This window comes from Chelonia mydas, chromosome 2 (genome assembly GCF_015237465.2).
Source record: "Chelonia mydas isolate rCheMyd1 chromosome 2, rCheMyd1.pri.v2, whole genome shotgun sequence".
Lineage (NCBI taxonomy): Eukaryota > Metazoa > Chordata > Testudines > Cheloniidae > Chelonia > Chelonia mydas.
The window spans coordinates 7207082-8360514 of NC_057850.1; the positions used below are offsets into that span (position 1 = coordinate 7207082).

At 44.5% G+C, this 1153433-nt stretch overlaps 1 protein-coding gene and 1 long non-coding RNA gene across 15 annotated transcripts; one reads left to right on the plus strand and one right to left on the minus strand.

Moving 5' to 3' along the window:
• The first annotated feature begins 15065 nt into the window (after positions 1 to 15065).
• Positions 15066 to 699538, plus strand: TSNARE1 (t-SNARE domain containing 1). 14 transcript variants are annotated; one of them, XM_043539013.1, is made up of 15 exons: positions 15155 to 15185; positions 47575 to 47738; positions 86535 to 86607; positions 151627 to 151712; positions 192640 to 192761; positions 288952 to 289029; positions 301933 to 302002; positions 364190 to 364280; positions 372227 to 372301; positions 375198 to 375254; positions 424772 to 424939; positions 482398 to 482470; positions 494595 to 494677; positions 508812 to 509271; positions 509921 to 512671. In XM_043539013.1, exons 5-15 carry the CDS (start codon positions 192677 to 192679, stop codon positions 510478 to 510480), a joined length of 1800 nt encoding a protein of 599 aa, XP_043394948.1. In that variant the 5' UTR covers positions 15155 to 15185; positions 47575 to 47738; positions 86535 to 86607; positions 151627 to 151712; positions 192640 to 192676; the 3' UTR covers positions 510481 to 512671. The 14 variants fall into 14 exon arrangements, with proteins under 14 accessions (XP_037747836.1, XP_037747842.1, XP_037747844.1 ...); XM_043539008.1 differs by lacking the exon at positions 151627 to 151712 and having other exon boundaries at positions 15146 to 15185; XM_037891909.2 differs by lacking the exons at positions 15155 to 15185; positions 151627 to 151712 and adding an exon at positions 68753 to 68813.
• A 314304-nt stretch (positions 699539 to 1013842) lies between these two features.
• Positions 1013843 to 1016442, minus strand: LOC122464200. The gene is made up of 3 exons (XR_006288141.1): positions 1016257 to 1016442; positions 1015320 to 1015659; positions 1013843 to 1014390 (listed from the first exon to the last, which is right to left on the minus strand). It is a non-coding gene; the product is annotated as an uncharacterized LOC122464200 (long non-coding RNA).
• Between the last annotated feature and the right edge of the window lie 136991 nt (positions 1016443 to 1153433).

The window sequence follows — 1153433 nt, forward strand, 5'->3', positions numbered from 1 at the left end:
AAATATCTACAGTAGTCACTTATTGAAACTAAACTTTATTTACTTCTTTAAGAATGAAAAATGCATTATGTATATGTATTATGTAGTTAGCATGAAGAATGTACTGCTCGGTATATTTATGAAATAAATAAGTATAAATACTTTACTTTTGAATAATGACAAACATACCTAGTATTAGAGATGGATCTGCACACTAAGTACTTAAGTGTATTTTTTTTTGCCTGCTGACATCTTTCTCAAACAGGGGAAAAAATTAAAATTTCGCTTGTGACTTCTCTAATCAGAATCTGTGTCTGAAAGATCCACAACTTCCGATTCTGAACTTTCACTGTGCTTTTCACGTACTTCATTAAACTGAAGATTTGCATGAATGGAAACAAGCACCTCAACTCTTTCACATGTGAGCCTGTTTCTTGATTTTGTGTGTATATTTATTTCCAAACATCGACCAGTTTCTTTCACATGCTGCAGAAGACGGAGGAATCAGAAGCAGAAGAGAAGCAAGAGGAGTCAGAGGCTGTATTATATAAAAGCCTTGCCACTATGGCTTAGGAGCAATATGCTTGGCAGATTCTCAGATTGTGCTCCTGGACCAAATACCCAAAGAGCGTCTGTATTCAGCAACATTTGAAAGTATTTTTCCAACATCGAGTCCTAAGTGTGTTGTTTGATTAGTAACCCAGTCATATAAACACTGCTATCATCACTAACATTATTCCCTTAGAACCTTGGATCTAAGAGATTTGCAACATCGTGTATTGATTTGCAGCAAAATTTTTCCTGTCTACCGATAAAGACCTTTACTTTTACTTCTTCCTGGCTTGTGAGTGGAGATGCACTTAGATTGTCAAAACCAGTTGACTTTCTCTTGGCTGTAAGTTGCGGAATGTCTGACGAAAGGGCTTTGTCTGATTCAGATACAGTGATTGCAGAAGCAGTTGGCTGAAGAATCTTCAGTGTTCAGCAGGTGAATCCAAAAGATATCATCAGCAAGTACAGTGATTCAGACACGTTTCACTACTTTAAGATCTTCAGTTAGCATCGTTTCTGGAAGATTTTCTATGTTTTTTAACAAACCTTTAAATACCATCACCACAGTTCCCCATTTTGGTTTGCCGGAAAGTTTGCGTTACCATTTTATTCTTAGCAACACGTTTCTTCCTGCTTCTTCTTAAAGGCTGCAGCTACAATATGAGTAGTTTTCACACATTTTATAACTTTTCTTTGCTCTTTTATAGATCGCTTCCAGCGTGCTCAACTTCATGAAATCATTAAGAAGCAGGTTTAGGCCACGGGAAGCACTTCCTAGTGCAGTAATACATGGATATTTGTCCACGGTGACATCTCATGCTGCTTTCATTTTATTGGCATTGTCAGTCAGCAGAGCAAATATTTTCCTACTTCCAATCTCCTCTAGTACTTCACATATTTCACTACTATTATACACTGCAGTATCTCAGGGCTCTCCTGTTTCCATGCATTTGTTAAAAAAACTGGTGGAGGTGTTACCACAAAGTTTATAATTCCTGCCCCCTCCCTACATTTGTCCACCCTTCCGTAAGTACTGCCTGAGGGCTTTATTGATTTTTTTCCCTTGTACAATTCACATTACGTGTTTATATTCTGACTGTAAAAGAGAATGTGTGCTGGGTAACTGGTAGGATGATGTGAACTGTTTAAATGCTGCCTTCCAATAAGTGTTTTCAGTGACTGATAATGGAGTACCAGAGGCCTACATTGCTCTTGCGAGAGCTTGGTGTCACGGGATGGTCCCCTTAGAGTCCTTTCCAACCGGCTACAGCCACTCCAGGGCTTTTTGACCACACCCATGCTTTATTGTCACTGCCTTGCCCACTGGGGAAGAGCAGCCTGTCACAGGCTTCTCTCTTCAACCACCATCCTCCACCTTGGAAGGGGAGGAAAGGACCGCACAGCAGCCGCCCCCAGGCCTAGGAAAGAGGGGTGAAGATCCCCCGGAGCTGCTGGAGAAGTAGATGTGGAGTTGACGGGGGGCGGGGAGGTGAGCAGAGGTAGGGATGAGAGCCTCTGCAGTGGAGGCCAAAATGACCTTAATAAATTTGGGAGCGCTAGCGACGCTAATTCTCTCTCTCTCACACACACACACACCTCCCCACTGCAGGGCAGGGGGAATCAAACATCAAAAGAACAAAAAACAATATTATCTTAAAAAAAAAATCTCATGACTTTTTGCAGGGGGTCTGACTTGATTTTGGAACCTTTGGGATTGGCGATACTGTTTGCTGCGTTGCATGGCTAGAGCAGCACTCAGTAGTCATGAAGTGCTTGTGCATTCGGCCCATTATGTCTTATGTTTACCTTTTGAAGGAGTGTTCTGTGACTTTCAGTGGGTGCTGAACTGATTCTGCTGAGTATGACTGTTTGCCATGACACTGCATACTGCCATTGGCCTCTTCTTTTACTTTACTGACTTTCTAGTATACTGTTCTTAATGAACTAGAGGGTACCAGGTCCCATTAGAACTAGGCCCTTCTGGCCAAAATTCAATGAATCCTTCAGTTAATCCCTTCTGGTTTCTACTGGAGAACAAGTAGTAACCAAATAGATTCACTGTTCCATACCAGGTTTCAGAGTAACAGCCGTGTTAGTCTGTATTCGCAAAAAGAAAAGGAGGACTTGTGGCACCTTAGAGACTAACCAATTTATTTGAGCATGAGCTTTCGTGAGCTACAGCTCACTTCATCGAATGCATACTGTGGAAACTGCAGAAGACATTATATACACAGACACCATGAAACAATACCTCATTGCCAAAACCATACCAAAACCTCATTGCCAACTGAAACAAGTAGGAACTAGCTGAAAATTGGTGGTGGGTGAAATTCTCCTCTTTTGCCTCAGTTCCTTTTCTGTTTGCATTGGACTTGCTTTGGTGAAACTGAGGCGATTTTCCTTGGGGTATTTTATTAGAAGAACTAGAAAACTGTTTTTCTTATAAAGGATATTGGTCCTGATTCTCCACCAGCGAATTTAAGCTCCTTGTCTTCAAGCCTGGGAGCTTGAACTAGACATAACTGTGCTAGACACTAAAAACCATGGACTTGATACTGGATTTATGGTTTATTACAACAATCTGTAACCCACTAACCCCCTCTTTTTGTCCTGTGACTGCAGAGGTGTTAACGGGCCACTCTACCTTGACTGGTCCCTTACAATACGTGCTAACTACTTATGCTAAACAGTCTATTCCATCTTGCAATTAGCTGTGATGCTTGGAGTAACTTTCCCAGACCTGAAGAAGAGCCCTGTGTGGCTCAAAAGCTTGTCTCTCTCTCTCTCTCTCTCACCAATAGAAGTTGGTACAATAAAAGATATTCCTTCACCCACCTTGTCCCTCTAATATCCTGGGACCGACATGGCTACAACTACACTACATACTGATGCTCCATTGTCTTGGATCTTTGGCAGTGGTGCAAAGTGAGTGCCTAACACTAGCATTCTGATTTAGCCCTATTTGCACCTGCTTTTGCCAGGTGTAAATGACTACACAGAAGTCCAGTTTAAAATCTAAATTCAGTATTAATTATTATTTTTATCACTTCTATTGTGGCAGCACCTAGAGGCCAACTAAGCCAGGACCCCACTGTTCTAGGCCCACACAAACATGTAGAAAATTGCAATCCCTGCCACAAAGATTTTATCATCTAAAAGACAGGACAGAACAGGTGACTGAGACAAAAGAGCAGGGCTGGATGGGGTGAGGGCTGTGGAAGGCAGAATAGCAAAAATAATAGGATCTGGACAATTCTTAGCTAGTCAATGACAGTAATCAGAGTTCAAAAACCAGTAGCAGAATATGGATTTGATCCTGTTCCTATTACGGTCACTGGGAGCTTTGACTTCAGTGGCAGCAGAATTAAACTCTTTATGTGTAGATTTAAACATTTCAAATAAATATGCTTTAAAGTGCGCTCTCTCGCTCTATTTTTTATCTCTCAGGCATGTCATGAGTTCAGGGTTCTGTGTTTTGCCTAGCAAGGTTGATTGCAGCCCAAGCAGCTGGAGCATCATAAAGAATGAAGGTTCCACTTGTCCTTCAGATGTTAGTACTGTCAGGAAGAACCCTGACCTTAGGTTTAGCAGATAAAATCCCTCTCAGTTTACCCTTAGCAGTGCTCTTGTTGCCGGTTTGGAAGGGCATCCTCCTTATTTTAGCTTCATTGAAGGGGCCAAATTCTTTTCTTGCTTACACCATGCAATGCCAGCAGCATTGGAGTAGCATTTACCCTTCGATGTTTATTCTTGTCTTTGATCCAGGCATGTGTGTGGCCTTTTTCTACTTTCTTCCCCAAACTGGACCAAATCCTTTTCTCACTGAAGTCGATGGAACATGGAATTTGCCCCAGTGTCCATTATTGACTTCAAAGTCTCCCTCCCCACCACCTGAGTTCAGTTCTGTTCGCTCCCCATTGCGTTATGACTATTGCGCCCAGCATGCATTCCTTTAGCTCTGTTGACATTAATTTCATTTGCCACTTGTCATCCCGAGCCACAGTAGTGAGGAGGTTCAATTTAAACTCTCCAGCGTTCATCAATGCAACTGATCACTTGGGTCACTTAAAGCATTGGACACGCTTTATTGACGAGATGATTGACTTATCACTACCCAGGGTGCAAAGTTTATTTTTTCTAATTCACAAAGTACAATACTTCTAAAACCGCAGGGTCAGCTCTTAGCGACACTGATGGAAATCTGGAGATGCCTGTATTGACTTCGCTGGAGTTAATTCAGAGTTTCCCCAGCGTAACTGAGATCTGAACGTGGCCCACAGCCAGAATACAAACTCTCTATAGCCAGTGAATCTTACCCATGACGTATCATACCTGCCAGTTAATCACTACCATGGGACATATTTATTGATACCATTGCAACATTTGATGAAAACATCTGTTTTGTGTCAAGATTTGATGGGCCCTGGTCCAAACCTCTTTTGGACTTTAAATGAACTGAAATAAGGTTGTTCGGGGAATGCTCAGTGCTCTCTGGCCTGGCTTTACTGTTGCTGTAATAATGTTTTATAAAACTGCTTGCACATAACAACAAGGTACAGATATGCTGCAATGAGCTAACGGAGTTGCACTCTTTGAGGAAATCTCTGATCACTATCATGTAGCCCTAAAATTTGGAGGTAAAAGCCAAACTTGTGTTTCTTTAGAGGAGCATTCAGACTGGCTTCCTCTGCTGATATTTGCAAAGAAATGGAGAGGTAGTCCTCCAATATTCCTTGCAGTTGAGCAAGGAGGAGGTAGCTTTGGCAGCTTTGCTTATGGTTTCTTGTTGCAATTGTATGAGGAGTCTGATGGATTTGGTGCAGAAGATGTGACGTGTCCTCGGTACACCACTCGCCAGAAGCATGTATTTAAGACCCAAAGCTGCTGTCTCTTTCAGGTCAATCTATTTACGACATGTTGCTCTTCACCTTTTTCCCCAGCTGCATTTCATGGAATCATTGAACTGCCAGGCTGAAAGGGACCTTTAAAAGATTATCAAGTCCAGGCCTCTGCACTGAGGCAGGACCAAGTATACCTAGACCCTGTTCTTAAAAACCTCCAGTGATAGGGATTTGACAACCTCCCCTAGAAGCCTATTCCAGACCTTAACTATCCCTCAAGTTAGAAAGCTTCTCCTCATATCTATCCTAAATCTCCCTTGCGCAGATAAAGCCCATTACTTCTTGTCCTACCTTCAGTGGACATGGAAAATAATTAATCACCGTCACCTTTATAATAGCACTTAACATATTTGAAGACTGTTATCAGGTGCCCCCTCAGTTGTCTTTGCTCAAGACTAAATATGACCAGTATTTTAACCTTTCCTCATAGGTCAGGTTTTCTAAACCTTTTCATTATTTTTGTTGCTCTCCTCTGGACGCTCTCCAGTTTGTCCACATCTTTCTTAAAGTGAGACACCCAGAAATGAACACACTACTCTGGCTGAGACTTCACCAGTTTTGCATTACAGCAGGACAATTATACTCCTGTTAATACACCCCAGAATATTAGCCTTTTCATAACTGCATCACACTGTTGACTCATATTCAATTTGTGATCCAGTATAAACCCCAGATTCTTTTTAGCAGCATTACTGCCTAAAATGCATCCAATGAAGTGAGCTGTAGCTCACGAAAGCTTATGCTCAAATAAATGTGTTAGTCTCTAAGGTGCCACAAGTACTCCTGTTCTTTTTGCGAATGCAGACTAACACGGCCGCTACTCTGAAACTTGCCTAGCCAGTTATTCCCCATTTTGTAGTTGTGCATTGGATTTCTCCTTCCTAAGTGTAGTACTTTGCCTTTACTGAATTTCACTTTGCTGATTTCAGACCAATTCTCCAATTTGTCAAGGTCCTTTTGAATTTTCATCCTGTCCTCCAAAATACTAGGAACCCCTCCCAGCCTCTGCTTACACCAGCATTATTTGTGGGCTCTTATTATCGGTATTCAGATGGCTGCCGGCTATGTGAGAAAATGCGCATGCATCTCAACAGTTTTAGCAAGAGTGATGATTTATGTTAAAATTCACAATGGAAAGGGAACAAAGTTATCTTCTATTTTATTTTTATTCTCTTTAAGATTTGTCATCTATTCAAGGAACAGAAACAATACTGCGTGACTTATAAATAAGAGTGAATTGTTGAAGTGGCCACTTTTGCTAATTCATTATTGCTCAACCTATTGAATGAGAACTTATGCATAACTAGGTCTTAAGGAAGGATTCTGCCAATGCACTAGTTATGTCTAGATGGCTCTAGATGGCCCTAGATCACTACTGTCATGCTTTGGTTAGGCAAGTGGTGAGCTGAATCTTCTGCTATTCTTAGCCCTTAGCCTTTCCATCTGTAACCTTTGATTTAGATAGTCCCATTAATATGATTAGATGCAAACTTTAAAAATAATGTCAGCCCAAGGTTTGGTCCTTGATTTGGCTACAGGTGATTTATTTAATTCAGTCTAAGAACCGTGAGTGACACGAGGGATGAAATTCAAACTGTTATTATATGATCAAACTAAAGCAAACATGCACAAAAACACTACAGTTTAACAACTTAACTCTACGTTTATACTCACATTCCAAAGATGTAATAACACCAAGGGGTGTTGGATCCTTCCTTTAAGCTGTGTTTGATGGTGTATGGAGCACCCCCTACATTTGGAGCTACCCTATTGATAGTACATTATAATAAGCCAATCAATGTTAAATCTACCTTTTTAGCATAACTATTTTTCTGCTACCATATTTAATCTTCCATACCCCCAAAGCCAAATATCTTCTTTTTACTATTAATATCAAACATCCTTCTAATTATCATTTGCATCAACGCAAATTCTGCCGTTACTAATATTCCACAACATCCAAAAATCCCTGTACAACACTTGTTAAAACCAGTTAAAACCAAAATATATTTACTACATGATCCAAGATTATGCCTTGAGTCACTTCTATTAATACGTCTATTCACTCATGCTAACAAACCTAACTTTAGCTAATATGAAGCCTAACTTTTAGGCCTAAAGGCGTGCTCTCTATTTGCATTTCAACACATTTTAAATAAGCAAACAACACCCTCATGGTCTACACATCCACAGCCATGGGTGTGTCTGTTTGACCCAGCTGTTTCATCATGTCTGCCCGTAAACTGTAAGATCTCTGGAGCAGGGTTTGTTGTCTTCGTACTTGTCTATACAGCACCTTGATCCATGACTGGAATTCCTAGCTATCCCCATAATAGAAATAACAACATCAAGACTAGTTTGCAAACAACTTGCAAAGAGAAAAACAGGCTAAATTTACAACCTGTTATCTACAGTGAACAGCACAGCTTTTGGTTCTGAGAGAGCTGGAGACCATCTAAACTCCCATAAACTTGGGATATAGTCCTAAATTTCAATTTCCTTTATTTTTTTTATTGTCCAGTTGTTTACCAATGCAGCCTGTATGCAAATTCCTCTAACAACTGCTGGCATGGCTTATCACAAATGATGAGTCCTAATGATCTTTACAATTATACATATACTTCACTGAACGCAAAGTGCCTGATAGAGCTTTCATGGACTTAACAGACCCTTCTCTCTTGCAGGAGCACAGGTCTCGTCTCACGACTTCCTTGCAATTTTAAGACAGGCAGCAACCATTAATTCAAAGCTTACAATGTGGGAGAGAATGATTTGTTCGGTGAGTTTCTTGGCACTTACATTAGCAAAGTGTTACTTAATTTGTGTCCAGTTTAGTTTTTCCTCTTATGGTTGCATGTAGATTATTGGGTTGTTTTTGTTGTTGCTGCTGCTGCTGTTATTGCAACACCCAGTGCAGCTACACGCAGAATGTAGACAAAGATGTTTAAACCTATTCCCCTCATAGACTTTTGGAATCTGGCGCAATTGGCAGGAAGGCTGCCAAAGCCCAATCTCCAGGTTGTAGCTGTAGCCCATGGAGTTCTGTACTGGGGCCCATAGCTGCCTTCCTCTTCACAACAGAGATTTCACCTGCAGAGAGACTCAAACATGAATGTAATACTCAAACTTGAGCCAAGCAGAAGGCCACCTGGAACAAGCTGGAGAACTGTACGCTCGGATCTGTAGTCTTTGTAGCCCACGCTTCTGTATTAATGACGAGCAATCGGCAAAGGCAGGCTGCTTCCAGTATTTACAAATGGGGCATGGTCTTTGTGGCTCCCGGAACGTTACTAAAACAGCCCTCACCTCAGCAAAATGAGAGCACTCGGAATTAATAAAAGAATGACACCTGGGAGGAAGTCCAGAAAGTGTGTGGAAAAACACGTAGCTTTTCAAAATCTCTGATCCTTAGGCAGGCAATATCTTGATGTGGTGATCGCTCATCTTCACAAATTAGCACTTAGTGTTACCCGGGGTTTTCAGAACCCCCAAGAGTGGTAACTTAAATTATTTCACTCTGGACAGTGTCAGGAATAAATTAATGGAAACACAGTAACTCCATCTGATCAAGGATTAATGCAAGTAAGTGTGCTCTTGTCTAACACTGCAGTTTATTAGATTTAAGCACGCACAGACATAAGCAATAGGTTTAGAACATCCCAGATATTTACCTAAACTCTGGCACGGTATTGAGTAGTTAACAGCAGGTACGCAGTGGCCAGTTGCTCACCCACTGGGGAGAAAAGCTGTCAGGAAAAATGTCTCTCAAGATGGCTTCAGAGGACTGCTCCAAAGTACATTGTATTAGCTAGGTTTTTTTATAACTATCTTCTACAAAACACATAGGTCATAATGACTGCTACTGGATCATCACTTTTCCTAACTTTCAATAAACTTCTAATATCAGAGGCACTTAGACTCAAGGTCTTCCATCCACTTATCTTCTTCGGTCTCACTTATTTACTTTCCTTCCCCTTCTCCATTCTGATTAGCAGAAACTGCCTGCTAGATTTTGACCTTGCCTCTAAAATCCTGCTTCTCAATTAACCCTTAACTAGGTGGTGTTCTATTTTATTAATTCATGGAGGCTGAATGCACGTAATATGGTTGCAGTTGGCTTAGTCATATTCTGAGGTACACACACCCTTCAAATCCAGGGTAACACTGGAGTCCCCAGGCAAGACTGGGGCTCCACTGTGCTAGGAGCTGTAGGAACACATGAGTCTCTACCCCAAAGGACATACAGTCTCAACGGACAAAACAGACTAAGGAAGTAGCCTTGCCGCCATTTTGCAGATCAGAAACTGAGACACAGAGATTTCAGCAACCTGCCCAAACCCTCACCAAAAGTCTGTGGCAGAGCTAGGGTTGGGTTTGAATGTGTAAGGGGGTGTCAATATCAGGAGAAAGGGGGAGGGCTGAAGAGAAATCAGGATCCTGAGACTGACAGTCCCCACAGCCAATGGGGAGAGGGCAATGCTCCAAGTCAGCTGGATTGACCAGGCAGGCAGGCCAATGCGGGAAACAAGAGCCTGCCACCCAGCCTGCGTGTGAACTGGAGCTGCCTGAGCCAGAGTAGAGCCAAGCTAAGGAGAGAGCAGCAGCCTGAGCTGAGCTGGGGAGAGAGCTGTGGGCCAGAGACAGAGGGGCCAGAGAAGCAGCCCAGAAGGCAGAGGTGAGCGGGAGGCAGAGCAGCAATGAGCCAGAGGAAGCAGAGCTGGGGAGCTGGAGCAGCACAGACCAGCTGCGCTGATGGTGCGCCAGGGCTGAGCTACAGCGGGGAGCAGTGGGGCCAGAGCTGGGGTAGTGGATGCCCACTAACGCTACAGCCGAGCGTGTGGAGCAGCTGGGGAGAGCGAGGTGGGATCCTGATCAGAGGGCCCAGCTTAGGGAGATGTTGCCAGACAAGACGCCTTGAAGTCCGGACTTGGAGGTGGGGACGCAAACCCAATGGGAAGGTCAATGCTGTGGAGAAGGGTCCTCCCACCTAGAGCCTGAGGGCGTGTGGCCACCACCAGAGCAGGTGTCTGACCCACAGTATCTCTGCAGCACAGCCAGGCCTGGGAGGGAGGCTAGGGACATGTGAGGAATAGGCTGGGAACTTTTCTGAAATTGCAAAGACTGCTGGTTATGGTGTTCCCCAGGCCTATGGAAGGCTCTCATTCCTTTAACCTTTTCCATTTTCCCCATATTTTTCTTACAGTTGCTGTTTATTAAATTGTATTTGGTTTAAACTTAATGTAGTGATCACTGGGGTCAGGGAAGTGGCTGGTGAGCGGACAGTATCCTGGAGTGGGGACACCCTAGCCCCTGCACTAAGTGACCATGACAAGACGGGGGTTAAGCCTCCCAGGAATCCTGCACCCAGCTTTATCGGGGTAACGAGGATTGCAGCATGGTAGAGTGGAAGAGGAGTTCTCAAGGTCAGGTAGGTATCCAGGTAAAGGGAATTGGAGCGAGGACTCAGATCCTTTTGCTATCTGATTCCACCAGGGTAGTGCAGAAGCCAGGAAAGTTCCCCACAATAGCGGGACCATTTTGCTGCTTACAAATGTCCTGCGTCCCAGCCTAATGCCTTAACCACAGGAGCATCCTTCCTGCACAGCTATGATATGCAAACTCTAAACAGGGTCACATAACTGGCCAACACAACTTCTGAGGCAGTTCACTTGTTGGGAAGAAAGTTGATGCAATCAAAGTCTGAAGAAGCTCTTTGTAAATCAGAAACAGAACAACCATCCCCAAGATGGGGTATTTTTCTGTATATTTCAAGACCCTGTGGTGCTTGCTTGTGGCACCATATAGGGCTACATAAACTGGGAACGCGGTTTGTGAGTATTCCATGCTGGAAATAAATCTGAATTTCTAACTCTGCTTTCTCTTCTAATATTTAAACCCCTGGGTTTGGCAAATTTGTCTTTTGCTGACTGCAGAGAAATCCGTCAGGATTGCTGTGTCACCGCTCCGAATCCATCCTCTGCCTACTTTTTGGAGAGTTGATGCAGTTTTGCAGCGCTCTCCAGTTGGCAAACACAGACTATTTTATCTTCGTATCCACTCTCTTGTCACTGCTACTTAATCTTGCATTAAAGAAATGCAGTTCTCTGCCCCCTCAAATAAGCTATCACATCATGGGCCTCAGTCTCTGTAGTCCAGACAGAACGATTCTCAAACATGTGAATGAAATAATCAGCTGTTCATTCTGTTTTTTATCCCCCTTCAATAAATGTACCAGTTTGGACACTTTGTGGTCTCTTGCTGCTCCCCATAAAGGGCCTGCACTTACAATACGCCAAAGGTCCTTGACCCCGCTTGAAAAACAGTAACAGATAAATAAGTATTGGTAATAACAAGGACCAGCCATAATGCACGTAAGGCACTTTTAGATCCTTGGAAAAGCGCCGTAGAAATATACAGAGTATTATTACTGTATTATTAATTAACCCAATTATTGATATAACAGCATTGTTTCATACACAGAACCAGCAAGATGCACACACTGCAATCCAAAGCCATTATGTTATTATCATCCTACCTCCTCTCCTCTGGAACACACTGTCTGTTGTATCTTATGTAGGGACTGTGTCATTTATTGGTACATGCACACTTATAATAGCACTTTTTAAAAAAAAATTATTCTCACAGGGCTCAACAGGAAGTAAACACGACCAGTTTTGAAAATCACTAGACTGTCTTGAATTTTGCACATTGCTATTTTGATCTTAGGCTAGGTCTACATTACAGACCTATAACAGTTTGACTGCGTCGCTCAGGGGTAAAATCCACCCTCCTGAGCGATGTAGTTATTCCGACCTAATCCCTGTGTAGACAGCGCTACAGCCTCTCGGGGAGGTGGACTGACTACGCCGACAGGAAAAGCTCCCCCGTTGACATCATAGCAGTGTCTTCACGAAAGTGCTACAGTGGCGCAGCTGCACCTGTATGTGAAGACAAGCCCTTAATCTGTACTTTTTGTGGGACAAAAAAAAGAACAGCAAAAAACAGAGTGTGTCACCAGATCAGAGGCATTTGCACACTGCAAGCAGGACAGCAGCCTTTTGTTATCAGTGCATTTTTATGGCCTTTTTCCCTAAGGGATTTTCTGCAAAGGCCGCACCAATAAATGATTTATCAATGCAGCAAAAGATCAAGGAAACAGCTCTGCTTGTGGTTTGGCGCTGTAATATCTTGAAGTTTATGGAGGCTTAGGTGGCCCCTCAGCCCTTTTAAAACTTTTCTGGCAGGGCTATCAGTGCAGCATTACATTTCTGAAAAAGCAGCAGGCTTGACAACTCCTTGTTAAAATGAAATGTCGTTTAAAGGCCCTATCAAGAAAATCCATCCTTATAACTCACTTCTTCCGTGAAGCCGTCCAGTGCTAGTCCACTTCAGTAAAACTGCTGTCACATACCTAATAAAAAAACAAACAAACAAAAAATCTAGTTATGCGCTAAGACAGAGCTATTCCGTGGGTCACCAAGTGCATCGTGTACCTGAATTGGATTGTCAAGCCATTTAGATTGTAAATGCCCCCGGAGCCGGGGCTGTGTTTTACTATGCTTTGTACAGAACTGAGCACACCGTCAGCACTTTAATAATAATGTAGTTAATTTTATTTTTATGATGTTTCTGGTGGCACTCACCATGTGCTAAGCACAGGCAAACACAAAGGAAGGCACGTTCCCTTCCCCAAAGAATTTACACTGTTTTTATGAGTAACTCATAACACGTGCAATGATCAAAACTGAACTGACTCTTCTTCTTTCATGCAAACTGTTTGCTTTTTTGCACCTCTTTCAGACTGGAATGGTTGGTTTTGCTTTAGGGCCATCCTATATCTGCAGTGGTGTCATGGGCCAGTAAAACCACTTTTCAAGGGAGGAAATTAACTCTCCACCTAGGGTGACCAGGTGTCCGGTTGGCAGTGCTGCTCCCTGCTAGCCTCCGCGACGTGTGGCTCCCAGGCAGAAGCCGGCATGTCCCCCGCCCGGCTCGACACGTAGGGGCAGCCAGCAGGCTCTGCACGCTGTCCCGCCTGTGCAGCTCCCATTGGCTGGGAACCGCGGCCAATGGGAGCTGTGGGGATGGGGCCTGCGGACAGGGGAGGGTGCAGAGCTGCCTGGCTGTGCCTCCATGTAGGAGCCGGAGAGGGGACATGCCACTGTTTCCAGGAGCTGCTTGAGATAAGCGCCGCTCAGAGCCTGCACCCCTGACCCCCTCCTGGGCCCCAACCCCAATACCCTTCTCACCCTCCAAACCCCTCAATCCCAGCCCCACCCCAGAGCCCGCACCCCCAGCCAGAGCCCTCACTCCCCTCCCATGCCCCAACCCTCTGCCCCAGCCCTGATTCTCCTCTCGCCCTCTGAACCCCTCGGTCCCAGCCTGGAGCACCCTCGTACACCCCAAACCCCTCAACCCTGGGCCCACCCCAGAGCCCGCACCTCCCACCCCCTCTTGCATTCCAACCCACTGCCTCAGCCTGGAGCCTCCTCCCGCACTCTGAACTCATTTCTGGCCCCACCCCGGAGTCCGCACCCCCAGCCAGAGCCCTCAGCCCCTCCCGCACCCCAGGTCCCTGAGCCAGACCAGTGAAAATGAGTGAGTGAGGGTGGGGGGAGAGCGAGAGACAGAGGGAGGGGAGATGGAGTGAGCGAGGGGTGGGGCTTCAGAGAAGGGGCGGGGCAGAGGGTTGGGTAAGAGTCTTCAGTTTTATGTGAGTAGGAAGCTGGCTACCCTACCTCCACTTGATGACATGAAAACCTTTTGAAATTGTTTCTCATCACTTGTTGAAGAGTTTCACAGAATCTAATACAGGTCTGGGGTTTGCTGTTCAGGTTTGCAAGCAGGCACGTGCAGGCTGGCGTGCCAACCTCACTAACTAGGGAGAGAGCTATTGGTTCTCAAGCTATTGTACCGGTGACCCCTTTCACACAGCAAGCCTCTGGGTGTGACCCCCCTTATACATTAAAAACACTTGTTTCTATATTGAACACCATTATAAATGCTGGAGGCGAAGCGGGGTTTGGGGTGGAGGCTGACAGCTCGCGACCCCCCCCCCCATGTAATAACCTTCTGACCCCCTGAGGGGTCCCGACCCCCAGTTTGAGAACCCCTGGTCTAGAGGGTGTCCTAGCCATGATCTGGGAGGGCTGTGGGGCAACAACAGCACAAGGACTGGTGGGGAGAAGACTGGAGCCAGGGGAGGAGCTCGCAGGTATGGCATTAAACCTGTGTGGGTGTTTGGTGAGTGGGTGAGGGGTAACTGGAGCCCAGCAGGCCAGGAGCTTGGGGAGAGGGGACCAGGGGATAGCCAGGGCCCAGGGATGAAGTGGGCAGGATGCCGGCAGAGGATGAGGAGCCAGGATCGGGACTGGGACCAGGGCCAAGGGGGGGGGTGAGATGAGGAACCGAGCCAGGATCGGGGCCAGGGCACGAGGAGCCAGGAGCGGGGGCCGGGAGCCAGGATCGGGGCCAGGGCACGAGGAGCCAGGATCTGGGCCAGGGCCGGGGGCCAGGATCGGGGCCGGGACTCGAGGGAGGCGGGGGCGCAGGGGCGCGCCGGGCTCGGCCGGGGCGGGGCCTTACCCGGGGAGGGGCGCGGGGCGGCCCCCTGCGGAAGCCCCGCCCCTTCCTGCCCGGCGCGCGGCTCGCTGGGAGATGTAGTTGGCGAGGCGGCCTCCGCGGGGCGGGGCGGGGCGGTCGCGCGGTCACGTGATGTTTGGGTTGTCCCCGGCGCTGCCCGCATAATTGCAGGTGAGCTGCGTGCGGCGGGGGGCGCCCGGCCGGGGGCGGGGTTCCGCCTGCAGACGGATGGCGGGGGATCTGTGGGGGCCCCCCTGCGGAGAGAGCAGGGTGTGTGGGGGTCGGGATCCTGGGGGCCCCCCTGGGGAGAGAAAGGGGGGGCGTGGGTGGGTCAGGGCCTGCGGGGCCCCCCTGGGGAGAGAAGAGGGGGCGAGGGTGGGTCAGGGCCTGCGGGCCCCCCCTGGGGAGAGAAGAGGGGGCGAGGGTGGGTCAGGGCCTGCGGGGGCCCCCCTGGGGAGAGAAGAGGGGGCGAGGGTGGGTCAGGGCCTGCGGGCCCCCCCTGGGGAGAGAAGAGGGGGCGTGGGTGGGTCAGGGCCTGCGGGGCCCCCCTGGGGAGAGAAGAGGGGGCGAGGGTGGGTCAGGGCCTGCGGGGGCCCCCCTGGGGAGAGAAGAGGGGGGGTGTGGGTCAGGGCCTGCGGGGGTCCCCTGGGGAGAGAAGAGGGGGCGTGGGTGGGTCATGGCCTGCGGGGGGCCCCCTGGGGAGAGAAGAGGGGGCGTGGGTGGGTCATGGCCTGCGGGGGCCCCCCTGGGGAGAGAAGAGGGGGCGTGGGTGGGTCATGGCCTGCGGGGGCCCCCCTGGGGAGAGAAGAGGGGGCGTGGGTGGGTCAGGGCCTGCGGGGCCCCGCTGGGGAGAGAAGAGGGGGCGAGGGTGGGTCAGGGCCTGCGGGGGCCCCCCTGGGGAGAGAAGAGGGGGCGTGGGTGGGTCAGGGCCTGCGGGGTCCCCCTGGGGAGAGAAGAGGGGGCGTGGGTGGGTCAGGGCCTGCGGGGGGCCCCCCTGGGGAGAGAAGAGGGGGCGTGGGTGGGTCAGGGCCTGCGGGGGCCCCCCTGGGGAGAGAAGAGGGGGCGTGGGTGGGTCAGGGCCTGCGGGGGCCCCCCTGGGGAGAGAAGAGGGGGGGTGTGGGTCAAGGCCTGCGGGGCCCCCCTGGGGAGAGAAGGAGGGTGTGTAGGTGGAGGACCTGGGGGGGGGGTCCCCATGCAGAGAGAAGGGGTGTGTGGCTGGAGGACTAGGGGTGGGGGCAAGGTGTCCCCATGCGGAGAGAAGGCGGGTATGGGTATGGGTCTGGGTCAGGGGCATGGGTTGTCATTTTCTCCCTTTGCAGCAGAACGCCTCATTGTTTTTAAGGGTATCTGTGTATTTTTCCAGTACCCGAGCCTGGTCTCTCTCGGGAGCCTTCTGCAAACGAGGAGGGTGCAGGTATTAGGGACCTGAGCTCCCTCTGGGACACCTGTCCAGTAGGAGAGTCTGAGGTCCCGGTGGCTTCCCTTCATCTCCCCCTGTTGGTCCCCACGTAGTGAGGGGGAGAAACATGCAGAGGGGAGCTGGCTCACTAGCTTGACCTTTGCAGACCCATTCATGTGCCTCCCCCTGAGGCATTTCACTGAGGGTGTGTGAATAAATACCAGCAGTTTGAGCTCACCCATCTCTCCTGGGGGTGCCCCACAGAGAGTGGGAGGTGCGTAGGTGTCAGTTTTACCCATGTCTCCTCTTGGAGTGCTCCCTCCAGAGAACTGCCTGCAGATGTCACAGCTGAGCTCTCCTCTCAACTTCTCCTGGGGTGCATCTGCAGAGAGTGTGTGTCTTGTACGGTGGCAGTTAGCTGAACTCCCCTTCCCCTGTGTCCTTCCAGATCAGAGTGTTTCATGCATAGCAACCACAGGATTTTGTTTTCAAATGGCTTGGGGGAAACACATTCATGGTACACATAAGTAGATGGATACATTTTCCCCCTCTAGCTGAAAATGTCACTGTGAAGCTGTTTCCTAAGGCTTTTTTTAATGAAAACAGTGAAAGTTGGATAATACATAACCTCTCTCTAATATAGCAACCTCTGATGATAGTCAGTTCTGACCATTGTTAAATAAAAGGTTTTGCTTGCTTATGTCACTCGTGGATATGATATGGTGATTGTTGTCTTGGTGACTACTACCTGGTATTACATGGCATGTTTTTAAAATGGCATTTATCATCTCTAGGAAGGTGTTACTAGCAACACCTCTATCAGAATCCAATAATGCAAGCAAAACTTCTTACAACTTTTTTCAGGTTTAGAAAGCATCACTTTCTACACAGCGCTTGAGTGATATAGAGCAGGTTTTTTCTGTATATTTTTAAATTTCCAAAGAGCTAAGTGTCTTTATAAATGCACATAAAACTAGATTCATAGTATAAATATCAATCAAAATCAAATGTTTAAAGGGATGCTGTCAGGAAATATAGGTCCCATCTGTGTCTTGGTTATAAAATATATCAAAAATATTTTCTGAAACAGCAAAAATGTTTTCACAATTACAAAAAAGAACATCAACTGAAAACCACTTGTTTGAATTTCAAATAGTCTCCTACAGCATTTACAACCCAGTATTTGCACGTGCTTAACTTTAAGCATGTGAATATGTCACTACCTGCATGTGTAAAGTTAAGCAGGGATGTAAATGTTTGTGTGATCAAGACAAAATGTTGAAAAGCAAGCTAGATTTTAAATGTCCCCCCGCCCCTGTTTCAACTAGTAGTGGTGACAAAGGTAAGACTCATCCTTTAAAACTATATTTACCCTGGTAGCGACCCTTTTAATTAAGCTGGTATTTTTCTTAGTCATGAGGGCAGTAAGGTATTGAGTGGCATATTATCCCTCTTGAGCTTTTTATTAGGTTGATTAATGATGACTCAGCCTCAGCCTACGTCTCTGACTTTTAATCTTATAGCATTTCTCCTCTGCTCAGTCACTGACTCCAGCCTTGATGTCCTCTTTGTTTTCATTTCCCGCTCTTGGCTCTGGCTTCTTCAGTGATGACACCTACATGCAGAACGCCTTCCCTGTGCCTGCTAACCAAGCAATAAATGTCTCATCATTCCCTCCTAAAAACTCAGTTCTTCCACGCCACCTACAAGCAGTGAGTTAATGTAAAGAGAACCCCAAATGTGGCTTTAATGGAAGCACATAGACTTGTGCCCAGCGTAACTGCAACCAGGTTATCTTAGCACTGCTGTAACCCTGCAACCCTTGATGTTATACTCTTCAGTGTCATGTTGTGAAATGAGATTGTAGGGCATATGTCTTCTTATTGGCTCTGCAAAGCGTGTAGCAAATTTTTGGGTGCTGTATAAATATGATGTACAATTTTGAGCTCTGAGTCTGCAAGCTATTCTGCCTGTGTTTAGGCAGACGCTACTGACTTAAGTAAAGCTATGTGTTAGTGTAAAAGTGTGTCCACACATAGCAGCTTGCAGGATTGGGGCCCTATTTTACAGGAGGGTGTCTGCTCTGGAATCAGCATTCTTAACAGTGGTCGGTATCACTGTTACAGAACCCATTGATAAATACTAGTAAAAAACTTGAATCCAGGTTATGGGCTGTAAAGTTAGAGGCTGAATGGAGGATGATAGATCCGTACTAGCATCTATATAGCATCCATTATTGCAGTCCCTATGTAGGCAAACTCCCACTAAAGTCATCACTGGGATTTTTTGTGTGGGTAGCAGTTGTAGAAATAGAGCCTGAAAAATGATTCCCTTTAGAACACATACTTGCAGCGTTCCTAGAGAGAGAGTTTTTTGTATGTATCTATGTTACTATAATGTGAAGTTTGCAAAATCAAGCTTTCAGAAGTTAAAAGATGCCAGACTTTATGCCCAGGCTGCCTCATTTCTGCCCCTTTGTGTGTACGCATTATGATGATTACTTACACAAGGTTTATTTTAAAGAAAAAGGCAAAACCAAATTCTGACAGCAGCAGTAGGCTGTTAACCCGTGTCAACAAGCTACTAGAGGAGGCTACCTAACACAATGAGAGAGTGTTAAGAATGCATGAACAGCCCCTTTTTACGGACAGCATTGCTAAGAACGTAGATTTGGCAGGTTCTTTCTGAGAGGCAGCGTGGCTAAATGCATCAGACTTGGAACTTCTGTATCAGAGATCTGTGTTCTGTTGCCAGTTTGTGTAATCTTTCAGAGGGGTACTAGGCCCTGCTCAGTTCTAAATGTTGTGCAGGGCACTAATTAACAGAGGTGAGGTGTAGAACTCATGGCTGCCTGATTCCCAGGCCAATGTACCCCAGCGGCCAATGGGTATTGGGAGAAAGATCTATTTTGTGGTCCATCCAGTGGAGTACATTGCGTTTGTCCTTACTGAATTTCATCCTGTTTACTTCAGACCATTTCTCCAGTTTTCCAGCTCATTTTGAATGATAATCCTATCCTCTCTAAAGCACTTGCAACCCCTCCCAGCTTGGTATCATCCGCAAACTTTATAAGTGTACTCTCTATGCCATTATCTAAATCATTAATGAAGATATTGAATAGATTAAAATAGAACTATAAATCTTTTTTTTTTTTTTTTTTAAATCCTTTCTGCTCTCTGACTTTCTACGCTTCACTTAGCTTGGGGAGTGAACCTAGCTGAATCACTTTCACTTGGTTTCCCATGCATAGGGGATTGTCAGCAGGGACGTATGTAAATCTACAAACTTTTAACTGATTTAAAAAAGTCATAAAACATTTCTTCTTATTTTGAGTGAAATTACCCCAGTGCAGTGTGTCCGCATGAGGCCCTTGGCACCACTTAAGTTGCAAATCTCTTAATTTAAAACTTTAATTTGCCTGGAGCTCTGATTTTAGAATGAGTTCAGCTCCGAGTGGCGTCTGTGGCAGTGGGAGCTCCAGGCAGGCACAGGAGACTATCTTCATCCAGTTTATATAGGATTGGGGTTTTAGTTGGTAAGGAGAGCATTGTGCAGCCATTCTTCATCAGGGTGAGTTTGGCTCATTAAGTTCCTGATCCAGCGTTGGGATTCACAGTTGCAGACCCATATGACTGCAGGACCCTACACAGGCTCTGGGAACTTCAATTATGTGTGGATTGTTTCGTCCAACTCGTGATTCAAGCACATGGGTAAAGTTTAGCATGTACTTAACTGCTTTTCAGAACCGAAGCCTTAATATTTGTGTCTAACCTATAGTACTTGACAGTATCTGTTGAGGTGACATTACATGTTATCAATGTTCTCTCTAATTTTTTACATCCATGTATGGAATGAATTTTGTTATATGCACCAATATGGAAGTGACGTGTGGTGGGGGTTGGTCAAGGCATTCGGAATGTGGGAGGGGGCTGAGGGCTGGGGCAGAGGGTTGGGGTGCGGGGGAGTGAGGGCTCTGGCTGGGGGTGCAGGCTCTGGCTGGGGGTGCAGGCTCTGGGGTGGGGCCGGGGACGAGGGGTTTGGGATGCAGGCTGTGGCGGGGAGAGAGGACTCCCCCAAGCCCTCTCTTGCCACAGCAGTTTGGGGCTGGGTGAGAGTCGCCTCTCCCCGGTCACGGCAGTTCGGGCTGGGCTGGGCTGGTCCGGGCCAGGGGAGAGGCTCCTCTCCATGGCCGTGGCAGTTCCGGTGGGGCTGGGCCGGGCCATGGGAGGGGCGCCTCTCCCTGCCTGCGCGGCCATGTGGCTGCACAACTTACAGGGAACTTAGTATGTTATGCTACCTGTTTTCTCTTGTTGGATGTTTTCTTTTTAATATACGAAAATAGAAAATAAATGTTTAAAATGCTTAAGCTATTTATCTTGACATTGCAAAACAGAATATTCAGTATTGCTGGGATGGATATGAAGATTAGAAATTGATGATTTTGCAGTGGCTACTTAATGATGATAACCAGCTCTTAGATGTCAGAGTATTGCAAAGGATGTCAATATCATTATCCCCATTTTACATGTGGGGAAATGGAGGCACGGGGCAATGAAGTACCTTGATGAAGGTCATCCAGCAGATCAGTGGCAGAGCTGGGAGTTGCAGGTGTCCTGAATCCCAGTCTGATGCTCTGTCCATGATGTCACACTGCTTCCCCACGTATTATCCCCTAATCATTATATAATAAGACACTCAAACACAATAGCTCTAACGAACATACGGCTATTTCCACCAAATGATCAGTAATTCTGGCATTTTAAAAACATTGCTGTGCATTTTTAATTGGCATTCTACTTCTGCTAAAGGGATCAATATAAGAATTGCATTTAACAGTTTTCTTTACCTGTATTGCTAATAATACCCAAGATTATAAAACTATAAAGAATTAAATACATCTGATTTACTTGTACTGTTTGCAGAGTGGGAGAGTGGGTGTCCCTTGTTTGTATGTCTCTTGTCCCTTTCTTGTATAGTAAAACTGATGGTAAATTTCATCCTCTGGTTCTTGTAATCTGGCAGGATGCTGTTGGGAGTGTTCAATGAAAGAGAGAGAGCTGTTTTTTAAAAAAAATAAAAAAATCCTCCTCTCTACATTCACTCTGATTTCCAGCCCGCCAGCTCATAACAAATATTTTACTGACAATAAAATTGCATCGTCAAAGACAGGCTGAGGAAGTTGGAATGTTTATTTACACATATTTGTAACTTTTTTGTTTTGCAGGATTGGGGTCTGAATTGATAAGGAGCACATTTTTAAATCTACTGTACTTTGGTTGTGGTGGGGCTTATCCTCAGTAGCTATTAGTGTTTGCTGCTCACTTGCTGTGCTATTTAATCAAAAGATTGCTGGGAAGGATATAAACTTTTATCCTTCAGGGCATGAGCATAGAATGATGGGGGTTAGGAAGAAACTTTTCCTATTCACAGGTTACTCCATAACTTGTTCCTCCAGGGATTCTTGCACCTTCCACTGAAGCATCTAGAACTGGCAGTGGTCAGAGATAGGATATTAATATGAATCACTACTCTGATCCAATATGACAGCTCCAGTTCAGTTAGGAAATGAATTGTATAGTTAAGTCTGGGAGGGATGCGTGCAAAATAAAACTACAAAGTTTATTCCAACTTCCTCTTGGATGGAGTATCAAACTAAGGGCTTGTCTGCACTACCCGGGTAAGTCAATGTAAGTTAAGCTACTCCAGCTACGTGAATAATGTAGCTGGAGTCGATGTAGCTTAGGTCGACCTAGTATCTTCAGTGTGCTCTGTCGACGGAAGGCGCTCTCCGGTCGACTTACCTTACTATTCTCAGAGAGCTGGGATCGACTGGAGAGTGCTCTGCCTTTGATTTAGCAGGTTTTCACTAGACCCACTAAATCGACCCTGCTAAATTGATTGCAGCAGCGTTGATCTCCCCGTAGCGAAGATCAGCCCTAAGGTTTGGTCTACACTGCAGATGTATATCAGTATAACTACATTGCTAGAGTGTGACAAATCCACACCCCTGAGCAGCGGTGCTGGAACAATTTTTGTAGTGGGGGCCCTGAGAGCTATTGCCCTGTATATCATGGAAACCACTTCAAGCAAGGGGTTGCTGCAGCACCTCTCCCTCCCCAGTTCCAGCACCTATGCCCCTGAGCAAAGTAGTTATATAGACCTAACCTCGTGTAGACAGCATTGTGTCAGCAAGAGAGTTTCTCCTGCCAACATAGCTACTGCCTCTCGGGGAGGTGGATTAAATAAGCCGATGGGAGAGCTCTCTCCTGTTGGCTTGGAGCATCTTCGTTAAAGTGCTAGAGTGGTGCCATTGCACCAGTGCGGTGTTTTATGTGTAGATGTGCCCTAACATGCAACATTTGTCGTATTGCAGAGCTGTATAGTCTTAAAAAATATGTGGATATGAAATGTCATGTTGCTTTAGTACTTGTTGAGCAAATGCTTATGATGGCTTATGTGGGTATTTTTTGTCATGCTATCTTTATAAATTCTCAAAAGTGCAAATTAATTAGCTGTAAAGTGTTTTGTGCTCTTTACTGTGTAACATTTTCATTTTCTTTTACACTCATTCCCCACACTAATTAGGCCTGTATATGGCACAAGGCATGGCTCCACTACAAAGATTTTAAAAATCAGTTAGGCAACCCTAGAACATTAAGTTAGGGAAAACATAAATATAAGTCCTGCTCTGGAGTTCTGGTACTTCAGAATTCAGACTCAGGGTTAGTTTACATACAGAAGTTGCATGCATGTAATTCAACTTGTGATGTTGCTGCATTGATTTAATTGAACTGGTTCAGCAGCATTACACCTTTAGCTAAAATCAGTGCAATTTCTGTATTTACACCCGTTCTTGCTTGGGACAAAAGGAAAGATTAGAGAGCACAGGAGTGAAAATCCGTGGTTGAAAGCAAGGTAAAATAGGTGGATGTTGAAGAGGTGTGTGAAGACACTTGACATTGATGAAGAGGGGTGTTTTGAACACAGGGAGGTGTGTGTGTGTGTGTGTGTAATTACATGATCACATTTTGTTCCTACGGGACACCGGCCTCATTCAGTGCGCAGGATGGATTGTGTGCACTGAATGAATAGTAATTTTGTTTTATTTTCATCGTTCAACGTGTGGCCCTGGGCTTCTTTTACTGCACACTCTTCAAACTCTGCTGTGAATATGGAATCATTAATTTCCTCATAAACTTTCCTATGCCACTCATCCCTGTAGCATCTGAGTGGTTCACAAACGTTACACAAATTTATCTTTGCAGTACCTTTGTGAGGTAAAGCAGTGACGTTATTCCCAATTTACAGATGGGGAACTGAAATACAGAGACATCAATGTCAACTGTCAACTAATTTTGGGTGCCCAGTTTGTGGCATCTAGGACCTGACTTTTCAGAGTCCTTTGCCTTATGTAGTGCTTTGTGTTTATGACACTCCCATTGACCACAGTTGGGAGTACTCTGCGCTTCAGCAAACCAGACCCGAGTGGAGTAAATTGGCCACCCAGAAAATGAAGACCTATGAACATTCTGATTTGACTTTCCCAGCATCACACAGGAGCTCTGTGGCAGAAGCAGGGATAGAATCCAGTTCTCCAGGGCTGCCATGAGATTATCCTTTCTCTTGCAGCAATCCCCTGCATCATTCAGTACACACCTTTCAACTTCTGCAATGAATGAGGCAGGGGTCCTACAAACAGTTTCCTTCATTACACAGCCCTGATTCATCCCTAGAGCAGGTCTGTCCTTGGTTTGTCTCTTATGTGCTCTCAATCTCCCAGCTCTGTTCCTATGCCCTGGGCCACATTGACTCTGGCTTCTGGGAGGAGCAACTGCAAGGAGAGTCATGCTCAGCTGGGATCTGGAGCAAGTTCTATGCAGACAGAATCATTTGAGAATTTAGCTGCTAAGCTCTAGCAAGTTTCTATTCAGTATGTGCAAACTGAGATTTTCAGAGGCTCATAACTTTGACAAATTTGGGTTGATTTTCATGCAGATGGCAAAAGGCACAATCGTGACACCAGGGCAAATCCTTGCTCCAAAGCATGGAGGTGCTAAAATTTCTTAGCAAAACAGCTGTAAGAATAATTTAAAATGGGCAAACCATACAGAATCATAGGGTTAGAAGGGACTGCAACGATCGTATATTTTTCCCCTAACCTCATTCTGAGAAACAGCGGAATCATTTTCGTTGAAACTGTCCAGAACAATTCAGCCCGAGACAGACATCTAAGTTCCAGCATGGAAGATTTCAGCATGAATGGTTAAGGTTTGGCCAAGTTATAAGCAACTGAAAAGAGAGTCTTTACTAGGAAGTGTTGGGCAATCTGCATTCTAGGTGTTGCTACCTGTATCTCTTATAATATGGTAACTAAATTGCTGTGGATTTGTTTCTGTATAGTTTAAGATGAATAGGCATATCCTATTAAAAATTTGAAAGAGCTCATAGGCCAGGGATTGGCAACCTTTGGCATGCGGCCCTCCAGGGTAAGCCCCCTGGTGGGCCTGGCCAGTTTGTTTACCTGCTGCGTCTGCAGGTTCGGCCGATTGCAGCTCCCACTGGCCGCGGTTCACCGCTGCAGGCCAGTGGGGGCCGCAGGAAGCAGCACGGGCCGAGGGATGTGCTGGCTGCCGCTTCCCGCAGCCCCCATTGGCCTAGAGCAGCGAACCAAGGCCAGTGGGAGCTGCGATCAGCTGAATCTGTGGACGCGGCAGGTAAACAAACCAGCCCACCAGGGGATTTACCCTGGCGGGCTGCTTGCCAAAGGTTGCCGATCCCTGTCCTAGATCATCCATAACGTCTGTCTACAAGCTCAGAGCTCCTGATGGAGAAAACTTCAGATACTGCACTTGGTTCTAGCCAAAAGGCTTTTGTTGTGCCATTTGTTTTATATTTAAATCTTGCGCTAAAGACATTTAAAAAAAAAAAAAAAGGCACTGCCGTTTATCTGTTTAGTAATCTGTTTAGTAATGGGAAAGTTAGATGAGACTCTGCAAGAACCTAATAGAACTGTGCTGACTCACTGGCTAGCATCTTATTTAATAAAATGCTGTGCATGACTGATTTTCTTAGCTTGCTATTTATTTCTCTTTCATCTGCCTTGAAATGGGAACTGCAGACGCTGATCAATTGAGTTTGTATAATTTTATTGTGGCTTTTGTAAGTACAGTACCTCTCTGCTAAAATGTGCATTTGTCACTTTCTGTAGTGGTACCATTTAGTGAATACCTCTCTTCTTCCCTTATTTCAGTTGCATCAGTCACTTATGGGGGCTATTTTATCTCTCTGCAGTGGTCAAAGTATACCACTTTGTGGATTATCCACCACCACATGTGTGGATAATCTGGTAATATTAGGAGATCCTCCATTTAAGGTGCTAACCTAAAAAGCATTGTGTGAAGGTTTTTTGCTGCAGATCTTTGTTAATGGTAATCAAAGTGAACTTTTTATGGTAGTTACAGTAACAGGCCTATGTGAAATCTGGATCTGGAGAGTTAAGTAGATGATATCACTAATTAGCAAAAAATTATATTGTCTGATATGCAACCTTACAGGTGCTGTGCAGCATTATGGCTTAGAGCAATTTCTTCCTTCACTGTGTTTCTTAGCATCTTAAATGTAGCTTGCAAACTGTATTCTTTGAGCAGGCATTTTGTGTCTGTGGCTGTTCATACAGTGACACAACCTAAAGAAGTAGCTGTTGTTTACTAGTAGACCTGGGTGAACGTTGATAATTTTTTCACAAAAAATGTTATTTTTTGACCAGTTTTATTTATTTTATTTTATTTGTGACAACCTCAATCTTCTAGTGCCTATTGGTGTTTTTGCCTGAGCTGTGCGTATAAACGTATTACTAAATGAGTGGCAGTGGCTTTTGCATGATTCCTAAGCATTGTGGGGATTTCCTTAATGCCACCAGCATTTGGGGTCAGATCCTCAGCGGGTGTCAGTTGTCATTGACACCTGCTGAAGATTTGCCTCTTTAAGAAATCCCTTCTCCGTTTAGATTGTGCCTTTCTACTTGCTTTTGTTAAAAGCATGCTGCCCCATCTAACCCATGCACATTTTGTAGTTGTAGGAATGGAACATTGTCCTGAGAGCCAGTAAGTTCATAAATACACCCTGCCAAGTCTGGGCATGTCCAGTTTCTTGGCTTGTGTGTCAGTATCGCTTCAGATGGATGAGTTTCGGAAGGTCTGGGGCTCGGTGTTCATTCTGTTGAAGTAAGTGGGGATGGAGTAATGGGTGGTTGACTAGCGATAGTGAAGTTCGCAGGTAGAATTATCAATTCATTGACCCCAGTGCTGGAATATCGGTGGGTGTTGTCGCTCAGTTCTGAAGTGAATCAGCAGAACTGTTAGTGGGGAAGCATGCACAGATCTGCCAGTGCTATATGGCCTTTATTGAAGTTCTCTTACGAGCAATAAAATCATTCACAATTTTAGTGGTGGTGCAAAATCAAGTCATTTTAGTGGGAGCTTTTTTTCCCCCTAATGATAACCAAGGTCAAAATATTAAAACTTTGATACTGCAAATGATATTTAGGCAGCCAGATATATGTGATGCTGATTTTCAGTGTGCAGAGAACCTGCAACTTCCATTACATATAAGTGCCTGACTGAAATTAAGTGCCAAACTTTTGGTATCCAAATTTGAAAATGCTGGCCTCAGGCTTTACACTACTCTGCTTTGAAAAAACTACCGTTTCTTCAAAATAAAGTACTGATCATGCAACATAGTGAAGTTTCATGGCTTCTCATTTACTATAACTCATTCTCATCCTAGCCAAATGTCAAAACTGGGATCCATTGAAATGAATCTTATTGAGTGGTATAGAAAGTATTGTGATATTATAATAAGACAGGATGCTCGACTCTGAATTTCCCTTCTATGGTACAGGGATGTATGACAAATCTGTCCAGATGCTATCTTTTCCCCTGGTTTCTAGCATGATTGAAAAACCAGGGTGAAAGTGAAGAATTCCCTCCACTGACAGTATATAATACTCAGCTGAACTATCACTCGAGCGTCAGGTAGATGGAATCTTCCCTGCAGTAGAAGTGCAGAAAAGATTCCATTTTCTCTTGTTAGCTTCCCATGTACATCCATGCATTTCAATCACAGATGTTCTCATTTCCACCCAGAGATACATTTTCTCCTTTCCTCTTTTGTTGCTCTGGCCTGGATCTGCTCTCCTTCCCCGTGATGGCTTCCTTTAATATCTAAGTGTGGGAGAAATCTCCATAGCATCTTCCACAACCTGCCCCATTTCTCACGTATTTCCCCAGCCAGGGTATTATCTCCTTCCATTCTTATTCATTTCCCTTTCTCACAGTCCATTTTCTATACTCTTTTTGTATTATTATTAATAACTTGTATTGTGATAGTGCTTAGGAACCCCAGTAGCGGACCAGGATACAGCCCTGTTGTGCTAGGTACTGTACAAACACAGAACAAAGAGACGGCCCCTGCCCGGAAGAGCTTACACTATGAGGCATGGTCTACACTGGGGGGAGGATCGATCTAAGTTGCTCAGCTTCAGCTAGGTGAACAGCATAGCTAAAGTCGACGTACTTAGATCTGCTTACCACTGTGTCTTCACTGCAGTAAGTCGACTGCTGACGCTCCCCTGTCGACTCTGCCTGCACCTCTCGCTCCGGTGGAGTACCGAAGTTGACGGGAGAGCGCTTCGTGGTCGATTTATCGCATCTTCACTAGACGCGATAAATCGACCCCTTCTGGATCAATGGCTCCGGAGGTAAGTGTAGACATGCCCTAAGTATCTCCTTGGTTACCCACCTGTCGTCACCATCAGTGTCATAAAGGGCAGCATGCGGAAAACACAAGCTAAAGCTTTTCTTATCTAAATGGAGCTTCTCTTCTCCCTAATGCTCAAAGCTTTAACGTCCTTCCTCCTTTGGCCCATCTGACAACCGCTGCGGCTTCTTCTTACTGGTCCTTCAGTGACTGAAAATCTGTATGACACCTGATAGCCCCTGCTCAGTGGGACCTTTTTCTGCCAAATGCATTTGACCTACCGTGCCTTCAGCTATAGGGGAGGAGGGGAAGAGGAAAAAGCATCCTTACCAGAGGTAAATCGCATGCTTACTCAGCAAGATCAAGGTCTGACAACTTATTGTGGAGCTTGTGCTAGCTTGACTCGGAACAATACATCTAATTGTTGGAGTGTATACTGCAGCTATGGAGGCAGGGCGAGTAATGCATTTGTCCATTCATTTGTGCGTTTTAAATGCTTGTCTGACTCCACATACACCACCCTCCATTCCTTTCCTGCCTCGACCTGTACACAAATACATAGAGAGCAAACCTCAGAGAGCAGCCCAAGCATTGCAAAAAGACTATTGGGCATGTGTTCTGACTTCACTGAAAGCTGTTCTTTTCCTCAGCTTTTCCTTCCTTTTGTAACTAGCAGCACCGCCTTAGAGAGACAGCCCCTTTCTCTGCACTGCATCTCAGCACGCGAGAGGTTAAAATTGGAAGCTACAGTTATTTTAGGCCCTCTCTGTCCCGTATTTACAGGGCCTTTCAGAGCCAGGCCCCATTTCCTCTGCTTTACAGTGTCAGATCTCGTCATCCCACATTGTGGCCACTGTGCTTCTGGTCAATGAAAGTCTGCATGGGAATGTCCTTGAAGCCTGTTCCGAAAGGGGCTTATTGTTGAGTGAGGATCATCATCAAAGCTTATTGCTCCAAACCCGCAGCCAAGATCTGGTGTGATCACTTATCTCAAATAGCTCCTTGGGAGTGCAGGAGATTGATGGAGGGTGCTGCATCAGGCAGCATTCAAGGGCTTCCTTGCCTAGGCTCTCCGCATTCACATTTGGGGTCATTCCTGAGCTTCCACTTGGTCATATTGTCACTAGTCTTTGCCACCCTAGCTCGATTTAGAGCATTCTGGTGTTTTCATTTGAGGTCAGCGTGTGGAGGGAGTTGTTCTGTAGCAACCAGGTTGTCTGAGGCCGCAATAGAAGGCATAGACTTTGAGTGAGGAGACTCTCCCTAGCGGCTCAGCATGCTACCACTCCATCACTTGCCTGCTTGGGCAGGTTGGACCTGGTTGGATATTGTATCTGTTCTCCTGCATGGCAGTGTGCACAGTGCTATGTGAACTAGGCAGGAGTGACCACTGACTCCCTGGTTGGGTAACTGGGCTGTGACCCTTGGCTCTCCACACAGTGTTTGATAAATAACTCTGCATTCTGGGTGTCATTCCCTGGGCCCATTTACATCTTGCCAAAAATAATTACTCTCTTGGAGAACAGAGTTTACTGATGAGAGAAGGCAGAGAAAAGTGCAAGTCATCTGCAGTTCAGACTCTTCGGAGTCCCTCGTTAGGGCAGCAAGGGGTGAGTCTACACTGCAGTGTAAGCCCAGGGTTTGTAGAACTCAAGTTAGCAGACCCTGGGTTTGTTAACTTAGGGCTTCAGCATTTACACTCATTTGTAACCTCAGGTTAGGAATTGTTGAATCTGCACTGCATTGTGTGGGCCCAAGTCCAACCACCATTATCCCAGACTTTCCTAGCACCCCTAGGAAAAGGAGAAGGTGTGTTTAAGTTCGGGAGTATCTGAAGGTTTGCCTCTGCACCCACAGGGCCTAGGCAGCTGGACAATGAGTTTGAGCTCTCACGATTTGGGGTACTAGGCAGCAGTTCTGTGCCCTGAGAGTAGGCCTAGACACATACTTGAGACTGGGAGAGTGGTTGGACTCCGTTCAGGCTCTGTTAACTTAAACCACTCTGGAATTCCCCTCATAGCAGTCTGGTGCGTGGCTCAGAAGGGAGTGCCCTGACAGATCTGAGACACCATAGTCTGGCCATCCAAGCACCACTGAGCCATCTGGTACTGACAGTCCCATCCCTAGTCCGGCTGTCAGAGCACCTTGGATCCTTCTGGTTCTGATGATTCCATCCATAGTCCAACCATCCGAGCACCACGGAACGGTCTGGTTCCATCCATAGTCCGGCCACCCACCTGCCATTCTCAGCTTCTGAAGAATCTTGTAATACCTTCCTCTCCCCAGTGAAAGGTTCCTCACCAAAACATTCTCCTTGAGTCTATAATAGCAGGCAAGAGAAGAAAATAATGTTATCCCTTATGTTGTGTATAACACTGCTCATTTTCAAAGCACTTTACAGTTGATACCGCCTCCATGAGAAATAGCAGGGATTACTCCCATTTTTACAGATGGGGGGAAACTGAGGCTGGTTTGTATATGGTCAGTGAAGAACTGGGATTACATCACCATTTCCTGGTCCCCAGTCCAGTGCACAGATCAGCCTACACCTATGGTGTAGCATTTAAACACTAGGTTTTCTCTTCAATGAAACTTTAGTATGCAAATTATTTTCAGAAGAAACCTTAAGGTGGTTTTGGCACTGCATGTAGGACATCAGAGCAGTGTGTTTGAATAAATATTTAAGCCAGGGATTTCATCCAGAGGGCGAATGGGGCATGTTTATTCTAAAACTTTCCTTTCTACATTGAATTGCTGTTGTCCTAACAGACTGAAATGTATGCACCTTTGGAAAATACTCGATTAGCACTGGCAAAACGGAGATTAAATTACATTTTGTAACTCTGGGTTTTGAGGGCTGCAGAAGCACTAAACTCTAGTTGCCTTTCATTTGTAAATGATTACTGAGCCTTGGCCAGGGAAGAGTTTTCTAGTGGCTACCGGAAGTAGGATGAGGAGTCCAGAGATCTGGGTTGTATTTTCTGCTCTGCCACTGCCTTGTTAGGTGAGCCTTTGCAAGTCACTTCAACTCTGCTTCAAATTCTCAAGTTGCTAATGGATTCACTAAACGTGTGTGAGGTAGGGAAGCCTAAGTGTTTGTGCAGTGTGTTGAAACCTTTGAATGGAAAGTGCTACACAAATACAAATTGTGTTATTTGATTTTATTCATTGCCAATTTCATGATGGTACCACTGGAGAGGGAGGCAAATAAGTTAAAAAGTTTGGGGGGGAGGGGGAGAAAGGTAGCACTTTTGTGGTAACTGTTTCTTCTGGGCATCAACATTTAGAAAGTAAAGAAGTTCTAGGCTAGTGAAATGCCTGAAGTTTATTTCTAGTGTCAGCAGGTTCCACTTCTTTGAAAAGGCCACTCAAAACCTAGCTGTATTCCTCCTCCTCCTCCTCCTCCAGCCAGTGAGCTATGTGAGTGTAAAATAAAGGTAGTCAAATATCATGTTTCATGGTTTAAATTGATGACTGCTGGAGTCAGGAAGGAATCTTTCTTCCTCCTGCTAATGCGCACCATTGGACATTTGGCCAGATATTGTCTTCTAAAGCATTTGTGTTCGGGCCACTGCTAATCTTGATGAACCAACAATTGGATATGTTATGGCAAGTGCTACATTCACCTATTTGCCAGACCTGCTGTATTAGCATTCCTTTCTATTTTGCCTGACCTCTTGTTTAGTACCCAAGGCCCTACTTAACTTGCAATATTGCAGAAATTGCAGGTTCTGCAATATTAATTTTCCACCGCAGTTTTGACAGCGGGGGCTCTGGCATGCACGGGGGCTGGCAGCGGGAGCCCTGGCTGCCCCAAGGCTGAAAGCGAGAACCCCCGTGATCAGCCCCGGGGCACTGCTCTCAGCCCCAGGTGGCCGACAGTGGAAAATCACGGAAAAGTAATAATGAATTTTATTACTGCAAATAGTAAGGTCCATTATCACTTTTCTGCAATTTTCCATGGCTCGTCCGCACCTCAGCCGTGAGTTTTTGACAATCTTCCCGTGATTCAAGTAGGGCTTATCAGTGTCCCCACTTGCTCTTATTTTGGCCTTTTTTAAAACCTTTTTCTTTGCTTTAGCCGCTCTGCAGATTTATGAATGGTCCAATTAAAAATTAAATCCATACACAGTATTGATGGGTGGGTTGAGGAAACCCCAAATTTCCACACTAAAGTGTAAATGTTTCACGGGACAGAATAAAAAATGTAACCGTGTGTATTGAACTGTGTGTGTCTGGTGGTGACGGATTCTACTTCAGCAGACATTGGCTGGAAGAAATTGATTGAGGTTTGTTTGTGGAGCAACACAGTTACCCTTTCCAGGGGATAAGCATGCTGCTCTGCACTGCTTATAACTCAATCAGACTGTCCAGAATGGTCTTGAACTTGAAGCAGGGGAATGCACTACACTTGTTTGTTTAACTAAGATTCACCATGAGCCAGATTTGTCTGCTATTGGTTATCAGCCATAGTAATATGCCAGGTGGAGGGATGGGAGGGCCTACAGCTGTGATGTTACATTTTATATTCCTCATCCTACAATGTGCTTTAATTAACTTTGAGTCTTTGCATATTTAGCCTCCATTGTCAGGGGGAAATCTTTTCAGCTCTGTCAAGTTACATGTCAATGGCTTTTTAACTGTATACTCTCAAGTGCTACTTCATTTCTTTCTCCAATTGTCCATTTGCAGCATCTTCCTAGAAGTTTTAAAAATTGTAATTGAAGGGCTGATGTTGCAGTGTGTACTCAGACTCCTGAACTCCCGCTCAGTTCAGTTCTAATGTTGTTCCTTTGTGCTTTGCCTGCAGGGTTGGACCCGTGTAGCATCTTTCATCAAAGAATCTCATAGCCGTTAATTAACCCTCATAACCCCTGTTTTAAAAGTGAGAAAACTGAGAGATTGAGAGGTTAACTGACTTGCTTAAGGTCACCCAACCAGTCAATGGTTGAAGTGGGAATAGGACCAGGAGCCTTGAATTTCACTTTGCTTGCTTTGACTTTCCAGTAGAGGATAACACATTGTAGATCTTTAAAGAAAATCTTTTTTTTAACAGAATTGTCCTTACCTGTGTAATTAATAAGACTTTTATATTATGATACTTGAATATTTTGAAAATCTAACTTTTCCCCAGAAGTGCTGTTCACTGTTTGCTTATCTTATCTTGGGTAATGATGAGTCAGCTTCATATCTTTCTAGTCAGTTTCAGTTTCTGGACTTCATGAGAGACAGTTCAAAGGTTGGTGGAGATTTTGTTTATTAAAGGCTTGAATTTAAACAGAGAAACTCTTTTAATACAGTCTCTAGGGGGGAAAACCCCTCACTGGAACAGTTCTGTCTGTCATGAGTTTTTTAAAACTTTGTTTTTACCAAACTAAACTGTGATTCTGCTTTGATCTGACAGTGTCCTTTTATTTTACATATTTAGCATCCTTTATTATTTAGGTTTTGAATGTATGTAGAATCCTGTTATTCCCAACCAGAACTGAACACCTTCAAAGCAGGCCTTGATTGCATGCCTTAAGCAACTTAGTAGTCGTTACAGCTCACCTTGTAAAAGTGATAACTTCTTAAAAATCAAAACAGCCTTCTGAAACGTTAACAGAATATCTGTGAGAACTTTAGTTGTAGCTCATGTCTGTACAGTGCCTTGGTGGAGTACAGCACTATATAAAGACTGTTAAATATTTAAACCACTCGTATTTTGGGAAAAGTAGCTTATCTGAAATTCACTCATTGTTCATTTCCCTGCCAAGACCAGAAATTAAGATCCTTTCCCCTCCTGTATTTGAAGACCTCATTAATGTCAAAAACTGGGCTTTTTCATTCCGCCCCCAGGGTGTTGTGGTATCTTCAACTCTTTTGTGTAGGAAACTGGAATCTGGCTCTCTGCTCTTCGTGCATAAGAAGCATTCAGATAAAAATATCTATTTGGACTCAGTAAGTCTGCACATATACTATGCTAAAGACTTGTGATCTAAAACAGGCTTTTGATAGATCTTAACAGGTATGATATCACTTGTCAATCAAATTAAACGCCTACCTGACATCCTCCTACTATTTCTCTGAGTCAGTTTTCTTTGGTTTGGTCATAAAAACACCTTATGATAACCATAGCAACAAGAAAGACCCACCTCTCACATTTAGAATCATTACCATGATACTTCTCTATCGACATAATGTGAATGTTGCATGTATATCTGTGGTGGATTAAAAACCATGCTGGTGCTGTGTGCATAGGTGTTGACTTTCTAATGTGCTGGAGGGGTGCTTCCCCCGGCTCTGCCCCAGGCCCTGTCCCCATTCCACCTCTTCCCCAAGGCCCCACCCCCACCTTGCCTCTCCCCCCCCCCACCTCTTCCCACCCCATTCCGCCCCCTCCCCTGAGTGCGCCTGCCCTCACTCTCCCCCCCCGGCCCCAGCGCCTCCTGCACGCTGCGGAGCAGCTTATCCGTGGCAGGTGGGAAGTACTGGGGGGAGGGGGTGGTGCTGATAAGGGGGCTGCAAGTGGGTGCTCAGCACCCACTTTTTTTTTTCCTGTAGGTGCTCACCCATGGAGTTGGCACCTATGGCTGTGTGTACATATAAATGAACCCCTTTAGTGAAATTTTTTTCACAAACAGACCATACTTTGCTATTAGTAAAGCTGCACTAAAATCACTGCAGGAGCATTATTAATTATTTGTGTTATGGTAGTGTGTTGTGTAACTTCAGTCAGAGATAAGGACGTCATTGTGCTAGGCACTGTATAGAAACAGAATCATAGAAATGTAGGATTGGAAGGAACCTTGATAATTCATCTAGTCCAGTCTCAGCAACGAGGCAGGACTAAGTACTCTCTAGACCATCCCTGGTAGATGTTTGTCTAACCTGTTCTTAAAAACCACCTTTAATCTAAATCTTTCTTGCTGCAATTTAAGCCCATTGCTTCTTGTTCTTGGATAAGGAGAACAATTTATCACCCTGGTCTCTACAACAACCATTTACGTACTCCTGTTATCAATTCCCCCTCTGTCTTCTCTACTCCAGACTAAACAAACCCAATTTTTTAATCTTTCCTTGTGGATCGTGTTTTTTTAGACCTTCAGTCATTTTTGTTGCTCTTCTCTGGACTTTTTCCAGTTTGTCTTCATGTTTCCCAAACGGTGGTGCCCGGAACTGGACACAATACTCTATCTGAGGCCTTACCAGTGCTGAAAAGAGTGGAAGAATTACTTCTTGTGTCTTGCTTACAACGCTCCTGTTAATAAATCCCAGAATATTTGCTTTTTTGAACAATGTTATTGTTGATTCATATTTAGTTTGTGATCCATTATAATATGTAACAAAGAGAGAGTCTGTCCCAGAGAGCTTAGAAAGGACCTGATTGACGAGACTCGTGTGGTGGGGATGGATGGGAGGACGGGCAGAGCTGCTGCTAGGCATAAGTAGACTTAGGCTATGTTGCTCTAGGGTGTGAATATTCCACCCCCCGGGCGATGTAAGTTACACCAACATAAGCGTTGGTGTGCACAGTGTGATCTTGGTGGGAGAGACATAGCTCAAGCCACTTGTGGAAGTGGGTTTTTTTTATGCCGATGGGAGAGCTCTCTCCCATCAGTATAGACCGTTTTCACCAGACACGTTGCAGTGGCAGCAGTGTACAGATAGACATACCCTAAGCAATTGCTTAGGGCCCCGAGTGGCTCAAAGGGGCCCCCTGTTCATTATTAGTATGTGTTGTGTGGAGGGGGGCAAAAATATTCCTGTTTAGGGCCTCCAGTGGGCTAGCACTGACACTGGAGGATGAGGTAAGAGAATGAACAGAGTTGAGCAGAAAAGCAAAAGAGATTTGTCGAGTGTGGTGTACTGAAATAATTTAACGTGGTCTCTTGTACTTCTAGAGGTACATGTTCAAAGCATTGCACAATTATTAAGTGCCTTGAGAGGTGGGCATAATGTTTACCCACCTATGAAATAGGGGCACTGAGACACAGAGAAACATTTGAAGTGTAGGTGCCTAGATTTAGGGCCCTGATCTCATATTTGGGAGGCGCTCTTGCACTCATTGACTTCACTGGGAGTGGCAGATACTCTGCTCCCCAGAAATCTAAGTCGTTTTTATTTAGGCACTGAAATAGAAATTAGATGCCTAGGCATGGTAGGCATCTGAATTTGAAAATGTCCTAAAGCCACATTGGAATTTATTGGCAGAAATCAGAGTAGAAGTAAGTGTTCCTGGCTTTTGGCTCCAAACTCCATCCTCTAGACAAAGTAGCCTTGTCTTTAAGACTTCACTATGAAGAGTCTTGCTACATCTGAGCTCACTGTAGGCAAATTTTCCTTTTTTTTTTTGAGTTGAGTTAAATCATCAAAATGTGTAATGTTTGTATAAATGTAACATGTAATTGATCGGATGAAGATAGATAACTGCAGTTGTCAGGCATGGCCTCGATAACTCACTCAGAGCTTCACCATCTTTGTGAGTTATTGGAACTTTGAAAAGAGAGCTTCTGAAACAGTAGCATACAGCAAGCAATTAGGAAAGGACTGTGCTTCCCAGAGAGATGGTGGTGGCATTAGAGAGATGTCTTCTCACATGCAGTGTTACCGAGAACACCGAACGTTTTCTGATACAGCATGCAGGTCAGAAAGAGACACAGGCCCTCCAAGAGCCGGTGTCAAAGGTAGCGGGGGCCTGACATGTTTGATTTTTCAGTTACAGAGCCGTAACTGGTATGGGACTGGGTTACCTGACCTCCTCTTCTGCCTGCAATGGTGCTCCAGCTGGATTCCCCCTTCATTATAATTTGGAGAGTGCTGTTGGCAGAATGTTCTCCGCCTTGGTTCCCAGTCTGGGGAATTCAAATCCTTACGCCACTAGCCTGTGGTGGATTAGTTGTCTTTTTGGGTGTGCTGGGTAGGGCTTGATGGGTTTTTTTTATTGTGTATGTTATTGGTCTGTATCGCTCGTGTATTTGCTGGTAGGTGTTTATGTAAATCTTAAACCTGGATGAGTGAGTAGCTTTCTGTTCTGCTGTGTAATATGTATATGGTGTGTGTGTATAAAGTTATGCAATGGGTGTCAGAGTTTTATAAATATGGTGTAGAGAAGGATTGCAAGACATGGCATAAGCAACATCAAATTATTTCCACAACGGCTGGACACAAAATGTCATCAGTGGTATTATGTATTGGAGCCTTGTCTTTAGAAACCATAAAACCTGACCCCCGTACAGTACAGTAACAGGGAAGAAATGTAGAGCAGTTTGACAAGATGTTGCTGACTAAAATAGCATAGACCTAATTTAGGGAGAGACCAAGAAAACCCATGAAGAAAAGTATAGCATCTCCGAGGGCAGGTTTTTGAAGAGGTAGAAATGTACTGCCCATCTCTTACTGGTCAGGGAAGAGATGGTGATAGGGTTGTAAAGCCCTTCATTGGGGAGAAGGATTTGAATGAATAGATGGAGCACCTCAAGGAGGGCTTTCACTCTGAGTGCATTTTCGAATTGGAGAACTTCCTTGCATGGTGCTTTCAGGATACAGGTGGCGACTGTCGCTCTCCCACATGAGGAGATGGGGTAGTCTTGAGAAGAGTATGGAATGCAGTCTAATGGCTTTTGCTGGACGGCATACTCCAGGATTCTGATGCTAGCTCCGCCACAGACTTGTGGATGTTGGGCAAGTCACTGAACGTATCTCTGCCTCTTTAGTTGAGAGATGATGATATTTACCTGTATAAGGGGGATAATCAGTTGTGTCTAATTTTAGAAATTCTAAAGTGGTCTGTGCCTGAGTTTGCTGTGTGTGTGTCATCTGAAGTGCGGGGACTTTGGCGGTTTAGCTGGAGGGAGTGAGACATTTGAGAAAAATGGCAACATTTCCAAAAGGGAGCATTTTAAAAATGTTTCCTCTGCAAATGTTAGTAAAGACTTGTCCTTAAAAGTAATGGATAGAAAACTCAATTGCCTTCTGAAGAATTAGTCTCCAAATTTAGTGCAATAAATTCCATTATTAAAGTATGAAACAGTCCTGCTTTAAGTGCGAACCTCAGTACAACCCTAACTATGGAGTGTCTACAGACATCGCTCTAATATATATGTAGAGAGAGAGAAAATGATTCCTTCTGGGAAGTAGTAATTTTTGAGTTCAAAGCTAATTGAATAATCTTTATGGCGTCATTATAATCTCAGGCTAATTTCAATTTATGAGATGGTTACTTGGTTTTGCTTTTGTGTGACCCACAATCTCCTCTTTCTTTTGTTTCTAGTTACTATTTCTGTGCTTGCTCGCTGTTGCTACGCTGCCTGTGTGGTTGGTGGATGATGCTCCCTGCTTTGTTGCTTTTCATGAATGATGTCATGAAGTGGGTTTTAGCCCATGAAAGCTTATGCCCAAATAAATCTGTTAGTCTCTAAGGTGCCACAAGGAGTCTTTGTTGTTTTTGCTGATACAGACTAACATGGCTACCCCTCTGAATTCTGTTGAACAGTGGAATCAGTACAGGAGAGAAGCAAAATAACTTTCTTCCCGGTGATTTTGAGTTCTGCCAGTACTGCTCTTCAGGGACCCTTTCTGTCCTCATCAATCATGATGGTTAATCCCAAAGGGACATAGCCTCCTTGCAGATCAAGGGCCACCTGTATCGATCTCTAGCTAGGCCCTTGAGATAGTCTGGTTGGATATTCAGTTTGTGACCCTCTCTATGCCTATCTACCATTGAATATATGCACAACATAGGATTTGTTCTTCTGTTCAGGACAAGACGGAATGTCAAATATGGCTCAGATTCCATGGTAATAAACACACAGACACTACCACCCTACCTCTGTTGTCCCAGGTAATAAAGGTTCCAGTTCTGTGTCTGCTGCGGTTTGGCCGTATTTATGTGGGGATGATGTGGATAGTTCAGCAAACATGTTAGCAGGAGAAGCTTTCAGTTTAAAATTAAAAAGGGGTGGGGAAGAAATTGGGGAATTTATCTTACGATCCATAATTCTGTCATGTGAACAGAAGAGCAGATCCATGCTGGGAGAGAATAAAACTGTAGGTAAGAGAACTAATTTTGCTGTTCCTCTTGTGTGACCCCTAATGTTCTTGGTCCCTAGTTTGTGCATCTCTGGGCTGGTCTGAGCTTCTTGAGGGCAAAGTGCCGGCCCCTTCAGCCACCCAGAGAGGTGACTCTGTTATGTAGAAGAGTGTCCGGGATGGGTTAAAAAATGAAAGTGGAATGCTTACAAATGCTCGTCTTCCTCATTCCTGTCAGGTGGATGAAGCAATTTCAGGAGCAGATTTTTCATATCCGCTCATTTCTTCCTAGTTGGTGGTCCTCCGATTTCCTTGTCCGGTCTCTTCAGTTCAGTAAGGAAGCATGCTCGCAATTCAGTAGCATTATTTCAGGCTTCTAAGCTAAAAGACATGTTGATGAGGCAGAGAATCTCCAGTGTCCATCATGGCTCTTCAGTCACTGGTGACTATTTCTTTGATCCTTCAGCTGCACGAGGCTTCACTTATCAAGGTGCAATGGATTGGCCTTTTAAAATGTCACGTGTACTGGTGATTCTAGCACCAGGTGTTGTTTAAAGGAAACTCTCAATTCTTACCAGGAATGCTGTTATGGTCCCTAGCACTGTGGCTGGAATAGCTCTGCTTTGCTTACTGCCTTTTCATACCTGAGCTGCAGGAAACTTTTTTTCATTCTGTGGTTTTTGATCTACCCTTCTTAGGATATACTGGAACTTGAAGAAATAGAGGGATTGAAAGAGATTCTTGGAACCCATCAAATAGCACTTACATTTTATTCTCCTTAAACACACCACTACTTCAGCGTCTGATGTCAGTATGTCTGTAAAGGATTTCCTCTTACCCTACCTCTGTCATCCCATGATCTGGGGAGAGTTAGTAAGCAATAGGTGTGTATTTTATAGAGTATCCCATGACATGGGGAGTTGGCATGTAGCACCAAGTATACCTTCAATATTTAGTAAATAATATGCAATACAGCCCTTTTTACATATTACACATACTGACTGACCACCAGCACTTGTTAATAAGATTAACAGGAAACAAAAAAATCAGTGTTTTAACCTCCTCTCACTGGCCCCAATCTGATCCCTATTTTGTAGCCCAGCCTGGCTAGGAATATAATAGTGATCTCACCACTGTTCCCAGTACAACACTTAATGAGTTCCTAGCGCTGAGGCGGTCTTACAGGTACAGGACCATTAAATCTCACTCCCTGCCAGATGATCCTTATGCTGCTTTTCCATTAATATTCTGATGCAGTGGTTCAGCGTTAGCTTGCCTGCTTAGTCGCCTTCTGTCCATTTCTTCTCTGCAGTTTGCCATCAGTATGGTTTCCTCTTGGTCCAGGAGCACCGGTGCTCCTTGCTATCCTTCCGGTGCTTCCCCTGTGAAAAACACTGCCCACAGGATTTCAGGTTCCCAAAGTGGATCGGGACTCTTGCACTGGTTTATTTTCCCAAGCTCCAGGTTGTTTCCTTTTTTATTTCTCTTCCAAGCAGATTTTTTTCCATCAAACGCTGCAGGGAGATGGAGGTAATTTACCTAGAGGGGAAAAAATAAGCTTTGTTTTCTTCATCGAGCTCAGTACTTGATTCCATTCCTGTTTACTGTGGTTTGGATTATAGGATTATCTGAGCTCTGCAGCCTCTGTCCACCTGGTTCTAGGTTTCTCTGACAACAGCCTAAAATATTCTGAGTGTGCTACTTCTTAAGAGTTAGTAATTTGCATTTTCTCCACCCAAACTTCATATGTATGATTGACTCAAAGCTCTAGGCACCAACTCCCCCTACTGGTCAATTGACAGATTGCAATGTATTTCCATATTTAAAGAGGATTGATTAGGGTCCCTCACAGAGAAACCCAGGTTGTTTACATCTGACTAAGTTTTGTTCTTGCGGCCCTAGTCTAGCTCTAGTTAGTGGTTTCAATTAGACTATGGGTATGTCTTCACTACCCGCCGGATCGGCGGGCAGCGATCGATCCAGCAGGGATCGATTTATCGCGTCTAGTTTAGATGTGATAGATGGACCTTCCAGTGCTCTCCTGTTGACTCCTGTACTCCAGCGCCATGAAAGGCGCAGGCAGAGTCGACAGGGGAGCGGCAGCAGTCAACTCACCGTGGCGGAGACACCACGGTAAGTTGATCTAAGGACATCAACTTCAGCTACGTTATTCATGTAGCTGAAGTTGCGCAACTTAGAACGACACCCGCCCCCGCCCCCAAGTGTAGATCAGGGCTAAGACTCTCAGACCTTAACTATCCACATAGGATACAAATGTCAATGGCGCACAACCCTATTGTGCCACCACTTTTTAAAATTTCACTGGCTAACTATTGCCCTGGCTTAACTGGATCAGAAACTGGGTTCTCTCTCGGTCTTGCAAACCTTCTGTCTTTAGGGTAGGGTGATTATCCAGCCCTTCTTAACTATGTAGATCAGTAGGCTCTTGCCCAGCTTTTTCCCCCTCTTGGCCTCCTTTAAATAACTATAATTAAGCTCCACTAATGTCCTGTGCATAGTAATTGAGAATTTCACTTTTCCCTTTTTCTGTCAAATTAGACAGTCTTGCAAAGGGCCTCATGGCTCATACTTACTATGCAGGTGCAGAGCCATTTACTGAGACATAAAATCATCACTCATAAAGTTTGCAGATGACACACGAATTGGGAGAGTAGTAAATGATGAAGGGGCCAGGTAACTGATACAGAACAATCTGGTTCACTTGGTAAACTGGGCTCAAGCAACCAATATGCATTTTAATACGGCCAAATACAAAGTTATACATCTAGGAACAAAGAATGTACACCATACTTACAGTATAGGGAACTCTATCCTGTAAAGCATTGTCTCTGAAAAAGATATTGGAGTCATGGTGGATAATCAGTTGAATATGAGCTCCTAGAGCAAAGCTGTGGTCAAAAGGACTAATGCAATCCGTGGATGTATAAACAGGGGATTCTCATGTAGGAATGAGGAGGTTACATTACCTTTGTATTTGGCACTGGGCTGACCACTGTTGGATTGCTGTATCCAGTTCTGATGTCCACAATTCAAGAAGGATTAGAGTAGGTGTGACCGTTTGTGCCTGGAGGGGCCACACTGAGATTGATCAGTCAAGGCAAACTGCAAAGAATGGGGCAGACGATCCCCCAAACTGGTGGTTATTCTAATAATTAGATTCACCAAGCCAGCAACAAAACAGCTTCTACATTACCTTACTGGTTACCCAGAGCCCAAAAACACAGCTCCCTGAAAGCAATCCACTCCTGGGCTCCCACCCAGACAGATTTTGTTCATCATATATAAAGTTCTACCAATCCAAAGGGATTGGACACATTACCTGCCAGGTCAATGAATATTTCAGATCTTACCCAAATACATGCTTACAGCCAATTCTTATTAACTAAACTAAGATTTATTAAAAAAGAAAAGAGAGAGTACTGGTTAAAAGAACATTATACATACAGATATGAGTGAAGTTCTTAGGTCAGTTTCATAGTAGAGATGGTGAGCTGCTGAGTTTAAAAAGTTCCCTCAGAATCAATTTCATAGGTTGTAGTCCAAGTAGGCAGTCCATATATAGAGTTTGTTCAAATTCTTCCATGAGAATTAGCAGGGTCATCCAGACTGGAGCTGGAGACCTTAGTCTTCCGACTGTAGCTTCCCGTGATCAAGCTTAAGCAGACCTGAGATGACAGGATCAGGTCCTAGAGTTCTTCTGTAGATCTCTGACAGGCTACAATAGCCTCTTGACAGCATGGCAACACAACAGACTTTCCTTGAATGCAGAGTAAGTAATGCACATTGTTGCTTTGAAGTAAAAATCCCTATTTCCTATGTATACACAAGTAAACTAGTAGTATTAATTAACATGGCAATTATCCATTCAAACAATCAAAGGATTTAGTTCTGGCACAGACAATTTAAGATTAAGACCATGTAAGTAATATTATTTCCTGCAATATCTTAAATCTTTGATCTTAAGGTTAACTGAACGATGTGTAAGCATAATATAATGTAATTAAGACATGAAAGGGAATTAGCATCCACAAGCTAATCTGGTTACATGGTTAACATCTAACAAGATATAGGTAAACACATACAATTAGTATTCACCTCTAATTCTCTAACAACACAGGTTTGCATTTCAAAGCTCTAGCCTATTTAACATGGCTTTGTTAGCTATTTATAAGGAATGGCACTAATTACCATTTATATACGTTTCTAATATGTCTTTAAAGGTTGAATCTGAGTCACTTAGCTTGCTAGTTGCTTTAACCCTTTCTGGTTCAGTGTCACTCTGGGTTTAGAGAGTTTCATTGGTCTTCATGGCTGAGGATGTGAGGGAGATTCCCAAACCTGAGCCATTCTTTTTAGGTGACAAATCTGAGGAACTGTCCCAGATTGAGGTGGTGTTAGAGGAGGTTTTGGAGCAAATTAAACAGTAATAAGTCACCGAGACCAGATGGTATTCACCCAAGAGTTGAAATTGCAGAGTTACTAATTGTGGTATGCAACCTATCATTTAAATCAGCTTCTGTACCAGATGATTGAAGGATAGCTAATGTGACACCAATTTTTAAAAAAGGATCCAGAGGTGATCCTGGCAGTTACAGGCTGGTAAGACTAACTTCAGTACCAGGCAAACTGGTTGAAACTATAGTAAAGAATTATCACACAGATGAAAACGATTTGTTGTGGAAGAGTCAACATGGTTTTTGTAAAGGGAAATCATGCCTCACCAGTCTACTAGAATTCTTTGAGAGGGTCAACAAGCATGTGTACAAGGCGGATCCAGTCGATATAGTGTACTTAGATTTTCAGAAACCCCTCACCAAAGGCTCTTAAGCAAAGTAAGCTGTCATGGGATAAGAGGGATGGTCTTCTCATGGGTCGGTAACTGGTTAAAAGATAGGAACAAAGGGTAGGAATAAATGGTCAGTTTTCAGAATGGAGAGAGATAAATAGCGCGGTCTCCCAAGTGTCTGTACTGGAATCAGTGCTGTTCAACATATTCATAAATGATCTGGAAAAAGGGGTAAACAGTGAGGTTTGAAAATTTGCAGATGATACAAAACTACTCAAGAGAGTTAAGTCCAAAGCAGACTGGGAAGAGTTACAAAGGGATCTCACAAAACTGGGTGACTGGGCAACAAAATGACAGATGAAATTCAATGTTGATAAATGCAAAGTAATGCACATTGGAATACATAATTCAAACTATACATATCAAATGATGGGGACTAAATTGGCTATTACCAGTCAAGAAAGAGATCTTGGAGTCACGGAGGATAGGTCTCTGAAAGCATCCACTCAGTGTGCAGTGGCAGTCAAAAACGTGAACAGAATGTTAGGAACTACGAGGAAAGGGATAGATAATACGACAGAAAATATCATGTTGCCTCTCTATAAATCCATGGTGCGCCCACATCTTGAATACTGTGCGCAGATGTAGTCACCCCCTCTCAAAAAAGATATATTAGAATTGGAAAAGGTTTAGAAAATGGCAACAAAAATGGGGTATGGAACAGCTTCTGTATGAGGAGAGAGTAATAAGATTGGGACTTTTTAGCTTGGAAAAGAGATGACTAAGGGGGGATATGACAGAGGTCTATAAAATCATGACCGTTGTGGCAAAAATGAATAAGGAAGTGTTATTTACTCCTTCTGTAAAACAAGAAGTAGGAGTCACCAAATGAAATTAATAGGCAGTAGGTTTAAAACAAACAAAAGGAAGTATTTCTTCACACAACACACAGTTAACCTGTGGAACTCTTTGCCAGAGGATGTTGTGAAGGCCAAGACTATAATGGGGTTCAAAAAAGAACAGATACATTCATGATGTATAGATCCATCGATGGCTGTTAGCCAGGATGGGCATGGATAGTGTCCCTAGCCTATGATTGCCAGAAGCTGGGAATGGGCGACAGGGGATAGGTCACTTGATTACCTATTCTCTTCATTCCCTCTGAAGCACCTGGCATTGCCCACTCATGGAAGACACAATACTGGGCTATATGGACCTTTGATCTGACCCAGTATGGCATTTCTTATGCTTTTAATAGTCATGAGAATGATGAAAGCATTGGTAAACATGCCCTATAATGAGATGCTCAGGTAACTCAAGCTATTTAGCATAACAAAGAGCAGGTTAAGAGATGATTTGATCACAGTCCATAAGTACCTGTGTGGGAAAGAAATATTTGGTATTAAGCTTGTTACTCTAGCAGACAAAGGAAAACGTGATCCAGTGGCTGGAAATTGAAGCTAGACACATTGAAATTGGAAATAAGGTGCAAATTTTTAGCAGTGAGGGTAATTAACATTGAAACAATTTACCAAGGATTGTGGTGGATTGTCTACCCTGGGCAATTTTAAAATTAAGATAGGATATTTTTCTAAAAGATGTGCCCTAGTTCAAACAGGAATTAATTCAGGGAAGCCCTGTGGCCTCTGTTACACAGGAGGACAGATTAGATCACAGTCGTTCCCTTCCTGCTTTATAATCTGTGAATTGCTGAGTTTACAAGAGCTGAGAAGATGAATTGTTAATGGGTACAATTCTATTTTTGCCTTATTTCTTGAAATGTTTTCATTTGATGCTTCCTGAGAGAGAAGAAAGGAAGCTGAGAGGAAAGCAGAGCTTTCATCTGACTGGACCACAAGCATGAATATTGACAAGAAGATAGGCAAGGAAAGTTCCTCCTCCTGGATAGCTTGGCCTGAAATGCTGTCACCTAATTTATAGGCAGCAAAACATCCTCTGTGGTGGTCCCATCTCTGGGGGTAGGGCAGGGGCAGTTGCAACCATCTAAAGACCATGAGGTCAAGCAGAACTACTCTTGTTACCGATTGGACGATCATCTAGCTTCAGTATTCATCTGTTCTTACTTTGCCTCTGCAAAGGTTGGTCATGGATGGTGGATCTCAGGGGATTTGGGAATGAGATATGGAAACTTTGAACCTCTAGTTGATCCTTTCACGTTTGCCTCAGGTGGATAGTAACCGGATGTTGTCATCTAATTTCTGTATGAAATGAGTTGATAGGTCTCAGTCCTGTTCCTGTGGACAGATGCTCACCTCAGAAAATTACCATCACAGATTGGTTCCCAGGAGGCCAAAAAGGAAGCTGAACTGATCTCACACCTCTGGTGTATCTCTATCCAGATCAGAGTGAGGCATGTGGCTTGGGCATTGAGAGGGAAGCTTGCATTGGGGCTGCCCAGAATGCTGACTAGGGGGATAAAGAGAGAACACCAGAATCCATGTCTGTCACTCTATTGTATCTTGCATGAGTGAGAAATATATTAAAATATAGGTGGGATTGTTTGGAAAGTCATCAAAAGAATGAATAAGTAGATAAATGAAGGAAGCAGTTTGTTTATGTAGAACTGTGTGTATTTGTGTGTGTACTGGGTGAACTTATACTTTTTAATCTGGTATGACGCTGGGAGAAGTTTTCCTACTTTCTTTACCACATTAACAAAATTTGTATAAGAGTGTTTAAAAGTTTGCCAAGATTTAAGACTAAAGAAATCCCTTTTGCACCTTCTAAATGGATGATTGAGCTTTCAGCAGTTACTTTCTCACTATGGAAATCTTTAAACCATTATACTTGTTTTCTTTAGCAATTGTATTAAAAACAAAGTGAGTTGTTTCATCTTTCCGAAAGTGCTTTTTTCTGCCTGCTGTGTGCAAAAGCATTTAATTGATCTTTCAGACAGTCTAGAAAAGAGGAGGGTGGGAGGAAAAGAGATTTCACGCAGCACACAATTTTTGAGTTTTGTCTCAAAATAAGAAATGACTTTATCACCGTTTATGTATTTAGCCACACATTTTATGCATGTAGTGTAATTATGTTTTGTCAGCATACACAAGTATTTGAAAAACCCACACCTTGATCAATATTATCCAGCATATCGCAGGGTACTGTCATATCTGTCACAGTATAAAGCTCAGGGTGGCTCGAGAGGTGGTTTTGTCATAAACTCAGTGTTGGTTATTACAGCCCTGATTGGTGCTATCACCATTATTTCTGTGGTAGTTTTTGGTGTGGTGTAGTTCTGGTTTTAACTGAGGGAGAGGTTAGTAGTGTTTGCAGAAGGACATTACAATAAAGATAATTAAAAATAGGATAAAAAATCCCCTCATTTGCCAGACTTAAGCAGACTAGTACCCCACCTAGACCTGTATTCTTCAGAGTCCAATGCCAGGAGGCATCAGAGGTAGATGTAAAACACCCTCCACTCCCCCAGAAATGTGCAATACGATATTCCAGAGGGGAGATTTCTTTAGGAAAGAAGTCTGGGCAAAGTAGGAAATGATTGTTGAGGTCTTCCTTGGCTGATGAGTTTGCCACCATGCTTATATGAGGCTTTGGCACTTCTTTTTAAGCTGAAATCTTCTGAACCACTGTCAGATGATGTCAAATAAAAGGCCTGAACCCCTTCAAGGAGTATCCCGTTTAGTATTTTGGATGTATCGAGACATACCTGTCTGAAACTTGACATGCCCTGGAAGATTCTTCTTGAGAAGATTTCTGTCCACAAAACCTATAGGTAACTTTCTTGTGTAGCGTTATGATTGGTAACTGTGAGAAAGATGGGGTGTTGAAGCCTGATCTTTAGATTATGTAATTATTTATATTATTATATTGATTACTTAAGAATGTGCAGTTATTACTTTACATGTTCTTGTCACAAGATCAGGCTCAGTATTATTTAAATGATTATATACTTGGCAACCCTGATGTGTACAGTTGCAACACTTGCACTATAGGAACTTCCCTATATTTACAAATAGTTTATTAATAGATTTAGCACAGTCACAATCACCCCAGCTCAGTAAAATTGATGGAGATATGACAGAATGTACATCTGCACATCCATATACTCACATCATCCCTGGTAGAGCAATCTGAAATGTTAGCCATCATCGTCCTCGTCACCATCATCACTCATGGCCATCATTCTGGCCCCTCCTAAGGATCACATCTTCTTATTCCTATCACCCCTAGGCTGGGATGCAACTTTCATAATATGATACGCTGACAACACTATGTTTGATGCATATTCAGTAGGGGTATTTCCCTTTTTCCTTATTTGCATATCCTTACCTTATTAACTTTGGAATGTCCTTCCCCTATAGGTTAGTACAGCAGTGATCTTAACTTATTATCATATACGTCAATTCTTTACCATGGCACTCTTGTTGTTAGGTGTCCGTGGATGTAGCTCATGTACCTGTTATGTATATCACTTCGTTACCAGGACACTCTTGTGCTTGGACTCATGTTCCTGTGGTCAGAAATTCCCCTTAAACACTATTTTCAGCTCCCCATTACTTGGGGTTTCCATTGGAAAGTTTCTGTGCAATGTTTATCTGTTCAGAGTTCGTAAGCCTCAAGCCTTATGCTAACTTGCTGAAGCTAATGTCTTATAGGAATCAGGCTTATAGGTTTCTTGCATCAGTGCTGAAAAATAAAGCAGAATATAATAAAGGCAAGCTAGCCACTGGGCTACAGTATAAAACAAACCTTGGTTAAGCAACTGCTCAAGTGATTACCTGTATCACTCTTTTAGGGTTCTTTTAATTTTGATTGCCACTTGGGTATCTCACATGTGCTAATTGGTTAGCAACTCTGGTGTTGCTAATACAACAGAGGAAGAACAATCCAAAGCTAGATCACAACAGTTTAGTCAATTACTTATGTACCTGCCAGTTCACCAAAGTCATCTTCCCAATGGATTTCGAGCAGTCAGCTCTTTCTAATCTACTTTCCCACAAATTATATTAACCACAGGATCTGACTAACACTCCTACCTAACATAAACTCCTACATTTATGACAAACTGTATAGACTGAGTGCAGTGCAAGAAGCTTTCACACTTGGTCTCATTTTATGTCTCTATACACCTGGAACTTGAAAGACTATGAAATCATTACCAATAGCAGACACATGTACAGTGTTCTACAAACGTAGCTAACAACAATTTGTTTTTTTTAAAGCCACTTTATAACAACCTCTATTGGAAGCTGTTACAAAACAAGGAAACCGACTAACTCTGTGACAATCTTTAAACTAACTCTGTGACAATCTGTGCATGAGCATGCACGCTTCCTTACTAATTACACTCACTTTCAGGAAGTGGTCAACTGATTGATTAGAGTTGTGATAAATGAAGTGCGGGGAAGCTCTGTTTTATGGACACCCAGCCAGCCAGTTAGCTATAAAATTCCTCTTATTAGTTCTCTACTTGTTTTACCTGTAAAGGGTTAAAAAAGTCCAGGTACAAGGAAGGGAGTGGGCACCTGTCCAAAAGAGCCAATGGAAAGGCTAGAACTTTTTAAAATTGGGGGAAAAATCTTTCCCTTTTTGTGCCGCTGTTGTTCTCTGGGGAATAGGGGAACATGGTAGCAGTTATGCTGTGAGAAGCTGAAGGCCAGGTCTAAAAATCATCAGACTCATACCTAGAATTGCTTATTTGGAAACCCAGATATGTAAGTAGATCAGAAATGTCTAGAAAGACGTGATTAGGTTTATTTCTCTTATTTTGTAAGGCTTGTGGACTCCTCTGTGCTAACCCCAGATGCTTTTGTTTTGCATGTAACCTTTAAGCTGAACCTCAAGAGAGCGATCTTGATGCTTAATTTTTGTAATTGTTTTTTTTAAATCTAGCAATAGTCTGAGCTTTCAGATGTATTTTCTTTCTTTTTGTTTTTTTAATAAAATTTACCTTTTTTTTAAGAACAGGATTGGATTTTTGTGTCCCTAAGAGGTTTGTGCGTATGTTGTTTAATTAGCTGATGGCAACAGCTGATTTCCTTTATTTTCTTTCTCAGCTCTTCTCTGGAGGTAGGGTGAAAGGGCCGAAGGTACCCCACAGGGAAGAATTCCTGGGTCCCAAGGGGTGTTTTAGCACTTGGGTGGTGGCAGCATCTTCCCATCCAAGGTCAGAGAAAAACACGTGACCTTGGGAGTTTAATACCAGCCTGGAGTGGCCAGTATTAATGTTTAGAATCCTTGCGGGCCCCCACCTTCTGCGCTCGAAGTGCCAGAGTGGGGAAAGGACTATCATGATTATCTAGTCTGACCTCCTCTGCATTGTAAACCACAGAACCTCACCCCCCCACTCCCGTAATAGACCCATAACCTCTGGCTGAGTTACTGACATCCTGAAATCATGGTTTGAAACTCCAAGTTACAGAGAATCCACCATTTACACTAGTTTAAAACTGCAGGTGACCCATGCCCCACTCTGCAACAGAAGGCAAAAACCTCCTAGGATCTCTGCCAATCTGACCGGCGGAAAAATTCCTTCCCAACCCCAAATATGGTGATCAGTTGGACCCGGAGCATGTGGGCAAGATCCACCAGCCAGACACCTTGGAAAGAATTCTCTGTATCAACTCAGAGCTCTCCCCATCTAGTGTCCCATCACTGGCCATTGGAGATATTTGCTGCTAGCAATTGCAGATCAGCTACGTGCCATTGTAGGCAGTCTCATTGTATCATCCCCTCCAAAAACTTATCAAGCTCAGTCTTGAAGCCAGTGAGGTTTTTCCCCCACTGCTGCCCTTGGAAGTTGAGTTGTCTGCTCTCACCATCCAATCAGGGAATGAGATGTCACCATTTGAGTTCTTGCAACTGGGGCTGATATTGTCCCATCTTTGTGCAATGCATCTCGTCATACCAGCTTGCATAAGACAAATTAGGCCACACCTGTTGGTACAACCATCTTGGGACATGGCAAACCAGCCACTGTGCAAGTTCTGGTCAGCAACTTACCTCGGCAAGCTGCTTTCTGTGGGCCTCCACTAGAGTGCATCCCTTGGCCAATTCTGCAGTTATGCTTGCTCAAGTTGCAGTTTCTCCTTCCAAACTCTAACTGCTGAAATGTCTAGTTTAAAATTCATATAATTTATACAAAGTCCCTCCCTATTCTTTGATGCTCTTTAAACTTGTTTTAACAATCCTTCATACAACGCAAAATCACTTCAAGAACTGTTGTTGTTCTCCAGCAGGCTGAAACATTCTAGGAATCTTCCATTCCTGGTCTCCTTGTTTTAACAACAATGGTGGGACCTTGGCATGTATGGCTGAGCTGAATCTGGGTATTATTGATCAAACAGTTACATTTCTGATTATTCCACTCTGTGATCAGGTGTCCTTGTAAACACAGTATTTGGTTTAAGTTCCTTTTATTTACTGCTTATTTTGGCATAGGTGTATTTCACTAAATGATGACATTAGCCTGCTTGAAAGCAAATATTAGTCCTACTCCTTCACTTGACTAAACTAAAAGAAATCAATATGAACACAATCCCTTCCCCTCCCCCCCCCAACAGGTTTGCCCAAGAGGTAAATCCCATCATTAAAGTTTACAGTATTTTGCCCAAATTTATATCACTTATAATCAACTTCCCTTTTATACATATAACTTCATTTAATCATTATATTTCATCAAGTTCCCCATTTTCCTGCTGTGTCTGACACATCATATAATACCTTAGTGTTTGATAAAATTTAATTTTTGACTCATTCACAGCCAGGGGAAAAAAGGGGCATCTCTTTAGCTGCACAAGAAGTACACTCTTTCAGAAGGCTGCAGCAACTCTGAATTTCCTGACTATTGAAGAAATCTAGCTGTTAGACCTTAAATTTTTTTTCACTCAGTCCTCTGTCCTGTCTTTTTTAAACAGCCTCGTCACCTTGGAAATTCTTAAATAGTAATCCTTCTAAAATTTTGGGGCCTTAGTTTCTACGTTGGCTCCTCCCTCTCTATTCTAAGGAATAACACAATAATTAAAACCATGGAACTATCAAGAGGCCAGTTAGACCGCTTGACATGCTTATTAATGCTTCTCATCCTCATTTTCCATTCTGTTTAGGCTGGAGTCAGGGACCTTGCATTTTACTCAGCCGTAAACCAACGTGGCAAACTTTTGGTTCTATAGACTGAATAAATAATATTTACAGATATCCTTGTATTGTTGTTTTTAAAACAACAACACTTGCAAGGGAAAAAAAAAAGTCCATTGAGATGGAAACATTAGTTTCTAAGGGTATGTCCTGGGATAGAAAGAGATCTGGTTTATTGCAAGAGAGGGATGTAGTCTTAGAGGACTAGGTAGTAGAAACTCCCATGTCCTAAACCTGATTCTGACATAGTGTGTCTTTGTGGCCTAGTGTTAAATCACTGAACACTTTCTTGCAGTTAAAATGGAGATGACAATAGTCAGCTGCCTCACAGGGATTAAAGAGGATTAATTAAATGTTTGTAAAGTGCTTTGAAGATTGAAAGCATTCTAAGAAAATTACAACAGAATTCTATCCTAATATTAGAAACTGCCTTCCATTCCATGCACAGCAACAGCTTCAGTCATATGGAACTTTAACACCTTTATCTCTGAATGTGTGCGACTCTCCACTTCACCAGATCCAAAAGCTACCATTTATTGATTCAGTGAACTGACTGCCAGATGCCACTAGAACTTCTTCTGGTGCACCAGTGTATTTTGGTTAATGCAATACAACTGTATTTTGCATAGTCCCTTGCACGCACACTCACACTCGCGCGCGCGCATACACACACACACACTAGTTTGATGGAAGAAGAGGCAATGAGAAGATTCAGGCAGGTAGGGCCAACGGCCATCTGATATGGTAAGAGATGTCTGTTTATTTGGTGCCATAATGCCCTGTGCCCAGGCAGGAGCTACTTGGAAGCACTGGATCAGATAACAGTTTCCATTCAGTTGTTAAACGAAAGCTCACACCCTGCGATACGAACTCTGATATTACTTTAGAAAAGCATGCTCTTGTTTTTTTCATATCATTGTCCTTTATTTCTTTGAATTGCATGCGAATCCTCCTAATGGCAGAACAGGGTGATGTTTGAAAGGGGAATAATGTTCCAGGAAGGTTCTTGTACCAGCTAGGGAGGGAAAGTCCATGAACTAGATCGCGGTAACTTAATGGAGGTTTTTGAAAGCAAATTTGTTAGCCTCTAAGGTGCCACAAGTACTCCTTTTCTTTTTATGGATACAGACTAACATGGCTGCTACTCCGAAACCTTTTAAACCGTATTATAGTCCTAGCCTTCCCAACCTCCTCAGGCAAGGAGTTCCACAGGTTGACTGTGCGCTTTGTGAAGAACTACTTCCTTTTATTTGTTTTAAACCTGCTGCCCATTAATTTCATTTGGTGGCCCCTAGTTCTTATATTATGGGACAAGTAAATAACTTTTCCTTATTCACTTTCTCCCCACCACTCATGATTTCATATACCTCTATCATGTCCCCCACCTTTGTCTCTTCTTTTCCAAGCTGAAAAGTCCCAGCCTCTTTAATCTCTCCTCATATGAGACCCATTCCAAACGCCTAATCATTTTAGTTGCCCTTTTCTGAACCTTTTCTAATCCCAGTATATCTTTTAAGAGATGAGGGGACCACATCTGTACGCAGTATTCAAGATGTGGGCGTACCATGGATTTATATAAGGGCAATAAGATATTCTCCATCTTATTCTCTGTCCCTTTTTTAATGATTCCTAACATCCTGTTTGCTTTTTTGACTGCTGCTGCACACTGCGTGGATGTCTTCAGAGAACTGTCCACGATGACGCCAAGATCTTTCTCCTGATTAGTTGTAGCTAAATTAGCCCTGTGACAGGGTCAGGCCAGATGGCTACAAGAGAGTGATAGAAGGCTGATGTATTAGCCCCAGATTAAGTAGGTCCCTTTTCCCTGGGTAAGGTATCAGGGAAGGTTCCAGAACAATCAGGAACTTTCTGGAAACAATTAAGGCAGACAGGCTGATTAGAACACCTGCAGCCAATCAAGAAGCTGCTAAAATCAATTAAGACAGGCAGGCTAATCAGGGCACCTGGGTTTAAAAAGGAGCTCACTTCAGTTTGTGGTGTACGTGCGAGGAGCTGGGAGCAAGAGGCGCAAGAAGCTGAGAGTGAGAAGGAGTACTACTGGACGACTGAGAATTACTAGAATTATCAGACATCAGGAGTAAGGTCCTATGGTGAGAATAAAGAAGGTGTTGGGAGGAGGCCATGGGGAAGTAGCCCAGGGAGTTATAGCTGTCGCATAGCTGTTAGAGGAGCCACTGTAGACAGCTGCAATCCACAGGGCCGGAACCCGGAGTAGAGGCCGGGCCCGGGTTCCCCTCCATCCCCACAACTCCCTACTTGATACTGGAGGAGTTGAACTGGACTGTGGGTTCCACCAGAGGGGAAGGTCTCTGGCCTGTTCCCTGATCCACTAGGTGGATCAGCAGAGACTGCGGGGATTGTTCTTCTTCCTTTTCCCCATGCTGGCCAGTGATGAGGCTATCTGAGTGAATGGCAGATTTGAGCCACGAAAGTGCAGGACCCACTAAGGCAGAGGAGGAACTTTGTCACAGCCCCCATCATATTGTATGTATAGTTGGGGTTATTTTTTCCAACATGCATTACTTTACATTTATCCACATTACATTTCATTTGCCATTTTGTTGCCCAATCACTTAGTTTTGTGAGATCTTTTTGAAGTTCTTCACAATCTGCTTTTGTCTTAACTATCTTGAGCAGTTTAGTATCATCTACAAACTTTGCAACCTCACTGTTTACCCCTTTCTCCAGATCATTTATGAATAAATTGAATCGGATTGGTCCTAGGACTGACCTGTGGGGAACACCACTAGTTACCCCTCTCCATTCTGCAAATTTACCATTTATTCCTACCCTTTGTTCCCTGTCTTTTAACCAGTTCTCAGTCCATGAAAGGATCTTCTCTCTTATCCCATGACAACTTAATTTACGTAAGAGCCTTTGGTGAGGGACCTTGTCAAAGGTTTTCTGGAAATCTAAGTACACTATGTCCACTGGATCCCCCTTGTCCATATGTTTGTTGACCCCTTCAAAGAACTCTAATAGATTAGTAAGACGTGATTTCCCATTACAGAAACCAGGTTGACTTTTGCCCAACAATTTATGTTCTTCTATGTGTCTGACAATTTTATTCTTTACTATTGTTTCAACTGATTTGCCCGGTACTGACGTTAGACTTACTGGTCTGTAATTGCCAGGATCACCTCTAGGGCCCTTCTTAAATATTGGCGTTACATTAGCTATCTTCCAGTCATTGGGTACAGAAGCTGATTTAAAGGACAGGATACAAGCCATAGTTAATAGTTCTCCAATTTCACATTTGAGTTCTTTCGGAACTCTTGGGTGAGTGCCATCTGGTCCCAGTGACTTGTTACTGTTAAGTTTCTCAATTAATTCCAAAACCTCCTCTAGTGACACTTCAATCTGTGACAATTCCTCAGATTTGTCCCCTACAAAAGACTGCTCAGCTTTGGGAATCTCGCTAACATCCTCAGCCGTGAAGACTGAAACAAATAATTCATTTAGTTTCTCTGCGATGACTTTATCGTCTTTAAGTGCTCCTTTTGTATCTCGATTGTCCAGGGGCCCCGCTTATTGTTTAGCAGGCTTCCTTCTTCTGATGTACTTAAAAAAAACGTTTTGTAATTACCTTTTGAGTTTTTGGCTAGCTGTTCTTCAGTCTCCTTTTTGGCTTTTCTTACTACATTTTTACATTTAATTTGGCAGTGTTTATGCTCCTTTCTATTTACCTCACTAGGATTTGACTTCCACTTTTTGAAAGATGCCTTTTTATCTCTCACTGCTTCTTTTACATGGTTGTTAAGCCGCGGTGGCTCTTTTTTAGTTCTTTTACTGTGTTTTTTAATTTGGGGTGTACATTTAAATTGAGTCTCTATTATGGTGTCTTTGAAAAGTGTCCATGCAGCTTGCAGGGATTTCAATCTAGTCGCTGTACTGTACCTTTTAAATTCTGTTTAACTAACCTCCTCATTTTTGCATTGTTCCCCTTTCTGAAATTAAATGCCACAGTGTTGGGCTGTTGAGGTGTTCTTCCCACCACAGGAATGTTAAATGTTGTTATATTACGATCACTATTTCCAAGAGGTCTTGTTATAGTTACCTCTTGGACCAGATCCTGCGCTCCACTCAGGACTAGATCGAGAGTTGCCTCTCCACTTGTGGGTTCCTGTACCAGCTGCTCCAAGAAGCAGTCATTTAAAGTATTGAGAAATTTTGTCTCTGCATTTTGTCCTGAGGAGACATGTACCCAGTCAATAAGAGGATAATTGAAATCCCCCACTATTATTGAGTTCTTTATTATGATAGCCTCTCTAATCTCCCTCAGCATTTCATCGTCACTATCACTGTCCTGGTCAGGTGGTCGTGTGAATTTTGCTTTTGGCTTCGTTTAGAAATAAATGTAAGATCCGGGCGATTATTCTCTCCTTGTTTGGATTGAACTTGTTGAGAGCTGTTTGCTCTCGTCTTGGACTGCAGTGTGAAATATCCCAGTCCTGATCGCAGTCGGGACAGCGAAGACACTGCACTGTCTAGGCCACTAACAGAGTTATATGTCATATGTCTGCTAATGGCAGCCAAACACAGATAGTCTCAGGTTCTACCTGCAGCCCCTCATCCACTTTGCCTCCCTGCTTGACAAAATAGATCCCTATGGATTTCTTGGCCCTGGATCCCTCAAGGCTTATGAGTACTTGACCAATGCTACCCTCTAGCTTCAGGAGGAAAGAATAAACTAAGTGTGCTCTCTTCAAATTCAAGATTTGCAGGGAAGTTAACAAAACTTCATAGCCAACAGTATCAAAGGCAGCTGATGGGTCTAAAAGAATCCACGTAGAGATTCAGAGATTATAAAGCCAGAAGGGGCCAGTGTGATCATCTAGTCTGACCTCCTGTATAGCACAGACGATAGGACTTCTCTAACTTATTCTCTAGTTCAAATAGAAATGATCTTTTATTGTTCCAATGGCTAATTACCCTCACTGTTAAAAAAAATTCATGCCATATATCCAGTCTGAATTTGTCTAGCTTCAACTTCCAGCCACTGGATTGTGTTATGCCTTTCTCTGCTAGGCTGAAGAGCCCGCTGTCAAATATTTGTTCCCCATGGAGGTATTTACAGACTGTAGTCAAGTCACCCTTTAGCCTTATATTAGTTAAATAAATTGAGCTCCTGGAGTTTTAACTATAGGGCATGTTTTCTAATCCTCTAATCATTCTTGTGGCTCTTTTCTGAACTCTCTCCAATATATTAACTCCTTTGAATTGTGGACACCAGAACTGTTTCCAGGACTGGTTCCACCAGTAGTAAATGCAGAGGTAATCAATATGCCTTCCCTGTTCCTACTCAATATTCACCTGTTTATAGATCCCAGGTTCACATTAACTCTTTTGGCCACAGTGGTGCAATGGAAGCTCATGTTCAGCTGATTATCTCGCAGGACTCCAGAATCTGACCTTTGCACATTGCTGGAAGGAGGTCTTAAACTATTGAGACCAGCATGTTCTCTGTTCTAGACTGAAAGCTGGTCTGAAGGGAACCTAAATAACATGTGATTAGCTCCCTTTTAAGCAAGTGACGTAAAAAATATTTTTGCTGCCTTTCTATTGTCTTCAGTTTATCAATATCCTTATTACAACCTGATAGTCTAAATGGAATACAGTGCGCTAGCAATGTTCTCAGTGGTTGTCTTAGCAGTACATACTATAGTAAATTATGGGTCTTTTCATGCAAGTGAATTTAGTGCTGAAAAAAAGTCCCAGATGGTCATTCTTCAAGGCTGAAATCTAGAGCTAGCACTACTCAAAGAATGGGAACAGGGGAATTCTGAATCTTTTGTTGTTGGAAAATTCAATGTTTTGACCAGCTATATTTACAGAATAGGAACATCATAGAAAATTACCTCAACATCTGCAAGATGCCTCGCACTGCTCAGCCAATGTGCTCCAACCCCAGCCTGGAAAGGACATCTCTAGAGTGAGAGTTTTCATGCCCATTTTTTCCCTTGGCCTTTGATGAGAATTTCAGCAAAGGTGCCAGTTAGTGATGATTGCAATGATGGCATGTATGGTCTGGACACTTGTCTGCTAGACTGATGCTAACTGTACGCTTGTCATCACATCTGCTGCTTGCCAGGAGCTAGGATTCACGATGTGATGGAGAGACTGCCGAGACTCATCAAGCTCTCGGATCGCTACCCCTTCCTACTTCTCCATGTGGGCACCAATGATACTGCTAAACATGACCTTGAGTGGATCACTGCAGACTACGTGGCTCTGGGAAGAAGGATAAAGTAGTTTGAGGTGCAAGTGGTGTTCTCGTCCATCCTCCCTGTGGAAAGAAAAGGCCCGGGTAGAGACCATCAAATCGTGGAAGTCAATGAATGTCTACGCAGGTGGTGTCGGAGAGAAGGCTTTGGATTCTTTGACCATGGGATGGTGTTCCAAGAAGGAGGAGTGCTAGGCAGAGACGGGCTCCACCTAACGAAGAGAGGGAAGAGCATCTTCGCAAGCAGGCTGGCTAACCAACTAAGGAGGGCTTTAAACTAGGTTCACTGGGGGAAGGAGACCAAAGCCCTGGGGTAAGTGGGGAAGTGGGATACCAGGAGGAAGCATGAGCAGGAGAACGCAAGAGGGGAGGGCTCCTGCCTTATACTGAGAAAGCGGGACGATCAGCGAGTTATCTTAATTGCTTATACACAAAGACAAGAAGCCTGGGAAACAAGTAGGGAGAACTGGAAGCCCTGGCACAGTCAAGGAATTATGATGTGATTGGAATAACAGAGACTTGGTGGGATAACTCACGTGACTGGAGCACTGTCATGGATGGTTATAAACTGTTCAGGAAGGAAAGGCAGGGCAGAAAAGGTGGGGGAGTTGCATTGTATGTAAGAGAGCAGTATGACTGCTCAGAGCTCTGGCACAAAACTGCAGAAAAACCTGAGAGTCTCTGGATTAAGTTTAGAAGTGTGAGCAACAAGGGTGATGTCGTGGTGTGAGTCTGCTACAGACCACCAGACCAGGGGGATGAGATGGATGAGGCTTTCTTCCAGCAACTAACGGAAGTTACTAGATTGCAGGCCCTGGTTCTCATGGGAGACTTCAATCACCCTGATATCTGCTGGGAGAGCAATACAGCAGTGCACAGACAATCCAAGAAGTTTTTGGAAAGTGTAGGGGACAATTTTCTGGTACAAGTACTGGAGGAACCAACTAGAGGCAGAGCTCTTCTTGACCTGCTGATCACAGACGGGGAAGAATTAGTAGGGGAAGCAAAAGTGGATGGGAACCTGGGAGGCAGTGACCATGAGATGGTCGAGTTCAGGATCCTGGCACAGGGAAGAAAGGAGAGCAGCAGAATACGTACCCTGGACTTCAGAAAAGCAGACTTTGACACCCTCAGGGAACTGATGGGCAGGATCCCTTGGGAGAACAACATGAGGGGGAAAGGAGTCCAGGAGAGCTGGCTGTATTTTAAAGAATCCTTACTGAGGTTGCAGGGACAAACCATCCCAATGTGTAGAAAGAATAGTAAATATGGTAGGTGACCAGCTTGGCTTCACAGTGAAATCCTTGCTGATCTTAAACACAAAAAAGAAGCTTACAAGAAGTGGAAGACTGGACAAATGACCAGGGAGGAGTATCAAAATATTGCTCAGGCATGCAGGATTGAAATCAGGAAGGCCAAATCACACTTGGAGTTGCAGCTAGCAAGAGATGTTAAGAGTAACAAGAAGGGTTTCTTCAGGTATGTTGGCAACAAGAGGAAAGTCAAGGAAAGTGTGGGCCCCTTACTTAATGAGGGAGGCAAGCTAGTGACAGAGCTACTCTTGTAAGATTCCTTCATAAACATTTAAAAGAACAATAAATCAAATGTAGTGCTATGCGCTAAAGGTCTGCTGCGGAGCCTGGTCTGTGTAACAGAATGCCCCAAATTATCTGTTGGATGGAGGATGTGATCCAATTTCCTCTCTGCATTTGGGAGGTTGGGACGGGGTGAAAAAGAAACAAAACAAAACAAAAACCTGCTTCAAATCAGTCTGGAGGCAGCCGTACTATAAGAGACTGAAAATTATATTTTTGAATAACAGCCCCAAAATAAATCCTAAACTGCGTCCATAATGGTGGAATGAGCATGCAACTGGCAGGCATGCAGAAGGACACCTCTGAGTCCAATCACTTTCAACATCTACCACCATATTCTGGAACATGGGGTGAGCAGGCTGTGTCCTTCTGCCTGCTTGCTAGTTGCAGAAGAAGGTGGTGAGTCTTCAATACATGGTAAGCTGTTTGCTGGTGGTAAAGATCTCTCCCTGCCTTTTTCAGCACCTCTTTAGAGTGGGAACTTCAAGAAATTTTGGCTCTTTCATTGTTTTGGTTTTTTTGTAGGCTATTTGGATGACTTATCAGAGAATATGGTCAGAGATTTACTACTTCCACACCTTTCCAAATACATGGGCATCCTCTGGTCTGAGCATTTACTCCTGCTCATTCCACCACAATGGAGGCAGCTTAGGATTTATTTTCGGGCTTCCTGTTGTTCAAAAAAATAATTGTCGGTCTCTTATAGCATGGCTGCCTCTGGACGTATTTGAAGCTAGTTTCCTTTTTTTTTTCTTTTTCACCCCTTCCCACCCCCCCCCCCCCCCGAAATGCAGAGGGGAAATTGGATCACAACCTCCATCCAACAGATAATTTGGGGCATTCTGTTACACAGACCAGGCTCAGCCGCAGACCTTTAGCACATGACACTGCATTTGATTAATTGTCCTTTTAAATGTTTATGAAAGAACTTTTCAAGAACAGCTGAATTGTGCTCGTGACATTTACCAATCCACAGGAATTTACAGTCGCTTCGCTGTTTCACCAAAATGGTAAAAGATAAGTTTGCAGAAAGGCAACTTGAAATGTTATGAAAATTAGTGAATTGTCAGGAGGTATGGCGAGGTAGAATTTCCTATTTGATGTAAACTACGTTTTTACTCCCGTCTCAAGTACATCAGCAGCTACACAAACTTTTACCTCTAATAACCACTTATTCCATCCCACCTAAGTTTGCTGTCAGAGAACGACAGCTTTTTTTTATTTAAGCGTTGAAGTGATAATGCTGGCAAGAGTAACTCCAATGTGCAGCCTAACTTTGTATTCCTCAGTCTCAATACTATATGTAGTCTAGGAAGGATTGGATTTTTATTGGTAAGTATCAGCAAATGTCCATTTCACTTTATATATACATACACACACACACACACACACACACAAAATATTTATAATAATTGAAATTTATAGATAAGGAAAGTAAGAAATATGCTTCTTGAGAATTTAATAACATTTGATTTAAGGATATTTACTTTTTATATTTTGACGTGATGTTGACAATTTGTGTTTTAACAGTTAAGCTTTAACATTTTGAATCTCAGTGTCTACTGTCATTAAATAATTTTTGTCTCACCTCCCGCCATAATTTCCTGGAACTGTGAAAATTTAAATTGATAAAAAGAAAAAAAAATGCTTAAAAGTAAACATCAATATTATCTATCAAAATTATAAAAAATAGTCGAATTCTGCCAAGCCTAAATATATGTACTTAACAAATCTTAGGGGCAAATGTGTTAAGCACAAAACGTTGTCATTATAATAAAATATAGAATTGTAGTTACATAGGGTGATTAGGAGCGGATTGGCATCGTACTTTCTCTGTGTGGTACAGTGAAGTTTGTAATTATAAGGACATAGGAATTGTCAGACTGGATCAGACCCAAGGTCCGTCTAGTCCAGTATCCTGTCTTCCGACAGTGGCCAATGCCAGGTGCCCCAGAGGGAATGAACAGAACAGGTGATCATCAAGATGGAAGAAGCGATAGGCCAGTGGTCCCCAAACTTTTCAGGGTCATGCGCCCCCTTTCCCCTCTCCGCTGCCTCTGTGCTGCCAGGAGTGGGGGCGCGGCTCCTGGGGGTTGGGGGGATGTGAATAGGAGTAAGGGGCGGGGGGCTGAGGCTGGGGCCGCAGCTGGTGGGATGGGTCTGGGGCCGGGAGCATGGCTGGGGCCAGGAATGGAGCCACAGTCAGGGGCTGATTCTGGAGGTAGGGCCGGGGTTGGAGCCGCTGCCAGGCCACTGTTGGGGGATGCGTCTGCAAGTAGGCCTGGGAGCTGGGGCCGTGGGTATGGGCGGGGCCAGAGCAGAGCTAGAAGTGGAGCAGGGCTGGATGGTGCTGCCTCCCTACCCACTGTGGGGGCTGGCCTGGACCCAGCTGTGCCCCCACAAACTTTCCTCCATGCCCCCATGAGGGGGCACGCTCCACAGTTTGGTGACTTCTTCCAGAGGCTGACCAGTTGTTGTTACCCTCAAACTATATTAACTATGTGCCTGCTTCATGATGTTCTGCCTTTTTCCAACCTTGCACTTGTATAGACCTAAAGGGTGACATTTTTTCCAAAGCCACGTAGGGGATGTAGATACACAAATTCCACTGAAATTTGTGTCATAATAGGGAATGTATTCAAAGGTACAAATAAGGGTTCTGCACCTAACCTCCATCTGTGCCTTAGAAAACCTCTCCATGTGTCTGAATCCCCAAGGCAGCTTTGAAAATCACTGCTAGCAGGTATTGATAATAGGTGGTTTGCTGTATGTGACAGTCTGTTATCCTGCGTATGTTAGTGCATCATGATTTCACTTGTATATGTTTATTTCCTCTTCAAAGTGTAGCTGTGGTCAGAGAATGGTGTAAGTCCTTACTCAGTGTCACTTGACTCACATCTGCTCGCTTCACAACACAAAAACATGTTTTCCTACTGGTTAGCTCTGCAGAGCCACTACCATGGTGGGCGAGTGACCTGAAGTCTGTTTTTCTCATGTGTCACTCACTGAATTGTCAGCTGAGTTCCAGCCTTCATGTCTTGGCTACTGGTAATGATTTAAGGGAAAAGGGAGTGCTTGCGAAAAGTTTTTCGCTGTTGCTAGCTGTGGTTTGCATCTGCTAGTGTTTTTTTCAGAGCACATCTCATTAGCATGGTGCTTAAAATGCCTGGGACAGCTTGTCTACAGGAAGGCATCATTGCTAAAAGCAGTGGAGCTGACCCAGTGTTCATGGTGGGCAGTGTCTGCAAAATTTCCTTTGTGCAGGTGAGAATTAAAAGGCCGGGCTGCATGGTCAGATCTTAGATGGAGTTTGCAGATCTAGCAGTTCTCTTTTGAGCTGTAACCAGAGCTTGGTATTTGAACAATCCTTTACACTTCTCTCATGCCTTTTATTCAGGAATCTCAACGCACTTCATTTGGCCCTCCCAGATAGGGAAATACTGAGAGAGAATAATTTATAGAACCTCATGGTGTGATGTCATTTTGTTAGCATTTAACCACATTTTAAGTATTCAATAAAATATAGTTCCTGAATTAACAGAGAAGATTGTCATTGCATTGGGTCCCTTGTGGTTTTGTGTGAAGTCCTGCTGCTGTGTGAGATAAATAAATCATTATAGCTGCATTCTTAATACCTGAGTATTATGAGTAGTGTTGCACAGAGCTTTATTTGGAAAGTTTGCTGAATTTTCAGCTTAGTGTACACACTGCAGAAGTCTTGATTTTTTTGTAATGGTCTTAAAATCTGTAGATACACTTTTTCTTTGCTTCCCATAAACTGCAGAATGAAATCTGTGTTTCTAGGGGCTGTCTTTTGCTTATTTGTGTGTTTAGGGCTAACACAGTTTGGCTGATAGATGTGCCTTGTTGAATAGGAGAGGCCTAGAGGTCAGCCAGGGTCTGCATGAGAGAGGGTCTCCAACTCCCTAACAATCCACACTCACCCCCAAACCCTTCCCCAACTGTTTCATACTTCTCCCACCCAAACCCGACAATCCTCCAGGTTCACTCCCAGGATCCAGACTAGCAATTACTTCCCTCTCCCTCAGCTCCTCTGTTACGCATGGCTCCCCCAAGAAGCAGTGCGGGAATTATGTTTCTGTATTGTGTGTGTATTGAATCATTACTCAGAGTTCTGTATTAATATACCTTAGTAAAGAATCTATTTGTCCAGAAAACATCTTTTGAATCTTTTTTGTCCTCTGTTTTGTTACAGACATACTTGCTGACATTTTGAAATAAATTACCAAAATAATTGAAATGGGCGTGATTATATTGTGTTATTTTGGCAAATAAAATATGCAGAATTTTGTGGAATTTTAAAATGTGCACAGAATTTTTAATTTTTTGGTGCAGAATTCCCCCAGGAGTAAAGTTCTTCCATAATTGTTCATTATGGGATTTCTTGTACTGCTGTCTAAATCAGATAGTACTGTCCACTGTCTGGCGAGATACTGGCATAGATGATCCGCTCTGATACTCTATGGCAATTCCTATGATCCAAAGTTAACTAGAAACAACTTGATTCATCCACTGCTTGTTTATCTTAATGTGATGGCTGATAACGTAAACTGAGATTTACAGGTTGACCTAGTTCATTAGCAGGGTAAGTTTAAAGTGATAAACACAAGTGATTGTTACTAATCCTAGCAGGTTTCTGGTGTTGATAGACTTGAATGACAGCTGGGAAGGTACTGAGTAGATTGGGAAGGACATCACTGAATTTATTAATGTAGAATGCAGTGGATAGAAGGATGTTGCAAAAATGTCTAGATCAGAGGTTTTCAATCTGTGCGGTGCACCCCTCCCCCCCCCTTGGGGGGCACAGGGGAAATGTTTTGGGTGGCATGGCTGGAGCCCAGACCAGCCCCTACAGAGGGCGGGCAGGCAGGGAGCGCCGCCCAGTTTCTCTCCTGGCCCCGGCCTTGGCTGTCTGCCCTGCACCAGGGGTCCTGGCTGCCTGGAGATCCGTTCCCGGCTGTGGCTGCCAGCTCCATGTCTGGGGCAATGTTCCCTCTAATTTTTTTCCATCCATGTGCAGAATAAATTTTGTTATGTGCAGCGAGGTACGTGCGGATGTGCGCCACCAGTAGAAACAAAAAACCTAGATATGATATATATTTTTAAAAAGTTATCATAGGGATAGTTACTCCGGCCAGGACAGGTTAGGCATTTTTAGAACTCACTACCCAAAGAAGTAAATTTAAGTGTAAGAGAGAAATAAAAATTATGACATAGACCAGTCAAAACACTAAAATAACACACTGAAAGAATAAAATTACAGAGAATATATGTGCATTGCAGAAGGTACCAAGAAGTAACAACAACAATAATACAAATATGTGTTGGGAGGTGAGTGTGACAGAGATAGTATATGTGTGTGCGTAACAGAGGGGGTGTGTGTGAGACACAGAGCGGGTGTGTGTGTGTGAGAGACACAGAGATGGTGTATGATGCAGTGTGTGTATGTTTGTGACACAGAGACTGTGTGTGTGTGTGAGTGCGCGTACTGGCTGCTGGGGAAAGCTGTGTGCTGTCTCTTTAAGACACTCACTGAAAGCTCTCCTGCTCTGTCCTGAGGCCTATTGTTTCCCTACCCCCATGCTGAGGAGATGGGGTACATGGGCGGGGGGAAGAGAGAGAGACTGTATGAGCTGGCTGCTGGGGAAATCTCAGAAACAGTGCACTGTCTCTTTAAGAAAGGCATTCAGACAGTCCTCCTGAGCCAGGCTGTCCCCTCTGCCCTGTTCTGCAGAGATGGGGTACATGGGCGCCCTGACATCAGCACCCTCCACCCCCCCCCCCCCCCATTGTGCACAGCCAGCAGGAGAGTCCCGGGAGCAGCTGCAGGACGGAGCAATGTGGGCGGAGGGGCATTTGAATCTCTCCTGCATGCCGCCCAAGCACGCAGCTCACAGGGAACACAGGTCTGGGGTCCTGCCTGTCTGCCCGGCGTAATGCATAAGCTCGAGGGGATGAGGTACTTAAATAAAATGGGTGAGGTGGTTTTTTTTTTTTTTTTCAGACTCTCTGAGCAATCACAGTCAAAATCAGGCCAAAGTGCTGTGTAAATATGGGTTTCACTGCTTTAACTTTAGGCACTCAGGTTTTTTTGGCCATATTGTTATTAGCAGAGGTTGGGTGAATGGGAAAGGTGCCTGTTAGAGCTGGAGGGGGCCTGTTTGTTTATCTAGTCCATCTCTGGCCAGTGCAAGATTGTTCCTGACCACATATTTGTTAGTGCTTGCAGTGTATTCGTTGGCTATCGTTTGTTGGTTTCCAAAAATTCCTCTCCTTCCCAGTCTGATCAGCCACACTCGTAGTAGCCACAGGTTCTGGGTCTATAAGAAGATGCCGTGATAAAGTTCCCTTTTTTCTCTGGTCTGACTAGTAGAACAGCAGTGCTGAATACGTGTATTTTTCCCCCTTTTTCCCTTGTTGAAGGAAAATAGCAACAGGGGAGTTCCCTGAAAGAGATCAGCACTAAAGAGAATTGATTTTGCAGTTTCCAAGTCATGATAAACCTAATTTAACCCCCTCTGTTCTCACTACTGCTCTGAACCCCACTGAGTAGAACAGAACCCCAGGCAAACTTTATTTGTTAACTATTTGCAGTTCATCATTTATGAATCACTGGAGACGAGCATGGCACTATATAAACAAAGACAGACAGGTACCCTGAAGAGCTGAAAAACAAAAGTCCCCTGGCGGATTTGACTGTCCAGTGTATTGGTTCCGCTGTAATTGTTTTGTGTACAAGATTTCCAGAAAGCAGCACCTCCTGCTGTCAGCTTGGAGTTGAAAGACTGTCCTGTTTTGGAACGGATACCATGAGTGAGTGCTGTATCTGGGACACCTGGAGTAATCAGAAAGGGAATGAGTGAGTGGCAGCATATTTTACGGTCTGTTTGTCTCCTACAATGGCCCTTTTTAAAACATGATGTGACTAAAAGTCTTGCAACATATTTGCAATTGTTTTTTTTCTGGTTGGTATGGGGGAAATTCCCGGAATTCTTCCTCATCTCAGCGTTCCCACTTCCACTCCGCTGTCCCTCTGGCTTAAGAAAGCTGCAGAGGGAAAGTGTTGCTTGTGGCTGGTAGTGGATGTGGAGCCTTCCACCTTTAGGGCACCAGTGCAAATCTTGATCGGGATCGAAAATTCTCATCTGATGGCTATTTGTTCCATTATTTTATTTTTGTCATTATTAACATACATAAATGGAGAAAATATAATCATCTGGATTATACTGATGTTTGTCCTCCTTAATATTAACCTAATAAATTCACATTTATAGCACACAGTGTCCGAATGAAAATAGCTACTCCATCCTCCCCACCTTGATGCTATTTCATTGTTAGACCCATGTCTTAGAGCTTCTGGAAGTTTTTTCTCTTCGTATAGCTTTCCCTGTATAAATCGTGTAAATCATCACCAGCTATCGGTCCCTTTTTATGGGACTACCTGCTGTGTTTGCTTCTGCTTATTCCCTAGTATTTTTAAAGGATCCATTTGGGTCTTTTTGGCCGCTTGTCTTCACTTTCAAGGCCTTTCCCAGTCAATCCCCACCTTTCCTAGCATCTCTCATCCACTGTTGAGCTGTCGATCCTCACCTCTGAGCAGCCTGTCATGTGAGCCTTTATTTCCTACATGTTAAATTTTCAAGCAAGGACCTTTATATTTTTTCCCTTGCTGCCCCATGCGCTTCAAAGAAGCGCCCTGTAAACACCCACAAAACCAACTCATTATCTTCCTTCCCCTCTTAAAACTCTCCTTTGCCAGGATGCCTACAAAAAAACTTGACAGTGGTTAGGCTGCTGGCATGCTCTGACCAATATTCTGATCAACATTGTCTCCATTGTTTCCTTGCACTCCGCCGTTGGTCTTTCTGTATCCATCTTTTGTCTTATACTTCCCTTTTAAGCTCTTCGGGACAGGGACTGTCTCCTGATAGAAGGCTTTTGATTATTTCATTGGAGATGCAGGTTAGACTTGAGGGATGATAATGACCAGGCTCTAATCATCTTTGCGTTTGTTTTTCTCCTGCCTTCTTGTACGGCTACCGCTTTACAAGCTCTTCACGTGACTTTTCAAATACAGTCAAAGGCAAACTGCTTGCTTCTTTCAGAAATCATGGCTGTGTTTGTGTGGTGCTGAGGAGGCTATTTAAAAACAATATATAGCACTGCTGCTGGCATGTGACCTCAAATCAGATCACCCATGTTGCACCTGTGTTATTGGATTGGCGGGCTGGCGCTCTGGTTACATCCATGGTGTAAGTGAATTAGGCCCCCAGGAGCCTGTTTTTATTACTGTTTTATGTGGCATGATCTTGTTTTTCTCACTTTTGCACACAAACTTGCTTGCACTGTTGTTCCCTATAGAATAAATGACTACGTTTTAGAAAAGTGAAGTGCGCTCTTCTAAGTGAGAGAGAAAATTACTGACACGTGAAGCATGAAAATTATTGAACATGCAGCAGTTTGCAAACAACCCCCGCCTCGCAGCCCTGCTGCACCATCTCAAAACTGAACACAAGCAGAGGGCCAAATTCTTCCCTGGTGTAACGCCATTGGTGGGAGCCAAATTCTTTCCTGGTGTAACTCCATTGGGAACACTGAGAAACACTGGAGTTACACCAAGGATGGATGTAGCTTGTTCTTTGTATTCCAGTAGCACCTAGGGGGCCCAGCTGAGACCAGGGCCCCATTGTGCTAAGCACTGAACATACTGGGGGTGACACAAAAAGCTTACAGTTTACCTGGACAAAGCAAAGTGGGGAGAAGGGAAGTATTGTTATCCCTGTTTTACAGATGGGGGAGCTGAGACATAGAGCGGTCAAATCCAAGGTCACGCAGGGAATCTGTGGCAGAGGTGAGAAATGAACCAGATCTTCAGAGTTCCAGTCAGAACCTTAACCATAAGACTGTCCTGATGGCAGGAGAAAAGAGAGTTCATCCTCCATGCCTATATGCTGAGACTGCCAACAAAGACACTTCTCTAATAGATGCTGTGACGTTGCTCTCCATATGCTTTATGGAAGTATGCTTATGAATATGACATAACTGGAATATGCTTTATGCTAAATACCCCTTGTATGGTGTTATTAGAAAGCTTGTAATGTACTAAGTGTGTTCATCCTATTTATTTGCATGTTTTATTTCTATATCTGGAGTTAGGAGAATAAGATATAAACATATTAAGTGAAGGCCATTAAGGGTGCTCCAGAAACAATCAGTTGTAAATGGCCTAAGTTACTTGAAAGCCTTCCTGTGTATGTGTGGACCAGCCCATGGGGAATGGAGACTAGGGGTCTTACAGTGACATGTGACCATGTCACCTGATGATTAAATCCATCTTAAATCTGGTACTTTTCCATTTAGAAAGAGGGGTGGGGACCCAGAGAGACAAAAGATTCCTGCCCTATGCCAAAGCTATAAAAGGGGGTGGAGCTGGATAAAGGAGGCTGCCAGTCATGAGAGAACCCCTGGTTACCACCTGGATCTAACAAAGACTGTACCAGGGAAAGGATTGGGCCCAGACCAGGAAGGAGTCTAGTCTGTGAAAGAAGCTTATTGGAACATCTTTGAGGGTGAGATATTACCTGTAATCAATTTCTTAATGTATTAGGCTTAGACGTGAGTGTTTTGTTTTATTTTGCTTGGTGACTTACTTTGTTCTGTCTGTTATTACCTGAAACCACTTAAATCCTACTTTTTATACTTAATAAAATTACTTTTGTTTATTAATAAACTCAGAGTAAATGATTAATACCTGGGGGAGCAAACATGTGCATATCTGTATCAGTGATATAAATTTTGTGAACAATTTATGAGTTTACCCTGTATAAGTTTTATACAGGATAAAAAGGATTTATTTGGGGTTTGGATCATATTGGGAGCTGGGTGTCTGGGTGCTGGAGACAGGTAACCTGCTGAGCTGTTTTCACTTAAAGCCTGCAGCTTTGGGGGCGTGGCCCAGACCTGGGTGTGTGTTGCAGAAGGTTAGCATGTCTGGCTCAACAAGGCAGGGTTTTGGAGTCCCAAGCTGGCAGGGGAAACGGGCTCAGAGGTAATTTCAGCACATCAGGTGACAGTCCCAAGGGGATCTCTGTGACTGAACCCATCAAAGATGCTACCAGACTTGGGTCATCAACTGGTTTCCTCTAGGTCATCACAGAGACACCAGATGACAGCAAATTTCAGCCCCTACAATGTAAGTTGGAATCACATGGGCAACCTACAGGTGAAAAGGCTGCTGTCTCTTCCCATTAGGGATGCTGTTGGGGAAGGCAACTGCATGCTCTAGTATAGTGGTTCTCACTGTGGGGTGCACAGAAGAACGTTCACAGGGGAACGTGGCAGGGCTGGGGCCAGCCCCTATCTGGGGGCGGGAAGGGAGTGCTCTGTATTCAGCCCCCAGTATTGCTCCGCCTCCAGGCCCAGCTTCTCCCTCACTCCCTTTCTGCCCCCCAGACCAGCTCTGTCCGCAGCCTTAGTGCCATTCTGGCCCCAGCGTGGCTCTGCCCTCATTCCCTCTATCCCCAGACCATCTCTGATCCCAGCCGCAGCTCCACTCCATCCCCTGCTCTGCTGTAGTAGCTAGGGCAGGGCACAGGTGAGGTTTAATGTGAACTCCTTTTGACCTTGGGCAAGTTGCTTTTAACCTCTTTGCCTCGATTTTCCCGTCTGTTAGTTGGGAATGATATTCCTTTCCTGCCTTGGAGGGGTGCTGGGGATGAAGAAATGTGTGTGCGGTGCTTTGCAGAGAAATCCCTCTGTAAGAGTCAAGTGCTGTCCCGTTGTTACTTCCTGAGCTGCCTGGTTCTTCCAAGTTTATAAAACAAGCAAAGAGGACCTTGAACTACTGCCTCTGGGGAGGTGTTGGAAAGCTGAGGACAACAGCATGTCGTCTGTCTTGTTCGTTTATCTCCCAGAAGGAAATATTTCCTCTCGTCTCCACAGAATCAACCTGCAAGGTTGTCTTACCCCCACTGCCCCAGTGAATTGGCCGCAAAGGGGCTAACTGTGACAAACTGGCCAAGTGGGAACCTGCCTGCCAGCCTGGCTCTGTGACCTTTTCTGACCTGAAACCTTTGAAGAGCCAGTTATGAAATAAGAGCGAGCTCGCCCCCGCCCCCAAGGTCACATGCTTCTCACATAGAGCCGTGCCCCATGCTCCAAGTTAGAGGCTGCTCTGACTCCGCTAGCCGTGTGTGGGGAAGAGAGATGACATGACTCGCGCTGTTGATGATAATGGCTTATGTGATCTCACTTCATTATATTTGATTGGAGCACAGAAAGTCCCATCTGTATTCATGAGCCAGTGAGTCTGCAGGGGGTGGGGTGGGGTGGGGAGAGAAGCAACATTCATCCTTGTTATCAAACCCCATATTCCTTCAGCAGAGGAAAGCAGCTTGGCAGAGTTATGCTGAGGGCTGGGTGCACAGCTGTGCATGTGAGGATGGAGCAAGGCTCTGAGGTCATGGGAGAACTCTTCACCTCTGTAGTAAGGGAAAGAAGGGTTAGGGAGCCCCTATTCTGGCCTGGAAATTTGGGGCTGCTTCACGTTATCTGGGACCCCCTGGGATACAAGCCTTTTGCTTTGGAACAGCCTGGGTGAAACAGGTGTTTGTAAAGCTGTGTAATCTTTCCCTCCCACCTTTTCTTTCATAGAGAAGCAGGGAAAGGTGACTCATTCCACCAGCCTACGAGGAAACTTTAATGAAGAAATGCATTTTAAAAACTCCTCCCATTTGGGGAGGATGGTGCTTCTATAGTCTTCGGTTATGAGATAATAGCAGTCAGGCTGTTACTTTTTATTACTTTAGTTTTAATTGTCAATTAGTGAAAATATTTTACTGTCCTCTTCTTGATTAATCTGCTGCCCATGTTGGGATCAGAGCTGAGTATTAAAATCATGATTTGGGTGTGTTTAATTTGCCTTATGTTAATTGTCACATTGTGCTCTGAAAAGCCCTGAGGTGCCTCCTGGCCCAGCTCTGGGAATCTGGATGGGACCCCACAAGAGTTGCAGGGTAGTTGTGAGTAGGTGAGCTGTTGCGTCACCTTACAACCATATACGCTTCCCAAAAGTAATCAGAGCAAATGTAATGATTCCTCACTGGAATGGAGATGGTGGAAGATTGGCTTTCTTAGGGTGCTTGGTTTGGGTGTCAAAGCTTTTCATCTCTAGATGGCACATTCCCTTCTAACCAAAGTTAGTAGTGACCAAAAAGTTACCATGTAATGGGTGTTGGCTTGTGTGAAATGAATTTTGGAATCCACATCACAAAAATAGCTTATCTGGGACTTGAAAATTGTATCGCACCCCTGCTAGTGCAAGGATTGAAGCCTACTATCCAGGGTGAAACATTTTTTGTGTCACCACTTTTATTTCCTTTCTTCCTCCCATTCTCCACCAACCCCCCCCCCCCAAAACAAAAAAAAACCCAACCTCCCCGCCCCCCCCCCCAAAAAAAAAAAAAAAAAACCCAGGCTCTCTAATTCAAAGGGATAAACTTTGTTCTGTATAAATCTGGAGCCCCAGTTCCTCCTTACTGAAAGAGAGGAGGAGCATCCCCTTCATCTCCTGACTGCTCCAATGCGGGTGTATGTCTCCTCTACTCTACCCTTCATTCATCTTTCTGGCTGCTGCAAAGGGTGTGTCCCCTGTGTCCTATTCCTTTCCCAGCCTCTGTTTTGTAGATCCTAGTGTCTTGCTCCACAGACTGCTTCTAATGCTACGCACACTGCTGCCAATCAGCAGCACAGTTAAACGGACCCAATTCTGGTCCATTTCACTGCTATCCGCAAGGTCCTGAATAGCCACATTCACTCTGTTGTAGCTTGGGACAGCTCTGAGCAGCGGCAGAAGCACTGGATCTATCTGCCTGCAGGTTCATGAAGATAACACTGGCTCTCATAGGTGCAGCTCACTTGAAAAGTTGTCATTGTAACTATAAGAGTTAGAAGATCTCTAACTGCTACTTCTCCCCTCCTACCTGCCTGTTTCGCTTGTTTAAATGGAAGATTGTATCCTGCAGAATTGGATGGCTTAGACCCTTACGCTCACTACAGAAAGTCTGTCAGTCCCCACTGGTGAGTAAACTGCAGTCAGACAGTGCTGTCTTACAGCAGTATACTTCCTTGAAAGGACGACAGTAAGAGAAAACACATTTATTTCACATAACAAAACCTTTGTCCACAAATGCTTTCCATTCATCATTTTTGGAATTCATATTTAAGGCAGAGAATGTGAGACAGTACCTAAGTTAAGGGAAACAATATTACACATACCTGAAGAATGTTTATTTTTTATCAGTTTTCAGGAGGAGTTCGGTTTGTGCTATAAAAAGGCTATACTTTGCTTCTGTGCTTTTATACTGGATTCCTTGAAGTTGTAGTATTGTACCTATAAAACCAGTAAAATCATTAGCTTTCAAGACATTCTATACAGATCAGGAGCAAACGTTGCAGCCTTTGAGACACTGTATATTAGTGTTCAGAACAGTGAGTGGGAAACTGGATGTGAATGTTCAGACAATGGGTAAATTCTGTCATGCTCTGGGACAACTGGGTCAGTGATTGAAGGGTGTTCTGGCAATATTCAGAATTTCATTTGGCTTTACTCGTTTTTCCCAACTTTAATTTACAAAGGTTTAATGGACCTTGATTGTAATGTCATAATATAATTTGAGGATGTGAACTGCCGTATTTCTTTACCATAACCTCTGCATTTTGTTCACCTTTATTTAAATACAGAAAGGAAAATGTTTTCAGAGGGGGGTGAGGAGGCAAGAGAAACGGGGGGAGGGGGGATTTGCTCTGAGGTTGACCCCATCCATTTTTATCTCGTGTTATATCATTTTTACCTAATGCTTTTATATTATTTGAACTGTGCTTGGGTTTTAGATTTGATGCAGAGATGAAGTTGCTATAACAACATGATGATTCACATAATTCCAGTGACAATCTGCTGGGGTTTATTTTTCGATCATGAAGACTTATTTGGTTCTGATGGGGATTTCTACCTGTTTTCAGTTAGTATGCTGCATTGTTTTGCCTATACAATTTTTTGGGGGTTACCACTGCTTATAATAATACCTGCCTGTTATACAGTGCTTTTCATCCCTAGTACTTCACAAAGGAGGTCAGTGTAATTACATTTTACAGATGGAGAAACCAAGGCACACAGAGAAGTGCCTTGCTCAAGGTCATTTATCAGAGCAGTGGCAGGGCAGGGAATAGAACCTAGGCATCCCGAGTTCCAGTCTAGTAATCTATCTACTAGGCTGGGCTGCTTCTCCAGTTCCTTCTTGGAGCTGAAACTAAGTTGCTACAGGTTTTGACTTGCTAGTCACTGCCATTTAAAAAAAAACCCAACCTTTGATTCTCCATTTGGGTCATGGAATCATGAAGATGTAGAGCTGGAAGGGATTCATAGAATCATAGAATATCAGGGTTGGAAGGGACCTCAGGAGGTCATCTAGTCCAACCCCCTGCTCAAAGCAGGACCAATCCCCAATTAAATCATCCCAGTCAGGGCTTTGTCAAGCCTGACCTTAAAAACTTCTAAGGAAGGAGATTCTACCACCTCCCTAGGTAACACATTCCAGTGTTTCACCACCCTCCTAGTGAAAAAGTTTTTCCTAATATCCAAACTTGCAAGAGGTCATCTAGCGCAGCCCCCTGTGTTGAGGCAGGATTAACTATTCCGGGTGGAGGGTGTGCAGCTCATTCTTAAAATCCTCGTGATGGGGATTCCACAGCCTCCGTAAGTAACCTGTTCTAGTGCTTAACTATCCTTGTAGCTGGAAGGCTTTTCCCTGATCTCTAACGTGCATTTCCCTTGGTGCAAGTTAAACCAGCTGCTTCTTGCCCTACCTTCAGTGGACATGGAGAACTGTTGAGCACAGTCCACTTTATAGCAGCCATTAACATATTTGAAGACTGTTACCAGGTCCTCCTCCCCAGCTTTACAAGCACCCAGTTCTTGCACCCTTTTTGTTCTCTGTCTGGAGAATCTTCCTCCCAAAGGGATGGTGTTACAGGGCCCATCCCCCCTGTTCAGAGAGATGTTCCTCCTTATATTCTACTGTCTTAATCTCTGAAGCATCCAGTGGGAAATTGACGGAATCAGTAATGTACCGTTGACCAGCCTGAGCATTAAATTAGAGCCTCTTTATCATGTCCAACAAATGAAATCCAGTTGACAATGTAAAAAGGTCCTGGCTTTCTGTCCTGCCTAATTGTGTTGAATTACAATTGCATTCTGAAGGGAGAGCCTAAGAGGGGTCAGTGTAGCTTTAGATGGAATTGAAATTTGTAAATGACAAAAGAGGCGAGGGAAGCAGCAGACACGTAGCAATTAAGGCACTAACAGAAATACACCACGCTTTTGTATTATTCAGAGCCGAGTGCTCCGTGTATTAAATTTCTGCACACTGCTCTTGGTTGTATTAGTGTTTGGGGGTAGTCTGAGTTGAGGAAGCAGCCCCTGGAGCAGGAAGTACGCCAGTGGGTGTCACATGGCACTATTAGCCCATCATACAGCAAATGCTTCTGGCAGGGGGTGATAGTTAACATGATGATGTAGCTGTTCTTTCTTGCCTCTGATTTCTGTGGTCCTGTGGTGGTCAGAGCTGTCTGTTGCTGTCTCAGTAAAACCTGTGGCAGAGAACACAATCACTCATGTATCTATTTGTTTTCATGTCTTAGATAAGTGGCTCCTCCCCCCCTCTTCTTTCTGTCATCCAGAGTTGTTGCACTTGCTCTGCCTTTCTAGGACTAGTGTACCTTGGTTGTATGTAGAAGAGATACAACTGATTATGCACCGATTCTCAGAGTCTGCAGAAGGGATAGGCTGACAATCAATCTGAAAAAGAGAAAGATCATGTATTAACCTGTGCCAGAGAAACCCTACACAAAACTGAAAATCGCCATTAGCAACACACAGCTGAGTGCAGTTATAGGCTTCTGCTGTCTTGTCAGTGTATTGTCAAATGATGATACTACAGACAAGGCGCTGACAAGTAGTATCAACAAAGCCAGTTTATTGCTTGGCAGACTATCAGGCTGAGTTGGCAGCAACATGGTATTAAGCTTCAAACCAATCTAAAAGTCTATACGTTGTGCTGCCCAACTTATATGGGTGTGAGACCTGGACCTGGGACAGGCATCACATTAAGCTTCTAGATAAATTCAATTTACTACATCTGCGTGCCATGTTCTGCATCAAATAGCAGGATAAAGTTACCACTAATGAGGTTCTGGAGCTTAGTTACGTCCCAGGGATCAAAGCCGTGCTCATCGCACTCCCGTGACTTTGGGCTGGCCATGTGTCGAGGATGGCCAACACCAGAATGCCAAAGCAGTTGCTGCATGGGGAACTGAAAGTGGGCAACCGCATGTGCGGCGGCTAGAAGAAACACTTTAAGGACACACTGAAGCATCCCTTGAAACGGTGCAACATTGGCGTTGGCAGCTGGGAGTTGTCAGCAACAGCTTGACCATGCTGGCGAGCAGTAGTCAGTGGTGGGGTTCCCCAGTTGGAGATTAATCACTGTATGGCTCTTGAGGCACAGAGGCTGAATCGTAAACAGTGGCGGACTCAGCAGGCACAGATTATAATCTCTTCTTCGGCATCGAGCTACCTATGCACTTCCTGCAGAAACGACTGCCACTCACCCGTTGGTTTCTTTAGCTTCATCCATACTCACAAGACCTAATACAATCATCAGGGTCATCTTTGGGCATGCAGGACAACAACATGTGTGCCTTATTGTTGTATTTACGCACCCCAAGTAAAAATACTGCAAAAGTATCAGTACTGAAAAATAGATTCCAGTAAGATATTGATGATATGAGACTGTACCACAGTACCAGACTCAAGGTTGGCAATACAGCTTTTATATTATCATTGTAGGTAGGGCTGGAACATTTAGATGTCCATCTGCCGTTGTTTCCCCCTAGGTGGAGTTTTGATCCCCTGACCAAGCTGACATTCCAACCTGATTCCAAGTGATCTTATCCCTGGCATGGACTAGAATCCTCCTCATGTGATATGCTTGACTCTGTGCTGAAGCCGAGGCTGGTAGGAATGACCTGGTTGGAATGCTGCTTCTGATCATGTCTATGCAGATGCTGTGGTGGAAGTGAAGATGCCCTTCTTTCTTCTCTTCCCTTAGAGCTGTGGCATTGCACAGTCTGCTAGCCTTGGCCTGTAACTCCTATTATGGGCACTCCTGCTATCTCCCTGCCCACTGCATCTGTCTCAGTCATCGATAACGTGCTGACCTGAGAGTGGCTAGGCACTGCCATATTGATGGTTGAGGACAAAAGGTGGTTATGTCTTACCAAGCCATTGATGGGGCTCTTTTGGCAGTAGGGTAAATTCTCCTCTGAGTTATGTGAACCCTTTAACATCCCAAGGTAGACTGATGAAATGGGTGTCTGGCTACGATGGTTATGGGGGTGCCTTGATCTCAAACTGGAAGAGGTAATTGTTTGTGGAAATAGCGTAACCACTACTCACACCTCCAGTCCCACCCCAGAAATATAGGTCCCGAGTGTGGGAAGCTGAGTGCACTGAGCCAGAAAGTGTCTGGAATAGTCCCATGCTTGTTGTAGAGGGCATGATACCATGAGCTAACCTTGAGGAATTCTCAATCCTGTGGACAGTGAATTTACCTGGAACAATCTGTTTTAGAGACTCCAACAGCAGTGTGAAAGAAAATTTGGTCAGCGTAGCAAGGTCATGGAGGGGCCAGAGAGGGCCTGTATACCAGCCAGCTGCTGGGGCGTGAAAGTGAAATGAGGGGAGAAATGTAAGGGTAGGAGGCAGGGATTTCCCTACACCCCCCATGGGGGTGTTTACCCCCCACCCTGAATTTCCCCAACACTCCTCCCCCCCAGTTTTGTGAACTAGTTACATGCAGTGTTGCCAATTTAGTGATTGTTTGGAAATTTTGAATTGAAACTGAAACATTAATACACACTTTAAAAGCATATAATGTGTATCATAAAATATGTGTATCTGAAAAAGTATAATAGATTTGAAAAGTATGAACATAGACTAGCTTCTTTATACAGCTGTTGTTTTTTATGACAATGTCAGTGCATTCATTTTGGTGATGTTGGCCAACCTAATACTTTCAAATTATGATTTGTTAACAAAGTCTAAATGAGCTCCCCCTGACAGCTAGTGATGAGCTGGGGGTTGGGGGGAAAGGCTTCAGGACCAGATTGTATTTACACTCACGCCTAATCTACCTAGGTATCCATCAAATAGAGCTGTGTTGCCCAAGTGATAGATTTTGGCTGGGGTTGGGTTACAAATCATTTGAATGTGGGGGGGTAAAGAAATGTTGTTATTCTTATTGTATGAGTAAAGGGCAGTAGAATTGTACTTAGCCTGTGCTGATTGAGGGCATCAAGAGAGAGGGTGTTTTGCTTGATGGTCTGCCTGATCACAAGTATGATTTGACCTGCCCCTCTCCACTGTTTGAAGACAGAGCTGATTAGGCTCCATAGATAGTCTTTTGTTGTGTTAACTGACCACTACAGCTGAAATCACTGATAATCAGGGCTAAGTGCTTAGACCTGCTGTGGGACAGTGTTTCTGTGGAAGAGACGGCCCAGCCTGCACTAGCAGCGAGGTTCCCCCGCTGAGAGCTCAGCTGAAATCACTGAGAGCTGGGTGGAACCTCAAGAGACCAGGTCGCAGAGGTCACAGTTGCAGGTGGCAGCAGAAGGTGACTGTGCAGGCCGTTGGCAACAGAGCAATGGAGTGAACGGTGGCACAACGAAAAACAGTGGCCAGAGTGAACAGTGAGCAGCTGGAGGAACGAGCAAGGTGCCTTCTTGCCCCCCACCTGGGAGGTGAACTCATATGAAAGCACCTCTGAACTCTGAGTTTCCACTGACCAAGGACAACACCGGTGAGTGTTAATGAGGCTGTTAAGAATGCTGGAGACACAGCATAGTTCATACAAACAAACGTGGCCGTGGCATCATACTTTCTGTTGTGACAAAGTTCCTGCTCTACCTTGGTGGGTTTTGTGCTTGTTGGCGTATTTGCTCGCCTTGGAGCTTCACGGTAGCCCTCAGCTTGGCCGTTTTTCTGAACCCACAGTCCAGGTCGACTCCTCCTGGGTCTGACCAGGAGTTGGGAGGATTTGGGGGGAACCCGGGCCCCCCTCTACTCCGGGTTCCAGCCCAGAGCCCTGTGGAATGCAGCTGTCTAGAGTGCCTCCTGGAACAGCTGTGCGACAGCTACAACTCCCTGGGCTACTTCCCCCTGGCCTTCTCCCAACACCTTCTTTATCCTCACCATAGGACCTTCCTCCTGGTGTCTGATAATGCTTGTACACCTCAGTCCTCCAACAGTCCGTGTTCTCACTCTCAACTCCTAGTGCCTCTTGCTTCCAGCTCCTCACACACACACCACAAACTGAAGTGAGCTCCTATTTAAAACCCAGGTGCCCTGATTAGCCAGCCTTAATTGATTCTAGCAGCTTCTTGATTGGCTGCAGGTGTTCTAATCAGCCTGTCTTAATTGTCTCCAGAAGGTTCCTGATTGTTCTGGAACCTTCCCTGTTACCTTACCCAGGGAAAAGGGACCTACTTAGCCTGGGGCTAATATATCTGCCTTCTATTACTCTCTTGTAGCCATCTGGCCCGACCCTGTCACACTATTTAGGCAAGAGATACCACACACTACAAACTGGAGGCCAATGTTAAGTGCATTGTCACTTGTTCATCCTGAAGTTGAACACTGGTTCCAAACAAGACCAGCAAATGCTCACTATCTTTCTTCAAGAAACTCAACTGACTGGCTAGATGTATGTGGTGCAACAGTGAAAGACTCAACAGTTGAAAAAGTGAAGAACTCTCTCACCACATTCAAAAAATTTGCATACATGGCTGATGAATGCACCAATGCAAATGGTCATCAAGTATTAAGTCATTATGTACATTATCTTGATGTCAGTGGTAGGCCAGTACATGCATTTCTAGATGTTCAAGTTATAGAAGACTGATTGGCTGCATCTGTGACAACCCACATCTTAGAAGAGTTAAATGCTTGTCAGTTGGACCCCTGACAGATGGCTGCTTGTGCATTTGATGGAGCTGCAAACTTCTCTGGAAGACATGGTGGAGCACAAGCTTTGCTAAGAGAAAAATGTAAGTCTAGTCTCTCCTATACACACTGCAGAGGCCATCTACTCCAACTAGCGTTAGTACGAGCTGCAGACTCTTCAAAAGACATTAAAAAAGCTATAAATTTAATGTATTCATTATATTCTTTTTTCAGCAAGATTCCAGAAGACTGAATATCTTGGAAAATATAGAAGATACACTGGGACTGCAGTTCAAATTAGTCCAACCTGGGAAAATCATCTGGCTTTCTCATGAGTGATCCTTGGCTGTTGCCTTAAAATTACTCCAGCCATTATTACTGGCTTTGGAAAGTATCTACCAAGATGGGATGGATCTAAGTAGTGAGGCTGGTGGATTACTTTTGCTACTATGTTCAGAGAAGACTATTGCCATTCTCTCTCTTGTAAGTCTACTGTTAAAACCACTTGGGTCATGAAACAATGCCATCCAGGCATCTGCTACAACAGTAGTAGGTCTTTGTCCAGCAATAGAAGCTACATTTGGATCAATCAGAGAGCTATCTATTGAAAAAGTACTGGAAGAAGGAAAGACTTTAGTCCAGAAGTTGACTAATGAAGGCATTTATATTGAATCCTTAAGTGAAGAGGACAAGAAGTGTTTGTTAAGACAACTGAAAAAGTACACAGACTTGATTCTTAAAAATCTACAACAGCGACTTCTAGATTCTACTCAACTTCTACATAGCTTTTACAGATCCCTGTCTTTTGTGGGGAGGGATAGCTCAGTGGTTTGAGCATTGGCCTGCTAAACCCAGGGTTGTGAGCTCAATCCTTGAGGGGGCCATTTGGGATCTGGGGCAAAAATTGGGGATTGGTCCTGCTTTGAGCAGGGGTTTTGGACTAGATGACCTCCTGAGGTCCCTTCCAACCCTGATATTCTATGATTCTGTAAAACACAGACAGTTCAGTGGAGTGAGGCACTACCAGCAATGGGGCTGCCATGTGCTCAGGACAGAATAGAGAATTTGAACACAGAGTGGAATATCATACGACGAATGAATGAAGATTTGACTTCAACTTCTTTTTTATCATCACTAGTGGCTCGACCCGATCTTTATGCTCTGTTTCCTGGGCTGAAAGAAGTAGGAATTCATCTCTTGCTACTCCCAGTCACAACAGCTACAGTTGAGTGTTCTTTTTCATCACTGAGTAGAATTTGTGTTTTGAAAGAAGTCTCCTTCTGCCTGATCATGTGAATGAACTAATGAGCATATCAATTCAAGGAATGGAAGTACCGGACACACGAGAAGCCACCAAAGATGAATGCATGGCATTCAAGAAGTTCATTAACAGAGTTGTGCAAAATTATAACAAGAAACCAAGAAGGATGTAGATGTTGTGCTCCATAGAAGGCTTGAGTAGCCAACTTTAATTTGCGTGATGATTTTAAAATCTAATAAAATGGTCATGAAACATTTTTCAGTTTTTTACTATGGTGCCATACAGCCCACCTTCACCCTCATGGTCTCACCCCTCTTCCCCCCCCCCCCCCATAAATTTGAACACCACCACCTAATTTCAATTCCTGAAAACACTGATAGGAGGTGTAAATAGTTTCTGAACAAGTGATTCACAGCTGGAGATTGAGTGTCTTGAAGTTAAGTGCCGTGAGCCAGCATGTGCCCTGACTCTTGCTCCCACAGTGCTAATGATGTCTGCTGGAGTTGCAGAGGGTGAAAGGGTAGGCATAGTCTGGCCAATTGCATGCAGTGGTGGTGGTCTGTTCTTGGAGATAAGTGTTACAACCTGGCCCTGCGCCCCAGTGTATGGTCACTACGCCATTGGATCCCACATGCTTCCAAGCCACCTGGGCAATCTGGGCAGTCTAGTCACTTCATCTAACTCTGGGACCCTAGGCTCAAACTGTGTTTGTGGCTGGTAGAGCCAGGGAGCTAACACTCATCAGGCACAGGCAAGCCTTCCTCACAGTCAGGGCAGGTGGTAGCGAGGTGCCTTATAACCCTGGGTAGCCCTTGGAAACGTCATATCTGGGTTCAAGTCCCTGCTTTGCCACAGACTTCCTGGGAGACCTTGGGCAAGACGCTTAGCCTCTTTGTGCCCCAGTTCTTCAACTGTAACATGGGGATAATAGCACTGCCCTGCCTCAAAGGGGTCTTGTGAGGATAAATACATTAAAGACTGTGAGGTGCTCAGATGATCCTGTTGTGGGGGCCAGATAAGTACCTGTGGTAGGCAGTGGAAATTCAAATAGATTTTTAAAATTCCTCTCTTTAGTAATCGAAGGTGTTGTTATTGACACAGGTAAAAGTCGCTATATTTTACATCTGGTTTACCTTGGCAGTGTGTCTTTGTGTGCCCCAGAGGCAACTTACGTGTGAGGAGGGTTGCTACATTTCTGCCAGGCATGGCTCGTGTGGCAAGTCAGGAGAATTCCAGTAGAACACACCAGGTAATATTCTAGACGGCAGCCTTGTTGAACGTGGTCTGACTAATCAAGGAGGAAGCTGTGTCCCCCTTGTGTGACTTCTCTATTAGTATTGTGATTCTGTGAGTCTGAATGGCATTTTCATTTATAAGGGAGGGGATAAAGGAAAGCTGCCCACTTCCTGTGGGTCAAGCACATAACTCAGCAGGAGAACTGCTCATAAAACTGCATCATAATTACCAAGCCCTTGAGGATTTTTGCACCAGTGACTTCAGTGTGGCCTGATCTCTGAAATGCATCAGCTACTTTTGTTTTTCTGAAAGCAGTCACAATTCCTCTACCAACAGAGATTGATATCCTGTCTCCTCCAGTGACTGGAGGCTTCAGGTGAGGCCCAGACCCATAATACTCCTCTGCTAACTGGGTGAATATACCTTGGGTTCCGAACATGGATGATTTCTTTCTGGCCCTCAGCTGGTGAGCCACGTAGACCCTGAAGCATGAGGATTGACTCTCTTTCTCGTTGCCGTCCCAGCATGTGTCACTGCGGATAGGCGCAGATTCTCCGCCGGTGTAAGTTCATCATAGCTCTGTTGTCGTCAGTAGAGCTGTTCTGCTGTAATCCAGCAGAGGATTCCGTCTGCTGTTCTTAAAGTGTTTTGTCCTTTTTGTGACTCTCAGTAAGATGCTTCCATCGCATCCTGCCCTAATAAGTTCTCTGAGCCTGACTTTTCAGAGCTGATGGGCATCCACGGCCCTTACTATTGTCAGCTGGGATTGTGGGTGCTCAGCACTTTTGAAAATCAGACCTGTCCCTTTTAAAAAATGTATTTACTTCTATCCTATTAGGGTCCCAGGGTGATCTCTCCTTTCAAGGACTCTGTATAACTCACTCTGCTTGGGAATTACCAACATCCTGTATTTCATTAATTAAACTGCACTTGCGATTTCTACCCTCTCGGCCGCCGCCCCCCCTTCCCTTTCGTGTCTGACCCTCTTACTAGGCTGAGCTCTTAAGGCTTCTGTCGTATAATATACTAGCTCTTATCCTATTCTCATCACTGTCTATGTGGGCATCTTCCAGTTGCACATTAAGCAATGTGACTAACATCTGTTGTGGGTGGCTCGTTCTCTCTCTCATCTTTTCATGAAGGGGAGAGTTGTGTGTGCAGGGGAGTGTTTTGTTTGGGTTAGTTGGGTTTTCATTTTAAATGTATCTGCTCTCATGTGTGTTAGAGAAGGCAGGTTGGTGAAGCGTGCCTTGGAGAAGAAGGTGGGGACATTTGTCTGGGCCTGTTTTCTCGTGAGTTTGTTCCATAGACTTGAACCAGTCCCTGAGAAAGTTCTGTCTCCTGCACAGATGAGCTTTACCCGTATGTTGGAAAGTTCCATTGTCTGAGGAGCAAAGTTTTTGCCTGTGATTTTTACCCTGGAGCTTCAGGTAATCTTTTAGGTATGCTGGGCCCACTCCATTGGTCCATTTTGAAGCTAAAGGACTGAGACCATGACTCACTGTTCTATGGGAAGCCAGTTTAGTGAGCGCAGGACAGGTATGGTGTACTCATGGCATCCAGTGTTGCTGAGCAGACAAGCTGCAGTGTTCTGTACTAGTTGGAGTTTCCTGAGGGCTGATAACCACATGCCTAGGTTTGTAGCATTGCTGGAATCCAGATGGGAGGTGACAAAAGTGTGTATAAGTGAGGCCAGGTCATCCTTTCCCAGGAGGAGGTGAAGTTTCCTAGCCAACGGGAGATGATAGAAAGCATGATTAGCAGATGCTGCTTTGAGAATGTCTAGTATCGGCGAAGGATTACAGGAGAACTCAGAAGTTATGGCCTGAATGGACCATTTGTGGATGTGTATCTTCAACCGAAGGAGACTACACAGTGGCAGCAAACTGTTCAAAATACTTTCCTTTGCCCACCAGTAGCCGTTCTGTCTTGGTTGGATTCATCCTCAACAAGCTGTTTTTCATCATCCATGAGCTTATCTCATCCAACTGGGCCATGCTGGGGGTACTGGGGTTGTGTGTAGTGAGAAATAAACTGTGCGTCCCCTGCACATTCCTGGCAGCTGAGTCCATCTTGTCTGACTAGTTCTCCGACTGGCTGCATGTAGATGTGGAATAGGACCGGAGAAAGGATTGTGGTGTGGGTGCCGTTTCCCATCTTTACTCCTTAGGTACGTCCCGCCAGGAAGGACTCAAACCATGTTAGCACATTCCCATGTTACCCCTGCTACCACTGTAAGGCAAAACAGCAGTGTCTGGTGGACAACAGTGTTGACTGCAGCACATAGCTCCAGGGAGATGAGAATAGATGTCTGCCAGGATGAGGCCTCGGCTGTGCCAATCACGAGTAGCATCAGTTACTCATGACTAGGGCCCTACCAAATTTGTGGCCATGAAAAATGTGTCAGGAACCATGAAATCTGGTCTTTCGTGTGCTTTTACCCTATACTATCCAGATTTCATGGGGAAGACCAGCGTTTCTCAAACTGGGGGTCCCGACCCCAAAGGGAGTTGTGTGTGGGGGGTCCACACAATGTTATTTTAGGGGGGTCATGGTATTGCCACCTTTACTTCTGTGCTGACTTCAGAGCTGGGCAGCCGGAGAGTGGGGGCTGTTGGCTGGGCGCCCAACTCTGAAGACAGCTCCCCGCTACCACCAGCGCAGAAGTAAGGGTGGCAATACCATACCATACCATGCCACCCTTACTTCTACACTGCTGCCTTCAGAGTTGGGCAGCCAGAGAGTGGCGGCTGCTGACTGAGGGCCCCGCTTTGCAGTCAGCAGTGCAGAAGTAAGGGTGACAATACCATACCATGCCATCCTAACTTCTTCGCTGGTGCTAGCGGGGAGCTGCCTTCAGAGTGAGTGTGTGTGTATGTGAGTTTACATAAATATAAGCTAGTGTGGTATTGATTACTGTAAAATTTAAAATGGAAGGAGCATTGGACTTGAGGAGGTTGTTCAGTATATGGACCGGAATCACCAAAGATGTTGCAAAACACTAAGCTTTGGATTATGCTTTGGATTTGAATACTATTCATTATTAACCAAACATGGGAATTGGGATAGTTATCACGTAAAGACTTTTCATTTCTGATAACAGATTGATGGCTAACGGGCAAAGGCATTTATTAGTATTTTCCAATTAAATCCATGAAAAATAGTTCTTACAGCTATTGCAAGGTTCCGTGGCATGTTAAGGACTCTCTGTTTACTGATGCAAAAGGCCATCTACTGTAGTCCATTTGCTTGAGGATAAAAGTGTTGGTAGCATGTAGCCGCAGCACGCTATTGGATCTCTCAGAAACTGATCAGTACCTGGCTGATACGAGACCACAGGAGAATCTGGTGGGAGACCTTCCGAGTGGTTGATTAGATAGTGCCTTTCCTTCTCTGTCAGCACCCCACCAGCATTAGTGGTTTTGTGCTGCTGAAGGTTCCATTGTTTGGATGAGAGAGAACTGAAGTCCTGGTAGGGTGCCAAAAAACCTTGGCCAGTGCTTATAGTGGGAATCATCTGGGGCATGATCCAATGGGACTATTCACGTGCTTAAAGCTACACATGTTCTGAAGTGCTGCACCAGGGCCACCATGCTCGGTTCCTGGCAGGATTGAGGCCCTAAAGAAACCAGGCCCTTCCTTAAAAGCGATTGGTGGCAGTCGAGAAATCACTTGAGTTTTGTCCCTCACCCCTCAGTACATAAATACACCTGGTACTCTGGAAGATTTCTAAATCCCTTAACTCCTTCGTTTGTTTCCTTATCTTTAAAATGAGGATAACCCTCCATTATCTCAGAGAAGTTCTGATTAATGTGTGTAACGTGTGATGTAAGCGATAAGTGTTGCTTGGTTTTGTGCTCAGTCGTGATCTGCAGCCCAAAGTACATGAGATGTTCCTGGAATCCAGAAGTCAAAGACATAGAGCAGCTGTGAAAGTATCTGTGTCTGAAAGCAGGGAACGTGGCATATTTCCCTCCGCCCCAACACCACTCAGCAATCTCTGTCTTTCGTTCCAGATTGCACAGGATTCTTGTCTGACGGGGAGAACAGAATAAAAGCAACTCTACAGGACCTTGTTTCCAATATAAGGTAAGGGGGAAAGGTCTTGTCTATGGTTGGCGAGGTTGGTGTGAGTTGGGAGGTGGTGGAAATCTTGGACGCTGGTTGCACGGTCACAAACATCTTGCACATTTGGCCATAAAGGATGGGTTGGTTTTGGTTCTTCATCATGCATATTTAGAGGCACAGCAGTCTCTCTTTGGCTCAGGGTTTGCACAGTGGGGCTGTGGTCTGTTGAAATATTAGGCTCCGAAACAAGGTCTGTCCAGGCAGACGTTCTGTTCCCTGCAAGGCTCCCCACAGGCTCCAGGTAATGTTATTTTAAAGATGTTAAGCTGTGTCTAAACTAAGTGGCATTTCAAATCATGTTAGTTAACGTTATGAAAAAAACACCAGTTTACTCAGTCTGACCAGACTCTCAGCCATACTTGTCACCCTCCTACTCCTGCATTCTTGTTGTCCCTACCACCTGACATAGCCCACCCCACAGGTCACTAGCTAGCAGAAGTGGGTCAAATGCCGCACCCCTGCCTGCTGATCCTTGTGTGGGCTCTGCCTGTAGGACATGCATCTCATAGATCCTGTCTTAGTCTGCCCCAGAGTGGAGATGAGTCTTGTTCAGAGTGCATTTTAGTCTTGTCCCAGAGGGTGTATTCTACAGGATGTGTTTCCATATGCATTTCCAAATGTTTTTTACACTAGCTGGCTGATTCCTTCTGCTGCATTTCATTGGTAATGTATGTCCATCGGCCAATGTTTTGAAATTTGGTTGCTTGAAGCTGAGCGCCTAAAGTCAGCTGGAGCTATAGGTGCTCAGGAACTCTGAAAGTCAGGTCACTCAAATATAGACTTTGTGGGTGAACAATTAGGTTACCCCTGTGTGAAGAGTTTTGCCATTGGGCTTAAGTGTGTTGTGAAATGGAAACTTACGTGTAAAGTGCTCTAAGAGATGCCCTGATTTATGGTTTGTGGCTCTGCAGGTGTGTCGACTTGCACTTGCTAGGTCCATGCCACTCCAGTGTGTTCAAACCACTATCCTAACACTGGAAGACCGCGTGCTTGCTAAAGTTACCTCACTGGGCACTTGCCATCTGCTTCACCAGCACATTTCACAATGAATAACTCCATTCTTGGCTGACGGAGCACAAGCAAAGATCCATTCAGTGTGTACATAACTTTTCCTATAATCGCTGCTTTGTTCTCCCTTGCTTCCAGAATTCCTACACTTCAAGCTGTAGGAGGCAGCCCTTGATTGACATAGCTGCCTTTTTCGTTAAGTAGCTTGGGCTAGTAACTAGCTAGTAACTGTGTGTTTCAGAGTTAGATCCCATAACTCCAGCATTGATAGGAGGGAGAGTAGGTTTTGAATGGTTGTTTTTGCAGCCTGAATCCAGGCTTAACTTCAATGTAAATGATTTGTTCATTGTCTGACCTGAGAGTTTGTCACCCTTTAGCAATCACACTGCTCTGCAGCTCTTGGTTTGCCTTTCTTTGTTCCTTGGGAAGTGTGTGCAGGTTTGGGTTATTTTAGGGTTTGTTTTAGGACTCTGAGTCAGTTTGTCGGTGCCACTCTATTTTCTGCAACTTTACAGCAGGGACGTGGGAGCTGTAGACGGACTCCTGCTTTGATATCAGGAAAGTGGCTCTGTTCTGTATGAACGCGAATGGGCATGGAGACTTCAGCTCCCTGGTCTATCCAGGTTGGCGGGTCAGGGTAAGGGAAGCTTGCAATGTTGTTGCCCCTCCTCTGTGGATAGAGAATTTCACTCTCCATGGCTGTCCTCCTAGCACCAATTTTGCCTAAAAAACAAATGTAAAGATCTGGCGTTCTAAAGCCTCAGATCGCAGCGTGTCCCGGCAAGAGAGACTGTCAGTGTACAAATCACTTTCCCTTTTGTTGTGTAACTAGCCACCCCTGAAAAACAAATTTCCCTGTGTGGGCTCTCCCACTGGATTGGTAATTCTCCAGTTCTGACTTGTTTTGGTACAAAATTTCCTTTGCAGGCTGAGGATTGAAAACTAGGTCATGCTGGAATGTGACCTTGAGGAGTTGTAACTAACCCCTTTGCACTCGCTGTAGACAAGCACATTGTGTTTAACATTGCAGACTTTTAGCAGTCAAGGGAATTAACCATTGGAGCAGTTTATCTAGGGATGTGCTGGAGCCTCCATCGCTTGGAGTCATTAAATCAGTATGCTGCAACTTGACCAGACGTTACGGGCTTGATGCAAGAATCACTGGGTGAAATTCCCCGGTCTGCGTTATACAGGAGGTTGGACTAGGTGATCGTAATGGTCCCTTCTACCTTTAAATTCTGTGCATCATGTCAACTGGGATTGGGCCGTGGTTTACCTACGCTCAGCTGATGTGATGTTAAATGTGACAGCCTGTCTGCACAGACTGCAGTTGTGTGTAATATCGTGTGCCCTGAGAGGGCTTGTTTACCCATCCTGTTTTGTGCCCGTTTCTATGGTATCTGAGCACATTCTGATACGTGCTGCTCACACTGGGCCTGTCTGCTCTGGGCATTGCAGTGGAAGCCATGTTCAAGGTTCAACCACCCACTCAGTGGGTCAAGGACATGAGGAATGCATACAGGAACTTGTGGGAGGTTGTTCGGAGGTGGGAGGGGAGTTGCTCAAAGGCTGAGGGTGTTCTCATCCATGGCTTTGCCTCTGCCCAGGGCTCTGCGGGGGGCAGCAGCCTGGATTCAGCATGCCCCTCAGGAGCAACATGCCCCTATAGTTTGAGACTGTGTCTCGACAACCCCTGCTTGGATGTTTACCTGCTGAAAACACCCTTCAGAGGAAAACTGAAGATTCAAAATAGAAAGATGTCTCATGGTGCAGGGATTCTGAATATATCTAAATCTGAGTTGATGGTGTCCCTTTGAATCCTACCTAATTCAGCAGGGTTTAGGTCGCCATACTGGTAACCTTGCCCAACCTGGGACTGACACAGAGTGACCTCTGATCAAGCCGGATGAGTGTCAGACTGCTTTGCAGTGGGATTTGTAGCTTTCTTCCACACAGCTGCATTGTGTGATGCTTACCCTGCTGATAGACTTCAGACTTGTTTACTTTTTAACTTTGATACATTACCAAAGGAACGGTACAAGAACTAGGGATCACCCAAGGAAATTAATAGGCAGCAGGTTTAAAACAAAAGGAAGTATTTCTTCACACAATGCACAGTCAACCTGTGGAACTCATTGCCCGAGGATGTTGTGAAGGCCAAGACTATAACATGGTTCAAAAAAGAACTAGATAAATTCATGGAGGATAGGTCCATTAGCTATTAGCTGGGATGGGCAGGGATGGTGTCCCTAGCCTCTGTTTGCTAGAAGTTGGGAATGGGCAATGGGGATGGATCACTCAATGATTACCTGTTCTGTTCATTCCCCCTAGGGCACCTGGCATTGGCCACTGTTGGAAGACAGGATACGGGGCTAGATGGACCTTTGGTCTGACCCAGTGTGGCTGTTCTTATGTTCTTTTGTAGGTTGTGTACTGGCTGCTCTTACCTCTTTTAGACTGAAGCATGCTGGCTCGGAGTTCATGTTTTACTGCAGCATGCTCAAAATATTGCCCTCTTCCAGAGCATGCTAAAGTAAATGAAAAATTTGAGACAACAGCCATGCTCTGCATCTGACCTCATTGCCATGTGTTTCATGTTAGTGCTTGTCATGGGGAGACATGTCATCTTTTTATCAAGATCCTCTGATCTTTTTTTCAGAGTAGCAGCCGTGTTAGTTTGTATCTGCAAAAAGAAAAGGAGTACTTGTGGCACCTTAGAGACTAACAAATGATCTTTGTGTGTGTTTGTGTATTAAGCCACTCACATTCACTGCTAGTGAGGTAGTATCAGAATCTCTCTTTTATAGATAGGACAACTAAGGAATGGAAAGGTTTCTTGCGCCAAATCATACAGCAGCTCTGTCGCAGAACTCAAACTTCCTGACTCGCAGTTTTAACCACCAGATCATTCCTCTGTCACCACTGCTACATCCTCAGAGCTGGCCAGTATATTCCCACTCTTCGTGGGACTAGTTCCCTAGACAGTATTTCAAAAGCACTGTAGGATCTTTGGGTGCATGTTGGCGCTTGCCGATATTGCGTTCTTTACCATATTCCTTGGAATATTTTTAATTAAAAATGTGATGCCACCAAATGGCCGAATTGTGTGTTGCTGGGTTCCCTCTGCTGCGCCTAGTTCCTGCGATGTGCTTCCCTGTGTTTTAAACATGCATAATTGCAGTTAAATAAAATAATCACCATCCCCCTGGGAATAAGTGTGGGACCATTCCTAACAAAAATGTCTGAAGAGCGAACAAAATGGACTTGAATGTCCAGTTTGGTAGGACTTCTCTTCACTGTTCTAATTCTCTCTGGCCTTTAAGGAGATGCTGCCATAAGCTGTCTAAATTGTATCTCTTTTTAAAATATTTTCTCTCTTAATTCTTTGAAATAACGATCTGGAAGCTGGAAAATGCCACGTCGTTCTGCACCAGCTTGGATGTCTCGCTTTCTCGTTTGGATAACTTTATTTTAGACTTCCCGCTGTTTCTGGCAGAGCTCAAAATTATTGTGGCTTAAAAACGTCCTTGTTTGAGTATAAGCTTTGATGCCTCCGCTCTGGGAAGTAGTGTAACTGCTGTTGCAGCAGCAGCAGCAGAGGGTGCAGGAGAGCACAGAGGTGCCTGCCTCAGTGTGCTGAATGAGATTATCTCTCCAACATTGGAGGTAAAATGTAAAGGAGCTGGTCATCCTGTTCTCTGGTGTGATTCGTTGGTCTGTGGCTAACACCAACTAGTATCCCATCTTGTGCTTTGTCCGCTAGGAGATCGATCCATGAAGCATTCAAGATAATTTTCTGCTGTGTTATTAGTGACTCGGAAACAGGTAATGCCATATTTGACATAGAGTGCCACTCCCCCTCCCCTTTTGCCCACTCAGTCCTTCCTAAATAGGTTATAACCATTGTTTGTAACATTCCATTCATGCACATCATCCCACCACATTCCAGTAATACCAACTCGATTGAATTTATGCTCATAAATGATTAATTCCAATTCCTCTTGTTTATTACCCAGGCTCCTAGCAGTGATGTATAGGCAATTAAAGAATTACTTCTCTTCCTGACTTTTGGTTTGTTGGTTAGTTTTTTTTCTCAACATCTTGATTTTGGTGTGTAATAAATAAGTTCTCATATGTTCCCTCTTTTTACCCTCCGCTTTTGTTATTAGTTTAACGCCCTCCTGATTGCTCTAGGCCGCCTGCCCTCAAGGAGATTGCCTCCCCCTCAGTAGAAGGGGAACCACTCCAAACTGTACAGCCCTGATAGAAGGTAGACCAATGTTTCACAGAACCCACACCCTCTGCCCTACACCACTTACCTAGCCAGCGGTTCGCTTCCAGAAGCTTCTCTCTCCCTTCGCTCGTTGGACAGGAAGGATCTCAGAGAAGATTGCTTGGACATTATTCTTCTTCAGTACGCTTCTGAGTTCCCTGAAGTCATCTATTAGCTTTGAGAGACACTTCTCATGTTATATATCCCTGTCTGTGGGAAAAGAGGGGTACTGAGGGAAGGGCGAATTTGTTTTGATGAATGGCAAGGGGCATACAGGACAATGGAAAGCTGTGATTGCTAAGGGCAAACCTTGGATATCGTTGTCTAAAAGATCTAGTCAAACTCACCCAAACATTGTGGGCTCAATGCTGGAGTCACTGAATGAAGTGCTATGGCCCGTGCTATGCAGGTGGTTGGACCAGATTGTAGTGATATCTTGTGGCCTTGAAAACATCTGAGGCTGTGAAAACATGTCTCCTCCCCAGCCTTCTCCTGCTGTGCCGTGGGTCTGCTACTCCAGTGCGGACTTGCTGTGGCATCTGTGCTTGGTAGGCACAGGACCCTTTCCTCCATTTCCCCACCCCTCCCCTGCCTTCTCCAAGTCTGGATTGGGATTAAGGGGGAGGAATTAGCCCCATGTAAATTGCTTTTTAATGTGTCTGTATTTTTGGGTGTTGGAACTGGACTAAATATTCAGGGTTTAAAAATAAAATAAAATAAAATAAATCCAGGTTTTTCTATTGCCTGGTGTGGAATCCTCTCTTCTGGGTCTTAAAGCCACGGTCGATGTATGGTGACCTAAGTCATAATTTCCTCCATGGTGGGAATTACCATGTGAAATTCTCTGGCCTGTGGTTCGCGGGAGGACGGCAGACTGGATAATCTTAATGCTGCCTTAAAATCTATTTGAATCTTCTTGTGAGTTGCACATGAGCCTGGCATGTGGCAGGAGAGATGTTATTAGCAGTGCTGTCTGGAGCAGACAGTTCTCAGCATAGATGAGCATATTTTGTTCTGTCTGCATGGCCAAGCTTAGTTTTTCCTCCTCCATAATCTTTGGCTATCATGTGTTTTGGAGGCTTCCCTTGGACAAGGGCAGGTCTCTGAGCAAGCTTCGGAGGGCAGCCAGCATATTCCTATCAGCTGGTGCATCAAACTCTTGTGAGGATTTTTGTAAGAGAGACTGATCCTTCAGACACTCCCGTTAATGCAGTGTGGAAAGGAGAGGCTTTGGGTTGCTTTTACTTTTAAGGATGTGAACGGCTGAATTGATTAGTAGCTGAATGGGTAGCAGCCCTTGAACCTGATTGCCTGCAAAGCTGGGATCACTACAGAAACGAAATGAGAATCCCCCTTCTCTTTTTGAGTTTTCTGTCCTAAAGGAGAGAAATTGGGGTGAGATAGTGATGTAGTCAGGGTGTTGAGTTGTGGATCACATGGTTGCATATCTCAGTGCAGTTCTAGAATAGAATTTAATGGTGGTTGCAGATCACAGCAGAGGAGCCAGAGGATCGTAAGATATATTTGAGGGTTCCACACCAATGGTAACCAGAACCCAAAGGATATTTCCCATCTAACAAGACAGGAAAGCTGTGGTGTAATACGAGAGATTCTAATCACATCTTAAAAGAAGGTAAATCCAACCTTTCCTTTAGCAATCGGTCATTTTTTTTAAATTTCAAAATTTCAATGCAAATTGAGAAGTTTTGATGGAATTTTCCTCATTTCCCCTTCCACCTTTCAACCGGCTCCATTCTGTCGTGAGAAAATAGCTTTAAAAAAGTGAGGTGACTTATACAAGAAAAAGGCTGGGTGATTAAGCAGTAGCTGTTAGCGAGAGGCACAAGCACCATTTGCAGCGAGTAGTAGTGAATCAGTGAGTGATGGTTATTTCTCAGAGGGGTGTTGCAAATTCACCTTCGTGACAGCTGCTATTTGTATTTGCTCATAACTGCCCCAGCTCCTGCTTTGGGATTAAAACTATCCAGGGTGGAAGTGAGTTCTTTAGGAAATTGGGCAACATTCATGAACTGTTCGAATTAGGAAGAAATTTACTTTGCCCATTTGTTATTTGTGTACAAACCCTTTGATAGTCCACTTCCGACCCCTACCCCAAATGGGCTGAGGTTTAAAATTATTATTTTTTCTGTTGTGGTTGCAACCAGATGTCGCAAATGGGATCTGGGCACCTTTGTATTAGGCATTTTATGAACACAGGATAAACTTCACATGTGACTAGTTCTCAGTGAGGAGGAGTTGCTTGATAAGTTATAACGTGGGGCAGGGGGAGGGTGAAAATAATTGTAAAAGCCTGATAGGCAACAACTTAACTAAAAAGCCTATGACATTAAAGAATCTTGTTCTTTCCACCATTTAGAACAAACCTGTTGTCAAGCTCTAGGCATTTTTACCATAAAAACAGCATTGTGCATCAGCCACAGCTAAGTTAACAAAGGTGAACAAAAAACCTCCCTTGCCAAACAAGAACCTGCAGCTGCAGGCTTTGTTTATGGAGAGGACTGAATTTAAAAATCTTCTGGGATGTGCCAAACAACCCCAGAGTGCCAGCTAGGGAAGGGGGGATTGTTTTTATTCTATTTCTGCCTCTTAAACTAAAACAGGGAGTGTGCGAATGTGTATGTATGTATAATAAAAATGGTAATGCAGCATTGAGGCTGAACATTTGCATATCACACAAAATAGTCAGGAAAAACTTAATTTGAGGTTCCAGTCGCCAGTCTTACCTGGCTATGTGAACATAAGTAATAATGTAGACTCCTGGTGAGACCATTCATAGAATCATAGAATATCAGGGTTGGAAGGGACCTCAGGAGGTCATCTAGTCCAACCCCCTGCTCAAAGCAGGACCAATCCCCAATTTTTGCCCCAGATCCCAAACGGCCCCCTCAAGGATTGAACTCACAACCCTGGGTTTAGCAGGCCAATGCTCAAACCACTGAGCTATCCCTCCCCCATTAAATGCCTGATCCTGCAAGGCGCTAACTGTCCTTGGCTCCCACTGAAACCAGCCCTGCTTGAGGACGTGCAGCGCCTCACAGGATCAGCCACTCGGTTTTGGGGAGTCTAACTTGAGATAACAGATCTGATTTTCCAGAGCTCCCTTTGACTGCAGGAGGAGCTCTGAGTACTCAGCACCTCTGCAAAGCAGACACCAGCTATCTCAAGTTGGGCACCGAAAAATAATAGCCCTAATTATCTAACTTAATATGAGCTCTGTGCAGAGCAACCTTGTGTAGGAACCTTTTCATTTCCTGGATCGGTGCTCAAGTTTGCTTCCCTATTAATGCACTTGTTGCATTTAATATATATGCTGCTGTTGAAGGCTCCAGGCCTGCAGTCTGCTGCATGGTGGGACCCCATTGCCTTGACTGGGACTTCACCCAGTGGTGTGTGGAGTGGCTTGCGGAGCTGGGGCCACATGTATTGTGACTGTTCACTGTAGGTTCTGTTAAGGAAGGAGACATTTTTGAGCCTGAACTATATGGCAGTCCTTGTACTTCTTAAAAAACTATTCTGCTGGTAAAGGTCATCATAAGGTGACAGACAAATCTCTCTCCCCCTCTGAACTTCCCCCAGTAAAGGCACTGTGTGCAAGGGAAGGAGCCATGGAACAGGACTTTCCCCCGTTGACCCTGAGAATCTCCATCCACTCATCCAGTAGTGACCATCTTTCTGTCCCATCACAGTGTCCCACAACGGTTGGTCCAGGAGCTTCTCCTCTGCAGTGCATGTTTCCTGGAACAGCGTTTCTGTATCTTCCTGCCTCACTGGCTCCGCATCTTTTTTCAAATATCATCTGAAAGTGTCTCTCTTCTCCTCTGCCCTTGCCTCCATAAATAATAGCAGAGGGAAGAGGGAAATTAACTTGGAGAAGCTTTTTGATAGTTTGTATGTCAGACGCTATATAAACTGGTTATATTGGATTGCATTGCTCTCCACTTCAGTGCAGCCATTGATTGCTCACTGGCTCTCGGCCCATTAGTGCCGTTAGGTATTTCGCTTTCCTTCAGCCAGCGCTTTTTCTTTTCTTCCTAGTTAATGAAACCTGAGGAGCGCTGCACTCAAACCCCGTCTTCAGCCAGTTCTCTTCTCCCTGATCCTCCCTCTGTCTCTGGAGAAGCTTTCGTCTCTTATTTTTGCCACCTCCTGGTCGACATGTCAGATAATTCGCAGAGTAGTTCGATTGTCCTGCCGGTTGGCAAAGGTCATTGCTCGTTGAAAGCTTTGGTTATAGGACCATTGTTTGTTATGTGTGTTACAGTAGATGGAACAAAACATGTAGGGACTGGCCAAAGGATGACAAAGAGGGGAGGTCATGGTGGGGGAGCAAATAATTCAAAGGATGCAAAGGCCCAGGTTTGAGAGGAATCCATTCGGGTGGGATAGGAGAGAGGGTTATAGCAAGGAGAAATGGGATAAAACTGAGCAAAAGAATACTTAAGGAAAGCCTACTTAAGAGAAATGGCTGTTAGACTGGAGAAGTTTCCTAAAGAACATGATGGAAGCACCATTGCTTTGATGGTATACGACTAGCTTGGACAAAATATTAGAAAACACAAGCAGAACAGTGTGGTACTGACAGGGGTAGGTGGATGAACTGATCTGATTGTTCTCCTCCTCCCCCATCTCTTAATTTCTTTGATTAGAGGTGCCAGTGTAGCTCGGTGCCATATACGCCCACTGTCATTGTGTATATAATGCCGAAGGAAAATAATGCTTGGCTTGCTACAGAGCTGATTGCTCTAGATGTGCCCATCAGTAACACAGGCAAAATGCCAGCCTTGAAAAGTTTATAAACTAAATTAGGCAGATCATGACCTGGGATGAAAGAGGAGGGGAAACAACCAAAAACAAGGGGAAGGGGAGAGCAGTTTGTAGGGTAGACAGTTATGTATAAGGAAATCAGGTCATTTAGTTTGTTGTCTAATTATAACGGAAGGATAGGAGAGAAAGTTAGATTGTGATCAGAGGAGTTGGCTCATGAAATTGAGGGGATAAACAATTCTCTCTAAAAAATTGAGCACATTTTGGAATTGTTTTGCAGCGTGGAACTGCTCCTTAACAGTTATAGGACCAGAGATGGGTAAAGCTTCTATTTTTTCATAATTAATCTTGAAGTCTGAATGGCTTTCCAAATCTGTCACACAGTTAAATCAAATTTGGAAATGCTATTATCGGGTTTGTTAAGTGTCAAATGGTTTCACCTGAGTATTGTTCTGTGTTCTTTGCCACAAACATTGATCTCTGTTTAGCTCTTTACTTTTATTATAAACTGAACAGGAATTCTTTCTTGTACCTGCTCCTGCTTTTGTCGAAAGAATTAAAAATACACACAACACAGCTCTGTTTTATTTTTATCTGGAGCCTGGAATAACAAGTGGTCTTGCTGGCCAGAAGAGAGTTGCATGGGCAGAAACTTACGTTGGAGTGGAAGCATGCATATTATTTTGCCTGGTTCTAGCCAGTAGAGTTCCTCATTTCCCTGAGCACAACAAATTTGTTGAAATTACAACACCTGTGAAAACCTGACCACACCCGAGATAGTGTAGCTTTGTATCTGTTTTTCTTGTGTGATCATTAATGTGACTTGTAACGTTGTTCCCGTTTCTAGCTGTAGAAATATTTTGCTTTGGATTTAAAAAGTAAACACGAGAACACTAAATTGATGGGTTTCTTCTGCTTGATGTAAGGCTGACAAAAACAGATCCATTTGTTTTTGAAACCTCTAGAGACAAAACAAGTCTTAAAGCTATGAGGAGGAGGGGAGAATACGGTTTTTAGATACTTCGTAGCTTTGCTGGTTGGTGCTATTGGCTCATTCCTGACTAAAGCCAGGCCTGTTCGTTTCTCGTCCCCTGTTGTCTCATTTCGTCTCATCCACTACAACTGCAGTATGCAAATAGTTGAGTAAGGGAAGGATGATTTGCACTCCCACCACACAATAATGAGTTATTCATAGTTAGCAATGGATGAAATGCCGGGTAAAGGAGGAGGAATGGAGATGATGAGAGAGAGGTGATAAAGAGACATTTGACTTCCGAGACAACACACGAAGCAATACGATTTCACAGATCCAACATAGGTCAGGACTATTCTAGACTCTGCTGCAGTTAGTGGGTTTTGTTACAGTTTCCAAAGTAATATCTCTCTCCAAACATATGAGACATTGGCCAGCATCCCAGATGCCTCACAATTAGGGTTCAGACCAGGGTTCTGAACAGAGATGGCTCTAGTGGCACTAAAACAATGACGTCTTTGTGGTCATGAACACAGATAACTCCAAGCTTATACTGCTGGGCTTCTCTGCAGCCTCTGACACAGTGGACCACAGTGTATCACGAACATGCTTACATGACACAGCAGGAGTAGAAGGCCCAGCAGTACAGTGGCACTCATTCCTTTTTGGCAGAACTCTTGAGTGGTGATGGGTAACTGCCCTTCCTCTCCAGTGGTGCTCCCCTGCTGGGATCCTTCCTACCCCCACTTCTCTTTAATATCAACATAAGACCACTATCAGAGGGGTAGCTGAGTTAGTCTGTATCCACAAAAACAACGAGGAGTCCGGTGGCACCTTAAAGACTAACAGATTTATTCGGGCATAAGCTTTCGTGGGTAAAAAACCCACATCTTCAGGTGCATGGAGTGAAAATTACAGATGCAGACATAAATATATTGACACACAGAGAAGGGAGTTACCTTACAAGTGGGGAACCAGTGGTGACCGAGCCAATTCAATCAGGGTGGATATGGTCCACCCCCAATAATTGAGGGGGAGGTGTCAATACCAAGGGAGGGAAAGACCCCTGGGAGAGATAGTGAGATCCTCTGGGCTCAGCTGCCAGCAGGATGCTGATGACATTCACTGTCTACCTCAACTGATGCAACCACCACCACGACTAGAACATCAGAATGCTTACAGGATGACGAGCCGCTGGTGCAAGAGGAACCCAGGCATGACTGGTTGGAAAGGGGAAATACATTGATGAGTTGGCCATCTCCACCTCCCATCGAAGGCTCACATCCCGCATTCGTCAAAGTGGTCAAAGCCTTGGGGTCCTGCCAGATCATAAGAACATAAGAACGGCCATACTGGGTCAGACCAAAGGTCCATCTAGCTCAGTATCCTGTCTTCTGACAGTGGCCAGTGCCAGGTGCCCCACAGGGAATGAACAGGTAATCATCAAGTGATCCATCCCCTGTTGCTCATTCCCAGCTTCTGGCAAACAGAGGCTAGGGACCCTCACTAAGCTTGGATGACAAGGTAGCATCTGTTTCCCAAAATGCCCTTTTACCTCCAGTGTGCTAGGAAACTCCCAGATGAAGACCTGCCCACAGTGATCCCGGCATTCGTCACCTCCAGGCTGAATTACTGTAAGTAACTTGTCTCTGAGGCTGAATGTGTTCACAGGCTCCAGATGGTACAGAATGTGGCTTCCCGCCTTCTCCTTGGCTCAGGCTGCCATGAGCATACCTGGCTCATGCTCAGATCCCTCCACTGCCTCCCAATCAGCTTCCGATGCTGGTTTAAGGCTGGTTTAGGGTCCTAATCTTCGGAGCAATTAATGGATCAAGCCCCAACTAAATCAGAGATTGAATTTTGATCTATGAACTACAGTGACAGCTGTGCTCCTTTGGGGCGGTGCAGATCGCTAAGCCCAGCATGAAGCACGTGAAAGCTGAGCAGAGTATTCTCGGTCATGGGAATCCAGCTATGGAACAGTCTTCTAGAGGAGATCAGGAGAACCCAGAGTCTGGCCAGCCATAGGGAACATTGCAAGCCCTTCCTCTTTAAGAAACCCTTTCCACCATAAATGATGCACAAACCGTGAACACCCCCTACCATTCCCCCCAGCTCCCTACCCTGAACAGAGTTTTGACACCAAAAAAGGAGACGTGCCAGAGACGCAGAAGCGGCTAGGGACCTTGCTATTGGTTTTATGTGGTAGGTGCTCAAATGCCATGGTGATAGATGGCAATATAGAACCCTACACAGATAAATAAGATAGTTATTGGACTATGCCAGGTCCAGCAGGTAGGAATGAGCCACCCCACCCTCCTGCCCCTGCATTTGTCCTGCAAAACTCATCTTGGGATCCAAGAGTTAAATAGGGGTCTTCAAAGGGCGTGTCTTCACCACAGAGTTAGCTGTTGCCCCTAACGCAAGTTCCATCCACACACAAAACCCTTTAACTTGAGTGTGTGGCGGTGCTTGAACTCAAGCTGGCCGATCCGCCGGGGTATAGGCTCTAGTTCGAATTAGCACAACTCCTCAGCTGGTAACACAACCACTCTGTGTAACTTCAGTGGGATTGCGCAGTGCAACTGCTCTCACTTGAGCTTGGCCTAACTCGAGTTAATTTGACTGTCGATGATTTGTGAACTCTGCGATGAAGATGTAGCCCAAGGATTTTGGTAAGACAGATTTTCCTGTCAGATACACCCATACAATCCTATTGTCTTCAAATTCTGTCACCAGTTACATGTTTGCAAACCATATTTTTTTCGGGTGTAACAGTGGGCAAATATGCCACTTGAATTTATTTAAGAATTCAGCTGCTGATACTGGAGGCAGAATAGTATCCAATTCACTCTCCCATTGCTGTCTTGAAGTCTACAAATGAGCCCCCTCTCATAGAGCATTATAACTGCTGGTCCATCGTGCTGCAGTTGGAAGTGTTGTCCTTACCTCTGAGCAGAAAGCCTTCTGAGTCGAGCCTTCTGCTTTCTGTTATGGGAGATGTGTTCCCGTTCACCCAGCTTTTTGGTTTGCCTCATGGCCACAAAGCTATTGCTTGTCGACTCAGGGTTCCTTTCTAAATGTTTTCCTGCAAAATAGCTCCCTGCCCTATATGTAAATGTAACGATTCTATTAGCATAGTCTGAAGATGCATATTAAACCAAACAGCCCTAATCCGTTTTTAAACATCACAGTTCATTACCAAGTCTATCCTTGCTGTGAGAGAATGCAGCCCTTAGCTGGTAGTGGATTAGGGTAGCTGCTCTGCATAAATACACTGGGTGAAATTTGAAATTTAATTAACCCCTTAGCTGCTGGACATCAATGGCACCTCCCCTGCCATTGTGTTCCATTCACTCGATCGCACATTCAGTGATTAAGACATACCTGCAACTTGTAGCAGCTGTGGTGCGGCCTGGTCATATCTGGCACCCGTTCTTCCTTTTCCAGCTGTAGAGGAACCTCAGTCAGAGTGGGGGTTGGGGGACTGTGATGTAGCAGGCTGCTGATCCTTCAAGTGGCAGTTCTGCAGCTTAGAGTGCAGAGGACAGAAGAGAGGAAAACATTCTGTGTGCCGAGGGAGATGTTGTGCGCTAGTTAAATAGTTGAAGATGCGTGCCTCAATTCTCCACCTGGTTTAAACTGATTGCTTGCTTGAGTCAGGAATGTCTGCCTCCTACACTTCTCGCCAGATACTGACTAGGTGCGTGATGTTGTTTCTTTTCCCTTCCCTTCCCTTCCACTCACATATCACGACTTGGCCACTGTCAGACTGTAAACAAATATTATAGCAAGTTACATAAAGAAAAACTCTTCTTAAAGAATGTTATTAAGCATTCAAAATCCAGCACTCAGAAGTTAGGAAATACCACTGCGTTGGTAAGTTTCCTGATGGTGGGGTATCTTAAAATGCTGCTGCAGTTAGGATGTAATCTAAATTACGTCAAGGGAGCCTAGAACATATGTTTGTATACAACTATATGAACACGTGAACCGGAGCTAGCATTGAAATACAGAGTTTGGGGGTGGTTTTGTGTTTCAGATCCACAAGCGAGTTCCCAAGGACAGCCCTCTGGTAAGAAGCTCTGCTCTCTGTGTCAGACAACATTGATGTGATGGGATTTTTTGCCTGTTGTTAGACCCTGCTTAGAGGCTCCAGGCTTCTTTTCAGCCTCTGGCTAGTAGGTGTCATTTCATAGAACCATAGAAATGGAGGCCCTCTTAAGGACCTCAAGAGACCTGCACTGAGACAGGACCAAGTAAACTTAGACCATCCATGACGGGTGTTTGTCTAAAACCTGTTCTTAAAACCCCGCAATGTTAGAGATTTCACTACCTCCTTAGCAACCTGTTCCAGTAAGTAACTATCCTTATAGTTACAAAGTTTTCCCTAATATCAAATCTAAATCTCCCTTGCTGCAGATTAAGTTGATTACTCCTTGTCCTGCCTTCAGCGAACAATGGAGAACAATTGATTGCCATCCACTTTATAACAGCCCTTAACGTATTTGAAGACTGTTCAGAGATTCCGAGATTCCAAGGCAAGATGGAAGCATTGTGATAATCTAGGCCGGACGTCTGTATAACTCAGGCAACAGAACTTAGGCAAAACGATTCCTAGAGCATATCAAACATCGAAGCTTGATTTAAAAATTGCCCGTGATGTAGAATTTACCGTGACCCTGGCTAAATTATTCTAGTGGTTAATTACCCTCACCGTTAAAAATGTACAGCTTATTTCCAATCTGAATGTCTCCATCTTCAACTTCTAGCCAGTGGATCATGTTACACCTTTCTCTACTAGACTGAAGAGTCCATTCTTAAATATTTGCTCCCCATGTGGGTACTTATGGATTCTAAGTACTTCTTCACACAACACACAGTCAACCTGTGGAACTCATTGCCAGGGGATGTTATGAAGGCCAAAACTATATGTGAGTTCAAAAATAATTAGATAACGTCATGGAGGATAGGTCCATCAATGGTTGTTAGCGAAGATGGTCAGGGATGCAATCCCATGCTTTGGGTGTCCCTAAGCCTCTGACTGACAAATGCTGGAACTGAACAATAAGGGGATGGATCTTTTGAAAAATGCCCTTTTCTGTTCCTTTCCTTTGAAGCATCTGGCATTGGCCACTGTTAGAAGACATTTCAGTAGTGGTTGCACTAGTGCCAATGAAAGAGGTAATATAACCTCTCTACCATAGTCACCGAGTCTGGGTGCTCTGGGGCTGGAAAAAAATAGTGGATGGTCAACACCCACTGGCAGCCCTGTGGCTCAGCACCACCCCCCACCCCCGGTGCTTCCTGCCCACCGGCAGCCCTGCTGATTGGCTCCTTCCCAGCGCCTCCCACCTGCCATGATCATCTGTTCCGTGGTTTGCAGGAGGCGCTCAGGGGGAGGGGAAGGAGCGGGAGCAGGAAGAGGTGTGGTTGGAGCGGGAAGAGATGGGGTGGGTTGGGGAGTTGGAGGAAGGGGTGGGGCCTGGGGTGGAGTGAGGGTCGAGTACCCCCCGGGATCTGAGTAAGTCGATGCCTATGCGTTCTACTCCTACTTGAGATTCTCCTGTTTATGCAACCAAGAATTGCATTAGCCTTTTTGGCCATGGCATCTCACTAGGAGCTCATGTTCAGCTGATTATCCCCTATGACCACCAAATCTTTTTCAGAGTCGCTGCTTCCCAGAATAGAGTCCCTTATCCGGCATACATGGCATATATTCTTGGTTCCTAGATGTATATGTTTACATTTAGTCATATTAAAAGACATATTGTTTGTTTCACCCAGCTTACCAAGCAATGTAGGTCACTCTGTCAGTGACCTGTCCCTCCCCCAATTTTTGTGGTGTTTGCATTTTTTATCAGTCATGATTTTATGTTTTCTTCCAGGTCATTGATAAAAATGTTAAATTGCGTAGGGCCAAGAACCGATCCCTGTGAACCCCACTGGAAACACTGATTCAGAATTGCATTTTGAGACCTATTATCAGGTCCCCACTCAATCATTATATCTCAGTACTAAATATGCCCAGATTTTTTAACCTTACCTCACAGGTCAGGTTTTCTAAACCTTTTGTCATTCTTGTTGTTCTCTTTTGGACTCTCTCCAATTTGTCCATATCTTTCTTAAAGTGTGACACCCACTGTGGAACCCAGTACTTTAGCTTTCAGCACTGCCGAGCAGAGCGGAATAGTTACCTTCCATGTCTTATCTACCACACTTCTTTTAATACACCACAGAAACATATTAACCCTTTTCTCAACTGCATCAGATTGTTGGCTCATATTCAATTTTTGATCAACTATAACCCCCAGATCCTTTTCAGCAGTACTGCCGCCTTGCCAGTTATTCCCCATTTTTTTAATTGTACATTTGATTTTTCCTTCCTAAGTGTCGTACTTTCCACTTGTCTTTATTGAATTTCATGTTGTTTGTTTCAGACTAGTTCTCTAATTCGTCAAGGTTGTTTTAAATTCTGTTCCTGTCCTCCAAAGTACTTGCAACCCGTCCTAGCTTGGTGTCACCTGGAAATTTTATAAGCATTCTCTACACTCCATCAAAATCATTAGTGAAAATATTGTATAGTACTGGACCCAGGACAGACCGCTGGAGGATCTCACTAGGTACATCCTCCCAGTTTGGCAGCGGACCATTGATAACTACTCCTTGAATATGGCTTATTAACCAGTTGCACATCCACTTTATAGTAATTTAATCTAGACCTCATTTGCCTAGTTTGCTTATGAGAATGTTAGACTATGCCAGAAGCCTTACTAAAATAAAGATATATCACATCTACTGCTTTCCCCCCATCCACTAGGTTAGTAGCCCGGTCAGATAATTTTTTTTCTCTAATTGTTTTGTGGGAATTTTCTTGACGAGAAAATGTAGGAAGCCCTAAATAGTAACCATTAGCATATAGGGTAGTGTCCCTCTCCAGAGGAGGTGGAGAGCGTGATGGCTTTTTCTGGGTATTTTTGTTTGTTTATTGTCTGGCCAATGGGAATTGTTGACTCTTTTTGATTTTAATGCTGCCAGCTGGCAGGCTTACTTTATCAGTGTTTTGGTTCTTGGGGCTGCTGGCTTAAGTTTTAATTAGGGCACTCCAAGCTTCTGTAGGGGTGTCTCTTCTTTAAAATTTGTTTAAAATGTTTTCTTTTGAAATTGACGTGCAATGCCTAGCCAGTGGGGTGAATTAAGGACAAAGAAACCCTGATGGGAACAGCAGTCAGACTTTTCCCCCATGGTTTTTAATTTATTTGTTTTTAAGTCTTGATCTTCACAGTTCTTACGTCAGCCCTACCGGAAGCTTGGAATTAATTTTTCCTTATCCCATCAGTCTCATTCATGTTTTGGTTTGTCACCACAATTGACTGATCCCTGGGAACCTCCCCTTTCCTTACCTCTGCTCCTCTCTCGTGCATGTCCATCATTGGGGCCAAGTTTGGAGCTTGGCCCCACAGAAGAATGGGGTTTCAAAACACTTGACAAATGGTTAGGCACCTGGTGTGCTGTGAACTCTGGTTGTACACATACTGTAATTGACTCCCAGTTACATCGTGCTGCCTGTCTGTTGTATCTATCTGTTGTCTCATTTTATGCTTGGACCAGAAGCTGTTTGTGGCATGCATGCTGTCTGTGTGTGTGTGTGTGTGTGTGTGTACAAACGCATGTGCTGTGCAATGGAGACCTAATCCCTGGCTGGGGCCTCTAGGTGCTACCATAATACAAATAAGAAACAATTTTCTGTGCCCAGTGTATATGTAGGGTATGGCTCCTAAATCAAAGCTCTGATCTAAAGAGTGCACCTTGGTGCGGTTCACATCTGCTCGCTGTGTGCCTGTCTGCTAAGCCGAGGAAAGCCAGTGTTTATTGCACGCTGTGTACCGTAACTCCAAGGGTGTGAACGGGATTCTCTTCTGCCTAGTGCACAGCATCATCAGCTCAGTTCCAGCTGTGGCTTCGTTTGCTGTTGGCTGTGATGTATGGGTACAGGAAGAAAAGCTTGATTTTCGGCTCTTGGGCCAAGCGGCAATGAAACAGATACATCTTGTTTTGATTTGCGAAAGGAGAGAATTTTAACATAGAAGTGAGGGAGGGACAAACTACTATGAAACAAGGGTATGTCCTTTTTGGATTCTTTTTCCTGACCACGACTGCACTGAACCTGGGAAAGCCAGAACTATGGCCCCCATTCAACAATCGGTGTGTGTGTGTGTGTGTGTGTGTGTGTAAGTGTAAAAGTCCCATGGGACTTCAGCATGCGCTTACAGTTAAGCGTGTGCTTTAGGTTCTTTAATGAATCAGGATCTGTATGTCTTTGAAATTTCATCTCTTCCCTGCTTCTACTCCCCCTTGGACACCTTTACCCCCTATTGGAGTGGGCACCTCAAAGTTTCTCCTATTGGCCTTTTTGAGTACTGGACTCTGTATTTTGTTCATCTTCTTCAGTCAGGTTCCATCCTGGTTCTGGGGTGGGTACGGCTGGGCTGGAGATAAGGTTGCCGCCGCCTTTTCCAGTTCAGGACACACTCATTGACACACAGGGTCGTTTTGCTGGTTCCACATTATTTTCAGGACAATGCAGTGGTCCTGGGCATGGGATTTCCCATATAGACTTGGCAGAGTCTTGCTAAATTTGCGTTGGGTTGTGGCCCTACCTGGCTTATGCCAATAGTTTAATCCTTGCTGGATCCCATAGTAATTCCCAGTCCTGGGGATAAAGTCGCAGAACAAGGACTCTGTGGTGGTGTAGATTCCTGCTTGAACAATGTGTGCAATGTGTGCATTAATCCATGAAGATATGAAATACACAGTTTCCTTGGGTTACCTCTGACATAGGTAGCCCTGTTGTTGTTCCCACAGAGTCCGGAGGAGACCAAGCCTGTGTTTCTGGTGCGGTTTACCTGAGAATTTTGGATAGACCTGTCCTTGGGGACAAATGGCTGTTGCAATTCCTTTTGTGTAGGGAGGTGTCTGAAGGAGAGCTCGGGGCAACTTTCCATCACTGTGAGCAAATTTCAGGCCACATGCTCCTGGAGAAGAGGTTTGAAAGGAGCACCGCGGGTACTGTATGTTCCTGGGCTGGGAGAGAATTCAAATAACACGGGAAGCTGGTAACGCTTACCCTTGGCCGTGTGTGAGTATTCTGAAAATAATATCTAATAGAACACCTTACAGTGTCATTCCAGCGGGATCATGCTCTACTGTCCTAGCGAGATGGGAGTCTTTGCTTTTGGTTATAGGTTTTATGGTGGAGGAGACCTGTGAAAATGTTTGGTTTGCTCTGTAGAGAGGCTGAATATTGATGAGAAATGCTTTTTGCCATGCTGTGTGGGAAAGAAGGCAGGCTTAAGTTTGCTGAATTTCAGAAGTGTGCACACACTTGTCAATATCTGGCTCCCAATAACATGCTCTTGAATATTTTTCAGAGTTTATTTTTTGGTAATATGTGTGTGTGAACTTCAAAAATACATTATTTGGCTTATAAACCTTAGCTCTGGAGTGGAGCATTTATGTATGTAAAAACCCACATGACCATACCACACCTGCTGATATATGAAATGGATATACAGGGATATGTGGAAGGAAAACTAGACATACACTTTTAAGTACCACTGAAATTCAGGGGACTAGGAGAAATTTTGGGGTAACAGGCTCCAGATTGATGGCTCTGGAATCTGAAATCCTCTTTCTATCTACAGAACAGGTTCAACATCGTCAATACTTTGTAGGGAAAAATAGGGACAATTGGCATTTGCCATGGGAAAAATACTATTGTCGTAAAACGTTAGTACATCACTAAAGGAAATCCTGCCATTGAGTTTTTGCAGAAGCTATTGTATTTACTACCATGTTAATATACTGGAATGAAGCTGTATTAAAATAGTATAGTGAAGTCATAGTGACCGACCATGGTATTTGTGTAGAAACTCTATTATTATTTACCAACAGTCAAACGCACAATATTGTGTGAAGATGTTGTGTAATATTTGCTATAGTCCACAGTACTGTCCCATTTACCATAGTGTGCTGAGGCATGTGCTATAAGCACACTGTAATTAGTAAAAAGAAAAGGAGGACTTGTGGCACCTTAGAGACTAACCAATTTATTTGAGCATAAGCTTTTGTGAGCTACAGCTCACTTCATCGGATGCATGTGGAAATTGCTTATGTTCAAATAAATTGGTTAGTCTCTAAGGTGCCACAAGTCCTCCTTTTCTTTTTGTGGATACAGACTAACACGGCTGCTACTCTGAAAACTGTAATTAGTGTAACTTACACTGTAATGGTCTGTCCTGAAACCGACAGTTAGAAACATAGGCTGTGATAGAAACTCCACGGAAGTCGAGGGAAAGACTTACACTGATGTCCATTGGGCTTTTCTTTGGACATGTAAAGCAGTGCCACTGTCATGCAGCCCTTACTCCTGTGAGTAGTACCTTTTAAATGGGAAGATATGGTTGTTAAAGACTGTTTTATTTGCTGTGCTTTTACTTTAGTTTCTATAATAAAATGTCTCATCATAATCATACTGTGTGGTGTAGTATTTGGGTTATAAGACATTGCACTGTATAAAATTTATCTTAATTGACTAGTAAAAATGGCAGCTTTTCCCAATGGGTATTTTTCTGTTGTAGGATGCTGGTCTCTATGGGGCTGATCTGACCTTCCTTACTTTAGGAAAATTTCCACAGCCTATAATAGGATAAGGAGTAGCCTGTTAATTCATCCTCCTTTTTAGACCAGTGATCAAGCTGCTATAAGGGACGGTTCTGAATGTCACCTTGTCATTTGTTCTTATTTAAGTAGGATCATGAAGAAACCCCATATTCTTTAGTGTCTCCAAAATATGCTTTACAAATAAAAGGCAAGGTCCCTGCCCCACAGGTCCTCCATTTTGATTTTAGATGGGACACAAGCGAGGGTGATGTGCTAGTGCAAGGGCGGTGGGGTGAGGAAGCAGACCCCAATTTATCAAAGCACTTAAGCGTGTGCTGAAGCCTCATTGTGCCCTTAAGAACTCCCGTGCTGGGATGTCCAATCTTGGTATTACAAAGGCACATCTTTACAATTTGCCACGAGTTTCAAGGCAGCACCTACTTTACATTTGCATAATTTTTAAATGAAAAATGTAGCAGTGTTATTTGCTTGTATGTGTGTCTTCCTTGGTTCTGGGAGGGGCATTATTTATTGTTGAATGTCAGCAGCCCCAAAGCAACCTCAGAAACCTTGATCAGTTTTGCTTCCACTCTGCAGTTAAAGGGAAGGAACAGTTACAAGCCACAGTTTAGGGCTTTTGTGGGCTGCATCCAGTTTTTATATTGGTCAAAATTCACTGCCATTTGTTTCTAGCTCAGTGAGAAATTCCCTGTGATTGAGGGATGTGGCTGTTACTTAGCATTTTCAGGACAGTGCTGTATGTTTGTACAACACTTCTAGACTGCAAAGAGCTATGTAAGTGCCATGTATTAATGTTCCCATTTTACAGGTGGGGATACTAAGGCACAAACCCATGTTCCCAAAGAGAGAGCAGAGCCAGGTCTAGATAAATTCTTGGCTCCCAGCCCTGTGCTCAGAGCTCTGGAGTTTGCTGTTTATCTGAATGCTCTGCCCAGAGGTTTCTTTGCTGGTGGTATGGATGCTATTTAAGCACCAGCATCCATTAATATTTTTCTCCTCTGTCTGTGGTTAGTGCTTCCTTTTCACAAGCTTTCTCAATTTTTGAAGCCTTCCAAGGCCAAAATATGACAGAACGATGATTCTTGGTTGAGCATTGTGTTTTTACCCTTCTATTATGTTCTTTTGTTGTCTTCATTCAGTGGATCACAGGCACCTGATGGGAAATAGTAGGGGAAAAGACCAAATCAAAACTTCCATCAAATTCCGTTCTTTTTAATGTTCTTCCCCACATAAAAAGGTGACACATAATCTTCCAGTGACCCCAGCTTTTGTGCTCAGCGGCCTTTTGCTTGGATGTCGTCATTTTCTAAGTGCAGGTATCACTCTTGGGCTTTAAGTGTGCTTTTGAATGTGGTTGTTTAACAATACCTCTGCAGGATAACACTTTTCATCAGAGGTTCTTGGTGCATTTGACAAACATGAATTAACTAAGTCTCCTTATCCCCTTTTGCAAAGGTATGACCCCCCCCCCCCCCTTTTACAGGTAGGTGAACGGAGGGATAGGAGCTAAGTGGCTTCACCAAGGCCACATTAGTGAGTGAATGGCAGGGTTAGGAAGACCCAGAAGTCCTGACTTTTGCAAGATAGCGTTCCCTTGTTTGTTGCTGAATTTGAAATTGCTGCAAATTTTTGCATGTTCCCAAGTATCCTTTGCTTTTGACTCTGGCTCTTTCCTCCCCTCCTTTCTTTCACTTCTTTTCTGCCTTTTCATATTTTCTGTTGTCTTCATGATGGGCTGAGAAATGGAATTACTCCTGGGGGAATTCTGCACCCTTGTGGGGAGGCAGAATTCATACCCTCTTCAGATTTCGTGGCTCCCCCGCAGAAAAATGGGGGAGCAAAGAAATCTGTGGGGAGCAGATGCTCCTTCCCCTGGCAGCCCGGGCACATCTGCTGGGAGCAGCCAGCAGCAGAGAGCAGATCACCGTGGTGGGGGGAGGAGGGAGGGTCTGTGTGTGTGAGCATCCATGGAGAGACGTTAAGGGGGTGGGGCTGGGCGCCTGCCTGCGTGCGAACCAGTCGGAGAGAGGGCATGGCTACACTTGCAGATGTAGAGCTCTTTGAGTTAAACCCCCTTCGGAGAGCGCAGAAGGGAAAGCGCTGCAGTCTGTCCACACTGACCGCTGCAAGCGCACTGGCGTGGCCACATTTGCGGCACTTGCAGCGGCATTGGGAGCGGTGCATTATGGGCCGCTGTCCCACAGAGCACCTCTTCCCATGCTGGTGCTGTGGCTTGTAGGAAGGGGGTGGGGGGTATTCGGGTCCCGTCCCAACGCCACGTGATGCATCGGTTCGTATCCCAGCAATCCCTGTGCTTCCGTCCACATTTGGCACCATCTTTCAGTGTTTTTTGTACTGCGCGCTCTGTCTTCCCTTTCGGTCTGCGGGAATGGAGCCCGAACTGCTTCAGAGTATGCTGACGAGTCTCGCCAACATGTCACGTCTGACAGTTGAGTTATTCCTTATGATCCAAAGTGACAGTGAGGGCTCTGACGATATCGACTGTAGTAACGCATATGACACGAGTTTGCTTGTGGCATTCACGGACATGCTCACCACCGCAGAACGCCACTTTGGGGCTCGGGAAACAAGTGCTGAGTGGTGGGATCACAGGGCTGGGTGGTGAAGCTACAGGTGTTGGAGGCAGCTGGTGGTGGTAAGAACGTGGATGTTGGGGAAAGTGGGTTGGAGGTGACATGGGAGCACAAGGGAAAGAGTTTTGGGACAAGGGCTGCAGTGGGGGTCGGGCACGATAGTGTTCTGCCTGCATGGCGACGAGCGCCTGGATCGAGTCCGCTTGGTGCTCCATTATGCTTATCAGCTGATCCGTGCTTTGCTGCTGGAGCACCATGTTTTTGCGCCTCATTCTGCTGACGGATCCTCCTTTCACTGTCCCGCCACTTCTGCCCTTTTCGATTTTCATTACTTGAATGCTGCATTACTTCATGCAACATATCTTCCTTGTTTCTACGTGTTTCAGAGAAGCAGCTGTGTTAGTCTGTGCTCGCAAAAAGAAAAGCAGGACTTGTGGCACCTTAGAGACTAACAAATGTGTTTGAGCATCAGCTTTCGTGAGCTACAGCTCACTTCATCAGATGCATGCAGTGGAAAATACAGTGGGGAGATTTTATATACACAGAGAACATGTAACAATGGGTGTTACCATACAGACTGTAACAAGAGTGATCAGGAAAGGTGAGCTATTACCAGCAGGAGAGCCGGGGGCGGGGGCGGAAGGGGGAAGGAACCTTTTGTAGTGATAATCAAGGTGGGCCATTTCCAGCAGTTGACAAGAACGTGTGAGGAACGGGGGGAGGGAATAAACAAGGGGAAATAGTTTTACTTTGTGTAATGACACATCCACTCCAAGTCTTTATTCAAGCCTAAGTTAATTGTATCCAGTTTGCAAATTAATTCCAATTCAGCAGTCTCTCGTTAGAGTCTGTTTTTGAAGTTTTTTTTGTTGAAGAATTGCCACTTATAGGTCTGTAATCGAGTGACCAAAGAGATTGAAGTGTTCTCTGACTGGTTTTTGAATGTTATAATTCCTGACGTCTGATTTGTGTCCATTTATTCCTTTACGTAGAGACTGTCCATTTTGGCCAATGTACATGGCAGAGGGGCATTGCTGGCACATGGAGGCTTCTACGTGGTCTATTTCTGATTCTTTGGAGTCTTTTGGCCAGTGATAACACAGACGGCTGAGATCTCAAGGTTGTATCTGTAAAGGCAAAATGCAACACTTAACAGAGGCAGCATTGTTCACACCAGACAGAGCAATGATTCCCCTGTATTTAAGGGCAAGCACAGTCTACACAATGGCATAATTTGCATGTCCCAAAGTGAGCACACATAACCCACAGGAGCCCCAAAATGGTGAGTAAGCACAGGGTCAAGCATGACAGATTGTTTCACGGCTGTATTGTCCTCTGGGTTTCTGTGCCTTGGGGAGAGCCAACAGCGGCAGGGGACCCCTATACCGAACACTGTCCCCACATTTTCCACAGGAGTTTGTCCTGGAAGATATCTCGCTGCTGAGGGTGACCTGGGAAGCAAGGGAGGGTCTTCTACTGCAATGCGGATTCCGCCCTGGCCCGAATGCAGCTTGTCTGTGTGCATCAATGGTCCCCCCGCCCCTCACGGCACAGTGGTGCGGACAAGTTAGCCTTACTGGGACGAGAAACACAGTGGCTCTCTCGAGAAACCTGCGCAAGCACATTGCCCAAGTTCTGGATGAGACCTTTGAAGAGATCACTGAGGCCGATTACCATGATGTGAGAGAGCACATCAACGCCCTATTCCACATCTCGGCATCATGCAGCCCGAAGTCTCCTCACCCCAAGAGCCCGCACTGAATAACTTCCTTCCCAAAATAAAAGCTGCTGACCTGGAACCTCCTCTGGTGTTTGTCCTTCCCCAAGCACCGGCCGCCACGACTGGCTACCTTCTTCCTAGCTTGAGAACAGCTCCTGGCTGCATGCATCTAGGGATTCTGGAGTGTCTTCCTCTGCCTCAGCACCCTCACTCCCACTTTGCTGCTCCTCCTCCTGCCTTGTTGGACTGGGCTCTGAGGTGTCCATGGTGGTACTCGGAGTGGAGGCGGGGTCGCCCCCAAGTATCACCTCCAGCTCTTTGTAGAAATGGCAGGTCGCGGGGGCAGCACCGGAGCGGCTGTTTGCCTCACGGGCTTTGCAGTAGGCATTCCGCAGCTCATAGAATCATAGAATAACAGAGTTGGAAGGGACCTCTGGAGGCCATCTAGTCCAACCCCCTGCCCAGAGCAGGACCAGTCCCAACTAAATCATCCCAGCCAGGGCTTTGTCAAGCCTGACCTTAAAAACTTCTAAGGAAGGGGGATTCCACCACCTCCCTAGATAACGCATTCCAGTGTTTCACCACCCTCCTAGTGAAAAAGTTTTTCCTAATATCCAACCTAAACCTCCCCCACTGCAACTTGAGACCATTACTCCTTGTCCTGTCCTCTTCTACCACTGAGAATAGTCTAGATCCATCCTCTCTGGAACCACCTCTCAGGTAGTTGAAAGCAGCTATCAAATCCCCCCTCACTCTTCTCTTCCGTAGACTAAACAATCCCAGTTTCCTCAGCCTCTCCTCATAAGTCATGTGTTCCAGTCCCCTAATCATTTTTGTTGCCCTTCGCTGGACTCTCTCCAATTTCTTCACATCCTTCTTGTAGTGTGAGGCCCAAAACTGGACATAGTACTCCAGATGAGGCCTCACCAATGTCGAATAGAGGGGAAGATCACGTCCCTCGATCTGCTGGCAAAGCCCCTACTTATACACCCCAAAATGCCATTGGCCTTCTTGGCAACAAGGGAGCACTGTTGACTCATATCCAGCTTCTCGTCCACTGTCACCCTAGGTCCTTCTCTGCAGAACTGCTGCCTAGCCATTCGGTCCCTAGTCTGTAGCGGTGCACTGGATTCTTCCGTCCTAAGTGCAGGACTCTGGACTTGTCCTTGTTGAACTTCATCAGATTTCTTTTGGCCCAATCCTCCAATTTGTCTAGGTCCCTCTGTATCCTATCCCTACCCTCCAGTGTATCTACCTCTCCTCCCAGTTTAGTGTCATCCGCAAACTTGCTGAGGGTGCAATCCACACCATCCTCTAGATCATTTATGAAGATATTGAACAAAACCGGCCCCAGGACCGACCCTTGGGGCACTCTGCTAGATACCGGCTGCCAACTAGACATGGAGCCATTGATCACTACCCGTTGAGCCCGACAATCTAGCCAACTTTCTACCCACCTTGAAGTGCATCCATCGAGCCCATACTTCTTTAACTTGCTGACAAGAATACTGTGGGAGACCGTGTCAAAAGCTTTGCTAAAGTCGAGGAATAACACGTCCACTGCTTTCCCTTCAACCACAGAACCTGTTATCTCATCATAGAAGGCAATTAGATTAGTCAGGCATGACTTTCCCTTGGTAAATCCATGCTGACTGTTCGTGATCACTTTCCTCTCCTCTAAGTGCTTCAGAATTGATTCCTTGAGGACAGGCTCCATGATTTTTCAGGGGACTGAGGTGAGGCTGACTGGCCTGTAGTTCCCAGGATCATCCTTCTTCCCTTTTTTAAAGATGGTCACTACATTAGCCTTTTTCCAATCTTCCGGGACTTCCCCCGATAGCCATGAGTTTTCAAAGATAATGGCCAATGGCTCTGCAATCATATCCGCCAATTCCTTTAGCACTCTCGGATGCAACGCATCCGGCCCCATGGACTTGTGCACGTCCAGTTTTTCTAAATAGTCCCGAACCACTTCTTTCTCCACAGAGGGCTGGCCGCCTCATCACCATGCTGTGCTGCCCAGTGCAGTAGTCTGGGAGCTGACCTTGTTTGTGAAGACAGAGGCAAAAAAAGCATTGAGTACGTTAGCTTTTTCCACATCCTCTGTCACTAGGTTGCCTCCCTCATTCAGTAACGGGCCCACACTTTCCTTGGCTTTCTTCTTATTGCCAACATACTTGAAGAAACCCTTCTTGTTACTCTTAACATCCCTCGCTAGCTGCAACTCCAGGTGTGATTTAGCCTTCCTGATTCCATTCCTACATGCCCAAGCAATATTTATATACTCATCCCTAAAAAGAAAAGGAGTACTTGTGGCACCTTTAGAGACTAACCAATTTATTTGAGCATAAGCTTTCGTGAGCTACAGCTCACTTCATCGGATGCATCCTATGAAGTGAGCTGTAGCTCACGAAAGCTTATGCTCAAATAAATTGGTTAGTCTCTAAGGTGCCACAAGTACTTCTTTTCTTTTTGCGAATACAGACTAACACGGCTGTTACTCTGATACTCATCCGTGGTCATTTGTCCAATCTTCCACTTCTTGTAAGCCTCTTTTTTGTGTTTAAGATCAGCAAGGATTTCACTGTTAAGCCAAGCTGGTCGCCTGCCATATTTACTATTCTTTCTACACATCGGGATGGTTTGTCCCTGTAACCTCAATAAGGATTCTTTAAAATACAGCCAGCTCTCCTGGACTCCTTTCCCCCTCATGTTATTCTCCCAGGGGATCTTGCCCATCAATTCCCTGAGGGAGTCAAAGTCTGCTTTTCTGAAGTCCAGGATCCGTATTCTGCTGCTTTCCTTTCTTCCTTGTGTCAGGATCCTGAACTCGACCATCTCATGGTCACTGCCTCCCAGGTTCCCATCCACTTTTGCTTCCCCTACTAATTCTTCCCGGTTTGTGAGCAGCAGGTCAAGAAGAGCTCCGCCCCTAGTTGGTTCCTCCAGCACTTGCACCAGGAAATTGTCCCCTACAGTTTCCAAAAACTTCCTGGATTGTCTGTGCACCGCTGTATTGCTCTCCCAGCAGATATCAGGATGATTGAAGTTGCCCATGAGAACCAGGGTGTGCGATCTAGTAGCTTCTGCGAGTTGCCGGAAGAAAGCCTCATCCACCTCATCCCCCTGGTCCGGTGGTCTATAGCAGACTCCCACCACGACATCACCCTTGTTGCTCAAGCTTCTAAACTTAATCCAGAGATTCTCAGGTTTTTCTGCAGTTTCATACTTGAGCTCTGAGCAGTCATAGTGCTCCCTTACATACAGTGCAACTCCCCCACCTTTTCTGGCCTCCCTGTCCTTCCTGAACAGTTTATGCCCATCCATGAAAGTACTCCAGTCATGTGAGTTATCCCACCAAGCCTCCGTTATTCCAATCACATCATAATTCCCTGACTTTGCCAGGACCTCCAGTTCTCCCTGCTTGTTTTCCAGGCTTTGTGCATTTGTATATAGGCACTTGAGATAACCCGCTGATCGCCCCTCGTTCTCAGTATGAGGCAGGAGCCCTCCCCTCTCACACGCTCCTGCTCGTGCTTCCTCCCGGTATCCCGCTTCCCCACTTACCTCAGGGCTTTGGTCTCCTTCCCCCAGTGAATCTAGTTTAAAGCCTTCACTTTAATCCTGCACTGCAGTGCATCCTGGTCATGGCCCCTTTCCATCATGACCCGTTTCCATCATGACCCTTGATAAGTGCCCGAAGGTATCATAATTCCTACAGCTGGAGTGCAGCTGGGACTCCCCCCAAAGACTGATGGGGTCCAGCACCTCGCCATTGCTCCATACTGGAGCTCGCCTGGCGCATGGAGGCATGGTCACCTGGAAAGATACGCTGAGAGCACTCCACGCCTGGCTGAGTAAACAGGAAGGGGATTTTCAAAATTCCTAGGGAATTTAAAGGGCGGGTTTGACGGTTGGTCACCTGAGGGCAGGGCAGTAGAGTTCAAAGTGATGACCAGAGTGGCTAGAACAGGGATTGTGGGACACTTCTGGAGGCCGATCAGAGCACACTACAGGACCAGGGCGTCCACACTGGTGCCGCGGCGCTCCAGCAGGGGCGCAGCAAATGTTATTCCACTCACTGAGGTGGAGTACCAGGAGTGGACCAGCCGTGGAGTCGGAGTGCTCTACGTGCCTTGCCCGTGTGGACGGGGAGTGAGCTAGGGGCCCGGGGCTCCTTTATTGCGCTGTAACTCGCAGGTGTAGCCAAGCCCAGAGACACACTGTTGCTGCATCCCAGGCTTGGAGGTGTAGGGCTCTGTGAAGTAGGCTCTGTCCCTGAGGCAGAACAGAAGTGTAACAACTAAGCAGGCAGGCTGCTAATGTTCCCATTGTTAGTTAATTGTTCCCATTCTTAGTCCATTAAGGCTCCTTTACCTTGCCAGAGTGGTGTAAAGGAGCCTTATTGTAAATGACAGTAATGGAATCAGAGTAGCAGCACTGTTAGTCTGTATCCGCAAAAAGAACAGGAGTACTTGTGGCACCTTAGAGATTAACAAATTTATCTGAGCATCTACTAACCTAGTGGATGGGGGGAAAGACCATCATAGGGCCTAATCACATCAGCCACACTGTCAGAGGCTCGTTCACCGGCACATCTACCAATGTGATATATGCCATCATGTGCCAGCAATGCCTCTCTGCCACGTACATTGGCCAAACCGGACAGTCTCTATGTAAAAGAATAAATGGACAAAAATCAGACGTCAAGAATTATAACATTCAAAAACCAGTCGGAGAACACTTCAGTCTCTCTGGTCACTCGATTACAGACCTAAAAGTGGCAATTCTTCAACAAAAAAACCTTCAAAAACAGACTCCAGCGAGAGACTGCTGAATTGGAATTAATTTGCAAACTGGACACCATTACATTAGGCTTGAATAAAGACTTGGAGTGGATGTGTCATTCCACAAAGTAAAACTATTTCCCCATGTTTATTCCCCCCCTCCCCACCCCCCACGGTTCCTCACACATTCTTGTCAACTGCTGGAAATGACCCACCTTGATTATCACTACAAAAGGTTTTTTTTTTCTCTCCTGCTGGTAATAGCTCACCTTACCTGATCACTCTGGTTACAGTCTGTATGGTAACACCCATTGTTTCATGTTCTCTGTGTATATGAAATCTCCCCACTGTATTTTCCACTGAATGCATCCGATGAAGTGAGCTGTAGCTCACGAAAGCTTATGCTCAGATACATTTGTTAGTCTCTAAGGTACCGCAAGTACTCCTTTTCTTTTTGTAATTTAAGTGAAAATCCAAGATTATAACGGGAATGCAGGATATTGGTTACCAAGTATTTGTAACTTAACTTTCATGTGTTTAGGAAATGCTGAACAGTTATTGTGAGATTTTTCTCTATGGTAGTTTAAATAAATTACCAAAGTAAGTGAAACTGGTGTCATTATATAGTATTATTTTGACAAATAAAATATGCAGAATTTTGGATTTTTTGGTGCAGAATTCCCCCAGGAGCATTGAGTGCCTGGCTGTAAATGGGGTGAACCAGAACATGAATTCTTCCCACTAATATTTCTCTGTTTTCTGTAACTCCATTGCATGTTCTTTCGTAATTTCTCTTTTAATTTTAAAGAATTCTTTCATTTGAAGACTTTCTGATTCAGACAATATTGATGTGAGTGTCTAATCTCTGCTGAATGAACTTAATTCTTTTTATAGGCAAGACCTTGCAAAGACCTTCCTATTTTCCTCACTGAATATGTATAAAACTTTAATTTTAGCTCCATGAGTCTTGCAATGTAGTTTTATTTAAAGATGGGAGTCTTTTCTTTCTGTTTTCGGGAAGGAGGTAAGGGAGAACTGTAGGGTGAGGGGATGGGGGCCAGGAATTAAGAGATCAAAAGAAATGTAGATGGTATAAATTGTTCAGAACACCCAACAGAAAATGTGACTCTTTTCTCTATCTACTTATATGGCCTTTGTAAATGTTAATGATTCATCAGCATAAGTCCCCTAGGAGATGTGATCTTTATTATCCCCGTTTTACAGATGGGGAACTGAGACAGTGCGATTAAGGCTCCGATTGATTCATCCGTAAACACATGCTTATGCCTCACTGAAATGCGTGGTGTGCAGCACAAGCTCATCGACACTGCGGATCAGGGCCTGAGTGATTTGGCCCAGGTCACGCAGGACATGTCTGGCAAAGCCAGGAACTGAATCCTGGTTTGCTGAGCTCCTCTGCTTTAACCACAAAACCTTTCTTACTTCTTGTTTTCCCTTAACCTGTGTAGAGACTTGTATTTAGAGCGCACTCTGCTAATTACATAGCCCTGAGAAAAAAGAATGAGGAGTACTTGTGGCACCTTAGAGACTAACAAACTCAGTGCTCTACCAAACACTGAGGATGAAAACACCAGTGGATCCCGCAATTGATGGTAGGCGTGAGCCAAAGCCCGCTTGTCTAATCTGGATCTCTTTGAATTTGGGAGTGTGTGGTGGTCAGTGTTGAATTCCCGGATTCAAACTCACTGCTTCCGTTTTGGTTCTGAGTTTCCTCCCAAACCAAAAGGGGTCTGTGTTGCAAGTTCCCCCTCTTCCCAAAATGTTGTGTCATGATCTGTTTGCCAGTTGACCATCTGACTGCTACCTTTACCCCAAGGGTGGCTGCATTTCAGTGGCAACCTTATTCCAGCCCATGTATCGCAATAATGATTTTTGCTTCTGTGGTTCCTCTCATCATAGAATCTCAAGCTGCTTTGCTATAAGGTAGGTCAGTATTATTCCCATGTGTTTTATAGATGGGGAAACTGAGGTACAGAATGTAAGAGATTTTCCAAGGCCTCATGTGTTAGTTATTCGGCCATCCTATCCCTATATACTGTATAAACCACTTTGAGATCAGTTGGGCTCAAAGACCCTCTGTAATGTAAAGCGGCATAACTTTCAGTGAACTTATTTGTTCTTTGGAATTATGGTTGGCATAACTCAAGTTTTTAATAATTTCAGCAGATAATATTAATGTTTATCTTACAGCATTTTAAATCGATTACATTTTTGCAGTTGCAGGACATTTTTGGGGAGGGTCAGGCAATGAGGGAATCTGACAATAATTATGTAATGGTCGTATACCAAAAGATTCAAAAATTGTCATCACATGTCAAAATATACATAATAAATATCCTTAGCTCATACTCCACTATGTTCTCAAGCAGCATTTTTCCTTCCTTGCCTGGCTGTGCATTCCGGTTATTATCAATGGAAATATTTTATTAATCCGCTTGTGTATGCGTGTGGTGAAATCGACATTTACTAACATTTACCAATAAAATCCAATCCTTCGAGCGGGTGAAGTGATAAGCACAAGATGAAAAATTACCCCAAATGCAATAATTAAAGTTAACTCTCCTCTCGGCATTTGGATTTTATTTTATTATTTTGAAAAATGCTCATTTATAGTTGCCCAGAAGAGTTCCATATGTCTCTGTTTGTTAGGACCAGTGGAGCTATGCTGAAAGAACAGCTGCATCAGTCCCATTATAGCTCACAAGCACTGCTGTCTAATTCATTGCCATTACAAAAAGGCTTCTAAAATTATTTTGAACAGTTAACCCCAGAGCTGTCTGCTTCTATTATGTTCATGTCGAAAGTGCCCTCATATTTTGTGAATAGGCTGCCATTAAATTCAGCATCTCCCGCCACTCCCTCCCTCCCGACACCTCATATCCTCTCCTGTCTCACTTGCATATTGCTGGCTTCTTAAGAGAAGTAAGGCAGCAGTTTTCTTTCCCTGGAGATCACAAGTGAAATATCAGAAAATAACCCCATTTATGGTGTTTATCATCCCTGGAGGAGAAGCTTTATTGGATAATTTCTTGTAGAAACTGAGTAAACCTTAACCTCCATGATGTTTAGGAGAGGACTTTTCGCTTTTCATGTCTGAAGGCAGTGGTTGTGTACAGCGGTTTAGGGTTGATTAAAATGTTGGATCTATGTCTTGCAGCGCAGTGATCTCCTTGGGGGAACTGGTGGAATACCCCATTGCTGGGGACACTTCCATGTCTGCTGGATGAAGCACTGTAGGAAACACCATAGGGAACAATCCTGAACTGTCCGTGCGGAAAGGGATGCATGTCTTGAAACAGATGTGACAGGGTCAGGCCAGATGGCTACAGGAGAGTGATAGAAGGCAGATATATTAGCCCCAGGTTAAGTAGGTCCCTTTTCCCTGGGTAAGGTAACAGGGAAGGTTCCGGAACAATCAGGAACCTTCTGGAAACAATTAAGACAGACAGGCAGATTAGAACACCTGCCGCCAATCAAGAAGTTGTTAGAATCAATTAAGGCAGGCTAATCAGGGCACTTGGGTTTAAAAAGGAGCTCACTTCAGTTTGTGGCATACGTGTGAGGAGCTGGGAGCAAGAGGCACTAGGAGCTGAGAGTGAGAACGCGTACTGTTGGAGGACTGAGGAGTACAAGCATTATCAGACACCAGGAGGAAGGTCCTATGATGAGGACTTCAGTCCCTGGAAAAATTATGGAGCAGGTCCTCAAGGAATCAATTCTGAAGCACTTGGAGGAGAGGAAAGTGATCAGGAACAGTCAGCATGGATTCACCAAGGGAAAGTCATGCCTGACTAATCTAATTGCCTTCTATGACGAGATAACTGGTTCTGTGGATGAAGGGAAGGCGGTGGACGTGTTGTTCCTTGACTTTAGCAAAGCTTTTGACACTGTCTCCCACAGTATTCTTGCCAGCAAGTTGAAGTATGGGCTGGATGAATGGACTATAAGGTGGATAGAAAGCTGGCTAGATTGTCGGGCTCAACGGGTAGTGATCAATGGCTCCATGTCTAGTTGGCAGCAGGTATCAAGTGGAGTGCCCCAAGGGTCGGTCCTGGGGCCGGTTTTGTTCAATATCTTCATAAATGATCTGGAGGATGGTGTGGATTGCACCCTCAGCAAGTTTGCATATGACGCTAAACTGGGAGGAGTGGTAGATATGCTGGAGGGTAGGGATAGGATACAGAGGGCCCTAGACAAATTGGAGGATTGGTACAAAAGAAATCTGATGAGGTTCAACAAGGACAAGTCCAGAGTCCTGCACTTAGGCCGGAAGAATCCCATGCCCTGCTACAGACTAGGGACCGAATGGCTAGGCAGCAGTTCTGCAGAAAAGGACCTAGGGGTAACAGTGGACAAGAAGCTGGATATAAGTCAACAGTGTGCCCTTGTTGCCAAGAAGGCCAATGGCATTTTGGGATGTATAAGTAGGGGCATAGCGAGCAAATCGAGGGACGTGATCGTTCCCCTCTATTCGACACTGGTGAGGCCTCATCTGGAGTACTGTGTCCAGTTTTGGGCCCCACACTACAAGAAGGATGTGGAAAAATTGGAAAGAGTCCAGCGGAGAGCAACAAAAATGATTAGGGGACTGGAACTTATGAGTTATGAGGAGAGGCTGAGGGAACTGGGGATGTTTAGTCTACGGAAGAGAAGAATGAGGGGGGATTTGATAGCTGCTTTTAACTACCTGAAAGGGGGTTCCAAAGAGGATGGCTCTAGACTATTCTCAGTGGTAGCAGATGACAGAACAAGGAGTAATGGTCTCAAGTTGCAGTGGGGGAGGTTTAGGTTGGATATTAGGAAAAACTTTTTCACTATGAGGGTGGTGAAACACTGGAATGCGTTACCTAGGGAGGTGGTGGAATCTCCTTCCTCAGAAGTTTTTAAGGTCAGGCTTGACAAAGCCCTGGCTGGGATGATTTAATTGGGGATCAGTCCTGCTTTGAGCAGCGGGTTGGACTAGATGACCTCCTGAGGTCCCTTCCAACCCTGATATTCTATGATAAAGAAGGTGTTAGGAGGAGGCAATGGGGAAGTAGTCCAGGGAGTTGTAGCTGTCGCACAGCTGTTCCAGGAGGCACTCTAGACAGCTGCATTCCACAGAGCCCTGGGCTGGAACCCGGAGTAGAGGGCTGGCCCAGGTTCCCCTCAAACCTCCCAATTCCTGGTCAGACACAGTAGAAGTTGACCTGGACTGTGGGTTCACGAAAACGGCCAAACTGAGGGCTGCCGTGAATCTCCGAGGTGAGCAAATCCACCAATAAGCACAAGACCCACCAAGGTAGAGGAGGAACTTTGTCACACAGACTAGAGTCAAACCATTAGTTCCTCTCTGATTTGGATGATTTTTTCCCTCCCCCCATTCTTGTAATGACAGATCAAACCTGATTAATGCTCTTTTGGTCTCGTGTCATGGTCCAGAGGGGGAGGTTTGGATTATCCTGCTGTAGAGTTGACAGATCAGCTGTTGAAGAGCTGGGCATGGGGGAAGTATTATTATTATTTGTATTACTGTAATGCAGTTACAGATGCCCCATGCTGCCTAAAATAATTTCCGTTTATTATCCATTAATCTCCTTTGGCTCCCAGGTTTGCTGTAATATTAGACGTCTGTGTAAAAATCCTGACTCCTTAGCTTTAAGAGTGCATTTTCCTAGGCGGTGTTTGTGCCTCTTCCCCGTTGGTTTGCTGGGAGGAAATAAACACGGCAAGATCTGATTTTTCAAAGCAGTGGCTCACTAGGAGGTGTTAGTGCGCCCACCGGTTTACGGACAAGGAAAGAAGACAGCCATCATTGCAATACAAACGATTACTCAGCAGACATAGTGTATAATGGTCAGAACAGAGGAAATGGAGGCAGGACTCCTGGGTTCCAGGCTGGACCCCTGACTATCCTGGGCAAGTCACTTAGCTGCTTTGTGCCTCAGTTTCCCCCCTCTCATATGGGGATAATACCTGCCACACAGGGATATTATGAGGATTAGTTAATGTTTAGAGCTTCCTGAAACTGTGAAGCCCCATGTAAAAGCAGTGTCTGTTACTTTTCTCACCCATTGTCTGGGGTGGGGCTCGGGGGACAGCAGCAGCAGTGCCAGGGCAGAAGGCATCACTCCTTACAAGAGACGTCATGGGGCTGTTCCTGCTCTCTGTGCGTTTTTTTTCTGCTCCTTCCCTCCCTCTGTCTGCCTTCAGCTTTGTATCCACTGTCAGAGCATGAATAGGTCCCAGCGAGGAAAGAAAATGGTACTGTTTTGGGATCAGTGTCTCCTGGGAGAGAACTAAAGAGACGGCAGTGGGAACAGCAATAGGAGTCCATTATAACAGTAATAAAAGGGAAATGGGGTTCTACATGTCTCTTGAGGAAATGAGGATCTGACCCTAGCAGAATCCACCTGGATTGTTCCCTGCCTGTACTGAAATTCCCTTCCTCAGTGAGCTCATCATGATCCTAGTTTTGTTTGACAGCATAGAGTTTTTGCTGGGCAATCTTTGTCTTTTGTATTTAATGGACTTATGCTTATCAGCCCATCCTTCCATTTTCCTGCCTGCATTATAGGGTGACTTTTGCTGTGGCTGAAGTGTCATGTCAGTCAGGGCTGGAGCTGAGAATGGGGAAAAGGATTAAAAGCAAGGATCTGTTCTAAGTCGGACGCTCAAGTTCGAAGATGAGCAAGTGGGAGCTGTCAAGCTCATGGTCTGACTACTGCAATGTTGTGTGTCAGATAGGTGCCAAGATTGGATGCTGCACATGTAGCCATACCCTTCTGTAGCACACCCACTAGTGCAATGCCATACCAAGGGGCGGGGAGGGATATTGTGATCATCTTATGTCCTTGGCCCCTGTGTCTTCTGTTCCCCCCAAATATAATAAAGCAAACCTTTGAAGTGCACCTCAAGATATGGTTCTCTCCTCAACTCTTTTCCCTTTCTTTCTGTATTTTTTGTAGTTCTTACAGTCCTTCATTTGCATTCAGTTGAGAGTCGTGGTAGGAGACCCACAGTGAATGAGACAATACTCAATATACATGGAAACAGGTAGAAGGGTAAGTATCTCTTACCTGACAGGAAACCAGCTTTTCAACTTTTCTGGTGACCAGTCCCCCCCAGACGCAGACTTTAAGAACATATTTTCAGCATATACAGAATTCTTACACAGTGTCTGTGCACATGTTTCACAATGATATTGATGACTAGTGTGATACCAGCTTTTATTTGAAACCTCACATGGCACTCTGGTGAACTGGAATATAAACACCAGACTCAGGAGATCCCTGTAACCTCCCTGCACCCCCTTGCCAGGTGGCATTAAGGGGTTCTTTGAGTCACAGGAGGTAAGACACCTATTTTCCTGTCCGGTCATTTCTTTATTGTATGCCTCACAATGTATGCTTATTTTCGTAGTGAGCCACAAATGAAATAAGAGAACGTGAAATTTACAAGAAAGGAAATCTACAAGATGAAAGAAACAGTAGGGCGGGGGAAGGCTGAGGGGGTGCTGTTTATGAATAAAGACAAAGGATTGTACTGGTATATCTTAAGGGGCAAAGAAACAAACTGAGTCCTTCACCTAGGACACAAGCTGACAGCACATCTGTCTCATGAAAGGAGGGTCACAGCTGTAAAGCACTGCAACAATTTTGGGTGAGCATTACTACAAGAGATGAGCGTATCTAGTTAATTAAGTCTAGGCTCTAGGATGCGTGTTCTGATTTTGTTTCCTATGTGACCGTTTGTTCCAGTACTTCTACTTGCTGTTACTTGAATCTCTGTGCTTTGTTAGATAAACTTGTGTGTGATTTCGGTGTAAAAGTATTGAGGTGCTGTGTGTTCAGTGGAGCAGTGGTCTGAGGTGGAACTGGTAAGCCCTGTTTCTTGAGAAGCCGAGAAACTGTGAATATGGCAAGGGTCCAGTGGAACAGGGCTGGACAGTTCAGGGAGACACTTGGGAGGGTTGGATTGTGCCTGTGCTAACCTGTAGACAGTGGGACCTCCGGGCCCAGAGGGGAGTGCTTGTGTTGCCTGTGGGTGGTGGAGTAGGGGAGCTGATCTCCGCCAGGGACTGACTAGCCTCCCAGGTGGTAGCAAAGTGCTTCACATCCCTAGGTACTTCTGGCAAGTATCAGAGATCGTGGTCCATGATGAGAGCTACTATCATCATCATCATGTTCCCATTACGTCTCTGTTGTTTAGGGCAGTGACAAAGCTCCTCCACTCCTGTCTGTTTCTGGCAAGTCTTGCAATGGTTCCCCAGCTGTGCCTCAGGATTTCATCTCAGCTTCCACAGCTCTTTGCCATGCTGCTTTTGGGCAGCCTCATTTTCGCTTGCCTTCAGGTGTCCATCTTATTGCTACTGTGGTTACGGAATCTGTTTCCATGCGAAGCACATGGCCAATCCATCTCCAGTGCTTCCTGGCAATGATGGTGCTCATATCCTCTTGGCTGCACTGTGTCAATAGATCTTGTTTTGAGATTGTTCTGGGCCAAAAGATACGGAGGATTTTTCTGAGGGAGGTTGTATGGAATGAACACAGTTGGGACATGTCAGACTTTCTCATTCCCCAGCATTCTGCACTACAAAGTAATATTGAAAGTACGCAGCTCTGATAACCTTGAGTTTGGTTGAGGGCTACTAGATGCTATGGAAGTACAAACAATAGATAATAACAATAACCCATTGACTTCAGTAGGCTTTGGATCAGGCCTTGAGTGCATACAAATGGGTGCATGCCATTGCATGTGGCTAAATGTGAACATTTGGTTCCAAATATATTCCTGAGAAACAATCTGCTTAATTTTCCAGCCAAAAGGTAGTGCTGATCGCTGCGTTCCTTTTATGGTCAATTTCTGCTGTTCCTAGAGGGAGCGATGATTCGATAGTGCCTAGAACATACACTCATTGAGGAAAGCATGGGCGAGACACCCAGATATGGAGGGATTGAAAAGTCATTGATAATAAGCAAATGGATGCTTTATTTGGATGTGAGCAATATGTGAGCAATGTGAGTATAGTGCCTTTTTTCAAGATTCAAAATGCTTTAAAGAATTACAAATTTGTATACAGGTTTAGCTCTAGTCTTCCATTAAAATAGACAAATACCAAAATCTAAATATATTTACTTTTCCTCATCCCAGAGTTGCAGTCACCTTTGGGATGGGACACAATGTCTGTATAAATTAAAAACTCCAGTAATTAGATTTAATTCCTTTGAGAGGTGAGTGCTCAATGAATGGTGACATAAAAGAAAGAAAAAGGACTTTTTCAAGGCATTTCTTAGAGATGCTGTACATAGCTCTGTCCATGAAGCTGCTGTTTGATCAGTAATTGTTATTTTAGCAACGCTTTTGAGCAGTAAGTCCAGTATGGCATAAGAGAATCAGATGTGCTGTACTCAAAGCCTTGGAGGTCAGACAGTTTACCTTACATTGTAAGGTAAGTTTGTTCAGGTTTGTTTCTTTTGTTGTTTCTTTTAAAAGGAGAAAAAATACTTCCAAGTGAAAGGCACTTACCTCCCTGCTGGACTCTATCCATGGTAAACTTGCAGTTTTAAAATTAGGCCTTTAAAAAAAAAAAAAAAAAACGTTCACAGCACCAAAAAAACTCTTCATCTGCCAAAAGTTTAAAGGTTTAGTTTTCCCCTTTAAAATCAATTAGCAAATTTAAAATGTCATCGATATATATATCATATCACCTATATATATATAGGCTGTAGATACACAATGTGAGCGTTCTGCTGGATGTTCTCATTTGGTGGTTGTGCGTGGAATCGGCCGCGGGAATCACATGCTGAGCTTTTCTCGTGAGTCATGCTGCCGCCCGTTAGAAACACTCCAGTCCAGCCTTGTAGTTGTGCCATACATCATCATCACTTCCCCCCATTCTGTTGGTCTAGTGTCAGTTTCAAACTCCCACTAAGACTGTGTCTACACTGCAAGTGGAAGGTGTGATTGTACCACGGACAGGGACACCCATTCGAACTGTAATCTAACTTTAACAGTGGTAGTGTGGACCATGCTGATATGGCTTCAGCATAGGCTAGCAACCGGAGTACAAGACCACGGGTCGACCTTGGATATGTACTCCGGTTGCTTGCCCATGTTGAAACCCGTATCACCACATCTATACTGCTGCTGCTGCCTGAGCTAGCTAGATTAAAGCTAGCAAAAGGATGCCTAACTGTATGGCAGTCAGACCTTCGCTTGCAGCATAGACATACCCGAGATGTAAAATAGGCATCCAAGTTTTAGGGTCCCGAGTCTAGGCACCCCACTTGGAAAGTTTTCGGTCCTTTCCAAAAGTGAACACTTCAGCTCTGTTATCTGATTGTCAAGACGGAAGATTCCTGCTGGCTAGCTAAGTTCATACGTGGCCCTTGTCACTGTAGTATATTTCTGCTTTTTAATTAGTGACTGTTACCTATAATGTTCTTTCTGGCATTCAGTGTAGTGATTAGAACACTTTTTGTAAGGCACTGGAGTTTTCACGTGGCTGTGAATAGTTAAGTTGAGGAACAGGAAGTGAAGGCACTTATAAGCATGTGGTGTTATACCCTGCTCACTGTGAATAATGCACATTTTTACTCCCTACCTGGTAACTCAAATAAAAGAACATAAACCTCAGTCTTAGCTTTTTCCCTTTGTTCCTAGGCTTGCCCTGTAGGAACACTTCAGTCCCAACTTTAACCTCCTTGTCCTGTTGAGTCGAAGTGGATCCACCTGCTGGTATGTCCCAATGGTAACTGCACTGCACCTTCATGCCGCATTCAGACACCTGCTAACAGGGTGCATCAACAGCTGTCTAGTGTGTTGATTTTTGTATTGGTTTCCCTAAATGGGGCTGTCACTTGAGTTTGCCCTGCCCAGACCTGATGTCTGCTGGCTTGGGAAGCAAGCCTGCACTGGTAACGTACTCGCTCAGACCTCGTTGCTCGCAACAGTAGACCCCTGTAGGCCACTGGGATATGAAGAGAATAAAGGAGGAAATGATATCGAGGGACTAGACTGACTGTAGCTGGAGATCTGAAGTGGGGGAATGTTACTCGAAAGAATAGAAATAGAAGAGTCGAAAGAATAGTAAATATGGCAGGCGACCAGCTTGGCTTAACGGTGAAATCCTAGCGGATCTTAAACATAAAAAAGAAGCTTACAAGAAGTGGAAGGTTGGACATATGACCAGGGAAGAGTATAAAAATATTGCTCGGGCATGTAGGAATGAAATCAGGAGAGCCAAATCGCACCTGGAGCTGCAGCTAGCAAGAGATGTCAAGAGTAACAAGAAGGGTTTCTTCAAGTATGTTGGCAACAAGAAGAAAGCCAAGGAAAGTGTGGGCCCCTTACTGAATGAGGGAGGCAACCTAGTAACAGAGGATGTGGAAATAGCTAACGTGCTCAATGCTTTTTTTGCCTCTGTCTTCACTAACAAGGACAGCTCCCAGACTGCTGCGCTGGGCATCACAACATGGGGAGTAGATGGCCAGCCCTCTGTGGAGAAAGAGGTGGTTAGGGACTATTTAGAAAAGCTGGACGTGCACAAGTCCATGGGGCCGGATGAGTTGCATCCGAGAGTGCTAAAGGAATTGGCGAATGTGATTGCAGAGCCATTGGCCATTGTCTTTGAAAACTCGTGGCGAATGGGGGAAGTCCCAGATGACTGGAAAAAGGCTAATGTAGTGCCAATCTTTAAAAAAGGGAAGGAGGAGGATCCTGGGAATTACAGGCCAGTCAGCCTCACCTCAGTCCCCGGAAAAATCATGGAGCAGGTCCTCAAGGAATCAATCCTGAAGCACTTACATGAGAGGAAAGTGATCAGGAACAGTCAGCATGGATTCACCAAGGGTAGGTCATGCCTGACTAATCTAATCGCCTTCTATGATGAGATTACTGATTCTGTGGATGAAGGGAAAGCAGTGGATGTATTGTTTCTTGACTTTAGCAAAGCTTTTGACACGGTCTCCCACAGTATTCTTGTCAGCAAGTTAAAGAAGTATGGGCTGGATGAATGCACTATAAGGTGGGTAGAAAGTTGGCTAGGTTGTCGGGCTCAATGGGTAGTGATCAATGGCTCCATGTCTAGTTGGCAGCCGGTGTCAAGTGGAGTGCCGCAGGGGTCGGTCCTGGGGCCGGTTTTGTTCAATATCTTCATAAATGATCTGGAGGAAGGTGTGGATTGCACTCTCAGCAAATTTGCGGATGATACTAAACTGGGAGGAGTGGTAGATACGCTGGAGGGCAGGGATAGGATACAGAGGGACCTAGACAAATTGGAGGATTGGGCCAAAAGAAACCTGATGAGGTTCAGTAAGGATAAGTGCAGGGTCCTGCACTTAGGACGGAAGAACCCAATGCACAGCTACAGACTAGGGACCGAATGGCTAGGCAGCAGTTCTGCGGAAAAGGACCTAGGGGTTACAATGGACGAGAAGCTGGATATGAGTCAGCAGTGTGCCCTTGTTGCCAAGAAGGCCAATGGCATTTTGGGATGTATAAGTAGGGGCATAGCGAGCAGATCGAGGGACGTGATCGTTCCCCTCTATTCGACATTGGTGAGGCCTCATCTGGAGTACTATGTCCAGTTTTGGGCCCCACAGCTACAAGAAGGACGTGGATAAATTGGAGAGAGTCCAGCGAAGGGCAACAAAAATGATTAGGGGTCTGTAACACATGACCTATGAGGAGAGGCTGAGGGAACTGGGATTGTTTAGTCTGCAGAAGAGAAGAATGAGGGGGGTTTGATAGCTGCTTTCAACTACCTGAGAGGTGGTTCCAGAGAGGATGGTTCTAGACTATTCTCAGTGGTAGAAGAGGACAGGACAAGGAGTAATGGTCTCAAGTTGCAGTGGGGGAGGTTTAGGTTGGATATTAGAAAAAACTTTTTCACTAGGAGGGTGGTGAAACACTGGAATGCATTACCTAGGGAGGTGGTAGAATCTCCTTCTTCGGAAGTTTTTAAGGTCAGGCTTGACAAAGCTCTGGCTGGGATGATTTGATTGGGGATTGGTCCTGCTTTGAGCATGGGGTTGGACTAGATGACCTCCTGAGGTCCCTTCCAACCCTGATATTCTATGATTCTATGATACTCTTAGCTAAGATGGAGTTCCCCATAGGGGAAAATTGTGCTAATCTCGTTCCGTCCTTGGGAAGCAAACGAAGACAGGAAATTAGATTGTTGGGTCCCGGTTAGATAAGACATTAGAGCAGAGGTATCCAAATCTTGCAGTTCCAAGGGTGGTGTGGGTGACTTGCCAGGAGTGCCAAGGCAGAAGTTAATTTTCCTGTTCATTTAAATAATTTTTGAGATGGTTCTTGTATAACAAGTGCAATATTTGCCTAGCCTTATTCCAAATGCTGAAACTGGCTGCTATGCTTTCATATTTGTAGATCGCTGTATATATGTATTCACATATTTTAATTTCATTCTCACGGAAAACTTGAATGTAGCTGTATGAGTATATGAATACATGTGTGTGGATATGTATTATGGAGGAGATTTTATGCACTGCTTCCAACAGGGATGGATTTATCAAGATCAGCTGCTAATGGATGATGTCTTCTCTGTCAGTAGATGCACTTTTGAGAGACAGCCTTGGGACAGTACGCACACATTCACCTCCTCGTCAAATCGCTCCCCCATGCGTATACATTTAAAAAAACCCCAAATCCGGAAAACGAAGACACAGAAAGCTCCATTCTGAAGCAGTCAGGGTTACAACACACACAACATGCCTGACACAAACCCACAAAAGAAAGGAAAGGAAAGGAATTCTGCCACACAAGGGATGCATGCCTTCCAACATCGCCAATATCAGCCTGCCCCCCTCCTATCACAACATACTGCAGCACCAAGCATCCATAACAGTATTGGGAGGGGGAAGATTAGTGAAGAGGTGTGTGCAGAGTGGAGGGTTGAGGCTGTGGTGTATTGGTTGTGGTTGCAGCAAAGTGTGCGCCTGGGGAGGGGAGAGTAGAGGATACGTACTTGTTATTCTTATTTATTTGCTTTTGTTGCACGTGTAGCAACTGTAACTATTTCACACTTAAGTTCCTGTGTTTAAAAAAAGTGTGTTTATTGTAGGCATAGTGGGTAAAACTGACAGTATAATATGTCTCTTTGTATACGTGTGTACGTGTACACGCACATACACAGTACACACACACAAACCTATCTTAAAACAACTTTGAAGTTGCAAAGTCAAGGACTGAAAAGTTAGGGAATGCCTGACTTAAAGGTTGTGTGTGTGTGTGTGTACTATAATCTTTCGTACAATGTTTACAACAATGATTTTAATTCAAGGGATTCCATGCCTCCTGGGTAATACTAAGGCTATGGCTACGCTACAAGGCTTTTAGCAACACGTCCGTGCCGCTAGAGCCGTCCCGCTAGAAGGCACGCTGCGTAGCTGCTGTTTGTTGGCAGGAGAGCTCTCTCCTGCTGACAAAAATCTTCCACCCTCCACGAGTGGCTGAGGCTTGGTCGGAAGGAGAGCGCTCTTCAGACCGGCGCTTTTCGTCGGTAAAACTGTTGTCTTTCGGGGTGTGTGTGTTTTATTAACACCCCCGAAAGACAAAAGTTTTGCTGATGAAGTGCCAGTGCAGTCAAACCCTTCATGTCTTTGTTCCCAACTTAAGTGTGACATGCTCGTTGGACTCAGCGAGGGAATGCTGTTCCTCTCTCATCCCTTTGCCTCCTCATCCTTGTATGTTCGCCTCCCTCCCTGAAGGACAAGGGGCCAATTGCCCTAGGCTTTGGCATCTCGATTCCATGTTAGCATAGGTGGGGTGCTGAGAACTCTATGGGCTTTCTGTGGCTAAACTGAATCACTGGCTTTCTGAGGCATGGTGACGCAAATCTGCGATCTAGGCTGAGCTGGGAAGAAGATGGCGAGCTCCACCAAAGAGAACGCACCTTTCTGAATGACCCCTTTCCCACCCTCCTCAGTTCTGGCAGCAGTTAGAGTTTTGTCACCTCCTGTCCTCTTCTTGCCCTGCCTTTCTCAGACAAAGATCATGCCCGCCTCAGCCACAGCCATCCTGAGCTGCTGCATACGTCCCCAAGAACAGTGTGTTTAATGCTGGGGAATCTGTGGGTGAGGGAGGTGCTATGTTGTGGGCTGCTGGTGCTCCGGTTATGTTCAGAGTGGTGGTGGTGGGGGGCTCTCTTTGAAATCTAAACATCGAAAGTGGATTTGGTCAGCTCATTAGGGCTAACAAATTTGTTATTGGTCTTCGCAGTGTCATGGACAGGGAAGCTTTGAGGCTTGCGGTGCATCAAGATCACCAGCTCCCATGAGACAAGAGCAAAGAGGGAGCTCTGAATTGAAATGGCAACACATTTCTAGAAGATAAATGAAAATAATTTTTAAAATATGCATAGTTAACCTGTGGAACTCATTTCCACAGGATGTTGTTGAAACTACGACGCATACTTTCTGCTTCTGTGTGCTTTTCACTTAAGGGTCTTAACATGTTAGAAACATTTACCCTCACAACACTCCTGAGAGATAGGAAAGCAATATTTTGCTATTCAATTGATGGTAAAGTAGAGTACAGAATGGTTAAATGGCTAAAGTAACACTGCAGCTGAGTACCAGCATCAGGAATAGTGCACACGGTCCTGACTGCCCTAATTAAGGGATTGGACACTTAGACGAATAAATATGACATCTGCATTTTACCTTAAACTTGCTGCTGAAGGGCAAAAGGTCAGATAGGCTGTTAGATGGGCAAAAAACGGGTACACACTGCAATCTTGAGGTGTGGCCCTATTTGGCAATGCATGCTATCAGTATTTGAAAAGAGAGCCATTTTGCTTGGAAATGCAGGTCATATGATATGCTTCCATTCCCTGAGTTGATGAGGTCTTGCTGTCTAAATCAAGGTTCTGGTAAAAATGCTCTCAGTCATGAGTTAGAATATTCTGCAATAATCACTGAAAATTCACTGCTTCAAATATTCCTGCTAGTCAACTGATTTGCTAGAATATTCCTGGAAAGCAAATGCAGTAAGGGTGCAGGCCCAGCCAATGGCCAGCCCTTTAAAGATTCAAGTTTATTTGTGGAAAACTTTTTTCAGTATTCACCCAGAAGTTTTGTCCTCAACTTGCGGCTTCTCAGTTGGTTGGTTGTGTTTTGTTTTTCTTCAAAGTTCATTTAAGATGATATGGCTAAAGGGGGACTTTGGTAACCTTTAAAACTGCCCTTTAAAGTACAGTTGTAATCAGAAAAGTGACTCTGCAAGTGACATTGTGGCACAGGGTCCAGTTATTTCTTCTCTCAATGTCGTCCCAATGTGCTCAGTTTACTATATACAAAAAACGGATTTTTGGTTTTTTCCCTAACTAGCAGTGCTGCAAACTCAATCTGGAGAACTGGCTGCTCTTTCTGTTTCACGTTGTCACCGGTGACAAAGATTCAGCAGTCCGAACTGAGCTTGACAGTTCTTTTGATGAAGTGTGAGGCAGAACAGACTCCCATCTCACTGTTCCTGATGCTTTTGCGGTGCTAATGGGAGCTGGACCTTGTTTTGGTCAGGAAAGGTAGTGGCGCTGACTCTGAGACACACAGGGAGCAGATGCATTTGGTAAGATGGTGTTATTTTTACATAGTCCCTCTTGTGTTACCTGATGCACCTCCAGAGTTATCTGTAACCAGCGAGGTTGGGTGACTTGTTAGTGCTCAAATAGCTGTATGTTCTGAGACACTCACCTGGACAAAGGAATTCCATATGTTCTCAGGTTGTTTCTTTTCAAATCAGAGCACTTCCACCCTCTGTATATATAGCGTATTGGCCAAACACCTGGAATCATCTTATGTCATTGTGGTGGGGTAGGCCAGAGCGGCTGCACAGAAGGGCAGCGAATCAGGAAAAGGCCTACTGGGAGCCAATCAGGGCCAGTATTACAGCCAGCCAATCAGGGCTAGGCTAGGCCCTATATAAGGCTGCCCAGGAAGGGAGCAGGCAGTCTGTCCCAGACCTTCATGGGGGATGGTCGGTCTCCTGAGCAGGAGACAGGCAGCTCGGACAGAGCAGTGCTGGGCAGGCTCAGGGAGCATAGAAGGGCCCCAGCCCAATACCTGCCAGATTGCGGGCCCTGATAGAAAGGGCCTAGAGAGTGCGAAGGGCCAGAGGGGAAGTGGCCCAGGGATAGTTAAACAAGGGGAGAGAAGGAAGGCAGGGAGGCTGCCACTAGAGGGTCCCTGGGTCGGGACCCAGAGTAGTGGGTGAGCCTGGGTCCCCCCCTTCCTCCTTGTACAGCACCTGGCCGTGGAAGGGTGGCTGTGACAGGCCCTTGAACAGAGGGGCTAGACTCGAGGGATTGTGGTTGGCCACTGCAGCAGGAGCGAACTGGAAAGACTGCTGTTAACCCCTCTCGCCCCCTTCCTGGGGTGGGGTGGGGGGGGGAGTGTGGTGGACTTGGGGGCACTGCTGGAGGGCAGTGTCCGGAAGAGGATGCCACGAGCTGGGAGCAACACGGGTCGAGACGCCAGTCAAGGGCGAGAGACGGACGGGACACCACCGGCAGAGGGTGCGCCACATGAACTGAGCTAATTCCCAGAGGTACCAACAGGAGGTGCTGCGGTGGTGAGTCCCAGCCCCGTCACAGTCATTTGTCTAGTTTTCCAGCCAACATAACTTGTGCCCAGCCAGGTAAGCATTGTTTACACCAAACTTAATGGTGGCTATTCAGAGTGGAACTGCACAAGGCAGACACTGAAGAATAATCAGACTTTTTAAAATCTGCATGTGCTGCTGAGCATCTGTGCTTTTTGTCCCTGTCCCCTACAGCTCGGTAATAAGTTGGCTTACATATTACAATTGTATTACAAAAACCTTTTTTTCTTTTCTTTTCTTTCTTTTTTTTTTTTAAATGTGTAATATATTAGACTTGTTCTGTCTCAAAAAGCCCCAGAAAAAAACCATCCAGTTGCTCCTGTCCAATTGTGGGAGGATGCTGGAGAATCTCATTATAGCCGACTGGCTCTTTTAATGTGATTCCATAAATACAACCAATTAATGAAATAGGAAGAGCAGAGCTAGAATGTGCTTCTCCTCCCCGTTCCCGTTCCCTTTGGCTTGAAGCCTCCCTTATGACCGAAGATGAGAGTGAGCGAGGGAGAGAGAGTCTGATTGCTTGTATAGTTCAGATGGGGGGCACTTAAAGAAGCTAAATTGTTCTGTGATCTTGGATGGAACCCAACTGGCAGCATCTGGAAGTGCCTTCTTGACAATCCGCAGTACATAGTTAACCTGCTAGTACTCAAGCCATTAAGCTAAAACTGCTCAAGATTAAGTTGTCCGTAGCGGCTGTGAAATATTCAAAGTTATTTGTTTTTTTTTGATTAATCCACTTTTATGTTGGTGCTGCTTCATTCTTCTGTGATGCCGCCTTATGAGAGACTCTGCATGAGGTGATACAGACTCGGCTCGGAGGCACGGTTAGGGGACTAATTGTTGGTGATTAAATAAATTACACATAATTACTACACACAGCCCTATTGGCTGGAAACCTGGGCATGCCAGTAAATTATTTTTTCGGACACGCTGGCTTTCATTTGCTCTGCTATGTCTTTTTATCCTGAGACATAGAGTGGAAGGAGGACATTGGGTAAGTTTAAAGGAAAAGTGTCTCCACTCCCATTGATGTCTGTAAGGTCTGGGAGAGTGCTCTGCATTTTCCTGGGTCTGCTCCAAAGCAGGCAAGCTACATAAGCACTAACACATCTTGCTTTCTTACTTCTCTCTTTTGTCCTCAGATTTTTAAATGATGTGTAACAGTTCTCATATAAATCTGTTTTCCTGCCTAGAATGTAACTAGTGGAAGCTCCAGCCTTGATACACTGAAAACTGGTCTTGACAATGCGATGGAGAATAGACCAATGGTACAATGCTCCACTGGCCCCTGATGGATGGATTTGATGCTCTAATTAGATCTTTTCTATCTTTGGCTTCTAGGCCATTGTATAGACTGTACCATTAAGGGATCTTGCCATTCTGCTGCAGCCATGTTCACTTGAACTGAATAAAAGCCTCACTAATAATCATAATTTTATATTTATATGGCCCTCTTCACTTGGCTGGATCTGTAATTCTTCCATTACATACACAAACAGCAGTTTTGTCCTTGGCAGAAACAAAATATCATAAATTGGAGTTACTTTTAATTGATATTTCTAACCTTGATTATGGCAGGTTGTTGGTTCTTCAGACTTTTCCTCTGGAATGAAATACACAGGTAGCGTTTTCACATTGTTGAAAGGCACAAAAATGAAACCCAATACATTCTGTTCTTGTTTGTCAATGGGAAGAAATAGCAATTTAAAATATGAATAATGTAGATGAGATGCAGGAGTTTATGGGAAATGTTGAACCAGTTCTGCTCATTGAAACGAACTGAAAGTTCACTCAGTAAGGAGCCACTCTTTGCTATGAATAAACTGTGAAAAGTGCATTTGGAAATGATTTTTAATGATAAAACTGACATTTTGGACTCCTGGATGGCCATGTGGGAGCCCAGTATGTACACTACGAGACTGTGAAATGGGACTAGTTGCTAATAAAAAAAGAGAAAAAAAAATAGAGGACATTTCTAGAGCATCTTCTATTCTGAAGTTGGTTGGGGTTATATGAGTGTAAGTGAGAGCAGAATTTAGCTTGTTACATATACAGTAAATACTTTGCCCAGTGCTGAAATGCCACCCCTTCTGGGGTGGGAGGATAGTACCTATTTAACAGCATACAGAAACGCTATCTAACAGTTTCACATAGGAAGCTTTCCAGAGTGGGAATTTTAGGGAGGTTGAATGGTACTATCCAAGTGGGAATTTGGCCAGGACACTTGAGTTCGTGTCCTCTTTTAGGGAGGAGGAAAAATGTGCCAAGGGATCCTTTTAATGCTCCCCAACTGAAAGTCCCAAGGGACAAGTAGCGGATTGTATGAGTCTCTCCATTGAATTTCTATCTGCTGTGTTGTCGGTTTTCTCCTGGACAGCAATTTCTGGTCAGTCTGTTGGTGCGTTTTGTAGGATGGCATGTTACTGATGCCTTTCTGCATCTTCAGTGAGAGTAGACTGAGTACCCAGCTGTAGATTAGCGTGGGTTGATTATGGTGGCAGATTGAGCACCTAATTATTTGATCCTGGAGCACCTTTTAGCCAACGTGTTCTGGATTTGGGGCACGCTTGTTGCTAATGCCCAAGATCTTGTTAAGAGTCTGCCCGTTAAAACACACAACCTAGAGGAGCGTTTCTTTTTTCTTCTCTTTCCAGGCATGTCATAGGGTAGAAACTTACTAATTCACCTTCGTGAATTTAAATTAAAATGAATTGAGATTTTTTTTGAAATTTAAATATCCCTCTGTCACATTGTGCTAGTGCAGAAGAACTGAGTGGAACAAGCAAGTGGAATGGGAAAGGCTCATTCATGAGCCGAAATTTGATCTAATTAGTGTTACTGAAGCCTGGTGGGATGATTTGCATAATTGGAATGTCAGAATCACGGGTTATTACCTGTGTAGGAAGGAGAGAGTTGATAAAAATGGATGTGTGTGTGAGGCAGTGACACTCTCCATTAAAGACACCGTTACTTGTTTTAAAGTCACTGATAACTCAGGAGAACAGGATCTTGAAATCATTCATATAGGCAGAGGGTGAACCATGGGCTTGGGGAGGCTAGCCACTGGCCCAGCCCTCCTCTTCTGCCTGAGGCTCTGCCCCTCTCACCTCCCTTCCCCCACCAGAGCCCAAAGCCCCTCCCCCACACGACCACCAGTCCCGCCCCCATACGCCCAAGCATCCCGGGCGGCCTGACCCTCCGAAGCCCCAGAGTGCCAAGCGGGCAGTGCCCCCCCCCCCCCCCCCCCGAACACTGGGCGGGCGGCACAAGCACTGGCTCCAGCCACCCAGAGTCCCTGGCTGCAGGCCGGCCCCAGCCCCAGCCACGGGGGAAGAACTGCAGAGTGCCGGTGAGAAGCAGGAGGGAACCTGCGGGCGGAGCATGGGCGGGACCACATAGAGCTGTTCGGGGAGGCACAGCCTCCCCTAGCCTTTCATACGCGCCACCCATGATCATACGGATCAGTGTGCTAACTAAACCCAAGAAAGAGGTACTGGCAAGGCTGTGTTATAGACCACTGAGTCAACCGGAAGAACAGGATGAGTTACTCCGCAAGCACCTCTCTGTAATGTGTGGAAAGAAAAACCGTGTTATGTAGGACTTCAGTTTGGGAGACATATGCTGGAGGTCTCATGCAGGCAGTAGTAAAACATTATTTAGAGTTTCTAAAAAATATCGATTTTCTGACACACAAGATTTTTCACCCAACATGAGGTAACTCTATCTTGAATCTCATTATGACAGATAAAGATGAATTGATCTCTGGGCTGGAAATTGCAGAGGGACCAACGATCATGACCTGATCACATTTGATATGAGCAAAGAGAAGACAGTCCCAGTGAGTTATGTGTATACATGGTGTTTGGCCAATGTACATGGCAGAGGGGCATTGCTGGCACATGATGGCATATATCACATTGGTGGATGTGCAGGTGAACGAGTCTCTGATAGTGTGGCTGATGAGATTAGGCCCTACGATGGTGTCCCCTGAATAGATATGTGGACACAGTTGGCAACGGGCTTTGTTGCAAGGATAGGTTCCTGGGTTAGTGTTTTTGTTGTGTGGTTGCTGGTGAGTATTTGCTTCAGGCTGGGGAGCTGTCTGTAAGCAAGGACTGGCCTGTCTCCCAAAATCTGTGAGAGTGTTGGGTCGTCCTTCAGGATAGGTTGTAGATCCTTGGTGATGCGTTGGAGAGGTTTTAGTTGGGGGCTGAAGGTGATGGCTAGTGGCGTTCTGTTATTTTCTTTGTTGGGCCTGTCCTGTAGTAGGTGACTTCTGGGTACTCTTCTGGCTCTGTCAGTCTGTTTCTTCAATTCAGCAGGTGGGTATTGTAGTTGTAAGAATGCTTGACAGAGATCTTGTAGGTGTTGGTCTCTGTCTGAGGGGTTGGAGCTCTACGATACAACCGCATTTGTTCCACCACTTCCCTTCACATCAGCCACACTGTCGGAGGCTCGTTCACCTGCACATCTACCAATGTGATATATGCCATCATGTGCCAGCAATGCCCCTCTGCCACGTACATTGGCCAAACCGGACAGTCTCTACATAAAAGAATAAATGGACACAAATCAGACGTCAAGAATTATAACATTCAAAAACCAGTCGGAGAACACTTCAATCTCTCTGGTCTCTCGATTACAGACCTAAAAGTTGCAATTCTTCAACAAAAAACCTTCAAAAACAGACTCCAACGAGAGACTTCTGAATTGGAATTAATTTGCAAACTGGACACCATTACATTAGGGTTGAATAAAGACTGGGAGTGGATGTGTCATTACACAAAGTAAAACTATTTCCCCATGTTTATTTTCCCCCCTCCCCCCACGGTTCCTCACACATTCTTGTCAACTGCTGGAAATGGCCCACCTTGATTATCACTACAAAAGGTTTTTTTCTCTCCTGCTGGTAATAGCTCACCTTACCTGATCACTCTGGTTACAGTCTGTATGGTAACACCCATTGTTTCATGTTCTCTGTGTATATAAAATCTCCCCACTGTATTTTCCACTGAATGCATCCGATGAAGTGAGCTGTAGCTCACGAAAGTTTACGCTCAAATAAATTTGTTAGTCTCTAAGGTGCAACAAGTCGTTCTTTTCTTTTTGGGGACACAGATTAACACGGCTGCTACTCTGAAACCTGACATTTTTAACAGTAACAACAAGGAGTCTGGTGGCACCTTAAAGACTAACAGATTTATTTGAGCATAAGCTTTCAGGGGTAAAAAACCCACTTCTTTTACCCACCAAAGCTTATGCTCAAATAAATATGTTCGTGTCAAGGTTCCTCCCCCATTCTGAGCTCTAGGGTACAGATGTGGGGACCTGCATGAAAACCTCCTAAGCTTACTTTTACCAGCTTAGGTTAAAACTTCCCCAAGGTACAAATTAATTTTATCCTTTGTCCTTGGAATATCCACTGCCACCACCAAACTCTAACTGGGTTTACTGGGAAACGTAGTTTGGACACGTCTTCCCCCCAAAATCCTCCTAACTCTTGCACCCCACTTCCTGGGAAAGGTTTGGTAAAAAAATCCTCACCAATTTGCATAGGTGACCACAGACCCAAATCCTTGGATCTGAGAACAATGAAAAAGCATTCAGTTTTCTTATAAGAAGACTTTTAATAGAAATAGAAGTAAATAGAAGTAAAGAAATTACCCCTGTAAAATCAGGATGGTAGATACCTTACAGGGTAATTAGATTCAAAATATAGAGAATCCCTCTAGGCAAAACCTTAAGTTACAAAAAAGACACACGGACAGAAATAGTCATTCTATTCAGCACAATTCTTTTCTAAGCCATTTAAAGAAATCATAATCTAACACGTACCTAGCTAGATTACTTATTAAAAGTTCTAAGACTCCATTCCTGGTCTATCCCCGGCAAAAGCAGCATATAGACAGACAGAGACCCTTTGTTTCTCTCCCTCCTCCCAGTTTTTGAAAGTATCTTGTCTCCTCATTGGTCATTTTGGTCAGGTGCCAGCGAGGTTACCTTTAGCTTCTTAACCGTTTACAGGTGAGAGGATTTTTCCTCTGGCCAGGAGGGATTTTAAAGGCGTTTACCCTTCCCTTTATATTTATGACAGTTCGTCTTTAAGGTACCATCGGACTCCTTGTTGTTTTTGTGGATACAGACTAATATGGCTACCCCTAGATTTTTAACAGTGAGGATGATTAACTATTGGAGCAAACTACGAAGGGAAGTGGTAGATTCTCCACTCTAATTCCACTCTCCAAGGTAAATGAGGTGCAAACGCAAACCATCAGCATATCAGAAGAATAAAAAGTCAATTAAATTTTAAAAATCTTGTCAGTTTTAATAATCCGAAGCAGTGTTTGTGAAATAGGGAAAGACTTTTAAAAATAATGCAATGGACTTGTGTGTGTGTTTGTGCTCATGTGTGCATAACACTGCTCTCCACTGGACAGACCCAGAACAAGTCTGCTATGTTTCCAAGACTCTATACTGCTTAGAGGTAAACAGTGACTCTCTTAGTTGCTCCGCTTTTGAAGCAGGTGAATCAGAATTCTGTTTATCCTGATTGCAACTGTGAAGTGCTGAGTAACTGTGCCCATGGTGAAATCCTAGATGATCATAGATTTATTACAATCTCAAAAAATAAATCTCATCTGAGATCACTATTTCAGCTTTTTTTCCACCATTAAATTGTGTTGTGAATTTTTCATGGTTGTGATGCATCTCTCTGTATCCCCCTGTTGCCTAATATGCACACTGCAAGTTCTGTCTTTGTTTAGTTTGTGCTCGGTGCCTCGAACCATTGGGCTTTGATGGGTGCCCATGGGAACTGTGGTACAAAAAATAAACTGGCCGAGGTTGGCTCCAAATTGAGACTCAGTTCGTAGGAAAGGTTTGTGAACCTGTGATGGGGTCCCTCGGGTGCAACCTGGACTGTGGGACTGTTGAGTCTTCCAAACCCACCGCCTGGGCTGTCCTTCACACTCTGATGCTCATGTCAAGCTACAAGCCTCTGACAGGCACTGCACTTACACAGCCACTCACAAAAACAACGAGGAATCCTTGTGGCACCTCAGAGACTAACACATCTATTTGGGCATAAGCTTTCGTGGGCTAAAATCCACTTCATCAGATGCATGGAGTGAAAAATACAGTAGGCAGGACAGGAAAAGATGGGAGTTGCCTTACCAAGTTGGGGGGTGAGAGCTAAAAAGGCCAATTCAATCATGGTGGATGTGGCCCATTCTCAACAGTTGACAAGAAGGAGTGAGTATCAACTGAGGGAAAATTACTTTTTGTTGTGACCCCGCCACTCCCAGTCTTTATTCAGGCCTAATTTGATGATGTCAAGTTTGCAAATTAAAGCTTATGCCCAAATAAATTTCTTAGTCTCTAGGGTGTCACCAGGACTCCTTGTTGTTTTTGCTGATACAGACTAACACGGCTACCCCTCTGAAACCTACAGCCACCCACAGGCAGGTACACACTCAGCTTGGTTACATGAATGCTCTCCCAGCCACTCATGAGCCATCAATAGGGAGGCTCCAGCCAGTTCCCCCGAGCTCTAAGCTTTGCACCCCAGAACTGTACCGTCTTACAGTGAAAGTTCGTTAAGTAGTTCGCCACTCCCTCAGTGTGAAATGGACACACGCTTGCCTTTGTAGTCTGAGCTGAGATCCCCCAAGCAGTTCTTCCAAAAACACAGAGTTTTAGGTAAAATATAAAACAAATTTATTAACTATGGAAAGAGATTTTAAGTGATTATAAGTAGCAGGCAGAGAGATTAGAGTTGGTTACTTCAGAAACAAAAATAAATGTAAAAAGAAAAGGAGTACTTGTGGCACTTTAGAGACTAACAAAGGTGCCACAAGTACTCCTTTTCTTTTTGCGAATACAGACTAACACGGCTGCTACTCTAAAAAAATAAATGTGCAGCCTAAATTCTAATTTAAACAGACTAAGCAAGATTTGAATCAAGCCGTGTCTCATCCTAACAGATGGTACAAGCAGCTTACAGTGCCTCAATACAGAGACTGAACCCTATTCCAGCCTGGGACCAAACTCCCTCGTTCAAAGTCTTTTTCTTCCAGACGATTTTCCAGGTGTTGAGTTGGGGGGGTGGGGCAGGGGAAGGGAAGAGGCAAAGTGATGAAGTCACTCTCCCTCTTTTATACTTTTTTCCAGCTGGCTAGAAAGATCCTTGCTGTGACCTGTGTTAGTCTATAGCATAGGTGCTTTCTCCGAGAAGTCTCTGGGATAGTGGATTGGGTGTGGATGAGCCATTAACCCCTGTCTGGCCGGTGATTGCTACCCCTTTGTTGTATGCCTTGGGTGTTCCTGAATTCACAACATATTTCAATCACATATAACAATACTTCATAACTTCACATACAATCCAACAGGATATTAGTGTTGAACAGATCAAGACTTTTAAAATAATTCCTCACTAGGTATGCTTTGTACAAAACACATCATAATTATATGACAGAGGTGAATATGGGGATTCCAGGCTGCTGCTTTGAGGTACAGAGTGTCCCAGAACCTCAGTGAAAACTTTAACAAATCTAGGATGAATTACAGGATTTTCGTTAGACCACATGTTTTCAGGCTTGGTTGCAAATATTTCACCCAAAAATATTTCAGGCTTGGTTGCAAATAGTGAAAACCCATGTGCCCTACTTAATCAGATTCATGTGGGTAAGGAAGAGAATGTTCTTGGGGGTTTGGAGAATCCCTGTAGTCTGATCACTCTCGTGTCGGGGGTTGGGGGGGAAGAAAACCTGGATTTGTGCTGGAAATGGCCCACCTTGATTATCATACACATTGTAAGGAGAGTGATCACTTTACATAAGCTATTACCAGAAGGAGAGTGGGGTGGGGGGAGAGAAAACCTTTTGTAGTGATAAACACCCGTTTTTTCATGATTTGTGTGTATAAAAACAAACATCTTCTGTATTTTCCACAGTATGCATCCGATGAAGTGAGCTGTAGCTCACGAAAGCTTATGCTCAAATAAATTGGTTAGTCTCTAAGGTGCTACAAGTACTCCTTTTCTTTTTGCGGATACAGACTAACACGGCTGTTACTCTAAAACTCTCGTTACAGTGTGTATGGTAACACCCATTGTTTAATGTTCTCTATGTATATAAATCTCCCCACTGTATTTTCCACTGCATGCATCCGATGAAGTGAGCTGTAGCTCACGAAAGCGTATGCTCAAATAAATTTTTTTAGTCTCTAAGGTGCCACAAGTACTCCTTTTCTTTTTGCGGATACAGACTAACATGGCTGCTACTCTGAGAAATGTAGTCTGTGTGTATCTTTTTCTCTCACTTTACTTATCACATGGGCAGTTGTTCGTAGATCGCTAAGATCAGAAGGAGCAATGGCATTCCTTTACTCTGATTTCTTGCAGAACAAAGACCTTGAAATGTCAACAAGTGGTTCATTCATCAAGCCCCTAATTTTTGGGTGAGCTACAGCAGATCATTTAGGAAGACATCCAGTCTTGGTTCAAAGACCTCAAGTGATGGTCTACCACATCCCTTGGTGAATGTTTGCAGTTGTTAGTTTTCTTCAGTGTTCAAAATGTGCATCCAATTTCCCTTTTGATCTTTGCTGACTTCTGCTTCCGGCCACTGGATATTGTTATCCCTGGTGACATAAGGAGTAAAAAATATTTCAGTGCAATGTAATTTTTGAATTGAGCTGAAGTAGGGAGAAAGGAAAAAGCTATAAAGCTAGAATTAGGAGCTTTTAAATAGCTAATACATAGCACTTATATTCTGCATCAGGGCTTAAATATCTTGGTTAAATGGCTCAATCAATAGAGTTCCCTCCCCCGATCATATTGATTGTTATGTTTAAGACTGAGATTTCATATTATTCTTGTCTCTGTGTTAGGCGAGCAAGAAGTTGTTTTAAAAAGTTCAGTTCTAAAATGTCATTCCTGATTGAAAATTTTTTATGAAATGTTAATTTTTTGGGGGTGGAGGGTTGTTTCTATGGGAGATGGCAGCTGTGTGGAACACGTATTATCGATCCTTGGAAAGTGTGGAAGAAAAATCCAGGCTTTGTACAAACCTTAGAAGCCTTTTTCTGTCTCTTATTTACCATATGTCATGTCAAGTAATTGTAAGCTTTATGTATTATCTCCTTTGTTTGTAAATATTTTTCTTCTGCTGTCCTTCCCTTTTTAGTGCACAGAACACTCCTGTAAACAAGATGGTACATTTTTAAAGCTCTTGAGTGGCAGAGGAAGGATAATAAGACTAAGAAAAATGAACTCTTTCCAGACCCTGCGAATGGCCTGAACTAAACAGAGTACATGGTGACTCACATACGTTTGCTTTGTAGTGGCAATTATCAGAACCAGGGCAGTAGGAACATGCCAATGCGGAGGTTAAAGGGCTACTCTTTGAAAAAACACTCCTGAATACCAAATCCAGAGTAAGGGCCCAGTCATGTGAGGTGTTGAGCACCTTCAGCTTCCTTTGGCTTTCTTGTGGTATAAGGCCTCCATCTTGTATGGGGTCTTTTATTTAAAAATGGAACCCGGAATTAAATAACAATAGAGGGAGCTGGAAATGAAGAGGCAAGGGAGGAGCGAGATGCTTTCAGCTGAGATTTGCAATTAGATGGAGCGTTTGGGTGTTTGGCTCTGAGGAGAGATGCAGAGGAGAAGGCACTTGCCCTGAGAGTGACAAGAACGTGTGGATGGTCAAAAAGACTAGTATGAGCAGAGGGAGTTGGGATGGGAATAGACGCACAAGATTCACTTGGATTTGTTAAAGCCTGACTGATTTTTTTAACAATACAAATGGAGTGGAACCCACTGTAAGGGCCATGTCTGACCTTTCCCACAAGTGACTCTTTTAAAACATATTGTAAAATTTTGTCTGAACTTGAGCTTGAAGTGCTCTCTAATCTGAGGCTACTTTTAGCTGATATATTTGATGAAGTCATTTAGGACAGGGGTTAGTACAAAGCATTATTATCCCTGTGTTTTGCTCTACTCTTCAAAGCAGTGGCCTGTTTTAATTAACCCTTGCCGGGCAGGTAAGTATTATCCTTATTTGACAGATAAACTGAGTACAGTGAGGGAAAATGACTTGCCCATGGCCACAGAGGGAGTCAGTGGCAGAGCCGATATTGTAACACAGGCGTCCCTGTCACCCATTTGCGTGGGCAGACCTCCCCGCCATGCTGCCATTATCTATAGGAAACTGTGGTGACAGGTGAGGTACAAAGACATAGACAGCCTGTGTTTGTAGTTTAGCGTGCACCCTCACTTGTTCTAAGTAGAGTTGGCTTCCCAGGTTTTTGAAACATCTTTGTGCCCATCGAGCACCCATGATAGCTGTGAGCCATGAGGGTGTGTGGATGGAAGAGGAAATGTCTCATTTTTCCTCCTTCCTCTCTGACTTCCCCCACATGGGAAGCATGTGTCCTTGCTGGAGAATCCAGTGCTTGAGGTGGAAAGGAACCTTCACTAATTTAAAGCTGCCTATTTACTCATTTAGAGGGAAGAAAGAGGGCAGCATTTCTGGCTTCTCCCAGATCTTGCCGGTGTAATTTCCATGGTGCCGTTACCGCAGTGTCAGGTGTGGGACAGGTGGCTTCAGGGAAGGGCGTAAAATGCGTGGGGCAGTTTTGTTTATGACATAGGAAGAAGTCAGGTTAGAGTAAGGGTTCGTGGGGCTGAGAGTCAGGGCGTGGATCAGCTAGCAAAGCTCAGCCTTCTCCCACCCCGCTCTGACCTGCCACTCACCTCTTCCCATACCCTCTGAGGGGCTCTTCCACCTGCTTTCCCCTGGAGCTGACAAGCTCCCTGCCAGGGCTGGTTCAGACAATGCTGCCAAACCTGCAGGCACAGAGTGGCCTGGGTCATGTGAGCTCCGCTCACACTGGCAAGCTGGTGCCACATGGCATTGCTCCGAGCTGCTTGGGCTGGCAGCTGGTAGCCCTTTCCAAAACTGCACCATTTGTGGGTATGTTCCCTGCTGACTCCCCCTCCACACCCGCCTGTTAGGGCCCAGCACTGGGGCCTTAGTGTCGGGGAGCAGGCTGCACACTGAATCGCGGGCCTTGGCATACAAGGGGCTGCTCAAATGGCTTTGTAGGGGGAGTGGCATTGCTTGAACTGACTACACCCCGGCATTCGGCATTTCTGCCTTGCTCTGTCAGCTGCTTTGTGCTCAGGGCCCTGAGCTGAAGTGGGCTGATGGCTCTTGAAATTCAAAGCCCTGACTTGTTTTCACTCGTGCCCCTCTGGATCTGGGAGCTCGGGCTGTTCTTCCCTCCCCTCTGCAGTTGGCTCTGCAGTAGAGCCCCTCTGGGGAATCAGGACTCAAGGCCCCCCTCTGTGTGTCCCCTTTAATGTTGCACCCTGCTTCTGGGGAGCAAGGCCAGCAACGAATATGGTGTTGCCAACCCCAGACATTCAAAATTCATGAGTCAGGCTCACCAAAGATCATGAGATTGGCTTTAAAATCATGACATGATGCAAACATACCAGATTTGGGTTCTCTTTATTTGCCTTCCGCTTTTGGAGCCTTTAGGGTGCACTGGGGTCACATTTTAAAGCTTTCTCCACAGCCACGAGGGCTAGAAACATACTTTTTCTTTAAGAATTGAAGGCTGAAATCATCCCATACCCACTTGACTCCAGGCGCTGGGGCTTTAAGGAAAACAATAATGATCATGAGACTCATGACAAAATCATGAGCGTTGGTAGCACTGTGAATGGGATTAGACTGCGGTTTTCTATTGCACTTTTCAGGTCCAAAGCACTTTGCGAAGCAGCGGGTTAGATGCTGGTTGAGGCAGCAGGACTGCAGGCAAACTTGGCTGCTCAGCAGTAGCTTGCACTCGGCTGTGAATATCTGGATGTTTTATATTCACAAACTCAGGTATTAGATGGAAAAGATGTGAGGACAGGACAGTTCCTAGTGGGACACTGTTCGGCGAGCGTCTTCAGGTTCCCTGTCTTTTGTCTGGTTTTCTTAGCTCTTTCTCATGCTCGCTCTCTCCTTCATTTCTTGTGGGAAAGGGGGAAGGACAACTGACGTAGGCCTCGTGGTAGAAGGGATTTGTAAGCGTGATTTAGTGGCTAGGACGCTGGACTTCGGCCACATGGATTCTCTTCCTGCTTCTGCTGCTGACCAACTCTGGGTCTTGACTGGGGTCTCTAGGCAGTACTGGAAAACAAATAAATAGTAATTGAAGGAGGAGAGGACGTGGTAGGCTGGGTCAGGGTGGGAGCTCCTGAGACATCCGTGAGACTGGGAGGAGTGCATGCAGTTGGGCTGGAGACCAAGCAGTGGTTGAGATGGTGAAGAGAGGTGGGAGCTAGGTTATGAAGAGCATTGTAGTCAGGATGGGAAGCTGAAAGGACGCCAGGGAAGAAGGGACGAGTACATGGGTGGGGTGGCAGGAGCAGTGGACATTGCATTGGAAAATCCTGCTGACAGAAGGCACATCTTGGACAGGGTTCTGCTGAGCTCAGGATAGCTCACTGGGTCCCAAGCTGTGGTCTGCTGATGAGATGGCTTTTTTAGCTGATGCCCTTGAACAGAATCAGGCGTTTATTGAGGTCAGGCCACAGAAAGAGGAGTTTAAAACTGGTGGGGAGGGAGGATCCCATTTTGCCCCTGGGAAGAGAGAAGTGGGTTGGGAGCCTAAACCTTCTCTTCCCCAAAAACATTCCTCTTAACTCTCATCCCAAATCGCCTGTAAAAGCAGAAGAGCCCAAAAGGTGCGATCAGTGTAATTCCACTGACCATCTGAGGAATAGATGCCCTGTGCTAGGAGGAAGCAGGCAACCAATAGCTCTTGTTAGTTCTGCTGTCCTCAACACAGAAACCCCCCAAGCAACTGGAACCGATCATATTGGTTTTGTGAGGTTAGCTTCTGCAGAACCAGATATGGAGCACATTAAGGCTGTCCAAATTGATGGCAGGGAATACTTGGGGCAGAGGGATACAGGGTGCCAGATCTCTCTGGTTAAGCAGAGTGTGGTCCCAAAGACCAGTATGCTACCTGGCCAAATGGCAGAGATTGTGGCGGTGGGCGAATTATGGCAGATGCCTCATACCACTAGCTAAAATCCATGTGTTTTGGGAAGGTTTGGAAAGTGTTTTGACTGTGGGGGTAATAGAACACCTCCTATTTGGCCTGCTCCTGGGTAATGATTTTTTCCGTGTAGCTCAGGTTAAAGTATTTGCCTGCAGCAGGAGGGAGTTTTATGCTGGGACCCCCGAGGGAAAGGGTAAGGTCTCAGGAGCTGCTGAGAGAATGGGAGAGAGTCTCCTTGATTCTTCTGCAGCAGTGAGAAACCACGTGCTTCCAGTGGGAGGGTGGTTGAGACCAACTCCTGCACTGCGGCTGGAGGCAGCACCATATCAGGAAGGGATGAGGGTGTAATGCCTGCCAGGGAGAGAACTGTCCAGGTTGTTAGCTGCCAGCAGCTTGCAGCTGAATCAGAGGCAAAACCAGGTCTAGGGAGCATAGAGCAATGTGTCCCAGAGGAGAGCCCAGAGAAGGGGCAGGGGATCTCAGAAACCACTGAGGTGGGTGAGGATTCCGGTGACTCTGTAACCCAGGGAAGCAGTGTGCTTCCAAGTATGGGAAGGGCTGAGACTAGCTCTTTTCCAGCAGAAGGCAACATGCCCTCCAGCGCAGGGGCAGGAGAGGTGTCCTCAGTGATTAAGGAAACCATCCCAGTTTTTAGCTGGCAGAGTTTTGCAGCTGAACAAGAGACAGAACCCTTCCTCGGGAGCACAGAGGAATGTGTCTTAGGACGGGGCCCAGAGGAAGAAACTGGGGAAGGACTAGTGGGGGTACAGGAATGTCTCCTCCCTAGTCATTTGGGGCAGGATGCCCAGGACACTCGGAGTATGGCTGGGTCAGCATCTGTGCACCCAGGCAGTCAGCCTGTGACCCAGGTTTTGAGAAGGAATGGTGTGACTGACTTCGTGGAAGGGAGCCGTCACACAGCTGACTTCTCAGGGACAGAGAAAGGGGTGGCGGAGGGCACCCCAATCCAGGTCCCAGTTTGTCAGGATGCTGTTTCTGAAAAGTTTTTGGAAGGTAACTGTCTCTTTACATCAAGCTGCAGCTCCAAAGCGTGGGACAGCAGAGGAGTTGGGACCAGGAAATTGCCAGGGGATTGTTTGTGAGAACAGAAGTGACCCATCTGACAGAGAAGGGCGTGTTTTCCCCCAGGCTGGTGAGACACAGAGAGCAGTTATGGGAAAGCTGCTGGGGAAAGGTGACTCTGATCAAAGGGTAAACACACCTAGCCCACAGAGCACAGGTCATAGTCCCCTGGGAAAAGGGGGCAAGGAAGGACTCAGTTCTAGGAGGGGGAAACACCGGGTAACCCCAAAAGGGGAGCTGGATTTTCTACATATGTACAGTCCTGGGGTTGGGAGACTGCTCCCCAAAGGGCCAGCCAATGTGCAGGATCCCCCTGGACCCTTATCTTGCCAGACCCTGATATAGCAAAATGCCAGAAACATGATTAAATTAAGAGCCCACACAGAAGGGAACATCGGAGGGAAAGAAAAGCCAGTAACTGATTACATGGGAGAGAGTCAAAGGACACCATGGGTAATGAACAAACTAACCTCAAACTACATTATCTGAACAGAGGACATGGTATCATAAAGATACTAGTAAACACCCATCCGTGATGAATTTTTTTGGTATTAATGTTAAGTTTTGGGATAAGAATTTTGGCACGGATGTTAAACCTTCTGGTAACGCTAGTTCTCAGTTAATACCTGTGAACAGATTTACAACTGATCACAGTAGAGAAACCATAACAAACCTGGTTTGCTGTGTGTGTGTGAATGGGGAAACTGAGGCACGCTGCCTTGTGGCCTTAATGGCTGGATGCCAAGAGAACTATAACACAAATTGCCTTCAAGCTAGTCAGTGACTAATCCTCTTGCAGTAAACTAAGAGGGGAGGTGTGATGCTCTGTACCTCGGGGGAACACCCTGCACCCCCATGTTCATCTTTATAAAATGACTGTGTGGTATCCAGTGCAAAGTCTGTTATTTTGGGTGTCTTCGGAAGGCTCATGATGCACTGAGCATGGTTGTTGCAGTGATGTTAAAGTCATGTAAATAAGGTTATAAGTTATAATTTCATGTATCTAGTTATGAGGCTGAAAGTGTATCCTCATGGCTTAAAATAAGCCCAGGCCAAACTCTCCAAGAACAGAGAGGCAGTTCACACCTCATCAGGGCATGGATGGGACAAACCCAGCCCAGCCTCACAGGAACAATGGATGCTGGCCTAGGCAGCAACAAAAGAATCTGTTAGACACTTGAGGGAGTCACCCCCTTCTTTTGGTCAGTATGGGACTGCGTGAATGGGGAAACTGAGGCACGCTGCCTTTGGCCTTAATGGCTGGACTGCTTGAGATAATGCTCACGCGACTCTGAAGGGGGGGGGCAAAGCCAAGAGGGAAGAAAGGACATGATAAAAGGGAGAGACATTTGCCATGCTCCTCCTCTCTTTTCTACCTCCATATACAGACATCACCACCACGTGACTGAAGTGCTGATCAAAGGGGAGAGCCTGGCTGAAGAGCAACCACCAGCCTGTGGTGAGAAGCATCTAGGTTTGTAAGGACATTGAAAGTGTTAAGATCAGCTGAGAATGCGTTTTGCTTTTATTTCATTTGACCAAATCTGACTTGTTATGCTTTGACTTATAATCATTTAAAGTCTATCTTTATAGTTAATAAACCTGTTTGTTTGTTCTACCTGAAGCAGTGCGTTTGGTTTGAAGCATGTCAGAGACTCCCCTTGGGATAACAAGTCTGATACATACCAATTTCTTTGTTAAATTGACGAACTCATATAAGCTTGCAGCGTCCAGCGGGCATAACTGGACACTGCAAGACGGAGGTTCCTAGGGTTGTGTCTGGGTCCGGAGATAATGGCTAATGTCATTCAGTTGTAAGTAGCTGGGAACAGCTTAGATGCCAGAGGCTGTGCGTGAACAGCCGAAGAGTGGGGGTTCTTACACCAGAGCAGGGTAAGGCTGGCTCCCAGAGTCAAGGGTTGGAGTGACCTAGCAGATCACCAGTCCAGATAACTCCAGAAGGGAAAGTCACACACATACCCACAGTTTTTTCTGTTTTCTGGTCACCTTAAATCCACACTCACTTAGGGTCCCAAAGCTGTTCCAGTAAACAAAAACAGCAGGCATCTCAAGCTGTGACCTAGAATTTAAGCTGTCATCCAAGATTTACTAACTTTCCATGCAGTTAAATTCTCCTTTTACTGCATGTGTTTAGTTCATCTAGTGCTATATTTATTACAATAGATAATATGAAAGGTCTTGTACGTGCTGACATAAAAGGAGATTTTTGTTCAGAGTTGTGTTTGCATAAAAGAAGCGCTGTGGTAGGAGAGATACAGTGACTGTTGTAAACTTCCATTATCAAACAAAGGTTTAATGTTGTACTGAGATCAGAGGGAAAGATAGATGTGTGTAATATAATAATTCATAGAGAACAACACTAATGGAAAGTAGAACACACTCTGTTTGCAGCAGGCATTCCTTTGTAAAAAGGATATTAGAAGACCAAACAACAAAAAACATCTGTTTTAATATTTAATGCAGAAGGGCAAGGGTGCAATTTGTCTGTATAATTTAAATACTTCCACCTAAATAGAAGTAAGAATAGAGTGTAAACAGCTACCAGGGAGGAAAGTTGTGTTTGCTCTTTCAGTTACATACTGAGAGTAAAATAACATATTTGTTGTTGGGGACTGAAATTGACTTGGATCAATGGTTTTTAAGGCCTGTGCTTTGAAGGGGGTTACTGATCCTGAAAGCAGGGCAATGGAAAATCTCACACGCCTGATAAGAAATGGGCAGAGTTCTCTAGAGAATGACATGGCTTAAGCCATCATTTTCTGCAGGGTGCATGAGATCATTAAAATAAATGGTTCCCAGTTCTAATGGTTGTGGAGATAACCTTCCAAGTGTAAATCAAATGAAAAAACATTGCAGTACTGTCTGCAGACTCAGGAAGATTGTTTCCATGCCTCTGTTGCTGCTCAGAGCTTTGCTGGGCAGCAGTGAAGATCTCCTCTATGTCAGTTTTATGCTGCTGCAGAAGGCTGTATGCACTGCAAGAAATAGGCAGTGGTGGTGGTCATGAAGTGTTGTGTGTGTAGCATATCAGACCTTTTCTCCTCATCCTTGCAGCAGTCAGGAGACCCCAAAGGCATGTAGCACTGGTCCTTCTCCCTTCCAGCAGCATGTGTGTTTATGTGTGAGATGGTGGAGCTTCACATTTATCACACCTACTAGCTGGAGACTGATATCTAAAATGGCTACCTAAGGAGGGTCCAGGTACCTGGTGCCCTGATAAAAATCCCAGTAACTTCCCCCTTCCTAACAGATGGGGGTTCTCACCAGGTTGTTGTCCCCTTGGCCTCACTATTCGAGTCTTTTGCCTTCTTCCTTTTCCACATTTGGCTCTGGCTACTAGGTGTCTGGTACCTTTTTCAAGCCCTGTCTGAAAACATTTTTACTAGTCTGGCCAGAATGCTTCTAGCCTTCAAGGTTAAAATAAGTATCAGACTTTTTTAAAGTCATGGCATTCTGATTGTCCTCTTGCTTCCTGCAAACACCCCCTCCCTCCTTCTTCCCCCTCCACCCCCACTTCACATTTCAGTTGCAACATGATTTTACTAGCCACTGTTTCTCAGATCCAGTGGAGTTGATTCGTACATTGTTATTCAAATACTGGGGTTACAACATTCCGGTTACTGGGAGGTGTTGTTATTGTTGTTATTATTTATTATTATTAATAATAATGAATGATATTTATTATAGTGGCCCCATCCAAGGTTAGGGCCCCATTGCACAGGTCACTGTACAAATGCAGAGTAACGATACAGTCCCTACCCTGAAGAGGATGTGATCTAAATAGACAAGACAGATGAAAGGAGGGAAGACAAGTGACTTGCCCAAGGTCAGCTAGCAGGCCAGTGGCAGAGCTGGGAGAAGAACCCAGATTTCCTGAGTCCCAATCCAGTCTAGTGTCTTACCCATTAGGCCACCAACCCTCTCATAGGTATTATTGTATAGATGTGCAGCAAACATTTCTAGCCCTGATGGTTCGTAAGATATAAGACTTTTAAAGTTGCCACTGGTCTCTCTCTGTCTAGCAGTGATTTTATGGCACTGGTCCAAAGTCCTGGATGGTAGAGCAGTATAATTTTCAGTTTCTCTGCTGTGGTCCTACTTCACATTGTCAGGGAGTAAGTGAAAGAAGTTAGGTATGAAATGGCTCTGTTCTGGTGGCACCTAGGGCTGGAGATGATTTTGGTCGATCATCTAGCCTGGCCTCCTATATCACACAGGCCATAGGACTTCCCCAGAATAATTCCTAGAGCAGACCTTGTAGCAAAATATCCAATCCTGATTTAAAAATGGCCAGTGATGGACAATCCACCACAACACTTGATAAATTGTTCCAGTGGTTCATTGCCCTCCCTATTAAAAGTGTTCGTGTTATTTTCAGACTGAATTTGTCTAACTGCAATTTCCAGACAGGAAAAAATAAATGAGAGAGGTACTGACAACCTCCAGCTTCCAGGTAAATGACTTGCTTAAGTGGTTGTGTAGCTTAAAGGAAGAACCTGAATGAGGAGCTCATATGACAGCAGAGTGTGGAGGGAAGGGAAGAACAGAAGGAGAAAGTCTAGGGGGGAGTGGGAGGAGGTGAGAAGGGGAGCAGAGAAGTGAAAGCTGTTTGTTGCACTGCAGTAGAAGAGTTCTGAGGTACAGTACTAACCTTAAGTCAGTGGTGTTAATGTGAAGTTACATCAATCTTAAAATTATTAGTAGCAGCTAATGATGATTTATAATATTGAAACACTCATTAATCTGGAGTAGAATTTCTCCTTGCATTGGCCTTCCCCACCCAAACCCTTCTGCATAAAGCCTTGCAAACATCTCAGTCTCACCTCTCTGGGGAGTGAATGGTTTGAAGTGGCAGCTGTTTCCTCTGCTAGGGCTTCCTGGTGGACAGCTGCTATGTGCTCATCATTACAGCTTGCCGCACTTTGGTGTATTGTTAAGGGTATCTGCAGGTGTGTTGCCTTCTTCTGGCCGGCCCTGCTGTTCCCACCTGCTTTCTGCCTCATTGTTGTGGTATTGAGCTCTTTGCACGTGTGGGCTTTGAGGCTTACATTTGTTTCTTTCTGTTACGCAGGGCAGTAAAGTCAGATGCTTGTTAGCCAGCTCATAGCACAGCAGACGCAGCGGTAATCTAGTAACGTATAGTGACTGGAGACAGTGTCCGTATTGCTCGCACAGTTTGAGACAGAGTAACTAGAAGCAAGGTTCGGCACAATACCCGCAGCTCAATGAATTGCATCCCCATAGGAGCTAAAACTGCAGTTTCTGCCTTATTAATTGAAAAAAGCTGGTCTGCTAGAGAAAGCGACTGATTTTTTACAATAGGCCCTGAAATGAGCACTCATGCATCCTCCATGCAATTGTAATAATGATCTTGTATTGATAGAGCAACGTACACCCAAGGGATCCCAAAACGCTATTCAAATATCTGAATTGCAAACAAATTTGCTTCACTGGGGTTGCACAGGTGTGAAGAGGGTGGTGTGTTTGTCTCTGTTTGTGTATGTATACAGAGGCAAAAAGCTGCATACAGTATTAACCTGAATGTTCCACGTTTCCAAGAGGCAAGTGACACGTTCGGTATTAGAGTGAATAGAGAAATGCCAATTATTTTCCCTGGGAAAATTTGAAAAATGTCATGTTTGAATTTTTTTCCATGAAGTTGATTCCCCTGCCCCCATGCCCAGATTTAAAAAACCGACGTCTGAAAAAAATTGCTTTTTGAAAACGGAAAACCAAAACTTTTTACCTTAAACAATAATTTTTACGGAAAAAGATGTGACTTTGGGTTTTTCAAGTAAAAACTGGAAAATGTTGCCCAAAATGAAAATTTTCCATGTATGAATTTGTTTTGGTCTCCAAGCCATTTTTATTAACAGTGTTTTAACAAAAGCAAGCAAACAAGCAACGCCAGACAAGTGAACCAACTCTAATTGAATTCCCATCTCTTTGTTAGGGAAGAAAAAAGTTAATTGTTGTTATTACAGTAGCATACAGAGACCCTCATTAGGATGAGCGCTTGTGCAAAGCGCTATACAGACATATATGAAAGAGCATTGACTTTATTTGAACACGTCACTTCCCTTCTGTTTGCCTCAGTTTCCCCTGTTCCCAACAAGTCATTGGTGTGGTCCATGATGCTGCAAAGACTTACACACATGATTAACGGTACTGCTGCAAGCAGTGACATTGATTTCAGTGGGAATAATGGTAAAAACCTCCATGTAAGGGATGAAGATGTTGAAAGAGTTCTTCATAGTGCAGCTGTGCTGAGTGGGTCTGAAATTGATTGGGACAGTATGTGGAGTTTTGTAACACCTTGAATAGCCTCTTTCAAATCCAGAAGAACACAACCCGCATATCTTAGGGGCATGGGAGTGGGATACTGAACCATGCCTATTTGGGGCACCCGACTTGAATGCGGAGTTTTAGGCAGTGAATGAAAGTTGTTACCCTCTGATTGCTGAGCTTGAGGCCTGGTGGATCTGCAATTGGAAGGGGTGATTACAGCACATGTGACATACCAGAGCTAGATCAAAGCTAGCTTGAGTAACAATAATAGTGAAATTGCAGCTGTGTGGGTGTCTGCATGGGCTACCCTGTGTACATACTCGAGTGGCTGCTGCCTGTGCTAACTTGGCTTCACTCCTGTTGTTACTTGAGCTAGCAAAATCAAAGCTAGCTTGGGCATGTCTCTGCTGGGGTTGCCACCTTTCTAATTGCTGGTAACTGGACCCTGAGGCCCTGCCACTTCCCCGAGGCCCTTCCCCTTGCCCGGCCTCCTTCCTCGAGGCCCTTTCCCCATCTCCGCCTCATCCCCCCAGGCCCTGCTCCCTTTTCTGCCTCTTGCCCCCCAGGCTCTGCTCCCTTCTCTGCCTCTTGCCCCCCAGGCCCTGCTCCCTTCCTTCCCTCCCCATATGACTCACTGGATTGTCTCAAGGAGCCTGTCTGCAGGTAGGAGGCGGCTCCAGCTGAGCAGGGGCTGGCGCGGGTTAATGACCTGGTGCCTCCCCTTGCCCTGTGGTAACCGGACTTTTGGTTCCAGTGCCATTTAGCCCTGAAAACCGGACTCTCCAGGTGAAAACCAATCAGGTGGCAACCCTAGTCTATGCATGGTGCAGTCACCTCCCCATTGCAGAGCAGACGTACCGCTAGGATTAAATTCACCCCTGTGCAGAGGGTAGGGTTGCCAGGCATCTGGTTTTTGACCAGAACGGCTGGTCAAAAAGGGACCCTGGCGGCTCCGGTCAGCACTGCTGACCAGGCTGTTAAAAGTGTGGTTGGCGGCATAGCAGGGGACCGGGGCTAAGGCAGGCTCCCTTCCTGCCCTAGTTCTGTGTGGCTGCTGGAAGCAGCCACCAGGTCCTTGCGGCTCCTAGGCGCATGGAGGGCCAGGGAGGCTCCGTGCATTGTCCCTACCCTGAGGGCCCACACCACAGCTCCCATTGGTCGTTAACCACGACCAATGGGAGCTGTGGAGGCTGTGCCTGCAGGCACGAGCACAGTGCACAGAGCCTCCCTGGCTGCCCGTGCAGGGCTGCAAGAACCTGGCGGTCGCTTCCTGGGAGTCACGGTACGTGCCGGCGGGATCCCACATCCCGAACCCCCTCCCGCACCGCAACCCCTTCCCCAGCCCGGAGCCCCCTCCTGCACCCAAACTCCCGGAGACTGCACCCTGGGGCCTCAGGGAAGGGGTGGGGCAGGGGTGCTCGTTTTTGTGTGATTAAAAAGTTGGCATCCCTAGCAGGGGGCCAGAGCAAATCCTATGCACCACTTAAAACTTCCTTTTAAAATTCACCCAGCCTGCAGATGTGTACACCAAACAAAGCACCCTCATGACTGAAACCCTTATTGCCAGCTTTGGCTGAAAAGGTCTGGACTGAATCACTTACAGAGGCTGAATTCCCTTCTCAGCCCTGGAAAGGGGTTCCTGCCTCCGGGTTGAGTCACAATGGCAAGACACACAGACTGGGGGTAGCCGAAATTCCTCCTGGCCTTTGCTGTCCCTTGGATAAACAGTCTTCCAGCATTTTGGTTTGCAGGCCTGTTGGTGGAGCATCTCTCACCAGAGCTTCAGTTTGCTTAAAAAAACTTTTAATTTAAAAAAAAAATACAGATTGCATCCTGCATAGCTTTTGTTTGCACCCTCTTTCCTGCTCACCCCGGACTTCTCTTATTGCATCAGGTTTGTCTCCAACCTTGCTTCGTAAAAGCCTGCCCTCTTGAGAGAGTAAACAGCAGGTTTGTTGTCAGATGAATGTTCAGTTCAGTCTCTAATGGATGGACAGATGCTCACAGCCAGAAGTCCAGAATTAGATCTTTGTAGGCAAACGGTAAATACAAATTCCCTTTGGGACGGAAGGGGAATGGAATCTGTCATCTAAGGAACTAAGCACAGTAAGAGTGCAAGTCCTGCGTTGTGAGTAAGCTTAGAAGGTGGAAGGATTCGATTTTTATCGGTCAGCGTCGGTAAATGATGAAAAAAAATTTCCACTGATGAAAATTGAAATGTACAGAGAGGAAAAGTTAAAAAAATATGCTTCCTGAAAACTTATTAGACACTGTCATGAAATAATTATCTGACACTGCCATATAATTTCTTTCAACTGTGAAAATTTAAATGGATAAAAATGGAAAAAAATGCTTAAAAATAAACATTGATATTATCCACCAAAATTATTTTAAAAAATTCAAATTCTGCCAAGCCTAATTACGAGGGATCGTAGACTAAAGAAGGCTCTGTTTTGTAAACTCGATCTTAACCTATGAAGCGATTTGATGCGACAGGGATACCTCTTGCCTAGTTTCTGCCCGATTGTAGCACCTTGCATCAGAAAATCTCATAGTGCTTTACAAATATTAAAGAATTATTAAATCAGTTGAAGAAATCTGACAAGCCCCTTTGAGAGAGAGAGAGAGAGGGAAGTATTACTATCTCTGTTTTATAGATAGAGAAATGGAGGCCTAAGGAGGTTGGAACTTACCCATAGTCCCACAGGAAGTCTATGGTGGAGCTTCTCTGAACTGTGCTGTAATCCACAGGGCAATCTTTCCTCTTCATAGTTTCTTAAGCCTTGATCTTGCAATGCATGGTGTGCAGGTGAGACTCCTGTATGTATGTTCAGTTCATTACAGGATTGGGGCCTTCGAAATGACAGCCTTTTCTTCTGCAGTGTAAGGCAATAACATACCCTTCCTTATGTTGATATCCAAATAAAAAATCTGAATGTGTGTGAAAGGATGCTGTCAGCTTAGAGAAGGCTTAATTTCTTTTAAAGTTAGAAAATCTGAATATGTATAAATAAAACAATAACAGAAAAACACAACCCCCTCCCCCTCACTTTTTTCCTTGGGCGCTTGTGGACGAGGGAAAACCCACCAACACAATAGTATTGTGCTAGTGCGGCAGAACTAGGGAATGAAACCGACGATAGCAAAGCTGGAAAAGGTTCGGCTAGTTTCAGTGTCCATGCTAAGTGAAATGCAAAATGTAAATTTCTGAAAAGCTGCAACATCAATTAAATGCTTAAAATTCTTTTAGTTTTCGTCCTCGGGAGTGGGGGGGGACACGCAGGAAAAGAGATGCACAAATATGGAGTTGAAATAAAGAATGCATAAGGCATTTTTAGTGGGGAGTAAAAGGAAAAATTAAGAGCATCTTTATGAGGTCTCCTATCACCCCCTGCCCCCAAAATGGGCACATAGCCAGGGAAGGATAATCGGATAAGGAAAACTCTGGCCCCATAAATTGCAGAAGGATAGATTTTGTTTAAGATCCATTGGTCTTTTTTCTGTGTGTAACAAACTTTAACACAAGTTGTGATCAAAATTTGAATCCTTAGCACCAAAGCACAGACTTTGAACTATCACTGAGCTTAAAGGAGCTAAATTAGCTGGCAGGAGTAGTGTAGGCTATTATATTTTATATGGACTAGCCATTAGCAGATGGCTTCCAGTGCCGAGGAGGCGAGTGGGAAGCGAGTAGGTCGAAGTGTTGGGAAATACAGCCCTCAGGGATTGTGAGATAACATTGGAGGACTGTGCTCCAAACCTGTGCTCCATAACCTGTCAGCTGTATCCAGACTGCGAAGTAGGTGGGTTAGAGCCCACTTTATAGCAAAACCCAAGTTCTAACCTATACCTCTAGCTGGGCAAGCAGACCTGGGTTCAAAACCCCTATACATCCAGGTTTTTAAGGGTTTTGTGTGTGGACAGAAGCAAGTTTGGGCTAAAAACTGGGGAAGAGCCTGGGTAAACTCTTCCGTGAAGACATACTGGGACCCAGGAACCTATTGGTGCCAACTAGCAAGGGGCACAGAGACAGTGCATAAGGGGTCACAGGATTCTTCTGAGTCTGATATTCACCAAAAGAGCATCATGGGAGATCTCAGATAAAAGCTGGTGCCACACAGGTCATCAGTATTGTGGCAAAACATATGTATGGAGGTTGTGTAAGGAGTTATGTATATACACTGCAAATGTGTTCTTAAAGTCTGTGGCCAGGGACTTGTCACCAGCTAAGGTGAAAAACAGGTTTTCTGTCAGACAAGACACGTTTATCTAGCTGGCTGTTTACATGTAAATTAAGTATTGTATAGTTCACAGTGGGTCTCCTCTCACCAGTCTGGACTTAATGCTAATAAAGATTTGTAAAAATTTCATAGAGAGAGAAGTAACAGGAAAAGCAAGCAGCAAAGTGGGGGGGGGAGGGGAGGGGTGGGCTGGTGATGTTGAGGTTCACCTCAAAGATTTGTTCTAGTATATTTAGGGAACAGAAGAGACACCCTGTCATCCTTTACTGAGGAAGTGAACAGGCAGGGAGTTTACGTCATGAAAGAAGGGTCTCAACCAGGTTTTAATGAAAACACTGGCGAGAACTTTGGGTGAAACAAGCTTCTTTAGACAAGAGGTTAACCTGTGAGTTAAGTTTAGTCTCTAGCAAGTGTGTTACGATTTTCTTTTATATGTAACCATTTGTCTCCAGTATCCTTCCTCACTATTATTTGAATCGCTGCGCTTTGATAACACGATTATTTTTGCTTTCACTATAAATATATCTAAGAGCTGTGGTGTTAAGCAAGGTGATGGTCCTGAGTGAATCTTACAAGCTGGCGTGTACTGTTGCTTTGAGCACAGCAGGCCTGGTAATTCTGACAGTGTCCAATGGATAAGGGGCTGCACAAAGCAGGGAACGCTGAGAGGACTCGAGGCTTGGTTTGTGCCTTTCACTAGACTGAACAGAGAGAGCAAAGCCTGTGGAGGCCTGGAAGACAGAGCTTTTGCTGCTGGAGGCTGGTGGTTTCAGGGAGCTGATCCACAGCAGGCATGGATAAGACTGCTTCACGCTAAGGCAGAGTTGTGAGGCACCTTGCCACTTCTGGGTACCTCTGGGGAGCATCATACATACCTTAACAGAGGACGTAACACATGCTTTATAAGTGTATTACAGATGGAAGTCTGAAAACTCTTATTTTCTTCAGGCCTCGCATTGCCTTGTCCAACACAGAGACATGGTGGAGTGTTTGTTGTTCTCTCTTAAAAGCTTAACTCAGTTTTAAACAAGATATAGGCACAAAAATCAAATTAAAAAGAAAGATACCAAGATAGGAAAGATACCAAACTAAGAAGTCACTGATAATGAATGGAACGTGAGAAATGATATTAAAGGAGCTATTAAGTTATAGGATTCCTAATGCTTAAAAGGTGTTCCATCTTGTCGCGCTTGAGAACCACTCTTAAATTGTTCAATCAAGAAGTGAATGGATTCAGTGGTCTGTAATATGAAGTTGTGCAGTCACCCTTCTGATCTTGAAAGCTTATTTTAATGTTGAAGGTTAATACATACCGGCGATTGCCATTATATATTGCATATAAGATGTACTTTGCCACAGTAAAATAACGTAGGCAATAACTAGCAAGTTTTTTAATGGTGGTGTCAAGGTTCCTTCCCCACTCTGAACTCTAGGGTACAGATGTGGGGACCTGCATGAAAAGCTCCTAAGCTTACTTTTACCAGCTTAGGTTAAAACTTCCCCAAGGTACAAACTATTTTATCCTTTGCCCTTGGACTTCCACTGCCACCACCAAACTTTATCTGGGTTCCTGAAAAAACGTAGTTTGGAAACGTCTTTCCCCCAAAAATCCTCCCAACCCTTGCACCCCACTTCCTGGGGAAGGTTTGGTAAAAATCCTCACCAATTTGCATAGGTGACCACAAACCCAAACCCTTGGATCTTAGAACAATGAAAAAGCATTCAGTTTCCTTACAAGAAGACTTTTAATAGAAGGAAAAAAAAGAATCACCTCTGTAAAATCAGGATGGTAAATACCTTACAGGGTAATTAGATTCAAAACATAGAGAATCCCTCTAGGCAAAACCTTAAGTTACAAAAAAGACACATAGACAGGAATATTCATTCTATTCAGCACAGCTATTTTCTCAGCCATTTAAAGAAATCATAATCTAACACATACCTAGCTAGATTACTTAATAAGTTCTAAGACTCCATTCCTGGTCTATCCCCGGCAAAAGCAGCATATAGACAGACACAGACTCTTTGTTTCTCTCCCTCCTCCCAGCTTTTGAAAGTATCTTGTCTCCCCATTGGTCATTTTGGTCAGGTACCAGTGAGGTTACCTTTAGCTTCTTAACCGTTTACAGGTGAGAGGATTTTTCCTCTGGCCAGGAGGGATTTTAAAGGGGTTTACCCTTCCCTTTATATTTATGACAGGTGGTCACTTCATTTGAGAGTTTTCTGTTGATAAATGTTTGCATACTCAGCTGTATTTTCTGATTATAGCATGTCATCTAATAATTTTACAAACTGGTTTTAGTTTGGTTCTTAGTTAGTTGGTACCAGAATAATTGGTTCATGGAGACCTTGAAAGAAGGTGTGACTGAAATGTGTTGCCTGTTAGCCAACCAGCAAGAGTCATTAATGGATAGGCCAGCTTTGTGCATCTTGAGCTCACCATGATGTATTGCGATAAAGTGAGGCTTGGAGGTAGGCACAGGTCAAAACGCAACATGAACATTCCTATAAGTGACATTCCATTCTGCCAATGATCACACGCTTATACGACCTGCTACCATAGCCTCTTCCTTTCTGACATGAGCCCATATCCACACGCCAGCTTCTTCAGAGGAAATCCTCAACCTTTACTGTTTTGTCCAGATGTTGCGTGCATATAGAATCATAGACTTTAAGGTCAGAAGGGACCATACATAGGTGAGAGGTTTATTGCAGGAGTGGGTGGGTGAGATTCTGTGGCCTGCATTGTACAGGAGGTCAGACTAGAGGATCATAATGGTCCCTTCTGACCTTAAGAGTCTAGTCTGACCTCCTGCACAACGCAGGCAACAGAATCTCACCCACCCACTCCTGTAACAAACCCCTAACCTATGTCTGAGCTATTGAAGTCCTCAAATCGTGGTTTAAAGACTTCAAGGTGCAGAGAATCGTCCAGCAAGTGACCCATGCCCCACGCTGTAGGGGAAGGCGAAAAACCCCCAGGGCCTCTTCCAATCTGCCCTGGAGGAAAATTCCTTCCCGACCCCAAATATGGCGATCAGCTAAAACCTGAGCATGTGGGCAAGACTCACCAGCCAGACACCCAGGAAAGAATTCTCTGCAGTAACTCAGGTCCCACCCCATCTAGCATCCCATCACAGGCCATTGGACATATTTACTGCTAATAGTCAAAGATCAAATTAATTGCCATATATTGGTGTTTAACATATAAATTAGATTTTTTCTTTACAGTGGCCATTTTAAGCTTGTCCTTCCACTATTCCAGGAGCTCCATCCACAGTGGCTGGGGGAATGGGTGGGACACAGCTACCTTGAAAGGCAGAGGGTATTGAAGCTGGCGGAGTCACTGAGAGCTGCCGCAGTGCTTTCGGGACTGTGCCGTTAGGGAAGGTTCCCCGCGCATGAGGCACTGCTGAATGTAGCTTATGAACCCTGGGTGGCTACTACCCCTCTGGTCCTCCTCAGAGAGTGGTTTAGGCTTGTGCTCTTGCTTCCTTCAGGAGCTGCACAACGCACTGGATGATTTTGTGCCCTGTTAGCATTAGCACAACTCTCCGTGGAATTCAGTTTCCTGATTTAGGTCCATGGTTTAGGTCTAACTTGCTTCATAGAAAGCGAGGCCTTGACTCTAAGGAAGATCATAAAGGATGAGATCCTTGATGGTTGAGTAGACTGCTCCTCCATCTAAAATCCTTTACAGTTGCATGGGGAATAGGATGCAATTCTAAAGCGGAGGGAAGGGAGACAGTGTATGGTATAATGGGAGAATGAGTAGCTCTATGTCTTTCCATGTTTAGCCAGTGGAGACATCTATGTCATTCTTCAATCACTGTACTACCTGTGTCACAATAAATTCCTTGAGAACTGAAATATGAGATAAATCCACCCTGCCCATATACTCGCGGAGGAGTGTTTTTCCGATACCTTTAAATACGACTGATGGTCATAGAAACTTGCTGAGACACGTTTCTGAAAGGGTGAAGGGAAAGGAAGGGGCAATGTACTAATTGTAAATTAACTGTGGTCTCTAATAGCTCTGACCAGAGAACATCCAATGGAGACCAATTAGTTACTGCATCTTTTATTTTGCTTTTAAGATGCATAATGCTAAATTGATCAGTTGGGTCAAGGTCAGATAAAAATTGAATACTTAATGTGTTACAAACTCCCTTCTCACAGGGTGATGGGCTGGGAAGCAGAATCAAATAGGATGGAAAGCTTCAGTTTTTGTCCTGTTAACCCAGTAACCTGAGATATTACAGCAGGCCTGTTTGGGAGAGTTAAATTATTATTATTGGAATTACTGTAATGCCTGGAGACCCCAACAGAGAAACACATAGCAAGAGACAATCTTTGCCTTGAACAGCTTACGGTGTAACGATGCAGGCCCAACAAAATGTGGGAGGGGGGCACAGAGAGATGAATGGACTTGCCGACATTCACAAACAGGAAGTCTGTGGAGGATCCACAAATTGAACTTGCCTTTCCTGAGTTCCACTGTCTTTACTGCAGGACTGTCTGGATAAATCCATAGATATCAGTCACTAAATTGCGGTAGATTCAGGTTCTAAAAGTAAGGGGCTGGGTTCTGACAGCGTTACTGATGTTAAGTAGCATCTTTCTACATGAGTCCCACTGGAACCGTTTGGATTACTTGCAGAGTAAGGTACTACTCAGGGTGAGTTGGAATGGCAGAATCAGGACCAAAACTAACAAATGAAATGAAAAACACTACCTCTGCCTGGTCTATCTGTGAACAGAGGCTGAATGAGATCAGACTCCACCGATCAAGAGTCTAGCAAAGGTAACTTCATATAAGAAAGTAATTGACAAATCTTTGGCTAACCCCAAACCAATGAAAAACATGGGTGTTATAATCCTATTACATATTGTCACATACGTTTTGTCCCCTAAAGACAGCACGGCTACATAAATGGTCTGTTCATTCACTGCATGAGTGACATTAGACATCTTGAGCTTATCTGAGCAAAATCTATTTTAGTGGAAAACTCTTGATCCTGGAAGCTAGGTGAGGAATAATTTGGGGACTAAATAAAGTGGGGGAGTAGCAACTGAACTATGTTTCAAAAATATTTTGGAATCAATGTTGATCAGTGAGTGTGTCCTATAATAATTTCAAATACAAGGTTATCTGTAAGATTTTTCCAGCAAATTGCATTGCTGCTTTGGGGCAGGGAACAGGTAGAGTCTTTGGCTTCCATCTCGTCAAAAAGAAGCATAAGTTTTGGCGACAGAAGATCTGTAAATATTTTATAGAATTCAGTAGGGAATCCATCTGGACCAGCATTCTTTTTTTAGCCTTCACTTCTCTTATGGCTTAATTTTATCCACAGAGAACAGCAATCTTAAAACTTCTTGAATTGACTTTGAAAATGTGTTTTGAAACAACCCCTCACAATAATGGAATAGAAGCAAGTATTTATTGTAGATCTATTTAAAATGGGCCTATCCATCCCCTTTGCCGCTTGTACATGCTTTGTTTTACAATGAAAGCATTTACTTACAACACCTGCGATATAGGCAGTACCCTGCAGAATCTAATTGGTGTAACTGTTTATAATACTCAGATGAAGTAGCGGGAATATCCTTTTTTTCCTCATGAGTGTTTAATAATTATGAGCCAAATTGTGCTGCCTTTGTTTACGCAGAGCACACAGTCTTCCTTGAGCGGTCTCATGGAAGTAAAGGAAACTGTACAAGGAATAAAGTAGAACTTAACATGATGAGTATGTATATCCCAATCTAGCCCCAGGCTCTTTAAAATTCATGGAATATTTTGGTTTAATTGCTTAATTTTATGTTTGGAGTTACACTAATTAAACTGTGCTTCAATTCCAATGTTTTGTTTCATTTCATTTCATGGCCTATGACTTGGGCATCATATATATTGTTTTGAAGGATCCCCTGCCTGATAAGTCTCTCTCATTGTTGCTTTTGTGGCTTCTTTTATAGTCTGGAAAAGGAGATTTGGGTTCAGATTTGAAAGAAAACAAACAAAAAATTTTATATTTAATTTAAAGGTAGTGTTTTCCATCTTCCCATAGTAGATTTCTCTTTAAGGTTTTTCCAAGTAAAACTAGACATGATCTGATGAGGCAATATTCTCTACTGTGAGGGTTTAGAAAAAGAGTCCTTCTCTTTGGGATTAACTAGCCATCCTAGATCATCCAGACTTGACTTTCTAATCAGTGATTTTAAAGCGTTATGAGCCTTGGGAGGTACATAATGTGCCATGGATCTGTACTCCTAGACACTCTCAGTGACTGCAGTCATTTCCACAATGTGAGTAAAAGAGCAACAGATAGTAATACTTCTACTGAAAAGGTTGCTGCCCGGATGAATATTTTGTTTCTCTTCTTGGATGGAGAGAATAATTCATCTGAAGCTGAGATCTTGCCACTGTTTTAGTTCCAGAATCAGAATAGGATACGTCTCTTGAATCATAGAATATCAGGGTTGGAAGGGACCCCAGAAGGTCATCTAGTCCAAATCAGTTCAATCAATCAGATTCAGGAGTGGTTTGCATCATTTATGAGCATGTTTGCTTGGCATTCTAGTCTCTCTACAGTACCCGTCCCCATCTTGGAACTCCCTAGTGGTTCGGGTAATTTTCCCTCCTCTGAATATATTTTACCTCCTCAGAAAATGGAATATTTCCTTATTTTTCCATTGGCTGTATTAGCCTTTGAGCATCACCCGAGAGTATTTATTATCCCAGGCAGTTTTAGGCTGAGAGTAAATTCATAGACTCTAAGGCCAGAAGGGACTGCCATGATCGTGTGCTCTGACCACCAGGACATGCAGATTGAAGCTGGATTGAAAGTACGTCTTTTAGAAAGATGTCTAATCTCATTTTAAATGTCCGCAAGTCCACTACCCCTCTTGGTAAACTGTTTAATTGCCCTCACAGCTAGGAAATTGCATCTTACTGCAAGGCTGAATTTGTCTAACGTCAGTTTCCAGCCGTTAGATCTCGGTATGCCTTTGTCAGCGCGGTTGAACGGCTCTCAGCCGTCACATCTCTTTTTCATGTGTAAGTACCTGTACGCAGCGATCAAGTCACCTCTCAGTCTTCTCTATTTCCAGCTATTAAATCAGCAATCCAGATGCATTTAACTAGGAACCAGCCTGTTTCCAAAGATATTTTTAATAGCATTCTTCAGGAGGAGGCTGGTAGAGAGATTCTGTGATGGTGGATCATATTAAAGAAATTCTGATTTAAAATCACAAATGAGTTTGATTCCCCATCGTTTAAATTCCAGGGTATCACTAATTAAGAGGTCTCTTGGTTTTTGGTCTCTTATTTTTACTGTTTCTCTCCCTCTCTGTGTGAAACTTGCAAGCTGCTGGTTGTGTTAGTACATCCTAAGACAGAGTCTGTTCTCAAAGCAATACTTTGTAACAACAACTACTCAGGCAGAGAGAAACTCAAAGCGATACTTTGTAACAACAGAAAACAGCACACAGAGACGCCCCGCCCTTTTGTTGTATTTATCTCGCTTTGTTAACAATTGTGATTAAAATAGAGATAGAGGATGTATGTGGATGGAAGCTTGGTGTGGATAATAAATGAATGATCAGGGAGGTGCCAGCCTAAGAATCCAGTGTCCATCGGCCGAAGAAGGCATCAAGTGGAAACAACCAGAGGACCCCTGGAGGGCAGACTGGAATCCACCCAACAGCCTCAAGGATGGGAGAACCGAAGAACAAGATAACATCTGGCAGCATGGACCTGTCAGGAATGTGCCATCTGCTGATTGATTCAGCAACAGCATGATGAAGCAATTCCCATAGACTGCATAGGAATAAATTCCTATAAAAATGGACTCTAGAAAGGGAGAACTTTGGGGTCTGATTCTGCAAACCAACTTCCAGGAGCATCCCATGAGCATCTGACAAGGCCCTGCTCCCTCTTCGTGTCCAGGCTACCTGGCCAGTGCCTTGGCACAAGCAACTCTAAGGCTGGTAACTATGATAACAACCTTGCAGAACCTCTCTCTCTCTCTCTCTGTGTGTGTGTGTATGAATGAATGTGTGAATAAATGAGATTGAATGGAATGTTATAGCCATAACTAACTGCTTACTATGATTCTTTCTGTATTCACAATGAATGTTGTATTTTGCCTTATTCCCTTTAATAAGATCCTTCTGGTTTTTATTTTATTGGTATAAAATAGGCCTTTCATAGGCCTTTCACATGGTTGTAGTAGTGCAAGAACCATGACTGCACCTAAGGAGGATGCAGAACTCTGGCTATACAGGGAGACAATTTCATATGAATAACACTCTCTACATCTATCATCTAAGGATCTCAAAGCACTTCCTACTGAATTCTTACAACACCCCTTAAGGTGGTTGTTTGTATCCTCATGTAAATGGCGAGTAAACCGAGGCATGGCGAGGTAATGACTTTCAGCTCGGAATTCTCAGCACTTGTGAAAATGAGGCCCTAGGGGTCCTAAAGTTAGGCTCCTCAATTGGAATCTATATAATAAGTGGCAGGTTTCATTGTCTTTTAATGGGAGCTGCTGGAGGCTCATTGCTTCTGAAAGCCAAGCTACGTATATAGGAGCCTAAATGTGAGTTGAGGAGATAAACGGTAGGCTCCCGTTTTTGAGAATTTCGGTCTGTGTGTTTAAAGCTAAAACGAGAGGTCACATTTGAAAATCCCATTGTGCGAGGCACTGTTGAGTAAGAGACTGTCCCTGGCTTGAAGAGCTTGCAGTCTAAATAGACAAGACAGAGAAAAGGTAGGAGGGGGGAAGAGGTACAGAGAGTGGAAGTGACTAATGTCACATGGCAGGGGAGTGGCAGAACAATGATTATAACTCCTACTCTGATGCCCTGTCCACTAGTCCAAGCTGCCTATGTGCATATTTGGTGGCTACTATCTTGGCAGAGTTTCTACAGCTTAAGCTAAAGAGTCAGGCTCAGTAGCTGGGACTGGGACAGACTCACTTCCTCTGTGGATCAGGCAAAGAGAGGGACACACAATACACATTAACCACTGCTTATGCTCAAATAAATTGGTTAGTCTCTAAGGTGCCACAAGTACTCCTTTTCTGTTAACCACTGGGTTGCTCTCTACATGAGCTATCATCTGTGCCAGGAATTCTCTTTCTCATTTGTGGTCCTACAGAGGAGGGAAAATTACCAGAACCACGAGGGAGCTCCAATATATGGGGATGGGTACTGTAGAGAGACTAGAATGCAAAGCAAACATACTCATAAATGATGCAAACCACTCTTGAATCTGATCGATTGTCAGATTTATTTTTATGTGTCTCCTCTTCCCTTCCCTTCAGCCCATCACCAATGCCTATTTATTTTTCTTTGTCAAATCTCCTTTATTCACCATTACGTTTTCTGCTGTTTCGCTTACTGTACGTGCTATTTCACGCTTTTCATTTCATTCTTGAGTTTTCAGTTTCATTTTCCAATAAAAACACTTTTCATCAGTACAGCTTGTAGCTGTAATTTTCCTGAATGTTTTTTTTCTGCTTCTATAGATCTGGACGTCTTCATATATATATATTTGGTAATATAACAAAAGAGAAAGCTGCAATAAGATATTTGAATTACAAGTGTTTTGGAGCATATCCTAACTCCATTACAGAGTTTTCTTCATTGCTATTTATTCATTCATTGTAAAATGACATTTTCGTAAAGGTTTGAAAAAAAACTGTCAAACAAACAAATCATGTTTAAAAGTGCAGAATGGGAGGAAAAATATCCTATCAGATCTGAACTCCTGCCCTATATGTGGTATTAATTCACTGGAACAAACAAGATCAAACCAAACAATAATAATAAATCGGGGCCTATTAGGTTAAATGAGCTGGATATAGAATAACATTTAGCATTTATATTTCTTTAATGTATGTATTTTTGTTAGAATTATACCAAAAAAAAAAAAAAAAAAAAAGAGCGAGAGAGAAAGAAAACCCTAAAAATCCCATCTATTGAAGGGACTAGGCACCCTGGCCATAAATAACAAAAACGAATCAAATAAAACAGCCAGCAGAACACAACACACCCCTTTCCACCTCCATCTGTTTCTTCTCAGAGCCCATAGCACTGTATGCTTTCATAGCTGGGGACAATCTGGGTCCAGACACCCCAGGGGGAGCTTGGACTGGGGGTGCAAACCTCCAAAGAATAAGCAATTGAACCAGCTGGTTGTATACAGTGTTACTGTGGTATAAAAATATGTTGGGTAAGATCTATTGTGAAAGCTTGCAGTGTCTGAACTTGATAGTCATTGTGAGATATGTGCATAGACTGTGGTTCTGAATTGATGTATTTGTGTAGATATAAAGCTGAGCTCATAATTTTGTGCTGCAATATTCAGCTCCACCTTACAACAGGGAGGTAGTCAGCCAAGCAGGGAGGGGCTGCCTCCCCAGCCAGATGAGGCTAGCTCCAAGCACCTAGCATTGTACATAGAGTGGCCAAGCGCTCAGGTTTGGACTGGAAAGTCCGGTCGAAAAGGGGACCTGACAGTGCCCAGTCAGATCTACTGACTGGACACCCAAAGTTCAATAACTGTGGGTAGGGGATGCGGGGAGGTGCTGGGTCATCACCCGCACCAGCACCTACTCAACTGGGACACCTCCTACCTGCATTGGGTGGCTGCAGCTCCCTCCTGACATGGGCGGTGTGCGGGGGGGAGAGGCAGAAGGGGGAAAGCAGCGAGCGAGCGATGAGGGGGAGGGGAGAAGAAGAATGGATGGGGGCAGGGTCGTGGGGTGGGACCTCCAGGGAAGAGGCAGCCAGGGGAGATTCCGGCACTCCTGCTGGAGTGTCAGTTTTTTAAATATTACCAAGTTGGCAACCCTAATTGTACAACCTAGGAAAAGACAAATGATGGACATTCGAGTTAATGGAAAGACATTGAAACTGAAAAGAAAACCCCAATCTTGGAAAATGAAGAAAAGAGGGAGTTTCCTCCACTGTGAACAACCACGAGTCCTCATGCCAGGAGGAAGGGTGGGGGGGAAGGGTGGGGGGAAGCTTTTTAAAAGTAGGCTTGTGGCTGAGGATTTTTTATCCAGAAATCAAGGACAAGTACTAGGCGGGATGTCCCTGAAACCCTGGATCTCCTCTATGCTGGAGGTACACTGAGAAACTGTTCAGAGACAATAGGTAACTTGTATTAGAAAAGAGCATTTGGCTAATAGAAATGTGGAAACCTTGAAGCTGGGCCTTTGCTTATTTTCTGTGTAACTTGTATGTCTCTGCTTTTCCTTACTGTTCATCTTTGAGTCTGTGATTTTCCTGTTAAATAAACTTGTTGTTTATTTTTACCCCAAGTAAGTCTCTGTTGCGGAATCTCTGAGAAGTGTGTGCGTGCCAAAAGGAACTGATAACTGGGGACGGGTTTCATTCATGTGGGAGTGATGAACCAGAGGGGAAAAGTCTGTGTGTCTGGTAGTTCGGAACTTGAGGTGGCCAGATTTGGGGAGACTGGGGTTCAGAAGGGCTTTTGCAAAGAGTCACTAGGCTTCTGGAAGCCAGGGTTGCTCTTATATTTGTGTGTGATGGTGATAGCCATCCATCCATCAATAACCAGCAATCAGGAAAATGGAGTGTGATGATGATCACTATAGTGCAACGGGCAGGCTGCTGGTGAAAAGCAAAGCAGAGTGATTGGAGGAACGTTGTGGTGAAGTGCAGGTTTGAGGCGTGGTGCAGCTGTTTGCATCACATCAGTTCAGGATGGCAAGCTGAGCAATGTTAAGGCCCCTGACCATGGAGTTTTGGAGGAAAACTCTTGCCAGAGAGACTGTTTCCTCCCTGTGATAATGGGAAGTGTTAAGCTGACTCTTGTCGGAGGGCAGAGTGAGCCTGTTGCCATTTAAAAGGGAATGTCCTGGTGCTGCTTGTGTCCTCCCCCCTCCAACTGTGCATGGGCTATGGTTATAATGTGATGTTTGCGTGAGTTGCACACAGAGAGGAGCCCTTCCACTCCCTTTGTCAGCAGCAGGAGTTTGCTGGCTTCAAATTTGCTTTTCCGGTGCTTCCGCATAAACAGGATCCTACTGTACCAAGCCAGAGAGAAAAACAACCGCCCCTCGCCGCCGCCTTCCACACACACACACAGCCAAGCCATGGAGGTCTCAGGGGAAGCATTAGACCGTGCCAAGGGAGAGAAGCCAAACAGGTTTGCCCTAAAGTTACCTGAGGGTATACTGGCAATGCTGCTCCCATGCCTGTGTGCAGACTGGCAGGCTGCCTTGGGGAGCTGCTAATGCCAGTTAGTCTTAGCAAATGCACTATTTGAGATTACTTGTTTTGGCCCCTGTGCCTTCCCTTGAAGATCAGACCATTGTCTTCCCCCTCTGCCCTCTCTTGTGCTACCCAAAGCCACTCTCCTTCCAGCTGAGAGGAACTGGATGGTATTTCCTCTGCATCTCAGCATCCCCACTGCCCCAGAGCCCTCAAGGGTTATGATGAAGTCCGTTTGAGTGTATTACCATTGAATTCAGTGGTAACAGGACTGGGCAATGAAACACCAAGGGTTCTAATTACTTCTTTCTGGCTAGATCTCAGGGCCTGTACCCCTCCTTGAGCTCTCTGCTGCTTTTGAGACTAGATCACTAGATCTTTTCCAGGGTGGATTTGATTTAAATCATGGTTTAAATCACTAGTCAGGAAGACTCGATTTAATCATGGATTTCTACATAAAAGTGCATTCTTTTTGGTTGTTATAACCTTAATACATATTCTTCACGACTCAGAGACAGATGTAGGTTTCATTTTTAGAAGGTACACACTATACATTTTTAAAGTGATTTATTTTGAAAACTTTTCAGATTAGTTTTACAAGTATATCAGAAAATGAATGATTGTTTGGTTATTTCATTTACCAAAGGTAATTGAAGCAGATATTTATGAAGTCACTGGAAGGTGAACTATCTTCGATTCAACAGGTTAATCATTAATATTTGGAGGATTTTCTTGCCATGCTGTATTAAAAGGAGAACATCACCAGACAGACATTTAAATTGTTTTATTTAACTAAAACAACAACATTATGTATTCTGGATTTTTTTCTTCAACAGCAAACATATACTCTTTTAACAAAACAAGCATATGCATTTTTGAATTTAGTTAAACATTCAAGTTTTTTAAAATCAGGTTTGTTTTTGTTAAGTGTTTTTAACTAAAATAGTTAATGAAATATTAAAAACCAAAAAAATCAAAAATTAAATTGACTGGGTGAGCCAGGTCAACGTGAGAAACTTAAAATATTGGCTTCTGCAGCTAACTCAGTCTTCTGCCCCTTCATTTTCCTGTTTGTTCATAGTCTGGAAAAGAAAATCAAGCTTTCCTGCTTTTTCAGATCCCAAACGATTTCTCAATTTGGAATGAATTTGTCCAAAGGAAGAAAATATTCTTTCTACACTGGCAGAAGAAGCTACTGCTGTTAAAAGTGAGATTATCACTTCAACAGTCTTTGAATCCAAGTGGTTGCTTAAGTGACTTCTACCAGTTCGCTGATGTGACTTTCTTTAAAACATCATCAGCAAACGTGTATTTCTTGAATGGTTCTTATTCCCAAACTGGGTCTCTTTTACAGCCTGCTGCCACTATAGGTTTTCCCTTCTAGTGAGAGCATGGTATGGTAGATCTCAAATCAGTGAAGGCTACACTCAGAAAGACCTCAAGACTTCTGGAATATGCTGCTCAAACGAGTCACCTACTACAGGACAGGCCTAACAAAGAAAATAACAGAACGCCACTAGCCGTCACCTTCAGCCCCCAACTAAAATCCCTCCAACACATTATCAAGGATCTACAACCTATCCTGAAGGACGACCCAACACTCTCACAAATCTTGGGAGACAGGCCAGTCCTTGCCTACAGACAGCCCCCCAGCCTGAAGCAAATACTCACCAGCAACCACATACCACACAACAGAACCACTAACCCAGGAACCTATCCTTGCAACAAAGCCCGTTGCCAACTGTGCCCACATATCTATTCAGGGGACACCATCACAGGGCCTAATAACATCAGCCACACTATCAGAGACTCGTTCACCTGCACATCTCCCAATGTGATATATGCCATCATGTGCCAGCAGTGCCCCTCTGCCATGTACATTGGTCAAACTGGACAGTCTCTACATAAAAGAATAAATGGACACAAATCAGATGTCAAGAATTATAACATTCATAAACCAGTCAGAGAATACTTCAATCTCTCTGGTCACTCGATTTCTGATCTCAAAGTGACTATCCTTCAACAAAAAAACTTCGAAAACAGACTCCAACGAGAGACTGCTGAATTGGAATTAATTTGCAAATTGGATACAATTAACTTAGGCTTGAATAGAGACTGGGAATGGTTGATTCATTATAAAAAGTAACCTATTTCCCCTTGTTTATTCCTTCCCCCCCCTCCGCTGTTCCTCAGACGTTCTTGTTAAACCCTGGATTTATGCTGGAAATGGCCCACCTTGATTATCATACACATTGTAAGGAGAGTGATCACTTTAGATAAGTTATTACCAGCAGGAGAGTGGGGTGGGGGGAGAGAAAACCTTTTGTAGTGATAAACACCCATTTTTTCATGGTCTGTGTGTATAAAAACATCTTCTGTATTTTCCACAGTATGCATCCGATGAAGTGAGCTGTAGCTCACGAAAGCTTATGCTCAAATAAATTGGTTAGTCTCTAAGGTGCCACAAGTACTCCTTTTCTTTTTGCGAATACAGACTAACACGGCTGTTACTCTGAAAGCTGCTCAAACAGTTTCACTTTTGTTTCTACTGCCTGTCCCTCCCTTCTCACATTTATCTCCAGACTTCTTCTCCTTGTCCAGAGCTATTCCGCCCCCCAAAATCTTCTATTCATTGAACTTGTGAAACTTTGCACTTTTAGAGAGAGGTAAGGGATTGACTCTGTGTACCCAAATTTGCAGAGGGACAATAGGATTGAGGTCTGTTATTTCTCACCCCTATTTATCTATTTAAAAACATTTTTGCTGTTAACAAGCATGTTATCTCTGGAGACACAAATCCACAGTTTGAGAACTGCAAAACTAAGCACCTCTGAGTCCCATTGGGTAGATAGAAAGATTAACCTAAATCTGTACAGAAGCCCCTGGAACATCATAAGATTGGGTCCCTAATCCATGAACTATTGGAACTCATTTACAAAACTTTTCTGAAACATTTACATGAATATATTGTCTCCTCCTATAGAATTAGAATTTATAATCCCTATTCCACGATGAGATATCTTTGAGCTATAATGTATCTTAATTAAAACTCTTTAGATAGGTTTTTTTCCTCAAAAAGCATTTTATAAAAAAAATCTGATTTCAATAAAAAAACAGATTTTTTTTAAAAACATCATTTATTTTTATCCACCCTGATCTTTTCCCCTTAGACCAGGGGTTCTCAACCTCTTTCTTTCTGAGCCCCCTCCCCCCAATGCTATAAATCTCCACGGCCCACCTATGTTACAACAGCTGTTTTTCTGCATATAAAAGCCAGGGCTGGCGTTAGGGGGTAACAAGCAGGGCAGTGGCCCTTGGTCCCATGCCACAGGGGGCTCCACAAAGCTAAGTTGCTTAGGCTTTGGCTTTAGCCTCAGGTTGCGGGGTTCGGGGCTCCAGGCTTCAGCCCCATGCGGTGGGGCTTCGACTTTCTGCCCTGGGCCCCAGCAAGTTTAATGCCAGCCCTGCTTGGCAGACCCCCTGAAACCTGCTAGTGACCCCCCACCCCCGCCCCGGGGGCCCCCGGACCCCTGGTTGAGAACCACTGCCTTAGACCATGTATCTTCTCTTTAATTCCCCCACCTTATCCTCTCCGGTTATCCTGCTTTCCTGACCGCTCCCTTTAAACTGGTGATCTTTCTCTTTCCCATTGCCTGCGAGAGTACCCCCCCAGGACTCGCTGCTAGACTCTTTCCCCAGTCACGTGTATTGTAGCAGCACCTACAAACCCCAGCCAAGATTAGGGCACCGCAGTGCTGGGCGCCAGATATACACATAGGAAGAGACAGTCCTTGTCCTGAAGAGCCCTAAATAGACAAGACAGGCAAAAGTGTGGGAGGAAAAACGGAGGCACAGAGAGTGGAAGTGCCAAGGTCTCCCAGCAGTTCAATGGCAGGGCCATGCCGAGGACTCAGAATTTGCTACCCAGCCATGCTGCCTTTTGTTGCGGCTGACTCAGAAAGCTGGCAATCCAGGAATGTCGGAGTGAAACTCGCCATGTCTCATTCCCATGGCCTAATTCTCAGAGATGCTGAGCACCTCCAATTCCAGCTGAAGTCAGGGAGAGCCGTTAACACTCAGCTCTTCTGGAATTCAGGTCTTCAGTCTCCGGAGCCATCCAATCCCTGCTTCCTTTCTTCTTTTTCCCCACACCCACCTCCCCATCCAAACCCTTTAAACAAACAAGGAAAAGAGGTGTGGGGTCGGGGAGGGGGGCAGGAGTGATTGCAAGAGGTATTCGTAACCAGGTATTGTGATCTGAATTTTAAAATCAGCTTAGCGGGAGTGTGAAGAAAAGTTGCAAGTTTTGTTGTTGGTTTTTTTGGGGGGGGATCATTTCCCACTTATATCCCTTTTAATACCTTTCCATTTTACTTTCCTTCCCTTCCCCCCCTTGCTTTAGTTATTTTCCCAATTTACCAATAATGAGGAACTGGCTATTTGACAATGGGTATTTGGACTGAGGCCTTGCCTTCACTGGGGGGCGGGGGGGGGGGGGAAGCGTGTGTGTTACTTGGAGGTAGCATTTTGAGGTGAAGTCCTACTTGAGACAAGGCATGGGTAGTTGTAACTTCAATGTAGCTAGGCAAGGTGGTCAACCCTATACCCATTCTATCCCCCACTTAGGGTTGACCTCAACCAGCTACATCAAGATAAATTTAAAACTGCCAGGCATTGTCTCCACTAGGATTTTACATCAAGGTAGCTAACTTTTTTTTTTTGCAGTGAAGACAAACTGAATTGGTGTTTGGGAGCTGATTGGTAGAGTCTCTTTTGTCCTACATTTCTTCCATTTCCTTTGTGGAGTCTGAGATTTTAGTGACTTTTTTTGTAAAGCACTTATTGTTCAAGTCTTGGTGTTTTATCTCTTTTGTGACTCAGACCCATTAGTGCGGTGTTAGTTTTTCCCTCCATATTCATGCATTGCTTCCCTTGACGCTATCAGGTGCTGTCTGGGCATATCAGTGGGAGAATAAATCCCTAAGCATGCAGCTAACAAACCTGAAGTAGAACCTCGGGTAGCCAGCTGAGATGAGGCTTTTCATCTTCTCCAGTTTATAATTGACAACCTGTTCCTTTTCTGTAACTCTTGGCATGACTGGCAGGTACGGTTTGCTCAGTATAGTGTTAGCGTGTATGTTTGTTTTGAAGAATGGAATCTGTCTCTTTGAAGTGAGCTGTAGCTCACGAAAGCTTATGCTCAAATAAATTTGTTAGTCTCTAAGGTGCCACAAGTACTCCTTTTCTTTTTGCAAATACAGACTAACACAGCTGCTACTCTGAAACCTGTCTCTTTGAGTCTGTCTGTGTGATTTTGGGCTTCTTTTGGACACACACAACCAAATAAATAAATTAATTAAATAAATTGCACTCATCATAAGTTGTTTTAAACAAGTGGCTGACTGATAAGGAGTTTGCCTCTTTACGCTACCTTGTTTTGTCAGCAATCTTTCCTGTGTCCCTCATAAACTTTTTGATGAAAGAGACTTTGAGATAGAAACTCCTTTGACAGCAAAGCACTTATAAGGAGAAGATCAATCCAGTCATCTAGACCCTCTCTTCCTCCTTCCCTGATTGATGTGGGATTGTTCTCTACAATGTATTAGAATATTATCCGGTGCTTAGTTGAATTTATTATTGAGTAACTCAGGTGCTGGGTTCTTTCACCAATTCCCTTGGGCAAATATTTCACATTCTAAAAGATTCTACTATCTCACTCAAATGCACATTCACTTTCTATGCATTACATTTTCTTGGATCATCCTTGCAATTCCTCTCCCTCCTGCATCTTCATACCTTTTCAAATAACTGCCGAGAGTTATCATATCCAAATTATTTGAATTTTGGCCAGACTATACTGCACATATTTCTTTCAATCCTTCCTGATAAATGGATGGGTGTCTTAAAAAAAATTAGGTTTAGATCATTTTTTTCCTTCTAGTTTGCAAAACTGTTTGGTTTCTTGCCTGTGGACATTTTGTGTTACCATAATTTCAAATAGCTGCTTGTATGATTGACAGGGAGCATCAGTGCTTGCTTTTGCCACTTGGTGGTCACAAAAATATTTTTAAAAATGTGCCACTTTTATGAAAAAATGTTTTTGTATTAATCAGTAGCATTTGAAACAAAGGCAGTCCAAGCCCTGCATCATCTCATGATGGCAGGAGAAGAACTTCCAGTTCTAATACAGCTGCTGTGAAATGAGGTGGGGATCTTACTAGGGTTCGTAGGGTAACTTTGAAAAAGGTTTGGGGCTCCTGGTGAATAATCAGCTGTCATGAGCCCCCAGTGTGATGCTGCGGCCAAAAGGGCTAATGTGATCCTGGGATGCATAAAGAGGGGAATCTCAAGTAGGAATAGAGAGGTTATTTTACCTCTGTAAGCTCTCTGGGGCAGGGACTGCTATTTCTTGTGTTTGTACAGGGCCTAGCCTAGCACAGTGGGTTGATCTGGTTGAAGCATCCAGGCATTGACACTCTTAATGTTCAATAAAGGTCAGAACTTGCACTGGGGGATGGAGGATGTCATGTACTGTACAGTCCTGTGTGCCTTTGAGAACCGAGAGCATTGGAAAATCCTATTACTCTGCTTTGTTACATTATTTCAGCAATGGTATATTTTTCTTTATTCGAAGTACAAGCACTTTACTTCACACCAGTCTCTACTGTGATTGGGGGCGCGAGGAAATGAGGGAAAGGATTTGAAAAATCACTTCTTATCACTCATTCATTTAAAAACTGGCCAGGCCACTGCCCACTAGGGAATGCACTACGTAAAGAACACTCCTTTGGCTGAGGGAGGGGAAAAAACGTTGCTCGGTGTTTTTATTCCCCTTCTTCCACTCTCTCTGATCAGCACTTGTCTACACTGGCAATGCGTCGACCTAAGTATGTCAGCCCTAACCACTATGCCTCTTGCAGTGGAGGCGTTATTAAGCTGGCGTAGTGGGTGACTTACAGCCGTATGAGTGACATTTTAGTGTAGACATTTACAGAGTTAGCTCGACATAAACTGCCTTGCGTCGACCTAACTCTGTAGTATAGACCAGGCCTTAGAGAAATCCAAATTAGGGTTGCCAGGTGTCCGGTTTTCAACCGGAATGCCCGGTCAAAAAGGGACCCTGGTGGCTCTGGTCAGCACCGCTGACTGGGCCGTTAAAAGTCCAGTTGGCGGGGCTGGCAGGCTCCCTACCTTGCTCTGCACGGCTCCCCGAAAGTGGTGACATGTCCCTCAGCTCCTAGGCGGAGGCATGGCCAAGGAACCGTGGCCAAAGGGAGCTGCAGGGGCAGCACCTGCAGGCGGAGGCAGCCTGCAGAGATGCCTGGTCATGCCTGGGACACGTCACAGCTTCTGGGGAGCCCTCCGAGGTAAGCGCCGCCTGGAGCCCTCACCCGCTCCCACATCCCAATCCCCTACCCCAGCCCTGAGCCCCCTCCCGCACCCCAACTCCCTCCCAGAGCCCTCACCCCCTCTCACACCCCAACTCCCTGCCCCAGCCCTGAGTCCCTTCCTCACCCTGAACCCCTCATTTCTGGTGCCACCCAGGAGCCTGCACCCCTAGCCCAGAGTCTGTACCCCCTCCCATACCCCAATTCCCTGCCTCAGCCCAGAGCTGCCTCTCACACTTCAAACCTCTTGGCTCCACCCCCCAGCCTGGAGCCCCCTCCTGCACCCCAAACCTTTCATCCCTGGTCGCACCCCAACCCCCTGCCCGGTGAAAATGAGCAAGTGGGTGAAGGTGGAGGAGAGTGAGCGACAGAGGGAAGGGGGATAGAGTGAGTGGGGGCGGAGCCTTGGAGAAGAAGCAGGGCAGGGGCGGGGCAAGGGTGTTTGGTTTTGTGTGATTAGAAAGTTGGCCACCCTAATCCAGATTGAAAAGATATACGTGGGGAGAGAAGTGATCAGAGCAGTTATTCACTGGTTGAAGAGGTCCCTTCTTTTCCTCCCTTTATTGTCCATCATAATGAATTTGCTTTTCCCTACTAGTTAAGATCTTCTCTGAGATATGGTAGTGTTAGATTGACTCCTTTTAATGATCTCCAATTAATTAATTAACTCCTTTTACTTATTATATTCTATTTAGAGGGACCTTTCAGATCCTTTGCATTTCATAAAGGATGTTGTTGTTTTTGAATCCTGACTGAACTGCATGCTTTTAAAAATTTGTTTCTGTCTCTGACATCCTTTGCGCTAATTTACAGTCCAGTCAGTCTGGGGCACGTGGTGGTGGGAGGAATAGTTCAGGGAACATTAAAGCATGTTAAAAACCATGAAAACGTAAGAAAGAAAATTGTGGCACGGGGTGTGTGTGTGTGTTAAAAAAAACAGTTTTGTGAGTGGCATAATGCACAGACCTCTAGGGGCCTGAATTAATCAGAAGGTTTAAATCAGGAATGGATTGGGCTTTAGGAGCCAGGTTGTCATCTTGTTTTCTGATCTCTGCTCCGCTGCTGACTCACTACGTAGCCTTGGTCAAGCCACTTCACCTTGTCTGTAAAATGGGGCTAATATTTTATTCTTTACTTCACAGGTGGGTTCCGTTTCAATGCCCAAACCAGGGACTTGGGTGCGGCTGGGCTACTAGGCTCGATCCATGGCTTTAAAACGTCAATGCGTTATGTACCATGGTGGGATGCGTTCTCAGTGACCGGCTCTTTGTCCGTTAATTTAGAGACGTAAATAAGAAAATCTGTACTTGTGATCTGAGGTTCCAATAAAAGGTCTCTGCTGGGTGAATTAAAGAGCGGCTTAGGAGCACATCTGGCAGAGAGAAGGGAGAAATGCTGGAATAGACCTGATTCTGTCCAGAAGAGGGTGGTATCGAGCACAAGCTCACCCTCGTCTTCTCTTTCCTCTTTCCAAGGAAGGGTTTGTACATAAGATCAGTGGCTGTAAGCATTAGCTGGATGCCGTCTTTCTGACATGTTGTGTGGAGATCTGTCAGTAAATGTTGCTACTTTATCATTCTGACAGGTCTTTGAATGTGTGTGCGTTTTTGGCATCCAGGCAAGGGAATAAGAAGTCAGACTCACAAAAATTAGGGATAAAAATGGTCTCTGTCACTTGTTTGTTTGCAGAAAGTTCTTTGGTGCCTTTGTCTTGACCAGCATTAAACGACTCCAGTGATGACACTTGCATCTGGGAGGGGGAAGACTATGTCACAGTCTAAATGATGTCACCCTTAGGGAATGTTACCTGTTCATCTCTATCTTTTCTTTGCTCAGTTTCACCCTCCTTGAACCATATTTAGCCACTCTCCTCCCTCCTCCTTCCATTAGTTGTTAGATAATAATAACCATTCTGTTATCCTTCACGGCCTCCAAAACGTTTTACAAGCACAAACTAATTCACAGCTAGGGTCAGTGAGTGGCATTATCGCCTTATTCTCAGTAGGGAATCTGAAGGGAAAAGGTTAAGGGAGTTGTTCCTGGCTTCCCTGTAAATCGTTGCTGGAGCACTTCAGAATTCTCGTGTCCACGTTGCCATGTTTTTCTGTTGGACCAGGCTACTACTGCTTTAGCCATCTCCAAGAAGCGTTTCTAGAGAGGCTGCCCATGAGTATCCCTGTTGGTACAGACCAGTGCTTGAAGAGCTTCTCAGAAACCTTGCACTTGCAATTACAGGGTCTTCCTGTGAGCAGTAGGAATGGGGGGTTTAGAGAACAGTATGTTTAGTGGTGGGAGCAGAACATCTAGATGTAGTAATCCACGATTCTGTCATTTTAAACAGACTGTCTGCCAGGTGCCTCCTTCCCACAAAGTGGGATTCCCAAATTTAACTGTGGTCCTAGCATCTGTGTGCCTGTCTCTGCAATATCTTCCTTACTGGCTCCTTTATCCTGTTGATATCTGATGCCAATGCGCACACACTGATTGTATCTATTAATTTGAACAAGTGTAACACCCCTGTCTCTGTTTATGTCTGCATATGGATCATCCAAAGTTAATAGCTTTGCTCCGGCTACACAGGAGAAAATTACAGAGCCTGATTCCCAACCCCTTCTTCCCTCCTTCCTGTTCGTTTACAGCAGCTTTGCATTAATATTCATAATCCATAACCAGCGAAAAGGAAGATGAAGCCTGGATTCCTGAACTGACTTGAAATTTAATTTTGCTGTTCACTGAAATATGTAATACTTCTGTTTTTGCTTAGTGCATTGATAGATTAAGACTGTTCTACATGCAGGGTTCACAAAAAACAGACAGCATGGCATGAAATGGCAAAGAGAAGATGGCACTACAAAAAAACCAACTGATTCACCCAGGCGACGGCTCAGTGCAGCAATGGTGGGAACATTTTGGTAATAAAGTATCTCTCTTCCTCTGCCATTTTCTCCTTAGAGTAAGAGAAGGGGTGTTTGCCCATTAGCTAGGCTTCAGTTAAAACAGAATGTCACACCATGGCCAACTGAACTGATAATGCCTTTCATGAGCAGATATCAAAATTGTTTTATTACCATTAACTAAGCCTCACGGCCCTTGCAGCCTTGTTGGTTGGTATGGCCTAGAAGATAAGCAATGGAAACCAGTGTTTAGATGCTGGTGGTTTCAGACTCCAGAAGCATTTTCAGTATGTTGCATAAAAGATGATGGATTACTCCTTTATTCCCCGAGATCTACTCCCCCTCCCTTCCTGTTGGGCCATACTATTGAGCTGGCCACCAAAGTATCTGCAAAACCTAACTGCTCCTATGAGAAAAAAATCTTGTTCCCAGGAATAGACCTTATAACCTCTGTATCCCACCTGCTTATTGTGTCATGATGCTATCCCTGGGAACCCAGCTTCTCCATTGCACCTAGTCTGTGAAACTTTTGTGATGTCACTGATGGAGGACGTCTTCTGGTCACCACAGATGGCTACTCTTGCTTCTCTGGAGTTGAATTAGTCAGCAGTGGGGTCCGCAAGCCAGTGATAGCCAAGCTCAGCAAAATACATTCAGTGCACGGAGTCCTTGCAGTCATCAAAGGCGTGGTCTACCCTGGATATCTCAGTACTCCACCGTGACTTCAGTACCTGCCCCATTAGTCTCTCCACCTGAGCCGAACTACCCTGCTCCTGAGAAGCATGTGCAATGATAGCCACAATGAACAGATCAAAGGCTGCCAATTACTTTGGAGGACTTAATTCCTGGAAGAGATGTTTCCATGTTTGGAAAAAACGAAGGATGTAATGTCCTGAAAGGAGCCTCGCCATGTTTCTGACGAGGTCTTTGGAACAACAAAAGAAGCCGCTTCCCTCAGAGAATCTATGCTGGGTTTTACTTTGAGCCCAGTGCATGCTGATTTAGGATTTCGGGTATCTACACAGTGCTGACTAAACCCCCAGGCAAAGCAGCCATGATCAAGTGTCTGTGCTTTGAATCAAGGAGTTCCCAGTCACCTGGGACAGCCCATGGATATTACCCATCCCTCTAGAATCTCCTGAAGATCAAACTGTTTTGTATAGAGTTCTAGCTATAAAGAGCACACCCCAGTCTCTCTTCGGGTGTATTGTTCTAAGTTCTGGGGCAACTTGTGCTAGAGACTGTAGGCTCATTAGGGGTTGGCCTCTGTTACTTGTTCAGCACATCTGGCTGCTTGGATAGCCATGCACAACTGTGCCAGAGGAAGAATTACAGATGTTGACAGCTGGTGGCCTTGGCAAGAGATTAGCCAAGGCACTTGATCAGCCAGTGGAGACTTCGAGAGAGAATTCCAGTCTATAACAAGGTTGAGGCACCTTGGTGGAACAATGTTGATGGGGAGTCTTGCAGCATTTCTGTCTTTTTGCCATGGAGACATAGCACTACTTCCGTCTCCAAGCACCTTTCACCAGCATTGAAATTAACTTGGAAACCAAAGTGGGGATGGGGGAGGAAATACACAGTCTTATCTGGCTACCTCCTCACCCCAATACGCTTGGGACACCAGCTCTGGATAACTGCACTGAGCAGTCATTTGCTGCAGGTAATTTTGAAGCTTTTAAACATATTGCTTCCTAAACTTGCCTTGTACTAAGCCGCCAGAGAACAGAATGTTAATATTGCAAACACCACAGAAGAACTAAATGCATAAATTAGCTCAAAGACACACTTTTTTTTTTTTAAAAGTAATCTCCTTACAGCTATTCTGATTGACCTCTGACACATTCGGTATGAAGCTGATCGAGAGTGTAGGGATTCGTGCAATGATACCAACTCAGTGTTAAACCCAGTGATTTTTAGAAATACTCTGACGATAGAGCTTGTTCAGAAGTTCAGGATCTCGGAGGAAAAAGAGTGGCATTTCTCCAGGTGATGTTCCTGAACGATATAGTTTTTTAAATAATTGAATAAATCCCTGAAAACAAAAGCCTGGAAAGTGACATGACTCCAGCATAATTGACAGATTGGAGCCTGGAGAGCAAACCATTTGGAAAGGACTTGGCATTAATATTAATATTATGCAAATATATGTGTTATATCTCACCAGTGATCTAAAAGCATTTCAGGGTTAGTAAGTTTAGCTTCACAGCATCCTTGCAAGGCAGGTCAGTGTAATTCTATCCATGTTACAGGTGAGAAAACAGATTTAGGTGTTAAGGTCAAGATTTTGAGAAAATGCTCAACTATCCCCTTTTGAAAATGGTTTGTGGTCTGGAAAACAGGCCTTATAATGAGAACCTAAAGAGAATCAGTCTATTTAGTTTATCCAAGAGGAAGTTAAGAGACAATGTGATCAGTCTGTCACCTACACAGGGGACATGTATCTTGGCTCTTCAATCTAGGAGGCAAAAGTATAGTAAAACCCAAAGGCTGGAAATGGAAGTTTGCACAGTTCAAACTGGTAGTAAGATGCAATGTTTTAACTGTATGGAACAGCTCACCAAAGGATGTGGTTTATTCTTCTTCACTTGGAATCAAAATGGATGCCTTTCCAAAAGATGTGCTCTAGTTCAACTAAAGGCTGTAGAGTCTGATGCAGGGATTAGAGCGTGAAATTCTCTGGCCTGTGTTATATAGGTACACTAGATGGTCCCACTGGTTCCTTTTGGTTTAAAATCCTATGAAGAAGAGTGTCAAGTTGGTCAACCAAAAATGGAGGCAACCATTGTCACAAGTCACTTCTGAAAACCTTGGTGTAAGGGACTTGCCTGCAGGTTTTACAGCAAGCCTTTAGCAGAGCTGGGAACAGAACATGGAAATTCCAACTCCTAGGCTGTTGTTCTAACCACTGCACATATTCAAGGATTAAAATAATCCTAATCCTGAGGTGTGTCTGAGAAATAAAGAGGGACCTAGTTCTGGTACTTTTTGTTGTGGCCCTGCCGTTCCCCAGGGAGGAGAGATGCTAATGGAGGAACTCACGGCAATAAAGTGAATCCATAAATAGAGCTCGAGGTTCTTCATGGGTGGGAAATTGGTAATTTACCCCAGAGGAACAGCCTGTATAGATGGGTGAAGGTAACAGTATTGCTCATCCTAAGTTTCCAAAAATCATGAATCAGGGTCCCCCAAATCCCAAAATTTTAAATAAGAAATTGTGATTATTTTCATTTGTCTTCTGGTTTTGAGCCGGTAGGATTCACATTTTCAAACTTTTCTCCACAACCGTGAGGGCTAAAAACGTATATTTAAAAAAAAAAAAAAAAAAAAAAAACTGAGATCCTGTCAGGATCACATGACTCTGGAGGCAGGAGCTTTAAGAAAAAGAGCAAATGTCACAAAACTCACTGAGGGTTCCCAAGACTGAGAGAACACCATAGTCTGGGATTAACATCACTCGATGGAGACACTTATGTGGAAGAGGGCACTTATGTGGGACTAGATTGAATGAAGCTGCTCTGGGAGCTGTAAATTCCACTTTCCTGTGCCTGCTAAGGCCCCTCTAGTAGACCTCTCTTGTGGGTCTCAGGCAGGGACTCTTGCTGCGCTGGGTAAGAGCTCTGGCAATTGGAGTGGCTGATGGTAAGTAAGATGCTCCATCAACATGCTCTAAGGCCACACCCCCTTTCTTGTTAGTGCCACCCACCATTTGGGCGGCGGTAGCCTCCTTTGATCACCCTCAAAGGGGACGTTGTGGCCCCTTTACACCAATTCAGCCCGCCTTGGTGGACTTTCCATCGCTGGAAATCGACCTCGTGTCTTTTGGTGGCCTCGCTTTGAAGTGAAGCTAGCTTTTGAGCGATATGCAGCGCAGAACAAGCTAAGGCCCCGATCCTGGAATGGGATCTGTGCAGGCAGAGACTGGTTGTGTGCAGGCCCAGGAATCTGCCCACACAGATCTGATGGCAGGATCAGGCCCTAATAATTCAAGAACAAGCCAGAGTCCTCAGCTTTTGATTTCCCATGATGCGAGCAGGGAAGCTGTAGCTTTCCTGGACTCCTCCCGTGCCCCTTTGTCTGCATCTCACCTGTCTAGACGATGACTCTGCCTGTCCCATCAGAGACTGCTGGGCTGACCTAACCTAATGGGAAGATAATTTAGTATTTAGTCCGTGGTTTACAGCTCCCTTTTCATTAGCTGTATGTGAGTGAGTGGTTTGTCTGCCACACGTAGCCTGTGCACCAGGGGTGGCTGCAGTCCCTCTCCTCTTTGACCCATTAGGCCCATATACAATCTCCGCTAACTCAAGATTTCCAGAGCTGTATCCGCTCCCAAGCAGATGGTGTCTGTTGCTTCCCAGCCCCCAACACATCATCAGGGAAAGCTTGGGTCTGGTCCATTAGGCAACACAGTCTCTCAGTTTGCATTAATAACGCAATTCAGAATAAAGTTGTGCTGTGTCTTGGAAGGATAAACAGCAGAGGAATTAGGAGGTGTAATTGGGTGTCTCATTCTCCACATCACCCATTTCTTTACCCAGGGCCACCCAATCAGGGGTAGGGGGGTGGGGGTGGGATGGCAGAGCAAAGCATTTAACACAAGTTCTCACTCCTAGACTGTGTCTCTGAAGATCAGAGCCCTCAGGCTTGGTCTCCTCTTGCTCCTCTCATGACTCCTTTTCCTCTAGAATTCCTGCCTCCCTTTCCTAATCACATTCCCAGCTGGAGAGCAGGGCGATCCTAGGACTTTGCTTCTGTTCAAAAGGGAGGAAGTGATGATCCAGTAGTTAGGCTATAGAGTTCAGGGCCAGAAGTCTGACCGCCTGTATATCACAGGCCGCCAACACCACTCAGTACCTGCTCCCTAAACCCAACAACTATTATAGCTCACAGGAGACTAGACTGCTATATGCCACAGGGAGAGAACAGGAGAGAACCCCTCCCCCAATCACTGCTAATCTGACCTGGTGGGAAATTCCTTTCTGAGCCCCTCACCCCGGCGATCTGTTAGACCCTGAGCATGTGGACAAGAACCAGTCAGCCAAGCCCCTGAGAGAGAGAGAGAAAGCTCAGTGCCACCTGAAAGCACTGGCCCACTCCATCCAATGTCCTATCTCCAGCCATGGCCATCCCTGATTCTTCAGAGGAAAAAGACAAAAATACAAAACCAAACCGAAAACCCTCCCAGAAAACGTGAATGGGGAAGGAATAATCCCTTCCTGACCCCTGCCAGTGGCCAGCTGGAACCCTGGAGCACGAACTTTCGGAACATAAGACAGAAACCAGAGGGCTGCTGAGCCCTGCCCCCACCATCACAAGGAACCCTATCATACAGTCACACTCATCAACTTCTCCATCTCGCTCTCAAAACTAATTAAGTTGTTTGCTCCCACAGCTCCTGTTGGGAGGCTGTTCCAGAACCTCACCCCTCTGAGGGTTAGAAACCTTCTTCTAATTTCCAGCCTGAATTTGTTTGTGGCCAGTTTATCCCCATTTGTGCTTGTGCCAGCATTGTCCTTCAGTTTAAATAGCTCTGCACTCTCCCTGGTGTTTACCCCCCGATGTATTTATAGAGGGCAGTCATATCTGCTCTTGGCCTTCTTTCTGCCTGGCTAAGCAAGTCGAGCTCTTCCAGTCTCCTCTCATAGGACAGGTCCTTCGTTCCCCTGACCATCCTCAGAGCTCATCACGCCCCCTGTTCCAGTTTGAGTTGATCTTTCTTGAACGTGGGTGACCAGAATTGCACACAGTATTCCAGGTGAGGTCTCACCAGAGCCTTGTGCAAAGGCATTAATACGTCTCTGTCTCTGCTGGAAATGCCTCTCCTGATACATCCTAGAATCACATTTGCTTTTTCACAATCGTATCACATTGCTGGCTCATAGTCATCCTCTGATTGAGCCTCACATCCAAGTCTCCATCCTTCTCTGTCGCTTTTAAGTGATGAACCCCCAGCTTGTAGCAGAAATTCTTAATATTAGACCCTAAGTGCATGACCTTACTTTGTACTATTTCTGTCACTAACCTGGGACTCAGAAGACCTGGGTTCAGTTACCTGCTCTGCCACAGAGTTCCTGTGTGATTTTGGGCCAATCACTTAGTCTTTCTGTGCCTCAGTTCCCCCCATCTGTACAATGGGGATAAGAGTCCTGCCCTGGCTCATAGAGGAGTTGGGAGGATAAGTAGATTAAAGATCATGAGGAGCTCAGATACTGCAGTAATGGGGGTTGTAAGTAAAGCTACATTTTAGCAGAGGTATTTTTATTGAAAGTCACAGACAGGACGCAGGAAATAAACAGATCATGGAAATGTACACAGGACTGGCGTTAGGGGGTAGCAATCAGGGCAATTGCCTGGGGACCCCCGCCACAGGGGGCCCTGTGAAGCTAAGTTGCAGGTGGCGGGGCTGAATTAGTGGAATTTTGAGGAAGTCACAGAAGTCTCGTAAAACCACAGAATCTGTGACTGATTTTAACCTTAGTTATAAGTAAGGCTACGAGTCTGTCACAGATTCTGTGGCTTTACTGGACCTCTGTGACTTCAGCTTCAGCGCACCGTAGCAGCGGGGCTGGAGCAGCTGTCTGCCCCCCCCGCCCAGGAACAGTGGCCTGGGGCTGGCAGTCAGCCCCATCTGCCGGAGCAGTGACCCAGGGCCAGCAGTCAGCCCCTGGGGCTGGAGCATCGACCACCACCACTGGAGTAGTGGCCTGGAGCCAGGTCAGCCCCCAGAGCCAGTGGTTAGCTCCTGCTGCCGGAGCATTGGCTCAGCGCTGGTGGTCCCAGCGGTCAGCCCCCATCGCCAGAGCAGGGCCAGTGGTCAGCCCCCAGGGCTGGTCAGCAGCTGCCCAGAGCCAGCAGTCAGCCCCTGCTGCAGGAGCAGCGGTCCTAGGCTGCCGGAGCAGAGGCTGCCACTGCTGGGTTGCCCCCAGGGGCCGCCAGAGCAACGAAGCAGCATCCAGGGCTGGAACAGTGGCTGGTGGGGGTCCCACTTTTAGTCTCCCCCGCCCCCCGTGTATTTAGTAAAAGTCGTGGACAGATCATGAGGTTCCGTGATTTTTTTTTTTTTTTTTTTTATTGCCCATGACTTGTCTGTGACTTTTACTAAAAATACCCATGACAAAATCTTGGTTGTAAGTATCTAGATAGAAGTGTTGTCTTGTGAGTCCTAGCTCCTGTTCCCAGCTCTGTCACTGTGTGCTGCAGTTTTACTCAGCCGAAAACGTACCTACTTCATGGGGAGGTTGAGGCCTAATTAATGTTTGTACCGTGTATTGAGCTCCTCAACTGAACGACACTAGAGCAGTGTGAGGAACTGTATTTATTGTTCTCTATTAGTTATGCTTTTTGTATTGGTTCGTGCCTTTTGATTCCTGTACTCAGTTTCTTTTTCACTGTAGCTTCTCTTGTCTGGCTTCTCGGAGCTGAATCTCCCTCTAGGGCTATTCCAGCTTCGCTCCTGGGGGCCAAGTGTACGGGAGGCTGGTTCTGCCGCAGGGCCTAGGAATCTCATGGCACATCCCTTCTGTGCACAAATGCCGCTCAGCTGGTGGATGAGATCTGCAGCTTGACAGGGAACTGGAGTGCAAATGGGAGTCGATTAGCTCTTGGCTTTTTTTTTTTTTTCTTGAGGCAGAGATAAATTGCCCTGCTCTCCGTTTGTGTGGCATTTGCTCCAGTCGGAAAAGGGCAGTAAGTGGCTCCCCTGGGATGTCACAGATTCCATTGCCCATATGAACGGCAGCAGTAATTTTGCCTGGTGTCATGTAGCTTCAAAGAAAAAACGTGCAGCAGCTGCCTGCGGCCAAAGTCCAAGTGGAGGTGTGGGGTCCGGAGACTCTGTCCTTCCTGCAGGATGATTGAAACGAAGTGCTGCAGTGCAGACCGCTGAGCCGATTCACTGCAACAGAGACTTCGCCTGCCGCTGCAGGCTTTGGTAGCTGGTACCATGAATAAATTGCAATGAATAAATCCCTAATTCGTACAGAAACTGCTCTTTCGTACCTTTGATACACCTAGGCTAGATCATTCATAGGTAACTCCAGATTTGTATTTTAAAGCTCTTTCCAAAATGGAGCACATGCGTTATCCCCATTGTATGCACAGGCAAGCTGAGGCACCAAGCAAGTGTCTTTCTTTCCTGAGGTCACACATCGAGGCTCTGGGAATAGAACCCCGGGTCTGCTGACTCCCCACCTCCTGCCCTAGCTGCTGGGACCACGCTGCTTGTGTATGTACTTGGGGGGTGTCTGGGTTTTTATTATACCCTTCACCCCAACATGCAGACACAGCTGATCAGCTCCCAGTTCCTGCCGTCTCCCATGCTGCAGGCACCATTTCCAGTGAAGGGATCTCCACTGAGCAAGGACAGAAAAATCATTGTTGTATGGTCCTCGTCACGCTCTCAGCAGGGAATCTACTGTCACATCCATCAGCCCCATCTGCAGCCAGAGAGCTTCTCCATCCACTGCCTTTCTTCCTGGCCTCACCACCACAAGCAAAGAGAAGGGGCTGCCGTTTCCATTTCTGCTCCCTGGGAGTCGGGGAGCCAGCACCACTTCTCATGCTGCTTCTTCCCCTGTTTGCCACTTCTGCCACTTCCTGGCTACCTACCAACCCTGCCTCAGTACGTTGGTCCTTATTTCTTTGGGCCATGAGGTCCCCAGGGCCTCCAGGGTGAGTCATGTTTGGCCCTTCAAGTCCTGGGAGCCCTCTGAAATAATCTAAGGCTTCTGGGGCAGTGGTGGCTGCATTTTGCAGAGGCAAGGAGGAGATTGAGGAGGAGATTTAGGCTTGCAGCTGCCAGAAGTGTATTGAATTCAGTCCATTGCTACTTGATACAGCATCTTTTTACAGGCAAGGAGGAATAACTCTGGCTGCAGTTTTTGTACTGGAGGCCCAGGAGATTATGATATGGCCATAAACTGTCTGTCTAGAGCTCGTGAAGCCTGCAGTATGACAGCTAGACTCCTGTCCAGCTCTGTAGCGAAAATGCTGCAGAAGGCAATGGCTGCCTTCCTTTGCTAACACTACCCTGCACTGAGGATCTCAAAGCACAGTGCACACAGTAATGAATGAAGTCTCCCAACCCCCGAGGTGTTACGCTCATTTAAGGCACAGAAAGGGGAGCTGATTTACCTGAAGTCACACAGCAGGTCGTTGGAAAGGCTAGGGACGTAACTAAGGAGACATGAGACCCCTCCGCTCTCACTACTGGTGGACAAGGTTACTAGGAAAGCTCTGGGCTTTGTTTCCTTTGCAGGGCCTTTTAGGCAATGCTTGTGGACTTTAGCCAACTGTTCTTTCTTTGTGTCCTTTTTCAGCCTTAAGAGAAAATCTCCATTCACCGCTGTGTAGAAAATGTCTTATGGTTCCATTGATGGGAGCGGATTCGGAAGCCGGAACCCCTTTGGAGGCCCATCGAGACAAGGATATCAACCCCTAGGTAAAGTATTGATTGCATGCTGTACTTTACCCTACCTGACTACGCTGGGGAAGGCAGTTTTAATGGCTAATGTATAACAAGGCTGATGTACCTCAGTAGACAAATGCTACACTATATGATAGATCATTTTGCGTGGTGATTAGGTACAAGGAAGTCAAGTTAAAGATCTCCTCCAGCCCCTCTTCTCTGACTTCAGTACTGAGGGCTAGACAGAAGATGTGAGTTGCTTTCCAAGTGCTCTCACAACACATCATAAAATATCAAGACACGTCATGCAATAAGTCATAGGAATGTAGCATTGCCTAGGCAAATTATATTGTTGGTCCCTCTAGACTAGTGGTTCTCAAACTTTTGCACTGGTGATGCCTTTCACACAGCAAGCCTCTGAGTGCAACCCCCCCTTATAAATTAAAAACACTTTTTAAAATGTATTTAACACCATTATAAATGCTGGAGGCAAAGCAGGGTTTGGGGTGGAGGCTGACAGTTCATGACCCCGCATGTAATAACCTTGAGAACCCCTGAGGGATCCCGACTCCCAGTTTGAGAACCCCTGCTGTAGACCCTGCAGTAGCCAGTACCTGATGCTTCAGAAGAAAACATACATCACCGCTGCGCACCTAGTTACTGTGCAGTGCTATGTAGTGTGTGATTGTTCCCTGAGCAGCATGCTGCCCTTTCAAAGCACATGATTTAATCACCATTGTTCAGTCTTTTAGGGCTATCTTGTGCAATCCTTATGTTGAGGATCCGTTGTGCAAATAGTCCTGCTGACTTCAGTGAGGCTGTTTGCATGAGTAAGTAGTGACCAACAAGAGTAAGGGCTGTCTGCATTGCTGGGCAACACGTGCTACTGGGGTGTGATTTCCAAAGCGCACGAATGTGTTGCACATTAATTGACCCGTTCAGACCTTGCTGGCGCACTAAAGGTTCCTTGGTGCACTGAAAATGATAGATTAATAGAGCTGAAGGCCAGAAGGACCAGCAGATCATCTAGTCTGACCTCCTGTTTCTCCCAGGCCACCAGCACCCGCACACTAAACCTAATAATTGAAATTAGACCAAAGTATTACAGCCCACAGGAGACAAGGCTATTATGTGCCATAGGCAGAGCTAGGAAGGAGGGAGGTGCACCAGTGCTTGAGGCCCCTGCAGTGGCAGCATAATGATTAAGTGAGATATATCCAGATAATCTTGGCAAGAGACCCGCACCCACATGCTGCAGGGGACCCACAAGGTCACTGTCAGTCTGACCCAGGGGGGCATTTATTTCTCTGTTCCACATATGGTAGACCCCGAGCATATGAGGAAGAACCAGTCAGCCAAGCACCTGCGAGAGAGAGAATGCTCGATGTCACCTCACAGCCCTGGCCCACGCTGTCCCGGGTCCCATCTTTCGCCATCTGCATCCCTGATGCTTCAACGAAAGGGGACCAAAAACTCGCCCAGAATGCACTGCGGGAGAGGAGGGGAGAAATCTCTTTCTGACCCTTGCAGGTTGACCATCTGAATCCTTGAAGCACGAGCTTTTAGTAATATAAGACAGAAAGAGGAAGTGATCCCCACCCAGGGCAGTGTGCTGAGCTCTGTCTCCGATCATCACAAGTAGTCGTGAATTTGGCCAGCTCTCTCTGATTAAGTTGTTTGGACTCATGGCTCCTATTGGGAAGCGGTTCCAGAACCTCACCTCTCTGATAAAAACCTTCTTCTAATTTCCAGCCTGAATTTATTTATGGCAGTTTATACCCATTTACGCTTGTGTAAGCATTGTCCTTCAGTTTAAATAGTTCTTCACTCTCCCTGGTGTTTACCCCCTTGATGTATTTATGGAGAACAAACATATCACCTCTCAGCCTTCTTTCTGCTAGGCTAAACAAACCTAGCATTTCCAGTCTCCTCTTGTAGAATAGGCCCTCCAGTCCCCTGATCATCCTAGTAGCATTTCTCATTACCTGTTCCAGTTTGAATTCATCCATCTTGAACATTAATATAATGCTGTTCCAAGTACAGTGCAGCACCTTAGTGTGCTTTAGAAATCACACCACGGTCGCGCATGTTCCTGTACGGTGTAAACAAGCCCTTAAGGATTGCACCGTTGGGCTCTTAATTTGCACCGCTACTGATGTTGACAATGCTCTCAATCTTATTTAGCTCCAGCGACAATATTTAATTCAGTAATATCTTGCAACAGTGAGTTCCCCAGGTTGGCGTGTGGTCTAGGTGAAGAAATATTTTTGTGATTCTGTAGTTCCAGCTTTGCAATATCATTGGATGTCTGCCTTGTTCTAATATAATAGGATGTGTGAGGAATGCTGGGGGCTGCTCAGTTTTCACCGTATCCTCAGTCTTGGGGCGTGATCGAATTACTGTGTTGCATATTATGATGCTTGCTTTTGCATGTTGCATGGTGGCTCATTCTGCTGGGTTTGATTCATGTATCAGTCATTGAACTAGTGCATATAACATGAGTAGCACGGGTGAGAATTTAGTGTACGACGTTGTTTACCATATATGTTCAGCTGGGGTCTTTTGCTTGCAGTGTTTTTAGAGGCATTTGTGGGGACTGGAGATAGAGCATTTCATGGGCAGACATAGGATTCTGTTCCTGTCTTCTAGGTATATTTACAATGGGAGTGATTGGAATGATGTGCAGAGGGAAGCTGGGCATGATGTGTCCACCGTGGGTAGTTTACCTCACAGGGATGCTGCATCTAATCTGTGCAGCGTGCTATTACATTACAGCAGTGGGCACAGAGAGTCACTCGGTAAATACATGCAAACCCAGAAATAACATTTAGCAAATGGCTGCACTTTTCCTTTTTAACCAAAGCTCAGAAATAATCTCCCTGGCCTCCCACCCCCTCCTTTCCCGAAGGGCTTTGGAAATGGTAAAGTAAAAAGAGGCAAAGCATCCAGATGTCAACCTGTATGTTTTAAATGGTCTCTAATGCACAGTGTGAGGCTGCACTTTATAAACGCAAACTCATAATACAACTGTCATGACACAAAGGGGAGCTAATGACTGCGACCTCATGCTTTAGCTTTCTGAAAGAATTTGCTCTTGTGCCTGCCCTCCTCTGAGGCAGACAGTTATAGGAAATGTGTATCCCTATCGGGTATTATGGGGGAAAGGGGGGGGGCAGACTTTTCTGCTCAGATACCACGGTAATGAGTGAGCTATGGAAACCTGGAGAGAGCCGTGGGCAGGAGCATGGGGGTGTATAGCATTACTGATGGCAAGGCTGCTTTCTCTCCATTCACAATGATGGGGAGCTGATTCCTTGGTGCATTCCCATGTGTGCGGAGGGGGGTATCCTAGTGTATAGTCCGCCTGGTGGTCCTAGAGCAACATGGAGAGGCTGTGATGCAAGGGAAGAGTCACACCTCAAGAGGAGCTGCGATAGGCTAGGCAAAGAGGAGGGAGGAGGGCCCTGCCTATCCCAAGCCTATCCTAATCTCAATGCACACGCCCCCTAGGTAATTTTGCTGTCATTGTGCATCTTCAGCGCCATTGAAGGGCTGAAGTTTGCCATCTTAGCAGGAGACCAGACTACTTTGTGTACATTGCTATACAGTGGGTGGGAACACTCAGATGTTCCAGGAAGGGGGCTCAAAAACGGACCTAGACAGGTGCTTTTTGGAGTTTTAAAGTCTACATATTTTATTCTAGGGATTACATCCTTTTAAAAATCATCCATTTTAAACCAGCAAATTATCTTCCCTCTGTCACTAATTATATATAGGTGATCAAAGCAGAAGGAGTTTTATAAACCCCATTTGCTTGTCGCAGTTTGTGCTGGTTGATTTAGTGTGAAATCCACCCCTGTGGAGAGAGCCTGGATGAAGCCTATGCACCATGGTAGAGGCTTTGTGCTAGCACTTTGCAAATGGGCTGAAAATGTTCCACGAGGAACGTTTCCTTGTGTCCAGTCAGGTGTTCCCACGAGAAGGGAAATAAAAAGTGGAAATGTTTTCTGGGTTTTGGTTTTCTTATGAGTTTTGGCTTTTTTTTTTTTTAAACAGAATTTTAAGTACTGAGCCAAATTCAAGTTTTTAGTTTTAAGCAAATGCTCCTGGAAGGATTAACTCTCTGGAAGTGAAGCAGAATGGTATTCTGGGAAGCCAAAGAACAGTGACCGCAGAAGCCCAGGACGCAGGGCTAGGTTAGTGTTGAGTCTTTGTAAGATGTTATCTGGTCCACAAAGCTTTGACATGGAGTCCATCCTTCCCCACTGTGAACTCTAGGGTACAGATATGGGGACCCGCATGAAAGACCCCCTAAGCTTATTCTTACCAGCTTAGGTTAAAAACTTGCTCAAGGTACCAACTTTGCCTTGTCCTTGGACCCTATGCTGCCACCACCAAGCGTGTTAAACAAAGACCAGGGAAAGAGACCTCTTGGAGACGTCTTTCCCCAACATATCCCCGCAAGCCCTACACACCCCCTCTCCTGGGGAGGCTTGATAATAATCCTCACCAATTTGTACAGGTGAACACAGCCCCAAACCCTTGGATCTTAAGAATAAAGAAAAATCAGTCAGGTTCTTAAAAGAAGAATTTTAATTAAAGAAAAGGTAAAAGAATCACCTCTGTAAAATCAGGATGGAAAATACTTTATAGGGAATTCAGATTCAAAACACAGAGGATCCCCCTCTGGGCAAAACCTTAAAGTTACGGAAAACAGGAATAAACCTCCCTCTTAACACAGGGAAAATTCACATAAAACAAAAGATAAACTAATCCGCCTTGCCTGGCTTACCTATACTGGTTGCAATATTGGAGACTTGGATTAGGATGGATTGGAGAAGATGGATTTCTGTCTGGCATCACTCAGTCCCAAGAGAGAACAAACAAGTAAACAAAGAGCACAAACAAAAGCCTTCCCCCTCCTCAGCCCCCCCCCCCGTCCCCCAAGATTTGAAAGTATCTTGTTCCCTTATTGGTCCTTTGGGTCAGGTGCCAGCTAGGTTTCCTGAGCTTCTTAACCCTTTACAGGTAACAGGATGTTGTCTCTGGCCAGGAGGGATTTTATAGCACTATATACAGAAAGGTGGTTACCCTTCCCTTAATATTTATAACAATCCCTCCTGCTCTTCTCAGGCTGTGTTCAAGTACAGATCAAAGAAGACAGGTAGGTTTATTTTTCAGGCAAGTGGAAGTGAATCTTTGAGTTGCTCAGTAGTGTGCGTACTTGCTTGGCTTTTGAAAATCAAGGGATTGCCTGTCTCTCTGGCTTGCGGATTCGTCCTTCTCTCCCGGGCCCTGTAGCGTGTTCAGTGCGATAGGTGCTGTGTAAAATTTTAGAATGGAAGCAGGAAAAGCCTTGGTCTCATTTGCTAAGCAAAAACCTCTGAGCCAGGAGCCCTGGGTTCTGTTGCTGCCTTTGTTTCCTCATCTGTGTAAGAGGATATCATCAGCCTATCTGACAGGGATGTTGACTTGGTTTGGTCATGTCTGTTGAGCAGTTTGCCCTCTTACTGTGCCTTCTATGTGAGAGTTCCAAACGATTATTCTTTGTACTACAATAAGTATTAATAATTACTTTGCGACTCTCCTTGTTTTTGGCTGTCCAAGGGAGTGTGTGTTTGGGGAGCGGGGCAGAAAGCGGTATAAATAGAAATTAATAAGATGAAACTGGGGGCCCTGTTGCTCAGGGACATCTGGACGAGGGCTGGCCGGAGCACTCGAACGTACAGCAGGGAGCAGTTCTGTACTAGCTGTGGAGTGGGTGGGTTGGCCTGGAGAACCTTTTTGTCTTTTTTGCATCTCATCTCTGTGCTTCAGTGTCATTTGAGCCTCTCCTGTGTTCTTTGCCCTTTAATCCTGACAGAGCGAGTGACACCTGCAGGCTGTCTTTCGTTGTAGGAGTCCTAAATATTATTGTTAATTAAATGTCAAGGGAGGCTGATTTGGAAACCCGTATTCTGCCTCCACTCTCCCCTGAGACGGATTAATGAGTTAATGAGAAAACTTTCTCAGCGTAGAAACCCCATGGTGAGGTCAGAATAAAGGGGTATGCCTCCTTTCGTCTCCAACATATATCTGTTTGCCGAGTGCATATAATCCTTGATGGATATATGTGTGTTCTTGAAAACAATGTTCTTTACTTTATGTTTACCAAATCAGTGCCAGCACCCCCTTTTTCAGTAACAACCCTACAAAAACAAACCAAGGTGTGTAGCCTGGTAGTTGTTAGGGGGCTTTTCCATTACCCCCTCCTCTGATTTTTGTCACGGAGACAGAAAGCAGAAGACTGGAAATCCGAAGTGGAGGCAATGCAATATTTATTGGGGTTAGTTTTAAGCAAGCATATCCATAGCTCTGATGCCACAGAGCCTTGTTTCCCAGTGTCCTGTCCGCCCCCCTCCTTAGCAGGCATAAATATACCTGCAATGCACGCCCTCGTTCCCACCTCTTACAATTTATGGTCATGTTTTGTTTTGGAGGGTCCTGAGTCTGGGTTCTTCATCTCACCTCTTTTGTATTCCATGGGGGGGGGGCGGTAAGGAGTGAGGTTGTATTTTGGTCAGGGACAGGCATTTCTTTGGCCTTAGTGTTTCTTACACCTCCCCCCAACCCCCTTGCCCTTCCTGACTGTTGCTTGACCTTGCCTTGAGATAGGAGTCGAGGCAGTCTTCAAGTGTACGCTTGTATATGATACTCCCACCATAACCAGCAACACTTTAGCTGTTCTTACGTGTTCCCATTGCACTAACAAACCCATCTGGCTAGACAGAAGCAACATACACAGTGTCTTTGTTCTTTGTTCACACCTATTAGTAAGAATATAAAAGTATCAAAACTCAAGTGAGCAAACAAGACCCAGAAGTCTATCTCAGGCAAATATACAGGCCTGAATTCTACATTATCACTAACACTTCTAACGTGCAAACAACAAAACAGAACCATGAATTGCGAGACCCTGTTTTTATGAGCCCGACTATGCAATAACAAACCAGAGTGGTGCAGCGCTCTTGGGTAGCCCTACCATAACAAACTGATGTGCCTGGCATGTTAATCATATGCCAACAAGCTATTGTGTCCAGCCCAGAGCTGTGGATGATGAGACCCCATAACAAGATCGTATGTATGCACCATGAAGGAAGAAGAGCATTCGGGAAGAAATGCTCATCTTCCAAGAGTTTATTTTGGAGATCAAAGAAAGGAGCAACCCCCCCCCCCCAAAAAAAAAAAAGCTTTTAAAAAAAAGTGTTGAAGATACTTTGAAAAAGTTCCTTGCCCAGTTGTATTTCCAGTGCATCTTGGCTCCTTTTCCTCTGAGCTAGTTATTCATGTACTCACCTAGCAAGAGAAGATAAATGATTTGGAAGGGAGGAAAAAGCCTTCCTGAGCTGACATGATGACAAATGGAATTGTAACTATTAGAATGTTCGCAAAAAGAACACAAAAAAAAATGTTTGAGGAGCTGCCCTGTCCGTCTGTATTTGGAAAAGGAGGACTTGTGGCACCTTAGAGACTAACAGCAAGAATGTTGTTGCTCATGGAAGAAATCTGGTAACAGGGTCTTGGATTGCACAGGCTTTGCCCTTTTCTAGCCAATCTATTTAGAAAGATGTATGGATTCCTTTTGCTATAATTTTGGAATGGATCTTGGACCCAAATTTATGGAGGTTTTGGGGCCCAAAAATACCTTTGTTGGACGGAAAAAAGGCAAAATAAAAATGTTCAGATTATTCAGAGCATTTTTCATTTATGACGTATAGCACCTATTATCTGGAAGGATCCCAGCATGCTTTACAAAGTACACACACACACACACAATATTACTGAAATGCAGCCACTTCTGGGGTGGAGGATGGCACCAAACTGAGGCAGAGCATGCTGAGCAATAATGACATATCTTTGGCTAACACGCTGGGACATATTCCTGCTCTCTTATAAACTGCCACCTGGTGCCCACACAGAACAGACAGGGTCCTTATTTCTAAGGTCTGATCCCAAAGACTCGGATGAAACTGAATTTCCAAAAGTGCACTTTTCTGTATGTCCAACTTTCAATTGTGCGTCAGAGCTTGCACACAAAAGTCAAAGATGGTGTGGATGTGCAAGACAGGATCATGGAAGAATTCACCAGTGAAGATTCACTGTTAAAATGTGCAGAACTCAGCTTCTCTGCCTGGAAAGAGTGAAAGACTGAAATGATCCTGGCGGGATAGGAATTTTTTTCATATAGGAGGTGTCTCATCTGTCTGCAGTACACTTAAAAGAAATGAAACACTGTTATAGTGAAGTTGAAATAAAGCCCTGAATCGTTAAAGTGTGACAGTATGCAAATTACAGCCCTGCTATAGTGAACCCATTCTTCCAGGGTTGCTGTTCTATGGGGGGAAATGAACAGAGATCCACTGCCTATAAAAATACATAGAGATCAAAATAATGCAAATGGCATAAGTTAAAATGCCACAGGCCAGGTAATTCTTAAAGGTGCTTCTCTGTTTTTCACTTACCTTACTGTGCTGTGGTAATTTTAAGGTGGGTTAGGGTGAGTGAGAGTCATTTTACATTGTAATAGTGAGGTGTAGTGGAGAGGGCAAAGGAAGCTTTTGGATTAGTGGTTAATTCTCAGGAATTGAATACTGTGTCACAAAGCAGATAGGTAATGGCCTCTCACCTGTATAGTTCTAGTGCAGTCATGCCTGGAGTTTATGTTCGCTTCTGGGCACCCATGTTACTGCAAAGTTCAGAGAAAAGTAGTAAATAAACTTTAGTGAGATGGAAAATGAGCTTCTCTTTGCTTTCAAGTGCTCACCTACGTATAATGTAAAATCCTAACTACATAGGTGGCTTTACTCACGTACTATTATTTATTATTATCCAACTACCTAGGAGTTCTAGTCATGGACTAGGATCCTGTTGGCCTAGGTGCTGTACAAGCACTGAACAGAGGTCCCTGCCCCAAAGAGTTTACAATCCAAGTATAAGACGACACAACAGGTGCATATAGGCAGACAGGAGCGCGAGGGAACGAGACTACATTTATCAGCTTGATAGGCACACCAGCAGCCTAATTGTTGTCACGTTTTTTGTAGGTATCATGGCAAGCAAGGGTTTAAGGCAGATTTTGAAGGAGGAAAATGAGTTAGTTTTATAGGTGTTTACAGGGAACTTCTCCTAAGCAAGTTAAAATGTGCGTCTTCTAATGCAGACTCTTTACTGCATAGTAACATATGTCATGCTCTGTGTACATTGGGTACCTTCCAATAGTTCCAATGGTTTGGCGAGTTCTTGGCTCCAGAAGAGTTCACTAACAACAGGGGAAGCGGATAGCATCTTTCAAACTAGTCGGCCTTCCAGTGGATGCTCGCTGAGCCCTGCACACCTGGGCAGACAGCATGTGCAAGGCTTTTAAAAGTGTCTGCTGTCAGCATTTCAAACCGGATAGTCACATGCATGCATGTGCTTGCAAATCAAGGTGCAGCAGAGTGTGGGTGCCCTCATGTTTTTGCAGATACACTTTTGGAAATTCTGTCCCTATAATGTTAAAATGTTTTTATTGATAAAAAAGTTGTTGTGTTTTAATGACAAATTGGATATAATTTAGGAAGAAAAAGTATATCAAATCTTTCAGACTGCAGAGAAGCAGTTGATTAGGATCGGGCTCTGGGGTTCTGTTTCATAAGGACATAAGAATGGCCATACTGGGTAAGACCAAAGGTCCATCCAGCCCCGTATCCTCTCTACCGACAGTGGCCAATGCCAGGTGCCCCAGAGGGAGTGAACCTAACGGGTAATGATCAAGTGATCTCTCTCCTGACATCCGTCTCCACCCTCTGACAAACAGAGGCTAGGGACACCATTTCTTACCCACCCTGGCTAATAGCCATTAATGATGTCAGCAGTTATTTGCTCTCCTTCCCTGCTATATATGCTCTGTTTTAAACAGCTTCTCTTATGGGTGTTTGTTAAGCATATCTATTATCCTTTGCCTTAAATAGCCCTGCCTGAAATTATCCTCAGCTCCTGACTCTTAGATTCATCCCCCCTGGTTTTCCATTCCATCACCAGACTTTAAAATCAACCAACAACTAATCCATGAGGATTCGATTAACCCTATTTGCAATCTGAAAAATTCCCACTGCCGTTCTCCAGTGAGAATGAGCCTTCCTGTTTTAGCCTTTCCTCACCCTTTAGATTCTTTAGGCCGTCATTACTTTTATTGCTGGCTACCCCGGCATTGTCCCATTCTCCAGTGCAAATGTGGGACTGCACTCGGTTCTCCAGGCTGGATTTAGCAAATGCTTTATGCAGCAACAGTATCACTCTCTCCAAAGCCACAGGGATATACTGACCATGCACAACAACCAGCGCAGCATATTCCCCTTAGGGTTAACGACAGGCCATTGTACTGGTCCCTAGGGCGTCACTGTTACCCACTTCCCATTGAACCATGCATGTGAAGCTGGGATTGTTTGGAATGGGAGGTAGCTAATGAGCCAAAGTCTTGTAAAAGAGACACTGCCACAGACTACTGGCAAGAACCTTGGCTGGTTATTTAATTTCCTCTGTCAAATGAGAATAGTACTTACTTGACATTGTAAAGCACCATGAGATCCTTGGACAGACGGTCTTGTGCAAGGCTGGTAAGACTTGTACTCATAAAATGATAGGTTTCATAAGCCTGAGAAAAGGAAGGAGTGACAGAAACAGAATAAGAATAATGGACTTTAAAAAGCAGACTTTAACAAAATCTGAGAACTGGTAGATAAGGTCCCAGAGGAAGAAAATCTAAGGGGTAAAGAGGTTCAGGAGAGCTGGCAGTTTCTCAAGGAGACAGTATTAAAGTACAACTGCAAAATATTCTGATGCAAAGGAAACACAGGAAGAATAGTGAAAGGCCAATATGGCTCCAACTCTTTAATGACCTGAAAATCAAAAAGGAATTCTACAAAAAGTGGTAGCATGGACTAATTGCTAATGAGGGGTACAACAGAAAAGAAAAGGGGTACAGGCATGGAGGGACAAAATCAGAAAGGCCAAGGTACACGTGAGTTACACTTAGCAAGGCACATAAAAGGCAATAAGAAGAGGTTCTTCAAATGCATTTGGAGCAAGATGAAGGAAAATGTAGCTCTTCTACTTAGCCGGGAAGGAGAGTGAATAACTGATGACATCAAGAAAGCTGTGGAGGAAGCCAAACTAGGGAAAGAACGGGTTAAAGAATATTTAGATAAGTTGAATGCATTCAAGTCGGCAGGGCCTGATAAAATTTATCCTAGGGTACTTAAGGAACTAGTTGAAGCAATCTTGAAACAGTTAGCAGTTATCTTGGAGAACTCATGGAGGACAGGTGGGCTCCCATATGACTGGAGAAGGACAAACATAATACCAATTTTAAAAAGGGGAAGGAAGGGGAAATTAAAGAACAGTCAGCTTAACTTCGATACCTGGAAAGATACTGAAACAAATTAGTAAACAATTATTAAGTGCCTAGAGAATAATAGGTAATAAGTAATAGCCAGCATGGATTTGCTAAGAACAAATTACGCCAAACCAGCCTAATTTCCTCCTTTGACAGGGTTACTGACCTAGTGGACAGGGATAGGGTGACCAGATAGCAACTGTGAAAAAACAGGAGAGGGGGTGGGGGGTAATAGGCGCCTATACAAGAAAAAGTCCCCCAAAATGGGCATGTCCCTGTAAAAACGGGACATCTGGTCACCCTAGATAGGGAGGAAGCAGTAGACATGATGTATCTTGATTTTTAGTAAGGCTTTTGATCCAGTCCCACATGACATTCTCATAAGCAAACTAAGGAAATGTGGTGAAATTATTATAAGATGGTGCACAACTGGTTGAAAGTCTGTACTCAAAGAGTAGTTATCAGTCGTTCTCTTTCAACTGAGATATCTAGTGAGTCCAACAGGGCTCAGTTCTGGGTCTGGTACTATTCAGTACTTCATTAATGACTTGGATAATGGAGTGGAGAGTGTGGTTACAAAATTTGTCAATGTCACCAAGCTGGGAGGTGTTGCGAGCACTTTGGAGGACAGGATTAGAATTCAGAATGACCTTGACAAATTGGAGAATGAGTCTGAAATGAACCAGATAAAATTCAATAACGACAAGTGCCGAGTACTTCAATTAGAAAGGAAAAGTCAAATGCAGAATTACAAAATGGGGAATAAGAGGCTAGGGGGTAGTATTACTGAAACAGGATCTGAGGGTTATAGTGGATCACAAACTGAATATGAGTCAACAGTGTGATGCAGTTGTGAAAAAGGCTAATATCATTCTGGGGTATATTAACAGGAGTGTCATATAGGAGACACAGGAAGTAGTTGTCCCACTCTACTTGGCACTGGTGAGGCCTCAGCTGGAGTACTGTGTCCAATTCTAGGTGTTGCACTTTAGCGTAGATGTGGATAGACTGGAGAGAGTCCACTGGAGATCAACAAAAAGATAAAAAAAGGTTTATAAAACCTCACCTCTGAGGAAAGGTTAAAAAAAACTGAGCCTGGTTAATTTTGAGACAAGAAGACTGAAGGGGGACATAACAGTTTTCAAATACATTAAGGGCTGTTAGAACAATTGGTTACCATCTTCTTCTCCATGTCTGCTGACGGTAGGACAAGAAATAATGGGCCTAATCTGCAGCAAGGGAGATTGAGGTTAGATTTTAGGAAAAACTTTCTAATTTAAGGTGGTTAAACTCTGGAAGAGGATTCCAAGGGAGGTTGTGGAGTCCCCGTCATTGGAGGGTTTTAAGAACAGGTTGGACAGACCCCTGTCAGGGATGGTCAAAGTTTATTTGGTCCTGCCTCAGAGCAGGGGCTGGATTCGATGACCTCTCAAGGTCTCTTCCAGCCTGACATTTCTCGATTCTGTATTTCTATTATTATTACCATAGCGTATTATTTCATTGAGAGCTTAAGAAGCTACTGCTTTGACAGCTTATACCTTCCATGGGCCAGATATCTCTTCCCAGTTACACTGATTGCAGTGTGAACTGCGTAACTGGTGGCAGAATTTGGTCCTGATGTAATAGTGAGAGTATACAAGGCACTTGCTGCCTGACACACCTCATTGGGGCTGCAGGTGCTTTGGACTTTTCACGATAGTAGTAGGGAAATTAAACACGGTGAAAAGTGGCTGCTTTAGCGACCCAGTGCATTAGCTGTTTTCAGTTAATTGAATAATTTGCTTAGTTTTTTTCCCACTTGAGTACCATTAAATGCACCCCCCCCTTGCTGCAGAATAATTACTGGTAAAATTCCCATTGACAAACTCAAGCTGTTTATGAAGTTAGTGCCCGCACAGGTGCCAGGTTCCCCGTGCCCCAAGAATGAGATTTTCTATTTATTCTGACACTTGGTTTGTAACTGCCAAATTTAACACATCAGAAATCCATCAAACCTACGCACAAGATTGCCTTGCAAGATTGCCTGCAGCATCAACCCAGTGGACAGAGTTACCCAGCCTTGGCATGCTATGCTGAGGAATGGGAGATAGGTAAACTACTCCTGCCTCTTCTCACTGCCACTGGCTCCTCTTCCTCTCCTTTTCACATCCCTCCATTCCCACATAGCTCCTTTTACTGTGATTTTGGGCACTGGCCACTCACTCCTGATGGTAAAAAAAGCCTTGGGATTTACCAATATCCTAGGGATTGTGAAGTATTTAGAGCCATGCATTTCCCATCCATGTAAAATCACACAACAGGGGAAGATTTGCAGCAGTCTGCTGTGTTGGAGTGAGATATGTTACACTGCATTGTCCCTTTGACAGCGAGGGAATTGGGGGAGCTGTGCAAGGGGCAAAGGGCAGGCCTGTAAATTCCAAGTAGGGTGGAGTTCTGTGTGAGACTCCTGATAAAAGCCAGGGGACCACGGGCCATGTGAACAGAATAGCAGTCCCTTAGTGTTCTGGTTTCATGGCCATGTGGTCGTTAAGTCCCTTCGGCTAGTTCTGTGGCAACTCTGATGGTGTTTGCAAGGCACGAAGAAGATAATGCTGACTTGGGCCCCAAATCTAGCAAACGCTTAAGCGCTTGCTTAACTTAAATACATGAGTAGTCCTGCTGAAGTCAACTAAAATTAAGCATGTGGTTAGCTGCTTTGTAGAATCGGGGCTGCATGCTTCTTCCAGAGTGGCTTTCCCTTGCCACAATGCTTTGTTAGAGGAACAGCTTTCTAAATGCTTGTGCTGCACTGACCCCTGTATTATCTGAATGCCTTGAACAGCCGCTCACCCCTGACGACTGCTACTCATTCTTCATTTGTATAAATGTAGCACCTATAAGCCCTTGTCGTGGGTCAGGACCCCTGTGTGCGAGGCGCTGTACAAACACAGAATAAAAAAGTTGCTCAGATACTGTGATAATGGTAAATGGATTACCTAGATAGACAGACTGGCAGAATTGAGAACAGAACCCAGTGGTGTTGATTGTTGAATCTCTGTTCTATACACACGGCTTTCCCCGTGTGTCAGAGAAATTTTTCTAGGCCCAAGAGCATACAGCCGTACTCAATCTGAACCACAAAATAAGATCACCCACTCTACGGATTCAAAAAATCCTTTAAAAAATATATGTATATAGTCAGCAAAACAGGTGTTGTGTGGTAGGTTTCTCCATGGTGTTTAATCCTGTTAATAACGTTGCAGAACATAGGTGCTGAGCTTTGTTTTTTCCCTGGGGGTGTTCCACCTCTGTGCCGCCCCAAGGTCCAGCCTCCACTCCACCCCCTCCCCGAGGCCCTGCTCTCTTTCTGCCTCTTCCTGCCCTGCTCCAACCCCTCTCCTGAGGTCCCGCCACTCCCTGCTCTCCGCCCTCCCCCAAGCTTCTCCCGCAGCCGCTGAACAACTGTGGCTGGTGGGTGCAGAGCACCCGCTATTTTTTTATAGCCATTAAAAACCCATGGCGTTGGCACCTATGTTGCAGAATATTCTTTGTTTCCCTAATCTAGTTGCCGTCGTTTTGGAAGAGATTTCTGCTGTTATGTGTCTGTGATCTTACCAGTGATTTAATGAATAAATAAAACTTAAATATAGAAGATACGTTGCAAAAGCATAATGAACAACTTGTTTGTAACAAAAAAAAAAAAACATTGCTAATAGATCTAACTTTGAAACTAATTCCCACGCTGAAAACTTCTGCCCTTCCTTCTAGCCATTATAACTTTATAAGTGTTCCTCCTAATCTATGTTTCAGTGATGCTAACTGGTGAATATATTTACATAAGTAACTAGTGAATCATTTTTACAGAAAAACCCAGTGGAGTAAACAGATGTGTTAATGAGCCATATCAGTGCTGTAGAAATAGCCTCTCTCATTAAATCGCCTCTGGGGTAAAGATAAACTCTGTTAGTAACATTTCTTCCCTCACCTCCCAACCCTGGTGTTCAGCACTGCTCTTCTGATCTCCCTCACCAAAATAAGTGTGTTAAAAATCATACCTAGGGCTTCCCTTCTTTAAAAACAAAATCAGTGTTACCGGCGACTTCCTGGACAGTATACAACTGGAAGTACCAGCTGCAGCTATAGGGAGATTTTGAACTATTTAAACATCTCCTCAAAATAGCATCTCTTGCGTTGCCCACTCCGTCATAGTTCAAACCCAACCCTTAAGAAGAGGATCCTGTCCCCACTCTATGGTCTTTACATTTGTGGGAATCTGTGCCTTCCCATGGACAAAACTAAGTGTGGTAAACACATTTCCCCGGTTGTCCCAGCAATCGTTTTGTCATAGCATCAGCCCCACGTCTGGGTTCAGAGTTATTCACATTCTCATGCTATGGACCTAGAAAGTGTTCCAGGGTGGGTTTACTTCTCTGTAGGGGCAGGCAATCTCCTTGATTTTGGACTTGTGGAGTTCTTCCTGAAATCCATCCATCCAGAGTGGAGTTTGTTTGGGGATGTTATAGGGCCTGTGTTATACAGGAGGTCAGTCTAGATGGTCACCGTCGACTCTCTTCGGCCCGTGGACTTTATGAATCCTCACAATTACTTCTTCTGAGTGGCCCAAACATCCATGTGCATTTGAAGGATGTAAACACTAAAGGGTCAGCGGTGTATTTTGCGTGACATGAGGGGTAAGTTGGAATAAGAAAACTGAGCAAAGGGAAACAAGTTTAGGATGAATATTGGGAAATATTTTCTACTGGTGACATATATTAGACTGAGGAAAGGAAATGGTAGAAATCCCTTCACTGGAGCCATTTAACGGTCTGTTACATGAAGCACCAGGGAATATGTTGCGGGAAGCCACTCACATTGCCCCACTGGGGATAATCTAAATGACCTAAATAAGTCTCTTTCATCTCTAATTTCTCTGTGTCTGTGAATCAACTTCCCTTAACGTACAGTATCTTTAATGTGTTGACTCATCGGCTCTCTCCTGGGTAGTCGCAGTCTGTATGTAGTTAAGTGTTGCGTTTGTTCCTTGAGTTGAAATGTCTGGATTTCAGCCATTGTGTCTGGGAAGTCTCTGTGGCCAGTTTTAGACCTTGGTTCTGATAGAATGGAGTGGACATTGCTGTTTTATTTGTTACATCGGTTATGGTCAAGATTTCTGCCTGCAGCTTTTTGGCGGGGGAGGGTGAACACAGAGTTTGGGTCCTGGGCACAAAGTTTAGCAGGTACAAACTGCACCATAATATCTGCATTGAGTCATAATATTGACTTTCTCAGTGCTGCAGTGGCTAGTCCCACGGAGCTGAGTTTTGCGTCTGCTTTAGTCAGGTTGTGTTCATACCTGAATTACAGGGAAATGAAGGGATCTGTGTGTGTAAGTCTCAGTTGCAATACCATTAGCCCACAGAAATGTCACACTTAGCAGTTCAGCCTGATGCTGATGGATGGATGACTCACCAGAATGGTACTGTCACACGGTGCATCTACCTGTGATATTCCCACTGGAAAGGTTCCTTTTAATCATGCTTTTAACGGTTCTCCTGGCTTTACTCAGAGATCAAGACTATACATTCGCAGCATCTTGTCAGATCTTGCATCGGGTTAGAACAGACACACGGCAGCTGCTAATGTGTGAAGCACATTGTATGAAACAAACCACAAACATCTCCTGCCAGTCAGCAAAACCTCCTCAAGCTAATACTATACAACTCATATTTGAGTGCCTCTAATTAACCCATCCGAGAATGCATACACAATCACGCCCTCCATTCCCGTTAATACCTGGTATACACACTCCCTCATGCACCTCTGACCGTCCATATGGCTGGATTTTTCCTCCTTTATTTTTTACATAGCATGTACAAATGGAAGCGCATTCAGGCAATATCCGGCTGTGTTAGCTACTCCACCTGCAACAAAGTACAGATTCATAGATTCCAAGGCCAGAAGGGACCATGGTGGTTATCTTGTCTAGTGGTTTTCAACCTCTTTAGGCTCAGGACCCATTTGTAAATATTTATGGCCTGTTGTGACTCAATAAATAGTCTGGGGATGGAGGCCATGGGGTGGTTTTTGGTAGGGTTGGGTTCTGCACAGCACTCAGCCCACAGTGGCAAGCTCCAGCAGCTCCTGTGCTGTGGGGCCGGCTGGGCTTGGCTCTCTGTTCGAGGTGGTACAACCTCTCAGGTTTGGCCCCGCCCCCCTGACTGGACCAAATTTTTGCGACTGGAGTTGTGACCTGGCTTATGGAGTTGCAGGGCCACTCACTCAAATTTGGCCTAACTGGACTCCTGTCGTCATGACAGCTGGTCCAAACCTGAGTGGTGCTGGGACCCCGTTGCAGTGCCTGGAGCGGGTAGGCGAGCCCAGCCAGTCCTGTGGGACAGGAGCTGCCACGCGACCATTTGAAACATTTTGGAGACTCAATTACAGACCGGTAAGTCGAAAGTCAGTACTGGGCAAATTAGTTGAAACAATAGTAAAGAATAAAATTGTCAGACACATAGAAGAACATAAATTGTTGGGCAAAATTCAACATGGTTTCTGTAAAGGGAAATCATGTCTTACTAATCTATTAGAGTTCTTTGAAGGGGTCAACAAACATGTGGACAAGGGGGATCCAGTGGACATAGTGTACTTAGATTTCCAGAAAGCCTTTGACAAGGTCCCTCACTAAAGGCTCTTACGTAAATTAAGTTGTCATGGGATAAGAGGGAAGATCCTTTCATGGACTGAGAACTAGTTAAAAGACAGGGAACAAAGGGTAGGAATAAACAGTAAATTTTCAGAATGGAGAGGGGTAACTAGTGGTGGTCCGCAAGGGTCAGTCCTAGGACGAATCCTATTCAACTTATTCAAAAATGATCTGAAGAAAGGGGTAAACAGTGAGGTGGTAAAGTTTACAGATGATACTAAACTGCTCAAGATAGTCGAGACCAAAGCAGATTGTGAAGAACTTCAAAAAGATCTCACAAAACTAAGTGATGGGGCAACAAAACAGCAAATGAAATTTAATGTGGATAAATGTAAAGTAATGCGCCTTGGAAAAAATAACCCCAACTATACATACAATATGATGGGGGCTAATTTAGCTACAGCTAGTCAGGAGAAAGATCTTGGAGTCATTGTGGATAGTTCTCTGAAGACGTCCACATTGTGTGCAGCGTCAGTCAAAAAAGCAAACAGGATGTTAGGAATCATTAAAAAGGGGATAGAAAATAAGATGGAGAATATCTTATTGCCCTTATATAAATCCATGGTAGGCCCACATCTTGAATACTGCGTACAGATGTGGTCCCCTCATCTCAAAAAAGATATACTGGCATTGGAAAAGGTCCAGAGAAGGGCAGCTAAAATGATTAGGGGTTTGGAATGGGTCCCAGATGAGGAGAGAATAAGAGGCTTGGACTTTTCAGCTTGGAAAAGAGGAGACTAAGGGGGGACATGATAGAGGTCTATAAAATCATGAGTGGTGTGGAGAAAGTGAATAAGGAAAAGTTATTTACTTGTTCCCATAATATAAGAACGAGGAGCCACCAAGTGATATTAATGGGCAGCAAGTTTAAAACAAATAAAAGGAAGTTCTTCTTCACTCAGCGCACAGTCAACCTGTGGAACTCTTTGCCTGAGGAGGATGTGAAGGGTAGGACTATAACAGGGTTTAAAAGAGAACTGGATAAATTCATGGAGGTTGTCCATTCATGGTTATTAGCCCGGATGGGTAAGGAATGGTGTCCCTGTTTGTCAGAGGGTGGAGATGGATGTCAGGAGAGAGATCACTTGATCATTACCTGTTAGGTTCACTCCCTCTGGGGCACCTGGCATTGGCCACTGTCGGTAGTGAGGATAGTGGGCTGGATGGACCTTTGGTCTGACCCATTGTGGCTGTTCTTATGTTACCACTCCCTCAATTTTTGTGTCAACTGCAGACTTGATCGATGATGATTTTGTTTTCTTCAAAGTCATTGATAAAAATGTTAAATAGCATAGGGCTAAGAACCGATCCCTGTGGGACCCCACTGGAAACAAACCTGCTTGATGATGAGACCCCATTTACAATTCTATTTTGAGAACCATCAGTTAGCCATTTTTAATCGGTTGAATCCATTAATGTACATGCAGTTTAGATATGTATTAGATACGTAGCTTAGGTGGTTTATGTTTCATATATCAGATTTATAATATCAAAGTGGCCCCTTTTACATATGACATGCTTAAGTGGTCTTTTATTTTAGACATGGATCATTCCGTGTAGCCCAGTGTACAATAAAATGTGTAATACTGTCATTCGAAATTGCAATAACATATGTAAAAACACATGGAAAATGTTGAACTTGTGATAAAACACTTCGGTCTACTTTTCAGAGTTAAAGGCAAAACATGTCCCTGGTCTTTGCTCTTAAATTTTAAAGGCCAAATGTTCTTGCAGATAGGTAGGAACTGCAGATGGGCTGGAACTCAGGGGATCTGGAGTCTATTCCCAGCTCTGCCACTGATGTGCTATATGACCTTGGACAAGTCACTTCACCTTTCTGTGCCCCTTCCTGCAGACCTTAATCACTCCTCTCTGTTTAGAGTGTAAGCTCTTTGGGGAAAGGACTGCCACTTTCTATGGGTATTTATAGTTTGACTCTCTACGGCCTCTCATAATACAAATAATTACTATATCAGCATTCTCACACTATATCTGTATTTACAAATATTTCCCAACAATACCTTTTAAACTTGTTCCTTGCAACAGGGTTGGAAGAAAGATTTATATGCAGTCTTTTGTGGGAGGTGATGAATAAAAACTTAGATATATAGATAGATACATCCATTTACACAAAGTTTGTATCTGCATATTTGCATGTTAAATGCACACACATAGACTGTCTCGGTATATGAAATGACCAGTCTACACGAGATGATGAATGTAAAATGATGTTGTTCAGCCACCTTTTAGCTTTAATATAATTTAATTTTTACTTTCCGTTCCTTGCAGTTACAGTGTCCAAAAATGTTGGAAATAACCTCTTTTTTCCTCTACTAGTTTTGACTTTTGGTCGGGGAAAGAAATGGCAGCTAGAAGTGAGGGGGGATTAAAGATCAAACATCATGGGAAAGGAACTGACAGATGTAAACAGGTAGAGACTGGGCTTTGGGCTTAGCTGGGATTGGAAGGACATGTGGGAGGAGGAAGGAGTTTGGGATTGAACATTAGGTTTTGTCCGGTGAGGGAAGATTCAGTTAGGATTGGGTATTAGAATGTGACTGGGCACTTGGATAATAAGGGTACCCTATAAGTACTAGGTACGTAGATGGTTGTTGCTGCGTGGAAGAAGCAACGGTGTAGGATCTAAGACATACATTAGGTCGGTTTAGGCAGGCTTATGAACCCATGTTGGGTAGCAGAGACGGCTATTTTAAAGAATGGCAGCAAAGGTCAAAGGCACTACCTATTTATAAACTAACTAGTAAGTAAATGTGAGCTTAGCTGGTAAATGGGAGACTGGGGGGAAACCTTGGCAGTGATTATTAACTTGGCTGCTTTGCTTTAGTGACTTTCTCATTTCTGTGCCAATGTGATCATTTATTGTCCATAAAGCTTGGGGAATGAATGAAGTTTGTTAGCTTGTTCTCCCTCTGCTGGCTTGCTCTGAACTGCAGAACATGTGATACTGTACAACTTACATAAACTGTGGCTATTTATTTTACCCAGTGATAATCAGAGACATTTTTGTATGTTTGGATATCTAGAATTTAGAAGACAATCTCCACCTCTTATAACACTGTTGAAGTTCTGGACTAGAAGGGGCATGGAATAAGATTAAGTGCTGCAGTTTTATTAAACTGTAATAACTCATCCATAATACTCAGCTTGGATATCATATCTCTGAGGATTTTGAAGCACTTTAGAAAGTGAGTGTTAGCCCCATTTTATAGATGGAGAACCCAAAGCACAGAGAGATTGAGCAACTTGTCAGAAGTCATGAAGATACAGTAACTCAGCTGAAAATACAGCCCAGAAGTCCTGACTTGGAATTCCCCAATATAACCACTTGCCACGCACACTGCTTCCCCAGGTGTTTCTCAAGTGCTGACGTGCTAAGTTTCTAAGTGATGCTGATTTCCGAGGAAGCATGTTTTCTCCTGCATTCTTCGGGCAAGATGCCTTCAAATTTGGTTCCTTGGTTTCTCTGTGTCAGAGATCATTTGACTTTAATGTTGTCTTGAGGGATGATTTCAAAATAAAATGAGAGTGCGTGGCTTCAGCAGTACCCGTCTGTAAGGAGGACCAGGCGGGCTGGAGCTCTGCACAGAATTTCCAGGAGGTGGTCCTTTAAGAAGTCCCCAGCATCTACCCGGAAGGAGAGACTCAGCAGAAGCAATTGTAGCCTTCTGCCCCAGGGGCCAGGGCCTATTGTAGTCTTCCCCCCCCCCCCCCGCCCCTAACCCTTTTGCAAAACCAGATTTTTGGAGGCACCCCTCAGTAGCTCCCTTCCCATCTCAGCAAAAACAGAGGTACTCCTGTGATGTCAGCAGTTCTAGTCAGTGCTTAGTAGGTCTGGGAGTCTGACTGTGAGTGGGGGAATTTGGGGAAAGGGGAGTGACAGAAAAGATTAGGTATCAGAGAGGCTGTAAGAACCACCTTCTCAACCATGTCTTCAGGGATCTTAAACATGAATGAACGGACAGTCTGTTCAGCGAAAAGTCTTAGGGGGTAAGGTTCTCACTGCCACTCTGACACCTTTACTCTGCACGGAGATGCCCGTAATGGCCCAGGGTAGGGATTTTCTCATTCTCCTTTCACCACTATCAGAGGGGTAGCCGTGTTAATCTGTATCCACAAAAACAATGAGGAGTCCGGTGGCACCTTAAAGACTAACAGATTCATTTGGGCATAAGCTTCCGTGAGTAAAAAACCCACGTCTTCAGATGCATGGAGATTACGAACATTGTCTGAATCATAGAATCATAGAATATCAGGGTTGGAAGGGACCTCAGGAGGTCATTTAGTCCAACCCCCTGCTCAAAGCAGGACCAATCCCCAACTAAATCATCCCAGCCAGGGCTTTGTCAAGCCTGACCTTAAAAATATCTAAGGAAAGAGATTCCACCACCTCCCTAGGTAACGCATTCCAGTGTTTCACCACCCTCCTAGTGAAAAAGTTTTTCCTAATATCCAACCTAAACCTCCCCCACTGCAACTTGAGACCATTACTCCTTGTTCTGTCATCAGCTACCACTGAGAATAGTCTAGATCCATCCTCTTTGGAACCCCCTTTCAAGTAGTTGAAAGCAGCTATCAAATCCCCCCTCATTCTTCTCTTCCGCAGACTAAACAATCCCAGTTCTCTCAGCCTCTCCTCATAAGTCATGTGTTCCAGTCCCCTAATCATTTTTGTTGCCCTCCGCTGGACTCTTTCCAATTTTTCCACATCCTTCTTGTAGTGTGGGGCCCAAAACTGGACACAGTACTCCAGATGAGGCCTCATCAATGTCGAATAGAGGGGAAGATCACGTCCCTCGATCTGCTGGCAATGCCCCTACATATACATCCCAAAATGCCATTGGCCTTGTTGACAACAAGGGGACACTGTTGACTGTGTCTGTGTGGCACGAGCCTTTCCCAGAGAACTTGTTCCGTTCTTTGGTTGGTTTGCAATGCCAGTGTCTGACATATCCTGGCTGCAAGACCTGTTGACTTCGTAGCAGCCCAAAGCACATCTTCTTTTTTTCCCACCGGTGGCGATCGGATTGATTTGGTTTTATTTAGTACTATATTAAATGTGGGGCGTGTCATATTTAAGGGGAGATAGCCCCTAGCTTGCCTATGACAGCTCTCTAAAAACCCACCTGGGAGTAATTGGTTCTTCCAAGTGGCTGATTATAAAGATCAGTTAAAAGCGTACATCTAGGGGCAAAGAATGTCGGCCTTACTTACAGGACAGGGGACTCTATCCTGGGAAGCTGTGACTCTGAAAAACATTTGGGGGTCATGGTGGATAATCAGTTACACATGAGCTCCCACTGCCGTGCTGTGGCCAAAACGGCTAGTGTAATCCTTGGATGCATGAAGAGGGGAATCTTGAGTAGGAGTAGAGAGGTTATTTTGCTTCCATATCTGGCACGGGTGCGACCGCTGCTGGAATCCTGTGTCCAGGTCAGGTGCCCACAATTCAAGAAGGATGTTGATAAATTGGAGAGGATGCAAAGACGAGCTGTGAGAATGACGTAATGATTGGAAAACATGCCTTCTAGTGGTAGATTCAAGGAGCCGAATCTATTTAGTTTAACGGAGAGAAGGTGAAGGGGTGACTTGATTACAGTATGGAGGTGCCTACATGGGGAGCAACTCTTTAATAATGAGCTCTTCAGTCTAGCAGAGAAAAGTGTAACACGGTCCAGTGGCTGGAAGTTGAAGCTAGAGAAAGTCAGACTGGAAGTAAGGCATGCATTTTTAACACTCAGTGTAATTAACCTTTGGAACAGCTCACCACGGGTCGTGGCGAATTCCCCGTCACTGACAATTTTTATATCAAAATTGGATGTTTTTCTAAAAGATCTGCTCTAGGAATTGTTCTGGGGAAGTTCACCGTCCTGGATTACACAGGAGGTCAGACTAGATGATCACAGTGGTCCCTTCTGGTCTTGGAATCTATGAATTAGTAAAGGAGCATTTGCATACGCTAAATAGGGTCAGTCAGGGGAGTGGAGTCAGGAGGAGGGTGCTTCTGAGGAGAAGAGGCTTGTAAGGGGAAGACAGAGGGAAAGTTGTCCCAGGGAAGGAACAGGAGTAGCCCAGTAGAAGGAACCAGGGGAAAGCTCCAAAGAGACTGTTCCCCAGGGGAAAGGAGCCAGGAGTACCTTGAAGAGAAGGAATCAGTGACTGTTTCCAGGGGACAGGAACAAGAGCCCTGAAGGAATGAACCAGAGTTTCTCCAAAGTTAGTTGGCCTTGACCCTGGAATGGCAGATGCCCTGCGGGTACCGGAATAAAGTCTTGCTGATGTTCGTTAATTTCTGTTGCCAGTAATGAGACCTTCTGAAGGGGTTGTTCTTTAACACACAAAGTCTGTTTGGACTTGTCTGTATCCAGCTGACAGTAAACTAAGGCAGGGCTCGACCGCAGCGCCTTGCCTGAATGCTAGGGCGTGCACAGTGGGAGGTGGAGTATCTGCAGGGGGTCATGGGATGCTAGCCGTTCTGCAAATCTACAGAGAAAAGGGGCTTCCAGTGGCAGAAATGCTACTTAGCCAAGCCTAGCCCATGTTTACTTGGCACCTATGCCACTGGCAAGTATCCATGCAACTAGTGAGCAGGCACAGTGCCATCCTAACAGATGGGCATGAGGGTAGGCAGCCAACGCATCACACAGCATCTTGTCTGTTTGGCAGTGCAGTACATGATTCCCAACTGGAAATATTGAAACAGGCTGTGCACTCCGAGCTTACACACACATCGAGGGTCTGGCTATCGTCAGTCCAGCCCTGAGCTGCATTGATTTCGGAAAATTAAATATAGAAAAATACTGCCCGATGCTGCCTGCTGTCGTTTACGGCAGGGCAGCTGGCTCTTGTTGGCATTGGAGAATCTGTTGCCAAGAAGCGAGAGGAATCCTCGTCAGTTCTTCGCCTCGTCCCACTCTTTGCGAGTACTTCAGCTAAGTAGGCGCTCACCTCTGGGTCTTCCCCTCTCCACTGGAGCCAAGGACAGTCTCATCTGGCAGCTTTACAGGAATCAGATTATAAGCGTGCCAGATAGAAGCGCGTTAATGGAAGGTCAGTGTGTTTTATCCCTTTCAAATCTACACTTTGCTGTTGCTTACTGCGGTACGATGACGGTGCTTTGTTTATCCCAAGCTCTTCAAAGGCATTAAGGGTGATTTAAGGAATTAAGTCACCAGCATCCTGGTAAAGTAAGTAGGTAGCTTCCAGTTTCACAGATGGGGAATCTGAGCCACAGATTGGAAAACATTCAAAAGCATCTGTGAAAATAAATCCACCTGAGGATCTTCACCCAGATGGTGGGAGAACCTGGCTGCACCCTGTTGTTGGCACTAGGTGTCTTCAGCATAGGCCCCAGGTCCTTACAACTTGCGAGGAGCCCTGCCCTTCCTTCCTCTCTGGCTCCCCCTGGGAGTTCGCTGCACTCTCCGTAGGGTCAGGGTGAAGATCTCCCGGCTTGGAGTTTACTGTGTGGCTCCAGGAGTCCCTCCAGCAGTCTCCTGCTTAGGGCAGTCCTGCTCCTGCCCCCACGGCTGACTGCCGTTTCCTCCCTTCTAAAGGCCTCCTTCCAACCACACATGACTGATGGGTCCAGATGGGTGGGACTAGCCCTGTCTCCCAGGGCATCTCTGGCACCTTCCTTGTCAGGATGGAGTCTATACACGCCGTCACAGCATTTCAGTATCAGGAGCCCCTGTCCCACATTCTAAAAGTTAAAGCCAAAATTTTAAGAGACTTTAGGTGTCTAAAGATGCAGATGAGTGTCTAGTGGGAGTTTTTAAATTCAATGGGAGTTAGGTGCCGAGTGGGATTTTCAGAAGTGCGTATCAGCATCTTGAGACACCTGAAGACGTTTACACTTGGGCCATTAGGCTAAGTCTGATTGAAAGTCAGTGGGACTTGGCCTCCTAAGACACGTTGGGTACAAGTACAATGCCGCTGGGAGCGAGCCGCCCAGCCTGGGCACGCAGACGCATACCAGCTGTGCTCCAGCTAGTGTGCTAGAAATAGCAGCGTGGATGATGAGGCACAGACTAGCTGTCCCCTCCTTACCCCCTGGTCGATGCTCAAGCAGCTAGCCCATACTGCTGCCCATGCTGCAACATCCAGACTGCTCCTTCTAATTCGCTAGCTTTAGCAGAGCTAGCGGGCGTCTGTCTACCCAGGCTGGGAGGCACGCTTCTGGTTGCAGTGTAGACAGACGGACAGCTGCTTTTGAAAATTTTACCCAAAGAGGCGAAGGGGTGGTGTAATGGTCCCTCGCCCTCTCGTGGGGCAGGAGGCCGCTCAGTCTGGTCCCGTCTAGCCAGGACCAGAGTCCGTAGGACAGTCGAGCCCACAATAGGGCTGGGTGACCAACTGTCACAGTCAGGCTTTACCCTGAACTTGGGTGGCTCAAGCTGCCAGCGCTTAAACAGAGTCTATATCTGAGCTGGGGGCTGGGCTTGAGGAGGCTCAGGCAGCCAGCGACCAAACAGTCTCAGGGCTGGCTTTAGCCTGGGTGGAGCTCAGGCAGCCCGCAAAGAAACAGTCTTCAAGGGTGACTGGTAAGGGAGGCTCCTTCTCCAGAGCAGGAGCTTCTCAGGGAAGTGCAGGGAGTTGGCCCCCCGGGGTGGGGGTGGCAGGGGGACGCGGGCCCACCCTACTCCACCGTGTCCCAGCCCAGGGCTCTGGCAGGCGGGGATTCAGCCGCAACACGCCGACTGAACCACAGCCGGCTGCACTGGGGCTGCCCCGGGCTACTTCCTGCCTCCCCGGTGGTTGGTACCTGTGGCCTCCAGGCCTCTTCCGGCTCCTCGGGGGGCACGGCGGCAGGCACTCCGGGCCAGTCCGCGTTGGCGTCTGGGGATCGGGAACAGCCAGGCATAGGTTCCTCTGGGACGCTGCAGAATAGGCAGAGCGTCGTCCTCCTCCACAAGCTCTGCCCCAACTGTGCTGCAGGGCCAGTCTTTTATACTTCTGGCCACGCCCCGCTACTTCCAGTGGGTGGGGGGGTGATCTAGGCTCCGCCCTCCAAGGGGAGTGTAATGGTCCCTCGCCCTCCCTTGGGGAGGGAGGCTACTCCGCCTCACTAGAGGTGGGTTTTGAAAATGAGTGTGTGCATGTAGACCTGTATGCAGGTAGCCACTATGGAAACACACAGAATCATAGGTCATCAGATCCAGGCCTCTGCGCTGAGACAGGACCAAGTAAACCTAGCTCATCCCTGGCAGGTGTTTGTCCAGCCTGTTCTTAAACACCTCCAATAATGGGGATTCTGCAGCCTCCCTTGGAAGCCTCTTCCAGAGCCTGACTACCCTCCTCATATCTAACCTAAATCTCCCTTTGTATTTGTTTGTATAAGGCATGTGCAGATGTGTGCAGGTGGTTCTCAGATGAACAATTAGTTCGTGGCAAGCTGGGGTGTCAATCTCTCCTGCACTGTTTCCAAGTGGTGCCTTCTGCCATGCACTAAAAGTTCCCTAGTGGATTTTAGGCTGCCCCCCCCCCCTTTTAAATGGGAGTAGTTTAAAGTGCACTGGGGAACTTTTAGCACCCAGCGGTAAGGTCCACATGGACACTTAGTGGTGTAGATTTATATGTCTTCTTGCTGCGAATTAAATGGTCGTATAGACCAGTTCTGAGTGCTTAACTTAGACGCTGCTGTTTGGGGTGAAGCTTGGGCTCTGAAGCTGAGCCGTGCTAGCCTGAGTCTGTCAACCCTGGCGGGGAGGCTTGTTCTGTGTAGACGTACTCGACATGTGACTTGCCCAGTGTCCTAGAGGGAAACAGTAATGGATTGAGGAATAGAATCCATGAGTCCTGATGCTACTCAGCTCTAAACGCTAGATAACATTCCCATACCTACTAGCGCTCACTGTTCCTAAAGGTTGCACCTAGATGGCAAGGGGATTGCTGTGCTAGAAATATGTACACAGACGTAAAAGTAGATAAAGGAGAGAGAAAACAAAGCTGTGTTAAGAGGATTAAAAAATAATACAAACATATTTTTGTACGGAGGTCAGCAAATGTGGCTCTGGATTCACACAGGGAGCAATTCTATTGTGTAAGAACCACACCGAATGAGACCATTAACAGAGTCACTTCATTAAGAGGAGGGTATGTTTCAAGTTTCAGAAAATTTCCAAATTTTTGGGAAGCAATTGAAGGTGACATTCTGAATAAAATAAGACTGAATGAACGCTTTACTCTCTCCCTCCCCTCCTTCTTTCCCCATCTTATATTTGCTACTGTCAAAAGGGCACAAATCACAGATTCGTAAAGATACATGCATTCCAAAACACAGTAGAAAAAGATTTTGTCTTTATGACAAAACACAGCAGGAAGATTTTATCTTTAAAATCAGATACAACTGTCAGTGCTTCAGGTTTATTTAATGTAATGGAACATTGAAATGGATAGGGAGGGATAAAATACGTTTGGCTACTTTAATGGACTTCTGAACACTGGCTGGCTGGTAGGGCTAGTGCAGTGCTTCTCAGACTATTTATATGTAGCCTACAAAGTGTTAGCTGGGACACAGTGCCCCCACCTAACCCCCCCACAAACCCGTATGCTCAGCACCCTCTGCCCAGAGACCAGGAGTGGAAAGCTGGGCGTGGGGCAGGGGGGCGTCCAGGACCCTGTTGTGCGGGGCTGGGCAGCAGCCGGATGGCCGGAACCTGTGCGGGCAGAGCAGCTGGGAGCCCGCCCCGCAGCCGGGCAGCCAGGAGCTGGCAGCCCAGAGCCCACCATGGCAGGGCAGCTGGGAGCCTGGAGCCCACGGCTGGTAGCACACAGCTGATTGGGCTGCATGCGGGCCCTGGGTTGAGAACCTCTGGGCTAGGGGTATGAAGCCAGCATCTAACAGCAGCAGAGTAGCTAAAAATCTAATTTTCATTTAATAAAAGAATGAGTTTTTCAAATACTAACTTGAATTTTTTGTTTACTTGTTGCTCTTTCTTTACTTTCCTCCCTTCTATAGTCTTCAATTGCTGGCTCTTTTGTACTTGTTCCTTTTATTTCCTAATTAGTGGAATTTCAGAATTTTCATAAATATTTATTACTCTTTAAAAAAATTTTTACACTCGAAATTCTCATCTATGCTGCAAAAAGACAAGCCGAGAAAACTTGAGTGTTTTCTCTGAGAAAAACACAGAATCAGACACGCAGTTAATAAGCCAATCGTCTGTACTATATTTGCAATATACACCGCATTCTGATAGGTTGAACTTCCACAAGTCAAGACAGCTGAAATGCTTTGGTCTAGCTGTACTCCATCCTCCAGATTTGCAGTTTGACTTATGGGACAATGGGACTTATGCTCTGAAGTCACCAAGAGGCTTGGAAAATTCCACCATTAAGTGCCTAAAGATGGATATAGGAGCCTAATTTTTCTTTTTTTTTTTTTTTTTAATACACAGGGCGAAATATAAAGTCTGAATAACTTTGTTAATGTATTGGAACTTCCTTCGTTGTTAACACTGAAGCAGTTTTTGTTCTGAAGCGACAAAGACTCTTTATGCCTCCGAGAGAAACATTATTTAATAAAAATATAGTTTCAACCCCTGATGCTGCAAATACTTAGACATGTGCTTGATTTTAAGCACGAGTCGTCTCACTGGGGTCAATGGAACTGTCAAGGGGAATAAAACTATGAATATACCTCAGTGTTTGCAGCACAAGGGCCTTAATTTTCAAAAGTTTGTGTTTTTGCCTCTGGTTATTTTGTAAAGCTCACACAAGATACCTCATCATTGACGATATTTAAAACAAGCAAGTAAACATTGATAATGTAGTTCAGTATACATTCCAGTCTGAAGTTTCTGTAACACAGTTTTTCAAATTTAGTTCTACAGAGCCTCAAACGAATTTTAATAACAAGGATTTTTTTTTAAAAGTCAAGTGTTTTAAATCAAATTATTTAAATCTTTGTGATTTTAAATTGCCGCGCCCTGAATGACAGTATGCCAAAATGATAGGTATTTCTTTGCAGGATACATAAATGAAGTTAAGATGAGTTTTTTTAATTATCCACAGCAGTGGTTCACAAACTTGGTTTGCGGCTTGTTCAGGGTAAGCCCCTCCCAGGCTGCGAGGCGCTTTGTTTAGAATCATAGAATATCAGGGTTGGAAGGGACCTCAGGAGGTCATCTAGTCCAACCCCCTGCTCAAAGCAGGACCAATCTCCAATTTTTGGCCCAGATCCCTAAATGGCCCCCTCAAGGATTGAACTCACAACCCTGGGTTTAGCAGGCCAATGCTCAAACCATTGAAACCAAGGATTGAACTCACAACTCTGGGTTTAGCAGGCCAATGCTCAAACCATTCAAACCATTGAACGGCAAACCGTGGCCACTGGGAGCTGCGAGTGGCTCTACCTGTGGACGCTCCAGGTAAAGAAAGTGTCTCGCAGCCCGCCAGGGGCTAACCCTGAACAAGCCGCAAACCAAGTTTGGGAACCTCTGATCCACAGTGACAGATTATTTTTTTTATTTTAAAAGTAAAGCAACAGCTGCCCAAGGTGTCACCATGTATTGCTTAGAGTGCAATTGAAAATGAAATATGTGCCCGTGATATATTTATTGTTCATATTTCAGTAGCACCAAGAGCCCTAATCATGGAGCAGGTCCCCATTGTACAAACACAAGGTGATAGACAGTCCCTGCCCCAAGGAGCTGACCATCTAAATATATATGTGATTTTGACTGCCATTGTTCTTTGAAGACGGTGATGAGTTTACACATTTTTCTGAAAATAAAGGAAGGACTAGACTGCTTATTCTCTGGGATTTAAAGTAAGAGGGGATGGGGCAGATGCTAGCTCCCTTTGCTGTGCTTAAAGCAGAAGGAGAGCTCTGCTTCTTCCCTGGCTTGGCAAAAGCAGTGCTCCTCCACAACTCTCCCCTCTTTGGCTGGTGTGAGGAGTGCTACTTCTCCTGTTTTGATCTGCATTAATGGCTGTGTCTGTCCACATGTGACCGGGGCTTAGTTGAGCTTATATGGACCTGAAGAATTCAGATAAAGGGCATAGAGATATGCCCCATGGTCTACGTGTGCAAATCTTGGTGTGGTTTGTACATGCTTGGTTGGAAACACTTCAATATCCAGCCTTTCAAGGAGCCAGCCTTAACATGGTGAAGTTCCATGCCCAAGCCTACGACTACTGCAGACGTGCCTTCCTCCACCCATGGGGATGCCTTTGTATCTTCCGCTGCTGGAATTGCGCCTCATATCGATGGAGAGCTCAAGGATTATACTCCGGGGTATCCCATGCTAAGAAGAGAAGGCCCAATTTTTGACCTCAAGAGACCGAGACTTCTGCGCCGTCAGCTGCTCTTTCGGGCCAGGATCTTGAAAGCAGGTCCAATGACGCAATTCAGGTCCCAGAACTGGGAAGTCGCAGCAATGTGAGGTAGCCCCAGGAGGAATTACCCAGGGTTCCAGGTGGGCTCACGCAGCCCACAGTGAAGGTTGTGTTGCTACCGTTTCACTGTTCTGGGACCCAAGCTCGCTAGATTAAAGCTAGCTCAGGTATTCCTACAGGAGGTACCGTCCTAATACCCTAAGTGGCATTAGGTAGTTGTGGTTGGGCCACTTGGGCCACTCATCATCTGTTGGAAACGTTTCTGTTTGTCAGGGTTGTTTGCCCTTCTCTTCTGTTTTCCCGTGCTTGCTCTTTTCAGTTTCTGTCCTTCTCTCCCTTGCTTTTCTTGGCCGGGTTTCCTCAAGTGCAGGAAGTGACATTGGTTTATGGACCTGCATAAATGCTTTCATAGTTTGGCACCAGCATATTTACATTCGCTTTTTCCTTGGTGCACACTGCAACTATTCCCTACGCTCAAACAGACTGCTCATCTCAAAGTGCCTAGAGCAAAGGCTGACTATTGGAAGACTGCATCCCGCAGGGGAGGGGTCTGCAGCCCCAGACAACTGGAAGAAACTACTTCCTTCATTGAAACAGGCACGCGCATTGTTTGGGTTTAGGAAAACTTCTTAATGCGTTCTGATCTGAAACGGGGAACATTACCCGTAGGCTCAGATGGATTGTCCTGCGTTATACCGCATGTAAGAATATACGATTGTCCTCCCTTGAAAGCCTGGCCAAAATGCATTTTGCACGGATATCCACGTGAGCAACTTTTTCAGTGCAGTAACTCGATTTCCCCTCATCTGCTCACAGAAGGATGTACGTGGACACATTTCCCTTGAAGGTGGTTGGATTAATTATTGTTTATAAAGTGCTATAGAATTGCTAATGGTCATTATGTGAGGCAAACCTGCGGCCTGACCAGGCCTGCAGCAACTCAGTTGCGGTGACTCATTCCTGCAGCAGAGCCTGCAGAGACCCAGCCCCCAGGCTGCAGCAGCCTCTCCCTGATCATGGCCCTGGTCAGAGGACCCCCCCCAGGCACAGATATTTCACTGACGCCACCTGGGCTTCAGGTTACTGTGTGCAACAGCACTACCAGGAACCCTCCTGCTGCCTCGCAGTGTAAGAGATTCCCCAGGCTTCCAGTCTGCCCTTGGTCTGGCTCCTGTTCCTGTCCCAGCCTTACCCGAGCCTTGTTCCAGCCCAATCCAGGCTTGTCCGTGCCCTGCCCTGACCTTGCTCCAGCCTTGTAACTGACCCACTCCAGCCCTGCATCCCTCCATGACTCCCAGACAGTCAGACTGATTCCAACCCAGTTTTGACCTTTGGCATGCATCAAGACTCCAACTCTGATACTGATTTGGTTTGTCTGTACACCGTGACCTTGGTTCTGACCCATGGCCTGTCCCCGGACCTGGTTTCAGCACGGCCCTTGGCCCGGTCTTGGCCCTACCTCTGGCTTCGACCACTGCTCCAACCCACCAGGCTTGACTTCCTTGGTCCAGAGCCTGACACATCGGACGGCCTCCTCTCATGTGATGTTGGCTTGTGCTGCGGGCATGATCTACTGGTGATTAAAGCATGCGAGTGGGAGTCAGTTGACCTGGGTCCTGTTCTGGGCTGTGCAACTGACTCGCTCTGTGCCCTTGGGTAAATCACATATCCTCTCTGCACCTTGATTTTATCTGTCTGAAAGATGGAGATATCACCTTGCAACGAGTTAGTGTGTTACTGGCCTGTGAAATGGTGTGCCTGGAGTTAAGACAAAAAGGTGACTAGAAGGCTAACATAAGGGCTAGGAGATTGTATCACAACTTGTCTCAAATTTATTTCCTGTTCTGGAAATGAATATTAATTTGCTAGAGATGGTTTTGTACTAGTTAATCTGCAGTCAAATAGCCATTGTGGAAGATCTCATAAAACTAAGCAGTGATTGGATGGCTAACCTCAAAGGAAACCCATGTATTGCAAGAAAGGAAAACCTGGGATTGAGTAGGTGGCACTCTTTTCTCTGAATTAATTCTGGATTAGTGTCCCAGCCTGGTGTTATGGATTGTAGTCATACTAGTCCCCAGGGGGTTTGAAACAGAGAAACTGACCCCAATTTGTTACATGGTGGCGGTGTATTCCAACATGGGTAAACTTCTAAAGGAAGGTCTTCACTACCTGCCGGATCGCTCTCCCTGCCACAGCCCCGGGGCCGGAGGAGCTCCGTGACCCTGATGATTTTTGTGGGGGTGTGTGCGCTCCTGCTTGCCCCCCTTGTGCATGCCCCTGCATGGTTTCCATGGTTTCCATCATCAGCAACCCCACTATAAAAAATGTTCCAGCACCCCTGGAATAGGCCCATACTTCAATGCTATACATGGCATTTTGGAACTAATTCTGCAGCTTGGATCTTGTTATGAGCCAAGTGCTTTCCTTCCTTTCCATCCAGTAACATTAAATAGACCTGAGGGCACATGCAGGCACCACCAGTGACTCTTGCTCTGTCTTCTCACTTCGCCACCTGCTATGGGAACACAGCCATCCTCACCTGAAAACGGGGAGAGTGCTATCTCATGGCTAAAAACAGGAATGGGAGCCGGGTCACTTGGGTTCGGCTCCCAGCTCTCCAGCCTTCTCACTTTGAAACCTCGCACACCTCATTCAGAGGCTCTGTTGTGTCTGCCGTAAGACTGAGCATCACGTCCTGAGGATGTGGAAGTGGCAGCCTGTTTGAGTTCTGTGAGGAGGTGTTGTGGACCTCCTTGGCTCTGCTGGGGACAGAGGCGGTCTTTAAACAAGGTGAAGCAAGTGCTCCCACCTCTGGGGTGGATCAGTGCTTCAAGCATGACTGTTTCCCTATCAATCTCTAGCACAGCCTGAGATGGGCCCTACCTGAACCATTTACTATGTAGAACGGCTCTCTGCTGCACCTGTTGCAGGGAGGCATAACGTAGCTGTCTGTCTGTCTGTCATTTCTCCCCCATAATATAGATATAATACTTAGCATATAGTTATACTTTTTTACTCGGGCTGTCGATTAATCGCAGTTAACTCATGTAATTAACTCAAAAAAATGAATCACGATTGTGACTGGGTCCCAGTGGCGCCAGTTGTGGTCACTCAGTTAGGGTGAACTGCAGAGAATGGGGCAAACAGTCCCCAAAAAGCTGGTGAATATTCCAATATTTAGATTTACCAAGCCAGAATAAAATGGCTTTTTTATTACTGTACTGATTACTCAGAAATCCAAACAACACAGTTCCCTTAAAGTGATCCAGCCTCAGGCCTCCATCCAGGTACCTAAGTCAAATATGGCGATTTCTGAAAATCTTATTTCATCTATAAAAGAAAAGTTTCTACCAATCCCAAAGGATCGGACACGTCACCTCCCCGGTTATTGAATATTCCAGACCTTACCCAAATACGTGCTACGGCCAATTCTTATTCACTAAACTAAAATTTATTAAAAAACAAAAGAGAGAGAGTATGGTTAAAAGATTAATATACAGACAGACATGAGTTGAATCCTTTGAGGTTCAAATTCATAGCAGAGATGGTGAGCTTTGTAGTTGCAAAGAGTTCTTTCAGAAATAGTTCACAGGTTATAGTCCAATGTCCAAATACCATATTCAGGGCATACCAGCATAACTGGGACCTCAGTCTTTCTACTCAAACTTCCCCTGGTGAAGCTTAAGCAGATCCTTGATAACAGAATCAGGACCCAAGGATCTTTTATACAATTTCATGTCCTCTTTGACAAGTTGGAGTTCAAAAGGTAATTAACGTGACATTGAAGGAGGTCCATCCCCCTACTTAGCTATAGAATTAACATCAGGCAATTTGCTTGTTCCTCCACCAGTCACAGTACATTTCAAAGACAGACGAATACCGAGATAGCCCGTGTTTACAATTCATTTAAATGATAGAATGTTCTTTTGACCTCTGAATTATCAGAATACAGCACAGACAGGGATTGTTGATTACATTGTCGACCCTACTCATACATATGTAAATACACAAAACCACAACCATTATCTCCCCACATGTCTTTTGAGGGTTATTTATTTTGCAGGATGTTTAACCCTTTCTAGCCATGCGTCACAGGGGTTTAAAAAAATTATCGCTATTAATCACAGTTTTAATTGCACTGTTAAACAATAGAATGCCAATTGAAATTTATGGAATATTTTGGATGTTTTTATACATTTTCATATATATTGATTTCAATTACAACACAGAATACAAAGTGTATATTATTTTTATTACAAATATTTGCACTGTAAAAATGATAAACAAAAGAAATATTATTTTTCAGTTCACCTCATGAAAGTACTGTAGTGCAATCTCTTTGTTGTGAAAGTGGAATTTACAAATGTAGATTTTTTTTTTTTGTTACATAACTGCACTCAGAACCAAAACAATGTCAAACTTCAGAGCCTCCAAGTCCACTCAGTCCTACTTCTCGTTCAGCCAATTGCTAAGACAAACAAGTTTGTTTACATTTACGGGAGATAATGTGGACCACTTCTTATTTACAATGTCACCAGAAAGTGAGAACAGGTGTTCTCACGGCACTGTTGTAGCTGGCATCACAAGTTATTTACATACCAGATATGCTAAACATTCATATGCCCCTTCATGCTTTGGCCACCATTCCAGAGGACATGCTTCCATGCTGATGGCGCTCATTAAAAAAAATGTGTTCATTAAATTTGTGACTGAACTCCTTGGTGGAGAATTGTATGTCTCCAGCTCTATTGTACCCGCATTCTGCCATATATTTCATGTTATAGCAGTCTCGGATGATGACTCAGCACGTGTTCATTTTAAGAACACTTTCACTGCAGATTTGACAAAACACGAAGAAAGTACCAATGTGAAATTTGTAAAGATAGCTACAGCACTCAACGCAAGGTTTAAGAATCTGAAGTGCCTTCCAAAATCTGAGAGGCATGAGGTGTGGACCATGAATTCTTAAAAGACCAACACTCTGATGTGGAAACTAGAGAACCTGAACCGTCAAAAATAAAAACAACCTTCTGCTAGTGGCATCTGATTCAGATAATGAAAATGAATATGCGTAGATCTGCACTGCTTTGGATTGTTATCGAGTGGAACCCATCATCAGCATGGACGCATGTCCTCTGGAATGGTGGTTGAAGCATGAAGGGACATATGGGCATCTGGCACGTAAATATCTTGCGACGCCAGCTACAACAGTGCCATGAGAATGCCTGTTCTCACTTTCAGGTGACATTTTAAACAAGAAGCGGGCAGCATTATCTCCTAAAATGTAAACAAACTTGTTTGTCTGAGCGGTTGGCTGAACAAGAAGTAGGACTCAGTGGAATTGCAGGCTCTAAAATTTTACATTGTTTTATTTTTGAATGCAGTTTTTTTGTACATAATTCTACATTTGCAAGTTCAACTTTCATGATAAAGAGATTGCACCACAGTTCTTGTATTAGGTGAATTGAAAAATACTATTTCTTTTGTTATTTTACAGTGCAAATACTTGTAATCAAAATAAATAAATAGTGAGCACTGTACACTTTGTATTCCGTATTCTGTGTTGAAATTGAAATCGGTATCCACAGTTACATTTGATAGACTATAAATTATGTGTAGGTATGTATAAAAGACTTTCATGCTTTAAGGCATAACTGATACGGGTTAGGAATAAATATCCCTGTTAGGTAGGGTATTCTGTAACTGACAGTGGGAGTCTTTGCAGTGTCCAATGAGCCTGTGGAACTCATTGTCACAAGATATAAGTGAGGCCAAGATTTTAGCAGGATTGAAACAGATTAGACATGAATATGAATAACAAAAATATCCAGAATATACATCCTTCTGCTTCAGGATATAAAACACCTTCTAACTATTGCAGTTATAAGGGATTGTTCCCTGGGGGAAGATTGTCCCAGGGCTGCACACTTACAGAGTTTCTTGCACCTTCCTTCAGTCATGTGGTGGTGGCCACTGTCAGGATACTGGACGAGATGGTTCACTTGTCTGATTCCTATACACCTATCTGCTTTGCCTCATGCAGGTGTTGTGTGGTGAAATAATGTTTTGTAAAGCTACTTTGCGGTGCTCTGATGAAATGTGCTTTAGAAGGGCAGAGTACTGTTATGATGAGAGAGTAAATATCCATAAAGCTGCATTTGTATAAATACAAACAGGGTAGGGATGGGGCAAATAAAATAAAAGAACACATCTGTTTTTATGAAAGTAGTTGCAATCTCATTGCAGGGCTTGTCAATGAATAATGAAGCAGGCTGCTGGGTTTCTTTTCCTTTGTGCCTTTAGCTGAGATTTATTTCCTGGAAGTTTACGAGGCCCACTGGCGCACTTACTGGGAGGTTTGTAGAGGGTTCTGCATTATTGCTGTGTGTGTAAAAAAAAAAAAGAAATAAGGGGTTGCGGGGTGAGTGGCTAACCAAACCCCTTAGTACAAAGCACTGTTATGTTATCTGCAGAGGTCCCCTGGAGGTGGAATTGATGTGGTTCCACCTCCTGAGGGCATTGTGCATTAGGGAGCTGCATGTGGGGTGCTCACCCCTCACGTATTGAGGAGCATGAGGACTCTGCGATGGCAGGGAGCAGGCCAGGGTGTTTCTCCAGTCTTCCTTATTGGCCACCATTGGACAGAAATAGCCTCTGTGGAGCAGCTATTCCGGCACTTCACAGCTTGAGGCAGAATGTTTCTTTCGCCTACCCCACCCCAACCCTTGATTTGCATTGTGTCCAGCCTGCTACATAAGCTGTGTTCCCGGGTTTGACCCTTACTGAGGGGATGAGGAGATGGACACTCTTGGGATTAAGGCACAGGGCTGGTACAGAGGAGACCTGGGTTCATTCCTCAGATTCCCTGTGTGATGTTAGGCAAGTAACTTCCTCTTTTGTCACCTCAGTTCTCCATCTGTGAAATGGAGACGACACTTCCCTACATATGTGGCAATAAATCAATTACTGGTTGTGAGACTCGTGCAAATAAGGTGAATGGTGAGCAGAGCTATGGATGTGTCTTGATACATAGGTAGAAAGCAGACAAGTTCTCCATCCGCTTTTTTGTGACTCTGGTGAGAATCTGCTGTGTGTGGTTTCTGTTATTATCATACTTTCTTTTATGCCGTCTGCTAAACTTAAACCCAATAACTGCGGCTTCCGCCCCCACCCTCCATTTTGTGGTCTTAGCAAAGTCTGCTTGCCATGGCAGTTTATTATGCATATCACTCTCGTGGTGCATGTCAGGATCAGCTGTGTATCTTTGGGGCTGTTCGTGCAGTTTGATGTAAGTTTTGCCCAACTGGCTGTCATTCTCGCATTCTAACTGTAATGTAGACAAAGGAAAAGTGGTTGGAGGAGGGTGTAAAGCTGGGGATGAGAGGCAGGCAAAGACATGGCCAAAATAACCTAATGGTGATGATACTTTGTAGAACATCAGATCCTTTGCTCTTTCTGTGGCTTGTACTAAGTTTTGCCCAGGCAAACTCCTATGGCAGCTGGAGTATCTTCTTGGAAAGACTAAACTCAATGAGAGTTTGTCTGAGTAAAGCCTTCAGCGTACATCATTGCTTGCATGTACATTGATATAGCTTGATTTGCGATTTTGAAGTAAAGAACCGAGAGGTTGGTTGCGAATTACTTTAAATGTCCTGTCTTTAAAAAAAAAATCCCAAGAGCATGCTTCCCTTCCCCTGCACTCTCCTGTTTGCTTGTGTACTTGGAACAGGGGGAACAAGTAGATGTCTCCTTTCTTGGCCTTGTGGAGACAGTGCTCTGTGTCTTGGGTTTGGGATACTTCATGAATGTTAAAGCCCCCTGTCACTTCAGCTGGGTGCAGTCATCTGAGTAGGTATTTTGTCTCTGCATGTTAAACAGCTGCCACATTCCATGCCAGAGGTGGTTGTATTTCAATAGTGGGTGAAACCATTCCTGTGCAGAGCATATAGGTCCATATCCTACTCTTTTACACTGGTGTAAACCTGAAGTAATCCTATTTGTAATTTGAGGTGCATGTGCGAAGGGGGTGGTCTCAGATTTACACAATGTAACTGAGGGCAGGATCTGGCCCATAGGTTGGAGAGCCCTCTTGAGTGCTTTGGGATCTTTGGAGAAAGTTGCTGTTTGGATGCCAGTTGTAATCCTCTAAGAAGCGGCATTCGCAAGCCACAGCTGCACAGAGGGCTGGTTTTAGTAAACTGACTTTAGGATAGTTTGTTTGCTGCACGACACAGGCACCTGGGGACAAAGGAGAGAATGAGACGTTAAACCCAAGTCTTTGTCTAGACACACAGAATGAGTGAAACTTGGAGTGAAGACTATGGACCATCTTCAATAGGTAACTCATAGACTTTGAGTGGTATTCACTTTGAGCGGTATTCCAAGGTATTCAGTTCAGTTCTGTTTGGTCTTTAAAGAACCACATCCATGAGAGGCAGCGTGGTTTTTTTCTCTTGTCCTTGAATGGTCCCTTAGGCTAGATTTCACTCTGTACCCGGTGGATACAGGAATTCATGTGCTGCGGAAGGGTTGGTGCTTGTTGCGGCTTAGCAAGGGTGTATGATGCACTCCTACTTGTGATTGTCATGCCCAGGGATCAGCCATTGTGGGTGAAGGCCCAGGTGCCCTTTGAACAGATAGCAGGGGTTGTCCTCACTCTATCTCCAAAAGTATTTTTATTTGGGATACTACTTTGGATCCTTTTCGTGACCTGCTGTAGTGACCTGTAAATCCATCTCACCGGGGGGCAAGAAGCCTTTGAATGGGAAACGCCCATCTTCCCCTCCATAGATGGAGAGGGGGACGGAAACATGCACGCACCCGCTCTGTCTGATGGTTAGAGCACAGAGGTGTCATCCCAGCTCTGATGCGGACTCCTGCTCTGGCCCGCTTTAAAAACTGTGCCTCTGTTTCCCCCGCTGTATTTAAGAGGCTTTACTCGCAGTACATGGTGCTGTTCAATTTGAGATCTGTGTTGAGGTGGTTGTCCTCGCTCTGTGACAGTAACAAAATAAACTTTCATACTCTGGTGCCAGTTGATAGGAGAAAGCGTACCTGGTTCTGACTGGAGGAGTCTGGGAATTTTTCGGTGTCAGAGACAAAAGTGATGGGCAGGAATTGGGATGTAGCTGCCTGCTGCAGAGTTTTGGATCACTTTAATTCCACTGGCCCCAGACGTGATGCGTTGTCATAAACACCCTGCCTTAGATTATCCTTTGTGTGCTTAGCACTGCTCTCTTTGTCATCCTCTTGTGATTTGAAAGCGTCCGATATGGATACCTCTCTGTGGACAGAATCTATTACATGTCTCTGCCAAGCAGAACCATGTTGCCTGCTTTATTTCCCCTCCTGTCTCAAACATGCAATCTGTTCTTTGTCAGGGCTCAGCTAGACACATTGTTGAGCACCAGTGGGACTCCCTCTGCAAAGAGTGGGTCCTGTAGCTGCTTCTCTTCTTAGTTTCATTATCCATCTCAAATGGGTTTTTAATGTCTTAGCTGAATTTATGGTGCTGAGGACTTCATGCACCTTCAGTTTCTCTGGCAGCTTGGCAGGGAGAGTTTGACTGATGGGCTCCCAGGTTCTTCACGACCTAGAGGAGAACTAGCCTCCAGGGTTGCAAATGACACGGGATCTGTGTTTGCCATTAGCAGGTTCCTCTGGAGTGTGAGTGACAGAGCTTTCAGCTATACTTACTGAGTTGTAGTCCTAAGTTATAGTAATTACAGGTTCTTGCTACATGAATCGGTCAGTAGAATAGGAACAGCAATTATACATACAGTTCTGCCACTCTATGTCCTATATTTTTCTTTCTGTCCACTTGTGAGCAGGTGCCTTTCCCGAGCTGCTGTGCAAACACCATCTATGCACAATGTAAAATCCAAATCTTTACCCTTCCTGGGGTTTGACTTCATTAACAAAGGCATGAGCAGTAACACAACAAGATGTAACTCAAACCGCCTCCACAGGCATGGCTGCTCCCAGGGATCCTTTCTCAGAAATGTTCAGCCCACACCCTAGGTCCTGTCCCTCAGAGAGCCACTCTCATTTCCCTGGGATTCAGGTGGGATAAAAAGCCACCTGCCTCAGTGAGTCTAATCCATTTAACCTTTCTCCACAGGATTTACCACATGCTCTCTGAGTGGAGTGTCTCAGGGAAACACTGCCAACTTGTTACAGCTAATCTGTCTTCTGCTGCCAGTCTCTAGGGTATTGCTCTCCTGTCTCCATTTCCCCAAAGAGTGGCTCCTGGAAATAGCACACGGATCGTAGGGGTAGGTGGCTTGTACAGGAGCCTGGGGGCTGTTTGTGAGGGGCACACTCACTCATGTCAGTTTTAATAGTCAGATGAACATATGCTGTTTTTATTAGTCAGTAAATCTGTCAGGAGAAGAGTTGAGACATTCCAAAGTTTAAAGGTAATTAAAGTCTGAGTAGTTCATAAAGCAGGATGCAGCCTTAGGGGCCCTGGCGAGGCTCTGAATGTTGCAGGTACTTGACAAAAAGAATCCAGACGTTCAGGAAAACAGCGTGGGCCTTCTCTAATGTGAGTATATCCTAGAGACACAAAGAACAAATAAGGCACTTGCAGCTTATTCCTCTGGATGAATGCAAGATAGTTCCCTACTGCATGTTCTCTGCTGTGTTGTCCAGAGCGGTTTTAAAAGTCCTCTCATCATGGGGCTTCAACTATTTCTCTAGGTGATTAATTCAGAGTCTAATAGTTCTTGCCGTTTGGAAATGCTTCCTGATGTCTAACCCAGTTTTTCCTTTCAGCTTAATTGCCTCCTGTCTAGTTTCCTGCTTCACCTTCCTGGATTCTGTAGAATAACAAACCATGATTGCAGACAGTAGTCACTGGTGCTGAGCAGCCACAGGCTCGAAAAACGTCACAGGCTCAAACCCGGGAGCTAAAGAAAGACCCATGCAGTTTGGGAGGTAGCAAACAGGTATCACGTGACACGTGGAGTAAGGCACCATTGTTATGCTTAAGGAAACAATGATAGCGGTTATACAGGAGAATGCACTTTTTAAAGCAAGAAAAAAAAAGGGGGGGGGGGTATGAGCATCGTCTATAAAGAACAAAGGCCAGCAGACTCTGGGGTGAGTGAATACAGTATTCTCCAGTGGGCATCATTCAAATTTGGCATTTCTAGATGTGAGGTCCTGTAAAACTTTGGAAGGGATGCTGTGTATTGCATGAGAAGAAAACATCTTTAACTGGGAGCTCTTCAGGAGTTCATCACTTGAGAGTTTTACAATGGAACTGGCCAAGACGTTGGAGAATATTCTGTTGGAGGGCAGTATTAAAAGGAAGAAATAGCTGCCTCAAAGGGTGAGACACCGTAACGCAGGAAATATGAAAATGAAAGTCACTAAGGAAATGTGAACAACAGTTGTTGTAAACTAATGGACTGACTAGTGCACGCAGCCTGGAAAATGGGGATTGTGGAAGCATCCATCATGGCTTTTTCACTGAGCATTTTAATGCATTTATTCTTTTCTTTTTCCAATGAATCTTACTCTTGTAACTTGCATTTCCTCCACTTGCAAAGGGTTATGTAGCATGGATAGGACAAAATGGTGCTGCTTTGATTTGGAAGGGAAGAAGAGGAGGGAGGGAGGGAGGGAGGAAGGAAGGAAAAATGGGCAGGACCTCTGTGCTATTTCACTAGGAGGGTGGTGAAGCACTGGAATGGGTTCCCTAGGGAGGTGGTGGTATCTCCATCCTTAGAGGTTTTTAAGGCCCGGCTTGACAAAGCCCTGGTTGGGATGATTTAGTTGGGGTTGGTCCTGCTTTGAGCAGGTGGTAGGACTAGATGACCTCCTGAGGTCCTTTCCAACCCTAATCTTCTGTGATTCTATGTACTGCTCATAGGTTAGGGCTTATTAAAAGTACACTTCTGCAGTGTAAAATGCCATCTATTGTGCTGGGCAGTTCCCGTCCTGTAGGGTGGAATCAGCTGAATTCCTGGGGAGGGAAAAAAAGAGAGAGTGAGGAGTCATAAGCACCAAGCTGAAAGTCCATCTTAAAAAAGAAAGAAAAAGAAAAGAACCCAGCCAAACCAAACACGGCCCTGTGCACATAATTCCCCCTGAGGAGAGGAGAAGAGAGTGAGTGGACCACACAGCGCGCATGGGAGTCACATTGCTTACTGCACTTCTGGAAGGCGCTCAGATACTGTGGTGATGAAGTCAGTGTAAGATCCTATATTACAGAATAGAATTGTAAGTACTAAGACTGTAAATAGCCACGTTCTTTGCTTCGTCCAGAGTTCTCCAGAACAGTGCATAGCAGACCCTGACAATATTGAAATGATAACAGGCAATGGGGTGAGCGCTGCTATCTGACATCCTTTTGGAAGGAAAGAAACCAGACGTGGTAAGAAAAATGAAGCTACTCGACCTGGGTGCTTCCTTTGAGTCTTTGACTCAGCTTAACTAACTACAAGGACAAACCCAAGTTCTTGCCCTTGTTGGCTGTGCAGAAGCCAAGCCAGCACCAGGAGACCCAGTCTATTCTGCCGTGTGTCCTAGCATCAGAATTGACAGTTATGCAGAATGTTTATTACTGGTCCGGGCGTGAGAGGTAGAAAGAACAATTGGATAGCTGGATTTTAGGTGTGTACTGCCATGGCAGATGGAAAAACATCATTTGACTTGTAATCTGAGCACATTTGTGGTTCATTTGTCGAGTAGGAATAAACATGATATCGTACAGCATCAGGCTGGTGTTGTCTTTTTCTGTCTGCATTGCATTACGGTACCAATCCTGTAGCCCTATTGACTTCAGGGGTATTACTCACATAAGTAAGGTTTCAGGATTAGGCCCCTTTGAGAGGACAAGTAGAAGTGTATGGATGTAAACTCATGTGTTTGCTTTAGCCAAGAAGCATTCAGCTGTAATCTCTTCAGGGCAGGGACTACATAATCATGTGTGTTTGTACAGCACCCAGCACGATGACACCCTGATTCTGGTTGGGGCTTCTGAATGCTGTGATATAATAAGTATTCAACAGTGAGCACTCAGCTAGCTGGCTCACCCTGCCAAGCCATGTTGGCCTGTGTATGACCATCATCACTGATGTCAGCACATTTATGCAAGCAATGATTAATGATACAGAACCAAAAGAGAACAGAAACACATGTTTTTTTTGTAGGGCTTGCATATATTGCTGTTATATTTTAATAAGCTCCTGGTAAGAGAGCTGTAGAATATTTAAAAAACAAAACAAAACACACATTAATAACAAACAAACAAAACTAAAGCTGTATCAATTCCAGAGGGAATTCCTGTCTACTTACCCTTCATAACTGCAGTAGCTGAGTGCTTCCATTTGGAGACTTAACAATTTGAGGTACAGTAAGTCATATTTTGGGACTGAAGCATCTAGAATACGTCTCCAGTATTAGTGCTGTAAAGAGTGGATACTTGGTGAGCTATCTTTGGTCTGGCAGCTAGGCAACATCTCTAAAATGGGTTCATAGTAGCATGAATAGTAGCATGTAGGACAGATACCATATATTAGACAAGTAGGGAAGGAAGTGTGGCTGAGATGCTAGGCTTCTAGGTTCCATGGATTAGTCCACGTGTTACTCATGGCTGGAGCTGATTCATTAGTGGCTCAGTTCTCCTTTACATTTCATAGAATTCATAGATGCATAGAATATCAGGGTTGGAAGGGACCTCAGGAGGTCATCTAGACATATTTCAGGTCTATATATTCTGTGGAGCTCAGTCAGAGTGTGGTCAGCTTAACATGCCTGTGTCAGAAGCTGACAATGACGGCTTCAGTCCTGCGGGGCTGAATTTGAAATAAGAATCGAATGGTCCACGGCACTTTATGAAGCATTAAGCACAGTACGTCGTGCCATCGGGGTGGATGCTGACCACAAATGCATTGGTCACTATTCACTCAACATCTTCTCCCACCAAGCTGTAAACATCCCTGAGAAAGGGATAATCATATAACGATGATATTGAAGAGGTTTGTTTCCCCATTGTACAAACTAATGTACAGTTATGGGCACCTCTTATCTCCATAGAAGCCTAGAGAAATTAGCTTGGGATTTGGGGCTGGGGACTCCTGAGTTCTAATAATCACTCTGTCTCTCTGACTCACTCTTTGTCCTCAGGCTAGTTCCCTAATTTCAATGGGAGCTATGGCAGCTCAGCACTTCTGAAATCAGGCTCCCCGTCTGCTTCTCCATCTGTAAAATTGGGGTAACAGTAGTGCTTACCTACCTCCTAGTTAATGGGTCTGATTCTCTGTTGATGTAACTCTGCTGACTTCCATGCAGTTATTCCAGCAGGAATTTAGGGCCCCATATTTTCAGATCACTTTGAAAATATAAATCTCTCTGTAGGTGCTAACTTCTGTCTCCCAAGAAATGTGCTGTTCCCCTAAATAGATTCAGGTGGGAGAAATGGTAAGTGGAGCTGCTGGCTGTTCTGGTACCGTGATCCTGACCTTATGAAATGGGTGCTTAGATACCATGCACACCACTATGGTATAAATCCTTAGTTAAGAGGTGATCTTTTCAATAGGGCTAGGTTAATGGAATGATAGTATAGAAACCAGAGGATTTTGAGCCAGCTGGAATGAAACCAGGGCATTATAAGTTTGAATTTGGCTTGCCTGGGGGCTGCAGCAGAGCATTGCAATGCTGCCGAATTTCCACCAGTGTAGAAAAGCCTGTCTTCTAGGATCCTGCAGGTGAAAGGAGAAATCCCATTGTGTTGACTCACATTTCCTCAAAACGGCGGCGCACATGAACACACACCAACAGCTGCACTAACGGAGGCTAGAGTTCTCCGTATCAAGAAGCTGCATTGATGCCTTTGAGGAAATGGAGATGTGGTTCCAAAATCCACTGTACATCATCTTGCTGCTTATGTGCATACGAACCTCTGGGTTGTCATATCTTACTCAAATGCTGTGTGCAAGGCTGTCCCCAGGCTGTGTGAGCTGGGGCATGCTTGCATTCTCCTGTAGGCACACTACCCCGCCTTTTCCCATTGCCCTCTTTCTTTCCAGCTAAAGTGCTCTCACTTTCGCAACACCTGCAGTCAGAATACTAATCATTTTTATATAGTGTAGCACGTTCGGTTCATGTATTTATTTTAGCCGCTGGGCTAGCTCCCGTTGCCACAGCATCTGAGGGCTCTCGTGTCTGATTTACCTTTTAATACTCACTACACCCCGTGCTGTAGGTAGGTAAATAGTATTATCCTCTTTTTGCAAATAGGGAAACTGAGGCAGAAAGGTTGCATAGGATCAGAGGACTTACCACACTCACTGGATCAGACTTGTGGTCCATCTAGTTCAATATCCTGTCCCTGACAGTGGTCAGCACCAGATGTTTCAGAGAAAGGTGCAAAAAGTCCAGAGTAGGTAGGTGGAGGATAAAACCTGAATCGTGAGATTTTTATGTCTTTCAAAACACTCTCTCTCTTCTTTTCTTTTTTTTTTCATTAACTGTTATGACTTTAGATATTCTTGTTATCCATTTAAACATACAGCCCCTCCTTTGAATTTTATTTAGTTATTTCTTGACACCCACCCACCCCGTGGCAATGAGTTCCACAGCTTAATGGTTCATTGACTGGAAAAAATACTTCCTTGTCTCAGTTTTGTATTTGATTCCTTTCAGTTTCATTGAATGTCCCCTTGGTCAATGAAGTTGAAAGGTAGCAAATTAAAAACAAATATTTAATGGTTACGTGTCTTGCCTAACCTCACAGAGCAAATGAGTGGCGGAGCTGAATCTGGAACCCAGGAGCTACTGCCTGTTCCTTTTCTCTCTGCCACGCTCCTTTTCTTTGTGGAGGGCAGGTTCACTAGAACTGGGGACAACATGCTTTGCAAGCTGGATATAATGCTGGTTCAGGTTCTGCTGAAGTCAGAGAGTCTACGCAGGCCCTTGAAGTTAAGCACATGCTTAAATACTCCAAAATCTAACTGGATTTTGGCTAGCGTGCTCAGCACCTTGCAGGATTGAGCCTGTAGTTGGTTATACTTATTATTGTTATGTACTTAATGCAAGTGGATTTCTCAAGCCAGAATGCACGCCATAAGGAATCAATAGTAATACTCTTCTTAGTAATGCTTCTTTAACACCTTTCAACTAAACAACTCAGACGCTTCACAAACATTAATGAATTAACCTTCATAGCATCAAAGCGTGGCAGGCCAATTATCATCCTTATTTTATAAATAGGGTTACTGAGCTGCATAACAATGAATGGTTTTCCCCAAGTCACGCTGTCAGCTAGCAGAGCCAGGAATAAAATCCAGGAATCCTTGCTCCCATTCCTTTGTTTGCACTACAGTTAAAAACCCACAAATTTTAAGTGGGGGAAATAAAAAGGAAATGTTTAATCCACCACACAAAAATCCTCTGGAACTCATTGCCACAATATATTCTTTAGGTAAAGAACTTAGCAAGTTTGAGAAAAAAGTATTAAATATTTAAGGATATCATTTGCAGTGACACTATCTAAACCAATACTTCTAAAGGGGAGACAAACTCTCATTCTTCAGGGACTAAACCAACCAGTATCTGTTTTGGGCCGGGGGGCGGGACTCCACTCCCATGCCCCCGGGAAGCATTTTCTTGCATAATTGTCCCATACGGGGAGTTTACAACCACCTCTGGAGGTTTTGGCACTAGCCTCTTTCTGATACAGAATACCAGATTGGAGATGTCATTGGTCCAGTCCAGCACGGCAATTCTTATGTTCCTCCACGGGAAACCATGCGCTCCTCTCGGAACAAGAAAAGGAGGACTTGTGGCACCTTAGAGACTAACAAATTTATTTGAGCATCAGCTTTCGTGAGCTACAGCTCACTTCATCCGATGCATGCAGTGGAAAATACAGTGGGGAGATTTATATACACAGAGAACATGAAACAATGGGTGTTACCATTCACACTGTAATGAGAGTGATCCGGTAAGGTGAGCTATTACCAGCAGGAGAGAAGAAAAACCCTTTTGTAGTGATAATCAAGGTGGGCCATTTTTAGCAGTTGACAAGACCGTCTGAGGAACAGTGGGGGGTGGAGGAGGGGGAAATAAACATGGGGAAATAGTTTTACTTTGTGTAATGACCCATCCACGCCCAGTCTCTATCCAAGCCTCAGCTAATTGTATCCAGAACTTGGAACAGTTTATTTCGAGTTGTGGATTTTAAATACCATGGGTCACACTGAGAAGTCAGCATTTGGCCACAGTTACTATTTCACCTACCATAGCTTGTCTGTACACTTGGAATGGAATGTGGGTACTCATCCTGGGGCTTGACGACCCACATTGGGGTCATGAACAGGTTTCAGGGGGTTGCTGCCATCTTCCCTTTCCTTATGGTTGGATAGATCGGGGGGGGGGGGTCCTGAACCTATTGTTTTTTCTTTTGTAACATGGGGTCCTATTGTAGAAATAGTTGAGAACCACTGGGGTAGGAGAAAGCTGTGGTAGTGTCTCTTGGCCATCGTTGACTTTTTAATGGCATCCACTGCACATGCAGTTCCACTTCAGAATGGGGTCCCTCTGTCATCCTTCACCGTGCTCTCCAGAAACTCCATCTCACCTACCTCCTCACACCCCGAACTCAAGTTCTCCTGGAACCTCATCTGCTGAAATAAAGAGCTAATGGAAAAAAGAGCTTTGCATAACAGAACATAATTGCCAAATATGCATGAAAAGGTCTTAATTTATGTTTCTGTTCTCAGCAGATAACAACATGGTGTTAGACAATACTGTGCTATGAAACATAGAGGTCTTGTGGAATGAAAGAGCTTTTTATTTGGTCATTTTCTTAAAAAAAAACCCCACCTTATTTTGCCTCACAATGGGGCTGGTGGGAGGAGACAAAGTGGCCGAGGCAGCTGAGAAAAAGCAAAGATAAGCAAAATGTGTTTGTTTGTATGTATGTATGTATTTATTTATTTATTCAGCATGCAAGCAAAGTCATTCAGGGTGGGGGGGGATGTAATCAGTGAAATGGATTGCTTTATTGGTTCTTTGAACAATTATAGCACCAGTCTTTTTCTTCCATTTGCTTCCCCTCAGTGTGATACAGAAATGTCTCTTGAAAAAAATCGATTTCATGTTTTCTAAAGGAAAAGTTTGTAGTTTAATTAGATTAGACCGGGGTGGGCAAACTTTTTAGCCCAAGGGCCACATCTGGGTATGGAAATTGTATGGCTGGCCAGGAATGCTCACAAAATTGGGAGTTGAGGTGCGGGAGGGGGTGAGGGCTCCAGCTGGGGGTGCGGGCTCTAGTGTGGGGCCAGAAATGAGGCGTTCAAGGTGCGGGAGGGTGCTCCGGGCTGGGACCGAGGGGTTTGGAGAGCAGGAGGGGGATTAGGGTTGGGGCAGGGGGTTGGGGCACGGGAGAGGGTCAGGGGTGCAGGCACCAGGCGGTGCTTACCTCAAGCAGCGGAGGTGCGGCCAGGCAGCTCTGCGTGCTGTCCTGTCTGCAGGCATCGCCCCTGCAACTCCCATTGGCCACGGTTCCTGGCAAATGGGAGCTGCGGGGGCAGCATTTGGGGTGGGGGCAGCGTGCGGAGCCCCCTGGCTGCCCCAATGCATAGGAGCCAGAGGGGGGACATGCCGCTTGGAGTGGGGCAAGCCCTGGACCCCACTCCCCAGCTGGAGCTCGAGGGCTGGATTAAAACATCTGGAGGGCTGGATGCGGCCCCTGGGCCATTGTTAGACCATGCAGTATTGTTTGTCAAGTCGATGATTGTTTTAATTAAATTATTACTGTAATCAGAAGGCACGAACTAGTGATCTGAAAACAGGGGGTGGGAGTCAGGAAGTCCTGAGTGGTAACCCAATCTCTGACATGGACCGTCTCTAACTTTGGGCATTTCCCTGCCTCAGTTTCCCTATTTGTAAAATGGGGGGAGGGTACTAATATTTGTTTGTCTCACGGAGAGGTCAGGAGGATGGATTGATGTCTGTGAAGTGCATGGACCACAAGATAATAATGTAAGTGATATACAGACAATAAAATTAAAAGTACATTCAAACTTGAACAATTTATTGGACAGCCACTTTTTATTCGCACAAGAAAATTGGAGACCTCTCTGTGCTGCCTTTAATCACAGATGTTGTAGTGAGGATCCATTCTGACACAGTCTTTTGTAAAAGTAATATACAGAAATGTATAGCTTTGAAATTACAACTAAATTGCAGCTGACAAATGAACTGAGAACTTCTGGTGATACATTGTTGGGGTTTTATTAAACCCTTAAACCCACTGCCCTGCTAATTCACACAATTCAGGAATGGGCAGTGCGTTTTGTAGTCAATTGTTTGTAATAGTGAGGCATCAGTAGATCCATTTTCTCTTATGACCCACATCATTGCTGTGTTTGAGGTACTGTGGGTTTGAGCCAGTGCCTACTGAAGTCAATGGAAAAACTCCCAGTTACTTCAATGGGTTTGGATCAAGCCCTGTATTTGTATTCTCTCTTTCTCTCTCTTCACATACATTACACCGTATATATATTAATATACACTGCAACATTCATTTAGGAAGTATCAGCTTAGTCATGTTGATACACTTAGAAAATATTACTGTAAAACATGAAATCTACATGCCATGTTTGTTTGGTATGTTCTAACCTTCGTCCCATTAGAATAATTACGTTTCTGCCTGAGCCACAGATGCAAAGTGTGTCTATGTGATTTTGTCTGAGTGAAAATTGTATTTGCACAAAGGTGTATTTGTGCAATGCCCAAGTATAGCTCATGCATCTCTACCTAATTTTGACATAGTTTGTGTGGTATCATTTACAATTTAATGATAGTGTTGTGGAAGTAACTATTTGATGGATCAATCATTGGGTTTTGTCTGTGGAGACACTATATGGAACAATTGGTTGGAGGTTGGTATAACCTTGGTGTCATGGCCATATCCTGGTTTGGGTACCTATATTCTGCTGGCTTATAATTTTTCTGCAGGCACAGCTGGATACACGCTATTCTTCATCTCCTGTTGTAAACTGTTGTGCCGTGCTCCTGGGCACTGTTAACGAGATGGTGTGTCTCACCCCAGAGGAGGGTGCACTCCACTGGTGGGTGAAGTGGTTAGTGTGATGTATTGTTGCGGCATCACCAGCCCCTGTGCGCCTCATTGCAAAGCACAGTGCTGCAGCAGTGCTGCCTCAGTTTCCCCCAACGGAATTTCCAGCCCACTCAGCTGACTGACATGGCCCAGCCCTCCAGTCAGATCACTGCATGAGTTCCAGGGTTGCTGAGTCCAAAGTAACAGTCCCAAACAAACACAACATAAAGGAATCTTTGTCCCAGCTGGGTTAGTTTTCTGCCTCTCTGGGGTTATTTGTTCATCTGCCCGGTAGCCTGAACTCTGTCCTTCCTTCTGGTGAGATGCCCCCTGTCACAGCCTTATTCAGTCACCATCGGGAGGTCCACACAGTCCCGTGTCAGGGACTACTTTCCTTCTTGGGAGACTCTGACAGGCAGCAATCTCACTCAGCTCCTGGCTCCCCAAGTGAGAGCTATAGGTCTGCTCTCCTTCCCAGCCAGCCGCCAGCTGCGGGCTCGCCTCTTTGTAGCCCTTTCCTTCATGACTGACATCCGTGGTGGGTGGGGCTGATTGAGTTTACAGCACTTTGATAACCCTTTCCAGGTCCATGTGGGGTTGTAACCCCCACGTGTTATGTATGGAGTGGAAATCTATCAACTTCATGAAAATTTGTTAGTCTCTAAGGTGCCACAAGTCCTCCTTTTCTTTTTGTGTGTATATAGTAATTTGTCAAGCCCTTTTCAAAGAAAGGTAAGCATGCATGTACATATGAGTATTTTATTATTAATAATATGTCTGACTACAAGCATCCAGAACAATTGTCCTTCCCCTGACCTCAGCTGTCTCTGCTGCAGTTGTGGAATGTGGAACACTGTCTTCTAATGGTATTAATTTTAAGCTCCTCCTGGCGACATATAATGCCCTTCCAGTTGCAGGTTTGAGCGACCAGCAGTGAGACAGTGGGGTGTTGTGTAATTTCTCATCAGGAAGGCTACTCTCTGATCTGTCTAGACCCGATTGCCTAACCAAAAATATTTCCCAAACTCCATTGCAGGGGCACCTGGGCAAACATGCCTGGTGCGGAGTCACAGATTACTGTGAAAGAATCAGTATCTTTGTATGCGAGCTGTAGGACATAATGCATTGCAACCACTGTGGGATTTCCCTGTATCCCTACGAGGGGAAAGCCTATTGGCTGTGTTTGCCAGGAAACAAGTTTGCCCATCCTAGCTAGACCATGGATGGCATCTTGCCTTAGCAGTCTCAGTAGCACTGAAAAGGTAATAGCCAGAATGTTAATCTTTTCTTTTCCTCGTCGCATGGTGCTGTTGGACCCTGAGGCAGCTTCTCAGACAGATTGATGTGTCTGTCACATCAAATTAAACTCTGTTCAAAGTTGCTTTATTGACTTGACTGTAATGCAAGGATTGCCAAATCTATTACGTAGGAATTAAATTACTATTATATGTGTATCTGTGCCTGTCTCTCTGTGTTCAGTTGTCTTTCATCCTATAGTCTTGGAGTTCTGCTTGCCCAATTTAATGTCATTTAGTCCAGCAACGCCAACTGTGTATCGTTTACGGTATCGGCTGAGCTGCCAAAGCAATCTCCTTTCAGAGCAAGGAGAAGCTACAGCAGAAATGTGGCTAAACATAGGGCTTGAAATCTCAGTGAGCAGATCGCTCGGCTCAGCTGCGGCACACTTTCTTTTGCGCTGTGCTTCTTGTGGCGGTTTGTTTCCCTCACACGCATTCCTGAAAATTACGCAATGTGGTGAAATAAGCCAAACTTTTAGGCCAAAATGGGCTAACCCTGGCAATATATTGGGGTTAGGCTGGTTTTTATTTTACTCTGAGGTTTGTCCATCACCAAACTTCTATGCCAGGGCAGCGGCACTTGCAAACAGGATTGTGTTCTCTGTGTGCGTGCGTGTGTGTGTGTGCGTGCGTGTGGGTGCGGTGAGTCGTGGGGAGTGCTGCTGGATTAGGACTCCTGGACGTTGAAGATTTCCGGGTGCCACCCTGCCCTGCTCCACCCATACCTAGATGGGACTCTCTTTGTGGGAAGGGGGAAGGTTGTGTCCATGCCCACTCTCTTGTCAGTCATAAAAGGGCCCCAATAAGTGGCCTTGGTGGTGTGGATTCCTGTCTACCAGGGGTTCTGGAACAATTTATATAGTGGCGGTGCTGAGAGCCATTGAACCAAACTGTAAACCCTGTATCTGATAGAAACCACTTTAAGCCAGAGGGTACAGCAGCCCCCACATCATCCGTAGCTCCAGCACCTATGTTGTCAACTGGGAACTGGGATCAGACCACTATACTCACTTTGCATACAGTAGATCACAATGAAACCATCAAATGGTGACAACTTCAGATAACTTCTGACCTGGGTTGGATTTCAACTGGGAACCAAGAGCTGAAACATTCTGTGTCTCATTAACAGCCTTAGAGCCAGTGAGTCCCTAAGGGTTATTTTCTGATGTTATCAACAAGGACTTTATAACTTATGCATGCGAGGCAGATAAGACTGTGATTTCTTAATGTACACTAGCATATTTTTTCTCTGGCATTCCCTCTATTAATAAATTGAGTTTTCTTGTCTCACTAGTGTATAATAATTTCAACAATAGCTGTTCTTTGTTTAGCCTCTATTTAGATTTCTCAGAATTTATTTAGCATAACTTTTACTGGCCATTTGGAGAATAGTCTGCCCGTCCCCACAGATGGACAGACAGACCCACACACGGACAAATGCTCCTATTCGTGTCTTGAACTTGCATATCAATGGGAGATCTGTTATTAGCAACTGCTGGTTATAGATACACCTAGTGTAGTGTATAATTGTACATAAATTAAGCATGTCCCTTAGGTTCTTGGCATATTGATCAGTGCAGTTCTTGGTTTTGGACTGAGCATCCTTATCCTGGAGCTTTGGAGCTGTCACTACACCTGTGCCCACTGAAACATTATTACAAAAGTCACCTCTTTAACGGCATGATCCAAAGGGCATCTGAGTATTAAGACTCCCTGGTTCCATTCCCATCAATTTTCCAGACTTGCTGTGTAGACTTGGTTAGGTTATATAAACTCTCTGTACCTCAGTTTCCCCATCTGCAGAAGAGGGATAATAGCACTTCCTTATGTAACAGGATGGTTTAGGTTCATAGATTCCAAAGCCAGAAGGGACCACTGTGATCTGACCTTCTGCATAACACAGGCCAGAAATGATTCCTGTTTGAAGTGGAGTATATCGAAGTTATGAGGCTTCAATAATGTTAGGCGAAACACTTTGATATCTCAGATGAATTGCACCATCCCAGTGCAAAGTGGTGGTAATAATCCTACGTGCACAACATGTAGAGAAAAAGAAATGCCTTTCTGTCTTCTGATGGATCCAAAATATTCCTTACTCCTGTCTCTTAATGTAACATTAACATCCACACTTCAGTTACTGAGTGCAGGATAATACCTGTAACAATCAGTTGAGATTTACTTATGGATATTTATCTTGAGGATTATACTGCACTGTAAATGCCTGCTTCAGGACAGCCTGCGCTTATTAGCGTTTTGGTTAAATTAACCAAGAGATCTTAAAAAAAGGCACCAAGATGAAATTCAGATCTCCTTGCATGGATAGTCTTTGATTTAAAAGCAGGTTAAGTGCTGTCAATTTCCAATTACTCTATAGCCTCCAGGGCATGGGAGCTCTGCCTTTCATCCTTCCTATACTTTTGATCTTTTTTTAAGACAACAAAGTAGAAATCCCTGGCTCACTTAGGCAGAACAGGATTTTAATGATACTCATAGGTTGGGTATAGAGAGATGCAATTTTTAAAATTTTGTTTTCCGCCCGTGCAATGTTTGTAGACGCAAAAAATTATTGGAACATTTGAAGTTCCCTTGTTCATCTCTTCGGTCACCTTTTGCTAACTGTGTGCCTGTATGTAGAGCTGTGTAGTGCTAGATGTAGAAAGAATGTGTAGGAAATTATTTTTTGCCTGACTGATCATAATAGTAAGTGGCTATATTAAATTTCAGAGGGTGTCTTTCCTCCCTTAGGTTCATAGATTTTTAAGGCCAGAAGGAACCATTATTCTCATGCAGTCTGACCCTCCTGTGCAACCCAGAATTTCACCTTGATTTCCCACACACTTCTCATTAAGTGCAACAGTATTTGGCAGTTATATTTAGTGCTTTCCCTCCTAGGATTTGAAGTGCTTTCCTAAGGTAGGGAAAACAGTTATTCCCACTGACCAGGTGGGGAAACTGAGATCTAGAGAGAGATTCAGTGACTTGCTTGAGGTCACACACAGAGTTTGTGTGGCGTCTGGACAAGAACCCAACAGTCCTGGCTCTCAGTCCTCTTCAAAAATCACTTCTCTGTGGTAGTCTGGCTAAATGACTGTAGCTGAGGCTTTAGAATCCAGACTGCTTTCCTTCTGACTACTGAAATGCGGCCACCTCTGGTGTGGAATGTAGCTGCTGTTTATCAGTATTTCCATTACCAACCTCCTTTCTTCTTTCCCCCATGCCCTTCAGCTGCTTTAGCCACTGGAATATCCAAACCTGTTACAAAACCCCATTGAGTGAGTTGTGTACTGTTCATTGGGTGCTCGTTTTATATCGGTCTGATTTCCATAAGTACTGAATGACATCCGTAGGGCTGCGGGTGCTCAGCACCATGGACAATCCGGCTGTTCATCTCCAGGCCGTGAAGACGGACTTGGGTGTGGGCCTGCTTTCGGAAGACATACAGACCCAGGATTTGGACATCAAGATGCCCCCGTATGCCCGGTTTGAAGTCTAATTAATCTGCTTCGTTCCCTTTGATTAACCACATTGATGTTCAGCTTCACGCATCTGAACTCTCGTGGATGACCCTGAATTAGGTCAAGTTTCGTGGTCAGCCTCCTTGCCTGATTCATGGGGGGTGGGGTGGGAGGTGGAGGAAGGGGCTTGGCTCCTTGGTCAGCACACACACAAAAACAAAACTCACTGTTTCCAGGAAACTCTCATTCCATCCTGTTGACTCTTCAGAGAGAATTACAGCCCATCTCAGGCTGCCTTGGGCAGCTTGTTTCTTCTGCACCTCATAGAATCATAGACTCATAGAATATCAGAGTTGGAAGGGACCTCTGGAGGTCATCTAGTCCAATCCCCTGCCCAGAGCAGGACCAATCCCCAACTAAATCATTCCCGCCAGGGCTTTGTCAAGCCTGACCTAAAAAACTTCTAAGGAAGGGGATTCCACCACCTCCCCAGGTAACGCATTCCAGTGTTTCACCACCCTCCTAGTGAAAAAGTTTTTCCTAATATCCAACCTAAACCTCCCCCACTGCAACTTGAGACCATTACTCCTTGTCCTGTCATCTGCTATCACTGAGAATAGTCTAGATCCATCCTCTTTGGATCCACCTTTCAGGTAGTTAAAAGCAGCTATCAAATCCCCCCTCATTCTTCTCTTCCGTAGACTAAACAATCCCAGTTCCCTCAGCCTCTCCTCATAAGTCATGTGTTCCAGACCCCTAATCATTTTTGTTGCCCTTCGCTGGACTCTCTCCAATTTTTCCACATCCTTCTTGTAGTGTGGGGCCCAAAACTGGATACAATACTCCAGACGAGGCCTTACCAATGTCGAATAGAGGGGAACGATCACGTCCCTCGATCTGCTGGCAATGCTCCTACTTATACACCCCAAAATGCCATTAGCCTTCTTGGCAACAAGGGCACACTGTTGACTCATGTCCAGCTTCTCGTCCACTGTCACCCCTAGGTCCTTCTCTGCAGAACCGCTGCCTAGCCATTCGGTCCCTAGTCTGTAGCGGTGCATTGGATTCTTCCGTCCTAAGTGCAGGACTCTGCACTTGTCCTTTTTGAACCTCATCAGATTTCTTTTGGCCCAATCCTCCAATTTGTCTAGGTCCCTCTGTATCCTATCCCTACCCTCCAGCCTCTGTCCTTGGAAACCTCAGGCACTGCATGCTCTTTGCACTCATACTAAATGGCTGGGAAAAGAGATTTGATTTATTGCAAAAGACTCCTCTCCACCTGGAAGAAGGAAGGGGAGTGATCTGTGGCAGTGTTTTTTGAATCGTGAATTGCAGCAGTTGGCAGAGATCTGCGTATCTTCCCATATCAAGTCCAGCCATTTCAGGAAATCCGCAGATTCCCAGCTCAGGATTGAAGTGGTCAGAAAGACAAGAAGGTCACTACTAGGTTGAGATTGCTGGCATTTATCACTGGCACCTGGGATCTGGGTTGAACTCCTTTTCTGGGGCAGGAGCCAAAATGAATGTGACAGTCCCACTTGAATCCCTGTCTGCAAACATCACAAATCTGTTACATAGCTGGCAAAGACGGCAAATCATGCACAGAAGAAGCTAGGCACTGGACTAGTGTAGGGCCTCCTGTACGTCAGGATGGGAGCTGCAAAGCCATGATAGGTTTAAGCCATGATAGGCATCCAGAACTGGAATAACAGGGATTTCATTTTTTGAGTCTGAGGTACTGTGCAGAGCTGTGTGAGATCCCTATGCTACAATAACAAGGAGGAGATGGATGTGAGGGCTTAGGTTTATCAGCAGAACTGCTTGCAAGAGAGATCTTTGTGGGGCTGAGCTACCACAGATAAGACTAAGGTGCATCAGTAGACCTGTCATTTTGTGGCATTAAGTAGTGGCATACCAGCCATCACTCAACTTTGCAGAAAGGGGTTGGAATCATGAGTGGGACCCAGTGGGATCAGTGTGCTGGTATGTATATTTTCGATCAGACCTACCAGCCTTGATGCTGACCTTTTCACAATCCTTCATAGAAAGCTGCTGTTACGGGGGGAACACTAATCTAGGGAAAGTGGGAGGCTGACTGTCTCTGTAGCTGTTTTGGCAGGGTCGAGTGAAGATTTCTCCCTTAACTCTCCGTGGAACCATTTAACCAAAGAGATGTGATTCACAAAGGTTTTACTAGGCAGCTTCAAGTGTCGCATGCTGGTTCTGCATTGAGCTGTCAGCTCCTGAGTCGCTGCTGGGAATGCTGACTCCGTATTGCAGTGAAGCAGATGCGAACATTTCAACCTAAGAGGAGAAATAGTGTCTGGGTGGGAATGGCCCTTCTCTAACCACACTGGTTACACAAAGTGAGAACCTGACCCTGAGTGGTTTTGATCACCCAACACCTCTTAACAACTACAGTGAATTCAGGCCCAGTGCATGTAGAGGGCATTTCACCTACCTCTGAAGTGCAATCCCCTCTGAAGCCACCTGGTGTGGAGCTATACCACCTTGAGTTGTGATCTTGCAATTGCTCAGCTCGTCTTTTTGCAAGGACTGTGATTTTTTAGTCCTTGGTGTCGCAGTCCTCTGGCAAGTTTCCCCTTGGCTACGCTGAAGTTGGAAGATTTGTTTGCGGGAGAAAGGAGAAGGGGCATGAGAGAGGTGGAAGTGGGGATGTGCTAAAAGGAAGTGAATCTGCAGCTGTGAGTCAAGATAAAAACTCCTCGTCTTTCTGATCCCCCTTGAAGAAGAAGAAGATATTTGCCGTGTCATACTCAGGATTTGTCTCCTCTGTGTGTATCTGTCTGTCTTTCTGAATCCTGTTTCCAGTTCTCTGTCAGCAAATGGAAAACACCAGTAATGAGAAATAACTGTTCGGGCTCAAATCCAAAACCATGTTTCTCCCCTACCCCACGCTCCTTACTGCACTGACAGTGCATTTGCTGACACTTTGTCTTGGGTAACCTCTGCCTTCCAAGGGTACTGTTAATCTCAGGGACTGTGCATGTGTGTGTCCCCCAGCAAATGTAAGACTCTTCAGGGGGATGGTAAGAGAACACGACTTCACAGCCCTCCCAGCTCCGTGCTGCCAGCTCCGTCTTTGCAGCAGCAGTGACCTTGCAGCTACAGCCCCTTCTCCTGGGTGATTCCCTGCCGTGGGGGGAATGGATTGTCCTGAACTTTGGGGTACCGCTCACCCCTTCCGCCCACAGCCGGGGATCGCCAAATAATTTATCTTCTTTGTCTCAGTGGCTCCTCCGTGGGTCTCTCATGCTTGGACGCTGCCCAGCAGAAGTTGGCGATATGAAAAGCAACAGCTCAGCTGCAGTGTTTGTGGCGTTCTGCCTACGCAGAAGGAGAAAGTATTGCAGATCTCATCGCGTGAGTCAGGCCAGGGCGGAGCGCTGGCTCCCAGGTGTCACTGCCAGCCCTTACAAACAATGCGTATGGACCCCCTGGGACATGTCAGGTGGGCTTAACGGTAGGGGCTGCGAGCAGTGATACTTTGCAGCGTTTTCTCCCACACTGCGCACCTTAAAATGGCACGGCTGTGCCGCTGTGGCAAGGTGCACTATGTAGCCGCTCTTTATCCCTGGGTGAGAGCTGTCCCGGTGACAAACTAAAACCAGCTCCAACCAGGGGCGGTAGCTTCCCGCCGCCAAAGCGCTGTCCACACCGGCGCTTTTGTCGGTAAAACGTTTGTCCTTCAGGGGGGTGTTTTTTCACTCCCCTGAACGACAAAAGTGTTAATGTCGAAAGTGCCAGTGTAGACAAAGCCTTAGGCTACAAGAGAGGAAAGCAGTTAAGCACGTGTTTTACCTGTAGGCGTATGCACTGTTCCATTGCAGTCTTGTGCTTAAAGTCATAGAATCATAGAATATCAGGGTTGGAAGGGACCTCAGGAGGTCATCTCGTCCAACCCCCTGCTCAAAGCAGGACCAATCCCCAATTTTTGCCCCAGATCCCTCAATGGCCCCCTCAAGGATTGAACTCACAACCCTGGGATTAGCAGGCCAATGCTCAAACCACTGAGCTATCCCTCCCCCCCAGTCCAGCTTTGCTAGATCAAAGCCTTAGTATGGATAGCAGCACGGTGTGCTGTTTAGATGTTAGGAGCTGCGGACTAGGATTCAGGACTCCTGGGTTCTCACGTGTCTTAGAGAAACTAGATACTGAGCAACGATGTTAAAGTAGAGGCTTTCCCAAGGGGATGCAGGGACCATTTGTAGAGAGATCACATGCAAAGATGAGTCATTTTTTACTTACAAAGTGTCTCAGTCGTTTTGTGTCTCAGTCGTTCTAATTACCAAAGATACTGAGTGTGTGGGGGCGGCGGGGATGGCTGACCTTTAAGACCTAAAATCGACAGCTGAAACTCACTAATGGTGATAGTTAATTGGGCTGCTCTGGAAGGGAACTAAAAATAAATGCGGATGACCCCCAGCTCTGTGTCTGTATCTCATGACCCAGCCAGTGGTGTGGAATGCTTAGCCCAGCATTGCGTATGGAGTGGGATGTGAATGAACATGAGCTGGCTGAAGTCTGGATAAGACTAAAAGGAAGTTGGCAGATTGAGGGAAGTGGCCAGAAGATGTGATTTGACCCTTTTGATCGAGGATGTGAGCTCCTCATTTGTTAGATTTCACAAGTGGGAGGATATTATTGGATCCTCAGGAGCTGACCATAAAGTAGCAGCTTCTAGACAGATTTCTTTCCCCCCTCCCCCCATCTTAAGCAGGAGACGGTTGTCTGACTTTCTGGCACAGATTTGCTCCCAGCACCCGTACCTCCATTGCCTTACGTTTAGTGTTCTGCATTGTGCTCTACTTTAGTGACACATGATATTGACTCAGAAACAGAAGCTGCTCCAGAATGTGATAGCCCACTTCAGTAAACAGCGAATCTCCTGGGCATCACCTAACACCCGTGCTCTGGGATCTTCACTGGCTGCTTAGAAGGTTCAATGTGGAGTTTAAGGGGGCGCGGTTTTGCCCCATGTCTGCTTATTGGAGAGAATTCTTATTCTCATTTGCTTGACACTCGAGCTGGGTGTCCATTGGCATGGAAGAGGTGGAATTGCCTGCTGGGTGTTACCATGAGGGGTCTTCAGATTTGTATCATGCTCCCACCGTGGTCCAAAATAGCCTGGATTTGTTGATCTCTAGGGGACGTTGCATCTGTTTAGCCTGATGTAGATTTTCACCAAAATGACGGTGATGAGCATGATGATAATACCGCCTCACTCTTATTTCACACTTTTCATCAGTAGCTCTCCAAGCGCTTTGCAGAGGAGATCATAGAAGATTAGGGTTGGAAGAGACCTCAGAAGGTCATCTTGTCCAACCCCCTGCTCAAAGCAGGACCAGTATCATTAAAGGGAGTCCGGAACCCAACCCCCACTGACTATCATAGGGCTCCGAACTGCCCTCCCCACAAACATCTGGGGGGGGGTCGGGGGGCAGAGAGGCATGATAAGGGCTAGCAATTGCGGTGGTGAGCTTGACCCTCTGCTCAGTTGTTTTCTGGTTTCGGTGTCGGGGGTAACAGGTGGTTTAACTGTTTAATGTTGATTGTATTTTTAATTTTATGGCAAAGCTATCTGGAGCCTCCAAGAGGCTTTTCCTAAATGTATTAGGAATGGAAACCTGCCCTGCTCAAACACTGGGACCTGGCCTGCTCTTGGAAAGAGGCAGCCCCTCCTGGCAAAAATGAAGATACCTTTTGTACCCTCTCCCTTCCCTGGCCTGAGAAATACTGCAGACAGATACTGTGCGGGAAGGCTGCCCTGTCTGCTTGGCTGCAGCTGCTCTTCTAAGCCCAGCTGCCTGGGGTAGCTTGAGGGGTGTGCCTGCTTTGTGAAAGAGCAATCCTGGGGTTTGGCAGGAAAGTGGATGGGAGTGAGTGGAGGCAGCTGGACCTGATATCGTAGTGAGTGGATCAAATGCATTGCACCCACATCTGATCTGCATAGAACTGTCTTTTCTCGGTGTGAGCTGCTGGGATTTTCTTTTCTGTTGTTGGCAGCTGGGGAAGAATCAGTGCTGGTTTTGTAGACCAGAGAACAAACTGATCCTGTCACGCTAGTTGTATGTCCTATTCTCCCTTAGGGACAGTGCCATTGTTTCAGAAGAAAATGTGAGTGAGAGGGTCAAAATTGTGTCAGCATATAGAACCTTCCCTGTCCCAAACAGCATCATGAATGAGGGGGAAAAAAAAAAAGGCAGTTATTGTTTTCCTAATGACCAGACCCAAAGGTGGGGTTGAGGGTGGGTGGTGGAAGACATAATGTTGCGTATTGACCGATGAAAAGTCAGGGGCTCAAACCAAGATAAGGGGGGTGGGGGTGGGAGGGGAACTGCCCTCCTGCTCCCCATGGCAAACACTCTGCCTAGGGAGTAGGGTGATGGGTCAGTGGAAAGGGGGAAGTCTGAGCTTTATGCAGCCGCGTGAACTGGCAGAGGTGGAGTTCTGGGGGATTGCTCCAGGTGACACGCAGTCGCACTGAAATGCACATACATGGTTAGCGTGGGCACACGGTTTTCAGGGCAACTGTGTCCGTAACCTGCCCTGGCAGAGGAAAGGGGAATTTCTTGGGAAGGGTGGGGGAGCTGGTGCATCTCACACGCTTCCTAGGATGCTTCGTGAGGAGATTTCTGAGGCAGATGTTGCTGACTTTACAGAGGGTGGGTGGGAAGAGCGTTTAGTAGGAGGATGCGGGAGGGAAAGAAAGGAAGGTGAAGTGGGGAGGCTGCGGGGAGAGGAAAGGCATGAAATTACAGTCCTGCATTCTCATAAGGGCACTAAGTGACCAATCCCACTCGAATGATCATCTCTGACTCCCATTTACCCCCCACAGCCCCGAACACAAGGCTTCTCCCTAGCCCTTTAAAAGCCAGTTGATGAAATATCAGTAAGCGGGAGTGTGGGAGAGCAGAAATTTGGCAGCCGTCCTGCTTCTTCTGCTAGAACATTGTATTTTATTATTGTAGTCCTGACGTAGACTGGATTTCAGAGACGGTTCTTGCTGTCACCCTGCTGCTAACCTATTCATTTGTCTTGCTAAAAGTTGCATAGAGAAGAGGTGCGAGGGTGTGCTTGTGCAAAAACAAGCGTGTAGTACTATCCTGCCTTCTAAACTGGGTCAGAGAGGTTTATCCCATTCCAGACTCAGCAGCACCATTACAAAGAGAATGTCAGAAAATAACCAAAGCGTTTTCCAATGGCATTTGAACTGAGGCTGCCAGGTAAAAAGCAAGGATCCTGATTCGGCTCTCAGTTCCACCAGTGTAAATCAGGAGTAACTCCACTGAAGTCAAGTTACACTGGTGTAGGACAGATGCAAGTTCAGACTCACATCTGGTATATTTTAAACTGGAAACAATCCCCCCTCTCCTCCCAATAATGCAAATTTCCTTTTATTTGTTTCCCGAAAGCCTTAAATTCACTTGATTTTCAAAGGTACTGAGTACACAGAGCTCCAATTGACTTCAGTAGGAATTGGGGGTGCTGAGCACCTCTACAAATCAGGCCATGGGATCCGTGGAACAGAGAGAATTTTTAATACATAATTTGCCTTTCACCATCTGCACTGTTTGTTGTTTGCAAGTCACTCAGCTTGGACGAAGACGCCAGTTTTCAGTGTCTTGTCAGTTTCACTTCCTAGTTCTCATCAGTATCACAATGTTGCAGTGTTTGGATTGCAGATACTGCAGGGGGTATTTAAAAATCTGTAGTACCCTGTTCTTATTTTGTGGGAGGGAGAGGTAGTGTGCGTTCGTGTGCAAAATATGTTCTGTTAAGGTGAGATATTGCGGATCAGATTCTGATCTTAGTTACTGTACGGTGGTGTAAATTGTAAATTCAGAGTAACTCGATTTAAATGGTGATACTCTGAATTTGCATCTCTGTAGCTGAGCTCACAGGTTGACCCATAGATGGATTGGGTCTCTCTTGGATTAGAGTTGATAGGTGCAATATGTACCTTTGTGAAACATTGCCCCATTATGGTCTTAATTGACAAAGTGCCCTCGTTCAGAGGAAATACAGAATCAATTTGATATGGTCTTTAAAAATCACATAGCTTTGTGTGTGTCTGAGAGAGAGAGAGAGAGAGAGAGAGGTGGAAGGTTCACTGTCCTAACCAAATACCAGTTGGAGAAACTACATGCCCACTGTAGCTTCAGCTGAATGTAGGAAACATTTTGATTTTTTGTTCTAAACTGTGGTGCAGACTTGTTTTGCATTGTTTAAGCGCTGCCTTATAGATTGCTAGCTCTTTGGTCATGTCTTCTCTTCTGCTTTTGCAACACCAAATACATTCTTGGTGCTTAACAAGAAAAAATAATAAATAATGAAACAAGTTTAGTTGGGGGTTGGTCCTGCTTTGAGCAGAGGGTTGGACTAGATGACCTCCTGAGGTCCCTTCCAACCCTGATCTTCTATGATTCTAAGTTCCACTCCACCTGTAGATGAGGGGAGACTGTCTTTTTGATATCCATTTGCATTCATGGAAGCGGGGGGGACGGACGACGAATGGAGTACTCAGTAAATACTGGACTGCTTCTTTGGTCTTTTTGTGAAGTATTATTATAGCTGTGTTGGTCCCAGGATATTAGAGAGACAAGGTGGGTGAGATATAGAAGTTGGTCCAATAGAAGTAGTACCTCACTCCCCTTGGCTCCTGGGGGTTTACTCAAACTGGGTTACTCTGAAAACCAGGAGTCTCCAGGGAGAAAACAAAAATGAGAAGGTTTGGCAGGTCTGTGAGGCAGAAACTAAACTCAAGTTAGGGAATCCTAAAACCACTGGCCGGATCTATACTAAGTGGGAATGACATGTTTATTACGCCTAGGTGATAAAAGAGGTTAGAGCCAGTTTACTCACTGCTGATAGTCAGTGCTATTGGAGACAAAGAGAATTCAACATCTGAACTTTACCGATCCCAGTAAGAGGCACAGTTTAGTTAGTGGCTTTTAAATTTCTCTCCCACTTCAGATACATGTTTATTCCTAACTCACATGGTCACACGTGAGAGGGCTGTGCTGTTAGGGGTGCTTTTGTAGCTAAAAAGCAAATCCAAGCTCCTGACCATTTATGGTCATGAAAAGTCCTAGGACGTTTTGCACGAGAGTTAGTCCCAGTGTTCAGGCCAATTTCTACTTTGGTTAATTCTTGCAGTCAAATTAAATCGCTCATCCTACCTCTTCTCACCATGAAGTTCAGTTGAATACAACATTCATTTTTGCTTTTTGTTCTAAACTGCTGTTAGGTGGAGCATGATACAGCAACACTAAAGAGGTGGCTGCATTATGGTAATGGCAAAAGTGATCCATCTGTGTATGTGTAGAGGGCAGGAGCTGCGAAGCACCATTTGAAATGTGTGTGGGCTATAGATTCCCCCCCCCCCAAAACTCCTCTTCCCCCTCACACATTCCCCTCCCAACATCAGCCTGCCCCCCAGGCCCATGACCACCTACACCCACCCGCTCCAACTCTGAGCAAGTGGCATTGTAACCTGGCATGCGGGATTGTAGTGCCACTCATATTTGGCCCAACTGCCCCCCTGACATGATGAAGGTGTGGCCAGGCCAAATATGAGTGAATGGCAGGGTTGTGACCTGGCACAGGGGATTGCAGTGCCACTTAGGTTTGGCCCAGCCCAAAAGTGGTCAGGCCATGGTCTGGGTGCTCCCCCACCCTGGCTCCACAGTCTATGGTAGACAGACAGTATTGGTAACCTTGTATTAAAATTTTTAGTATGTTCCTGTGTCACGCTGTCTGGAGTGGCTCACCACGCTGAGTGCTTATCTCAGGGCAGACTGTCAGAAAACAAGGGCATACACCCCAGACCGATGGTTTGTTCTATAATTTGATTTCATCAAGCTAGTAACAAATGCAAACTCCTAGATCACTATACCAGTCTTACCAGGGAGTCACAGAAACTCCCCTTAGACTCCCCAGTTTATCTTGCCACCCAGACAAAGTGAACTTTGCCATTAAAGGTTACTTAAACCTAAAATCACGCTGCACCAGGTTTGTCCGAGTCCCAAGAGACAAATCACTTACCTCAAATCAACTGGTACTCCAGGTCTTACACCAAAGACAATGCAGGCAGCCAGTTCTATAGTAAACTAACTATAGGTTTATTAGTTAACAAAAAGAATGAGAGTTATTGATCAGTTTAAGCAGGTAAAATATAACAACAGGTAAATCACAGTTTGTAAGTCTAAATGGTGGCAGTGATGTAATGCACTGCCAGTTTCCCAAAAGTCTTTCCGGGCTACCCAGAATAATTCTGGGGATCTCCATCTTCTCGTTCAGTTATTCTGCCCTGTTAGAATCCAAACAGTCCAGAGATGATGGATCATTTTTTGTACCCATATTTATAGCTCCTTTACACAGACAGCAAGCTGGCAGTGTCTTTACTCACCTGGGCTTTTCTTTTCACGTCAGAGAAAGGAGAATGCATTTTGAATTTTTTGACCTTCGATCATTACACACCATGACCACTTGCTTTGAAGCTAGCACTCTTCTTCAAGGTTTGATTGTGTGATGGGGTTCGACTCACCACCACGGCGCCTTCTGCTGGCCATCCTGGGAATTAGCTCGGGGTTGCCAGTGCGCCCTCCTCAGGTGGTGTCTTGCCTGTCGTCACTTCTGTCTCTGTGTCCAGGACCCGTGTCACTTCCCGAACTGCGTTGTCCTTTTCTGGACACAGTCCTCTGGCTGTGCCCCACTCGGTTCTTTCCCCCCTTCCGGGGGACCAACAGTCCTCAGTCCAACCCCTTGCCTCAGTGGCAATCTGCAGTCCAAGTTCTAGCCACTCGTCTCACAGGTAAACTGCAGTCCACATACTGGCCACTTCCCCCAGTGGCCAGTGGGGGAAAGGGGCAGGAGGGGGAGCCTGGACCCGCTGTTACTCCAGGACTCTAAAGCCAGCAGCCATGTACTGCTCCTCCTCCAACTCTGCCGTCTCCTTCCCTGGGCCACTTTCCTGCAGCTCCAGCACCTCCTCTGCCCTTGTATTATGGCCTCAGTCTGGCAGCCGTCAGCCTGGAGCTTTCTCCTACTCTGCTGACCCTGGCCTGCACTGCTCTGTCCAAGGTGCTCCAGCCCTCTAAGCGGCCAGTCCTCCTCCCTCAAACTCCAGGGAGTGACTGCCTCTGCTTTGCTCAGCAGCCCCTTCTTATATGGGCCAGCCTGGCCCTGATTGGCTCCTCCAATAAACCTCGCCCTAATTGGCTGGCACAACAAGCCTTTTCCTTATTGGCTGCCTCCTGCGCAGCCTCCCCAGGGTGGCTTTAACCCCTTATATACCAGTGAGGAGCAGCCGCCCTATCACAGATGGGTTATTTATTTACAGGACTATACACAATGTAAATGTTTGCTGTTGCATGAGACAGGAACAGGTAAGTGAGAACAATATAAGTAACAACCCATTCATTTTCATGAAGTTTGAACACCCGATACACTCTTCTACATTTAACAATTACTTCAATCTGTCCTAAAAGCAAGTGAACTGGCCTGTGGCGCTTGGTTGACCTAGTCTGCCAGCGTCACACCCTGCACCTTATAAATATTGGAAAAGACTTCTGGGAAGAGGAGCTTACTGAAGGAAAACTCCATTTCTGTGTCCATTCATTTTTATTGGCCCGTTGGCTGAGCATTTCTCGCCAGGTGGCCTCTGTCACCCTAGCAGCTACCATCCTAAAGATGTTTTTCTTTGACTCTGTTGCAAGGACTTGCAGTGCTGTACACTTGTAAAATACCTTTGTTTATGTTTTTGACTGACAGCATAGTCTGCTAAAATGCCGGTTGTGAGCTTGCTTTGCTGTGGCATCGCCTTCTCTGCTCTGTGTGCGTGTGTGTGTGTTTGTAGCTTTTGCTGATTTATATGCACAGAATTTCAATCCATTTCTCCTGCACCATCCTTCTGTGACACCCGGAGAAGGAAACACCCTATATGCAACTTTCAAAGAAACCACCGGAGCTATGAGGGAGGCCAGATTGAATTACCCAAGTTATCTGGCCAAGATACGTAGTTTAAATCCTTCTGTTACTGAAAGTGTTGTGAGATCTGGGATGATCACAAGTGGTTGGAAACTTGGTTTGATACCCTGTCAAAAAACCCCACACCTTCAGCAGTGCAGCACTCTATAACTTCAAGTTGGAGCGGTAGTCTAGAATTGTCATAGGGACAAGAGTGTCCCCTACTGGAGTCAAACCATCACTTTCCTGTATGCAACACAGATTTTTCTTGGAGAGATCCCATCCACGTACGGTCCTGTCTTACTCCTACTTACCATGTGGGTGCTGACATAATCACAGTGCGTGGTGGGTACAACTGCAGACTCTTGCCTCCTCTGCAGTCTTGCATTTGCTAGAAAAACCAGTGAAGTGTATTTTATGGGCTGCCAGCTTTCGGAGTTCTGAGGAGAGCTCTCCCATCTCCCACACTGTTCATCTCAATCTGACTGTCACCGCTGTCGAGGCATACTGCCTGTCACACAGTCATTATCTTTCCCCTCAGCTTGTGACTCATCATAACACTGGAAGCCCTCCAACGCAGAGCTGGTGAGGGTAATCTCATGAATGATGTATTTTATCGGCTGGGGGTCACACACTTTCACTCATTTTTATTACTAACCTTTTATCCAATACACTTTTTGGTTATCAAGATTATAGTTTAAGATTTTGATTAAGACATTCATAATTTAGAGGCAGAAAAAAACCCCAACCCAGCAACATTTGTGATTCTCATTGGAATCCATCTTGCATTGTAACAAAAGGTTTAAGGATTTCTGTCTTTCTGTATGCATCCGATGAAGTGAGCTGTAGCTCATGAAAGCTTATGCTCAAATAAATTGGTTAGTCTCTAAGGTGCCACAAGTCCTCCTTTTCTTTTTGTCTTTCTGTTGTTCGGCGGGCTGATTTCTCTATGATATCACTTCCTGTTTATCACATGGGCAATGCCAAAATAAGAAAAAAAATCCTTTTTTCGTGTTGCCGTTAGTCATGTAAGATCATGGTAGAAGAGGACAGGACATGGAGTAATGGTCTCAAGTTGCAGTGGGGGAGGTTTAGGTTGGATATTAGGAAAACCTTTTCATTAAAAGGGTGGTGAAACACTGGAATGCGTTACCTAGGGAGGTGGTAGAATCTCCTTCCTTGGAAGTTTTTAAGGTCAGGCTTGACAAAGCCTTGGCTGGGATGATTTGATTGGGGATTGGTTCTGCTTTGAGCAGGGGGTTGGACTAGATGACCTCCTGAGGTCCCTTCCAACCCTGATATTCTATGATTCTATGATTATTAAAAGGACATTTTAAAGGCATTCCAATGATGAGTGCATCAATAAAACCTAGCTATTAATTAATAATGCTTTTTAAAATAAAAACCAGTCTTAATTTATCTTACCAATAAATGTTTAGATTATTAAAGCTTAAACACACACTCCTAGATCACCCTTTGTGTTGCCCTGTTTACATTTTGCATTTCCTTTAGTTTGGACTATGAGGGCAGGTTGCTCAGTTTCGTGTACTATTCTTCTGCGTTGCTGCAGTGCTATAATATTTGGGTTGCAGACACTTCTGGGACTATTTCAATGCAAACTATAAAAACTGTTTTTAGTGAAGTTAAATATATACGATCATCAAAATTTTGGGGGAAACATTTTAAATCTCCTTTTTTCCATTGCCTAAGCTACTTGAATGTCCCTATAAAAGGCAGGTTGAAACCACCCTAATGCATCTTTCTGTTAGTTCTGTACAGCACAAAGAATGAAATGTGGATTAGGCATTCCAGGTTGCGAGGGTGGGCGATGGGAGTTGATATGGAAGTTTTGTAAGTGAAATGTGCATTTTCCATTTGGCTGATTTATTTCAGTCAAAAAATGAATGGTCTTGAAACTCTCCTAATCCACTCCGAGTAAAAATGATTCAAATCGTTTGTGTTTTAAAACCTCTTAAACTGTGTCTTGGTAATAAATCAGAATTATGCAAAACCTTTAATATTTTCCTCCTCATTGATTTAAAAAGTAGGAACATTCTTAATTATAAAACTACCCAGCTGAAACCAAAATTCCACGTTACCAAAATTAGAAGTTGCTTAATTCCTACCACAATACCTCTAGGTTTACTTATTTTTCAGAACATTCATAATCTTTTAAAAAAAAATGTTAAATTTAAAGTGTACTTTGTAGTGGAGAAAGGAGTCCAGCTGAAAGCCCTGGAAGCTAATTTCCAGGCAACAGATGCAGAATGGGCATATCAAGTTTCCCCATATTGTCCCTTCCAATATGCTTAATTCATGACTGGGAAAGGACCACTCCAGTGGGAAGGAGGAGGATAGAACACTCTCTGTGATGGGACGGTCAGCAGCTCTGCTAATTGTGACAGTTGGCATTTAATTGTGATCACTCGGAACTGGACTGAGATCTTACTAACTCATTTCATGAAGCCAACAAACTGACATCATATGCAAATATCCCCCAAATCACTATTCACCTAAAATGGATTCATATCAGTGACCCTGGAGTGAAAGACTCCTTATACCTATGTCTTGAAGCTTCCAGATCTCCCTCTGCTAAATAAATTAGAAAAACTGTTTTCTTGTTGTAGGAATCAAAGGTTAGTGGGACAGGGTCTCAAAATGGCAAGAGATGCACAAATGCGCAAAATTACCTTATGATAAACCCTATCAGGAATTCTATGTGTCAGTGGCCTGCAGACTCAGTCTGGGATCTCTGTTTGTAGTTGCCACTCTTCCTCTTATCCTATCATTCTGTTTTCTGGTAAAAAGAAAAGGAGTACTTGTGGCACCTTAGAGACTAACCAGTTTATTTGAGCATGAGCTTTCGTGAGCTACAGCTCACTTCATCGGATGCATAGCATATCGTGGAAACTGCAGAAGACATTATATACACACAGAGACCATGAAACAAAACTTCCTCCCACCTCACTCCCAACACTGGCAACAGCGGGGGAGTGAGGTGGGAGGAAGTTTTGTTTCATGGTCTCTGTGTGTATATAATGTCTTCTGCAGTTTCCACGATATGCTATGCATCCGATGAAGTGAGCTGTAGCTCACGAAAGCTCATGCTCAAATAAACTGGTTAGTCTCTAAGGTGCCACAAGTACTCCTTTTCTTTTTACGAATACAGACTAACACGGCTGTTACTCTGAAACCTGTTTTCTGGTAGTGCTTCATGCTAAGGTTTTTGTCTAGGTTGTGCAGGAAACCTGTGGCTTTCTTTGCGGAGGCCCCGGATATGGTCTTTCAAGGTTCTTTGTCATAGTTCCGCTTTTCAGTCTCAACATAAACCTTCTTCAAGTCAAAGCAAACTTGATCAGGTCCAGGTTGCTCTTGCTTTGGGTGGACAGACTTACTTATTGTTATATTTTATTTTCTGAGAAAAGTACAAGTGCCAAAGTCCATCTGAATCCTTCCTGAGGCATCAAACTTTGCCTAGTGTACAAATGAGGCTCTGCCTTCCCTGTCTATCCTGGGCCGCTCTTTGCATGTCCTTTGTGTTATTAAATTCCATATGTTTTCCCTCTCTGTGAGTTGTGTTTGTCTGAGGGATGCTTTTGGTCTTTTGCATGTTCCTCTGGCTGATGAATACCACTCCTGCCATGGCATGTGCTCTGGCTTCATTCTTAACACACAGCCCAGATATTTCCATCTTCTTTCTGGGTAACTTCGGAGATGAGGAGCTGGTGGACTCTGATGAATCTCAGTATTTGTTATAAATTCATTCAATTTAATACCTCAGAATTTGCTGAGGCATTTTGCTTTTGAAGGCATTTAGACGTCTACTTGCATCTTTGGTGGATTTCCAGCTTTCACATCCATATCTTAAGATGGAAATAACATTCAAGCTGAAGATTTGTAGTTTGGTCTTTAAACTATAGATATTTGGTGACCAAATCTTGTTTAAGAATGCAGCTGCTGCCTTGTCAATTTAGGGCATTATTTTCTTCTGGATATCCCCATTGGTTTGCATGTCATGGCCAAGGTATATAATTGACTCACGTCTTGAATTTCTTGGAATTCTAACATAATGCTTGAGTTGGGAGTTGCTGTGGTTCTTATTGACTTTGTGTTCTCATAACTGATTATTAACCCAGTCTTTCTGTGATGCAGGAGAGTCTTTTGGTCTTTGCTTACATGTTGGTTAAGCTGTCACTTAGAAGAGCTATGACATCAGCAAAATCTAGATCTTCTACCATTCTGTTAACAAACCGTGCAATGCCTGTGTTCTGGGCGATGCTGGATGAGGGCTCGCCTGCTGCCAGAGCAGCTCTCCAGGTGGCATCGGGCACTCTGGACACTGCCGCTCGTATCATGGCATCAGCCATCTCGCTGCGCAGGGCTTCGTGGTGGCTCCTCTCTGGTCTTTCCTCGGAGGCTCAGCCATCAATTCAAGACCTGCCTTTCGACAGGCGCGCCCTGCTCGCAGAGCAGATGGACATTAAGCTCCTGGAAGGTTCCCGTATGACCCTAAAAACATTGGGCCTGTACGTCCCCGGCCCTGCAAGCAGTTTAAGCCACAGCAGCCTCAGAGCCAGGGGTGCCACCCTCACCACAGAAGATCCAGGAGCTACAAGAGGCGCCCTGGCCACCAACCCCTATCTACATCCCAGATGGGCTTGACCCACAGTAAACAGATGGGCAAGCACCCGTTTTGAGGGTGCCCCCGAGGGCAACCTACTGGACCGGATCCGTTCTCCGGATCCTTCCTTCCCTCTCTTTGCCAACCGCCTTTCTTCCTTCCTCCCTGCGTGGGCGTGTATAACATCAGGCCGATGGGTCCTCAGTACAGTGGCACAGAGTTACACCCTTCAGTTACTTTCTACCCCCACTTCCCACCCCACCTCCCCATCCCCCTTCAGGGACCCCCTCACCAGAATCTTCTCGTACAGGAAGTAGAGGGTCTACTACAGCTGGGTGTGGTGGAGGTAGTTCCTGTGGAGTACAGGAACAGGGGGTTCTATTTCCAATACTTTTTAATTCCCAAAGCCAAGGGTGGTCTGAGGCCCATACTAGACCTGCGGGGCTTGAACGGCTACGTAGCAAAACTGAAGTTCCGCATGGTCTCCCTGGCTTCCATCATCCCCTCCCTGGATCTGGGAGACTGGTATGCTGCCCTCGATCTGAAAGACGTGTACTTCCACATCGCCATCTTTGAGCGACACAGATGCTTCTTCCAGTTTATGGTAGGTCCCGACCACTATCAGTTCGCGGTCCTTATGTTTGGCCTAGCGACAGCACCGCGGATATTTACCAAGTGCATGTTGGTGGTGGCAGCTTACCTCAGACGTCAGGGTATCCAGATCTACCCACACCTCAACGATTGGCTCATCAAGGGCAACTCCAGGTCCAAGATCCAAAGGGACGTTGCGATGCTGCTGCCATGTTGCGTCGCCTCGGCCTGTTGGTGAACGATAACAAATCCATGTTAGTTCCAGTACAGAGGATAGAGTTCATCGGAGTGGTGCTTGACTTGACCTGCGCCAGGGTGTTCCTGCCACTGGAGAGATTCAGGGCACTGATGGACTTCATCGCAGACGTCTCCATGTTTCCCCTGACCACAGCTAGGGATTGCCTGCGCCTACTAGGTCACATGGCAGCATTCACATATGTGGTGCGCCACGATAGGCTCCAGATGTGACCCCTGCAGCAATGGCTGGTGACGGACTACTCCCAGTCCAGGGACCACCTGGAAAAGGTCATTTCCATCCCTGTGTCGATACTCACCTTGCTGCGACGGTGGACCAACCAGGAAATTCCTGGAAGGAGTCCCTTTCAACAGCAGTCCTCGCTCAGTCAAGTTGGTTTCAGAAGCCTTGGACTCAGCTGTGGGGCGCACCTTGGCACCCGCCAGACCTGGGGTATGTGGTCCCCAGAGGAGTTGACGCTACACATAAATATCAAAGAGCTCAGGGCGGTGCACAGAGCAAGCACAGTCTTCCTACCTCACCTGTCAGGGAGAGTGGTCAGAGTCCTCACGGACAACACAGCCTCGATGTTCTATATCAACAGACAAGGTGGAGCGCGATCCTCGCCCCTTTGCCAAGAGGCACTCCATCACTGGGACTTCTGCATTGACCCTGGAATCCAGCTGGACACATGTTACGTCCCAGATGCCAAGACATGCTAGTGGATCACCTAAGCAGGGACTTCTCCTATCACCACAAGTGGATGCTCCACCAGGAGGTAGCCGGCACGATCTTCCAAAGGTGGGGAACTCCAAGTGTATTTGTTCGCCACCAGGCAGAAAAGGAGGTCTCACAGGTTTTGCTCCAGACAGGGTCTGGGCAAGGGCTCCCTCTCCAACGCCTTTCTCCTGAGGAAAGCCGAAGTATGTGTTCCCTCCGATTCTGCTCATCAGCAAGGTCCTAGTGAAAATCAAGAGGGACAAGGCTCAGGTTGTCATGATTGCCTCAGCATGGCCCTGCCAGCACTGGTTTGGGACTCTGTTGAGCCTGTCGGTGATCCCTTCGTGGCCCCTGCCGAACCGACCGGACCAGCTGTCACAGGATCACGGACGACTCGTGCACCCCAACCTGGCTTCCCTCCACCTCACGGTGTGGATGTTGCGTGGCTGAACCCTGAGGAACGGGCCTTCTCGGAAGGGGTCCAGAAGGTTCTCCTCGAGAGTAGAAAGCCCTCGAGTAGACTTACCTGGCACAGTGGACAAGGTTTTACCCCTGGGCGGCCGAAAGAGGCATCTCCCCTTCGCATTCTTCGGTGCAGTCGATCTTGGACTACCTGCTTTATTTAAGGAACCAGGGCCTGGTGCACTCCTGTATCAGGGTGCATCCGGTGGCCATTTCCGCCTTTCATCCGTCCATCCAGGGCAGATGGTGTTCTCCTATGACATGACGGTCAGGTTCCTTTGAGTCGTCAAGGGGCTCTTCCCTCAAGTCCACTCCCTGGCCCCTCAGTGGGATCTCAACTTGGTTCTGTCCAGGCTCACAGATCCGCCCTTTGAGCCTTTGGCCTCATGCTCCCTGTCTCACCTATCGTGGAACGTAGCTTTCCTGGTGGTGGTGATGCCGGCGAGGCAAGTCTCCGAGCTACAAGCCCTGACCTCAGAACCGCCATACATGGTCTTCTATAAGGACAGGGTCCAGCTCTGGCCCCACCCAGCTTTCCTTCCCAAGGTGGTGCCCGCTTTCCACATGAGCCAGGACATCTTTCTTCCCGTCTTCTGCCCCAAGCCCCATTAAACTGGTGAAGAGAGGTGCCTTCATGCTTTGGACTTAAGAAAGACTCTGGCTCTCTACCCAGATCAGACAAAGCCTTTCCGTAAGTTGACTGTAAGCATGCAGACTCACCCTTGTGGTGCCTCCTGCTGGTAGTCGTCGGAAATTAGCTTGTCCAGCCACCGGAGCGCCCTCTGCAGGCCGGTGATCTGCCTTACTGCAGGCCCACGTGTCCCTCCCAGGACCCGGTGCCCCTTTCTCTGGGGTGCTGCCCCCTTGGCAGTACACCCCCACTCTCAGGTTCTGGGTCTCCCCACCCAGGGGAACCCCCATCCTCTAACCCCACCTCGCCTCAGTCTGGGCTACTGCCAGTCCCCATCTAGCCCCACTCTCTGCGGCAGACTGCAGTATAAGCCACTCATCACAGGCAAGGGGGTTCGGACCTGCTGCCTCTGCCTACCTATGGGCTGCCCCTCTGCAGCCTTGCACCTATTCGGCCTGTAGTCAGGCCGGCAGCCTGGGGCTTTCCAGGCCAGAGCTCCCAGCCACTCTGGCCCTTCCCCAGCCCTGCTCCAATCTAGGTGTCCTGCCCTGCAGCCAGGCCCTTCTCCCTCTACAGGCAGAGGGAGGCTGCCTGAGGTTCTGGCTCACAGCCTCTTATAGGAGCCAGTTGGGCCTGATTGAGGCATGGCCACATCTGAGCCTACCTTCCCGAATCAGCCCAGGCTTCTTGCCCCAGCCACAGCCCTCTCCGGGGCTGTTCTAAGCCCCTCAGGACAGGAGCGGGTAACCACCCTGCTACTTTGACTCAGTTTTTCATCTCTACAGCTGATAGGATGAAGGGCCTCCCAGTATCCATGCAGAGGATTTCTAACTGGATCATCTCTTGCATTTGCACCTGCTACAAGTTAGCGGGAGTCCCTCCACCGCCGATGGTTAGAGACCACTCGACTAGAGCGCAGGCATCCTCGGCGGCCTTCCTGGCACGTGTTCCGATTCAGGACCTCTGTAAAGCAGCGACGTAGTCCTCAGTGCACATGTTCACGGGCCACTGTGCCATCACGCAGCAGGCCCGGGACGATGCTGGGTTCAGCAAAGCTGTGTTGCAATCTACATGTCCATGAACTCCTACGCACCTCTAGGGGTCCTCCTGGGAGTCACCTAAGTTCAATGGACATGAGATGTCAAGAGTAACAAGAAGGGTTTCTTCAGGTATGTTGGCAACAAGAAGAAAGCCAAGGAAAGTGTGGGCCCCTTACTGAATGAGGGAGGCAACCTAGTGACAGAGGATGTGGAAAAAGCTAATGTACTCAATGCTTTTTTTGCCTCTGTTTTCACTAACAAGGTCAGCTCCCAGACTGCTGCGCTGGGCATCACAAAATGGGGAAGAGATGGCCAGCCCTCTGTGGAGATAGAGGTGGTTAGGGACTATTTAGAAAAGCTGGACGTGCACAAGTCCATGGGGCCGGATGAGTTGCATCCGAGAGTGCTGAAGGAATTGGCGGCTGTGATTGCAGAGCCCTTGGCCATTATCTTTGAAAACTCGTGGCGAACGGGGGAAGTCCCAGATGACTGGAAAAAGGCTAATGTAGTGCCAACCTTTAAAAAAGGGAAGAAGGAGGATCCTGGGAACTACAGGCCAGTCAGCCTCACCTCAGTCCCTGGAAAAATCATGGAGCAGGTCCTCAAAGAATCAATCCTGTAGCACTTACATGAGAGGAAAGTGATCAGGAACAGTCAGCATGGATTCACCAAGGGAAGATCATGCCTGACTAATCTAATCGTCTTTTATGATGAGATTACTGGTTCTGTGGATGAAGGGAAAGCAGTGGATGTATTGTTTCTTGACTTTAGCAAAGCTTTTGACACGGTCTCCCACAGTATTCTTGTCAGCAAGTTAAGGAAGTATGGGCTGGATGAATGCACTATAAGGTGGGTAGAAAGCTGGCTAGATTGTCGGGCTCAACGGGTAGTGATCAATGGCTCCATGTCTAGTTGGCAGCCGGTGTCAAGTGGAGTGCCCCAGGGGTCGGTCCTGGGGCCGGTTTTGTTCAATATCTTCATAAATGATCTGGAGGATGGTGTGGATTGCACTCTCAGCAAATTTGCGGATGATACTAAACTGGGAGGAGTGGTAGATACGCTGGAGGGGAGGGATAGGATACAGAAGGACCTAGACAAATTGGAGGATTGGGCCAAAAGAAATCTGATGAGGTTCAATAAGGATAAGTGCAGGGTCCTGCACTTAGGATGGAAGAATCCAATGCACCGCTACAGACTAGGCACCGAATGGCTCGGCAGCAGTTCTGCGGAAAAGGACCTAGGGGTGACAGTGGACGAGAAGCTGGATATGAGTCAGCAGTGTGCCCTTGTTGCCAAGAAGGCCAATGGCATTTTGGGATGTATAAGTAGGGGCATAGCGAGCAGATCGAGGGACGTGATCGTTCCCCTCTATTCGACACTGGTGAGGCCTCATCTGGAGTACTGTGTCCAGTTTTGGGCCCCACACTACAAGAAGGATGTGGATAAATTGGAGAGAGTCCAGCGAAGGGCAACAAAAATGATTAGGGGTCTAGAGCACATGACTTATGAGGAGAGGCTGAGGGAGCTGGGATTGTTTCGTCTGCAGAAGAGAAGAATGAGGGGGGATTTGATAGCTGCTTTCAACTACCTGAAAGGGGGTTCCACAGAGGATGGCTCTAGACTGTTCTCAGTGGTAGCAGATGACAGAACGAGGAGTAATGGTCTCAAGTTGCAATGGGGGAGGTTTAGATTGGATATTAGGAAAAACTTTTTCACTAAGAGGGTGGTGAAACACTGGAATGCGTTACCTAGGGAGGTGGTAGAATCTCCTTCCTTAGAGGTTTTTAAGGTCAGGCTTGACAAAGCCCTGGTTGGGATGATTTAACTGGGAATTGGTCCTGCTACGAGCAGGGGGTTGGACTAGATGACCTTCTGGGGTCCCTTCCAACCCTGATATTCTATGATTCTATGAGCAAGCACTCGAAGAAGAAAAGACGGTTACCTTTTTTACAAAAACCAGTCGGAGAACACGCTAACCTCCCTGGACACTCAATTACAGACCTAAAAGTTGCAATTATTGAACAAAAAAACCTTCAAAAATAGACTCCAACGAGAAACTGCAGAACTGGAATTAATTTGCAAACTGAACACCATTGAATTAGGCTTGAATAAAGACTGGGAGTGGATGAGACATTACACAAACTAAAAACAATTTCCCCATGCTAATTTTCCCCCTACTGTTACTCACACCTTCTTGTCAATTGTTTGAAATGGGCTATCCTGATTATCACTACAAAAGTTTTTTTTTTTCCCGCCTGATGATAATAGCCCACCGTAATCAATTACTCTTGTTAGAGTTGGTATGGCAACCCCATTTTTTCATGTTCTCTGCATATATATATCTTCCTACTGTATTTTCCACTGCATGCATCTGATGAAGTGGGCTTTAGCCCACAAAAGCTTATGTTCAAATAAATCTGTTAGTCTCTAAGGTGCCACAAGTACTCCTCATTCTTTTTGCTGATACAGACTAACACGGCTACCACTCTGAAACCTGTTACCTTTTTCTGTAACTGGTGTTCTTCGAGATGTGTTGCTCATGTCCATTCCACAACCCGCCCTCCTTTGCCACCGTCGGAGTTTCCGGCAAGAAGGAACTGAGGGTGAGGGGGAACCAGCGGCACCCTATATACCACGGCATGTGCGTGCCACTCCAGCCGGTCCCCTATGGATACTGCTGAGGGAAAAACTTCCCGCACTGGTGAATGTGGCGAGCACACACACCTAAGTTGAAGGACATGAGCAACACATCTCGAAGAACACCAGTTATGGAAAAAGATGACTGTCTTTTCCTGAGGGTTACCCCTAGAAAAAGTTTATTCCCGCTGTGAGGTTGGAGTCATGGAGTCTCATGGTGAAAGATTTCCCATGCTGGTGTTCACTCAAATGTTGATCAATCTGTTTCTACCCATTTTCTTTGCCAAAGAATGGCTACTTGACAGGTGATTGCTCATCAACTTTGAATACATCTGGCTAGAGGCGTCAGCTTGTCCTTTGTCTTTGAGAAACAGTCAAAATTTCCGCTTGTGTTTGTAACTTTACATGTAAAGTTGCTACATACTTGTCCTCATGATATTATTGATCAGGGAGTTATTAGTTTTCAAATAATACTTCATAAGGAATATTTTGTACAAAGATTATTACAATTGTGTGTAGGGTGTGACTGCAGGGGTGCATTCGGTCACAATCAGTTAATGCCAGTCAGCCTGGATTTATGGAGAGTAGATCCTGTCAAACTAACTCAATATCTCTTTTTGATGAAAATACAAGTTCGGTAAATAAAGATAATAGCGCTGACGTAATACACTTAGATTTTTGTAAGGTGTTTGACTTGGTACCACGCAGTATGTTGATTAAAAAGTAGAATGATATAACATTAACACGGCGTACATTAAATGAATTAAGAACTGGCTAATTGAGAGGGGAATTGTCATTGTGTGGGTGTGGGTGATTGGTTCTTGGCCCCATGCTATTTAACACTTTTATAAATGACATGGAAGAAAACCTAAAATTATCAGTGATAAAGTCTGAAGATGACATGAAAACTGGGGGGCTGCGGGGGGTGTGGTAAATAATAAAGAGGACAATAAAATGTGTGTTTTAGTATGACTAATGTATATGTCTAGGAACAAAGAGTGCCAGCCATATTTACAGGATGGACGACTCTATCCGGGGAAGCAGTGACTCTGAACAACTTTGGGGGGTCATGGGTAGATAATCAGCTGCACATGAGCTCCCACTGCTGTGCTGTGGCCAAAAAGGCTAGTGCGATGCATGAAGAGGGGAATCTCCCGTAGGAGTAGAGAGGTTATTTTACCTCTGTATTTGGCACTGGTACAACCACTGCTGCAATGCTGTGTCCAGTTCAGGTGTCCGCAATTCAAGAAGGATGTTGATAAATTGGAGAGGGGTCCAAGAAAAGACATGGGAATTATTAAAGGATTAGAAAGCATGCCTTATAGTGATAAACTCCAGAATCTCAATTTATTTAGCTTAACAAAGAGAATAGTAAGGAGCGACTTGATTACAGTCTGGAAGTAGCTACATGGGGAACAAATATTTAATAATGGGCTCCTCAGTCTAGCAGAGAAAGGTATAAAACAATCCAATGGCTGAAAGTTGAAGCTAGAGAAATTGAGACTGGAAATAAGACACATTTTTAACAGTGTGAGTAATTAACCATTGGAACAGTGTGGTGGATTCTTCATTATGGAGAATTTTTAAATCATGATTGGATGTTTTTTCCTAAATAATATGCACTAGGAATTATTTTGGGGAAGTTTCATGGCTTGTGTTGTATAGAAGGTCAGACTAGATCATCACAATGTTTCTTTCTGGCCTTGGAATCTATGTATCTGTATCTTCTTTCCTTTAGAGATCAGAGCAAGACTCCTTTTTGGTAATATTCCTCTAAGAGCCTAGTTGCGGGCAAGATGCTCCTTGAAATGAGCAGTATAGTCTAACTACTCTACCCATATATACATATGAAGAGAACTCAGAGCATGGTCCATCTCCTGAATAATATTAGATTAGATGCAATGATAAAGGTTCCCTAAAACACACATAAAATTATCCATTTTATTGTGTGGTACATTAAAGCGCCAAGAGGTAAAGTGATTAGTGGAATGGGTCATTGGCAGAGCTGGGAAGAGAACGTAGGTGTCTTCATTCCTAGCCTTCTGCTCCAACCATTAGTCCCCACTGATAAGATGATATGGGGATGGCATAACTTGCACTACGTCCCTGGCAGTATCCATACCCTTCTAAAAGTTAAGGACAAGCAGGAGAAATACAGAAATGGCATGATTATAGAGTTAGTCATGCACCTAGTACAGGTTACTGTACTCTTCTTGTGCAGCAGCTTATTAGCACATATGCTAAAGAAGGAAACAAAAGAGAATAAAAACAAGTTAATTAAAAATAACACAAGGCAGGTCTGATTGAACCTTGATTATAATCTGAAAATGTATTTATATTAATGTTTCCTTTTTTTATTCATAAGCCATTTCTTCTTGGTATGCAGAACTGTGTTCCTAAAGCTCAGTTCTGATTTGTTTACATGTGCTGAATTTCAAGGCAAGATATTTTGATGGGGGGAACACTGAGTCATTTTGAAATTGAACTGGACAAAGTACCCAAGGACATACTTTACTTTGACCATAGCATGGTCTTGATACCCTAAAAAGTCTTCTCCATCTCTAAGCTGTGATTTGAGTTCAGTACAAGCGGATGACATCCTAAAATCCACTGCCTGACACGCTACAGTCATAGGAAATGTTGCTCCCTTCCTGGGTTGTATATACCACAAGGGCATGTTATCTATACAGTAAGGTGCCGGGAATGTCATTGTGCGTTACTGTGAAGCCTATTATGTCTGTGGTGTCAGTGGAAAGCAATGGAAGAAGATACAGACATGGTTGTGGGCATGGACGGCGGGTATAAGAGGCTTAGGGAGGCAAAGCCTCCCCAAACGGGGCAAGAAATGCGGGATGCGGTGCACCTGCCTTTGGAGGCGCACTGGCCTGCCACCTTTGGAGCACCACCGCTAGAATCTCCCGAGAATTGGGGGAGCCACCGGCGTCCGGAGCATGGCCCCGCCTGCACTCCTGCTCAGTCTCTTCCCCCATGGCCCTGTCCCCTTCCGCCCCTTCCCCCTGAGGCCCCTCATTCCACCTCTCCTGCCCCCTCTGCCTCTTCCCCTCCGAGGCTCTCCCTGCCCGTGGTTCTCTGGGGGAGGGAGCAGAGAGGTGCAAGCAGTGGGCGCCGGTCCTCGGGGAAGGGGGCAGAGAGCAGCAAGCCGCTAGCAGGGGAGCTTTGGGGGGAAGAGGTGTAGTGGGGGGTGGGGCCTCAGGGCAGAGCAGGGAAGAGACCGAGCGGTGGTGGAGCCTCGGAGTGGAGCAGGAGGTGGGGCCATGGCCCGTGCACTGTAGCCCCCCCATGCTAGGGAGCTTCTAGTGCTTGCACCCAGCCTTCCCGAATGCAAGAGTAACGCACCATCTATGATTGAGGGCTCTTTTTTGTTCGGAGTATCACCAGGCTGAATCATCACTGGGGTTTGCAGTCTGTTACCATCCAGTTTTTTAGTTCTCAGCCATTTTGGCTTTACGGATTATGCCCATGTGGTGTACAGCGACAGTAAGGCATGTAACTATACCATGCCAAGAGTCCTAGACCATTGTGGGAGCAGAAGAAACTCAACCAATCAGTACTTTTACTCTGCAACTAATTTGCATGCAGCAGTTTCATTGGTTGTATAAGGGAGACCACACAGATTGTAGATGACTTGGTCCCAGTGCCGTACCTTTGTGTCCACCTGCCACGCACACAGATCTCCCAAGACAACCCGCCTCGACACAAATCAACACAACCACCTACACCACAACACAATCAGCAATAACCCCAAATACACACAGCCCCTCACCGCAGCACACACCCCTCTTTTGCCAGCTGCACAACTCCCCACAACTCTCCCAGCACAACATAAATCACACACACAAATCAATCAGCCACGCACGTAGCAACACAACTAGCACACACAATAACCCCAAACATCACTCTGAAGTCTAGAATGTCTGTTGTGTTAGTGTAAAGTACAAACATGGCTGAGAGCTCTTTTTGTTTAGAATATCTCCCAGTTCTTCTTCGAGTGCTTGCCCATGTCGATTCCATTCTAGGTGTGTGAGCGCCCACGTGTGTGGTCAGTGGAGAGTTTTGCCTTAGCAGTATCCATAGGGCCAACTGTGGCGCCCCCTTCAGTGCTGCGCTCATGCATTAGTATATCAGACGTTGCCAGCACTAGGCCCTCTCAGTTCCTTCTTGCCACCCATGGTGGTTAGTTGGAGCGCCCTTCCTTGCATAGCAAGGGCTAGCAGTTTCATCTCTTCTGACTTCGAGCCTTATGGCCTTGTAAATAGTTTGTTTATAGTAGTTAGTGTTAAGTAGTTGTTATGGCAGGCGACCAGCTTGGCTTAACGGTGAAATCCTAGCGGATCTTAAACATAAAAAAGAAGCTTACAAGAAGTGGAAGGTTGGACATATGACCAGGGATGAGTATAAAAATATTGCTCGGGCATGTAGGAATGAAATCAGGAGGGCCTAATCGCACCTGGAGCTGCAGCTAGCAAGAGATGTCAAGAGTAACAAGAAGGGTTTCTTCAGGTATGTTGGCAACAAGAAGAAAGCCAAGGAAAGTGTGGGCCCCTTACTGAATGAGGGAGGCAACCTAGTGACAGAGGATGTGGAAAAAGCTAATGTACTCAATGCTTTTTTTGCCTCTGTTTTCACTAACAAGGTCAGCTCCCAGACTGCTGCGCTGGGCATCAAAACATGGGGAGTAGATGGCCAGCCCTCAGTGGAGAAAGAGGTGGTTAGGGACTATTTAGAAAAGCTGGACGTGCACAAGTCCATGGGGCTGGACGAGTTGCATCCGAGAGTGCTAAAGGAATTGGCGGATGTGATTGCAGAGCCATTGGCCATTATCTTTGAAAACTCGTGGCGAACGGGGGAAGTCCCAGGTGACTGGAAAAAAGCTAATGTAGTGCCAATCTTTAAAAAAGGGAAGAAGGAGGATCCTGGGAACTACAGGCCAGTCAGCCTCACCTCAGTCCCCAGAAAAATCATGGAGTAGGTCCTCAAGGAATCAATCCTGAAGCACTTACACGAGAGGAAAGTGATCAGGAACAGTCAGCATGGATTCACCAAGGGTAGGTCATGCCTGACTAATCTAATCGCCTTCTATGATGAGATTACTGATTCTGTGGATGAAGGGAAAGCAGTGGATGTATTGTTTCTTGACTTTAGCAAAGCTTTTGACACGGTCTCCCACAGTATTCTTGTCAGCAAGTTAAAGAAGTATGGGCTGAATGAATGCACTATAAGGTGTGTAGAAAGTTGGCTAGATTGTCGGGCTCAATGGGTAGTGATCAATGGCTCCATGTCTAGTTGGCAGCCGGTGTCAAGTGGAGTGCCCCAGGGGTCGGTCCTGGGGCCGGTTTTGTTCAATATCTTCATAAATGATCTGGAGGATGGTGTGGATTGCACTCTCAGCAAATTTGCGGATGATACTAAACTGGGAGGAGTGGTAGATACGCTGGAGGGGAGGGATAGGATACAGAAGGACCTAGACAAATTGGAGGATTGGGCCAAAAGAAACCTGATGAGGTTCAATAAGAATAAGTGCAGGGTCCTGCACTTAGGACGGAAGAACCCAATGCACAGCTACAGACTAGGGACCGAATGGCTAGGCAGCAGTTCTGCGGAAAAGGACCTAGGGGTTACAGTGGACGAGAAGCTGGATATGAGTCAGCAGTGTGCCCTTGTTGCCAAGAAGGCCAATGGCATTTTGGGATGTATAAGTAGGGGCATAGCGAGCAGATCGAGGGACGTGATCGTTCCCCTCTATTCGACATTGGTGAGGCCTCATCTGGAGTACTGTGTCCAGTTTTGGGCCCCACACTACAAGAAGGACGTGGATAAATTGGAGAGAGTCCAGCGAAGGGCAACAAAAATGATTAGGGGACTGGAACACATGTCTTATGAGGAGAGGCTGAGGGAACTGGGAATGTTTAGTCTACGGAAGAGAAGAATGAGGGGGGATTTGATAGCTGCTTTCAACTACCTGAGAGGTGGTTCCAGAGAGGATGGTTCTAGACTATTCTCAGTGGTAGAAGAGTACAGGACAAGGAGTAATGGTCTCAAGTTGCAGTGGGGGAGGTTTAGATTGGATATTAGGAAAAACTTTTTCACTAGGAGGGTGGTGAAACACTGGAATGCGTTACCTAGGGAGGTGGTAGAATCTCCTTCCTTGGAAGTTTTTAAGGTCAGGCTTGACAAAGCCCTGGCTGGGATGAGTTGATTGGGGATTGGTCCTGCTACGAGCAGGGGGTTGGACTAGATGACCTCCTGAGGTCCCTTCCAACCCTGATATTCTATGATTCTATGAAGTGTAGTTAGGAGTTAGAAGTCAGAATCCCAGAGGGGACTTAGCCCCAGGCGGGGCATACCCCAGTCTCCAGGGTTTAAACCCTGCATGGACTGTAACAGGCCTGTCAGTGACCCCCACAGCAGCTCCCTCAAGTGCCTGGGGGAATCACATGTGAAGGACAAGTGTCGTATTTATAAAAAAAATTTCAACCCAGGACTCAGAAAGAGCAGGATATTCATTTGCATGCTCTCCTCATGGAGGCTGCCTTTCGTCTGGCTTCTGAGACGTCCCACCAAGACTCGCCTAGTACCTCGGCCTTGATGCGCAGCGCACCCCCGGCACTGGTCTCTGCCCAGCACCGCTCCTCATCGCCGGCGCCCAGAAAGAAAACGAAGAAGCACTGCTCCCCAGCACTCAACAAGAAAGGCCGTGGGGCATCAGGCAAAGGACCCAGTTTGGGCCACCCTGCCACTCCGGAGCCATGCGGACGTGCCTCCTGAGCTGGGGCCCTTAGCCCCTTAAAGGATCCGTCACCAACTTCCGGGAGCAGTAGGGGACCCAAACTTCTGGCGGCATTGATGCTTTTCGAAGCTCCCCCGGTGCTGAGAGAGCAGAGGCCTCTGCCTGTGCCACAGGATGCGGTAGAGGCTCCCTTTGAGGGCAGGCCATCCGCTAAGACCCCTCAGGGGGCAGTGGAGCGCCGCACATCCCCCTATCGGCAGCGCTCTCCATCTCTGCGTCACAGATCCCCGGTGTCACAGCCCAGATCCTCTAGAGCTCGCCCTCGGTCACCGGCATTGTGATCCTGGTCCACGCCATCTCCGAGAGGATCACCCAGGGGGAGGCGTTGGTCTCCATTCTACTGGCACTGTTCACCCTCCCGCTGATCCTGCTCTAGACGCAGATCCCGGCACCTGCCCCATGGGAGCACTCCCTGTCGCGGTTCTGGTCCCCCTAGCCCTGGTTGTCTTGATACTGGCGCCGATCCTCCCACTCAAAACACTGGTCTCCGGCGGCAATGGTCAGCAGGCAGACAAAGGCGTTGAAGGCCCCACCATAGTCACCGGAAGGGGATTCCTCCAGCAATTCAGCCCCTCGCCATGACCCCACTGGCGCAATTGGGCACCTGAGGCCATGTCGACTTCTACAGCATCGCCTTGGCAGCATGTCCAGTGGCCTTATTGGAGGGCGTGGGGCATGCAGGTGATGATGCCCCCTTTGCACCGCTCATCTGCTGTCACTTTGAAGCAACTGCTGGCGGCACCAGGCTTGGTGCATGAGAACCACTTGGAGGTTGGGTTAGAGGAGAGGGCACCCACCCCAAAATCCCGCTCCCCCCCGCAGGGGATGATGCCCTGGATTCCCGGAGTAGCCAGTCATGGGACCCTTGAGGGCCAGCTTTCTGAACGATTTTAAACACCAGGCCCTGCTTCGACGAGTGGCTCAGAACTTGGGCTTAGAGGTGGAGGAGATGGCTGAGCAGGCGGACACCTTGTTGAATGTCCTCTCAGCTTCCACCCCTGCCCATGTTGCACTAACAGTGCATGACGTGGTCCTGAAAATTGCCAAGGCCCTCTGTCAAACCCCGTCATCCATCCCTCCCACCTCCCAAAGGGTTGAAAAGAAGTACTTCGTCCCAGCTAAAGGATTCGAGTACCTATTTCCCCACCCACCTCTGTACTCGCTGGTCGTCTCAACGAAACACTAGTTCAACACACAAAAATAAAGAGGCCAAAAGACGGGACCTTTTTAGGAGAGAGATTTATTCGACAGCTAGCATGCAATTCTGGGTGGCGAACCATCAGGCCCTCTTGGCAGGTGCAATTTTAATGTATGGGACTCCCTCCATAAGTTCGAGGAGTCCCTCCCTCAGGGTCTGGCCCAGGAATTTGGCACCCTTGTGGAGGAGGGCACCGCGGCGGCTAGGTGCTCTGTCCAGATGGCGTGGGATGCGGTGGACTCGGTGGTGAGGGGGGTCGCTTCGGCGGTGGTCTTGAGGCACAGTTCCTGGCTTCAGACCGCCGGCCTGTCCCAAGAGATGCAGACCTTTATCCAGGACTTCCCGTTCGATGGGAATGGTCTCTTTTCGGAGCAGACAGAAGCAAGGCTGCATGGGTTGAAGGACACTCAGCCCATCCTTCGCTCACTGGGCATGCGTACGCCTCAGTCTGCATGGAAGCAGTTCCAGCCGCCCCTGCCACCAAGGCTTTGTCAGCCTCATCAGTGGTCTGCAAGGAGAAGGGAGAGAGACGTGAGCATTAGTCATCACTGCCCTTCCTCCTCCCGCTCACTGGCACAGCCCAGCCTGGTGAAGCATCCCGGGGGCCAGAAGCACTCATTTTGAAGGTGCGCTCAAGAGTGACGGCCCTCAATTCCCCAGATCCACCTTGTTCTTTCCTCGACCGTCTTTGTCCCTGCCATTCAGCCTAGTCGCGGGTCACCTCGGACCACTGGGTGCTGGACATAGTATCTCGGGGCTACACCCTGCAATTTTCAGTCACCCATCACTCCCACCCCCTCTCCTCACTGTCCCTCTTCAGGGACCCTTCTCACGAGCAACTTCTTGTCCAAGAGGTTGAGAACCTCCTGCACCTGGGGCGGTGGAGGAGGTCCCTCGGGACATGAAGGGAAAAGGGTTCTTTTCCTGCTACTTCCTAATCCCGAGAGCAAAAGGGGGCCTCAGCTTCATTCAGGGCACGCACTCACCTAGAATGGAACGGACACAAGCGACACATCTCAAAGAATAACAGTTACGCAAGGTCAGTAACCGTTTGTTTTTAATCATTACTGGGATTCGTGGTCTGTAACTGGCCAATTTTTAAGTTCTCAGCCACTTTCAGCTCTTCTACACACATGACTTTAAAATTACACGCATGTGACAGCACTGCCTTTCAGCCACGAGTGGGTGTTTAAGTTTTTAATCAAAATCTGCTCTGATAGGTTGTTGTCTTCAAAGGCTGGCTAAAAGAGTAATATTCTGGGGAAAAACCCTTGCATTGATGCATCTTGTTTATTAAATCTATAATCTGTGTATTCCTTTCTTCTTCTTTTCTTCTTTTTTCTATTATGGTAGCATCTAGGAGCCCCAGTCAAGTATTAGGTCCAAGTTGTGCTATGCACTAAGCAAATACAGAACAAAGAGATGCTCCTGTCTGCAACAGCTTACAATCTAAGTAACACTTTGTGTGCTGTAATTATAATGAGAGTGATGCAGGGCAAGCACAATTTTTGTTTACTTTTTTCAAGGCAGGGCAAAGTAATAACTAGACCATTCCCGACAGGCCTTCGTCTCCGTCATTGGAGGTTTTTAAGAATGGGTTAGACCGGGGTGGGCAAACTACGGCCCGCGGGCAGAATCCGGCCCATGAGCTGTTTAGCCAGCCCGTGAGCTCCCGCTGGGGAGCAGAGTCTGGGGCTTTTCCCACTCTGGCGCTCCAGCCGGGGCGCTGGATCAGGGGCCGCACCACACGGCTCGGCCCCGCTCTGGCACTCTAGCCGGGGTGCAGGGTTGGGGGCTGCTCCACGCGGCTCCCGGAAGCCGCACCATGGTCCTGCTCCGGCTCCTATGTGTTCTAATGGCCCCTTCCAGTGCTGCAATGGGAGCTGCAGGGGCAGTGCCTGCGGACAGGGCAGCGTGCAGAGCCGCTTGGCCGCGCCTCCGCATAGGAGTCAGAGAAGGGACATGCCACTGCTTCCAGGAGCCGCTTGAGGTAAGCGCCGCTTGGAGCCTGCACCCCTGAGCCTCTCGCCATGCCCAAACCCCCTGCCCCACCCCTGATCCCCATCTCCCTCTCCAAACCCCTCGATCCCAGCCTGGAGCAACCTCCTGCACCCCAAACCTCTCATCCCCAGCCCCACCCCAGAGCCTGCACCCCCAGCCAGAACCTGCACCACTTCCCGCACCCCTGCCCCAGCCCTGATCCCCCTCCTGCCTTCCGAACCCTTTGGTCCCAGCCCAGAGCACCATCTTACACCCGAAACTCCTCAGCCCCACCCCAGAGCTCGCACTGCCAGCTGGAGCCCTCACCCCCCCTCACCCTACTCCCCTGCCCCAGCCCGAAGCCCCCTCCCACACTCTGAACTCCTCATTTCTGGCCCCACCCCCGAGCCCACCCCCCCAACCAGAGCCCTCACTCCCTCCCGCATCCGAACCCCAATTTCGTGAGCATTCATGACCCACCATACAATTGCTATTCCCCGATGTGGCCCTCAGGCCAAAAAGTTTGCCCACCCCTGCGTTAGACAAATGCCTGTCAGAAATGGCCTAGTTATTACTTCGTCCTGCCTTGAGTTCCGGGGACTGAACTAGATAACCTGTTGAGATCCCTTCTAATCCTACACTTCTACGATTCTTTGATGCTTATTTCAATCAAATCTTCTTAATAATAAAGTGGATCTCCACCACCTTGTAACAGTAGACTCTGAAAAGATTAGGTATCATTTTACCCTACCTTTCTGCCTTCTTCACTGTACTGTTTGAACACCTTAATACAGATTGCATCAACTAACCTCATGGTCTAGTCTGGTTTCCTCCCTGCTTCCCAGAGACCACCATTCTTGTTCTCCCTACCATATGTACTGCTTTTCCCTCTCCTTTTTTTTTTTTTTTTTGGTCTTGTCCTTCTTTACCTCCCCCCTGTCATCTTCTATCTTTTTGGGTTTAGTTTAATACAGCTGAGGTGAAGAAGTTAGTTTCTTTTTTGCTCTGAAGACCTTGAGGCTAAAGGAAAGTTGCAGAGCCGTAGGCCAACTTCCAGGGGCCTCATGAGTTTGATCCTATACAGGGACAGTTTCATTGGCCCAGCAGACTGTGGCTTTCTTTGGAGATTGTGGTCTTTGGGAGCATGTTGTTGTCTTAGACAGTGTTGGCCAATGCCATGGAGAGCCTTAAAGATGAAAATTGAAACCTTGTGTTCTGTGGGAAGCCAGGGTAGTGTGGGAAGCCAGGGTAGTGAGCAGAATGTTGGGGGCAGTGGGGGAGCAAGAGCCATTCCAGATAACCTCTGGTCTCCAGTGCTCCAGAAAACTGAAGCCTTTTTAATATCGGTGTGTTCAGTCGTGTTAGTAATGTGAGTTGCACTAATTCAGCCAGTTTGTCCTGATGATGTGAATCACAATGGCCAGTTCGTTGTCCAGCAGTTTAGGGCACTGATTCCTTACAGGCTGAAGATGGAAGAAGTTGTTTCTGGACGCTGTGGCTATTTGAGTGTTCAGGCAGTTCATATAGATCCTGTGGCTATGAACTAAGATAACCGCAGGCATCCCCCTTCAACACAGGATGCTGCAACGATGGTAGCTAAATCTTGCAGATGTTTTTTCCCCGCTTTCTGGCATCATTCGTCTTGCCCACGTTCATTTTGAGCCAGCTGCCTTTCACATACATGCTGATCTCATACCGACACGGATAACTTCAAAACATCAATATGATTTTAGATGCCTAAACTTTAGTCACCCACATGCGCAAAAGTGGACATGTCTCTGTGGGTCCCGTCTGTAAAATGGGGATAATAGCCATGCTTCAGAGAGGTATTGTGAGGATAAAGACATTGTGAGTGGCTCAGATACTATAGCAATGAGGGCCACATAAGTATCCTGGGTAGAGAGATTTAACAATTGTCCCTCTCCCTTTCTTCGTACCAGTGACTATAATTATCAGTCTCTTTCTCTCCAACCTTCTAGATCTTTCAGGTTTGGTACAAAAATTAGTTCATGAAGGCAGCTGATTACACCAGACTGCAGAAAAGCCACTAGCAACTGTAAATTAGTGTGAAATAATTGATAGGCCTGAATGATTAACATTAGCTACCCTGGCAATTTTAATTAGTAATAGGGAAGTTCCTGTAGATGTCTGCACCAATTTTTGTGGTCTTTGACCTGCACTGGATCCGGTTTGATGTTCTTTACAATACAGATCAGAAAAGACAAGACATAAGCCTGCTTTGGCTCCAGATCTGACTTGTTTTCAAGATGAACCGAAAGAAGTTTCCAAGACCCCCAGACTTCTGTTTCCCTCCCACAGTTGATGTCAATAACAGCTGGAGCTAATGACTGATTTACACAGCGCCTGTCAGCCTGAAGGATCCCAGTGTGCATTGCAAGCTGTAGATCTAGGAATCACTTCTACCACGGGTGAAATACATGGGGTGAAACAGACCAAACGTTGGTAAATATGAGAATGAGAGCTGTGAACTCCTGAGTTATTGCTCCTTCCAAGCTCTGACTCTGACTCCCTCTGTGGCAAATCACTCCACCAGTCCTTGTCTACATAATCATAATATTTTTCTCCCTCATATAGGATTAGTTAGTTAATGTATTTGGACGATGAGATCTGCACAGGGCCTGGCATTTGATCTACCTGAAAAGTGCCCTGTTCGTTCCATATATAAAACCTGCTGTGCTGTAGTGTTTGTTTTTTTAATATATTTAAAGGCTCTTGGTTTCTCTTGAAAACCTCACATGGAACATCATCCAGTTCTTAAATGTAAATACATTTCATCTCCTTATTAAGACGGGGAAAATAAGGCAGTGAGATCAAATGGCAGCGACTCTGGAATGGAACTCATGTGACTTTGTTTCTGTTCTCAGCCCTGCCACTGCCCTGTTGTTTGACCTCACTCTAGTCCATTCACCTGTATCTCTTTCCAGTCTCTGTCTTGTCTGTTTTGATTGTAAGCTTTCTGGGGCACGGTCTGTCTCTCACTGCGTGTATGAAGAGTGTTAGCACAATGGGACACTGATCTCATTTGGGTCCCAGAAGTGTGATTTTAATACAAATAAACAATTACAAATACTTTAAAAAGAACCCCTCCTACCATTTTGGTGTGATCAATTGAAACTAGGACTTACATTCCACCATCTGCAGCAAAGTGAACTATTAAGCACTCACTATTTTCAGGGCTTTACAAATGCTTCGGATCACATTTTCAGGGGACTATGTTTCCATAAAATTGCACGCAGACACATTTTGCTCACTCATATTGGGTAGCTGGGTGCTGAAACACCTGGTTCATACGCACACATGTGATGGCATGTGCAGTTTGGTGGGGAAACGTTCTGAGGTTTGTTCGAAACCATGGAACAAAAATCACAAGCACCCATGTTGGCTGCTTCTACTTTAGAAAGTTGAGAAAATAGAAATAATTGAAATGCTGTTCTCCAAATGTGAGACGCAAAAAGTGGTAGCAATGGAAGTTGTTTATTTTTCTTGATGCCTTCCAAGGGGATGATGCAAACAAGTGAATGGAAAAGGAAAAAAAAAATAATTGGAGACTAAAGTGGAGGAGAATTGATTTGCACATGTGTTTCTGCAACACTTGTACCGAAACCTCCATGCTGCCTTTAATATCTCAGCTATAATTACAATTCACCTTTCCTCATTCGTGGCACTGAACTGTATTAGCATCACGGCATGCAAAATATTTACTGCATATTGGCAACCCCATAGTTCATCTCGGCTAATCGTAATATTTTAACACTGTGCTTTATGAAGTCTGAAGCATATAATTTTTATTAGCCACAACTGTCTTTCATGTTCTCCCCCTCCCTTTCTTTTTATGGTGTCAGTAAGTATCTGAGCTGTGGCATCTCCACTTCACTTGGCAATGTGGATGTGTTCTTTTGAAATTGCTTTTTTCAATAGGGAACTTGTACTTGTTACTCTCGCCGTTGCAGCCCTCCTGAACAGTCACAGGGTGAGAATCGCTTCTCCACATGTGTAAACTCTAAACTGCATCTGAGGTTTAAAGCTAAAATAGCACAACCTCAAAAATAAACAATGAAATTGCCGTTGTATTACAGTAGGAAATGTGGGGCTGCAGATGGGGTCAAGAAATATCAACCAGGTTCCAGCCTGTTTAACAGATCAGCACTTCACAATACATTGTACTCCTTATTAAATTTGTGGCAGCTTTCTAGCTGATGTTGAAGATGTTTTGTTTAGAGGTGGTTCCCTTTCTCCATTGTATATCTGAGGGTTCAGCATGTGTGTCTTGTTAGTCCTATTATAACTAATCTAACTATGTTTCTGGCCCCATTATCATAGTGTTTGAGCACCTTACAATCTTTAATATATTTATCCTCATAACTCACCCCTGTGAGTCAGGGCAGTGCTATTATCCTCATTTTACAGGTGGAAAAGTGACTTGCCAAAGGTCACACAGGGAGTATGTAGCAGAGCAGGGAATCAAACCCAGGTCTCCCAAGTCAGCGTCCTAACCGCTGGGCAATCCTTATGCTCTTCCTCTGGTCTTAACTTTCAGAACATTGCATCGATCAGTAAGGTATCTACAAAAGTGTTTCTTCCCTCTTGCATTTCATGATCTCCAATATGCAGGCATATGTTGCTCCCACATCTGATGGAATCATCCTAAATCCCGCTTTCAGGGTGATTCAGCATTTAAATGGATCATTGTAAACTCCTGCTGGTTGATTTTACTCCTGCAGGATGGTCCCTCTACAGAAGCCCATGAACCACTCTGGTCCATGCTGTTTGGGGAATTTAATGGAATACTAACTGTGTTTCAGTGAGGGCTGTTCCAGTTGTGGGTTGTCGGCGTTTTCACTTTGGGGACTAAGCTGTCTTTTACCAGTCACGCCTGTCTGAGTACGTCTCAGTTTGCTTGGGTCCCGATTCAGTAACGAACTTAATCGTGTACCTAACTATAAGTACACGAGTAGCCCTGTGCAGGGACCTTCCTGAATCAGGGACCGTATTGTAATGTCACCCACAGTTCTGATGCCCTCAGCAAAGAACTAAAGGGCTAATAATGCACTATTAAATTTTTTGCCATTGACTTAATGGGAACTGGATCAGGCTGTGAATGAATTAAATTTCTGGGGAGAGAGTTAAGCACGACCTGATTACTTCTGTTCCGTAATTCCTGGCTTTTGCAAGTTAGAATGAAAATATAAGGGAAAAGTTGAAGGAATTGAATTATGAGGAAGGAATTAAAAAATTAACCATGTACCTCTTAGTGAAATGCCAGCTAAAGTAAATCATGGGGATGCCTGTTCAAACTTGCTCCTACCCCTCCTTTTCTGCTATTGAGGCTGTGAGGACATTGATGGGATAGGGATATTCATATAAATTTAAAGGTGGGAAATGGGAAAACTCTGGTTCATACCAGCTGGTGCCACCTTCTGCTCAGGGACAGATATAGGCATGTTCTTTCATAACTGGGTGCTAACAGAAGGGATTCAGGCAGACCAGTAAGCGAGGTGGAGGTCACCAGGGACTACAGCACAGCTGATTGCTGCCAGCTGGCTATCTGGTTGCTGCATATGGAGGCAGGCACAAGGAATCGGGAGCAGAAGGAAGATGAAAATCCCACCTGGGGAGACTGGGATGGAGAGTCTATTGGGGCCAGGAGATGGGGAAGGGTTTGCCCGGGGAGGTCAGTGTTTTTTTTAGGGGGGAGCGTGAATTAGAGGTTCAGCACCACATTTGGCCTTCATACACCCTATCTCTTTTTTAGGGGTGTGGGTGTGAGCCCATGTATGTATACACAAAGAGGCCTGTTAAACTGTAATCCAACTCTGCAAAGAGACGTTGTAAGGAAGGCATTGTGTTCATTTCTCATTGGTTGCCTATCGAATATGCTCACTCTCTCTCTAAAAGAAAAAAGAAAAGGAGTACTTGTGGCACCTTAGAGACTAACCAATTTATTTGAGCATAAGCTTTCGTGAGCTACAGCTCACGAAAGCTTGTGCTCAAATAAATTGGTTAGTCTCTAAGGTGCCACAAGTACTCCTTTTCTTTTTGCGAATACAGACTAACACGGCTGTTACTCTGAAACCTCTCTAAAAGAAGTCCTTGCTAATTGCCGCGCCTTCAAATGCTCCCTTGTTCAGGGTCAAGCTGGATTCTTACTTTCTTACACCTGCCTGACTTCTTGACAGGAACGTTGTGGGTGAGTTATGTTTAAAGACTGCTTTGATGATTGAGGATCTGAGTTTTCAGCCTAGCCTCAACTAGTCTGGTGGGTGCACATGGTTGTGTCGTGTCTCAGATTAAATAATAAATGCATCAGGGTGGGAGGCTAGTTTTAATGTGTATTTGTACAGCACCTAGCACAATGGGGCAATGATTGTAAAAGGGTCTTATACAAATATTTAAATAATCACAGTGTTGCATGTGCAACTCTCTGACATGTGGCTACAATCAGGGAATCGGAGGTGAGATTTTCAGAGCCTCCATTGGAGTTGGATGTCCTATTCCTATTCATTTGTATGGGAATGTGTGCATCCAGATGCCTTAGGCAGCTCGGAAACTATTAGCCTAGGTGCCTAAATAGAATCACTTGCCTCCAAAATAATTGTGGGTGAAAACTGCACTACGGTTGATTGTGCCTGCAAATTGTGGGCACATAAAGAAAGGCAGCCTATAAAAACCTGCCCCTGTAAATGCTCTGTCTCCGCTCCATAGCCTGTTGATGTCAGTGGAGGGATTCCCCTTTACCTCAATGAGGTTGTATTTGGGCCTATAATTGTTAGAACCAGTGTTTCACTTTCAGCCCATTAACTTTCAGAGTTAACTGTGTGTTTGTTAAATATGTACAACCACCACAACAAAGTATAGGGACAAAGCTATGATAAATGTCCCTCTCTTTGGTGCATGCTGGTTCAGAGGCTCTGCTCTGATGTTAGTCTCTTGCTAAGCAAGGCACGGCGATACGCTGGCCAGATGTATTAACATGCTCTCTCCTCCTTGTCTTGTTGCAGCCACCCAGATCGATCCCAACGAACTCCAGGAATTGTTTCAAGAAACTTCAGCCAACATCTTCCGAATTAACTCCAATGGTGCGTATAATGAAAGGCTTCCTAGTCAATTGTATGCAGTCCTGCTGATGACTTGTAAGCATGTATACCGCGTTCAGCAAGCCCTCTTGTCGGGGAGCAGATATTAATGCATTTTTGCTGCTGGGCCTCATGAGCTCCAGCACACGTACAATACACTTTTCTTTATAAGATGTAAAAATATTCTCCCATATGTTGCATTAAATAGGCAGAGAGATATTCCCATCCTTACTGAGATGGCATCCTTTTCTATTTTTAATTATGTCATCTGTTACAATAAGGAATTGGAAGGCAGAAAGGTGGAACAAGCTACACTGCTTCTTTGAAGTGTTGCAATGTTGCAAAGTTCAGAGCCTGTCATATTAGCTTGCAAAACAGCTACTATTTCCTTTATTCTTCCTTCCGTATCAAATGGGAATGCTGTTCCTGGTAATTCCTCATGTGTCTGTTTAGGATACTGCTTCCTAAGGCCCCAGTAGGTCAGGGTGCTGAGTGCCTCTTGAGAGGTGCCCAGGACCTTCAACACTCCTTGAAGGTAATAGGAGGTGAGGTTGCAGCACCTTGTAAGATTCAGCTGTAAGATAGTGAATGACAGAGGGAAGTGCTTTCTAATGATTAGAGAGAGGGCCTGGGAGTCAGAATTCCTGGTTTCTCTCCCCTGTGCCTGCAGTGACTGACACATCATAAGAACTGAGGTAGGTAAGGAATAGGATCAAGTCACTATAACTAGGAGTCAAGACTTCTAGAATTCAATTCTGCCTCTTCTACAGACCTGCTGTGTGACCTCAGGCAAGGCTTTAATCTCTCTGAGTCTCAGCTTCCCCATCTGTAAAACTTGCATGATGCTGAACCTGTCACCGAAAAAATAAAAAAGAGTCAATTTCATTAATAACACAGAGGATCAATGAGTTTATCCTGATTATAGAGTTATGCAAATTAGTGTGTCATAAAGATCAGGGCCAGAAGAGACCAGTAGATCATCTAGTCTGACCTTCTGTGTATCCCAGGGCACCAGCATCCACGCACAAAATCCAACAACAAAGGAAATAAGACCCACAGGAGATCAGTCTATTATGTGCCACAGCAGAGACCAAGGGCTATAGGTGAGTCTGAGGAGCACCAGTGTATGAGGACCCTGCAGTGGAAGGACAATGACTGAGAGAGAGAGACCCAGATAATCCTGGCAATTGACCCACTCGCCGCAGAGGAAGGTGAACCCCCGCTCAATGTCACTGCCAATCTGATCTGGAGGAAAATTCCTTCCTAACCCCACATATGGCGATCAGTTAGACCCTGGGCACAGGAGCAAGAACCAGCCAGCCAAGCACTTGAGAAAGAGAGAATGCTCAGTGCGACCCCGTCCAGTGTCCTATCACCACCTGTGGCCATCCCTAATGCTTCAGAGGAAGGAGATACAACAACCTCCCAGAATACATTGCAGGGGGAGGGACATCCCTTCCTGACCCCTGCCAGTGGCCTGTTGTAACCCTGAAGCCTGAGCGTTAGGAACATAAGATATAAACTGAAAGTGACACCCTGGGCTGTCAAGCCCTGCTCCCCAATCATCACAAGCAACCCTGTCATGCAGTCATTGCGGCTTCTGGTGTCTCAAAGTTAAGGGAGTCCCTGCTATAGAATAGAAATTTCAGCAATTTCCCTTTGGCCAGTTCTACACTACAAAGTTTTGTTGGCATAGCGGTGCCAGTCAGGGGTGTGAAAAAGCCACAGGCCCTGGCCAACATAACTAGGCTGGTAATTTCTCTGGTGTAGATTCAAGTATGCCAACAGAAGAGTGCTTCTGTCGGCACAGCGAATGTTATGTCTACACTCAGGGTCTCTGCCAGTATAGCTATAGCAGGAAAGCATCTGTAGTGTAGACAAAGCATTTGTGATATATGTGGGGGTGAGTTGAATAGCAATAAGAAAGAATGGATTCCCTGCTAACCTTTGAGATGCTTTGTGGTGGCAATGGGACTCTTGCTGCTTCAGAGGACGTACTTCCAGGAAAAAGCCAAGTGCTGCAGAAGGGGGTGAAATTCCTCCAAACGATACCATGACCCAGCATGGTGCTAGGGTTAGTCTTGCAGATTGAATATAGACCTCAGTTTCTGGCTGCTTACGGTCATTTCAGAATCTGTGACACTTCTCAAAAGAGATCAGGATTTATCATAAATATCCTGGTCCGATTTCATTTTGTATCTAACCACTGAATTCTGCCTGAACTTTCAAGTATTTATAGTACTCTTCACTTCTTGTTCTGAACTGTTGTTGTGTGATGTTGTGTTCTCCATCACAAGTGTCTGCATTTCAGTGCTGTCTGAAGTGATTTCTTTATTCCTCTACTGGAATAATGGTGCCAATACTTTATGAAACATGGTGTAAAACTGGAAAGGGTTCAGAGGAGAGCCTCAAGAATTGAGGACTGGAAAGATACAAAAAGCCTCTATTTATTTAGCTTACTGAGAAATTCAAGAGGTGACTTGATCACGGTTTACAAATACCTACGAGGGGAGAAGATATCGGATAGTACACGGCTCATTAATCTAGCAGACAAAAGCAGAACAAGATCTAGTTATTGGAAGTTGAAGCTAGACCAAATCAAACTTTAAAAATGAGGGTGACCAAGCATTAGAACAGCTTGCTGAGAGGCATGATGGATTCGGCATCACTTGGAGTCTTTAAATCAAGATTTGATGTCTCTGTAAAATGTAGCTCTTGTTCAACTGCAAGTGATGGTCAGGAACTGCAAGATGAAATTCTATGGCCTGTGTTACGCAGGAGGATGGGCTGGATCATTGGAATAGTTCATTCTGGCCCTAAAATCTATGAATTTATAATGCTTTTAAAGCACTTGGGTATCCTTTGGAATGAGGAGATAACTATAAAATAGCTTCTTGATGCTGTACTGGTCACTGATGTTGTTGCAGTTATTTTTGCCTTCTGTGATCAGCTGCTCTTACTGAGATTATGCACTGGCACTCACAACCCTGGGGAAGGCAGGCTGTTACAAAGATTGGTGTGACCAGCAAGGGGAAAACGTCCTGGCATGAGGTTGGTGAAACAGCAAAATTAGGTAAAATGATGCAACAAAAAGCTGGAAGGGGATCTGTGGAAAAATTAGTGGCACTCAACCTATTAGAATAACATATAGTGCTTTTCATCCATAGATTTCAAAGTGATTTACAAAGGAGGTCAGTATCACTTTACAGATGGGGAAACTGAGGCACAGAGCAGGGACGTGACTTGCCCAAGGTTACCCAGCAGGCTAGTGACAGAGCCACGAATAGCCAGGTCTTCTTAATGCCAGCCCAGTGTTTTATCCACAAGGCAACACTGTTTCCCTATTGCTTCACTCGCTCCTGTAGAGTTAGAGGATTTTGAATCATAGCTGTAGCCAGTGGCGATGATGCAATTTATGTTCTGCTAGTTTGCTATCTCATTGCTTAGAAATCATGATGCTAGGTGTCTAAGAAATATGTAGTACGAGAGTAAGCGTTTGGCTTGTCTCGGTGGCCTACATTTTTGAAGCCATGTTTTGGGCCCCTTCTTTGTGTTTTTGTGTCTACTTTCCTCATTCCTTTTGATGTTTAGGAACTGTCCCTTTTGTGGGTAGGGAGGTTTGCCTGATAGCTATCGGCTTTTGTGTTTAGGCCAGATTTTTTTTTTTAATTCCAAGGTTGTGGATTACATTTAGCTGATTGGGGACTTTTGAAGTATCTTTTTTAAGAAGGGGTTTGTGTTCTTTTTTTTTTTTTTTTATTGAGCAGCACTTAGCTGCCACCTAGTAAATGCCTTATAAATAAAGAAAATAAACACCACCAATAAAGGGAATTGGTTCAGTAGATCATGTCTGAAGGACTAATCACTAAAGAATGCACTGGAGGGAGCAATCCTGCACTGGCCGGTTGGAGCATCAGAATGCTCTAATAGGGATCTTCTATCTCAGATTCCTGCTACTTGCTTATTAATGATGTCACATGACAGGTTGGTGCAGTGTGCATCCCATTTCTTTGATCCGAGGGGCTGAGCAAAGGCTTCTGTATTGTCCCCGAGGTGCTCTAAAATTTTGGTTGCCATTTTGGGACCAATTGCTTTTAAAGCTTCCAAGAGAATATATGGATATTCTGAGTCAGATCCTCAATTTACACAAATCAGTGCAGTTCCTGTGACGTCAGTTACACTCACTGGGGATCTGCCCCACTGTGTTTAAATATCACATATACTGATCAGTGGTGTAGTGGTAAAAGATTAAACTTCATGTTCCCCAAAATGAGAAGTGGGTAAACTCCATTTACCCACATTTATCCTCAGCTACACTGCTGATGCTAAAGCTAGAAATGACTTCTGGGTCACCCAGCCCAAATGCTCTTGCACTGAGCAAAGAGCCTGTGACATTTTAAAAGCAACACCACTGTATTGGGTCCAAAATTGGCCTTTCCGTGGCTCTGCAACTGGTGTTGACATATTACTTGTCTCAAACAAACTTCTTTGCTCTAAAATACAAAATATCAGATCTATGCTGCTATTACACAGAACCCATAGAAGATCAGATCAGCCTGTCTTCCATAGATCTCCCTCGTTTGGCAGTCCGAAGACATTAAGGGGGTAGCCTTCGCTCTGAATTGCCGTGGTTTTCTCTGCAGAAGTCAAAAACATATCATCATGATGAACTACTTCTTCCCTACTTGAATGATATACATAACCCTAATACATTCTCATCAATTGAGTACATTTGAGAATGCGTAGGCCGCCTTGACTCATTCTGTTATCTGACGAGTTCCTTATGGCAAGTACCATACTGTGTGTTGCTGCTGCATTGAGTTCTTCTCTGAAGGTCTAATTGGCCTTGAAATATTTTTAGAAGCTGTCATGTTTCATCTTGGAAATGGGCGATATATAGATTGCACTTTAGATTGATTTGTTAAGAATGTGGATATAAAAAACCCAGGAGGAAATTATCGTACGTGGGAGACCTCTAGAAAGGTTAAACTCTGCTGTTAGAGAAGCTAACGGACATTAGTGAAAACTCTCAATTTATCCTTTGGACCACTCTGTATATCCTACAAAAAATAATTATTAGCTAAAGTGTAACGACTTCGGGGCTCTCATATTATTGCATCTCCAGGTGCTTTAGAAAGCATTGAGTGAGATGCTGGCACTGAGGTGAATGTATAGCAAAGGTGGCAGCTGTTTGTGTTATCAAATTGTCCATACACCGCTGTGGATACTAGATCCTGTTTTGTAGAGAAGAGGAAGTGTTGGCCAAGATACCCAGGTGATCCTGTTACTATTGAGCACCTTTTAATTTCAACCTAGGGAAGCCCAAAGGAGATAAGTGAAGGTGGGGAGGTGACCCTGGTTTACAGTCAAATCAAAGGATGACTTGGGGGTACACAAACCCCTCACTACACAGGAAGGGGTTAAAGAGCAGATCTGGACTCAGACTGCCGCACCCCACTGTTCCTGTGAAGCACGCCAGACTTGGAGGAGGAGCATTAAAAGAGAGAAACTCAATTCTGAAGGCCCCAGTCCTGGGCGATGGATAGACCTCTCATTCTCAGCTCCCAGAGTGGAGCACAACAGAGAGCCAAGGTGCCTTAGATTTCCTGTGGATCTGGAGTAGTAGTATAGATGACTGATGGACCCTTGTGGAAACTGTGGGACAGAAGGGCTGGTGCCAGTCTTTATCTCTGTTAGAATAGTTCTCTTTCCTTTGGCATAATGGGACCTGGGACCCTGCCAGCAATGCGAGGCCCCTGAGAAGGCAGGTCAGAGTAGGAATTAGCCCAGGGAAGAATCAAAAGATCCAATGAGACAGACCTTAACTGCTTGTTGCAGGTCTCTGGGCTCGAACACAGGATAGAGTGAGGGAATGGGTTTCCCTACAACCTCACTGAAGAAACTAGTGTAAAGATCCCAAACACAAGAGCCAGAAGGACTGCTGGGCCTAGACCAAGGCTGATGACCTGTTTTGGGACTATTGTTGAGTTGAAGTCTGATTAACCAAAAAAGATGTGAGACAAAATGTGACCTGGCTGGAGGGCCAAGTCACAAGACAAAGGAAACCACCACAAAATCTGAATGGTTGGTTGATGGGGTTACAGAGAGAAAATAACCCAAAAGAATAGTGCCTCACCCAGGTACAAGATAGCACACTGGCTGGTGAGTCACTTCATCACAGACTGCATCAGGCATCCAAATCCCCTGGGTTGTTTTGAATATCTCATCCCTAGTGTGCAAGATGGAAAAATACATGGGAGGTAAAAGGCGGGGAGAGAGGGCAAAAAAGGGACAACTGGCTGAGACCCCTACTGAAGTTCACGTCTTCACCTCTCCAATATATGACTCATTTCTGAAATTTGGCTGCATTAATTATTACAGCTGTTCCAGCCTGTGCCTGGCACTTATATGGATGACTCAAGATCACATTGACCGTGGCAACTTTAAAAGGGTCATATTGCAGCATGAATTCATGGGAATTTCTGAACTGTGTTTCAGGGACTTGGGTATGTTGAGCTTTACGAACTGTGATGACAGTGAATGTTTACTGTGCCTTTAGGAACAGTAACGTTCTGGATGCAGAGCTCAGCAGACTTGTCATTAGAAGTAGCTGGTGTCGGTGGGAGATTCAATCAAAGAATGAAGTGGGGTGGATGGATGAAGTTTGTAAACAAGGACCCTCTCACTTCACTGTTTTGTTGATACTCTTTCTCCTCCTGTAATTAAAACCATGCTAATTAAATTAAAAGGCTTTATTGGTTGTTTGGGTTTTGGGAAACATAACAAGGACCAAGCAGGCTTTGTTCTATTCTTGGGTCTTTCCAGCCAGCTGGCAGAGATTTCATGGAGAATGCAACTAATATTCCCCCTCCTTTCATGTGCAAGCTTTCTTCTTTCTCTCCATTTCCAGTTAGAGCTGGTCAGAATTTTTTCATAGAAAATTATGTTGAAATTGAAAATACATATTTTTGTTGATTTTTAGTGAAAAATCTAAACTTGAAAAAATTCAACCAAGACTTTTGACTCAAAACCAAAAAAAAAAAAAAGAAAGAAAGAAAGAAAATTGATTAGGAAATGCCTCCGTGGTGCCTCATGGGAGTTGTAGTTCACGTGCCTTGTGCTCCCATTCTCCTTTATGGGCTGCTGGGCTTTGTCTGGACTACATTTTCCATGATGCAGAACAGTCCCCCTTCTTGCTGAGCAGCCATGGTGCATAGCTAGCTCATTGGGAAGATGGGGTCAGAAAACCTGGGAACTACAACTCCCTTGGGCGGCTTTTTGGAATTGAAACTGTTGGTATTGAACCAAAAACCTTGATTTTTAGGTGTTCCGCTTTTTGATGAAAAGCTGGAATTTCCCATGGAAGAGCGGACACGTCTCATGAAAAACCAAAATCTTTAGTCAAAAGCCCAGTTTTCCATTAAAAACCAGTTGTGATGGAAAAAAAATTGACCATCCCCCGTATCTCAGGGTGGCAATACAGTTCGTCACACCCCCCAGGCTCCTGAAAAGGGTAATTCTTATTGCTTATGTAGCAGTTTTCACTGTCAAGGTATGTTACAAATCAATGAATTAATCCTACGAGAGAGAGAAATATTACTCCTGCCTTACTGATAGCAAAACTAAGCCACAGAATGATGAAGTGGCTTGGATAAGTCACAGATGGAGTCAGTGTCAGAACAAGGATTAGAATTTAGGATTTCCTGGCTTCAATTCCAGAGTCAGGTGATGAGTCCATACCAGTTATCTGTTCTTTTTCATGACTTAAGATACTAGAGCAACCAGTGATGTATATATGTTTGTACCATTGAGAGTGTCTTGAGAAAATCCAAGAGATAAGTAATAATAATAGCCTGTATTTATTGAGTGTCTTTCCTTGTGTTTTTGTCAAGTGCTTACATACTTGATATGTTAAATGCAAGAAGGAAAAATAAACAAATCTACTGTTGATTCAACATTGAGGTTCAGACATCAAACATTCAAAAAAAGAATGTTTTCTTCTGGATTTAACTTAGTCACTTTTCTGTATCTTGTATATTTTGTGGCATAGATTAAATAACATAAGTAATAAAAGCCAACTTATGTTGTTGATTTACAAGAGTCTCACTGTTAGCTTTAAAAATGTGCTGGACTGATTTTCATAAATCTTAAGTCGTTGTGGAGTGCAAAACAAGTCAAGTTTCTAGCTGCAGCCATTCCAATGGGAACATATGGAAAAGGTAGCTTTTTTGTTTGTTTTTCCCAGTTGCAAAATTCGAAAGCACCTCTTTTTGGCTCAAAGTTAAAAAAAAAAAAAAAAAATCACTCCCTTCGGCTGAGACAAAACATGGAATTTGTGTGAGGAAGTCCTGAACAACTGAAACAGGAAGATGAGAATGGAAGCTGGAACTCAGCTTTTAAAATATAATTAAGTCATTCAGTGTCTCCCCTCCCCAGCAAGAGCCTCATGAGTTGCCTTTTGCAACTGTGGTGACTGTACCTGTAAGATCTAGAACATTCTGGGTTGGCAAAGTTCAAAAGACGTGTTCCTGCAGCTTGGGAGACTAAACCGCACAATGAAGTGGGGCAGGGCGTAACTTGTGAAGGAGGACCTTACCACCTCCTGCCACAGTGATAACGTGATGCATTTTTTGTTGTTGACATGGTTGAAGCAAAGAACCAGGAAAATGATCTTTGCTGCAGCATTTTGAATGGATATGTGTGCGGCATGATGGGATTTATCGAGGCCAGAAGGAGGAGGTTGCAGCAGTCAAGATGCAAGAGGATGAGGCCTTGGATGAGAGTTTAAACTATTCTTGCTAACTACCTTAGAGCCCAGGGTGCTCATTGTGGAGGTCAGCCTGCTCTTAACTTGCAGGGTTATGCCTACTGTAATTTGCCACTTCACGGTGTTCTCTGGCCTGATTGAAGGCTTTTTACAGGTCCTGATCCTGCCAGGTGCAGGATCGCCTTGATTCCCATGGGAGATAAGGATGCTCAGATACTTGTAAAATCAGGCCCATTGCTCCAGGCCAGTCCTGCTTTGGTGCCTCCAGCATCCCTCATAAACATAAGAATGGCCATACTGGTTCAGACCAGTGGTCCATCTAGCCCAGTATCCTGTCTTCTGACAGTGGTCAGTGCCAGGTGCTTCAAAGCAAATGAACAGAACAGAATCAAGTGATCCATCCCCTATCAGCCACTTCTGGGAAACAGAGGCTAGGGACACCCCGAGCACGGGCTTTCATCCCTGACCATTTTGGCTAACGGCTATTGATGGATTTATCCTCTATGAAACGATCTAATTCTTTTTTGAAGCCAGTTATAGTTCTGGCCTTCGCAGCATCCCCTGACAGTTAGCTCCACAGGTTGACTGTGTGTTGTGTGAAGAAGAACTTCCTTTTGTTTGTTTTAAACCTGCTGTCTATTATGTGATGGGATAAATAACACTTCCTTATTCACTGTCTCCACACCAATCATGATTTATAGACCTCTATCATATCCTCCCTCAGTTGTCTCTTTTCCAAGCTGAATGGTCTCCGTCTTTTTAATCTCTCCTCATATGGAAGCTGTTCCAGACCCCTAATCTTTTTTTTTTTTTTTGCCGTTCTCTGTACATTTCCAATGGAGAATTGGAAAAGGTACAGAGAAGGGCAACAAAAATGATTAGGGGGAGATGGGGTGACCAGAACAGCACACTGTCTGCAAATCGGCCTTGGCCTGCATTGCATTCTGTACGTGGGCCCTTCGTGCACACCGGAAGGGAGGGAAGCACAGAGTGTTTGTGGAGTGGCAGTTTAACTGCCATGATGGTTTTTTATGGCTTATGCCAGCTCAAGGAGAAACCACTGATGGGACAGGGGAGGGAGCGGAGCCCTGGGACGGATTTGGGCTCAGTCACAATGGTTTCCTATTACACGGGGGGGTGGGGGGGGATTTTTGTCTGAATAAAAACCTCAGCATTTGGATGAATCATTGGCTTGGAGAGTGATGCCTCCTCACATTCACGGCTTGTGACCAGCCTCTTCTTTGGAACAGAATGGGATGGAATGAGACTCGGGGGAGGAGATGAACGAGAGCACGGGTGAGTGGGAAGCAGCAATGTATGTTGTTTCTTAGCCCCTCGGGAGTTGCATACTAAGGCACGCCAACCATAAACAAAATCCTCGGTGAGGTAATTACCGGGGATTTACGCCTTCTTCTGAAGCATTTGGCATTGGCCAGTGTCGGTGACAGGATTTGGGGCTAATTGATTTTTTGATCTGTTCTGGTAGAGCAGTTCCTAACAAGGTGCGGGTTGATAAGAATGAACGCACACCGTCTGGGAGTGGGGAAAAATGAACGTCTGTCCTATAAGGATGGACAAAGCGTGACCCATGGAGATCAACATGCAGTTGCAGCCACCCTAGCCACTAATACAAGGGTGTGAGGTTTGCAGAGACTCGGGATCCCAGCAAGCAGTTATCGCGCTCTCGCTCAATGGAAGGCTGCTCAGATGAAGATGTACAGTTGCATGTGGGAGCTGTGGAATCCAGAGGCTATATCACTGGGTTAAAGAAGAAGGTGGCTGCAGTCTGTTCCATTTTTACACTACCTCAGTGCTGCTCACCAAAGGTCCCTCACCAAAGGCTCTTACATAAATTAAGTTGTATTGGGATAGGAGGGAAGATCCTTTCATGGATTGAGAACTGGTTAAAAGACAGGGAACAAAGGGAAGGAATAAATGGTAAATTTTCATAATGGAGAGGGGAAACTAGTGGTGTTCCCCAAGGGTCAGTCCTAGGACCAATCCTGTTCAACTTATTCATAAATGATCTGGAGAAAGGGGTAAACGGTGAGGTGGCAAAGTTTGCAGATGATACTAAACTGCTCAAGATAGTTAAGACCAAAGGAGACTGTGAAGAACTTCAAAAAGATCTCACAAAACTAAGTGACTGGGCAACAAAATGGCAAATGAAATTTAATGTGGATAAATGTAAAGTAATGCCCCTTGGGAAAAATAACCTCAACTATACATACAATATAATGGGGGCTAGGTTAGCTACAACTAATCAGGAAAGAGATCTTGGAGTCATCGTGGATAGTTCTCTGAAGACGTCCACACAGTGTGCAGCGTCAGTCAAAAAAGCAAACAGGATGTTAGGAATCATTAAAAAAGGGATAGAGAATAAGACAGAGAATATCGTTTTGCCTTTATATAAATCCGTGGTAGGCCCACATCTTGAATACTGCATACAGATGTGGTCCCCTCATCTCAAAAAAGATATACTGGCATTAGAAAAGGTTCAGAAAAGGGCAACTAAAATGATTAGGGGTTTGGAATGGGTCCCATATGAGGAGGGAATAAGAGGCTTGGACTTTTCAGCTTGGAAAAGAGGAGACTAAGGGAGGGACATGATAGAGGTCTATAAAATCATGAGTGGTGTGGAGAAAGTGAATAAGGAAAAGTTATTTACTTGTTCCCATAATATAAGAACTAGGGACCACCAAATGAACTTAATGGGCAGCAAGTTTAAAACAAATAAAAGGAAGTTCTTCACTCAGCGCACAGTCAACCCGTGGAACTCTTTGCCTGAGGAGGTTGTGAAGGCTCGGACTATAACAGGGTTTAAAAGAGAACTGGATAAATTCATGGAGGTTAAGTCCATTCATGGTTATTAGCCTGGATGGGTAAGGAATGGTGTCCCTAGCCTCTGTTTGTCAGAGGGTGGAGATGGATGTCAGGAGAGAGGTCACTTGATCATTGCCTGTTAGGTTCACTCCCTCTGGGGCACCTGGCATTGGCTGCTGTTGGCAGACAGGACTGGGCTGGATGGACCTTTGGTCTGACCCAGTATGGCCATTCTTATGTTCTTATGCTCTGGGATCCACTGGACTAATCTGATAATACCATGAATGTGAGATTTACCTTTTTGTTTTAAATATTAAAAATAATTTAGACTCTTTAATGTGGCAGCCAGTTGACTCTGCAGCCCATGTGTCCTTTGTGGGCTGTCTTACTTTAGGATTTCAAATCTGCATCTAGAATTCAGGATGAAAAGTACATTTACTTGGATACCAACAGTCTTTCAGGCTGTACAGTTGGGGTAGATGTTTAACAGTGGTCAGACATGCTTGGAGTTGAACCGAATGCCGTATTTGGGAGACATGGCCTAATTTTCCCACGGGACATATTGACAGTGAACTTGAGGGGGTCACGGGACATATTGACAGTGACTTTGTTCTTCTGGAGTGTGGAGTAGAGCTCATTTAAGGTTACCTTAAAGGTCATTTTCCTTTCCTGCTACTCTCTCACCATATCTCTTTGCTTGACTGTCTCCACTGGCTCTTCATTATCCACATAAAATTTAGATTAGCCTTGCTTTCCATATGCTCCCGAACTCTGTTCCAGCTTTATCTCTTGCATGGCCTCCTTCTTCCTTTTAATTCATTTATACTAGACTGCTCCGTCTTCTTCTTCCTCTATTACATATTTTTCTCCTTTCATGCCACTCCTTATCCTTAGATCATTAATTTAAACCAAGCATTCTTCTGTACCTCCTCTGAATCTTTTTAGAAAATGTACCACAGAAAATGACCAAAGGGCACTCTTGGGCTTGTGTTGTTCAATTGTAAGGTCTATGGGGCAGAGATTTTCTTTGGTTTATCTGAATTGTTGTAAATCTCTTTGTACAGTTATGGTCTACACAAATAACAAATATGTATAATACACCCTCAAGATGCAAAAAGATTATTCCACATTATTAATTTCCTCTGCTGGAGTTAGTATTGTTGGACCTTCAGCTCTTGCTGTGTTCTGTGTTTTTATTTATCCATATGTTAGTTATTAGCGAAAGGGTTTGAAAGAAACCCCATTTAAAAATATAAATACTTTTGTCTGAAATGTGGTGTCATTTCTTTCTCTTTTCTTTCTTTTTGTGTTGACAGTGACTTCCTTGGAAAGAACCCTTAGATCCCTTGGGACATCGAATGATACACAAGAGCTGCGAGATGGACTGTGAGTCTAGTTTGGATTGCTGTGGATCTCTGTCTCTCTCGTTCCATATTATTCCCATCTATTTTCTCTCTTCTGTTTTCTTATGTTCTTATGATGTTCCCCCCACACACCCCTTATAAAGCTGGACAACTTTTTGCACAACTCCTTTTTGATACTTCACATTTATGATTAATGTTGATAGGAAGTGTATTGATTTTATAAAACTTCCCTTGTGCCGGTTTGAGAAGGATGGTGAGTGGATAAAGGAAAACGACTGGTTAATTATTTTTGTAATGTGAATATGATGGCCAGAATTGGAAGCTGAAGTGGGTTTTTCTTGCCAAGAACAGTCAAGCGAGGAGGAGAGAAGAGGGGATAATGGGAAGACATAAATTTATAGCTAAAAACAGCTTATTATCGTGTCAAAACTGACATGGGTCAGCACACATAAAATGGTACAAAATAGTATGTTACATCTCACTTCTAGCAGATTTGGGTAGTCTCTCTGTGTCTCTCTCTCTAACACTAACACACACATTTTCATTGTATACACACTAAAATAGCTTTTCTAAGTGTGGTGCAATTTCCTATTAAAATGCCTCTTCTATAATGGCCAACAGAACAAAATCTATCCTCCTTTTTATGAATGTAACTCATGGGACGTATATCTCATGGCAGAATCCGGGGCTGGAGCACCCCTCGGAAAAAGAAAAACTCAGCACCTATGCTCTTATTCCCTGTTATATTTTCTCCTTTTAAAGATGGAATCCAAGATTCCCACCTTCTTTCTCCCCACTTTACCCTGCCAAGATCCTATAGTGTAGCCAACACCCTCTGGAACAGGAGGATGGGACAGAAGTAATTTTTCAAGCCTTCAGTGGCCTTGCTGATTGTTCACCACCGGGCTGCTGCTTTTTGTTGATGTTTCATCCACACAGAACGTCTAGGTGTGTCTGAAACATCCAGCACAGAACAGGTGTGTTTACCTGAATGTAACTATTACATTTGTAGCAGATGACAGGACAAGGAGTAATGGTTTCAAGTTGCAGTGGGGGAGATTTAGGTTGGATATTAGGAAAAACTTTTTCACTAGGAGGGTGGTGAAACACTGGAATGCGTTACCTAGGGAGGTGGTGGAATCCCCTTCCTTAGAAGTTTTTAAGGTCAGGCTTGACAAAGCCCTGGCGGGGATAATTTAGTTGGGATTGGTCCTGCTCTGGGCAGGGGGTTGGACTCGATGGCCTCCAGAGTTTCCTTCCAACTCTGTTATTCTATGATTCATTTAGCCACCTGGCAGGTGTGTACTTTCTAGACGGCTAGCTCAGTTGGTAGAGCATCAGACTTTTAATCTGAGGGTCTAGGGTTCAAGTCCCTGGTCAGGCACAGAGAGTCCTTCCTCCTGTGGAATCTCCCAAGAACTTCAAAAGGCACATCCTCCTTCATGTTACTTTCTAGATGTCGCTCATGCACTAGGCTGTATTAGGCATAGCTCCCTTGCCTCCTGGATGCACTGAACAGTTCAGCACTGTAGTTGCCATTCTGACATAGCGCTACCTAGTGCATTATTCATGGCAGGCGGTGTTTTACCTGAGAAATGTGGTATAGTCCGCTGCTCCTCCGGTGCTGCTCCTTGTTAATTGTTCAGAAGAGACCTCTGAGCTGTGCGTGCTACCTCGGCAGCAAACAGTTCCAGTTTAATCTCTTTCTCCCTCCTCAGCACCCAACCCCCCTTGTTCTGAGGCTGTCACACATTTCTCCTTGAGTACCCTCTAACCCAGAAAATGTTCAGGGAGCAATGAGTGAACATTTGGTTAAGTTTATGACTTTTCGTGTTACCGTGAAGACAGCATTTGAGTAGAATTTTATTTAGATAATAAAAGTGCCACACATTCTGATTTCGTATTTTGTGTCTACATCTCTCTGATTAGAGTGAAATTGGTGGGGGGGGGGGGGGAAGAGGGGGGCTTCACAATAAATAGGTTCCATTGTATTTGTGTGTGATGAAAGACCCTGCAAGATAGGTCTCTAGAGCCAGCACAGTCACTGCCAACTCTTGTCGCTTCCTCGGTCCGGTTGGCATCAGCCCACTTGTTTGTCTGCCACAGCTGTTTGCAACACGCTTCACTAGGAATGGAGGCCTTTGTCCCTGTCTGATTGTCTGAGTGTTGGGGTTTAAGTTCCAGGACCTCTTTGCCATCTGGAACCCCTCTTTTGAGGGTTTCCGGGTGAACCTTCTCCACACACAACAGCAGATTGTTTAGTAAGAACAAGATTATTTTAAAACAAAAAAATGGAGTTAAAAATGCCTTGCATAACATACCTAGATTTATAGTTTGCATAAGCTAAACCAGGCCAGACATTCTCACTGAAAGTTACCGAGGGAAAACACAGTCCTTAAGTATTCCAAAGAGCAGTCTGTGTCTGACTGCAGTTCCAACCCCATCCTGTTCTGAGAGAAAGTGAATCTCAGCTGTCTTTCATGCATTCAGAGATCTCACCACACCCTGCCACAACTTTGTGTCCAGCCAGGCTTCCCATCTTACTCAAGACCAACCACCTCCACTCTGCAAACAATTTTTCTGAATTACCTACATGTACAATGAAGTGGGGTAAGGTAAGGGGATTGCTGCTTTCTCTCTGGGTTTGTCTAGTCAAGGCCTAAGAGATGGCCCACTGGGGATACAAAGACCTTTAATAGCTGCCTTTTGAAAGATTAACAACACACCTCTGAGGTTGTATTTCAAAGCCTAGCCTGCCTCAGAAGTAAAATGGTTTATTCACTTGTTCATTGAGTAGGGTAGTTTCAGCTGGTTTGATGGAGTTTTTTCTAAATCTGAATCACACCCCCTCAAGCTCTTTGGCTATTAAATATTATTTTATTTACAGACATATTCATTCTGTCACAAAGGGTCACCGGTGTCCAGGGCTGGAGTGCACATAATTCAGTGGTCCTGGCAATGTGTATTCCTCCATCCCCCTCTAGTGGCAGGTCTACATAAAAGGTGATAGCCTTCTAATGCTATCAGTTGCTTTATGAACTCAAGGGTTAGAGGACTGTGCTGTGGATTTAAAGATCCCAGCCCTGCTGATGATCCATGTGGGGGACAATATGGTTCCACAGAGTTAAATATTTGGTGGTGTCCCCCACCCCCAATTTTGAAGCTTTAAAACTTTTTAAGCTTTAAAAAACTTAGTTTGGGGATGTACTTTCCTATGTTAAAAGAATGTTAAGGTTGCATCATCAAGCACTCAAAAGGCCACAATCAAGGATGCTTTTGTAACCTTAATTTGGTCCCCTTTTGCATATGCATTATGATGATACAGTCTTTAATTGCATGATCACATGTTGTTTCTTCCACAGGACCCCTTGCCTCATTCAATGCACAAGATGGACGAGCTCTGGGTATAAATCAGGGTTGTGTAGTGAAGAAGGCTGTTGTTGGTAGGACCTCTGCCTCATTTGTTGCAATAGTTGGAAGGTGTGTCGTGAATGATCCAGAGGATGCAGGGAGAGAAAGGATAGTCTCATGGTTAAGGGAGTTGAATGCTGCCCTGAAGAACTGAAATCTATTTCTGCCTCTGCCACACAGTTTCTGTGTGAGGTTGGACCAGGCACTTAAAGCAAAATGTTCACAGCTGGCTGTGAATTGGGTGTTCCTCATTTTCTGGTTGCCCTACATTAGATGGGTGATTTTTCTGGGCCTTTGTCTCTGTTCCTCATCTGTAAAATGGGCACAGTAATACCACCTGTTCTCACAGTGGTGTTGTGAAGATATATTGAATAGTGTTTGTAAACTACCATGACAGGATCAGTGAAAAGCTCATGAGGAAAGTAATAATTCTGTATTCAAGCACTGAGTTTGGTTGTGGTTCAATAAATAATGCACAGGGACCACACATTGAATGAGGAGCATCAAATGGAATATTCAGTAGTTATCCATCAAAGGAATACTACCTATTCTATGCATTGAATGAGGCCAGGTGTCTGGTAGAAAAAAAATGGTATGTGATCATGTAATTAGACTGTCATGATGCATGTGCACAAGAGGGCTGAATTAAGGTTGCACAGGCAACTTTAATCCCAGCATTTCCTAACTTTTGGGTGCTTCACTTTGCAATCTTAGAGTTCTTTTAATGTAGGGTTTTTTGAAGGTAGATAAGCACAATGCTTTTGTTAAGATTTGTGCAATGGCCCTGATGTAAGTACTGTGCTGAAAATAAAGTCCAAAATACTTTGAGAATAATTAATTTAATCTGAACAGCTCTGGCATGAGACAAGGGCAATGGTTCTTTTCCCAAGTGAAGGGGAAAGCAGAGCTTTTGGATTGCTTGTGGTACTCTGCTTTCAGCCATGCTGTATCCCTGCTAAGCACCTGTTCTCCCTTGGGGTGCATACTGTGCCAAAAGACATTTATGGCTCACCACGCTGTTATTCAACAGCCGTGATTGAAAGAAAAAGATCATATATCTCATTGGTTATTGAAATCACTAAGTAACCCGCAGAACTTTTCAGGAAGGCTAATTACTTCATCAATTTGGTTTGCCTTCTCACTACCCCCAAAAGGCAGTATCACATGCTGTGAAGAACTGCCAACGTATTCTGTGGAGAAGGTTACCCAAATGTGGGATACTCTCTCCACTGAAAAAGAACCATACAGTGCTCCCAGAAAAAGAAACATCTTACTCCCAGTTTGAGGCCTACCTGCACAATGAGAAACACTTGACGCACTACCAGAAATCTGTGTCACCACATTCAGCTCAAGCCCATGCCCCTCCTGTTTTGTTTATTAAATATTCCGGAGGAAAAAAGGTGTCTAACTGAAAATTCTTGGTGCCCCTCAATCTGGAGTAGAATTAGAGGTTATTTCACCTCTCTACTTGGAACTGGTGCAACTGCTGCTGGAGTACTGAGTCCAGTTCTGGTGTCCACAATGCAAGATGGATGTTGATAAATTGGAGAAGGTTCAGAAAAGAGCCACAGGAATGATTAAAGGATTAGAAAACATGTCTTATAGCCTGACTATTCTTTATATTAACTTTACATTTTATAACTTGGAGGTTTGGGCTTTAATATATCCTCCATTAAAATATTTTTTATTCCTAAGAAATTCAAATTCCTTTTTTTTAGAAAGTGAACAGTAGAAAGGTATTTTAGAGTAATAATTTACTGAAAGAAGATTTTTAAGTAAATCAGACAGAAGCTTTTAAGTGTCAGCATGGTTAATTGCGGGTAGGATTTTAATAATATTTTATAGGGGTTTGTTTTTCTTCTTGTATAAGCTTTAAAAAAAGATTTCCATAAATATTTTGAAGTGTCATTTTGATTCCATTAATATGTTAAACCCTTCAAAGTAATACCTTCTCTGTTCAACTCAAAGCAGCTGGATTAACTTTATCTGTCCTTTATTTATCACTACTGCCATCAATTTCTGACATGAAAAATCTTATTGGTTTGACAGTAAAACAGGGTTACCAGACTGCACCATTTACATTTAACTATAATACCCTGGCCTCATTAATAATTATGTCTTATATTTATGTGACATCTCTTATCCTTTAGAATCCTAAAACACCAGAAATGTGACATCTATATGATAAATTGCAGAAGCATGTGATAAACTTCAGATAAATAAGTTTATCACACACCTTTGACACATCTGTCATCTGGCCATTAATCTGCTTCTCTGAGACATCTCTTAATATTCCAGTCCCCAGGTGGATTCAAACAGCTGCCATTTAAAAAAAAAAATCAGCCTGCCAGGGAGACTGTGATGGGATGTTTACCCCCCACTGGCAGTGAAAGGGTTAATTGAAGCCGGAGAACAATTAGTGCTCCTGTTTGCACCTGGAAGCTGTGCCAGGCCCAATTTAGGATTAATTAGCTGGGGAGGAGCTGTGTGGCTGAATTAAAGATGAGTCCCAGCTGAGAGTCTGTAGTTAGAACACTGGACTGGGGATTGGGAGAACTGGATCTTGTTCCTATTTCAGCCACTGACATGCTGTGTGAACTTGGGCCAGTTTTCTTCCAAGTGTGTTTCCTAAAATTAAAACATACATGTTCCTAGCTTCAGTAGAATTTGCAGGTTCCCAGCATGGCTAAAAGCCAAGCTACTTATTTGAAGTTTAGAAATGATAGCCTTAACTTCTCTGTGTAAAATAGAGATAATACTTGCCCACCTTTGTAAAAGTACTTTGAAATCTTTTAGTGAAATGTACAATGTAGATTGATTGTTATAATTTTATTCTTATTTATTTCTTCAGACTGTTTAATTTATTTAGTGCCCATTCTGATCTCACCTTTTCAATAATATTCATGTCTTCTCTTTTGCTTCCATGAACAAAATGATATTTTTGTTGTTTTGTTTCATTTCTTACATAGTGATAACTTGGTATCATGAAACAATATTTCAGTAGGTTAAAGAGTTCAGCGACACTTTGAAAAATGGCTTGAAAACTTTTAATCACTTCTCCCTCCCGCTCCTGTACAGAAAGAGAGCAAACTGACTTTCACCATCTATTAGCATTGCCAGCAATGAGCAATAGCTTTGTAGTCTGATTTAGAACGTCCACAGGCATAAAGCTTGGAAATGCTACATTATGAGATGCTAACTGGAGTGATTAGCCTTTGGATTCTAAGGCACATTTTTGTAAACATCCCTAGGTCAAAAACTCTTTAAAGAAATGTCTCAGGTCCTTGTAAATGGTAGTCCCCGTGGTTGCACATTGCACAGTGCAGTTCAGCGATAGAATGGAAAGGAGCTTGTGGGTAGATGATTACTTAATATTTCATGTATACACACACACAGTATATGTTGCTGTCAGGGCCAGGCATTCCCTTTGCAGTCAGGTCCTTAAGGAGCTGACATGTTAATCCAAACATGCTAATGTTTAGTGAAATACTTACATTAGCTCTATGTGAGGTCTCATTTATTTCCCGAGATTTACGTCGACCCTAAAGCCAGGAGCTTCTGCCCTTCAACTAGCCTGGCATTTCTTCTGATCCTTTGACGTTGATTGTTGGGCTGTGGCATTTTTGCAGCATGTCTATGGAAGCAATTAACGTTCTCCGGAACATATGCTGATATAATTCGGCTAGCGGTTTTTTTTTTTTTTAAGGTCTACTTTGTAAGATAGTGGGGTGGTGTGCTGTATGGTTCTTTGGTGAAGAAATCAGTCTAGCTTGGTGGTAATACTGTGGTTCCTACAAGTTAGTCCTTTGTGTAATAGAGGAGTCCATACATGTTCCACTTTTAAAACTCTCCATGGTGAGAGCCATTATCTAGCTAAAGGACCGTAACACATTATTTGGAAAGGAAGGTGTAGGTTATACCTGCAGAATAATGGGCTGATTTTAAGCAAAACAAAACTTAGTCAAGGCTGAAGAGAGGTCGTTTAAACCATGGAGGAGTCTCCTAAAAGAACTGGAGGAAACATCATCATGTGAGTAACATAAAACTAAACTAGAAAAATCATTTGAGAATACATCTGAGTAATGCTGGACAAAAAAATAAGAAGACAGAAGGAGAGAACTCCAGGCACCTTTTTAGAATGACTGCATTTACTTGTCTGTTAGCCAGCTGTTTACTGATGTCACGACTTTGGGATTTGGCAAGTTGCTTAATGGATTTATTCTACAGATTTATTCATCCCTTAGGGATTTATTCATCCCTTAGGTCGGTACCTACTCTTGGTTAACCTTGTTACTTGTTAATATATGCAGATAAATGTGCATATATTATTTTGAGGCAAGTCAAACCACAATAGAATTAGGTATGTCCAACAGAGTATTACATTGCTATACCCTTTTTCTGCGCTGGTGTTCACTTTTTTTTTTTTTTTTTTTTGCTAAATTTACTAACCATTGAAACTATTGGATTAAAAAAAAAAACTACTAAGTTTCTAAACTCTTGTGGTTGTGGAGAAAAGCTGGACCACAGTGTAACCTAAAGGCTCAAAAGCCACAAGGCAAATAAATAGAGCCCAATGATTTTTGGGAGGCCTGATGCATGATTTTTGATTACTTGGGGTTGGCAGTGCCTCTAATCTGAAGCACAGTGATATTATATTTTCCTCAATGTAAAATAGCAAGTCACTTTCAAACCATGGAGTAGAACTCAATAGTTCCTGAGCCTCTGACATGTACTCAGGCCACTAGATTGTGCCCCTCTCTCTCAGATCACGTGAATCACAGTGGGGAAGAATGATGTTGAAGTGGATCGAAAACTGTGAAGAATAACAGCTGTGGCTGGAGTCATGAAGATAAGAAAGAGGTTAATGCTGCTGATACTCTGTGAGTGCCTCCTGTTAGAAGATAGTAACTCTGAGTGCAATTGTTCATTTCAGTATAATTGTCAAATAATACAGGGGTTGAGTGTCTGATGCCTGGTGTATTTCATCACATGTGCCGTGCTGTAAATGTTTCTGACCATGGTACAGAATATCAAGGTAATCAATAAAACAGCATCAGAGGGCATAGACAACAATGGCAGTCGCTTTCTTCAATAAGCTAAGGAAAGATTTGGAACGCTTAAGCATCTGAGCGAATAGGTGGCAATTGGAGTTGAACATGGATTAATACTGGTTAATGAGACAACTTGGGAAGGGAGTGGACTTAAACAAGTCAATTCTTTGCCCAATGGATAGTCACAGTAGCAGGCTGACAAGAGATTTAGATTGTAGAGATGATAGTCCCCTAAAACCCTCTTCAATGATGTGCAGCTAGAATGCAGAGAGAAAACCCAGACGTGCTGCATTATTTGAAGACTATAAATCAAAGAAGATAAGATAATTGCAATACAGAGAGTAGTGAGTTCACTTGCTGTCCCCACTAGAATAATATATTTTAGCAACATTTTAGCCATACTGTACAGTATGTAAAGGTCAGTTTGCATTTCAATTTATAAATCTCAGTTAGAGGTTTAAAAAGGACACTGAAATTTTTAATGGGTATTTTTCTCAATTCATTTTTGGTAATGATCTTGTGGAATGTGAATAACATTTTGCCCTTATCCATTGAAGGATCTGAAATTGCTATGCAGGTGAACATTAATTAAATCCCCAGTGAGGAAAGTACAGATGCTAATATTATCTCCATTTTATAGATGAGTAAATTGAGGCACAGGGAGGTTAAATAAATTATCCATGGTTACTTAGTGAATTATTCACAAATCTGGTAATAAACCCAGGAATCCTAGATCCCGGTCCCGTCATCTAGCCGCTTGTGACGTTTCACTCCATTTTTATCTGTTTATAAAGGTATGAATTAATGAATTCAATTTTACAGAAATAAGATTCTTTTTCTTCACAAAACTTAAAACATTAGTGTGAAACCAACTTTTCTTTATCTGTGCATTTGGCTCTTCATTTGGCAATCAGAGGGTGGGGAGGGGTCAGAGCTGGGACACGGGGTTGGGGCGCCAGGAGGGGGTCAGGGGTGCAGGCTTCAGATGGCACGTGGCCAAGCGGCTCTGCGTGCTGTCCCATCTGCCGGCGCTGCACCTGTGGCTCCCATTGGCCACGGTTCCTGGCCAGTGGGAGCTGGGGGGGGGGCCGTGCTTGGGGCAGGGGCAATGTGCAGAGCTCCCTGGCTGTCCCTACATGTAGGAGCTGAAGGGGGAACATGCCACTGCTTCTGGGAGCCATGCAGAAAGCCCTCGACCCCACTCCCTGGCTGGAGCGGAGCAAGCTCCCAACCCCACTCCCCGATGGAAGCTCGAGGACCGGATTAAAAGTTCTGACGGGCCGGATGCGGCCCGTAGGCAGTAGTTTGCACACGCCTGCTATAGAGAATACTCCTGCCCTGGCTAGGAGAAGGTGGACTCTGTAATTTTAATTAGTTCTCCTACATCTCTAATAGCTATCATTTCAGGCTATTTGGATCTTAGAAGTTCACCTATGCCCACTGATTATTCTCTAACAGAATACATAGTTTTCTATGTCACGTCATAATTGGCTGCTGTGAAGATGATTCTGAACAGTGGCTGATGAAGCGCTTGTCTACACTAGACCCTTGGCCAGTATAGTTAAGCCAGCAGAGGCCCCCTAGTGTAGATGCAGCATAAACTGGCAGAAGGATTTCTTCTGCCAGCGTAGCTACACTACCTCCCAAACAGCCTTAACTACGTCGACAGAACCACTTTTCGGTCGGCATAGCTGTGACTATACTGGTGGTTTTGCTGGAATAGCTATGTTGCCTAGGAAGTGTGATTCCGCCCCCTCCCCACACCTTCCTAGCTGACAAGGCCATGCCAGCTATAGAGCTCTCTCAGCCTTTTATTTTACATACAGTAACACAAGGAACAGCCATGTATCATGTAAGACGTTGACTGTAACTTTGTAGCATAGTCCAAGCCTCAGGCTAACCACGGCCTGAAACCACCAGAATTTGTCCCGTTCCAAAGATGTATCTTTCTTTCTGCTGTCTTACAGGTACTTGCCCAGATGGACCTTCAGTCCAAACCCAGCAGCCTCCATCCTAACCAGGTCCCTTCTTCCCCTCTCTCTCTCTTTCCCATCTTTCTGCTTGTGGACCCTGGCCTTTGGTTTGGCTTCTCTGTTGACCTAAGTGCCCACCCAGCCCAGGGACTGGAGTTGTACTCCTTGGATCAGTCTTTAATCCATGCCTGATTATGATGAACTAGACCAAACAAGGAGCAGATGAACTCCTGTGTAACAAAGGTCCTGTTTTCATGCAAATGACCCTAAGTAATAGGACAGGAGAAGGTGGGGAAATACCCAGAAAATAGATCACGTAGTGACAAGATAATTTCCAAATAGAGATGTTTTTTCCAAGTTTTCTAACGTGGCATCAGCAGCTCTTCGAATGTCACATTTTCCTCCTTAGCTATGCCTGAGTGACCAAGCAACTAACAAGCTGCCAAAAACAAAGGAGCAGGATAACAGGGGTAAAGGTTACCTATTTTTAACTAGATTATGGGCCAAAACATATGAATTGGATCATTAGAAAAGTGAATGTAACTGTATCTAGAAAAATAATTAAATTTATTTCCAAATCTAGGTGGGGATTCTTTTCCCACATAAGCTGGGAAAGGTTCCCTTTTCCCTACTCTTATCTGTTTTATATCTGTCTTACCTCAACCAATTATGCCTGGGAGATGGGCAATTAAAAAAGAGCATCTGTTTTGCCAGTATAGTGCTGCCTTTAGCATTACACTTGCCATAAAGGTTTTCTACTTACGGAGAGGAAACAAGAGGAAAAGAGAGAAGAAAATATGAGAGCAGAAAACTTGGAAGTGACTGTACTGAATGATTACTAGGCCTGTGACTTGACTTGCGTGGGGTTTGTGTGAATAACAAAAATGTTCGCCAAATGGAGTTGCAAGGGGATCGGTCCACTCAGTGGGAAACTAGTCTGCATAATTTGTTGCTCTTACCTCAGGATGACTTGTTGGGTCATGACAATAATGATGTTCTGGGCCTCCACGCGAGCCAGACAAAGGGTTGCTGAGCACTTCTCCCAAAGCAGGGGGCATCCTTTGAAATGATTCAGGACATCTCTAGGCACCGTGCTGTTGACTGGGTACAGCGGGACAGATTGTCACAGAGAAACATCCAAGCTCCTATCGAACATACAACTGTGATCTCTGTGCTTGAAAGGGTTTAGTAATGTGTGTGCTGATTTCATATGTTAGCTCTATGCACTGGGGAGACGATGCATTTCAGGACTGCAGGTTCCTTGATTAAATGGATGCTCTTAGTGTCTGCGGCCTAATCAAGACTGTCAGACATGTTCTGAAGGTGAAACTATGGGAGAAGCCAAAAGATGGACTGTATTTGTCATGTATTTTCATGTATCTGTCTCTCACTCTGTGTGTGTGTGTGTGTGTGTGTACACATACTTCTTAATGGTTAGTGGGTAGAAATATAGTGGAAGAACAAAAAAGATGTACTCATTCATCAGCAACAACTGTAGTTCAGTTGTAGCAAAATACATTATATTTGTGAAAATGTTTCTAAATACTGTTACCAGATGTGCCCGTTACTTTGGGGTATGCTCATTTATTAGGAGTACTCTTCTGGGGGGTTCCTTTAATTCTGTCAATGTACTGCTTGTGTCACTTGTGTTCAATGGAGCTATCCTGCCGGACCTACATTCCCCAGGGCTGGGTTCTTCCGCTCCCAGAATCAGACGAACACACACAGCGCGTCTGAGAGGACCAGGTTAATCAGCGCTCCCAAGCTGAACCCTTATATGTCCCTGGACTCAGTAGTCCCACTTGATGAGCAAACCCTACAGTATTTTTGGGTGCTGCAGGGATCTTTAGCTTTGGTATGAGAATTGTTGCTGCAGAGCGAACGGGGAAGCCAAAAAACACCCACATGTGAGAGGGAGAGGGAAAGGCAACCAGCTTAACCATGAAAGTTATTTATGCTAGGTAATAGCCATACAAGGGGAGCCAAACAAACAAAACAGTTACAATATTAAATCTAACTTAAGTTTGATTATAAAAGTCAGGTTTAGAAAACTATAACTGATCACACAAGTCAGGGTCACAAGGCTATACCGAGAGAGAGAGAGGGAGAGAACTGGGTTCTCACCACTCCGTGAAGCTTGAATTGATCAGGGTTCCCAGGTAGTGGTGGTAGCTGAGGGTCTGGAGTGCTGGAGACAGGCAGAGCCCCCAGTACGATCAGTCGGGGAAGATGAAGTCCCAGTGGAACTGATGGAGATTTTGGATCTGGGCATCAGAACACTTACTTGAGCATGGGTAGGGGTTTTTGCAGGGACAGAACAATGGTTCAAGGGAGAACGCTAGATTGATTTGTGTGTAAACTGATGGCTGAAGGAAGTATGCCAAAGTTGTTTAATTCAGGCTAGACAATAGGAACTGATCATTTCTGGCTATGGGCGGTGTTCCTTCCAAGGAGCTCACAATACAATTAGGAGCTTTACTATTTTGAATACCAATAAAGGATTTATTACTAGAATTGGTCTGATAACTACTGAGCTGGGTGTGTGCAGGTGTGGATTCATTAACATCTGGAGCAGAGATACCCCATCATGCAGTGCTTCCCTGCTTTTCTGATCCCAGAGTTCCATGCGGTTCTTGCCTTAGAATCTCTGTTCTCCATTCTATATGCTAATGAAGATGCCTCCCTGTCCCATCTTTAATGCAGATGAGGCTAGGGGAGTTTCCTTAATCCTGTCATCCTTGTCTGGGGGGGATTGAGGTGTGTCTTCCACTGCCTTTCGATAGCTTTTTGTAAGTCTTTCTTCTGATTGGCTTTGTTTCAAGCAGAGATGGTGGGGGCGGCGGGGGGAGGTCTTCAGTGAGTCAGACAGGCGGGGTGTTGCGCCCCGGTTCCCCAAGAACACAGAGCTGATAGGTAACAATACAGATGTCACGGCACAGAGTAATCCTACAGCCCTTGGAAAGCCAGAGCCTATTTCATTACAATATACTCTTCCCTCATTTATCTGAAATTGTACCTTTTCTTTAGATTAATTGAGCAATCTTGCCAATCTCCCCATCCTAAGGACATTGAAGTCAATGGTAAATGGGACAAAATACAACATGGTTTTACAAAAGGTAGATCGTGCCAAACCAACCTGATCTCCTTCTTTGAGAAAGTAACAGATTTTTTAGATAAAGGAAACGCAGTGGATCTAATTTACTTAGATTTTAGTAAGGCGTTTGATACGGTGCCACATGGGGAATTATTAGTTAAATTGGATAAGATGGGCATCAATAGGAATATTGAAAGGTGGATAGGGAATTGGTTAAAGGGGAGACTACAACGGGTCCTACTGAAAGGTGAACTGTCAAGTTGGAGGGAGGTTACCAGTGGAGTTCCTCAGGGATCGGTTTTGGGACCAATCTTATTTAATCTTTTTATTACTGACCTGGGCACAAAAAGTGGGAGTGTGCTAATAAAGTTTGCAGATGATACAAAGCTGGGAGGTATTGCTAATTTAGAGAAGGACAGGGATACCCTACAGGAGGATCTGGATGACCTTGTAAACTGGAGTAATAGGAATAGGATGAAATTTAATAGTGAGAAGTGTAAGGTCATGCATTTAGGGATTAATAACAAGAATTTTAGTTATAAGCTAGGGACGCATCAACTAGAAGTAACGGGGGAGGAAAAGGACCTTGGAGTATTGGTTGATCATAGGATGACTATGAGCTGCCAATGTGATATGGCTGTGAAAAAAGCTAATGTCATCTTGGGATGCATCAGGAGAGGTATTTCCAGTAGGGATAAGGAAGTTTTAGTACCGTTATATAAGGCACTGGTGAGACCTCACCTGGAGTACTGTGTGCAGTTCTGGTCTCCCATGTTTAAGAAGGATGAATTCAAACTGGAACAGGTACAGAGAAGGGCTACTAGGATGATCCGAGGAATGGAAAACTTGTCTTATGAAAGGAGACTCAGGGAGCTTGGCTTGTTTAGCCTAACTAAAAGAAGGCTGAGGGGAGATATGATTGCTCTCTATAAATATATCAGAGGGATAAATACCAGAGAGGGAGAGGAATTATTTAAACTCAGTACCAATGTGGACACAAGAACAAATGGATATAAACTGGCCACTAGGAAATTTAGATTAGAAATTAGACGAAGGTTTCTAACCATCAGAGGAGTGAAGTTTTGGAATAGCCTTCCGAGGGAAGTAGTGGGGGCAAAAGATCTATCTTGCTTTAAGATTAAACTCGATAAGTTTATGGAGGAGATGGTATGATGGGATAACATGGTTTTGGTAATTAAATATTCATGGTAAATAGGCCCAATGGCCTGTGATGGGTTTTAGATGGGGTAAGATCCAAGTTACCTGGGAAAGAATTTTCTGTAGTATCTGGCTGATGAATCTTGCCCATATGCTCAGGGTTTAGCTGATCGCCATATTTGGGGTCGGGAAGGAATTTTCCTCCAGGGCAGATTGGAAGAGGCCCTGGAGGTTTTTCGCCTTCCTCTGTAGCATGGGGCACGGGTCACTTGCTGGAGGATTCTCTGCTCCTTGAGGTCTTTAAACTACAATTTGAGGACTTCAATAGCACAGATATAGGTGTGAGGTTTTTTTGTAGGAGTGGTGGGTGAAATTCTGTGGCCTGCGTTGTGCAGGAGGTCAGACTAGATGATCATAATGGTCCCTTCTGACCTAAATATCTATGAATCTATGAATCTAATAATACAGATATAAAGCAACACTTGGAGCTGCTTCCAGAGCTGCTTCCCTGGCTGCATCCAGTGGGCCTCTGAGGTGGGAAGGGGTGGGATTTGGTTTATGCATGAGCCGCTGGGCCTGATCAGCAAAAGGAAATTATTCCTGTGCAGATGGGTAGAATTAATGTAAAATGCACCTTGGTGGCCCTCATTTTTTCTTCTCCACTGTTTTGCAGTGCTAATGACAATCACCTCTGAGCAATATAGTTTATTGCCTTGTAATAGCACGAAACTGTATGCAGGGCTTTTCATGTATAGATTCAGTGTTCATCTAGTGCATTGTTTTATACTGTCTGTACATTTATGTTTGGTTTTTGTGGGGTTTTTTTTTTTTTTTAGTTTTTTGAAGAGGCATGCTGAGAAAATATATCGCACCTGGATGGGAGTCAATTGTGGTTATACCTTTTTATTAAGCATTGATAGTGTGTTTGGTGCTGTACAAGCTGAAAAAACTACCCAGTCCTGCCCCAAAGAGCTAGTTTCACTTCTACAAACACTTGCTGTCTTGCATAGCAAATAGTACCTTGAGTAATCCCACTGAAGTCAGTGGCACTACGTGCAGGTCAGGTTGTGGTAACTTTGCCCACAGTGAATAGGACCTTTAGTCCATGAATGGCTCTACGGAAATCAGTGGAACTACTTATGGAGTCAGGTGCTACTCAGTATGAGTCAGAATCTGCCCCTGTGTCAGTAAATATTTGCAGGAATTGGCCCTAAATGATGGACACAGAGGAGACAGGATGCCTAAGAAACCTTGGAGGATGGAGCAGTTAGGTCAGGGGTGGGCCAGCGGGCTGCATCTGACCGGTCAGAACTTTTAATCCTGTCCTCGAGCTCCCGCTGGGGAGCGGGGTCGCGGGCTTGCCCCGCTCCAGCCGGGGAGTGGGTTCAGGGGCTTTCCGCATGGCTCCCAGAAGCAGCAGCATGACCCCGTTGGGCTCCTACATGTAGGGACATCCAGGGAGCTCTGCACACTGCCCCCGCCCAAGCGCCGCCCCCCTTCCATTGGCCGGGAACTGCAGCTAATGAGAGCTGCAGGTGTGGCGCCTGCAGACAGGACAGCACACAGAGCCGCCTGGTCATGCCTCCCTGTAGGAGCTGGAGTGGGGACATGCCACCGCTTCCGGGAACTGCTTGAGATAAGTGCCTCTTGGAGCCTGCACCTGTGACATGCCCCACACCCCAACACCCTGTCCCAGCTCTGATCCCCCTCCCACACTCCGAACCCCTCGATCCCAGCCCAGAGCACCCTCCTTCACCCCAAATCCCTCATTCCCATCCCCACCCCAGAGCCTGCACCTCCAGCCGGAGCCCTCAACTCCCCCTGTCCCCGGTGCTCTGCCCCAGCCCTGATTCCCCCTCCCGCCCTCCAAACCCCTCTGTTCTAGCCTGGAGCACCCTTCTACACCCCAAACCCCTCATCCCCAGCCCTGTCCCAGAGCCCGCTCCCCCAGCCGGAGCCCTCATCCCGCTGCCCACACCCCAACCCTCAATTTCATGAGCATTCATGGTCTTCCATACAATTTCTATACCCAGATGTGGCCCGCAGGCTAAAAAGTTTGCCCACTCCTGAGTTAGGTGCTTGTTTTTAAATGTAATAAGTCCTTACATCTCTTGTTGGGAGCATCGTAGAAGAAGGAAGTCTTTAGTGAGGGACTTCAGTGTGGAACATTCTTTTAGGTTTTTAATACTACACCTATCACTTTGATATCTGTCTGCCTGCAAAGTCTTAGGACTGCCATCAGCTGGACATAAGCCACCAGAATTGGCACTGAGACACTGGACCAGCAGAAAATGGTGGTTTAGTAAACTGGAATAGGGAGGATATTCCATACATGAGGATAGTATGGGAGAAGGCACAGAGGGGAGTAGGAAATGGATATTGCATTGTGGCATTATGGGTGGGGGTTGAGGAGATGTTGAAATGTGGGCTAGGTGGAATGGGAGAGAGGGTTTGCCATGAAAGAGGGGAGAGATTTAGGATGAGGGAGATGCAACTCAATATTCCCATATCCCCTCTCATTTTCCTAGAAGCAGGGTTGTTGAACTGAAACCAAAAGATATCCTGGAAAAAAATGGAATAATCAATTTTTTACAAAAAGAAAGAATTTTCCCTTAAAAAAACCCAATAAATCCCTATTGTATTCAAAAATCTACTCTTAGCACATTATGGGATGATTGTAAAAGTGCAGAGACCCCTGGAAGACACAGTATCTGAGCTCCAAATAGTTGCTGGATAAAATGAAGAGTAGGATTGATTTCAGAAGAATATTATTTATAATAGTTAAAAATATAAAAAGGTGCCTGTCTTTTTATAACATGATGTATTCGGAATAGAAGGGTTTCAAGAGAACCTGATTTCTCTAATCCACACTCCTTATAATTTGTACACAATACACAGTACAGTTATTTATTACTGTTTATTTGCTTTATATTACTGTAGTGCCCTAGATGTGCTGGGTTCTGCACACATAGGGTAAGTCTATACTGCCATTAAACACCCATGGCGCTCTCATGCTAGCTTTCGGGGATTGGGCTAAGGGTCTGTTTAATTGTGGTGTAGACTTTCCGGCTTTGGCTGCAGCTCAAACTCTGAGACCCTCCCACCTTGCATAGTCCTAGAGCTCAGGCTCCAGCCTGAGCCCAGACATCTCCACTGCAGGTAAACAGCCCAGCAGCCTGAGCCCCGTGAGCCCAAGTCAGCTGGCAGGGGCCAGTTGCAGGTTTTTAATTTCAGGAGAGTTAGTGCCACAGATACAGTCACCAGTCCAAAGGCAGCCACTCTTCAGCCAGATTTAAGGAAGACAGTGAGAGACTGCATAACTAAGGCTCTTATCTTGGAAACACATATATGAGTAACTTTATTCATGTGAAGACAATGGGATTCCTTATGATCTTAAGTGCTTCACTGGACGAGGCCTGCTAAAGTCAACGGGTGTCTTTCTATTGAGTTCAATGGGCTTTGGATCAGCCTCTTAGTCATTCGTGCGCATTAGTGAGGCTGTGCTGTATGTTAGAGGAACTATCTGGTTACCAGTCTGGTTTTCACTGGGGGTGAGGGGAAACCTTGTGTAGTTTATTAACAATTTAGATTTGGGTGGTTTTAGACAAAATAGTTTTTTTTTAAACCTGATTTACTTTTTATAGCAGATCAGTGTGATATTTCACTCAACAGGGAAAATGGCAGTAGATAGAATAGGGTCAATTCTTGGCTAATCATTTTCCCTTTCTGAGTTTCAGACTTCATTAAGAAAAAATAAATCATGGAAATCTTTCTATTGAACCTACAAAACCTACATTTTGACCTCAAAAGTACCCATCCACATCCCATTTTAAAGGAGAAACCTTGCTGAAAATGTCGCTTTCAGACACCTCTGTCCAGTTGAACTGATAATACCAACAGTTCTTCGAGTGGCTCAGCGTTTTTCCACTTGTGGGTTTTGTGCCTCGTGGAACAACACAACAGTAGAACGTTCTCCAAGCAGTGCCTTTTACAGTGCATGCTCACCGCCCTCTTGCCGCTCCCCTTAGTGTTTCTGTACGTTCTGAGGGTGAGACTATACAAGGGGGCGCTGCACCCTCTCCAGCCTCAGTTCCTTCCACTTCCAAACCAAATGGAAGTGAACTGCTCCTCTCTCTCGGATCTGGGGTTTTCTCCTATTCAGTGCCTCTGGATCATTTTTTTCTAGTGTAGTTTAAAGTAGTTATAGTTAGTTGTCAGAGTTTGTAGGTTCAATTCCGTGTAATGGCAGAACCAAAGAATAAGCTGGGATTTGAAGAAATGTGCTTCATGTTCTGTTGTCTTCCCAGCATCGGATCATAGAATCATAGAATATCAGGGTTGGGAGGGACCTCAGGAGGTCATCTAGTCCAACCCTCTGCTCAAAGCAGGACCAATCCCCAATATTTGCCCCAGATCCCTAAATGGCCCCCTCAAGGATTGAACTCACAACCCTGGGTTTAGCAGGCCAATGCTCAAACCCCTAAGCTATCCCTCCCCCCATGACTACATTAGGTACTTTAAATGGCTCGTGGAAGGCCACTCTCCTTCTAAGTGTTCTGTTTGCCAGGACTTCACCCCCGGAGTGTGTAAGGAATGGCAGAATAGACTGCAGGTGCTCCTGCTGAAATAAGTTGTTGTTGATAAACCGTTAGGTTCTGGGTGATTTTTGGAAGCACAGATTAAGAGTCATGTTTCACCTCTGGTTGCTTCATCTAGCAAGACTAAGGTGCCTCAAAGATCCAGGGGTTTGGGGTCCTCATTTGTTCCAGTTCCTGTTCCTGTTTTGTTGGATCCTCCTGTGAAAGCTGTCAAGGTGTCAAAAACACCATCTGTCCATCTGGCTTCTAAAGGAACCGAGGATCATGCGATTGGTTCCGGGTGTGTTGGTCCAAAGAAAAAGGTGAGGGAGAAGATGGCCACCGTTAGCAGTTGTAGATCCTAGTCACTATACATCAGACTTGTCAGATCCGTCTGGTTCTGGTATGGCCTCTGCAGTTCTGAGTCTGAAACTTAAGATGGTTCCAGGTTCGACTACAAAGCCCAGCAGTGCTGAGGTAAATATCTCTCTGAATTCTGTGCTCTCTAAGTCTGTCGCTTTAGCACTGTTATTCGTTCCCACTCTAGGGCTGTCCTCATATCTGAAAGCACCACCTAGGAGCTGGGAATACAGGGTTGTATGTGTTTGTGGGAAGCAGGATAGGACATAGAGATATCTGTCCCCAAAAGAGTTCACCAACCTCCTGATGTCAGCTCTGTGCCTTCAGCCCAGTAGTCATTGTTTTGGCTCCAGAAATACCACTGTGGGGGTAGTTGGCAAATGACTTTAGCTGCGGACTCTGTAGTCTTGCTCTGCAATGCTCACCATGTGTGCAGATACAACAGCAAAGAGCTCAGTGTATGTTACTAGGTGTTTCAATACAACAGTGATGGCATAGAAAGCTCTTGGATGTGGTAGATAGGTGACGTCTGGTTTCATTCAACTGAGGAAGGGACTAATCTGACTGTAGATGGACAGCCTTAGTTTTTTTTTTAAAAATATATATTTAACCACCTGTCAGTGAATATAGACTTCTGCTGTTCCTGGGACTGAGGTTACAAATAAGACCCACCCATGTTAGTCTTGGTGAGTCTAAATGTGTAGTGGGTTGTGAGAGGGAGTAATGATGCGTGAGGTGTCATTTAAGGTTCCCCATCTCTCCACTGCCCATCCCACTATTATTGTCTCAGGCTTCTCTCCAGACTGGGTGGTTACTCTTTATGGAAAGGCTTTCCTGTGGGGAGCAGTGAGTGCCTCCCACGGTGGGAGAACAAGACCTTGGCAGATGCGAGTGGGGAACAGTAGCTTAATCTGCGTGGCATGCCTGGGTATTTAGCCTTTTAGAGTCATCAGTTTGTCATGGTTTCTCTGCATCAGGAGAGACCGAGCAGCATTTAACAATCCATGATCAATCTGTGCCTGTGTGTCAGTGCTTGTGGGTAGAGGAGCTTTTCCTTCTATTGTTAATCTTCACAGGGCAGGGATTGCTCCAGCATTTAAAATATCGTCTTGGGATGGAAGGTGTGGCGTGACATGGATTTGTCCTGAGGTGACTAGCGATGAATTCCTTACGCCTTCTAAGCAGCAGAAGGAGGCTATAATTCAACCTGCGTGCCCTCTCCTTTTCTTTATGTTCCACTGCAAGGCTTTCCCCATACCACACAGCTACCACATGACTTCTTCCTGTGTGTCTAGGTGGCAGGATGGGAAATGGGGAAGATGAGCTAGAAAACATGTGCTTGTTTCTTTTCTTCCTGTCAACGATCTCTACAGCACCTATGCTCTGACACCAGCTTCCCTAAAGGAAAACCCCTATTCCTCTCTTTGGCTCCCTACTTTGGCTGCATCCCACAACTGGAGGAAAGTAATAAGGCAATTATTTTATCTGCGAAACACTGTTTCCTATCCAGATCAATAGGGAGAGCTGTATTAGCAGCACGAGTCACTGAGTTGATGGCTTTGCCTATGCAATACATCCACCTTACGTCAGGCTGGAGATTGAAATATAGAACACAGTGACGGGTTTGGAATGTGGCTCCCTGTTGGCTGTCATGGCAATGAATGTCACATTAGCTTGTTGATCTGATCTTCTCTGCGTATTTATCTTCTAAGCCCTGGCCCACGTTGGGGAGTGTGGAAGGGCCATGCTTGTGGGACCCACCAGGAGGAATTCTGGCACATGCAGGGACGGTTTCTCCTGGGACTCTTGATCAGCATGGAGCGGGCACAGAACCACCCTCACTTCACCCTTGCTTTGGGCAGCTGACATATGCCTGGGAACTAGCAGAGGGCTGTACCCGAGAGTCCTAATCGTATCACACCCACCCCTTTTGCAGAGGTATAAAATGGGCAAGGCTGATCGTATAGCCACTGCAAGGCAGCCCCATTAGAGCCTCTAGCTTATAGTGTGCATTGATGACATACGATTTATTATTTTATTAACAAATTAGTTTGGTGCATGAATGTATATCTGCAAAGATATGAAGGGAAAATAACTTGCATAATATCAGGCACCACCGTGATGAAGGGGCTATAAAGACAGATAGGACTGGATCCTCATGCCCATTGAAGTCATTGGGTTTTGAATCAGGGCCACTGATATTGTAACATGTTCAGGTGAAAGAATAGTGGCCGAATTCTGTGACTGAAGTAGCTCATTGCAGCCCATGTGCTTGATTTATTGCACATACCCAAATTTATCGCTACCCTCCACTCACTGCCATGATTGTGAAGCACCTCCTGCTTTTCTCGGTGTTATCCAGTAGTCTCCTAAATATCAAAATACAGCGTGCAGAAAGCCTGCAATGTTCACAGCATCAGGGCGGCAATGCTAGTCATGACTGCAAGAGGGAAAGGTTGCTAGAAGGCATCTTAGTCGACGTCAGAACCAGAGTTTTGTATTTCTTTTGCAAAACGCCTTGTGTGTAAATGCAGTGCGACATTGGTAGCAGTGGAAACTGAAAGCTTCTGTTGAGCTGCGGAGTGGGTAGAGCCTCTCAGTATGTATACGAGGCTCCCCGCGCCTCCCATCCAATGTACCTCAACCCTGAAGCGAGAACCACCGTGCTCTATTGAGACAGGTCACCAGACAGCCACTGTGTGGTGACAATTTGGTGGCTACTGATCCGGGCGGAATTTGATCCTATGATTTATCAGCAGAAGGCTGTATAGCAAAGGATAGTTGTTAGGGCTGACCTCCCTCTAGACTCGTGGAAATTGCCCCACTTGGCTGGCCACAGGCTTACCTGAGCTGTCTTCTAGGGGAGGCATTGTGACCTAGTGGATAGAGCACTAGGCTTAGACTCAGGAGACCTGGGTTCTATTTCTGGCTATGTTGTTAGCCTGCTGGGTTACCTTGGGCAAGTCACTTAACTTCTCCGTGCCTCAGTTTCTTCATCTGAAAATTGGAGACGATAATTCTTGGCCACTTCTGTTAAGTGCTTTGAGATCTATAGGTAGGTGCTATATTATTTTTTCTTGCTGATGTAGTATTTACTGACCATTCTGAATTTTAAATGCTTTCTACCCTATATAAGGCAAATCAAAGGCCTTTAACTGGTTCCTGTGTATGTAAAGTGACCACCCAACAAGAGACATTCTACAACTCCTACTGCTTGAAATACTCTCCAAAAAATGTGTGTCAGCCCTGAATGCAGCAACAGTCCCCAGTACACACTGGAGATGCAAAGCAGGAATCAAGTCCGTTTATTAGGGTTAGAAATGGGTTCTCATTTGTTTTAGCTCCTTGGAGAAAATCATCAACAACGGTGTTATAGAACATCCTCCCACCACCTCATAAATATTTTTCATTAAAAAAAAAAAAAACTACCTACAATTGTTCTTGCATTATGTAATCCAGTGTTTAACCCAAATTAACCATGACCTCTGAAAATTAGGTGAGCTATTTGCTACATATGCCACCATGTAAATCAGTGGTTCTAAACTCTGTCCGTACCATGACCCTCTTTTTCCATACCAGGATTCCCTCTTCCCTCCACGTAGCCTGGACGTAGCCAGGAACCCCCTCCGATCCAGCTGGTCATGTGCCTGATGTCTTGTAGTTACAACTCCCAGACTGAGAACCCATGCAGTATGCCATCTGGTTCCGCTGAGTCAGGCTATTTAAACTACACAACCCAGAATGCTGTGTCACTGACATGACTAAATGCTACTTAACAAAGTGGCAGGGGGGTGGGGAGGGAGGAAACCTTTGCCATTGTTCTTGTGTGTGTGAGAGTTAAGTTTTGATGATCATGTCACCTTGGGATGATTGAGTATGGCTTTTAAATACAGGTGTGGCTAACTGTGTAATTATTGCTGTCATCCCCCAGTTGTGAAATATAATATCAAAGGGTGTTATGACAGGCAGAATCTGATTGGCTGATTGAGAGGTTATAACTTCACAAGTGTGACTTGTTAGCCAGTTAAAAACCTATAGAAGCAAAATATTGTAGGAATGTACTAATACATGGCAAACGACAATAATATCTAGCACTTTATGTATAGTGCTTTTCATCTCTAAAGAGCCATACAGATAATTAACTAATTAGTTACACTGCTGGCTACACAAGTAGAATAGAGAACAGTTCGGCGGTTGAAGACCTGCCTTCCTCCAGCGCCCCGATCTGATAATATTGAGAACATCATCTCCATCAGGAAGAAGAGAGACCATTTTTAACTCTGTCTCCAACTCCTTGTCCCCTCTCCTTCAGTCCCACATTTGTGGTTAAAAGAGGAGTGTAAGGTAATCCTCCTGGGGTGCATAATAATCCAACTGTGCTTTCCAATAGCTACCGTTTTCTGTCACTAAATAGTTAAGTGCATTTCTTTCAATGCTAGGGAAAGGGGTGGCATAGGCAGACCTAGGAACTGAAGTCCTCCCTTTCCTCAACTGAAGGGTGCAGCTGACTGGCAGCAGCAGTGCAGGTTAACCCCATGCCTGCTCCTGTGCCTCAGTCCTGATCTCTAGCTCTGACGGGGTGATTCAGGGCTTGGCTACACTTGCAAGTTAGAGCGCATTAAAGGAGCCCCGGGTGCCCTAGCTCACTACCCGTCCACACTGGCAAGGCACGTAGAGTGCTCTGACTCCACGGCTCGAGTGCTCCTCGTACTCCACCTCGGCGAGAAGATTAACGCTTGTTGCACCTTGGCTGAAACGCCCGGGCGTCAGTGTAAACGAGGTGTTGCATTATTGCTCTCTGATCAGCCTTCGGAAAGGTCCTGTAATCCCCTTAAGTCAAGTGGCCACCCTTCTCATTGTTTTGGAATTGCTGCAGAAATGCAGATATGCCCTTTGAAAGCTCCGTTTCTGACAGGCAGCTGCTTATCTGCTCCGAGACAAAGCAACCATTAGTGTGAAATGCTGTGTGTGTGAGAGAGAGGCGGGGTGTGTGTGCGTGGGGGGTCTGCTGCTGTCTGAACTTACAAGACAGCATGCTGACATGCTCTCAGCCTCCCCAAAAACCCACTCTCTCTCCCCCCTATACACACAACACACTCCCTGTCACACTCCATCCCCCTCCCCATTTGAAAAGCACGTTGCAGCCACTTGCATGCTGGGATAGCTACCACAATGCATGGCGCTCTGTGGCCGTTGCAAGAGCTGCTAATGTGGCCACACCAGTGCGCTTGTAGCTGTCAGTGTGGACAGATTGCAGCGCTTTCCCTACTGCGCTCTGTGAAGGCTGGTTTAACTAAAAGCGCTTTACATCTGCAAGTGTAGCCATACCCTCAGACTCCATGTCAGTTCAGTCCTTGGCCTCTTTCATGAGATTGCCAGCTGGAGACTGTATAAAACCAACCAACCAAAGGAGTGTATTGAACGTAGCCACTCTGGGCTTTGCTTTGTGCAGCCAGTGTCGTAGACTCATGGACTGGTAGCTTTCCAGCTACTAGAGCTTCCTAAAAAATCAACCCCAGCTGCTTCAAGTGGCACTATCATCTCTTTGTGATGGACCCCGACTTCCCTCTCTAGTGTAAATCCATTGAATTACTCTAAGGATGAATTTTGTTCCATGTTCTTAATGCATTCCCATGGGGTTGGGGGCGCTGGGAGGCAGGGCAGGAGGCGGTTTGCATTATCCAGTGCTAAATGGAGCAGCTGTAGCCCAGGGGAGAGCGAGTATGTGCACCTCCTGCCCAGGTGGAGAGAGAATCTTTGTCGTCTATTTGGGGAGCCCCTAAGACTCCCCCACCCCATTCCACTGGAGACTTCCCAGAAGATATGCTTAATCAGGGCATCTCCCAGGTGCCCGGGTCACCCCTTCCCTGGTCAGTGGCACCCACTTTTGGTGCTCAGTGGGCCTGCTCAGTAGCCCTGTGGCTGGTGTCGTAGTGCTGCTACCTTCTCCAGGGCGCACTTCCCATGACCAGGAGCCCATGCCCAACTTCTGCCTGGTTGGTCTCAAGCCCCAGTAATTTTACTTGGAGCAGAGAGAGAAAGTGTGCATGTGTGAAAGGTGTTCCAGTATGCCGCCTGCTGGCCAGATGTGGCATTGCAGCACCTTTGCCTCCTTTTCCTCCATTGTCCTTTAGCCAGCTGTGGCCATTAGGGTGCCCTGGCCCTCCAGGCAGACTACTTTGCAGAACGCTGTCCCTTCAAGGGCCACAGAGTCCTTTACCAAAGTCCAGCAGAAATATACACAGAACCAAGCCTTCAGCCTGGCTGGGCTCAGCTGGCAGCCATCTTACTGCAGGTGTGTCGTTGCTGCACTACACTGTCTAACCACAAGCTTGGAGTCCGGTGGCACCTTAAAGACTAACCAATTTATTTGACCATAAGCTTTCGTGGGTAAAAACCCCACTTCTTCAGATGCATGGAGTGAAAGTTACAGATGCAGACATAAATATGCTGACACACGTAGAGAAGGGAGTTACCTCACAAGTGGAGAACCAGTGTTGACAGGGCCAATTCGATCAGGATGGATGTAGTTCACTCCCAACAATAGGTGAGGAGGTGTCAATTCCAGGAGAGGCAAAGCTGCTTCTGTAATAAGCCAGCCACTCCCAGTCCCTATTCAAGCCCAAATTAATGGTGTTAAATTTGCAAATTAATTTTAGTTCTGCTGTTTCTCTTTGTAGTCTGTTTCTGAAGTTTTTTTGTTCAAGTATAGCTACTTTCAAATCTGTTATAGAATGTCCAGGAAGATTGAAGTGTTCTGCCTCTGGCTTTTGTGTGTTACCATTCCTGATGTCCAATTTGTGTCCATTTATTCTTTTACATAGGGACTGTCCACGTTCGCCAATGTATATGACAGAGGGGCATTGCTGGCACATGGTAGCACATATAACATTAGTAGACATGCAGGTGAATGAGCCTTTGATGAATAGTTGAATCCCATTAATTTGGGCTTGAGTAGGGACTGGGAGTGGCTGGCTCATTACAGAAGCAGCTTTTCCTCTCCTGGAATTGACACCTCCTCATCTATTGTTGGGAGTGGACTACATCCACCCTGATCGAATTGGCCCAGTCAACACTGGTTCTCCACTTGTGAGGTAACTCCCTTCTCTTCATGTGTAGTATATTTATGTCTGCGTCTGTAACTTTCACTCCATGCATTTGAAGAAATGGGGTTTTTACCCACGAAAGCTTATGCTCAAATAAATCTGTTAGTCTTTAAGGTGCCACCGGGCTTCTTGTTGTTTTTGTGGATACAGACTAACATGGCTACCCCCTGATACTTAACCACAAGCTTCTGTACTTTGATCAGCCTAGGGGTTGGCACACTCCTCCCCTCACGCAGCTACAGCTCCGGAGGGTCTCTGTTCTCCAGGCAGGCTTCCAGCTGTCCCCTGCAGAAGCCTATCTGCTTTTCTCTCCACAGCCCTTTTCTAGGCTGCTTCCTAGAGAGTGGGAATGCTCCACCTCCCTCCTTCTCGGGTCTTGCCCCTCCAACTGGCTCACGCAGCTCTTTATTGGGACGGGGGAGCTTCCCTCCCCAGATGGGCTATCTCTAATTAGGCCTGGCCCACCCTGTGGATGCAAGCAGGCTGGTTAATTGGCCTCTCCTGCCCATATTAACCCTTTAATGACACGTGTAGGGTAAACACCCCATCACAGTGTGTGAAACACAATGCGCACACAGCCCCCTGCGCATAGGGCCCTCTCTGGCAATGTGGAGACATGTCCCAGCTACACGCTGCTGGGACCAGAACTATTTTCTTTTCTAGGGGCTTATTGCGGGAAGAGTTTTGAGTGAAGCTGATTATGGTTGTTAGAGCCCTGGAGACTGCAGCTTTCTTGTCTCCACAGAAGAGTAAAAGCATGGGGACCACCACTAGGGGCGAGAGGGGAGGTCAGTTTCTGTGACCCAGTTTAGTCCTCTTCACTCTTTCCTATATACATCTTTTATAGCTTGAATTATGATGACTACAGACTAGATTCTTCCACCTGTACATTAAGTACTACCTTACCCCATGGGAATCCCATTGATTTCTGTGCATCGATTCATCCTGCGAAAGGCTGTGACAATCAGGCCCAGAATAACTCGGCGCTGGTTCAGAGCAGCGTTTGTTATACTAGAGTCATGTGACTATCTATTTTTAATATGCGTAACTATGTACGTTTCATGGAATGTGTTTACACATGGCTGCCATTGGCATTAACAGCAGAATGCAGAGTTCACATGTTAAAGCTGCCCCTCTCTCAGTGGGGAAGAAAGAAGTCCATGGAGCATTGTGCAGACATCCAGAGTAAGAGCTCTGCAAACTGAAAGCACTGCAGTGAGGAAGCGTACCTCTGTCTTAACAGCAGTGGCATGCAGCCTCTGTCGTCCCTAGTCCGTCCTTCCCTTACAGTCTTCTGCTTCGTGATCACTTGTGACATGCCAACAGCCTTAGCCTGAGCAACGAAAGTCCATACGTTTTTCAGCTCATCAGAAGTCTCTGTGACCTTGGCTGCCTTTCAGAGGTCTGCTGCCTTGGCTGTTCTTGACATGCTTGAGATGTGTAACTTCTCCACTCTTTGCCTCGCCACCTCTTGCCTAGGTTAAATGGGAAGGAAGGCGGAATTAAGTATCCCTGTGAAGTGAAGGGGATCGGCAGGCTTTGTACATGGCGTTGCCCTGCAGAGTTTCTGATCAGAGTCCGCTTCTGGTTTTCAGTCAGTTTTCCTGCTTTAAAAATATTAATAACTCCTTGCACTTCAGCAACTTCAATCTGTGGATCTCGAAGCAAGTCAGAGCAGGGACACTTTTACTCCTGTGCAAGGGGGGTATAATGACTACACCAGGTGCAAGGCAGGAGAGGATCACTCCTTCAGAGTCCATGAAACCACCAGGAGGGATGACTCAGCTTTTTATCTTTCTGAGCTGGAGAGGTTGAGTGCTGTTCACTGGGGACGGGTCTTTCAAAGGAGATCCCATGGTACTTGGGACTTCCCTGGTACCTTTGGCCAAATCTCCTTCCCCTCCAAGCTGCTGAGATCTGTGCTCTGCTTCGGTTGGTAGCTGCACTCCACATTTGAGGAGAACATGGGCTGCATTTGGCCCAAGAGAGAGTGACTTTGGATGCCTCTGTTCTCCAGAACTGGGCTGCGAAGGGGATGGGAATTGCAAAAATAAGTTACCAGGGGGAAAGAGGTTATCTGAGGGAGGACAGGAGATTGTCTTTTGTAAACAGTGAAAATGCCAACTACTCCTTGCTCTTTGGAGCAGAGACAACTGAGGTTTGTGTACGGGGAGTGGTGACAAGTATAATAATAGGTTACACTGAACTCCCTTGCATGACTCCCTCAGTCGAACTTCACCAGGGTATCAAACTATGAGAGAGGTAATATTAATCATAGCACATTATCGTATGGAGCACATGCTGAACTTCCCACAGCTCCTTTCATCCCTCAGGTTTTGCAATCACTGGGGCTGTGTAGCTGAAAATCAACCGAAAGCCTCTCTGGGCTTGTCTACACTGGCACTGTACAGCGCTGCAAAGTTCTCGCTCAGGGGTGTGAAAGAGCACACCCCTGAGCGCAGCAAGTTCCAGCGCTGTGAAGCGCCAGCGTAGACAGTGCCCCAGCGCTGGGAGCTGCGCCCCTCATGGAGGTGGGTTTTTTAGAGCGCGGCAGAGTGCTCTGCTGCGACTACACAAGCCGTGGCAGCACTTTAACATTGCCAGTGTAGACAAGCGCTAAGCCTATGTTGTGAGATGGTGGAGGACGTTTTGTGCCTGATTTAAAAGTTAACTAGGCCTGATGAATATCTGAAAGCTGGGGCCTCTCTCTCTAAGCACTGGGTGATGGTTGAAGTGAATTAGCACATTAACTTTGTCCTTTGAATTCAAGAACAAATTGGTGTCTTCAGGCTTTCTCCACAAGTTAGAGGGATGGTTGCATTAATACTAATATGCATTTGGCCACAGCAGTAAGTGGTGGGTCACTTTTGTGGGAGATGATTGTCAGCACAGAACACAGAGGCAGATAAAAAAACTTATTTTGAAACCAACAGTAAAGGGTCTGGGGGGGAAATATGTGGAATTTTGATGGCGAGGTTACATTTAAAAACAAAACCAACCAAACTTTGTATACTTGAACATTTGTGTACCCCAAGTGGATCTAACAAACCAGAACAATATTATTACATTTCATTTATACAGCACCTTTATCGGAGATTTTCAATACATTCCAGACATGTCAAGCCTCATAGCACATCTGTTTCCACTGTTTAATGATGGAGGTAAGGAGACCATTCCAGTCATTTTGTAATTTAAATAATAGATAACAATAAGAAAAGACTCACTCCTCCCAGTCCTCATGCCCAGTCCACTGGAGCAGCATATCTGCAAAGGTCTTGTGCAAGACCATACATCAAGTCAGTAGAAACGCTGGGACTAGAAGGCAGGAATTCATGCTGTGACCATTAGACCTAAGTAACTAAGCTACATCTGCCTCCTCAGTTCAGCTCTCAGCACCTACCTTTTCATTTGCTGCATGCTGAAGCCATGTCTACACTACAAAATTAGGTTGACTTAACTTACATCGGCATACAGCCGTGGCAGTAATTACATCGCTTGTGCGTGTCTAGAATTTGATCCTTGTATTGGTGCTACATGTCCTCAGCAGAGCACTTGTATCGATTGTACAGTCGGTGTGGGGCATTGTGGGAGGGCTCCTGAAACAGTAATAGTCAACATAAGCAATGCAGTGTCTACACTTATACTGCATCGACCTGACTCTATGTTGCTTGTGAAGGTGGAGTCATTAAGTCAGCGTAGCGGGGCAGTTACGTCTATGGGAGCAAAATTTAAATGTAGGCACTTACATAGGTCAGTATAAGCTGCCTTGGCGTTGTCCTAACTCTGTAGTGTGGACCAGATCTAAATATTTGTGTATGTCCTTTGTTTGACATTTCAGCTGAGAGATAGGGAAGCATCTTAATTCCTGTGATCCTGTGTGTTCATGGCCAAGGTTTTTAACAACCACAGGGCTGAATCTCTTTCTCAGGCCAGTAGAGAATGAAAGTCCTTACTGTATCATCTGCCACCTGTTCACTAGCTTGTGTGAAGTGAGTCGGTCATCTTCATCCAGTCTTTCCTCTCACAAATAACTGTTGATGCTATCCCTTACCAAAAAAAAAAAATAAAGTACTCTACGATAATGGTCAGATACACCACCTTTTACAGCAGTGTTATTACAGAGTCTGGGGTGATTCATGTAAGTATTAGCAGTATGTGTATAAGGTTTAGTTCGTCATCTGAACAGAGAGGCCATAGATTTGCCAAATGTGGAAGAGTAAAGAACAATCTTATGGTAAAGCATTTGATGGGGATTCAGATCTGGTTTTGGTTGCCTGTTCTGTCACAGACTTCCTGTGTCACTTGGACAAATCACTTAATCGCTCTTTGACTCAGTTTCCCATCTGTAAAATGGGGATAAAAACACTTCCTTTCTCCCACACCTTTTTCTGTTTTCTAGTGAGGCTGCAAACTCTTCAGGGCAGGGACTGTACATACAGCACATAAGACGATGGGGTCCTGATCTTTGTTGGAGTTGCTAGTTGCTCTTGTATTCTTCCTCCTATTACTGATACTTTGTTATCTTTAGAGATGATCCTTTCAGGACAGGGTTTGAGGTACTCGACCTGGGGCACCTTTCAGCTGCAGCCACATCAACTTAGAAGGGACCCCACACCCCAAAATCCTCTACAGGTCTGTTGCAAGGACACAGAAACACAAGGGACCTACAGAATCACCATACTCCCTAAAATTGTTTTTTTCTTTATTAATCTGTGTGGAAATTAGAAACCCAATTAGTGTTGCCAAGCTTATTTTAAGCACAATACATGTCAAAGCGTAATTGTTCACAAAACAATGCAAGCTGTCAAAATAAATAATTAAGGCCTTGCATTAGAAGAAACAGATGTAAAGTCAACGAGAAGCAAATTCACAATGTGCCCCAACATGAACAGTCTTTTTACCTTCCTAGATGAGAAACTAATAAGGACGTAGCACAGACCTCAGGGATGGTAATATTACTGTGCTAGGAGACGATAATGGCTGCCACAAAGCAGGTTTGATCTATAGCTAATCACAGACCTACTTAAAGCCAAGGGGTGTGCTAAGCACCCTTTCAAGATTAAATGGAAGAAGCAATTAAGCTCCTTTATTCAGTGAGATAGCTGGAGACAATGAAAGCTGCCATCCAAGGAAATGAACCCAGTGGCAAAGGATGAGTAGGGCTGAGTGGGTGGTCTGAGGTCTTGCCATGGGACTGGTTGCAAATGCAGGGACTAGGGAATTGATTTATTATGTCTGTAAGAGAGGCAGAAAGCAAGAGAAGCAATCCTGAGAGTGTCCCTGAGAGGGAGCAGAGAAACAGAGCTGCTTAGGGCAGAGGACTTGCTTGGAAATGGAAAGCAAGGACACTGCCTGTAGTGTGTGTTTCATACTGTGTTCAGAGAAACAGGACTTTGTGAAGATTTCCTTGTAAATAAACAAGATTTCATCAAAGAAATATTTGACTTGTGTCTTCAATTTCTTCTCCTAATGGAGAATATTCAGCCAACATTCAGAGCCTTGCTAACTGCTTGGGCCAAAAAGCAACAATATCTTCGGGCAGCTGTAGGTCGTCTATTTCAGCTGGAGAAGGTAAAGACATTTTCTCCTGGAAAGCAAAGTGGCAGTGCCATGTATCAGTGCTCCTGGCTGATAGAAAACTAAGCTGTGAAAGATTTAGCAAGAAACCTAGAATAATTAATTTCCGCTCCTTGTTGTACTTTAATTGGATTTTAATACCTAAGCTTTAAAGATACACATTAATTAGGACACTTAAAATCATCTTTAAGCCATATTTATAGTCTGTCCTGGTGGCCCCTAGTGATAAAGCTCTGTAGTAATGGCAAGTGGAAGTCCCAGTTTTGAGTCCTCTCCACAGATGTCACCTCCTCATTTCCTGTGGCCAAATGCTGATCCCATTACAGTCAACAGCATATGCATCTGTTGCCTTCAAGAGGATCCAGTTGGGGGAGCTTGTGCTGGTCTACACTACCCTGGTCTACACTTGGCGGTGGGGTCGACCTAAGATACACAACTTCAGCTACGTGAATAGCATATCGTAGGTCGACTTACCTGGCCATGATGATGGCGGAGAGTCGACCGCTGGTCCTCCCCCGTCAATTCCATTTCCGCCTCTCACAAGCTGGAGTTCTGGAGTCGATGGGGAGCGTGTTCGGGGATCGATTTATCGCGTCTAGAGGAGACGCGATAAATCAATCCCCAATAGAGCGATCACTACCCGCTGGTCCGGCGGGTAGTGAAGACCCTGGCTAGTGCCACCCTGAATGAAGGAGTGTAGTGTTTGTAATTCAAAGGGAGTTCCTTTTCAGTTCTTTTCAGCTAGAAAGAATGGGCTTTCTGGGGTGTGGTGGACTGGACTGTGTACTTTTGGGGCCACAGAGAGGACTCTTATTGCCCTGAAAGAGCTGTAGAGAGCTTGCTTTCAGTCATGTCATTCTGAGATCTGCTACTGGTTTCCATTTAATCATTTGATTGGCATAAGGAGAATCCTCGCAATCCTCGGGAAAGGGATTAACATTCACAGAGGCTGAGCTTTCAGGGAGCATGTGTAGCCACCTAAAAACACATGAAGATCTGTTTGGCTACACAAAAGGGACGTTAGCCCTGGGGGTACCCGTCCTGCAGTGAAAATCGTGTCAGGAGTCCATCATGCTGGATGTCTTGTTTTGTATCCCGGTATGTATTTTTGTCAATGATGATTATCTCTTAATTGAGTTCTCTGGTGCTTGTTTGTAAATGAATTAATTATTGTTCAGGACTGGGATTTAGGAAAGTTTTGCTGAATCAAGATTAATTGTTTCTTTTTCTGTTAGTGCAAGAGAGAGTAGGTTTTAAATCAGGCAAAACGTGTTGAAATTTTTCAGCAGTAGCAGGTGTATGAGATACTTTTGTTTGCTCTGGGATACAGGGAATCCTTTCTGGGGGGCTTCTTCCCCATTTTCTTCTTCCATTCTAAACCCTGCAAGAAGCTTTCTTCCAGCTGGGAAGCCCAGCTGAATTTCCTTTAAGTGCACAGCAAAATCTCCGCTCTGGTGGCTGCAGTATTTTTAGTAAAAGTCATGGACAGGTCACGGCAGTAACCAAAAATTCACGGCCCGTGACCTGTTCGTGACTTTTACTATATACTCCTAATTAAAACTTGGGCCAGGGGTGCTCGGGGGGGGGGGCAGTCTGGGGGTGTTGAGGGATGGCCCAGGACCCCCACTGGTGCTGGGGTGGGGAGGCGGGCAGCGGTGCGCAGCCCGGAACCCCCGTTGGTGCTGGGAGGAGGACAGGTTGGTGGGGCTTGTGGGTTCCCTACCGGGCTCCATGTGTCCCTGCAACTCCTAGCGGGAGGGCTCAGCAGGCACAGCATCTATTGGCCAGGAACCACAGAACAATGGGAACTGTGGGGGTGGCGCCTGTGGGCACGGGCCGTTCGCACAGCCCCCCTGGCCCCTTTGCCCAGGAGCTGTGGGGACATGCTGGTGGGAGCTGGGGACTCCCCCAGGTGAGCACCCCGCTGCACCCCAACCCCTTGCCCCAGCCCTGAGCCCCCTCCCACACCCACACTGCTGCTGCTGGCGTAGGGGCTGCCTGGCTAGGGCAGCCCTGAGCCAGGACCCTCCGCTGCAGAAGTCACGGATAATCATGGAGTTTGTGACAGACACTCAGCCTTACTGATATTGTAAGGTGCTAATTTTTTCAAGTACGTGCTTCATGGATTAAGAAGTAGCTAATTGACAAATCTAATAGTTTGTCATTTGGGAATCATCATCTATGGGGGTGTTTCTAGTGGGATTCTGCAGGGAATGATACAAGTCCCAATGTTTTCGTCAGGAAAATAAACAGGAAGTAAATGTAAAATCAATGCTGATAGATTTGCAGGTGACACTAAGACAGGTGAAGTAGTAAATAATGAGAACAGGGTTGTCTCACAGAGGTGACTTGATTACAGTATATAAGGACTTTCAAAATGGGAAAACTGAGTAGTAAATGGCCTTGTAATCTAACGGAGAACAGCATCACAAGAACCAGTGGCTGAAAGCTTAAGATAGACAAATTCAATTTAGAAATAAGACACTTTTTTTTTTTTTTTTTAGCAGAGGGGACAATTAACCATTGGCACAAACTATCAAGGGAAGTGGTGGATTCTCTGTCTTTTGATGTCTTCAGATCAAGACGGACTGCCTTTGTGGAAGATATGCTTTAGTCACACACAAGTTATTGGGCACAATATAGGGGTAACTGGGTGAAATGTAATGGCCTGTGTCATACAGGAAGTCAGACTAGATGATCTAATTAATGGCCCTTTCTGGCCTTCAATTCTCTGAATCTGAGTCTGAACAGTACTGGTTGTTCAAAAGCCTTTCATTTCTTTTTGTCCATTGAATTTGATGCCCCAGAAAAGAGTTGCCTCGACATCCCTGAGGACCCAAGTGACAATCACAGAAAGGAAGCAATAGACCCAACTGCACTGTGAGTTCCCCACACTAACCCACCAGTGTCAGTCTTCTGGTGGGGCCACCTCGAGGAGATTTCTCAGTACCCATGTCCATGCCCATTCCATCATTTTTAATTTGCTGAGATTGCCTACAAGGGAGCTAATTAGTACTATTTGCAGAGGTGGTTTTTGTGAGGTACACACCTGCGCACTGTGGACTGTGTTTACCACATATAGACCACTGAATGGCCATCAGATAAGTTCTGGTGACTACCAATCAGGGCTGGACTTGACCTAGATGGGAAAGACTCTGCATAATACCAGGTTTCAGAGTAACAGCCGTGTTAGTCTGTATTCGCAAAAAGAAAAGGAGTACTTGTGGCACCTTAGAGACTAACCAATTTATTTGAGCATAAGCTTTCGTGAGCTACAGCTCACTTCATCGGATGCATACTGTGGAAAGTGTAGAAGATCTTTTTATACACACAAAACATGAAAAAATACCTCCCCCACCCCACTCTCCTGCTGGTAATAGCTTATCTAAAGTGATCACTCTCCTTACAATGTGTATGATAATCAAGCTGGGCCATTTCCAGCACAAATCCAGGTTTTCTCCCCCCCCCCCCCAACCCACTCTCTTGCTGGTAATAGCTTATCTAAACAAAAAAACTTCAAAACCAGACTCCAGCGAGAGACTGTTGAATTGGAATTCGTTTGCAAATTGGATACAATTAACTTAGGCTTGAATAGAGACTGGGAGTGGCTAAGTCATTATACAAGGTAACCTATTTCCCCTTGTTTTTTCCTATCTCCCCCCCCCCCCCCCCCGACATTCTTGTTAAACCCTAGATTTGTGCTGGAAATGGCCCACCTTGATTATCATACACATTGTAAGGAGAGTGATCACTTTAGATAAGCTATTACCAGCAGGAGAGTGGGGTGGGAGGAGGTATTTTTTCATGCTTTGTGTGTATAAAAAGATCTTCTACACTTTCCACAGTATGCATCCGATAAAGTGAGCTGTAGCTCACGAAAGCTTATGCTCAAATAAATTGGTTAGTCTCTAAGGTGCCACAAGTACTCCTTTTCTTTTTGTATAATACCATTAATTCCCTGAGCACGAGCACTGCCTCCTTTTAGCCTTCCTTTAAATAGCACCAAGAATGGTCACAGAAAGTTATAATGAAAACAAAGAGAACGCATTTAAAGAGGATAAAGGAGAGTGCTGTTGGCAGAGAGCACCTGGAAGAGAATAAGAAGGAAATGCAACGGGACTATGAAGGCATGAACCTGAGCACTACCTCCCCTTCTGTTTACAGCTAACTTGGGTTATAAATAGAAGATAATGGAATGTGTGTCCTGCAGGAACCGTGAATAATTAAGAGAGTTTATGTACAAGAGCAAGTGGAGGTCAGGTAGATAAACTGAAATAATACTCGAATTTGTTTGCAGAATGACTAGCACTGCTTGGTTAGAATCTCATTTTAATGACAGGAATAGAAAATAACTCCTGAAAATCAATGGGCGTCATTCTACCCTGTTACTCTGGTGTAAATCTAGAGTAACTCCAGTGAAGCGAATATAATTACAGTAGTGTAAAACTGGAGGCAGATCATGCCTAATACTTCTAGCTGCTGAGATAAGATGTCACTATTTATTACTTTTAATAAAGTTGACGCCCAGCTGAGATCAGCCCCCCTCTTCCCCCTCCCCCCCGTGTGCTAGGTGCTGCCGCAAAGAGCTTACACTCTAAATATACAAGGCAGAAAGGAAGTAGTAATTATTCCTATTTTACACAATGGGGAACTGAGGCATAAATAATTTAAGTGACTTGGCCAAGGTCTCACATGAAGTCCCTGGCAAGCCAGGAATTGAACCTAGATCACCTGAGTCCCATCCCAGTGCTTTAACAGCAAAACCGTCCTATGTGATCTTAAACAAACAAACAAAAAGTGGTTAGTTTGTGCAGCTTCCTTTTCCTTTTTAAATCTTATCACCTTTGAAAAGAAAGGCAAACTCGTGGCATCAAGTTGTGGTTATGCCCCCGCTGCCATGACGTCTGCTCTCTATAATGCAATGTGACAATGTAAGAAATGGACCTTGCGAAAGGTAGCCCTCCAGCTATGTGTATGTGGGGTTTTTTTCCGTAAAAGCTAAACAAGAGCAAACCCTGATTCCTCGCACCCTGCACTCCATTTCTGCATGGGGCACATGAATGAATAGCAGTTTAATGCAAATGTATGGATGGGTTGTTCATAATTGTTATGATTGGACGATTTAGTTGGGGTTGGTCCTGCACTGAGCAGGGGGTTGGGCTAGATGACCTCCTGAGGTCTCTTCCAACCCTGATATTCTATGATTCTACAATTGCTCTGGTGTACTAGACCTCTCAAGGTACTCTCTAGTGTGCTAGGTGTATCGTGACTAAGAGGCAACCACTGAAGGCACGTAAACTCTGAGACCTATATATTCCAACCCTGGTAGATCCCAGTAACCACTCAGATGCATGGCTGAAGTGAAGGGATATTTTACTGAAGTTGGCAGGCAGGCCTGTTGGGAGAAATTTGGGGCCCCAGTACAACGTATTCACTGCAGCCCCACCCCCTGCCATTTCACCCCAGTCACAGATGTTTTGGGGAGCCCTCTGAGCTCAGGGTCCTGGTACAGTTGTCCCCCTATTTAGCCCCTCTCATCAACCCTGCTGACAGGAAAGGGAAAGGTGGCAAATATCCCTAGGTATAGTTACTTAACCAGTTATAATTCAAGATACACCCGGCAATTTTTACAGTGACCCCTAGGAACAGTCCAAGAGAGGGTTTGGGCCCCAAAGGCCTTGTAGCAGGGGTGCCTCGTTTGAGCCTGAGTCCCATGGGGCTTGGGCCTAAACTCCATTGTTTTGCAGTGTAGACGCAGGTCAGGCCTGGGCCCCCCAGACTTGGGTTCTGAGAATCTGCCAACTGAGACATTCTGTACTTCAAAGCAGTACTCTGTAACCACCATATTCACCACTGTCATATAATTATGATATGTTTTGTACAAAGTATGACTTGTAGGATATCATATGAAAGGTCATGATATGCTGAAGCCCGTTGTTCTTTCAAAATATGTATATCATTAGTGTGTATGAAGTTATGAGATTTTGCAATATAGTTCTTAGTGAAATATGTTCAGTTTTACAAGGCCATTTTTTGTCCTTGAGATTCCAGGAGGCACTCTTGCCTGGGGATACTGTGAACATATGAAATGCCTTGTTTGATGTCTGCTTTTAGGCCTTTTGAGCTCTGATGGTTCTTCCATCTCAGCAGCACGGGCCCACTGCAGCAAGTCCCTGGGTTGCAGAACTGTCACAAAACAGTCTGAACAGAAGATTTTCCAGGATGAACTTCTAGTGGACGTTCAGGATAGGGCCAACAAGCTGGTGCAGTACCAAAGGGAGAAGGGTTCACGGCAAATGGAAAGGCACAGCCACGCTGCAGAGTGAGAGAACAGATTCAGTGCATGAGGAGAGGCTTGCCGTGCAGTTTACTTATGGCCACCAGAATACAGGCTCCGGCTGCACTCACACCATGCCCTGAGTCCTTTCCATGCGTCCATGTGCTGCAGACCAGGAACACTTTGGACAATTCCTTGGTTGGGTGGCCCATGCAATTGGGACTTAGCAGCTGGACAGGGTAAATCTACCCTGTGAGGCCTCCAAACCCCTGCTGACTCCTTCCCCGCTGTGGGCCTTCACTTCCATTCAGACCCTCTCCCCCGTGAACACCTCCACCCCCCTGCTGTAGCGCCAAGTGCATGCTAAATGTGGAAGGAAAGGAAAGGAGAATGTGGGTCAGGGGACTCACAACTGTAGATTTGTTTGGAAATGGTCGCACTGTTCAAGACCTTTGCTTTTGTGAAAGGTTTTGGTGTTGGTTTATTACTGGTGTTTTGGTGTGCTAGTGGCAGCTGGCCTGCCTCACAAAGGTTTAATATTGTGCTTTTCTAACATATGTCCTAAAACAAAAGGTTTTTATTTTAATAATTATTTAATACTGCCATCACTGCTTCACATCATATAATGTGTGTTTCAAATAATGAAGATAAACACATGATAAGGGACAACTGGGAAGTTGTATGCAAACACTATTTCTCAGTACATTCTTTACATCAAGCCATCCTGTAAATCCACAGTTCTTGCCACTTGCCCCCCACCCCCATTTCATAAGCGGTCATGTGATTCATCGGTACAATGAATGCCAGTCAATCCCCCCATTTCATAAGTGATCATGTCATTTATAACTAAAGTTCATGGCAATCCACCCCCCTCCCACACATACAAGTTATTGTTTGATGTAGCAGTGCCGCATTTACTGTAAAGATTTTACAAGCACATTCACAAGGTACTGCTCTCTCTCTTCCATTGGCCCGTGCTATCCATAATGTGGAACCACAGAGCATCCATGATTTGTGTTGCCCGGGTGCATCCAGCTCCAGCTGTGATAGGTGCACAGTTCAGCAATCCATCACTGTCATAGTTCCATTCAGGAGCAAATGACTCACCTTTGGCTTCACAAAGATTATGGAGAGCACAACAAGCCACAATAATATGGAAGGCAAGATGACACAGGTCTCCAAATGTGTCTATAAACAGCGCCAGCAGGATTTCAATCTGCCAAACACACACTCAGCCACCATTCTGAACCTGTTGAGAATATGACTGAGCCTTCTTTGGCCAGGCCCTCTGAGATTGGGATATCGTTTCATAAGGGAAGACAAAAGGGGTCCCCCAGGGTGACAGCGGGGACAGTAACTCTATTTATGACAGTGAATTATCCCAATTATCAGGAAACCCTGAAATCATGAACTTTTCCAGTGCAGCCCATGTTGGTGTTGATAAATCAGCCCCTGTGGTCCTCAAGGGCCTGCATAATAATGGTATCTTACCTTTTGCGGTTTATGTACTCGTGCTCCTTGAGGAGGGCAAACTAGGGGCACAGTAGATGTTGTATATCTTCACTTTAGTAAGGTTTTTGATACAGTCTCGCATGACCTTCGCATTTAAAAAAACCCTAGGGAAATACAGCCTTGATGGAGCTACTAAGGTGGGTGATAACTGGTTTGAAAATTGTTTCCAGAGAGTAGTTATCATCAGAGAGTAGTTATCAGTGGTTCACAGTCAAGCTGGAAAGGCATAACGAGTGGGTTCCACAGGGATTGGTCCTGGATCCAGTTCTGATCAATATCTTCATTGATGATTTAGATAATGGCATAGAGATTATACTTATAAAGTTTGTGGATGATACCAAGCTGGGAGGGGTTGCAAGTACTTTGGAAGATAGGATTAAAATTCAAAACAATCTGGACAAACTGAAGAAATGGTCTGAAGTAAATAGGATGAAATTCAATAAAGACAAATGCAAAATACTCTGCTTAGGAAGCAACAATCAATGGAACACATACAAAATGGGCAATGACTGCCTAGGAAGGAGTACTGCGGATAGGGATTTGGGGGTCATAGTGGACCACAAGCTAAATATGAGTCAACAGTGTGGCCAAAAGAGCAAATGCAATCCTTGGATGCATAAACAGGGAATCTCTTGTAGGAGCAGAGAGATTATTTGGCACTAGTGGGACCATGTTGGAATATTGGGTCCACTTCTGGTGCCCACGATTCTAGAATAATGTTGAAAAATGTGTTCAGGGAAGAGCCATGAGAATGATTGAAGGATTAGAAAAACATGCCTTATAGTGATAGAATCAAGGAGCTCAAATTGTGTAGTTTAACAAAGGGAAGATTAAGAGGTGACTTGATTACAGTCTGTAAGTATCTACATGGGGAACAAATACTTGATAATGGGCTCTTTAATCCAGCAAAGAAAGGTCTAACACAATCCAGTGACTGGAAGTTGAAGCTAGACAAATTCAGACTGGAAATAAGGTGTAAATTTTTACGAGTGAGGGTAATTAACCATTGGGACAATCTACTAAGGATGCTGGTAGATTCTTCATCACTGACAATTTTTAAATCAAGATTGGATGTTTTTCTAAAAGAGATGCTCTAGGAATTGTTTTTGGGAAGTTTTATGGCCTGCGTTATGCAGGACGTCAGACTAGATGATTACAACGCTCCCTTCTGGCCTTGGAATCTGTGAATCTAAGCCTCTCCTTATGGTGAGAACTGTTACACCGAGGAGTAGTCTTCCAAGGGAAGTGGTAGAAGTGTTACCTTGAATGATTTAAAATTGAATTAGACTGTGGTAAGGAACAATCCTGCTTTGGCCCATGGGAGATGGCTTAGCAGATCATAGAGGTTTTTCTTTCTCTAGTCACTATGATTCCATTTGCCATCCTGTCAGCTATTTGCATTTGGAGCAGTATTGTTCCAAACACTGTCAGTGTTAAAAAGATGCTACCGATAGATGTTAGGGGGCATTTTTCTAACATTTTTTCCTCATTTTTTTTTCTTTTAAATGACATCATAACCTCTTGAAACCTTGAGGCTGAAAGCTGGTTTCTCACAGAATAGTCATGCCTCCATCCTTCCTAGGCGTCTATACTTTAATTGATCTGGTAACATTGCTCGCAAGCCCTGAGTTGCTGGCACTGATTGTTATTTTTCAGGGGGAAAGAACACTGACTCCTTTTGTTTTAGGGTTGGGAGACAAATATAAATCTACTCACATTGACTGAGGAAACTGATAAGGGGGAATCAAATGCTGAGCCAGTCAACCTTCACAGCATCCCTTTAAGAAAAGTTGCTTCGGCTTGCTTATAGATTATTATTGTTGTTTTGAAGGAGACAGGACAAGAGATCCCTTTAAAAAAAGTATTTTTGAAGGCAAGTGAGTTTAAAATCAATCTGAGACTGAACCAGTGGGAAAGAGGAGAGATTTAGTCAGACACTTTCTGCAGCAATGACCCAAATGTGAGGCAGTTTTGTGAGAGACGTTTCCTCAGACTATCAGAAATAATAAAACTTCTCATCAACAAGAAATGAAGAAAAACTACCCCTGGTCCTGGGAGAAAGAAGAGATACAGCAGGTATGACATCATGCTACATTCAGTCTGCCCCCAGATGATGAATGGATGGCAATGGGAAACTCATGTGACAAACCCCAAACAATATGTAGCCCAACCATGGGCAGATCTTACTTACCCCGACAGGTTTCTCTCTCTTCTGTTTGGTAACGTGTGGAGCTTGACATGCCAATAAAATTATGTTGAAATTGAAATGGAACCATAGATAATCCTTTTGGGCTGTTCCAATCAGATGCAAGCTCTTCTCTTGGTAGCTGCAGGAGGAGAGGACAGAAGCGAAATATAACAAAACACACCTAAGGAATTTCTTGAGCCCATTTTGTTCCTCTTTTGTTTGTCATTGGTTAAAGCTGGATAGTGGAATAGTTTCCAGAGTAAGTGTGGTCTAGGGGTGGAATCGTATCTCATTCAAGTCAATGGGAGTTTTGTCATTTATTTCAGTGGGGCCAGGATTTCACCCTCAGACTTCAGAGGCAGGACATGAAGGCTACTGTGAAGTAATATTTGCCTAGGCAGGAGAATTTTCTGTAGTGCTAGGAGAGTATCCATCCTCAAAAAATATTCTTCAGTGAATTCACTGCGAGTGAAAGGTGCTGCACTGACAGCTCCAGAGATGGAGATCTTTTGTTTATTCAGAATGCTGGTAGGGCAAATGTAGCAACAGTGCACGCTTTCACCAAAGAAGTGATCCCTCACCTGACGTGGCCACTTCTAGTTTCCAGGGCCTGGGGAGATCTGTATTCTCCTTAACTAGACTGCAAACAAGCTGAGAGACAAGGTGGGTGAGGTAATACCTTTTATTGGACCAATTTCTGTTGGTGAGAGAGATCAACAAGCTTTCAAGCTACACAAAACTCTTCCTCAGGTCCAGTCAGTGCCAGTTGTGATTGTACCCTTAGTAATGTGGATCCATAACCCAGGAACTGGCCTGAGGCCACTAATTCCTCTCATGTCAGCCATGGAGCAAATCAGATGGTAATAAATTCAACTTGAGCTGAAATTAAACAAAACCAGTCTTTATATAGGAGCCATCGAGCCCCCCAGCTTTAACAGTCTTATTAAATGTAAAGCTATCCACCGACCGGGAGCACTGGATTAAAGGCAGCTGTACTAGAGAAGAAGAGATGTTTGAACAGGGCTCTCTTTTCATTAGAGAAGAGTCTACTTTCTGATCCGCTAGCATTTTCTCATCTCTTAATTTCAGTGACTGTATTTGAATGGCTTTGCCTTTGGTCTTGAATCTAACCTAGAGGCAGCTCAGGTGTGTCTGGGGTTTGTAAGTGCCTCTAAGCACTAGTGTTATACAAATAATAATCAATAAATGTGAGGTAGCTGACAAGCATGTTAGAGAAGGGCATCTTTTCTTTGGTAGGCCATGCTATCATTATTGTCTGAATTCATTCACTGTTGAGGTTCCCCAGTTTTCCATTCTGTAAAAAAATAAGTCAACTTTGGTCAAGAAAACTATTTTCCTGTGTTCACTTAGAAAGGAAACTCATTATATTTAGGGTCTTTCTTCTTTGATGTCAGCATTTGAGTCAGATGTTTTGATGTGTGACCCCTTAATTTGAAATAAAACCAACAAAACACTGCAGTAGCACCATGGCATGGTGTTTGGGGTCTTTAAGGCATAATTCTGTTGTCTTTTTTTAATAGGTGTTAGCAGCATAGATCCTTTGGCACAAAGTATGGCAGCTGTCAAATATACCTACTAAAATCACTATTTAGTGTTCTTAAGAATTTGTGTTGAAGCCAAGTTTTTGTATTATTCAGTAATCAGGAAATCCCTTTTTGATGGACTGTATATTGGGTCAGAGTTTGTCAGTCCCTCACCTTTTCAACGGGTCTGATTCTCTGCATAGTTGTTTATAACAGTGCAAGGTGATTGCAAAGTGGTTGTTATACACTGCCTTCCTGATTTGGTAGCATTTTCCGGTATTTGTTCTGGTACAAATGACTACGCAAAGCACAGACAAGAGAGAATGAAGTCCTGAGTATTTTTTTCCCCCTATGCATAGACTTCACTTCAGGGAGAGAAGAGAGATTATTGATCTTTCATCAAGTAATTTTCTTCTTTCAGCTACGCACATTGGACTCTTAACAGCTACTCTTAAAATGAATCCATTTGTTTCCCCCCAAAGAACAAATTTGCTATCAGCAGCAGAGTTCCTGATAAGTGGATTTAGAGTTTTTACATTTCAATGGATTGGAGCAATTAGGGACTTCCATTATACCTCACTATATCTAAGTTCATTATAAATGTGGTGCATTGCCTTGTCCCAGCAAAAAGATAGAATTGTCTTTACCAAAACAGAAGTTCAGAGCCTGTCAACTTAAAACTCTTTATTTTAGACATAACTTCCTCGATTTCTTCTGTTTGTGTGTCTTTTTTGTTATATCTCTCTACCAAATTCTTACTGGAGAAATATATTCCATACGTTTACTTTTTTTGACACTGCCAATGCCAGGGGTGGCCAACCTGAGCCTGAGAAGGAGCCAGAGTTTACCAATGTACATTGCCAAAGAGCCACAGTAATACGTCAGCACAACCCCCACCCGCTCCCAGGGCCTCCCACCCACCAGCAGCCCTGCCAGTCAGCGCCTCCCCCTCCCTCTCCGCACCTCTTGATCAGCTGTTTCCTGGTGTGCAGGAGGATCTGGGGCAGGGAGGGGGAGGAGTGAGGGCACAGTGGCTCAGGGGAGGGGGCGGGAAGCGGTGGACTGGGGGGCAGGGCCTGTGGTAGAGCCAGGGGTTGAGCCGCATTTTAACTTCTGAAGAGCCGCATGTGACCAATGCATTTTAGTGGCCACTCTCTCACCTTGGAAATGCACATTCTCTTACCCATGTACTAAAACCCTCTCATCATGCACCATGAATGGTGATTTGAATAACGCTGTAATAGCACTGCCTTTTGGGTGCTCGTGCAAAATTTACTGTCCGTGGTATCCCCAAATGTGGTCCTTATTCACATGGCCACTCTTGCGGATGTTTTATTGGCCAATAACGTGCTCCATGTTTTGGTAATCTAGCCGCTAGGTTGCTTTATGAGCCAATATGAGCCAGAGGATGCTGGGGAAGAGCAGTGTGTGTAATGCACTGGGAATTATGCGTTATTGTCGTCTTACAGCCTGAAGGATCTTTAAATCAATGAAACGTGGGGCTGGGCATGACAGAAACCTCGCCTGCAGTATTTACTTTTACATTTTGTGCCTTTTGGAAACTTCGTCATTAAAAGAACAACAACCACCAACCAGACAGATCTTTCCGCCTTCTGTATTTAAGTTGCTGCAAAGGAAAGACAAATCAGAATGAAACATAATCTGAACAAAAGGACAGCGAAGGAAATCGAAAGAAAAAACTATTCAAAGATCAAGAACTTGATATTTTGAGTGCAGAAAAATATTAACCTCATCTGCACTTCACAGTTTGCCCTTACAAGTTCAGAAAGTTGCAGTGATGTGGGGTTTAAAGGGGTTTATGAAGTATACAACGTAGAGCAAAGTGTGTCAGCTGAGCTGCTGAGATCCATTTCTCATCTCAGTGCAGTTCCTTTTAGTTGTCTTTATATTCTTAAAAAAATCAAAAAGCCTTTTAAAGCAATTTGTCACTACACGTTAATATTTGCTTCCTCTTCGCTAGACTATCTAGAAGCTAAACAAAATAGATATCTGCCTGCATATAAGAAGTGAGAGTACGCCAACACTGCATAAAAAAGGTGTGTTCTTAACTTGAGTTAGCTAACTCCTATCAAACTAACAGTGAAGACACAGAAATTCAGCTTTTAACTCAATGCTGATAAATGCAAAGTAATGCACATTGGAAAACATAATCCCAAATATACATGCAAAATAATGGGATCTAAATTAGCTGTTACCAGTCAAGAAAGAGGTCTTGGAGTCACTGTGGACAGTTCTCCGAAAACATCCATTCAATGTGCAGTGGCAGGTAAAAAAGTTAACAGAATATTAGGAAAGGGATAGATAATAAAACAGAAAATATCATAATGCCACTATATAAACCCGTGCTAGGCCCACACCTTGAACACTGAGTGCAGTTCTGGTTTCCCCATCCCAAGAAGGATATACTAGAATTGGAAAAGCTAAAGAGAAGGAGAACAACAATGACTAAGGGTATGGAACAGCTTCCATATGAGGAGAGATTAAAAAGACTGAGACTTTTCAGCTTGGAAAATAGATGACTGAGAGGGGATGTGACAGAGGTATAAAAACCTATAAACCTAAAATCTAAATCTATAAAACCATGAATGGTGTGGAGAAAGTAAATAAGGAAGTGTTATTTATTCTTTAATGTAACACAAGAACGAATGAAATTAATAGGCAGCGGGTTCAAAACAAACAAAAGGAAGTACTTCTTCACACAGTGCACAATCAAACCGTGGAACTCATTGCCAGGGGATGTTGTGAAAGCCAGAACTATAATGGGGTCAAAAAATTATTAGATAATTTCCTGGAGGATAGATCCATCAATGGCTATTAGCCAAGATGGTCAGGGATACAGCTCCATGCTCTGGGTGTCCCTGGCCTCTGATTTCCAGAAGCTGGGAATGGATGACGAGAGTTGGATCACTCAACGATTGCCTGGTTCTGTTCATTCCCTCCAAAGCACTTTGGAAGACAGGATAGTGGGCTAAATGGATCATTGGTCTAACCCAGTATGGCCGCTCCTATATTCTTGTGTAATTGGGCATAGCAGTGTGAATTCAACTACTGTCTCCCCAATTGGCTTGAATTTGAGCTGCTAACCCAAATTAAAAGTCAGGTTGCCTTGTCTTCACTGCTATTTTAACCCGAGTTAAGAACTCACCTTCTTTTTTGCACTGTAGGCATATCCATAGTATTACTACCTCACTCTTTTAGTTTACCCTTCATTTCCCAGGTTGATGTGCTACTGTTTTTTATCTCAAAACAAATAAACTTTGTGAGTTCAATGCTAATATTTAAAATAAGCTTTACCTGAAATTATGATGTAAGAAGAGTAGGAAGGTCTTTCTCTCTCATGCTCTGCCTCCCACCCCACCCAAAAGCTGAATTGCACAAACTTTACTCATGTTGGTGTGTTCTTATATTAAATCAATGGAACTTCACATGAGTATTCCCCAGTGTGGAGAAGGATTCTATAATCTAGTTCTTAGTGCTTTTATAAAATAAATCTTATTTTTGGTAGATTTTGCAACTCCTTTAAATATCTAAAGTAAATAGATTTCCATTTGCATCCTCCAGAGTCTCAAACATTTAGGTGCAACATCCATTAACACTGATATGAAGATTTTATAAAGTGTTTGCCCAGTGACTGAAGTAATAGATGGACTTCTGTTTAGTAGAACTGAAATCCCACTGGATCTCTGCAATATGCGTTTTTTCAGCCTGTGTTCTTACATAGCCTATTAAAGAGGGAAAAGAGCTGATGGTAACAAATTCAGTGTGTATACAACCTTTGATCCAAGATGGTTCATAAATGTTATGGTCATGTACCTTATGTTTAATCTCCTCCTGGGGTTGATGTAACTTTTAAATCAATCATATTTCCTGTGGCAGTTGTGTTCCTTCTTGTAGTACACAACACTCAGTGTTCATCTGATGAAGTGAGCTGTAGCTCACGAAAGCTTATGCTCAAATAAATGTGTTAGTCTCTAAAGTGTCACAAGTACTCCTGTTCTTTTTGCGGATACAGGCTAACACAGCTGCTGCTCTGAAACACACAGTTGTCATCACTGTTGATAAAGATGCCTTTGTAGTGTAGTAACAATTGTGGGTATTTTTTCCTTTCATTATTAAGGATGAGTTTCTTGGAGGTGGTAAACTGTTATATCCCCTCTTTCCTGTGTATGCTCCATGCTCTGTCGTAGACTATGAAAGAACCACATGCGCCATATCTCTCTTTACAGTTTAAGGGTTCCTGTTGATCAAGAGGTCCTTTCTCGGCAGCAGTAGACATTAGTTCGAATTGACAATCAGGTTTGCCTATTATCCTCCGACTGATGCTGCCACTTTTAATACCTTTCATTCCATACTCTGGTCCTGACTGAGGAAAGCACTTAAGTACATGCTTAAATTTAGGCATATGCGTAAGGTCTTCCTTTAAGTCAAGATATGCAAAATACTAATAACAAAATACAGACTAACTCTGAAGCCAAATTTCTATGCTTTTTGTTACAAACTCAGGGTGTATATTTTTTTTTAGTGAAAGGGGCCCATTTTTCAGTGAAAAATGACCTCTTCTTGAGCAAAATCAAGCCCGTTTCTGAAATGAAATGAGCCCAATGTCAAGCAAAACAGCTCTGCATCAGAAGCTTGTGAAGCTTAACTTTTCTGCATCTTTTTAATGTGAAAGTAGCTGAAAGCAAAAGACCATATGTGGCGGTGCAAAATCACATGAAACAGCAAAACTTTCAGTGCGAAATTTCATGACACAATAATAGTGATATTTGTGCATCTCTGTATCTGTGTTTCCTTAAACCTTTCCTACTCGAGGAGACAAAGTGGCTGCTTTTGTTTATCAATGATAGATTCAAAGTAGGTTTCAGAGTAGCAGCTGTGTTAGTGTGTATCCCCAAAAAGAAAAGGAGGACTTGTGGCACCTTAGAGACTAACACATTTATTTGAGCATAAGCTTTTGTGAGCTACAGCTCACTTCCTCGGATGCATACGATGAAATGAGCTGTAGCTCACGAAAGCTTATGCTCAAATAGATTCAAAGTAGTTTCTCAAGAGGAGCTGAGTCAATCATTCATTTGCTCACATCAGTGAACGATCTGCCATGTTTACTTTTTGCAGCGCTGTACCAAGCATTAAACTTGCGATAACCGCTAAAAGCAAGAGCTAGAAAAATAATGAGCTCCTTTCATCCCTGGAGTAATTCCACTGAATTCTATTTGTTCCCATTTATTTTTTATAGCAGAGGCAGAAGATCAGTGAATGGCAACAGTTGATTTCACATGGGATTCGAGGTATTGGGTAAATTCGGGGTGTCCAAACTCTTATACCAGTGAATAGAGTTGAGGCCAGGAAGGAATTTTCTCCCAGGGCAGATTGGCTGGGACCTTAGGGTTTTCTTGCTTTCCTCTGCCATGCAGGATGCAGGCAACCTGCTGGGATCACCTGGGCATATCTCACCTAATCAATCCTCTGCCATTGCAGGGGCCTCGGGCATTGGTGGTCCTCTTGGTCTCTCCTGTTCTCTGCCTGTGACACCCAGTTTAGTCTCCTGAAGACAGAAATGCTTTCATCTAACTAAAGTTTTGGGCTTAATACAGGGGTGGCTGGGTGAAATATTATCCCCTGAGATAAACAGGAGGTCAGACTTTATGATCTGATAGTCTCTTCTGACCTGAACTCTGTGAATCTATAATTACAGATAAAATCCATTAAAACAACAAGATTTCTCACCGTGCATATACACACACTCTCTCTTCTCTCTCTCCCTCCTATCCCCCCCCCAAAATCTACATTAAAAAGGAAATGTTATGACTGCAGAGTGAAGTGCTCAAAAGTCAGGAAGTGAGAACGTTCAAGTTGCCTGCATGATGTGCAGTGAGTGAGGCACAGGGCCAGGCAATGTCCGATTCATAGAATCATAGAATATCAGGGTTGGAAGGGACCTCAGGATTTATCCCCCGATTATGATAAAAAGGAATATTGAACATCGGCTTTGATCACTGAACACCCTCCTATGAGTGCAGTGAACAAGACAGGGAAAGGCCTGCAGGGAAAATACCATCTGCTCCCTACTTCCCCATCGGACACAGGAGGGACAAGAATACAGTTTCTCAGTCTCCTGCTCCTTATCTGTTTTGGGGCTTCTGGGATGGGGGAGGAGTAGGTCTCTCTGTCTCACCCTCCCAGCTCCTTGTGCTGCATTTCTGCATGCCGCATACCACAGGAGGAGCGGAAGAGCCAGCAGTGTGGAGCTAGAACTGGCAAAGCTATTGAAAAATTGCCATCACACTAGCCCACGGCAGTTAGTGGAGCACATTACCCCAAACCCATAGCCTGAAAGCTGCAGCTGTCAGCTCCAAGACACCCTCTTCTCCGGCGGCCCCTGTAGTCATATGGCAGAACTGCCCTAGCTCTGCACCATCCATCTGAGCTGAGCTGGCAGGTGAGGAATGCACTCAGCACTCTGGAAAAAGCATGTACCAGCAGCTGTGTGTGGACATTTTCTGGCTGATGCATGAAAATGCTGCTGCCAGGATTGTGTGCCTCCATACTGCTGCAGTCTGTTAGGCACAGTGTAGTCATTAATGGGGAACATAAGAACGTAAGAACAACCACACTGGGTCAGACCAAAGGTCCATCTGGCCCAGTATCCTGTCTTCCAACAGGGGCCAGAGCCAGGTGCCCCAGAGGGGATGAACAGAACCGGTAATCATCAAGTGACCTGTCTCCTGTCACCCATTCAGGAAATGCAGACGTCACAAGGCAGAACTGGGAAAGAATAAGCTATGGAGCCCAAATCCTCAGGGTTTGATGAAATTCACCCTGGAATGCTAAAGGGATTAGCAACAGTGACACTGGAACCACTGGCAATTATTTATCAGAGCTCACTGAGGGCAGGGGATGTCCCAACGGATTGGAAATGGACAAGCAGCCATTTTTTTTGAAGGAGTGGGAAAGTAGGACCTAGGAAATTGCATACCAGTAAGTTTAACTTCAGTACCACGTAAACTGCAAGAACAATTAATGAAGTAGTCAATTTGTAAGCACCTGGAGGAAAATAAGGTGATAAACACCAGGCAACCAGGGGTTCGCAAAACCAAATTACAGCCAATTAATTTAATTTCTTTCCTTGATAAACTAACAAGCTTAGTGGTTAAATGGAAAGTGGTGTATGTGACATAGCTTATTTGCTGTGGTTCCAACTGACCGTCTTATTGGGAAATGAGGTGGTACGGGAATTGCCGCACATTTGGCAAAATAGAGAGGAGTGGGAGAGAGAATGACAAAGTAACCAGAAGTGGAATTTATTACTAGTTTGATGTAAAGTTCAGAGGTGTTGGTAAGCCCACAGGATCATGTTCTGGGTTCATTCTGATTTCATATTTCTTGGGGAGGGCTAGTGGTCAGCTGCCTGTAAATATTTAATACGATTGTGGAGTATGATCTCTGATTGGAATGAAAAATGTAACCTTCTCCCTCTTACAGTGTTCCTGGATATGTCTGTGTTTTTTAGTGAGAGATCTAAAATGGAGTTCCTCACAGTTAGACATTATAGAGCCCATGGAAGTTTCTGCAAGGATTAGGGGCTTACCTACAATGTCCTGGCCAAATTCTGGTTTATGTAAACACACTCTGCCTTGGTAACATTCTCTGTATAACTAGAACTGGATACAGTATATCTTAGTCCTAAACTATTGAGTAATATAGCTGTGCTTCATTGAATTCTTGCCATGTCCTGCCCTAGAGATGGCTGCATTTCAGTGGCAGGTGAAGTGCTTCCTTTTCCTTTAAAAAACCCTGGGATAACTTGGGATGAATGGCACCACAGAAATGTATGGTATACTTAACTTCATGGCTGAAACTGGAAACCAGTGGCCCAGTTCTCCCCGACTTGTACTTTGACTAATTTGCTCCTATGTGAAGTAGGCGTAAAAATTGCCAGATTACAGTTGTACTGTTTTGCACTTCCTTTGCCCAGATGTAAATGACTGCACAAAGAGCAAGTCAGTGGAGCAGCAGGTCCTAGACGTGAACATAAAACAGTGTAGAACTCTGCCTTGGAGGTAAAACAAGTGGATTTAGCTCTTACTGTTGAGACTTAATGATACAGCAAAACTACTCTAAAACTTGATTAAATAACTACCTCTTCCAGCTTGCCTTTCTTCTGTTTGCTTTTGCAATAAATGCTCACTTGAAAGATGCATTTTGCTTTAACTTCTCTCTGCATATGCAAGCAACAGCAGAAAATCTAGAGGATAAGGCACGATATTGCATCTTGGCCATAACACATTAATTCACCAGTTATAGTTGGTTATTCTGTGCTCTCCATTTAAAGGCTCTTACTGCATCAGCAGTTGCATTACTATATGCAAGTGTGTCTTAGTAGAACAATTCATTTCATTAAGCAAGATCCTCAGCTGGTGTAAACTGGCATTGTTTTGGACTAGTCTGATGGTGCTGTGACAATGCTTTGCAACATTGCTCCACTGGGAATCTCAGGAGCTGGTCATTGATTCTTGTTGTTGGATCTTGGATCTGTATTTTGATATTGAATCTATATCTTTGTCTACTAGATTAACAACTTTTCATGTCATTGGATCTTCTTACGTTTTTGTGTGCTAGATTAGCAATTGTTTGTTGCCCATGCAGGTACTTATGGACTGTGATCAAGTCACTCTTCTCTCCTGGGGTCTATCAAGGAATCTCAGGAGTACCTCTTGCCACTGTAGCTGTTCCCGTGGTCAGTAGAGTTTGAAGACTAGAAGAATGTCTGAAGCTATGCAAATTATTATGCATGTAAAATTAAATATACAAATATTTATAATTTATGGGCCCAATCCTGTGCGATGCTGAGCATTCTCAACTCCCATTGACTTCAGTGCTTCACAGAAGCAGGCCCTACGACATAAAGGAAAATGGTAACAATCTTAAGGTTTAAATAATGATTTCCTTACACTTCCGTGGTGTGCCTTCTTGTTTTCATGCTCCTGACAACTAAAGAATGTAGGGAACATACGTAAATGCAGATGCTCAGCATATCAACGCTTGAACCAGAGATTTGAGATCATTGTGTCATACCAGGGTACAATCCAGACCAGTATGTCACTATGTCACCACTACCCTCTAACATGGGGTGCCCTTTACAATGCTTTGCTGCTGTAGCCTCCAGCCTGGACTGCTAACAAACAGCTTCCAGTATGCGAGTCACTCCCAGCTACGTCTGTGTGTGTGTGGCAGCCAGATAGCCACACCTTGGCTCTTACCAGCCTGGGTTATTCGGCAGGGTGACCCCAGCACACCTCCAGCCTTAGATGCCACCCCCCAGGTATGTATGTCTTATACCCCCCAGCCCGCTCTTGTTTATATAAAGTCTGTTATTTCTTTAACAGAAATAATATTCAGACAACTTGCCACGTCAAATGTAGTTTCCCAGACACTTCAATTTAAACAGACTGGATTGGATAAAACAATAAAACAAGTTTTTTAACTAGAAAGGGATTTTAAGTGAGTACAAGTAATGAGGCATAAGGATCAGATACAGTTACAAGAAAAATAAAGCTAAAATGCAACTGGTGCCTAACTTAACAAACTATGTTAAATTCAAAACAAATTTTTCTCACCATTTTCTTTCAGCAGTCTTACTGACCAAACTTCTTAAGTCAGGATCCCTTCTCCCAGAATCCAGTGAATGCTTCCTTTGTGGCTTCTGGTTCTGTGAATGAGATGGGCAGGAGGAAAGAGAGGGGGGCCTTGGGGTGTTTGTCCTTCCTTTTCATAGTGTCAGTCTTCCCCTTGAAAAACATTTCAAGCCGGGATTCAGGAGAAAAAGAGTTTATGTGGAAAGATGTTCCCTGCTGTTTTTTCCCACCTGTTGGAGCTTCCTTTGTCTCCCCTTCCTGCTTGATGATTCTGTTTACTGCTTAAATGCAAATTTGGCAGTGTACACATTCCTGTTTGCCAAGTTCTGCTTGGGTAGGGCTGTGTTTTGGAACATGTGTTAATAACATCATAAAGGGAAATCTTATAACGCAACATCGCCACACATATTCTATCAGGGCAATAATGACCAGCAAATTATGAGTTTTCAAATGATACCTCACAAGGCATACTTTGTACAAAGATTATTACAATAGTATGTAGGGTGTGGACACAGGTGTACAATCTGTTACAGTCATATAACCCATCTCCCCACATAGTAAACAGTAGTTTTTCATTTTCTTTTAGAAAAACAAATTACAATTTGTGCTACACTTTCCAGTTGCTGTGCAAAAGACCTTAACTAGAGTATCATCTTATGAGCATATAGTATACGATAGAGTATGCTACCTGTCTTAATTATAGTCAAACCTCCTTGATCACCAACTTCTAAATGCATAAAATTGTTCAGTTGCTTTGCAAATCTTAGACACCAAATGGGATAGAAAATCTAAAGAAGTTTAAGCTGGCACAGTAAATATTCATAGATTCATAGCTTCCAAGGCCAGAAGGGACCATTGTAATAATCTAGTCTGACTAGGGTTGCCAGGTGCCCAAAAAAGTCTGGTCAAAAAGGAGACCTGACAGTGTCCAGTCAGATCTACTGACTGGATACCCAAAGTGTAGTTACTGGAGGCGGGGAGGTGCTGTGTCACCACCCATGCCAGCCCCTATTCAGCTGGGGCCACCTCCTACCTGCATCGGGCGGCTGCAGCTCCCAGCCCTGGCTCTGCAGGCAAGTCCCTCCTGACCAGGGCAGGGGGAGAGGAAAAGTAGCGAGTGATGAGGGGGAGGGGGAAAGAGGAGTAGATGGGGGCAGGGCCTTGGGGGAAGAGGCATGGCAGGCGTGGGTCGTTGGGTGGAAGAGTTGGGGCAAGGGAGATTCCGGCACTCCTACTGGAGTGTCTGGTTTTTAAATATTACCAAGTTGGCAACCCTAAATCTGTCCTTTTGTATAACAGAAACCATAGAACTTCACCAAAATAATTCCTGGAGCAGATCTTGTAGAAAAAAAAAATCCAATCTTGATTTAAAAATTGCCGGTGATGAAGAATCCACCACAACCCTTGGTAAATTGTTCCAATGGTTAATTACTCTCACAGTTCAAAATTTATGCTCCTATTTGCCATCTGAATGTGTATAACTTCAACTTTCAGACATTGGATCGTGTGATACCTTCCTCTGCTAGGTTGAAGAGCCCATTATTAAATATTTGTTCTCCATGTAGGTACTTATAATTATATTCTTGACATGTACCTGAAAACCATGGTATTGCTCTTTTGTTAGGACGCAGATGTGTGTAAGAGAAATCAGCTGTACCCTTTCTGAAGTGTGCTTCTCCCCCTCTATTCCCTCTTCCACCGCCCCTTGAAAACAGAGCTTTGGCTACAGTGTTGGTGACATAACTGTTGCAAACAAGTCCCTGTCTCAATTCTGGTTTTAATCGTGTGCTTTAGTCTTCAGTTCCCGTGCTGAACTGTTGTGTCAAGTTGCTGGACCTAATTCTGTATGGCCCTAGCCCTTGAGTAGTCATTTACAGTTGTGCAAAATGAGCATAAAATGCTGCCATGTTGATTGAAGAGTTGTCACCAGAGGTAACTGTCTTGCTGTAGCGGATGAAAGGATTCCTTATATTGTATGCAATTTATAAAGTGCTCTAAGATCCTTTTTGATATAAGAAGCAGTATAAATTCTAGGTTATTAGGATGATATTTGATAGTTAAGATGTTGTAAAGTCCATAAATTGGTTTAGAGAAATGGTATCTAGAGGGAGGGTGCCATGATATCCCCTTTCTTGGCAATATGTGGTATCTATCCACACAATCTGATCTGTAATCTCCACCATGCCCCAACTGTGAACTTTCAGCTGGGGACCTGACCTGTCAAAAATAGCTGCCAGTGATTATCCTGAAAATGTCCTGAATGCATCAGTCTAGCTCTATCCAGTCTGTTATTACTGTGCTTGTCGCTGGCATCTAAATATTTTGTGTATGGCTGATGCAACCTTTTAGACCCCTGTGTGCATGTCTGCATCTACCCCAACAGCTGTACTTCCACAATAATGTGTGTTTACTCCTTTCAGCCTGCTGAAGAGATAGGATTTTGCACAGAAGATAAGAAGTCATGGCTTACTAATCAGGAATGATGGAGCAACGTCTGGGGTCACAGCTGCATTTGCCCAGACTTAAAATGCTCTCTGTAACTTCTCAATAATCATTTGTATAGCATCATAAATGACCGTGTACATGCAATATGGTATGTCACCTGCCCCAAAGAAGTTACACTCTAAGACTTTTCTACCCAATGAGCAGGGTTAGCTTTGTCGACAGGAGAGCACTCCTGCTGACAGCGCTCTGTTCATACTGGCACTTGTCAAGGCAAAACTTTTGTCTTTCAGGATTTTTTTTTAAAAAAAAAACATCTCTGAAAGACAAAAGTTTTGTCATTCAATTGCCAGTGTAGACATAGCCTCAGGCAGACAAAACAGAGACCTGATATTGAACAATAGTTCAGGTAAAGGAGAGAGTGGTGAGATTACTGATGAGGAGAAGGAGATAGAAAGAATTCCTGGAAGGAGGTGGCTTTTAAGGAGAGATGTAAAGGGGCCACATGATGGAGAAAAGTGGAGGTTTATTCCAAACAAAGAGGTCAGCGTGAATGAAGGCCCCCAGGTTCAATCTCAGTACTCTTGAGTGCTTGACTTCACAGCTGTGACATTTTTAACATAAAAAGAAAAGGAGTACTTGTGGCACCTTAGAGACTAACCAATTTATTTGAGCATAAGCTTTCGTGAGCTACAGCTCACTTCATCCGATGAAGTGAGCTGTAGCTCACGAAAGCTTATGTTCAAATAAATTGGTTAGTCTCTAAGGTGCCACAAGTACTCCTTTTCTTTTTGCGAATACAGACTAACATGGCTGTTACTCTGAAACCATTTTAACATAGTTTTTTTTTAGTGTTGTTTGTGTTCACGTGCACACACACGTTTTTAAAATAATCAGACTTGTGTGGTTAAATCCCCCAGTTGCTTTGAAAATCTTTCATGCAGTGACTGTGTATGCTCCTTTTAAGAAAGCGTGTTTTGAAATGCAGCCTCATATCAGAAGGCTCCTGGCCATCCTAGAAATAGCAATTATGGGTTCTTCTCTCATCCTAAATTCTTTTCCAAAAATAGGCTGAACATTAAATGATTATTAAAGTCACTGCGTTCTTCTGGTATTAATTTCAGACTTTCTGGTACTGTCCGCAGTGTGTCTGTAGATCCCTGATATGAGCTGAAGCTGTTCTGAGACCCTGCCAACTCATATAACATAAGCAAACTAGAGAGACAGGGTGGGTGAGAGAATATCTTTTATTTGGATCACCTTCTGTTGGTGAGAGAGACAAGCTTTCAGTCCACACATAGCTCTTGTTCGGGTCTGGGATAGGTACTCATAGCAAGGTAGAACAGAGTGTTTCGCATAAATAGCACATATTGTAAGGGACCATTTAAGGTAGAGTGGCCCATTAATGTCTCTGCAGTCAGAGGACAAAAAGAAGGGCTTAGTGGGTTACAGATTGTTGTAATAAGCCATAAATGCAGTGTCTCTGTTCAATCCATGATTTTTAGTATCTAACAGAATAATGAATTTAATCTCCCACTAACAACTTCTTTTTGTCCCTTTTGAAGTATCGAGTCACTTTTTCTCTTTGAAGTTGTCTTGTTTTGCTGTTTGTTTAGTGAGCTTGGAGCCAGTGTTAAGTAATTTCCTTTTTGAGTCTTTTACAAATGTAATCCTAAAAAACAATGTAAAGTGAAACTGTATGTTTAATTGGATTAGTATGTGGCCTTTCACCTCTGGAACTGGCATGTAAATCCATCCCTGGGGTTGTTTATGGCAGGGAGCCTCAGATGGAGGGGAAGATAAACATGATGAACCCCTTTGTTTTCTCTAACTCTCTGCTGCTTCATTTGAAGTCAGTCCTAAGGGTCTGATCATATTTTGTACTTTGTTTTTCACCAAGAATCTCAAAACCTTGTACAAACAATACTGAACATGCTTCATTACACCCCGGTGAGGTAGATGGGGGAAATGGAGAGATCACTTTGCTTGACTCTCACTTGAGCTCATTTTAAAACTGGATAAATGAAGCACAGCTTTGGTAAATTGAAGCAAAAATGGCTTGACTAAAATCACACAGCAAGTCAGTGGCAGGGCTGGGAATACAATCTAAGATCACAGTTCCTAGTTCATACCATTACTTAGTGCCTACAAATAAGCAATTCTTAGTCTAGGACCTGTCTGAACTGCATGCTAGGAACTATACATCCAATGGGCCATACTTCCGTATTAAAGAAAATGGCAGCCACGGGTTTGATTGTAGAATTATGTGGGCTAAGCTTTCACCACCGGTGGTTTATAGAGTACAGTATCTTTGCATCCTTTCTTATAAACACACACAAATCAGAAAACTTTACTCCTCCTAAGAGAATTCCATCCCATTTGTAGTGCTGCAGTACATCATGATAGCCATTGTAGTTCTTTTCAGCATATATAAAATATTCACACTATATCTGTATCGATCATATATTTAACTTACTAGTGTGTGGCTGACTTTTCTCAAAATGAAATTGTGTTAATCTGAGACACCCCTTTAATTAACTTGCACAGTTCCATAGGGAGAGGGATATGGAGGAAGCTAATAATAATAATAATAATAATAATAATAATAGCTGCATATCTTATTACCGTTACATATTAAAGTAAAATAAAATGCTGCAGGAGGTGGAATTCAAAGGCCTTTATTTTTAATGAAAATCTTAATAGCATTTAATGTAAATTAAATATAATCACTGTCTGATTTCTGAATGTATCTCTGAGGCTGAAGCATAGTAAGTTAATTATGCTGACAACACACTTGCAACTACCAAAGTTGAGCACGACAGCGTTGTTAAAAATGTGTTTTAAAAGGGGCATGGAAAGCAATTTTTTTAAGGCAGACAAATTGAAGGATCCAAGTTACAAGTTTATGCCAGACTTGAATGTATTATGTACTGCAGGGGTTCTCAAACTTCATGGCACAGTGATCCCCTTCTGACAATAAAGTTACTACTACATGACCCCGGGAGGGAGGGGTCAGAGCCTGAGCCCCACTGCCCCAGGTGGGGGTGGGGAGGTCTGCAACCTGAGCCCCGCCACCCCCATCTGGGAGAAGGGGAGGCAGCCAAGCCCTGCCGCCCAGGTGGGTGTGGAGCTTGGACTTCAACTTCAGCCCTGGGTCCTAGCAAGTCTAATACTGGCCCTGGCAACCCCATTAAAATGTGGTTGTGACCCACTTTGGGGTCCCGACTCACAGTTTGAGAACTGCTGATATATTGTATGTAAGGTCAAAATTTGTATTGGAATCCAAACAAAGCTGGGCTTTTACTCAACTTCAGACATTGAAAATAATTGAATGTATAGAATTAATGAGGCCTTTTACTTTTGGGATGGGGATTGTCCATATGGAAATTTCCAACTTCTGTAGATAGACAGTTTTTTGAGGTTAAGAAGGTGACTGAGGATCAACTCTAGTGTCTTGTTCTATATTAAATTATATTAAAAGGAAATATTTGTTAAAGGCTCAATCATGGAACCCTCACTCGTGGAAGTCATGCACCTTCCTTAGAGGTTTTTAAGGTCAGGCTTGACAAAGCCCTGGCTGGGATAATTTAGTTGGTGTTGGTCCTGCTTTGAGCAGGAGGTTGGACTAGATGACCTTCTGAGGTTCCCTCCAACCCTGATATTCTATTATTCTATGGTAGGGAGGGAGGTTTGGAATCTAACAATAATCTAAAAATTATTATTCCAATAATGAATTATTGGAATCATAAATAGATGATCTCCTGAGGTCCCTTCCAACCCTGATATTCTATGATTCTGTGATTCTAAGGAAATTCCACCACCTCCCTAGGTAATGCATTCCAGTGCTTCACCACTCGCCTAGTGAAAAAGTTTTTTCCTAATATCCAACCTAAACCTCCCCCACTGCAACTTGAGACCATTACTCCTTGTCCTGTCCTCTTCTACCACTGAGAACAGTCTAGCTCCATCCTCTTTGGAACCCCCTTTCAGGTACTTGAAGGCTGCTATCAAATCCCCCCTCATTCTTCTCTTCTGCAGACTAAACAGTCCCAGTTCCCTCAGCATCTCATCATAAGTCATGTGCTCCACCCCCCTAATCATTTTTGTTACCCTCCGCTGGACTCTATTCAATTTTTCCACATCCTTCTTGTAGAGTGGGGCCCAAAACTGGACACAGTACTCCAGATGAGGCCTCACCAATGCCGAATAGAGGGGAACGATCACATCCCTCGATCTGCTGGCAATGCCCCTACTTATACAGCGCAAAATGCTGTTAGCCTTCTTGGCAACCAGGGCACACTGTTGACTCATATCCAGCTTCTCGTCCACTGTAACCCCAGGTCCTTTTCTGCAGTGCTTTCTCCATGTGCTTCTTGGATGGAGTCAAAGAACAGGCAGGGAAGAGAAGAGATGCTAGAAGGATAAGGCAGCTGGAGCTCATCAGGCAGCCAGGCCCAGCTGCTTTATATCCCAGACAGGAAGAGGAAGCCAAAGAGGGGGATGAGGCTGCCCTGACCACCAAAAGAGGAGGCTGGGGATGAAAATATATTTGTGCCCTGGAAAGACTTTCTTTTTGAGCTGGGTTTGTTCCAAAAAGAAGGAGCTAGAAGGGCTGGACCTGAGGGCCTGGAAGAGAACACCTTTTGACAGTGCCTGTAGTCCTGGGGTAGAGTGTGGTAGTGGGCCCAAAACAGGGACACCTCTGGGTGGGTGGGTGGCACAGTGGGGCTGTGGGACGGATGACCTATGTGTGTTTATTTTCTGTATGAACTACTATCCATTAGTTACAGGCCCAGGTTGTGTGGTGTGATAGCAGCAGGATAAATGATTGTCTCTTTTGTTTGCCCTCTCATCACTCCATAGAGATACTATGGACTCTGGTTGCAGTGTGCCACTGAAGTGGCAAAAAGGTGATTTTCTCCAGATGTCTCAGGAATCTGTGTTACTTCTCTTCAAAACTACCAGGCCTTTTCCTCTGCTTGAGTTTGGTAGAGAAGATAATAGGTGGATCTGTATTTCTAATGCAAACATGATACGTTTGATTACTAACTTGATAGATTGGCTGCATAGGACCGTGTAAAAATGGCTGCATATGGCCATGTAAAAATGACTTCTAAGCCTCATGTAGTGATCTGCTGTGCATGTATTCAGGTGATTTCTCTGTTTTTCTATTACGTTGGATAACCAGTAAGGTATTGGAAGCCTATTTTTAAGAAGTAATTGTTCTGTTCACGTGTAATTTATGCACTTGTTTTTCACCTTTCTGCCCAACTTTTAATAAGACTTCACCCTTCCAGCAGAAATGAGCAATACAATACGAGTGAGGGGTTGGGATTAATATCTACCTGCTGACAGCCCTGTTTGATTTAGCTGTTAAACTTCTTTGGGCGGAGTCTGGACTAGTGTCATCAGGGAGAATTAGGCACCTAACTGCCACTTTGAGTGCCTAAATCCAACATTTAGGTGCCACTGGAATTCACAAAACCACCGCACAACTGTTGCCTAACCTTGTAGTTGCATTGCAGCGCCTAAATCCCCCTGCTAAACCTCATCCTGACCTACTTTTACTGCTTGATACAGAATCTGTCTTCTAGATCTTCCATGGCAATGCCCTCATGTAGCCCTCTGTGTCTCCCTCTGCACTGCGCAGCAGGGAGCAGGCTGTCAGCACTCAGTAAATCCAAGAAATAATAATCATGCCCACTGGAGAGTCAGATAACAGAATGGATTAGTCTTGCTTCTTGCTAGCATATTTAACCGCCTGCACCCACAACTGCATTATGTGCACCTTACCAACTGGTAGTACCCTCTTGGTGTAAATTACAGGTCAGAATACCGAACCTCATGCTTACCGACTTCGTCCTCGTCTAGCTCCTTCATCACATCTTTTTCTGTTCTCGACCCTCTTTTTCTTTTTCTCTCTTTCTGTTCAGCCTTCCTCTCCTCCTTTGTTATTGCCAAAGCAGCTATATGTAACAGTCTGTCTGCTTCCCTCCACCCACCACTGACTCCCTTTGCACCATCCCATGTTAAACCACAGATCCCAACCCATATCTCTTGCTGACTACAACAGGTGACCATTTGCTGGATCCCCTCTCTAACATTTACTATTATCCAACCTTCATGTTGCTGCTTCTGTTATGTATACCTGCCATCACAGCTTCATAGCATAGCCTGTGTGTATATTGGTGTTATAGCAGGAGTGTGTTATGAGAGTTATTTGAGTGAGTCATTATAAAATTAAATTGTAATTGTAATTTGCATGGTCTCTTTTTTTCTACAGGCATGCAACCCAGCAAGAGACCAATAAAACCATTACTACCAGCACCAAAGCTATCAAGCAGCTGTCTGAGATTGTCAGAGGCTCATCTAGGGTATGTGCCTTTTGAGATGCCATTAAGATAAAAGTTTGGTTTTGTTTTTTAAAGATAAGTGGTGGGCAGCAAGTGCCTTAAAGTTGCTGAGCTCGGTATCTTTATAATTTTCTTTGTTTTGATACAGTGATAGTGTTGAATTGCATGCTGCCTCGATAAATCATCATTGCAAAACAGATTCAAGGGACCTCTGAGGACTTGTGGAAAGAGCTCTCTCCTGAGGCTGGCTCTCATTAAATTAGAAATCTATAGTCACATAGTGAAATCCCAGCTCTTTCCTACACTGTGTTTAAAACTTAAGAGCCCACATGTCAACTGGAGTAGCAGGGGAAGGTCCCATGGAAGTCCCTAGACACTAGTTAGTGATAATGTCAAGAGAGGAGCAAATTTCACACTGGGTACGAGTGAGTCTACAAATAGGTGAAAGTGGATGTAAGTGACAAAGGAGTGACAGTTGCATGGTGTGGCATTCATTGAGTGCAAATATGTTCAGTTTACATACTGAGAGGCAGAGAGGGGAAAATCAGAGCATGCTGAAACTCACACAAAGGATGCTGCTGGTGGTCCCCTTACACCCAGTGGCCCGGTAGGTAGAACACTCACCCAGGATGGGGGAGACATGGGTTCAAAGCCTCACTTTGTAACTTAAAGTAATTCCTCACCATATTATAATTTATACCATGACAGCCCCAATTTTCGCAGGGGCATATTCAGCCCCTGTCCATCAAGACCTTGATAATGCCCTCTGCAATGTCATAAGTCCTGCAAGCCTCTCTGGGAACATTTATTTAGCCACATGCAATCAGGCTATGATCAGAAAGCAGGTTGGGCTAAACAAGACTTTAAAAATAAGTATCTTGTGCTGGATCCCATGCCGAAGGTTCCTGGGTTTGACCTTCCATAGTTATCTTGGTCAACTCTGAACCAAATCTGAACCAACCTTGGCAGAAGCAGACATCTAATGCACAAATTGAAAATCAAGAACTTCCCAGTGTGCAAGTGTGGTTCCCCACAACAGACCATCGAACATATCGCTACCTCCTGCCCGATTTATAAATATGAAGGAGGCATTACCGCAATAAATTCTGCTACCCCTGATGTAGCCATTTGGCTTGATCAACTTCAGGTGAAACTATAGTTGCTGCTCTACATCAGACATAGGGGAGAAGGAGAAGAAGCTCCTAACATAAGCGGGTGCATCTCCCATTGACTCCCCCAGATTGGTGTGGGTTACACCCCTACTGGTTGTCCAGCAGTTTCTAACAATTTACCACTTACACTCATTTTCTGACCAAGTTGTTTCTAATGTATAACTTACCACATTTATGTCACTGCTGAATTTGGCCCATCGCATTCTCATTGGAGAATAGGCCAGGGCTTGTTGTGTGCTCATAAGAATGGCCATGCTGGATCAGACCAATAGTCCATCTAGCTCAGTATCCTGTCTCTGACAGTGGTCCATGCCAGATGTTTCTGGAAGTTGGAGGTTTAGGGACACTGGAGCATTGGGTTGCATCCCTGACCATCTTGCTAATAGTTGTTGATGGACCTATCCTCCAAGAACTTATCTAGTTCTTTTTTAACCCATTTATACTTTTGGCCTTCACAACATCCTTTGGCAATGAGTCCCACAGGTTGGCTGTGTGTTGTGTGAAGAAGCATTCCTTTTTGTTTGTTTTAAGCTTTCTGCCTATTGATTTAATTAGGTGACCCCCTAGTTCTTGTGTTATGTGAAGGGTTAAACCACACCTCCTATTCACTGTCGTCACACCATTAATGATTTTATAGACCTCAATCATATCCCCCCTTACTCATCTCTTTTCTAAATTGACCAATCCCAGTCTTTTTGATCTCTCCTGATATGGAAGCTGTTCCATACCCCCTTATCATTTTTGTTGCCCTTCTTTTTACCCTTTCGAATTCTAATATATTTAATATATCTAATATAATAATATATCTAATATAATTCTAATAGATCTCTTTTGAGATGACCAGATCTGCACGCAGTATTCAAGGTGTGGGCGTACCATGGATTTACATAGGGGCAATATGATATTTTCTGTCTTATTATCTATTTGTGTCTTAATGGTTCTTAACATTATGTTAGCTTTTTTGTCTGCCACTGCACATTGGGTGGATGTTCTCAGAGAATTCTCCACAGTTACTCCAAGATCTCTTTCTGGAATGGTGACAGCTAATTTAGACCCCTTTTCTATGTATAGTAGGGATTATATTTTCTGATGTGCATTACTTTGCGCTTATGAACGTTAACTTCCATCTGCCATTTTGATGCCCAGTCACCCAGTTGTGTGAGATCCCTTTGTAACTATTCGCAGTCTTCTTTGGACTTAACTGTCTTGAATATCTTTCTATCATCTGCAAATTTTGCCAACTCACTGTTCACCCCCTTTTTCAAATCACTTATGAATATGTTGAACAGCACTGGTCCCAGTACAGATCCTTGGGGGACCCTGCTACTTACCTCTCTCCATTTGTGAAAACTGACCATTTATTCCTGACCTTTGTTTCCTATCTTTTAATCAGTTAGTGATCCATAAGAGGATCTTCCCTTTTACCCCATGATGGCTTAGTTTGCTTAAGCACCTTTGGTGCTCATCTTGGAGAACAGAATCAACCTGAGTGTTTATTAAATGACAGACCCCGGGTAACACAGTAATTCAGTAGCTAAAACAAGAATATAATCCCTGTCTCTCAATTTCTAGTCCTTTACCCACACTACTAGAGCATAGACCCATGAGCCATACCTCCCCCTTACTGGATTTTCTCCTGGTGTGCTCTCAGCAATCTGTGCTCTCCTCACACCTGCTCTTCCTGTAGCTTTCACTACCTAACCTTCCGTTAAACCACCCATGCACCTTCGGCTCCCTCCCTACCCCTACAGTCGCTTCTCCTTGATGTTCCCCTATGACATTCTCTCCCACTCTGCATTTGCCCTCCTTGTAGTGTCCAGGGCTGCTGCTCCCCCAAACTATCCCTGCGTCTTCTCCCTCCCTCCCTGGTGTTCTCCAGAATTCCATGTTTCCATCCTTCCTAGACACTGCTTCAAGTATCCCTCCATCTAGAACAAGTATTAGTTGAACTGCCCAACTCAGGGTTTGTCCAAATATTCCCTAAGGGGCTGAAGCCGTGTTAATGTAAAACTCCACGTTGTTTTATGAAGGAGCACAAGCATTGTTTCTTCCTGTTGCCTGCCTGTATTGAGTGGTAAAGAAAAGGATGTACCAGCAAATGAATACTCTAGCGAGGGTCGCGGTAGCCTTTGTCAGAGAGAGAATGAACTGTGGGGCTGTTGAATGGCCAGATTAAAGCTGGCTGGAATGAAACAAAAGGTGCCTCACTGACTTTATAGAGATGTGATGTCCTGGCCATTCTCTGCAGATCCCCGTGTTATTTTGTGCAACACAAATTGGGTCCAGGGGGAAGTCAAATAAGGCCAGCTGAAAAATATTAGCAGTGCCTTATTGTTGAATAAAGAACAGGAGGACTTGTGGCACCTTAGAGACTAACAAATTTATTTGAGCATAAACTTTCGTGAGCTACAGCTCACTTCATTGGATGCATTTAGTGGAATGCTTATGCTCAAATAAATGTATTAGTCTCTAAGGTGCCACAAGTCCTCCTTTTCTTTTTGCAACACAGACTAACACGGCTGCTACTCTGAAACCTGTCATTATTCTTGAATGTCATTATCAGCCCTTGAAGCCCAGGTGGATTCCAGCAGAGGAGGCTATGATCAGAACAGGCTTCACTGTAGTGGATGTAAAGTTTTTAAATTAAAGAAAGTATATTTAAGAGCAGAAAGGAAAAGAGATGCAAACGTTTATGGTAATATGAGAAATAAACTCACAACTCTGTGTTGACATCACATAATAACTTTTCCTCTCCCTGGTCAATTAATTTAACAAATCTTTTTTCACTCTTCCTTTATAACAGTGTGTAGCTTAAATAATTTAACCTACAAATTTTGATGTAATCCTGTAGACTTTGTCCCTTATATAAAACAGATGGCTCTGATAGGGATTGGTTGCTGGGTCTCTAAGTCACTCTAGAGGAATCTGTGGATAGTGTTCCAAAGTTTTCCTCTTGTAAAGTTTCTTTTAGCGTGAGAAACCTTCCATTGATTTAAAGCTTTATGGTCAGTCCCTTCTGATCCATTTTTCTGTGTACTGCTTTGCACAAGAAGTTTTTCTTTTCCAACAGTGATGTGCCACCAGCCAAGTGCATTATGGGTTTTTTTCCTACCTTCCTTTGAAGCATCATTTATTGACTGGAATTGTTGGAGGCAGGAGGCCCACCTGGGTGAATTCATAGTATATCAGGAATAAAGATTCTGGTCTAGATAGACCAGTGACTGGATCCATGCGAGAGAAGGCAGGTTGCTGATCTAGCTGGACACACAGTCATGCTGGGGCTATCTCTAACCAACATTAAAGGGCTCACACAGAAAAGCCCCTGTCTAACACTGGGTCAGGCTAAGGTTCCAGTGTTTCTTATGGGGCTAATGTTAGGTTTGAATGGTCTCATTAGATAAGTTCTTCAGGGCAGAGAATATCTCTGAAACCAAGTTTGTAAAGCATGTTCAAAAGTGGTGGTGTTCTATCTCTAAAACGGGGATCATGTTCCCATCTTCTAAAGTGCATTGAAATCTCAGGATGAGAAATGTGATGTAAGAGCCAGATGTGATTATTGTTATTAAGTGATTTTAATAATTTAATAATGCATCTCCCATCCCTTATAAAATCCACCGCCCTATTCCTCAGCAATGTCTGAGACACTAAAACATGCACAAAGTTGCTAGATGTTTTTGAGCAGTGATTGTAATACACTATAGTTTTTTTTAATGACGCCCCCTCCCTTTCTCCCAACATACCCCTATGCAAACCTGAATATTTTAGCCCACAAGGGGCTTGAATTTTAAGATGCAAACTTCAAGGGTTCAGAGTACTCTTCTGAACCACTGATGGTTTCTGGAAGATGATCCAACACACACACTGATTAAAAAAATAATATAGTGTTGGTCCCAAACCCTCAATCTTTGAACCATAATGCTGCAGCCCATTGAACTAGAGCACTGCTGGCTGAGGCCTCCTTTTTTACTGAAAACCTAATTTTAAGAGCTCCTGCTCTCTTTGAAGTCAGTGATAAAATTCTTATTGACTCCAATGGGTGCAGGACTGGGTTTGGATGGATTTTGGTCAAAACAGTTACCGGGGGTGGATTAAACAACCTGGGAACTGGAACTAGGTGGGGAGACACCCGCAGTGATCTGGGGCCTGAAACCATGTGTGCTGATGGCTCTGCTTTTCATCCAGCCCTTCTTGCTAATTGTGATATTCTGCTAGTCCTCACTGGTGGTGGATTGCAAAGTTGCAAAGTTCTCAGTCAGGAGCGGTGGGTGGCGGGGACTGTGTTTGGAATTTCATTAATGTCCATCACCAAGCACTCATTTTTCCAGTTATCCCCAAATAGCTAACGTCTAAAGGAGGGACTTGAACAATATTGCTACCAGAAAACAGATTTTAATGACTAGAGATTTTATTTTCAATCACTGAGCCCATGAATAAGGGAGAATGCTTTTCTTGTTCTGGGTACCATGGTGAGCAAAGACTATCTTGGCTCTTGTCGGGCTGTGTTTGCTTGTGATAAAAATAAGCTGCACATTGTTTGCAACTGTCATGTTATCCATTACTAAGTCTCTCAATGCTGCTTAGAGTATATTCAGTATAAGTTATGGGAGCCTCTGAGGTGCCACAAGGACTCCTCATTGTTTTTGGGAGAAGCCGTGTTTATCAAGCAGAGTGGAGTATGGCCCCCCATTATTTGCTGAAGAAGGTTTAAAAATAAAATCATAAATCCGTTTATTCTTACAAGGAGAGTATTGTTGTTATTATTGTCATTTATTTATTGTATTTATTAGCATCATTTTATTAGTATTATTTCTGTATTATTACAAGTATTTGTGAGGTACTCATCACTGTACTAATTGTCCTTTATAAGATATAAATATGAAAGGCAACTTTCCCATATACTAGAACAAATATTCAGTGACCCCTGACTTTAAAGTGAGAGAAACATAGTAAAATAAGAAATTCCAGAATGGCAGGTAGAGGGAAGGTCTGAGCAAAGAGTTCCATCTCGTATTCTCTCATAAATGTGGTTGGGTTTCAACTAAGGCGAATGTCCCAGGGAAGTGAATTCCAGAGAGGAGGGCTTGTTACTGAGGACTCCCTGCTTCCCAGCATGTCGGTAAATGTATAGACAAGCCGGCCTCTGATTAGAACTCTTTTGTCCCTAAGCCAATCAGAATGAAGATGATTATTAATGGCATAGCACAGACCGAGTACAGAATGATCCATCAGACAAAATGGTCAAATCAATCATTTGTCATCATCCAGATAAACTCCTTTTGATGTGACATTCATTCTCCCAGAATCAATGTCCCCGGCATTAAAGACATTTGGGGTCTGCCTTGGCATTTAAAAAGGAGCTGCAGGAGACCAGGCTACAACAGTCTGTTCCATGATAACATCTCTTCTGTAGATGTGTTGTCATTAACTAAATGCATGAATTAAAATGTGCTGTCTAGAGCATCATGCTGTAATATGTTTGCTTTTCATTTTCAATATGCTTATATTATCGCACCGTCTTGTGTGTTTGTTGTATAATGGATAAAGAGTGTTGGGTGTTGTGTTTTGGGTTTTTTTTGTATTTTTTGCAGCTTGAGAACAAATACTTGTTTTCCCAAAGGAGAATATGGGGATTTGTAACAAGAATTGCAATTATTGATTTCTTGACTTTAGCATCATTAGTGTGACATGATAATTCATATCAATTAGATCTGGCCGAATAGCGGAAAAGGCATTTTTCGGCGTTTTTGGCAAATTTGACTGATATTCATCACATTATATACTCACTGAATAATATTGCTGATTGAATGCTGCAAAACATATTTCCTGAATATGGTGTTCTGTGAGTACTGGTGAAATTTATCTACTAATGTATTCTTCAAATATGGTTTGACCAGCCCTAAAATAAATGTCATGATGTCAGACAGACCTCCTGTGAAATCAGATGGATAAAACCTGAGGTCTTTACTCAGATTTTGCCTGAAGTCAAACTCCCACTGACGCCAATGGGAATTTGCCTTAGGTCAGATCTATACTAGGAAAGGTTTGCTGGTATAACTATACAGCTTATATTGACAAAAAAGTAATTTTGCCCTTGTAGATTGTACCAGTTTCCTGAGTGAAATAAGCTATACTTTTTTTCTTGGTATAACTACATCTGCATTAGGCTTTTGCTTGTATAAAAATGTCATAAAAATCACACCCATAAGCGACTTCCCTACCAGCAAATGTTTATTCTTTAGACTAGGCCTTAGTAATGTCAGAGTGAAATATAAGGGCTTCGGGATTTGGCCTGTTGAAATTAGACATGCAAAAGGCCTTTTAGGTCATGTAGTCCAGATACCACATGGATGAGCATCATAGTCTATTTATTAAATAGATAATAAAGTATTCTAGGAGACAAATAGTCTATGATTGTTCCCTATTGTATTTTCTCTTGTATTGTTTCTGGTCTAGTTTATTTGTCCAACAATAGTGTCCAGCTCTTTCCTTTTAAGTGCTAGATTGCATAAACTAAGCAAAATCAGTCCTGTTTAGTATATACATAGGCGAATATATGGAAAACTCAAAGCGTAAAGCATCCCCTTACTCACTAGCCAAAATAACTTGCTGTAGCACCTTGGTATTTCTAGTAATTCAGATACTGTTCAAATACCAAGCAGATCTAATGCCGCTTAGCTTAGGAGATCTTGCAGGATCACTGCTCAAGGTCATACACAATCACTTTCTGCTGAATTGTCGGCCATTTTATTGGTTAGTAATGATTTTTTTACTTTACTTTTTGTCTTTTAAATACAGCAAGAGCGACTTCAGCTGGACAGGTTGAATAACCAGCTGTCTGATGCCATCCAGCGGTATGGAGCCGTGCAAAAGGTAATAGGGCTCCCGCACTTCCTTTCACTTGTTGATGTGTGGATTTGGAAGTATGTTGATCAACAGGAACTATGGACTCCCAAGAGCATGGAACTGGCCAACAGGGTGTCTCAGGTCTTACATAGCATGATTATTGCAACATATCTGTACTGTTATTTTGTGGCACAGTGTATTGGAAATACTGCAAAACATTTAGTGAAATAGCAACATAGACAATAATTTATTGATAAACTGGCTCCATCCAGCCTTGGCTGAATGTCAGGGCAGCTGTATTACTGCAACGGCATCACAGCGTGGTGCAGCGTAGGGTACCACAAGAGCGGCAGGATGGCTTGCATGGCTTTAGGAGAGCTGAAAGAGGAAAAGAAACTTTAGTGGGCAGTGTTGCTCTTACCTATGCGATTTAAAGGGACGCTGTCCAACATTGTGAGGCTTAAACATTGACCTACCTTGACAGCTTTGCTATATTAAAAGTTTAAGACCCTAAGGATTCCAGAGGCCTATACCTGAATAGAAAATACTACAGCAGCTCAAACTGTTAAATAAAGCAACCAAAAGCCAATCCTCTCCTTCTGTTTTCCCTTCCCACCTTATTCCTGGGTGACCGTCTCCATTTGCAAGGTTTCACCAGTCATCTCTATGCTGATGACTCACAAATCTACTTCCCCAGCCCTGTCCTTTCTCTTATTGTCTGTTTCTTATCGTCTTTTCCACTTATGACAGCCTCGGAGGTAGAGCTGGTCAAAATTCGGAATTTCCGTTCCACAGGAGATTCTGACATTTTAAAGAAAAGTTTTAATTTCAAACCAGAACGAAGACTAGAAATTTTGAAATTTCCTGCAGAAAGAAAATTCTGGATTTTTTGTTTGTTTGAGAACAATTGAAATGTTTCCTTTTGGTTATTTTGAAACAGAGCAGCCAGCTACCCCTGGCTCAAGGGGACTCCCTGGGCTTTCAGGATCCCTGACTCTGGGGCAGCTGCACAATGCAGTCTGCCCCAGAGCTGAGGGCCCCCAGGCTTCCAGACTCTCTGCAGCGGAGTTGGAAGCCAATAGCCTGAGGCTGTATCTGAGCCTCACAGCCTGGGTCAAGAGATTCAGACTGGCGGAACTCGCGCTCTAACTATAGCTGTGTAGATGGCACTTGGAAGTCGCGGCTCGAACTGGAGCTTGGGCTTTGACGCTTTGAGAGGGAGGATGGGCTTCCGATCCTGAGCCCAAGCCACAGCTGCACAGCTCTTTTTAGAGCGCTAGCGTGAACCCTGCTAGCCCGAGTCTCTCCACCCAGCTTCTGTGGGTTGTGTAGACCTATCTAGGAGCTACTGCTAAAGTCAGGTGTCCCAGGTCTTCCGAGTCAACATGGGAGTGTTGCCCTGGAGCTACAGACTGTGTAAGCCTGGGCTCCCCAGCAAACCGCTAGGCGACCTGGCATTTCAGCGGAAGTTCATTGAAACGGAACCGTTTCCACAAAACGCTTCCGTTTCAACGAACTGGCATTTCCCAGCAAAAAAGCCACTTTATCGGGAAAAGCCCTAGCCAGCCATACTCAATGAGGCATCTACCTGAGTGCTCCAAATCCTGTTCAAGCGCAGCCTGGCCAAACTTGAGCTCCTTACTTACCCTTCTTCAATGGGAGTTCCATGCGCTTGTGTTGAAAGTTGGGAAAAGGAGGATTTTGTGCAAATGAAATATTTGAAGCATACAATCCAGCCCTAACACTTGCATACAAGACGCTTTCTGTGAGGATGTAATGGGATTTTATTTATTTTTATTAAACACACACACAAACCAGTTATATTTCTGATGGGTACCAAAGAGGTACCATCAGGGTAAAAGTCAGGTATCTGAATAACAACTAGTTCTTTCTCTGGCCTTGATTTACCACTTTAACTTGTACTTAATTTTAAATGTGGGCTGTCCCATCCCTGCTTAGCAAAGCACTTTAATTATGTGCTTAGTTGTAAGGATATGCTTAAGACCCATTAAAGTCAAGCATGTTCTTAAGTGCTTTGCTGAATTGGGGCCTTTGTTGATAACACACTATATCATTGAAGTTGAAAGCATTTATTGTTTTTTTAAAAACCCTTATTTACACTACACCATTGACACAGTTTACTTTTTTGCATGTGATGGTGGAAGTAGACTGGGAAGATTCACTTACTGTTTCTCTTGCATTAGAGGCAGGCTGTTAGTTTGGGTTTCCAACACTGCTGGAAAATGTTTTTTAAAAAAGTTTCCATAGAATCGTAGAATGTCAGGGTTGGAAGGGACCTCAGGAGGTCATCTAGTCCAACGCCCTGCTGAAAGCAGGACCAATCCCCAACTAATTAGCCTTTAAAGTGTGTATATATAATAGCAATGCCACTGTATTATTTCTACTCATATGTCTCTTCATAGAACCTTTCCTCCTCTGTTTCAAAAATCTAAGTGCTGGGTCTAAATGAGATAGCACTGTCTCGTTAACTCACAAGTCAAAAATATCTGTGTAATGGGTTTGTTTGTCGTTAGATACATGTTCATCAGCATATTCCATCTGTGCTGTGCATGTGACTTTTTAAATAAATCTCATAGTGCCAAAATTAGCCGTTGCATTTTGTGAATGCCCGGTTGCGGCAGGAAGCTGAACTGGCTGGTAAATTGCTATTTACCCACGTCCTGACTGTCCTTTCTTAAATGCATATTTTGTCACCTTGTCATGCTTGAAGCTTAAATGACTTAATTCCTGAAAGGTCTACCTCTTCAAGGCAGTTTTTCCATTGCTAAACTACAGGGTTATTTTAATTTCTATTCTTTTTTTAAATGTAATGTGAATGAAAAAAGAATTTAATATGATTTCCTCCCTACAATATTAGACCACTGATGCATCAACGCCAATCCCTTTTTTTCTTCTTTGGCAGAAAATAGCAGAGAAGTCCAAAGCTTTGCTTCCAACGGGGCAGAGAAGCAGCAAACAGGTAGGTATGTGTGTTTGAACTTTAGAGGGCGATAAATCAAGCATTAATAAAGTGCTAGTCTGTAATCCTCTTACTGATGTTGAGTAGCTCCATTGAATTCAATGGGGTTGTTCCTCCTTTCAAAATTGTATATCATTCAGTTGCATGTGTCACCCTTGGCAGATGGCAATGATCGAAGAATCCTAAAAAATAGAAATGTTGAATTATCTTGTTCAGTCCCTGGCTAATACAGGTCTGTTCCCCACCATATGCTTTCTACTGTTTTGTCCACTCTGAAATGTCTCTAGAAATGGACTTTCCTGAGGAGATTTTTTTCACGTCTAACTGTTTTTTACGAGCAGGGAATTTTGCTGATACTGCATCTCAGACCTCAATGTTAAGGTGCTGTCCTCTAGGGAATTTCTACCCTCCAATAAAAGACCTGCAGAGGCCTGGGTCAGCTGAGGGCCGTAAAACTGTAGTCTACATATTCATGCTTGGGCTGTAGCCCGGGCTCTGAGACCCTGTGTGAGGGTGGTGAGTCCCGGAGCCTGTGCTGCAGCCTGAGCCCGAATGTCTACACTGCTATTTTTAGCCCTGCAGCCCAAGCCCCTTGAGCCGAAGTCAGCCGACCTTGATTCTGAGACTTGGTGCCAGAGGCGTTGTATTGCAATATAGGTATACCCCTACTCTACATTATTTATGTATTTTACTTTCTCCTATGTATTTACACATATGCATTAAAAGTGCCTTTCCCAGGCTCTAAGTGCTTTGATAATTACTAAACATAATATATCAAAAAATGACTAATCACCAGCCAATCCCATAAAGGGACTTAGATGCCCAGAGCAAAATTCATCCTAAATGCAACTCCAGTGGCTTAAGTAGAGTTACACCCAGAACATAAGAACGGCCACAGTGGGTCACACCAATGATCCATCTAGCCTAATATCCTGTCTTCTGACAGTGGCCAATGCCAGGTTCTGCAGAGGGAATGAACAGAACAGGTAATCATCAAGTGATCCATCCCCTGTCGCCCATTCCCTGCTTCTGGTAAACAGAGGCTATGGACACTCAGAACATGGTGTTGCATCCCTGGCCATCCTGGCTAATAGCCATTGATGGACCTATCGTCCACAGACTTATCTGATTCTTTTTTTAAAGCCCTATTGTAGTTTAGGCCTTCACAACATCCCCTGGCAATGAGTTCCACAGGCTGCTTGTGTGTTGTGTGAAGAAATACTTCCTTTTGTTCCATTGGGTGACTCCTAGTTCTTGTGTTATGTAAAATGAAGTTGTTCCTCAAATCCTACATGGTGGCATTCAGAAGAGCATGTAGGTGTCTAAAACTAATACTGGAACACCAGAGCACCATACTCAACTCCTCACTTAAGTGTCTACATTTGAAAAAGGGACGCTAAAGTTTCCTTCAAGGGATTTTTGAAAGAGATTCCAGTTTGCCTGTAAATTCACATTTTCCTCCCTTGTTATTGTTCTTAGTTGGAGCTCTGACCGCCTTGCTTCCTAAACTCCATCCAGCCCGTGTTTAACATCTCTGTATGTTAATAGCACTGGTGCTTATCCATAAGGAATAGAGCTGTGAGGAAAACAGAAATCCTTTCCTGCAAAATATTCATATTTTTGAAAAAAAAAATCTTGCCAACATACAAATGAAATGTTTCATGGGAACGGTTTCAAGAAAAAAATCCATTTCAGGAGGATTGAGAGGGAATGTTTCAGCTTCCCAGCTTGCTTGCCCTGAAGGCTCTTGACAATTACACTTCTGGCCCCCCTGGGAGAAAGGGAAGGGCAAGGCATCAGGAAAGCAGAGCCACTGCCCTCTCTGGCTCCAGGATCTGGTGGGGGGGAGGCCAGAAGACAGTCAGGGTGCTCAGCGTCAGGCACCCCCGAGTAAAGCTTCTGTCAGTTTAACTGACCGAGAGTGAAATTTGACAGGAATCTTCTAGCCAGGCAGCCCTCATTTCAATTTTTGCCAATGGAGAATTGATTTCTTTCTTTTTTTTTTTTCTTTTTTTTCTGTGCAAAACATACTTGTTGTTGCATAAAACTTTGGATTTGTGAAATGGCGTTTTTCATGTCTAAAAGCATCTGATTTAAAAAAAATTGACCATCTCTGCTAAGGAGCTGTTGTGGAGAGTGGGATAGATTCACAGATGATCCTGCAACTATGGAAAAGAAATGGGCTGGAAATTCATATTAATTTGCACGTTTCAAATAATTAAGATTCTGTGTCTGACTTTGTTGTAACTTAGTTGGTATTAGTTTGCTGAGGTGTTAGTGTATTTCTTTAATCTCAGATAAAACTGTCTTGTTAAATGGTTCCATTGGCTATTTGCACCTTGGAATGAATATACTTTAATTGTGTTATTAAGTTATGTGTTTATTGCCTTGTGATGTCTTTTTTCCCCCACATTCCCCCAGCAAATGGTGATCAGTCATGGACAGAGTATTGTACATGATCGCAAGGGCATATTCTTGTATCTTAGTTGGCCAAATCCTGATTCCACTGAAGTCAATCTACAAACTTCTGTTGGTTACAATGGGAATACAATCTGGCTCATTGTGAATATGATATCTTTGGTGGAAACTAACACCCTAAGTCAAGAAACCATCCAAGTACCTGCTTAAAGGTAAACACATGCTTAAGTGTCCTTCTTAAATTAAGGATGCCTTCCTGGACTGGTTTAAACTAAACTGACCTCAATGGAGCTAGCCTGTTTTACACCAGCTATGGATCTTTTGTGGACAGAAATATTAGACATATTGGGCCACATTCTACTTCATCAGTGTAGCCACACTGCCTTTTGTATATCACTGAAAGCAAATTTTAACCCACATCTTTTAAAGAAAATAGGTAACTGTTAGATCTTATCAGAATTGCTTCCGCTACATATTCTTCATAAACTAAATCCTGAACCGACAAAAGCCAATATTAAACAATCACTCGATTGAGATTTGGCCCTTAAAACCCCAGTAATTTGGCGGAATTGGTCTAATATTCACAAGAGAACTTTTATTAGCTTTAGGTGCTTTAAATGGTGAGCAAGAAAATTATTCAAAGCTGCGGTTAAGGATCTAAATGGATTAAGGGCCATTTCTTTGGCTCCAGTCGGGACTAAAAATTAAGCTGACCTAAGATATTGTCCCCTTGATAAGCTGTGACGTTGGAGGCATCACCAGGCTACAGTCTACTGATCTGAATCTCAGGCATATTGAGTGTCCACAGCTTATATTCAACTTAACAGGAGCATTGCTGACAGCCTCTCTGAAAATCAGACCATTGATTTTTAATGAGGATTGGTGAAATAATTTGCACCTTTATTCAAAATCTGAACCAGCCATTCCTGGAGAGTACTCAGCCCTTTGCAGAGTTGATCCCAAGATGGCCAGCTCTGCCACTGCAGATCAATCACAGTTGATTTGTGGATGACAGTGAAATATTTGCCCAACAAAGATAAAATTCCAGACAAGTGATTTATAAATAAGTTGAGAAATGTTATCAGGACAGAATAGATTTCCAAAGGAAGGAACTAGCATCATGGATACCAGAAGAATCCAGTTTGTATTACACAGTGAAAAATTTAAAAATAAACGTTCCATTTGTTTTACTGCTATGTTGCTGCTGTGTTAGACATCTCACAGTCAATCACTGGAGTGGATGTCACCAGTTGGCAGAGTCCTCTAGTTCGTGGCGGGATTTCATGCTTGTCATGATTTGATGTTTGGCTTGTATGTAACCACAGCTGAGACACAAACTGGGACTGTCCAGGTTCAAAGATAGCATGTTTACTAAGTGAAGCAGAAGAGATTTTTCCCTCTGGCTGAGCTTTTAGGGGCTGGGCTAAACATGTCTCAGCTGGAAGTCCCTTTTCTTCATAACTTACACTTTGCCAGTTAAAGTTGGTGACTTTTTACTTCAATGCATGTGAAATGGTGGTTATGAAATGTCCTTTTGTGGAAATTCATATCGGACAGGCCCACATCTTCAAAACAGACTTGTGTACATACGCAGATTTGCATATGCCCAGCTTGGGTGCCAGGAATACCTGAGGTACGTGTGCTTGTATGTGCAATTCCCTGATGGACATGCTCAGATCAGCTTTGAACTTGTGTGTGTGCCTATATTTGCTTCTATAATCCATCTGAGATCTTTTTGTTTTCTCCCTCTTTAAAATATACAAAAGAAATTAAATGTATAAAACTTGCTGATGTTAAAGCAGTGACTGTTATGCTTGATTCCCCCCCCCCGCCACCTGCACAGGAGTCAGGAAATTAAAAATTATGGTTCCCACAGCAACTGCAACTCGACTATATTGTGCATATTTTAAGGCATTTAAGTTAACACCTTGTACAGCAATACAAAATGCAACATATGTGCAGGAGAGCTGATTTGTGCTTGTTTTGGAAATCACACAGTGAATTTCCTGATGCTTGTGCATGGAAAAATCTCCATGATAATGCTGCCATAATGCAAAGGGTTGGTTCCCATCCCCCCCCCGGAATTGCAATTTATTGTAACAGGTTTGAAAACTGATGGCATCCCTACAATCTTCTACTTGCACTGGTGGGCAGGCATGCTGAGATGTTCAATTACCAAAATCCTAATGAGAGTCCTTTGGGAAGTAACTAATTTCCTTTGCATTCCCTCTCTGGTGGCAATGATTTAAAGCAGTGGTTTTCAAACTGTGGGTCGGGCTGGCTGAGACTTGCTGGGGCCCAGGGCCAAAGCCCAAGCCCAAACCTGAAGGCTTCAGCCCTGGGAGGTGGGGCTAAGGTTACAGGCCTCCTGCCTGGGGCTGAAGCTCTTGGGCTTCGGCTTTGCTCCCCCTGGGGTGATGGGGCTTGGGCGGGCTCAGGCTTTGGGTGTCCTGTAGTAATTTTTGTTCTCAGAAGGGGGTCGCGGTGCAATGAAGTTTGAGAACGCCTGCTTTAAAGGATGCAAAGTGAAACTTCAAAAGACTTTCTTTTAAGGTATTTGCAATAATTAATGTTTAATGAAGTATTCTGGTTTGCTTATTTGGTTTTACAATATCTACCAAAAGACGTTGGTCACAAGCTCTAGACTCCTTTAACAGGCACATAAACACACTATCAAATGTAAAAAACAAAAGCCAGCAGCAACGCCGCAAAATATGGCTGTACCTCTTTAAACCATGTAGCAAAGGAGAATTGAGGAAAAGTATCTTGTTCTTCTCAGTTATTACTTCTCATATAACATCTCCTTCCCCAAACACCCACTGAAAGAGGAGTCTTGCAGTGTGCCATAAATCATAGCATCATAGAAGTTTAGGGCTGGAAGGGACATCAGGAGGTCATCTAGCCCAGCATCCCGTGCCCTGCAGTGTGCCCTGAAGATAAACAAGTACAAGCTATATTGAATGAAAAGGAGGAGTGAGTTCTAAAGCTGAAGGGCTCTCAAGTACCCTGCCATTCCATCAACTATACTGAAGTGGACCAGAGCAGATCCAGATTGAGCACCATCGCTAATTTTGAATGGGTCAGTATGTCAGCAGCCCCAGTGTATTCTGCATAGGTGAACTCTCTTCAGGGCTCCTTCTTTTGCTCAAGGTTCTCACAGGGTCTTCAATTATTATAACTGGTCATGAACTCGATTTTACTTATTAATCGACTGATAATGGAGCCCCTCAACATGGATACTTCCTGACTGATCCTTGGAAAAGTTTGGAAGGGAAAAGTACAACTTTGTTACAAATAAGGAATAAAATGTAAACTGGAACTTTTCCAGAAATTGGCAAAATCCAAACTGACAGTTTAAAAAAAACCTGAAACACATTTTTGTTCTGGTGTTTTTAGAAAATAAAATGACTGTAATTCTGATAGTATAATGCCACCCTCTTTATTTCCTCCTTCCCACTCAGGGGGAAGAGGATAATTACTACCACTGAACAGAACAGTTGCCAAAAAAATTGTTTGTAGTTTTTATTTTGTATGACTACTTGACCCTTCCTTTCAAGGGTTAATAAGTAAAATTTCTTGAAAAGACGGCTAATAAACCTCTGTTTACATGTAAAGAGGTTATTTCTGCAAATCACACCAATTTATCTCGGCTTTAAATGAACTTCCCCCTTGCAGGAAGTGTGAGTTGTGATTCTTTTGTGTGTGTGCGCCTGTGCATTTGCACATTTGTGTATGCATGCGTGTGTGCGTCTCTCTTTAAATTCCTCTTTGTTGCTGAATACAACAAAATTCTCATTTGGGACATTAAGATTTAATCTTCAACTTTAACGAGAATCATCCATTGACTTTATACATAATTTATCATACCTCTACTGTGGCCACAGTCTAAAAAGACAATATTTGCCAAACCTGATGTGTGAAGTACTGCAGTTGAGACCTGATGAAATGTCCATTCAAGTCAATCCGCTTACTTCAGTGGGCTTTGGATTGCCCCTTTATTTCCTATACTTAGAAGAGGAAATATCTGTGGTAATTTTGTGGTATTTATTGTCCTGTTATTGTCATTATCTATTTATTTGTAGTACCGCAACACCTAGGAGCCCCAGTCAGAGAGCAGGACCTCATTGTGCTTGGAGCTGTACACAACCAGAATAAAATGGCCCCAAAGAGATTACATTCAAAATACATTATGACCGGTCAATATAAATTATGTCCACAATGACTTTAATGTAACTACTGTGTATCGTACTTTTCATCGCAACTTTTTTGCAGGATTGCTATGTCAAAATGATATATTCATCCTGAATCCAAACTGAATAGACATGAAGTGGGTTTTTTTTTTTTTAAATACAAAACATCCTCTTACAGTCACAGAGACTGATAAAAAGAAAGCTTTTGCATACAAATGGAACAGATTTTTATTATGATCGTCTAACAAATGGCTCATCCTAACATCAGCCCCAATTCCTAATGTTTTGGGCTAGCTGGTATATTTTAAGCAATCAGGATTGTCTGCAGCTTCTCTAGTAAATATAATGTCAATTGGTACATCTGTTCAAGGTTATTTCATCATTAACCACCCCCATAATGAAGAAATATGTTAATTGAATAATTTTCTTCTGGTTCATGACCCTTCACTGGGAACTGAAATAAGACTTGATTAAACTAATGCAGTCACCTGATCAGACTATAGAAGACTTTATAGCACTCTGATTAGCTATGACGTTGATTAGGAGATAGTGAGTGAATGATCTATGGGCTTTGATGGTGAATCCTCCGTGTTCAGTTCTTCAGATAGACAAAGTAACCCTTTCACCCAACCCAAACTTTCCCCATAAAGCTATCAAGGGTTCCATTGAAACTAATTGAATTAACGCTATCATAATTACACTCCTTTTATTTTTATTGCATTTTATTTTGGTTTTTGTTTGTTTTCTTTCCAGCCCTTTAACTGTCACACAGAAGCTTGACTGCATACGGCAAATGTTCAGGGAACTTGGAGTTAGTACAAAGCTATCCCAAGTACAGCCTCAAATTTTTAATCCTTTTGGAGATAGGAAAGAGTATCTCTAGTCAAAGGCTTCGTAAGTGGACTGTCTCATATATTTAGACCTGTTTTAAATCTGTTAGAGGAGAAGGGAGGCAAGCCCCTATTCCTCAGGGGCAGTGCATGTGTTTGTTTGTTTGCATACTTGCTTGCTGGTTGTTTTGTTTTTTAGTTTGCAGGGGCTGGTAGGAGGCTGTGTGCTGTGAAAGAAGCAGAGCCTTTAATCATAAAAGAACCCCAATTAGGGGTCATGGCTTTCCTGATTAGGGGCGGGGCATCCCTGATTAGGGGACCTTTCTAGCTAAGCAGCCAGCCCATGGCAGAGGAGCCAGCAAACTGAGCTCGAAACAGAGAGTTTGTAGCGGAAGTCTGGCGGAGGATGTATGTGGTGTTTGTGTGTGTGTGTATTTTTTTTTTCTCCATGACAGGAGCTTAGGAGGGAGGGCTATTACAGCTGCACAGGCAGCCGCGGTAGTGATCCAAGGAATGGAAGAGACAATGAAGATGAGTGGATGTGGAAGCTGCGGCACATATGTTGTCGTGGAGTGGGTACCTGAAAAGTGCTTCATTTGTATGAAGTGTCACCTGGTACAGCGGATGGAAGAGAAGATCTGAGGTTTGGAGATGCAGGTAGAAACTGTGGTTGAGTTTTGAAGGGGATTCAAGCAGATGATGGAGGGAAGGTAAGAAGAGGTTGAAGGGAAATCTCAAGACTCGCAAGCTGGACTGGAGAACTGTGAGGGTAGAGTGCTGGGTGAGGAGTGTGGCCAGTGGAAGCGTGTGACTACAAGAACCAGGCAGAGGAAAAGACTGGCTAGTGAAGGAAAAAGAGAGCTCAGGAGCAGGTTTGCTGAGTTGGAGACTGAAAGCGGGGTACAGCAAGCAGTAACAAGAGGTGGGAGGGCAAGGAATAAGAGAAGAGCGACTAGTCCTACAAGAAGAGAGGAAGAGTCAATGGAGATCTCCTGGGGCTCTGAACTCTGGCTGACAGATAATGACTTGCAGAAGACTGCAAGTGAGAACAAAAGACAAGAGGACTTGCAGCCAGAAAAAACAGAACAGAGAAGGCTGGGGAATCGCATCAGAACCAGGAAGAGGCAGGTCTATGTGATTGGGAGCCCCCTAGAAGAAGAACAGACAGACCTGTCACCAGATCTGATCCAGTGAATAGAAGGCTATTCTGTCTCCTGGGAGTTAACATTTGGGATGTGAACCTGAGGCCGAAGAGGGTCCTAATTGGAGCTGTAAAGAATCCACTGATTTTCCTTAATGTGGGAGCAAAGGATACAGCTAGATTTTCACTGGAATGCATCCAGGGAGACTATGCCAGGCTAGGGAAGATGCTTGAAGAAATGGAGGTTCAGGTGGTCTTCAGTGGGGTTCTACCTGTCCGTAGAGGAGGAGAGCAAAGGCAAGACAAAATTATGATGATCAACAGATGGCTCAGGCAGTGGTGCTATAAGGAAGGCTTTGGGGTGTTTGACCACTGGGAGGCATTCATGGACAGAGGACTGTTCTCATGGGATGGACTCCACCTGAACAAGGAGGGGAATAGACTTCTGGGATGGAGGTTGGCACAACTGATTAAAAGAGCTTTAAACTAGGAATTCAGGAGAGACACTTGAGAGACACTCATGCAATATCCATGCCTGTTTCTAACATTGTGTGGGAGGAAAATCAGGTAAGAGAGGATACAGCAATAGAGAAAGAAACAACAGAGGGTAGGTGAATGGATAGCAATACCAATGACACTAACAATCAGCTAGGCGATACTGGCAGTAGAATGACTGTACCTAATTAGGCGAGGAATCTGGGAAAAGCCAAGCAGAAACAACTAAGACATCTGTAGACCAACGCAAGGAGCCTGGATAACAAAATGGAGGAACTAGAACTGCTGGTGCAGCAAGTAAAACCAGATATTATAGAGATAACAGAAACATGGGGGTCTAGTAGTTGTGACTGAAGCACAGGTATTACAGGGTATGTGTTGTTCAAGAAAGATGGAAATAAAGGTAAAGGTGGTGGAATAGCATAGTATAGTGCAAATGGTGGATTCTCTCTTACTTTAAGTCTTTAAATCGTGGTTTGAGGACTTCAGCAACTCAGACAGAGGTTATGGGTCTGGTATAGGAGGAGGTAGGTGAGGTTCTATGGAATGTGATTTTCAGGAGGTCAGACTAGATGATCACAATGGCCCCTTCTGTCATTAAAGTCTATGAGACTATGGCCCAAAGTAGTTTCTTTGTTATGTTTGAAATATATGTTTGTATTAGACAGAGGACATGTTTCAGCCAACATGATCACAGCTTTGTTCCAGGATGCCAGAGTGCTTTACGAACTATATACATCACTTGCTTTCCATTCAACTTATCCTCCACTTCCTGTAGTTCCTTCCTTCCTTCCACTTCCTGTCTCTGTGATAGAAGGCATCAGCTGTGTAACAGGACACAGGGCCACTGCACAGCAAGGTCAAGAAATGAGTATTCCACATTAAAACTCCAGGGAAAATGTAAATTGGCAGAATGGCATTTCTGGTATCAGACCTTGAATTTGAACAGGACACTTGGGTCAACTCCTCTTTCATCAGTGGTAGTTAACAATTATGTTGTGATGGGGTCAGTCCAATGAACACAGATGATCAGGATTTCAGTTTTACACCTTACACAATGGTCCAAACCTTTTTGGGCCAGATTTTTAAAAGGTATATATAGATGTTGCTGGGCACAGTATTGCAATGCCTCACTGACTGTGGTGTCTGAATTGCATTTTCAAAAGGGATTTAGGCACTAAAGCAGGGGTAGGCAAACTGCGGGCCGCATCTGACCCATCAGACCTTTTAATCCGGCCCTTGAGTTCCCACTGGGGAGCAGGGTTGGGATCTTTCCCCACTCCTGTGCTCCAGCTGGGGAGCGGGGTCGGGGGGCTTGCCTTGCTCCTCTCTGTGTGTGCAGCAGCTCCACCTGGCTCCCAGAAGCAGGGACAGTCGGGGCTCCGCACGCTGCCCTCGCCCCAAGCGCCGGCTCTGCAGCTCCCATTGGCTGAGAACTGCAGCCGATGGGAGCTGCGGGGGCAGTGCCTGCGGATGGGGCAGCACGGAGTGGCCCTGCCTCCTCGTGGGAGCTGGGGGGTGGACGGGCCACTGTTTCCAGGAGCTGCTTCAGGTAAGTTTTGCCTGGATCCTTCACCCCTGAGCCTCCCCTCACGCCCCAACCCTCTGCCCCAGCGCTGATTGCCCTCCAAACCCTTTAATTCCAGCCTGGAGCACCCTCCTGCACCCTAAACCCCTCATCCCCAGTCCCACTCCAGAGTCTGCACCCCCAGCTGGAGCCTCACCCCCCCGTGCGCCCCAATCCCCTGCCCTAGCCGAGAGCTGCCTCCCACCCTCCGAACCCCTCCATCCCGGCCCGGAGCACCCTCCTGCACCCCAACCCCCTCATCCCCAGTCCCACTCCAGAGTCTGCACCCCCAGCTGGAGCCTCACCCCCCCCCCATGCGCTCCAATCCTCTGCCCTAGCCAAGAGCTGCCTCCGAACCCCTCCATCCCGGCCCAGAGCACCCTCCTGCACCCCAATCCCCTCATCCCCAGCCCCACTCCAGAGTCTGCACCCACAACCAGAGTCCTCGTCCCCCTCCCCATGCCCGCTAATCCCCTGCCCCAGCCATCCTGCCATACAATTTCCAGACCGAGATGTGGCCCTCGGACCAAAAAGTTTGCCCACCCCTACACTAAGGAGCCAAAATCTCATTGACAGTTGATGGGATTTAGCTCCTAAATACGTAAATACCTTTTGAAAGTGAGATGTAAACACCTAAATCAGTTCAGTGGTGCAATGCTGAACACAGCAATGCCTAAATAACATTACAAATCTGGGCCTTCAGTTTAAAACTGAATTATTTGCAAAAGATAGAAAGGTGAACTTCCAGAGACACACTGTGGGGACAAAGCTGCCCTCTCCTGAATTAAGGATACTGCTTCCCAACAACACCCTGGATTTTCTTTGGCGATCTCCCATAAAACTCCTTTCCATAGTTTATCCTGCTTCATGTGTGGGGTTTGCCAAAAATCATAGCCACAGGTGGAGTGGTTGCTGATTTAGCTGGAAAGTGGAGCTGTCTGTATCTGGCACATGGGCGAAAGATTTCCTATTCACTGACTGGATTTTTTTTTTATTTTTTGATAGCTCAAAAGGCAACAGGTCATTCGTAGGAGGAGCAGCGAGAGAGCGATTCTCTTGTGCTAAGCCTCCACAATAGTCTGTGTGCTTTGATGTTTAAGCCAGTTTATTCAGACACTCCCATCCCATACCCCAGTCTCTGAGTCATTATCAGAGTCTTCACACACGCTGAATGACAGGTTGTTTTGTCTGAAATGAGTACCCCAAGACTCACTGCCTTCCTGTGTCAGTGCTTGCATTTGTATTCTTTAATCCTGCAGCTATTCTCTCTGCGCTGAAGATGTAGAGCCCATAGAATGAGAGAGTTTGGGAAATGGTGACGCCAGGGGTGTGTGGGTGGCTTGTGATGTACTGAAATGAAACGCCTGCCTGCATGTGCCTTGTTAATTAGAAGACAGTGCTATGGGGGCTTGATATTAGCGAGCTAGGCTCAGTCACATAACATAGTGTCCACTTTAGTGAGCCTCCCTAGTCAGTGATTGCTCTATAACACTTGTAAATTGACTTAATTACCTAAATATTTACAGTGTCCCCATATGCTAAGTATAAGGGAGAGTGCAAACACTGACACAGAGTTATTTAAAAAAAGAGGAGGACTTGTGCCACCTTAGAGACTACTTCACCTTAGAGAGCTCACTTCATCGGATGTAGCTCACGAAAGCTTATGCTCAAATAAATTTGTTAGTCTCTAAGGTGCCACAAGTCCTCCTTTTCTTTTTGAGGATACAGACTAACACGGCTGCTACTCTGAAAGGTGTTATTTAAGGCCTAACTGGAAAGATTTTACAGGGGGCCACTGTATATAAGAGTGTAGACAGGCAATCATTGCCCAATCTGTATACAGACCTTACTGGGGTCTCGGACAGTGCTTTTGCCTATGTTGCTTCTAATGCCTACCTTCTTGCCCAGTGCACAGAGTATACATATAGACAGTACGGTACTATGCAGCCACAGCCAGCACTGCTGCCTGTAGGCTGACCCGTGCCAGCGATTCCTTGTCCAATGCACAGCCTGTGTGGGATGTGGATGCAGTTTTTCCCCCTGCAGTTGGCTTTGTGCAGGCTTCCGTGTTAGAGTTAAAACAAATATAGGCTAAATCTCTGGACCGATTAACATTAGTATTGCACTGTAGCAAATGTAAGGTCTCAGTAGCAATAAAATAAAAATCAAGCTAATTCCTGGACTGGTTATGTTTGCTTGGATTTTCTTCACTGCACAATTTTGTTGTTATTTTTCTTCCTTGAGCAGGAAGCTGCTGATGTAATAGGCATGTCGTTTATGCTCAGTGGAAGCGGTGGGTGGGTTTTGCCTGGGTGATGGTGATGCTTCATCATTTAGATGACCTCATCCATTTCCCCGCCCCTTCTCCCTTCAGAAATTATATTGCAAGAGCTGAAATTGACTCTTGCCCTGGCAAAAGTCATGCAGTTACCGGGAAACAAATGTGAAACCTTACCCAGTATGTCACCTTGTTCCAAAGTGAATGCAGCATTATTTAATGCATTTAAACCCCTGAGGAGATGGATTATTGAAAGGAAGAAAACTGTATTCTTCTAAACCCTCTTTGACAGCGGCGTTTATAACGTGATTAAAGGTGAATGGCAGTGGTATTTTCCCCAGAAGAATACATTTAAAAATAGAGTAACCCTTGCATCACTAGGATGAAGATACAAGTCCTTGGTAAATTGCGTCAGTGAACCGGAAACAGATATCCCCTTTTCAGCTTTGCCTCGCTAAGATATAGCACACAACCAGCAGCACAGGGCGTGACTCTACAACGCAGCCTTGCCTGTATGTATATTCTGTTCACAGGGCAAGGAGAATGGTAGTATAGAATGGCATAGAGAGAATGGTAATACAATTAATGCTGATCAACATGGGTTTGTGGAAAATAGATCCCGTCAAACTAACTTGAGATCTTTTTTTTGACAAGATTACAAGTTTGGTTGGTACTGGTAAGAGTGCTAAAGTAATATACTTCTGTAAGGTGTTTGATTTGCTACCGCAAAACATTTTGATTAACCCCCTGGCCCCCGTTCTCCTGCTGGTAATAGCTCATCTTAAGTGATCACTCTCCTTACAGCGTGTATGGTAACACTCATTGTTTCATGTTCTCTATGTATATAAATCTCCCCACTGTATTTTCCACTGAATGCATCCAATGAAGTGAACTGTAGCTCACGAAAGCTTATGCTCAAATAAATTTGTTAGTCTCTAAGGTGCCACAAGTACTCCTTTTCTTTTTGCGAATACAGACTAACACGGCTGCTACTCTGAAATCTGTCATTATGTTAAATGTAAATGTACATCCCTATGACTAAATAACACAGTTACATGATGGGGACTCTATCCTGGGAAGCAGTGAACGGGTGTGTTTCTAGTGGAGTCTGAAAAAGATTTGGGGGTCATGGTGCATAATCAGCTGAATGTGAGCTCCCCGTGTGACACTGTGTCCAAAAGAGCTAATTAGATTCTCCTCTTTGTGCATCTGAACAGGGCTAGAGAGGTTATTTTACCTCTGCTTTTGGCAGTGGAGCGACTCCTGCTGGAATACTGTGGCCAGTTCTGGTGCCCAGAGTTCAAGAAGGGTGTTGGTAAATTGGAGATGGTTCAGAGAAGAGCCAGGAGAATGATTAAAGGAGTAGAAAACATGTCTTATAGTGGTAGACTCAAGAAGCTCAATCTATTTAGCTTAACAAAGAGAAGGTTAAGGGGTGACTTGGTCACAGTCTATAAGTACCTACATGGGAACAAATATTTGATAATGGGCTCTTCAACCAAGCAAAGATGTAACAAGATCCAGTGGCTAGGAGTTGAAACTAGACAAATTCAGACTGGAAATAAAGCATTAAAAATTTTAACAGCAAGAGTATTTAATCATTGAAGCAATTTTCCACGAGTTGTGGTGGATTCTTCATCACTGGCAATTTTTAAATCAAGATTGGATGTTTTTCAAAAAGATCTCGTCCAGATGAAAAAGGAATTGATTCAGGCAATTCCTGTGTGATGCAGGAGGTCAGACTAGATGATCACAATGGTCCCTGCTGGCCTTGGACTCTATGAACCCTAGTGCTTGGACTCAGGTGCCAATCACGTGGGCTAACTATGCAGTATAGACATAGCCTCAGAGTCACGGGTTTTTTTTTTCCTTCCTCCCATCTTGCTCTGCAGAAAAGTAAGTTCGTTTGACCCATTTGTGGAGCAACTTATTTCTCCAATGCACCTGACCAGCTACTTGGTCTGGTTAGTAATTGGATGGAACTGGGGCCACTTCCTCCTTGTTGGAAGTGGTAGTGTGGTGTCGTATGTTCCCTCTTATCATGTCTGGTAGACCCACAATCTAAGCAGGGTCAAGCTGGGGAGGATAGGGGCGTTAGCCCCCAGATGGCTGAGGCAGGGCTTACCAACGAAGCTACTTCATGAAATAGCATATTGGAAAATCAGTTAATTCCCCTGAGTTTAAGATTCTTCTTTGAGTGGTTGCACGTGTGTATTCCACTCAGGGGTGTGTCCGCCCAGTACACTGGAGAGTTTTCTGCCAAACTGCCCTTTGTGGCAGCTCATGCGCCATGCCCAACTTGTGGGCTGTCCTGAGGTAATGTAAGGGCTATGCTGCCCTTGCCCCTCTCGGTTCCTTTTCATTACACATTGCCTGAGTTAGAGCTTCCTGTTTGGTTTGCTTCACAGTTGTTTCTTCTGCGTAGTCACTGAGTTTAGCTCTCTACCTTCCCCATAAATAGCTAGTCAACAGTTAGTACCCAGTAATTAAGTTTCCTTTGTAGTTTTATTTTATCTTAGCTATTTTAGTAGTTAATTTTGGTGCTGGGCACTGGTGGCATGAAGTGCTCACTGGATTTAAAGCGGCAGCCTGTTGTATGGGGTATTTGCTCAGTGGTCTTTGACAGACCTTTGGACCCAGACTCTTCTCCTGGAGAAATTGATTGATAGGATAGGGGTGCGCACCTTCATGGGTTGAAAACTCGAGTGTTATGGACAGAATGAGAAGCAGCTCTTTGTATCAATGTCCTCAAGCTTTGGGCAGTTCATGTGCTTGTCTCCCTTACGTGAAGGGCTTGTCGGTTAAGAACGTAAGAATGACTATACTGGGTCAGACCAAAGGTCCATCCAGCCCAGTATCCTGTCCACTGACAGTGGCCAATGCCAGCTTCCCCAGAGGGAGTTAACCTAACAGGTAATGATCTAGTGATCTCTCTCCTTCCATCCATCTCCACCCTCTGACAAACAGAAGCTAAGGACACCATTCCTTACCCAGTTCAGATACTGATTGACAATACAACTGTGATATACTCTCTAAACAGACAGGAAGGGGCATGATCTGATCAGCTTTGCCAAGAAATGATGAAACTTGGGGACTTTTGTATCAAGGGATCCATTATTCCCATTGTCGCTCACTTACTTGATTCCCAGAACCAGTTGGCTGATCACATCAGCAGGAAATTCTCCCAGAATCACGAGTGGTCCCTCAAAAACAGTGTACTGAGAACCATCTTCCAAGTCTGGTGTGTTCCAGCATTCAACCTACTCACAAGAAAAGACCAGAAGAAATGTTGTCAGTTCTGTTCTTGATTGGGTCACAGTCCAGGCTCACTAATCAATGTCTTTCTCATGTATGCTTTTCCCTCTATTCTACTCATCCTACTAGTTATTCTCTAATTGAGGCAAGATCACACTGAGATGGTTCTTTCTGGTTCAGCCTGGTCGAGACACTACTGGTTCTCGGATCTTCATAGTGTCTCAATTCAAATCCCATGGCCTCTGCCTCCTCTTCCAGACCTGCTGTCCCAACAGCATGGATGAATGTGGCACCTTGATCTAAAGAATCTGCACCTCATGGCCTGGCTGTTGAGTAATTAGATCAAATGGAGAAGCACAGTTCAGTGGCAGATCAAGAGATATTACTTAATAGTAGGGAGCAGTCCACTAGGTCCACGTATTTAGCTAAATGGAAGCATTTTTCAATCTGGTCCACTAGCCAGAGAGTACAGCTACCAGAAACTAAAATTCAGGATGTTTTAAAATACCTGTTATACCTCAAATTCTTAGGTTTTTCTCTAAGTTCCCTGAGAGTCCACTTAGCAGCGATCTCAGCTTCCATCCTCCCATTCAAGGAGATAAATTGTTTTTTTTTCTCAACCCCGTGGTCATTAGATTGTTAAAAGGGATTGTTTAGTCTTTTCTTCTTGCTAAAATTCAGTACCTCTTTGGGATATCAGTGCTTTATTAGCCATTCTGATGGGTGTCCATTTGAGTCTTTGGCAACCTGTTCTTTGCTTCACCTGCCCCAAAAGACATCCTTTCTCTTCACCATTATGTCATCCGGAAGAGTGGGTGAGCTTCCGGCTGCGATGGCAGGATCTCCATATATGTAATTGTTCAATAAAATAGCCATGATGCTGCATCCAGATTTTTAAACTAAAGTGGTATCAGTTTTTTGTTTGAACCAGACAAGATACCTATCTGTTTTCCCCCACAAAGCTGCACTCAAATATGAATGGACAACACCTGCATACTTTGAACATAAGGCGAGCACTGGCCTTCGATCTGGACAGGACCAATCCTTTCAGGCTGTCTCCTAGGTTCTTCATTTCATATGCTGAAAATAATAAGCAAGGCACAGACAGTTACCAGATGGATTACTTCCTGGATCAGGATGCAGTAGAGGGTAGGGAGAATTTCTTCTCCACTGACACTATTGGCTCGTTCAACAAGAGCTCAAGCTACCTTTTCTAAAGGACCTCCCCATGCTGGACATTAGTGCAGATGCTGCTTGGTCCTCGGTGCATACTTTCGCTCATCATTATGCCATTACTACCGCTTTCAAGCTCTGATGCAAACTTTGGGAGAAATACTGCAGTCACTGTTTATATAGACTCTCAGACTCACCTCCTAACAGTACTGCTTGTGAGTCTTAGAATCATAGAATATCAGGGTTGGAAGGGACCTCAGAAGGACATCTAGTCCAACCCCCTGCTCAAAGCAGGGCCAATCCCCCCTCTTTTTTTTTTTTTTTGTCCCAGATCCCTAAATGGCCCCCGCAAGGATTGAACTCACAACCCTGGGTTTAGTAGGCCAATGCTCAAACCGCTGAGCTATCCCTCCCCCCGTCACCTGTTAGTTACCTGCCTTTTAGACATTGTGCTTCCAGATGTGGTTGCACATGTTTTGTCCCATGACCCACCCTCCATCCCCTCTTCACTGGAGTCTTGAGCCACGCATATTCCAGTACAAAACCACTGAGAGGATTTGGGCAGTGCCACCTTTACATAGTCTTGGGAGGGACCAAGAGGATGTGCAGAGCCCGTATGCCACCCCACACTATTGCTGCAGAAACCTCTGTCTCCAGTCATAGGCATAGTTCGACTGCTGTATTTCGGTGGGCAATGCATGTATATGTGCATGTGGGTGAACATGCACTGAAGCCAGTTCCCCTGGCTCACGGCCTCTCCTCCCCAGCCTGGAGTGGTACCTGGGCTGCTGGTGCTGTGGGGGGAGATGGGTCAGCTTATATAGGGGCACCCCCATTGCTGCTGCTGCCTGGGTGGCAACTTGAGCACAGGAGCTGTGGCCACTCCAGCACCGGCTGCTGCCGTGACGCTGCCGCTCTGGTGCCTCCCAGAACTGCTGTGGCTGCCTTCCTGCTCCCTCCCCTCCCCTCCCCTCCCCACCCCATCCCCATTCCTCTCCCCACTGTCCCCTGCCTTTATCCCCCTCCTCCCTCTCCCCCATCCTTCTGCCCCATTCCCCTATCCTTCTCTTCCCCCTGCTCTGTGCCATCCCCCTTCCTTCCCCACTGCCTCTTCCACCCTTCCTCCATTTCCCCCGCCCCACTCCACCCCCTTGCCCTGCCCCCGGGCACTCACCTTTGTACAGGAAACAGGATGATGGCCATGCAGGGCCCCCAGGACCCGAAGATGACGATGGGCACTAGGACCCAGGAGGCAGCTTCCCAGAGTGGCCACCCTCACCAGGGGACAGTGGCCAAATGAGTTGAAAACTTGCCGGGGGAAGGGAAGCGCAGCATGGGAAGGACGGAGCCCACCCCCTGCTCAGCACTTGCAGAAATCAGGGAGCAGTGGCATGTGACTTTGTGTGCCCCCCAAGCTTTGCCTCTGCATGAGGGGCAATGCCCTCCCTGTCCCTGCAAACCACGGCCGTGGCTGCAGTGCACTGGGCACACACACACCTGAGCTCAATACACATGTGCACCCGCATGTGGGAGAACAACAGCCACAGTACAGGTAAGTAACTGTTTTTTCCACGTTTCCCTGGAGGAGGACTTCTTCCAAGAGTTGCTGAAAACATCTGTTGTTAGCAGAAATTGGCACCTTGAACTCCTGTTTTGGCTGGGGGCCAGAAAGGAAGTTTTTAGTTTTATTATTATTTTGTTTTAAAAGGTATATGCATATTTTCAGTCTGAATTGGAATCTGCAAATTGAATTTTAAAGAAAAGATTTGCAATTTTAAGAAAGAAATGGGACAAATTCTTCCGTGAGTTGAGAGAGGGAATTTGGTTGGACTTGGTGTTTGTTATTTATATCTGTCAGCTGTTTTCAGGCCCACCCTCTCTGGGTGTGTCTACACTGCAAAGGAAAGCCTGCAGCTGGCCCATGCCAGCCCGTTCACAATTGCGGGGCTTGAGCTGCAGGGCTGTTTTGTTGCTGTGTAGATGTCTGTGCTTGGGCTGGAGGTTGAGCTCTGGGACCCTCCCACCCACTAGGATTCAAGACCATGGGTTCCAGCCCGAGCACAGAAGTCGACACAGCGGTGAAACAGGCCTGCAGCCTGAACCCTGCGAGCCTGAGTTGGCTAGCATGGGCCATCCGTGGGTGTCTAGCTGCTGTGTAGCTATACCGGTACCTTCTGTTTGAGAAAGCAATTAACAAGGGGTTCTGCAATATATTTGTATTTGTGTATGAGTGAGCAAGGGTGATGTCTCCATCTAGTGACCACCCCAGAGAGGATCAGGAGTCTATTGCTGTAGAATCAAAATGAGTTTGCTGCTGACTAACTTGGTAGAGACCTGGGTTTGGAGTGAAAGAACAGAAGTTCTCTGCTCTGCACGTGTACACTGTGGGATTTATCGAATAATTGTGTCTGTTTTTTGCAGCCATACATCAAGTCCAGCCTAAGACAGTACTCTAATTTTGTTAAACGTCCATCAGTTGAACTGTGGACCAGTACACAGCCTAATGAGGTCCAAGCAGTACCAAATGTCAACATCCAGAATGCTGTTAACTTAATGTAGTGACTAAATCAAGGAACTGGGAGTCAGAGCTCCTGGGTTCTGTTCACAACTCTGCCACGGACTCCCTGTGACTTCCTGAGCAAACTATTTAGGCTCTTTTTTTTTCTTCTTCTTTTTTTCAAAAGTGCCCACTAACAGCACCTTCATTTTTGGCTGTCCAACCTGAGATGACTTGGATCTGATTTGAGCACTCAAAGTTTTATGTTATGGGTATTTAGCACCTCTGAAAATCAGGGCCCATTTAGGTATCTCTGTATCTGAGCTTGCCCCTCTGTAAAAAGGGCTATAATGTTATTGCCAGGATGACCCAGTGGTTAGGGCACTAACCTACTGGGCTTAATTCCCTGCTGTGCCACAGATTTCCTGTGTGACCTTAAGCAAGTATCTTCGCCTCTCTGTGCCTTCTCTGTTTAGATTGTAAACTCTGCAGAGCAGGGACACTTCTTCAGTATGAGTATATACAGCGCCTAGCACTTTGGGGCCCTGATTCCAGTTGGGGCCTCTAGGCACCACTGTAATAGAAATAATAAATAATCTGGGTTCTGGGAATGGGTGACAGGGGATGGATCACTCACTGTTTACCTGTTCTATTCATTCCCTCCAGGGCACCTGGCATTGGCCACTGTTGGAAGATCGGATACTGGGCTAGATGGACCTTTGGTCTGACCCCGTATAGCCATTCTTATGTTCTGTAAAATAGACACTATTTAAATTCAAATTTTTACATAATTTATTTAAGCAATGCACATTCCCTTGCCCAAAGAGCTTGCAATCAAAATAACGGGTCTGATTCTGATCTAGTGACATCCATTTTAGCAGTGATGTAATTCCAGTGACTTTAGTACAGTTACTCCTAATTAACACGATCAAGCCGATGACTTTGCCTCTTTTGCTAATAACTGAAATGTTACTTAGCCTTGGTGTCCTGTTGAAAATTTCATTGTGAATTATATTGTGCTGCCAAATTAAGCTCCTGCTGTATTTTCTCCTGGACACAATATTTTTCCTCCCTTCCTGTGCTCTAACATTGCTGAGCTCAGTTAAACAGCATCTGGATTCCACCACAGAGGTGGCCTCATTTCAGTGGTGTATATTTTATATAATTTCTTTGTAAGGTGCTTTGGGATCTGTTGGGATGAAAGGTTCTCTATAGATGGTATATGAAGTTGTTGTTATTATTATTAAATTGATAGCAATATCTTGTAACAATGGAGAGAAAGAAGGAACACTAAAAACACGTTATAAAAATATTGGTTGCTCCTTGTAGCTTCTGTCCTAATGTACAATGGCATGTTAGCAAGAGCAGATAACAGAAGCGTGTCCATAATCGCCACCTTTGCTTCAAGAGACTGTGCCAGATGTGTTGCCACTGATCCTGAAATTAGGGGCGCAATCCAAAAAGGGTGTCATCAGCAAATAGTGGTGTGAATGCCACACTTGTGTGTGCACGCACACGCGGGCGCACACACACACACACAGAGGCAGAAATGGAAAGGTGACCATGCCTCAACTACCCTGTTGAACAGGTGTATTAGTAGCTATCACCATAATGCAGATGATGTTTCCTTACCAGCATAATACTGACACTTCACTCCCCAAAATGGTTAAGGAAGTTGGAGTTGAGTGATTCATGGAACGCATCATGTATGCTCCCTGCTTGTGGGTGTTACAAGGCTTGATATGCCATTGCGATGACAAGCTGTCAAGAATGCCTCCTATGGCTTCCTCTGAGGTAAAACACTGTAACACTTTGCAGTGTCCCATTCTTCTAGCCTCCTTTAATTAAAGAAAGAACAGGAGTACTTGTGGCACCTTAGAGACTAACCAATTTATTTGAGCATAAGCTTTCGTGAGCTACAACTCACTTCATCGGATGCTGTAGCTCCCGAAAGCTTATGCTCAAATAAATTGGTTAGTCTCTAAGGTGCCATAAGTCCTCCTTTTCTTTTTGCGAATACAGACTAACACGGCTGCTACTCTGAAACCTTTAATTAAAGGTGTGTTACAGGAGGGCTCTCATGAAGGGCATTCGGCAAATAGTGCTGCCGTGCAAACACGTTCATTCAGACCGGCGTGCATGGCAAATGGCTCCGGAATGATGCAGTATTGTTGTAGCTGCATTGGTCCCAGAATATTAGATAAAGGGGATGAGATAACAGCTTTTATTGAACCAACTTCTGTCGATGAAAGAGACAAGCTTTAGAGCTACACAGAGCTCTTCTTCCGGTCTGGGAAAGGTGCTAAATACAAGGTGGTTGAGATTGTTTAGCATAACCAGTTAATGCATATTCTAAAAGATCATTCAAGCTGTAATGGCCCGTTAACACCTCACGAGGTATAGAACAAAATGCGGGGCGGGGGCTGGGGGAAAGGGTGCTAGTGGATTACAGATTGTTGTAATAAGCCATAAATCCAGTGTTTTTATTAAGACCAGGATTTTTAGTGTGTAGCAAACTTCTGAATTTTAGCTCCCAGGCTCGTCTTCTGAAGGTGTTGTGCAGGTGTCCTTTGAGGACAAGGACTGAGACATTACGTATGGCACGATCACTGTGAAAAATGTTCATCGATGGGTGATGTGGAATTTTTTGTTTTGTTTTGTTATTTTTCTGTGAAGGTTCATTCAGGAGCATAGGGGTTGCCTGGTTTCACTCACATAATTGTTATTGGGGGAGTTAGTGCACTGGATGAGGTTCCCAACATCTGATAGGCATGTGTAGGATCCATGGCTCTTGAAAGGTGAGTTGTGGGAGATAATGATCGTCGCAGCAGTGGAGATACAGTATGTCTGCAGATTTTGCATCTGTTGTTCTGGCGGGGGTTGGAGCCACTTTCAGTTGGTGTGTCTTGGTCTGTGGGAAGCTTGCCTCTGATGATGAGTTTGGTGAGGTTGGGGGGTTGTTTGAAGGCCAGAAGATGGAGTTCGGGCAAGATTTCTTTCCGGATGTGGATCCCATTGAGTGTGGGTTGTAATTGTTTAGTAATACCCTGTATGGGTTCCAGTGTGGTGTCGAGGGTGACAAATAGGGGTGTGTTGTTCTCCTTCCTGCCTACATTGAACTCTCATCCTGGCCCCCATCTGTCAGTGCTCACACTGGGTACTGCGCTCACCTCTCACAGTTAGAGAGAGATCCGGATAAGATTGTGTCCAGCCCCTGCATGACTAAGCAAAGTAAAAAGAAGGTGCAAAGAGTCCTACCCCGTTCACTCCCAGCACCCACTGTGCACAGAAGCAGCTCTTGCCTAGGGAGTGTAAGAGCAGCTTCGGGTTACTGTCACAGATCCCAGGCAAACACTGGCTTCTGCCCACTCACTGGCCTGCTGTGAGAGAACCCAGCTGCTGAATCCCTGGACATTTTAAGCTTCCCGAAGCCTGACCAGAGCCCAGTCACTGCCTCAGTCTTTGGGGTCCCTAGGCACACTCTTGAAGCGCAAACCCTCTTTCTAGCACATCTCCTGAGAGCTGGAACCTGCTGTCAAGCTCACTAGACCCTGGTCTGAGTGCTGACCCTCCATTCTTCCCTGTGTCTTGAACACACCCTCTCCCAGAACTCCACCCACGGGCATGAGTCTGCTGGGTTACAGTTTCTCAGGTGGCAGGAGGCAAGTGTTGCATATAACACACAAAGGCAATTTACCCAGGGTTCTGGCGCCATTGTTCTTGTATTTAACGGATAAAGCCCAAGAATGTACAGATCAAAGAGAAGACAGACATCCTCAGTGCACTGCCCCTCACTAGCTCACCCTTCCCTTGGAAGGCTTTGGGGGACCATCTGTACTCAGGAAGCTAGGCAGGATCCCCTGTCTCACCATTATGCTACATACTGGGTTGTTTCTCCCTCCTCTTGAGCTGGAGAAAAATGGCACCTGAGTAAAGCAGCTCCTGTCCTTTTATAACTTTTAACCCCCTGTGTCAGGTGCCATCCTGCTCATCCGCCTCAGGTGATCACAGACCCCTGCCAGGTGATTTCATTGCCAACACCACCTCTCCCCAACAAACCAGTTCTGAGTAGAAGCCAGCCTTTTGTCTAGTGTGGTTCCTTTTTGAATAAGGGACCTGTGACATACCCAGTGTATAACCTGGACCGATGAACAGTTGTGTCCTCTCAGTTCTCCAGCCTGAGGTGCCTTTTACACTGCTTTGCTGTGAGAACTACCACTCCTGGTCTGCTCACCCACAGCCCCCAGCAGATAAGTTACTGCCACTTATATTGTATGAGTGCTATAGACAGCCACTCATGAATTACATTACAGGGCAACATCAGCAAATTCTCAGCCCCAGACTTTCCCCAGAAATGTACGTCTTGTACTGCCCAGCTCTCTCCTGGACAATACAAGCTCATATAAAGTCCATCATTTTATTAATAGAAAATGTATGCACAAATCCTGTTATTCCAAGTGGAGTTTCCCAGACACTTCAGTCCAGACACACTGGTTTAGATAAAACAATAAAACAATTAACTACAGAAGGATAGATTTTCCATGATTACAAGTAATAAGGCATAAGAGTCAGAACTGGTTACAAGAAAATAAAAGTAAAATGTAACTAATGTCTAACTTAACAAGCTAAGTGAATTCAAAGCAAAGGTCTCTCACCACATGTTCTAGCAATCTTACTGGCTGAATTCTTTCAGTCAGGATCCCTCACCCAGTCCAGTGCTGCTTCCTTTGTTCTTCAAGTGTTATGGATGTCATGGGTAGAGAGAAAGGGAGAAATAATTTGGGGCATCTGCTCTCCCTTCTTATAGTTCTTTCTCTTCTTTGAGAATCATCTCCAACTGAGGTTCAGGAGACAGAAAGTCTGTGCAGATGGAAACTCCCAGCTGTTTCTTTGTCAAGATGTGGATTTTCGCCCACATCCTTTTTCCTGCCAAAGAATGGCCATTTAACCAGGTGATGGTCCATGTGATTTTGCTGACACCTGCCTCAGGCATCGGCTTGCCTTTTGTCTCTGGATAACAGGTTTGTGACTGTTGTCCACACTTGAAACATGTCTTAGTAACATCATACAGTAGAATCTTGTAACTTTACATACAATGTTTCCGTACATATTTTACCAGGACAATAATGATCAGCATATTATGAGTTTTCAAATGATATCTCACAAGGAATACTTTGTACAAGCTTTATCATAGTATAAGCATACTTTGTACAAGCTATAAAAAGGGTGAACATAAGGGTACAGTCTGTCACAGGACCACCACAGTTTAATTGTCCTCTGTTGTTAGGATTTTGCCACTACCCCTGTTGGAGTTCCGATCCAACATGGAGGTGAAAGGACAATAGAGAAGAAAATAGGCTTTGCCTTCAAAATGGAGTTTACAGCTGGGTAGAGATCCATACAGAGAGTTCATAATCTCATGCAGAACTCATTAGCTGTATCGACAAATTCCCCAGATGGTCACAGCTGGCACTAGTGTGCTTTATCTAACCTCTGTAAAGGAGGTATGGCTGAGTCTGTCCCCCATGATTTCTACCCCGCGCCAAGAAAATTATGTAGCTTTGGTTGAGTATCACTTTGATTTTTTTTTCCTCGTTCAAACGTGGATCTTAGGGTGAAACTAAGCCACTGAACCCCTGCAAATCAAAACATCCCTGTCTGCACCTCTCCAGGGCTCTAGCTGTGGAAATCCCAGTTGCAGGGGGGCATATTTAAATTTAAGGACTGCATTTTTAAAAGGCTGGATAATCTCATAATCAACTACACTGATAATTTTTCTGCAAAATGGACTAATCAAAGCTTATGCTTCTGGGCATAACCGTTCACAGAAAGTCAGGAAGGCAATTTCTCCCATCTTGTGCAATCGCTAGGTGATTTATAGGACATGATGAGAGTTGGCTTCCAGTGCAGCATGAGTGATTGGCCTCTACTTGAAGCTGGAAACAGAAGACTTGATGGCCTAATGTGTGATCCCATCCGGCAGCTTGTATGTGATTAAGCGCTCCATGTAAAGAGCCGCACACCAGAAGCCATTTGCAGTACACAACAAAAAAAGGCTTGTATTGGTCCTAGAAAACCTATCAACAATGCTGCATAGTCTTGAGTGCCATCTACAGGCACACTACATTTTAGCTAACTACGTACACGTATACAGGCATCCATTTTGTAGAACACTCTGATAACAGTGATGGAGGAGAGGATTTGATGAATCGTAAACACTTGTAGTTTGTTTATTGTATGACAGTAGTGTCCAGAGGCCCTAGTTAATCTCAGATCCCCATTTTACTGGATGCTGGGCAGAAACTTAGTAAGAGAAAGTGTGACCCATTGGTCAGCGTGTGCATTACATGTCCCCTTCTCTGACCAATCCACAGAGGATATGGGTCTGTTACCACCCAGCTACACAGCCTGCTCATCAGCTCAAACTCTAGAGACTCAGGCTTTTAGCTCAGGAGTTCTCTGGCTCAATCTCCAGTGTTGGCCAGATGGCAGCTCTCATGATAGTCTCTATTCCAAAGGATGTACAGTCTAAGGCCCCAATCCTGCAGTGCTCTCTGCCTAGGCAGATTGTTGTTAACTTCAGTGGGACTGTGCATGGATGGGCACAGGTGTCTGCCTGCATCAAGGATCAGGCCTAACTACTACAGGACACGTGTAATAGACAAATGTAAGGGGTGGGAGAGAGAGGGCTAGGGTAACAGTGATAGGAGCATGCGGTAATAGAGACCAGCTACCTGCAAAGTTAGCAGATTTTTTGTTCATTTTAAGACACAAGTTAGCATGAAATATTAATGATATCAGTTAACCCATATCTGTAGAAACGTTTGTGATAACAAGTAATGTTAATAGTCCTGATTGTCATAGGTATCCTGGTAGAAATGGTCTGTGAGCAGGGATTTTAAAGACGGACAGAGAGGAGGTTGCAATGGCCAAGAAGGGCCTGAAAAATGGTCAAGCTCATCAATTTTCGTTCATGAATGGTGAATTGTAAGAAAGGTTGGAAGAAGTGTTTTCAGTGTGTTTTTCCCCCCCATTTAATTGGTCCCTCAGGTTTCTTGAGTGTTTCTCTTCTTATCTCACAAATATGCGTGTGTTGCATTTGGGAATTTGTTTGTGTTCGTGTCAAATGTAGGATCTGCTCATTTTGGGATATTTTTTCTTTTGTGCCCAATGACATCAATCACTATAAAACCTGCTGTACCTTATCCAGCATTGTTTACTGCTTTCCAGCCTCCTGGTACTGGCCCCCTACAGAGATCCAAGTTTGCTCGCAATCATCTTAATCACTGCTTTATTTTCCAGAATCCCAATGGAAGTAAAATCTGCCTCCCCCCCGCACCCCCCACCCTCGATCCAGGGGCCTTGAAAACATTTAGAATGTAAAGTAGCTGGGGGAAAAATACACACACACACACACACACACACACACACACCATTGGAAACCCGCCAGTGTTCCAGGGTCGACACTCCACAGCAGAGTGCATGGCACCTGGGTCACTGGGACTTTTAGGCTCCACAGTCTGTGGCAAGTAGCCCCGGAAGCCATGACTGAAGCCAGGTCTCTTTGAGCTGCCAGGCCCCCTGCTTGAGCTGAGGCTCTCAGGGCTGCCAAGGTCCTTGCCACAGAGCTAGGAGTCTGGAAGTCCTAGGATTGGACCCTAGGTCTTCCAGGATCTCAGGCCATCTGGCTCCCATGCTTCCCACTCAGGAATAGTGAATAGCAGCTGTCAAACAGACAAGAATGTCAGTTTCCCATTTTTCGTTGCAGGAACACCATATTTTTGTGTTTCTGAAATGAAATGTTTGGGGATCTCCAGTTCATGAAGAAATATAGGTAACTTTGTTTTCATTCTGAATCAGAACAAAAGCAAATTTGGAATGATTGAAACTTCTTGTCATCCGCCCCATTTCGGCCAGCTCTCCTTGTCACCACAACCTCATCTTTCAAAGCAAGGGGTGAGGAGAAGGTCATGCGGTTTGTTGCATGGTGGGAGATGTTGGTAGAGCCGGACGTCCAGAAAAGCACAGTATCCTGAGCAGTTGCACAGATGACACATGCCTTTCACAGGCCCACTGTTGAAGTCTCCAAGAATCAGAAGAGGGTTGGCCTCTTGTAGACGTTCTTTACTTTTAGTCAGTCTCATTGCATTTTAGCAATACCCTGAATTATCCTTACAATGCAGTTTAACCCCAAACATTGCATCATGAAATAAATCAATTCTCTCATTCACTTGCACTAGTGTTTGGGATTGGGTCATCTATAAGGCATAAATTAGCTTTTGCAGGTCTCCTAAGATGTATGGTAGTCGCCCTCACGAACAGTGGCATCTGGTTCCTTTTGGCATGCTCTTTCACTGACTACTGCGCAGATATCTTTGGTTCTGTCACAGGGCTTAACACACAATATTGGAGCTGGTCTGCAGTATCTTTTCTGTCTTGGAATTGTTTTCCTCTGTGATTCACTCTCACTGTATGTGTGAAAATTAGGCTCTGGGTGAAATGAATGCAGGAAATCCCACAGGAAAGATGCCTTGGCAGGTTGTTCTGTAAAACTCTTCCCATCAGCTCTGAAGGAAACAGTAATGCCTACAAGTGCCCTTTATTAATCTGGGCTTGGCTCATGTGCTACAATACAAGAGAAGAACAAAAGAAATCATTGAATTTCATTATTGCACTGGTGTGAAATAAGATTAGTAAGGATCTACCTTGCATTTATTTAGAACCTTTCATGCTGATGGAGCCTAATGTGTCTCACAAACATCACTAATTGACTATATACTCTGGGCCAATTTTTGAAGATCGTACTCTGTTTTTCTAATCTCTTATTCAGGCAAATTCCGTTTGATGATCCTGATTGAGGACTCTTTTTTTCCACCAGGATTTATTTCTCTAGATAGAGTACTCACTTCACCTCCACAAAAGTGAAGCCATCTCTAGGATAGATCATGTCTGCCATTGTAACGGCTCAATCCTGCTGACAGTGAGAATGTTGCCATTATCTTCAGTGGGAGTAGGACTGGACACCAAAAGTACACTGCAACACTAGACAGAAGTTTAGGACAAGAAGTGCAGAATGTTCATTTGGGCATAAGCTTTCGAGGGTAAAAATCTCACTTCCTCAGATGCATGGAGTGAAAGTTACAGATGCAGACATAAATATACTGACACATGAAGAGAAGTGGAGAACCAGTGTTGACAGGGCCAATTTGATCATGGTGGATGTAGTCCACTCCCAACAATAGATGAGGAGGTGTCAATTCCAGGAGAGGCAAAACTGTTTCCACCCCACCATCAACCTCAGCCTGGACCAGTCCACACAAGAGATCCACTTCCTGGACACTACAGTGCAAATTAGTGACAGTCACATAAACACCACCCTATATCGGAAACCTACTGACCTCTATACTTACCTACATGCCGCCAGCTTCCATCCAGGACACATCAAACGATCCATTGTCTACAGCCAAGCCCTAAGATAATAACCAAATTTGCTCCAATCCCTCAGACAGAGACAAGCACCTACAAGATCTTTATCAAGCATTCTTGGAACTACAATACGCACCTGGGGAGGTGAGGAAACAGATTGACAGAGTGAGACAGTGCCCAGAAATCACCTACTACAGGACAGGCCCCGCAAGGAAAATAACAGAACACCACTGGCCATCATGTACAGCCCCCAGCTAAAACCTCTCCAGCACATTATCAACGATCTACAACCTATCCTGGAAAATGATCCCTCACTCTCACAGACCTTGGGAGACAGGCCAGTCCTCGCTTACAGACAGCCCCCGAACCAGAAGCAAATACTCACCAGCAACTACACACCACACCACAGAAACACTAACCCAGGAACCAAGCCCTGTAGTAAACCTCGTTGCCTACTCTTTCCCCATATCTACTCTAATGACATCATCAGAGGACCCAACCACATCAGCCACACCATCAGAGGCTCATTCACCTGTATGTCTACTAATGTTATATGTGCCAGCAATGCCCCTCTGCCATGTACATTGGCCAAACCGGACAGTCCCCATGTAAAAGAATAAATGGACACAAATCAGACATCAGGAACGGTAACACACAAAAGCCAGTGGGAGAACACTTCCATCTTCCTGGACATTCTATAGCAGATTTGAAAGTAGCTATACTTGAACAAAAAAACTTCAGAAACAGACTTCAAAGAGAAACAGCAGAACTAAAATTCATTTGCAAATTTAACACCATTAATTTGGACGTGAATAGGGACTGGGAGTGGCTGGCTCATTACAGAAGCAGCTTTGCCTCTCTTGGAATTGACACCTCCTCATCTATTGTTGGGAGTGAACTACATCCACCCTGATCGAATTGGCCCTGTCAGCACTGGTTCTCCACTTGTGAGGTAACTCCCTTCTCTTCATGTGTCAGTATATTTATGTCTGCATCTGTAACTTTCACTCCATGCATCTGAAGAAGTGAGGTTTCTACCCAAGAAAGCTTATGCCCAAATAAATCTGTTAGTCTTTTAGATGCCATCAGACTCCTTATTGTTTTTGTGGATACAGACTAACACAGTTACCCCCTGATACTTGACACCATGTTCATTTGAATCTCTAGGATCTATTTTGACAGGCGGAATGTAATTACTGGAGCATAAATTTGGCCAGGACAATGGGACTAACACTGTTAATCTTTAAAAAAGCCATGGAATCTTTCATGATCACCAGTGGTTAGAACCTCAGCTTTATATCTCAGCCAAAATCTGTTCCTCCAAAACCAAAACACACCTAACAGCACACTGGGACGTCAGCTTGCCAGAGCCTTAGAGGGATCACGCTTTCCGAAGTGGCTCCGAGTGCATGCCTCAGGGCAGACACCGCAAACTGGTGGTGTGTTCTCTAATTGGATTTCATCAAGCCAGTAACAAATGTGACCCCCCTGGATAACTGGAACAGTCTTTACCATCCAGTCACTGAAAGTCCCCTTAAACTCTCCAGTCTGTCTTGACACACAGACAAACTGGACTTAGTGATAAATGGTCGTTTACACCAAATATCACACCACATTCGGGTTGCTTCCACTCCCAAGAGACCAGTCACCTACCCAAGATCAACTGGTGCCCTAGATCTTACACCAAAGACAACACCTTTAGCTAATCCTGTAATAAACTATGTGAAGGTTTATTAACCAAGAAAAAGGAATAAGAGAGCTATTTTACAGGGTAAAGCAGGCAAACATACACACCAATGAGTTACCATCTAAATCCTAAGAGTACAGAGTTGTAGTGAGCTGTCAATTCAAAGTGTTTTTCAGGGCAGACCCAGGAGGCAGTCCCTGGGGTTATCTGGCTTCAGTTTAGAGTCTGTGACCCTTCAGATTTCAGACAGCCAAAAAGATGGAAACTTTTCCTGTGACTTTATTTTGTGTCCTTCATTCAGCTTCCAATCCCACAGGATGAGCTTCCTTGCAGGTAGCGTTTCCCAGGTGCAGTAGGGCCATTAACCAATCCTTTGTATTGCGATGGCCCTTGATGACACATCTGATTTTGATAGTCCTTGTGGATGGGCAGGGGAATGATTCCTGGGCCTGATTTCACATGTTCAGAGCAAACATTTTCAAAGTTGTAAAGCAAAACATGCATATTTTCTTGCAACATGGAATACAGACATTGCAAATGAGATTAATGTATGTAGCAACTTCCAAGCATTTCACAGAGTCTAAATGCATTCGTATAAAACTAATACCTATTTTGAATACGACTCACATACAGGGGAACTGGTCTGGACTCCAGCTATAAACGTGTCAGTTCTTAGCTAATCCCTGCAGCCTGGGCAAGAGCCGGCATTTGGCCTGCTGGCATCACAACACCTAACAGCACACTGGGCCATTGGTTTACCAGAGCCTTGGAGGAATTACTTGGTTTACTGAGTCATGCACACCATGGAAGTGTCCCATCCAAGTACTGACTGAGTCCAACCAATTATTGAGAAATGTATGGATCTGGTCTATGTCTGCAGGCTAGTAAAACTAAGCTGTGTTCAATCTGAGCAGCATCGGGGGAAAAACAAGGACTCTTGAGACAAATGGAAAAGAAAAATGCAACATAAATATAGGTTACGTACTCCATAGAAAAAGCTGTGGGCAAAATTCTGACACCTTTACTCACACTGAGTAACACCTTACTCCACAGGTAGTCCCATTGGATCTAATAGGACTTCACACAGAGTAAGGCACTATTCAGCATAAGTAAAGATGTCAAAATTTGGCCCAGTTTTAAGAGATCTTTCAAGTAGCACAGTTGAGCCCAGGAAATGTGCATGCAACATTTACTCTGTCCCCTCATGCATGTGTATTATGACACCAGGCAAAATTCTGTTCTGAATCACTAGTGTAACTTCAGAGAATCAATGCAGTTACTGTGTAACAGAGAGTCTTTAATTACCGGTACCCCTCTATAGTAAATAAGATTGGGTGTGTCTGCCAGGAGGTGTTGGCAAAAACCAATTTACTAGGGGTGTAAGAGACAAATGAACAACTGGTTCATTTGTCTGACTATAAATGGTATTGGACACTTAACTGCAGTAATTCTTATTCACAAATGGACACATTTGGTGTTGCATGCAAATGACAGTATTTGAAAGGGTTAAACTAAGGGCTGTATTTTGGGTTGGGAAGGACCACCACCTTGCTGCCCCAGACACATGTTAGAAATATATTTGGGATGTTGGGAATCCCATCTTCCTCAGTTCCACTGATCCACTAGGGTCAGGTGACAGTATCCCACACAATTGATTATTTTTGTGATTGTGAGGAGCTGACTGTTCATCTGAGATGGGCACCATGATCTATAAATTATAATAATCTGAAACTGGTAGTCAGATTACTCTTGGCTCTGCTTCTGGCTCACCATGTGTCTCTAGCAACTCCCTCTTATCTTCCTTCTCTGTCTCCCACTTCCCTTTCATCAGCATCTTCTGTCCTTCATTCATTCTTGTCAGGTCACAGTCCTCTCTTCTTCATCTGTTCTCCCTCTCACTGTCTCCCCACCTCCCTTCCTCTCTGCTTAGAACTTTTGGCAAAGATAAGATTCCAGAACAAAGAACAATTAAGCCAATTCTGTGACATATGTTTTCCTTTTAATAATACGTGATATGATCAGTTGCATTTCTGCCCCTAACCATGCTATTAATGTTTAAATTGCTCCTATTGATATAATGATACCTATTGTGAAACTGATAATGTAAATATGCTTGAGGAACAGCTAGGAAAACAAGATAAGAATATCTCAATGCCCAGGGGAAGCACACAAGATGGAGACTAATAGAGAACATTATGCATTTTGCTCATCACCAATTTTTCAATAAAAGCAGATTTACAAACTGCAGCAGCTTTCAGCATATTAAGTGTGTAGCTCTGAAATGAATTGGGATTAGCAGGCAGCTTCGTCTAGTTACTCCTGGTCATGCTGGGTTCTGCAGCAATCAGCCCTTGATTGAAGCTTACCTTGACAAAGTTTTCCCGCAGATTGATTCTTGGTCTGGAGACCTTCGATGTTCTGTTCATGTCTGTACATTTCAAGAAAGGCCAATAGTCATAATATCTGGATGATTTTTAAACCAATATTAACGATCTTTTTATTTCACATATCAACAAGAATGTTTTAGGAATGTGTCAGGCAGATAGGTCACTGCTTTCAGGATCTTACCCACTAATGAACTGATCCCACAAGGTGCTAAGCGCTTCCTCAAAGGAGCTGAGCACCCAGTTTGGGGCACTTAGCACCTTGCAGAATAAAGCCCTATATAGAAGGATGGGACTAATCTTCACAACATACGAGCACAGCCTGTGGGGGGAAAGGGAGAGGAACCGGAAAGGTGGTGAGTGGGACCAGAATTGAAATAAGGATCTCTCTGTTTCGGCATTCAGTACTCTTCCGTTGGCTGTCATGGGTGCCTTATCTAATTTAAATTGACCTTCCAGCTTCTTCCCATCTATTGTGTCATTTGAGTATTACAGTGTGGAGAAACAAAGACTTCTTGTCTGGGCAGTACAAATTCCATAATCTGTGTCTCTGCACAGTAGACTCTATTTCTTCCTCACAGGATACAACATCAAGGATTTTACTTTCTATCCCCCCCCCCCCCCCGTTTGTTTCTAATGCGATGTTTATTAGGAAAAATGATATCTGCTGTCAGAGAAAGAGATAATTCATGCAAGCAATCAGTGCTGGGTTAACCGGAGAATGAAAATGTCTTGGACTGTAGCAGAAACTCACATACTGAAAGTGTTCTCTGGCTATCCATCAAACAATCAATTACTGTAGCCATTAGTCCCCTTTAACCACACATTATATCAATTTACCAGACGCGCCAATGTCCAGGTCATAACCCTTTAAAGATGAGCAAATACAGAAGGAATCTATCAACGTTTTGATGCCGCGTGGTCTTGAAAGGTACCAATATATAGCTTTGATCACTCCATGTCCTTCCGGTATCTTTAGCCTATTAGAGGCCCAATCCTTGGGGGATGCCGAGTGCCCTCCAATGTCAGTGACTGCAGTAGGAATTGAGGGCCTTCAGCAGAAGGCACTCAGCACTTCTCAAGATGGAGCCCTGTCTCTGGTAGGGAGGAAGAGAAGGTCATTCAACTGAAAAAAATGAATAAAGAAAATCAGTTTGTTTTTTGTCATTGCCTTGGTAACGCTTACAAACAACTGTCCTCCTCCTGTAAATGCACAAGAGAAGTGAATTTCCTTAAAAAAGGAAATGTGGGTTGGTGGTTAGTGCAGCATACTGGCAGTCGGTCCCAGCTTTGTCACTGCCTCCTTGGCCATGTCCGCCATTCAATAAATTAGGCATGCTAGCCACCCTTGGGATCCACGAGCACACGCAACACAGCGCACAGCCACATGTGAAGTTCCTGTCAATAGTGCAAGCTGATTCTTCTGTTTGGTATAGCCTTGCTTCAAGGAAGTGTAACAATCTAACCACCATGTTATCCTCAGCTGTGCCAGTCTCCCCCGATGCAGTGCCAGTATAGGTAGCAATTTGTACCAGTGGTGCAAATTCTCTTTCTACTGCAATCCCAGAATCGTCCTGCTCTTCTCTTCCTCCCAAGCTGGTAGGACATAGGGCTGAGGAAGTATCTGCTAACCTCTGCTCTGCCCAGTTGCCTGTGTCTGAACCCACACCCTGTATAGCAGCATTGATGAACACGAAGGCAGTGTAGTCCCTGGTCCCCACAATGCATACATGACTCCTCATGCCGAACAGAACCATTTACAGGAGACAAGAAAAATGTGAGCAGGTACAAATATACATTATACTATAGTCATTTTGCACCTGCCGTAGGGAGCTGTGCCAGGCATTATGGGATAAGTGCAGAAATGTATGTGCTCTTCAGTGTTTGCAGGGACCATTCTGTGTGGATGCAGTACATTGTGCACTTGAAATAGGATTCCTAAGAGGGATGTTCTGAACCGATGCAAGCTGCAAGCATACATTTCTCTAATGTAGACACAGTTACTGTGTGACTTTGAGCAAGTAACTTCTCAGTGCCAGAATCTAATGCTTATCCACCTCAGAGGATATTGTGAGGCTTGAATGCCCTTCTAGGTTTGAAAGTGACTGTGTAAAAATGTCCTCTTTTTACAGAAGAGACCTGCCTCCTGTGTGTGTTCAGAGGTAGATCTGCCAGTTTTAGAGAAGCAGCCGTGTTAGTCTGTATTCGCAAAAAGAAAAGGAGTACTAGTGGCACCTTAGAGACTAACCAATTTATTTGAGCATAAGCTTTCATGAGCTACAGCTCACCTCATCGCATGAAGCTCACGAAAGCTTATGCTCATATAAATTGGTTAGTCTCTAAGGTGCCACTAGTCCTCCTTTTCTTTCTGCCAGTTTTAGTGACTAAAATGAGGTTTTAGTTCTGTGTATTCCTGCTAGCCATGCAGAGCCAATGCAGGCAGCTACAGGAAAGTGAGCAAGATTCTGTTCCATCTGGTGGATCATCAGTGAAATTGTTTGCCAAGTTTCAGTCAGTTACACAGGTGTAATTCCATTGTTAACAATGAAGTTGCTTAGGTCTGACTCAGGTGGAACCTTTATTAGTAATAAGGATGTGTGAAATGGAAAGGACCCAAATTTGATTCTCTTTGAGACTAGCAGCCGGGGGAGGGAGGTGGGAATCAATTTTTTTTAACTTGTAAATTGAGCCCATCTGCTAAGAAAATTATTGAGAGACAATAAGCATGTAACCACCGGCTGCAGTATTTGCAGTGGTTTTTCAGAATGCACTTTAGCATTTCCAAAATCATTGGATTTTTTTGGATGAAAGTGCTAATACAAAGTATAGAAACTGTTATAAGCTACAGAGCACGTGATCACCCCGGGTTATTACTTATAGTCCTGGTCTTGACTGTTCAGGAAATATATTTAAAAAAAATGAATACAAATAAGGACAGCAGAAATTACACAGAGGCTGGAATATAACACATCAGATGAGAAAATGAAGAAGCTAAATGTATGTAGTCTAGGAAAGAAGACCCAGAAGAGACATGATTACAATCTATAAATATCTTCAAGGTGACAATATACATGAAGAATGGGTAATTTATTTACAATGTTAGATGATCTGATGCTAGGGCTGATGGCCTGAAGCTAAAGAAGGAAACATTTAGGGTAAGTATTGAGGGGAGAAAGTTCTTACATTAAGAACAATTGGAATAGGCTTGCTGAGAGGTGGTCCAGACACTATAACTGCAGAAATTCAGCAATATAAATAAGACAACACAAGGAATAAGAATAGTATGTGAGCCTATAAAAAGGCAATGAAGTCATGATCCCAAGGCTATCTGTGGACCATCTATCTACAATACACTTAGGTAAGCTAGTATCCCAATGTTCTCTGGAGAATGAACACATGTTGAACACTTATGCTGTGGTGATAAGTTCCTGAGGGGCTGAACAGAAAATTTTTCAGGATCTTTTCTCTCTTTCTATCTTCACAGTTTATTATGCTGAAAATATTTTGATAGTTTTTCAAGCTAGTAAAAACCATCGGGATGTTTGCTTGCTAATCACATATTATGGGTCTGCTGGGCTGAACAGTTTAGTTAATGAAAGGTCACCATCTTGATGTCTATATAACACAAATACAATACGGAATATTCCAGGAAAATAAATCAGTCTGTAGCGTTCCCATGTACCCACTTCCTACTTCTTGCCACCATTTGAAAAATTAAGTTAACAACTTTTTGCCCTATAAAGAACTTACATGGAATAAATTAGCTAAGAAGCAAAATGCTTTCCACTTAATTCTCCATGGCAAACAGTCTTGGATATGCTGTTTTATTCAGCTGAATAATATTTATGCTTCCCATTGTTATTTCACTTCGCATTCATTTTGATTGCAAATATACATTTATGACAGAATTTGCCTATAATCTTCAGCTCCTCTTTCTTGAAATCTCCAGTGTATCAGTAATAACTATATTGTTGTTGTTAATGGAAATGAGGTTTATATATTTTTTCTTTCTTTTGTTGTTGTTTTTGTTTTGTTAAACTTTGTTGATCTTGTACTGAGAGTTGCCACCCACCTTGTTTGTCTGGATGCAAATCCACACTGTTGTCATGTGTGACCCTGTGCATGTCTCTAGTGCAGCATCATGCTGCACACAAACATCATGCCACAATCACAATAAATGTTTATTAGCTCTCCCTAGAGGGCAGATTATTCAGGTTCATTTTGGCCCTTTTCTACCTTTCTTTGAAACATGCTTTGCAGACCTCTGAAGGAGATCAAAGTCTATACTAGATAAACTGTTGGACTGTTCCTATCTGGCAATGTGACACTAAGAACATCCCAATGCCAGAGGGCAAGGGGGCTCACTGGCTATTGGGTAATGAGTTTCATCTGGTCTGATCAGTTCAATGTACCCCAATTCATTATTGTTATAATCTGTATCTAAAAGGTGTCATAATATGTCATTGGAAGGTTCATAGTTCACTAATCATTAATATTCTTGACTGTTGTATGTGCCTGGTATGTGTTAAGAGTTATGGATCTATTGCTGGAATTATGACTGAAATGTGTTTAAACCAGGCAGGTCGGGGGGGGGTTGGTAAACAGGTCTGACCAGGTCTGGAATAGAAATGAAGCAGGATTGACCAGAGACAATGAGATTGCAATGTTCATGTGTGGTAAACAAAACCATCAACGCTCACAAGGTGGTTGGGTGTTAGCATGTCTGGACCAACTTGATCATCAGGCAAAGACCATACATTGGCATGCCAGATAAACAAAGCTACCAAACTAAAAAGTCGGGGAAGAGACAGCATGGCTAACCCCCAGCAGGAAGAGGAATTTTATTTGAGCTATAAAGAGAGGCGGGGTCTGAGCCTCAAATGATCAGCAATTGAATCAATTGATTGTATACTGCTGTATTACTGTATTATAGAAGTGTATTGTGCTAGATCTTTTGTGAATGCCTGCAACAGACTGGTTATTAATATCATTTTAAAATGCATCTATTACCACTATAGGAAGGATTAAGAATACTCATTGATACTATGCCTAAATAGTGTGGGCAAACGAAAGAAGAAACAGTTCCTACCTGACAGGTGGGAATGTCACAGCTATCTACCTGTCTCCAATGAAATTAAGCAAGGTGTGACCAAAAACAATGGAAGCCCCATTTGCATAGAAATTAGCAGGGGGATGGGAAGGCTACAGGAAGGGAAGAACAGCATGAGGTGATCCTGCCTCTCATAACAAGGAATTTTGGGAGACATAAGCGAAAGCCATTTCAGGCCTCCATCACTGAGCAGATGAAAGAGGGGAGAGTTCTTGCAAGTTGAGAAAGAAGGGTCCTTCAGTCCAGGGGGAAGGAGGGGGCTAGAGTCTCTGGGAACTGGACTATAGAATGAGGGGAAGAGATCCCCTATGATCTCTTTCATCTGGGAGACAAAGGATGTTCTTCCACTGGAGAGGTCCTTGTCAAAAGGGTGGTCAGCCCTTTTGAGTTATCTTGCTGGAAGCATGCAGTAAGGATTTTACCTTGAACCCGAACAGTAGTGTGTTAAATTAAGTCTTAGCCATTAGAAACCCTATTTTTGTTTTGTACTTGTAATTCTTTGTAGCTTCATGCCTTATACTTGAACCCACTTAATCCCTGCTCCTTTGTTAATGGAATTGTTTATTTTTATTATAAACTGCCTCAGTGCTGTGTTTAACTTGCCGTTAATATTACCTCCAGTTAAAGTAATAAACTGCTGTATATGGTGACTCTTTACAGCAGCAATGTACCTTATTATTTCCCTGGGTGATCCAGGAGAGGGCTGGACACTTCAGGGCAGGCGTTGTAGGGTGCTTTGAGCAGGGGGTTGGACTAGATGACCTCCTGAGGTCCCTTCCGACCCTGATATTTTATGATTCTATACTTTAAGAATCCCAGTGCAGTTGAACGATACAGAGGCTGTGAAATGGGCAGGCTTTTTTCATATGTCAGTCACATGTTAGCCTTGGTGCTCAACCCTTTACAATAGATACTTATGTTGAAAATATTTAACTATCGAAAGTATGGAAACCATTCATATAACTATGTAAAGTATGAAAACATACATCAAAGGTTGGGGCAGTGAAGCTATGGCAGCAGTCAGCAGAAAAAGTGTTAAAGGTCTTTATTCCCAAAGAGGCTTTTATATGTCCTCCTGAGGTCAAAGTTGTTCCTAAGGTGACTGAGAACTCTGACAATTTGAAAAAGCAGTTAATGGCTAATAATTATGAATTCTTTCACTGTGCATCACAGAGAACGTAGCCCACCAATGCATTTGTTTGGTGCTGATATATAATGCCATGTGCGGACTCCATTTTGCATAAATACTGTTAGCATGCAGCAAATCTTGTCTTGGTCATTTATTCCCTCTCTTAGATGGGAAAGGACTCACTTGGAAGAAGAGGAGTTGTTTCCCTTTGCTTTCCCATCAGCTTCCTCCTGCTCTGTTTTAATCCCCCCTCATTCACTCCAAGGATACTATGATCAGCAGGGTTTTTGTGGCTGTGCTGAAGGTGAATCTCTCAAGGGCAGGGCATTTTCATTCATGGACCTTTGTCTTTTGAACTTCCTTCCACTGGAAATCAGGCTGAGTTTGGTTCTTACCCCCGTTAGAAGCCAAAGAAAGATTTTCCTCTTCGCATTATAAAGGATGCTACCAAAGGAACTGGTGGCATTCTTCCTTTTTTTCATTTTCTTCTATAATCAGTGTCCAAACTAACCATCCGAAAGCATGACTCTCTAATGGGAGGTGCATAGAATGTGGTTCTTCTTAGACAACCATGATGCTCCTACTAATCCTTGTAATTGGTACCTAGATACAGAAATGATGGCTGTATGAGAAATTCAGAGAGGGAGCCTGTAAGTGGAGTGGTTTTCTGCCTGTTCTCAGGTTACAGAAGAGATGTACTGTACAGTTTTCGGCTGTGGCGTCTGGAAAACTTTGCCAGTGGGCAGAATGCTGTGGAGTCTAAGAATTATGAGGCTGTAATTCAGACAGCCAGGAAAGGGCAGAAACAATTTTTAAAAATGTGATGCTGTGCAATAAAAAATAACAGCCAACACACATTTATGCCAAACCTAGGAAACATTTGTCTGTGTTGTTTTGCATATATACAGATGCCGTCTGAAGCTGGTGACAGCAGAGTATCCGAGTTTGGGTGTGCATGGATGTTTGTGATCAAAACTTTGCTCGTTAAATGAAATGGATGATTTTAAAATTACTATGAGCTTGTGGAGAAGGGAATGTCTATGCCTCTGCTCATCATTATTATTCCACTTCACACACATTGCTGCAGGACCGTCTGTTGGCACTGTAGATAAACCCTCTAAAGGGAAAGAGAAGACTGGAAGTAGAAGCGGGCAAAGCTTTTCTCTTACAGAGCATGCCTAAGGATTTAGTGATAGTTACAGGTAGGTACAAATAAGCAGGTGATAGTTACTTTGAAAGGTTGTACTGAAGACTCAGCTCTCTCAATATCTGACACAGGTGTATGCCATCATTTCAGGGAGCCAACACATGTTGGTGTGAGGGTGAGTACAAGTAAGACTAATTATTCTTTGAGGGAGTTCTATCAGAAGAACTCTCCTTTTAGATTTAGGCTGACCTGGGTCACCCGAGGCTGCAAAGACACGCTATCTGTGAAGAGCCCTTTTGATTCAGATTGCTGAGCCTCAAAATAGTGGTTTATTTCTCCTCCACCTGAGCTGTCACAGGCACATAATTTAACTCATCCAAGCTCAAAGTACAGTAAGCTCAGCTAGGGAATGGAAGAACCGTGTGAGGTCAAGATCTCGAGGGATGGAGAGGTAATAAGCTCTTGCAACAAGAGAGAAGAAAACAGTAGGGGAGATGAACTAGCTACTCTGCTACCAAGTCTCTTCCAGTGCCAACAGTTCCACGAGACTAATAAGCCTGTCTATAGGCTTCATGACCTCAGCGATTAGAAGGATGAAAAATGCTAAACACAAATATAGATGTGCTGAAATACGAACTGATATTACAAATACCTCCCACTATTTCACTGTCCCTATAGCTGCAAGTACTGGCATATAACAGAAAATCAGTAGAACTGATAGTTTATTTTTTGCTTGGCTTTGGTTCCATCTCATTCCAGTCGAAACTTGACCAAGTGTTGATAAGAAAAACAACAACCTTGGAAAGATCCTAGTTACAATAAATGTAAAGGCACTACAGACACAAATACAGACTCTCTCTCTCTCTCTCTCTCTCTCTCTCCCTCTCTCACACACACACACACACACACACACACACACACACACACACACACACACACACACACACACACACACACACAGTTTATTCTCAGACTACAGTGGTATATCATAATCATATTTACATAGTTTAAAAAGTTGGAGTGATTTCTGTAATTGTGCTTGTTGAAGCTGCAAGTACTATAGATAGAAGATATATTATTTAAAGCAACTGTAGTTTAGGAGCTGAAATTAATGTCTCTAACAGTGTCTAATAAAGGTCATGCTGTGTGGGAGAGGAGGGCATGGAATGGACACATTCTGATTGGATTTTTTCCCCCCATTGACATGGTAAAGTACCTCTCATAAGATAACGGAGCTCTGGTTACCAATCACTGCTACTCTCTTCTGTGTGAAAGATAATGCAAAGTTGTAATATCACTATTTCACTTCTCTAAAAGATTTAGAAGTCCCAGGCCACTTGTTTTGCAGCTGCCGGAGGCTTTTCTACCTGTAATTGCTTTGGGCTTCTGCTTGACGAGATACATCTATAAATCTTTCTGAGTTTGCAAGGTTAGTTGTTTTGGAAGGATGGTTTGAGAAAGATTATATAATCTAATTTGTGTCTTTTTAATGTAGCTATATATTGCAGCTGGGAAGACAGAGCTGGTTATTCCACGTCATTTTTGTTCATGCCAACATATGTACTAAAAATTCACCAGTAACATTCCAACACTGTAACTAATGGTATTGCAAGTGATGGTCTTTTGGGCCAGTGCTGTAAAGCATTTTAGTGTTCTTTAATGGAGGCATTCTGGCCTCATTATTCCAAGTACAATTAAATGTTAATCTTCATGCATGCTACTGAGAGTGGGATTATCCTCATGAAGGTTAGTCCGTCTCTTTAGATGTATACGGGTACTGTAAAGTAAGAGATACACATTTCTACATTGCTGTGTTTGCAGTTTGTGCAAATGCTACAGCCAAAAAGTTCCCTAGATGAGATGTGATACCTTACATGAAGAAAGGTAGGTGTGTGGATGATTCCTTATTGTGGTCGTATTCCTGCTAGGGGTACAGGAAATCCTGAGGAGTAAAGGAGGGAGAGCACCCCAGTTTGGTTTATAACCTGGTGTGTGCAAAGTTCCCACTGCATTACAGATTTACGTGATTGTGAATGGTTGTCATGGACCAGCTTGCCATTTGTAGTATTCAGTTTGATTATGTGAGCCAAATTCTCCTCTCTGTTACATGGATATAAATCCTGAGTGATTCTGTTGAAATCTGGCAAGTACAGCGTGCACAACAAGGCTAGGTATTGTTATTATTACATACAGGACCATCCTTAGGATTTATGGGGCCCTATGTAGTATTATTAAACCAGTGCCCCTGTGCCCGATGGCAGCCCGGGCTCGCACGTGTATTTTAAATAAGGGTGGTCTTTTGAAGGATTTATTTTAAAAAAACCTGTATCTGAAGATCCAAGCATTTAAGGCTAAAGATGAATACTCAGATTGTTCATCTAAAAATGTTTGCAAGAATTTTTTAGAGTTGTTATTTTATAATCTTCAGCAACACACTAATGAAGTATTTTTAAAGCAAATTTTAAGCGAAGGTCCTGTAGACGAACATGTTCCAAGTAAATATTACAGTCCTGCACACCTGGTTTTGTCAGTAAATTCAGAAACTGACAGTAAGTAGTGGGGGTTGCCAAGTGCTTGTTAAATGGCTTCATTGCCATGTGAGGTTTCAGAGTAGCAGCCATGTTAGTCTGTATTCGCAAAAAGAAAAGGAGGACTTGTGGCACCTTAGAGACTAACCAATTTATTTGAGCATAAGCTTTCGTGAGCTACAGCTAATTAACTTAGGCTTGAATAGAGACTGGGAGTGGTTGAGTCATTATACAAAGTAAAACTATTTCCCCTTGTTTATTCCTCCCCCCCACACCCCCCACTGTTCTTCAGACGTTCTTGTTAACTCCTGGAAATGTGCTGGAAATGGCCCACCTTGATTATCACTTCAAAAGGTTTTCTCTCCCCCCACCCCACTCTCCTGCTGGTAATAGCTCATCTTAAGTGATCACTCTCCTTACAATGTGTATGATAAACACCCATTTTTTCATGGTCTGTGTGTATATAAATCTCCTCACTGTATTTTCCACTTTATGCATCTCGTGAAGTGAGCTGTAGCTCACGAAAGCTTATGCTCAAATAAATTGGTTAGTCTCTAAGGTGCCACAAGTACTCCTGTTCTTATTACCATGTGAATGGCGCTTTAACAGTTTCAGTGTTGTGATAATAGGTGTGGCAGGCTGGAGGCTTTTCACTTTTAAGTACTAGATCCCCTCTGGAGGAAGATTCACCAGGCTGCAGCAGCCAGCTGTGGTGGGAGCCTGCAGGAAGGGTCAGAACAGGGATAGAAAGAGGCAAGTATGCCTAAGGACAGTCCTGATTACATAAAACTGGGTTGGGTTTGAACTGATGGCCTAGAAATGAAATGGCTCTGTATACCATTAGTTAGGAACTGGCCACTAGTGGAGCTGGATGTCAAACTAGTGGCATGGAATGGCGTGGGTCATAGTGGTGTGATCTGGGATAGAAAAGGCATTTTCCAACTTCCTATGGGACTTGAATACACCTGATTATGAGGAAAAAGAAAAGGAGTACTTGTGGCACCTTAGAGACTAACCAATTTATTTGAGCATAAGCTTTCGTGAGCTACAGCTCACTTCATCGGATTCATTCCGATGCTGTAGCTCACGAAAGCTTATGCTCAAATAAATCGGTTAGTCTCTAAGATGCCACAAGTCCTCCTTTTCTTTTTGCGAATACAGACTAACACGGCCGCTACTCTGAAACCTGATTATGAGGGCAGCTTTAATTATATAAAGTGTGTGTGTGGATAGTGAAGAAGTTGTGGAAATGTTACCTGTGTTTCCCCTGGTCTTCCAGAATTAGGTTGCCACTCCAATTGTAAGACCTGCTTCCCACAAGTTCTGAGGACACTGACAGCTTTGTCATAACCATTGTAATAAAACAAAATTAAGCAAGTGACAGAGTTTGGCATGCAAGGCCTCTTAATAGCATCTCCGTCTATTCTCCCACCTATTCAAAAAAGAAAGCTGTGAAAGACAGCAGCCAGAGTTGAGATCATGTGGACAAGGGAGCCGTGATATTTCAAGGATCCCTTGTTCTGGAGACAGCCAATGGAGAAGACTGTGTTCACCACTGACATAATGGAGTATGATAAACTGAATTCACATTAAGCCTAGTTAGGGTTGAAAAGTCAGCAAAATATCAGCATGCTATAATTTTATTAAGATGATGTTGAAGTAAAAAGAAAATGGTACAGAGTTTAAGCATAGAAGTTTCTGGTTATTAGTGAATAAGGTACAGATTATCAAGGGGTGCAAACACATGTGTGTGAGCTTCATCCTGTGCCTCAGCACTTCCTGGCCTTTCCCTCTGGTACCTGTCACACTGTTTTGTCTGTTTCTTTTAATTTCCAGTAGGAGCAGAACTTGTAATGAGCGTCAATAATAGTGTCTTGAAAGTTAGATGTGTAAAAGAGAGCTATAGTTTTGAGTCACGGACAGAGCAACTGTTCTTGGTATGGGACATTCTCTGGTCCTCTAAAGATATGCTGTGCAGGATCTCTGGTGTACAGTAGATATGGGAGCTGTAAGGTTGTGCTTTGGGGCGGAAAAAGAGAGGGCATATAGTGTTAGGTGGCTTAACTTTTCATTTCCGTGCTTTGATGATTTGTTGTTTTTGTCACGTGGCTCGTGTGTGGCAACTTGAACCATTTCACAATTAAGTTTTTGTGTATTAGTTTCCTACATGTTTTTTTTCCCCATTAAAATGTTTAAGCAGCCGAATGGGGGTGGAACTCCGTGGAGGTAATTTCTGGGGCTGTGTCACAGAAGCGCGGCCATAGGTGCTGGAACTAGGGGTGCTGCAGTGCTCTCACAGCCCGTGGCTTGAAGTGGTTTCCATCATATTCAGGGTTTACAGTTTGGGTCAATGGCTCTCAGCCCCCCTGAGTGCAGTTGCTGAAGTGAAGATTTTATCTGCTAGAGAAGTACAGCTACTGACAGATTTTATATCCAGCCGGACAGATACAACTTTTTCTATCAAGAACTGCACATTAAACCTTATTTGTAGGATAAAATCTGATAAAACTATAGCTGCAGGCAGAAGAGATTTTATCCTACAGAGGAGATTTTATCCAATGGAGAGAATGTGCCTTGGCTACTGTTCGTTCATTAGTTGTCACATATGTTGAATAACAACAAAAAACGACCCTTAGTCCTAAACAATTGTTTTCAAAAACTACCCAGCACATCACAAATACTGAACTTTTTCACCTCTCTACCAATACCTTTGCAGATACAATGTTTGTTTTAAAGATACACACTGGCAGAAGACTGCCACAGGCAAACTTCAAGAACAGATCAACTTCAAGCACTTCCTATTAAAAAATTATAAAAAGAATCTAAACAACAATTGCATAGAAAATTCAGATAGCATAGAATCTGGCACCATTTCATACTGAAAAGCTACATATGTATAGAGGAAACCAGGAAATTATGCCTCATTTTAAGCCCATCTCAGATTGCAACTTTAACTATGGAAGATCAACGAGTGTCTCTGTTATAACTTTGTTGATTATAAGTGTAACATTTGCAAATACAGTAACAAAAAAAATTCAAAATGTAAAGGAAATACAAGAAAAACCCAATTAAAATACAATTTACAATCCAAAATATTAAATCAAATTAAATTTCTTTACACATTTAAATCCAAGTCCTTGTTAGCTGAGAGTTTCCATTTGGTGCTGCTTGAAAACAAGGGGTTTGTTCATTCAACCCATTGTATGAGGGCCACATACTACATCAAAATAATCAGCAAAAAATGGATCACAGTAGCCAGCCATAATGACTCTATGGAGAGTGAACACAACTCCATTTTTGTGTCTTGCAGGAAATTATAGCCAGCACGCATCCTATTCTTTCCTTTAATACAGGATCACTCATTCATGTGGCTTCTTTGCAAGATGTCCAGGAGACAGATTCACAGAGCTGTCTTCAGTGACTCTGAAGTTAACTCATGTCACCAGTCTGTTTAATAGGAAGAACATGAGTATATTGTGCTTGGACCATAATCTATTTAAACACGTCAGTGCCCATGCTTTTTAAGGAGATATTGGAGCCATATCTGTTATTGTGGTAGAGGTGGATTATTGTGGATTTACTTATTTACTTATATTGCAATACAGCACCCAGAGGCACCAGTCAAGACTGCAGCCCCATTGTACTGCAAAACTGCATAGGACGACATGGACCCTGTCTCAAAGAGTGTTAACTCTAATTTAAGACCAGACACAAAAATGAGTGCGTGTAACAAATAGGGAGTAGAGGAAGATAGAACAAGAGTAACAATGAGAGGAACACATGGTTACATAGAGTAGCTATGTGCATAGTTTGATGGTGCCAAGTCATCTGATGTATGTTTGTTGGGGTGGTGGCTTTCCCCTTGATCCTGTACAGCCACTTCTGGAAAACACCGAACAAATTTGATGAAGGCGGTATGAATTGTGTTTGGATAGCCCTGTGAAAATGTGACCGTGATGACTGTGTGTGCAACTCCCATTAACCTTAATACGTGAGACGTTGCTGAGTTGAGAAGAGACCTTCATAGCTACAAGAGTTGCATTAGGGTACTCCAGGGTGTTTTATTGGTCGATTAATACGTACCTCAGGTCGTGTAGGCAGTCTGCCATATGCTTTCAACTGTCTGACACTTCTATTAGTGGACCAATAATACACCCCCTGGAATGTCTTAATGCTATTAAAATGTGGCTTGGTAATTTTAAATGCATTTGTAAACCTCATTTTTGTGGTGAGTTTCCTTTTATAACATATCCTTCCACTCCAGAAAATAGTTCTCAGGGAAGGAGAGGAAGAAATAATGGAAAATACTGATGGCAAGAATCTCCTTCTCTATTTATAATTTTGGGGAACATTGTTTTTTGAATGTTTCCCCCCCTTTTTATGCATACAGATTGATTTCCCCAGCCAAGATTTTCGAAAATGGGTGCCTAAAGTTAGATTCCTAAGTCCATATTTATGCACCTAAATAAGTGGTCTAATTTCCAAATGCCCTGAACATCCAGCAGGTCCAACTGAAGTCAGAGAGCCAGATGCACAGCATTTCGGAAAATCCAACACATATTAGATGATGAAATAGGACCTTAAGAGTTTGAGTATAGGCTCCCATTTTGAAAGTCTTGGGCCCTGTATTCCCATCTCTTTGTTCACCCTTCACACTTCCTCCAAAAAGCAGAGATAATTTTACAGGTACTGTTTTGCTCTTCAGGCACATACCCCGTGGCTGGGGTCATCATCCCTTTCAAGGTGACCAGACTGCTTTCTTAATGCAGTTTTTAAGACCCAATTTTGCAGGGTGTTGTGCACCTCCAGTGAGCTGCTGAGAGTTCTTGATTCTCATTCATTCAATGTAAATTGAGGGCAATTGGCAACATTCAGAACCAGGACCATTGCAAAGTAGGAAAGTATTTCCTTCCCAAACCCAACCCCTGAGAGACACTTGTGGCTGAGGTAGCAATCACCACGTCTTCCTCCAATTTCATAACATTGCAAGCAGCTGGACTGCCATTTTAGTTTAACTTTTGATAAGCGAAACTGGGAGCAATGCCAGTTCGATGGAGCTACTTACGTGCTTAATGTTATACCATGCGGAGCCTGAAATGCTTCCTAAAACCGAACACCTGCTGTGTGAGCCGCCAGTGAGTTAATTCAAAAAGCAAACCAAAATGGAACCATGGGTTGCCCATAGTGATAACTGTATTATCATATTGCTGTTGCAGCTCTCCTTCCTACTCACGTCAGGCACACGGTTCGTCACTCTCTGATAACTCGTGTACTGTAAATTAGATCATAAAGTCTTCAGGGTAGGGAATTTGCGTATGCTCTGGTAAAGTGTTGAATACACTGTAGGGTATCGTAGACTTAATAAGTAATAACAGTGGGACTAATGTGCTTAAACTTAAATGTGTGCATAAGTGCTCTGCAGGATCTGGGCCTGTATGTTGAGATATATATGATATGATATATGATGAGAGAGATGATGTGGCGAAGGCATTGGCCTGGGTCTCAGGAGATCTCAGTTCAATTCCGAGTTCTACCAACACTTCCGTGTTACCTTGGCCATGTCACTTGACCTCTTCAGTTCCCCATTTATAGAACAGGGATAATTCTTCCCTTCTCCTGCCCATCATCTGTCTCAACGGTTCACAACATGTGGCCCATGGTCCACATGCAGCCCAATTAGCATACAGCTGCAGCCCAGCTCTGTGCTAAAAAAAAATTAAAAATTTGCCACTCTGGTCTGGCAGGGGGCAGGGCTGGCTGAGGGGGAGACAGCGTCTTGCAGCCTGCACCAGTGTTCCTGCCAGCAGGAGGCTGGTGAGTGCCGCAGTGGGGCACGGGGTGGTAGAGTGGGTCTTTGGGTAGGTTGGGTGGGAGGCTCTGGAAACCAGGGGGTTTGCCCCAGGTTTTAGGTGGGGCTCCACTCCTGGCCCCTCTTCTCAGGTCCTGGCTGCCAACCCCGCTGGGTGCTCCGCTCCTGGCTCAGTGCTCAGGGTCCTGGCTGCTGCCCGGCCCCACGCAGCCATATTTGGGGTATAGCTGCCTGGCCCACACCCAGGGCTCCACTCCTGGCCCCACTCTGGGGACTGTGGGCAGTTTTATGGTGCGGGGACACTGTGGTTCTCAGCCTACAGTCCTCAAAACGCATCCCAAAGGCACTATATCTGGTACATGGAGCTTTGTTTTGCATAATCTGCCTGGTAGGTAAAAGCAGCAACCGTGCTGTCAAATCTAATCCTGCCTTACATCCTTTCTCCCATCTCAGCAGAGTCCCAAGACCCCCTTCTCCGACCTGGCTGATGATGAGAAGATTTTTAATGGAGGAGATGGCATGTGGCAGAACCAGAGTCAGGATCAAGCCCTGCTCTCGGAAATCACAGAAGAGGACCTGGAGGCCATCCGTCTGCGGGAAGAAGCCATTCAGCAGATTGAGGTCAGTAGCCTTCACTACCAGCTGGCTTGGAAGTGGGAGTGGTCACTAGCTTAGCCACACGGTAGACACTCTGAAGAGAAGACGACGTTGGTTTTATATTCTTGGTGTTGTGACACCTCCATTTTGGGAGCATTTTCAGGTGTATATTACAGTGGGAACATGTAGAGCAGGGAAGAATTACAGTGCCATATAGTCACTGGTGAAAGTTAAAGGAATTAGTGTTTAGGATTAAATGTTTTTAAGCATATAGTTTGTCTCATCGTCTATCGTGCTGCAGAGTCTTTGGGCTCAGTGCTGCAGTGCCGGTTCAGGCAGAGCTCTCTTGTGATCAGTGATAGCTTTGTGTGCATACAGATCAGAGGATCAGACCCAGTGGATGAGAGACATGGAACAGATGCAGTTTACTGGAATTCTTTCTGCTGTTGGCTGGTTGTCACACAGCTTATATACAGTGACTCCTCGCTTAACGTCGTAGTTACGTTCCTGAAAAATGCGACTTTAAGTGACACGATGTTACGCGAATCAAATTTTCCCATAAGAATTAATGTAAATGGGGGGTTAGGTTCCAGGGCGTTTTTTTTGCCAGACAAAAGACTATATATATAGTATATATAGTATAAGTTTTATATACAGTATACACAGTATGTTTTAAACAATTTAATACTGTACACAGCAATGATGATTGTGAAGCTTGGTCGAGGTGGTGGAGTCAGAGGGTGGGATATTTCCCAGGGAATGCCTTACCGCTAAATGATGAACTAGCACTCGACTCAGCCCTCAAGGATTAACACATTGTTGTTAATGTAGCCTCACACTCTGCAAGGCAGCACACATGGAGGGAGGAGACACAATAGACGCATGGCAGTGGCTGCAAACATTCCCTGCGGAAACTGAATGTGATGATGAACCCATGCTATCCCACTGGAGCGCACCACTCCCGCCACTTTCCAAAGTGCAGGGGTGGTGGTGGTGTTGCATGTGTGTGTGAGATATCCAGTGAGTGTGTGTGAGAGAGAGAGAGACAGAGACAAAGACACACACCGTGTGTGTGACAGAGAGAGACAGACACACACCGTGTGTGTGAGAGAAGCGCATTGCCCCTTTAAGTATGCTGACCCAACTCTAAGTACACTGCCTTTTTAAGTAGATCAGCAAGTTGAGATAGCAGCTGCTGCCAGGAAACTCCCTCCATCCTGAGTCCTGTCCTATCCCCTCCTGCTCTGTGAAGATGGGGTACAGGAGCGGGGTGGGGGGGACACACCCAGACATCAGCACTCCTCTTCCCCCTCCCTCCACAGCAAGCAGAGGCTCGGGGAGCATCTCCAAGGCAGAGGGCAGGAGCAGCACATGGCAGTGGGGGGGAGGGACAGCTGAACTGCCCGGAAATTGATAGTCTGCTGGGTGGCTGCCGCACAAGGAACTTAGGGGAGCGGGGAGCTAATGGTGGGGCTGCCGGCCCACCCTGGTTCCAAGCCCCCACCAGCCTGCTCCAACGGGCTGCTCTTCCTGCCAGCAGTGGACAAAGCAGGCAGCTGCCAAACAACGTTATAAGGGAGCATTGCGCAACTTTAAACGAGCATGTTCCCTAATTGATCAGCGACATAACAACGAAACAACCTTAACTAGGACGATGTTAAGTGAGGAGTTACTGTACCCAGATATGTTGTTGGATGCTAGGTTGAACAATCCACCTTACTCTATACATACACCTACTTCCTGCTTCCTCTATTTCCATCAGCAGTCAATGCCTAATACCAGTGATCGTGCAAAATAAAATACTGTAACCCTCCTACCTTAATAATTAAATATTTTGCTCTTTTATGTAAGAATCCGTCGGTTCTTAACGTAGTAATGGTGAAGGAAAGGAATCAAATTACCATATTACAGGCTTATTTTTTACTAAAAAAAAGGCAGCACAAAGGTTTATAAATATAACTTCAAAAAGCGCCAAAAGCTTTTTTTTTTTTTTAAGAGATATGACTGAGTCATGTATACATTTTTTTCTTTTAAAAAAATCAGTTTTCACTTTTGGAATACTCAGTTGCGTGAATTTAACCGATAAATGAATGAGAACAGAGAACATTTCCACTCACAAACTTACGCACGGTTAAACTAAGGGTGAACCTAAAGATAAGATTTCAGAATAAATCAGAACATTTGATTAAGAAATACATGTTATTCTCTAATTGAATTCAGCTATTTTTATCAGAATGAATTTGGATATTAGCATGTCAAAAAGTGTTATGCAAATCAACAGTGCAAGAAGAGGACAAAAGTTCAAACTGTGATCCAGTACACTGCATCTTTGAGAAGGGAATATATGCTGCTTTTAAATAGAGATAAGAATTAGATGTGATTCAGTGTTTTAAATGGGAGACTTATTTTGTCTTTTAGGGGTATATCTCCCCTTATGCACACCTTGCCTCGGCTCAGGTTGGTTGAATGGTGGTGCTGATATCCAAGATACAGAAAGTCATTGAATATTTTTGTTCCCTGAGGTGAAACTGTAAAAGGTTATCCTCCATTTTAGCATCTGTACCTGTCTGTAAGTGTGAGTTTGACAGCAATATCCAGTGAAAACCTCTGCTGGAATCTCTCGTGGCTGAGCCTCTTGCAGAGCCATCTATAATGTGGTTCACTGCAGTATGTTGCATATATTTGTACTTTGGGATGTTGCTGCTCTTAAGTATACTTAAGTGTTTATTTTAGGTTGTACTGGTAAAACCATCTTGGGTATTGTATACAAGTAAACGCAAATTAAAATATCCCCAGTCCAATGACCTGGATATTCCTTCTGTATGTACAATTTACAATAATAATAGTATTGATGAACTGAAGGGATAAAAATGATCCAGGATGGACTCACCTGAACAAGATAAATTTACAATGTCTTGAAGATAGTACAATCCTAAAAAGATGCTCACAGATGTCCTAAAAGCACTTTTTTACAGAAGGTGGTCAACAAAGTGAAAAGGCCCAGCCTTCCTATCAAGATGTAACATTTAGAAAGAGACCAAGGACAGTCTGGCTGATTGCAGCTGCCCTGTTGGGGTAGAGGATATAGAGATTCATTCGGGCATTTGGGGCATATGTCAATATTAATTTCACAGGTGCTGTACGAATACTTTGCACTCTGCTTTCTCCTGTGTTTCAGTCCTGGAAAGCATGGCTTCTTTTTTTTGGAGGGTGGAGGGGACATTTGATATCTAAGAAGCATGGATGTAATGGTGTTTTCCCAGGAAGTGGTAGAGATGGGTCATATTCTTGAGACATTATTGAGAGAATGTAGCAGCTTCCTTTCCCTATACATGTTCCTACCGTCTCCTGCCCGGCACAGAAGACATTGTCACTTCCCTGTAACTGAAAATGCTAGATGAAAGCTTCCTGTGCTGAGCAGATGGAAGATGCCCAGCAGGCGTGGAAGACTTCACTCCAGGTGCTACAAGGTTGTTAAAAGTACACAGACATAATGCACCTTTATTTTAAAATAAGATTTTTATTGATTTTGTAGGCTTTCCAAGTATGACTCCCACCTAATGTTAATTCCCCATTAGCTAAGTGTTCGATAATTCACTCAGCCACTTTGCATATGGTGACAGGGATTCAGGTTTCTGTTTCTTAAGAATCTGTTTTTCCACTGACATCACAACCGAAACCCACTTTGCATTGATAACTGGTACTGTACATTCATTCAGTGACCTTGCAAGGGCTACACAACATACGCATTCTTGCATACAGAGCTTCAGAGATTCTTTAATTAATAGGAAGAGGGTGAAATATAAGAAAATTAGCATCGTGTATTATGTCTCTCCATCATTATGCTGCATTAAGCAGATATTAAGCAATCCTTCAACCTATTTTAAAAGAAATGTGATGAGAATGATATGGACATTTTGAATTGTGCCTGTGGCAAATTGCTGGCACTACTCTGATGGATCTCGCACTTTCTCTTCTTGGGGCGAGGGTGGGGGGAGTGTTCAGGGCACCGTTTCTTGCCCCTGAACTGGGGTATTAACTGCCCCACTAGTATCATAGAGGAGGGGAATGGAGAGGGAGGGACCCGGGCCCGCCCTCTACTCCGGGTCCCAGCCCAGGGGCCCTAGGGATAGTGGTAAACCACTAGAACTAGCGGTTCCTTCCCCTGGGCTACTTCCCTCTCCTGCCCTTCAGCTTGTGGGGCTTCCTGCCCTCTCTCTGCACAAACCAGGTGTCCCTTTCCTAGGGTCTTGGTCTTCTTAGCCCACTGCAGCACTTCTCCAAACTCTCCTCTGCTTCCCTCCAAACTGCTCTCTACTGCCACATCAATCCACTCTGCTTCAACTCCTCCAGACCGCTCTCTGCTCCAACACCAATCCACTCTGCTTCAACTCCTCTAAACCGCTCTCTGCTCCAACACCAATCCTCTCTGCTTCAACTCCTCTAAACCGCTCTCTGCTCCAATGCCAATCTGCTCTGCTTCAACTCCTCCAAACCGCTCTCTGCTCTAACACCAATCCGCTCTGCTTCAGCTCCTCCAAACCGCTCTCTGCTCCAACACCAATCCGCTCTGCTTCAACTCCTCCAAACCGCTCTCTGCTCCAACACCAATCCGCTCTGCTTCAACTCCTCCAAACCGCTCTCTGCTCCAACACCAATCCGCTCTGCTTCAACTCCTCCAGACCGCTCTCTGCTCCAACACCAATCCGCTCTGCTTCAACTCCTCCAAACCACTCTCTGCTTCAACTCCTCCAAACGGCTCTCTGCTCCAACACCAATCCGCTCTGCTTCAACTCCTCCAAACCGCTCTCTGCTCTAACGCCAATCCACTCTGCTTCAATTCCTCCAAACTGCTCTCTGCTCCAACACCAATCCGCTCTGCTTCAACTCCTCCTCTTGTCTGATTGAAGCAGGGGGGGAGGGGTTATCATGTAACTGGCTTCAGGTGCTTTAATTGGCTTCAGGTGCTTTAATTAATTTATAGCAAATTTTCTTCCCTCTGCAGGGAAGAAGGCTCCCTTCTGACACTCTCCTGCTGCCCTCTGGCCTGGGCTTTCCTTGCTTTTTGCCCCTGCTTTAGTTCCCCTCCCCCCCCCCCCGACCGGGCCAGACGCTTTTTCTTCGTTTTGTTTTTTTTTGCTGGTATTTTTTTTTTTTTTGCTGCCGTTGGAGTGCTGGTCAGCTGCCAGCTTGCCTGCCAGCCCCCCCACACCTGCCCTCGGACGCTGCTACTGCTTCAGCTGCAACCCCCAGAGGAGGGGGGGAGGACTGCCGACCCGCTCCCCGGAGGAGGGGAGTGGACGCCCCCAGAACCAACCGTTTTGCTGTTCGTTTGTGGACCCGCAATTAATCGTCTTCTTATCTGCTTGGCATTTTTGGAATGCTCCACAAAGACTGGGAGAGAAGACAGCCGACAGAGGAATCGCCCAGGGAAGCTACAAATCATCATGTAGGGGGCCGTAAGACTGAGTAACTTTTGAACTGTACTCTCGTGTGGGGGGAGTTTGACTGTGTCTTAACTGCGTTTGTAGGGGCACAGGGGGTGTGGCACGGAGCTGCCCCCCGATCCATCGGTGCCCCCCCCAACACTACTACAACCGTCACGGCCTCCCCGCCGTCCGTCCCTGCTGGCAACTTGCCGTCTGCCTCTAGCCTCAACTGCTTGCTTTGAATTCCATCATCTGGACCAGACACAACAGCCAACCAAACGAGACTCTTTGGATAAATGCGCGTGGGTCCGCGTTCCCCACCACCACCCCCGGACTGCCCACCCCACAGTTTGCCCCTACTACCTGACCCCAACTCCTCTTTCCTTCCCCTGTCCAGTCTGACCCATTTGCCCCCCCCCCCCCGCCTGCAGCCCAGCATGGAGAAGTGGTTAATCTGTTTCCTCCTCCCCCCTCCTCCTTCTGGTGTCTCCCTGTCTCTCCCTGCTCACGATGGCGGGGAATGGGAGGGGTGAGGCCCCTCTAACAACCTCAGTTGCCCCTCGCCCACGCCCCCCACTGCTGCCAAAACACCTGCCACCGCCCCCACTGGGGCATCGGCAACCGGAGGCACCGGGGCGACTATTGCCGCTGCTACGCCCACCGCCCCCCTCGATTCTAGGAAAGCCCCCCCGGTTAGCCGGAAAGGCCTGGGTGTGAAGAAGGGGAAGGGCCCCGCCACAACCACCAGGCCCTCCATGGCAGAGGCTGCCCCCACCGCTGTGGCCTCGTCATCGACCATGGTGTCCCTCCCTGCTGTTCCCTCCACCAGCTCTTGCGAGCGTCCCTCCCCCGGCCCCCAGGACGTATGCCCGGGCGGTGGCAGCCCCCCCCCCCCCCCCCCCACCTGCCGCCTCGTCATCTCGCCAACCCACTGCCTCCGCTACCATCAATAGCGGCCGGGGCCCCTTTCCCACCATGACCAGGAAGCATGGCGTCTGTTGCCTCCTGGTGCCCGCCTCGCCCCACGTGGAGACATACGTGCAGGCGTCGGCGAGGGTGGTAGGACCCACGGCTATCGTGGCGGCCTCCAAAATGTACGGGAAGGTCGTCTTTTTCTTAGCATCGGAGGCTGCCGCCCAGGAGGCGGTGGAGAAGGGCCTGACGGTGGGGGGGGTGTTTGTCCCCCTGGAGCCGCTAGAAGACCTGGGCGTCCGCCTCGTCCTGACATCCGTCCCTCCTTTTCTACCCAGTGCTGCCCTGTTACCCGCTCTCTCCACTCTGGGGAAACCCGTTTCTGTCATCAGCCCTCTCCTGTTGGGCTGCAAGGACCCCACCCTCCGTCACGTCCTTTCGTTCCACCGGCAAGTGCAGCTTTTACCGCCGCCGGCAGCGCGTGACAGAGAGGTGCTCGAGGGGTCCTTCCTAGTCCCCTACCAGGGAGCCCGCTATCAGGTCTACTATTCCACAGGAGAGGCCCAGTGCTACCTCTGCCGATCAGCGGGGCATGTCCAAAGAGACTGCCCCTTGGCCCGGCGGGGAGGGGCACCCGAGACCCCCGAGACCCAGCAGGACATCGGCTCCGTCGTTGCCGACGCCCCTGGCCGCCCGAGATCTGAAACCACCTCTCCTCCTGCTCGATCCACCGCTGCTCCTGCCCAGGCCCAAGAGACACCTCCCCTCCAACGCCCAGACGAGCGAGGGAGCCCTGCCCTTGCTGTTAACAATCCAGCAGAGCCTATGGAGGAGGGTGCAGCAAAGATATTACCGGGCATAGGAGAGGACCGCCCCAAGGAGAACCCCTCCCCCATGCTGCCTCACCGTTCCCCCCCCCCCCCGAGCCCCTGAATTATCGCCTCTGCCCCCCGACACGACCCCTGCTAACCAGCCCCCAGACGATGCTATGGAGGGCTGGACCCTAGTCCAGGGAAGCGAGGCAAGCGGAAGGCTCGAGCTCCGCTGCACCCATCCGATGCGGAGGCCCCCCCGGAAGACCAGGAAGGGAGGCACTAACACTGAGCCTTCCGCTATGCCCACGAGTGAGATCCATCCGCTGGTGTCAGGAGGGGAAGACAAAATAGCACTGGAAGGTAGAATCTCCCCTCCACGGGAGACCCTCCCCGCCGAGACTCCTGAGGAAGCCCCTTCTGCCCGAATATCACCCGAACCCCCCGCGAACCCCGAAGCGACAGTCGTAGCGGTCGCGAGAGGGGAGCCCCCTGGGTGGCGGAAGACGAACTCTCCTCCATGTATGAGGAGATCGAGGCCCTAGGTTTGACCCCGGTCACCCAGGGAGAGAATGACCTACTGCCGGCTGGCCTCGATCTGGGCAACCTTACCCCAGTCCCTCTTTCCCCATGCTCCCTCCCCCTAACCGCCTTCCCGGGCGAGCACCCTGCAGAAGGTGGTCCACCACCTGCTGCCATGGCTGCCAAATCCACCACAGAGCCTGCGCCTAGCATCACTGGGAGCCCCCTCCCCACCCCCTTAACCCTCGAATCTGTTCGGGAGGCACCACCTCTTAGCTGCTTGCCTCCCGAAGCCCAGAGCCTCGCCTCTGCCCCCGCCCCCACCCCGTCCCTGCCCAATCCACCTCTTCCTGAAATGCTATTGTCGCCCCTGGGGTTATTTCCTTCCCGTTTTTTGCGGATTCTCCTCAAGGAGCAGCCTTTGCATCTTCCTGCCGCGACCCATTAGGAGCTGCAATTTTCCCTCCGCCATCCTCTTCTACCCCAAGGCTTGAGACGGACCTAATAACTTTAGCCTGTCAGATGCCCCGTCGGTGGTCCGCACCCTGCCTGCCCGCCTCAGCGGACCACGAGGCTGCACCAAGAGCCCCACCAGGGAATAACCCGGAAATCGCAACCCCACCCCCCCATGAGCTGTGAAAAGCGTTGTGATAGTTTTTAGAAGACATCCGTGGCTCCCGCAACAGGGTACAGCTAGCTCTCCAGCTATGGGGGGACTTTGATCACATCCTCCAGGCCACAAGGGCCCTTATAAAGGAGGGTAAAGGGAAAGGAAGGCAAGGTGCTGCGGCCTACGGGCGGGCCCGCAGCTTCCGTGACGATTTACTCACTTACGGGATGGGTCACAGATTGTTGCGTGACCCGCCGGGGGCTGCGAACACCACCACCAACAAGGAACCCCCACCCTCCCAGCCCTCCGCATGACGCCCCTCATTATTGCAACCTTGAACACCAGGGGCTGTAGGATGGCTCTCCGCAGGTCCCAGGTGCTCTCTTACTTTCGGGAAGGGGGGTACTCTGTGGTTTTCCTGCAGAAGACCCATACGTGTCCGACCGCCGAGGACAGCTGGCAGCTGGAGTGGGGGGATGGGGTCTACTTCAGCCACTTCACGATTCGACAAGCTGGAGTGGTGACCCTGTTCTCCCCCAACCTACGGCCCGAGGTGCTAGGGGTCACTGAGGCTGTTCCGGGCCACCTGCTGCATCTCCGAGTCCGTATGGAGGGGCTCATGGTCAACCTCGTTAACATCTATGCCCTGACAACGAGCCCGAAGCGGCCGCAATTCTATCAGCGGGTGTCCGACTTCCTCAGCACCCTAGATTCTCACGAGTGCTTAGTCCTGGGAGGGGACTTTAACACCACCCTCGAGGAACAGGACCGCTCAGGGGCCGAGCTGAGCCCGGCCGCTGCAAAGATTCTCCGAGAAATACTCGAACATCACTCCTTAGTAGACGTCTGGCGTGACCACCACCCAGATGACACTTCCACGTTCACCTTTGTCCGGGTGGAGGCCCATCGGTCACACCACTCTCACCATAACAGCCTCCCTCCGTGCAGAGAGGCCGGGGCCGGCCTATTGGCACTTTAACAACAGCCTGTTGGAGGATGAGGGCTTCGTGACGTCCTTCCGGGAGTTTTGGCTGGCCTGGCGAGAGCAGCAGCGTGCCTTTCCCTCGGCGCGGCGATGGTGGGATCTAGGAAAGGTGCGCGCCAAGCTCTTCTGCCGTGACTACACTCGGGGCACCAGCCGACAGAGAAATGCAGCGATAGAGCAGTTGGAACGGGAGGTCTTAGAGATGGAGAGACGTCTGGCCGCCAGCCCCGAGGACCCGTTCCTCTACGGAGCGTGCCGGGAGAAGCGGGAGGAGCTCCGGGCCCTCGAGGACCATCGGGCCCGAGGTGCCTTTGTTCGATCCCGCATCCGCCTCTTTCAGGAGATGGATCGCGACTCCCGTTTCTTCTATGCCCTGGAGAAAACGAGGGGGACCAAGAAACACGTCACCTGCCTTCTAGCAGAAGACGGCGCCCCCCTCACGGATCCGGTGGAGATGTGTGGGAGGGCCCGTGACTTCTACACAAGCCTTTTCTCCCCGGATCCGACCGATTCTGGTGCTTGCAGGGTGCTCTGGGAGGAACTCCCCACGGTCAGCGTGGGCGACCGAGACCGACTAGAGCTGCCTCTCACCCTGGCCGAGTTCTCGGAAGCCCTCCGTCGCATGCCCACCAATATATCGACGGGCTGACGGTGGAGTTCTACCGCGCGTTCTGGGACATCCTTGGCCCAGACCTAACCACTGTCTGGGCTGAGTCTTTGCAGGGCGGGGTCCTCCCTCTTTCGTGCAGGCGAGCAGTGCTCGCCTTGTTGCCGAAGAAGGGGGACCTCCGCGATTTACGAAATTGGCTTCCCGTCTCGCTCCTTAGCATGGACTACAAAATCGTAGCGAAAGCAATCTCGCTGCGGCTAGGGTCCATGATGGCGGACGTGATCCACGCAGACCAGACCTATACTGTCCTGGGTCGCAGCATTTTTGACAATCTATTTCTAGTCCGAGATCTTTTGGAACTCGGGCGTAGAGACGGTCTGTCGTTCGCCCTCCTGTCTCTTGATCAGGAGAAGGCGTTCAATAGAGTGGACCATGGGTACCTCCTGGGCACTCTGCAGGCATTTGGATTCGGACCTCAGTTTGTGAGTTTTCTCCAGGTGCTGTACGCTTCCGCGGAGTGTCTGGTTAGGCTCAACTGGTCCCTGACCGAACCGGTCAGCTTCGGGCGAGGAGTACAGCAGGGGTGCCCCCTCTCGGGCCAGCTGTACGCTCTGGCGATTGAGCCCTTCCTCTGTCTCCTCCGCAGGAGGTTGACGGGGTTGGTGCTGCGGGAGCCGGAGCTGCGGCTGGTCCTGTCGGCGTATGCCGATGATGTGCTCCTCATGGTCCAGGACCCGGGCGACTTGGCGCGAGTGGAGGCTTGCCAGGCCATCTATTCGGCAGCCTCCTCCGCCCGAGTCAACTGGGTCAAGAGCTCTGGCTTGGCGGTGGGGGACTGGCGGCAGGTGAGCTCCCTCCCACCCGCTCCTCAGACCATCCGGTGGAGCGCGGGTCCACTGCTCTACCTAGGTATTTACCTTTCTGCCACGCACCCTTCTCCGCCGGAGAACTGGCAAAATTTAGAAGGCGGGGTGATAGAGCGGCTCCGGAAATGGATGAGGCTACTCCGATGTCTCTCCCTCCGAGGGAGAGCACTGGTGCTTAACCAACTAGTCCTATCCACGCTCTGGTACCGGCTCAACACCCTGGTCCCAGCCCCGGGTTTCCTGAGCAACCTCCGGACATCGATTCTAGAGTTCTTTTGGTCAGGAATGCACTGGGCCTCTGTTGGGGTTCTTCATCTACCCCTGAAGGAAGGAGGGCAGGGCCTGAAGTGTCTGCACACTCAGGGCCATATCTTCCGCCTCCAGGCCCTGCAGAGGCTCCTTAATAGTGCAGGTAGTTCGACGTGGAGCATATTGGCGTACGCCTTCCTGCGCTGCTTCCAAGGGCTCCGATACGACCGGCAGCTCTTTTATCTCTGTCCGAGAGGTTTTCCGCGAGACCTCTCCGGGCTGCCGATCTTCTACCAGGACCTCCTCCGGACCTGGAAACTGTTTTCAACGACCAGGTCCGTGGCGGCCACCGTGGGAGCAGATCTCCTCATGGAGCCCCTGCTACACAACCCCCAGCTCCGTGTGCAGGCGGCGGAGTCCCGCTCGGTGCGCCAGAGTTTGGTCCTGGCGGAAGTCACGAGAGTCGGAGACCTCCTGGACTACGACTGGGGAGACTGGCTGGATCCCCTGACGCTCGCTCGGCGCATGGGGCTCTCCAGACCTCGTACACCCCGGCGCGTACTTCAGGAGGTGAAGGCCGCCTTGACGCCCACTGCTCGGGCTTATCTCAACCGAGCCCTGCGCGAGGGCGCACCCTGCCCACCCTCTACCCCAGGCCCGCAGGACCTTTCAATTGGGCCCCTACCCCGTAGATCCTAACAAACCCCTCACCCTTTCACTGCGAGCCGGCTGCATGAACTGCAGCTGGTCAGCTTCCAAATCGCTCCACGGAAATATCTATACACACTCACGCTTCACACCCTTCACGCCCACACTCTAGTGTCCCACCCCGATACAGAGTGGCGGGACCTCTGCCACCTTTGGAGGGTGATCAACCCTGGTGGGCCAGCCTGTATTCCACTTTGGTCCCGAGGCCCATCGGGGACATTAGTTGGCGGCTCCTTCACAGACCTGTGAGCATGGGCGTGTTTTTGACACGGTTCACCCCCATCCCGGATACTTGCCCTTTTTGCAACGTGAGGGAAACCCTGGCGCATGTATATTTAGAATGTGCCAGGCTGCAGCCCCTTTTCCGGCTCCTCACGAATATTTTATTATGCTTTTGGCTACACTTTTCCCCTCACCTTTTTATCTACACACTCCCCATCCGTGGCCCCACAAAATCGCGAGATCTCCTGGTTAACCTCCTCCTAGCCCTAGCTAAAACAGCCATTTATAAAACCAGAGAGGGGAGGTTGGCTAATGAAGCGTCCTGCAATTGTAGGGCCATTTTCCGATCCTCAGTACATTCACGTATCCGGGCGGTGTTCCTCTGGGCGGCGTCCAACGACTCCCTTGACACCTTTGAGGAGCGGTGGGTGCTGTCCGAGGTTCTCTGCTCGGTGACCCCGTCCGGTTCCCTCCGTCTGACCCTTTGATTGAGGGGAAGAGCGAGAGACCCCCGCCCCAGCCTTTGCCGCTGTGGATACCATCATCACTGTCACCTAGAGGGGTCCTATCACATGTGGTGTACGTCCCCTCCACCCCCAAACCGCCCACCCCGCAGCCATGCCCATCTTGTCGGGCACTCTCAGGAGAGGAATAATCGGTGACACTGGGCGTGGCACTAGGTAACTCGAGGGGGTGGAAGACCATGAGTGTTGAGGAAGCCCCCCCGCTCTAGGCCACCAGGTAACTCAGGAGGGTGGAAGACCACGAGTGTCGAGGAAGCCCCCCTGCTCTGGGCCCAGGCTAGCCTGAACACTTCTCCCTCCTGAAGGCTGCTGTGTTATACCTTGTGTTTGCTTTTGTTTTGTTGCATAGTTTTGCTTTATTTTTTTTTGGTGATTCTTGTAAGTGTTACACAAATAAAATTTTTTTCTGCTTAAAAAACCAAAACCAAAACAAACAAACAAAAAAACACTCTCCTGCTGCCCTCTGGCCATGCTGTATCACAGCCACACATCTCCCCAGCTCTAGCTCGATATACCTTATTATTGTTTGCAAACCTCACATGCTCAGCCCTGGATGACAGTTACTATTATTGCTAGAGAAGGCGCCAGGAGCAGGTTCCCTGGCCTCTGCTCAGCCGGGGCTGGGGATGGCCCCAGCCGGGCCAAGATCTCCCCGCTCCTGTGGACCCAGCACCCTAGGAGTTGGCAGGATTGGCTGTCCTGGCCCAGGGATGTGGGGCTGGAAGTTCCTCCCAGAGGAGACATCTGGGACAGTCATGCATCCCTCCATTTACGTTGTTCCCCACCTCTGTTAGGAGGCACAAGTCATCTACGAACTGGAGGTTCTTTGACATGGGTGGTCCCTATTTGTATTCCACTACCTGGTCTCCAGGATCTCTCCTGCGGACTGGACTACACAGCGGTAAGAGGGACACTGGAGAGTCATCAACCCGCACGACCTATTATAGCCTCAGCTGTGAGCACGAGGGAATGCACTATGCATGTGCGGGTCAACGGACACTGCTAAGAAATATTCCGGACTCAGATGCATGCCGCGCATGCACACCCATGTATGGTGTACAAATAGGGACCACACATCTCAAAGAACCTCCATTTACAGATAAGTTACCTCCTCAAATTGCAGCAAGAGAGATTTAGGTTAGACATTAGGAAAAACTTCTTAACTGTAAGGGTAGTTAAGCCCTGGAACAAATTGCATAGGGAGGCTGTGGAATCTCTGACAGAAGAGGTTTTTTAAGAACAGATTAGACAAACACCTATCAAGGATGGTCTAGTTAATACTCAGTGCAGGGAACTGGACTAAATGACTTTTGAGGTCCCTTCCAGTCCTACATTTCTATGATTCTTTGAAACATCCAGTTTGTTCAAAAACACCAATTCACTGTAGTATATTGGAAACTCATAGTCATTAGAGATAGTGACAACCTATTAGCTTGACATGTCCATCCCCTGGGAGTCAGTATTGGATTGTTCCCTACAGAATATGCTTGAATATATTGTCCATTTAATTTTAAATGACCCAAGCTATAGGACTGCCTCCATTTATTTTGGGAGACTATTTCATGGTCCAGTAGAGTTCACTGTTGATGAAATTCTTCCCTCTATTCTTCTTAAATATCCCTTTCCTGTTTCTCAGCCCTCTACACCTAGTAAAACTCTATTAGGCGCTTTCAATAATTCTTCTTCCTCCTTGACATTTACACTCTTCAAATACCAACAGACAGTTATTGTCCTGCTCACAAGTCAATCTCCCTTGCTCTTCAATCACTTTATTTCTGTTCTCTGTATTCCATCTAATTGTCACAGTTCAGGGCAACTGAACCTGTTTTTCCCAGCTTGTGGTCCACCAAGGACACCCACTCTAGGCCGCTGGCTCCTCAGCTGTCACCTCTCTTGGGTGGAGACAGATGTCTCTCTCCCTCCTGACCAGGGGTTTTTCCAGACTGCACAGTTCCTGGCTTACACTGTGATATCCACAACAAGACCGACCACCTCAAAAGGTCAGTGTCTCTGCTTTGCTTCCTTTCCGAAGGCTATGAAAAAGCTGTAATTGCCAGCAGTCACAAATTACGCCACAGCTCTTTATAAGCAAGCACATGTATTCTTAAGGTGAAAGCTTTACAGAAAAAACTTATTACAAACAATTAAAGTTCCTATATATCTGCTAAAAAAATTACCAGTGGGCACCCAACAGTCTTATGGGACCTAAGTAATCCTTCCACTCCTCCCAGGAAGGATTGGGGGGCCCCTTGCACAGAAAGTCCTCTCCATTTTCTCAGTCAGAAAGAAGGCTCTGTGTTAGTTTAAACTTGGGGTATTTATCCAAAAATCATTTCTTTTTCTGTTGGTCTTTGGAGAATCCAGTTTGAACTAGTATATGTGAGCCGCTTCAAGTGGTGGCATGCCTTTGCAGCTTCACAGCCTGAGTGAATTTGCATAGTCACCCCTACACATATACACGCACCCACATGCACTTCTTAATTCCTGAAGGAGCTGTGGTCAGCTTTCCCCATAGAACTACCTTCAAGCCCTGGCCCACAATGATACATAAACTTAATACAGCAAGATCTCCAAAAGATATTGCAGGAAATTGCCATATCTGTCACACTAATTTACTTATTTTCTTCTGGTACCAAGGTGTTTGGAACTATATATAATGCCTAGTTGTGGTCACACCGGAGCAATGTAGAACAGAACTATAAATTCCCCAGGACCCTGAGCCAGTGGCCATTGAAGTCAAAGACTACCACTAACTTCAGAGGTCGTTGTATGAGGCCCCTAGACTGTAGTATGATGACATTTGTGTTTACATCCCAAAATGACTGTATTCTCTGCACCCCTGTATTGTATTACAAGCTGATAACCAATGAGTTGATCATGATAATCTCCCTTAGGTTTCTTTGGTATTATTGCTTGGGAGAAGGTAAGTTAAGAGTATGTTTTGGGGAAAATATATGTACACGTCTGAAAGTAAAATGGTGGAAGCACAGAAATAACAGGGAAGCCTTCGGGAAAGAGGGAGATTCTTTAGCAAGTGATGATATGAACAAGTAAAGCTAGCTATGCCGAAAGGCTGCTGTGAAGATTGTTTTTCTTGCTCATCACTTTGATCGTACCATGGGTATTCCTCCACTGGCTCCCCTTTCTCCATCACATTAAACATAAGCTATTTGTCTTTACTTTGAAGGTCCTATGGGGGGACCTATTTTGAAGTTAGCATGGAAATAATGTAGTCTGGAGAAGTTGTAGAGGAAAAAACAGGGCAAAAACATTGTTTCAAAATTGCACTGGATCATGACTCTTTGTTCTCATCATGACCTGAACTGTGTGCCTTAGTAAGCTTATTTTGGGAGCGTCTTTAAGTGATATGCAAGTTAGCATTGTAGGAGGCATGAAAATATGGACTGTGATGGAAAATTGGGATTGGGATGGCTCTTGATGAGATCAAAGAGCTAATCAGTACAGTTGAGAGATTTATAAACTCCCTTTATGCTGAGATACTGGATTTGCTCCTCGGTTCCAGGGAGAATTCAAAGCATTTTTTTTTATAGCTTCTAGTCTCTGGAGTTAAGCTCTCTCATTGTAGAACACAGTGGACCAGGTGTTAAAATGCGGATAGATATATCTTTCAGTCAGTTGTGTCTTCCAGTTGATTTTGTATTTCTGAACGCAGGTGTTGCAGTTTTGTTTTTGCTAAATTCACTTTTCCCAGGGGAAATAATTAAATCCATAAATAAAAAACAAACCAATGCTAAGCAGAGTCCCTTCTAACTTATTCATTTATTTATTTTCTTTCCCACTGGCTACTGAATGATTGACATCTGTATATATATGTCTGTCTGACCCATCATTTAAATGCAATCCATCCACACTGGAGGAGGTAGGTATGTGGTAATATACCATGTGGTACTACGTTGTCGTAAATTCATTTGTCATGAACCTTTGACCACTTCACCAGCATTCTGACTCTAATCCATTTCTCCTAGGCATACTTCAAACATTCCAAAACTCTGTGCAGCCTCAAGCAGCTGCCATTAATCATCATTGTCATCTTCGTCATTATCAACAACCAGAAAAAATGTTTCCATCTTCCTCCCAAACATGATTCTGGTTTGAGTCTTAGGGTCAGCAGTGTTTAGTGCTTGACTCTTAGGTCTAGCATTTCATGTTTCTCCAGGAAAGAGATCAGCTTCTCAGTGGGACACACAGCACTTATTTCTGTCTCTGGAAGATCCTGAGATATCAGACATTACAGCTGTGACAGTATTGTGTATGTGGAAGCTATTTGATGTAAATTTTAGAGGTTTCTAATATCTACTAATTATAGCTTTCCTCTTCCCTATTAGAGTCATAGGACCGAATCCAAACCCCATTGAAGTTAGTGGGAGTTCTTTCCATTGACTTCAGTGGGCTTAGATCAGACCTATAGTAATCAAAGCACAGATATTCAGCTACATGGGGATGGATTTTAAGCATGTGCTAAAGTTTAAGCATTTCCTTTACAGAAGGAAATAAAATAATAATAATAATAATAATAAACCCACACTGTACTACACACACAGTGTACATAAAACCATCTACATTATTTATGCATACATAAATATACATCCCTCCACCCCCGTCTCTGTCTCTTTGTCACCAAACAACCACAAGCAATGATTCTGCTATTGCAAATGTCTATGTCTATCTACCTTCTGTCATATCTGCATGTACCACTATGTAGATGCCAAAATATGGGGCTTTAAATCATCCACATTATTAAGTATATAGATATTTATAGGGTTTTGTATGTATATACGCACATTATATATGTGTGTGTGTGTGCATATATACATACACACAGTATATACAGTGTGTATGTGTGTGTATATATATGCATGCGTGCGCACACACATAATGTTTGTGAATTTAAAAAAACCCACCCTATATCTGCATACATAACAATGTGGATGATTTAAAGTCCCATATCTTGGCATCTGCGTAGTGATACATACAGATGTGACAGAAGGATGGATAGATATAGACCATGTGCAACAGCAAAAATAATGCTTGCGATGGAAGCATTGTTTGGTGACAAAGAGTAACAGCAGATTCTGATGTTAGTGCTGCCTGTGATGGAAAAGATGCCTTTCCTCTTCATGACTTACTGCGCTTTTGGGTCCTAATTTTCCATTACCAGATGATGACTCTCTCACAAAGGGCAATACCTTACCCAGGTATTACATCTTTCTGTAGCGACGTGTACAGTAGAAACACGATGTGCTGCATTAATACAGCTATTTTCTATTTTCTTTGTTGTAATTGGCTGGCGTAAGGGACTTGGAATTGCAACTTTCCCGTCAAACAAAGGCCAGCTCATTCCCAATTGCTAATTAATAATATGCTAATCAATGTGTCATAAGCCAGCAAAGATTTTTTTTTACCCATGTGCTCTGGAGGTGTGCTGTAGTTCTGACTTCTTGTGCTCTTGGGTTGTGCTCTTTGTTCTGCCCTTGATTTGTGTGTCTGATCTTTGAGGAAATCATTTCTTATAAGAACTCTGTGCCTCAGTTTGCCCATCTGTAAAATTGGGACAGTATTTGTCTACCTTGCTGAAGTATTGTGTGGCTTAACTAATGCATGTAAAGTGCCTTGATCCACGGAAAAAGAGTGTTACAGAAGAGCAAAGTACTATTGTTACCGCCATATCTGCCCATCCCTCATCTTCCATAGCATGTCGTTGGAAACATACCCCTCCCCTCCATCTCTGATGGGTACAGCATGTAAAAAGTCAGTACTGATGGGTGCACCTCTTTCATTTTCCTCTAGCCCTGTCTTCTGAGTTGTAGTGGGAGTTTACTTGACGTAACTCTTGAGCACCGCACCCTCCAACCCAACCTAAAATAGCTTAATTCAGTTCAGAGGGAACCCTGGTCTACCTTCTTTTGGCTCATGTCGGGTGGTTGAGGACATTGAGGGTGGGAGAGGTGAGAGAACCCTATGGGTCCCTGAAAGGAAAGTGATCATTGGGATTATAAGGAAGGGGTCACTGAAAAGTTAATTAAAATCAGCATCAAGGAGAGAAGCATTTTATGGTGAGGTGTAGTTTCTGTTCCACCCTGTTTAGCAAGGGGTCCCTGGCTCTTCATAAATTAGCCATGACAGTGATGTTCTCACATAAAACAGAGTAAATGTAGCAGGCAATTTTGAGCATATAAATTGAGTTTTGGATGCTGACACTGAAGACTGTTATTAATTTAATTTTCCTTGCCCCCTGCAGACTTGTAGTGAACTCTTTTCTTTTCTTTAAACTGCTCCTTCAAGTTGTGAGGTTTTTTGTAATCAGTAGTAGTTTATGGAGTAAGACAGGATTTTATGTACCAGTATTTGCCTACCCCATGGGCCAGTTATAACAAGTCAGAATACAGAACAAAGCATTGTTTATGAGCACACAATCCTAATGGAAAAGCACGGGCAAAATCTCCTTTGTAATGAAGGAACAAGACACAGCAAGCAATGTATTTTTCCGCTGACTTTGGTGGGCCCAGGATTTAGCCAGAGAGGAGTAGCCTGAATACAGGGCAAGGAGCCAGGAACTGATGAGTTCTTATCCTTAAATTGACACTCTCCTTGGCTTTTGGGAAGATGCTGAACCTCTCTGGAACAATTTTTCTCTCATGTAAAAGTGTCTGAGAGAGAATCTAATGCAAGTTCATTTGTCTAGCTGTCATCTGTGATGAAACTCATGTCCCTGCCCATGAAGCACCACTTTGAGTGCAAACTAGGAACAGATCACAGTGGAGCTGGGGCTATGCAGTCTAGTGGATTTTTTTTCTTTTTTTACTCACTGTTCATCTATTAATATTAGATTGATTTCTCTATTAACTCATGACTGTCAATGGGAAAGAGCAAAGGACAGGTTTTAAAAAATCCATTTTGAAGACTGTAAGATGACTACATTATCAGATGGTACAAATGATGAATGCCTTAAGCAAAATATGTGCTGCTCAGCTTACTTGAAAATATTGAGTGTCACTTTCAGAATTCCCACAGGAGCTTTCAGTCCCTGAGTTATGCAGTATCCCCTATTTGTGCCAACAACAACTTTATAACACTGCATTCAATCACTTATTCTATACTGCACGTGCAAATAAGTTTGAATCAAAGTGATATAATCAGCTGTGTTGAATGGCTGTTAGAGGTGTGCCATTCATTTTAAAAGGATATTTGTCCGGATTTTCAAAAATGTTTAAACACACACAATTGGGACCAGATTTTCAGAAGAGCTCAGCTCCTGTTTAGGCACCTAGGTCAGGTGGCCATATCTTCAAAACTGCTCAGTCCCCAGCCATTCCAGTGACAATAATGAGCGTGGCTGGTTGCTGAGCACTTTTATGGAAATTTTGCCACTTCATTTCGGTGCCTAAGTGGGAAGTGACCTTGTTGGAAATGCCAATCACTTATGTAAGTGCCTAAATAGAAAATGCTGGATGCTGAGCACTTCTGAAAGCTTGGCCAGTCGTGGGGAAAAGGAGAGGGTTGAATTATGAGTGAGAGAGAATCATAGAAATAACAGGCTGGAAGGGACCTCGAAAGGTCATCAGGTCCAACCCCCTGCATGGATAAAAGGAGAAGGTTGACACGAAGTAATCAGCTCAATCTGCAGCAAGGGAGATTTAAGTTAGGTATTAGGAAAAAATTGGAACAGGCTTCCAAGGGAAGTTGTGGAATCCCCGTCATTGGAGGGTTTTTTTGAACAGGTTTGACAAACACTTGTCAGGGATGCTCTAGGTATAAGGCATCAGCTCAGGTGGACTTAGATGATCTCTTGAGGTCCCTTCCAGCCCTACCTTTCTATGGTTTCTTGATTCTCTGAGTTAGGCTGGTGCCATCACAATAGGATCACTCCACTGTAACTGTGAGGTGTTTTTGGTGGTTAATTTTTTTAGTGGATAATAATCTGTATGACAGGGTTACTGGCCTAGTGGATGGGGGGAAGCAGTACTCATCATATGCAAACCAGGGGAATGTAGCCTAGTTTGCATATGATGTTTACTTTAAGGAGGGTGCACAACTGTTGAAAGACTGTACTCAAAGAGTACTTATCAGCGGTTCATTGTCAGACTGGGAGGATGTATCTAGTGAGGTCCTGTAGTGGTCAGTCCTGGGTCTGGTACTATTCAGTATTTTCATTAATGACCTGAATAATGGAGTGGAGAGTGTGCTTATAAAATGTGGGGCAGACACCAAGCTGGGAGGGGTTGCAAGCATTTTGGAGGACAGGTTTAGAATTCAAAATGACCTTGAGAAATGGAAGAATTGGTCTGAAATGAAAAAGATTAAATTCAAAGATAAGAGCAAAGTACTTCAGTTAGGAAAGAAAAATCAAATGCAGAATTACAAAATGGGGAATAACTGGCTAGGTCAGGAGTGCCCAACCTACAGTCCACCAAAGCATTTCATAAAGCCCGTGGCTTGCTTCAGCACAATATTATTAACGACCGATTCATAAGTGTTTTGTCATCATGTTTACATCAATTTAGTTGACACAAGTGTGTAAATAGACAATATTGTACATAGAAACAACCTGTCTAAATACATACAAAACAAGCTGAACTTAAAATACAAATCAATACAGGTGACTTTAAATCTTATTAAAATATGTCGAATCTGTTTGGCATATATGAGGTTGTGCTTAGGTTTATGTGGCCCTCCTGTGTAATAAGGTTGGGCACCACTGGGTAGGTGGTAGCTTTGCTGAAAAGGATCTGGGGTTATAGTTGATCACAAATGGAATATGAGTCAACAATATGATGCAGTTCTGAAAACACTAATATAATTCTGGGGTGTATTAACAGGAGTGTTGTGTGTAAGACATGGGAGTTAATTGTCTCGCTCTACTTGGTGCTGGTGAGACCTCAACTGCATCCAATTCTGGATGCCATACTTTAGGAAACATGTGGACAAATTGGAAAGAGTCCAGAGGAGAGCAACAGAAATGATCAAAGGTTTAGAAAAACTGACCTATGAGGAAACGTTTAAAAAAAAAAAAAAACCAACTGAGCATGTTTAGTCTTGAGAAAAGGAGACTGAGGGGAGTTCTGATAACAGTCTTTCAATATGTTAAGGGCTCTTTTAAGGAGGATAGTGATAAGTTGTTCTCAGTATCCACTGAATAGGCTTCCAAGGGAGGCTGTGGAATCCCCATCGTTGGAACTTTTTAAGAACACTTCAGACAAACACGTATCAGGGATTGTCTAGTTTTACTTGGTCCTGCCTCAGTGCAGGAGGCTGGGCATGATGATCTCATGAGGTCCCTTCCAGCCTGACATTTCTATGATTCTATGTATAACGGTAGTAGTTAATATTTATTCTCCTTTAACTGAAGTAGTAGGGCCTGTACTTTGGAGCAGAAGGATCAGAGCTCTATTCATGATGTATAGTTCTGAGTATCCATGATTTGCACCATAGTAACAACTGCAAAGTCCTAAATCACCGTGAATTTGTTACCATATTCTCTAGTCCTGGAGGAATTCTGTGCTACTGTGCACGCGCAGAATTCATGTGCTGAGCAGATTTTTCCCCCCCACAGAAAATAATTTGTATTGGAAAGTTGCTGCTGTTATGCCTTTTGCCTACCACAGGCTGCTTCAGTGCTAGAACAGAGCAGCCGGTCTCAGGCCAGCCGCAGCTGCCAATAGGGAAGAGAAGACGCTGCCTTCCTGTTAGCATCCTGCTGGTTGGGCCAGGTCAGGAGACAGGGGATATGGGAGGACAGACAGTGTGGGGCATTTGGGGTTGCTGAGGGTCACAGACTGGAGTTCATAAGGGTTATTGGGGGAGGACAGATTGGGGCAGGGGCTGAATAGGAGTGGAGGTGCAGGGCCACATGGGGAGAGGGGAAGGGCATTCAGGGACACATTGTGGAAGGGGATGGCTGAGTGGGTGCACAGGGACACATGGGGATGGGATGGGGGTGCAGGGACACATGGGGGTGTCTGAGTGGGGGTGCAGGGAAACATGAGGATAGGGGGAGGAGGTGAAGGACCACATAGGGAAAGGGGGTGGCTGAGTGGAGGTACAGGGACACATGAGGAGTGAGGTGCAAGGACACATTGGGATGGTGTGAGGGTGCAGGACCATATGGGGATAGGGACAGATGTGCCTGGCTGAATTGGAGAAGCTAGGGGTCAGCCTTGCTCTGCATGGGGGAGGTTCCCTAACAATCCCTTCCCGCCTCCCAAAAAAAACCTGTTCCATACTTCCCCCACCCCTACTCAACAACCCTCCAAGTTCACAACCAGGCTCCTTCCCAGCAATTATTTCCCTTTTCCTCAGCTCCTTCGTTACCCCGACTCCCCAAATCCTTTGCTCTGCTTCCTGCAGTAGTGCAGGAAATACTGGTTCTGTACTGTAGTTTAAATGAATTATTACTCAGAGTTCTGTATTAATATGCCTAGTAAGGAATCTATTTCTCAAAACAAACAAACAAAAACCCAAACTTTTCCTGAATCTTTTTCATTGTCTGTATTGTTACAGACATACTTGCTGACAGGTATTTTGAAATAAATTACCAAAATAATTGAACCTGGTATGATTATATTGTGTTATTTTGAAAAATAATATAGGCAGAATTTTTCAGAGTTTTAAAATATTGTGCGCAGAATTTTTTTTTTAATGCAGAATTTTTAATTTTTTTCATGCAGATTTCCTCCAGGAGTACATATTCTCGGTCCCATTTTGCATCTGGGGAAGCTGAGACACACTGAGCCTCATTCATTGCTGTGCTGCTGCAGCTTTAGGCCAGTGTAGCTCTATAATATTTAAGTGATTTTCCTAAAACCCGAGAGTCAGAGCCAGGATTAAAATTGTACACTGAATTGCTCGGCAGTTGGAGAATACTGCTGCTGACAAAAGATGATTGTAATCTATCCAGTTTAGATGAAGCTCAGGGAAAATGCTAATAGTCATTTGTAACTGACGGCAGATCTTCCCTACAGGGGGAGCTTGCTGTGCTTTGAAGTTTAGCCCATGATATCATGACTTTATCAAGTGAAGCTAAATAGCAGCCTGTCTCTCTGAGGACACATAGCAGATTGCACTGTCAAGGAGAAAGATAACTTACTGCCTTGTGAAGAATCTTGGGATATAATGTTGGAGATATAGGGGAAGGGAGCAACTAAGACATGTGTACACTTTAAATCGATCTGGAGGAAATACTACAGGTGTGTCAGTTGTGTTGGATGAAAATATGTTGAACTCTTAAAATAAAATTCATCTCTTTCAATGCCCTGGGATGCACAGGCTGAAGTTCTCCTAACGGAAGTGGGTACGATGCTCAAAGGTCATGTGCAGAGCTCTGCATCAGAGATGTTGATTAGCACGTGCTGATTTTAAAGCCGAGGTTCGCTACTAGCCACACTGTTTCAGGGAGCTTGTGCTTTAGGTGCTATTGTACAGTGGCATTTGGCAAGTATATAGCTTCTCAGCAAACTCTTTCTCCCAGGCTGGTAAATGGGACAAATTGCATACTGCCACTTGCGTCGGCAAAACTTGTGTGGTTCATGGGGGGTGCTTTTTTAAGTACCCGTGAAAGACAAAAGTTTTGTCGACGACATCACAGTATAGACAAGACCTGTGAAGCAGAGAGTGTGTCTAGGGAGCTGTGCTGAGTCAGCCAAGTGTCATATTTAGTACCTTTTAGGCGGACACGCTAAACATATCGTTATGCAAATTTCAGCTAATCAGCCTGATTTGATTAGCAAATAGTGGCAGCATCCAGAGCCCCAAGATCACACAGTTAGCATGAGTTCCTGGGTCTTGCTGCATTCTTTATATAAAATATTCCTAAAATAAATCCACTGAAACACCTCTTTCTGCACTGAATGCATTCAATCTTCTCCTTCCCTCCCTGCTGCATTCCTTGCTAGATGTGGATAAAAAGGAAGCAACCAGAATGATAACGGAACTCTATTTATTACTGGTAAACTAAGCCTCTCAAGTGGAACAAATCAGCATCCAACACCCGCACCCCTGTGTCTGATAAGAGGACTGTGTTAAAACAGAATCAAGACAGGCTCCATTCACTTTAGGTTAGGGCTTTCTGCACAGGAAGTGCTCATTTGGGAGCCTGGCCTGCGGGCTGAAGGAGCCCAGCACCTGACAGGATTGGGCCCTCCAGGAAAGGAAGGTCTGAGGACTGCTTTCGATTTTCCTGCCTCCCCATTTTCAGCCCCCACGTAATATGTGGACCCTCTATGGATCAGCATCAGCAAGGTGGTGGTAGGGAAGTATTCTCCATCCATAATGTGGGTTGGTTGGAAGGGGCAAGAGACAAATCCCAAGCCTTATAATTCAGATGGCCTTCCCAAGTCTGTACTTAGTGCTAAAGAGGGAGAAATAATTCACCACTGGCAGATGGCGATAAGCCATGCTCCTCCACTCAGTTTATCGGGCTTCTGTTCTACACTACTATGAAGGGTTAAGGAAGGTGACTTCATGCTTTGTAATCGTAAAGTCATGTTACAAACTTCAAACAAAATGAAAAAGAGGACTGTGGAATTGCTGAGCCAGTGAATACAGAGCTTCACACGCACACGGCGGGGGCAGGCAAGGAACCAGCCGTGCTTCTCTTTCCCAGTCATCTGTCACCCCATTTGAGGATCAAGGGCTTTGCATCTTTTAGTCCTCAGTCTTTACATTTAACTCCAGGTGCTGCTGAAAGTCACACACTTTTACAACTCGCCTATTAAGATTTAAGGGAAGTCTCCTCCTTTTGTGGTTTTTATGTGGACCACAAAACAAGGATTGTAACTTCTCCGAGACCATCATCTGGTAGGAAGCAGACCCAGGAAATATGCTGTCAATCAGTGGGTTTTAAATATAAGTAATCTTCCTCCCCACACCTTTAAGAAGTTTGGTGACAGGGGGTAATTTTACTTGTAGAAATTGTGGGATAGATCCTCAGCTAATGTAAACTGATGTAGCATTCTTCACTTCAATGTCTGTTTACACCAGCTGAGAATCTGGCCCTTTAAACTTATGTCTTGGTTTCTTTTGTTATTTTGTATGGTTTTCACGGTCCTCCAAAAAAGCATGATGTACAGAAATTACTCTGTGTATAGCTCTCTTTTCCCCTTAGTATTCTGAGAAGATTGAAAAGATCTCCTCTGTTTACTAGCTAAACAGACGAGGTGGGTGAAGTAGTGTCTTTTATTGGTTCAACTTTTGTCTCTCTCTCCAACAGAATTTCGTTCAGTGAAAGATATTACCTCTCCCACCTTGTTTCTCTCATATTCTGGGACCAACACCGCTCCCTCAAAACTGCAGTTTGTGAGTTAAGAAATGTTCAGTTTTATCCTGTGATTAGAGCGCAGGAGATATAACTGAGTTCTGTTCCAGCCTCCTCTTATACAGATTTGCTGTGTTACCTGGGGAGGGGAGAGGAACTTTACTTCTTTGTGCCTCAATTCCTGGTCAACGAAATGGGGATAATACTGACCAAAACTGAGGGTGTTGTGAGACTTACATAGTTAATGTTTGTAAAGCATTTAATAACCTTCTTTAATAGTTTTCGGCCAATATCTGTTGATTTGAATTCAAATATTTTATGTAGGGCTGTCAATTAATCGCAGTCAACTCAGGCAATTAATTCATGATTAAAAAAATTAACCACGATTAATCACACTGAGAGGGATGAGGTGTGGCGCATGCTTTCAGAAGTTTTAAAAGAGCAATACTCTGATATGGAAACTACAGAACCCAAACCACCAAAAAAGAAAATCAACCTTCTGCTGGTGGCATCTGACTCAGATGATGAAAATGAACATGCATCAGTCTGCATTGCTTTGGGTCATTATTGAGCAGAACCCGTCATCAGCATGGATGCATGTTCTCTAGAATGATGATTGAAGCATGAGGGGACATATGAATCTTTAGCATATCTAGCATGTAAATATCTTGTGACACCGGTTACAACAGTGCCATGCAAATGCCTGTTCTCACTTTCAGGTGACATTGTAACAAGAAGCAGTCAGCATTATTTTCTGCAAATGTAAACAAACTTGTTTGTCTGAGCTATTGGCTGAAAAAGAAGTAGGACTGGTTGGACTTGTAGGCTCTAAAGTTTGACATTGTTTTATTTTTGAATGCAGGGTTTTTTTTGTACATTATCATGAAAGTTGAACTTACAAATGTAAAAGAGATTGCATTACAGTACTTATATTAGGTGAATCGTGAATACTATTTCTTTTGTTTTTACAGTGCAAATATTTGTAATAACAAATAAATATAAACTCAGCATTGTACACTTTGTAGTCCGTAAAAACAACGAGGAGTCCTTGTGGCACCTTAGAGACTAACAAATTTATTTGGGCATAAGCTTTCATATCTGTGTTGTAATTGAAATCAATATATTTGAAAATGTAGAAAACATCAAAAATATTTAAGTAAATGGTATTCTGTTATTGTTTAACAGCGCGACTAATCGCGATTAATTTTTTTAATTGCCTTGACAGCCCTAATTTTATGTAATCAAACAGGCAGCAGCAATGGCTTTGGAATGACAGTACTTTGAAAAGTGAGAGGTTTTTCCTGCGGGTGTTAGAATAACACTCTCACAGTAGGTCAAGCTGAAGGTGCAGTTGAGCAGATGGCTTTTTAGTCCACGTTCTCTGATGTTTCTTTAACCTTCAGCCAGGTGTGGTGGTGACTCCTCGTCAGATATCAGGTGGCACAAGTCCTGCTGAGACGGTTGGTGCCTCTGCAGCATCGGCATATCCTTAGCAGTGATAACAAATCTGTTGGGATCTTACTGGTAGTGCAGTGTTAAATTATTTAGTTCTTTCTTCAGAAGTGAATTTAGAGCTGGTAAGTGGTGCCAGACTGACAACCTTGTATTGGTCACTATCCCATTCCTTTTGCATCCTAATATCTTGTTTACTTTTTTGTCCACAGCTGAACATTGAGCAGAAATTTTAATTGAGCTTTCTACAGTGATGCCCCTTTCTTGAGTTCATAAAGTTAACGTCAAACCCAGTAAGGTGTACAAGTAATTTATTTTTTCCCTCCAATGTGGATTGCTTTGCATTAATTTAGGTTGAATATTGTTTGCCATTCACGTGACTTGGCTGTGTCTCTCTGAACTTCCTCACAGTCCTCCCTGGCTCTGACTAACCTAAATAACTTTGTGTCAGATTTTGCTACCACACTGTTTACCCCCTTTTCCTGATCATTATTACATATATTAAACAACACATGAACTGAGAGGCACCCTGGTCTTAACCTTTTGCCATGATGAAAATTGACCTACATTTTGCTTTCTGTCTCCAAGCCAGGCTTTGATCCATGACAATATTTTGCCTCTCACTGCACGACTACTTAGCTTCTTTAGTAGCCTTTTGTGAGGGACATTGTCAAAGACCTTTTGGAAGTCTAAAAAATTATGAAAAAAGAAAAGGAGTACTTGTGGCACCTTAGAGACTAACCAATTTATTTGAGCATAAGCTTTCGTGAGCTACAGCTCACTTCATCGGATGAAGCTGTAGCTCACGAAAGCTTATGCTCAAATAAATTGGTTAGTCTCTAAGGTGCCACAAGTACTCCTTTTCTTTTCGTGAATAGAGACTAACACGGCTGTTACTCTGAAAAAATTATGAGACACTCAAGGTAGCTGAGGTAATCTTTATTGGAGCAACTTCTGTTGGTAGATGGTGCAAGCTTTTGAGTTTGACAGAGCTCTTTTTCTGTGAACTTTGAAAGCTTTCCCCTTTCACCAACAGAAGTTGGCCCAATAAAAAAATTACCTCAGCTACCTTTTATTTTTCATATCCTGGGACCAACACAGCTATAACACTGCAAAAAAATAAATTATATCACTCAATTATGTCTCTGTATCTACTACATTATTGACATGTTCAAAGAATTCTAAGAGATTAATGAGACACCATTCCCTTTTCAGAAATCATGCTGGTTAGACCTTATATCATGATCTCCATGGTGTTTTATTTTTAATTGTCATTTCAAACAGTTTGCCAGGTGCAGATGTTGTGCTTACTGATCTATAATTCTTCAGATCATGTCTCGAGCTTTTTTTAAAATATAGGTACATTTGTTTCCTTGCAACCCTCTGGAACAGTGGCTGTTTTTTAATGAAAGATTGCCTATTTTTGTTAGCTACTCAATCGCGCTAAACTGAAGCTCCTTCCAAACTCTTGGATGTACTGTCTGGGCCTTGTGACTTATGCTTTTTAAATTATCGGTTTGCTTGGGTACTTTTTTGGTGATCCAGCAGACCCACCAAATTGTTCTCAAGCTCCCAATTTCTGGTATTCTTATAGTCTCTCTTGTTGCTTCTTCTTAATTCTTTAGCTATTTGCACTTCAAAATCCATTTGACCATTCTAATTTCCTTCTTACTTATCGCCTGCTTTCATTTGTGCTCCTCTTGTACTCTGAGGATAGACTGACTTAAAAGAATCCATCTTTTCTGGTCCTGGTGGTTCCTCAAAAATGATTTGATATGAATTTTTGATGGAGTCCCAGTACATTCTGGTCCTCCCTAGTAATAATGCATCTTTGGTTGTTGGAGAGATTGAGTAGATCTTGAGAATTGTGGGTAGCTGAGCTGCATGACTAAATGCATTTAGTATAATGTGACTCTGTGGAAATGAAAATACTTTTTATTTGTATCTTAGTTTCAATTTTTCTACTGAACAAACTAAAAATCTTCTGGTCAGGGATTTCAAGGCAAGCTGGGTAGTATTTTGGCAAGTTGCCCTCTGGCCAAAATCACTGCATGCATTGGAGAGAGAACAGAAAAACACTTTAGTCCTCATTATTGAAACTGTTAGGTTTAATTTCATTTTAGGGAGGAAAATCAATTGAGTCATTCTGAAGAAATCATCGATTTTTAGAATTTAAGAGAACCAAATAAAAACATTCAGGGAACAGACATATTGGCCATCTTTTGAGGGTTGTTCCTCTGGGAGAAACTCATATGCAGCCACAGTATGACTTGTTGGCAAATTTCAATGCTATCTCTTGGTGCAGTGCCCTCACATTGTGACATGACCTTATTGTGTGACAACACAATAGCTCAGCTTAGGCCAAGATTTTGAAAATTGACTAGTGATTTTGGATGCCTGACTAGACACACTTTAAAGAGGGCTGATTTTAAGAAGGTGGCTGCTTAGCACTCATTTGAACCTTCTTGACTTTGTCTGAACCTCTGAGATGGTGGTTTAGCTGCAGCCCTTGAACAAATAAAACCATCCTTTCTGAGATACATGCACCCACTGTATGTCACCAGTGCCAGTGAGCCTGTGGATGGTCAGGTTGGCTTTCCATTCAACTTAAATTGCAGCCTGATTTAGGGTGTACTAATAATATTAATTTAATGTATCAATTTAATTCTTAATTTAATTAATTAATACTAATAATAATAATTAATCATTAATATTATTTTGGGTAGTATGGGTTTTGGGCTTGCCAGTCTGTTTTGATCAGAAGATAAAAGTTCTTGTCCTGAATCAGGCTCCACTGAATTTACAAAGGACCCTTGCGGGTATGACGGGAAGCTCACACTGACACAGATATAGCCTTAAAGACTTTTTATTAAAATCAATAATAGTAAGTAAATGGTAGAATACTCAGAATTAAAAAAGTTACAATTGCATTACTGTTATTCAAAAGATACATATGATATTATAGTATTATATGCAACAAAGCTTTGGTTAATATACTCACACCCTTCCTTGATAACCTGGTCATAAGAGCCGCAGGACCAGCCTTGCAGTTCAGGTTTCTCAATTCTTGAGTGAGGGATACAGTGCTTAGAAGAAACTAATGCTAAGAGCTATCAAAACTAACTTAGGGTTTACTTGACTAACAAAGTTAAAATCAAAACCTAATAAACAAACTAAGAATAAAACTTAGGGAGACCACGCTTAGCCTAGTTCCCTGGAAACTTAAAGTTTAAGAAGAACAAGTATAGCCTAATAATAGTAGTAGTCATAGTAAATAAATAGAATAGAAAGAGTGAGATAGAGAGAATGGAGGAAGTAAGTGAGAATACTCTAGCGAGGTGGGTCACCTCTTTTATAGGGCACAAGTGCCGGAAATCGTTTCTCCTATGCCCAAATTTCATTCCTCAGCCACAAAATGTGAGGGTACGCTTACCCCATTGGCTAGTCTGTGCATATTGATGACATGTACATATGCACATAAGTTTACTTGTGGTGTACCTGTTAAGTCTGTGGGTACGAATTGAAAAACCCCCTATGTTATTCTTCCATTGTCTATTGGTCTAGATAAAAGGTCTTAGACATATGTGTGGGTACTTATCTATTTAGGTAACAAGATATAGGTCAACTTTACTTTCTGGGTAAAAGTCTTAATACAGATATGCTAACTTTGCCTTAGCTTAACATACAGGTTTTGGCCTGTAGGTCTCTTGCATTATAGCCAAACTTACTTTAATATAAATCTATAAACCTATTACAATAAACCCAATACTTAAACTCTAAAAAAAGATACATATATGCAAGCAAGCAGGTTAGTCCTACAGGCTACTCAGTGTTCTAAGGGGCTCTCCGTACACATGGTCCAAGAGAGAAAGCCACACACCGTCACCCTGACTTCAGAATGTAAAACCAGGAAGAACACTAGGGCGTGGAACCACTGCTGGTTTTTATTTTCCTTTCTCATTTTCCCAACACATAGGAAAGTCTCAGCTATTTCTGGCCATTGAAACCCTTGTGATCCGCACCAAAAGGCCTCCCTCCCTTCCTTTTAGAATTGGCTGCTAATGAAGTCTGGACTCTCATTTTTCTTCTTTCGGACCTCATTGAGAAAAAAGGGCAATGTTGACATGAAGCATTTTTCTCCCATTTGTGTCATGGCAGAAATACCTGGGAGATTTACAACCTGCAGAGGATATTGAATCTGCTTCTGCGAACAAAAATTGAATCTGTCCACACACTCATATAAGGTGTGCTAAAAACCTTGAAGAAATAGGAGAGAAACAGAGATCTGGGGAGGCGGTTGCCAATTGAAAACCCTTTCTGTGCACAGAAGGAAACTGGATTTCATGGAGATAATTTCATCATCACAACAGCTGCACAAGTTTAGCTATTCAGTCTTCAGGAGCAGGGAAGCCATCGCTATAACATTCAAGTTGAGACAGGAGGGGTAGCTGTGTAAGAATGTACCTAATAGCACTTTACCTTCCCAATGAAGCTTACTTAATGTTAATTGTTCTTTAGGATCCTTGGATCAGAGGTGATAAATAAAAGTGCATAGTGTATCAGTAACCTCAGTAATGGGTTTGATTGGCTTTGTTTGTGGCTTATGAATGTATGAAAAAGCCAGAGTAGAAAATAAAATAACCCTCTCCCTCTGCTCTCATTCCAGCACCCTGGCAGAACTGCCAGGGAGGAAATCGCCCATGGTATTATCCCTCTGTAAGGGTACAGCTACACAGGGATAAAAGATCTGCGGCATGCCTGGGTCAGCTGACTGAGGCTCATGGGCCTTGGGCTGAGGGGTTAAAAATCACTGTGTGGACATTCTGGCTCGGGCTCTAGCCCAAGCCAGAATGTCTACAGAGATATTTTTCACCCCCGGAGCCTGAGACCTGTGAGCGCAAGTGAGTTGACCTGGGCCAGCCGTAGGTTTTTTATCCCTGAGTAGACGTACCCTTAGTGCACATGGCATGATCCAATAACTTGGCATCGGTATAGTCCTGTGGGTATAGGAAGTCAAGTGCAAGTTCATGTTCCATTCAGTTGTATAATGTACAGCAAAATCACATTGGCCTTGAGTGCATGATCTCCTCTCTGCCTGAAGGGTTATGTTGTTTTACCATGTAAGTGTTATAGAAGCTCACAGCGGTGATGCTGTCTTGCTACTTAGAAGTCTATTTATTGAGCCTTTGAACAAAGTAAAAGTTACCATTAAGGCATAAGCAATGCTCATACTGGGACAACAGAGGAAACACCTACACTGTAAAGTAGCACTTAACCTTTCAGTGTCTCTGCTTGGTACCAAGAATCTGAGTCTAAGGCTTTGTCTACACTAGCTCTTTTGTTGGTGAAACTTTTGTCAATCAGCAGTATGAAAAAAACACAGCCTGATGAACAAAACTTTCACCGACAAAAGTGCCGGTGTGGACAGCGCTATGTCGGCAGGAGACGCTCTCCTGCCGACATAGCTATCGCCGCGCATTGGGGGTGGTTTCATTATGCTGGTGCCATAAGGCGGCTACACAGGAGACCTTACAGCTGTGCCGCTATAAGGTCCTTAGTGTAGGCATAGCCTTACTGCAGAAAAATCTAAGTTCCCAGTTTTTTAGGGGCTGAGGGTAGCCCCATTCATGATGGGCTAGAAGATTGCAAATAATATTGCTAATAGTGGAAAATCTCCTTATGGTCAGTGAAAAATGGGTTCATTTCTGTTCAGTTTCCTCTCTTTGGGCCAATTCTGTTTCTACTGAAGTCAGTGTGAGTTTTGTTGTTTGTATCAGTGAGATCAATTTTTGGCTCTTAATTATTTAACTAAACAGAATTATATAGTTACACACACACACACCACTTTATGTCTTTGCAGTCTGGATTCAAATTCAGGCCTTATGGCTGCTAGGGAACAGTGACAAGAATGACTAATCCCATGTATAATTCCTTGGGTAAAGTTTCCCTTCTGCAGAAGCTTGAATCAGATCGCAGCCTATTCTCATTTGATTTAGGTAATTCTGGGAAGGCATGCGGATCACAGGAAGAAAGAATGCAGAGGGCCTTCCTGTGAGATGAACAATCCAATTTCTGCTCAGCAAAGGAATAGGGGAATTTAAAATCAGAAGCATTAACAGAGACTTTATCAGGAAAAAGCAAAAAAGCTAAGAGCAAACGGAAATGCAGCCTCAATTTACTGAAGTTTAACTTTTCCAGCGTTAACTATAATACAACTTCATGTTAAGTGATTACAGCCCCGGTAAGTTAAAGGGAAAAGGAAATAACTGCAGCTCATCATTTTCATCTTACCTTCCCCTCTGCCCCCCCAAGTTAGAAATAAAGGGAAAGATAGAAGAATGGGAAAGAAAAAGAATAAAATTGCATTTGGAATGAAGCCCTGGAATCGGCAGCTGTTAGCAGCCTCAGGACAAGTGATAAAATGCTACATTAAAGTAGCCACAGTGTGACAGAATAAGCAGGATGGGAAATAGCTTTATAAATGTGCTTACCAGGATAAACAGATGTGATTGAGGGCACCTCCGTTCTGTCACTGAACACTATAAAGGGCAGCAATTTATGGCAATCTATTTTCTCATGAAATAACAAGGAGGTTTCAGATAGAGGTGAGGGCTCTATGCACACGTCAGGGATAGAATTTGAGTAGAAACTTCTCTCCTCCTCTAATAAACCATTCTGGTAGTACAATAAATCAAAACATGTGTGTCCTTAATAATTCACAAGCAAGAAGGGGGGTAGGGGTTGAGTGCAAGCACTGATGGTCCTTTTGAAAAGTAGGATCCTATTTTCAGACACCCATAGTAACTCTGGGTTTGACACTGGTAAAATATGCAAAGGACATTGGGCCAGATCCTCTGCCCTGGCTGAGTCCTGAGAGGCACAAGACCTTGATGGGGAACAGCTGGGGGTGGGAAAGGTGGATTAAAGAAACCGCTGTGTTTCTCTGATCCTGGAGGCCGCTGAAGGACAGTTAAGCCCCTTTAGAGCTGGTCTAATTTATGCCATCTGATAACAGCTCCTAGGCACTGTTGCACAGTCTGGGACTGTTGGACCACAAGTTGCAGTGGTCAGGCTTTGATGCATCCTTTAGGCTGGTGGTGGGGATGCTTAATGGGTGGGACAGAACAATGCAAAATGGGGTGTATTGTGGATGTGCAAATGTACTGTCGTGTACTTTAGTGTCTCCTTCAGTGAATACAAGAAACAGCGAAATCCAGACCAGGTTGGTAAAAGCAGAAAGTCATTACCATCTGATGGCTGCTCAGTGAGCTAGGCATAATGAGATGGTGGGTCTCAGTTCAGTAACCGATGCATAGATGTCCACATTACGAATGTTACCATACAGCTGGCATTGTTGTTAGCCTGAATGAACCAACTTCCCTTTCACCCACAGAACTGGATGATTCAAGGTCAGGGCTGAGTCTCATGGCCAGGTCTCCGAGTTCTGTGCCCATTCTGTAGATAAATGCAGGGCTTCAATCTCCAGGCCTGCCAATCTGGCCCTTTCTCTGGCAAATAAATACAAATATATTTTCAAAATAAAAGAAAGGACAAAGTTTGTTGCTGTCTAAAATGTTGCAACAACTGAGGTAGCTTCAGTTATATTGGATTGTCCACATCTACAGAACCTTCGAGTCCCCTAATCTAGTGGATGAACAGCTGCCACTAAGAACCAGACTGAGAATGGTTATGAAACGATAATTCTAGCCTAAGGTCACTAGCGAACCAGCTGGAGTAGAAAGTAAACCAGTGACCCAAAGGTCCCTATTCCCTAATCACTCCAGCGATGTCAGTGATCATGAATTGGTTTGGTCATGGACTCATCTCAACCAATATTTGATGTTAATTAAAATATGATGACAAGAAAAATACTGCATATATTTATATTTTGGAGCGCTACCATGCTATAAATAATCATAATGATTAATTAATCATTAATGAGAGAGACAAGGTAAATGAGGTAATATATTTTATTGGACCAACAGATGTTCCAGTAAAAGATATTACCTCACCTACCTTGTGTGTCTCATATCCTGGGACCAACATGGCAACAAAAACACTGTGAATAACGATTAATAATACAAAAGGTTCCTAGGTTCTTCTCTGTCATATGAGTATGCATTCTACCAGCCACCCATGAATGGAAGAATGATTTTGGCCCAGCTTTTATCTGGGAGTCTAGGATCACAGATGGGTACAGCAGGACCATGTTGTTGTACAGCACATTGATTTTAGAGGAGCAGATTTCCTCAGGTGTGGTTGTGGTGACCTTCTCCCTCCTGCCCCAGATATTCTGAATGTTTCCCTCTTCCAACCAGCATCAACTCAGTGCTACCTAGAATGAGCCAGGGCCACCTATTCAGTATTAGAACCTTACTTAGCCTGTTGACAAAATAGAACTGAGAGTTCAAAACAGTCCACTGAAAGTTTATTTTAATGCTGGGAGCCTCAGTTAGGAACAGCTGAATAAATGTGTTTAAAAGTTTCTAATAACATTGAATGATGAATCACATTTATTCTGAATTAACATTTTCTTGGGAAAAAACTGTTTTACTTCTGTATTGGGTAAATGCTGGCATAACAAGCATAAAAGAGTTTGGTCCATCACTTCAGACATGCCTGACAGCTTCTAAGAGCAAGTTTTCCCAACAGACTTGATTGATGGGCCTTGGGTTGATAGCATGTGTTGCCTACAAATTTTATTGTTCTCTGCTAATGAAGTGAAATCCTGCTGTCCGATTTGTATCTGTAGCTGTGTAATGACCTAAAATATCTTCATTACTTTTGATAAGTTGGTGAAAGTTTATTGTTTGCTGCTGTTTATTTTTGTGGGTAGAGTTGTTGAGCGGAACAGGGGTGACTGTCTAATTTCATCTTGACAGACAGCAATGGGGAAGTTATGTAATGGGCTGCTTCTTAAATGTACTTCACTATGAGCACCAGAAACTTGAGCTCCAGGATCTGCATTTGTCATATGTCTTTCTGTTCTATGCAGCTTTAAATGTCTTGACTTGTTACCTGAGAAATCCCCCTCTCTCCTGATGTAACACAGTCCTACTGAGGTCCACACAGGTGTTTGAACTAGAGCTCCATTGGTAGGAAAGAGACAAAGTTGTTGTGATTGTCATTTCTATTAGTGTGCCAGGTTAAAGGTCACAGTAATATTCTTTTTAAGTAGTAAAATATTCCCAGTGTGGGAAGCCATGCACCACTGACAGTTGTAATGCAAGAAACTGTTATGCAGATCTGTCATGATTAAATATACATGCCAGTAGCAACTGGACTCTCCAGTCAGAGTAGAATGTGTGTAGGGGATATCTACACATGGAAAAGGGTCTCTCCCTGCCTCCATTTAGTCTCATGTTACTGAATTCAGGGTCCTGCTCACGAGGAATCAGGTAAGTCCGCTCAGTTGTGTGTCAAAGACTACCCAAAAACCTAAGGTTCTCATTTTGCTCTGAAGGTGTCAAGACTATGACTCAACCTGATCTCTAGAAGAAGCTCTTCCAAAGCTGTGGGCCTCCTATCAAAAAAGCTCTTTCCCTTACTCCAAGCAGGGATGCTCTGAGCTCTGTCACCTTCAGTGACTCTGAACAGGGACCATTAACAGAAGCTTCTCCTGAGGTAGCCAGGCCAGCCCATTCCAGGCTTTGGAAGGTGAAGACGGTCAACAACTTTCTGCTCTAGGTAGCTAACCAATGTAACATGCAGGGGACTGGTGTGACATGCTTTTGTCCACCTGCTTGGGTGGCTTTGGGGAGGCAGATTACAGGGGCAGGAGGGTAGGAAGGAGGACATGGGGAAAATCAATTAAAAAAAAACCCAACAACCAAAAATATGATAAAAAATGAATATATATATATATCTATATATTCATTTTTATCATATATATAAAATTTGGAGCACTATTGTAGTATGAAAAATGATAATAATAATAATAATAATAATAATAAACATGGCACGTTGGTGATTCTCTTTTAGCAAGGGGTGCATTCACCTAGCCATTCATGGCTAAGAGAAGGAATTTTGCCTCCAGCTTTTATCTGAGAGCCTAGGATCAGAGATGGATCTAACTGGATAGATCAGAGATGTACCATGATGTTATACCACACATTGATCTTAGATGCCGTGGATGTGGTTACCATTTTTTCCCCAGATGTTCAGAATCTTTGCTCAGTGAATCCCTGTGTTGTCTAGAATGAGCCTGAGCCCCCTGCTTTTCATAAATGTCCCTGTTTCATCCAGACACCAGAATATCTGGAATAACATTTGTACTAGGGAGGAGAAGAAAACTGCGTGTCATCAGCATATTGCTGGTGTCACGAGCCAGGGTGTTGCACAGTGTCTCCCGGCAGTCTCACACAGATGTTGAATAAGTGGCCTCACTTCCCTTTGGAAACTCCCAAAGAGGAAAGAGCAAATATCATGATCCTGCCTACACCTGCTAGAGCCTGCCGGACCCCAAAATCCCTGATGTCTAAAGCAAGATGTGTTGAAAGGGAATTGCTGTACAAGCTTCTGTGCTATAGTGGAGAGGTGGCAGTCATTTAGACTTCTGTAAACTTTAAAAGAAACCTGATGTTAATCTGGAGAATCCCTGTCTTACCCTTAACATTTAGATTGGCCTAGCTACATCACTCTAGGGTGTGAAAAATTCACAGCACTGAGCACAGTAGATAAGCTAACCTAGCCTCAGCTAGGTCAACGGTCTGCTTGGGGAGCTGGATTACATACACTGATGGAAATACCTCCTTTCTCGATGTAGGAACCGTCTGCACTACAGCGGCATAGCTGAAGTGCCCATAGTGTAGGCATGGCCCAAGTTTCTTTCCATGGACCATTTTTTGTGCAAAGCTTAAAGAACAAAACATAGTCCCTTCTGCAGCTGCCACTGAGTGATTCATTTCCCTTTCCACAATCTGATTTGTGGCATTTCACACAACCCCTGGCTGCGGTAGGCCTGAAGCTGGTGAGGCAGACACTGAGCATGCTATAGATCAAATAGTCTCAAGCCTCTGAGGCTAAAGGTGCCAAGATGCATCGTGTTGCTCTGCAACACCTCCTATTCTCTGATCTTCGGAGAGTCTTTGGCATTGTTAGCTATAACATCTCCATTAAGAGATGCTCACCCTCACTCCCTGCTATTAACCTACAGGCCACAATGCAGGAAAGTGGCACAGGTACAAGAGGAAAAAAGTAAGAAACTTGTGCGCTGGGTTCTGATCTTTGTTACAGAGTGTAAATATTGAGTTGCTACTTTGGCTTTAATGGATTAACTCTGGCTCTAGTACCTTGTGACTAGAATAACAATCTGCAGCACTGGAGGATAATGCAGGAAAGAACCCAGTACTGCCCCCTTCCCCACCCCCAGAGGATGGATTGGATGATGCCCTGCAGTCCAGTGTCTCATTTCGTTTGCAACCAGAACTCCCAGAGGGGTCACTGGGGCCCCAGTTCAGGAAAGCACTTGTGCCCATGTTTAATTGCCTTTCAGAATCATGGCTCAAGAGATGTGCTGGCACAAAGAGTGTAAGATCAGGGCACAATGGCATCTTTTCCTAGTTCCAGTTTCTGTGTTGTTGTAACTAATGAGAAAGGTGAGTCTAGAAGCATGTTGAAATTGTGACACATTTTCCCTGTGCGGTTTGTACAATATACCAGAACACGGATAATAGTTATCGAGCAACTCTGAGTACTTTGATCAGCTAGTGTAAGCAGCTGTGTAATTTGTGCATTATTAGTTCAGGACTTGCTGTAGCCCAGTGATGATAACCACTCATTTTAAGCACGGGGATAATTATTCATCTATTTATTTCTGGTGTTGTTTCGTTATCAGTAAGTTACTGTAGTAAAAGAGCTACCAAGCTCTCATGTGTAAAAACAAATTGCTCTACAAATGCCGCTCCACCCCGCCCCTTTTATTCTTGTTTAAAATGAACAAATATTTGCATTTCTATCAAAATATTATCACTGATAATGCAAGGAGTTTATTATACATTACTAGTTTTCTTTTAATGAAGTACTTTTAGTGACTTACTTTAGAAGCAATAAAAACCCCTCAATTACATTTTACAAAGTTAAGTAGATTTTTTTGTCTGCATTTTGGCGCGAAAGACAACTAGTTAATTTGGTTTAAACAAAAAAGTGCAATATGCTTTTCCTGTTAATAACAACTCATTTTTCCCATATATGTGCAATTTTTGTTCCATAACAACTCCACTTATTTGCTTCTTTCATGTCATTCATTTCCTCCTCCCTCCCGCTGCTCCCCTCACCCCCGGGTCTGTCACTATCACATTTGCATTGTTGTACATTGGATTCACAGCTATTCAATGGCCCCAAGATTAACAGAACCGGTTGTTGTAGAAGTGAATATCTTTCTTTTGTTTTCTTAGCTCTTGTAATATATGCTCCAACAGGAAGTCATTGCTCACTCCTGCAGCTGTATCTCCATTAGGTCTGTTGTTCATATGTGTTGTTGTGGTGGGTTTTTGTTGTTTTTTTTTTTATTATTATTATTATTATTATTTTAATAACGTGAGGGAAAATAAATTTAAAACAAACAGAGCAACAATAATGTCAAAGGTCTGGTTTCAAACAGCAGAAGACAAGCAATACTTTGGACTGCACATAGCACCGTTAGTGCTAAATCTTGGTTTTACTACAAGCGCCGAGTAAGCGATGGCATGTTGTTGCTTGGCCCCATGAACAGACCAGGAAGCCCATTGTAACTCTGAGGGTACGTGTACACTGGAGGTGTAATTTCCGGCTTGGGTAGCCATACCTTTGCTAGCTCTGATCCCATCCGAGACATTAGGCACATACTTGGGCAGCTAGCCCCTTGTGCCATTCACACTGCCACAGCTACTTTTGTATTTTTAGCCCGCCAGCTTGATCAAAGCTAGCGCAGGTATGTCTACTCAGGCTGAAATCACACCTTCCAGCTGCAGTGTAAACATACCTTGAGTCAGAGTGCCCCTCTCAGCTTCCCCTGCAGCAGGGGGACGTGCCCTGTGCCAAGCAGTTACCTAGCATAGTGTACTTCTCATGGCATACTGGCACAGCTATACTGGCTGCCATATTGGGGGATCAAAGCCAAGCCTCTGCCCATTCTCTTTACCATTCCATCCACTCAGCTGCAGGAGAGGATGTAGCAGCTCTGTGGAGTCTGTCTCCCCCACACTGCTACCCACAATGTGGGTTGCCGGCACTAGAAAGTAAGGTATTGCTTTACATCTTCTCACTTCTCCACACAACCCTGTGCGCATGATCCGGCCCTTTGTCTGAGGATCTCAGAACACTTTACAAACAGTGGCTAAGTATTACCACTTCTCTGTGAGGCAATTCAAGCAGATATGAGATTATATCACCCACTTCAGAAATGCAGCCACCTCTGAGGTAGAACAAGGCAGCTGTTTTAACAGCACACAGCAACACAGTGCCATAATTTAGGCCAGGAAGTGAAAAGTTAGATATCCAGTTGAAACTGTAGGGTAAATGTAGGTTGTCAGAAAGCGTAAAAACTGTCATGGGATCTTTAATGTCCATATATGTGGTCAGGACTTTTGATTTTACTTTTCACCTAATAGACAATTTCCTTAGAGTTTAGAGCTGTTGTGGCTACTTCTTGTAGTGATAAATTGGGGAATTCCAGAGAAGGGGAGAGGAAAGGGAGGAAAGGATTAGGTATAATTTATGAACAGCAAGTTTAAGCATTAACCATGTGCAGCCTCAAAAAAATTCAGCAATGAAAGAGGAGGTAGAATAATTTATGATGGCTAAAGTTGAGCATAGCAAGGAATATCAGCTCGAACTAACGAAGGGAATATGTAAATTAGACATTAGGAAAAAGGTTGTTACAGCGAAGTCAATTATTTGGGATTTGATGGCTGATTTCCAAAGGAAGCTGTCGAGTCACTGTCACAGAATGTTCAGGTGTAGACTAGAAAAAATCATGACGGGTTTACTATAGAAGTTCACCATTAAAAGGGCCTTTCAAGCCGTAGGTGCTGCAAGTCTATGATGCAATTCTAATAAATCATCCCTTGGATGCCTTGGCCCAGTATTTACATTTTAACTAGCTTAGATATTCACTGAAAATATTACACTGGGTGAGTGACAACAACAGGATCTTCTAATTACTGCAGTCCCAATGAGCCAATGTCTGGCGTATCCACAATATGCACTGTTGACTAGGGAACACACAGAGGGGATAGTGAGGATAGCCATTATCTGTGTACTGGTTATGATGTTTCTTTTCTTTGGGCTAGATCATGCCATTAAGACATGGATCGCAGCACTGTACCAACCCAGGACAAGCCTCAGGAGACATTGTGTCTCAAGGAGGCAAATGCCTGCCACAGCTCTTGGAGAGCTAGGCTGCGGTGTCACACCTCAGATGAGTGCAACCCCTGCACATTGGCTAGCTCTGCTGGCTGATGTGTAGCGGATTGAGTCTTGCAGTCCTGGAGCTGCTAGCAAGGAACATTCCCTGTGTTCAGGAGAGCACTGGGGACTACAACAATGGCCATCCCCTGCATGCAAGACTCCTTTAAGGGCTGGCTCCTTTTTGCCCTAAATATCCATTGCTGCACCCAGTTAGTGGCAGTTATAGGCACCATGGTCCGTTCATCATTGCCCCTTGCACTTGAGTGGGCTTAGTCACTTCAGCTCTGTCACAGCACAAGGCTGGTGCATCATTAAAAATACCTTGCTAAGAAGGCTATTTGCACCACAGGTTCCCTGAGAACAGTTTAGCACTTGGACATGGTGCATTTATAGTAAATACACTTTGCATTTATTTGGAGCCTTATCTCCCAAACCATTTTAGAGTCCAATATATAGGGAATACTTCACCAGCCACTGAAATGCAGCAAATTTCTCTAAGGAGAAATTTTGAAACTGATTATACACAGGCTGAGCTAGAGCCCATGAGGAAAGATTTTTATCTTCCTACAAAAATGTTAGTGGGGAAAAAAAAACAAAAAATGTTTCTTTTGAAACTTTTCTTCAAAGGTTTTCAGGTGTTTATCCTCAAATAAACAAACCACGGAACAGCTCTAAATTTTGGAAGGGTTGATTTTTTCAATGAAAACTTGAAAAACTTCACGGAAATCTGACATTTTCTGTGGACATTTCCATTTTGCCAAAAGCCATTTCTCATCAAAAGTTTAGAATGAAACATTTAGACAAGTTCTAGCCTTAGCTTCCTCCTGGAAGAGTAATTTCACTATGCAACCAGCCCTGGAAGCACTCCAAGTCTTATACTGCCTAGAAGGCAGCAGGTCATATTTTTTTTTTTCATCTGGCTCAGTCTTTAAAGATGTTTGATTTTCTACTACTGGAAACACAAACCCTTATTTAAAACACACACACAGTCATTTCTAGTAAGGTTGTCCAGGGGTTGGTCGTTAATGTGTTAGTTAATTATTAAGAACATCTCATCAAACCGTATAATTAGAGTAGCTAAAGCAGAATTAAACAATGATGCTGAACTGATATAAAATGGTTGACATGCAGCAGATTGTCTTTTCTGTTTGTTTTCTTTTTCAAATTATTTTAATTAATTTAGTGCTGGTGAAAATTCCTGAATTGTGACCTGTCCTGGAAACTGGAGTAGTTGTTATTTAGTATTTGGTTTACCATAGCATCAGGGCCTCGTTGTGCTAGCTGCTGTACAAACACAGAACAAAAAAGATGGTCCCTGAGTACTTTCTTGCCAGCAGTATGATGCATACTTCGCCACCACTGTGCTACAACCTCAGCTGGGAAAGCTGCCTCTGCGGGGCAAGGGTGGTTGTTACTTCAGATCCATTCAATCCATGGTGGCTGGCTGGAATTTGTAAATCACCTGTCTCCATTGAATGCCTTAGATTACACTGCTAGCACAGGTGCCAGTTGGCATTGGGTAATGCAGACCTCGTTACGATCTGAACTGAAACCATAACCTTATTTCACACCCACACGAGCCAGCATTCAGCTGATAGTAACCACTTTCAGCTAATTCCATACTGAGAAGGATTTGAACTGGCAGCCTAGCAATGAAAGATTCCTAGTTGTTACATTGCCAGTTCTCTCCCTGATTCTCTCACTGCCCCTCCACCCCCCAAATGAACCATGAACTTGATAACTGCAGATCACACTTTGCATTCAGTTTCATATTTAAGTAAAATAATTGAATGGCAATTGACAGTTTAAGATTACACTAATTGCTCAGTTTCCCAGAACACTCCTAAAAAGAAAATGAATTTATCCTTCATATTTTTCCAGTTAAATGACCCTCATGGAAATAAATCCAGAGTACGGAATTAATAGTGCTGCAAACAAGGTGGATAAAGAGTGGAGACTGCTTAGCTTTTTGTCATAATCTTTGTACAGTTTCTATTTTGTGAAGATAAGAACATACTGTCTGCAATAAACTTCTCTTTCCTGAGGCTGGTATCAGTCAGTTTGATAGATTACTGCTACATCCCTCAATACCTGTATTAGTTTACACACCAGAGTCGGAGGTATATAGCAGAAAAAGCAAGTGTGTGTGATATTCAGTTCAGGTTTTGGTTGTGGATTTCCATGTCCTTGATTACTTAGTACACAGTAAAAAGAAAAGGAGTACTTGTGGCACCTTAGAGACTAACCAATTTATTTGAGCATAAGCTTTCCTGAGCTACAGCTCACTTCATCGGATGCAGTCAGTGGAAAATATAGCGAGGAGATTTATGTACACACATGAAAAAATGGGTGTTGTCATACACACTGTAAGGAGAGTGATCACTTAAGATGAGCTATTACCAGCAGGAGAGCGGGGGGGGGGGGCGGGGCGGGGCGGGGGAGAAAACCTTTTGTAGTGACAATCAAGGTGGGCCATTTCCAGCAGTTAACAAGAACATCTGAGGAATGGTGGTGGGGGGGAGGAGAATAAACATGGGGAAATAGTTTTACTTTGTGTAATGATCCATCCACTCCCAGTCTCTATTCAAGCCTAAGTTAATTGTATCCAGTTGAGTCTCCGACTCAAGGAATATTTCCAACACACCTCTGAACAACATACTAATCCACAGAGACCTTCCTACCAACACTACAAAAAGAAGGATTCTAGGTGGACTCCTCCTGAAGGTCGAAACAACAGACTGGACTTCTACATAGAGTGCTTCCGCCGACGTGCACGGGCTGAAATTGTGGAAAAGCAGCATCACTTCCCCCATAACCTCAGCCATGCAGAACAGAATGCCATCCACAGCGTCAGAAACAACTCTGACATCATAATCAAAAAGGCTGACAAAGGAGGTGCTGTCGTCATCATGAATAGGTCAGAATATGAACAAGAGGCTGCTAGGCAGCTCTCCAGCACCACTTTCTACAAGCCATTACCCTCTGATCCCACTGAGGGTTACCAAAAGAAACTACAGCATTTGCTCAAGAAACTCCCTGAAAAAGCACAAGAACAAATCTGTACAGACACACACCTGGAACCCCGACCAGGGGTATTCTATCTGCTACCCAAGATCCATAAACCTGGAAATCCTGGACGCCCCATCATCTCAGGCATTGGCACCCTGACAGCAGGATTGTCTGGCTATGTAGACTCCCTCCTCAGGCCCTACGCTACCAGCACTCCCAGCTATCTTTGAGACACCACTGACTTCCTGAGGAAACTGCAATCCATCGGTGATCTTCCTGAAAACACCATCCTGGCCACTATGGATGTAGAAGCCCTCTACACCAACATTCCACACAAAGATGGACGACAAGCCGTCAGGAACACTATCACCAATAATGTCATGGCAAACCTGGTGGCTGAACTTTGTGACTTTGTCCTCACCCATAACTATTTCACATTTGGGGACAATGTATACCTTCAAATCAGCAGCACTGCCATGGGTACCCACATGGCCCCACAGTATGCCAACATTTTTATGGCTGACTTAGAACAACGCTTCCTCGGCTCTCGTCCCCTAACGCCCCTACTCTACTTGCGCTATATTGATGACATCTTCATCATCTGGACCCATGGAAAAGAAGCCCTTGAGGAATTCCTCCATGATTTCAACAATTTCCATCCCACCATCAACCTCAGCCTGGACCAGTCCACACAAGAGATCCACTTCCTGGACACTACGGTGCTAATAAGCGATGGTCACATAAACACCACCCTATACCGGAAACCTACTGACCTCTATTCCTACCTACATGCCTCCAGCTTTCATCCAGACCACACCACACGATCCGTCGTCTACAGCCAAGCTCTACGATACAACCGCATTTGCTCTAACCCCTCAGACAGAGACAAACACCTACAAGATCTCTATCAAGCATTCTTACAACTACAATACCCACCTGCTGAAGTGAAGAAACAGATTGACAGAGCCAGAAGAGTACCCAGAAGTCACCTACTACAGGACAGGCCCAACAAAGAAAATAACAAGACGCCACTAGCCGTCACCTTCAGCCCACAACTAAAACCTCTCCAACGCATCATCAAGGATCTACAACCTGTCCTGAAGGATGACCCATCACTCTCACAAATCTTGGGAGACAGGCCAGTCCTTGCCTACAGACAACCAACCTGAAGCAAATACTCACCAGCAACCACACACCACACAACAGAACCACTAACCCAGGAACCTATCCTTGAAACAAAGCCCATTGCCAGCTGTGTCCACATATCTATTCAGGGGACACCATCACAGGGCCTAATCACATCAGGCACACTATCAGAGACTCGTTCACGTGCACATCTACCAATGTGATATATGCCATCATGTGCCAGCAATGCCCCTCTGCCATGTACATTGGTCAAACTGGACAGTCTCTATGTAAAAGAATAAATGGACATGAATCAGATGTCAAGAATTATAACATTCATAAACCAATCGGAGAACATTTCAATCTCTCGTCACTCGATTACAGACCTAAAAGTCGCAATATTACAACAAAAAGACTTCAAAGACAGACTCCAACGAGAGGCTGCTGAATTGGAATTAATTTGCAAACTGGATACAATTAACTTAGGCTTGAATAGAGCCTGGGAGTGGATGGTTCATTACACAAAGTAAAACTATTTCCCCATGTTTATTCCCACCCCCTACTGTTCCTCAGACGTTCTTGTTAACTGCTGGAAATGGCCCACCTTGATTATCACTACAAAAGGTTCCCCCCCCCCCCCTCGCTCTCCTGCTGGTAATAGCTCATCTTAAGTGATCACTCTCCTTACAGTGTGTATGAGAACGCCCATTTTTTTCATGTTCTGTGTGTATATAAATCTCCTCATTGTATTTTCCACTGAATGCGTCCAATGAAGTGAGCTGTAGCTCACGAAAGCTTATGCTCAAATAAATTGGTTAGTCTCTAAGGTGCCACAAGTCCTCCTTTTCTTTTTGACAGGTTTCAGAGTAACAGCCGTGTTAGTCTGTATTCGCAAAAAGAAAAGGAGTACTTGTGGCACTTTAGAGATTAACCAATTTATTTGAGCATAAGCTTTCGTGAGCTACAGCTCACTTCATCGGATGCATACTGTGGAAAATACAGAAGATGTTTTTATACACACAAACCATGAAAAAATGGGTATTTATCACTACAAAAGGTTTTCTCTCTCCCCACCTCACTCTCCTGCTGGTAATAGCTTATCTAAAGTGATCACTCTCCTTACAATTCTTTTTGCGAATACAGACTAACACGGCTGCTACTCTGAAACCTGTCATTAGTACACGGTAGATTTTCTTAGAATTATAGAATCATAGAATATCAGGGTTGGAAGGGTCCTCAGGAGGTCATCTAGTCCAACCCCCTGCTCAAAGCAGGACCGATCCCCGACTAAATCATCCCAGCCAGGGCTTTGTCAAGCCTGACCTTAAAAACTTCTAGGGAAGGAGATTCCACCACCTCACTAGGTAACGCATTCCAGTGTTTCACCACCCTCATAGTGAAAAAGTTTTTCCTAATATCCAACCTAAATCTCCCCCACTGCAACTTGAGACCATTAGTCCTTGTTCTGTCATCTGCTACCACTGAGAACAGTCTAGAGCCATCCTCTTTGGAACCCCCTTTCAGGTAGTTGAAAGCAGCTATCAAATCCCCCCTCATTCTTCTCTTCTGAAGACTAAACATCCCCAATTCCCTCAGCCTCTCCTCATAAGTCATGTGTTCCAGTCTCCTAATCATTTTTGTTGCCCTCTGCTGGACTCTTTCCAATTTTTCAACACCCTTCTTGTAGTGTGGGGCCCAAAACTGAACACAGTACTCCAGATGAGGCCTCACCAATGTTGAATAGAGGGGAACGATCACGTCCCTCGATCTGCTGGCAATGCCCCTACTTATACATCCCAAAATGCCATTGGCCTTCTTGGCAACAAGGGCACACTGTTGACTCATATCCAGCTTCTCGTCCACTGTCACCCCTAGGTCCTTTTCTGCAGAACTGCTGCCGAGCCATTCTGTCCCTAGTCTGTAGCGGTGCATAGGATTCTTCCATCCTTAGTGCAGGACTCTGCACTTGTCCTTGTTGAATCTCATCAGATTTCTTTTGGCCCAATCCTCCAATTTGTCTAGGTCCCTCTGTATCCTATCCCTACCCTCCAGCGTATCTACCACTCCTCCCAGTTTAGTGTCATCTGCAAACTTGCTGAGGGTGCAATCCACACCATTCTCCAGATCATTTATGAAGATATTGAACAAAACCGGCCCCAGGACCGACCCCTGGGGCACTCCACTTGATACCAGCTGCCAGCTAGACATGGAGCCATTGATCACTACCCGTTGAGCCCGACAATCTAGCCAGCTTTCTATCCACCTTATAGTGGATATTCTTCTTCTGAGCAGCTACAGAAAAACTGTAGCTGACAGTATTAGAAGCCCTTTTCTTTTTTAAATGAGTAAATGGTCCCAAGCAGTTCAAGATATCTCATCTCATTGATATATTTATTCCCAGTTAAAATCATTTTTCATAGAATTTCACATGAACTCACGTAACTTGCTTTCAGTAATTTGTTGCTGAACAGGCCTGTGGCTCACTGGAGCGGTTCAGAAACCTCTATAAAATAACTAGGCACTATGGTCTAATAGTTCCTAGTGCATAGGCATCCACATCATAACCAACCCATCGCAATTTCACCTAATTAGAGTACTTGTTATTGGGCTCTGCAGAGAGGCCGAGGGTTAAATGGGCCATGAAGACTGAGTTACTCTCTTACCCACAGAAATGCTCTTCCAGGTCAGGGATGGTGAATAATTGTGGGGTGAAGTTTGTGTGACAGCTGTGTCTGCTATAATGTTTCTGTGGATTCTATGTTCAGTTGCCTATCATGAGCTCTAAAGTCTATTTTTTCAATGAATCCACTCCATCAGGGAAACGTTTTGTATAAATGACATTTTTGTATCCATAATGCAGATGCCACCATGTCATCTTGTGCTTGCTTATTTGTGTTTAATTTTATTTCTTGGATTTTTGTCTGTAGCCCTTATCATAACAGCCTCTGAGCACTTTCCAAACAGCAATGGATTTAGCCTCACAAAAGCTCTGTGACACCTGGAGAACTGAGACAGGTGCATTGCCCAAGTTCACATAGCAAATCTATGGCAGAGGTGGGAATAGAACCCACATATCTAGATTTCCAGGCCAGTTTCTCAAACACAAGAGCATTCTTCCTTCAAACTCTGTCTGTATGCTGGGGCTGGGAGGTGTTTATTTTTTTGTGGTGGCAAAGTAGCAGAAAACCTCATCTTCAGGGGATCACGCATTCGGTTTGGAGTGTGTGCGTGTTTTCCTGCCTTATCACAGTACAAATGTGTACATAAATGAATAAATTCACAAGCTATAAATATTAGGTGTGACCAGCCTAATGCATTTTTGACATTATTTCTTCCAAATATGAATTGCAAAGTCCCAGAGGCCTCAGTCATCTGGACTAACAAAATGCGGCAACATCAGATGCTGAGCGAAAGGAAATAAGAATTGTGGCATTATCACTGTCAGAGAGCAGAGCAGATATTATCGCTTGTACTCAGGAGGGTAATGAAACACCTTCCTCCGTCATTTACTTTGTGTGCAGATCTTCACCTTTTCCCTCACTGCCAGCAACTCCCCATTGTAGGCTGGGTGAGCATTTGGAATGTGAGTAAGGGATGTTCATACCTAATTAGGAAACACATGCTCTGTCATGCATCACAGAAGACTTTTGAAACATTATTCAATTTGTTTTACCCCTTGACGTAGTCGGGTAATTTTTTGGTTCCCTGCGCAAGAATAGCACTTCTCTATTTTCTGACGCGAGCTGTTCCTTGCTCTCCTCTCTCTGATACCAAACTATCATTCCATTGCCTTGAAGATAAAATGGAATCAAATGCAGCTTTTGTTGTCAAAAAAAGAAGCAAGGAAAACCAGTTCTTTTTGTTTATTTGTTTGTTATCAGAACATTTCAGTGTTCACACTTATCTTGAAATGTAGTGTTTAGAGGGGAATGGGGGCTGAGATAACCGTTCTGCATTGTGCTGGTTCAGACAGAATTAGACTGCATTTTATCTCTGTAATCTGCCAAGCCTCAACCCTTTATCTACCATCTTGGGTGAGGTTCTTTTGGAGGGGGGCAGGGGGGGAACAATTTACACACACACCCACACACACACACTGGAAGGGGTGGTCTTGTGAGATTGTCTGATGGAAGATGCACATTTACAGTGGTGCCAATCCAGATCACAGCCTCAGTGTATTAGGTGCTACATGCTTACAAAGAAAGAAAAGCCCTGCCCCAAAGAGTCTATAAACTAAATAAAAAGAATGAGGAGTACTTGTGGCACCTTAGAGACTAACAAATTTATTTGGGCATAAGCTTTTGTGGGCTAAAGCCCACTTCATCAGACTAAATAGGGACCAAACACAATAAGGCATACAGAACACAAAACAAGAGTAAAGGTAGAAGGAACCCAAGGTTGCATATAATTTTAGCTGAGGGGACAATTTGGAAACTTCAGTGTTTTGTGTGTGTCTGTAAAAAGTAGATAAAAGATATTAAATAACCGCTCATAAGAAGAGGTGACTGAATAATTGTTTGGGTTTTTTTGGTTGGGTGTCCGAAATGAAAAATCTGGGAAATGAATCAGTTAGTTTAGAACCAAAATGAAGTTTTACATACCAAAATGAAAAATGAGAAATTTAAAAAAAAAATCATTCAGGTCAAATGAAATGGTTTGAATGTTGATTCAAAACAAAATGTCAAAATGGTTTGTTTTGGAAAAATTTTGAGGGGGTGGAGAGGGAGAACTAGTCACTGAATTCAACCTGAATTCACAGATTAGTTTTGGTGCCCTGAAAAAAATCATTATTTGGTGAATTTACTGTTTGCCCAAATATTTCGCTCAGCTCTACTCGCAAACCATCTGCCTTAGAAGTTGCTATTGTTGTTATATCTCTTGCACACTTTTGCTAGTCAGCATCACAAGTAATGACACTTATCTTTAGTCCTCAATGTAGAGAAACACCTTCAAGAACAGGCGGCTAGTGGCTCAAGGGGCGTGGCAATGGCATGGAGAACCCTTCATCTCTAGGTCACTAGTGCAAAAGCAGCCCAAGTTATTAGTGACTGAAAGACTGATGGGTGTCTGGTGGCTGATGTGAAGTGAGCTGGTGTCTCTTGGTCCAGTTCTTAGTGAGCATGTGTGTATATCACAAAAAATCCGTCACAGCTGATAACCAATGTACGGTCTGCAGCCCCAGTGGACGGGCCAAGGACTGAATAGTTTATGGTGACTAAATTGCCCTTTTAGCCTCTACCTCAGTACTGAATCATGTTGCCAGGGAGTAGTGAAAGCACATTCTGTCCCTGCATCTTTTCTGAATAAATAAAGGGCTTTGGTGTTCCAGGCCATCAGTCCAGCACCATTCACCACATCTGAATTCACTCCACTGCCTTGGCCAGAGATGGACTGCCATATTACAGTAAAAAGAAAAGGACCTTTGAGCACCTTAGAGACTAACAAGTACTCCTTTTCTTTTTGCTAATACAGACTAACAGGGCTGTTACTCTGAAACCTGTCATATTACAGTAACTCCTCACTTAACGTTGTCCCGGTTAACGTTCGTTTGTTGTTACATTACTGATCAGTTAGGGAACAAGCTCATTTAAAGTTGCGCAATGCTCCCTTATAACGTCGTTTGGCAGCTGCTGCTTTGTCCAGTGCTGGCAGGATTCTCTGGAAGAGCAGCCCCCCCCCCCTCGTGGGGATTGGAACCGGGGGGGCCGGCAGCCCCCCACCCCATCAGCTGTAAGGTAGGTGGCTCGGCAGCTGCCCAGCAGCAGTTCAGGTGTCCCTCCCGCCACTGCCCTGCTGCTCCTGCCCTGCCCTCTGCCTGGGAGCTGCTCCCTGGAGCCTCCTGCTTGCTGGGGGAGGGGTGGAGGGGGGTGCTGATGTCAGGATATCCCCCTGTTCCTGCCCCCCACCCCCGCAGGAGGGGACAGTCACAGGGCTCAGCGTGTGGGGGGGGGGGGAAATCTTGCGGGAAGCTGTTGCTTCCTGTCTGAACTGGCTGATCTGCTTAAAAGGGCAATGTATTTGAAGTGGTGTCAGGGTACTTAAAGGAGCAATGCATGTCTCTCTCTCTCACTCATGCATGCACCCCCCAGCACTTTGGAAATTCCACACCTGTGCAGCCATGCATTGCTGTCAGGAGGAGGGAGTGGTACGCTCCAGCTGGATAGCGTCGGTTCATCATCATGTTCAGGTTTTTGCAGGGAAGCGTTTGCAGCTACTGCCCTGCATCTGTTGTGTTTCCTCCCTCCTGCCTCAGTCCATGCTGCCTTGTAGAGTGTGAGGCGACATTAACAACAGCGTATTAACCCTTGAGGGCTCAGCCGAGTACAAGTTCATCATTTAGGAGCAAGGCATTCCCTGGGAAATATTCCACCCTCTTACTCCACCACCTCAACCAAGCTTCAGGATCATTCATTGCCGTGTACAATATTAAACTGTTTGTTTAAAATTGTTTAAAACTTATACTGTATATGTATATAATGTCTTTAGTCTGGCAAAAAAAAATTCCCTGGAGCCTAACCGCCCCCCTATTTACATTAATTCTTATGGGGAAATTGGATTCGCTTAACATCGTTTCACATAAAGTCTCATTTTTCAGGAACATAACTCCAACATTAAGTGAGGAGTTACTGTACTGTGTTATTTCTCACCTAGGCCCTAATAAATGAATCATGTTAATAGGGAGAGGTTTCCAGCATCCTTCCTCTCTATCCCTCCCTGTTCAGAGGCCCTACGTAATGGCATCGCATTGGTCTGATAAGAGCTAGACATCACGCCTTCCAGAGCCCACAGTTGAGCACAGTGTCTCTGCAGTGCTCCTGGAGCCTGCTGTCCCCAGTTAGCTTAGGGACTGAGATGATGAAGCTCAACAGAGCTATTTTAATTATTCAGCATGGTGCCATCACTTCCCAAGATGGCATTGACCATTAAGACAACAAAATAGAGCAAGAGAAGGAGAAAGAAACTCCCAGTGCTGGTTGTTGAGCAGTCCCAGAGGAGGTCTAACTCAGGCTGTAATTGCTGTTCTGGATAGCTTCTGCCCTCAAAACAATTTTCTGCTGGTCTGTTGTTGCTTAGCCTGGCTCAGTTTGATTTATAGGATGTCATTTTTTCTCCCCAGCTGTAGACAAGAGAAAAATATTTCCTGGAAAGACTGTTGTGGGTGAAATTTAGTTTGTGTCCATCTAGCATCAAAGAAGCTCTCTGCCTTTCTGTGTCCCTTTGTTATACCAATAAAATAAAAACCAGCAGGATCTTATTAAAGGAGAAAAGGCAAAATACCACATTTATTGTGAATACAGAAAGAATTAGTAAGCAGTTAGTTATAGCTATAACATTCCATTCAATCTCATATTTATTCACACACACACACACACACACACACACACACACACACACACACACACACACACACACACACACACACACACACACACACACACACACACACACAGAGGTTCTGCAAGGTTATCATCATAGTTACCAGCCTTAGAGTTGCTCATGCCAAGCCACTGGCCAGGTGGCCTGGACATGAGGAGGGAGCAGGGCCTCGTCAGATGCACATCTGATGCTCCTGGAAGTTGGTTTGCAGAATCAGACCCCAAAGTTCTCACTTTCTAGAGTCCATTTTTATAGGAATTACTTCCTATGCCAGTCTATGGGAATTGCTTCATCATTCTGTTGCTGAATCAATCAGCAAATGTCACATTCCTGACGGCTCCATGCTGCCAGATGTTATCTTGTTCTTTGGTTCTCCCATTCTTGAGGCTGTTGGGTGGATTCCAGTCTGCCCTCCCGGGGTCCTCTGGTTATTTCCACTTGACGCCTTCTTCAGCTGATGGACACTGAATTCTTAGGCTGGCACCTCCCTAATCATTCAGTTATTATCCACACCAAGCATCCATCCACATACATCCTCTATCTCTATTTTAATCACAATTGTTAAAGCGAGATGAATACAACAAAAGGGCGGGGAGTCTCTGGGTGCAGTTTCTATTGTTACAGAGTATTGCTTTGAGTCTCTCTCTGTGTGAGTAGTTGCTGTTACAAAGAATTGCTTTGAGAACAGAGTCTGTCTTAGAATGTACTAACACAATTAGCAGCTTGCAAGTTTCACACATAGAGGAAGAGAAACAGTACCAAAAATCAAGAGACCTCTTAATTAGTAGTACCCTGGAATTTAAACTATGGGGAATCAAACTCATTTGTGATTTTAATACAGAACTTCTTTAATATGATCCAACACCTTCTCCCTGCTGCCCCCCCCTCCCCCGAAAGGGATGGGAAATGGGTTTACACTATGTTTGAGTTTAAACACTGAGAAATGTCCATCCTTGTGCTCTTTTCTATGTGCAACACAGGCTGGGTAGTGGGAGGAATGTGTTCCTGAGAGTAATGCACACTGGGCACCGTAAACGGTGCTTCCCTGTGATAACACATTTTGGGCACCTGGAGTGGGTGTTCCCCAATGGTTACATTTGCCTTGGCCCTGAGAGAGTGCTGTTGGGGGGCGGGGGGGGGGCTATCCCAAGGGTAACACATTTTAGATATTTCCTGGGTTGCTTCCCTGTATTGACGTGCGCAAAGATATGCTGTGTTTTACTCCCTTTAGATCCTACGCCAATATCTCTGTCTGCTTCCAGTTAATTTTATAACAGCCCTTGTTGATCATTCATAGAATGACTGGCAGGGCTGACCCAGGAGTTTGCATATAGAATTCTACATGACCTGCATACACAGATATAGTTAATTTAGTTGTTAATTTAGATTCATCCGTCTAATTTTTTTTTTAAGACTAGAGGTTCTCCCTATAAAGGGACAAACCCTGAGCTTTCTACTCAGTTTTTTTATTCTGTCCCTACTCAGGCAGATTCCCTTTGATATCTGTGGGACAGTCCCCTGAAAAGGGATTAAGTCAATATTGATCAAGAACTCCAGGATGTGGCCAAAAGTGAATGAGAGGGGACAGTGAGAACATCCCTGGCCTGTCCCTTTGGAATGCAAATGAAGTCACCTCTTGTTTATTTAGCATTGTTCTTGTGGCTGGAATTTAGAGTGTCCTGAGAGTAAGATTACATGTGGGGCCAAATTTAAATGTTTGCCATATTGCTAAACTTTGACACCTTTAGGAATGAGAATGGATGTGGGAGGAGCTAACATTTTCATTGCTGTTTTTGTGAATATGTTTGAAATGTATGTTCTGTGCTGAAATGTGCTGATAGGATTTATAATCCAGGCTGTCTGCTCTTTGGCTTTAAGAATGCTGAAATTGTGGGCATGTTAAAATGAGCCTTCTGTTGGGAGGTGTAACATTCTTGTTAACCAGGGAGTTAATATTTCTTAAAAGAATTTGTAAATTATCCCTGTAAAACCATCTGAGCCTGGTGATTTTCTAGGGTTTTTTTGCTCTTTGTTTTTCCCTCTCTGTATGTAAGTTAGATATGTCTGATGCAGCTTGTTTGTGTTCCTTGAAGTATGAGAGCGTTAAACAAATTATACATACATTATGTTTGCCTTGGTCATCTCCTATCTCAGCTACTGCAATCATCCCTTGTGTGTCGCCCAGTCTTGCCACATCTGTTTGCCTCTCTTCCTCTGTCTAGTCTACCCACAGTATAAAGGGCCTGGTCATTCAACTCCCACGGGAGCGCTCACAACTCCCACTGAAATCACTTGGCAGATGGCAAGCACTCACCGCTTTCCAGAGGCACTGAGCACCTTACAGGCTAAAAAATCTTCATCTTCTGCCACCAGTCTAACCATGTAATTCCCTTCTCAGACTCTCCACACTGACTTCCTCTTGCTCACTAAAGCTTATCATCCTCACCTTCAAACTGCCACACAATTTCTACAGTGGAACCTGCCTTCTTGGCAATGCTTTACTACCATAGTGTTACAGAGTGTGATCTCGTGTTACTTAAACTTCATTACTTTTATGAAATATTCTGTGGAACATTTACTAGTTATGCATATTCTCATACATAATTAAAGCTAGACTGCACTTGACAAGGAAGCGAGCACAGTGCATTTTGTGCTGCATTACCCTATCCTTTGTTTTTTTAGCTTTTGTTTCTTGTATTTGTTCACTTGCTCGGAAATTTGCCATATTCAGTCATTCGCAGTGGTTCTCCCAGGCTTCATTACAAATTAATAAGATTTGACTGCATTATATAATTAAGTACTGTTCTGCTCACAATTACATAATAAACCTCAAAAATGAATGTAGATACTCTTGGAACCATTTATAAATTAATCAAAGGGGATAATTTAGTTGTCTAACCTTCAGGTTGGGGACATTTAGACTCCTTTGCCCCCCGGATTCTGCTCCAAGCCGGCTTAAAGTAGGTCAATAGGCCACTGTTCCGTTAACTGTGTGAGGGAGTCTCTTACAAGAGATTTTAAAAGTTAGGGGAGGAAATCATCTCCTATGAGAAAATGTGTGGGATGAGTCTGAGGGGAGAGAGAAACTACACTTCTCCATGAGAGCGTTCTCACATGTGTTGTCGGGAATACGTATGTGAGTTTTTTCCCCTCAGTGCCCCAGTAGAATCAACAGGACGCTCCTCCCCAAGAACATGTGAACTCCCTTGGATTTACAGTCAACTAGGGTTGATCTCCTATTTGCCTTGCATATATGCACCAGCTCTGAAAACACCTCTCTGCGGACCAAAGGAAAGTTAATACTGCCAAAAGTGGTTACCATACGTGGATCATGCCCTGAAAGTTTGTCTGCTCCCTGTGGACATTAATGGTCCAGTGACACTTCACGTAGGAGTAAGGGTTTGCTCTCGCTCTGGTGCTATGCATTGTATTTGGCACGAATTGATTAATTTCCCCCCTCCCCAGATTTATCTATGTATCAGAAGTGCTGTATTATGGTGGCACCTGTATTAAAATTTTGTGCTAGTTCTGTTATCATTGAGCAGCCTTCACTCACACGCAGCATAATGTTTTTGTGTCCTAAGATAAATAGGGAAGCAAAGTCGGATCTTTCTGCATGAAAGGCGCTATAAAAAATCAAGTCATAGCAACAAGTTATGTCAGAGTGTCCTTTTCTGGTATGCTAATAGAAGCCTTTTCTGTATTGCATTCAGTATTATCCCATTTACAGATTCATCATTCTTATTAGAGCCAGAGTTACATGAAGCCAAGATTTGATTGTAAATGTTCTTACATGCTAGGCTGTTACAGGCTCTAATTTAGAAACAATATTGCAGTTGCTGTTTTTTAATTCAAAGAGTTACTGTTGCTTTAGCTAGTTAATGTTTTCACACTTTGAAGAGGTGTAAACAGATCCTTTCATCACGTAGCTTTGCTCTAACTGACCTAAAGATAAAGAGATTTCAAAATCTGACAGTCTTTCTATCAGCTCTCCATTCACTTAGTAATGGTATTTCATCACAAACACGCAACGCTGAGAGAACTGGAGTTAGTACATAAGAATCAGCGGTCCTAAATGAACTGTATCCCTCAAACACAGCTCCTTAGAAAAAGGGGAGGGCTGGTTTTTGTTCTTTGGTGCTGCACAGTTATTCTAAGCAGCTGTGTAGTCTAATTTTTTGATTTCCTCCTTTTACAAGGCAACTCAATTGGTTCAAGTGCAAAGTTTGATAACTGAAGTGCAACAAATTATGGTGTTGTTTAAGGGCCCTTTTAAGGTATAGTGAGAATATTTGGTCATCACTGTTCTTTGCAGAAGAAAAAATACAGGTTTCCAAGCTTGAGAAATGGGGCAACTCTTTTGGGGTTTGATGTATCTGTTGATCATTAACTGTGACCTTTCACCTTTTCAGAGTGACATGTTGGACGTCAACCAGATCATTAAAGACCTGGCCTCTATGGTTTATGAACAAGGAGACACAATAGGTAGGTATCACCATTAGTGTTAAGGTATGTCCTTTATTATCTGATTTTGCCATTCAGATCTGAGGTGGCAACTCACCTACAAAAGAGTTTAAGGGGCCAAAATGATCCCAATTCCATGGCTGCTTAAGACAACTGAGTTGCCACTGAGACCATTCGTCTTGTACTAGAGGGGATTTTGTACATGGAAATCTCCTTGGGTTTGAAAAGCTGTCCTCTGATATTTGGGATAGTTACTGGTGGTGGTAGCATAAAAATAGATTTCACAGGAAGAACAATCCATTGGCTGTTGGATATAGGGAGGGGAAGACTTAGCCATAACTAGAATGGGAAGAAATTGTTAATCTTCTTCTGGAATTGGAATGAACAATTAGTGTAGCTGCAGAAAATTGTATAGCTTGATTCTGCTTAATAAAGCTTCAGCCATAATATTCTGACACGCACACAGTCCAAACATACGTCTAGAGCCTGACCCCCTCCTTGCTCCCCCGCCGGCAGGGTTTTGGACCATAGTGAGACAGCATGCTTGTGCTTTGGTGGAAGGCAGGGGAACAGAGGAAATGCTTAGCCATTGACTGTTTTTTCTCCAACATCAAGAGCATCATTGACAGGGAGTAGGGACCAGTGGGAGTAGGGGGAAGAAATGGAGGCAAAATATAGGAGATCCACATCTTTTAAAATGTCCTGTCCCCTCAGCTCCTTCATGACCATCTCCGGGTACAGCTAAAGGAAGGAAGGGTCAGCTGTGTTTCTCTCCCTCTTGTTTTACAGTGTGTATGAGATAAAATGAACTATCCAGTGCCTTAAACAATTGCCAAAATTTCCTAAGAACCTGAGCGCCTAAGTTAGACTCTTAAATCCATGTTTAGCGACCTAAATATAAAATAAGCCTGATTGGCAGAGATGCTGAACACTTGCAGGTCTCATAGAAGTCAGTGGGAGTTGGACCAGACCCTAAGAGGGAAATCACAAAAGGAGAAATACTTCCAGTTTGACTGTTGATCACACTGTTTCCTCGCCTAGCACACAGTCTTTGGCAAGCATCCGTTAAGCTGCAGACATGTCCATCCAAACAGAAATATACAAGTGCCATCACACAGACTGTTCATTCACAGACAGAGAGCAAAATCAAGATGACGTCTGCAACAATTCATTTTTGATCTTGTGCTTGTTTGGCAGCTCTTTTTGTGCACAGATAACTTCTGAATCTGCTTGGGCTTCAGGAGGCGTATCAGATGTTAATGCCTTGAGGGACATGACAACACACATCAGTTAGTTTCATGACCCTTGTCACAAATTTCCTTACGGCTAGATTTATTTTTAAGCCATTACCTATGTGGCCCCAATATTAACTTGCCTGGGAGAAAACGGAAAGCTGTAGAAAGTAGGACCTTTTTGTCTTTAAACCAGCATCATGCTTTTATATAGGAGGCGTTCTTTTTCCAGTAGCACTGTTAACCTTTTTCTTTCTTTCTGAGTAGCTTTTCAGTCAATCAGCCAGTCAAGATATCCCCCTACTCAGCTGCTGCAAGTTCCCACTGTTTATCCTTTGAGGTTTATGTTGCACACAAACGAGAGGAATCAGAAGGTAAAGGGAATTGAAACGCCCACAGTGAAAATTCAACATTGATGATGATCAGGGGGAGTTCTCATCACATCCAGGGGTTTAATTTCCACCTGTTATACATATGAGATGAAAGTTCTGCAACTGTCACTCCCCCACTAAGTATTTTTTTTTATTTAAATGAGGAGAATCAGGCTGGCCAGCAAAACAGACTCTTGTGTCCATGATACAAGATCAGATCTCACACTCACTTGTGCCTGCCCTGGTCTTGCTGGGAGCAATAGAAAGGCAGTTTGTGTTCACCTCGAGGAGGAAGCCTGCGTTCTTTCAAGGAACCTTCTGTAGCTCACCTAGCTGCCAAGTTAGCTAGCTTCTGAGGCAACATAACCACAGCCCTTCTTAAAGGGAAGGAAGTTTGTTGCCATGCAAGGGATGGGCGGAATGAATGAAGGAGGAAAAATGTAGAATCCTAGAGGCTGCATCTCTGCCATTTTGTATTTTCTGTTCATATATCACCATCCCTAAGGATTGTGATCGGTGTTCCCAGTAGCAGTAGTTTCCCCTGTTTTAGTGGTTAAATGAACGTGTAACTGAGAATCACAATACCAATGGGCCGGATTCATTAAAAAATAGTGACACAGATTATCATTGCATCAGGCACAAGAATCTTTTCAGTCCAGGGCAGTAGCAGCCCCGAATGGTTTCAAATACATATAGATCCTGGATCATCTAGTCTGCCTCCCTGCCACGTTGCAGGATATGATCCATAAATCTATACTGGATCCCCACTAACAGTCCTGTTTTACTCCAGCATTGGTAGTGAGTGAATGATCACCTGTGAGAGGTTGCTCCTTTGTATAATTGACACAAGCTCTCATGAAGGAAATGAAGTTAATTCCTGTAGGTAGTTATGCAGACAGCAATTTCAATGGCACGGGACTTTTCCCATGTGTTAGCTGAGATGTCAATTTACATATGTAACTCTGAGAGAAACTCTGACAGGCTTGCACAGCCCTGGATCAGCAAGTGGGCGGGAGTTTACATTTTCAAACAGGATTCAGATGTGGGTGTGGGAAACACTGCTATTTTATTAAACAATATAAGGTAGGTGTGCAAATCCTCATTTGGAATTTACACGCTACCTTATTAAATAGCATATAAATACCCAGCATTTGGTACCTTTCTAGGAACCAACCTCAACATGTTGACATGCAAGAGAAGTTCCACACCAGAGTCTGCGATTGCTGCTCAGTTGGTTGCTTCTACTGCTGACCCTGCTGCTCATGGGAATGTTACTATGTTCACACACTGTACTGCTGGAATGCCACGTCAAGGACAACACTCACGGACCAAGACAAGGAAACCCAATTTTAGTCCACAGGAGACTGAAGTGCTGGTGCAAAAGGTCACCAAACACTACCAGCTACTTTTTGGGGCTTTAAGGGGGACCCCAGCCAAGAAGCACAGAGTGTGGAATAAGATCCTACAAGCTGTCAATGTTCTGGGGTACTGCAGGCGGGACATGGGGGATCTGAAACACAAATGGCGAGATCTCCGTGGGGTAGTGAGGAAAAAACTTGGGGAACATCAGAGAGCTGCAGCTGGAGGAGGGCCACCACAGTCCCTTGTCCTCACTCCAGTGGAGCGAATGGTAGCAGAAACATTCTCCACTCAAACCATCCAAGGACAGAGTCAAGGAGTTGACACCTTGAGAAGTAAGTTACACTGGTGCAATTGTCAGAGCAACATTTACCTATACAAAAGTACACACACATTAAGCCACTCTACAGTACTCATCACCTCAAAATTTACCCGTCATTCTCTGTCAAAGGATATTTTGTACACTGTATGGGCTGGTTTCTCCTCTCACATACACTGGTGTAAATCAGGAATAACTCCAAGAAGTCAATGTATAATTGATATTTGTGCGAGGAGAATCTAGCCCTACATCGAGCAGATTTGAAGGAGACATCACTGACATAGCTGGCAATATCATTCTCATTAGCACATGATTTGGGTGAACACACATCTGCCCATCTCTGGAATCTGCTATGTGTGTTGCAAGAGGAAGTCAGGATGATTGAAATAATGTGCACGTTGCATTTTTTTAACCCATGACAGAAAAAATACTGCTGTTCTCATGCCCATCAGGAAAAAGGAGATGCTTTCCTCTCCCATATACATAAACAATGTCTTTGGTATCCCGAAACAGTGCAAAAGCCAATTCCTTAAGTAAGCCATCCTACATCAAACATTACAAGTAAGTTCACTGTTTGCAGCTTCATCACATTTCTCACAGCTGAGCGTCAGATTATTCTGAAAGCATTTTACTAGGATTATAACGATTGCCCATCCCACCCTCCACCCCTCCCATCGGGCCATTTTGCCACCAACACTCATTCCTCAAGTAGAGCACATATATACCCGCAACCTGGTTCCTGAAAAGAGCAAGAGAACCACAGACTGGTACATCCACACAATCAGTCCAAGACTACAGCACAGGAAACACAGGAACTCACTCTATGCTTTATTCGCCAGCTCCAGCTACCTCTTTGTCGTACCTAAAGGTGTACAGATCAACGGTGTATAACTTTCACAGCAAGACCTGCTGGCAGGGAAAGGAAGCTGTGTGACATGAAGATGAGAAGTTTCTTCACCCCTGTTTTTCTTCCATGTCTTATTATCACATTTGCCACCCGTCCGCCTTCTCCTGTTGCTGAGTCTGAGTTGCGTGGGTTTTAGATTTTGGTTGATGCTGAAATTGCGCTTCACCACATCCTGAAGTCTGGACATCTCGGACTAAGAATAATAAGGCTGAGGAAAGGAAATTCAGTAATGCAGCCTGATTTGGAGGCTTGAATAGTTTAGAGAATTCACACACCTGGTATCTGTCAGCCTAGAGCATACAGGCCTGCCCAGGAAACAGGAGAAATGTGGTAGTTGGTTCATCTTCTTGTTACATTGAGGGAGAGAGAAAATGTCCCGGTGGGTCAATAAATGTAGTCCTTGAGCTGGGCTGATATTTGTTTGAATGCAGCATTGTCATTTCCCCCCAGTCTTAATAAATGACTCTATGGAAGGGAAATGTGTTTGTATTGATGTAAATGTGGGATCACTGAGATTATTTGTTTTGGGGGTTGGGGGAGCACCCTGCACCAGCCTCTTCTGTCCCCTGGAACCAGCCTTGTTTGGCCAGCATCATTTCCTGTAGCTGGGTAATTCCATCTTGACTTGAAGGCTGATGTCTTTTCAAAAGAGTGACGCTTCATTTGCAGAGTCATAGGATTTAACATGTAGCATGCTTAATAGAGTTTACACACCATCCTGGGATCCACCAGAAAGAGCCATCACTCCTGTCCTCTGCAAGCCTCTTCAGGTCCCTTTGGAATACTCTTCATGTATATTCCGTGACTGATCACTTCGTGGCACAGAAATTTCTTTGTTGTGAAGAGTCCCCTGGAGACTGAATGGAGTCTGCTGTCAAATACAATAGAACGAGAGAAGTTGGAAAATCAGACAGCTGGATCATTAACTAAACTGTCCTGTAGCTCAGTTGGGACATCTGAAAAATGAATGCATCCTGGGAATGGTCCCTGAATACCTGGACTTAACATTTCTGGTAACCTTTGTACAACAGAATGGGGTCTACATATTCATATCCATTCAGTTGGTAACACTTCCTAAATATCAGAGGAGACAATTATATTGATGGATATATTTAAGCATTCGTTGGTTCTCTGTGCACTGCAGAATCCTCACTTGGCTCTTTCATGTCTAACCGTTCCTGGGGTAAGACATGGAGTTATGTGTCAGTGCAGGGCACCACTTCTGCAAAAGTTGTGCACAGTGGCATCCAAGTCTTTCTGAAGTTGCTATTTATCTATTTCAGATGAGGCACGCATTTTTCATTTTATTTTGAAGGCATAACCCAGAATCTGTTGAACGAAAAGTGTATACTTTGGAGCCAGTTTACTCTGCCTTCTTCTCAACACGATTATGACTAACAGCTTTATTATAGGTTTCAGAGTAGCATGCCATGTTAGTCTGTATTCGCAAAAAGAAAAGGAGTACTTAAACAGTACCATGCATTGTAATAGCGTTTCTCTCAAGAGGCAGGCAGAGTTTTGTTTAATCTTCTCTGTTCTTCTCATTTCACCTATAGTGGTAGGGGGTGCAAGGAATGTATGAGTCTTCCTGTTTTATGGCTCAGTGTTTAGAAGTCTTTGTCTCTGAGTTTCTGTCTCTTACCTTATTGGTTGCACATTCTTTTTATAATGCTAATGGTGTTAGGAAGACAATGCCTGTGTTTTGTAAAGAAAAGAGTAATGGGTGATTACAGACTTATACGTTTACTAATGCCTAAAGATGTGTCTGCTGTTCTGTATTTGATCTTCTTAATGTGACTGGGTTGGTGTAGTTGCAGCTAATGAGCCAACTAATTTTGTACAAGAAACTAGCTGCGTGGACGAGGGTCTCTTCTTTTTATGATGGTTTTTTTTTTTTTTTTTGCCACCAGTAGAATTCTCTGCTGCGGTGAATATGCAGCCCAGTTCATCTGAAATTGTTATCAGGAAGCTGCACTGCTGTGCTCTGAACTCCCAGAAGTCCTGGGATTGAGCTGATAGGGCCATAAATGTACAAGCAGCTGAGTTGTTGGTTTATTTCTGCTGGTAGGCGTCACACTCTATCTTATAAGGGTAGAGTGTGGGATAGCATGTTACGAATAGGTTAAGTAAATCAAATCAACCACTGCAAGGGAAAGACAAATCATAAATATCATGGATTTTACTTTGGAGGCAAAATTCAGCCTTTCCAAAATAACAAGCAAACATACACACCCTTTTTTTAAATCAATCGGACACAGTGTCTTGATATTTTCCTCTGACTGGGAAGAGTTGACACCTTTGGATAAATCCACTGAGTTATAGGAGTAGATAGATTATACATTTGGGTCTCTGAGATTTTATTTTTTATTTATTTTGGCATAATTATAAGTTTGAATGGACTTGCAAAATATTCTGAGCTTGATAATGCATGTAAAATGAATTTTGCATAAATGATAAGCTATTGACACTATGATATAATTCTGCAATTTGCATAGGTTTTATGGAGGTTTAAATATTTCCAAACCACATCTTAAGGGCATCTGTCATTTACAAAGCAGTGCAAATCACTGCTTTGTCTGGGACTAAAGTCATGTTAATATTAGTACACTACTTGACACCCACTTCTGCTGGTATAAACTCCGGCACAGGGCCCTTGATGAAGGCAAATCCAGCAAGCAGCAGGTTGTGGCATTTCATGGTGGTTATAATGTGTACTCCACTTTGATCTTCAAGGAGTCAATAGCGAGATTTCTAAAAAGTGCTGGCTTGGTTCACTCTTTGGCACAACACCTTGGCAGGGATCTTTTCTGTTACCCTTTGCGGAAATCAGAGCGGCCATCTCCCATGAGAAACCCTTGGATAGCGTAGAGATGTGGATGCTGTCTGCCTTCTATTGGGGATTAATACCCCCAGGTCTTGATGGCTCAGGGAGCTACAAATTGCACCTCATTACATCAACCTGATCCACTTACCTTAATTTATAAATTGGGAGAGCACATATTTTACATACTCTATAGACCTGATTTTGCATGTGGATTTACACACATTTCGATATGACCAAACACTGTCATTTTAAGTTTTACTTTGGAAGAACTCCCATATCTATCAATGAGAGCTAAGTCCCCAATCCAGCACAGAGCAAAACAGGATGTGTCCTGTGAAGCGCTCTTTGAGTTAAGGATTCTCAGCACCTCACAGTCACAGACCCTAAAGAATGACGCAAGACTTGATTCATACTATGTACAAATTAGAACTGGTTGAAATTTTTCTCACTAAAGCATTTTCATCGACAAGTGGCCTTTATTCAAAAAAGGAACATTTTGACTTTATGTTCCATTTTTCACAGTGTCTCACACTGTATTTTTACTGACATTTTTTATGGAAATTTTTTTGATAAAAATATAGTAATCATTTTGTTTAAAGAAATGTCATGAAAAATGTTTTGGAAAACAAAATGGACCCATTTCAAACCCTGCAAACAAGAAGCAATTTTAAATGTGTTTGCAAAATCCTTCTCCTGTTCTTCAACCAGCCCTAACACAAATACCTACCCAGTGAAACCAATTAATAATGGCCATTGTGGGGACTCTGATTTTGTCCTATTAAAACCAGTGACTGTTCAACACAGTGCAACAAAAATATGAAAAAACCTACCACCCTGAGCACTTTGACTTAGGTGCCATTAAGTATGGAATTCACTTTCACTTATGTAATTTCACATAGAAGATTTTGCTGTCCATTAACATGGGTTGATCATAGACAGCAGGTGACCTTAGGCAGAGGTGTGACAGGGTAGGGTCTCATTCTGGTCTCTTTTGAAGTTACAAATAGTTGGAGACCTTATTCAGGTCAGCACCTTATGTGGTTTATTTTGCAGTGTTTTCCCCACCACTTTCACAGAGGAGTGCAGTTCTCTGTTTACAGTTTCATACAGTCCTTAACTCCCTTAGCCAAGGAGGGGTGACACAGAAAGGATCTTCCTCCTGGGACATCCCTCTGGGCTGTGACTCTGAAAGCTTCCCTCTCTCTCCTTCCCCACCTTCCCCTGTCTTTTTTACTTTCTGCCTAAAGGACTAATTAGCCTTTTAGCACTCCAAAGTGCAGCCCAATCCATCAATTAGGCCCAGTTCTTCTTAATCAGTTCTACTCCAGAGCAACTAATCAGAGGTGCAGTGGCCAGAGTGCTGGATCAGCTGTTGTTTCCCAGCTCTCTGTCACAACAGGTTATCACCGTAAAGAAATAAAATGCAAATCACAATGCTTAGCACTTCTGTAATTTTGTTCTCTTCAAAACATTTAATAATCCTTGATTAATACCCTTGTGTGGTAGGAAGGATTAAGGCCCGTTTGAAAATCACAGCCCAAGTGACTTGGCTTACGTCACACAATGAGTCATTGTAGTTGGGATCATCCTGTTGTGTGTATGCAGGACATCCTATTAAAATCAGTGAAGTGGTGGACAGATAATTGGCTGGATGATCTGGCCAGTAATTCTTGGCTACCGTGTTTGTGTTTTGACACCTAAACTACATCTCTCTCACCCTCTCTCCCTTGTGTGTAAATCAGTGGAAGTCACTAGTTTGCACAGGACTTGTCTTCGCTGCTAAAAAAGGTGCATTTTTTACCTCAGGGTAGCTAACACGCATGAGTTGCCCTGAGGTAAAACCACAGAGAAGACCAGGCACTTCGGTTTTACTGCCTGGTAAATCATGTCTTTAACAGCTCTATACCTCTTCCAGGGGCTGACTTACAGTAAAACTAAAATGCCTGGTCTTCACTATGTTTTTTTTCCTTGGGATAATTCATACATGTTAGTATCCGCAAGTTAAAAAATTGCATCTTTTTTAGCAGTGAGGACAAGCCCACCATATTACCTATGTATGCCTCATTTTTCATGCAGTGCTAGCTCTGTAGTTTTTTTTTTTTCCCCTGCCCCTTAGGATTGCAAGCTACTGTAGCAAATGTTAATTAGGACCTTTCATCTCAAATCTTTTGTACTCCTGGCAAAGCTGGAGTTCTGGACATTAGAGGAACCTGCCAGCTGGGCAGGCTGCTTGCCCAGTTTTTTGCTTTTCCTCTGTAACATCACACCATTACGTATGTAACGTTTGCGTAATCATTCAGTAAAGATTCCTTGTACTCTGGGTGTTTGCATTGTGGACCAATTTAACATATAGTGTTTGCAAAGCATGATGCTGGTTGTCCTGAAAAAATCCTCATGGAATCTAAAGAATTTTGTGTTGCTCTTCCGTGCTTAAAAAGTTATTTCCCTAGGAAAAGGGCCTGTTAAATGGCAGCTGTTCATGAAAGAAGAGGTGTAATGTCCTGGGATCCTAGGTAACAGTAGGGCAGAAAACAACAAGCTCTTTTGCTTTGATTAGACAAATCAGATTATTCAACTTTTTCTGAATTTCCATATAAAGCTGTTCTGTTATCAGACAAAGAGTGACTGTCCTCTTTAAATATATCTCCTATAAACTGGCAACTTTGCCTTGCTTTATGCTCCCAAAATGAGCATGTCTCCTATTACTTGCTATGGCTTGTTTCTGATTGTCACTTGTTACCTTATTTACCTTGTGTCATGTCCCCTCTCTCCAACCCAGGTACATGTGTCTAATTCCCAGGGCTTGTCCAAACTGGGAGATTATGCTATATAAGAGCACGACCTTGTACATTGTGGAGTTATGGTAACAGAACATGAGACAGTTAGGATCAGCTCGTGTAAACTATTGTAGCTCCAGTGACTTCCGTGGCGCTGCACTTATTATACCAGCTGAGAATCTCTGTAGACAAGCGCTGTCCTGTTTAGCATTGTCCCAGCTGGTCACGATATTCCTATGCACAATGTTCCTCACGTGGCATGTGACCAGGATTCATCAACCTTAGGGCTAACCACAACTAGCTGACAAAATGTTACACCTGATATTCCCTGTCTATGCTATGTGCTAAGGCACATTTAGCATCACGTCATCTACCTTGACTCCTCAGAGTGTGTTCTAGCACAATGTAATTTCCCAGTGTAGACAAGCCTGTATGGACGACCATGGAAGCTGGACACACATGTTAATTGCTATTTACCAAGCACTGATTAAATTCCCATAGCTAGACAGACATCAAGAGAGAGACACTCCCCGCCCCATACAGCTTTCCCTGCCCTAAAGAACATGCTCAGGCACCACTCTGCTTTTCCCGCCCCAACTCTTTGGTTTCAAATGGAAAGGGCATGCTTTTTTTCATTGTCTGTATGATGATCTACTGCTAGAGACTCCTGAAATACCCAGGCACTGTGAGCTGACTTAAGAGTGTCCAACAGAAGAGAGATCAGAGGTTGCACTGGATGGTAGTGGTTTTGAACATGTGTGTGAGAGTGATTTAATGCCATTATTTTCTGCTAGCACTGAAAACAAAAAGGGGAGAAAAGAATCTGTCATTATTCCAGCAATATACTAGAATTAACATAAGACTGTAAATGAACCCTTTGGGGCTGATAGATAGATAGACAGAATCATAATAGCTCTCATCTGTCCTTATAAAGGCAAATTTGATAGGCTTCTGGGCCAAATCCTGAGCTCATCATGCAGTTTTCACTCCATTCCCGCTGACCGTGCAAAAAGGACGATTTGGTCAGAAACCAGCGACTAAAGTGGATCTCTGCACAGGCTCAGGCCTCTGTTGCAGGGTCAGGTCCTTGGTTAAAAACTGTTTGAGATGCTCAGGATTTGGCCGTTAAATTAAGGCATCTCAATCCTTAATAGCACTGCCCGTAGAGTTTCTGCTCTGCTAATACAGATGCATGTATTAAAGAATAAAAAGAGTAGGACCTCCTCCCCAAGTTGTGATGAATGCTTTTGAGTAGGTTTCCACACGTTAAACTCATTTCATTTTCTTTTAGGTATCAAAAGTGCCGAAGTGTATTAGCAGCCTTACAAAATTGTTTCATTTACAAAACAGAACAAAACAAATCTTCTGAAAAGTATCTATGAGTGCATAACGGCATCTGAAAACTCAGTTTCCCGCACTCCACAGAAATGTCCTTTTTTAATGTTCTCTGTTTTGAAAATAGAAGAATGAATTAATTAAACCAATTTTCTGTACCAAGGATCCATTCAATTTCCTAATGATGTCATGTAAAGTCTTTCCATTGACTTTATAGAGACTTGGATCAAGCCCTGAAATCTTATTCTCAACTTTCTGCCTATAGTACTTTCCCCCAGGTGATTTATATCTACCCAGTGGTATGCTTTCTCCTCTACAATGCAAACGTGCAACTCCCACTGAGATCAGTAGTCGCTGTGTGCACGTCTCTGAGGGAATGATTTGGCCATGACTGTGATATTTCTATTTGAAACACAATCTAACTCTTAATTGCAGCTTTTGCAACATAGATGTTGGTTTCTAAACACAGGACTGGTGTCCATTTAAAACATTGCTTTCTTTGACTGGCATGTATTGATTTTTCCCCCCTAACTGGCTGCGCTCTGTAGTTATTAATCCTTCTATTCCCAATGTTTTTTCTTCACTCAGAGGTAAAAAGTGAAGATCTTTACAGCAGGACAAATCAAGAAGCACAAACATAGTATACCTCCTGTATCCCATTTTAGAATGTAACTTTCATCCAATGAGATTACCAGTCCTATAGAAGCCCTGATCTATTGGAGTCCATGGGATTCTTTCCATTCTTTCCAGGCCCATAACCTCTCCATTTTGTATGATATTCACCCATTACTCTACCTCTGACTGTGATGATTTAGGCTCCTTCTTTTCGCTAAATTTTGGGTGACCCTTATGAGCACCCCCTAGTTTTCCAAACTTGCAAACAAAAGGATGTGTGGATCTTTCCTGTTTGTTCATGCCATTCCCGCCCCCCCCCCCCCATTAAATTGCTGCATTGTTGTTGGTGTGAATTATTCCTTTAGCTTTGTACCATGTAATTACCTTCTATTATCTTAATTTACAGATAGTATTGAAGCCAACATTGAGACTGCATCTTCTAATGTAGAATCAGCCAATCAGCAGTTGGCTAAAGCCAGTCAGCACCAAGTAAGTTGGTCTAAAAAATCCTATAGATACATTCAGTAACATTATTTAAAATAAAACAGTTGAAAGCTGTTTTATTTCCATGAGCACATGGCAGAAACTCTGCTGTGTTCTTGCACTACATGGAAGTATGATAAAGAGTAGTCTAAGTGAAAGCTAAAGTCTTTCATATGATTAAATGACTAGTGTTGGCAACTTGGATTTGGAGTAGTCATTTAGAGATCTGCATATTAAAGAGACATTTCCCAGTAGGAAACTGAGCAATTAGCTACTGTTGTTCTTGGAAGGATGGCATAAAGAGTACATCATTTAAGCATATATGTTCTTCTTACTGGAATGTTTCTCTATAATCAAGCAACTCAGTGTTGCCAGCAGACAAGATGCAGTTGGTAAATAATGGGTAAGGAAATGGTGTTCAGCACTTTTTAAGGCAATTTTCATTTTGTTTGCATCAGAGCAAGAGTAAATTACACTAAAAAAAAAATTAGTCTTGTTTGAAAATAGCTGGACCAAAAAGAACAGCTTGACTTTTTGAGCTAAATACTTCCTAGGCATGAAGGCAGGAGGGAAAAAAATCCCAAATCCATTAAAACTTCATTATTACGTACATTGGATTAGACAGACCAAAAGTTGTTAAGGTAAACTTTGTTTTTCTGAAACATAAATGTATGAAAGCCCAAAGTTAGTTGCTTGTATCCAAACTTGTAGGCATTTTTATGAAAAATTATAGCTTAGATTACACATGAGTGAACAGAACCTTCTCTTTGCTAATTAATATAGGGCATAATTCTGAAGATCTAACTCAGCAAAACTCATTAGGAGTTTTGCCCGAGTAGAGACTGCAGGATTCTGTTCACAGGAGATGAAGTAGTATGCTTTTTAAAGTCTGCCCTGATTGTCTGATCATAGGTACTGTAGGTGATTAGGCACGTAATAATACTGTCTGTTCAGGCAGAAGCATTTCTGCGGAACATTGGCATGACCTAAATCTATAGAGGGGGAACACTGAATATATGTTTGGGGCAGAAGCGCACATTTATGCACAAATCTCTAGGCAATAATGTATTATAGGCAATGTTGTGGTTGGAATAAATTGGCTATGTTCATGAATTACCCCACATGCCTGGAACAACCCAAGATTACTGAACTCTGCTTAACAGAATTTCACTGTCAACAAACTTTAGATGCGATCCATGGGATTTTACTCTGGCCTCTTCGTAGAGTCTACATTCCCGATCCCTCAAGTGCATAGCATAGTGAACAGAATGTCCTGTATGGATAATACTATGCAAAACTAAACCACCGTTTTATGTACTTAGTGTTGGATGTTTATAAATACATACTTGAGACAGACTGATGAGCTGGATGACTTTGTAGACCACTTGGGTTGAAAGGGGCTGCACTGGTTGGAATGTCACACCCTTTAAAGCCATTAGAATTCGTTGCGCTGCTCCACACTCTCTCTGTGTAGCTTCCTTGTTTTATTAAACTGTCAGTTTGCCATTGTATACCCCTATTACCCACAACCTATGGCAAGTTGGGGTTCTCCTCTAAATGCAGGCTGGCTCACATGCATTTGTTATGTATCTCTTCTTTATATTCTTTATGAATGTGTTGAAATATTTGCGTTTGAGACCGACTGTAGTCCTTAATAAAGGGATCTCTGTTGGGAATAAAGTTAAAGTGATGAGTTACTTAGCATAGTGCTTAAGCAGAGCATAGAACATAGCTTCAGCAATGCAACATGGACCACTGGCCTCAACCCAGACATGACCATAACAAAGCATAGGTAACTTGCTTTTCTTTAACTCTTACAAAATAGTTTTCAGCCAGTGATAAAATATTTAAGCAAATACAAGTATGCTCCGGCTAAGCAACTTTGCCCTGGTACTTCACTCATGCAACTGTTTTCCCCTCAGCCTGTGATATCTGTGCTGACAACAGCATTTTGCTCCTCTGCTGTGACTCCCCCCATCCTCCCTCCTATCTGTCTATCTATCTATATGGAGGAAACTGGAAATTTCTCATTACATAAAACCCATGCGAGAAACACACTGTAGCTTATTTTCAATGGCTTTGCGGCCTCCCCTGTTTGAGTTTGTGCTTGGAGACTTGTTCAATTTGCCACAGATGTACTTACAGAAGAGGGGCATCTGCTTCATAATGTGTGTATGTATGTATGATCACATCTCTGTGTATTTAAGTGTACTTGAATAATAATTTATCTCTCTAGTAGCAGAAAAGAATAGCTTCTCCAGTGGTTAGGGCACTATCTTAAGACTTGGGGGTGAGGGTTTGAGGTGTGGGTTCAAGTCCCAGCTCCCCAACAGATTTTCTGAGTGACCTTGGGCAAGTCATTTAGGCCCAGATTTTTAAAGTCTTTAGGTATTGCCTAAATCCTTTTGGAAAACTGGAATTATGTTCCTAAATCAGTTAGGTGTTGTAATGCTGAGTGCAGCAATGCCTAAATCCCTTTACAAATCTGGGCCTTAGTCTCTCTGTTTTTCATTTCCCCAGATGTATAGCAGGGAAAATAGCACTTTCCCACCTCATTTTGTGAAGATAAATATTTTAAAGATTTTGAAGTGGTCAGATATGGTGACAGGGGCTCATATACCTACCGTAGATAAAGGTGAATACACATACTCTCTGTACCTATCCAGGAGTTAAATGAAGAGAAATAATATTCTAATAGTGTGTCTTGAATCCTTGGCTACTGCTGTAAATCTGTGTAGCTCCACTGACTTCTGATTTACACTAGTTGAGATCTGGCATGCTGTATCTGGACTACAAATGGGAAGTGGTGGGTGAATTTCTGCTGACCATGATATTATGAGTGAAAGAGGTGCTACGTTAGCCCAGAGGCATGACCGAGTTAATTATTTTAGTGAGGGTATTCAGTGGCCTGATATTACTGTGTTCAGCATTGGACAGGCTTAACCTTCACAGATGACCACAAACTGAATATGAGTTGTCAATATGATGTAGCTGCAAAAAACACTAACATGATTCTGGGATGTATTAACAAGTGTATTGTATGTAAGACACAGGAGGTAATTATCGGTACCAGTGAGGCCCCAGCTGGAGTACTTTGTCCAGTTCTAGGCACCACACTTTAGGAAAGATATGGACAAATTGGAAAGAGTCCAAAGGAGAGCAACAAAAATTATCAAAGGTTTAGAAAACCTGACCTGTCAGGAAAGGTTAAAAAAACGGGGCATCCTTAGTCTTGAGAAAAGAAAACTAAGGGGGGACCTGATAACTGTCTTCCAATGTGTTCAGGGTTGTTATAAAGAGGACAATGATCAAATGCTCTCCATGTCCACGGAAGGTAGGACAAAAAGTAAGGCGCTTAATCTGCAGCCAGGGAGATTTAGGTTAAATATTTGAAAAAACTTTCTAACTCTAAGGGTAGTCAAGCTCTGGAATAGGCTTTCAAGGGAGGTCGTGGAGTCCCCATCACTGGAAGCTTTTAAAAACAAGTTGAACAAACACTTTTCAGGGATGTTCTAAGTTTACTTGGTCCTGCTATAGTACAAGGAGCTAGACTAGATGACTTCTCAAGGTCCCTTCCAGCCCAATGTTGCTATGAATCTATAATTCTAGAGACACAAAGGGTAACAAGAAAACATTCTACAAATATGTTAGAAACAAGGGGAAGACCAAGGACAGGATAGATCCATTACTCAACGGAGGGGAGTAGGGAAACAATAAAAGAAAATGTAGAAATGGCAGAAGTGCTAAATGACTTCTTTGTTTCAGTTTTCACCGAAAAGGTTAGTAGCAATTGGATGTCTAACATAAAGAATGCCAGTGAAAATGTGGTAGGATCAGAGGCCAAAATAGGGAAAGAACAAGTTAAAAATTACTTACACAAGCTAGATGTCTTCAAGTCACCAGGGCCTGATGAAATACATCCTAGAATACTGAAGGAGCTGACTGAAGAGATAGCTGAACCATTAGCGATTATCATGGAAGATGGGAGAGATTCCAGAGGACTGGAAAAGGGGAAATATACTGCCCATCTCTAAAAAGTGAAATAAGGACAACCTGGGGAATTACAGACCAATCAGCTTAACTTCAGTACCTGGAAAGATAATGGAGCAAATAATTAAGCAATCAATTTGCAAACACCTAGAAGATAATACAGTGATAAGTAACAGTCAGCACAGATTTGTCAAGAACAAATTATGTCAGACCAACCTACTAGCTTTCTTTGACAGGGTAACAAACCTAGTGGATAATGGGGAAGCGGCAGATGTGGTATAACTTGACTTTAGTAAGGCTTTTGATACTGTCTCGCATGACCTTCTCGTAAACAAACTAGGAAAATACTACATAGATGGAGCTACTGTAAGGTGGGTGCATAACTGGTTGGAAAACCATTTCTAGAGTTGTTATCAGTGGTTCACAGTCAAGCTGGAAGGGCATAATGAGTGGGGCCCAGCAGGGATCAGTTCTGGGTTTGGTTCTGTTCAATATCTTCATCAATGATTTAGATAATAAGCTTATAAAGTTTGCAAACAATCCTAAACTGGGATTGGTTGCAAGTGTTTGGAGGATAGGATTAAAAGTCAAAATGATCCGGACTAACTGGAGAAATGATCTGAAGTTAACAGGATGAAATTCAATAAGGACAAATGCTAAGTACTCCACTTAGGAAGGAACAGTCAGCTGCACACATACAAAATGGGAAATGACTGGCTAGGAAGGAGTACTGCGAAAATGGATCTGCGGGTCTTAGTGATCAGAAGCTACAGAGGAGTCAGCAGTGTAACACTTGCAAAAAAAGCAAACATAATTCTGGGCTGTATTAGCAGGAATATTGTAAGCAAAACATGAAAAGTAATTCTTCCTCTCTACTGCTGATTAGGCCTCAACTGGAGTATTGTGTCCAGTTCTGGGCGCCACATTTCAGGAAAGATGTGGACAAATTGGAGAAAGTCCAGAGAAGAACAACAAAAATGATTAAAGGTCTAGAAAACATGACCTATGAGGGAAGATTGAAGAAATTGGATTTGTTTAGTCTGGAGAAGAGAAGACTAGGGGAAGGACATGATAACAGTTTTCAGGTACATAAAAAGTTGTTACAAGGAGGAAGGAGAAAAATTGTTCTTCTTAACCTCAGAGGATAGGACAAGAAGCAATGGGCTTAAATTGCAGCAAGGGACGTTTAGGTTGGACATTAGGAAAAACTTGCTAACTGTCAGGGTGGTTAAGGACTGGAATAAATTGCCTAGGGAGGTTGTGGAATCTCCATCATTGAAGATCTTTAAGAGCAGGTTAGACAAACACCTGGCAGGGATGGTCTTGATCAGAGTTTTTCAAACCAGGGGTCATGGGTTGCGGCATGTAAGGTGCCAGGTCGCCTTGCTCTGGTCAGCGCCGCCGACCAGGCTGTTAAAAGTCCCGCCGGAGGTGCTACCCAGCTAAGGTAGGACATCGGAAGCAGCCAGCAGCAGGTCTGGCTTCTAGGCAGGGGGCCACGGGGCTCTGCGTGGTGCCCCCGCCCTGAGCAACCGGCCAATGGGAGTTAGGGAGGTGGTGCCTGAAGGTGAGAGTCACGCAGAGCCACTTGCATGCCTCCGTCTAGGAGCCAGACCTGCTGCTGGCTGCTTCTGGGGTGCAGCATGGTCCGTGGTGCACCCCGGCTGCACCGCTGACCAGGAGCCACCAGAGGTAAGTCCATACCCGAACCCTGGGCCTCAATCCCCTACCCTAGTCCTGAGCTCCCCCCAAACCTGGAACCCCTTCCAGCACCCCAAACTCCTCAGCCCCAGCCCCAGCCCAGAGCCTTCACCCCCCAGCCCAGAGCCTTGACCCTCTCCCAGACTCCAACCCCATGCCCCAGCCCTGAGCTCCCCCAACCCAGAGCCCCTCCTGTACCCCAGAGCCCTGACCCCCTTCCACACCCCTGCCCCAGCCCAGAGACCTCTCCCACACCCTGAACCCCTCATTCCCAGCCCCACCCCGCAGCCCTCTGCTCCAGCCCTGAGCCCCTCCCACACCCCAAACCCATCATCCCGAGCTCTGGTGGGTCACGGGCATCAACAGTTTTCTTCAACTGGGTTCCCAGAAAAACATTTGAAAATCACTGGTCTAGATAATACATAGTCCTGCCTTGAGTGCAGGGGACTGTACTAGAAGACCTCTCGAGGTCCCTTCCAGTCCTACAATTCTATGATTGATTCCATTTCTTTTTATTATGTACTAATTATTAGTTGCCTTAAATTTATTTTTCTGACAGATGACTAGAGCACAATCTAGGTCATTGAATTCCATCATTCTCTGAAGAAAAATGAAGGAGATAAAATGCTGAGGGTGTCATAAGTGTTAGTCGTTATCAGCAATGCAACATAGGGTCACAGTTCCACATGAAATCTTCTGACTTCACTCCTGATCTCCAGAGTCTGGCTTTTCTCAACTTCACTGGTATTAGGAAATGAAGGTTGGTGTGGGCCTGAAATGAAATTCCAATGCACTGGACTACCACCCCGTGCTTTTCACTTACAGGAATGCTCTGTATCTTTTGGGACTATTTGATATAGACAGATCTATCAGTGGATCTGGAGGCTACCAATGAAGGGCTGGCTTCAGCATGTGCAAAAAGAGTGACTCTGGATTTTTTTATGTTCTCTCTTTTATCAAACAGAGGTACAGCAGGGTAAATAAAAAAAGTTCCACTAGTTTGTTCTGAGCTCCAGTTTTACCTTCTCAGATTCTTGAAGTCCCTTGGCATTTTGAACCTCGCAATGCAATTCATGGTCACTTGTGTTCTGATAAAGGAGTGCTACTGTTCTGAAATTTGTAGGGCAGTCTTGATTTCTATAGATTTGTCCTTGGAACCTTATTTGCCCAGCACATAAATCATCCCAAATTTATTTTGTTCATACTATGATGATGTAGTGTCATGATGCAATGAGATTGCATCTTAATCCATGAGACTGCATTATGATATTCTGAGAAGTCGCTGGAAATTGATGCCACATAATTGTTGCAATGCAATATGAATGTAACACAACATGATTACTTTGTCTCATGGGAATACGAGAGTGGGAGTGCTCACAGGTCAGAATCCTAACTGAGGAGTAATGGCAGACAAGTGGTAACTAATTTCTTGTGGGTTATTGCTTAGACGTGTGTGTCTGGAGAATGAGTATGGCTGAATATGCTTCTCATTTTAGTAATTAGCACTGATTGAAAGATTTATTTGGGGGATTTTAAAGCTGTTCTGTAGCGATTCTGTCTATGAATGTAATGGGAGCTAAATAAAAAGTCCTGACATGGACTCAAAACATTGCAAAGGTTCTAAGCAAACTACATTAAAACAGTGATTTTTTAATTTTACAGTTAAGCATTTGTTTGAACCCCTTCCCCAGAGGTAGGTACAAAACTTTCCTACCAGCCAAAATTCCCGTGGTTCCAAGTCATGACAGTCCCTTCACAAATAAATAAATCTCCCAAAATGTACTGAATTGCTAATTCATGTCTTGCTTATTCTAACTGCATCCTTTGTGTTCTCCCAGCAGTACTCCCATCATAACTCCTTTCTGTTCTCCAAGCTGAAGCATTACTTCTCTGTACACACTAACACCAACCAGCCCCTTTCAAAAATCTTAGCCCCCTCCCACCCCGCAATCCACTTCCATAAGCATACACAACTGATCTCCTCACTTTCCAGGCTCTTCATTCCTCTCACATCTCATTCTCTTAATCTCCTCTCCTTCTACCATTTCATCTCGCTCCCGATATCCCTACATCTTCCCTCTCCTCTACGAATTCTGGACTTTTCTCAATCCCCCCTCTTTTTTTCATTGTCGGGGTTGACCCTTTGCTGCCGTCATCACAGTTACCTTGAACAGTCTGTTCACTTGCATTGACCCTACTAATTTGTTTGTCCCATGCAGGTCAAAATCCACCTTGTAAGGAATCCTATATTCATGCTCTATGGTCTACTTCCTCACTTACTCACAAGAGTCCTTTCTAACCTTTTATTTTATTTAAAGTGAATTTAGTAATGTTGTATTGCCCCACTGTGGGTTCAGCTCTGGTGGCTACAGTTTCCAGCTTAGCAGAGTGAAAGTCACCTCTGCTACTTGCTTCAGATTTATTGTCTCTTGGAACACATAAAGACATATACATACATTGAGAAGTACAAGGTCTAGTTTGTTTTGTCAATTTGGTTAAAGTTACAATTAAGGTTATGAGTACCCAAGCATACAGAAATCCTATAAAGACCTACGCACAAGTTAGAAATATAGTCGTACTCACATCCTTAATGATATTCTTAAGGTCTGATGTCTGCCTTGCCAATTGATCATCAGTAGAGGGATGGTTCTTGGTGCAGGTTTCCCACAGGGGACTCATTTTACCCAATCTGGGAGCCTTCTTTGCTCTTGTGATTCTGACTACACCTAACACCCTGTGCATGTGACTTGTACTCAAAATTACTCTTACAGTTAATTTTTCACAATACCACCCATTGGTACATCTTTTCCCATAATCTTGTGGCACAGGGTCATTCTTTGGTCACTTACTTATGTCAGCATTTCTTAAGCCTATTACTTAGTATGGCTAAGCTAAAACGTACAGGCCCAAGCCTGCAGGCCTTGTGTTTCAGCCCTACTTACCTATATACCTAATGCATACTTATCTCTTCTGACTACTGATCAATCTATTATTCTATAGTCCTACAACTTAAATCTATTTAATATACAGTTATTATATATGACATAGCATGTCAGTTAATCATAACATCATACAACACACAATAAATGAATGATAAAATGAAGTAATGGTCTACACCTTCATGCCGCTCCTTGTCCACTGTTCCTGCCTGCTCTCATATTTCTTTATTGTAGCAATAATCTTGTGTACTTGCAAGGTATTTTGGTATGAACAATGCCTTTTACAGTTAAACTGTATTGTGTTTTACCTTCCAGTGACAAATAGGTTGGTGCAGGTGGTTCTGATAAAAACGTATGCTCTCTTTTCTGTCTGCTCCAGTGGCTGCATATGAAAGGCGGGCTGAGATTACAGGTTGGAGAGTGTTTTATTCAGAATCAGCTTCTGTCTGTATGTGTGTTTTATCTTATTGTAATGCGGCCCATTACAAAACAGCTGCTTACCATTGGAAATGGTATTCGAGTCAGCTGCAGTCCAAGTGATAAACGAGATGAGTGAATGCAGGAATTTAACCTCAGCAAGGTCTGAGCTATAACATTTATTTAAACCCATCTTTTCCTCTAAACAATGGCTCTGTGTGATCAAATATTTATTGGGATAAGGTTTGTTTAGGGCTTTCAGATGGATGCTTGTGAGTGGTAAGGGGCAGTTTTTCAGGAGAATTCTGATTGCATCTAAGCATCTCTTCATTCAGACTATCAGGGGAGATGATTTCTGTAGCTAGGCGTTAGTTTAATCATCTTACTTTTTGAATCGTGGCCAGTGGTTTGTTTACAAGAAAGAAACTTTGTCCATCACATGTTTTGGTCCAAATGATTCTATGTTTTCATGAGAGAAATGTACTGTATAGAGTGTATGGCAGGACATGTCAATGAAGCGGAGTCTGTTACCTAAGGCCAGGAGTGAATTCAGCCCGATGCATACTGGGCATAATAACATCAGGATGCAATAATTTTACATGAACTAAATTTCTCATGGTTGCTTATTTAGGAACATAACCTTTTGTAAGGAATGGTCATTCCATAAGCACTTAGGAGAGCTAGCAAACCAACCAGACAGCTGCAGGAAACAGATGGCTTAGTAAAGTTAGGTGTGTTGGCAAGGCCATAGTGAAGTCATTATCTCCTCAGTAGGGGGTGATTCTTTGTTTAAAATATCAGACCAGACATTCTTCATTATATTTAGACTGAACCATTTGACCTGAAGGGAATTAGAGACAATATTGTCAAGCTGACTCAGAACTGGAGCATTTGTGGAGTTCATGTGAGTTCATTTGCCGCTGATAGGAGTTCAGAGTTTATGCAGCATGATGTCTTACACATGTGTGGCTGGGTGTGTGGTACATGTCCCCATGCATGGGTGAACATGTGGTTTTTTTCCTCATGGATATTGATGTTCAATATAGTGACTAAGCCCCTGACCCTACTTTGCTGGTCTGATATGCCCAGGTGGTCTGGAGGATATAGTACTCCTTAGCTGAGGTTACACTGCCAACTCATCTTTTCTAGCAACAAACTATGGCCTGTTCCAGTGCTTTCCTAAGCAGCTGAACGTTTCCTTTTTTTTGTTATTGGGCAGCTACAGGATATAGTTTGGAGATCCCAGTCCTTAAAATCATCTCAAACATTGCTGGAAGTGCTTTATTTTAGAAATAAACCCATTAACTGTATATCATTACAAATAAATGGTGCTAACTCTTTAAAAATGTCCAATATATGTATATTTTAGCAACATGGCCATGTAGTCATACCTCCTAGTTTGTGATCTTCTCATGTCTTGTAAACTCAGTGGGATTGAGATTCACTACTATTTGAATGTGGGATCTTCCAGAAGCACAGAGCATATTGCAACGAGTCATCTTAGGATCAGTCCTTCCCTCGGACTCATTGCCGAACCAGTGTCCCAGCATTGAATTAAGGGCTCTGCTCCTGGAGAATCGTGCCTTTCAGATGAGATAGAAAACAAAGGTCTTGATCACTTATGGTATGAAAGAGCCTATGACAAATTTTGCAACCATAGGGGTATTAATTACCTAAGAGAGAGTATCCAGAATGCTTAAGGATCTGATTCTAATCTCACGTACACAAGCGTAGCTCGGGACTAGGTCCATTGAAATCAATGGAGTTACACCAAGGTAGCACTGGTGGAAAAGAGAGAGGAATCAGGCCTTAGAAATCTAACCGTTTCCAGCACTGCTGGAAAGTCCTTGTGTCTAATTTTCATTTACCTTAAGATCCCCTTTCTCTGAGTGTTGTAAGTATAATTGAGAATCAGGCCCCTTGGTGCAACAGCAGCAGTTTACAGTATAATCCATTACTACTAATATTTGGTATATTTCTTTTGGTAACTCTTTTGTACTTTGCAAGCCAATAAAGCTATTGGACCTGATTTTCATATACACAAAGCCCCCTTTACATCACATTGGCGGTGTAAAGGAGTCTTAGGGCTTGTCTACACGAACATTTAGTTTGTGGCAAGCTGGAGTGTGAGTCTACCCAGCACTATTCTGCTGTGTACTGTTTGTCCGTGTGGACTTTGCTGATGCACACTAACAGGTCCCTGGTGCACTTTGATCTATTCCCTTTTCAAAGCAGGGTGGATCAAAGCACACTAAGGAACTGTTAGTGTGCTTCAGCAGGGGCCAGAAGAACACTTAATGCAACACTGCAGCTTGCTGCAAACTAAATGTTCATGTAGATACACCCTGAATCTAAATGAGAGTCAGGCCCATTGACATTAAAATCCGATATTATATTTAAGCTCTTGTTCTGGTGCGTGCTATTTTATATGCAAACCAGATACTTAGTGCTAAAACCTTACTAAAATCCTGATCCTGAAGCACTAAAATCAGAGGACAGATTTCCAATAACTTCATTGATGTAGGATTTTGTCTTAAATTAGGTGCCTCCTTGTGATTATTGGCATCCTAAACGAGCAACATATTGAGGAACTGAAACTATTTGATAAATATTCAAAACCAAACCCCTGCTCTAATCATATCAGAATATCAATCCATCTGTCGACCTCTGGTATCTTGTCTCTTTCATTGTTTGACACCTAGTGCTTCAGCAGGAGGTAAAATCTCCCAATAGTGCATTTAGGGCCTGATGGCAAAAGAAAGAGTCCCACTGAATTCAATGGGATTTGGATCAGTCCCTTAGCCCGTTTGGCCCCACCTCCTGAATCATAAGATTTGATTGTTCATCTCCTAGCTTGCATAACTACAGACAGTGATATTACTGGTCATACTATTATACAGATTTTTAAAACCAACCCTAATAATTTACCAATATCAGGGAACTCCACAAGATGACTTTACAGCATAAAGAAATATTTGCTTTTATTTGTGTGAAATATACTTGTGTATCTAATAAGGCTATTGTAAGGGTAAGTGAATTAATATTTGTGGTGCTCTTTCATAAATGTGACATACTATGTTAGTGCTAAATATTCTTCATAATAGTTTTGCTATTACTACCATTTAATTTCCAGCATCCTTCTCTTTTTCATATTATATGAAAAAAGAGGAAAACTGATTTTTTTTCCCCTCTGATTGTTGTTCAGAAGCTGACAAATGTCATTTACTCTAGGCATAAATTTAAAATGAAAACCTGATACTTTCCCCACTTTTTAGGCAGAGGCTGAAACTTGTTTGTTAAACTAAAATCAGTGACTGTTTAGGTGTATCTGTAACACTCTTAAAATAAAACAGACCCGTTTAAATACTACTAATGTGGGTTACTTTTTTTTTTTCTTTTTTTGAACTTTGTGTTCTATAAAGTTTTCACAGATCCAGAGACAGTTTGGGTCAATTAAACCAGTGTAAATCAACAGTGATTCATTTGGGTCCTATTCTCCTGTCACTTGCACACGTTTCACACAAGTGTAAATTTAATTGACTTCAGTGCACAATGTTTTTCTCTTATTTACACAATGTGTAAGTTAGAGGAGAAGCATGCCTTCTGCCCCATAATTCACTCAGTGTAACCTACAAAGCACCAGAAACTTATGTAGCCGGACACCAAACTCCTAGAGGGAAATGTGACACCCTGTAGACCAGAATCAACAGTGATAAAAAGATGGTGCAAGTTACCTGTAATTAGATCAGAAAAGAGGTATAATTTGTCAAGTTTTAAAAACGAGTTCCTCGCATACAGAGGGGCCCAAAGAGAAAGCTGTGATAGGAAAAGCAGCCAACAAGGAGGTTGTAGATAATTTATCCCATTCCCTTTACCGATCCTACACCCACTTTATCTTGAACGCTTCTATTGCTTTTCTTGCTACGTTCCCTCTCCTCTCTTGGCCCTAATTACATCCCCTTTCCTGTGACTGCCAAATTGGTTTAAGTTACAGTTACATCCGTTCCTTAACCAATTTACACCCCCTCTTACTTCATTGCATAATTTTGCACCAGGACTTTTATGGGAGTTGCACCTGCTGCATATAGTTCCAACAGTGTAACTGAAGAATAGACCTCTGGGAATAATTCTGCACCGGCAGGTAGTTGCACAAGATGATGTAATGGACCTATACCTCCAGCTATTTTGTGTCACTCTAGTGCCTCAAAGCAGTTGCACAACCCTGCATAACCGGCCAGATAAATTAGATTCACAGCAATTTTACCCCACCAGGCTATACCAGTGAATATGGCCCCAAATATCTTTTCTGTCTCCTGTTTGCATGATTCTTATCATCTGATGCTGTTAACCTGCCTTTTTAAGCAGCCGAAACTCTAACATGCAGACTCTCTAGGCTTGTTTCTAATATCACAGTCATTGTTGTAAATAAGGAGTGGATCTAGTGAAGTCCAGGGGGTTAAACTGTTGTAAAAATGTAAGTGAGATCAGGCTCAGACTCTAGGAGCATGATTCTCCTTTTGTGTAATTTAGGAGTAACTCCCCTCAAATCATTGGAATTGCGCAGTGTAAAACTGCTGCCAGAAAAAAAATGGGGTTTCCAGCTGTGTGTGATGTTCTGAGCCTGAGAAAGTACAGTGAGCCTGATTCTCCTCAGACCTACACCAGTTTGACTTCACTGGAGTTACTCCTCAATTATATCAGGGCTAGTGAGCGGAGTATCTGACCCAAAGCTCATTTCAATCTGTTAAAGACTGTGGCCCAGATCCTCAGCTGGTGTAAATCAGCATAACTCCATTGAAGTCAATAGAGGTACACCAATTTACACCAGCTGAGGATTTCATCCTTGTGTGTCTCCTCATTTCTCTTCCAGTGACACTCCAGTAACATCAAGCCCCCTTGTATAGCGTTTTGTTAGTCATTGTCGTTGTTAGCAATGACACATCTATGTACTTTGCCACATTATGCCCCACTGCATGAGCAGGCACTGACCAGCATCAGCGTAGCTTGTGTATTTCATGAGAATATTTCAATGTGAAGTGGTCCTGATGAGAATCCAGCATCAAATTGCCCCTTCCTGTTTCGTTTTTTGAAAGAGGAGCAGATTTAAAATGGCTGCTGGCCCCCGGAAGAGGAAGGAAAAGTTTTCTCCTGTAGAACTTGAGATTTTGGTGGCAGAGGTGACCAAAAATCACGCTAGGCTCTATGGGAGTGAGAGAGTCAACCTGAGCCAGCCAGAGAGGGAGAAGATATGGTGCAGCATTGCCAGGAAGATCAATGCTGTTGCCCGGTCCCCCAGGACCCCCCGGGACCTCCGGAGGAGATGGGATGATATGAAGAGGCGCACCAAGGAGAAGCTGGTAGAGATGAGTCGCTCAACGGGGGAGCCCAGACCTGATACTGTGGTGGTGCGGATTTTGGAAAGTCCTTTGCTTGGGCAGGAGGAGGCTATTAAAGAGGCTGAGGCCAGAGTGGTGGCAGAGGAGGAGGATGGTGGTGGTGGTGATGGTGTTATGCACACTGGTGGCCCTCACATAACTCTGGAGCTTCAGTCAGGTAAAGAGTCCTAAACAAAACCATTCATCCCATCCACACACATCAGCAGACTGGGGAAAGCTGGGGGAAAGGGGGAGGGGGAGGAGCCTTTCTCTAGAAGGTTATCTTTGGTGGCTGTTACGTGGTCTCCCCTGCAATGTTAGATTGCTACAGCCAACCTTATGGCAAGAGAGGACTCTGCAAATGAAATCTCAGATCCAAATAGGCAGAACCTCTCACACAGCAGCTTTTGATTCTGGAGTCTTACATTCTCCCCCTTCCCTCGCCCCCTCCCCCCCCACCCCCGCCCCATCCTTCAGCACAGGGATGTCTCCTTGTACAGGAGCTTGGAGTTACTCAAAGGAATTCACCCTGCAGAGCAGGAAATCATCTACGGGACATGAGGAATTTTAATGTCCCAGGACCTTATCATCTAATATTTCAGATGAAACAATTACATGAGAGAGAGAGATCCCTCTGGTTCACAAATACAAAGCACAAGACCTATTGAGACATTCACATGCACACAGTCAAACTAATGCCCCTTTCCTGAGCTCATATGCACACCCACACAGCAGACATCATTCCTTTAGCATATTAACCAAAGAGGCTGCTTTCTGTGTTGCTAACGTGTAAAGAACTCATGTTTTGATATTTTGATCCCCCACAGATGAGGAGGAGGAAGTGCCTGATTGCACATGGGTGCCTTTGAGGACTATTGAAATGCCTATGCCAGCTGAGACAGATGCGTTAGAGCAGCGGGGGGCACTGCACACCTCAGTTTCCTCTCCCTCCCCACCTTCCTCCCCACAGATGCAGCAGCGGGCTGCCTATGGGAGGCGGTCATCCCAGAGTGCCCGGCATCCTAAGCGGAAGTACAACATCTCAGAGTTTGAGAAGCAGCTGATGGATGCCCATCTCCAGCAAAGCACCCTCTTGTCCTCCTGGTACCAGCAGCAGAGCTCCCTCATGATCCAGCAGAACCTCATCTTGGAGAACTTAGTGGAACAGAACAAGAGGCTGGCAGACAATGTCGAGTCACTCAACCGGACTCTGGAGAAGCTGGTCGACTACCAGCATCCGCGCAGGGAGACAGTACATTTTGTGCAAGACTGCACCTCTGAGACTTCTGCCCGTCTGCCCTCCCGGATAGCCAGTGGCGAGTCTGTGGGGCAGTCAGGGATCGAGGTGTTCTCGGGAATGATCTTGAAAGTCGAAGAGGAGATCTAAACAGAAACACAGAGTCTTCTCAAATGCCAGTTTTTAAGGACAATTCTCTAAAACAAACACTTCTTACGATGGGTAAAAAATTCCTCATGATTTGTAGGTCACGGTAAATGCTACAGTAGCTCTTTTTTTAGTGGGTCAAGATTCTTGGGTATATTCTACATATAGCCTTTTTTGGTTGCCCAGTATGGGACAGGATGTCATTCTGTTTTATAACCAGCAGCGCTGTCCATTTATGAGAAACAATTTTGTATCAGTTCTTTTTATTGTGAAAGATATTTTCTTACATAAATCCAAACCATATAAAAATAAACTCTGTTCATATTTATCTTTACTCTTAAGAGTCTGTCCCCCGTGGATATTATTCTTTTCCAGAAACATTTTTAGGTTTAAAAAGAAAAAAAAGAAGAAATCATTGCTAAGGCCGTAGAACTTGAGGGCCTGATCCTGCTTCCATTGATGTCAAAGAGAAATTTGTCATGGAGATTGATGGGAGCAGGACGGAGCTCTTATTGTTATTTGGATTATGTTTGCTGATTTAATAATACTGGGGAGAGTTCTTTTATGAACAAATAAGACAGTTTGTTTTCTAAGTATAAGCATACGGAATTCCATTTATTCCCCCTTCAGTCTATCCCGACTCTCTCACTAGCTTTGTGTTTGAAAGACACACGATATATCAATGAATGAGACATTTAGGACTGTAGGAATATAATACTCAATAATACAGTTCAACGTTGCCATCTTGCACTAATTTTATCACGAATCTCATGATATTTGTGTTTTTCTGAAAGCCTCAACTCTTGGGGAATACATGAGCATCTGAGTTTTTCTTTTAAAAACCCTAAATGTCTAGTCCACATGGTTTTAGAGAAAAGACTGAAAACATAATATGGCTCCAGAGAAAGAGAACCCTTGACTTCGGCAATACCTCATACCAAATCAGATTCAAGGTCCATGTTGTCCAGCATCCTGTCTCCAATGGAGACTAGCACCAGATGTTTTATAGGAAGGTGCAAGAAACCCCACAGTGGGGATAATCTGCCCCCCATGGAGGTCTCATCCTGATCCCTAATATTTAGAGAATGGCTTATGCCACAAAGCCTGAGGTTTAATGTCATCTTCCAAGCCTTTTTGTTTGCATTAAGTATTATAACTGTGGATATTCTTGTTATCCAGATCAATATCCATTCCCTCTTCGAATCTTGCTACGTTTTTGGCCTCAACAACATCATATGACAATGAGAGCCACAAGCTAATTATACGTTGCTTGAAAGAGTATTTCTCTTTATTGGTTTTGAGTTTGCCGCCTTTCAGTTTCATTGGACGTTCCCTTGTTTTTATATTTGAATTGGTTTTCTTCCTTTCCAATACATAATCCAGTGTGAGAGTGTGAAACTGCTAGGGTGCACCAAATCAGTTTATTAGGAATCATGCCACTCTCTGCTCATGCAAAGGGTAAATTTATCTAAAATATCCATTGAAGAAATAACCAAATCAATTCTTGGTAAGAATTAACACAGTTCAATTACCAGACTCTTGCCAGAATCCCAGTTTTTTTCATCTACTGCAAAGAGTTAAATCAAAAACAAATGATGCTTGGCTATAGATCCTATATCCCAACCCCTCTATTGATCTCAGAATCCATTTTAACATTTGCAAACCAGAAGGCAGTTATTTGAAATAGCTTGATGCTTGGAAGTATTCACCTTCACTGAATGACTTTGGCTACATTGTGGCCTTATACACCTTTACACTCAGGCAGCTTTAAACTGCTCCTAACAGTATAAAGGGGCCTTAAAGTAAGCATAAATATAGTATACACCCACTTTAAGGTCTGTTTTTGCTGTCAGAGTGGTGTAAAGGGTCCTTAGTGTCAAAGACAAGCACCCCTGTGTCTTTTATTCCCTCTTGCTCTAAAGATTATACCATTTTCTCTGGCATAAGCATCTTTCAGATAGCACTATAAAATATTTTCTTTCCTTTCCTCCCGCTTCCCTTATATTCATAAAACACCCAATGAACCAAGTAAGTTCCCTCGGAGTGTAATACGCTTTAACATCAGTGCACAATAATGAAGTTTACATATTATAATTATCATTTGCTATAAAAAGCTGAAGGTTTGCATTCATCTGTACGTTTGTAATGTGTTAAACAGCAAGCATTTAACATGTCTATAAATGTAATGAATGTGTTTGAGACAATCTTCTATTTCTGATAGTGCCCTTCTTCCCCAAGGATCACAAAGCATTTTACAACTTGCTCTGTAAACTGGACATACAGATCATTTCTACCAGCACTGAAATTTCATCCCTCTTGGAGGTGAAACACAGCAACAGTTTCAGGGTAGGTCTCCCACTGTCTCTAATGATGGTCAGATCAGGCTCTATTAGCACACAACCCCACTAGAAAACAGTTTAGTAAAGGAAGAAAGGAAACCAGTTGAAACAGCAGGAGGATTGACATAGACGGAATGTAATTACCCATGCTGGAGTGAGCCCAAACAGTGGTATCTCCAACAACACAGTGCCCCAGTGACTGATAGAGAAGACTACCTTTTGCTGTTTCTTTCTGAAGTGTTTAGATGTGCCTTAGAAATCTCCCATTCACGTACCCACAGGCCCCAACCCTATTTGGCATGTGAGATCACAGTGCTGCGTGGAACGTAAAGTACAGGCCATATTCAGACTATGTCACAAGCAAATAATTATCTCATGAAAAAACTTTGTAGCCAGCAGGTGTTCTGCTTTGGCTAACTTTTTTCAAGCTTAAGTCGGTACAGTGAGGGACCTAAAGCCATATTTAGGACTGGCCTGATTTTCAGCTATGCTGAGCACCTACATTATCCATTGGCTTTGGTGGGAGCTGCAGTTGATCAGAACCTCTGGAAATCATTTGTTTTGTCTCTCATTCTCCAGCTTTCTCCACAAAGGGGAGTGGGTCAGTTACAGTGCAAGCCCCCTGCACTCTTCCACAGAGCCAAGCATCAGGGGGTTTGGTTAGCCAGACCTGGCGCTTGCAGCTATGGGACTATGCAGCAGCCAGCGACCTAGGCTGGCGAGACATGCTGCCTGGAGAACAGCGCAGCAGCTGAGGCCCGGACAGCCGGAGCACAGAAATGCTGAAGTTTTGTTGGAACACATAGGGGAGGGTTAGGAAACTTTATGCTGGACTACATCATGGGATCAGGGCCTGGAGAGGGGAGCCTGGCTGCCTGGAGAGTACAGTAGGGAGGAAAAACCCCTCCTCAAAATAAGTTACTGTGGAAAATAATCAACACATTTTACATCAGCGAAGATTTTCAACTATGAGCAGCCAGCCAGAGGCGCGTGGGATAATGTGAAGGTGCAGGGATGGGAATTAAGGGTATTATGTGACAACAGGATAAAGTAATGTTGCAGGGAGCTTAGAGGTTATTGCTCCAGCAATTAGTCCCATTCTACCGCAGAGCATATGGGACCCTGGGTGATGGTAATAATAATATCTCACAGGTTTTAATTTGTTAACATTTGTAAAGTATTTGGGGAAATTCATGCCTACATATTGCAATGATTGCTGCTTAATAGGTACCTTGATAAATCGTTAATGCAAATATATGTAAACCCAGCCACAACACTAGCAGTGTTGCCAGTTCTCATGATAGCCAGATATTTTCTTAAATCCCCAGCTTCTGGAGTCACAGGGTTACACGAGAATCTCAGCTTTCATTTTAAACAAAAAAGTAAGTTTCTAGTCCTTATCACTGCAGAGAGAAATTTGAAAACATGACCTAAGTGCTCTCTCTACATTTAAAAAAATGGAAGGCAAATTAAAAGAAATCATATTTTATTACTCCGAAAATTATCCTATCATTATTAAGCCAGTTGCATTCTATTGTGCCAACAAACATGGAAACCTTTATATTGGTCTTGGTATGTATGTTGATTTGAGAATTTTATTCTGTGCCCACTGTTTTATCACACAGATGAAAAGTTTGTTTTCTTGCGGTATGACAACTGCATTTCATTCAGTCCTTGGGTTCTTTACAGGATGGAGGGACTTCTCAAACCTGTACTGACCGGTAGATTCTCATATTGTTGTTGCTGACATTTATTCAACAAGGAGACTGCTGAGTTGGTAGCCTAAAGAAGTTCCTTTATCACTGTCATTTAGGAAACCTGGATTTGATTCATCAGCCTCTCATTTTCCACAAACCAACAAGGGATGTGAAGTCAGCCCAGGGCATTTAGAGAATGTAATATCTTGTGACATGCAGGAATGATTCCTCTTCTGCGGATGACTGGGTGACGTTAATTAATGAACTCCAGAAACAGAAGAATGACAACTGAGATGCAGTCTCTCTAAGGTACAGAAGATGAAGAATAGAGGTAAATCAGCAGATCGTTCAGAGTTCCAAGCCGCATAGAGAACATACTTCTTTGCCCATCTGGAAATGTGAGAATTGTTAAACATTTAGCCACGTCCTGTTTCCTGGAGCAGATTGAATTCTGGATCCTGCGATAAGGAGAGGGCTTAGTTGCAGCTGTGAGTCAGTCGCAGGGGGTAATGTAGCATAGCTGCCTCGGTTGTCCGAAAGATCAAGGACTAAGAAGTAAGAGGAAAAGGCCATCCAGGGCCAGCTGCATGGATTGGACTGTCTGAGTCAGGCGTGAGGAACAGTTTGCCTGTAGGACACTTGTGGGGTAGGGGGAGAGGGCAAACAATGGTGGCTCTATCTACCATGCAGATTTAATTCACATCCTCCTTAATTTTTCCTGGACACTCAGTTTGGAAACACTTTGGGGGATGCAACATAGATGAGAATAGAGCCATAAAGGCAAATTTAGTTGTATTGCTGTGAATTTGGAGTAACTTCATTGGTGTTACACCAGAAACCTCCTGGTGTCACTGAGAGCAGAATCTGGACCACAATCTAGCCCTGGAGCTTCTTGTCCAGGGGAGCATCTTTCTCTTCCTGATCAGTTCCATGCTTTGGCCTTGCTGAACGGAGAAGTAATGAAATGTCTGCTGTGCCTGCCTGGCTCAGAGGTACCGTACTGCACGGCACCCACGTGCATCAATAAACGTCACCATATGCTTGCACCAGCTGCCAGAAATTATACTACTCCCGCCACATCAACCCACAGTCTCATTCGTCAACACTGCCTACAGAGAGAGAGACAGAGAATGAGTGCATCCATTTTTTACTTCACTCAGGCGTCCCTTGCATTTTAGCATCAAAAGCTAATTAGAACTGAACAAATTGAGGAAAGGATGTTCTTATGCAGATCGTAAACTGGCTGAGCATGCACTTTGTTTGCGTAAGTAGTGAAAATATCAACTGCATCACTTCTAAAATCCAAGAGCCACTGTTTTGCCCTTACATATACCCACACAGCTCTCACTGCAGTCAATGGGAAACAAGCATGCATCCTTAAGACAGCATTTTGTCTGAAGATTGGAAATACAGTGGTCTGTCTACTGAATGTAACTCTTCATCGCCATAGTATTTGTGCACTTCGTGTGCATTAAGTAAACAGTCCTCACAACAGCCCTGCGAGGTGGGAAAGGACCATCCCAGTTATACACCTGGAGAAAATCTGGAGCAGAGTCATAAACTGATGCTCAGATCCTCTGACTACCAGTCTACTGCTTTAAGTGGAAATAGGGTGTAAATTTTAATGGTCAGAGTAATTAACCATTGGAATAGTTTACCCAGGTTATGGTGGATTCTCCATCACTGACAATATTAATGTGTCATTTAGAAAGGAAATCTTAAAAACAAACAATAAATTGCTGAGTGTGAATGACTGGATTACTCAGAGTATTGGTAGTGGTAATATAGAGCTTTCTCTCCTTGGTCATTGCTTTAATTCTAGTCCAAATTTAATTCTAGTCCAAGAGTTCTTACCACCTGATGGCAGCCTGGCGGTAGGGTGACCAGACATACTGATAAAATCGGGACTGTGCCAATATTTAACTTTGTCCCGCGTCCCAACCTATGTACAATCAGGACGTCATTTGTCCCGATATTGTAAAGTTGCCAGGCGTCCAGTTGGTGCGGGGCTGGTAGGCTCCCTACCCAGTTCTGCGCAGCTCCCTGGAAGTGGTGACGTCTGGGGGTGTGGGCTCCGGGGGTGCTTACATCAGGCAGCTCCCCGGAAGTGTCGACATCTCCCTCTGGGTCCTAGGCACAGGGATGGCCAGGGGGGCTCTGCGTGCTGCCCCGCCATGAACGCCTGCTCTGCAGTTCCCATTGGCCAGGAACTGCAGCCAATGGCAGTTGCGGGGGCAGCGCCTGCGGGTGAGGCAGCTCACACAGCTGCCTGGCCATGTCTCCACCTGGAACCCAGAGAGAGACGTCAAGACTTCCGGGGAGCCACCTGAGGTAAGCGCCCCGGAGCCCATATCCCCTCCTGCACCCAAACTCCCTCCCACAGTCATAGAATCATAGAATATCAGGGTTGGAAGGGAGCTCAGGAGGTCATCTAGTCCAACCCCCTGCTCAAAGCACCCTGAACACCCTCCCCCCCCCAACTCCCTCCCCCAGCCCTAAGACACTCCCCCCCCTTGCAGCCAGGGGTGGGAGCCAGGGCCATGTGTCCCTGACCTTCAGCTTCCTCGGGCGGTGTGCCTCCCTCCCCCATGGCTCCAGTGGGGCTGTTAGTCTGTGGCTCTCCCCCCCCACCTCCCATGTTTCCCAATATTTTCTTCTTGCCATCTGGTCACCCTACCTGGTGGTCTATGTGAAACGAGATGGTGGGTCTCAATCCAGTTCCGATGGAACAGGTGTCCATATCTTAAAACCCATCGCCACAGTTGTTATTAAGGCCACATCTATGCTACACCTTTTTCCAAGAATAGCTGTACTGGTCAAGGTTGTGAAGGGGCGTGATCACTGACGTACATAAGCAGTGCTAGCAAAAGTGTAGACAAAGTTATACTAGCCATCATGTGCCAGCAATGCCCCTCTGCCATGTACATTGGCCAAACCGGACAGTCTCTACGCAAAAGAATAAATGGACTCAAATCTGACATCAGGAATCATAACATTCAAAAACCGGTAGGAGAACACTTCAACCTCTCTGGCCACTCAGTAAAAGATTTAAGGGTGGCAATTTTGCAACAGAAAAGCTTCAAAAACAGACTCCAAGGAGAAACTGCTGAGCTTGAATTAATATGCAAACTAGATACCATTAACTTGGGTTTGAATAGAGACTGGGAGTGGCTGGGTCATTACACACATTGAATCTATTTCCCCATGTTAAGTATCCTCACACCTTCTTGTCAACTGTCTAAATGGGCCATCTTGATTATCACTACAGAAGTTTTTTTCTCCTGCTGATAATAGCTCATCTTAATTACTTAGCCTCTCACAGTTTGTATGGAAACTTCCACCTTCTCTGTATGTGTGTATATATCTTCTTACTATATGTTCCATTCTATGCATCCAATGAAGTGGGCTGTAGCTCGCGAAAGCTCATGCTCTAATAAATTTGTTAGTCTCTAAGGTGCCACAAGTCCTCCTGTCCTTTCTACTAGCAAAGCAATTTCCCCAGTGTAGCTTTTTACACCCAGGAGTGTGTGTGTCAAATAAGCAGTACCAACAAAAGCAGTTTTGCAGGAATAAGTGCATATCCGCACTAGGAGCTCTTTGGCAGTCTAGCAGTTTCTCTACTGACTGGTCAGGCTATGGAGATGGAAAGACTCCTCCATCTGCCACTCCTTGGCAGGAAGCAGGGGCGTGGGAAGTTAATGCTGCTATTGCCTGCCATGCTTGTTCAGTGGATAGAAGACGCGTCACCAGGGCTGCAGACCCAATGCTTTTCACAACAGTGAAATGAATCATAGAATAGAATCACAGAATATCCGGGTTGGAAGGGACCTGAGGAGGTCATCTAGTCCAACCCCCTGCCCAAAGCAGGACCAATCCCCAACTAAGTACATCTTGCTTTGTTTTCTCTTCAAAATTAGTCTGCACTGGATCCCTGGAGACATTTATTTTCAAGCTAAAATGATGTTATTGACAATGGGGAGTTGAAAAAATAGAGAAAAAAATTAAACCAGTACTTACCAGATTCCTTTGATGAGAGAGGATGGTTACCGCTTAGAACGTACACCGAGAACCTAGTGGGGCAGTGGCACATGCGCGAGTTAAACACTGAAGAGAAGCAGCAGGGCTACACAGGATTGGATGGGACCTGGGACATCACCTCCAGTCCCTCGCTGTCACAGGTAGTTTAAGCTGCGGGGGCGGGTGTGTTTGTTTTTTAGACGTTTGTGTTTGGTTTGGGATTCTAAGCAACTGGGGGAAATCTGCTTTGAATTCTGAGATCCTGTAGCTATTCATATACAGTTTATTTTGTAGCCAGCTGAGAAGTATTGTCTACAGCTCCCGGCACCCACTGCCCTGGAAGAGACCTGAACCCTGCTCCTGCTCCCATTGACTTCAGTAGTTCAGGACCAAGCCCCTAGAATAGGTCATCTAGTCTCATCCCCATTGCTTGGAGCTGGCTTGATTTTATTGTCCCTCGGCAGGCCTGATTGATGGCTGTCAGTAGGTTTGAGCACTTCTAGTGAAGATGATTTTTTATGCTCCTTTGGCAGTTTGATCCGTTGCCTGGGGTGCTTTTATGGCAGTGTTTTCTAAGCATTTTTGCTAAGAGTTAAACTACAGTTCCTCTGCTGCAGTTTTAGTCCCGCACTTCTTGCTCTGACCCCACTGTCTCCTTTTTTCACATCCCTTTGAGTTCATAGGCGATTGACCTGTTATTTCTCCAGAGCTTTTCTGAGACTTTCCATATGTCAGCACATCTTATTTTCCAGACCCTTTAGAAATTTGATTTGCTCTCCTCTGAAATCCATTCTGGTTTATCCAGAAATCACACCCCCAAGAGAAGCCTGGATGTAAGCTAGGAAAGCAAAGGGGAGAAATCCAGGTGATGTGTAACAGTTTTACATAAATATATGAATTGCAGCACCTAAGAACTCCAGTGGACCATGTAGTCTGATAGCCAGTTCTCATAAATGACCAGCATCGGATGCTGAAGGGATAGTAATGCAATAGTGGGTCTGAGTCTTATCTCACTTGCACTGGCATACGTTAGGAGTAGCAGCACTGAATTTAGTGGGGTAAAACCAGTGTGAGCAGAATTATATTGATTAGATATAACACTATGAACTCCTATAATGCACCTAATTCTAAAATACTCCATGACCAAATTTTGTCCTGAGGTGTGTGTGTGTGTGCAACTCCTTTTACAGTCAGTGAGAATTGTGTGCACACATCCATGACCTGAATTTTTCTCTGTGGAGGAGATATCTTTCTGACCTCAGCTGGTGATCTTCTTATACCCAGAAGCAGATGGAGTTACAGAGCACTTATAACTTGTCCTTGTAGCATAACTGCAGATGCTGTTCTATGGAGACTCGCTATATTTTTGTTTTCTTTTATTTTTTTCCCCAATAGCATTAAGCCATCAGAGCACATCAATGGTTCATGTATTTATTTTTTTCCAGACCCAGGTCTGTGAGGTCTCCTGGAATCCCGTCTTACATAGTAGTTCTGGCCACGCAGAAAATTGCTTTTCAGGGTGAAAAGCTGCTTTCCTCGCTTGGTTTTCCACTCAGCTCTACTTTAGATTGGGGACTGAACATGATGAATCGATGCCAACATTTTTCTCTTTGTAATACTCAGTGAGAATGAAATCCCTTATACCCACTTCCACACTGAGGTCTGATCCCCATATCCATGCCTAACACAGCCTTCATTTTTGCATACTAAAGTTTTCCTGATGTTTATATACATGGGATTTACACCTAATGGAATGAGAGGGAAAGTGAACGTGCTCTTGCATTTTTGAAGTCCCGTCCTAAATCAGGAAGAAAACTGCTCACAGTAGTCTGCAGTCTTCCATGCAGCCCATGGAAGAGGCCAGACCACTAATGCCAGCTCCCTCCCAGATGGAGGCTCAGAAATGCCAGTTCTAATTTGGAGATGGGCCGAGTGACAGTGTGCAGGGGCATTATCTGTTCCTGGTGAACAAGGAGTTAGATCTGCTTCTTGGTGAACAAGGAATTATGTCCAGCTCCTCCCCCTCCTTGCACAGGTGCTTAGGGGAAGGGCTGTACATTGGCTGATGGGGTGACAGAAGGGGAGAGTGGCTTCGGGAAAGTTGGGCTCCACAGCCAGGATCAGAGGATTGGGGGGAATCCAAAGTTTTCCATTTCCTTTTTTTGCTTAATGCTTTCTTGTTCTAAGCATTATTCCTTGTGGAGAAGACCCCTCCTGATTGCCTCTCTGTTTTCGTCTGCTGTGTCATGCTACCAGTTCACAGATCTGAAACAAACTGCGAAATCCAAACAAACCTCAACTTTAAAGAAATTCAGACTCAGCTTATAATTATGGGCTGAACCAACCCCCCACCTTCCCCACCCTCCATGAGATCTCTTGGGACACTTCTCTGAGACATACAGGCACCCTCTGCCTTTCCTTTATGATGGTCATATGCCAGTTGTTTTCCCTTGGCCAGCAGCATGTGGCAGCCCACCTTATGGGTGACATAGATTCATGTCCACTAACTTGAATTGCCAAGTCGGGTTTATTTTAGCCTTGTAAAACACAGGGAAGAGAAAGTTGAGGGACATCCTGTAACACCAAGGCACAGGTCCCAGGTGGTTTAGTGAACTCATTACCTCACTTACATTCAGTGATACAATCTCTGGGCCCGGGGAACTTGTTAGTTCTCTGAGCTGACGGCTTGCTTTCCAGCAGGAGACAGAGGACTTGTCTTCACTGCAGTATTGACTCAAGTCATGCCTTGACTTGGGTTCCCTCCAAACACAAACACTTAACTTAAATGTGGTGATGCTTTTACCTGAAGTTGGTAAGCCCGTCAGGGAGTACGGGCTACATCTTAAGTTAGCACAAGTCTCCAACTGCTCACACGGTCACCCTGTGCCACCAGTCCATTCACTCTGTGCCATACGAGTGTTATCTCTCAGGGCAGCTGCCTTCATTCGGATCAGGCCAACCTCAGAAGAGTTAACTCTGCAGTGAAGACCTAGCCTAAGGACCCTCCTGTGGATGGTGCTGTGCACAGTCAACTACCAATGGGAATTGAAGATGCTCCATCTTTGGGGAGATCCCACCCAAAAGATGAGTGGGAGAAAGGAGGGGGATGGTATGCACTGAAGGAAAGAGAGCAGGTTGCCCAAAAAGGAGCTTTCAGATTGGTGGAACCCCCCCAAAAAACCCTGTTGCTCATAAAGGAGTAATGCCAGAAAGCTGGTATGCATTTGTGTCCCAGTTTTGCATCTTTGAACTCTTTAGATGTAAGTGAAAGGGACCATTATCAGGGAGGTAAAGAGTAATGCAAATGAGAACTCCAGGAGGGAGAAATGGATTGTAAGTGAACAGCTTTAAACATAACCTAATTGAAACATTGTTTTCTTTCATTTTATTAATCATCATCTTAATAGGATTAAAACAATTATTTTCTATCCTTGAGCATTTTTTTCCTTCTCAGAAGAATTCCATATTTATATCTTTGTTTGCTCATTTTCTCTTTTGGGGGGCATTAATTAAAGAAACAATGTATCTATATCTAACTGAGTTCTTCTTCCCACGGATAATACACCAGACAATGAAAAGCCAGGAAGAATTTCTGCCACTTCCTTATTAGAAGGAGAATTATTTGCTGTTGTCAATCCCCATCCTGTGGCCAAGCGAAGCTGATTTGCCTAGTTGTCTTTCCCAGGGTTGGGTCTGGAGACATGACTTTCATTCATTGCATTCATCTTACCCAGTATAAATCTGGAGTCACTATTGAAATCAATAGTTACTCTGAATTTACCCTGGGGAAGATGAAAGCAGAATTTGGCCCCCGTTTTAATTTTCAGGCACATCAGATTAAATGATCAGAAATTGGATCGCATTAAAGTTTACAATGGCCCTTAACAAGTCAGTGCTCCTTTGCAAGCAGGGCTCTCGAAAATGGCATTTAGTTGATCAGGTTTTTATGGATTCTCACTTCAATGGCATTATAAGCCATCCCTGCAGTGCTTCTGAGAAATGTAAATGGAATTGTTTTCCCCCACCCCAGTAAAGGGAGAGCATTTGTATATGTAAAGAGTCCCTTAAAATCCCTGTGTATTTCCCCTCCAATAGCTCAGCTATTTCTGCTGTCCCAAATGGGAAACTTTGCCACATATGTGACCTTCTCTTATGTGTTAAAATTAATGCAAAGTAGAAAAAATAACCCTGGGCAAAGATTTAAATCAATCTGTTCTGTGTTGAATAAATACAGAGAAGTCAGATACCTGTAGGCAGTGGGGAAAATCTCTGAGCCATTGCGAACTGTTTAAGGGGGTGGGGAGATGGCCATTCCAAGTAAAGTGTTGCTGCATTTGAGGTCATATTTCAGCTTTATAACTTTCCAGCCTGCCAGTTTTTTCTTCAGGCACCCATTATAACTGGGTCCGTGTAAAGTAATCTCAAGCGACTCGCTATCCATTTCTCTGTAAAGTTCCTTCCTCATTCATCCCATCTTGGCATTTCAATAGCCACTGTTTTTCGAGACCTGCCTGGCCTTTGGATATGCTGTGGAAAGCTGTAGGAGAAATGTGTTCAATTCTGTCTGTCTAAGGTATTTATATGGCTGCCATCATCCAAATATCTGAGTATCTCAATACCCTCAATGTATCCTCACAGCAGGAGGTGAGCAAGTACTATTGTCCCCATTTTACAGAGGAGACACAAGGAGAGTAAGTGGCTTGCACAAGGTCACTCTGGAAGCCTATAGCAGAGCTGGTAATTGAGCCCAGTCCTCAAAGGTAAGCACTGGGCCCATGGGGCAATCTTTCTTCTCCCGCATAGGGTAGAATTCACCTCAGTACAGAGAGTCCGGGTATGCCATGCACTAGAGCAAGTCTTGCTCCTAATGACTTTGCCCTGGAGTTCTCAATCTGGGGGTCACAAATAGGTGAAGGGGCGTTAGGACCACCCTCCCTTTCTTTATGGCTAGATGGGACTATGAGCAGATGGTCCCTGCCCTTTTGTCTCTTTCAGAATAGAGTCACGATATGGTAAAGGTTGAGAACCATTGACTTAAATTCACATTGTCTCTTTGGTAGCTTTATTGACAGTCTTGGGGGGAATTTCAAAGACTCTAGTGGCCATAGAAGGCCTCATGGGGCCCCAATTTTCCATGGATCTCACACCAATTGGATACATCGGACCTGTCCCTGTTCTTGAGTATGAGTGTGGCACCGGCAGAGATCAAACTGACCGGGCTGTGAAGGGGAAGGAAATGGATAGGGCATCATGTACTATTTTACGTATCCCTACAAACCAAAGGGCTCTGTGTTGCTCTGGGTCATTGGAACTTCAAAAACATATTAAGTATAGACGTGAATTTTGCCTACTTATTGCACCTGGGTATCTTATGCCACTTAGGATCAGGACTCAGATTATCTATGCAGACAGAAAGCTATGACTCAAATTGGCTATGTATACACTGCAGCTGAATTGCTGTTCCAGTGATTACATATCTTCAGTGTGATTTTCAGAAGCCCCTAAGGGAGTTAGACGCCAATACCCATTGGCCTTTATTGATGGTCAGTGTGAGATGAGCACCTTCCTCCTTTATCAGCTCCTACTAAGTGCATTAGACAATAGGAAAGGACCATTTATTTCAGTTTGTCCCAGTTTTTATTTAGTTCAGACAGTCTGATTTCCTTTCCCAGACCTGAAGAAGAGCACTGTGTAGCTTGAAAGCTTCTACTTTCCACAGAGGCTGGTCCAATTAAAGATATTACTTCACCTCCCTTGTCTTTCTCATTGCTTAGGTGTCCATTTAAAATTCCTTCCACGCACACAGTGTTCTTAGGGAGTGATGGCCACATGTGCCTCTTATTGCACCGTGTCCTGAGTGGGAAAAGCGAACACGCTCATCTGCTCTGAGGTGCTGTCATTCAGAACAGCTACCAATCATCGAGTTACCATTATCTGCCTTCACTTTACAGCATTTTTAGCCAGGCCTATGAGCAGAAGATGAAATATCTACTATCAAACGAGACTAGTGCTTTTGCTGGTATAGAAATGTTGCCAAAAAAATCACACCCAGAACCGATATTACTCTGCTAATAAAAGTTTCTCCTGTAGACTTGGCTTTAGTCTCTTTGCCCAGATCCTCAAGGGTATTTAGGCTCCTAAATTCCATTGATATCCTGTACCTCAGGATAATAGCACTTCCCTTCTTTAGAGGCATGTTGTGAGATTAAGAAACTAAAACAAAAATTGAGATGCTTAGATACCATAGTAGTGGGGGCCACATAAGTACCATAGATAGATTACCATGTTTGTTCCCTCTCCCGATATGTTTGTGAGATGCTGGGACAGAGTGCTGGGAACTAACAGCTGAGCCAGCACTCTGATCACTTAAACACACATTAATGCCCCTCCCCGAGCCTAATAGTGGATTAAAATGGGCTGGGGAGGATTAAAGAATGAATTAGCCCATTAAAACAGAGGGTAGAATTTGGCACAAGAAGGAAGGGCTGGGGAAGAGAGGCCAGTTAGCGGAGCCTGCACCAAGAAAAGGCTCAGAGGGCTGAGGTGAAACTGCTGCTGTAAATGATGTGGTGTATCGATCCGTAAGATGGCGGGAAGAGCAATGTCAATAAACCACATGGTGGGGCTTAACAGCAAAAGGTCTCCAAACAGTCTGTGTGGACAGAGCAGAAGACACGAGCCGGACCTCACTCAGTCACAGATGCCTTTAGCAAATGTATGGTACCTAGAACAGAGGTGCTTGTGCAAAAGACTCTTCTTTGTATGCATTTGAAATCATGATGTCAAAGGGGTCTTGGTTCTCAACCTGCAACTATACATCTCTGCCACAGTGATATTTACTTCTGTTTATGTGACTGGTTCGTAGAGGAAAATATATGTATCTGTTGCAGCCGTACATGGACATTTCAACACATGTCAAGTCATAAAATCACTTACCTCTGTTTCTTAGAGGCAGTTTATGATCACTGGGGATTGTGCCTTTGGACAGGGCATTGCCATATTGATTAAATGCCTTGGACTGTTTCAGGAAAAAAAGAGGTATTGAATCAATAGATTTCAGAGTAGTTGCACTTCAGTCACTGTCCTTGTCAGGCTGGAACAGAAATAGCTCACGGGTGGGGTGGCTGCACACAGCATTTGAGGGAGTCAATTTTAGAAGAAAGCTAACTGTAATGCATTCCAAACCCAGTGAGAGAGAAAATAATGGATTTAGCAGCCATTCCAGTGTTGTTGGAGATACCAAATCAATATGGTTAAGGAAGATCAGGAAGAATGTGTGTGAACCAGAGAGTTACTTATGGTACAGGTTGCAGCTTTGTTGGCATTGAGATCCAGATCCTGTGAAATCTGAGTGCCTCCTCAATAACAAACAACTTATACAATGCTTTTCATCCACAGATGTCAATGTGCTTTACAAAGGATAACATCCCTAACTTTTGCCCAAGGTCATGAACCAGTCTATGGCAGAGGTCTGAATTCTGTCCATGATACACCATTGCCCTCCTTTGAATAATAGATTCTAGTTATTATAAAGTATAGAAATCTGTTATTTATACTTTCAGAATACAGTTTTGAAGAGGAAGTTACTTGTTCACCATTTGTTTGCTAACCCTTTGTTCAAGTTCTCTAGCCTGAAGATCTGAATTCTAATGCTAATTCTAATGAATTTAGTGAGCTGGATCTGCAGACTCTGGGCATTTGCCCATCTTACTCAATGTTGTAATTGTCTCCAAAAAGTGATTGAGATTTTCTAGAATGATTTTCTGTTTATAAAGCTATACTGTGCATTTCCTATGGTTCTGTCCAGTAGCAGAGGTGAGGGGCTCCAGGACTGGAGTAGCAGAGCCGTGTATTGAAAATCTGGAGTAGCAGAGGCATGCTGGGTGCAGATTTGCTCAGATTATGTCTAGTCCTAGCGGTTGCGTTTGAAGAGTAAGGAGGTAAATTAGAAATTTAACAACTGTGAAACAGGGCAATGGGTTTTGGGGCAGTTGTGTGCCAGGTACAGCTCTTGGGCCCTTTAAAACTGGGATCTCTAGTTTCAAGGCACTTGGCTGCTTGGGGTGGAGTATAACAAGAAGGGGACAGTGGGTGAAAGGGGAAGAGCATTCCTCCTCCCCTCTTTGCTGGCTGAAGCAGGGGATGATTGCCCAGTGTATGTCAGACGACTGGCTTGTTGGGGTTTTTTTGGTGATCATTTGTCAAATAAGCCCTGAGGAGAGGGCCTCCAAAAGTACTGAGGCTTGGAGCTTTATTTCCTTCCTCAGATACCATCCAATTTACAGACTGCTTGATGTGGGAGCTTAATCCAACTACATGAAGAGAGTTGCTGCTTAGTTCGGGTTTTCACAGAATGTCACACGTCCCCAGTGGTGAGTGACAAGTCACTTAGCCAATGATCTACAAAATAAAAACATTACACCATGAGAACCATTTCACAGGCTGAATGCACTCTGAGGAGGGGGACACTAGTTATCTAATAACTTCTGGAACCTGATTTCACCTATGTCCTACTTAGATTGTAAGCTCTTTGAGGCAGGGACTGTCTCTTTGTTCTCTGTTTCTATAGTGGCTAGCACAGTGTGGTCCTGGTCCATGATGAGGGTTACTAAGCACTTGGTAATACTAATTATTATGATTATTATATTTTATTTTATTTATTAATGTGTATGTACAGCAAGTAGCACAGTGGGAACCTGATCTCGGTTGGGCATGCAGTTTTCTGTACATAGAAAAAAACATGAGAAGAAGTAGATCATATATATAATCCTACTACTAAGAAAAATAATTAGCAAGTGTTGTCCCTCAATTTTGATACAGTCGAATTCAACCAAAAGGGAAAAGTAAGGTTGTTGTACTTATAAAGAGTTCAATATTTTATTGATCAAATGGCAAAATACTACTTTTGCATGATGTTGGTGCTGGGTCTTCCTTGTCTTCCCTCAGTAACAATGGAATTTCTGAGTAAGTCTCTTCAACAATAGCATGATATGCTTTATGTGAATTAGCTGCAGTACATACCATGCATTAACATCAGTAAAGTGGCATACTGGGGAAATTTCAAAAGTCTGGAAGAGTGCTAATGTTGCATCAAATTCAAGAAAGGCCACTAAGATAACCTGGGTAATGTTAGGCAAGTTAACCTGATATCAGTCCTGGGCAAAACAGTGGCATAGCTGTTACAGGATGCAACTGATAAAGAATTAAAGAATAGGAATATAATTAATGCCAGTTAATGTGGTTTTATGAAAACTAGGTCTTGTCAAACAAGCCTCATTTCATTAATATAACATAAGAATGGCCATAGGGGTCAGACAAATGGTCCATCTAGCCCAGTATGCTGGCTTCCAACAGTGGCCAGTACCAGATGCTTCACAGGAAACTAGTTAACAGAACAGGGCAATTATCAAATGATCCGTCCCCCTGTTGTCCAATCCTAGCTTCTGGCTGTCAGAGATTTAGCGACACCCAGAGCATGGGGTTGTATCCTGACCTATCCTCCAGTAATTTATCTAATTCTTTTTTTAACCCAGTTATGCTTTTGACCTTCACAACATCCCCTGGCAATGAGTTCCACAGGTTGCCTGTGCGCTGTATGAAGAAATACTTCCTTTTGTTTGTTTTAAACCTGCTGCATACTAATTTCATTGGGTGACCCCTAGTTCTTGTGTTATGAGTAGGGGTAAATAACACTTCCTTATTCACTTTCTCCACACCCGTCATGATTTTATCCCTTGATCATATCCCGCATTTGTTTTTTTCTATGCTGAACAGTCCCAGTCTTTTTAATTTATCCTCATTTGGAAGCTGTTTCCAATTCTAATATCTTTTTTGAGATGCGGTGACTAGAACTGCACATAATATTCAAGCTGTGAGTGTAGCATGGATTTCTATAGTGGCATTATGATATTTTCTGTCTTATTACTTTTTTCTTTCCTAATAGTTATTTCATGAGATTACAGGTTTGGTTGATGTAATATCCGTAGACTTTTGTGAGGTATTTGACTGAGTACCCCTCAAGGTTCTGATTAAAAATCAACACTATACAAAATCAATACCGCACACATTAAATGGATTAAGAACTGGCTAAATGACAGATCTCAAAAAGTTGTTGTTAATGGGGAATCATCATCAAATGGGGGTGATTCTAGTGGGGTCCCACAGGGGTTAGTAGTAGGCCTTGATGCTATTCTACAAGTTTTCTCCCAATGAACATTTTTATGAGTGATCTTGAAATAAATATGAAATCAATGCAGATAACATTTTCAGTTGACATAAAGATTGGTATGTAATGATGAGGACAGGACAGATGTACGGAGCAATCTAGATTGCTTGGTAACCTGGGCCAATTCAAACAAAATTATTTTTAATACAGTGAAATGCAGTTATACATCTAGGAATACAGGCTCCGTCTACAGAATGGGGGACTGTATCCTGGAAAGCAGTGACTCTGAAAGGGATTTAGGGGTCATAGCGGGCAAACAATTGAGTAAGAGTTCCCAGTGCCACACTGTGGCACAAAGAGCTCCCATGACCCGTGGGTGTATAAACGGGAGTAGCAAGAAGAATTAGGGAAGTGATTTTTATCTCTGTATAGAGCGTTGGTGAGGTTGTTATTGGAATATTGTGTCCAGTTCCACTGCCACATTTTTCAAAAGGATGTTGAAAAATTGAAGAGGATCCAGAGAAGAAACACACACAAAAAAATGATTTGAGAGCTGGAGAAAATGCCTTACAATGAGAGACTTTGAGAGCTCCATTTGTTTAGTTTATCAAAAAGAAGTTTGAGAGGTGACTTGATTACATGGGGAGAAAATACTGGATGCTTAAAGGGGTCTTTCATTTAACAAAGAAAGACGTAACAAGAGCTAATGGAAGCTGTAGCTAGACAAATTCACTTTAGAAATAAGGCACACATTTTTAGCAGTGTGGGTGATTTACCCATTAGAAGGAAGCACCAAGGGAAGCAGTAGATTCTCCGTGTTTTCATATCTTCAAATCAAGACTGGACACCTTTCTGGAAGATACACCAGTGTCAACCCTCAGTTATTGGGCTCAATACAGGGGTAAGTGGGTGAAATGTATTGGACTGTGATATTCAGAAAGTCAGAATGATGATCTTAAATCATGAAATAATTAAGTCGTTTCTTCTCACAGTTACCCTAGTCTTACATGTCTGCTGTGACTATATTCCTGATTTGTATCAGAACGTTAGAGGAGAGGCAGATCCTGAGTGAGAACTCACTGTAAATCATTTCTCTCCATGGTAGAAAGGACTGATGTGGATATTAAGGGCTCAGCACAGCTGGACAATGTAGAGGTTGCCAAAGCAACCCCACCTCTATGTGTCTACCTTATGAACAATAAAATCAATTGGCCCTGGCTCTGAAAGCATTAAGGCTAATCTTGCAAAAGTGCCTTCCTCAGCAGGAACTGTTGTTTTGAAAAGTTAACAAGGGATCTATTGGAAAGACTGCATGCCCTAGCAAGGAAGGTTGACACGTTTAATGAGGGTTAAACATGAATTAGCTCTATGCCCTAAAACCACAATAAATATATTCTGTCCCAGCTAAGAAGTTCAACCTTGTGTAGCCTGCTTGGCTCAGACTGAGTACAAAGCTCTGGCTGCCTATGAAATGCGGTTGTTGTGGATTCTGTGCTGGTTGGCAGTACAGTTCTCCATGACAATCAGTAGTTGTCTCTAGATAAAGACAAAGGGAACTCTCCAGGGAGCAAGAAGAGGGGTTAGTACAGTGGCCTGGGAGTCCAGACGTATGAAGTCCGCCAGGGCCTTATCTGACCTTATGCAAGCCACTTAACTGAAGGATGACCCAACACTCTCACAAATCTTGGGAGAAAGGCCAGTCCTTGCCTACAGACAGCCCCCCAACCTGAAGCGAATACTCACCAACAACCACATACCACACAACAGAACCACTAACCCAGGAACCTATCCTTGCAACAAAGCCCGTTGCCAACTGTGCCCACATATCTATTCAGGGGACACCATCACAGGGCCTAACAACATCAGCCATGCTATCAGAGGCTCGTTCACCTGCACATCCACCAATGTGATATATGCCATCATGTGCCAGCAATGCCCCTCTGCCATGTACATTGGTCAAACTGGACAGTCTCTACGTAAAAGAATAAATGGACACAAATCAGATGTCAAGAATTATAACATTCATAAACCAGTCGGAGAACACTTCAATCTCTCTGGTCACGCAATCACAGACATGAGGGTCGCTATCTTAAAGCAAAAAAACTTCAAATCCAGACTCCAGCGAGAAACTGCTGAATTGGAATTCATTTGCAAATTGGATACTATTAATTTGGGCTTGAATAGAGACTGGGAGTGGCTAAGTCATTATGCAAGGTAGCCTATCTCCCCTTGTTTTTTTCCTACAAACCCCCCCCAAGACGTTCTGGTTAAACTTGGATTTATGCTGGAAATGGCCCACCTTGATTGCTGTGCACATTGTAAGGAGAGTGGTCAGTGTGGATGAGCTATTGCCAGCAGGAGAGTGAGTTTGTGTGTGTGGTTTTTGGAGGGGGCTGTGTGGGGGGGGGTGTGAGAAAACCTGGATTAGTGCTGGAAATGACCCACCTTGATTATCATGCGCATTATAAAGAGAGGTTTCAAAGAGGGATGGCCTATTACCAGCAGGAGAGTGAGTTTGTATGTGTGTGTGGGGGGGGGGGGGGAAGGGTGAGAAAACCTGGATTTGTGCTGGAAATGGCCCTACTTGATGATCACTTTAGATAAGCTGTTACCAGCAGGAGAGTGGGGTGGGAGGAAGTTTTGTTTCATGGTCTCTGTGTGTATATAATGTCTTCTGCAGTTTCCACGATATGCTATGCATCCGATGAAGTGAGCTGTAGCTCACGAAAGCTCATGCTCAAATAAACTGGTTAGTCTCTAAGGTGCCACAAGTACTCCTTTTCTTTTTAATCCTCTTGGTTTGCCCCTCTCTAAATGGGTACAGTTATACTTCCCTAGCTCCCAGGGGTTGTGGGAGGCCTGCCTACCACCTCTAAATCACCTGGAGGTTGTTGAGTTGGAGTTCTGTGGAAAGGCAAAGTAGCAGTAATGTTTTCAGAGCAATGCGCAGGAGGTGGCCTTGGAAATGTGCTGTTTAAACGGTAGGTTTCCAGAGCTGGGTTTACAAAGTGAGTCACTCAGACAGTGGTACACTGTGTTGCTCAAGGGTGGAAGCCCAGTGAACGCTTTAGTGTGACTCCCATGCAGAGCAAGGACTCTGGCAGGTCAAGCAATTTCGTTTTCATCCATCGCTTCAGTTGGGGCCATCCTGAGTTTGACCCCATCCCTTTTCTACAAGTTCCAGCTCTAGCTTCATTTGTGCATCAACCTGCTGTAGAATTACTCAGTTGCCTATGTTTTGTTTACCATGGCTCCCTCTCCCCTTCACTCTATCAGTGGGTGCCAGCCTTCTCAGCCTGTTTGTTCCTTCCCTCGTCCTCCTCTTGTGCCTTCCCCTATGCTTGGGACATAATCCCAATGTGTCACAACCCCTCACCCTTACCTCATTCTGTTCCCTCCTAAACCCTCATCAGCCCACTAAAAACCAAACCAACCAACCAATACTCCTAAGGCACGTCAGGAGTGGGGGGCATTGGCACAGGTGGGAGAACACAGGTAATTGTAGATGCTGCCTACCCACACAGTACACATAGTTCAAGCCACTGCTATTATTTCCTTTCTCTCTCATTATTAGGATTACAGTAGCACCTTAGAGGCCCCAGCCAACACTGGGGGCCCCATTGTGCTAGGTACAGTACACACAGTATGAGATAGTCTCTGCCCCAAAGAGCTTGCAATCTAAACAGGCAAGCCAGATGACGTGGGGGAGAAAAGGAGTAGTATCATCCCCACTTTACAGATGGGGGAGTAAGGCACAGAGACATTAAGTGACTTGCCTAGGGTCACACAAGGAGTCTGTGGTAGAGATGGGAATTAAATCCAGATCTCCTGAGTCCCACTCCAGTATCTTCACCACAAGATTAGTATCACTGTCATGAGCACTAACCAAACTCACACATTCTTAGGTTGGAAACAATGGGTACAGATACACTTGCGGATAGCTTTAATTCATATATTATGTTATCATTATAACAGCTGGGGGCACAGAGACATCTGAATTTGAACTCACTCCCTTTCCCTTCCCCTCTGCCTACCTGGCTGATTTTCACCCAGATTTATGCAATTCCAGTCTGTCTCTACCTTAAAATGTTGCTATGAAAATGGAAAATAAATACATTTCTTTTTGAATCTGGTAACAAAGGTTCCAAACAGCATCTCTTATTTCCTTTAAAGACACTGCAGGCTTGAGTATTGTGACTGCCCTCCCCATAAAGCTTCTCCTTGAAAATACATTCTCTCACATTATTGTGCCCCAACTGGTAGCCACTTAAAGCAGCTCAGTGTTAGAGTCAAAGATGCATCATTTGCTGTAGTACAATGCAATGGTCTACCGGAGCTGTTTTGCACACTCAGTGGCTCAGGCTTTGTGAAAGCCTTTAATCCTTCCTCTTTTCTCCATCCCTGAGGTTTACAAGCCCTTTGAAGAGTGTTGCCCACTCCATTTTTCATCACAGTTCTACTTCAACTAGCAGGAACAAATGCAAACATCCAAAAAGAGAATCTGAATCGAAACTGCTCTGATCTGCCCATTATTATTCTCTTGGGGGAATGATTATTTGGAAAGCACTGAAGTCATTTCACTTGTGTTGCCCAGTGTATGGAAATAACCAGGGTGGATCCAAATGGATTCCATTGCAGGTGTTGATCAACCATGGAGGAAGTGAAGGAACGTGCTGTATCCTCAATGAATCAAACTGCATGCATTTTAATATAGCTAAATGTAAGCTTCTCATGCGGCTAAATGTAAATATATACATTTGGAAACAAAGAATGTAGGCCATGCTTACAGGAGATCTATCCTGGGAAGCAGTGACTCTGAAAAAGATATTGAATCTATTTCCCCATTGTTAAGTATCCTCACACTTTCTTGTCAACTGTCTAAATGGGCCATCTTGATTATCACAACAAAAGTTTTTTTTTCTCCTGCTGATAATAGCTCATCTTAATTACTTAGCCTCTTACAGTTTGTATGGCAAGGTCCACCTTCTCTGTATATCTTCTTACTATATGTTCCATTCTATGCATCCAATGAAGTGGGCTGCAGCCCACGAAAGCTTATGCTCTAATAAATTTGTTAGTCTCTAAGGTGCCACAAGTCCTCCTGTTCTTCTTGCGGATACAGACTAACAGGGATGCTGCTCTAAAACGTGAAAAAGATATAGGGATCATAGTGGGTAATCAGCTGAACATGAGCTCCCAGCATGATGCTGTGTCCAGAAGAGCTAATGCGATCCTGGGATGTATCAACAAGGGAATCTCCAGTAGGAGAAAAGAGGCTGTTTTACATCTGTATTTGGCACTTGTGTGGCCGCTGCTGGAATACTGCGTCCTGTGCTGATCCCACAATTCAAAAATGGTGTTGATAAATTGGAGAGGGGTCAGTGAAGAGCCATGAGAATGATAAAAAGATTATAAAACATGGCTTATCGTAGTAGACTCAAGGAACACAATCTATTTAGCTTAGCAAAGAGAAGATTAAGGCGTGACTTGATTACCATCCATAAGTATCTACATGTGAAACAAATATTTAATAGTGGGCTCTTCAGTCTAGCAGAGGAAGGTATAACATGATCCAAAGGCTGGAAGTTGAAGCAAGACAAATTCAGACTGGAAATAAGGCGTACATTTTTAATAGTGCGAATGATTAATCATTGGAACAATTTGCTCAGGGTTGTGGTAGATGTTCCATCACTATTTATTTTTTCTACCAAAATATGATCTAGGAATTATATGGGGGAAGGTCTGTGGCCTGTGCTATTCAAGAAGTCAGACTAGATGATCACAGTGGTCCATTCTGGTTTTATAATCTGTGAATCTATGAGCCACTGCAGGAGGGGAAAGGGACTGAGAGGTAAAACATAAGCATGTAGTGGTTGAACAAATAATTCCACATGGCAAAATGCTTCAGTTTGCTTTAGAGGATGGGTTCGAAGGAGTGGCAGACCTAACTCGGGAAAGGAAGAAAAAGAACCCCAAACCTTAAAATGTGTTTTAATGATTCAATCATCCCTCTGCTGGCTTAATATAAAAAAATGCTCAAAAAAAGTCTACTTTAATAGCTTTTCCAGTGCTCAGAAATGTTGATAATTAACTGATCTGCTCCTGTCTCAGTCAAAAAACCTCTTACTGTTTGAAGAGCTGTCAAAATGTGAAATTATATATACACACTTATAGATCTAAAAATCAGAGGTACCTGACAATTATTGTGGCTTCTTTGTAAACATAGATGAATCTTTCGTTGACTTCTTCCTAACCTCCTCATGCTCATGCTGAGAAGGAGGGCATGCTTTTTATTTAAAGACAGATTTTCTAAAGTATTTACACTCATACAAGTGCAGATAGGCGCCCAGTGGAATTAGTCACCTAGGTGACTAATTCACATTGATTCCAAGGGGAGTCAGGCTCCTAGTGCTTGTGCCTAGTGCAACTTTAGGCACCTAAATACCTTGAAATTCTGTCATAGAATCATAGAATATCAGGGTTGGAAGGGACCTCAGGAGGTCATCTAGTCCAACCCCCTGCTCAAAGCAGGACCAATCCCCGACTAAATCATCCCAGCCAGGGCTTTGTCAAGCCTGACCTTAAAAATTTCTAGGGAAGGAGATTCCACCACCTCCCTAGGTAACGCATTCCAGTGTTTCACCACCCTCCTAGTGAAAAAGTTTTTCCTAATATCCAACCTAAATCTCCCCCACTGCAACTTGAGACCATTAGTCCTTGTTCTGTCATCTGCTACCACTGAGAGCAGTTTAGAGCCATCCTCTTTGGAATCCCCTTTCAGGTAGTTGAAAGCAGCTATCAAATCCCCCCTCATTCTTCTCTTCTGAAGACTAAACATCCCCAGTTCCCTCAGCCTCTCCTCATAAGTCATGTGTTCCAGTCCCCTAATCATTTTTGTTGCCCTCCGCTGGACTCTTTCCAGTTTTTCCACATTCTTCTTGTAGTGTGGGGCCCAAAACTGGACACAGTACTCCAGATGAGGCCTAACCAATGTTGAATAGAGGGGAATGATCACGTCCCTCGATCTGCTGGCAATGCCCCTATTTATACATCCCAAAATGCCAATGGCCTTCTTGGCAACAAGGGCACACTGTTGACTCATATCCAACTTCTCGTCCACTTTAACACCTAGGTCCTTTTCTGCAGAACTGCTGCCGAGCCATTCGGTCCCTAGCCTATAGCGGTGCATTGGATTCTTCCGTCCAAAGTGCAGGATTCTGCACTTGTCCTTGTTGAACTTCATCAGATTTCTTTTGGCCCAATCCTCCAATTTGTCTAGGTCCCTCTGTATCCTATCCCTGCCCTCCAGCGTATCTACCACTCCTCCCAGTTTAGTGTCATCCGCAAACTTGCTGAGGGTGCAATCCACACCACCCTCCAGATCATTTATGAAGATATTGAACAAAACTGGCCCCAGGACCAACCCCTGGGGCACTCCACTTGATACCAGCTGCCAACTAGACATGGAGCCATTGATCACTACCCGTTGAGCCCGACAATCTAGCCAGCTTTCTGTCCACCTTATAGTCCATTCATCCAGCCCATACTTCTTTAACTTGCTGGCAAGAATACTGTGGGAGACCGTGTCAAAAGCTTTGCTAAAGTCAAGGAACAACTTTCCCTTCATGGATGATGCTTTCTCTTCATCCACAGAGCCAGTTATCTCGTCATAGAAGGCAATTAGATTAGTCAGGCATGACTTGCCCTTGGTGAATCCATACTGACTGTTCCTGATCACTTTCCTCTCCTCTAAGTGCTTCAGAATTGCTTCCTTGAGGACCTGCTCCATGATTTTTCCAGGGACTGAGGTGAGGCTGACCCGCCTGTAGTTCCCAGGATCCTCCTTCTTCCCTTTTTTAAAGATGGGCACTACATTACCCTTTTTCCAGTCATCTGGGACTTCCCCCGATCGCATGAGTTTTCAAAGATAATGGCCAATGGCTCTGCAATCACATCCGCCAACTCCTTTAGCACTCTCGGATGCAACGCATCCAGCCCCATGGACTTGTGCTCGTCCAGCTTTTCTAAATAGTCCCGAACCACTTCTTTTTCCACAGAGGGCTGGTCACCTCCTCCCCATGCTGTGCTGCCCAATGCAGTAGTCTGGGAGCTGACCTTGTTCGTGAAGACAGAGGCAAAAAAAGCATTGAGTACATTAGCTTTTTCCACATCCTCTGTCACTAGGTTGCCTCCCTCATTCAGTAAGGGGCCCACACTTTCCTTGACTTTCTTCTTGTTGCTAACATACCTGAAGAAACCCTTCTTGTTATTCTTAACAAGAGTTAAGAGTCCCTTGTCCCTTTGTCTTTTTACATAGAGCACTTTAGTGAATTGATTTTGGCTGAACTGTCCTTAGAATCCTGTTTGCTGACTGACCTCCCATAGCCGAAGGATGAAAGCCAGTCTCAGGAGCAGTGGTTTGGGTTTGGACATAGATACTCAGAAGCAATCTATTAATGACTGCTGTGACCCAAGGCACTGGTGTACTCACACCTACACTCTACTGCAATAATATTTGTACAAAATGTGCCTTGTGAGGTATCATATGAAAGCTAAGAACACACTGACTATTAATATTATTGTAAAATGGATGTGTTAATATTATATGTGAAATTATTAATTCCCCCCCGTATGATGTTACTAGAACATGTTTTAGACCAGGCATCCTAGCCTAGGTAAAGGTGATAAACAGTTCTGTCCTAGACAGAGGAATGTGGGTTTACCTCAAATTGCGTATTAGCAGTAAACAAAGCCATTAAGCTAAACAAGCAGGGTTTATCCTGATCCTGAACTTGAGAGATAGAGAATTAACATGGCTCTTGCACCCCAGAGAGAGACAGGAGACTGAATCCTCAGGAGGCCTTCCTGACTTGTAAGACAAAGACTGTCCTTTTGGGGATATAAGGAACAGAGAGACTCCATCTTTATCCTCCACCCAGGAGACAAAGAAGCCAAGCGATTTGATTTCTGTGAGGGATCCTGGCCAGTGCGGCCAGTAAAAAGCCAGAAAGGAGGCTTGAACAAAGACTAGTATCAGGGGGTAGCTGTGTTAGTCTGTATCCACAAAAACAACAAGGAGTCCGGTGGCACCTTAAAGACTGACAGATTTATTTGGGCATAAGCTTTCGTGTGTAAAAGACCCACTTCTTCAGATGCAACTGAAGAAGTGGGTTTTTTACACACGAAAGCTTATGCCCAAATATATCTGTTAGTCTTTAAGGTGCCACCGGACTCCTTGTTGTTTTTAAACAACGATTGTATCTTGCTAAATTAAGTTTTAGACTTTTAGATGCGTGTTTTATTTGCTTGTAACCATCTATTCCTTTTTACCTCTTTTACCTAGTCACACTTAATCCATGCTCTTTTGTTAATAAACTTGTTTTACTTTCCTATAAACCAACTCAGTGCCGTGTTTGAAGGGAAGGGTGCATTTAGTCCAGTTAAATTAATAAACTATGATGTCACTGACTCTTTAACAGAGCAGCAAACTTAGTGTCTTCTGTAAGTGCACAGAAAGAGGTGTCGTGCATTGCAGAGAAACATCTCTGAGGAGCTCAGGGGCTGGAGTTCACTGATGGTTATGTGCCTGGTGATGTTTGGGCTAGGAGAGCCTTGAGGAGTTTGCTGATGAGGCAGACAGGCTGGTGTGGCAGGGAGCTGACACAGTCTAATAGCCAGCAAAACTCACCCTTGCCGAGACAGAGGGGTAAAACAGTGGCTCACAGCTCTGGGTATCCCCAGCAGCATGTTTGAAAAGGCCTACTATCCTTCTTTTCTTGTTGATTCAGTATCAGCATAGTATCAGCATGGATTAAGCAATGTAGCACCACAGCCATCTGGCCTTCATACTGAGCAAAATTAAAAAAGAAAGAAAGATCTTGATGAAATGTCAGTGTCTAAGTTAAACTCCATTCCATTTGCAAAAATGAAATATATTAACAATCAGCAGCTCACTGTTTACATTCAAAACATGTTGGTCCAGCTTTTTAAAAGAAGGGGCGTGCAAATATGTCTGTACTTGCTCTTCTTCTGTTCCCTCCCCCCACCCCCAAAATGTGCTGAACCTATCTGGCTAACTCAAAAGTCTTTGGAAGTTAACTCCTATTGGCATGAAGCACTTCTTTTCCCACATGAGTGGTGCTGGAAGAATCCAAGAAGTGACTCCTAACACCAGTTCTCATCTACAGCAGGAGCAATTAGATCAGGCCATCAGAACCTGCTCCTTCCTCCTGCCTTCTCCCTTAGCAGTTGAGTAGTCTCTGTGTGTGACCTATATATGGGCCTGCATCCTCACTCTACTCCAAACGGTATCCTCGATTGCTCAGTCCACTGCAGTGGAAGACAGGATGCATTCAGGGCAGCTTCACATGGTTTATCACACACCGAAAGGGAAGAAACAATTATGGGATTCTATGGCAACATGACCTATGACCGTAAGACCTCATGCGGTGCAGTACTTGAACTGATGGCCTTCTAGCTCACTTGCAAATGCTACCAACTTACCCTTAAGATGCTTACTATTGTGTTCTCTTTGTAGAGCTTTTGCTCCCCAAACTGTATGTTTCTTGTGTTGTTTTGTAGATAGAAGTCCAAAACAACCTCCCAGTCCAAGCATTCGTGAACTTCATATGTGGCCTCTATCTCTATAAGGAGCTAAACTAAAATCCTAGATCCAAACACTGTTGAATTTGGAGTATATTTGGATCTGGATCTGAACTCCTTGGCTGGCCTCTGTCACTGTAATTAACCAAACCAAAATTCTTGATCTCAGCACACACAGTCTCTGGGAAGGTGAAGCATACATCCAGATCTCTACTCAACATTCTCTTTTGCAGCGGATGTATAAAACCTACAGTCCTGTCTGCATTTGATCATAGTCCTGTCGGAGTGATATACCAGGAAAATTCCAGTCATTTCCACCAACGCCTCTTCATTTGGATGCGATCCCTATGTAAGTAATTGTGCCTAACCATGGTGGAGATATGCCAAAGTACCCAGCTTGAACTTGTTGGTGGGTGAGAGTTTGATGGCAAGTAGTGTAGCTAAACCGGCTGCAGAACCCATCATTTCTCCACAGAAGTACTCCCAATGCTGCTAACACTGCCCTCCACCCCCATTAGTGAGCTGCCTGCATCCATCCTGATTGCATAATACAGGAAAAGACTGAATGAGAGGCAGAATTAAGGACATGAAAACATCAGCAGGCGGGGTCATGAATATTGGACACCATTATCACTGGCATGCTGTGCTGTTGAAAACTAATGATGCTCGGAATGGAACCTGTACATCTGGCTTTCTGAGAGGGATCTGGGTCTGCAGGAGTCAGCTCTGATTGCCAGCAGTTTATGTCGTCGGATATTACTGTAGATGAAAGGAATTTGATTTTTACAAAGAGCTTTTTCATCATTTAAAAAAAAATTAATTCCCCACTTGCTGCTGCTATTTACCAAAACCCGTTGGAAGCTTGAGACAACAGTGATTGCAACACAAACACTGCAGCGCTCAGAACCCAAAAGTGAAAATAAGAGAAAACAAAAAGTGAAGGTGACTTCAGTGTCCGGGCTGAGAGAAATGCAAAACTAAATAGAGCGTAAGTAGTGAAAAGTAAATTGGATTTATAAAATGTCGAGTTCTAATAATATAAGTTGGTGGTGACTACACACAGACATAATATGGTGCGGTTGATAGGGTTGCTTTAATTAAGCTTTGTTAATTAAAGTGAGTTTCTGCATTGAGAGGTTAAATGGTTAAGGCTGAAAAGCAAGTCAGCAGGACAGAGGTGGGAATAAAACCCAGCATTCCTGGTGCCCATTAGAAAAAGTAAAGCCTTGAGGAATTTGCTTTTAAAAGGAAACTCACCTGAGGACTTGAACTTTGCAAATAGATATAGGAATATAAAAAGACCCGGCAGGTTTTACGACCTTGTCACCATCAATCTTAATATAGTGTAAGTGTAGTCTGTAAAATAACATGCTCTTTAATTCTACTTATATCACTTCCTCCCTTTGGACCAAGTCCTCAGCTGGTAGAAACAGGTGTAGTTTCCACTAGTGGAGTTTGGCCGTCCCAACCAGCTGAGGATCTGTCCCTTTGTGACTTCAAGTTAGAGTTTCTTTATTTACTGAAAAATATTTTTTTTATTCCTATTAACGCTGCAGATTCCAAAGCAGCTATGAAAGAGTGAGTTAGATACTAGTCTGCCTTGTAAATCCCTGACAAAATTGTCATCTAAGTTCTCCTTGTAGAATCTTTGGTACTGGCGAGGATATACGAAGCAAAAAGAACAGACACTTTGATGGTCAAATCCCTGGGAAATTTTATGGCGCTGGCTGTTAGACAAATCAACATTTGCCTTGTAAAGTGAAAGAACTCGGTCCAGGCAGTGTTGAGAGAGAAGAAATATGGAAGGCCATGATGTTATTTTGACAGTCACTTTTCTGATTACAACTGCGCTTTAAAAGTATACAGAACAGATGATTATTGAAGATCACTTTCTGCTCAGGTAGTAAATTGGATGGGAGCCCAGCATGCTATGTACATTTGCTTTTCAAAACACATCTGGGAACGATTGGCAGAACAGACACCGAAGTTTCTGAGTTATCCGATGAATCAATTACGCAATTGAGTGACTGCAGTTGCATCCATGGCCCAGGAAGAGATAAGTTGTACTCTTTGACATGCCTGCTGTAAAGGAAAGGAAAGAGGTGATCTCATTTCTTATTTCAATTTAGAAAATGCACTTTGGCTATCCAGTGTTCTAGGGGAAAAAACTCAACCCTGGACAGAGGACCAGCCTAATGTGTGTCCACCAACATGAGTTCCACTGAAGCCCTCAAACCAGGCTGGAAAAACCACAAAGATGGCCTCTATCGTGGTGTTTTAGCACTTTCCTGTCTGGTGTTGGGAGCATTTTGCTTTCCTCTGAAGTTTCAGACGTACGACATCATGCACAGGCAGGATGTTGGACTTGATCAACCTTTCACCAACTCTATCTCATCTGTCTCTGTGAAGAATTTCTATAATTCCCATCACTGCAGTATCTGAGGACTGGTAGAAGCTGATATTACTGTGGTTTAGCAAAATCTTTTAAACTTTCTTATAAGTATATCCAAAACATAAAAATAAAAACAGGCTGTCTGGGAAATGCACCCAACTCTGGTGGACCTCTCAAGGGCTTTGATTTAGAATGGATTTATGATTGTAAGGAATGCTCAGGCTGGATTTTATTTGATCTGGATTGCTTCTTTTGATTTGCCCAACCTTTCTTCTAGGCAACAGGACTGTCGACTCCCGATGTTTTATATCCCCCAGTTGAAGTTTCCTCCCTTTTACTTAAATGCGTAAGTGAATTTAGTGTTCACTTTCTGTGTCAGCTCTTGAGACTGAAGTCCTCTGTTTATCCTGATCAGCCACAGATCAAATAAAACAGCACTGCAAGCTTCCTCATCAATCTGCCTCACTCTGAACAGAAGGAATAACCTCCAGGGTGAAAGCAGAACTTCAGCCCTTTGTCGTTCCTGTGAGAATGCTCACAAAGAACCAATAGCTGCATAGGTCACCTAACAGCCATTGGGTGTCAATGATTCTCAGTCACTAGCAACCCAGGCTAGGTTTCAGCCTGGTTATTTCAGTGCGGAATGGTGGAACTCTCCCTTTCACATTCCCAGTTCTCTCATTCATCCAATCTACGTTTTGAGCTTTGTCACATTAGTATTCATATTCCTGAAAAGTCATTTAATCAATCCGTTCAGAGAGAGAGAGAGATCTGAGTGCAGGGGACTGGACTAGATGACCTCTCAAGGTCCCTTCCAGTCCTATGATTCTATGATTCTTGAAGGCCCGTTTTTGAGATAAGTGTTGCAAAATAAGCATTTGTTGCTATTGCAGAAGTTATGAAACAAATGGTCAAACTAAATATACTTGATTCTGGCTTCACACTCCTGTAAATGAGGAGCAGCTCTTTTGAAGTCAGTGAAGTTACAACAATGTAAAACTAGGAAATCTTGGATCAGAATTAGGTCCTCAGAGAGCTGATTTTATTTATATGTATTTTTGTGATGAGTTAATGATGTTGCATATATCATTCTCAGATGGAATGCCAGGTTAAAGCCAGGAGAATAGCCAGCTTTACAGATATAAATCTTCCCCTCGTTTGCAAAAAGAACTCGTGTTTGCAATTGGACGCACATGCAATAAATAAACTCTTCTTTAAAAATAGTGCACAGATGAGGCGCTGAATGCAGCATTGGTGTGTAGGTACCAAGAATTTATCCATTTCATGAAGCTGAACACCTGGCTGTTTAATAGAGGTCACCAGCTAAATTAGTTGGAAATGGCTTAGCCAGGCATATGGAAGCAAGGCTGGATTAGAACTAAGTGAATTCTTGCTTTGGCCACGAATGTGTGAAAATGAAACTAAATTAAGTCGCCTCAGCCCTTTCGCTGGCACAAAGTGATATAAATTGGTTTCATTAAAACCCCTCACATATGTTCAGATGTTCAGCCCTAACCTATTACATTTTGTGCAGTTGCCGAAAGCGAGTAGCTGAGTGGCATTTTATGTAGAAAATGAACAGGGGACACATAGAATTTCATTGCTTCCTAAATGAAAAGGCTGGGAAGTTGCAGTATAAAATTGATTTTCACATATGGAAAAGTTTTCTTCCTTATCACCAACTTTGCGCCTCTCTCTCATTCGCTCTTTATTCCCCTCCCCCGCATTGTTTTCCACTTATTTTGCTAGGCATGCATGTCATTTTCATCCCCATTCGTTCATGTTTCCAAATTACATTTTTGTTTTCCAACTGCAACATCTGACAATGTTGACATGGAGGCTGGGGGGCTGGAGCGTGACTTTCTTGGATCATGCACTCATCTTGATATTATTTTCTCTCTCACCTCTGGATGAAGTACCTGTGAGGGGTATTTTTTCAAATATATATATATCTCCTGACTGTACTTACAGAATTTGTCTATGCTCTACTTATGTCCCCAGCCTTGCCAATCCATTTGTCAGCTTCTCCGACAGTCACCTTTGTGCCACCTTTGACCCTAACCACCCTAACCCTAACCCATGCATGGTACAACCTCCCTAAACTCATCCACTTCTGCTGCACTGCTGATGATGGATTAAGTTGACTTGTATATAATTGCCTGTTATTGTTCCCCATCACCCCAACCTTTGTCTCCTAATCTATTTGTCTTTAGATTGCGCGCTGCTTGCAGCAGAGGCTGACCATTTCCGAATCCTTGCAAAGCATCAATCACATTGTGGCAACTGCTGTAAATACAGTATGAATAATAATAATGGCTTCTGGGCTAGTTGATTGTTGCTACCTTCATGCAGTGGGCAGAATGCCAGAACCTCATGATGATATACTCTTCACATGGGGAGAATGTGAAGAGTGCTTTACCTTGTGTGCCATGCACATGGAGGTAGCAACAAATTGTGTAATGTATGTTATTAGGTTTGAGAGATCAGTGCCTAATTCCAGTCTTCATTTTATGGAGTCTAATTCCTTTATAAAGGAGGATCTCAAATGAGTGACTCCCATATAGGGGATGATAAAGTGAGCCCAGATAGCCCAAGGTTACCAGTGGAAATTAGAGCTTGTGTCAGGGCAGAGGTGGCATGGGATTAGGGCATGCCACTGAGGGCATCTTGAAAAGTAATCTGTGGCAGATGCATAGCTGGGCACAGTTAGCAGACGGAATGAGAAATGTTCATCCTCAATGCAGAATAGTGATGTTGGTGTCTCGTACACCAGATTAAGTACTGACAACCCTGAAGCAACAAGATCTGGACTTCCCGTCAAATGTCTCCAGTTCAAAATGCATTTGAAAGTTGGGCCACAGAAACAGTGGTCTCTGTGCAGGAGTTCACATTGCATAAAAACACCACCACAACTGGCACTAATTGGCAACCTTAGCTTCAGCAGAGAGACCATGGGCTGAATGCACCACGGAGACCGAAATTCCCTCTCATCCCTACACATTGTACCTCCATGTTAGGAATAAGACATATTGTGGGACAGTATGTTTGTGGTAGCTTCTACAGGCACTGCCCACACTGTACCCATTCTGTGGTGAGCAAAAGCATGTCTTAGCAAAGGTGTGTTCTTAGCTCGAGTTAACTAACATGAGGTAAAAGCCTAGTGAAGACCAGTCAATTTGTAGTTTTCACCCAAGTTAGCAGGTTGGGATAAAGACTACGGGGGAGCCTAGGATATAACTTGACCTGCTAACTCATGTGAAAACTACAAATTGCCTTGTCTTCACTAGGAGTTTACCTTGTGTTAGGTCACTCGTGTTAAGAGCACATCTTTTTTTCTGAGTGTAAACCCAGGTTACTGAGAACTTCAGTCTCCGAGGTTGTCAAATGGGCATCTTTCTCTAGCACCAAAGGCAATTTAAATAAATGAAATCAGACATTTTGCCAAGTAATTCTCATCTCTCAGTGCCAGAGCATTAATTGATAACACCTCTTTAAAATATCCACTCAGTCCAGTCACTTTCACACTGTTGCAATTTACTGCATGGAATAAGGGAAGTTAAAGATAGAAAACCTTGGTTCAGTCACATCGCTATTATTTATCTGTCATTCTCAGAGCTCCAAAATATGTGCCCTTCCCCTTCCCCTGAGTGAGTATAGCCAAAAAGAGACATTATGACACAGATACATGTCTCTCAGGCAATCCCAGAGAGGTGTGTGCTCATGGTGGTCAATGCTTCCCCACTGGCCTTTTATAGAAGGACAGGGAGGGATCTTAGCGTACATTAACAGGGAGACTGTTCCAGACCTAAGAGGCAGAGTGAAAGATGGCATGAAGAGAGGAGTGTGCCGGACAGTGAATTGGGTCAGAAGGCAGGTAATGTGGTCCAGTGGAAAGGGCCCTGAATGGGTCCTATTGCCATCTCTACCACTGACCTGCCGTGTGACTCTGGTCTAGTCACTTCATCTCCCCATGCCCCTGTTTGCCCTCCCACCCTCTGTCTTGGCTACTTAGATTGTAGGGACTCTTTGGAACAGGGACTCTTTCACACTAGGTGTATATACAGCACATGGCACAACGGAGCCCTGATTGAAACTGGAGCCTCTCAGGGTATGTCTACACAGCGATTTGGAGCCCATGGGAGTGAGCCTCCCAGCCTGGGCTGACAGACTTGATACGGCAAGGCTTGTGCTAGCTCCAAAAACAGCTGAATAGATGGTGCTTCGAAGTTGCAGGTCAGGCTGGACCTTGGGATCTGAAGCCTCGGGCACAAGCCGCAACTTCAAAGCACTGTCGATACAGCTATTTTTAGAGAGCTAGCATGAGCCCCTACTCGGGCTGGAAGACTCACTCCCATCCAAAATGCTGTGTAGACATAGTCTCAGTACTTCCACAATAGACTGAGACACAAGAGAATAGGTGAGTGAGTGCAGTGTGGTGTAGTCCTTCAAAGGGGAAGAAGAAATAGTTGAATCATCTATAGAATATGGTTCAAGGGTCCTTCAGGCATGTGGATGTGGTCAGAATGTTGGAAAAGGAAGGTAATTTGGAAAAGGAAGATAATGGTGCCTTCACAATGAGACCAAAGGAGGATGAGGAGGAGAGAAGGAAGTTGTAGTAGTTGAGTTGGGAGACAACTAGAGCCTGGATCCATAGCTTGGTCATCATCATCATAAGAAAGAGGCTCATTCTGACCCTCCTCCCAGCAAGGTATGATTGCTCTCTTCACCTTTGTTCTTTGTCCAGTCTAATTACCCTGAACTTAATAAAACAAACAACTGCGCACATGATGTTTATTCCAACATCCTGTGGTATAACTGAGCTAATTATACTCAGCCATAATACAAGTGTTTGAATCAGCATGAAGGCAGTTCTTACAAGGGAATGAGTTTCAGGGAAAGATGATTATTCAGGCTTCAGTGGTTTCTAGACTTTCAAAGTAGCACAAATATATTTTTATAACCAAGGCCCCAAATAATGATAATTACAATGATTACATAGTTGTTGGCGTGTGCTCATCTTTTATAAATCCATTATACCCCTCGCCTTGTACGGAGGCAATAAGTTGTGTATTCCTCTAATAGAAATGTACCGATAGCAAGTTATTTGTTACTTGCTATGAACATCAGTAGCAAACCTGCGTCAGCACATCTGTGGTTCTGCTGCTTGACTGAGAGATCATGGAATCATAGAAGATTAGGTTTGGAAGGGACCTCAGGAGGTCATCTAGTCCAACCCCCTGCTCAAAGCGGGACCAACCCTAACTACATCTAAATGGGGAAATCAACAGTGTCACTTGGATGAGCATTGGGAAGAAGTGCTGTGTAGTGGATGGAGCAGGAGACTTGTCATCATGGGTTTATTTCTGGTTCTTCTGCTGACTCACTGTGTGATCCAGGGAAAATTATATAGGCCAACATTTTCAAACATTTTGACATTTTCAAAGGTGATCACTGGGAGTGCCTCAGTTTTGGGCTAACCAACTATAGACATCGCAGGTCTGATATTCAAAAGTTCTGAGAACCTGCAGTTTCCAATAACTTCAGTTGGAGTCATGGGTGCTCACGGCTTTTGAAAATCAGGCTGAAGTGTTAGACACTGGAAATGGAGGCAAAATTTGAGGCTGCCTTTGAAAGTTTGGTACTTAGTCTCTGTGATTCAGTTTTGCAATCTGTAACATAAATTGTTGACAATTCCTCACCACACAAGGGTGTTCGAGAGGCTTAACTAACATTTTAATTACCCTGAGATTCTTCAATGAAATAATCTGCCTGTGATGTAAAACAGATGTAAAGGAAGGCTGGAACCTCGTTATTTTATTCAAACATAGGGTAGACTCTGATCTCGCTTACATTTGTGAACGTCTGGAGTAATTCTGATTACATTAATGTAGTTACCGCTGGATTTATGCCTGAGCAGAATCTGGACTGTGGACAATTTTCAACTAATCTAACAGGTACTAGGAAAGAGTTTTCCATTGATCTTCTCTAGTTTAAGTCACACCCTTGTGGGTGATCGCAACAGGCGATGAGAGGGACTTCTGCAGGACAGGTTTCAGAGTAGCAGCCGTGTTAGTCTGTATTCGCAAAAAGAAAAGGAGTACTTGTGGCACCGTAGAGACTAACCAATTTATTTGAGCATAAGCTTTTGTGAGCTACAGCTCACTTCATCGGATGCATACTGTGGAAAATACAGAAGATGTTTTTATACACACAGACCATGAAAAAATGGGCGTTTATCACTACAAAAGGTTTTCTCTCGCCCCACCCCACTCTCCTGCTGGTAATAGCTTATGTAAAATGATCACTCTCCTTACAGTGTGTATGATAATCAAGGTGGGCCATTTCCAGCACAAATCCAGGTTTCCGCCCCCCCCCACCAAACCCTAAGCTATTACCAACAGGAGAGTGGTTTGGGGGGGGGGACCTGGATTTGTGCTGGAAATGGCCCACCTTGATTATTATACACATTGTAAGGAGAGTGATCACTTTAGATAAGCCATTACCAGCAGGAGAGTGGGGTGGGGGGAGAGAAAACCGTTTGTAGTGATAAACACCCATTTTTTCATGGTCTGTGTATATAAAAACATCTTCTGTATTTTCCACAGTATGCGTCCGATGAAGTGAGCTGTAGCTCACGAAAGCTTATGCTCAAATAAATTGGTTAGTCTCTAAGGTGCCACAAGTACTCCTTTTCTTTCTGCAGGACACTAGATAATCTCACTGGTGCAGCTACATTTAGGAAGGAGATGAAGGGATAAGTGTTCTCTTCCACCAGGGCTTATGAATGCTGCAGTTTATCAGATGATCATGGGGTTGGTGTCACTTCAGACTGATACGAGGAAAGGAACCAATATCTGCGGGGGAAGGCACAAGAGTGACTATACCATTAACTTCAGGCTCTGAAGGAAAAGTCTTTGGACCTGATTCATCATAGTCCTAGGGAGACTGCACCAGCTAGGCTGTGTCAGCTCTGCACCGGCTGCACTGCAGTCCCAAGCCCAAGTAGCATTTCAGATGCTGTTCGGAAGCATTCGGGGCAGGCAAGAGGAGGGAGGGGGTTTGGCCCGGATGGATGTGACAGTTCTGTCTCATAAGGGCCATTGAAATAGGGGCACAATTTAAGGTAGCCCTATGGGCACGTTAGGGCACACCCTGAATAGGAGAGATGCAAGCTGCCTCTTTCTATCCCTGCCCCTCTAGGAGGTATGAACCGGACCCTCTGTGTATAAGCAGAGAGTCACCCCACCAGCCTGATCCCTCACCTGCTTCCTTCCAGCTGGAGTGCGAAGGGGTTGCTATTTGTCTCTAAAAGCCAACGAGCCCTAAATTACCTTTTAAAGAGCCCGAAAGAGGAATGTGCTAGTGTGGTGCAAAAGCCTGAAGAGACTGTAAGAAAGCGGATTTCTGTGGGTAAATTGTGAATGAGTAGTTTTCCCTGAACGGTTGTTTAATTGAGCTGCAGCTGGAGATGATTATGTTTGTTTTTCCTTCAGTGTCTCTCATTTCCTTTCGTTTCCGTTAATTCCTGCTTTCAGTCGGTATCTGTTGCTGTACAAATTTTAAAATGCTCTAAAAGAAAAAAAAGGCAAAAAGAAAGTATTTTGGGAGCTTTTTATGACAGTCGCTCCTGGAGACACCTGTAAACTATTGAGCTGAATTGGGCTGCAGCTGCTGCTGACTAGGTTTGATGCGAAGGGGCGTGACTCACTTTGCTTGTCTTTCCGGCATTCGCTCTTCCTTCCAGCAGGTTTTGCTGGGGTGACTATCAGGCAAGGCAAGATGTGATTGATGCTTCTTGGAAGAAGGAATCGAGGGGAGAACCTGCATGGATATGGGGTGTTGAATCCATCATGGTCATGGCTGCTGGCGGTGAGAGCCAAATTGCTGTACTACCGAGGCAGACGATGGACCTGATGGATGAACGGTTCTTTCCAGTCCACTGTCTTACCTACGTAGCAGACAAACAATGACTGTAGAGGGCATAACTGACAATATAAAAGTCCTGGGTATACTCCCTCCTGCCCTACAAGCTCTCTCCTGCTCTATTTTTGCAGGTGTGAGGTTTCCTGGGGACTGTTGTGTTGCCTTCTCTAACCTCTGTTGTCTTCTGCTGGGGCCCGGCAAAGGGATCAGAAATAGAGGCTGCAGGAAGGAAAATGTATTACACCACAACTGCCGCAGGTATTCATCCTTGTTGAAATTCACCCTGGTGCAACTGGGAAGTGCCCGGGTTATTCTGAAGGCTTAGCTTGTACCCACGCGCTGTATAGACCTTTTGCTAGCTCTCTGCACAAAAGTGAATTCTGTCCCATGAGAATAATAAGGTTTGATCCCTCCCCCACCTACCTACCTTATCCCTGGGGGAATTTCCTTCTTCCTACTTCTGAAATCAAGATTCCGTTGAGTAGCAAGAGAAGTGTATCCCAGTAGAGTCATACTCATCCATAAATAGATCTGCCCTCCGCAGGGAGAAGGGTAAACTTTTTCACCCATAGGCCACACTGTTATTACAAATTGAAGATCTGGGTCCCAGCTGTTGCCACTGAGCAGTCGCTGTTTTATACAGATGCGTCATGTTACCCCAGGCCGCTGGCTTTTTGCTTCGCCACCCATTACAGTTCTTACACCCTGGCTCCCTTTTGACAAAATAAAACAATCAGCTATTTACTTTTTATGCTGGGCCCCATCCTCCTACTTCTGCCCCTGCTAACCTCTGATGGCAACAGGAACAACACCAAACACAGGGCAACTGGTAGTCAGTCACATGTCTATGCCATGGCTTAGCTATTGTGAACGTGTGAAGGTTTCTGCTGCACTATTGAGAGCTGGGGTCTCTTAACAGAAACATTCTCTCTCATTTCTCATGTTGATGCCAGTTGGAGAATCCCTGTTTAAGTGTCTTGCTCTGTCCTCAATTCCTTTGCCACACTCATCCGTTCTGCCTGCCATCAACGCCTTGCACGCCCCCTTGCTCAGCAAAAATACCCCGAGGTTGGCTTCATGAGCTGACATCTGTGCAAGATATTCATGTGCAGTCAAGCTTCCCATTAAACATCTCCTCTCTCAAAGGATGTTCCTTAGCCACTTCAATGCTGCTGAATGTATCTGGCACCTGTGGACAAAATGGACTGCCAGTGCTACCCCCGTGTGGCCACCAATCCTTGTGCCATGATTGACAATTAGTCCTGTGTGTTTCTGGATGTCCACAGTTCCGGATACCATTTCCAGGACCTGCATTATATCATTATGTCACAATAGTGCATCATAGCATGATGGCATTTTGAAGCAATGCCATATTGTGACATTGCAGTGCTGACAAAAGACCACAACCAGATTGTGATGGCTGAGTTTGTCCTTGGCTGACACACTGTCCCAGGTGTGTCCATGTGGTAGATGGGAGCTTCTTGAGCCTCTTACTAAATTTCTGCCACAAAACTGAAGAATAGGTTTGAGTGATTTCCCAGTATCTGATAGAGTGTACCATCTTTCTGATGCAACTAAATCTTCTCTACCAGAGATGCCTTTTTTCTAGAGTACATAAATAATTCTGAAGAACCTTTTATTCTTTTGGAATGGAACAGATAGCACCAAATGGCAGGTATAACTCAAAATAAAGTTCCCTGGAAACGGATCATCCCCCGTGATCCCTTTCCCTTACGTTGCAATTATGCAATTTGAGTTCTAGGCTTTATAACCAATAAACTCATTGTATGTGTCGGCAAGAGATAACAAGCATTTTCAGCAAAATGAAGCTTAATATTCATTGGTCAAGTGGCACTGCCTTTTCTTACTTAAGGTTTTAAGAAAGTGTTTCTCTTTAAAAGCAAACCCTTCCCTGATTTACTTCCAATGGGACTCCACTGGTGTTTAAGTGGGATTCCACAGAGTGTATATCAAGGTAGAATTTGCCCTAAAAGGGGAAGTAAACAAATAGATTTGCAGTCTGCCCCTTGTGCTCTCTAGTAGCCCATGTGTGCTTGGCACATGATGTTATATCACAGTCTAAGGGGGATAATTTTTGTAGGAGCCCCTTGTTAAACTATTGTGAGCACATCACTGGCCACGTATTACCAGTGGAAGTGCCAACATTTCAATTTGTTGGCATTGCAGACAAAAGAAGCTGGATTATACCAGTGCACAAAAGTTGTGTTGCGACTCTGCAGTGGAAGAGGTTAACGCGAATTTCAAACCTGAGCTACAACAAAGTCATGTTTAGCTTTCGTTATGATGCAGAGGGATTGAGGAGCCAGTGCATCAATCCATAGCAGCTCCTACTCTGCTTGACATCCTGCTTTCTGTAATGAATACATTTCTTGCATTGCTGCATGCTTCTCCCAGCGTAGATATATATGATTAATATGCCTTGTCTTTTATAAACAAACCTAATGCAAAGCCAATAATGTGAGTCTCATTTCTTTATTGCCAAACCAGCAGCTCAGCATTGTTTGGATGTATATGTAAAGGAAGGAAGATGAATGTTCACTCAAGCTTGGGAACTAGAGCTATAACAAATTTACGGGATGAAAAGTGCACAGCAAAGTGAAGAGAATAAGTCCTGGGAAGGCCTCTGCTTTGCCCCCCTCAATCTTTTTTATTTTAATAGCAATCGCACCTTGATGTACACACAACCAACAGCATCACACCACACACACACTAATGGAAACAAATGCATTGCAATAACCTGGAAGCTTTTATCACTAATGAGATCCTGCAGGAATAAAGGGCTATCTTTACACATGCCTAAAACAGAGATGGATTAGCACTTTCTCAAATAATTTAATTTCTATTAACCGTACAAGTTGCTGAATTTTTCTTAAACACCCAGAGCTAGATTAAAGCAATCTGGGGCTCTCAGCACACCTCCACCCCACTGACCACCACCCCCTTAGAAGTTGGATCAGTTGGCCGCCTCCAATTCAAAAGTAGCAAGCATGGGGTTGAGTGGCACCCTTAAGGCCGGGAGCCTAGTGCACAGTGGTGGTAGTGTTTGGGGGGCTAGATGGCTTCCTCCATGGATCTAATGGCTGCTGCTTCTCCCTCTGCTGCAAGCTGTGTGCAGACTCACACAGACTTCTCTGTATCAGTTATCGTCGGTTCACATGTTCATGTGTAGCTGCTTCCCCAAGGTGTGCCTTAGACTCCTCCCTTTTCTCTCTTTGGTGCTTGCTATCACCAATATTTGGAGAGGCTTCTCCCCTCTCCTTGCATGGGATGAGACCTGGGTTCTTTTTTCTTGGTGCGCGATGCCTCCACTCAAAGTGACTCTTCACTGTGCCATATGCACAGTGGTGCTGTTCCTTGAGAAAATCAATGATAAAGCTACCCGCTGGCAAAGCATGTAGACCTCAGTACACTCTAGACAATAAGGTAAACAAAATAAACTCTAGCAAAGAAATGTCACTCCAGAAACAACAGTATAACAGGGGGGGTGACTCTGTTGGGAACAGGAAACTAGGATCTTGGGAAGGAAGGGGTTAAGATCAACAAACATTTACGAACAAACCAGTTCTCCACCTCCTAACACAAACTGCTCCCACTTTACCTCTCTTCCTGAAGCAGGTGATAAGTTGAGGCTGAGTGTCCTGAGACACAGTGTCGTCATGCTGTGGTGTTTGCCAGGTTAAACAACCGTCACTTTACTTTTTCTTCGCACCCCGGTGTGGAACCCTTCCAGGGTATCAGCAGGCTCTCAGTAGCCAATGCCAGGCTGGATCTCTCTCTCTCTCTCTCTGGATGTTGGTCACTGCAGTGCTGGAGCAACCCGATAGGTGCAACTAGCGTCTCAGAGCAGCGCAAAACCTCACATCGGGGGAAAGGGTACTCTGTAAGGGTTCCCCTGACCTGTCTTCCCTCAGCCCCAAACACTGGAACTCTTTCTTTCTCTGAAAGTCCTGTTGGCCCCTTTCATCAGTTAATTTCCTGAGAGCTGTTCAGCCCTGGCTTCTCATCGGCCCACTGGGCTTCTCTTCGAGATCATCCTGTGCAGAAAACCTCAGTTTTCTTCTGTCTCCACCCCTGATTCCAGCCATGCTGGGAATGGGGTCAGAGGGCTTTTGCAGCCATCCTAGTTGTAGCCCTTTTGGTAGGGTCCCTTAGAGACTCAGCTCAGAGCTCCAGAAACTGGCAAATTGCAAGTGAGTAGGTTGCACAGGATTTTCTCTGCAAGCCATAGAAGATGAAGGATGGTCCAGTGGTTAAGACAGTAGCCTGGGATTTGGGACACCAGGATTCAATTCCCTGCTTCCAGTGTGATCTTGGGTAAATTTCATACTCTCTCAGTGCCTCAGTTTCCCATCTGAAAAACTGGGATTACGGTACTTCCCCAGCTCACAGGGATGTTGAAGATAAATGCATTAGACGTTGTGAGGTACTCAGGTTCTATGGTACTGGGGGCCATATACGTACCTCAGAAAGATAGGAAAAAATACTTCAAAAAGAAGAAAGCTGAGATGCTGATAACAACACTCAACTCTGGCTCAAGGCTGTTCGGCCTGTGCCATAACCTGGCCTTGTAAGTACTACATTTTTACAAACATATTTTCTGTTTTTTTTATTGAAAGTTTTCTGACTAGCTCTAATAAGCATACATGGTGCTTTATACAGACACCGGCCAGATCCTCACCCAGTGTGAACTGGTGAAGCTCCATTTAAGAGCAGCTCCATGGAATATTGTCTTCCTGCTCCCAGCAGCTTACAAAGTTTGTCATCTTGCTTGTATTGCAATCAACATGAATTTTGCCATTGATTTCACTGATCTAGTGCCCACTGAAAACCAGGGAGAGACTCCTGTTGACTTCAGTGGGCTTTGAATTAGACCCTAATTCAGTTCCTTGTGCTGCACAGCATAACAGTTCAAACGCAAGAGAAAGCAAGGCTGATGTCAGCATGGAAATCATAATGTCACTTATATAGTGCTTTACAAATATAAACTCATGGAACCATACTACATCTCTGGTTTGGTAGGTCAGTATTATTATCCCTCATTTGTAAACTGGGAAACAGGCCAAGCTGTTATGTAAATTACTCAGGGCTACACAGAAAGACATTTATAGAGCTGGGATTAGACCCCAGACTCTGAGTTCTCCAGCCACTAGATCAAATGGACTGTCAAAGATCAAAGAAGGCTTTACAGATGAAAGCCACATCTGTCCAGTGATGTACTGTAAATAGCTTCAGCATGTATTTAGCAGAAATATTTGTTAGATGTACTTCTTGATATGTTAACCTTTAATGTGATTTTGGAAACACAGATAGGTGATCCTGTTAGATCCCGTATTTCTGACTTCAGGTAGCCCGTGGTCAGCGCACGAGAGCTTAGCTTGAACTGATTCCAAGCGGTTATTCTAAAACCGCTAAGAATATATACTGAGTCACCTAAATTCTGGGTTTGTGAAGGAAAATAGATTTTCAGAGCAAGAACAGGAGAAATGGAAATGGAAGAGAGTTTACATGCAGCATGGGCAAGAATGCTGAAGATAAAAGGGAAACAAGAATCAGTAAGCATCCTTGCCTATTATTATTTGTTTCCAGTATCTCCCACAAAGTGCCAAACACTTTCTAGGTTCCCTATCCCAAGTAGCTCACACTGCTAAGAGAGATGAACAGGGGTTAGGTGGAAGGAGTGCTATGTTTGAGAATTCAAGGAGGGCCAACAGGACCACAGAAGGTAAACAGAATAGCTGTTTTTAAAAAGGGGGCCAAAGAGGACCAGGAGGATTATAGAGCAGTCAGCCTAACTTCAATACCTGAAAATATATTGGAACAAGTTATTAAACAATCAGTTTGTAAACACCTAAAGGATAATAGGGTTATAAGGGATAATCAGCATTGATTTGTCAAGAAAAAAATCATGCCAAACCAATGTAGTTTCCTTCTTTGACAGGGTTACTGGTCTAGTGGATTTAGAGGGGGATGATGTGGATTTAGAGGGGGCTTTTGACACAGTCCCACATGATATTCTCATAAACAAACTAGGGAAATGGGGTCTATATAAAATTACTGCTAGGTGAGTGCACAACTGCTTGAAAAACCATGCTCAGAGAGTGGTTATCAATGGTTTGCTGTCAGACTGGGAGGGTGTATGTAGTGGATCTCACAGAGGTCTGTCCTGGGTCTGGTACTATTCTGTATTTTCATTAGTGACTTGGATAATGGAATGGAAAGTATGCTTATAAAATTTGAGGATGACCCCAATCAGGGTAGATGCTTGCAAGCCTGTGGAGGACAGGATTAGAATTCAAAATAACCTTGACAAATTGGAGAATTAGTCTGAAATCAGAAAGATGAAATTCAAGAAAGAAAAGTACAAAGTACTTCACTTAGAAAGGAAAAATCGAATGCACAACTACAAAATGGGGAATAAGCAACTAGGTGCTCGTAGTGCTGAAAAGGATCCGAGGGTTATAGTGGATCACAAACTGAATATGAGTCAACAGTGGAATGCAGTTGTGAAAAAGGCAAATATCATTCTGGGGTGTTGTGATTGGATGTGTACTCCACTCCCTAAATGGGTTAATGTGTGCCTAAGAAGTCAATTAACATGCCTGGCTGCACCTGCGTGAGAGGAAAAAGCCAGGCTTAATTGATGATGAAGCCCAGGAAATTGAGACCAGGAGGGACTGCCAGGGGAGAGAGTCTGTAATTACTCTCTGAGAATAGAGAAGTGGTGAGGAGGTGGCCCAGGGGTGGGCCCTAAGAATCCTAGCCCTGAAAGAAGGGTCAACCTAGAGAAGTTGCAGGGAAGAAGGCGTGACAAAAGCTGGATGGGAAGGAGCCCAGGGAAACAACAGCAAGGAGTGGGGCTGCATAAACATTGGCTGCTGATTATAGGGTCCTTGGGCTGGAGCCCAGTGTAGTCAGAGGGCCCAGGTTCCTCTACCAGCCGCTGGCAAAGGGGCATGAGCCCGGAGAAGGGGATAAGGACATTGGAAAGCCCTGAGGCGAGGGAGTGAGGACCAGGGGCCTGTAGTTGAGGTCAAAGACCCTTTTGTGAGCTCATTGGACTGTTTTATGTTGGACTTTCTGCCAGCCCCAAAGGGGTGGATTAAATGTTGGCCTGGCCAGAGGGAGAGAGACTGCTGCCGTGACACAGTAACCGTTGACAGAAGGCGCCAGACTGAAAGCTGCTACACCTTGTCTGGGCAAAAGGGGCACCTTAGTGGTGCGTGATCTCCCTTCACAGGTGTATTAACACCGTGTAAGACATGGGAGGTTATTGTGCCACTCTGCTTTCCACTGGCGAGGCTTCAGCTGGACTGCTCTGTCCCCTTTGGGGTGCCACACACTAGGAGAGAGGTGAATAAACTAGAGAAAATCCAGAGAGAGCAACAAAAATGATCAAAGGTTTAGAAAACCTGACCTATGAGGGAAGGTTAAAAAGACTTGGCATATTTAGTCATGAGAAAAGAAGACTGAGGGGGACCTGATAACTGTCTTCAAATATGTTAAGGGCTGTGACAAAGAGGGTGGTGATCAACACTTCTCCATGTCCACTGAAGGTAGACTAGAAGTAATGGGTTTAATCTGCAGCAAGGGAGGTTTAAATTAGCTATTAGGAAAAAAAATTCAGACTATAAGGGTAGTTAAGCTCTGGAATAGGCTTCCAAGAGGGCAGGGGGTTGGAATGCCTGTCACTGGAGGTTTTAAAGAACAGGTTGGCCAAACGCCTGTCAGGGATGGTCTAGGTTTGCTTGGCCCTGCCTCAGTTCAGGTGGCTGGACTTCATGACCTTTCAATGTCCCTTCCAGCCTGACATTTCTATGATTCTATTTATCAGGAGATTTGCCAAGTTGGAGCTTGACCACCTCTTTTGTGAAATATGTATAACTATTTACTTGTCCATCTAAGGTTTTCCCATAGACGCGTAACAGAAGTAATAGGATCTTAACTGTCCGGAGGGTAAGAGCCTTGTGGATGAACTCAGGAAGAGCATTACAAGTATAGAAGGCAGCCTGGAAGAAGGTAATGAAGGTGATTAGGTGAGAAGTTGACAGATGATTGGATGAGCTACATTCATTGGTGGACTGGAGCAGGTGGAGGGCTGAGGTGACATGAGATAAGAGAAGGAAAGTGGAGTGGGGCTGATATATGCAAAGCTCTGTAGGTAGTGACAATCTTGAATATGATGCAATAGCAGAGAGAGAGAGGGCTTCAAAGAGGGGATCGGTGGGATTGAAATGGCAAGCAAGGAATATGAGTGTAGCAGCAGGACTTTGGGCAGAAGGGGGAAATATATTTGGGAGGCTATAGAGGAGGACGTTGCACTAGTCAGGTCAGGAAATAAGGGCTTCAACTTATTCAGACACCCGGATGTTCAGTGGGAAATCAAAGTCACATTTGCTTGTGTTTCAAAAGAGGGGAATAATTTGAAGACATTTTAAATATATTTATTATTATTATTTTACTATTATGTCATAATTAGGATTTTAATCAGGGTGTAAGAACTGATGAGGGCAGTTTTTCTCCTGAAAAGAGGATTCTGTAAAATCAGATATGCAAGAAAAAAATGGAAGGAGAAAATATCCTGTGTGTATGCAAAAGAGAACTGACATTAACACAAAAGAGAAAGTAATTCTGTACTGCACCACTGATTCTGTGGTCATTGTTGCTGTTTGGTGGTTTAGTTACGTGCATTCGTGAGGACTGAATAGGGGTAGTAATGGGAAGAATGGAGAGGAGCAGAGAAAGAGACAAAATGATCGGGCAACAGAAGTGGATAAATAGAGAGGTGACATAGCTCTGCCTTGAAAGATGGTATTTATGGGCTATGGTCTCTTATAAAAGGTTCCAGGGGAAAAAGAATTAATCCAGGATGTTGTTTCTTTAGTTGATGATCTTGTCCCTTATAATTATTGGTATGTTTGTTTCTTTTGCACAACTGTCTGAAGAAAAACACACCTGAAGAACAACATCAGGTGCCATGTCATAGGGAGAACTTCGACCAGATCATGGATTCTTAAGAGTCTAATGTGCTGTTGTCATCCTGGAAGATAACAGCTATTGATAATTCAGGTCTCCTCATTTGGAATATATTCCCCTGCACTTAGAGCCTGCTCCAAAGCCCACTGAAATCAGTGGGAGCCTTTCTGTGGATTTCACTGGGCTTTCGCTCATCCGCTTAGTTTATTCTGTCCATAGAATACAGGACACCCAGTTTTCTGCACAAAGTTTCTCCACAAAGTTTACACCTTGTAACATTCCAGTTGTAGTTCTTCCTTGCACTTGTATGTACATAGTGTGAGTTTGGAAGCACTACAAAATGCAAAATGTTTGAGGGATGCTCACTCCCTTCCATGTACCTTTTTGTACTTCCTACATGTACAAAGCAGCGAGCCCGAACTATGCCCATCTCTAGACACCTCTTCATTCATTTCCAGAGCCAGTTTCATATTACCCTTCTGGGTTTTAAAGCCTTCCATGGACTGACTCCGCCGTCCATCACACACTTTCTCTCTCTCTCTTTGATTATTTAGCATCGGCCTCCTCTGTCACTTCCCAGAGTACTTTGGCTGCTGGTGGGAGAGCCGTCTCCTCTACAGCTTATGCACTTACCACATTTGTTCTGTCTCATTTCAAACCTCAGCTGAAAACTGTTCCTCCTTGCCTGCTAATTTTTCCCTTCCTCTGCTGTTATTTAACTCTGTAATGGTATTATTTAATTCTAAAGCATTTCAGGGGCACAGTTGGTTTGAAAGACTCTATATCAAATAAAGTAGTGTACTAGGTAGGCAATTTGTCATGTACTACTAATGCTAATAGGCATTTTACATCTGGTTGGTCTCAGTCACTGAAAACAGACTGCGTTATTAAACCTCTCTTTTTATTAAGATTAAATGGCATGTTTGTTTACTCCACTGCAGAAATGCTAAGAAGCTAAATTCTCTCTCCTTTTTTCATTCCTGCAGGTATAGATTTGTGGACGTAGCACACACACCGACACACACACACACAAATTATTGAATGATATAAAAATCTTCCCTAATAAGCCCTGAAATCCCTATCTAGTAAAGGCTGTAATGTCACACAGGGACTAATTGACAAGTTTTAAGGAAAGAGAGGGATTCTGGAGAATGAAAACCAACATCTATGAGCCATAATTGGGCAAATTAATAGCTACTTGAAGTCGCTTCTTTGGTTAGTATCCCATGAAATGGCAGAGAATGTGGCAGAATTTAGCTTTGAGCTGCTTCTTGCAAAATCATTTCCCCCCTCAGCTTTGTGTGTGGATTGACAATGGACCATCCTTCATCACATCAATGGCAATTTTAACATTCAAAGGCAAAGCCTTCAGCTTCATCAATTCCAGACAGGTGGGACTTATAGAGTTTTCACCTTTTCCTTTGTTTGTTGCTGAGGTTTCAACAATAATTTGCATTCATATGATAGTTTTATCTGAGGACTTTATTGCTGTCAAACAAGGAGTCAGTGATGAAGCCAGCAATGGAACCCAGGAGTCCTGGCTTCCAGTCCCAACTCCTTTGAGGGAAGCTCTTTATTTACTTCTTTTTCTTTCCACCCTTTCGTCACTTTTATACATCACTGGCTATCTTACTGCACTCACTGAGGAGAGGAGACATCACAGAGGCTTCTCTAAAACATATCTGCTTCTTTGGGGTCTGCTACCAACGGAGGTATGAGTCACCTTGTGTATGTCTACAGTGCAAAGAGAAACCCATGGTACTGAGTCTCAGAGCCAGGTCAGTTGACTTGAGCTTGCAGGGCTCGGGCTGTGGGGCAAAAAATAGCAGTGTAGATGTTCCCGCTTGAGCTGGACCGTGGGATCTCAGACCCTTCCCCCTCGCCAGGTTTTGAGCCCAGGCCAGCCCATGGCCTGAGCACCGTGAGGCCAAGTCTATTGACACAGGCTCTGAGACTCAGTTCTGCAGGTCTGTTTGGGTTTTTTTTTTGCAGTGTAGAGACACTGCTTGTGCCAACAGTAGAATGCATGTGTGAGCTCTATTGCTAGAAGACCTAGAGAAACAGAACTGTCTGTTCCATCTGTTGGGAAGGGGGCAAGCCAGCCTTGGCCATCTTCATTTACTTAAGTTATAGTGTTATTTATCCATAATTCCACCTATCAAGTCTTGTTGGGTGTTTTTGAATTTGGTTTACTGTGTAAACATGAGAATAGATTGTTATCATTACTGTATTCATGAAGGGCAGAGGAACTGTGCAGGATATGCCCTGGACAAGGGGTACTGGGTGTAACAGCAATGGACTTTGGATGGGTAATAAGCTCTGGCTCAGCAAAGACAATGGGAAGAGCTTTGCTCTGGAGATGACGAGCCCTATCCCAGGCAGCAGGAACTTCTTCTGCTCTAGGTTCCCGACTTGGAGGCTCTGCATCCTGTGGGGTGGGTGTGAGTGGACTCTCTAAGACTGGACCAGGTAGACCTATAGCAGTGGTGGAGCAGAGCTCACTCCACAGCAAGACAGAAGTGCTGGTAGCAGCAGTGGAGTTGAAATCACAGACATCTCGAAGTCGGACTTGGTTGAGCAGTTCTGTCTGGATTGAAGGAAATCAGCAGAAGAGAGCCACCCTGGACACCTCTGACTACCACTGAGGCTACCTCCCACCCCTGAATTTCCCCCAAAACATGTTTTCTGCACTGTCCAGCCCTCTCCTGGGCAGCTCAGATATTAGAGGTCTGTTGCCCCTATAAGGGGTCAATATGCAGCAGTTTGATACTTTCTATGGAGTTACCCAAGCAGTTCAGTTTAAACACAACACTGGATTAGGTTTGATTTAAAAAATAAAACACGTTTATTTAACTACAGAGAGGTAGATTTTGAGTACAAGTATAAGGTATTAAAGTTAGAAGTGGTTACAAGAGAAGTAAAGATAAAACACTTTCTGATAGCTAAAACTTAACAAATTAAATTTCGTTCCAGGTAAAATCTGTATATCAGATTGCCAGCAACATTATTGACCAAATTTTCAGGTCAGGAACTCCCCCAAAGGCTGGTTCCTGTGTCGTCTTAGGTGAGAGAAAGAGATAAGGAGAGAAAGCTTGGAGTGTTTTTGCCCCTCACTTTTATAGTCCAGTCACCCTTTGAAATGCATTGTCTGAGGGTCAACCCGAGATAAAGTTAATTCCAGCTATGAGGACAGAGACATGGAGTCTTGTGATGAAAGAGGTTCCATGTTGTTGTTTGCTAAAATGCCAATCAATCTGTTCCCGTCACCCTTCATTGTCAAAAAAATGGCCACTTGGCAGGTGATTGCCAACCAACTTTGACACCTGGCTACAGGCGTCAGCTTGTCAGTTTGACTTTGAGAAACCAATTTTTCCCACTCCCCAGGCTTGTCTGGTAAACACGTGGCAGTCATGATTTCAACTTACATTCATAACTCTTAATACACCTTTTGTACATACGTTACTCAAAAATATTGATGATCAGCCTGTTAGTTTTTAAATGGCATAATTTGCACAAAGAGTGTTACAATCTTGTGTAGGGCGTGAATATAGGTGTGTTTTGGTCACACTAGTCTATTCATTATGATTCAAAAATCTACACACAAGCTAGACCATCAAAATCAGGCAGAACACTCTGGATTGTTTTGCTCCTAGCGTAGTGTGAAGATTTTGGCCCAGTTCAAAGTACTTTTAGACAAATCAAATAATTAAGGACTCACCTATGAACCCCATTCTCCCACTGGTGAGCCACTATACACATGAGTAAGCTCCATCACTGGCAATTTTTAAATCAAGACTGGATGTCTTTCTAAAAATATGCTCTAATTCAGAAAGGAATTATTTGGGGGACGTTTCTGTGGTCTATTTTATGGAGAATATTAGACTAGATGATCACAATAGGCCCTTCAAGCCTCAGAATCTATGGCTCAATCTGTCCCCGTGTGATGAAAATGTAACTATTGAATTGATAGCGAACGAAGATGAAGCTCAGGGCCTTAACTTTAGGCATCTGAATCCCTATGTAAGCACCTAAATGAAATTAGCTGCAATCTCAAATGTGCTGAGCACCTCCAGCTCCTGTTGACCTCACTGGGAACAGCAGGCATTCATTACATTTGAAAATCAGGCCACTTTGGTTTAAGTGCCTGAATATGGATTTAGGTGTCTAGCTGTCGGCAGCCAATTTAGACATTGTTGGCCTTGATGCCGTTAGATTATAGGCCCTGATCCCACTCTCGCTAAATTCAGTGGCAAAAGTGCTGTGAGCGTCAGAAGTGCAGGACCAGCCAGGTAATTTTGTGGCTAGGTTTCACAGTGTGTAGTTAGCATGCATGGATATGTATCGCTCTTAAATGTGTCATAGGAGGGAACTCATCTTGCTCTATGAATACCATAAAAATATAATGAGAATTACAAAGGAAAAATGAATCCAACTTTTATGTAAACTAAACGCAACAGTGCAAAGACTATTCCCTTAATTCATGCCACAATGTCCTGGGAAAAATTAACATGGCATTTTGATTCTTCAACTAAAGGAGTTTAACTGTTTTCCAATGGCTGCAGAAAATTCGGGGCTCATAAAGATAATTAAGTGTTGTAGAGACAAGGGTCCATTTTTGACCCAGAGGAAGAAAATAATAATGAGGACATTTTAATAAAAGCACCCCCTGAAGAGTGTTTGAACTTTGAAATATAAGGGAAACAATTTAGCGATTAGGCTAAACAGACTTTACAAATCTATATTAATTTGGATTTGTTAAATTAGCCACTGGAGGGCTTGCACAGTGTTCCTTGGATGCGAGAGAAATATAAAGGATAATGTATTAAATATTTGAATACAGGGGGCCAGATTCCCGCTAAAATCAGAACCCTTTGTGTTGATCTGGCAGTGCAAAGGGGCTAGAAAGCAACTGTCTTTTCCTACGTAGGGATTCCTTCATTGTGGAGGGATAGGGTGACCGTATGTCCCATTTTGGCTGGGACAGTCCCTTTTTTAAGCCCTGTCACGGCCATCCTGACATTTTTGGCAAAAGTGGGCATTTGTCCTCTTTGCTCTTGCCAACTGTTCAAGGTGGGAAAAACAAACAGGACAAATGTCCGCTTTTGTCAAAAGAGGGAGGTGCAGAGGAACATGGGGCGGGGGGAGAAGCAGCAACGTCAGCCCCATGCCGGGGGTGGGGCAGGGGGGAGGCAGGGCTTGGGCAGGAGGCAGACAGGGCTCGAGCAAGCAGTGATGCTAGCCACAGCCTCATGTGGTGGTGCAGGGAAGGGGATGGACTGAGTGGCTCGGGCCAGCACCGCTTGGGGAGGGCACCTTGAGCGAGCGACTGGGGTCAGCCCCAGGCAGGGGTGGGAAGAGGGCTCCAGCTAGTCTCACACAGTGTCCCATTTTGCTTTGGGGAAATATGGTCACCTGATGGAGGGAGTCAACAGCTGGCATAGATCTGGCATGTTTGCTCCATGTTGGCATAGATCTGGCATGTTGGCCCCAGTTGGCTCCATGTCTGCCCCCCCACACACACATTCCCACAGCCCCTGGCATAGGAGCAAGAGCAGCGTGGCCAGAGCTGTACTCCAGCTATTCTCAGGTGTAGGGTTGCCTCTTGGGGAGCCATAATTCTGCAGCATAGATCAGAGGAGCCTTCCATTTTCTGTGCATTATGCCAGAGCTGGGATAGAACTGGGTGCAGAATTAGGAAGCTGCAACTGGCTCATTTGTGTCCCTGCATTCTCCGTGAATGCCAGATGCAGCTGAGGGGGATGTGTAGTTTTCAAACCAAACTTGCTCCCTAGTTTATGGTTAGATATAATTGCAGGCAGAACTATAATGGAAATCAGACATGACTTATTGTGCTTAGTTTCTTCAAAAATAAATAAAATGAATAAATAAAAAATAATAAAATAAATAAATAAAAATGAATCCAATCTCCACTCAGTGATGGGGGAGGGGGCATCTGGGAGGTGGGTATGGCTCCCTGATTGAGTGCCAGCCTGTCACTGTCATTAATTGGAGCATCCAAGGAGCTTATGCAACTGGCATAAAATCCCTAAGAGACTTCATGTCAGTTGAGAATCAGTGTAGCAGAGCTATGCTCTGCCATTCCTCGGCCCACCCCCCATCCCCCCGGGAACACCCTCTATGGTGGGCTGGGTGGCTGGTGCAGGAGCCATCCCTCCAGAAGAGGAATTCTCCACTGGCTATTTCTAGTATATGGGAGCTCTGGACCCAAAAATCTCCCTACCTTTTAGCTGCAGATTGCTCTAGATTTCATAATGATAGCAAACAAACAAAAAATAAATATCATAGCATGGGGCAAGTAAGTATAGTTTGTGTCTGAGCTGATACATTTTCAGGGTGGTTTTGCCAAGCTGGGTTTTCTGATACATGATGTTCAGACCTGACCCTGCTTCTACTGAAGCAAACACAAAGGTTCAAACCCTGAGAGTTACTGAGTATCCTTATCTCCTCCTGAAGTCGCTGGGAGAGAGGCGGATTTGGTACCCACAGGATGAAGTTCCAATGCTTGGTGTTGTGAGGTCCGCACACCCATCATTCCCCATCAGCCACGGTCCTGCTTAGACCATAACATTATTGGATGGCATTCTACAGGACACAAATGGCTGGTCTTCAAACCCTTATTGTAACTCTCATCAAGGCTGTGCTTCCGACTTAGCGCACTGTGCTAAACACAATTTATGGCAATATTTTTTCCTCAGTAGCTTTTTGTGGAGTGTGTGCAACTTATTCTGCAGACTGCTGGTTTTCTAATTTATTATCATCTATTTTGTAGTCTGCATTTTAAATTCCTTTAAGTGCTGGCAGCTGAGGAACAAGTTTGAGAGCGATCACTAGTCAGTCCCAATTCCCCGGTGCAGTGTCTGTGTGCTGTTTATAAGTCACTAACCTCCACCCCAGAGGGTGCGGCATTTCAGGAGTAGGTAGAGTAATTGCATTATATGTTGCTCTGTTTAAATTTATGATGTGCTCTGGTCTTCTACCGTACATAAGTCTTTATGTTGTTGCTGTTTATATTATAGCCTCCCCCCAGAGGCCCCAGCTGAGATCATTGTGCTAGGCACCATACAAACCCATGAAAGAAGCAGTCCCTGTCTCAAAGAGCTTGCATTCTAAACAAACATGTCAGTCAAAACGTGAGACTGTAAACAGAGGCACATAGCAAGTCAGAGCACCTCATACGTTCACGCATCAGGCCAGTGACAGAGCCTGATCTCCTAATTCCCCCTCCAGTACCCTATCCACTGGACTATGCCGACTACGTAAATGTCAGCCAGTCTTTAAGGATGATATTCTAAACTTGTCTCACTCTCATTGTGCACAGGTACTTCACTTCATACGGTCCAGTAGATCACCTGCTATTGTAGTTCCTAAGTGCAATGAGCCTGAGTATAACCCAGAATTTCAATTTTAACTCCATAGTTCCCTGACATAGTGACTTTTACCCACCTATTACTGGACACCAAGTCAGAAGAAGAAAGTAGCAGTCGGAGGAGGGGTGTCAGGAATGGAACCCGTCACTGGGAATTGAAAGAAGGCATCAGTGGGAGGAGCGAAACATCCGTGAATCACGGGGAGAAGGGAGAGATTCTTTGTGATTTGTGTCAGAGAGTGGATTGCACCAGTGTCCCAGGAAGGGTTGCTAAGCGAGATGGTCAGATCCAGGCCTGTGTTTCTAACTAAAATTGAAAGGAGAGGGGGAAAGAGAGGAGACGGAAATGAGACACACGGGGAGGAAGGAGACCCATTGATTTGATGTTAGTAATATTCCGGGATCTTATCCAAAGGGGTGATACTAGCATGCAAAGGGTGAATTTGCACCAGCAGCATGAGTAGCGCTGTTAGAATTGCAAGGTGACAATTTGAGGTTGTGAAACATGCAGGCGATAAGTCAAAGCACACTTTGAAGTGACTTGTGGACTCTGACCTCCCTTTTGGGATCTCCGTTGGCAGTTGGGCATCTAGGTCTCTTGGGCAGCTTTGAAAAAGTCAGCCAAAATTATGTAAGATGTAAGATAAACATTGATGTAAGATGAATATTGCACAGAAGATATAATGGAACCCTTCTCCTGGGAATTATTTCAAGCCATCACCTATAGCTGTGCCTATGTATCTATAGGGAGATCCTCTTTTTCACGAAGGAATCTATATTCTTCCCTAAAGTTAACCATCTCTGTCCAGTAGCAGTGCCCAGAAGGACAATGCTAAACATTTCCATATCAGGGCAGCGAAAATGTGAATGCCGATAATGCCAACAACACCATACACAGCAAAATACTCAAGCAGTGACTTCAAGACTCCACAGAGAAGTCCTGTGCTTTTATTTTTCTTATAATCTATTCCTCAGGCCCTTCCTAATGATGAGGTGTGAAATGTCTGGGGACGGTCACAGATTTTCTGGAAATGCTCCATTTTTAACTGTGAAACCTTTCATGTGCAAAGACTGTCCACTCTGCATCCACTTGCTGTGCCTCACACTGAAGCACTGAGCATGCACATAGGTCATAATCTGTGCTGAGAAGATGATGTAATGTAGTATGATGGAGGTGGAGACTGTGATTCGGGAGTCCTGTGTTCCCATTCCCTGACAGTGGCCAATGCCATCTAACCTCGGTGTGCTGCAATGTTCCCATCTGGGGAAATAAGATCCTCGTCTCAGGAGTGTTGTGAATGAGGCTTAATTAATTTAAGTTTATATGTTGGGATTTCCAAAGCAGCCTGCTGGAGTTAGGCGCCAATTCTCACTAATATGGATGCCTAAATCCTTTAGACTTCTTTAAAAATTCCCAACTTTTACAGGCTTTGGGATCCTAGAACAAAAGGAGCTATTAAAGTACAAAGCATTGCAGTAATTTTATTATTTTAATCTTCAGTTAGCACAGAAAAAAATGAACTGTTTCTTTAGTTTCTCAGCCACCTTACTTAGTATTTTAAACATGTAAATACCTCCATTTATATCCCAGATTTTTACAAGCCATAAAGGTTATTTTATTCCTGAATTCTTGCAAGTTCCAGTCAATGCATTCCTCAGCAGGTTTTAATTTCACCATGTCAATGGAATGTGGATAATTTGAGGACTATTTTACATTTATAGCATCATAAAGGATGTTCACAGTAAAGGGCTTAATTCAGCATACGTCATAAAAATTTAAGAAAATAATATGCATAAAAGCTCTGCATGCTCCTGTATTTAGAGTGAAAGGAAGACACTGGCAAGCATATTGCAAGGCAAAAAGTGCATGCAGGAAGATTTTTATAGGTCTTGAGAAGAGCAAGTAGAGGGACAAACCTGCCTTCTTACGAAACACAGAGGGGAAGCTGCCCATCTGTGGCACTGAGCATGTATTTTGTCTTCCTTGTATGCCTGAGTATTTTTGTTGTTGTTCAGAGCAAAGAGGGTGCCCAGAGGGCTCCTCAGCTGGTTTTGTTCAGAACACTTCAGCTACATGCAACTGGGGAATAGCAGCTTGACTGGACAAGGATCAGAGGAGGTTCTGAAGGTTTCTTATGCCATAGCTATTGTATTCAAGACTTTCTGTGGTAGTGGAAGTTGGGGTCTGCTGGTACACAGGACTCTGTGAGCAGCTGCTCAACCAAGGGCTATAACCTCTTCAGATTTCACAAGCTAAGGTCCTTGCACCTGATCCAAAGCCCAGTGAAGTCAATGAGAGTCTCTTAAGAGGTGCTGAATGCCTCATGTAAGATCCTGGGACCTCTTCACCCTGGAGGAAGCACCCTGTGCCTCACAGGATCAGGCTCAAAGCAAAGGTAGGACAAGTCAAAGATGGGGAGAAACTAAGGTGTTGGAGAAAGTGGTCATTCAGTCTGTGGCATTGTCGGAGTCAACACTCCAGCACGGTGGAGGTGCTGCTGAAGATGCTTCCCTGGCGTAAAGCACTGTAGCTCCATTGACATTAGTGGAGATATGTGAATTTGCACCAGTGATGGTCCGGACTGCTGTCTTTCTGACACTGGGGTCCAGACCATTTGTGGTCATTTTAGATTTCACAAGAATCTTCACATCTTTCACAGGAATATGGAAGTTTAATCCTGGCTTCCTAGTCAAATTCCAGTCTGCTTAGCCTATTTACATTTCTTTGTTACGACTTTGTTCTTTTCCATTTGGAAAAAAAAATATTTATTTCCAACGCAGATGAAGTGAACAGGATTCTTTTGCTTTTGTTTTGATTACTTACCTTTTCCAACTCCGTCATTCATGATGCCTGGCCTGAGTCAAGTCTTAGGCAATCTGAAAGGCATGAATGAGAGTTAGGTGCCTATCAGATGCCCTTTTGCCTTTGAATATCTCACTCCAGATGGTATGGTATTGCAGATCATCTTGATATCCTACCTGTTCAAATCCTGTTTTAGTTCTCAGTGCCTCAGTTCCTCCTTTTTTAAGATAGGTATTAAAGTACGCCTTCTTCTATCTTCTGGGACATCACCCATCCTCCATGAGTTCTCAAAGATAATTGCTAACGTTCTGAGATTGCTTCAGCTAGTTCCTTAAGTACCCTAGGATGAATTTCATCAGGTCCTGCTGACAGCACCACTGTGACAGTCCCCGGTGTGCCCAGGGTTGTGAGGCACCTCACTACCACCTGCCTTTAGTACGAGGAAGGTTTGTCTGCTCCTGCTATGGGTTAGGTCCTTGACTCCACCACCCATGGGCAACACAAGAACTCCCCTCTCAGCTTGCACAGGCTCTACTGTCCTTCTCCAGGTTAGTGATAGGCACACTCCAACCCCGAGCCTGAGCATTTCCGTGGTGTGTCCAAGCCCTGATCCACTGGACATTCATGGTATTTGCAGATTTGCTGCTCCCGAAGAAGCTGTCCACTCTAGTTTACCAGTCCCACATCAGATCTCTGCTCCACTTAACACAGCACTTAGATATGTTTATAATAAAAACAAGCCAAAGTTTATTTAACAAAGAGAAGAGATTCAAAGGATGACAAGTAGTAATATTGGAAACAAATGGTTACATCTAAAATAAAATCTTGACACACATTCTAAAACGTAATTTTATTCAACTAAAGCTCACCCCAAAGACCTTCCAGCATCTTTCAGCCAGGGCTGGCTGAGATCCTTTTTTCATGAGACAAAACATGCAGCCAGCTTGTCCCCTTATAAAGGATACTTATCTGTGTTCTTGCAACCCCAGATACAGTGCGCGCCGTTTTGAAGAATCACTGATATAAGAATCAGCCGCATACAGTGATCAAAAATACTGGGACAAAATCATTCCTCTGCTAAAATACTCTGCTTATAAGAATCAAATCAACCGTGATCGATGTGATTTGTATAACAGGAATGCCCTGTATATCAAACCAGTCCTTTGATCTTTATTCATAAACCGGCCACTCTCCTGCTGTGTGTTCCTTTCTTGTCAGTTTTACAGTCTTGATTAGCTGGTGGCTCCATATGCAAATAGATTTGCATTGTGAGATACAGAATGACCAGACAGAAATATAAGAGTCTATCACACCTTGCCCGAACAGAACCTGTCCAAGGTACGTCACCTCCTGGTAACCTGCCTTTAACTTCAAGCTTAAAGCACGTAATTTTCAGTATAGGTACATAACTTCTTAAATATCCATACATGCAGTTTGCAGTGATGGTGATGACCAGTGGGCTGTTGGCTCTCTGTAGAGACCTTACATGCTCTCCTTTGGTGAATTATTGTGCACATACTTCTTCACCCGGAGATCCCGGTAATACTCTGTGTCCCCCTTGCCCTTTGGTCACACCCTTTGGTATTAAAGGGCACAGTATGCATGTAGGCTACTCTATTGTTACTACTGCTATAACAGGTGAGATTGACAACCTGCAGTATGTAGTGCCTGAGATGGGACTCTGATTTGCGGATGCCTAACAAACTGGGAATGGAAAATATCATTACAGATTTGGCATTAGCATCCCACCCCCGGCTCCTGCACATTCAGAATGAGGTCTCTTGTCTCAAACCATCTGCACAGCTGCAACCACCAGTCTGCTCGGGCTATTTTTGCTACTCTCTGCACCTGAGATTCCTGAGCTCAGAAAATGAATTCACATATTGCAAGTAAAAGGGAAAAAAATAACTCCAAACCCTGAAGGACAGTTGTGTGTTTGATATGCTCTGCAGATTCTTAAGGCATTGTTAAAAATTGAGTGCTGAACATAGCAAGCTTAGTTTGCTTTACAATACACGCTACCCTCTTTTATGTACCACAGCAGTTTTGTATTTGGAAATTGAAATGATGCTCACTTTGGGGATAGTTTCACACCAGGCCTGGCATTTTATTGGCTTTGAAACCCAGTGCCCTTTAATGTGCATATTGTCAATGGCATAATGAGGAAACCTAGAGAGAGTCCCGGCTTGGACAGAACAGTGGGGATGAGAGTGACTAATTTTGATCAAAATACGCAGCAGGAGCAGCAGTGGATAGTGAAGCGCTGCCTAAGTAAATAGTAATTTGGGTGACCCTGATTAAAAACTTTAGAAGTATTTGGTAATATATCCCATTCTCCCGACTCACTAAACAATGCTGGATGTACTGTAGAGCCTTGCTAGCCAGCCATGTCTATCCATGACCCGATGATCCCTGCAGTTGGGTATATGAGGAACGTGCCCTTCCACCCACGTGTAGCTTGCATGACTCCAACAGGGCTCTGCAAGGCCTGCCCATCCAGCTCTGCCAGCTGGATCAGAACCCGTCTTAACATCTCCACCGTCTCTTACACCCAGCTCTCCCTGTCCACCTTCTCCTTGCCTTCCTGAATCGTCCCAGTCCCCTGCTCTCTCTCTCCTCTCCTGACGATCTCTTATCTACCAGCTCTGTCTCCCAACCCTTCTGTCTCTCTCCTAACTTGTCTCCATCCCAACTCCCTCTCTCTATCTTTCCTTTCCACTCCACTGAATCATTCCAGAGTAGCATAAATTAGTAAAACTATTCAAAACCAAGAGCAACCGCAATCATCTTTGGGTCAGCTGAATACCACAAGACCCGACCTTCATTGCTTGCTTGCACAGATAACAGAGCAAGCCATCAGCTTGGATAAGATCATTTTGGGGGGGGGGTATCATGTTTTACTCCCATTCATCTTATTAATATTGCAGCTGTCACACCCTATATGCTCATGTGTTAGCTTTAACCCAGCGCACGGCAGTGCGTTGATCCCTTTATTATTTGAATCAAAGTTTGGTCTCGTGATATTTTTCATCCATGCTGAACTGGAGAGAATGAAATTGCAATAGAAAGTGCACACACACAAATTGTTAATATTTGACCTCTGGAGCGAACTCATTTTCACGTGCCCCCGGGATATTCGTAGGCATCGTTTCTTTGTGTGTTACTTTGGCTGTAAAACTCCAGCGTTTCCCCATGGGCTCCTCTAAGTGATCTCAAGCGCACAGTAATAGTCTTTTTCCTTTGGCTGTCATGAGTATAGCACACAATTAGTGACAGCATCCCCGTTGGGTGATGGTATTCTTTTATTTACACACACACACACACACCCCTCTTACAAGGAGGAGGGTTTGTTTCTCTGCTTCAGTATGAAATAGAGAGGGCTGCTGCTGCAGCACTGGGGTTTTAACAGATGGGGAATATTAAACCTTCACATATATGTTTTTCAGAGTGTAAAAGGATTGATTGCCACAGAGCCAGGCACTAAAAACTGGTTTTCATACAAAGCATGTTGTGCGGTTGGTTCCTTCCCGGTGGTAAAAAGCATAGATGACTTTGACTCACTGGCTGTCTGTTTGCATCATCCTTGGTGGTCAGTGCCCTGATGGACAATTAAAAGATTGCAGAGCCTGGAAGTCGATATTTAAATAACCTCTCCAGAACATAATGAAAACTGCACCCAAAATTCAGCCGCTACCCTAAAGGCTAAATCCTGGGCTGGGCTGCATTAGTGACCAAGAGTGGAACGAGGGCATGGGGTGTGATCGGCCAAAGCACCCCCTCCCTGCCCCCCCGAGGCAGTACTACTGAGAAAATCTTGCCCTTCCCTCTGGGTCAGAGCCGTCCCTTTTGCAGCAGAGCGGGGGAGCATGACCCAGGAACACACCCAGTTCAAAGGGGGCTGCTGTGCAGCAGTGCACAGTGAGGATTTGAAAGTGGGTGGGTGGATGCACTTCTGTGTGACTCCATCAGCTGTTTCTGTCCTGCTGGGGAAAGACTGTTACTGCTTGGAGAGTGGAGTACTATAGATGGGCAGGGATGGTGTTCCTAGCCTCTGTCTGCTAGAGGCTGGGAGTGGGTGGCAGGGAATGGATCACTCAATGATTAACTGTTCTGTTCATTCCCTCTTGGGCACCTGGCATTGCCTGCTGTCGGCAGACAGGATACTGGGCTAGATGGACCTTTGGTCTGACCCAGTGCGGCAGTTCTTATGTTCTTATTAGCCATGTAGCAACCTCTGGGCCTCACTGCACCATGGGTAGAGCTGGGGCATCATTCCTTCTCCTGCAAGCCTCAGCTCCAGCATAGGGTTTGGCTGTGTGACAGAAAGCTGGCTGGGTTTGAGGGTGTCTCTAGCCTACCATCGAGCTGGTGAGCCCTACCTGGGGGACACTGCCCCTGCTGAGATGCCCTGCACTGCACAACCCCACTGTTCACCGTAGGGAATCAAACTCAAATGAACTATCTGCAGCTAGATCGGTATGAGGGCCATCTAGAATTGAACGTTCCAGTCCTAATCTCTGTTGGTCAAAGAAATTGTCCTGTACCATAGACAATCCACAATGGACAACTTCTTCAGTGCAGTCAGTAGTCAGCCTCACTGGTCAGATACTCTATGCCCTTCACAGCTTGGCTCCTGGCACATGGCCCTTTGTGATCCAGCTTCCGCAGCAAATCACCAGTGCTTCCTCTTTTCACTTCCTTCTCTACCCGCCTTCCAACTGCCTCCTCTCTGGTGGATTCTCAGCCCCCTCCCCAGCAGAAGCTGCCTGCTTGGCTGTCTCTCCCCAGGACAGCATTCTGTGCCGCTGCATACCAGCTGCAGGTCCTAACACTACCCCTCTTGGTCAAAACTGCAGCAGATGCTAGTGCTAGGGCTGCAACACAGGACCTGCACCCTCCGTGTTACAAGCTACCCCACAGAGAAGAGCAAAGTGAGAGTAGCATCTCCACCATTCCTGAGCTGGCTGGCCATGCAGGAGAACGTGCTGCGTCTCCTTCAGAGGCACATTTTCCCTCTGTTCACCTGTAGCCTGCCCTAGGCATCAAGTCCACTAGGAACAATTAGTGGTAATTCCAGAACTCATCCTTTCCTTAGTTAAGCTCTCGTTTTTCTAACCAGCCCCCTTTTCCCCCTCTCCACTGTCCCATTTTTCTCAAGATCTATATATATCTCATTATTTGCCTATATATGAAGCTTGTTGCTTTCTGATTCCCATTGGACATGTGGAACTGATGTCCCTTTCCGAGGGATTTATCAGCAATTATAAATAAATCAGTACAAATAGGTTTCCCGGGACCTTCAATTATGCACACTAGCTTGGTGCTAATGAGATGCAGGATCAAATTTAAATCCATCTGATTCTAAATTTAGGGCCAGAAAGGCTTGACTGAATCCACAACTTTGCAGATTGTGTTTGAAGCCAGCGTGGTAAGGCATGCTAGGTCCTATGAAGCAGCCTGTATACAGGCAAAACTCCCGATGACTTCAGTGGGAGTGTTGCCTGAGTGAGGATCACAGGGTCAGATCACTGGCAGATGGGGACAAAAAGGTTCTACAAGGAATATTGATTCAAGTGAATCACAGGGGAACACTAACATCAAATGCCACCTTACGGGGATGGAGGATGGGCTCAGCGCAAGAACTCTGGTTACCCATCAAAGCAACAAAACCAGCATATGCTCTGTAGAGAGGTAACCAGGTCTGCCTGGTCCTATTGCATTTCTCACATGGCCTAGAAGACTGACACATAATGGTGAAGTCAGACACCGCAACCACCATCTCATTCATGAATCCATAGAGGGAAACCATCTAGAAACCTAGTTGCTACTCCACGGGGAAGTGGAATGACTATGAACCAGATTTACACAAGGCACATAACTGTGAATGCATCCTGGCTTAGCCAGAGATCATTGCATCAAGGAGCATGGTTGCTGAGTTCTGCATTTGTCAGAGGGAATCCTGCATTAAGACATTCATGAATAGGGAATAGCAGCCTAGCACAGAGAAGCAGCCTTCCCTTATAACCAAAGCAGTATAAAAATATCTAAAGAGAAAACGCCCTGATCATTCCGGTAAATGTGCAGTGGCTTACATGACCCATGTTCGCCAAGCTAGTACCTCCAATTCCATGTACTCTTTACACATGCCTCCAGGGAAATATTTATACACTCTACACCGGGGTGGCAAACTTTTTGGCCCGAGGGCCACATCGGGGTTCCAAAACTGTATGGAGGGCCGGGTAGGGAAGGCCGTGCCTCCCCAAACAGCCTGGCCCCTGCCTCCTATTCACCCCCTCCCACTTCTCGCCCCCTGACTGCTCCCCTCAGAACCTCCAACCCCCCTGCTCCTTGTCCCCTGACCACCCCCTCCCAGGACACGCCCCCCCCTTGCCCCAACCACTTCCCCGGGGCCCCACCCCCTACCACCACCACCCCCCGCTCCCTGTCCCCTGACTGCCCTGACCCCTATCCACACCCTCACCCCCTGACAGGCCCCCGGGATGCCCACGCCTATCCAACACCCCCACTCCCTGCCCCCCCGGGACTCCCTGCCCCTTATCCAACCCCCGCACTCCCTGCCCCCTTACCATGCTGCTCAGAGCACTAGGACTGGCAGCTGCGCCGCCCGGCCGGAGCCAACCACACCGCCGCGCTGCCCGGCAGGAGCTCGCAGCCCTGCTGCCCAGAGTGCTGGCAGCATGGCGAGCGGAGACCGTGGGGGAGGCGGGACAGCAGGGGAGGGGTCGGGATTTGAAATGTCTGAATGGCCACTGAATGGGAATTACTGAAAAGGGCAGGCTATTCCAACAAGAATACATTTTATATGGTTTGCATCAAGGGACCACTCCACTTCTAAGGCTTACTCTGATGCCAGGAATTGAGCCATCTGCTTATGCACACGCTCCACATTACTTCCAGCCTCCAGTTCCTCAAGGATGGCCTCTCCATGAGATTGAAATCAATATCCAAGTCTCAGGTGGCAGTTTTCCCTCCTCTGCTGGCCTTATCCTATTAACCAACATTAGTAGAGATGCCAGCTCAAGAGAGAGAGACTTTTTGTCTCCCCTGTCAATTTCTCTTCTTTGAGAAAGGTGTGTCCACTGCTCCATGGCACCCTACTCTCAGGGCTATGCTGGATAACTGGGATATGCTTCATAAGTTGTTACATTTGTCATGTCTTGGCCGAGTTTATGGAGCCAATTGTGACTCGATTATGTACATACCATCTGCAGAGAGAGAAGAACAAATTTATTGCTGGTGCAAGAAGGCACAGTGGCCAATGATGTCTATGGGAATAGTAAAAAGAACAGGAGGACTTGTGGCATCTTAGAGACTAACAAATTTATTAGAGCATAAGCTTTCGTGGGCTACAGCACGGGGCCACAGATTAACACGACTGCTACTCTGAAACGTGTGGGAATAGTGGCCATTTACTCCAGCTCTGTATTTGGCCCAGAGTATTTAACTGTATTTGAGGTTACATGTTAACAGTTTGTTCTTACTGTAGCTTTGGCAGAGGAAGTGAGCGGGATCTCACGTAGCTACTTCATCCATTAACAGTTTCAGCTGGTTCTCTCATGACCAATAAGAGGCCCCAACCCATTTGCAAGATGAAACGTGTGTGCCTTTTTCACAGAAGAGAAACTAACCGAGACACTAACATGTTTCTTTCAGTGTTTGTGTTAACATAGAAATGATCATTCAAAAGGATATCGCATATCCAAATGAATCACCGTCTCCAGGAAATTAGATGAGGTGATACCTTTCATTCCAGAGCACTCCAAAGCGCTCTCTATACGGTGGCCACAGTTGTCAAATGTGGCTGCCTCTCACATGCCTAATTTTCACACAGAGGTGCCCAAACTGGCAGGGTGGTGCAGACATGGCTAGATTTTATTACTAACAGTTTTAATTAGTGAAGACAATCTGAGATCAGCTGCTAACGGAGTTTTGTAATTGCTTGGTGGTGGTGGGTTGTGTTGAATTTTTTGGCTGTCTTAGAGCCTTTCATGCTCATTGCTAATAGAAAGTAAGTGATCACAAGTGGCCAAGGCCTAGTTTAGAGGAATCCTTCCAAGTTAGGAGAATTTTTAATGAACAGTTTGAAATTGATCCATATTCTGTACCTTGCACTTGCACTTGAAAAAAGTTAGTCTTTAAAAGGCTCCATGCACCACTTAACTCAGAAACTGGCAGAGGATGAAAGTACAACATACTGTGGGAAAAACTGCAAATTTCAGATTACTCTGTGAAGAGCGTAGGTGCTCGCGCTCTCTCTCTCTCTTTCATTACTTGACTTCTCATTATCTTTTACTAACCATTTAATATCAACCAATGGGCAGAATCCTGCCCTTTCTTGCGTGGGTGCATTGTGGGAAAGGGAGCTCAAGGGATCTCTTCCGCACCCCATCCCAAGCAGGAGTAAAGCAGAATGCAAACCTAATTTTCTCTTCACTGTATCAGCATCATGTAATGTGGGCTCCCACTCTGTGTTGGAAGGCTTAGCCCAGGCATGGCTGGGGAGCCTGTAGTTTAAGCACAATCCTTTAGCCTTCTCTGTGTGTCCCAAGACCTGATGGATTTCCACACAATGATGGTTATCTCCAGACTAGGAGATTTACAAGCACTGCCTGTCCTCAAGGAGTTACACCTAGCTCTCCACTTACCAGGTGTTGCAACATATTCTACGTGGCTTCAAGTCCTGTTAAGACTATTGACCCTCCAGTCAGTGTTTCCACAGGAGGGAATCATCTGGGCCATTATTTGGAAAGTAAATTGAGATCTTAGAAAGAAAGGTGTCCTGTTGTAAATATATGATGTTGCTATTATTATTAACTAGAACTTCAAGCTAATTTGTAAAGTTCAGCTTCCTTCATATGGCTTCCAACAGCAGTTGTCTGTTGTAGAGATCTTAGAATTTGAAGGAGCCCACTGGCCTTAAATATATTGTTATGATCTGAGTCCTCCATTTTTAATGAAACTCACAGCTATTAGAAGCAGAGAGCTTGTAGTGCTGACAGTCTTGCTTACCTTATTTAACCTCCTGCAGCCGTCCAGGAGTTTAGCCTCCAAGAAGAATATCTGAGAAGTACAAAATCTTTTTCCAACTCACTGACTTGATGGAGAGCATTTTATTGACATTATCTGCACTGTATCTTTAGGGAAAGGTACAGAGTCTATAAATGGAGAGGTTTGTGAAATTCATGTCCAGGAATCAAAGAAGAAAACAGCAAGGTAAAGTATTCTTGACAGGGCCACCTTCTATTTTCTGAACTGAAAAAATACTTTCTTTTTTATCAATGCAAATGACTGTATCTGGGAATTTTGACCAAGACCTAAATCAACCTCAACTACTCTTTCACTGAAGTAGATTTTATCATGCAGAGCTCACTTATGTTCAGAACATTAGCTTGTGAAGGGATTTAATATAAAATCACAGTTCAGAGCAAAGAGATTTTGCATGAGAAATAGCTTAGTTTATTTCATCCTTGCAAAATCAGGTACCAAATCCTGGAATCTTTAAATTACATCCTTCTTGCAGGAAACGGGTGTCTTTTACAAGAGGAACTCAGTGTTACTGAATGGACTGGACACTGGAGTTCTGGTTTCCATCACCAGGCTTTGCCACAATTTTCCCATGTGATCTTGGGCAAGTCGCTTGATATCTCTGTGGCTCAGTTCCCTTTCCTCCTGCCCGTGGCTTGTTTTGTCTATTACACTGTACTGTCTTTGGAGCCGGGATCATCTCTTACCATGGCTTTGATAATTTTTCCTAGTCAGAACAAGTTTAGGTCAGATTTAGCTAGCACATGCTAGCTAAGCCTGACTGAAATCCAAACTTTTTGGCATTGTAGATACAGGGAAAAATCTTAACTCAACTTTAGATGGTCACATGCTAATCTAGGTAGGATCTCAAGAAGCCTAGGCTAGAACATGACCAATTAAAATCAAACTTAAGGTGTTACACTGCATCTCGACTAGGAAAAAGGCTGAATTTTGGTTGAGCCTAGCTATCAATGTTAGAGAGTGGATAGTTCACTGGTTCTTCCTCGTCCACTGAACCGCCCTTAGGGGGATTAAAGTTGCATAGAAAATTTTGCAAGCTTCAATTTTGACAAGTTCCTAAGGCATCGTCAATTTGGCAGGGCTTAGCCTGCCTATGGAAGAGTGGGCAAGAAATGTTCTCCCTTCGATGTCCTGAGATCTGGCAAATCCTGGAGCAACAAAGGATGGGATATTGATACCATGAGAAACGCTGTTCATCTTCCTTTCAGTGGACCTCGGGTTAAGAAGCATAGGAAATATTGCACAGAGATTCCATGTTTCTGGATATTTCAGATATGATGTGGAATTTTCATATGGTAACTTCGGAGGACACATCCCATTCAAAGGAACTTGGGCTTCTAAATCAGTTAAGCTCTTTTGAAAATCTCACTCCAATATCCCAACTTCAGAGTCAAACTCAGTAGCTTTTTGAGATTCTCTCGCTACGGTCCATAATCCCTGATTCACTCCTCCTTCAGACGATGCTCACACTGAAGCCAATAGGAGTTTTGCCTGTCTAAAGAGTGAAGGCTTTGGCCTGTAATTATATCACTGAGCAGAGAAAGCATTAGTAACAGAATGTTGTCCCCGCCCCAAACCTCCCAGTTACTTGCTGAGGCTAGGTTCAGGGCAAATTGGCTAGAATTTCCTTCCTTTGCAGTCAGTCCTTGTTGACAAAAGAGCTTCTGATGTTAATTCTCCATTGCATTGATTTGTAGAATTACTCTGCTTTTCATACACTTGAATGTCTTAAGCACTGGCCAAATTTTCAGCTGATCTGTGTAGAAAATGATCGCATGACAAAGGGAGGAAGAAGAAATGTAATAACTATGGAGTAGAATATTTTCAGCCGTTGATCTGACATTGATTTAAGCTTACAATGAAAATGGAAATGAAGAACTGAAAATGAATTTGCCTACATAAAACTCACTTTATATTAAATGGGTTAAGCAAAATCCAAGAGAAATATTTTATTTAATTTATCGTATTTATTTATTTAACCGAATAATTTTGGTATTCCTGAATGATAGGGACTTACAGAGCTGGGTAGAGAATGGGTGAGTGCATTATGCAGGTTTACTGAGGCATATCCCCACAGATCAAGCTTTGAAGGTGGGCATCCCAGCTTGTCATTACTCTAAAATACGTTTTTTTTTCTAAGGGACCTCTTCTGAGCACACTGCTGAATCATTCAGAAAGGTTGGTTCCACACTGTGTAGCAGTTATGTGATTTGGACTGATATTCACCAGGAAATGTACTGAGATTGTCCAGTCGTAATCTACAGACGGCTTCACTTCGTCTCTTTGTTGTAGTAATTGGGGCCTCGCATGCCTACTTTAATTGTTAGCCTAACTGGTGAAAAGTGAGTAAAGGTTCATAGATGTGAGAAGGAGACAGGCGGCATTAATTTAATCAGAGCATCTAGTGATAGCACTCAAGGAGTGTCATAAGATTATGACTGGTAAACAAGAGGAGAAGAGGATCAGAAATCAATGAACCAAAATTGGTATATTGGAAATTAGGCTGAACTGGTGTACAAAATAATGAGAGAATGGATTATTCCACCCATTGCCTTTTTGGGGCCTGGAAAAAGAATCTTTGGGAGGGGAAAAAGGGGAACTTTTTATCATCACAACGGCTGAGGCAGATCGGATTGACAGCAGACCTTGATATTCCAGTGGGGACATTGACTATCATCACTGAACCAGTGAAGACCCCCAACCTGATATGTGTGAGATCCTGCTGTCTTCTCTTTCCACATATGCTCCTTTCTGTCCCCCTGCATCTGCCTCCGGTTCCACGCCCCCCGCCCCACACTCAGCTTTTCAACTCATCCTGAAATCAGCTATATTGCATGGCACCGACACGAAAGGATTAGATGACCCATCCAGCTCTGCCCAGCCTAAGAAGGACTAGTGAAGAAGAGGGAACTGACCAGAGCAACTAGACAATGTCCCTGACTGGGGAGGTGAGCCAGGGTCCAGAGCAACAGCTGTCGTGGTTATCATCATCCATGACTGCCCGGCTGCTCTATATCCTGAAAACATCAACAAAAACCGTATTCTCTCCATATTTGCTATCCTATCTCTTCCCTCCCTTCTGTGTCCATCCGTCTGTCTGTCTGTCTAAAACAAGAAAGTGACTATCATCCCCAACTCAGAACTGAACAGTATGAACCCCTTTCTTCTCCACCATCGACTGTTTCACTAAATAAGAGACTTCAGCCAATATTCAAAGTGGAACTTTGATAGGTATCGATTAGATTTGTTTTCATAACCAATCAGTTTCAGTTTCAATGCTCCTTACGTCATTTCAGTTCTTCTCCTTTTGTTTGTTTCAAATCAATCAATTTCTAACCTTTGTCAAGTATTTTATAGTGCGTTTTATAAGCCCCCTGAGATCTCCGTGTATCAAATCCCAAACCTTGTGTAAAACTATTTAATGTAGGACACTTTTAGAGCCATGATACTTCAGGCCCTTTATTCCATCTAAAATAATACAACACACCTTCTTCACTCTGTGTATTACATCCTTTCCCCCTGTGATCTATTAGTATGCACCTTACAGTACAACTAAGACTATGTGATCTCTTATAAGACTATGCGTGTCTGTTATAAGGTTGTAAGCTCTTTAGGATGGGGACTATTTACAATTCTGTGTTTGTCCAGTATGTAGCACAGTGGGGTCCTTTTCCTGGTTGTTCCCTTGGTATTACTATAAAAAATGCTTAATATTTTATTTCACAGCACCTAAAAGTACCTTATACACCTTACAATACAGCTAAGACTATGTGGTCTCTGCACTAAAGAACATACAATTCAACTAATCCTCTCCCCACCCCGAAAGGCATGAGAATTATCACGCTGCAACTCCACCTTCTGTAAAAGCACAGTGTTTTCAAAAGTGCTCTATTTTCTTCAGCTGGTCACACATGGAAATTTGTCTGCTTGGGTATTACCAGACGATTATTAGAGTATTCATTTACGTTACATTCATAATTGTTCCTTCACCTGAAGGGATCATTCACTGGTTCTGTGTATGAGGATCACAACACTTACCATTGTAATGCAGGCACTTCTGGTGCGGAACTCAGTGTTTGTTTGTTAGTACACAGTTTAGGACAGGAAGAGAAGGAAACTGTACATTGGAAACTACAGGAAGTAAACAAATGGGCAGATATTGCAGTCTGGCCAGGACACTGGGGTTAACTCCCCTAATCGTTCACAAAACAAAATAGGGATTTTTAATGAACACAGACGGTGAGGACTTTGATTTTCCATCATAGCCAAAAGACAGCACAGTGCCTGCTGACTCAATGCCAGACCACTGGTTTATTAGTGACACTGAAATAAGAGGCCCACATACTAAATTACCAGCACTGGGATAATGCGTGTAATGTGATTTGCAATAACTAGTCTTGGCAAAAGTCATGTGGCACTAAATAAAGTCAACTCATGCCTGTTAGAACCTATATTTTCTAGAAGGTCTCCCACTTAAGTTGTAACCAGATGAAAACAGGCATAGCTTGTGATCACCGCCTAGATCATATCTTCACAGTGATACAGCGACTGCGTATTTTGGGTCTGTTCTGATACAGACTGCTCCCAAACAATCTTGGAAGCAGATCTATAGTAATCTGTGATTTTACATGCCACTGAAGTGAAACGTTCAGGAAGAATCATCCCATGCATTTGCCTTTGTATAATTCATTGGTTTTTTAATACATTTCACTTAAAATAAGTGTCAGATTTCAGGATAGTGAGCAGTTCTATTAAAGACGATTATGTCTGTGTGTTTTTCCTCGCTCCCATACAGTGTAATTTGCTGGGATTTCAATGCATCTTACTTACCCTGGCATCCGATTTCACGGATAACACTTAGGGGAAGGCCATTTATTTTATTTAATGATGTAATTACCCAGGTACCTTGTTTATTGCATTAGTGCCCACATCCACGTCAGCCTTGTCTTCAGGAGAATTAGTATCATTTGTCTCATTCGGGCTGTATAACTTTATGCCTCAATTATTCTGCACACTATCACATAAGTAACATTGCCAGGATCTCTATTAGATGGGGACACCAGACGACAGGGAAATTTAATACCCTGGCATTTTCAGCTGTGGAGCACTCGGTCCTGTTATTAATCAAGGCTTCAGGGACTTTTTCTCCTACAGATTAAAGATTTCAGCAAAAGGGAATCATGCAGGCTTTAAATACTGTATTTTTTAATTAGGGACAAACTCAGGAACATCACTTTGCATTACTTCTTCTATAGGTGTAATTTAAGAGCTGATTGGTAATGAGCCAGTTTGGGAAAATGCTCTCACCTCAGACCTCAGCAATATGCTGTTAGAAAATGATCTTCTGCATGAGGGACACAAATTTCTATCTTGCGCTGTGCTGTATAGCAAAGGAATCGTGGTGATTGTTCTTCCCCGAGGGTAATTGTGTCTTTAAGAAGGACAAGCCCAGTTACTCTACCTAGTGAGCAAAGTCAAGCTCACAGCATCCCTACTGATGACACAGGAGCAGTTATGTAGTAACTATGGTGTAAGGTGCAAACAGTTGCTGAAGTTACAATACTTAGCGCTGTTAACCTGAAAGCACTGATACCGAATACTCTTTACAGCTGTCTGAAGAAGGGGCATATTAACCCGATTTTACTGATTGCACAGAGTGTTTAAATGACTCGTGCAAAATTACAGAGTCAAAATCTGGATTTGAAATCAGTAGTTACTAGCTAAAGATGCGAGCCAATGAAATTTTTTAAGATTTTGAAACATTTTACCATCCCATAGCCGGACAAAAAGGTCAAAATCTCAAAATTTTTTGCAAACTGGAAATCTGAAAAAAAAAAAAAAGCTCAGGTCAATCAAAATGTTGCATTTCGATAATTTCAGAATACTTTTCTTCAATTTTGACTTTCATTTATAAAAAATATTTTATTGTAAATTCAGTTTTGAAACAAAGGAATTACTGCAAAGCAAACGAATTGAACCGTTTCATTTTGAAAAGGGATTAAAAGCAGCCCTAGGGAGGCTACGCGGGAGGCAGCCAATCTGCCAAGAGACTGCTTGTCCCTTCATATGATCTCCACATGACACAAACAGACAACCTCATTTCGACAACCTCCAAAGTTTTTAAAACTTTTTTTTGAAACGGGAAGTTTGTCAAAACTGACCCTTTCCTGCAAACAGTTTTGGTTTAAAAAAATTGGCATTTTGCAACAAAGAAGTGTTGTCAGAAAATTCCCAACCAGCCCTAATCCTGGCATCCAGACCTGTAACTAGTTCACTGCAGTACATTGTCTCTTGCTGTAGATGTGAATGTAGTAGACTTTCCTATCTGCGATATTAGGTAAGTAGCACCCAGTGACACAGTTGGGGCCTGGAGATCAGGGCAGAAGAGAAGAAACACGAATATAGCCACAGAGTATTGCTGCTCACCGTTTCGCCCGGGCCAAACTGGGGGATGTGAGTCACTCAGGACCTCTAAGCTTGCCTGTGTCCAAACCATCACCATCGCCATTTCAGTAAGATTGCAGCACACAGCTGCTACCTTGGGCATCTAGCTGGTATTCTGGCAGGAGAATACTTACCAGTTGCTGGCTATTCTCTGGCTGTCTGCCCCAGGGAGGGCTGCCCTCCCGATTAACGATTCACTCACAGAGCCTGCAAACATTCTTTGGAGTACACTGGCTTCGGTGCCGCCTGGGATGACATGTTCAGAGAAACGCTATTTTGGACTTATACAGAGTTTTGTTCCCACCCAGTGCCTTATTCCCTGGTTGTAACTGCGATGAATGACAGGGCCTGGCAGGGCAGGTAAAAGTCTACAGCCAAGGGGATGGACATAATGGACAGTTCAAGAGGATGGACATAATGGGTAAAAATATCTATATCCTCGCTTCCCTGCAAATGCATATTGTAAACCAGTGGGCATTGCTGTCCCAATACGCTTTTGTTAATTGGACAACTATGTCTAAGTTCATGGACCAATTACCTGAGGCTTCCAAGGAGGAATTTCGAGCCTGTGTAGCTGAGGGTTGTCTGGTGGCCAGGATATCTTTACAGTCGGCTTTGGGTGTGGCTGAGACATCGACCAGAGTTATGGCCTCAGTGATAATCCAGAGGGGGGTTTCTTGGCTGTAAAATTCTGGCATTGCACTCGATATGTAGCAGATTATTGAGGACCTGCCTGTCGATGGTTAAGTCCTTTTTTCCAGAAAAGACTGATGAAACTCTGCCCTTGTTTAAAGACTGTAGGGCCACCCTATGCTAGTTGCGGGTGTATACTAAAGCCATGCAGAGATGTCATTATGGTGCACAGCAGCAGCATCCACAGTATCAAGATAGTTAAGACCAAAGCAGACTGTGAAGAACTTCAAAAAGATCTCACAAAACTAAGTGACTGGGCAACAAAATGGCAAATGAAATTTAATGTGGATAAATGTAAAGTAATGCACACTGGAAAAAATACAATATACATACAATATGATGGGGGCTAATTTAGCTACAACTAATCAGGAGAAAGATCTTGGAGTCATCATGGATAGTTCTCTGAAGACATCCATGCCGTGTGCAGCGGCAGTCAAAAAACCAAACAGGATGCTAGGAATCATTAAAAAAGGGATAGAGAATAAGACGGAGAATATCTTATTGCCCTTATATACATCCATGGTACACCCACATCTTGAACACTGCGTACAGATGTGGTCCCCTCATCTCAGAAAAGATCTACTGGCATTAGAAAAGGTTCAGAAAAGGGCAACTAAAATGATTAGTGGTTTGGAATGGGTCCCAGATGAGGAGAGATTAAAGAACTAGGACTTTTCAGCTTGGAAAAGAGGAGACTAAGGGAGGGACATGATAGAGGTCTATAAAATCATGAGTGGTGTGGAGAAAGTGAATAAGGAAAAGTTATTTACTTGTTCCCATAATGTAAGAACTAGGGGCTACCAAATGAAATTAATGGTCAGCAGGCTTAAAACAAATAAAAAGAAGTTCTTCTTCACACAGTGCACAGTCAACCTGTGGAACTCCTTGCCTGAGGAGGATGTGAAGGCTCGGACTATAACAGGGTTTAAAAGAGAACTGGATAAATTCATGGAGGTTAAGTCCATTCATGGTTATTAACCCGGGTGGGTAAGGAATAGTGTCCCTAGCCTCTGTTTGTCAGAGGGTGGAGATGGATGTCAGGAGAGAGATCACTTGATCATTACCTGTTAGGTTCACTCCCTCTGGGGCACCTGGCATTGGCCACTGTCGACAGACAGGATACTGGGCTGGATGGACCCAGTATGGCCATTCTTATGTTCTTATGTTCACAGTACTGCCCACATCACCCCTTTGGGCAGTCTTTCCCTCCCCTGAGGCAGTGTGACTACCCCAGAAAGGTTCATAGATCCCAGAGGCAGAGGCCTTCAAGTTCTGAGTTCAGCCAGTTGGCTCGTCTCTCTCCCCTTCCCCCAGCATCTACCAAGTGCCCATTTTCACTTGTATGTCCAGGACAGAGACGCAGTTGTGACCTCTGTATCCTTGCCCTCCCCTCACTCTTCAGGGACAGGCTGGCTCGCTTTCATGATGTTTGGGGTTCAGTTACCACTGCCCTCTGACTGTGCCAAACTCTGTGTCCCCACCCCACCCCTTCCAGGGGGACCTGCAGTCTACTGTCCAGCCACTTCCTTCAGTCACTCCAGCACTCTCTATGCCCTTGCCTCAGGGCCTCAGTCTGCAAATCCCTGCAGCCTGCCAGGAGCTGCCTTTAGCTCTCTGGGTCTCTGCCTGAACCACTGCTCTGCCCAGGGGGCTTGCTGCCCTCCACCTGCAAGGCAGCCAGTCCTCCTCCCTTCTCAAGCTCCAGGGAGTGACTGACTCTGCTCTTTTCCGCAGCCCTTTTTATATGGGCCAGCCCAGCCCTGATTGGCTGCCTCCTGCACAGCCTCCCTAGGGCTGCTTTTAACCCCTTTTATGCCAGTGTGGGGCAGATGCCCCATCACAACAGGTCATCCTCAAACTGAAAGTCGACTGTGCCAAGCTCATCCTCATTGCTCCAGCATACCTGAGGCAATGTTGGTTCTCTGACCTTGCATTATAGATTTGGCATCCCATATCTCTTCATCTTCACCCCAACCTCCTGACTCAGAATCACGGTCAGATTTTTCATCCTGCACTTGGTTGGCTGCATCTCCCTGCCTGGCTGCTGTGTGGTAAATGAGGAGGACGAACAAGGTTCTCAGGCTGTCCAACAGGTTCTACTCACTAGTAGAAAGCCTTCTACCAGAACAGACTATCCGGAAGCAGTTACTGATGTGGTGGTTCAGTTCAGCTGAAGCTGGCTTGTTTCCAGGACACCTTGTTATATCTTCAGTCATTGGACTGTGCACTTAACTCACTGAAGGTGCATCTGGTGATGATTTCAGCGTTTCAGCCTCCCATTCATGGAAGATCAGTATTTTCCAATGCCATGATATCAAGGTTCTTGAAAGGAATCTGTCATCTCCATCCACCGGTATGAGAACCAGTTCCTTTGTGGGACCTTAATATGGTTTTAGTAGCTCTGATGTGTCCTCCATTTGAACCTCTGGGATCTTCTCCTTTCCTACTTTTGTGTATACTGTTGTGGCCTGCAGTATTGTCAACACCACGCAGTCAAGAATCAAGAGTAAGGCCTCCAAAAATCATGAGATTTTTAGTAATACATTTTAGATTTTTTTTTATTTGCCTTCTGATTTCTGAGTCTCTAGGTTACACATGGGTCATGTTTTCAGAAGGGATATTTTGACTCCACGAGCTGGGGCTTAAAGAAAATCAGACATCAGAACACTCCCAATAAAAACAGGAGAGTTGGGAACACAGGATCTGGAGGAACGAGCCAATGAATGAGAGACAGAAGGATGTGAGTTCAAATCCCACCTCTACCCCGACTTGATGTGTGGCCTTAGACAAGTCATTTCTGTTCTCTCTTGCAGCTTCTCCTTGTGTATTAAGGGGATAACATTATTTAGATGTGTCATGAGGACTAATTAGTTAATTATTGCAAAGTGCTTCAATATGTAAAGTGCTGTGGAAATGCTGAGGATTACTGTTATTATCTTGGAGATAATGAAGACTTTAGTTATTGTGAATATATTTTTTTTAAAAATAGCTGCATGGCCAAATGTCTATAAGAAGCTGTCATTTATAAAGTAGGTTTTGTGAAGGGATTTCAAAGGAGAGAGGATCATGGGAGTTTTAAGTGCTAGAGGGTAGAACTGACCAGGGAAGAAGGCGTGATGCTCTAGTGCAGGGGTGGGGAAACCTTTTGGCCTGAGGGCCACATCAGGGTATGGAAATTGTATGGCAGGCTAAGAATGCTCACGAAATTGGGGGTAGGGGTGTGGGAGGGGGTGAGGGCTCTGGCTGGGGAGCGTGGGCTCTGGGGTGGGGCCAGAAATGAGGAGTTCAGGGTGTGGGAGGGGGCTCCGGGTTGGGGTGCAGGGGAAGTGAGGGCTCTGGGGTGGGGCTGGGGATGAGGGGTTTGGGGTGCAGGAAGAGGCTCCAGGTTTGGACCGAGGGGTTTATAGGGTGGGAGAGGGATCAGGGCTGGGGCAGAGGGTTAATGTATGGGGGAGGGGTGTGAGGGCTCCGGCTGGAGGTGCAGGCTCTGGGGTGGGGCTGGGAATGAGGGGTTTGGGGTACAAGAGGGGGTCCTGGGTTGGGATTGAGGGATTCAGAGGGCGAGAGGGGGATCGGGGCTGTGGCAGGGGATTGGGGCGTGGGGGGGGGGCCTCGGGGATGCAGGCTCTGGGCGGCGCTTACTGCAAGCAGCTCCCAGAAGCATGTCTCCCCTCCAGCTCCAAGGCACAGCCAGGTGGCTCTGCGCGCTGTCATGTCCGCAGGCACCATCCCTGCAGCTCCTATTGGCCGGGAACTCCAGCCAATGCGAGCTGCGGGGGTGGTGCCTGCAGACAGGGCGGCATCTGCGGAGGGGGCAACGCGCAGCCACTCCTTGACGTACTACGTAGGAGCCGGAGCGGGGTCATGCCGGCTAGTTCCTGGGAGCCACGCAGAGCGGGGCAAGCGCCCGACCCAGCTCCCTGGCTGGAGCGGGGCAAAGCCCCGATTCCTCTCCCCGGCGGGAGCTCAGGGCCAGATTAAACGGTCTGATGGGCCGGATGTGGCCCACAGGCTGTCGTTTGCCCTCCCCTGCTGTAGTGACTGGGGCACTAGCCCGGAAAGACTGGGCCTGGTTCTGTCTCTGCTGCGTAACCTTGGGCAAATGTTTGTGCCTCTCCTTCCCTTTCCATTTGTTCTCTGTCTTGCCAGCACAGACCATGAACCCTTCAGAGCAGGGCGAGTATCATATAATCTGTACAGTGCCCGGAACAATGGGGCCCTGATCTCAGGTGAAGCCTCTGGGTACCACTACAATAAGAAGGTACAGAGATGAGAGCAGGAGTAAGTAATACATAAAAATGGTCCTGGCCTGCAAAGTTCAGATGTGAACCAGGGTTAACTTTAATCCTAAACTGGAAAGGATTCAGATCTGGGGTTTTCATTTCACCCTGAGAAAGGGACCTGTGGTGAGATTTGAATATGAGACTTGAATAATGAATACAGATGTCCCCATGATACAGCGTTGTTTGGCTCTGGGCTTGGTATATGTGGAAAGTGCATGGGGATGCTTGAAGAGATTTGATTTGTCCCTCCTATGTTCCTCTGCCGTTCTCATCTTTCTGGTGCACTTCTCTGTGATATTTCTAATAGAATTCAGTGCTTGACCTGTTAGACCCATGGCTGTCTTCCTCCTCCTCTCTCACACGCCCAGGCAGAAAATTGCTGACGAGGCTTAGAGTTAGATAAACCGGCTCAAGAGGGTGTGTGGAAGGAAATTAACTTAAGCTGACAGCCTGAAATCCTTCTGCCTGCCTTTCCCTCCAGATAGCCATTCAGTGCACCAGTACAAGTTGCATGTGTAACAACTTTTACATGAAGGCATTTGTGCCGCTAAATTCCTCCCATCATCCCTTGAGCTCTTTACCTCTGAAACTGGATTTGCTGCAGCTTCCATTTCTCCAGACCTCTCTTCTCCCAAAGCAACCTGACTCTCATGCTGTCCGCGCCCATTCAGGGACCTGTCAAATGGTGACAGCACGATCTACAGGCAGCTTCCGAGGAGGAGACTAAGCTTATAAGTGCCTTAGAATTTCACATGGAGACGGGTTTTCCTTTGTCATAAGAGCTGACGGCACCTTTTTATAATCAAAATGCAAACTCCCTTCCCCTGCTCCGGAATACAATTGAGAGTGACGGAATTCATTGCCGAATGGAGACCGACGAAGGACTTAAAAAAGAACCATAGATCAAGAGAGGAAGGCTGTGAGTGTGCAGATAGTGGGCAGAAAGCTTAAAAACTTCAATCTCTTCCACGCTGCTGAAAATTACCAATCTTCTTATCTCGGCAAAACCTCATTATGCAAATAGTTGTCAAGTGGAACACTCAAATTGGCAAAATTTCTTTAATGTAGCGTCCCCCCCCCAAAAAAAAAAGTCTGTTTTGCTCCTGCGATAAGTAAATGATTGATCACTCTTGCTGTTTCAGAACAGCATGAACTGAAAAATGGTGTGGTAATGCTCTGTACAGCACATGCTACATTTAAACAGGAGAGGGAGATGGCTCCATGTTCAGAACGTGGCCTGTCACTGAGAAGTGGTCAAGTTAGTTTATTTTCCTCCACTCGATTGCTGATTCTAATAGTGGGCGGAGGGGGGCAATATGTGGGTGGACTGGGATTTTCAGGGACCAAATTGCTCAGCCGTCCCTCTCTCACCTCCCCGATACCTCCAGCCTCTCTCACCTCCCGGATACCTCCAGCCATTTCCAAGTGGAATATAGAGCCTGTGCGTTGTGTGAAGGAGTACTTCCTTTTCTTTGTGGTAAACCTGCTGCCTATTAATTTCATCCGGTGAGCCCTGGTTCTTGTGTTATGGGAAGTGGTCAATAACACTTCCTTAGTCACTTTATTAACACCATTCATGACTTTATAGACCTCAACCATATCCCCCCTGAAGAAGTGGGCGTTTTACCCATGAAAGCTTTTGCCCAAATAAATCTGTTAGTCTTTAAGGTGCCACCAGACTCCTTGTTTTTGTGGATACAGACTAACACGGCTACCCCCTGATACATATCCCCCCTTAGTCGTCTCTTTTCTAAACTGAACAGTCCCAGTCTTTTAAATATCTCTTCACCTGGAAGCTGTTCCAGACCCTTAATCACTTTTGTTGCCCTTCTCTGTACCTTTTCAAATTCTAATATACATATTTTTGAGATGGGGCAACCAGAACTGCATGCAGTATTCAAGGTGTAGGTGTACCATGGATTTATTTAGTGGCATTATGATATTTACTGTCTTATTATCTATCCCTTTCCTAATGGTTCCCAACATGCTGCTAGTTTTTTTGACTGCCGCTGCACATTGAGCAGATATTTTCAGAGAACGATCCACAAGAACTCCAAGACCTCTTTCTTGAGTGGTAACAGTTAATTTAGACCCCATAATTTTGAACATACAGTTTTCCAATGTGCATTACTTTGCATTTATCAACATCGTACTTCATCTGCCATTTTGTTGCCCAGTCTTCCGGTTTTGTGAGTTCCCTTTGTAACTCTTCGCAGTCTGCTTTGGACTTAACTATTTTGAGTAATTTTGTATCATCTGCAAACTTTGCCACCTCACTGTTTGTCCCTTTTTCCAGATCATTTATAAATATGTTGCACAGCACTGGGTCCAGCACAGATCTTGTGGGGCACCACTATTTACCTCTCTACATTCTGTAAACTGACAGTTTATCCCTACCCTTTGTTTCCTATCTTTTAACCAGTTACTGATCCATGAAAGGACCTTCTCTCTGATCCCATGACAGCTTACTTTGCTTAAGAGCCTTTGGTGATGGACCTTGTCAAAAGCTTTCTGAAAGTCCGAGTACAATAAATTGACTGGATCACCCTTGTCCATGTGTTTGTTGACACCCTCAAAGAATTCTAATAGATTAGTATGTGATGATTTAACTTTACAAAAGCTGAAGTTCTGCAATTTCACATTTGAGTTCCTTCAGTACTCTTGGGTGAATACCATCTGGTCCTGGTGACTTATTACTCTTTGATTTATCAATTTTGTTCCAAAAATCCTCTTTTGACTCCTCAATCTGGGACAGTTCCTCAGATTTGTCACCTAAAGAGAATGCCTCAGGTGTGGGAATCTCCCTCTCATCTTCTGCAGTGAAGATTGATGCAAATAATTCATTTAGCTTCTCCACAACAGCCTTGTTTTTCTTGAGTGTTCCTTTAGCAACTTGATCATCCAATGACCCACTGATTGTTTGGCAGGCTTCCTGCTCCTGACACACTTAAAACATTTTTTGCTGTTCGCTTTTGTGTCTTTTGCTAGTTACTCTTTACATTCTTTTTTAGCCTGCCTAATTGTACTTTTATACTTAACTTGCCAGCGTTTATGTTCCTTTCTATTTTCCTCAGTAGGATTTGACTTCCAATTGTTGAAGGAAGCATTTTCACCTCTAACTGCCTCTTTTATTCTGTGGTTTTGCCATGTTTTTTTTGGTCCTGAATCTGAACCTCTTTTATGATGATTTTTAAAAGTTTCCATGCAGCTTGCAGGCATGTCACTTGTGTGACTGTACATTTTAAATTCTGTTTAACTAGCTTCCACATTTTTGTGTAGTCCCCCTTTCTGAAATTAAATGCCACTGTGGTGGGCTTCTTTCGTATTTTCCCCCCAATTAGGATGATAAATTTAATTACATTATGGTCACTATTGCCAAGCAGTTCAGCTATATTAAACTCTTGGACCAGATCCTGTGCGCCACTTAGGACTAAGTCAAGCATTGCCTCTCCCCTCATAGGTTCCAGGCCTAGCTACTCCAAGAAGCAGGCATTATTGGTTTCTAGAAGTTTTATCTCTGCATCCTGCCTTGGGGTGACATGTACCCAGTCAATATGGGGATAGTTGAAATCCTCCATTATTTTGGGCTTTTCTGTTTTTGTAGCTTGTCTAATCTCCTTGAGCATTTCACTGTCACCATCCTGGTCAAGTGGTTGGTAAGATATTCTTGCTGCATCCTTCTCTCCAATGTCCCTTTGTCCAGTAGGGGCACTCCCTCTTCAGGTATCTCCTCCGCCCAGAGGCATAACATTCCCCACACTCAGACACCACCTCTTGATCCTGGTGCCTAGCTTCTTCTCTCTCTCACTGCAGCATCTACGGGCCCTCTCTCACAGCCCCTTAAGCAGATAAAGCTGCTGCTCAACTAGCCAGGCCACACAGACCCTCAAGTACTCTGACGCCATTTTCTCCACCTCCACTGTCTCTCAGCAGGCAATAGTCCCCACAGTCTTCTATCTGCCCCTTGTATCAGGAGTGACCGTGTGCATGCATTCTTCACCACATGTAAAGGGGCGTTTGTGACTCACCACCACGGTGCCTCCTGCTGGCTGTCCTGGGAATTAGCTCGGGGTTTGCTAGTATGCCCTTTGGATGGTGTCTTGCCCGTCGTCTCGTCTGTCTCCACCTCCAGAACCGTCACTCCCCGGACCGCATCGTCCTCTTCTGGACACAGTCCTCCTGCTGTGTCCCAGTCAGTCCTTTCCCCCCTTCCGGGTACCGACAGTCCTCAGTCCAACCACTTGCCTCAGTGGCAAACTGCAGTCCCAATTCTAGCTGCTCGTTGCAGTGGCAAACTGCAATCCATTCACCAGCCACTCCCCTCAGTAGCAAGTGGGGGCAAGGGAAGGGGGGGACCCACGCCTGTCCGCTACTCCGGCTCCTGATCCAGGGACCCAATAGCTGGCAGCCTGGTACTGCCCCTCCTCCAACTCTGCCATCTCCTTCCCTGGGCCACTTCCCTACAGCCCCAGCACCTCTCCTCTATCGTTGTATCAGGGCCTCAGTCTGGCAGCCATCAGCCTGGTGCTTTCTCCTACTCTTCTGACCCTGCCCAGCACTGCTCTGTCCCTGGTGCTCCTCCCTCGACCTTCAGGGAGTGACTGCCTCTGCTTTGCTCAGCAGCCCCTTCTTATATGGGCCAGCCTGGTCCTGATTGGCTGTTCCAATAAAACTTCTCCTGATTGGCTGTCACTATAAGCCTTTTCCTCACTGGCTGCTTCCCGTGCAGCCTCCCCAGGGTGGCTTTAACCCCTTACCTACCAGTGAGGAGCAGCCGCCCCATCACACAAGCACTTATAAAATTTGTCATTATTTAGTTGTCTGCCTTTAAGTGATGTAATTGAATGGGACTCTTTCATTCCTGTGTTTCTCTTCAGCTCCTACCTGTACTTTATCAACTTCTATGTTCTCCTCTTTTCTAAGATGTAGAGATTCCCTGTTAATAGATCCTCCCCTAAGGGATGTCTCTGAACGAACTGTGTGCTCCTCCAGACCTGTCAGCTTTTCCCTAGCCCTAAGTTTCAAAACTCCTCTACAAACTTTTTAATATTACATGCCAGCAATCTGGTTCCATTTTGGTTTAGGTGGAGTCCATAGCTTCCTGCACAGGTTTCTCCTTTCCCAGAAGGTTCGCCATTTTCGAATAAACTTAAAACCATCCTCCCTGCACCACCGTCTCATCCACATACTGAGATCATGCAGTTCTGCCTGTCTAACTGGCCCTGCATGTGAAACTGGGAGCATTTCAGAGAATGCTACCATGGAGGTCATGGACTTTAATCTCTTACTTAGCAGCCTAAATTTGGCCTTCAGGACCATTCTCCTCCTTTCCCTATGTCATTGGTACCTACATGTACCACGGCCAACAGCTCCTCCCCAGCACTGCACATAAGTCTGTCTAGATGTTGAGAGATCTGCAATCTTTGCACCCAGCAGGCAGTTCACCATGCAGCTCTCCTGGTTAACACAAACCCAGCTATCTATATTTCTAATAATTGAATCCCCCATTACTATTACCTATCTCTTCCTAATAACTGGAGTCCCTTTCCCTGGAGGGATATCCTCAGTGTGAGAAGACACCATGACATCATCTGGAAGGAGGGTCCCAACTATGAGATCATTTCCTTCCACTCCAGTTCTCCTTCCCCAAGACTTTCATCCTCCTGAACAGCACAGGGGCTGTCAGACTGGGAGCAGGACTGCTCTGCTGTGTCCCGGAAAGTCTCCTCTATGTACTTCTCTGCCTCCCTTAGCTTCTTCAGTTCAGCATCTCTGGTCTCAAGAGCCTGTATTTGGTCTCTGAGGACCATGATCTACTAGCACTGAATGCACATATATGCCATCTGCCCACAAGGCAGGTAATCATACATACTGCATTCAGTGCAATAAACTGGATAGCCCCCGCTCTGCTTCTGGATTTCTGGGCTCGAAGGAACCATTAAGATCATCTCCTCTGACCCTGCATAACAAACCACAGAATTTTACTCAGTAATTCCTGAATCAAGACCACTGCTTCTGGATGAGCTAGAGCAGATCTCTTAGACATCCACTCTTGATTTCAAAGCTTCAAGTGACAGAAAATCCACCACATCCCTAGGTAGGCTCTTCCAGTGGTTATTTACCCCCATTGTTAAAAATGTTCATCTTATTTCTAGTCTGAATTTCTCTAGCTTAAACCTCCACCCATTGTTCTACCTTGGTCTGCTAGATTAAAAAAAACCTTCTGCTATCAGAAATCTTCTCCCCATGTGGGTCATAAGAACATAAAAATGGCCCTACTGGGTCAGACCAAGGGTCCATCTAGCCCAGTATCCTGTCCTCTGACAGTGGCTAGTGCCAGGTGCCCCAGAGGGAATGAACAGAACAGGTAATCATCAAGTGATTATCAGAACAGGTAATCATCAAGGTCCTTATAAATGGTGATTAAGTTACCTCTCAATCTCTCTTTGATAAATTAATGAGATTGAGTTTCATGTCTCACGGTAAATCATGTATTCCAGAATGTGACTCATTCTTCTGGCTCTCTTCTGAACACTTTCTTGTTTGTCAACATTCTTTCTGAAGTGTGGACACCAGGACTGCACAACATCACTGGAATCACTCCTGATATACACCAGTATACGTGAGAAGATCATGTGATGTGTGATTCTGAAACAAGAGAAAGAGTAACTATCGTTTGAGCCTTTTGCTTTTCATATTCTTCTTAGTAATTTGTTTGGGGAGATAATTTCTAGGCCCTGATCCTCATGGTGCTTCACTGACATCAAGGGGTCTGCTAATGTGGGGCCTTAGCCCTGGAACTTGCAACTTGTTCCAGGTGAACATTTCACTGTGTCCACACAGATCCCCACCAAACTCAGTGGGACTCTCTGTGGGTGCAACAGTCTGGCCACAACACAGCAGATTGTGGGATCAGGATCCTAATTTGATGAGCCTCAGGGAAAAGCAATATGGAAATAGCCCCCTTTATTGTAGGGCTAATGAATACTTCCTGTAAGCCTAATTCCTCAGAAGAGGCGTTCCTGGTGGTTTACCCAAAGCTGTCATCCCCCCCCCCCCCCAGTGGAATATATGTTTTTATAAAATTATAGCATTTGTCATCCACTTAGAAAATATGGGATTTTAGACAACATTACTTAGGAAATAAATACACTTCATACAGATCGATCTAAATTGCATATCTGAATAATTTATCTGAAATGCAATCTAAGTATGTACAAATAGATTTATCTAAAATGCCTCATTTTATGCATACATTTACATGGAAAATATAATTTTAATAATTCCATTCGGAAATGATGAGGCTTTTATTCAGGACAAGCACAACATCTGAGCAATCTATATAGTCGCTCCTCCTCTCAGAAACACTCAGAACCCTCTCCCACACCATGTGCCCTTTCCTTTCCCTTTCTAGCTTTAAAGATGGGGCGCTATTTCTTTGAACTTACATAGTGTCATTAATCTTAGAATCCTAAAGCACTTTCCAATCATTATAATAAAGCTTCTATGATTCTGTGATTCACAAGACTTTCTCTATGAAGTAAGATGGTATGTCAGTTTTACAGGTGAGAAAGCTAAGGTGCAGAGAGGTTGACTGATGTGCCCAAGGTCACACTCTGACCTACTGGCAGAGCCGGGGATAGAATGCAGGAGTCCTCCTTCTCTGATCTCACCAGTAGACTGCACTCCCATCACTTCAGACAGGACCCAGCATCTTCAAAGCTGCATTACTTTAAACATGCCCAGCTGAAATTTCTGTGACTGCTCGTCAAGCACACAGCAGTGTGTGAGTGTGTGATGAGTTGCCTCTGAACCTGAGTTACCTCTGAGCCTGAGCCTACTAAGCCTGGTGAGTCACATTTCCTGGCTCAGGGATGACTTAGGCTCAGCAGTACCTCGGGCTTAGGCAGGTTCAGAGGTAACTCATCACAGCTTGATCCTATAATTAACCCTCTAATTCATAGATTCATAGATTCATAGATATTTAGGTCAGAAGGGACCATTATGATCATCTAGTCTGACCTCCTGCACCACGCAGGCCACAGAATTTCACCCACCACTCCTACAAAAAACCTCACACCTATATCTGTGCTATTGAAGTCCTCAAATTGTAGTTTAAAGACCTCAAGGAGCAGAGAATCCTCCAGCAAGTGACCCGTGCCCCATGCTACAGAGGAAGGCGAAAAACCTCCAGGGCCTTCCAATCTGCCCTGGAGGAAAATTCCTTCCCGACCCCAAATATGGCGATCAGCTAACCCCCGAGCATATGGGCAAGATTCATCAGCCAGATACTACAGAAAATTCTTTCCCGGGTAACTTGGATCTTACCCCATCTAAAACCCATCACAGGCCATTGGGCCTATTTACCATGAATATTTAATTACCAAAACCATGTTATCCCATCATACCATCTCCTCCATAAACTTATCGAGTTTAATCTTAAAGCAAAATAGATCTTTTGCCCCCACTACTTCCCTCGGAAGGCTATTCCAAAACTTCACTCCTCTGATGGTTAGAAACCTTCGTCTAATTTCTAATCTAAATTTCCTAGTGGCCAGTTTATATCCATTTGTTCTTGTGTCCACATTGGTACTGAGTTTAAATAATTCCTCTCCCTCTCTGGTATTTATCCCTCTGATATATTTATAGAGAGCAATCATATCTCCCCTCAACCTTCTTTTAGTTAGGCTAAACAAGCCAAGCTCCCTGAGTCTCCTTTCATAAGACAAGTTTTCCATTCCTCGGATCATCCTAGTAGCCCTTCTCTGTACCTGTTCCAGTTTGAATTCATCCTTCTTAAACATGGGAGACCAGAACTGCACACAGTACTCCAGGTGAGGTCTCACCAGTGCCTTATATAACGGTACTAAAACCTCCTTATCCCTACTGGAAATACCTCTCCTGATGCATCCCAAGACGACATTAGCTTTTTTCACAGCCATATCACATTGGCAGCTCATAGTCATCCTATGATCAACCAATACTCCAAGGTCCTTTTCCTGCTCCGTTACTTCTAGTTGATGCGTCCCTAGCTTATAACTAAAATTCTTGTTATTAATCCCTAAATGCATGACCTTACACTTCTCACTATTAAATTTCATCCTATTCCTATTACTCCAGTTTACAAGGTCATCCAGATCCTCCTGTAGGGTATCCCTGTCCTTCTCTAAATTAGCAATACCTCCCAGCTTTGTATCATCTGCAAACTTTATTAGCACACTCCCACTTTTTGTGCCCGGTCAGTAATAAAAAGATTAAATAAGATTGGTCCCAAAACTGATCCTTGAGGAACTCCACTGGTAACCTCCCTCCAACTTGACAGTTCACCTTTCAGTAGGACCCGTTGTAGTCTCCCCTTTAACCAATTCCCTATCCACCTTTCAATTTTCCTATTGATGCCCATCTTATCCAATTTAACTAATAATTCCCCATGTGGCACCGTATCTAATACAGTGGTCCCCAACCTTTCTTGTGGGAATAGCATATTGCTATTCCCAGAAGACTGTGGCAGGCGCCAGACACCCCGCCGCCGAAATGCCGCAATAAGCATTAGGGACCCCTGCTAATACGTAAGATTGGCCTTTCATTGATGTACCTGTAGGTTTCCAGTTCAAATCTGGTCAAGGGCAGTTAAACAGGCATTATTGTGTGATGGCTGTTAGGTTTTGAGCTACATTAGGTGAGTTGCTGGGGAACAGTTCTGAGTGAACAGGGGGTTCATTTTCGTTCCTAGTGGGCAGCTCTTCGTGCTGCCACCAATAACATTAACATTGTTGTTGGTAATCATAGCAAAGGCTAAGCCTTGAATGGACCACAGAGACAGAACTTCTCGCTTCCCCTACAGGTGGTCCTTCAGATCAGGGTTGGAATGCAGGACTAGAGGGTGGCACGGGGAAGCTGGCACGGATGCAGCCCATGTTCTATTTCTTCTTTGGAGGACTTTGTTTGGGTGTCAATCCAGCACCTTTACCCAACAGCAGAGTTACACAAGAAGGAGTTAGTGCCCTTCTTGTGTATAGGAGCAAAGAAATCTAAACATTCATAAACCAGTCGGAGAACACTTCAATCTCTCTGGTCACGCAATCACAGACATGAGGGTCGCTATCTTAAAGCAAAAAAACTTCAAATCCAGACTCCAGCGAGAAACTGCTGAATTGGAATTCATTTGCAAATTGGATACTATTAATTTGGGCTTGAATAGAGACTGGGAGTGGCTAAGTCATTATGCAAGGTAGCCTGTCTCCCCTTGTTTTTTTCCTGCAAAACCCCCCCCAAGACGTTCTGGTTAAACTTGGATTATTGCTGTGCACATTGTAAGATGAGCTGTTGCCAGCAGGAGAATGAGTTTGTGTGTGTGGTTTTTGAAAAAGGGGGTGTGGGGGGGGGGTGAGAAAACCTGGATTAGTGCTGGAGGTGACCCACCTTGATTATCATGCGCATTATAAAGAGGGGTTTCAAAGGGGGATGGGCTGTTGCCAGCAGGAGAGTGAATTTGTATGTGGGGGGGGGAAGGGTGAGAAAACCTGGATTTGTGCTGGAAATGGCTCTACTTGAGGATCACTTTAGATAAGCTGTTGCCAGCGGGGGAGTGAGGTGGGAGGAAGTTTTGTTTCATGGTCTCTGTGTGTATATAATGTCTTCTGCAGTTTCCACGATATGCTATGCATCCGATGAAGTGAGCTGTAGCTCACGAAAGCTCATGCTCAAATAAACTGGTTAGTCTCTAAGGTGCCACAAGTACTCCTTTTCTTTTTACAAATACAGACTAACACGGCTGTTACTCTGAAATCTAAAGATTTTGAATCCGTTAGTTTAAAGTACAATAAACTAATCATAAGGAAAAGATTGAAGATCCTGAAACCAACGAGAGCACTGAACTGGAAGCAGAACTGGTTTCTTTATCCACAAACCTCATTTTCAGCTTCTGTTGACTCATTGCAGTTCTGAGCAGACAATTGGGACCGATGCCTGAGCCCAGCTAATGAGAACAACAGAGGGACTGCAAAACTCAGTAAGCATGCTAGTTACACATTCATCAGCTCAGATACCTTAAATGCCCAGAGGTATACAGGCTACCAAGTAGGCTGTGATTTCATCAGCTCTCACAAGTTAAGCAGGGCTAGTTGAATTTGGATGGGAGACCTCCAGAGACATTCCCAAGTGCTTCAGGAGTTAGTGCTAATGATTTAGTAAGCTTCCCTGGGAATCAGGACCCCACTTGAGATTAGAAGGCTGCTGTAAAGTGCTGTCATTTGGATGTGAAATAACACTGAGGGACACCTCTTATTGGTAAAAATATAATGGACCCTTTCTTTTAGAAGCCACTTCTTGTCAGCTTTCCAGACAAAAAGGTCTAGAGATGCATCTAAATATTTAGATGGTTATCTAAGCTGAACCTCTGAAACTGTTGTAGTTTGTCCATTAAGAATTATTATTTCTGGGAAGGGATTAAGCTGTGGGAGCAGATGAACTCTGACGAAACAAAGATCCTGCTTTTATGCAAATATGCCTAGGAGTCAAAATAACACAAAAATACCCCAATATCTATTTAACATCATTTTTGCTAAATACAATGTTTTACAAAGACTTCTTTTTTAGGAGGCATCATGTGTATCTTTTTTAAGACAGGAAGAATAAAGCAGGGACGTAAAAGCAACAGGCACACCAGCCTGCCATCTGGGTCATTATCTGAGCCTCATTTAAACAAACAAAAAAAATTCAAAAGATCTTTGCATGAAAAGAATGAAAATCAGCAAGAGAGAAAGAAACAAGATTGATGAATTAGTGCCTAGAATAAAGATGCTCAATGGAAATCACGCTTTTCTACCTTTGGCATCAGTGCCAGTGAAAGAGCCAAAGCTTTAAGGATGGCAGCCCTTTGTATCATTCCCATAGCCTCTAAATTGTTGGAAGCAGGAGAGACCAGATGTTAGAGGATGGCTGGAAACCTAAAGAGGTCCAGGAGTTTCCTTCCCCTTTGACAGGTTTCAGAGTAACAGCCGTGTTAGTCTGTATTCGTAAAAAGAAAAGGAGTACTTGTGGCACCTTAGAGACTAACCAGTTTATTTGAGCATGAGCTTTCGTGAGCTACAGCTCACTTCATCGGATGCATAGCATATCGTGGAAACTGCAGAAGACATTATATACACACAGAGACCATGAAACAAAACTTCCTCCCACCCCACTCCCCCGCTGGCAACAGCTTATCTAAAGTGATCATCAAGTAGAGCCATTTCCAGCACAAATCCAGGTTTTCTCACCCTTCCCCCCCCCCCCACACACACACATACAAACTCACTCTCCTGCTGGCAACAGCCCATCCCCCTTTGAAACCCCTCTTTATAATGCGCATGATAATCAAGGTGGGTCACCTCCAGCACTAATCCAGGTTTTCCCTCCCCCCCCACCCCCCCCCTCCAAAAACCACACACACAAACTCATTCTCCTGCTGGCAACAGCTCATCTTACAATGTGCACAGCAATAATCCAAGTTTAACCATGAGCTATCTTGACATCAACTAACAATTTGCTTCACGCTGCCATGGCTGAAACAGGCTCCCTTGATTTACATGTTTCATGGTGTTTCATTACTAGATGGGCTATATATATATATATTTTTTTTTTTTGCTGACTATTTTCAACATATTTAGTGACTTTTGTGCTCATGCAAGGTGTCGGGTTGAGGGCCCTGGACAATGAAGACCCCTGTGTACAGCCGGAACCAATAATGTATAAGCAAAGGCAGAGCTAGCCTCTCTTCACTGCCAGTGTGATTCAATCCACACACCACCTCTAAGGAGGGGAGAGTAGTTCAATATCCATGGCTCATTTGGTGCTTGGCCTCCCTACCGCTAACAGTTGCGGTGGTTTTGTGACGTGAACATCTGACTTTTTTTAAATGCCTAGTGCTTTGTGTTTTGCTGTTATAACTCATTTTTGGAACAAAAATATTGCTGAGACGATATTGATGGCTGTCATGTAAATTGGACACCTCCAGTCTTGCGCTGGAGGCACTTCACTTCACAATAATCAACATGCAATATTCAGTAAGAAAGTTAACAATCTGGCAAACCAATGGATGGTCTACATGCTATGGTACTAGTTTCAGACTCAAAAGACCTAGTTTTAATTTCCTGCTCCACCACAAACTTCCTGTGTGACCTTGGGCAAATCACTTTGGTTTCAATGGGAGTTAGGTGCCTAAATACCTTTGAGGATCTGGGCCTTAGTCTCTCTGTACCTCAGTTGCCCCATCTGTCCAATGGGTTTGAGAGCAGTGCCCTGCCTCAGAGGGGTGTTGTAGGATAAATGTATTCGACTGTGAGGTGCATAGATTCTACGATAATGGGGCTATATAAGTACCTTAACTAGACCGACTCAAATATTAACACAAGTCCATGACTATCCTAATGACAATGAACCTGAATCAAACCCCCTATATTATGTCCATCAACCGACCTCCTCCCCAGATCCCCAGCAAAAGAGGTGAGCTTTGCCATGCAGGTTAAGAAATCTGGGCTCTGGTTGATCAATATCATCTGCATCGCTATAATTTAAGTCCTCGTAGAGTACCATGAGAAGAAGATTGTGCCATACGTCATTTGAAAGTTATTTTTCCCTGGATCCAAAGCCTTAAATCTGATCTATGACCTTGATGTCTCAAGGTATTAATGGTACAATATAATACAACTTCTTTGTATTTTGCATTTCATCCAAGCTGTATGCCAAAATGCTTTACAACTTTCAGGTGAAAACCTGAGTGCATGATTTGGCCACAGAAAATACGTAACAGCCAAAAGAGAGCGAAATGATAGGGTGGTTATACTTCTCTTTAAATCTAGTCATATGGTGTAGCATAAACCCTCCAATCTAGTTGTAGGCAGAGGGTGAATGAGTGAGTTTCCTGTTGAGGAAGAACTTGCTGATGTCACAATTCCTGAGGTAGCTGCACCTCAGACCCCTTCATGATCTCTTTGAGGGCTTCTCACTTAGCTCTTAGGCCTCTAGCCGTCACCTGGCTTGGAGTGGAATCCTGCGGCTCACTCTAAACTAAGAATTTAGGCTGTAATTCACTGTGATCACCTTAGCAAGTCTGACTTTAGTTCAGCATCTGCAGTCCTGTTCTCTCTGGGGCATTCACAGGATTACCCAGTGACTTGTCAGCCTTTAAAAAGCAAAGTAGTATTTATTCAGAACAAAAGCATGACAGAGTAAACATAGCTTAAAAGCAATAAATAACTTCCATGCACATCTTAGCTTACCATACAATCATCCATCTTCACATGGAGACGATGATAGGACCAAAATACCGTAAATCTTTTCTGCAGCGTCTTCCCCTCTGGGGTCACAGGGTCATGCCAGTTCTCCCGTAACTATCCCATTGAGCATGAACACAATTCCCAGTCCATATTGATGTAACATTTGTAAAGCTGATATTACAGTCTTTGGACATTCCATCTGTCCATAATATCTGTCACAACTCACAGTAGTTATAGAATGGAGACTCTCAAGTGACAAAGAGCCACCTCCTATCACTTCAGGCATCTCTTGAGAAGCATCGTGAGTTATTGGCCTCAAAGGAATAACTGGGTGAAATTAGGATTTGGATTATATTTGACATTATGTTGATTAGGATGGATTACCAGCAAGGATCTCTGCATTGTGACACAGACTGTACTGATTTACCTCGGAACAGCAACAGACGACTGCCCAAGGTCTGTACTACATAAAGTTAGTAAAGCCAAAGAAGCATTGAGTCTAGTGGACTGGGAGGAGGGGGGTAATTAAACAGCAGATAACAATGATTTGGAAAGGAGAAAGGAGTGACCGGGTCACTGAAAAGAAATAAGCACATCAGTTACAAAATAAGCACATCAGTTACATTTGCCCCTCAGTGTTGATAGCTAAATCAGAGTTATCATGGAGAGAGGATATAATAAGATGCTTCCTTTTGTCTTCCCCGAAATCCAGCTTCTGCAATTGAATGTGGTAAGAAAACACCTTCACAGCTGGAATTTGTGCGCTAACATTTCTTGAGTACAATTTGGTTCAGTTGCCTGACCTATATTTCTTGGCAGAGAGAGCCATATTCTTTCTCAGCTCAATTGTCTGATTTCCATCAGAAGTTTGCTGCTGAGCACTGTGGCCACCTAGAAATGGGTTGTTATGGCTATATAATAGATTTTAAAAGAATCAAAGAAATAAGAAAGAGAACTCTTACTAGGGTGTCTTCTCCACTCAGTAACTCCCATTCCTAAACAGCAGTGCCCCTTCTGATATGTTCTCTAGTGCTTTGTCAAGTACAGTTCTAAATGACTCAGGTGATGGGGACTCCTGTGCTTCCCTTTAGGAAACTATTCCAAAGTGTAATAGATCTCACCTGAAATCTAGCCTCAGTTTCTCTCAGGCTTAATTTATTCCTTTTACCCCCCATGGAGCACCCTAAGCAATTTCTGTCCTGTGCTTTCATGTCTAGTTATTTCACCCCCAACAACTCTGTGAGTCCTCACTTTTGTCATTGCTAAATAAATATTTGCCTTTGTAAGTTCCCTGGCACTTAGGGCAGAGATTCTACCAATAGATCATTTCACTTCCCATAACGTTATTAATTCAAAGTAATGCTACTTTAAAGGCTAGAGAAAAATAACTGGGACGAAGCAGCTAACTGGGCGAGTCTCACCATTTCATTTCCTATGTTGCATGTACTCTGTTAGGATATAGATATTCAGGCCTGTCTGTAAAGGCCTATACTCTAAGAATTTTGGTGTATTCTTATCACTTGGCTAGTTATAGAGGTACAAAAGAGAATCAAAATCACTGTCTGCCGGTGTAAGGGCCTTTTCTTACTGTGACAGTCTGAGGCCCTGTGCTTAAGCTAAGGCCTTTGGCTAAGCAGCAGAGGCAGCCATAAGCTAGGAAGCGACAGGTCACATCCTCACATTCCAAACTAGTCACATTGAAAGAAGGTGCTATTGGGCTGTTAGGAATACAATCCTGTCCTGATAATGCCTATCACCTCCAGAGAAAGGGAAGTGCCTAGAAAATGTAAAAGGAAACAGCATCCTGTCTGGCACGAACTCACTTATCAATACTGGGATGTGAAATCCTCACTTCTGTATTGTTTTGTCATTATAGTTCCCACTTTGCTATTGTTTGTCTGTATAATCTCTGTCTGGTTCTGTGATTGTTCCTGTCTGCTGTATAATTAATTTTGCTGGGTGTAAACTAATTAAGGTGGTGGGATATAATTGGTTACATAATCATGTTACAATATGTTAGGATTGGTTAGTTAAATTTCGGGAAAATGATTGGTTAAGGTATAGCTAAGCAGAACTCAAGTTTTACTATATAGTCTGCAGTCAATCAGGAAGTAGAGGAGGGGGCCTTGGTGGGAGGGGTTGGGCGTGGGAGAGATGGGAACAGGGAATGGGGGTGAGAAATTGGAATCATGTTTTGCTAAAGGGGGAAATGGGAACAGGGAATGGGAATAAGGAAATTGGAATCATGTTTGGCTAAGGGCAGGAATGGGAACAGGGACACAGGTGTAAGGCTCTGTGGTGTCAGAGCTGGGAAGGAGGATACTAAGGAAGGAAACTGGAATCATGCTCGCTGGAAGTTCACCCCAATAAACATCGAATTGTTTGCACCTTTGGACTTCGGGTATTGTTGCTCTCTGTTCATGCGAGAAGGACCAGGGAAGTGAGTGGGTGAAGGAATAAGCCCCCTAACATACTCTTGTATTGTCAAATCCTGTTGTTGTATCCTAGGAGCCCAAGGCCTCTGTGGAACGTAGACAGGCCTCTCACCACAGTGGCTCAATGACTTTGACTCCCCCCCCCACGCCTTCCTCTCTGTTGCGTGTGTGTGAAAAAATCATCAGATTTTGTCCTTTCAACACCATTTAATATATTTGGATCATGGAGAATAAAGTGGCAGTGTCATAGTCCCTAGGAAAGTAGCTAGTTTTCCTCCTCAGTGGCCCCAGAGCAATCCACCAGCTTTTTCAAGCCTCGCCGCGCTATCAGCTGTCAACCAGCTCCATCCAATAAAGTCATTCATGATTAATTATTCTTAAATGACAGCAGCATATTGAAACACTCTGATAGCTGCTGACAGTGGGAATCCAATTAACCTGAATTACTATCTTGATTGTGGCCCAATTAATGTCAGCTGTGCCATGTCAGGAGGGAAGGCCTGGCTAATATAATTGTTTAATTAATTCACTGTAATGGGTTAGTTGATGTGAGACATCCCCCAATGCCTTTTTCCCCCCATTGAACATTAGCTTTTAAAGAGAAAGGTAAAGGTACATGCTGCCTACTGCTCTTTGTTTAGGTGGGTAAATTAAATTCCTTCCTGAATAGGGCTTCGGAAGAGTGCTTGTGGAAGAGCAGAACAGTTAAACTTGCTATGATCATCCTACTACTGCCCATTGCTCTAGTTAGTTTGCAGTGTCCTCTGGCTAGGCGGATTTGCTAAGCGATAGCCGGGACTTCAGTTTGAGAGTGTCAAAGAGAGGACTGATGCTGACTTGACTTCCTGACTTGTCTGTCTCTTAAAAACATGCTGGATGTTCAGAAAACTGGTAATGAGGAGGCCTGGATCTGTTTAGCCATTAAAATAGGAAATTGGGTCAGGGTGACTGAACGTTTGTTTGGGTGCTTTTTCCTATGTCTGTCTGGTGCCCTGAGATTAGTTCATGGTCTCAGCCTGGCTCCAGGTGAACAGGGCGCCCATTACAAAGCAGCACCTGCCCGGCAGTTTTGGGAATGAGTAGGAATAGAATTTGAATGACTAGTGGCTCTTGCAGTGGAGGCATATTGGTCACGTGGAGCTAAGTTTGCTGCCACTCCCCGTGCCGTGGCTCTATGCTGGGGGCTTTGATATCTGCAATTACCAGTCAGGCACTTTTCAACAGCCCTGAATGCACTTTTAAAAAGCTGCCCTATCACCCTGTGTAGAAAGGCCAACAACAGGAAGGAGAGAAGCCCAGCAAAGCATTTTAAGGCCTAAGTGGCATCCCTGGCCACTGACAAATAAGTTTGAGTCTGTGAACTAGATCAAGAGAAAACTTTCCTTGATCTCCTTGAGAACCTTAAATTATCCCTAAAGAGATAGACTCAGACTGATTACCAAATAAGAGGATTAGAACTAAAAAGGAGCGCTAAATACTTAAAGAAGCTAGCATTAAAAAGATGAACTCAATAAATTAATATGGTAAGTATGGAGGCTATGACAAGAGAAAGGGGGGAATATATATATTTTTTCCTCCTGTGGAGCTCAAATGTAGATTTAAGCTCCTGTCATGGGTGCCAGGAAAAGAGGAATGGAGTGTTAGAGGCTTTCATCAGCTCCACATAACTAGAATTGGGACACCCTCAATAAGTTGAGAAGTTTGGTTCACAAGAGTACCTAAAACTGCGAACGCTTATTGCAAAAGTCTTCAAAGCCCTGGGATCATGAACATTGATCTGAGACTGCCCCAAGAACAGGCTTTCTCATGAGATTTCTGGTTCTGAATTTTCCAGTAAATATCATCAGAACATTCTCTCTCCTGGTATCTTTAGTTTGGGTGGAACCCAGAAGTACATACGAGAATTTCTTAGAAGCTCAAAACCGTCTGTGGTTTGAGTTTGGGATGAAGGTTTGACAGAGTTGTATTATCCAAACTGCCCGCTCCGACAGACAACCCTTGAGGCAGTGTTCCTCATTTGAAAGTTTCTTTATGTAAGCCTCACACTGTGAGGTGTTGAGATCCCTCATCTTCCCAGGAAGCTTCAGGCTCTTCTGATCTGGGCCAGGAGACCAGCCTGGTACTGGCCCAATCAAGGATCAAGAGGATTCGAACTGCACCTTTGCAAGCACCTCCCTTCACATACATGATTTGAGTGAAGAGCTCCTCAGGCACAGTCCAGCATCTGGCCCTGTGTATTTTAAAGAAAACCGTGTCACCACCTACTTTATTATTTCATCTCGGCAAAGCTTTTTCTAGTGCATCAGATTATTTTTTTCTTGTGCATCACTATAAAGATATTTTAGACAGATACATAACTGAGAAGGTTTTGCCTGGGCTAAAGGTTATTTATAACTGAGTTGCAAAATGTGTTTTAGCATCAACCTCTTGCTCCCATCATGTTGGGGTTTTCTATTTCTTCACTATCTTTATCCATCAGAAGAAATATTCATAGTTCGATGTTTACTTTCACGGTCTAAATGGGTTTATTATGCTTGTTTGCTATTACAGGTGTTGTAAATTGGCCACTTGGCAACCTGTTTTTTTTTTTTTAAAGGCAGATTCTTTTGGAGTTTGTGAATTATGTTCTTTAACAATATTTTTTCCAGGCAGTGTGAAACCACTCAAGGACATAAGTAATTTTGCCTCTTTCATGGCAAGCTAAATGAACAGATTTTTTTACAGAATGCCCTGTAATTGTTGCTATTAATGGATTTACTTTGTAGAATGATCAGTGTCAGTGATCGTTGCAGTACACAGCTGAGCCCCATTAAGCTGTCCACAGCATTAGAATCCTATCGCCATGCTGTTGGCATAAATGGACCTCCTGGTTGGCACGCTTAGTAGAGAGAGGCCAAGGACTGAACTTCCCTTTTACACTTAGAAGCGATTCCTGCTGGTGAGGTTACAGGGACATTGACATGGAACAGTGTAAAGGAAACTTGCATGGCTCCTGCCAGGGCCATAACTATTCTGTGAATAACCAGAAGATTTGTGTCTGTGATTGTCGGCATCTTGCTTTTCATAAGGACTTTATTTATTGGTTTTGTGACAGTCACAACACACACACCCTCCAGTCCCACAAAAATTCACTTGTAGAGCAATTACTATTCATTTGTTTTATTCTCCTGAAGCGTGTGCTAGAGCCATGGCTCAAATATGTGGTACACCAAGTTTCATGATTGTGAGGCAGAACTAAGGACTAGAGCCAGCTAGGGAGTATGTGCATTTACTTTAATAGAAATTGGATAGGGGCCCAAATTCAGAGATCCAGGGCCTCCCCCTGGGAACTCTGTGACGGAAGGGGGGATAGAATCAGGGGGAGAGAATAGCTCAGTGGTTGGAGCATTGGCCCGCTAAACCTAGGGTTGTGAGTCAATCCTTGAGGGGGCCATTTAGGGATCTGGGCCAAAAATTGGGGATTGGTCCTGCTTTGAACAGGGGGTTGGACTAGATGACCTCCTGAGGTCCCTTCCAACCCTGATATTCTATTATTCTAATCACGTTCTTTGGCAGCATTTAGCTGTCTTAACCACGAGACTCTCCTTTCTCTTGCTGCAATCCCCTGCCTCATTCACAACACACATTCCATCTTTTGCAACAAATGAGGCAGGGGGCCTACAGAGAGCAGTTTCTTTCCCTTGGAAACCCTGATTCAGCTCCAGAGCAGTTCCATCTTGTGCACTGAATGAAGCAAAGGTCCTATGGACAAAACAGTATGTGGTAATGTAGTTAAACAGAAATTCCATCATCTGGAACTACATTAACCCCCTCACCCTTCTTAGAAATGACTGAACCATTTCAGCTGAAATGAAAACAAATAATAATTAAGAATATAATAATAATAATAATAAAAATTGATTAATTAAATTAATTAATAAATCAGGCAGACACCTGGCATGGAAAACTTCAGCCTGAACAATTTAAGTTGAGCAAAGTTAAAAGCAACTGAAAGCAGGATCTTGAAATGGAAAGCAGTAGGCAACCTTAACTGTTGGTGTTGCTATCTGTGCTACGTGTAATTTTAGTGGTAACATCCCTATTTTACAGATGGGGAAACCGAGGCACAAAAGTTAAGTGGCTTTTGTTAGCTCACATAGCAATTCAACTGGAGAGCAAAAAATAGAGCCCCAATCTAACACACAGTTCTGTGCTTTATCTGCTAGCTCATGTGTGGGGTTTTGTTTGTGTTTTCCCTTTAATGCTGAACTCCTAGCTGTCCTGAACTCTGATCCTTTGTCAAACCTTATCTGGATCTCTAGTTGCAAAACTGGGCAGGCAATCTCAGGAGAAATTTCTTTCTCCTGAAATTGCCAATACATCCTGCTTCTTGATGAGGCAGAAATGTACTGCTTCTCTCATGGCTTTTCTACTTCTTATCCATCGGAAATGTGAAAGCACACAGGCTGCTGTGAAAAATGCAAAATAATAGAGGCTAAAATATTATTCACACATTGGAAAACTCATTTGGGTTTATTTTCTCCTAACCAGTTTCTCATCAGTACTGATTAAAAAGTAAGTCAGCTCATGTTTAGGCTCAAATCTATCTCCGTCCCAACTGACCCAAGACACACAGGGCCCAATAATTCCTTGCTGTAACTCCACTGGCTTCAGTTGAGGTGCACCAGGGCAAACTTGTCCAATACTGTTTGTTAGAACAATTAACTGATACTGGAAAATTTGGACTTTGAATTGGAGTTTATGGGAAATGAAATGAACTCAGCATCCTTTAAAGGAGCATCTCTTGGGGTTTTTTGCTGTGCTTCTCATGTTATGACTCTATTGTACATTGTAAAGCCCCATGTCACACACATGGGCTTGGGAGGGTTGAGACATTGTAATGCAGCAATAGAGTCAGCTTGTAAATCCCTGCTGTGTGATGCTAAGTGCAGAGCTGTGCATCTCTTTACTCCAGGGGTGGGCAAACTACGGACCAGGGGCTGCATCTGGCCATCCAGACGTTTTAATTCAGCCTTCGAGCTCCTGCCACGGAGCAGGGTCCAGGGCTTGCCCCACTCCACATGGCTCCCAGAAGCAGCAGCATGTCCCCCCTCCAGCTCCTACGTGTAGGGGCAGCCAGGGGGCTCTGCACACTGCCCACGCCCCAAGCGCTTGCGGACAGGGTAGCGTGCAGAGCCGCCTGGCTACACCTCCATGTAGGAGCTGGAGGGGGGTCATGCCGCTGCTTCTGGGAGCTGCTTGAGGTAAGTGCCGCCCAGAGCCTGCACCCCTGACCCCCTCCCACACCCCAACCCCCTGCCCCAGCTCTGATCCCCCTCCCACCCTCCAAACTCCTCGGTCCAAGACCGGGAGCATCCTCTGCACCCCCAACCCCTCATCCCTAGCCCCACCCCCATCCTAGAGCCCGCACTCCCAGCTGGAGCCCTCCCCCACACACACCCTAGCCCCCAGCTCCAGCCCGGAGCCCCCTCCCGTAGCCTGAACTCCTCATCCCTAGGCCCACCCCTGAGCCCACACCCCCACCAGGAGCCTGCACCCCAACTCCCAATTTTGTGAGCATTCATGGCCCACCATACCCAGATGTGGCCCTCGGATCAAAAAGTTTGCCCACCCCTGCTTTACTGTCTCTCACAGAATGTATTGCTCTTTCAGAGGCAGATTGTCATGCCTGTTTTCAGTTTAGTTTACTCACTGGTATTTAGCACTTCACTCCTAACTAGTTCTCATGCTGCAAAACGTCAGCAGCAAAGTGATAAATGCTTGTAAACTAGTGAAAAATAACCTGTCCGGGAGGAAATTGTGCTCTGTAGTTTTAAAAATACTCTCAGCTACAAAGCACTGTGGTTTTTTGCAGTCTCTTAAAGAAGCCTTCTGCAACTCCTTGTATTGAAGCATATTTGTAATAAGGCTGTTTCTGATGAGACTAAAGGGATTTGGTTTTCCGTGTCCGCTGACTGTGTTCCATAGCAAAAGCCGCACCTAACATGTTTATTAAGAGCTGCATGCAAACAGCTGAAGGCAAGAAGCTATCTGTAGGGCACATCAATAAAAAGTTTTATTTTCCTACAAACCCAATAACAATGCAGCATATTCCTGAGCGCCATTTACTGGCAGCATATCTATTAACTATTTACTTATATACAGCTTTGTCTCTTCTATGGAAAACTCTTGTAAACTTTATAACACAGGGATTCACTAACTCCTAACAGTGACTTTATAGAGCATTGATGATATACCATTCTCAGAATACCTCTTTGGGAGCCTGTGTCATTGTGCACCAGGGGGTTGAGGAAGGATACCTACCTTGATCACTCACTGTAATGTACTGGTTGATGGGTATGTGCAGCGTTGCCTCAACTGGCTGGAGTCAGACTTGCTGAAGTGTCCATTTTGTTCTCAAGTGGGTGGAGGTCTACACTGAGGATACTAGTATTGCTATGCAATATTAAAATAGCTGCTGAAGGTAGGTGGCTGCTTTCTAGGGTAGGAACAATGAATTGTCAATCTAGGGAATTAGTAAATCACATTGTGAGCCTGGTGCCTTGAAAGAGACCATAGAAATGTTAGCCATTAACATTTTGTCATCTTCTTCTTCTTCTTGCTTTAAAAGAGCAATATTAAATGTCCACGTCTAGGTCGGTGATCCAATTGATTGCTTCAAGTGATGCGTAGGGATGGCAGAGATATCACCAAGGTGTGGGGTTTTTTGGACATTGAGTGATGAGGAGTTCCATAATTTGAAAGCTATTTCTGCAGTCACAAATAGGTTTGCGTCTCAGTCCCCATTTATGGAGAAGGTAGGCAGATCTGCTGTTTGGATATTGGAAAATCCTTGTTCCTCATTCAATGAAACCAAAAGATTCTCGTGTTGTGATGAATTTGGGTGGGTGGAGGAATGCCAGTATGGGAAGCCATGGTTGTAGCCTTGATTTTACTGTGCCTGTAATGACCCACATGGTGGTGTTGAGAACTAATGTGTCCAGATGTGTGAGCAGTATCCTGTGGTAGAGTAAACAAGGGCCAGTGAAGTGTAGAGATTTTTTTCATCGGCTCCCCAGGTTGATCTTGCCACTTTCTGAATGAGATTTACATGCATCTTTATTTTATCATGAATATTTTTCAAGTGCTGGTGGTATGTAAGGTATTTGTAATTGTCAGTGATGTTAAGCAAAACAAAACTGAAAGAACATATGGTTGCAAAGTCATGCACTCAGAAGTTAGGAAATGCCAAAATTAAAGCAGCTTGTGCAGCCTTGGCAACAGCGCCTAACTGACGGGAGGAGCTATTGCAGGGAAAGTCCTGCTCAAACCCTGCAGCCCCGGGCTGGAACATGCTCAATGCAAATGGCATTTGGCAGCTAAATTCTCCAAAGATTCCAGCAAGTCTCTACTGAGCATGTGTGAACTGAGGTTTGACAGAGGCTCATAACTAAGCCAAATTTAGGTGAGTTTTCACAGAAATAGCAAAAAGCGCTTCCCTGGTACAAAGAACATAAGAACGGTCATACTGGGTCAGACCAAAGGTCCGTCTAGCCCAGTACCAGTATCAGTGCTACCAGCTCTGCTTAGAATACACTCCTGGGAGATTAACAAATTGTAGTAGCCATGAGAAAACTAAGAAGGAACGGAAATTGCTTCAGGTGCAAAGTGGTAGATACATTGACAAAGTTGCTGGAGAAAAGTATAAATTAGTCCACGAGATAGAGATTAATGTCTGGGATGGGAGGTGTCAAGGTTCCTCCCCCACTCTGAACGCTAGGGTACAGATGTGGGGACCTGCATGAAAACCTCCTAAGCTTATCTTTACCAGCTTAGGTCAAAAACTTCCCCAAGGTACAAAATATTCCTCCCTTTGTCCTTGGATTGGCCGCTACCACCGCCAAACAAATACTGGTTACTGGGGAAGAGCTGTTTGGACACGTCTTTCCCCCCAAAATACTTCCCAAAATCTTGCACCCCACTTCCTGGACAAGGTTTGGTAAAAAGCCTCACCAATTTGCCTAGGTGACTACAGACCCAAACCCTTGGATCTGAGAACAATGAAAAAGCATTCAGTTTTCTTACAAGAAGACTTTTAATAGAAATAGGAGTAAATAGAAGTAAAGAAATCCCCTCTGTAAAATCAGGATGGTAGATACCTTACAGGGTAATTAGATTCAAAACATAGAGAATCCCTCTAGGCAAAACCTTAAGTTACAAAAAAGATACACAGACAGAAATAGTTATTCTATTCAGCACAGTTCTTTTCTCAGCCATTTAAAGAAATCCTAATCTAACACATACCTAGCTAGATTACTTACTAAAAGTTCTAAGACTCCATTCCTGGTCTATCCCCGGCAAAGGCAGCGTATAGACAGACAGAGACCCTTTGTTTCTCTCCCTCCTCCCAGCTTTTGAAAGTATCTTGTCTCCCCATTGGTCATTTTGGTCAGGTGCCAGCGAGGTTACCTTTAGCTTCTTAACTCTTTACAGGTGAGCGGAGTTTTCCTCTGGCCAGGAGGGATTTTAAAGGGGTTTACCCTTCCCTTTCTATTTATGACAGGAGGGGATTGAGGAAATAATGAATGGCACCAAATCAACCTAAGCTATATCCATCAAGTTGGTGTGGGATGGTCTTTTCCTGCTAAAAATACGTTATGTTCTTATAAACAAAGTGGCTGCTTCTTTCTCATTTAAATCCACCAAAAGGTGCGTGCTAATATTATTGGTTTTTTTTATAGCCACTCTCCAGAAGCAGTGATATTTAATAGTAAATTTACGTTATTTTTTAAAGAAGGTACACCATAAAGATCGCCAGATTTGGTCCGTGTGTTTTAATTTATGCACAATTTAAAGGTTACATTCCTCAGTTCCCTTTCAGTAACACAGTCTGTTTATTTCATTATAAGGTCTGATTGTGTACAACATGACTAGAGGATCTTATGAAATACAATGGAATATAATAATAATAATGTTCTGGAAACCTGTTATCAGGAAATCGTTTTCTCAGAGTTCAGTTTTACTGTAACCAGAGATTTTAGTCGAGCTGAGTTCACAAAGGGCCTGATCCTTACGTGTGCTGATTACCCACAATGTCCAGGGAAATCACTGGATTTAGAGATATGTAGTAATTTATACTTGTATATTTGTGTGTCTCCCCCCGCCCCTTCGCGGGGACCTGCTTGGAGTATCTGGAGAATGATGATATGCTAAGGGCTAGATTGAGAAGTCCTAACTCATTTTGGTGAGCACCTACTAGCATGAGTAGTCCTGACATTTGCGATGTTATTCACGTGGGCACGTGCTCACCTATATTAAGATTGCACAGCCTTGCCCTTAGATTCTGATACAGATTGCATATAAAATGGACCATCTTATACTGTACTATTTTCCCCTCCTGCAACAAAGGAAACAGCTACTTGAAAATAAATGAAGATGAGTTTTCATTGCCCAACAGGGGCACTTAAAAAATTCCCTCATGACAACTGCAGACTGTGAATGAATGTTTTTTTTTAAGTTCATGGTGGTTCTGATATTTTCAGGATAGGGTTGGGATCCGGGAGACAGAGTTCTCCCTGATGGATGAATCCTCAGAGGCTTCTTTGTTTTTCAAGCGATTATTTGAGCCATCTAGAAAGTCTTTTAGTATTACTGAAGTGTTTTCAAATTCCTCTCTCCCTTGGTCATCTTTAGCCAGTCCTTTCTGGTTAGAAATTATTTTGTGTAATGTGCATAAAATATTCCTGCGAGTTTAAAGCCGATGGGATCACTGTGATCTTATTTGCTGGGAAAGAGGGAAGAGGGGTGGCTTCTTCTCTGCATGACATCAAGGTTCCTCTAAGGCTTGTTGTCCAGAAAATGGGTCACCATTTCTTCTTGTACTGAGAGAGAGAGCGCTGTGTTGTATAGCTCTAATGGTAGGCAACGTGTACCCTAGATGTTTACATCTTGTAGAAGAGCAGGAGGGTGAGGAAGAAGGGTGAAGTCCTAGGTAGAGTCATAGTGCTCCATGCATTACTCCTTTCCTTTGGCGCCCTTATCCCTATCCCTGACATGTCCCCTATGCCAGAGGCTGTATTTGGGAGCAGCACAGAGAGATAAAGTCATTGTGGAGATGAGCTTGGCAAACGATCACATGCCTTCATGAAGAACATCCACTCACTGTAGATCCTTCACCCATTTCCTGTAGAACCCATGATAGACAGAAGGAGTGCTGACGATGCCTTTGTCCAGCAATAGGCTGAGAAAAAATCCTGGAATCAGACACATCAAAGACAGAAAAGCCCTTGACAATTCTGTGTGAAACTCGTTGCCATTTGATGGCTCCACATTTTCTTGACCCTCTAAATATAGGAACAGCACCAGTTTTTCCTGGGCTCACTACCCCTTCACAGCAGCAGAATAAGGACAATGGATTTCAAAAAAGTGGACTTTCACAAACTCAGAGAACTCGTAGGTAAGATCCCATAGAAGAAAATCTATGAGAAAAAGGAGTTCAGGAGCGTTGGCAGTTTCTAAAATAATGAATAGTAAAGACACACCAGCATACTATCCTGATTCAAAGGAGAGATAGGAAGAATAGTAACATGGCTCCATCAGGAGCTGTTTAATTATCTTAAAATCAAAAGGGAATCCTACAAAATGTGGAAACATGGACAAATTACTGAGGATGAGTACAAAAGAATAGCATAAGGGTGTAAGGATAAAATCAGAAAGGCTAAGGCACAAAATAATTCGATCTAGCTAGGGCCATGAAAGGCACTAAGAAGAGGTTCTATGAATACATTAAGAGAAAAAGAAAGAGGAAAGAAAGTCTAGGCTCTCTACTTGAAGGGGAAGGGGAGCTAATGTCTGATGACATCAAGAAGGCTGAGGTATTTAATGCCTATTTTGCTTCCATCTTCACTGAAAAGGTAAATTGTGACCAGGTACTTAACACAATTCAGATTAACAACAAGGGGAAAGGGAACACAAGCTAAAAGAGAAATAAGAGGTTAAAGAATATTCACATAAGTAAGTCTACGTCTACACTGCAAACTTTTGTCCCCAAAAGTTATGCCATTTTCATTAAAATGCTTTAAGTAAACCGCTGTTGCATGTCCACACTATGGTCCTTGTGTCGGCAGAATGCATCCATGCTAGCAGCTCTTGCATTGACACAGAAAGCAGTGGGTAGCTATCCCACTGTTACTCCTGGGGGAATTCTGGGGGAGCTGCCCGAGGTAAGCACTGCCCAGCCGGCGCCTGCACCCCTTACCCCCTCCCAAGCCCCTGCCCCAGCCTGGAGCCCCCTCCCATACTCTGAACCCCTCGGCCTCAGCCCTCACCCCAAGCCTCCTCCGGCACCCCAGCCCAGTGAAAGTGAGTGAGGGTGGGGGAGAGCAAGGGACGGAGGGAGGGGGGATGGAATGAGCGGGGACGGGGCCTCAGAGAAGTGGCGGGGCCTCAGGGAAGGAGCAGAGCAGGGGACGGGGCACGGGTGTTTGGGTTTCTGCGATTAGACAGTTAGCAACCCAAACCCTGCCATCAGCCCCCACTCCTTCCAGCTCTGCACAGCACAGCAGTCTCTCTCTCTCTCTCACACACACACACACACCCATCCGCCTCTGCCTACTTGCCTCTGTGTTCCTAGTCTGGGAGAGAGCAGCATTCCATGTTAATGACTTGCTCCTTGCTGCCAGAGCTCAACTCTCAGAAACTTCCCAGAGCTTTGAAAGGGAAGGGGCGCGTGTCTGCAGGGCAGTTGATTTCAAAACAGTGTGCAGAATGATCCTGGCAGGCATTGTGGGATACTGGGGGAGGGCAGTTGTGGTGATATAACAAACGGCAGTGTCTACACTGACGCTTTGTAGCTTTAAATTTACTGAAAAAAGCTTTATCCCTCTCATCGAGGTGGTTTTATTTTGTCACTGAAACTGAAGAGTTTTGTCCCCCAAAGTGGCATTGCAGTGTGTACACCTCTGCTGGTTCATCAACAAAAGCTGTCTTTCAGTGACAACATTCTGCAATGTAGACAGGGCCTTAGATGAATTCAAGTCAGTAAGGCCTGCATGAAATCCCCCCCTGGGTACTTAAGGAACTAGCTGAAGCAATCTTGAAACCATTAGTTATCACCTTTGAAAACTAGTGGAGGCTGGGTGAGGTCCCAGAGGACTGGAGAAGGGCAGACATAGGACTTATCCTTAAAAGGAGGGGGACATAGATGACCTGAGGAACTGTAGACCTGTCAGTGTAACTTTGATACCTGGACAGATTCAGGAACAAATTATTAAACCATCACTTTGTAAGCACCTAGAGGACAACAGGATTGTAAGTAAGGACAAATCCGTGTTGGTGAAAAACAAATCATGCCAAACCAACCTAATTTCCTTCTTTGACAGGGTTACTTGTCTAGTATATGGGCGGAGGCTGTAGATATGATATATCTTGATTTTAGTAAGACTTTTGACACAATCCCACATTACATTCTCATAAGCAAACTAAGGAAATGTGGTCTAGATGAAATTAATATAATGTGGGTGCACAACTGGTTGAAGACGATACTCAAAGAGAAGTTATCAGTGGTTCACTGTCCAACTGGGGGGGATGTTTCTATTGGGGACTGTCCTGGGTCCTTTACTATTCAATATTTTCATAAATGACTTGGATAATGGAGTGCGGAGCATACTTATTTAATTTGTGGATGACACCAAGTTGGGCCAGGTTGTAAGCATTTTGGAGGACGGGATTAGAATTTGAAATAATCTTGACAACTTGGAGAATTGGTCTGAAATAAAAAAAATGAAATTCAATAAAGACAAATGCAAAGTACTACACTCAGGAAAGAAAAAATTAATTGCACAACTACAAAATAGGAAATAGTCTAGGTGTTAGTTCTGGGGGATTATAGGGGATCGCAAATTGAATATGAGTCAAAAATAAAGTTGCAAAATATGCTACTATCATTCTGTGTTCCATTAATAGGGGTGTCATACGAAAGACATAGGAGGTAATTGTCCTGCTATACTCGACACTGGTAAAGCCTCATCTGGAGTACTGGGGCCCACTCTGGGCACCACACTTCAGGAAAGATGTGGACAAACTGGAGAGAGAATCCAGAGAAGAGCAACAAAAATGGTGAAAGGTTTAGACAAGCTGACCTAAGAGGAAAGCTTAAGAAAACTGGTCATGTTTAGTCTTGAGAAAAGAAGACTGGGAGGGGACTTGCTAACAGTCTTCAAATAAATTAAGGGATGTTACAAAGACGATGGTAATCAGTTGTCCTCCATTTTCCACTGAAGATAGGACAAGACATAATGGGCTTAATCTGCAACTCTGGAGATTTAGGTTGGATATTAGGAAAAACTTTGAATCATAAGGGTAGTTAAGGTGTGGAATAAGCTTCCAAGAGAGGTTGTAGCATCTCCGTCACTGGAAGTTTTTAAGAACAGGTTGGACAAACCTGTCATGGATGGTCTAGGTTTACTTGATCTTGCCTCAGCGCAGACAGTTCGACTAGGTGACTTCTTGAGGTCCCTTCCAGCCCTACATTTCTATGATTCATTCCAAGCCAGCTTTTGAAACTCTGAGCAACAAAGATGTTTTCTTTTCCCCTTGTAACTGTATTTTCTTAATAATTTCCAGGATGTAACTCACTCCTCTGGGCCCAGTGCCTCAGCAGCTTTTAATGGTTCTAATTGCTTGACTATCTATTGTGGCATAATTAAAAAGCCTTTTAACATTTCACTTCCCTCCCATAGATAAATAGATTCCAGCCTGTAGGATGTGACCTACAGCTTCTTCTGTGGAACATTAAGGCAAAGGATTCTTTCAGTCTCACAGTAACATCCACCTCTCCTGTCACTATAAAGCACTTTCTACTCATGTCCCTAAATAGCCCCACTAACTTCTTCCCTGACATTTGGTATTCACTGTTTCAATTGTGTGTGTAAAGGGCACTGTCAGGCTTAAAATATGTCCTTACCTATAACATGTTACTAATAAATCCTGAGATTAAAGCAAAAATAACTACTGGTGCACACAAGTGGATCAATGCTGTTCTACACCAGTCAAAGATCTGTCTCATCTGCTCACCAGACTAAGCTGGGTGGTGTAGGTAGTTCTGCCTATAATTAAGGTTGCCCAACATTTTCCATTATAAGGTCCTGGTTTTAGTTGCTTAAACTTTGCCAGACAATTCAGGCTGAAATTTTCCACGCTAGGCAACTGCCTAAAGAGGTTTGTTTGGCTTGGTTATTGGTTTTCTGTTTGCTGTTTGGTTTCGTTTGTTTAAATTTAAGCTAAACGATCCAGGCACCTTCAAGAACAAAATTAGGGGGAAATGTGGTGTTTTCCCATGTTACAAATTCATAGTACTGTTTTGTTGAGATGCTGTAGTGCCTCTGTGCTTTGGAACACTGACTTGAAATTTGGCAGTGGGATTGCATTAGTGTCCGGGATGTGCCTTTTGCCATTCCAGTGAAAATCTGACTGAATTCTAAACCTCCAAAAAATTCTAGTTTGCACATGCTCATTGGAGACTTGTTAGATTTTTGGCAGCTAAATTCTCTGACATTTCCATCTGCATTGAGCATGCTGTATCCCCTTACAGCTCCTACATGCAAACTGGACGGCACATGGCCCAGAGAGCGACTGAGTATGCTCCATCCTGGGGCTGCGGGAGCTGAGCAGCAGGACTGTTCCTGAAATTGGTTGTCCAGGCAGCCAAAGGGTGCAGTGGCACCAGGCACAGGAACTGAAAGCGGGAAGACTTGTCAGTCCTATGCTCTCAATGCTTCCTCCGCTGGCACTCAGGCAGCCTGGAGGAGAATGAGGAAGACGTCTTGCCTGACTGGAATTAGGGTTGCCCACTGTCTAATCATACAAACCCAAACCCCGCCTCTGCCCACCCCTCCCTGAGGCCCCGCCCCTTCTCTGAGACCCCGCCCTGCTCACTCCCTTACCCCCTCCCTCCATCGCTCGCTCTCTCCCACCCTCACTCACTTTCACCGGGCTGGGACAGGGGGTTGGGGTGTGGGAGGGGGTGCAGGCCCTGGGCTGGGGCCAAGGGGTTTGGAGTGTGGGAGGGGGCTCCAGACTGAGCCTGGGGCAGAGCGTTGGGGTGCAGGAGGGGGTGCGGGATGCAGGCTCTGGGAGGGAGTTTGGGTGCTGGAGGGGGCTCAGGGCTGGGGGAGAGGATTAGGGTGCGGGAAGGGATGCAGGCTCTGGGAGGGAGTTGGGTACAGGAAGGGGCTCAGGGCTGGGCCAAGGGTTTGGGGTGCGGAAGGGGTTGTGGGCTCCGGCCGGGCAGCGCTTACCTCAGGCGGCTCCCAGCGCTTACCTGCCTGGGGCTAAGGCAGGCTCAAACCGCTCCAGCCTCTGATGTCACATGCTAAACTGGTTCAGCTCTGATCCGGTCTGAAAAATCCTCCATGGAATGCACAGATGCTGCAGGAACTGGAGTTGGTGGGTTAGCAAGTGATAGTCTTCCCTGTGCATAAGTGTTGAACCAAAGACCATAGCATGCGATAGAGGGCAATGTACTGAGAGAGGTGCCATCTTTTGGATGTAAAACTGGCATGCTGATGTATCCTTGATGACCAAAACTTGATGATGCTTTTTTTTTTTTAAGAGCAGCAGAGTTAGTTCTAGTGCCATAGCCATATTCTAGTTTCGGTACTTATATTCTGCTTGCCAAAGGGCCTCTTGCGAGTTCATTTGGGTATGATATTCTTCACTTCCTTTCCTGAGCTATTGTGAAGTGTTCCTGTTCCTATTGAACCCAGAAGTGGTTGCATTTTATGGCATGTGAAGGGATTCCAGTATATGGCATTACAATTGTGAAATTCCTGTGGATGCTTCTGGATAAAAAGTGGTATATGAATGCAACATATGCATGTAGTATATTATTTATCCCTACTCAGGTACTCTATGGCATGCTAAGATTTTTTAATGGAGACTGAAATACAGATGAAAAGTGCAAATTGTCTTTGCAATGGAATGAACATTTGCCTTAATGAAAAATGAAAGAACGAGATGAGGAATTAAGAGGAAAAGGCTGTAACGCCTAAAACAGATTATAGAAGCATGTTGGAGCGACATGCTAAATCCATAAAGTGGTGATATAAAGGGAACAGGAGCCATTATTGTAATTTGTCAACCAGGATAGAACTTATAAAATGTTTATATATATAAAATGTCTAAGAATAATGAAGTCAATCCTGCTCTAAGCTAAATGGCCCGCTAGCATTCCCTACTGATGCAACAGAGTCTATGGTTTTTAGAACCCGACAAGAACTAGTCGTTTCAAGATAGTCTTTGTGATTTTAAGCAGAGGCAATGCTCCCTTATTGACTTGAAATTACTTAAGGCTAAAGGTAAACAAAAGGTTGCAGCAGGCCCTTTATCTCATGTGCTCAGCTCTTCAGAATGTATTTGATTAAGTTCCCCCTTGGAAGTGAAGCTTAAGTCATTGAAAAGGAGAAATTTACCTTTATAGGTGGAAAAATTAGTTAAAATTATAGAGGATGATGATGGGAAGGACCAGGGCCCACGGGCATTCTCCTCACTACAATCACGGCAAATTGACTGAGACGCATATGCCGACATGATCATAATGCTCCCCACTCAGAACCAGGGAGAATTCCTTATCAAAACATGCACAAGAAATTATGTATAGTTAAAGCACCTAAACCCTTAGTAGTGTGTGAGTAGTTGCAAACTGGATGAAGGAAAGGAGACCCAGAGTAAGTACTTCTACCATGGTTTAGGAGCTATAGAGAGATCACTAGAGACCTCAGCATTTTTATTAAAGATCTCTCATAACTGATATTAGAAAAACCTCATAGAAACAAAACATCAACATTCAAGTTTCTCAATGGCTTTGAAATGCAAAAGAGGGTCCTTTTGCATCCCATGGCCCCATCTAGTCCAGTGTTCACAAAGTATGTACGATGGGCCTAATAGTCCATAGAGTGAGGTAATTGGACAAATAGACAGTGAGGAATTTGGGCATTGGAAGGGGAGATGGGTCCATGAGCGGACCCCTGTCACTTCTAAATAATTGGAGACCCACTGATCTAGTATTAAATGATAGCAAATGCAATTTAATTCAGATATGTATGGTGCAATGATGCCATGAGCAAAGAACTTAGGGGAATTTGTGCTGACTAGGAAGGTGTTTACAGCACTGACCAGGAAAGAAAGTGGATGCCAGTACAAAAATTAGCTGACTCCTTTATCCCAAAGTGCTGCTGTAGCTGTAAGAAAGGACTGTAGATATATGTAGTTGCTTGATTATGCCTCGTTGTTATTGTCTGGGTTCGTGGACACAGGGCTGGAGGAAAGAGCTCACTCTCTCTGACAGGCTCTCAGCGTGAGCGACATTATACTCTGTGAGCTATGTCGGGGAACTCATTTAATGTGCTATTATATAGTGCATCCAAGAAAGAGCCTGGATTAAAGTGAACCCATGATTCCAATGGCTTTATGGGGCTTCCATTATTCTATCCAGTTAAACAGGGAATAAGGAATTGCCCCTCAAGAGAGAGATTATAAATAGATAACAGCAGTATTACAGCTGTGGAAAATACTGGGTAAACCTAAAAACAGAAGAATGGCCACCCTGGGTCAGACCAATGGTCCATCTAGCTCAGTGGCTTGTCTTCTGACAGTGTTCTGTACCAGAGGCTTTGGAGGGAATGAATAGAAGAGGGCAATTTATCTAGTGATCCACCCCCTGTCATCCAGTCCCCACTTCTAGCAGTCAGAGGTTTAGGGACACCTAGAGCATGGGGTTGCATCCCTGACCATTTTGTCTAATAGCCATTGATGGGCCTATCCTCCATGAACATATCTACTTCTTTTCTGAACCTAGTTATGCTTTTGGCCTTCACAACATGCCCTGGCAATGAGTTCCACAGGTTGACTGTGCATTGTGTGAAGAAGTACACCCTTCAGTTTGTTTTAAACCTGCTGCCTGTTAATTTCATTGGGTGACCCCTGGTTCTTTTGTTATGTGAAGGGGTAAATAACATTTCTTTATTGGCTTTTTCACACCAGTCATGATTTTACAGAGCTCTAACGTATCCTCCCTTAGTCGTCTCTTTTGTAAGATGATCAGCCCCAATCTTTTTAATCTCTCCTCATATGGAAGCTGTTTCATACCCCTAATCATGTTCTTGATCTTCTCTGTACTTTTTCCAATTCTAATATATCTGTTTTGAGATGTGATGACCAGAACTGCATGCAGTATTCAAGGTGTGGGCATACTATGAATTTCTGTAGTGACTTCATGGTATTTTCTGTCTTATTATCTATCTCTTTCCTAATGGTTCTGTTAGGTTTTTTGACTGCTGCTGTACATTGAGCGGTTGTTTTCAGAGAACTATCCACAGACTCCAAGATCTCCTTTTTGAGTTGTGACAGCTCATTTAGACCCCATCATTTTGTATTTATAGTTGGGATTATGTTTTGTAATGTGCATTGCTATGTATTTATCAACACTGAATTGCATCTGCAATTTTCTTGCCCGGTTATCTCATTTACTTTTGCTTCAGACAAATGTGGACGTCAAGGTTACAACTTCCAGGAGCAAAAATCTGGCTCTTGACCTTAATCTGAATGGAAATCAGGGCGCTTGGATGCTGAAGCATGTTTGCTGGCCTAAGAAATTACCTGTATTTTTGCATGGCTGGGATTATTACAGATTTCTGCCGAGACAGCCCCTTCTCCTGGCAGTAGGAAGGTAGTCGTGACCCCTTTCACCAATCACCTAGCACTGCCCAAATCCCTGATTTAACGTGATGGCAATAAGTGAGTGTCAGCTGGTGATGGCCTGAGTGGGAAGAGCAGTAGGTGAGGAATGTGGCTGAGAGTTTCAAGGGAGGCTTTTCCCAGAGGAGGGTGCACAGAAGGGTGGATCTGCACTAAGTAAAAGGCATATCTTCTGTAGCCTAGCATCCTGCATGTGACTCAGCCAGTCCTGGAAGTGGAGATCGATGTGCAGCGATATTTCTTCAGACTTTCTCTGCATCGTCCAATGAACACATACATGTATTTATTTCTGTTTCCTGTTTCTCTCTTAGCAACGAGCCAGGAAGATGAAGTGCTGCCTTCTCTCTGTCGGGATGGCCGTTCTGCTGGTTGTTGTCGTAATTATTGCAGTCTCAGTCAAACACTGATCCCGCTGAGATTTCTACAGGTGGGAGTTTATATCTGACTCTTTATCATGTGATATGGATGAAGGCTGGGATAAGTGGATGGCTCAGGGATGTGGTGATGACTAGAGTGGTGTATCTCTAATTTGTTGGTTCATATCCAGACCTCAGAAGTTAGATGTGACAATCATTACCCTCTAAAGGATGCTGGGGGTCCTAGGTGAAATGTGTGAGTGGTCACAGTCCAATTCTAGGTAGACATGGGGAAACTTGCACTGCTGTTTTCTATTCTGCACTCATGCTTTGAAGAAATTGAGGCACTCAGACTCCAGGGCAGTTTTCCTGGCATCTTTCACTAACTTTCTATGCATGCCGAAGCCTGTCCGATGTCTGGGCCAGGCTGAGATCGGCCCTTGGTGGGCTTGCAGAAATCTCCCCCTCACTTGTGCAGCCCATGTTAGGAATGCTACAGCCGTGTCTCCTGCCTTCTTCCGTATCGGGGGAACAATCTGCACCACAGATAGACCCTGCACAGTGTGTAATGCCTTAATCACAGCGAGCAGCTCAAGAGACACATCACTTCCTGAGGCACCCTCCCTCCCCCACTCCTCCTGATTCAGATGGCTCTGCATTGCCCTCGAAACAGGGCTCTGTCTAAATTGCACAATTTATCTCTGGTTTTTTTTTATCCTGCACAATTTATTTCTCTCTCTCGCATACAACAAACTGCACAGGCCAGATTTTGATCACGTATGCCAGCATAAATCTGGCATAACTCCAGTGACCTGAATGGCATTACTCTGGATTTGCACTGGTGTGTCTGAGAACAAAATCCAATCTCATATGCTACTTTATGTGAGTATGGAGCGATGTTAAGGGTGTACAAAATCAAACATCCTCAACTCCTGGAAATCACAAATCTTATCAACCTGTGGTTAAACCTGGACGCATTTAAGGCCTACTTGGGCATGTCTACACAGCAAAGAAAAACCTGCCGCTGGCCCATGCCAGTGCGGCTTGGGCCGCGCAGCTCTTACATAGCTGTGTAGACATCCGGGCTTGGGCTGGAGCCCAGAATCTAGGACCCTGCGAGGAGGGAGGGTCCCAAAGCTCTCAGCTGGCACGGGCCGGTTGCGGGGTTTTTTTTGCTGTAACAATTTTTTTTTAATCCATTAGATTGGTGCAGTCACAGAGCCAGAATAACCTAATGGTAATGAAAAGCCCAGCAGGAAAATTAGAGTTAATCTTCTTTCAGAATTTCATGTGTTTGGGGAGGGGATCCTAATGACTCAGTACAGCCCTTGGAAAAGCTGAACACTCAATTTTCCCGTCATCCTTCAGTGGTTGAACCACTAACGACCTAGTGCATAAAACACCAGTTCCTCAACAGCAGCACCAATAAAAATATAAAAACTGGACTGGATTATATTGGATTCAGCCTGGACGTGTCCTCTTATTTCATCTCACATGAGACAAGCACCAACATGGTGACGTAATGACATCTGACCTTTATATACCACTTGTCATGCAGAAGGAGCCCCAAATGCTGTACAAACTACTCATTTATATACAGGTATCACTTTACCCACCTCTAGGGAGAAATGCATCAGCTGTTTTTTTCCATGCCCAGCAGCTCTGCACAACAATTCAAGGCAAAAATTGAAGTATCTAATTGAGAGACAGAAAATAAATACTCCACTTTGAATGAGACGAGGACACTGAACCTAACATCCCAAGACTTATAAAATGTGCTGTGAGATCTATAATGAGGACAACTAGTTAGGACTCCAGTTTTACATTTCATCCAGGAGAGGCTACAGCACAGGGCTCTTGAGTCTTTACTGGACCATTGCTTTATTGCTGAGTCAGTGGGAAAGTAACTGCCTGCTAAATCACTTTTGATTTTTCTCCCATCCTCGTACTGATCAGGCCAAATATCTCTAGCTTTCAAGTTCACATCCCAGGATGAAATACCTTAATGTCACTACACTGAGAGCCCCCAGACCCAGCTGATCATATTTTGGACCTAGCTAATGATTCATTTGTAATAGATTTTTTTTAAATTATGATTTCAGCAACCCTGATACCCCCAAAATAAATAAAGGTCCTTATTACAAGGGAAAGACAGGTTGTTCTTTCACAAATCAGATGTGAAGCAGGCACAGCAAATCCATCCCTTCCATGGGATTCATCATTTGTTCCTTGAAAAATAAACAAGAGAGTGGCTCTTGCTTTGAATTTCCTAAGGAACAGCGGTGCCATCGGTTCTTCAGCTCAGTGCGTGCAGAGAGACCAGCTGTTCTTATGAAATTTCCAAGCCCAGTCCTAAGTGTGTCACTTCATGCCCTGAGGCATTCTTGACTGAGGATGGAGAGAAAAGCATCCATTGCATCCAGCGAGGTTATGGAGAAACTCCTGGAGATATATGTATGTTTTTTTGTTTCCACCTCGGGGATTATGAAGTAACCAGGCATTTTGGAGTCAAATTGCTCATTACGGAACCATGTTGCAGCTGCTCTCTTAGCCATTCTGGTATAAGTCACTGAACATCTTAAAGGGATAGTATCCTGGTGACTGTCCTAGAAACTCCCTACCTTAACAATGCCTTTGCTTTATAATTGTTAGAATTCCTGATCCTGGAAGCGTATCTCCATTGGCTCTCTCTGCCTGACTTATACACAAAGTGTTTCAGCCTTTGGACTCAGTCCCAGAGTCTAGGAAAACCAAGAGAATGCAGAGAAAACCCACTAAAATGATTTGAGGGCTTGGAACAAATGCCTTACAGTAAGAGAGTTAAAGAGCCCAGTCTGTAGTTTATCACAAAGAAGATCAAGAGATGACTTGATTATGGTGTGTCCCTTCATGGGGAGAAAACACTGGGCACTGAAAAGTCTCTTTAAGAGAGAATGGCATAACAAGAACTGATGGCTGGAGCTGAAGCCAGACAAATTCCAGTGAGAAATAAGGCACACAGTTTTAACAGTGACAGTGATTAATCATTGGAACAAACTACTGAGGGACATGGTGGATTCTCCATCTCTGGATGTCGTCAGACACAAGTTGTTGGGCTCAGTGCATGGATAACTGGGTGAAATTGTATGAACTGTGATAGACATTAAGCCAGACTAGGTCCCTTCAGGCCTTAATCTATAAATTTAAGAAGATTTGGATAGAGGTAATCGTATAAAAGAGCCCTTCACTTCTCAGTTGCTGATTCATATGCAGCTTAAGTCAGTCAAGACTTCAGTGTTGTTGCCATCTGATGGCAGCTTGGTGGCCTATGTGAAATCGGTCCACCAAGTGCCCTACATCCGTATCTCATATCATGGCAACTATTACCCTCATTAGCAGTCTCAGTAGAGTCTCTATTTCTTGGTCTAATCTGTTCCTCCCTGTGCTTTGGAGCTTTGCTACATAGTTCAGATTCAGATGTTAACTTTCCAAAGTTCAAGGTGGTAAGATCTAAACATTCAGGCCCTTCTATACTTTTAACTAATTGAGACACAACCTTAAGGGAATCGTAAAATGAAATACCTAGCGCAGTTTCTAATTCCTTTCTCTCCAGTTTGGGGGCCCAATTCTACATGGAAGGAGAGAATCAGGCCCATGGGGTTTAACCATTCCCTGAAGATATGGTGCACTCTCTTATGCACTCTCTTTCAGCTTAAAGTGAAATAACCATCAGATCAAGCTGGAGACATTGCTTTGACTTTTTTTTTTTCCTTTGCAGTCACAGGTAGCCATGTCCAGTCCATTTAATTGGTGCATTCTGTGATGAAGTGTTTATCTCACCACGCAGAGAGGACACAGACTCTAGCAGCTTGTTTGATATGTTTTTTCCTCATGCTTTCAGGTCTTGGCTATTTTCTTTAGCGTCTTGTACTCCGTTATGCCCCTCTGTGCTCTACACCTGGTGTCCTGACTGCAGTGGGAATAATAAAATCCACAATTTTAGTGCACAGCCACTGGGTATGATCTGAGGACCATAGGAATGCCTCTATCATGGGCTTCATGCTGTATAGCCTAAGCCACTCCTCATCTCAGAGCCTGAAACCTAAGAGATTTCTGAACTACTGGATTTTGCTAAATCAGCCTCAGAGAGCCCCACTTGGTGTCATTCATACTGAACTTTTCCAGTACACCAGAGGACTTTCAGAGACAATACACAGTACCCTGTGGAGCTGAGGGAAAGGATATTTCCAAGGCAGGAGACATCAGTAAAATACCAGTGAATGCAACTGGAGGCTCTTTCTGTGGGGATTATATATACTGTTGAGGACACTGATGACAAAACCGACAGCTTGCGTTGGTGTTCCATGTGCACCCAGAACGTGGCGCTTACAATGCTCTCTCTTCACCAACTCAAGCCTAAATGCTGGGCACCCTCACAATGGAAATTCTGTGGCATGTTCTGTGTGTTTCTTGCACGGTGCCATCATGTTGCAGCTGCAACAGCAATTCCCGACTAAGCGACAATGTGGGATGTAACAATAAATTGACCTAATGAACATTGTAAATAAGGGAAAAACATGGCTAGCTTTGTTCCATGGAATTGCTTCTTGCTTTTTAAATTGATACCATGGGGCCAGCTTTACTTATTGGCTCTGCTCTTACCAGTGCAAGGTACATTTCTTAGTGGTCACGAGAGAGGCCCAATTTGCAGTCCTGTATCAGTCTCAAGAGCCACAGAGGACGTTGTCATATTTGCTAGCTGCCAGTCACAGGACTGAATTAATCCACCACCCTGTTCCCTGAGCTGCCTGTGTCCTTTGTTCAGGAATTTACAAAGGAGCCAACAGTCAATAACTTTGCAAAAGCTCTTTTGTTCTGGAAGTGATTCTTCTTTTTTTCATTGGGGTATATTCAAGATTTATAGTCTCTTGATCTATAATTAATGTTTCAGATCCTGAAGTCCTTACTCAGTTTTTACTCTGGCAAGATTATTGGGCCAGATTCTTACACTGGTTTAAATGAGATCAGAATCTGGCTGTCAGTTTCAGAAGGAGTATTGACGGAGTTTTCTTAACACTTCATCTGATCTTGATGCTTGTTGCCTACGCGCCTCTGTTTGTGACTTCACAAGTATTTCCATGGTACCAATTGCAGTGTCACAAACAGAAGCATCTGACTACAGCTGGGCAAAGGTTTTTCACTTTTTTTTTCTGAAAAATGCTTTTGCAGGGAAACAAAAATTTCAAATAGTCAAAACATTTCATTTTGACTTTTTGATTCGAAACAGTGTTTCAATTTTAAATCAGGACAGTTTAAAAAAAATACACAAAAAGGGTGGAAAAATATCCTAAACAGCCAAAATCAAAATAAAATCCAAAAAAAAAATCTTTTGAATCAACTGAAACGTTTTGGTCGACTCAGTATGAATCAAAAGTTCAAAAAAAATTGTTTTGGGTCAATTCAAAATATTTAGGTTGATTTGAAACTAATTTTTTTCAAGTTTTCTGATTCAACCAAAAACCTTGAAAAAAATGTGGTTATGGTTCAAATCAAAGTGGACTTTATTTTGATTTTTCAGTTTGTCTCCCAAAGCAAAAAATCTGTTATTTGCTGATCTCTACCTATGACTTCAAGGGCAGGGCACCTTGAGCAAATGAAATCTTAAGAAACAGGATCCTACTTCATGCAAAAGTCCTTTTAAAGTAATGTACAAGGGAGGAAAAATATAAAGACCCCATAATATGTAGGAAGACTTATTCCTAAATAAGTTTTGCTATAATTCATAAATAATTTCTCCCTCTTAAAGGGCTTAATCTTCAAAATGTTGAATGCTTGAACGGAAATCAGTCAGAGTTGTAGGCACACATCACCTTTCATAGGCCAATTCTAATCTTGCGTGGCATCTCTTTTACAATCTGTAGCATAATTTAGCATTTTCCCTTGGGTTTCTAGTGCATATTTAATCTGAGAATCTCAAAGTGACTTGTGAACATTAATTTAAACTTTGAAACACCCTTAAACATTTGCCATGACAGCCCATCTCTAAGCATACAGTGAAATAGCCTAATTTTCAGAGGTGCTAAGAATTCAGTTTACATTGATACCAATAGGACTTATGGGTGCTTGGCCTTTAGGATCATGAGGTTTTTGTATCCCTTACGTATATTTTTGTTATGATACTTCCAGATGTTCCTGATATCCATATAAATATATGATTCCTTTTGTAATCTTGTTACATTCATGGCCTCAATGACTTCTTGAAACAATGAGTTCCACAGTTTATTCAGACATTGTGTGAAATACTATTTCCTTTTATCAGTTTTGAATTTGCCACCTTTTAATTTAATGAAATGTCACTTTTTGTTCTTGTATTATCAAACTAATATTTTCCCCCTGTTGTGCTTAAGTTATCTCTCTACCTGCTTTTTCTGTCTTGGGTTGTCCAAGAACCATGGAGGTCCTGGGGTGCTGGTGGTGAAGTGGGATGGAAGCAGAAGCAGCAGACAGGGTTTAGTCATTGTGGTTCACTGATTCTTCTGCTCATGGGCTTAAGTGGGTTTGGGGATTTGGTGGAGTCCCTGATTTTTTGATATCACAGTGATAGCATCCCTTTGCCTGGAGAAAGGGAGAGTTCTGATTGCCTCCCAAGGGGGGAAGGACATGGGCATAGCTCCTGGGTCCACATTCAGTCTCAGTGTCTAAAACAGAGGATGCTGGCTCTGTGTGTGGGTGTGGCGAGAAGGTGGAGAAGGCAGCAGGTAGGCAGGGCTGTGCTATTCTACCCTAAGCCTTGCCTGCATGAATATTGTCTCCCAAAACAATGAGCTTTGTGAATGTCATACCCATGTCAGGCTCAATCAACTCCCTGGGAAAATCTTTGAGGTCTTGAGGCTTTTGTGTGTGGAACAGAGAGGAAAGGAGGAAGAGGATGCTGACTTAAAAGACCAAAGGGGAAATATTAGCAAAATCTTTGTTTTCCCGAGTTATATTATTAAAGATATATTTTTGTGAGTAACCTCGAAATACAATTTTAAAAGTGTGGCCTTTAATGGTAGACCTTTGGGGATGTATTTCCCATTGCTACAGCAAGGCGAGTGGGGTTATTACATAATTGTGTCTACAAACTCAGCTGCAGAGAATACATAAGTATCTGGTTATTTTTCCTCTGTGGACAAGGTTGCTAGTGCATTAACAGAAGCCCTGAAGAGGCTGGAATGCCCAGCTGCTCTGTCTAGTGATCCACATAAGTATGAAATATATGTCTGTTGGGACAGGGAAAAATAACCCGTTGGACTTTCTCTGGACCAAAATCTAATTAAAGGATGCACCAGGATTTCTCTGGAGACAATTGGTTACAGGAGAATTATTTTATCAGTGCTGTTAGAGAAACAGATAAAGAACATCTTAGAAACAGCACTCCAGGGTTTGTAGTGAGTCGTGAACAATTATGTGTTTTGCCGGTGGGGAACCATGTTTTTGATTCCGCAATCTACTGAAAATCCACCACGGCAGCCATTTATACTCAGTCAGTTGTGCGTCTCGAGGTTCACAGGCAACTGTGGAGACAGGGAAGGTTTTGTGAGCACTCCCCTATTTCCTGTCCACCTCTTGCTAAAGTAATTCACTCAGTCTCTTACAAATGGGATCTCTCCAGAGGTCAGGAGTGTCCCATAAATAAGATTGTCTCAGAGCATCAACCAAACCTGGATAAAGAGATGTATGCTCCTCCTTTTTATCTCCAGCTGCACTTGCAGGCCTCTGGGCTCCTTATTGACGAGAAGAGCCTTATCATAAATATAAAGGGAAGGGTAAACACCTTTAAATCCGTCCTGGCCAGAGGAAAAACCCTTTCACCTGTAAAGGGTTAAGAAGCTACGACAACCTCGCTGACCAAAATGACCAATGAGGAGACATGAAACTTTCAGAGCTGGAGTGGGGGGAAACAAAGGGTTCTCTCTGTCTCTATGTTGCTTTTGCCGGGACCAGAGCAGGAATGCAGGTCAGAACTCCTGTAAAAAGTCAGTAAGTAATCTAGTTAGATATGCGTTAGATTCTGTTTTGTTTAAATGGCTGAGAAAATATGTAGTGCTGAATGGAATGTATATTCCTGTTTTTGTGTCTTTTTGTAACTTAAGGTTTTGCCTAGAGGGATTCTCTATGTTTTGAATCTGATTACCCTGTAAGGTATTTACCATCCTGATTTTACAGAGTTGATTCTTGTACTTTTTCTTTAATTAAAATTCTTCTTCTAAGAACATGATTACTTTTCCATTGTTCTCAAGATCCAAGGGTTTGGGTCTGTGTTCACCTATGCAAATTGGTGAGGATTTTTATCAAGCCTTCCCCAGGAAAGGGGATGTAGAGCTTGGGGGGATTTTGGAGGGAAAGACGTTTCCAAGTGGGCTCTTACCCTGTTATATTTGTTAGACTCTTGGTGGTGGCAGCAATAAAGTCCAGGGACAAAAGGTAAAATAGTTTGTACCTTGGGGAAGTGTTAACCTAAGCTGGTAAAAATAAGCTTAGGGGAGTTTTCATGCAGGTCCCCACATCTGTACCCTAGAGTTCAGAGTGGGGAAGAAACCTTGACAAGCCTGAACTCGTAGAAGAAGTTAGAGAGTTAGCATTATGTGACAAGTCGTCTCTCCATGTTCCACCAGCAGGTGCTTTGTGCACTAATTCCCATGTTTCTTTCTATAAAACACTGTGGGAAAGGTTCTCAAAAGAACGCTAGGGCCATGAATCAAGTTAGGTCTAATTCCCTGTGTGTGCTGAGCCGTTTAGAGATAATGGGAGAAGGGCACTAGAAATTGCTGTCCAGTTTACGGCTGCAGTCCAGTTCAGCACAGACAATGGGTTTAATAATATATCTTTGGGCAGGGTGTGTGTGAAGCATTCTGAGCTGTATATACTACATAATGTATAATGTTTATGATTTTGTTCCACTGCCTCAGAATCTCATTTGGACACTCTCTTAGCATGCCCAGAAATGTCTCTGACACTTTTCCAACGCCTATCATGAAGAAGTATTATCAAGAAACTTGCATGAGGAATGCTAGCAACAAGCCTCTTCAGTTTCATAAGCTGGCCAAAACTCAGACCCCCCCCCCCCACACACACAGTTGAAATGGCTTGTTTATAAACACTCAGCTGCCATGAAGAGTGTTTACCTCTTACACTCTTTGTTTCTTGACTTTAGCAAAGCTTTTGACACAGTCTCCCACAGTATTCTTGTCAGCAAGTTAAGGAAGTATGGGCTGGATGAATGCACTATAAGGTGGGTAGAAAGCTGGCTAGATTGTCGGGCTCAACGGGTAGTGATCAATGGCTCCATGTCTAGTTGGCAGCCGGTGTCAAGTGGAGTGCCCCAGGGGTCGGTCCTGGGGCCGGTTTTGTTCAATATCTTCATAAATGATCTGGAGGATGGTGTGGATTGCACTCTCAGCAAATTTGTGGATGATACTAAATTGGGAGGAGTGGTAGATACGCTGGAGGGGAGGGATAGGATACAGAAGGACCTCGACAAATTGGAGGATTGGGCCAAAAGAAATCTGATGAGGTTCAATAAGGATAAGTGCAGGGTCCTGCACTTAGGATGGAAGAATCCAATGCACCGCTACAGACTAGGGACCGAATGGCTAGGCAGCAGTTCTGCGGAAAAGGACCTAGGGGTGACAGTGGACGAGAAGCTGGATATGAGTCAGCAGTGTGCCCTTGTTGCCCTTGTTGCCAAGAAGGCCAATGGCATTTTGGGATGTATAAGTAGGGGCATAGCGAGCAGATCGAGGGACGTGATCATTCCCCTCTATTCGACACTGGTGAGGCCTCATCTGGAGTACTGTGTCCAGTTTTGGGCCCCACACTACAAGAAGGATGTGGATAAATTGGAGAGAGTCCAGCGAAGGGCAACAAAAATAATTAGGGGTCTAGAGCACATGACTTATGAGGAGAGGCTGAGGGAGCTGGGATTGTTTAGTCTGCAGAAGAGAAGAATGAGGGGGGATTTGATAGCTGCTTTCAACTACCTGAAAGGGGGTTCCAAAGAGGATGGCTCTAGACTGTTCTCAATGGTAGCAGATGACAGAACGAGGAGTAATGGTCTCAAGTTGCAATGGGGGAGGTTTAGATTGGATATTAGGAAAAACTTTTTCACTAAGAGGGTGGTGAAACACTGGAATGCGTTACCTAGGGAGGTGGTAGAATCTCCTTCCTTAGAGGTTTTTAAGGTCAGGCTTGACAAAGCCCTGGCTGGGATGATTTAACTGGGAATTGGTCCTGCTTCGAGCAGGGGGTTGGACTAGATGACCTTCTGGGGTCCCTTCCAACCCTGATATTCTATGATTCTATGATTCTAAGAAGATGATACCTAAATAAATATATCTACAGCCGTCAGGTCACCAAGGGCAGTGTGAAGTCTCTGCTACTGAAGAATCAATTTTTCAGGCCTGCTTTGGGCTACTCATTCTTCCAGTGTTGTTTGTACTGGGTTCAGGTGTGGTTGAGTCATTATTTTAACACACAGTGCCCCCTAGCCCTTTGCACAGTATTGTGCTAACCCTGAGTGTGTCTAATTGCTGCAAGCTACAGCGGATATGGAACACAGCATTGCTCCAGATTTCAAGGCTTTGCGTGTTCAACACTTAAATTTTGCTGTGAATCAGAGCGGGGAATTCTCAGACTGTATTACGATCCTTTTTTATTGTCTTAAAGACAGGCAAAATGAAGACCTTATACCAAAACCTGCCTGATTGGCGCATAAGAGAAGACTAGGTTTCACCTCATCACCAGACTATCTGCTCTGCTGGGTGTGGTTTGGTTTGATTTTCTTTTTCAAAATAAACCACTCTCTCTGTGATTCTGAATTGCCTTCATGGTCAGTGGATTCATGCACAAACCAAATCTGATTCAAGTATTTATCCCATGCCAGCTAAATAACCAGGAGAAAAAATTACCTTTTGGGTTTTCTCCAATTCTGTCTGCGTAATGAAAATCTGGAGATTAGTAATTAGGGAGGGATGAATCAGAATTGTGCCAAATCTTTGCCCCAGACATGATATAAATTGTTTTTAAGGTTTAAAAACATTTTCCCTGCTGATATAAACATTGTGGTCCAGAGCCTCAGCTGATGTAAATTCCCAGGGTGAAATCCTGGCCCCACTAAAGTCCAATATAAAAACTATCATTGACTTCAATAGAGTCAGGATTTCACCTCTAGTACTTTGTGGGCTTGCTCAGGCCAGAGACATTGTGATCCTTTGGTTTTACTTTTCAATGGCCCAGTCCTCAGGTGGTATAAATGGAAGCAGCACCATTCGGCACTGGAGTTAGGCTCATTTTCACCAGCTGAGTATCTGACCCAGTATTTCACAACCTCAGCTTCTAGTCCTGGCCTAAGCCAGAAAGAAAAGGAAATTAGTTTATCTTCCTCTGAAGTATCTGGCACTGGCCTCTGTCAGAGACAGGATGCTAGACTAGTTTATCCATCACCCTGTGCTCCTGTGAGATGTGCCAAAGTTTTCAAACAACAACAAAAAGCGAACCTGTCATAACCATAAGGGTAGCCTAAAATTCTTCCTTACTTGTAAGGGGTTAAAAAGCTCAAATAACTTGGTTGGCACCTGACCAAAGGAACCGATGGGGACAAAAGATACTTTTAAATCTGCGTTGGGAAGAGAGGCTTTGTTTTGGGTTCTTTGTTTCTGTGTTTGTTCACTCTTGGGACTAAGAGGGACCAGACATCAATCCATGTCCTCCAAACCGTTCTGAACCAGACTCTCATGTTACAGAACTGTAAGTACAGCCAGGCAAGGCGTATTTGTTTATCTTTGTTTTCTCAACTTGTGAATTTTCCCTTTGCTGGAGGGAGGTTTATCCCTCTTTTGTTGTAACTTTGAAACTGAGGCTAGAGGGGGTTCCTCTGTGTTCTGTGCATCTTTTGTTACCCTGTAAAGTTATCTTCCAACCTGATTTTGCGTAGGGGATTTTTACCTTTTCTTTTTTTTTTAATAAAATTCTTCTTTTAAGAACTGATTGATTTCTTTTCAGTGTCCAAAGATCCAGGGATTTGGGTCTGTGTTCACTTTGTAACCAATTATTAGGATATTATTCTCAAGCCTGCCCAGGAAAGGAGGTGTAAGGGCTTGGGGGGAAATTCTGGGGGAACAGGAACTCCAAGTGGTCCTTTCCCTGATTCTTTGTCTAAATCACTTGGACGTGGCAGCATACTGTTCAAGGACAAGGTGGAATTTGTGCCTTGGGAAAGTTTTTAACCTAAGCTGGTAAAAATAAGCTTAGGGGGTCTTGAATGCAGGTCCCCACATCTGTACCCCAGAGTTCAGAGTGAGGAAGGAACCCTGACAGAACCAGTCATTCTCAATCTGCTAGAAATGGTTGTTTCTCATCTGCTTGAAGAATTTGGGATTCTCTGTGTCTTCTCTCCACCAATTTTTCCTTTCCCTCATTGGGGCTTTCACAAAAGGATAGCCAGCATCTGGGAGTGAAATCCTGACCTCTCTCCGTGGCAAATCTCCCATTGAGTTCAATGGGGCCAGGATTTCACCTGATATTAAACTGTGAATCGCTGCTGTCTCGTTAGTCTTTACACAACTGGTGCAGGTTACTTATGTCTCTCCATTAGTAAACTCCCATGATGTTTTCTGGCTTTCTAGAATCTCCCTTATCTCCTAGACTCCTTGGAAGCTGTAACCCATTTACCCTCAGCAACAACCAGACAAGGACCATTGCTCATACTACAGACATAGCAGGATGTGCTTTCTCAGCCTATCGAGTCCCTGAGGCTAGGACTGCCCTACCCTACTCTATAATTCTGTGACTAGAAGTAAGCTGTGGTTACTCCACTCCTGCAGGATAGCAACTTTGTAGTCACAGTGCCCCTGGAGTACCTCGCCTTAAGGGGACAAGTGTTTGATGCCATCACTCATTTACACCGGGACATTGACAAATTTTGACTTCTCGGTGAGCCGTTAAGAGCAGGCGGCGGAATGATCTGAGTACCGGTTGTCTGGCTAAACTCACAGGTATTTATTAATCCGCTGACATCCCTATTTTCCTGATGCTGTATTCAAATTGCAGTGTCAGTAGAATTGCCTGTTGTTAGAATTCCACTTTACCGAAGCCATCCTACTAATTCTTCTCTGAAACCAACACGCATACACACTAACAACCTGATGCACGTTAGCTATAAAACACTTGGGTGGGAGGGGACGAAAATCCACACCTAAGATGGTGATGTGGGACAAACCTAGTGAGTGCTTCAATTACAGAGAGGAATTAAATAGCCTGGAGTTAATCAGAAGCCAGATTTCACTTTCATTATCATTTTCATGTAGCTGAAGGCCCAAGTACAGGCAGCTAGAGCCGCAGGCCTGTTCTCTATGTGTCCATGTACATATGGGCACCTCCTCTGGAAATAGGCTGGCTTGCAAAAAGTGGCCTGTAGACATGCAGATTTATTGCAGAAATAAACACTGTTGATTCAAAGTGGCTATTACAGAACAATGTGCGTTGTAGGCTGATTTGCGACTGGAGTGACCTGAGCCCTGCGTGCACGCTTTCCGTATTGGAATGATTTCTGTGCATCATGTGTCAGAGCATTCTTTTTCTTTTCAATGAATGGTAAAGAAGGGCCATCACTGGCTCCCATCCTCTTATAAACTGATCAAAGAGGAGAACAATGGTTCATTCCTGTAGAGAGACAGAAATCCCCTCTTCTGGTAATCATTGCTGTTGTTTGACTTAAAAATGTGCTTGTCCGACAAGCTCTATTTGAATGCACAAAGATAGAGAGCAACTCGTCTAGTATCAAGATAGATGAAACCCATTCCCCCCACATCCCTCCATAGTCTTCCTCTGAACACTAGGGTGGGATTTTCAAAAGCACTTAAGGGACTTGGGAGCACAATTCCCACTGACTTACAATCGTGAGTGAAGAGGGGAGCCTAGCACCATGCTATGAAGGTCAACAGGCTCAGCTTCTGGAAGACCAGTAAGGGGAACACAGGCCACTTGAGGACTCTCCACTGAGAACACGGCACTTCCAGTCCCCAGATGTTTAAATCAAGGGAGATATCAAAAGGGTCCCTGCTGTCCCTGGCTGCAGTAGCAATGTGATCGCTGGGCTGCCAGGTGTCCTGCATCTCACGTGGCGCTCACCCATCCGGCAGCCCTGTCACACATTCTTGCTACGGAGATCTTGCGTGTCCAAGATGGACGGCAGTCCCGAGAGATTGGTGGTGCCTGCTCTGCACACAGCCAGACACCCATGCGGCCTCTTTATTTCCCCTCTTGTTGCGCTCCTGCTGGATCCCAGCAAGGGAAGAGCTGGCAGAGGTGGCAGCGGCAGGCAGTGAGAAGTGAGGGCTCTGGTTCCAGACTCCCTCAGCCAGGCACCGCAACCTCATGCTTCTCTCCAGCGTTCCCCCGGCCCACTAAACATGCTGCCCCTGCCTGAGAAAGCCTCTGAGGGGAAAGTAGCCCTACCATACTTTCCAGTTTATAGACATATGTCAATGATTTCTAATTATCCAAATTGGCTCATATAGCTCATACAGTGATACATGGAGCTGCCCCAAAGTTGGCAGCCATGAGGATTGCCATTTAGAAAGCAAGGAAGATTTAACGGCTTAGCTAGCAGAAGTCTGCATCATTTACCATAGCTCTTCGAAATGTCTTTGGGCTTGTCTGTGCTAGGAGTTAAAATGCTTTCAGCAATCAATTTGGCTGAGCTGGTGCTGAGCACAGTTCACCTCAAGGGTGGACATAATGATTACCCAGAAGGCGTTTTGTTTCCTTGGCTTTTCATCGTCACGGTGGACCGCTTCCCTTACATTTTCCATTGCTTGCTTTCCTCGTGCCTTCATAGTAAATCATTCTGTTGCAGAGAATGCATGGGCTTCTTTTTGAGGCCCATCAGTTCGCCAGAGGAATGGCGAATACAAAGTGTTCCCCTCGCAAGGAATCGAGAAGGCATCGTCTTTCTCTGCAGGCCCATGAAAAGAGACCGAGCGTTGAACCCAACTCCAATATATAGCTACAGTGAAAGATAACTGCACTTACCGTGGTGACACTTTGTGTCCACAGCGAGCAAGACGATTCACCAAAGTGGGTAAATGTCATAATCCCCATTTTAGACACGGGGAGACAGACTCCGAGATGAAAAAGGGGACAAGAAATTAGTGGTGCTCTGGAAAAGCTCTTGAGCACCTGCTTAACTCTGAGCACATGAAGCAGTCTCCTTGAAGTCAAGCAGAGGTAAACCTTCAAAGTCAATGGATCTACTCGTGTACGTAAAGTGAAGCAGTTGCTGTAAGTGCTTTGCTGACTCAGGCTGTTAAGCCCTAATGTCGTACAGCGAGTCTCTAGCAGCTGGAAATAAATCCCATGTCTTCTAACTCCAAGGCGTGTGCTTCCCATGCACAGTGGCTTTTGTGCGGTTGTTTTATCAACGCTTTCTTCACAGTACTTGCCCATTCCCCAGCCAGCCTACCTGCTGGCGCTTCAAAACAAAACTGGCAAGAGGATTAGCCTCTGTGCTGTAATTCAGACATCAAATCTCCTTTTGAAATGTGTTGGAAAAAGTTTAGCCCTGACAGTCCTGTTTTGTTGCGCTATCTCCTGATTCCCAAATAAAACATTCAAAGCTGAGGGCTTTCTTTCTTTCATATTTTTAAGTCCCCTTTTGATGTTCTGTGAGCTTTGCCTTTCTTTCTCTCTCTCTTTTTTGAAGTACTTAGAGAAGAAAGTTCATTTTCTTTAATTGCGGTTTCCACCACCATCAACAAAATCACCACTCCATAGGTCTCTTGGCTTTTGTTTTCCTTACTGCTGCTTTTACTCTTGACATTCAGCCTGCCCAACTAATCCTGATCTGACACTTTGTAAAATCTTTATTCTGTCTCAAAACCCTGCTGTGAACCTTCTCCAGTGCTTCCAGCATTTGCATTTACCATCCATTCACATGTCTAAATCGATGTGGTTTTCTTATCATCAAATAGCCTGCCAGCTTTACAAAAAAAGGACACAAAGTTAATGAAATCAGGATTAAAACTGTATCAGCATTTAGTGAGCTCACTGGGGCTTGGCCTAAGCTTGGTATGAGGTCCAATAATTTGTTTTAACTCTCTGTACTCAGAGTAATAGCTGAAATGATAGTGCAGGTAAGTCCACTTCCTTCTGTTTGTGAGGATAAGAGCATTTCAGAAGAGAGATACAGGGCATTTTTTTTTTCTGAAGGAAAACACATGTGTTGACTTTATTCTGTTTCCCCCCATTTTAATTCCTGAGGAACTCTACCCCAAAGAGAGAAATATCTTTTTGGAGAAAAAGCCTGTATCGTTGCTGGCATGCAGTCAGAACCTCTCATTATGCCGATTTCATAGACTCTGGCCTAGATCTTCAAAGATATTTAGGTGCCTAATTCCTATTGTAGTTAGGCACCTAAATACCTTTGAGGATGTGTGCCCATGTACCTCTTGCTAGGTGAGAGCGGCAATCTGCACGCCTATCACCGTGGGCTCTGAACTCCTAGTATGCCCCCAATCAAAGGCCTTGTCTACACTACAAAATTACTCCAATTTTACAGAAGTCGATTTTTGGGAACAGATTGTGTAAAGTCGAGTGCATGCATCCACACTAAACACATTAATTTGGCAGTGTGCGTCCACAGTACCGTGGCAAGCATCGACATTCTGAGTGATACACTGTGGGTAGCTATCCCACAGTTCCCGCCATCCCCGCTGCCCATTGGAATTCTGGGCTGAACTCCCAATGCCTGATGGGGCCAAAAATTTGTCACGGGTGGTTATGGGTAAATGTCATCAGTCAACCCTCCCTCCCTCCATGAAAGCAACAGCAGACAATCATTTCACGCCCTTTTCCCTGGATTGCCTGAGCAGACACCATAGCACGGCAAGCATGGAGCCCGTTCAGCTCACCACAGCAGTTATGACCATTGTAAACACCTCACACATTATTGTGCAGTTTATGCAGAACCAGAACTTGAAAAACCAGGCGAGGAGGTGACGGCAGTGCGGTGATGAGAGTGATGAGGACATGGACACAGATTTCTCTAAAACCGCGGTCCCTGGCAATTTGGAGATCATGGTGTTACTGGGGCAGGCTCATGCCATGGAGTGCCAATTCTGGGCCCGGGAAACAAGCACAGACTGGTGGGACCGCATAGTGTTGCAGGTTTGGGATGATTCCCAGTGGCTCCAAAACTTTCGCATGCATAAGGGCACTTTCATGGAACTTTGTGACTTGCTTTCCCCTGCCCTGAAGCTCAAGATTACCAAGATGAGAGCAGCTCTCACAGTTGAGAAGCAAGTGGCAATAGCCCTGTGGAAGCTTGCAACGCCAGACAGCTACTGGTCAGTCGGGAATCAATTTGGAGTGGGCAAATCTACTGTGGGAGTTGCTGTGATGCAAGTAGCCAACGCAATCATTGAGCGGCTGCTATCAAAGGTAGTGACTCTGGGAAATGTGCAGGTCATAGTAGATGGCTTTGCTGCAATGGGATTCCCTAACTGTGGTGGGGCTATAGATGGAATGCATATCCCTATCTTGGGACCGGACCACCAGGGCAGCCAGTACATAAACTGCAAGGATACTTTTCAATGGTGCTGCAAGCACTGGTGGATCACAAGGGATGTTTCACCAACATCAACATGGGATGGCCGGGAAAGGTTCATGACGCTCGTGTCTTCAGGAACTCTGGTCTGTTTAAACGGCTGCAGGAAGGGATTTACTTCCCAGACCAGAAAATAACTGTTGGGGATGTTAAAATGCCTATAATTATCCTTGGGGACCCAGCCTACCCCTTAATGCCCTGGCTCATGAAGCCGTACACAGGCACCCTGGACAGTAGTAAGGAGCTGTTCAACTATAGGCTGAGCAAATGCAGAATGGTGGTAGAGTGTGCATTTGGACGTTTAAAGGGTTGCTGGCGCAGTTTACTGACTTGCTCAGACCTCAGCGAAACCAATATTCCCATTGTTATTGCTGCTTGCTGTGTGCTCCACAATCTCTGTGAGAGTAAGAGGGAGACGTTTATGGCAGGGTGGGAGGTTGAGGCAAATCGCCTGGCCGCTGAATATGCGTAGCCAAACACCAGGGCGATTAGAAGAGCACAGCAGGAAGCGCTGCTCATTAGAGAAGCTTTGAAAACCAGTTTCATGACTGGCCAGGGTACCGTGTGACACTTCTGTTTGTTTCTCCTTGATGAAAACCCACCCCCTTGGTTGACTCTAATTCCCTGTAAGCCACCCGCCCTCCCCGCTTTGATCACAGCTTGCTTGCAAAGGAAATAAAGTCACTATCATTTAAAAACCATGTATTCTTTATTAATTGATTATAAAAATAGGGAGTTAACTCACAAGGTAGCCTGGGTGAGGTGTGGGAGGAGGGTAGGAGGGAAGGAAAAGGACACTTCAAAGCTTGTTGAATGACAGCGTTCTCTTGCTTGGGCTGTCCACTGGGGCGGAGTGGTTGGGTGCCCAGAGCCCCGCCTCCCCCCCTGCGTTCTTGGGTGTCTGGATGAGGAGGCTATGAAACTTGGGGAGGAGGAAGGGTGGTTAAACAGGGGCTTCAGCGGCAGTCTGTGATCCTGCTGCCATTCATGAACCTCCAGCAGATGCCGGAGCATATCCGTTTGATCCCTCAGTAGCCCCAGCATTGCATCCTGCCTCCTCTGATCTTCCTGCCACCACCTCTCATCTTGATCATCCCTCCTGTCCTCACATTCATCGGCCGCTTTCCTGTACTGTGCTACTGTGTCCGTCCACACATTCTGCTGAGCTCTGTCAGTGCTGGACGACTTGAAACATTTGCAGCTGCGGGAGGAAAAAAAGGGAGTGAAGTATTTAAAAAGATACATTTTACAGAACAATGGCTATACTCTTTCACGGTGAACAACACTATTCACATTACATAGCACAAGTGATTTCAGTACAAGGTCGCATTTTGCATCTTATATTGAGTGCCTGCGGCTTTGGTGTTAGAGATCACACACGCAGTGCCGGGCAAGAAAATTCGGCTTGCAGGTGGTCATGGTAAGCCATAGTCTTTTGGCTTCTGCAATCTTCATAACAGCAGCGCCATCCTTTCCCATACCAAGCAAAGCCCGTTGAGTTGGCTTGGCTAACTGCGGGGAGGATTTATTTTCAGCCACAGGCAAACAGCTCAGTAGGAAAGGCCACGTCTGAATGTCCCCTTAATTAAATTCCCCTATTTCAACCAGGTTACCATGAACGATATCACTCTCCTGAGGATAACACAGAGAGATAAAGAACGGATGTTGCTTGAATGCCAGCAAACACCTGGACCATACACTGCCAGGCTTTGTCATGCAATGATACCAGATTACTTGCTACTAGCATGGCGTGGTAAAGTGTCCTACCATGGAGGACGGAATAAGGCTGCTCTCCCCAGAAACCTTCTGCAAAGGCTTTTAGAGTACCTCCAGGAGAGCTTCATGGAGATGTCCCTGGAGGATTTCCGCTCCATCCCCAGATACGTTAATGGACTTTTCCAGTAGCTATACGGGCCACAAATGTATCCCAAGTCCTCAGGGCTAATTAATCATTAAAAAATGCTTGCTTTTATAACATGTATTATATTTAAAAAGGTACACTCACCAGAGGTCCCTTCTCCGGCTTGGTTGGGTTGGGAGGGTATTTCAGTCAGGGTGATAAAAAGATCCTGGCTGTCAGGGAGTGCTGTGTGCTCTCCTCAAGCTCATCCTCCTCATCATCATCTTCCCCGTCCGCAAAATCCTCAGGCATGGTGGAGAGTACCCCATCATTGGAGTCCACGGACAGGAGTGGGGTAGTGGTGGCGGCCCCCCCTAGAATTGCATGCAGCTCAGCGTAGAAGTGGCATGTCTGGGGCTCTGTCCTGGGTGTCTGTTTGATTCTTTGGTTTTCTGGTATGCTTGTCTGAGCTCCTTAAGTTTCACACAGCACTGTGTGTAGCCTGCTGTAGCCTCTGTCCACCATGGCCTTGCAGATTTTTTAAAATGTTTTGGCATTTAGTCTTTTGGAACGTAGTTCTGGTAGCACGGATTCATCTCCCCATACAGCGATCGGATCCAGTACCTCCCGTTCGGTCCATGCTGGAGCTCTTTTTCGATTCTGGGACTGCATGGTCACCTGTGCTGATGAGCTCGCCTGGCCAAACAGGAAATGAGATTCAAAAGTTCCCAGGGCTTTTCCTGTACACCTGGCCAGTGCATCCAAGTTCAGAGTGCTCTCCAGTGTGGTCACAATGGTGCACTGTGGGATAGCTCCTGGAGGGCAATACCATCGAATTGCGTTCACACTAACCCTAATTTGAAATGGCGATGTCGATTTCAGCACTAATCCCCTCGTTGGGGAGAAGTACAAAAATCGATTTTAAGAGCCCTTTATGTTGAAAAAAATGGCTTCGTTGTGTGGATGGGTGCAGGGTTAATTCGATTTAACGCTGCTAAATTCGACATAAACTCGTAGTGTAGACCAGGCCTAAGTAATAGCAGCTTGGTTTAATGTTTCAATGGAGGATCTAAGTGAATGTACTGCAAGAAGTGGCTTGGGGATGTAGTTGGTGGCGCACTGAATCCTCTGAGCTGGTACTTATTTGCATCACGGAGGGCACACCTTTTAAAGGTCCATGCAGTTTCATGTCTCCTCAAACAAGAGAGTCCCACTGGGAGGAAAGAAAGCTGCGGACTGTGCTGAATGGTGGAAACTTCAGCTCTTCTGAGTCCTTCAGCCAGTCATTTGCCAGGGGCGGTTTGGGGGAGCGAGTAGCTACAGATCCACCCCCGTGCTGCTGCTGGTGCTCAGAATGGTGAGGGGGAAAGGGTTCTGAAAATACAGAGTGGGGACTCCAACTCTGACTGCACTCAGCCTAGCCAGAGAGGTTTCACAGCCTGCCCCTTCTCCTCACCGTGTCAGCTTGTTGCTAGCCAGATATTGCTGTGAGGGAGGAGAGCCGCTAGAGAGTCCTTTCAGCCCATCCCACTGCACTTTTGCTGTCCCTGTAGCCACTCAGTGTGAGGCCCAGGCACTCACTAAAATAGCAGTCAGGAGGACTCACAAAAAGGGAGTGCATCCTCATGGGAGAGGGCAATCCACCAGTCCTTCCTTCCTGCTAAGAGCACAGCCTATGCATGCTGCTGTGACCCTGAGTTCCCTTCCACCAAGCCCCCATACTCAGGCCTTGCACATGTTACAGGAAGGATGGGTTGCGGAGTGGAGAAGGTACTGGTCGGAGATACAAAGATGTGGATTCAGTTCTTGGCTCTACCCTAAGCTTCCTGTGTGAGTTGAGGCAAGTCTCTTAATTGGTCTTAATTAGGATAATAGCACTCCCCCACTCTGTCTTGTCTATTTATGCTGTAAAGTCTTTGGGGCACTTCCGCTTCTGTAAAAATGGGGTAATACTTCCCTACCTCACTGGGGTGTTTGGAGGATGAATTAACTGAGGTACATTAGTTGCTCAGTTACTATGGCAATGAGGGGCCATAAAAGTCCCTAGATAGCTAACAACTGTACAAACGCTCTTTTGTCATGTATTTATTAAGTTAATAAAAATGAAGCTACTTAAAACATTCATGAGCGTCAAGGTCTCACAAAAGTTTTAGACAAAAGAAAATAATTGGAATTATTATGGGCATGAAGGGAAGCACGCTATCAGGCTTTATGAAAGCTTTGTTCAAGGACTTTCTTCTCATGCTATAGATGGTAGTGCTGCATGTAACCACCTGTAAAATCCATTAGAAATGGGTTTACAGACGGGTATTGTGGAAGGGGAGTATGTCGGGAATGCAGCTTTGTCCGTTCTAGAGCTCAGCCTGAACACAGTTTCTGTCTTTGTGGGCATAAAAAGAGATTGCACTATTCAGTGCTAAGCACAGTTATATGTCTCACCCTCCTTTCATAAAGGAAGGTAAGACAGTGCTGCTCAACGGAAGGCATTTTAATGCAGACATTAATATTACCATTGCATGCTGTTCATCCACCAAGCCTTTTGGAAATATGAACTTAACTCTCAGAGCAGCCCTGTGAGATACATAGCTCTTAATATTCTCGTGTTACAGGTGGGGAAGCTGAGTACAGAGCGGTTAAGTGGCTTGCCAAAGGCCATACAGGAGAACCAGGAGTAGAACTCAGGAATTTAAGGCAACCAGTCCTGTGTTCTGGCCACTAGGTCCAGCTTCTCCTCTCAAGCTGAGAAATACAGTGTAACAGCGCGCATCATTCTGGGATGTATTAGCAGGAGTGTTGTAAGCAAGACACAAAAAGTACTTCTTCCGTTCTATTCTGCACTGATATGGCCTCAGCTGGAGTATTGGGTCTAGTTCTGGGTGCCATGTTTCAGGACGGATGTGGACAAATTGGAGATAGTCCAGAGGAGAACAACAAAAATGATTAAATGTCTAGAAAACATGACCTGTGAGAGAAGATTGAAGAAATTGGGTTTGTTTAGTCTGGAGAAGAGAAGACTGAGGGGGGACATGATAACAGTTTTCAAGTACATAAAAGGTTGTTACAAGGAGGAGGGAGAAAAATTGTTCTCTTTAACCTCTGAGGATAGGACAAGAAGCAATGGGCTTAAATTGCAGCAAGGAAGGTTTAGATTGGACATTAGGAAAAACTTCCTGTCAGGGTAGGTAAGCACTTCAATAAATTGCCTAGGGAGGTTGTAGAATCTCTGTCTCTGGAAGTTTTTAAGAGCAGGTTAGACAAACATCTGTCAGGAATGGTTGTTATTACATAGTCCTGCCTTGAATGCAAAGGACTAGACTAGATGACCTCTCGAGGTCCCTGCCAGTCCCACACTTCTATGATTTTATGATTCCTTTAAAAATGAGTTTAGAAAAATGGACCAAATACTTCCTTGTTATAAATCCACTGAAGTCATTGGAATTGCCTCAGCGATTAGTTTATTTTATTAATTTCAGGGCAGATACCATGAAGTCTGCTGGGTCTATTTTCTGCCCACTGATCCCAGCTATTGGTGTCTTTGTGTAACTAACGAACTGTAACAGGTTGTGGCAGGTCACTTTCCTTCACGATGAAAATTTCTTTTGTTTTTATAACATGTCATTATTTTCCACTCTGTCCACTAACTAAGGTGGAAGTTTAATATATTTTTCCTTGTTAATAATCTGCTCTTTTGTGTGTGGGGCAAATATTGATCATGCTTCACCTGTGTTTGGAATACAGCTCAAAAGATGATGACTGTATTCAACATCCTTTCTTGTATCATGGATTATCATGTCAAAATCCTGTGGGAGCAAGCACTGAGGATTTCACCTACTGGCTCAGATGGGAGTGCTGGATGGTCAAACCAAAGGTGGAGAAGTGTTGAGATCCTGGCTGTGATTTTGGCTCATCTCAGCTTATTATCATCTTTCTTGATTTAAACACCATCTGAGAAAGGCTGAGTGACCATAGCTATCATTAGCTCCCATGGGAGTTGCAAATGTTGGAAAATCAGGCTACTTATTTAGGTGCCCAAATATGTTTTGAAGTGCCTACGTTCAAAAATGTTGTCACTTTGCTGGATCAAGATTGATGATATAGCAGGCCAAATAGCATGCATTCTATGTCAAATGTGTAATTAAATACATGTAGGGAATGTCCAGTACAGTTACTAATGGTCCAATTTGTATAGCCATCCTGAAATGCATATACTCATCTGATTGATGCAGACTGGTCACAAAACTTAGCACATTTGGAAATACTAAAGAAAAAAGATACTGTTGCATTGAACCAATACCCTGCTATTTGTGAAATATTTGTGATTGCCTGCACCCCCAGTTTTACATTTGAGAAGGTAAATGCACCATTGTGGTAATTAGTATCTAATTAGTATCTAAATCCATTGCATACCAAGGCAGTATAGGGCACTGCACTGGGACTCAGGAGATGTGGGTTCTAATCTGGCTCTGCTGATGGGTGACCACATGCAAGTCATGTCTACCTCAGTTTTCCCTTCTGCAAACGACGGATAATGATACTGGCCTCCTTTGAAAAGCATTTTGAGATCACTGGATGAAAAGTGCTTTATAAGGACTAGGTATTATTATTTTTTAAAGGCATTACACAAGTGCCTTTCGCCTGGAGCTATTAAGCCCAGAATTATGATCTAGTACATATGAATTACTTCAATGAATGTATCATTTTCATATCTTTATCCTCTTTGTTACAATGTCCACGATTTTGCAAAGAACTTAAATATGTGTCCCATTGATTTCACTGGGACTTAAGTCCCTGTTTAAGTACTTTGCTGACTCAGGGCCAGTAAGCATGGGTTTTGTATGTTGGATTGAATCCTACTTCCCTTTTCATTGTAACCTGAGTCACTGAACGGGGTTTATCCATTTGTTTCCTGCAAGTGAAGTTGGCAGCTCAATGAGCAAGAGTCTGTCCTGATGAGAACTGAATAGTGCTTTTTTGAGACTAGAGGAATAAAAAGATGATGATGATTGGAATGAGGCTCATGAAAGGAAGGTTATATTTATACTCTAGTGTTTTTCCTTTAACTTTAGCCTGGAGATACATTTGTCAAAGCAACTCAAATTACATCAAATGAGAGCCATTTGCCGCTAATGTGAGCTGGATACTGTATGTTTTGACATTTTTTTTAATCATCTAAATTTTACAATTTTTTTTACTATTTATGTGAGATTCTAGTAAGTGACATTTCCCTCCAATTATGCTGGCTATTCTGTTTGTTTTTCAGCGACTTTGGACATACCTTTTAATTTCCATATCAGAATAATAATAAGGAGGCTACAAAGCAGGAAAGAGCCATGTTTTCCCCTTTGTCTGTATAACAATAATACCACTCATCCTTGGCATTTACATAATGCCATGCATCATCCAGAGATCTCAAAACACTTTATAAAGCACATTTCATCATTTCTCTTGTATTGATAGAGGAAACTGAGGCCCACAGTTCAAGTGATTTGACCAAGGTCACACAGCAAGTCACTAGCAGTAGAGCCAACTATAGAACCCAGGACCACTGATGCCCAGTCTTCCACTCAGTCTGCTAAATCCTAGCTATGTTTTCTATAGCTTGTCCCCCATTCCCAGCCTGTGTGCGCTACCTTTCCAGTTAGACGTGGCTAGATAAGATTTAATTGTGAGTAGATCTTTGTGAGTAGATCTTCAATTTTTGGTGATGGAAGTAGTGTGATTCCTATTTAGATTCTTGTGCTGTGCCCATTACGGTGGTATCTGAGTACATGTGGTACAAGGGAAAGTTGGAAATAAGGAAGGGAGTGGATTGTAACCTATTCAGGGCAGGGACCGTGTCTCCTATCTGTCTTTAAAGTACCAACAATAATGGGTCATGCTCCTTCCTGCGAACTCTTCCATCGGAAACGTACACCTCCAGCCTCTCTCCTTCTTCAAAGTGTTGTGGCTTCCAAGGAACAGGGGTCTTTTTCTGAGATACAAATGCTCCAACATGCTCTCTGCTTTGCTGATGACGTGGCACATTAAGGACTGACATTTTGGGGAAATGTTGCTGCAAATCTAAAGGGACGTTGTGAAGATGCATCATCTAGTTGAATAGCCCAACTTGAAGATCGCTGAAGTTGACCATGCAACCCCAAATGAGCCTCTTAGGTTTGTAGAAATACTTCCCTGGAGATGTAGCCACCTTATCGTACCACTTCCAGCTGTCACAAGAGCTCCAAAGAGCAGGCTGCGTTCTGATCTACATCTTTCCCAGAATGCTCTGCTGTTGAAAATGTGTATCCATCCAGGCCTTTTATTTGCACGGTGGCTCTGGGGGTGGTAATATTACTGGGAAACAGCACTGAAGAGTTAATCCTGTGTCACCTCTGATGGGTTTTTATTCGTGGTGGCTAGCCTCCAAAATCCTCTTTTTCATTTATGGAAGCATCAAGTTTAAAATGCAAATTCCTTCCTATTCTCCTCCTCCTTCTCCATCTCTTTCCTTTGAAGTATCCCTTGAGCACTTGAGGTGTCATGAACTTCCAATCCACTGTAATCAGCAGACTTGCAAAATGATCACAATACACCAGCTCAAGTGAGGTGAGCTCTGCCTCACTTGGGAGTCCCAGCTTGTAGGAGCAGCTGCTTTAGTGGTTCCAGGTGCTCCATGCATGCATGAATGTGACTGTCTTGCCTCTTGCTACTAGCTGGGATGTGGAGGAACAAAGGGTAGCAGTTATACCCCTCTGAAAGCATCCACTGAAACTTAACTATCACCTGGCACTGACAGCAATGCACACTCTGAACTGTTGCAATGTCTGTGGCCAGCGGAAGATTTTGGGTGGAGGAAACAGAGGAGAAACATGATGACTCCAAAGTATCAAAGTGGTGGGGGTTGTGTATACCTGCAGGAGGCCAGACATAAGAGTTTGATCAGTTACCTGAGGCCACTATTCAGCAACTGGACTAGCTGTTTCCTGTACATTACTGCAGCCCGCACTTGAAATCAGGAACCATGTAGTCTCTAGGCAGTGGCTCTACCAAGTGAGACAAAAGTGAGCTTTTATCAGTTTAAATGGGCAAAGAAAAAGTAACATATATCATAATTAACCTGTGGAATTCACTGCCACAGGGTAACATTGTAAAGCAAATAGCTTATAAAGATTTATATAAAAATAATTGAAGACCTATGTGAATAAGAATATCATCATGCAGTTACACTAGCTAAGATAAAGTGTTATTTCACCCACTGGGTATGTGAGGGAATCTCACAGTTACCCAAGTGGAGGGTTTTGCCTTTCTCTAGGCCATCCCGTTCTACCTATTCTCAGACACCTGCCAGCCCAATTTGGCATCTCATGTACTAGGAGGCAGCATGTAGTTTGACACCTCATGGACATATTCGCTGTGATTGAGCTAATGGTAGCTATGGTCACGCCGCCCCAGCCAGAACTTATTTTGTGCATCACTCACAAACCTTGACCAGCCTTGAGTTGCACCTGCCAGAAATATTGGAACTTCTGTATAAAACCCATATCTTCTCACAGTTGCATCAGTTCAAATGAAAAAGACATCACAGGGCACAATAAGCAGAGAGAGAGAGAGACGTGGATGTGTAGAGGGGCTGCAAAGTCTCTTTCCATCCCCAAATGCTGCTGTGTTCCTGAGCTTGCCACTTACCACAAACATCACTCGTAGGAAGGGTAAGAACGCCTTGAATTTTCTTCGCCAAATTCCCTGAGCAATGCTGGGCTTTGTACGTTCCACTGGTATCTGGGAGGCCTCCTGGTGCTTTTGAGTGTGTTTGTGGTTTTATTAAATGGATTTTGTTCTTAATTGCATTGGGATTGTGCCTTCTGCCAACAGGAAACGAGAAAGGCAGGTTCCGTGGCCTTTTCAGCCAGTATAATCTAAATAAATTCATGAATGCACAAAAACACATCTACATCCCTTTCCTTGCCCAGCAGCCTGTGTTGGCTCAAACAGCTCGGATTTGCTGTAATCCCCTTTTCCCCTCCAGTAACCATGTTAGAAGTCACCCCCTGTGTCTTCCACTTGCTTCTAATTACTTTAGTTTTTACTTCCAAGAGTACTGTTTTATGAACTTTGGGAATTGGAAGGCCTCGAGTAGTTTAAAGAAGGGGGATTTCCCTCAGCACTTTGGGAACGAGGGAGTCACACCAGCAGAAACACTGGAAGGATGCACACTTCAGTTATCCATCCGTGAGAGCTGGGAATGCTCTGAAATGACGTCGTTAATTTTTAGTACCCCAACAAATGAATCACTAAATCAGGGTTATCAAACTAACAGGACTTTAACAGTAGGAAATAAAACTCTTGAAGGATTAAGTCTTGAGCTGACCGCAGGGCCAGCTCTAGGCACCAGCAAAGCACGCACGTGCTTGGGCGGCATATTTCCAGGGGTGGCATTCCGGCCAGCCTTTCTTTTCTTTTGCTTGGGCAGTTGTGCTCTCGGAGCTTGGGGTTGCAAATTTTTTGCTTGAGGCAGCAAAAAACCTAGAGCTGGCCCTGGCTGACCGGAGTTGGGAAAAGGGTCTTTTGTGTGTTGCCAAAGTTCCTGTATTTTAATATCTCCGAACACAATTGGGACCATGTAAATCTTTCTAAGTTATTTATTAAGGCACCTATCACCCTAGTATCTGATCTATTCCTGCTGAAACATGCATTCACTCAACTGATAGTCTTAACACATAAAGTCTCCTATTTCTTCCTTGCAGACCATAGTCATATCCCCTGTTTTTAGAAAATATCAGAGGTGATAAATGATCACCTAATCTATCACCACCTGGAGTGCAGGGTTGGCTCGTTAGAGGAACATATGCTTTGTCCAGTCCAGTTGTATAAGTGCCAAGCAATGAGACTTCCAGTACGGAGAGTCTATTCTACAATCCAATAGATCTCACAGTTAGGATTCCCCTGCCCCCTCTTTAAATTACTCTGTTTTCCTTTTCTTCATTTTATCCTAGTTATCACCATTATGACTACCTTAAACAATTCCTCTCCCTCCTTGGGCTCAAATCCTGGTCCCACTGAATTCAATAGGAATTTTGCTGTTGGCTACAATTGCACTAGGTTTTTGCCTGGGTTGTTTGTACTCTTTAAATAGGCATACACAGTTATCATGTTTTCTTTAACATTTGGCCAAGAGGTACAGGATACTTTTTCTTCACTATTTCCTGAATCACTCTCGTGTTTTAGTCAAGTATGATGCTGTTTTCTGATTTGTTTCAGATATAGTGAGAGCTTATTGGCATTTCTTACATTGTAAGCTCTGCAGGACAGGGAATGTGTTTGTACAGCACCTAGCACAATTGAGATTAGCACCCTTGGACACTACTAATGTACGGTGACAAAGTTCCTGCTCTACCTTGGTGGGTCTTTCGCTTATTGGCGGATTTGCTCGCCTTGGAGTTTCGCAGCAGCCCTCAGCTTGGCCGTTTTCCTGAACCCACAGTCCAGGTCAACTCCTCCTGTGTCTGACCAGGAGTTGGCAGGATTTGGGGGGAACCCGGGCTCGCCCTCTACGCTGGGTTCCAGCCCAGGGCCCTGTAGAATGCAGCTGTCTAGAGTGCCTCCTGGAACAGCTGTGTGACAGCTACAACTCCCTGGGCTACTTCCCCAGGGCCTCCTCCCAACACCTTCTTTATCCTCATCATAGGACCTTCCTCCTGGTCTCTGATAATGCTTGTACACCTCAGTCCTCCAACAGTCCGCGGTCTCACTCTTAGCTCCTAGTGCCTCTTGCTCCCAGCTCCTCACACGCACACCACAAACTGACGTGAGCTCTTTTTTAAAACCCAGGTGCCCTGATTAGCCTGCCTTAATTGATTCTAGCAGCTTCTTGATTGGCTGCAGGTGTTCTAATCAGCCTGTCTTAATTGTCTCCAGAAGGTTCCTGATTGTTCTGGAACCTTCCCTTTTACCTTACCCAGGGAAAAGGGACCTACTTAGCCTGGGGCTAATATATCTGCCTTCTATTACTCTTCTATAGCCATCTGGCCCGACCCTGTCACAGTACATTATATTTACTAGTGACAATTTTTAATACAAATCTCTCTAAAGATGCTCCACACTGTCAGTTTCTACTTTAATACAAGGCCTTTCTTCTCAAAAGAAGTTTACCACTTCATCTATAATGGACTTGCTTCACACATCAATTAAGAATATCCTACTAAAGGGTGAAACATGGTAGCTGTTAATCAGCTCATAGCAACAATACGCAAATGAAACTATAGAGGGGATTTAAAGTAGAGAAAATAGAATTTGGCTAGGACATCAAGCTGAACAGCATTGAAGAATTTTTAATAATCACTGGCGATGAAGACCACAGTCTCATGTCCAACAGACAACCCTTTGAGTTAAATAGCACTCCCCAGTATCATCCTGGGGTAGTAGATCAATTGAAATTAGACATGGGGAAGGGAAGGAAAATGTCATCTGTTGAATTACTCAACATTTCTTCCTGCAACTGACCAGGTTGTATTTGGAGGTGTCCATTTCAATACTGATTAGACCTCCTCTGGTATCTGAAAATCCAGGTATTCTGTCTGAATCTTGCATCATTACTAATAGTAAAGATTCTGAAACTGGTACTTAGCTAAGAATAGCCCTGTTAATTATTCAGATGACAATAGCCATTCCATCTCACTCGCACATAGCCGTGTTGGTTCTATAATGGTAACTGTAGTGAAAACTCATTTTTGTCAGTAAAATAATCCAAAATTCAAAGACACACAGCAAAGAGATATGATCAGATGCCTTCTTTTTGTTGTGGCCACCATTTCTTTCTGAGCCTCTTTTTCACTGTAACCAGTTTCTATTATATTGAGGTACCTTCAGCGCCAGATTTACACCTTACACGCCCCTTGGCACAGCATCTCTGGTGCCTACAGTCAACCTTCATGTTTTCCATAAAAAATGAAATGAAAAGAAATATAAGCACAGCCTCCCTGGGAAGGCACGAGACCCTCCGCCACGCGTGGCATTCCCAGCCCGAGCTGGGGCGCAACCCAACCGCCCCAGGTGAGGCGCAACGAGGGGACTGTACCTCTCCCCATGACGAACGGTCCCCGGGTGTCATCCATCCCTCCTGCAGCCCGGCGCTGCAGCCGTACTCTCCCCGTGCAAGTGAATGGGGCACTGGCCACGCCCCTCCTCCTTCTTCCTAACTGGAAATCCGGCCCTGGGTACTTTTTTGACGCCCGTCACGTTATACAAATGTCCCTGGCATTAACCAGTTTATCCTTACAAGATCTCTGTAAGGTAGGGATGTATTATTATCTGTTTTACAGAAGGGGGGACAGAGCGATTCAGAGCAATATCCTGCCACCTTTACTCAGGCTATGTAAGAGCAAGGAACTGTGGTGGAATTTGGCCCTGAGTGACTTCTCCAATATTCCACAAGAGCCTGACATTGAGCCCAGGTCTCCTGAGTGCTAAGTCAGTGCCTTAACCACATGACCAGCCTTCCTCTCCCTTCTGCTGTCTGTGGAAATAAAAAAGATGACAGATCCGAGAGCCAGCTGAAGCTGGGGACAAACCCCAAACATATGCCCTTGTGAAATAGATGCAAAATCCAACTTAATACTTCATTTATACCATCCCTCTCCCTCACAGTGTGTGATGGTGTTAACCATGGGGACACTTGTATAAGCCCTCTGAGTATGGAACTCCCCTTCAGAAGAATTTCCAGGCAATAAAGGTTTGTAGAACCATTTCCTATGACTGAAAGAATTAACAAGATGGCCAGAATGCAAATGCTCCCCTCTGCTTCACTCCTCCTATCCCCTGTGTGCATGTTACAGACCATTAAATGTTCCATGAATTAGTTTTTATGTTCCAAAGAGCTCCTTACCATTGCCTGTTTTAGCTGTTTGGTAAGGCCAGTCACTGTAGCAAGAAAGTGAAATGTTAAACCAACTTGCACTGGGCAGCAACACACACACATAAGCCATAAAGGATTAAATTGCTACCTTGCAAAGAGAAAGAACTGAGAATCTTCCTTGCAATCTTCACTGAGCTTCTCATCATTCTTCGACACTAATGCTGGTGAAACAGAGATTAGAAAATCTGCTATTGAGCTAAATGGAGACTGCAGCTGGGAGATAAGTGAACCAGTGTATCTGTTCAGGGCTCATTTGTTCAACTTCGCTCATTCAGAACCATTCTAACTGAGAAACATTGGCCTGAATACAAAATTCATGGCTTGCTCAGTTCCTCCACCACTGCCCAACCTCCTTCAGCAAGGCTGAAGTGTCAATCACAATAGCGAGGAAGGTTTCAAAAGGGTAGCTTTTAGGTTCAATCACTGGGGTCGATTCACCCTGTGAACTTTGTATGTCTGTAGGCATGCTACCTCAGGTTGTGATGTCTTACTTAAAGCTCTCAGGTCTGGCCTGTTCTTGTCTGGGAGACCTCTAGAGTTGCAGTAGGGGATAGTGCTGATGATTCAGGAGGTGGCCTAGTGCCCTCTGAACTAGTACTGAAACAGGGCCCCAGAATGGTGTTAGGGGGCATTGGCGTTGCAGTTGGAGGTGCAGGGTCCTGAGTACATGTTGTCATTAAAGATCCCATTGCACTTTCCCAAGAATTCGCCACAGAGTCATACCCAAATTCCAAGCTGGGTAATTGCTCTCCTGACCTAAATTTCTTACGCTATTTCATTTGGATACAGTATTTTTCTTATTTTATATTTATTATTGCTACTGCAATAGCATCTAGAAACACCACTTGAGGATCAGCATCCCATTGTGCTAGGCACTTTACAGATATGCTGACAGAAGTCAATCCCTACCCCAAAGAATTTGTCAGTTAGGTTATGGCAGGATGTCACAGGGGTGTGAGATAACCTAATAGGAGGGACCAGGGAGACAGAGGTAATAGCAGAGTAAACAAGTTATTGTGTAATAAGTAGGATATCCCGCAGTCATTCCGCAAAATGACTGCTTCATTCCGCCCAAGAGGTGTGTGATGCTTCTTGGGGTTAGGTACCTCGCTACCACCTGCCCTTAGTGTGAGGCAGCCTTGTCTGTTCCTGCTGTGGGTCAGCTCCCCAACTCCACCAGCCACAGGTAATACAAGCACTCCCGTCTCAGGCCACATGGACTCTGCTGTCCCTCATGCAGGCTAGTGATAGGAACCCCCGAGCTTTCTAAGGGTGTCCCGGCTGTGTCCAGCCACTGGGCTAGTCACAGAATTACCAGGTTCTCTCTTCCCAAAGCAACAGTACACCACCGTTTGCTAGTCACATCTTAGAACACACGCCGCTTAACACACAACACTTAGAGCTGTTCATAGAGAAAACAAGTCTACGTTTATTTAACAAAGAACAGAGATTCCAACGATAGCAAGCAGAAATATTGGGAACAAAGAGTTACATATAAAATAAAATCATAACCCACATTCTAGAGCCTCAACTCAACTATCAAGATGCCCTCTTGACTAATAAGGTAGTGCTCACCCCGAAGTCCTTCTCTCAACATTTTTCAACCAGGATGGCTGAGACCCTCTTTTCATGAGCTCAAGCCCACTGGTAGCTTGTTTCCCCCAGTGAAGGATCGGCACCCCTAGATATATAGACCAGTCCTTTGTTCTTTACCAGTAAACAGGATTCTCTCCCTTGCTATTCACCTCGTCCTGTTAATTTCTTGTATTGAAGTCCCTGCAATCTCTTCATTAGCATTTGACTCAGTATGCAAATCGACTTCCATTGTAAGACACACAGTACACAATGATCAGCTAGGGAGATAAGTGTCTCCCTCCTCCTGTGCTGCCTCTGGGTGACCTGCCTTTAGCTACAAGGTCTTCGGAACATGAGTTCCAATATGTATATAAATATCTCCTTTCATATTATCCACACATACATTTTGCAAAGATTATGATTGGTGTGACACAGGCTTGCAGTAGAGATCTCACATGACACTCCTTAGTGAACGAGACTGTAAATATCAGACTCAGGGGATCCCTGCAACCCTCATGTACCCCTGTGCAGCGATACCTTTGCATAGAGTGTATCGTTTGAATGATGGGGGTGCTTGAATTGTTTTTTTAAATGATGCAGTGATCCCGTTTCACCAGTTTTTTACTTCCTTCAGCTACCATCTCCATCCCCAATTGAAATACTCATCTGTAAGCACTTCACAGGAAAAATGTCTTCTGAAGTCAAAGAGTTGTTTGTTGTTTTAAAAAAAAGAATAAGAAAAAAGGCTAATTTGATTAAATCTTTGTTATTTTTCAATATGACCCAGATCCAGTAACACTGAAGTCAACACAACTACTCACCGTTCTTAAAGTTAAGCACAAGCCTAAGTGTATGGCTGGAATGGGAGCATTGGGAGCACTGACTTTAAGACTGAACGATGGGAAGAAGTAATTCCTGAAAAGGAAAGGACAGGAGCAACTAACCCCCTGCAGACAAACACCCCAGCTTGCCAATGAGTGATTTCAAAGAAAGGAGTTGTTACAAGGGCTCAGGAAGTGTAATTTGCTGAATGTGACTGAGATGTGACAATTAAAAGGAAATGACTGTAAATGTAAATTACCATGTGCCACGTTGAAGACACTAATACATTTAAAATACAATAGCGCAGACATCTACAATTGGTAATGAAGGCCATAATCACTTTATATTCACAAAGGAAATGGTATAATAAATCCTACATAATGCAGTTTGCGGGTTGCCTTGGCATGAGCACTTGAATCAACAGGCAAGTAACATGAAGTCCGAGAACTGGAATATACATTAAAATTAGGGCATAAGAATGTAAAGAAATGGTGACCTGAGTAATATTGATTCCTATTCGGTGGGGTGAGCTAGCAAGGCAGAGTCCATGACGTAATCAAATTTTGCTTTGTTGGTACTCTTTCTTGCAAAAAATATAGAAATAGATATATTAGAGTCCACCATGTCTTTACGTGCAGCTTCTGTCTCTTCCATCAGTAAAACTAACGTTCTGACACAAAAAGGAAGAAAAAGAAGTCCCTGCTGCCGGTCAGTTGCAACAGAAATTATTTTTTGGCTCTAATTAGCATCAGTTGAATGCCCTGTGTTAAAGGATGGAGTTGCAGAGTATATGAGCTAAACATGCCTTCTCAAAAATGTCTTTAATTTCAGTGGTTGGTATGCTGGAGATATTAAGAAAGAAATATTATTCCATTATGATCCAGCCAAGAAGGACCACATATGGGCAGTGAAATTATGGAAGTGAATTTAATGGTGCAACTGTAGAATGGGGAGAATAAATTGTGTGTTTGGTTCTGGATAATATATAACAGATCAAATTCTGCTTGTAATTTCTCCGGTGTTACACCAGATGTTACACTGGTATAACTAAGAACAGAATTTGGCCAGACATGTATATACCACCTTGATGAAATGGGATAAGTTCTTTCTGGCATCTGCATTAGAACTATTCCAAATACATTGGTTTTACTATACAGGGGCTCATGCAAACATTTGCTTGCAAATTCTTCTTCTTGTAGTGTTGGTAGGAGGGTTCCTGTGGGTCAGTGCACTGTTCAGTGGTGTGTTGAAAATATTCCTTGAGTCGGAGATGGCGAAAGTAGGCTTCCAGATCACCGCAGAACTGTATCATGTGCGTGGGGATGGTGGGGCAGAAAGAGAGTCCCCAAGATAGGACAGACTCTTCTGCTGGGCTAAGTGTGTGGTTGGATAGATTAACAATATTGTTGGGTGAGTTAAGGGTACCACTGTTGTAGCCTCCTGTGGCATGGAGGAGTTTCGATAGTTTACTGTCCTTTTTCCTCTGTAGAGAAGTAAACTGCGTTGTAAATGGCTTGTCTTGTTTTTGTAAAATCCAGTCGTGGAAGTTTGTGTGGAAGGTTGGTTTTGTATGAGAGTCTCCAGTTTTGAGAGCTCATTCTTGATCTTCTCCTGTTTGCTGTACAGGATGCTAATCAGGTGATTCCTCAGTTTCTTTGAGAGTGTGTGCCCCACAATCTCTCACCATAGTCAGTGTAGTATGTCAATTGCAATGGATTTTTTACCTTCAGTCCATTTGGTATGATGTCCATCTGTTTGCACTTGGAGAGGAAGATGATGTCTGTCTGTATCTGTGCGAGTTTTTTCATGAAGTTGATGGATTTCCATAACAGAAAGACTTGAGCAGGTGGCAGCTGCCAGATACTTGGGCTGCATCATAGACAGGGCTGGAGGATACGCGAGAGATGTGGAGTCTTGTATAGCAGCAGTTGCTGCCATGTTTCAGGTCCTTCAGTGGCCTCTGTGGGAATCTTGGGGCATGGAGTTTGCTATGAAGCTGCAGATCGATAGAACCGCAGCTATACCAGCTTTACCATACAGAAATGAAATGTGGGCTCTGAGGAACGCTGAAGAAGATTGATGTTTTCGATTCTCATTGTCTCTGTCAATTGCTCCATAGCAAATCAGGACAAGGTCAGAAATGAGGATATTTGAAGCTGAATGCAGCAACTCCCGCCATCACACTGGCTCGGTTTTAGCGGCTTTCTTGGTATGGACATATTTTTAGGCTGGAAGACCAATGAATTCTTGAATTGTGTGTCCAAGGACTGCTGCTCCATGGCTGGCAATCATATGGGCATCAAAAGCTTCAGTGCCATGACAAAATTGCCAGTGATGGACATTAACTGAATATTCATCCAGATCACCTTGCCAGAGATCAATCTGGGTGACACTTGCTTTGCAAGCAGGCCATGTCCCTTTCGATTTGCCATGATGATGATGTGAAGACTTGGAAATATGGCTAATTATGATGTTGTTACTATTTATTTGTATTTCAGTAGAGTCCCAAAGGCCCATTCAGGTTTGGACCTCATTCTTCTAGGTGTTTTACACTCATAGGCCAAGATTTTCCTAAGTGAGTAGAGATTTAAAGTGGTTTGATGTTCAGTGCCCAGCTGACCATCAGAAAGTGATGGTCACCTGCCCTCTGAAAATGGGGAACCTGTAAGGTCTGTCTAATTGGGTACCAAAAACGGAGACACTCAAAATCATTAGGTTTCAGAGTAACAGCCGTGTTAGTCTGTATTCGTAAAAAGAAAAGGAGTACTTGTGGCACCTTAGAGACTAACCAGTTTATTTGAGCATGAGCTTTCGTGAGCTACAGCTCACTTCATCGGATGCATCCGATGAAGTGAGCTGTAGCTCACGAAAGCTCATGCTCAAATAAACTGGTTAGTCTCTAAGGTGCCACAAGTACTCCTTTTCTTTTTTCAAAATCATTAGTTACTTTTGAAATTCTTGGTTATAGGGCCCAACTCTGCGACCCTTATTTATACAGCATTGTTCCTTATACTGCAGATAGTCCCATTGAACTCATGAGTATTCATATGGAGATGTTGTTAGCAGGGAGGGTAGATGGTTGTTAGGGCCAGATCCTGCTCTGACTAAAGACAGTGGCAAAGTTCCTGTTGACCTCATTGGTGCAGGATGGGCCCTGCATTGATGCAGTGGTTCTCAGACTTCATTGCACCGTGTCCCCCTTCTGACAACAAAAATTACTACACTATCCCAGGAAGGGGGATCGAAGACTGAGCCTGCCCAAGCCCTGCTGCCCCAGGCGTGGGGGTGTGTGTGTGGCAAAGCTGAAGCCCAGGGGCTTCTGCCCTGGGCAGGGGCATGTAACTTTAGCCCTCGGTGGTGAGGCTTTGGCTTTGGCTTCAGCCCTGAGCGGTGGGGCTTGGCTTCAGACTTGCTGGGGCCCAGGGCTAACAGCAGCCTTGGTGACCCCATTAAACTGGAGTCGCGACCCACTTTGGGGTCCCGACCCACAGTTTGAGAACCCCTGGATTAGAGCATTTGATATCTTAATTAGTAAAGCACCTGTCAAACTACAGCCTGTAACAAAGAAGCAATAAGATTATCTGACCCTTCCAGTCCAGCCTAGCAACACAATTCGTTAGACTTCAAATGTGTTCCTACGCAGTAAACAAAGCCGGTCTAAAGTTATACCAACTGTCATAAGAAAAGATTAGAGTGAGCAAAATCCCATATTTTTTGGATAAATGGGAGTTGTTGCAAGTGTAAATAGATAGGCCTACAAAATTTGAGAACATGTTTTTGGAGCCTCATTAAAAGTTTATCCTTATGTTTTTCTCCTCTCATTACTAAATGCTCATTTGCAATTCCATATGCTAATCAGCATCCACAGTTTTGCTCATCTCCTGTGCTTTGTTCTAATTCTGTCTTTGTTTGCTCTCCTTTTCATGAGCCCGTCTCAGCCTGGGTAGTGGAATTTCATCATTATTAACTTTAAATGACAATCCAGCCTCCGAGTGGATGATGTCTCAAGGGAATTGGTAGCTGCATCCCCGGTAGTGCTCAGTAAAGAGAACAGAGAAATTGGGAAGCTCCTAAGAGGCTTCATTGTAGATCTGAACTGGGGAATCAGAGCCCAGAGTGGAGATTGGGAAGCAGGGGAGCTCCTGTAATGCTGCTGGACAGATTTGATCTGGAAGAGAGCACAGAGACAGATTGGAAAGTACGGTGTGATGAACTATTTAAGTATATGTGATCATGTTGCGTGAGGATAGCTGACCTACAGTGTGGATAAAAGCCTTTCTACTGCTGACAGCTGAGTGAGATAATTGTTTAACTCACACAAGAGCTATCAGTGCTCCTGCTTGTGAAAATCACCTGCTATCTGGCGACTCTTATGTCTGCTGTAGATTGGCACTGTCCCTCTGAAGATGAACTTTGACTAGCCATGTGGAAAGGATTTGGCAGTGTACTGGTCCAGGATGTGTAATCATAGTGCCTTCTAGTAGCTGACTCACACAGAGGAAAAGCATCCTACCACTACTGGTAGCTGAGGGAGACTTTCCTTTAGTTTTGAACCTGGGTCCTGTCCTCATGAGTATCTGCTTTACACAATGACCATGCTGTCTGCAGCACATATATGAGTTTAGGAGGGGAGGAAAGAGGCAGAATTAACCATAGAATTAACAGTTGCTTTATTCTTTTTATCGCTGCATATTTTTTATTCTTCTTTCTGCTTCGCTTAAACAAGAATAAAAAATATATCTCCCCCTTCACTCAGGAAAATTACCAGTACTCAGCTCCTGCTGGGCAGCGTGCCAGCACTCAGCTCATGCAAGCTCTTTCTCACTTTAAGCACTGGTCCTTAATAATGGAAAAATATGAACAAAGGAAAGCAAAATATCGGATAATATATAGTGTGTCTTTTGAATGCACTGAAAGAAAATATTTAAAACCATATGGTTTGCCAGCTTGGATAATACACGGGAAATATTTAATTTAACTCTTCAGTCCAGCTCTGATCTCTCCCGGCATGTGCCCTGTGCATCCTGTCTTCACGTTTCTGTGCTGTCCTCCATTACAGTGCATGCCTCTTACCTCTTGAATGTAGTTTGTCAGGCCAGAATGTCCCTTGCTGGGAAGTAAAATAATGGAAGTTATGGCGGGCATTAGAGACTGACAATATATTTACATTGCAATTGGAGATGGGATTGCAGCAGATGTAGACATACCCAAGATAGCTTTGATCTAGCTAGCTCTGGTAACAACAGCAAAAAAGACCCAGGAGTGTGGGTGGCAGCACACGATGTGCAGCCCCAGCTGGGTCCCTGTGTATGTACCCTAGTGACTAGCCCATGCTGCTGCTGCTTCGCCGCGATTGTTATTGGAGCTAGCGAGATCAAAGTTAGCTTGGGTAGGTCTACACGTTGACATACCCTGGATGGTTTAAGGGATTGGTATGGGCTGCATAATTTTCCCCTTCGGGAGCTGGATTTGACCCAGGTACGCTAGGTGAGCTGTTTGACATGAACTGGTGGTCTCAGTTCACATCTTGGGCCCTGATCCTAGTACTGGCTCCATGCCCCGGCTCCTATGCCTGTGCGGATCCCTACTAAAGTCATGAGGGCACAGGTGGAGCTCGTAGCAAGATTAGAGTTTTAGTAAACAGGGGTTAGATTTTCAAAGGTGTCCTACTTGCATTGGCTTTTAGTGGAAGGTTGGCACCTAACCGTGTCTTTGAAAATCTCCCCCAAGTCATCAAAACTCACCGTCATCGCTAGCACGACCCAGCATTCTTGTTGGCAGCCGTGATGACAAGGCTAGGGTTGGAAGCATCCCTACAGACTGAATTAGCCTCTTCATCTTAATCTGGTGCCTTCAGGCCTCGGCTGAGGCCAGTAGCGGGGCAGTTTAGAGATGAGTGCACTGCTGCTGCCTATAATGCACCCACCATGAGGCAAAATAAAGGATGTCCGTCTCCAGCATTGCTATTCTGGTACTTGCACTAGCATTAAATAGATAATTCTGTCTTTACCCCAACTACCCCCCACTCCCTCAGGAACACCTTGTGACATACAGCCACCCATGACATTTCCAAGGGGTAGTGCCCTTTAAGAGGTTCAGGAGCCCCCTTATTCCCCAGCCCCTGCAGAACTAGGAATTCGTGGGCACCTGGCCCCAACCTAGTAGCACCAGAGACAGTGCTTTTACGGCTTCAAGAGTATTGAGGGGAACAATTCTGGGCACTGTAAGTTATTTTGTGGAGCTGGGAGACTGACTGAGGAGGTTTAGGAAGGGGAAATGAAAAGGGGATTAATGGGCAGGCTCCAGGGGTACCTTCCCAGGCACACCCTGAAGGACATCAGAGTGTAGGGTTTTGCCCTGCCCCTTGGGACTGAGCACGACCAGATGCAGCCCAGGATCAAGGCTCAGATGTCCAAGTCTAGAGACCTGACGCTGTGACCACTGAAATAGCTGGCAAAGCTCTGTTGATTTCAGTGAGGGAAGGCATCAAATCAGGAAAGGCTGAGCTACAGAAGTGGTTCGATAATGTGTGAAGCAGAAGGCTAGGGAGAAGAGGTGTGTGATTTCTCTACCAATTCTAATCATGTAGTGAAAATAGTCTGCAGGGGAGACATCTGGAATAGTTTGAAAAGCGTCAAGAGGATTTTTATGACAAATATTTATTTATACAATTCCTGATAATAACATATTGAAGTTGACACATCAAGCTAGAGAATTACACTCACAGAGAGGAAAAATACATCTTGGTAGAGAAATGCTGGTGAGCACAAAAATACACTGTAAAACTTAGGGATGAAAAACCTTTTGGTGCAATGAGTCCAATACCTGGGGACTGATCCAAATCCCATTAAAGTCTCCCATTGATATCACTGGGCTTTGGCTTAGACCCCTGGACTCCAGTGTCCCATCCCCTCCACTTTCTAAATAAGTCTAAGAGGTGTCTAAGGGCTTGACTACATGGTGAGGTAAAGCAGAACAAGCCAGAGTGTGAATCTACAGCATACCAGCTTGCTGTGTGTTCACTGCTACTGCACTGGGAAGTCCTGGAGTGCTTTAACATGACCTCTGAATTTGGCCCTTAGTATTTATCATCTTCAAATTCCTTTATTAATCTTAACTGATTAATCCTCACACAACAGCCCTGTGGGGTAGGTAAGTATTAGCCAGCCTTCATGGAAGGAATGGGAGCAGTGAAGTTAAGTGACTCACCAAATGCCACAAGGGAGACACTGCCGTAATTCTGACATTAGAAGAGAGGAGTTTGAATCAGAGGTGACGTGTAAGGGGGTGTGGGGTAGGTGGATGTGAGTCTGTGGGAATTTAAAAGAATCAAAGTTGGTGTACATTACATTAGCTTAGACACCCTGAATTAGGCCCGGGGTCAGTCAGTTTTAGATTCCAGTTTTACCTTCAGTGACCTCGGTGCTTGCTTGATAAACAATATTCAAAGAGTTCCCCATGGATCCACAAGGTGAAACTTATGCAGGAGCATTAGGGTCACTTATAGTAGCAGCAGTTCCTCCGTAACTCGTGTTCAAATACAGATCACATGGAGGCTGGCCATCAAGCAGTGCTATCTTCTCTACATCGCTCCATCAGTGTCCATTAGCCTTGATGGGTCAGGACCACGTCTGGGACTAAGAGGGGAATGTAGACTCTAGCCTCTCTGCAGAGAATGCCAACAATGTTTCCAAACTGCGATGGTGGCTTTTCTTACCTAGGCATCTGCCTGTTAGGAACTGAATCGAGGTCACCAGCTTATTTCATAAAGGCGACTGAATGGCTATCACTAACTTTTATTCTGCAGTATATGTGGGGTTATTTTTATTTCCTTTGACTATTTCTCTGCCGTGTGAGTGTTGACAAAGATCTTTATAACAAGTGCTGCTAAATTTTCACTTGTTCACCTCCTTGGAATGGGAAAGACAAAGAAATCCGATGAACAGTGACAGTTTTGAAGCCTATTGTTAGTGACTTGTTCATCACAATAATTGAAATAGGAGCTAAAGGTCCTATTGTTCCCTACACTGACTATATGCCGCTTCCTGTCATTCTTCCATCGGGGGCTGTCATCTTCCTCTAATACCATGAGATACAGGACCCAAAGTGATCTCTTTAGATCCAGGGAGTCCAGGGCTATTTGTGCAGCAACCATATGACTCTGCACTGGCCCCTACCTGCCTCCATCCCCGTCCAGACACTCGACAAAACATCTCCTGTGAGTTATGCTACCAAAGGCTTTCCTTATAACCTGTCCGAGGGAGATGCCCAAAGAAAGGGATTATTAATACCAACATGGTCAATATGAGCTCACCTGGAAAAATCCCATGGGCTTCAGGTGTGGGAACAATGCCACTGAGAGAAGCTGTGCCCTGAGCCTACTCCCTTCATCTCTGCTCTGCCCTTCTACAGAGGTAGGGGAAGACTGGGGTCATAGAAGCACTGGGGATGATAGGGACTACATAAAAAATACAGTACACGCAATATTAATGATATCGAATTCACAGAGCACCTTATGTAGAAGTCAGAATAAAGCTGCCATTGACACTAGAGGCATGTATGCAGTTCTTGTGAATAAATAGGTTTTTAATGCAGCCTTGAGAAAACTAATAGGCCTGTTACGTCTCACCTCCAGTGGCAACTAATTCCATCAAAATGAAGCATAAGAACCCCCAAAGGCACATCCTATCGTATTGTGTCTCACACATGGGAGAAGTAATGAGCCTTTAGCTGTAGACTGCAACGCGTGCTCAGCTTCATAAAGGAAGAACAAATGGACTAGATAGTTAGGTCCAACCCAGTTGCTTTTGAAAAATAAACCCAATCTGAGAAAATAGTAAGTATTTATTTTGCAGCTTGTGAAGGCCCATTCCTAAAGTGCATGGAAATGTGTGAAACATAAAAAAGGACCCAGATGACATTCTCACAACACGAGAGCCTGCCAACCCCACAGAGACCATCACCACCAACGAGGCCTGGGTATAGTGGGCTGTGTCCAGAAGGACGTCTTGCATCTGACTTTAAAATCAATCCATTGCCAGTTTATGATCCAGTGGATATAATGTACTTGGACTTTGAGAAAGTCTTTGACGAGGTCCCTCACCAAAGGCTCTTAAGCAAATTAATCAGGCATGGGATAAGAGGGACGGTCCTTTCCTGGATCAGTACGTGGATAAAAGACAGGAAACAAAGGGTAGGAATACATGGTCAGTTTTCAGAATGGAGAGAGGTGAATCGTGGTGTACCTCATGGATCCATACTGGTACCAGTGCTGTTCAACAAATTCATAAATGATCTAGAAAAAGGGTAAACAGTGAGGTGGCAAAGTTTGCAGATGATACAAAAGTACTCAAGATAGTTAAGTCCAAAGTCACTGTGAAGAGTTACAAAGGGATCTCACAAAACTGGGTGACTGGGCAACAAAATGGCAGATGAAATTCAATATTGAAAAATGCAAAGTAAGGCACATTGGAAAACATAATCCCAACTACACATACAAATTAGCTGTTACCACTCAAGAAAGAGATCTTGGAGTCATTGTGGGTAGTTCTCTGAAAACATCTACTCAATGTGTGGCAGCAGTCAAAAAAGCGAACAGAATGTTAAGAACCATTAGGAAAGGGACAGATAATAAGACAGCGTATATCATAATGCCACTAGATAAATCCGTGCAACGCTCACACCTTGAATACTGTGTGCAGTTGTGGTCACCCCATCTCAAAAAAGACATATTAGAAGAGGAAAAGGTACAGCGAAGGGCAACAAAAATGATTAGGGGTATGGAACAACTTCCATATGAGGAGAGATTAAAAAGACTGAGACCGTTCAGCTTGGAAAAGAGACAACTGAGGGAGGATATGATAGAGATCTATAAAATCATGAATGATGTGGAGAAAGTGAATAAGGAAGTGTTAATTACCTTCACATAACATAAGAACTGGGGTCACCCAATCAAATAAATAGGCAGCAGGTTTAAAACAAACAGAAGGACATACTTCTTCACACAATGCACAGTCAGCTTGTGGAACTCATTGCCAGGGGATGTTGTGTAGTCCAATACTATAACTGAATTTAAAAAAAAGTCCATCAGTGGCTATTAGCCAAGATGGTCCGGGATAGAACCCCCATGCTCTGGGTATCCCTAAGCCTCTAACTGCCCGATGCCGGGACTGGACAACAGGAGATGGATCACTTGATGATTGCCGTGTTCTGTTCATTTCCTTTGAAACATCTGGCATTGGCCCTTGTCGGAAGACAGGATATTGGGCTAGATGTACCATTGGTCTGATCCAACATTCACATTCTTATGTTCAGGCTGCAGTGTGTCCTCCATTGTGCTAAGCCAGATAAACAGGCTACTCAGCATTTCTTTGTCTAGGACAACGTGTTTATCACCTCGGCTGCTAAAACATATTTTAGGAACTTATTTCCAGCACACATACATAACTCTTTACATACCAGCCATACGGACATTACACAATGATATTAATGACTGGTGTGTCACCAGCTTTCATTTGAGGTGTCACCCAACACTGTTTGCAGGTAAATACTCTGACAGCAGTGTGTGAAGTTTAGTGAATGTGTCAGATCTGATAGGAGTTATGGCTTAGTGGGCCCTCTGCCACTTAGGGTCACGCTGTTACAAGCATTTAACTCTGCTACTTGTCCATTGAGACTCCCGGCAGCCTGCCTTCCTACCCCATTGCTGAGTGTGGTGCCCAATCTCTGTGCTAGATCCCGGGACCTGCCTCAGCTTCATGTGTGCACACTTAAGGCTATGTCTGTATTGTACACCACTGGCCGTGGCGTATAGGGTATGTGTAGCTACATGCTGCAGTGAAAAGCGAGCTGTGTGTTTAGCTACATGTGTCAGTGGACGTCTGAGGCAGTGGGGAAAGGCTCTGGTAGCCCATCGCTGCCAGCGCCTTTCTCTGCGATAAGGAACGGCTGTGGCAGGAAGGAGGCAGTGGGTAAAGGCTCCTGCTCTGGGGAGCTGCAGGGCCTTTCCCTGCTGCCTCCGCCCTACCAGAGCCTTTCCCTGGAAGCGGGGAGGCAATGGGACTCTAGTCTGCTAAAAATAGCAGTGTAGATATGGGAGGTGTGGCTTGCGCAGGCAGAGAGCCATGTAGGGTCCACACCCACCTAAGCCGGGCCTCACTGTCTATTTCTACCCATGTTAGGGATGGGTGCAGTGTACGTACGTTACACGCCACCGTAAGGAGTGTGCAGCGTACATGTACCCTAAGTGTAATGAGTTATTCTAAATGATAGTCTCCTGTAATCTGACTCAGCATTATTATGGTTGTGGGACATCCCAAACGCTTTAGATCAAAAGGCTTCCCTATTCACCAAAATAAACTTTCCCCCTTCAGTTGATTCAAACCCCCATGCAGCTCCCTGCCTTACATCAAGCAGGACCTTAGAAATAGAAAGATTTTCTAACAAACCCCGCAGGTGACCAAATCCAGATTTTGTTGGAGTTAGAGAGGAAGGAGGAGTGCGTTCCTGATTCGGTGACTCCTGGATCAAGGATTCCCTGCCACTGACCCCTTTCCATTGGAACCAGGTGACTCCTATGGTATTTCAAATGGCTCAGCAGATTGCATGGCAATGAATTCAGTTGTGGTCTCTCGGTTAGCCAGGACCAAACCATTTAGGGTTATAGACTCATAGACTTTAAGATCAGAAGGGATTATTATGATCATCTAATCTGACCTCCTGCGCAACACAGGCCACAGAATCTCACCCACCCACTCCTGTAATAAACCCATAACCAATGTCTGAGCTATTGAAGTCCTCAAATCACAGTTTAAAGACTTCAAGGTACAGAGAATCCTCCAGCAAGTGACCCGTGCCCCACGCTACAGAGGAAGGCGAAAACCCCACAGGGCCTCTGCCAATCTGCCCTGGAGGAAAATTCCTTCCCAACCTGAAATATGGCGATCAGCTAAACCCTGAGCGTGTGGGCAAGACTCACCAGCCAGACACCCAAGAAAGAATTCTCTGTAGTAACTCAGATTTCACACCATTTAACATTACATCATAGGCCATTGGGTTGTATAGGTCAAAACCAACACCTCACACTACACTGGGAAATCAGTAGGCAGAGAGTGCAAATCACGGAATACAGAGGTAATACATTCCCTGCAAGAAACACCACATAATATGCATGCAGCTGTATTTTGCACTTGTACTTTTCAAACATGCCTGTAAAGCATGTTGTAGCTATTCAGTCACACGTTAACAAGGTGTGGATAACCTTAATAAGATTTACAGTGAAACTGCTGATTAAGAACCTATTAATAAAGTGATCTGGGCAGATCAATAGACAAAGAATTGCCATCATCTAGAGTTATGTGATGACACACACATGCATTCATCAAGGTTCTAACATAGCTAGGAGTGAGTGTAGCTCACTGTAGCTCACGAAAGCTCATGCTCAAATAAACTGGTTAGTCTCTAAGGTGCCACAAGTACTCCTTTTCTTTTTACGAATACAGACTAACACGGCTGTTACTCTGAAACCTAGGAGTGAGTGGTGATTCTGGCAAGCTTGTTAAAATGTAAGCTGTTAAAACTACGATTCGGTTGCACTACTGATCCTCTGAAACATTATAAGATCAGGAAAAATGCATCATCAGCAAAATGGAGAGAAATAGGAGAAAAATGCCATTGGTACCTGCTAAGATTTTGACAAAACCAATTCACTCTTCCCACTGCCAAGAGATAAACAATGATTGTACATCCAAGATAAACTGCAAGGCAATGGAGATAACGCCCTTGGCATTAGGAAATCAGGCTTAAAATAAATGTGTACAACAGCAGCATAAAGTTTGGCACCCTCTGCACAGCACCTAGTTATACAGGATATGAGTACAAAACCAATCACACAGGACCATCCCACTGTAGTCAAGAGCTATAGTCACTGAATTCAAGCTTTGTATTCTCAGATTCTTGGGCTCAATCCTAATTCCATCATTTGCTTCTTGTATAGCCTTGGGTGAGCCATTTATACTTCTCTATGCCTTTATTAACTAACTTTAAATGCCTATAATAACTCTTAACCTTCCTTGCAATTCATGAACCTAAACTCAACATACATAATCAGGCAAAACTCCCATGTGGCCACATTCTGAGGTCATGATTCAGTTTTTAGTCAGGCAAACCTCCCATTAATGTCTGCCTATAACATGAGCGATAGACTGACTGTTGTCACTCAGGAGTGGCAAATGTTGAGCTTTTAAGAATGATTTCCATTTGTATAATATGTATTTTACCGGTGCAGGATAAAAGAAGCACACACAAATTATGTGATTTGTCTGAAGCAACAAAGAAAGCTTTTTCAAGGCATGGGATAGAGCCCAAGAATCCCAATTTCCACTCCCCTATTCCAACCACTAGACCACACTCTCACCTTTGATTGTTAAACTGTTGGCAGCAAAACTGTGTGACCTTCTCTTTAAACAGTTAAGTCTTCCAGCAAGAAATTCAAACAAAAATCAGAGCGTATGGCAAAAAGGGACCAAAGCATGATTGCACCATCCTGTGATAATCTAAAGGAATAAATTATAGATAAGAATATCAGCATTTTGGGAAGAAGGCAGAAGATGTGTTTGGAAACTCGAGTCACCAATGAGATATTAACAATCAGTGCCCAGCAAAGATACAAAATAATCAGAAATTCACACACACACACACACAAAGGTAAAGAAAGATCTTTAGATGGAGCAGTAAATGGCAATAAAAATTGCAGAGATCAGAGCTCTAAGGAGCACGGGAGGAATGCTGTGTCTCAGGTTACAGCAGAAGACTAGAAGCAAGGATTCCTAGAGTCTTTACCTGTCTCTGCAATTTAACCTCACTGGGCCTCAATTTCCTCATCTGCTTTTCTCCCAGAGTTCCTTCATCTCCAACTAATAATCACATTTCTCTTCTCTTGAATCTCACCTGGGATGAAATTCATGTCTGTTCAGAGGGCCAGAACAAGACTTATGCAACACTGAAATTTCACTTACACTCTATTTTTGAGAGCTTAAATGGAATTTAAGTGGTGCCTGGACTTTGTACTGGACCTCTGCATAGAGGAGAATTTCACCCCAATGTCTACATTTTAGCATCCAGGAGAGCCCTGTAAATTTAAAGTCATTTTTGTTGGCTTAACTTATGCTATGACACGGACCCAAACAGCTGGAATAACTTATCTGTTCTCTTGAAATACAAGACAATATTGTCTGTGTTTTAGAAACGTACCTCTTACCCTTGTGAGTGTAAACTGAACTCAAATTGTGGCTTCTGCTTAATGTTGCTGTTTCCTATTGACATTGAGTGCCGTGCCATGCAAAGTGCGTAAGATTGCATGACCTCTCGCTTCCCAGACCCCTCAAGAAAATAAGATTAGTATCCCAGAAGGCTACATGGTGAACAAATATTTATAATAAAAATGCACGTGTCATATTTTCCTACCTTCATAAAATTATAGAACCTGGGGATGGAAAAAGATCTTTTTGGTTACCCTGCTGCCAAAGCATAGTTGTTCCATACAGTAGTATGAAGAGATTCTAATTTCTACACTAGATAGTACGCTCCAATGATTTGTCCATTTTTGTTTTAAATGTCCTTTTTGATACAATTTCCCTTACTCTTCTGTTCTCTAGTCTAATAGAGTTCAGTGTTATGAGTTTTACTTGCTTTTCAGGCTAAAACTTCCTTGGCTTAACGTACATAGGAAACATGGGAATTGTCATAAAGGATCAGACCCAGGGTCCATCTAGTGCAGTATACAGTCTCCAACAGTACCAGATGCTTCAGAGAAAGGTACAAGAACCCTGCAGTAAGCAGATGTGGCATAATCCCCCCTCATGAAGGTCTCATTGTAACCTCTGATAGTTAGAGGTTGGCTTAAACCCTGTAGTATGAGGTTTTATATCCCTTAAAAAAATTGGCTTTGAGTATTATAACTGTGGATATGCTTGTTATCCATATAAATGTTTAATCAATTTTTGACCCCTGATAATTTCTTAGTCTTGTCATCCTGTCGCAATAAGTTCCACAGGATAATTACATATGTGAAAACATATTTCCTCTATCAGATTTGAATTTGCTGCCTTTCAGTTTTATTGAATGTTCTTTTGCTCTTGTGTTTTGAGAGAGGGAGAACAGAAGCTTCTGACCTAACTTCTGTAGATCACTAATTACTTTATTTACTTTTTAACTATCATATCCCCTCTTATTCATCTCATGTCTATAGTAAACAGTCCCAATCTTTTCAGTCTCTTTACTCGCCCCAATCATTTTAGTGATCCCATTGTTCCTAGTTCTAAATCTCTGTGTGCCACCTGAAATAATTCACTCCCCTCTTTTGTGAATGCTTGTACTCTTATCATATTTCCACTTCAGCACGATTAAGACAAACTGTAGATATTAATTTGCTTTAATCATTCTTCATAAATCAACCTTTTCATCCTCTGAATTATTCATTGACAGTTTTTTGCTAATGCAGTGCACCTAGACCTAAATACAGTATTCTAGTTTTAGCAGAACTAATCTACAGTTCTTCATTAAGGTCTCCAACATGGTACAAAGAGTAACGATAAACTTCAAGGTGGCCACACTTCCTTGGACACAACTCTTACTGTGTGAAATTCACCTGTCTGCAGAGGACCAGCACAAGGTCTGTGCATCACTTACATCCTATTTTGAAGGCTTAAGTGATGCATAGACATCTGTTTGGGGGTGAATGATTTAGTTGGGGATCGGTCCTACTTTGAGCAGGGGGTTGGACTTGATGACCTCCTGAGGTCCCTTCCAACCCTGATATTCTATGATTCTATGATTCTATGAATTTCACATTTAAGGAGCAGAAACAAAGAAAGGGAGTTCCTGCATCAGCTATCTAGGTGGTTTAGAGGCAACAATAGCAGCCATTAACGATTATCTTGTTTCTTGCTGTTAAACTATTGTTGAGTTTTTCTGGTAAGTGACTTGGGAGCACGTCCCTTTCACTGTGAAGGGAACTTGCCTCCTAAATCACTAGGAGCCAGATTTTCAGAGGAATGTAAGCACCTGAAGATGTAGGTAGGTGCCTAGTGAGATTTTAGGCTCCTGGCAACTAACCTGCTTAGGCACTCTTGAAAATTCCACGAGACACCTATTTGCATCTTTAGGCACCTAAATACTTTTAAAAATCTGTCTGTAGGTGCTTTGGAACATTCCACCCTAAATACATGATTTGTCCTGCAAATAGCTTCATTGTTGAGTGCACATAGCACATCCAGAAAACTTTGAGCCTTGGGTCTGAAAAAAAAAAGTTACTAGACAAAGGATATTTTATAGCTTTGTTATTTAATGCAACCCAAGCTGTTCCTAGTGTATTTTTAGCTGGTTTATTTTGTTTAGTTTGTGACTCACACAAACATAGTGAGGGACAACAAAGAGGATGTCAGGTTCCATTACTGTAGTCAGTCGGTGAATGACAAGGGCATCTGGTCAACAGAGCAGTACAGAAAATTGCACTTTGTCTGGCAATTAAGGGAACAAAAAGGAAAGATTTCACTTTCCGATTTTCATTTAACTCCCTTAATACAACAGGATTCTGCTTAGGCAAGTTATGTAGGCAGCTCCTTGGTAACTAGTTTTGCTTTAGAAACACTTTGTGTAAAGGAGGCAGGGAAGGTGATAAAACATTTATCTAACTTCCACTCTTTGCTTGACGCCTTGATGACTCAGGGCTTCCCTGAACTAGGAACATGACCCCACTGGTGACAACTGGTGTCAGCAGTGGCTGCAGCTGAACCACTGCTAAAAAGAATTTGTTAGTCCTTGCACCTTATATCGTGCTTAACATCAGTTTGGCTACGAGAACTAAAAGGCTTTTCATCTGCTGAGTTCTACATAAGAATGGCCCTACTGCGGCAGACCAAGGATCCGTCTAGCCCAGTATCCTGTCTTCCAACAGTGGCCAGTGCCAGGTGCCCCAGAGGGAATGAACAGAACAGGTAATCATCAAGTGATCCATCCCCTGTCGCTTATTCCCAGCTTCTGGCAAACAGATGCTAGGGACGCCATTCCTGCCCATCCTGGCTAATAGCCATGGATGGACCTATCCTACATGAATTTATCTAGTTCTTTTTTAAACCCTGTTATGATCTTGGCCTTTACAACATCCTCTGAATTCAGATTTCTGTGTTTCTCCTGAAGGACCTAAACCAGAGCTTTTCCCAGCCTATGCCCACCCTACCTCTTATCTCTTGTTCACTATTGAAATATTGACTCCTGCCTCTGATTGATCCAGGATTGTTCAATTTTCAAAGAAGCATCTCTGTGCTCTCTCCCATGCTTCCCCTAATGCTTGAGAGGAGCATAAACATCCGCAAAGCCACCTCATTGTCCTCTTTAAAACCCTCCTTTAAAATTCTCCGTTGCCACAATGCCTACAAAGAGCTTGACAACGTTTGGGCCACCGTTGTGCTGAGGCCACTGTGTATCATGCTGACCAGTAATGCCTCTCTGTTTCCTTGTACTCCCCCTGTCTATCTGCGTCTATCCGCAATCTCTTGTGTGATATTTAGATTGTAAGCTCTTGGAGGCAGGGACTGTCTTTTTTGTTCTATGTCTGTGCAATGCCTAAGCCAGCGGGATTCTGGTCTATGACCAGGGATCCTAGGTGCTACGGTAGTAACACAAACTGCTGGGGATGCCACTAATGGCTTTAACTGTTGGAATGGGACCAGAGGCTCCTGAATTCAATGGCTAATTTCTCTGCGGCAGCGGAATATACGACTTGTACAAAAGGGAATTGGGACCAACGTCTTGTCAAGTAGATAATGGAAGGACCGGTTCTAAAGAGTTTTGTGTTACAGTGCATTTGCCTGCCATTATTTAATTCTTCTTCTGTTCTCTCCAAAATTTGGCATTGGCATCTTGTTGTTTGTTTGAAAAAAGAATTCATAGATTCACCTTTTAATTCACCTGTAAATTAAAAATAATGCATTTTGTTTAAACCCATCCATGCCAGGAAAGCCAGGGTTAAGGTGACCCTGTTCTAACTAAATACATCCATTTATAATGAAGTGCAGGGCCACATAAAGCTTCAAAGATCCTGTGCTTTTGTGAGCCCCAGCAAAGCAATAATGACAGCACAACAGAGGGAGTTTGGAACTGAGTTCCTTTGGCTTTGATTTTCCCAATACTTGCTATATTGGTTAATGCCATTGTTACAACATTTGAAGTAACCAATTAGTCATTTTTAATAGTTTGCATGTAACAATACACTATGAACTTTGGGAACATAAAAGAACACGCTTCCCCCTGCCCCCACCCCAGAATATCATGGAAAAACTAAACAATCCCAGGCTTTCTAGTCACTTAATAACAAGCGGCTCCTGCTAGAGATCATGGCCCTTGTAAACCCTGTCTGAAAGAGGATGTTGGTGTTACGCACACCTGCCACTCTTGTGACAATCCTGTCACCCATTGGATTGTGAAACACTCATTTGCCACCTGAATGTTGCCTTCGAAATGCTCACAGATCCCCTCTTTCAAGCCTGTGGACACAGTTTCAGTGCATTCCTTTGTAATCATGACAGTGTAGCTCCGAGTCATCCCATCTCCAAAAGGAGGATGGGAGCACTTTATCTTCCACAAAGAGGTGATACTCAGACTACCTTCCAGCCCAAACAGTCAGTGATAGGAGATAGTGATACATCCCTTCAGTCCCCATGTGGGTCATGTAAAAGAAAGTAAGTGGCACACACTAAGCATGCAAAGGACACTGAACTAGTCTGGTGACTCTCAGGGCAAGTATATAAGCCTCACAGGAGGAACAGCAGCTGAGTCTGCTCAGTGTCACTTCAGGGCTTGAAACTCTCTCCTGCCTGCTAGCTGTGACAGACTCCCTGAGCCTTAGCCTGCTCCAGCCTAGCTCCTGCTCCAGCCCTGTTCTTAGTCTTGCTCCAGCCCTGCTGTTGCTCCCATCCTGTTTCTGGTCCTGCTCCAGCCTTGCTTTCACTCCAGCCTCGCTCCAACCCTGCTCTGGACTCCTGAGGCTGGCTCCAACCACGAGGCCTGACTGCCATGGCTCCAACCCACTATATCTGGCCATCCCCATCACGGTTTCTGACACAGATCCTCCTTGCCTTACTCCCTGCTGATTTTCAGTGGGCTGCGTGTATGAGTACGATGAACAGAAATTGGCCCCAGACTTGGTAGCCGTGACTTTTTCTCCTTGTTTGTCCAATACTCTGGCCTTTTCCTCTGAATATGGAGCAGAGACACTTCCTGCTGGCACTACTACACTGCAGGCTTAGTGCACACCACTGTGCCCGGAGAAGGCTCATGCGCACACCTTGTAAGGCTGCCTTGGTCCTGCTTTGAGCAGGGGGTTGGACTAGATGACCTCCTGAGGTCCCTTCCAACCCTGATATTCTATGATTCCATGATTCCAAATTTACGTAACAACATGAGATCTTACTTAAGCTCCATCCCTACACTTGCTCTTCCCTCCCCGGAGGGTGGATGCGTAGCTCTTCCTCTCTTTTGGTGCACAGAGGCTTGGAAACTTCTGCTAAAGAGCTGCTGCCCAGAGGAGAGCCTGGGTAATTGCACTGGAACATTCAGCTCTGTGAGGTCATCTCCAGCATGTTGCACCAGTGCTCCTAACAGATGTTTCCTCTTCAAAGCTGTCTCTTCTGAGGTCTTCTATTCAAATGTGATCTGAAGGTAATATAGCGAACGGCATTCAAATGCAAATACTCAAAGGCAAGCAACATATGGCAGAAGTGGCTGAGTGTGTCTGCAAAGGAATATTTAGATTTTCCTTTGCATAACGTTTCATTAAAGAGTCAAAATGTGACGATGCAGGCATGGAGGGGAGGATGGACACAGCCTGTGTTGTAATTCCTGCAAGTACTGTTTCGAGAGATAATTTGCTGAAGGCAAGTTACATATTTATTAATTTTTAACAATTGCAGTTTTATAGGGGGGAAATTAAACCTCTCCAATTTAAATACAGATTCTAAATGACATGTAATCCTCCCACTGGCACCACTTATAAGAAACAAAAGGATAAGGCAAAGGCAAGCATCTTAAATCTCTGCCCCCCCCCTCAGTGACATTTGAAAATGTGAAACCAACAAAGCAAATCGATATAGTATTATTTTCAAAAATGGATTACCATGTATATGAGTGAAAATAGCTCTGATAGTTACACTAACTAAGAGATCAATATTCAGGACTCTCAGTCCTCATGCTTCAACTGATCACCAGCTATGGATCAGGAAGGAATTCCCACCACAAGCTGATCTTTAAGTCTTTTAACCTCTCCTCCTTCAGAGCCCTTCTCCAAAACCCAGTTCTGACACAAACCCTTCAGAAAATTAGCCCATATTTAAATAGTTAGGCTGAGGGACATTTAGGGAATGCCAGTATGCATCAATGTCACTGCAAAATGGATGTCTTTCTAAAAGATAAGTTCTAGTTCCACGAGAAGTTATTGGACTTGAAACAAGAATTACTGGAAGAAATTCTCTGGTATGGAATATATAATAGGATGTGATGATCATAATGGTCCCACTAGGCCTTAAAATCTATTGAGCTAAAACTTAAAAACAAATAGTAAACCTATGTAGGTATCGAAGGTTGTATATATTATTGTGTCCCATTCTGCCTCTCTTCGTATGTTGTTCCACTATACTGTAAACCCTTCAGGGCAGGCAGCGTGTTTATCTCTATGTTCGTGCAGTTTCAGCAATGGAGAAGAGTGAAGGGGGATTTGATAGCAGCCTTCAGCTACCTGAAGGGGGGTTTCAAAGAGGATGGAGCTAGGCTGTTCTCAGTGGTGGCAGACGACAGAACAAGGAGCAAAGGTCTCAAGTTGCAATGGGGGAGGTCTACGTTGGATATAAGGAAAAACTATTTCACGAGGAGGGTGGTGAAGCTCTGGAATGAGTTACCTAGGGAGGTGGTGGAATCTCCATCCATAGAGGTTTTTAAGGCCCGGCTTGACAAAGCCCTGGTTGGGATGATTTAGTTGGTGTTGGTTCTGCTTTGCGCAGGGGGTTGGACTAGGTGACCTCCTGAGGTCTCTTCCAACCCTAGATTCTATGAATGGAGTCCCAATCCTACTTGTTACAATATAAATTAATTATGAGATATTACAGTTTGGTTAATCACTGGGATTTGATGCTTTCTTTTGAACCATTCAGCATTGGCCAGTGTGAGACACAGAATACCAGACAACTAGCCTTGGTGACAAATACAATCCTTACACAAGCAGTGACTGAAGGGGAGGGTCACAAAAGGCAGGCATTGCTGTTGTGAGATGTTGAAAAAATTATTTAATTGAAAAGCAAAGAAAATTTCAGTCCCCACATACCCTTATCCTTCAAGGTCAAGTATTCTGCGTCAACCTCACAAAGTAAACATGCACATACACACATTAATTATACAGGCTTAACATTGATATATTTTCCCTCTTACTTTTGTAATACATTTAAGTGGGTCATGACAAATTTGACTTTGAATAAGGGGTTGAAAATATGAAGCAAAATCTGCAGTGCCTGAAGTACTGAAAAGTGTCAGAACAGAGCTTGAGTGTCCTACTGTGGCCAGGCATGAATACTGCCATGGAGGATAAGGTGTTCAAGTGTGAAATCTGCCATCAGTACAGGAAAGGGAATGCAAAAGAACCAATGAAACTCTAATAAATTCTTCCTCACCTTTAAGCCAAGTGTGGCCCAGGTCTATTAGAATTAAACTGGAAAAATTGCCACTTGTTAGTGGAGGGTACTACTTAATGTTTTTAAAAATTGAGCTATTGCGGAATACACTGAGTGACAATGAACTAACACAGGTTAATTGTAATTTGCTTGCCTTGGGATTCCAGATGAGTTATTAAAATAACAAACGATGGGGCACAATTCCAGAGTGAATCATGTCAGCAATTCATTTTGATACGCTGTTCACAGCACATCAACCCCTTACTATGTCAAGTGGATTATCAGAGAAGTTGGTACAAATAATAAAAACCTTGATTTAAAAAAAACCCTGGTGCATTCAAGGGTTCTGTAAAATATGACAATACACCTCTCAGTGCTCTGGAGCAACAGTTCAGAGCTTATGAGCAGTAGGACATTGGTGCCAGTATCTAACAAGTTTCTTGAGCCACAGAAAATTAACCTTGAAGTGGTTGCAAAAGAATTATATGCCCAGAAACTGGAACCGAACCAGCTTTGTGACAAGAATGCCAAACAGTTCTCTACATTGCAAATGGGAAAGAATGCTGGCTGCCAAACAGAGACTATAGCATCCGCCCCAGGTCATCCCTCAGAGCCAATCCTAGGTGAGAGACAGAAGATACCGAGTAAAATTAGGAGAACGCTGGGGCTCAGATCCTCAAAGGTACTTAGTACTTAGGCTCTGCTCTGCTCAGCATTTCAGAAGTCAGCAAGCTGTGCAGGAAGCTAGCCAGGAGTGACGTGCCAAGCAGATGAGTGGCAAAAGGGGCAGGGAGAGGGGAGGAGTTTAGGCCTAAGCAGCTGATCTGATGTGCCTGGCTGATGGACCAGAGACAGATGCCTCCTTCTGCTCAGGATGCTCAATTGCCAGCCCTCTCCTTGAGTTAGCCACCTAAGACAGACCAACCACTAATGTAGCACATGCCTTAGCAGTCAAAAGCATCTCTCTATCTCCTGCTCACAACTGATACTTCTCTGATGCTTGCTCCGTGTTCCCAGCTGTCTTCTGTGTGGACGCTGCCCCCACACCTATCTCGTATCCTGCATCCAGACCTCCTGCTGCTCCTGGGCTCTGACAGGTATCAGGTCGTAGGTGTGCTCCGAGCACACCTGTGGGATTGGGCCCCACTGGTGAGATGCGTGTTCCCCCACTTAATGGGAGAAACCTGTTTTGGTGCCTCCCAGGCTTTGGTTTGAGCTAGGGCTCTGTGTGGCTCGTTAGCTGCTTTGCAAATGCCACCTAGCCCTGGGATGCCAGAGGGACTGGGATGCCTTGGGGTTAGATGGCACCTAAATGGTGGACTTAAGTGCCAACAGGGCAGATAGGGGCCTAAATACCTTTGAGATTCTGGGCCTGGGTGTGTGTTTTGAAGACGTCCAGAGTGCTCCTGACAGTGCTTTTGTGCTGACAGTACTAACAGCCACCCATTCAGTCGGTGACAGCACAAACAAGGAGCAGCAAACACAGCTACAGGTGTTGGATCCTCCCAGCGCGGTTGAACAGGCCTCTGCAGAAGGAATTCTTGAGAAGCTAGAAGTGCTGTGTGATGAGAAAGCCCTTGAGCGGCAGAGATAGAAATTACTAACAGGTGTCCAGAAAGATGGAGACTAATCTGTCAGGGGGTCCCGGGAGTCATTTCTGCTGACCTCCATCCTAGACGTCTCCGTATGTGTATTGCATGAGTTGGTTCTGCCAGTGTGAGGAGGTTGGTTCTGGTTGATGTTATGCTTGATTTGATCTGATTTTTAAAAAAGGAAAATATGCCCAGAGTCAATGGATACTCATCTCCATCAAGTAATATTTTGTTAACCCTGACTCATGTCATGTGTCTGGAACCACGAAGACCAGTCTGTGAGTCATCCCTTTATGACAGTGACTCTGTGCCAGTCTTAATATCCATGCTGTGGGCTCCACATAACCTTTCTGAAAGCCTGTTAATCCACTAGGTGGCTTGTCTTTGAGCATCTTATCATCACGGACTCAAAGGGAAGCGAGCCACCTACTGATTCATCAACAATACATCCTGCAGCACCGAGTTCTCCTCTGAGATTTTCAATCGAAGTACTTACACAGCCCAGCCCCGCTTCACAAGTGACATCCAAAAAGCCACAGCGCTAGGTGGTACAGCTGCAGGAGAAGGAGCCTTCTAAAGCTCTTATCCTGGCCCAGAACTGGCAGAATTATAGCTTGATCCAGCTGACACTAAAGTCAGTGGTAAGACTCCTGTTGATTTCAATGGGAGCTGGATTGTATCCTTAATCAAAGGAAAACTCCCCATTTATTGACTGTGACCCACAAACCTCTAGGATCCTAAATTGATGAGGCTGATGCTGAGTATTTTGAGAAGCACTGGAAATTCCTCCTTATACAGCGGAAAAGCAAGACCTCACCCACTCTGAGCAGAATACAAATGGTTACAAAACAGTGCATCTTGGTAATAGCTGTTGCACTTACCATTTTTCTCTCCTTCGTTCTCTTTCTCCTTTCCTTTTTCTTCTTGGTAAATAGCATCCACCCATCTGTTAAAACTAAAAAGGTCTCCCTCAGCTACTATCTATTAAAGTACCATATGGCTGAGGTGTAGCCTGCGGTGGAAAGTACTACAGAGACTATCTCTGAGATTACAGCAATTTGTGCATTTGAGGTTTAATTAAGTAAGTGCTTTTTAAGCAGTGTTTTAGCCTTGCCTTAAATATCTGCAGCCAATGGGGAAGGGGAAAGAGGAGGGAATTTGGGTCTAAACTATACCATGGCATGAATCATCAGCACCTCCATCCTCCTCATAATAGTACCGCATCCTCTTCATCTTGACGCTTGGGCACCATGGAGAAAGTGGCCTCCTGATAACTCATTGCTGACCTCTCCCATCTTGATCCGTGTAGCTTTCCTCCTTCATTACTGAGCATGGCTGCTGCAGATACTGTTTTTAGTTTGAGTACAGAACACCATCTGTTCCAGGGGAGGAAGGAGTTGTTTATTACAGGATGCACATACAGTATTTCCCAAAAGCTTTGTTGGGGGAGAGAGTAAGGGGAAATGAACATCTTCAGATTTCATACATACATAAGGCATTGCATGTTGCTCTGCAGAAAGCTATCATCACCAAACAAATAGGAAACCAGATATGGAGATGGGGAGGAGAGGAGAAAGACCACCAGATCTCAGTCCAGCTCCCAGGTTTAGAGATTAATACGACTGGGACTTTTCAGCTTGGAAAAGAGACGACTAAGGAGGGATATGATAGAGGTCTATAAAATCATGACTGGTGTGGAGAAAGTAAATAAGGAAGTGTTATTTACTCCTTTAATCCACAAGAACTAGGGGTCACCAAATGAAATTAATAGGCAGCAGGTTTAAAACAGACAAAAGGAAGTATTATTTCCACACAATGAACAGTCAACCTGTGGAACTCTTTGCCAGAGGATGTCATGAAGGCCAAGAGTATATAACAGGTTTCAAAAAAGAACTCGATACATTCATGGAGGATAGGTCCCTCAATGGCAATTAACGAGGATGGGCAGGGATGGTGTGCCTAGCCTCTGTTTGTCAGAAGCTGGGAATGGGTGACAGGGGATGGATCACTTGATGATTACCTGTTTTTTTCATTCTCTTTGGGGCACCTGTCATTGGCCATTGTCGGAAGACAGGATACTGGTCTAGATGGACCTTTGGTCTGACCCAGTGTGGCCATTCTTATGTAACAGCTATCCACACTGCAAAAACCACCAGCTCCGCTGACACTGATTAGCTTGCTTTAAAGAAGTCACTTCCCAGGCTGAGGACTGATCAGATACAGAGACTTAACTATGTTCTCATCCAGAGAGCTGTCCCTTCTGGCAGAATTTCTCCTTGAGCATGCCCAGGGTGTGCTCTGCATCTTACTGTGGGTATGTACCTACATGGCACAATTGAACTCAAAGTTAGTAAGCGCTGAATTTATCTCCTTTGACTCCCAGTGTTCTCCAGGAAGGGTGGGGAAGGAGGGCAACCCCTGGTGGCAGCAACAGCAGGTCTTGAGAGTCCGAAGCAAAGTCAGTGCCTGCAGTCATTAGCACTTAGCGAGTCACTGAATTGTCCCATCACGTGTGGCTGTCACCTTTTTTCATAAAAGGCAGGATGCTAAGAGCTTGCCTGCTATGCCACTGCCCAGCAGAGAACATTGACTAGGGAGCAGGATTAGAGCTACCTGTGGTATTCCTGAGCCTGGCCATCCTAGCAGTTGCCAGCTGTTGGTCCAAGATAGTTGCGGGGAGGAAACTGACAATAAATATTATTTTAAGTCCCATTGTTATTCTCGTAGAGGGTGAATTTTCTGCCTAAGGTGAGGGCAACACCTGTTGTTTGGTGAATGTAAGTAAATGTAGGATTAATGTTTTACCTGAAGCCATGATGAATAGTGCTTCCTATGAAATCAGTCTGACAAAAGTCGAGGGCAGTGCCAAAATGCCTTGCTGGTTGTTATTGTCTAGGGAAGAAATCCTAATACTGCCTTGTGTAGAAGATCAAGCAGCAACCACAACAACAATCTTTTGCTTTTCAAACAGCATCCACAATCATGGAGTTAGACGTGACAGATTTATAGGTCTTTTCCATCCCACAGCTGATTCATGATTGTTCCCTGCTGTCTATTCTCCAGTGTTTTGTCCAGTTCAGTTTTCCTTCTTCTATTGTAGATATTTCCAAGACACCAGTCACGGTGGTATCAGAAAGTCATTTAAAAAGTTGTAAGCAATGGGGCTTCCACCACTTCCCTTGAGACACTCTTCCACTGTTTCATAGACTTCACCCTTAGGAAAGATTGCTTCCTATCCAATAGCAACGTACATGAGCGCGGTTTCATATCCTTCTTCTCCGACATCCCTTGGAGCCCCGAAATAATTCCTCTCCCTCCCTTCTTGTTTTGCCTCCTTCCAATACCAGAAGGTAATAATCAAAACAATGAATAAACAGAATTATCATCATTCATATGCACAAGTGGAACAAATGGCACTATGCAGAATATTCAATAATAATCAACCTTTCAATTACTGTTAATATTTACTCTTCTTTTCCTTCTCCTCAAAAGAAAATAAAAGACACCACCCGAGCTCCTCCAGCTCTCTATAGTGTATTGGTAAACACAGTGCCAGTATACAGAAATGAACCTGGCAGGAGGCAGTCCATTACCCTGGGAATTATACTAGGCTGATTGAAGGGCTGCGTGTGCTCCATGATAGAGAAGGCGATGAAAATGACATTTTTGTGTATACAGGACATTACAGCGAAAATGGGCTTAATGGGCTTAACTACATCGTAGGTGGAGAATTTTAAACAGGAACAATTAGATTACTATTGATAACGTGTAGCATGAGAGGTCCTTTCTCAACACTTCCCCTCCTTTCAAATACCCCAGTCTAAGAAGACAGAACTAGGAGTAATGGGATGAAACTGACCGAGGCTGTTAGAGGGCACAAGGGAGAGGGCATGGTAGAGTTCCACTCTGTTATGCCTATCCACCACTGGTCTGTGGCCCCCACACCACGAGGCCTTGGGGGAAATGCGGAGAAGAGCCAGCCAGAGACTCCAGTGGTTAGGGGCAGAAGCAGCCAAAGCAGGGACCTCTGGACATCCAATCAAAATTGTGCAATGGTCTCTGACTTCCTCTGCCCTGTGCTGATTGGCTGGTTGCTCCAACTCCCTCCCTCCCTCACAGCCTGCTCACCTCAGCTTCACTCCACATTTGTCCCTTTTGGCCTCTTCTGCCTCACCTTGTCCCGTCATCCTGCATCCTTACCCCTTTCCATTTAACTGATCTCCTCCAAATTAAACTCTCCATCTCCTCCCCACACCCCCAATCATGCAACTAATACAGCATTTGCCACCATCATATTGTTCACTCTGCTTGTATGTTTTCCCCCTCTTTGGCTCATAAGAATGGCCATACTGGGTCAGACCAAAAGTCGATCTAGCCCAGTATCCTGTCTTCCAACAGTGGCCAATGCCAGTTGCCCCACAGGTAATGAAAAAAAACAGGTAATCGTCAAGTGATCCATCCCCTTTTGCCCATTCCCAGCTTCTGGCAAACAGAGGCTAGCGACATCGTCTCTACCCAACCTGGGTAATAGCCATTGATGGACCTATAATCCATGAACTCATCTAGTTCTTTTTTGAACCCTGTTATAGTCTTGGCCTTCACAACATCCTCTGGCAAGGAGTTCCACAGGTTGACTGTGCATTGTGTAGAAATAATACTTCCTTTTGTTTGTTTTAAACCTACTGCCTATTAATTTCATTTGGTGACCCCTAGTTCATGTGTTATGAGAATGAGTAAATAACACTTTCTTATTTACTTTCTCCACACCTGTCATGATTTTATAGACCTCTATCGTATCCCTCCTTAGTCGTCTCTTTTCCAAGCTGAAAAGTCCCAGTCTTATTAATCTTTCCTCATATGGAATACCATACCCCTAATCATTTTTGTTGCCCTTTTTGGAACCTTTTCCAATTTCAATATATCTTCTTTGAGATGGGGCGACCACACTCAGTATTCAAGATGTGGGTGTACCATGGATTTATATAGCGGCAATATAATCTCTTCTTTATTCAGATTGTAAGTTCTTCAGGACAGGGACTGTCTACTATGTGTTTACAGCACCTAGCACAAAGGGGCTCGGGTAATTAGTAGTCGTCATAATGATCAATAAGCACCCTACAACGGTGGCACAACTAAGAGTTGCCCAGAAGCAGTTGTAGGTGACATCAGGTCTGGCCCTAACAATCAGTTCTCATGCAGGAGAGAGTCGGCCTCAGCTTCTTTTCCCCCACTTTAACCCAGGTCTTCTCAGACAGGCCTATTCTCTGCCCTCACCTTGCTGCTTATTTGCCATTTGCTCTTACAAGTCAATGAACAGTCAGTGGACCCAGAATCATACTTCCACTCAGTGCAGTGGATCAAGCCTAGTGCTTCACCTTACCTGTGCACACCAGCCCCTGCTGCACACCATGAATGGATTTGTAGGATTCAGCCCAGAATATACACTCAAGGGTTAAACAATTGTTAGGGTTGGGAAGGATGCAGAGCAGATTCCTGTATTCTAAGTCCAACAGGAACCACTGAGATCATCTAGTCTGACCTCTTGCCTAACACGGGTCATAGAACTTCCCCAAAACAATTTCTGTTTGAACTAGAGTGTATCTTTTTAGAAAAAAAACATCCTTCCTGATTTAAAAATTAATCCAGTCCATTCCATTTGCTTCTTTTCTCTTAAGATTGAATACGTCTGTTCAGTGTGAACAAGGCTTTCCTTTTTTCACCTCATAGAATAAATTTTGCTTGTAGCTAAACGCAAGTGCCGAGGCAAAGATCTAGTACTGCCCTGTAGCTATCGGTAGGTGTGCTCCCAGATACAGTGAAAAGGAAATGATATGTTGAATGGGTGTTAAATATGATTTGTACACCAGTCAGACTAGGGCTACATTCCCTACTCTGTGAGCATTCACCTCCCTGAAATTGTCTCTCTTCCACCACAGGTACTTTGATCTGAATAAGCAACTCACGCTACTGATAGTTCACCCAAAGAGAAGGTTGAATGCAAGTAGTTCTACGTTTCCATAGGAACATAGGATTTGTCACGTTTCGCAAACTGGTGATTTGTCAAGTCAGGTACCAAGCAGTGGCCAGTCCCTGGTGTCTTCTCTGGCCAGGTTCTCCTCATCATGTTCTCCTGAGGGTCACCCACACAAAGCTATAATTCTCTCTCTCTTCCCTCCAGTAAGAAGAGATTGCCAACTGTGAGGCTGCCAGCCGTATTGTCCCCAGGAAAAGTGGACAGTGGCTGAATAGACCCGAGAGACGCTTGCATGATTGCCTTAAAGAAACCACGACCCCTGCCCACTCACTCCTAAAGCTTCTGAGAGTCCAAAAGAGAAGGGAGTATTCTTAGCTCCGAGTATGGGAGAGGCAAGACTAGACTTACACCTCTTGACTGAGACTTTCTGAGCTCATGCTGATTTGGGGAACAGGATAAAAAGGTCCTAAGTGGAGGTCTGTACAGTCCTGCAGAACTGGTGGCTTGTGTGTGGGTATGAAAGGGTTAAAGAATAAACAAAACCTGATGGATGCACAAGAACGCTTCAGAGCACAGCTTGGGCAGGAGGGCAGGCAGGAAAGTAGGCGCTGCAAATGCCAGTGTCTGTGTCTTTTCAGATAAATCTTTGAAATGGCCTTTTTGCAATAAAAGGATGACTAAAAAGTCTCTGTGGGAACACAATCTCTGCTGATCTCCACAAGCTGCTGTCTCCTGAAAGCTGCCCCAGCTGCAAAGAGAGATGCCCTTGACACCACTGGAGTCACTTTCATGGCAGCCAAGAACAGGAGGAAACCTCCTCCTCCTCTGAAGCGTTAGCAGATTCCAGAAAAAAATGCATGCCATGCTCTCCCCTTATTTTTCTTGCTTACCAGCGACAGGATTACTGACTATTAAGCTAACAACTTCACTCCCCCCAGGCAATCCTACTCATCTGTTAAAAATAAATAGGTAAATACAAAAATGAGTAGCTACACGGAACTAATACACCCGAAAGTGCGAAGAGAGCTCATTGATGGGGAGAGCCGTCAATTTTCTTGGCTATTCAGCGCCATCTGTTTAATGTCACTTAGATTAGATCATGTGCAGATTGCGCTTTTAACCGTTTTTTCAAGGCAACGGGATAAAGTCAGAGTTCTTCTGCCACTTATAATCTCTGCCTGGATCCTCCCCTCTCCCCTCTTTTGAAGAGGATGGCACTGGAGAAGTTTACTCATGTTGTTACTGGCGTCCCAAAAGACTATCCCAGAGGAGAGTGATATTCTTTGTGGAATAAATAATGATACTGGATTCTGGGGTTGAATGGAAGCCATCTAGGCTTATGCAGCAGTTTATGAGCCGGAAAGTTTCTGCTGGGTGCAACGTCACTGCTGCTGTAGCAGAGAAATAGAAATCCTTTGCTTCCTCCATCCCAGTGACTTCGGTTTGAAAGGGATCCCTCCTGCCTGAGCTTGTCTGGATCAGCGTGGTTTTTGTGCCAGCTTGCACGTGTTTTCCTCTTTCCAAACTTTTCGGGTGCAAGATGTCCAAAAGCATACCGGTCTGTGTCGGCAGTGGAGGAGTTGATGGAGCCTGGCTTTGAAGTAGCAGGCGAGCTCTGCACTGAGCTGGTCAGGCTCTCAGACCAGAAGTGGCATGGTAATGCCCTAGAGGAGGGAGTGAGGACGAGCTGGGCGGGGATGAAGCTCTAGGAGCTAAGGGCAATGGGGGCCAGATTCATGGGTGGTGTAAATCCGTAGCGTCAGTGAAGTCCGTGGAGCTATAGTGATTCACACTAGCTGAGGGTATAGTCCATTAGCTCCCAGTGCTGGTGGCTTCGTAGGTGTCCTGTTGGCAGATGCCAACAGGGCCGGATGACCTCTCACAACCTCAGTTTCACTTCTAACGCAAACGCAAAATAGTGTGTTCAGGGCATATGGCAACTGTCTGAATCAAGCAGAAAACACTTACTGGAGACGGAAAAGCAATTATGTCCAGGGTTGGACATTAGCCGGAGCCCTTTGCAAAAATTCCCAGTGCAGCTCTAGAGCTAGAAGGCAGAGAAAAGTGACATGAGACAGAGTTGTCAAGGAGACAGTGTCATGGTGTATTATGAAACCAGATGTGGTTTTGGGTAGCTAAGTGACCAAAAGAAAACTGCACTCACCCTCTACTACTGCATCGTTCTGCTAGGGGGAGTGACTGTGGAGGAGAGAAGGAGTGGGGTAAGCTTACCCAGAAGCAAAAGATTTTTTGGCAATGAAAATATACCCCTGGGATCTGAAATGTGACTTACTGTTTAGTCAGAGCAAAGCATCCCGTGTAATTGTCAGCAAGCTGCACTGCACATTGCCACTTGAATCTAAGTTGCCTATAATGGCCCATGGAACTTGTAACATTGGTGGCTTCCTGCTGCAACATACCCTAGACACCTGCTTATATATGTCGCCCTACACTTGGTTTCAGGGGTGTGTGGGAGTAGCAGTCTTTGCTTCACCTCCCCACCCCAACTCAACTAAATACTTCCTCTGTTTGCCAGAAGCTGGGAATGGGTGACAGGGAATGGATCACTTGATGATTACCTGTTCTGTTCATTCCCTCTGAAGCACCTGGCATTGGCCACTGTCAGAGGACAGGATACTGGGATAGATGGACCTTTGGTCTGACCCAGTATGGCCATTCTTATGTCCTTAGATAAAGCTCTGGGCTGGAATGGAATCTCTCATATAAGAAATGTTCTGTTTGATTTAGCTAATGACAGACAGAGATGAGCAAGGCTGGTCTTGTGGTTGAGGAATTGGAGGAGGGGCTCATGAGATGTAGGTTTAAATCCCAACTCTGCTACAGACTCCCTTTGTGATCCTGGGCAAGTCCCTTAACACATCTGTGCCCCAGCTGTAAAATGTGGGGGGATCACACTCCCTTTCTCCCAGCCTTTGGCTGCCTTGGCTATTGTGACTGTAAACTTAGTGGGGAAGGGGGGTCTCTCTTGCAGTGTGTATATACGGTGTCCAGCATCCTGGGCCCCCGATTTTGGTAGTGAAGATACTGTGTTATGTAAGCCATTCCCTTCCCAAAATGACAGTGGGAGAGATCCAGTCTCATACTCTAACCGGAAAAGGGGTTGGGGGAGCTCTTTTCTTTTCCCCCTCTGACCAGCCTGCTTCTGTTTGTTGATGAATGGGGATGGATTTGGTGTATTCTCAGCCAGCAACAGCCGAATGCCTGCATTTGAAGCCCTGCTCTTGTTGTGACCAGCTCAGAGTGTAGGAGGGACACTTCACAACAGCGGGTACATTTTGCGGGGATAAACGTGGTGCTTTTGAAAGTCAGGAAATAGGAAGTCAGGTAAACACCAGGTTTAGTATTCTATCCTGATCCCCAGCATTCCCAGTCCTGCCACTCACCATCCCCAAAGTGCAACCAGCACTGTTCAGTTCTGATCTACAGCGTTCCTTGTTATTCCTGCCCTGCATTTTCACCTCAGTTCTGACCAGTGGAACTCCCTGTTGTTCCCAATCCTTAACACAGCTCTACCAAAGCGCTATAGTCCTTCTCTGCAACACCCCGTTGCTAATCCAGTTGGGGATTTCCCACTGGAATATGCCCTGCAAATGCACTGCAGTCTGATGTGGCATATCCTCTGCCAAGCCAATCCTGGGTCACTCCTCAACTGTGATGGGTCAGAGTGGATTCTCAGGGGCCCCTTGCTAAAACTCTAGCATGAAAATGAAGGGAAGTGTGGAATGCCTGCTTCTAATGGAATTACACCTTCTCTGGCTTCTTGCTAAAGACAACTTCTTCCGGAGGTCTTCATACACACCCCAAAACTCACATCCGCTTATACAGCTGAAATCTGTGCTATATTGTCAATAGACTCAGTGGTCCAAATCTTGGCCCCATTATAGTTTGAACAAGTAGTACATCAAACTGCATAACAGAACATGAGCGCATGGTAGCAGGGTCCACCCAGTGAGTTACTGCGTTATAGATTCACACCTTGGCTTGCTACACACTAGCTCGCCATGTAAACAGGCTCTTAACTGCCACTTTAGGCACCTAAGTCCAGCATTTAGGTGCCACTTGCATTCATAATCCTATCATTCAGCTGCTGCCTAGCTCTGTAGGCCCTTAAAATTCATGGGCACCAAAGTTTCCCTCATTAACGTTGCCTAGGTGCCTACGTTTGTGCCAGCAGGCATGCATACAGCTGCTTGAGTCCTGACAACAGTGAGCTGCTCAGCACCTAAACCCTGGTAGCATTCACAAGCTGAGTGCTCCCACACCTAGCTTGTTTGCAGGGCCTGCTCTGGTAGGTGTGCTTTTAGTACACCTGCTCCTGGGCTGAGGTGACCTCTCCTCCCAAACCCCATGGCCCAGTGGTTAGAGCACTCTCCTCATATGTGAGAGAGCCCGGTTCCAATGCCACTCCTGTGGACTAGGGTTTGTGCCCAGGTCTCCCACCTCACTGCATGAACCACTGGGCTCTAGGAAGGTAGTCTGGGGCGGGTGTCTCTCCATTTCTTCTGTTGCAGCTGGCCAATTTGTATGAAATACATAAATATTCCTAAAAAGAAAAGGAGGACTTGTGGCACCTTAGAGACTAACCAATTTATTTGAGCATAAGCTTTCGTGAGCTACAGCTCACTTCATCGGATGCATGCTGTGGAAAGTGTAGAAGATATTATATACACACAAAAAGCATGAAAAAATACCTCCTCCCACCCCACTCTCCTGCTGGTAATAGCTTATCTAAAATGATCACTCTCCTTACAATGTGTATGATAATCAAGTTGGGCCATTTCCAGCACAAATCCAGGTTTTCTCACCCCCCCCCCACACACAAACTCACTCTCCTGCTGGTAATAGCTTATCCAAAGTGACCACTCTCCTTACATTGTGTATGATAATCAAGGTGGGCCATTTCCAGCACAAATCCAGGGTTTAACAAGAACGTCGGGGGGGGGAGGGAGGGTAGGAAAAAACAAGGGGAAATAGGCTACCTTGCATAATGACTAAGCCACCCCCAGTCTCTATTCAAGCCTAAGTTAATTGTATCCAATTTGCAAATGAATTCCAATTCAGCAGTTTCTCGCTGGAGTCTGGATTTGAAGTTTTTTTGTTGTAAAATAGCGACTTTCATGTCTGTAATCGCGTGACCAGAGAGATTGAAGTGTTCTCCGACTGGTTTATGAATGTTATAATTCTTGACATCTGATTTGTGTCCATTTACTCTTTTATGTAGAGACTGTCCAGTTTGACTAATGTACATGGCAGAGGGGCATTGCTGGCACATGATGGCATATATCACATTGGTGGATGTGCAGGTGAATGAGCCTCTGATAGTGTGGCTGATGTTATTACCAGCAGGAGAGTGAGTTTGTGTGTGGTGGGGGGGGTGAGAAAACCTGGATTTGTGCTGGAAATGGCCCAACTTGATTATCATACACATTGTAAGGAGAGTGATCACTTTAGATAAGCTATTACCAGCAGGAGAGTGGGGTGGGAGGAGGTATTTTTTCATGCTTTTTGTGTGTATATAATATCTTCTGCACTTTCCACAGCATGCATCTGATGAAGTGAGCTGTAGCTCACGAAAGCTTATGCTCAAATAAATTGGTTAGTCTCTAAGGTGCCACAAGTACTCCTTTTCTTTTTGGGAATACAGACTAACACGGCTGTTACTCTGAAACCTATAAATATGCCTGGGGCCAGTGAAGGAGAATGACTCCATGGCCTAGTGGTTGCAGAATTCCCCTTTATGGGAGAAGACCTGGGCATCTGCTGTGAACCAGGCAGAGTGGAGATTTGAACTGGGGTCTCCCTCAACCTGCATAAGTGCTCGAACCAGTGGGGTACTAGGTATAAGCAAGGCACGACCTCCTCATTTCTTCTTGAGAATGTGCTGATGTCACTTAGGCATCTGTCTCCAGGAGAGTTTCCAAGGTTGTGAATCCCAAGTAGAGGGAGTTGCCTCCCTCCAGTTCAGAGTTAGGTCCTAGCTCCTTTTGATGGGCGGGGCTTAGCCCACATCCCTCTCCTTGGCATTTCCTATTGGCTGGCTTAGGCAGCTCCCCACTTAGCATGCTGGCTTCCATGAATCCCAGTCTTAAGCACCTACATCTCCCCATACAATGGATGGAGAGCCTGGGTGACTAACTCAGGGCTGTGAATGCCACTGGGTGGCAGGGCACCTAAAAGGTAGGTATTGCAATGCCCAAGACCCCCGTGTGAATCTAGCCCAGGGTGTACGACCGTTAAAGAACTCTTGTTAAATTACAAGCAGTACATCACTGATCCTAAGCAGAGATAGCCAGCCGTGCCAAATCTGACAGTGGCTTTTGTGCCATGGACAAATATCCACTAGGGACAAGGGTAAGAGGGTTTGTATAATGAAAAGAAGTTATGTGTAGCAAAGGGGAATATAATTTATTTATCTGCATAACCTTTGTGGCAAATTAGAGGAAAAGAATTATTTAAAAGGGAGCAATATGTGTTGCTAGAAAAGCAGACTTTACTGAAAGCATCCCCACAGCCCTGTAGATTGCCTCTGAACAAGGCCTAGATAAAAACTCAGCTCCACCAGATTCACTGTGTCCGTGGCGCAGTTCTCAGATTAATCTGCTGTCTGATTAGATTCAGCTTCGAAGAGCTGGAATATATTGTTGTTTGCCTTGGCTGTCATGTTATGTTTTTTATTTCTTCTCCTTTAATTGAACCCAAGTAGACCGCCACGAAGCAAATAATAGTGCAGTGATAACAATTATGTATTTATGTCATATCCCATGTCCAACAGGCTCTGGGTAACTTGGTGTAATACTATAAATAAAACATACGTGCCCCAGTTTTCAAACATGGGGCCTTAAAGTAAGGTACCTAAGGGCCTAACCATTCCCACTGTGAGGGTTGTGAGTATTTTACTGGGAGGTGTTCAGTTGCTTTGGTGATGGGCAACAGCGAAAAACCTCCCGAGAGTCTGCAGAAGAGAAAAGTGAGGGGGGATTTGATAGCAGCCTTCAACTACCTGGAGGGGGGTTCCAAAGAGGATGGAGCTCAGCTGTTCTCAGTGGTGGCAGATGACAGAACAAGGAGCAATGGTCTCAAGTTGCAGTGGGGGAGGTCTAGGTTGGATATTAGGAAACGCTATTTCACTAGGAGGGTGGTGAGGCACTGGAATGGGTTCCCTAGGGAGGTGGTGAAATCTCCATCCTCAGAGGTATTTAAGGCCCGGCTTGACAAAGCCTTGGCTGGGATGATTTAGTTGGGGTTGGTTCTGCTTTGAGTAGGGGGTTGGACTAGAGGACCTCCTGAGGTCCCTTCCAGCCCTGATGTTCTATGATTCTATGAGAGAGTATTGGTTTCAGCTTATCTTTGGGTTTTATACTGCTGTCCCTCCCCATAGCATCTGAGCACCTTCCACACAAAATCAACAGCAATAGCAAGGACCCATGGGCTAATGGTTCAAGCAGGGAACTGGAAATTCCAGCTTCTCTGCCCAGCCCTGTTACTGGCTTACTGTCTTCCTATAGGCATATTCTCCTAATCTCTTGGTGCCCATCTGCAAAATGGCCAGGATCAACAGTGATCCCCAAATTAGCAGAACATGCCGATGTGGAGAGGTCGGCTATCCTGTGGCATGAAAAGACAGTCTTTGTAAACCGGGAACAGAAAATGGGCCTGTATAATTGTATTAACAGAGCATCTCAGTGTCCCACAGCTCTGGCAGGGAGGGGTGCTTTATAATAACACTTATTGATATTATTATATGATAGATATGGCACACTCAGTATGCAGCATGGGATGGGAAAATGTGAGAGAGCTCCGGCAGGGTGGGGAAGCAGAGCAGGAGGTAGGAAAGTAAGCAAGCACCATTAGTGATGTAGCACAGATCTGAGCAGAGCGCGGGCAGAGAGGAGATGCAGAACTTCTGTGAAGCTGCAGCACAAGGTCTGAGCAGGAGAGCCTAGCACTGCAGGAGGGAACAATGAAGAAATGAGGGGACTGCTAAATTGCTGTCGTGTTAATGCCACTGAGTAGCTGCAGTGCACGGGGAGGAGAGAGGGAGGCAAGGAATGTTTCAAAGTGGACCTAAGGCTGCCATTGTGAGGCAAATGAGAATTCTCTCAAGTGTGGATTGAAGCCACTTGCTTCCCCCAGCAGAGTTTCAGCATGGGGAGAGGAAGAGGGTGATGTGCTCTGGCGATCTTGGCCAGATGGAATAGTCCACAGGGGGCTGCTCCAGCCCATCTGCGTTAGAGCAGCCCTGTGGCTGCTCTAACGTGCATCTGGGGCAAAGCTGTGGCACCAGCCTGCAGTTTGGTTTGATTACAGAGAAGTGCATGCGCCTGCCCCCTGCTGGGGTAAATGCTGGCGCTTGGCTCCTGCTCGTGCTTTTAGCTGGAGTTCTACACATTGAACGATGAACATATACTGTATTAGTCACAGGAAGGAAATGTCCAAGACAAACAAAACTTGCCCCATCTGGCATTCTTTTTAGCCCACTGTAGTCTCTATATCTTCCCCCCTCCATGCCGAGCACAAGTGCACGCAGCTATTTATCCAGATGACACTGCACTCATTTGACTTTTGAAAACATACAAGGACATTAAGGCTCATTTCCCTGACAGCAGTTAACCTTAGTGAACTATAGCCTAGCCATTCAGACCAACTGCTCTCTATTATTCATACTAATGGGTGAGGGGGGATGCCCCTTATAATTTAGGGGGGTTGGAGCAGCAGGAAAGAAAAAAACTAATTATAAACAGGCTGCTAGTCACTGAACTCCCCGAGTAGGAAAATAACAAATAGACTAGACACCGGAGTGGATGAGAGCATATGAGACAGATCCAGACATCCAAGTCAATCTAAAGACTCCCTTTGACTTCCACAGACTTTGGATCAGGCCCCAGAAAATTCCCTGGGCCCCGTTCTGCAAACTATTACTCATGCGAATAGTCGCACTCAAAGGACGGAGAGTGAACGAATAAGAATGAATGAAGAATGTCAGCTAGAGGGAGTGAGCGAAGACTTGAGTATCACCAAGGGGAAGAGCATGGACCTGATCTTGGGCTCCTAAGTTGTTAAATATTATTCCCCTGAAGTTAGATCAGCCTCCCTGGCAATTTTTATTTCTTAACATGTCGAGTTCAGCTGCTAACTTGGCATAACGCTAATGCCCATTGACCCCAGTGGAGGCCCTGTCCTGTTAGAGTCGGTAAGGATTCTTTTGGGTAAGGATTGCCTTTTTGTTATCTGTTTTTACAGCACTGTGAGGTCCTGGTCCAGTCCTGTGGCTCCTGCGTGTTACCACACTACAAATAAATCACAATAATCATAGGCACTCTGTCAAAACTTTAGGATTTGGAGGGATAAAAATCCTTTCTGATGGTCCTTAAAAGGGACTCATGTTTCCCTAAATTAAACCCCAAATGAATATTATACCATGCTGGCCACATGGCCCAAACTCTCTCTCAGTTGGATTGTGGCCACAGCATCAAAGGATCCATCTCCAGATATAGACAGAAGACAGGTTTGCGTCCCAGCCCAGAGATCAGCTAGTCCTGATTTAAGTAGGTTTTGTAATGTAGATATTTTTCTGCCCACAAATCAAGATACATAATCCCCACTTGTTACACACCCTGCCAAAAATTACAGCTCCTGTTGGTATTGAAGCTTGTTTACATGTCAAACATATGGTGCCCCTCATCCCAGTGCAAACAGAAAGCTTGGATTCCAGCTCCTCAGAGGGAAAAGCCAAGCCAAGATCCATGGGATTTCCTTAGGCTGAGCTCTCTCTCATGCACACACATAAAATGTTATGAACCATGGCAGCTTGTCTTAAAAAGGCATTACTACAGGAATGGCTTGATTGGGCCAGATTAACTCCAGCAACTTTTTACAGGGAGAAGAACAATGCTGAGGAACATGATCAGTTGTGCATCAATTTTTGAACACCAATTTTCACTCTTTATGTGGCCAGTTACCATATCGATACTTGGCACTTACAGACACATCCATCTCCTTCTCAGGGCTTGGTCTGTCCTTTCACTCTTCTATTGGATCGGGGTATGGCATTCCCCGGCAGAGTACAGGGAGAGAGAAGAGAAGAGGATGTTTTTAGAGAGCCAGGCAGGTTTATATGATTCCTATTCTGGCTTCTCCCCGTACCTCTCAGATCTCATGTGAAACACAGTCCAATGGTTTTGTGATGATATAAGTACAATTCATTTACTGAAGATGAAGATTTTACTGTTTCCTTTTTAGCAGTTTATGCTGTTTACATGTGTTCATGGCAAACTGTGGGTCTTACTCTGTGCACATATGGCACCTTCCACACTGGGATCCTGATCTCAATTGGGGCGCCCAGGTACTATTCTCAGAGAAATAATTGCTACTAAAATAATTCACGTGGGTTTGTATTTTGTGAGTTTTCAGGGTTTGGTCATTCTCCTCTATTTTGGTGTCTTGTTGGTTTACAGTAAAGTAATCTTTTGTTTTTAGTACATCTTCTGAAGGATTTCAGGCATAGGCACCAATAAAATGTCATGGGAAAGTGATCACGTACAGTAAAGTAGAGCCTGGTTTTATTATGTGGCCAAATGGCAACACGGCCAAAATTGCTAGATATGGTCTCACTTGTGACCTAACCTAGGGTTTGAACCCTGCTTCCTACTCATTAACGGCTAGTGCACCACTCCATTATTTTTTTTAAAAGGCCAGCCTTGCTGCCTTCTGGTGCTGGGCTCCGCTGGTAATACAAATAACAGTGCCAGAACACAGTCCCCTGCCTAAGCTTTCTCCCCAAGCTTGGCCAATCCCTCGTCATCTCCACCCCCACTTCTGCCTCCTCCACGAGAGATTCTCTGCTCTCTCCTGTATGCCTAGACTGGATCCAACCAGGCACACTCTGATGGGATTGCATATCCACCTTACAACTGATTATGTATTTATTTGGGAATGTCTCGACTAGCCATCCTTCCGTGGGCTGGCACTTTATATCTGCAACTCTCAGGGACACCCATGAATACTTATCCGTTATCCTTATCTTTGCAGAGCACCTGATCTCACCATGAAGTGGAACAGACTCTGAAGATACTTCACATTCAGGCCATATATCAATTTCGGCTTTACTTGATATGTGATATTAAAACTGCTGTAACCAATAAAGACTGTAATTGTATGAAAGCAAAGCTAGGTTTTGTAACATATATTAGTGATCATGAATGTTTTTTTTTTCCTTTACCTCTTTCACTGAAGACACACACTGTATTTGATCTTGTGTTATGGATTTTACTTGTCCTGTGTATCTGGGGAATGTTATTTCATTGCTGCTGAAGCTTGGTGTTTAGAGTGCTTGAATATGTATAACTGAGAGTTCAGCTTTATAGTTTTTTTTCTTTCAACATGTTCCTGATCGCTAATTTTGTTCTTTTAAAGCCATGAAAGTCAATGTGTTTTGTTGGTTTCTTTTTTTACAGGGTTTAAAAATAATCTCGTACAGGCAGAGGAAATTCACGTACAGTAAACTGCTACTTCAGAAATTGCTCTTCTGGGCATGAAGACATTTTAGGATTACGCATATTATTAGCATACAGATCAGTTGGCTGTTTAGTTGATGCAGGGGTTCTCTGTTTGGAAGAGAACTATGTTAAGGTACCATTTAGTTGGTGCCAGCTGTGTCCACATGGGGCAGCTAGAGCGCAACACTTTGGTGCGCTGTGAAGCTCACACCCATGTCATCTGCACTGTAGCATGGTGTAAATATAGCCTTAGACTCTCAGCTCTACATACACAAAACAACACCTCTCAAAGGCCCTGTTTATTTATTTTGGGGACACAGCAATGGAAGATCAGAAAATAAGATCAGTTATTTCACTAGGAGGGTGGTGAAGCATTGGAATGCGTTACCTAAGGAGGTGGTGGAATCTCCATCCTTAGAGGTTTTTAAGGCCCGGCTTGACAAAGCCCTGGCTGGGATGATTTAGTTGGGGGTGGTCCTGCTTTGAGCAGGGGCTTGGATTAGATGACCTCCTGAGGTCTCTTCCAACCCTCATCTTCTATGATTCTATGATTAAGCCCTGCCATACCTCGCTGGCAGGAAGTATATAACTAGAGCTGGTTTAAAAACAAACAAACTGGAAAAGAAGCTCATATAATTGCAAATTATATTGAACATGTAATTGAAATAAATGTTTAAATGTTTCATTTACTGAAAACCCAGTTTCCGTTAAGAAAATGTAGTTTTCAGTAAATGAAAAAGGTTGATAATTATTTTGATTAAAATTTCAGTAAAAGATGTGGACAGTTTTCTGAGAAATGGAAATAGCACCAATTTTTCATGAAAAATTGCATTTTTTAAAAGAGGCCATTTTTTGGCAAGAAACAAACACAAACAAAAACCTTTTCATGTGAAAAATGTTGACCACCTCAATACAGTACATATCTCTGAGCACTACGGAAGTTAAAAAACCTGCAGCAAACCGGATCCGAAGCTGCTGCATTGACATCCGTAGAGCTATGCCAGTTCACACGAGCTGAGGATCAGGTTGTTAAGAATGGCTTGATCATGCACCATTGTCTCAGCGGTAGCTTTGGCATTGACTTGGCTTGATCCTGAGAGGTGCTGAAATCAATGGGACTCGCAGCTGCGTAGCACTGCTTAAGGGTAAAAAAACCTAAATACTAATAGAATCAGAGAAATTCGGTTTGGCAAAAGACCTATGCCGTCATTGAATAGTATATCTCCCAAACTAGCAACTAAATTATTAGTTATATACATAGGTAATATGTAGAAGTTACAATTAAAGCGTTGGATGAATGGAAATTTACATATTTTCAAGTGAATTTAGTCCTGGCAAAAGACACAAAATTTGGTGCCTACTCTTCTGTCTTTATATCTGGTCCTGGGGTTATCACCTCTGGTATGGGTGTGCAACTCAGTATCCCTCTGCAATTCAGGCCCTGAGCTCAGACTACCAGCAAGTTTGCCCAGTCACATCAGGGGTGGTAGTGGCTTGTTGTGATCTGTATGACACCTGTCCTGGATTGAGACCACCAAACAGCTGTTAGATGGTAATCGGTTTGGTTACTAGAGCCTGAGGGCCTTTTAGCCAGTGACCCAGAGATGAAAGAGTGTGTTTGAAATCCCTTAGCCGTTTACTAATCCTCAATGGGAGCTATGTTAGTAATGTACCATCTATTGACAATGAAAAAACATATTTTAGAAATAATGATTCTGTGAAATTGCTATAAACAAATGTATTCACTTCGAATTTATGTTTTTCATTGATTTGCACACTATGAAGGCACATTCATCCTCCCATTTCCATGACAGATTAATCCAGCAATACCATTAAACTGCTGTTTACTCTGCCGATGCCCATATTCATTAATATAAATACTCTGAATACACACATTGGCACTGTCTCCTCTTACTTACCATATCACACAATGCAGACTTCTGAGCCCAAACCCCCAGGAGCTGGCAGTTCTGATTGGGCAAAATGCCCAACCAGAAGCACGGGGAGCAGCTGGATGTGGATAATGAGAACTGTATGAGACGAGAGAGAATTCTAAACGCTCCTTTTATGGGTGTTACTGAGGAGTCTCTGAACCCTGGCAAATGTGGAAGAAAAGTAAAGAGAACATGACTCAAACAATTGAAGAAACACAGAACAAAAACTTAATGAGCTGAGGCCAGTACTAGTCACTAATGAGTCAAACTTCCATTGACTGGGAGTCTTTGTCCAGTGTCTTAAGAACAAGTCGTCACATCACAAAAGCAGCACCCAGTGCCATGTCTGGCAGTAGTTTCAGCACCATAAGCCAATGATTAACTGAGTGTAGAGGCCAAACGCCTCTCTGACCCCCAGGTCTGTCCTCATGAATATTTGTAGGGGAATATAACAGAGCCGCACCCATTTTTAGGGACATATAGAGGAATACATTCTCCAACCTTGTCAATTCTAATCTTGTCTTGGCAAACCTTGCTTCTCTATATCTATTTTACCTTAGGTACTTCTACTGTACCCATTACGATGTATCATGACCACTAATATTCACTGATAAAAATGTACCTAATAAATGAAATGGAAGACACCTAAAATCTACTGTATTAGTGAGACAGCTATTTCTCCTGTGCACTGTGGGTTTGATCCAAAGCCCACTGAAGTTGGAAATATCAAGTGCTGTATCTCATCATTCACCAATTTCACTCATTTTCTACCAAGCAAGTTTCTGAGATAGAACAAAGAATTGGATTTCTTTCACATATTTCTCCTCTTCAGCACTCCAGACACAAAGCAAAAGTGAAGAGTGATAAGACAGTTCAACAGATCACTCACTAACTACTTATTAATCTGCAGTTCTATCGGTCTCAGGGGCCTCAAGCCATTGGAAATGGCTGCAATTCATCCATATTGTATGAGTGCATTAACCCACATAATTAGGTAGAGCCCTTTCCAAAGCAGCAGCCCAGAGCATATAAATGATCCCTCACATGGCTTCTGAACTGTGCTTCTCATGTGTTCATTTATTACAGCTTTCAACACAGCAGAGTTGAGTTGAACCTAATTAGACCAAAAAGAAAAATGGTTCTAATTGGTCCGGGGCAACTTAATGAAATGTAATAAGGAGGTTTAATTGGATGCTTCCCTGTATTGATGATCCTATAATTTATGATTTGCGTTGGACAGCAGATGAGCTCCGCCTTACCTTGCCTGACATTGCCATGGACAGAAAATTAATAGATTTAATTCTACTTAAAAGTAAATTGGTTGATGTTCATACACAGTGATGGTGGAAATTGACCAGCTTCACAATAGAATGCTGCAGGTTCTGGGCCTGGGATGCTGTTGATAATTGGCATAAGTGTCTTCAATTTGTTGGGTTTCAGTTAGCAAAATAGTAATAGCAAATAAATGGTTAGAAAGTCGTTAGGTTATTATCTTTTTAAACCCCTATTTCACTGTACAAAGGGTACAGTGAATGTCTCACTTATCATAGTTCAGGGATGGAAGCCACAGTATAAGCAAACACAGATCTGACCCCAATGTGAACAATTTAAGCTTTTCACTTGCCATAACTAGGGTTATGGGAGAGCACAGAGGAAGTTGTACATTTAGAAGATTCGCCCTGCTGCTTTCATTAGCAATTCTGAGGTTTATTTGTTGACACCTCCGCAAGAAAAGCAAGCGCCTCAAACCTCTGTCACTGGGTTCCAGTGTGGGGGTGGGGGGGCGTAAATGTGTGAAAACAATTTCCTGGTGCAAGTGCTAGATGAGCCAACTAGGGGGGGAGCTTTTCTTGACCTGCTGCTCACAAACAGGGAAGAATTAGTGGGGGAAGCAAAAGTGGACGAGAATCTGGGAGGCAGTGACCATGAGTTGGTTGAGTTCAGGATCCTGACATAGGGAAGAAAGGTAAGCAGCAGGATACGGACCCTGGACTTCAGGAAAGCAGACTTCGACTCCCTCAGGGAACGGATGGGTAGGATCCCCTGGGGGACTAACATGAAGGGGAAAGGAGTCCAGGAGAGCTGGCTGTATTTCAAGGAATCCCTGTTGAGGTTACAGGGACAAACCATCCCGATGAGTCGAAAGAATAGTAAATATGGCAGGCAACCAGCTTGGCTTAACAGTGAAATCCTAGCGGATCTTAAGCATAAAAAAGAAGCTTACAAGAAGTGGAAGGTTGGACATATGACCAGGGAAGAGTATAAAAATATTGCTCGGGCATGTAGGAATGAAATCAGGAGGGCCAAATCGCACCTGGAGCTGCAGCTAGCAAGAGATGTCAAGAGTAACAAGAAGGGTTTCTTCAGGTATGTTGGCAACAAGAAGAAAGCCAAGGAAAGTGTGGGCCCCTTACTGAATGAGGGAGGCAACCTAGTGACAGAGAATGTGGAAAAAGCTAATGTGCTCAATGCTTTTTTTGCCTCTGTCTTCACTAACAAGGACAGCTCCCAGACTGCTGCGCTGGGCATCACAACATGGGGAGTAGATGGCCAGCCCTCTGTGGAGAAAGAGGTGGTTAGGGACTATTTAGAAAAGCTGGACGTGCACAAGTCCATGGGGCCGGACGAGTTGCATCCGAGAGTGCTAAAGGAATTGGCGGATGTGATTTCAGAGCCCTTGGCCATTATCTTTGAAAACTCGTGGCGAACGGGGGAAGTCCCAGATGACTGGAAAAAGGCTAATGTAGTGCCAATTTTTAAAAAAGGGAAGAAGGAGGATCCTGGGAACTACAGGCCAGTCAGCCTCACCTCAGTCCCCGGAAAAGTCATAGAGCAGGTCCTCAAGGAATCAATCCTGAAGCACTTACATGAGAGGAAAGTGATCAGGAACAGTCAGCATGGATTTACCAAGGGTAGGTCATGCCTGACTAATCTAATTGCCTTCTATGATGAGATTACTGGTTCTGTGGATGAAGGGAAAGCAGTGGATGTATTGTTTCTTGACTTTAGCAAAGCTTTTGACACGGTCTCCCACAGTATTCTTGTCAGCAAGTTAAAGAAGTATGGGCTGGATGAATGCACAATAAGGTGGGTAGAAAGTTGGCTAGATTGTCGGGCTCAACGGGTAGTGATCAATGGCTCCATGTCTAGTTGGCAGCCGGTGTCAAGTCGAGTGCCCCAGGGGTCGGTCCTGGTGCCGGTTTTGTTCAATATCTTCATAAATGATCTGGAGGATGGTGTGGATTGCACTCTCAGCAAATTTGCGGATGATACTAAACTGGGAGGAGTGGTAGATACGCTGGAGGGCAGGGATAGGATAAAGAGGGACCTAGACAAATTGGAGGATTGGGCCAAAAGAAATCTGATGAGGTTCAATAAGGATAAGTGCAGGGTCCTGCACTTAAGACGGAAGAACCCAATGCACAGCTACAGACTAGGGACCGAATGGCTAGGCAGCAGTTCTGCGGAAAAGGACAGTGGGGGGTTACAGTGGACGAGAAGCTGGATATGAGTCAGCAGTGTGCCCTTGTTGCCAAGAAGGCCAGTGGCATTTTGGGATGTATAAGTAGGGGCATAGCGAGCAGATCGAGGGACGTGATCGTTCACCTCTATTCGACACTGGTGAGGCCTCATCTGGAGTACTGTGTCCAGTTTTGGGCCCCACACTACAAGAAGGATGTGGAGAAATTGGAGAGAGTCCAGCGAAGGGCAACAAAAATTATTAGGGGTCTGGAACACATGACTTATGAGGAGAGGCTGAGGGAACTGGGATTGTTTAGTCTGCAGAAGAGAAGAATGAGGGGGGATTTGATAGCTGCTTTCAACTACCTGAGAGGTGGTTCCAGAGAGGATGGTTCTAGACTATTCTCAGTGGTAGAAGAGAACAGGACAAGGAGTAATGGTCTCAAGTTGCTGTGGGGGAGGTTTAGGTTGGATATTAGGAAAAGCTTTTTCACTAGGAGGGTGGTGAAACACTGGAATGCGTTACCTAAGGAGGTGGTAGAATCTCCTTCCTTGGAAGTTTTTAAGGTCAGGCTTGACAAAGCCCTGGCTGGGATGATTTAATTGGGGATTGGTCCTGCTTTGAGCAGGGGGTTGGACTAGATGACCTCCTGAGGTCCCTTCCAACCCTGATATTCTATGATTCTATGAAAACAGGAAATGGACTTTAGTGACTATCCATCAGTGCTTGGATTCTGCAGAGGAGTGGAAGCCATGAAAGGTTAGATGTCACATCACTGGAAATACAGGAGGAAAAGAAGAGTACGCTAGTTTGTTGGGGATTTGGTATATGGAGAAAATATGGCTTGTGTCTTAGGACTTCTTGCAAAGCCCAGCAGCATAAAACGTACAATGTAAAACATAAAAAGAATTGGCAAAGCCTAAAGCTTCTAGTGCTGTATTAAACATGACCTCTTAAAAGCCTTAAGGGACTCACACAACCTGAGAGCAGAGATTACATAAGCATAACTGCAAACATGAGTTCGAGGTTAGCTGATAGGACCTTCCACCCACTTAGGGTCCCAGAGCTCGGGGTCCAGTCTGAGCCCCAACACCTACACAGAGATTTTTTAGCCCCGGAGCCTGAGACCCCGAGTCAGCTGACTTGGGCCAGCCACGGACGTGATGTGGAACTTTTATCCCTGTGTAGACGTACCCTATGCCTTAAAAGATTTCCACCTCCAAATCTTTCTATGATCTGGGTCCGTGGCTGTAACCACGCTGTCCGTGCTCAGTTGTGGGGCTGACTGTACGGCTGTAACCACACTGTCCGTGCTCAGTTGTGGGGCTGACTGTACGGCTGTAACCACGCTGTCCGTGCTCAGTTGTGGGGCTGACTGTACGGCTGTAACCACGCTGTCCGTGCTCAGTTGTGGGGCTGACTGTACGGCTGTAACCACGCAGTCTGTGCTCAGTTGTGGGGCTGACTGTACGGCTGTAACCACGCTGTCCGTGCTCAGTTGTGGGGCTGACTGTACGGCTGTAACCACGCTGTCTGTGCTCAGTTGTGGGGCTGATCCTATGGCTGTTACTATGCTGACTGTGCTCAACTATGGACAGGCTACATCAGTGGTGTGCCTGGTTCATGGCCTTCCTTAGGAAAGAATTGCACAGTCCCCAGCACATGGCTGATAAGGCTGCTGCTGCTGGAGTTCTTTGCATTGCATTTTTTTAAGTGGACTCAGCATGTGTCTGCCATCACGAGGGAGCAGCATTTGCTCTCTCTCAGACATTAAAGTTATTTCAGAATTGCTCAGATTACTTGTATGGTGATTCACAATGTGGGACCAAGGCATCTAGCTGAGTCGCTGTTTCCCTTGCAGCTGAGTCACTGCTTGATATCTGCTGCTAGGCTACAGGCCAGTTCAAAATGCACGTTTCAGTTTAGTCAATTGGTAGAGCCCTGCAAATATCCACTTTATATTTGTGGATATCCACAGCCGTGGATATGGATAACCACGGGCTAGGTTTGCAGGTCATGGATGGATGCAGATCAAAATTTTATATCTAGAGCCCTGCAAATCTGTGGATATCCGTGGACCATATTTGCAGATTGCAGATCAGACGTGGATGCAAATTTTGTATCCGTGCAGGGCTCCATCAATAAGCTCATTAAAAATCTGAACTTGCATGATTCCTGATGTCAGATTTGTGTCCATTTATTCTTTTGCGTAGAGACTGTCCAGTTTGGCCAATGTACATGGCAGAGGGGCATTGCTGGCACATGATGGCATATATCACATTGGGAGATGTGCAGGTGAACGAGCTACGCAAAAGAATAAATGGACACAAATCTGACATCAGGAATCGTAACATTCAAAAACTGGTAGGAGAACACTTCAACCTCTCTGGCCACTCAGTAAAAGACTTAAGGGTGGCAATTTTGCAACAGAAAAGCTTCAAAAACAGAGTCCAACGAGAAACTGCTGCGCTTGAATTAATATGCAAACTAGATACCATTAACTTGGGTTTGAATAGAGACTGGGAATGGCTGGGTCATTGCACATATTCAAGCTATTTCCTTAAGTTAAATATCCTCACACCTTCTTGTCAACTGTCTAAATGGGCCATCTTGATTATCCCTACAAAAGTTTTTTTCTCCTGCTGATAATAGCTCATCTTAACTAATTAGCCTCTCACAGTTTGTATGGTAACTTCTAACTTATCTGTATGTGTATATATATATATGTTCCATTCTGTGCATCCGATGAAGTGAGCTGTAGCTCATGAAAGCTTATGCTCTAATAGATTTGTTAGTCTCTAAGGTGCCACAAGTCCTCCTGTTCTTTTTGCGGATACAGACTAACACGGCTGCTACTCTGAAACCAAAAATTCCACTAATAGTTACTCTTTGTTTGCGGTTGTTTAACTAATTATCTATCCACTTAACGGTAGTTCTACTGAACCCACATTTCTCCATCTTACTTGTGAGAACGTCATGTGGGACTATGTCGAAAGTCTGGCTAAAGTCCACATATATTATGTCCACTGCATTCCCCCTATCCATCAAAGTAGTTACCTTGTCAAAGAAGGAAATCAAGCTGAATGGCATGATTTGTAGTAAAGCCATGCTGGCTGCTTCCTCCGCCAGATATTTTCAAACTGAATGTTTTATACTAGGGATGTCAAACGATTAAAAATAATCGCAATTAATCATGAGATTAAACAAAATAGTGGCAACTAATTGCAGTTTTAATTGCACTGTTAAACAATAATGGAATACCGATTTAAATGTATTATAAATAGTTTTGGATGTTTTTCTACGTTTTCAAATATATTGATTTCAATGACAACACAGGCTACAAAGTGTACGGTGCTCAGTTTATGTTATTTGTATTACAAATATTTTCATGGTGAAAAAGATAAACAAAAGAAATAGTATTTTTCAATTCATCTCGTACAAGTACTGTAGTGCAGTCTAGTTATCGTGAAAATGCAACTTACAAATGTAGATTTTTTTTTGTTACATACCTGCACTCAAAAACAAACCAATGTAGAACTTTAGTGCCTACACATTGAAGTATGAAGGGACATACGAATGTTTAGCATATCTGGCATGTAAATATCTTGCAACACCGGTTACAACAGTGGCATGAGAACACCCCTGTTCTCACTTTCTGGTGACACTGTACATAAGAAGTGGGCAGCATTATCTCCCGTAAATGTAAACAAACTTGTTTGTCTTGGTGATTGGCTGAACAAGAACTAGGACTGAGTGGACTTGTATGGGGTGAATCGAAAAATACTATTTCTTTTGCTTTTTTACAGTGCAAATATTTGTAATAAAAATAGTAATATAAAGTGAGCTGTGTACAGTTTGTATTCTGTGTTGTAATTGAAATCAATATATTTGAAATTGTAGAACAACATCCAAAACTACTTATAACACATTTAAATTGGTATTCTATGATTGTTTACCAGTGTGATTAAAACTGCAATTAATCATGACTTTTAAAAAAATCTAGGTAATATGTTTTGCGTTAATCGCATGCATTAACTGCGATTAATTAACAACCCTATTTTATACATTGCTCTAATAGCTTCCCAGATATCTCAGACAGACTGATTGGTCTATAATTCCCCAGTTTGTCCTTTTCCCTCTTTTTAATGATGGGCACCACTTTAGCCCTTCTCCAGCCTTCCTCTCCTGTCATCCATGAGTTTGCAAATATTATTGCCAGTGGCTCTGAGATTTCTTCAGCTAATTCCTTTGGCACTCTGGGGGCGAATAACATCAGGTCCTGTTGACTTGCTGTCATAAATATAAAGGGAAGGGTAAACACCTTTAAAATCCCTCCTGGCCAGAGGAAAATCCCTTTCACCTGTAAAGGGTTAAGAAGCTAAAATAACCTCACTGGCACCTGACCAAAATGACCAATGAGGAGACAAGATACTTTCAAAGCTGGAAGGGGGGAGAAACTAAGGATCTCTCTGTCTGGGTGATGCTTTTGCCGGGGGACAGAACAGGAATGGAGTCTTAGAACTTAATAAGTAATCTAGCTAGATATGCGTTAGATTCTGTTTTGTTTAAATGGCTGAGAAAATAAGCTATGCTGAATGGAATATAGATTCCTGTTTTTGTGTCTTTTTGTAACTTAAGGTTTTGCCTAGAGGGATTCTCTATGTTTTGAATCTGATTACCCTGTAAGGTATTTACCATCCTGATTTGACAGAGGTGATTCTTTTACTTTTTCTTCTATTAAAATTCTTCTTTTAAGAACCTGAATGCTTTTTCATTGTTCTTAAGATCCAAGGGTTTGGGTCTGTGTTCACCTATGCAAATTGGTGAGGATTTTTATCAGGCCTTCCCCAGGAAAGGGGGTGTAGGGTTTGGGGAGGATTTTGGGGGGAAAGACGTTTCCAAGCGGGCTCTTTCCCGGTTATATATCTGTTAGACGTTTGGTGGTGGCAGCAATAAAGTCCAAGGGAAAAAGGAAAATAGTTTGTACCTTGGGGAAGTGTTAACCTAAGCTGGTAAAAATAAGCTTAGGGGGTTTTCATGCAGGTCCCCACATCTGTACCCTAGAGTTCAGAGTGGGGAAGGAACCTTGACACTTGCATTCATTCAAATTAATCAGAAGATCTCTGATGTGTTCTTTACTTATCCTGATTTGCATCCTTTCCCCTTTATTGTCCATGGTAACTTCTCTCGGCATCTGATCACGCACTCTTTTTTGTGTGAAGACTAAAGCAAAGTAGGCATTGAGCAGGTCCACCTTCTTATCATCTTCTGTTACCGGCTCCTCTGCTCCATTGAGCAGAGGACCCACACTGTCCTTGATCCTTCTTTTTTGTCTGACATATATGAAGAACCCCTTCCTGCTGTCTCTAACATTCCTTGCCAGCTGTAACTCATTCCTTGCCCGGGCTTTCCTGATTTTTGTCCCTCCAGGCTCGTGCTATTCCATGTATGCTTCCTTGGTGACATGCCTCTTCTTCCGTTTCCTGTACGTATCCCTCTGATGTGGTGATGCCCCCTTGTGGAGAATGAGTGGTGCTAAGGAAGGTACCAATAGAGCTAAGAATGTGTGTGGAAGTCCAATGTGAGAGTGCTTCGGGGGAAAAGTGTTTGTAGGGTGTGCATTAGAGAGGCTGTGCATCGTGTGAAGGGTGTGCCTCAGTCTAAGACAAGAGAGCAGCCACATATACTGCATCCAGAGAGCGCGCGTTTTGGGGACTGCCAAGACGGGCTGAGGACGGTGCAGGTAGGGAGAGCTCTGCAAGATGGCCCAACAGAGACACTGGGAGAACGCTGGAGTTGGCAAAAGCTCCATGCATCTGTCTGTCTGAAGGATTCGTATGGTGTCCGCGATTCTTTTCATTGCTTAGGTAACAAGGAGATCACGACACTTCAGAGTCAAAAGCCACTAGCATTCCCTCTGTCTGTTCCCCAGATTGCAGGGTGTGCGGATTGTATTGTCCGGGATTGTTGTTTAGTCCTGTTGTTCATTTGCAAGGGAAAGTCTTTACTGAAGAGCTGTATCTTGCCTTTTGATCTGAACACAGCCAGGTTTGGGCTTCTTCTGATTCCTCCTGGCAAAACAGTCCACTGCCAGGGTCCCGCCCCTGAGAACGCTGCTCCCCCAGCACCTGTCTGTCCAGCAATCTCGCTAACTGCAGCAGCCCGGCACACACAGTTGTCTTGGTGGGTGAGTAGCCAAACCTATTCCATCAAAGGTTTTGTAGCTTAGCAGCAAGGCCTTGAATTCTGCACTGAAATGAACGGGAGCACTGGTGAAGCCCAGGTGTGATGCGTGCAGGTCAGCCTCTGTCTGTGATATGGGCTGCTGCCTGAAAGCCTGTACCCGTGAGAGAATGTGTGTGTCTGAACACGAGGAGGCTCCAGGGTGTGGCACGGTGGGCCGGGGGGATGGTAGCCTACCTGCACAGTGTGCCTGACAAAGTGACGGCAGGAAATGTTTCTTAGGTTGTGTCTATGCTGCACTCAAGGGGCGTGATTGCCGCTCGAGTAGACATAACTGAACTAGCTTTAAGCTAGCTAGCTTGGGCACGGGAGCGGTGAAGCTGCGGCCTTATGGGCTTCGGTGTGTGTTGTACAAGCCCACCCAGAACACTGGGTAATTACACACGGCCAGACAACCCTGCCATGGCTTCACTGCTGCGGCATCTGCGCTAGGTAGATTAAAGCTAGCTCAGGTATGTCGATACCCCAGCTGCAGTCACACACATCTTCCAAGTGAGAGCAGCGACAGGGGTAGCCAGACAGCACTTGGGGAAAGTGCTGTGGGGCTAAGAGAAACGTTGCACGGAGAGCCTGGCGGACAAGCTGAAGCTCATGCGTGTAGCAGAGAGTATATGCCGTTTGCGGGAAAGCGCCTGAATAGGAGGTGCGGCCACACTAAGTGAAGGAGAAATCCATGGGGTTGCGTTTGTACTGTGATAAGCTAACGACAGACAGGGAGCTCACCAAACTATGAACGTAACTTTGGAGGCCAACACATCTCACAGCAGCAGATAGGCCTGACCTGTGTCTGTCCACCTCCTTATCGCCTTCCCATACGTCTTCAGTGGGGTGTTTCTCTGGCATGCCATGCCAGCAGCACTGTTACTGGGCATGGATTGAAGCACAGACTCGGTAACTCTTCCTCTGGAAGGCAACAATTGCCTAGCACGTTCACAAGCAGTTCCCTCCACGGGGACATCTGGATAACCGTTGTGTCTCCCAGAGAACCACTTCCTCCCACTGATAGTCACTAGGGAAAACTACCTCCTAGCTGGAAGGTGACGCTGCTTACTGAGGACAAAAAGAAAAGGAGTACTTGTGGCACCTTAGAGACTATCAACTTCCTTATACTGAGGACAGTGCTTCCCAGTGCGCGTCCTGCTTCCCTAAATCACATGCTGACCCCTCCAGAGCTTCTAAGCTCCATAGGAGGAACTGCTACAGCCATTCTAAGATTGTAGGCTTCACAAGGACCAGGCCCCATCTCCATGTTAAAAGCTATGAGGAGTAAACTAGGCAGGCACTAGGAGAGAGCTCAGATGCTCCACTGGGGCTTCCCTGTTTCCAAAGCAGACAATGCAGATATTGCAACCACTGCAGGGCCTGAGACTGCTGCTGCATTCTGCCCCATTTCCTGAAGGAGCTTAGAAGATTTCTACGTGGCCTTATGTGGTGATAATCATCAGGCCACTTAAGCAGGCTGAGGGGCAGTGCAGCAGACCGTTGCATTGATGTGACTGCCACGCTACATGCATATGAAGCTGTAAAAAGGGGCATTATGAAAGGACCTATCGGACTGTGGAAGCTCCTGACAAAGTCACTCTATCTGGCTGGGGAGCACCAAACATCTGATGCTTGGCTGAAGTTTATTCAGATGCTGAAATGTTCAATAAGGACGGTCCGTCGACGGAGCTCTTTCCACATTGGAAACAAGATCAGGCAGCGTCCTGGGTGAAGGTTCAGGCCAAGTTTTCTGTGATGCTGACTGGTTCTCCCAATGTCAGGGGGGTTTCACGGCTCCTAGCAGAGCTGCGTTTGGCTTGGTGTGAATGGAAGTGGGTTCCTGGTCACCTTTTCAAAACCATCTCAGTGAAACCAGTTGCTTGGGGATGGAAAAGCTCCTCTGTGGTGTTGCAAATCCCAAAATGGCCCCACATGCTGCTGGCGCATGGGGGCGGGAAACTGGTCATCAAGACAGACTGAAATTGACCCGCGCAGCTGCCCATTCCGACATTTGCCGCCACGGCTCATTGAAAGGATGTAGGAGCATCGTCGGAGAAACAGTCTCCAGAGGCATGATGCCGCTAGGAGCCAAGTGGGGAGTGCACGGAGGAGCAGCAGCTGTGCCTCTCCTGTGCTCCTGCAGCTTTTGGGCTGCCAACTCGACAGCCGTGGCTAGACCTGCCAAACCACGCCCCTCCCTGGAGTGGGTAGCACGACCCGCCAGGTGAACGTTCCCCCTGCCCCTTGCCCTCCCGGAGAGCAAGCGCCAAGCTTCTGGCTTCCACCTGCACAGGTGCAGAACGGCGGGCAGTGAGATCAGAATCAGGCTGGCTGACTCTTGCGCATTACAAACAACGAAAGAACATAGCCCCTGATAGGATGCCATAGGGATGAGAAACCTAGATGATCCTAGCTAAGCATCAGAGAAGTAATAGCCTCCACAAACCAGGAGCCTGACAGACATATCCCATATTCCACCTGGATTCTGGTCTCAGAACACACATACACCACTACCAAAATCAGCCAGCACAGAATAGGGGCCTAAGTGTTTATAGCAAATGTTAAAAGCATAGAGTTGGGCGGGGGGGAGGTCATGGCTAGCATCAGGCGGTCCTGAGATCTAATCCCAGCTCTGCTACTATCCACTTGTGCTGCCAGGGTCATGTTGTTTTTGTGTTCTGACTCAGTTTCCCCACATGCAAAATGGAAGACTAATACCAACTTCCCTCACAGAGGCGCCGGGAGGGGTAGCTCAGTAATGGTTGAGATTATGGGATGAACGGTGCAAAAGGAAGGTAAACCATAACTCCATCTGCCAGGGACTCAGAGCAGGCAGAGGTCATGGCAATCTAGAGCAGCCGGCAGCTCGTTGCTGAGCCTACCCCCAGGAAGGGCTTTGGGGAGGGTCAAACGGACTCACACGAGCACTGCCCCAGCGGTGGCCATGATCCCTGGGGATCCATTTTCATTCCTGAACATTGTCAAATTCTTGACAGCTGGGGCTCACATTCGTCCCAGTCAGGGTCCTATGCACGAGCCAAACAATGCGTCTTTACAAGGCCAGTGTCAAGCTGTCCTGCAGTGTGTACCACCCTCAGGGCAGACTGTTCAGACACAGGGCACAAACCCCAACTTGGTTGTGCGTTCTATACTTAGATTTCACCAACCAGTTATCAAGTGTGAATTCCTCAAGCCCTATTACAGTTTTACCATGGAGTCACAGACAGTCCCCTTGGGCACTCCGATTTACCTTGACACCCCGGTAAGTTTGCCTTTGTGATAGATGGGCCCTTATACCAAAGATCACAGCAATATTCAGGTTACTCCCAGGCTAGAGTTGCCAACTTTCTAATCGCACAAAAACCGAACACCCCTGCCCCGCCCCCTTCTCTGAGGCCCTGCACCCGCTTGCTCCATCCCCCCTCCCTCTGTTGCTTGCTATCCCCCACCCTTCTGAACTTTCACCAGGCTAGGGCAAGGGATTGAGGTGCACGGGGGGGGGGGGGGAGGCAAGTGCTCCGGTTGGGAGTGGAGGCTCTGGGGTGGGGCTGAGGATGAGAGGTTTGGGGCGTGGGAGGGAGCTCCAGGCTTGGGCAGCAGGTTGGGCTGTGGGGGGGGGTAATGGGCTCTGGGCTGGGGGTCCAGGCTCTGGGTGGGGCTAGAAATGAGGGGTTCAGGGTGCGGGAGAGGGCTCTGGGCTGGGGTCGATGGGTTCAGAGTGCGGGAGGGGGTCTGGGCTCCGGCTGCGGGGTGTGGGCTCTTGGGTGGGGCTGGGGATGAGGGGATTGGGATGCAGGAGGGGGCTCAGGGCTGGGACAAGGAGTTGGAGTGTGAGGGGGGTGCGGGGTGCAGGCTCCTGGAGGGAGTTTGGGTGTGGGAGGGGACTCCAGGCTGGGGCAGGGGGTTGGGGTTCGAGAGGGGAGTGCGGGGTCCCAGCGGTGCTTAGCGCAGCGGCCAATCAGGAGCCACCTGAGGTAAGCACCACCAGGCCAGAGCCCACACCCCAAACCCTTTCCTGCACCCCAACCCCCTGCCCCAGGTCGGAACCCCCTCCCACACCCTAACTCCCTCCCAAAGCCTGTACCCCACACCCACAGCCTTAAGCCCCCTCCTGTACCCACCCTCCCTCCTGGAAATCACACCCTGCACCCCCTCCCACACTGCAACCCCAGCCCTGAGCCCCCTCCTGCATCCCTGGCCCCTTCCCAGAGCCCACACCCCTAGCCAGAGCCCTCACCCCGTCCCACACCCCAACCCCCTGCCCCAGCCCAGTGAAAGTGAGTGGGGGGGGAGCTAGTGATGGCGGGGGAGATGGAGTGTGGAGGTGGGGCCTTGGAGAAGGGTGGGGCAGGGGCAGGGCAGAGGGCAGGGCAAGGGTGTTCAGTTGTGTGCAGTTAGAAAGTTGGCAACCCTAACACAGGGGCATTGGCAGCAGGAATCAAACCTGGGACCTCTTGAGCTAAATGCACGAGTCTCTACTGCCAAAGCTAAAAGACACATCTCTTTTAGCCAATGCTGTAGAAGGCTCATCAATTTCTAGGTGGCCTAGCCACCACTAGGGGGGACAGAGTGCCACTTGGAGCAAGTAAGGGTTACAAAGGTATCTAGCAAGCCAACAACTCCTCATTGAACCCACCTGATTCCAGGGTGGGCTAGTGGTTAGGGCACGTGGGAGGCTCTAAGTCAATTCCCAGTTCCACGACAGACTTTCTGTGTGGCCTTGGGCAAGTAACTTAGTCTCTCTGTGCCTCAATTCTCCATCTGTAAAATGGGTATAATAGCACTGCTTTGCCTCACAGCATTGTTAAGGATTGTGAGGCACCCAGGGCCAGGTCCTCAAAGATATTTAGGCACCTAACTTCCATTCATTTCCACAGATACCATGTAATTGGGGCGGGGGGAACCTCTACGTACCTAACATAAGACTCTGGTCTCACACCACTGTAAATTGAGTAACTCCACTGAACTGGTGAGACGAGAAGCAGGCCCTGTGTGCAAGTCTCCATAAGCAATAAGGACAAGCTTGCTCTGTTACCTGAAGCCAATGTGATGCAGGCACTCCCAGTGCCACAGGGTGACCAGACAGCAAATGTGAAAAATTGGGACGGGGTGGGGGGTAATAGGAGCCTATATAAGAAAAAGACCCCAAAATCGGAATGGTCCCTATAAAATCAGGACATCTGGTCACCCTCCAGTGGCAACACGGTGGAATGTAAGGACTGAAGTCTCCAGAGCTATGCAAATCTAACTACAGTCCTGTCAAGGGTCCTTCCCCCCTCTGAACTCTAGGGTACAGATGTGGGGACCTGCATGAAAACCTCCTAAGCTTATTTTTACCAGTTTAGGTTAAAACTTCCCCAAGGTACAACCTTTGCCTTGTCCTTGAACCCTATGCTGCCACCACCAAGCGTGTTAAACAAAGAACAGGGAAAGAGCCCACTTGGAGATGTCTTCCCCCCAAAATATCCCCCCAAACCCTACACCCCGTTTCCTGGGGAAGGCTTGATAAGAATCCTCACCAATTTGTACAGGTGAACACAGACCCAAACCCTTGGATCTTAAGAACAATGAAAAAGCAATCAAGTTCTTAAAAGAAAAAAATTAATTAAAGAAAAGGTAAAAGAATCAGCTCTGTAAAATCAGGATGGTAAATACCTTACAGGATAATCAAATTTAAAACATAGAGAATCCTTCTAGGCAAAACCGTAAGGTACAAAAAGATACAAAACCAGGAATATACGTTCCATTCAGCACAGCTTATTTACCAGCCATTTAAACAAAAGGAAATCTAACGCATTTCTAGCTAGATTACTTACTAACTTTACAGAGTTTCTGAGACTGCATTCCTGATCTGTTCCTGGAAAAAGCATCACACAGACAGACAAACCCTTTGTTTCCCACCCCTCTCCCCCAATTTGAAAGTATCTTGTCTCCTCATTGGTCATTTTGGTCAGGTGCCAGCGAGGTTATCTTAGCTTCTTAACCCTTTACAGGTGAAAGGGTTTTGCCTCTGGCCAGGAGGGATTTTATAGCACTGTATACAGAAAGGTGGTTACCCTTCCCTTTATATTTATGACAAGTCCCCTGGTGGCAGCAGGAAATAGCGTGCCCTACCATTTAGTTGCCACATTAGAGATGCCACAGTGTACCTAACAGCTGGGGCATTATTGGTGGAGGGCTAAGCCTCACCATCTTCTAAGGACCAGCTGTCTCCCTCTACCTATAGATGAAATGCTCCAGCTCTCCTTACAAATCTACAGAGGCAACCTCGTGGAGAAACCGGTCACAGATCCCTCAACATATCTTGAGACTTCCGCATTGGCCATCAGGTTGTTTACCACCCTCAGCTCCAAGATATGGCCAGTGAAAGAATTGCATATCGATGGGCACATTTCTTCCCGTTCAGCTGTCTTCCTCTCTTTCCGCTCCACTGGCAGAGGTGCCGACTCTGTGGGTGCTCTGGGGCTGGTGCACCCATGGGGAAAAAGCACCCACCAGCAGCCCCTCTATCACTTTCCCCTCACCCCCCATCCCAGCACCTCCCACCTACCACGAACAGCTGTTTCGCAGCATGCAGGCGGCTGGGAGGGACAGGGGAGGAGAGAGGACACGGCACGCTCGGGGGAGGTGGCATGACTGGGTGGGAAGAGGCGGGGTGGGGGTGGAGCAGGGGCAGGAAGAGGCAGGGTGGGGCCTTGGGGGAAGGGCTGGAGGGGGGGGACGGTGCCTGGATCAGAGCCAGGGGTCCAGCACCCACCGGCACTTTGGAAAGTTGGCACCTGTGTCCACTAGTATCTGCTATTATAAACAAGCTGCTCTTAACACAAGTAGAATTCAAAAGGGAAGAAGCAAGCAGCAGGCTCATTGTAAGTAACAACCAGATACAAGTGCAGTCTAGTCCCATTGGGGCTTTCTAGCTTGCTTCAGGATTTGAAGCTGGATCAGATGAAAGTGCTGATTTCCAGAGAACAGCAACAACACTCGGCACCCCTGCAAGTATGTGCAGAAGTGCAACTAGGCCACGAAGATCCAGTGCGTACAGATACTCTGACCTGATATGTAGGTGTGTGGGGAAAATATTTGCCTTTGTGTCATGAAACCAGCCCCCGTAATAGATAAGTAATGTAACAGTGGCACTGCATGGATGCCAGTTACAGATCTTTTATTCACATCCTAGTCCTTGTTACAATCTCATTCAGCCTAACACAAAGTGAAGGCCTCAACAGAGCATCACTGTTGATGTTAGCTCATCTTTGTGGCTGGAATTCTTTACTGCACTCACCACTGTGTCACAAGTATAATCTGTAAACTGACTTCAACGGGGTCCTGGTTTGCTATTCACTGGACCATGCTGCTTCTTGTTGCTCTGTACCATTTGAAAGTTTACAGGCTTTCCTGTGGTACACAAGGTTGGTTCCAGCTCTAAAAGGTCTTGAGACATGAAAATCAAGGCAGAACGGAAGCAGAGGGTAAAAGGTAAGATAGTAATCGGAATGACGTGATTCTAAGGTAACAGATCAATGCCAGCTCGGATGAATCAGCCTACTTGTGTACCTGCACCATTATTTACCTGTCGCAGGAGGGTGCTGAGTACAGAGTAAGCCTCCCTTTGCTCAAGTCCTTTCAGATTGCTATGCACCATTGGAAAGCTAATATTTCCCAGCCACTTGCCAGTTGTAATGGGCAGGGACTGTCTCTTCCTATGTGTTCATACAGTGCCTCGCACAATAGGGCCCTGATCTCAGCGGGGGCCTTTAGGCACTTCTATACATAAGCTACTTCTCCTCCTCCTCCTACTAATAGTGTTAATTTTCCTTAATTAGTCAATGAGGTTGGAGGGATGAAGTCCTGGTTGTTCATGGGGCACGACCTAAAGTGGTGAGTGGTCCATCTTACCAGGAAAATAGCTGGCCACTTCACAGGTGGGTCAGGATGCTTTCAGCACTACCCATCACTGTCCTGTATCCTCGCTTCCAGCTGTTTCATGTGTGTAAGAGAGGGCACAGTTTGGCTTGTGAACTTCACAGCTGCAATAACCTGCCCTACTTTTTTTTGCATTGAAGATAAATGGTGTTGTGTGGCAGCAAAGAGCGACTCCACAGCTAAAGCTGTCTGGTTTTTAAGGGACACCACTGGAATCCCTAAGATGAGGCCTACCATAAAACTGAGACCAACTGTTAAGGTGACTGTCAATTTCTCTGCCTAACAAACCTTGACAGTGGAGCTTTAAAAGAGAAAAATCAGAAAAGAAAGATGTTACACGGTTCAGGTGTTAGATGCAGCACATTCTTGGATAAATTGACCCCAGAAGAGTTAGGTTCAGAAGCTCTGGGAAAGAGGGAAATCGGGTGGCCCTAGAATCCCTACGAAAATGATCGCGTATTCAGCTATGTAATTGTTATGGCTTTTTCGTCGTCTGTGTACTGCTCCATTAAATCTCTTTGACGAGTTTGTAAAGGGCCAGGCAGCTTTTGAGTTCAGTCCACTGCAGATTGTCACAGAAGAGACATACACATTGGGCCAGATCCTCAAGTAGCATAAACTGGCATAGCCCCATTGACTACAATTGAGCTATCGTGATTTGCACCAGCTAAGAACCTGGCCCATTGTGTGCTCGCTCATAGAGACTTTACTTTTGTTCTCTCTTAGCTATAGTGGGTCCCACTATCAGGCACTAAACAAGCTGCCTTCTCTGAGTTGTCAGTCCCTGCCACCCTGCAACGTGAATGCAGATTCACTACATTCATAGATTGACAGAGCACAGGGCCACTTTTGCTCATCTAGTCTGATCTCGTCCATACCACAGGCCAGATACCCTTTATTTCTAGTTTAAACATGTCTAGCTTCAACTTAAAGCCACTGGATCTTATTACACCTGTGTCTGCTAGACTGAAGAGCTCTCCATTGTAAAATTCTGTTCCCCCTGTAGGTACAATAGGCTGTGATCAAGTCACCCCTCAACCTTCTCTTTGTTATGCCCAACAGATCGAGCTCCTTGAGTGGATCACAATAAATCTTATTTTCAAGCACTTTTAATAATTGATTATCGCTCCTCTCTGTACCCTGTCCAATTTTTTTGAATTGTGGATGCCAGACCTGGGCACAGGATTCGAGCAGCTGGCACACCGGTCCCAGATACAGAGGGAAAATAACCTCTGTACTCCTATTGAGAATCACCTGTTAATTAGCCCTTTTGGCATCAGTATCATACTGGGCCCTCATGTTCAGCTGATTATCCATCATGATGCCCAAGTCCTTTTCAGAGTCACGGCTTCCCAGGAGAGAGTCCCCCATCCTGTAAGTATGGCCCGCATTCTTTGTTCCTAGACACAGGACTTTACATTTTGCCATATTTAAATACATGTGGTTGGTTTGCCCTCAGCCCACCCAACAATCCAAATGGAGGAGGAAGCAGAAGTCATTGGACTGCCTTATCAACCTATGGCTTGTTTTATAATGAATGTGTTGGATCTTACTATGAAGCGTAGCCGACAGGGAAGAATTTTCCTGGATTTTATAAAAGACTTCAGTTGTTAAGCCTGAATTCACAGTGCCAAACTGTGGCCTCAGACCTGATTGCAATGCAACCCCTTTTCCATTCCTGGATTTGCTCAGGTCTAACCGATTGGCTGTGTTGGCTCTACAGGGCTAGCAGGGGTAAATGGCAATAAAAATCTTAATTTGGTCACTAAGAACAGCGGACAAGCTTCTGAATACACTGAGGGAGCAGACCTATGGCCTTTTCTACATTAGGAAGTTATATAGGTAAAGTTAAAGCAACCTCTGAGGTGTGAATGCAGTGATACCAGTATGAACGTGCTTATGAACGTACAGCTCATTCTCATACGGGAAGGGGAATAATCTATACTGGCATGAAGCATCTTGATACCAGGATAATTGCATCCGTGCTAGGGGTTGCACCGGTATAACAACCCTACCACTACAATTCTACTTAATATTGATGCATTGTGTGCAGACCAGGCCTAAGAAGCGACCATTTTTACATTGTCACTTTTCAGAATGGAGCCATAATTCCAGAGTTTAATTTGTGCCAGGGCTGAGCCCCGGCACCTCTGGGCTGGGCAATTCACAGCCCCGGCACCTCTGGGCTGGGCAATTCACAGCCCCGGCACCTCTTCCATTACAAATTACGCCCTGTGCACTTCTGTGTGTTCACTCAGCCTCCATTTCCTGGGAGCCTGCTTCTGCCAGCCCAGTCCAGCCTAACCTCCTGTGGACTTCCATGGGATTTTGACCTGTGAGAGGGGGCAGGCTCTGGCCAATGGACCTAGAGCAAAAGATTGATCAAGAGAACGAGTGATGGGTAACTACAAAGGGATACATACAGTGAGTGGCAAGAGCAAAGCCTGAATGATTTATGTGTTTTCACCAGATCCCTGAGATGTATTTACATCCCCATCTTCCATTTCCTTATTTTCCTTATATTTTTAACAGTAGGAGGATCCACTGTCAATCGTACACACTGAGGGGACTTTGTCCAGAGCAACAGAGTTGATTTACAGGCTTGCCATTTGGCTGTGTGACTTCAAACGTTTTGCTCTGAACGGAGAGACGTATAATTTCCACACCACTGCCCTGAGGTGGAGTTACAGCTTTCTGATGATACTTAAACTATATGGCATGAAGTGTCCTCTCTCCACCTATCGATAAGGGCCTCAATTCAGGACAGCACTTAAGCTTGCGCTTCAGTTCCATGGAAGTTAATGGGACTGAAGAACAAGCTTAAAGTTAAACCCGTGGTTTGGGTGGGATTTTCCAAAACATTTATGGGTGCCCGGCACACAAGTCAGATTGAAAACCACGCACTCAGTGCTTCCCTGACGAGGGATGGCTTCGACGGCGTATGCTGTCGTGGTGTTCCGAACGGGGGCGAGAGGGCACAGGCTGGCATGGCGTGACTATCACCAGAAGTTTGGAACAGCCATGAAACTCATGATTTGTTAATCATAGTAGCTGAGTAGCGCCTAGAGGTGTTAATCAAGTTTGGGACCCTACTGTGCCGGCCATTGCGAATTTACCATCTAAATAAGTCCCTGCCTCAAAGAATTTACTATCTAAATAAATTGAGTTACCAGGGTCATCCCAGATGAATGCCAATAAATCTATTCTGTCACACAAACACCACAGCATATCCTCAGTATTGCACATCTATTTTAGGGTACCAGGGTTCAGACCCCAATCACAGTGCTTAGCTCTATCTCTGACAGATACCCAAGGATAGCTTCTTCATACTTAGCTGGTCCTGACAATAATGTTTCAGTGAACAGAAGGAATGTTGCAGAGGATTTACAAAAATTATTGGGACTTCTTTTTGTGTCCTTCCACCTACATAGTCAGGTGGCTGTATCTACCATGAGCCTAACTATGTGGAGCAGAGATGGAGCCATTGCCACCTCTGAAAACGACCAAAAATTATGTAAACTGATCATAGAAATATCAAAACTTTATAGCCAGATGTCTTGAGCCCTTCCAGGACTAGAAGCAAGAGTTGTTTGTCACATAAATAATCTTCAGGTCCCACTGGGAGCTCCACTCTCAACCAGTATCAAGCTCCCATTTCTAGCCTTGCAGAAACAGGAGATATCAAAGTGGTGTCGTATTTATATACAGAAAAGCTGGACTGGAGCCTGTCCAGGCTCACAATCCCAGGGGGCGGGGATGGAGAATTCCACATCTCAGGGAGAAGAAGGGTGTTCTGAGGCAAGTAGGTTTATAAACACTGGCAACTGCTCAGAGCTTTGGCTCAAGACTTGAATTGTAGGGGATAGCTGGGGGTCCGATGTACCCGCATTGCTCTGGAGCAGCCATCTTGTGCTCCAGAAGGAAAGCTTTTATTAAAATAAATCAGTACATGAATAAATAAATAAGTCCACAGCTTTCTTGATTGCAAAGAAAATCTTCAGAATATGATCCCAATGTAAACTGACTGAATGAAGTAGGCCTGAGTGTGCAGACAGCCTGGAACGATAGCTCTGAAAGCTGTGTCTGGTCGCTTTCATCTCAACGAGGTGTTGGCTCACAAGCCCAACAACGATTAATTTAAATAACAACATTCATTGTTAAGTATTTCACTGATGATCAAAGCAAGTAAGATAGGAGAGGAAGGGGCGTATTATGAAGAGCTGCACAAGGAACCCTAAGTGACAGCTCATTTTGGTGCCAAGAGTGGGTGGGATATGAGAAGGTAAGAAGGAACTAGTTTCAAAGAGCCTCACAGAGACCAGCAACACATCTTAGCCCCACAGAGGGAAAGCCGACCCCAATGGGGCATCGGAGCATCACCAGGAGGCAGCTGACCCCAAACAGCACAGAAGAGCTTATGTGTGTATGTGACCATCAGTGGGGTGAAGCCAAGCTCAAGGGGTCCAGTGGCTCAGTACAGCACTCCTGATCCCATTTTGAACATCTCCTATGAGTGGCGTCTCATGTGGGCAGAGCTTTGGAAGAGCTCTGCTGTCCCCGATGGTTTCACTGTGCCACTGTGTAGGGCTGGTTATACCGAACCTCCAACTGACAGCCAACTTGTTCTGCTAAAGTGAGTCTGCATTGGATGAGCCACTGTGTAGATGGGGCAGGACGGAACCAGGGTCTGCTGCTGGAATAAATAACCTTTTCCTCTGTCATCTACTCAGATGTGTTCAGTAGAGACCAAAAATCATTACTGCCGGATAGCTGTATTAAATGAAATAAGTTTAGAGAGACGGGGTGGTGGTGATGGTGGGAGGTATTATCTTTTATTGGACCAACTTTTCTTGGTGAGAGAGACAAGCTTTCAAGCTACACAGAGTGCTTCTTCAGGTCTGGGAAAAGTACTCCGAGTGTCACAGCTAAATATAAGGTTGAACGGGTAGTTTAACATAAGTAGTTAGCACATATTGTAAGGGGCCATTCAAGGTGAAGTGGAAACCTTGATTAGCTGCATTAAATGAAATGAGTTTAGGGAGAGAAGGTGGGCGAGGTCATCTCTTTCATTGGACCAACTTCTGTTGTGAGAGAGACAAACTTTGAAGCTACACAGAGCCTCTTCCCCTTGAATGGCCCCTTACATTATGTGCTAACTACTTATGCTGAACTACCTGTTGGAGCTTGTATTGAGCTGTGACACCCTGTCTTTGAGCACTTTTCCCAGACCTGAAAAAGGGCTCTGTGTAGTTTGAACGCTTGTCTCGCTCACCAACAGAAGTTGGTCAAATAAAAAATAAAAACACCTCATCCACTTTGTCTCTCTAATATCCTGGGACCAACAAAGCTACTGCAACGCTGCATACATGAAATGAGTTTGGCAGTTTCAGTCCATTGTCAGTGGCCACTTATCAAAATACCACCACTCACGACAGCACCATGACGGATGGCTTCAGCAGAGAGACTGAGGACTATAAAAGGGCTAGAGCGACTTAGCTGCCCTCTCGTCACTAGAGATACTCCCTGCAGAACAGGATGAAAGCACGTTGGTGATGCAGTGATGGCAAAACTCACCCAGCTGCTACATGTTCTGTGGAAAGACAGATGGCATCAGTCTCTAGACTGTTGCCTTCACCAGCACTAAGTTCATCTGGAAGAAGCAAAGGGGCTTTATACAGCCACATGCTTTGCAGGTTTATATTCAGCACCGCTCCAAATTTGCTACAGAATTATATATATATTCCATAGCTTACCAGAGGTCACTTTTTCAAACATCACATATGGTCATTGGTTAAGTATTTCATTACAGAGCAGATAAAAGCCCCAGCTGTCTCCAGTGGTTAGCATTGCCATGTTTTATTTATTATCTTTTGTACCTATTCATCATGAAGGACACCTGGGTGTCCTTTTGTTAACCTCCAGCTGAGTTCACTTTTGGATGGCAATTTAAGATGGTGATAGAAAAATGAATAAATAAATACATACAGACATAAATAAATAAAATAAAAATTTAAAGGCCCTGAAAACATTTATTAGATCACTTTTCTTTCTTTCTTTTCACAAAGAGGAGGAGGGGCATGCAGTTTTCACAGGGGAAAAGCATAAAACAGTGACCACTGAACATTTATATGAATAATGACAAGATTGCGGTTAGACCAACTAGGATAACTAGGACAAAGGCTTTCCATCGTCATACTTCAGGACATAAATTTATCAGCAACTGGCGTCAGGACCATCAGACTGCAATTGCTAAGTCCCTAAATTACTTTTGAGAGAGAAGCGGGTAGGGTTTTATAATTACCCTCCTATTTGAGCAGCATGGATCTCCCATTATGCAACACAAAACCACATGAAATTCATCTTGTTCCATTGCAAAATACGGACCCCCAACCCAGACTGACTGAAAGGTTTAACATTTTGACTGAGCCCAGAATGCCAAGCGACTGTGGGGTGATTTGTAGTTTAAAGCAGAAAACACAGGAGGGCTAATGGTTTTGCAGGGCTTCAGAATGTAACCAAGTGAACCAGGGGTGCTGGAACAATTTATATAGTGGGGGTGCTGAAAGCCATTGAGCCAAACTATAAACCTTGTATAGGATGGAAACTACTTCAAGCCAGGGGGTGCAGCAGTACCCCCCGCACCTCAAGTTCCAGCACCTATGAAATGAACTGCTCTTTCAGCTTGAGGTAGGCCTGGGTCAGAACCTCAGGTCCCAATGCCCCTAAAAAATGGAGTAATTTGGAGCTGGCTGGAATGTCACAGATGATCCCTATGTTTACAATGGGGCTGGATAAGAACCTCACATCCAAACACCCCTGAATTTTAGGGAAGTTTGGATCTGCATCCAAACTTAGGACACAATGGTACAAATTGACGAAGAACTATGAGAGTGATTAAAGGATTAGAAAACATTCCTCATAGTGATAGATTCAAGGAGCTCCATTGATTTTGCTTAATAGAGGCCAGGTTAAGGGGTGACTTGACCACAGACTATACAAATCTACATGGGGAACGAGCATTTGATAATGAGCTCTTCAGTCTAGCAGACAAACAAGATCCAAGGGCTGGCAGTTGAAGCTACACAAATTCAGACTGGAAATCAGGTGTATATTTTTAGCAGTGAGGGTAATTAACCATGGAAACAATGTACTGTGTGTGATAGTAGATTTGCCATCACTAGCAATTTTTTAATTTAGACTGGACATTTGGGTTTTTTAAAAGATTTGTTCAAAAGGAATTGTTTTGGGGAAGTTCTCTGGCCTGTGTTATACAGGAGGTCAGACTAGATGATTACAACTGCCCCTTCTGGCCTTAGAATCTGTGAATAGTGAGTGACAGAACAGAGCCATCCAGCCCCAAAGGGAGCCTGGTAATACATCCCTTACTCCCCGCCCCCATACAGCTGGCAAATGCATAACAAAGATGGATCCAAGCTCCTGTTGCACCCCACCCTTCTCGCTCCATCTTTGAATAGAAAGGAAGCAACCGCGGCATACAGGCTGAAATTCCACCTGGCTATTACATGGGCTGCATCAAAGTGGAAGTGCTCCCCACTCCCATGACAATGTACAACCAGGCAGAATCCAAACTAACCCCGTCTCTAAAATGGTCCAGACCAAAACCCTGGCTCCAAACTCCCCTTTCAACCGGGGGTGGGGGGGTGGGAGAGAGGGGTTTAAGGTCCACATATTGCCCCTCTCTCTGGTGCTCAGGCCCAGCTCTAGCAATCAAGCCATAGGGGTTGTTCAAGTCCCCAGGTTTGAAGCAAAATGTAAGGGGTGCGAACTGTGGCGAAGCAAGCCAAAGATAAGATTTAGTATTGTGGTTATTACAGTAGCACCGAGAGCTGTCCTGAAGATCTTACAGTCTGAGAAAAGGCGCAACAAGTGAGCATAGGACAGCTGGAAGGGGAGGCGAAGGAGGGGGAAGGTAACAGCAATAGGACCATGCAGTTGCATACATTAGCTCAACTTCAGTGGAGCTATGGCTGAGGATCTGGCCCTTTTTGATTAAAGTGGGTCATTGAGCCTTGTTTGAGGCACCCATCATTGAACCATGGAAATGTAGGAGTGGGAAAGACCTTCATAAGTCATCTAGTTCATTCCCCTTCACTATGGCAGGACTATGTAAAACCTACACCATTCCTGACGGGTGTTTGTCTAACCTGTTCTTAAAAACCTCCAATGACAGAGATTTCACAACCTCCCTCATCAGCATTTGTACTTTATTGGTAGCAGGACTGCCCAGTGTCTGAGAGCACAGGTCCATTTCCGGCTGACTTCAGTACTGGCTAGATCTAAGGAAAAGCTTCGCTTCTTAACCAATAAACATTGTGCTTGAACAGTAACAGCCAACTGGCTTGCAGGTTACTGGAGGAATCATGCTGCTGATGGAAACATCTCATGTATCAGCCTATGGACAAGAGCATGACTAATATTGTGCAGCTCTGTTCTTGGTTTTCTCTTAGTGCTAACAGCCTTAGGGCTAAAAGTTTTTGTCCTCTGTGCAGACTGCAGGATGGAGTGTAAATTGGCAAAGCTCCATTGATGATGAGCTCCTTCACTACCTGAGAATTTAGTCCGTTATGTGCACAGAACATGGTGTTGCATTACAACATACCAGCCTCGCCCCAGATCGGCAGGAGCCTGCTGCCAGATTTGGGAAAGCTGGAGGCATGGTTTTAGAAGCAGGTAAGGTGAGCCTGTTTTATCAAACCCACTCAAACGCAATTATGACTTGAACTTGAATGTTATAGCACAAGCTGCACGTTCCACTTAAGAGATTAGCTTGTGGTGTCCCGGGCAGATTGTGCCCTGAGAACCATGCATCGCAGGGACCCATTGCATCTATGTCTCACCTGGTTTCTACAGCTGCCTCCATGGCATGTTTCTCTCCCATCCTCTGAACCGCAGAGAGCTCTCAACAGGACAATAATCCAGTAGGATCTCTACGGAGACCTTCAAAATAATTGTCCATAGGTCATCAGAAAGTAAGGACTTTTAGTCCCTATTGAGATGGGCTAGATTCTATCTGATGACCTAGAGGTGAAAGTCGCTGGATCCCCAAGTTACCCAGTTCAGTGTTCTGAACACAAATGTCAGATCTTATGAGATTTATCCATCCCACTCCCCAAAGTTCTCAACCTCACCATCCCTGTGCAGAATCTGATGAAGTGATCTGTAGCTCACGAAAGCTCATGCTCAAATAAATTGGTTAGTCTCTAAGGTGCCACAAGTCCTCCTTTTCTTTTTGCGAATACAGACTAACACGGCTGTTACTCTGAAACTCTAAGAAGGAAGTCCACTTTTTTCTTGCAAGAGGTGGAAGCATTCCTCACCCCAGAGGGAGCCAAATTCCGGCAGAATGCGGCACATGAGCAGGTGTCAGGAAATCCAGACACGGCAGAGGAAGAGGAATGGAAATTTTTTACCCAGATTCTGCCACTACCCAAAATTCAGTGAGGCTGTTCCACAAACCCTCTGCACCAGGAGCCACAAAGACAATTCCTGGGAAGGGATTAATGATCAGAGGGCTCATTCATATACTGTATGGGTACAACCCCTGTCCTAGCATTGGTACCTATGCACCCAATCACACACATGCATACACATTATTCCTACTTTAGGCCAGACAAATCTGCATGAGCTAAAAGAAGACTTTGGCGGGCTATTGCTATTCAGAATACAGATACGTATTAATCCTGCTTCTGTAGAGTACTTGCCCACCCGTAACAGAACCATTAAAACACTGGTCCCGGGTACGTCCCAGAGGCTGTATGTTGCATTTGATGTCAAACAGTTTGGTTAACAATTGGCATTTCTGGCTTCCTGTGGGAGGCGGCCATTGTACTAAAAATGTAGGTTATTGCAACACTAGTAGCAGGGGGCCCAATGTCAAAGATGGTAAACTAGTTTCCCTTCAGCTTTAATACTGGCTGTACAATTAAAAATATAGCTTTGCTCTTCACTTTTGAAAAGCAATGCGGGTAGATGAATACACAGGAGACTAGGACTCAGGAACTCCTAAACTCTCAGGGCTTGGCTACTATCAAGGTTCCTTCCCCACTCTGAACTCTAGGGTACAGATGTGGGGACCCGCATGAAAGACCCCCTAAGCTTATTTCTACCAGCTTAGGTTAAAAAACTTCCCCAAGGCACAAAATTCTTGCCCTTGGACTAGGCTATGCTGCCACCACCGAGCGCTTTAACAAAGAACCAAGGAAAAGGACCACTTGGAGTTCCTCTTCCCCCAGCAATCCCCCCAAGCCCCTACACCTGCTTTCCTGGGGAGGCTTGAAAATAAACAAGTTGAGCACAGACCAGCTTGGGTTTCTTGGGACCCTAAGAACCCAATCAGATTCTTAAAAAACAGAACTTTATTAGAAGAACAAAACAAAGATAAAAGAAACTCTCTGTAAGATTAGAATGGAAGATAATCTCACAGGCAGTCAGATTCAAAACATAGAGAATCCCTCTAGGCAAAACCTTAAGTTACAAAAAGGCACAAAACAGGAATACACATTCCCTCCAGCACAGGGAATTTACTAGCCAAAACAAAGAAAACCTAATGCATTTTCTAGCTAGATTACTTACTAACTTTACTGGAGTTGGAGGGCTTGCATTCTTGATCTGTTCCCGGCAAAGGTATCACACAGACAGACAAAAGCCTTTGCCCCCGCCTCCAGATTTGAAAGTATCTTGTCCCCTCATTGGTCATTTTGGGTCAGGTGCCAGCGAGGTTACCTTAGCTTCTTAACCCTTCACAGGTGAAAGGATTTTGCCTCTGGCCAGGAGGGATTTTATAGCACTGTATACAGAAAGGTGGCTACCCTTCCCTTTATATTTATGACAGCTACCCAGCAAGTTAGTGCACAGCAAGCCAGGGTGGGAATCAAGCCGCAATACATTTAAGCAGTACTCTGTGACTTTTACTGCACTGAGGCAGGGTCCACAGGACAAATTATTGCATGCAAGCTGATGCGCTGTTGATTCGCACCCTGGTTTACTGCTCACTAACTCTCCATGTAGACAAGTAGTCCAGTTTCCTAGGAGTATTTGCTGTTCATTATTCATTGCTATGGGAACAGTCATTTTCATTATGTGGTATTTTCTCTCTTCCCTGATTGGATGAGAGGAACTGTAATAAAGAGGGGTAGTGAGGGGCAGGTCACTGGGTCTTTGAGTCACTCAGGAGAGGTTTGAGATGATTTGTGACTTGAAGAGGAATGCGCCAAAGCTAGTTTACATTAAAAACCCTCCTTTTGGGTCACTTAAGCCAGGTCCTGCCAGAGCCAGCGCCACTAGGATAATTAGTCTATAATACTTAAACAGAGATCAGATTTGTTTGTCACATTCACACCAAGTAATTTTGTGTGTAGCTCCACTCACAAAGGGTGTAGCGAGATCCTTGTCTTCCTTATTTGGTTGCATCTAGTCAGGAGGTCCACATGGTCCAACCCACCAAAGAGGAGATCACACACTAAACTGTCTCGTTTAACTGCATTACAGCCAGGGTTCTGGCCCAGGCTTTGGGGACGGAGTCCTTCCACATTGTGTTGAATAGCTCTAGTAAAGCACTGTACAGCAATATTTAATTTCAAGTGTACTCGCTGAATAATACCGCTATCCATTTTTCTGTCACCTGTTACTATTCACCACGCTCAATGTCACAAGCCAATTAGCATAAGAATATAAGAATGGCCATACTGGGTCAGACCAAAGGTCCATCCAGCCCAGTATCCTCTCTACCGACAGTGGCCAATGCCTGGTGTCCCAGAGGGAGTGAACCTAACAGGTAATGATCAAGTGATCTCTCTCCTGACATCCATCTCCACCCTCTGACAAACAGAGGCTAGGGACACCATTCCTTACCCATCCGGGCTAATAGCCATTAATGGACTTAGCCTCTATGAATTTATCCAGTTCTCTTTTAAACCCTGTTATAGTCCTAGCCTTCACAACCTCCTCAGGCAAGGAGTTCCACAGGTTGACTGTGCACTGAGTGAAGAAGAACTTCCTTTTATTTGTTTTAAACCTGCTACCCATTAATTTCATTTGGTGGCCCCTAGTTCTTATATTATGGGAACAAGTAAATAACTTTTCCTTATTCACTTTCTCCACACCACTCATGATTTTATAGACCTCTATCATGTCCCTCCCTTAGTCTCCTCTTTTCCAAGCTGAAAAGTCCTAGTTCTTTAATCTCTCCTCATCTGGGACCCATTCCAAACCCCTAATCATTTTAGATGCCCTTTTCTGAACCTTTTCTAATGCCAGTATATCTTTTCTGAGATGAGGGGACCACATCTGTATGCAGTATTCAAGATGTGGGTGTACCATGGATTTATATAAGGGCAATAAGATATTCTCCGTCTTATTCTCTATCCCTTTTTTAATGATTCCTAGCATCCTGTTTGGTTTTTTGACTGCCGCTGCACACGGCATGGATGTCTTCAGAGAACTATTCACGATGACTCCAAGATCTTTCTCCTGACTAGTTGTAGCTCAATTAGCCCCCATCATATTGTATGTATTGTTGGGGTTATTTTTTCCACTGTGCATTACTTTACATTTATCCACATTAAATTTCATTTGCCATTTTGTTGCCCAATCACTTAGTTTTGTGAGATCTTTTTGAAGTTCTTCACAGTCTCCTTTGGTCTTAACTATCTTGAGCAGTTTAGTATCATCTGCAAACTTTGCCATCTACCGTTTACCTCTTTCTCCAAATCATTTATGAATAGGTTAAATAGGATTGGTCCTAGGACTGACCCTTGGGGAACACCACTAGTTACCCCTCTTCATTCTGAAAATTTACCATTTATTCCTACCCTTTGTTCCCTGTCTTTAAACCAGTTCTCAATCCATGAAAGGATCTTCCCTCTTATCCCATGATAACTTAATTTACGTAAGAGCCTTTGGTGAGGGACCTTGTCAAAGGCTTTCTGGAAATCTAAGTACACTATGTCCACTGCACCCCCCTTGTCCACATGTTGTTGACCCCCTCAAAGAACTCTAATAGATTAGTAAGACATCATCTCCCTTTACAGAAACCATGTTGACTTTTGCCCAACAATTTATGTTCTTCTATGGGTCTGACAATTTTAACATCTTTTGTTGCAACACCTGAGCATTACACCAACCAATTGTCATTAACAGGGTATTGTCAACACAATCTCAAGCAACCACACCTGTTAGTAGCAGATTACAGCGATCTGTTGCAAATGAATTAAATCTTTGCTCTGGACAAACTGATTGGCAAAAAAAGGTAGTTTATTCCTAAAATGGACTTTTCAATGAATTTTCAAATGTCTTGAACTGTTGTAATCCAAAACTCTATAGTGATTCATTGGTATTGTTAATAGTAGGGCCTAAAGTCCCTAACCAAGATTGGAGCCCCATTGTGTTAGGTGCTGTACATACACATAGTAAAAGACAGTCCCTTGCCCTGGAGAGTTTATAGTCTAAATAGACAAGACAGACAAAGGGTAGGAAGAGAGGCAGTACCACTGATCCCCATGTTACAGATGGGGCTCAGAGGCACAGAGAGATTCATGCCCAGATTTTGAAAGGTTTTTAGGCAACTCACTCCCATCGATTTCTAAATTTGGGCCTGCGCAACTTGCCCAAGGTCACACAATGGGTCTGTGCCCCCCTGGAAATTGATTCCAGATCATCTGCATCCCTGTCCAGAGCTTTAACCATACCACCATTGCCTATGTCATAGCATCTAGGTGCGCCTGATTGGTCATATTTAACCCAACTACTCTGACATTGTGAACCAGGCTGTGGTCCCAGTTCTGCCCTCAGCTAATGAAGGGTGAAGTTCTATGGATTTACATGCATGTAACTGATGGCAGAATTGGCCCCAGCCAGGGTATCTTAATAACACTTTGGGACAAAGTGTGACATAGGCTACGAAGTCCATCTAGGTCTAGCAGCTGCCAAGCCCCATGGTGCTTTTTCATGGGCATATAGGATTGAAAAGGACCTCTTGGGTCATTGAATCCAGCCCCTTGCTATTCAAAAGGGTAAAAGTGGGCCCCACACTACAAGAAGGATGTGGAAAAATTGGAAAGAGTCCAGCGGAGGGCAACAAAAATGTTTAGGGGGCTGGAGCACATGACTTATGAGGAAAGGCTGAGGGAACTGGGATTATTTAGTCTGCAGAAGAGAAAAATAAGGGGGGATTTGATAGCTGCTTTCAAGTACCTGAAAGGGGGTTCCAAAGAGGATGGATCTAGACTGTTTTCAGTGGTAGCAGATGACAGAACAAGTAGCAATGGTCTCAAGTTGCAGTGGGGGAGGCTTAGGTTGGCTATTAGGAAAAGCTTTTTCACTAGGAGGGTGGTGAAACACTGGAATGGGTTACCTAGGGAGGTGGTGGAATCTCCTTCCTTAGAGGTTTTTAAGGTCAGGCTTGACAAAGCCCTGGCTGGGATGATTTAGTTGGGGATTGGTCCTGCTTTGAGCAGGGGGTGGGACTAGATGACCGTCTAAGATCCCTTCCAACCCTGATATTCTATGATTCTATAACAGTGAGGTGGCAAAATATGCAGATGACACAAAACTACTCAAGATAGTTAAGTCCAAAGCAGACTGAGAAGAGTTACAAAGGGATGTCTCAAAACTGGGTGACTGGGCAACAAAATGGCAGATGAAATTTAATGTTGATAAATGCAAAATAATGCACATTGGAAAACATAATCCCAACTATACATACAAAATGATGGGTCTAAATTAGCTGTTACAACTCAAGAAAGAGATCTTGGAGTCATTGTGGATAGTTCTCTGAAAACATCCACTCAATGTGCAGTCGTAGGCAAAAAAGCTAACAGAATCTTGGGAATCAATAGGAAAGGGGTATATACTAAAACACAAAATATCATATTGCCTCTAGATAAATCCATGGTAAGCCCACATCTTGAATACTGCATGCAGATCTGCTCGCCCCATCTCAAAAAAGATATATTAGAATTGGAAAAGGTACAGAAAAGGGCAACAAAAATGGTTAGGGGTCTGGAACAGCTTCCACATGAGGAGAGATTAATAAGATTGATACTTTTCATCTTGGAAAAGAGGGGGGATATGATAGAAGTCTATAAAATCATGACTGGTGTGGAGAAAGTAAACAAGGAAATGTTATTTACTCCTTCTCATAACACAATAACTAGGGGTCACCAAATGAAATTAATAGGCTGTAGGTTTAAAACAAGCAAAAAGAAGTATTTCTTCACACAATGCACAGTCAACCTGTGGAACTCTTTGCCAAAGGATGTTGTGAAGGCCAAGACTATAACAGAGTTCAAAAAAGAACTAGATGAATTCATGAAGGGTAGGTACATCAATGGCTATTAGCCAGGATGGGCAGGGATGGTGTCCCTAGCCTCTGTTTGCCAGAAACTGGGACTGGGTGACAGGGGATGGATCACTTGATGATTACCTGTTGTATTCATTCCCTCTGGGGCACCTGATATTGGCTACTGTTGGAAGACAGGATACTGGGCTAGATTGACATTTGGTCTGACCCAGTATGGCCAAGGTCACCTCATCCTATAATCCCATAACACATTTATCAATCTTTATCTTAAAACCATTTAAATTTCTTCCCCTATCTTCTACTGGGAGGCTCCTCCAGAATCTTGTTCCACCGATGGTTAGAAAATTTCTTCTAATTTCCAGTCACCATTTATTCATGACCACTTGAGCCCCATTTGTTCTTGTGCCAATGTCGTCCTTTAGCTACAATAACTTTCTCTCTCCTTAGTGTTTATCCCCCCTGAGTATTTACGGAGAGCAATCATGTCCCCTCTTAGCCTTCGCTTGGCCAGGCTAACACACCAAAGTCAGTCTCCTCCTCAGTTTTCCTTTTAGGGGCATCTCTAGTTACTCAAAACATTCATCGACACGGACAGTGTTGCTGTCTTTGGAAACTTGTTCCACACATTCATTATCCTCAGTGCAGAGAAGCTCTTTGCAGTACTCCCACAAGGAATGGCTCGTTTGTTTTCACATTTTTTGACCCCTGTGATATGCGTTCAGTTAACAAGTACTTGAAGAGTACAGCTTAAAATATGCACCAAGCAAAGCATCAGTCTTCAATCTGAATTTCCATAATGTCTGGAAGGAGAACGGACAGACCTCAAAATGGGCTGCAAAGAGAAACTGACCAACCCTAGTCATTTCTGCAGGGCAGTTAGCTCCATTTTTACAGTGGAAAACTGACTGGAAATATTTTGTTCTGTATTATGCTTTGTCTACCTGCACCTTGACAGTTCTTTTCCAATGGGGCCTTAGAAGCCAAACATTAGAAAAGCGTGTTACAAAATTTTGGGCCTAGTTATTGTAAGTTCTGTTTTCACTTTAGTTAAAAAATAAAATGGACAAATGAGAAACTATTAATTCAGCATTAAGAAGGTAGGAAGTTCTTAAAGTAAAGGGCCCTAATAAAATAATAATAATAATAATAAATAATATTCTTCGGTATACATTTGTTTTCTCTTCTTTTATACTTTTCGGGACAGGGCCTATTTTTTTTTTGTTCTGTGTTGTACAGTGCCTGGCACAATGGAGTTCTGGTCTATCACTGGGTTCCCAGGCAATAAAATAAGAAACAGGAATACTAAAGAATTATAAAGAGCTAAAACAAATGCCAGGAAACATGACAACATGCAGGCAGATCCATTCCTAAGCAGAGCATTTTTCAAAGTTTTCCTAGATGCATCAGCGGGTCTTTAATATAATGTTGTGAAATAGAGTTTATTTCTTGTAGTGAACAGAACTGATTCATCACAGGGAACATATGGCTTCTCATATGATTTAGCGTTTGGGTCTCCACAATGTAACACATCATTGGAATTAACAGTTGTGCCTGAGTTTTGCCATGCTAAGAGCTGTTACTTAGTTTGCCCTATTCCCACAGATCATTTTCCTTTTCTAAAAGTACATTGATCTGCTTGTATACAGGAAACGTTCAATACTGCACCCTTCCATTTGAAATGGAGACTCTGTTTGGGCTAGATCATCGGGCTCAACGGGTAGTGATCAATGGCTCCATTTGTAGTTGGCAGCTGGTATCAAGCGGAGTGCCCCAAGAGTTGGTCCTGGGGCCGGTTTTGTTCAATGTCTTCAAAAATGATCTGGAGAATAGTGTGGATTGCACCCTCAGGAAGTTTGCAGAGGACACTAAACTGGGAGGAGTGGTAGATATGCTGGAGGATAGGGATAGGATATAGAGAGACCTAGACAAATTAGAGGATTGGGCCAAAAGAAATCTGATGAGGTTCAACAAGGACAAGTGCAGAGACCTGCACTTAGGATGGAAGAATCCCATGCACTGCTACAGACTTGGGACCGAGTGCTAGGCAGCAGTTCTGCAGAAAAGGACCTAGGGGTTACAATGGACGAGAAGCTGGATATGAGTCAACAGTGTGCCCTTGTGGCCAAGAAGGCTAACGGCATTTTGGGCTGTATAAATAGGACCATTGCCAGCAGAACAAGGGACATGATCATTCCCCTCTATTCGGCATTGGTGAGGCTTCATCTGGAGTACTGTGTCCAGTTTTGTGCCGCACACTACAAGGAGGATGTGGAAAAATTGGAAAGAGTCCAGCGGAGGGCAACAAAAATTATTAGGGGGCTGGAGCACATGACTTATGAGGAGAGGCTGAGGGAACTGGGATTGTTTAGTCTGCAGAAGAGAAGAATGAGGGGGGATTTGATAGCTGCTTTCAACTACCTGAAGGGGGGTTCCAAAGAGGATGGATCTAGACTGTTCTCAGTGGTAGCAGATGACAGAACAAGGAGCAATTGTCTCAAGTTGCAGTGGGGGAGGCTTAGGTTGGCTATTAGGAAAAGCTTTTTCACTAGGAAGGTGGTAAAGCACTGGAATGGGTTACCTAGGGAGGTGGTGAAATCTCCTTCCTTAGAGGTTTTTAAGGTCAGGCTTGACAAAGCCCTGGCTGGGATGATTTAGTTGGGGATTGGTCCTGCTTTGAGCAGGGGGTTGGACTAGATGACCTCCTGAGGTCCCTTCCAACCCTGATAGTCTATGATTCTATTCTATGATACATGAGAAATTGGCCCCCTAACTGAGCTTCCAGGTCTGGCTCCTTCAGTAATTAATGCTTGGACCACATGGTTGGCTGGACCTTTTGCAAAGTGTGTTTGAGCTGTAAAATAACTCATGCGAGCAGAAATCTTCTGCATTTGAACATCTTGCCTTCCGGCTAATTCAGTAATTACGTGAAAACCACACTGTCCCTCTACAGATGGCTTCCCTCCCTTCCTGGGAGGCACCACATTTAGTTTCTGCATTGCATTGTCATGTACTCAGTACATGGCCAATCCCATGATTAATATATGCCGCCTGGGTGAAATGTGTCACGGAGTCACCCCCACTAGATTTTAAATAATATTTATATAATAAAATAACAACACTATAATTGGCCAGGTTCTCCTTGATATTTACTGTTGACTATATATGATGCAACAGGAGATATTTGAATTAACAGTGTATTTGAAGGTGATGTGTTTAATAATATTCTATTCTGCAGTATATTAAATGCATGTGTTACATTAACACTCGTGCTGTTCATTGAAGATGAATGGAACAGGTCAGAGAACATAAGCCAAACCGAATGGCTGCCTAACAATCAAACCAAACTCGAACAGAGAGGATGGCCTTGTTCTTCAGGCATTGGGCTCCAGCGAGCTGAGGTAATTCCTGGCTCTTCCATAGACTTCCTTTGTGACCCAGGACAAATTACTTAATTCCTCTTTGTCTCAATGCCCCTTTCTGTAAAAGTAGGATAATAATATCCCTGCCTCAAAGGATATTGTGAGGATAAATCCCTTAATGATTGTGAGGTGCTAAGATACTATGGTGATATAATGACCTAGATGGATAGATCTCAGAGGGTTTCATCTGAGTGACTGGACAACTAGCATGGTGAACATCAGTGTAAATGGGGTAGAATCTGAGGCTAAAATAGGGAAAGAACAAGTTAACAATTACTTAGAAAAGTTAGAAATACATCCTAGACACTTAAGGAACTGGCTAAAGAGATCTCTGGGCCATTAGTGATCATCTTTGAGAATTCACGGAGGATGGGAGAGATACCAGAAGACTGGAAAAGGGCAAATATTGTACCTGTCTATAAAAAGGGGAATAAGGACAACCCAGGGAATTATAGATCAGTCAGCTTAACTTTGGTACCTGGGATAATGGAGCAAATAATCAAACAATAAATTTGTAAGCACTTCTGAGAAAATAAGGAAATATGTAACAGTCATCATGGATTTGTTAAGAACAAATCATGTCAAACCAACCTAATATCCTTCTCTCACAGGGTAACAAACCAGGTGGATGGGGTGGGAGTGGGGACCGGTAGATGTGATATATCTTGACTTCAGTAAGGCTTTCGATACTGTCAAATATGACCCTCTCATAAACAAACGTGAGAAATATAGCCTAGATGGAGCTACTATAAAGTGGGTGCACAACTGGTTGGAAAAGTGTAGTTAGAGAGTAGTTATCAATGCTTCACAATCAAGCTGGAAGGGCATATAGAGTGCGGTCCTACAGGGCTCTGTCTGGTTCTGTTCAATATCTTCATAAGTGATTTGGATAATGGCATAGAGAGTACACTGATAAAGTTTGCAGACGATACCAAGCTTGGAGAGGTTGCCGGCACTTTGGAGGACAGGATTAGAACTCAAAGTGATCTGGACAAACTGGAGAAATGACCTGAAGTAAATAGGATGAAATTCAATACGGAAAAATTCAAAGTATTCCACTTAAGAAGAAACAATCAGTTGCACAATCACAAAATGGGAAATGACTGCTCAGAAAGGTGAACTGCGGAAAAGGATCTAGGGGTTATAGTAGATCACAGACTAACTATGAGTCAATAAAGTAATACTGTTGCAAACAAGTGAAGATCATTCTGAGATGTATTAGCCAGTATGTTGTAACCACAACACTAGAAGTAATTCTGCCAGTCTATTCAACACTGATAAGGCCTCAAATGGAGTATCATATCCAGTTCTGGGCACCACACTTTGGGAAAATTGTGGAAAAACTGGAGAAAATCCAGAGAAGAGCAACAAAAATGATTAAAGGTCTAGAAAACATGACCTATGAGGAAAGATTAAAAAAAAATGGGTTTGTTTAATCCGGAGAAGAGAAGACTGAGGGGGGACATGATAACAGTCTTCAAGTACGTAAAAGGTTGTCATCAAGAGGAGGGTGGATAAATTGTTCTTAACCACTGAGGATAGGATAAGAAGCAATGGGCTTAAATTGCAGCAAGGGCAGTTTAGGTTGGACATTAGGAGAAACTTCCTAACTGTCAGGGTGGTTAAACACTGGAACAAATTACCTAGGAAGGTTGTGGAATCTCTGTCATTGGAGGTTTTTATGAACAGGTTAGACAAACACCTGCTAGGGATGGTCTAGATAATACTTACTCCTGCCTCAGTGCAGGGGACTGGACTAGATGACTTCTCGAGGTCCCTACCAGTCCTATATTTCTATGATTCTATGGTGTGGGTTGTTGTAAGAGAAGGGATCCCTGCGGAGGTGTGTGTTCAACGTCTGGAGGGAGGAGGAATACCTCATGTTATATTTGATCAACCATACTCTGGATGACCCAGCACCAACACTGACAGGATCCAAAGCTTGCTGCATCTTCACCACATTGAGCAGGAGGCTGTGCATCAAGGAGGAAAATGGAATGATTCTGGAGGACCTCTCTTTGCTGTATAGCTACAGTATGTATATTTTATGCTTCTTTGTCCTCTCCACTGCCTGGTTAAATCTCAAAGGACTCCGCTGTGTATAGCGGCAAACAGCCATTTTGTGTTTGTTTCAGGCCCACATTTTACTTTTGTTTTTTCTTGTTTTTTTGTTCTTCTCCTAATCTGAAGTAAAGACCATGCAGCGGGAACGTATTGTATGGGGTAAAAGACACATTACATGTAACAAGAGAATACAATCCATAACCTTATTTCCTCACTAGTGTAACATACTGGTTAGTGTCTATATTCATGGATTCATAGATTACAATACCGGATGGGACCACTGTGATCACCTAATTTGTCTTCCTGCATAACACAATCCACTGAATTAATTCCTGACCCTAGCATTTTGAACACAGGGCCTTCTTAAGTATATGTCAGAAGTTCTCAAACTGTGGTCCGCGGACCACTGGTGGTCCACGAGCTCCATTCAGGTGGTCTCCAGATAGTTCCCTCTAAGGGTGGCCACACACGAGAGAATGAAGGGCCACCCACCTAATTAGTGGAGTGTTCACTAATTAGGTACCTGGACCCTGGAGAAGATGTACATGTAAGGTGAGGTGGTGGCACTGAGGGGAATAGGGGGTAGGTGGGAGGGGGCAGTGGGGTGAGAAAAGGGGGTGGGGGGGAATCTGGGACGTGCAGGGCTGTGGCGGCCAGAGAAAGAGGCGACTTTCCCCAGGTCCAGGGCTGCGGCAGCAGCTGCAGGGGAGAGACGGCCCTCCTCTCCAGCCTCAGCTCCATGGCTGCTGTGGCTGGGGAGAGACCCTCCTCGTTCCCAGCCCCAGCTTGGGGGCTGCCTGGCGGGGGAGAGAGGGCACATCCATTGCATTAGAAAGGTAAGACTACTGATATTATAATTTGAGTTGTGTGCTGTTGTCTGTAGAACCAAAAAACATTAATTATTAAGGTTTTTTTAAATATAGCGCTTTTATCCAAAGCACTTTACAATAGTTTGCTAGTGGTACAAACAACATTTGGAAAGATCATTAAGTGGTCCGCCAAGACCCTCAGCAATTTTCAAGTGGTCCGCGAAAAAAAAAGTTTGAGAACCACTGGCATATGTGATCATGGTTCCCCCTAGTGGCCAGTGTTGCAAGATTATATAAACTCTAACCCTGGTACAATTAAAAGAAATACTAGCACAACTAGTGGTAGGAGGCTAGGTTATTTTTGCAGGAGAAAGCCTTTAATTTGGTCTCTGCTCATGTGGTCCCAGAAACAATACATTCCAGATATGTCATGCTACAGAAAGAGAATTGTTACCCTTCACTGGTCAGATGCGCTGACAAACCAACCAGGAATTGCATTTTGTTGTTTGTTGTTGAACATTTGCCAAAGATAAGTGAGAGTCCCCCTGCTGCAGGAAAACAGAAGAGCATGAAATTGTCAGAAATCTGGTGATTTGGGAACCTCTGAGAGGTAAACTTTCTAAAGGGGGAATGCAAACGTGCAATGCTTCCTCACACAGTTATAGAAAACAAGTGCGTATGCCCAGGATAGTCACTGAGCCTGCCATGTCTGAAGGCCTTAAGGCCTAGAAAAACGTGTGTTTCACACACAATAACACAGCGTGCTGCATAAATCAATGAGTTTTACACGAAGACTTGGCGGTCTGCTGGCTGGGGCACTGGATTGGGAATCAGGAGACCTTGGTTCTATCCCTAGCTCAACCACGGATTAATTATATGACTATCGGCAAGTCACTTCTCCTCTCTGTTGAAGGGTTAGTTTTTTTTGCATCCAACTTTTTGTCTGTCCTGCCAGAAGTTCTTTGGTGCAGGGACTGTCTCTTACAAAGCGTATGTACAGCACCTAGCACCAACAGGATCCTGGTCTCAAGTTGAGGCCTCTATACAATTAATAATGACAATAGGTTGTAGTGGAAAATGTGGTAGCTGTTAAGTGCATGGTACTGAGGCCTGCTCTACACTGGGAAATTAGGTTGGTGTAAATACATCGCGAAAGGATGTGAAAAATCCACACCCCTGCTGCCAAGTGAGCCCTCCTAAAATGTACAATCCCCAATAAGACTGTTTAGCAGGTACGAACTATTTTATACTCTGCATTTGGTTCTTTAACAAAAGGTGTCCCACCTTTCTATTTAAAATGATTTTTATTTTCATGATAGAAATTCTCGGATGTTCATATTGATTTTTCTCCCCTCTGCTTTTATGTTGCCCGCAAATCAAATGCGATAATAACCTCTGAGAGGCTGGGAAGAGCATATTTATCTCCCTAGGCAAGGTCTGGGGAGGATAGCTCAGAGGCATGGCATTGTCAGAGCGGTTATATTTCCATTCATTAACATTCTCTTTTTATATGTAAAAATATATAATTGGGACTTTCCTTACTGGAAACGTTTGGTGCATCTTCAGCTGGCAGCTGAGGATCACAGCGGTAAAGCCTGAACCTAAGAGGTGCTGAGCGCTTTCTGAGTCCTGCTGAGCACCCTTCCTCCCAGACACTCAGTATCTTGCAGCAGCAGACTCTTAACTTGTCATGTTTTTTGTGATGATAATAATATCAACTTTTCTCTCGCTCTTTTGTACCATGCTTGCAAAAGTGTGTCACATCACCCTCCAGTGGCTGGTCCACATAATGGATAACAGGCTGACAGCTAATCAGGTTATCTTCCAAGGTTATGTGCTGTGCTTCAGTGCTGTCTGTGCTTCAGTGCCACAGGTTTTGGGACCAAACACTTTTGACAAACCGTGCTGGAGATGGTTACGCTTCTGGGGCCAGATCCCCAGCTGGTGTACATTGGTGTAACTCCATTACAATCAATAAAATTATGCTGATTTACACCAGCAAGGGATGTGGTCCTTCACCTACACATCCCAACATTCCTCACATGGTTGAGTAAATATCATCGCCCTTACTTTGCAGATGTGGATGAGACACAGAGATGTCATTGATTGGACCAACAATGTATTAAGTTCACAGCAGAGATGGGAACCAAACACAGGTCTTCTGTGGCACAGAGCCATATTTCCTGGTGCAGTTGATTAACTCTTCGCCAAATTCAGATCACTGTCTCTGTTCTCTGGTTCATGCCAGAACACTGGGTGTATTTCTGTTTCAGAAGAGTAAATGCATTCCCAACTAGAAGCCGGAAAAGCCAGATGTCTCATGAGGCATTCTGCTCTTGCCAGATTTCCAGTTCACTTATTCATCTCTGAGAGACTGGGGTAATTTGTCTGAGGTTCGGTTGAATATCCAAAACCTCTCAGCCTGGCTATTACTAAAAATTGTTGTTTGATTGCCATTTTCACTAAAACTTGAAAAACTTCCCCGCTTGCAGTTATATTCTCAATCACTGCACGGGCATTGAGCCAAGCAATGCTGGGCAAATGTGTCTGTTTTCGGTTTCTAAAAGCAATCAGCAAAATTCAAAACCAAATCACTTTAATATGACATTTCCCTTTATTTATTTTGGAGACAGCTTCTGAAATTCAGACCCACTTTGGATCTCCGGCTCCCCCTTTCTGTGACACCCCAGAATGCATAATGACACCCCTCTCAGGCTATCAGCAGGATTTGATCCCATGACCATTACTACTAAAAGCAAAAGCCTCTACTGTTTGAGTTTAAGGAGAAGCCCTTTCAACAAGCAGCTGCATAAGACTCTTAATCTCTTAATGCACTAGGGAGAGCCAAAGGCCCACACTGTGCTACTGTAGGTTATCTGTACATTCTTCCCATTCTTCATTTAACCCTGTTACTCCTGGTTATACTCACCACCCTAAATAATTCCTATTCCTCCTTGGTGCTGACACATACCAAGTTACCAAGTCCCCTCTTAGTCTTAGATATAGGTGTGAGGTTTTTTTGTAGGAGTGGTGGGTGAAATTCTGTGGCCTGCGTTGTGCAGGAGGTCAGACTAGATGATCATAATGGTCCCTTCTGACCTAAATATCTATGAATCTATGAATCTTCGCCTCGGCCAGCCCTATCTACTTATCAGTTGGAGTCTTTCCCAAACCAGCCCCTTCCACCTCTGAGCATGTCCGTTGATCTACTTTGAGCTCTCACCAATCTGTAGGGTGACCATATTTCCCAAAGGGAAAATGGGACCCTGTGCCGGACTGGGCTGAGCCCTCCCCCAGTGTCCCCACGCGGGGCTGGCCCGAACCACTTGCCCACGCCCTGCCTGCATCCCGCACGAGGCTGGGCTCACGGCTCACCTGAGCTCTGCCTGAACCCTGGGCGAGACTGTGGTTGCTGCTCACTCGAGCCTGCCTGCCCCCTGCATGAGCCCTGAGTTGCCCCCTGTGTGAGCATGGCATCACTACTCCCCCCACATCACACCCCTTTTTTTTTGACAAAACCGGGGCCTTTGTCCCATTTGCTCTTGCCAACTGATCAAGCCAGGAAGGGCAAATGGGACAAATTCCCACTTTTGCCAAAAAAAGTCATGATGACCGAGACAGGGCTTAAAAAAGGTACTGTCCTGACCAAAACGGGATGTATGGTCACCCTACCAATCAGTCAGCCTCTTTCAGATAATGAAGTGCCCAGAACTGAGCTCGTTATTCCATGGGCAAGGCCATAGAGAGAGACATTGCAATCTTGATCCAGGGCCATGTTTCCAGCCAAACATCATGTAGGCCTTTCCAGCCACCATGCCATATTGCAAGCTAATGGCTCATTGTTATCCATGCTCAGCCCAAAGCCTCTGGGATCATCTAGTCTGACCTTCTGTATGACATAGACCATAGAATTTCTATGTCCATCTTCCAGTCTCCGTAGTCAATACCATTATCTAATAATTTACGCTGAGTCCATGAAGGACATCTCGAGGAGAAGAATGGATCATGTTTAAATAAACTCCCAGCCCTTTGCCCAACCTGGATTCCACACATACACAGGGTCTGCGTGAAGTGTTTCTTGAAGATGAGAAACGGAGAAATAATTTGAAAACAAATTTTGTCCTCGCAATAGGCTTTTCTGAGCCTCATGCTGGCAGGCAGCCATGTTGTTTTAAAAAGAGTGACATTGGCATGATGGAACAAAAATGTCAGAGGCTGGAAATAAGTTCTCAGACAGCTTTAATACTAGCTCCATGCTTTTTATTTTTTAAAAAAGGAGGTTAATATTTAAATATTAAACAGTTTGTTTCTATAACCCTTCTGCCAAGTGTTGTCAGCAGCAAGAAGGGCTGGGTTTAGACAGCGAGGGTTTCCTCTTAAAATTGGCAAGCACAGCAGCTCAAGCCCTCACCCAGAAACCTGAAAAACAAAATCACTTCCTGGAGTCCCTTAACCGGCAATACTTCCCTACTTGCAAGCACTGAGTCTGTCTAGACACGAAGGGAAAACTATAAAAGGAACAAGGAACTCAGCATTAATTTGGGAAAACCTGACAACAGAGCAACCAACCATATGCTTATAAGAATAATAAGTAAAACACCCAGCCCCAGTGTCCCTACCTGCTGGTGTGAATGTCAAGGAGACAAAGGTCTCTTTGACATCTCGCTCTCCCACCATCCCGCTTTTCCCTCTGATGCACCTCACTCATGGTTTCTTGTCAGTGGTTAATGAAGTCCCAGAGCTTGGAAGTGCACTTATCTCTAGCCCCTAGAGGGATTCCTGGTTTCCACGAAGAGACCACTAGTTACCGTCTCTGGATCGGCTCTCATTGTGTTAGCACCTCTCGCTGTAATGCTGTATCTGCACCGTCATTTTTCCCCGTGCCACCATCTCTCCCCACAATGCTGTCTCTGCGCTGGCACAGTTTGGTTGGAAGTCACCGCGACTCATCTTAGTTATGGTGATTTCAGCCCTGTGGGTGCTGGGTAAAAGGGCCCTTATTGGAGCTCATTCGGCTCTGCTCTCTGCAGCTTCAGTGGAGAGCTACCATCACCTCTCCACCACCAAGTTCATCTCTCAAGATTTCCATTCTGTCATTACTCTGTAGAGGGGGCCCCTTGAGCAGAGTCCATATCACCAGGGATCCACTCCTCCCGAGGCAGTAAGAAGCCCTTTCCCCCGCCCCCCTTCTCTTCATGTATTTACAGCTCTACTGCTTAGCCCTTTGAGACTAACGTTATGGTTATAGGTTTCAGAGTAGCAGCCGTGTTAGTCTGTATTCGCAAAAAGAAAAGGAGTCCTTGTGGCACCTTAGAGACTAACAAATTTATTTGAGCATAAGCTTTCGTGAGCTACAGCTCACTTCATTGGATGCTGTGAGCTGTAGCTCACGAAAGCTTATGCTCAAATAAATTTGTTAGTCTCTAAGGTGCCACAAGTACTCCTTTTCTTGTTATGGTTATAAGTGACTATTCACTTAGGCTAGGCATGTGGGAATTCTCCAAAAAGGGGCATATTTTTGGAGTTTAATGTACTCACCCTACCCGCATCCACCTCACGTATCACTTGAAAGCATACGTTTAGATGAGGGATGATGAGGACCTGTCAAGCGGTGCCGTAAGCCTGTAGGTGAGGTGAAACAATGGTACCCAAAATGGGAAAGTGTCATTTTTTGCACCATTCCAAGAACACTGCAACATGACTATGACAAGTTTTTACTCTTTAAGCTAATTTCAACACCTTAATGTTGTGTTAATTGGTCAAAGCGACCAAACGACAATATATTAAAAGACTTATATTGGTTTTGCATGGGCATTTTTCAGAAATGACGAAACTGACTAGCATTTGGCAAAAATGGTGAATATCAACATTTGCAGTGCACTAACATGAAATGTTTTCGCATCACATAGTCTCAATTGTCAAAGTATATAATAAGAATGTTCTAGATTATTATATAATCGTGATTATAATAGTTTTCTATATTTTCAAATGAAATTTGCTGATCAGATCAGTCTCACACTGACATTTGTACACCAAGAGCAGTAGATCGTGTGCCCACAGTTTGCACTGCATAGGGGGTAGATATAAATGTATATGAATTCCTACTGTAATGCTTCTCCATTTGAAAGCTTTTGCACATACAATATAGCATCTAATCTTCCTAGTGGAAGGTTTTAATTTGTAATTGCCTATGCATCAGTTCTAGTCTTTGAAATATTCTACAAACTAGCTTTTTAATTCAGAGATACTTATGCACAAGTCAGTATTAGTGTTAGAGATGACAATACACAGTTTCGTATTATGAACATGCAAGAGCTATGAGAGAAAGAAGTGACTTAACAAGAAGCAGTGAAGACAAAGTCTACAAACAAGCCCTTGCCTCTGCACTGAAGCAGGATGAAGAACATGTTACAGCTCTTACCAACCATGTCATCAGCAATTTAATAAACCCATTTGACCCTGAATCACATCCAGAGGTGCTTATCAACATGTCTGTTGGACTGCATGTAACATCAGATGTACAAGAGACTCTACTGAAAATAGCAGCTGCTGGTGAAGAACAGACAGATTTGAAAGAGGTGCACTTGATTCTGATGGTACACATAGCTTCTTCAGCCCAGTCCAGTAAGCCAGCATCAAAACATTTGCTGACATGGCCAAGAAGACCAAATTTAAATCTGGCAAGGAAGGGACAATCCAGAAATTGTTTGCCACAGAGTAAGATACAGAGATGATGTTTCAATGGTAACTGTTCTTAGTTACCAGGTAGGACCTCTGCCTATGTCCTGTTCCATGCTGATGGAACAATGAGAAGAACAGACAATGCTGAATTAGGACATCTGCTGGAAGTTCAAGTTGAAATAATCCATGAGCTAAGAGCATGCAACAAAGAAACCGCAGTGTACATCAGACATTCCATGGCTGTCATACAAATGATGGCTGGAGAAAACTTCCACACTTTGGATGAACTGGCAGTTGAGTACTTGAGGCGGGTCCTAAAAGGATTTGACAAAGCTAATTCTGTAATCGAAGGCTTTGACAGACACGAAAATAGTAGCTCTGTGAAAACTGAAGAACAGCAGCACCAGAAAGGATCTTAAAGGTTGGACGCAAGAAATATCAGGTGATTGGTGGATGTTCTGTGCCTCCATGGAAAGTTTCTAAACATGGCCTCCGACAAGCAATCACTTGTAAACTTCTGTGACTATATGGTTCAAAATGCACCTGAGAGTGTGGGAGCGCACCCAACACATATGCTCCTTCATATTGGAAGCTTGTCCAATGGTGAAGTAGCAAAATCTATCACCAGTAGAAGTGTTGAAGAAGCCCAAGAGTTGTACAGTACTCAAGAGGAAGTGGGCTCAAGGATACTTCTGCATGCAATATGTGCCAATATGGCTTTTTTGGGTCTCTTGGTGTCAAAGGAACCTTAGTAATTGGTCACCTGGTCCTTGCTGTTCACTACTTTCCAAAAATGAAACACATAGATAATGTGTAGATTGAAACAGGCACCATTACCAGCACAATTGACAAGCATCACTTCATACCTGTGCATGCAATTTGTGACGCACTCGCTCCTGACTTCTGCAACGTACTTCCTCCTATACACACATTAACAGGATGTGACTCTGTGTCATTCCCATTTGATATTGGGGGAAAAAAATTGGTGTTTAGTGTTGTCAGAACAAAGGGAGCTTATCGCTTCAGAGATCTTGCCAAACTGGGAGAGAGTGATGGACAAGCTGCAATTTCTGTAGCAAGGAAGGTAGTACCAGTGTTGTATGACCAGTGGGAGAAAGAAAAAAAACCAACGGAGACCTGAATTGCTTGTGTCTCAATCTAGCCATTAAAAAGTACAAGTCATTGGCCAAAATCCCACCATGGGAGGACAGTTTTGATGAGCACATCGGAAGAACATCTCAGCAAACAAAGATTTGCATGTCTTCGCACATAGGTAAACCAGATATTGCATCACCATTGCAACATGGATGGAAAAATGTGGATGATGAACTATTTCCTGTATTCCTCAAGGGCCCAATGGCATCTAAGCTTCTATAAGACCTTATCTGTGCCTGTACCAGTAGGGGTCACTGCACAATCAATAGTGTCTGTAGTCAGAACAATCTTCCCTTATACAGAACTGTATACATGCCAAGGCAATGAAGACTGTCATAACGCAGGCACTATTGATAGAGATCATGATGAACAAGATGATGATAATGATGTTGACTAGAAATGTCACCAGCACCATTACATTTCAATGATACCTGTGCACATTTATTATTAGATTTTGTTTTACCCTTTAGATTGTTGTTGTGATGCTTTGAAGTAACAAAGAAATCAAATTTTACATCTTGAAATAACACATAGAGTCATTCAACTAATACAAACAAATGCAAATATTTCAAAGTGGTCTTTTAATGTGTTGATGGTGTCATTGTTTATCTCCATTTCTATGGTCCTGGCACCACCTGACAGCTCCACATCATACTGAACCTTAAAGTAGACATAATAAGCTTTCTAATGGTGTGTGATGTGCATGTGTGTAGAGCAGGTACATTACGCTGACCAAAACGGTGGTGTCTGCCATTCCCCTAACATTAAGTATAGTTCTGTTGCCCTTTCATCACACAATGAGGATAACAACACTTCTTTACCCTACACCTGAAACTTAAATAAATTGTAGTGACCAAAACCACCAAAATGTTTGCACCAGCATACACGGTGTCATCCATGCAAATGAAATCTGGCTCATTCTGTCTCTTCCTTGAGTTTTCATCAATATATGGTATCAGAGAGCTCCTCCCTCTAGGAGCTTTGGACCACAGGGCTACATCTCACTATGAAAAGCCTCAGGCTTCTCCCCATGTATGGCAGTGCATCTCCATTGACTTCTGCGGAGTCACTCCTGACTCCATGATATACAAGAGGAGAAACAGGGGCAAGCTGTTACTCCTTTTTTTCTGAAATTAAATTAGAGAAGAGCTACAACACTGAATAAATTTGCAGAGACAGTGTGCTTTTCCTTTTAAGAGATACAGAACTTAATTAGCATATCGCCTCCCTCTCATAGATATTAAGGTCAGAAGGGACCATTATGATCATCTAGTCTGACCTCCTGCACAATGCAGGCCACCTAATCTCACCCACCCACTCCTGCAATAAACCTCTCACCTATGTCTGAGCTTTTGAAGTCCTCAAATTATGGTTTAAAGACTTCAAGGTGCAGAGAATCCTCCAGCAAGTGACCCGTGCCCCACGCTACAGAGGAAGGTGAAAAACCCCCAGGGCCTCTTCCAATCTGTCCTGGAGGAAAATTCCTTCCCGACCCCAAATATGGTGATCAGCTGAACCCTGAGCATGTGGGCAAGATTCACCAGCCAGATACTACAGAGAATTCTTTCCTGGGTAACTCAGATCCCACCCCATCTAACATCCCATCACAGGCCATTGGCCTATTTACCATGAATAGTTAAAGATCAATTAATTGCCAAAATCATGTTATCCTATCATACCATCTCCTCCATAAACTTATCGAGTTTAATCTTGAAGCCAGATAGGTCTTTTGCCCCCACTGCTTCCCTTGGAAGGCTACTCCAGAACTTTACTCCTTTGATGGTTAGAAACCTTCCTCTAATTTCATAGAATCATAGAATATCAGGGCTGGAAGGGACCTCAGGCGGTCATCTAGTCCAACCCCCTGCTCAAACCCCCAATCCCCAATTAAATCATCCCAGCCAGGGCTTTGTCAAGCCTGACCTTAAAAACTTCTAAGGAAGGAGATTCTACCACCTCCCTAGGTAACGCATTCCAGTGTTTCACCACCCTCCTAGTGAAAAAGTTTTTCCTAATATCCAACCTAAACCTCCCCCACTGCAACTTGAGACCATTACTCCTTGTCCTGTCATCTTCTACCACTGAGAATAGTCTAGAACCATCCTCTTTGGAACCACCTCTCAGGTAGTTGAAAGCAGATATCAAACCCCCCTCATTCTTCTCTTCTGCAGACTAAACAATCCCAGTTTCCTCAGCCTCTCCTCATAAGCCATGTGTTCTAGAACCCTAATCATTTTTGTTGCCCTTCGCTGGACTCTCTCCAATTTTTCCACATCCTTCTTGTAGTGTGGGGCCCAAAACTGGACACAGTACTCCAGATGAGGCCTCACCAATGTCGAATAGAGAGGAACAATCACGTCCCTCGATCTGCTGGCTATGCCCCTACTTATACATCCCAAAATGCCATTGGCTTTCTTGGCAACAAGGGCACACTGTTGACTCATATCCAGCTTCTCGTCCACTGTCACCCCAGGTCCTTTTCCGCAGAACTGCTGCCTAGCCATTCGGTCCCTAGTCTGTAGCGGTGCACTTATCCTTGTTGAACCGCATCAGATTTCTTTTGGCCCAATCCTCCAATTTGTCTAGGTCCCTCTGTATCTTATCCCTACCTGCCACCGTATCTACCACTCCTCCTAGTTTAGTATCATCCGCAAATTTGCTGAGAGTGCAATCCACACCATCTTCCAGATCATTTATAAAGATGTTGAACAAAACCGGCCCCAGGACCGACCCTTGGGGCACTCCACTTGATACTGGCTGCCATCTAGACATGGAGCCATTGATCACTACCCGTTGAGCCCGACAACCTAGCCAACTTTCTACCCACCTTATAGTGCATTCATCCAGCCCATACTTCTTTAACTTGCTGACAAGAATACTGTGGGAGACCGTGTCAAAAGCTTTGCTAAAGTCAAGGAACAACACATCCACTGCTTTCCCCTCATCCACAGAGCCAGTTATCTCATCGTAGAAGGCAATTAGATTAGTCAGGCATGACCTTCCCTTGGTGAATCCATGCTGACTGTTCCTGATCACTTTCCTCTCGTGTACGTGCTTCAGGATTGATTCCTTGAGGACCTGCTCCATGATTTTTCCGGGGACTGAGGTGAGGCTGACTGGCCTGTAGTTCCCAGGATCCTCCTTCTTCCCTTTTTTAAAGATGGGCACTACATTAGCCTGTTTCCAGTCGTCCGGGACTTCCCCCGTTCGCCATGAGTTTTCAAAGATAATGTTGTTGCCAACATACCTGAAGAAACCCTTCTTGTTACTCTTGACATCTCTTGCTAGCTGCAGCTCCAGGTGCGATTTGGCCCTCCTGATTTCATTCCTACATGCCCGAGCAACATTTTTATACTCTTCCGTGGTCATTTGTCCAATCTTCCACTTCTTGCAAGCTTCTTTTTTATGTTTAAGATCCGCTAGGATTTCACTGTTAAGCCAAGCTGGTCGCCTGCCATATTTACTATTCTTTCGACACATCGGGATGGTTTGTCCCTGTAACCTCAATAGGGATTCTTTGAAATACAGCCAGCTCTCCTGGACTCCTTTCCCCCTCATGTTATTCTCCCAGTGGATCTTATCCATCAATTCCCTGAGGGAGTCGAAGTCTGCTTTCCTGAAGTCCAGGGTCTGTATTCTGCTGCTTACCTTTCTTCCCTGTGTCAGGATCCTGAACTCGACCAACTCATGGTCACTGCCTCCCAGATTCCCATCCACTTTTGCTTCCCCTACTAATACTTCCCGGTTTGTGAGCAGCAGGTCAAGAAAAGCTCTCCCCCTAGTTGGCTCCTCCAGCACTTGCACCAGGAAATTGTCCCCTACAGTTTCCAAAAACTTCCTGGATTGTCTGTGCACCGCTGTAGTGCTCTCCCAGCAGATATCAGGATGATTAAAGTCACCCATGAGAACCAGGGCATGCGATCTAGTAGCTTCTGCGAGTTGCCAGAAGAAAGCCTCATCCACCTCATCCCCCTGGTCCGGTGGTCTATAGCAGACTCCCACCACTACATCACTCTTGTTGCTCACACTTCTAAACTTAATCCAGAGACACTCAGGTTTTTCTGCAGTTTCGTACCAGAGCTCTGAGCAGTCACACTGCTCCCTTACATGCAGTGCTACTCCCCCACCTTTTCTGCCCTGCCTGTCCTTCCTGAACAGTTTATAACCATCCATGACAGTACTCCAGTCATGTGAGTTATCCCACCAAGTCTCTGTTATTCCAATCACATCGTAATTCCTTGACTGTGCCAGGACCTCCAGTTCTCCCTGCTTGTTTTCAGGGCTTTATGCATTTGTATATAGGCACCTGAGATAACCTGCTGATCGCCCCTCATTCTCAGTATGAGGTAGGAGCCCTCCCCTCACAGACGTTCCTGCCTGTGCTTCCTTCCGGTATCCTGCTTGCCCACTTACCTCAGGGCTTTGGTCTCCTTCCCCCGGTGAACCTAGTTTAAAGCCCTCCTCACTAGGTTAGCCAGCCTGCTCGCAAAGATGCTTTTCCTCTTGAAAGATGCTCTTTCAAGTCTAAACTTCCTGATGGCCAGTTTATATCCATTTGTTCTTGTGTCCACATTGGTACTGAGCTTAAATAATTGCTCTCTATAAATATATCAGAGGGATAAATACCAGAGAGGGAGAGGAATCATATCTCCCCTCAGCCTTCTTTTCGTTAGGCTAGACAAGCCAAGCTCCTTGAGTCTCCTGTGTGCTGGAATTGCTTCATCCACCATTGACATAAAGCAGCCTCAGGTATAGGACACAAAGCTCTTCAACAGCGCACAGGAACATTGCTCAATCGTCTAGGGCAAGAAGTGAATAATACAATATCCAGAGGGAATTTAAGCTGGGCAATATGTCATTACCCAAACTGGAATTTAGCAAGGAGACCAAAATCAGCACCACTACACTCAGGAAAAGGGCAGTGGAATCTTTAATAGCAGCATGAACTCTTGATGCTATTTTTATATCTCATCACCACAGCACTCCTACAGATATTGGTTCAGAGAGCAACATGCCACCACTTTGACTCTATGAACCAATACAAAGCCCTGCACGGCATTTAAACCATCTCAGCTCCTGAGTGCTTGCTGCACGGCACAGAAGAAGGGGTTAAGGAGCTAAATGAAATTAATACGTAGTTGTTTCATCAGTGCATAATGGGAACTTCAAAGTAATCTGATCAGCTATGTTCTAATACACCCGAAATCCACCACCACAATGAAGAGTGAACATGCAGCAAATTTTAGGCTAAATTGCGTGACTAATTCTGACTTTATTGAAATGAACAAAGACAAACGAGGAGCTACTTTTTCACACAGTCAGTCTCAGTGGTACTGTACTGCCTTTACTGTCATCCTTTAGACCAGAGGTTCCCCAACTTTTCTTCATGTGTACCCACTTCTAGAGCTACCAGCTGGCCGCATACCCCTACCTTTCTCATCACTGATACTTTGTGTGTTCTTCTTAACACAACCTGTCTTTAATATCTGTCAATATGTCACTGTTGCATACATATATAGTTACAGTGTGACATAGACAACTGAAAAAACAACAACCCTGAGTACGTTCTGAGCTCAGTTAGACTGGACATTTGCTGGGCAACTGAACTCGCCCTGTATGGTGTTTGGAAGTGAGGGCTCTGTACATAGAATTATGGAAGATTAGGGTTGGAAGAGACCTCAGGGGGTCATCTAGTCCAACCCCCTGCTCAAAGCAGGACCAATCCCCAACTAAATCATCCCAGCCAAGGCTTTGTCAAGCCGGGCCTTAAAAACCTCTAAGGATGGAGATTCCACCACCTGCCTAGGTAACCCATTCCAGTGCTTCCCCACCCTCCTAGTGAAACAGTGTTTCCTAATATCACAGATATTAATATCAAGATACATCAGCATCTCTGTGTATCTGTTTTCTCAAGTTCTCATCTTGAAGTAAATTAAAGACCATATTTTATATAACAAATTCCCACAGAGTTTTAAAGCTTCTCCTGCATAGCCTATTCTGAAAATGAAGTGAATAAAATCATTAATAAATAAAATCCATCATTGCACAATTTCTCCTGCATACCCCTCCGAGATGCCTTGCATACCCCCACAGGTACGCATGCCACCATTTGGGAACCCCTGCTTTAGACTGTAAACTCTGCAAAAGATTAGTGTCAGCCGGTCGCTGTCTTTTACGGGGTTCTATGCCTAGCACAGTGGGGCTGTGATCCTGACTAGGGCCTCTCAGCAGCAAACAGTAAAAATCACCGTGGACATTGCTGGCCTCTGAATCCCTCTGACTTTCTGGACTGAGAAAGGAGCCCACTGTATGTGAGGAGGAAAATGAAGTCACAGATTCATGGAGCTATATGCTCCCCTGTGTTCTGAGCGGCCGAGGACAGCAATGCAAATGCATATTATTCATGTGCAATCAGGCCTGGGGGGCAAATGGAAGGGAATAGCTGGTAAATGGCGTCATCTCCCACCCAGCCTGAATCAGTGGAAGCCTTCCTGCACTTACACACCAGTAATGCAGTGTGGGAATGGTCCATCAATGGCTCTTAGCCAAGATGGTCAGGGATGCAACTCCATGCTTTGAGTATCCCTAGCCTTTGTTTGCCAGAAGCTGGGAGTGGACGATAGGGGATGGATCATGCAATGATTGCCCTGTTCTGTTCATTCCCTCTGCGGCACCTGGCATTGGTCACTGTTGGAAGACAGGATACAGGGCTAGACGGACCATTGCTCTGACCCTATAGGGCCGTTCTTATGTTCTATGGAATTTAGGGCTCTGTTAGGAGAGATACGAGAAGCCAGGAATCCGTCACTCTAGAACAGCATGCGTCCCTTCCAAACCACAATATGAGGTAGAAATCCCCAGGGGGATTTAAGTTCCTTACGGGATCAGCTTCCACACCATGCACCAGGGCCCAAGAGCAGCATGACCCCCAGCTTCAACCTGAAACGCAGATGTCCCCCACTCTCCCAACCCAAGTACATGGAAGCATAGGGACTGCCAAAGTGGATCAGACCAAGGATCCATCTAGTACAGTATCCTGTCTTCACCAGTGGCCAGTACCAGGTGCTTCAGAGAAAGAGGCAGGATGCCCTGCAATACTCAATCATGGGATAACTTGCCCCCAGGGAAGGCGTCCTCCTGACCCTGATAGTTAAAGGTGACTTAAGCCCTGAAGCATGAGAGTTACATCCCTGTCCAAAACTCTCTTTTTTAAAACATTAAATATTAAAACTCTGGATATACTTTTTATCCATAGAAAGGCCTAAATTCCTTTTTGGATCGTGCTAAGCTTTTGGCCTCAGTGGTGTCTTCTGGCAGTGAGTTCCACAGGCTGATTTTTCCTCATATCGAAAAGTATTTCCTTTGATCAGTTTAGAATTTGCTATCCCATATGAACAAGGAACTGTGCAGAACCCTAAGCACGCAATCTAAGATATTGATATGGCCACCATTACCTGGTATCTGAGTGCCTCACAATCCGTATTGTATTTATACCCTGTGAGGTAAGTGACCATTATCCTCACGTTACAGCTGAGGGACTGAGGCACAGAGAGACCAAGGGCCAGATCTCTATAGGTATTTAGGCACCTAAATAAATTCAGTGGAATGTAGACACCTGAATACCTTTAAAAATCTGGCCCTTAGTGACTTGCCTGAGATGGTTCCCCAAGAAGCCTCTGTTAGATCAGGGATTTAAACCTATGTCTCCCAAGTTCCAGACTAGACCACTAGGCCATCCCTCCCGTCCGACATGTCACATGGCAGCACCGATGGCTTTGCGTTGTGTCTCATCACTAGGTCACTATAGTGAATATAACACACCTGGTGAAGATTTCCACTTTGCTTCTCCCCTATCTGCACAAGGAACTGTTCTTGTTTCTGAAGAAACAAGGAACTGTTCTTGTTTCTGAAGAAAACACCACCACCACCATCCCACTGAAAATAATAGCCAGGTCTACTAGCAGAGAAATAATTCCACCTTGCCATGCTGGTAACCTACAATCTCCTGGCTCATTACCTGTGCATATTAGAACAGGGGCATGCTCATTCTCTTGAATCATAGGTGAGGTTACATGCTCACTACGGGAACCTGAAGACTGAAATTGCACAAAGGCCAATTTATTTTCAAATAGTTCAGTACTAATGGGCTGGATAAAGATCAGCCTGAACGAATGATTCAGAATTGTTCCCGGTATTCTAGCTCACCGGGATCTGAGCTACAGCCAGATGAGCTGAGTTGGCAGGTCCCATCTAACAATCACCCACTACCAGCATAACCACTCCCCCACGCACCTGTACAAAGCACCGCCTAGTGCTCTGTATAGACACCACAGCAAGCACTGCAGATGAAAACCCCTTATTAGGCCTGATTTGAACAGAGTAGGATACTTCAAAACCAAACCGAGCGCACAAACTTTATTCGGCAACTGTCAACGTTTTGAACGTGTTCACACCCTCTTTTTGCGTTCACTTTGAATGAATAGGCTAAGCAACAATTTTATCAACTGAAATGTTCACGTCAACAGCTATTTTTAAGAGAGTATTGAAGAATATTCACAGCAAGTGAAATTTCTCTCACTCTTCTACATCTACCATCACCGTTGTATCTTAGCATGCATAGGTAGTATTGGATTTATCTTAATTCCCTCCTGGTAAGGTATGGAAGTATTATTTTCCCCATTTTATTGGTGGGCAGCTGATGTACAGAGATTAGTTGAGTTGCCCAACGTCACATGAGAAGTCTGCAGCACTGCTAAGAATTGATCACAAAGCGCCTGTGTCCTTTGTCGAGTCATCCCTTGTAGGATCTTACTACAAGCTCATCATTGTGATAATTCGGGAGTGGTGATAAAAGCTGACATAGGCCATTCAATCCATATCTATGAGAATTCATGCTTGAAACTTGATTCTAAGTGTCAGGGCATCAAAACGCGTGTCCAATAGAAAGAGATTGATTGTTGAATATTAAATACACAGAACCAATGTTCATGAAAAATCTACAGATGAAGAATGACTTGCTAAATAGAAAAAGAGGCTTCACTTGTCAACTAAATTCATGATTAAACATGGTTCACCCAGCTCTGAGTGAAGTAGGACAAGGTGGTGTCCAGGACAAAATGCTGGTGTGACTGCGGTCCGGGGGGTGGGGGTAGGGGGGCACACTGAGGTTACTCAATTAGGGCAAACTGCAAAGAATGGGGCAGACAATCCTCAAAGCTGGTGGCCATTCCAATGCTTAGATCCACCAAGTTAGCCTCGAAACAGCTTCTATAATACCTTACTGGTTATCCACAAGCCAAAACACAGTTCCCTTAAAGCAACCCAGCCTTTAGCTCCCACCCAGACACCCAAGTCAAATATGATGAAGATTACTGAAAATCTTATTCATCATATAAAAAAGTTCTGCTTATCCCAAAGGATCAGGCACATTGCCTCCCAGGTTAATGACTATTTCAGATCTTACCAAAAATACACACCTACAGCCAACCCTTATTAACTAAACTAAACTTTATTAAAAAATAAAAGAGCGAGAGTATTGGCTAAAAGATCAGTATACATACAGACATGAGTATAGTTCTGAGATCAGATTCATAGCAGCGATGGTGAGCTTTGTAGTTGCAAATAGTTCTGTCAGAATTAGTCCATAGGTTATAGTCCAATGTTCATATTCAGAGTGATCCAGGTGGGACTGGAGATCTCAGTCTTATGACTCAAGCTTTCCCTGAAATAAAGCTCAAGCAGTTCTGAGATAAAAAGGATTAGGTCCCGAGAGTTTTTTATAGTTCCTGGGCAGCACAGAGTCCCCGACTGAACAATAGGCCTTTGACATAATTTTCTATTTCCCAAACATCACTGGTAATTACTACATGGATTAACATAAGGTAATTTATCCATTCAGCAGTTTATCACAAACTTTAAAGAAACATATAGACAATGACATTATTTCACCCAAGATTCATCTAAATGTTAATATTCCCTTTTGATCTCTGAATCAGTAGCTACAGTAATATACAGGAACTGTCTGTTTACATGGCTAACAGCTAACAAGATGTAAGTAAATACATACTAGTATCACCTCTAATTCTTTAACAATACAGGTGTGAATTTCAAAGTTCTAGCCTATCTAACATGGAATTGACCTAATTACCATTTACATACTTTTCTAACATGTCTATAAAAACTGAATCTGGGTCATTTACCCTGCTAGTTGCTTAACGCTTTCTAGCCCAGTGTTATAGCTGGTGACAGAAAATGGGTGTTGGAGAACCTGTTTGAAAGGTGTGAAGATTAGTGCCTGAAATCTATAGAAATCATTCCTGACCAAGGATGGAGGAATTGTCAATGTGATTGATCAAAAATATGGGTTATCAGCTCCCCCTAAACTGCTGGATATATGTTTGTTGGGCCAGTGCAACTGGATTATTTGGTGTCCTTCCAACAAAAAGCTCATCATAATTATAGCATGTTGATTGCAAACAGGGATCTTTCTATCTTGGTTCATATATTAAATAAATGTATCATCTGATCATGTCATAAATAGCCACAGATTTATTCTCAGAACCCCTCTTTGAGGTAGAGAAGAATTATTATCCTCACTTTAGAGATGGAGTTCTGAGGCCCACAGGCCCAGATCCACAAAGGTACTTAGGCAGCTAACTCACAATGATTTCAGTGGCAGTTAAGCACCTTAGAGGACCTGGGCCAGAGAGATTGCATAAAGGACTTGCAGAGCCAGGAATTTAATCCAGTTCTCCTTCCGGAGCCTTAACCAAAAGACCAGAATTCCTCTGCTGATGTGCCTGAAACACTGTGAATGAGAGGCCTTCTTCCAGGGACTCCCGGTTCTGACTCAATCGAGAGCCAGACCAGCAGTTTTCATAAAATTGTCACAGAATGGAGCCACTTGCACATGGTAAATATGCAGATGTGGCTCAAGGAGATGGTCCCATCGATGCTCCATGTTGACCCAAGCCAACTACACGGAAGATTGCCCACTAGAACCTGTACTCTGAATGGTCTACAGCTCTGCCTGAAAATAGGCTGCATTGTGGAATGCCACATTTGGTCCCAAAGCTGCCATTTGACCCTCCCATTCTGACGGCCATAGTGAAATTTACACCTGGTGTATGTGTTCACTTCCATGACCATCTACTCTCCACTTGCTGCAAGGGGAGCAGATGTACTGGTCTGAACTGCCTGGAGTTATCTGCACTGGGGAAGAAACCAGAGATGTTTATTTCAAGCAGTTTGTGACAGGGTAATGAGAGACAAGGGAGCACAAAATTCAATTATGCACAGAGTGTTATGCATGTACGTTTTCATGATTTGTATTGATTCATGTGCATGACAGATTGGTTATAAATTGGGTAATATATTGACTTGTAAATGAAATACATTGGCTTGTAGTTGGTGTATGGAATTCTCAGGGCCTATATGACATTTTAGTTGTGTGTGTAAAGAATCGCTGTTATTCCTGTGTGTGTATTATATAATTGGGTTACACGGGTAGTACGTGGGTCGTTTATGGAAATATATTGGCACCACAGTATCTCAGGTTGCTGCTGCCGTCCATGAAATGAATTGATGGGGCCGAGTCCGGCTCCTAGAGAACATGCAGACACATCCCCTCTCAGTTAGCATCCCTCTTGTCAACCTCAGCATAAATCCATGACTGATTGGGCAGGGAGACCAAACTCCATCCACCTCAAAGGTTGAGCTGTCTTGGTATGGGCTGCGTGGGAGGAGGTTGGCAGACTGCTGCTGCCTCTGACGTACCTCCTGAGAGGGAAGGAGTGCTGTTGATCCAGCACAAAAAACCAAACAATGAAACACCTGCCCCTAGGACTCTGGGCAGCTATGCTGGCAAGACCTTCAACACTACACCCAGCGTTGGAATAAGGCAGGCTTAGGCCTCAGGCACATCACAACATGGGTCCACTCCAGCTCCATGCACATAGCCCTACCTCCCGCACTGCTGGCCCACCCAGCCCTTAGAAGGGTGGGAAAAGGGGCCCCCTTCCCTTCCCAGGAGCCGCAGCAGAGCCAACATCCCCTTGGGAGCCAGCTTGGTTTTCAGCAAGAAGCACCCCCAGTACCTAGCCCAGCAGCCTGAGTCTAGGGGCTTGAGGGATTGGGATAGACCCACTGTACTCTTCTCTTCCTGATGCACACAGAGGGTAGACAGACAGAGGGTAGCTTGGGTAGACAGACGCACCAGCTCTGCTCGAGCTAGTGTACTAAACATCACAGCGTAGCTGGGTGTTAGCACGGGCAGCAGCTCAGACCAGTTGCCGGAGTACAAACCTGCCCAGCCCTCCCCAAGTACCTACTCTGGTGGCTATCCCAAGCTGCAGCTGTGCTACCCCAGCCATGTTGCTATTTTTAGCCCCCTAGCTCAAGCAGAGCTAGCACCTGTCTGTCAACCCAAGCTGGGAAGCATCCTCCCAGCTGCAGTGGAGAAATAACCAGAGTCTTCTGCTTGCGTGGTGTTGGTTGCACATCCCCTTCCCCCTACCCCAGAACAGTTAATCTTGGCATTAATGCCCCATTAAGGTGAATGGTGCCCTTCATGCCTCTTAGACATATTGTCTCAGGCTCTGTGCAGACTCTGGCAGACATCTCTCCACTGGTTATGCTCAGGTTACATTTTTAAGCTTTTTTCCATCCCAACTATGAGGTTTAGGAAGTTTCTCTTTGGAATGAGAGCTCAGATTTGGCTCCAATCACCACAAGACTTGGAGATCTGGGACCCCTGGCAAGAGCCTTTATTGCCTATGCCTGAATCCGTGCTTGACTAGCCTGCATTAGTTGCTAGCTGGAGTATTTGGATACCTCTCCAAAGCTTAACCTGAAGCTCTAAGGCCACCAGCAGCAGAGCAACCTATTAAACAGGAACATTTCTCTTTGTCCAGTTAGAACACAAATCCAAAACCCATAAAGGTCAACAGAAAGACTCAATGGGTTTTTGGGATCACGTCACCAGTCCTGCATTGGCAGGATGACTAACACGGTCTTCTACGACTTTGACGTCTACGAAAGAGGCATACAGCTCTAAGGCCAACAAGCAGAGGACTGGATGCCAAAGTGGAATCATTTAGAATCATAGAAGATCAGGGTTGGAAGGGACCTCAGGAGGTCATCTAGTCCAACCCCTGTTCAAAGCAGGACCAACCCCCAATTTTTGTCCCAGATCCTGAAATGGCCCCATCAAGGATTGAGCTCACAACCCTGGGTTTAGCAGGCCAATGCTCAAACCACTGAGCTATCCCTCCCTCCTGAGATATACAAGAGCTCCAGGGGTAGATGGTCAGTTGGTAGCGGAGAAGCTTATGGACATCCATGCTAGGGTATAGGAGAGGGGGATGAAGGGTAGGAAGGGGTGAATAGGTCCTGGTGAAGTTGGTTTTATACAGCCCTTTCCATAATTTCCATGTCCTGCTCTCTGGAGATGGACTTAGTCAATGATTTGTCCCTTTGGACTGATTAGTTCAACTGGTGAAAACTCGGAAATTGGTTTCTTTTGGGGGTTGGGGAGGAGAGAAGGATTTTTTAAATCTTATCCTTTATTCTACAACTTATAGTTCTTATAGCAGCGCTAGTACTTCAATAATCTTTATAGAGCTCAATTATACCATAGACAATTGATACGAGTGACTTCAGTACGTTTTAATACATGGTTTAAAATCTCCAGAGTAGAATATTCGTAGTGCTCACTTGTGGCCGAGATGCAGAAAGAATAAAGATCAAGTTTGCATTACGTTACAGTGGTGGTTCCTCTCTCCCGCTGAGGTTCTGTCAGCTTTCCCAGTTCTAGTTCCACCCCAAAACGACTGGGGTTAGCCGTGTGCACTCATGGAGCAGGGAAGAATAATTCCCTCAGCTTCTAGAATCACTGGCTGGAATCCTATGGCTTGTGTTATGCAGGAAGTCAGATTAGTTGTTTACAGTGGTCCCTTCTAGCCTTTTAATCCATGAACCAGATCTTCAGCTGCTGTCAATCAGTGTAGCTGCACTGAAGGGAAGACTCCAACTGGATCAAGCTTCTGCTGAGATTAGGTGGAACCTGAGTTTTACCATCTCTAAAATATTCTGCAAGACCCACGTCTTCATACATGCATTTCCTTACTGAGTAGGCGTGGCCTCCCCACTGCACTTGGAGTATGACCTTGAGGATAAGAATCTATGGAAGAGGGCGAATGGATGGCTAAACTTGCATTAGTGGGCACACGTATGCAAGAGTGCCCAGATCCTGTTGTGATAGGCACTTTAAAATGTCCCTCATAGAGCTAGTGGTGAAAGCCTATGGAGAAAGCTGATGAGACATTAGACCTGTTCTGGGTAGCCCAAATGTTGAATGAAAAAGGATTTGTATAATGTTGCCAGCGGGGGAGTGAGGTGGGAGGAAGTTTTGTTTCATGGTCTCTGTGTGTATATAATGTCTTCTGCAGTTTCCACGATATGCTATGCATCCGATGAAGTGAGCTGTAGCTCACGAAAGCTCGTGCTCAAATAAACTGGTTAGTCTCTAAGGTGCCACAAGTACTCCTTTTCTTTTTATAATAACCATGAGACCTATTCTTTATCTGTGGTCACCTCTGGTATATATATCTTGCGTATGAAAGACATGGCATTAAAAGGATCTCTAAAGCTTCGAGCACCTAACATGGAACTCCAGCTTCCCTGAAAGCTACTGGCTACTCAATGCTTTTGAAGAATCAAGCCACTTATTTAGTTGGCTAAACAGGGACATAGGAACTTAACTTCAGGCTTCCACTTTTGAAACTCTTGGCCAGCATTTTGAATCACCGTGGTATTGATGAGAAGACGGCAGCTTTAATGACTGATCCTCCTTTTGATGTACTCCACAGGGGTAAAGCTGTCCCACTTCCTTATCCCAGATTTGTATCATCAGTGGTTTCTGAGTTCTCGAGCATTAATTTCCTGGTGTTCTTTCTGAAACCTCATCCTAATCCAAAGGAAACTAGAGTCCATGCCCTAAGCATCAGAAGGGCTTTGAGTTTTTAAATGGGTAAGGCTAAGGCATTTTGCAGCCTTTGAGGATCAGAGCAAAAGGAATGCCATTTCCATGTAACATCTCTCCAAGTAGATCAGCTGGTGCATTGACACATGTCATTGGTCAGCCTGGGTTCCAGCACCTAAGGCTCTTAGGACTTGCACACACCTAAGCCTGAAGCAGCATGAGTGACACTGTTTTGTAATGTTACCCTCATAGCAATGGGAGTGGCTCCCTGGAGTTCTAACTTCACATCTACAAAGCGCTACTCTGATGAACCGGCATCTGGATCCGACACTTGCTCTGCAGTCCTTGTCTGATGAAAACTCCTCCACGCACCTTCCAAGAGTCTCTGCTCACTGCAGTCACACATGTGGGAATAGACAGAAGAATAAAAAAAAAATAATGAAGCTGGCTGGAATTTTCCAACATTCAATTTTTCAATGAAATTGTGTGTCAAAATTTGGAATTTCAATGAAAAAAATCTGGCCATTTTGTTCGTGTGTGTGAATTCCCTTCCCCCACATACCTGTTTTCTGACTAGCTCCAGGAAGAACAGTAACTGGCCACAATAAGAGTGGCTCCCCACACGCCTTGCCTCTGCGTATTCTTGCTCAGCACTCTCTCACACAAGATTCTTGGACAAGATTTGTGTAAGACCCTAGCAATTTGGGATCCCTCTATTTGCGATGCCTCTGTTTGGGATGCCAACCTGAAATACCTGATATTCAGAGGGAGGAGGTTCAGTGTTTTCTAAAAGGCGCCTCAAGAGGGGCAAACAAAAGCAGAGACAACCCCAAGTTACTAACTGCTTAGGAAAACGTCACCCTGGGGATTCATGGAAGGAACTGAGGTGGCTGGAAGCTGCACAGAGGTTTATAACCTCATCTCTGAAACTTCTGGGGCTCTGCATGGAATATTGAGTGGTGCCAGCTGGCACCGAAGTTGTAGAACAGGAGTGGGCAAACTATGGCCTGCGGGCTGGATTTGGCCCACCAGCCATTTTAAGCCGGCCCTCGAGCTCCTCCTCTGGCACTCCAGCTGGCTCCTACACGCTCCAATGGCCCCCCCCCGCGCTCCAATGGGAGCTGAGGGGGCGGTGCCGGAGGACGGGGCAGTGTGTAGAGTCAGCCTGGAGCACCCTCCTGCACCCCAAACCCCTCATCCCCATCTCCACCCCAGAGCCCGCACTCCCAGCCGGAGCCTGCACCCTTTCCTGCACCCCAACCCCCTGCTCCGGCCCTGATCCCCCTCCTGCCCTCTGAACCCCTCAGTCCCAGCCCAGAGCACCCTCTTATACCCCAAACTCCTCATCCCCAGCCCCACCCCAGAGCCTGCATCCCCAGCCAGAGCCCTCACCCCCCCCATACCCAACTCCCCCGCCCCAGTCCAGGGCCCCCTCCTGCACCCTGAACTCCTCATTTCTGGTCCCACCCTGGAGCCCACACCCCCTCCCACACCCCAGCCCCAATTTTGTGAGCATTCATGGCCCGCCATACAATTTGGCCCTCGGGCCAAAAAGTTTGCCCGCCCCTGTTCTAGGAGGTCCTTGAAGCACAGCAGCCCCAGGAGAGACGAGGCTGTGGAGAGGAAATTCTCTTGATGTATGATAGTCGTTATAGTTAGTAAGTGGTTTCCTCTCTCCCCCGCCCCCCCCCCCCCCGGCGACTATCCAAGCAAAGGCATGGAATGAGAGTGCTGCAATTTGAGCTGTCTTGCTATCCGGGAAGCTCCAAGCAGCCACCGTCCCTGAGCTATAAAAGGTATGAAATCTCATCAATTTCCACCCAACTAATCCAAGCCGACTCAGCTTTGCTAACTGCGTCTCCATGTCTCAGCCTCTATCTATCTTGCCACCGTGCATTAGCTTCTTTCTAAGTCCCTCACAGTGCATTAGCGGATGGCAAGATTTATTATTGGGAGCTAATAACCGCGTGCGTTGCATGTTGTTCCCCATAAAGCAGGCTCTGAGAAATTACTGTGGACACTAATTGCACTGGACTAAATAATGACAGGTTGACACCATTATGGTCAATGATACAGAGATTTACAAGAGACAGGATGCCCAGGGTTTAAGATGATGGTGCTAATTGTATCGCTGAGCCATGCATCTTACAACACCTTTCCCATTATCCACGTAGAGTAACTCCACTGCCTTTGGAGGTAACTAGCACCCTTCCTCATTCTGCTGTCATCTCATAACAGTGACAGTGGAATACAACAAGAGATAATTGAATCAGCACGTGAGAAATTCTGTTTGCTATACAAGCCAAAGAAAAGAGTTAGTCAACAGTAGGGTGGGCTTAATCAGATCGTAACACACAATAGTGGGTATCATCCAGCTTTGTGTTTAATTTGTTTTCCCTGTCTTCTTAATAACATACAGTGTTTACCCAGGGTGTCCACACTACGATATCTGAAATGCCACAAGATCAGCTTATTCATAATTAATAGAAGATAATTAAGGTAGCTTGGATACTGTTGTGTGGGAATGGCTGGCAAATGCTGACATTATAACGGCAACTAGTCCACTGGCCCAGGTTTCTAGCCAACGAACTCAGCTGTATTAGCTTCAGTTTGATTCAATTAGAGGTTACTGGCAAGCTACAGAGGTGTTGGCAGAGGACAGAAGAAGGATCCTTTGGGTCTCTGTCAGAGCAGGGTATGATCCAGCCACAAATTGGTTCCACACTGCTGCATTCAGGGTTTGAATCCCTTTTTCATTATGATCCACTAACAGGCTGGTACACAGCATGATGCTCTGTCTCCTTTCTCCTGCAGCGAGGCTTAGCTGTTCCTCAGTTTCAGTTCTATGGATGTGGAAGGCACGTTGAGGTGTCGGCATAGTGCCTAGCCCATAGGGGCCCCCAATATAGATCAGGGTCTCTTGGCTCTGCTGCAGCACAAATACCAAGTGGGCAATTGAATATGAAGACAAGTAACAGCCTGAAGTCACTGTTTCCCATTCAAGTTGTGTCTAATCTACAGTGGAGCCTGGAAATGCTCCAACATCTAGCCTCACAACTGGTGTGATCAATAAATCATGAGCCAAAACAGGTTTCCTCAACCTGTTACTGAAGGAGCTGCTTACGTGAGATCTGGGAGTGCTCATCACCTCTGAAAATCAGAACGCTTCCATTTGGAAGCCTAATTATGGAGTTAGGTACCCAAGTAGGCACCCAGGTTTGCAATTTTGGGGCTAAGTGACTTGCCCAAGATCACAGAGTAAGTCAGTGGCACAACTGCTATTATAAGTATGCCACTGAAGTTAATGGGAGCTGATAACACTATGCGCCTTGGAGGATGGTTGGTCTTGTGGTTATGGTGCTGCACTAGACTTCCCCAAATCTAGGTTTAGGTCCCAGCTATATCACAGGTGACCTTAGGGAACTGACTTAATGTCTCCCTGTCTTAGTTCTCTATTAGTAAAATGGAGTATAACAACATTTTCTATCTTGTCTGGTCAGCCTGTCAGCTCCTTCGGGCAAGGACTGTCTCTTACAATGCGTTTGCTCAGAGCATAGCACAACGCAGCACCAATTTTGGGTCAGGCAGGCACTACTGTAGTACAAACAAACCAGTGCTCTGACCGCTAATCCCTCTTGTAGCTCATTGCCAGTGCAACTTTGGGAGAACTGATGCTGGAGAAGGTGTACTAGGACACAATTACTTGAGAGAGACTTAGACAGATGGCTGGATAACTAGCACGGTAGCCTCTAACTTAAAAATCATTCAATATACATTTGAAATAAGACCTCTCTTAACTCTCCCTGACAAATCCCTGTTACTCAGTGTCCTGGGGTCACCTCTGCAGTTCACAGACTGCAAGCCTGATGTGGCATTTTTGTAATGAAAACAGTATTTCATAGCAAACTATAGCATCTAGCGGCCTCAAGATAATTACCAGCAATTCCAAGTGGACAGAAATATGTTATCAGTAATAATTTTACACACTTTACACACAGAGCAGGCAAGAACACAGCACCCTGCCTGCATAATGCCTGGAGCAAGTATGTGTTACTTTTCTCCAACTTAAAGCAAAGGAGTGTAGCTAGGACATGCCTTAATTAGTAGGCTATCCTTCCTCTCTTTTAGTAGCCTCTATAGAGCTGGCAAATAACGGATTTTTTTGGTTTGGTGGCAGTTCTGAAAAAAAAAAAAAACCCAACAATAGTTCAAGTTGAATTGAAACTGACATTTCAGATTTTTCAGTGAATCAAAAAAAAAAAATCAATTTTGGGTCTGTCCCAGGGCAGCAATTCAAATCGCCCATAGCCCAGGGAAGTGCCTAACCATTAGGCTCAGGTTATAAAGGAGTTTTTTGGGGGAGGGAGAGGATGGTGGCAACTCTACCACCATTGCCTGCTCCTCTGGGCATTTTGTGATTGACCAAAATCATTCGTGTCAAATTCACAAATATTTTCAGGTTAACCCAAACTGCCTTTTTTTGTTGACGAAACTGTTTGTCCAGAAAACTTCACCCGGCTCTCGTCCAAAACTCGGAGCCATCTCATCCAGGCAAATGAGACTGATTCAATGTTCAAGTCCTTCTAGCTACACAGCATTCTAAACCGCACGATCAGCCAGCCAACTTGAAACGCTCACAACCTGAAAACTCCTGAATGGATTTGCTTCTGCTTTTGCTTCTTTTACCAATTTCCAGAAGACTTACGAACCAAGTCGGCTCCAATGGCGATATACATTGCATCTTACTTCATGTCGCTGCGTGTAAGGCACAGGTAGCTGAAGGAGAGGCAAAGTGTAAGGGCTACATTTTAGAAAGCTCTAATAATGTCCTTAAATTCTTTTCCATATGTAAGAATACCATGAACTTAAGGTCTGATCTACCAGAGCCAAAATTCTTTTGCCATTGGCAGAGGGGATTCTTGGTGTTTGAAGGGGATAAAGCTGAATGTTCTGGAGTTATTGGATTATAACCTTGACACCAGGGCTGAATATTAGCTGTCCTGGGCCCGTAGCCCATAGAGCTAACTTAGCCTTTTATTTTACTTGGCAAGGACCCTATAGGCCTGTATCCTATAAGACCTTGGCTTTAAGCAGGTTAGCATAAGTGAAGCATAGACCTATGACCCTCAACATAAATCAAATGGCCCAATAGTTACCTGAGCGTTTGGTGAACTGGGAACAGCTTGCTTAAGAGAGAAGTCGTTACATAATGAGACGAGGCAACCACAGAAATCTTGAACTGATACTGGGCTTGGATATATTAGGATAAAATCATTGGCAGACTTGTGTTAGCAGTAGTTGACGTATATGGTATCATAGAATCATAGAATATTAGGGTTGGAAGGGACCTCAGAAGGTCATCTAGTCCAAGCCCCTGCTCAAAGCAGGACTAATCCCCAACTAAATCATAATGAGCTAAAAGGTATTAATATGTTAACCTATAGGATAAAGACACCCCAGTATTATGAGGATGAGGAAGTTAGAAAGAGACATGGGAGAGAGGGCAGCTGAATAAATATTCATGATAGTCCCCAGGCCCTATAGTAGGCGAGGCCACCATGTAAGCAAGAGGTGAGCTTTCCCTCTTTGACCCTTTAGCTCTTCATTGTCATCATCGATCACTGCCCTTCAGGCATTGGGGTCTGGACCATCGGATGCATTTGGCATGTCAGGGACAGGGCTGATCCTTTGTCTCTTACCACTAGATCCCCAAGGAAGCATGTGAGTATATAACTATATGAGCATATGCAAGGAATGATATTCCAGATATCCCCAATACTATATTACTGCTATTTGTTTACATGGTTTGGCTCTTTCTCGTCTTTACTGATTGCATTAATAAAAGTGGCTAAGGTTTTGCTTTGCCCTCAGTGCAAGTGTCTTTGTCATACAGCCGGAGCTCCCTACGAGATATCGAACTTGGTTTTAATTTTGTTGTGTCTGATTCTGGGACTAGAACCCTTTTACCCCCAGCTCATTAGATGAATATTATGTGGCAACCAAGACAATTATAAACCATTAAAGAATCAAGCTACAGCCACAGGCCAGTGGGGAAAAATTCCAGACTTGTAAGTAAAGAAGGAATAATTTCCCTGGAAATTGATTTTTTTTTTTAATAGTGTACGTATGAGCTGTTCAGAGGTTTGGAATTCTAACAGTAGGCCCAGGGGAGGTGGATTAGGGGGCAGAGTCCAGAAGAGGCAGTCAAAGGCGCATACGATAATTTATCACATGAATAGCCCTCCACAAAGGCAATATGTGTGAGAGAGAGACCTGGGTTTAGTCCCATGCCAATGAATCATTGTGTTATTATGGGCAAGTCATATCCACTAAGCAGTGTGCTCTACTGGAAACAGTACAGGACTGGGACACAGGAGCCCTGGGCTCAGGTCCTGGCTGGGTGATCTTGGGCAAGTCACTGTCCCTGTCTGTGCCTTAGTTTCCCCACCTGTAAAATGGGGATAATGACATTGCCCTGCTTCGAGATCTATGGAAGGAAAGAGCTGGATGGATATTATTATTATTCCCTCCTCTCCTCATACCCTCTCTCTCTTCCTTCTTGCATACACCTCTTCTCCCTGCCCCCCTTTTCTCCTTCTCTTTTCTTTGTTGTTAAGGCAGAGTCTCTGGGAAAGCCAAGTGAGCCAAGTCAAGTCAAAGAAGTGAATCCAAGACACCTCCCTCCAGCCCTTGTTCAGGGGTTGTGCAACACTGCAGTCTTTACTACGGATACTTGTATTACAAGGCTTCTGGTGCCATTGCCAGCATTAGAATCCCCAGTGGGGGTAGGGCTATGGTCCTCTGCATGTCTGCTGGCCCTACGGTGAGCTGCAGTCCTCTTCAAAGGGCCCTCCACCCTGAGCTCCTAAGGCGCAACGGTGGGGCACCTCCACACCCCACCTCCAAAGCAATGAATGCCGTGGCCAGGCCTTTAACTTCTCTGTCCTGCCATTTCTCCATCTGTAAAATGGGATACATAGCCACCTTTGCAATGTGCACTGAGATGAAAAATGCTACAGTTTTAATAATTATAATAATAATAATAAAAAAAAGGCAGCAACCAGGGCTGGTTTCATTCTGTCTAGGGGCCTGTGATGGGGTGTCTACCCCACACAGGACTGGAAGGGGTTAAGGTGGCCAGATAGGCCTATAGGTGCCAACCCCGTGGTTGCTCTGGGGTTCAAGCACCCACTAAAAAGGGTGGCACTCAACACCCGCAGGACCTGCTTAATCTTTTGTGGGCTCCATTGCCCGGACCGTGGCCCTGGCCCCTGCTCCACCCCGAGGCCCACCCCTGGTCAGCCTCTTCCCCCAAGGCCCCGTGCTCTTCCCTGAGGCCTTGCCCCCATTTAGCCTCCTCCCCGCTGCGCTACGCCCTGAGACCCTGCCCACTACTCGCACAGAGGGACGGGAGGGAGAGAAGCACCCACTGGCAAAAACAAAAGTCAGCACCTGTGGGTAGGCCTATTAACTACCCAGGCTGTATCGAAAGGAGAAGCCAGGGAGGGCTGGGACCTAATTGCTGATGGTGCCCAGCTAAGGAGGAACAAGCAGGGCCTACATACGCCAGGAAGCTAGCAACAGAAAGAGGCTGCAGGGAAGCAGGCTGCAGTCGCTCCCTGGGCGAAGGGAGATGCTTTAGGGGCTAGAGGTAGTCCACAGTTACTCCCTGAGAAGAAGGAGTTGGGAGGCTGGTGAACCCAGACAGGGGGAAGCCAGGAAGGTAGGGAAAGGCTCAGGGGGAAGCAGCAAGGTAGGACAGTGCAGGTCTTGGCTGCTGATTAGAGGGCCCCTGAGCTGGAACGTGGATTAAAGGCTCCCCTACCAGCCAGTGGGGATGTGGCACAGATCAGGCAGAGGACAGTGAACTGCCCAGGAGAGTCTGTTGTGGGAAATACTTTTACACCCCCCCAGAAGGGGGGAAACCATGGGGTGACCTGGCCGGAGGGCTGAGTCACAAAGAGGAGGCTGCACTTTCTGGAGCAAGACAGGACTGGTGAAGACACCCCCCAGAGGAGGGCGCAATGCCAGGCAGAGCTAATCCCCAGGATGGCCAGGGGCAGGCTTCACTAGCGGTGAGTGGACCCCGTGACGGGGTCCTCTGCTAAAATGAATCAATTTATGGCTCAAGCCCCCAGCCAGAGCTGTACTCCAACTTTTGGCTCTGAGAAATTACAGTAGAGTCTCCCTCGGCTTTGTAGGTTTCTCTACTCACAAGCACTCGGGAGTCCTTGGGAACATGGAGCCACAGACACCTTTCATTGGGGGTAAAGGCAAAAACCTGAAACAAAAATCTATATTTACATACAATGAGCAAGACCCAATCAGTACAGCAGGCATATCGCCAAGCCCAGTCAATTGTCTGGTTTGTTGAGGTCCAGAATTTAGTCACATAATCTCCATCCACTGTGATGCCCTACAAGGGTCACCCAGAACTGCAAGTAATTATGTTACCGCTATGTCTCAGCAAGAGGGATCTTTGCTACTGCTAAGCTATGAGTCAGCTCCCCGACACACACCAGCTCCTGACCAGGGAGCTTCAGGACGATACTACCTTTTCAGGGGTGGTGACCTGTAAGAAATCCCATGTCTATTTATGTTGCTTGTGGATTTTAAGTTGGCTAACGATTATAGTGCTGCATCACCCACTACAGAACTGGTTCTCAACTCACTGTCTGCCGAGGAAGGTGCTGGGAGGCTGCTGGGTGATTTGGGCCTGTTGTAAATGTTACGAAGTGGAGAGCTTAAAGTATTGTTGCTATTTTATGATTCTAGTTATGCCTGTTCTTTCTTCATCCCTCATCCTTTGTTCCCAGGACGTAATAAAGTTTCCCCTATGGTTTTGCTGCTTTGGAGAGTGTGATAATTATTTTATTCCTTGTGTATCAAACTAGATGCCTAGTAAATTATTTGGTAGTAAAGACTTTCCCAAGGGACAGCACTCCTTGCGTTCCATGTGCTAGGAGGGGACGCCTTGGATGGAGGCACCAGGTGCCAAGAGAAAGGACCTATAACCCTGAGGTGAAAGGGGAGAAGTCACTCCAAGCAGCAGGCACGAGGGAGAAGGTTTTAGCCTCAGGGATGGGGTTACATTGTAATAGAGTCAGCGTACCCAGACCTGGAAACAACTGGATTTCTCAGGGAGTCTACAGTGATTCAGCCCATGAAGTGAAACTCAACATAGGAAGTATCAACACATTAGCAACAAGACACTGCCTTCTTTCAGAAGCATCCCTAGATCAATCTGTAGAGATCAAGGAAATGTGCATGGTGAAAAAGATAAAATCAAATCACTGCTGTGAATGAACTAGGTGGGTAGCCATTTTCTGCTCTCCTCCACACCTGGTGTGACCCATGCAGCTGCTCTGGTGTAAATGGAGCAGAATTTGAATGAGTATTTAAATAACCTCTAGACATACAGCACACAAATCCTGCACCCACTGGAGTGATGGCATAAGAAGGAAAGGATTGTTTATACTTAAAGCATTAGGCTAGGACTCAGAAGAGGGGGCGGAGGGTTTCAAACCCTCGTGCTCCATAGATGGCCTTTGTGATCTTGGAAAGTCACTTAATCTCTCTGTGCATCCGTTCCCCAGCTGTACAGGACGGATAATAATACTTCCCTTCTCCCTACCCTTTGTCTTGCCTGTTTACACTGTAAGTTCTACGGAGCAAGGATTGTCTCATTATGTGTCTGTACAAGACCCAGCACAACTGAGCTCTGATCTTGGTAAGGGGCTGCAGGTGCTGCCGTAAATATGAACACCACTGCAGCATGAATCGACATCAGCAAGTGCAGGATCAGACCCATAATGAGAGGCTCAGACCTGTATGCTACTCTCAGTTACACCTGCAGGTGTATTTGTGAAGCTTGAAAAAGTGCTCTGTTTCCTTTGAGATGAAAGGCCTCTTGGCATGTAAAATATGATTACTTCAAACCACGTTCCTTAATTTAGAGATCTGAAGTTATTACAGCAACATGGCACATTTGTCATCCATTGTGGGTATTAACATAAATTTTTAAAGTATGTTGTTTTAAATATGCATTCAAAACAACTAAAGGCTTTTTGTTCAAACATTAAAATTGTAAAATTACCCCACAATTCCTCAGTAATAATTAATTTTATGATTTCAACTCCACGAGCCAAATGCAGAGCTGGCAAAGGCATGGGAGTTGCAGAATCCAGACCATTATTGATTAATATTCTGTTGCTTGCCTGCTTTTCTTTAGCTCTCCCAGTATGCATTAGACCTCCTGATTAAAGGGGGGCCCCATGGCTGTGCAATATGGACTAGGATTGGGTATGTTTTTGGTTCACATCCCTTTTAGGTTGGTTGAGTCATTACCATTTGTGCGACATGAGAATCTTGATTCATTTCCTTGCAGACAATTGCCCATGCCACAAGTCATGGTGACTCATTCTCTCCCTACAGCTAAGACCAAGGATTGAATTGGACAAGGAGACTGAACAGCTAAATTATACCCTTTGAGATACAGGTGCATCAAGGGAAGCTTGTGCTGCTGTGTCTGCTCATATTGTGTCTATCCTTGCTGGGGAAAGAGAGGACTTGGGTCTTCATGGCCAATAAGCTCACATCTTTCTTAAGCAATGCATTCAATAAAAGATGTGAATCTGGTCTGTGTGTCTCTCTTACTATACTTTGAGTTTATTTTGGTTTGGTGTAACTTGCTTATGATTTGAAGTGTTGTGAAAGGGGAATCAGGCCCCAAAGCAGCCTACCTAAAACACTAGGGGTGAAAACTCAGGCTCCTAGGTTTTACACGTGCACCACATGCCCAGAGCTGGAGAATTTGAAAGTAGTGTCCATTCGTCTGCACTTGCCCCTGGCTCATGCTGTGCCTCTGACTGAGGGGATAAAAGGAGGGGTGGACCAACTGTGATTCCTTCTCTGCTGTGAATCACAGATGATCCGAATCAGAGGGGAAGAAGGCGGGTAGTGGAATACAGATAGGGACCACACATCTCCAAGAACCTCCAATTCCAGGCAAGTAACCTCCTCTTCAAGTGATGGTCCCTATTGTATTTCCATTGTGGGTGACTGACAAGCAATACTTAAGTAGGAGGAAGGTGCGAGGATGTAGATGAGAGAGTTGAGTGAAGGACCACCTTTCCAAAGGAGGCATTAGCAGAAGAGTCCTACACCAGGGCATAATGTCTCACGAACATGTGAGCAAAGCCCCATATGGACACTTTATACGTATCAAAGAGGGATTCCTCCTGAAGTGATGCCATAGTTGTTGCTTGTGCTCTTGTGGAATGAGCTCTGACCCAAAGGGGAGAGGGAAGGTTTGATAGCTAATAGCAGGGAAGAATGCAGCCAGACATCCCTTTGGAGATTCTCTGGGTGGAGATGGCATGCCCCCCTGATTCTTTCCCTAATTGGTTTTGTTCTTTGCAGATAAAAGGCCAAGGGCCACCGGACATCAAGGGAGTGGAATCTCTGTTCCTCTGAGAGAAGCGTGAAGTTTTGGAAAGAACACAGGTAAGTGAATAGATTGGTTTGGGTGAAATTCTGAAACTACTTTGGGGATGAAATTGGGACGTAAATGCAATGAAACCTTATCCTTGTGTTATATAGTGTAAGGAGGATCCATCATCATTGCTCCAAGCTTGCCAACCCTTCTGGCTGAGGTGATGGCTACAAGGATGAGAACTTCATGGAAAAGGAGAGACATGGAGCCTTGTGAGTGCTGAAAGAACAAGGTTCAGATTCCACTGGGGAGTAGGTTTCCAGTTAAGCCTTACCAGAATCTGGTCGTCAGTGGGTGTGCGAAGACTGAACAGCCTTGAGAAGGTGAATGGTATGCACTGATTACTGCCAATGGACTCATAAAGGAGCTAATGGACAGGCCTGATGTCTTTAGAGAAAGGATATAATCTAAGATGAAGAATATCTGCAGTTTTTGGGAAAATGAGCCTGATGTGCCTAAGAAGAAAAGCACTTCCATTTAGCTAGGTAACATCTTCTAGTAGAGTCCTTTCTATTGTTAGAAAGGGTGTCTCATAGGTCTGTGGAACATGAATGTTCTAAGGATGATGCCCATCCAAAAACGAAACTCTGAGGTGAAGTGGATGCAGGTGCTGTTCCACTGGGTCAGGAGCTCAGAAAACATTGGGAGGATGATTGGTACTTGAGATGTCATGTGTTCCAGGCTCGGAAACGCAAACTGTCAGGACCTGTAGGGGGTGCCTTGTCTTGCCAGATTTTTGCACAGAACTTGTGGCAAGAGTGGTAGCAGAGGGAAGGCATGGGGTTCCCCATGCAGCAAAAATGCTGCACAGTACTGAGCCATGGCGCTCCCACTCGTGGTTGACTGCAAAATGTCTGCTGAGGGAGTCTACAAGCACATTTCTCCCCCCGCCCAAAGATAGACTGCCAATAGCGTGATTTGACTGATGATACCCCAGTTCCACAGGCTGACCAGTTCTGCACACAGATCTCGCTTTGTAGAATATCAGGGTTGCAAGGGACCTCAGGAGGTCATCTAGTCCAACCCCCTACTCAAAGCAGGACCAATTCCCCAATTTTTGCCCCAGAACCCTAAATGGCCCCCTCAAGGATTGAACTTACAACCTAGGATTTAGCAGGCCAATGCTCAAACCACTGAGCTATCCCTCCCCTTCTCCTTGCTTGTTGATGTAGAAGACTGTCAGTAAACTCTGCAAACTTGGAGTAGTTCAGGAAGTCATACTTAGCAATGAGTACCTGGTAATTGGCTATCCTGAACTGAACTGGAGTCTACATGATGAAAATACCTTTCTTCCCAATAGGTTCAGACACTTGCGCTCTTCATCTGCAGGAGAAGACTGGGGGTGTTGCTGCCTGGACATTTTGGAAGAAGCCTGGATCACCAGTGAATTGGGAGCTGGAGTGCTAAACTGTTCTAGCTGGCTTCAGTATGGCTTCATTAATGGGGAGTGCTATTCTGTTGGATCTGGATGAATGGATGGATGATCTCTAGAAGTACGTGCTGAGAGTCTTGGACTTCAAGAGGAGTCTGTAGTTTTCCAGCAACTTTGTGAAGAAAATCCTGGAACAGTTTGAAGTCACTGGTGCTGGTGGGGAGAAGGAGACATAGGTGTCGCCACTTCATCTGGAGATGAAGAGGGCAGTCTTACTCATTCTGGCAGAACTGCCGGATCTGGTGTGTATTGCTTCTCCTTCTCTGCAGGAACCAGGGGTGGATCTGAGTGTCCCCTTAGAAATGTTGCAAATGGGCGACTCCCTAGGAGATTGGACTGACTTTGCAGGGGGGATACTGGCCCCTAGACCCCCAATATGACCAGTAGGAAAAGTAGAGAGGGGGTCATGGAGGCCCCCATGGCATGGGGTACCAGTGACTCTGAAATGGAGGAGGTGGAGGCTGGTTCCAAATTGGTGTCGGTCTTTTGTGAGGCGGAGGATACATGGGGTGAAGGAACAAAGTTTAATCGAGCAGTTCGGCGTGTCCTGATGAAGAGAAGCCTGGTTCTGGTTCCAGTGACAGTCCTGGTGGTATCGTGGGAGGAGAGTTGCATCCCAAGGACAGGACGGGTGACAAACTCCTCCTCGTGGTCAACTGCCCAGGTGGTGGTGTTATCACTCGGGAAATCAAGGGGTCCTTTGGAGCAGGGGATTCTGGGTTCTGGGAGAGTGAAAATGTCCAGTTGAGCAACAAGGCATTCAGTTCTCCCAGGTGTAACAGGGGTTCTACCTGTCCAAGCCACTGTAGCTGGAAGAGATTCTGTTATTGTTGAGGAAGACGGTGCTGTGGATACTCAAAGTTGGCGATGATTTTTGTCAGTGATGGTGGATCCCAGGGTTTGGGAATTGCCAAGGATGACAGTACCAACAGATCGTGGTCCGGTACCGATGTAGCCCTGTGTTTGTGGGCTGTCTTGTCATGCCTCTGGGACTTTTAGTACATCCTAAGACCTCTTGGGCCAAGCTGATGGGCATGCTCAGAGCTGAATCTGACTTCCTCGAAGTGGATTTAGAGGAAGACTTAGTCTCATGCTTATGAGACCGCTTCCAGGATTCCCGACAAGATCCCACCAGGGGATCAAGGGGGGTAGACTCTCCCGCACCAGAGTTGGAATTTGTAGCAGGAGGCACACTCCTTGCTGAATCAGGCTGATGTTCCCTGGCCTGTGTCCAGTTGAGGCCTCACGGCCTTGTCCATCAGATGTTTCCAAAGATACAGTTCCCACCCTTCTCAGGTACAGCTGGGGAATGACAGAGAGATACTTCACCTTGTCGCAATGTGGGCTTTCCCAAGGCAGTACAGGCAATGCTGGTGGTTGTCACTAACAGGGAAGGATCATGGGCAAGAAGTGCACAGTTTGAAGTCCAGAGTCTTAGGCATAGTCCAGTACCTGTATAGGGGGTTCTGGCCTGGATCATGTGGCAGCGAGAAGGAACTGGAGAGATGGTCAGTCTGCCCTGCCCTTTATCCTCTTGGTCAGAGGCAGGAGGTGAGCCAGGGCACTACTTTTAAATTCTCCGGCTCCAGGCACATGCTGCCCATGCGAAACCCACAGTGGAATACAATAGGGACCATCACTCGAAGAAGAAGAAGAATAGATTCAGTGGCCTGGCTCCTCACTTACCTCCCACACCCCCTCCTGGCCAGCCCCAAATTGGTCTGGGTCTTGTAGAGGGCTTTATGCATTTGCTAATTTCACCCTCTTTGATATGCTTCATGAGGCTATCAGATGGTTCATGACAGCTGCAACACAAGTAAAAAAAAAAAAATATCTATCTTTGCCTGGCTTTCCAGCTCTCTGTTTGCTAATTTCTATAGCAGCCAAACATGAATGAGGGGCTCTCTTCCTTTCTCAGTCAGTTCTCTCTCTCTCTAAAGCAGGCTAACTGGGAGACTAGTCAACATGCGCATGACAGTAATCAACGATCAAATGCGTGAATCAACTCCCTTGGAACCGTTCGGATCACAAGAGGACGCAGCTGAATATTGCTCTGTCACAGGCCTGTCAGTCAAGTGGCAGCATGAAGACCTCTGTTTACACACCCATCACCGTCACTCAGGGAAGAAGGGCTTTTCTTTGCAGCCCGTGCTGCCAGGCTGCTTTGTAGCATCAAGAGAACGCTGAGCATATGGGCTGGCATCCAGGCGATCTTCACTTGTGATTGAAGTTGAAGAGGCTCTGCTGCTTCTTCTCCTCACTGCGTCTCTCGGGGAAGAGCTGTGAGACGAAATCCTCCTCCTCCCTGCTGCTTTGCCTGCTGCTTCCTCCGCTCTGTGGGATCCACCATCCCTCGCCCAGAGCCTATTGAAGCTGACAGCTCCTAGTCAGCATCTTCACAGCTGAATAAGGCTCACGAGTTAAACAGCAGCTGCTCCTGGAGCGCAGGATGGGGAAAAGCATTATGGCTGGTAGAACAGGTACTAAGGAATCAATCCTCCCCCTAAAAAACAAAGAACACTAATGGGGTAGACCCACAGCTTCTATAAATCAGCATCACCCCCACTGAATTCAAATGGAACTACAGCAGTTTACACCAGTGGAGAATCTGGCCCCTGCAAGTCCTTTAACAGCCTTAGAATTCCATGAAGAGGAGAACAATGATGTAACCGATCCATTCCTCTGCTACAGAGTTTTCCATGGAAGGGGGGAAATGGGCAATGGTTCTGTGAAAAAGCTGGCTGCAAGGCCAGAGTTAGCAGTGAATCGTGTGTTCAGCTAATATGTTGTACTGGAAACATGCTGTCATGAATGAAATAGTCTTCATGAGACGAGAGCATGATCTTTGTAATGATGTGCTCTCCCTTACACTAGTGCCCAGTGAATGATTCCTGCATGGCACAGGACCTTGCAGCGAGAGAGAAGATTGGTCCATTTTTTGACAGAAACATCCTGCTTTGGGTGCTTAGATGCAGGGTGGATGGTAGCATTGCAAGTGTACTTGCAGCAAGAGGAAGAGACTATGTTGGGAACACAGTTGATGACTGAGCAGTTGTCTTGCCAACCCAATAGATTTTTTGGTCTCTTTTCTGCAAACAATTCAACTTACTCATGTTAGGGTTGATTGTCTTTGTTTGTGTGGGTTGTTGTTGTTTTTATGCTGTGTCAGTGTCTTCAAAATGTCAAATAAGAACGAGGGTTTTAAAAGTTTGTATTTCTGGCATGTTTGCAGTGTGCTTTATAATCAGAGCCCAGGCAAAAAGTTGTTTTAACAATTTAAACAGAACAACAACAACCCAGTACTCTCCAAACACAGCAACACCTACCAAAGATTTCTCCTCGTTAAGAGACGTAACTGTCATGTCTCCATGTAACTGGAGTCAATTATCTACCATGTCAGCTACTGGGAAAGATGAGACTACAAACAAATATAGGAGAGCATTTGGATTTCATAGCTTCTTTCATATTCAGAGTATGCCAAAGATTTTTACAAAGCAACAAGTCAGAGTGAGCTGTAGCTCACGAAAGCATATGCTCAAATAAATTGGTTAGTCTCTAAGGTGCCACAAGTACTCCTTTTCTTTAAGGCAGAGAGAGAAATCCATAGCAATAAAATGCAATAAAAATAAAATAAAAAACATAATAAAATTATTAAAATACTATTTATTATATATTTATATTTATTATTATATTATTTATTATAGTATTATATTATTTATATTTATTTATTATGCAATAGAAACACATGGTCAGCAATAATTCACTGAACCTTGGGCAATATAACCTGTTTTACAGAGACAGGAGAAACTACCATGGACCCTTGGAGATACCTTGGACAGAGAGAGAGAGATGAAATACAGCAGACAGAGACAGACGGAAATGTGGACTAGAGCTGTGCAAATGTATTTTTTAGTTATCTGGTAGTTCAGAAATTTTTTTAAAACAAACATTTGAGGTTTGCCCTAAAATGAAAGTTTTCTTAATTTTTGGCCAAAATTTTTCATTTTGGGTTGAACGTCATTTTGGGTTTAACAAAACTTTTAGACTTTTTAAGCATTTAATCAAAAGGGTTATTTTCTGACCAAAACCAACAAGAATTCACAAAAATGTTTTGGTTGACATGCATCTAAATTTTTTTTGCCAAAGGAGAGTTGGAGAAATATGTTGCCCAGTTCTAATGTAAACCAATACTGCACATGATAGAGAGGGCATGGAAGGTCTCTCTGAACTCTTTTTAAAATGAGTCATTGAATGTTTAACACCCACTTGGACAGCCCAAATAGAAACCTGCACAATGGAATGTTTATTTAAGAGAAAATATGGGTGAACAAATATGAATTATGGCCCACTGATTTTCAATCACTGTTAGCTTGGATTAGATTTGAAGTGGTAACCAGCAGTTAGATGCTTTGCAGCCCATCACCAAACAAAAGGTACCACTACAATTTTCAGTTGTACAATTTTCAGTTCAGTTGCTACCGCCAATTAACTAGCCAACATGGTACAGCTCCTTCCAAGCTATTGCTGTCAGGTTTCATTTTCAAGAATATCTGTTTTCCATTCCTCACACCAACCAATACTGTACAGTTTCATCTCAATTCTGTTTACCTGAGAGACTCAAGATTTTTTTTCATTTCAGATCTCCCTTTGCCTTGCGTTTTCACAGCCACAAGACACGGCTGTTCTATGAATTTCAATTGATATTAAGTTTGTTTCATGAAAGTTTTTGTTTGTTGCAGCTGTTTCTTTCTTACCAAGAACTCTAGATTGAGAAACACCGGTACACAGCAGAGTGTAAATCCAGGAGCAGTTTATCTTCCAAGAGCTTTCAGAGAATTTTGTACAGTTTTTCCCCCTCTCCCTGAAAGATCTAAGAAAGAAATTCTTCCTTGGCGTATTATGCTATTGTGTACCATATCTTACATGAAGGGAAAAAAAAAATCTCAAAAGCACCTAAGTGACTGAGGAGCTTATGGTCCATTTTAAAAGTGGTATAGGCACATCAGCCCAGATCTTCGAATGTATTTAGGTGCCTAACACCCATTAAAAACACTTAAATATCTTTGAAGATCAGGATCTTAGGAGCCTAAATCTAATGGAAAATCAATAGGACTTAAGCTCCTAAATCATATAGATACTTTTACCCTTAGATCATAGAATATCAGGGTTGGAAGGGACCTCAGGAGGTCATCTAGTCCACCCCCCTGCTCAAAGCAGGACCAATCCCCAATTTTTGCCCCATATCCCTAAATGGCCCCCTCAAGGATTGAACTCACAACCCTGGGTTTAGCAGGCCAAAGCTCAAACCACTGAGCGGACCCCCACATTCACTTCCTTCCCCACTTCAACTAATTTCCACCTGTGGGCCCCTCAGTCATTCCCGTCCCCCCTTCCAACCATACACACACTGCACCCATATCGCAATGCCTATGTGGTACATCACTAGTCTGGAGTCGGACGGGCTGTGCCTCGCCCCAGGGGAAAAACTATGTCAGGTCTCTGGGCTGATGTGATTCCTAAGGAGCTTGCTTCCTTCTCCCTAAAGAGGCCTGGATATTAGCCTCAGGCCCCTGCAATCGTGAGTGAGTTGCAGCCAGTGGATTTATATATAGTTTCCTAGTGATTCCTCTGTTCTACCATAGATCCTGGTATCACATCATATATGTCAGATACGGAAAAGATCTAGCAGGCCTCCTTCAACTGGCCAATACTTTGTTATTATTAAACATGTACAGTGGGATTTTCACGTGCAATCAGTGCTGGCCTAACTCTACTCCCACTGAAGTCAATGTGGAGAGTGGGTCAGTAAGGGCTGGGACTCATTACTATAATATGTGAGCTTCGGGTACTTTCATGAATCTAGCCTCACAACACCCTGTGAGGGGTTGGGAAGGAACTTCCCCCTGGTCAGACTGACAGAGACCCCTGCGGGAGGGGGCGGAAGGTTCACCTTCCTCTGCAACATGGGGCATGGGTAACTTGCAGGTTTAAACTAGTGTAAATGGTGGCTTCTCTGTAATTTGACATCTTTAAATCCTGATTTGAGGATGTCAGTAACTCAGCCAGAGGTTATGGGTCTATTACAGGAGTGGGCAGGTGAGGGTCTGTGGCCTGTGATGTGCAGGAAGTCAGACTAGATCATCATGATGGTCCCTTCTGGACTTAAAGTCTATGAATCTAAGTGTGCGTTCCTTATCTACAAAATGGAGATGAGATGCAGGATAGATTAAGTGACTCGGCCGAGGTCAGGCAGGAAGCCCGTGGCTGACCTAGGATCTGACCCCAGGTCTTCTAAGTCCCAGTCCCATTGCCAATCTAGTACACCATCTGTCCTACCTCCCTCTTCCACTGTTCAGCTTAATTCTGAGCCTATTGCTGGGATGCCGTCAAGGCAGAAGTCTTGGGTCATAGATGGCTGTGGTCTCAATGGGGTCCAACATACAGATGCTGCTAGCTGAATTTCAAACAGATCAGACTCTCCATCAGCATTCCCTAATGACAATGCTAAATTTCCTTACAGATGATTCAATGATTTTGTGGAAATTACAGCTGTCATCTTCTGCCACCATGGGCACAGGATATATAATTAGTAGCCAAAAATAATTACAATCTTGCAAATGAAAGGCAGGCATGTAAAACATATGAGCATTCAGGCTTGTCTGACACAGCATCATTAATAAAATGCATAATCTGTACTCCAGCAATGTAGCTGGAGTGCACCTGACTCACAGTGAGAACGTTAGGTTCTTCACTCAAGTGTTTTCAGTGGTAAATGTGTATTTGAATATAGATTTGAGTGTGAAGGGGATATTGCTATGTTAATAAAACTTTAATTTTTAATTGGATTCTCTCTGCCAATTCAGTTTCCCTCCTTTCTCCTGATTGCTGCCTCTTTTATTCCACCTTATTTCAAAGCACTGAAAATATTAAAAGCTGATAGAGAAAGTTTGGTCTGTTTCAAGGTTTATGACCTTTCAGAGAAGAACCAAGAAAAGTGTCTGACAAAAGAAAGGATGAGGGAGAAAAGGGTTGCATTTGCCCATTGCCAAAATGGAAGAGGTCCAGAGGTGGGCAGTAAAAATTCTTCAGGAGCAAAAAGGTGAATGGTTGGCGGTGATTAAGCAATAGACAAGAGATGAAAAAGATTAAGGGTGAGCTTTTCAAAGCAAATTCTGAGATTGTGATGTCCACTTCCTGTTCAAATTAATGGCAATCCCATTGTAAACCTCACTCTTGGACTATTTAGTTTGGAAAGAAGAGTGGGGTTATATGAATGCAAGGCTAATAGACACTCCTCGTTGCATTTTCCAGAAATACAAGAAAACAAGGCACAGTTGATGAAGTTAATAGCCAAGAGGTTTAAAAGATATATAAAGGAATAGTTTAGGCAACAGGTATTTAACCTGTGGAACTCATTTCTACAAGAAGTTATGGAGGCAAAATAGTACAATAAGGTTAAAAATGGCTTAGACATTTCTGCAAGTCAGAACAGTTGGGTCAGATCCTGAGCTGGTCTGACTCAATGTATCTCCATTGAAGTAAAGCTGATTTACAGCAGCTGAGAATCTGGTTTAGCATTTCTAATCACATTAGCTAGGATAAACTCTCTGTCTTCAAGGTCTTTGCTGTTTGTCAGAAAGAGTCAGGTAGGAATACCCTGTCAGTCTTTCACGGGACAATATATTTTAACAAATCCACAGGCCATCTCCAAACCTAGTGACTGTCACCATCCTTCACGCCACGGCCACTTGGAACTTCACGTGACGGCAAAGATAGACCTCGGACCTCCTGCACTGACAGCACAGGCTTGCCCCACTTGAACTAAGGGAGAAGCTTCATTAACTGTAGCAGTGTAGTGACACAACAGAACAGTTCCGATTCCGTCTAAGAGAGGGCAGGGGAACACACATGCACAAAGCTGACTAGCTCATTGGGATCTGTTGTTTTTTTCACTTCCAGCAGCAATCTCAGAAATACAGACAGACACTTTTATGACGTTGTTCCCAATAGCTTCACTAATTGCCAAATCTTGGGGCCCCTATTCCCTTTCTGGGACTGAAGGCTATTTCTAATGTCCACTCCTCTCTCTGTAACTTGTAAACCTGCTGGAAGAGATCAGTGCTTAGGGTGAAATCCTGACCCCATTGAAATCAAGAGCAAAACTCCCCTTGACTTCAATGAGGTCAAGAGTTCCACCTTAGAATCCAGCTTCCAACATAGCCTCCCTTAAACTGGGCTATTTTTAAAGACTCGCTACCATGCTTTGTACCTATTTATAAAGCAAAGTTGTCAAAGGATATTGCTTTGCTCCCTTCAGCCATATAGCTGTGGGGTTATATTGTCTGGCAAAGGTCCCCACATCTGGGAAACTTGTGATGGTGGTTTCATTAGAAGGGGTGAGCTAGCAATCAAGAGGTCGGCATTCTGGGGCTTTGAGAACTCTCAAGCTACCAAAATTGTAAATATCCCAGCAGTACGGGAATCACTGTTTCCAACTTCCTTGTACGCTTTACAGCTGCTTGTGTTTTTTCCAATCTGCAAAGCATTTATTTTTACAGATCAGGAGGATGGGGGGGGGGGGGGGGGGCGGGGAAATCAGCAAGGCCCAAGGTCTCAGGCACATTCTGATTGCAATTTGTGATTGGCTACAAAAGTTCAGCTTGGCAGCCAGTGGCTGGAATATAAACAGCTGGGAAGTAATAGGCTCAGGAAATCCTCAGTGCTAGTGGTAGCTGGACCAGAGCCTGTTTGCCTTACTCACATGAGCAGGTAATGAGTATAGTGAAAAATGTGGCCCAGCAAGAACAGCTGGTTTTGTATAAAATATTGGATTAAAGAGAATTATTTCTCCTACTTCATGGGAAATTATATATTATCTTGTCACTTGCCATTATTGACTGTAGCAGAAATAAAACTGGCATTTGTCTCTAGAACCTTTTAAAGAACAATTTTGCAACTATATTCTCATAATGTTTAATTTGATAACAGCTGCAGTCAGGGCTGAGGACAGGGCATGGAGTGGGAGTCAGGGAGTCTCATTCTCGCACACATGAAAATTTGGCGGAAGGGTTCGATCAGGAACCAGGAATAGGTGTAGTCCCATCTTTGAGGCCAAGATTTTAGTTGGGTTAAAATTATTGGTCATTTTTGTATAGAGGTGAGACTAACCACCTACATTAGTAAGGAAAAGATATAAACCTTCATGTTTCCGGGCATCATCTAACCCCTAGTGGATGGGGGTTGGGAAGAAATTTCCCATATAGACTCAGACTCATAGATATTAAGGTCAGAAGGGACCATTATGATAATCTAGTCTGACCTCCTGCACAATGCAGGCCACAGAATCTCACCCACCCACTCCTGCAATAAACCTCTCACCTATGTCTGAGCTATTGAAGTCCTCAAATCATGGTTTAAAGACTTCAAGGTGCAGAGAATCCTCCAGCAAGTGACCTGTGCCCCACGCTACAGAGGAAGGTGAAAAACCCCCAGGGCCTCTTCCAATCTGTCCTGGAGGAAAATTCCTTCCCGACCCCAAATATGGTGATCAGCTGAACCCTGAGCATGTGGGCAAGATTCACCAGCCAGATACTACAGAGAATTCTTTCCTGGGTAACTCAGATCCCACCCCATCTAACATCCCATCACAGGCCATTGGCCTATTTACCATGAATAGTTAAAGATCAATTAATTGCCAAAATCATGTTATCCCATCATATTATCTCCTCCACAAACTTATCGAGTTTAATCTTGAAGCCAGATAGGTCTTTTGCCCCCACTGCTTCCCTTGGAAGGCTACTCCAGAACTTCACTCCTCTGATGGTTAGAAACCTTCATCTAATTTCAAGTCTAAACTTCCTGATGGCCAGTTTATATCCATTTGTTCTTGTGTCCACATTGATACTGAGTTTAAATAATTCCTCTCCATCTCTGATATTTATCCCTCTGATATATTTATAGAGAGCAATCAGATCTCTCCTCAGCCGTCTTTTGGCTAGGCTAAACAAGCCAAGCTTCTTGAGTCTCCTTTCATAAAACAGGTTTTCTATTCCTTGGATCATCCTACTAGCCCTTTGCTGTACCTGTTCCAGTTTGAATTCATTCTTCTTAAACATGGGAAACCAGAACTGCACACAGTATTCCAGATGAGGTCTCACCAGTGCCTTGTATAACAGTATTAACACCTCCTTATCTCTACTGGAAATACCTTGCCTGATGCATCCCAAGACCGCATTAGCTTTTTTCATGGCCATATCACATGGGCGGCTCAGTCATCCTGTGGTCAACCAATACTCTAAGGTCCTTCTCCTCCTCTGTTACTTCTAATTGATTCATCCCCAGCTTATAATTAAAATTCTTGTTATTAATCCCTAAATGCATGACCTTACACTTCTCACTATTCAATTTCATCCTATTACTATTACTCCAGGTTACAAGGTCATCCAGATCATCCTCTAAATTGGCAATACCTCCCAGCTTTCTATCATTTGCAAACTTTATTAGCACACTCCCACTTTTTGTGCCAAGGTCAGTAATAAAAAGATTAAATAAGTTTGGTCCCAAAACTGATCCTTGAGGAACTCCACTGGTAACCTCCCTCCAGCCTGACAGTTCACCTTTCATTATGACCCTCTAGTCTCCCTTTTAACCAATTCCTTATCCACCTTTCAATTTGCATATTGATCCCCACCTTTTCCAATTTAACTAATAATTCCCCATGTGGCACGGTATCAAACGCCTTACTGAAATCTAGGTAAATTAGATCCACTGCGTTTCCTTTGTCTAAAAAATCTGTTACTTTCTCAAAGAAGGAGATCAGATTGGTTTGGCACGATCTATCTTTTGTAAAACCATGTTGTATTTTGTCCCGTTTACCATTGACCTCAATGTCCTTAACTACTTTCTCCTTCAAAATTTTTTCCAAGAACTTCGATAATTGCCCAGTTTAGGGTTTCTGGGAACTTTCTGTGCAGTGTCTGGTGCTGGCCATAGTTGGAGACAGAATTGTAAACTAGATGGACCATGGATATGAACCAGCCAGCCATTCTTATGCTTTTACGAACGTCCATTTTGAAAAAATAAAATAAAAAAAAAAATTATCTTTAAGTCCAAAGAAAATCTTCATTATGGACAAAGATTCAGGTGGCTGATGTCATCTGAATCAGTTCGGCCACAGTTTGGAATAGGGCCAGCTGTGTGTTCCTAGATTGCACAACTCTGTAGGATGCTGCACAACATAAGGATGTAAATGACTGTATCAGAAGGAACCTCATGCTTCTTTCAGGCTTAGCTGGTGATGAGACGGACTGCCCTGGAGGAGTCTGGGATGGAGATGATGACTAAGCGAGTTCCAGGTCTATACCCAATGCTGTGTACATTTCCCAATCTGCTGGTACAGCTAATCTGTCCAGTGCATGGAAAGGGAAATGAAACCTAGACTCTTTTCACTGCCTGCCCTCTTCCACCCACCTGCATGGAGTGGGGAATATAGTGGTTCTCTTGCACCCTCTTACTCCAGACCAAGATGTGGCCATTAATCTTTATTATCCAAGGATCTCAAACACTTTCCTAACATTAACTCATTAAACCAGCAATACTTCTGGGGCAGGGACTGTCTTTTAGTTACATGTTCATACAAAGCCTCATGCAATCCTTAACGGGGGCAGCCAGGTGCTATACAAATAAAAATATTCCTATCAAGGAAGGATCCACATTTTATAGATGGGTAAAATGAGCCACCAAGAGGTTAAGGGACTTCCATTTGACCATGCAATGGATCAGTAGCAGAGTCAGGACTAAAATTTATAAGCCCCGAGTCCTTCTCCTCAAACTACCAAGGTCACATGTAAATTATGCCAGTGGAGTAATCTAACAACCTAACAGGGGCTGACTGTAATGAATGCAATGTTAAACTATACTGAACATCCACCTAATGCCTGTAAACCTGTACATCTCTTCTTAGGCTTTCCTGTAGCACTCATTACCATAGTAACTCAGTCCTGGTCCCCCAAATGCCAACATTATTCCTTGGATCTATGTTGGCAATGCAGAGGAGACAAGCTCCAGCCAGCACAAAATAATCGGTTGATTCATCTTTCCTTCCATCTAATTAACACCAGAGAAGCATTCAGAACACACCACTTTTAGATAAAATAGAATTCCTGATAGAGAATGGCATTTATAATTAATAGCCAGCTAGCTGAAGTGGTAGCTCTTTACTTTTAAGTGTTCCATTACTGTAATTTCCCTTGAAATTCATTGTAACAACACTAATCACAACGAGGTGATTTGGCTTTGAGTTAAAGGGACACTGTCAAGGTTGGGAAGGCAAAGATTTGACCTACTACCGGCCGTGTTTGGGAACATGTGGTGAGGTGCTTGTCTCTCCATGCTCCTGCTCTGCTTCAGTAGCCACACACTGGAGAAGTGCTGGAGACTTACTCCACAGGAGAACAGGGCTCAGAATGGCAAGAAACAATGCCATGTGCAAACTGACAGAACCCTTGTGTGATGCTGTATAATTGATATTACCACTGTTATGCAATTGCAACAAATCTTGTACAAAGTAGGTCATGTAAGGTGCCAATATAACGTTTCCAATCAAATATGATTATCCTGGTTAAATCCATGTATCATCTTCGTATCTAAAATTATGAATATTAGCCATGGACTTGCATTTTATTCATGTGTTGTATTCCTGGGTAACACCCACCAGATCCAGTTTACATCAAGGCCAGACAGCTATATGTTGATGGCCCATTAAGGACACTTCACTCTAACAATGAGCCATAAAAGAAACTCACCCCGGCCAGTAAGACTTCCTGCGGATGCCTCAGCAACATTATGGGCAATGGCTGCCCACTGTAAGTCATCAAAGCATGGAAGGACATGTGATATGCTCCTATGACTCTGGACTCCATCTTGGGCCAGTAACTTTCCACAAACAGAGGCTGTGAGCTTTGTCGGAGACAATAAATTTCCAGGCACATGGCAGAGAATATAAAAGACCCCAGAGATATTTCCATTTTGCCTCTTTCCTGCCCTGATTCTCTGGCTTGTGAATTTACGGACTGAGAACCTTTCAATCTTTTGGAAGTTACCAGAGAGACTTTACAAGCCAGCAGTCTAGTCCATCACTGCCACAAACCTGATATAAGGACTTTGCAATTATTTGTTTGTATATGATCTATTAACCATTATTAACTCTCCTTTTCTTTTATTATTAAACCTTTAGTTCTTAGTTACTAAAGGATTGGCATCAGCATGATTATTGGGTAAGATCCGAGTTATATATTGACCTAGCTAAGTGGCTGATCTCTTGGGATTAGAAGGACCCTATATATAGTGAAATTGATTTTCAGTAAGCACTCATCACCAGTGTCTGGGTGGTGAGCCAAGGGCTGGAATGCCTAAGGAAACTGAATTTTTGGTTTCTTTTTAACCAGTGTGGTGAGACAGAAGTTTACTTTTGTTGCTGGCTTGGTACAATCTAAATGATAGAATAACCACCAGTTTGGGGTGAGTCTGCCCTATTTCTCAGCAGTTTGTCCTGAATTTGGCATCCTTAGCTGAGATCCATGCCACTGAGACACGGTGACACCTTGTTAGTATGGGACGGGAACAGCTGCACTATCTGGGTTTCCCCTTTGTCTTTACAAATCTCACTTTAAAGGGATGTCAAAGGACTTTTAAAAGACATCGGGTTGACGGCACTGGAGAGTGAAATCCTCTCTTCAGCCACAAGGCAGGTACAGCATGGGCAGCAGTGCTGTGAGCGCCTCCCAGCCCTGCTAACGAGCCTCAGCGCTGACAGGCAGGTCACTCACACCTGACTTTAGGTGCGAGAGTGGAGTTCATCCTCTCTGGTCCCTTCAGTCCTTGGCCTATCTGCAGAGGCCGAGAAAGACCACCAATCAGTGCCGTTTGAAATGAAGGCCTCCATTTTTTGGTGGGGAGACCAGACACATTGCCTGTCACCTGAACCAGCCATCTTTCCTGAATTGGGGTCTACATATCAATGCAACCATAGCATGTGAATTGTGGGTCCAACGCTTATAAGTTCAGTGAAAGGAAAAAGAACAGAAAAAAGTGTGGTGACCATTACAAATATAGAAAAATACATGATTTTCTCATTTAGGACCTCACAGGAATATCTTATTTGAATGACAGAATTCCAATAGCGAGTTCCTAACAGACAAACGCTCATTAAGGAAGGCATCTGACTATAGTCCATAACTCAATTAAACTCCTGAGCTAACTCAGATTGCTAGGCTAGAGCAAGTTTCTGAGCTGAAAATCAATCTCCCAAGATGGAGAGAACTTCTGAGTTATGCTACAGTCCCAGGCTGAAGTGAGCCTCTGAGCTGTGCTGAACTGCCAACCGGGAATGAGCGCCTTACGACTGGACCAGATGTCTTACTAAGCTAAGCTTCCCTAATGGAATCAACTCCACAGAGCAGACATCTAAACAGATGAAACCACTGAACTCCTTTAGGTCTAGAACATGATTTATAGTTCTTTAGCTCCACCTCCTAATAGGTTCTGGGCACTCAACCCCCTCCTTACGGACTCAAAACGCAGTCTCACACCTACTAGTTACTGTAGCCTCTCCCAAGGAAATTCTACCAATGTATTTCCCCCAGACAAAAATACCTAAGTCAAATCAATGGGAGTTGGGTGTCTAAATTCCCTTTGTGCCTTTACAAATTTCCCCCTTAGCCTCTATTATTTCAAAATAGAGACAAAGAGAAAGAGCAAAGGAGAAACCAACTCTGCAGTAAGGCCCTGCAATTGGTTTGTGCTTTCCCCATTTCTCCTTGGGGCTCAGTAGAAACTTTCTAGGGTGGGCTGCACCATGGCAATCATTTTATGCCCATTAAGAGACTGCACTGAAAGGACCACATATCTGCCCATGGGCTCAAACAGAACCTCCAAACATTCCAAATTCTCCTGCCAGTAGAAAGAATCCTACCCACTGGCTAGGATGCCATCATATCATGTTTATATGATATTTATAATGCCTTGCATTTCTACAGCATCTTCCAGCAGAGGATCTCAAAGCACTTTACAAATTAAGTCTCACCAAGGTGGGGAAGGCTCATTATTTTTCAGAAAGGCAAAACTTATACAGGGTAATTAATTGATTTGAGAATGTAAGGCAGTGGTTTAGCTAGGTCTCCTGATGCCTCACCCTGCACTAGCTAGACCAGGTGTCTCTCTGAAATAACCCCCCAAGAAGCCCAAAAAATTCACCTGTGGCAGCTCAATATATAATGCCGACCCTTCATTTGCCATGGGTAATATTTTACAGTATATCTCTTGCAAATCATTCCTTTTAAAAGCATTGTTATGTCTGTGACTAATGATTTATTTTGTCTTTGTTGCCAGATGTGAATCTTTCCAAAAAGCAATATACAAATCTCTTAAAGTGGGATTTCAGGGTTGTTTTTAATAAAAGTCATAGATCTTTACATTGGTGGAATGAATATTAAAAGACCTATCGCAACAGTTTTTGCTTTAAATATCTGTAATGCCAGATTTCTCCACCCCCAATCATATGTATATCTTCCGATTCTTCCAGGGCCCTAGAATGACAATAGAAAAGGTGCCTAGAGTTTTTTCAGGGAATGCCTAGAGATTGGAGTTGGAGGAAATTTTAGCGCCCAAGTGGTTGCAATGTTTTTAAAGCATCTTCTTGTGTTATTAGATAGGAGATTAGCCCTTGGGCTTTAACATTAAATGAAATTGAGGCTATCAATATGAGCTGACATGGGGTTAACATGGGCAATCCACATTTACTTCACTAGGAAGAGCTGTGTTTAAATGATCAAGTAAGAAACAGTCCCTGCTCAAAGAGTTTAGTGTGCGATCCATGAAGGTACTTAGATACCCAAGTCCCATTTTTAGGCTCCACTTCAATCCACACACCACCTGCTCAGCTGCCGTCAAACCCCGTAGGTGCCTACACTCATGTGGTGCCTATGTTTTGGTATCGGAGTATGTTCCCAGCAGCCTCGCTCGAGGTGACTGTATGCCTATCTCCCGCCTAAACCCCGGAGTGATTCATAAGCCAGGGAAGATGGGCGTTCAGCTCCTTAAGTCACATGCAAGGACCGCACCTGGTAGGTGGCCTCTGAGCATGCCTACTGGATAGGGCCCCTGTCATAACCATAGGGGTAGCCTAAATTTCTCCTTACCTGTAAGGGGTTAAGAAGCTCAAGTAACCTGGTTGGCACCTGTCCAAAGGAACCAATGGGGACAAAAGATACTTTCAAATGTGGTGGGGGGAGAGACTTTGTTTTGGGTTCTTTGTTTCTGTGGCTGTTCGCTCTTGGGACTAAGAGGGACCGGACATCAATCCATGTTCTCCAAATCTTCCTGAACAAGTCTCTCATATTTCAAACTTGTAAGTAACAGCCAGGCAAGGCGTATTAGTTTACCTTTGTTTTCTCAACTTGTGAATTTTCCCTTTGCTAGAGAGGTTTATCCCTGTTTTGTTGTAACTTTGAAACTAAGGCTAGAGGGGGTTCCTCTGTGCTCTTTGAATTTTCTGATACCCTGTAAGTCTAACTACCAGCCTAAGTTTACAGAGGTGATTCTTTTGCCTTTTTCTCTTTAAATACAATCCTTCTTTTTAAGAACATGACTGATTTTTCCATTGTTCTAAGACCCAGGGGTTTGGGTCTGTGGTCCTGTCAAGGTTCCTTCCCCACTCTGAACTCTAGGGTACAGATGTGGGGACCTGCATGAAAAGACCCCCTAAGCTTATTCTTACCATCTTAGGTTAAAACTATCCCAAGGCACAGATTTCTTTCTTGCCTTGGGAACCAGCTTAAGTTAAAACCAGATATGCTGCCACCACCAAGTGATTTAAACAAAGAACAGGGAAAGAGCCCATTTGGAGACATCTTCCCCCAAAATATCCCCCCAAGCCCTATACCCCCTTTCCTGGGGAAGGCTTGATAATAATAATCCTCACCAATTGGTACAGGTGAACACAGACCCAAACCCTTGGATCTTAAGAACAATGAAAAATCAATCAGGTTCCTAAAAGAAGAATTTTATTTAAATAAAAAGGTAAAAGAATCACCTCTGTAAAATCAGGATGGGAAATACTTTACTTTATTTAGCCTGGCTAAGTACACCCTATCCACTAGGCTAAAGGGGAGTTCCTCCCCCAAGCTGTTTTGTTTTGGGTCCTGACGGCAATGTAGGTATTTGTCTACCTACTGCCCTTGGTATCTGGATCGCAAGCAAAGATAGGCACCTCCCAGCAGCCTGGATTTGGGCGCCTGTCTCCATGAGTGTTACCCAGGGTTCTTTCAACCCAAAGCTCTTAGCAACTTTCCTCTGAGTGAGGGGGTGTCAGTAGATAAATCAATGGAGACATGGCTGTCCAACCAACAGGTCGCTGGCACAAACAGGACAATACAAGAATGCTCTCACTTAAAGCTAGACTTTACTTATTATCAAGCACTTACACTCGTCCTCAACAGGTTAACAAAATGACCCCAACCCTCAATAACTACTGAAGTAGGGTGTGGGTCTTGAACGGTGCAGCAGCTGTCTTCTGATTGGTCAATCTTCCTTCTGCAGTTGGGGACCCCAAGAGGTATCCAGAGGGAGAGTCCCTGAAGAGTTCAACTACCCCAAACTTTCTTCCCTTATTTATTCATTAGTATTACAATAACACATCACTCAAAGAAAACTTGTTAAGCAAGCAATTTCAAACAATTTCAAGGTTTCCCTCTGATCATCAATTAGCCAGATGTGTTTTTTTTTTCAAGCCTTGAGGCCCTGACAAACACATCCCTGAGGGCACATATAGATAAGCTTTCTGTTTTTCCTTAAACGCATACCTCAGCAATTTCAACAGAGATCTTGTCAGGAAGGACGTGGGTTCAAGCTTCCTTTCTGTAGTCACCCAAACCCCCTCCCCTCCTGACTTGGTCATGCTAAGGCTGCTGCATAGGCCCACTCACGGCCTGCTGGTTACTTTTAGCAATAAGTATTAGTGGTCCAGGCACTTTACTGGTCCACCAAGATCTCCCGTACAAGAGGGGCAGGGTTTAGCACACACCCGCCTGGTTGACATCTCCCATTGGCTAGCTTAGATGGTTCCCTGCCTAGTGTGCTGGCTTTGTGGATCACATTCTAAGGAGCCCATCTCTTCCCATTCATTGTACAGGGAGCCTCAGAGCCTAAATCAGGCTTTGTGGATCACAGTCTTGTTCCAGTGGTTTTCTAGGCAACTACCAGTTAGGCACTGCATTGCCTCAGTCTCTCTGTGGATCTGGTCCTTACAAACTAAATAGCCAAGACAGGCACAGGAAGTTTCATTATCCCCATTCTACACAGAAGGAGTGGTGGTCTAGAAAGAGCGACTGATTTGCCCAAAATTATAGAGGTTAGAATTGAATCTAGATCTCTCAAAGCCCGAGTTACTATTTTAACTACAAGACCAACCTTCTTCTCAAAGGAAGCTATTTTCCAACATATACCACTTGGTATTCTCTATGTTGTAAATCCTGTACACATATGTTAAAGGCATCTTTCCCAGAGTCAAATATGGGATGGATAGTGCACAAAAGTCATGGAGGCAGTTTCAGTGCCTTTTAAGGAATACCTTGATATTCTGCATGCAGGATGTCTCCGAGTCACATAAATCACCACCAGAACTGATCCTCCCTCCCCTTTGTCTCTCTCCTATGGCAAAGCCAAAGTTGCAACCCTGAGCATGGACCTTACCTATCTAGGCCTTTATACTGTGCTGTATTTATATAGCTCCCCTGACCCACTTGCAGGCATTTCGCCCCAGGCTGGGTGTCTGCACCTTTCAGACACCGGTGTAGAGTTTTTTCTTGGCTCAGTCACTAAATACATCAATGACTACGAGGTGCTCAGATACTACAGTAAAGGAGGCCATATAAGTACATAATCTAGACAGAGAGAGTCACTGGGTGAGTACCCAAAGCCGGGTCCCTTGACTAAATGTCGGTCTAAATAAATGTTAAGAGAAAAAGGAGGATGTGAGGAAGGCTGGTTCTGTGGTCAAGGCACTAGGCAGGCCTCCAGGGGGCCTTTGTCCAAATCCTGGCTGTGCCACAGATTCCAAGTGGACAAGTCAATCTCTCTGTGCATTGGTTTCCTGGCTGCAAGGTAGAGATGATGCTTCTCTCTCTCACAGCGGTGTTCTGAGGATAGGCAGAGCAATGGTTCTGAGGTGTTCAGATACCAGAATGATGTGGCCGTAAAATTAGACAAACTCCTGGAATGAGCTCCAGGAAGGAGAGGTGTGTGGGTGTCCAAATTTCTTGGTTAAAGTACAGTCAGGGTTCAGACTCCAGAGAAAACAACAACAATAATGATAATAATAAGTAAGTGAAAAGATTTTGTTGCCCATTCAAAAGCCTCTGGTGGTCCAGGTTTGGTCCACATTCCGCCTATTGACTACCCTTGTAGTAGGTCAACCCAAGCTCTGTTAGCCTGGTCTCGCTGGCAAAACAAAATGATTCTCTAGCTTCCCCTAGCGGATCATTACAATTGATTCCAGGGCCTCTATAAAGGCACTACACTACCTAGAAATGTAATTTCTCAGGCCTGTAGGTTTCATTTATTCCATCAGACTAATAACCAGACAATAACACTGCATTTTGTGCGCGCGCGCTTTCATTTTCAATCTTTGTGCCCTTTCACTGTTCCCACTCACAATACAAGTCACATTCTTGATGCTTTTCTATCCCTTGATCTCTCTGCATTTTGATGTGTTGCTTTCTACATACTCATTCACTCGTGCGCTCTCTCACTCTCTGATCCTTGCCTAATGTCCTTTTAGGTGACTCCACTTGCTCTTCTGCATCGTCTCTCAGAAAAGAAGGGAAGTGAAAGGAAGCAGTTTGATATCTTAGCGCTTTTTGGACTTTAAATATCACCAGTTACCAGTGTGACACAAGACAAGCTGCACAGTTCCCTACTGAATGTAATTGCTGGCTTAGTGCTATTGTGACTACAGCAATTGTCAACATAGGAGAGCTGACCCCATAGTTCAGCTGCTGTCTTGGGGCTGAAACAAGTACGGGAACAGCTACTCAGGAACTTTCAATAGCACTGTGTTTTTTAAACCTTGGTGGCAGCATGATCCAGTGGATAGCACCTACTAATGGGACTTTGAAATGCTAGGTTCTGTTCCTGGCGCTGTCACTTACTTGTTAGGTGATCTTGGGTGAGTCTCTTTCCTTCTTTTGTTTTTTAAGTTGTAAGCTCCTTGGGACAGGGACTGTTTCTTACTATGGCTTTGTACAATGCATGGCACAATGACACCCTTGTATTATCTCTGCTTGTATTCATACTATGGCTGTTGATTAATCACAGTTAACTCACGTGATTAATTCAAAAAAATTAATAGCGATTAATCACTGTTTTAATTGTGCCGTTAAACAAGAGAATACCAATTGAAATTTATTAAATATTTTGGATGTTTTTCTGCTTTTTCATATATATTGTATTCTGTGTTGTAATTGAAAACAAAGTGCATACTGTTTTATTCCAAATATTTGCACTGTAAAAATGATAAATAGTATTTTTCAATTCACCTCCTACAAGTACTGCATTGCAATCTCTTTGTCATGAAAGTGCAACTTACAGATGTAGATTTTTTTTGTTACGTAACTGCACTCAAAAACCAATCAATGTAAAACTTCAGAATCCACTCAGTCCTGCTTCTTGTTCAGCCAATCACACTGTCAGTCACAGGAGGCTTTTAATGATGGGACTTCCCAGAGGATGGTCACTGATGGGGAGTGCAGGATATTGAAAATGCCCTGAAATAGCCTGGGGATCAGCGCACCCCAGCACCATTTTGTGATACATGATAACGGGCAGAAAGTTGTCTAAGAGGCAACTTTCTGTCTTAAGGTCACAGAAGGGATGGTTGGCAGAGTGTGTGTGAATGATCATGATGTTTGTAAAGCCTGCTAGGGAATCCTTACTGTGAAAGGTGCCCAGAACTTTCAGGAAGCCAGAAAGCCCCACTGGAGTCAATGCCAAAACACGCATTCACTTCAGCTGGCACACGGTCAGGCCTTGAATGCTTGCGCCTGGTTTGTAACTTGTTCAGTCCTAGGACCAGATTGTGTAACTGAGGCCCATGCCTGAGCGGAGGGTGATGCAGACACCCTTGTAAAATGTAGGGTCTTGTGGTTAAGGCTTTGGGCTGCCACTTGGATCCAGTTCCAGGCTCTGTCTGTGTGACCTTGGGTCTCAGTTCCCCATCTTCTGCTTGTATGTTGTATCTCTTTTCTCCCACCCTATGGGTGTCATGTCCATTCAGACTGTAAAGTCTTCAGGGCAGGGACTGCCTTTTACTGTGGGTCAGCCTGTGCTACATGTCCTCATGTTGACGAGGGCCCAGATCCTCAGTGTTGTGTAGGTTCCTAATGCCCCTTTGGGTCTAGAAACTTTCACCACAAGGGGTTCTACAGAAACCAGTGAAACCAGTGTTGTGGAGCATCAATGCGAGTATTGCAACTGGCCCTATCTGTTTGTACAGCATCTTCATGTTGGGTGGGACATCTAGGGACAAATTATTAACAACACTGTTCCTGGGGAAGTTCTGGGAGGGAGAGTGCTTCATGAGGCCCTGGGGAACATAGCAGCCATGTCAAACGTTAAGTGCTTCCCTCTGATCATGATAGAAGCAGAATTAGGCCCTTGGCTTAGTTTTTATGTTGTATTTATCAGCACTGCATGTCAATCATGCAAATATATGCAAGTTTGGGCACATCATTTCACATACCCCTTCCTATGACATTTCAGGGTCTTGAGAAGTTTTTCCGAGTGAAATTATTTATGATTATTATTATTATTATGCAGTATTGGAATGTGAAGAAAAATAAAAAGGTTGTGCTACTGAGCTTTTAACCAGAAAACTTCAACTGGTTGAAGGGATCTCTCCATCACTGCTAGAGATAGCGTGGTCTCGTACTGCATACAAGAATCCTCCTTTTCCAATTCCCACCTCTGTCACTGTCTGGCCTTAACCCCATGTTGCACCTCTGTCTCTTTTTACAAACATTCTGCACCCGATCCCCAGCTGCTGTAAATTAACATCATTCCACTGAAGTCAACAGAACAATGCCAAACTACACCAGGTAAGGAGCTGGGCCATTATTTAGTAAGGTGTTACAATTCTCTTTTGAGGCACCATGCTATCTGTTCATATCACTACCGTGGATGAGAAAATTGAGACTCTGAGAGGATTAGACCATTATTTTAAAAATTGTCCCCTAATTTGGTTGCCCAAGTTTATGACTGGCAACAAGACACACCCAGAACCTGATTTTCAGAGGTTCTGGACCCCACAACTCCATTGGATGTCAATGGGATCTGCGGTTGCGTAGGCCTGGATCCTGAAATCCATTTAAATCAATAGAAGGTAGATGCCTCTGAAAGCCTGGCCCTACAGCAGATGTCTAAAGTTGTACACCCAAAACTGAGGCTATCAAAACTAGTTTTGAAAATAATGACCTAAGTGACTTGCCCCATGTCACTCAGCCAATGTCTACACGTATGGTGCTGTAGAGGCAGTATATGCTACAGTCAAAGGCTCCGGCAGTGGAGAAAGGCTCTTTATTGTCAGACTGCTGCTTTAGCCTCTAGACTACACTACCTCTTAGAGAAGAGGACTCTTTTATTTCGAGGTAGCCAAGATGTTTCCTTGCGGAAGCTATGACTGCAATTTATAACGGGCACTTTGCGAATTGCACTTATGTAGCTCAAGCCAGCAGGACTTTGTATCACCACTATGCCATTTCTTCTGGTGTTTCACTGAGGTGCCACTTAATACGACATCACATGACCTAGGCTGGCCCAGTACAGTGGGGTTACCTGCAGGAACTGTAATTCTATCAAAGTATCAAGTACCCTGTCAGTGGCAAGTTGCAATGGGGATTGGGCTTACTGATGGCAATGCCTAGCGGTTAGGTTCCTGGACTGCCACTTCCCCCCACACCCAAGACAGGGCCTCTCGGCAGCAACCACTCCAACATCCCGGCCTTTGGTAGGTGGGGACTTGGCCCTCCCAGGTGTGTCACCAATTAATTTAGCAAGTCACCTTCCGGTGTAACTGAGTCCTAGACATATACAGAGTCCCATGTCCAACAGGAAGGGCCTTCAGTCCAACTCTGGACCCTGATAGGTGACTCACCTTCACCTCGAGGCTTTCAGCACCTCTACTCCCTCATACTTCTGAAAGGGAATTTTCTGGTCCTGCTGTAACAAGGGTGGTTGGTACAGGAGCCTGAGCCCTCCCACTCCATCAGTCTCCAGCCCAGAGCCCTATGGGAGGCAACAATATCAAGCACCTTGGAGTGCCTCAAGGCTGCTTCCCTGGGCCACTTCCTAGCATTCATCCCCCACCCCCCAGTCTCAAAGTCTAACATAAGAAAGAAAAAGGAAAATCGCTGAACCTTCAGCCCAGCTGGGCTCACCTGGTAGCTGCCCATTCACAGCAAAGGCTTCTGAAATTCCCTTGTGCAGAAGCTCTCAGGATAGGTCTGTTTCCTCTACTCTCTGTCCCCTTCTGAGCAGGTGGGCTTCCTTTTAAGCTCCTCCTTCAGCTGGAGCATGCTCTGCAGGTGCAGGGGGGGTGAAGTCACCATGGCCCAGAACTGCTCCTTCAGTTCATATCTGTGGTTTATACAACCCACCACACAGGTCTTCATTTTCCACCAGTAGACCAGAGCAGTCGCAGCACAGGCCCTTACACAACGGTTACTTTCTAGAGCTCTAACAAGGAAGTGCAGCTTGTCTAAATGATGTTCTTTCTTGATATTATTTAGACAGAATCAGTGTTCACACCCATTCATTTCTCTTGGAGGCACAAATGAAAACAGCAGGCAAAATTAATAAAGATAAATTGAAAAATAACATGCTATTGATTGGCCAGCTTTCCATTATGTTCCACAGCATCACTCAATCTCCCATTACACAGATAACATGCTGTTATTTATCACAGCCCAGCGTCCCTCATAGCAAACTTCTCTTGCTCTAAAGAATAAATTGCAGGGGGTTGTGTCTTCCTTCAGCTGAACACCTTTACGGTTTGGATTAACTGAATGCAAAAGCACACAGCAAAGGGCCAGTGGCCATGTTTAAAAGCATACCGTCAGCAGGGATCGGACCATCTTGTCCAAGGATTGGCCTCAACGGGGGCAACGCTCCAGTTACATGGCCTCCTAGTGGCTTTGGTTTGGTTTTGGTAGCTGCAGATGTATTTTTAAAAACAGGTATTGCATTCTGAGAGGTATTGCTCTGAAAAGAAAATTGGCCAGGGTGACGGCTAAGCAGAAGCAAAGTTTGAGCTCCTTGAAAGGTCTCCTGTATGTGTCTGTGATCAATTAAATTACATCTGCTGCCATATCTGAACCCAAAATTAGGAACATAATAATAGCCCAAAGCATTTTCTGAGGGAGGAAGTACCCTACATTTTAATTAATTAATTGCATGCTGTCTAGGTACAGTGTCATATTCTGTCTCTCCATTTGCACCTATGGAATCACATCAACTCCGACATGGCGTTTACACTACCTATTTCCTTGAGACACAACAGATACAACTGTGGTATAACTCACAGCAGGTTTGACAGTACATGCGGGTGGATATTTGTGGAACACTTCCTCTCCTTTGTAAAGCTCTATGGATAGGAATCCTCATTATCTCCATTATAACAACAGGGAAACAGTCCCAAAGAGGTAAAACGTCTTGCCAAAGGCTGCAAAAGGACAATCCTGTATTATCAAACTCAAGCATTCAAAAATCAGCATTCACACCCCCAGTCATGAGAATAGCTTAGAAATAATAAGATAAAAAAGAAAGAAAAAGAAAGCTGAGATTCTCATGTATATACTTGGCTCCTGGAGCCAGAGTTTTAAGAAAAAGACCAAATATTGGGAGACTTGCAATAAAATTGTGAAAGCTGATAACATTCGCATGAGTCAGTGGCAGATCCAAGAAAAGAAGGCAGGTTTCTTCTCCACAGAGTAACTTATCCTGTGTGTTACCCTCAGATGGAAAGGCTGTGTAGGTCTAAACTCTAACAACACACCTGCAGCTGGCCCTTGTCAACTAACTTCGGCTTGTGGGGCTTGGGTTGCGGGGCTATAAAAGTGCAGAGTAGACTCGGGGTGAAGCTAGACCCTGGGGTCTGGGACTCTGCCCCCTTGCAGGGTCCCAGATCTTGGGCTCCAACCTGAGCCCAAAACATCCACACTGCAATTTTATAGCCCTGCAACTCAAGTGCTATAAGCCCGAGTTAGCTGACAAGGCCAGCGGTAGGTGTTTTCTTGCAGCATAGACCTACCCTGACTCACTAAGCAGAATTTGCTAATTATATGAATAATGGCTCTTTAGTGGTGTTATTGTTTACATTATGTACTATCGGATGTTTCTTTGCTTAACCCAAGAATGAAATGCAAATGGGCTGTGCGCTAGGTCCATGCACAATCCAACAGACCATAGCACCTACTGGGAATTCATTTCACTCAGGGGGCAATGGTGAGGACTCACAGTAAGAGTCATTTTTCTCTCCACACTGAATATGGAACTTTCTTGTTCAAAGATGACAATATTATTTCCCAAAACTACTCCCTCTCTCTCTGCTTCACTGCTGTGCTGCTAGAACTTTGCTCTGACACTGGCTGCCTGGCTTTCTGCCATCCCAATATCCTCATCTCTCTCCACTCACTATCCTTTGTCCCCCCTGCATAAACAGTCTTTATCGAGAATTAATATTTAATAGAAACCATAGAGCCAGGAATATCGCTGACCAAACCTGCTCATATTTTGGTCTCGAGGAGAAATTTGTCCAGTTGATTCACTTAAATTATGAAATCTCAAAAGTTTCTCTGAATTGCCATCTGTCAGTATCAATTCCTAGCAAGGACACTTAGAATGAGGATTGATCTCTAAGGCTGGTAGCCTAGATATAGCATGTTGAACCACAATGAGCTGAGCTGGGCTTAGTTCAGTGAGTAACATATGGTGTTGCTCTCCACCACTGGCAAAATACAAACAGGTTTGAATCCTTATTTTTTGGTCCTATTTAGGCTTAATCATTCTGAACTCAAGCATTACATTAGAAAACAAACGAATACAAGAAGTGAGTCTATTCACATACATTTGGCAGTAACACGCAAACCAGTGTGGATGTCCAGAATGAAACAATTGACAAGATGGCAGCTGCATTCACCATCTTTGGTAATTTGGTAATCAAAAATCTACAATGTAAAGCCCAGAAGACAGATCTTCAACTCAAATGTTACTTCCCTCTTAACATTTAGGTTTGAAAGCTGGAAGTCCACCAAAGGTACAGACAAACGTCTAAATGCCTTTGAAAGCAAATGCCTTTGAAAAATACTAGTATTCAATTACATTATTTTATAACAAATGCTCAGATTCGTTAGCCTTCAACAACTCCTTATCTCTACAGGTAATCAGAAAAGAAGATGGAAATATTTGGGACATGTGTTAAGAATGAAGCCAGAGCATCTGCCTTTGGATCTTTGGAGGAACACACAAAAGGGGCTGACCAAAAAATCTCTGTGTCAAACACAGCTTTGGGAGGGAAAGGATATGGCACTTAACCACACAGGGGACATGGAAAGGGATGGCAGACCCTTGTTGATGTCTTAAGCAATGTCTGATGGCTAAGGAAGGATTCAGAGGAAAGTGCATCATTGAGATCTTTTGCGTTCACACATGCACAAAGCTGGAACAAGGAAAATATGTGAATTCCAATGAATTCTTAATGATGAATTATTATTAGATTAACATATATATATACACACACACACACATTATTATAGCGTGATAACAGCTGTCTGGGGTCAGTACGAGGGACTAGGACCTGGGATCTCCAGTATTAAAAGCATGAGCTGAAGGATCAATTCCTCTAGCTGACAGCTGTAGCAGACGCACATTTATGTGGACAAACCATATGTGGGCTGACACATAACACAACAGTGGGAGCTCCATAACTGTGCATGACACTTTACAGACAAGCTTGAAGGCAAGGACCCAGTCCCAAATTGCATACAATATGAAAAGAACTTACCCGCTAAATGAGCGGTTTAATTAAGATTTATGGCCTTAATCTTATTTAGCATTTATGAGTTTCCCATAGATTTTGCTATTGTATGTTCCCCAGAATCTAAGCTTTTATTTTTAGAATAATGAAGTTTCTATCCCTTTTGATTGCTCAAATAGCCTTCAGAAACCAGCAGCGTGGCCTTGTAAAGAATAAATCACATTAGCCAAAACTTGATTGCTTTTCTTGATAGAAACACAAAATTAGTAGATGAAAGGGCTGCAGTAGATGTGCTGTGTTTTGATTTTAGTCATGCATTTGACAGTGTGTGTCATGCAATTTTACCTGAAAGAGTTATTCAGATTGCTTTGGATATAGCTCGGTCATGTGGATTACAAACTGCGCCGATGGACTGCAGCATACTGAGCGGGGCAGAGTAAGGCTGAAGTCAATGAGAGAGGCACGTGGTCAGGAAGACATCTCAGAATCTGACCCTCCATGAATGAGGGCACGCTTGTGCATAAGCTCCATAAATCAGCCTACCGCTCAGAAGAGTCCAAGCAAAGGTTGAACTGAATGTGGCCCTGTCAGATCTCAACAAGGCCAAACCGGCAGCTGTCTCCCTGACTTGTCAAACTCCACACAATGAAGACATGGAAAAAAAAAAATGAACAAAGCACTACTCTTCCCGACAAGCAAATACAACTTGTCACTTCTGCCATCACTGCTCAATCAAAAGGAAGGGAGCCATTATTCCTAATTACAGGGGAGTGAAAACACAGTTTATCAGTTACTCCTAGCTGAAGGCTTGCTTCTGGGTGTGCAGAGAATTAATTTTCCTACAGTAACTCTTGGGAGACAGAAGATTGGTTCTGGTTGATTTATAGCGTCAGTATTTATTTTTATTATTATTTCATGAACAACCTCCACTTAATCATAAAGCATCCAGAACCTGACTACGAAAGGAGCCCCTCCGTTATTCATAGACAATGTCTTTCCCAATCACAGATGCCTCCTTGGTTAATAATAACAGTACTAAAAAATCCTGGCTCAGATCAGCCCCACGGAGCACCTTGTTTATTTCTTATTTACTTTTAATACCTAAGGGGGTGCTGGCGATAAGCAAATTTGTCCCTCTGCTGTGGCTCAGGAACTAAGGATTAATGTTTCCTGATTCTCCTACCTTCTGCAAGAAGGAACATGCCTCGGTGTTTAAAAGCCTGGAACTAGGAGGCTGGAGATGTGGCCTCCAGCCTATAATTCTGCTGCTGGTGCACCGTGTTCCGTCAGGGCTGGGTTAGGGGAAAGGCACTCTGGGCACATCGGCACCACAGCTAGGGGCGTCATTCCCAGCTTGGCTGGATGCACACACGTCAGCTCTGATTGAGCTAGCATGCCAAAAACAGAAGCGTGGCCATGGTGGCATGGATTAGCCGCCCGAGTACAATCTCGTCCAAGATCCTAGGTATGTACATGGGCAGCTAGTGTTAAGCACCAGGCCGTGGGCGTTCTTGCTTAGTGGTCAGGGTGGAAGGCTGACCAAGTGGTTGGAGCAGAGGTGACCAGGGCTAGTAGTCAGAGCCCACATCAGGGGTTACCAAATCCAGGGAGTGAGGCAGAGCTGAGAGCCGGGGATCAAGAGCCGAGGGGCGGAGCTGTGGTCAGAAGCCAAATACCAAGTGCAGGGAATGAGGCAGAGCCAAGGGTCAGAGACAAAATATCAGCCCGAGCAGGGGCAGGAAACCAGGAGTGGGTGCCAGGAGGAAGGAAGCTACAGCCAGAGATACGGTGCTGCTGCCAGGCTTAGGAATTTGCCTGCTGAAATCTTCAGCCAGTCAGGGGGCAAGGTTCATGAATCAGCTGCGTCTGAGATCAGCTGTGGGTCCCCGACAGCTACCCTGTGCCACCGCACCAGCCTTGCTGTAGTTAGCCTGCTAGGTCAATTAGAGCTCCACCTGTACGTCTACCCCAGCTGAGAACTACACCACCCAGTCACTGTGTAGACATGCCTAGCACTCCAGCTCCTTTATAGGACTGGTAGAACAATTTCTGTCTAAATTTCTTTTCAATGGGAAATTGGGTTTTTGATGCAATGAAAGTTTTCGCAGCCAGTGTCAGCTTTCTTTGAAAAAGTTTGGTTTTTCATCAGAAAACTCAAAACCCCCAAACTAAAAAATTTGCATCTGAATTTTTTTTTTCAGATTTTGGCAGATTTCAGCCAATTATTTTTTGGTTTTTGATTGCCAAGCCCCTCCTCTCTTCAACCTCCCTCCCCAAAATCAAATCCTTCCCCCCACAAAAAAACATGGGTTTTGTTTTTTTTCCAATGAAAAGTCTAAAATTTTCACAAGGGAATTCCCATCCCTCACCCCTTGACCAGCTCTGCTTCTAGAGGCTCATGTTCAGATGAGAATTTTAGCTCATTTATTAAAAATAAAAAGCATTGTTTCTAGCCTTCATGGCCTCATTCTTCTTAGTACTGAAAGCTACTGTCACGCTAAGAATGGGAGGGACCATGGCACAGGGCTGGAGTCATGTCAAGTTGTGGGTTCTGTCTAGGCTCTAGACTGCCTTACTTTGGCTTTTCGCAATTTTCTGAGGGCCTAATCCTTTGACCTTTATGCATGTGAATGGGGCTATTTGTGTTAATAAAGATTGCAAGACTGAATCCATAATCTAAGTCTAGACATCTTGGTTAGTGCTAGGAACACAGACTGCATTTGCTCAGAGACGTAATTATAAGCCTGTGAGTCTGACATTAATCCTGGATAAGATAATGGAACAGATGAAATGGGACTTGATTAATAAAGACTTAAAGGAGGATAATGTAATTAATAGGTTTATGGAAAATAGATCCTGTCAACTAACTTGTAATCTCATCAAAAAAGATATCAAGTTTGGTTGATGAAGGTAATAGTGTTGAAATAATAGACTTCTGTAAGGTGTTTGACTTGGTATCGCAGAACGTTTTGATTAAAAAACTAGGACAATATAAAATTAATATGGAACACTTTAAAAGGATTTAAAACTGGCTAACTGATAGGTCTCAAAATTTAACAGTAAACAGAGAATGGTCATTGAGCAGGTTTCCAGTGGTGTCCTGCAGAGATTGGTTCTTGGCCCTACATTATTTAACATTTTTATCGATGATCTGGAAGAAAAACATAAAATTATCACTGATCAAGTTTGCAGATAACTCCCCACCTTTTGTCACTTATTTTTTCACAACAGTGCAACCCCCAAGTGTAAGCTGTGTGATTGGCTGCACATGTATCCCGACTGTCCAATTAGTTACCTGGGAAGGCATGGCTCCAGGTGAATGCAGCATCAGAGAATATAGAACATGGGATTATTTCTTTGTGTGCATTTTCAAAGCACCACTGAAGCAAACACAGGAGACTCTAATTAGGCTGGGCCCATGTGCATAGCAAATATGAACAGAAGACACAGATTCTTAATATGGAGGAACTGTTTAATTCCACTCACCACTAAAAATGCTGCCCTTTCTGGGGAGGGACATGGCAACCATTACAATGACACTGCCACATTCTGTAACAGAGTAAGGCAGTGAAGAAAGATGTAGCCTAGTGCCCTAAGGACAAAGGAAAGGCACACCTGTGGCTCTTAAATCACAGCCGTAATCATTCAGAATAATCACTAATTAATATATCTTCAAGGACCCCACCTGCTTGTCCTTTTCTATTCATTTTTCAGGCAATAACAAGTATCACCCACCTGAAGATCACAGGTGCTACCCACACTGATTACATCTCTGTAGGACCAGAAATACCTCAGGTAGGGGAGTCTATATACATAATCATAGAAGATTAGGATTGGAAGAGACCTCAGGAGGTCATGTAGTCCAACCCCCTGCTCAAAGCAGGGCCAACACCAGCTGAATCATCCCAGCCAGGGCTTTGTCAAGCCGGGCCTTAAAAACCTCTAAGGATGGAGGTTCCACCACCTCCCCAGGTAACCAATTCCAGTGCTTCACCACCTTCCTATTGAAATAGTTTTTCCTAATATCCAACCTAGACATCCCCAACTCCAACTTGAGACCATTGCTCCTTGTTCTGTCATCTCCCACCACTGAGAACAGCCTAGCTCCATCCTCTTTGGAACCCCCCTTCAAGTAGTTGAAGGCTGCTATCAAATCCCCCCTCACTCTTCTCTTCTGCAGACTAAATAAGACCAGTTCCTTCAGCCTCTCCTCATAAGTCATGTGCTCCAGCGCCCTAATAATTTGCATTGCCCTCTGCTGGACTCTCTCCAATTTGTCCACATCCTTTCTGTAGTGGGGGGCCCCAAAACTGGACACAATACTCCAGATGTGGCCTCACCAGTGCCGAATACAGGGGAATAATCACTTCCCTCGATTTGCTGGCAATGCTCCTACTAATGCAGCCCAATATGCCGTTAGCCTTCTCGGCAACATGGGCACACTGTGCATGGGATTCTTCTGTCCCAAGTGCAGGATGCACCCCACTGGAGAACACAGACATTGCTAATGGCCCAGTAGCGCCATCTACTTAAAAGGGTTTGAAGGATGAAGTTGGGGGTGGAGGTATAGTGCAGTCCTCTTCACAGAGCTGGCTGGCCACATATGATGCATGGGTGATGGACCTGCCCCTTTACTGTGCATTACTTATGCAGCACAGAGCCCTTCAGCCTGGGTCTACAGCACGAACAATGGCTTAATAGGCCCCGGTCTGGCCTGTGGTATCATTTCCTTTGCCCAACACTTCTCCTTCAATCTTACTTTTCATTCTCACCTTGTTACTTCTTGTTATTTCTCCCAATTTAGCTGATTTGAAGCACTAGCCAGAAATTACGGGCATAAAAGAGAGATATATCTCAGCAGTAAACCGAATTCTCTTCTATTTCTCGTGATAGATAGGAACGTTACAGGAATTTTCCCCTCTGGATTTGGCAATGTTTTATGGGGACTGAAAAGAAAAAAAAAAAGAAGTACCAAGCATATACACAGCTCTGTAGCTAATCCAAAACCCTGGTGTGCTGCATCAGGGCGTATTTACTGAGGATCATTTGTTAGAAGTAGAGCACAGAATGAACTGCTTTTTAGGCCTCTTTGAGGAGACACCATTGGTTTCGGCATAGCAGACACCAAGCTGCTGGGAATAGTGCTTTCTACATTAAACATTGCATACAGGTAAAGCAGGTTCAAAGAGCTACATCAGGAGACATTAAAGAGTCAGCATTTACCATCTGTTACCATGCGCTGACTACAGATACCTCCTAGCTTGTCTTTGAAGAGTGCCTAGCACAAGTGTATAGAGAGAGAATAAAAAAGGGTGGGGAGGGAGGCACCTCAAGAGGGTACTCATCACCCCTGTGCAAGATCAAGTCCTGGGATATCATGCTACCATCTACAAGGGCTTTCCTTCCAGAAGCAGCCCACTTATTCAGGCTCTAGGGGAAGAGTCGGGGAAGTGACACTGGGTGCACAGGGGATAGTTCCCTACAAGAAGGAAGTCGGGCCTGTTTGTAGAACAGCGGCTATCCTTAAAGAGCTACCCTTAATATCTTTGCTCATTCCCCTCTGAGGTTTTTTTCTTTTTACAGGTAAGGGTGTTATCCTGTGACTTCAGCATCTGGGGTTAAATAACCTCCTCCGCCACAGACTTCCTGTGTGACCTTGGGCAAGTTCTCACTGCAGCGGGGAGCGAGCCTCCCAGCCAGGGCAGACAGACTTGCACTAGCAGGGCTCGAACAAGTGCTCTAAAAATAGCTGTCTGGATCTTGCAGCTCAGGCTTGAGCTCGTGTTCTCAAGCCTAGGGGGCTGGGTGGGCTTGAGAGCCTGAGCTGTAGCTTCCACCCTTGCTGGAGCCCTGCTAGCATGAATCCGTCTGCTTGGGCTAGGAGGCTTCTCCCAGCTCCCGCCTAGGCAAACTCGTAGGGTAAAATTTACAAAAAATGCCCAGATCCTCACAGATATGGGACTTAGGTGCCTAAATAGCTTTGAGAATCTGAGCCTTAGGCCCCACTTCCAAAGGGACTTAGGCTCCTACATCACTTAGATGTTTACGAAAAGGTTACCTTTAGTCTCCCTGTGCCTCAGTTCTCCTCCTGTAAAATGGGGATAATAGCGCTGCCCTACCTCACAGGGGCCATGTGTGGATAAATCCCCTAAAAAATTGTGAGGTGCTCCAATACTTTGGTAACAGGGGCCATATAAGTACCTAAGACATACCTAGATACAGCTACCTTTGGTTTCAGCACAGACACACTTTTCACTTTAATTACAATGAAGCAGATTTGCAGCAACTGGAAGCAGCCCTTTCCTGTGGGGTTTTATATTTTAAACATTACTCTTAAGCCACGGAAATAGCCTTTGAAAATCTCCACGAAACAGCTGTAAGGGAAGAGGGAGAAACAGATTGATAACGTTCAAATGTCCTTAAACACCTGCATGGCTTTTTAAGCTCGTGGTGACTCAAGCTGCCCTGTGTATTAGCACAGACCTATGGGAATTGGGGGCACGGGAAAGAACCTGGTCCCCTAATTGCCAAGGAAACCAAGCTATCTGCGGCCTGTCCCTTAAATCCACCAGAATACTGAGATATTGACGTCACCATCAACAGCCCAAGAAGATAAGAGTAAGTAGCACCTCATGGCAATGAAATCCGAGGTGCTGTATATTAAACTTCGGAGCAGTTGGCTGTGCTGAATGCAAAGTACAAGGAAGGTTAAAAGGAGCATGCAAATCTAAGGGCTGAGATGGCAGAGCTGAAAGCAGAGGAGGGAGGAAAGAGAGTGAAAGTGACAAGGCTGTTGATTTTATTATTAGAGGTGGCCAATCTAATTTGTATAAACCAATATAACAAAATTGTGATCACATAGACCTTCTCAGTTGCCTCCTGTACTGCAGCCCATGGCCAATCACAACAGCAGCAGGGAATTATGGGCTCGATGCAGGAATCACTGGATGAAATTCTAAGGTCAGTGTTCTGCAGGAAGTCACACAAGATGGGCCCTTATAATCTATGAAAACTCAGTACTTCCTACTCCAACATCACAAGGTGCTTGCCAGTTCAGGCAAAGGAGAATCCCCATTAAATGTTAACAGTGTAGGGCCTATGACACAGATTTGGGCTGTTCTGACTCTACCCCATAGAGAGCAGTGGTGCACATATACACACACAGCTTATTATATTAAGAATCTACCCAAGCATGTTGGTGCTTTTCTAAGCCACTCCCTACTGAGAATTCCCCTATCACGACCCAGATGGTCAAATCTTGAGGGTCCTTATTCTGCTGTTGCTCAGTCCTTGCACAGGCCAATTCCCATCAAAGTGAGTGGGGCCAAACCCTGAGAGGTGCTGAGCCAAACCTGGATGTCCTCACTCACATTTTACTCAGACAAAACTCTTGATGAGTTCTGTGAGAATTTTTCACACTACATATTTTCTTCACTATCAGGGTCTAGACCCCAGTTCCCAGCCAACAGCTCCGTGACTATTATGAACCGCCCTGGCTCAAGCACCATTGATGCTGTTCCTGTGCGTTCCATACATCTACTGCGTGCAGGGACCACTGCAGAGATCAGACCTCAATTAGTGGTGTTGCTGATTAACTCTGGCTCTGTTCTGAATGCTATTTTTTGAAGCAGCTGTAATCTCTAAATCATGGCCCTCTGCAAGATCTGAACAATGGCAGAGCATTACCTGCCGTTTCCAAAGTGCTTTATTTACTCAGAAGATTTATTTGTAAACCCACAGGAGGTTTATTGTTGCTGGTTGCGGACAGGCAGTGCATTGCTTTCCCCCATGTTGAATGTGGTCGTATAAAACCACGCTTGAGGAAGGTAGTAAACTGGTATTTGGTGCATCCATTATGAAACCACTTTAATTATATTGGCACATAAGCTCCTGCTCCTTAAATTAATTCCTTTGTAGCTAATGATTTCCTGGACATTTTCTACATGCTTAATTTAATTTAAATCATTCTCATGGGAGAAGATAGATGGCTCTTAAGAGGACACAGGCCTTGTGGTTTTGAGAACTGGGTGGTGGGTGCCATGTTGCAAAGGTCAGGTGGAAAGATTTTTACCTGCCAAGACTTGCATTCATGCGTCTATCTCTCTGTCCGTTGTCCATCTTTCTGATCTCCGTCTATCAGATTCTCAAGGCTGCCCAAGTAGATGCTTAATTCTCATTAGTATCATTTTGGTTCCACTTCATATTAAGGTTCCAGTTATACATTGGTTAATTAGCCCCATCACAATCATTAAGAGATCTGTTTATCATTTATTGACTCTTTTATAAACAAACAGGCCACAGCTGAGGGGAATCAGTGCCCAAGGAATCCCAGGACTCAGTAAGGGAGCTGGGTTGGAGCTATAAAGGCAGGAAATTGGCAGCAGAAAGGTGCTGCTGGGAAAGTCTGTAGTCACTCCTTGGGAGAAGGGAGGAGTGCTCGAAGACCCTGGGGACAGGTAGCCCACAGTTATTCCCTGGGAAGGGGAGTTAGGAGGCTGGCAAACCTCAGAGAGGGGGGAGTGCCAGATGGCAGGGCAGGGCTCAGGGAAAGGCAGCGAGCTTTAAGAGGGACTGCTGGCTAGAGTGTCCCTGAGGCAGAACCTGGAGCAGAGCATGGGCCCGGGTTCCCCTGCCAGCTGCTGAGGAAGTGGTACAACTACACAGTGACTAGGAAGACTGTCAGTGGGAAGAGACTGCCAGAAAGGGAAGCCATTTGGTGACCTGGCCAGAAGGCCGAGTCACGAAGAGGCAGCAGCCGCTCGTGGAGCGAGAGAGGAGCCACACACTCAGAGAGAGACAGACACCATGCAACCGTGGGAAGGGGCATTGACTTGGTGAGCTATTCCCCAGAGGTGCCATCTTGGCCATGAGTGGTACACCCCATCACAGGGGTTAACTGATGGTTACAGAGTCTACTGGTGTGCCTGTAACGACCAATAAAACCTACTGCTCCTCTCTGTAACATGCTTATAACATCCATGAATCATCTCGTAATCTTTTATGAGCCAGTTATGAATGGAACCTTAATATAAAGCAAGGCCTTAATTTTCATGGAAATTGGGCATCTACAGCTTTCAGATCTCAGCCCTGATTTTAGGTCTTTCTAGGATATTAATCCATGTACGTCGTCCGGACACTGCAGCATCAGTAGAATGCTGGTCGTGTGTAGCAGGCCAGCTTTTGGGACTCTGAAGCGTGCCTGCCCCAGAGGAGGCGTTCTCTTGTCAGTGCAACAATAATATTGTCCATAGTTTGTATTTAGACGATGGCTTCTCCAGGGGCAATTCCCTCAACAGCCTAAGGAGGGAGTGAAAAAACTCCCTCCCCCAAACCCACTCCAAAATAGGTGACACCACCTTGTAAAATGGCTCCTCTTTCTACATGCAAAATGACACAATGTAGAATTATTTTAATTTTGTGGCCAAAGCTCCTATTTTGTGTTCTCTCTCCTCCCCTTTTTCTTTCCTCATCTCCTCCCTCCCCCCCCCATATCTTTCTAGGTGCTCTACAGCATTTTTAAATGGCTGTCTATTTCCATGTAACCCATTTCTCGTCTACATTTTTTCCCTCCTACATTTCCCTCTATTTTTCATTCAGTCTCTCATTTCCCCCTCCCCCAGTTCTCATGTTAGCACTTTTAATACAATAATGATAATGCTTAGCTCTTATGTAGCACTTTACCCTCAGTAGATCTCAAAGGGCTTTACAAAGGAGGCCAATATTATCCCCATTTTACAGGTGGGTAAACTGAGGCACAGAGAGAGTGGGTCACCCAGAAGTAAAGCCAGGAATGGAACACAGGTCACTCGAGTCCCCGTCCAGTATGCTATCCACTGGGCAACGCTGCCTCCCCTACAGAGACTACTTTTCTTTATTTTGCCTTAGTCCGCTTATTTATTGTTTGTATAGCAGCTCTGCCTAGCTGCCTTCATCAGGATTGTGGCCCCATTGTGCTAGCACTGTATAAACGCCCAGTAAATGGCAGTTCCAACTTTCTGTAGGGTCTCTGTGTCCCACCAAGAAATGTAGCTCTGGTGCCAGGGTTGCTGATACTACATAGCTTTCCCCTACCCATCAAACTGGAGCAGGTGCAGAGACGGGCTGCTAGGACAATCTGAGGAATGGAAAACCTACCCTGTGAGAGGAGACTCAAAGAGCTCGGCTTGTTTAGCCTAACCAAACAAAAGCTGAGGGGAGATATGTTTGCTCTCTATAAATACATCAGAGGGATAAATACCAGGGAGGGGGAGGAACTGTATAAGTGAAGTGCCAATGTGCACACAAGAACAAATGGATATAAAATGGTCACCAACAAGTTTAGGCTTGAAACGAGATGAAGGTTTCTAACCATCTGAGGAGTGAAGTCCTGAAACGGTCTTCCAAGGGAAGCAGTGGGGGCAAGAAACTTAACTGGCTTCAGGACCAAGGCGACGTCTACACTGTCACTTTCGTTGTTAAAACTTTTGTCGCTCAGGGGTGTGAAAAAACAACTTCCTGAGTGACAAAAGTTTTAACAATGAAAAGCACCAGTGTGGACAGTGCTTCGTTGGCAGGAGCCATTATAAGGTGCGCAGTGTAGACGTAGCCTGCGCCTGATAAATTTATGGAGGGGATGGTATGATGAAACGGTCTGCGCTGGCACATAGCCGATCTGCGACTGCTAGCAGCAAATATGTCCAATGGCTGGTGATGGGACACTAGATGGGGAGGGCTCTGAGTTACGACAGAATTCTTTCACAGGTGTCTGGCTGGTGGGTCTTGCAGAAATGCTCAGGATCCAATAGACCACTGTATTTGGGGTCAGAAAGGAATTTTTCCCCTGGTCGGACTGGCAGAGACCCTGGGGTGTGTGTTTTTTTTTTTTTTTTGCCTTTCTCTGAAGCATGGGGAATGGGTCGCTTGCAGGTTTAAACTAGTGTAAATAGTGGGTTCTCTAACTTGAAGTCTTTGAATCATGATCTGAGGACTTCAGTAACTCAGTCAGAGGTTAGGGGTTTATTACAGGAGTGGGTGGGCGAGGTTCTGTGGCCTGCAATGTGCAGGAGGTCAGAGTAGATGATCATGATGGTCCCTTCTGGCCTCAAAGTCTATGAATCTGAGGGCAAGTTTTTGCCTGTAATGTATTTTGTCTATGGTGTGTATATTGCAGGGGATTTTATAATTGATTGCTTTGCCAGATAGAAATGATCAGTTGTAAGAGTACTCAAGCCAAACTGATCATTGGTTTGGTTTTGTAAAACCCAAACCCAGCTGAAACGGTTTTGTGAAAACAAGACTTAGGGTATGTCTACATTTCAAGATGGAAGGCATAATTCCCAGCTCAAGGAGACGTACCTCTGTGTTGTTGGCAAATAGGTGCCAGCTCTTGCCAAGGCTTTAGGCCTCAGCAGAACTCTGACAAATTCGTTGCTGGAAACCAGTCCTGCTCACCATGTGGGTTAAGATGGTTATTGAACTTCTAACCATGTGTTTAGTGTGTTGACTTTATGACATGCTTGTTTAAGTTGCTCCATGCATTAATCTCACTTACAATCTTGATCACATGCTATAACATAATATTCAAGTTTTTGCTTTTCAACTGTTAAAAATGTTTTTGCCCTGAAACTGTCAACCTGTCAGAAGCGATCCTCTCATGCTCATTAAGAAGTAATTGTGGGACATCACAATACAAAGACATTGTGAATAGCTCCTTCACATATCAGGAAGAGGCTACATGCATAAGGCCTTGTCCCATCAGCTTGAATTCTGGAAGAAGCAAATAAAGATAGCTGGCAAGAAAATGTTTCCTCTGAGTTACAAAAGAAAAGCAGAGATCCCTGGGGTCAATCTGGGTTAGCCTTAAAAGGCAATCAGTGTTGACAGCTTGCTACAATTCTGTCACCTTTTGGAACCATAGACTAACTCATTTAGTATATATGTTGCCCACTTTAACCTGTAAATAACTCATTTCTTTTTCCTAGATAATACATCCTTAATTAGTTTACTATAGGATTTTCTACAAACATTGTCTTTGGTGATCTGAGGTACAAATTGACCTGGTATAAGTGACTGGTCTCTTGGGACTGGAAGCAACCTGAATCTTTTGTGATCTTTGGTGTATGGCAACCAACTAGCCTTCAGTCCAGCATGCCTGGGTGGCAGTTAGACTGGAGTGCCCAAGGGGACTGTCTATGACTCTATTGTAAGACTATTACAGTGCTTCAGGAATTCACATGTTCCTGGGTTTGTGAAATCTAAGGATAGAACATACAGACAGCTGCCTGCCCTGCTTCCTGACCATCTGCCCTGAGGTTGGCACTCACAGTTGTGAGCCACTCCAGACAGTGCAACACCCCACGCTAGCTCTGATCGAGCTAGCATGCTAAAAATAGAGGTGCAGGCCTGATGGCATGAGCAGCGGGAGGGGCTAACTGCCCCTCATTCAACTCCTCCCTTCCCCCGGCCCAGCCCCTAGGTATATGCTTGGGGCAGCCAAACTCTGTTACCAGTATGTTGCAGTGAGCTAGAAATTACACCTCTGGATCAAAGTGTCGACACACTAAGGTATCAACCCCCACAGTTTGGCTGCTGGTGCCCTGATACTGCTGCCTCTCCTGCTGACCAGCCTTGTCCCATTGTTTCCTTGTACTCCCCTGCCTTTGTGTCTGTTATACCTCTGTGTCTTTGTGTCTGTTTTTTTTTTTTTACAGTGCAGTATTACAACGGTCTATGATGAGGAATCAGAGCAGCTTTGCTTTACATATGATGGAGGGAAGGAGGATGAATGACAGAATCTTTTAAGAGTCTCTCCTCTTGACAGGGGTATTTCCACAACTTAAGTCGGTCACTGTGTATCTCACTATCCAGACCAAAAGCAGAGCTCAGCAAAGCTGTGGCATTTTCTGCTGCCATAGCAGAAGTATTGGACATCTGAAGAGCTTGCCTTCCCTCATCTCATTTCACCCTGTCATCAATAAGTGATTATATTATCATTGTTACCTTCCGTGTCTCTTCACTGTCTTTAACAGTGATGAAGAGGATGCACAGTGCGTCAGCTATTTAGCTTTACATTATAAGAACATAACAGCCATACCGGGTCAGACCAAAGGTCCATCTAGCCTAGTACCCTGTCTTCCGACAGTGGCCAATGCCAGGTGCCCCAGAGGGAATGAACAGAACAGGTAACGATCAAGTGATCCATCCCCTGTTGCCCATTCTCAGCTTCTGGCAAACAGAGGCTAGGACACCATCCCTGCCCATTCTAGCTAATAGCCATTGATGGACCTATCCTCCATGAATTTATCTAGTTCTTTTTTGAATATGCTTTTAGAAGTCTACTGTACGAGTAGAGATATTGGTTATTAAGCTCATAGTTTTTCCGTTGTGTTTGTTGAGCACTGGTAATAGGCCCATTATTACTATTTATTTTGTGTACTATGGTAGCACTTAGGAATGTCAATCAAGGCTCAGGGCCCCATTGTGCCAGGCACTATAGCAGACAGGTCTCCTTCTTTATGGCAAGGAAAGACTCCTATTGGTTTCTCTGGGCTTTGAATCAGGCCCAGAGTGTTTAGCACTCTACAGCCGTGGTTCTCAAAGCCCATCTGCTGCTTGTTCAGAGAAAGCCCCTGGCGGGCTGGACCGGTCCGTTTACCTGCCGCGTCTGCAGGTTCGGCCGATCGTGGCTCCCACTGGCCGCGGTTCCCCGCTCCAGACCAATGGGGGCTGCAGGAAGCAGCGCGGGCCAAGGGACGTGCTGGCCACCCTCCCGCAGCCCCCATTGGCCTGGAGCGGCAAACCGCGGCCAGTGGGAGCCGCGATCAGCCGAACCTGCGGACGCAGCAGGTAAAGAAACCGGTCTGGCCCGCCAGGGGCTTTCCCTGAACAAGCGGTGGACCGGCTTTGAAAACCGCTGCTCTACGGAGCCTGGTGCCACAGTCCCTGTGTCAGAGCATACAATCAGCAGACAACACAAATAAGACCACTACTTCTGACGGTGAATTGACACTAGACAATAAGGGGAGTTTTCTCCCAGTGTGACCTTGGTGCTTAATTGAGGCAGTTCCAAAGTAAACCAGTACTAGGAGCTCTATTTAAACACCAAAATCTCAGCAGGCCTCCCAGGTAAAAGGCAAGAGCACCCCAGCCATCTGCTCCTGAGCCAAGACACCAGAGGCCCAACTTTCAAAGGCATTTAGGTGCCTACAGATACAACTGGTTGGGGGGAAAAAAAAAGTTCAACAAACTTTTCCATTGGGGGGGTGGAAAATGTAGGTTTGTCCAAACTGAAACATTTTGCAAAAATCATGTCACTTTCAACAAAAATTCATTTAAACAAAATAAGTTCAAGCCCCTTGTGAAGGAATCTGGCCAACATAGGGTCATTCCATTGGAACTGCCTGAGGTTTGACTCAAAAACTGGTTGTAACTTAATAATTGTGACCGGAACTTGCTTGAAAGTTTGGGGGTTTGAATGAAACTCAGGGATGCAAACCAAGGTGAATTCAGACTGAAGAAAAAGCTCAAAGGAAGTGAGCCCTGAAACTTTTTTCCTGTATAGTTCTAGCAAGTGCCTTCATTTTCATGACCTATTTCTCTCTCCACTGAAATCTCCTTGCCTTTGTCTAATACACGACAAGGTTTCATTTTTAGTCAACACTGTGTAAGCAGCACTAAGCACTCTTGTTTGAGTGTTTAGTTTCTTTAATCTCAAAGGCACCTCTAGCTTTTTTGCTTTGAGCAATGGCAGAGAGAGAGATCAGAGTGAGTACCTGTCCGTTTTCATTACAAATGGCGGTTGAAAATGAAATCCTCCCAGAGTTAAGCCATGGTCCTGTGGACGAACCTCCAGGAATGCCTCTGGCGAGGCCAGCAGGAATCCCATGACAATCTCTGATTTAAAAGGCTACTCACGCTTTGCAGGCACCCAGGGCTGTTCTTGAGAGAAATCATGAAGCCCACTCTTCAAAGTTTTGCCAGGCAGAACTTCCCAGGAAGATACTGGGATTTTGACTGAGAAAGGCATCAAGATTTAGATCATTGTTACTATTATTTGTATCGTGGCGACAATATGCTAAAGAGTTTTTGGGACAGAGGGGGAATGGATTCTCCAGACAGCTGTGGCTACTTTGGACCACTCCTGCACCCGTCACCCCCCCACACTCACCCTTCTCCAGCACGGGGAGGGGGGAGAGGAGGGGGTGTGTCTGGGGCATTTCAGGATTGGAGCAAACCTCTGCTATGCTAGTGGGGTAAGGCAGAGCCACTCCCCCACTGCTTTAGCTCATATCCAGAGTCAGCAGCCCAGGAGCAGGGAGCAACAGCTGGCTCCTTGATAGTTTCCCCCATTAAACACATCAAGTAGAACTCTCATGCAGAGGAGAATTCAAACCAGTGGATTTCTACATGTTTGCAGGGGTCTGCTCAGACTGAGTCAGTTGCAGGGTTGGGGCCTGGGATATTATGGTGATGGGCACTATAGAAATAGCTAAGATAGAGAAGAATCGTTCCTTCGCTGGGCTGGGCTGGGGCATGGCAAAATGTTTTACAGCACACAGCAACTTGAGAGATGAAGAAGGATGCAGTGCGGTACAGATGCTTCTAACAGGTGACCCACCAGCACCATTAACGTCCATGTTCCTGTTGCTCTAGAATATTAATTTTTGAACACCCATTTGTCATGGGCTGCTGACTACAGAGGAAATCCAAAATCTGACTTTTCCCTCAAAGCTTGTCCAGGGGTCAGGGATTGCTCAGGACCCTTCAGGTTCCCTTCCATGGATATTAAGGGAAACAATTTATAACCATGATGTTACTTTTTTCTGTGCAACAGTCATGTTGTGCATGAGACCTAACAATTGGGGAGCTGAAGGTTAGCTGAGATCACTGATTGCATTAAAGCCATGAACATTTCCATAAATAGGTTTATTGGGCAGGTGACAGCCAGTCATACATTGATGTAATCGTTACGTGCTGCTGTTCTAAAAGACCACGCTGGGGAAGTTGTACGTTATGGCATATTCAACCAAAGGCATTATATCGGAATGTTAGTGGCCAGGCATCAGTACAGAGAATGCAACCTTATTCCACACAGCACCATCTAGCATTTCCGCAACATTTAGACAGGTCCAATTAGATGGTAATAGTCTCTCTAGCCTAGCCTACAAAGGTATAACAAGATCCAGTGGCTGGAACACCAGGATTAACACTCCTACCTATCTAAAGTTAAGTGATTTGTTCTTGCCAGGCATTAAATCAGTGGCAGAGACAGGATTAGAATTCAGGATTTCCCTTCTAGTTCCATGATCAATTCACTAGACCATGTGGCCTTCCAGTTAAGCACAATGGGTCACATCTGGTGTAAATTGACCTAACTGAGGAGCTGACCCAATATTTTGTAGTGAGTTACTCTTCCTTACATTTACAAGACAAGGTCAAATTTGGATCTTGGCTTCGTCTGCATAATTCTTGGAATCAGTATATGGGAGGACAAAATTTGGCCAGAAGTGATTAGAAACTGGAATGTCTTTTATATTATAATGTTGTTTTCCCTTTAATTTAACAAAAATGAAAACCCGTCCTACAGCAAGCAATTATATCCCATGGCCATAATAAACCCCAAGCCATACCCATATTCTTACGATTATACAGCATGACATCAGGGCTTCACTTCATACAAAGCAGATGTTAAAAGCCGCTTTATGGCTGCTTCTCATTTTCAGTGTCTCTCGAATTCTACTGTGGTTACTGTGAAAACAAAAAACTGTCTTCGTATTGTTATTCATATCACAGGGCATCTTCCAAATTATATATCCTTACAGAATCCACTTAATATGAGTTTCAACACGATGCTTATAATGGAGCCTCGACTCGTTTTATTCCAAGTAGTATAATGCATAAACATTTCTAAAGCTTCTCAGCTATGCATGAATGTACCCTATAGAAGAGAAAAATAAACATAATTTGATGCTAAACTGCCAACTGAACATGGCATGAGAGATTTCTGAACCACTATCTAGTCATTTGTAAGCCTCCTACCAATAGTTAGCCCTTTTTTTCATATATAAAAGCCATCCATTTGTGTACTGGTCTTCCTTAATGATTCTTAAAATCAGCACTGAAAGAAGCACAGAGTCTTCCTATCCTAAAGGTGTATGACTATAAACAGCTTCTGTGGCTAATACCAGCTTTTAGTAGCTGCATTATTGCTCCTTTGTTATATTTACCGCATTGGAAAGGCTCAGGATCTCAGAGGTAATATGGAGCTTAAAGGAAAAAACTGCAGGGATTTGCTGCAATATTTAGAATGTAAGCTCCTTGGGGCAGGGAGCCAGCTTTTTGGGGGTGGGTGGGTGGTGCCTAGCACAATGGAGCCCTGATTCCTCACTGGGTGCTACCTAGATACAAAAAACAACAACAAAACCTTAAATGGCTACAAAAGTACTGGCTGAATCAGCACTTGACCTGTCTGCCTCTACAGCTGGAGGAGAGGAACGCCCCCAGGATTCCTGCTAGGGGATGACAGAAAGAGGTAATGCCTCCTCCAAACACTGATCTCTCAGAAGTCTCTCTGGCCAGAACTTTCAATGCTTGGCTGGGAAGGGGTGAGGTTAGGGGATTTTAGACAATCATGCTGATCCTGGTTACATTAGCTCACCTGCTTCTGCCCCTACTCCACAATGTGGAACGCCCCATCCAAGTGATTCAGCCAGGAGCTCCTGAGAACCGGACCACTGTGGAGCTAGAAGGTAGTCAGGAGACTGCATGAGACATTGGTCTTGTTCCTCTGATACAGGTGTAATTCCATTGGTTTCAATGGAGTTGCCTGATTTACCCCAGAGATCAGAATCAGGGCCATAGCCCCAAACACTTTACTAAAACCCAAAGCTCTCCAAGGTTCTTTTCTTTGACTAGTTTTGGCATTTTTAAAAGTAAAAACAAACCAACAATCAAGGTTTTCCTGGTCAGATGTGTTATATATAGCCACACCTTCCATGCTGCTCACTGTTCCCTATTGAATGATTTCCTCTCTTCGAGTTGGCACCATTATATTACTGGAGGCAGGTGTTAGACTTGCAGGCCCACAATGGACAGGATTAGTGCTTGGTCCTTTTTTTGAAGATCAGTGCTCTGTCTGCATTTCTTCATTCCTCTGCTACCTCTGTAATTTCCCATGGGTTTTGGGACCATAACTGTGACTGCTTCAGTAAATTTGTTTGCTATTTCCCTTAATATCCTAGTGTGCATCTGATCCAGCCTGGCTGATTGGTATATGTTCACATTTCCCATGTTGTCCTTTACTAATAGCTATATTGATTAATTATTTGTATTGCAGTAATGCCTAGAGGCCAGGACCCCATTGTGCCAGACAGTGTACAAACACAGAACAAAAGGGTGGACCCTGCCCTGACAAGCTGCCACTCTACGGTATATATTTATAAGGGGTCTCCTAGTTCTCTACATGGATCTCCTTTAAAATCCATAGGCAAAGAGAAAATAAACACCATTCCACTATCACGGCCATTTTTAAGTCATCAGTTTCATACCTTTCTCCATTTACCAATGAACCCTGCTTTCTCTCTTCTCCCCACTGTATTTATAAATCCCGACTTACTCTCTTTAAGCCTGTGACTATTACTTGGCCATTCTGCTATCTTGCTGCCCATGCTTTATGTCTGAAAGTATTCACTGATTGTGCTCTCATTTAGTTGTCTCTTGCATTTCCCTTTACAGCACTGGTACTCCTTGAACCTCAGATCTTGGAATAGTCCATGCAAAATCATACTGGCCTCTTCTTTTCCTTTGCAGCCTCCTTTTTCAGAGGAAGCCCCAGTGCGTATCCCCATATCTATCGTGTCTTCTAGCATTCTCCAGATGTCCTCCACACTTCCTATACAACCACACTGGAAATCACTCCTCTCCCCACCTATTCAAATGGGAGCTGCATTTTCTTTGATTCTGACCCAGGGCCACTGAAGTCAATGGCAAGATCCACATTGACACTGAGCTTTGGATCAAGGTCACCTTGGGGGAAGATTTTCAGAAGTGCTTATGGGGTTTAGAATCAGAGATTCTGGTGACTTTCAATAAGATGTGTGCTCCTAAATCCCTTAGGTGCACAGCTGGTTGGGAAATGATTGTTTTGTCACCACCTAGCCCCATATAACATTTTCAATAAAGGTCAAACATTTGTGGGGGGGGTTGTTTTTTCAATGAAAACTTTAGTTATTTTTTAAATTGTACATTCTCCTTCCCACAAGAATATCGGTTTTGTCAAAAAGCCAGGCTCCAACAAAATTATATAGATGGAAAAATTGACCAACTCTTTTTAGGTGCTTTAGAAAAAACTCTTCCTTCAGATGATAAAGATGGCAGGTTCCTATCCAATAGTTAATCATACTTTTTCATTGGCATACTACAATAATTCTGCTGCAATTTTTCCTCTTTTCTCCTAACTAGATGGAGTGATGAGAAGAACTTTTGCCTTCCACTGCAGCTTTTCTTTAAGCCAAGGTTGCATAAATGCTTTCACACATGGGCAAGTATCTTTTAGGCAAGACGGCATGGTTCAATTATCTCAATGTATCTTACTTTTCAAAATACACTTGGTTGCTCCTTTTGATTTACTGGCACCCTCTGATAATGAGTCCTCTTTCTTCCCCTTGCTGGCTTTGTTTGATAAGGGTTTTACTAGAGCTTTGGCATATGTAATTTAGAAATCCCACTTGTAATGCAGTACGTCTCTCTCTCTCTCTCTCTGCGCTCTGTCCCAGGTTCGGAGCAGAACAAAAGTCTAATTGCCACTGTTTACAAATTGTTCTGCTTGGGAGGAGTTGTGGCTGCATTTGATAAGTTAAGATGTAAGCGATGAGAAGATAATGACTAATTCATTCTTGGAGCCATCTACCACTTCAAACAAAAGACCAAGTTCATTTGGAAGGGTCATAAATCAGGTCATAAATCAAATGTAAAGAACTTTATAATAGGTTGGGGCTGTGGGCAGCTAATGATTTACAAGCTGGTTTTGATCAATCAAAAATTACCAGAGAAGTGAGAAATGGGCTTTACAAGAAGCTAAGGCCCATTCTTATTAATAAGTCCTGCTACCACAAAAGAGCTCCAAGGCCCAGGTCAGGACCAACTCCTGATTGTGTAAACCTGAATGACATGGTCCCTGACCCCAAAAACCCTGTGGTATGGTTGATTCATTATTTGTACTATGGCAGCACTGAGAGGCCTCCACCAAGATAGATGTGCTCGGTGCCGTACAAACACAAGTGTAATTCTTCCACCAGTTGTCAATGGCAGTAACAAGGGCTGGATTCAATAGCTAGGGCTCCCTCTTAAAATGAAATTACATCTAGCTCAAATTTCTGAGATCACTAACTAGCTTCCCTGACTGCCCTTAACGAGCAATACTGCCCCACTCACATGCGCTGCGTCTGTATAAGAAATGGGAAAACTTTACTGGGGGGTGGAAAGGGAACAGAAGATCAACTTGGGAAAACACAGCAGCTATTTATCTATCTTTCTTCCAGGCAATATTAATAGTAGTCCATTAACTTGGTCCCTCACCCATAGGCATAAACATCCACTAGCAAATATCCCTTCTCTTCACCACTCCCACCCTGTAAACCCCACTCACAGTTTGGTATCAGCAGGTAGTACAGTCCTAGAGTCCTGAGATGCACTCACATAGACCTGTCTCTTCAAAAAATACAAAACAAAATCCTGAGCAAAGTCCTTGCCTCCTTGGCCTTCAATTCCCCTTCCCAACCAATTCTGAGTATGTGTTCAGTTATGGTGACTCCTAAAATGTAACTCAAGGAATTCTGGGTAGAAAACTTATGCAAATGATGCCCTGCTTCCACCTTTTCACCAATAAATTGTGGCAGAGAGTGACTTCCCTCTGGAGCATTTCTCCATCTGGAGTTGTGGGGTATCTTATGCAGATGTGGAAGCTCTGAGGCCATTCTTCCCCCTATTCACCAGCATATGGGAGCAGAGAACTTCTTATGCCCTAGTGCTTCAGGGCACATGGTTTACATTGTCATGAAGAGAGGTTCATTCCCTGTACAGGCCACCACTTGTCACACTGCACCCTGGATGTGTTGCTAGCAGCTGGGATCAAACCTAGAACATCTGGATCTTAATACATGAGCCTTCACTGTTTGAGCTAAAAAGAAAAGGAGTACTTGTGGCACCTTAGAGACTAATCAGTTTATTTGAGCATGAGCTTTCGTGAGCTACAGCTCACTTCATCACTGTAGCTCATGAAAGCTCATGCTCAAATAAACTGGTTAGTCTCTAAGGTGCCACAAGTACTCCTTTTCTTTTTACGAATACAGACTAACACGGCTGTTACTCTGAAACCTGTTTGAGCTAAAAGACCCACCTCTGTTTTCCAAGGTTGTAGTAGATGCAACCACCTTTCAGCGGCCTAGCCATAACCAGCCACTGACTGAGCACCGCACTGGCTGGGGGTGGGTTGCATAAGAGACACTCCAGATCTAAATAAATGAGGCAGACAAAAGAAGCATTTAAAGGGGAACTGAGGTACACAGAGAGATGAAATTCAATGGGATTTAGGTGCCTCAGTCCTTTAGGCCCTTCTGAAAAATCCCACTCTAGCTGATTTATCCAAGATCACCCAGGGAGCCTGTGGGTTCTAGAGTCCCCATCCAGAGCCTTCATGATGTTTATTTTACAGCTCAGCTCTGAGGACTTTAGATTCTAAAACGTATTTCCAGGAAGCAAGGGAGAGGTAAGTTCTGAGCAGAGTGTGGGGAGGAATAAGAAGTCTCACCTGATCTTGAGCGTTGTCCCAAACAAAGGCGAGATTCTGCAAACATTAGCATGCCTGAATGCTCCTCTCTCAAAGGTTTGCCTGAGTGTGTAATTGCTACCACTCAAGCTTAGCTGGAGAGATACGGCATGCTAGTTGTAGTCATACATACTAAAATATTAGGGGGTTAGTGTCTTCTCTTTACGTCCTGGCAGCCTTATCCTTAGAGCCAATTAACTGCTTCTTCTCAGTATGTAGCCTGCTGAAGGCAGGGAATTCAGCAATAGCTGACTCCTTCGTTGTAGCTCTCACATAAACTGACAAGTCAAGCAACTGTTTCTATCTTGAGGCCTTTGGGGAGCATTATTGACTGTGGAATAAATGCTTTCCTTAGCCCCTGGTAACAGGATCAAAGGGCGACAGCATAAGCACAATAAAGGAAGTGCGGTTGTGTGGTTAGAACAAAAGGACTGGGTCAGGGTCAGCTAGAGTTGGCATCGTCTGGGGCACATTTACTCAGTCTTACTTCTCTGTTTCTATCTGCACCTCAGCAACGTCACACATTTGGCCCTAGACACACTGCATTTTCCTTTGACCTTGAGGGAGGCAGTATTGCCTAGTGGTTGGACCGGGACTTGTGCTAAGATTTTCCAGCATGGGTACCTAAAGTTACACACCTAGATAATCCATATTTAGGCAAGTGGCCTAGGTTTCACAGGTGCTGAGCACCCACTTTCCTCATTGACTTCAACAGGCTTACACCAGGGATGAATGTATGTCACTGAATCCTAAGCTGGACTCCTTTGCATTGTATGTCAAGACCTAACATTGTGGGTCTAAGCGTTCTTTAAGAGCAGATTACTATATTACCACTTTTAAAACTTGCTTCTCTGTGGGGATGACTGGTGCTAATATGGTTCAATTGGGTATTCATCCCACATTTAATGCTTTATTTGATCTAACTACTTTATTAACTAATAGCACCGGTATCTAGGCAATACTTCAAAATAAAAGAATACAATTCATCTTGAATGCACAGGCCTCGATTTCTGCATTTGAAGTGGAAGTGTGATCTAGTAGATAAAGCAATGGCCTATGACTAGCAAGGCCTGGGTTCTACCCCTGCTCTGATGCTGGGATAGGGTGACCAGATAGCAACTGTGAAAAAACGGGACGGGGATGGGGGGTAATAGGTGCCTATATAAGAAAAAGTCCCAAAAACAGGACTGTCCCTATAAAAATGGGACATCTGGTCACCCTACACTGGGGTGATCTTGGGCAAGTCTCCTAACCACTCAGTGCCTCAGTCTCCCCATCTGTAAAATGACAGGTCATCCTTTGTAAATCACTTTGAGATCTACTGATGAGACATACTAGAAGAGCTAGATCTTAGACTAGATGACCCTTGTGGTCCCTTCTAACCCTATGATTATTATTTAGTGTCTATCCAAAAATTCCCGCTTCCCCTAACTTGTTGACTTGGCCTGTGATTTTTAAAAGTTCTAATACTTTTAACATACACAAAACCATTAACTTTGTGCAGCTGGGAGGGAGGCAGGGTTAGGAGAACAAAGTCAGGGTTGATGCAGTTGAGCTGTCAGCTAGACTAAGAACCAGACATCTGTTTGCTCAGAGAGTAAATATTCCTGCAGTCATCCATTATGGTACAGGTATATACCTGGGGCAATCCTGAGTCATTGGGTGTCTCTCCAATTTATCAACATCCTTCTTGAATTGTGGACACCAGAACTGGACATGGTATTCCAGCATAGCATTCCAGGTTGCACCAGTACCAAAAAGAGATTAAATACATTCTACAAATACATTAGAAGCAAGAGGAAGACAGAGGACAGGGTAGGCCTGTTACTCAGGGTGTGTGTGTGGGGGGGGGGGGGGCGGGGGGGACAATAACAGAAAATGTGGAAATGGCAGAAGTGCTAAATTATATTTTTGTTTCAGTTTTCACCAAAAAAGGTTAGTAGCGACTGGATGTCTAACAGTGAATGCCAGTGAACATGAGGTAGGATCAGAGGCTAAAATAGGGAAAGAACAAGTTCAAAATTACTTAGATGAGTTAGATGTCTTCAAGTCACTAGGGCTTAATTAAATACATACTAGAATACTCAAGGAGCTAACCGAGGAAGTATCTGAGCTATTAGTGATTATCTTTGAAAAGTCACGGAAGACAGGAGAGATTCCAGAGGACTGGAAAAGCGCAAATATAGTGCCCACCTACAAATAGGGAAAGAAGGACAACCCAGGGAATTACAGACCAGTCAGCTTAACTTCAGAAACTAGAAAGATAATAGAGCAAATAATTAAGCAATCTATTTGCAGACACCTAGAAGATAAGGTGATAAGTATAAATCAACATGCATTTGTCAAGAACAAATCATGTCAAACCAACCTAATAGCTTTCTTTAACATGGTAACAAGCCTTCTGGATTCCGCGGGTGGGGAAGGAAAGTGATAGATGTGGTATATCTCAACTTTATAAGGCTTTTGATACTGTCTTGCATGACCTTCTCATAAACAAACTAGGGAAATACAACCTAGATGGAACTACTATAAGGTGGGTGCATAACTGGTTGGAAAACTGTTCCCAAAGAGAAGTTATCACTGGTTCATAGTCAAGATGGAAGAGCATATCAAATGGGGTCCCACAGTAATCAGTTCTGGGTCTGGTTCTGTTCAATATATTCAGCAGTGATTTAGATAATGGCATAGAGAGTACACTGATAAAGTTTGCAGATGATACCAAGCTGGGAGGAGTTGCAAGTGGTTTGGAGGATAGGATTAAAATTCAAAATGACCTGGACAAAGTGGAGAAATGGTCTGAAGTAAACAGGACAAAATTAAATAAGGACAAATGCAAAGTACTGTACTTGGAAGTAACAGTTAGTTGCACCCATACAAAAAGGGGAAATGACTGCCTAGGAAGGAGTACTGCTGAAAGGGATCTGGGGGGCTATAGTGGATCACAACCTAAATATGAGTCAGTGTAACACTGTTGCAAAAGAAAAAAAAAGCAAACATCATTCTGGAATGTATTAGCAGGAGTATTGTAAGCAAGACACAAGAAGTAATTCTTCCTCTCTCCTCCATGCTGATTAGGCCTCAACTGGAGTAGTGTGTCCAGTTCTGGATGCCACATTTCAGGAAAGATGTGGACAAATTGGAGAAAGTCCAGAGAAGAGCAAGAAAAATGATGAAAGGTCTAGAAAATATGACCTATGAGGGAAGATTGAAAAAACTGGGTTTGTTTAGTCTGGAAAAGAGAAGAAAGAGAGAGAACATAACAGTTTTCATGTACATAAAAGGTTGTTACAAGGAGGAGGGAGAAAAGTTGTTTCTTAACTTCTGAGGATAGGACAAGATGCAATGGGCTTTAAATGCAGCAAGGGCAGTTTAGGTTGGACATTAGGAAAAACTTCCTAACTCTCAGAGTGGTTAAGCACTGGAATAAATTGCCGAGGGAGGCTGTGGAATCTCCATCGTTGGAGATTTTTAAGAGCAAGTTGGACAAACACCCGTCAGGGATGGTCTAGATAATACTTAGTCCTGCCATGAGTGCAGGGGACTGGACTAGATGACCTCTCAATGTCCCTTTCAGTTCTATGATTCTACGATCCTTGCCAGTTGGCTTCAGAAACCTGTCCAATCTTAGAACGTCATCTTGTTGCCTTGATTCCAGGAAGGCAGCACACCATCCTGTTGCCCATCTGTCCCTTGTAGAATGTCCTTTTGAGTCTTCTGAATATTGAATCTTCAACAAGGAATGTTTGTTGGAGAACTCTTTGTAGGCAAACTTGATTTTCTAACAGCGTGGGCTGAGTTGCCACCCACCTCTGTCCTGTACATCTCTCGGTTCCCTTGGAGTCTTGGACCTGCTAGATCTTGAGTGGTATCTTCTAGCTTCCATGTTGAGGGCCTGATATCAATTTGAAACTTCTAGCTGTGTGGAAGTCCTGCTGCTTCTCTGCTTTCTGATGGCCACAGTCTGCCTCTCCTCATCTGTCTCCAGGCACGCACAACACCACCGAACCCAGGAGAGAACAGCGGCTGCATTTGAGCAAAGGCAGAATCAAGCATTTTTATCAAGAAAGTGTATTTACCAAGAAATGCGGCTACTTGGCTGGTGATTATGTAGTTGCCCAAAGCTTTGGTGGGGCGATAAGATTGTCAATTATGGACATAAACTGTATATCCAGGTTGATCACCTTAAGGACCTAGCTAGAGAGGATCGGAGTGTTTTTAGTGAGGGCAGCTTGAAAGTTTGAGTGAGTGCTTGATTGGTTGGCTGAAAAGGGCAGGAGTTGGGAGTGTTTTGTTTCAGATGAACCTGGCTGTTTAAAAAAGCCGGCACGCCGCGAACCAGCTGAGCGGCAGGGAACCAGCTGAGCAGCAAACAGCAGGAGTTTGCCTGGGAGTTCGCCTGGAGTGAGCCCACTGAGGCTTACACCCTAACGACTTCCCTGAGTAATTACTGCATCTCCTGAGGAAGCTCGTAGTTGGAAGGTAATATGGATCGGGAGTGTTCAACTGTTGTGACCTGCACTGAATGTGCCATGTTTGTCTTTCTTCCAGAGGACAGAAGCAACTTTGTGTGTACAAAGTGCAAGCTGGTCTCCATATTGGAAGAGAAGGTTCAAGGTCTGGAGCAACAGGTATCGACCCTGTGTTGCATCAGGAAATCTTCAGTTTCTCTTGACAGACGTCAGGATATGTTTCTACAGGCACAAGGTTCTGAAGATTCAGAGCAGGCTGCGCGGCGCGGACAGGAGGATGGTGAAGAAATCTGGCAACATGTGACCTCCAGAAGAAGAAGGGGGAACATCCATATACCAGCAACGCGGATACAGGTAAGTAACCGTTTTCATGTTCTCTCCACAGGTACCATAGCGGGGAGTGGCCCAGATGATATGTCTGGGAGAAGGGAGCAGAAGGAGACTCCACCAGTTGAAAGGCATGAGATGCACTGTCCTAAGGTTGGGGGTTCCACGACCACCACTCCCAAGAGAAGGAGGTGGGTGGTGGTGGTCGGGGACTCTCTCCTCAGGGGGACGGAGTCATCTATCTGCCGCCCTGACCGGGAAAACAGAGAAGTCTGCTGTTTGCCAGGGGCTAAGATTCGTGATGTGATGGAGAGTCTGCCGAGACTCATCAAGCCCTCGGACCGCTACCCCTTCCTGCTTCTCCATGTGGGCACCAATGATACTACCAAGAATGACCTTGAGCGGATCACTGCAGACGACGTGGCTCTGGGGAGGAGGATAAAGGAGTATGAGGTGCAAGTGGTGTTCTTGTCCATCCTCCCCGTGGAAGGAAAAGGCAGGGGTAGGGATCGTCGAATCATGGAAGTCAATGAATGGCTACGCAGGTGGTATCGGAGAGAAGGCTTTGGATTCTTCGACCGTGGGATGGTGTTCCAAGAAGGAGGAGTGCTAGGCAGAGACGGGCTCCACTTAATGAAGAGAGGGAAGAGCATCTTCGCGAGCAGGCTGGCTAACCTAGTGAGGAGGGCTTTAAACTAGGTTCACCGGGGGAAGGAGACCAAAGTCCTGAAGTAAGTGGGGAAGCGGGATACCGGGAGGAAGCACGAGCAGGAGCATGTGAGAGGGGAGGGCTCCTGCCTCATACTGAGAACGAGGGGCGATCAGTGGGTTATCTCAAGTGCCTATATAAAAATGCACAAAGCCTGGGAAACAAGCAGGGAGAACTGGAGGTCCTGGCAAAATCAGGGAATTATGATGTGATTGGAATAACAGAGACTTGGTGGGATAACTCGCATGACTGGAGTACTTTCATGGATGGGTATGAACTGTTCAGGAAGGACAGGGAGGCCAGAAAAGGTGGGGGAGTTGCACTGTATATAAGGGAGCAGTATGACTGCTCAGAGCTCAAGTATGAAACTGCAGAAAAACCTGAGAGTCTCTGGATTAAGTTTAGAAGCCTGAGCAACAAGGGTGATGTCGTGGTGGGCGTCTGCTATAGACCACCGGACCAGGGGGATGAGGTGGACAAGGCTTTCTTCTGGCAAGTCGCAGAAGCTACTAGATCGCACGCCCTGGTTCTCATGGGTGACTTCAATCATCCTGATATCTGCTGGGAGAGCAATACAGCGGTGCACAGACAATCCAGGAAGTTTTTGGAAACTGTAGGGGACAATTTCCTGGTACAAGTGCTGGAGGAACCAACTAGGGGCGGAGCTCTTCTTGACCTACTGCTCACAAACCGGGAAGAATTAGTAGGGGAAGCAAAAGTGGATGGGAACCTGGGAGGCAGTGACCATGAGATGGTCGAGTTCAGGATCCTGACACAAGGAAGAAAGGAAAGCAGCAGAATACGGACCCTGGACTTCAGAAAAGCAGACTTTGACTCCCTCAGGGAACTGATGGGCAAGATCCCCTGGGAGAATAACATGAGGGGGAAAGGAGTCCAGGAGAGCTGGCTGATTTTAAAGAATCCTTATTGAGGTTACAGGGACAAACCATCCCGATGTGTAGAAAGAATAGTAAATATGGCAGGCGACCAGCTTGGCTTAACAGTGAAATCCTTGCTGATCTTAAACACAAAAAAGAGGCTTACAAAAAGTGGAAGTTTGGACAAATGAGCAGGGATGAGTATTTAAATATTGCTCGGGCATGCAGGAGTGAAATCAGGAAGGCCAAATCACACCTGGAGTTGCAGCTAGCGAGGGATGTTAAGAGTAACAAGAAGGGTTTCTTCAGGTATGCTGGCAATCAGAAGAAAGCCAAGGAAAGTGTGGGCCCCTTACTAAATGAGGGAGGCAACCTAGTGACAGAGGATGTGGAAAAACCTAATGTACTCAATGCTTTTTTTGCCTCTGTCTTCACGAACAAGGTCAGCTCCCAGATTACTGCACTGGGCAGCACAGCATGGGGAGCAGGTGGCCAGCCCTCTGTGAAGGAAGAAGTGGTTCGGGACTATTTAGAAAAACTGGACGTGCACGAGTCCATGGGGTCAGATGCGTTGCATCCAAGAGTGCTAAAGGATTGGCGGATGTGATTGCAGAGCCATTGGCCATTATCTTTGAAAACTCATGGTGATCGGGGGAAGTCCCGGAAGATTGGAAAAAGGCTAATATAGTGCCCATCTTTAAAAAAAGGGAAGGAGGATGATCCTGGGAACTACAGGCCGGTCAGCCTCACCTCAGTCCCCGGAAAAATCATGGAGCATGTCCTCAAGGAATCAATTCTGAAGCACTTAGAGGAGAGGAAAGTGATCAGGAACAGTCAGCATGGATTCACCAAGGGAAAGTCATGCCTGACTAATCTAATTGCCTTCTATGATGAGATAACTGGTTCTGTGGATGAAGGGAAAGCAGTGGACGTGTTATTCCTCGACTTTAGCAAAGCTTTTGACACGGTATCCCACAGTATTCTTGTCAGCAAGTTAAAGAAGTATGGGCTGGATGGATGCACTACAAGGTGGGTAGAAAGTTGGCTAGATTGTCGGGTTCAACGGGTAGTGATCAATGGCTCCATGTCTAGTTGGCAGCCGGTATCTAGCGGAGTGCCCAAGGGTCGTTCCTGGGGCCGGTTTTGTTCAATATTTTCATTAATGATCTGGAGGATGGTGTGAATTGCACCCTCAGCAAGTTTGCGGATGACACTAAACTGGGAGGAGTGGTAGATACGCTGGAGGGTAGGGATAGGATACAGAGGGACCTAGACAAATTGGAGGATTGGGCCAAAAGAAATCTGATGAGGTTCAACAAGGACAAGTGCAGAGTCCTGCACTTAGGACGGAAAAATCCCATGCACCGCTACAGAGTAGGGACCGAATGGCTAGGCAGCAGTTCTGCAGAGAAGGACCTAGGGGTGACAGTGGACAAGAAGCTGGATAAGCGTCAGTGTGCCCTTGTTGCCAAGAAGGCCAATGGCATTTTGGGGTGTATAAGTAGGGGCATTGCCAGCAGATCGAGGGACGTGGTCGTTCCCCTCTATTCGACATTGGTGAGGCCTCATCTGGAGTACTGTGTGCAGTTTTGGTCCCCACACTACATGAAGGATGTGGAGAAATTGGAGATAGTCCAGCGGAGGGCAAACAAAAATGATTAGGGGTCTGGAACACATGACTTATGAGGAGAGGCTGAGGGAACTGGGATTGTTTAGTCTATGGAAGAGAAGAATGAGGAGGGATTTGATAGCTGCTTTTAACTACCTGAAAGGTGGATCCAAAAAGAGGATGGATCTAGACTATTCTCAGTGATAGCAGATGACAGGACAAGGAGTAATGGTCTCAAGTTGCAGTGGGGGAGGTTTAGGTTGGATATTAGGAAAAACTTTTTCACTAAGAGGGTGGTGAAACACTGGAATGTGTTACCTAGGGAGGTGGTGGAATCCCCTTCCTTGGAAGTTTTTAAGGTCAGGCTTGACAAAGCCCTGGCTGGGATGATTTAGTTGGGATTGGTCCTGCTCTGGGCAGGGGGTTGGACTAGATGGCCTCCAGAGGTCTCTTCCAACTTTGTTATTCTATGATTCTATGATCAAGGGATTGCACAATCTTCAAGGAGACTACATGTTGAGGACGATAAAGATGAAGAGTCAAAATGAATGGAGGAGGCTCTGTAGACCTTTATTCATCTCCCCCATTGTGCACGAGCTTAAGGACCAGGAACAGTCTGGCCCCAGTACTTGAGCCCATGTGTATTTCAAGAGATTGGCCTCAGATCAGGTAGGCCAGATGTAAGGAATCTCTAGAGGGAAGCACATATGCCATTCTCATAGCCAAAAGCCGATGTCCATATGGGTAGATTTAAAATTAAGCAACTTCAGAGTCTCCTGTGTCCACAATTTCTGCCTTGGATGGCTACTTGATAGAAAGCATTTAGAGAAAGGGGGGGGGCACTGAAGAAAGCGGGGAATTAAAATGCTTACAGGGATAGCACTGCACGAGGAGGAAAGATTCAGAGAATGCAGTGCGCACAACCTGGGAAAAAGTGAGAGGCTACAGGGGAATGTGATTCTGGAACTGCACAGAAGGAGCAAGAGAGACCATGCTACTAATGACAGACAAGAAATGATAGACTTAAATGGAATGAAATGTGTAGCTGCTGATGGTATCTTTCTGAGAAACAGCATGAAAATAAGTCTAGGTGAAAGCCTGCGAGACTTGGAGGCAGCCGCAGGCCCTTGTTAGCGTAATTGCCATGCCTATGTGTGAGGGCAAACATAAGCTGCTCTCTCAAAGGCTTCCCCAGATGAATTTGAGAGAGAGAGAGAGACTTAACACAAATGGCAAGAGATGTCAATACAACAAGCATTTGTCGGGAGCAACAGATGCACCCAGCGCTACTCATGGCTGGAAGGCTTCCAAGGTAGAATGGCATGAAGAGCGATTTACTGAGCACCAGTGTGCTCAGAGTTATATGGGACATCAGAGGGAAAACGCCGTGTTTGGCCTACAATCTGAATTAGAATAGGCCAGATACAGGCCAACATGTTCTAATGTGGGTGTTATAGTTAGGGTTTTATCCATATTTACCACTCGCTAAGCAAGACTGGCCTGATTTTCCAACTGTCTGTGTACCTGCAACTGTCACGGATACATCAGCGTTTGCTGGAGTCTCAGCCCCTCTGGGTTTAGGAGCCTAACTTTAAGACATCCAGGTTTGAAAATGTTGGCACTACATCTGCATACAGGTGCCGAAACAAACACTTAATGGGAGCTATGGGTTTGTAACATGTTTTATTTAGGTGCAAATGTTTAGACACTCAAGTGGGAACACTTGGAAACTGGACATATGGATGGACTTACATAGATACAGGTCTCAAAGGGTGAGGTTTTTTTTTCTCATTTTTTAAAAAGTGTGTAGAGGCCCCAACCAAGACTGGAGCCTCATTGTGCCAAGTAGGTGCTGTACAAACACACAAAGAGGCAGTCTCTGCTCTAAATAGCTCAAAGTCTAAACAGACAAGGCGGACAAAGGCACAGAGAGCTGAAGTGACTCGGCCAAAGATACATAGCATGGCCATAGTAGCATCACAAAATAGAATCTAGATGGCCTGACCCCCACAGGGCCTTGCTCTGTCCATTAGACCTCACTGCCTCTCAGTGGTGGATCAATATTATTAGACTGCAAAGAAGAGATGGGTTCTGAGGAAACTGAGGTACAGAGCAACTGTTGATAGAGCAGGGACTGGAAGCCAGGTCTCCTGACTCCCAGGCTCACAAGCCAGCCACTGGACAGCACCCGCTCTGCAGAGCTTTTGGACAAAATAGACCAACTGTGAGAAACAGGAGTTAAAGTGATTTTCCTAAGGTCACATAAGGCAGTAGCAAAGCCAGGATTAGAATACAGGTTTTCTGAGTTCCATTCTGCTGCCCTGCTCACTGGATCAAGCTGCCTTTCTAGAACAACAGAGAGACAAGGCGGGTAAGGTAATATCTTTCTCTCACCAACAAAAGTTGATCCAATAAAAGATATTACCACACTCACCTTGTCTTTTGAGTATCCTGGGATCAACTTGTGATGGGTTCAGTCACAGAGATTCCCTTGGGACCACCACCTGATGTGCTGAAATTACCTCTGAGCCCGTTTTTCCTGCCAGCTTGGGATTCCAGAACCCTGCCTTGTTGAGCCAGACATGCTAGCCTGCTGCAACACAGACCCAGGGTCTGGGCCACACCCCCAAAGCTGCAGACTTAACTGAAAACAGCTCAGAAGGTTACCTGCCTCCAGCACCCAGACACCCAGTTCCCAATGGGATCCAAACCCCAAATAAATCCATTTTACTCTGTATAAAGCTTATACAGGGTAAACTCATAAACTGTCTACCCTCTATAGCACTGACAGAGAGATGCACAGCTGTTTGCTCCCCCAGAGATTAATCACTTACTCTGGTTTTATTAATAAACAAAAGTGATTTTATTAAGTATAAAAAGTAGGATTAAAGTGGTTTCAAGTAATAAAACAAAACATACAAATCTAAGCCTAATACATTAAGAAACTGATTACTGGTGTTAGGATATAGATATTTAGGCCTGTCTGTAAAGGCCTATACTCTAAGAATTTAGGTGTATTCTTATCACTTAGCTAGTTTTTGAGGTATAAAAGAAAATCAAAATCACTGTCTGCTGGTGTAAGGTCCTTCACTTACTGTGACAGTCTGAGGCCCGGTTCTTAGGCTAAGATCTTTGGCTAAGCAGCAGAGGCAGCCATAAGCTGGGAAGTGAGCGGTCACATCCTTACATTCCAAACTAGTCACATTGAAAGAAGGTGCTATTGGACTGTTAGGAATACAATCTGTCCTAATAATGCTTACCACCTCCAGAGAAAGGGAAGTGCCTAGAAAATGTAAAAGGAAACTTAGTTTGATAGCATCCTGTCTGGCAAGAACTCACTTATCAATAGCTGGGATGTGAAATCCTCATTTCTGTGTTGTTCTATCATTGTAGTCCCCATTTCCCTATTGTTTGTCTGTATAATCTCTGTCTGGTTCTGGGATTGTTTCTGTCTGCTGTATAATTAATTTTGCTGGGTATAAACTAATTAAGGTGGTGGGATACAATTGGTTAAATAATCATGTTACAATATGTTAGGATTGGTCAGTTAAATTTCAGTAAAATGATTGGTTAAGGTATAGCTAAGCAGAACTCAAGTTTTACATTATAGTCTGCAGTCAATCAGGAAGTAAGGGGGAAATGGGAAGAGGGAATGGGGGTGGGGAATTGGAATCATGTTTTGCTAAGGAGGGGAAAGGGAACAGGGACACAGGTAAGGCTCTGTGGTGTCAGAGCTGGGAAGGGGAACACTAAGGAAGGAAACTGGAATCATGCTTGCTGGAAGTTCACCCCAATAAACATCGAATTGTTTGCACCTTTGGACTTCGGGTATTGTTGCTCTCTGTTCATGCGAGAAGGACCAGGGAAGTAAGCGGGTGAAGGAATAAGCCCCTAACAACAGGTAATATCTCACCCTTAAAAATGTTCCAATAAGCTTCTTTCACAGACTAGACTCCTTCCTAGTCTGGGCCCAATCCTTTCCCCTTTTACCATCTTTGTTAGATTCACCAGACATCTCAGGTGGTAAGCAGGGGTTTTCTCATGAGTGGCCGCCTCTTTTGTCCTGCTCCACCCCCTTTTATAGCTTTGGCACAAGGTGGGAATCTTGTCTGGGCTTGTCCCCACCCCCGCCTCATCAATGGAAAAAGTACAAGGATTAAGATGCATTCCAGTTTCATGTGACATGGCCACATGTCACTGTAAGACCCCTAGTCTCCATTCTTCCTGGATTGGCCCACATGTACACAGAAAGGCTTGCAGGTAAACAAACAATTTACACCCAATTGTCCTAGTCAATGGGAGCCTAAACCAAGATTTTAAACCACCATTAATGGCCCACACTTTGCATAATTACAATAGGACCTCAGAGTTATACTTCATATTTCTAGCTTCAGATACAAGAATGATACATGCATAGAAATAGGAGGAATATAGTCAGTAGGTTATAACCTTTGTTATGATACCTTACAAGATACCTTTTGCATAAAGCATATTCCAGTTACATCATATTCACACTCATAAGCATATTTCCATAAAACATATGGAGTGCAATGTCACACAACTCCATTGCATTTCTAGAACAAAGCATTTTCCAGGCAGGCCCAACTTGCTGAAATGGGGCACACAAATGATCATTGCCACCAATGGGCTTATGGGGAGGGAAAAAGAGACGGGGAGAAACTCTTAATGGAATTTTCCCACTGCAGTTTGACTTGCTGCATTTATCCAGTGACCACAGTAAATCATGAGAACAGTGGTTTATTTGCTTAACATTGAATGACTTACGTGGCATGTCAGCGGAGCACCCAGGAGAATAAAGTGCACCAGAAATGACTCTCTAATTACTCTTTTCAGATGAAGTAATGATTTTTAATGTGCAGTGGATCTCATTAATTAACTCTGACTTTAATGAACTCTTTGCCTAATTCACCTGCCATAATGTATTATCACAAATCTCAGCTTAACAGAGACTTCTGATTTTGAGGAAGGGGGAAAAACATCAGGGTATGCAGACATCTTTCCCCCACCCCTTATTTATGCCTCTTTCTGTCGCAAATCTGGAAGGAAGGCAAAGAGGTGGGTATAGTAGCTTGGGTGGGTAGGAACATTTCCTATCCATGTCTGTGATACTAAACCCAAGCCATTAACTTTCCACTTCTGGGAGGTACCCACTAGGAGAGCTGTTTAAGAGTTAACACAAGGCTCACCCATTAATAGTTGTGTTTTCATTCCTCCAGCACTCTCTGCTGGTTCATCTTAACATAAGAACGGCCCTACTGGGTCAGACCATGGTCTGTTTTGCCCAGTTTCCTGCCTTCCAACAGTGGCCTGTACCAGAGCTTCAGGGGGAGTCTACAGAACAGGCAATTCTGGAGTGATTCACCCAGTCTTCCACTCACATGGCAGTCAGAAAATTAGGGTTGCCCTGAGCATGGGGTTGCATCCCTGACCATCTTGGCTAATAGTCATTGATGGAAGTATCCTCCCTAAACTTATCCAGTTCTTTCTTAAAGCCAGGTATCCTTTTGGCCATCACGACCCCACATTAGCTGTGCACCGAGTGAAAAAGTACTTCCTTTTGTTTGTTTTAAACCTGTGGCCTATTGATTTCATCAGGTGACCGCTGGCTTTTGTATCGTGTGAGAAGTTTAAAGAACACTTCTCTATTCACTTTTTTTATGGAATTCATGATTGTATAAAGATCTGTCATATCTGCGCATTAGTCATCTCTTTTCTAAAGCTGAACAATCAATCTTTTTAGTCTCTCCTTGTATGGAAGCCATTCCACACCCTGGTCATTTTTGTTGCCCTTCTCTGATCTCTTCAGGTTCCCCTATATCCTTTCTGAGATGGGGTGACCAGAAAGGGATGCAGTATTCTAGGTGTGGGTTCAGTATGGATTTATATAGTGTCATTAAGCTATTTTCTGTCTTACTATCTTTGCATTCCTCTGATTTCCCAGTCAAAACACTGTGTGTTGAAACTGCATTCCTTCCCGCCAGATGATGTAAGGAGAATGCTGTGACAGGGTTTGATGGTCTGGCTGGAGAACCACATGGTTGGCAGTCAGTGTTCCATGAATAAATGACACAGAAAGGAGTTTGGGCTCTTGGTGGGGCCTACCAGAAGTACGTACATGAAACAAAGCTCTCTGCTGACTGGTATAGAGCTTAAGACTGTTTATAGGTCCCAGGAACAGTTGGCCACATAAACAACATAAACTGTGAACATTCTTCCTAAATACTAAATAATTCATAGCCAGATAAATGTTTTATACCGAGGTGGCCCAAACATAAATTCCTCCATGATGGAGGAAACCACTGCACACTCCAATGGTGTCTGGGAGGAGAGAGACTCCCCAGGGGATGTGATAGATGACCCGTCACTTGTGTTCTTGGCCAGAGCAGCTTAGTGTGCAATGCAGGGAACGATCCCACCCAGGCTCCCAGTGTGATGTGATGGTTGACCTAAGCAGCCTTTTCCATCTTCTGCTTCTAAGACATACATTCAAGATGCTCTTTCGCGTGACTTGTATCAAATCCACGTGCTGCAAAACGCACACATTCCTGCAGAGCTTGCCCTGGAGTCTGCTCCTTCAGCTCCCAAAAAACCCCCAACACAAGCCTCTACCACTTGAGCTAAAACAAGATCTTTCATAGCTAACAGTAACAGTAGGTCCTATATTATAGACCCAGCCACTTGGAGACACTACTTATTCACTCACACAAGGCCAGTACACTTCAGATTGACCTCAGCACTTCTGCCAGGAGTTGTCTTGATTCTGAAGTCTGTTTGATCTGTGACTATATTGAACATATACTTTTTTTTTAAGTGAGATTCTTTCCAACCCAGGGCCTGTGCAGGGAGGCCTGCTTCATGCAGCCCTATTTCCCTGTCTCTCTCTCCTACTTCACTGTTAACTGCAAGAAGAAGTTCTCAACCTCTGCAGGTTTCAGAGTGGTAGTCGTGTTAGTCTGTAACAGCAAAAACAATGAGTCTCTTCTAAGGTGCCACAAGGACTAACAAATTTATTTGGCCATAAGCTTTCGTGGGCTAAAACCCACTTCATCAGATGTATCAGGGGCTAAAACCCACTTCAGCAGATGTATCAGATCATCTGATGAAGTGGGTTCTAGCCCATGAAAGCTTATGCCCAAATAAATTTGTTAGTCCAAGGTGCCACAAGGACTCCCCGTTGTTTCAACCTCTGCAGTCACCTATCTGAATTCCATAGTCTGAGGCTCATTCCAGAACCCCGCTGCCCCCTCCAGTCACTCAATGTATGATGATATATTTACCTGCAGTTATATGATTGAGCCACTAGACATCACTGTGCACCATACAGCATTGTAGACTGTGCGCATGGACCCTGGTAACCAAGGGAGACAAAGCTAGAACTCAAGCTGCGTGGAAGCCTGTTTGTAAGTGCGGTTGCAGTGGTTTTATTGAAGAAATGCCTCCTGTCCAGGACATACTCTGATTCCATATATCATAGCATGATGTACACTTCCACATACAAATGCTTACACCTTGTCTAGCTCACCCATTTGTGTCACCCCATATCCCACCCAGCTCTGACAACGCAATAAATGCCTGACACACAGGAGTGAAGTTAAACTTTATTTCCTGGCCCTATTACAGATACCTGGTCAAACTGCTCCCAGTGGAAAAAAAATCTCTTCACTTATCTTCCTGGCACTAAGGGGCATTTGGGCTTGTTAATCCCTGGAGCCCACCAGGAGTCAGGTAGCACATGGGGTAGAGGAACCAGCACAGGTAGTCAGAGGCCTGGGCTATGCTGCTGTGTTGCAGGAATATGTAGCACTGATTCAGTGCATCCCCCACCGCAGCTTCCACTGCCAGGGCTCCTCTTGCGCATGAGAGCTGAACACCACCATGAGTAGCTCTGGATTTGCAAAACTAACTGTGAATCTGGGTCTTGTCGTATCTGGCCAGGGGTGAAGTATTTGGATAAATCATTCTGGTTTTGCACCCTCTCTATTTTCTATCAGCTGTGGTTGTCACGAACGCACCAACATCGTGATCAGGGAGGCTGCCTCAGTGAGCAGACAATTACCGTTCATTTCTTTAGCTGAAGTATAAATTGTCCAACAGAGGAACTCTGTTAAACAATGGAACAACAAATACAGAGTTAGACTTGCTACTCCAAGCTTAACTCCCCCTGAGGAGCTGCAGCGGTCTCAGAGCAGAAGGTGAACTTGCGCAGCCAAGTTTCTGCAATACTTGCTGTCCTTGAGTCAACCTACCAGAGTAGGTTGCCTAGGAATTTCCTTGTTCTTGCTAATTAAGTGAGGCTCCTTAACATGGCTTCTGTCACCATCCCACGTACTACACCAAGCCAACCTAGAATGGCCATATGGATTCCACAGATTCAGTTTGGGAAGAGGCAGGCATCTCAACCAAGTGTAACCCACACCTTCTGGTTATGGAGTAACAGCCGTGTTAGTCTGTATTCGCAAAAAGAAAAGGAGGACTTGTGGCACCTTAGAGACTAATGCTCAAATAAATTGGTTAGTCTCTAAGGTGCCACAAGTCCTCCTTTCCTTCTGGTTATGGTGTTGTGTCCCATCTAGTGGCAACGAGACAACTTAGAGATTAATGAGTCTGCTGCAGCCTTAGCTAACAGGCAGTTGGCTTTTAGGCCATGTGGTAGAGGCTCATGCACTAAGCTCCAGAGGTCCCTGGTTCGATCCTGCCCTCCAAAGACTGGGGTCTGTCGGTGTTACAAGTTGGGGCTCATCCAGGATTTCAGCTGGGAAGTCTCTGAGGCTTGGGACATGCTTCCTCAGCTAGGGAAAAATGTAACCCACATACCTTCCAAGAGTGCTGTTCTGTCTCATGTAATGGCACCGAGACCACTTAGAGAGAGAGATAAAATGAGTCTGCTCTACAGCCTTACCTAACAGCCAGTTGTCTTTTGGTTGATGCATTAAGCTCCAGAGGTCCCTGGTTCGGTCCTGCCGACCAGGATTTCTCAGTGTTACACAAGGAAGCCCCGATATAGTGGCACCACAAAGTGTATAGTTTTGATTTGACTGTGTATTATTGACAATAAATTTTTTAAGAACTTCCCTCATGGACCTGAACCCTGAGCTTTAAACCGCCATATTTTTCCACTTCTGGGTCCTATACCCAGTTCTCTTCAATCCCACTATGACGACACACTCCACTCACCGCTAGGATGGTGCCTGTTCCTGGTCACTGTGGGGAATAGCTCGCCGGGTTGATGACCCTTCCTGCAGTTACACTATCACTCCATCTCCCTCCCCTGATCTTCAGCCCCTCTCGTGCTCCATGAGCTTCTGCTGCCTCTTAAGTTCACGGAGGATAGGTCCACCAATGGCTATTAGCCAGGATGGGCAGGAATGGTGTCCCTAGCCTCTGTTTGCCAGAAGCTGGGAATGGGCAACAGGGGATGGATCATTTGATGATTACCTGTTCTCTTCATTCCCTCTGAAGCACCTGGCATTGGCCACTGTCAGAAGACCGGGTACTGGCTAGATGAACCATTGGTCTGACTCAGTGTAGGTGTTTTTATGTTCTCTTCATGACTCAGCTCTCCAGCCAGGTCACTATATAACTTTTCCCCTTTTGGGGTACCAAAGGTCCTTCAACAATTCTGGATCGTCTTCCTATTCACGGCCTCAGGGTCACTCCCTCAGGGGTTGGCAGGGGAACCTGGGGCCACCCTCTGCTCCAGGTTCCAGCCCAGGGACCCTTTAGCCATCAGTCCAGGTCTGTTCCCTCTTAGACCTTATTGCCTTTCTCCGAGCCCATTTCTACCATCTGGCACTTCCCCCTGGGGTTTGCCAGCCTCCTAACTCGCCCCTTGCAGAGAATAAACGGTGCGTGATCTGCCTCTGCAGCCTCCAAACACTCCTCCCTTCTCCCTGGCAGTGACTGCAGACTTTCCCAGCAGCCCCTTTCTGCTGCCAATTTTCTGTCTTTACAGCCCCAACCAGCTCATTCCTCCTCAGCTGGGCTCCCTCCTGAAGTGAAGGGATTGCTTGGCTGCCTGATTCCTCTCAGCTGTGGCCTGTTGGGTTAATTATCCCCCTTCTCAATCTGCTTTAACCCTTTTAGGGCAAGTGCGGGGTAAACACCCCATCACATCCACCCTGCAGCATCGCCTTCTGTTTTAGCCCTTGCACTGCCCCCACTCTTCCAGCTTTGCCATTGCAATGCAATCCAGACTGGCATCACTGTCTCAGATGTCAGTCCTTGTTATGTTTCTAGGATGCCTGAAGGTGTGATGCGAGGTGTTTGGCACCTCCATTTGGATTCACAGCACAACTAGATAATCCGGTCCTGGATCCTGCACCCCGCCCCCACAGAGCTCTGTCAGTGCACCTCAGTCCAGCCCTGCCCCCAACACTGCTCATCCCTCATAGCCCCCCCTCAGCTCTGTCAGCAAACCATAATCCTGACCAACAAGCTCCCCTGCTATGCCAGTCATGGCTGCCTCACACAGTTTCACCTCAATCCAGACCAACAATTCCTGTGACGACGTCTACTCATCTGTAACTAAGAGTGGTGCCAGATGGAAGTGTAGATCTGAACAGATCTCCATCAGGCAGTGGCAGGAGACCAGATGACTCATTTTCACTTCGGGCCTAAATCGAGATTCAGTGAGCTTACAGTCTAGGGTCTGAGGGTGGGACTGGGACTTGGGGCTCGTAGATTTGAATCCCATCCCTCATACTGACTTGCTTTGCTTCAATAAGCAAAGTCCATAAATCCAACCCTTTGGGAGCACTACACTTCTCATATATGCCCCCCTGTGGTTGTAGAGTCGGCTGCCTGCCTCTTGTTAAATGCTAATACCTGCTTTCTCTTTGTACCCACATTAAAGTAGCTGGTGTGATGTCACCAACAATAGCTGTGCATAGAATTATTTGACTTGGAAGGTACCTCCAGTGGGCCATCAAGTCCTTCCCCATGGCATTATAAGCATATTGATTCTATTCTCTAACACATAGATATATGGGGTCTCATCTGGAATGACTCCAGTGGTAGCAATTCCACAGCCTCCCATAGCAACTTCTTCCACTGCTAGACTGTTCGCAATTATAACGTTTCTCTTGAGGTGTTGCTCAGACCTTCCAAGCTGCAGCAGCTTCAGCTTGTCACGCAACATCTTGTTCCACTCTAGTTGAGTGATGAGAATAATTGATCCCTGACCTTTGCATACCATCCCTTTAAGCAACTACCATGATTCCCTTCTGGCCTCTTCTCACCAGTCTAGACATGAACAGTTCAATCAAACTCTTGCTATCATAAATCTTACAGGATGTTGCAGACTTTCATCATTATTTTGTTTTTGTCCTCTGAACTCTCTTAAAAGAACAGCTGGTGCCCAACACTGAATGCACTCATCTAGCTGAAACCTAGATATTGCTGTGTAGACTCAAAGTATATTGACCAGCAAGCTTTTCCCAACCTGATGGCCACATAATTAATTTTGCTGGATATTTTTGGGGTGAGGGTGGGATGGGAGAGGAGAGCCTCACGTTGTTTTCATCAGATTTTCGTGGTGATAGGCTTAAGGAGACTCAGAGCTCAATCTGTTTAGCTTATCAAAAAGAAGATCAAGAGGTGACTTGATTACAATGTACAAGTACCTTCACAGGGAAAATATACTGGGTACTAAAGGGCTCTTTAATCTAGCAGAGAAAGGTATAACAAGACCCAACAGCTGGAAGTTACAACCAGAGAAACACAAATTACATATAAGGCACAACTGTCTAACAGTGAGGATGACTAACCTTTGGAACAAACTAGCAAGGGATTCTCCATCTCTTGAGACTTTCAACTAAAGACTGAATGCCTGAGTCAAACATAAGTTATAGGAATAAGTGGATAACATTCTATGGCCTGCCAAACGATCAGTGGGGCCATTGGATGACCAAGGTGCTAAAGGAGGTTTCATGGAAGATAAGGCCACTGCAGAGAAGCTAAATGAATTCTCTGCATTGGTCTTCACTGCAGAGGATGAGGGAGATTCCCATGCCTGAGCCATTCTTTTTAGGTGACAAATCTGAGGGACTGTCCCAGACTCAGGTGTCGATAGAGGAAGTTTTGGAACACATTAATAAAATAAACAGTAATGAGTCACCAGGACCAGATAGGATTCACTGCAGAGTTCTGAAGAAACTCAAATTTGAAATTGCAGAACTACTAATTGTGGTGTGTAGCTTACCACTTAAATCAGCCTCTGTACCGGGTGACTGGAGAATAGCTAATGTAATGCCAATTTGTTAATAAGGCTCCAGAGGTGATCCTGGCAATTACAGGCTGATAAGCCTAACTACAGTACCAGGAAAATTGTTTGAAACTATAGTAAAGAGCAGAATTATCAGACACATAGATGAACATGATTTGTTGGGGAAGAGTCAACACGGCTTTTGTAAAGGGAAATCATGTTTCACCACTTAGAATTCTTTGAGGGGATCAACAAACATGTAGACAAGGGGGTGATCCAGTGGGTACAGTGTACTTGGACTTTCAGAAAGCCTTTCACAAGGATCTTAAACAGAGTAAATAGTCATGGGATAAGAGGGAGATCCTCATGCATCAGTAACGGGTTAAAAGATAGGAAACAAAGAGTAGGAATAAATGGTCAGTTTTCACAATGGAAAGAGGTAAATAGTGGGGTCCCCCAAGGATCTGTACTGGGACCAGTGTTGTTCAACATATTCGTAAATGATCTGGAAAAAGGGGTAAACAGTGAGATGGCAAAATTTGCAGTGATACAAAATTATTCTAGATAGTTAAGGCCAAAGCAGATTGCGAAGAGTTACCATGTGATATCACAATGATGAATGACTGGGTAACAAAATGGCAGATGAAATTCAATGTTGACGAAGGAAAACATAATCCCCACTATACATTTAAAATGGTGGGGTCTAAATTAGCTGTTAGGGATGAGGAAGAGTTTATGAGGGGCTCCTCCCACCCTTTCCAGAAAGCACAACCCATACCAGAAACCTGCTGCCCAAGCCTTTTTCTTTTCCCCAGCGTCTGGCCATGGTCCCCTTTGCTGGCTACTTTCCCATTCTTCCTCCTTGGGACTCCATGGAGAAACTCACATCAGGTCCTTTCCAGTCTCTTCTGAGCTCCAGGCAGCTCTTTTTATATCTTGCCTTCTATCCCCGCAAGATGTGCTGTAGCGTCTAATCATCTGGTCACCTGACCTCTCTGGGACTGCAACTCCCAGAGTGCCTGGCCTTAAAGGAGATGAGCACCTGGAAATGGACTGAACTAACCCAAGCCTGCCCTAAAGGGAAAATACACTCCTGAATGGTAGAATTTCATGCTATGTATAATTATGAGGCCTGACTCTGAAAGTTGGGCATGAGCAATTGCACATGGAAAGATGTGTCTACAGTTTGTTGGACACAATTGTTATTGTGTGAGCAAAGCTAGTCAATGTGCTTACAAATGGTTACTTGCATTTCTAACTGGCTTTTTGCACATACCCAGTTTGCAACTGGAAGAGCAGTCTGTATGCACAAAACTTTGCCAGGCCATAGCAAATACATTTTCCCCTGCATAACTCTATGAACACAGTTCAGAAAACCAGACTCATAATGCCTAGAGCAACAGGTGAATTCACCATAAGAGACAGCTACCAAAACCCTATATTTAAGTTTATCTAGACTCAGAAAGTGTGGCTCTTATTAATGCAACTGTATTTGCAGACACAGTCTTGTTATAGTTATAGAAGAACAGAAGGAATATAGATTATTCATCCCACGGGAAGGAATAATACTCTCAAGAGATGAAGAAAGCATCTGTAGTCAGGAGATTTTTTTTTTTTAAACTAGGTTAGATACACTCTGGAAAAATGAGAATTGGTATTCAATGTAAGCACATTAATTATGAGGAAGGAACACTAAAAAACAAGATACAACATGTAGTTCCAGAGGAATCACATTGCAATTTAGCATTAATGACCACTGATTGCAGTGTTTTATCTTCTTTCATTCTAATACCACACATCACAATGAGGTCATTTGTTATTCAGATTTCAGAGTAGCAGCCGTGTTAGTCTGTATTCGCAAAAAGAAAAGGAGTACTTGTGGCACCTTAGAGACTAAAATTTGAGCATAAGCTTTTGTGAGTTACAGCTCACTTCATCGGATGCATAAAGTGGAAATCTCCTCACTGTACTTTCCACTTTATGCATCCGATGAAGTGAGCTGTAGCTCACGAAACCTTATGCTCAAATAAATTGGTTAGTCTCTAAGGTGCCACAAGTACTCCTTTTCTTTTTGTTTTTCAGAGAAACCTCACTTGCATTTCCCTTACTGTCCTGTTGAAATGGAGAATTACTTAATAATTAGTTAATGGACACTGAAAAAAAATATCCCTGTTTTCTTCCTTGCCATGACATGAAACTAGATCAGGATTAGATCATCTCTGCATTTTGCCCAATCCATGGGTAACTGATTTAGGGTTAGATAGGGAACAAGTGCGCTACCTCCTTCCCTATAGTGCTCTTGATGGGAGGGACAGGAGCGCAGAAACAGCTCACAACAGAATGCCAGAAAATACATAGGCTCTCTCATCATTTTAGACTCAGGGAGGGTTTTCTGGAATGTGGCAGACTTATGAGCTTCTTCTAGTATTCATAATTTAGCTCAGATGGTTATTTTCCTGGGGTGACAAGAAGTAATTGAATAAAACTGTGCAAAGGGAACTTTTCTGAACAGTGAGATCTAATACTTTGCAGAGTAAATAGTGGCTGTCCCATTGGTTGGTTAATTTAAACTAGACTGGATGAAACATTTGTGCACATGCTGTAAGGACCTAACCTGCATTGGTAGGTGTTGAAGTCAATGTCCTAAGAGACCTTTTCTATTTCTAATTTCTATGATTTGTATTAATCTTTCGCGCACAAGAATCTTTAGTGTGCAAGTTAAAGAGGAAAACAATTGAAGGAACTGAGTGAAAAATCAAGAATGAACTATCACGGAATCATAGAATCATGGACCAACCCCAACTAAATCATCCCCGCCAAGGCTGTGTAAAGCCAGGCCTTAAAAACCTTTAAGGATGGAGATTCCACCCCCCCCCCCCCCCGCCCAGGTAACCCATTCCAGTGTTTCACCACCCTCCTAGTGAAATAGTGTTTCCTAATATCCAACCTAGACCTCCCCCACTGCAACTTGAGACCATTGCTTCTTGTTCTGTCATCTGCCACCACTGAGAAAAGCTGAGCTCCACGCTCTTTGGAACCCCCCTTCAGGTAATTGAAGGCTGCTATCAAATCCCCCCCTCATTCTTCTTTTCTGCAGACTAAATAACCCCAGTTACCTCAGCCTCTCTTCATAAGTGCCCTAGCCCTCTAATCATTTTCGTTGCCCTCTACTGGACTCTCTCCAATTTGTCCACATCCGTTCTGTAGTGGGGGGCCCAAAACTGGATGCAATACTCCAGATGTGGCCTCACCAGTGCCAAACAGAGGGGAATAATCACTTTCCTCCATCTGCTGGCCATGCTCCTACTAATGCAGCCCAATATGCTGTTAGCCTTCTTGGCAACAAGGGCACCCTATCTGTGTGCATGGGCAGCATTGACCTCTGCAGGATGGAATCAGAGCTGTTCAGCTATTGATCACATTCTATACCACTAGCTGGTGAGGAAGATCCTCTTTAGCTCATGCTGTAATGGTCTTGTCTTTTTGGAGCACGAGAATCCGAATTTTGTTATCTCGGGTTTTCATACGTATATGGCAAACATATTGCAAAATTTCAGTGTGAGTTATTTTTATTTTAGATCAAATAACACAAACAGAAAAAAACAACAACAAAGTATGAAATCTCCAAGTCCTAAACAGCTTAGGATTCGTCACAACATCATCTGTCTTTAGAGCCTGCTTGAAATTTCCTCCCAGTTTATTTTTCCTTTTACAGCTTGAATGTGTATTCATTTCAACCAAACAAAGAATATCCTTCCAGGCTAGAGCTTTCCTCAGCGGCAATGATTTAAATTGTGGATGTTTGCAAAGATAATAACTGTCCCAGATAGTCATATATTTGCATCTCAGTGTGTCAGACTAATCTTATGTCATCTAAGAATGGCATTTCGGATTCCTATCTTGACCTTTTGTTCTTTGGAAACCACAGATCGGAAAACAAAGTTTAAAGTCAGCTGGTTCTTTTAGTTTCCTTTGCAGGCTTCACTGTTGCCTACTGCAGTCCCACTGGTTCTCAGTTCCAGTTTCCTTGTCCAGCCAGTCCCAGGGTCCCCATCCCGCACCAGCACCTCATCCAATCTTAATCTCCCCCTGGCCAACAGGCTTAGTCTTCCCTCATTTCCCTCCCACGCGCCAAATCCCAGTCTTTGTCCAGCCAGTCTGTCTCCTCCTCACCACCTCCCAGATTCCCTCTCCCCACCTGCCAGCCTCCAGTTCCAGTCTCCCGACAACTTGTCCCAATCTACTTCCCCTCCTCCCACCCACAGGTCTGGCTCTTGTCCCCTTTGCATTCGAGTCAGGCAGCCTTGGTCTAGCAGAGGATCAACGGGAACACAGGAGAGACAATCTCCCTGCTCTCATTTCCAGTGCCCAGACGTGGCCCCAGCAGGGCCTGTCGCAGCCCAAAGATGCAATTGCAGGAAGCCGTGGGCTGGAGCATGTCCAGTGCAGACATGTCTGGGGGGAATTCAGCTGCTAAAAATCTATGAAGCCTTTACTGAACATGTGAGAACTGCTGTTTTTCAAAGGCTTCTAACTTGCTCATATTTGGGTGGATGTTCATGGGGGCGGCCAGTTCTGATGCAAAGGACACCTAGCTCCAAATGTCAAGTCCCTCCTCCAGAGCAGAGGGCATTAAAGATGCTCAAAGAAATGGTTGCCAGAACCTGTGTAGTGCCTTCTGGAAACACTCTGCCCTTTGCTTCAGCAAAGGGAGACGCTGAAGTGCAGAAAGGATTGTGCAACAACATTACCCCAAGCACCCTGTTACATGGACAGATTATTATTTATTTTAGTTATTTATTTTAGTTGCACGTGAAGGTCCCCCATCAAGCTTGGGGGTCCATTGGTCTAGGCACCTAGCAAACATAGTGAGAGACTAAGTTTTCCATGGCAGAGACTACAAGATGACAAAGTGGGGGAGAAGAAAGCAAACTTGCCCAAGGTCACACAGCAGAGACTCCTGAATCGTTATCATGCCTTATCTACTAGATCATACCTTTGCACTAGGAGCATTTGCCCTAGGATGTGATCATCCATAATTCCTGATGGATGCAGAGGGAATGCTGCTTACACCATGGTGGTTCTGTTTCCTGCCTCCACCAATCAACTGACCCTTTATTTGCATGGCACCCTTCTAGAGCTGATCAGGAAACAATTTTGTCCCTCTACTAAAAATGTAGACAAAAAATTATATTTTTCACCCCTTGAAAATTTCCTTCCAATTTTTTTTTTTTTTTTGGTATTTCAGCAGCCAAAACCCTAGAGCTTTTCAAAGAAATATCGCAGCAAAATTGAGAAAAAAATATTTTTTCCTAAATTGATTCTTTTATGTTTTCAATGATCAACACTGAAAAACCCAAAGCCAATTTTCAATTTTTTGGGTGAATACCCAAGAATTTTAATAAAAAATGGTCATATAACCAGGGAACAACTCACCCAACTGCAGGTCTCTGCTGGTATGTCTCTGTCCCAACAATGTCCAGTATAGTGGGACTTCAGCCCGCTGGCCCAAAACAACCTTCAGTCCTACCCCCTTCAGGGCATTTAAAATTCAAAGATAATCGGGGTGAATAAAACAAATCAAAGCCCAGGTCACTCCACAAACCTTTGGTGGGGCCTCACCCTTGTATTCAAGGTTTGTCTCCTAAGCAGTCTGTGTTTCCACCGATTCTCTTCCCAGGGAATCCAGTAAGGGTGTTCTGGGTGGCAAGTAAGCTCCATTTCAGGGCTGAAGTCATGCTTCTCTCCCAGCAAGAGAAACAGAGCTCTGTCCTCCTTCCTGGTCAGCCCTGTTCTGGGCTAGCCCCTCTCCTTTTATCTTCCCTCTCCACACCTGCCATTGGCTGCAGGTGTAGCAAGGCGGGGCCAACTCACTCCACAGGCTTCCCCTAACCCTTTCCTTGCCAGTGGAGAGCCTGTCATAGAATCATAGAATATCAGGGTTGGAAGGGACCCCAGAAGGTCATCTAGTCCAACCCCCTGCTCAAAGCAGGACCACTCCCCAATCAAATCATCCCAGCCAGGGCTTTGTCAAGCCTGACCTTAAAAACTTCCAAGGAAGGAGATTCTACCACCTCCCTAGGTAACGCATTCCAGTATTTCACCACCCTCCTAGTGAAAAAGTTTTTCCTAATATCCAACCTAAACCTCCCCCACTGCAACTTGAGACCATTACTCCTTGTCTTGTCCTCTTCTACCACTGAGAATAGTCTAGAACCATCCTCTCTGGAACCACCTCTCAGGTAGTTGAAAGCAGCTATCAAATCCCCCCTCATTCTTCTCTTCTGTAGACTAAACATTCCCAGTTCCCTCAGCCTCTCCTCATAAGTCATGTGTTCCAGACCCCTAATCATTTTTGTTGCCCTTCGCTGGACTCTCTCCAATTTATCCACATCCTTCTTGTAGTGTGGGGCCCAAAACTGGACACAATACTCCAGATGAGGCCTCACCAATGTCGAATAGAGGGGGACGATCACGTCCCTCGATCTGCTCGCTATGCCCCTACTTATACATCCCAAAATGCCATTGGCCTTCTTGGCAACAAGGGCACACTGCTGACTCATATCCAGCTTCTCGTCCACTGTAACCCCTAGGTCCTTTTCCGCAGAACTGCTGCCTAGCCATTCGGTCCCTAGTCTGTAGCTGTGCATTGGGTTCTTCCGTCCTAAGTGCAGGACCCTGCACTTATCCTTATTGAACCTCATCAGATTTCTTTTGGCCCAATCCTCCAATTTGTCTAGGTCCCTCTGTATCCTATCCCTCCCCTCCAGCGTATCTACCACTCCTCCCAGTTTAGTATCATCCGCAAATTTGCTGAGAGTGCAATCCACACCATCCTCCAGATCATTTATGAAGATATTGAACAAAACCGGCCCCAGGACCGACCCCTGGGGCACTCCACTTGACATCGGCTGCCAACTAGACATGGAGCCATTGATCACTACCCGTTGAGCCCGACAACCTAGCCAACTTTCTACCCACCTTATAGTGCATTCATCCAGCCCATACTTCTTTAACTTGCTGACAAGAATACTGTGGGAGACCGTGTCAGTCTCCTTAACCCTGTGATTGCCAGTGTGGGGCCTCTCTGCCCCATAAAGGATAATTTTTCTCACATACACACAGACACACACACACACACAGACACACACACACGAAAAAAGTTTCAACAGAAAATTTCCAGCTCTGTGCATTTCCTTTCTCTTGATGTTTCTCAGGCTATGTCTATACTGGCAAATGAAAGACAAAACTTTTGTCGTTCAGAGATGTCAAACCCCCCACCCCCGAAAGACAAAAGTTCTCCCAATGACAAGCACCGGTGTGAACAGCACTATCCTGCCGACAAAGCTAATGCCACTCTTTGGGGCTGAAAGTTTTTTGTTGGCGGGAGAGCTCTCTCCTGCCAACAAACAGCGGCTACACTGCGCTCCTTTTAGCGGCACCGCTGTGTCACGAAAAGCTGTGTAGTGTAGACGTAGCCTCAGGTGCTTAAGTCTTTCTTAGTCCTTACTGCTCGAGCCACCAGTAGTTTAGTTGTTGGCTATGACTTCCCAGTGCCCCATTTGTGCATGGAATTGCCTGCCCAAGGACTCTGGGTGGCAAAGTCTTAGTTTATTCCCAGGGTTAAAGGTCTTCCTACTTATTGTTTTTAATGGGGGTTTTCTTCCCAATAAATGCTTTTGGGAGCAGGTATTTCCAGAGATCAGGTCTGTTTTCTGGGTGGCCTTAGTTTACCTCACTTGGACATTTTCTCGGTCACACAACTCTGCCGGCTTTTTCCCTCTGCCTTCTTGGCATCTCATTGTGGTGGAGTCTTCTCCTTTCTGCTTTGTTACCATCTTGTCTTAAGGAAACTCAGTAACTTGGCTTATTTTCTGTGGCATTATTGCTTGGTCTGTCTGCTTTTTAAGTCTCTAAACCGTCAAAACTAAGCCCTTGCTTCCCAGTCTGGGTTCTTTGCACATAGTATACTTTTGCAAGCTAGGAAACTGACCCCCAGTTCAGTTTCAGTCTGCACTCTGAGGGAAACAACTGCCCATTAATTACCTCTCCTGTTCGTAGTGGCAAATATTACAACGACCTTGGTGGCTCCTTGCTGGGCACGGTGTTAACCCCTCAGTGCCACATTCAGCCAACAGAGTATCCTGAATCCTTCCAGCACAGTAAAGAGAAGCATCGCCAGAGGCTACATGGGAGCAGGAGCTGCCTCCTGGTGGCAGCAATTTGGGAGCTGGTTGCAAAGAGAAGGCTGGCCAATTTGAGGACAGGGGTTGAGAGATGGGCTGGGAAGCAGCTTGCTGCTGGCAAGGGGGGCAGCAGTAGATATCTAGGGGACAGGTGCACCACAGCACTTGCAGTGTCCCTCTGCAGCTGGGTCAGGTACAATATAAACGTGACTCATCCATTTTATGGAGCCGGGGCATTGCAAGCAGGCTCTGCTTGGGAAACCAGGCGGGAAGACATCTCCTACTACATCTGTGCAGAAGACTGCATAACACTGGGGAGCACAAGTGGGTTTGCTAGCGCTTCCCATAGCACATCACACTGCAGACTGGGTGTATTTCATGAGGGAAGGGGGCACGGCCATGGATCCAATGTGCCAAGAAAGGTGCTTTCTGGGTTGAAAGTGCACCTATCTCCTTGTCCCCCACCTCTTCCTCGGTCTCAAGAACCGTATGTTGGCCCACTAAGTTTAAAGACACGTCCAGTCTCTATGCAGAGACTTCACAGATTCACTTGAGACTTGTGCCAGGCTCACAGAGAGGTTCGTGATGACTCTGGTGTGAGGTACTGAGTTTCACAAGGTTTGGGATTTTGCTGGGAACCTTCCACATGATGTGAGATGTTACCCACAGGCTGGAAAACGACAGACCAGGCCCTAAAATGATCTTGTTACCTACACTTTAAATATATTCTCCTTTTATTACTTTTGAGCTTCTGAGAATGATTAATCAGGATTTAATGCTTAGATGAGGTGGTTGATTTTTTAATCACTAAAGCACAATAAGAAATGGCAATCAATCATGTAATGGGTTGTTCTGAGTTTTTTTTTGTCTTAGCCCCAAGGCAATGAGCTACCAGCCAGCTCTGAAAAACGTTCTGCTTCACTTCATCCTCCGCTGAGTTCCTGAACAACATTCATTTTCCCCGTGTAATTTATACACCAAAGTCAAACTCACAGATCCTCTCCAATTAGCACCATGAAGAAAGATGTGGGGCAAAAATATTGTGATCGATGCGTAATTTTCTTTTTGTTTCGCTGTGCTTCCTGCATTACCTTCTCAAAAATTACCTGCAGTAACTTCTCAAAAATATTAATGCTCTCTCACACACACTCACTGTCTCTCGTTTGAGGAAACCAGCTGAGGAATTCAGGGTTAAAAAAAAAAAGAAGCTTGTAAATCACTGTGTGTTATTATTGGGAAAAATAAATGAAAACTCCTCTATCTTCACAGGATTTTGCCATTGTGTTGTAACTTTTGCTTGTTCAATAATCCCCCTCTGCCCCCCCCCCCCAAAAAGAAAATAACAACAACAAAAAAAGTGTGGAAGGATTGATCAGTGTTTTTTTTTAAATATACTGTCTTTCAGATGTCTTCTACCACCTCCGCTTATGTGTTGATCGAAGAAAACATGCCTCGGCAATTTTTAACTTTGAGCAAAGAAACTTTTCTTTCTTTTCATAAATAAAAAAGAAAAGAAAAGAAAAGAAAAGAAAAGAAAAGAAAAGAAAAAAGGCCAAAGCTGGAGTCTTTAGGATAACAAAAGCATTGCTCTGCTGGGTCAGACCAATGATTCCAGCATTCTCTCAGTGGTCCCATATGCTCATCCATATGCCTGAGAATTTTGGAGGGCCGGATAAAATGGATTCTGGGTCTTGGCCATATAGACATTTTCCTAATGGATCCATCAAGTAATCCAATATCCTATTTTAGAGAGTGGCTGGTACCAAATGCTTCAGGGGAAGGTGAAAGAAACTTGAAATGGATAATTGTGAAATAATTAGCACGTAATGGAGGTTTCTTCCTATCCCCCATCAGTTAGAATTATGGTCATGTCCTGAAACAGATGGGTTTAGACACCATACGTCCTTTTTTTTAAAAAAAACTATCTAGGGATGTCTAGATAATACTTAGTCCTACTTCAGTGCAGGGGAGTGGACTAGATGACCTACCAAGATCCCTTCCACTCCTACGTTTCTATGATTCTATAATACGACTGTGGATTGTTCTCATTGTCCCTATAAATATCTATTCCTTTTTTATCATATAAAGCTCTTGGCCTCCATTATATCTGGCCTTGAAATCTATGTTTTCTAGTGGCAAGGAACTCCATGTGCCAATTGTATGGGATCATTTAGAACGGTGCAAAGAGCACAGCAGGTCACATGTGGTTACATAGAAAGTAAATGTTTTATTAATAATAACCCAGAAGGGGCACAAAATTATGAGCACTCCCAGATATGGTGAGACCTATATTATTAACTCTTTAACTGTCTGCAATCGCCGATTAGAAAATCAGGGACTTCTGCAGGTTATGAATGAGGCTGCTAACCCAAGTTTTCTCACTGCTGTCTGTTGCTATTAATATTGATTTGTATAACGGAATGCCTAGGAACCCCAGTCATGGATCAAGACCTATTGTGCTAGGCACTGTACAAACACAGAAAAAAACGTCTGGGAAATCTCACATTATCCCATTGGTGGCTGGAAAGATAACAATAGTTTCCAGTGCAGAAAGTTTCCAAATCAATATCAGAATACAAATTTTTGTTGTGCATCTCTGCTCAGCGGAGAACCAATTTGGAACATCAGGAGATAAAATGCTCTGACAAAGCTCAAGCAAACAAAGCGAAAACCTAAAGACAGTATTTCTGGGAGTTAATGATAAGAATGCTAGGTGCACACTAGCTCCTCATGTTAAGCAAATTCATCTCTAAATAACCAGGATTCTGTTGTCATGTTATTTAATCTTCGAGGGCTGCATTCAATAAAAATACCTTCCGTTGAATAGGAAGGGGATACGCAGCAGAGTTGTAGAGCTTGAAGGCTCTGTTTTAGGGTAAAAGTCACCTCCATGCATGAAGTCAGCACATGCCTTTGTGAACGCCTTAAGATCTCAGAATAACTCTTAATACATTTTAAGGCCAGAAGGAACCATTCTGATCAGTAAGTCCGACCTCCTCCAGAACACTGGTCATAAAATGAAGAGGTGCACAGGCTTTGTACTTGTCCTCTACACGGGATGGATTTTATCCTTATTGATCATTTAAATGTTAGATACAGAGGGAATCACAAGATCATAGAGGAGAGAAGGATGGAAAGGCCCAGAAGCAACACCATGTGTTTGCTACTATGAATAATAAACCGGAGTTTCCAGTGGGATGCAAACTCTTATGCTTCAGGGCATAAGTCAAGCTCTAACTATTGAGAGTTAGGAGGAACTTTACCCACGTGAACAGTTATTCCATAAATTATCCACTGTAGAATTTCTTGGACTTCCTCTAAAGCACTTTGTAGCAGCCACTGTCAGAGATTGGGTACTTGAACTGATGGAGCAGTGGTTTGATTCAGAGTGGCAATGGCTATTTCCCTGTGATCCAGTCCCCATAGAAGTCAATGGGAATCTTTCCATTGAGCAATGGGCATTAGATCGGGTTGACAGGACTGGGTCCTTACTCAGTATCAAACACGTTGTGAATGATTATTATTGCTACTCCTAATAAAACATCAGAGGATTGGAACACTGAAAGAAACAGGAGCTAGAAGCAGCTTGACTGATGTCATCAGCAGGATCTGAGACACCGTCTCTGCAATTCCACTAACGTTTCTATCCACAGCTGAAAACAGCCACAGTCGCTTGAGACAGACAACAATTATGGAGATAGGTCTGTGACTGAATGCACCCGTGTCTGCATCCTAGACATGACTGTAGCAGTCTTTGTACCAGGTCTGACTTGTAAGGTATCATTTGAAGACCCATGATTTGCCGGTCAATATTGTCCTGATAAGATGTGTGGCAACATGGTATGTGAAGTTATAAGATTTCCCTGTGTGATGGTATTCACACATGTTCCAGACTGAGGTTGGCAAACAGGTCTGTCTCAAACAAATGAATGTGTGCACTGCTTAATGTGCAATTAAGAAGCACAGAGAGTCACCAAGCAGGAAGGGAGACAAAGGGAGTTCAAACAGGTGGGCAAACCAGCAGGGAATATCCTTACATATAGACACTCTGTCTCCTGACTCTCAGCTGGAACTGTTTTCCAGGAGTGGGACTGACACTATAACATAGAGGAATAAATGCCTCAGGTATAGGCGGCCAAGCTCCCCTCCTTCCCCCTCCCTCCCAGTGCCTCCTGCATGCCGTGGAACAGCAGAGCACTGGGAGGGAGAGGGAGGAGCGGGGATGGGGCATGCTCGGCGGAGGGGGGTGGAAAGACACGGGGTGGGAAGGGGCAGTGCCTTGGGGAAAGGGGTGGAGTGGGAGTGGGGCTGGGGCAAAGCAAGGACAGGAAGAGGAGGGGGTGGGGCTTGGGGGAAGGGGTGAAGCGAGGATGGGGCCTGGAGCAGAGTTGGGGGTCAAGCACCCCCCAGGTAGAGAAGAAGTTGGGGCCTATGCCTCAAGGGCCCCCCTCCTCTCTCTATCCCTGCATATCTATTCACCGCATGAGGAGGGACAAAGGAAGCAGCCATTAAACAGAGGAAGCAGTCCTGGCCTAAGAAGTTTGGTCAGAAAGACTGTTGAGAGCATGTGGTGACAAAAACTTTGCTTTGAATTTAACTTGGTTTGTTAAGTTAGGCATCAGTTGCGTTTTATCCTTATTTTTCTTGTCACCATTTCAGACTTTTATGCCTCATTCCTTGTATTCACTTAAAATCCTTCTCTCTGTTACTAACCTTGTTTTACTGTTTTAGCTCATCCAGTGTGTTTTATTGGAAGTGTCTGAAGAACTATTTGAAATAAATAAGCTGGCATATTATCTTAAACAAATAACAGATTTAACGTCCTTTTATTGTCCAGGAAAGGGTTGGGCAGTACAGGACATACATTTCTGGGGGGAATTCTAAGGCTGAGTGTGCGTTGGGGGGTCACCCTGTAATATAACCAATGGCTGGTAAGAGCCAAGGTGTGGCTGGCTGGCTGCAGCTCATACACAGACAGAGCTGGGAGAGACTCGCATGCTGGAGGCTGTTTGAGCGAGCCGAGCAGGAGGCTACAGCAGCAGGGCATTTTAAAGGCAACTCCAGGAAAGAGGGCAGAGGTGACACAGCTACTCATTAGTCTAGATTGCACCTTGGGCATGTCACAATGTCGAACAGCAAGCAGGACTGAATTCCGCTGGTAATTGCCCTGCACTAAATGCAATGTCAAAATGTGCTGGGTCTCAGCTGAAAACAAAACAAAACAAAAAACCAAACAGAACCCCTTTTGTTTTTACTCCTCAGAGCTTTCAAATGTGCCTAGGTGGAAAGCTGTTCGGGACCCCTTTCCACTCGGAGTGGTGCTGTCAGCTTGAATCTGAGAGCTCCCAGAGTGAAGGCAGAAAGAACATTCTCTATCTCCCACACAATGGGCCACAGTCAGAGCTCTGCTGGAAATACAGAGTCTCACACTCTGAATAACTGCAGTCTCGAAGCGTTGTGCTCTCTCAATAGATCCCATCTGCCCTCCGTGTCCACGGCTGTTCTTGTAGCTCAGCCAGAGAATTCACGTGGGAGGCTGAACAGAGACCTGGTTTTACTTTGCTTTGAACGGGTGTGCTTACAAAACACTTTGTTGGGAGATGAAAGAGACATGAGTCATCGGGCCTAAAACATCTTGATCCACAATAGCTCTGATCTAAGCTGGAGAACAGGCTCTCCAAGATGGATCCTGGTGCACTTATTCCAGCCTGGAGATTTGGCTGCCTGGATGGAAAGAGGTGCTCGTGTGATGACATACCGTGGTTGCCGGTGTCTGAGGCTCTGTCTGTACTGCGGCTGGAAGTGTAATTTCCAGCTCAGGTAGATGTCCACGGGCTAGCTCTGCTTGAGCTAGAGTGCTAAAAATAGCAACGTGGCTGCAGCAGCGTGGGCAGCTAGCAACCTGACTACGGCCCCATCCAAGATCCGAGGTCCATACGTGGGCAGCTCGCCTGAATCGCCCCAGCCACTCCGGTATACTACAACCAGTACATGGGCGTCCACCCGAGCTGGGAACCTCCCAGCTGCAGTGTAGACATAGCATCAGAAACATGTGCACAGGAGCTCACACCCGGAGTTAAAATGCCTCTGGATCCATTGCGGACCATTCTAAGAGGTGCCACTCCATTTTCTTTAATTGGCGGCGAGCATGATGAGCTGGTTCCCATACTTCTGATGGTGGAGAGGTGTCTCACCCCACCCTGGTGAATGCCGGGGAAGCACCATCTTTCTGGGAGAGTCTGGCTTCCTCGTTGGGAGGAGATGATTATTCCTAACCAGCATAATGTGAGGTTGATATCATAGTGATGATGGGGTTATAAATGTCTAGAGTTGTAGATTACAAATCACACAGGAGAAAAAACATGGGAGCCTCTCCTAGGAACCACAAAGTAATCCTGCTTTTCAGAGGGCCCTTTACCATCACAGCAGGAGGCCTTACCCAGGATGGGGTGGGTGGAAGGACTAGGAGCCATCCTTACCACCCTCCTTACCTGAGGAGAAGGCTCACTGGGGCTGTGTCATATGTATACGATCAACAGTTATCACTGCCTGCTTTAACGTGTCCGTTACAAAGGGATGCAATAACTCACGGCGGTTGTGCCTTCTACTCACAGCAAACCCTAATTTAAAAATAATGGACCTGCAACTAAGCTAAGGTACCCCCCACCCAACTCCAGAGAAGTCAATGAACTTGCAGCAGGTGAAAGGCAAGGTATAATTCGGCCTAAAATGGCCAGGGGATGCTTTGCTCTATTTGGGAGGAAGGCTGGTCCATTGATTAGGGTGCTAGCCTGAGTCCTGGTAGAATTGGGTTCGATACTCTGCTCTGTTACAGGCTTCTTGTGTGAGCTCGGGTCAGTCGCTTAGGCCTAGATCCACAAAGGGATGTAGCTGTTGCAACGCTGAGTGTCATGGCGCCTGGAAAAATCTCAAGAACGACACTGCAATCCACAAAGCCTGAGTTAGGCCCCTATGTTATGAATAGGGAGAGATGGGCACCTTACAATGTGATCCACAAAGGCAAGCGCACTAGGCAGGGTGGCGCTTAAGCTCCCAGTGGGAGATGCCGACAAGAGGACTGTGTCCTCAGCCCAATTCTCCCCCCCCCCACACTTCTCAGAAATAGGCACCTAAGTCTGGGCTGCAGGGAGGCACCTAATGCTGCTAGTGATCCACAAATGGGAATCTGCCCCCCGGGGGCTTCGGTGCCTAAGGCATTTGGCACATGCTGGCCTCACTCCACACAAAGTAGTCAGAGGAGGAGCCCCCCCCACCTTACAACTTTTAAGTCCAGTGGTTAGAGCACTCACCTGGGATGTGGGAAATCCAGGTTCAATTGCCCCCTCTGGCAAAGGGGGAGAAAGGATTCGAACAGGGGACTCCTGTGCTATGGGATATTCTGATGCAGGGCTCCCCCAGTCTCTCCTGGTGAAGCTGATCCAGTTTGTATAAATATTGAAAGTGTGATTGGAGGAGGGGGACTGGAGTCCGGGTCTCCAACTTCCCAAGTAGGCACCCTAGCCACTGGCCTACAGCATCATTCTTTGGCCCGATAGCTATTTAAGTATTTACAGTGGGACCCTATCTGGCACACAGCCTCTGAGCATGCCTGCCGGATTAGGGCCTGCATGCGACTTAGGCAGACGAACAGCTATCTGCCCCCCATTCGTGAGTTATGCTGGGGCTTAGGCTGGAGAGAGGGGTCCAGATGCCTAGAATTGTGGCAGTAGGGCTCACGCTCCGAGGCAGAAACATAAGTGCCCGGAGAACTTTCTACTGCAAAAACTTCTACACTAAATGAGTTTAGGTGCCTATAGGGTTCGGTGACGTTTTATGGCTCGCAGTGGAGTCAAAATCGGGACTTAGGCACCTAAACCTGAGATTTAGGCACCGAAGTACCTTTGTGGATCTGGGCCTTACTCTCTGTGACGCAGTTCCCTAGCTGGAAAATGGGCTTAAAAAGTACTTCCTTCTCTCACAGGGGGTGTCACGAGGATGAACCCATTAAAGGATGTGAGATAATAGAACACTGTGGTAAAGGAGGCTATAGATGAAACAGCAAGCTAAACGCTATTCTTTTCCAGGTACCATGCACATTGTCTGTGATTCTGTATGCCTCAGTTTTCCCCATGCATAAATACTCCTTTGTAAAGCGCTTCAAGAACTACAGATATGTGCTATTCACAGACCATATGTTGTTACTACCTGGAAAGGATCCAGTTTATCAACAAGCATGTTCCTAGTAGATAGGACTGTTGATTTTTTTCCAAGGGTAGTGGTGCCAGGGAAATAATAAAGACGGCATTTGATTAATGTATGCATTTTAGTTCAGATACGTCAGAGGATCATATAAAGGTTGACATCAATGTGGAAACATAATTGATGGTATTTCAGATCACATCCATCTTCATTTGGATGCACATTGATCTCTGAGCGGGAAAAAACGCCCACAGAAATATTAATTCTTGCATTCAATTACTTTCCCAAAGTAGTTTTCTTATAAAGGCTATGAGTGGAATGGAAGGGCAGATAAGGTCACCGAGATCATGACTCGAAGTTCAGTCCTGAGCTGAGCGAGAGCGGACAAAGGTTAGAGCAGGTAGAGATTCCTGATCTTGATTGTTCAAACAACTGCTGAGATGGAAGGAGGTGGGCTAAGCAGATAAGACAGGACAAGCACTGGAAAAAAGGTTTCGTATTCCCACTTGGCAGGACTTCGCTTTAATAATAGTTAGAGAAAGAGCTATTAGATTGTCTGGTCCATGAATTGTTCCCTACAGTATTATTTTTCAGTGCTTTGTCCAGACCACTTGTAAATGACTTAAGAAATGGGGCTTCCACCACTTCTATGTATCAGTCCATTGGTCCAAGTAACTAAACAGCTGGCATCACTGGAATCTGTGATCACCAGTTCTCACCTACAGCCTGTCTCTCATCATTCATTTCCTGATACTCATTTTACAGTGACCTTTTTCTTAATTTCATCCTCTGACTCCACATTATAGTCCCTCCCACTTCCCTAATGCAAGATGCACCTCTTTATAAAGAGGAAGCAGCAATAAACTGACTGGTACATTGTCTTCCCCCACATTGAGATCACCTTCCAAAGAATAGCGAATGGAATAAACCTCCACGATACTTTGTAGCAGTGAGTGCCACTTGTTAATTGTGTGTTGTGTTCAAAATATGCACGTACTGCCTTTTCATTTCATTGGTGCCCCCTTGTTCTGCAGTTATGTGAAGGTAAAATAAGAGGCAACAGACTGAGGGTAGAGACTAGAAAGAGTATGGACTTCGGACCAGATCCTCAAAGGTTTATAGACACCTTATGCCCACTGATTTCTATGGGAGTTAAGCACCTAAATACCTCTGAGGATCCGAGTCTGAATGACCTCTTCACCGTCTTCTCTGCCCAAGAGTTCTACATTTTCATGCTAGCTAAATAGCTTGGCCTGACTGGAATGTAGCCTCAGCGAACAATTGAACCACCTCTGCAAACCAGCCGTCGCTTCCTTGAGTTTGGTTTGTGCCTTGGAAACTGCCCATTGGAGCACTTTGTGAACTTTTCTGCTCTGTCTGGATAACCTTGAATGTCATTTGGATAGTGCTTGGCAAGACTGGGCCAGATTCACCATCATCCTTGTAACCTCTACTCCTGAGAAGCTGCACATCGATGTTACTATTACGGGGTCTCACATGCAAGTCATGCCACCATCTCATTTTCCTCTGCTCGGGCTTCCCAACAACTTCACATAGGCTTTTCTGTGTCAAACACCACCCAGCCTTGGGGTCTGGTTTATTAATATATAGTTCAAACGGAAGCATAACAAACTTCCACCCCGCTGGCTCATACCTTTGGTGCCAGTGTCTTAGTCCTGCCTGTGCTGAGGTTTTCCTCCCGCAAACTTCATCCCTGCATTCTGGCCTTCCTAGCCGGTTCCTGCAGGCATACACTTCCCAGGCCCTCTGCCTGAGAACTAAGGAGGGAATCCCCAACTAACACAGCTCAGACATCCCTCGCTCACTGAACTCAGCCTGTTCTTTATATCTCCGATGAGGCCTGGTTTTGAGTCACATGATTCTATCATGTGACCCTTCCAAACTCATTCCCTTCACTTGGGGAGACAGGTGATACCTTGCGCAGGTGAGACTTTGAGCCCCAACTCTCCCAAAGGGCCAACTCACCCTGCGACAGTTGTCCACGCCGGCTGGGAATCCCCCCCCCCCAAAAGAAGATGCTCTCTTTGACTGCATCCTTGGCTGCCATTGTCATTATTGTTTAATAGTTTTATTGCAGTAGTGCCAAGGGGCACCAATCAGGATCAGGATCGCATTGTGCCAGGTGCTGTACAAATGGATAGGAAAAAAGATGTTCCCTGCCCTGAAGAATTTACAATGTAAGAAAGCAAGTGACTTAGGAAGGGTGACGAAGAGGGATACAGACAAATATATACAATTTTAATATATATTTATATTTTAAAAATAGTATTAACAATCAATAAAGTTAGCATCCACCACCCCCAACTACCCTTCAACCTAGCCATAAATGACTGTCTGGTTTCTTATAGGCTATGAGACGAAGATGGGTCTTCAGGAGGAAAGTGCGGGTGGGTCATGGTTGGGTTCAGAGATTGTGTTCTGTGAGTAAGGAGCAGCCTGGACACAGCAAGTCTGTGAAATGAACCCAGAATCTCCACAGCACTTGCTGGATTTAACTTGACGCTTTGATGAAGGCCAAGGGCGTTTTACTCACATTAGCACTACTTGCACCTGACCCTCTGAAGTGAGAAAGATATCGAAGCTAGTCTACATGTGTGCTTGGTGGAAAGCAAAGCACAGGAGAGCAGCTTCATTCGCTGGCCCAAGAAAGCCATTTTCATAGCATTTGGCCCTTCCGGGAGAATTTTGGCTGTGCTAACTTTCATGTTGCTCTCATGTGGTAAAATACCGACTGTATCAGATGTCTTTTCATATCCATGAAGAGTTCTGGTGACACCCACTTTGTACAGGTATAAACGAGAACAAGGCAAGGAGAAGCAGGACCAGTGGGACAGTGGAACTAGAATCAGAACCCAGGAGTCCTGGTCTCCAGTCCTAATTCTGAGCACTAGGGGCCTGATCCCACTCCTACAGAGCATGCCCACCTTGGACACGGACTTCCCATGTAACTGTGGGCAAGTTACTAGTCTCTTTTTGGCCACATGACACCTTCTCACACAGAGAAAGGATGGCTTTGTAGTTAAGGACTGGACTGCGACTCAGGCGATCTGGATTCAGTTCCTGTCTCTGCCATACTTTCTATGTGACCTTGGGCAAGTCACTTAATCTCCCTATGCCTCAGCTAGCCAGCTATAAAATAGCACTTCCTTACCCCGCAGGGGTGTCATCAGGATAAATCCGTTCAGGATTGTGAGGCACTCAGCCACTACAATAATGGGGCCATATAAATACTGTAGGCATTTTTAAATGATGTTGTGGGAGTTGAATCAAGCCCTTGATTCTTACTCCCAGTGTGTCTCCTGAATCAGAATGAGTCTCTTTCACTGTCAAACTTGTGTTAAGGACCAGGCCATGGGCAGTCTTGCCTAATGGTCAAGGCAGGAGGCTTCCCTAGTGGTTGGTGCAGAGGTGACCAGGCCAGTGCCCGAATCAGAAGCTGAGTTGTCAAGTCCAGTGAGCAAGCCAGAGTTGAGAGCCAGGAATCAGAGCCAGAGGATCAGCTGGAGTAGGGGCAGGAGCCACAAATGGAAACCAGGAACCAGGGGGAGGAAACCAAGACCGGGAGCCAGGGCCAAGAGGCAGGACCCAGAAACACAGCTGCATTCAGGGAACACTATTGAGCAGCCAGAGACCTGGGCTTGATGCAAGATTTAGGAATGTGTCTGCTGTAGTTTTCATCCAGTCAGGGGGGCAGGTTCGTTAGCAGAATCAGCTGGGGGCAATGAGCTGCCTCTGTGTTCAGCTGTGGGTCCCTGACAGCTTGTGTGGTTGGAAGGCTCCAAACATCCCAGTTTTGTGGTGGACACAACCCACAACAATCCAGTTCCCCTTCTTCTCCCCTCAGTATATTTACACTGGGCCTCATGTTTGCTAGGGAGGTATCCAGACAGGCATGACAACCTACTACCATTCTGCTGGCCAGTTTCTCTCCGATTCCTAGATCAGGGGTTGATCTCTGTGACTTCCATGTCAATTCCTCTCTGGCGCCTTTATTTTCTGTAACGGTGGAGAAGAGGAGGTTGTAACTGGTTTTGACAGGCACGATACTGATATCTCAAAAGCCTTAGGGGGCAAAAAGAAACCCTTGATAAAAGTAGGATTGAAGATGAATAGTTGTCGTGTGAAGATTCCTGATAAAACACCCCACAAAGAGATTACTTGCCTGCAGTGCTGAATAGCTGCAGCAGTCACGGCGGCGTGAAATGGAGGAGATAGAGGAAGTGTCATTTCAGAGTGCGTTTATCTCACTCGCAGCACCCTCCCTGCCTCAGGCTGTGGGTGGAAGCTGCGCACTGCTGCACGTGGGGACTGTGCTGTCTTCGGGTGTGAACTTTGCAGGATCTGCGATGGATGCTGTGAGCCTGAAAGGTGGGCGGCCATCTTTGGGTGCTAGAGATGGGACCAGTGGCGGGAGTTTGGGGGACCACTGTCATAAATATAAAGGGAAGGGTAACCACCTTTCTGTATACAGTGCTATAAAATCCCTCCTGGCCAGAGGCAAAATCCTTTCACCTATAAAGAGTTAAGAAGCTAAGGTAACCTCGCTGGCACCTGACCCAAAATGACCAATGAGGGGACAAGATACTTTCAAATCTGGAGGAAGGGGGAAAAGGCTTTTGTCTGTCTGTCTGTGTGATACCTTTGCCGGGAACAGATCAAGGATTCAAGCCTCCAACTCCTATAAAATTAGTAAGTAATCTAGCTAGAAAATGCATTAGGTTTTCTTTGTTTTGGCTTGTAAATTCGCTGTGCTGGAGGAAATGTGTATTCCTGTTTTTGTGTCTTTTTGTAACTTAAGGTTTTGCCTAGAGGGATTCTCTATGTTTTGAATCTGACTGCCTGTAAGATTATCTTCCATTCTGATCTTACAGAGTTGTTCTCTTACCTTTTTTTGTTCTTCTAATAAAGTTCTGATTTTTAAGAATCTGATTGGATTTTTTGGGTCTTAAAAATCCAAGGGGTGTGTGCTCATCTGGTTTATTCTCAAGCCTTCCCCAGGAAAGGGGGTGTAGGGATTGGGGGAATATTTTGGGGGAATAGGACTCCAAGTGGTCCTTTCCCTGTTCTTTGTCTAAAACTCTTGGTGGTGGCAGCATTTTACCTAATCCAAGGGCAAAGACTTTGTGCCTTGGGGAAGTTTTAACCTAAACTGGTAGAAATAAACTTAGGGGGTCTTTCATCCGGGTCCCCACATCTGTACCCTAGCGTTCAGGGTGAGGAAGGAACCTTGACAACCTTGACAACCACCAAAACTAACAGATTCCATGTTGCTCTAGAAACCTGGCTTCCTTTTTGCCAGCATGAGTCCTTTCAGAAGACGAGCAAGCGCTGCTGAAATAGGCAGCATGTGAGCCATGAGAATGGGAGCAAAACACCCTAAGTCAGAGTGGGCTTTAGGGAAGGGCACCAGCCTGGGGATAAGGAGCCCTAGGTTCTAGTCTTGTTGCTGTCGATGACCTGCTTGGGCAAGCCATTGCCTCTCTTTGTCTTGTCAACACGGACTCTGAGCCCTTTAGGGCTGTCTCTTGCTGCATGTTTGTGCCGCACCATGTACAAGGTGGCAATTATCACCCCTGGAACCTCTAGGTACTACTGTAATAACCAATGATATCAGCAGAGACTATCTTGACCAAATCTTCCCGCAGTGTCCAGCTGCCAACAAAAAGACATTGCTTTCCATTTGTGTTTATGTTGATTCCTTAGCCTTAGTTCGGCAGAAAAATCTAAACCGGCTATTGAGCCATTCCAACACTAAGATACACGAGGTGGGCCAGCCAATTGGCCTGAAGTTAAGGGCCAGCTACAGCTTAGATCAAACCTGCCACCAATCTCTGAATCTCGATCAATATTAGTATTCAAGATGTTTGGTTAAAGGCTAGGCTTAGGGCAGGGCTAGAGTTAACTTGTACAAACAGTGAACCTTTTCCCTCCAGACATACTAAAATATCGTAAACCTGAGGCTACCTTAACTGCATACTGAGGCCATTAATGACATAGTGGCAGTTTGGGTAGGACTCAGATCCTCCTGCTCCGAAAGCACACTCTAGCTAAGTGAGAATCCCCTTTAGCTACTAACAATATAGAGCCTATGACACACAGATAAGCAGTTCTTATAACATCCAGTTGAGGGCAGTGGTTAACATTAGACAATACATTGCAATATGAAGCGAGACTGTTATTGGCATATTTTCAGCCCTGCGAAAAGAGGGACACACAGGAATTTTCTGGGAGAAAGCTTTGTTATTTCTGGATCAGGTTCTACACCTTACAGATTCAGAAAAGTTTACTCGAAAAGATCCAGATCATCACAAAACATTCACTTTCAATGATATTTTGAAAAACCCATTACAAATTAATTGCTGGCCAAAAGCTGAGAAAGGTTTGCACAAAATTTTTAAATACCCACCTCTTTTTAAATACGTTAAAAACCACTGTTGTGATTTTTAAACTAAAGTGTTTCACCTAGCTCCTATACTCTTCTTTGAGCCTGTTTGCTATCAGCGGGCGTGATTCTGCTCTTGCTTTGGCCTTGATCCTCAAAGCACTTAAGAAAGCAATTAAATTTAAGCATGCCAGCAGTCCAATTGACTTACTTAAAGGTAAGCAACTGCTTGAGGTCCAGAACCTCAAAGTTATCTAGGTGCCTAACTCCCATTGATTTCAAATACCTTTGAGGATCTGAGCCTAAGTGCTTGTTAGAGCAGGGCATTCAGGTGCTATAACTGAGAGCAAAATATGACCCTTTGTATTTCTGGAAAGGGAAATCTTCCAAAAACACTAATACTCCTTGGTTCAAGTCACGCTTAACAGGGCATTCTGACAATGCATGTCCATTATGTCTTGAAGTTCTGGTTCTGTGTTGAGTAGTGCATGCCAACGTTACAAAAATAATGATGCGATCACTTTCCATAATTTGCCTATTATCACAGAGAATTAGGGTGCAAATTATACATTTATATATAGGGCACAAATGGTTGTGCTAATTCCAACCATTCGATGTGTCCTACATATTATGTACCGTATGGTGTATGTGGGCAAAACAGATAAACAGTGGAGCTTCTGCAAATTTAATGTTAGGATCAGCATTGTGTCAAAAACTGCTTTTCAAGGAGAAAGAATTAGCTTGTCACATCCAGCAAAAGCACATAAGGGAAGAACCGAAGGTTTCACTTTACTTGAAAAGGATCATAAATACTGCTTTACATCTCATTTAAATGCCACAGGCAAACGTATTTTTGAATAAAATTATTTTTTACGAGAAACAAAAATATTGCACGGTTAGATGCTAGTCTGAGTAATGAACATTCAAGGCATTAAAAAGAACACCGGAAAGGTTCGAATCCTGGTTTTAATAGCGTTCAAAATAAAATAATGTTCTTAGCCCCAGTGAAAAATAAGTTTTGGTCACAAGACTTCCACACAGAGAAGAAGGATGACCTTGTGGTTAAGGTGGTTGTCTGGGACTTGAGAGATCTGAGTTCAATTACAAGTAGGGTTGCCAACTTTGCTCGGACAAATTCCTGGAGATTTCATCACATGACAATGTTTAATTAAACATTAATTGTTAATAGCTGGAGACTCCAGGACAATCCTGTAGGGTTGGCAACCCTAAGTACAAGCTCTGTCACAGACTTTCTGTGTGACCTTGGGAAGTCACTTCACCTGCATTTCCCCTTCCAACGTTTGTCTGGCGCATCTGATTAGACTGTAAGCGGGTCAGGACAGAGGCTGCCTCTCGTTCTGTTTATGCAGTGCCTTGTACAGTGGGGCCCTGACCCTACATGGGGTCTCTAGGTTTTACAGTTATAGTGATAATAATGTACAGTACGATAAACCAAATATTTTAATAAAGGGATGCGTGCATGTGATAGAAAATTAACACAGAATTACGGGTGGTCTGTTCATGTCAACGGTTTCCGATATTATTGTAAACACAAGTGCAGAGTCTGGATGATCTGAAGTGTCATTTGAGTATAAAACATACATCTCTGTTAATACCTTTCTATTCACAGCTGGCAGAGGGGGTTTCATCCATTTACTGTTGTGAATTTGGTGCTGGTGGAAGATGCCATAGAAGTAGAGCAAAACTTTCTATCCGACAGGTCAGGGACAGGGTGGGAAGTGTCAGGAATCAGGCAGGAATCAGTCTCCAGGTATCTCATCACTACAGCTGGCCTGCAGCAGCTGCCTGATTAGCCATATAACCTGATGGGCTGCCGAGGCCAGCAGGCTGGCTCTTAAGCCAGCAACAGCAGCAGCTTGCTGGCATCTCAATGCTCATGCCCGCCATGATGCCTTCGCCTGTGTTACTTGGTTCCTGCAACTCCTGCTTTGCTCCTAGTCTTGCCTCTGTCCCATCCCTGCCTTGAGCCCTTCCTTGCCTGATACCCTGCTCATTCCAGTTCCTGACCTCCAGTTTTGACCCTTGGCTCTGGCTCCTGACTACCCTGGCTCTGGTATCCAGTTCCTGACATCTGGTTTTGACTCTGGCTTGGACTCCGGCCACTAGGCCTGCTGCCTGCTTCAGCCACTAGGCAAGACTGCCCTCATCCCAGTCTGCTGACTAGTTGCAGCAGAAGCATTCCCACAGCAGCCCTTTGCCACTGTAGCTCAGCCCTGACCTCCAGGGACTGCTTCTAGTAACAAGAGGGTCCTTCGTTCTTCATACCCTTTTCATTCTTATAATCCCTGGTCTCTCCACCAGGGCTACCGTCCAGGAAGGCACAGATAAGGTATTACGGATTAGTTATACTGTGGTAGCACCAGGCCACGGCCTCATTGTGCTAGTGTGACCAGGGCTCTCTTGTGTCAGCTGGCAGAGCGCACAGTGGTTCAAAGGGTTACAAAGAGATACCCTAGGCCTGGTGTCTACATACTAGTTCATGAAAGGTCTGTGTCACTCTGGACCTCACAATCATTGTGCGATGAACGTACAGATAATATGTAAGGAGTTGTGCACATACACTGAAAAATATGGTCTTAAGGTCTGTGACTGGGGTCTGGTCACCAAGAGGTGAGAAACAGGTTTCTTCCAAGCAAGAGATGTTGATCCATCTGTCTGGCTAGACGTAAATTGAACGTTGTACGGTTCACAATGGAGGCCCACTTACAGTCTGAGCTGAATGCTAATGAAGGGGCCGTGAGCTCTCCCGGAGTGGGAATTTACAGGAAGAACTAAACCAGCACCAGGGAGGCCTGTTTACAAGTGAAGACTGGATTTTTGGACCCTGGCTGCCGGTACAGAGCTACACTCTGCATCCTTCACTGAGGGGCCAAGCGGAGAGCGCAGCTTGTGTCACGTCAAAGCAATCACTGCCCACCTGGCTGAAAACTGCTGGTGAGTAATACTTGCTTCTAGAATGTGTGTTGCTTTTATTGTATGTGTAAGCCTTTGTTTCCAATACTTCCATCTACTAGCTTCTTCTCGAATCGCTGTTCCTTGTTAAAGACACGCCTGTTTTTTCCTGTAAGCACGTCAAAGGGCTGTGTGTTGATCCTGGGTGTAACTGGTAAGCTGGGGTGCACTTTTCCTTTGGGAGCAGCAGATTTGGGAATTCTGTGGCAGTCCAGAGGCACGGGGCCTGGATGCTGCAGGGAGATTTTCGGAGGGTTTGGGGGCTGGTCTGTGCCTATTGTTCACTTGCAAAGAGAGAGCAGGGCCTGCTTAGGTCTAGAGGGGCCTGCTAGTGTTGCCAGAGGCTGGTGGGGTTGGGAACTGAGCCACAGAAGGTACAGACCAGGCTCCCTCATGCTAAGGGCAGCTGTTTGTGGGATACCTCATAACCCCGGGTACCCCAAGAAAGGTCACAGAGAGGCACTGTACAAACGTGGTGAATGACAGCACTGGGCCTGAAAGATCTGACCATCTAAAAGACCAAGCTCCAGTTGTGATGGTGATAGTGATGTGTGGTGGGTGGCTGGGAACTAGGACGTGGACCTGTTTTGCATAGTGGCTACCAAACAACTTTCAATCATTAGCGACCACACGGACACACAACCACATGTTCACTATACACTGGTTATCATAAGAGGTCAGCACGAACCAGTGCTGAATGTTAGAAGCCAGTGAGCTGCTCCTTCCAGCATAGCCTTTAGGGATGAATCCCAAGTTCAAATTCATCGGGTACAGCTCAGTGGAGCCCTCACTCTTAGAAACACCCAGAGTGAAGTGGGGAGGAGTCATCCTTATTTTTGCAAAGGGGAAAAAGCGTCAGATCCATTTCATTGACAAAAAGACACTCATTTGCCTTCCTGCTATTTGCATAGCTGGTAAGCTATATATTTGTCATAGTTTAAACCAACAACTGCACAAGAAAACAGCAGGAATCCCATTTAACCTCATTTATCAGCATTCTCCACAGAGGTACTAGGCAGATTGAGCTGCTAATGAATTATTTAAGATTGCACTAGATATTAAATGCTTTGAATTGTGGGCAAACAGCCAAACAAACGCCTTGCAGAATGTTGATCTTCTAAAGGGAGCTCCAGGACATGCTGGCTAATAAATGACGGTGTTCTTGTAGGTCAATTATTTGTGTAAGGGAAGCTGTACCTGGGGCTAAGAACAGGTGTCTCGGGGAGGCTTTCAAGGCCAAAGAACAACACTGCAGGACATCTGGGACCTGGGCACTGTTTTCAGCTCTGACCCAGAGCTGCTGTGTATTTGTGTAAATGACTGAACCTCTCTGTGCCTGGAGGTGACACAAGAATGCCCAGCTGAGGTGAGGTCTGTGTGAGCTAGGAGATAAGTTCTGATCTAACCACAGATGGCGGGGAGGGTGGTGGTGGGGGGTACGAGCTACAGCTGATACCTGGAAAGCCAGAATTGCTCCTTGTTCAATGCACCAGACAATAGCGATACCTAGCACTCTGCCAGTGTGACCTAGAACAGGGGTTCTCAACCAGGGGTATGTGTCCCCATGGGGGTATGCGGAGGTTTTCCAGGGGGTACATCAACTCGTCTAGCTATTTGCCTAGTTTTACAACAGGCTACATAAAAAGCACTAGCCAAGTCAGTACAAGCTAAAAATTGATACAATGACTTGTTTATACTGTTCCATACGCTAGATCAGCGGTTCTCAAACTGTGGGCAAGTTTGTTTTAATGGGGTCGCCAGGGCCAGTGTTAGACTCACTGGGGTCCAGGGCAGAGAGCCGAAGCCTGAGCCTTGCCTTGCGGAGTGGAAGCAGAAGCCTGAGTTTTTAAGTGAGGTGAAACTTGGGGGTACACAAAACAAATCAGACTCCTGAAAAGAAAAGGAGGACTTGTGGCACCTTAGAGACTAACACATGTATTTGAGCATAAACTTTCGTGAGCTACAGCTCACTTCATCGGATGCATTCAGTGGAAAATACAGTGGGGAGATTAAGGGTGCAGCAGTATGGAAAGGTTGAGAACCACTGATCTAGGGCGGGGGCTCTCAAATTTTTTCTTTCTCAGCCCCTCTCCCCCCCACACAACATGCTATAAAAACTCCATGGTCCACCTGTGCCACAACTATTTGTCTGCATATCCAGCAGATTAAAAGCCAGGGCTGGCATTAGGGGGTAGCAAGCAGGGCAATTGCCCATGGCCTCAACCATGAAGCTAAGTTGCTCGGGCTTCAGCTTTCTTCCCTGGGCCCCAGTGACTCTAACACCAGCCCTGCTCTCTGGTTTATTTTGGTGGACCCCCTGAAACCTACTTGCAGACCCCGGTGGGGGTTGGGGGGCTTGGACCCCTGATTGAGAACCGCTGATCTAGAGGATGGAGAAGTGGTAGCTAGAAATCTGGCAACCGGCTCCATCCAAGCGAGCAGTAATCAACAGACTCTCATCTGATACCATTTATATCCTGAGCTACTCTTGACATCCAAGCCAATACCCTTTCCTTTGCTTACTCTTCTTGAATCTGCTAAGGTGGTTAGTGTTGTTATCGTATCATTATTTATATTATAGTAGCACCCAGAGGTCTCAGACAAGACAGTGGCCCCACTGTGGTAGGTGTTGTACAAAGTAAGACACAGTCACTGCTCTGAAGAATTTACAATCTAATTAGAGAGGACAGACAACGGAAGTGTTGTTATCTCCACTTCACAGGTGGGAAACAGAAGCACTGAGTGACTCTGCCAAGATCATACAGGAAATGTGTGGCAGAGTTGGGACTTGAACCCCGCTGCCTTGCGTGGCAATACCACGAAGCCATCTTTATTACTTTTCCCTGTTGAATCATCTGCTTCCAGCTTTTGGAATCTTTGCATTGGCTGGCGAGGTGAATTTTCTTTTCATTAATACGAGACATGCAGAAAAAAGCTTTGCTCACAATGTGTGTGTGGGGAGGGCGTGGAACTGGGATCTCAGATGCCCAGAGAAAATTGTGGCTTTTAGAATTTGACTCAGACATTGAAAAAGAGCAAAAATCATTTTCATGCTCAAGGTGAGTTCCTTCCCTCTTCACAGGATTTGGATGGCACAGGTAGTGTGGGATGAATCTCTCAGGTTGTGGCTGGTGATGTTTCTCTTTCACAAAAGTCCCTATTACCTGTGGTGTTGGTAAAAAAGTTATATCATAAGGTAGGGGAAATTTTCCAAGTTACCTCCAGCAGGGAGCAGAGGAAAAGAACCCCAGGAAAATGCCATAAGGGTTTCTTTTATTTTTGTCTTTAAAAGAGGCACAGATGGGTTAGAGGATTTTGCTCAGTTAAATCCAGATAAATGTAGCTGAAAGAGTCATTTATGATCTTCCTTTATTTAAAAATGTTCTTGTAGTGAATTTCAAGGCATTGTTTTCATAAGATACCATTTACTATGAGAGAGAGATGCATTTGGGAAAACACAGAGGAGACTATTAGTCGCTTTGAAGCAGCAAGAGTTGCCCGGGGCTAAGAGAAGGTTGCAGGGGCAGAGAGCAAATGAACAGCAGTGGGACAACTGGATGAAAGGTCTTGTCGAGCTTGGTCTTGCAGAGAGGCAAAGGAAGGATCCTGGGAAGATGGTGATATAGTAGAGTACGGGGGTGGGGGGAGAGAGTACGCATCACAAGAGCGTTGCGCATACAGCCCTGGTGATCCCTCCGACTAGATGACCATGCTTTAGATTCCCAGCTGGTGTAACTTGGTAGAGATCCATTGACTTTAATTTGGACCCACCGAGGATCTGACCTATAGGGCCAGATATCGTAATTTCTCCTTTTTCTTCCCCATTTCCACTCTGTTTCACAAGATGTCGAAAACAGCCATTTAGTTAAAAATAATCCACATGAACTTGCCATATTCTACAGGCTCTAAAAAGGGCAATGGTGTGGTAGCTTCATGATGCTGGTGGCCGCCCTCGCGTTTAATCCAGCCAACACTTAGTACTCATCTTAGTCTCACTGCCATGCAGTTTAATGCAGCTATGCACAGTAGCACTTGTTGCCCCTGGTAGTAAGTGTTTGAAGGATCCAGGTGAAGGCCAGAAGGTTGGCAAGACAGGGGTAGCGCAGGATGCAGAAGTCACCATGTCTAAGTGGCCAAGAGCAGTCGACAGACTTCGTGCTTGGCAATGCACCATGTGGCAACATGCGCCAGAAGGTGGAAATTGTACAGCGCTCTGAAGTGTTGTGTTCCAACGGCCACCTGTAGGCCCTGCTGTTGCTCACTAAATGGTACTCAGTGCACATTTGAGACAGTACTCCATTAACGTGCACTAGGTACCTTTTAGAGCATGTTAGCGGGGCGTAGATGGGCAGCTACAGCGCATCACTTGAGATCTCTCCACAGCGTCCAGCCCTGTGGGGCGCATTGCTGCACTGTACAGAGAAGCTCTCAGATATTCCTTGATATGATTTATTTTAACATCGTTTGTTAGAAATTCAGGGCACGTTTTTCCAGATTTTTCTTGGAAGCCGCTAGTGTCAGATGCCAAGTGGAAATCTGATTCATAATAATACCACCTAACTCTTGTATAGTACTTTTTATTACTGGATCTCTCCACACTTAATAGAGGAGGTCAGTATCATGAGCCCCATTTTATAGATTGGGAAACTCAGGCACAAAGTGACTGGCCCAACCCAAGGCCAGTGACACAGCTGGGAATAGAGACCAAGTCTCCTGAGTCCCCATCCAGTGCATGAACCACTAGCCCACCCTGAGTAACGGGAGGGGAGATGTGACTGTGAAGAGCTGAGTAGCCCCAGTGTGCAAAACCACCATGAAGTCCCACCTGGGCCAGACTTTGTTGCACTGTAATGCACTCTTGCTGACATGCAATGTGTGTTGAGCTTCATCTAAGAGGCAACGCTCTCTTTTGTCTTTTTACATTTTTTCCATTGACTGGACAACTGTGGGCATAGACTGGACAATTGCAGACACCGCCTTATGTGAGAAATGTTTTCAAATCAGAGGGGATTCAGAAGAGCCACCTTGAGATGAACAATCAGAAGTGATTGATTTGTAGAGCCTGTTAGCTTAGTGATGACTAATGGGGTTGGGGTATGATACAAGTGCTCGAAGGGTATAAATACTAAGACTGGGGAAGAGCGAATGGGGTTGACTGGGCATATAATTAGGAACCATTGGGATGAATATTAACAAATGATGAGCAAAGAAAATGTTGAAAAGCAAAATATGTCCTAACACTGATATCTATTAGTCTGGGGAATATTCTCCAATAACAATTACTATCGTCACTAAAAATCAATACATTGGAGAGTATCGTGTAAATAACAAATATTCTCCATTGGCAGGGGCCTGGACTAGAGGCACTGTCCTACTCCCGTGAATGTCACAGGCAAAACTACCATTAATTTCAATGGTCCTGTATCAGACCCTAGGTGACCAGAGAGATCTTTTACATCTCTAATGTTGGTAATTCCAATACTTTATTACTTTGCTTGCCATTCAGTCAGTTAAAAGGCAGGTGGTATGAAGGAATGCCTATGCGCACACTGCTTCTTGTGCCGGAGAAGCATTAGAGGTTAGACAGACACCTATTTTAAGTACCATCTTGACATTAAAGAAATTGGGAAAAATGCCCCCCAAATATTTTTTCCCCACCATCCCCCAAGTAGAAAGCAACATTTATTCGGCAGCTTGGGAAAAATTATCACATCAATTATTCAAAATACTTAATGCCATCAACCAGAAATGAATTTACCAGACGCAATCAGGAACCTGACACAAAAATCAATGGCGTTCAAAGGCCTTTGCATGCAATGAATAATTAACTCTGTTCTCTCCACGTGTGTGTGTCTGTGGAGGGGGTTGGGTAGAACAAATGGGTCACCCTACAGGGGAAAGGGTGAGTTGAGGGAGAATAGCGACTGAGGTCAACATTGAATTCTCACTTTCTGTGCAAGCCAGTTTTAAGCTTGTCTGTACACAAACACTGTACTACTTCAATTATACTGGTCTAGTTAAAGAGGCAGAACCCCATTAATATGGATATAGTTATTTTGGTGTAAAGGTGCTTTATACCAGTGTCACTATTCCCATACAGGAAGGACCATGAGATATTCTGATATAACTGCATCTATACTAGGGGTTGCACTAGTAGAGCTATCAGTTAAAAAAAAATCACCCCCTAACCGAATAGTTATATGGCGCTAAAACTGTGTTTACAACACACTTTGGAGACCAAGAGTAAAATTTTCACCAGCATCCTAATGACTGCTTGTCCACAACAGAAACTTTTGCTGCTTTAATTATACCAGAATAGATAAAGCTGCACCACTCCCAGAGCAGAAGCAGTTACATCAGTATGAAATTGCTTCTCCTGGTGTAGCATATTCCAGTTTGGAAAGTGAAAGAAGTTATCTTGGTATAAGACACCTTTATACCAGTATAACTGTGTATTGACTAGAGTTTATACCAGTATAACTATATTGGTTAAAAAATACCTCCAATGTTTCTGGATCTCATGATCTTCTTGTGAGTCATGTGATTCTGGCCAGGGCTGGAACTAGTCTCCCAATCAGAGAAATAGCTCCAGCCTTCTGGGGAATTTCAGCTTTTTCTCGGGGGTGGGGAAGCCAGTCTGATTTAGTTGGGGATTGGTCCTGCTTTGAGCAGGGGGTTGGACTAGATGACCTCCTGAGGTCCCTTCCAACCCTGGTGTTCTATGATTGGCTGCCCTTTCCCATTTCTTCCACCTCCTGAAGAAGAGCAGCCAATCAGGGCTTCTGCAGGAGACAGGCACAGCTCTCATTCTCCTCCCCTCAGGACCAGAGAGGATTTTTGGATGGCGGGGGAGGAGGCAGCAGCCGACACCATTCTCACAGGAGGGGAGGAAGTGGAAAGAGCCCAGCCACAAAGGCATCTCTGCTCACCTCCCCCTTTTGGGGAGCGTGGGTCAGTTTGCTACATCCTTCTGCCCTCTCTCCATCCCTGGAACACCAGGCCTGGGAACGGGGAGAAGAGGATGCTGCTGCAGCTGCTCCCCCCGACCCCATCCCTGGAGTAGGAGGAGGAGCAGATATGCAGGTGCGGGGGGCAGATCTGATGGGAGGGTTTGCATAATTAATTGCTGGTCTTGGAGACATGGAATTAATTAATTAAACTTTTGGGTGCTTGGGAGAAGCTGGAAACTCCGTGCCATCAGGCAGCAGCATTTGCTCCCCCAGCAGGGCCAGAGTCAACCTGCTCAAATAAATTTGGGAGAGTTGGCAATATTTATTGTCAGCCACACACACTGATGGGCCCGAAGAGTTCAAAAATCAAAAGAGAGGACTGACAAACACTATATAATCTTTACAAAAAAAATCTCCTGATTCCTAGGCCAATCTCGTGAATTTGAGGAGCTCTTACTCATGATTTTTGAACTTCTGGGACTGGCAATACTGCTCACCCCTAGCTGATAGTTTTCTAGTGTAGACAGTACCTGAGGAGCTTAACCCCCACTTTCAAAAGAGACTCAGGCACTTAGGATGTAAGCCTCACTGGTGCTGTTTATTGTTTGTTTTGCGGTCACACCTAGGAGCCCCAGTCATGGACCAGGGCCCCGTTGTGCTAGGTGCTGTACGAACAGAACAAAAAGACCCTGCCCCCTGGGTGGGTAAACTCTCCGTCCTGCCTATATGGTCCCATCCAAATAAATCGCTAAAGTCTGATTCAAAGAGGTAGCTTCTGATAAACAAACAAACAAATGAAAAAACCAAAGAATGACTAGTAACTAGAGCTGATCAAAACACCAGGCCATCTGCTCATCTGGGGTAAATTGGTGTCACTCCCCTGAAGTCCATGAAGACATGCCTATTTACATCAGCTGAGGATCTGGCCCAGCATTCATGAACATTCACTCCAATGCTTTGTTCAGTCATGCTTGTCACCCTTATCAGTGGCTATTCATGATGGTTTGACTAGAAGTGAATCTTCTTTTTAATATGGAACCCATCCTCCTGTCACTCCTTGCGATGGGATCCCTGGGGTGCAGCCTGGGACCACTGTGCCCCCATATCTCTCCAGCCTGGGCTGTCTCCTACAGTGCTTTGCTAGTGACAAGCAGCAAACCCCTCCAGGCACTGTTATCACTCAGCACAACTGCATGCGGAGCCCCACACCCAGCTAGATTCCATAAATGCTCCCAGAAGCACTCATGAATCACACAGAGAAAGGCACCAGCCAAATTCCCCCAGCTCCCAGTCTTGTACCCTAGGTATATACTGTCTTGCACAACTCAAGACCCTTTCTTGAGCAATGCAAGTTTATTAACTTGTTCACCACTTCAGCAATGGAAAGTGGATAGACATCACTCTTTGTGACCTGAGCAGATTTACCAAGCACTTCAGGAAAACTCACTGGTCAGGATAAGCATTAAAACAAGTGTATTGTTTACAAAAGATAGATTTTAAGTAATTAAAAGTGATAGGGAAAAAAACAGAAATAGTTACCAAAGAAAACAAAATAAGTGCACAATCTAAATCCTAAATCTGTAAGACACTAGGCAGTATTTTGATTAAGCAGTTTTCTCACCCCACTGGATGTTATGTTCATAATAGACGAGCCCTAAGTCAACCCAGATGATGCCCTTCCTATTCTGAAAATAGGCTTTTGTGGGCCCATGCTCACGAGCCAGGCCCTCTTTCTATATCCTTTACTTATGAGCCACACGACTTACTGTAACACCTCTAGTCCCCCTCTCACTTCTAAGAGTCTTTGGAAGGTAGCAGAGAACATAAGAACAGCCATACTGGGTCAGACCAGTGATCCATCTAGCCCAGTATCCTGTCTTCTGCCAGTGGTCAGTGCCAGATGCTTCAGAGGGCACAAACAGAACAGGGCAATTATTGAGTGATCCATCCCCTGTTGTCCAGACCCCGCTCCTGGCAGTCAGAGGTTTAGGGACACGCGGAGCATGGGGTTGCATCCCTGACCATCTTTGCTAATACTCATTGATGCACCTATCCTCCATGAACTTATCTAGTTCCTGTTTGAACCCAGTTATAGCCTAGTGGCGCGGTCACTTCACTGGTGTCTCAGGAGACCTGTGTTCAATTCCTGGATTTGCCACTGCTCTGCTGGGTGACCTTGGGCAAATCACGTCACTCCCTATGCCTCAGCTTCTGTGATGCATAAAATGGCGATATTGATAGTGGCCTCTTCTGTAAATCCCCTTGAGATCTATGGATGAATAGGACGATATCAGAGCTATGTATCATTGTCATTAAAGGAATGCTCCAGAGTGTTGGAATCCTGAGGAAATTCTAGTCTGTGCATGTCACAATGTTCCACTGAACTGGTTTCTTTTCTTCTTCTCTCCACTGCTCTGCCCCCATCCTCCTTTCCTTTTGTTCTTGTGCTGCTGAACCCGACAATGAAACCATTTAGCCAAGAGCTGGGGGAAAAAAGAAAGTTGAAGAGAGGAAACAAACATGCACTAGAATGATAAAGTGGTGAGGAAGTGCTAAGGGTGCAGCCTGGCTGCTCTGAAGTGTTACAGCTATTCTGAAATACATCAGGAAAACATTTTGCTGAGATCAGTTACCAAGGCACAGAGTCTCCAGAGCATTTAGAAAATATCCAGAGAACAATGCAGTGTACAGAACAAGACCAAAACAAACTACAAGGCAATCTTTCTTTCCAATAAACTTGTGAATATAAACTGGAGTCAACTAAAGCTATTGAAGGTTACCTGGGGATATCAGCCATTTAATTCTCGGCCTTTATAGCTGGCAGTAGAGCAGAAGGGAGAAATCCTAGATCTTGTCTACACACGGGAATTCAGTTGTATGCAACTGAAAAATTATTTTGCATTGCTTTGAAGCACAAATGGTTCAATGTGTTCATGCATTACTGAATTATGCTAAGGGACACTTGCAGTTTTGCAGTGTATTCAGGGAGGTTTTTGAAAGTGTGATGGGATATCTTTGGAGACTGGGGAATTGTGGGAGAAGGCTGCCAACTCCCACAGTTCCCCTGGAGGAAGGAATGGTTTATGATGCTCAATGCAGCAGACCTTCCAGTCAGAGATGAAGAAACTGTGATTGGTAGAGCCAGTTAAAATGTACAGCAGAAACTGACAGAAAAGTTCTTTTAGTTAAAGGGGAAAATTTATTAAAAGTACACTTTTGGCCAAATTTTGGGGTTTTCATCAAGAAAAAAATGAAACCCCAAATAGCTAAAATATTTTCAATTTGGGGATTTTCAGTGTGACAAAGTCTACAAAATTTCCTAGAAAATGTTGACAAAAAAGAAAGATTTAATTTGCATTAAAAGTTATGACAGAAAAAAAAAAAGTCCTGTCCCACTCTGATTGGGTTTAAAAGGAGACCCTGTGGACGAGCTACTATAAAACTATAAAGGCTTTGATTAGTATTAGAATGACACTTAGTCAAGATTGGGCCCATTGCTCTAGGTGCAGCATGTTTACACCAGCAGAGGTCAGAAAGAAGTCTACCATTCTCCACCTTAACCTTTGCTAGGAATAGAATGGTGGGCCTGGGCCAAAGCCTGCTGAAGATAAGTGAAGTTATAGAAAAGTTTTCAGAGTAGCAGCCGTGTTAGTCTGTATTCGCAAAAAGAAAAGGAGTACTTGTGGCACCTTAGAGACTAACCAATTTATTTGAGCATAAGCTTTCGTGAGCTACAGCTCATCCGATGAAATGAGCTGTAGCTCACGAAAGCTTATGCTCAGATAAATTGGTTAGTCTCTAAGGTGCCACAAGTACTCCTTTTCTTTATAGGAAAGTGATACCGAAGATGTGATTTTTTTAAAAATCAAATGTATTCATGTTTATATTTTTACAGAAGCCGCAGGTACTACATCAGGAGGAGGCAATGCTATAAATTATATTCATCAGCGTTATTTTTCATCCTGTGCCTGGCATGGAGATTTAATGGCACAAGGCGGTCTTATTATTGATATTAACGTAGCATGTAGGAGCTCTAGTCATGGACTGGGACCCTGTTTTGCCAGGCACTGTACAAACACAGAACACAAAGATGGTCCCTGCCCCAAAGAGCTCACTACCCTGTAGCGATCTAAGCACTTTCTGTGAAGTACAGAGCAGCCTCAGCTCGCACAGAAGCCATTGATAGGCAGAGGGTGATCAGCAGATGGAGGCAGTCTGGCCTAGTGGGTAGCACACTGGACTGGGACTTAAGACACCAGCATTCTATTCCGTGTTCTACTACTAACTTTCTGGGTGACCTTGGTTAAGTCAACCATCTGTAAAACAGGGATAACAATACTGACCTACTCTGCGTAAGAGCAGAGTATTATTATTATTATGATGATGCACATTGAAGGAGATGCTCATTGGATCAGGCCCTTTACGGACAATAAAGCATCAGCGTGTTGTCATTTTTGCTGGGGAACAAGGGCACTTAGTGGTGAAATCCACTCCTCAGAGTGGGAGTCGCAACACATCTTCCGATCAGCTCCGCCCAGAGGAGACAGTTATTTCATACCAGCAGTTCCATTGTATTCAATTAGCTCCCACGTAAACACAATGAAATACAGCGATATTTGCACATGCCCCCCTGGTGACTGGCTTGCATTGCTACATGGATACTTATGGGGGAAGGCATCGCAGAGTAAATTTAATAGTTTTGCAAAGCGTCATTCCTTCCAACAAGCTCTAATTTTTTTCACATACTTCATCATATTCAATGATACAAAATATCTAGAGATAAAGTACTTGCGATTTTTCGTACAGCAAAAGAATAGAGCAGAGCCAGCAGAGGAGGTCATCTGCTGCTGATTCTACCTTCCTTTCCCGCCCTACAACTATTAGATTTTTTTTTGTTGTAAAACTCTATTATTATTTTTAATGGTAGCACTAAAGGGGCCCAGTCAAGAATTGGGGCCCCATCGCACTTGGTGCTTCACAAACCAATCACAGAAAGGGCACATTACAATCTAGCTTTATGAAAAGACACAACAGGTGGATGAAGCAGAGAAATCAGGTGTAGTGGGGGGAAGAAGTAAAAACCCCCTTGTGACACATGGCCAGAAAGGGTTAAGCAGCTCACAGGCTAACTGACCCAGATTCAACCTTTAGAGATGTTAGAAAAGTATGTAAATGGTAATTAGGGCCATTCCATGTTAGATAGGCTAGAACCTTGAAATATAAACCTGTATTGTTAGAAAATTAGAGGTGATACTAATTGTATGTGTTTATTTATAAAGTAAATTAAATGTTAGCCATGTAAACAGACAGTTCCTATCTATTACTATAGCTATTGATTCAGAGATCAAAAGGGAATATTAACATTTAGATGAATCTTGAGTGAAATAATGTCATTATCTGTATGTCTCTCTTAAAGTTTGTGGTAAAGTGACCAGTGATGATTGGGAAATAGAAGGTTACTTCAAAACCTATTGTTCACCCTGGACTGCATGGTCAAGAGGCTGCTAGAAAACTGTATAAAAGGCTCTTGGGACCTGATCCTTTCATCTCAGATCTGCTTGATGCGTTATGCAAGGGAAGCTTGAGTAGTAAGACTGAGATCTCCAGTCCCATCTGGATCTCTCTGAATATGAACATTGAACTATAACCTATGGACTAATTCTGAAATAAGTCTTTGTAACTGCAAAGCTCACCATCTTTACTATGAATCTGATCTCAGAACTGTACAAATGTCTGTATGTATACTGATCTTTTAACCAATACTCTCTCTCTCTCTTCTTTTTAAATACAGCCAATTCTTATTGACTAAACTAAAATGTAAGTGTGTATTTGGGTAAGATCTGTAATATTCATTAACCTGGGAGGTAATGTGTCCGATCCTTTGGGATTGGTAGAACTGTCTTATATGATGCATAAGATTTCCAGTAATCCTCATCACAATTGACTTGGGTGTCTGGGTGGAGGCCTAAGGCTGGGTTGCGTTAAGGAACTTTGTTTTGGATTCTGGGTAACCAGTAAGGTATTATAGAAGCTGTTTTGAGGCTCACTTGGTGGATCTAAGTACTGGAATGAGCACCAGCTTTGGGGATTGTCTGCCACATTCTTTGCAATTTGCCCTAATTAAGTAACCTCAGTGTGGCTCCCCCTGGGGCTCCAGTCACATCCATAATCAATGAAAGTATCTGTATAGAGAGAGGAAAAATGGGCTGGTGGTTAGGACACTAGTCTGGGACCTGGCTTAGATTCCCGTTTTGCCACAGATTTCCTGCCTGTCAGGGGTGTTGTGACGATAACTACATTAAAGATAATGAAGTGGCAATGGGGGAGGCTGTGGCAAGGGGGGCCTGTGGAATTACCATAGCCAGATTTGGGACAGCGCTAAGCAATTGGTTAACTTTAATCACGTGCTTTCCTGAAACGGGACCAAAATCGCAATTTTTTTTGCATGTTCTGGGGAAAAAAGTATCTTTCCTCATGTATTTTTAGAAAAATTGTTTAAAAAAAAACAACTGGCTCGGCAGCTGTGGATGGCTGTGCAGATGTTGAAAACAGCTGGCAAGTTGCTACCTTTTCACAAAGCAGAGCACTTCATGCAATGCTTCAGGTTGCATCTTGTGTAATTTATTTTTGCTACGTGTTTTTGACAGCATTCTAGCAGATATCCTATTTGCATCACACATTCTGTGATGTGACTGAGTCTGTGTCATCATTTACGCTTCTTGTATGTGCCCTCAATCCAATTAACCCAAGGAGTGACTTGCTAACAATGCCCGACCATTGCTATTGGAACAAAACTGCTATTTTGCTAAGCTGGCGGAGACGCCTTTGCGTATAAAAGCAGCTACAGTAAAATACAATCAGATTCTACTCAATAATCCTTAATTTTCTGGGCAAGGAGTCGAACTGCATGGAACTGATACCATTAAAAGGATGGAGCTTTCCCCCCCCCCCCACACACACTTAACTTAAATCTGTTCAAGGGAGACAGTCAACTCTAAATCTACTCAATTAAAAAAATTAGTTAGGAGTAGTTTTGCATTCTACACTTGTCCCTGAGTCTCCCTGCCAATTTTGGTAGTTTAACTATCATCCTTTATCTATTTTTAGCATGTGTTTCTCTCCCTGGTTGCTGTGTGGAAGAGCCGCACAAGCCAAAAAGGAAACTGACTACACAGAAGAAACTGTGAAGAGGGGCGGCTGTGAGTTACAGCAGCCTTAAATGCTCACCTAGGCTTGGCTATTATGGCCCAGAATAGCCAGAATGCAGTACCCTCTGGCTACACCCCCTACCAGTCAGCATGTCCCCCGTCTCCACCAGCTCTAAACCCACTGTGTCAGGAGGACTTCCTGGTGGGGAGGTCTGCCTGAGCGTTCTGCCACCAGAGCAGGGGCCATGGATGGAGCCTACGACATTGCCTGCTTCTGGGGCAGGGACTCTTTATTTTGCCTGCTTACAGCATCGACCCCATTATTGGTGCTAAATAAATAACGTTTGTGGCACACAAATAGATGGTCCCTTAAAAGATTATGGCTCTATCTCACTGAGTAGGACTTTCGGGTCTGATGTCATGAGGTTATATCAATGGAATATGAGAATATAAGAATGGCCATACTGGGTCAGATCCATGGTCCATTTAGCCCAGTATCCTGTCGGCCAACTGTGGGTGACCAGGGGGTCACCAGGGGTGGCTTAGCCTTGCTGGCGCCCGGGGCTGAAGCCTGAGCCCCACCATGCAGGGCTGAAGCTGAAGCCTGAGGTCTTCAGCCCTGGGAAGAAGGGCTCAGGCTACAGGCCCCCTGCCTGGGGTTGAAGCCTTTGGGCTTTGCTCCCTGCCGGGGTGGTGGGCTTTGCCCCCTCCCTCAATCAGGGCAATGGGACTCGGATAGGCTCACGCGGGCTCAGCTTTGGTCCCTCCTCCTCGGGTCATGTAGTATTTTTGTTGTCAGAAGGAGGTTGCGGTGTAATGACGTTTGAGAACCCCTGCTCTTAGAATCATAGAATATCAGGGTTGGAAGGGACCCCAGAAGGTCATCTAGTCCAACCCCCTGCTCGAAGCAGGACCAATTCCCAGTTAAATCATCCCAGCCAGGGCTTTGTCAAGCCTGACCTTAAAAACCTCTAAGGAAGGAGATTCTACCACCTCCCTAGGTAACGCATTCCAGTGTTTCACCACCCTCTTAGTGAAAAAGTTTTTCCTAATATCCAATCTAAACCTCCCCCATTGCAACTTGAGACCATTACTCCTCGTTCTGTCATCTGCTACCATTGAGAACAGTCTAGAGCCATCCTCTTTGGAACCCCCTTTCAGGTAGTTGAAAGCAGCTATCAAATCCCCCCTCATTCTTCTCTTCTGCAGACTAAACAATCCCAGCTCCCTCAGCCTCTCCTCATAAGTCATGTGCTCTAGACCCCTAATCATTTTTGTTGCCCTTCGCTGGACTCTCTCCAATTTATCCACATCCTTCTTGTAGTGTGGGGCCCAAAACTGGACACAGTACTCCAGATGAGGCCTCACCAGTGTCGAATAGAGGGGAACGATCACGTCCCTCGATCTGCTCGCTATGCCCCTACCTATACATCCCAAAATGCCATTGGCCTTCTTGGCAACAAGGGCACACTGCTGACTCATATCCAGCTTCTCGTCCACTGTCACCCCTAGGTCCTTTTCCGCAGAACTGCTGCCTAGCCATTCGGTCCCTAGTCTGTAGCGGTGCATTGGATTCTTCCATCCTAAGTGCAGGACCCTGCACTTATCCTTATTGAACCTCATCAGATTTCTTTTGGCCCAATCCTCCAATTTGTCTAGGTCCCTCTGTATCCTATCCCTGCCCTCCAGCGTATCTACCACTCCTCCCAGTTTAGTATCATCCGCAAATTTGCTGAGAGTGCAATCCACACCATCCTCCAGATCATTTATGAAGATATTGAACAAAACCGGCCCCAGGACCGATCCCTGGGGCACTCCACTTGACACCGGCTGCCAACTAGACATGGAGCCATTGATCACTACCCGTTGAGCCCGACAATCTAGCCAGCTTTCTACCCACCTTATAGTGCATTCATCCAGCCCATACTTCCTTAACTTGCTGACAAGAATACTGTGGGAGACCGTGTCAAAACCGTGTCTTATCCCATGATTGCTTACTTTGCTTAAGAGCCTTTGGTGAGTAGGGTTGTCAGCCCTCCAGGATTGTCCTGGAGGCTCCAGGAATTAAAGATTAGTCTTTAATGAAAGACTATCATATTATCATATATCATGTGATGAAACCTCCAGGAATATGTTCAACCAAAATTGGCAACCCTATTGGTGAGGGACTTTGTCAAAGGCTCTCTCAAAGTCCAAGTACCCTATATTGGAAGATTCTCTGCACCTTGAAGTCTTTAAACCACGATTTGAGGACTTCAATTGCTCAGGCATAGGTGAGAGGTTTTTCGCAGGAGTGGGTGGGTGAGATTCTGTGGCCTGCATTGTGCAGGTCAGACTAGATGATCATAATGGTCCCTCTGACCTTAATATCTAGGAGTCTATATCCACTGGATCACCCTTGCTATTTTTAAAAAGCATTTCACTCTTGTGACTGTTCCTTTTACATTTTCATTTAACTAGGTTCCTGATTTTTGTGTAGGTCTCCTTGTTGAAGTTAAAATGCTAGTGTGATGGGTTTCTTTGGTTCCCCTCTGCTCTACCCCAAGGATGTTAAATTTCTGGAAGGGGAATTGTTCCCTTTCCTCTTACACTCACTTACAGTCTCTAGCACTCACAAGTAACAGACAGTGTTTTTAATCCTTTGGGAGGCTCCGCATGATAGGGATACCATGCCAGCATGTGGTTGGATGCCTTGTGATGTACTAACAAGGGCAGAAGGAATTGCCAACCACAACAGTCCTCTCTGAACTATTTCAGCAGCGGTTAAATGGGCAAACAGTGAAGTGGCAAAATTTGCAGATGATACAAAATTACTTTAGATAGTTAATTCCAAAATTGACTGTGAAGAGTTCAATGGGGACTTTATCTCGGTTAGATCCTATTCTAGACACTAAACTAATATGAATAGTAATATACAGGGAAACTGAGGCAAAGAGGTTAAGTAACTTTCCAAAGGTGAGACAGTAAATCTGTGTCAAAGTGAGGTCTAGCATGCTGATCTTCTAATTCCCAGTCATGACAGTCAGTCATTCACCTGTACTTCCTTTTGTTTGACCTTCCTTTCACAGAAGTAAGGACAGACTTTTTTTGCTTGACTGGGTCACACAACGAAAAAGGATCAGATTTACTAGTCTCTCTGTCTGTCTCCCTCTCCAAATCCTTGGCTTTCCTGAGTGGAAAGTTTACAAAACCTTGATTACTTCTGAGAGTTTTGTTGTTCCACACTCAGCCCTTAGGAAGCTACTGAAAATAAAGCAGGGCTTTTCCATCCCATATGCATTAACGTACCATGCTGAACAATCTACTCCTGCAAATACCAGTGCCAGAACATGTGCCTCAAATCTGGCCTAATCTAATTTATCATTGGGAGGTCACTGTATGCACAGGGGCCAGGGTGAATCAAGGCATGAAGATGGGGGTGGGAGAAGGAAATGTTACTGGAGGTGAGAAAAAGAAAATAACTGGAATGTGGACAAATGAATTCAGCTCAGCCTCTCTCTCTCTCTCATCACAGAATATTTAGCCACCATTGAGGGCTTGACCCAATGTCCGCTGAAATCAATTAGAGTCTTTTCATTGACTTCAGTGGGCTTTGGATCAGGCCCTGTGTTAGTATGTGTAAATACAGTACAAGATAAGAGGAAAATGCATGTACCTTCTACTCACTTTAAAAGATAAGAGAAAAAGTGCACATCCATCAATTACTGTGAGTAGAAGGTGAGAGAAAAGTGCACATCCATCTTTTACTGTGACTGCAGTAAGTAAATGTGTAACTAAGGAATAACCAATCTGGCAAAAAACCTGACAGGAATCCTGAGCTCTCTAGAGACAGAGACCTCATCATGCTTTGATCCTGAGAGATGAATTATGGTATCATTGGTATGAGACATTCTGGTGCCTGCCTGGTGTATAATAGACACACAGGGATTCAAAAACTTTTCTCCATTGCGTCTTAGGTGGAAAGAGATAAAAGGACAGCTGATTGTGTGTGGGTCTAATCAGATGTACGAATTAGCACCTCTAATTAGCAGTGTCAGGTTTGCTGAACAAAGAGAGGAGCATGTTTCTCATTGTTGTGGAAGTGGAAAAAAGCGCAGACATCTTAGTCTTCTAGGAAGAGCAAGAGACAGGCTAACTCTAACAGCTAGTAATGCGAGACTTCCAGGCAGGGCCTGGGCGAGTGGAAAAGAACCATAAGAGAGGCTGTTTTGACCCTGTGTTCGATAAGAACGGAACGCAGACTATAGCAAGAACTGCTGAGAAAAGAAAGATATCAGGAAGGAATATGTATAAACAAAATGCAGTTGTTGATCATTACTGTCGGTAACAAAAGGTATACGTGCTTGCCTTAATTGTAGACCTGCCGTCGTGCACTCTCCCCCTTTTGCAACTGCTTGAGAATAAACTGCCTCTGACATGTTGCAACCAACCTAAGAGCGAAGACTGGGTTTATTCTTCCACATTGTATTCCTCTTAAAAAAACCAAACAGGCCCATGTCCATTCATTTTAAAGGAGACCCAGAATAAAGTGAAAATAGCAGAGGAGCTAGACAGCATGTGACTTTTGGGTATTTCCTCTGGACTGCGGGTACTTGAACTGATGTCTTAGGTTGTGCGTATGTTGAGCTGACTAGAGAACAACAATGACATTCTGCAGCAACTTCTGAGTTTTGTAGGGTTTTTGGTTCCTTTTTGCGAATACAGAATTGTGGCGGGGGAAGTTTGGGCACGTGCATGCTTCACACGCTGGGTACGTCTACACTGCAATAAAAACCTGCCAGCTGATTCAGGCTCATGGATCTCAGGCTGCAGGGCTATAAAACTGGAGTGTAGCCATCCAGGCTCAAGCTGGAGCCTGGGCTCTGAGACCCCATGAGGAGGGCGGCTCGCCAAGCCCGAATGTTTACACTGCAAGTTTTAGCCCCACAGCCTGAGCCCTGTGAGGCTGAGTCAGCTGACCAGGGCTCTGAGACTTGGTGCCAGGGGTAGATTTGTGATTGCATGGTAGATGTACCCTCTGTAGCCTGGTGATTAGGGTATGGGCCTGGGAAGCAGGAAACCCAGGTTCTGAACAGAGCTTTTCATTCCAGCTCACTCCAAGTCAGGCCAGTTCCAGAACCACCCAGCCATTGAGTCTCTCTCACCCCCCAAATGTTCCTGATGGAAGTTCTGTGGAAACCAATACATTTCTGCAAGAAGGTCCCGACAGCTCTAGCAAAAGTATTCACCCCCCTGGCAGAATATAGCAACAAGTCACAGCAGCAGGGGCACTTGTAGTGAACTGGGGCATTCCTTGGTTGGGACCGAGCTGTGTAGATCTGCTACATGGCTTCTGCACCATCTAGCAGAATTCATTGCAGTACCCAACCCAACCGGGTTCCTGAACTCAGCAATCAGCTGGTCCTTTGGGACAAGATGCTTTGGTATTTGCTAGACTAATCAGTGGCCGAGTTGGTCTCAGGTAGCAGGGAATGTGCTGTAAGCCCCTGCAGAGCTCTGAATGACAGGAATAATGCTGTGGCACACGGTTATGTGGCTGGTGCTTTTGCTAACAAGGGAAGGGGCAATCGCTGAACAGCAAGTTCCTCCTTGAACGATGTTAAAGTCTGCTTAAAGGTACAAGAACAGACACCAGACTCTGCAGGCACAACAGGCTCTTCCCTCTCTAATGGGACTTTACAGCCCTTCAACTCAGATAAGCCGAGTTAGGAGAAATACCTGGGCCAGAAAGTCCCACTGACAAATCCCCTGCACTGGTTCTACTGTCTTGCTTAAATCATTGTTTAGGGAAGCTGCAGGTCACCGTGCAACCACTGAGAAATGGTAGAAGCCAGCCCAAATTGCAGTCTTGGGGCATTTATTTGTTGTGTGGTGTTGTGAATAAAATATGATGGCAGCCTTTGACTGTCTACATGTGTTTATTTAGGTCACTACTTTGAAAGCGCTCCACCTTGTGCATCGTTATTCACAGGACAGACGTGTCGAGACACCCGTGACATCAAGGCGCTATTGTGCCAGCTGTTGGACAGACACAGATCAAGAGGCTGTCCTTGCCCCAAAGAGCTTACAATCAAAATAGACCAGGGGAGCATCATCATCTCCATTTCACACATGCTGATGGATGCACAGAGATCCTCAGTGACCCAGGGAGGTCTTCAGCAGAACTGGTCTTGAAGTCAGATGTTCTACGTACTAGTCCTTTGTCTTAAACCCCAAACCATCCGGCTGCTTCCTTACGAGAGTGTAATTCTCAAAGAAAACGTTAGCGCTGCTAAGGCTCCACAAAGTCACAGTTAGCACCCACAGCACAAACATTTGGATGAGCCCCACATAGAGAGACGCTGCCGTGTACAGAGAGCATAGCAATCATCCAGCTTAGGCAACACAGAGCTGCAGGTCACATGATCGAGGTCAGGATCCAAGCAGACACTGAACTTCTATCAAGTCATCGATATAAACAGGCATTTCTGAGACACCTTCGGTAACCCTGGGAGCAGACGGGCAGCCAAAATCACCTCCGAACCGCAAACTGCTTGGAGGGACTTGTGAGAAACCCCATCCACAATGCAGGGTAGAACACCAACCTCAAAACCTCACCGTATCGACAAGATCCTTCCCCATTCCACCCACATTACCTCTAAACTTACCCCATGCAGTGTGCACACATCCCATACCGCTTCACCCCAGTCCTGCCTATGGATAGGAAAGCAGAGACGTTGTTCCATGTGGGTATGACGAGGATGAGAATGGTTGTGGTTCAGTAGTACATTAGTGAGACCACATACACTGTGGTTCCATCACCATCTCCCCCAGTGGCTTCACAGACACATTGAATTGGGCCTTGCACTGGAGATTCCTTGGAGCAGATGAATAATCACCCCCCAAACCAACCCCTGGAAACTGGAATGGGATAACACAAGACTACTCCTGCAAGGGAGCGGACAGCTCAACAGAACATGGTCAACGGGATCAAGGCTGCTGCTGAGAGATATAACAAAACCCCTGGCTGTACCAGGCAGCTACAAGCAGTAACCTACTGTAGCACACAGACAGGGCAGCAAATTCTTCCCTCTAATGCAGAGGTGCAACCCCCCCACCCTGCATTTGGGTGTAATTAGCAATTACATTTGTGCATCCAAAGCCGAACTGAACCTTGTAGCCGTATATCAGACATGGCCTGGCAAACGGTTTTTACTTCCAAATCTGGAAGGTCCCTCAGGCAGCACCAGGAAAGGGGCTAAGAGAAAATGCGTGTAACTGGCCCTCCAGAAGAGTAGAAGGACTCATCATCTGGCACACCCTGTTTCATACACGGGCACTGGGGTGCAGAGAGACTAAGCAACACAAGGTCTCTTCATGATTCAGCCCTCCAGCCAGGTCTGGATCAGTCCCACTCTCCCCCAGGTACCAGCACAAGTAGTTCAATGATTTGAGTCCTGACTCTGGCCCAGCCAGCCTTGCTCCCCATATCTCAGGGCTTCCATTAGTTCTCACCTCTTGTAATAGGGGGTTTCATACCACCTTCCTCAGCAGCTGGTAGGGGAACCCAGGCTTCGCTCTAATCTGGGTTTTAGTCCAGGGAACCTGTAGAGAGCAGGAAAGCTCTGTTCCCTCAGACCCCTTGCAACTTCCTGGACTTCTTCCTACCTTGGCCTGTCTTTAGGCTCCTTTTCCCAGCCCCAATGGCACTGGGGCACTTTTAATAGTGGGGGTGTTGAAAGCAGTTTTTACTTTTTACCTCATTCCCCCACCTTACTCCTGTCTGTGCCCCCCTCTACCCCCCAGAGCTGGGGCTGGGAGCAGGGCTGTGTCTCCAGGAGTGGGGGACCCAAACAGGGGTAAGGAGGCCGAGGCTGGGCCACAACTGGGGGCTGGCATGGAGCCAGGAGAAGAGCCCCGGGTGCATGGCTGGCAGCCAGGACCCTGGGAGCAGAGCCCCAGGCATGGGGCCAGGAGCGTGGTGCCGGGCCTGGGTTCTCAGGCACGGGGCCAGTGGCCATGGCCCAGCGTAAAACCTGGGGATGCTGCAGCATCTCCTGCACCCCTAGTTCCCATGCCTCTACCTAGCCCCTCACCACACTCCACAGAGTCCTTTCCGGCTCTAGTGACCAGTCACACCTCCCAGGGCTTTCCCCTGGAGACCCAGTTCCCACCCTTTTATCAAGGCTCAGCACAGGAGCTCACTCCCTCCAGTGGCATCTCAGTAGCTACCCTGGGCTGTTGTCAGAGTTGCCATCTCAGGAGAGAGCCCAAGACCATCTCTTCTGTTTACATTAGCCACCAGCTCCTCCCCAGCTGGGTCTGATCCTTCATTGAGCCTGGCATGCCCCAATTGAATATGCCAGCTGCCCTTGACCCTTTCAGTGCGAGCATGGGATTATAGACCCATCACAATTGCTATTAATATAGTTTCTTCATTTAATTATAGACCTAAGTGCTTGTGTAGAGAGGGATGGATTTCTGCCCTGGCCTGCTCCTTTCCTGCCACCTGAGAGTCCCTGTAGCAGACTGCAGACTCACCGGCATGGCCACCTCCTGCTGGCCGGCGTCTCTTCTGCCTCAGGCCTGGTGTCCCTCCCGGACCCAGGTGCCCCCCTCCTTGGGGTTCTGCCCACAGCAGTACCCCCACACTCTGGGTCCACCCCTCCCAGGGGAACCCCCAACCCTCTATCTCCACCTTGCTTCAGTGGCTACTACCAGTCATCTTCTAGCCCCTGCTCACTGGGGCAGACTGCAGTGTAATAGCCACTCATCATTGGCAAGAGGTTAGGACCAGCTGCCTCTGCCTGAGCTGCCCCTCTGCAGCCCCAGTACCTCTGTAGAGCTTCACCAAGGTCTCAGCCTGGAGCTCCCCCAGCTCCTCTTACCTTTCCCCAGCACTGCTCTACTTCAGGTACCTTGCTTTCAGGCAGCTAGCCCTTCAGCTCCCAGTCCTCTTATCAGGGCCAGCTGTGCCCTGATTGAGCTAGCCACACCTGGGGCCAGCTACCCAGCCACAGCCCTCTCCAAGGGCTGCTTTTAATCGCTGCTCTCCTGGAGTGGGGCAGCTGCCCCACTACAGTCCCACAGGAAGTACAGCCTTCCTCAGACCCCTTGCTGCAGATACCCAGCATGGGGGACCCTAGCAGGTATAAAGCCAGCATGAGACATGTCTCAAGAGTGGAAAGGGGTGGGTTGGGGTCAGGGAAAGGGGGCAGCCCACTCCAGGTGGCGGATGGCCCTTTAGGGACTGTTGGCAGGTAGCACAAATTAGAGCAGCACCAGGTCTGAGACTCAGGGTGTATAACCAGCTCCATGACAGCCACTGGACCTCACTAGACAGTATGCATCTGATGAAGGGAGCTGTAGCTCACGAAAGCTTATGCTCAAATAAATTGGTTAGTCTCTAAGGTGCCACAAATACTCCTTTTCTTTTTACTAGAGCAGCAGAGAGTGGGTCTCAGAATGCTTTCCCACAGTCACCCCAGCAGACCCCTTCCTCGGGCAATACTCCCTTTTCAGTTCATGGCCATTTGCAATGCAGAATCAAGCCCACCCTTGCAGGTGCTACTGTGGTCCCCTACACCAAGCATGTGAAACAGAAACGGCCTCTTCCATAAGCCCTGTATGGAAATACCCTCTGTAATTGGAGGCAGGGGTTTTCTTCCTGCTGCAAGTAGAACCAGTGTTTGCCGCCTCTCATCTCCACTCGCTTTGATACCGATTTAGAAAGTAAGAGCCTTTCCCAAGGAAAAGGAGGAAAAAAAAAAAAGCCCAAGAGTTTCTTAACAGAAAGAAATGCATTTTTTTAGCCATCATTAAGCTTGCTTGGGGTTGACCCTTGTCTGGGACAGCTTGGTAAATAGGAAAAAGGAAGGCTGGTGGTTGGTTTGCTGATATTTTTTTTCCCACTTTCCTTGAGGAAAAGGGTTGTAAAGTCTCAGACGAGGGAAAAAATAATACCCACAGTTTCAGAAGACAGAAAATACAAACCAGCAGGGCCCTGAGTGGTCTTGCTTCTCTTCCCATACTAATAAATCCTCCTTCAAACCAGCAACAGTGCAGACACCTAGGAGAGAGCTTTCTATATTTAATATGTCCCCGGGGCATCAGCAGAAGCAGGGACAGCAAACCAGTTAATTTAATCAGCCAGTGTTTTTCCAGTGAAGAACGGCGCCATACAATACTTATAATGTGTTTAGAGGTTGCAAACCTAAGCCAGCCTTACCCTCTTTTATCCGCTTGTATTTGCATGATCATTACAAGCCAAGAACAAGCGGACTGGGTTTTGTTTCCCAGGCCGATGTAGATTCTTTATTGTTGCTGTTATTATCGTTGGAGTCTGCTGGGGTTTTAGAAGGGAAAGTTTTCTATCGGGCCTCTCAGCTGCAAGCATGAAAACATTTGATGAATCAGTAAAATAGAAAGAATAAGACTTTGTACTCCAATCGCTGGAAGACACTAAACAAATTAGCGTAACTAGGACAAACAAATCTCCCCTCCCTTGCCCTCCCCTCCAGATCTCCCTGAGCTGAATTTCTGTCCTATGGGGAATTCCAAGATTGTGAGACCTGTTTTTGTCCCAAATTGGGAGGGGAAAAAATCTGAATAACAAAACTTTTCACTGAACAAAAAATGTTGGATTTGGAAATGCTGAAATGTGTCAGGTCAGGTTAATGTTAATCCCTGTGTCCACCTGAGATCCCTGGAAGTTGTAGTTCTGGGTTCCTCATGCTCCCATTTCCCCCCACAGCCCTGATCCTCAACTAGATTACCTCTCCCGTGATGCAATGCAGTCCCTCCGTGTGGCTGAGCTGTCACAGTGCCTCATGGGAAAAATGTTTCATTCACAATTTTCTAACCGGTCCTACTCCCCAGCTTGTGATCTGCACAACACTTGGGTATGGACTCCTGCCTCTTTCCCACAGGCAGTCTCCCTCTGCTGCATCTCAGCGGTCATTCTTTTAGCCCCGAACCTGAGCACCTATTCAAGGGTGGGCGCAAGGCGAGCCGGAGTTAACCCCTTGTTTACTCTTTTCATTGATATTCAGCAGTCTGGGCAGAAAGACTGAACACCGAGGCCCTGTTCAGCAATGAACTCTGCATGGGGGCTCCACTGGTGCAGAGTTCCTTCCCCACAGAACTTATTGCAGGATCCAGACTGGAAGGGCTCCCCGGTGGTTAGAATTAGTCTCTCGCTTATTAAGGGTGGTCTCTCCAGGGGCGCTGGAATGGTGAAGTAGCCTGGGGTAAATTGCACTGCTGATGCCCACGCCCTACAGCCCTGGAGCTTTACAATTCTACTTGGCCTGCAGGGTGAATTCCATTGAATTTTGCTGAGTACCTTTAAAAGGAAACAAGCACCCCTTTCTGCTGGAGAGATGGGCTTCGGAGGCTTCAGAACTCTGTGTCCTCTGGATACTGTTATTATTAATTATCTGCAGTCCTGTTTGTGCCTAGAGGTCTCAGCTGAGACTGGCTGCCCCACTGTGCTAGGTGCTCTGCAGACACATAGAGACAGATAATCCCAGCACAGAAGAGCTTTCAGTCTTGATAGTGTGGGAGGGGAAAGGAAGGTGAAGGGACTTGCCCAGGGTCACACAGCAGGTCAGTGGCAGACCCTGAACTAGAACTGTAGCTTCTTTGGGCCCTGTCCAGGTCCCTAACTGTGGGAACATGCTACATTCCAGTCTCCATGACTGCAAAGCCAGCTCCTTTCCATTAGCATTTCCAGAATAACAGGGGCGAGCATCCCAACTTTTGACTGCGTATCTAAGCAGAGCCTTTTGACACATGCCCTGGTCCCTGGTACTAGCTGTAAGCTATTGATCTCTTCCATGAAACAACAAGTGGAGCAGCGTCTCCTTGTTCACACCATGCAGCGCAGAAGAGTGGAGCATTTCAAGGGGACTATTTCCAGCTCAGATGAGAGCAGCTCCGGGGCATAGAAGCAAAGCCCTTTTGAATTAAAATCGTGAAGAGCTGTATTGACAGGCGTATGATTACAGTACAAATTGCTCTGAATAATTCAAAAAGGGTCGTCTCCAAAGCTTGATGGCAACCCCAGTCTGGGAGGATGCAATTATAGCTGGAACCTGCTGTCTGGGGCAAGGATTTCTTTTCCTTTTTGTTTTATTTTTTTAAACAAAATGACAGGGCCGAAAGAAGGAACTGTGCAGCCGTGGAGAATCGGAAGCAAACAAAGTAGCCAGTCCACACACACAGAGAGAGACAATTGCACATGTCTCTTGCTAAACCCGCAAATAACCCAAACAAATTCTGGCAGCAGTTCAAGCACTCCTTCCTCTAATAAAAACAATGTTGATTTGTGCCGGCAGATACAGACAAAAGGCTTCTAAGAAAAGCCGCAATGAAATATCAAGTCTGATAATGAAAATGCAAAATGTCTCCCAGGTATTCGCTGCACGGTTCCTTATTCTTTATTTTAAAGTGATTCAGTGCCTGGGAAAGGTACTGGATTGTCATCCCTGGAGACCATAGTCTTTAGTTACCCACACAACAGGTAGAGGACATCAGCAGCTGTGCCTTGACTCCACAGGATCTCCGCTGGCGCTGGTACCAGGAGGTGAGAGGGCAGCACGATGAGTCGTAGAGCTCACAATGGAGGCTATTAAGAATACCAGTTAGTGCCGATTGTGATCATACTATGGACACTAGTCCATTAGGGATTGGATTGAGGCCACTGAAGTAGCGATCAGATAACACTGGGATAAATGTGAAAGAAAAAAAGAAAGATATATAGGGAGACTCTGTGCTCCAGAGGATAGGGGATCAGTGTGGGAGTATGGAGACTGGGGTCTATGTTCTACCCTGCTGCTGACCCTGGGGTACATCATATTGCCTCGGTTTCTCCTCTCACCCTTTGTCTTATCTATTTATATTGTAAGCTTTTTGGGGCAGGGACTGTTCCCTCACTATGTGTCTGTACTGCAAACACATAGCTACAACAATGGGGTGTTGATTTTGGTTGGTGCTGCTGTAATATAAATATCAAATAAGAAGAGACACACATTTCAAATAGAGAACAAATCGGTCATCAGATAACTTGTAGGCACTGGGAACAAATCTGTCCCTGCATCTCTTTGTCCACACAAAGCACCCAGGAGCTCACTTTTCAGAGTTTCTTCCAGCAGACGCACACACAAACGCACACACACAGAGCAAACTGCCCGGTCTCTGCGCCTCTACCTGAGAAGGAGGAGCAGCTGGTCCCACAGGGATCGGTCTTGGGTCTGGTTCTGTTCAATATCTTCATCAGTGATTTAGATAATGGCATAGAAAGTACATTTACAAAGTTTGCGGACAATACCAAGCTGGGAGAGGTTGCAAGTCCTTTGGAGGACAGGATTTAAATTCAAAATAATCTGGACAAACGGGAGAAACAGTCTGAAGTACACAGGATGAAATTCAATAAGGACAAACGCAAAGTACTCCACTAAGGAAGGAACAATCAGTTGCACACATACAAAATGGGAAACGACTGCCTAGGGAATACTGCCAGAGGTGAAAGGTAGCCGGTACGGGCAGGTACAGCATACCGGTAAGCACTGTACTGGCAGGGCCGCTGACAGGGGGCAGTGAGGGCAAAAGGGGCAGCTGCCCCGGGGCCCGGTGATTAAAAGGGCCTGGGGCTCCCGACAGCAACTGGAGTACCGGTAAGTCCTTTAAGTTACTTTCACCCTTGAGTACAGCGGAAAGGGATCTGGGGGTCATAGTGGATTGCAAGCTAAATATGAGTGAACAGTGTAACACTGTTGCCAAAAAAGCAAATATCATTCGGAGATGTATTAGCAGGAGTGTTGTAAGCAAGACACCAGAAGTAATTCTTCCGCTTTACTCCGCACTGATACGGCCTCAGCCGGAGCATAGTGTCCAGTTCTGGGCACCACATTTCAGGAAAGATGTGGACAAACTGGAGAAAGTCCAGAGAAGAGCAACAAAAATGATTCAAGGTCTAGAAAACATGACCTATGAGGGAAGACTGAAGAAATTGGGTTTGTTTAGTCTGGAGAAGAGAAGACTGAGAGGGGACATGGTAACAGTTTTCAAGTACATAAAAGGTTGTTACAAGGAGGAGGGAGAAAAATTGTTTTTCTTACCCTCTGAGGATAGGACAAGAAGCAATGGGCTTAAATTGCAGCAAGGGCGGTTTAGGTTGGACATTAGGAAAAACTTTCTAACTATCAGGGTCGTTAAACGCTGGAACAAATTGCCGAGGGAGGTTGTGGAATCTCCGTCATTGGAGGTTTTTAAGAGCAGGTTGGACAAACACCTTTCAGGGATGGTCTATTTATTACATAGCCCTGCCGTGAGTGAGTGCAGGGGACTGGACTAGATGACCTCTCGAGGTCCTTGCCAGTTCCACACTTCTATGCTTCTGTGACCTGGCCAGCTGTTGTCTATGTGGAGTCTGTGCCCACCAACACATTTGTAGGGGGAAATTCACCCCTGACTGTCGCAAAGGCCAAGGAACTGGGCACCATGTGGGGAACTACGTGGGCACTGAATTCATGCTCCCAAAGCATGTGGTGGCTGTTCTAGTGTATGGGCTGGGACAGTAATTGCTGCCCTTGATGTGAGGGTTTGGAGCTCCTGCAGCAGCATAAATATGGATCCTTTAGCCCCTTCCTCATCTTGTCCCCTCCGTGCTTGCCTATTTGGTGCCAGCCTGGAAACCTGCAGCCTGCAGGAGGCACCGCACTTGGTCACTCTTTTTGACACCCGCTTAAAGGTTAACCAGCTCTCAGAAGCTGCAATGCGACAGTGACCTGGGCTCAGGATATAAACATAAGGACAAAGGAATGGCCACACTGGGTCCATCTAGCCCATATCCTGTCTTCCAGCAGCGGCCAGTGCCTGACGTTTCAGCGGGAATGAACAGAACAGGACAATTTTGAGGGATCCATCCCCTGTCGTCCAGTCCCAGCTTCTGGCAGTCGGCTGTGTAGGGTCACTCAATGCACGGGGTTGTGACCAATCAGAGCGCTGTATTCCAATGAGGCCATGGGTCAGGTTCTGCGCCGCATCCCTAGGAGGCTCAGTATGAAAGATGGAAACGACAGCCCCAGGGGCAGGCAAAAGCCATTCACTTGCTGCAGCAGCTCCCAGTTTAAGTCAGGTGGCCCTGACTCTTCTCTAAGTTACCACAGCCTCCCCATGGCCTGGTGCACTAGCCAGAGTGGCCGTAACAATGTGATCTATGGCCCTGGGCATGGCTTCTTCCCCAGCATACCCCTATAGTGACCCCAGTGTAACCCATGCTGCTTAGTGGGGCACTCTATCGCCCTCTAGTGGCAACTAAACCACCTAGAGATTGATGAGCCTACTATAGCTTGGCGAAGAGGAAGCCGTCTCTTAGCTCAGGCAGTTAGAGGTTCATGTACTCCCTAGGCAGTCGTTTCCCATTTTGCATGTGTGCAACTGATTGTTCCTTCCTTAGTGGAGTACTTTGCATCGGTCCTTATTGAATTTCATCCTGTGTACTTCAGACCGTTTCTCCCGTTTGTCCGGATTATTTTGAATTTAAATCCTGTCCTCCAAAGGTCCCAGGTTTGATCCCAGGTGCTGCTGACTGGGGTCTGTCAGCGTTACAGAAGCATAGTACCCGTGCTGGGGAAATTCTCCCTTGGGTTTTTATAAACTATTTATACCTACCCACTGCTGAAGTGGGTCTGGCCTCTCTACACCACTATGGACAGAGCTCTGGAACCGGCCAGAACCTTTCTCCTTCACTGGCTCATGTCATTGAATTAATCCTTCTCAATAAACACAGTTGTTATTGTTTTTTTCTGCACCCACAATTACTTTCCCCCCCTGCTCACAATCACGTCTGCACTACAGGCTCCGAAACAGAAATCTCAGGGGCTGTGAAGCATGCGTGCGAAAGGCAGGCAGTGCGCCCTACGCGGTGCTCAAGTGCCGCACGGAGTGTTCTGCACTCAAGCTGTGAGGACATTGCTGAAGAACGCCAGACAATTTTTCTTCTGTAGCCAGCACATCCCTAATAATGTGACGAGGCGCCCCTGTGAGATAACGACGGACACTGGCAGTGATGGATTTTGGAATCGTTGACATAAATATGGAAGAAGTAAAAAAGAAAGCTGGTAGAACACTTACAAGGTAAGAGCCAAACACAGCATTGTGGTAAAGGCTTGTGACAGCCTGAACTGATGAGAGAAGAATACAGAGAGATGTGTTTGTATCTGTGAGGGGCAACAGCAGTTGTTACAAGGATGTGCTGGGTACCTGGGCAGATTTGACTGGCTAATTAGAGTGCCAAGCCTTCCTTTCATCTCTGGAGATATCTACAGTTGGCTGTAAATACCTCCTCCTATACTATGGGTGAGAGATTTAAGTTTCACTGAGTTGTAATGTACTGTGTAACTATAGTGCAAAACCCATGTATCCAACCTAAGCCTAGAATCCACTCAAAACATATATACAGCATATTTTAAATCAAGTGTCTCAAATAAATATTTAATTTAGGGCTGATAAGGCACTTTTCGCATCTCAATTACATACAAAAATTAATGAGCTTTATAAACTATGTAAGTCCCACGTCCGATTATATAGTTATTAAAAGTCAATGAATATGCTTTAATAATCATTAATATTTTATACATCTAAAATAACAATTGCAATCATAAGGACCTAGGAAGTGCTAGTGTTGATCAGACCAGTGGGATCTTTTCTCCAGTAGTGACTAGTACCAGCTGCCTCAGAGGAAGGCGGAAGAAGCCCTACAATAGGCAGTTATGGGATAACCTGCCCTAAGAAAAGTTTCTACTTTACCCCCGAGTTAGAGGTTAGCTTATGCCCTGAAGCATGAGGGTTAATAAACCTGATCCAAATCCCATTAGAACCAATAGGAGTCTTTCCACTGATTTCAATGAGTATTGGATTAGACCCTAAAACCTGTCTGAACTTTCAGGGTGTTCTTCTTCTACTTCTTCTTCTTCTTCAGTGTGTGCCCAGCCATTTGATAGCATTGTCATCAAGCAGATGAAGAGCTGGTAGCCTGCCATCAAAGTAAGTTAGCAGGCACTTGTCCGGAATATGCAACATAGTCTGAATTTGACTGTCTACATCACTGTGCTTTTGAAGGGATTGGGTGCACAATTGCCCTGTCTTTTACAAACTAGTTCAGGGATGACCACAGGTGCCTTGGCAGGTCAAAACCTGGTGGGCATATGGTTGGGTGAGTGATGAGACAGTGAATAATGACTGCCATCGCTGACCATTCATTACGCCAAGTGGATTCCACCTCCATGTACTGTGGTGGCATAAGTGATCATAAAGGGCATCTAGAAGACAACGGTGTTGGTTGGATGAAGAGCTCTGAGTACAGAGGCAAGTCACTGTTCTCACAGATCTTGGCCAAGATGGAGGCTCCCTCACGGCAAATATGGGGTGGTTCTATGTTAGTAAGTATCAGCAGCCATGGCAACGGAGTTGCACATAACGTATTGGTAACAATTCACATAGCTTTGTTAAGCTCTACATTGACCAGCCTCGTGTGAGACGAGTGACCGGAGCATAGTACTCTGCTGTTGAATAGCAGAGGGCAAGGGCTGGTGTTCTAAGAGTCCGGGCACTCACACTCCAGGCTGAGAAGCCCAGTTTTCTGAGCAGTTTGTTCTGAATGCTAACTTCAGCTGCTGTCTTCTTCAAGTGATTGTGGTACGTCAATGACTTAACCAATGTCACACCGAGGTAAACCGGGTTTAGATCGTGCTGCAGGCATTGGCCATTTAAGAAAATATTTAACTAGTGGCTTGTGCTTGCATTATGCAAATGAAATATGCTAGAAACTGTCTCGGAAAAGCTCAACTGTAGGTGACATCGACTACAGTAGTCTGGCATGAGCTTCATATCACCACTCAGGACAGTGTCATTAGCGATGGTCACATCCAGGCAGTCCTGTCTTTAGATTTTGTTGAAAAACATTTTCAATAAAGGTGATTAAGGCCAAGACTTGATCCTAGGTGCCGACGTCCTTTCCTGAACCCTGCCTGCTCAACCTGCAAGACATCATTCAACGCCAGAGCGAATTGTTGGACGATCAAGTGCTCAAACACCTTGAAACTCACTGACAGCAAGGGTATTGGGCAGTAACTCGCCACATTGTCAGGGCCCTTGCCCGGCTTGAGAACGGCAATAATCTTTGCCTGATGCCAAGTGCATGGTAGCTTCTTCTCATTAATGACCTGTATATTGAAATTAGTGAGCCACTCTGACACCTTTGGTCCAAGGTGCTTCGCGAATTCTGGATAGATGTAATCACACCCCGCTGCTGGGCCTGGTTTGATGGAGTTAAGGGCCTTATGTAGCTCATGGACTGTGAGTAGCTCTGGTTGACTCCTGCCCACATTCTGATGTTGAAGTTGACACCATTTGTCCTATACTTGGCGTTTAAATCACTTCTCTAGTGGAACCTTTGCTACCCACATTAGATGTCTTGCAACCTCACTGGGCTTAACCAGTGGGTGATTCTGGCCTGGAAGTTGTGGAGCAGCACCCAGTGGATCAGGTTCCAGCACTTCCACTTGGAATAAGTGAAGTCAAGCTTCTCCACAGATTCCTTCTACCCAGTGAGCCTGGCGGTGTCCAGACCCTCAATCAGATGGTCTGCAATGTCTGGGTCACCAGTTAATTCAAATTTCCTGAGCAAGGCTTGGTAATTGGCACTCAGGCAGGGAGTATAAATCGGTCAACAGCCCTGTGGTATAGCTGAACATGCAGCTTTGTAAATGGCTCCTTGGAATTGACAGTAGGCTTCATCGATTGGGATACAACCTGATGGAATGGTAGCCACACTACATTCCAGTTTGTTGCAGAACTTTTCCCAAGATCTGCCTTTCGAAAATTCCACTGACGCTTGAATGAACTGTGAATGATGGGTGGCTGGAGCCTGACGTGGATGAGTGATGGTCTATGTTGGCTGTGAGGGAAGCTATCAAGTACTTTACTACTTATTGGTTGTGGATGGCCAGCTAGCAAACTGACCCAACAAAGATCAGGTGAGTACTTTTGACCATCTGGCTAAGAGAAATGTGCCACGTTGTTTTGCATCATGAATCAACACAAAGTCATTGTTAATCACCCAGTCCATCAAACCCTTACTGTCATCATCCAAATCAGTGTACCCCCACTCGGAGTGATAACGGTTGAAATCTCCAGTGAAGGTTGCTGGATGATGTTCTTAGCGTATGCGCAATGTGCCTTGAGTGGTACGTGGCCAGGATTCATCATGGAATTTGGCCTGCTGCTTGGATCATTATCAAGTGTTGGGAAGACCTGCTGGGCCCCGTGCACACTTGGCATTTTATGTACGTTGGCAACCCTAATCCCTAGTTATAATATTGGAATAGTGTGGTATCACAAAGAAAAATGTTTTACTATTAATATTTTTACTATTCACTCCTTTGTGCGCAAACCTATTGCTGTTGCAACAAAAACTCCCCAAAAGTATGAAAAATCATAATCTAGTGATGCGACACAAAACACATATCTAGTAAACAAACAAGTAATTCCAACATACCAACAAACCATACCACTGGTGGATTAAATGTTGTTTAGAGCAGGTCCAGGAACCCTAAGGGCTGAAATCATTAGTTTCCTGGGTATACTCCTTGGTTTGCCTATTAAAGAAGTTTAATGATTTAGTTAGGAGCCAAACGTGTTTCCCTTGAGTCTTTAGACCCTAGATTAAAACACAAGTGGGTAAGAGAGAAAAAATATTAATATATGCTTTATTTATCTGGAAATATAAAGAGAAAGTTGCAAGAGATAAATTGAACATTTTACAGTAAAGGCTTTTTTCATCCAGCATGTTGGGGGAAAGGGGGATGCTGGTAAGTGAAAAATGCTGGTTAACTAAGAGGGAGGGAGTTTGGGTGCAGGAAAGGGCATGGGGCTAGTGGTTGGGGTGCAGGGTGCAGGCTCTGGGAGGGAGTTTGGGTGCAGGAGGGGGCTCAGGGCTGGGGGTTGGGGCGTGGGAGGAAGTGCGGGGTGCTGGATCCAGGAGGCACTCATCTATGGCAGCTCCCTGCAAGAGGCTACCTGTCCTTGCTACTCCTAGGCAAAGGCGCGGCAGGTGGCTCTGAGCGCTGCCCCCGCCCTGTCCCACCCCAAGCACTGGTTCTGCAGCTCCAATTGGCCGGGAACTGCGGCCAGTGGAAACTGCGGGGGCGGCACCTGCAGGCAGAGGCAGTGCGCAGAGCCTAGGAGCAGCCAGGACAGCGCCCCCCAGATCCGGCACCCCAAAACTCCCCCCATGCCCCAACTCCCTACCCTGAGCCCCCTCCTGCACCCAAACTCCTTTCCAGAGCCTGCACTCCCTCCCATGCCCCAACCCCCAGCCTGGCACCTCCTCCCGCACTCCGAACCCCTCATGGCCGTTTCTCTGCCTAGGAGAGGCAGGGACATGTTGCTGCTTCCGGGGAGCCACACGAAACCAGGTAGGGAGCCTGCTGGCCCTGCGCCAACTGGACTATAAAATGGACTTTCCATGAAGATTAGAAATGCTGGTTTATAGAGCTTTCTGGTTGGTACGGGGCCAGATAACACAGCTTTTCCTGCATTTTGATGAATTAAAACCTATAACAATAACCATGATACATGGTGTGGGTAGCAAAGGCTGCTACATTTTGCTTGTTAGAGGTTTCGATACTTTCTGTGTAAAGAAGAAATATGATTTGTTGCTGGCTTCCTTTACTATGTTGGGTACGTCCGGAATCGCAACTAACTTGATCTCTATTTTTGGAATAATAATGCACCGCAACTGATTTAAACCCAATAAGTTTTGTGGCTGCAATTTGACAAATACAAATATGCAAGTAACAAAACAATATAAATACTTATACTTGGTTAGATATCTGTGGATGTAACTCAGGTACCTGTTATTGTTTTGTACGTCAATTCATCACCATGGCACTCTTGTGTTTGGACTCATGTTCCTGTGGTCAGAAATTCCCCTTAAACACTCTATTTTCAGCTCCCCGATACCTGGGGTTTTCTGTTGGGCTATTTATCTGTGCCAGAGTTCATGGGCCTCAAGCCTTACACTAAAACTGCTGAAGCTAATGTCTTACAGGATACAGGCCGGTAGGGTCCGTGTACTACTGCTGAAAATAATAAAGGCAAGCTAGCTCTATGGGCTACAATGCCCAGGTCTTTTCCCTGAGTTGATACAGATAATTCAGACCCCAGAAATGTATATGAATATTGCAAACTATTCCTTTCAATGTGCATTACCTTGTCAACAAGGAATTCCATCTGCCATCATTTTACCCGGTCACCTGGCTATTTAAGGCCCTTCTGGAATTCTCTGCAGTCTTCTCTGGTCTTGATTGCACTAAACACTTTGATGCCATCTCTAAAATTTGCCACGTCACTGCTAACCCCCTCTTCCATAGAGTTTATAAATATATTACACAAATGTCAGTCTGACTATGGAACTTTGTGGCGTCCCGCTGCCATAATGAAAACAGTCAATCTGTAGATTCTTGGACAATTTGTTTCCTCTTAGCCAGTTTCTGATCCAGTCCTTTGCCTCTCCCCTACATCTGAACTTAGTGTTCTCAAAATCCTCTTGTGAGAGATTGTGTCAAAGGTTTTTGGAGAGCCTAAATAAATCATGTTGAGTTTTTCTCCATCTCACCCCTTGGTCACTGGGTCAAAACCAGCCCAGGCTGGCTGTGAAAAGAAATTGACACATTTACTTCATAGTTTCATAGCGTTTAAAGCCAGAAGGGGCCATCTGATCATCTAATCTGACCTCCTGAATAATACAGACGACTAGTTTTCACCCAGATAACCATATATTGAGCCCAACAACTTTAGTTGGACAAAAGCATTTCTGTCTTCAGGAGACTAAACTGTGTGCCACAGGCAGAGAACAGGAGAGACCAAGCTTCCAACAATGCCCAAGGCCCCTGAAATGGCAGGGAATTGATTGAGATATGCTCAGATGATCCTAGCAGATGATCCATGCCCCATGCTGTAGAGCAAGGTGAATTCTCCCTCCCCCCATGCTCCCTGACAATCTGATTGGGGTGAAAATCCTTTCCTGACCCCAAATCTGATAAGTGTGATCCTGAGCAAGTGAATAAAACTTACCTGCCAGGCATCTAGAGAGAAGATTCTCTGTGCCATCCAGTGTCCCATCTCCCGTGGTGGCCAGTCTCTGATGATTCAAAGGAAGGCAAAAAACTAATCTCAGAATTCAGAGGGGTAGCCGTGTTAGTCTGTATCAGCAAAAACAACGAGGAGTCCTTGTGGCACCTTAGAGACTAACAACTTTATTTGGGCATAAGCTTTCGTGGGCTAAAACCCACTTCATCAGATGCATGGAGTGAAAAATACAGTAAGCAGTATAAATATTACAGCACATGAAAAGATGGGAGTTGCCTTACTGAGCGGGGGGTCAGTGCTAATGAGGCCAATTCAATTAAGGTGGAATTGGCCTATTTTCAACAGTAGACATGAAGCGGTGAATATCAAGAGAGGGAAAATTACATTTGTAGTGCTAACGAGGCCAATGCAATCAAGGTGGATGTCGCCCATTTCCAACAGTTGACAAGAAGGTGTGAGTACCAGCAGAAGGAAAATTACTTTTTGTAATGACGCATCCACCCCCAGTTTTTATTCGGGACGAATTTGAATCAATTGTGCCTCAGGGAAAAAATCCTTCCTGACCCCTACAGATGACTGGCTGAGACATGAGATTTGATTATACTCATTCTATGGAGGCAATATTCATCTCTCTGCAAAGGGCCAGTATAACCCGCTGATGAGTTTGTGTTACTGGCCCCCTCTGTGCCCAATCCATAGAGGATAGGTGTGGGTTACATCCCTCCCTAGGTTGGCTTGGCCTGTTAACTCCACCTATAATAGCTTATTCCTTTAGCTCTGGAGGTCTCTGGTTCAGTCCCCAGTCTGGCAAAAGGCCTTTGCTCTACTTATGTTCTTCTTAAGACCTCAAAATATGGTTTAAGTGGAACTAGATAGTGCTGTCAATCAAAGGCGCATTCAACTCACAAAGAGTCACCCCCGAATGTCCTTGCTATAGGTCACTGCAAAGGGAATGAGAACTACTGGCATGCCCAGAATGACTCCAAAAAGTAAATGCCAAGGTGGTGTAAACTTGTTTGCAAAGTCCTTGATGAAGACAACAGAAGGACAGCGCTTTCCCTGTGCAAAGGGGAGATGCTTGCTCAGAATTTCCATTTCGTCTAATAATCAATTTATGTAAATTTAAATACATTACATATGCATGTCTAATTTGGCTGCTCATAATGATGACAATTGCAATTAAGCTACCCATTCTCTTGGCAGCAGCAAATGGGGGCTGAACACACAAAAAATTTGTTTCCGGTGACCTTACTACAAACTTACCGGTGAACTCTAAAAATTGCTCTTTCGAAAATCTGATTTCGCTAGCCTCTTAATAAACCTATACACTATTAGCGTGTTTATGTTTCGGCCCTTAGGAGTCAAACATCCAGGAGACAAATTCACAAGGAGAGAGACTGACTGTGAAAGCAAAATGTCTTCCTTTGTATTAAGTACAATGGCTCCAGAAGGCTGAGTGCTGCATAGTCATTTAAAGCAAACTCATGCATTTAAGGTGGAACTACAGGAAAAGAAGGTCTTTTTTTTTTGCCGGGAACTCAGTGGTGTTCAGTAGAATTCATCCTACAAAGGTGAGGGAATTTTAAAGTTTCAGGGTGAAGAAATTAAAGGGGCCAAATTCCACATTCATTTATGCTATTGTGAATCCTGAGTGAGTGGAGTTACATTGGTTTAACAAAGAGCAGCATTAGTCTCTGTACTTCACCCGGCTCTTCCCTCCACGTGGACCTGGAAGCACTGATTCTGGGGCTGCGAATGAAATGGGAGGCTCCACATCTTTCAGGCATTTCCTATGAAGCTGAGATTTGTCAGGAGAGAAGCTCCGTGAGGGAAGAAGAAAGGAGAGAAAGAAATCAACCACAACGTTCGCACTGGCATTCAGATATTATGGTGATTAGATTGATAGATGAGATAGATAGTAGACGCTAAGCTTATTCATCCCCAAAAGTCCTCCCAGGCCCCATTGCAAGGGCTAAAATAGTACAGACAACAGGTCACCAAAGGATGAGAGCAGTGGAGTTGGGACCCCATTGTTCCCCTCAAAATGTGCTGCCAGGGCAGCTGTGCAGGCGGAGGAAGGCATGGTCAAAAGGAAGGTCAGACATACTATTAAATATGGCAGGGGGATGGAACTGGTGCAAACCACACAGGCAAATAATGAGCCTCTAGATGCACCTCCCTCGCCTCGTGAACAGGTGGACACACCACCAGTAGGGATGGCGGGAGGGCCAATCAGGAACCAACAAATCCCACATATCACATGGGCCAAGGGCACCCTGAAGCACAGGGCTGAAGGGAGAGGATGAGGGTCCCGGTTCACAATGGAGAGCAAAGAGCACAACGTTGCTGGGGGCACTTTCCATAGCACAGGCATGGTCACAAAGGCTTAACCAATGGAATTCCAGTTCTTATCCCTGTTCCCTACGTATCTAGGTCTATGCCCTGCCACTGGGTACTCACACTCGCGCTATTCAGAGGTTGGGCCGTTTCCATCCCGTCTCACCCTGTCTGGTGTATTTTGCTGCTGCAGCACATGGTACAGCCATGGATGTGTGAGTGCGTGATGGGGATGCTGTGTACCATGAACTATAGCGTTTAAGGTCAGAAGGAATCAGAAAATCATCTAATCTGACCTTCTGTATATTACAGGCCACCAATGCCCACACACTAAATTCAACAACCACATTAGACCAAAGTAAATGAGACCCACTGGTGTAGTCAATGATTTTAATGTATTATCCATTTATTGTGTGATGTGATGAATCAACATGTTATATTCTATATATTCATTGTATGTTAAATAGAGTTAATTTGTAGGATTATAAAAGTATAAGATTGATCAGTATTTAGAGGGAATCATGTATTAGATATAAGTAAGACAAGCCGAAATGCAAGAACCTGTAGGCTGAGGCCTGCAAGATTTTAGCTTAGTTATTTTAGGCCTTGGAGATAAGAAAAGCTGACATAAGTATATGAGTGAGCAATAGCCCGATGCTCTAAGATGATGGGAAAAGATGGACCAAGTGGTAATATTGCGAAAATTTAGCCGGAAGATTAATTTTAAATTATAAAAATGTTGTAAAAGTACATCTGGTCTCCAACATGTGTCTTAACTACAGGATAAAGGTGGTAAGTCAATGTTAATGAGAATAAAGAGAACCTATGCAGCCTATAGAAATCGGGGTCCCTTATGTTCCTAGGGGCACAGACCAATAAGAAAAGAGAGGGCTGACACTTTCATGTACATGTGCAGAATGTAGGTACAGACCAGAGGAGGGCAAACTATGGCCCGCAGGACACATCCGGCCTGCAGGACCCTTCTGCCCGGCCCCTGAGCTCCTGGCCTGGGAGGCTCGGCCCCGGCCCCTCCCCCGCTGTGCCCCCTCCCCCACAGCCTCAGCGCGCCATGCTGCTGGTGTAGTGTATTAAACTGCTCCGCATAGGAATGTGCTCCTGGTAGCAGTTATGGAGAGCAATCTTCTACACTACACCTGCGCAATGCTCTGGGCAGCGCGGCTGCAGCGCCGCCAGCCACCGGTGCTCTGTGCTGCGCGGTAAGGGGGCAGGGAGTGTGGGGGGGTAGATAGAGGGCAGGGGAGTTCGGGGTGGTGGTCAGGGGGCGAGGGTTATGGATGAGGTCAGGGCGGTCAGAGGGCAGGGAACGGGGGGCTTGAATGGGGGCAGGGGTCCCAAGGGGGTAGTCAGGAAGGAGGGGGGGTTGGATGGGGCGGTGGCGGGGCAGGCAGGGGCAGGGAGTAGGGGGGAGGTGGATGGGGCAGGGGTTCTGGGGGGGCCGTCAGGGAACGGGAGGGTTGGATGGGGCAGGAGTCCCGGGGGGGGCCATCAGGGGGCGAGAATCAAGGGGAGGGGGGCGGGTAGGGGGCGGGGGCAAATCCTGGCACAGCCTCCCCTAACAAGCCCTCCATAGAATTTCCAAAACCCGATGTGGCCCTCAGGCCAAAAAGTTTGCCCGCCCCAGTATAGACAGAATCATTTTATAGAAAAGGATGCCCAGAGTGGGAAAATTGACCTTCCTGTGGGAAACTTCCAGCAGGGACCATCCCCATATTGATGATCAATCCATGAGAGAGTCATGAGACTCTAACACCGTCTGGGAGGATGTGAGTATGTCTGTAGTTACAACTGGTGATCTATAACTCTCGATCTAGAACAGGCAGAAATAACGCTGTTGAACCTGAGACTGTAGCCGCCAGAGCCGAACCCATGGTGGTGTAATGTAATTAACATTAAATAAAATAAAATAAAAGACTAGACTATTTTGTGCCTCAGACAGTGAACTGGAGGGACCAAGGTGCACCAATGCCTAAGGACCCCGGAAATGGCAGGGTAAGTGAGATATACCTAGATAATTCTGGCAAGTGACCCACACCCAGGTGATGCACAGAACAGAACAATAGAGTCCAGCACTTCGACCTTCTCTTGTGACCTCTCCACTGGGCTATTTCTGCACAGGAAGGTGCAACCCCCCAAAAGTTACTGCCACTCTAACCCGGGGGAAAATTCCTTCCTGACCCTCACACATGCCGATTAGTTAGACCCTGAGCATGTGAGCGAGAACCAGCCAGCCAAGCCCCTGAGAGAGAGAAAGCCTCAGAGCACTGGTCCTCCTCACCCAATGTCCCATCTCCAGCTGTGGCCATCCCTGATGCTTCAGCGGAAGGAGACAAAAACCCTCCCAGAATACACTGAGGGGGAAGAATCCCTTCCCGACCCCAGTCAGTGGCCAGCTGACACCCGGAATCATGAGCTTTAGGAACATAAGACATAAACTGGAAGTGAGCCTCAAGGCTATTGAGCCCTGCCTTCCCCTCGCCCCCCATCACAAGCAACCCAACATACAATTGCTCTTATAAAGCTTTCTTACCCTGTTGTGCATCATGCTTCTTTAGCAGCCTGGGCAAGACATGCTCATGTGAGGTAGGGCGGGGAGAGAGTTGAGGATGGGAACACTCATCCTTCCATCACTGCCCAGGGTTATTTTCAGAGGTCTGATGCGCTCTCCCCAGATTGCCCACTCCTCAAGAGAGCAGATGGTTCTTTCCTTTGCCCACATGTCAGATCTCCAGTGGGGAGGGGTACAATGCAGATTCCTCCCTTTTGGGACAAAAAGCATCAGACTCTGCTCCCAGTTACACTGGTGTAAATCCAGAGTAACTTCATTGACTTTGATGGAATTAATCCAGATTCACTCCAGGGAAAATAGAACAGAATTTGGCTCATATTGCACAATCTGCTTTAAACCCAGCTTGGGGGTGGATGCATGTGAATGGGAGTAATGCATCTTGGGCCAGATCCTGAGCTGGAGTAAATGGAATTAGGGTCATTTACACCAGCTGAGTATTTGGCCCCTTGATTCCTTATGCTGTATATCGCAGTCCGAGGCACAACTCTGGATCTGGACAGAGGCATCTCAAGTGATGAAAGATTTCTGCATTAGACAAGCTGAGTTACACCTTCTAATGTGAACAAACTGGTTGAATGAGGGAATGAAGCCACCCCCCATTGACTCCTCAGCTACCCACCGAGATGGAAAATTACCCATTTCCTGCAAATCTTTCATCTGCTAATTATGTTCATTGATTCTGGATGGTGAAATGAAGGAGCTGAATTCAGCTCTCTATATACGGAGCATTCTGAGAGCAGGACTAGCTTCCAGCAGACCCCAGTCTGCACGCTGATGCACAGAACAGAACAGCAGCATCCAGCACTTCGACCTTCCCTTGTAACCTCTCCACTGGGCTATTTCTTCCTTTCAGTTCTCCAGCTTGTAACATCTGGAATAAAATTCCTCCAACCGAGGGGTGGAGGCAGCCCAGAGGCAGCCCCCTTATTACATGGGTGCATCAAGTCTGTTCTGAAGTTGGACTTTCAGCCCATCAAGCCCCCGTGGCCGCACAGGAATAGACCAAAAGGTGAATGATCGCTACGGCCAGTTGTTCCGCTAAGCGTTGAAAAAGAAGCTATACATTGGGCAGCGATATCCATTGAGCTGTCTACAGTAAAGCCGTTGTCCATTTCCATAGTTGATTTACTAAATTTAGGATCCTGTAATATGTAGAAGTAGTTTAATTTTTTTCCTGCCAATGTGCACTACTTTACATTTATCAACACGGAATTTCATTGGCCATCATGTTGCTCATTCACCCAGCTTGTTTAGGACTCTCTGAAGTTCCTCACAGTCTTTTCTGGTCCTGACTAATCTAAATGACTCTGTGTCATCTGCAAATTTTGCCATTTCACTACTCATCCTCTTTTCAGATCAGCACAGATCTTTGAGACAGCTGTTAACCTTTTGCCATAGTGAAAATTGACCATTCAATCCTACTCCTTCCTCTGTCTCCTCGTCGGTTTTTGATCCATGGCAATACTTTGCCTTTCCCTCATGACTACTTATCTTCTTCAGGAACCTGTTATGGGAGACCTTCTCAAAGGCCTTTTGGAATTCTTAATAAATCATGCCACCCAGTTCTCCTTTGTCCACTGCTTTACTGACATGTTCATAGCATTAGAAGAGATTAGTGAGATATGATTTTCCTTTGAAGAAAATGTGCTCGTTAAACCATATTGTATTGTGATATTCCAGGTGTTTTGTTATTCTGTTCATTTCAGCCAGTTTGCCATGTGCAGATGTAAGGCTAAGAATCATAGACTCATAGAATACCAGGGTTGGAAGGGAACTCAGGAGGTCATCTAGTCCAACCCCCTGCTCAAAGCAGGACCAATGCCCAACTAAATCATCCCAGCCAGGGCTCTGTCAAGCCTGACCTTAAAAACCTCTAAGGAAGTGGCTGGGTCATTACACATATTGAATCTATTTCCTTAAGTTAAGTATCCTCACACCTTCTTGTCAACTGTCTAAATGGACCATCTTGATTATCACTACAAAAGTTTTTTTCTCCTGCTGATAATAGCTCATCTTAACTAATTAGCCTCTCACAGTGTGTATGGTAACTTCCAATTTATCTGTATGTCTATATATATGTATATATAGAATCTTACTATATGTTCCATTCTATGCATCCGATGAAGTGGGCTGTAGCCCATGAAAGCTTATGTTCTAATAAATTTGTTAGTCTCTAAGGTGCAACAAGTCCTCCTGTTCTTTTTAAGGAAGGGGATTCCACCACCTCCCTAGGACACCCATTCCAGTGCTTCACCACCCTCCTAGTGAAAAAGTTTTTCCTAATATCCAACCTATACCTCCCCCACTGCAACTTGAGATCATTACCCCTCGTTCTGTCATCCGATACCACTGAGAACAGTCTAGATCCATCCTCTTTGGAACCCCCCTTACTGGTCTATGGTTCCCCAGATCACCCCTAGAATCTTGTTTAAATATAGGTGCCACAAAATATAAATGAGGCAAGAGCTTATTCAGGGTCAAAACAGATTAGACATTTATATGGAAGATGAGAATATCCATTTGTACAGTCCATGAAAAACAGATCCAGAGGATAAGGGCTCATATTAGGACTCAGAAAGACCCAGGTTCTATTCCTGCCACTGACCTGCAGTGTAACCTTGAGTGAATCACGATACCTTTCTATGCTCCTCCCAGAATTTGTCTGCCATTTCTATTTAGGGTGTAAACTCTTTGGGTCTGGGACTATCTCCTACCACGTTTGTGAAGTGCCTAACACAATGGGGCCCTGATCTCAGTTGGGGCCTCTACTTACTATTCTAATGCAAATAATACTACAAGGTTAAAATATAGGACGTAAATGTCCATGCTTCAGGGCATAATTCAACAAGCTGTTGATTGAGGCGGGGAAACAATTTTCTTATGGCCAGGTTTTTATTCCATAATTTTTCAGTACATGTTTTCGTGAGCTTTCTTTTGAAGCATTTGGTATTGGCCACTAGTAGAGACAGGCTACTAGACTAGAGGGATCCCTAATCTGATCCTATGTTCTAGAATCATACTGTAGTCACCACCATAACCTTGACTCTGCCCCACAAGAGTTGCATCCATGTAGTACACTCAGATTGACTTAGGCAGCATTGTGTAATGTTACTTTTGCAGCTCGGCTGAAGGAAGTCTGTGCGTTCAGTGGATGCTTTTAAGTGGAAGATATAAGGTAAGGGAGTGATAGTGAAATTGTTAACCTGATTTATGAACCAACGCTTCAACTCTTGCTCATGCATGTCTGGCCTGAAAGGGTTCTTGAATGTATTTTTTTGTTGATAAATACAGTACCAGCCTAAAACAGTCCATAGCATGGGAAGTGAACATCTGTAATTGTGAACATCTAATGAGCACCACAATCCATTTCTATCTTGATATCTGACTTAGTCACGCATTGACTTAAACGTTGTGTTCTTACAAACTCTTTAATAATATCAGACACCTTGAGGAAATATGCAATTAGATCTAGTTTGTTCATTAAGAGTACATAATACTTTTGCATTTACTGGGGAACTCGTGATAAAAAAGAGCTGAGCACATTTCTGCTTTGAACGTGCAAGTGGCTTTTCGCTCGGAATGCAGCAACGGAATGGATCATACCTGGTGTCATGGAGGTCTGTCCAGAACGTGAAACCACATCAGAGTGAAACCGCATGATACTCTGTGCTCTATAGAGTGCCACTTCCCATGGTAGCATTACGACCACCGAACTTGCACCTCTGGATGACTTTTTAATACAGTTGTATTCTTTCCACCTCAAGTATTATTTTGGGGATTTGTTGTTTTTCCAGGGGCAAAAGCTGTGATTGTTACTTGAGGGTTCTTTGCCTACCGGAAATGGAAACTTAACTCTGAGTGGATTGGCTTGCTAACTGCTTTTTTTTTTTTAAGCTCTAAACAATGCATAATAATTCATTCATTCGAACTCATTCTGATTTCTCAAACGAGGAGCATCACCGTTAGTTGGCAATTGGTTGTTACATTGCATTCACCTACAAAACTGATCTTCTTGTCGTAGGTCAGAGGCTAGAAAGTAGATTTAAAAAATTCAGAAAAACTATGGGGTCTAACTGCTGAAAATAGAAAGGATTGTGATGGAAGCTTCGGGGTTCAATTCTCCATGGTCTTTGAGATATGACGCCAATTCATTATAGATCAAATTACTATGAAGGCTCATTAGCATCAAACCAAGAAATATGTAAGCACGTCCAAATTTATATTCAGCGTCGATGATATTCTGAGAGGGTGGGAGGTGGAGGGGCAAGTTGATCTCATTTGAGCTTTTTAAGAGAGGATCATGCCTGGAAAAGTTCCAAGACTGTCTGTTCAAGCTGGGAATTTCCGTTCATGGTGTCAGGATTCACGGCCTACAGCAGAGTCAGTCTCTGGACAACCTAACAAGCTCTGCCGGATTGCTACACCTCCTGATTGGCGCGAAGAGTCTTAAACCCAGAAGCACCCTCAACAGTTCAGCAACTGCTCAAAGCATTTGCCCATGGCTGTGATATCTCCTGCGTCTACTTGTTCCCAGCCCTGCCCCACGCCTTGCCCCACTCCAGCTAACCTGTTTCTCACCCTGAGCTTCAATTCCTGGCCTCTGAGTCTGGCTCTGGGCTCCAATTCCTGGCTACCAATGCCTGCTCTGACCATTAGGCATGATTCCTGCTCCAACCACTAGGCATGACTATCCACATCCAGGTCACCTAACACATGCTCGATGCATGTTCCTGAGGACCGAGAGTCTAGAATTAATACACATATTGCCCTGTTCTTCCCTCAGATATGCACACACTGCTTATGTTAACACAAACTAGGTACCTTTTAGTTCACACTAGCAGGGTCTACATGGGGTAGTTACAGCACGACACTTCAGTGTGCACAGGAATTCACACTCCTATATAGTCTGCACTGTGGGGCCATGTGGACAAGCTCTTTCAGCCCAGGATCACATCATCTCTTATCTTTCTCTTTGGTAAATAACAGATTATGCTCCTTGAGTCTTTCACTGTAAGGCAGGTTTTCCAGACCTTGGATCTTTAATGAACCCTTTCCAGACTTTGTACATTTGTTTGGAAGTGTGAACATCAGATCTGGACCCAGCATTCCAGTAATGGGCTCGCCAACGTCATAGGCAGAAGAAATATAACCTCTCTATCATTGCTCAACACTCCCTATACATCCTGGGATCATGTTAGCCATTTAGCCAAAACACTGTTCTGGGAGCTCATGTTCAGCTGGTTATTCATGATGACCCCCGAAGACTTTTTTCCAGTCATTGCTTTCCAGGATAAAGGCTGCAATCCCATAAGTGTGGCCTGCATTCTCAGTTCCTAGATGTACATCTATTCTGAATTGTTCAGAGTTCCGCCCCAAGAGCAAACAACAGAATTCCCAGCTAAATTGCTATTTCAGACCTGGCATTCAGCTTGGCCATCAGATTACAAACTGCTGCGAAGAAACGAGAGGAGCTATGTAGTATGAAATCCTAGTTTCCTACATCTCCAAAGTAAGATGGAATTTTAATGTCACACCCCCACCATTTTCTAATTTTAAAATGCCAAGGCAATTTTTGTGCACTGCTGTCTTCACCCCCTTCCCTACCCCAGAAGTCAGCCCTGTGTGAAATGCGGGTTTGTTACAGTGCAGCTGTGGCTTCAACGTGCAACTCTCTCAAAATGTGACACTTGTGACTGCAACATAAATAATGTATCTCAATGTGCTCAACCCACGTCGGTGACTTCCTGCTATGAAAGTGCAGAAGTGGGGGAGTTTTACATGGGGAGGGTTTAGGGCTGGAGGAGGACAACGCTGAAAACTAAAATTCTCCATTTAACCATGAACAAATGGTTGCAAGCACTGAGAGTGGCAGTGCAAACTAGTGAACTGGGATCTGGGATCTGAATTCTACTCCTGCCTCTGCCACTGACTTCTTGGATGACCTTGGTACCTCAAATTAGAGGCCACTTTTGAAAATGCGGCCCTAAAGCCTTGCGTTTTCCTCATGTGTAAAATGGTGATGTTACTTTCCCAAGGGTGTTGTGAGGATGAAACAGCTGCCTTAGTACAGAGCTTTGAAGGCATAAGGCATGAGATACTGTAAGTTGTTTACTGCTATGCATCAGTGTCCCTTAACCTTCTTCTGGAGAGGACACTTCTCCTGCAGAGAGGACACTGCAGTATTACTCATTAAATCCAGGGAAACGCAACGTGGGTGCCAGTTGCAATGGTGAGTTTTGTGATGCTGACGTCTGCCCACTACGAAGTGGAATGAGCCCATCAATTCCTTCCACATGCTCTAGCATTTTAGTTTCGTTCCTTGCTTCCGCTGCAGGATGACTTGTTCCAGGGAGTGGGGATTGTGTTCTTGGTGGATCTACTTTTGGTCTGGCTCAGGCAGCAGATATTTACATGCCTGTCTGTTTCGCAGATGTGCAACCACATCCATTTGCTCTTTGCATGGAAAAGTCACAGTGCACCATGCTTCCATCTCCATAGTCAGAATAAATTCTCTCAATATCTTTTTCATTTTTCACATTGCCTTGTTGCTCCCGTTAATGCCGCTGCCATTCTGACAACAAACAACATCGGTGACCTTTACCGAAACGCAGAGCTACTTTGACTGTGCCTTGCATCGTGGATGATCCATAATGCAAGTTGTTTTCCTATAGCTCACCATTTATGCAGAGGAGTCAAAGCAATGAGTCCAGCTGATTTCAGTCTGCAAGTAAATGCGGACACTATATATTGTACCAGTACCTGTCTTAGAGCTGGAAGGTGAGGGCTATGCATGTTCACATGAACCTACAGACCATGCTTTGCTGCGGCTAGTGCGTCAGCCTCTTCATTTGACTCGGATGAAGGTAGAGGTTCCTTATGCCCTCTTATTATGTATGTTGTGGCCACCATTTTTCTGGGCACTATACAAAGACATGGTGAGAGATAGCTCTACTCCGATACAGGTTACAGGCTAAGAGACAAGGCAGGCAAAGGAAAAGAAGAAGGAAGTATTGTCATCCTCAGCTGGGGAACTGAGGCACTGAAAGATGAAATCCTGGCCCCCTTGAAATCATTGGAAAAACTCCCATTGACGTCAATGAAGCCAGGATGTCACCTGTAGTGACTTACCCAAGGTCACACAGGAAACATGTGGCCGAAGTAGGAAGTGAACAATGCTCTCTGGAGTCTGCATCCAGTACTTAAACCCAAGACTCACCTTCCCTCCTCTTATAGGTTTCAGTACTTCCTCCTCTTGCACCTTACTTATTAGATTTATCACCCCAAAATCTGCTTTCCAGATATCTAACACCCGTGTACTGCTGTGTTTTCCTTACCCTGTGAACCTACTTCCTTACAAAACTTCAACTATAGAGCATGAGGAGATGAAGGAAACACCTGGAAACAAGACACCGAGGCTGATTTCTCCTTTCACTCCCAATGGCTTGACACCGGTGTAAGCTCCATTGTCTTCACTGGATTTACACTAGTGTAAAAGAAAAAGGCTCAGTAACTCTAACCGCTCTGTGCAGCACTTTGGAACTGATGTGTCACCAAAGCAAGAACAAGACCCAGAAGAAGACAATGACTTAGAAGAAGACTCTCTTAAACAATGCTTCCAGCAAAGCTCTCTCCCTCTCATTTACATCAGGGAACCAGGCAGGGAACTATCCACCAGCGAGAAGTGCTGTGTGTCTTCATGTACTTGACAGATTAAACATCAAGGAACCCTGCCATTTCCACTTCCAAGAAGAACTGTAAGAAGCAGTGAAAGCAGTTTAGATACCATATAAGTGATTTTAAAGACAAACTATTGCAAAATGCTCTAATTATTATCCTTTTAGCTATCCTTACTTGCGCTCTTGCTTGAGGCTCTTGGCAGATGAAATCAAGGGAAACAAGAAGTATATTTTAGTTAACAAGCTTCCTGGGCTAAAAATTCCTCTCAACTGCATAATTCAAACAAATTAGAGAGAGAGAGAGAGAGAGAGAGAATTAAAAGAGCTAATGAAAAAGATTCCATTGCTAATTTAATGTTTGTGGTATTGCAATTAATACACATCAGTCTAGTCAACAGGAGATTGCACTGCAGGACAGATTTTTGCAGAGTAATAGAATCACAGAAGATTAGGGTTGGAAGAGACCTCAGGAGGTCATCTAGTCCAATCCCCTGCTCAAAGCAGGATCTAATCCCCAACTAAATCATCCCAGCCAGGGCTTTGTCAAGCCTGACCTTAAAAACCTCTAAGGATGGTGATTCCACCACCTGCCTAGGTAACCCACTCCAGTGCTTCACCACCCTCCTAGTGAAATAGGCTCAGTATGGTTTGCTGAACTGTCATACATACTTGGGGAGGACTCCATGCAGCTTTCACCTGACACTTGGCCAAAGAGTAACTGTCTGAAAAATGCCACTCAAGAAAATCCTCTGTCCATGATGGCTTTTGTCATCTGATGAAATCAGCCAAAGCAGGTTATTGAGTAACCTCCTCTCACTGTCAAATGTATAGTCACAGAAGCTAAATTGGATGCCAAATGCAAGATCAAGAAAAAGACTACTTGTAGCACCTTAGAGACTAACAAATTTAAAAGTGCAAGATTGTTTCTCTTCTCTGTTTTGGATGGATATAGGATAAAATTGTGCACACCTTGGGCCTTGTGGATCCTTGCAGTTGGGCAGAGCGAGGGACAAATTGCTGCCTGACCCATGCTCTAAAGTCCTTATTTGGTTTTTCTCAGCCCTTGTTCAGCCACCCCCAGTGATTTTAATGGCAGTGTTGCCTGAGTACAAATCTCAAGATTTTGGCTACTTTTCAAAATATTGGAATAAGAAAGTTATCAGCCATTCTTGAAACAGGAGTTGGAATAAATATTCTGTAGGACCTCACCAATGACTGGGAGAAGAGTGTGGTTTGCAGAAGGGAGTTTGCTGCTTGAATTATCTGCTTTTGATGAAACTCATATTTTTCCTGTAAGACGTTTGAACCAGACTTGGTCTTGGACTTCACACCAGAGCAGAAGTAAGGGGGGAAATCAGTCTCTACTATCTTTCCTTTGCTAATGCTTCCCTTTATACGACCATGTAGACATCAGAATTTTTGGTACTAATTGCCCTATGGTCTCCAAAGCATGTTGAGGCTAGTAATAATAATACTTGAAGACAGAGTTCATGGCAGAGCATCTCAATACAAGCTAGTAATAGCCAGGGAGCTTAAAGTAACTGGTTCCAGTGCAGGATTTACTTTTTTAAAGTTCTCCTTTATTGCCGCATCCAAGATGCTTAGTGCAGAAATAATTTGGTAATGCCTATCTTTTAGAAAAAAGTAATAATGAGTAATAGGCAACTAATTACTTCAAGGTTACAGTGAGCAGAAATTTGTAACAGATTAACTTTAAAAAAATAATTATTAACCCAGGAAACATCTTGAGAGACCATGCTGGGGACAGTTCTGCGATTTGTTTTGAAAATCATACAGTTTCCTTGGCAGGAAGACAGAATGTTTTAAGCACTAAGTAGCATCATTGTTGGAGGGCCCATCAAAGAGACAAAGTACCAAATGAGCATGACAGAGGACTGGACCTGCTGTGTGATTTATACATTTATAATAAAAGTGATCTTTGCAGTCTCAAATTTTGTCTATGCCTGAGAGTTAAGATGGATGATCGGATGAAATTATGGGACAACGCTCAGAATGCCCTGTGATTTCTAGATGCATATGTTGTTAGGGGAGGAGAGTATAACACCCACATTCTGTTCTTACACTAATCTGGGAATGGAAAGCAAATCCCAGAGGAAAACAAACCCCATTCCAAAAGGAATGGATTTGTTTTATTAACTGTCCTAGTCCTTAAAACCAGGAGGGAGGGGGAAAAAATAAAAGCCTGGACCTGATTCTCAGCTATTACTTTCCCTGCATTTGGGGCAAAGATGGAAGAAGTGGGCAAGAGAGGCTCTTTTTTTTTCTGGGGCTGTGCAAGGGCCTGCCCAGCTCCGGGTGTAAATTAGAGCAGCCTCTGGACGACTTTAAATTATGCTCTGTTTCTTATAGTCCCCTGTGGAACCTGGGAAGCAGAGAATAGCCATGAGGCAGTAGCTGCAGGGCTGCTGGGAGCAGTGCTGGCATACAGATCTTGCAGCAGCTTTACACCAACTGGGGTATCCTCCCTGCCCAGTAGATATTCTTAGGGGACCATTTCCACACACTTTAAGGTCCATTCAGGCTGTTAGAGCAGGATACAGAGAATCAGGCCCCCTCACTGGATGGAAAAGGACTAGAAGGTACAAGATCAGAAGAAGACCATCAGGGTGGAGATTAATAGTTGTTAATTTGCCAACCCCAGACTGGGACACAAACCTAAGTCACCCCCCCCGCCCCGAACTAATTTGGGCAGGTGCTGAGGGAAGAAATGTCACATAAGTAGCCAGTTGCTAAGGCATCCTCCTAGCCCCTGCTTGTCATCCTGATCAGAAGCAAACTGATGGATGTGATAGATAAATCAGAATAAATGAATTCCCCAGATGCCTTCAACTTTGGAGACAGATTGGTTCCAGCTTGGCGCAAATGTTCAGCTGGGTTTTTACTGCGTCCTCTTGCAGAATGGCTGTGGCTTTGTATATATCAATGTTAAATAATAATAATAAATATTGTAGTAATGTCTACAAAGTCGGGGCCCCAATGTGCTAGGTGCTGTACAAACATAGTAACCGACAGTCCCCTCCCCAAAGAGCTTAGAGTCTGACAGACAAGATAGGTGGATAAGACAAACGAGCAGGCTGGGGGATGGGGAGAGGTGGTAACAAAAATAACAGGAGATGTGCAGCTCTCAGCCAGTCAGGGGCAGTGAGCAGATTTGGCCCAGTGAGTCAGTGTTTTGCCTTTGCAGCGTCAGAGGGGAGCGAGACCTCCATTGCGTTGCTTTGGATTGTGCTGCAAACTTCCTTTGTAAGCAGCCTTAGGCCTCTGTCCTGTAATGAACTCCACTCTGGTGCAGGAATGCTTCCCCACGGAGCTCACTGCAGGACTGGGGTTCGAAGCAGCTGCTTATTGCAGGATACATCCACCCAGCTGGCTTGGGTTTGGCTTCAGGTGGCTTTAAAAAGAAAAAACAGGTTAAGCTAACAAAGAAAACAACTGGCCAGGTGGCAATTCTGATTGAAGCACCTGGAGTTGGCAAATTTGCAAGTGCGTGTGGGAAGCTTGCAGGGATATTGTGAGCATCTCACTTTCAGGAACACGCCATTCGTTGACAGAAAACAGATACATCCACAAGCCTTGCTGCAGTGTGGCCTGGTTCTATCAAGTAAGGTCTTTTATGAAAGCTTGTAATATTCGGAACTTGGTGGTCATTGTGAGACACGTATACAGACTGTGGGTATGAATGTATGTGTCGGTGTCTACAGAAAACTGCTCATAATCTGTGGGGCAACCTCAGCTCCTCCTCACCGCAGGGCGGCGAGCAGTCAAGCAGGAAAGGGCACCTTCCAAACCAGTCATCTACAGGAAACCAACTTCAAGTATCTATCCATTGTCCCACCCAGGAAAAGACAATGGTGGACCATTAGAGTTAATGGGAAGACACTGAGGGCAGGTCTAAACTACAGAATTACTTTGGTACAATTACACCGACCTAAGCGCTGATGTAGACAGCGCTGTGTCGGTGGGAGAGCTTCTTCCGCCACCCACAGCTACTTCTTCCACCACCACAGCTACTGCCTCTCGCGGAGGTGGATAAACTGTGCCAACAGGAGAACTCTCTCCTGTCAGTGTAGAGTGTCTTCATTAGAGCACTGCAGCTGTGCCATTGCAGAGTTTTAAGTGTCGACCTGCCCCTGAGACAACTCCAAACTGAGAAGAACCTCCTGCCTATGGAACATCAAGTCAAGAGAGAATTTCCCTGCTTTGATTCATCGTGGACTGAGAGAGGGAAAAAGCCTTTTAAAAGCAGGCTTGGGACTGAGGTTTTATGCAGAACATGGGGGACAGTCTTGAGGCGGCAGGGTGTCTGTGAATGCTGGATCCTTCTTCTAGTTAGGGGATATGCTGGGAAAGTATTTGAAGGCAACAGGTAACTCTTATCGGAAAAGCGATTTTATCTAATATGAAAGTGTCAAGCCTGAGGTTGGGTCTTTATGTTTATTTTAAAGTCTTCTCTGAAAGTGATCATGGAACACAGTGGCAAAGTGTGTGTGTCATGTGACCCCTCCTCCAGAGGCTCATTTACTACAGAATAATTGCCTACTACTGTTGCCAGTCAATGGAGTTACTCCTTTAGCTCAAGTTTTAGAGCTGTGTACTGTTGTGCTGAAAGTCCTTGACTGAAACCCTGCTGATGATGACTTATGGTAGAGGAGGAATCATAGAAATGCAGGGCTTGAAGGAACCTCAAGTCATCTTGTCCATCCTCCTGTACTGAGGCAGGATTAAGTAAAAAATCCCTGACTGATATTCAAAAGCCTCCATGGATGGGGATTCTACAACTTCCCTTGGTAAACTCTTTGAGTGCTTAACTATCCTTATAGTTAGAAAGTTTTCCTAATATCCAACCTAAATCTCCCTTGCTGCAAACTAGGCAGATTACCTCTTGTCTTACCCTTGGGAGACTTGGAGTACAATGGGTCACCATCCTTTTTATAACAACCTTTTCCATGTTTGATGACTTATCATGTTGCTACTCAGCCTTTCCTTCTGTAGAAAAAAAATGCCTAATTCTTCCAGCCTTCCTTCATAGCTCATGTTTTCTAATCCTCATGTTTTGTTGCCCTCTTCTGGACTCTCTCCAATTTGTACACTTCTTTCTTAATGTGCGGCACCCAAAACTGGATACAGTACTACAGCTGAGGCCTCACCCTTGCGGAGTAGAGTGGACCAGCTACTTCCTATGCATTTAATGTCAATACACGGAAGCATTCTGCATGAAACTCACTCTCCTCAAGTGGCTGTTGTTGACACACGATTGAGAGGAGTACAAGGGTTTATAGGCCTCTTGGAAGAAGTCCATATTGAGGTGATATTTTAACAGAGTGGGTAAAGCTTGGCAGATGGGGGCACAGAGAAGAGTGCAAGACCAGGGCCCACATGGGGCCAAGAGTGACAAGTGGCAAGAGGACTCAAAGGCATGGCATGTTGTGTGGCTTGGGTAGAATGAAGGGGACAAGATGGAGAAACACTGTTTGGGTTGTTGGCAAGCCACCCCTGGATGGAGTCTTCTTTCCCATTGACTTCACCAGAGGTTGCGGATGTTCATCTTTGCATCAGAGCTCAGCACCTCACAACACGGAGCCCTGGGGTAGGTAAATCATGTCACCCCCTTGTCTTTACTACTAGTTTGAAAAATATCTTCCCACAGATGGGTGAACGGGGGACTGGCTACGTGAGAGGAATTGCACTGCTCATACAAAACACGGACGGATCCAGAACCTCAGCTGGCGTAAATTGGAGTTGCTCTGTGGACTGCAAGAGCGCACTGGATCGCACAGCTCTGTGGACTGCAAGTGCTCTGTGCTGATTTCCAGCTATTGACTGGTTCTTTTCCTCCCTCCCCTGAATGTGCGGATCCACAGACAGACTCTTGAGCTGAAGAAGTATGTTGTTTATTTGCTGCTTCGTGAGTGATCAGTCCACTGAGACAGGGCACAGCATAGGGTTAAATGCAAGCACACCCCCACATTCAGGTGCTTACCTTACATACACTGTTACAAAGTGATTCATTCTATATTGTATGAACACTTTTTCTGCCTAGCACTACGATCAGTTTGCTAACTCAGTTGTTTACCTGATTGGATTGCTGACCAAGTTGTGTACCTGATCAGGTTGCTGACTCAGTTTTTTACCTGGCTGTTCTCTTTCCTTGCCAGGCATCTTTTCACATGTCCCAACACCTAAAATATACATTCTACACATTACATCCTACAACACCAGCTGAATATCTGACCCAGAATTCCTGTCAACCTTGCTTCCTCATCATTAGACCAACACACCCAGGCATGGCACATCCCATTTTTGTCTGCTCTCTATCCTTCATTTTACTATCAGTCCTGCTTTATTCTTGTAGCCTCGGTGTCATATGAAATCAATTTCACGAGGCTTTAGAAAAGCAGTTAAAACATGCAACATAATTGTTTTTTCCCTACCTGAAGGCGAGTAACTGGACAATACAATTTCTCGGTAACAATCATTTCAGTCTTGGAGTGCTAGTGCCCTTCCCTTGCCTATGCTTAATACTGTTAACTAATTGGTTTTTATTTATATTTGGTAATAAACGCCAGTCTAAATACTCCTAATTAATGTCCATCCTACTTGCGGTCTTTAAGTTCACTTTCAGCAGATCTTGCCCCAAGATAGAACGAGACAACCTGATGGAAATAGGAGACGGTGCATTTCTTGCCCTTGAAGATCATCCTTAGTTTGATTGCAAAATCATATAAGACAGTGACACAAAAGAGCTATTAGACTTCCCTTTTCACTACCTGCAAAAGATTGTTCCCTGCAGTATATTTTGTGGTTCTTTCTCCAGTGTAATTTCAAGGGTAAAATTTCCGGAATAACCTCAACTCAGCTTCTAAGGTTGCATGCTCAGGTTTTTGTGTGCTTGATTTTGGTTGCCCTTGTTTTTTACGTGCTAAAAAATCTGACATGCAGTGCTGGCAATAGCAGAGGCCAATAATCGTAGTCCATTCATGAACTCAAAGCAGCATTAGCAGGCCGGTGCAGCTTGAAGATGATCATCCAAGTTCTGGGGAGGGAAAAGAACTTGGACATCCACAATGTGCGCAGAAAAATTAGGACATGGAAATGTACAGACTGCTTTTGAACATTTGGATCAAAATGTCTTTAGGGATGGAGCTTCCACCACTTCCCTCAGGGATTGTTAAAGACTCTTATAAGATCTCACTGTTAGGAAGTTTCCTCTTAATATTCAACCCAAAATTACCTTTTGTCTGTTTAATACTAATGATGTTTAGCATTTGTATTGCACTTTACAGACCTACATAGAACCTGGCTATCCATGGATCTCCAAGAGTGCAAAAGAGTGAGTGTTATTCCCATTTTACAGATGGCGAAACAGTGAAGTTGAGGCCCAACTTCAAACTTGAGTGCACCAAAGGGTAGGCAGTTATGTCCAATATGTAGGCACCTGTCAAATTTTCATGGGCCCAGAGCATTAGCAGCCCCCATTGTATTCAGTGGGAGGCATGAGTGGTCAGCATCTCTGCAATGCTTTAACTCTGTAAAGCCTTTTTTGAGATTGAGAGCAACATTTTCACTGATGTTGGATGCCTCCATTTTGGGTTAATCTGGCACCTAGAATCAGTGGCCATGTTTGGAGAATGTGGCTTTTGTTTAACAGAGCATTGTTTGGTGTCTCTAGATAGATCATAGAATATCAGGGTTGGAAGGGACCTCAGGAAGTCATCCAGTCCAACCCCCTGCTCAAAGCAGGACCAAACCCCTAATTGGCCCAGATCCCTAAATGGCTCTCTCAAGGATTGAACTCACAACCCTGGGTTTAGCAGGCCAATGCTCAAAGCACTGAGCTATCCCTCCCCCCTTGCTTGACACACTGGTTAGCTCAATCACACTTTGGGTTTTTTTCCAAATTAAAAATGCTAATGTTAAAAATTGCATTAAAAAATATGGAGCCTTGAACCTCTGGAATCACAAGTTCAATTCCAGCACATTTAAGTAGCTACCGAAAGCTGTAACCATTCAGTGGCACATGTGAATGGAGTTGGTAGACTCTGTCCAGTTCAGAGAATACAAGTGGCCACATTGTGACAAGCAGCCACCTCACTAGCAGAATCAGCTGAGAGCCAAGAGATTCAATGAGCAGTGAAATCTGAAATCCTAGGGCTGAGGTGGGGGTGACAACACAGGGGAGTTTGCATCGTTCTTGCCTCTGTTCTGCAGATGAAGAGAGGACTTCAGGCACCAAGGTTGTCAATCTAAAACTAAATCCATGTCCCTCTACAAATCTCTTTATAAACTCTTTGTGTTTTTAAATAATAACATTAACAAAGTTGGCTTGGCTGAATGCTTCCTGTCAGTATAGATATTCTGCATCTGCTCTAAACTGATCATGACACACAGATGTGCATCACATTATGAGATAGCAGTTTGCCAGCTCTCTGAATTGCCGTTCGTTTATCCAGGACATCAGATTCAAAATGATAATTGCATGAAACAGTTAAGGATGGCAATAATCAGAATAGGCATTTTTAAAATGACACCTGGACACCTTCTGTCTGCTCCCTGTGCGTGTGTCTTTGAGATGGAGCCACTTATTTTAGCGACAAAAACTAGTTTTCTATCCTATTAGAGTACAGTGCTCATGCAGCCATGGGAGAGTGAGATGGAGTCTCTTCTGCCTTGTACATCAACTGCAAAATCGTCAGCTGAGCTCTGATTGCTGGGTCTTTATTTTCTGCATGAATGGGAGAGGCAGAAAGCAGCGCCAGATTGGTGGATCCCAGGTTTGGATTTGACTTGTAAATGAACTGCAATTTGAATACTTGGTTGATTGAATTTTTCCAGCCCCCTTGCCTTTGGGCAACAGGTTCCTATTACACCTGGAGATGCAACTGGAGATGGGCCTGGGGAGAAGTGCACTCCCCACACTGGCCGTGCAAGAGTGGAAGTCAGCCACCTGGGCCTAATCCGCCTATTAGGCTGCACAGGGGGGAGATTTAGGCTGGAGGAAGTTAATTGGAGGGAGGCTCACCTGTGAGAGAACAGGCAGGGCTTCTACAAAGCCAGGAGGAGGCTGCAGTCACTCCCTGGAAGAAGGGAGGTGTGCTTGGAGGCTACCAAGGCAGGTAGCCCACAGTTACTCCCTGGGAGAAGGGAGTTGGCAGGCTGGCAAACCAAGAGGGGGGAAGAAGCCAGCCAGGTAGGAAAGGCTCTGGGAAGGTTCAAGAGGGAACAGAGCTTGGCTGCTAATGTGAGGGTCTCTGAGCTGGAACCCAGAGTAGAGTGTTGGCCCAGGTTCCCCTACCAGCCACAGGGGAAGTGGCACCGGCTGGGCAGGGAATGGGAAGATTGCCTGAGCCTGTTCATAAGAAGGGACTTTGATACCCCGGGAAAGGGAAAGCACTTAGTGACCTGGCCAAAGGGCTGAGTCACAAAGAGGAGGCTGCAGTCCCTGGAACAAGAAAGGGGCCACAGAGAAAGAGACACAGTACAACAGCCAGAAGGGACATCTGCCTGGCAGAGCTAATCCCCAGAACCACCAGTGGTGAGTAGGGATCCCAGTTGGGTGTGATGGAGCTAAATTATAATGACAGATCCCAGCTGGGTGGGATCTGAGAGAGGACTATTTAAATAGAGCTGTGAACTCAGTCAAGGGGAGAAGAGCCAGTGGAGAGGAACAAGGGGAGCTCCCTCTCTGGGAAAGGCTTGGGGGAAAGCCAGGCTGGAAGAGGGAGCAGATCAGACTCATGTGGGGTTGAGATAGGTCCTGCTAGGAACAGGGAGATCCCTGCAGTAAATTTCCAGAGTCCTTGGGGGAAAAGGATGCTGTGGCAGAAAGCCTTCTGGGGAAGAAAGAGCTTAGGAGAATCTCTGCAGGACCTGAAGACTTTAGAGTGGCCTAAGAGGACATTTGGACTTATAGTTGGGCCTTTGTTACTCCTGGAAGAGGCTTGCTCTTTTCTGTGACTTGGCCGGAGGGGCAGGGCACAGGATACCCAGACAAAGACAGCCAGGTGGACAGAGACAGGTGATGGAAGACTCAGACGGGAACAGGCTTTGCAGCACCAAGGGAGTGGCCATACAGAGGTGCAAGAGGGAAAGTCCCCTGTAGTGCTAGGATCTGACACCAGGGGGCACTGTGGCAGTAAAAGAAACCGATTACATACACACGTGCTCTACTCCGACCACACATTTCGGAGTTGGATGCAGAAGAGAAGAATGAGGGGGGATTTGATAGCTGCTTTCAACTACCTGAAGGGGGGTTCCAAAGAGGATGGATGTAGACTGTTCTCAGTGGTAGCAGATGACAGAACAAGCAGTAATGGTCTCAAGTTGCAGTGGGGGAGGTTTAGGTTGGATATTAGGAAAAACTTTTTCATTAGGAGGGTGGTGAAACACTGGAATGCGTTACCTAGGGAGGTGGTGGAATCTCCTTCCCTAGAGGGTTTTTAAAGTCAGGCTTGACAAAGCCCTGGCTGGGATGATTTAGCTGGGGATTGGTCCGGCTTTGAGCAGGGGGTTGGACTAGATGACCTCCTGAGGTCCCTTCCAACCCTGATATTCTATGATTCACTTCGTGGTCAGACACACGCACCAATGCCTGAACTACTCCCAGTGCAGCACCCAACAAACAGAGGGAAGCCATTGCTTCTGAACTTAGAAAGGAAACTAACTTGCTGTCCATAGTTTGTAGAACCATTGTGCCCTTCAGCTGGGACTGTGAAGGATTGGTCCTTTCGTGTGCTGCCATGCATTCTACTTCAATGGTCAAAAGCAAGGGAAAAAGCACAGGATGTGTGGCTTAGGCTAGCTCCACCCTGCCAGGAAAGAGCTGGTTCCATTGGAGCAGAATGGGATGGCCGTGGTCATCGCCCCGGTACTGGAATTCATGAGAAGCACAAGCCGCCAAGCTCTACTTCAAAGGCCACAGGGGGAAAGGGGGAAATAGTGAAGCTATGGACAACACAAGTCTGACCCTCAGAGGCATCCTTTATAACCTGTCCCGACGGTGTGCCCAGATAGGTTCATGCACTTAGTAAAATATCATGCATCTGCCTTTTGACTAGAAGAGAAGCAAAAACTTGTGAACTGTGCAGTGATCTCTGCCAAAGTGCCTTCTCTATTTGCATCACACTGCAGCACTGAATCTGCTAAAATAGCACAAATGTGAATTAATTACATTGCAGTAGTGCTTAGCGATCCCAGCCTGGGATCAGGTCGAATTGGACAAACCAGTGACACAAAAAGTCCTAGCCTAGAGAGCTCACCATCTATCGGAGGTGCCTATGGGTCCCCCATTACAGTAATATCTGCACATCACATAGTCTTTAATGTATTTATCCTCACAACCTCTTTGTGAGGTAGGGCAGTGTGATTATCCCCATTTCACAGATGGGTACTAAAGAACAGAGAGACTAAAGCCCAGAGCCTCAAATCACCAGGAGTTAGATGCCTAAATATCTTTGAGGATCTGGTCCTTAGTGACTTGCCCAAGGTAATCCAGGAAGTCTGGGAGGGACCAGGGAACTGAGCTCAGGTCTCCTGAATCCAGTGCTATCAGCCTAACCCCTGGACCACCGTTCCTCTCCAGGATGGAGACAATGCACAACAGGCAAATAAATAGACAAACAAGTGAAAAGCAGGAGGACAAAGTAACAGCAGAGGCAGGTTCACTTGCATTGGTTAGTAGTCATGGAGGTAACCGTAGTACCAATCTAACTAATGACGAGATACCAGTAGAGACAGGAATTGCTGCATCAGTTAGTCACAGAGGTCTTTGTAGTCTAGACACAGGTTGACCAGTGCCAGAGGGACATCAGCACAGCAAAGATGGGTTTTAAGAAAGAATTTAAAACAGGTTAATTTGGTGGCTTTGCTAATTTGACAAGGGAGTTCTTCCCATCACAAGGTATCGTGTTGCCATTAAAGACAATGGAGTTTTTATCATTCAGAGATAGGCCAATGCTGTGCGGTTTTGAAACCCGCCCTTCCTTATGCAAACCATCACTCTGCAGGAGGTCCATCTAGGTGATCATAAATGGTCCGTTCTGGCCTAAAAATCTATTAATTGAAGACCAGTGAAAGTGCATTCAGGCCCCAAAGTGAATCCATGGAGGAAGATGACCTACGCAGACACAATACACGTGCGAAGACAAATGATGGGAGAAGGCGCAAGAACGCAAGTGTGACTGGTCTGCTATGGAATCTGTTTTGAGGGACTATCTTCAGGACACGCTCTGGTGTGTAGGGCATCAGCCAACTGAAGATTCGAGAGGAAGTCTGCCAGACTGTGCGACAGGAAGTGCTGCTTGGAGACAGTTCGCAGAGACTGAACATCATCTGTCAATGCAGATGGGGGGGGGTGAGGAGGGACAGGGATTGGGGGAATACGAAAGGAGCAGGAGATAAAGCAAGAAAGTGGCAGTAGGATGGAGAGCCCTTTTTCGGAACAATAAACAATCAGGATAACTGGATGGTAAGCGCTGCTAACTCAGTATTAACTATGACTTCATCTGTTGAATCTTGCTCGGCACGCAGCTTTAGGGGCCAGAGTTTCCAAATAACTCAGGGAGAGCTTTCCCAATGCTCAGCACCCACAACAGGGACCGGATTTGGTAAGAACTCAGCCCAGTGTTGTGCGTTCAACAAGGCCTCTGGTTTTGGTGCTGAACTGGGCCGCTGCACTATTTTAAACATGCTGCCTATGCTGGGTGATGATCAAAACAGAATAAACAGCCGCTGGAAAGATCCCAGCCCCCTCCCACCCAGCCAATTCAAACAGTGCCATGTGGGGAAGGCAGAAATGTCTCTAATAGGGACAAGCTAAGCCACAAATCTTGGATGTGAACTTCCCCAAAGGTACGGGGGTGTTTGCATCCAGCATTTGGGGGTCGGGTTCAGATCTAATCATTTCGCATTGTGCAAGGAGGAAATTGGTGAGATTCAGCCACAGGAATCAAGGGTGGGGGGGAACGGATCCAGAAGGTGAGGGCCTGGATGAAACCTAGTGCCAGCTGTTCTTCTCTCTGCAAATTGGCCTTAACTAAATGTGAAACAGATTGGGTTTAAGGTTGCTAAATCTTGTATTTTTGTCTAGACTTGACTGCTTTCTAGTAAAGTGCATGCAGGGGCTATAAGCTGCATAATGTTATTGCTGTTTGCTGAAAACAAGCATTTTGCTCTGATAGGATAATTGAAATTCAAGCTGCACTTTATACAATTTGACATTAATTTTGGTTATTTGCGGGATGAAGTTTGCTCCATCCAATGAGAGCCGACAGTAAAGGAGAGCACTGGAAATGGAAATACACAGCACCATTAGATGCAAGGCTTGATTTGTAAATCGCATAGATGGGAATAAAACAGGGGATGGGAATAAAAGTGGCAAAGCTCAGCTTTTCACATGCTAAATAATTCAAGAGGGAAAACATTACAAGTACAGCAAAAGCAGAGAGTGTGAAAACAATGGCATCTGAGTCAATCAGGAATGCCAAGCTTCGACGAAATGTCATTTCAGTTCGATTAAAGCATAAAATCAAGATTATGCATTGCTTAAATCTGGGACAAAGCATGTCATTTAGGTAGCGAGTTCTGAAAAAGTCAAAGCAACTGCCAAGCCTGGGAAAGACAATGCCCAGAATGATAGCAGAGCATTCTTTAATTTAGCAGAGAAAGGCACGTCAAGATCCAACCCCTGGACACTGAAGCCAGCAAAGCTCAAAGTGGAAAGAAAAGAAGCTTTTATTTTTTACCAGTGAGGGCAGTTACCCAATGGAACAGATTCGCAAGAGAGATGATGGATTCTCTATCACTTGAGTTTTACATTGAGAATGGGTGTTTGGCTAAAAGATACACCCTAGTTAAGCCACTGGGCTCAATGCGGGAATTTCGGAGTGAAATTCTATGGCTGGAGTTTTCCATGAGGTCAGTTTCGATGATCATAATGTGACCTTAAAGCTATTACTCTAAGGCAGGTGAAATTGTCCTCATGCCATAAAGTGAATCCACGGGTACCATGCATGTGAAGACAGGTGATGTGAGAACTACAGAGAAAGCAAATGTGCTAGGACTGCGCTGTTGTACCACTGATGGCTACCCTGCCATTCTTCTTTCCTGCAGGCTAATAGCTGGAGGACGTGACACCAGTCAGCAGGAAAAGACTCCGAGATAGCTGACAGTTTTTCTAGCTAAAACTGAGTTTGTTTCGATTAAGTTTATACCAGGTCTAGCGCTGATTGAGGTTTCTGGGCGCTACCCAATTTAAGTAACAAATTAAATATTTTCTGTTGTTTGCAGTGGTGTTTATTGGATCAACAACAGTTGATTAATATTAATTGTATTAATATTATATTAATATTAAATATTAATATTTGTTGTTTGCATTACCTTAACAATAATAATAATACAGCTGCAACCATGATCAGAGTCCTGGTCACTAGGCACGGTACAAACATGTAAAACTTGTCTGCATGGGGACGTTCAGGAAAATTAACCCGCATTAACTGAAGGTGTGAATTTGAAGTGGATTAATTAAACTGCATTAAACCCCTATGTGAACATCCTCATTCAGAATTAAAATGGCCTTAATTTGGTTTAGTTTAATTCACTTCCAAAACGAATTAAGCTAAACCATATTAAGGTCACTTTAATTCTGAATAATTGCACCCACACAGGGCTTTAATGTGGTTTAACTAATCCACTTCAAAAATCACACCTTTAGTTAATTTGGGTTAATTTTCCTGGGTGTCCCCATATAGAAAAAAACTCCTAAGATTATTATTTTTTTTATTTCATTATTATGTGTTTCATTAACACTTCGACGCCTCAACTGAGATCAGGGCTCCATTGTTCCAAACAGTGTATAGACACAGAGTGAGACAGTCCCTGCTGCAAAAAGCAGAGAGGCTAAATATATAAGACACAGAAAAGGTAAGAGAAAGAGAGTATTATTAGCCTCTTCTTGCATAGGGGGAATTAAGGCACTGAGAGATTAGATTACTAGTTTAGGGTCACACCAGAAGTCTGTATCAGTGATAGGACTTGCACTCAGCTCTCCTGAGCCACTGTGCAATGCCTCCACCACTAGACCATCCTTCCTCTCTGCTAAATAATAATCCTTGGCAGTGGATATTCTGCTGGAGAGCTTTGGAGGGTGCAGAGCTTCGAGAGTACCACATCCCAGTTCCAGTCTCCATCTGCTCATCCAGTTTCAGTTAAACTCATTAGAATTAAAGGGACACAGTTATCTTGGAAATCATATTCTTATCTGGACAACAACAGCTACCACCTCGGATTGCCTTCGCTGACAGTTTAACGAGAAGTCAGTGTTTGTCTGCATTTTCTATTTGTTTTCTCCGTGCATTTGATGGCCTCCAAATATTATTGGAGGCTGAGCTTCCCAAAGCTTCCTAGAGGATTTATTCACGCAGCTCTTCCTCCATTCAGAAAGGGTCATTCATCCACACTTCTGGTCACGTGCCCCCCTCTCAAAAACTTTCTTAATGGGGTTACATGTAGTCTGATCAGTATTTGGTCATATGCTGATTCCATGTTTAAACACAGCTTGTGCCTTAGAATTCAGGATCTGTAGCCCTAGATCTGTGGGTAACTGCAGTTTAATTTCCCAGAAGTCCCCCCATCATGGCAAATTTTCCTCTAGTGATGACAATAGGACATTGCTTTCACTGTTTTTATTGACATTTTTCCCTTTTCATCACCTGTTCATGCTGGTTTGTTGTTGTAGGGTTGCTTGTGAAGACCAGCCAGTGCACACTGGTTGGTTGTTGTGGGCTCATTCGTGGAAGCGGGTGTATTGTTTTCAGGTTGCTTATGCGTGCTGGGCTACACATGCTGGTTTGTTATTGCAGGATTTCTCTTGAAAACTAGATCACTCATAATTATTTATTTCTAAATAGCTTTGTGTTTGTAGAGTTTTGGCTAGTATATAATTTGAGAACCCTGTCTTCATCCACAGAAAGGGAGGCCCTGCTAATTTGGATCTTGTCTCTTTAAGGAATTAGCAATTTGCTTGTGCGTAGAATAAAACAAGCATTTTTTTTTTGAGATGGAAACAGGTTTTTAAAAGCCTCGATAAAATATTAAAGTTTTTAAAAAGTGCAAGTAATACATATTTTCAATTTCTCATGGCAGCATGCATCTAATGTATAGTTTTCAGAGTAGCACCCGTGTTAGTCTGTGTCCGCAAAAAGAAAAGGAGGACTTGTGGCACCTTAGAGACTAACCAATTTATTTGAGCATGAAGTGAGCTGTAGCTCACCAAAGCTTATGCTCTAATAAATTTGTTAGTCTCTAAGGTGCCACAAGTCCTCCTTTTCTTTCTAATGTATAGTATAGCCAGTATATAATATCCTGAACCCTTTCACTATACAATGTAGTAGCCTTCACAACAGAGGAAGGTATATCTCACTGACTAGTAGAATCTGAATGCCTGAAGTCATTTATTGCCTGCAACACACGCACACACGTGCGCGCGCACACACACACACATACACAAACTTCCAAGCCAGTTAAAATATGTAAATTTCACTTAAGAAAAGAGCAATGCTAAATTAAGCTTTGCAGCTCTGCCAAGGTCAATAGCTCCACAAAAATGCATCTGGATCTCAGGATGGATGCAGAGTACACAAAGGGCTAGGCTATATCATCTTCATTCACACTAAATGGTACCTTGCTCCATCAGTAGTGGAAATCAATCAGCTGATTTGTGAAGGAAAATAATTACCCTATGTTAGTAAGCAGGGCTTAAATTCTCTGTTTCCCGGAGCCCCCCATGCCCCTCCCCATTCAGTGCTTGCGGCTTCAGCCCCATGGGGTGTACTGGGGTTCGGGACTTCAGCCGCACAAGGCAAAAATATTTACTGGAGCTTCACTCCGGAGAGCTCTGGCTGAATTTAAACCCTGTTAGTAAGGGTGGTAGATTCAGGTCCATTTATAGAGACTGGATTTCTGAAAGTGTTGGTCCAGATCCATCTATAAGGAAGCAAAAAATAAGAGGGATACAAATTCATTTTTATAGCTGTATTACTGTTCCACAGAACTCATTTGAGATAACCTTCTGATGAGCTAAAACACAACAGGATAAAGGAGAAAATGATTAAACAGAAGAAACTGCCAAATGAAGTCCCAATATGCTCAAAACAATAAAAAATCCAACTAGTGTTGAAAGGATCACCTAGAACTTCTTGGAACCGTATGGGCTCTACAATATCTGGTAGAATCGTTTTTGCTCAGTCCCGGGGAAGCAGGGTTTTGTGTTTTGGCTTTGATCTTCTGGCATCCATCGAAAATAAATTGTGACTTTCCAAAGTATTTCACTAGGAGGGTGGTGAAGCACTGGAATGGGTTACATAGGGAGGTGGTAGAATCTCCATCCTTAGAGATTTTTAAGGCCCTGCTTGAAAAAGCCTTGGCTGGGATGATTTAGTTGGTGTTGGTCCTGCTTTGAGCAGGGGATTGGACTAGATGACCTCCTGAGGTCTCTTCCAACCCTAATATTCTATGATTCTATGAAAGTCTTCTCGAGCTACTGTGAGAACCCAAACTTCCCCCTAATGTCTTTTCTCTAATTTGCTATATAAATGTGAGTCACCCTTATCAGCTTAAACAAGACTGGTTCTGTAAAATAATATCTAGAGGTTACGTATCACTTTGTTTTGGCCATCAGTGTTCATGGAATCTCATACTAAATTCATGGATGAGCTTAGGGATGCTGCTTGAAGTTCTAAAAGCTTTGGGTGAAGCATTCACTTCAGCTGAAATGCTTCATCTGAGCTTCCATGGAGAAGGATAATTAGGAAGGCTCATGGTTCCTAGAATTGGTAAAATTAACAGAGCTAATGAATTTGTTTAGTAGCTGAATGGAAAGCAAATGATTGACAGTAATTAGTCTCTGCAGTTGGTAGCAGAGGAGTTAATCAAATCACCCATACCACGATTGATTAGACACATCATTTATCAGTTACTCTGGCTAAATCCTTCATAGGCATTACTTTTCTCCTTTACGATGTTAGTCTGGTGTCTTTACAAGGCAGAGAATTGCTTAAAATGAGTAAAACATCCAGTGAACTGAAGGTTATATCATTGTTGTAACATGACTTGAAACCATTAATCTCATGGGAGAGAAGTGCAAGTGGCTAGAGAAAGACTAAATGGGATAATGGTCCATTGTTGGATGCTACATTTTGTGGAGTTAAGGGAGTAGCAAATAGCTAACAAAGATAAAAGTGGAAATTAACATAATGATAGTAATCTAGAGAAACTCATGATACCATATGCAATCCAATTCTAGGGTTATTTTCTTACCAATCAAAAGAACTTTTTTCATCTACACTATTGCACAACTGGCCAGGTACATTATGAGCTTTATTTTATTTATTTATGTTGCAGAAAGTCATGGAATCTGTGACTTCCATGACCTCCGTGACAGACACGGAGTTCTACCCATAACCTCTAGCTGAGTTACTGAAGTCCTCAAAGCGTGATTTAAAGATTTCAAGTTACAGAGAATCCACCATTTACAGTAGTTTAAACATGCAAGTGACCCGTGCCCCATGCTGCAGAGGAAGGCAAAAAACCTCTAGCGTTTCTGCCAATCTGATCCGGGGGAAATGCCTTCCTGACCCCAAATATGGTGGTCAGTCGGACTCTTGAGCATGTGGGCGAGACCCACCAGCCAGACCCCTGGGAAAGAATTCTGTGTAGTAACTCAGAGCCCTCCCCATCTAGTGTTCCAACACCAGCCATTGGAGATGTTTGCTGCTAGCAGTCGCAGATCGGCTACATGCCATTGTAGGCCGTCCCATCATACTGTCTCCTTCATAAACTTATCCAGGTCAGTCTTGAAGCCAGTTAGGTTTTTTGCCCCCACTGCTGCTCTTGGAAGGCTGTTCCAGAACTTCACTCCATCTAATTTCAAGCCTAAACTTGTTGATGGACAGTTTATATCCATTTTTTCTTGTGTCTACACTGGGGCTTAACTTAATTAACTCCTCTCCCTCCCTGGTATTTATCCCTCTGGTGTACTTACAGAGAGCAATCATATCTCCCCTCAGCCTTCATTTGGTTAGGCTAAACAAGTCGAGCTCTTTGAGTCTCCTCTCATAAGGTAGGTTTTCCATTCCTCAGATCATCCCAGTAGCCCTTCTCTGCACCTGCTCCAGTTTCAATTCATTCTTATTACATATGGGAGACCAGAACTGCACACAGTATTCCAGATGAGGTCTCACCAGTGCCCTTGTATAATGGCACTAACACTTCCTAATCTCTACTGGAAATACTTTGTCTGATGCATCCTGGGACTGCATTAGCCTTTTTCACAGCCGCATCACATTGGCAGCTCATAGTCATCCTGTGATCAACCAATACACCCGGGTCTTTCTCCTCCTTTGTCATTTCCAACTGATAAATCCCCAGATTATAGCAAAAGTTCTTGTTGTTAGTTCCTAAATACATGACTGCACTTTGCACTATTACATATTATCCCATTTCTATTGCTCCAGTTTACAAGATCCCTGAGGAACTCCACTAGTAACCTCCCTCCAGCCTGACAGTTCACCTTTCAGTATGACCTGCTGTAGTCTCCCCTTTAACAAGTTCCTTATCCACCTTTCAATTTTAATATTAATCCCCATCTTCTCCAATGTAACTAATAATTTCCCATGTGCAACTGTAGTAGTAGAAGTAGGCATCTTTCAGTCTCCAGAGACCGTGTGTAGGCACCCCTGACAGGTAAAGAATTTACTCAGTTGGTTTTATGGCAGCTGCAAACCTGGCTGAAGAGACCCACTCAAGAGAGACAACCTCTGCCACATCTGTCACATTAAAAGGAGATGTTTCGGACCTTTGGGCTCTGCCTTCTGCAAGCTCTTTTCTCCTCTGCTAAGCTGGATGGCTTCCTCTCGGAGCTCTGGAGAACTTTGTTCAGGTCTGGGTTCCAAAGGCTGCGGTCCTGAGTATGATCTTGTCTCGCTTGCACACATCCTTGAAATGCAATTTTGGGTGTCTTTTGGGTCTTTCTCCAGATGCCAATTTGCCGTAGAGGTTGCCTTTGGGACATGCCCATGATTCATTGGGCACACCTGCCCAAGGCTGCGGAGGCATCTCTGTTTCAGGCGTGTTTGCATGCTGGGGGCTGGCCCATTTGGAACTGTATCAAATGCCTTATGGAAATCCAGGTAGATTAGATCTACTGCATTTCCTTTGTCTAAAAAGTCAGTTATCTTCTCAGAGAAGGAGATCATGGGTTTTTTTGTAAAACATGTTGTATTTTATCCCAATTACCATTAACCTCTATGTCTTTAACTACCTTCTCTTTCAAAATTTGTTCCAAGACCTTGCATACAATTGAAGTCAAACAGGCTTGTAGTTTCCCAAATCATTTCCCCCCCTTTCTTAAAAATAGGAACCATATTAGCAATTCTCCAGTCATAGGGTACAACCCCTGAATTTACAGATTCATTAAAAATTCTTGCTATTGGGTTTGCAATATCATGTGCCAGTTCCTTTAATATTCTTGGATGGAGATTATCCAGATCCCCTTTAGTCCCATAAAGGTTTCTGAGTTTGACTTCCACCTCAGATGTGGTAAATTCTACTGCCTTGTCTTTGTTCCCATTTGCCACCCTGCCACTACACCTAAGCTCTTAATTAGCCTAATTAAAACTGAGGCAAAGTATTTATTCAGGTGTTGGGCCATGCCTAGATTATATTTAATCTCCACCCGATCCTCGCTGTCCCTCTTCCTCTTTCCTTGTTTTCTTTTTATTGATATGGCTATAGAACTTTTACTATTGGTTTTAATTCCCTTTGCAAGGTCCAACTCTGTTTGGCTTTTGGCAATTCTCACTTTATCCCTATGCTTTCTGACCCACCAAGAGGTAGCTTTCCTTGCTGATCCATCCCATCTTCCATTCCTTGTAGGCTTTCTGTTTTCTCTTAGGGCAGATCTACTCTATCACTTGAGTCAATCTAATTTACGTCACTCAAGGGTGTGAAAAAGACAGAGAGCTGTCCACACTGGTCCTCTGTCAGTGAAAAATGCTCTCCTGCCAACATAGCTTCCACCTTGCGGGTGGAGTAATTATGCAGCTGTGCTAATGTAGTGCTTCCAGGGTAGACCTGCCCTCAATCACCCGTTTGAGATGCTTGCTCACTCAGATTGATCTGCAACCCTTCCCTATGACTTTTTCCCCCTGGCCTGGAGGCAGGCTTCAGATAGTTTCTGCAACTTCGACTTAAAGTCATTCCAAGCCTCCTCCACATTCAGATCCTTGAGTTCTTCAGTACAGTCCACTTCCCTAACTAATTCCCTTTATTTTTTTAAAGTTTGCCCTTTTGAAATCTAGGACCCTAGTTGCAAGATCTATTTTTGTTTATCCTTCCATTTAGTTTACACTGAATTAGCTCATGATCACTCAAACCAAGGTTGTCCCCCACAACCAGTTCTTTTATGAGGTCCTTACTACTCACTAATATCAAATCTAAATTGGCATCTCCTCTTCTTGGTTCAGTGACTACTTGGTGGAGAAATCTGTCAGCTATCATATCAAGGAAAATCTGGGCCCTACTATTATTAGTAGCATTTGTCCTCCAATTTATATGTTTGAAGTTAAAGTCTCCCATAATCACCCAATCCCCAATAGTATTCATTTCATTATAAAAAATGAAGAGGTCTCTATCCATATCCAAATTGGATCCTGGTGGTTTGTAGCATACCCCAAGCACGATCCCAGGGGAGCCTCTAGTATAGAGGTGGGCAAACTACGGCCCGTGGGTCACATCTGGCCCACGGGACCCTCCTGCCCAGCCCTGAGCTACTGACCCGGGAGGCTAGCCCCAGTCCCTCCCCCGCTGTTCCCCCTCCCCCGCAGCCTCAGCGTGCCGCGCGGCCTGGCGCAACACTCTGGGTGGTCGGGCAGCACAGTTGCAGAGCTGCGGCCTGATCCGGTGCTCCAGGCAGCACAGTTAGGGGGCAGGGGAGTTCGGGGGCTTTGGTCGGGGGTTCGGATAGGGGTCAGGGCGGTCAGAGGGTGGGGAACAGGGGGGTTGGATGGGGCAGGGGTCCTGGGGGAGCAGTCAGGAATGAGAGGGGGGGTTGGATGGGGTGGCAGGGGACAGTCAGGGCTTGAGGGTCCGGGGGTGGTGGATGGGGCAGGAGTCCCAGGGGAGCCGTCAGGGGGCAAGAAGCAAGGGGGTCAGATAGAAGTCGGGACAGGGCCATGCCTGGCTGTTTGGGGAGACACAGCCTCCCCTAACCAGCCCTCCATACAATTTTGGAAACCCGATGTGGCCCTCAGGCCAAAAAGTTTGCCCACCCCTGCTCTAGTAGCTTTCTTCCCCAAAATGATTTTGGCCGAAACAGACTCTGTCTTCTCCATTCCATCACTTCTAATTGCTTTACAGTCTACCCCACCATCAATACACAATGCTACTCCATCACCTCTTCTTTCTTTCTTTCTTTTACTTTCACAGCACATACCCTTCAATGCCTGTACTCCAGTCATGACTGTTATTCCATCATGTTTCTTTTATCCCTACTCTAGTGTAAATTAAAAAAAGCTCTGAAGAGGCAGTGATGTGATGGAAAGCAGAAAAGTGTCTTGATTTTTAGAACTAGCCACTACCCAGGGGATATTGACTGACCAGAAAGGATGAGGTTGGGGAGGGCAGTTTGGGTCATCGAGTGCATCCCTGTCACATTAATGGAGGATTGTCTCTACACTAAACCCAGGAGTGCTTTTTAATCTTGTCATAACACCTAATGTATAGGAAACAACAGCAAATAGAAATATAAAATATTTTAGCAGGTGCCACTCATAAGCATCCACCAGAAATCCCACAACTGACAGCAAGGGGAATAGACTAGAAGCTGGCAGGTCCTCTGAACTGGAAAGCAGAAAAGGTCATTACTAGGAAGGGTCTAAGGACCAACAATTCCCTGCTTTACCCTCTGAATGCAAACCGCTGTGCGGGTTCTTCTTGCTCACAGTAGAAATAATCTGAATGAGCGACTGGGCAAAGGGCTGCTGCCAGGCTAAATAGCGGCTTTCATCAGCACTGCATTTGCAATGTATGGGCCCACATCAATGAGGTCAATGGGAGTTTTGCCGCTGACTTCAATGACAGCAGGATTAAGCCCTGTATGAGCACCTGTTTTGGTGGCCATTCTGAGCGCTTCCAGAATTTAGCTCCTAGGAAACAAGGAGTAGCTGTGAACTAATGGTTGTCAAGTTCTCATATAGAACACCTGACTGCCACTAAGTACACAAGGAGATTTTTAATAGATTCCTAGATTTTAGATCCAAAGGGACCATTATGGTGAGCCACCTCTAATTCCCTTTATTTTCTGATGGGAAATAGTGGTCTAGTTCCCTTAGAGATATTTCACATCCCCCCTTTGTTTTTCCAGGGCTTAATATAGTTCCAGTCATCAAAGTATCACATATAATGGGAGATAACACATTCCCCTTCAGCTGTGTACAGGGGACATGTTAATGTGAAATATTCAGCGTCAGTGTAGTTGATGAAAATTCAATCCCAAAAATGCCTTGCTGTATCTGTATTCTTCATTCCTTCTGCCCAGGAAACCCAGCCACTAACGGGAGCTATAGATCTTGCATATTGCTGTATACTACTGCGTGCCAAGTTTTTAATACTCCTGTTGTAATGATAGTAATTCATTCATTTCCCCTCCCTAGTGCAGCTAATCAGATAAGTGTATTATGTATAGAATAACTCTTGAAGGATTTCTTTATCACTCTTCTATAGTGACTCTGTGACAGCCGCCATCTTGACAGAAACACTGGGGATTAAACCAGGGACTTCCAGAGCTAAGATTATGAGCATCTGTTCCTTGAGCTAAAGAGAGACAGCTCCCTAGATGGACCTGTAAAAGACTCCTTTCTTCTGCAGATCAGGCACAGAGGTGGGCCTGTAACTAGATCTGACCGGGAACTGAATTTTCTATTCCATGGGAAATTCTGCAATTTCAAAAATTTTGCTGTTCCAAAATAGAATGAAAACAAAACAAACAAAAAAATCAAAATTTCCTATGAAATGAAATTCTGGAAAAGTTCCATTTTGAGTCAGTTGAGATGCTGTGTTCTGATAAATTTGAAACACTGTGTTCTGATTTCAAACTTTTAAAACCTTTTCAACCTTATTGAGGTTGCAGGAACAAACCATCCCGATGTGTAGAAAGAACAGTAAATATGGCAGGCGACCAGCTTGGCTTAACAGAGAAATCTTTGCTGATCTTAAACACAAAAAAGAAGCTTACAAGAAGTGGAAGATTGGACAAATAACCAGGGAGGAGTATAAAAATATTGCTCAGGCATGCAGGAGTGAAATCAGGAAGGCCAAATCACACTTGGAGTTGCAGCTAGCAAGGGATGTTAAGTGTAACAAGTAGGGTTTCTTCAGGTATGTTAGCAACAAGAAGAAAGTCAAGGAAAGTACGGGCCCCTTACTGGATGGGGGAGACAACCTAGTGACAGAGGATGTGGAAAAAGCCAATGTACTCAATGCTTTTTTTTGCCTCTGTCTTCACGAACAAGGTTAGTTCCCAGTCTACTGCACTGGGCAGCACAGTATGGGAAGGAGGTAACCAGCCCTCTGTGGAGAAAGAAGTGGTTCGGGACTATTTAGAAAAGCTGGACGAGGACAAGTCCATGGGGCCAGATGCATTGCACCCGAGGGTGCTAAAGGAGTTGGCGGATGTGATTGCAGAGCCATTGGCCATGATCTTTGAAAACTCATGGCAATCGGGGGAGGTCCTGGATGATTGGAAAAAGGCTAATGTAGTGCCCATCTTTAAAAAAGGAAGGAGGAGGATCCAGGGAACTAAAGGCCAGTCAGCCTCACCTCAGTCCCTGGAAAAATCATGGAGCAAGTCCTCAAGGAATCAATTTTGAAGCACTTAGAGGAGAGGAAAGTGATCAGGAACAGTCAGCATGGATTCACCAAGGGCAAGTCATGCCTGACTAACCTAATTGCCTTCTGTGACAAGATAACTGGCTCTGTGCATGAGGGGAAAGCGGTGGACGTGTTGTTCCTTGACTTTAGCAAAGCTTTTGACACGGTCTCCCACAGTATTCTTGCCAGCAAGTTAAAGAAGTATGGGCTGGATGAATGGACTATAAGGTGGATAGAAAGCTGGTTAGATCGTCGGTCTCAACGGGTAGTGATCAATGACTCCATGTCTAGCTGGCAGCCGGTATCAAGCAGAGTGCCCCAAGAGTTGGTCCTGGGGCCAGTTTTGTTCAGTCCAAAAGAAATCTGATGTGGTTCAACAAGGACAAGTACAGAATCCTGCATTTAGGATGGAAGAATCCCATGCACTGCTACAGACTAGAGACCGAGAGGCTAGGCAGCAGTTCTGCAGAAAAGGACCGAGGGGTTACGGTGGATGAGAAGCTGGATATGAGCCAACCGTGTGCCCTTGTTGCCAAAAAAGCTAATGGTATTTTGGGCTGTATAAGTAGGAGCACTGCCAGCAGATAGAGGGATGTGATAATTCCCCTCTATTTGGCATTGGTGAGGCCTCATCTGGAGTACTGTGTCCAGTTTTGGGCCCCACATTACAAGAACGATGTGGAAAAATTGGAAAGAGTCCAGCAGAGGGCAACAAAAATGATTAGGGGACTGGAACACATGACTTATGAGGAGAGGCTGAGGGAACTGGGATTGTTCAGTATGCAGAAGAGAAGAATGAGGGGGGATTTGATAGCTGCTTTCAACTACCTGAAAGTGGTTCCAAAGAGAAAGGATCTAGACTGTTCAGAGTGGTAGCAGATGACAGAACAAGGAGTAATGGTCTCAAATTGCAGTGGGGGAGGTTTAGGTTGGATATTAGGAAAAACATTTTCACTAGGAGGCTGGTGAAGCACTGGAATGGGTTACCTAGGGAGGTGGTGGAATCTCCTTCCCTAAAGGTTTTTAAGGTCAGCTTGACAAAGCCCTGGCTGGTATAATTTAGTTGGGGATTGGTCCTGCTTTGAGCAGGGGGTTGGACTAGATGACCTCCTGAGGTCCCTTCCAACCCTGATATTCTATGATTCTATGAAAAGTCTTTAAAAATATATATATTAAAACCCCTCCTGTGAATGTTGTTTTGAAATGAAAAATTGAAACGTTCCATCCAAAACAATATACGTTATCAGAAAGCTTTCTTTTTTTTCAAAACATTCAATGGAAATGGTTTTCAAAGAAATATAGAGAGTTTGATGAAAACAGGATTTTTCCTTTAAAAATGTGGACAAAAAGTCTGACCATCTCTACATATAACTCTCACCGCTGGATTACAGTTGTATGTAGTGAATGTTATTGTTAAGCATACGCATGAAGTTCCATGATAGCCTCTGGTTTTCACATGCTCCTAACTTGCTCAAAATTTCTCCTTCTGGGCTGAAATTCAGGATCTTCTGCATCAGCCCAAATGTGAATTTATTTTAAGCTGGAGGAAAAAAAACCACATATTGAGCCATTTCCCCCCTATCAAAGTGAGAAAAAAGACCAGAATATCCTTTGCTTAGAAAAACTAAAGGTTCTTTTTGTTAATTGGTTTAAATAATTCAAAACCAGCTGACCATCACAAAATTGGTAAAAAAGTACATGATGCATTGTGAGCTGATGCCCTTGGCTCTATGGGGCAGTGCTGAAGAGAAGACCGAAGTAAAGACTTCTTTTCTTCCCAAGCTCAGCCCATAGTGGGGCCACATGGATTGAAGCCCAAGTGGCTTGGGAACTGTTTGGAGACTTGTTTCCCTCCCCTCTCTGAGCCAGTCAGCAGAGATGGCTACCCTGATGGAAAGGAGGGTGGTCTGTGTGTGCTGGATCCTGGAAAGGGGTCTCCCTTCCTGGCACCACAGGGAATCATGGGAAGAATTGAGCCACCAGGTGCCTCTCTGAAGTACAATGGCTCCAGTGTTTTCCATGGTACAGTTTGGCTTCCAGAGCTCCTGTTATCAGTGGCTTTGTCTAAAGGCCATATCTAATTATGTACTGAGGGCTAGAAACAGCCATTCAGAGGCTCTCAAAGAGGTTAGAGAAGTACTGTACCTCCCTTCGCCCCCCCCCCCATGCATTGGGATGACTGCATTGCAACAAACTGAAATAATAGCCTAGAATGTCACTCTTGGAGCTTTGCTCCCGGCCTGTGGCCTTGATGCATTTTGGCAAGGAGCTCTGCATCTGTCGTGCCTGATTGCTTCCTTCCCTTGAAAAAGGGACAATCGTCGAGGTGAGGTTGCTCTTTTTTGACTGTCCTTCGTTCCACGTTTCCACTGGCTGCTTCTGCCTTCTGCACAGACCCTGCCTTCGCATTGTCGGGGGGCAATTGACCAGAAAGAAAAGCAGAACATGTTGTCGTTCCTACACAGGGAAGCCAAAGGCTGTGAAATTAAACCTCTTGTTGGAGGGCTGCGTGTGTGTGTGTGTGTGTGTGTGTGTAGGGGAACGGGTTATTCCCTCACATTTTGAAATGTTGAATGTTCTTGTATAAAAATGACAAGCAAGTGAGAGCAATGAATAGTGTGGGTCGGGTCGGAGCTGGTTGAGGTCCTATGATCCAGGCTATGATTCTGTCATGGAGGTCACAGATTCCGTTATTTTAAGAGATGTCTGCGAGTTCTTTGGCTTCTGCTACAACCTCTGGCAGTGGGGCTCAGGCTTCCTTACTGTCTTGTTCATGACATTTCCACAATGTATTGTTTATTGCCTGCATCCTGTCTGTGGCTTTTAATAAAAATACCCATGCCAAAAATCATAGCCTCGCCTGTGAACAGGTTATTGCATAACTGTCCACAAGGGAAGTTCTCGCACTTTCCTTTGAAGCATCACGTTTTGGCCACTTGCTATTTGTTGTAGCATAATTGCAGTTGCACAGACTCGGGTCTGTCCATGCTGCAGCTGGGCGTGAGCTTCCCAGCATGGGCAGACAGACGCACGCTAACGGCAGGACCAGCAGCAGCTGAGGTCCCCCCCCGCAGAGTACATACCAAGGAGGCTGGATGGGATTGTACACAGGTGTCTAGTCTGAGCTCCCACAACCAGCAGATCTGGGAAACATGCTCCCAGCTGCAGTATAGACATACCTGTAGAGGCTCCAGTGTGCTAGGCACTGCCATGAAGTGCTCACAAATTGAGCAGGCAAGGCAGAGAAAGGATGGCAGGGGAAAGAGCCTGGCCCAAGGTCACCCATCGGATGTGTGGCAGATGGGGGAATGGAACCCAGGGTGTTCCCCCTGCATCCCAGTTCAGCAAGTATCAGACTGTCGACTAGGAGGAAGACTGGTCTAATATGCTACCGCAATTCTTATGCAGAGCGTGTTCAAACTTAGACTAAACTGGCTGCCCCATTGCTCCTGGGAAGTGGCTGCCTAATGTAAATAGAGTTTAATAGTATCAGGAGTTGTAATTCAAGTAAAGTGGACAATTCCAAAGCCCTGGCTGTAATGCATTCATGGGCGCAATGGTCATTACCCACGTGAGTTCTGTGAGAGCGACTCTGCAAGTCATCTAGGGTTAGTCACTTCACATCCAACTAAATGGGCACACGTCACACACAGTGGATGGCTCTTGTTTTCCGGCTGGGTGCTGTGGTGACCGTGATAGAATTGGAGTCTGAGATGCTTTGCAATTCCACACACAGCTGTCTAGAATTGGGTCTGAAGGGGAAAGCAATGGAAGGTTTAAGTCACTGAAGGGTTACTACAATTTTAATTTAAAACTTCTAATGTCTTTAAATTACACTGTAAAGAGGTGAGACAACACCAGGGTAGACGGGGGTATGGGCAGAATTCTAGCTCTAGAATTGCAGGGCTGTCCTCCTTAATTGAAAGCTATGCATCTTGCTGTCACCTCCTCCTACTGGAAGATCTTGGGGGTGAATTCAGAGCCCTGTAATTGTGGTATCACATTCATTATGACTGTCCTGGGAGACACTTACTCAGCAGAACGTTTTTATTTCAGGATCACTTGACATCTATTGTTGTTCTATAGCACACATTCCTTCATCAATTAGCTGCAAAAGGACTGCAGGTTCAGGAAAGACAGGGGATTGCATGGGGCCATTAAACTGGTGTGTACAAGGGATATGTCAAAACCCCATCATAGAATCCTAGAATATCAGGGTTGGAAGGGACCTCAGGAGGTCATCTAGTCCCACCCCCTGCTCAAAGCAGGACCGATCCCAGACTAAATCAAATCATTATTAAATCATTATTATCTTCCATGTATATATTTAATCCTAAAAGGCAGCAATGCACTTATACAGAAATCAGTTCACTAGCCAGCAAGAAAATGCGGCCACCTCAGTGAGGGGACACATCACCCGTGTGACAGAACACAGCAGTGCTATATCATGGCTGAGGAGGAAAAGTGAAGACTGCTGGACCCAGCTGAAATTGCAGAAGCAATTTAAGGTAGACAGAATGTAGAACTAGAAATTGGCGAGGATATTGCGGTAACCACCTCTTGGGGCTGGTCTACACGACAAGTTACTGCACAGTAACCTACAGTGGTGTAGCCGTATCTACATGGGACATTAGTGTGTGGCAAGCTGTAGATGCACACCCTGGCTTGCCGTGCAGTCACTTGCCATGTAGGCAAGTCCTTATTCTAGCAAAGAGCAATATGGGATGTTATTATTTATTGTGTTATTGCAGGAGCACCTAGAGGTTCTAAACCCACATCTTTCAATTCCAAGTCTAGTGCTGTACCCACCAGCCCCTCTTTCTGTTCTTCTTATGGCCAAACATGGTCAAGAACTCAGTTGCATGTTTCAACCAAAAGATGCTACCGCCAGCAGCCCAGGGGCTCTTGAAATCATTATGGGGCATTGGTTCAGTATGAAATCTAACTACTGCATTATCAATCTCTCTTAACGCACCATTTCACAAACTGAGACACACAGTGGTGGTACATCTTCTTAGATACTCCAAAGAACAAGAACTAGGACCATTTGCTTGTCTTGTTTATCTCTTCAGGGTTGGGACTGTCTCGTAGTAGGTGCTTTTACAGAATATAGAAAATCAGGGCCTAGGTTTCATTTGGAGAGGGTGGGTGGAGGCGTATACATAATTCTCCAAGTTCTAAACTTTCCTTTGAAAAATCTGCGGCTGTTGTGGCTTCAAAGAAGTTTTGAAAAACATGACACATGTGTAACTGCTGCTGAGTTGCCTGAGTTTGCAAAGAGCCTGAAACAATAGCTCTGAGTGTGAACTACCCTGTGCTTCTCCATGGGTAGTAACTCAAATCCCAGTGATGACACTGTAAATGTCAAGAGTATTTACTGTTTCACTGCCCCTCAAAGTGGGTAAGAAAGGAGAGGATGCATCACATAATGAAGATTTACACAATCTATTCTGTATCAGGGGGTAGCAGTGTTAGTTTGTATCCACAAAAACAACAAGGAGTCCGGTGGCATCTTAACGACTAACAGATTTATTTGAGCATAAGTTTTCATGGGTAAAAACCTCACTTCTTCAGATGCATGGAGTGAAAGTTACAGATGCAGACGTAAATATACTGACACACGAAGAGAAGGGAGTTACCTCACAAGTGGAGAACCAGTGTTGACAGGGCCAATTCAATCAGGGTGGATGTAGTCCACTCCCAACAATAGAACAACCTATTCTGTTCACTCAGGGTAGGCCTTTAATAACACACAATAAGTAAAATGGGGGAATGACCAGTTTCATTTTCCTGAAGGAGGGATCAGCTTTCAAAAGTTTAGGAACTGTTGTCTTAATCCAATAGTTATATGTCAAGCCATTGGACTGATCTATTGTGAAATTATTTCATTCCAATCTCAACCTCTATTGTAATCTGGAAAAAAAACAAACCATCAATCAGAAATGCCCTAGCTTGGATACAATATTACAAATAGTTTGTTTTCTCCCCCTCCTGTTCGGCTGTCTGCAGATGAATAGAATACTGCTCTTGAATTTGTTCCTGGCATCGCACGATTTATGCTGAATGGCATTTTCTTCCGATTTAGCCTGATTGGTCAGCAAAATGGAATGCATGGAGAAACACCACAGAATTCGTATATAACCTAAGAAGAAGAAAAGGTAGAGTTCTATTTTGCATTGTCCTGTATGCAACAAAGACCCAGTGAATGGAGAAAACATTTAAATAAAAATTACTCTGAAAGCTACCCCTTGCAGTTTGTAAGTAAGTTCGCTCACTACTTGGTGACCCTCTGTGGCCAGCTCTCTCACTGGGCTAGCACCCCACATTTTTGTGCCTTGTGACTCAGCCATCCAGCTGAGTCTCCGTCTTTAGTTCACGCTTTCTGAGGTCCCAGTTGTCCCAGACTGAGTCCAAAAGTGTCTTCAATACAAACAAAAACCCTTCCTCCTTCTCTGGGGTGCTTCCTCAGCCAGTCTTCGGCTCAGCCTGCGGCCCCCTTACAATGGACTCATGCGCCCCCTTCTTAGGGGGCCAGCAGGGGCACTCACTCCCATCCTTGACTTTGGGTTCCAGCCCAGGGTCCTGTACTGCAGAGCTAGGCCAGCTCCTTTACCTCTATTGCTGTTTTCCCTGGGCCACTTCCTACCTCACCTCTTTACTTCCCCTCTAGGTCTCCCAGTCTCTTCCCTGCCTGATGAGATTCTTGGCTTCCCTGCCTAGAGAGCCTTCCTTACTGACTCTCTCCCTGCAGCTTCCTTTCCTGCTCTGAGCTTTTCCCTACAGATTCAGGACCCTGCCAGAGCCTCCTTGCTCCCCACCTGACTTTTCCCTCCAGCTATTTCCTCCACCTGAGGTCTGTGAGCACTTAAACCAGGCTCCTTCTGTACAAGAATCCCCTGATTTCTCACAGGCAGGGCTGGCTTAGCCTCAGGCTCTCCAGCCCAAGGGCAAGTCACCCTGTTACACAGTTATTTAGAGAAGAACCTTCACCCACTTGGAATAAGAAAGAACATTAATAGAAACACATCTGCTTGGCTGATCATTTTTCTGTGTCCGTCAGCTCTTGAATTCTGCATTCCAGGCCTTGTTGACACTGGGAAGTTATTCCAGTAGAAACTAAAGTCTGAATTTAAATTGATATAATTATACCAGTCTAAATATATTGGCTTAACTAACTGGTAAACGCTTTTCTGTGAAGATAAGCCTTCAATCCAGCTTCTCGTAGGAACAGAGGAATTGCCATACCACGAGGGCTGACAGGAAATTTCCTATAAAAACTGGTTTCTGCAGATGCATCACAGTCATATGACTAGAGTAAGCATATTTTCCTAAAGGGAAAATGGGACACTGAATTGGGCCAGCCCAGGCCCGCCTGCCGCCCACCCAGGGCTGGCCCGGCCTGAGCCGCTCTCCCAAGCACTCCCTCCCACACAACTGATGGCAAGAGAAAATGGAACAAATGCTCAGTTTTGCCAAAAAAGTCAGGATGGCTGGGACATGTCTTAAAAAAGGGACTGTCTAGGACAAAACGGGATGCATGGTCACCCTACATACGACTTGCATGATGCACCATGGTGGTTCAGGAAAAGGGGAAACCATAGTGCATCATGGGAAATGTAGTCCAGTCAGGGAGCACAGTTCATATAGGAGAGTGGGAACATAAGGCACCTGTACCACAGCTCCCATGTGGTGCCACAGAAGCATTTCAGAATAGAAAATTACGGTTTTCAACAGAAAGTTCCAGATTTTTGATTTTTCCATGGGGGCTGGGGTCAAATTCCAACCAGCTCTACATATCAGATCAGATCAGTCCAGCATCCTGCCCCTGCATTAACCAGTACCTACTGTTTCAGTCCCCTAATATCATGACTGCATCATGGGCAGTCTAACCTAGTGGTCAGAGCAGGAGACAGGAGTCAGGCTGGGTCCAATACCAGGAAGTCACAGTTCAAGACAGATCAGAGGACAAACCAGGTGTCAGGAGACAGGCAGGGTCAGGTTACCAAGAGATCAGCAGCAGGCAATAGGAGCAGGTATCACAGGAGAGGTAGTCCAGAGAAGGGAGAACCCACTGGCATGGACAACTTTCTCTTCCCTTGCTGGGTTCATATAGAAGCTGTGAACCAATCAGAATGCCCAGCATTCTGCCAATAGATTCCAGGACTGGGTTCTCTGTCGTAATTCAGCTCCTATTCTGATGATAGCTAGGGTGGCAGGTTGGAGTGTACTAGTGCCAAAGTGCCCTGTGGACCAGCGTTCAAGACCTGTGGTTCCTGACACCCAGGAGCTTAACATCGTATGTGTTGCATGAGATAGAAGAAAGCGATTGAGCCTTATGGGATTCTGTAGCTGCATCTTTGAGACAGAGCTGCAACTTCCTGTCACGTCCAAGCACAGTGAAAGTCTGTCCATCCTAGTTTACATAATGACCCCCCACTAATAGTGCTGAGCAGGATGTGAATTCAGAACCACAGCACAGACCAACACAACCTACGCTAAGTTAGTGATTCCATTGGCTGGCAACAGTAGAAGGCTGTTATCCACTAAGTGGACTAGCTACTAGAATAGGACAATACACATTAGATCTCTGAGTTGATTCAGTTATGCCTCATTCAGTTACAAATGCTGCGGGCAGATCTCAAAGTGTGAGCATGGATGTTTTTTTTCATTGCCATCACTTAAATTAGAATATCCACCAACACAACCAAGCATGTCTCAGGACTATATTCTCGCCTGAGACAGTGAGGCTTAGTTACTATTGGAAACAGCAGCTAGTCAAATTCTCAGTCACATTGTTCAGGAATGGTAGATTTGAAACTGAATGGTAATTGCTGTGATTGTTCCCGCTGAGTGAAGATTTTCATGAGTACTAGTGAATCATACCACATTTCTAGAGTGGCCAATAGAAAACCCTTACACAAGCCTTCATTTTCATGATCAAAAAGTATAATTTCTACCCCACTCTGTCAATATTAGATTGGGTCAAGAGTGGAATTGTAAACTGTGAATGGCTTTTCCTTGCTTTCCTTGCTTTCCTCGCTTATCTGTGAACGTTCACACAAAAGATTCTTTATTTCCATGACTATTTGAGGACTGGTTGTTCTTTATGCAAATACCCATATTTACATGTGGATAAGGTTATTTGCACTGAAATATTTGCACTTAAAGGGCTTTCTAACCTAGCCGGCAAAAGCATAATGAGATCCAATGGCTGGAAGTGCACATTGGACAATCCAACCTAGAAATAAGATGCACGTTTTAAATAATAATCCATGGGAATACCTTCCTAAGGGATACTGTAAATTCTCCATTATTTGAAGTCTTTAAATCAAAATCAGATGTTTTTCTAAAGATCTGCTAGAGCCCAACCAGAAGTTCTTGAATCACTTGGTGAAATTAGATGGCTGTGATTATAATAGTCAGTGATTATAATAATCACTTCAGTCCCCGATAAAATCATGGAGCAGGTCCTCAAGGATCCATTTTGAAGCACTTGGAGGAGAGGAAGGTGATCAGGAACAGTCAACATGGATTCATCAAGGGCAAGTCATGCCTAACCAACCTGACTGACTTCTATGATGAGATAATGGGCTCTGTGGATATGGGGAAAGCAGAGGATGTGATATATCTTGACTTTAGCAAAGCTTTTCATATGGTCTCCCACAGTATTCTTGCCAGCAAGTTAAAAAAGTATGGATTGGATGAATGGATTATAAAGTGGATAGAAAGCTGGCTAGATTGTCGGGCTCAATGGGTAGTGATCAACAGCTCGATGTCTAGTTGGCAGCCAGTATTAAGCGGAGTCAGTCCTGGGGCCGGTTTTGTTCAACATCTTTATTAATGATCTGGATGGTGGGATTAACTGCACCCTCAGCAAGTTTGCAGATGACACTAAGATAGCGGGAGAGGTTGATACGATGGAGGGTAGGGATAAGTTCCAGAGTGACCTAGACAAATTGGAGGATTGGGCCAAAAGAAATCTGATGAGGTTCAACAAGGACAAGTACAGAGTTCTGCACTTCGGAAGGAAGAATCCCATGTGCCGCTACAGACTAGGGACCGACTGGCTAAGCAGCAGTTCTGCAAAAAAGGACCTGGGGATTACAGTAGACAAGAAACTGGATATGAGTCAGCAGTGTGCCCTCGTTGCCAAGAAGGCCAATGGCATATTGGGCTGTATAAGTAGGAGCATTGCCAGGAGATCAAGGGACGTGATCATTCCCCTCTATTTGGCACTGGTGAGGCCACACCTGGAGTATTGCGTCCAGTTTTGGTCCCCCCACTACAGAAAATATGTGGACAAATTGGAGAGAGTCCAGCGGAGGACAACGAACATGATTAGGGGGCTGGAGCACATGACTTATGAGGAGAGGCTGAGGGAACTGGTCCTATTTAGTCTGCAGAAGAGAAGAGTGAGGGGGGATTTGATAGCAGCCTTCAACTACCTGAAGGGGGGTTCCAAAGAGGATGGAGCTGGGCTGTTCTCAGTGGTGGCAGATGACAGAACAAGGAGCAATGGTCTCAAATTGAAGTGGGAGAGGTCTAGGTTGGATATTAGGAAATACTATTTCACTAGGAGGGTGGTGAAGCGCTGGAATGGGTTACGTAGGGGGGTGGTGGAATCTCCATCCTTAGAGGTTTTTAAGGCCCAGCTTGACAAAGCCTTGGCTGGGATGATTTAGTTGGTGTTGGTCCTGCTTTGAGCAGGGGATTAGTCGAGATGACCTCCTGAGGTCTCTTCCAACCCTACTATTCTATGATTCTATGGTAGTGCCATCTCATAGGGGCATTATGATCTATCAGGTATTTTCCATCTCTGGATTTCTATGATCAGTGAAAATCATTACTTACCAGACTTATTGTAAGCCATGCAATTTTTTTTACCTTTATGCAGTAAAAAAATCAAGTCATCTTCCATCTCCTGCTCAGTCAAAAGGTGAATTAACTTAATTTTCCACTTTGATCTCTTTATTCAATGGGGAGCACTGGAGTGTTGTATTCACAGTGGCCTGTGTTGCTAAACAGAAATACAGTTGCACCTTGAACCAGTTTGAGCTGGTTCAAATGAAGCAAGGTTCCTACAGAGAATAGTGTTACCAGCCCTGCCTATAATGAACTGGAACAGTCACGCCTAGAGGTCTCAAATGCATGGATCACCATGGATAGGTCTGTCAGAGAGGATGGGGCACAATCTTCTGGCCATTTACTGATGGATGAGTTTGCTTTGTGCAACCCTGGCCATTTTGGCATCCAGTAGCAGTGAGGAGTCCAAAGTGGCTATGGACTCATTTAAAGATCTGAGGGCAAATGCTCGTCACCAGGAGGCAGGTTCTTACCTGTTCTTACCAGCCTTGCCTCTATTTCAGATTTTAAAAGTCACTTCCTTTGGGTACTTGTGTTGCCTGCTCTGTGCTGGCTTTTCAGATCAGGCTGAAGACACTTTTACTGCCCATTTTTAAAAATTGTTCTTCTGAATTGCTGGAACCAGGTGATTTCCACACCTGAATGTGTAGCACCCTCCCTTTTTTAAAGAGTGGACACTGTGGGCAAGATTGTGACTTGGAGAAAAGGGGGAGTAACAATTCCACTTACATTCCTGGGCGGGATACCTGGATCTTGGCCCCAGAGGCACAAGAATAAGGAGGCACTGCATTCCTGTTTATTCTCCATCCCCACCCAGAGAAGCTAGGACGGGAGAGAAGTGGGAGGAGCCTTGGATCCAAATCCGGTACCTATTAGCCAGCTCAGTACAAAGTAATTTACTGCTGGTATAAGCCAGGACCAGGAGCAAAAGGATGAACAAAACCATGCTCTGAAGTGTCCCTAGCCTGTGTTTGCCAGAAGCCGGGAATGGGCAACAGGGGATGGATCACTTGATGATTCCCTGTTCTGTTCATTCCCTCTGGGGCATCTGGCACCTGTCAGAAGACAGGATGCTGGGCTAGATGGACCATTGGTCTGACTCAGTGTGGCCGTTCTTATGTTCTTAACTGTGATTCAGGCCCACCTCTGAGTCACACCGTCTCCCAGGGCTACTGTGCGGCTATGCCTAAAGCCCCAATCTAGCCCTACATTAATGTATATTTGCGCTCATTTGGCAGGAGTTTGTGAAAACATGATTTTTCTGCACACCAGAGCTCCTTGCTGATGTAAGAATGCCCAGCACTGCCTTGAAAGTCAAAAACCATTAAAATAGCTCTTTCCCGAGGCAATCCAGTTAATCTGAATTTCACAAGCCACATACCTTTTTCAGAAACGATTGCACGCCATATTACATATGGTGTGTGCCTGTTAATTGTTTTCAGTAAAGCGAATGTTACTAAACCCGTGTTATCAGCGTGTTAAACATGTAGTGTGTTGTCTTGCTTTGCTCTGCTGTCCAACCATACTTCATTCATACAAAAACTCATCTGGGTGGAGAGAATTTGACCGAGATCTAATGCAAACCAAACTGTATCAAATAGATTTCTTGGACACTTCTGCGGATGCACTGTGTGTGTAACTCAGAGTAGCTAGGATATGAAGCCTAAATGTGAAGCCTGAAGTTATTTGTAAATAAATGGTTTATCTAAAAAAAAGAGAGCGCATCAACATTTCCTGTTGAAAAAGACGTCTGTGTGGAATGTAAACAGACGTATGTGTGGAATATTCAACAGTGCCGATAGGCAGAGAGGCCGTGACTTACATTTATATCTCACCTTTCATCCAGAAGGATCCCAAAGTGCTTTGCAAGCAAAATTATATTTAGGAACCCACTACTGAAATGGAGTCATTTCTAGGGTGGAACATGGCACTTAGGAACACTGAACAATCTGTTAGCACAGGAGGGGAAGAAGAATTCTGTACAGCAGGGGAATTTTAGGAAGCATGGGCTTTGTGGGCCTGTGATGGAGTACGCACCCCACACAGGCCCTGAAAGGGTTAATGTGGGCCTGAGGGGCCAGATAGGGTACCTGGCTGCACCTGGAGGGAAAGCCAGGATTAAATGAACAAGATGCTCAGCTGGGCCGGAGTAGGTTGGATTATCAAGCCAGGAAGTTGCAGCAGAAAGGGGATGCAGGGAGAGAATCTGGGAGCAAAGAGGAGGGGAGGTGAAAACCGAAGAGGGAGGATAACTCCTGGGATTGTAGCCCGAGGAAAAGAGTCAGCCCCAGAGGAGTTGTGGGGAAAGGAAGCCTGAGAGAGCTAGATAGGAAGAAGCCCAGGGAAATAGCAGCAAGGGGTGGAACTGTGCAGATCTTGGCTGCTTGTTATAGGTTCCCTGGCCTGGAACCCAGTGTAGAGGGTGGGGCTGGGTTCCCCCTACTAGTCCTGGGACAGCTGGTCCAGAGACTTCATTTCAAAAGAAGGGGAGGAGTATAGTGACCTGGCCAGAGGGCTGAGACATGAACTCCCTGAGTCTTGGGGAGAGAGAGGGGCCACTGTGTGAGGAAGGGGATGTCAGACCTGAGTGGAGCTAAACGGAGTCAACGGAGCAACATTGATTGACACAAGCTGAGGTTTTAGTCCATCATTTCTTTTTTATCTTTGTGTTATTTAAAAACAAAATAAAAACAAAATGTTATGAAGGTGATTTTTTTTCTCTAAATCTTTTCAGTTTTAAGGTATTGCAGCTTTCTCTACCGTTTGGTAAAAGCAATCCAGTATTGTTGGCAGTGGATAGTGCTACATTTCTCTCCTATTGACTGTTTAAAAATAGTTCTCCTTTTCTTTATCCTGGGGGCAAAACAATCGTTTAGATAATTGAGAATATAAAAAGTGATTTTCTTTGACATAACTACAGTTTAAACCCCTGTCAGATAAGAGTGAGGTCAAAGAGAGCATCTGGTAAAAGACTCCCATGAAGGCTTGTATGAGGAAGCTGAGCTGCTCAGAGACTTTTTCTGACCTGGTTAAAACACTCTCTGACATCAGGTTATTTTGTGTTTCTCAAGCTTAGGCTTCAGGAATCGGCATTTTGCATTATTTTGAGGATATCTAGCTTTCCACTGTGGATAGAGAGAGGAGTGGGTTACCTTGAAGCTGATGGAGTTTTGCTGTTGACTTCAATGGGGCCAGGGGTTTAATCTGTGTAGAACTTGGAAGTGCTGGTGAAAGGTGTTAGTTCAACAACCCGGTGGCCCAGATTGCCCAATCATAGAATCATAGAAGATTAGGGTTGGAAGGGACCTCAGGAGGTCATCTAGTCCAAACCCCTGCTCAAAGCAGGACCGATCCCCAACTAAATCATCCCAGCCAGGGCTTTGTCAAGCCAGGCCTTAAAAATCTCTAAGGATGGAGATTCCATCACCTCCCTAGGTAACCCATTCCAGTGCTTCACCACCCTCCTAGTGAAATAGTGTTTCCTAATATCCAACCTAGACCTCCCCAACTGCAACTTGAAACCATTGCTCCTTGTTCTGTCATCTGCCACCACTGAGAACAGCCCAGCTCCATCCTCTTTGGAACCCCCCTTCAGGTAGTTGAAGGCTGCTATCAAATCCCCCCTCACTCTTCTCTTCTGCAGACTAAATAGGACCAGTTCCCTCAGCCTCTCCTCATAAGTCATGTACCCCAGCCACCTAATCATTTTTGTTGTCCTTTGAATGACTCTCTCTAATTTGTCCACATTCTTTCTGTAGTGGGAGGCCCAAAACTGGACACAGTACTCCAGATGTGGCCTCACCAGTGTGGAACAGAGGGGAATAATCACTTCCCTTGATCTTCTGGCAGTGCTCCTACTAATGCAGCCCAATATGCCATTAGCCTTCCTGGCAACAAGGGCACACTGTTGACTCATATCCAGCTTCTCATCCACTGTAATCCCCAGGTCCTTTTCTGCAGAATGGCTGCTTAGCCAGTCGGTCCCCAGCCTGTAGTGGTGCATGGGATTCTTCCGTCCTAAGTGCAGGACTCTGTACTTGTCCTTGTTGAACCTCATCAGATTTCCTTTGGCCCAATCCTCCAATTTGTCTAGGTCACTCTGGACCCTATTCCTACCCTCCAGCGTACCTACCTCTCCCCCCAGCTTAGTGTCATTCTGTCTGGCTCAGAATTACCTCACACTGGGATGCTTTTCAGGCCAGGGCTGGCAGGGACAATACCATGGAGACCAACCTTCCTCCCAATACCACCCCTGATTCCCCCAGCCTTCCCCGTCCACAGACATGGACTCTGATCCATATGGATCACCCATGAAAGAACTTCCTTGGGATGGGGGAAGCTCTCCTCTTTCACAGCCCATGGAGGATACACAGATTTGAGTCCATTCTAATAGCAACATCCATTTTCGTTAGGAGACTCCATTCCATCCTGGCAGATAAGGACTTGGCCGTGGTTAGTCACACCTTCATCATCCTATGCCTGGACAACAGCAATGCAATATACCTGGGCACAAAGCCATCAAGCCCTTAGGAAACTCCAACCAGTGCAGAATGCTGCAGCTTGCCTCCTTAGCAACGTGGGCTACCATGAGCACATCACACCTGTCCTCTGCTCTCTGCCCTGGCTTCCCACAGAATAATTAATCAAGTTCAGAATCTCAGTCCTTATTGTCCAAATGCTGAATAGCCCAGGCCCAGAATATCTGAAAGCTCTGGGACAGATACCATAGCCAACATATCCACTCCTCAGGCTCAATGGAACTTCCTACCACAAGACTGGAACTCATCTGTGCAGGAGACAGGGCGTACTTGGGAGCTGGTCTGAGACTGCGGAATGAGCTCTCACAGGAGCTAAGGACCATCCCAAACCTCCCCACCCTCCATTCCAAAGTGCAAGGCATACTTGGTCAACCTCCCATCGCTAACAAACATAGAGGAATGTGTATATTTCAAACAAAACCAAAACCTGACTGAAACACAACTCTGCACATATAATTCCTCCCATAGGGAGGGGAGGAGTGAGAGATTCAATCACACATGACAGATATCAGTCATGTCACTTAATGATGACTGAAGGCACTCAGATATGGCAATGGCGTGGGCCATATGAGAATCTATCTGGAATAGACATGCTGAAGAAAAGGGGATTGTCCAGCTCACGTTTATGGATGAAAGAAACATGGTAGGTGGTCAGAGTTCATGAGTAACAAAAAGCACTTAATGTAATCTTACCCTCAACAGTTCATTCACATGGCTATGTAACCAATATGAGATTATGAGGAGGCATTTCATGGGATAGTGCATGAATCGCTGTTCGGTCCTATCTTATCCAATCTTGTTATTAAGAGCTAGATGAGAGCACAGTATGAAATTCAATTTTTTAAAAAAATGCATGCTATTACATTTGGGGAGATATAATTTGAACCCCAGAGCAGCAGGGAGACAGCTAGGAAACAGTGATGCTAAAAGAGGCCTATGGGTAAACTAGACACCAGTTTGCACTAGCAAAAAATGGTCAGTGAAATTCTGGACTGTGTATATGGAGTCGTGTTACAGAGCAGGGATCAAACAGTTCATTTTTGTATGGCGCTGGTGAGATCACACTGGCAATACTGCTTACAGTTCTCAGTACCAAAACTGTATCAACAAGATTAATTGACTTCATGAAAGAGACACAGACAAGGTGAAGGAAACGAGCAAGAACACAATATTTAATTGATTAAGGGGGAAAGGAGGTTGACTTGTGAGGAAGAGTTAAAAAGACTAAAGCCCTGATCCAGCTAAGATGTTAAACCCATGCTTAACATTAAGCATGTAAGTAGCCCCAATGCTGTCAATAGGATTACTCGTGTGTTTCAATGTAAGCATGCAATTAATTGATTTGTTGGATCAGTGCCTAAATAAACAGAGCTTAGCCAATTGTCAGATGAAGTGGAATATAACACTCAATTGGAGGATGTGATGACAAAAGAGAGAAATGAATGGTTTAGGGTTTTATAGGGACAAGTGGGTTGTAAGGAGGAACCTAGAAGTCATTGGATTCAATTATGAAAGAGAAATTGTAGTCTAAATATTAGGGATAACTGCCAGCTAGTGGATGACAGAAGTGCTCCCGGGAGAGTGGTGACAACATTACTGCATTAAATAACCTAGGGAACCCCTCCCCCGTGCTTGTTGGGGGAGGGAATGCATGACCTAAAAGATCTTTTCCATCTTGTACTTCTGGGGATCTATGAAATAAACTTGCCAGCCTCCTCAAAAACAAAGCATGAGCTGAATCAATCTCAAAATGCACCAATAAGAAAGATGGAAAACAGCAAAATCACATTTCAAGATGATATGGCTGAGAATGACACGGTGAGATGGATGCAGTGAGCATCTCTTGTCAACTGAATACACAACAAAGAGCAAGACTGGGCGAGGCGGGGCACGTATGGGGCTCAATGATGAAGTCAATAGCTAGACTCCCACTGAGTCTAAGAGAAGCAGGATTGGACCCCAAGCAGAATAGGTTGTTGCATTTTTGGGCAGGAAAGTTTACAAATGTAACTGTGATTTCTGTCCACCATCATCTCACTGCTACGCACAAAGCTGTAACAAGGACTAGGATGAGGCAGATTCTGTGGAATACACCCCAAAGCTGGGTGTAAGGAAAACACTCATTGGCAGGGCAGCCTAGCGGTCAGTCAGGCTGGGGTCCCCAACTAGGTTCTCTGCTGAAGGCTCAATGTCTGTCATTGTCCTCTCTTTGTTGTAGGGGGAGCCAGGCTCACCCTCTCCACCAGGCTTTGATCTGGAGCCTAATGATAAGCAGCTACATCTTGGGGTGCTATGCAGCTGCCTCCCTAGATCTCTTCCAAACCACTGTCTCCTCTTCTCACAGGGTAAACTAAAAACCAACTACAAAATTAAGGTTTTGGACCTTCAAAAATCCCCAGTCCCTCCTTTGCAGGTTTGGTCAGGCCAGAATCTCCAAGGCTCGGGCGGCAAGCCATAAGAACATAAGAATGGCCCTACTGGCTCAGACCAAAGGTCCACCTAGCCCAGTATCCTGGCTGCCAACAGTAGCCAGTGCCAGGTGCCCCAGAGGGAATGCAGAGAACAGGTAATCATCAAGTGATCCATCCCCTGTCGCTCATTCCCAGCTTCTGGCAAACAGAGGCTAGGGACACGATCCCTGCCCATCCTGGCTAATAGCCATTGATGGACCTATCCGCCATGAATTTATCTAGTTCTTTTTTGAACTCTGTTATGGTCTTGGCCTTCACAACATCCTCTGTCAAGGAGCTCCACAGGTTGATTGTGCGTTGTGTGAAGTCTTGTAAGCTTCTCTTAGAACAGCTGGTTCATTGACTAACCATCAAAGTCATTTGAGTTACTCGAAGATACTCAGTCTCTCAGCATACCTAAGGAATATGATCTTAACATAAAACAGACTCAGTAAATATATACCATAATGTAAGTTGCTGAAAAAATGCAGAAAGGAATGCTATATACAGTGCTGTTAAAACATTTATTTATATTTTTGCAGATTTCATAGATTCCTAGATTCTAAGTCCAGAAGGGACCATTGTGGTTATCTAGTATGATTTCCTATATTGTACAGTCCATAGAACTTCCCCAAAGCAATTCCTAGGGCAGATCTTTTACAAAAACATCCTGTCCTGATTTAAAATTGCCAGTGATGGAGAATCCACCACAAGCCTTGGTAAATTGTTCCAGTGATTAAACTCTCAGTGTCAAAATGTAGGCCTTCTTTCCAGTCTGAATTTGTCTTGCTTCAACTTCCAGCCGTTCGATCTATTAGACCTTTTTCTGCTAGATTGAGTAGCCTATTATTAAATATTTGTTCCCTATTAAGTACTTATAAATCTGCAATCAAGTCACCCCTTCACCTTCTCTTTGTTAAGCTAAATAGATTGAGCTCCTTGAGTCTATCAATATAAGGCACGTTTTCTAACCCTTTAATCATTCTCCTGGCTCTTCTCTGAACCCTCTCCAATTTAGCAACATCCTTCTTGAATTGTGGACATCAGAACTGGACACAGGATTCTGGCAATGGTCGCATCAGTGCCAAACACACAGGTAAATTAACCTCTCTATTCCTACTCGAGATTCCCCAATTTATGTATCCTAGGATTGCATTAGCTCTTTTGGCCACAGTGTCACAGTGGGAGCTCATGTTCAGCTGATTACCCATCACAACCCCCAAATCCTTTTCAGTCACTGCTGGAGAAGTCACTGCTTTCAAGAAGGTACAAGGAAAAACTGTTAGTACATTTCAAATTACTTTGTAGCCATGATCATTTTTGGAGTAACAGCTAACACAGGAGAAGAAGTTTAACATCTGTCCAGTCTATATTTCCACATATTCATAGATACTAAGGTCAGACGGGACCATTATGATCATCTAGACCAGCGACCAAAGACTCTCACTGACTATAATAAAGTCCGGATTTCCCCACTAAATATTTTCCAGGAAAACAAAATTTGGATTTCCCAGCTCTTTGTTTCTTTTGTCTTATTCTGAAAAGGATAGCCAGACCTATTCAAAGCAACAATACTTCTATCGGTGTCACCTGTGAGCTTTTCCATTACGTTTTGCCAAACTACACAAGGGGGACACTTCTCGTTTTAAATTCTGCTTGATGCTGCAGACATCAGGTTTGTGAGCTAATACCTCATAGTTATGGTGGTCCTTTCATTCAAGAATCTTGTGATAATTTACAAATAATCACAATAATGATAAGAGCTGTACAAGAAAAAATGAGGGAAAAGAATAAAAGGGAAAGAAGGGAGAGGGGGAAGGAAGCAAAATCCAAACATTGAATTGGTTTGGTTTTTGAAAACCCAAAATGAAAGTTACAATTTTCATTTTATCTGGAACTTTTTCTGTTGAAAATTTAAATCAAAATTGAAATGTTTTCATGAATTTTGACAAAAATGTTTTTCCCCCAACCAGTTCTATAATGTATGAATCAACGAATTCTTACAACTCCACAATCAGGCAGGCATTGCTATTATTCTTATTATTCTTATCATTCAAGTTTTACGGATTTGGAAAACTGAGCAATGAAAATCTAAGTGACATGCCAAGTCACACAAGAAGTTTGGGGGTAAAGCTGGGAATAGAATTCAGGTCTCTTGATCACAGAATTAGCCCTTCCTCCCTGTTAAGTACAAGTATGTGAACACTTTGTCTTGAATGTCCCTAGTAGTAATACTAAATACAGTACTTCTCAGTGCAGGAAGTTGCCTCTTGGATTACACTACCCAGACTCCTTAAGAGGAAGCTGAGTAAATACTTGTTTATACAGGAAAAGAAATACAGTATGCTGCATTGTTAGCAATAAACCTCATGGTTCTCTGGAACTCCTTAGAGGAACAAAATTCCAAGTCTACAACATAAACCACGGCCTTCATTAATGATTCATATAGCTATGAAGGACGAGAAAAGAAATCAAAAGGGATAATAATAGTTAATTAAACTTTCTGAGAACATGTAGGAATACTTTTAGTTATCAGGATTCAGGATGCTGCAAACGATGTCCATTGTGACAATCCCCTGGCTTTTAAAGTAGTCGATTCGGAGCCTGCAGCTTTTACAGCACTGCCTTGCCAGAGAGATTAAATGTTTAGTGCCACGCAGTGTATTACTGATGCTCTTTTGACAGCATTTCATGCCTCATTTGCTACCAAAGTTATCAGATTTTAGTCAGTGGCCAAAGACTAAACTGACTCTAAAAGGGCTCCTTTAAGGTGTTGATACATGAGATTAGAACAATTCAGAAATAATCTTGATCTTTTCTTCACCCAGTGCTTAAAGCAGTGGTTCCCAACCTTCTCTAGTTAACTCACTGCTCATTTAAAAGGAAACACTTGAAGTAACTATACCCTTGAAATGATTTCCATTTATGTCTGGCTTATAGCAGGTAAATCATCTCAAAAGGTACCATCAAGTGGTTGTAGGACTGCATTTAAATTGGATGTAACTATATAAATAAAAGAACACGCATTAAATGGAGGAATGGGGAGTTTATGGAATCTGATATTAATGGAAACATTTCCCTGATTTATTTTAATTATAATGAAAACTCTCTTTAAAATGTATTGAAACACACCAGCCTTGTGCTTCTGCATGGGGTCCAGAAAGTCAAGCTGAGTAACTACTGTATAAACTCCATCCAAAAGTCACCAGCATTGTGGTAGGTGCTGTACATACACATGGTAAAAGACTGTCCCTACCCCAAAGAGCTTACAAAGTAAGCCGACAAGAAAGACAAAGCGGGGAGGGAGGGGGAAAATTACCAGCCCCATTTTAAATGGTTGGCAAAGTGGGTCACAAAGAAACTGAATGACATCCTGAAGATCAGTGAGAGACCTTGGTATTGAACCTAGGAACTATGGGGTTGAAGGTTACACTAGAAAAAGTCACCTGAATTCCACTCTTGTTCCTTAACCCCCAGATCATCTTTCCTTTTCAGTGGAAGCCACTTCAGTATGACATGCACCATATAATGCAGGACATTCCATCTAAAATAGCAGGTGGCCACACCAAGCTGTCACAGCTTCAGTTCCTTCAGGTCCCGACAGTGGGTGAATCCTCCGTGTCGGTATATCTTCAGTGGAACTGGTGTATACACTAAAACCCACTAATGCTTTGGTCGAGAGCTTCCCTCCGCAGATTACAAGCAGGGTTGTCCGCTCACACATACTAGGAGTGAGGCTAAGGCTGTCACATTTCTCCGTCCCCTGTTCCCTCTCTGAAAGAGGCTCATTACCTATGTTTGGAAGGTTTACAGAAGCTGAATACTGGCTCCCAACAAACAAGGGAGAATCACTGGTGTAAAACTGTATAAACAAGAGTACAGTTCGGTCCCAGTGTCCTGTCTAAATCCCCAAAGTACATCCCGTTTCACAGAAGAATTCCTGTAACCCAGGGCATTTTAAGCTGCTCTCAATTCCAATGCTTAAGACCATGGGAAGCTGTCGAGGCACTCAAGCTGGATGTGTAAGGCTAGGGATGGCTAACTTCAGCCTGAGGCATGCATTTTTCTTTTATCTCACCATATTGGACTGGCAGCAGAGGACCATAACAGGCCAAAGCATAACATGACAGACCAAAGCATAACAGAGTGGTTTATCTACTAAACAGACTTTCATGGCTGGTACAGTGCACACCTTATGGTTTATTGATGGCAACATTTCCTTTGACATAGTCCTTAAAAGGCCCCCTGTTGACCTGCTAATTTTTTATCTTGGCATTTGGAAACCCTTATTATTAAAAAAAAGCCCCACCCCCCTTTCCTCTTTGCATCTGAGTTTCAGGAAGCTCTTTAGCTAAATCAATTGCCAGTAATTTGAGTACTATTTCTGACTGTGCCTAAATCATATTTGATTGGGCGTATTGTGTTAGCTCTTACCATGAACTGTATTTCACTGCATCTGAATTATTCCAAGTGTTCCTCTAATCCTCTCACTTTGCTTCAATTCAAAGATGAATGTCTTGGTTTTACACAACGGTATTATCAAAACCTCCTTCTCAAGGCTAAGATGTCTGCAAGAATCATTTTTCATGAAAATGTGTGGCCTGACAAAGAATTATTATAATGTGTTAGGGAGATTAGTTCATTTTCACTCAATTTCTGCCTTCCCATTCATCACGCCAACATTGCCAGGACTTCCAAAATAGTCTATGGGGGGCAGAAAACTTGGGCATGATATTTTCTGTCTTGTTATCTGTCCCTTTCCTAATGGTTCCTAACATCCTGTTCGCTTTTTTGACTGCCGCTGCACATGGGGTGGATGTTTTCAGAGATGTTTTCCACCCAGAGCAATAGGTCCGGGAGAGGTAGGTGGTCAGGTGGGTACCCATGCATGTGTGCTGGCATTTGCTGTGGATTCAGTGGTATTTCACTGTCACTTTAGCAGCAACCACTAATGCAGCACATCCTCCCTTTTCACCACCGACAGAACCTGTGTAGAGTTATTGAGCATGTTGTCAATTCTCAGCCATTTTTGCCTTTATTAATTTTAATTCTCTCCTTGTGCATTAATGTATATCTCAGAAAAAGTGGAGTGGAATTTAATGGAACAAAAAAAAAAAGGCAATTCTCTAGCCTGAGGGCTATTCCCTGCTGACTAGCACAAGCCGGCCGCAAATGCCCTTCTGGCATTAAAATCTGCGAACAACGGAGCTTCTCTGAGGCAACACCTACAGCTCAAACCATTGTGTGTAGGGTCCACGTGAGCTACACACCACAGTAAAAAGCAAGCAGCATCCAGGCGGGGGGGGGGGGGGTGCAGCTAAACATGCCAGCAAAAGGCTCTGGCAGAGGAGAGGCAGCAGGGAAAGGCTCCAGCAATGGGCACCTGGCAAAGCCTTTTCCCACTGCCTTTCCCCAGCCAGAGCCTTTCTCCACTGCCAGTCTGTTCCCGTGGTAGCAAAGAGGCAGCAGGACTGCTAAAACTAGCAGTTCAGACATGGAGGCACAGCTTGTGTGAATGGAGAGCTGTGTAGGGTATATACATACCCACGCCCTTCTTCTTTATTCTCCTAAACTTTGCCTCACCATCTACAATGCTGTTTATACCTGCACTCGGGGGGCAACCCATGCTTGTACTCTACAGACCTAAGTAAATATTTCCAAGAATCCTTTGTAATGGACAGTGGCAGACAACCGCAATGCTGGGGATGCTGCCAGCTCCTTGCATAATAGAGCTACTGGCACGCTCATCTCGGCTGTTTCTGATTTCTTGCATTGTGCCTCTTTATAAGAACCATGTCTCCATCTCTCCTAATGGTTTCACAGCTTTTTCCAGTACTAAAGTCTCCCAGATTTTGGAAATTACCAGTCAGTGTATGCATCTGAGAGCTGCTCATTTACCTCTGTCTGCTTCCAAACTTGCCACCTGTCCTACCACTTGCTCCAGTGGTTTGGACACGATATTGTCATCTTCAATTAAGGTGTTTCATGTCTCTGAGAACAAGCTATTTATAAACTGGCTGAGAAGAATGGAATCTTTTATAACAGCTCACTGTTCATATTTCCCAACTTGAAGTTAACCCTAGTGATCTCGTCACCACAATACCCTGGTCTTTTTCTCTTTAGTGGAGCTAAGAAAGCCCTGCCAAAGTTAACCTACTGTGCTGATGCTAATGCATGTACAGACTTCTTTTGGTGCTATACAGGGGCTTGTCATTCATCTCTGCTGTGCAAAATAACCTAGCCTTCCTCATGACTTTGCAAACATTTTTCTTTTAAGAGCTCTATCGGAATTCTTCACTGATGGATCTTCACTGGCAGCTTGCTGAAAGAAAGCTTTTGCATCAGCATCTCGGAAGCATCCAGAATCTTGCTACTTTTTCATCAGTCCATTCACTTACCTTTTCATTAGCTGATATTTTCTCATAACATCTGAAAACTTGCAATCTGGAAGGGTATCCATATATGTTATTGCCACCAGCTGTAATCAGAAGCCAGGAGAACACTTAACAATCCTACTTAAATAGCAGGGAGAGAGACTTCTACCACAAGTTTCAGTGCTCAAGGTGAGTGCTCTCATAAATTACCCCTTCCAGCCAGACTACAGACCTATACATGGCACAGAGAAAGCCTTGATGGGTGATCTCCTTAGGTCACTGGATAGGGGCCAGATGACCATGTCTATCCTTCAGTGGCTGGGCTGGAGTCAGTCTGAGAGTCTGGGGGTCAGGAGGTGGATGCGGGGCTGGCATGGATCAGTAACAGGGCTGGAGCAAGGTCAGAGTTGGGCATGGACTAGGCTGAAACAAGGCTGGGGAAAGGCCAGGGCAGGAACAGGAGCCAATCTACAGAAGGCTGGCAGCCTGGGGAGTCTGTTACACTGCAAGGTAGCAGGTGGGTACCTGGCTGGAGAGCAGGGGCAGTGAAATGTCTGTGTCTGGGAGTCATCTGACATTGGCTCTGCTCAGGGTCAGGCTGTTGCAGCACGTCTGAGGGCTGGGTCACTGCAGGCTCTGCTGGAGGGGTGAGTCACGGCAACTGAGTGAGCAGCCCTTGCCTGGCTGTGGGTTTGCCTCACATCAGTTACTTCCTTCCCTGGAGCTTGGGTTGAGCCAAGGCTAGGCAGGCCATTTGTCCGGTTTTAAGTGGGATAGTCTTGGTTTTGTGTGATTTGTCCCCTGTCCAGTACTGATATAAAACCAGGCATGGTTTACACACAGGACACCATTTTGAAGAGCGTGCCATCCTGCCCCCACCAGCATGACCTCACACAGTGTGCATGATCGCAAGATCGTGCCACATGGAAGCCGCCATTTTGAGGAGCGAGGTCATGCCAGCAGGGGCAGAGTGGCACACTCTTCAAAATGGTGCCTCTGTGCAGCGTGACCTTGCAGATACGATGTGTGCACAGTCACGCCCCCTGGGATGAGGTCACGCAGGCAGGGGTGGGGTCTCGCAGGCAAGGGTGGGCCCGTTCCGTTTGCAGAAGCACTGGAATGTCTGGTATTCTGGGGACGCACCAGAGGCTTCCTTAGCCAAGGTGCCACTTAGAAGTGGCACCTAGTGCAGCAGGCCGCATCCCACTTCCTAAGCCGAGCCAACCAATGTGAACAAACCATGCCAGTGCTCCACACTCTGCTTTGGCACCAGCTAGACTCAGGTCCATTTTAAGGTCCTTGACCTCCTCTCTAAACTCGGAAAGGTCGAGGGCCAAGTTATCTCCCGGACTCCCATCCTCCTGGCAATTTATGACAACTAGAGCTAGGGGTTTCTCAGAGAAGAGCCTGCTTGCACAATCAGTCTGGCTTAGCCTGAATCTCACTAACTTGGAAAATACTGCAAGATGCATCCTGTTTAAATGAGATTTCCCCCAACCAATTGTATAGTAGGACCTCCAAACAACCATCAGCCATCAACCATCTTGCTTTATCACCGCAAGAAACTAGCTTAAAGATTTGGGGAAGAAAAGTAGTACCTTCTAGATAAAAGTTACGTATCTGGCATCCCAGTGAGTGCTCAGATACTGTAGTAATTAGTGCTAGAAAAATACCCATAAATAACTAAGTCTCAGCTCTGTAGATAAGCTGTGATGACAGCAGCAGGTAGTGAAATTCTTACCTTGTCCACTCTGGTCATAAAGGTCCAGACCTATTATCACAATAGAAACACAAATGTAAAAAGTCTCAAAGTAAAATGAAAAGTCACTTCTCGTTGTACTACCAGGGAGAAATGTGACATTAAACAAACAGGAAGAATCAAGAGTGGAAAGTACCTTGGAATATTAAAATGCTGTTTGTTGTAATAAATGTAAGATGTTATTTTATCCCAGGCTTGGACATTTGTATTAAATATATGATTTTTAATCTTAGTATTATTATCTGTATTACCACAGGGGACTTAGTCATGGACCGGCACCCCATTGCGCTATGGGCTGTACTAACACAGAAGAAAAAGAGGGCCTTTGCACCAAAGAGATTACAATCTAAGAGTAAGACAAACCACAACACATGGATACAGACAAACCGACAGTGGAGGACAAGGAAACAATGAGACAGTACTGGTAAGAATGACAGGCTGTGGTCTCAGCACACCAGCAGCCCCTATAATTTGGGACTATGAGAATCATCGGTGTGTCATGTAATATTTAATATTTATTAATATGAGAGTAGCAGCCAGAGGCCCATTTTGCTAGGCACTGTGCAGACACATAGAGACAATGGGTGCCCCAAAGAGTTGACTGTCTAAAGAGACAAGACAGATAAAGGGTGGCAGAAAGGAAGCGCTACTATCCCAATTTACAGATGGGGACCTGAGGCACTAGTAGATTAAATGACTTATCCAAGGTCTGTGACAGACCCAGGAACTAAATCCAGATTTTGTTGAGTCGTAATCTAGTGCCTTAACCACAAGATTGTTCTTACGGTTTATAGAAAAGTCATAGTCAGCACTTGGGTGAAGGAGTGAGCAGATGAATGATCTTCTGCTGGTTTACCCTGAAGCTGCATCCCTTGTTTCCAGTAAGCATATGAGGCTAAGATTTTGTCATGGCTATTTTTAGTAAAAGTCACAGACAGGTCACGGGCAAAAAAGAAAAAACCACGGGAAGCTGTGACCTGTCCGTGACTTTTAGTAAAAATATACCTGACAAAATGGGGGTCTGCGGATTCCCACACTGCCTGAAGTGGGGCAGCTGTGCAGGGGCTAGGACCTGTTTGCAGCAGCTGGGGGCTGCAGGGTACCCCTGCCACCTACAGCTCCAGGAGTCCCCCACTGCCTGTGGGAGCCGGGAGCTGTGGGGTGCCCCTGCCTCCCATGTCACCTGGGAACTGCGGGGCTGTGGGGTTCCCCGACCATGGCAGGGAGATGCAGGGCTTCTTGCTGCCCATGGCGGCCAGGAGCTCAGGGGTTCCTCCACCACCGGGGTTTGGGAGGTTGCTGGAAGTCATGGATTCTGTGACTTCCGCGACCTCTGTGACTAAATCGTAGCCTTAAGCATAACCTAATGAGGTAGAAACCCAGCTTCACTGTGGTCTGACAGTCAAAGCATCCAGGTCACATTCTGCTGGGCTAAAACAACAATCAAGGAAGATTTATTAAATCCGCATCAGGCCACGGAGCCAAAAGCTTTAACGGAGGCGAGCCTCTGAAATAAGCTAATCTGGGGCACTTTTAATGTCCAGACCCAAGGCCCACCAGAGCTTCCAGCTGTTAAAATACAGGCAGGCTCTGTTTTGCACCTCCGTGAACAGAAGCCAGGAACCCTCCTGTCCCTGAGACAGTACAATTATATGTAGGGTGTCGGAGGCTCAATGCCTGTAACTGATTGCTCTCCGCGCTGAGGCTTCCCCCACCATGGGGCTGTGCCACACGAAGCACAGGAAATGATGCCATGCAGCCTGGCGGCTGGAAACGGCCCTATCGGTTCAGATCGCAGCCTCTGCCTGCTGATAAGAGAGCGGTGGAGTTTACAGATGGAACATTTGTGGCAGCGATGTTTTCCTTCTCCCCGGCTAACGGTGGCTGATCAGAGAAGAACACAAGCAGACGAAAGGCAGCACGTCTCGTCTGACCTTGTCATTCTAAATGGTTGTGGCATTGCCAAGAACACTCGCCACCCTCTCTGTCTTTTTCTCTCTAGCCTTTTTCTATTTCCCTGGTACAAAGTTCCACCTGCAATAAACAAGGGGGAAAACTACAAGAAGATGGGGAAAAAATGTCATGATGATCCCTACTGACTCTGCCCAGATGCATCCTCACTGCTAACTTCTCCCTGTGACATAGCTACACACTTCACTGCCAGCAGTTAATCACAATTGTTTGTAGCTAGGAGGAAGGAGGTTAGTAGGTAGAGACTAGGAATGACAACTGGGTGCTATTCTCAGTTCTGCTTCTCAATGCACTGGGTGACGTGGACAAGTCATTGCTCAGTGTCTCATTTTAGCCACCTGTAAAATGGGTATAATGCCTAGCTACATGGCAGGAGGGGTGAGGATTTATTAACTAACTATTACTTGCTTTGTAGGCCTTGCAACTCAAGCAGTGCAATGTACTGTCTTGGGAACACTTTCATATAAAGATAATAATTTTGGGGTTAATTTCCTTTTTGTTTGGAGAGACAGAATTGATTGGAAGAATTCCACTTTCCATGGCATCAGTTTGCCAGTTACCTGAGATTTCTTAGGATGCCCATAGGGGCTTTCTCAAGGAAATTCTCTTGTAATTAACTGACTAAAAAGCCGTCATTAGCACAGTGAAAGGGTTGCAGTGAGGAATCCTCATCATGTCTCATGTACCCTAGCCAGGACATGAAGGGACTGAGCTGGATAGATTAGGGCTTCTGAGGGGCACCACCCTTGCAGCTGCTTTAATGGTGTGGGGTTGAATTCAGTATGAGGCTGGTATGTTTGCTGTGACCAAACAAAAGAGGTGTCTCCACAGCCGATGCTCCCAGCATTGATGCTGTCAAATGAAGACCCCTGGCTCCATTTTGCCCCTGGTAAGCTGCATTTGTAATTTATTTTAACCATTGCACTGCTGTTTCCCTCTGCGTCCTCTGTGGGAGAACAGAAGCCAGCGCAATCCTCACTGCAGGGTTGTGAATCCCTTTTCTACCAATTTTTGAGCCTTCCTTTTCAAGGTGTTCTCACTGTTTACCATGAACACTAGCTAGAGAGGGCTGCATGGCTCTGCCCATAAGGGATGCCTATGGCCCCTGCTGGCACAGTGAACTCGGCTATCTAGGGGCCTGATAATTGTCACTAATGCTGGGGTATGGCATGAATCAATGTGTTTGAACAACATGAAGCCTGCGGCAGAAAGCCATTTTCTTTGGCCAGAGATTTCACACTCTTTCCTCTCTTCCTAAATGATCCAGTCACCTTTAAAAACAACTGGAATAATCCACAGAGCCCTATCCTGCTATTATTATAACCTTGAAAATAACTAAGGCTTTGAGGTTTATAGCCATTAAGCACTATTACTCCAGACACCTTTTACAGCAATGAAAGCATGGGCACCAGCCTTCCAGTCATTGTAGGCTCCTTTGCAAGGCTGACCTTTGATCTTTCACTAGCTGGTGCTGGAAAGAAACAAGTTTTTGTGTTGTTCGTATTATTATTCCTTGACCTCTGAAGGTGTCCCTCTGCCTTTTCTGCTAGCCTGATTATTAGAACAAAAATGTGGCAGGTAACTGGCCTGACTCCTCTTTCCCTCCCACCCCCCGTGCCACCCTGGCAGCTGTCCCCAGTGACAGTGTAACCCACACACCACCAGGGTCTGTCACCGTTACAAATGGAAGCTAGTCCGGGATTTCAGCTGGGAAATCTGAAGCTCGGGACTCACTTCCTCAGCCAGGGGATGTATGTAACCCACACGCCTTCTGGGTGTGGTGTTGTGTCCCATCTAGTGGCACCGAGACCATTTAGAGAGAGCAATTAATGAGTCTGCTCTACAGCCTTAGCTAACAGCCAGTTGGCTTTTAGCTCATGCGGTAGAGGCTCATACACTAAGCTCCAGAGGTCCCCGGTTTGATCCCGCCCGCCAAGGACCGGGGTCTATCAGCATTACAAAAGCACTGTTTGCTGAAGACACCCCTTTGTACACAGCTAGGTCCCACTGGGCCAGATCCAGAGCAAGTGTAACTTGGCACAATTTCATTGACTTCATTGGTGCTGCCTCCCTTTACACTTGTTGATGATCTGGCCCTCCAGATCAAATGGCACTGAAGCCATTCCTGGCACAGAAGACAATGATGCTATCCCCATGGACACCAGCTGAGGATCTAGACCCATGTCCTAGAGGAGTAGGTTTATTTCAACCACATTTATTGCCCAAAGTGGAAACATGTAGGGAAGGGAGAAAAGTGGGACAGATTCCAGCCTAGAAAGAAGAAAAGGAAAGTTATCGGTAGATAGTACAGCCTTTCTGATTTCCCAATGAAACGTTAAAATAATTGAGGTTGATGAGCAGGGTAAATTTCCCAAGAGTAATGCCTATTAGAAAATGAAACTGTCTCTCCATGGAAGTGATTTTAATCTTGTTCCTTGAACCATTTAAAATGAGATGGATCAAAGCCCCAGAGACCATCTTGTAGGGAATGATCTATATTGGCATCAGGGATGGCCTAGCTGGCCTAGCTGTAATCCAGTTTCAATTTCTCTGCTTCTACTCAATATAATGTTTGACTTAAAAAAAAAAAAGAAAATTTGGTTCTACCCCCGATCTCTGCAGGCAATATGCAAAGTGACTGAGTTTCACTGGAAGTGACTGCATGAAATGAACCCTCATTTGAAGTCAATAAAAGGCCTCCCATTGACTTCAGTGGTCTTTGGATCAGGCTCTTAGTGGATTGGACATAGGGATGGGAGACTTGGGGCAGTATTTTCAAAGTTGCTTAAGGGATTTAGGTGCCTCATGACCACTAAAATGAATAAGAAATGGGCATTTGAATCCCTTAGGAAGCTTTGAAAAATTTCATTTTTGGATTCTAATCCCAGGTCTATCACGAGTGTGCGAGGTAGCACTGAGTAAATTATTTTCCCTCGCTTTGCCTCAGTTTCACCTTTGTAAACTAGTTTACTTATGGCACAGCTAGAGCTAGGTGAATAACACAGGGCAAATAGTTTATTTGAGATATTTCCCCTTTTCTTCCCTGCTCACAAATTGCCTGCAAGCAGATTTCGATTTTCTCAAATATATTCCATATTTGACATTATTCACTTGACTAATTTCAGCAAATCATTTCTGGGCCGTAGCTTAGTCATGAGCAAGTTTGCTGCGAGTATTTGACATTTCAGGTTTGAATCTTGGGATTTTTGACTGGACAAAGGTCACACACTACTTTTCCATTCCTCAGTTAGACGTGCAACTTTTATGATTGGATTTTGTGCAAGAATATTTGTGATTGTGAATTTCAAATGTGCTTCCTATTCATAGTCTGCAATAATCACTTAACATTTACTGCTTTGGTGAACATTAATGATTATTATTATTTGGTATTTGTATTACTGTAGCAGCTGGAAGCAGGTCATGGGCCAGGACCCCATTCTGCTAGGTGCAGTACAAACAGTCTTACTAGAAAATAGTCACTGAAAGCAGCACGAGCGCATTCAAAGAGAATCAGATCAAAACTTTCAGAGCACACTTATACAGCTTTTTCTGCCTTTTTTCACCCAGCTGTACCCTTAAGTGTCATGTGGCTTTATAATGTATGCAAAGTGCTTTGAACACATCGAGTTCTATATAAATGCCAATTGTTATTAGTCTCATTACATTTGGCTAATATTTAATACTAAAATGCTAATGGGGCTTACTATAAAATAGTTCTGACAAGTGCTAATTATTATTAAAGAGTCTCCTCTAAAATTCTTTGTCCATCTTTCCATGGTTGTATGAGTTCCAAACTCAGTTTTTAGTATTTTCCTGTGTGCCCGGAAACTCGCCAGCCCCCCTCAAAAAAGCTGTAAAATGTCACTTTGGTTAATAATAAAGACACTGAAGTGGTTATAGAAGCCTTTTGTCAAATGCAGATTCTACATATCCTGCCCCACCCCCATTCCTTTTATATCTCTATCATCCCATTTGGCTGGAAATTAGCATTATCAGGCAATTTCTGAAAGAGGGGAAAAGCAGATGAGAAGAGGAAAGTGAGTTTGGTAAGGCCACACGGTTTCTGTGGTGAATAACCTGCATTGTTAGAGTTTCATTTCAGTTGTGTCAGTTTCCATTTCTCACCCGTGTTTAATTTTGAATGCTGTTCAGTTGGCCGGCACAGTGCACCAAATATTTATTCTTTTCCTATCCTCGTGGTTTTGTACTGAGAGTGGAAATATAAGTTTGGTTCAGGAATCGCTTGTCACTTGTTTTTTAAAAAAAAAAACAATGGCCCAGTTTCCGTGCTCTATTACCCTGACGGAAACCTGGAGAAACACCATTAACATCAATTGTATAACACCAGCTTTGCACCTGGGTACCTGGGAACAGGAACTGATTCGATAACTGATTGCTATAATCGATGTCAAAGGGACGAGATCAGAGATATCACTAGGGGTTTAGACCAGGTTATATTATCAGAGAAAATCTGTCTGTGCTTTGGTTAAAATGCATAAGAAGAAATTATATTAAATTGATAACAAATAGTAAAAAAAATAAAATCTATTGTATATAGTGTCATTCACTCTGAGGGATTCCCTGCATAATTTACAAACGATCATCTCAATTCAGAAAAACACTTAAACTAATGCTTAAGCCCTAGGGACCTCAATGGGACTTAAGTGTGCGCTTAAAGCTAAGTATGTGCTTAAGCACTGCCCAGAAGAGGGATGTTTTCCTGAATCAGAGCCCATATGTGCCATCCTATTCATACTGAACTCACTGGGAGTTTTGCCTATGGGTGCGGGAGAAGACGGGCTTCACTGTGAGAGAAGATGGCTTGTAGTTAAAAGATGGGCTTGTAGTTAAAACTCTGGACTGGAGCTCAGGAGATGTAAAGCAAAGCAAGCAGGCCACTGCATTTGGTACTTGCTGACGATTCCAAATGGCCTTCAGATGTAGCCCTATGCAGCGCACATGTTGGAGACACAGCATGTTCAAACTGCAGTGCCTGGCGCTGGGCGACTGGAAGGGGTGTGCGGCCATGGCCCTCAGCAGCCCCGTCCTGCTGCTTTGCGGTGTCTAGCATCACTGGCAGTGCTATCTTTCCTCAGGCTTGCACTTAAGGAGCTCAGTTAAATGGATCTGTGGGGATGCTGCCCTCAGTGGTTTCCTGAATTAAATTGCAACGCACTAGCCTCAAGGCATTGTCCACAATATACAGAGTACCATCATTACAGGCACTGGACCACATTGCCTCCTTAGATAGGTTGCATGGTTCATGAGTTAGTTGTGAATGTCTAGCGGACAAAGGGAGCTTGAATCTAATAGATCAGCAACACGAATATTTTAATTTCCAACTCTGCTGATACTCATATAGGATCTTGCAAGGTGCTGAGAGCTGATTTCAATGGAATTAGTGGGTATCCAGAACCTCTAAGGAGGCACACAGCACCCTACAGGTTTGGGCTGTGACCAGGGTTCGGGGGGTGGGGGGGCACACTGAGATTGCTCAATTAGGGCAAACTGCAAAGAATGGGGCAAACAATCCCCCAAACTGGTGGTCATTCCAATACTTAGATTCACCAAACCAGCAACAAAACAGTTTCTTCAATACCGTACCGGTTACCCAGAAGACAGAAATACAGTTCCCTTAAAGCAACCCAGCCTTGAGCTCCCACCCAGACAGCCAAGTCAAATATGATGAGGATTACTGAAAATCTTATTAATCATATAAAAAGTTCTACCAATTCCAAAGGATCGGACACATGACCTGCCAGGTCAATGAATATTTCAGATCTTACCCAAATACACGTTTACAGCCAATTCCTATTAACTAAACTAAGATTTATTGAAAAAGAAAAGCAAGAGAGTACTGGTTAAAAGATCAGTGTACACAGAGGTATGAATAGAGTTCTTAGGTCAGTTTCATAGTACAGACGGTGAGCTTCAGAGTTGCCAAAAAGTTCTTTCAGAATTAGTTCCATAGGTCACAGTCCAATGTTCAATATCAGGGTGGCCCAAACTGTAGCTGGGGATCTCAGTCTTCCCCTGATGAAACTTAAGCAGATCTGAGAGAACAGGATCAGAGCCCTAGAATTCTTTTTATAGTTCTCTGGCAGTCTCTTGACAGCAAGTATTCCTTGAGTGCAGCATCGTGACTTTGAAGCAGAATCACCGATTTCTTTTGTATACAAAGGTAACTAGTTGCATTCATCAGCATAAGGTAATTATTCATGAAGCAGTTCATAGACAGCTTACTACCGACTTCAAAGAGATATATAGACAATGATGTTATTACATTCAGGTTTCGTCTTAATGTTAATATTTCCTTTTTGATCCCTGAATCAATAGAATATAGTAACAGACAGGAACCGTCTGTTTACATGGCTAACATCTAACAAGATATAGGTAAACACGTACAATTAGTATTTACCTCTAATTCTCTAACAACACAGGTTTGCATTTCAAAGCTCTAGTCTATCTAACATGAAATAGCCCTAATTGCCATTTACATATTTTTCTATCATGTCTCTAAAGGTCAAATTTGGGTCATTTAGCCTGCTAGTTGCTTAACCCTTTCTGGCTTAATGTCACAGTTGCCAATACACTGTTATTCCAATGCAGCACACAGAGCAGGAAGACAAGGGGAAGAATGAAGAGAGAGGTTTAGTAGTGATGGCCCTAACCTGGGACTTGTGAGACCAGGTTCCATTCCCTGCTCCACCACAGTCTTCCTGTGTGCCGTTGGGCAAGTCATTTAGTCTCTCCGCGACCTTGTTTCTCATCTGTGAAATGGGGCTAATTGCACTGCCTTACCCCCAGAGGGTACATTAAAGATTGTGAGGTGCTCAGAGACTAACAATGATGGGCACCATCTGAGATAGAAATAGTCACAGTTGTCTTATGTCTTAGAGGTTTTTAAGGCCCGGCTTGACAAAGCCCTGGCTGGGATGATTTAGTTGGTGTTGGTCCTGCTTTGAGCAGGGGGTTGGACTAGATGACCTCCTGAGGTCTCTTCCAACCCATATCTTCTATGATTCTATGTGCTTAGTTGAGTTTTCATGCACAGGCTATAAATTAAAAATACCAGGGAGATCTGGACATATTAACTGCTAGGGACTGATTCTGATTAAAATGGGAAGGAGTTTATTATTCCATAGGTGCAAATGGATCTATTTTCCCCTGAAGCATTTAGAGGGATGTATTCTTGTCAAGGCACCCTACGTCATTTCAGAAAGCCTTATGCCATCTGGAAGAACCAGCTCAAGGTATCTGTGTCACAGCATGCTAAATTACAGGAAGGTTTTAAGCTTCTAAATAATTGCTTTTGAAGAGGGAAAACCAATGTTCTCTGGCCTGTTTTAATTTCCCTTCCCCATTTGTATGGCTGATGTATGCCTAAAGTGTCACATTAAAAGGCACTGTACCTTCTGCCCCAGTGTCATTTTCACAGTCTTAATCCTAGCAAAATCAATGACTGTCCAACAGACTCAGCATCGGGGAGAGCTTGAAAACTCTATTTGTTTGTTATAAACCAACAGGCTGGAAATCATGAGAGCAACAAATCAGGATTGATCTGCGGTGCAGTCTGGCACAGAAGAACAGGGCCTTGCAGCAAGAAGGGCATCGCTTGGAAAGTGACGGAGCAGCAGAGGGAGGCAGACTTTATGGCAGTTTTGGAACAGAAGCCCATTGCCGTGTTCCCACCAGTGGAAATTTGAGGGAAATTCAAAATTCTGCCTCAATGTTTCTATCATTTTTTTTCTGCACAGATTATTTTTTAACAAAGAAAACACTGATTTCACCCCCATACCCAAAATACTGAAGTTTTTTCCCCATAAAACATGTCCACCATTTTTGACCAACTCTAGTTCAGAGATTTGGCCTTGCCTGGATAAGCACCCAGGATCTGGCTATTTCTCTAATCCATACCCGAACACCTCAGTTCTTGGCAGGTCTCCTGAAAACAGACTTTCTTGCAAGATTTCTAGTAACTGGACTGTCAACCTAGCACTGGATTGGAAAGCCCTTGTGGGATTGTATTAGCTTTCTAAACATAGTTACTTGCTGTAAGAGAATGAGTTGTGTGGGACTCTTGTGGGGCATGAAAAGGTGCAGCTAACACAAGTGAAAGATGCGAGTAATGCAAATGACTTATGAGGCCTTAGATAACTGATTAGGGCATTTTATATCTTCAGAGATACAAAAAACTTGACAATAATAATAATGGGTGAACCTCACAATGATTGGAGGTTCAGCTGAGTCCCTCAGAGATACTTATGTCTCTGAATCTCCTGGATCTAGGGATACCAGATGTCCCGATTTTATAGGAAGAGTCCCGATTTGGGGGTCTTTTTCTTATATAGGCTCCTGTTACCCCCCACCCCCTGTCCCACTTTTTCACATTTGCTGTCTGGTCACCCTACCTGGATCTTCAAAACTGGGATGGAAGTCTAGTAAGAACAGGTCTACATAAAAGATTTCTTGTATCTCCTACCTTGTCCAGGCTGAAGAACAGCCATTCTTGGGGATAGTTTCCAGTTGGAAACAAGAGCAGAGGTAGGTGAAAATGAAAACAACGGGTGAAGTCCTGACTCCACTGAAGTCAATGAGAGTTTTGCCAGGATTTTGCCCAGTGTATCCAAATCTTTCCTAAACTTCAAAACAGATTCAGTTCAAGTTTAGAACAAATTAAGGTTGGGGATGTTCTTATTTGACTCACTTGACTCAGCCTGAAAAGACTTTTATTTTAAAATCAAGGAAAAGCAACAAAAAAGGTCAAAAGTCAAGTCTTCATGAGGGAGCACACTGTGTCTCTCCTTTTCTTCTGTAATCAGCTACAGCAACTCAGAGAACAAAATGGACACTGTCACTGCAATTCCTAGAAATTTAAAGGTGCAGTACACACACAATAAGGGCATGACAGGTTCATAGCTATGCCACGTGTATTGGAATCTACAGATGAACTCAGCAAATCCTGTGGAGTCAAAGGAAAATGTACTCCTTGGGGAACTAAAGCAGTGGAAACACCATCACCCAACTAATCCGGACAAAGTGACTAGCAAAGCCATTTTGATACCATGCCATTGCGGAACATACTGTAGCACTGAAAAGAGCTTCTTAATAGGTTACAGATCATATGGACATGCAGTGACAGACCTTCTGCGGTCAGTGGGCATTGAGGGACCTTGCAGGATCAGCCCCTGTGTGCAAAAATTGACAAGAAAATCCTACTTAAGCAAATGAGAAGAAGTGAGAGATCCCCAGGCTCAATAAAACCTTTTGGCTTGGAGATCACCGGCCCTTCACAATCCTGGTTTGCAAGATTTCTGTGACCAGTTAGAAATAAAGACAGTGCCAATTTCTGCTGTTAAATGCATTCTTTTTTAAAAAAACACACTTGGGCACGAAGCCATGGATCTTGCTTAGTGGGTGGTTATAGTTGTATGTAAAGAGTGGAGATTAAATTAAGCAACGCGGAAGGTAGTGCATCTTTTCTGGGCAATTACACATACCTTGTATAATCTAATGAGCTGTTACTGGCCTCTAATGTAACATTTAAAGAGGGTTATTGTCTTTTTTCACAGTTTGCTGGATTGTAGACGTTAATTGATTTCCCAGGGAAAGTTCTCCCCCCTCACCCTATCCCTAAAGCCCTCCACCTCCTTTAAAAAAAATACAGAAATAGAAATGTAGGCAAATGACTACAGTCATCAGTGATTAAATACAGCATCTTTAAAGGAAAGGTAAGGTCAGTAATATCTTCCTTAGTAGTAATCTCCAATAAAATAATAAATAATAATAATCATCATAACAATACTTAACTCTTATATCCATAGATCCCAAAGGATGACAGTATCAAATAATATTAATAGTTTTTGAAAGAAAAGAAAACCTATCAGTATTAAAACTGCACAGTTCTGTTACAATGACCCCCCAAAGCCTATGAATGACAGATGAACTCATACAGTTATTTAGGCCACAGAAGACTGCAGTAGGGTTGTGAAGTAGATTCATTTCCCCAAATCTTCCCTCTCCTATGTGCTTGAAATTTACAAATGGTCCCCAGAGACAGGGACCATGGTTTTGATGAAAGAGTGGTTAGGACTCGTTCCTGTTTGCATAGAAAATACATTAAAAGAAAGACATTCTCCACAATAAACATCAACACATTCATCTCACAACTCAGCCCTGTATCACGCCCTGTAGGTTAGCAAACCTTTCTCCTCTTGGTCTCATGGAGGATGTGAATTCTGGTGCTGAGGACCCTTCAGTGGAGACACCCACCCACTGTCTGCAGAACTCCATTAAATTGAGTAGGGATTCGGTGAGTGGACCACTTACCTGGGCCCAGGGAATGTAAGCTTGACAGTCCCAGTTTGTACGGGGGCTCCTGGAGGGTGACTGCACTGGGCTTGGAGACTGGGCTATCATCTCCAGCCTAAGATGTCCCCTTCAGCACAGGGCTAAACCATATCACTGGGAATGCCAGTGCCACTGCCATGATATACCCATTCTGTGGGTAAATAAATCATGTAGCTTTCAGGGCTGTCAATCCAGCACTTTTCCCCAGCTGGATTCCCCTATCCAGATCCTTCCTTCTAGCACTTCCTTCATTAACATATCTTAAAAGGGCACTGTAGCAGACTGGGTCGGCTGAACTTCAGATGGATGGCTGGAGAATGTATTTTCCAGCTCTCCATGTGCTAAGATGAACGGCAACAGTTTTGGTGGCTCAGAGGTGCTAATGTGGGTAGTTATATAGAGAAACGCCTGCTTGGATTCCCCACCACCTAAAAGCAAGCCTAGCACAGAGGACTTGCATGCCAGTGCAGTGTAGATTATAGGACTAGAGAGATTGGAGAGACAATTCTACTGGGCAGCAATGAAGATCATAAGAGTAGGGAGCTAGTAGGCAAGGTTCTCATTTTCTCTCCTGTTTCTTTTTGTTCAGTAAGTGACAACAAATGGATATTGGGGGTTCTTTAAGGTGTGTGCTACAGGAGTTATAGGTGGGATTGGTAGCACTGCCTATTATGAATGTTGCTGGACACGTTCCATTATAAGTCTCTGTTTTTCAGTTGTTTATAACTTTGCCAAATTTTAATCATTCAGGCTGAAATGTTCCACACACTATGTCTAAGGGGTCCACAAATGTTTGTCGTTGCCATAGAACAGTGGTTTTCAACCTGTGGTCTGTGGACCCCTGGGGGTGTGTGCAGACTATAGCTAAAATTTCCAAACGGGTCCACACCTTGTTTCAAAAAATGTTAGGGTCCACAAATGGAAAAAGGTTGAAGACCACTGGTCTAGCTAATACTTAGTCCTGCCTCCGTGCAGGGGACTGGACTAGATGACCTATCAAAGTCCATTCCAGTCCTACATTTCTATGATTCTACAGGGTAGACTGAGATTGGATGAGAAGTCCAGGGAGGGAAACCAGGACTGGGAGCCAATGGGTGGAGAGGGGGAGACAAAGATCAGAAGATGAGCCAGGATTGGGGAACTGCAACTGGATGCGCCAGGAAACTGGGGTCAAGGAGTTGGGGCAGGTGATGGGGAACTGGGACTGGCTGGGCAAGGAAACTGGGACAGACATGATAAGACTGCGGAGCGGAGGCTGGGACTGGGTAAGCAAGGAGAATGGGATTGGGATAAGGAGCCTTGTGTGGGGAAGAGACAGGACTGAGACAGGTGGATGTGGATGGGGCAGAAGTGGTCACACTTGGAGGAAATGGTCAGAAGACTCTGCCACTGGAACCCGATCCCCTCCAGAGCCTGGAATGGAAGCTAAGATTCCCAAATGTCCCCATTGTTGTTAGGAAATAATTGTGGCACCCGCTGGAGGATGTATGTCTGATCCCCATCTCGTGCTGGTCCAAAGAGAGGATGACAACCTACTGCTCCTATCAGTTACTTTGTTGTCTCAAGTGGTAGAGGTCTGTGTGGTGGATCTAAAGGTTCTGACCCTGCTGATGAAGGATGTAGCTGTCAATACGAGGCCACGTGATGGAATTTATGTTTTTTCAGCTTCCTTTTTTAAATACTAAGGTATGTTAAGGAAAAGTTAGCACATGTGACTCCATTTTGGTTTGGGGCCCACCATTGTCTAAAAGCAAGCACATCATACACCAGGAGGAGTGATCCTTAGATACTGAATCCCTGTGAAAATCCTCCTCCTTGTCTCCAGCCTGCCTTGACTCCCAGTATCTGTTTTTTGTCAGTCTCTAACTCCCTATCTCTTGGCCTTTGATGTGAGGCCTCCCATCCTGATAATAAAAGTTACTGATGCATGGCTTTAGGACCATGCTGTGTAATTAACATACTGGTTTAGCACGAGGAATGCACCAAGCAGGGATAGGTGGTAGATAAGAAAAGGGTTTGTTTATTGGCTCAGGGCAACGTGCTTTGCTAAAAAGTATATAACCTTTGTATAATCTGTATTCAGGGTCCCCTCCTGGCTAGCAGGGGGGCACCATGCTCCGAGCATAATAAACTTAGTGTCTTTTGGGAACTCTGCAGTTGTGGATTTTGTTTATGTGCCTCAGCCTAGATTCGAACTGTGTATGACCTATCAGGTATAATTCGCAGCATTGGTGTGCATGTCCTACCAGGTGTAATTCATAGCATTTGTGTGCGTGTCCTATCAGGTATAATTCGCAGCATTGGTGTGCGTGTCCTACCAGGTGTAATTCGCAGCAGTTGTGTGCGTGTCCTCTCAGGTGTAATTCGTAACAGGTAATTATACACACAAAGCTATATTAAAAGAACATTATTAAGGTTGCAAGTTAAGCACCCTGTGAAGGGGGGGTACCTCAAAAAGGTGGTGAAATGGTTAATATGGGCCTGAGAGGCCAATTAACACACCTGGTTGTGCTTGGAGGGTGGGCCAGGCACAATTAAAGATGAGTCCCAGCTGGGGGAGAAGCTTGTTGGTTTCTATAACAGGAGGAAGCCCACAATAGAAGAGGCTTCAGGGAGAGAGGGGAAAATCCTGTAGTTTTTCTCTGGGTAGTAGCGAGCAGAGAAGTTGGGAGGGAGTTAGCCATGATAGCAGAGGGTTGCAGAGTGAAGGGGATTCTTGAAATGGGTCTGAGAAAAGGCCAACCCATGGGCAGACAGCCTTGTGGTGGACTGGAGTTGAGGATCTAGACAAGGACAAGACTCCAGGGAGGTAGTCCCTGAGAGTCAGTGGAATAGAGACATGTGGAGGCCTCAGGATGCATTAAAAGTTCAATCCAGGAGAAGGGGCTGAAGTTGCTTTAATTGTGGCTGATGTTTGAGTTTGGTTAAAAGACTCCAAGGAGAAGCCTGGGGTTTGCAGCTCTGATAGGACAGTGGAACAAAAGAAGAGCCCAAGAGGTCAGAAGATAGCAAACATGATGACACAGTATTGTGTAGAACACTGTTCATATAGCATAATGATATCCCAGAAGGGGAGAGACTTTAAAATGACCTGGCTGCAGGGTCAAGTCTCAAAAAGAGAGACCATGGCAGTGCTGGGGCAGCGGTCATTGGGGGGCGCTAGATAACGAACAAGCTACTATGTCAAGCCCAGTCACAAGGAGCACACCTGCGGTGAGTGCAGTCTTTTACACATCCCACAGTTAGGACGTGTCAGAATTGAGGTCACCTGTGCAAGTCAGCCCCCTGGTGTGCGTGCATTATAATACAGTCTTTAATTTCATGTTCGGATCTTATTTTTAACACAGAACGCCTGCCTCCTTCCGTGCACAGATTGGACCTGCCCTCAGGATGAATCAGGATTGTGGATTAAAAGAGGTTCTGTCTGTAGGACCACTGTCTCATTTGTTGCAGAAATGGGAAGGTGTGTAGTGAATGAGACGGGATCGCAGGAAAAGAAAAGACAGTCTCATGGTCAAGGCATTTGAATGCTGCCTTGGAGAACTGGATTCTCTCCCTGCCTCTGCAAGTCACTTAAACCAAACTTTTCCAATGTGCTCACTAATTTTCTGTGCCTCATTTTCTGGGTTCCTGATTTAAGAACCCGGGGGTCTGATCTGTAGATGTGCTGAGCACTCACCGCGAGAATTGATGTCAATGGGAGCGGTGGCTATAAATGTCCAAAACAAGAGCTGCTGGGCACTTGAAAACCTGCCCCCTGGTCATTTAGCATGTGCTAAAAGGCTTGAAGTCCCAAATTCAGAGCATTGTACAGAAACAGCCATTCAGTGTTCCTTGCTCAACAGCCAGTAACAAAAAGAGAGAGAGAGTCAGATATCAATCATCTGCTAATAGCACTTATCCTTTCGATATGGGTATCTCAGTGCATCGGATGGATGTCTTAGTGTTGGTGGCAGTTTCCGCTTGGGTGAGAGGCGAACATTTTCACATCCGCCAGCATGAATGAGGTCAGTTTGCAAATACAAACTGGTAACCCTAGGTGATGCCAGCACTGCTGTCTGCCGAGAGCATGTGTTTCCAACCGTTATAATTCAATCCAAGCCTGTCACACAACCAAGCGTGGGAATGTTTGAATTCCTGACAGGACCTGACCCCACATGGCAGAACCTGCTGGAGAATCTGTTCATTGCTTTAATATATGGGACAAATGGCAGGAAGTTTCCCTGAAACCGTCATATGCTGGCATCTGCCAAAGGAATCATCCCATGCCTCCCCTACCACTGACCCCTGGGTTGGCACACAAAAGTGCTCGCATTTGCATAAGCAATACAAGTGTAATTAAAATCACCAACACAATGAAATCATCAGGAATGTTGAGGCCCTTGGGCAAAAGGAAAAGCTATAACAAGCAATCAGTAGTTAGAATCCAATTAAACATGCCTATTAAGTTGCCCGTTATTGGAACTGACCATTGTAAATAAAAAATATTAATACCTATTGGTCATGGTGTTAAGTGCTAAATAAATACATAAATATTCCTTCTACACTTAATGATGGCTAGGTATCCAGAGAGTGTATTTGCTCTGTACAAAGAGCTTCCAGGTATTTTGAGCATGAAAAGCAATACAGACTCAATTCTCTCCTAAGCATTAATTTCTGCTCTTTTTCATGTAAGTACACTTTTCTGGACCTGAACTAGTGTTTGTCTATTATTGAAATCTAGTTCTGAAATAACCTTCCCTGCAATTATTAATCCTTTATAATTAAACTGGATATTTCTGGAAATATCCATGTGTCTCTTCGGTGAATAGAACCAAGATTTTCAAAAGGGATGAGTGAATTTTTGATGCCTCACTGTTTTGGGGTGCCCAACTTGAGACAGCTTAAAGGGTTCAGAAAAGGTTCAGAGAAGGGCAACTAAAATGATTAGGGGTTTGTAATGGGTCTCATATGAGGAGAGATTAAAGAGGCAAGAACTTTACAACTTGGAAAAGAGGAGACTAAGGGGAGATTTGATAGAGGTATATAAAATCATGAGTGGTATGGAGAAAGTGAATAAGGAAAAGTTATTTACCTGTTCCCATAATATAAGAACTAGGGGCCACCAAATGAAATGAATGGGCAGCAGGTTTAAAACAAATAATAGGAAGTTCTTCGAACAGCACACAGTCAACCAGTGGAACTCCTTGCCTGAGGAGGTTGTGAAGGCTAGGACTATAACAGGGTTTAAAAGAGAACTAGATAAATTCATGGAGATTAAGTCTATTAATGGCTATTAGCCAGGATGGGTAAGGAATGGTGTCCCTAGCCTCTGTTTGTCAGAGTGGGGAGATGGATGGAGGGAGAGAGATCACTTGATCATTACCTGTTAGGTTCACTCCCTCTGAGGCACCTGGCATTGGCCACTGTTGGCAGACAGGATACTGTTGGTCTGACCCAGTATGGCCATTCTTACGGGCCTGATTTTCAGAGGGTGGGTGTTCAAGTCTCTTCGAGACCCAAAAATGAAGGCACCCAAAATCACTAAGGGCCTAGACTGTCAAAGGAATGTAGGTGCCTATCTCCCATTGATTTCAATTGGAGTTAGGTGCTTATATCTCTCTGAAGATCTGCGCTTAATCACTTTTGAAAATCTTGGCTTGGTGTCTAAAATTAAGATCCTAAGACCATTTTCTGGCACCCAAATAAATGCCTGGATTTTCACATATGTTGAGAACTCAGCAGCTCCCACTCATTTCAGACAGAACAACACTTTTGAAAACATAACAAATGCTCATCAACATGAGTTTATGGAAAATAGATCCCATTAAGCTAATTTGATATCATTTTTATGAGATTACAAATTTGGTTGATAAAGGTAATAGAGTTGATATAATATACTTAGACTTCTCTAAGTCATTTGACTTGGTACCATATGACATTTTGATTAAAAAATATAAAATTAACATGGCGCATATTAAATGGATTAAAAGCTGGCTAGCTGACTATTGTAAACGGGGAATAATCATTGAGTGGATGTGTTTCTAGTGGGGTCCCGCAGGGATCTCTTCTTGGCCCTATGCTATTTAACATTTTTATCAATGACCTGGAAGAAAATATAAAGTTATCACTGATAAAGTTGGCAGATGCCAGAAAAATTGGAGGAGAGGTAAATAATGAAGAGGACATGTCGCTAATACAGAGTGATCTGGATCGCTTGGTAAAATTGGGTGCAAGCAAACAATATATATTTTAATACAGCTAAATGTAAATATATACATCTAGGAACAAAGAATATAGGCCATACTTACAGGATTGGGGACTGTCATAAATATAAAGAGAAGGGTAACAACCTTTCTGTATATAGTGCTATAAAATCCCTCCTGGCCAGAGGCAAAATCCTTTCACCTGTAAAGAGTTAAAAAGCTAAGGTAACCTTGCTGGCACCTGACCCAAAATGACCAATGAGGGGACAAGATACTTTCAAATCTGGAGGCGGGGGAAAAGGCTTTTGTCTGTCTGTGTGATACCTTTGCTGGGAACAGATCAAGGATGCAAGCCCTCCAACTCCTGTAAAGTTAGTAAGTAATCTAGCTAGAAAATGCGTTAGGTTTTCTTTGTTTTGGCTTGTAAATTCGCTGTGCTGGAGGGAATGTGTATTCCTGTTTTTGTGTCTTTTTGTAACTTAAGGTTTTGCCTACAGGGATTCTCTATGTTTTGAATTTGACTGCCTGTGAGATTATCTTCCATTATAATGTTACAGAGTGTTTCTTTTATCTTTGTTTTGTTCTTCTAATAAAGTTCTGGTTTTTTTAGAATCTGATTGGGTTTTAGGGTCCTAAGGAACCCAAGCTGGTCTCTGCTCAATTTGCTTATTCTAAAGCCTCCACAGAAAAGCAGGTGTAAGGGCTGGGGGGGATTGCTGGGGAAAGAGGAACTCCAAGTGGTCCTTTTTCCTGGTTCTTTGTTAAAGCGCTTGGTGGTGGCAGCATACCCTAGACCAAGGGCAAGATTTTGTGCCTTGGGGAAGTTTTTAACCTAAACTGGTAGAAATAAGCTTAGGGGGTCTTTCATGCGGGTCCCCACATCTGTACCCCAGAGTTCAGAGTGGCGAAGGAACCTTGACAGGGACTCTATCCTGGGAAGCAGCAACTCTGAAAAAGATTCAGCGGATAATCAGCTGAACAAGAGCTTCCAGTGAGACTTTGTGGCCAAAAGGACTAATGCAATCTGTGGATGCATAAACAGGTGAATCTCGAGTAGGAGTAGAGATGTTATTTTATCTTTGTATTTGGCTCTGGTGAGACTGCTGATGGAATATTGTGTCCAGTTCTGGTGTTCACAAATCAAGAAGGATGTTGAAATATTGAAGAGGGTTTAGAGAAGAGTCAGAAGAATGATTAAAGGATTAGAAAACATGCCTGATTGTGATTAAACTTTTTGAGTCTATCATCTTAACAAAGAAAAGGTGATGTGATTATAGTCTATAAGTACCTACATGGGCTTTTCAATCCAGAACAACAATATTAAATGGTTTGAAGTTGGAGCTAGACAAATTCAGACTGGAAATGAAGTGCAAATTTTAAAGGGGGAAGGTAATTAACCTAGAATCATAGGACTGGAAGGGTCCTCGAGAGGTCATCTAGTCCAGTCCCCTGCACTCATGGCAGGACTAAGCATTATCTGGACCATCCCTGGCAGGTGTTTGTCTAACCTGCTCTTAAAAATCTCCAATGATGGAGATTCCACAACCGTCCTAGGCAATTTATTCCAGTCCTTAACCACCCTGACAATCAGGAAGTTTTTCTTAATGTCCAAACTAAACTTCCCTTGCTGCAATTTAAGCCCATTGCTTCAGAGATTAAGAAAAACAATTTTTCTCCCTCCTCCTTGTAACAACCTTTTATGTACTCGAAAACTGTTACCATGTCCCCTCCCAGTCTTCTCTATTCCAGACTAAAGAAACCAATTTTTTTCAATCTTCATAGAATCATATAATCATAGAATATCAGGGTTGGAAGGGACCTCAGGAGGTCATCTAGTCCAACCCCCTGCTCAAAGCAGGACCAATCCCCAACTAAATCATCCCAGCCAGGGCTCTGTCAAGCCTGACCTTAAAAACTTCTAAGGAAGGAGATTCCACCACCTCCCTAAGTAACGCATTCCAGTGTTTCACCACCCTCCCAGTGAAAAAGTTTTTCCTAATATCCAGCCTAAACCTCCCCCACTGCAACTTGAGACCATTAGTCCTCATTCTGTCATCTGCTACCACTGAGAACAATCTAGATCCATCCTCTTTGGAACCCCCTTTCAGGTAGCTGAAAGCAGCTATCAAATCCCCCCTCATTCTTCTCTTCCGCAGACTAAACAATCCCAGTTCCCTCAGCCTCTCCTCATAAGTCATGTGTTCCAGTCCCCTAATCATTTTTGTTGCCCTCCGCTGGACATTTTCCAGTTTTTCCACATCCTTCTTGTAGTGTGGGGCCCAAAACTGGACACAGTACTCCAGATGAGGCCTCACCAATGTCGAATATAGGGGACCAATCACATCCCTCGATCTTCTGGCAATGCCCTTACTTATACATCCCAAAATGCCATTGGCCTTCTTGGCAACAAGGGCACACTGTTGACTCATATCCAGCTTCTCGTCCACTGTAACCCTTAGGTCCTCTTCTGCAGAACTGCTGCCTAGCCATTTGGTCCCTAGTCTGTAGCGGTGCATGGGATTCTTCCATCCTAAGTGCAGGACTCTGCACTTGTCCTTGTTGAACCTCATCAGATTTCTTTTGGACCAATCCTCTAATTTGTCTAGGTCCCTCTGTATCCTATCCCTACCCTCCTGTGTATCTATCTCTCCTCCCAGTTTAGTGTCATCTGCAAACTTGCTGAGGGTGCAATCCACACCATCCTCCAGATCATTAATGAAGATATTGAACAAAAACTGGTCCAAGGACCGACCCTTGGGCACTCCACTTGATACCGGCTGCCAACTAGACTTGGAGGCATTGATCACTATCCTTTGAGCCCGACAATCTAGCCAGCTTTCTATCCACCTTATAGTCCATTCATCCAGGCCATACTTCTTTAACTTGCTGGCAAGAATACTGTGGGAGACCGTGTCAAAAGCTTTGCTAAAGTCAAGGAACAACACGTCCACTGCTTTCCCCTCAACCACAGAGCCAGTTATCTCGTCATAGAAGGCAATTAGATTAGTCAGTCATGACTTGCCCTTGGTGAATCCATGCTGACTGTTCCTGATCACTTTCCTCTCCTCTAAGTGCTTCAGAATTGATTCCTTGAGGGCCTGCTCCATGATTTTTCCAGGGACTTCCCGCATACGTCATGTTTTCCAGACCTTTAATCATTTTTCTTGCTCTTCTCTGGACTCCCTCCAATTTGTCAACATCCTTCCTGAAATGTTGCGCCCAGAACTGGACACAATACTCCAGTGGAGGCCTAATCAGCACAAAGTAGAGTGGAAGAATTATTTCTCTTTTCTTGCTTACAACATTCCTGCTAATACATCCCAGAATGATGTTCACTTTTTTTGCAACAGAGTTACACTGTTGGCTCATATTTAGCTTGTGGTCCACTATGACCCCTAGATCCTTTTCCACAGTACTCCATCCTCAACAGTCATTTCCAATTTTGTATGTGTGCAACGGATCGTTCCTTCCTAAGTGGAATACTTTGCACTTGTCCGTATTGAATTTCATCCTATTTACTTCAGACCATTTCTCCAGTTTGCACAGTAACTTGGGACCAGATCCTCAAAGGTATTTAGGCACCTAACATAAATACTTGTGTCCAAGCCAGCACTGGAACTTGGGCTCTCTGATTCCTGTGCTTGTTCTGTTAGATTATGGTGTCAACTGATAGCTGAAAAATCTTTGCTGTCCATAAATTGGCAGGTACCTACCCCCACCTTTGCCCCAGTGTTCATAAGCCTTTGCATCCTTGCATGGGTAACTTAAAAGTTCTCTAATTACAATATAACAGCAAGACCTCTTCAAAATGAGTGGAGCACTATCCATGGTGCTAAAATATTACCTTGTGTTTCCCTTAATCTGAGCTGCTCGGTTCACTGTGGTAGGCTTCACTGATCTGTCTAGTACATCTATTTAGCTTGTTTAATTTTCATACAACTGCTTTATCAGTCTAACTCCATGATGTGCTGAAATGACAACAACTGCATGTGTATACAATATTAGTGAACCTGCAACCCCAGAACCAGGTTTAACCAGTGTTTTTAAAGACTCACAAGGCATCTGAACCATCAACCATTGCACAAATCAATCTGGATGAGATGCTTATGAAAACCATTCAGCAGTAGCTATCTGAAAACAGTTTCAACCAGTTTCCTTATTTAGAGATGGCTCCTTTAAGACTCAGTTTAGCTTAATTCTTAAAGCAATTTTACAATGAGGGAAATAACAGATTAAACTGTTTTCAGGGTGTGGAACAGACTGTAGACCTGGTTGTCTCACCTGCTGTGTGGAGCACCCTTCCCAAAATTTAGTAAGTTCCACAAAGGAGCAGCTGCTGCAGGGCTCCCTGCAGCCTCATGCAGAAGCAACTAGAGTTCACAGTGACCAGGAGGCTGGCCATTGGGTTAGTGGGTGGGAATAGGGCACAGCCACAGAATCCAGCCCAGCATGGCTTGGTTTTCTCCAAGGTCTTGCAGCCCAAAGAAAAGAGGAGTAAAAAGTAAAGTGGTCACAGGGAATTTAAAGTAGGCATCTTGGTGCTTTAAGGAGCTGTGTATTGCCAAGTGGTGGGCCTGTGCCATGCATCTCTATTGGTTTGGACATGGGTGGCAAGCTGTTACTCTATTCCTGCTGGGTGCTTATCAGTACATTCCTGCCCCACTCAGATGTCTGTGCCATTTCATTGATCGTTCCCTGGTTGGAGCAGTCATATTTCTATGATTGTGCCCTGCTCACGTGTGCTTTTTGGCTGATACCCAGAGAGAGGAAAGACAGATTGTGATTTCCAATATCATAATGAGCCCGAGCCTGCAGCCATTAAAGTCAACAGTAAAAAACCTCTAATGGTCTTCAATGGACAAGAATCAGATCCTAAGCCAGTTTACACTCAGCGGAGTCCAGTATGAAGCTAGCCTGGTATGTTTTATGCAATTAGGCCCTGATTCTACAGATGGAAATCAATGAGCTAGGCACAGGGGTCACACTGCAGAATTGGGCTTTCATTTGTCTCTACTATAACTGAGTCTTCTTCGGCTTAAGGTGTGCCTAAGAGATCCTCAAAAAGGCCTGTCTATAACAGCAGAACATGCTATATAAGTTTTCAAGGGGGGGGGGGGGGAACCCATGAAATTAAAAATGGAAATATTTGGCAGGGACAACAAGCTCGCACTAATTTTGAGCAATGAAAATCTGCTGGCTTTCTTCTTAACTAATTAATGCAGAATGTCAAATCAGAAATCAGCAAGTTAGGCAGAATAAAGAACCAAAAAAATTAATTAGCTTTTCGTAAAGATCATAAAGTGGAAGAGAATCTGGTGGAAGGGAAATGTTAATAATTACACACTGTTCTTTGAACTCTAATTAAAATGTTGAATTAAAAAGTTACAGAGAAATTATTAGCAGCCATGTTACACACAGGAAAATCAGTCAGAGTAACAAGAGAAGAAAAAGAAAAGGGTGGAAAACGTTTGGTAATTGAAAAAGTAAGTTGAGCACATTTTCACCTGTCAAAGGTTCTGATTTGGGCAGGTGTGTTCCTGATCAGGAAGGGTGGGTACTTAACTTTAAACATGTATTAAAGTTCCACTGAAGCCAATGGGGACCCAAGCAGATGCTTAACTTTAACTGAGAAGGGATGGATTTTGGCACATGCTTGTTACCCTGTCACTTTAAGAAACATGTAGACAAATGGAGAGAGTTCAGAGGAGAGCTACAAAACGATAGAAAAGAACATAACCTATGAGGCAAGTTATTTAAAAACCTGGGCATGTTTAGCCTAGAGAAGGCTGAGTGGGGACCTGATTACAAATACGAGAAGTGCTGTGCTAAAGAGGACAATAAGCCACTGTTCTCCATGTCCACTGCAGGTAGAACAAGAAGTAATTGGATTAATCTGCACCATGGGAGATTTAGATTAGATATTAGGAGGGTATTTATGAGCTGGAACAGGTCTCCAAGAGAGGCTGTGGAATCCCCATCACGGGAGGTTTTTAAGAAGTTAGATGAATACTTGCCAGGAATTCTCTAGGTTTACTTGGTCCTGCTTCAGTACATTAGGTGACTTCTTGAGATCCCTTCCAGCCCTACATTTCTATGGTTCTATGATTCATGCTCCATACAGTAAATATGCATTTTGGGGGCTCAGCTGTACGTAATACAGGAGCTTTGCTTCTGCTCTCATTGGTATGCTAGTGTATTATGTCTCTACATGCTATTACTGTTCTGTGGCTATTACAGTAAAACCTGTTCTACCCAGCAATTCACCAACCAGAAAGTTCTATAAACCTGCATTTCTGATCGTCATCGAAATTCCGGTTTATAGTCTGGTTAGCATGAGGCCGGCACGGGGGTCTGGAGTGCAGGCTCTGGGAGGGAGTTTGGGTGCGGGAGGGGGATTGGGGCTCGGGCGGGGGTGCGGGGTGCCAGAGCGGGCCACTCACCTCAGGCGGCACCCCACAAGTGGCGACCTGTCCTGGCTTCTCCTAGGTGGAGGCACGGCAGGCGGTTCTACTCTCTGCCCCCACCCCCAAGCATGGCTCCGCAGCTTCCATTGGCTGGAAACCACGGCCAATGGGAGCTGTGGGAGCTGCGCCTGTGGGCAGAGGCAGCATGCAGAGCTGCCTGCCGTGCCTCTGCCTAGGAAGAACCGGGACAGGTTGCCACTTGCAGGAAGCCGCCCGAGGTGAGTGGCCCGCAGATCCAGCACCCCACACTCCCTCCCATGCCCCAACCCCCTTCCCCGAGCCCCCTCCTGCCCCCAAGCTCCCTCCCAGAGCCCATGACCCTCACCCCATCCCACACGCAAACTCCCTCCCTCTTAGTTAACTGCATTTTTCTCTCACTAGCACCCTCCATTCTCCCATCATGCTGGATAAAACAGCTTTTACTGTATTATTATTCTTTACTTACTTTACAGTGGTGCCCAGGGGCCTCAATGGTAATCAGGGTCCCATTGTGATAGGTGAAGTACACACACATTACAAGAGACTCTCCCTACCCCGAAGAGTTTAGAATCTAACTAAACAAGACATACAAAGATTGGGGGTGAAGGGAAGTAACATTATCCCTAGTTTACAGCTGGGGAGCTGAGACACCCAGAGATGCTCAAAGTCACAGTCTGGAGCAGTGCCTGGAATTAAACTCAGTTCTGCTGCCTCCTGCTTCAGTGCCTGGACAACTAGACCAGCCTTCCTGGCTTTTGAGTTCTTCCGCAGTCTCTCTCGGAAGAAAATAAATCCTTTCAAAAAGTAAGTAAAAGAGTAACAATGATTACCATTGTTCGCGTGTGGAATGTTACAGCAGGGAGTATAATTATGGTACCATCTTTAGATTCATTATATTATTATATCAGTTCATAGGTGCTCAGATACCATGGAGATAAGCGTGGGGTACATTATCTGAATTTATTTCGAGCTGGATAATAACATATTGATATTGCACCTTTCATCCTGACGGATCCCAACGAGCTTCAGAAAATAATCTATCCCCTCCCTTCCCAACATGCTGGTGAATTGGCTCAGGTGGGAGAGATTTCCACTTCAATACCACTTTTTGCTGCACTCTTGGATCAATGTGGGGGTCTCCCATCCAAACACTCACCAGACGCCACCCTTCGTGTCTCCTTGAGCCTGGGAGGTGGTAGGAACGTTCTAGTTCAAGAGGACAGAGGCAGAGTTTGGAAGGTGAAACAATTCCAAGCCCGGGGAATGGATCAAAAGCAGTAGGGAATTCAGAGAGTAGATGGGATTGGCTCATCTGGGGAGGAAGTCCCAACAAGTTCAGGGAACACTAGGGGAGATCTGGGATTTGGGAATGGGGTGGGGGAATGAGGTGGGAGAAGGGAACTGGATGACAGGGAAGGAAGGCAACACCAGGATCGGGGAGAGAGTAGGAGATGTCAATGAGTTGAGGCTTTGAATGGAAGGCAAAAGTGGGAGCAGGACCCCTCAGAGGGGATGGAAGGAAAGAATTTGAGTGGGATTCATTCCAAAGCAAACTGACTCATAAGGGTGGGGAGGGAGCAGCAGAAACTCTCATTTATCTTCGGAACAACACCAGATGCCAACTTGGCACTATACAGATGTGTTTCAGGGAAGCACTTAAGCACCAAAGTCAATGGGACTTAAACACATGCTTAAAGTTAAGTACTAGATTAAGCACTTTTCTGTCGTTGGGCCTAGGAGCTGATCTAAAGCCCACTGAGGCTGGAGCGTCTCTGTGGATTTTGGGCTTCAGATCAGGCCCTAGGTGATACATAAGGAAACCTCCAGCACCAGTGTCACTTTTGTACAGTAAGATGCATTACAACAGGGATCTCAAACTCAAATCACCACGAGGGCCGCATGAGTCCCCATGCCTGCTACACCTCTTCCCACCCCTTCCCTGCCCCCATTCCAACCCCTTCCCCAAATCCCTGCCCCTGCCCTGCCTCTTCTCTGCCTCCTCCCCTGAGCAGTCGGCTTCCTGCTCCTCCCCCCTCCCTCCTGGAAAGCGCTAAGTGCCACCAAACAGCTGTTTGGCGGTGGGAAGTGCCTGGAGGTAGGCAGAGGAGTGGGGACTCAGTGTGTGGGAGTGGAGGAGGGGGGCAGCGGGTGAGGGGAGCTTGGCAGCCGCAGGAAATAACTCTGCGGGCCGCGTGTTTGAGACCCCTGCTTTACAGCATTGCACGGTTACCTTATGTTAATGACATACTATGAGACTCTTTGTTTTACCAGTCAAACATCATTTCAGCTAACTTAGACAAAGTCTAACACAGATCAGGCACACAAGGGAAGAAAATTCCAAAATAAAATGATCTTGATCTCACCAGCTACAGTGCTAGCTGGCAGCTGTATTTAACAGTGACAATTTCCTGTGGATTTCAATGTTCTTCACTTGGATCCAAATTCATAGGCTTGAATTAAAAATTGATCTTTATAAATTTAAAAAAGGCTTCTTCAAACCACAATAAGCTTTTCAAAGGCTTTCAGTGAGAGTTTGAATATTGCAGTTTTAAGTACACATACAGGGCCAATTTGTTTTCAAATGGGCATCTAAAATGTCCCTACACAAAGTCCATGGGGGAAAAAACAATCACATTTACATGTGAAAACTGAGATATAGGGCCCAATTCTTAACTGGCATAAAGGGATGTAGCTCCATTGACTTCAATGGAAAAATTATGATCTACAGTTCCTTGAAAACTTCTGCTCAATGTACCACAGTGATTTAAAAAAGCAAATACAATGCTAGGATATATAAAGAATGGGGCAAAAAATATATGAATAATATTAGTGGAATCAGTGGTATATTGTCTGCTGGAACACTGATCTCAGTTCCGGTCATCTAATCTCAAAAAAGATACAGAACAATAGAAGGGGTAAGAGATAGCTAATAAAAATAATTAGACACATGAGGAAGATTTCCATATAAAGAGAGACAACTGTTTAGAGGAGACAAATACGAGGGAACATGATTGAAGTATATACAATTATTAAAGTTGCAATGAAGGTAAAGTAATGGTTCCTATGTATCCTGTCATAATTAAAGAATAAGGCAACACTGCATGAAATGAAAGGCAATACATTTAAAACCAAGTAAAGGAAATATTTTCTTTTGTGCACAATGTATTACTAACTCATGGAACTTCTTGCCACAGGATATCAATGAGGCCAAGAGTTTAGGAAGATTCAAAAAGAATTTGAGATTTCTACCGTTAATATCCCCATTACATAAAATATTAATATGTATGTGTGTGTGTGTGTGTGTGTGTATCATTCTGAAGTACAGTGATGTGAAAGGTGTATGTGAAGTATAAATCACCATGCTTCATGACATAAGCAAACAATTTTCTGATAGGGTTAGGAAGAAACATCTCCTAAAAGTAGATTATTCCATAATTGTCCGTTATGGGGATTCTTGCACTTGCTTTGGAAGCATTAGCTACTGTTCACTGTCAGAAACAGGACATTGGTTTAGAAAGAGACCAGTGCTCTGATACAAATCATCTATTCTTATGCTGTCCTATAACTATTTATTGGATAGTTTAAATTAAAGATGTCTGTCTTATTTAGAAAGCTATACCCAGACCCATCACCTCTAACTCCTGTGGCAGATAATATTGACTTTAACCCCAATAAAAGCCTGAGGACTTTTGACATTTGGGAACATACAGGTATATCACAATTTGGCCAACTGTTTACAGAAACTCACAACTTTATCTTCTATGGGTGTTTACAAGAAAAGAGAGAGACAAAAAATTTCCATTCCCATGGTCTATAGACCCAGCACCCTTTCATGATACCTCAATTTATAATAATTGATAAGCTAAAGGCATCTGTTCAAGTCATTATGTCATCAATCACAGAAAACATCTGTAACAAGTCGTCCCTTTTCTTGATTCCCTAGACATATTTTCTAAGGGTCAACGGGTCATGGTAAGAGGAGGGACACAATCCATCAGAGCCAAAACACTAAATTTAGCTAAGGTTCATTTGAAGTACAAAGGATTATAGACACAGGACATTGTAAGACTTTGTCTCACCTACAAAGGATTATGGGAGTTTTGATCCATTTGCTAACAGATACAAAACACTTTGGTTCAACAGTTAACACCTACAGTTGAGACATTTTTCAAAACATCCCCACACAAAGGCAACCCTAAGCAGAAAATCGACAGAATTTGAAAAACTACTTGATGCATCCATGAAACACAAAGGCTTAATTTCCACTCTATACAAAGGCATCTCTAACTGTTACTTAGAGGAAATAGCTATGAAATGTCACTGTAGGCATAACACCAATACTGAGGAATGGGAGACTGGGCAATGATCCCCCGCAACTCAATAAAAAAATGAGTAAAAGAAAATTATATTAAAATGTGTCATTAATGGTATATAATTCCCACTAAAATTGAATGAATTTATGGTACAGGGATGGGAAAATGCTGTAGAGAATGTAATGAAATAAGACAATTTCACCACATATGGTGAACATGCCCCAAAATTAAGACATTTTGGAAAGCCATGGGAGACTCCATAAGGGAGATAACAGGATATAAGCTGCCAGATAACCTTTTATTATTTTTATTATATTGTCCAGAAAACTCTGTCTCATAGAAGCCATACAGAATGGATCACTCCTCTCCAAGTTGCTGCTAGAATTACCATAGCAAGATGGTGGGAAAGAAGTGAGTCCCCTAAAACTATTGACTTCCATCTAAACAATTTGGGAAATTCTGGTACTTGAAAAATTAACTGAAGTCAGAGCTCTACGGGGGAGATGGAAAAAAGATAACTGCTTAGAAATCTGGTGGAAGGTTTTGGAGTTTCCTGGAAAGGGTGTGTGAGGGAGTAGAGAAACTGCTGTCCGGCACAGCGGGCATTAAAGAAAACCTTTGGGTTCACCTAGCCCCGCCCCGCTTTACCTGCAGCCAGAAAAGAAGGGAGCCTGGCTCAGTTGGGGGCTGACTGGCGAGGAGGCAGGAGCTCTCTGCCTTCCTGCACGAAGGGATGGATCAATGACCCGCCAGCCAGCACAGCCACATGAGACAAGTAAGGGCTCCCACGCCAAGGGGAGGCTGCAAATAAATCCAGCGCTCATGGCAACTGGATTAGCAGGGCCACGCCCAAACTGAAGAGACATGTAGGAAGTAGCCCAGGGTAGTGGGTCTTTACTCCCTGCCGGGAGGGAGACCCCATTTCCCCTGTTTAAGGATTGATCTACACAGGGTCCTGGGCTAGGACCTGGTAGAGAGGGAGGGTCCACGTCCCCCTACTGCCCCCTCTGGCCTTACAGACAAAGACCAGTGATCTAGCCATTAGGCCACCTGGCCACAGAAGATTTTATCACAAGGGCTCATTGCTCACCACCAAACCTCATAGTTTGAGAACTATTTTGAAAACTGAGGAAGGGACAAACCCCTTCAACAACAGTCAAAGTTAAACTCAAAATTAAGATATTAAAATTGGGAAAATAGATAGGAGGGAAAAGGAGAGAAGCTTAATATCACGTAGAGTTTTGATAGAGCAACTAATAAACAGGCTATACATGTCAGTGCAGGAAAAACAGACGTCTGGACCTAAACATACGATAATGAAATACTTTAACTGACAGTATCGACTGACAAGACTGAAGAGGAAGACATCGAGTACAGAAGCATCCACCACAATATGTAATCAAGACCACAAAGCTGATGGAAGAGGTTGGTAGCAGGTCTCATCAGTACAGCTTTAGGGACTTCCATAGGCTAATTTATAACTGTATTTGCGTATATAGCAAGTTTATTTACACTATAAAATAAGTTATATAAGATTTCTGTTATAAGTGAATGGATCAGGTAATAAATGAAAGAAAGAAAGAGTCAGCTTATATTGGTTGTTCACAAATTGTTTTCTTCAATTATTTGCTATTTGTGCTGTGTAAGTGGTTATCTGAGACACAGGGTATTTTCAATTCTGTTCCCTGACTGGATCATAGGAATGTACAAGGTTAACCGGTAAGCATTAGGCTTACCGTTAACCAACCTTAACTGTTAACCCCGGTGGCCCCGTACCAACTGGAGGGACCCCAGCCCATTTAATTGTTTAACCGGTTAACTTTTTTAACCGATATTTACATCCCTATTGGATCACTGCAATTTTTTAAACAGAACAATAAACAATCATAGAAATGTATGGCTGGAAGGAGCTTGAGAGATCATCTAGTCCAACCCTCTGCACTGAGTCAGGAGCAAGTATACCTAGACCCACTCTGACAGGTGTTCATCTAACTTGTTCTGTAAAATCTCCCATGACAGGAATTCCACAACCTCCCTTTTTTCTATTAACTTTTTATTCATTTTTAAAAGATATATACGGAAAAACAAACACAACAAGCTATACATAAACTTCTCATAATGCATAAACTTCTCAAAAGCGATTAACCATTTGCAACCTAAACTTAGCCATGCTTAACACATTTAATTGTATATAATATGAATGGTTAAAGTATAAACCAATTATCTGTATTACACAATTTACAAACAAACGTAATTTGTTTATAAAAAATCCAACCAGTTTTTAAAAAAAATATTAAAATAAGATGAAGAATAGAAGCAAAATTCAGAGGAAGTAGGTAGAGTGCCTTTAATATGATCATTCAGATACTTCCAGGAAAACATCCCATATCTCTGATTTTTCTTGGCTATTTCTGTTACAGTACCCAATTCTTTCCATGGTGGCCAAGCTTACAATGTCTATGCCCCAGTCATCACTTGTTGGTTGCTTTTTGGAGTTCCATTTTTATACTACTAGTCTTTTAGCAATTATTAGTGCTCCACTGAGCCAAAGTTTTTCCAGCTTTATTGAGCTTCCAGTTAACATCCAGTAGGTTTGAAATTACATGTTTAGCACATAACACAATTTTATTTGATAGGAAAAATAACTATAATTAAATTCTGCCTAAAAACATATGGACATAGGAGCATTCCCAAATCCTATGGGTAAAGTTAGCACCTGATGAATCACAGCACCAGTGTTTGCCTGACTTAGGCCTGGTCCACACTAGGGAGGGGGGAAATCAATCTAAGAGTCGCAACTTCAGCTATGAGAATAGGGTAGCTGAAATCACTTACTTCGCCTCCTCGCCGCTCGGAATCGACGGCTGCCACTCCCCGTCAACTCCGCTTCCACCTCTCGCCCTGGTGGAGTTTCAGAGTCGACAGCAGAGCAATCGGGGATCGATTTATCGTGTCTACACTAGATGCGATAAATCGATCCCCGATAGATCGATCACTATCCGCCGATCTGGCGGGTAGTGTAGACGTGGCCTTAGTGACATCTGTTTTGATTAGTTGGAGATGGGTCCAATGCATCCTCCATAGGATTTTCAGATGGATTCATCTTCAGCTGAGGTCCAAGGAATAGTTGGAGCATGGGTTACAATTTGTTTCCATTGGTTAGCAGAGAATAATTGGCCAAATTCCTCCTCCCATTTGTTTTGTAGGGGATCTTTGTTTCATTCAAATTTGCTGGCCAAATGTGCAGATAGTGTTGCCATAGGTCTTGGCAAGCTGGGTAATATCTGGAGAAATTGAAGCAGTTCAGGTGGGTGCATGGGGAGCAGAACAATTACCTTCCTTATCACCCCAACATGATATTAACCTTTTTTTTTTTGCAACTGCATCACATTGCTAGCTCATATTCAATTCATGATCCACTATAACCAAGAAATCCTTCTCTGCAGTACTACTGCCTAGTCATTTACTCCCCATCTTGTATCTGTGTCTTTATTTTAGCTTTCCCCAGTTTAGTACTTTGGACTTGTCTTTATTGAATTTCATCCTGTTGATTTCAGACCAATTCTCCAATTTGTCAAGGTCATTCTGAATTCTAATCCGATCGTCAAAGTGCTTGCAACCCCACCTAGCTTGGTGTCATCTGCAAATTTTATATACATACTCTCCACTCCGTTATCAAAGCCATTAATGAAAATACTGAATAGTACTGGACCCGGGACAGACCCCTGCAGGACTCCAGTTTAACAGTGAACCATTGCTAACTCTTTTTGAGTACAGTCTTTCAACCATTTCTGCACAGCCAATATGGTCATTTAATCTAGTCCGTATTTCCTTAGTTTGCCTATGAAAATGTCATGTGGGACTGTGTCAAAAGCCTTACTAAAATCACAGGGTCCAGAGCCTGGGCTCCAGCCCGAACCCGGAAGTCTACACAGCAATGAAACAGCCCCACAGCCCGAGTCCCACAAGCCCAAGTCACTTGGCATGGGCCAGCTTCAGGTGTTTATTTTAGAGACCAAAGGCAAGCACATGTTTCTCTCAAGCAGAGAGGGGAATGCTGCATTTAGGTTGGCTGCCTGTTTCCTCTGAAGTGTCAGGTAATGACCCCAGCTGAAGGCTGGGTAGGGTACCAGAGTAACCTCATGGCCCCTGACCCAGTATGGCAAATTCTATGCTCCAGACATTTGATTCAGAAATACACTATAGACTCCAGGGAGCTAACAGACCATGATCTGCACTGGAAGCTTTAGGGGGGTTATTTTCTAAGAATAAAATTTGACTGGAACTTTAATAATTAAAACCAAACCTTTAAGGGGAGAATATCATCTGCAGACCTTATTTTTGCGGGGAGGGGAGTGATGTCACATGATCTCCCCCTTTCCTCACTTCTGTACAGCACGGTAGGGTTTGGGGAAGAGACTTCCACCCCACCCCTGCTCCCAGTGGCTAAATAACACATATATATATATATATATATATATATATATATATAAACTGTTTTCTCTCTCTCTCTCGTGCACTCTGTGATATTAAGAAGTGGCGCCTGGAGCGACTTGTTCGACACGAGCGCTCTGTCTCTGTCTTCATGCTTCCATTTCATTTGCTCCGGTGGGAAGCTGCCTCGGCTGTGTCCCCGGACTCTACATCGCAAGACAATATGCCCAAGCATTGTGCCTGCGGCAGACGGAAGGGGAGGCAGGCTGCTGCCAGTCGTGGAGGTTAAGCAGCTCGGCTTGGGCTTGCTGCTGCTGTGCCTTTCCTTAGTGAGGTATAAGGCCAGATCCTCAGCTTGTGTAACTGGCGTGGCTCCACTGGAGAGAGTCACACCAGCTGAGAATCTGGCCCAGAGGAGCATAGACAGATGAGGCCAGTCTTTCCACCTGTGCAGGACTACTCCTCCCCCGGGCCCTGCACAGAGGACCCTTCACTCGGGCTGTGCATGAATGGAGCTGCACATAATGGAGTGAGTAGAGATGGGGAGGTGCCTTTGTTCACAGGACTCTCCCTTGCAGGGCCTGTGCAAGACATAATACAACTGGGGTGGGGTCCCTCTTATGTCCTTCTGAGACCCCAGCCCCAGCTGCTTCTGAGAAGCCACAGGGGGCTTGTGCCAGCAGCTACTATGGGAGCCATGCTGCCTGGCGTCGGGGAGGGAGTAGATTAACAGTGCTCCTTGCAGGACCACTCCCATATGCACATGGAAAAAAGCTTTTTTTCATTTCAGAGGCAGTATGGCCTAGTGGCCAGAGCACTGGACTGGGACTCAGGAGACCTATGTTCTCTTCCCAGGTCTGCCACTAGCCTGCGAGGCGACCTTGGGCAAGTCATGTCCCAGCTGTGTGCCTCAGTTTCCCCTCGTGTAAAAATCGGAATGATGAAACGGACTTCCTTTTTAAAGCACTTTGGGGTCTGCTAATGTAAAGTGCTTCCCTGTCAAAGAGTTTGCAATCTCAATGAAAAAGGGAAATGAAATAAGTATTATTGTTCCACCTCTACGAATAGCAAAGCTTTTTGGTTCACTGTTCCAAAAAATCAGAAAATAAATAATTTCTGGTCGACCTGAGAATGAAATTTTTGGCAAATTCTAAACTCAAAGTTTTGGTTTGGGTCAAAGAAAACATTTTTGAGCTTTTTTGGGGTTTTTTTTTGCTTTTTTTTCTTTACATTTTTAAAATAAAATTGAAGGCGATTTTGACACGAAAAGTCACTGTGAGCCCTCCCCAAAAAATCAAAACATTTCATTTAAAAAATGTCAAAACAAATTGCTTTGTCCTTTTCAGATTTTTCCAAGATTAATTCAACCAAAAACCCACAAATCTGTGAAATGTTTTCGTGTCGCCGAATCTGCATTTTTTGTCAAAAAGTTTCAGCCGACAAAATGTCACCCAGCTCTAATTATTATAATTATCTCACAGACGTGCAACTGAGAGACTGAGTTAGCCAGGATCACATGATCATACAGTAAGTCTGTGGCAGTGCTAAAATTTAAACTCGGGTCTCTTAGGCTATGACTACACTGTAAGAAAGCTTACAACAGCACTGCTGTACCAATGCTGCTGTATGATCTCCTTTGTACCCACTCTATACCAACGGGAGAGGGATAGCTCAGTGGTTTGAGCTAAACCCAGGGTTGTGAGTTCAATCCTTGAGGGGACCATTTGGGATCTGGGGCAAAAATTGGGGATTGGTCCTGCTTTGAGCAGGGGGTTGGACTAGATGACCTCCTGAGGTCCCTCCCAACCCTGGTATTCTATGAGAGCTCTCCCATTGACCTAAGTAGACCACTCCCATGAGTGGTGATAGCCATGTCTGCAGGAGAGCATCTGTCCACACCAGAGAGTGCTGTCCATACCGGAGCTTCTGTTGGTGTCACTTATGTTGGTCAGTGATGCGTTTTGACACACTCCTGAGCGACATAAGTTTTACTGACAAAGGGTAGACCTAGCCTAAGTCTGATACCTGAACAAGACCAAGAGCTCCACGCTGAGGACTTTCTAAATCTTCTGATCAGTCGGTTTCAGTACATAAAGGGCCCCCACAGCTGCACCTCATGCTCTGACTTTCTCCTTTCCCTTCTCACTTCTGCAGCTTTCATGTAAGCACCAACAGCATAGGTTCTTCTCTAATCAGTATTCAGGAAGGCTTCGCATGGCTGACACCAACCATTCTGAAGGCTTGGCTAGTCAAAGAAAGTACATGAAAGTAGCCATCAGAAGGAGAAACTGCTCCTTAATCAGAGCTTTCTTGTTGAGGGATTTAAATCTCTTTAAAACCATATTTTCTGATGGTGCAAAGAACAAAAAGGAAATTCTTTGATCAAAGTTTACTGAGTATTTCCTGTCATTTGCAATCAAACTGCACATTGCTTACTCAAGAGACCCAAAATTCCACCTTTCCGGACTAGTCTTTAGAGTAAAAATAATTGTGACGATGCATACAGTGCAAGAAAACCTGGCTGTATTGTGTATGGTATCTTCTGTGCAAACCCTACTCCAAAGCCACTTGCAAAGTTCATGAATGCAATTACAGAGTTAAATAAAAACCAGAGGAATTAAAAGGTGTCAGCAAAGGAAGAAATAGGTTTGCAGAAGAGCTGTGGAATGAAATGGGAGTTGATGATCCAGTAAATCCAGAGAGAGGCACATCTTTCTAGCTCTCCGGAGTGGCAGGGGATCGCAGAGATTGTTTTCAGATTGTGTGGAGGTACAGAGAGGAGACCAACGTTGGGTAATTTTTAGTGGTTTCTAAGAGTTATTGATTACCATTGTTCTCTCTCTGAGGCCTGGCTCCCAGGGTTCTAAGGGAGCCCGATTTTACAAATGGAGGAACATGAAAGCTACTACCGATAACACTTCTAAAGCCGCCCTAGAATGTTTCTAAAAGTAACACAGGCCTCCCAAACAACTGTGACGAGAAACTTCGTATCATACCTACACCCAGCAAGGTACTATCCCCCCGATCCAGCAAACCGTGTAGGCCCGGCCTTAACTCTAAGCATGAGTGGTATCACTGAACTCAGTGGATCTCATTCTGATCTCATTTTACATGGGTTCGCACCACTGCAACTCTGCTGACTTCAATAGTTACTTCTGATTCACACCGGTACGAGACTAGAATTAGAAGCCATAGGCTGGATTCTCTGATCTAAGTCGTCTGTGCCCCCTCCCCTCAAAATGCCCCCTCCCACCTCAGCAGTCCCATTCCTGGAGAAGCAGGATAAGTGACATGTTGGGATCGGAGACAGGGCAGGGAGAGGAAGGCAGCATGGTAGATGCTCCTTCCAACTTTAACCTGCTGCAAATATCTTCCTCCTGACTTCCTTCTCCAGCATGACCAGGAATAGCTCAGGGTAGTGGGGGGTTAGAGAATCTATCCCATGACGTCATGAGTAAAAATTACTCAAGTGAGGACAGATTTGCAAAATCAGGACTCCTTGTTTCTGACATTTGGTCTGACTGGTGATATCAAGAGTCAACACAGATTGATCATTCCTTCCTTACCCTCCCCCCGGTAGCAATTATTTGATACTCTTAACTAGTGTAGTGTACAAGGTTTCTGCATGGCAATGTAATCAGCACACTCCCTGGGTGCATTGTGAGAGATTCAAAACATTCCTTGTGACTCATTTTTTAAAAAAGTGGTATTCAACAAAGTTTTTGCCATGCATTCCTATTTCAATTAATTATGTTAATAAAGGTTATGGTAATGCTAATGGGGTTAATGGGGACTGTATTGGATAAGATGAGTTGGGCTGATATCAAAAGCTCCTGGATTAACCCTTCTCTTAGCATAAGTATTTTAAGTTAAAATAATTCTCAGGTAACATTTGTATCAGAGGCAAATTAACTGGGTTTTGCTAAAGAAATGATCTTAGCAATTCACTGTATTCTCTGCCCTACTTTGCTACACTGGAGTTGAAATGAAATGCTGTACTATAATGAGGAAGGGAGCGTCACTTAGTGTTTGGAGTAGGGAGAAGTAAAGGAGGGAAGAGGAGAAGAAGAGAGGGACAAAAGGCAGAAGAGGGAGATCAGACAGCAGCAGGAGTCATACCACAATCCAACCAACCTCATGAATCTGTCTTGGATACCAGCTAGTTCTAAATAGCTTCCAATTTGCATGCTGTGTGCATCCATGGGTCACTGCTTGGCCATCCAAAGGATCTGTTCTTCCCTCATGTTAATATGTTGAAAAAACACTCTTTAAGCGTCACATTAATGGGATAAAAGATGACAGTCAGGATCACCTCATATCTGCTTGGCAGCAGCTGGAAATCAAAAGGTTCCTAATCTACACCGTATTCCACAAATGCTTCATAACATTCAACTTGCTAGCCTCTATCTGAGCTGCTCTTTTCATGGCATAGTTTCTTGTCAGTCTCTGGGGTATAAATGCAATTGTACGCCTCATCACGGAATCATAGACATGTCAGGCCATGAGACATCATCAAATCCAGCCCCCTGCACTGAGACTGGACCAAATAAACTTTCCCCCAACTGTCAAAGTTGTTTGTTGCTAATTGTCCAAATGGTGAAAGGACAGCAGGAGCTTTGCCTGAGCTAGGGTTGTGTAAACATTGAGGGAGGCCCTAAGGATTTGAAGATGCCCAGAGAGTTATGGACTCACTGGTCAACCACCCACCTCATTTGGAACTGGACGTCTGCAATCAGGCAGCAGCAGAGACAACAAACAACAACAAACCCCAAAATAAACAAACAAACAAAAAGCAAATACAGTGCAGTCCTGCGTTGAACATAAACTACCAAAAAAAAGGGAACATTAAAAAAAAAAAGGTTTGACAAGGTAAGGAAACGTTCTGGACTTGTTTCATTTACATTAAGCTGGTTAAAAGCCGCATTTTTCTTCTGCATAGTAAAGTTTCAAAGCTGTAGTAAGTCAATGTTCAGTTGTAAACTTTTGAAAGAACCAGAACGTTTTGTTCAGAGTTATGAACCGCCTCCGTTCCCGAGGTGTTCGTAACGCTGAGGTTCTGCTGTCATAGGAAAACAATTGCTTTGCTGTTATTAATAATTGTTTGTCTTACTGTAGCACCTTGAGGCTCCAACAGACTTCAGGTCCACTTTTGTGCCTGGTGGTGTTTGCACACAGCCCCAGTCCCAAGAGTTTACAATCTATAAACAAACACAGACCAAGGAAGTATTATTATCCCCATTCTACAGATGGGGAACTGAAACCCAGGATAGATTTCATGACAAGGCCAAGGTCACACTAGAGTAGCGTCCTCAGCCGCAAGACCATCCTTGTTCTCATTGGAGCTGTACTGATTTATATTCTGCACTGCTCTGACTACAGTAAGGAATCTGTGGGCACCTTCCTTTTGTAATCCCAGCTTTTTCTTTTCTCTATGTTGTTAATCGATAAAATTCATTTGATGAAGAAAGAAATGAATAAGTCATTGGCTCCTGGAAATTACCACTTTTTTTTTTAACTATACTGTATTCCTCAATGTCACAGGCAGGAAAAGTAGGGAACATTGAAATTGTATCTTAAATTCCAGCTATGTGGCAGGAACATACTTTATTTTACATCTCTCTGCGTAAAGATCAGAATATCTATTTCCCCCTCCCTCTAACTGGTGTATTAAACGCTTGTCAGAGCTCTTTGCATGATGAGCAATAAAAGTCCAATTTCAAAATGACTTTGCAATAAAAACTTTTGAACAATGTGTGTGAAATAAATGTTCTTCCCCTAACTTTTCCCTTTCAAGAAAAGGCGAGGTTTGGAACATGCCTAGGATTATTTCCGATCTGCGATTACAAGGGATGAGCGGAAAGATCCTGCCCACGGCACAGAAATACAGGCTGTTGGAGTGCAATCGTGTCAGCTCCCCTGAGAAAAAGCAAGGAAGTGTTTGGATGGGTGACCTTGGGGAAATCCAGTATGCTGTAGGAAGTGGTATTGGTAACTCAATAGTTTCCGACAGAGTTCATTTGGATGTTCACTCAGGGCCTGTTCCAAAGCTTTTTGAAATAAAAGGGAGTCTGTCCGTTGACGCAATGAACTTTGGAATGGAATGCTGGTGGAAGACTCCCTTGGATTTCAGTGGGCTCTGGATCAGAGCCTTCACCTGCACTGACTCTTTATCCCTTTATGGGTGCACCTGCATTGTAAAGCCTGATTTGTGGGACCCGGGCTTGTGGACTTGGTGTTTCCAAGCCTACGTTTGGGTGTCCACACTGGGGCATGAGTCTGGGCTTACAGTTGTGGGACCCGGGCCTCACAGCCGTGCTAATGCATCCATATGACACCATGCAAACTTTCTGACTTGGAATCTCCACAATTGATCCTTGAATTTAGCCATTATTGATACGCTCAGCAAATGTTCTTGGGAAGCGGTTTTACCCCTAAAGATGTACAGAAAGTTTATATGTGTTGGTTAGTCGCTAATGAACATGTGCTTGCTTCATAGTGGGTTTTTTTTTTCTGTTTCCTGATTGGAGGAGGGTAACTCTTATACTCTTGAGAACAGACGGAAGAAGACGTGAACTCTGGTGAGGTTTTTTGGGAATGTTGTTTCCCTGCTGGGTGAAACAGTTCCGGATTTCGCCCAAAATGGAATCCATAGTGGGACTATCACCATGTGTTTGTGGGGAAAAGGTTGGGGGGGATGATACAGAGGCAACCTGCAGTGCCTTTGCCACATCTATTTCTGTGGATAAGCGGAGGGCCGATCTCCAGGGTCGTCAGTATGTGTGACCTATTCAGCACTGGTGAGGCCACATCTGGAGCACTGCGTCCAGTTTTGGGCCCCCCACTACAGAAGGGATGTGGACAACCTGGAGAGAGTTCAGCAGCGGGCAACTAAAATGATTAGGGCGCTGAGGCACATGATTTACAAGGAGAGGCTGAGGGAACTGGACTTATTTAGTCTGCAGAAGAGAAGAGTGAGGGGGGATTTGATAGCAGCCTTCAACTACATGAAGGGGGTTCCAAAGAGGATGGAGCTCGGCTGTTCCCAGTGGTGGCAGATGACAGAACAAGGAGCAATGGTCTCAAGTTGCAGTGGGGGAGGTCTAGGTTGGATATTAGGAAAAATTATTTCACTAGGAGGGTGGTGAAGCTGTCATAAATATAAAGGGAAGGGTAAACCCCTTTAAAATCCCTCCTGGCCAGAGGAAAAATCCTCTCACCTGTAAAGGGTTAAGAAGCTAAAGGTAACCTCGCTGGCACCTGACCAAAATGACCAATGAGGAGACAAGATACTTTCAAAAGCTGGGAGGAGGGAGAGAAACAAAGGGTCTGTGTCTGTTGGTATGCTGCTTTTGCCGGGGATAGAACAGGAATGGAGTCTTAGAACTTTTAGTAAGTAATCTAGCTAGGTATGTGTTAGATTATGATTTCTTTAAATGGCTGAGAAAAGAATTGTGCTGAATAGAATGACTATTTCTGTCTGTGTGTCTTTTTCTAACTTAAGGTTTTGCCTAGAGGGATTCTCTATGTTTTGAATCTAATTACCCTGTAAGGTATCTACCATCCTGATTTTACAGAGGTGATTTCTTTACTTCTATTTCTATTAAAAGTCTTCTTGTAAGAAAACTGAATGCATTTTCATTGTTCTCAGATCCAAGGGTTTGGGTCTGTGGTCACCTATGCAAATTGGTGAGGATTTTTATCAAACCTTTCCCAGGAAGTGGGGTGCAAGGTTTGGGAGGATTCTGGGGGGAAAGACGTGTCCAAACTACGTTTCCCAGTAAACCCAGTTAGAGTTTGGTGGTGGCAGTGGATATTCCAAGGACAAAGGATAAAATTAATTTGTACCTTGGGGAAGTTTTAACCTAAGCTGGTAAAAGTAAGCTTAGGAGGTTTTCATGCAGGTCCCCACATCTGTACCCTAGAGTTCAGAGTGGGGGAGGAACCTTGACAGAAGCTCTGCTATGGATTACTTAGGGAGGTGGTGGAATCTCCATCCTTAGAGGTTTTCAAGGCCTGGCTTGACAAAGCCCTGGCTGGGATGATTTAGTTGGGGTTGGTCCTGCTTTGAGCAGGGGGTTGGACTAGATGGCCTCCTAAGGTCCCTTCCAACCCTGACCATCTATGAGTCTATGACCTCTTTCAGCAGCACTAAGCTCCCTTCCAAACAATACAGAAGAAACAGAAATCTGCCTCTGAATGCTGGGCTGGAATTCTGATCCCCCCGAGCACAGACTATCACAGCAGCCACAAGTCACACGGTCCCCCTCAGCCGCTGCTTTGGAACCCACCATTCCAGCTGGCCGCGGATAGTGAGGCAGAAACCTGGCTTCCACATCTCCTTTCCCTGACTCCCAGGGAAGGCATCTGAACCTCCTGAAGAGTGTCATGGATTGCCTCTTTCTTATGTCATCTGTTCCTACTTGCCCACGGATAACAGCCCTGTCAATCACAAGCATTTCCCGCACTACACGCTACACGGCTGCTCCCACCACAAACTCCAGAGCTGCACTGTGGAGGGTCTGTCCCTTGTGCGCTTTTCTGAGAGGCGCTGCGAAAAGGGTCATACTTTTTAACCTCGCCCACAGTCCTACGGCGCGTTCCAGGCAGCAGATCAACCAGTCTACAGTCGGCGCTTGTGCTAGGATATTGGCATCACAAAAAGCCTGCGCACCAAAGATGGGCTTCACCCTCAACCCTGTCTCTGGTTATCTCTGGCTGTTGCTCTAGGAATCTGGATGCTGTTTGGTGGCTTGCAGCCACTTTGCAGCGTATGTAAATTACATCCCCATTTTTAGGGTAACTTTCTCACCCCTCCCATCCTCTGCCCCTCGAAAAGGGGAACAACTTGCATTGCAGTCGTCGCACAGCAGCGAGCGAGGATCCAGCTGCAGCGCCCTCCCCCTGCAGCATGCAGGCAGGGCTTGCACTTGCAATTGTGAGTGCTTCTCCAAAATCAAACCTGAAGGAGCTGCACTAGCCGGGCCTGCTAACCCCTGTGAAATGTCTTGGCTAGCAGCCCTTTCAGGGGGGAGGATCTAACTCAAAGAGCAGTCAAACATGGTGTGCAAGGGAGACTTCCCTCCTCCCCCTTATGTCCCAGCACCAGGGTGAATCACAATGTGGCAGGGGGCACAGGTAGAAGTTATAGCAATGAGAAGCACACTCCCCGTCCCCCCATGTTCAATGCAAAAGGAGATCTCTCCCCCGCTCTTCAACTTGGCTCAGAGAGAAGGTTCTCCATGACTTTCCCCTTGTTGAAGTGAGGACTCACCACGCAAGGGAATCTGAAACGTGAGCAGGATTGGACGAGGTGGAGGTTGTGATAAAACCCCGGGGTCCTGATTCCCAGGCCACTGCTGTAACCACTACACCACGCTTCCCTGAAGGTGTGAACAGTGCACAGGAATGACCCCAGTTACCCTCTGTGAGCAAACCTGGTGCCTTCCCTCACTGCCTTCTCATCCTCTAGCATTCAGCTCAGCCTCTGAGCCAGGGCGGCATGGCTGTTTCCAACTCAGCATGACCGCACGGGAACTGTGACAAAGTGGTCACAAGGGTTCCATGATCTTTAGCCTGGAATAGAGGAGAAGAAAAGCGTGTGTCGGGGAGAGAGAGATCCCAGCTCGACACTGAGTATTGGAGCATTTTTCTTCAGAACCTGCAGGGACATGAAGATGAATGGGTATGCTTGTTCAAATGGCAAAGGATCAAAAAGCAATTTGCTCTGACAAGGTCAGAAGGGGCAAGTAGCGGCGTTTTATAACACTTCAGGAGGGGGGGTCAAGCATAAATAGAGTGTGCATATACAGGAGAGGAGGAAAATAGTTTACAGTGAACGATACAGCAGCAGCAAAATAATGGAGTGTAATGGGAGAAATTGTGTATGTACCACTGAATTCATTCGGCAACCTCACTGTTTTTGAGGCCAGCTAACTGGACGCAAAAGTGGGGCAAGATCATAGGAAGAGCTGATAGAAAACGAGGCAGAGAAGAGACTAAAGCAGGATTTGTGTCTGATTAATGACAGACACTACAAGAGATGGGAGTAAATGAGAAGGAAGGTATTTCTCAATACTTGCTTTGAGTGGACAAATACTTGTCATGTTGATAACATTATGCATAATAACAACACTCATACAGCACTTTTTCCATCAGTAGATCACAAAGAGCTTTGTAAAGGAGGTCTGCATTACCCCCATTTTATAGATTGGGAAACGGATACAGGGAGACATTTAAGTGACTTGTCCAAGACCATCCCAGACACCAGTGGCAAAGCTAGGACCAGAACCTAGGTTTTCTGATGACCAGGTTAGTGCACAAGGCATTAGGCCACACTCATGTAAAGCCTGATCCAAAGCCCATCGAAGACAGTGGACAGCCTCAAAGCACTTTGATACTACAGCTATCCAGCCATGAATGGAGGGGAAATTTGGGCCACAGACATCATAGCAGTCTCTTAGGCTTCTGAAAAGTCCGATAGAGTGTAATGGGGTGACATCCACCTCTTGTGAGCGCCCCCGGTGGAGGGTGTGCAAGCCTGCAGTTTTCTGAATTTCTCAGCTCACGGTGCCCCCTGTTGGCCACTGTGCTTGTCAGACAGGTGTTTGGTGATTCAGCCCTCAGCCAAGTCACCCACAGTCCATGTGCAAACAAACCCTTTCTGGGATACGTTGTCCAACCAGGTCTATCTCAAATCCCTCAGTAATGTCCTGTAGCACTCCGCGGGCTCAGTCCCTTCACGGTCCGACAGGATCCCTCACAGTACCCCTCCATTGGCAACATCTCTGTAGCCCTCCCTGGACTCCGGTCCTCTGTCTGAGCAACAGGGCCTCTCTCAGTACCCTAATGACAGGTTTCAGAGTAGCCGTGTTAGTCTGTATCCGCAAAAAGAAAAGGAGTACTTGTGGCACCTTAGAGACTAACAAATTTATTTGAGCATAAGCTCAAAACTTATGCTCAAATAAATTTGTTAGTCTCTAAGGTGCCACAAGTACTCTTTTTCTTTTTTCTCCATACTCTAGTTGGCCAGCTTATGTGCAATGGTTCCTGCTTTGGGCTGCAGCAGTGCCCCCCAGGGATTCCTTCCTGGAGGCTTTTTACCTGACCTTTAGTTCTGACCCCATCTCTCCAGCTGGGTCAGTCTCAGTTCAGTCCCCTTCCGGAGGGTAACAGTTCTGCATACAGTCCCTTCCCTGGGTCTGTCTACACTCCCTTCTCTCAGAAGACAGCCACTTCCCCAGTGGCTGCTGGGGAGTGCCAGCAGGAACCCCACTCACTACTCCGGGTCTCAGCCCAGGGACCCTCTAAGTAGCAGCTGTGTGCCTTGAACCTTTAACTAACTGTGCTTCCCTGGGCACTTCCCCATAGCCCATCTTAACTGAATCCTGGCAGCCATCCAGAAACTATTCCCTTACTTCCCCAGTCCCTGCTAGCAACTACCTGTTTTAGCCCTTGCAGCCAGCCAGGAGCACCCCTTGCTCCCCCAGACCCTGCTTGCAGACCGATCTATCCAGCCCTCTCAGCTCCTGCAACCAGCCAGGAGCATCCTTCGCTAGCCCGATCCCTGCTACCAGACTGATCTAGCCAGCCCTTACAATGCCTACAACAAGCCAGGAGCACCTCTTGCTCCCCCAGACCCTGCAAGCAGACTGAACTCACTCTGACCCCGCTCCTCCTTTTATATGAGCCTGCTGGGCCACCATTGGCTGCTCCCTGCAGCCTTTCTGATTGGCTGCTTCCCCTGCAGCTGCTCTAGCCCTCTTAGAGGACCTCTCCACTGCTCCTTTCCTGGGATGAGTGTAGATGGGTATGGCAGGAGGCCTTTAGGCCTAGTCTACCCCATCATGTCTTTCATGTCCCTCACACAACATAGGTAGGGCCTCATCAGAACAACCCACACTTAGTAAACTGCAAGGAGCTAAACTGATTTACCTTGGAAGGACATAGGGGTAAGCAGACTCTGAAAGTATTTGAACATAGCATTTGAAGGTGTCTAGGTACTGCAAGCCTGAGCCTTCCAACACTCATCCATCTCCCCTCTGGAAAATGTCTCCCCAAATGGTGACCACTATGCAAATTAAAGCAAATAATCAACAGTTTAATGGTTGTGTTTCCTAGGGGGGCACTAGTTAATGGTTACACATTGATTCTCTGAGATACTTATATCTATAAACATGGGTTTATAAAGTGCAACCATTAATTAGGTTCTCCTGGAAACATGCTCTGGAGTCTACTATTATTTTGCAAGTAATTGACCCAGTGAGGGATTCTTTTTTTTCTTCTTCTTCTTTCAGTAAATTAGTGATGCTCAGAATTTTCCAAAATCCAGTGAAAATGTAAGCTGAGGTGGAACAGGGTGTGTGTTATCTGCCATGGTGCAGGGTTAGGGAATTGCTATAATTGCCTTTCAGTATAGTTCAAATTCAATAAAACTGTGGATGGAGGTACTAACCATGAAAAGCAAAGAGGAAGGACTATTTATTTTCTTAAACAGCGGCCACACAGGGTTTCCCATCTCTGTTAGAAGCTGGATCTCTGTATAATTGTCAGTGACAACAGGAATAAAATAAAATGATAAAAAGGAACATCTTCTTTGCTATGAGCTTGGAAGAGAGTTCAAAGAGATAGAGATGGCTGTTTGAGACACTACTTTGCAATTTCTCCTCTGGCAGCATCTCTGAGAGTTTGCTAGAGCTCAAACAAATGATGAAATGGATTTCTCTTCTTCAAAAGTCAAGGGATGGTCAAATACATTCTACTGCAGCACAGTGAAACTAAATTCCAGCCCCAATGCTCCACCTGAGTCAGAGGATATTTATTTTATATATTTTTGATGATCCTTAAAATGGTGTTTATTGATCCCCTCCCATGCCACATCACACATAAGACAAACTATAAAGCCACCTTCACAAATAATGGATTGATCCAATGTTGGTTTATAATAAACATGTCAGGCTCCCCAGGGAAGAAGTTCAGATATTTCCTAGAAAGAGCAGACTAGTTCGGTATCACACCAGGATTGCTGTGTCCAAGGGTGAACCTCAGTGGACATGTCTTTTCTCCACAGCAGAACGTCCCTTGACCTGCTCCTTTGGTAAATGGCCTGTATATTTTTTTTTCCCTCAGTGGGCACAATAAAAATGTTGCCTACTCCAGCCAAATTTTCACCATTTACTACACAGACTCTGACTGGAAACCTGCAGCATCCATATCCAGAATCTCCACAAACATGGCCTACATATAGGCACAAATAGAGAAGGAAATCCTGGGGATTGTAGTTGGTAATGAACCTTTTTACAGTTATGTCCCTCAAACAACATGTGTGACTGAAACTGATTGCAAGCCTTTGTTGACCATTTCAAAGGGTATGTCTACACCGCAGTTGAACTCTGCAGCTGGCCCATGTCTAAGGGGCTCATAGGGCTTGGGTCTAAGGGGCTTTTTCATTGCGGTGTAGACGTTGCAGCTCTGTCTGCAGCCCGAGCTCTGGGACCCTCGCAAGGCCCTACAGCCTGGGCTCCAACCTGAGCCTGAAAGTCTACACCACAATTAAACAGCCCCTTTAGCCCAAGCTTTGCGAGCCAGATTCAGCTGGCACAGGCCAGCCATGGGTTTCTAGCCAGCCAGGTGCCAGCTCATGCCAAAGCCCCAGGCCTCCCTGAATGCTTACAAATGCATGGCTGGAAGCCAGGCCAATTCACCTGTGCATTGGCATAGATCAAAGTGATTGCTAAATGTATAAGAATGTATTTGGTGTTTAAACTTCATGAAAACTAATGGGATGTTACTTGCATTGTTTTCACTTCTCAGTGTCCCATTATCATGTAATAGCAAACATTACATTGTATATATCCCTGTAACTAAATAACCCATGGAATGAAAAAGAAGCCTTGTATAATGCAAATGAAGAACTTGAACAGGAAAGTGCTAATTTCAAAGCAAGGGGTCATTGTGTGCGATGATTGCATTCCTCACTCTCCATCATCAAAGGAAGAACCAGCATGGGTGGTGACCCTGTCAGCTTGATTACTGTGAGAAGAAGCTGTAGGCATGGATTCAGGGAAAGATCCTGTACCTATGGACTGCTTAGATTCGAACAGGGTGGAATAACTGAATGAGAAGACAGATCCCCAGGTTATTCTGGGTAGTCCTGAGAGACTTTCAGGAAACTGGCGGATTACTACATCTCTGCTACCATTTGTAATTATAAACTGTGTCATACATATAAAGGGAAGGGTAACCACCTTTCTGTATATAGTTCTATAAAATCCCTCCTGGCCAGAGGCAAAATCCTTTCACCTGTAAAGGGTTAAGAAGCTAAGGTAACCTCGCTGGCACCTGACCCAAAATGACCAATGAGGGGACAAGATACTTTCAAATCTGGAGGTGGGGGGGGGGAGGGGAAAGGTTTTTGTCTGTCTGTGTGATACCTTTGCCGGGAACAGATCAAGGATGCAAGCCCTCCAACTCCTGTAAAGTTAGTAAGTAATCTAGCTAGAAAATGCATTAGGTTTTCTTTGTTTTGGCTTGAAAATTCGCTGTGCTGGAGGGAATGTGTATTCCTGTTTTTGTGTCTTTTTGTAACTTAAGGTTTTGCCTAGAGGGATTCTCTATGTTTTGAATCTGACTGCCTGTAAGATTATCTTCCATTCTGATCTTACAGAGTTGTTCTCTTATCTTTTTGTTGTTCTTCTAATAAAGTTCTGTTTTTTAAGAATCTGATTGGGTTTTTTTGGCTCTTAAAAATCCAAGGCTGGTTGTGCTCATCTTGGTTATTCTCAAGTCTCCCCAGGAAAGGGAGTGAAGGGCTTGGGGAGATATTTTGGGGGAAGACGTCTCCAAGTGGGCTGTTCCCGGATTCTTTGTTTAAATCGCTCGGTGGTGGCAAAGTACCAGGTTTTTAACCTAAGCTGGTTCCCAAGGCAAGAAAGACATCTGTGCCTTGGGGAAGTTTTAACCTGAGCTGGTAAGAATAAGCTTAGGGGGTCTTTCATGCGGGTCCCCACATCTGTACCCTAGAATTCAGAGTGGGGAATGAACCCTGACAGACTGTGACTCACCTGTACATGTATTTTACCTGCTTTAACCTCTCAATAATTCTCATTTCCTTTTCTTAGCTAATAAACCTTTAATAAGTTTACAATAGAACTGGCTACCAGCATTGGTGTAAGGTCTAGGGTACCAATTGATCTGGAGTAAGTGACTGGTCTCTTGGGCCCTTAAGCAATCTAAATGTGGTGAGACATTTGGGGCAAGTGACCTTTTATCACAAAGTCCAATTTGTCCGGGTGGCAAGAGAGACTGGACCGTCTAAGGGAACTGTCTGTGACTCTATGGTAACACTGGTATAGTGATCCGGGAGTTCACATTTTGTACGGGCTTGGTGAAATCTAGCTATAGAACATACCAGCAGTCTGGAGTGTCTGCCCCTTTTTTCTGACAGTCTGCACTGAGGTAGGCACTCATGGTCCTGAGCCACTCCAGACAGCGTGAGAACAAGGTTACCATTTACCTTTTCAGTGAAGATTGAAGCAAAATAGGCATTAAACACCTCAGCCTTCTCAATGTCATCAGTAATTAGCTCTCCCTCCCTGCTAAGTAGAGGACTTACATTTTCCTTAGTGACAGGTTTCAGAGTAGCAGCCGCGTTAGTCTGTATTCGCAAAAAGAAAAGGAGGACTTGTGGCACCTTAGCGACTAACCAATTTATTTGAGCATAAGCTTTCGTGAGCTACAGCTCACTTCATCGGATGCATTCCGATGTTGTAGCTCACGAAAGCTTATGCTCAAATAAATGTGTTAGTCTCTAAGGTGCCACAAGTCCTCCTTTTCTTTTTCCTTAGTCTTTCGCTTGCTCCTAATGTATTTTTGAGTATGGTCTTTCAATCACGTATGCACCCACAATATAGTAATTTAATTTAGTCCACATTTCCTTACTTTGCCTATGAGAATGCCATGTGGGACTGTGTCAAAAGCCTTTCTAAAATTAAGATATATCCCATCCACAGCTTCCCCCCATCCACTACACAAGTAACCCTGTCAAAGAAGGACATTAGGTTGGTTTGGCATGATTTCTTCTTGACAAATCCATGTTGGCTATTACTTATTACCCTGTTATATGCTGGGTGCTTACAAAATGATTGCTTAATTGTTTGTTTCAATATCTTTCTGGTACTGAAGTTAGGCTGACTGGTCAGTAATTCTCCAGGTCCTCTTTGATCCCCTTTTTAAAGATAGGGACTATATTTGCCATTCTCCATTTGTCTGAGACAAAACCCATCCTCCATGAGTTCTCAGAAATAATCACTGGACCAGTTCTGGGAGTGCTTCAGCAAGTATCTTTCATGAAGACTGAAGCAACATAGTCATTATGGATCTCACCCTTCTTCATGCCATCTTTTGTTAGCTCTCTTTCCCTGCTAAGTAGAGCAGTGGTTCCTAACCAGGGGTACATGTATCCTTGGGGGTGTGCAATGGTCTTCCGGCGGGTACATCAACTTATCTAGATATTTGCCTAGTTTTACAACAGGCGACATAAAAAGCACTAGCCAAGTCAGTGCAAACTAAAATGCTATACAGACAGTGACTAGTTTATACTGCTCTATATACTAGACACTGAAATGTAAGTACAATATTTATATTCCAATCGATTTTATTTTAGAATTATACGGTAAAAATGAGAAAGTCAGCAATTGTTCAGTAATAGCGTGTTATGATACTTTTGTATTCTTATGTCTGATTTTGTAAGGAAGTAATTTTTAAGTGAGATGAAATGTGGGGGAATGCAAGACAAATCAAACTCCTGAACGGGGTGTTGTCGTCTGGAAAGATTGAGAGCCCAGAAGTAGGGGATCTACACTTTCCTTAGTCTTTCATTTTCTTCTGATGTGTTTATAGAACTTCTTCTTATTGCCTTTGTCATCCCTTGCGAGGTCTTAGCCTCTCTGATTTGGCCCTACATGCTTGTATTATTCTTTTGTACTTGCCCTTAGCAATTTGTCTGTTTCCACTTTTTGTAGGATTCCTTTTTGATTTTCTGGTCATTAAAGAGCTCCTGATGGAGCCATGTTGGCCTCTTACGACTCTTCCTCTCTTTCCTTCACGTCGGATAGTTTGTAGTTCTGCTGTTATTATTGTCTCCCTGAGAAACTGTCCTTTCTCCTGATCTACTTTTCCCTTTAGATTTTCTTCCCATGGGACTTTCCCTACCAGTTCCCTGAGTTTGTTAAAACCTGCTTTTCCAAAGGCCATTGTCTTTATTCTCACACTCCTTCCTTTCCTTGAAATCATGGAACCTTATCATTTCATGCTCACTGTCACCCAAATTGCCTTCCCCCTTCAAATTCACTACCAATTCCTCTCTCTTGGATCCTCTTGGGAGGCCCTAGTAAAGAGAACCTATCATAATAATAAAAAGAAAATGAGTACTTGTGGCACCTTAGAGGCTAAGGTGCCACAAGTCCTCCTTTTCTTTTTGTGGATACAGACTAACACGGCTGCTACTCTGAAACCTGCCATCATAATGATTGCACTGGGTCCAATTCCATCCTCTAGAGGGCAGTAGAGACCAACAGCTCTGAAAACAGACTGTAGCTGTCCACATTGGTATTGTACATCTCTAAAGTCTTCAGGGGAGACCCTCAGCTGGCGTAGCTCCAGTGACACCAAGAGAGCCATGCTGACTTCCACCTGCCCAGCTATTCTGCTTGTGACGGAATCATATGGGAAACAAAGAACTGGCAGGTTTCAGAGCTGTGTTTCGAAGCAACATCAATAGGAGCAGCTAGTAATTTATCTGACGCTATGCAGTTATTTACTAATTTTAGATGGGAAGAAGCTTCTCGAATTGATACGTGTGCTGTTATGCTGCGCACTGTCTTGCTGATTTCACACTGTGGAGAGGCAGTGAATGCTAGACCCTTTTGAAGTATAGATTTCAACGTGCTGGAGAGCATATGGCTACTTAGACTGCGAACAGGAGGTGAGAGTAATAAGACTGGGACTTTTCAGGCTGGAAAAGAGACGACTAAGAGGGATATGATTGAGGTCTATAAAATCATGACTGGTGTGGAGAAAGTCAATGAGGAAGTGTTATTTACTCCTTTTCATAACAAAAGAATTAGGGGGTCACCAAATTAAATTAATAGGCAGCAGGTTTAAAACAAGCAAAAGGAAGTATTTCTTCACAAGCGCACAGTCAACCTGTGGAACTGTGCCAGAGGATGTTGTGCAGGCCAAGACTATAACAGGGTTCAAAAAAGAACTAGATAAATTCATGGAGGATAGGTCCATCAATGGCTACCAGCCAGGATGGGCAAGGATGGTGTCCCTAGCCTCTGCTTGCCAGAAGCTAGGAGTGAACGACAGGGGATAGATGAATCACTTGATGATTATCTGTTCTGTTCATTCCCTCTGAAGCACCTGGCTTTGGCCACTGTCGGAAGACAGGATACTGGGCTAGATGGACCTTTGGTCTGACCCAGTATGGCCATTCTTATATAGGATGTTTGCATCTCGGCAAGAATTAAAAGGATGCAGGGGCTCCAGGGGTTAGAATTTGTCCTGTGGGACAATAAATGCATTGTACCACTGCTTCTCGATGTTGCAATATTAACGTCTTCAGGATGTCGTGGTGAGAAGATGCACCTGCATCATCATTGTGTGGTCCAGTGAGGCCCTAAATTACTGTAGGAGTGGGGTCCATCTGCATTTGGGCACTAAAACACTGGGGCAACCCTAAAATGAGAGACCTAAGAGCCTACTCCTTACCACCACCTTTCCACCTCCATTCAGATCACATCCTAAATGATTACGGGCCAAGGAATACATGAATAACAGAGAACTTGCTAAAAACGGACAGTCTGGGAACTGAAAAAAGCAGGGCTGAAGTCACGCTACTTCCTGTTCACCTAGGGCCTGTTCCTGCCAGACACCGAGCATCCTCAACTCTCCATTTAAGGCAGTGGGAGCTGAGGGGACGAAGCGCCTCGCAGGATTGAGCCCTGAAATAACTCAGGGTAAAACCAGTGTGCTGTCCTATTAGAGACAGAAACTTACTTACAACCTGCTGACTTTTAAGTGAAGGCTTATTCTCAGCAAACACAGCAGCCCAGCTGGCTCTCTCTGGGGAGGGATTCTCACGGAAGCTAACCCTCGCTGCTTTGGCAGGAGCAGTACCTGACAATGCCTTAATGCTCGTATTCAGTTCCAACCTTCCTCAGAGCAAACTTGCCCCCCCCCCCACAACCCCCTACACACACACACACACACACACACACACTCGTGGGAAAACATGGAATTCAATTCACTCCTGTTGCTTTAACTCACATTTTTGCCTGCAGCTAAGTCTGGACCCTGCTTGCTGGGTTACCTGCTGGTCGGCAAGGCAACGGAAACCACAGCGCTTATGTAAATTGTAGCCGGCAGGCGCTAGCCATGGATGGAGTTAAGGATGAGCTTGTGGGATGATCGGCCCCTGCCAATTTTTGGGGGGGCATATGAACCCGTTTGACCCTGCTGCATCAGTCAAACTCCTGCCCTCTAATAGGATGCAGGCCCCAAAGGAGTGCGTAGCTAAGCAACTCATTAGCATGATGAGGATTGCACTTACACTGAGGTCTCTTAAGACATGACCATTCTGTGCCGAAACCCCTCCTTGTTTTCACCCTTGCAATTGAGGGTCGGGCAGGGGATTTAGTACTGAATGCTATGCAGTGCCGGGGACAATCTAGCAGGTAACCCACTTGTTCAATGGCCACTGCTGTGCACCCCCTGAGGACTTGCTGGGCTAACAAAACGGTGTCCCCGTTCAATATTAGAAAACCCACAGGAAACGGCTTGTGAAGCTGTTCCGACTCACTTGCCTTCATTGCCACTTTGAATTAACAAGCGACTCATTGTTTTGTCTATGTGTGCAATTATATACCAGACAGCTTCCTGAAAGGTTCATTTATCATCCCAGTAATACAGTACATTCCTCACCTGCCAAAAATATGTACTGTGAGAGCTTGCCTCCTCGACACTCCCCTTGTGCTTCCGTCTGACACACATTCAGGGAACAAAAATTCAGAATCTATTTTCTTTTGCAGTGTATTTCCCCCTTCCGCCCCAAAACCCAGCTTTGCTGCACCCTCTACTGTTTGTGGCAGGTACTGTTGCTGACCCTCTTTTCCAGCTATGTTTCTTGAGGCACACGGTGGAGTCAAGTGACTAAGACTCGGGATTTGCTTAGTGACCATCATTTCCTCGAGACCCTGTCTCAGTTATTAACTCCTGGCTCCCAGAACCTCCGGCACAGGAGCTGTGTGGTTTTGGACACAACAGGAACATTTAAAGCCTTGGTAGGTGCTAAGCCCCAGAGCCTAAATACCTCTGAGGATCTGGGCCTAAGAGCCTACATCAAAATCTTGGGTTCATCATGGCAACCTTGAGATAGTGACAGGTGGTCCTGGCCACATACTGCTCTTCAGCCTATAGCACGGTAACCGCTCCCCATCCAGGGCTGAGCATCATATCCTCCAACTGGGAGTCTGGGCTTTCCCTACTTGCCGCACAGGAGGTGGACCAATCCTGTCGCCAGTTCACCTCCAAAGACGTATAGACCCAGTGAGTCTGGAGAAAGCCAGAGAGCAGGGTGTCCCCCTGGAATGGGACTGGTGTACCAATAGACTGGTTAGATGCATTACTTAGCTGTTGTCCCCTGCTAGGTGAGCAATGTCCCCAGATCACTTTGGTTCACTGAGTGACTTCCACCAGCTAAAGCACAAGGAAAGGGGATTCAATCTGGTGGGGGCAAGGCATGGTGTGAATCAAGCCAACAGCAGGCAAAGGAAGGTAGGCATCCCTCTGGCCCAGCTGTGAAACAGGCTAATGGATCTTTCCTCTCCCTTTCTGTAGTATCTGCAAAATCTCAGCCAGAGACCGGGCAGACTCATCTACCCAGGCTGACTTCAGTCAGTGTTCATCCCTATCACCCACTTGTGCTCATGAGGAGCCTTCCACGTTTTTCCCAGTAAAGAGCAAACTGCTTTTGAAGTGAAAAGAGTGGGATTGTTTACCTTAGAAAGGAGATGAAGAAGGACATGTTGAGAGCAATGGATGATATAGAAAAGGTAGGGTGGATCTTCTAATCCCCATCTGAGACCACAAGAACAAGGGTTCGGTGAAACAGGTGACAAATTCAAAACCAATGAAAAGAAAAACTTTTTCACACTATTCACAATTAGCCCGTGGAACTCATTGCCACTAGATGTCATCTGTTCTATATAGATTCTTACATCACTTTCATCACTGTATTATCTGAGTTCCTTCCAGTTGTGCATCAAGCAATGAAACTAACATCTGGCACGGGGTCAGAAAGGATTAGACACCCAAATGCATAACAAGCATATCCAGAGTTATGACAGTAAATACTTACGAGATATTAACATACAAAGAGTTTTGGAAGGGATCTAAACCCTCAGGGTTCAGGTCATGGAACCAACCTTTAATAACTGGGGGCAAGGAAGGAGCTTATCCCATAGTGGCCTACTACAAGGTTTCTTGCACCTTTCTCTGAAGCAGCTGGGAGCTGTCGGAAACAGGATACAGGACTAGATGGACACCTGGTCAGATCCATGACAGCAATTCCTGTGTTTCTAAAGTGATTTCTCTGGGTCTGAGGAATCAGAAACAGATTTCCCTGTGGGACTTTGAGCCAATCCATAAATGGAAGGTTATGAAAGCCCCACGAGAAAGACAGCTGGGGCTGACGTGACATTCAGGATACACCTCTGGACTCACTTATGTCCCCAGACCTTTTGGGGTATGTCTACACAGGGATAAAAGACCTATGGAAAGGCCACGGCTGGCGAGAGTCAGCTGATTCAGGCTTGTGGGGCTCAGGCTGCAGGGTTAAAAATTTATGTGTAGACATTTGGGTTCTCTGGGACCCTCCACCCTCCCCGGTCCCAGAGCTCAGGATCCAGCCCAAGTCTGAACATCTACAGATCCCAAGACCTGTGAGCCTGAGTCAGCAGACTCAGGCCCGCTGTGCTTTTTTTTTTAACCCTGTGTAGATGTACCTTAGACGAGGGGGCATCGATTGAGGATGTGAATAGGGGAATTGTTAGAGGAGCCGGGAAAACTGGGATAGGACCTAAGCACTGATGTCTGGGTCTCTTTTAAAAAAACAGGCAGCTCTCATGAGCACCCTGTTAGGTAATTTTATTGGTGGCTTATGCCAAAGATAGTAAGCACACACCTGGAGCTTAGATATATTTACAAACACAATTACAGTTAGAGTAGCCGCATGTGCGAATATACACACAAAGATAATTGCACTTGTATTGTTTCTGTAACACTGCCACTTAGTGGGCCTGTTCTTACATGCGGATATGAGGGCACTGAGCACACGCAGACTCCCGGTCGGAGAACTGGGATGATAAACTAGGGATCCGTTTCATGAACAGCTTGTGTGCATGTGTCCTCTCCTGGCTTGGGAAGGGAGGTTTAAGCTGCAATAACGGGGGAGCGGCCTTAAAGTGAGATATTTAATAAAAAATGATCCGTGACATCAACCCTTTAAACCATCAGCACTTTCACTGTTACAGGCTTTTGGGAGGAAGAGCTCTGAGGCAGTCAGGCTGCCTGCATGAGATCAGGCAAGGGGGAAAAAGGTAAGGATGAGGGTAGGAAAAGACAGCAAGACAGAATAATAACAGAGGTCATAGGGGGAGGGGACAGCGGAGCCTATTCCTATTGAAGATAGGGACAGGATGTGTCCGGGATGGAGAAGATCAATGCAACAAAGTCACAGGGTTACCTGGGTCCTTAAAGTGCACCTACCACTGTGTTTCTGACTGACTTCTAACCTAATAGGAGGTCTTCAGGGCTCTCAGGCATACAGTTCCCTAGGAATTACCAGCCCCAGAATGTTTCTTTCTGGGTGGAAACTGGGAACAGGGCAGAGCCGGACCGGGAACCTGTCATTGGAAGCATTATTAGGATCATGTTGATGTTGTGTTCACAGAAAAAAACAATAAAAATAGTACTGGAATGGAAGTTTAAGGGTGAAGAAGAACCAGGAAGGAGGGAGACAAAGAGTGTCTTTCTGCCACCTTTATGAGTCCTGGATTCAGCTGGGATCCATTCCGGCCCGTGCTGCATGTTAGAGCACCCCAAAAGCTGCTCTCACTTATGGCTGCCTGGTCACACTCTGAAGGGCCATTCTGGTGGGTAGGGATATCAGAGGCAGCTTGGCTGTGTCCTTTCCCCTGTGAAGTCCCCCTGAGCTGGGGATACAGCTCGCTTTCTGGTTTTCCTGTGCTGCTGGGGTGGCACAAAGCAGCCAAAACTTGGGGCTAGGGACAAGTGGGTATGGCATTTAAAGGAGAATCATGTCAAATCCTGACTTTAGAAAGGTGGGAGACGGGTTTATTGGCTCCCGAGGGGGCTGATTCTGCAGCCCTTCCTCGCTGAGTAGCCCTGGCATGCGTTCAGTGGGCCTCCTTGCTGCAGTATTATTGAGAGTCAGTGGGGGGGAGGAGGCGGGGAGCAGAATAACCCTCAGACCACTTTCATCACTAGCTCACTCTAACAGCCGCATGGCATGGCCCGTGCATGAGGGCATGATTTTCGAGTTTATTAAGGCAGGATCAGTTGCACTTAACTAATATGCATTGGTGCATGCAGGAAGAGCAGACTGCGGGCTGCAGGTTTCCAGGGGCCAGCAGCCCTGACTCACAGGAATAGTTTTGCCAAGTCAAGAGAGTCACTCCCTGGAGCCAGAGTTACAGAGCAGCCCCCAGCTTTCTGGGGATGGAGCAGATGACAGCTGCGCTCGGCTTTTTATACAGAAGCAAAAGGCTCCGAGCAGGAGGCCACTTGAACTGGCCCCTAACGCCTCTGGAGGCTGCCTGTGCTCATCAAAAGCCAGTGCAGCCATTAGCCACCCTTTCGTCCCTAGACAGTAGTCCCATTAGCTCTGAGTTGATGGCTGCTGTACCTGTTCTGTGGCTAAACAGAGGACTTCACTCTCCTGGGCTGTCCGTCAGGTACAACATTCACTTAAAGAAGCGAACGCCTCGGTATGGTGACCAGACGTCCCAAGATTATCGGGACTGTCCCGATATTAGGGGCTTTGTCTTATATATACAACTATACCCTTCCCACCCCCCGTTCCCTCCAAAAAGCAGTGTCCCTATTATTCACACTTGCTGTCTGGTCCCCTTATGGCTCAACAATATCCATCATTAATAAATAAACCGAGGGACAGCAGCAAGGGGGAACAGTGGGGAAGGAAATTGAATCAGGGTTGCACTGAGCACTGGAACCTCCCATTGAAGTCCCTGGTACTTGACGTCTTTCCGGATGCGGCCGTGTGACATTCATAGAAGAAATGCAGGGCTCTGATACTGGCAGGAGCAAGGCAGACCCAAGGGAGGGCCAGTCACAGACGACACTGCAATAACGGTGGCAGACACCAGATCAATATTAGCTGCATTAGAAGAGATCATTAAGGGGGCCAGGTTGAGTGCTCGAGCCAGCAAAATGCATGCATTTTGGGTTACTGGAAGATAGAGTAAGCATGACAGCTGAGCTGCAATCCAGGGGAAAGCTGATGTCAGCTTTGTCGGAGAGGTCAGCAAAGCATTGGGGGAAATGGTTTTACATGGGGTTGAATGACAGGGATGGCACATTAAGAGCTTTACACAGACATCCCCCTGAAGTTCCAGCAGAGAGAAGAAAAAGCAGAGAAAGAGAGAGGGCTGCCGGCCGGCGGAGCACTGTCTCCCCTGAGAGATGGCATGACTGACACAGGAGACGCTATCAAAGAAGGAAAATGGGGCAGGGAGAGATAGAGAGAAGGAAATTGACCAGGTGTGAATCGCTCCTGGTGACTCCTCCATTGCACTATTAGAAAGGGAGCATGATCTAATGGCTGAAGCACTTGGCGGTTTTGCATCAGGAGACCTGAGGTTTTTTTTCCTGGCCTGGGACCAAATAGGGCTCCAAGTCTATTCTAGACTGGCTATGTGACTTTGAGCAAGTCGCGTCACTTCCCTGGTTGTCAGTGTCCCATTCAGCCAAAGGCGCATACTCATCCTGACCTACTTCACGGTGGCCTGGAGGAAAAGGAGTGGAACTTTCACATCTACAATGCAGGTGAGGAATACAGGTCTGGTGGTTAAAATACTGGGTTGGGAACTGCATCCAATTCCTAGCTCCTGGGTGACCTCGGGCTAGTCAGTTCCCTGTCTACAGAATGAGGCTGCCGATGAGAATCCATTGGTCTATTTTTCTGGTTAGATTATAGCTCTTTGGGGTAGGGGAGTCTGACTCTGTGTCTGTACAGCACCTAGCACAATGGAGCCCTGATTGCCACTGGGGCGTCTAGGTGCTACCATCCCACGGTGATACCCACAAGAGGGACACTGGGAGTTGATGCAGCAAAGATTGAAGATGCAACTATGAGCAACCTGCTGAACCTGGAAGAACAAGGATGAGTCCATGTTACCATCCCTTGCAAGCTCTGGGACCCTGCATTATTTCAACACTACAGATGCTTTGAGTTTCTGGACTTGTGCAAACCTGAAACGCAAGGTAAAATCCCAGCATCCTGTAACTACGCCAGCTGCTTTTGCCAGTCAGCCTGCCTCCAGAGTCATGCAACTCTAACCCCAGGGTAGGCAGCAGGGTCCAGGGATTAGGGCCCAGGATTTGGGACTCAGGAGACTTGCTGTTTTTTTTAATGGCTGTACCACAGAGTCACTGTGCGATCTTGGGAGAGTGATAACAATTTGCTGGGCACTTCTGACAGGCGACTTCTTGAACTGGCTCAATATGGATTTAGGTGTCTTACTTTAGTCACATTTAGTTAAAATTGAGTATTTCAGCTTAACCCCTCTGTGCCTCGATTTCCCCACCTGTACAGTGAGTATAATATTACTTACCCACCTCCCCCCAGAAAACATGCCGAGCACTACAATTGAAAAGCATTATAGGTTACATGCTGTCTTTTTTGGGCTCCACCCGCCCCAGGAGACGCTGTGCTACAAACACACCTTGGGATCCAGTTCCTTTGCTCCAGGAGAGGAAGAGAGATATGCTGGCCTATACTAGCAGCAAGCTCAGGATATCACCACCTTAATTCTGACATCCGCTAACTTTTGAGTACTGCATTTGCAACCCCAAAAATGTGCTTTTAACAAGGTTTTTTGTTTCAGGCAATAATTTCTTCTTCTTTTTCCCCAAGCAAATTCAAGAAAGAGAAATTCCATCATGGAACCCATATTGAGCCCCAGCTTGGATCATTGGCAAGGTTCAGACCTTCGGACCCACAGTGCAGACCTCTGCCGCTTGAGCTAACAGAGTAATGGTTAGCAGTAGTAGGTTGTTATTCCATCTGAGGTGCTGCACTGGAGGCGGATGAGACTTTGTCGGTGGGTTTCATGGATATTTGCCAATAGCAGAGACATGTGGAGACTGAGTGCTACTGGGTTGAATTCTAGTGTTTGTAGGGGAGTGTGCTCTTGTAGTTATAAATCCTTCTGCCCTTAAACTGTCTCTGTCCTCCTCTCTTCCCATCCATTCCCTACCCTCTGCTCCAGATCCCCTCTCCCTCTGCTCCTTTCCATTCTTCACAACCCGCCCCCACCCCTCGAGACCAATGAGAGCACAAGAGGGACACAGTTCCCCCTGTTCTCAGTTCCACGAACTCCGGCTTGTCAGGAGGAGCAATTGCAAGGAAAGTCCTGGTCAGCCCCTGCAGCCCTGGAATTGAGAATGCTCCGTGAGGAAGTTGCATTTGGAGTCTGATCACACATAAGGGCTCTGGGGGGTGGAGCATGCTCAGTGTGGATGGAATATTCAGAGAATGTAGTTGCTAAACTCTAACAAGTCCCTACTGAGCATGTGCAGAGTGAGATTTTTCAGAGGTTTGTAACTTGGTCAAATGTTAGTGAATTTTCAGTGGAATGGCAAAAGACATATCCCTGACAGCAGGATAACCTCATGGCCAAATGTCAAGATCTTGCTCCAAAGTTTGGGTACTAGAGCTTTTCAGTGAAACGGCTGTATGCATTTATTTAACATGGGCAAAACAATTCGCTCCCTTAATCTTGCTCTTGGAAACAGCATGCCTGTTTTTGGCTCAAACTTTCTAAAAAAGTTTAGCCTGAGGCAGACACCCACCATGGGAAACTTCAGCCCAAATGGTTAAAGTTTGGCCACTGAAAAGGGGGTCTTATAATGAGAAGTGTTGACCAATCTTAACTATAGGTGTCACTACCTGCTCCACTTAGAATAATGAGCCATCAGATTTCTCTCAGATTTACTTACCCACTTTAATTTTTTGCATCAGAACAATAATACTGGATGCTTTTAATGGATGGGGTTTTTAAACATGCCTTTGTTACACAAGCTAATAAAAGACACCCCAAACCCTTATCTGTGTGGATGTTTGAGACGAACGGGCGCTTAGTAGAAGAGATCGTTCAGATTAGTGTGTGTGTGTGTGTGTGGGGGGGGGGAAATATGTGTTTGGAGCTGAGGAACCTGAAAAATTCCATCAGGAATTCAGACTATATAATTAAAAGCAAGGATCAGTAACACTTCATTTTTGCATGAGCCAGCAATTTCCTATTTTATTTCAGTACAGCGAACCTATTAATAGCAACTTTTAAACTCTACTTTCATTTCTTTCAGCCTGTGAAGACATCCTGGTGATTCTTAGTTATTTTCAAAATGATTCTGACAAATTGCATTATGCCCCGAGCTTGAATCTCAAATACATTGTATATAACTGGTGTTTTCCTGTCATGGTATAACATGCCGCTGTTTCCTGCCTTTATGTATCCCAGGTACACGTGGGTTGTGAATATTTTATCAATCTCAACATCTACAGGGGAAGAGAGGTTGCTCATTCAGTAAGTCACTTATTCATAATGACTTCAGTGGAGCAATACCAATTTACATCAGCTGAGGGTCGGCTCTTAATCTCTCTTGCTTCAGGTCCCCTCAGAAAAAAGGAAATAGTAATAATTCATTTCTCGCATTCTTTGCCTTGTCTCTATAAAGTGTAAGCTCTTCGGGGCAGGGCACTGTTGTCTCTCGTGCTTATCCAATTCAGAGGAGCCCTGGTCTGGGCTGGGTACTAGTAATTGTCATCTTAATGAGCCACAGGTGTTATACATGAAGATGCGTCTGTGATTGGTTCATTGGTGCTGTTAATGTTTGGCAGTCTCCTGGGCATTCTTTGGTGGCTTCAGGACCTCGCTGCAAGCTTTCCCTCACCCCAGTTTCTCTCATGGTTCCTCAAATACATTTGGTAACAGCTTTTGGAGTACATAAATAGCTCCTTTTGCAGGATTAATTTATTACCAGAAGGCCCACTACCATACAGCATAATCCTCCCAGCACAGTGCTAACAGCCCCTCTAGCTGGTGGGCTTCTGCACCCCGTTTCCTTCCCAGACATGGTTCCAGGTCTTGCTCGCAGAAATCAGTGGGCTCACGTCTCCGTCACTCCCCAGCTTTCAGCCCTCTATGGCCATGGGTCTCTGGCCTGGGGAAGTTTGCAGATCACCCTCCAACTTCCATCCTGTTTTCACCTATCTACTCTGACTCCAGGGCTCCATTGGAATCTCTCACCACTGCCCTCTTCAGGGCTATCCCCTCCCTGAAATTCTCAGTTCTGCTTCTGCACATGCTTTCTGGACTCCTCCCTCTCAGGGTTCTGAACTCTCATTTATAAGAACTCCCAGGGGCAGCCTCACCCTCCTCTTTATGCCAAATGAGGGTGCACTTGGACTGGATCAGGAACGCTAGGCCCAATTTCATTTAAGGGGCAAGCCACCCTGCTACAGGGATGATAAGCAACACACCACTCTTCTAATGGTGTCTATGAAATCCAATTGTGCATGTTGCAAAGTCACTCGGATTCTACTTAGGCAACAGCTGTGTGTGGGCACATCTGTCCTGCTTCTTTGTTTCTTCTGATTTTGTTCTTGGGGGGCAAATTGCCAAACCAATTAAAATGGTGGCTTCCACATCCTTCTTGTGCTTTCACCAAGGGGCGAAGTGCGAGGCTAATCAAAATGCTGGCTGCTGGTGTTATTAAAACCATAATTTCAGAAACAAGTCTCCCTCCCGTGAGACGGGAAAAAAGCTGATGGGCGGCAGATGTGGAAGGTTGTCTCATCAGCAGTCCAGCCTGTGTGGACAAAGGTGATCCCCGTACAAAGTAGGGGGCTTTGAAAACTTCACTGAATGGGGATCAGGCAGGACTTGAGGCAGAGACATCTTGGCCAATGAGAACTATCCCAGAAAGGGTTTCTACTAATATGCTCAATCCAGGGTTCAAATTCCCTTTTGAAAAGATCTTGTTGGCCAAACAAGCTAGAAGCTCCACATCACCCCACCTGGAGATGGGCAAATATTTTGACATGTTGTGGCAATTTAATATTGCTCAAGGTTACTTACAGGCTAATATCTATGTTGGAAGAATAGGCATGGCAATAAATGGCTTTCACAGGCTTTGGATAATAGCAAAAGCCAGTTACTGAGAATGCAGGGGAATCCTGTTATAAAGGTCGATATGTGGGACTCCCTGCTTTGAAGTGAGAAACCTCTCAGGTCCTGCTCCTGTACAGCGCTAAGTGTCCTCAACTGCCATTGACTCCAATACCTCACACGGTTAGGTCCTACGCCCAAATTTGCAAAAGTATTTAGGCTTCTAAAGTTGCAGGGAGGCATCTAGTGGGATTTTCAAAAGTATCTGAGTGATTTGGGCACTTTGCTCCCATTGGATATCTTGGGAGTTTAGGCACCTAACCTGCTTAGGTGCTTTTATACATCCCTCTAGGCACCTATTTGCACCTTTAGGCACCTAAATACGTTTGTAAATCTGCCCCTAAATCCATAAAACATGGAACATCCTAAATCAGGCACAGATGCAGAAGCAAAATTCCCATCTTGCAAGGAAACAGTGAGGCATGTTAGTATCAGTGAAGGTCAGGATATTATTGGCTCTAATTAACACATACACACAAACACTCACAAGCTGTAAACATTCTTGACCTGCAGTAATGTGGCTCCTAGAACATGAAAGTCTCTCCCAACTTTGAATAAATTATGCCAATCAAATAATAGATTCATAGATTTTTAAGGCCAGAAAGGACGATAGTGACCATCTAGTCTGCCTCCAGGTGTCCATTAAACTACTGCCCTTAATTGAGGGAAAGTCACGGGGTGATCTTTCTTCTCCCAAGGGCGGGGGAGGGGGGAGCTAGTTCTCGGCTGACACTTCACGTGATCAGTCAGTCTGGCCCCACATAATGAGCATTGAAGTAATTCTGCTGTCACAGCTCTGAAAACCTCCTCTGATTCAGCAGAGGTCATTGTGCTAGCATGGTGTCTAAGGGCTGGATTCTGATCTCATTGAGAGAGGTGTAAATCCAGAGCTGAGCCATGGATAGCAATGGGGATACTCTGGATTTACACTCTTCTGGTCCCAATACTTCTAGCAAGGAAAATAAGATAGATATGAGGATACCTCAGTTACTCTGCACTTTATTCTTTGTCTTGACTCCTGCACATAAAAATCTGATGTATGAATCCAACGTCTCCCAAGAATGATACTCAGCAAAATCTGTCCATTTGTTGTAGTTAAGTCCTATTAGAGAAGCACATTCCTTTAATGTTTCCAGGAGTGAAATATGTGCTGCCCTGTACTAAAAAGGGTGAACAAAAAAAAGCCTCGGAGGTGTCTGCTCCCAAATGAAGACAGACTGCGGACACTGGTGAGAGCTTGTCTACAGCAGTGAAATTATCAAGAGTGAACTTGCTTGCATTCACTGGTGTATCTCTGACCTCTGGCTCCTGGGCAAGGTCCATACTTTAGCAGCTCATCACAGGAAAAACGACACAATAGAAAAAGAAGTGATGGTGCTTGTAGGGGGAAATCCAGAATCAAAGCTAGAGACTTGGACACTGGCTGGCATCAGTATTTCCACAGACTGTAGGCCTGATACATGCACAACCAAAAGCTCAGATACAGAATGGACTCTTTGCTTCTTGATGTGTGTCACTGAGTCACTATGGCCTGGTCTGCACTTAAAAATTAGATTGACCTGTCTATGCCACTCAGGGCTGTGAAAAATTTCACATCTTGAGTGCCAGAGTTACTAGCAGTAATGGTAGCAGTAGTAGGCATCCTTCAGTCTCAAGAGACCATGGGTATGCGCCTCTGAGAGGTAAAGAATTTACTCAGTTGGTTTTAGGGCAGCTGTACCTGTGGCTGAAAAGACCCTCTCAAGAGAGACAATCTCTGTCACATCTGTAACATTTAAACATGATGTTTTGAGCCTTTGGGTTCTGATTTCTGCAAGCTCTTTTCTCCTCTGCTAAGCTGGACGGCTTTCTCTCAGAACTCTGGAGACCTTTGTTCAGCTCTTGGTTCCAAAGGCTGTGGTCCTGAGAGTGATCTTCCCAATTATCCACATCCAGGTCCATTTCTTTGAGGTCTCGCTTGCACACATACTTGAAACACAATTTTGGACATCCTTCAGGTCTTTGTCCTGATGCCAATTCGCCATAGAGGATGTCCTTTGGGATGCGCCCATCAGTCATTCAACACACATGCCCAAGCCAGTGGAGGCATCTCTGTTTGAGGAGTGTTTGGATGCTGGGTGTGCTGGCCCATCTGAGGACCTCAGTGTTGGTGACTGTCCCTCCAGGAGATTCTAAACATTCGACAAAGGCAACGCATATGAAAGCTATTGAGTCTCTTTTCCTGATGAGAGCAAAAAGTCCATATCTCGCTCCCATACAAAATGTGCTGCTAACACACACATGATACACACAGATCTTTGTGTGTTCTGTCAGTTTGTAGTTTTTCCAGACCCTCTTGCTCAGTCTAGACATTGTTGTGGTGACTTTTCCAATGCGCATGTTGAGTTCCATTTCAAGTGAAAGTTTGACTGCAATAGTGGACCCCAGGTATGTGAACTTGTTCACCACTTCAAGTTCATCATTGTTGATCTTGATGGAGGGTGCTTCCTCAACTCGTTGGCACACTATGCTCATCTTTATTAGGCTTATGGTGAGCCCAAAGTCTTGGCAAGCTTTGGAAAAACTGTACATGAGGTTTTGGAGATGAGCTTCTGGGTGGGTTGTCACTGCTGCAACGTCAGCAAAGAGAAGGTGTTGGATAAGGGCCTCCCGAGTGTTGGTTTTAGATCTGAGTCTTGCAAGATTGAACAGCTTTCCTTCAGATATTCTGTGCAAATAGATTCCCTCAGTTGAGGAACCAAAAGCTGGTTTCAGTAGCAGGGAGAAGAAGATCCCAAACAGAGTTGGGGCAATCACACAGCCTTGCTTAACTCCTCTACGAATCTGGAAAGCCTCAGATACTGAGCCGTTGCATTGGACTATGACTGTCACCAGTTCCAAGCTCTTACTCGATTGGTTCCATAGTTAGGCTGACCTAATCCCTGGGTATAGATGCAGCTAGGTTGACAGAAGAATTCGTCCATCGACCTAGCTACCGCCGCTCAGAAAGGTGGATTAACCACATGTGTGGAAAATCCCCGTCTGTCTGTGTAGGAAGCGTCTACCCTGTGGCAGTACAGAGCCATAGCTGTGCCGCCGGAGCAGCTGTAGAGGAGACACAAACCAGACTATATCCAAGTGTTCCATTGTGATGCTGAGCCTTCATGTTGTGATGCCGTGTCACCGTCTCTGATTCCCAGGCTATGATACTACATTGCAATGTTTCATTCTTGACCATGGCTTCGTGAGGGAGGCATGGAATGCTTGAGAAGGAGAGAGTGGGCCAGCGGGTTGCCCCTCACCTCCAGAGGAAAACTAGGAGAGTGCAGGAAGGAATTTGGGTTTTCAAACTTTACTCGCAAAAGCAGAAGCTGAATCCCTTTTTTCCCAAGCTTGCCCAGGTGTCCCGTTGCAAAGCGATGCTGGAGTTCATTACACCCAGCAGTAAGTGTTTGGTAGGATCCGGCACATTAGCAGCAAGAATGTGAACTTAAAAGCATAGTCTGCAAGTAGTTGGCAATCATTAAATGGTTACTAGGCAGTATGATCTAGTGGACAAGCATGATTTCTATTCCCAGCTCTGCCACGAATGTGTTGCATGAGCTTGGATAAGTCACTTCCTCTGGAGGAAGTGGAGTAGGGACTGCCTCTCACTATATGTTTGTACAGAGCCTAGCACAATGGTGTCTGCAATCTTGGTTGCAACCCTTAGATTTTACTGGGACACAAGCAATAGATCATATTTATGGAGACTTAGGGAAGTGACTCAGACCGATAAGTCTGTAACATGAAGAATCACGATGACACATCACGCTCGCTTAGAGCTGCCAACTTCCTAATCGCACAAAACTGAACGCCCTTGCCTTGCCCCGCCCCTTTCACGAGGCCCTGCCCCTTCTCCGATGCCCCGCCCTGTTCACTCCATTCCTCCTCTCTCGTCACTCGCTCTCCCCCACCCTCCCACACTCGGTCATTTTCATCGGCTGGGGCAGGGAGTTGGGGTACAGGAGGGGCTGAGGGCTCTGGCTGGGGGTGTGGGCTCCGGGGTGGGGCTGGGGATGAGAGGTTTGGGGTGTGGAAGGTGACTCAGGGCTGGGGCAGGGGGTTGGGGCACAGGAGGGGGTTTGGGGTGTGGGCTCTGGGCAGCGTTTACCTCAGGCGGCTCCCGGGAAGCTGCCAGCGTGTCCCTCTGGCTCCTAGGCAGAGGTATGGCCAGCCCAGGCAGCTCTGTGCACTGCCCCTGTCTGCAGGCGCCGCCCTCACAGCTCCCAGTGGGTGCGGTTACCAGCCAATGGGAACTGCAGAGCCGGCACTCAGGGACGGGGCAGTGCGCAGAGCCCCCCTGACCACCCCTACGCCTAGGAGCTGGAGCGACATGCAGGCAGCTTCTCGGAAGCCCCATGGAGCTGGGTAGGGAGCCTGCCAGCCCTGCGCCAACTGGACTTTTAACAGCCAGCTCCTTTTCGACCAGGTGTTCCAGTCGAAAACCAGATACCTGGCAACCCTACGGTCGGTGGGGGAAGCAACCTCAGCATTTTAACCGCATTCATTTTAAACAATAATTTAAAACATTTTAGCTTTACTTTTTTAATGTAATATATAGTATGTATTAGAATTAATTCAGGGTGAAGGGAAGAGGGAGAGAGAGAGAAGTGCAGGCCCTGAATTATTTTAATGAACGAAAGCCGTCTACATTTCGGCAAGCTCAGTTTATTTGCTGCTGCTTTACTGGGACAGAGGCAATCTCCTGCATTAGCCTGTTGACGCATTTCTAGTAATTGTAATTGATTGCTGTTGGGACCCCGTTCCATAGTGAGCCTTCAAAGCAATCCACGCTAATGGCTGTGCTGTCAAAGCACAACTCTCTGACGACGTATTACTCACCTGCTAAAGGTTATCATGAGAGGGCACTAAGAAAGGGAAATGCTTCTCTGCCTTTCTTAAACATCCATATTTACTTCTGGTTCAGAAGGATGCTCAAGAGGGTTCTTTCTTGTAATTAAAAAGACATTGTCAGCTGCTGCCGTATGGATTTTTCTTTAACACTTTGTTATTTGTAACATTCTTTTAGAAGCCTGAAAATATGGTTGATCCATCTGGCAGACACTGATCTCATGAGCTGACGTTCCCTTCCATGGACCCTTCCACTGTTGCTTTTGTGTGTGTGTGTGTGTGTGTGTGTGTGTGTGTGTGTGTGTGTGTGTGTGTGTGTGTGTGTGTGTGTGTGTGTGAACTATGAAGTATTTATTTTTAAGTGGATTTACAAATGCAAACGCCCTGCAGACTAACAGGGAGGTTCAGGTACCCAACTTCCCTTGACTTTCAATGAAATTGGCCACACAGCCACCCTTTGTGTCTCTGCAAATCTGTCCCTAACATCCTGTAGTTTGCCACAGGATGGATAAACACAGACTGTGGTATTGCAAGCTTCTCTAATATTTCCTTCCAATAGGCCCCTGTCCCGCCTTCCAGGGCCCCCCCAGTAGGTGTTGTCTACACTAGGGTTTTTTGTAAAGGGTAGTCTAGGCACTCCCAAAAAGTTTGCTCCAGGAGTAGGGTAATCTCCCAATGTCTGGGACATACCGAGCATGTTCTCTTCAAACATGTTAACCACCTTGAGTTAACTGGCAATCAATTTACTGCAGGTAAAATCTCTTGTGTAGACAAGCCCTACAGTTGAAAGAGTAATTCATGGGTCATTTAGATCCTTGGGCAGTCTTCTGAGGCCATTCACAAAGGTGCTAACTGGGGCAATGTTTTTGGGAAGTGGGCATCTGTCCCATTAGGAACTGGCCTAAGAACCCAAGAAGCCATTTCACAAAAGCCATTGAATAATTACCTGATGGTAATGATTTTTTGTCACCACCAAATGGGCCAAATTTCATGACCAGTGGGCCATTTCAGAGGTTCTGTATCCCAGTCCCCTGATCCATCCATGATAACAAGGGCTTCTAACACCATCCTTTTACTGCCAGTCTTATCCTCTCATTTGGAGAGACACAATCATTGCACACACCCATTGTAAGGGTTGTCAAACCTCTAGGATTGTCCTGGAGTCGCCAGGAATTAAAGATTAATCTTTAATTAAAGATTATGTCCTGTAATGAAAGCTCCAGGAATATGTCCAACCAAAACTGGCAACCCTAGTCCATTGACTTTAATGGGTCTTGGATCAGCTATAGATCGCAAAGCACTTTTCAAAAGGGGGAGTGAGAGCACTGCCATCAGATGAAGTTCCCAGTATTTTACAGACGAATGAGACATCCACAGGATCATGTACCATATCTAGCTTGGTCTATGCTTAAAAGTGAGGTCGGCGTAGTTATATTGGTCAAAGGTGTGAAAAATGCCATCCTGGCCCCCAGTATCGACGAAGATATGTCAATGGAAGAATGATTCCGTCGATGTACCTAACTTTATTAGGGGGAGACAGTGTTCCTACCCCTTCCATCAGTGTAGGCTGAGTCTACACTACAGGGCATAGGCACTGAGTCCATGGGTGCCCCAGGGCTGGAGCACCCATGGGAAAAAAAGTGGGTGTTCAGCACCCACCAGCCACAGCTGTTCCCCACCAACACTCATCAGCTGATGGGATCGGCACTGCCACCAAACAGCTGTTTGGCAACTTGCGGAGGGGCTTAGAGGAGGGTGGAGAGTGGCCGGTGGGCAGGGGCCTTGGGGAGGGGGCAGAGTGTGGGGGGCAGGAGGTGGAGTGAGGGCAGGGATTTGGGGGGGGGGTGCAGAGCAGGGGCAGGAAGAGGCAGAGAGAAAGCTGGGCCTTAGGGGAACGGGCAGCGTGGGCAGGGCTTTGGGGCAAAGCAGGGGGGTTGAGCACCCCCAGGGAAAAGGAAGAGTCAGTGCCACTGTTACGGGGTGATGCCCACATAGCTACACTGGCATAGCTTTTTGGTATAGCCTCTGTAGTGTAGACACAGCCTAGACATTTTGCATTTCACTGCTGTCTCTTGTCTCTAAATAGCACGCTCACCCTGCTAACAGCAACAGGATGAGCAAGGGGAAGTAAAAAGGAATATAGCCTAAGGCTAGTGTTAGGAGTAATATCGCTACTGTTTGCTGGAGGGAATTTCCTCCACTGAACTCATGAATGAAACTTCTTTGTGTGGCACTGGAGTCCAAAGAGCAGAGCCATACTTTAGGAAAGAAAGCATCTGCAGCTGTTTGGTGCTTCTGTGTCTGAACAAGTGAGATCTTTGCCTCACTTGATTTTACCCTGCTGCATGTATTCACAGGAGTGTTGTAAGCAAGACACGAGAAGTAATTCTTCCGCTCTACTCTGCGCTGATTAGGCCTCAACTGGAGGATTGTGTTCAGTTCGGAGCTCCACATTTCAGGAAAGATGTGGACAAATTGGAGAAAGTCCAGAGAAGAGCAACAAAAATGATTGAAGGTCTAGCAAACATGACCTATGAGGAAAGATTTTAAAAAATGGGTTTGTTTAGTCTGGAGAGGAGAAGACTGGGTGGGGGGAAGTGATAACAATTTTCAAGTACATAAAAGGTTGTCACAAGGAGGAGGGAGAAAAACTATTCTCCTTAACTTCTGAGGACAGGACAAGGAGCAATGGACTTAAATTGCAGCAAGGGTTTAGGTTGGACATTAGGAGAAACGTCCTAACTGTCAGGGTGGTTAAGCACTGGAATAAATTGCCTAGGGAGGTGATGGAATCTCCATGATTGGAGATTTTTAAGAGCAGGTTGGACAAACACCTGTTCTAGATAATACTAGTCCTGCCATGAGTGCAGGGGACTGGACTAGAAAACCTCTGGAGATCCCTTCCAGCCCTACAATTCTATGATTCTATGGCACTTTGGGGCAAGTGTGACCCCCTGTCTGAAGGTAAATCTTGAAAAGACTGAGATGAGATTGTGAGGAGAAGGTTGTACTTTGAAGATCCCACTGTCTCTATAACATCCTTGTCTATATTCACCTACATAGGCAGAAGATAACCAAGACTAGAGGACTCTGCAATCTAGCAGACAAAGGCATATCATGGTCCAAAGACTGGACTTTGAAATCATCAGAGTTCACACTGGAAATAGGATGCATTTTTTTAGCAGTGAAGGTAATCAACCATTTGAACCCATTAGCAATGGACACTGTAATTCTCCATCACTTCGAGTCTTTACATCAGGACTGGATGTCTTTTTTTTTTTTGAAGAAATGCTCTAGTTCAAACACAGATTGTTAGGCTCAATGCAGGAATAATTGGGAGACGTCTATGGTCTGTGTTTTGCAGGAGCTCAAAGTAGATGATCACGATAGTTCCTTCTGGTCTTAAAATCTATTAATCCCCCTGGCTTATCTTCAGATCATTAAGATGGTCTGCAGTCTTGGTGTTCACCAGTATTTGTTACTGCTCCTGGACACCCAAAGAGCCATGACCACAAAAAGCTTGCTGGCAGGGAAGCTGCCGCCCCTCCTCTCCCCCCGCACCCCACATCATGATGGTTTGATACTTAGCAACAATTATCCATGCATTCCTGGCCTCCAGACTTCTACTGTAAGTTGCTATACCTAGAAATGAGACCCACTAACTGGTTAAAGAAGCTGCAGTTGGTTCAGAACACTGCAGTGCATCTATTCACCTATTCAAGACAGGCCACCAAGAGAACATAACACCAGTGCTGTACTCTCCTCGCTGCTCTCTGGCTGACTACCAGGTCAAACATATGGTTTCGGTCCTCATCTTCAAAGATCTCCATGGCAGTGGCCCAAGTTACCTGAAGGGGTGCTTCGCCTTGTGTGAACATGACAGCTAAGTTCCACCATAACCATGAAGAGTACTCTCAAGGGTGAAGCTTGTGTGTGGGAGAGAAAAAAAACCCTAGCAACTGGCCCGTGAAAGTGGAACTTGCTCCAAGAGGAGGTTGGGACCACCAAGAATCTCAGTGCCTTCACAAGAAAGTGCACACCCCCCTTATTTGAAAAAATATATATATCTCATGAGTGCACTTCATAATTTCAGTAGTAGCTCAGATACCATGGTAATGGTATACACAAACAGATAGATAGATAGATAGATACCACAGAATATGCACCAAAGAGAAAATGTCCAGGATACACTCCTTAACACACTTAAAACTGCCTTCAATAAACAAGGACACCACCAGAGAAGTCGATCGCACCATGGCACTGGTCACCCAAATACCCCAGAAGAACCTGCTTCAATACAGAAAAAACAAACAAACAAACCACTGACTGCACACCCTTAGTTTTCACCTACCACTCCACACTAGAACCCATATGAGGTATCATCAAAAAATTACACTCCGTACTTGATGGGGACCACATCCTTAAAGAAATATTTCCCAACCTACCCAGTCTTACCATGTTCCTCATTAGAAGGAAGCAAGCTCCCCATACATCAGGATACCCAACTCAAAGGGTTGCCAGACTCTTCCAGAACAACAGATGTAAAACTTGCAGACATATCTACATTGCTTTTCTGATCAATACCTCCCACAACCAGCCTTTCAAGATCCATGGGTCCAACACATGCCTGTCACACCATGTGGCATACCTCATCCAGTACATCAAATGCCCCAGCAGCAACTATGCCAGTGAAACCAGACAATCATTACGCTTTCAAATGAACGCACACAGAAAATGATAAAAGAGAAAAGCATCCTGACACCTGGGGGCGAACACTTTTCACAAAGTGATCACTCCATATCTCATCTCTCAGTCCTCATCCTCAAAACAAACTTGCACAACACTTTCAAAAGACAAACCTGGGAAGTTAAATTCATAACTCTGCTGAATACAAAAAACATAGACTTAACAGAAACACTGGTTTTATGGCCAATGACAAGAGTTTGTAACATATCCTGCTGCCTATTAACCTTCCATTGTCCTACAACTTCAGAGGTGTTAATTGTCCACTTTATTTTATGTGGTCTCCTACCACATGCGTGAACCCCTTAATCTTAACAATCTGCCCTACCTTGTATTTCTCTTGGACATTCTGAATAGCTCTTCCAGACTTGCGGAATAGCTCTGTGAAGCTTGAAAGCTTGTACCTTCTACCAACAGAAGTTGGATACAACAACACAGCCAACAAAAGTTAGATGAGAGACAGAGATGATCACCTTAATATGGTATTGGATGCCCTAAATATTATTCCCAAGTTTAAAAGTTGGGCCCCCCAAAATATATATTCACCAATGGTTTTGCACTACAGTTTTAAATGTTCCAGGAAATGAGAATTCTACTTCTCTTGGGAGAAAAATAAACAGTCTAATAAACTTGACTGTTAGAAACTTTCCCCCTGATATTCAGCATACAGTTAATATTCTTTTCCATGTGGTTTGTTTTTTTCATCTTGAAGCAAATTTAAGTTATATATTTTAAAAGTTTCAAATAACTCTACAGAAAAAAAATGTTCTTTTCTGGCAAGTAGAGAAATGACTAAGAAGTTCATCTGTAATTAAAAATTAGCAAGCATGAGTTTTTGCCAAATAAAGGCTTACCATCTCCGGAACTTTTACAAATTAGATCTCATAATTAGGATTAAAGCTAATTACTAGAAAAATAACTAAGACATTATTCTGGGACAACTGCTGGAGATCAACAGGGGTTAATACAGATACTGCTACAATTTCACCATACACTGCCAATCAACTATTGGAAAGATGGATTACATTTATAATATGCATGGAACAACTTCCTGAGGAACAGGGGATGGGATGAGTCAATGTACTGTGTATAAAGTGCTTTAAGGTAATTAAAACCATATAAACACAAGGTATCATTCATTACCAGTATTACTCTTCACTAATAAGGATACAATTAAAGCTTAGGTGACACTTTCATCCTAAGCCCTGTAACACAATCAACATTTTAAGAGGGAAAAATGATTATTTACTTGAAGAGCAAAGGATATTTCAGGCTATAAGGGCATGATCTAAATCCCACTGGGGCCAACGGAAATCTTGCTTGCAACTTCAGTGAGAATTTGATCAGGCCCTAAGTGAAACTAAGATGGGATTTTTAAAAGAGGAGTTTTTAAAGGAGCACAAATACAACTGTCATGCAAAAGGAACTGGATTTCTAACTGCCTTAGGCTATGTCTACACTACAGCTTATGTTGCCACAATTTACATTGCTCACGGGTGTGAATAAACCACCCCCCCGAGCGACATAAGTTATACCAACATGAGCGCTCACGTGCACAGCACTATGTCGGTTGGAGAGCTTCTTCCACCCACAGAGCTTCTGCCAATTTCAGAGGTGGTTTTATTATGCCAATGGGAGAGCTGCATCACGGCAGCACTGTACCTGTGGACAAGCCCTGAGTCTCCTTTGAAAATCTCAGACATAAATACTGAAAGAGCAGTTCTACCCCAAAGGTCATTCAATTCAGTAAAGTGCTTAAGCCCACGATTACTTCTCATTGAGGTGGGATTTGACGATGTGATTAAGTGCTTTTCTGAACAAGGATGGACTTAATGCACCTGCGTAATGTTAAATTGCACAGTTCCTTGTTAATTGCATAAAGAAAAGGAGGACTTGTGGCACCTTAGAGACTAACAAATTTATTTGAGCATAAGCTTTCGTTAGCTACAGCTCACTTCATTGGATGTATGTCGTAGAAAATACAGTGGGGAGATTTTATATACACAGAGAACATGAAACAATGGGTGTTACCATACACACTGTAATGAGAGTGATCAGGTAAGGTGAGCTATTACCAGTAGGAGGGGTGGACCTTTTGTAGTGATAATCAAGGTGGGCCATTTTCAGCAGTTGACAAGAACCTTACCTGATCACTCTTGTTACAGTGTGTATGGTAACACCCATTGTTTCATGTTCTCTGTGTATATAAAATCTCCCCACTGTATTTTCCACTACATGCATCCGATGAAGTGAGCTGTAGCTCATGAAAGCTTATGCTCAAATAAATTTGTTAGTCTCTAAGGTGCCACAAGCACTCCTTTTCTTTTTGCGGATACAGACTAACACGGCTCCTACTCTGAAACTTGTTAATTGCATGTAATTGATTGCATCACCATTTTGCTCAGTTTACAATCAAAATGATACCCTTCCTTCTCCAGCTGCTCGGCCTGAAATTCACCCTGGTCTCTTTTGGCTTCTTGACTATCTGAGCCCTTTCACTGACTAGTAGATGATGTTCTCCACTTATCAGATATGGAAACCAAACACCAGTTTAAAGCTTCCTAATTGCATCACCGCTCCATTGAATAGTTCTCTGTATTATTGAGTCTATTTATATCTGCTGCAGTCACACTCCATATGAAACTAATGCACCAGTACAGGCCTTTCTGGAGTGTGAAACCCACATGCACCTTGCTACAAAACATATTATTAACGAAAGAACTGGCCAAATGTCCACATGGAGAAATCTATTTAATCAGTTTCCCCCACTGCAGTTTCATTTGAACAGAGTATTCTTCTTCACCTCTTTTCCAAAATATTTTGTGCAGTGTGCTGTTAAACAGCTGCCGTGTTCCACGCCAGACATGGCTGCACTTCAGAGGTGAGTGAAATAATTCTTGTATGGGCAGCTTGCATAATCCCTTAGTAAAAACTTTGCAGAGCACTTGGGGATCCATTTGAAAGAAAGGGACTATATGCAATGCAAGGTGATTATCACAGACAGTCTCCACTGAGAAAAATAAAATCAAAAGGACTATCATACCAGTATCCTTTAAAAAAAAATCTTTACTTCTGGGGCTTATTTAGAAACACAGAACACAGCTGAATGGAGAGCAAGTTCACCCAATCTGGCTTTCCAGCAGGAACACCTTCACTATGTACAGTGTCTGTCATTGAAGAATGCAGAGCATTTATGCAGAGTATTTCTCTATTACTGTCATAAATATAAAGGGAAGGGTAAACACCTTTAAAATCCCTCCTGGCCAGAGGAAAAACCCTTTCACCTGTAAAGGGTTAAGAAGCTAGGATAACCTCGCTGGCACCTGACCAAAATGACCAATGAGGAGACAAGATACTTTCAAAGCTTGGGGCGGGGGGAGAAACAAAGGCTCTGTCTGTCTGTGTGATGCTTTTGCCGGGAACAGAAAGGAATGGAGTCTTAGAAGTTACTAAGTAATCTAGCTAGATATGCGTTAGATTCTGTTTTGCTTAAATGGCTAAGAAAATAAGCTGTGCTGAATGGAATGTAGATTCCTGCTTTTTGTGTATTTTTGTAACTTAAGGTTTTGCCTAGAGGGATTCTCTATGTTTTGAATCTGATTACCCTGTAAGGTATTTATCATCCTGATTTTACAGAGGTGATTCTTTTACTTTTTCTTCTATTAAAATTCTTCTTTAAGAACTGGATTGCTTTTTCATTGTTCTTAAGATCCCAGGGTTTGGATCTGTGTTCACCTGTACAAATTGGTGAGGATTTTTATCAAACCTTCCCCAGGAAAGGGGGTGCAGGGTTTGGGGAGGATTTTGGGGGGAAAGACGTTTCCAAGCAGGCTCTTTCCCGGTTATATGTCTGTTAGATGCTTGGTGGTGGCAGCAAAAAAGTCCAAGGGAAAAAGGAAAATACTTTGTATCTTGGGGAAGTTTTAACCTAAGCTGGTAAAAATAAGCTTAGGAGGTTTTCATGCAGGTCCCCACATCTGTACCCTAGAGTTCAGAGTGGGGAAGGAACCTTGACAATTACAATACATTGTCCTTCTGAGCAGAAACTGCAGACTCTGCATTTTTCAATGGTAGCCACTGTGGAGTGCTACAATGCATGGACTGCTTCCCCATCCTGGATTTCAATTCATTAGACCTAGTGGTTTCCACTAGGTCACCTATTCCACATGGTCATGACCCCCTGAGTTAAATAAGTCCTTCAGGGACATTAAATTTGAAATGTCTAATTCACTCTCAGTTCATGCTCCAATTTTTGCCCTGGTCACCTGCCACAAATAGATTCCTATCGAGGTCCTTGTATAGCCCTCCTAGGTCATTTATAAATCAGAATTGGGTCTCTTTGTTTTCTCTTTGAGGCTCTTGAATTTTACGTCCTGTCTGAAACCCAGACCTAGTACAGCACAGAAAGTAGGTGACCTATAATACTTCAATCCTGACCTGAAGTGGCCAGCTCTGAACTAAGAGGTTAGTCCACTCTTCATGTCCATCTACTCATTGGCATCTCTCCTGAGATTGCCAGCAAACAAGGATGTCAGCTCATTCCAATTGTTATGGTGGTTTTGTTTCGGTGAGCGCTTGTCCACTAGAAATGGGGCTTGAGGTCACCTACACTAGGCCACCAAAGAGCTATCATCTGTAATAAACAGTGATAGATACAAACCAAAGTCTCAGATTCACACATCCCTGAGCTTTGAGGAAGTTCAGATCGGGATCTTGATCTTCACAGCTGACACCATTATTGGTGGGACACACTTATTGTATTTGGATGTTATAGTAGCTAATGGAGAGGAAAGAAGTATGGTCTGGTGCCTAGAACTGGGAGATTGAGGTTCAAGTCCCTGCTCTGAAACAGACTTCCAGTGTGACCTTGGGCAAGTCACTGTGCCTCAGTTCCCCGTCTGGACAATGGCACTTCCCTACCTCCTGCAAGTGCTGTAAGGATAAATACATTAGAAAGAGTGTGAGGTGCTCAGATGCTACAGAGGTGAGCACCACAGAGCGATGGAAAAGATCCTCAATAGAGCGAACGTGGACGCTGTGGAGTGGGAACTCTCTGCTGGACGTTCTTCCTGCCCCCCCTCAAGTGAAAAGAAACCAGGCATCTGAGCATGGAGGTGGGTAGAAGAGAGTGAGACAACACGTGCATCCAGAGCGCTCAGTTTGCAGCACAATGCGAAGAGAGGCACCTGTGATAAAGACCTCGGACAAAACTGGGAGGACAGCACTGAGTTCCAGGGGAAGGCCCAGAGGGGAGAGGAGGGCTGACAAACCCACCCCACTTCTGACAGCTGTCTAGAGAAGTTTACAGCTGGTGGCAGGCAGTGCAGAGGGAATAGAAATCCAAAGCCACTTGACCTCTCTGCTTGCCACGAAAGGCCCCTTGCTGTGTTACTGCACCTCTTTGCTGGCATCTTTAATCCTTGCACACGCACTTTGGAACCAGCCTGCTACAGCTCCAGGGGATCCCTTCCTTCCAGAGCTTTTGATGGCTTTTAATCAATGGACCTTTCGCTCCATTCTCCATCCCACCCTCCCCCTTGATGCTGGCATTCAGTGGGAAGCTGCTAGCTGTCTTCTCCCTTTGTTCCTTGTCTGCTGTGCAGTGAACTCCCCCTGGCAAATTGTCTTGGACAAGATTCTCTATTCTCCATGTGAGACATGTCGATATCCCTGGGAAAATCAGCAACATTTACTTTTCTCTCTCTTTCCCAACCCACCACGGGACTTTCCCTAATCTCGTTTTCCCGCTCCCTGTCTGCTGTCTGTTTCTCACTGGGGTAGACAAATAAAAAGAAAGGACAAGGAAAATGAAGTGAGAAACTTGCAGGAAATCAGGGATGAGCTTAAATAATTGAATAATTTATTACAATCAGCTGGCACCACACTGTTTATAGAAAAGCAGGGAACCTGAAATGGAACTGATCAATTGATTAAACAGCCATCTCTCACACACTGTTCCCTAGTGGAAAGACATCAGGCTCCGATTCCTAAAGTTGCCTGGGGGAGAGACAGGCTGGCTTTGTTGTTTTAAAAACACAGATGTTCTGCTTTTCTTGCCTACCTTCACCTGAACTTCTGCTGCATTCAAATCCAAATTAGAATTCTTTGCTACTTGGAAGAATATATATTTTATAGAAATGTCTTAAGAGTACTATGTACTGAAAATTCCTTCTAGTAGGGAATGAAAAGAGAATCAGTTGAGGCTCAAAATTTAAGTTTTCTTTAAAAAATCTGTTTTTAAAAGTGTTCTACAAAATGTATTAGAAATATCTTCCTAAGCCTTCTTTTTAATTTCAGTGATTTCCTAAAAATGTATTTAATCACTTCCCTTATGCTGGTGCATGAAAACTAGAAGGTGAAATTGAATATAAACACCAAGTGAAACTGTCCAGTTTACTTTCACTGTCCAAGGTGAGTTGAAATGCAAAGAAGAATAGATAGATAGATAGATAAAAACAAAAGGTAAAAAAGCAAAATTCATTTTTAAATTCCTTGTCAGCTTTCATAAATGATCATGCTATATACCTCTACAAGTGAGGGTATATATTTTTTCTATATTTGCATTGTTCTTTTACCCTAGTTAAGTGATGATTAGGGGCATGGAGAGCTCTCCAGTGAGGAGTGACTGAAAAGACTGGGATTATTTAACTTGGAGAGGAGATGAACAAGAGCAGACATGATAAAATTGTATATAAAATAACTAATGGTATAGAGAAGGCAGCTCACAATATTCTTTTCTTCCTGTCTCATAACAACACATGAAGCAGAGGATAATCAATGAAGGTGAAGGTGGAAAACTCAAAACTGGTCAAAGGAAATACTTTTTCACACAATGCACCATTGGCCTGTGGAACGCATTGCCACAAGATATTGAAGCCAGATGTTTAGCAGGATTCACAAGATAACAAAAATATCTCGAGTTCTAAATTGTGAATGCCAACCAAATAAAACAAGAATTTGGTCAGGGACATAATTCCCAAGCTTCATGGATGAGCCAACCTCTAACTATCTGGGGTTAGGAGGAAATTGTCCATGGGGGCAAGTTATGCCATAACTTCTTACTTCAGGGTTCCCTGCACCTTCCTCTCAAGCAATTGATATGGGTCACTTTTGGAGGCAGGTCCTAAAGTGGGTGGACTGGTCTGATCCAGTATAGCAATTCCTATCTTCCTCTGTTAGTCAGTGTCTGACCTAGTCAATGTCCAGACCTTTTAGATAAATGGTAACTGTGCAGCAGCTCTCGATCACTAATACTGACTGTTCTAGTCAAGACGACCAAAGCACAGTGCTATGATTGGTCCAAAACGAGATCAATCAATGTCTCTGGCATCTTGGATTCTAACTTCATGGACCAAATTTCTAAAATTCAGAACTTCAAACTTACAAACTAAAAAATAACCCTTAAAACTGGCTGGTTCAGTCAGTGGCCAGGTCTACACTACAAACTTACATCGGTATAACTATGTTGCTCAGAGGTATGAAAAATCCACACCCCTGAGCAATGCAGAGATAGTGACCTAGTCTCTGGTGTAGACAGAACTTCTCCTGCCTACATAGCCACTGCATCTCACGGAAGTGGATTAACTATACCGCCAGGAGAAGCTCTCCCATCGGCGTTGTAGTGTCTTCTCTAAAGCGCTACAGGGGTGCAGCTATTTAAGTGTAGACCTGCCCACAGAAATAGAACCACTGCTCCTTTCAAATGATCCTTTTGAAAATGAAAGGACTATAGCAAGTGACAGATTGTTTCCTTTAATAGAAACACACTGAAATTGCAGCAGAGGAAGACTTCAAAATGAAACAGTTCTCATGCTTACTAGGGCCAGATAATACCCTGTATGCACTCTCCACTTCTTAGCTATGAGGGTGGAGTACGAAACTGTAACAGGAGGGGCTTCTAGGAGGTAAGCTAATACCATCTTTCACACAGCTGATCGCTTGAAATCACAGTGTCCAGGGAGATTGAAGTGTTTTCCTACTGGTTTTTGAATGTTATAATTCTTGATATCAGATTTGTGTCCATTTATTCTTTTGTGTAGAGACTGTCCCTGGACAGTCCCTGGACTGTCCCTGGATGCTCAATAATAGACTTAAAAGTGGCAATTCTTCAGCTAAAAACTTCAGAACCAGACTCCAATGAGACACTGTAGAACTGGAATTAATTTCCAAACTGTACACCACCAAGTTAGGCCTGAATAAAGACTGGGAGTGGCTGGGTCACTACAAAAACTAATTTTCCCCTGCTGATACTCCTACCTTCTTGTTAGCTGTTTGAAATGGGCTACCTTGATTACACTGGCCTTATTAGCATTTACAAAAGTGATTTTCACCCCTTCTTGTCAACTGTTGAGAATAGCCCACTTCCACCTTAATTGAATGGGCTCGTTAGCACTGACCCCCACACTTGGTAAGGCAACTCCCATCTTTTCATATGCTGTGTATTTATACCTCTCTACTGTATTTTCCACTCCATGCATCTGATGAAGTGGGTTTTAGCCCACAAAAGCTTATGGCCAAATAAATTTGTTAGTCTCTAAGGTGCCACAAGGACTCCTTGTTGTTTTTGCTGACACAGACTAACATGGCTACCACTCTGAAATAGATCTCAAAAGTTATCTTCAAAAGATGCCAGTATCATTATCCCCATTTTATGGATAGGGAAACTGAGACACATAGATATGAAATGATGTGCCAGGCTCACCCATTAGGTCAGTAGTACTGCCAGGAACAGAACCCAGGTCTCCTGAGTCAGTGCACTAATTTCTAGGCAGCACTGCCTCCCTGGATTGTTATACTATTGATTTCTATTATAGGAGCAACTCCAGACCCCAGTTTGGGGTCAGCCCATCCACTGTGCTAGGCTCTGTACAGACATATTTTAAAAAACAGTCCCTGCCCCCAAAGAGTCTGCAGTGTAGATGCCAACTGATCACAGCAGGTGGACCTAACAAGTTTTGTGGGGAGAGTCAGAGGACAAGGTCACAGAAAAACAAGCAAATGTTAGCACAATTAGTTATGGCTCACACCTGGCTACCCACAAAAAGCCATGATCCCTGAATCTATTTAGGTTCTATGTTCCTTGGGGAAAGGAAGCTTGTTCTCTTGAAAAGGACCTAGCCTACTGCGAATGTGATATGTTATAAATGACAGCAATAATATATTCAGATTAATTGAGTTCAGGTTTTTAGGAGCAGTAACTGTATGTGTTAAATTATAAAATACACTGTAAAAACACACAAACAGTAGTCATTGATACTCAGTAATTTCCACAAAAAAATATAAATGCAGTGTTTCAAAGACAAATAAATGCACACAAAAAGGTTACTAAAATCCTTGTGATCCATCAGGTGGGAAAAATAGAGCAGCCTCTATCATACGATGAAGGTAAAGCATCACAGAAAGAGCTGTTTTCTTCTAGAACTGAACAAGGAACTTTATGAGATTAAAGGAACAGTATTATCCCTAAATTTACTCTCTCTGCCTCTATACTTCACTGTGGCACTTCTACCTACAACCTTCCTCTACCTTTTTCTGCCTGACTTCCTGCTCCAAGTTTAAAGAAACAGTGCACATAGCCGCACATCTTCCCTCTTTTACTTTATAAACAATTTTCAAGAAGGAAAATAAAATATTATTGAAAAACAAATGATTGATCCAGACAAGTCACTGGCTTCCCCATTCAGCTATGTTGTGTTTTCTTTTTTGGACCCGCAGAAGGTTTTGTGTCCAGCTCATTAATTTGAATTTTGCAATCTCAAAGGTTTCAATAGGTTCAGGACTCTTCTCAACTGGATCATCTCTTTTGGTGTTGGCAACTCTCATAATTTTATCCCAAGTTTTGTGAAACTAGTGTTCTTAAAACCTCAGCTCCTGGAGTCATCTTATTTCACGAGCCTCTCAGCTTTAATTTTTCAAAACAGTTTCAGGACACCATAGCTGCAGAGAAAAGCTTGAAACCATGAGCCTGAGTGCACCCAAAAGGCTCAGAAACCAGAAGGCAAACGGAAAGAAGCTCACATCTGTTATTTTTTAAATAGGTTTTTTTTAACCCGAACTCAAGATTTTTTGGAGCCAGACTTATAATTTATGAATGTTGGAGTTGGCAATACTGCTTTCTTAACTAAACCTTCGAGGGTGAGTGTGGCTAACACGGCAATTTGGCAGGGTTTGGAACCAGGTGCAGATGGCACACCAGCTTCTGTGGTACGTACATTGAACAGTATGCACCACATACGACCTCGGCCGGGGGCAGTGACGTACACCAGCAATGATTTTTCATCGTTTAGAAAGACTAGAATTGCTTTGAGTTTAGTGACCCTGGAAACCCAGGAAACCCCGAGGCTTCTCCTGCCATTATAAACGGAGTATCTGTTTATTGTTGTTTTTATTAATAAAGTTGACCTTAATCTATGAGCTTTGGGGGGAAGTGCTCTAGTCTGGAGGACAATATTTAGGGATAATGTCCCTTTATCATGTGATTTCTTGTTAGCACCTTTAGCCACATGCTTTAAAAATTATACCTTCATTTCAAGGCCTTCAGTGTAAATATGTAACACTTAAAGACCCCTTTGATTCCCAAACCACTCCCAGACACACTCCCACCCCCCAAAAACCCAGCCCTCTCATAAAATCAGATCTCAAGCAGAGTTCCCATCCCATAAAGGGGTAAGTACCAGAGAAGCCATGGAACCCACTGTTGTCAGCTGTTGGCTGCGTTTGTGTTCTCTCTGCCTGCTGCACTGGGTTTGGCCAGATAGCCCATACAGCAGACTTTGAGCAAACTGCCCAAGAAGACCAGACTCAGATTCGGTAGCGAAGTAGTAAACTCAGCTAGGTTTATTGCCAACAAAACATGGTATTAGTATCCCATAGATGCTACAGGGCCACTAATATATGCATGCCCGTGACAATGGACCAGGGCAATGAACAGCTGGACTTTACTTTGCCCCCTTGGCCAGACAAAGACCCGCCTGTGACCCCTCTTTTATACACTGATACAAACAAGGTACCTATTGTCCCTCTGATGTGGTTAGTTACCACCCTTAACCTTGTACATGTTGGTTCAATACATCACCCTGTCATCCTGACCGTATCTTTAGGAGGGGTCAGTGTATCCCTGTATCATCTCTGGGGTGTGTGTTTACACCACAACTTTGTATCGGACTGTTCTGGTACTACCCATCTGGAATGTGTTTCCATGACTGGTTAGTGCCTCGGAGTGTTTGTGGTTTTGTAACACCAGCCCTGTTCTTGCCAAGTTCATATATTGGACAGTGAACCTGCAAGCAGGCATCTGCTTTGTATCAGGGCCTGACTTTTGCCCATAGCTGGACTTTTGCTAACTTTGCTTTATAGCACCAGGGCCTGACTTTAGTTTGAGCCTTAGGCCTTGTACCAGGCCCTTATACCAGGGCTCATGTCTGAGGCTCTCTTTCTACTACTCCCACTAGGAACTTTGCTATGGCTTTTGATTTTACCTGGAAGGCGTTCGGACACTATGGTGATGGGCAGCCGTATAAAAGCTCTAAGATAGATAGATAGCTAGAGCTCTTTTTTAAATACACAGATCTTTTTTTTCTATTTCCACTTTAAAACCTCAGTACTGAACATTGATAAAGCTAAAGCCTGTTTTAGTAGTTGTCAGGGCTACGTATCAGTTACATCCAGTCTGAAGCTCTGGCTGTATCCCTACATGAATGTTATCACTTTTCTTCAGATTTTCCTTTCCATTGGACCAGGCAGCTCGGACACATACTGAGTCCTGAAAATCCCCTCAAAGCTCCATTTGCTGTATTATCTGAGGGTTTATGCTTTGATACAAACCTTTCAACGTTCACTGAATCTTTGGGAAAGCCTCTTCTTTTCCTTAAGTATGCTAGGCATGTTCACCTAATCAAAGCAGTCCTCTTCCTTCCACGTTTATTATATAATGTCTCTAAATGCTTCTTAGCCTAATTTACTTAAGGGATGTTAAGAAACATAATCAAATGTTCACAAAATTTATTTAGGCCAGAAAAGGATTAAGAATTGCTCTTAACAAAACAACCTTAAGCTTCCTTTTTATTTAGGAGGTTATGAGTCTCTTGATTTCTGATTTTTAGTGCTGTTTGTGCCACGTTGTGGATTAGACTCAGATCATGAACACATTTAGTTATCTGTCTTTAGAGCACACTATGAACGAAGGAGCTGGCCTAATTTGCAGCCTGCGCCGAGAATACAGAACACTGATAAAGTCTAAAGGTGGGCTACGAAGAGTGCCAAATGTCCAGATCCTCAAAGGTTTTTCATACATTCAGAGAATCTAAGGCCAGGAAGAACAATTGTGATAATCTAGTCTGACTTCCAGCATAGCACAGGCCATAAGACTCACCCAAATAATTCCTGTTTGTACTAGAGCATTTCTTTTAGAAAAAAAAGTCCAATCTTGCTTTAAAAATTGCCAGTGACGGAGAACCCACCATGAACTTTGGTACATTGTTCCAGTGGTTAATTACCCTTACTAAAATGTATGGCTTATTTCCTCTCTGAATTTTTCTAACTTAACAAGAGCCGGTGGCTTGGGTTTATAACTTTTAGCCTGCTCGATTGAAGAACCCATTATCAAATTTTTTTTTCTCATGTAGGTATTTACAGACTGTGATCCTCAAGTCACCTACTCTTTGTTAAGCTCATAGATTGAACTCCTTGAATCTATCACAATCAGGCATGTTTTCCAATCCTTTATTCATTCTTGTGACTCTTCTCTGAACCCACTCAAATTTTTCAACATCCTTCCTGAAATGGAGACACCAGAACTGGACTGAGTATTCCAGTAATGGTTTCACCAGTGCCAAATACAGAGGTAATACAACCTCTCTACTCCTGCAGGAATTCCCCGTTTATATATCAAAGGATTGCATTACCCTTTTTGGCCACTGGGAGCTCATATTTAGCTCATTATCCATCCCTCCATCCCCCAATCTTTTTCAGAGTTACTGCTTCCCAGGGTAAAGTCCCCTACCCCGTAAGCCTACATTCTTTGTTACTAGATGTATATATTTACAGTTAGCCATTTTTAAATGCATGTTGTTTGCTTTTGCCCAGCTTACCAAGCGGTCCAGATGCTCTGTATCAGTGACCTTTCTTATTTACCTCTCCCACAGTCTTTGTGACCTTTGCAAACTTTACCAGTGATGATTTTATGTTTTCTTTCAGGTCATTGATAAAAAAGTTAAATAGCATAGGGCCAAGAACTGATCCTTGCAGGACCCCACTGGAAACATTCCTGCTCAGTGATTATTTCCTCATTTACAGTTACATTTTGAGACCTGTCAGTTAGTCAGATTTTAATTCTCTTAATGTGCACTGTGTTAATTTTCTTTCATTCTTGTTTTCCACCAAAATACCCTCCAGTACCAAATCAAATGCCTTATAGAAGTCTAAGTACATTTCTTCAACCCTATTACCTTTATCAACCAAATTTGCAATCTCATTAAAAAAAAAAGAAAAGGAAAGGAAATAAAATCTCCTCACTGTACTTTCCACTTTATGCATCCGATGAAGTGAGCTGTAGCTCACGAAAGCTTATGCTCAAGTAAATTGGTTAGTCTCTAAGGTGCCACAAGTACTCCTTTTCTTTTTGCGAATACAGACTAACACGGCTGCTACTCTGAAAAAAAAAAAAGATATCCAGTTAGTTTGACAGGATCTGTTTTCTATGAACCCATGTTGATTGGCATTAATTACATTACCCTTCTTTAATTCTTTATTTACGGAGTCCTGCATCAGCCACTTTGTTATTTTGCCCAGGATTGAGGTCAGGCTGATAGGCCTATTATTCCCTAGGTCATCCTGTTTCAGTGGGAGTTAGGCACCTAAATACCTTCAAGAATCTGGGCCTAGGTGACTTAAGAGCATGAGTGCTATTGACTTTCAATGGCTCGCTGAAAAGAACAGGAGCTGCTAATTGAAAATTGCACAAATTAATTAAGGTGCCTAAACAAGAGCAAAGCTGCTGTGAAGATCTGGCTCCAATTATGGATGCTGAGCTCATTAGAAAATCTGGCCCATAATATTTGGCCCAGTTTTGGCATTTACACTGGCTCACAATCATCGGGGATTAACTATGGCTCCATCCAGTCTTTTGTCAAGCCCAGGAAGGAGGAGATTTGGGTGGCAGGGGTGAGGTAGTGATGCTTTCAGTAGGAAAAGCAGAAATTGGAACCTTTTCGATGAACTCACTGCTTTCCTCCAACATTGGTGTTGCAAATAAAATCATCCCTGAAGCTGAACGATCGCAGTGTTTGAGTTTGTTTCTAATAACACCATAAACCAAATGATGAGGTTTCACAACCTCAGAATCTAAGTCCCTCCGCATCAGCTCATCTCCAGTGACAATATAGGCCTGGGCTACACTTAAAATCAAGGTCAACTAGCTACTTCAGTCCGGGATATGAAAAATCCACTCCCCGGAGTGATGTAGCTAAGACAGGTGCCCTGATGTAGACACAGCTGGGTCAATGGAAGAACGCTTCCGTAAACTTAGCTACCCCCACACAGACAGGTGATGTTCCATCACTGACAGAAAAACCACTTCCATTGGTGTAGGCTGTGTCTACACTACAAGGTTACGCCAGCATAGCTACAATGGCATAGCTAGTGTAGAGACATCCAAAGACATTATGCAATAGTGGCTTCTGAGACAGTGGGGAAACCGTTAGTGGTTCACACTTCTCTCTGTGCCCACTTTCTCTACTTGTTGCATTTGGTAGCCTGACCACACAGGCTGCATATAGATGGAGCATGAGCACTGACATACTCACCTCTCTTGTGGATTAGGCCCTAAATAGTCTGAGGTGTGCAAAGCTTTCTGAACCAGTTTAGTCCATTTCTATCAAGCAATCCTTGGGAAGGTCACCTGCAAGATAAGAAGGTTGAGGATACATTAGGGGTCCCTGGGTAATTTCTACTGCAGATTCTGCCCCTGGGCTGAAGTAAATAGCATGGCAGCCCCTTGGCTTCGAGGTAGTTCTCAAGATGACAACCATAGGATTTCCTAAGTGTAGACTGATCTTAGCTCTCTGCACAGAACATACATACATTTGAGGCATCGGGCCAACAGGGAAAATTATAAGTATTAGACAAGTAGGGTACATTACTTCCAAACTTCAGAAACAAGCAGGACGAGCTGCTAATCAAGTTGGACTGAGAGCTACCGAGGAGCACTGTGAGATCAATTGGCACATCCTTTTAACTTTCCCTGAAAAGTCAGGGAGTCAGTAAATTAGAGAGTCCTTTGCTGCCAGGGACATTGCACATTGCTGCTAACAAACACTTGATGGTGTGAATTAATGTACGGTATGTGAATAATAATAACTATGTAGGCTATGAAAAGGATGAAGTTGTTGTGGGATAAATGACTTAAAGAGCTCACTTTTTCCTCTCTTCAGGAATTTTATTAATGTGGATAAGTGCCATGAATAAGAAGGCCATTACCATAATGCCCCTTGAACTGTTTTGGAATTACAGAATAGATATAATAGATTTTAAGGCCAGAAAAGTCTGTTATTATCCTGTAGTCTGATCTTCTGTGTGACACAGGCCATAGAATTTCACTCACTGATTGCTACACTGAGCCCAACAACTTATGGTTAAACTAGAAAATATCTGTTAGAAAGACATCCATTCTGGATTCAAACACTCCAAGTGATAGAGAATTTGTTATATCCACAAGCTGTTCCAATGGTTAATTACTCTCATTGATTAAAAAAAAAGAAATTCCCTCTTATTCCTACTTTGAATTTTCCTGACTTCAATTTCCAGTCACTGGACCCAGTTATGGCTGGGCCTGTTAAATTACAGAGTGCTCTAGCATCAGATATTTTCTCCCTGTTTAGGTACTTATTGGTCATGATTAAATCACCTCTTAGCCTTCTCTTTGTGAAGCTACAGAGTGGCTCCCTATTCATGCTAGACCTACCACCAAAGAAGATAGAAATATAATCTAGCGTTGCTTTTCAGACCTGGTCGAAATTCAGAATTTCCATCTCACAGGATAATGAAATTTGGATTTGTCCTGAATCCGAATGAAAAGTCAAGAATCTCAGATTTTTTTTCAAAACAAAATATTCCAAAACTATTTTGTTTTGATCTTATTGAAATGTTTCATTTTGGCTTTCTCATTTAACTTTTTACGTTATATTATATTGTATTATATTGAAATGTTTTGACATATTAAATTATAACATAAAAATCAAACGGAACTGTATCAGACTTATTAAAATGAAATGTTTCAATAATTTCCCTTAGAAAATGTTGACATGACCAAAACATTCTTGTGAAATGTTTTGATTTCATTGGATCAGCATTTGCCAACCGAAAACTGTGTCAGAAATTTTTCAACCAGCTCTGTTGATTTTGCTTGTCTTTATTTTAACTGTGTTGTCAGTACAAATAATACCCTTTGAGACCAAGAAATTTCCACCCGCCTGGGTTTTCCTGGGAATCCATGAAAGGATTCACACAGGCAGTTCAGCTCATCTGGGACAGCCTCTTTCCAGCTGTTTGGAGAAAGGAATTTCTCAGCACTGCCACTTAAACTGAATATGAGACAACACTGTTATCATCTAGAATGTGAATGAAGCAACACTACAGTCAGATAAACTGTCACCCAGATTGCCGGACACAGGCATTTTCTATACAATATTACCTTTTTAATTTCAAATCCACAATTATCCAGTAAGAGAAATCAAATCTCATGCTATAGGGCCTAAGAACCCTGATGGAAAATCCTCTAGAATGGAATAGGCATGAAACCAATAGGGCTCTATAGAAAACATAACGAATTCTAACAAAAAACTACTCTAAAAACCTGTAGCGAAATATCGCCTTTCTCTAGGGTTTTGACCTTTCCTTTAGAATTCTGCAGCAATGATAAAATTTTCTATTCAATTCTACAGGTTGCTCCAAAGAAATCTATAGGAAATTTATCATTCTCCATCCAGCTCTGTAGGACTTTCTGGTGCAGAGGTCAGAAAGGATCCTGTCACCCTACTGCAAAATTGTGAATTCATCCTCCTCTGCCGCACCAGGTATTGGCCAGTGCAGGAGGCAGCCTAATGAACTACTTGCCTGATGGCCTAGGCTACACATTGAAGCCAAGGCTTGCATTGAGTGAGGAGAGAAGGGTCTATGAACTGGTCAATGGCAGCACTGAAGATAATTCTGCCTCCCATTCCAGCCCCTGCGTGATGCTGTATAGCATATGGGTGACCATTTGCAATATTATCGATACCAATATTACAAAATTGCAGTGAATCTTATACCAGATATGCTCTGTAAGGTATCAGTGGAAAAGCTGTGATTTACTAAATATGATAAACTTGTTTATATGCATACATCATCTTTGTATCATGAGTTACAAATATGTGTATGTGTGGTATATTGATATCTCAAACTTGTGCTGTCTCTGGGTGACACCCCTAGACTGACTGGCATCAGCACTATCCAGCCTGCTTGATGGCCCATCAAGGTCAATCAGCTGTACAATGAACCCATAGAGAGAAGCCAGGGGCTACGCCTATGAGTCAGCAGGACATGTAGGGAGATGCCTATGGACAGGGGATACCAAATACCTTTCCATGCCCATGTGCTGTGATCTTATGTTTAGGACAAAGGATGTACAAGCCACATGGCAAAGGCTGCAAAAAGGCAGCTGCATCATCTCCATTTGTCTTCAATCCTGCTTCTCACCTCTGGAGTCACTTCTTTACATTCTGAAGCTTTGAACAAAGGACTGATAGACCCATCCAAGCTTTGGATGTGTTCCAGAAGGACTTTCCAAGCCAGCAAACTCACCAATGCTGCTAAGACCTTCACATATGGACTTTAAAGTCATATGTATGCATCTGATTGGTTTGACCATTTAACAACTCTCTTCTCTTCTTTCTTTTCTTTTCATTTATAATAAAACCTTTGGTTTTGATTACTAAAGGATTGGCTGGCAGGATGGTATTTTGCGTAAGATCCAAACTGGTATTCATCTGGTAATGTGGTTGATCCTTTAGGGAATCAGAAGAACATTTTGTAAACTGAATAAAGTTTTCAGTAACTTCTCACTTCACTGGACCTATTTGCTGATTGGGAGCTAGAGGCTGAAATACAGTAAACGGGGCTGTGTGATGTCTTCTTTTTTTTTAGCTTCTTGATAACCAGTGTGGGGGATCAGGAGCACAGTTTGTGACTGGTTCGTGAATCTAACTATAGTGTCAACCACCAGTTTTGTGAGAATCTGCTCTCCTTTTTCCAGCCTGCCTTCAGCTTGACGATTGCAGTGTGGGCTACCCTAGGCACCTCGGGTCACACCCTGAATGCACCTGTAGCATCTATAGGGACCATAGAGTGGGCAGGAGGGGGATTTCCCTGGTGCAGGAGCAGTGTAGGGCTGATGCTGGAGGCCCTACAGTGCCCCCATTTGCGGGCCTCAGTATAGCGGGTATGTCCAGAGTGAAGCAAGGGGGCATGGGAGTGGTCACAGTACTGGCTGCTGCAGGGATGCTGGTCTAGGGCTGGTCTGGGGCAGCTGCCATAGATTAGAGCTCTTCTATCTTATGCCTGGGGGCATTCTGGCCCCCGCAGCAGCCTAGCATCCTGAAAGTACAAAGGCACCTTTGCCTCACCTCCCTCTGGGCGGCTCTCTCTGTGCAGGGCCACTCTGGACGTACAGCATTGAATCATCCCAGTGTGTCTGAGGTGAGTGCAGACGAAATGCATTTAGCCACTGGCATCAGCTTCCTGCTCTGGCTGGTTAGGATGCCAGCCTGGGACTAAAGCGACCTGGGTTCAATTCCCAGATCTGCTGCAGACTGCCTGTGGGACAGGGTCTCTGTGCCTCAGTTTGACATCTGTAAAATGGGAAGAATATACTTCCCTACCTCACGGGGGTGTTGTGAGGATAACGGGATTAAAGACTGTGAGGCACTCAGAGACTGTGGCGATGGGGGTCACATACATACCAAAGATGTTTTTTGAGTTCCTAGTGTTGCTGTCATTGCTAGAGTCTTCTGCTCCCTTTTCCACTTCCTAACAACCCACAGCCCTGTGTGACTAGATGTTTTTGCTCATCGTCCTTTGGCCGAGCATCCAAACAAACCAGGTTGATATTCCAGACAATTTTTATACATTGGGGTGGGGAGAGAAGTGTTGACTTAGTAAATAGTTAAATATTACACTTCCCAATCAATGGGGAAGTCCTTCAGCCATAATATTTCTCCACAGCAACAGACTCATAGGTTGTACCATACTCCTCTTGGTGTGGTCTGTCGAAAGGAATTCATGCTGTATCTGTGTACAGCAAAAACCCCAGTGCACATCTGAGCATCAAAGGTACTTAGGGCAAGTGGAGAGATGAAAACGATGTTTAATTCAGTATACAAAACAATATCTGACTGCAACAAGCATCCTGAAAGGAAATAATGCTCCAAACATTTGGAACACCTTTTGGGGGAAGAACGGCCAGCTGCCGAGTGGTTAAAGCTTACCATATGCATGCAAAAAGCCTCTGGAAGCAAAGGAATGGCATCTTAGAGTTATCCCCCTGCTCTCAATGCACTTTTCGGAATCAGCAAGAGCAGAATGGATGGAAGCTATTCCAAATGTGTGCTCTAGGTCTGATAAAACATTGGGGGCAAATCCTGCCCCTCCCTCTATGGCAACAAAAAGCACTCATCTCGAATAGAATGGGTGTGGTTCCAGGGTAGGGTGGGAGAGGATTTGGGGGCTCTGCAGAAAGGGATCCCGTGCACTGCAGATAGCTTCTGCATAAAGCTCATTATGCCCCAACATGCAGAAGGGTTTGGAGGAAGGGAAGGGAAAGGAGAGAATCCATAAACCATTGCTCCCTGCTGAGGGCTTAATGCAAATGCCATTGAAATCAGTTCAAGGACTCCCATTGACATCAATATCATATTGCCCCATATAAATCCATGGTACACCCACATCTTGAATACTGCGTGCAGATGTGGTCGCCTCATCTTAAAAAAGCTATATTGGAATTGGGACAGGCACAGAAAAGGGCAACAAAAATGATTAGGGGTATGAAACGGCTTCGTATAAGGAGAGATTAATTAGACTGGGACTTTTCAGCTTGGAAAAGAGAAGACTAAGGCGGGATATGAGAGAGGTCTATAAATCCATGACTGGTGTGGAGAAAGTAAATAAGGAAGTGTTATTTACTTCTTCTCATAACACAAGAACTAGGGGTCACCAAATGAAATTAATAGGCAGCAGGTTTAAAACAAACACAAGGAAGTATTTTTTCACACAACGCACAGTCAACCTGTGGAATGCCTTGCCAGAGGCTGTTGTGAAGGCCAAGACTATAACAGGGTTCAAAAAAGAACTAGATGAATTCATGAAGGGTAGGTCCATCAATGGCTATTAGCCAGGATGAGCAGGGATGGTGTCCCTAGCCTCTGTTTGCCAGAAGCTGGGAATGGGTGACAGAGGATGGATGACTTGATGATTTCCTGCTCTGTTCATTCCCTCTGGGGCACCTGACAGAATGCTGGGCTAGATGGACCTTTGATATGACCTAGTATGGCCGTTCTTACGTTCTTAATGGGTTTTGGATTAAACTCTTAGGGAAGCAGAAGTGCATGTGACACTTCTGAAGCCATGAGGTCCCTGTGTGAACTCGGTGACTGGTCATGGGGAACAACCCCAGTAGGACATTTCCTCTCACACAAACCCTAAGCCTGGATAATCTGGCTTGGCTGACAGGAGAGGGCTCCAGAGAGGTCTCATTATCCATGTATTTGAAATGATCTGGTATTAAATATAGAATATTATATATAGTATCCAAACAATGGGGCTTGGATATATATATATAGCCTGAATCTCAGACAGTGACTTGTTCTCATCCTCCTCTAACCGCTGGGATCCAGATTGTTATTACCTCATAAAATGGGGCATTCACCTCTTCAGTATAATTTACTGACTATTTGAAATGAATAATAGAACAACACAGTCCTATGATTACCATCTACTGGCCAGGTCCAGCAGCCCCGATTAAGGCAGAGCTGCCATTGAAGTTGGTGACTGAGGAGCGCAGGAGCAGGCCCCTATGCTATTAAAGCCAGCTTTATGCTTTATGATGGGTTTTGAATGCCTCCGTCTGGCAGCACAGAGGCTGTTATTCTGCCAATTAAAGAGAGATCATTGTTTATGCCCTGCTTAAATCTGGGGCATTATGTTTATGATTATGTGCTCCTCCCTCTGCAACAAAAGTCATTGGGGATGTGGCTGACCGAGCCTAGGGCAAAATTCTCAGAGCACCACAGGGAGGGCATTTTCAGTGGAAAACCATGGGCTGTAGAACCTGCTTCCTCTGGAGGCCAGAGCGAACTGGTGTCTCTCTTCTTGCAGAGCTCGACGTGAGACATGCCTCTTTGCAAAGGCTTCATCCACACTATAGGCCCCATCCAAGCACATGGATCAAAGGTATAAAACAGAACACAGGGCCCACTGCTGGGCTTTTCTCCTGACCCCACCTCTGCTGCAAGCAACAAAGACAATCAGAAGACTGAAGACTCCAACAGAGGAGACTGGCCTAGGTTTAAGGGACAAACCTGTATATTAAGGACTGCAATATCCAATGGGGTGAGAAAAAATGCTTAATATAGATGTTGCCCAGTTTAATAGGGTTGAGAGTTTAGACTGCGTGCTTATATTTTCTTTTCTTTTGGTAATTAACTCTGACTTTTTGCCTATCACTTATAATAATTTAAAATCTATCTTTTGTAGTCAATAAACTTTTTTTATTGTTTATCTTTACCTTTGAGTTTGCCTGAAAAATCTGGTAAATCTGCTCAGGTTTGCAAAGGCTGGTGTATGTCTACTTTCCATTGCTGAAGTGGTGAACCAATTAATAAATTTGTACTGCTTGTCTTGAGCAGTGCAAGACAGTATATTCCTGAGGTACAAGCCTGGGAGCTGGGGCGATTTGGCTGGTGCCTTTCTCTGTGTGATTCATGAGTGCTTCTGGGAGCATTTATGGAATCTAGCTGGGTATGGGGCTCCACATGCAGTTGTGCTGAGTGATAACAGTGCCTGGAGGGGTTTGCTGCTTGTCACTGGCAAACCACTGTGAAAGACAGCCCAGGCTGGAGAGTTAATGGAGCACAGTGGTCGCACCGTCCCAGGCTGTACCCCAGGGATCCCATCACACCTGGAACTTGGAAGACCTGCTGTACCACAGACTTTGGATATGTCTGCACTGGCCCTGGAGGTGTAAATTCCAGCTTGGGTAGACATACCCACACCAGCTCTCATCGAGCTAGCTTGCTAAAAATACAAGCGTAGCCGTGGCAGCATGAGCGTCAGGACTGGCTAGCTGCCTGAGTTCATGCCTGGGGTTTCAGATGAGATCCTACACAGGTTGTCTAATCAGTCTCCATTGCGCACAGCTGTCAGGGACCAGACCAGCTAGGCCCAGCTTCCTGCCGAACTGCACTGCTAGGCAACCAGTGAGCCCAGCTCCACTGCCTTGGAACTGATTGGCTGCTGGTTAGCAGCCCTGCTTATAAGCCTGGCCCCCACGGCAGACCAGCAGCTGCTCAATGGGTACCGGGCCTTCAGCTGTGCTTGCCCTTGCTCCAGTCCCTGCTCCAGCCCTTGCTCTCCTCTGGCTCCATTTCTGGCTTCAGTCCCTGGCTCTGCATCTGGCTTACGACTCCAGCTGACCCTCCAGCTCCAGCACATGGCTTCTGTCCCTCCAGTACTGATCCTCAGCTCATTTCCTGGACTCTGTCCACCCTGGTCCCAGCTCTAACTTGCAGGCTGAACTCTCACTTCCACCGCTAGGCCTGATCACTCGCAGCCCAGTCAGCTAAGTGGCACTGTGGCTACACGTCTACTTTTAGTGCACTGCTTTGATCACAGCTACCGCGGGTATGTTAACCCAAGCTGGAAATTACACCTCTAGCTGCAGTGTAGACATACCTTCTGTGGATGATCTTGTGCATGTTCCTTAGCTTCTCTGGGCCTCATTTCCCATCTCTAACTTCCCTGTTCTTCCTTGCCTCACAGAGGTGTTGTGAGGATAAGTATCATTAGTGACAGAGGTGCCCAGCCACTATGGTTGTGGGGCCATGTTCGTATGTTAGAGAGATGTGTACATTAAATATAATTGGGGCAAATGTCACCAATATTAGTCACTGAATACAAACTGCTAAGTGTCTGCCACACCCTGAGAAGGCTAAGAACCCACCTCTAGCTTTGCTCACCTTTTACACGTACTGGTAAAGGCAGCACTTGTCAATGTAACAGTGATTAAGACCATGATTGTATGCATGCTACTTAAAGAATATGGGCTCAATTCATCTCTGCGTCACTCCAGTTTTGGATCAATGTAACTCCCCTAAAACCAAAGGCCTTATACCAGTATAGGGCCCCAGTTCAGCGAAGTACTTTAACTCATGAGTATTCCTTTTGACTTCACCCTTGTGTCCTAAAAGTTAGGCATGGGCTTAAGTACCTTGCTGAATGGGTGCCTAAAACTGGAGTAATTGAGTGGTGAATCGGGCTTTGTATTTGGCTTATATACACATGAGAAAGTGATGGTAAAAACTCCCTTCTTTTGCTGAATAATTTGGCTATTTCTGGATCTTTACTGCATTCTTCAATCCTTCTAAATATTTCATCTTTATAGATTGTATTATTTATATATTACAATCCTTGTCATCCCTTCCAGCTGTCTCAGGGCACTGTTTCTCCCTGTATACAATAAATTGCTTATAAAATTATTCTTTAGGCTAGCTCAGACATAAATAATAATGTGCGCGCCTTGTAAGTCATAGATAATAGGCTGATAAATTGTTGTTCTTGGTAGCTGTTTTGAATTCCTTGTCCATATAGCTATATTCTCATGTGCATAATATTAGATGGTTTGATATTATAATACACAAAATCCTTAGGGACAAATTCTGCTCTCAGTTACATCCATTAAAATCCACTGGTTTCAGTTCAGTTCAAGGGATTTCAGTGTGGTTGCACTGGGATGTAAGACTAAGGGCTTGTCTTCACTACGGGGGTACGTCGACCTAAATTATGCTACTTTAGCTACCTGAATAACAGAGAAGACAGATGGACAGATAAATGGACAAATAGTGTAACTAAGCAGACTTTGCCTCTATTCCCACTTTTTTGAATGAAAGAAAAATATTAGTCAATCTTTACAGGCGGAGAAGTAATTTCTACTATAATCGTGCTTATATATTGATTTAGAAGCATGGATTAACTCTTGCAATACCTGAGAGGTAGGTAAGTAAGTAGAACTGGTGAAAAAATGGAATTCCTGTCCCATGAAAAATTCTGAAATTTCTTTTCATTCGGAATTGGGATGAAAAGCAGAAACGTCAGAACTTTTAGCAACATGAAATATTCAGAACTTTTCTATTTCATTCTGACGTTAATATTATATTATTTTATACTTTGTCATGTAAAAGTCAAAATGTTTTGATTTTTATATTATATACAAAATAATCTGATTTTACTAAAAACATTTCTATAATGTCACATAAAAAATGTCAACAAAATAGATACGTTACTGGGACAATGTGTTGATTTTGTAAACTTGGCATTTTCTGACCCCAAACCATTACATCAAATAATTTTCAACAGCACTGCAAGTAAGCATTATCTTTTCACTCGGCTTGCATGTTATATTATTTCCCTTAGCCTGTCTTGTCTGTTTAGATTGTATGATCTTTGAAGCATGGCCTATCTCCTGTGAGTGTGTACGTGTGTTTGTGTGTATAATACCTAGCCCAATGAGGTTGTGGTTTTGGTTGGCTCCTACTTGCTACCATAATACAAATACATAAATAATAGTAAACTCCATTTTACAGATGGGGAAACTGGAATACGATGGCTAGGGGCCATATGTTCGGGCAGTGTAAATTGATGTAGCTCCATTGACTTCATACTTCTTTTTTTCTTACTTAACCAAATTAAAGTATTTAGGGCCTAATTGTTCCCCACTCCTATAAGACTGCCCAGGGATGTAGGAGAGGGTAAGGACTCCCCCTACTAGCATGGGCTATATTATTGCTCACAACTCCAAGACCAATGACTTCAATGGAGCCACACTGACTTACACCAGCTCAGGATCAGGCCCTAAAGAATCTTAAACTATGTTAAGACAACATTAAGGTCACAAAGCTAAGTTTTCCTCAAAAGTCAGGAAATACTGAAGTTAAGGTCTCACACACACCCTTAACTCTGACCCTAGTGCATTACAAGAGCATTCAGGGTACAAAAACCCCAAAACCTACACAAAAAAATCTTGCAGCAGCAAGTCTCAGAGTCTGGACCATCTGCCTTGGGCTTGCACCACGAGGCTAAAAATAGAAGTGTAGACGTCCCTGCTGGGGCTGGAGCCTGGGCTCTGAGACTCACAGCTCCAGCCTGAGCAGGAACATCTACACTGCGTCACTGAGGCTGCTGCCATGGAGGTTTCTTGCAGTGAAGACGCACTGTATCTTCAGCAGCTCTCCCTCGTGCAGTGTGTGCCTCGGTTGCTGTGCCGTGAGGGTCTGACCTGCTCCCAGTGAAGTCAACAGGAGCCTGTCCATTGACTTCAGTGCCTGTTGAATCGGACTCAAGGTGAAAAGGGGGGATAATATTTATGTTATCACTCAGTTCTAACAGAGGAAGGCTGCACAGAGTGCAATTCCGTCCTGGCAGCCAGAACTCACAAGCCATTTGTCTTTTGTATGGAAATGAAGGGCTAGACTGTGTTCTGAAGACCCAGACTGTGCACCATCCCACAGTGAGCAGTGGGAGCCATTGCACTTGCCTTGTGACACGGAGAGGTGTAATTTCTCCTGTAGCACTGTGAGGGGAGGCGGGGGAGAGGGTCATTTGTGACAGTACTTTATGGAATGCACCATACTCCCCACTGACAAATCCAGTCAGCTCTACTTGCAGTGGTTTGGGGGTGGGGCCGGGGACAGAGCTGAGTCTTGGCTCTGCCTACTGCTTCCCTCCCCTCCCAAGCAGGGCGCCTCTGGGGAAGTCCTTGCATTCTGCTGAATGCCAGGAGCTGTGCCCCGGGGAATCCTGCATCCTATGGCAGCGGGCAGGAATCTCCCTGTCTAGCCATGTAGGGCCAGGGCACAATCTGGCCCTAAATTGATTTCAATACTGATTTCTTAACTAACCGAATTCTTTGTATCCTCATCGCTCAGCGAGTTCACTTCAACTTCATCCACTGCACACACCGGCTGGCCCTCTGCACAGGGGTGAAACTCACCCTGCAGGCCAGTTTTGCTTTCCATTACACTCCAGCACCCACACTGGCTTCAGTTCACTCCAGCTGGTCTTAGCAGGAACACAGGGGTGTAAGAGTTGCTAAGATTCTGAGCCCAGTCCTCAGTGGATGTAAATCAAGTTGAACCCATACAACTACACCACCTGCACCTGCTCAGGGTCTGGCCCAGTGTAGTGGAGATGCGACCCCTTGTTAATGGGGTTGCCAGGGCTGGTTTAGTCTTCTGAGCCCCACCACCTGGGGCCAAAGCCGAAGCCCGAGGGCTTCAGCCCAGGACAGCTCAGGTAAAGTCCCCCTGCCTGGGACTGAAGCCCCTGGGCTTCGGCTTTGCCCCCACCGCCCAGGGTGGCGGGGCTTGGGGGGGGCTCAGACTTTGATCCCCCCTCCTGGGGTCATCTAGTAATTTTTGTTGTAGGAAGGGGGTCGTGGTGCAATGAAGTTTGAGAACCCCTGCTCTCCATTCGTGGAATTATCACTGTGAACAAAATTTAGCCCTGACCGAGGTAGAGATTCTTCATTGTTTTGAAACATTCGCAAACAACAAATGGTGCCTTACTCTGCAAACAGCCTCATTGGCTATGCATTTTGCCACTGTGCATGCATGGTGTGGATGCTGTTCCTTTCCTTTTACCTATGATGAATGGTTTGAAAGGCTTCTCCATCAGCTCCCACTTACACAGTAAAGTTGTACTTGTTTAATCAAGAAAAATTAACCATAGAGTCCTCCCTTCCCCCCCAGAACAGGATCCACCATGCAACAGCTAGTGCTCATAAAGGATACAAATAGCTCTCGTTCAGTGTTAATTAGGACTCCAGTGAGCAAGCTCATTTGTGCGGGGAAGAAGATTAATAGAGCATTCAAGCCACTGCACTCGACCTGATAACACCACTGCCGAAAAATGGAGCCACCTCCAAAAGCCCTGTCCAAAAATGTTTGTTTTAGCTGGTTGTTAACTCCTCTTATTATAGGCCTTCAAGAATTCATAAGGACAAATGAGGTTTAAAGAAAAACACCAAGACTGCCATTGCGTTTCATAGGAGGAGTAGCTAATGGGGGCATCAATAAAGTGGCGTAGCCAGAGATAAGGCTGCATGCAAGTGGTGGAAGAGAAATACCCGTAATGAAGGCAAAGAACCATCATCTTTCAGCGGAGAGATGAGCAGGATTCAGGGAGGACTGAAGCCAGTTCCCAATCCTTAGGGAGTCTCAGTATTTTTTTAATGCAGAGTTCCAGTCATTACAGCATTATGGTTAATTACCCAGCACCTGAATGAAAAGGCCCGGATTGTGAGCTCTGGCACGCAAAGGTGGGTAGGGATGCCTGGAGCCTTCCGTCTGTGCAGCTGCCGCACGAACCCTTGTGCTCAGGGAATGGCATTCCCTCCCAGCCATTGCTGTCAAGTTCTGTGCAGCTCCGTGCGTGGCACTGTGTGCTAATTATTTAAGAGGCTGGTTTACATATTAGCAAATAATTAGCATGGAGTCCTAAACCTCAGCTTGTGTTCAATACCTGCTGTGCCCCGAGCAGTGGCAGGGGTAGGGGTTGCCTGGGGCAGGGACTAGAGACAGCTGTGGGCAGTGGAGAGGTAAGGAGGGAAACTGTGGCTAGCTGGGGAGTGAGCGTGTCAGGAGGTAGATGCGGGTGTTTAGGTGACGTCGGGGGCTGGGTGGATGGGAGTGTTTCAGCAGAAGCTGCCTGGTTACTGAGTGGGGAAGCTATAGGCCAGTATTGGGCCACCCTCACTTTCTATGCCCCGTATTGCAAGCCTCAAGAGATGAAAAATCACGAGCCAGACCCTCCAAAATCATGAGGTTTTTAAAATCAAATCACAGTTTTTAGTTTGGCTTTTTAACTCCCCTCTGCTAGGGGCTGTCTGCTCAGATGGAGCGTCCACCTACCCTCTCCTCACCCACAAGCTAAGGGATCTGCCAGCCATTTCTGCTACTGTCTTGACCCAACAGCTACACTTCTGTGTCTCCTGGTGCCCTAGGACTTATCTACTTGGGATCCACCAGCACTAGTGTTGAGAGTCCCCACTGCCCCAGGATCCTCTCTGCTCTAGGGCCATACCTGATGGCAGGGCACAGTGGCAAGGCAGGTCTGTGCGCTCAGGCCCAAGGCTCTCACACAGAGCTCTGCTCAGGTGCCCAGATCCGAAAAATCGCAGAGCTTCTTGCATCCGTTCTGCCATCCATTCCCTCCATCTCCCACAACCATCACAAGCCTCTGCATTTCCCAGAGCCTCCCTCCTGTCCCCATGGTCCCCTGCAGCCCCCCCACCCCCGCCAGCCTTCCTCCTGCCCCTTGCATCCCTCTGCACCCCCTAAATCTGCCTCCTTCTCCCCTCAGCCTTTCACAATGGTGTCTGCAAAGTCCCCATCTCCTGTCCAGTCCCCTCGAACCACAGAGCAGCAACCATGATGCTGTGAACATGGCTTCATCCTCACTGAAAACACAGGGAGGTGGCAGTCAACTTTTTACTAAGGGCAGCTGCCGTACCGTGGGCAGATAGACGTCAGGGAAATGGCAGCCAAAACTGACAATAATAGGAGATGGTAGCCATTTTGACTAAGGGAACATTTGCGAGCTGGCCCCCTTTCATCATGTTTTCATGATGTAAGCAGGGACTGAATGAGCTCTCCCCTGACATCTAGTGATGACCTGGGGAAGAGGGCTGCAGGAGCCGACCTTCTTTCCATGGACACACCCAGCCTGCCTATGTGCTCAGTGTGATGGGGCTGCTTTGCCCAAATGATCACTTTTGGCTGGTGTTGGCTCACAAGTCACTTTGTTACTGGGGGCAGGGGTTATAAAAGGTCATTATCCTTGTTGTGTGAATGAAGGGGAGCAGAACTGTGCTTGGCATGCCTTGATTGAGGGGTTCACCCTCAACTAAACTGCATTTGCTAGGCGGGCATGGGGTGCCAAAGCCCAGTGGCGTTGAGAGAGGGTGGGGACAGGTATTTGTAGCTGGTAGTGTGGGGGTTGCCTAAGGGTCCTATATGCCATTTGACCAAGGTTCTTATTCACTTTCTCTAACACCAGTCAAGATTTTATAGACCTCTATCATATCCCCTCGTAGTCGTCTCTTTTCCAAGCTGAAAATTCCCAGTCTTTTTAATTGCCCCTCATACAGAATCTGTTCCATACCCCTAATAATTTTTTGTTGCTCTTCTCTGTACCTTTTCCATTTCTAGTATGTCTTTTTTGAGAGAGAGCGACCAAATCTGCACCCAGTATTTAAGGTGTGGGTATGCCATAGATTTATCCAGTGGCATTATGATATATTCTGTCTTATTGTCTATCCCTTTCCTAATAGTTCTCAACATTCTGTTAGCTGTTTTGACTGCCGCTGTACGCCGAGTGGATGTGTTCAGAGAACTACCCACAATGACTCCAAGATCTCTTTCTTGCGTGGTAACAGCTAATTTACACCCCACCAGTTTGTACGAGGAACCATTCACTTTCTGAGTAAAACAAACGTTTAATGCACACAAAGCACTAGAAAACATTGTAAATAGTGTTTGGAATGCTATGAATAACTTTTTAACAAAAGCTATAAAACGGTAACGCTGCTGGTGTTCCTTCTACAGACTTCCCCACCTTTGTTTGTTAAAGTTATTCAAATAGAAGGTTTCAACATTTTCTGTGCTTTCGTACGCACATAGAAAACACATTTCCTTTCTGATCTTCTCTCAGAGATGATGTCTCGGTCTCTCTCATGTCCCCATAGTATGTAGTGTGGGTCATCAGGACTCTTCAGAGCTTGAGAGATGGCCGTATCTTGGTCCTTTCAAACACACGAAAACCCTGCCAGAAAGTAAACAGGCTGGGGATCTCCACAGCTAGCAGCATTCCAGCCCTTGCGTTAATATCTGACTGGTTCTCTCACTTGCTGGTGAAAGAGAAATCTGCAGCCTGTATTCAAAATGGTACAGAGATTGGGACCCACCCAATCCCCACAGCAGGCACATCTCTAGATCCTGCAGTGATCAGTAGCTGAGTCAGAAGGACTGTTATTAATTCCTGTATTTATAGCCTTTCCTCCCTCAGTTCTCAGAGGGTGACTTGGGGGTGACCTACCAGGTGGATTGCTCGCAAGGAAAACTTCCCATACAGCCTCAGACAGCTACTGAGACATCTGGTAACTACCACACCCTGTTCTAGGAGTTTTGGGGTCTTTCTGTCTGAGTTGTCCAGCCCTGCTCTCTGGTCATGTGCAACGATACAGAGTATCCAATTAAGATCTATGTCTCCTCCTCACTGTGTCTCTCTCCTAACCCTGGAGAAACAAAGTCAAATGCTGCAGTATAAAGCATGGGAGTTATACTAATTTCTTTTCATCAGTAGATCTCAAAGCACTTTACGAAGGAGGTTGGTATCATTCCCCTGCTTTCCAGAGGGGGAAACTGAGGCACAGAGGGGCAGTGACTTGCCCAAGGTCACCCAGCAGGTCAATGCAAGTGCTGGAAATAGGACCCAGGTCTCCTCAGTGCCTGGCCAGTGTTCTATCCACTAGTCCACACTGCCCCCCCATATAATAGATGGTATAAATATGTGCATTTTGTATGTCAGCTATGTATACACACCTCTGCATATTAGGCACACTGTTTGGTATAAATGTGTTTCAACTTAAATGCTAGCTGGCAGCCTTGACCTACACACGTAGGCCCTGATCCTTCATATGATTAACTGCGTAAGACTTTGCAGGATTGGGGCCTTAGATTCAGATACTGACGTGTGTTTCAGGTGTTGGTGTGTCTCCGCGTGTGACATTTTCCCCCCCTTCTAAATATTTTTGCAGGAAATTGGGGCTGTGAAATCACATAGAACAAACTGGTGCTATCGTTTAGAATCGATTTGAGAGAAAAAAAATTATAATGGCTTTCTCCCAGCTCTGTTGCTGAATTACTTGTATATCCTACATGTAAAACATGCACAACAAGACAGCTGACATTCTGGATACTATATGAGGCCCGTTAGCCGCTTATAATTACAGTGACCACCATACCTATGATATTATGTGACCACATCTAGCTTAACTCTGATTTTGTCCCCTGTCCCCTTTCCCCCACTGCACATTTTGTCGGTACATTGTCCAAATTCTAGAAAGCCGGTTCCAGGGGACAGGGACTGTCCTTGTGTTATTTGTTTGTACTCTGCCTACCACGTGGTAGGTGGGGTGGGGACCTGTCCCCAGATTTGAACTCTTAGGCACTAGCATTGCCAAGTATGGAAGTGACTGGCATTCACATTGGAGTGTGAAGACCGACTTGGATAACTTCTGAGGGCTGCCGTGTTTTTAAAAATTAATCTCCCACAGCAATCAGTTCCTTTTCACAGCCTTGACAATAAATATCTCAGCTCTTTTCTCGTCAGGCTGATTAAGTTCTCAGATGAGAGTAGTTGAAGCATCTCTGAAAAACCACTCATCAGGCTGGAGAGACTTTCAGAAGCATTGAAGATAAAGCTAATAAAACAGAACCTACTTTCAAGCTATAAATGGCCTCTGCAAAGAGCAATTAGCAGAAGGAAACTTGCCTTGAATTTGCCTTCACCTATTTATCTCCAGACTGGTACCAAACGGGAAGCCTGGGAAATTCCGGAGAGGATTCAAATGAGAGTTTTGCCCTAAAAACTGCTCCACTGGAACAAGAGTTGTCTCCTGCTATCCTCTGGAGAAGGCAACTAGTGCACAGACAACTCATAAACAGTGGTGGAGTGAAAATAACACAGTGCTGTATTGGAATCCAGACTCCCCTGGAAGTAGGCGGGCATGTGCCCTTAAACCTGGGATGCATTGTAGCTTTTACAATCCTTTCCCTAATGCATCTGGCAGTTGACTTGGACACTTGGCTACCATTATGGTGCCCAGCTGTTTTGTCGTCCAAGTAAGCTGAGTCCGAAAATGGTCTGGAACATCCATCTTCCACATGGAGCCAAAGGGAAGCACATACCCACACTAATTTATGTCTACATTATGAAATTAGGTCGTATGTATAGAAGTAGTTTTTTTAGAAATCGTTTTTAGATAGTCGATTGTGTGTATCCCCAGACAAAATGCTCTAAGTGAATTAAGTGCATTAACTCGGCGGAGTGCTTCCACAGTACCGAGGCTAGTGTGGACTTCTGGAGCATTGCTATCCCTACAGTTCCTGCAGTCTCCGCCTCCCACTGGAATTCTGGGTTGAGATCCCAATGCCTGATGGGGCAAAAACATTGTCGCGGGTGGTTCTGGGTACATGTCATCAGGCCCTCCCTCCCTGCCTCCCTCCATGAAAGCAACGGCAGACAATCATTTCGGACCAGCCCCTTTGCTGATTTTAATTCCCTGTAAGCCATGTCATCAGTCGCCCTTCCCTCCATCAGACCAATGGCAGACAATCGTTCCGTGCCTTTTTTCCTTGCAGATGCCATACCACGGCAAGCATGGAGCCCGCTCAGATCACTTTGGCAATTAGGAGCACATTAAACACCACACACATTATCCAGCAGTATATGCAGCACCAGAACCTGGCAAAGCGAAACCAGGGGAGTAGGCAATGTCAGCGCGGTGACGAGACTGATGAGGACATGGACACAGACTTCTCTCAAAGCGTGGGCCCTGGCAATGTGGGCATCATGGTGCTAATGGGGCAGGTTCATGGCATGGAATGCCGATTCTCAGCCCGGGAAACAAGCACAGACTGGTGGGACCATATAGTGTTGCAGGTCTGGGACAATTCCCAGTGGTGGTGAAACTTTTGCATGCATAAGGGCACTTTCATGAAACTTTGTGACTTGCTTTCCCCTGCCCTGAAGCGCCAGAATACCAAGATGAGAGCAGCCCTCACAGTTGAGAAGCGAGTGGCAATAGCCCTGTGGAAGCTTGCAATGCCAGACAGCTACCGGTCAGTCAGGAATCAATTTGGAGAGGGCAAATCTACTGTGGGGGCTGCTGTGATGCAAGTAGCCAACGCAATCAAAGATCTGCTGATATCAAAGGTAGTGACCCTGGGAAATGTGCAGGTCATAGTGGATGGCTTTGCTGCAATGGGATTCCCTAACTGTGGTAGGGCCATAGACGGAACCCATATCCCTATCTTGGCACTGGAGCACCAAGCCGGCGAGTACATAAACCGCAAGGGGTACTTTTCAATAGTGCTGCAAGCACTGGTGGATCACAAGGGAGGTTTCACCAACATCAACGTGGGATGGCCGAGAAAGGTACATGACTCTCGCGTCTTCAGGAACTCTGGTCTGTTTCAAAAGCTGCAGGAAGGGACTTTCTTCCCAGACCAGAAAATAACTGTTGGGGATGTTGAAATGCCTATAGTTATCTTTGGGGACCCAGCCTGCCCCTTAATGCCATGGCTCATGAAGCCATACACAGGCAGCCTGGACAGTAGTCAGGAGCTGTTCAGCTACAGGCTGAGCAAGTGCAGAATGGTGGTAGAATGTGCATTTGGACATTTAAAAGCACGCTGGCGCAGTTTACTGACTCGCTTAGACCTCAGCAAAACCAATATTCCCATTGTTATTACTGCTTGCTGTGCACTCCACAATATCTGTGAGAGTAAGGGGGAGACCTTTATGGTGGGATGGGAGGTTGAGGCAAATTGCCTGGCCTCTGGTTACGCACAGCCAGACACCAGGGCGGTTAGAAGAGCACAGGAGGACGCGGTGCGCATCAGAGAAGCTTTGAAAACCAGTTTCATGACTGGCCAGGCTACAGTGTGAAAGTTCTGTTTGTGTCTCATTGATGAACCCCCCCCCATCCCCTTTGGTTCACTCTACTTCCCTGTAAGCTAACCACCCTCCCCTCCCCGCCTTTGATCACCGCTTGCAGAGGCTATAAAGTCATTGTTGCTTCATATTCATGCATTCTTTATTAATTCATCACACAAATAGCGGGATAACTGCCAAGAAAGCCAGGGAGGGGTGGTGGAGGAGGGAAGGACAAGGCCACACAGCACTTTAAAAGTTTAAAACTTTAAAACTTATTGAATGCCAGCCTTCTGTTGCTTGGACAATCCTCTGGGGTGGAGTGGCCGGGTGGCCGGAGGCCCCCCCACTGCGTTATTGGGCGTCTGGGTGAGGAGGCTATGGAACTTGGGAAGAGGACGGCTGGTTACACAGAGGCTGTAGCGGTGGTCTGTGCTTCAGCTGCCTCAGCATTGAATCCTGCCTCCTCTCATCACGCTGCCATCACCTGTCATCTTCAGCCCGCCACTTACACTCTTCAGCCCGCCACTTCCTCTCTTCAGCCCGCCACCTCTCCTCGCGTTCATTTTGTGCTTTTCTGCACTCTGACATTGTCTGCCTCCACACATTCATCTGTTCTCTGACGAGAACACAGAGATAAAGAACAGATGTTGTTTGAACGCCAGCAAGCATATGCTGCAACGCTTTGTTCTGCAATGATTCCCGACTATGTGCTCCTGGCCTGGTGTGGTAAAGTGCCCTACCATGGTGGACGGAATAAGGCTGCCCTCCCCTGAAATCTTCGCAAAGGCTTTGGGAGTACACCCAGGAGAGCATTATGGAGATGCCGCTGCAGGATTTCTGCTCCATCCCCAGACACGTTAACAGACTTTTCCAGTAGTTGTACTGGCTGCGAATGCCAGGGCAAATTAATCATTAAACATGCTTGCTTTTAAACCATGTATACTATTTAAAAAGGTACACTCACCAGAGGTCCCTTCTCCACCTGGTGGTTCCAGGAGGCAGCCTTGGATGGGTTCAGGCGTTACTGGCTCCAGGTCCAGGGTGAGAAACAGTTCCTGGCTGTCGGGAAAACCAGTTTCTCTGCTTGCTTGCTGTGAGCTATGTACAACCTTATCATCATCATCTTCCTCGTCCCCAAAACCTGCTTCCATGTTGCCTCCAACTCCACTGAAGGAGTCAAACAACATGGTTGGGGTAGTGGTGGCTGAACCCCCTAAAATGGCATGCAGCTCATCATAGAAGTGGCATGTTTTGGGCTCTGACCCGGAGCGGTGGTTTGCCTCTCTGGTTTTCTGGTAGGCTTGGCTCAGCTCTTTAAGTTTCACGTGGCACTTCTTCGGGTCCCTGTTATGGCCTCTGTCCTTCATGCCCTGGGAGATTTTGACAAATGTTTTGGCATTTCGAAAAGTGGAACGTAGTTCTGATAGCACGGATTCCTCTCCCCATACAGCGATCAGATCCTGTACCTCCCGTTTGGTCCATGCTGGAGCTCTTTTGCGATTCTGGGACTCCATCATGGTCACTTCTGCTGATGGGCTCTGCACTCACCTGCAGCTTGCCACGCTGGACAAACAGGAAATGAGATTCAAAAGTTCGAGGGCCTTTTCCTGTCTACCTGGCCACTGCATCTGAGTTGAGCGTGCTGTTTAGAGCGGTCACAATCGGAGCACTCTGGGATAGGAAGCCAATACCGTCAAATTGCATCCACACTACCCCAAATTCGACCCAGCAAGGCCGATTTCAGCGCTAATCCCTTTGTCGGGGGTGGAGTAAGGAAATTGATTTTAAGACCCCTTTAAGTAAAAAAAAAAAGGGCTTCGTCGTGTGGACAGGTGCAGGGTTAAATCGAGATAACGCTGCTAAATTCGACCTCAACTCCAGGTGTAGACCAGGGCTATGTAGCACAAAGATAATCACACTGCTGAGACTGCTTCTCAAGGTTCGTAATAACGTTCTGGGGCTGGAATGCTACAGAACACGCTGCAGTAATTGCAAATTCCAGGTGGTGATGAGAGATTCACCCAGCTTAGGCTGGAAGGCACTGTCTGAGAGCCAACAGAAAGCAATTAGCTCATCCAGAGAACTAGCTATTACCAGGGAGTCTTATTTTCTATCTTTTCCTGCATTTATTGTTGAAAATAAGGAGCTGTTTATGTACCATTTTATTCCTTTAAAAATAATTTCTGAATTGCCATTATGATCACAAAAGTTTGTTTTTCTCCACTGCACTTTAACACACTAGGGTCAAGAGAGGCCTGATGACAAGGATTTCAATTACTATTGGACTATACAAAATAAAAGCATTAAGCATTACTGTAGAAGTAAGGAGCACACTGTTATGTATTTCAGTTGCTTTTGCTCTGGGGTGTGCTTTTTAATTGATCTCTGTGTCTTCTTGTATGAGATTTCATCAATAACTATTGATGGATCACATGCAAACACCTACCAAATTATCTAAGTTCAGAGAAAGATTCATTTAAGGCAAAAGAATTCAGAGTATATGCTGCCTAGAGCTGGTCAACTTGTTCAGTTCCAAATGTTTTCTCAGCATAAAATGACTCTGTCCACATAGAAATTTTTGCAAGAAGTTTTTGATGAATATTTTCAGGCTTTTTGTTGAAATTGAAAAGTTTTTGGTTGGGGGAAACAAAAACTGGAATAATTTGGTTGGTTGGATGAAGATGGTCAGCAACAGCAGGGTGTTGTAGCCACATCAGTGCCAGGGTATTAGAGGCGGGGGGGGGGGTGAGGTAATATCTTTCATTGGACCAACTTCCATTTGGGAGAGAGACAAGTTGTCCACTAAAAGATATTACCTCGCTCACCTTATCTCTTCAGTAGCAGCAGGCATTTTTGCCCAACCAGCTGACATTTTTTGGTTTTCAGTTGCACCACACTCATTTTTTTAAAAATGTTTGGGATTCTGTTGTCCAAAAACACATCATCCGTTTTTCAATGGAAAACATTTCCCAACCACTTCTAATGTTGACATACTGGCTCAATTCATTCCACTCGTTCTTAACTCCAAGGTCTACACTTGCAACTACAGACCATGTGTTGCCTGCAAAATACTGTATGTACTAGCGTAACCCATCCCTTCAGGGTGTGGTGCTCTGTCCTCCTCTGGTGGCATCTACACCACTTAGGCCTGGTCTACACTATGGGGGGTGGGATCGATCTAAGATAAGCAACTTCAGCTACGAGAATAGCATAGCTGAAGTCGACGTATCTTAGATCGACTTAGAATCACTTACTTCTCATCCTCGCGGCGCGGGATCGACGGCCGCCGCTCCCCCGTCGTCTCCGCTTCTGCCTCTCACCCTGGTGGAGTTCCAGAGTTGATAGCAGAGTGATCAGGGATCGATCACTACCCGCTGATCTGGTGGGTAGAGTAGACGTGGCCTTAGAGATGAGTGAGTCTGCTGAGGCCATGTGTCTTTTAGCTCATGCAGTAGAAGCTTGCACACTAAGTTTCAGAGGTCCCAGGTTAGATCCCGCCTGCCAGTGAGGGTCAGCATTACACATTCACTCACAATCAAGTTAGCGCTGATGCATTTGCACATGAGAGAAGGGAAACTGTAAGACGCAAATGGGTCTCTTTGTGCACAAGTGCCCATGAACTTGCAGGTTTTCATTTGGCACATGAAGTTATTTCTTTGCATGTGCAGATGCCTATTCAATGTTTGAAAACATAGCCCTTAATAACATGGTTTTTCCACACATATGTCAGCCCCGTATTGTTATTCCACACCACTCTCAGTGAAATTAGAAAGGGAAAAAAGATCTGGTAAGTCATCAAGTTTACATTCCCACCAGTGCAAGATAATTCCCTTTTGTTACCTTTTATAATGCATTGTTTGATGTAGTTTAAATTGTCCCTAGCAATCTGGTTTCCACCATCTCCCTTGGGAGATTGTTTCTACATTCTAATATATCTCACTGTCAGGACTCTTTTCCTGATAGTTTCAATTTTCTCTTTGTCAATATCAACCTCTTATTCTTGTATCTAATCCCTTGCAGCACCCTAAGTAATTCCTCTCTATCCTTAACGTTTACACCCTTCACATTCTTGTAGGCAGTTCTTATGTCCTATAGCCAAGCTACATGTTTAAGTCTTTTAATTTTGTCTCATATACACATGCAGAATTCAAGGAGAAGGTCAAAGGTTACATTCCTGATCCTACGAGCCAGTCTGGCACCCAGAATAAATTAGAGCAGTCTCCAGACTACTCTAACTTCTGGCTGCTGCTAAAAGCCACATAAAAACCCTAGGCCGCTGGTGTTTGCCAAGGTGTAATTTACTCCAGCCATGCCCCCAACTTCCCAGGGAAGCTTCCCTTCTACTGCTTGAGTGAATCAACGGCAGCATTGACAGGGGGATAGACAATTTGTCCCCAATACATAAACACGCCTCCATTCTGAGCAATCACAGTGGTTTAAATGTTTCTTTCTTTCTATGCTCAAACAAGGACTTCCCCAAGAATGCCAGCCCTGCTCAGGATCATGCAAGTCTGCAAGGCCGGAGGGTTAGGCAAACAGGCTGTGATTCCCTTGGCCCAAGAATTACTCACGAGCGAGGCCAGACCCAGAACTGTGATAGAGCAATGACAAAGCTTACATTGGTGTCATTGGAAGGGGCTGCGTTACAAAAATAACAAAACAATTGGGGAAAATACCATTGAAAATTACACGCAAAAATCTGCTCCAGGAAGAGTCGTTTGCGCTGGAACGTTCTTGTCATCTCCCTCTCTAGGGTCTTCTCTTGCATCCATCACTCTGCTATCTGAGTGCCTGCTATAGACTTCAATGTACCCTTGCTTCCTAAATAGCTACGTTTGGCCTTTATCTGTAAGCTTATGTACTATTCTGCATAAGTCACCCTCCCTGTGAGGGAGGGAGACAAGGCGCTTTGTACTTGAGGCTAAGAACAGACAAGAAGATGGAGGCTTTCATTCAGGTTACATTGTGGACAGGGACTGTCTTTTTGTTCTGTGTTTTTAGAGCACCTAACACAGTGGAGTCCTAGTCCCCGAGTGGGGCTCCTAGGCATTACAATAATACAAAGAAATAATACGGGTGGGGAAGAGATTAGATAAAAATACCTGTTGGTGGTTTAGGGCAAATCTACACTACAAAATTAAGTACATGTAAGTTACATTGACATGCAGCCACCGCAGTAATTACATCGCATTTGCATGTCCACACAATGCTCCTTGGTGTCCACACTGAGAGAGCTTGCACGGATTTAACTGTCAGCAGGGGGCATTGTGCGATGGCTTCTGAAAGACAGCAACAGTTGATGTAAGCCATGAAGTGTTCACACTGACACTGCATTGACCTAACTACATCGACCTAAGTGCTATGCCTCTCATGGAGGTGGAATTATTAAGTCTGTGAAGTGGGCGTGTTTTGTCGGTGGGAGCTACATTTTAGTGTAATACTATGGAGATATACCTATCTCATAGAGACAGAAGGGACCTTGAAAGGTCATTGAGTCTAGTCCCCTGTAGGACCAAGTACCATCCCTTATTTTTGCCCCAGATCCCTAAATGGCCCCCTCAAGGATTGAGCTCACAACTCTGGGTTTAGCAGGCCAATGCTCAAACCACTGAGCTATCCCTCCCTTAGAGGATTAAGGCAGCTTACATCGAGCTGACTCTGTAATGTAGACCACACACAGTAATTGCTGCTGGCCTCAGCCTGACTGGACAAGAAGAACTGGGAATCCAGCTTGGCAAAGTTAGGACTCGTGTACATGGCCCCACAATTCGGACTACAGAAGTGTGAAGAATAGCGCGCACCAAAGTGCTGCACTGTGATTCCCTTGTGTGGATGCTGCGGATGCCAGCTAAAATGTTCCTAGTCCATGTTCACATTGTTCTCTTCAAACAGGACTCCATTAAAGCGAACTAGGAACCTCTCAGTTCACAGCTGCAGCTTCCACCGAAGTGTGCACTGCTATTCAGGCCAAATGGCAGGCAGCATAGACAAAGGGCTAGTTGTCCTTATTAACTTCTCTCTGTCTTAGCTGAGGTCAACTTTAATTAGCCCCCATGGGGCAGTGCTGTGAGAGAGTCTTGGACGAAAACGACTAGAAGACCTGCTGGAAACATTTTCTGTTGAACGGCTTCCCATTAGAAAGTGCAGTTTCATCAGAATCTACACAGTTTGTAGGAATGTGTTGATATTTCAGTTTTCATGGGAAGAAGTCAAAATGAACCATTTCAAATTTCTCTTTTTGTTACGATAGTGTTGGAAAATTCCATTTCAATCAAGTGAACACATTTAGTTCTGCCATTATCATTTTGATTAAACTCTTTTGGCTTTTATACTCCTTTAAATATTCATTTTATTAGATAATATTGACATGTGATATTTCGTATGTTATGTAATATTGCAGTATGTTCTGACATGGTGAAAACAACATGATTTAATAACTCCAAATGCATTTTTAAGAAATGTTCATTCCATAGGACGTTTTACCTTTTTATTCTGAATTCTGAATGCAAACACATTTTGAAAAGTTGGCATTTCTTGTGGAATGGAAATTCTGTTTTCTGAGCAGCTCTATGGGCTAGATAGGGACAAGCTATTATTATTGCTAGTGTTATTAAGTAGCAGCAACAAATCTCTGGCCACCTATGATTTCATGGCTGCCATTAGGCTGGTATCAGGTAGGCTAAGAACCTTGATTTTAGTCCAAGGGCCTGATGCAAAGTCCACTGAAGTCAACGGGAATCTTTCCACTAATTTTAATGGACTTTGGCTCACAACCCCTGACAACTGAGCCGGGTCTCGGAGAGAAGAGAACAGCCATTAGCAGTGGCAGGCTAATGAAGCGGTTCTGATTTCATCCACTAGAGAGCAGTGGTACACACACATGCTTCACTGATCTTTGCAATACATTTAGATCCTTTTAAAACGATAGCATTGCTCATTCTCCCTCTCCCCCCTTTCTTTCGGCCCCTGCTATCTATATCCAAAAATACCACCAAAATGCAGCCAGCGATGTCTTAAAACCTGCCGCATGGCTGCCCTCTTCCTCTAATTGCAGGGTGAGAAGAACAAAGCTGAACTAGAAGCTTTCTCTGCTGGTGCACTCAAACAACAAGCCTTGTCTTTAAAATAAATGAATACAGGCCGAGGCTGTTTATCTGACTCGAACAGGAGCCAGGGGATTTAGCTGGATGCCCAGGGTTATGGATAAATGCACGGGGCTGTTCCAAAGCCTGTCAGGATGCACAGCCACATCACTGACCGTGGCACACTCAGATAAGAGGGGATTCTGATAACAAAAGGATCCACAGTGTTTTCATTCCCATCCTCATTATTATTAGAACGGATCAAAAGGAGACAAACCCAATAAATGGGGTGAAGAGTCCACTGAGATAGAAAAGTAAAACTAAATCCCCAACAGCCTGGGCAGTTCACAGTTCCTGCAGGAGATAATTGCTGTGAGTCAGCAGAGTGAGAAGTCTGGCCGAGCGGCTGGAAATTACAAGTGCTGTACCAGGAAATGGTGTCATTTTTTGCATACAGGTTGCTGTTTTTTTTTTTTTAAACTGGGCAGATTTATATTCATAGATCTTTGGTTTACTGGCAAACTGCCAGCGCAGCGTGCGTACTGGAGATCTGTGTTCAAATCTGTCACCGACTGGTAGGAAAGGTTGGTCTGATGAAGTCCCTCACTGCCATGAGGAACGGCGCGGTTGTAGTTAAGGGATGAAGGATCTGAGTCTAGTTCCTGGTTTTGTGACGGATTTCTTGAGTGAGCCCGAGCAGGTCACAATCTGTCTGTGCCTCCGTTCCCCAGCTGTAAGGTGGACGTCAAATAATGATACTTCTCAAGGTTGTGAGGAGACATCTATTTATTTTTTTTAAGGTGTAGATGCTATAGGGTTGGGGAGGAGCATACAAGGGGCTGAATTCCTGACACCCCTTTAGGCCAGGTGTCCCACATGTCAACGTTTGCTAAGTTTTGTTGCCTTTTTTAAAAGGGAAAATGAATGGATCGATTTCCAGCTATCCCTCTCCCCTCTGGAAGCCTCAGCATCACTCTGCAATGTGGGTTATATCACAGGATGAAGGGTGGGGGGATGTTAGGGTGGGAACCCCTTGTTAAATCATCGGCAGCACTTCAGAGTCACAGCGTTGGGGTACCTCCGTGAGGTAGGTTCTCTGGCGATTCTTGGACGCAGTGGTCTTAGACACGTGATCAAGGGATAAACCAACAGAGAGATCCTGCAAATCCCTCTCGCGAGAGCTGCGAATGGCAAGAGCGTCTTGTGTCCCAGCACAAACATGAGTGGAGGCTACTCATGGGCTCTGAGTAGGCATAATCCTCCACATCTTAGGCCCCCTCCTCCTTGCCCACAGTCTTACTCCCAAGCACACAAGGTAGAAAAGGGATAGGGCAAGAGTGGGGAACGGGTGTGTCTGATGTGACATAGCCCCAGGTGTGGCCCTGATCCTGCCATCAGGGATATCATTTACATGTTTATCCCTCAGAACTCACTCTTTCTAGTGGGCCTCTTACCTGCTATGACGGGAATATGACCACTGCCACCGTTCTCCTCTTGGGTACAGTGGTTTATATTGTCTGTCCTCTTTCCCAGCATGCCTTCTGGTAACGTACAGTTCCTACGTGTCCTTTCAGACTACAAGTGCTATTCAGGCCAGGGTAATATGGGACTGGAGGCCTGCCTGAAGAGGCCATACTCTCCATGACACTTCACTTTGAGGCAGGGATACTCAGTGGCTACTCAGCAGGGTTCATTAATGCAGGCTCAAGTTCCCGTAATCTGTTCCTGAGTTTTAATGCTGAACGTGTATGTTCAACATCCCACCCCTGCTCCTGTAGGATCAAGCGAACTGTGAGTTAGGACTTCAGAGCACCTGATTTTCTACAGTCAGTTAGTGAAGAGTTAAGTGCTACCGACCAGCTCATTTGTGAGTCCTGCACGGTACAGCTATCCCCGCACCCCATACAGGTGGGCACGCAGGGCGACACAACTGACCCTGTGTGCCAGGGGAATTGATCTGCATCAGGTACAGAGCTGTCAAGGGTTACTTCTGCCCGGGAGCAAGACTCCACTGTGAATCACCATGTACTTCCAGGTCTGGTCCTGGGGCAGCGCAAAGCCACAACGGAGCTCTCGCTGTGTGTTCACTAGATAAAGCACGAGATATCACCATTACATGTTGGGAGTCAGTATGGGTGAGGCACCCTCCCATCACATGGCATGCAGGGAACGAAGGAGTGACTCTGTGTTATATCCCCAAATGCTTTTGCCAGCCTGGATGGCATAAATTAGAAAAAAGCTTTTCACTTTGCACCGCATTCATCTCTTATCAGATATACATCTTTGCTTCCTATCGGGCAGCTAGTGAATTGTGCTATTATGGAAAAGTGTTCTTCAATGATCACTAGGGAGGGAAAATAAACACAGACACGCACTAAAACCTCCGAGAATCAATTTACACTGAAGAATCTTCGGACATCCATCTATGTTTGCTAGGTAATTTAGGGCACTGGAGCAGTGCAGATAGCACCCTGAAATGGCATCGCTTGCTACTGTTCAGAGTGAATAATGTGGCTATCCAAGGCCGGGGTCATTATCTCAGTGAGTCTGCTTGTGGCAATTGGGGGGAAAGAAAATATACTGTCTATCCAGGAAGGCCAATATTTTCATTTCAGATGCACTCTGGATGAAGTAGCGGGTCTCTGTTTTATGGGAGATGGCATCATTCCCAGCCCTTGCTTTACAGCTTTTCATTTTCTGTGGGATGGGGTGCACCAGCAACAGCAGAGCAAATCAACAACATGGAACCGACTCTGGCTGGAACCGCACTGGCTGGGATTGTACAGGTTAACCTGTCGTGGCCCTTAGAATCATAGACGATCAGGGTTGGAAGGGACCTCAGAAGGTCATCTAGTCCAACCCCCTGCTCAAAGCAGGAGCAACCCCAGCTAAATCATCCCAGCCAGGGCTTTGTCAGGCCGGGCCTTAAAAACCTCCAAGGATGGAGATTCCACCACCTGCCTACGTAACCCATTCCAGTGCTTCACCGCCCCCCTGGTGAAATATGATGTACTAGTGTGCACACTGCCTAGATAGGAGCAGCACTGGACTTTCATTAAGGAGCACAGTATGGGATGACACTTTACAGCAGTGGATCTCAACCCATGGCCCATAAGCCCCTTGTGCCACAATCAGCACACAGCCGCGACCCATGGGACATCCTCAGGCCCATACAGCTGGTAGAGATATGTGTGGATGTGGCCCACAATGGTAAATAGATTGAGAACCACTGGTTTCAAGTAATGGAGCTGATCACTAACAAAGTACCTAGGAAGCAGGGGTGCCCGAATACCGGAGAGGGGGATAATAGGATTGTGCTTCATAACAGAGATAAAGACAGAGTCCCCTACCTGAGGAGCTTGCAGGTTAAGGTTAAGCTTGTGACTTGCCCACACAGCCATGGCGAGGTCTGTATGCAGCTGGGGCAGGAGGGAGAGCAGACCCTCTAAGGCCATTACTCCCTTCCCACTCCCCGTGTACCTGGGCAGGGAATGGACAGCAAGCCCAGCTGAGTCAGAACAGAAGGGGAAGGGCTTGCTGCCGATATGGGCATGAATGAGGCAGGGGTCTCATGGAATCAATAATATGGGATCATGTAATTAAAGGCAATACCATAATGCATGCACACAAAGAGGATAAATTAAGGTTGTACAGCCAGCCTTAATTCAGGGATTTCCCACCTTTTGAGTGCTTACTTTGCAAACCTGGCATTTTTTACACGTAGGAAATTACATCCAAGCGACCTCTGGTTTCTTAACAACTAAAAAATTGATAAAACAAAAATTCCATCCTGAGGCACCATATTGATTCCCCCACATGGGTCACCAGCAGGGCTGGGATCTTTATATCCCTAATACAGTCTGCTACTACTTGAATGAAAAGAGAAGCTGATGACAGTAGAAGGCTGTTATCTTCTATGTGGACTGAGACCTACTTTGCCATTGGGTTTCACAGCTGTTTGATGACAGCCAAGGAATGTAAAGACTCCGGAGTAATAGATTTGACTCCAAATTCCGGAGAGGACAGAGTATTCCCTACTTGGTATAGACTTTCCTGGCCATTCTCTTGCCCTATGGCATTTGTTCCTGGCCCTGTTCCTGCCCATGTCCCCTCGCTTGCCCCTGCCTCCACCATCTTCTGCTTTCCCGCTCCTACTTCAACTCTCGAGGCTCCTGCCCTGTCCCTGTGCTCTACATCACTTCCACTCACCCTCTCCGAATTTGAGTCAGGCTCCTTCCTCCTCCTTCTCATGGTGCCTGGTCACCAGCAGCAAGAACCTTAAGTTGCACAGGAGAGACAGACCCACTGCGGTCAGCTCCAGTTCTCTATGCCAACGCAGCCCCTGACAGCTGTGGGGAGTACTGTTAGGGGGCTTATTCCTTCACCCACTCACTTCCCTGGTCCTTCTCGCATGAACAGAGAGCAACAATACCCGAAGTCCAAAGGTGCAAACAATTCGATGTTTATTGGGGTGAACTTCCAGCAAGCATGATTCCAGTTTCCTTCCTTAGTATCCTCCTTCCCAGCTCTGACACCACAGAGCCTTACACCTGTGTCCCTGTTCCCATTCCTGCCCGTAGCCAAACATGATTCCAATTTCCTTACTCCCATTCCCTGTTCCCATTTCCCCCTTTAGCAAAACATGATTCCAATTTCTCCACCCCCATTCCCTGTTCCCATCTCTCCCACGCCCACCCCCTCCCACCAAGGCCCACTCACTTCCTCATTGACTACAGATTATATAGTAAAACTTGAGTTTTGCTTAGCTATACCTTAACCAATCATTTTCCTGAAATTTAACTAACCAATCCTAACATATTGTAACATGATTATGTAACCAATTATATCCCACCACCTTAATTAGTTTACACCCAGCAAAATTAATTATACAGCAGACAGGAACAATCACAGAACCAGACAGAGATTATACAGACAAACAATAGCAAAGTGGGAACTATAATGACAAAACAATACAGAAGTGAGGATTTCACATCCCAGTATTGATAAGTGAGTTCTTGCCAGACAGGATGCTGTTTCCTTTTACATTTTCTAGGCACTTCCCTATCTCTGGAGGTGATAGGCATTATCAGGACAGGATTGTATTCCTAACAGCCCAATAGCACCTTCTTTCAATGTGACTAGTTTGGAATGTGAGGATGTGACCGGTCGCTTCCCAGCTTATGGCTGCCTCTGCTGCTTAGCCAAAGGCCTTAGCCTAAGCACAGGGCCTCAGACTGTCACAGTAAGAGAAGGCCCTTACACCAGCAGACAGTGATTTTGATTCTCTTTTGTACCTCTATAACTAGCCAAGTGATAAGAATACACCAAAATTCTTAGAGTATAGGCCTTTACAGACAGGCCTGAATATCTATATCCTAACAAGTACTTGCAGAGAAAGTCCTCCTCAGCCCCTGCAGATCTGGGATGATGCAAAAGGCTGGTGCATGCACAGTCTAGCTGGCAGGTAGGAGGTGTGAGAGCTGGAGCATGCTCAGTACAGACATAATCTTCAGGAAATGAGGCTGCCAAACTCTAACAAGTCTCTCCTGAGCATGGGCAAACTGAGATTTTTTCCCCAAGTCTCATAATTGGGCCAAATTTGGGCCTTTTTTCTTGGGAACAGCAATAGGCACCTCCCTTTCACAAGAGTGGTCCCACTTCCAAATTCCAAGACCCTCTTTCAAAGCATGGAGGAGCTAGATCTTTTCAAAAATCAACCAACCAACCATACAAGCTCTTTGTTATCAAGGGCAAAACAATGATTTCCCCCCCTAAGTTGGTTCCTGGAAATGGTTGAGCTATTTTTTGTTTACACTTTCCACAAACATTTAGCCTGAGGCAGACAACCAGCATGGTCAATTTCAGCCTACCTGGTTACAGTCTGGCAATGTCATAAGCAACCCAACACAGGGTCTTATAATGGAAAGTGTTGGACCACCTTAACCAGAGGGGTTTCTGCTTGCCCCACTTATAACATCACCTCCTTGGGGACTAAAAAGCAGCTTTGGGTTCAGGCAGCCCAGTTTTGGAGGAGGAGCCATAAAAAGGGAGAAGCTCAGTTCAGAAGTCCCCAACTTGGGGGAAGTGGTCATGCTTTTCCTCACCCTCTCCCAGGGAGGAGCACAGCAGAGATCTATGCTGCCTCTGAACACAAAGCAGTAGCACAGATGGCTGGAGAATCCTGCTAGGATAGAGAAGCTGGATGCTGCTCTTTATTTCTGTTAATGTTTTTTTGACTTTGTTGCCTTGAGGACTGGAACTTGGGGCTTGACCCTGCGATAGCCCCTCTCTCTGCTGAGAATACAAGCCCCTTGAGGAGAAGGTTGGCCAACACAGGAAGTAGTCCAAGGAAGAAGCCAAAGGTCTGACCAGACAGACCCTAATCACTTGCTACAAGGATCCCTGGGCTGGAACCCAGGGTAGAGAGAGGGACTGGAGTCCCCTACAGTTTCACTGGGAAGTCCCCAGACACAAGGGGCTAGAAGCACTATTGGGTCTGGACCTGGTGTGAGATCCTGGAAATATTGATGAAAACTGTGGTTAACCTAAAAAAGGGCGAGATCAAGCCGGAGGGCAGACAGCCACAAGGCCAAAGGGGACCTGGTCGGCAGAACTAAGGAGAAAAAACCTTGCAACATCACATCTAGCCACTCCTTTAGGAATAGAATGTTTTATATGTAATAGTCTTGCAATTTCAGAACCACAGCGAGCTTAAAAATAAAATATGCTCCTAATTTGGGCTGCAAGATTCAGCTCCATCTCATAACAGGGAGGTGGTCAGCCAGGCAGGGAGGGTTGCCTCCGCAGCCAGACAAGATTAGCGTCAAGCACCTGCCACTGTACAACCCAGGAAAAGACAAAGGATGGGCCGTTAGGTTTAATGGGAAAACATTAAGACATCTGACTAGAATCTCCCTTCCCTAAATAGCTGTGAGTCACCATGCCAGGAGAAAAGAAAACAAAATAACCCTCAAAGAGGAGGTTTGAAACTGAGGGCGAGCATCGAGGCGGGCTGCACATGAAACGCTGGATCACCTCTATGTCAGGGGGCATGCTGGGAAACTGGTCAGAGACAATAGGCAAGGCAACATTTTAGTCACAAGTATTTTTAGTAAAAGTCGTGGACAGGTCACTGGCAGTAAACAAAAATTCACGGTCTGTGACCTGTCCATGACGTCTACTATATACTCCTGACTAAATCTTGGGGAGGGGGGAAGCCTGGGGATGCCGCTGGTGCTCAGGGAGGGTGTCCCAACGGGGTGCCGAGGGTGCTGGGGGGTGGGATACCTGCAGGTGCTGGGGAGGGGGTGGTGGGCGGTGGTGCGTGGCCTGGGATCCCTGCTGGTGCTGGGGGTGAGGGGTTGGCATGGCTGGCAGGGTCCCAACCTGGCTCTGTGCTTCCCCAGAAGTGGCAACATCCCCCTCCTTCAACTCCTAGGCGGCGGCGCGGCCAGGAAGCTCTGCGCACTGCCGCCGCCCCAAGCGCCAGCTGCGCAGCTCCCATTGGCCAAGAACCCACAGCCCTGAGCCCCCCCACGCACTCCCAAACTCCTTCTACTGCTGGGGGAAGGGTGGTGGCTGCAGCAGATGTCATGGAGGTCGTGACCTCCGTGACAAACTTGCAGCCTTAGCAATAGGTAACTTCTGTTAGAAAGGGGGATTTATCTAACATAGATGTGTAAAGCCTGCAGTTGTGCCTTTGTTTATTTTCTGTGTCACCAGTGTGTGTTGGCTTCCCTGGCTGTTTCATCCTTGAGCCTGTGATTTTTCTATTAAAGAAACTTTTTGTTTATATTTATCCTAAGCAGGTCTCTGCTGTGCAAACTCTGTGGAGTGAACTGATAACTGGGGGTGATGAACCCAGGGGAAAAGTCCGAGTGTCTGGTCGTTAAGACCTCAGGGCAGACAGGTTTCCAGAGACTGTGGACCAGAAGGGCTACTGCCCCCTGCTGGGAGCAGTAAGAGTAACTAGTCTGGTGGAAGCCGGGGTGAAACCTTTATGCTTGTGGGCTGGCTACTGGTGTCCCGGCTCTGAGCCATAGTAGCTCAGCATTAAGGCCCTCCAAGTCATAAAGGCAGGTGGTGAGAGACCCCTTACTGGTCAGGGTGATCCCCAGAACATCACAGATTTGAGGAAGAGCTCTGTGGAGCTCAAAAGTTAATCTCTTTCACCGACAGACATGTGTCCCATAAAAGATATTACCTCACCCACCCCCCCTTGTCTCGCTCAGATCCTGGGAAGAACCCAGCAACACCACTGCTGCAAACAGAAAATATAGATGAGAGACTGAAAAATACCCCACGACTTTTCCATCTCTGGGTAAAATACACATCACCCACAGTGTCCAACTTTGTATTCTGCACAAGGGTGGCACTAGAAAAGGACGGCGTCAGCAGCGCTGCTTCCTGGCCCCGAGCCATGGAGCTGATGGATTGTAGACTCCTGCATTTCTAGGGGAAGGATTGGAACAGATGGGATTTTGCCAATTTAAACCACTGAACATGTTTAATGTCCTATTTATCTCTTCCAGCGAGCTTGAAATGGTAATAAATGAACTAGTTCTATGGGAATCTGTTAATGTCAGGAGAAGTGTATCGGAAGGACAAAAAGCCCTATTATCCCAAATTAACCTGCAAGTAAACTGCAAGCTGCAAGGGGGTTAATAACTTATTAATGTGCTTAACAACTTCTTAACGAGAAGGAGGATGGTCTTGTGGTTAGGGTGCGGTGGTTAGGTGACAAGAATTTGGGAGCTGTTTGTTCAATTCCTGTTTGTCACTGATTTCTCTTGTGACACTGAGCAAGTCACTTCATACTTCTGTTCCTCAATCCCCCATGAAATGGCTATGCCCAGTGGGTCCCTGATCTTGGTCAGGACCTGAAGGCACCATTGTAATAATGTATTCTTGTCCAGTACCTTCAAGCCCCCATTAATTCTGGAGCAGGTCTAGCTTCTCTGGGTTAAATTCACCTCACACAGAAATACAGCCTGGCTTCCTGCTACTGAGACTATAATTAAATGCGGACAATGGGCTGAGCACTGGAAACACACACGCTAATGAAAGTCACTTCCCTCAACAGAAGACAAGTGGAAAAGACAGTTCACACCGTGAAGCTCAGAGGAAGGAATAACTTGGGTAACATTTGAATTAGCTGAAATGGCAGATGGGTGAATTTTCAATCCTTTTAAAAGCCAAAAAAGAATTTGAAGAGAAACTGGCAAACAACACAAAAACTAACACTAATTTTTTTGTGAGTACATCAGAAGCAGGAAACCTGCCAAACAAGCAGAGGGGCCACTGGATGGTCAAAGTGCTAAAGGAGCACTCAAGGCAGACAAGGCCATTGCACAGAAGCTAAATGAATTTTGCATTAGTCTCCACTGGAAAGGTTATGAGAGAGATTTCCACACCAGAGCCATTCTTTTTAGATGACAAAGATGAGAAATTCTCCCAGATTGAGGTGTCATTAGCGGGGTTTTGGAACAAATTGATAAATTAAACTATAAAATGTCAGCAGGACTAGATGGCATTCACCCAAAATTTTGGAAGGAATTAAAATATAAAATATGAAATGTAACCTATTGTTTATATCAGGCTCTGTTCCAGATGACTGGATAATCACTAATATAATGCTGATTTTTAACAAAGCTTCCAGAAGCGATCCTGGTGATTACAGGCCAGTAAGCCTAACTTCATTACCAGGCAAATTGGAAACTATAGTAAAGAACAGAATTACCAGACACATATGCTGGGGAAGAGTCAGCATGGCTTTTGTACAGAGAAATCAAGACATATCAATCCATTAGAATTCTTTGAGGGTGTCAACAAACATGTGGACAAGGGTGATCCAGTTGATATAGTGTAATCGGACTTTCAGGAATCCTTTGACAAGGTCCCTCACCAAAGGCTCTGAAGCAAACTAAGCAGTAATGGGATAAGAGGGAAAGTCCTGGCACAGATCAGTAAGATAGGAAACAAAGGGTAAGAATAAATGGTCACTTTTCACAATGGAGAGAGGTAAATAGCAGGGCCTCCAAGGATCTGTACTGGGACTAGTGCTGTTCGATATATTCATAAATGCTCAGGAAATGACAGTAAACCGTGAGGTGGCAAAGTTTGCAAATGATATAAAATTACTCAAGACAGTTAAGTCCAAAGTTGACAGCAAAGAGTCACAAAAGTGGGTGATTGGGCAACAAAATGGCAGATAAAATTCAATGTTGATAAACACAAAGTAATGCACATTGGAAAACATAATCCCAACTATACACACAACATGATAGTGTCTAAATTAGCCGTTACCACTCAAGATAGAGATCTTGGAGCCATCGTGGATAGTTCTCTGAAAACATCCACTCAATATGCAGCAGCAGTCAAAAAAAAGTAACAATGTTAGGAACCATTAGGAAAGGGGTAGATGGTGTGACAGAAAATATCATAATGCCACAATATAAAGTCATGGTACACCCTCACCTTGAATACTGCATGCAGTTCTGGTCACCCCATCTCACAAAAGTACAGAAAAGGGCAACAAAAATTATTAGGGATATGGAAGAGCTTCCCTATGAGGAGAGACTAAAAAGACTGGGACTGTTTAGTTTAGAAAAGGAATGACTAAAGGTGGGTATGATAGAGGTTTATAAAATCACAAATGGTGTGAAGAAAGTGAATAAGTGTTATTTACCCCATCCCATAACACAAACCAGGGGTCACCAGTGACATTAATAGGCAGCAGGTTTAAAATAAATATAAGGAAGTACTTTTTCACACAGTGCACAGCCAACCTGTGGAACTCATTGCCAGGGGATGTTGTGAAGACCAAAACTATAACTGGATTCAAAAAAGAAGTAGATAAGTTCATGGAAGATAGGTCAATCAGTGCTATTAGGCAAGATGGTCAGGGAAGCAACCCCATGCTCTGGTGTCCCTTAAACTTTGACTGCCAGAAACTGGGACTGGACAAGAGTGGATGGGTCAGTCGATAAATTGCCCTTTTCTGTTAATTCCCTCTGAAGCATTTGGCACTGGCCACTCTCAGAGACAATATACTGGGCTAGCTGGATCATTTGTCTGAATCATAGAATCATAGAATCATAGAATATCAGGGTTGGAAGGGACCTCAGGAGGTCATCTAGTCCAATCCCCTGCTCAAAGCAGTACCAATCCCCAACTAAATCATCTCAGCCAGGGCTTTGTCAAGCCTGACCTTAAAAATATCTAAGGAAGGAGATTCCACCACCTCCCTAGGTAACCCATTCCAGTGCTTCACCACCCTCCTAGTGAAAAAGTTTTTCCTAATATCCAACCTAAACCTCCCCCACTGCAACTTGAGACCATTACTCCTCGTTCTGTCATCAGCTACCACTGAGAACAGTCTAGATCCATCCTCTTTGGAACCCCCTTTCAGGTAGTTGAAAGCATTTATCAAATCTCCCCTCATTCTTCTCTTCCGCAGACTAAACATCCCCAGTTCCCTCAGCCTCTCCTCATAAGTCATGTGTTCCAGTCCCCTAATCATTTTTGTTGCCCTCCGCTGGACGTTTTCCAATTTTTCCACATCCTTCTTGTAGTGTGGGGCCCAAAACTGGACACAGTACTCCAGATGAGGCATCACCAATGTCGAATAGAGGGGAACGATCACTTCCCTCGATCTGCTGGCAATGCCCCTACGTATACATCCCAAAATGCCATTGGCCTTCTTGGCAACAAGGGCACACTGCTGACTCATATCCAGCTTCTCGTCCACTGTCACCCCTAGGTCCTTTTCCGCAGAACTGCTGCCTAGCCATTCGGTCCCTAGTCTGTAGTGGTGCATGGGGTTCTTCCGTCCTAAGTGCAGGACTCTGCACTTGTCCTTGTTGAACCTCATCAGATTTCTTTTGGCCCAATCCTCTAATTTGTCTAGGTCCCTCTGTATCCTATCCCTACCCTCCAGCGTATCTACCTCTCCTCCCAGTTTAGTGTCATCTGCAAACTTACTGAGGGTGCAATCCACAGCATCCTCCAGATCATTTATGAAGATATTGAACAAAACCGGCCCAGGACCAACCCTTGGGGCACTCCACTTGATACCGGCTGCCAACTAGACATGGAGCCATTGATCACTACCTGTTGAGCCTGACAATCTAGCCAACTTTCTATCCACCTTATAGTCCATTCATCCAGCCCATACTTCTTTAACTTGCTGGCAAGAATACTGTGGGAGACCGTGTCAAAAGCTTTGCTAAAGTCAAGGAACAACACGTCCACCGCTTTCCCCTCATCCACAGAGCCAGTTACCTCGTCATAGAAGGCAATTAGATTAGTCAGGCATGACTTGCCCTTGGTGAATCCATGCTGACGGTTCCTGATCACTTTCCTCTCCTCTAAGTGCTTCAGAATTGATTCCTTGAGGACCTGCTCCATGATTTTTCCAGGGACTGAGGTGAGGCTGACTGGCCTGTATTTCCCAGGATCCTCCTTCTTCCCTTTTTTAAAGATGGGCACTACATTAGCCTTTTTCCTGTTGTCCGGGACTTCCCCGGATCACCATGAGTTTTCAAAGACAATGGCCAATGGCTCTGCAATCACATCCGCCAACTCCTTTAGCACTCTCGGATGCAGCGCATCCAGCCCCATGGACTTGAGCACGTCCAGCTTTTCTAAATAGTCCCGAACCACTTCTTTCTCCACAGAGGGCTGGTCACCTCCTCCCCATGCTGTGCTGCCAAGTGCAGTAGTCTGGGAGTGGACCTTGTTCGTGAAGACAGAGGCAAAAAAAGCATTGAGTACATTAGCTTTTTCCACATCCTCTGTCACTAGGTTGCCTCCATCATTCAGTAAGGGGCCCACACTTTCCTTGACTTTCTTCTTGTTGCTAACATACCTGAAGGAACCCTTCTTGTTACTCTTAACATCTCTTGCTAGCTGCCACTCCAGGTGTGATTTGGCCTTCCTGATTTCACTCCTGCATGCCCGAGCAATATTTTTATACTCTTCCCTGGTCATTTGTCCAATCTTCCACTTCTTGTAAGCCTCTTTTTTGTGTTCAAGATCAGCAAGGGTTTCACTGTTAAGCCAAGCTGGTCGCCTGCCATATTTACTATTCTTTCTACACATCGGGATGGTTTGTCCCTGTAACCTCAATAAAGATTCTTTAAAATACAGCCAGCTCTCCTGGACTCCTTTCTCCCTCATGTTACTCTCCCAGGGGATCCTGCCCATCAGTTCCCTGAGGGAGTCAAAGTCTGCTTTTCTGAAGTCTAGGGTCCGTATTCTGCTGCTCTCCTTTCTTCCCTGTGTCAGGATCCTGAACTCGACCATCTCATGTCACTGCCTCCCAGGTTCCCATCCACTTTAACTTCCCCTACTAATTCTTCACGGTTTGTGAGCAGCAGGTCAAGAAGAGCTCTGCCCCTAGTTGGTTCCTCCAGCACTTGCACCAGGAAATTGTCCCCTACCTTTTCCAAAAGCTTCTTGGATTGTCTGTGCACCACTGTATTGCTCTCCCAGCAGATATCAGGGTGATTGAAGTCCCCCATGAGAACCAGGGCCTGCGATCTAGTAACTTCCGTGAGTTGCCGGAAGAAAGCCTCGTCCACTTCATCCCCCTGGTCCAGTGGTCTATAGCAGACTCCCACCACGACATCACCCTTGTTTCTCAGGCTTCTAAACTTAATCCAGAGACACTGAGGTCTGACTCTGTATACCCATTCTTATGTTCTTAAAGTTCAGCTTGGGTAAGTTCTCCTATGTTCCCGTGCTTTACTGAAACAACTTGAATCTCTTGGATGTGATTACCTAAGACAGAAATCTTATGAGAACAAGCTTTCTGGTGCTTCCAGCTTCCTTTGGGGTAACAAACAAAATGGCAACAATCTTTCCTTTAGGCCCTTTGTCCAGCACCAAGAATTCAGTGACATACGACAATGAAAAATAACAGGGGATAACAGTTCTCCATTGGTTTTCAAAGCCTGGACTGGGGAATAGACAGATTTCAATTTGAGCTTTGGATGACTATTTGGAATGCAGTAAGTCCTCCCTCATTCCAAATCATTAAATCAAGATTGGACGTCTTTCAAAAACAGATGGGCAGGAATCACTGGGTGAGGTTCTCTGGCCCATGCTATGCGGGTGGTCATATTGGACGATTATAGCAGCCCTTTCTATTAAATGACTGTCAGAACACTCTCGTGGAGTTACTCCAATTTTTGACGAGAATGGGAGCAGTGGAAATGAAGGAAATCCTAGGAAATGAAGCCACTTTTAGATTCCTTTCTTTAAGCATGCATTGTTGGCTTATGTATGTTGGCCAATGTCATACAGTCAGTCAGTAGCAGAGTCGGGAATAGAACTCCTGATCCTCACTCTGCTCAGCGATCAGAAATAGGCAAGGCCCTTTTTAACATCTCCGTTAATGGTTTAGTGGCTGAACACTAAATCAAAACCATTTAGCAACAGAAGACGGTCTGCAAAGGTATCAGAAGAGTTCATTTGAGGCAGCTTCCAAAGAGAGCCTGTGATCATAGACTTTAAGGCCAGACGGGACCATCAAGAAAATCTAGTCTGACCTTCTGCACATAGCAAGACACAGAACCTCACCCATCCACTCCTGTAATAGACCCCTACGCCCTGTCTGAGTTACTGACGTCCTCAAATCATGATTTAAAGACTTCAGGTTATAGAGAATCCAGCATTTACACTGGAAACCTGCAAGTCCCCCATGCTATAGAGGAAGGTGAACCCCTCCCCTCAGCATCTCTGCCAGTCTGACATGGTGGAAAATTCCTTCCAGACCCCAAATACAGTTTCTATTAGAACAGAAGTGTTACCAAACTCCTGTGTTCGAAAGTGTAAGGGCTAATTGATTCAACAGACTTTAAACTAGGTTGGGAAGAGGGAACAAAGGGAGTGTTGTCTTAACTCAGCTAATGCCGCATGTACTTCAACATACAGGTAAGGCAGGGGATGAAGTTTTTCTGCAACCAAAGGTAAAGAATAAGAAGCGGACTGAAGGGTTTGCACTTAAATGCAAGGCACATGAGAAGATAGAAAGAAAAGTGAGAAGTGTTGCTAAATGATGGAGATTATGATCTAGAGGACACTGCTACAGCCTAGTGGGATGTGTCTCATAACTGGAATGTCATTGTGTAGAGAGGTGCAATCTATATGGGAAAGATAGAAATGGCAGAAGAGGTGGAGGGATCATGCTATGCATTAGATGTATTTAAAATGCCAGGGAGTGACAAGCCTACAATGAAGAGTATATTGGTAAAATGTTTTGGGAGGAGAAATGAGAAACAAAGGAGAAATGACACTGCATATCTGCCATAGACCAGCAAGACTGGAGGAGGGTGTGGATGAATAATTTCTGTGCCAACAGATACTCAAAACTGGGGAAGGTCAAATGCATTTTGAGTCACAGGCATTTCAAAGTGGGTTTAAACAATGGACTTTTAAAAACCTCGAACAGGAAACTGGAAGGGCCAGATACTTGATGGTGTAAATTGGAATAGCTCCATAAAGTCTGTTTACACCAGAGGAGGATCTGGCTCCAAGAAATTAAGTTGAAAACTAATTAGAAGATAAGATTTTGTAAAAGAGTTTTTTTAAAGAGTTGGTAAGGGTCTGTGTGGGGAAATAAAACATATACAAAGTGTGCAGGCCAGGCAGTTCATAAATTCATAGATATTAAGGCCAGAAGGGGCAATTATGATTATACAGGTCAGTCTGAGCTCCTCTGTATCACAGACCACAGAATTTCATCCAGCTACCCCTTGATTGAGCCCAACAACTTGTGTTTGGCTCCAGCATGTCTTCCAGAAAGATCCGAAGCCATCAAGAGACGGAGAATCCATCACTCCCTTTGATGGTTTGTTCCAATGCTTAATGACCTTCACTGCTAAAAATGTGTGCCTAATTTTTTTTGAATTTGTCTGGCTTCAGCTTCCAGCAGCTGGTACTTCTTATGCCCTTCTCTGCTAGATTAAAGATCCCTTTAGTACTTGATATTTTCTCCCCAGGAAGGTATTTTTCATACACTGTAATCTAATCACCTCTCAATCTTCTTTGAGCTCCTTAAGTCTCTCACTGACAGGCATTTTCTCCAGCCTTCAATTCCTTTTTGTGGTTCTTTTTTGCACCCTCTCCAACTTTCCAACATCCTTTTTACAATGTGGATGCCAGAACTAGACACAGTATTCCTGTATAGGTCTCACCAATGCCATATATAGAACTAAAATCACCTTCCTACTCCTAATAACTACGCCTTCTGTTTATACACCCAAGCAGTGCATTCACCCCTTTTGCCACAGCATCGCACTGGGAGCTCATGTTGAGTTGCTCGTCCAGGATCACCCCTAAATCCTTTTCGGAGTCATTGTTTTCCATTCTGCAGGTCTATACAGTACAATATATATCCTAGAGAACTAAGGAAAGTAGATAGCAAACTTTTAGCACCATTGAAAACTATTTTTCAAAAGTCATGGAGAATTATGGAGATACCAGAACTATGGATAAAAGCAAAGGTCATACTGGTATTCAAAAAAAGAAAGATGAGTGATCCTGGCAATTAACACCATATAAGTCTAAATTCAATCCCGAGTGAAATGACGAAGCCAGTATTAAGAGAAGAATCCTTAAAACCATATAAAAGGATTATGAAACAAGAAGCATAATGGGTTTTCAGAGAATTAAGCCACAGTTCTGCTGAGCACATAAGCCTGTGCTTAAATCCACAGGACTACTCGTGTGACTGGTTCTAGTGCTCAATTCCAGGTGGGCTGGATATGAACAATCTCACCGTTATTGAAGCATGGTCATGTGCTGGGCTTAGGGAATGTGTCTGGTGAGCATATTGCGGGGGTAAGTCTTAGGTAAAATCTTGTTTAACATCCCCTTTAATGATCTAGGAGAAGGATCAAAGTGTCATTCAAATACACATCGGATACTAATTGGGGAGGATCTGCGAGCTCCAGTGAGGACAGGGAAATAATACAAAGGAATGGAGTGAGGGACTAGAAGCAAATGCAGAAAATATCAACATGAGAATCAACTTGGAGAAATGCAAGGTAATAAATCTGTGGGAAAAAGGTCAGGAATCCGTATACTCTATGTGAGGGAGAAAGTTCATACACCTAGAAACAAAGAATGTAGGGCACACTTTCGAGGGGTGGCCTCTCCCTTTAAGGGTTCTAGGAGAACGGGGTCATTCCACCCTTGCCTTGTGGTGTGTACCTAAGGGTCTAGGAAAATAAGAAAAGTCAGATATGGGGTGAGAGGAAGTGGTGCCAGGAGAATACTCTGTGTTTGGGGAAAACCTGTGCTCCCATTCCTTTACGGAACAGGGAGCCTTTTAGAGAGGGCAGGGCAAGACTCCCCTCTCTCCCATTCAACCAGATCCAGCCCTGGGAAAGAGGGCAGCCTATATTCTGTCTCTTGCCCTAGGTGATGAGCACAGCCCAGCAAGGGGAGCTCTGAGCCTCCTAGGCCAAGGAGAAGAAGCCTGAGAGAGAACCCCAGCCCCAAAGAGGAGGGCTGGGAAGGTTCCCAAACCTGAGGGGAGAATACATGGACCAATCCTAAAACCCTCAGAGTCCCAAGAGGGAGGGTTGAGATCCCTGACTGTACAGGGGACTTCTATTGAGTAAGTTGTATGAACTAAATAAACTAGACCCCAGGAAAGGGGGATTATTGTTTAAAGACTCTGGAAATGATTGAGTTATTTCTGAACCCAACAGAGGGTGCTGAGAGAAATGTGCTTGCAGGGTCTCATCAGCCACCTGTGGCAGTCCCCATGACAGTGAGAAATTGTGTCCTGGAAAGCAATGACTCTGAAGGGATTTAGGGGTCATGGTGGATAACCAACCGAACATGAGCTCCCAGTGCGATGTGGTGTGGCTAAGAGAGCTAATGTGACTGTTGGATGCATAAGCAGGGAAATATCAAACAGGAGTAGGGAGGTGGTATTACCATGGTACACAGCATTATTGAGATTATTACGGTTCTGGTGGCAACACTTTAAGAAGGATGTTGACAAATTGAAAAGGCTTGGAAAAGACCTACAGAATTATTCCAGGTCTGGAAAACCTGATTTACAGTGAGAGACTAAATAGCAGTAGTCTATTTATTTTCTCCAAAATAAGGTTAACAGGTGACTTGAGCATAGTCTAAAAGTATCTACTCTGGGGAGATTTCATTTACTAGGTGTTCATGATGATCCCTGCTGGCCTTAAACACTATGAACAGCAGGAAGGCAGTGATGCAGCAATCTTGAACAGCATCAAAAATAGCCAATGAAATTATGAAAGGCATCACTTGAGGAATCAGAAAGGTAACAGTCCTTTCTTTTATGTGGCTCAAATGTGAAGTCAATGGCTCTGAAAACTGTTAAACAAAAAACAGAGAGAGCTGAGAGAAAACCAAAAAAAGTAATTAGGGAGCTGGAATGGTTGACATCTGAGGCTAAATGATGACTAAAATTTAAATATCAGAAATGCCAAAGGAGGTACTCCTAGATTCTGTGATCACCTCGTCTGACTTCCTCCATAACACGGGCCATAGAACTTCCCCAAAAGAATTCCTAGAACAGAGCTTTTAGAAAAACAGCCCATCTTGATTTGAAAATTGTCAGCGATGGAGACTCCATCATGGTCCTTGGGAAAGTTCTAATACCTAATTACTCTAACCTCCTTTTTATTGTCCTTAACGCTGCTGGACATAGATTTTTCTTTTTTCAGAGTTGCAGCCGTGTTAGTCTGTATCCGCAAAAAGAAAAGGAGGACTTGTGGCACCTTAGAGACTAACAAATTTATTTGAGCATAAGCTTTCGTGAGCTACAGCTCACTTCATCCATTGAATGCATCCGATGAAGTGAGCTGTAGCTCACGAAAGCTTATGCTCAAATAAATTTGTTAGTCTCTGACATGCCACAAATCCTCCTTTTCTTTTTGCAGATTTTTCTTTGTGTTCCTTTATTTCCCTTGTTGGCTGCAACACTTTTGGAGTTAGTTAATAGTCACCTATAATGTTTAGAAATGTTAAGGAAGTTTTAGTACTGGCAGCATGCGACCTCCTGCATATGTTAGTCAAAGTGAAGTTCCTCATGATCAGAGGGTTTTTTCCCCCCCTACACATTATAGATAGGTGCATACGGAGGCAGTCCTCCTGTTCTCTCGAGTGAGTTGATGATTAGTGTGAATAGGATGGAACAAGAGGCAATGCACCAGCTTTAGAAGAGGTGAACTCTACCCAAAGTATTTATGAACACTATGATCCTCAAATTGGCTTGACGCTATTTGTAATCTCTTTTATTGGTGTGTTGTTGGGGTTTTTTTTTGCACACTGTTCCACCTGTGAGTTTCAGCTCACAAGAATGCTCACCAAAAGAGCATGGTCACATCCATGTGCAAATATCTGTTCAGATGAGTATTTGCACTGAAAGCATTCAGACTCAGGTATACATAATTCTGCCTCAGCATGACAGGACAGACTAGATAACCTCTTGAGGTCCCTTCCAGCCTTTCATTTCTATGGTTCGGGTCTGCTTTGTGGGTTTGGATGTTATCCATTCAGAAAGCAGAGCCAATATCATATGACTTGAGTGACCAGTCACTGAATTATAAATACAATACTTAAATGAATAGAGGCTGGAGTAGTTTGTGGGCTTAACCATTCATTGGATAATTTTGAATATAAAAATCGAATTGTCTGTGGGTTATATAGGAACAAAAAAAGAGGCTAAATTTGTTGAATTAATTGTTGGCTCTGAACAATTCTTCAGGCTCTAATTAATAATGGGTCAAATTAAGTAAATGCAAATTTATGGTGAATAGCAAAAGACAGTTATTAGTTTGTGTCACAGGGTGGACTGGTCCCTTTAAGACAGAACGGGTCCAGCTCACTTGTGCCCCATTAACATAGCCTAGCGATGGGGCCTGAAGAGGGCAGAGGAAGCGGTGACAGAGGACGCTTCAGGGAGCAGAAGGCAGCAGGAGAGTCTGAGGCCCCAGAGCCCACAAGACCCCAGCCAGGTAGGGCTGGGAATGGCCTGCTAACAGCAGGGAATTGAGTTGGATTTTGTAGCCTTTATTGTGGGACTTTCAGTTTTGTTTGCAATTTTGTCATGAAGAAACCCAGACCATCAGGAGGGGTGCTGGACCACAGACAAGCCTGTGTGTGATGTTTACTGAGGAGCCCAGGAAGAAGGGAAAATGGGGCAGAGTGCTGCAGAGCCAACCCTGGCTAGAAGAGGGCACTTGGGAGGCAGCCGACCCTATTACTCCGTGGAATAGTCTCCCCAGATGGAAGCCTCATCACTTGCTCCATTTGAAATGAGGATGAGGAAAACTAGAAAATTCACTTCAGTGAATGGTCCTGAATTGGCAGGATTAGGTCCCAGTACTGTAGTTTGCGTACCTGCGAATAGCCCTTACACCCTACAATGCAGAACAGTTATGGATCTTAATTAACTCAAGAGATCTTTTCATCTCTGTATCGATGGATCAAATCCTAAGGAATGCTGCCTACCAGTAATGTGAAATACAGTAATTCAACACCTCTCAGGATTTAGCACTGTAGTTCTAATACGCTTGTGGTTAACGCAGAAATACAGCCAACGCTCAGCTTTAGACAGTCAGCATCAAGGACACATATTATGAGTTGTAAATCTGTTGTCAAGCAGTGACTTCAGCTTAACAGCATGCTGTGGTGTCTGCTTGAGTGAATGCAGTTGAAAACTGGTTGCTTACAGGAAATGCTGGATGCTGGCTATACAATATTTTAGAGCTAAATTGTGAAGACTGCAAAGACTAGTTAGAAGAGATGAGAAGGAACAATTACCTCCGTATCTTTCTCAAATTAAATAAAATACTCTGAATATAACATTCCCCAGGTAAAAAGGAAGACTTCCAACAAGTGCTTTGGTTGGGCCTAGCATACATACATAAGAGCGGCCATACTGGGCCAGACCAAAGGTCCAACTAGCCCAGTATCCTGTCTCCTGACAGTGGCCAATGTCAGGTGCCCCAGAGGGATTGAACAAAACAGGTAATCGTCAAGTGATCCATTCCCTGTTGCCCATTCCCAGCTTCTGGCAAACAGAGGCTAGGGACACCATCCCTGCCCATCCTGGCTAATAGCCATTGATGGACCTATCCTCCATGAATTTCTCCGCAATGGCCTTATCGTCCTTGAGTGCTCCTTTAGCATCTTGATCGTCCAGTGGCCCCACTGGTTGTTTAGCAGGCTTCCCGCTTCTGATGTACTTAAAAAAAATTTGCTATTACTTTTGGAGACTTTGGATAGCTGTTCTTCAAATTCTTTTTTGGCCTTCCTAATTATATTTTTACACTTCATTTCCCAGAGTTTATGCTCATTTCTATTTTCCTCATTCGGATTTAACTTCCACTTTTTAAAGGATGCCTTTTTGCCTCTCACTGCTTCTTTTACTTTGTTTTTTAGGCACAGTGGCACTTTGTTGGTTCTCTTACTATATTTTTTAATTTGGGGTATACATTTAAGTTGAGCCTCTATTATGGTGTCTTTAAAAAGTTTCCATTCAGCTTGCAGGGATTTCACTTTTAGCGGTGTACCTTTTAATTTCTGTTTAACTAATTTTCTCATTTTTGTGTAGTCCCCCTTTCTGAAATTAAATGCTACAGTGTTGGGCTGCTGGCTGTTTTCTCCACCACAGGGATGTTAATTTAATTATATTATGGTCACTGTTGCCAAGCGGTCCAGCTATATTCACCTCTTGGACCAGATCCTGTGCTCCATGTTAGTATATAGGTCTGTTTGTTAGGCTGGGACAGAATTTTGGGTTTGTCTTTTTGATACTCTTATACTAAAATGTGTAAACAAGGGACAAAGACACTTTGTAAGTTGCTTCTGCCTAGTCAGCTGGATTTGTTAGTACAATGGGAACAGATAAGAGCAGTTGAAGTGTTACTCGAGAGCACACTAAGATTGCCTCAACCCCTAACTCAAGGCAAAGGCAAGCAACCAGGGTTGGCAGTGGCAAAGGGGTTTGGGGAGAAGGTATGGTTAGGATATAGATATTCAGGCCTGTCTGTAAAGGCCTATACTCTAAGAATTTAGGTGTATTCTTATCACTTAGCTAGTTATAGAGGTATAAAAGAAAGAATCAAAATCACTGTCTTCTGGTGTAAGGGCCTTCTCTTACTGTGACAGTCTGAGGCCCTGTTCTTAGGCTAAGGCCTCTGGCTAAGCAACAGAGGCAGCCATAAGCTGGGAAGCGAATGGTCACATCCTCACATTCCAACCTAGTTAAATTGAAATAAGGTGCTATTGGGATGTTAGGAATACAATCCTGTCCTGATAATGCCCATCACCTCCAGAGAAAGGGAAGTGCCTAGAGGATGTAAAAAGAAGTTTAGTTTGATAGTTTTCTGTTGGCTAAGAACTCACTTATCAATAGACATAGCTGGGAAACCCTTATGTCTTTATAGATGTAGTTGTGAAATCCTTACTTCTGTATTGTTTTGTCTGTATGGTCTCTGTCTGGTTCTGTGATTGTTCCTGTCTGCTGTATAATTAATTTTGCTGGGTGTAAACTAATTAAGGTGGTGGGATATAATTGGTTAAATAATCATGTTACAATATGTTAGGATTGGTTACTTAAATTTCAGTAAAATGATTGGTTAAGGTATGGCTAAGCAGAACTCAAGTTTTGCTATATAGTCTGCAGTCAATCAGGAAGTAAGGGGGAAATGGGAACCGGGAACGGGGGTGCGGAAATTGGAATCACGTTTTGCTAAGGGGAGGAATGGGAACAGGGACACAGGTAAGGCACTGTGGTGTCAGAGCTGGGAAGGGGGACACTAAGGAAGGAAACTGGAATCATGCTTGCTGGAAGTTCACCCCAATAAACATCGAATTGTTTGCACCTTTGGACTTTGGGTATTGTTGCTCTCTATTCATGTGAGAAGGACCAGGGAAGTAAATGGGTGAAGGAATAAGCCCCCTAACAGGTATAAAACACTAAAAGACCACAGGAATGGCCATCCCTGACCGTAGCACAACCTCACTCCTCACCCCTCCCATGGGGTACAAAAGGGGTGGGACTGTGGGTGTGCATTGCAGGTATACTTGGGCCTGCTAAGGAGGAGGAGGTGGGAATAAGAAATGGGGAAATGGGAAATGAGAATGGGGAATAGGGAGGGAAGGGGACACGGGGTAAAGGCTCTGCGGCATCAGAGCTGGGAAGGGGGACACGGGGTAAAGGCTCTGTGGTGTCAGAGCTGGGAAGGGGGACACTGGGAAACAGACTCTGCCGGCATGTAGAGCTCTGCATATGTTTGCTTGGAACTAACCCCAATAAACATCACATAGTCTGCACTTTGGACTTCTGGTCTTCTACTTTCTGTCTGCGGGACAAGAACCAGCAGAGGGGGTGAAGGGAAAGCCCTCTCACATTCCACTTAGGACTAAATCAAGAATTGCCTCTCCTCTTGTGGGTTCTAGAACTAGCTGCTCCAAGAAGCAGTCATTCAAGGTGTCAAGAAACTATCTCTGCATCCTGTCTTGAGGTAACGTGTACCCAGTCATTATGGGTATAGTTGAAATCTCCCATTATTATTGAGTGTTTTATTTTTGTAGCCTCTCTAATCTCCCTGAGCATTTCACAGTCACTGTCACCACCGTGGTCAGGTGGTCAGTAATATAGCCCTACTGCTATATTCTTATTATTAGAGCCTGGAATTACTATCCACAGAGATTCTATGGCACAGTTTGGTTCATACAAGATTTTTACTACACTTGATTCTACACTTTCTTTCATGTATAGTGCCACTCCCCCACCAGCACGACCTGTTCTGTCCTTCTGATATATTTTGTACCCTGGTATTACTGTGTCCCATTGATTATCCTCATTCCACCAGATTTCTGTGACACCTATTATATCAAGCTCCTCATTTAATATGAGACACTCTAGTTATGTCATCTTATTATTTAGACTTCTAACATTTGTATATAAGCACTTTAAAAATGTGTCACTTTTTAGCTGCCTGCCATTACAATGTAATTGCATAGGACTTTTTTTCATTTGACTGTTTCTCATCAGATCTTACCTGTATTTTATCATTTTCCATCCCCTCCTCCTTACTAGGAGGTAGAGAATCTCCATTAACAGATCCTCCCCTAAGGATGTCTCTGTCTGAATCACGTGCTCCTCCGTACCTGTTGCTTTCCCCCAGCCCTTAGTTTAAAAACGGCTCTCCAGCCTTTTAAATTTTAAGTGCCAGCAATCTGGTTCCACTTTCGTTTAAGTGGAGCCCATCCTTCCTTTATAGGCCCCCCTTTACCCAAAGTTTGCCCTGTTCCTTATAAATCTAAACCCCTCCTCTCTTCACCATCATCTCATCCACGCATTGAGACCCTGCAGTTCTGCCAGTCTAACTTGCCCTGTACGTGGAACTGGGAGCATCTCAGAGAGTGCTACCATGGAGGTCCTGGACTTCAATCTCTTACCTAGCAGCCTAAATTTGGCCTTCAGGAGCTCTCTCCTATCCTTCCCTATGTCATTGGTACCTACATGTAACACGACCACTGGCCCCTCCCCAGCACTACAGATAAGTCTATCTAGATTTCTCGAGAGGTCCACAACCTTTGCGCCACCTGCCCATAGGGCAGGTAATCATACATGCTGCGTTGGGTGCAATAAACTGGATAGCCCCCACTCTGTTGCTGGATTTTTGTCTGCATTATCTTTTTACTCCTGAAGCTTGTTCCTTTGTTGTTCTTTTGTTTTTTTCAGGGGACATTTTTGGCTGTAAGTTTACAGAGTGGTAAGTGTATCTAGCCCCCCTTCACACTCCCTCGCAAAACTCCCATTAGCCGCTCCTGTTCGCTAGCTCCTCTGGTCGCTTAGGAGTGGGCTTTTTAAAACCCTGGTCTTCCTGAGTACCACCCCCCCAGGTAAGGGTTGATGGGTGATAAAGGGCGTCTGGATCAAAGTCTCGTTAAGAAGCTCTCAGCCTTGCCTAGCAGGCCGCTAGGCTCAGCACACAGTCCCCCAGACAAACAGACCCCACGGTATATTTCAGTCAAGAAGCAAGCACACCACAAACACAAGCACACACGCTACAGACAACAAACTTAAAATGATAACTTCCATGTGTTTGAAAAGTACACCTTGTCTGAACCTCCATAGGAATTCACTGTCCTTCTTTCAGCTGAGGTAAGTGAATCAGTTCAGATAAAAGAGGAACTTCAACCCTGTGCCCCAAACACTAAGGGTATGTCATAAAAAACACTACTCTGTCATAAAAAAACTTGAAGCACCAAGTCTCAGAACTCAGGTCCGCTGGTTTGGACTGGGGCTGCCGGGCTATACAATTGCAGTGTAGACATTCCGGCTCTCAAGGTCACAAAGCCCAGGCTGCAGCCTAACCCTGACCATCTACGTTGCAACTTTATAGCCCGACAGACCAAGCCAGGGTGACCAATGCCAGCCGCGGCTGTGCTCTGGGTCTATTATTGCAGTGTAGACATATCCTTAAGGGTCTGTTCCAAATCTCACTGAAGTCCATTATACCCTAATTGAATAAGTACCTTTCAAGCTACTCAAGGGCCAATCTACTTCTGATTTTTGCCACCACTATAAATAGACTTGGCAGAATTCAATAATTATATTTATTTTTATTTTTTTTTATTTTTGTCAGTTTCAATTTTCACAGTGGCAGGAAATTATGTGGAGTCTGATAATTATTTACTGATAATAGGCACTCAGATTTAAAACGTTAAAGCTTTATAACCATTAATACAAAAATTGTCAACATCACATGTCAAAACATACAAAGTAAACATCCTTCAATCAAACTCTAAGAAGTTCTCAGGCAAAGTAAGAAAACCTGCTTCTCTATACATTTTGATGATTATCGATGGAAATATTTTTTCGATTTGTGTGTCCAATGAAATTGAGGTTTATCGACATTTATTGATAAAAATCGAATCCTTCCAAGCCAGAGGTGAAATAGAGGTGTGGTGCAAAGCAGCCGCAAAACCGCATCTACTGTGGGTCCTTTGGCAGGAGGAACACAACACAGTCCAAAAAGTGGGCGGGGCTGTCTGGAAAGGGGGTGTGGCTATCGCAGCTGAGGATTCTCCTGAAATAGGCTTTGAAATGTCTTACTATTTGTGATGCAGGCAAAGTGAGAAAAAACTGAAACTCTCTCTGGGATGCCTGTTCTGGACTGAGAGTGACACAAGCATTTCTTCCAGTGAGGGGGAGGGTCTGAACTTTTAGATGCTTCTGCAAACTCAAACACTTTGGAAAATACACGTTAAGTGGTGGCAGCTGGCCCTTGGCATAAGAGTCAGGGTGGTAGGTAGCCAACTGCCCCTTCCTGTTCCCGTTGCTCACACCCCACCTACTGGCTGCCCTTTGCCCAGTGGAAACCTGGGGCACTGTGGGGTCCGTGGATCTAACGCTGCTGAAAGGTGAGATTGGACAACCCCAAAGCACAAAGGCTTCCATTTATTCCCAGAAGAAACACGACAGCATGCAGCGAAAGTGCAGGCTGCCACACAGTGCCACGCCAACGTGCTCCAGTCCTGTTCTGCAGGAACAACAAGGTAATTCAATTCAGTTTCCATGATCTGCTTAGTGCCCAGCCTCTCCGCTGAGGCTGCCAACAAGGGGGAGCTAATTAGCGCCATTTGCAACAGCAGCTTTGATGCGGTGAACACCTGTCCTCTGGGGAGCTGGAATGAAACCTCTCAACTCATTCCACTTACATTTCCGACAGAGGTAGTGACTTTTGCTATCATGCTGGCCCGTGCTAAATTTGAACTGATGACCTCCTAGTGAAACATTCTATAGCCCATTACTGGCCTCCGCTCAGCTCAGCTTCAGTACACTTGCCCTCAGCCTCAATGTGATTTCAGCAAATGACTTAAATGAATGCTCTCAGCACAGGAGACAGGAAAGGCTGCAGGTCACTGAAGGCTGAGGAAAAGACTCCAGTCAATTTTCAACTCACGTATTACTGAAAGGAACAACTTTTAAGGAGTTTAGTTTCAATCCTAAATCGCGATAGCAGATTACGGCTGGGTCAAACCTCATTCAAAAAGTGGTGGGCCAAACTTCGCTCTGCTTTACATTAGACAAAGGAGATGGTTTCCCAGCCCCTATGATTTTAGCCGTTTAACTTAAAGCTGCTTAAGGAAAAGTGTTTTTCAGGCTTCCGACTAAGGATTGGTCGCATGGTGTTACAGACACGCACCATCTTGTAGTCTAGAGATAATGGCAGAGACACCACTTCCATCCTGTAATATGCTCCAATTTCATCTTTAACATGAAGCTCAATTAAGACATAAATATATCAAAAACAAGTGAAAGTAAAAGGTCCCAAGTCTCCATCTATCCCTTGGATTTAAGTCAAACCCAACACTAATTTAAGGCAAGACATTATTGATGCATTTTAGACGGCTTTCTATTAATCAGCATCAGATTGAGCACAATTTGCAAAATTCATGTGGCACCTATTCAACATTTTCTTCTAAGTAAGTAAATGAAAGCGATTTACTAATTCCGGCAGACACTTCATGCATTGGTAATGGGTGAGCGATACTAAGCATGGAGGGACATATTAAATCTATGCAAAACAGTCCTCAGACCTCTGATATATTCATTTAATCCTTTTTTTAAACATTCCAAGGCCTGTCAGATTTGATAAATATTGATACAACATAGTGAAAAGCAACAGCTTGGAAGGAAATGTTCAAGTCTGAGAACGTTAAAGGGCCATTGCTACTTAAAGTGTCTTTTAAACCGTTGCTGAAATTCATGCTACCGGCTTGGATTGTGTGACTTCCTTCCTCCCACCCCTAACTGAAGACCCGACTGATGGGGACATTTCCCAGAATATTCAACCCCAGTGGGGAAAATGTATGGCTTTGAATGACCTCAGACTGCACAGGCATTTGAATACGCTCCCACAGGAACCCAGGATCTTAACAAAGCTTGCCATCTTCTGCTCCAAGGGCAAGGCACCCTTTGACCTCCCCTTCTCTAACAACTACACCATAACATGTACATGGTTTTTTTCAAAACCTAAAACCCTATCTCAAGAACACACTCCATTGTACACGCTTCTTCCCCTGGACAGAGGATGAGAGAACAATCCACCCGTGACAGCTGTTAGTTGCGTTGCTTAAGGCCCTTCTGGAAGGTGCTTAGATACGACAGGGATAAGTGCTGTATGGGAACCTAAACAGAATAGAAAGACCAAAGACCAAATTGGGGTTCCATCAAAGTCAATGGCAAAATCCCCATGTACGGGGAGATGTCAGCAAACCAGTAAAGTGCCTGAAACCACAACGGCTTATTGCTAAAAGCAGCCAAGTCAGCAGGCTGTAAATTGGCCATTCAGCAGTCTCAGCTTGACCAAGGCAGGAGGGGAGGGGGTTTTGGGTGCCACAGAAAGGACAACTTGACCCAGCGTCCTTCCTGATAAGAATTGTGTTGAAGTTGCTGATTGTCATAAATATAAAGGGAAGGGTAAACCCCTTTAAAATCCCTCCTGGCCAGAGGAAAAATCCTCTCACCTGTAAAGGGTTAAGAAGCTAAAGGTAACCTCACTGGCACCTGACCAAAATGACCAATGAGGAGACAAGATACTTTCAAAAGCTGGGAGGAGGAAGGAAAACAAAGGGTCTGGGTCTGTCTGTGTGATGCTTTGGCCGGGGACAGAACAGGAATGGAGTCTTAGAACTTAGTAAGTAATCTAGCTAGGTATGTGTTAGATTATGATTTCTTTAAATGGCTGAGAAAATAGCTGTGCTGAATAGAATGACTATTTCTGTCTGTGTGTCTTTTTTGTAACTGAAGGTTTTGCCTAGAGGGATTCTTTCTGTTTTGAATCTAATTACCCTGTAAGGGATTCACCATCTTGATTTTACAGAGGTGATTCTTTTTTACTTCTATTAAAAGTCTTCTTGTAAGGAAACTGAATGCTTTTTCATTGTTCTAAGATCCAAGGGTTTGGGTCTGTGGTCACCTATGCAAATTGGTGAGGATTTTTATCAAACCTTCCCCAGGAAGTGGGGTGCAAGAGTTGGGAGGATTTTGGGGGGAAAGACGTTTCCAAACTACATTTTTTCAGGAACCCAGATAAAGTTTGGTGGTGGCAGTGGAAGTCCAAGGACAAAGGGTAAAATAGTTTGTGCCTTGGGGAAGTTTTAACCTAAGCTGGTAAAAGTAAGCTTAGGAGGTTTTCATACAGGTCCCCACATCTGTACCCTAGAGTTCAGAGTGGGGAAGGAAACTTGACACTGATACATGCATTTTAGAAGAGCAGGATGTGCCCCAGGAATGTCTATTGGGGGCCTCAACACTGCAAACTCTGGAAAAACCCAGACCTGGTTAATCAATAATCAGAAGGAATCTCTTGCTTGACCATTGAAACTGCTGACTTAACAAGTTTTCTTTAAGGGACATGTCATTCTGTTACTAATGTATAAATAAGGGGGGAAAGTTTGAGGTAGTTGGACTCTTTTGGACTCTCCCTCTGGATACATCCTGCAGTCCCCACCGGCAGACGGAAGATTTGGCCACCTGAAGCCTGCCACTGTGCCACTTGAGAGCCACACTCAGCTTTGGTAATTATCAAGGTTTGGGGGTGTTTTACTAACCCGTTGCGGATATGTGTAAGTGCTTGAGATTAAGTAAAGATTAGCTTTAAGTGAAAGCACTCGTGTGTTGTCCTGTTTGTGCCAGCCATCTATCGGTCGGACGGCCGTGTCTCCCCTGATTTATTTCCTGACACCACCTCGCACAGACTAAAAGTTACCAAGAGCTTTGGGTTGAAAGAACCCCGGGTAACACCCACTGACTTCCATATGACTCCACATTCACTGGAAGGTTTACCAAGGTTCCCAAACCTCTCAAGCAAATCTATGTTCAGCTGTGAGCAAATTCAGAGGAGGTTTATTGTGTCACAGTGAAACCATGTCTCCATTCGGGATGTTGGATGATTTCAGCATGAAGCCAGGTGCAACACAAAGGTTCTGATTCATTTTATCTCTGAGTTTGTGGGGGTTTGTCCCAGCACAAAATTCAAATTAAACTTTCTCTTTGTGCACGCAAACCCACCCCCTCAAAAACCGGAGTTAACCTTTGCACAGTCCCTTGTGAACTGTGAATCTCAACACAGTTCTAGGCATGGAAAAAAATCTTTCTCCCCTTTGCTTTTTTAGCCTCCCACATTTTTTCAGCCTTAGTTGGCAGGAAATACTGTGCGTGTAAATGCTGCTGTGTTCCACGGGTCTGTTTGCTATTTGCTTTGTTAGAATGTGTTGACTTTTATATTTTGCACTGAGCAACTTTGCTGTGCCAAGAATCATACCGACTCATGCATTATTTACTAGTTAATATCACAAAACAGATGTCTCTAAAAGAAATATTTTTTCCCTTCCTGGTCTGTGCAGCATGAGGACCAGATGTTGGGAGACGATGAGCTTCTCTTTCAAGTGGCTGAATTGTCTGGGATCAGTGGGATGGGATCAGCCCCTGTCAGAACTGGGCCCCAAAACACTGAGTGCTTGGCAGCAGCCCTAAACTGATTAGGCCAATCTCAGTGTTTATCAGCTCTGGACTCTCAAAGCTCCAGGTTTTGCCCCGTCATAGTAACCTTCCACTTTGTGTCTTATTTTGTGGGCCACGTAGTTGTTGCTAAATTACATCTATTATTAGGGAAAGGGATAATGCAAAGGGCCTATGCATCAGATAGAGTCCCTGGAGACGTTCTGGCCGACTCAGCAAAAGTGATTCCTTGGCAGCAGGGGGGTGCCCACCACAACATTCAACAGGGCGCAGCATGCTCGTATCATTGTCTAATCTTGGCGTGCTTTTATGTTTTGCTTGTCTCCATGGCGTCTGAGTGCTGTGTAAGTTGTTTATCTGATGCTTCTCTCCTCCTGCATAGTTAATATTAATCAGTGGACTGTGGGAGGGCTGTATTTAAATCAGTGAGCTTTTCAGCAGACACAAAAGGTGGTGAGATTTGCATGTCAGCAAGGAATTCCACCAGTCATGGACCAGCCGCTGAGCAACCTCTAAGTCCTCTGCTCCCAAGCCTCACCTTTATGGGTGTTGACCATTCCACTGATCCACTGGAACAACATCAAGGAGGCAGGTCCTCAAGTGGCATGGGTCAGTCTCATGGAGGGCTTTGACCTTCAGGACCAAAGCCTGGAATGTGATAGGTCATACCATTGTGAGTCAATGCAGAGCGCTGGGGTGCTGTGCCCTCAGTCCCTTGGCAGGGCCACCGTTGTGGAGCGAGTGGAGCTTTTCCATGGATGGCAGCTTCATTCCTAGGTATAACGAAGTGCAGTAAACACTCCCAGAGGTCACAAATGCATGGGTACCTGTGGCCAAATCAGAGTCGGACAGGAAAGGGGCCCCACCTCCTCGTCAGCCATGGCTATTAGCCTATCTGGAAGGATTCGAGATAGACCACAGCCACAGGTTGCTTCTTGGCAATTGGAGGGCAGATACCAGCTCATCCTGCATTCATTTAGTTCTGCTGGCTTGTGCAGAGGGGAACAAGCCAGGGTCGTTCCTCACCACATCCTTCCCTGCCCTCTCTGAGGTTTCTAGCACCGCCACTCGCCCGTCTATTCTCATAGCCTTTGTGGTCCAGGGGAACTGGTATCATGGCTGGCCGCTTTTCAGGGCACAGGGTGAAGAGAAAGTTTCTTGAGCACGGGACCAGCCACAATTGGGCTGATAATATTAAAAGAGGGGTGAGCTGTTATTATTTGTAGTACAGTACCCCAATAACTTCAACCAACATCAGGGCCCCATCGTTCTAGGTATTGTACATACACATCATAAGAGACAGTCCCTGCTTCAAACAGTTTGCAATCTACATAGGCAAGACGAAGGGTGGGAGAAAAGAATTAGTATTATCCCCATTATATGGCTGGGAAACTGAGGGATTAAGTGACATGCCCAAAGTTACACAAGAATTCTGTGGCAGGCGCAGGAACCAAACTAAGATCTGCAGAGTCCCCGTCCATTGCTATCATAACCCAGTGGTTCTCAAACTGTGAGTCGCGACCCCAAAGTAGGTCACGACCCCCTTTTATCGGGGTCACTAGGGCTGGCGTTAGACTTGCTGGAGCCTGGGGTCAAAGCCTGAGCCCAAGTCTGAGTCCTGGGTGGCACGGCTCAGGCTTTGGCTTCAACCCTGGGAGGCGGGGCTCAGGTTACAGCCCCCTCTCCCCCACCTGGGGCTGAAACCCTTGGGTTTCGACTTTGCCCCCCCTGGCCCAGGGCAGCTGGGCTTGGGTAGGCTCAGGCTTCGGTCCCCTCTCCTGGGGTTGTATTGTAATTTTTGTTACCAGAAGGGGGTCGCAGTGCAATGAACTTTGAGAACACCTGCTATAACCAAAGCCCAACCTTCCTCTCTGTGCTACTTAACTCCCACAGCTCGTGAGCTTCCCATGGGTGGACTTTTTTTGTGTGTGTGCTGCTAACATTTGGAAAAACACATATTCAGAACATCAGTGATATTTACAGAAGAAGTGGATCCATTTCAGAGGATTAACAGCTAGAAATAACCAGGGCATCACACTGCTAATGGCAAATTATCTCATTAGAATGGAAAGAGAACCAAAGTCAACTACTTGTTAACAGATTTCTCATTCCCCCACCTTCCCAAACCAAACCCGTTCCATAATGACTCCCTAGTAATTACCAAGTACTTCTACACAATCCTGTGAAAATCAAGGAAATTACAAATGGGCCCAATAGGGCAATGTGTGCCAGGGTTAGACTCTCGAGTGAGCTGCATAATGCGTTTCTACATTTGGCTTCTGTCAGCATGTGCATTAGTTAGGGAGTCTGAGCCCAATCAGCTGGAGCTAATACTCATTAGTTAGCATGCTCAGAAGAGCGGAGACACTGTGCTTTGGCAGCGTGGGTAGCAATACAGTACTAACCATATTGCCAAAGATGGGACATCAGAGCAAGACCTTGCCTCTCCCCCCTGCCTCAGCGCCTTGCATAGCCATTTACACCTGTGCAAAGTGCGGTCTGCTCCCACGGGCAGTCGTGTTGCACATTCACTTTGCCCAGGTGCAAATGACTATGCGAGGTACCAGGCAGAAGAGGATCGGGACCCATGAGCTTGATTTCTTTAAAGGGGGCTTCCCTGAGGAAGCACATTGACATACAATACCTGTCCCGCGAAGGCTCCTAAGGCACATTGCTAACTGATAGGCAGGTATTGTTGGGGCATAGAGCAGCGTCTGTTTGCTTACAGGAGGCTAGATTGAGTTATGGCAGCAGCAGGAGACTCGTAGGTGCAGACAATCTGTCTGGAGGAGGGCTGCAGCGGTACAAGACTATGCCCTTTTAACGGGAGCCCACCGCTGGCTAGAGAAAGTGATGGACACGCAGATTCACTGGATCCTCAAACCAGCCATTGCTGGTGGGGTTCCTTGGGAGTCCCAAATGCAAGCCTGAGCTGCCCATCCCCAGCAAACACAGCCTACCTTCCCTCAGGGGTAAATACCTTCTGCAGCCATTGGTGCAACAGGTGCAGTTTGCACACACCCGGATCCTTGAGGCAATGTGAAGGGGTCAGGAACACTAATATTATAGCCCAGGAATGAAGGAGAATAGCCTATGTCTGACCCAATGCAACTGAAGTCAGTATAAAGGCTGCAATTGACCTCACTGCACTTTGGCTCAGGTCCTTACTGCAGGGGGAATTGAGATGAATGGAATGTGACCACCTGCAGTAGCATCTGACCGGCCACCAGGTTTAATACATCCCTTCTCTGGCAAGAAGACCTTTCCTTACATGCCATGAGGACCATTCGAATCTCACAGGAAGCACTGTATTTCCTAACCCCACAATGGAGAATTGGTTGAATTCTGACTTGGAACATCACTCTCCCAAGTCATCAACAGCACCTCGTGAACTGACTACATCTTCCTTGGAACTCTCCCGTCCAAGCAGGAAATAGCCAGGGAAATATGACCGGTCATAGCAAAATGTGAACCACCTGTGAGCAGGCCATTTTGTCTGATGAGTCATTTCCCGGATTCCTTCTGCCATTAGTTCAGATGTTTTAGGCTTAGAAGATAGCGTCACTCACAGCTCAGCCCTCTCCTATGGCCAGTCTTCCAGGGATGTCAGAACCCAGGATTTGTGACATGGCAACCGGTTGCCAGGGCAATAAAAGTAGAGCTGCTTGACATTTTTTCAACTGCACTGGTTTTTCCTTCCAAAAACTGTTTAGTAAAAATTGAAACATTTTGTGGGAAAACGTCAATTTCAATTACATTTTCAACAGGAGCGTGTTGAAACAAGGAGTTTAGATAACATTGAAAAATTTAATTTCAACAGCTATTTTCATGTTTTTAAACTTTTCTATTGACATATTTTAATGTTGATATTATAAAATATTCTTGATATATTATATATAACAACACTTTGACATTACTGACATGAAATTATTCATCTTTATCGAAATGGAGAATTTCAATATTTCTGAATTGACATTTTTCATTTTTCTTCTGAAAGAAATTTTAAAGTTGTTTTTTCTTTCCAATTCCAAACAATTTTTTCCCCCCATGTATTGTTGTAATTTTCCCACAGGATGGAAATTCTGTTTTCCAATCAGTTCTATATAAGTGACATTACAAATTCAGCATTGTTGCAAGTTCCAGTAGGAAGAGAAGATAAGCTAGCAAGGAACCAATATCCTGCTCAAGCACAGATGCCTTCATTGATTAGCAAATGTGTCAAGCCACTTAGGAGGAGCAAGCAATGATGAATGGAGTTATATTTCAAACCCTGTACGTTTGAGTGTCTGCCTCCGTTCACATGGTATTTTCATGACATCTGGGGCAGATATTTCAAAGGAAAGAATAATTCCTTCCACTGCAGGAATCACAGGGAGGAATTCTATGGCCTGTGCTATGCAGGAGATCAGATAAGACCATTGTAGTTCTCTCTTCTGGTCCTAAAATCTATGAATTGCTAAAATAGTCTGTGATTCTCCAGAGATTTCTAGCCCTAGAACCTAAATCCTGCCAGATATTCAGTGCCCTCTGTCCCAATTGAGTCGAACACCTTGCAGCACTGGGCACTAATTTTGCACACCCCAAAAGTTTGGATACTCTTAAAACACATTTGAGAAATATCCAGTTTAGGGTGATAATCTAAACTCAACCCAAACTAAGAACGGTTTAAGGGTTGTGCAATACTAATGGATGGTGCCTTTGGCTTTGCTATTCCAGGGTTATGATTCACCACAGTAATATCAGTAGCTCTTTTTTAATTGGATTCTCCCATTTTCAAATGTAAATGGGATGCAGCATAGATACTGTGGACGGGACTGGGTTCTATTCTTGGTTCTGCTACTGCTTCACTGCAGGACCCTGGACTCAGGACCCTGGAGAAGTCTCATCATCTTTCTCCTCCTTTTCCCCTCCCATTATGCAAAAAACCTAGATAGTGATAATCAACTATTTTTGCTAATGGTTTTAGAGATATACATGAAAAGTGCTTCAAAGGCCAAATCCTCAGCTGGTGTAACTGAGCATAGCTCCGTTGAATTCAATAGTGCTACGCTGATTTCCGCCACCTGATGTTCTGGTCCCAGGGTTTGTTCTAAGGGCAGGTGAGCAAGATGATCACCCTGGGCACCTTGTTCCAGGCAGCGCCATACCACTGTGACCCATGGCTCTTCACCTCCCCCCCGGCCCTCATTGGCTGGCCATTCATTTTTGCTTCACCGATTGGCCAGCATTTGTTGTTGTTGTTTTGTTTTTGTTTTTGCTTGGGGAGGGGTTCCAAAAATGTTTTCCACCCTGGCAAGCGAAACAGCCAGGGCTGCTTCTGTCTGGCAACTATCCCTGTCAAGCATTGATGTGTGCCCTGCTTTCTGATTCTCAAACTCGAGGTGCAACCTAAACCAAACCTTTGGAACAGGCTTTAAGAAGCATTTTAGCACTTTGGAAACCAGGAGATCCCATTAAAAAGTGTAAGTGGACTAATTACTCGAATTACATTACATTACAAACCTAACTTGGGTTTTACAGCCCTGTATTTCAGTCCTTGCTGGTTCTCGCTAACGAAGTTGCCCATAAATAAACAGGATGATTTTTTTTTTTTTAGTGACCTGCCAAACAAAGACTTTTTACTACCCAGGGAGCAGGACAGAGTGCAGGGCAAAAGGACAGCATCAGCAACCCTGGTGAGGATCTGATTTCCTAGTGACTTTAGGGACAAATCAGAGAAACCTGTCACAGCCTCCCGAATCTAAACTCATCTTCTCCTTGACAGTACTTAGCACTTGGCAATCCAGGGGAGGTAAAAGTCAGATCTAGGCCAAGCTGACTACGTGGCTGGCAACAGTAAAAGAAGACAGGAGTGTTCTTTAACAGTAGTGTGGCTTTGTAGAGTGAGAAATGGATGGGGACTTGGGAGACTAGGTTTACATTCCCAGCTCTGCTGCTGGGTGAACGTGGGCAAGTCTCTTTGCCTCAGTTTCCCAGTCTATAAAATGGGGACTAGAGATACTGATCTCCCTGGTGAAGTGCTTTCAAGTCTATGGATGAAAAACACTATGTAAGAGCATTGTTATTATTAGCATGAAGCAGATTCTGTGCTGCGAGGCAATGGTGAAAGTGTGAGAGACACAGAATGGCCAAGAGGGTCTTTTCCAGCTGCGGTTCCTGAGAGTTTATGATTGTTATTAGGGTTGTCAAGCGATAAAAAAATATAATCATGATTAATTGCTCTGTTAGACAAGAATAGAATACCATTTATTTAAATATTTTTGGATGTTTTCTACATTTTCAAATATATTGATTTCAGTTACAACACAGAATACAAAGTGAGAACAGGCATTTGTATGGCACTTTTGCAGCTGGCATTGCAAGGTATTTACATGCCAGATGTGCTAAAGATTTATATGTCCCTTCATACTTCAACCACCATTCCAGGGGTCACGCGTTCATGCTGATGATGGGTTCTGCTCGATAACTGTCCAAAGCAGAGTGGACCGATGCTTGTTTATTTTTATCATCTGAGTCAGATTCCACCAGCAGAAGGGTGATTTTCTTTTTTGGTGGTTCAGCTTCTGAAGTTTCTGCATTGGAGTGTTGCTCTTTTAAGACTTCTGAAAGCATGCTCCACACCTCGTCCCTCTCAGATTTTGAAAGGCACATCAGATTCTTAAATCTTGGGACAAGTGCTGTAGCTATCTGTAGAAATCTCGCATTAGTACCTTCTTTGTGTTTTGTCAAATCTTCTGTGAAAGTGTTCTTAAATGAACGTGTGCTGGGTCATCATCCGAGACTGCTATAACATGAAATATATGACAGAATGCGGGTAAAACAGAGCAGGGGACATACAATTATCCCCCAAGGAATTCAGTCACAAATTTAATTAATGGCATTATTTTTTTAAGTGTCATCAGCATGGAAGCAAGTCCTCTGGAATGGTGGCCAAATCATGACGAGGCATACGAATATTTAGCACGTAAATATTTGACATGTAAATATCTTGCAATGCTGGTTACTTGCATCTGAAGAAGTGGGTATTCACCCACGAAAGCTTATGCTCCAATATGTCTGTTAGTCTATAAGGTGCCACAGGACTCTTTGCCGCTTTCACAGATCCAGACTAACACGGCTACCCCTCTGATACTTGATGGTTACAAAAGTGCCATGCAAATGCCAGTTCTCACTTTCTGGTGACATTGTAAATAGGAAGAGGGCAGCATTATCTCTTTTAAATGTAAACAAGCTTGTTGGCTGAACAAGAAGTAGGACTGTGTGGACTTGTAGGCTCTGAAGTTTTACATTGTTTTGTTTTTGAGTGCAATTATGGAACAAAAAAAATCTACATTTGTAAGTTGCACTTTCATGACAAAGAAATTGCACTACAGTACTTGTATGAGGTGAACTGAAAAATACTATTTCTTTTGTTTATCATTTTTACAGTGCAAATATTTTAAATCAAAAATAACATACACTTTGATTTCAATTACAACACAGAATACAATATATATGAAAATGTAGAAAAACATCCAAAATATTTAATAAATTTTAATTGGTATTCTATTGTTTAACAGTGCGATTAAAACTGTGACTAATTGTAATTAATTTTGTTGAGATAATCGCGTTAGTTAACTGCGATTAATCGACAGCCTTAATTTTTATCTAATATTGTTGATCAGTGTGGAAGAAAATGATTACACATTATTTGGGAGTCCACAGTGCTGTGTAAATAGACATACTGGGAGCAGGGGCACTGTACTAAACATTAATGATCAAATCATGATTCTATTTTCATTTGGTCCTTATTCAAGCAAACGCCGATTGAATTCAGTGGGGCGAAATTCACTCTGGTGCACCAAAGGCTTATATCGAAGACTTTAAGTAGGGCTTAAGGGGTATCAGGCCTATTCATGGGTGAATTTCACCCTGAGCAAGGGCCTCAAGACTGGGCGATAATTGTGGATACTCTCAGAGTACAAACAGTATAATACGATCCTAACAATAAGCTACCTGCTGTGACTAGTCTGAACACCCACCACATCAAGTGATGGGTGAAGGGACTGTCCTGTGATGGGCTAGTAATCAATTGCCCCATCAGGCGCCCTCAGTGCTGAGGGAGGAGGTACTCAAGTAATGAGGACCTCCCTCCCTATTTTCCCCTCAGAGAGAAAATGTATATATTCCTTTTCTAAATAAGCCTTTATTTTATGAGCAGAGGTGCCTCAATAACCTTCATTTCATGTAACTGGTTTAAATGGCAGTGGATTCTTAGACATTAGTATCTGGCCATAGTGACATAGCCGGATTGTATCATTATTGTAGTACTCATTAGCGGGCCATCTCTCGCATAGTGGACTCAGTCTAACCAGAGTCACAGGGTGGCTTTTGTGTTGGCCATGGCACCACTAATAAAGAAGAAGGTTCATGAACAGAACAAGGACCTGTATGTGGTGTTTGTTGATCTGACCAAAGCCTTTGACACGATGAATTGTGCAGGCCTATGGACAGTCCTTCAAAAATTTGGTTGCCCTGGGAACATGATTGCTGTCATCTGCTTATTTCATGATGACATGATGGCCAGGGTGCTGGAGTAGGGTGACTCATCAGAAGCCTCCCCTGTCACCAATGGCACCAAACAGATGTGTAATGGATCCAGTTTGCTTTGCCATTGTCTTTTCAGCCATGTTCTTGTGTGCATTCCAGGACTGTGATGGAGGTGTACACATCTGGGCTAGATTGGATGGGGGTCCAGTCAAGCTACAGCAAGTCAGGGTCTGCACCAAGAGAGCGCCTGCTTGCTGATGACTGTGCCCTCATGCTCGAGGACATTCAACTCAATCATGGACCACTTTACGTATGCCTCAAAATGCTGTGGTTTCAAAAAAAGCCTGAAACAGACAGAGGTCATGTACCAGCCAGCAGCAGAGCACCAGCATAATAAGCACCAGGATCCCATCATCACAATTAACAATACACCCCTCAGCTTGGTCAGGAAATTCTGCATGCTTTCTAGCACCGCCATATTGGACGAGGAGATCATTCTGGGCCTGGAAAAGGCCGGCCTGGCAAGTAGGAGGCTCTCCCACAGGCTCTGGAGGGAGCATGGAGTCTGCCTCGGAACCAAGATAAAAATCTGTTGCACTGTTGTCCTCACCTCACTCCTCTATGGCTGTGAGACATGGATGCTTTACTGACACCACATCAAATAGCTGGAGAGCTTCCACCTTCACTGCCTAAGGTCCATCTGCAACATCAAGTGGCAGGACAGGATCCCCAACAGTGAAGTCCTTGAGAGGTGTCAAATCCCTGGTATCGAGAGTACGCTCATCAGGGCTCAACTTCATTGCTTTGGGCACATGGCCCACATGGAGGTTTCCCATATACCAAAAGTGGTGTTCTACAGCCAGCCGAGCATAGAAACCTGCTCTAAGGGTTGACACATCCTCAAATACAAAGAGACCTTGAAGGCCCACCTCAAAGCATGCAAGATAGGCATTAAAACCTGGGAATTTGTTGCACTGGACAGACCCAGATGGAGAGGTGTGTGCCAAAAGGCCATGTCCACTTTTGAGGGGTGGCATGTGAGGTCTCTACAGGAGAAGATAGCACATCATAAGGCCAATGCCTCAACCCCTCCACTCAACAACTACTACACTAGCAAGACATGCAACCACATTTGCAAATACAGGATTGGACTCGCTTCCTATGTGAGAAGCCATAAAAACAAAGAAACCAACAACTTAAGTCAATACTAGCTGAATACTCCACAGGTTGAAGTGACGGGAGAATCCATCATCATCATTATCAGACCAAGAGAGCTGCTGCATTTTTACTGACTTTGTATCACTGATGTTGCATTTCACACTTACACAGCAGTGAGGATGCTTCTCTATTCAGGAAACTGTAGGGTTGACCTTCTAGGCTAAGTAAAATGTTAATAACTGAGTTATTAACAGGCTACAGACTGTTTTTTGGACGACATGTCTAACACTACTAGAGAAAATTCTGTAAAACATCCGCTTGAATTTTGATGATTCAGGTTTATTAAAAGTGCTGATGTTCTACAGAAAATCTATGTGCTAAAATATGACCATGTCAGCTTTCAGGGAATCCCTAAGAGAAAGCAATGGGTAATTTTTTTTATCATGGTTCCTCCAATTCACATGTCTTTTATCCATCTTTCTATCTAACTTTTGGCACAGGATTTGAAGTTGGTATATAAGATGATTGAAACACTGACCATCCCTTCTCAGCAACTCTAAGTCACTGAAATGGGTAGCAGAAGTACCAACAATAGCCACTGCAAATACTGAAATCATGGCTATTCTATTTAGGTTCTTCTACTATGTCCATCATTGTAGTATCTGAGCATTAATGTAACCTTTTGGTAGGGTAGGGGATTTAACCTGAGTTTCTTAAGTCTCGACTACTACCTTAACCAGTGGACCAACCTTCCTTTTAGGATAGGATTTAAGACATTCAGCGACTGGTGATTGATCCAAAGACTTTTGAGCTTAATGGGAAAGAGTTCTATTGACTTCTAAGAGCACTGGGTTGGGCCACAAGGCACAAGCACCCACTAGTTAAGTTGAAGGAGATAGAGTGGATATGCTGGGCCCCTAGACTCTACTGTCTGTCGTGATATGGTTACACATTTCCCAGGTGCTATGGCATTTCTTGCTTTGGAGATGTTCTTGGACGCTGATCAGACTGGTTTGTTTCCAGGGACACAGTATTCAGTTAGATGTGGAACTGGGGCTCTGAACATTTACAGTTGTTCTCTTACTGGTGTTAACACCAACCCATGCCTACAATTTAATTAACCTGGAATAACACCAGCGCCAATTTAATATCACAAAAGAAAGAGCAGCTAAAAGAACTTGGTATGCAGAAGGAAATTAAATTGCAGAGCAGTAATTGTCCTTTGTCCAGTAAATGCAGGACACAGAGTCCACACTGCTTTCCACCCCAAAGCAGGAAACTCAGATCTAAGTTGTTCCTTAAAAATAAAAGTGAAGCGAAATTTCATTTCACAGCCTCTCTGAGTAGGTGATTTATGTTTGGGAAAGGATCCAAGACTACACATCTCACAGTCTTTGTGCAAGGAAATTTGCTCAAGAGGACCTGCTGGTAGGATGAGAGCTGAAGCCATAAAATGGCTGATACAGTAAATTACAGAGGTGATGTGCAGAACTCGTTGGGGAGGTGAATACATGGATGGCTGTATGCAAAAGCTATCATTCTTCCTTGGATTGCAATTCACAGTAAACCTTAGGCCAAAGTTATTTTGTTGTTCATTATCAGTATGCAGTTAATTTAGTTCAAATACAGACAAACAAAAGAAAACACTAGAGAAATTATATTCACGAAAGTAACTGCATCAAGTAAGCTGTGCTTCATTTTGCACGAGGCTGGTCCACCTAATGATATGTAGCTGATTTGGGTTCTCATGAGAATTCCCTACAAGGTGTTTCTCACAAGAGACCCAATCATATGTCTTTATTTAGAAGTCGTGGCTTCTATTAAATTACTTCCTCGTGTTGCTTTACATTGAGGGAAACTTAAGGGAAAAGCACATTTGACTAGAAGGTGTACGGGGAAGTCCAGGGGGAAGGTGGGTTATTAAACAAGGCCTTCTGAAGGTATGACACATTTCATGCTGATGGAACATACACAAAGACAGAAGGATGTTGTGTTGTTGGTCTCTGTAAATGTTAAAGTCATGGTAGGCAAGAAGGGGTAGTCTCATGATCCAGCCTGGATGTAGATCCCTCTAGAAGCAACAGGCACTCTGAACTAACCAAAATGTGTTTTACATCATTTCTAGAAGTGACCAGCTACTGAAAGTTATGCCTCCTGAGAATGATTTCATAGCATTAACCGGTCAGCATGGTTCAATCCTGTGGTGCCATTCTTGGAAATACTGTGCTCATGACTAGGTCATTCCAGGAATGGCAGCAGCCAGAAAGTTAAGAAGGGAAAATTAATTTTATAGTCAAAGCACTGGACTGTGATTCAGGTAATCTGGGTTCAATTGCAGACTTTGCCAGAAAAATGGACATATAATAATTGCCACATTAGATCAGCCCATCCTGTCTGACATCATGTCTTTGTCAGTGGCCAATAGCAGATGCTTCAGAGGAAGCTGCAAGAAAACCTGCAGCAGGAAGTTGTGAGATTATCTGCTCTGGGATAAAGTGTCCTCCTAATTCCAAACAGATAGAAGGTGGTTCCAGCCCTGAAGCTTTATTTGTCTTCCAAAACTATTTATTTATTTATTTAGTATCCACCGTTCTAACTCTGGATAGCGTCGTCATCCATATAAATGTCTAATCCCATACTAAGTGGGTTAAAGAGGCTCTAAAATTTCAAGACAGAAGCTATTATCACCAAAATAAGACTTTCAGGAAGTATTTTTAGAAGATAGGAGCTAATTAGTTCATTGGTTAATGAAGTAAATCGAAGGAGATTGGCTATGGAACCAAGCGTATTTATTGCATCAGCTAATGGTTAAAGTTAGGTGGGATGTTTCTTTTCACAGCCTTGTTATTGTCCTTTTGTAAAACAAGAGAAAAACTTTATTAGTCTCTTGGATCATCAGTAGTGCATTTCATGACAGGCTTGGGGCACCACTGGGAGATATTTCCATAAGTACAGGATGCTGCAGCTCTTTTTATGTTAAAGAAAATGAGGACAAAGACCGATCTGCAATTGTATTTCAATCGTAAAAGGTTTCCCAAAACAAGACCCTGTAATTATCTTTTGAAATTGTTTCTCCCTATCTGTGATAAATTGATGTCTCACTGCAGATCCTGTATGTCCACTGTGTGACATTTGTAATAGTTTATTTGCTCTTAACCTGAAACAACGTATGGGCTAAACTCTCCTCTCATTTAAACAGGCATAGATCTAGAATCACTCTACTGAATTCAAATGAGGACAGAGCTTGCTCCTGTGTAGGCAGAACCTAGCCAACCAATGGGCTGCCACACGGGGCTCACGACCAGGCCCCACATTCTGCCTCCCAGCCATGCAATGTGCAGCACAGATCTCTACCACCTGAGCTAATGGAATAGCTGCATTAGCTAGTACCACTAGTAAGCTGCTATCCTCTACATGGACCAGCCACTAGAGGGGGACATTTCATGTTGTGCAGGCATGTGATCAGTAGCAATTGTTAGACAGAATTGCCCGTACCATTCCATTTAAGAATAACAGTAAGATTTGTATCCCGATATCCTCTGCTGCCTGTGGGCTAAACTTTTTGGCGTGAAGGCAGGATTGGGTCCTGGCATGACTAAAGCTGCTGGCCTGAAATTTGTAGGTATTTTTGTTAATTTTTATATGCTTTTTTAATTTTGCAGGTTGGCCTCTGGAGCCTGCAATACGAATATTGCTGCAGCATTGTATTCTGGTGAAGGATATTAGAAAGGAAACATTTACCTTACCAGGATACCGGGAAGGAATTTTCCTCCAGGGCAGATTGGAAGAGGCCCTGGAGGTTTTTCGCCTTCCTCTGTAGCATGGGGCACAGGTCACTTGCTGGAGGATTCTCTGCTCCTTGAAGTCTTTAAACCACGATTTGAGGACTTCAATAGCTCAGACATAGGTGAGGTTTCTCGCAGGAGTGGGTGGGTGAGATTCTGTGGCCTGCGTTGTGCAGGAGGTCAGACTAGATGATCATAATGGTCCCTTCTGACCTTAGTATCTATGAATCTATGACTTTACTGCAATATCTGGTGCTACTTTCAAAGGATGGAATAACATGATGAGGTATTTATACAGCGGCAAGGTAAATGTTCCCTTTTTAAAAGCATGACACTTCTCTGACAAGCAGCTCTTTGAAACAAGCACCATGGCACCCCTTGTAGTCCCTCAGTGATTCCCTCCTTCAAATGTGCTCACTTTACAGCATAAAAAGATATTGGGGCTGATTCATCACTTTTTGACTCCACTTTTGCACCATAACTGAGCTGAAACCCATGCTATATGTGGTATGTAACCTATCACTTAAATCAGCCTCCGTACCAGAAGACTTGAAGATAGTTAATGTGATGCCAATATTTTTTTAAAAAGCTCCAGAGGTGATCCTGGCAATTACAGGTTGAACCAGGCAATTGATTGAAACTATGGTAAAGAACAGAAATATCAGACACATAGATGAACACAATTTGTTGGTGAAAAGCCAACAAAGCTTTTGTACAGGAGAATCATGCCTCACCAATCTACTAGAATTCTTTTAAGTTGTCAACAAATGTGTGGACAAGGGTGATCCAGTGGATATAGTGTTCTTAGACTTTCAGAAAGCCTTTGATAAGGTCCCTCATCAAAGGCTCTTAAATAAACGGAGCAGTTATGGGATAAGAGGGAAGGTCCTCTCTTGGATCAGGAACTGGTTAAAAGACAGGAAACGAAGGGGAGGAATAAATTGTCCATTTTCAGAATGGAGAGAGGTAAATAGTGGTGTCCCTCAGGGATCTGTATTGGGACCAGTGCTGTTCAACATATTCATAAATGATCTGGAAAAAGGGGTAATCAGTGAGGTGGCAACATTACTCATGATTCTTAAGTCTAAAGCAGACTGCAAAGTGTTAGAAAGGGATCTTACAAAACTGGGTGACTGGGCAACAAAAGGGCAGATTGAAATTCAGCATTGATAAATGCAAAGTAATTCATATTGAAAAGCATAACCCCAACTAGACATATAAAATGATGAGGCCTAAATTAGCTGTTAGCACTCATGAAAGAGATGGTCAGGAGTCATCGTGGACAGTTCTCTGAAAACATCCGCTCAATGTGCAGTGGCCGTCCAAAAAAAAAGCAAACAGAATGTTAGAAACGATTAGAAAAGGGATAGACAACGAGACAGAAAATATCATCATGCCCCTACATAATCCCTGCTGTGCCTGCACCTTGAATACTACATGCACTTCTGGTCACTCCATCTCAAAAAAAAAAAAGATATATTAGAACTGGAAAAGGTACAGAGAAGGGCAACAGAAATGATTAAGGGTCTGGAACAGATGCCGTATGAGGAGAGATTAATGAGACTGGAACTTTTCAGCTTGGAAAAGAGACAACTAAGGGGGGATATGACAGAGGTCTATAAAATCATGAATGATGTGGCAAAAATGAATAAGGACGTGTTATTTTCCACTTTACATAACAGAAGAAGCAGGGGTCACCCTATGAAATTAATAGGCAGCAGGTATAAAACAATTATAAGGAAATAAAGTCAACCTGTGGAAGTCGTGGCCAGGGAATGTTGTGAAAGCTAAAACTATAGCTGGATTCAAAAAAGAAGTAGATAAGTTCATGGAGGATAGGGTCCATCAATGGCTATTAGTCAAGATGGTCAGGGATGCAACCCCATGCTCTGGGTGTCCCTAAGGCTCTGACTGTCAGATGCTGGGAGTAAACTACAGGGGATGGATCACTTGATGATTTCCCTATCTTCACCTTCCCAGCTACATTGACTCAGCACTAGGATTGTTCAGTAATATCTGAGATAGGAGTTGTGGGAGATGGGAGGGCTCAGATGCCCAGGAAGACTTGTTCATCCAGATCTCAGGTTCTTTTGTCCAGATTGTGGCGGCGAGATTTTATCTGGATGCTGTCTGTGTGACATGGAGTTCAGTGGGCTATCCAAAGGGAGGGCAGGTGTAGCAGAGGGCACATTTTGACAGGCTCATGAAAATGTGCCCCTCCCTGCAAGGTGTCACCCCAATCTTTGATCATGGCACCTTTTGCCAAACATTTTGGAATCCATGCCCTCTGCAAATACTTGCAGGTAGGAGCCTTCACCTAGTTTATTTTTTCTCTTGCAGTCAGTTACAGCAGCAACGTTGTTGGTGCAATCAGGTAGGTACATGCTGAAACTGCCATTCTCATCCACAAGTGATTACACAAAATTGTGGCTGAAAAAGTAGAGTCGGTTTAAAAAAAAGTGTCGTGTGATGGCAACATTTTGAAACCATTTGAACCTGAGCCCCCTGCTTCATGATAATAAACCCCACTTCTCTTCCTTCTTCAACTCTGCCATTTTCGCAAGGCAGCCTGGGGGTAATTTGCTTTGCCACTGGGATTCTTGCATGTCACCTCCCAACTAATCTCCGATGCCCCTCCTGCCTCCCAGGAAAACATTGATTTCAAGTATTGGCCTCTCAGTGAGCCCCAATTGAAATGAATGGAGCAGATCATACATCAGAGCTAATTGTTTCAGGCTCTTTGCAAACTCTGCCTCAGTTACACCTTGGGTCATGTTTTGAAGGGTACTTTGCAAAACCATAACAGCTAGAGACTTAGTACTTGTTTTAAAACTGAGCCCGAGTCTGTCTGCAACCATCTGGCAAGTCCTTTGCACCTGCCCCCATGCTTTGGAAAGTGCTGTGTTACAGTAATAAGTAGCCTATTAGTAAATAGTGGACTCTGTTTCATTTGCACTTGGAGAACATTTTCTAAAACACTTTGTGGGAAATTTGCTCCATTTCTAAACATCCTCTTTAAATATTCTTCCCCAAAAGAAATTGCATTTGTGTTCTGCTAAGGAAACAGTGAAGTCAACGTGGCATAAAAGTAATAGTAAATAAGTCCTCGTTTATTATAACCCATTAAGCAAGGTCTTTTATTTCGCATCCATTTTTTTTCTAAAGGCCATTCTTCTTGTACTGGGTAAAGCTGTAAAATACAAACATAGCTAAAGCAAATAGGACAGAATTATCTTTGGGAACTAGATTAACTGGCAATTTCAGTCCCTCATACATGATATATGATCACATCTTTCCCTATGCATCCCTATACAGATACTGTCTTCTCCTAGACATACCAGTTCAGGCACTTCAGCTGAAGAAGATTAGAGTTTTGCCAATCTTTTGTTAGGAGCTGCAAAAGGTCAGAGGGATACTGGTCTCCACATAAACTTGTCAGTTAGGAAGCAATTCCAGAGTTTTTTATCGCAGACACGTTAGCATTACATTGCAAATGTTACAAGCATGTGATTCCCTGAAACTTGCAAACATCTGAATAAGAAAGATTTGCCAGATTTCTAGCGGAAATGTTTCTATGGGGATCAAAACAGTGTTTAATTTTAATACCTGCCCTTTTATAACTAAGACATTTGCATCCAAGGATTACATACCCAGTACATTTGAAATTTTTAATCAGTAAGTTTTCCCTGTACAGAAGTTTTTACTCATTTAAAAATTAGCGTGGGAGGTATAAAGCATAAAGTATAAAGGTATTAACCAATGTTGTGAGAACCTACTTTGGAGAATTTAGCTCAGATTTAGGGAAAATAGCTATTTCAACACATTTATGTTACGGTTTTGTTTCATTCACTCCTTCTCCCCTCTGACCACTCTGGTTCCTATTCTTTGTCCCATCCCCCACTTCCTCTGAACAGAATCATCTGTAGCTCTCTCTACATTGTGCCCATCACCATGGTATTTGGGCAGTAGCAACTTGACCTGACAAGGCACTGAGAACTCCTGTGAGGTGGCAAGTTCTCTCAAATCCCATTGATGTTGGTGATCAGCTGAGCAGGATCGAGTTCTGTGGAGGCAAATATCCTCAGGGTTAGTTGACTATGTTTCCTTTTGGAGAGTTGATGAGGCAGAAATACACGGAGGTTATTTCCAAAGGTCAGGAGCTGCAGAGGAGAAGATGCTCATGTTAACAATGCTGAGATGATGTGAATGGAAAGAGGGAAGGGCTTGATTGTGAAAAGCAATTCTGCAGTGGCAGGGGGTTGAACTGGTTAACTAAATAGGTCTAATTCCATCTCCGATCTCTATGGTTCTATGAGAGATGGGCAGATGGACCAAAAAGAGGAGAGAAATAGAGGGAGGAATGGTCCATGATGTAGACTAGCGAAAAGACAAGGGGTTCCATTTGCCTCTCACTTGCTCTGACTTCATGGGAGTTACTCTCGGCTTACCCAAGTGTAAATGAGAGGAGAATTAGGCCCCTTAAGAGCAGTTCTGAACTGGCTCTGGAAACTGAACAGGAGAATTGAAGGTGACTCTCCTTAGTTCAAGTGAGATGCAGAATCCCATTCTACATACGCTGCACGGAGGAAGGAATTGCAATAGTCAAGGTGAATGATGGGTCAACTACACATGACAGGAAAAGCCAACAAGAACAACGAATATGGATCCTAGTGGAAATGCACACCAGTCCTACCAGACTGGTGGGAATTTCATTTTAAGCAAGATAGGCCAGACCCTTGGCTGATGTAAATCAGTGCGACTCCATTCTGTTTCTGCAATAATACAATACAATAAATGTTTTACCTAGTGGTTAAAGAGTAACAGCCGTGTTAGTCTGTATTTGCAAAAAGAAAAGGAGGACTTGTGGCACCTTAGAGACTAACCAATTTATTTGAGCATAAGCTTTAGCTCACGAAAGCTTATGCTCAAATAAATTGGTTAGTCTCTAAGGTGCCACAAGTCCTCCTTTTCTTTTTGCTAGTGGTTAAAGTATTGGGAATGTTTACTATGGGGTTCTGCAATAATAAATACCCCACATGCGTTACTTTGGGGTTTTTTTATATCATCTCCTGCCAGTTCTAGAAATACACTGCTAGACATTCACCCGTTGAAAGGCTTAACAGTGGTGCCTGGGATGCTCTGTTTATTTCCATAAGTATGTAAAGGAAATTGTGGCATCTCTGATCACACTCTGCAATAACTAGTGTCAAATATAGCATTGTGCATGCATGTCTCAAAGTATTTACAGGTTGCTAGAAAATTGGACATAAACCCTGCTTCACAAGCCCTTGAAAAAGAATTGCTGCTTATTCAAGGCACAAGAAACTATAAAGGAAAAGCATTTCTTCTAGGCTTTCAAAACCTCACCCCAGCCTCCCACTCTGAAATGAGTGCCTAATGGATCCGCCTACAATTTGGTAAATAAAACACAGCAATGCTTTTCTGTCTCTCTCTCTCTCGGCTATTGGGTTATTCAGTTCAGCTCTTCTGTGGCCTGCATTTTTAATTTCCTCACAAACAAGGCAACAAACCTGGCAGCTGCTAGTTAACACTGTGTAATAAGATTTTGATTGCTTTCCAGGAGGAGGGGGAATGCAAGAGACAAGTATATTATGTCTTTGAGTGACCGCAAAAGAGCCATTTCAAGGTTTCTGTTAAATGTATTTATCTCTTAAGACAGAAATCCCGCAGAACACATAAGTAAATAGTGAGACCCTCACTTTAGCTGTGACAGCTGGTTATACAAAGAAAGGAAATCCTGAGAAATAGACCAGAGGCCTTGTCTACGCAGGGAAATTGACCAGCATAGATACAGCAGCAGGAGCTATTCTGCAATAACTATTCTGCATGTGGAGACTGTAGTCCACAGTGATGACCGCACTTTGTGAGGGGAGAGATTATTCGGGGATAAAATCACACTTAAGCCTTATCCTGATCTCTAATAGTTGGACTGGCTTAAACCCTGAATGCTTGAGGTTTAATGTGGTTCCCAACATTTTTGTCATTAATTTCCTAACTATGGATATTCTCTTGACTCTGCTGATTCCAGTTGAGGATTTGTGCTGGCCCTGGTCATTTTTTAGCCTAGCCAGTGTAACTGTAGATTATGTTCTTATAAATGTCCAATCTGCTGGCAAGAAGCACAGGTGAACATGCTGCTGCTGCCAGCTACACGGGGTGGCAGGATTTTGAGACACTCCTTTAGCTCCCATGGTGTACTAGGAAGAGGGCCTGAAACATAAGCCCATGCATCAGAGGCCTTGTATGAGGCCTGAGCTAAAGTAGTCAAAATGTTGCTGACATAAAGCAAAGTTAAGCTGTGAGAAGAGGCAGGCCCTGCTCCCAGAATTCGGCAAGCGTAGGGCTGATATTGCAAAAACACACTATACCTGTATTCCTAAGAGGTGCCAGGCACAAAACACTCACGCAGGCCCATTCCAGAAGGGTAGAACCAGAACACCTCGATACCAGCTCATCCCCCAAAGAGAACAGGAACATCTTAAGGATAAGGGCAGGATGTCAGCATGATGAATAGAGATGTTTTGATCGAACCTACATGTACAAGGCAATGGGTGGCTCCCTAATATGTCAGAGGATGGTGCCCTGGTACGTCAGGGGCAACACATAATTTGGTGGTGTTGGTGTATAAAGATGCATCTCAGAGGGAGTGTCTTTGACCAGCTTAGGGAGCAGTGAAAAGTCTGCGTCCATTGTCATGAGCCTACATGTCTTAGGATCCTCGTAGAGTCTGACAGGTGCTATTGCCGTGATTCATTGACAATAAACCTGGCCGGGCACCTTCGCTACTAAACCAAGTCTTGTGGTCTTATTGAGCAATTCAATCAGAGCCTGCTGTACGGGCTATCTGGCCGGAGCCAGTGCAGCACGCAGAGAGAACACACACATGCAGCCGAACATCCGGCGACAGGTGGTCGAGTTATTATTTTGAATCAGAAGATTCCAGCTCAGTCCTCTGCAGAGAGTGGATTCTTCTCAATGATTAGATGAATTAGTGGATCGGACTTGATACGGTTAACAGAGACCAGTTAGGGGGCGGCAGGGAGGAGGCACATTAAAGGGAATGAATATACAAATAAATAATTGGGATAAGAGGGAAGATCCTCTCATGGATCAGTAACTGGTTAAAAGGTAGGATAAAAAGGGTAGGATAAATGATCAGTTTTCAGAATGGAGAGAGAGAAATAGTGGTGTCCCGCAGGGGTCTGTACTGGGACCAGTACTATTCAATATATTCCTAAATGATCTGGAAAAAGAGGTAAACAGTGTGGTGGCAAAATTTGCAGATGTTACAAAACTACTCAAGATAGTTAAGCCCAAAGTGGACTGTGAAGAGCTGCAAAGGGACCACACAAAACTGGGTAACAAAGTGGCAGATGAAACTCAATGTTGATAAATGCAAAGTAATGCACATTGGAAAACATAATCCCAGCTACATAGGTGCCAACTCTGTGGGTGGAACACCCATGGAGAAAAAGTAGCGGGTACTCCGCACCCACCAGCAACCAAGCTCCCTCCGCCCCTTCCCCGCCTCCTCTCCTGAGCGCGCCACGTCCCCGCTCCTCCCTCTCCCATCCCAGTGCTTCTCAACTGCCGGCTGTTTGGTGGCGCTTAGGACGCTCCAGGAGGGAGGGGGAAGAACGGGGACGTGATGCACTTGGGGGAGGAGGCGGGTACCAGGCAAAGTGGGGGTGGGGACTTGGAAAGGGGTGGAATGGGGGTGGGACCAAGGGTGGGAAGAGGTGGGGAAAGGTGGGGCCTCAGGGAAGGGGTGGAGTGGGGGTGGGAGGGAAGTCGGCGCCTATGCCCAACTATACATATAAAATGATGGGGTCTAAATTAGCTGATACCACTCAAGAAAGAGATCTTGGAGTCATTGTGGATGGTTCTCTGAAAAATCCCCTCAATGTGCAGCGGCAGTCAAAAAAGCAAACAGAATATTGGGAATCATTAAGAAAGGGATACAGTCGATAATAAGACAGAAAATATCATATTGCCTCAATATAAATCCATGGTATGCTCACATCTTGAATACTGTGTACAGATGTGGTCTCCCCATCTCAAAAAAGACATATTGGAATTGGAAAAGGTTCAGAAAAGGGCAACAGAAATATTAGGGATATGGAACGGCTGCTGTATGAGGAGAGATTAATAAGGCTGGGACTTTTCAGTTTGGAAAAGAGACGATGAAGGAGGGATATGAGAGAGGTCTATAAAATCATGATTGGTGTGGCGAAAGTAAATAAGGATGAGTTATTTACTCCTTCTCAAAACACAGGAACTAGGGGTCACCAAATGAAATTAATAGGCAGCAGGTTTAAAACAAACAAAAGGAAGCATTTCTTCACACAATGCACAGTTAACCTGTGGAACTCTTTGCCAGAGGATGTTGCAAAGGCCAAGACTATAACAGGGTTAAAGAAAAAAAACTAGGTAAATTCTTGGAGGATAGGTCCATCAATGGCTATTAGCCAAGATGGGCAGTTATGGTGTCCCTAGCCTCTGTTTGCCAGAAGCTGGGAATGGGCAACAAGGAATTGATCACTTAATGATTACCTGTTCTGTTCATTCCCTCTGGGGCACCTGTCACTGGCTACTGTTGGACTCCAAGGAGGAACTGCTGAGCTTGAATTAATATGCAAACTAGATATCATTAACTTGGGTTTGAATGGAGACTGGGAGTGGCTGGGTCATTACATAAATTGAATCGATTCCCCCATGTTAAGTATCCTCGCGCCTTCTTGTCAACTGTCTAAATGGGCCATCTTGATTATCACTACAAAAGTTTTTTTTCTCCTGCTGATAATAGTTCATCTTAATTAATTAGCCTCTTACAGTTTGCATGGCAACTTCCACCTTCTCTGTATGTATATATATATCTTCTTACTATATGTTCCATTCTATGCATCCGATGAAGTGGGCTGTAGCCCATGAAAGCTTATGCTCTAATATATTTGTTAGTCTCTAAGGTGCCACAAGTCCTCCTGTTCTTTTTGTGGATACAGACTAACACGGCTGCTACTCTGAAACCTGTCGGAAGACAGGATACTGGGCTTGATGCACCTTTGTTCTGACCCAGTATGGCTGTTCTCATGTTCTGTTGTAAACAATCCATGCAGCCAGTCTGTGTTGGGTCCTATTACCAACTCACTGATCCATGCGGGGGGCGGGGGGGATTGAGGGGGGTAAATAGTAGATATTTAGGGCCAGATTCTGATTTTCATTACACCAATCTAAAGCCAGAGTAGCCCCAGGACTTTTAATGCTTTACTCATAGGGTAGTGTGGTGTAGGAGATAGGGCTCTGGACTGCAAGACAGGAGCATTGGGTGCTATTCCTGACTCTTCCAAGGATTTACTGTATGGCCTTGTGCAAGTCACTTCACCTCTGTGTGTGTCTGTTTATCCCCCTCTCTATTATATCTGCAGCTCTTAATATGTATTTTTGTACAATGTCTAGCCCGGTGATGGCCCAATCCCAGTCCAGGCATTATGGCAATATAAGTAATAGCTGGTGTCACTCCCACAACCACTCCTAGAAAGTCTAAAACCTTGCTACCGTCTGTCTTGGTAATTTAGGAAACGTAAGCGCTGTAGTACATTGAGATATTTCAATTGTGCCCAGCTGTGCAGGTTGATAGGCTATAGATATAACATTGCTGCTAATGAAAACCAGCTGCTCATTAGTCAGGAGAAAACTGGGTAGAATGTTTAGAGATACAATTATTTTTACTGTTCTTGTCCCCTTCGCCATTATAAGCAAATTATATTATTATCAAATCATGTTAGATCGGGTCTCAGGTTGAACATTTTAAAAATGAATCTGGTTCATTAACAACATGATGAATATTTAAGCAAGATTAGGGAGCATAATGAACTTTTTTTTTATTTTTTTTTTAAACAGAAAAAGCCCTAGAAACTTGTTAATATTTCACCGGCTAATGTAGCAATTAGGTGTGCAGCATCTTTTCCCAGCTTTCCAACATCTCTCTTATTGCTGACTCCGAATTTAAATCGGATGCAAGCTGATGACAAGCTGTGATTTTTTTCCCCTGTGTCAATCGGAAACGACCTAATACCTGAAGTATAATTATAGAGCCTTTGAAGGCACCGGGATCGAGGAGAAAGCCTCTGATAAGAAAAGGAAATGGAGCTGATGAACCAGTGCTGCATATTTCAAAGATAAAACAAAATTAAGGCCCACCCCATTTGTTTGGCCCGCTCTCGTGATTTTATTGTGATATTTGGTGTTTTTCTTAAAGCCCCAGCTGCTGGAATCTCAACATTTGCATGGGAATTTCAACTTTCATTTAAAAAAAATGTGTCTACACTAATGGCTGAGGGAAGAGTTTAAAAACGTGACTCAATCATATCCTAAAGGCTCAGAAACCAAGCAGCAAATAAAAAGACCCCAGTGTATATTCTTTTTTTTTTAAATCTCATGCTTGTTTAAGGGTTGTTTTTGTCGTGTTGGTCCCAGGATATGAGAGAGACAAGGTTGGTGAGGTAGAATCCTCTGGAGATCAAAAGCTCCTCTTTCACCAACAGAATTTGGTCCAATACAAGATATTACATCACCCACCTTGTGTGCCTTGTGATTTTTTTAAGCCGGTCTCGTGATTTTGGAGTGGGGCTTGACTCATGGTTTTTGAATGTCTGGGGTTGGCAATATTGAATCCTGCTCCCATTGGAGCAGGCCTTTGAAATCTACTCTAATCAGGAGATCTTTGGCTCTATTTCGTCAGGGGTTGACCTTACGCACAAACAATAGACAATATGGTTGAAAGCCTTCCACAGAATTCAGGGACCAAATCCTGTGCTCAAATGTACTGTCTCTGCTCTCATGGACAGTATATCTCCCGGGGCACAATTTAATCCAGGAAGTTCAGTGTTTCTGCAATGGGCCTTAAGAGCAGAAGTCATATAGGTAGAGCTGGTCAGAAACTGATTTTCAATGGGAAATTGGGTTTTAGTGATGTATTATGGAATATGTGGTCTGACCAGGGAGACCCACAAGAGCCTGGGAGCATAAGGCATCTGAACTACAACTCCTATGAGGTACCATAGCATCCTTTGAAGGCATCACTTTCTCCTCTATTGGGGAGTGGAGGGGAGGGGTTTCCATCCTGGCTGTGGTATATCAGGGGAGACAGAGTCCAGCCAGAAAGCCTGGCCCATAGAGAAGAAAGGGAGCATAAGTCGCCAAAACTACAACTCCTATGAATCCCTGTGGCACCATTTTGCAACAAAGTATTTAGGGTGGTGGACAGAATGTTTTGGATTTTGATATTTTGTGAAAAGTCAACATTTTCTGTGGAAAAAAAGATTATAAAAACAACAACAAAATAATTTTGTTGACATTTTCCAGTGGGGGGGGGGGGGGGGAACAATCTATTTTCCAACCAGCTCTACAGACAAAGGCAAGAGAATTGGTACAGCTCTCCACCTTATCCCCCTTTGGACAGGAGGACCAGAACAGGAAGCAACTCAGGAATAGTGCTAATCCCTTGATCCGGCACATCTGGAGGTTACCAACCCCAGTATCCAGTGCAGAGACAATGCAAAACTTTCTGCCTATTGATAGACGCTTGTTGTCAATAAATGCCGAAGCCCCGATTAATCTCTGTGTTTAATCCAGTGGCGCTATACCAGGGATAGATTTGGTCACTTGCTATGTTGTTACAAAATTGTCTCCAAGACTGCCACTCCAGATGGTGCTTTGATTCATTGAATTAGCCATGCCTGGAAGGTAGAAATATAAACTGATAAAATTCCATTCCTTGGTAGCGCTTCACAATGTCTTCACAATAGTGAACCCTTGATACGGTACCCATTTTGTTGTATGTATCACCGTGCCTCTGTGGGTCACAACTGAGAATACCAAATTCAGGACAAACTGCTGAGAAATAAGGCAGACACACCCCAAAACTGGCAGTCATTCTCCCATAAACTATACCAGACCAGCAGTAAAAGTAAGCTTCTGTTTCACCACACTGGCTAACAGGAAGTCAGAAAAGCAGTCTCCTTAGGCATTCCAGTCCTGGATTCAAAACCCAGACACTAGATTTAAAGATGAGTGGTTATTTAAAACCAGTTTAATCAAACAAAAGGTTCTTCTGATCACAAAGGACCAGCCACACACCCAGGTCAATATACAACTCAGATCTTACCCAATAATCATGCTGTTGCCAGTTCTTTAGTATTTAAAATCGAAAGGTTTATTTATAAAAATAAAGAAAGGGTAGAGTTAAAATTGGTTAAAGGAATCAAATACATACAGTAATTGCAAAGTTCTTGGATCAGGCTTGAAGTACTGATGGAATAAACTGCTGGCTTGTTAAGTCCCTGGTTGCTTCCAAATCATTGGAAGAACCTCAGTCCCTTGGTTAGAATGTTCCCATTAGTATAGTTCATAGTCCAGAGGTCTGAGCAGGAAAGAGGCAAAATGGAGATGTTTCCAGGGTCTTTTATAGCTTCTCTCAAGTGAAGGGAAACCCATTGTTCTCACTGTGGAAAATTACAGGTAGCAAGATGGTGTTTGCGGTCACATTGGCAAGTCACATGTCCATGCATGATTTCACTTAGTCACAGCAGAAGCTATTACCTATACTCCAGATGGAATGTTCACAGGAAAGTCCATTAAGTGTAGATAAGCATCTCCCATGGTTCATTGTGAGTTAAGTGTTTCCTGATGGGCCATTTAACTTGAATAGTCCCTTCAAAATGTGCAGGCTATATACCTTGTAGCGTTACCACAGAAGCAAACATATTTGAAATACAGGTATAGAGCCAATACTCAGAACTTCAAACACAAAAATGACACACGCATATAAATTGCATAATCATATTCAGCAAATCATAACCTTTGCATAGACACCTTACTTAACATACTTTGTACAAGGTTTGTTGCAAACATATAACCATGGTAGCAACAATGATCTACACGGTCATATTTGATCAGATAATATCACAGTATGCCACACACCTCACCGTCTTGCTTATAAAAGGGAGTGTTAACAGTGCTGGCATTGTGCGATTTGACAGCAATACCTAAGACTTTGCTGTCTGGATTAAAAATCATGCAATGAGAGATTTGCACCAGCTGTCTCCCTTAACACCCAGCAAGATCTAAGATAACTGCTGGGAGATTGGGAACTGGAAAGCTGCCACTCAGACTGGTGAAAGATCAGCTAACTGTATAGATGCAGCAAATGTAGGGCTGCAAGAACCTTGAGGTCTTCTAGGTCAGCCCCCTGCAGGACTACATAAACTTAGACCATCCATGACAAGTGTTTGTCCAGCCTCTTCTTAAAAACCTCCAGTGATGGGGATTCCACTACCTCCCTTGGAAGCCTCTTCCAGAGCTTAACTACCCTTTAGAGTTAGAAAGATTTTCCTAATAGCTAACCTAAATCTCCCTTGACACAGGTAATGCTCACCCAATTAGAGCCCAACCTTACCTGGTGTCTCCTCAAGCTAAAACTGCTATAGAACTGGAGATCCAGGATATGCTACAGATGGGTGTAATCCGCCCTTCTGGCAGTGCATGGGCATCTCCAGTGGTTCTAGTTCCCAAACCAAATGGGGAGATACGTTTTTGCATGGACTACCATAAGCTAAATGGTGTAACTCGCCCAGACAACTATCCAATACCACGCACAAATGAACTATTGGAGAAACTGGAATGGGCCCAGTTCATCTCTACCTTGGACTTAACCAAGGGGTACTGGCAGGTACCGCTAGATGAATCCGCCAAGGAAAGGTCAGCCTTCATCACACATGTCGGGCTGTATGAATTTAATGTGCTCCCTTTCGGGCTGCGGAATGCACCCGCCACCTTCCAAAACCTTGTAGATGGTCTCCTAGTGGGATTGGGAGAATATGCAGTCGCCTACCTTGACGATGTGGCCATATTTTTGGATTCCTGGGCAGAACACCTGGAATATCTACAAAAGGTCTTCGAGCGCATAAGGGAGGCAGGACTAACGGTTAAGGCTAAGAAGTGTCAAATAGGCCCAAACAGAGTGACTTACCTTGGACACCAGGTGGGTCAAGGAACTATCAACCCCCTACAGGCCAGAGTGGCTGCTATTCAAAAGTGGCCTGTCCCAAAGTCAAAGAAACAGGTCCAATCCTTCTTAGGCTTGACTGGTTATTACAGGCAATTTGTACCACAATACAGCCAAATCGCTGCCCCACTGACAGACCTAACCAAAAAGAAACAACCAAATGCCGTTCAGTGGACCGAAGAGTGTCAGAAGGCCTTTAACCAGCTTAAAGCAACACTCATGTCTGACCCTGTGCTAAGGGCCCCAGACTTTGACAAACCATTCCTAGTAACCACCGATGCGTCCAAGCGTGGTGTGGGAGCAGTCTTAATGCAGGAAGGACCAAATCAAGAGTTCCATCCTGTCGTGTTTCTCAGCAAGAAGCTGTCTGAGAGGGAAAGCCATTGGTCAATCAGTGAAAAAGAATGTTACGCCATTGTCTACACTCTGGAAAAGCTACGACCATCCGTTTGGGGACGGTGTTTCCACCTGCAAACCACCCATGCTATTCTACAGTGGCTTCATACTGCCAAGGGAAATAACAAAAAACTTCTTCGGTGGAGTTTAGCTCTCCAAGATTTTGATTTTGACATACAACACATCTCAGGAGCTTCTAACAAAGTGGCTGATGCACTCTCCTGTGAAAGTTTCCCAGAATCAACTGGTCCAAATTGTCCTTAAGATGTGGAAAATATTGTTAGTCTTTATACAGTTAGTAGTATATTTAGAGATGTGTGTGTCTTATTAACTCTGTTTTGCTCCAGGAAGAAATCATAGCCAGTGTTTCACCCTATCTGTGATTTGGGGGGCTTGTCATAAATATAAAGGGAAGGGTAACCACCTTTCTGTATACAGTGCTATAAAATCCCTCCTAGCCAGAGGCAAAACCCTTTCACCTGTAAAGGGTTTAGAAGCTAAGGTAACCTCGCTAGCACCTGACCCAAAATGACCAATGAGAGGACATGATACTTTCAGATCTGGACGGGGGGCGGGGACAAAGGGTTAGTCTGTCTGTGTGATGCTTCTGCCGGGAACAGATCAGGAATGCAGACTTACAACTCCTGTTAAATTAGTAAGTAATCTAGCTAGAAATGCGTTAGATTTCCTTTTGTTTAATGGCTGGTAAATAAGCTGTGCTGGAGGGAATGTATATTCCTGTTTTTGTGTCTTCTTTGTAACTTAAGGTTTTGCCTAGAGGGATTCTCTATGTTTTGAATCTGATTACCCTGTAAGGTATTTACCATCCTGATTTTACAGAGCTGATTCTTTTACCTTTTCTTCAATTAATTTTTTTCTTTTAAGAACCTGATTGATTTTTCATTGTTCTTAAGATCCAAGGGTTTGGGTCTGTGTTCACCTGTACAAATTGGTGAGGATTATTATCAAGCGTTCCCCAGGAAAGGGGGTGTAGGGCTTGGGGGGGGGATATTTTGAGGGAAGACTTCTCCAAGTGGGCTCTTTCCCTGTTCTTTGTTTAAAATGCTTGGTAGTGGCAGCATACAGTTCAAGGACAAGGCAAAGTTTGTACCTTGGAGAAGTTTTTAACCTAAGCTGGTAAGAATAAGCTTAGGGGGTCTTTCATACAGCTCCCCACATCTGTACCCTAGAGTTCAGAGTGGGGAAGGATCCTTAACGCCATGTCTCTCTGCTTCCTGCATTTTTTATTACTATCGTTTATTGTCAGTAGCACCTAGAACACCCACCTGGGATCAGGGCCCCATTGTACAAGGCAGTGATGTATGCAGGGAGAGCCAGCCCCTGACTGGAAGAGCTTACAGTCTGACTGGACAGGACTGACGAAGAGTGGAAGAAGAACCAGAGGCACAGAGGAGTGAAGTGACTAACCTAAGGTCACGTATTAGTGTCAGGCCTGGGGACAGACTCCCAGATGCCCTATCCACTGGACCAGACTGCTTCTCAATCTTTACCCTGCCTTCCTGCCCTCCACGAAGTGCTCACGGCATTCCATTACTCTAGCCCTGTCAGTCTACCCCAGCTTCTCTGATGACTACTGACTCTGTACCCTTCTCCCATTCCCAGCTCCATGCGCCTAATGCAACCGCCAACTAAATGTACATACAACAAGACCCTGTATGGGGTCATCAGTGCAGGGCCTTTAGCCCTAAAAAATAGAGCACTATTCCCTGAGCTAAAAGAGAAATTCCATTGGTTGGCAGCATTCGTAGGCTGCTATCCTCTAGGAGAACCAGCCTGTAACAGGGTGCTGGCCAGGAGGTCCTGAGCCAGGCCCGTTAGCCCAGCTCCAATTAAGAAGCATTAATTGGGGCTGGCTGAGTATGCCACACCTAATTGCTAGAAGGGGATCACTTGTGGGCCTCATTAGCCAGGGGGCTATATAGGGCTGGCAGGAAGGAAGTGAAGGGGGGGGAAGAGAAAGGAAAGGGGGGAGCCAAAGGCTGTGCATCCCTGCTGGCTGGAGAAGCAAGCTGTCCCCCAGGCTGCTGGTTTGGAACAGACTGTAAATAGAAGATGGTAGGGGCTGACCCTGAAAATAAAAAGTACCAGTGATTGCACTCAGAAGGGGTCTCTGGCTGATTTGTTGCGAGGGCAAGCGAACACCTCGTTACACAGCCACTAGAGGGGGCTGTGGCACACTGCACCGTCACGCTCACCGTTCCATCTAGAGATGGTATTACACTGTTCTGTCCTGTGCCAGCTTGTGCTGCTAGATCGTTAAGCCTTTGAGTCAAGAACATGCTACTGCTTTGCTCCCGCTCTGCTGCTATCCAGTAGCATCGTACATGCTTACGGTGCTGCACAAATAACCAGCTACCCTCAGCTCACCCACTCTGCTCCTCTAGAGCTTGCCTCCTCCTCTGTCGTCTTGCTGTAGCCTTGAAGCGGGTCTAGTGAGTTTGCTGCAAACCTTGCACGGCAGTGACCAATTAGAGAAACAAAACGAATCATTGTGCTAACGTCTAGGTCTTCACGGGTTATGAAACTCCAGCGTGGTTCTGCTGCGTTAAGCTACATACTGTAACAGCTTCCTTTAGCCTTGTAAATGAAAGTGATAATCTCTTCTGCTTTGTAGCATGTAGGTAATAAACAGCTGCTAAGATTGATGCTGAGGTGTTTAATCAACCATAAAAGCTGTTTATTGTGAGCTGACTGCAAAATAATAGGGAGAATTTTTTTAACAATGTATTTGTTCATTAAAGCCAGGGACTAAGCTTGCCTTTGCATCTTTGCTATGGCACCAAGGGAGCCCCTTGTTATTTTAGTGCTGACACTCTAAGTAGCAATGTTACTGGGCTCTTATTCTAGCCCACTGGACCTCTACTACTTCAGTCCTGGTTTTCAGAACAACTCTGTCAATATACCTCAAGCCGAACCGGCAACACCTCCTATAAATCCAGTCCAGGACACTGTCATAGGTTGTACTGTTGCTTTAGGACAGTACATTCCTATCCCAAGAAGTGTTTGGCCCCTTTAAGGCAGCCACTATGGAGGTTGTAGTCTTGGAGAAGGTCATATGATGACTGATCAGGTGATCAGAAGCTACAGCAAGGCATTCTGGGGGAAGGGAGCCTGGCTATAAAAATGAGCAGCCTTTAGCTCCAGAATGGAAAGACTAAGGAAGGCGAGGATGTCAACGACTCCATGGTGTCTCAGGGAGGCATCCTGGGAAAGGAGTCAGCAAATGGGGTTGTTGCCAGACACGGGGAGAGTGGGAAGAACCTCCCTTTAACCCCGCCCCCCAGGCCTGGCCCTGATGGAAAGACTCCTGAGTCCTGGCGAGAAGCTGGAAAGACTGTTTTAGTTGGCCTCTTCTACTTTGTCCTGGAAGGGGACGACTTAGTGATTGGGTTGGAGGGCTAAACTCCAGCTGATCTCTCCAACCAGACGGAGACTGGTGACCCAGGGGGGTAAACTGAGGTCCAGAAGGGCAATTGGGAAAGTCACGCATGCATGCTGGGATGGGGTAAGCAGATCCTGGCACAGCCCTCAATACACTCAGCCTGACAGCACTCTGTACTGCTCTAGCCACTGGCCTCCCACACAGCTCAGCTATGAACTTCAGTCCTGGTCTAGTCAATTACATTCATTCGTCCTTACACATGCACACAGAGATCCCTATTAAGCTTAGCGGCAAAGATGTCACGAATTACTAACAATTGCTTCATTAGCTTGTGATTAGACATTCCTGGACCAGTATATGATGCATACTAAGACGTGACATTTTCATAGCACCTTTCATCTGAGGATCTCAATGTTCTTCAGACAGGGGGGCTGGAACAATTTGTATAGTGGGGGGGCTACGAGCCACTGAACGAAACTGTAAACCCTGGATATGATGGAAACCACTTCAAACTAGGGGGTACGGCAGCCCCAGCACCCCTAGTTTGAGCACGTATATCTTCAGAAGCAAAACATTCCTCTGAGGTCGGGCAGCTTTTATTATTCACAGTTTACAGAGGAACAGAGCGATTAAATGACTTCTGCAAGGTTACACAGCGTGTTTGGAAGAAATATGAACTCTAGTATCCTACTATAAGCACTGGAACCACACTCCTTCCTTACACAGGGGACCCATCCCATCACTAGATCTTATGTCAACAATTAAGTGCTACACATCCATTTTCCTAGATGCTATACTCTGTGAAATCAAGCCACCTCCCATGGACAAGAATCATGAATAATAAACAATCAATGAGGAACAGCAACACCCCCCCTGCCATCTTAACTATGTCTGTTATGTGTTTCCCCCTTCTTATTCAAAATGCAAGTCAAATTGTGCATCTATGGCGGATATATACATAATGCCACGACACTTTAAGGCGAGGCCATTGCTCAACCGGAGTCCGCTAGCTCCATGTCCTGTGACCAAGCGTGTCTCAACAGAGATGTTGTGGAGAAGGCCCAGGTGGGACATGAAATAGTTTCAATGGTATTTCCTTGCAAGCCAGGTGTCGCAGCTCCCCTAAACAGAGTCCTGCGATTGTCAGGGTCTATGTGAGATGAAGCCATTCTCAGAGAAAGCAGTCTGCATAGCCAGTTGTGTTGGTGACAGGTGGAAATTGCCTGGAGTTTTGCCACATGTTTTCTTTGGACTTGCATCTGCTTACATTTGCTATATGTATGGTGCCTAGCACATTGGAGCCCAGACCTGGCTGAGAGCCTTTGTAAATGGTAAATAATAATAGTACAGTGGGGCTGTATTCATAGGTGTGTGAAGTCAGGGGGTGTGGGGCGGTACTGCACCCCCAGGTTTTATTTGGGGGCGCTGGCCCCGCGTCTGGGGCTTCATTCCCCGGCTCGGGTTGGCTTCCCAGCCACTGGCTCTGCACCCAGGGCCCTGCACCTTGCCCCAGCTGTGGCCACAGTCTCAGCCCACTTACTCCTGTCTGGGTCCCCCCATCCCTCAGACACAGCCCTGCTCCCAGTCTCAGCTTGGGGGGGGAGAGGGGCAGGGGCAAGAGGGCTGGCTTTTGACCCCCCCCACTAATAAAAATGTTCAGGTTGAGGTATATTGACCTCATAATAATAACTCTAATAACTCAAACCTAATAATAAAATAATTATTTTAATAATAATTAACTCTGTCAATATACCACTGGCTGTATTTGGTCCAATCAGTATTCCAATTTGTCCTCCTGGATAATACATCTGTATATTTGCTGCATTATTTTACTAGGGATCACATTCAAATTTACTGGCAACTGCCAGGATCACTCTCTTTTTCCTTTTTTGAAGACTGGTAGTATATTTGCTTTCCCCCAGTACTCTTCCCTCCACTCCAAATAATTGCTAATGTTTAAGAAATCTCAATAGGTTTTTTTTTTAACACCCTCAGCTGCACATTACCTTCAGAAGACCTCATGAAAAACCACTTTACAAGATTCTCTCACTCGTCACAATTTTAAACAGGGAAAAAAGTAACTGGTAGATTTAAATTGTGCCACCTTTTTGTGTCCTGCCGCTCAAGAACATATCACAACTTTTAATAAACATGATAATTTGTGTGTATGGGGATGGTTTTCAATAAAGACGGGGTTAATAATAAAATAATAATAATAATAATAATAATAATAATAATAATACTATTTTAGGAGAGATCCTTTCCCACGTAGCTGCTGTGCTTTACAAAAAATATCTGAAAAATTAAAGTGATCATAATAGCAGAGATCTACACATAACCCGCTTGCGGGCGGGAAAGATTTCAATCTGGTTTTAAATCGAACGTGCCGCCGTGGGGAAGTGAAATCTCCCCTAAATCAAAGACTGATGTTTAAACATGGGGTTTACTTACTTATTTTTATTAGTGGAGTTTGACACAGAATATTGGAAATGAAAGCTCAGTAATAGAGAGGGGGCTTCAATGCATCGTCCTGATCCGCATTTCAGGTCACCGTTTCAAAATTGCTTAAGGCCCAGCTTTGGAAAGGTACGCAGGCCTTGCTCCACTTGGTGTTGCGAGGTCTGATTGACTAAGGCGTGTTAGTGACATTTGCAAATATGACTAAGGCTTTGTCTACACTAGGACTCTTGCTGGTAAAACTTTTGTTGGTCAGGATGTGAAAAAAACCCACCCCCCTGACCAACGCAAGTTTCACCGAGAAAAGCACTGGTGTGGACAGCGCTATGTTGGCAGCAGACCCTCTCCCGCTGATGTAGCTACTGCCCCTGTTGGGGGTGGTTTAATGATGCCGGCGGGAGACCTCTTGGCATAGAGCGGCTACACGGGAGACCTTACAGTGATACAGCTGCATCGGTACAGCTGTAAGGTCTGTAGTACAGGTCTAGCCTTAGGCTCCTAAGCCTCACTGAAACTTTTTCAGGCATTGAGGGGTACCCACAGCAGGGATTGTGATTTGACCCGGTATAGTGATGATGCTACAAGGGAACTTCTGATTCAGATCTGAAATGTGTCACTTTGGGAGTGTTGGATCCAGGGTTTGATTTTAGCTCTATGATCCTGCAAACACGCCTGTGAGTAACTCTCCTCATGCAAGTAGTCTCACTGACTTCAGTGGGGGCTATTCTCACTGACTTGGGTGAATACTCAGAGGCCTGGACCATGGGTTACTAACATAAGCTCTCTCTTCTTCTCCCTATACCCTTACATTTGCAGTTAGGCAATATCTGCGGTTACTTAACGGTGACCTGGAAAGAAAACAAAATTAGGTTTTCACCCCCATTTCCCTTCTTTCTGATGTAGGAAACAGAGCTTTAAGGGGGGCAGTTCAGCCCATTGCTCTGGGATGGAAGTAAACCCCATACGGGTGCAGTTCACTCTGTCTTTTCAACAGTTTTGATCTGTTATCCCTTAAACTGTGGAAGTGGGAATGCTGCAGCATCTGTAGCTGGACACAGAAACTTTTAACATTAGATAAGCCAGTATACTGTGATAATAATGCAAATCTTTAGACCCACATAAAAAAAAACATGGCAGATTAAATTATTTTTCTGGCAACTGGCAAATCCATAAAAAACTGGCCAGGCCAGTCAAATACCAGCCAGGCGGTAACCCTATACGTGGGTGGCCCACCCGAGCTCCCCTGTGAGCTGATGATGCATGATGATGAGTAAGATGATGCACAATCAAGAACTTGGTGAAAAAAGACCAGCTGTGTGGTTTTGCATTGAAATTAGAGCCCAAGCTCCGTTGTAAAAAAATGGATCTGGATTTCCAGTCCTATTCCCCAAATTCAGGAGAGTTTGGATCCAGGGTTTTGGTTTGGCCTGGTATAGAGACAGCAAAGAAGAAACTGGCACAACCCCCTGCATTGTTCCTGGTTCTTATACTGCCTTCATTACTGATATCCCAACACTTGTTATAGGGCCGTCAAGATCCCAGGCCCCTGGTCCCCAAATTCATCTCTGCTGTAACTTAGTCAAATGTCCTGCAAGGTGCCAGTATATTGACCAGAGTCTCCATGTGGAATTGCCTCTGCCTTCAGGGGAATAATACCGTATCGAATTTTGGTGGTGTTTCTTCCAGCTGCCAGCCACTGGCGTGGAATTAAATGATTAGCAGAATTACCCAGTTTGGTGGCAGATTTGGTCGTCCATGCATGACATTTTGTTACCATAGCTGAGACTCAAACCAAGCCCATGTTGACCCATAGACATACAACCATCTGGTGGATAATGGATGAAATTAATTCCTGTGCCAAGCACAAAGTCTATGCACCAGCTATTGGTTAGAGCTGTCCCCACTGCACTGAATTGAATTCCACGCTCTGACAACATCCTTAAAACAGAGGAGGAGTATGAATGGAAAACCTTTCAATTCGCCCAAGGCATTTTTTTTTGTAGGGAGTATTAGTGCATAATAATAATGTATCCTTCCGTCCCGCAAATAAAAACCTTGATTGATAAAATGACCAATTTTAATTAACAATTTCTTCAAGAATAACCCGTACAAACACTGGTGCCATTTCCCTGCTGGATGCATTGGGAAGGGGCCTTCATTTGCAATGAATCTAACTGGAATTTGTTTGGGATTCAAATCCACATCCTCATTTAACAGGCTGCTGGAAATCCTAACAAATATTGATGTGGTATCTTTTTTCTTGCTTGGTTTTGTAACTCCATCTCACGGCTTAACAATGCCTCCATGCATTGCCTTGTGTCACAATGTATAAAAGAGGAAATTATGTAGAAGGCCTTTATGCACTTCCCTAACATATGGAAGTTTTAATAACTATGCTATATAGTCCCTCTCCTATTGCTGCAGCTGAAATCATCAGGAAGGCACCTTCCAGCCCTGATTAACTCAAGACATGGAGTCTGGAATTTCGTAGGTCATGTTTTCCATCACAGGCAGAAGAATTCCATCTAGGTTTCAGCTCCTGAAGAAAGACTTTCATAGGACATGATACAGCTTTAACCCTCTGAAATGATGAGCAAAAAGAAAAGGAGGACTAGTGGCACCTTAGAGACTAACCAATTTATTTGAGCATAAGCTTTCGTGAGCTACAGCTCACTTCATCCGATGAAGTGAGCTGTAGCTCACGAAAGCTTATGCTCAAATAAATTGGTTAGTCTCTAAGGTGCCACAAGCACTCCTTTTCTTTTTGCGAACACAGACTAACATGGCTGCTACTCTGAAACCTGAAATGATGAGGTAACTCCTTGATCGATCTCTGCTTGTTTGACAGATTTTCTACCCCAGGCAGACCCCTTCAGAATGAGAAGTTAAATTAATCTGGGCTACAGAGGCTTAAAATGCTAATTGCTTTCAGGGGAAAAAAGATAACTGACTTTGTTTTAAGTTTAACTGAGTTTTATTTCCCAGTGTTTTGGAAGGCGTAAAATACAACCCTAAATAAAACCAAGGATAAGACCAAGTTTACATGTTCAAATAAAGACCATTCTGTGCTGGTTTAAAGGGGTGCTAAAAATTCACTGTGTAGTAAGGAAGGACAAGAGGACTGAGATTTTGGTGAAGGGGCATGGAAGGAAGGAGGAGCAAACAGAAGGCTATGTAATCCCAGATGATGATTTTGGGGGGACACAGAGTAATCACAGAGCATTTTATGAGGTCTTGAAAATGATCATCCGCTGCATTCAAAGATACAGTGGGCTAGAGAGATTGAACCCTTGGGTTTAAAAGCACGAGTCTCTCCTGCATGAGCTAGAAGGCCCAGAGCTGGTAGCTCAAAGCCAGTAGCAGACTCATAAACCTCAGCGCTCCAGCCCCTAGATGGGAACAGAGCAGCACTTTCATTGTGTCACTCTGGGTTGTCACCAGAGAAACTGCGTTGAGAATCTAGCCCAGAAGGTGTCTGAGTCTGTTCCATGTATGAAAGAGATACAAATCATGTTGGCCTACAATGGGGGCTCAATGAGGGTGGGGGAGGAGATTTAGACTGTCATCATGCCCCTGTTTCTGAGCACACAGAATTACTTCCACTTCATCACAATGCAGCCTCGCCTCTGTGGGATGGAGGGGGTGCGGCTAGCTGCAGTCGGGGCAGCGATAAACTAGCCAATGGGGCACCATCCCTTGGCAACCCTATGGGACATCCTGTCTGATGCAGGTAGTGTTTTTAAACCTCCTAATAGCACCATGCGACACATGAAGGTAAGAAGGGACAAATGGACATGGAAAAGGTATTCATACTGCTTTGCACAGTTTGCATTCTAGACAGTCTCTCCCCTCTGCTGATTGTCTGTTTGCTCCATCCCCTCCCTTCCTTTGTCTTTCCATCTAGCTAATCTCTTAACCCAACCCCCCAAAAAAGAATTTAAATAATAAAACAACCCCCAAAACAATTATGGCACTAATATGATGTTTGACACCAT

Excerpts from the sequence above, each read along its gene's own strand:
- TSNARE1 (XM_037891908.2), top strand. The coding sequence starts at position 192,677 with ATGTCTTATGGTTCCATTGATGGGAGCGGATTCGGAAGCCGGAACCCC. Across the intron at positions 424,940-482,397 it reads AAGCCATTCAGCAGATTGAG|AGTGACATGTTGGACGTCAA; the intron begins GTCAGTAGCCTT and ends TCACCTTTTCAG. Across the intron at positions 482,471-494,594 it reads TGAACAAGGAGACACAATAG|ATAGTATTGAAGCCAACATT; the intron begins GTAGGTATCACC and ends CTTAATTTACAG.